Genomic DNA, 1,143,953 nt, shown 5'->3' on the forward strand with positions numbered 1-1,143,953 from the left:
AAGCTCTGGCAAGCTACGGCCTAAAGGTGAAACCCTCCAAGTGTCACCTCCTGAAACCAAAGGTGCAGTACCTGGGACACGTGGTGAGCGCTGATGGAGTGGCTCCCGACCCTGATAAGATCACCGCAATTAAGGAATGGCCAAGTCCCTCCAGTGTAAAGGAAGTGCGGCAGTTCCTCGGGTTGGTAGGCTATTACCGCAGATTCATCCCCGGTTTCACCAAAAAGGCAGCTCCTATGCAGGACCTCCTGATAGGCCAGTCCCGGAAGGCCAAGAACCAGAAGCCACCCTTCAGATGGGAGAAGTTAGAAGAAGAGTCCTTCCGCCAGCTGAAGATGGCCCTCACGGGGGATGAAATCCTGGCGTACCCTGATTACAGCCAGCCCTTTATCCTCTACACCGACGCAAGTAACATCGGGCTAGGAGCCGTGCTGTCCCAGATCCAGCAGGGGAAAGAACGAGTAATCGCTTACGCCAGCCGAAAACTGCGACCCACCGAGAGAAACCCTGAGAATTACAGCTCATTTAAGCTAGAGTTCCTGGCAGTGGTGTGGGCAGTCACCGAACGCTTTAAGCACTACCTCGCTTCTTCCCGGTTCACCGTGTACACGGATAACAACCCGTTGACACACCTGGACACGGCAAGACTAGGTGCCCTAGAGCAGAGATGGATGGCCCGTCTGTCCAACTACGAGTTCACAATCAAATACCGGGCAGGACGCTCCAATACCAACGCGGACGCCCTGTCCAGGATGCCAAACCTACCGGACGTAGGAGAAGATCCAGAGGGACTGGAAGAAGTCGAACTCCCCGCGTTCCACCGTCATGGGACTATCCAGTATTCCCATCGGGTAAGGAGTAAGCAAGCCGCTACGTTTAACCCCTTGCCTCACTACAACTGGGAGGAAACGCAAGACAGTGACCCTGCCGTCCGACTGGTGAAGGAGATGCTGACTCGGCCAGAGGCTCGCCTTGACCCAGACGCTCCGGAGGAAGCCAAGCAACTGTGGGCTGAGAAGAGTCGACTGTTCCTTTATAAGGGGAAGTTGTGCCGCCGAATGGTTAACTCCCGGACGCATGAACTAATCTGGCAAGTAGTGGTGCCACGAAGAGACGCAGCCGTGGTGATGGAGGCATACCACGACGGGGCTGGACACTTCGGATGGAAGAAGCTGGAGTTCCTGCTGCGCGGGCGGTTCCACTGGGTAGGCATGAGGGGAACCATCGAGAGGTGGTGCAGAGACTGTGGCCCATGCAACCTAAGAAGGAAGGACCGTGCCAGCCAGAAGACTCCCCTGCAGTCCATCGTCACCCGGCAGCCGTTGGAACTGGTAGCCTTGGATCATGTAAAACTGACCCCAAGCAGAAGTGGCTACGTCTACGCACTAACCATCGTGGATCACTACTCCCGGTTCTTGGTTGTCGTCCCCGTCAAGGACTTAACCGCTCGAACAGCAGCTAGAGCCTTCCAGCAGCATTTCTGCCGTCCACACGGGTACCCGGACCAAGTGTTGACAGACCAGGGACCTGCCTTTGAAGCGGAGGTCTTCCAAGAATTCTGCACTCTGTATGGCTGCCGGAAGATAAGGACGACACCCTATCATCCGCAAACTAATGGACTTTGTGAGAAAATGAACCAGGTGGTGATAGATCTTCTGAAAACATTGCCCTTGGAAGAACGCAGTCTGTGGCCTGAGAGGCTGCCTGACCTAGTGGACCTATACAACCACATCCCGGTAGGTTCCACCAACTGTACCCCGGCTTACCTGATGAGGGCAAGACCTGGTAAGCTACCTGTTGACCTGGAGATGGGAGTCCTGACACCCGAGGACACTTCACCAGAAGCAGACTGGGACACAGAGAGGCAGCAGCAGTACCGGAAAGTACAGGAGAGCGTGGAGCGAAGTCTCTGTCAAGCTAGGGAAAGACAAGAGAAAACTTACAACCAGTATGCTCCCGCTGTTCCCCTGGTACCCGGAGAGCAGGTCTTGAAGAGGAAAAGGCGGCTCCACAAGTTGGACGACCAGTGGGAGAAGGACCCGTACATCGTACTGCCCTCAAGCCACGACAATCCAAAGGTCTGTACCATCAGTAAAGACGGAGGGGAAACCACAACCATTGTATCCCGGGATCACCTGAAGAAGTGTCCCAAACAGCTACGGAACCCTGAAGAGGAACAAGAAGACCCTCGACCCGTAGAGGAAAGGGAAGATATGGTTAGTACTGTGCTCGGAGACTTCCCTCGGTCTTGGACTCAAGTCAATGGCGCAGTTGTGGTACCCGTACTCACCTTCCTCCAACCAGCATCCCAAGCACCTACGGAGCAACAGGTAGAGCTGGAAGAACAGCCGGTCCAGGAGGCAGAAGACCCCACACCAGCAGACCAGGAGGATCAACCCTCTGCTTATAGTGAACCTGCCATGCCTCTAGTGAGCCAAAGGGCCCGTGGACAGCTGCCCAGTTTACCCTTGACAGTTCCTACACCCTGTAGTTCGGGGCTAGACAGTCAGCTCCGTAGGTCCACTAGGGCCACTAGAGGCCAGTTACCCGCACGTTGGAGGATTTGAAGTGTATAAGTTGTTTTATTTATGGTTACCTGTTTTTCTTGTTACTTGTAAATAACTATGTGTTTCTAGTTATTTTTAGGAGTCCTTGGTGGATTTACCGGGAATCCTTGTACAATTGGTTGGAGCGTAACCTAGGAATGGACTAAAGACTGTTAAGGACTCGGGGCAGGACAGACCCCTACCTGATTACGTCTCCCTGTTTTGGTGAAATGGACACCTTGCTTTTCTTCAAAACTGCACCCGGTTGCGGACACGCCATAACCATCTTTATGTGTTTTTCTTATTGTATTATTATTGTTTATACCTTGTTATGTTTTTCTAAAAATATGTTTAGTCCCGAAGTACTAAATTTCACTAGGGGGGAATGTGGCACCCCAGGGGTCTGGTTTCCACAGTAACAGCAATGTTATGTCTGAGAGCAGGTGGGAGGTCTCTTGGTCAGGGATCCTATGCATGCCACACCTCCTGCCCAGTCCTGGGAGGGGAAGAACTTCCCCTATATAAACCTAGGGCTGAGGCAGGGTTAGTGAGTAGAGAAGAAGTAGAGACAGAGAAGCACATATAGGAAAAGAACATCAGGAGCTCTGTGGGAGCAGTGCTACAAGGAGTCAGGGGCTGGCAGCTGCAGAGCTCGACCTGACTGAGAAGTTATCACCGGACCCGGAGTCCGAGGCTGTGGGGACTAACTCCTATCCAGCAGCAGAAACCGACCGGCAGGGGATTGCAGGTCCTCTGGCCCAGAAACCCGAAGGCACGGTCACACGCGTGGGACCAGCACCGCCGTCGTGGAGCGGAAGCTACTAGAAGGCCCCGAGTCACCGGCCATACGGGTGAGCACCACACGGTACACTCAGGGACGTGGGCTACTTATACCCGCCTCTAGCAAGGTAGCCGGAAGAGTATCGTTAGTTTGGGAGGCCTACAACTCCGCCTGGCCAGGGGAGATCCCATCTGCTCAAGGACTGACCAGGCCCCAATCGCTAGCCAGTACTCCGGGAGGGTCTATCTTTGTCACCAGTAAAGACCCTGAACTACACCGTACCGTCTCCGAGTGGTTCCTGCTACCCCCATCATCCACGTCGGCTGCCCTGAGGCCATACCCCTCCCGTTGGGGGTTATACTATCACGCTGCACAATCCTACCACCGGCCTCAGCGGTCTGCCCTGCAGCAGCAGCTCCTTAGCTGTACTCAACGGGTGGCGTAGTCGTCCAACATCTACCGCTAATACAGCGCCACTTAGTCTGACTCCCTGGGCACGGACCGGATCACCGCCACGAGATTACAACCCTAAAGAGATCCGGCTCCGGGTAAGCTCCCGCGTGCGCAACGCAGCGCGACACAGGCCCAGGGGTGCGTCATACTTACTGGGAAGGACCGCCTAACCACAAACACGTGGACAGGTGAATGTGGCCAGGGACGGTACGGAGCCAGTCCACAACTTTTTTTTGCTGACAGTTGTATTTAGCTCGGTGCAAGGACTGGCATAGAGGGAAACCCTATCTACCCTGCGTGTCATTTCTCACAGGAAGTCCTGTAATGCAGCTTGTTGCAGAAGCAATGGCAACCCGTCCAACATCAACTCGCCCTTGTCGGTGGTGCTTTGACACACATACACACATCTTTGTTTGTGCATTTCATTTCTTGAATACAGAGTTGGACAATGGCCTGATCTGTAATGCGGTTTGAGAAGTAACATGCATAAGCATGGCCAATCCACATTAAAAAAGCAGCCATGGAGTGTCCGGGAACCTTTCCACACACTTTTCTTAGCCAGGACTGCTTCTCGGCAGGGTTGGACGGTCCCACCAGAGAATCCTCTGGTGTGCCTTGGCTTCTACCTCAGGAAAGTTCATGATAGCGCTAACTTTGCAGCTGCTATGGGGCTATTGAGCGTGGGAGAAAGGTTAGCCCTCAGAATCAAATCCTCCAGTGGGCACAATGTTTTTCAATCTGAAACAGCTTCTCAGTGGGAGTTGTATTTCACCACAGCCATATTCTTTAGCTCGGTGAAGGGACTGGCATAGAGGGAAACCGTATCTACCCCTGCTGTCATTTCTCCATCACCAGGTTCCGCCCATTGTCACACACGACCATGCCTGGCTGTATGTTCAGCGATGAGAGCCACAGATCAGGCTTCTGTGTTACAGCTTTCAACAACTCTGCAGCGCTGGGCGGTTTGTCAATTAAGCATTAAGCATGTTATCTTCAGCACTGCCTTTTGCCGCTTGGCCAAGGCAGTGCTGCAGTGCTGTCAGCTTGTGACTGATGTGGTCATTTCGGAGATGGAGAAGGAAGTGCATGAGCTGAACAATGCGATTACATTGCTGTTAAATTTGTGTTTTTTATACTAAAGAAAGATCCTATTGTTTTGGTTTTTTTTATTTTTTTTTAAGACAAATGCATTCACCGGGAAATGTCATTTTAACATTTTACAACCTTAGCTGGCAATGTGGTGTGTGACACATCATCAGACACTTCCTGTTTTATTTATGATGGAGGGACTCTGAAAGTCATAAAGCCTATTTTTATAGGGACATCAGACGGCCCTTACTATTCTTAAAAGGCCAGCAGTCGGCCCTAGCTATTGTTAGATAGCCATCAGCAGGCTATGCTTTGTTGTTCCCATTATTAAAGAGTGGGTCTCCTATACTGTTATTGCGTATCAAGTTACTGCAAGGGCTGCCAAAAATTTGGACGTAACCCAATACCCCTTTGAAGAGACATAGAGGAGGGTCTCAGTAAAAAAATGTTCCCATTATAAAGGAGCGGGTCTCCTATAAGTGGTAATGCCCATGCTGTGACTGCAAGGGCTGCCAAAATTTGGGAAAAACCCCACTAAGAATTTAAAGACACATAGAGCAGGGCCACAGTAATGACAAATTCCAATTTAGAAAGGAGAGAGTCTCCCATAGTGTTGGCCTGTGCAGTGAAAGCAAGGGCTGCCAAAAATTTGGAGGCAATTCAATGCCCCTTGGAAGAGACGTGGAGGAGGGCCTCATAAAAAAATGTTCCCATTAGAAAGGAGCGGGCCTCCTATACTTGCAATGCCCATGCACTAAGTGTATGGGCTGACAAACATTTACCCCTGGGGGGTAAACATGAACATACTGTATCAAAAAATTTTTTTACGGGCATCATAAACACCCTTTAAAAAAATTTGGTGGGTGTTGCATCACGGACCACGGTCACCCTGGTGATATGGTGGTGTAGGATGAGGAGAAGGAGGAGGACCAGTGCAAATGGCCAAAATCAGGAAACGTATACCCATGTGTGGGTGTGAAAAGGTGCATGGGAATACACCTCTCAAGAAAAGACACTGGATTTGAGTTTATGTTACCCTGCTATTATTCGGTGGTGTTGAGAAGTCTGGCCCAATCCAGCCCTTGTTCATTTTTATAAGAATCAGCCTGTCAGCATTTTCAGTAGACAGTCGGATGCACTTATCAGTTATAATTCCATCAGCGGCACTAAAAACCCGCTCTGATAAAACGCTGGCGGCAGGGCAGGCCAGGACCTCCAAGGCATAGAGAGCCAGTTCATTCCACGTATCCAGCTTGGATACCCAATAATTATAAGGCACAGCGGAATCACGGAGGATGTTGGTACGGTCGGCAAGGTACTCCCTCAGCATCTTCCCAAAGTTTGCACTCCTTGTGAGAGTGCCCCGCACCTGAGGGCCTGTCCGATGGGAGGGTCTGAGAAAACTCTCCCAGAACTTTGACAATGTTCCCCTGCCTCTGCTGGATTGAAGTTGTGTCTCTCTCACCTGTACTCCTTGGTTGTCCAACGAAGTGTGCCCTCTGCCGCCAGCGTTTTCAGATGGGAATTTTTTTAATAGTTCCGCAACAAGGGCCTTCTGGTACAGTCCCATATTTGTAGACCTGTCCACCTCAGGAATAACAGATATAAAGTTCTCCTTGTAGAGTGGGTCTAGAAGTGTCACCAACCAGTAATGACAGTCACCCAAAATTTTGAGAACGCGAGGGTCATGGGAAGGCAGTGTAACATAAACTCAGCCATGCGTGCCAGACTACTAACAGGCAAGACTTCTGTGTCCTCACCAAGAGGATGACTGACCATGCTTTCCTCCTCCTCCTCCTCCTCCTCTCTGTCCTCTGGCCATCCACGCTGAACAGACGGTAGGACAGCTGTGCAGGTAGTACCGTCTAAAGTGCACGAAACTAGCTCCTGTCCTTCCTCTTCCTACTCCTCTTCCTCATTGTCACCCAATGCACGTTGGGATGAGATGAGGCTTGGCTGTGTGTAATGACCCTGTATGGTTCCTTGCTCCATCTCATCGTGCTCCGCCTGCAATGCATCCTCTTTGATTGTGAGCAGAGAGTGTTTCAGAAGACAGAGAAGTGGGATGGTGATGCTAATTATGGCGTCATCGCCGCTCACCGTCTTGGTGGTGTCCTCAAAGTTTTGGAGGATGGTACATATATCTGACATTCATGTCCACTCCTGAGGTCTTATGTGTGGAGTCTGAACTGAATACCGACGGCCTTGTTGATGCTGGTACTCAACAAATGCCCTCTTCTGCTCACAAATCCTTCCCAACATCTGCAGTGTAGAGTTCCAACGCGTGGGGACATCACACACCAGTCTGTGAGCCGGAAGCTGCAAACGCTGCTGAAACTTGGCAAGGGCGGCAGAATCAGTAGCTAACTTTCTAAAATGGGCACACAGGTGGAGTACTTTAACAAGCAGATCCGGCAGCTCCAGGTAGGATTTGAGAAACTGCTGAACCACGAGGTTAAACACATAGGCCAGGCATGGTACATGTGTGAGCTCGCCTAGCCTAAGAGTCGCCACCAGGTTCCGGCCATTGTCACACATGACCATGCCTGGCTGTAGGTTCAGTGGTGTGAGCCATAGATCTGCCTGCTCTTTCAGAGTTGTCCACAACTCTTCAGAATTGTGAGTTTGTCACCTAAATATATTAGCTTCAGCACAGCATGTTGCTGCTTGGCCGAGGCAGTGCTGCAGTGCTTCCAGCTTGTGACTGATGTGGTCATTTCGGAGATGGAGGCTGAAGAGGAGGAGGAGGCTGAGGAGGATGAGTTGCAGGAGATGTACATCGCGGGGGCAACCCTGATTGACCTAGAGCCCGCAATCCTTGGCGTTGAGAGGACGTGTTCCGTCCCAAGGTCCGACTGGTTCCCGGCTTCCACTATGTTGACCCAGTGTTCCGTCAGCGAGATATACCATCCCTGCCCACAAGCACTTGTCCACGTGTCCGTGGGTAGGTGGACTTTCCCGGTAACTGCGTTGTTGAGGGCACGGCTAATGTTTTGAGACACGTGCTTGTGTAATGCGGGGACCGCACACCGGGAGAAATAGTGGCGGCTGGGGACCGAGAACCATGGGACGGCCGCCGCCATCAGGTTGCGGAATGCTTCCGTCTCCACGAGCCTAAAAGGCAACATTTCGAGCGCAAGCAGTCGTGAAATGTAAGAATTTAGTAGTATGGCCTGTGGGGCGTTGGCTGCATATTTGAGTGGCGCCCCTGAGGGTTCGGTCACCACAGAGTTACTGCATCTCACCCAGAGGTGTGGTATCTCACTCTCAGGTAAGGAAGGAGTACAGCCCGGGACCCTAATACCTGCATCCAACACATTCCACTTCAGTATGGGCAGGGCGAGATTGCTTTTAAGGGAGAGCACAGTCCCTGGTCCCTAGCTGAAGGGTGGAACTATGTAGTGGGTGTGGGTGGAGGAAGTAGTTTAGGGGAGAACTTCAGTAGTTGTATAAAAAGGGGAGCCATCTTGAGAGGACAGATCAGTCAGAAGAGGAGAGTGTGTGGAGCAGGAGCTCAGCAGGAGCTCTGCTCAGGAGGAGGGCCTAGCAGAGAGGCCCAAAACTGAGAAGGAGAGGAGCAGAAGAAAGGCTCTAGGAACTAGGAGACCCCAGGCGTATGGATAGTGCTGGAGGCCACCCGTATGCCCGAATCTGCCAGGCGGTGGAGGGGTCAGGCCGCACAAAGGGGACCGGTCCCTCAACTAGCAGAGTACTTTATGTCTCAACTAGAAACCGGAGGCTGCAGTATTTCAAGTCCTGCAGCCAATAGTCCATATCAGTCTCACCAAGAAGGTAGCCATAGAGGACCCAGGGGACGGAACAGACGTCGCCCGACAAGGTCCGCGGGTACTGGATTGGGACACTAGGTGTGAGGTGTAGGAAGACGGCCAGAGAGAGAGAACACACGGAAAGGGGGTCCCGGTAAGTACTCCGGAGATATCTGAGGGTTGGCTGAACCCCTCCCTGAGTAAGAGCAGCACGACGAGGGAAGTTACACTGGTACCTGTAACTTGGATTGCAACAACCGTGAGTAAAAACCCTGAAGACTGCACCACACTGCCTCTGTCCGTTATTGCTGCTGCGAAATCACCCCTGCACTACAACGCCTAGCATCACCTATAACATCTACAACATTTCTACACTGCCCTGGAGCTAAGCTCTGCCTGTGGGGAGCTAAACCAACTCTGCTGCATTTACACCAGCTCCAGAGGACCTGCTCCGCAGCGGCGGCTCCATATAGCCGCATACCACAGGTGGCATCACGAATCATATACATAAAACTATAAAATCCCCTGTAAATATTCCCCTTTTGATTGACCGCCCTGGGTCACGGACTGGGTCACCGCCACTGTGACATCTCCACTAGCAACAGCCGGCCCGGCACCTAGTACCCCACGGCCCAGGGGGTCCGTCATTTGTGCTTGCATTCCAAGGACTGGGGTATGGACAACTGAACGCTGCGCTGGGAAAAGGACATGGACGTGCTTCCTGATGCTGCTACTTGAGAGTGCGCAAAGACAGATGCAGGGCAGGAGGCATCTTCGCGTGCACCATGGACAGGGGATTGGCTTGCATGCACAACAGCGGAAGAAGCAATGGTGCCACCTGCAGACACTGTTCCTGGAACCTGGGGTTCGGCCCACAAAGTAGGGTGCTTTGCTGCCATGTGCCTGATCATTCTGGTGAAGGTCAGGCTGGTCGCTTTGCCACCCCTGCTGATGCTGGCCTGGCTGGTGGTGCAAATGCCCTTTTTGGGGTTATCGGCAGAGTCTTTAAAATACAACCAGACTCGGGAAGGCCTAATAGTTGTACTGGCAACTTCCTTCGTGTTGGTGTAACAGGGAACGGTTGGCTGATTTTTGTCTGTGGCCACCACACTGCTTCTTCCTACCTGTTGGGGTGCTCTGTCTCCCTCCCACTGTGTGCTGCTGTCCTCACTCTGCATGTCCTCCTGCCAGGTTGGATCAGTTACTATATCATCCACCACCTCGTCTTCCACTTCCGCACCTTAGTCCTACTCTTTACTTTTTGGCAATTGTGTCTCATCATCGTCCACCTCTTGTGACACTTTGCCACCTTCGCCTTCGTGTGACCGTGGCTGCTCAAATATTTGGGCATCTCCTCTTGCCCCGCTTCAAGTGGACCGGGCGAGAGGCCCAAATCTATAAATGGAAAAGTGAACAGCTCTTCAGAGTGTCCAAGTGTGGGATCATTTGTCTCCGGGCACTCGGCATGGTGGGAGGAAGGAGGATCAGGGTGAGGAATATGCGGTCCAGACTCATGGCTACTGAGAACTGACCGTGTGGAAGACAGGGTGGTGGTGGTGGCTAAGTGACTGGAAGCATTATCCGCTATCCAACCAGGTAAGTAGTTTGAACAGCAAACTGGTGTGAATTGCTCCACTGACACACTAAGGCTATGTGCCCACGATGCAGAAATGCTCCGGATTGTTTACTGAGCGTTTCTGCATCTCCCTGGCAGAAAAAAAGCATGCGGATTGTACATGCGTTTTTCCTGCCAGGGACATGCGGATGTGAAGCGTTCTTCACATGCATTTCCGCATGCGGGTTGACAAGCGCTTTCCAAGCGATTTTAGCATCACTTGGAAAGTGCTTGTCAACTTGGTCACACTATATAAATCCATGCAAACGGCATGGATTTATATAGTGTGACCCCAAAGAATGGTTAAAAATAAAAAAATAAATCTATACTTACCTTCTGATGGCCCCCGGAGTCTTGCTTCGCTCCGTCCTGGCTGCCGGCAGATCGCGGTACACTGACTGCAGTCACATGACTATGACGTCAGCGCAGGTCCTTCAGTCCACCGCGATCTGCCGGCATGGGAGGACGAGCACACCGCGGGCCATCAGAAGGTAAATATAACATTTATTTTTTCATTTTATTCTTTTTTTCACAGGTTCTATGGTACCCGGGTCCGGAGGAGAGTCTCCTGTCCTCCACACCCGGGTACCATCTGCACATTGAAATGCATGGAATGCGCATCTACATATACAGTGATGCGTAATCCATGCGTTCCAATACAAGTCAATGGCGGCGAAAACGCAGTGCTTCCGCAAAATAATTGGTAGTGCTGCGTTTTTTTCCGCAATGATAATCCACAGCGGAAATTTTCGCAGCATGTGCACTGCACATGCGGATTATCATTGGGGAACATGGCAGGTCTTCTACCATGCGTTTTTTAAGCGTTTCTGCAGCATTTTTGCCGCTGCGGATACGCTTAAAAAACACATCTGGGGCACAGCCTAAAGGAAATTTTCAATGGAGGCCAGAAATGGCAGTATTTTCTGACAACGTATATGTGATCCGTTTGATGGAGAAAACACAGTTTTAAATAGCTGGATTTCTAGCGCTGTAATATGGAAAGGACCTGGCTGTATTCTGCAGTGCCAACAAGGAAATGGCGCAGAAAAACTGTGTTCTCTGGATTGCTTTTTAAGCAAATAATGAGGATTAAGATCCAAAGAAAAGTATTCCTGGCCCCTGAGACCTGGGCCTTTGTATAGAAATATCTAACAGCAGCAGAAGGCATAATTGGAATGGAGCCTCGTGTGCTATATGCACTGCAGTCTGCTATATACCCTACCTGCCTGCCTATATGCACTGCCTGCCTGATATCTCTGCAGATGGATTAGTTAGTCCTCAAAAGGACTTTTTGTTAAGATGGATATGTGTAATGTATGGTTTTTCTCCCTACACTACCTAATACACAAGCAAATCTCTCCCTGACACAGCAGCACCTCTCCTTACACTGTCTGATTTCGGAGTGATTGTGATGAACATGGCGGAGCCAGGTCTAATATAGACCAGTGAGATGCTCGGGTGAGCACCGAGCAGTAGCGAGCATGCTCGGTCATCACTAAATACTTCATTATTTGTTTTGTTCTTTTTAGATTGTATCCCTTTAAGAAATAGTGTCGCTATGCTGAAGATTCGGGCAGTGCACATGCCCCAGACTTCTGGCCGGTTCCTCGGATCTCCATACGAGCGCCATTTGAACTGATCATCAATATGACACTGATAGAGTTGGTTACTGTGGTAGATCCAGGAGCCACCACTCTCCATTCTTTATGCCGCATGCTGCTGTAATCCTATGGTCTACAAGATGGCAGCGTTCCGGCACAGGGGTCTCAATGACATCACTGCACTGTGCTGCCTGTACTGGCTGCTCTGTGTGCAGGAAAAATAACCTTTCTCAGATTAGGTGAGTATAAACTCTTATTAGACCGTGTACCAGAGCCGGCTCCCCAGTACACAGCGAAGCTGTGAACAAGGAAAACAGCATACTCCAAACTGGCCAGATCTGAAATTAATTGAGATCTATCAATCTGGAAAAGGTTATAAAGCCATTTCTAAAGCTTTTGGACTCCAGCGAACCACAGTGAGAGCCATTATCCACAAATGGTGAAAACATTGTACAGTGGTGAACCTTCTCAGGAGTGGTTGACCGCCCAAAATTACCCCAAAAGCGCAGTGACGACTCATCCAAGAGGTCACAAAAAACCCCATAGGCTGCAGCTTCTCTCAGGCACACGATAGATTCAATTGCTGACCAGACACATCTGACAAGATTCTTTTTCAACAGTTTAACAGTGGAATTTAATCTGAAGCACGGCCAGTGCAATTCAGGGATATTACAGCAACAATCTTCATTACAGTACAGTCTGAGTTTCTTGAGCAACCGGCTCCAGTAACCGTACAGTAGTTTCTTCAGAAGGCACAGTATTACAGTCTCTTCTGTAGCATAATTCAACATAGATTAATTCTCTTAGCAGCACACTTGTATGCATACACAACCACAGGCTTTTCCTTCGCAAGGACACAATAGTGCACAACATTCTTTATCCTGTATGGCGATGGTTGGGGTGTTTGATGAGGGAGATGATCCCTGTGACACAATTCCTTCCAGTCCTTATCTTCCTGCCCGATAAAACTCTGCACTGTTAGTTCAGGGAGTTTATCTAACCTGTGTTTAGTTTCTCTCCTGATTTGAATCCTGTTCAGTTGCCTTCTGTCAGATCCAGATAACACACCACCTTTTTCTTCGGCTTCAGCCAGACTACAATAACAAGTTTCTCATAATCCCCCTGGGGCTCTGCTAAAACACTCCCTGTCTCCTGTGACTGTGTTAACCCCTCTAGTTGCTGGATGCTTCTGAAGCACAACACTTCCTGTCTCCTGTGCTTGTGTTATTTGTTAGCGCTGCTGGATGCTTTTGAAGCAACAGCACTACTTCTTCATGTGACACTTCCACATAGTATAATGCGCTCCCCATAATCCTCTTTATAGTATAATGCATTCCCCATAGTCTTCCATCCATCATATAATACAACGCACTCCTCGTGGGCCTCCAAAGAAAATAGTGCACTCCCCATGCTCCTCCATAGAATATATTGCACTCCCTATGGTCCTCCATAGAATGTAATGCACTCCTCATTGTCCTCCATAAAAATAATGCACTCCCCATGGTCCTCCATATAACGAAATGCACTCGCAATAGTCCTTCATATAATATAATGCACCCAGCATGATTCTTCATATAGTACAAGGCACACCACAAATACCGTCACACCATGGTCAGATCACATATTACCACCACATGATTACCGAATAATACCACATACCAGGAACAAATATTGCCACACCATCATCAGACCACAAACAGTGGTGGCCAAAAGTTTTGGCACCCCTGCAATTCTGTCAGATAATACTCAGTTTCTTCCTGAAAATGATTGCAATCACAAATTCTTTGGTATTATTATCTTCATTTAATTTGCTTGCAAGGAAAAAACACAAAAGAGAATGACGCAAAAATCAAATCATTGATCATTTCACACAAAACTCCAAAAATGTGCCAGACAAAAGTATTGGCACCCTCAGCCTAATACTTGGTTGCACAACCTTTAGCCAAAATAACTGCGAACAACCGCTTCCGGTAACCATCAATGAGTTTTTTACAATGCTCTGCTGGAATTGTAGACCGTTCTTCTTTGGCAAACTGCTCCAGGTCCCTGATATTTGAAGGGTGCCTTCTCCAAACTGCCATTTTGAGATCTCTCCACAGGTGTTCTATGGGATTCAGGTCTGGACTCATTGCTGACCACCTTAGAAGTCTCCAGTGCTTTCTCTCAAACAATTTTATAGTGCTTTTGGAAGTGTGTTTTGGGTCATTGTCCTGCTGGAAGACCCATGACCTCTGAGGGAGACCCAGCTTTCTCACACTGGGCCGTACATTATGCTGCAAAAAGCCATGTTTGACTGTAGGGACCGTGTTCTTTTCTTTGAATGCCTCTTTTTTTTCCTGTACACTCTATGTTGATGCTTTTTCCCAAAAAGCTCTACTTTTGTCTCATCTGACCAGAGAACATTCTTCCAAAACGTTTTAGGCTTTCTCAGGTAAGTTTTGGCAAACTCCAGCCTGGCTTTTTTATGTCTCGGGGTAAGAAGTGGGGTATCATACCATACAGTCCCTTTTCATTCAGACGCCGACGGATAGTACGGGTTGACACTGTTGTACCCTCGGACTGCAGGGCAGCTTGAACTTGTTTGGATGTTAGTCGAGGTTCTTTATCCACCATCTGCACAATCTTGCGTTGAAATCTCTCGTCAATTTTTCTTTTCCGTCCACATCTAGGGAGGTTAGCCACAGTGCCATGGGCTTTAAACTTCTTGATGACACTGCGCACGGAAGGCACAGGAACATTCAGGTCTTTGGAGATGGACTTGTAGCCTTGAGATTGCTCATGCTTCCTCACAATTTGGTTTCTCAAGTCCTCAGACAGTTCTTTGGTCTTCGTTCTTTTCTCCATGCTCAATGCGGTACACACAAGGACACAGGACAGAGGTTGAGTCAACTTTAATCCATGTTAACTGGCTGCAAGTGTGATTTAGTTATTGCTAACACCTGTTAGATGCCACAGGTAAGTTACAGGTGCTGTTAATTACACGAATTAGAAAAGCATCACATGATTTTTTAAACAGTGCCAATACTTTTGTCCTCCCCCTTTTTTAGGTTTGGTGTGGAATTGTATCCAATTTGTCTTTAGGACAATACTTTTTGTGTTTTTTCATTGAAGAAAAATTAAATGAAGATAATAATACCAAAGAATTTGTGATTGCAATCATTTTCAGGAAGAAATTGAGTATTATCTGACAGAATTGCAGGGGTGCCAATACTTTTGGCCACCACTGTATTACCACCATATAGTCACCGAATAATACCATATATAAGGGACAAATACTGCCACACCATGAGCAGACACATATTACCACGACATAGCAACTAAATAATACCACATACAAGGAACAAACCCCATATAATTCTCCATACAGAATAATGGACCCCATATAATGCTCTATACAGAATAATGGGAACCATATATTGCTCCATACAGAACAATGGGCCTGATATAATGCTCCATACAGAATAATGGGCCCCATATAATTCTCCATTCAGACTAATGGGCCTCATATAATGCTCTATACAGAATAATGGGCCTCAAATATTGCTACATACAGAATAATGGACCCCATATAATTCTCCCTACAGAATAACAGGCCTCATATGATGCTCCATACAGAATAATGGGCCTCATATAATGCTACATACAGAATAATGGACCCCATATAATGCTCCTTACAGAATAATGGACCCCATATATTGCTCCATACAGAACAGTGGGCCTCATATAATGTTCCATGCAGAATAATGGGCCCCATATAATGCTCCATACAGAATAATGGACCCCATATATTTCTCCAAACAGAACAATGGGCTTCATATAATGCTTAAAACAGAATAATGAACCCTATATAATGCTCCAAACAAAATAATGGACCCCATATAAAGCTTCATACAGAAAAATAGACCCCATATAATGCTCCATACAGTATAATAGACCCCATATAATGATTTTTACAGTATAATAGACCCCATATAATGCTACAGAGAGAATAATTAGCCTCATATAATGCTCCATACAGAATAATGGACCCCATATAATGCTTCACACAGAATAATAAGCCTCATATAATGCTCCATACGGAATAATGGGCCTCATATAATGCTACATACAGAACAATGGGCCTCATATAATGTTTCATACAGAATAATGGACCCCATATATTGCTCCATACAGAACAATGGGCCTCATATAATGCTCCATACAGAATAATGGACCCCATATAATGCATCACACAGAATAATGGACCCCATATAATGCTACATACAGAATAATGGACCCCATATAATGTTTCATACAGAAAAATGGACCCCATATAATGCTCCATACAGTATAATGGACCCCATATAATGCCCCATACAAAATAATGGACCCGAAATAATGATCCATACAGAATAATTGGCCCCATATAATGCACCATACAGTATAATGGACCCTATATAATGCTTCATACAGAATAATGGGCCCCATATAATGCTCCATAGAAAATAATGGACCACATATAATGCTCCATGCAGAATAGTTGGCCACATATAATGTTTCATAGAGAATAATGGACCCCATATAATGCTCCATACAGAATAATGGGCCCCATATAATTCTCCATACAGTATAATGGACCCTATATAATGCTTCATACAGAATAATGTGCCCAATATAATGCTCCATACAAAATAATGGACCACATATAATGCTTCACACAGAATAATAGGCCTCATATAATGCTCCATACAGAATAATGGGCCTCATATAATGCTACATACAGAACAATGGGCCTCATATAATGCTCCATACAGAATAATGGACCTCCATGCAATATAATGCACTCCCCATGGTCCTTCATACAGTTTAATGCACCCCCCATAGTCATCAATAAAGTATAATGCACCCCCCCATGGTCCTCCATAAAATATAATTCATGCCCCATGGTCCTCCATACATTATAATTCACTCCCTATGGTCCTCCATACACTATAATTCGCTTCCCATGGTCCTCCATACAGTAAAATACACCACCCATGGTCATCCGTAAAGTATAATGCACTCCTCATGGTCCTCCATAAAATATAATGAACCCCCCATGGTCCTCCATACACTACAATTCAATTCCCATGGTCCTCCACACAATTTAATGCACTCGCATGGTCCTCCATACAATATGATTCACCCCCATGGTCCTCCATACAATAAAATGCACCCCAATGGTCCTCCATACAATATAATGCATCTCCCATGGTCCTCCATACAATATAGTGCATCCCCATGGTCCTCTATACAATATAATGCACCCCCATGGTCCTCCATACAATATGTTGCACCCCCCTTGGTCCTCCATACAATATAATGCACCACTATGGTCCTCTAAACAATATAATGCATGCCCATGGTCCTCCATACAATATAATGTACTCCCCATGGTAATCCATACAGTATAATGCACCCCCCATGGTCCTCCATACAATATAATGCATCCCCATGGTCCCTTATACAATATAATGCACTTCCCATGTGAACCCCCATAGTCCTTCATACAATATAATGCAGTCCCCATGGTCCTCCATACAGTATAATGCACCCCCATGGCCCTTCATGCAATATAATGCACCCCTTTGGTCCCCCATACAATATAATGCCTTTCCCATGGTCCTACTTACAGTATAATACACCCCCCATAGCCTTCCATGCAATATAATGCACTCCCCATGGTCCTCCATACAATATAATGCACTCCCCATGCTCCTCCATACAATATAATACCCTCCACATGGTCCTCCATACAGTATGATGCACCCCCCACGGTCCTCCATACAATATAATGCACTCCCCATGGTGCTCCATGCAATATAATGCACTCCCCATGGTCCTCCATACAATAAAATGTACTCTCCATGGTCCTCCATATAGTATAATGCACTCCCTATGGTCCTCCATACAATATAATGCACCCTAATGGTCCTCCATACAATATAATGCACCCGCATGGTTCTCCATACAATATTATGCATCCCTAATGGTCCTCCATACAATATAATGCATCCTGCATGGTCCTCCATTCAATATAAAGAATCCCCCATGGTTCTCTATACAATATAATGCACTCCCCCATGGTCCTCCATACAATATAATGCACCCCTAATGGTCATCCATACAATATAATGCACCACCATGGTCCTACATACAATATAATGCACTCCTCAAGGTCATCCATACAATATAATGCATCCCCATGGTCACTTATACAATATACTGCACTTCCCATGTGCACCCCCATGGTCCTTCATACAATATAATGCACTCCCCATGGTTCTTCATAGAGTATAATGCACCCCCATGGTCCTTCATGCAATATAATGCACCCCCATGGTCCCCTATACAATATAATGCCTTCCTCTTGGTCCTCCATACAGTATAATGCACCCCCCCATAGTCCTCCATACAATACAATGCACTCCCCATGGTCCTCCATACAATATAATGTACTCCCCATGGTGCTGTATACAGTATAATGCACTCCCCATGGTCCTTCATACAATATAACGCACCCCTAATGGTCCTCCATACAATATAATGCACCCCCATGGTCCTCCATACTATATAATACATCCCTAATGGTCCTCCATACAATATAATGCATCCCGTATGGTTCTCCATACAATATAATCAATCCCCCATGGTTCTCTATGCAATATAATGCACTCTCCCATTGTCCTCCATACAATATAATGCACCCCTAATGGTCCTCCATGTAATATAATGCACTCCCCATGGACCTTCATATAGTACATGCACCCGTCATGGTCATCCATAAAGTATAATACACCCCCATGGTCCTCCATAAAATTTATTGCAACCCCATGGTCCTTCATACACTATAATTCCCTCGCCATGGTCCGAAATACAATATAATGCACCCCCATGGTCCTCCATACAATATAGTGCACCCCCCATGGTCCTCCATACAATAAAATGTATCCCCCATGATCTTCTGTACAATATAATGCACCCTCGTGGTCCTCCATACACTTTAATTATCTCGCCATGGTCCTCCATACAATATCATGCACTCCCCATGGTCCTCCATACAGTATAATGCACTCCCCATGACCCTCCATACAATATAACGCACCCCATGGTCCTCCATATAACCTAATGCACCCCCATGATCCTCCATACAATATAATGCACCCCTAATGGACCTCCATACAGTATAATGCATCTCCCATGGTCCTCCATACAATATAATGCATCCCCATGGTCCTTCAAGCAATATAATGCACCCCCATGGTCACCCCATACAATATAATGCTCTCCACTTGGTCCTCCATACAGTATAATGCACCCCATATAATACTCCATACAGAGTAAGAGGCCTCATATAATGCTCCATACAGAATAATGGACCCCATATAATGCTCCATACAGAATAATGGGCCTCATATAATGTTCCATACAGAATAATGGAACCCATATAATGCTCCATACAGAATAATGGGCCCATATAATGCTCTATACAGAACAATGGACCTCATATAATGCTTCATAGAGAATAATGGAACCCATATATTGCTCCATACAGAACAATGGGCCGCATATAATGTTCCATACAGAATAATGGACCTCATATAATGCTCCATACAGAATAATGGGCCTCATATGATGCTCCAGACGGAACAATGGGACAAATATAATGTTCCATAAAGAATAATGGACCTCATGTAATGCTCCATAAAGAATAATGGACCTCATATGATTCTCCATACAGAATAATGGGCCTAATATAATGATACATACTATATAATGGACCTCATGTAAAGCTCCATACAGAATAATGGTCCCCATATAATGCTTCATACAGAATAATGAACCCCATATAATGCTCCATACAGAATAATGGACCCCATATAATGCTCCATACAGTATAATGGACCCCATATAGTGCTCCATACAGAATAAGGACCCCATATAATGCTTCATACAAAAAAATGGACCCCATATATTAATCCATACAGAATAATGGACCCCATATAATGCTTCATACAGAGTTATGGGCCTCATATAATCCTCCATACAGATGAATGGACCCCATATAATGATGCATACAGTATAACAAACCCCATATAATGCTCCATACAAAATAATGGAACACATATAATGCTTCATAGAGAATAATGGACCCCATATAATGCTCCATACAGAATAATGGGCCCCATATAATGCTCCATACAGAATAATGAGACTCATATAATTATAATACTCCATACAGAATAATGGACCCCATATAGTGCTCCATACATAATAATGGGCCTAGGGCTCAGGGCCCCGACACTTGCCCGGGTGTACTTGGTGCTGACGCCGGCCCTGCTCCCCATGGTCCTCCATACAATATAATACACTTGCCATTGTCATCCATACAATATAATGACCCCCCCATGGTCCTCCATACAATATAACGCACCCTCATGGTCCTCCATACAATATAATGCACCCCAATGGTCCTCTATACAATATTATGCATCCCGCATGGTCCTCCATACATTATAATGTACCCCTAATTGTCATTCTCCATACAATATAATGCACTTCCTATGGTCTTCCATACAGTATAATGCACCCCCATGGTCATCCATAAAGTATAATGCACCACACATGGTCCTCTATAAAATATAATGTACCCCTCATGGCCCTTCATACACTATAATTCACTATACATGGTACTCCATAAAATATAATGCACCCACATGGTCCTCCATACAATATAACTCACCCCATGGTCCTCCATATAATATAATGCACCCCCATGATCCTCCATACAATATAATGCACCCCTAATGGTCCTCCATACAGTATAATAAATCTCCCATGGTCCTCCATACAATTTAATGCATCCCCATGGTCCTCTAAACAATATAATGCACCCCATGGTCCTCCATACAATATATTGGACCCCCCATGGTCCTCTGTGCATTATAATGCACCCCTATGGCCCTACATACAATATAATGCACCCCCATGGTCCACCATACAATATAATGCACTCCCTATGGTCATCCATATAATATAATGCACCCCCATGGCCCTCCATACAATATATTGCACCCAATGGTCCTCCATACAATATCATGTATCTCCCATGGTCCTCCATACAATATAATGCATCCCCATGGTCTTCCATACAGTATAATGCACCCCCTGGTCCTCCATACAATATAATGCTTTCCCCATGATCCTCCATACAATATAATGCACCCACATGGTCTTTCAACCAATATAATGCACCCCGATGATCCTAAATACAATATAATGCACTCCCCATGGTCCTCCATACAGTATAATGCACCCCCTATGTTCATCCATACAATATAATGCACTTCCCATGGTCCTCCATACAATATAATGTACTCCTCATGGTCCTCCATACAGTATAATGCACTCCTCATGGTCCTCCATACAATATAATGCACCCCTAATGGTCCTCCATACAATATAATGCACCCCCCATGATCCTCTATACAATATAATGCATCCGTAATGATCCTCCCTACAATATAATGCACCCCTCATGGTCCTCCATGCAATATCATGCACTCTCAATGGTCCCCCATACAGTATAATGCACTTCCCATGGTCCTCCATACATTATAATGCACCCCCATGGTCCTCCATACAATATAAGGCACCCCCATGATCCTCCATACTCTATTATGGCCACCAGTTACTGATTTAAAGAAATAAATACAATAATCATCTCTCCTTGTTCCACCCGATGCTCCGGTCTGCTGAGCCTTTGGTTTAAAGAACTGCACATCTCAGAACAATGGGCGCCCTGTAATGACGTCATCACGCCTGCGCTCTGACACGTCAGACGCCGAGGTAGAATGATGGGAGCGGAAGCTTCTGCTGACGCTCCCTCCTCCATCATCATTGCTCGCGCTGACAGCTGGAGCCACCCTCCGGTCGTCAGCAGGAGCAATGATGATGGAGGAGGGAGTGTCAGCAGGCAGTGCGGGTGCTGACAGGCGGAGGGAGGCCCAGTGTAGGCGCTGACACCTGGCCCCACCGGCTCACGGGCACCATAGCAGTGGCGTGGCCTGCCGCCAGTGGCATTAAGCCACTGTCTGCAGTTTATGAGCAGTGGCCGGTCTGTTAGGCATAAGTAAAGCTTCCGTGCCTCTGGATCAGGCCAGTTTTTGTCCCCCTTCACTTCTCCACTGCTGCAGAGGTAAAGCTGCCTGATATAGTAGTATTGGAGAGCACACAGTTCTGGTTAGAGGCTTCACCATGCCACCCACCCAAAATGTCTTCAGAATCGCACTGCCCACTGAAAATAATGAAGCTGCTAGGTAGAGGAGCGGTGTGCTCCTAAAGATTGATCTAGAGAAAAACCCTATAATTGGCTCTAAACTCCTTTCCAAAAATGATCTAATTGTTATGATCTGCTACCAGAGCTAAGGAAAGAGAGGAGATCTGTCCCTACGATAGAACTCAGCTGAATCCCTACGATGTAACAGGGAACCTGATCCTGCGATCAGACCTGCTAAAGTCCTAAGCTAGTCTGTACGGAGACCTATAGATGTGGGGAAGGAATCCCTACAAGTACTAAGGACTGGGAGGAAAATGGGACACCTCCTAACAGAAATAGTAGCAGACAGACGAACAAACAAAATATATAGAACATAGAGGTCCGTAGACCAAGCAAACTAACAGAGTTAGATACAGAGCACAGGCTAGCTAGAAAGTAGTTATACAATGAAGTCCAGCAAAGCCAGAAGGGCGGAGCAGGATTAAATAGGCCAACAAGGTCATGTGACCAGCAAAGGAAAAAACCTAAGAGCAAGGTTCTAACAGTACCCCCCCTTCTAAGAGGATCCTCCGGATCCCCTAGGACCAGGCTTATCAGGAAATCTCCTGTGAAACGCTCTGATAAGTCTGGACGCGGAAACATCATCTGACTTCACCCAAGAGTTATCCTCGGGTCCGAAACCTTTCCAGGCCACAAGATACTGCAAACTACCTCTATACCGTCTAGAGTTAAGGATGCGAGAAATTTCATATTCCCCGTCCTCCACCACTGGAGGAACAGAGGCAGAGGCGTCACCATCCGACACAACAGCTTTTTTTAACAGAGAGACATGAAATACCGGATTAATTCTCCAGGAGGTAGGAACCTCCAACCTAACAGCAGATTGGTTGACAACCTGAAGCACCTTAAAGGGCCCTACAAACTTGGGACCCAATTTCTTAGAAGGAATCCTCAACCGCAGATTCCTAGAGGACAGTCAAACCATGTCACCAACAACGAACAAAACCTCCTGTCGTTTCCTATCAAAGTAGTCTTTAGATTTTCTGTTGGCCTCCTGAAGATTACCACGCACATCCGTCCAAACTCTCTCCAAATCACCGGAAAAATTCTCCTCCTCAGGCACGGCAGATCCCAACTTGGAGAACGACCCAAACGACGGATGTCTCCCAGAACAACAAAAAAAAGGCGAACAACCAGCAGAAGAAGATGTATGATTGTTCAGAGCAAATTCAGCAAGTGGCAGAAACTCAGACCACACCTCTTGATTGTCTGCCACAAAACAACGCAAGAACTGCTCAACATCCTGGTTTTTCCTTTCTGTCTGGCCATTAGATTCAGGATGATATCCGGACGAGAACGACAAATGAACTCCCAACCTGTCACAAAAGGCACGCCAAAAACGAGCCACGAACTGAGGACCCCTATCAGAAACAATGTCAGTAGGAACGCCATGAAGTCTGACAATTTCCTTGACAAAGGCCTTAGCGAGAGTTTTAGCGCAGGGCAGTTTGACGAAGGGAACCAAGTGACACATCTTGCTAAAACGGTCCACGACCACCCAGATGACAGTAAAACCCTCAGAGGGGGGAAGGTCAGTTATAAAGTCCATAGCCAAATGTGTCCAAGGAGCACTGGTAACCTCCAAAGGACAAAGCAACCCCGCAGCAGGAGTATGTGAGGACTTAGATCTAGCACATATAGTACATTGACGCACCCACTTAATGACCTCCTTCTGCCATCCAGGCCACCAAAAACTGCGACCCACCAGTCTCTTGGTCTCAGAGATTCCGGGATGTCCTGCCAACCGAGACTCGTGACACTCAACAAACAAATCTCTCCTAAAGGTCCCAGGCACAAACAACCTCCCATGAGGAGTGTTAGATGGGGCATTCTCTTGTGCTTTAAGAATCTCATCTTCCAAAACGGAGACCAAAGCAGCTATCACAACACCTTCTTGTAAAATGTTCTCCTCTTTCTCAGCACCGACTATGGGAGAAAAACTGCGAGACAAGGCATCCGCCTTAACATTCTTAGTACCAGGGATGTAAGTAACGGAGAAATTAAACCGCGAGAAAAACAGTGCCCACCTAGCCTGACGGGCATTCAGGCGCTTGGCAGCATCAAGATATATCAGATTTTTATGATCCGTAAGAACCTGAACGGGAAATTCCGCACCTTCCAAGAAGTGGCGCCAGTGTTCAAATGCGAGTTTAATAGCCAATAATTCCCGATTACCAATATCGTAATTCAGTTCAGTCTCCGAAAAATTTTTTGAAAAAAAGGCACAGGGATGTAATCCATCCCCGTTATCCTGAGACAACACCGCACCGACCCCCACCGAAGAAGCATCAACCTCAACCAAAAACGGCTTAGTCACATCAGGCTGCATAAGGATGGGAGCAGAGGTGAACCTCTCCTTGAGATACACAAAAGCTTCAATGGCCTCAGAAGACCACTGAACCGCATCAGCACCTTTCCTGGTGAGATCGGTCAGAGGTTTGACAATACTAGAAAAATTTTTTATGAATTTTCTGTAATAATTGGCGAAACCTAAAAACCTCTATATCGATTTCAAACCAATAGGCCTAGGCCATTCCTGTACAGCTTGAACTTTAACCGGGTCCATCTCAAAACCTTCGCTGGAGATAATGTAACCCAAAAAACTAATTCTCTGTACAGCGAACTCACATTTCTCCAGCTTAGCAAAAAGCGAATTGTCCATTAATAACTGTAATACCTCACGTACGCTCCGCCAATGAGACTCCAGATCCGGCGAATAAATCAAAATGTCATCCAAATACACAACCACATTTTTGCCGATCAAAGGTCTAAGGATGTCATTAATAAGATTCTGAAAAAATGCAGGAGCATTAGTAAGACCAAAAGGCATAACCAGATTCTCAAAATGACCCACAGGAGTGTTAAAAGCAGTCTTCCATTCGTCACCCTCCTTCATGCGCAACAGATTGTATGCCCCCTTAAGGTCAATTTTAGAGAACCACTTGGCCCCCATTAACTGGTTAAACAGATCAGGAATCAATGGCAGTGGGTAAGGATTGCGTACAGTAATTTTGTTAATCTCACGAAAATCCAGACAAGGACGTAAACCGCCGTCCTTTTTTTTTTACAAAAAAAAATCCAACCGCCACAGGAGACTTAGAGGGCCTAATGTGACCGGCGGCCAAACTTGTCTGTATGTATTCCTCCAAAGCCTTCCTCTCAGGAATAGTAAGGTTAAATAAACGACTTTTAGGAAGAGTCGCTCCAGGGACAAATTCAATAGAACAATCATAGTCTCTATGGGGAGGCAAAACCTGCGATTCCTTCTCAGAAAAAACTCTCCAAAAATCCTGAATAGGAACAGGCAATTCTCCCCTATCGAAAGCTGCAATACGCCCGTTACAACACTTGTCATAACATTTATGGCTCCAGGATTTAATTTCACTGGTAGACCAATCCAGTACAGGACTGTGAAATTTTAACCAGGGCAATCCCAATATTACTGGAGAAGGCAAGTTATTCAAAACTACCAAATCCAATTTCTCATGGTGAACACCATTAATAGTGAGAGGAAATTCACAGACCTTGAGAGTAATATTCTTCAAAGGGGAACCATCCACAGAAACCACAGCAATGGGGGATGATAAATGTTCGGGTTTTAAATTGAGTCTTTCCAAGAATCCCCCATCAATTACATTCAGAGTAGACCCACAATCAACAAACACCCGAAATTCCATTAATTTTTCCTGAGCAATCGTGGAAGCAGCTAAAAATACACCCTTGGAATTTAAACAGGCAATACGGGCATGACTGACCATTTTTTTTTCTTTCTTCATACGAAGCTCACAGCCTTTAATCAAATGACCAGATTTTCCGCAATAGAAACACAAGCCTTCAGAAAATCTACGGTCTTTTTCTTGAGAGCGAGGTGCCACCGATCCAATCTCCATCGGTTCACCACTGTTAGTACACACATTCTCATAACCAGAAACTGACATAGCAGAGGATTTGCTCTCATTAACCCTTGCACGCAGTCTCCTATCCACCCGTATAGCTAATTGCATAGCCTGTTGCAAATCTTCAGGTGTAGGATAAACAATTAGCAGGTCTTTAACCCTTTCATTGAGCCCAGCAAGAAATAGACTTTTCAGAGCAGAATCGTTCCACCCTGTTTGAGTAGACCAAGGACGGAAATGAGTACAATATTTTTCCACATTACCTGATCCCTGTTTCAAACGTCTCAACTCAGTCTCAGCTGATGCGACATGGTCAGGATCATCATATAATAGTCCCAAAGCAGAAAAAAAACTATCCACTGATCTGAAGCATGTATCACTAGGTTGCAAAGAAAAGGCCCACTCCTGAGGCTCTTTGCGCAAAAGTGACATTATGAACCCTATGCGCTGGGATTCATGCCCAGAGGACTTGGGTCTCAAACGAAAATACAATAAGCAAGCATTTTTAAATGAAAAAAATTCTCGGTGTTCACCAAAAAACAAATCCGGCAAACATACCTTAGGCTCCAAGAAATGTGCTCCAGGACAGTTACTCACGTGCTGACGGAGCTCGGCCACCTCCAGAGAGAGTCCCTGCAGGCGATGAGCCAAATCCTGAACCGACAACATGATGGAACAGAAAAATCTTTCCTTAGAGAATTTGCAGGCTGGACTTACTGTTATGTTCTGCTGCCAGAGCTAAGGAAAGAGAGGAGATCTGTCCCTACGATAGAACTCAGCTGAATCCCTACGATGTAACAGGGAACCTGATCCTGCGATCAGACCTGCTAAAGTCCTAAGCTAGTCTGTACGGAGACCTATAGATGTGGGGAAGGAATCCCTACAAGTACTAAGGACTGGGAGGAAAATGGGACACCTCCTAACAGAAATAGTAGCAGACAGACGAACAAACAAAATATATAGAACATAGAGGTCCGTAGACCAAGCAAACTAACAGAGTTAGATACAGAGCACAGGCTAGCTAGAAAGTAGTTATACAATGAAGTCCAGCAAAGCCAGAAGGGCGGAGCAGGATTAAATAGGCCAACAAGGTCATGTGACCAGCAAAGGAAAAAACCTAAGAGCAAGGTTCTAACACTAATAGTTTAATCTAATAATGACATTCCAAAGAGCATAGAACAGGTGATGGATCCCCTCTGCCGGATCCAACCTTGTAGATCGCTTGCCATATATGAGAGCAGAGCTCCACCTATGCACTTATATGTGAAGGTACTGGTTTATAATGAACAAACAATGGTGTCAGTAATGTACACCACAAGTATAAGTGAAAAGTAATGGTTGGCAGAGGACGGGTACAGGTTTATCATAAGGGATAAAAATATTTTGACTCTGCTGGAAGTCTTGGGTTATGTTGACTAGATGAAGAATAAAATGTGAACTGTGATTTGCCAGATGCTGATCTTTTGTATTTTGTTGCATTTTGGTGTAGCTTTCACACAGTTTACAACAAAAGAAGTGCAACAATCTCACTGCAATACACATAAAAGCAGCCAAGCAAGACTTGCATGATGGCACCCCAGCATTGTACAGCTGCAGATGTCACAAAACTTCCAATGGTCCATGTGGTTCCATGTGATGTCATGCTGCTCTGTGATGTCACGTTGGTCCATGGCTCCAGATTTCACTCTTCTAAGTGTTCCATGAAGTTACTTTCTGATGTCATACCGCCTTGTGACATCACATAACCAGTGACTTATGCACTCAGCCATCTTGATTCTTTCTGTGGATCTTTGCCGTCTGACGTGTGAAGGTGCACTTTTCTTGAGCTCAGTGAACTTTTGATTGTGTTAGTAGCACAACATGAGTGATAGAGTCGGAAAAAAGCAGAAAAAGATCTCCAACAGAGAAGAGACCACTAATTCTACCAAGAAGGATGGTCTCTTATGTCAGGATAGAGATGTCCCTCATAACACCAGAGAGGACGTCAATGGGGAGAGGAATTCTCCCAACTCACATTCTCTCCGAAGACCAAGAGAGAAGTCTGGGTCTCGGGACTCGAGGACCAGAGATGAAGCTCCTTATAAAAAAAGGAGATGCCTTGATGCTGGAGAGCGTCAGGCCCTAAACAGCCCTCAAAAAACTCAGGTGGACACCGGAGTTTTAAAGAGAAAGAGAGAAGAAGACCATGTGGAAGTGAAACAATCCATCACTGGAGGTGAAGGAAGGAGCCGATCCTGTATTAATGAGGCCAAAAGACCAAAACCAGACACCAACTTTTGCCCAATAGCAGGTAAGATGGGAAATTAATCATGAATGTCCTAAATGTATAAATTAGATGCTAAACACTTCTGTTACCGAGATACCTATATTCAAACCCTAGCAGTATGTCTTCTGCTGCAGGATAAAAGAGATTCTAGTTGAGTTAAAACAATGATCTTTATTGATACATTTTAAAAAACAAAAAACAAAGGAACAGGGTGGGACAAAAAACCTCCAATGGAGAGAGACAAGGGAGTAGCCTGGTTACATCAGATCCATTCTAATAATCAAATTGAAAATACAACTAGATCAATATAGGAGTATGGCACGACAGATAATATATTTCCTAGGGTAACAATGACACAATGCCTATATACAATATCGATACACGTGAAGATACCTGTCTCCTGAAGCAAGAGAACAAGGCAGGATGACATGCAAGATAAGATGGAAAATTAGTGTAATCAGGGGCATAATCCCAACTAATAGATGGTTGTATGTAAAACAAACTAACGACATCTTTATCGCCAAGCCTATTGGTGTGCAAAAATATCAGATCCCATATGGACCATCTGTATTGCCTCCAATTTTTCCAGATACTTTGCAATTATTAGCAGAGGAAACTGAGCTTGGTTTAGTGAATTTTCTTAACTGCCAGTGTATAAAAACGGATGACCCCATATGGATGACAAATCATCTATCTTTTTCTGGATAAAAATCAGAATTTTTCTTATTGTCTTATGTGTAATTTTTCCGAGTGATGATTTAATATTTTACCCTTTTTGTCTCACCAGGAGAAGGCTCCATCCAGACAGATGACATCTCGCCCACTGTGCCAGACACCCTGTCTGTGGAAAGTTTCACCTACCACAAGGTTCTTGGTCAAGGACACTTTGGAAAGGTTTGTGATTTTTATCTTTCTCCAATTTGTACATTTATTTAATGTCTATAAACTGCTAAACACATAGAAAGGTTAGATGGGTCACTTTCTGGTTAGAAGTGATCACCAACATCATTGATCAGAAATATAGTCAAGGCTGTCTCCTTTGAAAAACAGCACCACACCTGCCTACAGGTTGTGTCTGGTATTGCAGTCAGGCTGCATCAAAGTCAAAGAGGCTGCATTGCAATTCCACATACAACCTGTAGACAACGATATGACGCGGTTTGGGAAGAAAGTAGCTACAGTATACTTTTGTGATCCAGGACAAACTCTTTTTAGCTGGTTAGAGGGTATTTTAATGCTTAGACTCTCAACAATTTCCTGTATTTGTGGGAAACCGACATCAAATATTTAATATCACATGTGAAACGCAACATTACATGATGTTCAGTGAAACTGATGGACTTTGTGTGTGATGCACGGATGTGCCGGGTCCTCCAGAGCTAGAAACGCTCTTTATAGCCACTCTCTTCCTCTGGCTAATACAAATGGGCAGTGGCATACTGTGGGTTGCCCGGGGCAAGGCTAGGATTTTGTGTCCCCTAACCCATGGACCATTAGCATTCCCTGAGTCCCTACCACCAGTCCAGACATGAAGAGGCCATGGCGGGTACATGATGGTTGGGTTTCTGATAAGAATCTTCTCTGCTCTTGCAGATTATTGTACCTCGTACCCCAGATATCTTATTTCTGCTCCTCTTTCAGGTGTTGTTGGCCTCGGAGAAAGTCAGCGGACATCAGCTGGCAATTAAGATTTTAAAGAAGAGGCGGCTATTAAAGGAAAGGAGCACGACAGCGGCAATGAAAGAAAAGCTGTTGCTGCAGATTGCAGAGCGGAGCCCCTTCCTTTGCGCCTCATACGCCACGTTCCAGACATCGGTAAGAGCTCCCGCTTCTATCATTGACTCCTTTTACCCCTTAGCCCGTTTATACATAATCAGCACAATTCTAGCATAGTATTATATGATGTAGTATTATGTGTAGGACATCACCTGCCCGATATCAGCAAAAGGGGCTTATAGACATGGTCCCAAATGGGGGTTTTCGGGACGTTTTGAGGATCTTAAAATGAGCAGCAAATCTTTGGGTGAAACATAAAATGAACCATGACGGGTCACATCTTCATGTTCAAGGGTGACTACTTTACATATAATCACTGGAAACTGTCAGCAGGTTTGCCTTCAGAGACAACCCCCACAATTCATTCTTTTATGGATCACTATGAATTATATTTTTTATTTAACATTGTCTTCTCCGTCTCCCCAGGATTATCTCTTCTATGTGATGGATTACATGTCTGGAGGAGACCTCCATCATCTGATTAAGACCAAAGCCCCATTTGACATTGAGACCACCAGGTAAGATTGGCCGGGGGTCTATAGGAAGAATATAGGGGGTTATACAAGGGTTATATAACTACTGTTGTTTGGCCAGGATGATTGATGACATCCAATATGGCGGTCACTGTCATCCACCCGGCACAAGCTCCAGGAGAGAACAGATCTGCAGATGTGCAGCAATGCGTCCTCCATATCAGTGCGGATGAGGAACGGGGACGATTGACATGTTTTTCTCTCTTTCCAATCAGGTTGTACATGGCTGAACTTACCTGCGGCCTCCAGTTCCTCCATTCCAGAGGCATTATACACCGGTAATGAATTCTAGAATATTCTCTTATAATATCGGTCATTATATAGATTATTCCTGGGGTCCTGCGGGTGGGAGATTTACCCCTTACATCCAGATACATCCAGATACACACCTATACACACACTATACATTCAGATACACACAATATATGTTTCCAGATACACACCTCTACATATAGATATACACACAGATATACTCACTATATATCCAGATACACACCTATATACTGCTGTATACATACATGTAGATAAATTCACAATATTTCTATCAGTTTATCCACATTCTGTCTTTCTAATAACTAATTTTTCTTCTCTTCCAGAGACCTGAAGCCATTAAACATCTTCATAGACGGTGACGGCCACGTCAGGATCGGGGACTTCGGCCTCGCGAAAATCAATTTACATGAAGATCAGAAAGTTTCTGGATACGCAGGAACCCGGAGATACATGGCTCCTGAAGTAAGGAACACGTCATCATATTAGATAGTGATTACTGGATTTCCTGTTATTAATACCAGATGATCAGATTAAGAACGCAGACGTTCCTCCCCAACCACACATTATACAGGGGCATCAGTGGACACATACCGCACAGATACCCCCCATACACTGGACAATTACCACACAGATGCCCCCATACACTGGACACTGGTAGATCCCACCGGGCTGCAACAGCCCCCCGCTCTCATCCAGAACACTGCACCCCTTCTGGTGTGAGTCTCGCCCCCTTCGGACCCCCATACTGTACAGTACATGGAGGTCTGTTGTCCTCACCTGCGTCCTGTGTTGCCTGTTGCTAATAAACGTCCCATCACTGGTTTGTCCTTTGCCGAGCAACGACTGATACTAAAGATTCCATGATGAATAAGTTACAGAGACCAGAGTCATGGACAGAGATCACCCCCAACTCACTGACTGTTTCCATCTCTTCCTCCTCTATATACTCACAGGTTTTCCGCAGAGAAAAGTTTGACGGAGCCGTAGACTGGTTTTCGCTTGGTGTAATTTTGTGCCAAATGTCATCTGGAAAATATCCATTTTACAATGGGAACGACGGAATGAGACTGAAAATGTCCATTTTGTGGGATGACCCGATCTATCCACAAGACCTCAACTCCGAAATAAAGGACATGATTAACAACGTAAGTATAATATATATCGGAAGGCAGGAAGCAGTGGTGTAACGTGGGGGAGTCACAGAGGCGTTACCCCAGGGGCCAAATTCTATGGGGTTGGGATTAGGACTAGGGTTAGGGTTAGGGTTTGTTAGTATTAGGGCTAGGATTAGATATGGGCCTAGGAATAGAGATAGGGTTAGGTTAGAAGGGATTAGGGCTAGGATTAGGGTTAGGGTTACAACTAGGGTATTAACACATAAAAAACAGACAAAAAAAATAATAAGTGGGAGAAAAGTATTATAAAATATGTACAATGTTATAAAAACAGACAAAAAAATAATAAAAAGTAGGAAAAAAGTGTTATAAAATGTGTGAAAAGTTATTTGCTTATTTGATGTCAGATTTCCGCAAAAAACTGAAATAAAGCTAGAGAGCCAAAGGGCAAACCATACTGGCACCAGTATTTTCTTTAGTTGCAGTACATGTGCCTGGGGGATAGGGGGAGCAATTCTGGACAGATGGAAGGGACTCAGGGAGTGTTAACGCTCCCCAGGTCAAGAGGTGCAATACTTACCTTCCCCCGAGCCCTGGCAGCCCATGCTACACCCCTGCCAGGGAGAAGAAATAATGAATGGTTGTCAGTCACCCAGGATGATGGACTCTTTTCGTATTTATTCCTCAGCTTCTCTGTAAATCCGCTGACAATCGGCGATTATTTGTGAAAGAGAGATTGAGGACACATCCGTTGTTCGAGACAATTGATTGGTTGGCATTAGAATCTGGAAGAATCTCTCCACCAGTCCACGTGGAGCCGGTAAGTACCTAACACCATGGGGGCTTTTTTGGGAGATGTCTGAGAGTAGTAATTGACAGTGGTCCATTACAGGGACAAGAATTAGATCCCTTTAAGGTGTTGTTTGACACCCCTACCTCCTTATACTCCTCCCCAGGGTGCCCTATAGCAGTTGCCTGTGCTGCCTCTATGGTTGCGGTATATCCGCAGCATTGCACATTTGCATCATCAAATCTAGGTATAACTTTATGGGACGGGGTCTCCAGGCTTCTAGAGGGAAGTTGTAATGTTACTCCGGATATTAGTGAGCTCTGACCCCGACCTTTCTCCTTACAGACACCAGTGCAGGATGACGTCATTCCCGTTGTGACCATGCTGAACACAAGAAAACCGCGAGGGCCTCCAATAACACCTGAGGAACAGCGGCATTTCATCAACTTCAGCCATGTCAGCGGCAGGTGGAAAAATCTCCAACCAGAGAACCTGAGGAGAACAACATCTAACTCCAGCAGTTCTTCTGGACAAGGAGCTCTGATAGATAATGTAAGTCTGTGGGGTGGGGAGAGGCTTTAGTTTCTTTATCTCTGTCTGAGAAGAAGCTTGCTACAGCAGAAACCTTCTTCCAATTTTTACAATCAAGGCCAATCAAGTTAAAGGGGTTGTCAAGGCTGAAATTAAAAGTCTGCAGCTAATTATGTATGTGATCACAGACTGCCGACGCATAACTGTGCAATGCGCACACTGTCATGATTGCTCTGTATTCCCCGTGTGGGTAATCACGTTGCCAGATGTATGCATTTTGCAAACTTGCAGTCACATGCCGACTAGACTTATCTAACTTCTCTCAGCTCTCTTCAATAGAAACATAGAGTGATTGCAGACTTTTCATTTCATCCTTTTATGATCACTCTATTAGACAAAGCCACTTTGATTAGCTTTTATTCATAGATGTGGATTTAACTCTTTCTTTTTTCATCGTCTCACAGCATTTATTTTCATCCAGCACGTCATCATCATCATCCGGATCATCAATCATAGTTCTTCTGTGATCATCATCACTGTTCACCTCATGCAGAACATTTTTGTGGAGGTGCGGCACAAACAGCGGAAGACTTAAGTTTGCCAAAATGAAGAGTAGTCCTTCCATCACGCTTCGTAGAGTTTTTCCCCACTGGGGTTTTTTCACTCTACGACCTGCAGAAGAATGACTCTTCATAACTTGAAGCAAATTACCATCTAATGTAGATGATTGATCCTTGCATGAGACATTAAATGCAATACAATGTCTGAGAATGTTACTTGCTCCTTTGTTTATACTTTCTAATTTCTTATTGGAAGGAACAGGATCTATTGTAGCCACCATTGGGCTTTAGTAGCAATTGTCCCTCATGTTTTTAATTCCTTATTGGAAGGGTTCTATGAATATTCCTTTAATTTCCAAATTCCTTATTGGAAGGAGTTAACTTTACAAATATCTCTTATTAACAGTTGACTACTTCATCATCATCTCCTATTGTGTGCGCTTGGAAATTTCTTTGTACATCTGGCTATGTGCACACTCTGCATTTTTGATGCGTTTTTTGCAGCGTTTTTTCCACGTGGAAATGCACCAAAAATGTCAGGTAACCCGTCTGCCAGCTAATGCAATGACAATCTTGATGTGCTGTGTACATGATCCGGAATTTTCCGCTCAGGATTGTCATTGCGTTAAAATCCGCAGCATGTCCATTCTGTGAAGAGTTTCTGCAGTGTTTCCCGCCCATTGAGGTCAACTGAACCGCAGCAAACCAGCAGGTACAAATATATCTGCGGATTTGCTGCAGATGTTTCCTGCGGATTTGACTGACTCAATTCAAGTCAATGAGTCAAATACACTACAAAAACGTCACAAAAAACGCTAAAAAGAATGGTCTAGACCAAAAAAAGGGGACACAGTCCTCTGATCTAAAACGTATAATCAAAATAATAGAACCCTAAAAAAGAATATTGTAATAATAATAAAGTTTAACTAAAGGTTCAAGTAAATGTCAACATAAGATAAAAGATCAGAGGGCTCTTTGTCAGAAAAAAACGCGGGATCGGTTTAGCACAAAGTCAATTTTATTAAAGATATATATTCATATAAGTAGAAAGTCCATATACGGTGAGACAAAACAAGTTGCTAAAATATATTTAAAGCAGTAGTGTGCAGTAAGAACCCATGGGAACACAATGGATTCCCAGCCCTCAATCAGGGTTAGCAGAGATTCACCCCCCACAACCAAGCATAATGGCCTCAGAGACAGCAGGAATATAAGATATTATGTAAATGACAAATGCACTATTCAGTAAACACTTGGAAGGTTTAGCAGGACATTGTAAAACATTGAATAAGAGATGCTGTACCTGAAGACATGCTAGCGTTGTATGGGGCGGGTTGGAAGTCCACACAGGCGCCACAACGAGATACGTCTGCGGCGTTAAAGTAAGAAAACTAATAAGTTTCAGTAGGTAAAAAGAATGGTACCTGGGCCGGAGAAGAAGACTAATCTTCCCATCATCTGACTGCCGCTCCCACTGATAACAGTGAGAGCGGCGCAACTGCGGGGAGAAGTTGTCTCCTCAGCTGAGCCGCTGTCTGTGTGCAGTGTTAAAAAATAAATAAATAAATAAAAATCTACTTTAAAATAAAAACACCTTTCATTCTCACTTGTTCGGCGTCCTCCCGATGTCCCTGGCAACCCAATCACCCGGTGGCCGGCGGTACACTGACGGGAGCGCGCTCACTTCTGGCAGTGTACATCGCTGCGCTGCCGGGACTGAGTTCATCTGAGTTCATCCGCTGAAGATCAGCTGACGAGCTCCAGGACCTCACTTTACGGCACATGTGCTGTGTGGAAATATTCCCACGCAAAACTGATGCAGAAAATCAGGTCACAAGAGATGATCAGCTGATCTTCAGCTAATTAACTCAGGTGAACTCAGCCTGCAGCACAGCGATGTACACTGACAAGAGTAATTACACTCCTATCAGTGTATAGTGCTGTCTTCTACAGCAGTCACATCAGTGATTAATCTGGCTGCTGTAGAAGTGACCCAGATTACGTCATCATGGTGGACAGGTGAGGGATATGGTTGTTTTTTATTTTTATTTTTTACAGGAGACTAGGGATTCAGATATTAGGAGAAACATAAATTATTAAAACCATGTGTAATTTTATTTCAATAAAAGACTTTATTCTGGCCGTGTCATTATTGAAAAAGTGTCGTAAACCTTACTACGGGGTTAGTAATGGAGGCGTCTTATAGACACCTCTTCATTACTAACCTGGGCTTCATGTCAGCCGCCAATACAAGGCTGACATAAACCCCAACCTTATTACCCCACTCGCCAGTGGGAAGAGCGAGGCTAGGCACCAGATTTGGCGCATCTTATGGATGAGCAGTTTCAGGGACTGCTGAGAGCTGATATTGTTATTCATGGATGGGACCAGGTTCCATAGCCCCTTCCCTTGCTATTAATATCAGCCAGAAGCAGTCTGTTTTGCCTTTACTGGTTAAATTTTATAGGGGGACCCTACGTAAAAAAATTTCTGGGGTCCTCCTGTAATCTAGCCAGTAAAGGCTAAGCAAACAGCTATGGGCTGTTATTAATAGCCAGGGAACACTTTTGTCTAATGGCCCCTTCCCCGGCTACTAATATCAGCTCCCAGCGGTTGGCTTTCCCTCTGCTGGATATCAAAATGACACAGGAGCCCACGCCATTTTTTTAAATTTTAGGCTATGTGCCCACGATCCGGACGTAGCAGCGCTTTGGATGCGGCATATTTTTGCTGCGTCTAAAACGCTGCGTTCTATTGAACACAAGTAAATCCGCATGTGTTCACTGAACCATGCGAATTTCTGCACTTAATACATTCTAGTGGTCAAATTTCTGTTGCCGAGAAAGACGCATCGCATGTCACTGTCGACGGGTGATCCGCAGCCTCAGATGCATGCATAGTGGACATGGGCCTTCTAGAAATGCCATCCACTATGCTGTAACATCTGGACGCTGCTGGTTTGACGCTGTATAAACATGCAGTTTCAAACCCACAGCGGCTCCTTATCGTGGGTATGTACCCAAACTCAGCCGCAGCATGTCAATTTCTGTACTGGAGACGCCAGTCTCCGCTGCAGATTTTGACTGATGAAAGTGTTATTACATGCTGTGGGTCTATATGTATTGACAACAAAAGTGTGGTATCAGAACACAGCGTTTTGGATGCAGCTAAAATACTCAGCATCCAAAGAGCTGCTGAGTGCTGATCGTGGGGACGTAGCTGTGAGCTGTTATTAAAAACCAGGGAACATGTTTGCCTAATGGCACATTCCTAGGCTAAAAATAGCAGCTCTCAGCTGGCCCAGAAATTACATGAATGGGAATACTAACGAGATTGTTTTAGCTGACACTTAGCCCTTTTGTTTAGTGATGCCAATGTGTCAATCAGACCCTTTCATTACTAAACATAATTAAAGTAAAGAGTTAAATAAACACACACAGAGGAAAACACTTTATTTGAAATACAACAGACACATTCTTTAATCGTTTAAATTAACCAATATACTCACCCAAGGTCTGATGGTAATCAAAGGGTTAAAGCGATGTCATACGTTTCTTTTTTCAGAAATCTTTAATTAACTCCAAAAGGCATTCATTGATGTACAAAAACGTATTAAAAAAGCATTAAAAAAACACATCAAAACACATCAAAATCGCAGCAAAACACACATTTTTTTTGTAGCGTTATTCCTGCCAAGAGATGCAGAAACACTGCAGAAATATCTGCAATCAAATCCTGAAAGTGCGCACATAGTCTTACTGGAACGTGTGGATTTGATCCAAAATGTTCCATCAACTGTATATCAAGTACACTAACTACATATTTGCCTATATATTTCAATGCTGATTTATAGGTTATTTACGTCAGATATTATTCTGCTCTATAATTGATCAACCAGTTTGACCCCATAGATCGGACAATATAATACACTAAGTACACAGCTTTTTAAAATAAATAAATACTTTGCTCAATAAATTTTTAATACATAATAAATATATGAACACTTATTAAAGATTAGCCCTATATCAAGTACAGACCGATAATATTATGATCGCCTCCTTATTACCATTCAGGATTTCCCAGCTTCCATATACTGTAGGAACAGCTCTCCTTTTCTTCTTAATATAGTGAATGAATAAACATCTAAAATGTTCTTCTATATCTTTATGGGATTCCTCTTCCCAAATAGTAGAATAAAGGAGGGACATACCATAGATATGTAAAGCAGTGATATACCACTTATAATCTAGAAAGCCAGTGTAAGTTGGGAGGGTCTGATGCCAAACGACATTGCCTCCTGCCCCTTTACCTGGTGTCTCAATTTCAACAGTATCTTCAGTCTCAAGATTCAGATACAGTTGAATACAATGGAGGAGCAGAGAGGATACAAATCCCTGCTCCACAATTCACCCTGTGACTGCTGTGAATGTTGTGTTCATATTGTGTTGGGGGGCACTGCAGACTTCATTCTCTGTTAAGGGGCACTGTGTAGGGCATCATATTGAGTTGGGTGCACTGCTGAAGAATTATACTATAGTAGAAGAGAACTGTGGAGGCAGCTTAATATGTTGAGGGGCACTATGGGCACATCATACTGTGTTGGGGCACTGTAGGGGAATCATACTGTGTTGGGACCACTGTAGGGGAATCATACTGTGTTGAGGGTACTAATAGTTCATCATACTGTGTTGGGGGGGCACTGTGAGGACATCATACTGTGTTGGAGGACACTGCAGACTTCATTCTCTGTTAAGGGGCACTGTGTAGGGCATCATATTGAGTTGGGTGCACTGCTGAAGAATTATACTATAGTAGAAGAGAACTGTGGAGGCAGCTTAATATGTTGAGGGGCACTATGGGCACATCATACTGTGTTGGGACCACTGTAGGGGAATCATACTGTGTTGAGGGTACTAATAGTTCACCATACTGTGTTGGGACACTGTGGTGGCTTCAGACTATGTTGGGGGCATTGTGAGTGCTTCATAATATTTTGGGGTACTGATAGGGAATCATACTGGGTTGGGGCATAGTGGTGCCTCATACTGTGTTGGGGGCACTGTTAGTGCGCCATAATGTGTGCATGGGTTGTTCTATGGGGGTAAATTGTGTGGAGGAACTCACTGTGGACTCATCCCTCTGTGTATAGGAGGGATGACAGGGGTATCTTAATGGGTGAGAAAACTAAAGGGCTTCAGTACGTGCAAAAATAACTAAAATAATTTTAAAAAAAGCGTTACACGTTTGGTGTACCATGAACACCGTGAAATCAAAACTCAAAGATCAATGGCAGAATTGTATTTTTTTCTTTATTTCATCTCACATAGATTTTTTTTCCTGTTTTTCGGTACATTTTATAATAAAATGAATATTTTATTTCAAAGCTGCGACTCATCCAGCAAAATAAATTACCTGTTCTTCCGCTAGAACAAATGCGGGAATGCTGTTGCCAACCATCGATCATGGGACATTTTATATTTAAGGAGACATTGGGGACACAGATCTGAGAGCGGCGCAGCGATGCTGGTCTGAGAGATACAAAAGTATAGGCTTTTTTTTAACCATATGCAGAACTTTGGGGCTGTTGATAAATAGTGGACAAACCCTTTAAGAGATGAAAAGCGTTATCCCAGAATGAAGGACAGAGTTGCATTTAACTCCGATCCTGATCATTTAACCCTTTAGACCAGGGGTCTCAAACACGCGGCCCGCGGGCCGCATGCGGCCCCTGAGGCTGCTTTATGCGGCCCGCAGGCACAGACCCCTTGACGATCCCGACCTGGTCCAGGAGGAGCCTCCGACAGCAGCGCTGAATTGCCATACAGAGACTGTTTCCCAGCACTGCATTTCCAATGCCAGCCGCTGGCCAATCAGAGGCCAGCAGCTGATATCTGCGTGTCGGCGCAGCGAGTATGACGTCATTGCCATATGCAGATGTCAGCTGCTGGCCTCTGATTGGCCGGCGGCTGACATTGGAAATGCAGTGCTGGGAGACGGTCTCTGTGCGGCAATGCAGCGCTGCTGTCGGAGGCTCCTCCTGGACCAGGTCGGGATCGTCAAGGGGTCGGACTCTGTGGTGCCTGCGGGCCACATCTGCAGGAAGGCCGCCGAGGGAACGGAGGACAGGTGAGAATCATCTTTTTTTTTTCTATTTTATGTGTGTGAAGAACAGCACAGGGGGCACATAGCCACAAGAGGGGACCTGGATGGGGCACATAGCCACAAGAGGGGACCTGGATGGGGCACATAGCCACAAGAGGGGACCTGGATGGGGCACATAGCCACAGGATGGGGACCTGGATGGGGCACAGAGCCACAAGATGGGGACCTGGATGGGGCACATAGCCACAGGATGGGGACCTGGATGGGGCACAGAGCCTCAAGATGTGGACCTGGATGGGGCACATAGCCACAAGAGGGGACCTGGATGGGGCACATAGCCACAGGACGGGGACCTGGATGAGGCACATAGCCACAAGATGGGGACCTGGATGAGGCACATAGCCACAAGAGGGGACCTGGATGGGCCACATAGCCACAAGAGGGGACCTGGATGGGGCACATAGCCACAAGAGGGGACCTGGATGGGGCACATAGCCACAAGAGGGGACCTGGATGGGGCACATAGCCACAAGAGGGGACCTGGATGGGGCACATAGCCACAAGAGGGGACCTGGATGGGGCACATAGCCACAAGAGGGGACCTGGATGGGGCACATAGCCACAAGAGGGGACCTGGATGGGGCACATAGCCACAAGAGGGGACCTGGATGGGGCACATAGCCACAAGAGGGGACCTGGATGGGGCACATAGCCACAAGAGGGGACCTGGATGGGGCACATAGCCACAAGATGGGGACCTGGATGGGGCACATAGCCACAAGAGGGGACCTGGATGGGGCACAGAGCCACAAGAGGGGACCTGGATGGGGCACATAGCCACAAGAGGGGACCTGGATGGGGCACATAGCCACAAGAGGGGACCTGGATGGGGCACATAGCCACAAGAGGGGACCTGGATGGGGCACATAGCCACAAGAGGGGACCTGGATGGGGCACATAGCCACAAGAGGGGACCTGGATGGGGCACATAGCCACAAGAGGGGACCTGGATGGGGCACATAGCCACAGGATGGGGACCTGGATGGGGCACATAGCCACAAGATGGGACCTGGATGGGGCACATTGCCACAGGATGGGGACCTGGATGGGGCACAGAGCCTCAAGATGGGGACCTGGATGGGGCACATAGCCTCAAGATGTGGACCTGGATGGGGCACATAGCCACAAGATGGGGACCAGAGCCACAAGATGGGGACCTGGATGGGGCACATAGCCTCAAGATGTGGACCTGGATGGGGCACATAGCCACAAGATGGGGACCTGGATGGGGCACAGAGCCACAAGATGGGGACCTGGATGGGGCACAGAGCCACAAGATGGGGACCTGGATGGGGCACAGAGCCACAAGATGGGGACCTGGATGGGGCACAGAGCCACAAGATGGGGACCTGGATGGGGAACATTGCCACAGGATGGGGACCTGGATGAGGCACATTAGTACAAGATGGGCGCCAGGATGGGGAACGTTGCCACAGGATGGGGACCTGGATGGGGCACATAGCCACAAGATGGGGACCTGGATGGGGCACAGAGCCACAAGATGGGGACCTGGATGGGGCACAGAGCCACAAGATGGGGACCAGAGCCACAAGATGGGGACCTGGATGGGGAACATTGCCACAGGATGGGGACCTGGATGGGGCACATAGCCCCAAGATGGGGACCTGGATGAGGCACATTAGTATAAGATGGGCGCCAGGATGGGGAACGTTGCCACAGGATGGGGACCTGGATGGGGCACATTAGTACAAGATGGGGACTTGGATGGGGAACATTACTACAAGATGTTTTCCATTATTACTATATGATGCTAATTGTAAGACAATATTACTGTATGTGGCCAATTGGGGGAAATAAAATTGTAAAAAAAATAAAAAATAAAATAAAGCATGAAAAAATATTGGGCACTAAAAATGCTGTTTTATATGTAAACTAAAGTAAACACAAAAAAGTGCACGTTTATTATCGCCACATCCATAACGACCCAAGCCATAAAAAAATAAACACAGCAAAAATGTTCAAAAGGTGTATACAAAAAAAATGGTATCACTAAAAATGTCACATTGAGCAAAGAATGCGGCCCCCCAAATTCAAATTTTTTCCATGTGCGGCCCATATACCCAGCCGAGTTTGAGACCCCTGCTTTAGACGCTGCATGACATTTACGGTACAAGCAAAGGAGGGGGAGCACTTTGTCATGCAATCAGACACGATCACAAGTAGCTGATGCCATCATCACATCATGGATTGCTATGTAGCTATCAAATGCTCTGTATAGAGTCCTGCCTGATAGGTGCACACTGTCATAGTGTGGGGGAAGGAACAGTGGCCCCTGGGTCAAAATTGTGAAAAAAACAACATTTCAAAGGAAAAAAAAATAATAAAAAGAAAATACTTCTAATGATGAGTGAGCACTAAAATGCTACTCGGTACTCGTTGCTCGGGTCGAGCAAATTGGAATACTCGGGTGCTCGACCCGCGCAACGAGCCCAATGTAAGTCTATGGGAAACTCGAGCATTTTTCCGGCGGCCACCCCCGGCGGTCTGCAGAGGGCCTAAAAATTGCCCAAATCGATGGGAACAGTGCTCAAATGACATGGGAACAACGTTGTCAGAGTATTACACCACTTTTACGGATTCAAAATAAAACATACAAAAACAAAACCAAAATGGATTTTCCTGGGAAATATATTAAGGAACATCCTTTCCAGGGTAATGACTTGTTTATAAGGCAAAATAAATAACCAAAAATACTCCTCCACATCTTGGGCTATGTTCACACGTAGCGTTTTTGATGCGTTTTTTCACTTTTGCATTGCTTTCAACCAAGACAAATGCATTCACTGGGAAATGTCATTTTAACATTTTACAACCTTATCTGGCCATGTGGTGTGTGACACATCATCAGACACATGTATACAGTGCTGAAAAGACATGGGAACAGCATGGGGAAGACCTCTGGAAGCATTTCTGACTCCCAGGTCACTGCCTAAAAGTGTGCACATCATAATTGATCCTTGGCACATGCGAAGATGCCTCCCGCCATGCACCTGTCGTTGCAGACTTGCAACAATGACCTTCCACGTCCTTGTCCCACTGCAGGGTTCATTTGTCCCTACCCCATTCCTTGGAATGCAAGCACAAGTATGCAGCCAGCCACCCACCCACCCACAGGCTGCAATACTATACTGCCAAATTTTTGACAGCTGCAAATGTGAAAAATGTGGCGTTTTAGGCTCGTGGAGGCGGAAGCTTTTCATCACCTTATACCGGCGGCAGCCGGATGTCCATACTCGGCCCCCAGCCGCCTCTGTTTCTCCCGGTGTCGTCTTTGCCTTTCACAAGCACAGGTCCAACAACATTAGCCGTGCCCACCCCAGTGCACTTACTGGGAAGCACCACCTAGCCACAAACACGTGGACAGGTGAATGTGGCCAGGGACGGTACAGATCCAGTCCACAGCTTTTTTTGCTGAGAGTTGTATTTAGCTCGGTGAAAGGACTGGTATAGAGGGAAACCGTATCTACCCTGGGTGTGATTTCTCCCAGGAAGTCCTCTAATGCAGCTTGTTGCAGAAGCAATGGCAGCCCGTCCAACATCAACTCGCACTTGTCGGTGGTGCTTTGACACACACACATCTTTCTTTGCGCATTTAATCTCATGAATACAGAGTTGGACAATGGCCTGATCTGCAATGCGGTTTAAGAAATAACATGCATAAGCATGTCCGATCCACATTAAAAAAGCAGCCATAGAGTGTCCAGGAACCTTCCCCCACACTTGTCTTAGCCAGGTCTGCATCTCGGCAGGGTTGGACGGGCCCACCAGTGAACCGGAGACTCCTCCGGTGGGCCCTGGCTTCTCCTTCAGGAGAGTTCATAGTGCCGAGGTGGGGCCATGATGATGATAGAGGCCACCATCTGCTTAGTTTTCTGTTACTTCGAATGCAAGCGCAAGTATGCAGCCAGCCACCCACCCACAGGCCGCAACACTAAACTGCCAGATTTCTGGGCAGCTACATGCACTTGAAATATGGCCTTTTAGGCGCGTGGAGGCGGAAGTTTTTCCCAACCTCATACCGGCGGCGGCCGGGTGTCCATATTCGGTCCCCTGCTGCCACTATTTCTCCTGGTATCGTCTCCGCCTTCCACAAGCATGGGTCCCACAACATTACCCGTGCCCTCCCCAGTGCACTTACTGGGAAAGACCGCCTAACCACAAACACCTTCACAGATGAATGTAGCCAGAGACGGTACGGAGACAGTCCACAACTTTTTTTGCTGATAGTTGTATTTAGCTCGGTGAAAGGACTGGCATAGAGGGAAACCGTATCTATCCTGGGTGTCATTTCTCCCAGGAAGTCCTCTAATGTAGCCTGTTGCAGAAGCAATGGCAGCCCGTCCAAGAACAACTCGCACTTGTCGGTGGTGCTTTGACACACACATATCTTTCTTTGCGCATTTAATTTCATGAATACAGAGTTGGACAATGGCCTGATCTGCAATGCGGTTTAAGAAATAACATGCATAGGCATGTACGATGCACATTAAAAAGCAGCCATAGAGTGTCCGGGAACCTTCCCCCACACTTTTCTTAGCCATGTCTACTTCTAGGCAGGGTTGGACGGGCCCACCAGAGAACCAGAGACTCCTCCGGTGGGCGCTGGCTTCTTCATCAGGAAAGTTTATAGTGCCGAGTTGAGGCCATGATGATGATTGAGGCCACCATCTGCTTAGTTTTTTGTTACTTGGAATGCAAACGCAAGTATGCAGCCAGCCACTCACCCATCCACAGGCCACAACACTAAACTGCCAGATTTCTGGGCAGCTACTTGCACTTGAAATATGGCCTGCTAGGCTCGTGGAGGCGGAAGCTTTTCACAACCTCATACCCGCGGCGGCCGGGTGTCCATACTCGGTCCCCAGCCGCCACTATTTTTCCCGGTATCGTCTCCGCCTTACACAAGCACGGGTCTTACAACATTACCCGTGCCCTCCCCAGCGCACTTACTGGGAAAGACCGCCTAACCACAAACACGTGGACAGGTGAATGTGGCCAGGGATGGTACGGAGTCAGTCCACATATTTTTTTGCTGAGGTTGTATTTAGCTCGGTGAAAGGACTGACATAGAGGGAAACCGTATCTATCCTGGTTGTCATTTCTCCCAGAAAGTCCTCTAATGCAGCTTGTTGCAGAAGCAATGCAAGCCCGTCCAACATCAATTCGCACTCGTCGGTGGTGCTTTGACACACACATATCTTTCTTTGCGCATTTAATTTCATGAATACAGAGTTGGACAATGGCCTGATCTGCAATGCGGTTTAGGAAATAAAAAGCATAGCATGTCCGATCCACATTAAAAAAGCAGCCATAGAATGTCCGGGAACCTTCCCCCACACTTTTCTTAACCAGGTCTGCTTCTCGGCAGGGTTGGACGGGACCACCAGAGAACCGGAGACTCCTCCGGTGGGCCCTGGCTTCTCCTTCAGGAGAGTTCATAGTGCCGAGGTGAGGCCATGATGATGATAGAGGCCACCATCTGCTTAGTTTTCTGTTACTTGGAATGCAAGCGCAAGTATGCAGCCAGCCACTCACCCACAGGCCGCAACACTAAAGTGACAGATTTCTCGGCAGCTGCTTGCACTTGAAATATGGCCTTTTAGGCTTGTGGAGGCGGAAGCTGTCCACAATCTTAAGGCGGCTGATACCGGGTATCCATACTCGGTCCCCTGCCGCCATTATTTTTCCCGGTATCGTCTCTGCCCTCCACAAGCACGGGTCCCACAACATTACCCGTGCCCTCCCCAGTGCACTTACTGGGAAGGACCGCCTAACCACAAACACATGGACAGGTGAATGTAGCCAGGGACGGTACCGAGCCAGTCCACAGCTTTTTTTGCTGAGAGTTGTATTTAGCTCGGTGAAAGGACTGGCATAGAGGGAAACCATATATACCCTGGGTGTCATTTCTCCGTCACCAGGTTCCGCCCATTGTCACACGCGACAATGCCTGGCTGTTGGTCTAGCGGTGAGAGCCACAGGTCAGGCTGCTGTGTTACAGCTTTCAACAACTCTGCAGTGCTGGGCGGTTTGTCAATTAAGCATTAAGCATGTTATCTTCAGCACAGCCTGTTGCCGCTAGGCCAAGGCAGCGCTGGAGTGCTGTCAGCTTGTGACTGATGTGGTCATTTCGGAGATGGAGGAGGAGGTGCAGGAGCTGAACAATGTGATTACATTGAGGTTAAATTGGTGACGCTATTTTTTATACAAAAGAAAGATCCTATTGTTTTGGTTTTTTTACGTTATTTTTTAAGTCAAATGCATTCACTGGGAAATGTAATTTTAAAATTTTACAACCTTATCTGGCAATGTGGTGTGTGACACATCATCAGACACATCCTGTTTTATTTATGATGGAGGGACTCTGAAAATCATAAAGCCTATTTTTATAGGGACATCAGACGGCCCTTACTGTTCTTAAAAGGCCAGCAGTCGGCCCTCGATATTGTTAGAGAGACTTCAGCCGGCTATGCTTTGTTGTTCCCATTATTAAAAAGTGGGTCTCCTATACTGTTATTGCGTATCCAGTGACTGCAAGGGCTGCCAAAAATTTGGATACAACCCAACACCCCTTTGAAGAGACATAGAGGAGGGTCTCAGAAAAAAAAATTGTTCCCATTATAAAGGAGCGGGTCTCCTATAGTGGTAATGCCCATGCTGTGACTGCAAAGGCTGCCAAAATTTGGGAAAAACCCCATTAAGAATTTAAACACATAGAGCAGGGCCACAGTAACAAGTACGACATGTTCCCATTAGAAAGGAGAGAGTCTGCTGTACAGTTATAGGGTATGCAGTGAGTCCAACGGCTGACCAAATTAAGGAAAAACCCCACTCAGAAATTAAAGACACATAGAGCAGGGTCACAGTAATCACAAATTCCCATTAGAAAGGAGAGAGTCTGTTATACAGTTATAGGGTATGCAGCGAGTCCAATGGCTGACCAATTTTAGGAAAAACCCCACTAAGAATTTAAAGACACATAGAGCAGGGCCACAGTAACAAGGTACGACATGCTCCCATTAGAAAGGAGCGGGACTGCTGTACAGTTATAGGTTATGCAGTGAGTCCAACGGCTGACCAGATTTAGGACCAACCCCACTAAGAAATTAAAGACACATAGAGCAGGGCCACAGTAACAAGGTACGACATGTTCCCATCAGAAAGGAGAGAGTCTGCTATACAGTTATGGGGTATGCAGTGAGTCCAATGGCTGAAAAATTTTAGGAAAAACCCCACTAAGGATTTAAAGACACATAGAGCAGGGCCACAGTAACAAGGTTCAACATGTTCCCAGTTCCCATTAGAAAGGAGAGAGTCTGCTATACAGTTATAGGGTATGCAGTGAGTCCAACGGCAGAAAAATTTTAGGAAAAACCCCACTAAGAATTTAAAGATACATAGAGCAGGGCCACAGTAACAAGGTACGACATGTTCCCATCAGAAGGAGAGGGTCTGCTATACAGTTATAGGGTATGCAGTGAGTCCAACGGCTGACCAATTTTAGGAAAAACCCCACTTAGAATTTAAAGACACATAGAGCAGGACCACAGTAACAAGGTACGACATGTTCCCATTAGAAAGGAGAGGGACTGCTGTCCAGTTATAGGGTATGCAGTGAGTCCAACGGCTGACCAGTTTTAGGACAAACCCCACTAAGAGATTAAAGACACATAGAGCAGGGCCACAGTAACGACAAATTCCCATTAGAAAGGAGAGAGTCTGCTATACAGTTATAGGGTATGCAGCGAGTCCAACGGCTGACCAATTTTAGGAAAAACTCCACTAAGAATTTAAAGACACATAGAGCAGGGCCACAGTAACGACAAATTCCCATTAGAAAGGAGAGAGTCTCCCATAGTGTTGGCCTATGCAGTGAATTCAAGGGCTGCCCAAAATTTGGAGGTACTTTAATGCCCCTTGGAAGAGATGTGGAGGAGGGCCTCATAAAAAAAATGTTCCCATTAGAAAGGAACGGGTCTCCTATACTTGTAATGCCAATGCACTAAGTGTATGGGCTGACAAACATTTACCCCTGGGGGGTATACATGAACATACTGTATAAAAAAAAATTCTTACGGCCATCATAAACACCCTTTAAATAAATTATGTGGGTGTTGCATCACGGACCATGGTCACCCTCGTGATGTGGTGGTGGAGGATGAGGAGAAGGAGGAGGACAAGAGCAAATAGCCAAAATCAGGAAGCGTATACCCATGTGTGGGTGTGAACAGGTGCATGGGAATACACCTCTCAAGAAAAGACACTGGATTTGAGTTTATGTTACGCTGCTATCATTCGGTGGTGTTGAGAAGTCTGGCCCAATCCAGCCCTTGTTCATTTTTATAAGAGTCAGCCTGTTAGCATTTTCAGTTGTCAGGCGAATGCGCTTATCAGTTATAATTCCACCAGCGCCCCTAAAAAACAGCTCTGATAAAACGCTGGCGGCAGGGCAGGCCAGGACCTCCAAGGCATAGAGAGCCAGTTCATTCCACGTATCCAGTTGGATACCCAATAATTATAAGGCACAGCGGAATCATGGAGGACGTTGGTACGGTCAGCAAGGTACTCCCTCAGCATCTTCCCAAACTTTGCACTCCTTGTGAGAGTACCCCCCGCCTCAGGGCCTGTGCGATGGGAGGATCTGAGAAAACTCTCCCAGAACTTTGACAGTGTTCCCCTGCCTCTGCTGGATTGAAGTTGTGTCTCTCTCGCCTGTACTCCTTGGTTGTCCAAAGAAGTGTGCCCTCTGCCGTCAGCGTTTTCAGATGGGAATTTTTTTAATAGTTCCACAACAAGGGACTTCTGGTACAGCCCCATTTTTGTAGACCTGTCCGCCTCAGGAATAAGAGATATAAAGTTCTCCTTGTAGCGTGGGTCTAGAAGTGTCACCAACCAGTAATGACGGTCACCCAAAATTTTGAGAACGCGAGGGTCATGGAAAAGGCAGCGTAACATAAACTCAGCCATGTGTGCCAGACTACTAACAGGCAAGACTTCCGTGTTCTCACCAAGAGGATGACTGACCATGCTCTCCTCCTCTCTGTCCTCTGGCCATCCACTCTGAACAGACGGTATGACAGCTGAGCAGGTAGTACCGTCTATAGTGCATGAAACTAGCTCCTGTCCTTCCTCCTCCTCCTCCTATTCCTCATTGTCAACCAATCCATGTTGGGATGAGATGAGGCTTGGCTGTGTGTAATCACCCTGTATGGTTCCTTGCTCCATCTCATCGTGTTCCGCCTGCAATGCATCCTCTTTGATTGTGAGCAGAGAGCCATTCAGAAGACAAAGAAGCAGGATGGTGACGCTAATTATGGCGTCATCGCCGCTCACCATCTTGTTGGAGTCCTCAAAGTTTTGGAGGATGGTACATATGTCTGACATCCATGTCCACTACTGAGGTTTTATGTGTGGAGTCTGAACTGAATACCGACGGCCTTGTTGATGCTGGTACTCAACAACTGCCCTCTTCTGCTCACAAATCCTTCCCAACATCTGCAGTAATAAAGACGAAAAAAACAAACGATCATAGAGCCTATAACTTTATATATAAAATTATCAACGTTTATTAGGAATCATACAAAAAACAGACATAGGGGTAGGGTGTAAGGTGCAGCCTCTATGAACCATATGCGTCCAGCTACACGCAGTACAGCTTAAAACTTTTATAGAGATCATATTATATTAAGTAGATGATCACAAAATAGTGCAATAAATTCAGTACAAGATATTACATTACAACACTTTAGTGATCAACAGAGCCACATCATCATCAGGTGCCCTTGTAATATAAATCCTACTACCAAACATAATCATATACATACCAGGGAATCCCACACTATCAATGGAGGCAGAAGGACAGGGCACCAGGAAGGAGGGCACTTGTAAGAGAGCTGTACGTGTGAAGCTGCAGCCCCGACGCGCGTTTCGGTTAACCTTTCGTCAAGGGGCGTGATGATGTGTTCACCGGTTTGATATTTATAAGCGCCCGGAGACGCTAAACACCGGATATTGGCCGTGGTGTTAAGGACGCTAGCGCACATCCGCATCACGTGATACATGATGACGAGTCACACGTGACCAGGAAGTGACGCGTGTGTAACCACAGCAACCGGGACGCCGGCCGGCGTCCGCGTCATGCAGCGCGTGACGGCAGGTCAGGGGTGACCCGACGTCAAGCGCCGCTAAAGACACAGAAAGCCGGCAGCCGCCATGGAGCAGTGGCACGCATGCGTGCATGGCACGCTGTCATCATATATCAGAGATGTTCCCACTGGTGCGCGCCATTAATGAGGGCACACATACACCGCAAAAAAAGCCGCAAACACTAAATGTAATAAAACATGTGGGGATTTGCGGAGCAACACAGGAGTAAAAAGAAGAAGAGAAATAATGTATAAATACACGGGGTAATAAATATAGTCAAGATGCTATCTACATCTGGCATACAATGTCCTCAATAAATATGTAATTAGACCTTATAGCAGTATAAATATATAGTGATATACACAGCATCTATATCCATCCCCGTGAAAAAATTACTATACAAAAATATGATGTTAAACAAAGAATATTTCTGTAAAAAATCAAGAAGCCATCATTTTCGTTTTGCAGGTGCCCGCTGAAATTGAGTCGTCCCATAACACCAATTCAACAAATAGCCAGGAGGAGGGGTGCACACATCAAGGACAAGAAAGGATGAAGATCCTACATAACAAAAACAAGAATGTAAGTTAAAATACAATAAAAAAGTCCTAATATAAAATCAAGGTTCAGTCATGTGGCATAATATAGATGAAAAAATTGAATGCGATGGTACAAAGCATATTTCTAAGTGTTACAAGCGAAATGAACAATCAGAGGAAGGGGGCATAGCTTATGTTCTCATTCAATCCGTTTGGATGCACCGTATTCAAGGTCCAGATCCAGCGGGATTCAAGCTGGGCCAGTTTTTGTCCCGTCCTGCCACCCCGTATACTTGGTAGAATAGAGTCAATCCCCCTGATCAGCAACAATGAGGCGTCACACTTATGATGGTCCCTGAAATGACGCGGTATCGTCTTCAATGTGGATGGATCCGTGTGGTCAGCAGCAGCAATAATCCCCAACACATGTTCACGAATGCGTACCTTGAGCTGGCGGGTTGTCATACCCACATAGACCAGTCCGCACGGACATGTGGCAAAATATACCACATTCCTGGTAGTGCAGGTGATATATTTGTTGATTGTATATATTTTTGATCCATCAGATTTGAAGAAAGTATCGCTTCGTTCAACATTGGGGCATGCCACACACCGACCACACGGAACACATCCCCTTCTCCTTGGTTGTTGGTCCAAGAATGTACCGCTGGAACCCTCATAATGTGAATGCACCAAGTAATCACAGATGTTTCTAGACCATCTGGCGGTAATAGATGGCCTATCAGATATGTATCTTGCAATCATAGGGTCTGCCCTCAGGATGTGCCACGAACGGGATAATATATCTCTAAGGTGGGGGAACTGCGTATGAAAATCAGTGACAAATCTGACCTGTTCGGTACCACTAGTCGTATCACTCTTTTTATATAGCAAATCATTTCTTGGAGTAAATCTGGCCCTATTATACGCCTTCTTTATCATGTGCCGGCTATAACCTAGGGCATAAAATCTATCCTTAAGCTCCAGGGCCTGTTTCTGAAATTCCGTGTCGGTGGAGCATATCCTCCGGATGCGGAGAAACTGCCCAATCGGCACGGATTGGAGCATATGTCTGGGGTGTGAGGAGGAGGCATGTAACAACATGTTAGTCGAAGTTGGCTTGCGGAAGACTGTAGTCTGTATACAGTCAGTGTTGTCCCTCCTCAAGGACACATCGAGGAACTCAATTTGGTTTGGTCAAAGTGATATGTTAACTAAATATTCCGATCATTTGAATTCAAGTAATCCATAAATGTTTTCAAAGAAATAGTAGATCCCTGCCAGGTCAGAAGGATATCGTCGATGTACCGCATCCACAAAAGGGCACGGCACATCGACTCACCACGATACGACAGGAAAAGGTCCCTCTCCCACAGCCCCAGGAACAGACAGGCGTAGGCCGGAGCGAAGGCCGCACCCATCGCTGTTCCCTGGAGCTGAAGGAAGAAGGACCCCTTGAATACGAAAAATTATGACTTAAAGTGAACTGAAGCAAATCAAGAATAAGGTCCCTTAATGAACTGGGCAGGGACGATGTCCCCAAGAAGAATTGAACAGCCGCAAGTCCATCTACATGTTTGATATTGGTGTAGAGTGACTCCACATCTGCAGTCACCAAAATGGTATCGCCCCCGATGTATAAATCATCCACCTTCCTTAATAATTCGCCTGTGTCATAAAGAAATGATGGCAGGCTCTCTACCAGTGGCTGCAGATGCGAGTCAATCCACCTATTGACATGCTCCAAGAAATTCCCCTCACCTGAAATAATCGGACGACCTGGAGGAGTTGCCACATCCTTGTGAATTTTAGGCAGTAGATATAATGTAGAGATCATTGGTTCAGATACAAGGAGAGCCGAGGCTAGTTCTTTAGTGATGATTTCATTATCCACTGCCTTATTAATGATAGATTTAAGTTCCGTCACATAGGATGTAAGGGGATTATACGTAAGTTTACGATAACACATTTTATTATTCAATTGTCGGTATGCCTCCATCTCATACATCGATCTAGGCCATATGACAATATTGCCACCTTTATCTGCTGGTTTAATTAGTATATCGGGCAACTTTTGCAAAATACTCAGTCTGACACGCTCCTCCCTTGACAGGTTGTCACGGGGGATATGGCGAGGGAGTGACATTAATTCACCCGAAACAATCCGAACAAAAAGATCAACATTGGCACAGGTCGTCATCGGGGGGAATTTCTTGGAGCGGGGTCGTATAGATATAGGAATCTTACCTCCTATAGGGGTGTTGTGCTCAACAGAGAGTTCCTCGAGTGTCCTTATCGCGGCCTGTTCCTCCTCTGTGGGAAAAAGATCATGGAGACCACCATCAGAGAAATGCTTCTTAAAAATCAAAGCCCTAGCAAATATATGTAGATCCTTGATTGCCGTAAATGGATCAAAGCGGGCAACTGGTGCAAATGATAACCCCTTGTTCAGCAAAGAATAGTCTGACTGAGTTAAGACATGACTACTGAGGTTGATTACCTTAAAATCATTCCTTTTCCGATCAGGTGATTTCTGATCTTGTCGTCTGTATGGATGAAAGTTGACCTCCCGCAGCCTCTTATTGGAGGTGCCAGACCTTGTTGTCATGGATGAAGAGGAGGCCTCAGAGTAGTCACTCAGTGATGTAACCGAAGAGTTTGAAGATTTCCTCGGGAGGTTAGACATTTGCACTCCAGTTTTACGCCAAAAATATACTTTCTTCTGATAGTAGTCCCTCATGTCTCTCCCAAATTTAGTCACCTGTAGGTCATGTATTTTTTTCACAGTTGAATCCAATATTTTATCAATCTGAGAATCAAACTTCAAAATTTTCTCAGCTGAGTAACTGGATCTGAGATCTGCTTGTGCAGAATCTATCTGAATATCCAACATCTGCAGTGTAGAGTTCCAAAGAGTGGGGACATCACACACCAGTCTGTGGTGCAATGCAAACACTGCTGAAACACGGCAAGGGCGGCGAAAGCTGTAGCTGACTTTCTAAAATGGGCACACAGGCGGCGTACTTTAACAAGCAGATCTGGCAGCTACGGGTAGGATTTGAGAAACCACTGAAGCACGAGGTTAAGCACATGAGCCAGGCATGGTACATGTGTGAGCTCGCCTCGCCTAAGAGCCGCCACCAGGTTCCGGCCATTGTCACACACGACCATGCCTGGCTGTAGGTTCAGCGGTGTGAGCCACAGATCTGTCTGCTCTTTCAGAGCTGTCCACAACTCTTCAGAATTGTGTGGTTTGTCACCTAAGCATAATAGCTTCAGCACAGCCTGTTGCCGCTTGGCCGAGGCCGTGCTGCAGTGATTCCAGCTTGTGACTGTTGTGGTCATTTCGGAGATGGAGGCTGAAGAGGCGGAGGAGGCTGAGGAGGATGAGGTGCAGGAGCTGTTGACCGCGGGGCAACCCTGATTGACCTAGGGCTCGCAATCCTTGGCGTCGGGAGGACGTGTTCCGTCCCAAGGTCCGATTGGGTCCCGGCTTCCACTATTTTAACCCATTGTGCCGTCAGTGAGATGTACCATTCCTGCCCACAAGCAATTGTCCACATGTCGGTGGTTAGGTGGACTTTCCCGGTAACTGCGCTGTTGAGGGCACGTCTAATGTTTTGGGACACGTGCTTGAGTAATGAGGTGACGGCATACCGGGAGAAATAGTGGCGGCCGCCGCCATCAGGTTACGGAATGTTTCCATCTTCACGAGCCTAAAAGGCAACATTTCGAGTGCAAGCAGTCGTGAAATGTGAGAATTTAGTAGTGTGGTCTGTGGGGGGTTGGCTGCATATTTGCGCTTGCGTTCCAAGGACTGGGATATGGACAACTGAATGCTGCGCTGGGACAAGGACATGGACGTGCTTCCTGATGCTGCTACTTGAAAGTGCGCAATGACAGGAGCAGGGCAGGAGGCATTTTCGCATGCACCATGGACAGTGAATTGGCTTGCATGCACAACAGCGGAAGAAGCAATGGTGCCACCTGCAGACACTGTTCCTGGGGTTCAGCCCACAAAGTCGGATGCTTTGCTGCCATGTGCCTGATCATGCTGGTGGTGGTCAGGCTGGTCGTTTTGCCACCCCTGCTGATACTGGCCTGGCAGGTGGGGCAAATGGCCTTTTTGGGGTTACCGTCAGAGTCTTTAAAAACAACCAGACTCGGGAAGTCCTAACAGTTGTACTGGCAACTTCCTTCGTGCTGGTGTTATGGGGAACGGTTGGCTGCCTTGTGTCTGCGGCCACCACACTGCTTCTTCCTGCCTGTTGGGGTGCTCTGCCTCCCTCCCCCTGTGTGCTGTTGTCCTCGCTCTGCATGTCCTCCTATATCATCCACCACCTCGTCTTCCACTTCCGCACCCTGGTCCTCCTCCTGACTTTTTGGCAATTGTTTCTCATCATCGTCCACCTCTTGTGACACTTTCCCACCGTCGCCTTCGTGTGACCGTGGCTGCTCAAATATTTGGGCACCGCTACACGCGATCTCCTCTTGCCCCGCTTCAAGAGGACTGGGCGAGAGACCCGAATCTATAAATGGAAAAGTGAACAGCTCTTCAGAGTGTCCAAGTGTGGGATCATTTTTCTCCGGGCACTTGGCATGGTGGGAGGAAGGAGGATCAGGGTGAGGAATATGCGTTCCAGACTTACGGCTACTGAGACTTGACCGTGTGGAAGACAGGGTGGTGGTGGTGGTGGTGGCTAAGTGACTGGAAGCATTATCCGCTATCCAACCAACAATCTTTTGACACTGCTCTGGGTTCAATAGTGGTGTGCTGCGGTCCCCTAGGAATTGGGACAGGAAGATCAGGCAAGTAGATGTGGGTGTTTGTTGTGGCACAATTTCAGCTTGCCCACGGCCTTGTCCTCGGCCTCTGCATACACCATCACCATCACGTCCAGTTCCCTGTCCCTTGCCACATGCCTTGCCCTTTTTAAATGGAGGACAGTATCTTCCACGCTCACTACAAATGACTGAGTTTGGAGCGAACTTATATGTGATCCGTGCGATGGAGAAAACAGAGTTTTAAATAACGGGCCTGTAGGTAAGTAGTTTGAACAGCAAACTGCTGTGAATTGCTTCACTGACACACTAATGTAAATTTTTAATGGAGGCCAGAAAAGGCAGTATTTTCTGACAACGTATATGTGATCCGTTTGACTGAGAAAACACAGTTTTAAATAGCTGGATTTCTAGCGCTGTAATATGGAAAGGACCTGGCTGTTTTCTGCAGTGCCAACAAGCAGATGGCGCAGAAAAACTGTGGTCTCTGGATTGCTTTTTAAGCAAATAATGAGGATTAAGATCCAAAAAAAAGTATTCCTGGCCCCTGAGACCTGGGCCTTTGAATAGAAATATCTAACAGCAACAAAAGGCATAATTGGAATGGAGCCTCTTGTGCTATATGCACTGCAGTCTGCTATATACCCTACCTGCCTGCCTATATACACTGCCTGCCTGATATCCCTGCAGATGGATTAGTTAGTCCTCAAAAAGACTGTTTGTTAAAATGGATATGTGTAATGTATGGTTTTTCTCCCTACACTACCTAACAAGCAAATCTCTTCCTGGCGCAGTAGCACCCCTCCCCACACTGCCTGATTCTGGAGTGACTGTGACTAACATGGCAGCGCCAGGTCTGATATAGACCTGATGATGTTGTGCGGCCTGCCAATCACTGTAATGCCACAACCAACATGGCTGCGGCATTACAGTGAGTGGCAGGCAATCCCTGCATGTTGATTGGCGCTATAAAGAGCAACAAACATGCAGGGAGGGGACCCGAGCTCCCGCCGAGCAGCCCCGGAAAAACTCGGCGATCACCGAGCATCTCGAGCAGTGAGATGCTCTGGCGAGCACCGAGCAGTAGAGAGCATGATCGCTCATCACTAAATACTTCATTATTTGTTTTGTTCTTTTTAGATTGTATCCTCAGATCTCCATGCGGGTGCCATTTGAACTGATCATCAATATGACACTGATAGAGTTGGTTACTGTGGTAGATCCAGGAGCCACCACTCTCCATTCTTTACGCCGCATGCTGCTGTAATCCTATGGTCTACAAGATGGCAGCGTCCCAGCACAGACGTCTCAATGACATCACTGCACTGTGCCGCCTGTACTGGCTCCTCTGTGTGCAGGAAAAAAAAACCTTTCTCAGATTAGGTGAGTATAAACTCTTATTAGACCATGTACCAGAGCCGGCTCCCCAGGATACAGCGAAGCTGTGAACAAGGAAAACAGCATACTCCAAACTGGCCAGATCTGAAATTAATTGAGATCTATCAATCTGGAAAAGGTTATAAAGCCATTTCTAAAGCTTTTGGACTCCAGCGAACCACAGTGAGAGCCATAATCCACACATGGTAAAAACATGGTACAGTGGTGAACCTTCTTAGCCCAAAAGAGCAGCGACGACTCATCCAAGAGGTCACAAAAGACCCCATAGGCTGCAGCTTCTTTCAGGCACACGATAGATTTAATTGCTGACCAGACACATCTGACAAGAGTCTTTTTCAACAGTTTAACAGTGGAATTTAATCTGAAGCACGGCCAGTGCAATTCAGGGATATTACAGCAACAATCTTCATTACAGTACAGTCTGAGTTTCTTGAGCAACCAGCTCCAGTAACAATACAGTAGTTTCTTCACAAGGCACAGTATTATAGTCTCTTCTGTAGCATAATTCAAAATAGATTAGTTCTCTTAGCAGCACACTTCTATGCATACACAACCACAGGCTTTTCCTTCACAAGGACACAATAGTGCACAACATTCTTTATCCTGTATGGCGATGGAGGGGGGGAGGGTTTGATGAGGGAGCTAATCACTGTGACACAATTCCTTCAATTCCTTATCTTCCTGCCCGATAATACTCAGCACTGTTAGTTCAGGGAGTTTATCTAACCTGTGTTTAGTTTCTCTCCTGATTTGAATCCTGTTCAGTTGCCTTCTGTCAGATCCAGATGACACACCACCTTTTTCTTTGGCTTCAGCCAGACTACAATAACAAGTTTCCCATAATCCCCCTGGGGCTCTGCTAAAACACTCCATGTCTCCTGTGACTGTGTTAACCCCTCTAGTTGCTGGATGCTTCTGAAGAGCAACACTTCCTGTCTCCTGTGCTTGTGTTATTTGTAACAGTTGCTGGATGCTTTTGAAGCAACAGCACTACTTCTGCATGTCACACTTCCACATTGTATAATGCGCCCTCCATAATCCTCTTTATAGTATAATGCACTCCCCATGGTCCTCCATCCTTCATATAATATAACGAACTCCTCGTGGGCCTCCAAAGAAAATAGTGCACTACCCATGCTCCTCCATAGATAATTTATAATGCACTCTCTATGGTCCTACCTAGAATATAATGCACTCCCCATGGTCCTCCATAAAAATAATGCTCTCCCCATGGTCCTCCATATAACAAAATGCACTCGCAATAGTCCTTCATATAATATAATGCACCCAGTATGGTCCTCCATATAGTACAAGGCACCCCACAAATACCGCCACACCATGGTCAGATCACATATTACCACCCCATAGTAACCGAATAATACCACATACAAGGGAGAAATATCGCCACACCATGACCAAACCACATATTACCACCACATAATTATCGAATAAAACCACATACAAGGATCAAATACTGCCACACCATCACTAGATCACATATCACCACCACATAATTACCGAATAATACCACATACCAGGAACAAATACTGCCACACCATCATCAGACCACATATTACCACCATATAGTCATCGAATAATAACATATATAAGGGACAAATACTGCCACACCATGAGCAGACACGTATTACCACTACATAGCAACTAAATAATACCACATACAAGGAACAAACCCCATATAATGCTCCATACAGAATAATGGACCCCATATAATGCTCCATACAGAATACTGGGAACCATATATTGCTCCATACAGAACAATGGGCCTCATATAATGTTCTATTCAAAATAATGGGCCTCATATAATGCTACATACAGAATAATGGACCCCATATAATGTTCCATACAGAATAATAGGCCTCATATTATGCGCCATATAGAATAATGGGCCTCATATAATGCTACATACAGAATAATGGACCACATATAATGCTCCATACAGAATAATGGACCCCATATATTGCTCCATACAGAACAATGGGCCTCATATAATGTTCCATACAGAATAATGGGCCCCATATATTGCTCCATACAGAACAATGGGCCTCATATAATGCTCTATACAGAATAATGTACTCCATATAATGCTCCATACAGAATAATGGACGCCATATAATTCTTCATACAGAAAAATGGACCCCATATTGTTATGATCTGCAACATGTACTAAGGAAAGATAAGGGAAAACTGTCCCTATAGTAAAACTAAGCTGAATACCTACGATGTAGCGGGCTGCCTGTTCCTAGCGAACAGACCCGCCTTAGTCCTCGGCTAGTCTGAACGAAGACCTATAGCATAAGGGGAGGGGTCCCTAAAAGAACTAAGGACTGGGACAAAAATGGGACACCTCCTAAACAGAGAAGTTGTTGCAGAACACAAAAAGACAAACAGACAAAAAAGTACTAGAGGTCCCAGAAGGACCAAACGAACTGACAGAGAAAGGCACAGAAGCAACTGGCTAGAGAAACAGTCAAACACTGAAGTCCAGCACAGTCAAAAGGGTGGAGCTGGAATATAAAGGCAGATGGTCACGTGACCGCAAAACACAAGATGGAAAAAACAAACAGGAGGGTTCTAACACATATATTGCTCCATACAGTATAATGGACCCCACATAGTGCTCCATACAGAATAATGGACCCCATATAATGCTTCATACAGAAAAATGGACCCCATATAATAATCCATACAGAATAATAGACCCCATATAATGCTTCATACAGAGTAATGGGCCTCACATAATGCTCCATACAGATTAATGAACCCCATATAATGCTGCTTACAGAATAATAAACCCAATATAAAGCCCCATACATAATAAGGGATCCCATATAATGCTCCATACAGAATAATGGACCCCATATAAAGCTGCATACATAATAATTGGCCCCATATAATGCTCCATACAGATTAATGGACTCCATATAATGCTCCATACAAAATTACTGGCCCCATATAATGCTCCATACAGAATAATGGGCCTCACATAATGCTTCATACGGAATAACTGGCCCCATATAATGCTCCGTACAGTATAATGGATCCCATACAATGCTCCATACAGAATAATGGACCCCATATAATGCTTCATACAGAATAATGGACCCCATATAATGCTTCATACAGAATAATGGACCGCATATAATGCTCCGTACAGTATAATGGACCCCATATAATGCTCTATACAGAATAATGGACCCAATATAATGCTTCATGCAGAATAATGGACCTCATAAAATGCTCCATACAGAAAAATGGACCACATATAATGCTCATACAGTATAATGGACCCCATATAATGCTGCAGACTGAATAATTAGCCTCATATAATGCTCCATACAGAATAATGGACCCCATATAATGCTTCACACAGAATAATGGACCCCATATAATGCGTCATACAGAAAAATGGACCCCATATAATGCTCCATAGAGTATAATGGACCCCATATAATGCCCCATACAAAAGAATGGACCCCAAATAATGCTCCTTACAGAATAATTGGCCCCATATAATGCTCCATTCAGAATAATAGACCCTATATAATGCTTCATACAGAATAATGGGCCCCATATAATGCTCCATACAGACTAATGGACCACATTTAATGTTGCATACTAAATAATGGACCCCATATAATGCTCCATGCAGAATAATTGGCACCATATAATGCTCCATAGAGAATAATGGACCCCATATAATGCTCCATACAGAATAATGGGCCCCATATAATGCTCCATACAGAATAATGGGCCCCATATAATGCTCCATACAGAATAATGGGTCTCATATAATTACAATACTCCATACAGAATAACGGATTCCATATAATGCTCCATACATAATAATGGGCCCAGGGCTCAGGGCTCCGACACTTGCCCGGGTGCCCTGGGTGCTGACGCCGGCCCTGCCCCCCATGGTCTTCCATAAAAATAATACACTTGCCATGGTCCTCCATACAGTATAAAGCATCCCATGGTCCTCCAAACAGTATAATGCACCCCTAAAGTCCTCCATACAACTTAATGCTACCCCATGGTCCTCCATACAATATAAAGCACCCCTAATGGTCCTCCATACAGTATAATGAATCCCGCATAGTCCTCCATACATTATAATACATCCCCCATGGTTCTCTATACAATATAATGCACTCCCCATTGTCCTACATACAATTTATTGCACCCCCCATGGTCATCGATACAATATAATGCACCACTAATGGTCCTACATACAATATAATACATCCCTAATGGTCCTAATCATCCTCCATACAATATAATGCACTCCCTATGGTCCTCCATACAGTATAATGCAACCCCCATGGTCATCCATAAAGTACAATGCACCCCCAATTGTCCTCCATAAAATATAATGTACTCCCCATGATCCTCCATACACTATAATTCACTCCCCATGGTCCTCCATACAATATATTGCACCCCCATGGTCCTCAAAACAATATAATGCACCCCATGGTCCTCCATACACTTTAATGCACTCCTCATGGTCCTCCAAACAATATAATGCATCTCTAATGGTACTACATGCAATATAATGCACTCCCCATGGTACTTCATACTGTATAATTCACCCCATAGTCATCAATAAAGTATAATGCACCCTTCATGGTCCTTCATAAAATATAATGCACCCCCCATGGTCCTCCATACACTATAATTCACTCTCCATGCATCTCTATACACTATAATTCACTCCCCATGGTTCCCCATATAATAAAATGCATCCAGCATGGTTCTCTATACAATATAATGCACCCCTAGTTGTCCCCCTTACAATATAATTCATAACCCATGGTTCTCCTCCATACACTTTAATGCACTTCCCATGGTCCTCCATACAATATAATGCATCTCTAATGGTTCTCCATGCAATATCATGCACTCCCCATGGTCTTTCATACAGTATAATGCACCCCCCATAGTCATCAATAAAGTATAATGCACCCACCATGGTCCTCCATAAAATGTAATGTACCCCTCATGCTCCTTTATACACTATAATTCACTCCCCATGGTTCCCCATACAATAAAATGCATACCCCATGGTTCGCTATACAATATAATGCACCCCTAATGGTCGTCCATACAATATAATGCACCACCCTTGGTCATCCATAAATTATAATGCACCCCCCATGGTCCTCCATAAAATATAAGGAACCCTCCATGGTCCTCTATACAATATAATGCATCCCCATTGTCCTCCATACAGTATAATGCACCCCATGGTCCTCCATACAATATAATGCACTCCCCATGGTCCTCCATACAATATAATGCACCCCTAATGGTCCTCCATACAATATAATGCACCCCTAATGGTCCCAATGGTCCTCCATACAATATAATGCACTCCACATGGTCCTCCATACAGTAAAATGCACAGCACATGGTCATCCATAAAGTATAATGCTCCCCCCATGGTCCTCCATAAAATATTATGAACCCCCCATGGTCCTGCATACACTATAATTCACTTCTCATCGTCCTCCATACAGTATAATGCACCCCCATGGTTCTCCTTACAATATAATGGACCCTCATGGTCCTCCATACAATATAATGCACCCCATAGTCCTCTATACAATATAGTGCACCCCTAATGGTCATCCAAACAGTAAAATGCACCCCCATGGTCCTCCATAAACTTTAATGCACCCCCCATGGTTCTCCATACACAATAATTCACTACCCGTGCTCCTCAATACTCTATAATTCACTCAACATGGTCCTCCATACAATATATTGCACCCCCCATGGTCCTCAAAACAATATAATGCACCCCCATGGTCCTCCATACACTTTAATGCACTCCCCATGGTCCTCCAAACAATATAATGCATCTCTAATGGTACTACATGCAATATAATGCACTCCCCATGGTCCTTCATACTGTGTAATTCACCCCCATAGTCATCAATAAAGTATAATGCACCCCCCATGGTCCTCCATAAAATATAATGCACCCCCCATGGTCCTCCATACACTATAATTCACTCCCCATGCATCTCCATACACTATATTTCACTCCCCATGGTTCCTCATATAATATAATGCATCCCGCATGGTTCTCTATACAATATAATGCACCCCTAGTTGTCCCCCTTACAACATAATGCATACCCCATGGTTCTCAATACAATATAATGCACCCCCAATGGTCCTCCATACAATATAATGCACTCCCTATGGTCCTCCATATAGTATATTGCAACCCCCATGGTAATCCATAAAGTACAATGCACCCCCAATTGTCCTCCATGCAATATAATGTACCCCCCATGGTCCTCCATACACTATAATTCACTCCCCATGGTCCTCCATACAATATAATGCACCCCATGGTCCTCCATACAATATATTGCACCCCCCATAGTCATCAATAAAGTATAATGCACCCACCATGGTCCTCCATAAAATGTAATGCACCCCTCATGCTCCTTTATACACTATAATTCACTCCCCATGGTTCCCCATACAATAAAATGCATACCCCATGGTTCTCTATACAATATAATGCACCCCTAATGGTCGTCCATACAATATAATGCACCACCCTTGGTCATCCATAAATTATAATGCACCCCCCATGGTCCTCCATAAAATATAAGGAACCCTCCATGGCCCTCTATACAATATAATCCATCCCCATTGTCCTCCATACAGTATAATGCACCCCATGGTCCTCCATACAATATAATGTACTCCCCATGGTTCTCCATACAATATAATGCACCCCTAATGGTCCTCCATACAATATAATGCACCCCTAATGGTCCCAATGGTCCTCCATACAATATAATGCACTCCACATGGTCCTCCATACAGTAAAATGCACAGCACATGGTCATCCATAAAGTATAATGCTCCCCCCATGGTCCTCCATAAAATATTATGAACCCCCCATGGTCCTCCATACACTATAATTCACTCCCCATGGTCCTCCATACAATATAATGCACCCCATGGTCCTCCATACAATATATTGCACCCCCTATAGTCATCAATAAAGTATAATGCACCCACCATGGTCCTCCATAAAATGTAATGCACCCCTCATGCTCCTTTATACACTATAATTCACTCCCCATGGTTCCCCATACAATAAAATGCATACCCCATGGTTCTCTATACAATATAATGCACCCCTAATGGTCGTCCATACAATATAATGCACCACCCTTGGTCATCCATAAATTATAATGCACCCCCATGGTCCTCCATAAAATATAAGGAACCCTCCATGGTCCTCTATACAATATAATGCATCCCCATTGTCCTCAAAAGAATATAATGCACCCCATGGTCCTCCATACATTTTAATGCACTTCCCATGGTCCTCCATACAATATAATACATCTCTAATGGTTCTCCATGCAATATAATGCACTCCCCATGGTCTTTCATACAGTATAATGCACCCCCCATAGTCATCAATAAAGAATAATGCACCCACCATGGACCTCCATAAAATGTAATGCACTCCTCATGGTTCTCCATACACTATAATTCACTCCCCATGCTCCTTCATACACTATAATTCACTCCCCATGGTTCCACATACAATATAATGCATACCCCATGGTTCTCTATACAATATAATGCACCCCTAATGGTCGTCCATACAATATAATGCACCACCCTTGGTCATCCATAAATTATAATGCACCCCCCATGGTCCTCCATAAAATATAAGGAACCCTCCATGGTCCTCTATACAATATAATCCATCCCCATTGTCCTCCATACAGTATAATGCACCCCATGGTCCTCCATACAATATAATGCACTCCCCATGGTTCTCCATACAATATAATGCACCCCTAATGGTCCTCCATACAATATAATGCACCCCTAATGGTCCCAATGGTCCTCCATACAATATAATGCACTCCACATGGTCCTCCATACAGTAAAATGCACAGCACATGGTCATCCATAAAGTATAATGCTCCCCCCATGGTCCTCCATAAAATATTATGAACCCCCCATGGTCCTGCATGCAGTATAATTCACTTCTCATGGTCCTCCATACAGTATAATGTACCCCCATGGTCTTCCATACAATATAATGCACCCCCATGGTCCTCTATACAATATAATTCACCCCTAATGGTCATCCAAACAGTATAATGCACCCCATGGTCCTCCATAAACTTTAATGCACCCCCCATGGTCCTCCATACACAATAATTCACTACCCATGGTCCTCCATACTCTATAATTCACTCCCCATGGTCCTCCATACAATATTTTGCACCCCCCATGGTCCTCAAAATAATATAATGCACCCCCATGGTCCTCCATACACTTTAATGCACTCCCCATGGTCCTCCAAACAATATAATGCATCTCTAATGGTACTACATGCAATATAATGCACTCCCCATGGTAATTCATACTGTATAATTCACCCCATAGTCATCAATAAAGTATAATGCACCCTTCATGGTCCTTCATAAAATATAATGCACCCCCCATGGTACTCCATACACTATAATTCACTCTCCATGCATCTCTATACACTATAATTCACTCCCCATGGTTCCCCATATAATATAATGCATCCAGCATGGTTCTCTATACAATATAATGCACCCCTAGTTGTCCCCCTTACAATATAATTCATAACCCATGGTTCTCTATACAATATAATGCACCCCCAATGGTCTTCCATACAATATAATGCACCCCTAATGGTCCTAATGGTCCTCCATACAATATAATGCACTCTCCATGGTCCTCCATACAGTATAATGCACCCCATGGTCCTCCATACAATATGATGCACTTCCCATGGTCTTCCATATAATATAATGCACCCCTAATGGTCCTCCATACAATATAATGCACCCTTAATGGTCCTAATGGTCCTCCATTCAATATAATGCACTCCACATGGTCCTCCATACAATATAATGCACTCCACATGATCCTCCATACAATATAGTGCACTCCCCATGGTCCTCCATTCAATATAATGCACTCCATATGGTCCTCCATACAATATAATGCACTCAACATGGTCCTCCATACTGTATAATGCAGTCCCCATGGTCCTCCATACAATATATTGTACTCCCCATGGTCCTCCATACAGTATAATGCACCCATAATGGTCCTCCATACAATATAATGCACCCATAATGGGCCTCCATACAATATATTGCACCCCCATGGTCCTCCATACAATATATCACATCCCTAATGGTCCTCCATACAATATAATGAATCCCCAGTGATTCTCTATACAATATAATGGACCCGTAATGGTCCTCCATACAATATAATGCACTCCCCATGGTCCTCCATATAATATAATGCACTCCCCATGGTCCTCCATACAGTATAATGCACTCCACATGGTCTTCCATACAGCATAATGCACCCCCTATGGTCCTCCATACAATATAATGCACTCCTCAGGGTCCTCCATACAATATAATGAATCCCCCATGATTCTCTATACAATATAATGGACCCGTAATGGTCCTCCATACAATATAATGCACTCCCCATGGTCCTCCATACAATATAATGCACTCCCCATGGTCCTCCATACAGTATAATGCACTCCACATGGTCTTACATACAGCATAATGCACCCCCTATGGTCCTCCATACAATATAATGCACTCAGGGTCCTCCATACAATATAATGAATCCCCCATGATTCTCTATACAATATAATGCACCCTTAATGGTCCTCCATACACTATAATGCACTCCCCATGGTCCTCCATACAATATAATGCACTCCCCATGGTCCTCCATACAGTATAATGCACTCCACACGGTCCTCCATACAGCATAATGCACCCCACTATGGTCCTCCATACAATATAATACACTCCCTATGGTCAACCATACAGCATAATGTACTCCCCATGGTCCTCCATACAGTTTGATGCACTCCCCATGGTCCTCCATTCAATATAATGCATCCCTAATGGTCCTCCATACAATATAATGTACTCCCCATGGTCCTCCATACAGTTTGATGCACTCCCCATGGTCCTCCATTCAATATAATGCATCCCTAATGGTTCTCTATACAATATAATGCACTCCCCCATGGTCCTCCATAGAATAGAATGCACCCCTAAGGTCCTCCATGTAATATAATGCACTCTCCATGGTCCTTCATACAGTATATGCACCCCCCATGGTCATCCATAAAATTTAATGCACCCCCATGGTCTTCCATACACTATAATTCACTCCCCATGGTCCTCCATACACTATAATTCACTCCCCATGGCCCTCCATACAATATAATGCACCCCCATGGTCCTTCATACAATATAGTGCACCCCCCATGATCCTCCATTCCTCCATACAATACAATGCATCCCCCATCATCTTCTATACAGTATAATGCACCCTCATGGTCCTCCATACGTTTTAATGCACTCCCTATGGTCCTCCATACAAAATAATGCAACCCAATATCCCCTAATACAATATAATGCACCCCACGGTCCTCCAAACAATATGATGCACCCCCATGATCCTCCATACAATATTATGTACCCTCCATGGTCTCTTATACAATATAATGTATCTCCCATGGTCCTTCATACATTAATATGCATCCCCATTGTCCTCTATACAGTATAATGCACTCCCCCATGGTCCTCCATAGAATAGAATACACCCCTACGGTCCTCCATGTAATATAATGCACTCTCCATGGTCCTTCATACAGTATATGCACCCCCCATGGTCCTCCATAAAATTTAATGCATCCCCATGGTCCTCCATACGTTATAATTCACTCCCCATGGTCCTCCATACACTATAATTCACTCCCCATGGTCCTCCACACAATATAATGCACCCCCATGGTCCTTCATACAATATAGTGCACCCCCCATGGTCCTCCATTCCTCCATACAATACAATGCATTCCCCATCATCTTCTATACAGTATAATGCACTCTCATGGTCCTCCATACGTTTTAATGCACTCCCTATGGTCCTCCATGCAAAATAATGCAATCCAATATCCCCTAATACAATATAATGCACCCTATGGTCCTCCAAACAATATGATGCACCCCCATGATACTCCATACAATATTATGCACCCTCCATGGTCCCCTATACAATATAATGTATCTCCCATGGTCCTTCATACAATATTATGCATCCACATGGTCCTCTATACAGTATAATGCACCCCCATGGTCACCCATACAGTATAATGCACTCCCCATGGTCCTCCATACATTATAATGTACCCCATGGTCCTCCATACAATATAAGGCACACCCATGATCTTCAATACTCTATTATGGCCACCAGTTACTGATTTAAAAAAATGAATACAATAATCATCTCTCCTTGTTCCACCCGATGCTCCGGTCTGCTGAGCCTTTGGTGGAAAGAATTGCACATCTCAGAACAGTGGGCGCCCTGTAAAGACGTCATCGCGCCTGCGCTCTGACACGTCAGACGCCGAGGGAGAATGATGGGAGTGGAAGCTTCTGCTGACGATCCCTCCTCCATCATCATTGCTCGCGCTGACAGCTGGAGCCACCCTCCGGTCGTCAGCAAGAGCAATGATGATGTAGGAGGGAGCGTCAGCAGGCAGTGCGGGTGCTGACAGGCTGAGGGAGGCCCAGTGTAGACACTGACACCTGGCCCCACCGGCTCACGGGCACCATAGCAGTGGCGTGGCCTGCCGCCAGTGGCATTAAGCCACTGTCCGCAGTTTCTCAGCAGTGGCCGGTCTGTTACGCATAAGTAAAGCTTCAGTGCCTCAGGATCGGGCCAGTTTTTGTCCCCCTGCACTTCTCCACTGCTGCAGAGGTAAAGCTGCCTGATACAGTAGTATTGGAAAGCGCACAGTTCTGGTCAGAGGCTTCACCATGCCACCCACCCAAAATGTCTTCAGAATCGCACTGCCCACTGAAAATAATGAAGCTGCTAGGTAGAGGAGCGGTGTGCTCCTAAAGATTGATCTAGAGAAAAACCCCATAATTGGCTCTAAACTCCTTTCCAAAAATGATCTAATAGTTTAATCTAATAATCACATTCCAAAGAACATAGAACAGGTGATGGATCCCCTCTGCCGGATCCAACCTTGTAGATCGCTTGCCATATATGAGAGCAGAGCTCCACCTATGCACTTATATGTGAAGGTACTGGTTTATAATGAACAAACAATGGTGTCAGTAATGTACACCACAAGTATAAGTGAAAAGTAATGGTTGGCAGAGGAAGGGGTACAGGTTTATCATAAGGGATATAAATCTTTGGACTCTGCTGGAAGTCTTGGGTTATGTTGAGTAGATGAGGAAAAAAATGTGAACTGTGATTTGCCAGGTGCTGATCTTTTGTATTTTGTTGCATTTTGGTGTAGCTCTGACACAGATTACAACAGAAGAAGTGCAACAATCTCACTGCAATACACATCAAAGCAGCCAAGCAAGACTGGCATGATGGCACCCCAGCATTGTACAGCTGCAGATGTCACAATACTTCCAATGGTCCATGTGGTTCCATGTGATGTCATGCTGCTCTGTGATGTCACGTTGGTCCATGGCTCCAGATTTCACTCTTCTAGGTGTTCCATGAAGTTACTTTCTGATGTCATGCCGCCTTGTGACATCACATAACCAGTGACTTATGCACTCAGCCATCTTGATTCCTTCTGTGGACCTTTGCAGTCTGACGTGTGAAGGTGCACTTTTCTTGAGCTCAGTGAACTTTTGATTGTGTTAGTAGCACAACATGAGTGATAGAGTCGGAAAAAAACGGAAAAAGATCTCCAACAGAGAAGAGACCACTAATTCTACCAAGAAGGATGGTCTCTTATGTCAGGATAGAGATGTCCCTCATAACTAGAGATGAGCGGTGTTCGACTAGAACTGTTCGCCAATCTCAAATTCGAGCTCTTTTGGGCGGTGTTCGAGTGGTTCGACGAACCCGAACGATTTGCAAAAAATTCGGCTGTTCGAGGTTATGTTCGATAACTGTTTGTGCACCAAATGCGTGTCCTGCATGTCTGGCGCTATTTAGAGCACCAATCATGCAGGGATTGTCTGCCACTCACTGTAATGCCACAGCCATGGTGGTTGTGGCATTACAGTGATTGCCCAAATCGATGGGAACAGTGCTCACAGTGAAACATGAAAAGCCGGCAATTCATCAGCGGCATACACCGGTACCCGACAATTTAGAACCGAAAGAATAGAGCATCACACATAGATTAGATAGATAGAAACATGTCAGTCACACATATAAGAAGCACAGTGACAGTGTTGCTTACTGTACTTGTCATTTAGTGTAAAGGATTTATCAAAAAAAATAATAGTGTTTTCATGCACCGTCTCTTTAAAAAAGCCGGTCGGCAATTCAGCAGCGGTACCCAACAATTTAGAATAGAAGGAATAGAGAATCACACATAGATTAGGTAGATAGAAACATGTCAGTCACATATATATGAAGTACAGTGACAGTGTTGCTTACTGTACTTGTCATTTAGTATAAAGGATTTATTAAAAAAAATAATAGTGTTTTCATGCACCGTCTCTTTAAGAAAGCCGGCCTGCAATTCAGCATCTGTACCCGACAATTTAGAATAGAAGGAATAGAGAATCACACATAGATTAGATAGATAGAAACATGTCAGTCACATATATATGAAGTACAGTGACAGTGTTGATTACTGTACTTGTCATTTAGTGTTAAAATAAAGGATTTATTTTAAAAAAAATTGGCGTGGGGATCCCCATAATTTTAGGCTCTAGCGGAGGTTAAGCAGACAGCTGGGGCAGATGTTTGAAGCCTGGGAAGGGGGTAATACCCACAGAGCTTCCCAGGCTACTAATATCAGCCCCCAGCGGAATACCTAGCCTTTACTAGCTATTAAAATGGGGGACCCCCCAAAAAAATGACGTGGGGTCCCCCCTATTTTAATAGCTAGCAAAGGCTAGGCAGACAGCTGGGGGCTGATATTAATAGCCCAGGAAGGGTTCCATGAATATTGGCCCCCTCCCAGGCTAGAAACACCAGCCGTCAGCCGCCCCAGAAATGGCGCATCCTTAGGATGCGCCAATTCTGGCACTTAGCCTCGCTCTTCCCACTGCCCTGTAGCGGTGGCAGTGGGGTAATAGGGTTGGGGTTGATGTCAGCTTATAATGCCAGCTGACATCAAGCCCAGGTTAGTAATGGAGAGGCGTCTATAAGACACCCCCATTACTAACCCCATAGTCAAAGTTAAAAGAAAACACAAACACCCAGAATAAAGTCCTTTAATTGAAATAAAGACACATTCCTTTATTGTTCTAAATTAAACCATACTTACCATCACGCCCATTCCAGCTGAAGCCAACGATCTCCTGCAATAAAAGAAAAATAATAAAGCAACCTCATCCTTACCTTTCCATGGTTCCCACGACAGCTTCAGCTCTGCTACATCGAGATAACAGGCTGGACCGCAGCAGAACGCTGCCATCCAGCCTGTCATCCCGCAGACACTGAGAAGCGCAGGCATGCTTGCGCTCCTCAGTGTCTCTCTGTGACGGCATCCAGATGAGCCGACAATGAACTCGGCTCACCTCATGTACGTCACTGACAGCGTGGGAGAATTCTCCTGCACTCAGCACTTCAGCGTGAGAATTCTCCCACGCTGTCAGTGACGTACATGAGGTCAGCTGAGTTCATTGGACATGAATGAGCTCACCTCATGCACGTCACTGACAGCGTGGGAGAATTCTCCTGCACTCAGCGCTTCAGCGTGAGAATTTTCCCACGCTGTCAGTGACGTGCATGAGGTGAGCTCATTCATGTCCAATGAACTCAGCTGACCTCATGTACGTCACTGACAGCGTGGGAGAATTTTCACGCTGAAGTGCTGAGTGCAGGAGAATTCTCCCACGCTGTCAGTGACGTGCATGAGGTGCGCCGAGTTCATTGGACATGAACTTGTCTCATCTTTATGCCGTCACAGCGAGACACTGAGGAGCGCAAGCATGCCTGCGCTTCTCAGTGTCCGCGGGATGACAGGCTGGATGGCAGCTTTCTGCTGCGGTCCAGCCTGTCATCTCGATGTAGCAGAGCTGAAGCTGTCGTGGGAACCATGGAAAGGTAAGGATGAGGTTGCTTAATTATTTTACTTTTATTGCAGAAGACATTGGCTTCAGCTGGAATGGGCGTGACGGTAAGTATGGTTTAATTTAGAACAATAAAGAATTGTGTGTTTATTTCAATTAAAGGACTTTATTCTGGGTGTTGTGTTTTTTTAAATACTTTACAAGAAATTCATGGTGGTCATGTCTAATATTGGCGTGACCCCATGAATTTCGGGCTTAGGGCCAGCTGATAATGCCAAGCTGGCCTTAACCCCTTTATTACCCAGTGAGCCACCGCACCAGGGCCCTGGATGAGTTGGGTACAGCGCCAGAAGATGGCGCTTCTATGAACGCGCCATTTTCTGGGGCGGCTGCGGACTGCAATTTGCAGCGGGTGGGGCCCAGAAAGCTTGGGCCTCCCTGCGCTGCGGATTCCAGCTCCCAGCTGCCTAGTTGTACCTGGCTGGACACAAAAATAGGGCGAAGCCCCACACATTTTTTTTTTTAATTATTTCATGAAATTCATGGAATAATTAAGAAAAAAAGGGCTTCCCTATATTGTTGTGTCCAACCAGGTACAAATAGGCAGCTGGTGGTTGGGGGCAGCCCGTCCCTGCCTGCTGTACCTGGCTGGACACAAATATAGTGCGAAGCCCCACGTCAATTTTTTTTTAATTATTTCAGGAAATTCATGAAATAATGAAAAAAAAATTGATGTGGGGCTTCGCCCTATATTTGTGTCCAGTCAGGTACAGCAGGCAGGAACGGGCTGCTCCCAACCACCAGCTGCCTATTTGTACCTAGCAGGACACAACAATATAGGGAAGGCCTTTTTTTCTTAATTATTCCATGAATTTCATGAATTTAAAAAAAAAATACGTGGAGCTTCGCCCTATTTTTGTGTCCAGCCAGGTACAACTAGGCAGCTGGGGGCTGGAATCCGCAGCGCAGGGAGGCCCAAGCTTTCTGGGCCCCACCCGCTGCAAATTGCAGTCCGCAGCCGCCCCGGAAAATGGCGCTTTCATAGAAGCGCCATCTTCTGGCGCTGTACCCAACTCATCCAGGGCCCTGGTGCGGTGGCTCACTGGGTAATAAAGGGGTTAAGGCCAGCTTGGCATTATCAGCTGGCCCTAAGCCCGAAATTCATGGGGTCACGCCAATATTAGACATGACCACCATGAATTTCTAGTAAAGTATTTAAAAAAAACACAAACACCCAGAAAAAAGTCCTTTAATTGAAATAAACACACAATTCTTTATTGTTCTAAATTAAACCATACTTACCATCACGCCCATTCCAGCTGAAGCCAATGATCTCCTGCAATAAAAGTAAAATAATAAAGCAACCTCATCCTTACCTTTCCATGGTTCCCAGGACAGCTTCAGCTCTGCTACATCGAGATGACAGGCTGGACCGCAGCAGAACGCTGCCATCCAGCCTGTCATCCCGCAGACACTGAGAAGCGCAGGCATGCTTGCGCTCCTCAGTGTCTGGCTGTGACGGCATCCAGATGAGCCGAGGTCATGTCCAATGAACTCGGCTCACCTCATGCACGTCACTGACAGCGTGGGAAAATTCTCACGCTGAAGCGCTGAGTGCAGGAGAATTTTCCCACGCTGTCAGTGACGTACATGAGGTGAGCCGAGTTCATTGTCGGCTCATCTGGATGCCGTCACAGTCAGACACTGAGGAGCGCAAGCATGCCTGCGCTTCTCAGTGTCCGCGGGATGACAGGCTGGATGGCAGCGTTCTACTGCGGTCCAGCCTGTCATCTCGATGTAGCAGAGCTGGAGCTGTCCTGGGAACCATGGAAAGGTAAGGATGAGGTTGCTTTATTATTTTACTTTTATTGCAGGAGATCGTTGGCTTCAGCTGGAATGGGCGTGATGGTAAGTATGGTTTAATTTAGAACAATAAAGAATTGTGTCTTTATTTCAATTAAAGGACTTTATTCTGGGTGTTTGTGGGTTTTTTTTTAACTTTGACTATGGGGTTAGTAATGGGGGCGTCTTATAGACGCCTCTCCATTACTAACCTGGGCTTGATGTCAGCTGGCATTATAAGCTGACATCAACCCCAACCCTATTACCCCCTGCCACCGCACCAGGGCAGCGTGGAAGAGCGAGGCTAAGTGCCAGAATTGGCGCATCCTATGAATGCGCCATTTCTGGGGCGGCTGACGGCTGGTGTTTCTAGCCTGGGAGGGGGCCAATATTCATGGCTCCCTTCCTGGGCTATTAATATCAGCCCCCAGCTGTCTGCCTAGCCTTTGCTAGCTATTAAATTAGGGGGGACCGCACGTCATTTTTTTTGGGGGGGTCCTCCATTTTAATAGCTAGTAAAGGCTAGGTATTCAGCTGGGGGCTGATATTAGTAGCCTGGGAAGCTCCGTGGGTATTACCCCCTTCCCAGGCTTCAAACATCTGCCCCAGTTGTCTGCTTAACCTCCGCTAGAGACTAAAATTACGGGGAACCCCACGCCAATTTTTTTTTATAATAAATCCTTTATTTTAATACTAAATGACAAGTACAGTAACCAACACTATCACTGTACTTCTTATATATGTGACTGACATGTTTCTATCTATCTAATCTATGTGTGAAGCTCTATTCTGTCTGTTATAAATTGTCGGGTACAGATGCTGAATTGCCGGCCGGCTTTTTTAAAGAGACGGTGCATGAAAACACTATTATTTTTTTTGATAAATCCTTTACACTAAATGACAATTACAGTAAGCAACACTGTCACTGTACTTCGTATATATGTGACTGACATGTTTCTATCTATCTAATCTATGTGTGATTCTCTATTCCTTCTATTCTAAATTGTTGGGTACCGCTGCTGAATTGCCGGCCGGCTTTTTTAAAGAGACGGTGCATGAAAACACTATTATTTTTTTTAATAATCCTTTGCAGTAAATGACAAGTACAGTAAGCAACACTGTCACAGTACTTCATATATATGTGACTGACATGTTTCTATCTATCTAATCTATGTGTGAAGCTCTATTCTGTCTGTTATAAATTGTCGGGTACCGCTGCTGAATTGCCGGCCGGCTTTTTAAAGAGACGGTGCACGAAAACACTATTATATTTTTTAATAAATCCTTTACACTAAATGACAAGTACAGTAAGCAACACTGTCACAGTACTTCATATATATGTGACCGACATGTTTCTATCTACCTAATCTATGTGTGATGCTCTATTCCTTCATGTCTAAATTGTCGGGTACCGGTGTATGCCGCTGCTGAATTGCCGGCCGGCTTTTTTAAAGAGAGCGTCTTCTGAGCAGTTTGTCAGCTTTTGGACACCTTTTGAAGGTGTTTTCTATGTGTTCCTATGTGTTTTTGTTTGCCTGCCATTGGTTTTAACGGTGTTCGACGGTGTTCTAAGGTGTTCGACGAACAGTTCGACGAACAGTTCCTCGAACATCCCGGTGTTCGACGAACCGAACCGAACCCGAACACTACGGGGGTGGCTCAACACTACTCATAACACCAGAGAGGACGTCAATGGGGAGAGGAATTCTCCCAACTCACATTCTCTCCGAAGACCAAGAGAGAAGTCTGGGTCTCGGGACTCGAGGACCAGAGATGAGGCTCCTTATAAAAAAAGGAGATGCCTTGATGATGGAGAGCGTCAGGCCCTAAACAGCCCTCAAAAAACTCAGGTGGACACCGGAGTTTTAAAGAGAAAGAGAGAAGAAGACCATGTGGAAGTGAAACAATCCATCACTGGAGGTGAAGGAAGGAGCCGATCCTGTATTAATGAGGCCAAAAGACCAAAACCAGACACCAACTTTTGCCCAATAGCAGGTAAGATGGGAAATTAATCATGAATGTCCTAAATGTATAAATTAGATGCTAAACACTTCTGTTACCGAGATACCTATATTCAAACCCTAGCAGTATGTCTTCTGCTGCAGGATAAAAGAGATTCTAGTTGTGTTAAAACAATGATCTTTATTGATACATTTTAAAAAACAAAAAACAAAGGAACAGGGTGGGACAAAAAACCTCCAATGGAGAGAGACAAGGGAGTAGCCTGGTTACATCAGATCCATTCTAATAATCAAATTGAAAATACAACTAGATCAATATAGGAGTATGGCACGACAGATAATATATTTCCTAGGGTAACAATGACACAATGCCTATATACAATATCGATACACGTGAAGATACCTGTCTCCTGAAGCAAGAGAACAAGGCAGGATAACATGCAAGATAAGATGGAAAATTAGTGTAATCAGGGGCATAATCCCAACTAATAGATGGCTGTATGTAAAACAAACTAACGACATCTTTATCGCCAAGCCTATTGGTGTGCAAAAAAATCAGATCCCATATGGACCATCTGTATTGCCTCCAATTTTTCCAGATACTTTGCAATTATTAGCAGAGGAAACTGAGCTTGGTTTAGTGAATTTTCTTAACTGCCAGTGTATAAAACGGATGACGCCATATGGATGACAAATCATCTATTTTTTTCTGGATAAAAATCAGACTTTTTCTTATTCTCTTATGTGTAATTTTTCCGAGTGATGATTTAATATTTTACCCTTTTTGTCTCACCAGGAGAAGGCTCCATCCAGACAGATGACATCTCACCCACTGTGCCAGACACCCTGTCTGTGGAAAGTTTCACCTACCACAAGGTTCTTGGTCAAGGACACTTTGGAAAGGTTTGTGATTTTTATCTTTCTCCAATTTGTACATTTATTTAATGTCTATAAACTGCTAAACTCATAGAAAGGTTAGATGGGTCACTTTCTGGTTAGAAGTGATCACCAACATCATTGATCAGAAATATAGTCAAGGCTGCCACCTTTGAAAAACAGCACCACACCTGCCTACAGGTTGTGTCTGGTATTGCAGTCAGGCTACATTAAAGTCAAAGAGGCTGCATTGCAATTCCACATACAACCTGTAGAGAACGATATGACGCTGTTTGGGAAGAAAGTAGCTACAGTATACTTTTGTGATCCAGGACAAACTCTTTTTAGCTGGTTAGAGGGTATTTTAATGCTTAGACTCTCAACAATTTCCTGTATTTGTGGGAAACCGACATCAAATATTTAATATCACATGTGAAACGCAACATTACATGGTGTTCAGTGAAACTGATGGACTGTGTGTGTGATGCACGGATGTGCCGGGTCCTCCAGAGCTAGAAACGCTCTTTATAGCCACTCTCTTCCTCTGGCTAATACAAATGGGCAGTGGCATACTGTGGGTTGCCCGGGGCAAGGCTAGGATTTTGTGTCCCCTAACCCATGGACCATTAGCATTCCCTGAGTCCCTACCACCAGTCCAGACATGAAGAGGCCATGGCGGGTACATGATGGTTGGGTTTCTGATAAGAATCTTCTCTGCTCTTGCAGATTATTGCACCTCGTACCCCAGATATCTTATTTCTGCTCCTCTTTCAGGTGTTGTTGGCCTCGGAGAAAGTCAGTGGACATCAGCTGGCAATTAAGATTTTAAAGAAGAGGCGGCTATTAAAGGAAAGGAGCACGACAGCGGCAATGAAAGAAAAGCTGTTGCTGCAGATTGCAGAGCGGAGCCCCTTCCTTTGCGCCTCGTACGCCACGTTCCAGACATCGGTAAGAGCGCCCGCTTCTATCATTGACTCCTTTTACCCCTTAGCCCATTTATACATAATCAGCACAATTCTAGCATAGTATTATATGATGTAGTATTATGTGTAGGACATCACCTGCCCGATATCAGCAAAAGGGGCTTATAGACATGGTCCCAAATGGGGGTTTCCGGGACGTTTTGAGGATCTTAAAATGAGCAGCAAATTTTTGGGTGAAACATAAAATGAACCATGACGGGTCACATCTTCATGTTCAAGGGTGACTACTTTACATATAATCACTGGAAACTGTCAGCAGGTTTGCCTTCAGAGACAACCCCCACAATTCATTCTTTTATGGATCACTATGAATAATATTTTTGATTTAATGTCGCCTTCTCCATCTCCCCAGGATTATCTCTTCTATGTGATGGATTACATGTCTGGAGGAGACCTCCATCATCTGATTAAGACCAAAGCCCCATTTGACATTGAGACCACCAGGTAAGATTGGCCGGGGGTCTATAGGAAGAATATAGGGGGTTATACAAGGGTTATATAACTACTGTTGTTTGGCCAGGATGATTGATGACATCCAATATGGCGGTCACTGTCATCCACCCGGCACAAGCTCCAGGAGAGAACGGATCTGCAGATGTGCAGCAATGCGTCCTCCATATCAGTGCGGATGAGGAACGGGGACGATTGACATGTTTTTCTCTCTTTCCAATCAGGTTGTACATGGCTGAACTTACCTGCGGCCTCCAGTTCCTCCATTCCAGAGGCATTATACACCGGTAATGAATTCTAGAATATTCTCTTATAATATCGGTCATAATATAGATTATTCCTGGGGTCCTGCGGGTGGGAGATTTACCCCTTACATCCAGATACATCCAGATACACACCTATACACACACTATACATTCAGATACACACAATATATATTTCCAGATACACACCTCTACATATAGATATACACACAGATATACACACTATATATTCAGATACACACCTATATACTGCTGTATACATACATGTAGATAAATTCACAATATTTCTATCAGTTTATCCACATTCCTCTTTCTAATAACTAATTTTTCTTCTCTTCCAGAGACCTGAAGCCATTAAACATCTTCATAGACAGTGACGGCCACGTCAGGATCGGGGACTTCGGCCTCGCGAAAATCAATTTACATGAAGATCAGAAAGTTTCTGGATACGCAGGAACCCGGAGATACATGGCTCCTGAAGTAAGGAACACGTCTTCATATTAGATAGTGATTACTGGATTTCCTGTTATTAATACCAGATCATCAGGTTAAGAACGCAGACGTTCCCCCCCAACCACACATTATACAGGGGCATCAGTGGACACATACCGCACAGATATCCCCCATACACTGGACAATTACCACACAGATGCCCCCATACACTGGACACTGGTAGATCCCACCGGGCTGCAACAGCCCCCCGCTCTCATCCAGAACACTGCACCCCTTCTGGTGTGAGTCTCGTCCCCTTCGGACCCCCATACTGTACAGTACATGGAGGTCTGTTGTCCTCACCTGCGTCCTGTGTTGCCTGTTGCTAATAAACGTCCCATCACTGGTTTGTCCTTTGCCGAGCAACGACTGATACTAAAGATTCCATGATGAATAAGTTACAGAGACCAGAGTCATGGACAGAGATCACCCCCAACTCACTGACTGTTTCCATCTCTTCCTCCTCTATATACTCACAGGTTTTCCGCAGAGAAAAGTTTGACGGAGCCGTAGACTGGTTTTCGCTTGGTGTAATTTTGTGCCAAATGTCATCTGGAAAATATCCATTTTACAATGGGAACGACGGAATGAGACTGAAAATGTCCATTTTGTGGGATGACCCGATCTATCCACAAGACCTCAACTCCGAAATAAAGGACATGATTAACAACGTAAGTATAATATATATCGGAAGGCAGGAAGCAGTGGTGTAACGTGGGGGAGTCACAGAGGCGTTACCCCAGGGGCCAAATTCTATGGGGCTGGGATTAGGACTAAGGTTAGGGTTAGGGTTTGTTAGTATTAGGGCTAGGATTAGATATGGGCCTAGGAATAGAGATAGGGTTAGGTTGGAAGGGATTAGGGCTAGGATTAGGGTTAGGGCTACAACTAGGGTATTAACACATAAAAAACAGACAAAAAAAATAATAAGTAGGAGAAAAGTATTATAAAATATGTACAATGTTATAAAAACAGACAAAAAAATAATAAAAAGTAGGGAAAAAGTGTTATAAAATGTGTAAAAAGTTATTTGCTTATTTGATGTCAGATTTCCGCAAAAAACTGAAATAAAGCTAGAAAGCCAAAGGGCAAACCATACTGGCATCAGTATTTTCTTTAGTTGCAGAACATGTGCCTGGGGGATAGGGGGAGCAATTCTGGACAGGTGGAAGGGACTCAGGGAGTGTTAACGCTTCCCGGGTCAAGAGGTGCAATACTTACCTTCCCCCGAGCCCTGGCAACCCATGCTACACCCCTGCCAGGGAGAAGAAATAATGAATGGTTGTCAGTCACCCAGGATGATGGACTCTTTTTGTATTTATTCCTCAGCTTCTCTGTAAATCCGCTGACAATCGGCGATTATTTGTGAAAGAGATATTGAGGACACATCCGTTGTTCGAGACAATTGATTGGTTGGCATTAGAATCTGGAAGAATCTCTCCACCAGTCCACGTGGAGCCGGTAAGTACCTAACACCATGGGGGCTTTTTTGGGAGATGTCTGAGAGTAGTAATTGACAGTGGTCCATTACAGGGACAAGAATTAGATCCCTTTAAGGTGTTGTTTGACACCCCTACCTCCTTATACTCCTCCCCAGGGCGCCCTATAGCAGTTGCCTGTGCTGCCTCTATGGTTGCGGTATATCCGCAGCATTGCACATTTGTATCATCAAATCTAGATATAACTTTATGGGACGGGGTCTCCAGGCTTCTAGAGGGAAGTTGTAATGTTACTCCGGATATTAGTGAGCTCTGACCCCGACCTTTCTCCTTACAGACCCCAGTGCAGGGTGACGTCATTCCCGTTGTGACCATGCTGAACACAAGAAAACCGCGAGGGCCTCCAATAACACCTGAGGAACAGCGGCATTTCATCAACTTCAGCCATGTCAGCGGCAGGTGGAAAAATCTCCAACCAGAGAACCTGAGGAGAACAACATCTAACTCCAGCAGTTCTTCTGGACAAGGAGCTCTGATAGATAATGTAAGTCTGTGGGGTGGGGAGAGGCTTTAGCTTCTTTATCTCTGTCTGAGAAGAAGCTTGCTACAGCAGAAACCTTCTTCCAATTTTTACAATCAAGGCCAATCAAGTTAAAGGGGTTGTCAAGGCTGAAATTAAAAGTCTGCAGCTAATTATGTATGTGATCACAGACTGCCGACGCATAACTGTGCAATGCGCACACTGTCATGATTGCTCTGTATTCCCCGTGTGGGTGGTCACGTTGCCAGATGTATGCACTTTTCAAACTTGCAGTCACATGCCGACTAGACTTATCTAACGTCTCTCAGCTCTCTTCAATAGAAACATAGAGTGATTGCAGACTTTTCATTTCATCCTTTTATGATCACTCTATTAGACAAAGCCACTTTGATTAGCTTTTATTCATAGATGTGAATTTAACACTTTCTTTTTTCATCGTCTCGCAGCATTTATTTTCATCCAGCACGTCATCATCATCATCCGGATCATCAATCATAGTTCTTCTGTGATCATCATCACTGTTCACCTCATGCAGAACATTTTTGTGGAGGTGCGGCACAAACAGCAGAAGACCTAACTTTGCCAAAATGAAGAGTAGTCCTTCCATCACGCTTCGTAGAGTTTTTCCCCACTGGGGTTTTTTCACTCTACGACCTGCAGAAGAATGACTCTTCATAACTTGAAGCAAATTACCATCTAATGTAGATGATTGATCCTTGCATGAGACATTAAATGCAATACAATGTCTGAGAATGTTACTTGCTCCTTTGTTTATACTTTCTAATTTCTTATTGGAAGGAACAGGATCTATTGTAGCCACCATTGGGCTTTAGTAGCAATTGTCCCTCATGTTTTTAATTCCTTATTGGAAGGGTTCTATGAATATTCCTTTAATTTCCAAATTCCTTATTGGAAGGAGTTAACTTTACAAATATCTCTTATTAACAGTTGACTACTTCATCATCATCTCCTATTGTGTGCGCTTGGAAATTTCTTTGTACATCTGGCTATGTGCACACTCTGCATTTTTGATGCGTTTTTTGCAGCGTTTTTTCCACGTGGAAATGCACCAAAAATGTCAGGTAACCCGTCTGCCAGCTAATGCAATGACAGTCTTGATGTGCTGTGTACATGATCCGGAATTTTCCACTCAGGATTGTCATTGCGTTAAAATCCGCAGCATGTCCATTCTGTGAAGAGTTTCTGCAGTGTTTCCCGCCCATTGAGGTCAACTGAACCGCAGCAAACCAGCAGGTACAAATATATCTGCGGATTTGCTGCAGATGTTTCCTGCGTATTTGACTGACTCAATTCAAGTCAATGAGTCAAATACACTACAAAAACGCCACAAAAAAGGCTAAAAAGAATGGTCTAGACCAAAAAAAGGGGACACAGTCCTCTGATCTAAAACGTATAATCAAAATAATAGAACCCTAAAAAAGAATATTGTAATAATAATAAAGTTTAACTAAAGGTTCAAGTAAATGTCAACATAAGATAAAAGATCAGAGGGCTCTGTCAGAAAAAAACGCGGGATCAGATTAGCACAAAGTCAATTTTATTAAAGATATATATTCATATAAATAGAAAGTCCATATACGGTGAGACAAAACAAGTTTCTAAAATATATTTAAAGCAGTAGTGTGCAGTAAGAACCCATGGGAACACAATGGATTCCCATCCCTCAATCAGGGTTAGCAGAGATTCACCCCCCACAACCAAGCATAATGGCCTCAGAGACAGCAGGAATATAAGATATTATGTAAATGACAAATGCACTATTCAGTAAACACTTGGAAGGTTTAGCAGGACATTGTAAAACATTGAATAGGAGATGCTGTACCTGAAGACATGCTAGCGTTGTATGGGGCGGGTTGAAAGTCCACAAAGGCGCCACAACGAGATGCGTCTGCGCCGTTAAAGTAAGAAAACTAATAAGTTTCAGTAGGTAAAAAGAATGGTACCTGGGCCGGAGAAGAAGACTAATCTTCCCATCATCTGACTGCCGCTCCCACTGATAACAGTGAGAGCGGCGCAACTGAGGGGAGAAGTTGTCTCCTCAGCTGAGCCGGTGTCTGTGTGCGGTGTTAAAAAATAAATAAATAAATAAATAAAAATCTACTTTAAAATAAAAACACCTTTCATTCTCACTTGTCCGGCGTCCTCCCGATGTCCCTGGCAACCCAATCACCCGGTGGCTGGCGGTACACTGACGGGAGCGCGCTCACTTCTGGCAGTGTACATCGCTGCGCTGCCGGGACTGAGTTCATCTGAGTTCATCCGCTGAAGATCAGCTGACGAGCTCCAGGACCTCACTTTACGGCACATGTGCTGTGTGGAAATATTCCCACGCAAAACTGATGCAGTAAATGAGGTCACCAGAGATGATCAGCTGATCTTCAGCTAATTAACTCAGGTGAACTCAGCCTGCAGCACAGCGATGTACACTGACAAGAGTAATTACACTCCTATCAGTGTATAGTGCTGTCTTCTACAGCAGTCACATCAGTGATTAATCTGGCTGCTGTAGAAGTGACCCAGATTACATCATGATGGTGGACAGGTGAGGGATATGGTTGTTTTTTATTTTTATTTTTTACAGGAGACTAGGGATTCAGATATTAGGAGAAACATAAATTATTAAAACCATGTGTAATTTTATTTCAATAAAAGACTTTATTCTGGCCGTGTCATTATTGAAAAAGTGTCGTAAACCTTACTATGGGGTTAGTAATGGAGGCGTCTTATAGACACCTCTTCATTACTAACCTGGGCTTCATGTCAGCCGCCAATACAAGGCTGACATAAACCCCAACCTTATTACCCCACTCGCCAGTGGGAAGAGCGAGGCTAGGCACCAGATTTGGCGCATCTTATGGATGCGCAGTTTCAGGGACTGCTGAGAGCTGATATTATTATTCATGGATGGGACCAGGTTCCATAGCCCCTTCCCTTGCTATTAATATCAGCCAGAAGCAGTCTGTTTTGCCTTTACTGGTTAAATTTTATAGGGAGACCCTACGTAAAAAAAATTCTGGGGTCCTCCTGTAATCTAGCCAGTAAAGGCTAAGCAAACAGCTATGGGCTGTTATTAATAGCCAGGGAACACTTTTGACTAATGGCTCCTTCCCCGGCTACTAATATCAGCTCCCAGCGGTTGGCTTTCCCTCTGCTGGTTATCAAAATGACACAGGAGCCCATTTTTTTACATTTTAGGCTATGTGCCCACGATCCGGAAGTAGCAGCGCTTTGGATGCGGCATATTTTTGCTGCGTCCAAAACGCTGCGTTCTATTGAACACAAGTAAATCCGCATGTGTTCACTGAACCATGCGAATTTCTGCACTTAATACATTCTAGTGGTCAAATTTCTGTTGCAGAGAAAGACACATCGCATGTCACTGTCGACGGGTGATCCGCAGCCTCAGATGCATGCATAGTGGACATGGGCCTTCTAGAAATGCCATCCAATATGCTGTAACATCTGGACGCTGCTGGTTTGACGCTGTATAAACATGCAGTTTCAAACCCACAGCGGCTCCTTATCGTGGGTATGTACCCAAACTCACCCGCAGCATGTCAATTTCTGTACTGGAGACGCCAGTCTCCTCTGCAGATTTTGACTGATGAAAGTGTTATTACATGCTGTGGGTCTATATGTATTGACAACAAAAGTGTGGTATTAGAACACAGCGTTTTGGACGCAGCTAAAATACTCAGCATCCAAAGAGCTGCTGAGTGCTGATCGTGGGGACGTAGCAGTTAAACTAACAGCTGTGAGCTGTTATTAAAAACCAGGGAACATGTTTGCCTAATGGCACATTCCTAGGCTAAAAATAGCAGCTCTCAGCTGCCCCAGAAATTACATGAATGGGAATACTAACGAGATTGTTTTAGCTGACACTTAGCCCTTTTGTTTAGTGATGCCAATGTGTCAATCAGACCCTTTCATTACTAAACATAATTAAAGTAAAGTAAAGAGTTAAATAAACACACACAGAGGAAAACACTTTATTTGAAATACAACAGACACATTCTTTAATCATTTAAATTAACCAATATACTCACCCAAGGTCTGATGGTAATCAAAGGGTTAAAGCGATGTCATACGTTTCTTTTTTCAGCAATCTTTAATTAACTCCAAAAGGCATTCATTGATGTACAAAAACGTATTAAAAAAGCATTAAAAAAACACATCAAGACACATCAAAATCGCAGCAAAACACACATTTTTTTTGTAGCGTTATTCCTGCCAAGAGATGCAGAAACACTGCAGAAATATCTGGAATCAAATCCTGAAAGTGCGCACATAGCCTTACTGGAACGTGTGGATTTGACCCAAAATGTTCCATCAGCTGTATATCAAGTACACTAACTACATATTTGCCTATATATTTCAATGCTGATTTATAGGTTATTTACGTCAGATATTATTCTGCTCTATAATTGATCCACCAGTTTGACCCCATAGATCGGCCAATATAATACACTAATGTCACAGCTTTTTAAAATAAATAAATACTTTGCTCAATAAATTTTTAATACATAATAAATATATGAACACTTATTAAAGATTAGCCCTATATCAAGTACAGACCGATAATATTATGATCGCCTCCTTATTACCATTCAGGATTTCCCAGCTTCCATATACTGTAGGAACAGCTCTCCTTTTCTTCTTAATATAGTGAATGAATAAACATCTAAAATGTTCTTCTATATCTTTATGGGATTCGTCTTCCCAAATGGTAGAATAAAGGAGGGACATACCATAGATATGTACAGCAGTGATATACCACTTATAATCTAGAAAGCCAGTGTAAGTTGGGAGGGTCTGATGCCAAACGACATTGCCTCCTGCCCCTTTACCTGGTGTCTCAATTTCAACAGTATCTTCAGTCTCAAGATTCAGATACAGTTGAATACAATGGAGGAGCAGAGAGGATACAAATCCCTGCTCCACAATTCACCCTGTGACTGCTGTGAATGTTGTGTTCATATTGTGTTGGGGGGCACTGCAGACTTCATTCTCTGTGGTGGCTTCAGACTATGTTGGGGGCATTGTGAGTGCTTCATAATATTTTGGGGTACTGATAGGGCATCATACTGGGTTGGGGCATAGTGGTGCCTCATACTGTGTTGGGGGCACTGTTAGTGTGCCATAATGTGTGCATGGGTTGTTCTATGGGGGTAAATTGTGTGGAGGAACTCACTGTGGACTCATCCTTCTGTGTATAGGAGGGATGACAGGGGTATCTTAATGGGTGAGAAAACTAAAGGGCTTCAGTACGTGCAAAAATAACCAAAATAATTTTAAAAAAACGTTACACGTTTGGTGTACCATGAACACCGTGAAATCAAAACTCAAAAATCAATGGCGGAATTGTAATTTTTTCTTTATTTCATCTCCCATAGATTTTTTTTCCTGTTTTTCGGTACATTTTATAATAAAATGAAAGGTTTATTTCAAAAATGCGACTCATCCAGCAAAATAAATTACCTGTACTTCAGCTAGAACAAATGCGGGAATGCTGTTGCCAACCATCGATCATGGGACATTTTATATTTAAGGAGACGTTGGGGACACAGATCTGAGAGCGGCGCAGCGGTGCTGGTCTGAGAGATACAAAAGTATAGGCTTTTTTTTAACCATATGCAGAACTTTGGGGCTGTTGATAAATAGTGGACAATCCCTTTAAGAGATGAAAAGCGTTATCCCAGAATGAAGGACAGAGTTGCATTTAACTCCGATCCTGATCATTTAACCCTTTAGACGCTGCATGACATTTACGGTACAAGCAAAGGAGGGGGAGCACTTTGTCATGCAATCAGACACGATCACAAGTAGCTGATGCCATCATCACATCATGGATTGCTATGTAGCTATCAAATGCTCTGTATAGAGTCCTGCCTGATAGGTGCACACTGTCATAGTGTGGGGGAAGGAACAGTGGCCCCTGGGTCAAAATTGTGAAAAAAACAACACTTCAAAGGAAAAAAAAATAATAAAAAGAAAATACTTCTAATGATGAGTGAGCACTAAAATTCTACTCGGTACTCGTTGCTCGGGTCGAGCAAATTGGAATACTCGGGTGCTCGACCCGAGCAACGAGCCCAATGTAAGTCTATGGGAAACTCGAGCATTTTTCCAGCGGCCACCCCCGGCGGTCTGTAGAGGGCCTAAAAATTGCCCAAATCGATGGGAACAGTGCTCAAATGACATGGGAACAAAGTTGTCAGAGTATTACACCACTTTTACGGATTCAAAATAAAACATACAAAAACAAAACCAAAATGGATTTTCCTGGGAAATATATTAAGGAACATCCTTTCCAGGGTAATGACTTGTTTATAAGGCAAAATAAATAACCGAAAATACTCCTCCACATCTTGGGCTATGTTCACACGTAGCGTTTTTGATGCGTTTTTTCACTTTTGCATTGCTTTCAACCAAGACAAATGCATTCACTGGGAAATGTCATTTTAACATTTTACAACCTTATCTGGCCATGTGGTGTGTGACACATCATCAGACACATGTATACAGTGCTGAAAAGACATGGGAACAGCATGGGGAAGACCTCTGGAAGCATTTCTGACTCCCAGGTCACTGCCTAAAAGTGTGCACATCATAATTGATCCTTGGCACATGCGAAGATGCCTCCCGCCATGCACCTGTCATTGCAGACTTGCAACAATGACCTTCCACATCCTTGTCCCACTGCAGGGTTCATTTGTCCCTACCCCATTCCTTGGAATGCAAGCACAAGTATGCAGCCAGCCACCCACCCACCCACAGGCTGCAATACTATACTGCCAAATTTTTGACAGCTGCAAATGTGAAAAATGTGGCGTTTTAGGCTCGTGGAGGCGGAAGCTTTTCATCACCTTATACCGGCGGCAGCTGGATCTATACTCGGTCCCCAGCCGCCTCTGTTTCTCCCGGTGTCGTCTTTGCCTTCCACAAGCACAGGTCCCACAACATTAGCCGTGCCCACCCCAGTGCACTTACTGGGAAGGACCACCTAACCACAAACACGTGGACAGGTGAATGTGGCCAGGGACGGTACAGATCCAGTCCACAGCTTTTTTTGCTGAGAGTTGTATTTAGCTCGGTGAAAGGACTGGTATAGAGGGAAACCGTATCTACCCTGGGTGTGATTTCTCCCAGGAAGTCCTCTAATGCAGCTTGTTGCAGAAGCAATCGCAGCCCGTCCAACATCAACTCGCACTTGTCGGTGGTGCTTTGACACACACACATCTTTCTTTGCGCATTTAATTTCATGAATACAGAGTTGGACAATGGCCTGATCTGCAATGCGGTTTAAGAAATAACATACATAAGCATGTCCGATCCACATTAAAAAAGCAGCCATAGAGTGTCCAGGAACCTTCCCCCACACTTTTCTTAGCCAGGTCTGCTTCTCGGCAGGGTTGGACGGGCCCACCAGTGAACCGGAGACTCCTCCGGTGGGCCCTGGCTTCTCCTTCAGGAGAGTTCATACTGCCGAGGTGGGGCCATGATGATGATAGAGGCCACCATCTGCTTAGTTTTCTGTTACTTCGAATGCAAGCGCAAGTATGCAGCCAGCCACCCACCCACAGGCCGCAACACTAAACTGCCAGATTTCTGGGCAGCTACATGCACTTGAAATATGGCCTTTTAGGCGCGTGGAGGCGGAAGTTTTTCCCAACCTCATACCGGCGGCGGCCGGGTGTCCATATTCGGTCCCCTGCTGCCACTATTTCTTCTGGTATCGTCTCCACCTTTCACAAGCACGGGTCCCACAACATTAGCCGTGCCCTCCCCAGTGCACTTACTGGGAAAGACCGCCTAACCACAAACACCTGGACAGATGAATGTAGCCAGGGACGGTACGGAGCCAGTCCACAGCTTTTTTTGCTGATAGTTGTATTTAGCTCGGTGAAAGGACTGGCATAGAGGGAAACCGTATCTATCCTGGGTGTCATTTCTCCCAGGAAGTCCTCTAATGTAGCCTGTTGCAGAAGCAATGGCAGCCCGTCCAAGAACAACTCGCACTTGTCGGTGGTGCTTTGACACACAAACACCTTTCTTTGCGCATTTAATTTCATGAATACAGAGTTGGACAATGGCCTGATCTGCAATGCGGTTTAAGAAATAACATGCATAGGCATGCACGATGCACATTAAAAAGGAGCCTTAGAGTGTCCGGGAACCTTCCCCCACACTTTTCTTAGCCATGTCTACTTCTAGGCAGGGTTGGATGGGCCCACCAGAGAACCGGAGACTCCTCCGGTGGGCGCTGGCTTCTTCATCAGGAAAGTTCATAGTGCCGAGGTGAGGCCATGATGATGATTGAGGCCACCATCTGCTTAGTTTTTTGTTACTTGGAATGCAAACGCAAGTATGCAGCCAGCCACCCACCCATCCATCCACAGGCCACAACACTAAACTGCCAGATTTCTGGGCAGCTACTTGCACTTGAAATATGGCCTGCTAGGCTCGTGGAGGCGGAAGCTTTTCACAACCTCATACCCGCGGCGGCCGGGTGTCCATACTCGGTCCCCAGCCGCCACTATTTTTCCCGGTATCGTCTCCGCCTTCCACAAGCACGGGTCTTACAACATTACCCGTGCCCTCCCCAGTGCACTTACTGGGAAAGACCGCCTAACCACAAACACGTGGACAGGTGAATGTGGCCAGGGATGGTACGGAGTCAGTCCACATATTTTTTTGCTGAGGTTGTATTTAGCTCGGTGAAAGGACTGACATAGAGGGAAACCGTATCTATCCTGGTTGTTATTTCTCCCAGGAAGTCCTCTAATGCAGCTTGTTGCAGAAGCAATGCAAGCCCGTCCAACATCAACTCGCACTCGTCGGTGGTGCTTTGACACACACATATCTTTCTTTGCGCATTTAATTTCATGAATACAGAGTTGGACAATGGCCTGATCTGCAATGCGGTTTAGGAAATAAAAAGCATAAGCATGTCCAATCCACATTAAAAAAGCAGCCATAAAATGTCCGGGAACCTTCCCCCACACTTTTCTTAACCAGGTCTGCTTCTCGGCAGGGTTGGACGGGACCACCAGAGAACCGGAGACTCCTCCGGTGGGCCCTGGCTTCTCCTTCAGGAGAGTTCATAGTGCCGAGGTGAGGCCATGATGATGATAGAGGCCACCATCTGCTTAGTTTTCTGTTACTTGGAATGCAAGCCCAAGTATGCAGCCAGCCACCCACCCACAGGCCGCAACACTAAAGTGACAGATTTCTGGGCAGCTGCTTGCACTTGAAATATGGCCTTTTAGGCTTGTGGAGGCGGAAGCTGTCCACAATCTTATGGCGGCTGATACCGGGAATCCATACTCGGTCCCCTGCCACCATTATTTTTCCCGGTATCGTCTCTGCCCTCCACAAGCACGGGTCTCACAACATTACCCGTGCCCTCCCCAGTGCACTTACTGGGAAGGACCGCCTAACCACAAACACATGGACAGGTGAATGTAGCCAGGGACGGTACCAAGCCAGTCCACAGCTTTTTTTGCTGAGAGTTGTATTTAGCTCGGTGAAAGGACTGGCATAGAGGGAAACCATATATACCCTGGGTGTCATTTCTCCGTCACCAGGTTCCGCCCATTGTCACACGCGACCATGCCTGGCTGTTGGTCTAGCGGTGAGAGCCACAGGTCAGGCTGCTGTGTTACAGCTTTCAACAACTCTGCAGCGCTGGGCGGTTTGTCAATTAAGCATTAAGCATGTTATCTTCAGCACAGCCTGTTGCCGCTAGGCCAAGGCAGTGCTGCAGTGCTGTCAGCTTGTGACTGATGTGGTCATTTCGGAGATGGAGGAGGAGGTGCAGGAGCTGAACAATGTGATTACATTGAGGTTAAATTGGTGACGCTATTTTTTATACAAAAGAAAGATCCTATTGTTTTGTTTTTTTTACGTTATTTTTTAAGTCAAATGCATTCACTGGGAAATGTCATTTTAAAATTTTACAACCTTATCTGGCAATGTGGTGTGTGACACATCATCAGACACATCCTGTTTTATTTATGATGGAGGGACTCTGAAAATCATAAAGCCTATTTTTATAGGGACATCAGACGGCCCTTACTGTTCTTAAAAGGCCAGCAGTCGGCCCTCGATATTGTTAGAGAGACTTCAGCCGGCTATGCTTTGTTGTTCCCATTATTAAAAAGTGGGTCTCCTATACTGTTATTGCGTATCCAGTGACTGCAAGGGCTGCCAAAAATTTGGATACAACCCAACACCCCTTTGAAGAGACATAGAGGAGGGTCTCAGAAAAAAAAATTGTTCCCATTATAAAGGAGCGGGTCTCCTATAGTGGTAATGCCCATGCTGTGACTGCAAAGGCTGCCAAAATTTGGGAAAAACCCCATTAAGAATTTAAACACATAGAGCAGGGCCACAGTAACAAGTACGACATGTTCCCATTAGAAAGGAGAGAGTCTGCTATACAGTTATAGGGTATGCAGTGAGTCCAACGGCTGACCAAATTAAGGAAAAACCCCACTCAGAAATTAAAGACACATAGAGCAGGGTCACAGTAATCACAAATTCCCATTAGAAAGGAGAGAGTCTGCTATACAGTTATAGGGTATGCAGCGAGTCCAACGGCTGACCAATTTTAGGAAAAACCCCACTAAGAATTTAAAGACACATAGAGCAGGGCCACAGTAACAAGGTACGACATGCTCCCATTAGAAAGGAGCGGGACTGCTGTACAGTTATAGGTTATGCAGTGAGTCCAACGGCTGACCAGATTTAGGACCAACCCCACTAAGAAATTAAAGACACATAGAGCAGGGCCACAGTAACAAGGTACGACATGTTCCCATCAGAAAGGAGAGAGTCTGCTATACAGTTATGGGGTATGCAGTGAGTCCAATGGCTGAAAAATTTTAGGAAAAACCCCTCTAAGGATTTAAAGACACATAGAGCAGGGCAACAGTAACAAGGTTCAACATGTTCCCAGTTCCCATTAGAAAGGAGAGAGTCTGCTATACAGTTATAGGGTACGCAGTGAGTCCAACGGCAGAAAATTTTTAGGAAAAACCCCACTAAGAATTTAAAGATACATAGAGCAGGGCCACAGTAACAAGGTACGACATGTTCCCATCAGAAGGAGAGGGACTGCTGTACAGTTATAGGGTATGCAGTGAGTCCAACGGCTGACCAATTTTAGGAAAAACCCCACTTAGAATTTAAAGACACATAGAGCAGGACCACAGTAACAAGGTACGACATGTTCCCATTAGAAAGGAGAGGGACTGCTGTCCAGTTATAGGGTATGCAGTGAGTCCAACGGCTGACCAGTTTTAGGACAAACCCCACTAAGAAATTAAAGACACATAGAGCAGGGCCACAGTAACGATAAATTCCCATTAGAAAGGAGAGAGTCTGCTATACAGTTATAGGGTATGCAGCGAGTCCAACGGCTGACCAATTTTAGGAAAAACTCCACTAAGAATTTAAAGACACATAGAGCAGGGCCACAGTAACGACAAATTCCCATTAGAAAGGAGAGAGTCTCCCATAGTGTTGGCCTATGCAGTGAATTCAAGGGCTGCCCAAAATTTGGAGGTACTTTAATGCCCCTTGGAAGAGATGTGGAGGAGGGCCTCATAAAAAAAATGTTCCCATTAGAAAGGAACGGGTCTCCTATACTTGTAATGCCAATGCACTAAGTGTATGGGCTGACAAACATTTACCCCTGGGGGGTATACATGAACATACTGTATAAAAAAAAATTCTTACGGCCATCATAAACACCCTTTAAATAAATTATGTGGGTGTTGCATCACGGACCACGGTCACCCTCGTGATGTGGTGGTGGAGGATGAGGAGAAGGAGGAGGACAAGAGCAAATAGCCAAAATCAGGAAGCGTATACCCATGTGTGGGTGTGAAAAGGTGCATGGGAATACACCTCTCAAGAAAAGACACTGGATTTGAGTTTATGTTACGCTGCTATCATTCGGTGGTGTTGAGAAGTCTGGCTCAATCCAGCCCTTGTTCATTTTTATAAGAGTCAGCCTGTTAGCATTTTCAGTTGTCAGGCAAATGCGCTTATCAGTTATAATTCCACCAGCGCCCCTAAAAACCAGCTCTGATAGAACGCTGGCTGCAGGGCAGGCCAGGACCTCCAAGGCATAGAGAGCCAGTTCATTCCACGTATCCAGTTGGATACCCAATAATTATAAGGCACAGCGGAATCATGGAGGACGTTGGTACGGTCAGCAAGGTACTCCCTCAGCATCTTCCCAAACTTTGCACTCCTTGTGAGAGTACCCCGCGCCTCAGTGCCTGTGCGATGGGAGGATCTGAGAAAACTCTCCCAGAACTTTGACAGTGTTCCCCTGCCTCTGCTGGATTGAAGTTGTGTCTCTCTCGCCTGTACTCCTTGGTTGTCCAAAGAAGTGTGCCCTCTGCCGTCAGCGTTTTCAGATGGGAATTTTTCTAATAGTTCCACAACAAGGGACTTCTGGTACAGACCCATTTTTGTAGACCTGTCCGCCTCAGGAATAAGAGATATAAAGTTCTCCTTGTAGCGTGGGTCTAGAAGTGTCACCAACCAGTAATGACGGTCACCCAAAATTTTGAGAACGCGAGGGTCATGGAAAAGGCAGCGTAACATAAACTCAGCCATGTGTGCCAGACTACTAACAGGCAAGACTTCCGTGTCCTCACCAAGAGGATGACTGACCATGCTCTCCTCCTCTCTGTCCTCTGGCCATCCACTCTGAACAGACGGTATGACAGCTGAGCAGGTAGTACCGTCTATAGTGCATGAAACTAGCTCCTGTCCTTCCTCCTCCTCCTCCTATTCCTCATTGTCAACCAATCCATGTTGGGATGAGATGAGGCTTGGCTGTGTGTAATCACCCTGTATGGTTCCTTGCTCCATCTCATCGTGTTCCGCCTGCAATGCTTCTTCTTTGATTGTGAGCAGAGAGCCGTTCAGAAGACAGAGAAGCAGGATGGTGACGCTAATTATGGCGTCATCGCCGCTCACCATCTTGTTGGAGTCCTCAAAGTTTTGGAGGATGGTACATATGTCTGACATCCATGTCCACTACTGAGGTTTTATGTGTGGAGTCTGAACTGAATACCGACGGCCTTGTTGATGCTGGTACTCAACAACTGCCCTCTTCTGCTCACAAATCCTTCCCAACATCTGCAGTAATAAAGACGAAAAAAACAAACGATCATAGAGCCTATAACTTTATATATAAAATTATCAACGTTTATTAGGAATCATACAAAAAACAGACATAGGGGTAGGGTGTAAGATGCAGCCACTATGAACCAGATGCGTCCAGCTACACGCAGTACAGCATAAAACTTTTCTAGAGATCATATTATATTAAGTAGATGATCACAAAATAGTTCAATAAATTCAGTACAAGATATTACATTACAACACTTTAGTGATCAACATAGCCACATCATCATCAGGTGCCCTTATAATATAAATCCTACTACCAAACATAATCATATACATACCAGGGAATCCCACACTATCAATGGAGGCAGAAGGACAGGGCACCAGGAAGGAGGGCACTTGTAAGGGAGCTGTACGTGTGAAGCTGCAGCCCCGACGCGCGTTCCGGTTAACCCTTCGTCAAGGGGCGTGATGATGTGTTCACCGGTTTGATATTTATAAGCGCCCGGAGACGCTAAACACCGGATATTGGCCGTGGTGTTAAGGACGCTAGCGCACATCCGCATCACGTGATACATGATGACGAGTCACACGTGACCAGGAAGTGACGCGTGTGTAACCACAGCAACCGGGACGCCTGCCGGCGTCCGCGTCATGCAGCGCGTGATGGCAGGTCAGGGGTGACCCGACGTCAAGCGCCGCTAAAGACACAGAAAGCCGGCAGCCGCCATGGAGCAGTGGCACACACGCGTGCATGGCACGCTGTCATCATATATCAGAGATGTTCCCACTGGTGCGCGCCATTAATGAGGGCACACATACACCGCAAAAAAAGCCGCAAACACTAAATGTAATAAAACATATGTGGGGATTTGCGGAGCAACACAGGAGTAAAAAGAAGAAGAGAAATAATGTATAAATACACGGGGTAATAAATATAGTCAAGATGCTATCTACATCTGGCATATCACAATGTCCTCAATAAATATGTAATTAGACCTTATAGCAGTATAAATATATAGTGATATACACAGCATCTATATCCATCCCCGTGAAAAAATTACTATACAAAAATATGATGTTAAACAAAGAATATTTCTGTAAAAAATCAAGAAGCCATCATTTTCGTTTTGCAGGTGCCCGCTGAAATTGAGTCGTCCCATAACACCAATTCAACAAATAGCCAGGAGGAGGGGTGCACACATCAAGGACTAGAAAGGATGAAGATCCTACATAACAAAAACAAGAATGTAAGTTAAAATACAATAAAAAAAGTCCTAATATAAAATCAAGGTTCAGTCATGTGGCATAATATAGATGAAAAAATTGAATGCGATGGTACAAAGCATATTTCTATGTGTTACAAGCGAAATGAACAATCAGAGGAAGGGGGCATAGCTTATGTTCTCATTCAATCCGTTTGGATGCACCGTATTCAAGGTCCAGATCCAGCGGGATTCAAGCTGGGCCAGTTTTTGTCCCGTCCTGCCACCCCGTATACTTGGTAGAATAGAGTCAATCCCCCTGATCAGCAACAATGAGGCGTCACACTTATGATGGTCCCTGAAATGACGCGGTATCGTCTTCAATGTGGATGGATCCGTGTGGTCAGCAGCAGCAATAATCCCCAACACATGTTCACGAATGCGCACCTTGAGCTGGCGGGTTGTCATACCCACATAGACCAGTCCGCACGGACATGTGGCAAAATATACCACATTCCTGGTAGTGCAGGTGATATATTTGTTGACTGTATATATTTTTGATCCATCAGATTTGAAGAAAGTATCGCTTCGTTCAACATTGGGGCATGCCACACACCGACCACACGGAACACATCCCCTTCTCCTTGGTTGTTGGTCCAAGAATGTACCGCTGGAACCCTCATAATGTGAACGCACCAAGTAATCACAGATGTTTCTAGACCATCTGGCGGTAATAGATGGCCTATCAGATATGTATCTTGCAATCATAGGGTCTGCCCTCAGGATGTGCCACGAACGGGATAATATATCTCTAAGGTGGGGGAACTGCGCATGAAAATCAGTGACAAATCTAACCTGTTCGGTACCACTAGTCGTATCACTCTTTTTATATAGCAAATCATTTCTTGGAGTAAATCTGGACCTATTATACGCCTTCTTTATCATGTGCCGGCTATAACCTAGGGCATAAAATCTATCCTTAAGCTCCAGGGCCTGTTTCTCAAATTCCGTGTCGGTGGAGCATATCCTCCGGATGCGGAGAAACTGCCCAATCGGCACGGATTGGAGCATATGTCTGGGGTGTGAGGAGGAGGCATGTAACAACATGTTAGTCGAAGTTGGCTTGCAGAAGACTGTAGTCTGTATACAGTCAGTGTTGTCCCTCCTCAAGGACACATCGAGGACCTCAATTTGGTTTGGTCAAAGTGATATGTTAACTAAATATTCCGATCATTTGAATTCAAGTAATCCATAAATGTTTTCAAAGAAATAGTAGATCCCTGCCAGGTCAGAAGGATATCGTCGATGTACCGCGTCCACAAAAGGGCACGGCACATCGACTCACCACGATCCGACAGGAAAAGGTCCCTCTCCCACAGCCCCAGGAACAGACAGGCATAGGCCGGAGCGAAGGCCGCACCCATCGCTGTTCCCTGGAGCTGAAGGAAGAAGGACCCCTTGAATACGAAAAATTATGACTTAAAGTGAACTGAAGCAAATCAAGAATAAGGTCCCTTAATGAACTGGGCAGGGACGATGTCCCCAAGAAGAATTGAACAGCCGCAAGTCCATCTACATGTTTGATATTGGTGTAGAGTGACTCCACATCTGCAGTCACCAAAATGGTATCGCCCTCGATGTATAAATCATGCACCTTCCATAATAATTCGCCTGTGTCTTTAAGAAATGATGTCAGGCTCTCTACCAGTGGCTACAGATGTGAGTCAATCCACCTATTGACATGCTCCAAGAAATTCCCCTCACCTGAAATAATGGGACGACCTGGAGGAGTTGCCACATCCTTGTGAATTTTAGGCAGTAGATATAATGTAGAGATCATTGGTTCAGATACAAGGAGAGCCGAGGCTAGTTCTATAGTGATGATTTCATTATCCACTGCCTTATTAATGATAGATTTAAGTTCCGTCACATAGGATGTAAGGGGATTATACGTAAGTTTACGATAACACATTTTATTATTCAATTGTCGGTATGCCTCCTTCTCATACATCGATCTAGGTCATATGACAATATTGCCACCTTTATCTGCTGGTTTAATTAGTATATCGGGCAACTTTTGCAAAATACTCAGCCTGGCACGCTCCTCCCTTGACAGGTTGTCACGGGGGATATGGCGAGGGAGTGACATTAATTCACCCGAAACAATCCGAACAAAAAGATCAACATTGGCACAGGTCGTCATCGGGGGGAATTTCTTGGAGCGGGGTCGTATAGATATAGGAATCTTACCTCCTATAGGGGTATTGTGCTCAACAGAGAGTTCCTCGAGTGTCCTTATCGCGGCCTGTTCCTCCTCTGTGGGAAAAAGATCATGGAGACCACCATCAGAGAAATGCTTCTTAAAAATCAAAGCCCTAGCAAATATATGTAGATCCTTGATTGCCGTAAATGGATCAAAACGGGCAACTGGTGCAAATGATAACCCCTTGTTCAGCAAAGAATAGTCTGACTGAGTTAAGACATGACTACTGAGGTTGATTACCTTAAAATCATTCCTTTTCCGATCAGGTGATTTCTGATCTTGTCGTCTGTATGGATGAAAGTTGACCTCCCGCAGCCTCTTATTGGAGGTGCCAGACCTTGTTGTCATGGATGAAGAGGAGGCCTCAGAGTAGTCACTCAGTGATGTAACCGAAGAGTTTGAAGATTTCCTCGGGAGGTTAGACATTTGCACTCCAGTTTTACGCCAAAAATATACTTTCTTCTGATAGTAGTCCCTCATGTCTCTCCCAAATTTAATCAACTGTAGGTCATGTATTTTTTTCACAGTTGAATCCAATATTTTATCAATCTGAGAATCAAACTTCAAAATTTTCTCAGCTGAGTAATTGGATCTGAGATCTGTTTGTGCAGAATCTATCTGAATATCCAACATCTGCAGTGTAGAGTTCCAAAGCGTGGGGACATCACACACCAGTCTGTGGTGCAATGCAAACGCTGCTGAAACACGGCAAGGGCGGCGAAAGCTGTAGCTGACTTTCTAAAATGGGCACACAGGCGGCGTACTTTAACAAGCAGATCTGGCAGCTACGGGTAGGATTTGAGAAACCACTGAAGCACGAGGTTAAGCACATGAGCCAGGCATGGTACATGTGTGAGCTCGCCTCGCCTAAGAGCCGCCACCAGGTTCCGGCCATTGTCACACACGACCATGCCTGGCTGTTGGTCCAGCGGTGTGAGCCACAGATCTGTCTGCTCTTTCAGAGCTGTCCACAACTCTTCAGAATTGTGTGGTTTGTCACCTAAGCATAATAGCTTCAGCACAGCCTGTTGCCGCTTGGCCGAGGCCGTGCTGCAGTGATTCCAGCTTGTGACTGTTGTGGTCATTTCGGAGATGGAGGCTGAAGAGGAGGAGGAGGCTGAGGAGGATGAGGTGCAGGAGCTGTTGACCGCGGGGCAACCCTGATTGACCTAGGGCCCGCAATCCTTGGCGTCGGGAGGACGTGTTCCGTCCCAAGGTCCGATTGGGTCCCGGCTTCCACTATTTTAACCCATTGTGCCGTCAGTGAGATGTACCATTCCTGCCCACAAGCAATTGTCCACATGTCGGTGGTTAGGTGGACTTTCCCGGTAACTGCGCTGTTGAGGGCACGTCTAATGTTTTGGGACACGTGCTTGTGTAATGAGGGGACGGCACACCGGGAGAAATAGTGGCGGCCGCCGTCATAAGGTTACGGAATGTTTCCATCTTCACGAGCCTAAAAGGCAACATTTCGAGTGCAAGCAGTCGTGAAATGTGAGAATTTAGTAGTGTGGCCTGTGGGGGGTTGGCTGCATATTTGCGCTTGCGTTCCAAGGACTGGGATATGGACAACTGAATGCTGCGCTGGGACAAGGACATGGACGTGCTTCCTGATGCTGCTACTTGAAAGTGCGCAATGACAGGAGCAGGGCAGGAGGCATCTTCGCGTGCACCATGGACAGTGAATTGGCTTGCATGCACAACAGCGGAAGAAGCAATGGTGCCACCTGCAGACACTGTTCCTGGGGTTCAGCCCACAAAGTCGGATGCTTTGCTGCCATGTGCCTGATCATGCTGGTGGTGGTCAGGCTGGTCGTTTTGCCACCCCTGCTGATACTGGCCTGGCAGGTGGGGCAAATGGCCTTTTTGGGGTTACCGTCAGAGTCTTTAAAAACAACCAGACTCGGGAAGTCCTAACAGTTGTACTGGCAACTTCCTTCGTGCTGGTGTTATGGGGAACGGTTGGCTGCCTTGTGTCTGCGGCCACCACACTGCTTCTTCCTGCCTGTTGGGGTGCTCTGCCTCCCTCCCCCTGTGTGCTGTTGTCCTCGCTCTGCATGTCCTCCTATATCATCCACCACCTCGTCTTCCACTTCCGCACCCTGGTCCTCCTCCTGACTTTTTGGCAATTGTTTCTCATCATCGTCCACCTCTTGTGAAACTTTCCCACCGTCGCCTTCGTGTGACCGTGGCTGCTCAAATATTTGGGCACCGCTACACGCGATCTTCTCTTGCCCCGCTTCAAGAGGACTGGGCGAGAGACCCGAATCTATAAATGGAAAAGTGAACAGCTCTTCAGAGTGTCCAAGTGTGGGATCATTTTTCTCCGGGCACTTGGCATGGTGGGAGGAAGGAGGATCAGGGTGAGGAATATGCGTTCCAGACTTACGGCTACTGAGACTTGACCGTGTGGAAGACAGGGTGGTGGTGGTGGTGGTGGCTAAGTGACTGGAAGCATTATCCGCTATCCAACCAACAATCTTTTGACACTGCTCTGGGTTCAATAGTGGTGTGCTGCGGTCCCCTAGGAATTGGGACAGGAAGATCAGGCAAGTAGATGTGGGTGTTTGTTGTGGCACAATTTCAGCTTGCCCACGGCCTTGTCCTCGGCCTCTGCATACACCATCACCATCACGTCCAGTTCCCTGTCCCTTGCCACATGCCTTGCCCTTTTTAAATGGAGGACAGTATCTTCCACGCTCACTACAAATGACTGAGTTTGGAGCAAACTTATATGTGATCCGTGTGATGCAGAAAACAGAGTTTTAAATACCTGGCCTGTAGGTAAGTAGTTTGAACAGCAAACTGCTGTGAATTGCTTCACTGACACACTAATGTAAATTTTTAATGGAGGCCAGAAAAGGCAGTATTTTCTGACAACGTATATGTGATCCGTTTGACTGAGAAAACACAGTTTTAAATAGCTCGATTTCTAGCGATGTAATATGGAAAGGACCTGGCTGTTTTCTGCAGTGTCAACAAACAGATGGCGCAGAAAAACTGTGGTCTCTGGATTGCTTTTTAAGCAAATAATGAGAATTAAGATCCAAAAAAAAGTATTCCTGGCCGCTGAGACCTGGGCCTTTGTATAGAAATATCTAACAGCAACAAAAGGCAGAATTGGAATGGAGCCTCTTCTGCTATATGCACTGCAGTCTGCTATATACACTGCCTGCCTATACACCCTGCCTATACACTGCCTGCCTGATATCTCTGCAGATGGATTAGTTAGTCCTCAAAAGGACTCTTTGTTAAGATGGATATGTGTAATGTACGGTTTTTCTCCCTACACTACCTAACAAGCAAATCTCTTCCTGGCGCAGTAGCACCCCTCCCTACACTGCCTGATTCTGGAGTGACTGTGACTAACATGGCAGCGCCAGGTCTGATATAGACCTGATGATGTTGTGCGGCCTGCCAATCACTGTAATGCCACAACCAACATGGCTGCGGCATTACAGTGAGTGGCAGGCAATCCCTGCATGTTGATTGGCGCTATAAAGAGCAACAAACATGCAGGGAGGGGACCCGAGCTCCCGCCGAGCAGCCCCGGAAAAACTCGGCGATCACCGAGCATCTCGAGCAGTGAGATGCTCTGGCGAGCACCGAGCAGTAGAGAGCATGCTCGCTCATCACTAAATACTTCATTATTTGTTTTGTTCTTTTTAGATTGTATCCCCTTAAGAAATAGTGTCGCTATGCTGAAGATTCGGGCAGTGCACATGCCCCAGACTTCTGGCCGGTTCCTCGGATCTCCATACGGGCGCCATTTGAACTGATCATCAATATGACACTGATAGAGTTGGTTACTGTGGTAGATCCAGGAGCCACCACTCTCCATTCTTTACGCCGCATGCTGCTGTAATCCTATGGTCTACAAGATGGCAGCGTCCCGGCACAGACGTCTCAATGACATCACTGCACTGTGCCGCCTGTACTGGCTGCTCTGTGTGCAGGAAAAAAAAACCTTTCTCAGATTAGGTGAGTATAAACTCTTATTAGACCGTGTACCAGAGCCGGCTCCCCAGGATACAGCGAAGCTGTGAACAAGGAAAACAGCATACTCCAAACTGGCCAGATCTGAAATTAATTGAGATCTATCAATCTGGAAAAGGTTATAAAGCCATTTCTAAAGCTTTTGGACTCCAGCGAACCACAGTGAGAGCCATAATCCACACATGGTAAAAACATGGTACAGTGGTGAACCTTCTTAGCCCAAAAGAGCAGCGACGACTCAACCAAGAGGTCACAAAAGACCCCATAGGCTGCAGCTTCTTTCAGGCACACGATAGATTTAATTGCTGACCAGACACATCTGACAAGAGTCTTTTTCAACAGTTTAACAGTGGAATTTAATCTGAAGCACGGCCAGTGCAATTCAGGGATATTACAGCAACAATCTTCATTACAGTACAGTCTGAGTTTCTTGAGCAACCAGCTCCAGTAACAATACAGTAGTTTCTTCACAAGGCACAGTATTATAGTCTCTTCTGTAGCATAATTCAAAATAGATTAGTTCTCTTAGCAGCACACTTCTATGCATACACAACCACAGGCTTTTCCTTCACAAGGACACAATAGTGCACAACATTCTTTATCCTGTATGGCGATGGAGGGGGGTAGGGTTTGATGAGGGAGCTAATCCCTGTGACACAATTCCTTCAATTCCTTATCTTCCTGCCCGATAATACTCAGCACTGTTAGTTCAGGGAGTTTATCTAACCTGTGTTTAGTTTCTCTCCTGATTTGAATCCTGTTCAGTTGCCTTCTGTCAGATCCAGATGACACACCACCTTTTTCTTTGGCTTCAGCCAGACTACAATAACAAGTTTCCCATAATCCCCCTGGGGCTCTGCTAAAACACTCCATGTCTCCTGAGACTGTGTTAACCCCTCTAGTTGCTGGATGCTTCTGAAGAGCAACACTTCCTGTCTCCTGTGCTTGTGTTATTTGTAACAGGTGCTGGATGCTTTTGAAGCAACAGCACTACTTCTGCATGTCACACTTCCACATTGTATAATGCGCCCTCCATAATCCTTTTTATAGTATAATGCACTCCCCATGGTCCTCCATCCTTCATATAATATAACGAACTCCTCGTGGGCCTCCAAAGAAAATAGTGCACTACCCATGCTCCTCCATAGATAATTTATAATGCACTCTCTATGGTCCTACCTAGAATATAATGCACTCCCCATGGTCCTCCATAAAAATAATGCTCTCCCCATGGTCCTCCATATACCAAAATGCACTCGCAATAGTCCTTCATATAATATAATGCACCCAGTATGGTCCTCCATATAGTACAAGGCACCCCACAAATACCGCCACACCATGGTCAGATCACATATTACCACCCCATAGTAACCGAATAATACCACATACAAGGGAGAAATATCGCCACACCATGACCAAACCACATATTACCACCACATAATTATCGAATAAAACCACATACATGGAACAAATACTGCCACACCATCACTAGATCACATATCACCACCACATAATTACCGAATAATACCACATACCAGGAACAAATACTGCCACACCATCATCAGACCACATATTACCACCATATAGTCATCGAATAATAACATATATAAGGGACAAATACTGCCACACCATGAGCAGACACATATTACCACTACATAGCAACTAAATAATACCACATACAAGGAACAAACCCCATACAATGCTCCATACAGAATAATGGACCCCATATAATGCTCCATACAGAATACTGGGAACCATATATTGTTCCATACAGAACAATGGGCCTCATATAATGTTCTATTCAAAATAATGGGCCTCATATAATGCTACATACAGAATAATGGACCCCATATAATGTTCCATACAGAATAATAGGCCTCATATTATGCGCCATATAGAATAATGGGCCTCATATAATGCTACATACAGAATAATGGACCACATATAATGCTCCATACAGAATAATGGACCCCATATATTGCTCCATACAGAACAATGGGCCTCATATAATGTTCCATACAGAATAATGGGCCCCATATATTGCTCCATACAGAACAATGGGCCTCATATAATGCTCTATACAGAATAATGTACTCCATATAATGCTCCATACAGAATAATGGACGCCATATAATGCTTCATACAGAAAAATGGACCCCATATTGTTATGATCTGCAACATGTACTAAGGAAAGATAAGGGAAAACTGTCCCTATAGTAAAACTAAGCTGAATACCTACGATGTAGCGGGCTGCCTGTTCCTAGCGAACAGACCCGCCTTAGTCCTCGGCTAGTCTGAACGAAGACCTATAGCATAAGGGGAGGGGTCCCTAAAAGAACTAAGGACTGGGACAAAAATGGGACACCTCCTAAACAGAGAAGTTGTTGCAGAACACAAAAAGACAAACAGACAAAAAAAGTACTAGAGGTCCCAGAAGGACCAAACGAACTGACAGAGAAAGGCACAGGAGCAACTGGCTAGAGAAACAGTCAAACACTGAAGTCCAGCACAGTCAAAAGGGTGGAGCTGGAATATAAAGGCAGATGGTCACGTGACCGCAAAACACAAGATGGAAAAAACAAACAGGAGGGTTCTAACACATATATTGCTCCATACAGTATAATGGACCCCACATAGTGCTCCATACTGAATAATGGACCCCATATAATGCTTCATACAGAAAAATGGACCCCATATAATAATCCATACAGAATAATAGACCCCATATAATGCTTCATACAGAGTAATGGGCCTCACATAATGCTCCATACAGATTAATGAACCCCATATAATGCTGCTTACAGAATAATAAACCCAATATAAAGCCCCATACATAATAAGGGATCCCATATAATGCTCCATACAGAATAATGGACCCCATATAAAGCTGCATACATAATAATTGGCCCCATATAATGCTCCATACAGATTAATGGACTCCATATAATGCTCCATACAGAATTACTGGCCCCATATAATGCTCCATACGGAATAATGGGCCCCATACAATGCTCCATACAGAATAATGGGCCTCACATAATGCTCCATACGGAATAACTGGCCCCATATAATGCTCCGTACAGTATAATGGATCCCATACAATTCTCCATACAGAATAATGGACCCCATATAATGCTTCATACAGAATAATGGACCCCATATAATGTTTCATACAGAATAATGGACCGCATATAATGCTCCGTACAGTATAATGGACCCCATATAATGCTCTATACAGAATAATGGACCCAATATAATGCTTCATGCAGAATAATGGACCTCATAAAATGCTCCATACAGAAAAATGGACCCCATATAATGCTCATACAGTATAATGGACCCCATATAATGCTGCAGACTGAATAATTAGCCTCATATAATGCTCCATACAGAATAATGGACCCCATATAATGCTCCATACAGAATAATGGACCCCATATAATGCTTCACACAGAATAATGGACCCCGTATAATGCGTCATACAGAAAAATGGACCCCATATAATGCTCCATAGAGTATAATGGACCCCATATAATGCCCCATACAAAAGAATGGACCCCAAATAATGCTCCTTACAGAATAATTGGCGTCATATAATGCTCCATTCAGAATAATAAACCCTATATAATGCTTCATACAGAATAATGGGCCCCATATAATGCTCCATACAGACTAATGGACCACATTTAATGTTCCATACTAAATAATGGACCCCATATAATGCTCCATGCAGAATAATTGGCACCATATAATGCTCCATAGAGAATAATGGACCCCATATAATGCTCCATACAGAATAATGGGCTCCATATAATGCTCCATACAGAATAATGGGCCCCATATAATGCTCCATACAGAATAATGGGTCTCATATAATTACAATACTCCATACAGAATAACGGATTCCATATAATGCTCCATACATAATAATGGGCCCAGGGCTCAGGGCTCCGACACTTGCCCGGGTGCCCTGGGTGCTGACGCCGGCCCTGCCCCCCATGGTCTTCCATAAAAATAATACACTTGCCATGGTCCTCCATACAGTATAATGCATCCCATGGTCCTCCAAACAGTATAATGCACCCCTAAAGTCCTCCATACAACTTAATGCACCCCCATGGTCTTCCATACAATATAAAGCACCCCTAATGGTCCTCCATACAGTATAATGTATCCCGCATAGTCCTCCATACATTATAATACATCCCCCATGGTTCTCTATACAATATAATGCACTCCCCATGGTCCTCCATACAATTTATTGCACCCCCCATGGTCATCGATACAATATAATGCACCACTAATGGTCCTACATACAATATAATACATCCCTAATGGTCCTAATCATCCTCCATACAATATAATGCACTCCCTATGGTCCTCCATACAGTATAATGCAATCCCCATGGTCATCCATAAAGTACAATGCACCCCCAATTGTCCTAGATAAAATATAATGTACTCCCCATGATCCTCCATACTATAATTCACTCCCCATGGTCCTCCATACAATATATTGCACCCCCATGGTCCTCAAAACAATATAATGCACCCCATGGTCCTCCATACACTTTAATGCACTCCCCATGGTCCTCCAAACAATATAATGCATCTCTAATGGTACTACATGCAATATAATGCACTCCCCATGGTACTTCATACTGTATAATTCACCCCATAGTCATCAATAAAGTATAATGCACCCTTCATGGTCCTTCATAAAATATAATGCACCCCCATGGTCCTCCATACACTATAATTCACTCTCCATGCATCTCTATACACTATAATTCACTCCCCATGGTTCCCCATATAATATAATGCATCCAGCATGGTTCTCTATACAATATAATGCACCCCTAGTTGTCCCCCTTACAATATAATTCATAACCCATGGTTCTCCTCCATACACTTTAATGCACTTCCCATGGTCCTCCATACAATATAATGCATCTCTAATGGTTCTCCATGCAATATCATGCATTCCCCATGGTCTTTCATACAGTATAATGCACCCCCCATAGTCATCAATAAAGTATAATGCACCCACCATGGTCGTCCATAAAATGTAATGTACCCCTCATGCTCCTTTATACACTATAATTCACTCCCCATGGTTCCCCATACAATAAAATGCATACCCCATGGTTCTCTATACAATATAATGCACCCCTAATGGTCGTCCATACAATATAATGCACCAACCTTGGTCATCCATAAATTATAATGCACCCCCCATGGTCCTCCATAAAATATAAGGAACCCTCCATGGTCCTCTATACAATATAATGCATCCCCATTGTCCTCCATACAGTATAATGCACCCCATGGTCCTCCATACAATATAATGCACTCCCCATGGTCCTCCATACAATATAATGCACCCCTAATGGTCCTCCATACAATATAATGCACCCCTAATGGTCCCAATGGTCCTCCATACAATATAATGCACTCCACATGGTCCTCCATACAGTAAAATGCACAGCACATGGTCATCCATAAAGTATAATGCTCCCCCCATGGTCCTCCATAAAATATTATGAACCCCCCATGGTCCTGCATACACTATAATTCACTTCTCATCGTCCTCCATACAGTATAATGCACCTCCATGGTCCTACTTACAATATAATGGACCCTCATGGTCCTCCATACAATATAATGCACCCCATAGTCCTCTATACAATATAGTGCACCCCTAATGGTCATCCAAACAGTATAATGCACCCCCATGGTCCTCCATAAACTTTAATGCACCCCCCATGGTTCTCCATACACAAAAATTCACTACCCGTGCTCCTCCATAGTCTATAATTCACTCCCCATGGTCCTCCATACAATATATTGCACCCCCATGGTCCTCAAAACAATATAATGCACCCCCATGGTCCTCCATACACTTTAATGCACTCCCCATGGTCCTCCAAACAATATAATGCATCTCTAATGGTACTACATGCAATATAATGCACTCCCCATGGTCCTTCATACTGTGTAATTCACCCCCATAGTCATCAATAAAGTATAATGCACCCCCATGGTCCTCCATAAAATGTAAAGCACCCCCATGGTCCTCCATACACTATAATTCACTCCCCATGCATCTCCATACACTATATTTCACTCCCCATGGTTCCCCATATAATATAATGCATCCTGCATGGTTCTCTATACAATATAATGCACCCCTAGTTGTCCCCCTTACAACATAATGCATACCCCATGGTTCTCAATACAATATAATGCACCCCCAATGGTCCTCCATACAATATAATGCACTCCCTATGGTCCTCCATATAGTATATTGCAACCCCCATGGTAATCCATAAAGTACAATGCACCCCCAATTGTCCTCCATACAATATAATGTACCCCCCATGGTCCTCCATACACTATAATTCACTCCCCATGGTCCTCCATACAATATAAAGCACACCATGGTCCTCCATACAATATATTGCACCCCCCATAGTCATCAATAAAGTATAATGCACCCACCATGGTCCTCCATAAAATGTAATGCACCCCTCATGCTCCTTTATACACTACAATTCACTCCCCATGGTTCCCCATACAATAAAATGCATACCCCATGGTTCTCTATACAATATAATCCACCCCTAATGGTCGTCCATACAATATAATGCACCACCCTTGGTCATCCATAAATTATAATGCACCCCCCATGGTCCTCCATAAAATATAAGGAACCCTCCATGGTCCTCTATACAATATAATGCATCCCCATTGTCCTGCATACAGTATAATGCACCCCATGGTCCTCCATACAATATAATGCACTCCCCATGGTTCTCCATACAATATAATGCACCCCTAATGGTCCTCCATACAATATAATGCACCCCTAATGGTCCCAATGGTCCTCCATATAATATAATGCACTCCACATGGTCCTCCATACAGTAAAATGCACAGCACATGGTCATCCATAAAGTATAATGCTCCCCCCATGGTCCTCCATAAAATATTATGAACCCCCCATGGTCATCCATACACTATAATTCACTCCCCATGGTCCTCCATACAATATAATGCACCCCATGGTCCTCCATACAATATATTGCACCCCCCATAGTCATCAATAAAGTATAATGCACCCACCATCATCCTCCATAAAATGTAATGCACCCCTCATGCTCCTTTATACACTATAATTCACTCCCCATGGTTCCCCATACAATAAAATGCATACCCCATGGTTCTCTATACAATATAATGCACCCCTAATGGTCGTCCATACAATATAATGCACCACCCTTGGTCATCCATAAATTATAATGCACCCCCATGGTCCTCCATAAAATATAAGGAACCCTCCATGGTCCTCTATACAATATAATGCATACCCATTGTCCTCAAAACAATATAATGCACCCCATGGTCCTCCATACACTTTAATGCACTTCCCATGATCCTCCATACAATATAATATATCTCTAATGGTTCTCCATGCAATATAATGCACTCCCCATGGTCTTTCATACAGTATAATGCACCCCCCATAGTCATCAATAAAGTATAATGCACCCACCATGGACCTCCATAAAATGTAATGCACCCCTCATGGTCCTCCATACACTATAATTCACTCCCCATGCTCCTTCATACACTATAATTCACTCCCCATGGTTCCACATACAATATAATGCATACCCCATGGTTCTCTATACAATATAATGCACCCCTAATGGTCGTCCATACAATATAATGCACTACCCTTGGTCATCCATAAATTATAATGCACCACCCATGGTCCTCCATAAAATATAAGGAACCCTCCGTGGTCCTCTATACAATATAATGCATCCCTATTGTCCTCCATACAGTATAATGCACCCCATGGTCCTCCATACAATATAATGCACTGCCTATGGTCCTCCATACAATATAATGCACCCCTAATGGTCCTCCATACAATATAATGCACCCCTAATGGTCCCAATGGTCCTCCATACAATATAATGCACTCCACATAGTCCTCCATACATTAAAATGCACGCCACATGGTCATCCATAAAGTATAAAACTCCCCCCATGGTCCTCCATAAAATATTATGAACCCCCCATGGTCCTGCATACACTATAATTCACTTCTCATCGTCCTCCATACAGTATAATGCACCCCCATGGTCCTCCTTACAATATAATGGACCCTCATGGTCCTCCATACAATATAATGCACCCCCATGGTCCTCTATACAATATAATGCACCCCTAATGGTCATCCAAACAGTATAATGCACCCCCATGGTCCTCCATAAACTTTAATGCACCCCCCATGGTCCTCCATACACAATAATTCACTACCCATGGTCCTCCATACTCTATAATTCACTCCCCATGGTCCTCCATACAATATATTGCACCCCCCATGGTCCTCAAAACAATATAATGCACCCACATGGTCCTCCATACACTTTAATGCACTCCCCATGGTCCTCCAAACAATATAATGCATCTCTAATGGTACTACATGCAGTATAATGCACTCTCCATGGTCCTTCATACTGTATAATTCATCCCCATAGTCATCAATAAAGTATAATGCACCCCTCATGGTCCTCCATAAAATATAATGCACCCCCTATGGTCCTCCGTACAATATAATGCACCCCCATTGTCCTCTATACAATGTAATACACCCCTAATGGTCATCTATACAGTAAAATGCACCCCCCATGGTCCTCCATAAAATTTTATGCACCCCCCATGGTGCTCCATACACTAAAATTCACTCCCCATGGTCCTCCATACACTATAATTTACTCGTCATGGTCCTCCATACAATATAATGCACCTCCATGGTCCTCCATACAATATAATGCACCCCCCATAGTCATCAATAAAGTATAATGCACCCACCATGGTCCTCCATAAAATGTAATGCACCCCTCATGGTCCTCCATACACTAAAATTCACTCCCCATGCTCCTTCATACACTATAATTCACTCCCCATGGTTCCCCATACAATAAAATGCATACCCCATGGTTCTCTATACAATATAATGCACCCCTAATGGTCGTCCATACAATATAATGCACCACCCTTGGTCATCCATAAATTATAATGCACCCCCCATGGTCCTCCATAAAATATAAGGAACCCTCCATGGTCCTCTATTCAATATAATGCATCCCCATTGTCCTCCATACAGTATAATGCTCTCCCCATGGTCCTCCATACAATATAATGCACCCCTAATGGTCCCAATGGTCCTCCATACAATATAGTGCACTCCACATGGTCCTCCATCCAGTAAAATGCACGCCACATGGTCATCCATAAAGTATAAAGCTCCCCCCATGGTCTTCCATAAAATATTATGAACCCCCCATGGTCCTGCATACACTATAATTCACTTCTCATCGTCCTCCATACAGTATAATGCACCCCCATGGTCCTCCTTACAATATAATGGACCCTCATGGTCCTCCATACAATATAATGCACCCCCATGGTCCTCTATACAATATAATGCACCCTTAATGGTCATCCAAACAGTATAATGCACCCCCATGGTCCTCCATACACTATAATTCACTTCCCATGGTTCTCCATACAATATAATGCACCCTTTTGGTCCTCGATACATAATAATGCACCCCATGGTCCTCCATACAATATAATGCACTCCCCATTGGTCCTCCATACATTATAATGCACCTCCATAGTCCTTCATACAATATAATGCACCCCCCTTTTCCTCCATACAATATAATGCACTCCCCATGGTCCTTCATACAGTATAATGCACCCTCCATGGTCCTCCATACAATATCATGCACTCCCCGTGGTCCTTCATACAATGTATTGCACCCACACATGGTCATCCATACAAAATTCTGCAACCCTATTGGTCCTCCATACATCATAATGCACCCCTAATGGTCAGCCATAAAGTATAATTCACCCTCCCCCATGCTCCTCCATAAAATATAATGCACTCCCCATGGTCCTCCATACAATATAATGCACCACTAATGGTCCTCCATACAATATAATGCACCCCTAATGGTCCCAATGGTCCTCCATACAATATAATGCACTCCACATGGTCCTCCATACAGTAAAATGCACGCCACATGGTCATCCATAAAGTATAAAGCTCCCCCCATGGTCCTCCATAAAATATTATGAACCCCCCATGGTCCTGCATGCAGTATAATTGACTTCTCATCGTCCTCCATACAGTATAATGTACCCCCATGGTCTTCCATACAATATAATGCACCCCCATGGTCCTCTATACAATATAATGCACCCCTAATGGTCATCCAAACAGTATAATGCACCCCATGGTCCTCCATAAACTTTAATGCACCCCCCATGGTCCTCCATACACAATAATTCACTACCCATGGTCCTCCATACTCTATAATTCACTCCCCATGGTCCTCCATACAATATTTTGCACCCCCCATGGTCCTCAAAACAATATAATGCACCCCCATGGTCCTCCATACACTTTAATGCACTCCCCATGGTCCTCCAAACAATATAATGCATCTCTAATGGTACTACATGCAATATAATGCACTCCCCATGGTAATTCATACTGTATAATTCACCCCATAGTCATCAATAAAGTATAATGCACCCTTCATGGTACTTCATAAAATATAATGCACCCCCCATGGTCCTCCATACACTATAATTCACTCTCCATGCATCTCTATACACTATAATTCACTCCCCATGGTTCCCCATATAATATAATGCATCCAGAATGGTTCTCTATACAATATAATGCACCCCTAGTTGTCCCCCTTACAATATAATTCATAACCCATGGTTCTCTATACAATATAATGCACCCCCAATGGTCCTAATGGTCCTCCATACAATATAATGCACTCTCCATGGTCCTCCATGCAGTATAATGCACCCCATGGTCCTCCATACAATATAATGCACTTCCCATGGTCTTCCATATAATATAATGCACCCCTAATGGTCCTCCATACAATATAATGCACCTTTAATGGTCCTAATGGTCCTCCATTCAATATAATGCACTCCACATGGTCCTCCATACAATATAATGCACTCCACATGATCCTCCATACAATATAATGCACTCCCCATGGTCCTCCATTCAATATAATGCACTCCATATGGTCCTCCATACAATATAATGCACTCAACATGGTCCTCCATACCGTATAATGCAGTCCCCATGGTCCTCCATACAATATATTGTACTCCCCATGGTCCTCCATACAGTATAATGCACCCATAATGGTCCTCCATACAATATAATGCACCCATAATGGGCCTCCATACAATATATTGCACCCCCATGGTCCTCCATACAATATATCACATCCCTAATGGTCCTCCATACAATATAATGAATCCCCAGTGATTCTCTATACAATATAATGGACCCGTAATGGTCCTCCATACAATATAATGCACTCCCCATGGTCCTCCATATAATATAATGCACTCCCCATGGTCCTCCATACAGTATAATGCACTCCACATGGTCTTCCATACAGCATAATGCACCCCCTATGGTCCTCCATACAATATAATGCACCCCTCAGGGTCCTCCATACAATATAATGAATCCCCCATGATTCTCTATACAATATAATGCACCCTTAATGGTCCTCCATACACTATAATGCACTCCCCATGGTCCTCCATACAATATAATGCACTCCCCATGGTCCACCATACAGTATAATGCACTCCACACGGTCCTCCATACAGCATAATGCACCCCACTATGGTCCTCCATACAATATAATGCACTCCCTATCGTCAACCATACAGCATAATGTACTCCCCATGGTCCTCCTTACAGTTTGATGCACTCCCCATGGTCCTCCATTCAATATAATGCATCCCTAATGGTCCTCCATACAATATAATGTACTCCCCATGGTCCTCCATACAGTATGATGCATTCCCCATGGTCCTCCATTCAATATAATGCATCCCTAATGGTTCTCTATACAATATAATGGACTCCCCCATGGTCCTCCATAGAATAGAATGCACCCCTAAGGTCCTCCATGTAATATAAAGCACTCTCCATGGTCCTTCATACAGTATATGCACCCCCCATGGTAAACCATACAGCATAATGTACTCCCCATGGTCCTCCATACAGTTTGATGCACTCCCCATGGTCCTCCATTCAATATAATGCATCCCTAATGGTCCTCCATACAACATAATGTACTCCCCATGGTCCTCCATACAGTTTGATGCACTCCCCATGGTCCTCCATTCAATATAATGCATCCCTAATGGTTCTCTATACAATATAATGCACTCCCCCATTGTCCTCCATAGAATAGAATGCACCCCTAAGGTCCTCCATGTAATATAATGCACTCTCCATGGTCCTTCATACAGTATATGCACCCCCCATGGTCATCCATAAAATTGAATGCACCCCCATGATCCTCCATACACTATAATTCACTCCCCATGGTCCTCCATACACTATAATTCACTCCCCATGGCCCTCCATACAATATAATGCACCCCCATGGTCCTTCATACAATATAGTGCACCCCCCATGATCCTCCATTCCTCCATACAATACAATGCATCCCCCATCATCTTCTATACAGTATAATGCACCCTCATGGTCCTCCATACGTTTTAATGCACTCCCTATGGTCCTCCATACAAAATAATGCAACCCAATATCCCCTAATACAATATAATGCACCCCACGGTCCTCCAAACAATATGATGTACCCCCATGATCCTCCATACAATATTATGTACCCTCCATGGTCTCTTATACAATATAATGTATCTCCCATGGTCCTTCATACAATAGTATGCATCCCCATTGTCCTCTATACAGTATAATGCACTCCCCCATGGTCCTCCATAGAATAGAATACACCCCTACGGTCCTCCATGTAATATAATGCACTCTCCATGGTCCTTCATACAGTATATGCACCCCCCATGGTCATCCATAAAATGTAATGCACCCCCATGGTCCTCCATACGCTATAATTCACTCCCCATGGTCCTCCATACACTATAATTCACTCCCCATGGTCCTCCACACAATATAATGCACCCCATGGTCCTCCAAACAATATGATGCACCCACATGATCCTCCATACAATATTATGCACCCTCCATGGTCCCCTATACAATATAATGTATCTCCCTTGGTCCTTCATGCAATATTATGCATCCACATGGTCCTCTATACAGTATAATGCACCCCCATGGTCACCCATACAGTATAATGCACTCCCCATGGTCCTCCATACATTATAATGTACCCCATGGTCCTCCATACAATATAAGGCACACCCATGATCTTCAATACTCTATTATGGCCACCAGTTACTGATTTAAAAAAATGAATACAATAATCATCTCTCCTTGTTCCACCCGATGCTCCGGTCTGCTGAGCCTTTGGTGGAAAGAATTGCACATCTCAGAACAGTGGGCGCCCTGTAATGACGTCATCGCGCCTGCGCTCTGACACGTCAGACGCCGAGGGAGAATGATGGGAGTGGAAGCTTCTGCTGACGCTCCCTCCTCCATCATCATTGCTCGCGCTGACAGCTGGAGCCACCCTCCGGTCGTCAGCAAGAGCAATGATGATGTAGGAGGGAGCGTCAGCAGGCAGTGCGGGTGCTGACAGGCTGAGGGAGGCCCAGTGTAGACACTGACACCTGGCCCCACCGGCTCACGGGCACCATAGCAGTGGCGTGGCCTGCCGCCATTGGCGTTAAGCCACTGTCCGCAGTTTCTGAACAGTGGCCGGTCTGTTAGGCATAAGTAAAGCTTCAGTGCCTCAGGATCAGGCCAGTTTTTGTCCCCCTGCACTTCTCCACTGCTGCAGAGGTAAAACTGCCTGATATAGTAGTATTGGAAAGCGCACAGTTCTGGTCAGAGGCTTCACCATGCCACCCACCCAAAATGTCTTCAGAATCGCACTGCCCACTGAAAATAATGAAGCTGCTAGGTAGAGGAGCGGTGTGCTCCTAAAGATTGATCTAGAGAAAAACCCTATAATTGGCTCTAAACTCCTTTCCAAAAATGATCTAATAGTTTAATCTAATAATCACATTCCAAAGAGCATAGAACAGGTGATGGATCCCCTCTGCCGGATCCAACCTTGTAGATCGCTTGCCATATATGAGAGCAGAGCTCCACCTATGCACTTACATGTGAAGGTACTGGTTTATAATGAACAAACAATGGTGTCAGTAATGTACACCACAAGTATAAGTGAAAAGTAATGGTTGGCAGAGGACGGGTACAGGTTTATCATAAGGGATATAAATATTTTGACTCTGCTGGAAGTCTTGGGTTATGTTGACTAGATGAAGAATAAAATGTGAACTGTGATTTGCCAGGTGCTGATCTTTTGTATTTTGTTGCATTTTGGTGTAGCTCTGACACAGATTACAACAGAAGAAGTGCAACAATCTCACTGCAATACACATCAAAGCAGCCAAGCAAGACTTGCATGATGGCAGCCCAGCATTGTACAGCTGCAGATGTCACAAAACTTCCAATGGTCCATGTGGTTCCATGTGATGTCATGCTGCTCTGTGATGTCACGTTGGTCCATGGCTCCAGATTTCACTCTTCTAGGTGTTCCATGAAGTTACTTTCTGATGTCATACCGCCTTGTGACATCACATAACCAGTGACTTATGCACTCAGCCATCTTGATACCTTCTGTGGACCTTTGCCGTCTGACGTGTGAAGGTGCACTTTTCTTGAGCTCAGTGAACTTTTGATTGTGTTAGTAGCACAACATGAGTGATAGAGTCGGAAAAAAACGGAAAAAGATCTCCAACAGAGAAGAGACCACTAATTCTACCAAGAAGGATGGTCTCTTATGTCAGGATAGAGATGTCCCTCATAACACCAGAGAGGACGTCAATGGGGAGAGGAATTCTCCCAACTCACATTCTCTCCGAAGACCAAGAGAGAAGTCTGGGTCTCGTAACTCGAGGACCAGAGATGAGGCTCCTTATAAAAAAAGGAGATGCCTTGATGATGGAGAGCGTCAGGCCCCAAACAGCCCTCAAAAAACTCAGGTGGACACCGGAGTTTTAAAGAGGAAGAGAGAAGAAGACCATGTGGAAGTGAAACAATCCATCACTGGAGGTGAAGGAAGGAGCCGATCCTGTATTAATGAGGCCAAAAGACCAAAACCAGACACCAACTTTTGCCCAATAGCAGGTAAGATGGGAAATTAATCATGAATGTCCTAAATGTATAAATTAGATGCTAAACACTTCTGTTACCGAGATACCTATATTCAAACCCTAGCAGTATGTCTTCTGCTGCAGGATAAAAGAGATTCTAGTTGAGTTAAAACAATGATCTTTATTGATACATTTTAAAAAACAAAAAACAAAGGAACAGGGTGGGACAAAAAACCTCCAATGGAGAGAGACAAGGGAGTAGCCTGGTTACATCAGATCCATTCTAATAATCAAATTGAAAATACAACTAGATCAATATAGGAGTATGGCACGACAGATAATATATTTCCTAGGGTAACAATGACACAATGCCTATATACAATATCGATACACGTGAAGATACCTGTCTCCTGAAGCAAGAGAACAAGGCAGGATAACATGCAAGATAAGATGGAAAATTAGTGTAATCAGGGGCATAATCCCAACTAATAGATGGTTCTATGTAAAACAAACTAACGACATCTTTATCGCCAAGCCTATTGGTGTGCAAAAAAATCAGATCCCATATGGACCATCTGTATTGTCTCCAATTTTTCCAGATACTTTGCAATTATTAGCAGAGGAAACTGAGCTTGGTTTAGTGAATTTTCTTAACTGCCAGTGTATAAAACGGATGATGCCATATGGATGACAAATCATCTATTTTTTCTGGATAAAAATCAGACTTTTTCTTATTCTCTTATGTGTAATTTTTCCGAGTGATGATTTAATATTTTACCCTTTTTGTCTCACCAGGAGAAGGCTCCATCCAGACAGATGACATCTCGCCCACTGTGCCAGACACCCTGTCTGTGGAAAGTTTCACCTACCACAAGGTTCTTGGTCAAGGACACTTTGGAAAGGTTTGTGATTTTTATCTTTCTCCAATTTGTACATTTATTTAATGTCTATAAACTGCTAAACACATAGAAAGGTTAGATGGGTCACTTTCTGGTTAGAAGTAACCACCAACATCATTGATCAGAAATATAGTCAAGGCTGTCTCCTTTGAAAAACAGCACCACACCTGCCTACAGGTTGTGTCTGGTATTGCAGTCAGGCTACATTAAAGTTAAAAAGTCTGCATTGCAATTCCACATACAACCTGTAGACAACGATATGACGCTGTTTGGGAAGAAAGTAGCTACAGTATACTTTTGTGATCCAGGACAAACTATTTTTAGCTGGTTAGAGGGTATTTTAATGCTTAGACTCTCAACAATTTCCTGTATTTGTGGGAAACCGACATCAAATATTTAATATCACATGTGAAACGCAACATTACATGGTGTTCAGTGAAACTGATGGACTTTGTGTGTGATGCACGGATGTGCCGGGTCCTCCAGAGCTAGAAACACTCTTTATAGCCACTCTCTTCCTCTGGCTAATACAAATGGGCAGTGGCATACTGTGGGTTGCCCGGGGCAAGGCTAGGATTTTGTGTCCCCTAACCCATGGACCATTAGCATTCCCTGAGTCCCTACCACCAGTCCAGACATGAAGAGGCCATGGCGGGTACATGATGGTTGGATTTCCGCTACGAATCTTCTCTGCTCTTGCAGATTATTGCACCTCGTACCCCAGATATCTTATTTCTGCTCCTCTTTCAGGTGTTGTTGGCCTCGGAGAAAGTCAGCGGACATCAGCTGGCAATTAAGATTTTAAAGAAGAGGCGGCTATTAAAGGAAAGGAGCACGACAGCGGCAATGAAAGAAAAGCTGTTGCTGCAGATTGCAGAGCGGAGCCCCTTCCTTTGCGCCTCGTACGCCACGTTCCAGACATCGGTAAGAGCTCCCGCTTCTATCATTGACTACTTTTACCCCTTAGTCTGTTTATATATAATCAGCACAATTCTAGTATAGTATTATATGATGTAGTATTATGTGTAGGACATCACCTGCCCGATATCAGCAAAAGGGGCTTATAGACATGGTCCCAAATGGGGGTTTCCGGGACGTTTTGAGGATCTTAAAATGAGCAGCAAATTTTTGGGTGAAACATAAAATGAACCATGACGGGTCACATCTTCATGTTCAAGGGTGACTACTTTACATATAATCACTGGAAACTGTCAGCAGGTTTGCCTTCAGAGACAACCCCCACAATTCATTATTTTATGGATCACTATGAATTATATTTTTTATTTAACATTGTCTTCTCCGTCTCCCCAGGATTATCTCTTCTATGTGATGGATTACATGTCTGGAGGAGACCTCCATCATCTGATTAAGACCAAAGCCCCATTTGACATTGAGACCACCAGGTAAGATTGGCCGGGGGTCTATAGGAAGAATATAGGGGGTTAAACAAGGGTTATATAACTACTGTTGTTTGGCCAGGATGATTGATGACATCCAATATGGCGGTCACTGTCATCCACCCGGCACAAGCTCCGGGAGAGAACAGATCTGCAGATGTGCAGCAATGCGTCCTCCATATCAGTGCGGATGAGGAACGGGGACGATTGACATGTTTTTCTCTCTTTCCAATCAGGTTGTACATGGCTGAACTTACCTGCGGCCTCCAGTTCCTCCATTCCAGAGGCATTATACACCGGTAATGAATTCTAGAATATTCTCTTATAATATCGGTCATAATATAGATTATTCCTGGGGTCCTGCGGGTGGGAGATTTACCCCTTACATCCAGATACATCCAGATACACACCTATACACACACTATACATTCAGATACACGCAATATATATTTCCAGATACACACCTCTACATATAGATATACACACAGATATACTCACTATATATCCAGATACACACCTATATACTGCTGTATACATACATGTAGATAAATTCACAATATTTCTATCAGTTTATCCACATTCTGTCTTTCTAATAACTAATTTTTCTTCTCTTCCAGAGACCTGAAGCCATTAAACATCTTCATAGACGGTGACGGCCACGTCAGCATCGGGGACTTCGGCCTCGCGAAAATCAATTTACATGAAGATCAGAAAGTTTCAGGATACGCAGGAACCCGGAGATACATGGCTCCTGAAGTAAGGAACACGTCATCATATTAGATAGTGATTACTGGATTTCCTGTTATTAATACCAGATCATCAGGTTAAGAACACAGACGTTCCCCCCCCAACCACACATTATACAGGGGCATCAGTGGACACATACCGCACAGATACCCCCCATACACTGGACAATTACCACACAGATGCCCCCATACACTGGACACTGGTAGATCCCACCGGGCTGCAACAGCCCCCCGCTCTCATCCAGAACACTGCACCCCTTCTGGTGTGAGTCTCGCCCCCTTCGGACCCCTATACTGTACAGTACATGGAGGTCTGTTGTCCTCACCTGCGTCCTGTGTTGCCTGTTGCTAATAAACGTCCCATCACTGGTTTGTCCTTTGCCGAGCAACGACTGATCCTAAAGATTCCATGATGAATAAGTTACAGAGACCAGAGTCATGGACAGAGATCACCCCCAACTCACTGACTGTTTCCATCTCTTCCTCCTCTATATACTCACAGGTTTTCCGTAGAGAAAAGTTTGACGGAGCCGTAGACTGGTTTTCGCTTGGTGTAATTTTGTGCCAAATGTCATCTGGAAAATATCCATTTTACAACGGGAACGACGGAATGAGACTGAAAATGTCCATTTTGTGGGATGACCCGATCTATCCACAAGACCTCAACCCCGAAATAAAGGACATGATTAACAACGTAAGTATAATATATATCGGAAGGCAGGAAGCAGTGGTGTAACGTGGGGGAGTCACAGAGGCGTTACCCCAGGGGCCAAATTCTATGGGGTTGGGATTAGGACTAAGGTTAGGGTTAGGGTTTGTTAGTATTAGGGCTAGGATTAGATATGGGCCTAGGAATAGAGATAGGGTTAGGTTGGAAGGGATTAGGGCTAGGATTAGGGTTAGGGTTACAACTAGGGTATTAACACATAAAAAACAGACAAAAAAAATAATAAGAAGGAGAAAAGTATTATAAAATATGTACAATGTTATAAAAACAGACAAAAAAATAATAAAAAGTAGGAAAAAAGTGTTATAAAATGTGTAAAAAGTTATTTGCTTATTTGATGTCAGATTTCCGCAAAAAACAGAAATAAAGCTAGAGAGCCAAAGGGCAAACCATACTGACATCAGTATTTTCTTTAGTTGCAGTACATGTGCCTGGGGGATAGGGGGAGCAATTCTGGACAGGTGGAAGGGACTCAGGGAGTGTTAACGCTCCCCAGGTCAAGAGGTGCAATACTTACCTTCCCCCGAGCGCTGGCAACCCATGCTACACCCCTGCCAGGGAGAAGAAATAATGAATGGTTGTCAGTCACCCAGGATGATGGACTCTTTTTGTATTTATTCCTCAGCTTCTCTGTAAATCCGCTGACAATCGGCGATTATTTGTGAAAGAGAGATTGAGGACACATCCGTTGTTCGAGACAATTGATTGGTTGGCATTAGAATCTGGAAGAATCTCTCCACCAGTCCACGTGGAGCCGGTAAGTACCTAACACCATGGGGGCTTTTTTGGGAGATGTCTGAGAGTAGTAATTGACAGTGGTTCATTACAGGGAGAAGAATTAGATCCCTTTAAGGTGTTGTTTGACACCCCTACCTCCTTATACTCCTCCCCAGGGCGCCCTATAGCAGTTGCCTGTGCTGCCTCTATGGTTGGGGTATATCCGCAGCATTGCACATTTGCATCATCAAATCTAGGTATAACTTTATGGGACGGGGTCTCCAGGCTTCTAGAGGGAAGTTGTAATGTTACTCCGGATATTAGTGAGCTCTGACCCCGACCTTTCTCCTTACAGACACCAGTGCAGGGTGACGTCATTCCCGTTGTGACCATGCTGAACACAAGAAAACCGCGAGGGCCTCCAATAACACCTGAGGAACAGCGGCATTTCATCAACTTCAGCCATGTCAGCTGCAGGTGGAAAAATCTCCAACCAGAGAACCTGAGGAGAACAACATCTAACTCCAGCAGTTCTTCTGGACAAGGACCTCTGATAGATAATGTAAGTCTGTGGGGTGGGGAGAGGCTTTAGTTTCTTTATCTCTGTCTGAGAAGAAGCTTGCTACAGCAGAAACCTTCTTCCAATTTTTATAATCAAGGCCAATCAAGTTAAAGGGGTTGTCAAGGCTGAAATTAAAAGTCTGCAGCTAATTATGTATGTGATCACAGACTGCCGACTCATAACTGTGCAATGCGCGCACTGTCATGATTGCCCTGTATTCCCCGTGTGGGTGGTCACGTTGCCAGATGTATGCATTTTTCAAACTTACAGTCACATGCCGACTAGACTTATCTAACTTCTCTCAGCTCTCTTCAATAGAAAGATAGAGTGATTGCAGACTTTTCATTTCATCCTTTTATGATCACTCTATTAGACAAAGCCACTTTGATTAGCTTTTATTCATAGATGTGAATTTAACTCTTTCTTTTTTCATCGTCTCGCAGCATTTATTTTCATCCAGCACGTCATCATCATCATCCGGATCATCAATCATAGTTCTTCTGTGATCATCATCACTGTTCACCTCATGCAGAACATTTTTGTGGAGGTGCGGCACAAACAGCGGAAGACCTAAGTTTGCCAAAATGAAGAGTAGTCCTTCCATCACGCTTCGTAGAGTTTTTCCCCACTGGGGTTTTTTCACTCTACGACCTGCAGAAGAATGACTCTTCATAACTTGAAGCAAATTACCATCTAATGTAGATGATTGATCCTTGCATGAGACATTAAATGCAATACAATGTCTGAGAATGTTACTTGTTCCTTTGTTTATGCTTTCTAATTTCTTATTGGAAGGAACAGGATCTATTGTAGCCACCATTGGGCTTTAGTAGCAATTGTCCCTCATGTTTTTAATTCCTTATTGGAAGGGTTCTATGAATATTCCTTTAATTTCCGAATTCCTTATTGGAAGGAGTTAACTTTACAAATATCTCTTATTAACAGTTGACTACTTCATCATCATCTCCTATTGTGTGCGCTTGGAAATTTCTTTGTACATCTGGCTATGTGCACACTCTGCATTTTTTATGCGTTTTTTGCAGCATTTTTTCCACGTGGAAATGCACCAAAAATGTCAGGTAACCCGTCTGCCAGCGAATGCAATGACAATCTTGATGTGCTGTGTACATGATCCGGAATTTTCCACTCAGGATTGTCATTGTGTTAAAATCCGCAGCATGTCCATTCTGTGAAGAGTTTCTGCAGTGTTTCCCGCCCATTGAGGTCAACTGAACCGCAGCAAACCAGCAGGTACAAATATATCTGCGGATTTGCTGCAGATGTTTCCTGCGTATTTGACTGACTCAATTCAAGTCAATGAGTCAAATACACTACAAAAACGTCACAAAAAACGCTAAAAAGAATGGTCTAGACCAAAAAAAGGGGACACAGTCCTCTGATCTAAAACGTATAATCAAAATAATAGAACCCTAAAAAAGAATATTGTAATAATAATAAAGTTTAACTAAAGGTTCAAGTAAATGTCAACATAAAATAAAAGATCAGAGGGCTCTTTGTCAGAAAAAAACGCGGGATCGGTTTAGCACAAAGTTAATTTTATTAAAGATATATATTCATATAAATAGAAAGTCCATATACGGTGAGACAAAACAAGTTGCTAAAATATATTTAAAGCAGTAGTGTGCAGTAAGAACCCATGGGAACACAATGGATTCCCAGCCCTCAATCAGGGTTAGCAGAGATTCACCCCCCACAACCAAGCATAATGGCCTCAGAGACAGCATGAATATAAGATATTATGTAAATGACAAATGCACTATTCAGTAAACACTTGGAAGGTTTAGCAGGACATTGTAAAACATTGAATAGGAGATGCTGTACCTGAAGACATGCTAGCGTTGTATGGGGCGGGTTGGAAGTCCACACAGGCGCCTCGACGCGCGTTTCTCCTTCCGGCTTCGTCAGGAGGCGTGGCAGAGATTAAAAAAGGACACTATATAGATGGCAGGGTCCGGGTGGCTGGCGACTCGGTGCATCGCTCGTCATGTTGCTCCTCCCCCCGGGGGGCGCGGCCAGCCGACGCGCGCCGGGAGAAGACGGGAAGGAGGACAACATCATCGCTCCCGTCGTCCCGGCAACACGTCTGTACAAGATGCGTCTGCGCCGTTAAAGTAAGAAAACTAATAAGTTTCAGTAGGTAAAAAGAATGTTACCTGGGCCGGAGAAGAAGACTACTCTTCCCATCATCTGACTGCCGCTCCCACTGATAACAGTGAGAGCGGCGCAACTGCGGGGAGAAGTTGTCTCCTCAGCTGAGCCGGTGTCTGTGTGCGGTGTTAAAAAATAAATAAATAAATAAAAATCTACATTAAAATAAAAACACCTTTCATTCTCACCTGTCCGGCGTCCTCCCGATGTCCCTGGCAACCCAATCACCCGGTGGCCAGCGGTACACTGACGGGAGCGCACTCACTTCTGGCAGTGTACATCGCTGCGCTGCCGGGACTGAGTTCACCTGAGTTCATCCGCTGAAGATCAGCTGACGAGCTCCAGGACCTCACTTTACGGCACATGTGCTGTGTGGAAATATTCCCACGCAAAACTGATGCAGTAAATGAGGTCACCAGAGATGATCAGCTGATCTTCAGCTAATTAACTCAGGTGAACTCAGCCTGCAGCACAGCGATGTACACTGACAAGAGTAATTACACTCCTATCAGTGTATAGTGCTGTCTTCTACAGCAGTCACATCAGTGATTAATCTGGCTGCTGTAGAAGTGACCCAGATTACGTCATGATGGTGGATAAGTGAGGGATATGGTTGTTTTTTATTTTTATTTTTTACAGGAGACTAGGGATTCAGATATTAGGAGAAACATAAATTATTAAAACCATGTGTAATTTTATTTCAATAAAAGACTTTATTCTGGCCATGTCTTTATTGAAAAAGTGTCGTAAACCTTACTACGGGGTTCGTAATGGCGGCGTCTTATAGACACCTCTTCATTACTAACCTGGGCTTCATGTCAGCCGCCAATACAAGGCTGACATAAACCCCAACCTTATTACCCCACTAGCCAGTGGGAAGAGCGAGGCTAGGCACCAGATTTGGCGCATCTTATGGATGCGCTGTTTCTGGGACTGCTGAGAGCTGATATTATTATCTATGGATGGGACCAGGTTCCATAGCCACTTCCCTTGCTATTAATATCAGTCAGAAGCAGTCTGTTTTGCCTTTACTGGTTAGATTTTTTTAGGGGACCCTACGTAAAAAAATTTCTGGGGTCCTCCTGTAATCTAGCCAGTAAAGTCTAAGCAAACAGCTATGGGCTGTTATTAATAGCCAGGGAACACTTTTGTCTAATGGCCCCTTCCCCGGCTACTAATATCAGCTCCCAGCGGTTGGCTTTCCCTCTGCTGGTTATCAAAATGACACGGGAGCCCATTTTTTTTACATTTTAGGCTATGTGCCCACGATCCGGACGTAGCAGCGCTTTGGATGCAGCATATTTTTGCTGCGTCCAAAACGCTGCGTTCTATTGAACACAAGTAAATCCACATGTGCTCACTGAACCATGCGAATTTCTGCACTTAATACATTCTAGTGGTCAAATTTTTGTTGCAGAGAAAGACGCATCGCATGTCACTGTCCACGGGTGATCCGCAGCCTCAGATGCATGCATAGTGGACATGGGCTTCTAGAAATGCCATCCACTATGCTGTAACATCTGGACGCTGCTGGTTTGAAGCTGTATAAACATGCAGTTTCAAACCCACAGCGGCTCCTTATCGTGGGTATGTACCCAAACTCACCCGCAGCATGTCAATTTCTGTACTGGAGACGCCAGTCTCCGCTGCAGATTTTGACCGATGAAAGTGTTATTACATGCTGTGGGTCTATATGTATTGACAACAAAAGTGCGGTATTAGAACACAGCGTTTTGGACGCAGCTAAAATACTCAGCATCCAAAGAGCTGCTGAGTGCTGATCGTGGGGACGTAGCAGTTAAACTAACAGCTGTGAACTGTTATTAAAAACCAGGGAACATGTTTGCCTAATGGCACATTCCTAGGCTAAAAATAGCAGCTCTCAGCTGCCCCAGAAATAACATGAATGGGAATACTAACGAGATTGTTTTAGCTGACACCTAGCCCTTTTGTTTAGTGATGCCAATCGGTCAATCAGACCCTTTCATTACTAAACATAATTAAAGTAAAGTAAAGAGTTAAATAAACACACACAGAGGAAAACGCTTTATTTGAAATACAACAGACACATTCTTTAATCATTTAAATTAACCAATATACTCACTCAAGAACTGATGGTAATCAAAGGGTTAAAGCGATGTCATACGTTTCTTTTTTCAGAAATCTTTATTTAACTCCAAAAGGCATTCATTGATGTACAAAAACGTATTAAAAAAGCATTAAAAAAACACATCAAAACACATCAAAATCGCGGCAAAACACACATTTTTTTTGTAGCGTTATTCCTGCCAAGAGATGCAGAAACACTGCAGAAATAACTGCAATCAAATCCTGAAAGTGCGCACATAGCCTTACTGGAACGTGTGGATTTGACCCAAAATGTTCCATCAGCTGTATATCAAGTACACTAACTACATATTTGCCTATATATTTCAGTGCTGATTTATAGGTTATTTACGTCAGATATTATTCTGCTCTATAATTGATCCACCAGTTTGACCCCATAGATCGGCCAATATTATACACTAAGTACACAGCTTTTTTAAATAAATAAACAGTTTGCTCAATAAAGTTTTCATACATAATAGATAAATATAAGAACACATTAAAGATTAGCCCTATATCAAGTACAGACCGATAATATTATGATCGCCTCCTTATTACCATTCAGGATTTCCCAGCTTCCATATACTGTAGGAACAGCTCTCCTTTTCTTCTTAATATAGTGAATGAATAAACATCTAAAATGTTCTTCTATATCTTTATGGGATTCCTCTTCCCAAATGGTAGAATAAAGGAGGGACATACCATAGATATGTACAGCAGTGATATACCACTTATAATCTAGAAAGCCAGTGTAAGTTGGGAGGGTCTGATGCCAAACGACATTGCCTCCTGCCCCTTTACCTGGTGTCTCAATTTCAACAGTATCTTCAGTCTCAAGATTCAGATACAGTTGAATACAATGGAGGAGCAGAGAGGATACAAATCCCTGCTCCACAATTCACCCTGTGACTGCTGTGAATGTTGTGTTCATATTGTGTTGGGGGGCACTGTGAGGACATCATACTGTGTTGGGGGGCACTGCAGACTTCATTCTCTGTTAAGGGGCACTGTGTAGGGCATCATATTGAGTTGGGTGCACTGCTGAAGAATTATACTATAGTAGAAGAGAACTGTGGAGGCAGCTTAAAATGTTGAGGGGCACTATGGGCACATCATACTGTGTTGGGGCACTGTAGGGGAATCATACTGTGTTGGGACCATTGTAGGGGAATCATACTGTGTTGAGGGTACTAATAGTTCATCATACTGTGTTGGGACACTGTGGGGGCTTCAGACTATGTTGGGGGCATCGTGAGTGCTTCATAATATTTTGGGGTACTGATAGGGCATCATACTGGGTTGGGGCATAGTGGTGCCTCATACTGTGTTGGGGGCACTGTTAGTGCGCCATAATGTGTGCATGGGTTGTTCTATGGGGGTAAATTGTGTGGAGGAACTCACTGTGGACTCATCCTTCTGTGTATAGGAGGGATGACAGGGGTATCTTAATGGGTGAGAAAACTAAAGGGCTTCAGTACGTGCAAAAATAACTAAAATAATTTTAAAAAAGCGTTACACGTTTGGTGTACCATGAACACCGTGAAATCAAAACTCAAAAATCAATGGCAGAATTGTATTTTTTTCTTTATTTCATCTCACATAGATTTTTTTTCCTGTTTTTCGGTACATTTTATAATAAAATGAAAGGTTTATTTCAAAGCTGCGACTCATCCAGCAAAATAAATTACCTGTTCTTCCGCTAGAACAAATGCGGGAATGCTGTTGCCAACCATCGATCATGGGACATTTTATATTTAAGGAGACGTTGGGGACACAGATCTGAGAGCGGCGCAGCGGTGCTGGTCTGAGAGATACTAAAGTATAGGTTTTTTTTAACCATATGCAGAACTTTGGGGCTGTTGATAAGTAATGGGCATCCCCTTTAAGAGATGAAAAGTGTTATCCCAGAATGAAGGACAGAGTTGCGTTTAACTCCGATCCTGATCATTTAACCCTTTAGACGCTGCATGACATCTACGGTACAAGCAAAGAAAGGGGAGCACTTTGTTATGCAATCTGACACGATTACAAGTAGCTGATGCCATCATCACATCACGGATTGCTATGTAGCTATCAAATGCTCTGTATAGAGTCCTGCCTGATATGTGTGTGACACCCCAGGGGTCTGGTTGCCACAGTAATAGAGATATTATGTCTGAGAGCAAGTGGGAGGTTTCTCTGGTCAGGAGCCCTAAGCATGCAACACGGCCCACCCAGACCTGGGAGGGGAGGAATCTGCCCTTATAAACTGGGTCTGGGGCGGGATTAGGTTAGACAGAGCCTGCAGAACAAGCAGAGTAGTCAGAGCCTGGAGAGGGAAAGTGACATCAGGAGCTCTGTAGGAGCAGAGGCAGAAGGCCAGGGGCTGTGAGCAGAGATATAGCTCGCCCTGGCTGAAGTTACTAAAACCGGACACAGGAGTCCGAGGCTGTGGGGACTGATATATACCCAGCAGCAGAAACCAGCCGGCAGGGGATTCCAGGTCCTCTGGCCATAGGAGCCCGGAGGCTCAGTCACAAAGAAGGGACCAGCGCCGCCATCCAGGAGCGGAGGCTAACAGAAGGCCCCAAGTCACCAGCCATACGGGTGAGCACCACACGGTATACTTAGGGACGTGGGCTACTTGTGACCGCTGACAACAAGGTAGCCAGGAAGAGTGCAGATAAACGGGGAGGCCTACAACTCCACCTGGCCAGGGGAACTCCTGCTTGCTCGCAGACTGACCAGGCCCCTTATACTAGCCAGTACTCCCGGGAGGGTCTGCCTTGTACCATCAGTAAAGACCCTGAACTGCACCTCACGTCTCTGTGATTCCTTGCCGCACCAGCACCATTAGCACTGGGACCCTCACACCATCACTCCCATCATCTCTCACATTAGCTGCCCTGAGGCAATACTTCTCCCGTGGGGAGTTATCCCATACTCGGCTGCGCAGACAACATCAGCCTCAGCGGTCCGCAGCGCAGCGGCGGTCCCCACTGACCGCAATCCACGGGTGGCGTAGTCGGACATTTGCTATACATTAATACTGCCACTGGTTTGACCACCCTGGGCACGAACCGGGTGACCGCCACACGGAGACTACAACCCCCAGCATTCTACAACAGGCCCGGTTCCGGGTTCCCCTGCACAACACAGGGCCAGGGGGTGCGTCAACTTTGGCGTAGTCGGCAGGATTTCGTGCCCGCAACCACCGGGTACTGCGTGCCTGAAAAAGATACTTTTATACTTACCTGTGGTGAAGTTTCCCGCCGTCCGGAGTCGTTTCCTGCCATCCGGAGCCGATTCCCGCCATCAGACGCCATCTTGGACCGTTTCCCGCCGTCTTCTGCCTTCTTCCCGCCATCCGCAGCTGCTTCCCGCCTTCGGACGCCATCTTCGGGACGCCGCACGGGAAGAAGAGGGGCGTGGACGCCGAAAGCGCGCGAGATCCGAAGCTCTGCCCCACGCTCCGCCCCACGCTCTGACGTGGCGCAAGGTCCTGGAAGGGAGGAAGAGCGACGCTGACGTCATCGGAGCGCGACGCCAGGTCCTCAACCCCGACGATCGACTGCGGAGCCGCGGCCTACGGAAGAAGAGCATCGCAAGGTAGGCCACGGTCCACTAGGGGGAAGGAGAATGCCGGATACCGAGGGGAGCTCCACTGCCACAGCCACCGCCAGCGCAACCGCTGCAGCAGTCATGCCATTCACCATGCCCTACATCCCGGGGGCAACCTGGCTACCCCAGTACTCAGGGGAGTCACATACTCTAAATGACTTTAGAGAAAGACTGGATAGCCTCTTCCAGGTGTACCCCCTCACAGAAGAGCAAAAAGTGAGCATCCTGGTGGCCCAATTAATCGGGGCAGCCCAAAGGGAGGTAAAGTCCTGGCCACCTGGGAGGAAGAGGACTGTCAGAGAAATACTAGCTCGGCTGAAAGACACATTTGATACCCGCACCTCAGCCGAAATAAAGCTCAGATTTTACGGGTGTAAACAGCGGGCACATGAGAGTATAAGAGACTATGCTCTAAACCTACAAGAGGCCCTGAGAGCCATTAAGCAGGCAGACCCTGACAGCGTGGGAAATGAAGATAAGCTGTTGACTGAACAATTTATTGAGGGTCTACTGTGCAATGCCCACCGAACCCAGTTGCGGGCAATGGCCTTACAGGACCCTGACCTGGACTTTGCACAGTTCAAGGACAGAGCCATCCAGGTGCTATGAGAACCGGCACCAGGTGGCGCTGTGACCCACAGGCCCCCTGCTATCACTTACCACCAGGAGACGGCGCCCTTGTCTGCAGGGCCTGTGGGAGCTGATGCGCAGGCTTTAAACAGTGACCCGGCTACAGACCTGCACCATCAGGTCCAAGAGCTGACTAAGAGCGTTGCTGTGCTAACCAGAACTGTGCAGTCTTTACAGGTCTCTTCTCCAGGAAAGATCCAGCTGGCATCCGGACCGGAGGACGTCCCGTGGCGCCGACTGAGGAGGACCCCACCGGCCAGAGGAAGACCCAGCGACAGATACGAGGACGGACGACCCATCTGCCGCCGCTGCAATCAACCCGGACATGTGGCAAGGTACTGTCATTTAAACGGGCACAACCTGGGGTAGAGGGCCAACCCCCAGGCATAAGACCATCAGGCCCATCAAACTGGCATGATAAATACGTAGGGGGACGTCCAATCTTGCCTGTGGTACTGGATGGCATTCCTATGAGTGCACTACTAGACACCGGGTCACAGGTGACCACCGTCCCGTACGTGCTCTTTAAACAGTACTGGAATGACTCGGACATAACCCGCTACCCAGATGACGACCTGAGTATCATCGCCAGCAATGGTCAGCCCGTGCCGCAGGTGGGATTCAAAGAGGTGACCATTAAGATCGGTAAAGTCGAACTGGCGGCACAAGGACTGATTATAGTGGACATAGACCGTCATGAGAGTCACCCTAGAATAACCTTGGGAACTAATGTGATTGAAAATTGTCTTGCAGAGGTGATTCTCATTTTACAGCAGGTTGCCAAGAACGCCAGTTCCGGCCAGCAGCGTGTGCTCCAAAAAGAGATCCGGGCACTGATGAAGCGGCAACAGGTGAAACTATCTGGTGGTGAGATAGGTAGCGTGAGAATGTGTGACCCGTTCCCTATTGCCATGCCCCCAAAAAGTGAGATGATGATTTGGTGCCGGGCAGCTATTGGTCTAAGAGGTAGAGACTACCAAGCAATGGTAGAACCCGTCTACTCAGACAGTAGGCCCACCATTTTGATGGCACGGGGGGTGGTCGATGTACGCCATGGGAGGGTGCCCGTTCGCATCATAAATATCGGGGAGAGAGAAGTACGCCTGCCCCGGTATGCCACGCTAGCCAAATTGTTCACCATAAACCAGAATTCTGTACAGGCCGTGGAACCCTTGCCTCCATCTCAACCAGAGGAAGGTAACGGCTCTAAGAAACCAATGGAGGACTGGTGTCAGCAACTGCATTTGGGTACTGACTCCACTCCCTCACACCAGAAACAGGGAGTCTATCGGGTGGTTCGAGAGTACGAGAGAGTGTTTAGTAAGCACCCGCTAGACTTCGGGCGAGTAAAGGGGGTAGAACACCACATCCCCACGGGAGACCATCCTCCCATAAAGGAGAGATACCGACCCGTACCCCCGGCACACTACCAACACGCCAAGGGGATGCTTAGAGACATGAAGGAGGCTGGGGTAATCAGGGACAGCTGTAGCCCCTGGGCAGCTCCACTAGTCTTAGTGAAAAAGAAAGACAACACCATGAGAATGTGTGTAGACTACAGGAAGGTCAACCGTATCACACACAAAGATGCGTACCCGTTACCAAGGATAGAAGAGTCCTTAGCTGCATTAAAATCTGCTAACTTCTTCTCTACTTTGGATCTCACTAGCGGGTACTGGCAGGTTCCTGTAGCAGAGGCGGACTGGGAGAAGACCGCATTCACCACCCCGATAGGTCTCAGCGAATTTAACTGTATGCCGTTCGGGCTCTGCAATGCACCAGGAACCTTCCAACGGTTGATGGAATGCTGTCTGGGACACCGGAACTTCGAGACGGTCCTGTTATACCTGGACGATGTCATCGTCTATTCCAAGACCTACGAGGACCACCTGAAGCACCTGGCAGAAGTGTTTGAAGCTCTGGCAAACTACGGCCTAAAGGTGAAACCCTCCAAGTGTCACCTCCTGAAACCAAAGGTGCAGTACCTGGGACACGTGGTGAGTGCTGACAGAGTGGCTCCCGACCCTGATAAGATCACCGTGATTAAGGACTGGCCAAGACCCTCCAGCATAAAGGAAGTGCGGCAGTTCCTCGGGTTGGTAGGCTACTACCGAAGATTCATTCCCGGTTTCACCAAAATGGCAGCCCCTATGCAGGACCTCCTGATAGGTCAATCTCGGAAAGCCAAAAAACAGAAGCCGCCCTTTAGGTGGGAAAAGCTGGAAGAGGAGTCCTTCTGCCAGCTGAAGATGGCCCTCACGGGGGATGAAATCCTGGCATATCCAGACTACAGCCAGCCCTTTATCCTCCACACGGACGCAAGCAACATCGGGCTAGGAGCCGTACTGTCCCAGATCCAGCAAGGGAAAGAACGGGTAATCACTTACGCCAGCTGAAAGCTACGGCCCATGGAGAGGAACCCTGAGAATTATAGCTCATTCAAGCTGGAGTTCCTGGCAGTAGTGTGGGCAGTGACCGAACGTTTCAAACATTACCTTGCCTCCTCCAAATTCACCGTGTACACGGATAACAACCCGTTGACACACCTGGACAATGCAAGGCTTGGTGCCCTGGAACAGAGATGGATGGCCCGCCTGTCCAACTTTGAATTCACCATCAAATACCGGGCAGGACGCTCAAATGCCAACGCGGATGCCCTGTCTAGAATGCCGAACTTACCGGACGTAGGGGAAGATCCAGAAGATCTGGAAGAAGTTGAGCTCCCTGCGTTCCACCGTCATGGGATTACCCTGTATTCCCACCGTGTGAAGGACAGGCGCTCCGTGACGTTCAATTCCTTGCCCCACTACAACTGGGCGGAGACGCAAGACAGTGATCCCGCAGTCCATTTGGTGAAGGAAATGCTGACCCAGGCCCGTCTTGACCCAGATGCTCCGAAGGAGACCAAGAAACTGTGGAAGGAGAAAAGTAAGCTGTTCCTCTACAGGGAGAAGCTGTGCCGGAGAATGGTTAACTCTCAAACACATGAGTTGACCTGGCAGGTAGTGGTCCCAAGACGAGACGCGGCTATGGTTCTGGAGGCATACCACAACGGAGCAGGGCATTTCGGATGGAAGAAGCTGGAGTTCTTGTTGCGTGAACGGTTCTACTGGGTAGGCATGAGAGGAGCCATTGAGAGGTGGTGCAGAGACTGTGGCCCGTGCAGCCTAAGAAGAAGAGACCGTGCCAGCCAGAAGACTCCCCTGCAGCCCATCATCACCAGGCAGCCACTGGAACTGGTAGCCCTGGACCATGTGAAACTGGCTCCAAGCAGATCTGGGTATGTCTACGCCCTCACAATCGTAGATCATTACTCCCGGTTCCTGGTGGTGGTCCCGGTCAAGGACTTAATGGCTCAAACAGCAGCTAGAGCCTTCCAGCAGCACTTCTGCCGTCCACACGGGTACCCGGACCAAGTGTTGACAGACCAAGGACCAGCCTTCGAAGCGGAGGTCTTCCAGGAGTTCTGCAACCTGTATGGCTGCAAGAAGATAAGAACAACGCCCTATCACCCTCAAACCAATGGACTCTGCGAGAAGATGAACCAGGTGGTGATAGATCTGCTAAAAACAATGCCCCTGGAAGAACGCAGTCTGTGGCCTGAGAAACTGCCCGATCTGGTGGACCTGTATAACCACATCCCTGTAGGTTCCACCAACTGTACCCCGGCTTACCTAATGAGAGCAAGACCTGGTAAGCTGCCTATTGACCTGGATATGGGAGTCCTGACGCCTGAGGACACCTCGCCAGAGGCATACTGGGATACAGAACGGCAGCAGCAGTATCGGGAAGTACAGGAGAGCGTCGAGCGAAGTCTGTCTCAAGCTAGAGAAAGGCAAGAGAAGGCTTATAACCAGTATGCTCCCGCTGTTCCCCTGGTACCTGGAGAGCAGGTCTTGAAGAGGAAGAGGCGGCTCCACAAGTTGGACGACCAGTGGGAGAAGGACCCGTACACCGTACTGCCATCAAGCCATCAGAACCCAAAAATCTGCGTAATCAGTAAGGATGGAGGAGAAACCACAGCCATTGTCTCCAGAGACCACCTGAAGAAGTGTCACGAGCAGCTGCAAAGCCCTGAAGAAGATCAAGGAAACCCTCAACCCGCAGAGGAAAGGGAAGAAATGATCAGTACCGTACTCGGAGACTTCCCCCGGTCTTGGACACAAGTAAACGGCGCTGTCGTGGTACCCGTCCTCACCTTTCTCCAGCCAGCCCCGCAAGTGCCTACAGAGGAACCGGTAGAGCTGGAAGAGCAGCCGGCCCAAGAGGCAAAAGAGTCCACACCAGCAGTACAGGAGGATCAACCCTCTGCTAGTAGTGAGCCTGCCGTGCCCCTAGTGAGCCAAAGAGTGCGCAGACAGCTGCCCAGCTTACCCATAACACCTCCTACACCCTGTAGTGCAGAACCAGTTAGTGAGCTCCGTAGGTCCACTAGAGTCACTAGAGGTCAGATGCCCGCTCGCTGGAGAATCTAAACTAATGCACTGTAAATTTACCTGTTTCTTGAAAATGTTTATGGTTTATGTTTGTTGCCTGTTATTAATTATGTTTCTCAGTTACCCTGCAGATTTTTATGGACTAACAGGTTATGGACGCTGGATAACCGGAACAGTTTTGTAGATAGTTGCACCTTGGTGCCTCTTGCGAAGAAGGCCGCGGAAGAGAAAACCTGTCTGGCGTGGCCTCCTTGCGGCCCAAAGTAGTTAGTCTACCCTTGCAGCCACGCCCAAGGCCAACGCAAGGGGTTTGCTTTGGACAGGTCCCCTACTTCGCTTAAAGTTTCACCTTGGGTGACATGGACACCCTCTTGTTTCAAAAACTTCACCTTGGGTGATATGGACACCCGGTTGCGGACACGCCGTGACCTTTAAAGAACTAAAGCTTCTTGTAAATATGTTATTGTGTTATTGTTATACCCTGCTATTATGTTTTAAAAATGTGTTTAGTCCCGGAGTACTAAAATTTACTAGGGGGGAATGTGACACCCCAGGGGTCTGGTTGCCACAGTAATAGAGATATTATGTCTGAGAGCAAGTGGGAGGTTTCTCTGGTCAGGAGCCCTAAGCATGCAACACGGCCCACCCAGACCTGGGAGGGGAGGAATCTGCCCTTATAAACTGGGTCTGGGGCGGGATTAGGTTAGATAGAGCCTGCAGAACAAGCAGAGCAGTCAGAGCCTGGAGAGGGAAAGTGACATCAGGAGCTCTGTAGGAGCAGAGGCAGAAGGCCAGGGGCTGTGAGCAGAGATATAGCTCGCCCTGGCTGAAGTTACTAAAACCGGACACAGGAGTCCGAGGCTGTGGGGACTGATATATACCCAGCAGCAGAAACCAGCCGGCAGGGGATTCCAGGTCCTCTGGCCATAGAAGCCCGGAGGCTCAGTCACAAAGAAGGGACCAGCGCCGCCATCCAGGAGCGGAGGCTAACAGAAGGCCCCAAGTCACCAGCCATACGGGTGAGCACCACACGGTATACTCAGGGATGTGGGCTACTTGTAACCGCTGACAGCAAGGTAGCCAGGAAGAGTGCAGATAAACGGGGAGGCCTACAACTCCACCTGGCCAGGGGAACTCCTGCTTGCTCGCAGACTGACCAGGCCCCTTATACTAGCCAGTACTCCCGGGAGGGTCTGCCTTGTACCATCAGTAAAGACCCTCAACTGCACCTCACGTCTCTGTGATTCCTTGCCGCACCAGCACCATTAGCACTGGGACCCTCACACCATCACTCCCATCATCTCTCACATTAGCTGCCCTGAGGCAATACTTCTCCCGTGGGGAGTTATCCCATACTCAGCTGCGCAGACAACATCAGCCTCAGCAGTCGGCAGCGCAGCGGCGGTCCCCACTGACCTCAATCCACGGGTGGCGTAGTCGGACATATGCTATACATTAATACTGCCACTGGTTTGACCACCCTGGGCACGGACCGGGTGACCGCCACACGGAGACTACAACCCCCAGCATTCTACAACAGGCCCGGTTCCGGGTTCCCCTGCACAACACAGGCCCAGGGGGTGCATCAGGTGCACACTGTCATAGTGTGGAGGAAGGAACGGTGGACCCTCGGTCAAAATTGTGAAAAAACTACATTTCTAAGGAAAAAAAATTAATAAAAAGAAAATACTTCTAGTAATGAGCGAGCACTAAAATGATCGGGTACTCATTGCTCGGGTCGAACAAATTGGAATACTCGGGTGCTCAACCCGAGCAACGAGCCCAATGTAAGTGTATGAGAAACTCAAGCATTTTTCAGGCGGCTCCCCCCAGCGGTCTGCAGAGGGCCTAAAAATTGCCCAAATCGATGGGAACAGTGCTCAAATGACATGGGAACAGCATGGGGAAGACCCCTGGAAGCATCTCTGACTCCCAGGTCACTGCCTAAAAGTGTGCCCATCATAAGTGATCCTTGGCGCATGCGAAGATGCCTCCCGCCATGCAGCAGTCGTTGCATACTTGCAACAATCACCGTCCACATCCTTGTCCCAGGGCAGCATTCAGTTGTCCCTACCCCATTTCTTGGAATGCAAGCGCAAGTATGCAGCCAGCCACCCACCTAAAGGCTGCAATACTATACTACCAAATTTTTGACAGCTGCTTGCACTTGAAATGTGGCATTTTAGGCTCGTGGAGGCGGAAGCTTTTCATAGCCTCATACCGGCGGCGGCCGGGTGTCCATACTCGATCCCCAGCCACCACTGTTTCTTCCGGTGTCGTCTCCGCCTTCCACAAGCACGGGTCCCACAACATTACCCGTGCCCTCCCCAGTGCACTTACTGGGAAATACCGCCCAACCCCAAACACGTGGACAAGTTAATGTGGCCAGGGACGGTACGGAGCCAGTCCACAGCTTTTTTTGCTGAGAGTTGTATTTAGCTCGGTGAAAGGACTGGCATAGAGAGAAACCGTATCTACCCTGGGTGTCATTTCTCCCAGGAAGTCCTCTAATGCAGCTTGTTGCAGAAGCAATGGCAGCCCATCCAACATCAATTCGCACTTGTTGGTCATGCTTTGACACACACACATTTTTCTTTGCGCATTTAATTTCATGAATACAGAGTTGGACAAGGGCCTGATCTGCAATGCGGTTTAAGAAATAACATGCATAGGCATGTCCGATCCACATTAAAAAAGCAGCCATAGAGTGTCCGGGAACCTTCCCCCACACTTTTCTTAGCCAGGGCTGCTTCTCGGCAGGGTTGGACGGGCCCACCAGAGAACCGGAGACTCCTCCGGTGGGCCCTGGTTTCTCCTTCAGGAGAGTTCATAGTGCCGAGGTGAGGCCATGATGATGATTGCGGCCACGATCTGCTTAGTTTTCTGTTACTTGGAATGCAAGCGCAAGTATGCAGCCAGCCTCCCACCCACCCACAGGCCACAACACTAAACTGCCAGATTTCTGGGAAGCTGCTTGCACTTGAAATATGGCCTTTTAGGCTCGTGGAGGCGGAAGCTTTTCAGAACCTCATGACGTTTTCCGCCGGGTGTCCATACTCGGTCCCCAGCCGCCACTATTTCTCCCGGTATCCTCTCCGCCTTCCACAAGCATGGGTCCTACAACATTACCCGTGCCCTCCCCACTGCACTTACTGGGAAAAACACGTGGACAGGTGAATGTGGCCAGGGACGGTACGGAGCCAGTCCACAGCTTTTTTCTGCTGAGAGTTGTATTTAGCTCGGTGAAAGGACTGGCATAGAGGGAAACCGTATCTACCCTGGGTGTCACTTCTCCCAGAAAGTCCTCTAATGCAGCTTGTTGGAGAAGCAACGGCAGCTAGTGATGAGCGAGCACTAAAATGCTCGGGTACTCGTTGCTCGGGTCGAGCAAATTGGAATACTCGGGTGCTCGACCCGAGCAACGAGTCCAATGTAAGTCTATGGGAAACTCGAGCATTTTTCAGGCGGCTCCCCCCAGCGGTCTGCAGAGGGCCTAAAAATTGCCCAAATCGATGGGAACAGTGCTCAAATGACATGGGAAACGCATGGGGAAGATCCCTGGAAGCATTTCTGACTCCCAGGTCACTGCTGTTAACAACGTTGTCAGAGTATTACGCCACTTTTATGAATTCACAATAAAACATACAAAAACGAAACCAAAATGGATTTTCCTGGGAAATATGTTAAGGAACATCCTTTCCAGGGTAATGACTTGTATAGAAGGCAAAATAAATAACCAAAACCAAAAATACTCCTCCACACCTTGGGCTATGTTCACACGTTGCGTTTTTGATGCATTTTTGCACTTTTGCATTGCTTTCAACCAAGACAAATGCATTCACCAGGAAATGTAATTTTAACATTTTACAACCTTATCTGGCCATGTGGTGTGTGACACATCATCAGACACATGCATACAGTGCTGAAAAGACATGGGAACAGCATGGGGAAGACCTCTGGAAGCATCTCTGACTTCCAGGTCACTGCCTAAAAGTGTGCCCATCATATGTGATCCTTGGCGCATGCGAAGATGCCTCCCACCATGCACCTGTCCTTGCAGACTTGCAACAATCACCGTCCACGTCCTTGTCCCACTGCAGCGTTCAGTTGTCCCTACCTCATTCCTTGGAATGCAAGCGCAAGTATGCCGGCAGCCAGCCACCCACCCACCCACAGGCTGCAATACTATACTGCCAAATTTTTGACAGCTGCTTGCACATGAAATGTGGCCTATTAAGCTCGTGGAGGTGGAAGCTTTTCACAACCTCATGCCGGCGGCGGCCGGGTGTCCATACTCGGTCCCCAGCCGCCACTATATTTCCCGGTATCGCCTCCGCCTTCCACAAGCACGGGTCCCACAACATTACCCGTGCCCTCGCCAATGTACTTACTGGGAAGGACCGCCTAACCACAAACACGTGGACAGGTGAATGTGGCCAGGGACGGTACGGAGCCAGTCCACAACTTTTTTTTGCTGACAGTTGTATTTAGCTCGGTGCAAGGACTGGCATAGAGGGAAACCCTATCTACCCTGCGTGTCATTTCTCACAGGAAGTCCTGTAATGCAGCTTGTTGCAGAAGCAATGGCAACCCGTCCAACATCAACTCGCCCTTGTCGGTGGTGCTTTGACACACATACACACATCTTTCTTTGTGCATTTAATTTCTTGAATACAGAGTTGGACAATGGCCTGATCTGTAATGCGGTTTGAGAAGTAACATGCATAAGCATGGCCGATCCACATTAAAAAAGCAGCCATAGAGTGTCCGGGAACCTTTCCACACACTTTTCTTAGCCAGGACTGCTTCTCGGCAGGGTTGGACGGTCCCACCAGAGAATCCTCTGGTGTGCCTTGGCTTCTACCTCAGGAAAGTTCATGATAGCGCTAACTTTGCAGCTGCTATGGGGCTATTGAGCGTGGGAGAAAGGTTAGCCCTCAGAATCAAATCCTCTAGTGGGCACAATGTTTTTCAATCTGAAACAGCTTCTCAGTGGGAGTTGTATTTCACCACAGCCATATTCTTTAGCTCGGTGAAGGGACTGGCATAGAGGGAAACCGTATCTACCCCTGCTGTCATTTCTCCATCACCAGGTTCCGCCCATTGTCACACACGACCATGCCTGGCTGTATGTTCAGGGATGAGAGCCACAGATCAGGCTTCTGTGTTACAGCTTTCAACAACTCTGCAGCGCTGGGCGGTTTGTCAATTAAGCATTAAGCATGTTATCTTCAGCACAGCCTTTTGCCGCTTGGCCAAGGCAGTGCTGCAGTGCTGTCAGCTTGTGACTGATGTTGTAATTTCGGAGATGGAGAAGGAAGTGCATGAGCTGAACAATGTGATTACATTGCTGTTAAATTTGTGTTTTTTATACTAAAGAAAGATCCTATTGTTTTGGGGTTTTTTATTTTTTTTTAAGACAAATGCATTCACCGGGAAATGTCATTTTAACATTTTACAACCTTAGCTGGCAATGTGGTGTGTGACACATCATCAGACACTTCCTGTTTTATTTATGATGGAGGGACTCTGAAAGTCATAAAGCCTATTTTTATATGGACATCAGACGGCCCTTACTATTCTTAAAAGGCCAGCAGTCGGCCCTAGCTATTGTTAGATAGCCATCAGCCGGCTATGCTTTGTTGTTCCCATTATTAAAGAGTGGGTCTCCTATACTGTTATTGCGTATCCAGTTACTGCAAGGGCTGCCAAAAATTTGGACGTAACCCAATACCCCTTTGAAGAGACATAGAGGAGGGTCTCAGTAAAAAAATGTTCCCATTATAAAGGAGCGGGTCTCCTATAAGTGGTAATGCCCATGCTGTGACTGCAAGGGCTGCCAAAACTTGGGAAAAACCCCACTAAGAATTTAAAGACACATAGAGCAGGGCCACAGTAATGACAAATTCCCATTTAGAAAGGAGAGAGTCTCCCATTGTGTTGGCCTGTGCAGTGAAAGCAAGGGCTGCCAAAAATTTGGAGGCAATTCAATGCCCCTTGGAAGAGACGTGGAGGAGGGCCTCATAAAAAAATGTTCCCATTAGAAAGGAGCGGGCCTCCTATACTTGCAATGCCCATGCACTAAGTGTATGGGCTGACAAACATTTACCCCTGGGGGGTAAACATGAACATACTGTATCAAAAAAATTTTTTACGGGCATCATAAACACCCTTTAAAAAAATTTGGTGGGTGTTGCATCACGGACCACGGTCACCCTGGTGATATGGTGGTGTAGGATGAGGAGAAGGAGGAAGACAAGAGCAAATGGCCAAAATCAGGAAGAGTATACCCATGTGTGGGTGTGAAAAGGTGCATGGGAATACACCTCTCAAGAAAAGACACTGGATTTGATTTTATGTTACCCTGCTATTATTCGGTGGTGTTGAGAAGTCTGGCCCAATCCAGCCCTTGTTCATTTTTATAAGAGTCAGCCTGTCAGCATTTTCAGTTGACAGTCGGATGCGCTTATCAGTTATAATTCCATCAACGGCACTAAAAACCCGCTCTGATAAAACGCTGGCGGCAGGGCAGGCCAGGACCTCCAAGGCATTGAGAGCCAGTTCATTCCACGTATCCAGCTTGGATACCCAATAATTATAAGGCACAGCGGAATCACGGAGGATGTTGGTACGGTCGGCAAGGTACTCCCTCAGCATCTTCCCAAAGTTTGCACTCCTTGTGAGAGTACCCCGCACCTGAGGGGCTGTCCGATGGGAGGGTCTGAGAAAACTCTCCCAGAACTTTGACAATGTTCCCCTGCCTCTGCTGGATTGAAGTTGTGTCTCTCTCACCTGTAGTCCTTGGTTGTCCAACGAAGTGTGCCCTCTGCCGCCAGCGTTTTCAGATGGGAATTTTTTTAATAGTTCCGCAACAAGGGCCTTCTGGTACAGTCCCATATTTGTAGACCTGTCCACCTCAGGAATAACAGATATAAAGTTCTCCTTGTAGAGTGGATCTAGAAGTGTCACCAACCAGTAATGACAGTCACCCAAAATTTTGAGAACGCGAGGGTCATGGGAAGGCAGTGTAACATAAACTCAGCCATGCGTGCCAGACTACTAACAGGCAAGACTTCTGTGTCCTCACCAAGAGGATGACTGACCATGCTTTCCTCCTCCTCCTCCTCCTCCTCTCTGTCCTCTGGCCATCCACGCTGCACAGACGGTATGACAGCTGTGCAGGTAGTACCATCTAAAGTGCATGAAACTAGCTCCTGTCCTTCCTCTTCCTACTCCTCTTCCTCATTGTCACCCAATGCACGTTGGGATGAGATGAGGCTTGGCTGTGTGTAATGACCCTGTATGGTTCCTTGCTCCATCTCATTGTGCTCCGCCTGCAATGCATCCTCTTTGATTGTGAGCAGAGAGTGTTTCAGAAGACAGAGAAGTGGGATGGTGACGCTAATTATGGCGTCATCGCCGCTCACCGTGTTGGTGGTGTCCTCAAAGTTTTGGAGGATGGTACATATATCTGACATTCATATCCACTCCTGAGGTCTTATGTGTGGAGTCTGAACTGAATACCGACGGCCTTGTTGATGCTGGTACTCAACAAATGCCCTCTTCTGCTCACAAATCCTTCCCAACATCTGCAGTGTAGAGTTCCAACGCGTGGGGACATCACACACCAGTCTGTGAGCCGGAAGCTGCAAACGCTGCTGAAACTTGGCAAGGGCGGCAGAATCAGTAGCTGACTTTCTAAAATGGGCACACAGGTGGAGTACTTTAACAAGCAGATCCGGCAGCTCCAGGTAGGATTTGAGAAACTGCTGAACCACGAGGTTAAACACATAGGCCAGGCATGGTACATGTGTGAGCTCGCCTAGCCTAAGAGTCGCCACCAGGTTCCGGCCATTGTCACACATGACCATGCCTGGCTGTAGGTTCAGTGGTGTGAGCCATAGATCTGCCTGCTCTTTCAGAGTTGTCCACAACTCTTCAGAATTGTGCGTTTGTCACCTAAATATATTAGCTTCAGCACAGCATGTTGCTGCTTGGCCGAGGCAGTGCTGCAGTGCTTCCAGCTTGTGACTGATGTGGTCAGTTCGGAGATGGAGGCTGAAGAGGAGGAGGAGGCTGAGGAGGATGAGTTGCAGGAGATGTACATCGCGGGGGCAACCCTGATTGACCTAGAGCCCGCAATCCTTGGCGTTGAGAGGACGTGTTCCGTCCCAAGGTCCGACAGTTTCCCGGCTTCCACTATGTTGACCCAGTGTTCCGTCAGCGAGATGTACCATCCCTGCCCACAAGCACTTGTCCACGTGTCCGTGGGTAGGTGGACTTTCCCGGTAACTGCGTTGTTGAGGGCACGGCTAATGTTTTGAGACACGTGCTTGTGTAATGCGGGGACCGCACACCGGGAGAAATAGTGGCGGCTGGGGACCGAGTACCATGGGATGGCCGCCGCCATCAGGTTGCGGAATGCTTCCGTCTCCACGAGCCTAAAAGGCAACATTTCGAGCGCAAGCAGTCGTGAAATGTGAGAATTTAGTAGTATGGCCTGTGGGGCGTTGGCTGCATATTTGAGTGGCGCCCCTGAGGGTTCGGTCACCACAGAGTTACTGCATCTCACCCAGAGGTGTGGTATCTCACTCTCAGGTAAGGAAGGAGTACAGCCCGGGACCCTAATACCTGCATCCAACACATTCCACTTCAGTGGGGGCAGGGCGAGATTGCTTTTAAGGGAGAGCACAGTCCCTGGTCCCTAGCTGAAGGGTGGAACTATGTAGTGGGTGTGGGTGGAGGAAGTAGTTTAGGGGAGCACTTCAGTAGGTGTATAAAAAGGGGAGCCATCTTGAGAGGACAGATCAGTCAGAAGAGGAGAGTGTGTGGAGCAGGAGCTCAGCAGGAGCTCTGCTCAGGAGGAGGGCCTAGCAGAGAGGCCCAAAACTGAGAAGGAGAGGAGCAGAAGAAAGGCTCTAGGAACTAGGAGACCCCAGGCGTATGGACAGTGCTGGAGGCCACCCGTATGCCCGAATCTGCCAGGCGGTGGAGGGGTCAGGCCGCACAAAGGGGACCGGTCCCTCAACTAGCAGAGTACTTTATGTCTCAACTAGAAACCGGAGGCTGCAGTATTTCAAGTCCTGCAGCCAATAGTCCATATCAGTCTCACCAAGAAGGTAGCCATAGAGGACCCAGGGACAGAACAGACGTCGCCGGACAAGGTCCGCGGGTACTGGATTGGGACACTAGGTGTGAGGTGTAGGAAGACGGCCAGAGAGAGAGAACACACAGAAAGGGGGTCCCGCTAAGTACTCCGGAGATATATGAGGGTTGGCTGAACCCCTCCCTGAGTAAGAGCAGCACGACGAGGGAAGTTACACTGGTACCTGTAACTTGGATTGCAACAACCGTGAGTAAAAACCCTGAAGACTGCACCACACTGCCTCTGTCCGTTATTGCTGCTGCGAAATCACCCCTGCACTACAACGCCCAGCATCACCTATAACATCTACAACATTTCTACACTGCCCTGGAGCTAAGCTCTGCCTGTGGGGAGCTAAACCAACTCTGCTGCATTTACACCAGCTCCAGAGGACCTGCTCCGCAGCGGCGGCTCCATATAGCCGCATACCACAGGTGGCATCACGAATCATATACATAAAACTATAAAATCCCCTGTAAATATTCCCCTTTTGATTGACCGCCCTGGGTCATGGACTGGGTCACCGCCACTGTGACATCTCCACTAGCAACAGCCGGCCCGGCACCTAGTACCCCACGCCCCAGGGGGTCCGTCATTTGTGCTTGCGTTCCAAGGACTGGGGTATGGACAACTGAACGCTGCGCTGGGAAAAGGACATGGACGTGCTTCCTGATGCTGCTACTTGAGAGTGCGCAAAGACAGATGCAGGGCAGGAGGCATCTTCGCGTGCACCATGGACAGGGGATTGGCTTGCATGCACAACAGCGGAAGAAGCAATGGTGCCACCTGCAGACACTGTTCCTGGACCCTGGGGTTCGGCCCACAAAGTCGGGTGCTTTGCTGCCATGTGCCTGATCATTCTGGTGAAGGTCAGGCTGGTCGTTTTGCCACCCCTGCTGATGCTGGCCTGACTGGTGGTGCAAATGGCCTTTTTGGGGTTATCGGCAGAGTCTTTAAAATATAACCAGACTCGGGAAGGCCTAATAGTTGTACTGGCAACTTCCTTCGTGTTGGTGTAACAGGGAACGGTTGGCTGACTTCTGTCTGTGGCCACCACACTGCTTCTTCCTACCTGTTGGGGTGCTCTGTCTCCCTCTCACTGTGTGCTGCTGTCCTCACTCTGCATGTCCTCCTGCCAGGTTGGATCAGTTACTATATCATCCACCACCTCGTCTTCCACTTCCGCACCTTAGTCCTACTCTTTACTTTTTGGCAATTGTGTCTCATCATCGTCCACCTCTTGTGACACTTTGCCACCTTCGCCTTCGTGTGACCGTGGCTGCTCAAATATTTGGGCATCTCCTCTTGCCCCGCTTCAAGTGGACCGGGCGAGAGGCCCAAATCTATAAATGGAAAAGTGAACAGCTCTTCAGAGTGTCCAAGTGTGGGATCATTTGTCTCCGGGCACTCGGCATGGTGGGAGGAAGGAGGACCAGGGTGAGGAATATGCGGTCCAGACTCATGGCTACTGAGAACTGACCGTGTGGAAGACAGGGTGGTGGTGGTGGCTAAGTGACTGGAAGCATTATCCGCTATCCAACCAACAACCTTTTGACACTGCTCTGGGTTCAATAGTGGTGTGCTGCGGTCCCCTAGGAATTGACACAGGAAGGTCAGGCGAGAAGATGTGGGTGTTTGTTGTGGCACAATTTCAGCTTGCCCACGGCCTTGTCCTCGGCCTCTGCATGCACCATCACCATCACGTCCAGTTCCCCATCCCTTGCCACGTGCCTTGCCCGTTTTAAATGGAGGACAGTATCTTCCACGCTCACTACAAATGACTGAGTTTGGAGTGAACGTATATGTGATCCGAGTGACGGAGAAAACAGGGTTTTGAATACCTGGCCTGTAGGTAAGTAGTTTGAACAGCAAACTGGCGTGAATTGCTCCACTGACACACTAAGGCTATGTGCCCACGATGCAGAAATGCTCCGGATTGTTTACTGAGCGTTTCTGCATCTCCCTGGCAGAAAAAACGCATGCGGATTGTACATGCGTTTTTCCTGCCAGGGACATGCGGATGTGAAGCGTTCTTCACATGCATTTCCGCATGCGGGTTGACAAGCGCTTTCCAAGCGATTTTAGCATCACTTGGAAAGTGCTTGTCAACTTGGTCACACTATATAAATCCATGCAAACGGCATGGATTTATATAGTGTGACCCCAAAGAATGGTTAAAAATAAAAAAATAAATCTATACTTACCTTCTGATGGCCCCCGGAGTCTTGCTTCGCTCCGTCCTGGCTGCCGGCAGATCGCGGTACACTGACTGCAGTCACATGACTATGACGTCAGCGCAGGTCCTTCAGTCCACCGCGATCTGCCGGCATGGGAGGACGAGCGCACCGCGGGCCATCAGAAGGTAAATATAACATTTATTTTTTTATTTTATTCTTTTTTTCACAGGTTCTATGGTACCCGGGTCCGGAGGAGAGTCTCCTGTCCTCCACACCCGGGTACCATCCGCACATTGAAATGCATGGAATGCGCATCTACATATACAGTTATGCGTAATCCATGCGTTCCAATACAAGTCAATGGCGGCGAAAACGCAGTGCTTCCGCAAAATAATTGGTAGTGCTGCGTTTTTTTCCGCAATGATAATCCGCAGCGGAAATTTTCGCAGCATGTGCACAGCACATGCGGATTATCATTGGGGAACATGGCAGGTCTTCTACCATGCGTTTTTTAAGCGTTTCTGCAGCATTTTTGCCGCTGCGGATACGCTTAAAAAACGCATCTGGGGCACAGCCTAAAGGAAATTTTCAATGGAGGCCAGAAATGGCAGTATTTTCTGACAACGTATATGTGATCCGTTTGATGGAGAAAACACAGTTTTAAATAGTTGGATTTCTAGCGCTGTAATATGGAAAGGACCTGGCTGTATTCTGCAGTGCCAACAAGGAAATGGCACAGAAAAACTGTGTTCTCTGGATTGCTTTTTAAGCAAATAATGAGGATTAAGATCCAAAGAAAAGTATTCCTGGCCCCTGAGACCTGGGCCTTCGTATAGAAATATCTAACAGCAGCAGAAGGCATAATTGGAATGGAGCCTCGTGTGCTATATGCACTGCAGTCTGCTATATACCCTACCTGCCTGCCTATATACACTGCCTGCCTGATATCTCTGCAGATGGATTAGTTAGTCCTCAAAAGGACTTTTTGTTAAGATGGATATGTGTAATGTATGGTTTTTCTCCCTACACTACCTAATACACAAGCAAATCTCTCCCTGACACAGCAGCACCTCTCCTTACACTGTCTGATTTCGGAGTGATTGTGATGAACATGGCGGAGCCAGGTCTAATATAGACCAGTGAGATGCTCGGGTGAGCACCGAGCAGTAGCGAGCATGCTCGGTCATCACTAAATACTTCATTATTTGTTTTGTTCTTTTTAGATTGTATCCCTTTAAGAAATAGTGTCGCTATGCTGAAGATTCGGGCAGTGCACATGCCCCAGACTTCTGGCCGGTTCCTCGGATCTCCATATGGGCGCCATTTGAACTGATCATCAATATGACACTGATAGAGTTGGTTACTGTGGTAGATCCAGGAGCCACCACGCTCCATTCTTTATGCCGCATGCTGCTGTAATCCTATGGTCTACAAGATGGCAGCGTTCCGGCACAGGGGTCTCAATGACATCACTGCACTGTGCCGCCTGTACTGGCTGCTCTGTGTGCAGGAAAAAAAATCTTTCTCAGATTAGGTGAGTATAAACTCTTATTAGACCGTGTACCAGAGCCGGCTCCCCAGGATACAGCGAAGCTGTGAACAAGGAAAACAGCACACTCCAAACTGGCCAGATCTGAAATTAATTGAGATCTATCAATCTGGAAAAGGTTATAAAGCCATTTCTAAAGCTTTTGGACTCCAGCGAACCACAGTGAGAGCCATTATCCACAAATGGTGAAAACATTGTACAGTGGTGAACCTTCTCAGGAGTGGTTGACCGCCCAAAATTACCCCAAAAGCGCAGCGACGACTCATCCAAGAGGTCACAAAAAACCCCATAGGCTGCAGCTTCTCTCAGGCACACGATAGATTCAATTGCTGACCAGACACATCTGACAAGATTCTTTTTCAACAGTTTAACAGTGGAATTTAATCTGAAGCACGGCCAGTGCAATTCAGGGATATTACAGCAACAATCTTCATTACAGTACAGTCTGAGTTTCTTGAGCAACCGGCTCCAGTAACAGTACAGTAGTTCCTTCAGAAGGCACAGTATTACAGTCTCTTCTGTAGCATAATTCAACATAGATTAGTTCTCTTAGCAGCACACTTGTATGCATACACAACCACAGGCTTTTCCTTCGCAAGGACACAATAGTGCACAACATTCTTTATCCTGTATGGCGATGGTTGGGGTGTTTGATGAGGGAGATGATCCCTGTAACACAATTCCTTCCAGTCCTTATCTTCCTGCCCGATAAAACTCTGCACTGTTAGTTCAGGGAGTTTATCTAACCTGTGTTTAGTTTCTCTCCTGATTTGAATCCTGTTCAGTTGCCTTCTGTAAGATCCAGATAACACACCACCTTTTTCTTCGGCTTCAGCCAGACTACAATAACAAGTTTCTCATAATCCCCCTGGGGCTCTGCTAAAACACTCCCTGTCTCCTGTGACTGTGTTAACCCCTCTAGTTGCTGGATGCTTCTGAAGCACAACACTTCCTGTCTCCTGTGCTTGTGTTATTTGTTAGCGTTGCTGGATGCTTTTGAAGCAACAGCACTACTTCTTCATGTGACACTTCCACATAGTATAATGCGCCCCCCATAATCCTCTTTATAGTATAATGCATTCCCCATAGTCTTCCATCCATCATATAATACAACGCACTCCTCGTGGGCCTCCAAAGAAAAAAGTGCACTCCCCATGCTCCTCAATAGAATATATTGCACTCCCTATGGTCCTCCATAGAATGTAATGCACTCCTCATAGTCCTCCATAAAAATAATGCACTCCCCATGGTCCTCCATATAACGAAATGCATTCGCAATAGTCCTTCATATAATATAATGCACCCAGCATGATTCTTCATATAGTACAAGGCACACCACAAATACCGTCACACCATGGTCAGATCACATATTACCACCACATAATTACCGAATAATACCACATACCAGGAACAAATATTGCCACACCATCATCAGACCACAAACAGTGGTGGCCAAAAGTTTTGGCACCCCTGCAATTCTGTCAGATAATACTCAGTTTCTTCCTTAAAATGATTGCAATCACAAATTCTTTGGTATTATTATCTTCATTTAATTTGCTTGCAAGGAAAAAACACAAAAGAGAATGAAGCAAAAATCAAATCATTGATCATTTCACACAAAACTCCAAAAATGGGCCAGACAAAAGTATTGGCACCCTCAGCCTAATACTTGGTTGCACAACCTTTAGCCAAAATAACTGCGAACAACCGCTTCCGGTAACCATCAATGAGTTTCTTACAATGCTCTGCTGGAATTGTAGACCGTTCTTCTTTGGCAAACTGCTCCAGGTCCCTGATATTTGAAGGGTGCCTTCTCCAAACTGCCATTTTGAGATCTCTCCACAGGTGTTCTATGGGATTCAGGTCTGGACTCATTGCTGACCACCTTAGAAGTCTCCAGTGCTTTCTCTCAAACCATTTTATAGTGCTTTTGGAAGTGTGTTTTGGGTCATTGTCCTGCTGGAAGACCCATGACCTCTGAGGGAGACCCAGCTTTCTCACACTGGGCCCTACATTATGCTGCAAAAAGCCATGTTTGACTGTAGGGACCGTGTTCTTTTCTTTGAATGCCTCTTTTTTTTCCTGCACAATCTATGTTGATGCTTTTTCCCAAAAAGCTCTACTTTTGTCTCATCTGACCAGAGAACATTCTTCCAAAACGTTTTAGGCTTTCTCAGGTAAGTTTTGGCAAACTCCAGCCTGGCTTTTTTATGTCTCGGGGTAAGAAGTGGGGTATCATACCATACAGTCCCTTTTCATTCAGACGTCGACGGATAGTACGGGTTGACACTGTTGTACCCTCGGACTGCAGGGCAGCTTGAACTTGTTTGGATGTTAGTCGAGGTTCTTTATCCACCATCTGCACAATCTTGCGTTGAAATCTCTCATCAATTTTTCTTTTCCGTCCACATCTAGGGAGGTTAGCCACAGTGCCATGGGCTTTAAACTTCTTGATGACACTGCGCACGGAAGACACAGGAACCTTCAGGTCTTTGGAGATGGACTTGTAGCCTTGAGATTGCTCATGCTTCCTCACAATTTGGTTTCTCAAGTCCTCAGACAGTTCTTTGGTCTTCTTTCTTTTCTCCATGCTCAATGTGGTACACACAAGGACACAGGACAGAGGTTGAGTCAACTTTAATCCATGTTAACTGACTGCAAGTGTGATTTAGTTATTGGCAACACCTGTTAGGTGCCACAGGTTAGTTACAGGTGCTGTCAATTACACGAATTAGAGAAACATCACATGATATTTTAAACAGTGCCAATACTTTTGTCCTCCCCCTTTTTTAGGTTTGGTGTGGAATTGTATCCAATTTGGCTTTAGGACAATACTTTTTGTGTTTTTTCATTGAAGACAAATTAAATGAAGATAATAATACCAAAGAATTTGTGATTGCAATCATTTTCAGGAAGAAATTGAGTATTATCTGACAGAATTGCAGGGGTGCCAATACTTTTGGCCACCACTGTATTACCACCATATAGTCACCGAATAATACCATATATAAGGGACAAATACTGCCACACCATGAGCAGACACATATTACCACGACATAGCAACTAAATAATACCACATACAAGGAACAAACCCCATATAATTCTCCATACAGAATAATGGACCCCATATAATGCTCTACACAGAATAATGGGAACCATATATTGCTCCATACAGAACAATGGGCCTGATATAATGCTCCATACAGAATAATGGACCCCATATAAGTCTCCCTACAGAATAATAGGCCTCATATGATGCTCCATACAGAATAATGGGCCTCATATAATGCTACATACAGAATAATGGACCCCATATAATGCTCCTTACAGAATAATGGACCCCATATATTGCTCCATACAGAACAGTGGGCCTCATATAATGTTCCATACAGAATAATGGGCCCCATATAATGCTCCATACAGAATAATGGACCCCATATATTTCTCCACACAGAGCAATGGGCTTCATATAATGCTTCAAACAGAATAATGAACCCTATATAATGCTCCAAACAAAATAATGGACCCCATATAAAGCTTCATACAGAAAAATAGACCCCATATAATGCTCCATACAGTATAATGGACCCCATATAATGATTCATACAGTATAATAGACCCCATATAATGCTACAGATAGAATAATTAGCCTCATATAAAGCTCCATACAGAATAATGGACCCCATATAATGCTTCACACAGAATAATAGGCCTCATATAATGCTCCATACAGCATAATGGGCCTCATATAATGCTCCATACAGAATAATGGACCCCATATAATGCTTCACACAGAATAATGGACCCCATATAATGCTACATACAGAATAATGGACCCCATATAATGCCCCATACAAAATAATGCACCCAAAATAATGATCCATACAGAATAATTGGCCCCATATAATGATCCATACAGTATAATAGAACCTATATAATGCTTCATACAGAATAATGGGCCCCATATAATGCTCCATACAAAATAATGGACCACATATAATGCTCCATGCAGAATAGTTGGCCACATATAATGTTTCATAGAGAATAATGGACCCCATATAATGCTCCATACAGAATAATGGGCCCCATATACTGCTCCTTACAGATTAATAGACTCATATGATTATAATACTACATAAAGAATAATGGACCCCATATAATGCTCCATACGTAATAATGGGCCCAGGGCTCAGGGCCCCGACACTTGCCTGGGTGTACTGGGTGCTGACGCCGGCCCTGCCCCCCATGGTCCTCCATACAGTATAAAACACTAGCCATGGTCCTCCATACAATATAATAAACCCCCCATGGTCCTCCATACAATATAATGCACCCCCATGGTCCTCCATACAGTATAATGCATTCCATGGTCCTCCAAACAGTAAAATGCACCCCTAAAGTCCTCCATACAATATAATGCACCCTCATGGTCCTCCATACAATATAATGCACCCCTAATGGTCCTCCATACAATATAAAGCATCCCGCATGGTCCTCCATATATTATAATGCATCCACCATGGTTCTCTATACAATATAATGCACTCCCCATGGTCCTCCATACAATATATTGCACCCCCCATGGTCATCCATTCAATACAATGCACCACTAATGGTCCTCCATACAATATATTGCACCCCTAATGGTCCAAATAGTCCTCCATACAATATAGTGCACTCCCTATGGTCCTCCATTTAGTATAATGCAACCCCCATGGTCATCCATAAAGTATAATGCACCCCCATGGTACTCCATAAAATATAATGTACCCCCCATGGTCCTCCATACACTATAATTTACTCCCCATGGTCTTCCATACAATATAATGCACCCCCATGGTCCTCCATACAATGTAATGCACCCCTATGGTCCTCAATACAATATAATGCACCCCATGGTTATCCATACACTTTAAAGCACTCCCCATTGTCCTCTATACAATATAATGCATCTCTAAAGGTCCTCCATGCAATATAATGCACTCCCCATGGTCCTTCATACAGTTTAATGCACCCCCCATAGTCATCAATAAAGTATAATGCACCCCCCCATGGTCCTCCATAAAATATAATTCATGCCCCATGGTCCTCCATACATTATAATTCACTTCCCATGGTCCTCCATACAGTAAAATACACCACCCATGGTCATCCATAAAGTATAATGCACTCCTCATGGTCCTCCATAAAATATAATGAACCCCCCATGGTCCTCCATACACTATAATTCAATTCCCATGGTCCTCCACACAATATAATGCACCCGCATGGTCCTCCATACAATATGATTCACCCCCATGGTCCTCCATACAATAAAATGCACCCCAATGGTCCTCCATACAATATAATGCATCTCCCATGGTCCTCCATACAATATAGTGCATCCCCATGGTCCTCTATACAATATAATGCACCCCCATGGTCCTCCATACAATATGTTGCACCCCCCTTGGTCCTCCATACAATATAATGCACCACTATGGTCCTCCATACAATATAATGCATGCCCATGGTCCTCCATACAATATAATGCATCCCCATGGTCCCTTATACAATATAATGCATTTACCATGTGAACCCCATAGTCCTTCATACAATATAATGCACTCCCCATGGTCCTCCATACAGTATAATGCACCCCCATGGTATTTCATGGAATATAATGCACCACTTTGGTCCCCAATACAATATAATGCCTTTCCTATGGTCCTACATACAGTATAATACACCCCCCATAGCCTTCCATGCAATATAATGCACTCCCCATGGTCCTCCATACAATATAATGCACTCCCCATGGTCCTCCATACAATATAATGCACTCCCCATGGTCCTCCATACAGTATAATGCACCCCCATGGTCCTTCATGCAATATAATGCACCACTTTGGTCCCCCATACAATATAATGCCTTTCCCATGGTCCTACATACAGTATAATACACCCCCCATAGCCTTCCATGCAATATAATGCACTCCCCATGGTCCTCCATACAATATAATGCACTCCCCATGCTCCTCCATACAATATAATACCCTCCACATGGTCCTCCATACAGTATGATGCACCCCCCACGGTCCTCCATACAATATAATGCACTCCCCATGGTGCTCCATGCAATATAATGCACTCCCCATGGTCCTCCATACAATAAAATGTACTCTCCATGGTCCTCCATATAGTATAATGCACTCCCTATGGTCCTCCATACAATATAATGCGCCCTAATGGTCCTCCATACAATATAATCCACCCGCATGGTCCTCCATACAGTATAATGCATCCTGCATGGTCCTCCATACAATATAAAGAATCCCCCATGGTTCTCTATACAATATAACGCACTCCCCCATAGTCCTCCATACAATATAATGCACCCCTAATGGTCCTCCATACAATAAAATGCAGCACCATTGTCCTACATACAATATAATGCACTCCTCAAGGTCATCCATACAATATAATGCATCCCCATGGTCCCTTATACAATATACTGCACTTCCCATGTGCACCCCCATGGTCCTTCATACAATATAATGCATTCCCCATGGTCCTTCATAGAGTATAATGCACCCCCATGGTCCTTCATGCAATATAATGCACCCCCATGGTCCCCTATACAATATAATGCCTTCCTCTTGGTCCTCCATACAGTATAATGCACCCCCCATAGTCCTCCATACAATACAATGCACTCCCCATGGTCCTCCATACAATATAATGTACTCCCCATGGTGCTGTATACAGTATAATGCACTCCCCATGGTCCTTCATACAATATAATGCACCCCTAATGGTCCTCCAAACAATATAATGCACCCCCATGGTCCTCCATACTATATAATACATCCCTAATGGTCCTCCATACAATATAATGCATCCCGCATGGTTCTCCATACAATATAATCAATCCCCCATGGTTCTCTATGCAATAGAATGCACTCTCCCATTGTCCTCCATACAATATAATGCACCTCTAATGGTCCTCCATGTAATATAATGCACTCCCCATGGACCTTCATACAGTATATGCACCCGTCATGGTCATCCACAATGTCTAATACACCCCCATGGTCCTCCATAAAATTTATTGCACCCCCATGGTCCTTCATACACTATAATTCCCTCACCATGGTCCGAAATACAATATAATGCACCCCCATGGTCCTCCATACAATATAGTGCACCCCCCCATGGTCCTTCATACAATAAAATGTATCCCCCATGATCTTCTGTACAATATAATGCACCCTCATGGTCCTCCATACACTTTAATTATCTCGCCATGGTCCTCCATACAATATCATGCACTCCCCATGGTCCTCCATACAGTATAATGCACCACCCATGATCCTCCATACAATATAACGCACCCCATGGTCCTCCATATAACATAATGCACCCCCATGATCCTCCATACAATATAATGCACCCCTAATGGTCCTCCATACAGTATAATGCATCTCCCATGGTCCTCCATACAATATAATGCATCCCCATGGTCCTTCAAGCAATATAATGCACCCCCATGGTCCCTCCATACAATATAATGCTCTCCACATGATCCTCCATACAGTAAAATGCACCCCATATAATACTCCATACAGAGTAAGAGGCCTCATATAATGCTCCATACAGAATAATGGACCCCATATAATGCTCCATACAGAATAATGGGCCTCATATAATGCTCCATACAGAATAATGGAACCCATATAATGCTCCATACAGAATAATGGGCCCCATATAATGCTCTATACAGAACAATGGACCCCATATAATGCTTCATAGAGAATAATGGACCCCATATATTGCTCCATACAGAACAATGGGCCGCATATAATGTTCCATACAGAATAATGGACCTCATATAATGCTCCATACAGAATAATGGGCCTCATATGATGCTCCAGACAGAACAATGGGACAAATATAATGTTCCATAAAGAATAATGGACCTCATGTAATGCTCCATAAAGAATAATGGACCTCATATGATTCTCCATACAGAATAATGGGCCTCATATAATGATACATACTATATAACGGACCTCATGTAATACTCCATACAGAATAACGGTTCCCATATAATGCTTCATACAGAATAATGAACCCCATATAATGCTCCATACAGAATAATGGACCCCATATAATGCTCCATACAGTATAATGGACCCCATATAGTGCTCCATACAGAATAAGGACCCCATATAATGCTTCATACAAAAAAATGGACCCCATATATTAATCCATACAGAATAATGGACCCCATATAATGCTTCATACAGAGTTATGGGCCTCATATAATCCTCCATACAGATTAATGGACCCCATATAATGATGCATACAGTATAATAAACCCCATATAATGCTCCATACGAAATAATGGACCACATATAATGCTTCATAGAGAATAATGGACCCCATATAATGCTCCATACAGAATAATGGGCCCCATATAATGCTCCATACAGAATAATGAGACTCATATAATTATAATACTCCATACAGAATAATGGACCCCATATAATGCTCCATACATAATAATGGGCCTAGGGCTCAGGGCCCCGACACTTGCCCGAGTGTACTGGGTGCTGACGCCGGCCCTGCTCCCCATGGTCCTCCATACAATATAATACACTTGCCATGGTCATCCATACAATACAATGAAACCGCCACGGTCCCCCATACAATATAATGCATCCTGATGGTCGTCCATACAATATAATGCACCCCAATGGTCCTCTATACAATATTATGCATCCCGCATGGTCCTCCATACATTATAATGTATCCCTAATTGTCATCCTCCATACAATATAATGCACTCCCCATGGTCTTCCATACAGTACAATGCACCCCCATGGTCATCCATAAAGTATAATGCACCACACATGGTCCTCTATAAAATATAATGTACCCCTCATGGCCCTCCATACACTATAATTCACTATACATGGTACTCCATAAAATATAATGCACCCGCATGGTCCTCCATACAATATAACTCACCCCATGGTCCTCCATATAATATAATGCACCCCCATGATCCTCCATACAATATAATGCACCCCTAATGGTCCTCCATACAGTATAATACATCTCCCATGGTCCTACATACAATTTAATGCATCCCCATGGTTCTCCAAACAATATAATGCACCTCATTGTCCTCCATACAATATATCGCACCCCCCATGGTCCTCTATGCATTATAATGCACCCATATGGCCCTAGATACAATATAATGCACCCCCATGGTCCACCATACAATATAATGCACTCCCTATGGTCATCCATATAGTATAATGCACCCCCCATGGCCCTCCATACAATATATTGCACCCAATGGTCCTCCATACAATATCATGTATCTCCCATGGTCCTCCATACAATATAATGCATCCCCATGGTCTTCCATACAGTATAATGCACCCCCTGGTCCTCCATACAATATAATGCTTTCCCCATGATCCTCCATACAATATAATGCACCCACATGGTCTTTCAACCAATATAATGCACCCCGATGATCCTAAATACAATATAATGCACTCCCCATGGTCCTCCATACAGTATAATGCACCCCCAAAGTTCATCCATACAATATAATGCACTTCCCATGGTCCTCCATACAATATAATGTACTCCCCATGGTCCTCCATACAGTATAATGCACTCCTCATGGTCCTCCATACAATATAATGCACCCCTAATGGTCCTCCATACAATATAATGCACCCCCCATGATCCTCTATACAATATAATGCATCCGTAATGATCCTCCATACAATATAATGCACCCCCCATGGTCCTCCATACAATATCATGCACTCTCAATGGTCCCCCATACAGTATAATGCACTTCCCATGGTCCTCCACACATTATAATGCACCCCCATGGTCCTCCATATAATATAAGGCACCCCCATGATCTTCCATACTCTATTATGGCCACGAGTTTCTGATTTAAAGAAATAAATACAATAATCATCTCTCCTTGTTCCACCCGATGCTCCGGTCTGCTGAGCCTTTGGTGGAAAGAACTGCACATCTCAGAACAGTGGGCGCGCCTGCGCTCTGACACGTCAGACGCCAAGGGAGAATGATGGGAGCGGAAGCTTCTGCTGACGCTCCCTCCTCCATCATCATTGCTTGCGCTGACAGCTGGAGCCACCCTCCGGTCGTCAGCAGGAGCAATGATGATAGAGGAGGGAGTGTCAGCAGGCAGTGCGGGTGCTGACAGGCGGAGGGAGGCCCAGTGTAGGCGCTGACACCTGGCCCCACCGGCTCACGGGCACCATAGCAGTGGCGTGGCCTGCCGCCAGTGGCATTAAGCCACTGTCTGCAGTTTATGAGCAGTGGCCGGTCTGTTAGGCATAAGTAAAGCTTCCGTGCCTCAGGATCGGGCCAGTTTTTGTCCCCCTGCACTTCTCCACTGCTGCAGAGGTAAAGCTGCCTGATACAGTAGTATTGGAGTGCGCACAGTTCTGGTCAGAGGCTTCACCATGCCACCCACCCAAAATGTCTTCAGAATCGCACTACCCACTGAAAATAATGAAGCTGCTAGGTAGAGGAGCGGTGTGCTCCTAAAGATTGATCTAGAGAAAAACCCTATAATTGGCTCTAAACTCCTTTCCTAAAATGATCTAATAGTTTAATCTAATAAAGACTAGAGATGAGGGTTGTTCGACTCGAACTGTTCGCCAATCTCAAATTCGAGCTGTTTTGGGCGGTGTTCGAGCCGTTCGGCGAACACGAACGATTTGAGAAAAATTCGGCTGTTCGAGGTTATGTTCGATAACTGTTCGTGCACCAAAATCATAACTGGATTTTTTCTCAGTAATGATGAAAATTAATGTTAATACGCAGTTTGAGTGTACAGCGGGGTGGGGGGAGGGGCAGGGGATGGATCTCTGCAGGAATAATGAAGATCTCCATTTTTTTTTTCTCTTTCCCGCATTTGCAGTGGGGAGGTGCAATCTGTCAGCCTATCAGCAGCGCACACACGGAGCGAACTGCTTTTTTTCACGCAAGCAAGGGCATGTGTCATTGGCAGTGTATGTCACATGTCCTTGCCCTATAAGACCAAGCCATTTTCCCCGTCGACACCATTTTCTCACTGCTGCAGCTGCGTGTTAGACGGCACCGCTGTTGCTGTGTGCGCTATACCTTGTTAATTTCAAGCCAATTTTCGCACAAATCTACAGATAGCTTGGGAGTAGGGAAGAGTTGTGATTGCAGTCCTTTTAAGGACTAGGTTACAGCATTTCCTACGACTTTTATCAGGCAGGTCTGTGCTCTTAAATAGATAGATTGTGGGAGTAAAGACTAATTGTAATTGCAGTCCTTTTCAGGACTAGGTTACATCAGTTCCTATCAGTTTTTGCCAGGCAGGTCTGTGCCAGTGCTGTGCAAGTTTTTTTCAAAGCATTTGGCTGAATCTAGCAAAGCTAATCCTTTTTGGCCTATTGCAGAGTGTGTTAGTCAGTGGAGTAGTCTATCTGTGTTGCAAGACATACCACCTGTGTATAGAATACCAATTTTTTTACTGCACCTAGTGAAGTAAAATCTTTTGGGCATAGCATCATTCTATTAGTCCATCTATACTGACCTCCATCAGGTTGCAAATTGAATATAATTTTTTTCTGCATCTAGCTCTGAAAAAATATTTGGCCTTCTAGCAGTGTGTGGGACTTTCTCTATTAGTCCATCTATACTGACCTCCATCAGGTTGCAAATTAAAAATAATTTTTTGTCTGCATCTAGCTCTGAAAAAATATTTGGCCTTCTAGCAGTGTGTGGGACTTTCTCTATTAGTCCATCTATACTATACTGACCTCCATCAGGTTGCAAATTCAAAATAATTTTTTGTCTGCATCTAGCTCTGAAAAAATATTTGGCCTTCTAGCAGTGTGTGGGACTTTCTCTATTAGTCCATCTATACTGACCTCCATCAGGCTGCAAATTAAAAATAATTTTTATCTGCATCTACCTCTGAAAAAATATTTGGCCTTCTAGCTGTGTGTGGGACTTGTTCTATTAGTCCAACTATACTGATCTCCATCAGATTGCAAATTAAAAATAATTTATATCTGCATCTAGCTCTAAAAAAATATTTGGCCTTCTGGTAGTGTGTGGGACTTTCTCTATTAGTCCATCTATACTGACCTCCATCAGGTTGCAAATTAAAAATAATTTTTTGTCTGCATCTAGCTCTGAAAAAATATTTGGCCTTCTAGCAGTGTGTGGGACTTTCTCTATTAGTCCATCTATACTGACCTCCATCAGGTTGCAAATTAAAAATAATTTATATCTGCATCTAGCTCTGAAAAAATATTTGGCCTTCTAGCAGTGTGTGGGACTTTCTCTATTAGTCCATCTATACTGACCTCCATCAGGTTGCAAATTAAAAATAATTTTTTGTCTGCATCTAGCTCTGAAAAAATATTTGGCCTTCTAGCAGTGTGTGGGACTTTCTCTATTAGTCCATCTATACTGACCTCCATCAGGTTGCAAACTGAATATATATTTTTTCTGCATCTACCTCTGAAAAAATATTGGGCTTCTAGCTGTGTGTCGGACTTGTTCTATTAATCCATCTATACAGACCTCCATCAGGTTGCAAACTGAATATAATTTTTTTCTGCATCTACCTCTGAAAAAATATTTGGGCTTCTACCTGTGTGTGGGACTTGTTCTATTAGTCCATCTATACTGACCTCCATCAGGTTGCAAACTGAATATAATTTTTTTCTGCATCTAGCTCTGAAAATATATTTGGCCTTCTAGCAGTGTGTGGGACTTTCTCTATTAGTCCATCTATACTGACCTCCATCAGGTTGCAAATTAAAAATAATTTATATCCGCATCTAGCTCTGAAAAAATATATGGCCTTCTAGCAGTGTGTGGGACTTTCTCTATTAGTCCATCTATACTGACCTCCATCAGGTTGCAAATTAAAAATAATTTTTTTCTGCATCTAGCTCTGAAAAAATATTTGGCCTTCTAGCAGTGTGTGGGACTTTCTCTATTAGTCCATCTATACTGACCTCCATCAGGTTGCAAATTCAAAATCATTTTTTGTCTGCATCTAGCTCTGAAAAAATATTTGGCCTTCTAGCAGTGTGTGGGACTTTCTCTATTAGTCCATCTATACTGACCTCCATCAGGCTGCAAATTAAAAATAATTTTTATCTGCATCTACCTCTGAAAAAATATTTGGCCTTCTAGCTGTGTGTGGGACTTGTTCTATTAGTCCATCTATACTGACCTCCATCAGGTTGCAAACTGAATATAATTTTTTTCTGCATCTAGCTCTGAAAAAATATTTGACCTTCTAGCAGTGTGTGGGACTTTCTCTATTAGTCCATCTATACTGACCTCCATCAGGTTGCAAATTAAAAATAATTTATATCTGCATCTAGCTCTGAAAAAATATTTGGCCTTCTAGCAGTGTGTGGGACTTTCTCTATTAGTCCATCTATACTGACCTCCATCAGGTTGCAAACTGAATATATTTTTTTTCTGCATCTACCTCTGAAAAAATATTTGGGCTTCTAGCTGTGTGTAGGACTTGTTCTATTAGTCCATCTATACTGACCTCCATCAGGTTGCAAACTGAATACAATTTTTTTCTGCATCTACCTCTGAAAAAATATTTGGGCTTCCAGCTGTGTGTGGGACTTGTTCTATTAGTCCATCTATACTGACCTCCATCAGGTTGCAAATTGAATATAATTTTTTTCTGCATCTAACCCAGCCAATAGTTTTGGCCTAATACCACAGTTTGGCCACTCAGCTCTGCTCGGTTCCCATCCATTGTTTTTTTGTGCAAACAACTCCAGAGTTGTGAATTAGTTAACCACCAAAATGAGTGGAAAAAGGCCTGCTGCTGGTGGAAAGGGGAATAGGCGTGTTGGGAAGGGGAAAAAAGGTTGTGTCCGTGGGGTAGGTGTTAAAGCAACAGTAACATCTGCAGAAGAAAGACCATCTTCCAGCCAAACTAAAATGTCTACTTCTTTTAGTGGACAATGTGATAAGATCCCTTTCTTACGGCCACGCCAATCGCTACAAATTCCAGATGAGGCACAAAAACAGCAGGTGCTTCAACGGATATCAAGTGCTCCTTTAAGTGGGCTCTCCTCCACATCAACTTCAACATCACAAATACTCCAGTCCTCAAAGGTGTCACCCCAATCGCACTTGCTTCCTCACAGCTCCCAAATCTCCAGCTGCCCGTCTGAGTATGAGGTAGAACAGATGGTTGAGTCTGCAGAGCTGTTTACTCATACTATAGCCTGGGAATCAGAGGTCGACTCCAGCGCTTCTGTGAATCCAGACGAAGAAATGATCTGCACTGATGCCCAGAATCTTTATGAGTCGGATCCAGGACCAGACGCAGAAGGTTCTGACCATAATGTAGACCCTCATTCCCAAACTGTAACTCCTGTTGGTGGAGACAATGAGGAAGACGATGATGAGACTCAAATACCTGATTGGAGCGACAACTTTAGTTTTTTGTCAGGGCAGGAACAGGTTGGCTCTGAGGACGACGGGTGTGATAACGCACAGGGTGATGATGATGAGGTTGGAGATCCCACTTACTGTCAACCCACAGTCAGCCAAGAGATGAGGTCAGCAGAGGAGGTGGAGGAAGATGCTAGTGACGACGAGGTCAGGTTGCGCCTTCCTGGACAGAGACGTAGTACTGGAAGCACGTCAACAACTGCATCCTCAAACACAACTCTGCCTCTCACCACAAGTCGTGGTGGCTCTTCAGGTCGCATGGGTGCTAAGCCTTGCATAGCCTGGGCATTTTTTCAGCTCGATAAAGATGACCCAACTCATGTTATCTGTAACATTTGTCAGCAAAAGCTAAGTAGAGGCCAAAAAATACATAGTTTGAGTACTTCATGCATGAACCGGCACATGGACATGAAGCATAAACCAGGGGAGGAGTCCTGAGGAGATAATTTGCATATTCCCACTGCATTTTGGGGTAAGTGAAGAGTCTCCGCGAGCTCAAAGAACACTGGATTTAGGCTGTTGGAGCTGAAAAGAGGACATCGGTAAACCAGGGGAGGAGTCCTGAGGAGATAATTTGCATATTCCCACTGCATTTTGGGGTAAGTGAAGAGTCTCCGCGAGCTCAAAGAACACTGGATTTTGGCTGTTGGAGCTGAAAAGAGGACATCGGTAAACCAGGGGAGGAGTCCTGAGGAGATAATTTGCATATTCCCACTGCATTTTGGGGTAAGTGAAGAGTCTCCGCGAGCTCAAAGAACACTGGATTTTGGCTGTTGGAGCTGAAAAGAGGACATCGGTAAACCAGGGGAGGAGTCCTGAGGAGATAATTTGCATATTCCCACTGCATTTTGGGGTAAGTGAAGAGTCTCCGCGAGCTCAAAGAACACTGGATTTTGGCTGTTGGAGCTGAAAAGAGGACATCGGTAAACCAGGGGAGGAGTCCTGAGGAGATAATTTGCATATTCCCACTGCATTTTGGGGTAAGTGAAGAGTCTCCGCGAGCTCAAAGAACACTGGATTTTGGCTGTTGGAGCTGAAAAGAGGACATCGGTAAACCAGGGGAGGAGTCCTGAGGAGATAATTTGCATATTCCCACTGCATTTTGGGGTAAGTGAAGAGTCTCCGCGAGCTCAAAGAACACTGGATTTTGGCTGTTGGAGCTGAAAAGAGGACATCGGTAAACCAGGGGAGGAGTCCTGAGGAGATAATTTGCATATTCCCACTGCATTTTGGGGTAAGTGAAGAGTCTCCGCGAGCTCAAAGAACACTGGATTTTGGCTGTTGGAGCTGAAAAGAGGACATCGGTAAACCAGGGGAGGAGTCCTGAGGAGATAATTTGCATATTCCCACTGCATTTTGGGGTAAGTGAAGAGTCTCCGTGAGCTCAAAGAACACTGGATTTTGGCTGTTGGAGCTGAAAAGAGGACATCGGTAAACCGCGCGCTGGTTTTCAGAACATTAACAATAAGAACATGGAAGAGTCCAGGAGCCATTTGGTGAGCTGCATATCCTGCTACATGTTCACAGACTTGCCAGTGGAAAAGCAAAACTTCACATGCCAGAAATGCAAGCTTGTGTCCCTGTTGGAGGAAAAGTTGTGAAATCTAGAAGAGAGGTTAACTACCTTGAAAATCATTAAGGAAGGTGAAGAGTTCTTAGACAGAGCAGAATTATCTCTTCATGATTCAGAAAGAGAAGAAATTCGAACTGCACCTGACGAAACAGAGGAATGGAAGCATGTGACCCACAGAAGCAGGAGGATCGAGAGGCAGTCAGCACCCATACTGCTCAGGAACCAGTACCAGGTTCTCACGCAGGAGAACCATGAAGAAATACAGCAAAATAAGACTTTGCCAGCAATGAATAACCTTGTAAGCCCTCAGAATCCTCCTGGATGGAGAAAGAAGAATGTTGTGAAGAAAAAACGGAGAGTGGTGGTCATGGGGGATTCCCTGTTAAGAGGAACAGAGGCCGCTATCTGCAGACCAGACATAACCTCAAGAGAAATGTGCTGTCTTCCAGGAGCAAAAATTAAAGATGTGTCTGACAGGATATCAAGACTCTTCAGACCTACAGATCACTACCCATTCCTGCTAATACATGTGGGGACAAATGACACCGCAGGAAAAGACCTGGAAACCATCTGCAGTGACTTTGAAGACTTAGGCAAGAAAGTGAAAGAATTGGGAGCGCAGGTGGTCTTCTCATCCATCCTCCCAGTGGATGGCCATGGAACAATGAGGTGGAATAAGATTCTACAGGTGAACAACTGGCTACGTCGATGGTGCCGTCAACAAGGATTTGGATTTCTGGATCACGGAATGAATTACCTATACGATGGACTACTTGCTAGAGATGGGGTGCACCTTACGAAGACTGGAAAACATGTATTTGGAAGTCGCCTTGCTACACTCATCAGAAGAGCTTTAAACTAGAACAATGTGGGAAGGGAAGCAAAAGGCCAGAAAAAGCCATACAGCTGACAAATACTATTGAGATCTCTGCTACTGGAAGTGGAAAAGAAGAACAAAGACAAAAAAATCTAAATAATAAAAATATGGGAGGAAGAGAAACCAATCACAAACTAAAATGTTTTTATACAAATGCACAAAGCATGGGCAACAAACAAGGAGAATTGGAACTACTAATGCAGGAAAAGGAATATGATGTCATTGGAATCACTGAAACTTGGTGGGACGATACACATGATTGGAATAAAAGGCTAAAAGGATACAACTTATTTGCAAGAAACAGACTTGATAAACGAGGAGGAGGTGTTGCATTGTATGTTAGAAAAGCGTATATCTGCACAGAGATTGAAGCTTCAGAGACTGGGAGTTCTGTGGAAACTGTTTGGGTAAGAATACAAGGAGAGAACAACGGAAAGGACACCATTGTAGGCATTTACTACAGGCCACCTGGGCAAGCTGAAGATATGGATGAACTCTTTATGTATCAAATGACCAAGTTCTCCAAAAAATATGACGTAGTGGTCATGGGAGATTTCAACTATCCAGACATTTGTTGGGAATCTCTCTCAAGTAAAACTAACAGGTCAAGCAAATTCTTATCCTCTCTTGCTGACAACTTTATCTTCCAAAAGGTAGGGGAGAAAACAAGGGGATCTGCTACTTTGGATCTAATCCTTATAAACAGGGAGGAAATGGTTGAGGAGGTAAAGGTGGCTGGGACCCTAGGAGGCAGCGATCATGCTATTATAGAATTTTGGATAACTAGAGGAGGAAGACATGTGAAGACTCAAACTTCAAGGTTAGATTTTAGAAAGGCAGATTTTAAGAGACTCCGAAAGAGAATAGGAGGGATCCAATGGCTGGATGTCCTTAAGGACAAAAATGTCCAGGAAGGATGGGAAATTTTTAAAAATGAGATTCTCAAAGCACAATCGTTAACAATCCCGAAAAGTAGGAAGAATGGGAAGCATTTAAGGAAACCAGGATGGATGAACACAGAACTTAAACACATGCTTAAAAGAAAGAAAGAAATGTTTATTAAATGGAAAGAGGGAGGCATATCTAAAGAAGATTATAATGCAGTCTGCAGATCCTGCAGGGCACGTATCAGGTTAGCTAAAGCTGACAATGAATTAAGGCTTGCAAGAGAAGTCAAAAGCAATAAAAAAGGATTTTGGGGGTATGTCAAAAGTAAAAGAAAAGTCAAAGATGCTATAGGATTTTTACAGGATGAAAATGGAGAAATGGTAAGAGAGGATGTTGAGAAGGCCGAACTTTTTAATTCCTATTTTGCATCTGTTTTCTCTCAGAAAGAAAATGTAACATCAACTGATCTTCACTGTCCTTTTAAAGGAATAGAGGAATCCAAGTTATCTGTAAACAGAAAGATTGTGAGGGAATATTTAGCTAACATAAATGAGTTCAAGTCTCCAGGTCCAGATGAATTACACCCCAGAGTACTGAAGGAGATCGTAGAAGAAATTTTAGAACCACTCTCCATAATCTTTGAAAATTCTTGGAGAACAGGAGAAGTCCCAGAAGACTGGAGAAGAGCAAATGTTGTTCCTATCTTCAAAAAGGGGAAGAAGGTGGACCCAGGGAACTATAGGCCGGTGAGTCTGACTTCTATACCAGGAAAGATCTTTGAACAAATTATTAAACAACATGTATGTAAGTACATGGATAAGAATGAAGTGATTAATCAGAGTCAGCATGGGTTTGTAATGTCATGGGTTAGTCATGTCAGACTAACTTAATTTCCTTCTATGACAGAATCACTGACTGGGTGGATCAGGGAAATGCTGTAGATATGGTATATCTTGACTTCAGCAAAGCATTTGACAAAGTATCTCACACCATCCTTATTGAAAAAATGACCAAGTATGCAATGGACCAGGCAACTGTTAGGTGGATTCATAACTGGCCTAGTGATCGGACTCAAAGGGTGGTTGTAAATGGCTTCACATCCAGCTGGATGAATGTCTCAAGTGGGGTACCACAGAGCTCCGTCCTGGGACCTGTATTGTTCAACATCTTTATCAATGATTTAGATGAAGGAATTGAGGGTAAACTGATTAAATTTGCTGATGACACAAAGCTAGGAGGGATAGCTAATACTAGAGAAGAGAGAGAGAGGATTCAAAAAGACCTAAATAAACTGGAGCAGTGGGCAGCAACCAACAGAATGGTTTTTAACAGGGAAAAATGCAAAGTACTACATCTGGGCAATAAAAATGAAAAAAGCATATACAGAATGGGAGGAATAGAGCTAAGCAACAGTACATGTGAAAAAGACTTAGGTATACTAATAGACCATAGACTGAACATGAGTCAACAGTGTGATGCAGCAGCAAAAAAGGCAAATACAATTCTGGGATGTATTAACAGAAGCATACAGTCTAGATCACGTGAAGTCATTATCGGTCTTTACTCCTCTTTGGTCAGACCTCATCTGGAATACTGTGTACAGTTTTGGGCACCACATTTTAAAAAAGACATAGACAAACTGGAGCAAGTTCAGAGAAGAGCGACCAGAATGGTGACTGGTCTGCAAACCATGTCCTATGAGGAACGTTTGCAGGATTTGGGAATGTTTAGCTTGCAAAAAAGAAGACTGAGAGGAGACTTAATAGCTGTCTACAAATATGTCAAGGGCTGTCACATTGTAGAAGGATCATCTTTATTCTCATTTGCACAAGGAAAGACTAGAAGCAATGGGATGAAACTAAATGGGAGGAGACACAGATTAGATATTAGAAAAAACTTTTTGACAGTTAGGGTGATTAATGAGTGGAACAGGCTGCCACGAGAGGTGGTGAGTTCCCCTTCAATGGACGTCTTCAAACAGAGGCTGGACAGACATCTGTCTGAGATGATCTAGTGAATCCTGCTTTGAGCAGGGGGTTGGACCAGATGACCCAGGAGGTCCCTTCCAACTCTACCATTCTATGATTCTATGATTCATAAGTTGCAGTGGGAAGCTCAGTGTGCTACAATGCGGCCAGCCGGCCGGGCCAACCACCGTCTGCCATATCTTGTGCATCCGCGGCCTCTTCATCCTCTGTGACTGGGGAGACAGCAGTCACACCTGTTTTGGGGCGCAGACCTGCCACCTCTTTACCCGCAACAGCCAGCGTGATTGGCAGGTCATCATTTTCTTTGGAGGTGGTAACACCAGCTGGTGTTGAGCGCTGTCCGACATCGATAGCACCACCTTTGGATCAAGGCAACCTAACATGTCCGCCTGCATCTTCCTCACATACCGGCAGTTTGCCGGGGACACCCTTATCAACCCCGTCTAAGCACAATAGCCAGCCCTCGGTCCCTCAGATGTGGACAAGTAAAAGACCATTTCCTCCTAGCCATGAGAAAGCTAAGAGGTTGAATTTCACCATCTGCAAGCTCTTGGCTACAGAAATGCTGCCTTTCCGCCTGGTGGACACAGAGGATTTTCGAGACCTTATGTCCGTCGCAGTGCCCCAGTACCAGATGCCCAGTCGGCACTACTTCTCAAAGAAAGGTGTGCCTGCGCTCCACCAGCATGTCGCACACAACATCATCACTTCTTTGAGAAACTCTGTGTGTGACAGGGTGCATTTCACCACAGACACTTGGACATGTAGGCATGGACAGGGGCATTACATGTCGCTGACTGGGCACTGGGTAACTATGGTGACAGCAGGACAAGGGGCTGCTGTCCAAGTCTTGCCGTCCCCACGAGTTGTGCGTCAATCCTCTTTATGTCAAAGTTCCTCCACTGCTTCTACCTCCTCAACCTCCTCTCGGTCTTCCACCTGCACCCAAAGCCTGTCTGGTCATGCCACAAGCTTTCTAACTGCGCAGAAGGGATCCTGCACACCTCCTTACTATGCTGGCAGTAGGGCTCAACGTCATCAGGCGGTTTTTACATTGAAATGTCTGGGAAATGTGAGTCACACAGCTGAGGAGTTGTGGTCAGCTCTGGAGAACCAATTTCATGAATGGTTGTCTCCACTGGACCTGAAACCAGGGAAGGCCGTGTGCGTCAATGCTGCAAACCTGGGTGCGGCCCTTTTTTTTGCCGGGGCAATGTCACACACGTGCCTTGTATGGCTCACTTGTTGAACCTGGTTGTCCAGCAATTTTTAGCCCACTATCCCAGACTAGATGGCCTTCTGCAGAGGGCACAGTCGCTGTGTGCTCACTTCCGCCGTTCGCATCCCGCAGCTCAGCGACTTACATCTCTACAGAAGTCGTTGGGCCTGCCACTTCACCGGCTAAAATGCGATGTGCCTACCCGGTGGAATTCAACTCTGCACATGTTGCAGCGACTGTGGCAGCACCGACAAGCCCTGGTGCAATACATTCTGACGTATAGCCTGGGCCAACGAGATCCAGAGGTGGGGCAAATCACGCTGGAGGAGTGGTCTCAGATCAGGGACCTATGCACCCTTCTGCACAGTTTTGAAATGGCGACGAAGATGTTTAGTGCTGACGATGCCATTATCAGCATGACTATTCTGGTGATTTACATGCTGGAGCACATGTTAAACAGAATTCGGAGTCAGGTGGTGGCACAAGAGGAGGTGGAGGAAGTAGAGGAGGAGGAGTTGTATGCGGAAGGGCTAACATCTGCAAGGTCCAGACGGTGGGCAGCACCAAGGCGGCAAGCATGTGAGGGTGGGGGAGATGGTTTTACCAGTGCGCATGGTAGCAGCCAAACTAGTGAGGAAGGTGCAGGAGCCCAGGAAGAAGTGGAGGATGAACTGATGGAAGACTCATCAGATGAGGGAGACCTTGATCACATTTCTGTTGTGCGAGGTTGGGGGGAGAGGACAGAGGAAGGAAGCATAATTGTTACCTCGCCACCAACACAACAGGGACTTGGTGCTCCTGGATGCGCAACACACATGAGTGCCTTCTTGCTGCACTACCTGCAACATGACCCTCGAATTGTGAGAATTAGAAATAATCCTGACTACTGGGTTGCCACACTGTTAGATCCCCGGTACAAAAGTAAATTTGCAGAAATTATTCCTGCCATAGAAAGGGATGCACGCATGCAGGAGTATCAGCAGAGACTGTTGCAGAATCTTACATGTGCTTTTCCACAAAACACCAGTGGTGCACGTAGTGAATCTCACAGTTCCAGCTTGCCAACCGTGGGACCGTCAAGTGTTCAGCACTCAAACCGTAACAGAACCACAGTATCTGCTGGTAACATCAATTTTGCGGAATCATTTCACCACTTTTTTAGCCCATCCTTTGCAAGGCCACAGGAGACAAGAAGTCTGACACATAGTCAACGCCTAGAGACAATGGTACAGGAGTATCTCCAAGTAAACATTGAAGCCATGACTGTGTCACTGGACCCTTGCTCTTTTTGGGCTTCCAATCTGGATAAATGGCCGGAGCTAGCCACTTACGCCTTGGAGATCTTGTCATGCCCCGCAGCCAGCGTTCTGTCTGAACGTGTGTTCAGCGCTGCTGGTGGTGTGCTGACAGATAAGCGCACGCGGCTCTCCACTGATAATGTAGACACACTCACGTTCATAAAGATGAACAAATCATGGATCCGAAACGACTTTTCTACCCCTGTGTCATCCTGGGGAGAGTAAAAGCTTGATGATTGGTTAAAATCACCCTACCAACCGTTTTAAGCTTTCAAATTACTAATCATGTTTATCTGTATCTTGGCTGGAAAATAATTTGGGCTTTGTAGCAGTGTGCAGCACTGATTCTATTAGGCCATCTATAATAAGCTCCACCAGATTTAAAATTACTAATCATGTTTATCTGTATCTTGACTGGAAAATAATTTGGGCTTTGTAGCAGTGTGCAGCACTGATCCTATTAGGCCATCTATACTAAGCTCCACCAGATTTAAAATTAATAATAATTTTTAGCTGCATCTAGCCCGGAAAATAATTTTGGGGCTCCGAGATGCGCAAGACACATAAGTGCCTTCTTGCTGCACTACCTGCAACATGACCCTCATATTGTCAGAATTCGAAGTAATCATGACTACTGGGTTGCCACACTCTTAGATCCCCCAAACTTTTCGATCAACCTTTTCATTTTAATAAAGACCAAAAAAATGGTCATTTTTGAAATTATAAGCATTAGCAGGTTATTAGAAACTGAAATCAAACAGTTTTCAACTCAAAACTTTATTCTAGGTGATGTTACATTTTCACATAGGACCCCTTGTTCGAAAGGAGCTTCTGAACTCTCTCGTCCATTGAATTTGTCAGGTTTTGGATGGTTTCTGCTTCAATTGTTTTGCATGAGGATAGATTACCCTCCCAGAGCTGTTGCTTAGATGTGAACTGCCTCCCGCCATCATAGACACTCCTTTTGATGATGCTCCAGAGGTTCTGAATGGGGTAGAGGTCAGGGGAGCATGGGGGTCACACCATAAGTTTGTCCCCTTTTATGCCCATATCAGCCAGAGATGCAGATGTTTTATGTGCAGTATGAGATGGTGCATTATCATGCAAAAAAATGATCTTGCTGTGAAATACACGGTTCTTCTTCTTGAACCATGGCAGGAAGTGCTGTTTGAGAATATCCACATACATTATGGAGTTCATCTTTAGCGCCTTCAGGGATCCTAAAGGGGCCGACAATCTCTCTCCCCATGATTCCAGCCCAAAACATTACTCCACCTCCTCCTTGTTGGCGCTGTAGCCGTGTTTGCGTGGGGTGTCCATCAACCAGCCATCCTCCACTCCATCCATCTGGACCATCGAGCGCTGCACGGCACTCATCCGTGAACAAAACAGTTTTGAAATCAGTCTTCATGTAATGTTTGGCCCACTGGAGCCGTTTCTGCTTGTGTGAAGTGGATAGAGGAGGTCGACAGGATGGCATATGCACAGCTGCAAACCTCTGAAGGACCCTGCATCTTGTTGTTCGGGGGACGTTGGAGGCACCAGCAGCTTCAAAAACTTGTCTGCTGCTATGACAAGGCTTTTTTGCCGCTGCTCTTTTAACCTCACGTAATTGCCTGTAGGAAAGAGTCCTCAATTTGCCCTTATCAGCACGCACACGTGTGTACTGTGAATCAGCTACATACTTCTTGATTGCCAAGACACTTTATCCTGATCATCGCACAATGTTGATTGTAGTCATGCCTTGACCTAAACACTCCACAATTTGTTGCTTCTCAGCAGCCGACACATCCTTTTTCTTTCCCATTTTGGCAGAAAATGTAGGCTGCTTAATAATGTGAGACAGCCTTCTTAAGTAGTCTTGCCTTTCATTGGACACACCTGCCAAACTAATTAGCACAGGTGTCTGCAATTGCTTACAGTGATATAAAGAGCCCTGACACACATCACCATCAATGAGTTTAACTGACAAACAAACAAATTCTTCCCTTATCACTCCTAAACACTTTTTGCATAATAATTTGGAACACAGTGTACATGTGCTTTTCCACAAAACACCAGTGGTTCCCGTAGTGAATCTTACAGTTCTAACTTGCCAACCGTGGTCTGTATGGAGTTGTTCAATAAAGGGCCCAAAATTAAGATAACATAGATGGGAGAGGCCTCTATGAATAGGAATTCCTAAGTATTTGATACCCTGTGAGGGCCAGGCAAAGGGAAAGTTGGACTGGATGGAATCCTATATGGATTTGGGGAGGGAGACATCGAGGGCCTCAGACTTCGCTGCATTGATTTTAAAATTTGACCATGTAACAGAGTGATCTATTTCAGCCATAACAGCATGGATGGATATATGTGATTGAGTGATATATACTAGGACATCATCAGCAAATAGAGAGCACTTGTACTCGGTGCCTCCCACCTCAATCCACCTAATATTGGGGTTATGGCGAATTGATGAGAGCAGGTGCTCCGTCACTAGGATGTATAAGAGAGGGGACAGAGGACATCCCTGCCTTGTCCCATTGGTGATTGTGAAAGGTGATGAAAATGTTCTGACGCACCCCCTGGGCCTTGGGACACCCGGAGCCGGACCCTTTTTGGTGGATGCTGGTGGTTGTAGTCTTCGTGGCGGCGACCCGGTTCCGTGGCTCAGGGTGGTCAAACCAGTGGCGGAACTATTTATGTGGTTTTGATGTTTAAATGTCCGACTACGCCACCCGAGGATTGCGGTCAGAGTGAACCGCCGCTGCAGGGCAGACCGCTGAGGCTGGTGTTGTGGGTGCAGCAGAGCGTAGCATAACTCCCCACGGGAGGAGTATAGCCTCAGGGCAGTGTATGCGGAGAATGGGGGTGATGGTGCAGGGCAGCAGCAGTAACGACACGGAGTCAGTGATGCAGTCCAGGGCCTTTACTCACAGTTCTTATTATCCAGACCACGTCTGCAGGTAACGGCTGCCCACGTCGTACTGTGCTCACCAGGTGAGGGGCTCAGACAACTCCCAGATAACTTTGGAGCGCTTCACAGGACCCCCTTTGTGTGTCCTTTGTCTGGCCTTTCTTACCAACGCTTCTGTCCAGCTGCCTCGGGCCTCCTCTTGGTAAACTTGGCACCAGTTTCCCTGACCCTATGTGGTGCCTTCCTAGCGGGTGTAGCGAGGGGCTGTGCCACATAAAATGTCACAGCCTCCGGTTTCTAGCTGAGGGTCGTTTCCCGCCTCCACTAGTTTCAGGGACCTGTCTCCGCCTTTGGCCTGACCCCTCTACGCAGGTGGATTCAGGCGTGCGGTGGCGACTTGCCCGTCCGCAACCCTGGGATCCCTTCGTTCCTTATTCCTGGAGCCTTCTCCGCTCCTCTTCCTTCCTTCTCCCTCTTCCAGGCCTGGGCCTGTGTTACTAGGCCCGCCTCCGGAGCAGAGCTCATGCAGAGCCCCTGCTCCCTGTCACTTCTGCTCAGAGTTCTCTGCACTGAACTAATATGGTGCCCACCTTTTATACTCCCTTATCAATGCACTAAGGAACTGCTTCCTCCCTGCTCCTGCACTACAGGGTTCCCCTTCCTCAGTGTTCCCTCCCCCCACTCCAGCCAGGGTCAGTGACTGTCGTGCCCATCTCAGGGGCATATTGGTCGCCCTGCCCCATGGCAATGTGGTGTAATGCATGCAGGTGTCGGGGTCCTGATCCACACTCCATCCTTACCTGAGAGTGAGATATCACACCTCTGGGTGAGGTGCAATACCTCTGTAGCAACCGAGCCCTCAGGGTGCTACAGTTCCATTTATCTTCAGCCTAGGTGATGTATTGTGATACAGGGCCGTGATTTTGGCTATAAAAGGGTCCCCTAGACCCCTACCCCAAGCTTTTTAAGAGAATCATATATGGCGTGCCAGGAGACTCTATGGAATGCTTTCTCAGCATCCAACGAGAGTATCTAATTACAAATTTTTAACTGCATCTAGCCCAGGAAATACTTTGTGCCTAGTAGCAGTGTCTGCTAGTCAGCGGATTATCCCGGCTGTTAAGCAAGCTACACCACCTGTAGTTTGGACACTTTTTTCAAAGGAAATGCTTCGGGACCACGGGATACTCAGTGAAGAGCATCAGGAGGCACCCCAAGGCATAGGGGCTGGGACTGGCAGTAGGATGCCTTGGGGTGGACAGCCGAGCTCGATCCTTATAAAAGCTTTTTAACTGCAGCAGCTTTAGTGGACGCTACTGGATCTGGAATTACGCGGCTGCTGGCATGAGACTTGCCCTCCAATAGATCCTTGTAAATGGATTTAAAGTGTATTCATTCAAATTAGAGAGACAATTTAAATTAAAAAGCTTAGAGCTGCCTCCACCACAGGGGGGCTCTCTCGACCCACCAGCGGACAGGCACCAGTATTGGGAGAGGGGGGCTGGCCGTCAGGGTTCACCGCGGCTCTGGCACAAACCCGGCGACACAGAGGTGGCACGGGCAGGAGCGGACTGAACGTGTCGGCTTCTCACTTTTTGGATTTTAGAAGGGCATGACATGCCTATATCTGTGTCTCCCCCTCCTTTTACTCCTCCACCTCTTTTCTTTTCGCATGACTATATGTACTTGTCACTTTTCCATGTGTTAGTTGTGTCTTCTGAGCAGTTTGTCAGCTTTTGGACACCTTTGAAGGTGTTTTCTATGTGTTTCTATGTGTTTTTGTTTGCCTGCCATTGGTGTTAACGGTGTTCGAAGGTGTTCGACGAACAGTTCGACGAACAGTTCGGCGAACACACGGGTGTTCGACGAACCGAACCGAACTCGAACACTACGGGGGTGGCTCAACACTAATAAAGACATTCCAAAGAACATAGAACAGGTGATGGATCCCCTCTGCCGGATCCAACCTTGTAGATCGCTTGCCATATATGAGAGCAGAGCTCCACCTATGCACTTATATGTGAAGGTACTGGTTTATAATGAACAAACAATGGTGTCAGTAATGTACACCACAAGTATAAGTGTAAAGTAATGGTTGGCAGAGGACGGGTACAGGTTTATCATAAGGGATATAAATCTTTTGACTCTGCTGGAAGTCTTGGGTTATGTTGACTAGATGAAGAATAAAATGTGAACTGTGATTTGCCAGGTGCTGATCTTTTGTATTTTGTTGCATTTTGGTGTAGCTTTCACACAGTTTACACCAAAAGAAGTGCAACAATCTCACTGCAATACACATCAAAGCAGCCAAGCAAGACTTGCATGTTGGCACCCCAGCATTGTACAGCTGCAGATGTCACCAAACTTCCAATGGTCCATGTGGTTCCATGTGATGTCATGCTGCTCTGTGATGTCACGTTGGTCCATGGCTCCAGATTTCACTCTTCTAAGTGTTCCATGAAGTTACTTTCTGATGTCATACCGCCTTGTGACATCACATAACCAGTGACTTATGCACTCAGCCATCTTGATTCCTTCTGTGGACCTTTGCCGTCTGACGTGTGAAGGTGCACTTTTCTTGAGCTCAGTGAACTTTTGATTGTGTTAGCAGCACAACATGAGTGATAGAGTCGGAAAAAAACAGAAAAAGATCTCCAACAGAGAAGAGACCACTAATTCTACCAAGAAGGATGGTCTCTTATGTCAGGATAGAGATGTCCCTCATAACATCAGAGAGGACGTCAATGGGGAGAGGAATTCTCCCAACTCACATTCTCTCCGAAGACCAAGAGAGAAGTCTGGGTCTCGGGACTCGAGGACCAGAGATGAGGCTCCTTATAAAAAAAGGAGATGCCTTGATGCTGGAGAGCGTCAGGCCCTAAACAGCCCTCAAAAAACTCAGGTGGACACCGGAGTTTTAAAGAGAAAGAGAGAAGAAGACCATGTGGAAGTGAAACAATCCATCACTGGAGGTGAAGGAAGGAGCCGATCCTGTATTAATGAGGCCAAAAGACCAAAACCAGACACCAACTTTTGCCCAATAGCAGGTAAGATGGGAAATTAATCATGAATGTCCTAAATGTATAAATTAGATGCTAAACACTTCTGTTACCGAGATACCTATATTCAAACCCTAGCAGTATGTCTTCTGCTGCAGGATAAAAGAGATTCTAGTTGAGTTAAAACAATGATCTTTATTGATACATTTTAAAAAACAAAGGAACAGGGTGGGACAAAAAACCTCCAATGGAGAGAGACAAGGGAGTAGCCTGGTTACATCAGATCCATTCTAATAATCAAATTGAAAATACAACTAGATCAATATAGGAGTATGGCACGACAGATAATATATTTCCTAGGGTAACAATGACACAATGCCTATATACAATATCAATACACGTGAAGATACCTGTCTCCTGAAGCAAGAGAACAAGGCAGGATGACATGCAAGATAAGATGGAAAATTAGTGTAATCAGGGGCATAATCCCAACTAATAGATGGTTGTATGTAAAACAAACTAACGACATCTTTATCGCCAAGCCTATTGGTGTGCAAAAAAATCAGATCCCTTATGGACCATCTGTATTGCCTCCAATTTTTCCAGATACTTTGCAATTATTAGCAGAGGAAACTGAGCTTGGTTTAGTGAATTTTCTTAACTGCCAGTGTATAAAAACGGATGACGCCATATGGGTGACAAATCATCTATTTTTTCTGGATAAAAATCAGACTTTTTCTTATTCTCTTGGGTGTAATTTTTCTGAGTGATGATTTAATATTTTACCCTTTTTGTCTCACCAGGAGAAGGCTCCATCCAGACAGATGACATCTCGCCCACTGTGCCAGACACCCTGTCTGTGGAAAGTTTCACCTACCACAAGGTTCTTGGTCAAGGACACTTTGGAAAGGTTTGTGATTTTTATCTTTCTCCAATTTGTACATTTATTTAATGTCTATAAACTGCTAAACACATAGAAAGGTTAGATGGGTCACTTTCTGGTTAGAAGTGACCACCAACATCATTGATCAGAAATATAGTCAAGGCTGTCTCCTTTGAAAAACAGCACCACACCTGCCTACAGGTTGTGTCTGGTATTGCAGTCAGGCTGCATCAAAGTCAAAGAGGCCGCATTGCAATTCCACATACAACCTGTAGACAACGATATGACGCTGTTTGGGAAGAAAGTAGCTACAGTATACTTTTGTGATCCAGGACAAACTCTTTTTAGCTGGTTAGAGGGTATTTTAATGCTTAGACTCTCAACAGTTTCCTGTATTTGTGGGAAACCGACATCAAATATTTAATATCACATGTGAAACGCAACATTACATGGTGTTCAGTGAAACTGATGGACTTTGTGTGTGATGCACGGATGTGCCGGGTCCTCCAGAGCTAGAAACGCTCTTTATAGCCACTCTCTTCCTCTGGCTAATACAAATGGGCAGTGGCATACTGTGGGTTGCCCGGGGCAAGGCTAGGATTTTGTGTCCCCTAACCCATGGACCATTAGCATTCCCTGAGTCCCTACCACCAGTCCAGACATGAAGAGGCCATGGCGGGTACATGATGGTTGGATTTCCGCTACGAATCTTCTCTGCTCTTGCAGATTATTGCACCTCGTATCCCAGATGTCTTATTTCTGCTCCTCTTTCAGGTGTTGTTGGCCTCGGAGAAAGTCAGCGGACATCAGCTGGCAATTAAGATTTTAAAGAAGAGGCGGCTATTAAAGGAAAGGAGCACGACAGCGGCAATGAAAGAAAAGCTGTTGCTGCAGATTGCAGAGCGGAGCCCCTTCTTTTGCGCCTCGTACGCCACGTTCCAGACATCGGTAAGAGCTCCCGCTTCTATCATTGACTCCTTTTACCCCTTAGCCCATTTATATATAATCAGCAAAATTCTAGCATAGTATTATATAATGTAGTATTATGTGTAGGACATCACCTGCCCGATATCGGCAAAAGGGGCTTATAGACATGGTCCCAAATGGGGGTTTCCGGGACGTTTTGAGGATCTTTAAATGAGCAGCAAATTTTTGGGTGAAACATAAAATGAACCATGACGGGTCACATCTTCATGTTCAAGGGTGACTACTTTACATATAATCACTGGAAACTGTCAGCAGGTTTGCCTTCAGAGACAACCCCCACAATTAATTCTTTCATGGATCACTATGAATAATATTTTTGATTTAATGTCGCCTTCTCCATCTCCCCAGGATTATCTCTTCTATGTGATGGATTACATGTCTGGAGGAGACCTCCATCATCTGATTAAGACCAAAGCCCCATTTGACATTGAGACCACCAGGTAAGATTGGCCGGGGGTCTATAGGAAGAATATAGGGGGTTATACAAGGGTTATAGAACTACTGTTGTTTGGCCAGGATGATTGATGACATCCAATATGGCGGTTACTGTCATCCACCCGGCACAAGCTCCGGGAGAGAACAGATCTGCAGATGTGCAGCAATGCGTCCTCCATATCAGTGCGGATGAGGAACGGGGACGATTGACATGTTTTTCTCTCTTTCCAATCAGGTTGTACATGGCTGAACTTACCTGCGGCCTCCAGTTCCTCCATTCCAGAGGCATTATACACCGGTAATGAATTCTAGAATATTCTCTTATAATATCGGTCATTATATAGATTATTCCTGGGGTCCTGTGGGTGGGAGATTTACCCCTTACATCCAGATACATCCAGATACACACCTATACACACACTATACATTCAGATACACACAATATATATTTCCAGATACACACCTCTACATATAGATATACACACAGATATACACACTATATATTCAGATACACACCTATATACTGCTGTATACATACATGTAGATAAATTCACAATATTTCTATCAGTTTTCCACATTCCTCTTTCTAATAACTATTTTTTCTTCTCTTCCAGAGACCTGAAGCCATTAAACATCTTCATAGACGGTGACGGCCACGTCAGGATCGGGGACTTCGGCCTCGCGAAAATCAATTTACATGAAGATCAGAAAGTTTCTGGATACGCAGGAACCCGGAGATACATGGCTCCTGAAGTAAGGAACACGTCTTCATATTAGATAGTGATTACTGGATTTCCTGTTATTAACACCAGATGATCAGGTTAAGAACACAGACGTTCCCCCCCCAACCACACATTATACAGGGGCATCAGTGGACACATACCGCACAGATACCCCCCATACACTGGACAATTACCACACAGATGCACCCATACACTGGACACTGGTAGATCCCACCGGGCTGCAACAGCCCCCCGCTCTCATCCAGAACACTGCACCCCTTCTGGTGTGAGTCTCGCCCCCTTCGGACCCCCATACTGTACAGTACATGGAGGTCTGTTGTCCTCACCTGCGTCCTGTGTTGCCTGTTGCTAATAAACGTCCCATCACTGGTTTGTCCTTTGCCGAGCAACGACTGATCCTAAAGATTCCATGATGAATAAGTTACAGAGACCAGAGTCATGGACAGAGATCACCCCCAACTCACTGACTGTTTCCATCTCTTCCTCCTCTATATACTCACAGGTTTTCCGTAGAGAAAAGTTTGACGGAGCCGTAGACTGGTTTTCGCTGGGTGTAATTTTGTGCCAAATGTCATCTGGAAAATATCCATTTTACAACGGGAACGACGGGATGAGACTGAAAATGTCCATTTTGTGGGATGACCCGATCTATCCACAAGACCTCAACTCCGAAATAAAGGACATGATTAACAACGTAAGTATAATATATATCGGAAGGCAGGAAGCAGTGGTGTAACGTGGGGAGTCACAGAGGCGTTACCCCAGGGGCCAAATTCTATGGGGTTGGGATTAGGACTAAGGTTAGGGTTAGGGTTTGTTAGTATTAGGGCTAGGATTAGATATGGGCCTAGGAATAGAGATAGGGTTAGGTTGGAAGGGATTAGGGCTAGGATTAGGGTTAGGGTTACAACTAGGGTATTAACACATAAAAAACAGACAAAAAAAATAATAAGTAGGAGAAAAGTATTATAAAATATGTACAATGTTATAAAAACAGACAAAAAAATAATAAAAAGTAGGAAAAAAGTGTTATAAAATGTGTAAAAAGTTATTTGCTTATTTGATGTCAGATTTCCGCAAAAAACTGAAATAAAGCTAGAGAGCCAAAGGGCAAACCATACTGCCACCAGTATTTTCTTTAGTTGCAGTACATGTGCCTGGGGGATAGGGGGAGCAATTCTGGACAGGTGGAAGGGACTCAGGGAGTGTTAACGCTCCCCAGGTCAAGAGGTGCAATACTTACCTTCCCCCGAGCCCTGGCAACCCATGCTACACCCCTGCCAGGGAGAAGGAATAATGAATGGTTGTCAGTCACCCAGGATGATGGACTCTTTTTGTATTTATTCCTCAGCTTCTCTGTAAATCCGCTGACAATCGGCGATCATTTGTGAAAGAGAGATTGAGGACACATCCGTTGTTCGAGACAATTGATTGGTTGGCATTAGAATCTGGAAGAATCTCTCCACCAGTCCACGTGGAGCCGGTAAGTACCTACCACCATGGGGGCTTTTTTGGGAGATGTCTGAGAGTAGTAATTGACAGTGGTCCATTACAGGGACAAGAATTAGATCCCTTTAAGGTGTTGTTTGACACCCCTACCTCCTTATACTCCTCCCCAGGGTGCCCTATAGCAGTTGCCTGTGCTGCCTCTATGGTTGGGGTATATCCGCAGCATTGCACATTTGCATCATCAAATCTAGATATAACTTTATGGGACGGGGCCTCCAGGCTTCTAGAGGGAAGTTGTAATGTTACTCCGGATATTAGTGAGCTCTGACCCCGACCTTTCTCCTTACAGACACCAGTGCAGGGTGACGTCATTCCCGTTGTGACCATGCTGAACACAAGAAAACCGCGAGGGCCTCCAATAACACCTGAGGAACAGCGGCATTTCATCAACTTCAGCCATGTCAGCGGCAGGTGGAAAAATCTCCAACCAGAGAACCTGAGGAGAACAACATCTAACTCCAGCAGTTCTTCTGGACAAGGACCTCTGATAGATAATGTAAGTCTGTGGGGTGGGGAGAGGCTTTAGTTTCTTTATCTCTGTCTGAGAAGAAGCTTGCTACAGCAGAAACCTTCTTCCAATTTTTACAATCAAGGCCAATCAAGTTAAAGGGGTTGTCAAGGCTGAAATTAAAAGTCTGCAGCTAATTATGTATGTGATCACAGACTGCCGACGCATAACTGTGCAATGCGCACACTGTCATGGTTGCCCTGTATTCCCCGTGTGGGTGGTAACGTTGCCAGATGTATGCATTTTGCAAACTTGCAGTCACATGCCGACTAGACTTATCTAACGTCTCTCAGCTCTCTTCAATAGAAACATAGAGTGATTGCAGACTTTTCATTTCATCCTTTTATGATCACTCTATTAGACAAAGCCACTTTGATTAGCTTTTATTCATAGATGTGGATTTAACTCTTTCTTTTTTCATCGTCTCGCAGCATTTATTTTCATCCAGCACGTCATCATCATCATCCGGATCATCAATCATAGTTCTTCTGTGATCATCATCACTGTTCACCTCATGGAGAACATTTTTGTGGAGGTGCGGCACAAACAGCGGAAGACCTAAGTTTGCCAAAATGAAGAGTAGTCCTTCCATCACGCTTCGTAGAGTTTTTCCCCACTGGGGTTTTTTCACTCTACGACCTGCAGAAGAATGACTCTTCATAACTTGAAGCAAATTACCATCTAATGTAGATGATTGATCCTTGCATGAGACATTAAATGCAATACAATGTCTGAGAATGTTACTTGCTCCTTTGTTTATACTTTCTAATTTCTTATTGGAAGGAACAGGATCTATTGTAGCCACCATTGGGCTTTAGTAGCAATTGTCCCTCATGTTTTTAATTCCTTATTGGAAGGGTTCTATGAATATTCCTTTAATTTCCGAATTCCTTATTGGAAGGAGTTAACTTTACAAATATCTCTTATTAACAGTTGACTACTTCATCATCATCTCCTATTGTGTGCGCTTGGACATTTCTTTGTACATCTGGCTATGTGCACACTCTGCATTTTTGATGCGTTTTATGCAGCGTTTTTTCCACGTGGAAATGCACCAAAAATGTCAGGTAACCCGTCTGCCAGCTAATGCAATGACAATCTTGATGTGCTGTGTACATGATCCGGAATTTTCCACTCAGGATTGTCATTGTGTTAAAATCCACAGCATGTCCATTCTGTGAAGAGTTTCTGCAGTGTTTCCCGCCCATTGAGGTCAACTGAACCGCAGCAAACCAGCAGGTACAAATATATCTGCGGATTTGCTGCAGATGTTTCCTGCGTATTTGACTGACTCAATTCAAGTCAATGAGTCAAATACACTACAAAAACGTCACAAAAAACGCTAAAAAGAATGGTCTAGACCAAAAAAAGGGACACAGTCCTCTGATCTAAAACGTATAATCAAAATAATAGAACCCTAAAAAAGAATATTGTAATAATAATAAAGTTTAACTAAAGGTTCAAGTAAATGTCAACATAAGATAAAAGATCAGAGGACTCTTTGTCAGAAAAAAACGCGGGATCGGTTTAGCACAAAGTCAATTTTATTAAAGATATATATTCATATAAGTAGAAAGTCCATATACGGTGAGACAAAACAAGTTGCTAAAATATATTTAAAGCAGTAGTGTGCAGTAAGAACCCATGGGAACACAATGGATTCCCAGCCCTCAATCAGGGTTAGCAGAGATTCACCCCCCACAACCAAGCATAATGGCCTCAGAGACAGCAGGAAGATAAGATATTATGTAAATGACAAATGCACTATTCAGTAAACACTTGGAAGGTTTAGCAGGACATTGTAAAACATTGAGTAGGAGATGCTGTACCTGAAGACATGCTAGCGTTGTATGGGGCGGGTTGGAAGTCCACACAGGCGCCACAACGAGATGCGTCTGCGGCGTTAAAGTAAGAAAACTAATAAGTTTCAGTAGGTAAAAAGAATGGTACCTGGGCCGGAGAAGAAGACTAATCTTCCCATCATCTGACTGCCGCTCCCATTGATAACAGTGAGAGCGGCGCAACTGCGGGGAGAAGTTGTCTCCTCAGCTGAGCCGGTGTCTGTGTGCGGTGTTAAAAAATAAATAAATAAATAAAAATCTACTTTAAAATAAAAACACCTTTCATTCTCACTTGTCCGGCGTCCTCCCGATGTCCCTGGCAACCCAATCACCCGGTGGCCGGCAGTACACTGACGGGAGCGCGCTCACTTCTGGCAGTGTACATCGCTGCGCTGCCGGGACTGAGTTCATCTGAGTTCATCCGCTGAAGATCAGCTGACGAGCTCCAGGACCTCACTTTACGGCACATGTGCTGTGTGGAAATATTCCCACGCAAAACTGATGCAGTAAATGAGGTCACCAGAGATGATCAGCTGATCTTCAGCTAATTAACTCAGGTGAACTCAGCCTGCAGCACAGCGATGTACACTGACAAGAGTAATTACACTCCTATCAGTGTATAGTGCTGTCTTCTACAGCAGTCACATCAGTGATTAATCTGGCTGCTGTAGAAGTGACCCAGATTACGTCATGATGGTGAACAGGTGAGGGATATGGTTGTTTTTTATTTTTATTTTTTACATGAGACTAGGGATTCAGATATTAGGAGAAACATAAATTATTAAAACCATGTGTAATTTTATTTCAATAAAAGACTTTATTCTGGCCGTGTCTTTATTGAAAAAGTGTCGTAAACCTTACTACGGGGTTAGTAATGGAGGCGTCTTATAGACACCTCTTCATTACTAACCTGGGCTTCATGTCAGCCGACAATACAAGGCTGACATAAACCCCAACCTTATTACCCCACTTGCCAGTGGGAAGAGCGAGGCTAGGCACCAGATTTGGCGCATCTTATGGATGCGCAGTTTCAGGGACTGCTGAGAGCTGATATTATTATTCATGGATGGGACCAGGTTCCATAGCCCCTTCCCTTGCTATTAATATCAGCCAGAAGCAGTCTGTTTTGCCTTTACTGGTTAAATTTTATAGGGGGACCCTACGTAAAAAAAATTCTGGGGTCCTCCTGTAATCTAGCCAGTAAAGGCTAAGCAAACAGCTATGGGCTGATATTAATAGCCAGGGAACACTTTTGTCTAATGGCCCCTTCCCCGGCTACTAATATCAGCTCCCAGCGGTTGGCTTTCCCTCTGCTGGTTATCAAAATGACACAGGAGCCCACGCCATTTTTTTAAATTTTAGGCTATGTGCCCACGACCCGGACGTAGCAGCGCTTTGGATGCGGCATATTTTTGCTGCGTCCAAAACGCTGCGTTCTATTGAACACAAGTAAATCCACATGTGTTCACTGAACCATGCGAATTTCTGCACTTAATACATTCTAGTGGTCAAATTTCTGTTGCAGAGAAAGACGCATCGTATGTCACTGTCGACGGGTGATTCGCAGCCTCAGATGCATGCATAGTGGATATGGGCCTTCTAGAAATGCCATCCACTATGCTGTAACATCTGGACGCTGCTGGTTTGACGCTGTATAAACATGCAGTTTCAAACCCACAGCGGCTCCCTATCGTGGGTATGTACCCAAACTCACCCGCAGCATGTCAATTTCTGTACTGGAGACGCCAGTCTCCGCTGCAGATTTTGACTGATGAAAGTGTTATTACATGCTGTGGGTCTATATGTATTGACAACAAAAGTGTGGTATTAGAACACAGCGTTTTTGACGCAGCTAAAATACTCAGCATCCAAAGAGCTGCTGAGTGCTGATCGTGGGGACGTAGCAGTTAAACTAACAGCTGTGAGCTGTTATTAAAAACCAGGGAACATGTTTGCCTAATGGCACATTCCTAGGCTAAAAATAGCAGCTCTCAGCTGCCCCAGAAATTACATGAATGGAAATACTAACGAGATTGTTTTAGCTGACACCTAGCCCTTTTGTTTAGTGATGCCAATGTGTCAATCAGACCCTTTCATTACTAAACATAATTAAAGTAAAGTAAAGAGTTAAATAAACACACACAGAGGAAAACACTTTATTTGAAATACAACAGACACATTCTTTAATCATTTAAATTAACCAATATACTCACCCAAGGTCTGATGGTAATCAAAGGGTTAAAGCGATGTCATACGTTTCTTTTTTCAGAAATCTTTAATTAACTCCAAAAGGCATTCATTGATGTACAAAAACGTATTAAAAAAGCATTAAAAAAACACATCAAAACACATCAAAATCGCAGCAAAACACACATTTTTTTTGTAGCGTTATTCCTGCCAAGAGATGCAGAAAGACTGCAGAAATATCTGCAATCAAATCCTGAAAGTGCGCACATAGTCTTACTGGAACGTGTGGATTTGATCCAAAATGTTCCATCAATTGTATATCAAGTACACTAACTACATATTTGCCTATATATTTCAATGCTGATTTATAGGTTATTTACGTCAGATATTATTCTGCTCTATAATTGATCAACCAGTTTGACCCCATAGATCGGCCAATATAATACACTAAGTACACAGTTTTTTAAAATAAATAAATACTTTGCTCAATAAATTTTTAATACATAATAAATATATGAACACTTATTAAAGATTAGCCCTATATCAAGTACAGACCGATAATATTATGATTGCCTCCTTATTACCATTCAGGATTTCCCAGCTTCCTTATACTGTAGGAACAGCTCTCCTTTTCTTCTTAATATAGTGAATGAATAAACATCTAAAATGTTCTTCTATATCTTTATGGGATTCCTCTTCCCAAATGGTAGAATAAAGGAGGGACATACCATAGATATGTAAAGCAGTGATATACCACTTATAATCTAGAAAGCCAGTGTAAGTTGGGAGGGTCTGATGCCAAACGACATTGCCTCCTGCCCCTTTACCTGGTGTCTCAATTTCAACAGTATCTTCAGTCTCAAGATTCAGATACAGTTGAATACAATGGAGGAGCAGAGAGGATACAAATCCCTGCTCCACAATTCACCCTGTGACTGCTGTGAATGTTGTGTTCATATTGTGTTGGGGGGCACTGCAGACTTCATTCTCTGTTGGGGCTTCAGACTATGTTGGGGGCATTGTGAGTGCTTCATAATATTTTGGGGTACTGATAGGGAATCATACTGGGTTGGGGCATAGTGGTGTCTCATACTGTGTTGGGGGCTCTGTTAGTGCGCCATAATGTGTGCATGGGTTGTTCTGTAGGGGCAAATTGTGTGGAGGAACTCACTGTGGACTCATCCTTCTGTGTATAGGAGGGATGACAGGGGTATCTTAATGGGTGAGAAAACTAAAGGGCTTCAGTACGTGCAAAAATAACCAAAATAATTTTAAAAAAGCGTTACACGTTTGGTGTACCATGAACACCGTGAAATCAAAACTCAAAAATCAATGGCGGAATTGTATTTTTTTCTTTATTTCATCTCACATAGATTTTTTTTCCTGTTTTTCGGTACATTTTATAATAAAATGAATGGTTTATTTCAAAGCTGCGACTCATCCAGCAAAATAAATTACCTGTACTTCAGCTAGAACAAATGCGGGAATGCTGTTGCCAACCATCGATCATGGGACATTTTATATTTAAGGAGACGTTGGGGACACAGATCTGAGAGCGGCGCAGCGATGCTGGTCTGAGAGATACAAAAGTATAGGTTTTTTTTTAACCATATGCAGAACTTTGGGGCTGTTGATAAATAGTGGACAATCCCTTTAAGAGATGAAAAGCGTTATCCCAGAATGAAGGACAGAGTTGCATTTAACTCCGATCCTGATCATTTAACCCTTTAGACGCTGCATGACATTTACGGTACAAGCAAAGGAGGGGGAGCACTTTGTCATGCAATCAGACACGATCACAAGTAGCTGATGCCATCATCACATCATGGATTGCTATGTAGCTATCAAATGCTCTGTATAGAGTCCTGCCTGATAGGTGCACACTGTCATAGTGTGGAGGAAGGAACGGTGGACCCTCGGTCAAAATTGTGAAAAAAACAACATTTCAAAGGAAAAAAAAATAATAAAAAGAAAATACTTCTAATGATGAGTGAGCACTAAAATTCTACTCGGTACTCGTTGCTCGGGTCGAGCAAATTGGAATACTCGGGTGCTCGACCCGAGCAACGAGCCCAATGTAAGTCTATGGGAAACTCGAGCATTTTTCTGGCGGCCACCCCCGGCGGTCTGCAGAGGGCCTAAAAATTGCCCAAATCGATGGGAACAGTGCTCAAATGACATGGGAACAACGTTGTCAGAGTATTACACCACTTTTACGGATTCAAAATAAAACATACAAAAACAAAACCAAAATGGATTTTCCTGGGAAATATATTAAGGAACATCCTTTCCAGGGTAATGACTTGCTTATAAGGCAAAATAAATAACCAAAAATACTCCTCCACATCTTGGGCTGTTCACACGTAGTGTTTTTGATGCGTTTTTTCACTTTTGCATTGCTTTCAACCAAGACAAATGCATTCACTGGGAAATGTCATTTTAACATTTTACAACCTTATCTGGCCATGTGGTGTGTGACACATCATCAGACACATGTATGCAGTGCTGAAAAGACATGGGAACAGCATGGGGAAGACCTCTGGAAGCATTTCTGACTCCCAGGTCACTGCCTAAAAGTGTGCACATCATAATTGATCCTTGGCACATGCGAAGATGCCTCCCGCCATGCACCTGTCGTTGCAGACTTGCAACAATGACCTTCCACGTCCTTGTCCCACTGCAGGGTTCATTTGTCCCTACCCCATTCCTTCGAATGCAAGCACAAGTATGCAGCCAGCCACCCACCCACCCACAGGCTGCAATACTATACTGCCAAATTTTTGACAGCTGCAAATGTGAAAAATGTGGCGTTTTAGGCTCGTGGAGGCAGAAGCTTTTCATCACCTTATACCGGCGGCAGCCGGATGTCCATACTCGGTCCCCAGCCGCCTCTGTTTCTCCCGGTGTCGTCTTTGCCTTCCACAAGCACAGGTCCCTCAACATTAGCCGTGCCCACCCCAGTGCACTTACTGGGAAGGACCACCTAACCACAAACACGTGGACAGGTGAATGTGGCCAGGGACGGTACAGATCCAGTCCACAGCTTTTTTTGCTGAGAGTTGTATTTAGTTCGGTGAAAGGACTGGTATAGAGGGAAACCGTATCTACCATGGGTGTGATTTCTCCCAGGAAGTCCTCTAATGCAGCTTGTTGCAGAAGCAATGGCAGCCCGTCCAACATCAACTCGCACTTGTCGGTGGTGCTTTGACACACACACATCTTTGTTTGCGCATTTAATTTCATGAATACAGAGTTGGACAATGGCCTGATCTGCAATGCGGTTTAAGAAATAACATGCATAAGCATGTCCGATCCACATTAAAAAAGCAGCCATAGAGTGTCCGGGAACCTTCCCCCACACTTTTCTTAGTCAGGTCTGCTTCTCGGCAGGGTTGGACGGGCCCACCAGTGAACCGGAGACTCCTCCGGTGGGCCCTGGCTTCTCCTTCAGGAGAGTTCATAGTGCCGAGGTGGGGCCATGATGATGATAGAGGCCACCATCTGCTTAGTTTTCTGTTACTTCGAATGCAAGCGCAAGTATGCAGCCAGCCACCCACCCACAGGCCGCAACACTAAACTGCCAGATTTCTGGGCAGCTACATGCACTTGAAATATGGCCTTTTAGGCGCGTGGAGGCGGAAGTTTTTCCCAGTCTCATACCGGCGGCGGCCGGGTGTCCATATTCGGTCCCCTGCTGCCACTATTTCTCCTGGTATCGTCTCCACCTTCCACAAGCACGGGTCCCACAACATTACCCGTGCCCTCCCCAGTGCACTTACTGGGAAAGACCGCCTAACCACAAACACCTGGACAGATGAATGTAGCCAGGGACGGTACGGAGCCAGTCCACAGCTTTTTTTGCTGATAGTTGTATTTAGCTCGGTGAAAGGACTGGCATAGAGGGAAACCGTATCTATCCTGGGTGTCATTTCTCCCAGGAAGTCCTCTAATGTAGCCTGTTGCAGAAGCAATGGCAGCCCGTCCAAGAACAACTCGCACTTGTCGGTGGTGCTTTGACACACAAACATCTTTCTTTGCGCATTTAATTTCATGAATACAGAGTTGGACAATGGCCTGATCTGCAATGCGGTTTAAGAAATAACATGCATAGGCATGTACGATGCACATTAAAAAGCAGCCATAGAGTGTCCGGGAACCTTCCCCCACACTTTTCTTAGCCATGTCTACTTCTAGGCAGGGTTGGACGGGCCCACCAGAGAACCGGAGACTCCTCCGGTGGGCGCTGGCTTTTTCATCAGGAAAGTTCATAGTGCCGAGGTGAGGCCATGATGATGATTGAGGCCACCATCTGCTTAGTTTTTTGTTACTTGGAATGCAAACGCAAGTATGCAGCCAGCCACCCACCCATCCACAGGCCACAACACTAAACTGCCAGATTTCTGGGCAGCTACTTGCACTTGAAATATGGCCTGCTAGGCTCGTGGAGGCGGAAGCTTTTCACAACCTCATACCCGCGGCGGCCGGGTGTCCAAACTCGGTCCCCAGCCGCCACTATTTTTTACGGTATCGTCTCCGCCTTCCACAAGCACGGGTCTTACAACATTACCCGTGCCCTCCCCAGTGCACTTACTGGGAAAGACCGCCTAACCACAAACACGTGGACAGGTGAATGTGGCCAGGGATGGTACGGAGTCAGTCCACATATTTTTTTGCTGAGGTTGTATTTAGCTCGGTGAAAGGACTGACATAGAGGGAAACCGTATCTATCCTGGTTGTCATTTCTCCCAGGAAGTCTTCTAATGCAGCTTGTTGCAGAAGCAATGCAAGCCCGTCCAACATCGACTCGCACTCGTCGGTGGTGCTTTGACACACACATATCTTTCTTTGCGCATTTAATTTCATGAATACAGAGTTGGACAATGGCCTGATCTGCAATGCGGTTTAGGAAATAAAAAGCATAAGCATGTCCGATCCACATTAAAAAAGCAGCCATAGAATGTCCGGGAACCTTCCCCCACACTTTTCTTAACCAGGTCTGCTTCTCGGCAGGGTTGGACGGGACCACCAGAGAACCGGAGACTCCTCCGGTGGGCCCTGGCTTCTCCTTCAGGAGAGTTCATAGTGCCGAGGTGAGGCCATGATGATGATAGAGGCCACCATCTGCTTAGTTTTCTGTTACTTGGAATGCAAGCGCAAGTATGCAGCCAGCCACCCACCCACAGGCCGCAACACTAAAGTGACAGATTTCTCGGCAGCTGCTTGCACTTGAAATATGGCCTTTTAGGCTTGTGGAGGCGGAAGCTGTCCACAATCTTATGGCGGCTGATACCGGGTATCCATACTCGGTCCCCTGCCGCCATTATTTTTCCCGGTATCGTCTCTGCCCTCCACAAGCACGGGTCCCACAACATTACCCGTGCCCTCCCCAGTGCACTTACTGGGAAGGACCGCCTAACCACAAACACATGGACAGGTGAATGTAGCCAGGGACGGTACCGAGCCAGTCCACAGCTTTTTTTGCTGAGAGTTGTATTTAGCTCGGTGAAAGGACTGGCATAGAGGGAAACCATATATACCCTGGGTGTCATTTCTCCGTCACCAGGTTCCGCCCATTGTCACACGCGACCATGCCTGGCTGTTGGTCTAGCGGTGAGAGCCACAGGTCAGGCTGCTGTGTTACAGCTTTCAACAACTCTGCAGCGCTGGGCGGTTTGTCAATTAAGCATTAAGCATGTTATCTTCAGCACAGCCTGTTGCCGCTAGGCCAAGGCAGTGCTGCAGTGCTGTCAGCTTGTGACTGATGTGGTCATTTCGGAGATGGAGGAGGAGGTGCAGGAGCTGAACAATGTGATTACATTGAGGTTAAATTGGTGACGCTGTTTTTTATGCAAAAGAAAGATCCTATTGTTTTGGTTTTTTTACGTTATTTTTTAAGTCAAATGCATTCACTGGTAAATGTCATTTTAAAATTTTACAACCTTATCTGGCAATGTGGTGTGTGACACATCATCAGACACATCCTGTTTTATTTATGATGGAGGGACTCTGAAAATCATAAAGCCTATTTTTATAGGGACATCAGACGGCCCTTACTGTTCTTAAAAGGCCAGCAGTCGGCCCTCGATATTGTTAGAGAGACTTCAGCCGGCTATGCTTTGTTGTTCCCATTATTAAAAAGTGGGTCTCCTATACTGTTATTGCGTATCCAGTGACTGCAAGGGCTGCCAAAAATTTGGATACAACCCAACACCCCTTTGAAGAGACATAGAGGAGGGTCTCAGAAAAAAAAATTGTTCCCATTATAAAGGAGCGGGTCTCCTATAGTGGTAATGCCCATGCTGTGACTGCAAAGGCTGCCAAAATTTGGGAAAAACCCCATTAAGAATTTAAACACATAGAGCAGGGCCACAGTAACAAGTACGACATGTTCCCATTAGAAAGGAGAGAGTCTGCTATACAGTTATAGGGTATGCAGTGAGTCCAACGGCTGACCAAATTAAGGAAAAACCCCACTCAGAAATTAAAGACACATAGAACAGGGTCACAGTAATCACAAATTCCCATTAGAAAGGAGAGAGTCTGCTATACAGTTATAGGGTATGCAGCGAGTCCAACGGCTGACCAATTTTAGGAAAAACCCCACTAAGAATTTAAAGACACATAGAGCAGGGCCACAGTAACAAGGTACGACATGCTCCCATTAGAAAGGAGCGGGACTGCTGTACAGTTATAGGTTATGCAGTGAGTCCAACGGCTGACCAGATTTAGGACCAACCCCACTAAGAAATTAAAGACACATAGAGCAGGGCCACAGTAATGACAAATTCCCATTAGAAAGGAGAGAGTCTGCTATACAGTTATAGGGTATGCAGTGAGTTCAACGGCTGAAAAATTTTAGGAAAAACCTCACTAAGAATTTAAAGACACATTGAGCAGGGCCACAGTAACAAGGTACGACATGTTCCCCTTTGAAAGGAGAGGGTCTGCTATATACTTATAGGGTATGCAGTGAGTCCAACGGCTGACCAAATTTAGGAAAAACCCTACTAAGAAATTAAAGACACATAGAGCAGGGCCACAGTAACAAGGTACGACATGTTCCCATCAGAAAGGAGAGAGTCTGCTATACAGTTATGGGGTATGCAGTGAGTCCAATGGCTGAAAAATTTTAGGAAAAACCCCACTAAGGATTTAAAGACACATAGAGCAGGGCCACAGTAACAAGGTTCAACATGTTCCCAGTTCCCATTAGAAAGGAGAGGGTCTGCTATACAGTTATAGGGTATGCAGTGAGTCCAACGGCAGAAAATTTTTAGGAAAAACCCCACTAAGAATTTAAAGATAAATAGAGCAGGGCCACAGTAACAAGGTACGACATGTTCCCATCAGAAGGAGAGGGTCTGCTATACAGTTATAGGTTATGCAGTGAGTCCAATGGCTGACCAATTTTAGGAAAAACCCCACTTAGAATTTAAAGACACATAGAGCAGGACCACAGTAACAAGGTACGACATGTTCCCATTAGAAAGGAGAGGGACTGCTGTCCAGTTATAGGGTATGCAGTGAGTCCAACGGCTGACCAGTTTTAGGACAAACCCCACTAAGAAATTAAAGACACATAGAGCAGGGCCACAGTAACGACAAATTCCCATTAGAAAGTAGAGAGTCTGCTATACAGTTATAGGGTATGCAGCGAGTCCAACGGCTGACCAATTTTAGGAAAAACTCCACTAAGAATTTAAAGACACATAGAGCAGGGCCACAGTAACGACAAATTCCCATTAGAAAGGAGAGAGTCTCCCATAGTGTTGGCCTATGCAGTGAATTCAAGGGCTGCCCAAACTTTGGAGGTACTTTAATGCCCCTTGGAAGAGATGTGGAGGAGGGCCTCATAAAACAAATGTTCCCATTAGAAAGGAACGGGTCTCCTATACTTGTAATGTCAATGCACTAAGTGTATGGGCTGACAAACATTTACCCCTGGGGGGTATACATGAACATACTGTATAAAAAAAAATTCTTACGGCCATCATAAACACCCTTTAAATAAATTATGTGGGTGTTGCATCACGGACCACGGTCACCCTGGTGATGTGGTGGTGGAGGATGAGGAGAAGGAGGAGGACAAGAGCAAATAGCCAAAATCAGGAAGCGTATACCCATGTGTGGGTGTGAAAAGGTGCATGGGAATACACCTCTCAAGAAAAGACACTGGATTTGAGTTTATGTTACGCTGCTATCATTCGGTGGTGTTGAGAAGTCTGGCCCAATCCAGCCCTTGTTCATTTTTATAAGAGTCAGCCTGTTAGCATTTTCAGTTGTCAGGCGAATGTGCTTATCAGTTATAATTCCACCAGCGCCCCTAAAAACCAGCTCTGAAAAAACGCTGGCGGCAGGGCAGGCCAGGACCTCCAAGGCATATAGAGCCAGTTCATTCCACGTATCCAGTTGGATACCCAATAATTATAAGGCACAGCGGAATCATGGAGGACGTTGGTACGGTCAGCAAGGTACTCCCTCAGCATCTTCCCAAACTTTGCACTCCTTGTGAGAGTACCCCGCGCCTCAGGGCCTGTGCGATGGGAGGGTCTGAGAAAACTCTCCCAGAACTTTGACAGTGTTCCCCTGCCTCTGCTGGATTGAAGTTGTGTCTCTCTCGCCTGTACTCCTTGGTTGTCCAAAGAAGTGTGCCCTTTGCCGTCAGCGTTTTCAGATGGGAATTTTTTTAATAGTTCCACAACAAGGGACTTCTGGTACAGCCCCATTTTTGTAGACCTGTCCACCTCAGGAATAAGAGATATAAAGTTCTCCTTGTAGCGTGGGTCTAGAAGTGACACCAACCAGTAATGACGGTCACCCAAAATTTTGAGAACGCGAGGGTCATGGAAAAGGCAGCGTAACATAAACTCAGCCATGTGTGCCAGACTACTAACAGGCAAGACTTCCGTGTCCTCACCAAGAGGATGACTGACCATTCTCTCCTCCTCTCTGTCCTCTGGCCATCCACTCTGAACAGACGGTATGACAGCTGAGCAGGTAGTACCGTCTATAGTGCATGAAACTAGCTCCTGTCCTTCCTCCTCCTCCTCCTATTCCTCATTGTCAACCAATCCATGTTGGGATGAGATGAGGCTTGGCTGTGTGTAATCACCCTGTATGGTTCCTTGCTCCATCTCATCGTGTTCCGCCTGCAATGCATCTTCTTTGATTGTGAGCAGAGAGCCGTTCAGAAGACAGAGAAGCAGGATGGTGACGCTAATTATGGCGTCATCGCCGCTCACCATCTTGTTGGAGTCCTCAAAGTTTTGGAGGATGGTACATATGTCTGACATCCATGTCCACTACTGAGGTTTTATGTGTGGAGTCTGAACTGAATACCGACGGCCTTGTTAATGCTGGTACTCAACAACTGCCCTCTTCTGCTCACAAATCCTTCCCAACATCTGCAGTAATAAAGACGAAAAAAACAAACGATCATAGAGCCTATAACTTTATATATAAAATGATCAACGTTTATTAGGAATCATACAAAAAACAGACATAGGGGTAGGGTGTAAGGTGCAGCCTCTATGAACCAGATGCGTCCAGCTACACGCAGTACAGCATAAAACTTTTATAGAGATCATATTATATTAAGTAGATGATCACAAAATAGTGCAATAAATTCAGTACAAGATATTACATTACAACACTTTAGTGATCAACAGAGACACATCATCATCAGGTGCCCTTGTAATATAAATCCTACTACCAAACATAATCATATACATACCAGGGAATCCCACACTATCAATGGAGGCAGAAGGACAGGGCACCAGGAAGGAGGGCACTTGTAAGAGAGCTGTACGTGTGAAGCTGCAGCCCCGACGCGCGTTTCGGTTAACCCTTCGTCAAGGGGCGTGATGATGTGTTCACCGGTTTGATATTTATAAGCGCCCGGAGATGCTAAACACCGGATATTGGCCGTGGTGTTAAGGACGCTAGCGCACATCCGCATCACGTGATACATGATGACGAGTCACACGTGACCAGGAAGTGACGCGTGTGTAACCACAGCAACCGGGACGCCGGCCGGCAGGTCAGGGGTGACCCGACGTCAAGCTAAAGACACAGAAAGCCGGCAGCCGCCATGGAGCAGTGGCACGCACGCGTGCATGGCACGCTGTCATCATATATCAGAGATGTTCCCACTGGTGCGCGCCATTAATGAGGGCACACATACACCGCAAAAAAAGCCGCAAACACTAAATGTAATAAAACATATGTGGGGATTTGCGGAGCAACACAGGAGTAAAAAGAAGAAGAGAAATAATGTATAAATACACGGGGTAATAAATATAGTCAAGATGCTATCTACATCTGGCATACAATGTCCTCAATAAATATGTAATTAGACCTTATAGCAGTATAAATATATAGTGATATACACAGCATCTATATCCATCCCCGTGAAAAAATTACTATACAAAAATATGATGTTAAACAAAGAATATTTCTGTAAAAAATCAAGAAGCCATTATTTTCGTTTTGCAGGTGCCCGCTGAAATTGAGTCGTCCCATAACACCAATTCAACAAATAGCCAGGAGGAGGGGTGCACACATCAAGGACAAGAAAGGATGAAGATCCCACATAACAAAAACAAGAATGTAAGTTAAAATACAATAAAAAAAGTCCTAATATAAAATCAAGGTTCAGTCATGTGGCATAATATAGATGAAAAAATTGAATGCGATGGTACAAAGCATATTTCTATGTGTTACAAGCGAAATGAACAATCAGAAGAAGGGGGCATAGCTTATGTTCTCATTCAATCCGTTTGGATGCACCGTATTCAAGGTCCAGATCCAGCGGGATTCAAGCTGGGCCAGTTTTTGTCCCGTCCTGCCACCCCGTATACTTGGTAGAATAGAGTCAATCCCCCTGATCAGCAACAATGAGGCGTCACACTTATGATGGTCCCTGAAATGACGCGGTATCGTCTTCAATGTGGATGGATCCGTGTGGTCAGCAGCAGCAATAATCACCAACACATGTTCACGAATGCGCACCTTGAGCTGGCGGGTTGTCATACCCACATAGACCAGTCCGCACGGACATGTGGCAAAATATACCACATTCCTGGTAGTGCAGGTGATATATTTGTTGATTGTATATATTTTTGATCCATCAGATTTGAAGAAAGTATTGCTTCGTTCAACATTGGGGCATGCCACACACCGACCACACGGAACACATCCCCTTCTCCTTGGTTGTTGGTCCAAGAATGTACCGCTGGAACCCTCATAATGTGAATGCACCAAGTAATCACAGATGTTTCTAGACCATCTGGCGGTAATAGATGGCCTATCAGATATGTATCTTGCAATCATAGGGTCTGCCCTCAGGATGTGCCACGAACGGGATAATATATCTCTAAGGTGGGGGAACTGCGCATGAAAATCAGTGACAAATCTGACCTGTTCGGTACCACTAGTCGTATCACTCTTTTTATATAGCAAATCATTTCTTGGAGTAAATCTGGCCCTATTATACGCCTTCTTTATCATGTGCCGGCTATAACCTAGGGCATAAAATCTATCCTTAAGCTCCAGGGCCTGTTTCTCAAATTCCGTGTCGGTGGAGCATATCCTCTGGATGCGGAGAAACTGCCCAATCGGCACGGATTGGAGCATATGTCTGGGGTGTGAGGAGGAGGCATGTAACAACATGTTAGTCGAAGTTGGCTTGCGGAAGACTGTAGTCTGTATACAGTCAGTGTTGTCCCTCCTCAAGGACACATCGAGGAACTCAATTTGGTTTGGTCAAAGTGATATGTTAACTAAATATTCCGATCATTTGAATTCAAGTAATCCATAAATGTTTTCAAAGAAATAGTAGATCCCTGCCAGATCAGAAGGATATCGTCGATGTACCGCGTCCACAAAAGGGCACGGCACATCAACTCACCACGATCCGACAGGAAAAGGTCCCTCTCCCACAGCCCCAGGAACAGACAGGCGTAGGCCGGAGCAAAGGCCGCACCCATCGCTGTTCCCTGGAGCTGAAGGAAGAAGGACCCCTTGAATACGAAAAATTATGACTTAAAGTGAACTGAAGCAAATCAAGAATAAGGTCCCTTAATGAACTGGGCAGGGACGATGTCCCCAAGAAGAATTGAACAGCCGCAAGTCCATCTACATGTTTGATATTGGTGTAGAGTGACTCCACATCTGCAGCCACCAAAATGGTATCGCACCCGATGTATAAATCATCCAACTTCCTTAATAATTCGCCTGTGTCATAAAGAAATGATGGCAGGCTCTCTACCAGTGGCTGCAGATGCGAGTCAATCCACCTATTGACATGCTCCAAGAAATTCCCCTCACCTGAAATAATGGGACGACCTGGAGGAGTTGCCACATCCTTGTGAATTTTAGGCAGTAGATATAATGTAGAGATCATTAGTTCAGATACAAGGAGAGCCGAGGCTAGTTCTTTAGTGATGATTTCATTATCCACTGCCTTATTAATGATAGATTTAAGTTCCGTCACATAGGATGTAAGGGGATTATACGTAAGTTTACGATAACACATTTTATTATTCAATTGTCGGTATGCCTCCTTCTCATACATCGATCTAGGCCATATGACAATATTGCCACCTTTATCTGCTGGTTTAATTAGTATATCGGGCAACTTTTGCAAAATACTCAGCCTGGCACGCTCCTCCCTTGACAGGTTGTCACGGGGGATATGGCAAGGGAGTGACATTAATTCACCCGAAACAATCCGAACAAAAAGATCAACATTGGCACAGGTCGTCATTGGGGGGAATTTCTTGGAGCGGGGTGGTATAGATATAGGAATCTTACCTCCTATAGGGGTATTGTGCTCAACAGAGAGTTCCTCGAGTGTCCTTATCGCGGCCTGTTCCTCCTCTGTGGGAAAAAGATCATGGAGACCACCATCAGAGAAATGCTTCTTAAAAATCAAAGCCCTAGCAAATATAAGTAGATCCTTGATTGCCGTAAATGGATCAAAACGGGCAACTGGTGCAAATGATAACCCCTTGTTCAGCAAAGAATAGTCTGACTGAGTTAAGACATGACTACTGAGGTTGATTACCTTAAAATCATTCCTTTTCCGATCAGGTGATTTCTGATCTTGTCGTCTGTATGGATGAAAGTTGATTTCCCGCAGCCTCTTATTGGAGGTGCCAGACCTTGTTGTCATGGATGAAGAGGAGGCCTCAGAGTAGTCACTCAGTGATGTAACCGAAGAGTTTGAAGATTTCCTCGGGAGGTTAGACATTTGCACTCCAGTTTTATGCCAAAAATATACTTTCTTCTGATAGTAGTCCCTCATGTCTCTCCCAAATTTAGTCACCTGTAGGTCATGTATTTTTTTCACAGTTGAATCCAATATTTTATCAATCTGAGAATCAAACTTCAAAATTTTCTCAGCTGAGTAATTGGATATGAGATCTGTTTGTGCAGAATCTATCTGAATATCCAACATCTGCAGTGTAGAGTTCCAAAGCGTGGGGACATCACACACCAGTCTGTGGTGCAATGCAAACGCTGCTGAAACACGGCAAGGGCGGCGAAAGCTGTAGCTGACTTTCTAAAATAGGCACACAGGCGGCGTACTTTAACAAGCAGATCTGGCAGCTACGGGTAGGATTTGAGAAACCACTGAAGCACGAGGTTAAGCACATGAGCCAGGCATGGTACATGTGTGAGCTCGCCTCGCCTAAGAGCCGCCACCAGGTTCCGGCCATTGTCACACACGACCATGCCTGGCTGTAGGTTCAGCGGTGTGAGCCACAGATCTGTCTGCTCTTTCAGAGCTGTCCACAACTCTTCAGAATTGTGTGGTTTGTCACCTAAGCATAATAGCTTCAGCACAGCCTGTTGCCGCTTGGCCGAGGCCGTGCTGCAGTGATTCCAGCTTGTGACTGTTGTGGTCATTTCGGAGATGGAGGCTGAAGAGGAGGAGGAGGCTGAGGAGGATGAGGTGCAGGAGCTGTTGACCGCGGGGCAACCCTGATTGACCTAGGGCCCGCAATCCTTGGCGTCGGGAGGACGTGTTCCGTCCAAAGGTCCGATTGGGTCCCGGCTTCCACTATTTTAACCCATTGTGCCGTCAGTGAGATGTACCATTCCTGCCCACAAGCAATTGTCCACATGTCGGTGGTTAGGTGGACTTTCCCGGTAACTGCGCTGTTGAGGGCACGTCTAATGTTTTGGGACACGTGCTTGTGTAATGAGGGGACGGCACACCGGGAGAAATAGTGGCAGCCGCCGCCATCAGGTTACGGAATGTTTCCATCTTCACGAGCCTAAAAGGCAACATTTCGAGTGCAAGCAGTCGTGAAATGTGAGAATTTAGTAGTGTGGCCTGTGGGGGGTTGGCTGCATATTTGCGCTTGCATTCCAAGGACTGGGATATGGACAACTGAATGCTGCGCTGGGACAAGGACATGGACGTGCTTCCTGATGCTGCTACTTGAAAGTGCGCAATGACAGGAGCAGGGCAGGAGGCATTTTCGCATGCACCATGGACAGTGAATTGGCTTGCATGCACAACAGCGGAAGAAGCAATGGTGCCACCTGCAGACACTGTTCCTGGGGTTCAGCCCACAAAGTCGGATGCTTTGCTGCCATGTGCCTGATCATGCTGGTGGTGGTCAGGCTGGTCGTTTTGCCACCCCTGCTGATACTGGCCTGGCAGGTGGGGCAAATGGCCTTTTTGGGGTTACCGTCAGAGTCTTTAAAAACAACCAGACTCGGGAAGTCCTAACAGTTGTACTGGCAACTTCCTTCGTGCTGGTGTTATGGGGAACGGTTGGCTGCCTTGTGTCTGCGGCCACCACACTGCTTCTTCCTGCCTGTTGGGGTGCTCTGCCTCCCTCCCCCTGTGTGCTGTTGTCCTCGCTCTGCATGTCCTCCTATATCATCCACCACCTCGTCTTCCACTTCCGCACCCTGGTCCTCCTCCTGACTTTTTGTCAATTGTTTCTCATCATCGTCCACCTCTTGTGACACTTTCCCACCGTCGCCTTCGTGTGACCGTGGCTGCTCAAATATTTGGGCACCGCTACATGCGATCTCCTCTTGCCCCGCTTCAAGAGGATTGGGCGAGAGACCCGAATCTATAAATGGAAAAGTGAACAGCTCTTCAGAGTGTCCAAGTGTGGGATCATTTTTCTCCGGGCACTTGGCATGTTGGGAGGAAGGAGGATCAGGGTGAGGAATATGCGTTCCAGACTTACGGCTACTGAGACTTGACCGTGTGGAAGACAGGGTGGTGGTGGTGGTGGTGGCTAAGTGACTGGAAGCATTATCCGCTATCCAACCAACAATCTTTTGACACTGCTCTGGGTTCAATAGAGGTGTGCTGCGGTCCCCTAGGAATTGGGACAGGAAGATCAGGCAAGTAGATGTGGGTGTTTGTTGTGGCACAATTTCAGCTTGCCCACGGCCTTGTCCTCGGCCTCTGCATACACCATCACCATCACGTCCAGTTCCCTGTCCCTTGCCACATGCCTTGCCCATTTTAAATGGAGGACAGTATCTTCCACGCTCACTACAAATGACTGAGTTTGGAGCGAACTTATATGTGATCCGTGTGATGCAGAAAACAGAGTTTTAAATACCGGGCCTGTAGGTAAGTAGTTTGAACAGCAAACTGCTGTGAATTGCTTCACTGACACACTAATGTAAATTTTTAATGGAGGCCAGAAATGGCAGTATTTTCTGACAACGTATATGTGATCCGTTTGACTGAGAAAACACAGTTTTAAATAGCTGGATTTCTAGCGATGTAATATGGAAATGACCTGGCTGTTTTCTGCAGTGCCAACAAGCAGATGGCGCAGAAAAACTGTGGTCTCTGGATAGCTTTTTAAGCAAATAATGAGAATTAAGATCCAAAAAAAAGTATTCCTGGCCGCTGAGACCTGGGCCTTTGAATAGTAATATCTAACAGCAACAAAAGGCATAATTGGAATGGAGCCTCTTCTGCTATATGCACTGCAGTCTGCTATATACCCTGCCTGCCTGCCTATATACACTGCCTGCCTATACACCCTGCCTGGCTGATATCTCTGCAGATGGATTAGTTAGTCCTCAAAAGGACTGTTTGTTAAGATGGATATGTGTAATGTATGGTTTTTCTCCCTACACTACCTAACAAGCAAATCTCTTCCTGGCGCAGTAGCACCCCTCCCTACACTGCCTGATTCTGGAGTGACTGTGACTAACATGGCAGCGCCAGGTCTGATATAGACCTGATGACGTTGTGCGGCCAGCCAATCACTGTAATGCCACAACCAACATGGCTGCGGCATTACAGTGAGCGGCAGGCAATCCCTGCATGTTTATTGGCGCTATAAAGAGCAACAAACATGCAGGGAGGGGACCCGAGCTTCCGCCGAGCAGCCCCGGAAAAACTCGGCGATCACCGAGCATCTCGAGCAGTGAGATGCTCTGGCGAGCACCGAGCAGTAGAGAGCATGATCGCTCATCACTAAATACTTCATTATTTGTTTTGTTCTTTTTAGATTGTATCCCCTTAAGAAATAGTGTCGCTATGCTGAAGATTCAGGCAGTGCACATGCCCCAGACTTCTGGCCGGTTCCTCGGATCTCCATACGGGCGCCATTTGAACTGATCATCAATATGACACTGATAGAGTTGGTTACTGTGGTAGATCCAGGAGCCACCACTCTCCATTCTTTATGCCGCATGCTGCTGTAATCCTATGGTCTACAAGATGGCAGCGTTCCGGCACAGGGGTCTCAATGACATCACCGCACTGTGCCGCCTGTACTGGCTGCTCTGTGTGCAGGAAAAAAAAACCTTTCTCAGATTAGGTGAGTATAAACTCTTATTAGACCGTGTACCAGAGCCGGCTCCCCAGGATACAGCGAAGCTGTGAACAAGGAAAACAGCATACTCCAAACTGGCCAGATCTGAAATTAATTGAGATCTATCAATCTGGAAAAGGTTATAAAGCCATTTCTAAAGCTTTTGGACTCCAGCGAACCACAGTGAGAGCCATAATCCACACATGGTAAAAACATGGTACAGTGGTGAACCTTCTTAGCCCAAAAGAGCAGCGACGACTCATCCAAGAGGTCACAAAAGACCACATAGGCTGCAGCTTCTTTCAGGCACACGATAGATTTAATTGCTGACCAGACACATCTGACAAGAGTCTTTTTCAACAGTTTAACAGTGGAATTTAATCTGAAGCACGGCCAGTGCAATTCAGGGATATTACAGCAACAATCTTCATTACAGTACAGTCTGAGTTTCTTGAGCAACCAGCTCCAGTAACAATACAGTAGTTTCTTCACAAGGCACAGTATTATAGTCTCTTCTGTAGCATAATTCAAAATAGATTAGTTCTCTTAGCAGCACACTTCTATGCATACACAACCACAGGCTTTTCCTTCACAAGAACACAATAGTGCACAACATTCTTTATCCTGTATGGCGATGGAGGGGGGGGTTTGATGAGGGAGCTAATCCCTGTGACACAATTCCTTCAATTCCTTATCTTCCTGCCCGATAATACTCAGCACTGTTAGTTCAGAGAGTTTATCTGACCTGTGTTTAGTTTCTCTCCTGATTTGAATCCTGTTCAGTTGCCTTCTGTCAGATCCAGATGACACACCACCTTTTTCTTTGGCTTCAGCCAGACTACAATAACAAGTTTCCCATAATCCCCCTGGGGCTCTGCTAAAACACTCCATGTCTCCTGTGACTGTGTTAACCCCTCTAGTTGCTGGATGCTTCTGAAGAGCAACACTTCCTGTCTCCTGTGCTTGTGTTATTTGTAACAGTTGCTGGATGCTTTTGAAGCAACAGCACTACTTCTGCATGTCACACTTCCACATTGTATAATGCGCCCTCCATAATCCTCTTTATAGTATAATGCACTCCCCATGGTCCTCCATCCTTCATATAATATAACGAACTCCTCGTGGGCCTCCAAAGAAAATAGTGCACTACCCATGCTCCTCCATAGATAATTTCTAATGCACTCTCTATGGTCCTACCTAGAATATAATGCACTCCCCATGGTCCTCCATAAAAATAATGCTCTCCCCATGGTCCTCCATATAACAAAATGCACTCGCAATAGTCCTTCATATAATATAATGCACCCAGTATGGTCCTCCATATAGTACAAGGCACCCCACAAATACCGCCACACCATGGTCAGATCACATATTACCACCTCATAGTAACCGAATAATACCACATACAAGGGAGAAATATCGCCACACCATGACCAAACCACATATTACCACCACATAATTATCGAATAAAACCACATACAAGGAACAAATACTGCCACACCATCACTAGATCACATATCACCACCACATAATTACCGAATAATACCACATACCAGGAACAAATACTGCCACACCATCATCAGACCACATATTACCACCATATAGTCATCGAGTAATAACATATATAAGGGACAAATACTGCCACACCATGAGCAGACACATATTACCACTACATAGCAACTAAATAATACCACATACAAGGAACAAACCCCATATAATGCTCCATACAGAATAATGGACCCCATATAATGCTCCATACAGAATACTGGGAACCATATATTGCTCCATACAGAACAATGGGCCTCATATAATGTTCTATTCAAAATAATGGGCCTCATATAATGCTACATACAGAATAATGGACCCCATATAATGTTCCATACAGAATAATAGGCCTCATATTATGCGCCATATAGAATAATGGGCCTCATATAATGCTACATACAGAATAATGGACCACATATAATGCTCCATACAGAATAATGGACCCCATATATTGCTCCATACAGAACAATGGGCCTCATATAATGTTCCATACAGAATAATGGGCCCCATATATTGCTCCATACAGAACAACGGGCCTCATATAATGCTCTATACAGAATAATGTACTCCATATAATGCTCCATACAGAATAATGGACGCCATATAATGCTTCATACAGAAAAATGGACCCCATATTGTTATGATCTGCAACATGTACTAAGGAAAGATAAGGGAAAACTGTCCCTATAGTAAAACTAAGCTGAATACCTACGATGTAGCGGGCTGCCTGTTCCTAGCGAACAGACCCGCCTTAGTCCTCGGCTAGTCTGAACGAAGACCTATAGCATAAGGGGAGGGGTCCCTAAAAGAACTAAGGACTGGGACAAAAATGGGACACCTCCTAAACAGAGAAGTTGTTGCAGAACACAAAAAGACAAACAGACAAAAAAAGTACTAGAGGTCCCAGAAGGACCAAACGAACTGACAGAGAAAGGCACAGAAGCAACTGGTTAGAGAAACAGTCAAACACTGAAGTCCAGCACAGTCAAAAGGGTGGAGCTGGAATATAAAGGCAGATGGTCACGTGACCGCAAAACACAAGATGGAAAAAACAAACAGGAGGGTTCTAACACATATATTGCTCCATACAGTATAATGGACCCCACATAGTGCTCCATACAGAATAATGAACCCCATATAATGCGTCATACAGAAAAATGGACCCCATATAATAATCCATACAGAATAATAGACCCCATATAATGCTTCATACAGAGTAATGGGCCTCACATAATGCTCCATACAGATTAATGAACCCCATATAATGCTGCTTACAGAATAATAAACCCAATATAAAGCCCCATACATAATAAGGGATCCCATATAATGCTCCATACAGAATACTGGACCCCATATAAAGCTGCATACATAATAATTGGCCCCATATAATGCTCCATACAGATTAATGGACTCCATATAATGCTCCATACAGAATTACTGGCCCCATATAATGCTCCATACGGAATAATGGGCCCCATACAATGCTCCATACAGAATAATGGGCCTCACATAATGCTCCATACGGAATAACTGGCCCCATATAATGCTCCGTACAGTATAATGGATCCCATACAATGCTCCATACAGAATAATGGACCCCATATAATGCTTCATACAGAATAATGGACCCCATATAATGCTTCATACAGAATAATGGACCGCATATAATGCTCCGTACAGTATAATGGACCCCATATAATGCTCTATACAGAATAATGGACCCAATATAATGCTTCATGCAGAATAATGGACCTCATAAACTGCTCCATACAGAAAAATGGACCCCATATAATGCTCATACAGTATAATGGACCCCATATAATGCTGCAGACTGAATAATTAGCCTCATATAATGCTCCATACAGAATAATGGACCCCATAAAATGCTTCACACAGAATAATGGACCCCATATAATGCGTCATACAGAAAAATGGACCCCATATAATGCTCCATAGAGTATAATGGACCCCATATAATGCCCCATACAAAAGAATGGACCCCAAATAATGCTCCTTACAGAATAATTGGCCCCATATAATGTTCCATTCAGAATAATAGACCCTATATAATGCTTCATACAGAATAATGGGCCCCATATAATGCTCCATACAGACTAATGGACCACATTTAATGTTCCATACTAAATAATGGACCCCATATAATGCTCAATGCAGAATAATTGGCACCATATAATGCTCCATAGAGAATAGTGGACCCCATTTAATGCTCCATACAGAATAATGGGCCCCATATAATGCTCCATACAGAATAATGGGCCCCATATAATGCTCCATACAGAATAATGGGTCTCATATAATTACAATACTCCATACAGAATAACGGATTCCATATAATGCTCCATACATAATAATGGGCCCAGGGCTCAGGGCTCCGACACTTGCCCGGGTGCCCTGGGTGCTGACGCCGGCCCTGCCCCCCATGGTCTTCCATAAAAATAATACACTTGCCATGGTCCTCCATACAGTATAATGCATCCCATGGTCCTCCAAACAGTATAATGCACCCCTAAAGTCCTCCATACAACTTAATGCACCCCCATGGTCCTCCATACAATATAAAGCACCCCTAATGGTCCTCCATACAGTATAATGTATCCAGCATAGTCCTCCATACATTATAATACATCCCCCATGGTTCTCTATACAATATAATGCCCTCCCCATGGTCCTCCATACAATTTATTGCACCCCCCATGGTCATCGATACAATATAATGCACCACTAATGGTCCTACATACAATATAATACATCCCTAATGGTCCTAATCATCCTCCATACAATATAATGCACTCCCTATGGTCCTCCATACAGTATAATGCAACCCCCATGGTCATCCATAAAGTACAATGCACCCCCAATTGTCCTCCATAAAATATAATGTACTCCCCATGATCCTCCATACACTATAATTCACTCCCCATGGTCCTCCATACAATATATTGCACCCCCATGGTCCTCAAAACAATATAATGCACCCCATGGTCCTCCATACACTTTAATGCACTCCCCATGGTCCTCCAAACAATATAATGCATCTCTAATGGTACTACATGCAATATAATGCACTCCCCATGGTACTTCATACTGTATAATTCACCCCATAGTCATCAATAAAATATAATGCACCCTTCATGGTCCTTCATAAAATATGATGCACCCCACCTTGGTCCTCCATACACTATAATTCACTCTCCATGCATCTCTATACACTATAATTCACTCCCCATGGTTCCCCATATATTATAATGCATCCAGCATGGTTCTCTATACAATATAATGCACCCCTAGTTGTCCCCCTTACAATATAATTCATAACCCATGGTTCTCCTCCATACACTTTAATGCACTTCCCATGGTCCTCCATACAATATAATGCATCTCTAAAGGTTCTCCATGCAATATCATGCACTCCCCATGGTCTTTCATACAGTATAATGCACCCCCCATAGTCATCAATAAAGTATAATGCACCCACCATGGTCCTCCATAAAATGTAATGTACCGCTCATGCTCCTTTATACACTATAATTCACTCCCCATGGTTCCCCATACAATAAAATGCATACCCCATGGTTCTCTATACAATATAATGCACCCCTAATGGTCGTCCATACAATATAATGCACCACCCTTGGTCATCCATAAATTATAATGCACCCCCCATGGTCCTCCATAAAATATAAGGAACCTTCCATGGTCCTCTATACAATATAATGCATTCCCATTGTCCTCCATACAGTATAATGCACCCCATGGTCCTCCATACAATATAATGCACTCCCCATGGTCCTCCATACAATATAATGCACCCCTAATGGTCCTCCATACAATATAATGCACCCCTAATGGTCCCAATGGTCCTCCATACAATATAATGCACTCCACATGGTCCTCCATACAGTAAAATGCACAGCACATGGTCATCCATAAAGTATAATGCTCCCCCCATGGTCCTCCATAAAATATTATGAACCCCCCATGGTCCTGCATACACTATAATTCACTTCTCATCGTCCTCCATACAGTATAATGCACCCCCATGGTCCTCCTTACAATATAATGGACCCTCATGGTCCTCCATACAATATAATGCACCCCATAGTCCTCTATACAATATAGTGCACCCCTAATGGTCATCCAAACAGTATAATGCACCCCCATGGTCCTCCATAAACTTTAATGCAACCCCCATGGTTCTCCATACACAATAATTCACTACCCGTGCTCCTCCATACTCTATAATTCACTCCCCATGGTCCTCCATACAATATATTGCACCCCCCATGGTCCTCAAAACAATATAATGCACCCCATGGTCCTCCATACACTTTAATGCACTCCCCATGGTCCTCCAAACAATATAATGCATCTCTAATGGTACTACATGCAATATAATGCACTCCCCATGGTCCTTCATACTGTGTAATTCACCCCCATAGTCATCAATAAAGTATAATGCACCCCCCATGGTCCTCCATAAAATATAATGCACCCCCCATGGTCCTCCATACACTATAATTCACTCCCCATGCATCTCCATACACTATATTTCACTCCCCATGGTTCCCCATATAATATAATGCATCCCGCATGGTTCTCTATACAATATAATGCACCCCTAGTTGTCCCCCTTACAACATAATGCATACCCCATGGTTCTCAATACAATATAATGCACCCCCAATGGTCCTCCATACAATATAATGCACTCCCTATGGTCCTCCATATAGTATATTGCAACCCCCATGGTAATCCATAAAGTACAATGCACCCCCAATTGTCCTCCATACAATATAATGTACCCCCCATGGTCCTCCATACACTATAATTCACTCCCCATGGTCCTCCATACAATATAATGCACCACATGGTCCTCCATACAATATATTGCACCCCCCATAGTCATCAATAAAGTATAATGCACCCACCATGGTCCTCCATAAAATGTAATGCACCCCTCATGCTCCTTTATACACTATAATTCACTCCCCATGGTTCCCCATACAATAAAATGCATACCCCATGGTTCTCTATACAATATAATGCACCCCTAATGGTCGTCCATACAATATAATGCACCACCCTTGGTCATCCATAAATTATAATGCACCCCCCATGGTCCTCCATAAAATATAAGGAACCCTCCATGGTCCTCTATACAATATAATGCATCCCCATTGTCCTCCATACAGTATAATGCACCCCATGGTCCTCCATACAATATAATGCACTCCCCATGGTTCTCCATACAATATAATGCACCCCTAATGGTCCTCCATACAATATAATGCACCCCTAATGGTCCCAATGGTCCTCCATACAATATAATGCACTCCACATGGTCTTCCATACAGTAAAATGCACAGCACATGGTCATCCATAAAGTATAATGCTCCCCCCATGGTCCTCCATAAAATATTATGAACCCCCCATGGTCCTCCATACACTATAATTCACTCCCCATGGTCCTCCATACAATATAATGCTCCCCATGGTCCTCCATACAATATATTGCAGCCCCCATAGTCATCAATAAAGTATAATGCACCCACCATGGTCCTCCATAAAATGTAATGCACCTCTCATGCTCCTTTATACACTATAATTCACTCCCCATGGTTCCCCATACAATAAAATGCATACCCCATGGTTCTCTATACAATATAATGCACCCCTAATGGTCGTCCATACAATATAATGCACCACCCTTGGTCATCCATAAATTATAATGCACCCCCATGGTCCTCCATAAAATATAAGGAACCCTCCATGGTCCTCTATACAATATAATGCATCCCCATTGTCCTCAAAACAATATAATGCACCCCATGGTCCTCCATACACTTTAATGCACTTCCCATGGTCCTCCATACAATAAAATACATCTCTAATGGTTCTCCATGCAATATAATGCACTCCCCATGGTCTTTCATACAATATAATGCACCCCCCATAGTAATCAATAAAGTATAATGCACCCACCATGGACCTCCATAAAATGTAATGCACCCCCCCATGGTCCTTCATACACTATAATTCACACCCCATGCTCCTTCATACACTATAATTCACTCCCCATGGTTCCACATACAATATAATGCATACCCCATGGTTCTCTATACAATATAATGCACCCCTAATGGTCGTCCATACAATATAATGCACTACCCTTGGTCATCCATAAATTATAATGCGCCACCCATGGTCCTCCATAAAATATAAGGAACCCTCCGTGGTCCTCTATACAATATAATGCATCCCTATTGTCCTCCATACAGTATAATGCACCCCATGGTCCTCCATACAATATAATGCACTGCCCATGGTCCTCCATACAATATAATGCACCCCTAATGGTCCTCCATACAATATAATGCACCCCTAATGGCACCAATGGTCCTCCATACAATATAATGCACTCCACATGGTCCTCCATACATTAAAATGCACGCCACATGGTCATCCATAAAGTATAAAACTCCCCCCATGGTCCTCCATAAAATATTATGAACCCCCCATGGTCCTGCATACACTATAATTCACTTCTCATCGTCCTCCATACAGTATAATGCACCCCATGGTCCTCCTTACAATATAATGGACCCTCATGGTCCTCCATACAATATAATGCACCCCCATGGTCCTCTATACAATATAATGCACCCCTAATGGTCATCCAAACAGTTTAATGCACCCCCATGGTCCTCCATAAACTTTAATGCACCCCCCATGGTCCTCCATACACAATAATTCACTACCCATGGTCCTCCATACTCTATAATTCACTCCCCATGGTCCTCCATACAATATATTGCACCCCCATGGTCCTCAAAACAATATAATGCACCCACATGGTCCTCCATACACTTTAATGCACTCCCCATGGTCCTCCAAACAATATAATGCATCTCTAATGGTACTACATGCAGTATAATGCACTCCCCATGGTCCTTCATACTGTATAATTCATCCCCATAGTCATCAATAAAGTATAATGCACCCCTCATGGTCCTCCATAAAATATAATGCACCCCCTATGGTCCTCCATACACTATAATTCATTCCCCATGCATCTCCATACACTATAATTCACTCCCCATGGTTCCCCATATAATATAATGCATCTTGCATGATTCTCTATACAATATAATGCACCCCTAGTTGTCCCCCTTACAATATAATGCATACCCCATGGTTCTCTATACAATATAATGCACCCCCAATGGTCCTCCATACAATATAATGCACCCCTAATGGTCCTAATGGTCCTCCATACAATATAATGCACTCCCCATGGTCCTCCATACAGTATAATGCACCCCATGGTCCTCCATACAATATAATGCACTTCCCATGGTCTTCCATATAATATAATGCACCCCTAATGGTCCTCCATACAATATAATGCACCCTTAATGTTCCTAATGGTCCTCCATACAATATAATGCAATCCACATGGTCCTCCATACAGTATAATGCACCCCCCATGGTCATCCAAAAAGTATAAATCACTCCCCATGGTCCTCCATAAAATATAATTAACTCCCCATGGTCCTGCATACACTATAATTCACTTCTCATGGTCCTCCATACAGTATAATGCACCCCCATGGGCTACCATACAATATAATGCACCCCCATGGTCCTCCGTACAATATAATGCACCCCCATTGTCCTCTATACAATGTAATACACCCCTAATGGTCATCCATACAGTAAAATGCACCCCCCATGGTCCTCCATAAAATTTTATGCACCCCCATGGTGCTCCATACACTAAAATTCACTCCCCATGGTCCTCCATAGACTATAATTTACTCGTCATGGTCCTCCATACAATATAATGCACCTCCATGGTCCTCCATACAATATAATGCACCCCCCATAGTCATCAATAAAGTATAATGCACCCACCATGGCCCTCCATAAAATGTAATGCACCCCTCGTGGTCCTCCATACACTATAATTCAATCCCCATGCTTCTTCATACACTATAATTCACTCCCCATGGTTCCCCATACAATAAAATGCATACCCCATGGTTCTCTATACAATATAATGCACCCCTAATGGTCGTCCATACAATATAATGCACCCCCCTTGGTCATCCATAAATTATAATGCACCCCCCATGGTCCTCCATAAAATATAAGGAACCCTCCATGGTCCTCTATACAATATAATGCATCCCCATTGTCCTCCATACAGTATAATGCACCCCATGGTCCTCCATACAATATAATGCTCTCCCCATGGTCCTCCATACAATATAATGCACCCCTAATGGTCCTCCATACAATATAATGCACCCTTAATGGTCCTAATGGTCCTCCATACAATATAATGCACTCCACATGGTCCTCCATACAGTATAATGCACCCCCCATGGTCATCTAAAAAGTATAAATCACTCCCCATGGTCCTCCATAAAATATAATGAACTCCCCATGGTCCTGCATACACTATAATTCACTTCTCATGGTCCTCCATACAGTATAATGCACCCCCATGGGCTACCATACAATATAATGCACCCCATTGGTCCTCCGTACAATATAATGCACCCCCATTGTCCTCTATACAATGTAATACACCGCTAATGGTCATCCATACAGTAAAATGCACCCCCCATGGTCCTCCATAAAATTTTATGCACCCCCCATGGTGCTCCATACACTAAAATTCACTCCCCATGGTCCTCCATAGACTATAATTTACTCGTCATGGTCCTCCATACAATATAATGCACCTCCATGGTCCTCCATACAATATAATGCACCCCCCATAGTCATCAATAAAGTATAATGCACCCACCATGGCCCTCCATAAAATTTAATGCACCCCTCATGGTCCTCCATACACTATAATTCACTCCCCATGCTCCTTCATACACTATAATTCACTCCCCATGGTTCCCCATACAATAAAATGCATACCCCATGGTTCTCTATACAATATAATGCACCCCTAATGGTCGTCCATACAATATAATGCACCCCCCTTGGTCATCCATAAATTATAATGCACCCCCCATGGTCCTCCATAAAATATAAGGAACCCTCCATGGTCCTCTATACAATATAATGCATCCCCATTGTCCTCCATACAGTATAATGCACCCATGGTCCTCCATACAATATAATGCTCTCCCCATGGTCCTCCATACAATATAATGCACCCCTAATGGTCCTCCATACAATATAATGCACCCTTAATGGTCCTAATGGTCCTCCATACAATATAATGCACTCCACATGGTCCTCCATACAGTATAATGCACCCCCCATGGTCATCTAAAAAGTATAAATCACTCCCCATGGTCCTCCATAAAATATAATGAACTCCCCATGGTCCTGCATACACTATAATTCACTTCTCATGGTCCTCCATACAGTATAATGCACCCCCATGGGCTACCATACAATATAATGCACCCCATTGGTCCTCCGTACAATATAATGCACCCCCATTGTCCTCTATACAATGTAATACACCGCTAATGGTCATCCATACAGTAAAATGCACCCCCCATGGTCCTCCATAAAATTTTATGCACCCCCCATGGTGCTCCATACACTAAAATTCACTCCCCATGGTCCTCCATAGACTATAATTTACTCGTCATGGTCCTCCATACAATATAATGCACCTCCATGGTCCTCCATACAATATGATGCACCCCCCATAGTCATCAATAAAGTATAATGCACCCACCATGGCCCTCCATAAAATGTAATGCACCCCTCATGGTCCTCCATACACTATAATTCAATCCCCATGCTCCTTCATACACTATAATTCACTCCCCATGGTTCCCCATACAATAAAATGCATACCCCATGGTTCTCTATACAATATAATGCACCCCTAATGGTCGTCCATACAATATAATGCACCCCCCTTGGTCATCCATAAATTATAATGCACCCCCCATGGTCCTCCATAAAATATAAGGAACCCTCCATGGTCCTCTATACAATATAATGCATCCCCATTGTCCTCCATACAGTATAATGCACCCCATGGTCCTCCATACAATATAATGCTCTCCCCATGGTCCTCCATACAATATAATGCACCCCTAATGGTCCTCCATACAATATAATGCACCCCTAATCGTCCCAATGGTCCTCCATACAATATAGTGCACTCCACATGGTCCTCCATCCAGTAAAATGCACGCCACATGGTCATCCATAAAGTATAAAGCTCCCCCCATGGTCCTCCATAAAATATTATGAACCCCCCATGGTCCTGCATACACTATAATTCACTTCTCATCGTCCTCCATACAGTATAATGCACCCCCATGGTCCTCCTTACAATATAATGGACCCTCATGGTCCTCCATACAATATAATGCACCCCCATGGTCCTCTATACAATATAATGCACCCCTAATGGTCATCCAAACAGTATAATGCACCCCCATGGTCCTCCATACACTGTAATTCACTTCCCATGGTTCTCCATACAATATAATGCACCCTTTTGGTCCTCCATACATAATAATGCACCCCATGGTCCTCCATACAATATAATGCACTCCCCATTGGTCCTCCATACAATATAATGCATGTCCATAGTCCTTCATACAATATAATGCACCCCCCTTTTCCTCCATACAATATAATGCACGCCCCATGGTCCTTCATACAGTATAATGCACCCTCCATGGTCCTCCATACAATATCATGCACTCCCCGTGGTCCTTCATACAATGTATTGCACCCACACATGGTCATCCATACAAAATTCTGCAACCCTATTGGTCCTCCATACATCATAATGCACCCCTAATGGTCAGCCATAAAGTATAATGCTCCCTCCCCCATGCTCCTCCATAAAATATAATGAACCCCTCATGGTCCTCCATACACTATAATTCACTTCTCATGGTCCTCCATACAATATAATGCACTCCCCATGGTCCTCCATACAATATAATGCACCACTAATGGTCCTCCATACAATATAATGCACCCCTAATGGTCCCAATAGTTCTCCATACAATATAATGCACTCCACATGGTCCTCCATACAGTAAAATGCATGCCACATGGTCATCCATAAAGTATAAAGCTCCCCCCCATGGTCCTCCATAAAATATTATGAACCCCCCATGGTCCTGCATGCAGTATAATTCACTTCTCATCGTCCTCCATACAGTATAATGCACCCCCATGGTCTTCCATACAATATAATGCACCCCCATGGTCCTCTATACAATATAATGCACCCCTAATGGTCATCCAAACAGTATAATGCACCCCATGGTCCTCCATAAACTTTAATGCACCCCCCATGGTCCTCCATACACAATAATTCACTACCCATGGTCCTCCATACTCTATAATTCACTCCCCATGGTCCTCCATACAATATTTTGCACCCCCATGGTCCTCAAAACAATATAATGCACCCCCATGGTCCTCCATACACTTTAATGCACTCCCCATGGTCCTCCAAACAATATAATGCATCTCTAATGGTACTACATGCAATATAATGCACTCCCCATGGTAATTCATACTGTATAATTCACCCCATAGTCATCAATAAAGTATAATGCACCCTTCATGGTTCTTCATATAATATAATGCACCCCTAATGGTCCTCCATACAATATAATGCACCCTTAATGGTCCTAATGGTCCTCCATTCAATATAATGCACTCCACATGGTCCTCCATACAATAAAATGCAATCCACATGATCCTCCATACAATATAATGCACTCCCCATGGTCCTCCATTCAATATAATGCACTCCATATGGTCCTCCATACAATATAATGCACTCAACATGGTCCTCCATACTGTATAATGCAGTCCCCATGGTCCTCCATACAATATATTGTACTCCCCATGGTCCTCCATACAGTATAATGCACCCATAATGGTCCTCCATACAATATAATGCACCCAAAATGGGCCTCCATACAATATATTGCACCCCCATGGTCCTCCATACAATATATCACATCCCTAATGGTCCTCCCTACAATATAATGAATCCCCCATGATTCTCTATACAATATAATGGACCCGTAATGGTCCTCCATACAATATAATGCACTCCCCATGGTCCTCCATACAATATAATGCACTCCCCATGGTCCTCCATACAGTATAATGCACTCCACATGGTCTTCCATACAGCATAATGCACCCCCTATGGTCCTCCATACAATATAATGCACTCCTCAGGGTCCTCCATACAATATAATGAATCCCCCATGATTCTCTATAAAATATAATGGACCCTTAATGGTCCTCCATACAATATAATGCACTCCCCATGGTCCTCCATACAATATAATGCACTCCCCATGGTCCTCCATACAGTATAATGCACTCCACATGGTCTTCCATACAGCATAATGCACCCCCTATGGTCCTCCATACAATATAATGCACTCCTCAGGGTCCTCCATACAATATAATGAATCCCCCATGATTCTCTATACAATATAATGCACCCTTAATGGTCCTCCATACACTATAATGCACTCCCCATGGTCCTCCATACAATATAATGCACTCCCCATGGTCCTCCATACAGTATAATGCACTCCACATGGTCCTCCATACAGCATAATGCACCCCACTATGGTCCTCCATACAATATAATGCACTCCCTATGGTCAACCATACAGCATAATGTACTCCCCATGGTCCTCCATACAGTTTGATGCACTCCCCATGGTCCTCCATTCAATATAATGCATCCCTAATGGTCCTCCATACAATATAATGTACTCCCCATGGTCCTCCATACAGTTTGATGCACTCCCCATGGTCCTCCATTCAATATAATGCATCCCTAATGGTTCTCTATACAATATAATGCACTCCCCCATGGTCCTCCATAGAATAGAATGCACCCCTAAGGTCCTCCATGTAATATAATGCACTCTCCATGGTCCTTCATACAGTATATGCACCCCCCATGGTCATCCATAAAATTTAATGCACCCCCATGGTCCTCCATACACTATAATTCACTCTCCATGGTCCTCCATACACTATAATTCACTCCCCATGGCCCTCCATACAATATAATGCACCCCCATGGTCCTTCATACAATATAGTGCACCCCCCATGATCCTCCATTCCTCCATACAATACAATGCATACCCCATCATCTTCTATACAGTATAATGCACCCTCATGGTCCTCCATACGTTTTAATGCACTCCCTATGGTCCTCCATACAAAATAATGCAACCCAATATCCCCTAATACAATATAATGCACCCCACGGTCCTCCAAACAATATGATGCACCCCCATGATCCTCCATACAATATTATGTACCCTCCTTGGTCTCTTATACAATAAAATGTATCTCCCATGGTCCTTCATACAATAGTATGCATCCCCATTGTCCTCTATACAGTATAATGCACTCCCCCATGGTCCTCCATAGAATAGAATACACCCCTACGGTCCTCCATGTAATATAATGCACTCTCCATGGTCCTTCATACAGTATATGTGTGACACCCCAGGGGTCTGGTTGCCACAGTGATAGAGATATTATGTCTGAGAGCAGGTGGGAGGTCCTTTGGTCAGGGATCCTGTGCATGCCACACCTCCTGCCCAGTCTTGGGAGGGGAAGAACTTCCCCTGTATAAACCCGGGGCTGAGGCAGGGTGAGTCAGACAAGGAGAGTGGAGAAGAGAAGCAGCATAGGAAACAGCAGAGTTACAAGGAGTCAGGGGCTGGCAGCTACAGAGCTCGCCCTGACTAAGAAGATTCTTTACCGGACCCGGAGTCCGAGGCTGTGGGGACTAACTCCTACCCAGCAGCAGAATCCGTCGGGCAGGGGATTTCAGGTCCTCTGGCCCAGAAGCCCGAAGGCACGGTCACACGTGTGGGACCAGCACCGCCATCGTGGAGCGGAAGCCATTAGAAGGCCCCGAGTCACCGGCCATACGGGTGAGCACCACACGGTACACTCAGGGACGTGGGCTACTTACATCAGCTTCTAGCAAGGTAGCCAGAAGAGTACAGTCAGTTTGGGAGGCCTACAACTACGCCTGGCCAGGGGAGATCCCATCTGCTCAAAGACTGACCAGGCCCCGTTTGCTAGCAAGTACTCCGGGAGGGTCTGTCGTTGTTACCAGTAAAGACCCTGAACTACACCGCACCGTCTCTGAGTGGTTCCTGCTACCCCCATCATCCACGTCGGCTGCCCTGAGGCCATACCCCTCCCGTTGGGGGTTATACTATCACGCTGCACAATCCTACCACCGGCCTCAGCGGTCTGCCCTGCAGCAGCAGCTTCCTGGCTGCACTCAACGGGTGGCGTAGTCATCAACTATTTACTACTAATAGACTGCCGTCTAGTTTGACTCCCTGGGCACGGACCGGGTCACCGCCACGAGATTACAACCCTCCACGGATCCGGCTCCGGGTAAGCTCCCGCGTGCGCACCGCAGCGCGACACAGGCCCAGGGGCGCGTCAACTTTGGCGTAGTCGGCAGGATTTCGTGCCCGCAACCACCGGGTACTGCGTGCCTGAAAAGCAAAGACTGTTCAAACTTACCAGTGGTGAAGGTTTCCCGCCATCCGGCGCCATCTTCTACCTTCTTCCCGCCATCCGCGAAGTTTTCCCGCCATCCGGCGCCATCTTCGACCTTCTTCCCGCCATCCGTGGAGTTTTCCCGCCATTGGACGCCATCTTGAGGACGCCGCGCGGGAAGAAGAGGGGCGTGGACTCCGAAAGCGCGCGAGAACTGAAGCCCCGCCTCACGTCCGGACGTTGCGTAAGGTCCTAGAAGGAGCCCAGCAGACGCCGACGTCACAGGAGCGCGACGGAAGGTCCTCAACCCTGACGATCCACTGCGGAGCCGCGGCCTACGGAAGAGGATCATCGCAAGGTAGGCCACGGTCCACTAGGGGGGAGGAAGATGTCGGATACGGAGGAGAGCTTCACTGCCTCAACCCCCGCCAGCGCTACCGCTGCTGCAGTTATGCCCTTCACCATGCCCTATATCCCGGGAGCAGCTTGGCTACCCCAGTACTCAGGGGAGTCACATACCCTGCATGACTTTAGAGAAAAGCTGGATAGCCTCTTCCAGGTGTACCCCCTCACAGAAGAGCAAAAAGTGAGCATCCTGGTGGCCCAACTAACCGGGGCAGCCAAAAGGGAAGTAAAATCCTGGCCACCTGGGAGGAAGACTGTCGCAGGGATACTAACCCGGCTGAAGGACACCTTTGATACCCGCACCTCAGCCAAGATTAAGCTTAGATTCTACGGGTGCAAGCAGCGAGCGCATGAGAGTATAAGGGACTATGCACTAAACCTACAAGAGGCCCTGAGGGCCATAAAGCAGACCGACCCTGATGGGGTGGGAAACGAGGACAGGCTGTTGACTGAACAATTTATAGAGGGTTTATATTGCAATGCCCACCGAACCCAGTTGCGGGCAATGGCCTTACAGGATCCCCATCTGGACTTTGCACAGTTCAAGGACAGAGCCATCCGGGTGCTCCGAGAACCGGCACCAGGTGGCGTTGTGACCCACAGACGCCCCACTACCACTTACTACCAGGAGGCGGCGCCCTTGTCGGCAGGGCCTGTGGGAGCTGATGCGCAGGCTTTGGACAATGACCCGGCTCCAGACCTACACCATCAGGTCCAAGAGCTAGCTAAGAGCGTTGCTGCGCTAACCCGAACTGTGCAGTCTTTACAGGTTTCCACCCCAGGGAAGATCCAGCTGGCATCCGGACCGGAGGACATCCCGTGGCGTCGACCAAGGAGGACCCCACCGGCCAGAGGAAGACCCAGTGACCGATACAGTGAGGACGGACGACCCATCTGCCGCCGCTGCAATCAACCCGGACATATGGCAAGGTACTGTTCTTTAAACGGGCACAACCTGGGGTAGAGGGCCAACCCCCAGGAAAAAGATCACCAGGCCCATCGAACTGGCGCGACAGATATGTGGGAGGACGTCCAGTCTTGCCTGTGGTACTGGATGGCATTCCCATGAGTGCCCTACTGGACACCGGGTCACAGGTCACCACCATCCCGTACGTGCTCTTCAAGCAGTACTGGAATGACCCCGACGACGACTTGAGTATCATCGCCAGCAATGGTCAGCCCGTGCCACAGATCGGATTTAAAGAGGTGACCATCAAAATTGGTAGAGTCGAACTGGCCGCACAGGGACTGATCATTGTAGATATCGATAAACATGAGAGTCACCCAAAAATAACTCTAGGAACTAATGTAATTGAAAATTGTCTTGCAGAGGTGATTTTCCTTTTACAGCAGGTTGCCAAGAATGCCAGCTCCGGCGAGCAGCGGGTGCTCCAGAAAGAGATCCGGGCACTGATGCAACGGCAACAAGTGGAACTCTCCGGCGGTGAGATTGGTAGCGTAAGAATGTGTGACCCTTTTCCTATTGCCATGCCCCCAAAAAGTGAAATGATGATTTGGTGCCGGGCAGCTATTGGTCTGAGAGGTAGAGATTACCAGGCAATGGTAGAACCAGTTTACTCAGACAGTAGGCCCACCATTTTGACAGCACGGGGGGTGGTCAATGTACGCCATGGGAGGGTGCCCATTCGCATAATAAATATCGGGGAGAGGGAAGTGTACCTGCCCCGGTATGCCACGCTAGCCAAATTATATACCGCTAATCAAAGTTCTATACAATCTGTGGAACCCTTGCCTCCATCTCACCCGGAGGAAGGTAACGGCTCTAAGAAAGACATGGAGGACTGGTGTCAGCAACTACATTTGGGTACTGACTCCACTCCCTCACATCAGAAACAAGGAGTCTATCGGGTGGTTCAAGAGTATGAGAGAGTGTTTAGTAAACACCCGTTAGACTTCGGGCGAGTCAAGGGGGTAGAACATCGCATCCCCACGGGAGATCATCCTCCCATAAAAGAGAGGTATCGACCCGTACCCCCTGCACATTACCAACACGCCAAGGGGATGCTTAGAGATATGAAGGAGGCTGGGGTAATCCGGGATAGTTGTAGCCCCTGGGCAGCCCCATTAGTTTTAGTCAAAAAGAAAGACAACACCATGAGGATGTGTGTAGATTACCGGAAAATCAACCGTATCACACACAAGGATGCGTACCCCTTACCAAGGATAGAGGAGTCATTGGCTGCTTTAAGATCTGCTAACTTCTTCTCTACCTTGGATCTCACTAGCGGGTACTGGCAGGTTCCTGTAGCAGAGGCGGACCGGGAGAAGACCGCATTCACCACCCCGATGGGACTTAGCGAGTTCACCTGCATGCCGTTCGGACTCTGCAACGCACCAGGAACCTTCCAACGCCTAATGGAGTGTTGTCTGGGCCACAGAAACTTCGAGACGGTCCTGTTGTACCTGGACGATGTCATCGTATATTCCAAGACGTATGAGGACCACCTGAAACACCTGGCGGAAGTGTTCGAGGCTCTGGCGAGTTACGGCCTAAAGGTGAAACCCTCCAAGTGTCACCTCCTGAAACCAAAGGTGCAGTACCTGGGACACGTGGTGAGCGCTGACGGAGTGGCTCCCGACCCCGATAAGATCACCGCAATTAAGGGATGGCCAAGCCCCTCCAGCGTAAAAGAAGTGCGGCAGTTCCTCGGGTTGGTAGGCTACTACCGAAGGTTTATTCCCGGTTTCACCAAAAAGGCAGCACCTATGCAGGACCTCCTGATAGGCCAGTCCCGGAAGGCCAAGAACCAGAAGCCGCCCTTCAAATGGGAAGAGCTGGAAGAAGAGTCCTTCCGCCAGCTGAAGATGGCCCTCACGGGGGACGAAATCCTGGCGTACCCGGATTATAGCCAGCCCTTTATCCTCTACACCGACGCCAGTAACATCGGGCTAGGAGCCGTACTGTCCCAGATCCAGCAGGGGAAGGAACGAGTAATCGCCTACGCCAGCCGAAAACTGCGACCCACCGAAAGGAACCCCGAGAATTACAGCTCATTTAAGTTAGAGTTCCTGGCCGTAGTATGGGCAATCACTGAGCGCTTTAAGCATTACCTCGCTTCTTCCCGGTTCACCGTGTACACGGATAACAACCCGCTGACACACCTGGACACGGCAAGACTCGGTGCCCTGGAGCAGAGGTGGATGGCCCGTCTGTCCAACTACGAGTTCACAATTAAATACCGGGCAGGACGCTCCAATACCAACGCGGACGCCCTGTCCAGGATGCCCAACCTGCCGGACGGAGGAGAAGATCCGGAGGGACTGGAAGAAGTTGAACTCCCTGCGTTCCACCGTCATGGGACTATTCAGTATTCCCACCGGGTAAGGAGTAAGCAGGCTGCTACGTTGAACCCCTTACCCCACTACAACTGGGCGGAAACGCAAGACAGCGACCCTGCCGTCCGACTGGTGAAGGAGATGCTGACTCGGCCGGAAGCTCGCCTTGAACCAGACGCTCCGGAGGAAGCCAAACAACTATGGGCAGAGAAGAGTCGACTGTTCCTTTACAAAGGGAAGTTGTGCCGCAGAATGGTTAACTCCCGGACGCATGAATTACTCTGGCAAGTAGTGGTGCCACGAAGAGACGCAGCCATGGTGATGGAGGCATACCACGACGGAGCTGGACACTTTGGGTGGAAAAAGCTGGAGTTCCTGCTGCGCGAGCGGTTCCACTGGGTAGGCATGAGGGGAACCATCGAGAAGTGGTGCAGAGATTGTGGCCCGTGCAACCTGAGAAGGAAGGACCGAGCCAGCCAGAAGACTCCCCTGCAGTCCATCGTCACCCGGCAACCGTTGGAACTGGTAGCCTTGGATCATGTAAAACTGACCCCAAGCAGAAGTGGCTACGTCTACGCGTTAACCATCGTGGATCATTACTCCCGGTTCTTGGTTGTCGTCCCCGTCAAGGACTTAACGGCTCAAACAGCAGCTAGAGCCTTCCAGCAGCACTTCTGCCGTCCACACGGGTACCCGGACCAAGTGCTGACGGACCAGGGACCTGCCTTTGAAGCGGAGGTCTTTCAGGAATTCTGCAATCTGTATGGCTGCCGGAAGATAAGGACGACACCCTACCATCCGCAGACTAATGGACTTTGTGAAAAAATGAACCAGGTGGTAATGGATCTTCTAAAAACGTTGCCCCTGGAAGAACGCAGTCTGTGGCCTGAAAAGTTGCCCGATCTGGTGGACCTATACAACCACATCCCGGTAGGTTCCACCAACTGTACCCCGGCTTACCTAATGAGGGCAAGACCTGGTAAGTTACCTGTTGACCTGGAAATGGGAGTCCTGACCCCCGAGGACACTTCACCAGAAACAGACTGGGACACAGAGAGGCAGCAGCAGTACCGGAGAGTACAGGAGAGCGTGGAGCGAAGTCTCTGTCAGGCTAGGGAAAGACAAGAGAAAACTTACAACCAGTATGCTCCCGCTGTTCCCCTGGTACCCGGAGAGCAGGTCTTGAAGAGGAAGAGACGGCTCCACAAGTTGGACGACCAGTGGGAGAAGGACCCGTACACCGTACTGCCCTCAAGCCACGAGAACCCGAAGGTCTGTACCATCAGTAAAGACGGAGGGGAAACCACAGCCATTGTATCCCGGGACCACCTGAAGAAGTGTCCCGAACAACTGAGGAACCCTGAAGAGGAACAAGAAGACCATCGACCCGTGGAAGAAAGGGAAGATATGGTTAGTACCGTGCTCGGGGACTTTCCTCAGTCTTGGACTCAAGTCAATGGTGCAGTTGTGGTACCCGTACTCACCTTCCTCCAACCATCATCCCAAGAACCTACGGAGCAACGGGTAGAGCTGGAAGAACAGCCGGTCCAGGAGGCAGAAGACTCCACACAAGCAGAACAGGAGAATCAACCCTCTGCTTATAGTGAGCCTGCCGTACCCCTAGTGAGACAAAGAGCCGGTAGACAGCTGCCCAGTTTACCCTTGACAGCTCCTACACCCTGTAGTTCAGGGCCAGACAGTCAGCTCCGTAGGTCCACTCGGGCCACTAGAGGCCAGTTACCCGCACGCTGGAGAATTTAAAGTGTATAAATTGTTTTATTTATGTTTTTCTGTGTCTTGTTGCTTGTGTATAATTTTGTGTTTCTAGTTATTTTTAGGAAACCTTGGTGGATTTACCGGGAATCCTTGTATATAGTTGGAGCGTAACCCAGGATGGACTAGAGACTGTTAAGGACTCGGGGTAGGACAGACCCCTACCTGGTTACGTCTCCCTGTGTTGGTGAAATGGACACCTTTGCTTTTCTTCAAAGACTGCATCCGGTTGCGGACACGCCGTAACCATCTTATGTGTTTTTCTTATAGTATTGTTATTGTTATACTTTGTTATGTTTTTCTAAATGTGTTTAGTCCCGGAGTACTAAATTTCACTAGGGGGGAATGTGACACCCCAGGGGTCTGGTTGCCACAGTGATAGAGATATTATGTCTGAGAGCAGGTGGGAGGTCCTTTGGTCAGGGATCCTGTGCATGCCACACCTCCTGCCCAGTCTTGGGAGGGGAAGAACTTCCCCTGTATAAACCCGGGGCTGAGGCAGGGTGAGTCAGACAAGGAGAGTGGAGAAGAGAAGCAGCATAGGAAACAGCAGAGTTACAAGGAGTCAGGGGCTGGCAGCTACAGAGCTCGCCCTGACTAAGAAGATTCTTTACCGGACCCGGAGTCCGAGGCTGTGGGGACTAACTCCTACCCAGCAGCAGAATCCGTCGGGCAGGGGATTTCAGGTCCTCTGGCCCAGAAGCCCGAAGGCACGGTCACACGTGTGGGACCAGCACCGCCATCGTGGAGCGGAAGCCATTAGAAGGCCCCGAGTCACCGGCCATACGGGTGAGCACCACACGGTACACTCAGGGACGTGGGCTACTTACATCAGCTTCTAGCAAGGTAGCCAGAAGAGTACAGTCAGTTTGGGAGGCCTACAACTACGCCTGGCCAGGGGAGATCCCATCTGCTCAAAGACTGACCAGGCCCCGTTTGCTAGCAAGTACTCCGGGAGGGTCTGTCGTTGTTACCAGTAAAGACCCTGAACTACACCGCACCGTCTCTGAGTGGTTCCTTCTACCCCCATCATCCACGTCGGCTGCCCTGAGGCCATACCCCTCCCGTTGGGGGTTATACTATCACGCTGCACAATCCTACCACCGGCCTCAGCGGTCTGCCCTGCAGCAGCAGCTTCCTGGCTGCACTCAACGGGTGGCGTAGTCATCAACTATTTACTACTAATAGACTGCCGTCTAGTTTGACTCCCTGGGCACGGACCGGGTCACCGCCACGAGATTACAACCCTCCACGGATCCGGCTCCGGGTAAGCTCCCGCGTGCGCACCGCAGCGCGACACAGGCCCAGGGGCACGTCATATGCACCCCCCATGGTCATCCATAAAATTTAATGCACCCCCATGGTCCTCCATACGCTATAATTCACTCCCCATGGTCCTCCATACACTATAATTCACTCCCCATGGTCCTCTACACAATATAATGCACCCCCATGGTCCTTCATACAATATAGTGCACCCCCCATGGTCCTCCATTCCTCCATACAATACAATGCATCCCCCATCATCTTCTATACAGTATAATGCACTCTCATGGTCCTCCATACGTTTTAATGCACTCCCTATGGTCCTCCATGCAAAATAATGCAATCCAATATCCCCTAATACATTATAATGCACCCCATGGTCCTCCAAACAATATGATGCACCCCCATGATCCTCCATACAATATTATGCACCCTCCATGGTCCCCTATACAATATAATGTATCTCCCATGGTCCTTCATACAATATTATGCATCCACATGGTCCTCTATACAGTATAATGCACCCCCATGGTCACCCATACAGTATAATGCACTCCCCATGGTCCTCCATACATTATAATGTACCCCCATGGTCCTCCATACAATATAAGGCACACCCATGATCTTCAATACTCTATTATGGCCACCAGTTACTGATTTAAAAAAATAAATACAATAATCATCTCTCCTTGTTCCACCCGATGCTCCGGTCTGCTGAGCCTTTGGTGGAAAGAATTGCACATCTCAGAACAGTGGGCGCCCTGTAACGACGTCATCGCGCCTGCGCTCTGACACGTCAGACGCCGAGGGAGAATGATGGGAGTGGAAGCTTCTGCTGACGTTCCCTCCTCCATCATCATTGCTCGCGCTGACAGCTGGAGCCACCCTCCGGTCGTCAGCAGGAGCAATGATGATGGAGGAGGGAGCATCAGCAGGCAGTGCGGGTGCTGACAGGCTGAGGGAGGCCCAGTGTAGACACTGACACCTGGCCCCACCGGCTCACGGGCACCATAGCAGTGGCGTGGCCTGCCGCCATTGGCGTTAAGCCACTGTCTGCAGTTTATGAGCAGTGGCCGGTCTGTTAGGCATAAGTAAAGCTTCAGTGCCTCAGGATCGGGCCAGTTTTTGTCCCCCTGCACTTCTCCACTGCTGCAGAGGTAAAGCTGCCTAATATAGTAGTATTGGAAAGCGCACAGTTCTGGTCAGAGGCTTCACCATGCCACCCACCCAAAATGTCTTCAGAATCGCACTGCCCACTGAAAATAATGAAGCTGCTAGGTAGAGGAGCGGTGTGCTCCTAAAGATTGATCTAGAGAAAAACCCTATAATTGGCTCTAAACTCCTTTCCAAAAATGATCTAATAGTTTAATCTAATAATCACATTCCAAAGAACATAGAACAGGTGATGGATCCCCTCTGCCGGATCCAACTTTGTAGATCGCTTGCCATATATGAGAGCAGAGCTCCACCTATGCACTTATATGTAAAGTTACTGGTTTATAATGAAGAAACAATGGTGTCAGTAATGTACACCACAAGTATAAGTGAAAAGTAATGGTTGGCAGAGGAAGGGGTAAAGGTTTATCATAAGGGATATAAATCTTTGGACTCTGCTGGAAGTCTTGGGTTATGTTGAGTAGATGAAGAATAAAATGTGAACTGTGATTTGCCAGGTGCTGATCTTTTGTATTTTGTTGCATTTTGGTGTAGCTTTCACACAATTTACAACAGAAGAAGTGCAACAATCTCACTGCAATACACATCAAAGCAGCCAAGCAAGACGGGCATGATACCACCCCAGCATTGTACAGCTGCAGATGTCACAAAACTTCCAATGGTCCATGTGGTTCCATGTGATGTCATGCTGCTCTGTGATGTCACGTTGGTCCATGGCTCCAGATTTCACTCTTCTAAGTGTTCCATGAAGTTACTTTCTGATGTAATACCGCCTTGTGACATCACATAACCAGTGACTTATGCACTCAGCCATCTTGATTCTTTCTGTGGACCTTTGCAGTCTGACGTGTGAAGGTGCACTTTTCTTGAGCTGAGTGAACTTTTGATTGTATTAGTAGCACAACATGAGTGATAGAGTCGGAAAAAAACAGAAAAAGATCTCCAACAGAGAAGAGACCACTAATTCTACCAAGAAGGATGGTCTCTTATGTCAGGATAGAGATGTCCCTCATAACACCAGAGAGGACGTCAATGGGGAGAGGAATTCTCCCAACTCACATTCTCTCCGAAGACCAAGAGAGAAGTCTGGGTCTTGGGACTCGAGGACCAGAGATGAGGCTCCTTATAAAAAAAGGAGATGCCTTGATGCTGGAGAGCATCAGGCCCTAAACAGCCCTCAAAAAACTCAGGTGGACACCGGAGTTTTAAACAGGAAGAGAGAAGAAGACCATGTGGAAGTGAAACAATCCATCACTGGAGGTGAAGGAAGGAGCCGATCCTGTATTAATGAGGCCAAAAGACCAAAACCAGACACCAACTTTTGCCCAATAGCAGGTAAGATGGGAAATTAATCATGAATGTCCTAAATGTATAAATTAGATGCTAAACACTTCTGTTACCGAGATACCTATATTCAAACCCTAGCAGTATGTCTTCTGCTGCAGGATAAAAGAGATTCTAGTTGAGTTAAAACAATGATCTTTATTGATACATTTTAAAAAACAAAGGAACAGGGTGGGACAAAAAACCTCCAATGGAGAGAGACAATGGAGTAGCCTGGTTACATCAGATCCATTCTAATAATCAAATTGAAAATACAACTAGATCAATATAGGAGTATGGCACGACAGATAATATATTTCCTAGGGTAACAATGACACAATGCCTATATACAATATCGATACACGTGAAGATACCTGTCTCCTGAAGCAAGAGAACAAGGCAGGATAACATGCAATATAAGATGGAAAATTAGTGTAATCAGGGGCATAATCCCAACTAATAGATGGTTGTATGTAAAACAAACTAACGACATCTTTATCGCCAAGCCTATTGGTGTGCAAAAAAATCAGATCCCTTATGGACCATCTGTATTGACTCCAATTTTTCCAGATACTTTGCAATTATTATCAGAGGAAACTGAGCTTGGTTTAGTGAATTTTCTTAACTGCCAGTGTATAAAAACGGATGACGCCATATGGATGACAAATCATCTATTTTTTTCTGGATAAAAATCAGACTTTTTCTTATTCTCTTATGTGTAATTTTTCCGAGTGATGATTTAATATTTTACCCTTTTTGTCTCACCAGGAGAAGGCTCCATCCAGACAGATGACATCTCGCCCACTGTGCCAGACACCCTGTCTGTGGAAAGTTTCACCTACCACAAGGTTCTTGGTCAAGGACACTTTGGAAAGGTTTGTGATTTTTATCTTTCTCCAATTTGTACATTTATTTAATGTCTATAAACTGCTAAACTCATAGAAAGGTTAGATGGGTCACTTTCTGGTTAGAAGTAACCACCAACATCATTGATCAGAAATATAGTCAAGGCTGTCTCCTTTGAAAAACAGCACCACACCTGCCTACAGGTTGTGTCTGGTATTGCAGTCAGGCTACATTAAAGTTAAAAAGTCTGCATTGCAATTCCACATACAACCTGTAGACATCGATATGACGCTGTTTGGGAAGAAAGTAGCTACAGTATACTTTTGTGATCCAGGACAAACTCTTTTTAGCTGGTTAGAGGGTATTTTAATGCTTAGACTCTCAACAGTTTCCTGTATTTGTAGGGAAACCGACATCAAATATTTAATATCACATGTGAAACGCAACATTACATGGTGTTCAGTGAAACTGATGGACTTTGTGTGTGATGCACGGATGTGCCGGGTCCTCCAGAGCTAGAAACGCTCTTTATAGCCACTCTCTTCCTCTGGCTAATACAAATGGGCATTGGCATACTGTGGGTTGCCCGGGGCAAGGCTAGGATTTTGTGCCCCCTAACCCATGGACCATTAGCATTCCCTGAGTCCCTACCACCAGTCCAGACATGAAGAGGCCATGGCGGGTACATGATGGTTGGATTTCCGCTACGAATCTTCTCTGCTCTTGCAGATTATTGCACCTCGTACCCCAGATATCTTATTTCTGCTCCTCTTTCAGGTGTTGTTGGCCTCGGAGAAAGTCAGCGGACATCAGCTGGCAATTAAGATTTTAAAGAAGAGGCGGCTATTAAAGGAAAGGAGCACGACAGCGGCAATGAAAGAAAAGCTGTTGCTGCAGATTGCAGAGCGGAGCCCCTTCCTTTGCGCCTCGTACGCCACGTTCCAGACATCGGTAAGAGCTCCCGCTTCTATCATTGACTCCTTTTACCCCTTAGCCCGTTTATACATAATCAGCACAATTCTAGTATAGTATTATATGATGTAGTATTATGTGAAGGACATCACCTGCCCGATATCGGCAAAAGGGGCTTATAGACATGGTCCCAAATGGGGGTTTCCGGGACGTTTTGAGGGTCTTAAAATGAGCAGCAAATTTTTGGGTGAAACATAAAATGAACCATGACGGGTCACATCTTCATATTCAAGGGTGACTACTTTACATATAATCATTGGAAACTGTCAGCAGGTTTGCCTTCAGAGACAACCCCCACAATTCATTCTTTCATGGATCACTATGAATAATATTTTTTATTTAACGCCGTCTTCTCCGTCTTCCCAGGATTATCTCTTCTATGTGATGGATTACATGTCTGGAGGAGACCTCCATCATCTGATTAAGACCAAAACCCCATTTGACATTGAGACCACCAGGTAAGATTGGCCGGGGGTCTATAGAGTGAGCATAGGGGGTTATACAAGGGTGATATAACTACTGTTGTTTGGCCAGGATGATTGATGACATCCAATATGGCGGTCACTGTCATCCACCCGGCACAAGCTCCGGGAGAGAACAGATCTGCAGATGTGCAGCATTGCGTCCTCCATATCAGTGCGGATGAGGAACGGGGACGATTGACATGTTTTTCTCTCTTTCCAATCAGGTTGTACATGGCTGAACTTACCTGCGGCCTCCAGTTCCTCCATTCCAGAGGCATTATACACCGGTAATGAATTCTAGAATATTCTCTTATAATATCGGTCATTGTATAGATTATTCCTGGGGTCCTGCGGGTGGGAGATTTACCCCTTACATCCAGATACATCCAGATACACACCTATACACACACTATACATTTAGATACACACAATATATATTTCCAGATACACACCTCTACATATAGATATACACACAGATATACACACTATATATTCAGATACACACCTATATACTGCTGTATACATACATGTAGATAAATTCACAATATTTCTATCAGTTTATCCACATTCTGTCTTTCTAATAACTAATTTTTCTTCTCTTCCAGAGACCTGAAGCCATTAAACATCTTCATAGACGGTGACGGCCACGTCAGGATCGGGGACTTTGGCCTCGCGAAAATCAATTTACATGAAGATCAGAAAGTTTGTGGATACACAGGAAACCGGAGATACATGGCTCCTGAAGTAAGGAACACGTCTTCATATTAGATAGTGATTACTGGATTTCCTGTTATTAATACCAGATAATCAGGTTAAGAACGCAGACGTTTCCCCCCAACCACACATTATACAGGGGCATCAGTGGACACATACCGCACAGATACCCCCCATACACTGGACAATTACCACACAGATGCCCCCATACACTGGACACTGGTAGATCCCACCGGGCTGCAACAGCCCCCCGCTCTCATCCAGAACACTGCACCCCTTCTGGTGTGAGTCTCGCCCCCTTCGGACCCCCATACTGTACAGTACATGGAGGTCTGTTGTCCTCACCTGCGTCCTGTGTTGCCTGTTGCTAACGACTGATCCTAAAGATTCCATGATGAATAAGTTACAGAGACCAGAGTCATGGACAGAGATCACCCCCAACTCACTGACTGTTTCCATCTCTTCCTCCTCTATATACTCACAGGTTTTCCGTAGAGAAAAGTTTGACGGAGCCGTAGATTGGTTTTCGCTGGGTGTAATTTTGTGCCAAATGTCATCTGGAAAATATCCATTTTACAATGGGAACGACGGAATGAGACTGAAAATGTCCATTTTGTGGGATGACCCGATCTCTCCACAAGACCTCAACCCCGAAATAAAGGACATGATTAACAACGTAAGCATAATATATATCGGAAGTCAGGAAGCAGTGGTGTAACGTGGGGGAGTCACAGAGGCGTTACCCCAGGGGCCAAATTCTATGGGGAGTAATGTTTCAGGATTAGGACTAAGGTTAGGGTTAGGGTTTGTTAGTATTAGGGCTAGGATTGGATATACGCCTAGGAATAGAAGTAGGGCTAGGGTTGGAAGGGATTAGGGCTAGGATTAGGGCTAGGATTACAACTAGGGTATTAACACATAAAAAAACAGACAAAAAAAATAAAAAGTAGGAGAAAAGTGTTATAAAATATGTACAATGTTATTTGTTTATTTGATGTCAGATTTCTGCAAAAAACTGAAATAAAGCTAGAGAGCCAAAGGGCAAACCATACTGGCATCAGTATTTTCTTTAGTTGCAGTACATGTGCCTGGGGGATAGGGGGAGCAATTCTGGACAGGTGGAAGGGACTCAGGGAGTGTTAACGCTCCCCAGGTCAAGAGGTGCAATACTTACCTTCCCCCGAGCCCTGGCAACCCATGCTACACCCCTGCCAGGTAGAAGAAATAATGAATGGTTGTCAGTCACCCAGGATGATGGACTCTTTTTGTATTTATTCCTCAGCTTCTCTGTAAATCCGCTGACAATCGGCGATTATTTGTGAAAGAGAGATTGAGGACACATCCGTTGTTCGAGACAATTGATTGGTTGGCATTAGAATCTGGAAGAATCTCTCCACCAGTCCACGTGGAGCCGGTAAGTACCTAACACCATGGGGGCTTTTTTGGGAGATGTCTGAGAGTAGTAATTGACAGTGGTCCATTACAGGGAGAAGAATTAGGTCCCTTTAAGGTGTTGTTTGACACCCCTACCTCCTTATACTCCTCCCCAGGGCGCCCTATAGCAGTTGCCTGTGCTGCCTCTATGGTTGGGGTATATCCGCAGCATTGCACATTTGCATCATCAAATCTAGATATAACTTTATGGGACGGGGCCTCCAGGCTTCTAGAGGGAAGTTGTAATGTTACTCCGGATATTAGTGAGCTCTGACCCCGACCTTTCTCCTTACAGACACCAGTGCAGGGTGACGTCATTCCCGTTGTGACCATGCTGAACACAAGAAAACCGCGAGGGCCTCCAATAACACCTGAGGAACAGCGGCATTTCATCAACTTCAGCCATGTCAGCTGCAGGTGGAAAAATCTCCAACCAGAGAACCTGAGGAGAACAACATCTAACTCCAGCAGTTCTTCTGGACAAGGAGCTCTGATAGATAATGTAAGTCTGTGGGGTGGGGAGAGGCTTTAGTTTCTTTATCTCTGTCTGAGAAGAAGCTTGCTACAGCAGAAACCTTCCTCCAATTTTTACAATCAAGGCCAATCAAGTTAAAGGGGTTGTCAAGGCTGAAATTAAAAGTCTGCAGCTAATTATGTATGTGATCACAGACTGCCGACTCATAACTGTGCAATGCGCACACTGTCATGGTTGCCCTGTATTCCCCGTGTGGGTGGTAACGTTGCCAGATGTGTGCATTTTGCAAACTTGCAGTCACATGCCGACTAGACTTATCTAACTTCTCTCAGCTCTCATCAATAGAAAGATAGAGTGATTGCAGACTTTTCATTTCATCCTTTTATGATCACTCTATTAGACAAAGCCACTTTGATTAGCTTTTATTCATAGATGTGAATTTAACTCTTTCTTTTTTCATCGTCTCGCAGCATTTATTTTCATCCAGCACGTCATCATCATCATCCGGATCATCAATCATAGTTCTTCTGTGATCATCATCACTGTTCACCTCATGCAGAACATTTTTGTAGAGGTGCGGCACAAACAGCGGAAGTTTGCCAAAATGAAGAGTAGTCCTTCCATCACGCTTCGTAGAGTTTTTCCCCACTGGGGTTTTTTCACTCTACGACCTGCAGAAGAATGACTCTTCATAACTTGAAGCAAATTACCATCTAATGTAGATGATTGATCCTTGCATGAGACATTAAATGCAATACAATGTCTGAGAATGTTACTTGCTCCTTTGTTTATACTTTCTAATTTCTTATTGGAAGGAACAGGATCTATTGTAGCCACCATTGGGCTTTAGTAGCAATTGTCCCTCATGTTTTTAATTCCTTATTGGAAGGGTTCTATGAATATTCCTTTAATTTCCGAATTCCTTATTGGAAGGAGTTAACTTTACAAATATCTTTTATTAACAGTTGACTACTTCATCATCATCTCCTATTGTGTGCACTTGGAAATTTCTTTGTACATCTGGCTATGTGCACACTCTGCGTTGTTTATGCGGTTTTGCAGCGTTTTTTCCACGTGGAAATGCACCAAAAATGTCAGGTAATCCGTCTGCCAGCTAATGCAATGACAGTCTTGATGTGCTGTGTACATGATCCGGAATTTTCCGCTCAGGATTGTTATTGTGTTAAAATCCGCAGCATGTCCATTCTTTGAAGAGTTTCTGCAGTGTTTCCCGCCCATTGAGGTCAACTGAACCGCAGCAAACCAACAGGTACAAATATATCTGCGGATTTGCTGCAGATGTTTCCTGCGTTTTGACTGACTCAATTCAAGTCAATGAGTCAAACACACTACAAAAACGTCACAAAAAACGCTAAAAAAAATGGTACCCGGGCCGGAGAAGAAGACTACTCTTCCCATCATCCGACTGCAACTCCCACTGATAACAGTGAGAGCGGCGCGACTGAGGGGAGAAGTTGTCTCCTCAGCTGAGCCGGTGTCTGTGTGTGGTGTTAAAAAATTAATTAATTAATTAAAATCTACATTAAAATAAAAACACCTTTCATTCTCACCTGTCCGGCGTCCTCCCGATGTCCCCGGCAACCCAATCACCCGGCGGCCGGTGGTACACTGACGGGAGCGCGCTCGCTTCTGGCAGTGTACATCGCTGCGCTGCCGGGACTGAGTTCACCTGAGTTCATCCGCTGAAGATCAGCTGAAGAGCTCCAGTACCTCACTTTACGGCACATGTGCTGTGTGGAAATATTCCCACGCAAAACTGATGCAGTAATTGAGGTCACCAGAGCTGATCAGCTGATCTTCAGCTAATGAACTCAAGTGAACTCAGCCTGCAGCACAGCGATGTACACTGACAAGAGTAATTACACTCCTATCAGTGTATAGTGCTGTCTTCTACAGCAGTCACATCAGTGATTAATGTAGCTGCTGTAGAAGTGATCCAGATTAAATAATGATGGTGGACAGGTGAGGGATATGGTTGTTTCTTATTTTTATTTTTTACAGGAGACTAGGGATTCAGATATTAGGAGAAAAATAAATTATTAAAACCATATGTAATTTTATTTCAATAAAAAACTTTATTCTGGCCATGTCTTTATTGAAAAAGTGTCGCAAACCTTACTACAGAGTTAGTAATGGAGGCGTCTTATAGACACCTCTTCATTACTAACCTGGGCTTCATGTCAGCCACCAGTACAAGGCTGACATAAACCCCAACCTTATTACCCCACTCGCCAGTGGGAAGAGCGAGGCTAAGCACCAGATGTGGCGCATCTTATGGATGCGCTGTTTCTGGGACTGTTGAGAGCTGATATTATTATCCGTGGATGGGACCAGGTTCCATAGCCCCTTCCCTTGCTATTAATATCAGCTAGAAGCAGTCTGTTTTGCCTTTACTGGTTAGAATTTATAGGGGGACCCTACGTAAAAAAATTTCTGGGGTCCTCCTGTAATCTAGCCAGTAAAGGCTAAGCAAACAGCTATGAGCTGTTATTTAATAGCCAGGGAACATTTTTGTCTAATAGACCCTTCCCCGGGTACTAATATCAGTTCCCAGCGGTCGGCTTTCCCTCTGCTGGTTATCAAAATGACACGGGAGCCCACGCCATTTTTTTAAATTTTAGGCTATGTGCCCTCGATCCGGACGTAGCAGCGCTTTGGATGCAGCATATTTTTGCTGCGTCCAAAGCGCTGCGTTCTATTGAACACAAGTAAATCTGCATGTGTTCACTGAACCATGTGAATTTCTGCACTTAATACATTCTAGTGGTCAAATTCCTGTTGAAGAGAAAGACGCATCGCATGTCACTGTCCACGGGTGATCCGCAGCCTCAGATGCATGCATAGTGGACAAGGGCCTTCTAGAAATGCCATCCACTATGCTGGACGCTGCTGGTTTGACGCTGTATAAACATGCAGTTTCAAGCCCACAGCGGTTCCTGATCATGGGTACGTACCCAAACTCACCCGCAGCATGTCAATTTCTGTAGTGGAGACGCCAGATTTTGACCGATGAAAGTGTTATTATACGCTGTGGGTCTATATGTATTGACAACAAAAGTGCAGTATTAGAACACAGTGTTTTGGACGCAGCTAAAATACTCTACATCCAAAGCGCTGCTGAGTGCTGATCGTGGGGACGCAGCAGTTAAACAAACAGCTGTGAGCTGTTATTAAAAACCAGGGAACATGTTTGCCTAATGGCACATTCCTAGGCTAAAAATAGCAGCTCCCAGCTGTCCCAGAAATTACATGAATGGGAATACTAATGAGATTGTTTTAGCTGACACCTAGCCCTTTTGTTTAGTGATGCCAATGTGTCAATCAGACCCTTTCATTACTAAACATAATTAAAGTAAAGAGTTAAATAAACACACAGAGGAAAACACTTTATTTGAAATACAACAGACACATTCTTTAATCATTTAAATTAACCAATATAATCACCCAGGGTCTGACGGTAATCAAAGGGTTAAAGCGATGTCATACGTTTCTTTTTTCAAATATCTTTATTTAACTCCAAAAGGCATTCATTGATGTACAAAAACGCATCAAAACACATCAAAATCGTGGCAAAACACACATTTTCTTTTGTAGCGTTTTTCCTGCCAAGAGATGCAGAAACACTGCAGAAATATCTGCAATCAAATCCTGAAAGTGCGCACATAGCCTTACTGGAACGTGTGGATTTGATCCAAAATGTTCCATCAATTGTATGTAGCGTCGGCGTCCCTGCCTCCTGTTAGGCAGGGACGCTGTTCCCCTCACCTCTCCATTCCATGCTCGGCGTCCTCCTCCCGCTCTGCTGGCAGCGCGCGCTGCTTCCCGGCCACTGTGCTTAGGGCAGTCCCCGCCAATGGCCGGAGGACCTCACCATATATAAGGCACGTCCTCCAAAATGGAGGTGCCCGAGCAATGTTGTTGCAAAGCCTTCACTCTGCTTCAGCCCTCAGGTCCCGTTACCAGTTACCTGCCAGTCACCTGCCAGATTCCTGCTTGTTACCTGCCAGTCACCTGCCAGATTCCTGCCTGTTACCTGCCAGTCACCTGCCAGATTCCTGCTTGATACCTGCCTGATATCCGCTTACCTGCTTGCAAGCCTGCGGTCCGACGGTCTGCCTTCCGACACCTGTCAGTCTGTCTATGGACCAGCCTGCCCGCTCACCTGGGAGCGCTCACCTGCTACCTGCCTGCTAGCCTACCTGGAGGCTCTGCCGTCACTTTCCATGACCACCTGCCAGTCCAGAGACTCTTGCCCGCTCACCTGGGAGCGCTCACCTGCTACCTGCCTGCTAGCCTACCTGGAGGCTCTGCCGTCACTTGCCGTGACCACCTGCCAGTCCAGAGACTTGCCCGCTCACCTGGGAGCGCTCACCTGCTACCTGCCTGCTAGCCTACCTGGAGGCTCTGCCGTCACTTGCCGTGACTACCTGCCAGTCCAGAGACTCTTGCCCGCTCACCTGGGAGCGCTCACCTGCTACCTGCCTGCTAGCCTACCTGGAGGCTCTGCCGTCACTTGCTGTGACCACCTGCCCGTCCAGAGACTCTTGCCCGCTCACCTGGGAGCGTCCACCTGCTACCTGTCTGCTAGTCTACCCAGAGACTGTCCCTGTCACTTGCTGTGACTACCTGCCCTTCTACCCAGAGACTGTCCCTGTCACTTGCCATGACTACCTGCCCTTCTACCCAGAGACTGTCCCTGTCACTTGCCGTGACTACCTGCCCGTCTTCCCTGGGAGCCACCCGCTTCCTTACAAGGACCGCCCCCTTGTATAGTTGCTCAGAGGTTCCGTCTCCCAGACCCGTTACAGTTTGCTCGGGCCATGGAACCCGGTGGCACCCAAGCTCCCTCGCTCTCGGACCTATGTCATGAACTGTCCCGTCAGAGGTCCCAACAGGAGTCCATCCTGAGTCATCTGTGGAATGTCAACTCTCGCCTGGACACTCTGACTGCTCCACCAGCAACCACCGCTAGTGTCATGACTCGCAGCCCGGCAGCGCCGCTGCCCACCAATACGATGGCATCCTGCCCCGGACCCCGGTTTTCTGCACCTCCACGCTTCGGAGGCGACCCCGCTCAAGCTCGGGGCTTCACAAACCAGTGCACCCTGCACTTTGAACTCCTGTCCCACCAGTTTATCTCCGACCGGGCCAAAGTAGCCTTCATCATGTCCCATCTCACGGGGGAGGCACTGGCTTGGCTAAATCCTCTATGGGAGAGAGGAGACCCCCTGGTGTCCAACCTGCCAGCCTATCTCACGGCTTTCCGGAAAGTCTTCGACGAACCCGGACAGAAGACCTCATCCGCATCATCTCTGCTACGCCTCCATCAAGGAAATCTCACCGTGGGCCAATATGCCATACGGTTCCGTACCCTTGCTTCGGAGCTGGCCTGGGATAACGACGCCCTGGTGTCTGTCTTTTGGGAGGGTCTGTCCGGCCGTATTAAAGATGAACTCGCCGGTCGGGACATACCTACCACTCTCGACGACTTAATAACTCTTGCCACCCGGATTGACATCCGGTTCCAGGAACGCGCCAAAGAGGTCACCCGTGAGAGGAGGTTTCCACGTCTAGCCTCTACCTTTCAGAAACCTGTCACTTCTCCCGCTACTCCCCAGGCGCACTCACCCGAGCCTATGCATGTCGACCAGACCAAGATGGTCAAAACCCGTCAAGAGTTACGCCGTGCCGAAGGGAGCTGCTTCTACTGTGGCAGTAAGGAGCACCGGATCCGTTCCTGCCCGGAGAGGTCGGGAAACGCCTGTGTCTAGGATCCCTCAGAGAGGTCGTCCTAGACAAGAGTAAACCCTCTCCATCTCTGTTGCTGTCGGTCTCTATCATCTGCGGGGAGAACCGTTATTTTGAACTAGCCCAACTTGACTCTGGAGCTGCCGGAAATCTCATTTCTCAGTCTCTGGTAGAGAAATACCGCATTCCCACCAAACTTCTAGCTGTACCCTTATCTGTCGCTGCCGTAGATGGGGGCCTCTTACCACATCCCATCCAACTCATCACCGAATCCATAACCCTGCAGGTGGGAATGCTGCACTCTGAGAGCATCTTCTTTCATGTTCTGCCTGGACTCTCTCACGCCCTCTTACTAGGCCTACCTTGGCTTCAGAGACATGCACCCGTGCTTGATTGGCAGACCGGAGAAGTCCTTCGCTGGGGACAGGACTGCCATAAGACTTGTTTAGTTCCCGTCCATCCTGTCCGTCCTTCTCCTACTCCAGCCAATCTACCTGGTCTTCCGGCTCCTTATTGGTCGTATGCAGAAGTCTTTAATAAAAAGGAGGCAGAGACATTACCCCCTCATAGACCATACGACTGCCCAATCGACCTGATGCCCGGCGCTACTCCTCCCCGTGGGCGCATTTACCCTTTGTCCGCTGCTGAGACCCGATCCATGTCAGAATATATTGAGGAGAATCTGGCCCGGGGATTCATCGGGAAATCTACTTCCCCGGCGGGAGCAGGCTTCTTCTTCGTCAAAAAGAAGGATGGCTCACTCCGTCCCTGTATAGACTATAGAGGCCTTAACCAGATCACGGTGAAGAATAAATACCCCCTTCCGCTCATTCCGGAATTATTTGACCGTCTGAGGGGGGCTAGAATCTTCACCAAGCTGGACCTCCGTGGGGCGTATAACCTGGTCCGTATCCGTCAGGGGGATGAATGGAAGACGGAATTCAACACCCGGGACGGCCACTATGAATACCTGGTAATGCCCTTCGGTCTCTGTAACGCTCCCGCCGTCTTTCAAGAGTTGGTCAATGACATCTTCCGGGACCTTCTCTACTCCTGCGTAGTGGTGTACCTGGACGACATCTTGGTCTTCTCTCCGGATCTCCCCACACACCGGAGGGATGTTCGTCAGGTTCTGCTCAGGTTCAGGCAGAACCACCTCTGCGCTAAATATGAGAAGTGCCTCTTTGAGCAGACCTCGCTTCCGTTTTTGGGCTACATAATTTCTCAGACTGGCCTACGAATGGATCCTGAGAAACTGTCTGCCATCGAGAAGTGGCCTCGACCAGAGGGGTTGAAGGCTATTCAGCGGTTCCTGGGCTTCGCCAACTACTACCGCCTCTTCATATAGCAATTCTCTTCCCGGACTGCGCTCACCTGCTACCTGCCTGCTAGCCTACCTGGAGGCTCTGCCGTCACTTGCCGTGACCACCTGCCAGTCCAGAGACTCTTGCCCGCTCACCAGGGAGCGCTCACCTGCTACCTGCCTGCTAGCCTACCTGGAGGCTCTGCCGTCACTTGCCGTGACCACCTGCCAGTCCAGAGACTTGCCCGCTCACCTGGGAGTGCTCACCTGCTACCTGCCTGCTAGCCTACCTGGAGGCTCTGCAGTCACTTGCTGTGACCACCTGCCAGTCCAGAGACTCTTGCCCGCTCACCTGGGAGCGCTCACCTGCTACCTGCCTGCTAGCCTACCTGGAGGCTCTGCCGTCACTTGCTGTGACCACCTGCCCGTCCAGAGACTCTTGCCCGCTCACCTGGGAGCGTCCACCTGCTACCTGCCTGCTAGTCTACCCAGAGACTGTCACTTGCTGTGACTACCTGCCCTTCTACCCAGAGACTGTCCCTGTCACTTGCCGTGACTACCTGCCCTTCTACCCAGAGACTGTCCCTGTCACTTGCCGTGACTACCTGCCCGTCTTCCCTGGGAGCCACCCGCTTCCTTACAAGGACCGCCCCCTTGTATAGTTGCTCAGAGGTTCCGCCTCCCAGACCCGTTACATTGTATATCAAGTACACTAACTATATCTTTGCCTATATATTTCAGTGCTGATTTATAGGTTATTTACTTCAGATATTATTCTGCTCTATAATTGATCCACCAGTTTGACCCCATAGATCGGCCAATATAATACACTAAGTACACAGTTTTTTAAAATAAATGAACAGTTTGCTCAATAAATTTTTAATACATAATAGATAAATATATGAAGACTTATTAAAGATTAGCCCTATATCAAGTACAGACCGATATTATTATGATCGCCTCCTTATTACCATTCAGGATTTCCCAGCTTCCATATACTGTAGGAACAGCTCTCCTTTTCTTCTTAATATAGTGAATGAATAAACATCTAAAATGTTCTTTTATATCTTTATGGGATTCCTCTTCCCAAATGGTAGAATAAAGGAGGGACATACCATAGATATGTAAAGCAGTGATATACCACTTATAATCTAGAAAGCCAGTGTAAGTTGGGAGGGTCTGATGCCAAACGACATTGCCTCCTGCCCCTTTACCTGGTGTCTCAATTTCAACAGTATCTTCAGTCTCAAGATTCAGATACAGTTGAATACAATGGAGGAGCAGAGAGGATACAAATCCCTGCTCCACAATTCACCCTGTGACTGCTGTGAATGTTGTGTTCATATTGTGTTGGGGGGCACTGCAGACTTCATTCTCTGTTAAGGGGCACTGTGTAGGGCATCATATTGAGTTGGGTGCACTGCTGAAGAATTATACTATAGTAGAAGAGAACTGTGGAGGCAGCTTAATATGTTGAGGGGCACTATGGGCACATCATACTGTGTTGGGACCACTGTAGGGGAATCATACTGTGTTGAGACCACTGTAGGGGAATCATTCTGTGTTGAGGGTACTAATAGTTCATCATACTGTGTTGGGGCACTGTGGTGGCTTCAGACTATGTTGGAGGCATTGTGAGTGATTCATAATATATTGGAGTACTGATAGGGCATTATACTGTATCGGGGCACTGTGGGGGCTTCAGACTATGTTGGCGGCATTGTGAGTGCTTCATAATATTTTGGGGTACTGATAGGGCATTATACTGTATCGGGGCACTGTGGGGGCTTCAGACTATGTTGGCGGCATGGTGAGTGCTTCATAATATTTTGGGGTACTGATAGGGCATTATACTGTGTTGGGGCACTGTGGGGGCTTCAGACTATGTTGGGGCATTGTGAGTGCTTCATAATATTTTGGGGTACTGATAGGGCATCATACTGGGTTGGGGCATAGTGGTGCCTCATACTGTGTTGGGGGCACTGTTAGTGCGCCATAATGTGTGCATGGGTTGTTCTGTGGGGGCAAATTGTGTGGAGGAACTCACTGTGGACTCATCCTTCTGTGTATAGGAGGGATGACAGGGGTATCTTAATGGGTGAGAAAACTAAAGGGCTTCAGTACGTGCAAAAATAACTAAAATAATTTTAAAAAAGCGTTACACGTTTGGTGTACCATGAACACCGTGAAATCAAAACTCAAAAATCAATGGCGGAATTGTATTTTTTTCTTTATTTCATCTCACATAGATTTTTTTTCCTGTTTTTCGGTACATTTTATAATAAAATGAATGGTTTATTTCAAAGCTGCGACTCATCCAGCAAAATAAATTACCTGTTCTTCGCTAGAACAAATGCGGGAATGCTGTTGCCAACCATCGATCATGGGACATTTTATATTTAAGGAGACGTTGGGGACACAGATCTGAGAGCGGCGCAGCGGTGCTGGTCTGAGAGATACAAAAGTATAGGTTTTTTGTTAACCATATGCAGAACTTTGGGGCTGTTGATAAGTAGTGGACAATCCCTTTAAGAGATGAAAAGTGTTATCCCAGAATGAAGGACAGAGTTGCGTTTAACTCCGATCCTGATCATTTAACCCTTTAGACGCTGCATGACATCTACGGTACAAGCAAAGGAGGGGGAGCACTTTGTTATGCAATCTGACACGATTACAAGTAGCTGATGCCATCATCACATCACGGATTGCTATGTAGCTATCAAATGCTCTGTATAGAGTCCTGCCTGATAGGTGCACACTGTCATAGTGTGGAGGAAGGAACGGTGGCCCCTGGGTCAAAATTGTGAAAAAAACAACATTTCAAAGGAAAAAAAATAATAAAAAGAAAATACTTATTTGTTTTGTTCTTTTTAGATTGTATCCCCTTAAGAAATAGTGTCGCTATGCTGAAGATTCGGGCAGTGCACATGCCCCAGACTTCTGGCCGGTTCCTCGGATCTCCATACGGGCGCCATTTGAACTGATCATCAATATGACACTGATAGAGTTGGTTACTGTGGTAGATCCAGGAGCCACCACTCTCCATTCTTTCTGCCGCATGCTGCTGTAATCCTATGGTCTACAAGATGGCAGCGTCCCGGCACAGGCGTCTCAATGACATCACCGCACTGTGCCGCCTGTACTGGCTGCTCTGTGTGCAGGAAAATAAAACTTTCTCAGATTAGGTGAGTATAAACTCTTATTAGACCGTGTACCAGAGCCGGCTCCCCAGGACACAGCGAAGCTGTGAACAAGGAAAACAGCATACTCCAAACTGGCCAGATCTGAAATTAAATGACATCTATCAATCTGGAAAAGGTTATAAAGCCATTTCTAAAGCTTTTGGACTCCAGCGAACCACAGTGAGAGCCATTATCCACAAATGGTGAAAACAAGGTACAGTGGTGAACCTTCTCAGGAGTGGTCGACCGACTAAAATTACCCCAAAAGCGCAGCGACGACTCATCCAAGAGGTCACAAAAGACCACATAGGCTGCAGCTTCTCTCAGGCACAAGATAGATTCAATTGCTGACCGGACACATCTGACAAGAGTCTTTTTCAACAGTTTAACAGTGGAATTTAATCTGAAGCACGGCCTGTGCAATTCAGGGATATTAGAGCAACAAGCTTCATTACAGTACAGTCTGAGTTTCTTGAGCAACCGGCTCCAGTAACAATACAGTAGTTTCTTCACAAGGCACAGTATTACATTCTATTCAGTAGCATAATTCAGCATAGAGTAGTTCTCTTAGCAGCACACTTCTATGCATACACAACCACAGGCTTTTCCTTCACAAGGACACAATAGTGCACAACATTCTTTATCCTGTATGGCGATGGAGGGGGGGGGGGTTTGATGAGGGAGATGATCCCTGTGACACAATTCCTTCCAGTCCTTATCTTCCTGCCCGATAATACTCTGCACTGTTAGTTCAGGGAGTTTATCTGACCTGTGTTTAGTTTCTCTCCTGATTTGAATCCTGTTCAGTTGCCTTCTGTCAGATCCAGATAACACACCACCTTTTTCTTCGGCTTCAGCCAGACTACAATAACAAGTTTCCCATAATGCCCCTGGGGCTCTTGAAGTGACCGCGGGCAAGGCCGCGCATTGATATCTATGATCTGGCCCAGCAAGATCCCCACACACAGACTCTATCTTGATAACCGTATCTTTACTCGTATACATTTTTAACACAGCAAAGAAAAACAATAAATGACAACCGTAAATATGCACAGTAATAACGTGTACTGATAAGCTGACCCTCACTGTCCCTACTCACACGTTACCAGTCCTTTACTCCAGAAGGATGTGTCCCCCGTCGCAGGCCTGTCTGTCTTTGCAGGAGGGCGTCCCAGACGGAAAAAAAAACAGGAACAGCAGAATTCGCGGAAAGAAAGGAAGGGATACTTCGGCCTCTCGCCAGAGGTCCCGCTTACAGACTCTCTGATCCGGATAGAAGCTCTGGTGGGTCCCCTTATGTAGTCCACACTCCAGTAGCAGGGAGTGTAATAGCTGTATCCTTCAGCAGTGCAGAAGCTGGGCAAGGCTCCGAGGATATGGTGTTAGATAGAAGAAATCACGTTGAGAGTCTCTCCTGCGCCACACACGAGGGCCTGCACACCGTCCTGGCTCTCTTCACAGACCACAGCAGACTCCTCGAGCGCTTTTTCCTGCTTCCCACTTTGGTCACGTGACTCTCTAGGGCGGGACACAGGAGGCTCAGTCTCTTTCTCTGTCATCACACCCTGCGCAGGTGCAACCTCTGGCCACAAGGTGGCAACATCATCCTGTGTAATCACTTCTGTAACAGGCTCTATATCAATTATCACAAAACAGCCAGAGACGGCCAGCTCACTACACGCCCCCCCACTCAAAGGTTGGCAGTCCCTGCCAACGACCGGCTCCAGGGCGGCGATGGCTGTGGATGTGACAGGGGGCGGCTGGGAAGAGGGCCACACATATTGGTCTCTGTAGGACTGTCCTGGAGGTACCCCTGCAGTGGTCCTCGTTGTCCGCCTAACGGGTTGGATCCCCTCTCTCCTATCAGTCACCCCACTCTCTTTCCCAGTCGACATGTCAGTAGAGGAGGTAATCGGTTCAAGTGCGTCAGTCGGACGGACAGGGGTAGGCATGCATTCAGTCTCTACATCCCCGGGGTCAGTGTCTCCGACAGTATTAGTGATATCCATCTCTCTAGGTATCACAGTAGGGGAGTCAGGCTGGGAACGGCAGGGGCGCAACATATTACGGTGCAAAGTTCGGATGCTGCCGCTGTCTTCGCCCTGTACTCGATAGACGGGGCCACCGGTCTCCCACTTGGGCCGGAGTTTCCCTTGCGGCTTCTTTATTCGGACTAGGACCAGTTGACCTACATTCAGTGGGTCTTCTTGTACCGGAAGTGGGTCAGCGTGCACTTGATCCTGAATTTGTCGGCCTACTAGCCGGTAGACAGTCTCCATTCTCTGGCGGTGTGTTTGTAGCCAGGAAGGATAGGTACCACAGGTATCTGCTTCGGAGCTAGACAGTTGCAACTCATGGATGTCTTTGCCTGGACGGCCAAAGAGAAGGGCGTATGGGGTGTATCCGGTGACGGAATGGACCTGATTATTATAGGCCCACAGCAGTTCCGGGAGGAATCGAGGCCAGTCGGGCTTTTTGTCTTCAGCCAAAGTCCGGATCAGTTGTAAGAGGGTCCGGTTAAAGCGTTCACACGCGCCATTCCCTTGTGGATGGTAAGGGGTGGTCCTGGACTTCTTGATTCCATACATCCGTTGGAGTTCTTCAATGACTCGCCCTTCGAAACAAGCCCCCTGATCAGAGTGTAGCCGCTCCGGACACCCGTAGACCCGAACGAATTGCTGACAGATAGCCTGTGCAGCTGATTCAGCAGTCTGATCCTTGGTAGCGACAGCGACAGCGAATTTCGTGAAGTGGTCCACCATCACCAGACAGTACTGGTAGCCACTATTCGCCGTTCCGATCAACAGATAGTCCACCATCAACAGCTCGAGGGGCCTCGACGTCTTAATAGTCTGGACGGGGGCACGCTGCTCCGCGGACTTGTGGAATTCACAGGTACGGCATGCTTGACAGACGTTTTCAACCAACTTACGGAGCCCCGGACAAAAAATGAACTGCTGGGTCCAACGGAGGGTCTTGTCTATGCCGAAGTGGCCGTTCCTCCTGTGAGCTTCGCCCACCATCTCAAGGGCCAACTGCACCGGGACGACAATCTGCAAACATCGGGCTCTCACTTCGGAGGGCGGTTTCTCTTGTTTATTCACATACTGTTTCAGTAAGACGTGCTCGGGATCTCGATCTTGAAGCTTGGCCCAATCTTGCTGGGACAGGGGAGATCCCACTACGGCTTCAATCCCTCCTACCGCATACTGGCGGCTATCTTCTATTTGTTTTGCGAGCCGGGCAAAGTCAGGCATCTCATCTTCCTCCAACTCTTCATCCCGGTCCCCCACTAGCGGGGATGATGTCACTCTAGACAGGCTGTCAGCATTCTGACTCTCGTTCCCCGCTCTGTATTTAATTTTGTACTGGAATCTAGAGAGCCTGGCCATCCAGCGCTGTTCCATTGCCCCTAGTTTAGCATTCTCTAGGTGGGCAAGAGGATTGTTGTCCATCAAGACTAGTGTTGAGCCACCCCCGTAGTGTTCGAGTTCGGTTCGGTTCGTCGAACACCTTCGAACACCGTTAAAACCAATGGCAGGCAAACAAAAACACATAGAAACACATAGAAAACACCTTCAAAGGTGTCCAAAAGCTGACAAACTGCTCAGAAGACACAACTAACACATGGAAAAGTGACAAGTACATATAGTCATGCGAAAAGAAAAGAGGTGGAGGAGTAAAAGGAGGGGGAGACACAGATATAGGCATGTCATGCCCTTCTAAAATCCAAAAAGTGAGAAGCCGACACGTTCAGTCCGCTCCTGCCCGTGCCACCTCCGTGTCGCCGGGTTTGTGCCAGAGCCGCGGTGAACCCTGACGGCCAGCCCCCCTCTCCCAATACTGGTGCCTGTCCGCTGGTGGGTCGAGCGAGCACCCCTGTGGTGGAGGCAGCTCTAAGCTTTTTAATTTAAATTGTCTCTCTAATTTGAATGAATACACTTTAAATCCATTTACAAGGATCTATTGGAGGGCAAGTCTCATGCCAGCAGCCGCGTAATTCCAGCTCCAGTAGCATCCACTAAAGCTGCTGCAGTTAAAAAGCTTTTATAAGGATCGAGCTCGGCTGTCCACTGCAAGGCATCCTACTGCCAGTCCCAGCCCCTATGCCTTGGGGTGCCTCCTGATGCTCTTCACTGAGTATCCCATGGTCCCGAAGCATTTCCTTTGAAAAAATTAAGTGTCCAAACTACAGGTGGTGTAGCTTGCTTAACAGCCGGGATAATCCGCTGACTAGCAGACACTGCAACTAGGCACAAAGTATTTCCTGGGCTAGATGCAGTTAAAAATTTGTAATTAGATACTCTCGTTGGATGCTGAGAAAGCATTCCATAGAGTCTCCTGGCACGCCATATATGATTCTCTTAAAAAGCTTGGGGTATGGGTCTAGGGGACCCTTTTATAGCCAAAATCATGGCCCTGTATCACAATACGTCACCTAGGCTGAAAATAAATGGAACTGTAGCACCCTGAGGGCTCGGTTGCTACAGAGGTATTGCACCTCACACAGAGGTGTGATATCTCACTCTCAGGTAAGGATGGAGTGTGGATCAGGACCCGACACCTGCATGCATTACACCACATTGCCGTGGGGCAGGGCGACCAATATGCCTCTGAGATGGGCACGACAGTCCCTGTCCCTGGCTGGAGTGGGGGGAGGGAACACTGAGGAAGGGGAACCCTGTAGTGCAGGAGCAGGGAGGAAGCAGTTCCTGGGTGCATTGAGAAGGGAGTATAAAAGGTGGGCACCATCTTAGTTCAGTGCAGAGAAGTCTGAGCAGAAGTGGTAGGGAGCAGGGGCTCTGCATGAGCTCTGCTCCGGAGGCGGGCCTAGTAACAGAGGCCCAGGCCTGGAAGAGGGAGAAGGAAGGAAGAGGAGCGGAGAAGGCTCCAGGAACGAGGAATGAAGGGATCCCAGGGGTGCGGACGGGCGAGTCGCCACCGCACGCCCGAATCCACCTGCGTGGAGGGGTCAGGCCAAAGGGGGAGACCGGTCCCCGAAACTAGTGGAGGCAGGAAACGACCCTCAGCTAGAAACCGGAGGCTGTGACATTTTATGTGGCGCAGCCCCTCGCTACACCCGCTAGGAAGGCACCACATAGGGTCAGGGAAACTGGCGCCAAGTTTACCAAGAGGAGGCCCGAGGCAGCCGGACAGAAGGGTTGGTAAGAAAGGCCAGACAAAGGACACACAAAGGGGGTCCTGTGAAGCGCTCCAAAGTTATCTGGGAGTTGTCTGAGCCCCTCACCTGGTGAGCACAGTACGACGTGGGCAGCCGTTACCTGCAGACGTGGTCTGGATAATAAGAACTGTGAGTAAAGGCCCTGGACTGCATCACTGACTCCGTGTCATTACTGCTGCTGCCCTGCACCATCACCCCCATCCTCCGCATACACTGCCCTGAGGCTATACTCCTCCCGTGGGGAGTTATGCTTCCCTCTGCTGCACCCACAACACCAGCCTCAGCGGTCTGCCCTGCAGCGGCGGTTCACTCTGACCGCAATCCACGGGTGGCGTAGTCGGACATTTAAACATCAAAACCACATAAATAGTTCCGCCACTGGTTTGACCACCCTGAGCCACGGAACCGGGTCGCCGCCACGAAGACTACAACCACCAGCATCCACCAAAAAGGGTCCGGCTCCGGGTGTCCCAAGGCCCAGGGGGTGCATCAGAACATTTTCATCACCTTTCACAATCACCAATGGGACAAGGCAGGGATGTCCTCTGTCCCCTCTCTTATACATCCTAGTGACGGAGCACCTGCTCTCATCAATTCGCCATAACCCCAATATTAGGTGGATTGAGGTGGGAGGCACCGAGTACAAGTGCTCTCTATTTGCTGATGATGTCCTAGTATATATCACTCAAACACATATATCCATCCATGCTGTTATGGCTGAAATAGATCACTTTGTTACATGGTCAAATTTTAAAATCAATGCAGCGAAGTCTGAGGCCCTCGATGTCTCCCTCCCCAAATCCATATAGGATTCCATCCAGTCCAACTTTCCCTTTGCCTGGCCCTCACAGGGTATCAAATACTTAGGAATTCCTATTCATAGAGACCTCTCCCATCTATGTTATCTTAATTTTGGGCCCTTTATTGAACAACTCCATACAGACCACGGTTGGCAAGTTAGAACTGTAAGATTCACTACATGAACCACTGGTGTTTTGTGGAAAAGCACATGTACACTGTGTTCCAAATTATTATGCAAAAAGTGTTTAGGAGTGATAAGGGAAGAATTTGTTTGTTTGTCAGTTAAACTCATTGATGGTGATGTGTGTCAGGGCTCTTTATATCACTGTAAGCAATTGCAGACACCTGTGCTAATTAGTTTGGCAGGTGTGTCCAATGAAAGGCAAGACTACTTCAGAAGGCTGTCTCACATTATTAAGCAGCCTACATTTTCTGCCAAAATGGGAAAGAAAAAGGATGTGTCGGCTGCTGAGAAGCAACAAATTGTGGAGTGTTTAGGTCAAGGCATGACTACAATCAACATTGTGCGATGATCAGGATGAAGTGTCTTGGCAATCAAGAAGTATGTAGCTGATTCACAGTACACACGTGTGCGTGCTGATAAGGGCAAATTGAGGACTCTTTCCTACAGGCAATTACGTGAGGTTAAAAGAGCAGCGGCAAAAAAGCCTTGTCATAGCAGCAGACAAGTTTTTGAAGCTGCTGGTGCCTCCAACGTCCCCCGAACAACAAGATGCAGGGTCCTTCAGAGGTTTGCAGCTGTGCATACGCCATCCTGTCGACCTCCTCTATCCACTTCACACAAGCAGAAACGGCTCCAGTGGGCCAAACATTACATGAAGACTGATTTCAAAACTGTTTTGTTCACGGATGAGTGCCGTGCAGCGCTCGATGGTCCAGATGGATGGAGTGGAGGATGGCTGGTTGATGGACACCCCACGCAAACACGGCTACAGCGCCAACAAGGAGGAGGTGGAGTAATGTTTTGGGCTGGAATCATGGGGAGAGAGATTGTCGGCCCCTTTAGGATCCCTGAAGGCGCTAAAGATGAACTCCATAATGTATGTGGATTTTCTCAAACAGCACTTCCTGCCATGGTTCAAGAAGAAGAACCGTGTATTTCACAGCAAGATCATTTTTTTGCATGATAATGCACCATCTCATGCTGCACATAAAACATCTGCATCTCTGGCTGATATGGGCATAAAAGGGGACAAACTTATGGTGTGACCCCCATGCTCCCCTGACCTCTACCCCATTCAGAACCTCTGGAGCATCATCAAAAGGAGTGTCTATGATGGCGGGAGGCAGTTCACATCTAAGCAACAGCTCTGGGAGGGTATTCTGTCCTCATGCAAAACAATTGAAGCAGAAACCATCCAAAACCTGACAAATTCAATGGACGAGAGAGTTCAGAAGCTCCTTTCGAACAAGGGGTCCTATGTGAAAATGTAACATCACCTAGAATAAAGTTTTGAGTTGAAAACTGTTTGATTTCAGTTTCTAATAACCTGCTAATGCTTATAATTTCAAAAATGACCATTTTTTGGTCTTTATTAAAATGAAAAGGTTGATCGAAAAGTTTGGGGGATCTAAGAGTGTGGCAACCCAGTAGTCATGATTACTTCGAATTCTGACAATATGAGGGTCATGTTGCAGGTAGTGCAGCAAGAAGGCACTTATGTGTCTTGCGCATCTCAGAGCCCCAAAATTATTTTCCGGGCTAGATGCAGCTAAAAATTATTATTAATTTTAAATCTGGTGGAGCTTAGTATAGATGGCCTAATAGGATCAGTGCTGCACACTGCTACAAAGCCCAAATTATTTTCCAGCCAAGATACAGATAAACATGATTAGTAATTTTAAATCTGGTGGAGCTTATTATAGATGGCCTAATAGAATCAGTGCTGCACACTGCTACAAAGCCCAAATTATTTTCCAGCCAAGATACAGATAAACATGATTAGTAATTTGAAAGCTTAAAACGGTTGGTAGGGTGATTTTAACCAATCATCAAGCTTTTACTCTCCCCAGGATGACACAGGGGTAGAAAAGTCGTTTCGGATCCATGATTTGTTCATCTTTATGAACGTGAGTCTGTCTACATTATCAGTGGAGAGCCGCGTGCGCTTATCTGTCAGCACACCACCAGCAGCGTTCAGACAGAACGCTGGCTGCGGGGCATGACAAGATCTCCAAGGCGTAAGTGGCTAGCTCCGGCCATTTATCCAGATTGGAAGCCCAAAAAGAGCAAGGGTCCAGTGACACAGTCATGGCTTCAATGTTTACTTGGAGATACTCCTGTACCATCGTCTGTAGGCGATTGACTATGTGTCAGACTTCTTGTCTCCTGTGGCCTTGCAAAGGATGGGCTAAAAAAGTGGTGAAATGATTCCGCAAAATTGATGTTACCAGCAGATACTGTGGTTCTGTTACGGTTTGAGTGCTGAACACTTGACGGTCCCACGGTTGGCAAGTTGGAACTGTGAGATTCACTACGTGCACCACTAGTGTTTTGGGGAAAAGCACATGTAAGATTCTGCAACAGTCTCTGCTGATACTCCTGCATGCGTGCATCCCTTTCTATGGCAGGAATAATTTCGGCAAATTTACTTTTGTACCGGGAATCTAACAGTGTGGCAACCCAGTAGTCAGGATTATTTCTAATTCTCACAATTCGAGGGTCATGTTGCAGGTAGTGCAGCAAGAAGGCACTCATGTGTGTTGCGCATCCAGGAGCACCAAGTCCCTGTTGTGTTGGTGGCGAGGTAACAATCATGCTTCCTTCCTCTGTCCTCTCCCCCCAACCTCGCACAACAGAAATGTGATCAAGGTCTCCCTCATCTGATGAGTCTTCCATCAGTTCGTCCTCCACTTCTTCCTGGGCTCCTGCACCTTCCTCACTAGTTTGGCTGCTACCATGCGCCCTGGTAAAACCATCTCCCCCACCCTCACATGCCTGCCGCCTTGGTGCTGCCGACCGTCTGGACCTTGCAGATGTTAGCCCTTCCGCATACAACTCCTCCTCCTCTACTTCCTCCACCTCCTCTTGTGCCACCACCTGACTCCGAATTCTGTTTAACATGTGCTCCAGCATGTAAATCACCGGAATAGTCATGCTGATAATGGCATCGTCAGCACTAAACATCTTCGTCGCCATTTCAAAACTGTGCAGAAGGGTGCATAGGTCCCTGATCTGAGACCACTCCTCCAGCGTGATTTGCCCCACCTCTGGATCTCGTTGGCCCAGGCTATACGTCAGAACGTATTGCACCAGGGCTTGTCGGTGCTGCCACAGTCGCTGCAACATGTGCAGAGTTGAATTCCACCGGGTAGGCACATCGCATTTTAGCCGGTGAAGTGGCAGGCCCAACGACTTCTGTAGAGATGTAAGTCGCTGAGCTGCGGGATGCGAACGGCGGAAGTGAGCACACAGCGACCGTGCCCTCTGCAGAAGGCCATCTAGTCTGGGATAGTGGGCTAAAAATTGCTGGACAACCAGGTTCAACACGTGAGCCATACAAGGCACGTGTGTGACATTGCCCCGGCGAAGGGCCGCACCCAGGTTTGCAGCATTGTCGCACACGGCCTTCCCTGGTTTCAGGTCCAGTGGAGACAACCATTCATGAAATTGGTTCTCCAGAGCTGACCACAACTCCTCAGCTGTGTGACTCACATTTCCCAGACATTTCAAAGTAAAAACCGCCTGATGACGTTGAGCCCTACTGCCAGCATAGTAAGGAGGTGTGCAGGATCCCTTCTGCGCAGTTAGAAAGCTTGTGGCATGACCAGACAGGCTTTGGGTGCAGGTGGAAGACCGAGAGGAGGTTGAGGAGGCAGAAGCAGTGGAGGAACTTTGACATAAAGAGGATTGACGCACAACTCGTGGGGACGGCAAGACTTGGACAGCAGCCCCTTGTCCTGCTGTCACCATAGTTACCCAGTGCCCAGTCAGCGACATGTAACGCCCCTGTCCATGCCTACTCGTCCAAGTGTCTGTGGTGAAATGCACCCTGTCACACACAGAGTTTCTCAAAGAAGCGGTGATGTTGTGTGCGACATGCTGGTGGAGCGCAGGCACACCTTTCTTTGAGAAGTAGTGCCGACTGGGCATCTGGTACTGGGGCACTGCGACGGACATAAGGTCTCGAAAATCCTCTGTGTCCACCAGGCGGAAAGGCAGCATTTCTGTAGCCAAGAGCTTGCAGATGGTGAAATTCAACCTCTTAGCTTTCTCATGGCTAGGAGGAAATGGTCTTTTACTTGTCCACATCTGAGGGACCGAGGGCTGGCTATTGTGCTTAGACGGGGTTGATAAGGGTGTCCCCGGCAAACTGCCGGTCTGTGAGGAAGATGCAGGCGGACATGTTAGGTTGCCTTGATCCAAAGGTGGTGCTATCGATGTCGGACAGCGCTCAACACCAGCTGGTGTTACCACCTCCAAAGAAAATGATGACCTGCCAATCACGCTGGCTGTTGCGGGTAAAGAGGTGGCAGGTCTGCGCCCCAAAACAGGTGTGACTGCTGTCCCCCCAGTCACAGAGGATGAAGAGGCCGCGGATGCACAAGATATGGCAGACGGTGGTTGGCCCGGCCAGCTAGGCCGCATTGTAGCAGACTGAGCTTCCCACTGCAACTTATGCTTCATGTCCATGTGCCGGTTCATGCATGAAGTACTCAAACTATGTATTTTTTGGCCTCTACTTAGCTTTTGCTGACAAATGTTACAGATAACACGAGTTGGGTCATCTTTATCGATCTGAAAAAATGCCCAGGCTATGCAAGGCTTAGCACCCATGCGACCTGAAGAGCCACCACGACTTGTGGTGAGAGACAGAGTTGTGTTTGAGGATGCAGTTGTTGACGTGCTTCCAGTACTACGTCTCTGTCCAGGAAGGCGCAACCTGACCTCGTCGTCACTAGCATCTTCCTCCACCTCCTCTGCTGACCTCATCTCTTGGCTGACTGTGGGTTGACAGTAAGTGGGATCTCCAACCTCATCATCATCACCCTGTGCGTTATCACACCCGTCGTCCTCAGAGCCAACCTGTTCCTGCCCTGACAAAAAACTAAAGTTGTCGCTCCAATCAGGTATTTGAGTCTCATCATCGTCTTCCTCATTGTCTCCACCAACAGGAGTTACAGTTTGGGAATGAGGGTCTACATTATGGTCAGAACCTTCTGCGTCTGGTCCTGGATCCGACTCATAAAGATTCTGGGCATCAGTGCAGATCATTTCCTCGTCTGGATTCACAGAAGCGCTGGAGTCGACCTCTGATTCCCAGGCTATAGTATGAGTAAACAGCTCTGCAGACTCAACCATCTGTTCTACCTCATACTCAGACGGGCAGCTGGAGATTTGGGAGCTGTGAGGAAGCAAGTGCGATTGGGGTGACACCTTTGAGGACTGGAGTATTTGTGATGTTGAAGTTGATGTGGAGGAGAGCCCACTTAAAGGAGCACTTGATATCCGTTGAAGCACCTGCTGTTTTTGTGCCTCATCTGGAATTTGTAGCGATTGGCGTGGCCGTAAGAAAGGGATCTTATCACATTGTCCGCTAAAAGAAGTAGACATTTTAGTTTGGCTGGAAGATGGTCTTTCTTCTGCAGATGTTACTGTTGCTTTAACACCTACCCCACGGACACAACCTTTTTTCCCCTTCCCAACACGCCTATTCCCCTTTCCACCAGCAGCAGGCCTTTTTCCACTCATTTTGGTGGTTAACTAATTCACAACTCTGGAGTTGTTTGCACAAAAAAACAATGGATGGGAACCGAGCAGAGCTGAGTGGCCAAACTGTGGTATTAGGCCAAAACTATTGGCTGGGTTAGATGCAGAAAAAAATTATATTCGATTTGCAACCTGATGGAGGTCAGTATAGATGGACTAATAGAACAAGTCCCACACACAGCTAGAAGCCCAAATATTTTTTCAGAGGTAGATGCAGAAAAAAAATATATTCAGTTTGCAACCTGATGGAGGTCAGTATAGATGGACTAATAGAGAAAGTCCCACACACTGCTAGAAGGCCAAATATTTTTTCAGAGCTAGATGCAGACAAAAAATTATTTTGAATTTGCAACCTGATGGAGGTCAGTATAGGTGGACTAATAGAACAAGTCCCACACACTGCTAGAAGGCCAAATATTTTTTCAGAGCTAGATGCAGAAAAAAATTATATTCAGTTTGCAACCTGATGGAGGTCAGTATAGATGGACTAATAGAACAAGTCCCACACACAGCTAGAAGTCCAAATATTTTTTCAGAGGTAGATGCAGATAAAAATTATTTTGAATTTGCAACCTGATGGAGGTCAGTATAGATGGACTAATAGAGAAAGTCCCACACACTGCTAGAAGGCCAAATATTTTTTCAGAGCTAGATGCAGAAAAAAATTATATTCAGTTTGCAACCTGATGGAGGTCAGTATAGATGGACTAATAGAACAAGTCCCACACACAGCTAGAAGCCCAAATATTTTTTCAGAGGTAGATGCAGATGAAAATTATTTTGAATTTGCAACCTGATGGAGGTCAGTATAGATGGACTAATAGAGAAAGTCCCACACACTGCTAGAAGGCCAAATATTTTTTCAGAGCTAGATGCAGAAAAAAATTATATTCAGTTTGCAACCTGATGGAGGTCTGTATAGATGGATTAATAGAACAAGTCCCACACACAGCTAGAAGCCCAATATTTTTTCAGAGGTAGATGCAGAAAAAAAATTATTTTTAATTTGCAACCTGATGGAGGTCAGTATAGATGGACTAATAGAGAAAGTCCCACACACTGCTAGAAGGCCAAATATTTTTTCAGAGCTAGATGCAGAAAAAAATTATATTCAGTTTGCAACCTGATGGAGGTCAGTATAGATGGACTAATAGAACAAGTCCCACACACAGCTAGAAGCCCAAATATTTTTTCGGAGGTAGATGCAGATAAAAATTATTTTTAATTTGCAACCTGATGGAGGTCAGTATAGATGGACTAATAGAGAAAGTCCCACACACTGCTAGAAGGCCAAATATTTTTTCAGAGCTAGATGCAGATAAAAATTATTTTTAATTTGCAACCTGATGGAGGTCAGTATAGATGGACTAATAGAGAAAGTCCCACACACTGCTAGAAGGCCAAATATTTTTTCAGAGCTAGATGCAGAAAAAATTATATTCAGTTTGCAACCTGATGGAGGTCAGTATAGATGGACTAATAGAACAAGTCCCACACACAGCTAGAAGCCCAAATATTTTTTCAGAGGTAGATGCAGATAAAAATTATTTTTAATTTGCAACCTGATGGAGGTCAGTATAGATGGACTAATAGAGAAAGTCCCACACACTGCTAGAAGGCCAAATATTTTTTCAGAGCTAGATGCAGAAAAAAATTATATTCAGTTTGCAACCTGATGGAGGTCAGTATAGATGGACTAATAGAACAAGTCCCACACACTGCTAGAAGCCCAAATATTTTTTCAGAGCTAGATGCAGAAAAAAATTATATTCAATTTGCAACCTGATGGAGGTCAGTATAGATGGACTAATAGAATGATGCTATGCCCAAAAGATTTTACTTCACTAGGTGCAGTAAAAAAATGGTATTCTATACACAGGTGGTATATCTTGCAACACAGATAGGCTACTCCACTGACTAACACACTCTGCAATAGGCCAAAAAGGATTAGCTTTGCTAGATTCAGCCAAATGCTGTGAAAAAAACTTGCACAGCACTGGCACAGACCTGCCTGTCAAAAACTGATAGGAACTGATGTAACCTAGTCCTGAAAAGGACTGCAATTACAATTAGTCTTTACTCCCACAATCTATCTATTTAAGAGCACAGACCTGCCTGATAAAAGTCGTAGGAAAGGCTGTAACCTAGTTCTTAAAAGGACTGCAATCACAACTATTCCCTACTCCCAAGCTATCTGTAGATTTGTGCGAAAATTGGCTTGAAATTAACAAGGTATAGCGCACACAGCAACAGCGGTGCCGTCTAACACGCAGCTGCAGCAGTGAGAAAATGGTGGCGACGGGGAAAATGGCTTGGTCTTATAGGGCAAGGACATGTGACATACACTGCCAATGACACATGCCCTTGCTTGTGTGAAAAACAGCAGTTCGCTCCGTGTGTGCGCTGCTGATAGGCTGACAGACTGCACCTCCCCACTGCAAATGCGGGAAAGAGAAAAAAAAATGGAGATCTTCATTATTCCTGCAGAGATCCATCCCCTGCCCCTCCCCCCACCCCGCTGTACACTCAAACTGCGTATTAACATTAATTTTCATCATTACTGAGAAAAAATCCAGTTATGATTTTGGTGCACGAACAGTTATCGAACATAACCTCGAACAGCCGAATTTTTCTCAAATCGTTCGTGTTCGCCGAACGGCTCGAACACTGCCCAAAACAGCTCGAATTTGAGATTGGCGAACAGTTCGAGTAGAACAACGCTCATCTCTAGTCAAGACCAGCACCTCCACTCCTGTCAGATAGCCGGCAAATTTCTCCATCATAGCTCAAGTAAGAGCCAAGAGTTCCAAGCGGAAGGAGCTGTAGTTGACGGGATTCTTTTCGGTGTCACGGAGAGACCTACTGGCATAGGCAATCACGCGTTCTTTATTATCTTGAACTTGAGAGAGGACCGCCCCTAGACCTTGAAGGCTGGCGTCAGTGTGCAACTGAAACGGTAATGTGTAGTCTGCATATGCCAGAACAGGGGGTGATGTTAGAGCAGCCTTAAGTGCCTGAAAGGATTTTTCTCGGTCAGGCCCCCAACTGATGCGTCGTCCACTGGGGCTGTTCGCGGTCCCTCGGAGAACCTCATGCAGTGGTTCAGCAAGCCGAGCAAAGTCCTTGACAAACCAACGGTAGTAGCCTGCTAGCCCCAGAAAAACCCGGACTTCTTTGACGGTAGTTGGCTGCGGCCACTCTTGAACGGCTGCTATCTTCTCCGGAAAGGGCTGGACGCCTTCGGCCGAGATCCAAGTAGTCGATTTCCTGCTGGAACAGACGGCACTTGCTGGGCTTCAACTTCAAGCCGTGTCGCCTCAAGCGCTGGAACACTTGGCCAAGCTTGTGAAGATGATCTTCAAAGGTGGCGGAGTATACCACGATGTCGTCAAGGTATATCAGCGTAAACTCAAAGTTGAAGTCCCCCAGACAGCGTTCCATTAGTCTCTGAAAGGTCCCCAGTGCGTTATTCAAGCCGAACGGCATCCGGTCGAACTCATACAGGCCCATGGGAAGGATGAAGGCGGTCTTTTCCCTGTCCTTCTCACTCATTGGAACCTGCCAATATCCACTGGCCAGGTCTAGGGACGAAAAATATTTGGCCTTCTTCAGGGCGGTCAGTGACTCTTCGATCCGAGGAAGTGGATATGAGTCCCGGATAGTGCAAGCGTTCAGCCTACGGTAGTCCACGCAAAACCTTAGGGAACCATCTTTCTTTTTGACTATCACCACGGGTGCAGCCCACGGGCTCTGGCTTTCACGTACCACTCCGGCGTGTAGCATAGATTCTAACGGGCTTTTCACCTCCTGGTATTGCTGAGGTGGTATCTGCTGGTACCTCTCGCGGATAGGGGGGGTATCGCCCGTGGGTATCTCGTGCTGGATACTGGTGGTACACCCAAAGTCTGTGTCATGCTTTGCAAAGGAGCCTTGGTGTTCCCGCAGGAGTTCCTCCACTTGAGACACTTCTTTTTTGGAGTACTGAGACGTGTCTAGCTGCACTTTTTCCCGTAGTTTTCGCCCAATGTCTTCATCGTCTACTTGAGCGTTTATGGCTGAGACGGTTACCGTCCAGTCGCCTTCTGTAGATGGGGTGAATTCTAGGGGCCCAATGGGATTCACTTCCGTGTGTAGAGCATATACCCGGGCAAGTTGAGTGCCGGCTTCAAGGGCTAGGCCTACGTCTGCGGTGTTGTTTAGCCTGACAGGGACTCTCCCGTTCCTCACGACGGCTAGAGTGCGAGCAACTAGTGGGTTTAGCTTACCCCCACTTGGGGTCCTCGGCTCGATCAACACTTCAACCCCCTCAAGTTGTCGGTGGGTGTTAAGGGGTAAGGAAATGACTGTCTCTTTTTCAGCGGGCAAAGTAATCCGGGTAAGGCGTGGCACCGTAATGGCGGCTAGGGGTAGTTGTTCCTCTGCCATCTGTTGAAGTCCAACGGTCCGGATTACGCGCTGGAATGCCAGACGAGTCGGCTTATGTTTGGTGACTTTCTGCCAGTAATTTGGGTCCTTTTGTTGTCAACAGCATAAGATCCAGGTCTTTCAAGATGTTCATTCCAACTATCACTGGGGTCTCGGAGCCGAAACCTTCCTTGACGATGTCGATCCCTCATTTCCCTAAGTCCTGTCCGCAGGCCTTTGTGTCCATCCAAGCAACTCCGGTCACTGGAATGGGTAGATTATTAGCCGCAATAATCTTAATGGTGGTGTCTGGGTCACGAGCAGTTCTTGGTTTGAGGTAATTTTCGTAAAACTGTTCAGAGATCGTGGTCACTTGTGACCAGGTGTCCATCAGTCCCTGTACGGCAATTCCTTCCAGGACAACTTCAAGTGTCGGGCTATTCGAGGCAAGAGCACTCCACCATCGGCTCTGTTTTTCCACACCCCTCTCCTTGGCCTCCCCTGCTGCGCGAGTCTCAGCTGCAGGGGTGTCTAGTTTAACAGCGGCCATTGTGGTGAGGCCCGGCGTGGTAGCTCTGCTTGTGGATATGGCTGGGGTTCCATTCGCTGGTCTGATCGAAATTCCCTTCGCTGGGGTGACTGGGGGTTTGTTCGTTGGTGCGACGGAGGTTGTTGAGGAGGGAAGTGTTGAGGACAATGATTTGCCCTATGGCGAGGATCACTGCATGACCAACACTGTCTCATGGGACGACTAGGCTGTCTTCGCTGGTCTCCCTGTCGGTCTAATGTTAACTGTAATATCTGTCTCTGTAAGTCTGCTACCATCTGTTTCAGGTCTTCCGTGTCACTGTTCGGATTTTTAACGTCAGATATGGATCTGCACGCAGCACCTTGAATCCCCACATCCATGACGGGTCCCCTTGAACGTTCTATGGCTTCCTGTTTGACTTCAGCAAAAGTAAGAGCCGGCATCATCCGGATCAAGTCCTGTAACGTGCGGTTAAGAAACTGGTCTCTCAGTCCTATTACAAATTGGTCTCTCAGTACCAGGTCACGAGAAGCCATACCAGCTAGTAGCTCCCCTTTTCCACAGGTTTGTTCAAGGAGTACCTGAAGGGCGTTCGCATATTGGGGAATATCCTCCCATTCAAGCTGCGTCCGTCTAAAGAACATGTGTCGCAGTGTTCCCTGGTATGTGGTCGGCCCATAGGTGTTCTCCAGCACCCGCACCAAATCATCTACTGTACGCTGGCCCCTGACCGTCTCCAGTCTGACTGTCGTCCATGCCTCCCCCTCTAGCGTCAGTACCGCTATTTCTGCCAAGGTCTTAGGGTCAATATTATACATTTCCCCCAGTATCCGGACTTGTTCCGCCCACTCTGGTACAGGGTAGTTTCGTCCGCCAAATTTGCTGACCTGATTCACAATAGACACCGGCGGGGCTTTCTGACTGTACACATGGCCTGGGTGGGAATCCTGTTGGTCACATATCCTGCCGACTATGCCAGATGAAGTGACCGCGGGCAAGGCCGCGCATTGGTATCTATGATCTGGCCCAGCAAGATCCCCACACACAGACTCTATCTTGATAACCGTATCTTTACTCGTATATGACGCGCCCCCTGGGCCTGTGTTGTGCAGGGGAACCCGGAAGCGGGCCTGTTGTAGAATGCTGGGGGTTGTAGTCTCCATGTGGCGGTGACCCGGTCCGTGCCCAGGGTGGTCAAACCAGTGGCAGTCTTAATGTATAGCAAATGTCCGACTACGCCACCCGTGGATTGCGATCAGTGGGGACCGCCGCTGCGCTGCCGACCGCTGAGGCTGATGTTGTTTGCGCAGCCGAGTATGGGATAACTCCCCACGGGAGAAGTATTGCCTCAGGGCAGCTAATGTGAGAGATGATGGGAGTGATGGTGTGAGGGTCCCAGTGCTAATGGTGCTGGTGCGGCAAGGAATCACAGAGACGTGAGGTGCAGTTCAGGGTCTTTACTGATGGTACAAGGCAGACCCTCCCGGGAGTACTGACTAGTATAAGGGGCCTGGTCAGTCTGCGAGCAAGCAGGAGTTCCCCTGGCCAGGTGGAGTTGTAGGCCTCCCCGTTTATCTGCACTCTTCCTGGCTACCTTGCTGTCAGCGGTTACAAGTAGCCCACGTCCCTGAGTATACTGTGTGGTGCTCACCCGTATGGCTGGTGACTTGGGGCCTTCTGTTAGCCTCCGCTCCTGGATGGCGGCGCTGGTCCCTTCTTTGTGACTGAGCCTCCGGGCTTCTATGGCCAGAGGACCTGGAATCCCCTGCCGGCTGGTTTCTGCTGCAGGGTATATATCAGTCCCCACAGCCTCGGACTCCTGTGTCCGGTTTTAGTAACTTCAGCCAGGGCGAGCTATATCTCTGCTCACAGCCCCTGGCCTTCTGCCTCTGCTCCTACAGAGCTCCTGATGTATCTTTTCCTGTGTCTGCAGCTTTACTCCAGGCTCTGACTGCTCTGCTTGTTCTGTAGGCTCTGTCTCTCCTAATCCCGCCCCAGACCCAGTTTATAAGGGCAGATTCCTCCCCTCCCAGGTCTGGACGGGCAGTGTTGCATGCTTAGGGCTCCTGACCAGAGAAACCTCCCACTTGCTCTCAGACATAATATCTCTATTACTGTGGCAACCAGACCCCTGGGGTGTCACATTCCCCCCTAGTAAATTTTAGTACTCCGGGACTAAACACATTTTTAAAACATAATAACAGGGTATAAACAATAATATGATAACATATTTACAAGAAGCTTTAGTTATTTAAAGGTCACGGCGTGTCCGCAACCGGGTGTCCATATCACCCAAGGTGAAACTTTAAGAGAAGTAGGGGACCTGTCCAAAGCAAACCCCTTGCGTTGGCCTTGGGCGTGGCTGCAAGGGTAGACTAACTACTTTGGGCCGCAAGGAGGCCACGCCAGACAGGTTTTCTCTTCCGCGGCCGTCTTCGCAAGAGGCACCATGGTGCAACTATCTACAAAACTGTTACGGTTATCCAGCGTCCATAACCTGTTAGTCCATAAAAATCTGCAGGGTAACTGAGAAACATAATTAATAACAGGCAACAAACATAAACCATAAACAGTTAGCAGATAAATTCACAGTGCATTAGTTTAGATTCTCCAGCGAGCGGGCATCTGACCTCTAGTGACTCTAGTGGACCTACGGAGCTCACTAACTGGTCCTGCACTACAGGGTGCAGGAGGTGTTATGGGTAAGCTGGGCAGCTGTCTGCGCACTCTTTGGCTCACTAGGGGCACGGCAGGCTCACTACTAGCAGAGGGTTGATCCTCCTGTACTGCTGGTGTGGACTCTTCTGCCTCTTGGGCCGGCTGCTCTTCCAGCTCTACCGGTTCCTCTGTAGGCACTTGCGGGGCTGGCTGGAGAAACGTGAGGACGGGTACCACGACAGCGCCGTTTACTTGTGTCCAACACCGGGGGAAGTCTCCGAGTACGGTACTGATAATTTCATCCCTTTCCTCTGCGGGTTGAGGGTTTCCTTGATCTTCTTCAGGGCTTTGCAGCTGCTCGGGACACTTCTTCAGGTGGTCTCTGGAGACAATGTCTGTGGTTTCTCCTCCATCCTTACTGATTACGCAGATTTTTGGGTTCTCATGGCTTGATGGCAGTACGGTGTACGGGTCCTTCTCCCACTGGTCGTCCAACTTGTGGAGCCGCCTCTTCCTCTTCAAGACCTGCTCTCCAGGTACCAGGGGAACAGCGGGAGCATACTGGTTATAAGCCTTCTCTTGCCTTTCTCTAGCTTGAGACAGACTTCGCTCGAAGCTCTCCTGTACTTTCCGATACTGCTGCTGCCGTTCTGTATCCCAGTCTGCCTCTGGCGAGGTGTCCTCAGGCGTCAGGACTCCCATATCCAGGTCAATAGGCAGCTTACCAGGTCTTGCTCTCATTAGGTAAGCCGGGGTACAGTTGGTGGAACCTACAGGGATGTGGTTATACAGGTCCACCAGATCGGGCAGTTTCTCAGGCCACAGACTGCGTTCTTCCAGGGGCAATGTTTTTAGCAGATCTATCACCACCTGGTTCATCTTCTCGCAGAGTCCATTGGTTTGAGGGTGATAGGGCGTTGTTCTTATCTTCTTGCAGCCATACAGGTTGCAGAACTCCTGAAAGACATCCGCTTCGAAGGCTGGTCCTTGGTCTGTCAACACTTGGTCCGGGTACCCGTGTGGATGGCAGAAGTGCTGCTGGAAGGCTCTAGCTGCTGTTTGAGCCATTAAGTCCTTGACCGGGACCACCACCAGGAACCGGGAGTAATGATCTACGATTGTGAGGGCGTAGACATACCCAGATCTGCTTGGAGCCAGTTTCACATGGTCCAGGGCTACCAGTTCCAGTGGCTGTCTGGTGATGATGGGCTGCAGGGGAGTCTTCTGGCTGGCTCGGTCTTTTCTTCTCAGGTGGCACGGGCCACTGTCTCTGCACCACCTCTCGATGGCTCCTCTCATGCCTACCCAGTAGAACCGTTCACGCAACAAGAACTCCAGCTTCTTCCATCCGAAATGCCCTGCTCCGTTGTGGTATGCCTCCAGAACCATAGCCGTGTCTCGTCTTGGGACCACTACCTGCCAGGTCAACTCATGTGTTCGAGAGTTAACCATTCTCTGGCACAGCTTCTCCCTGTAGAGGAACAGCTTACTTTTCTCCTTCCACAGTTGCTTGGTCTCCTCCGGAGCATCTGGGTCAAGACGGGCATCGGCCTGGGTCAGCATTTCCTTCACCAAATGGACTGCGGGATCACTGTCTTGCGTCTCCGCCCAGTTGTAGTGGGGCAAGGGATTGAACGTCACGGAGCGCCTGTACTTCACACGGTGGGAATACAGGGTAATCCCATGACGGTGGAACGCAGGGAGCTCAACTTCTTCCAGATCTTCTGGATCTTCCCCTACGTCCGGTAAGTTCGGCATTCTAGACAGGGCATCCGCGTTGGCATTTGAGCGTCCTGCCCGGTATTTGATGGTGAATTCAAAGTTGGACAGGCGGGCCATCCATCTCTGTTCCAGGGCACCGAGCCTTGCAGTGTCCAGGTGTGTCAACGGGTTGTTATCCGTGTACACGGTGAATTTGGAGGAGGCAAGGTAATGCTTGAAACGTTCGGTCACTGCCCACACTACTGCCAGGAACTCCAGCTTGAATGAGCTATAATTCTCAGGGTTCCTCTCCGTGGGCCGTAGCTTTCGGCTGCCGTATGCGATTACCCATTCTTTCCCTTGCTGGATCTGGGACAGTACGGCTCCTAGCCCGATGTTGCTTGCGTCCGTGTGGAGGATAAAGGGCTGGCTGTAGTCTGGATATGCCAGGATTTCATCCCCCGTGAGGGCCATCTTCAGCTGGCAGAAGGACTCCTCTTCCAGCTTTTCCCACCTAAAGGGCGGCTTCTGGTTTTTGGCTTTCCGAGATTGACCTATCAGGAGGTCCTGCATAGGGGCTGCCATTTTGGTGAAACCGGGAATGAATCTTCGGTAGTAGCCTACCAACCCGAGGAACTGCTGCACTTCCTTTATGCTGGAGGGTCTTGGCCAGTCCTTAATCACGGTGATCTTATCAGGGTCAGGAGCCACTCCGTCAGCACTCACCACGTGTCCCAGGTATTGCACCTTTGGTTTCAGGAGGTGACAATTGGAGGGTTTCACCTTTAGGCCGTAGTTTGCCAGAGCTTCGAACACTTCTGCCAGGTGTTTCAGGCGGTCCTCGTAGGTCTTGGAATAGATCTGACATCGTCCAGGTATAACAGGACCGTCTCGAAGTTCCGGTGTCCCAGACAGCATTCCATCAACCGTTGGAAGGTTCCTGGTGCGTTGCAGAGCCCGAACGGCATACAGTTAAATTCGCTGAGACCCATCGGGGTGGTGAATGCGGTCTTCTCCCGGTCCGCCTCTGCTACAGGAACCTGCCAGTACCCGCTAGTGAGATCCAAAGTAGAGAAGAAGTTAGCAGATTTTAATGCAGCTAAGGACTCTTCTATCCTTGGTAACGGGTACGCATCTTTGTGTGTGATACGGTTGACCTTCCTGTAGTCTACACACATTCTCATGGTGTTGTCTTTCTTTTTCACTAAGACTAGTGGAGCTGCCCAGGGGCTACAGCTGTCCCTGATTACCCCAGCCTCCTTCATGTCTCTAAGCATCCCCTTGGCGTGTTGGTAGTGTGCCGGGGGTACGGGTCGGTATCTCTCCTTTATGGGAGGATGGTCTCCCGTGGGGATGTGGTGTTCTACCCCCTTTACTCGCCCGAAGTCTAGCGGGTGTTTATTAAACACTCTCTCGTACTCTCGAACCACCCGATAGACTCCCTGTTTCTGGTGTGAGGGAGTGGAGTCAGTACCCAAATGCAGTTGCTGACACCAGTCCTCCATTGGTTTCTTAGAGCCTCTGGTTGAGATGGAGGCAAGGGTTCCACGGCCTGTACAGAGTTCTGGTTGATGGTGAACAATTTGGCAAGCGTGGCATACCGGGGCAGGTGTACTTCTCTCTCTCCGATATTTATGATGCGAACGGGCACCCTCCCATGGCGTACATCGACCACCCCCCGTGCTGTCAAAATGGTGGGCCTACTGTCTGAGTAGACGGGTTCTACCATTGCTTGGTAGTCTCTACCTCTTAGACCAATAGCTGCCCGGCACCAAATCATCATCTCACTTTTTGGGGGCATGGCAATAGGGAACGGGTCACACATTCTCACGCTACCTATCTCACCACCAGACAGTTCCACCTGTTGCCGCTTCATCAGTGCCCGGATCTCTTTTTGGAGCACACGCTGCTGGCCGGAACTGGTGTTCTTGGCAATCTGCTGTAAAATGAGAATGAGAATCACCTCTGCAAGACAATTTTCAATCACATTAGTTCCCAAGGTTATTCTAGGGTGACTCTCATGACGGTCTATGTCCACTATAATCAGTCCTTGTGCCGCCAGTTCGACTTTACCGATCTTAATGGTCACCTCTTTGAATCCCACCTGCGGCACGGGCTGACCATTGCTGGCGATGATACTCAGGTCGTCATCTGGGTAGCGGGTTATGTCCGAGTCATTTCAGTACTGCTTAAAGAGCATGTACGGGATGGTGGTCACCTGTGACCCAGTGTCTAGTAGGGCACTCATAGGAATACCATCCAGTACCACAGGCAAGATTGGACGTCCCCCTACGTATTTATCACGCCAGTTTGATGGGCCTGATGGTCTTATGCCTGGGGGTTGGCCCTCTACCCCAGGTTGTGCCCGTTTAAATGACAGTACCTTGCCACATGTCCGGGTTGATTGCAGCGGCGGCAGATGGGTCGTCCGTCCTCGTTGTATCTGTCGCTGGGTCTTCCTCTGGCCGGTGGGGTCCTCCTCAGTCGGCGCCACGGGATGTCCTCCGGTCCGGATGCCAGCTGGATCTTTCCTGGAGAAAAGACCTGTAAAGACTGCACAGTTCTGGTTAGCGCGGCAACGCTCTTAGTCAGCTCTTGGACCTGATGGTGCAGGTCTGTAGCCGGGTCACTGTTTAAAGCCTGCGCATCAGCTCCCACAGGCCCTGCAGACAAGGGCGCCGTCTCCTGGTGGTAAGTGATAGCAGGGGGCCTGTGGGTCACAGCGCCACCTGGTGCCGGTTCTCGGAGCACCTGGATGCCTCTGTCCTTGAACTGTGCAAAGTCCAGGTCAGGGTCCTGTAAGGCCATTGCCCGCAACTGGGTTCGGTGGGCATTGCACAGTAGACCCTCAATAAATTGTTCAGTCAACAGCTTATCTTCATTTCCCACGTTGTCAGGGTCTGCCTGCTTAATGGCTCTCAGGGCCTCTTGTAGGTTTAGAGCATAGTCTCTTACACTCTCATGTGCCCGCTGTTTACACCCGTAAAATCTGAGCTTTATTTCGGCTGAGGTGCGGGTATCAAATGTGTCTTTCAGCCGGGCTAGTATTTCTCTGACAGTCCTCTTCCTCCCAGGTGGCCAGGACTTTACCTCCCTTTGGGCTGCCCCGATTAATTGGGCCACCAGGATGCTCACTTTTTGCTCTTCTGTGAGGGGGTACACCTGGAAGAGGCTATCCAGTCTTTCTCTAAAGTCATTTAGAGTATGTGACTCCCCTGAGTACTGGGGTAGCCAGGTTGCCCCCGGGATATAGGGCATGGTGAATGGCATGACTGCTGCAGCGGTTGCGCTGGCGGTGGCTGTGGCAGTGGAGCTCCCATCGGTATCCGGCATCCTCCTCCCCCCTAGTGGACCGTGGCCTACCTAGTGGACCCCATGGTCCTCCATATAACAAAATACACTTGCAATAGTCCTCCATATAATATAATGCACCCAGCATGGTCCTCCGTATATTACAATGCACCCTTCCGTGGTCCTCCATAGGATGGTATGCACTCACCATGGTCCACCATATAATAGAATGCCCTCGACATGGTCCTCCATATAAAAGAATGCACTCGCGATGGTCCTCCATAAAATATATTGCACTCACCATGGTCCTCCAGATAATATAATGCACTCACCATGGTCCTCCATATAATATAATGCACTCACCATGGTCCTCTGTACAATATAATGCACTCACCATGGTCCTCCATATAATATATTGCACTCGCCATGGTCCTCCATATAATATAATGCACTCGCCATGGTCCTCCATAAAATATATTGCACTCACCATGGTCCTCCAGATAATATAATGCACTCACCATGGTCCTCCATATAATATAATGCGCCCTCCATGGTCCTCCATATAATATAATTCACTCGCCATGGTCCTCCATGCAATAATAATGCATCCCCCCATTGTCCTCCATACAATATAATGCACTCGCATGGTTATACATATAATATAATGCATTACATCAGTAAAGCTTCAGACTCTAGGGTTATGTTGTCAAATGGAACCAAATAAAGTTTTTGCATCTGGCTGGAATACATTAGTATACTGCATAAAGAAAAAGACTGGAGTAGCTGACGTCAGCGGTCGCGTGACCTGTCACATGACTAAATGACGTCATGGCAAGTCCTTTCACACCACCGCAACCCATACAACAGACCAGACGGAGCGGAGAAAACACCGGGTGACATCGGAATGTAAGTATAATCTTTATTTTTTTATTCTTTTTTTTACAGGTTCTATGGTAACTGGGTCTGGAGGAGAGTCTCCTCTTCTCCAGACTCAGGTACCATCCGCACATAGAATCGCATAATATCCGTATTTGCAACACAGATGTGCTGACACAGATAATATGTGTTTCAATGCAAGTCAATGGCGGCAATTACGCTGCGTGTGCGCAAAATTAATGGACATTTTTCCGCAATGATAATCCGCAGCGGAAATTTCCACAGCACGTGCACGGCACATGCGCAGCGGATTATCGTTGGGGACCATGGGGCATGTATTACCAAGCATTTTTCAAGCATTTTCCCTGCGGAAATTCCGCGGCAAAAATGCTTGAAAAACGCATAGTGGGCACGCAGCCTAAAGCTTTCCCTAGCATATACATTAACCCCTTCATGACTGATCAATTTTTTATTTTTGAGCTTTTGTTTTTTCCCTCCTCATTTTCCTAGAACTAAAACTTTTTTATTTTCCCATTAACATTGCCATATGAGGGCTTGAATTTTGCTAAATGAGTTGTGGTTTTGAATAACACCATAAAGTCATGGTCTTGATCCAGTGCATCCTCTCTTCTTGCGATGGCGTCCTGGAAGAAACAAGGGAAAAGGGGCTAAAGGATTGAGAAATTGAAGGAACTGTCAAGTTCAGTAAAGGAAGCCTGATGATATGGGGTTGTTTCACAACCAAAAGGTGTTGGATACTTGACCAGGATCGATGGTGGTCTCAATGCGGAGCTATCTGTGAGTATCATACAAGACGAATTACTTTGCACAAACGAATACTATGGGTATAAAGAGGACGACATAGTGTTTCAGCAGGACAACAACCCAAAGCATACGTCGAGATTGGCGAAGAAATGGTTCTATGACAATGAAGTAGAGGTGCTGGATTGGCCTCCATAGTCCCCAGACCTCAACCCAATCGAACACTTGTGAGTAGAGTTGAAGAAAAAACTGTATACGTGCCCAAGTGAGTCGACCAGCATGCACCAACTTTGGGAACATGTAAAAGAGACTTGGGATCAGAAATCAGTCAAGACATGTTTGAATCTGATCGAGAGCATGCACACAAGGATTCAAGCAGTGTTGGAAGCCAAAGATGGATTTACAAAATACTAACAAAATAATAAAAAATTATATTTAGAATTTTAGAAGCAAAACAGTAACAATGCAGTGACATGACAATAATCTGCATAACTAATCATATGCTAAATAGTTGCGAGTCAAATTTATATATGAGATAGCCAAGATGATTGCTTATTAGTGATGAGCGAGCACTAAAATGCTCGGGTACTCGTTGCTCGGGTCGAGCAAATTGGAATGCTCGAGTGCTCGACCCGAGCAACGAGCCCAATGTAAGTCTATGGGAAACTCGAGTATTTTTCAGGCTGCTCCCCCCGGTGGTCTGCAGAGGGCCTAAAATTGCCCAAATCGATGGGAACAGTGCTCGAATGACATGGGAACAGCATGGGGAAAACCCCTGGAAGCATCTCTGACTCCCAGATCACTGCTGTCAGAAACGTGGTCAGAGTATTACACCACTTTTACGGACTCACAATAAAACATACAAAAACGAAACCAAAATGGATTTTCCTGGGAAATATGTTAAGGAACATCCTTTCCAGGGTAATGACTTGTATATAAGGCAAAATAAATAACCAAAAACAAAAATACTCCTCCACAACTTGGGCTATGTTCACACGTAGCGTTTTTGATGCGTTTTTGCACTTTTGAATTGCTTTCAACCAAGACAAATGCATTCACCAGGAAATGTCATTTTAACATTTTACAACCTCATCTGGCCATGTGGTGTGTGACACATCATCAGACACATGCATACAGTGCTGAAAAGACATGGGAACAGCATGGGGAAGACCTCTGGAAGCATATCTGACTCCCAGGTCACTGCCTAAAAGTGTGCCCATCATAAGTGATCCTTGGCGCATGCGAAGATGCCTCCCGCCATGCACCTGTTGTTGCAGACTTGCAACAATCACCGTCCACATCCTTGTCCCACTGCAGCATTCAGTTGTCCCTACCCCATTCCTTGGAATGCAAGCGCAAGTATGCAGGCAGCCAACCACCCACGGGCTGCAATACTATACTGTCAAATTTTTGACAGCTGCTTGCACTTGCAATGTGGCCTTTTAGACTCGTGGAGGCGGAAGCTTTTCATAACCTCATGCCGGCGGCGGCCGGGTGTCCATACACGGTCCCCAGCCACCACTATATTTCCCGATATCGCCTCCGCCTTCCAAAAGCACGGGTCCCACAACATTACCCGTGCCCTCGCCAGTGCACTTACTGGGAAGGACCACCTAACAACAAACACGTGGAATGGTGAATGTGGTCAGGGACGGTATGGAGCCAGTCCACAACTTTTTTTGCTAAGAGTTGTATTTAGCTCGGTGAAAGGACTGGCATAGAGGGATACCGTATCTACCCTGCATGTCATTTCTCCCAAGAAGTCCTGTAATTGAGGTTGTTGCAGAAGCAATGGCAGCCCATCCAACATCAACTCGCACTTGTCGGTGGTGCTTTGACACACACACATCTTTCTTTGTGCATTTAATTTCTTGAATACAGAGTTGCAAAATGGCCTGATCTGTAATACGTTTTGAGAAATAACATGCATAAGCATGGCTGATCCACATTAAAAAAGCAGCCATAGAGTGTCCGGGAACCTTCCCCCACACTTTTCTTAGCCAGGGCTGCTTTTCGGCAGGGTTGGACGGGCTCACCATAGAACCGGAGACTCCTCCGGCGGGCCCTGGCTTCTCCTTCAGGAGAGTTCATAGTCTCGAGGTGAGGCCATGATGATGATGATGATAGAGGCCACCATCTACTTAGTTTTCTGTTACTTGGAATGCAAGTGCAAGTATGCAGCCAGCCACCCACCCACAGGCCGCAATACTAAACTGCCAGATTTCTGGGCAGCTTTTTGCACTTGAAATATGGCCTTCTAAGCTCGTGGAGGCGGAAGCTTTTCACAACCTCATGCCGGCGGCGGCCGGGTGTCCATACTCGGTCCCCAGCCGCCACTATATTTCCCAATATCGCCTCCGCCTTCCAAAAGCACGGGTCCAACAACATTACCCGTGCCCTCCCCAGTGCACTTACTGGGAAGGACCGCCTAACCACAAACACGTGGACAGTTGAATGTGGCCAGGGACGGTCCGGAGCCAGTCCACAACTTTTTTGGCTGAGAGTTGTATTTAGCTCGGTGAAAGGACTGGCATAGAGGGAAACCGTATCTACCCTGTGTGTCATTTCTCCCAGGAAGTCCTCTAAAGCTGCTTGCACTTGAAATGTGGCCTGAACATTACTGCTGGTACTTTTCTGTGGGAATTTGCTTGCCTCCTACCAGCCTGGAATATTTCCAGCAAACTATGGTAGAACGCCATGGTATTAGCACTGCCCCCAGTACCAGTAGCGAAGCCATCCCCAATTTCCTTCTCAGGAATTTTATTTGGTAGACTGAGTGGCAGCCCAAATACATTTTCTCACAAAGGAGCTGTAGATAGAGTGCCTGTAGGTGCCAGATTCTTCAGCCTGTTAGATATTAGAGGGTGAACGGCAGCACATTGGATCATTGGTTAGCACTGAAGCCTTGCAGTGCTGGGATCCTGGGTTCAAATCCCAGCAAGGACAACATCTGCAAGGACTTTGTATGTTCTCCCCGTGTTTGCGTGTGTTTCCTCCTCAGTAAAAAAGCAGCCATAGAGTGTCCGGGAACCTTCCCACACACTTTTCGTAGCCAGAACTGCTTCTCAGCAGCATCCTCTGGTGTGCCTTGGCTTCTACCTCAAGAGAGTTCATGATGACGCTAACTTTGCAGCTGCTATGGGGCTCTTGAGCGGATGAGAAAGGTTAGCCCTCAGAATCAAATCCTCTGGTGGGCACAATGTTTTTCAATCTGAAACAGCTTCTCAGTGGGAGTTGTATTTCACCACAGCCATATTATTAGCTCGGTGAAAGGACTGGCATAGAGGGAAACCGTATCTACCCCAGCTGTCATTTCTCCGTCACCAGGTTCCGCCCATTGTCACACACGACCATGCCTGGCTGTATGTTCAGCGATGAGAGCCACAGATCAGGCTGCTGTGTTACAGCTTTCAACAACTCTGCAGCGCTGGGTGGTTTGTCAATTAAGCATGTTATCTTCAGCACAGCCTGTTGCCGCTTGGCCAAGGCAGTGCTGCAGTGCTGTCAGCTTGTGACTGATGTGATCATTTTGGAGATGGAGGAGGAGGTACATGAGCTGAACAATGTGATTACATTGAGGTTAAATTGGTGACGCTGTTTTTTATACTAAAGAAGGATCCTATTGTTTTGCTTTTTTTACGTTATTTTTTAAGACAAATGCATTCACCGGGAAATGTCATTTAAACATTTTACAACCTTATCTGGCAATGTGGTGTGTGACACATCATCAGACACATCCTTTTTTATTTATGATGGAGGGACTCTGAAAGTCATAAAGCCTATTTTTACAGGGACATCAGACGGCCCTTACTATTCTTAAAAGGCCAGCAGTTGGCCCTAGCTATTGTTAGAGAGCCATCAGCCGGCTATGCTTTGTTGTTCCCATTATTAACAAATGGGTCTCCTATACTGTTATTGCGTATCCAGTGACTGCAAGGGCTTCCAAAAATTTGGACGCAACCCAATACTCCTTTGAAGAGACATAGAGGAGGGTCTCAGTAAAAAAAATGGTTCCCATTATAAAGGAGCGGGTCTCCTATAGTGGTAATGCCCATGCTGTGACTGCAAGGGCTGTCAAAATTTGGGAAAAAAGCCACTAAGAATTTAAAGACACATAGAGCAGGGCCACAGTAACAAGGTACGACATGTTCCCATTAGAAAGGAGAGGGTCTGCTATACAGTTATAGGGTATGCAGTGAGTCCAACGGCTGACCAATTTTAGGAAAAACCCCACTAAGAATTTAAAGACACATAGAGCAGGGCCACAGTAACAAGTACGACATGTTCCCATTAGAAAGGAGAGGGTCTGCTATACAGTTATAGGGTATGCAGTGAGTCCAACGGCTGACCAATTTTAGGAAAAACCCCACTAAGAATTTAAAGACACACGGAGCAGGGCCACAGTAACAAGGTACGACATGTTCCCATTAGAAAGGAGAGGGTCTGCTAAACAGTTATAGGGTATGCAGTGAGTCCAATGGCTGACCAATTTTAGGAAAAACCCCACTAAGAATTTAAAGACACACGGAGCAGGGCCACAGTAACAAGTACGACATGTTCTCATTAGAAAGGAGAGGGTCTGCTATACAGTTATAGGGTATGCAGTGAGTCCAACGGCTGACCAATTTTAGGAAAAACCCCACTAAGAATTTAAAGTCACACAGAGCAGGGCCACAGAATATGCGGTCCAGACTCACGGCTACTGAGACTTGACCGTGTGGAAGACAGGGTGGTGGTGGTGGTGGCTAAGTGACTGGAAGCATTATCCGCTATCCAACAAACAACCTTTTGACACTGCTCTGGGATCAATAGTGATGTGCTGCGGTACCCTATAAATTGGGACAGGAAGGTTAGGCGAGAAGCTGTGGGTGTTTGTTGTGGCACTATTTCGGCTTGCCCACAGCCTTGTCCTCGGCCTTTGCATGCACTATTACCATCACGTCCAGTTCCCCGTCCCTTGCCACGTGCCTTGCCCATTTTAAATGGAGGACAGTATCTTCCACGCTCACTACAAATGACTGAGTTTGGAGCGAACTTATATGTGATCCGTGTGATGGAGAAAACAGAGTTTTAAATACCTGGCCTGTAGGTAAGTAGTTTGAACAGAAAACTGCTGTGAATTGCTTCAATGACACACAAAAGGACATTTTTAATGGAAGCCAAAAAAGACATTATTTTATGACAACATATATGTGATCCGTGTGACGGAGAAAACACCATTTTAAATAGCTGGTTTTCTAGCGCTCTAATATGGAAAGGACCTGGCTGTATTCTGCAGTGCCAACAAGCAAATGGCGCAGAAAAAACTGTGTTCTCTGGATTGCTTTTTAAGCAAATAATGAGGATTAAGATCCAAAGAAAAGTATTCCTGGCCCTTGAGACCTGGGCCTTTGTATAGAAATATCTAACAGCAGCAGAAGGCAGAATTCGAATTGAGCCTCTTGTGCAGTCTGCTATATACACTGCCTGCCTATACACCCTGCCTGCCTGATATCTCTGCAGATAGATTAGTCCTCAGAAGGACTGTTTGTTAAGATGGATATGTGTAATGTACGTTTTTTCTCCCTACACTACCTAATACACGATCAAATCTCTCCCTGACGCAGCAGCAGCTCTCTCTACACTGCCTGATCCGGAGTGACTGTGACGAGCATGGCGGCGCCAGGTCTGATATAGACCTGATGACGCTGTGCGGCCAGTCAATCACTGTAATGCCCACAACCAACATGGCTATGGAATTACAGTGCATGGCAGGTAATCCCTGCATGTTCATTGGCTCTCTAAAGAGCGCCAAACATGCAGGGAGGGGACCCAAGTTCCCGCCCGAGCAACCCGGAAATACTCGCCGAGCGCCGAGCATCTCGAGCAGTGAGATGCTCGGGCGAGCACCGAGCAGTATTGAGCATGCTCGCTCATCACTATTGCTTATAAAAGGATGGTAGTTTAACGTTCAAAGCAGTAGTGGATGGTGAGATATGGAGCATGAAAGTCAAAAGTTCAAAACATTGTTACCATTTTGATTGTCTCTTGTAAGATGGCCGCTGGAGAGGTCCTTGAGGGGAGATATGTATCACGAAGTTGGTAGCCTCGGTGATGCAAACCCGGGTAAGATTGCTCCAATACATATAGTGCTGAGAGGGTTTATAGGGCGCACCAGGGACGGGTTTTAAGAGCAGTCATAAGAGATGGGAGGGAATGGCTGCTCACATATCCCCACCCTCGGGGCGTGGTTTTGTAAATAAAATGGAGACCAAGTGTCTCATTCAGTGTCTGTGGCTGAAGGTGTGGAGACCTCCTGTGTGTTTTGCTGAAGGACACTAACCTAAGCGGGCAAACCCGCCATATTGTATGGACTGTTTATTTTCTGTTTTCACTCTGTGCCGGAAAAGGCTGTCTTTCTGTTTTCTTATGCTGAGCGGTTTATGAAGTCTGAATAAACCTGCCTGAACATTGTTTTTTGAAACCGCTTCCTGTGCTTAACTCAAACGCAGCCGAGTGAGTACCAAACTCTACACACTGTAAATGGTATATGCATCTCATTCAACCCCCCCAACTGACCTATCTATCAATGTCAATGGCTGCCCACTCTCCCCAGTCCCTCAAGCTCGCTGCCTTGGGGTAACCCTGGACTCTGAACTCTCCTTCAAACCACATATCCAAGCCCTTTCCACTTCCTGCCGACTCCAACTCAAAAATATCTCCCGGATCCGCACATTCCTCAACCATGAATCTGCAAAAACACTAGTACACGCCCTCATCATCTCCCGCCTTGACTACTGCAACCTCCTGCTCTGTGGCCTCCCCTCTAACACTCTCGCACCCCTCCAATCTATCCTAAACTCTGCTGCCCGACTAATCCACCTGTCCCCCCGCTATTCCCCGGCCTCTCCTCTCTGTCAATCTCTTCACTGGCTCCCCATTGCTCAGAGACTCCAGTTCAAAGCACTAACCATGACATACAAAGCCATTCACAACCTGTCTCCTCCATATATCTCTGACCTAGTCTCCTGTTGCATACCCGCACGCAACCTCTGATCCTCACAAGATCTCCTTCTCTACTCCCCTCTTATCTCCTCCTCCCACAACCGCATACAAGATTTCTCCCGTGCATCCCCCCTACTCTGGAACTCTCTACCCCAACGTATCAGACTCTCGCCTACCGTGGAAACCTTCAAAATGAACCTGAAGACCCACCTCTTCCGACAAGCCTATAACAAGCAGTAACCACTGCTCCACTATACCGCTGCATGACCAGCTCTACCCTCACCTACTGTATCCTCACCCATCCCTTGTAGATTGTAAGCCCTCGCGGGCAGGGTCCTCGCTCCTCCTGTACCAGTCGCTGTCACATTGTGTTCAAGATTATTGTAATTGTTCTTGTATTATACCCCTTTTCACATGTAAAGCGCCATGGAATAAATGCCGCTATAATAATAAATAATAATAATACATGGTCTGTATCACACTAACAGGAGCAACAATAGCATGGGGGACAATATACAGCAGTACTGAGCTGTGTGGTTGTAAATCCAGCAGTGAGATAAGGTAAAACAGTTGCTTGAGACTGCAGCCTGATGTGCCTATTTCTTATTGTTTTTGTGTGCTGAGTTCTTATCACTCCTTCTTCCCCCCTCTCCCTAGAGTAGAATAGGAGGAGACCCTCTCATTGTGCTAGCAATCTGTCTTGCTTTGACCAAGATGCATTTGATGTGATTGGTTTTTTTTTTTTTGAGCAAATGAGTCTTCAGGAGTCAAATGCCTGAGGGAGAAGAAATGGTTTATAAGTGGAGCAAGAAATACATTTCAACTGATGACATATATATTATAAAGTTTCTTATATTCACACGTTGATTTATGCAGTTTGTTGAAATGACAGCGACTATTTAATTTAATGTACAACTTTTTATTTAGCGTTGAATGATGAAGATAATGTCAAGGCTGTGGTTAATTTAATGACAATACACAGAGACTAAAACCACAGATAATGTAAAAATAAAGGTCCTCGGGAATGAATGGAAAGTAATGTGAATTATGCATTTGTTATCATTGGTATGTAGCTGATGCATTAGTAACAGTAGAGACTGAATGTAAAGCAAATTCAAGGAGTGAATGATAAATAGTAAATGATGAATAGAAAGTTCTGTGGAAAGATGCATTTCTGAAAATGTATTTTTCTTTTGCGGTTTATACCGTAGACTGGATTTACACAATTTTGATTATAAAAAACCTAGAGGTCTGAACTGAAACGTAAATTGATGTGCATGCAAAATGTAAATGCATGCTCACACAAGGCCATTAGACAGAAAAACCAAAGACAAGAAAAATACCCAAATAACTGGAAGTAAATGGATAAATCGCACAGTGCAAAAATAATAATAAATAATAAAGGGTATTTAGTTAACATAATTTTGATCAAAATAATGTAAAAGATATCCCGCCACGTCATGGCAACCCTTATGGGACAGTCCTAACTCTAATATTAAAAACCTTACCATTTGTCAAGTGACATACATATGGACAAGGGCAGAGAGACTGGATCCCTAGTATAAGCATAGACCTGAGGCAGAATGAGCGTTTCAGCTCAGACAAAGGGCGGCCACACCCTTATATGCACTAAAGCACATTGAACTACAAAGAAAAAACCTGGAGGTCTGAACTGAAACGTAAATTGATGTGCATGCAAAGTGTAAATGCATGTTCACATAAGGCCATTAGACAGAGAAAAACTAAAGACAAGAAAAATACCAAAATAACTGGAAGTAAATGGATAGTTCCATTTACTTCCAGTTATTTGGGTATTTTTCTTGTCTTTTGTTTTTACAATTATGATTATGTCCGATGAGGTGATAAATTCACGAGTGTTATGATTTGCCGTCTTTTTATATGCCCTTACATATTAGAGGAAAGTCGAGTAGATTGAATAGGACTCAACCCTAACAGCATATCTTTGTTCACACTGGAAGAAAGTCTTAAGGCCCCCATACACATTAGATGGCTTTCAACCGAACAATTCTTTGGCAGATCGTTCGGCCGACATCCATCTCAGCCGACTCTCCCATACACAGAAGTGCTCATTTGGCCAAGCACTCCTTTCTCTAAGATAAAGCCATCGACTGACACGTCGACCGGCGTCTTATTACTGGGAAAACAATACGATCGTCAGTCTCCGAAATTGGACCTGTGCGTTCGACATCTCGCCCAACCATTAGACCGTCGGCCGAACCCATTGATACCAACATTACTCAAATGTATACTAGGGCCTTCATTCCCTTGTTCCCTTTGAAAACACATACCCACTTGCCATATGTGCATCTAGGGAGGAAAATAAATAGTTAACAGTGCATATGTGGGTTAATCTCCATTTACTTTTATGGGAGTTAATAAAGTATGGTTTCCGAAGAAGGATTATCATGGGATGATGGGCGAGGAGGTGCAACCAGTGAACCTGCTGATCAGCAAAATGACGTGATTGTGGAGATCCAGCGACCAGTGATCCCTGGATACCTTCCATTGTTTGCATAGCCACAGGTGTCTGTGAGCTGCAGTACTAGGCACAGCTACTCTAATCTGTATACGGCTGAGTCTGTGTAAACTATGAAGATTTTATAGAGATTTTAACTCTGGGCTCCCTCCAGCCACGAGGCAGCAGAAGGTGGAACATAAAACTGGGGCACTGAACCATCCTATAGGTGACCAACACCTTTTTTTCATTTTTTTCTCCCTCCTAAAATAGGGTCACCCAATTGTGTGCTCTTTCCCCACAGCTCTCATCATAAACTATGAAGGTAATACAGTCCTGCAAAAGGCAAAAATCAAGAGCATTTTTTATTTTGCACAAAATTATTGGACCTCATATGCCACTTTGAAGAATTTAAAGGGGTTTTCCCAAGAACAAAACTTGATTTTAATCAATACATCATGGAATAATAATAATTTCCTCAATTGAATGCATTTAAATAAAATGTTCCTGTGCTGAGATAATCTTATAAATGTGCCCCTGCTGTATACTGTGTAATGGCTGTGTCTCATCGTGTAGGGACATGGTCCGATCATACCATATCTCCTGGGCAGGGGGGAGAATAAGTGTACAGACATTACAGCACGGGATCGCCAATCATTCTTTCTTTGAAGTAAAACATTGTTTAAAAACAGGCAGGGAAATGTTTTAAGTCACAAAAATAATCAGCTTTGATCCCCTGCTGTAATGTCTATATAGTTTTTTTTGCGTCCTCCCCTACCCAGGAGCTATGGTATGATCAGACCTTGTTCCTGTGCAGCAAGACACAGCCATTACACAGTACACAGCAGGGGCACATTTATAAGATTATCTCAGCACAGGAACATTTTATTTAAATACATCCAATTGTGCAAATTATTATTATTCCAAGATCTATTGATTAAAATAAACTTTTGTTTGTGGGGAAAAAACCCTTTAACCCCTTAAAAGCCCAAGACGTACTAATACGTACCTGCGCCCTGGAACTTAAAAGCCAGGTACGGAATAGTACGTCATGGCGATCACAGCTGACACCTGGTGCTATGTGTTGGGAGCGGTCCCGCACCACTCCCGGCACATTAACCCCCGCAATGCTGCGATCGAAGTCGATTGCAGCATTGCGGTGGCAAGTGGAGGTGATCGCGATACTCACCTCTTCTGCCGGCGTCCAACGCTGTCTGCCGCGGCTTCCCGGATGTTGCCATGACGACCCGATGTCGTGATGACAACATCCAGGTCACCAGACAGCAGGAAGATACTTTGGTCATGCACGTGCATGACCAAAGTATTTTCTGCATCTGCAGCGCTGACAGCCTGTATAGCACAAGGATGGTGCTCCATCCCTATGCTATACAGGCGATCTGAATAAAAAAAGTGAAAGTCCCATAGTGGGACAAAGAATAAAAATAAAAAAGTGTTAAAAATGAAAAAAAAAATATTTGTAAAAATATTAAAAAAATAATAATTCACCAAAAATAAAAATATAATGTACCCATCAATAAATATTATTATGAAAAAAACAAAACAAACAATAAAAGTACACATATTTTCTATCGCCATGTCCGGAACGACCTGACCTATAAAACTGTCCCACTAGTTAACCCCTTTAGTGAACACGGTAAAATAAATAAATAAAAAAAGAAGCAAAAAACAATGCTTTATCATCATACCGCCAAACAAAAAATGGAATAACACGCGATCAAAAAAACAAATATAAATAAAAATGGTACCATTAAAAAAGTAATCTTGTCCCGCAAAAAACAAGCCACTATACAGCTCCATCAGCCGAAAAATAAAAAAGTTATAGCTCTCAGAATAAAGCGATGCAAAAAAATTATTTTTTCTATAAAATAGCTTTTTATTGTGTAAAAGCGCCAAAACATAGAAAAACTATATAAATGTGGTACTGCTGTAAACGTACTGACCGGAAGAATAAAGCTACCTTATCAATTTTACCACACGCGGAACAGCATAAAAATTTTAAAAAAAAAACAATTCCTGAATTGTTAGTTTTTGTTTATTCTGCCTCCCAAAAATTGGAATAGAAAGCAATCAAAAAATGTCACGTGCCTGAAAATGGCACCAATAAAAACGTCAACTCATCCCGCAAAAAACAAGCCATCATATGACTCTGTTGGCCAAAATATGGAAAAATTATAGTTCTCAAAATATGGTGATGCAAAAACTAGATTTTACAAAAAAATGCGTCTTTTAGTGTGTGACAGCTGTCAATCATAAAAACCTGATATGATTCTGGTATCGCTGTAATCGCACTGACGCGAAGAATAAAGTCATCTAATCACTTATACCGCACAAAGAACTGTGTAAAAAATAAACTCTAGGGTTAGGGTTAGGGATGGAGTTTGGGTTGGGCTAGGGTTAGGGTTGGGTTAGGGTTGGACTAGCGTTGGGCTAGGGTTAGGGTTGGGGTTGGGGTTAGGGTTGGGCTAGGGTTAGGATTGGGGTTGGGCTAAAGTTAGGGTTGGGCTAAGGTTAGGGTTGGGGTTGGGGTTAGGGTTAGGGTTGGGATTTTTTTCAAAAGTAAAAAAAAAAAGATGACAATATGGTGACTAGTGTTGAGTGCAAGTGCTCGCTACTTGAGTTTGCATCGGGTGCTCGGGTATGCATTGAGTATCGCGGGTGCTCAAGTGACATGCTCGAGTCTCCGCTCCATATGCTTTGAGGCCAAAAAAACCTTGCGGGGATTGCCTGCCATGCACGAGCGATCCCCGCATGTTTTTTTTGGGGTGTCTAATAACCATGAAAGATGCGTGCGGGGACTCGAGCATGTCACTCGAGCACGCACGATACATGGTGCATACCTGAGTACCCGATGCAAACTCAAGTAGCGATCACTTGCGCTCAAGACTAATGACAACTTATTCAATATGGTGACCTAATGTTATCAAATTCTGTGTCGTACCTCTGGGTTCAAAATGTTCACTATACCCCTTGAAAAAATTCTTAAGGGGTGTAGTTTCCAAAATGGGGTCACTTGTGGGTGGGGTTTCCACTATTTGTGCACATCAGGGGCTCTCCAAAACGCAATATGGCGTCCGCTAATTATTCAACCAAATTTTACATTCAAAAAGTCAAATGGCGCTACTTCCCTTCCGAGCCCTGGCGTCCGTTCTCGATTCCAGCCAATTTAGCATTCAAAGAGTCACACAGTGCTCCTTCCCTTCTGAACTCTGCCGTGCGCCCAAACACTGTATTTTCCCCACATATGGGGTATTGGCTTACTCAAGAGAAATTGCACAAAAGTTTTGGGGGTCCACTTTCTCCTCTTATCCTTGTGAAAATAAAAAAGTTGGTGCTAAAACATCATTTTTGTAGAAAAAGTTTGATTTTTTTTATTTTCATGGCTCCATGTTATAAACTTATGTGAAGCACTTGGGGGTTCAGGGTGCTCACCACACATCTAGATAAGTTCCCTGAGGGGTCTAGTTTCCAAAATGGTGTGACTTGTGGGGGGTTTCCACTGTTTAGGTACATCAGAGGCTCTCCAAACGCAACATGGCGTCCGCTAATTATTCAAGCAAATTTTACATTCAAAAAGTCAAATGGCACTCCTTCTCTTCCGAGCCCTGCCGTGTGCCCAAACAGTGGTTTTCCCCCACATATGGGGTATCGGCGTGCTCAGGAGGAATTGCACAACAAATTGCATGGTGCAATTTCTCCTGTTACCCTCATGAAAATGCAAAATTGGAGGCTGAAAAACATTTTTGTTGCAAAAATGTGAAAATTTTATTTTTACGGCTCAATGTTCTAAACTTCTGTGAAGCACCTGGGGGCTCAGGGTGCTCACCACACATCTAGATAAGTTCCCTGAGGGGTCTAGTATCCAAAATGGTGTCCCTTGTGGGGGATTTCCACTGTTTAGGCACATCAGGGCCTCCCCAAACATAACATGGCGTCCGCTAATTATTCAAGCAAATTTTACATTCAAAAAGTCAAATGGCGCCCCTTCCCCTCCGAACCCTGCCGTGCGCCCAAACAGTGGTTTTTCCCCACATATGGGGCATCTGTGTGCTCAGGAGAAATTGCACAACAAATTTTGGGGTCCATTTTTTCCTGTTACTCTTGCGAAAATAAAAAAAATGGGGTCTAAAGTAACATTTTTCTGAAAAAAGTTAAATGTTAATTTTTTTCTTCCACATTCCAAAAATTCCCGTGAAGCACCTGAAGGGTTAATAAAGTTCTTGAATGTGGTTTTGAGCACCTTGAGGGGTGCAGTTTTTAGAATGGTGTCACTTTTGGGTATTTTCTGTAATAAAGACCCCTCAAAGTGACTTCAAATGTGATGTGGTCCCTAAAAAATGGTTTTGTAAATTTGGTTGGAAAAATGAGAAATCGCTGGTCAACTGTTAACCCTTATAGCTCAATAAAAAAAAAACAAGCAATGTGAACTGAGGTCTAAGATGGTACACATGCAAGAAATAGGAGCATGTTCACACTAGCAAAAAGAAGCAAAACCTACAAAAGACAAAAAATATATCTCATACCCTACCATCATTATATATAAATGTAAAGCAAAGTTGCATATTAAATATAGGGTACTTAGTGAACTATTTTTGATCAAAAAAAGTATACAAGCCGTCCCACCAGCGACAAGGTGACCCTAAATTGGGACGGTACCTACACTGTCTATATTAAAAACCTTACTGTATATCAAAGTTGAAGTAATGCATATAAAAGGGTAGACAAATAGGACCGGGTCCCAACTTTAGACCACCTAGGCCCGTGGTAAGCTACATATATACTAATCAGCTCAACAAAGGGGATGCCACACCCTTAATTTGCACAGAATGCAAACAAGACAAAAAAACAAGCAATGTGAACTGAGGTCTAAGATGGTACACATGCAAGAAATAGGAGCATGTTCACACTAGCAAAAAGAAGCAAAACCTACAAAAGACAAAAAATATATCTCATACCCTACTATCATTATATATAAATGTAAAGCAAAGTTGCATAATAAATATAGGGTACTTAGTGAACTATTTTTGATCAAAAAAAGTATACAAGCCGTCCCACCAGCGACAAGGTGACCCTAAATTGGGACGGTACCTACACTGTCTATATTAAAAACCTTACTGTATATCAAAGTTGAAGTAATGCATATAAAAGGGTAGACAAATAGGACCGGGTCCCAACTTTAGACCACCTAGGCCCGTGGTAAGCTACATATATACTAATCAGCTCAACAAAGGGGATGCCACACCCTTAATTTGCACAGAATGCAAACAAGACAAAAAAACAAGCAATGTGAACTGAGGTCTAAGATGGTACACATGCAAGAAATAGGAGCATGTTCACACTAGCAAAAAGAAGCAAAACCTACAAAAGACAAAAAATATATCTCATACCCTACCATCATTATATATAAATGTAAAGCAAAGTTGCATATTAAATATAGGGTACTTAGTGAACTATTTATAGCTCCCTAATAAAAAAAAAATTTGGTTCCAAAATTGTGCTGATGTAAAGTAGACATGTGGGAAATGTTATTTATTAACTATTTTGTGTGACATATCTTTCTGATTTAAGGGCATAAAAATTCCAATTTTGAAAATTGCTAAATTTTCCAAATTTTCACCAAATTTCCATTTCTTTCACAAATAAACGCAAGTGATATTGAAGAAATTTTACCACAATCATGAATTACAATATGTCACGAAAAAACAATCTCAGAATCAGTGGAATCCGTTGAAGCGTTCCAGAGCTATTAGCTCATAAAGTGACAGTGGTCAGTATTGTAAAAATTGGCCTGGTCATTAACGTGCAAACCACCTTGGGGGGTAAAGGGGTTAAGTAGTACGAGTGGGAAAAGCACACACAATAGGGTAACCTATTTAAAAAAATGGAGAAATGGAGAAAGAATAAAAGGTTCTTTTAATAGGACAACGCGTTTCAATGCCTTTTTATTTTTTTACTTGATAAAGGTGACTGTCCGGCGTAGAAATGCGTTGTCCTACTAAGAGAACCTTCAACGTCCATCTTTTCAGCAAGTGATTCTTTCTCTATCAGCGCAGCCTTTTAAAGTTGTTTATTTTTCCTTTTCTCGGACACTTTGAAGAATTTTTTGCAAGAAATGTCAACAAATACCATAAGACCAAAGAAGATAACTGACGCAAATAATGAATCGGGGCTTTTGTGTCAAATGTCGCAAATCAATGCAAAATTATTTGCAAATTGCAGCTATTTACTCCTGTGTCATTGGTACCAATATTAGAAAAGAGAGGGAGACCAATGGATTAAATGTTGCATATTAATGCAGAAATTTTCCGCAAATTGCAGCTTTTTATGAATCGTAAAATTGATTGCAACAAGTATTCGTTCCATGTCTTTCTTAAGGCAGCTGTGACCTGTCTAGAATATGAGATTAATAAATATTTCGCACTTGACGCCAAATGCACCCTTTTCTTGTCGTTTACAATTTTTGGTGTAATAAATGGGGTAAACAGTACTAGATTTGGCATAGGCCTTTACGACAATGAAATGTCCCCATTTGCACAAAAAAAATTGGTGTAAATGCTATTGAATTTTCTCTTTTCCTAAATTAAGTTTCTGGAAAAGCTGGGTGACCTTGAGTATGGCTGCACCAGGATTTATCATAAAGCTTTCCCTGGCCCCTGAACGGACGTGTTACATCCCTAATGTCTGCATCCTTTTATAACCGGTCAGATTAGATAAACTGGTTTCCAACATGATTTACTAAACTGTCTCTTTTTTTTCAGTCTTTTTTTTTCCCCTGAGAAGATTTGGTCACCTCACACTCCCACTGCTAAGGCTTTCTTATGCTAATAAACTACAGGGCCATTCACAGGAGTGGAGAAGCTCCAGGCGGCCATGATGTCTGTACACAGGCGCCATGGTAACCCAAAGACCTGTGTGTGTGCAGCAAGTTTCACTTTCCAAGGGGGGAGAAACTTATAGGACCTGTTCCCTTATACACGTTGCTATTTCTGCTTTTTTATAATGTAGTGAAAGGGATTATATGTGACTGATGGGGTTAATTGCACGGCTACACAAACACACCTTGTGGTCTGGGTCCCATAGAGCGTTACTTAGTTACCAAAGTTGTGTCTCTGCAAATCCATAACAGAGGTGCAGCAGAGCCCTATAGAGAGCTGTGCAATAATCCCTATATGGGACAGGGAAGACTCTAGTCACAGATCCCACCAGATCCAGGCCATCCACCATGGATTCTTCCCTCTCTCCGAGGATCCTGAAGGTAATGCCGATTGCATTTTTATTTAATCCAAGCATGTTAATATTACACAAGTTATAAAGCGCTGTTCACATGACGTGAATGTTCCCAATTTTGAGTCACATACACCAGCAGAAGTGACTGGGAAAAGCCACATGATCACCCCCACCCACTTGTATGCGAAAGTTATCGTAAACTTATATGCGCACTTTCATTAAACTTTTGGACCTTTTTTGTTATAAGGATTGTGTGATAATAAATTGACCACAGAGTCTGAGCCATATTTTTTTTCCACCTGCTGCGGCAGATCTGTATCTAAATACTCTGTTCTCAAGTTTAAAAGTTGTCCCCTATTTACCATCACTGGGGGTCCGACCGCCGTGGCCCCCACCGATGCCGAGAACCGGAGATTGCCAAGCTCAGCGCTCGACTGATCTATTGCGCTCGTATTAGAATGAATGGTGCGGCAGTGGTATAATCAACCTCCCTCCGCTCGGGACCAGTGGGGGCCATGGTGGTCGTGACCCCAGTGATCAGAAAGTTATCTTATGTTTTGGATAGGAGATATCTTTCAAACTTGTTAACACCCCTTTAAGTCCCCCATACATGCTTACGGCTTATGTAGTAGAGAACAAAGGGGTCTGCAATACAAAATTGGACACGTGAATCCTTAGTTACCCCCCCAACATCATCTGTCGGGGGATATTCGGGTGGCTCCCGTACTCATTAGGTGGCCGAGCCTGCAGATATTGCCTGGCGTTAGTTTAATGTGTATGGGCGCCTCCTAATGATGCCCTGAGAACACAGGAGTGCTCGCTCTGCGGAGGAATCAGGAGAGATGGCTGTCATCCGAACCATCGTTGTACATGGGGACCCTTAGGGTGCTTTCACATTGGGTCCCCTCTGGATTTGTGTCCAAATCCCCCCCACTACCCCCGCAAAACGGGATTCGGATGTATGTGCCGACGGGCCATAGACAATAATGGTGCCGGCAGAGTGAACGTGCGCTCTGACGTACATCATTTTCGGGCGTATGCGCCTACTGAAGGCGGCACTCAGGTGTAGTAGACTGCGTCTGGGTGTTCGCCTCCAGTAGGCGTATACGGCCCAAAATGGTGAGCGTCAGAGCCCATGTTCGCTCAGCCAACACCATTATAGTCTATGGCCCTGTCGGCACAAATGTCTGAATACCATTTTGCGGGATGGTTTGGATGCAAGCCTCGATGGTACCCAAGAGCGTGCAGAAAAGCGCAATGTGAAAGCACCTTTAGTCCTCATTCAGGGGGGTTTGCATATGAGAAAAAAAGGATTTACTGATCTGAATTCCATGTTTTTTTGTCGGTGTGTCTGTTTTTTTCATATGCAAAAAAAAAAATAAAAACGTTTCCCACCCATTAGACCTCACGGAGACGTCTGTTTGTTTGTTTTTTCAGCTATAAGAATAAAAAAAGACTGATTTTCATCCATGTTCTGGATCCGATTTCCATCCGTGTTTTTGCCTTCAGTGTTTTTCTTGTATGCAAAAAAATATTTAAATTAATTTAATTCAAAGTTTCTCTCCTGTCCATTACTTTACAATGTTAAAAACAGACAAAACGCAGATGGCACATGGATGGCGGCGATTTTCACAGACCAATATACTTCTTGCTGCATCCTCTACTGCATAGGAACCGGAAACATTTAGCTCTGGTGCGGATATCGGCAGTAAAATCTCCTGTATCTGCGCCTGTGCTGAATGCTTCAGTATTGTACCTATAGGCAGGGAGTGTTTCTAGGTCTGTGCTCTGCTTAGTAATGAGGCGATTTAGCGTTTCATATGCAGAAATTTCAGCAGAGAGCGGACAACCCCCTGTAGCCCCTTGCAACAAAAGTAAGGGATAGGGAGGGGGGAATGTGGCACCAAGTGTCTACTGTCAGTCTGCAACGTCTGCACTCGCATATATGACAGGTATCACACAGAAGTGCTGTCAAGTCTGAACAAATAACTCAAATTTGACCCTTTTCTGATTCAATTTATGCCGCTTTGCTGCATATTTTATTTTAATCATAAACCTTCATGTACCATGTCTCCATTGAAGCAGAACAACACAGTTACCGGTATATCAGTCAGGCTAGTAAAAATAAAGAAATCCTTGCAAAATATAAATCCTTTCTCTTCAAGTTGTTTCTAGGAAGGCTGTTTGACATTCATTATGGCAGCTGTTCATATATTGGCTAATATATTGAATATAGGCGGATTAGCCTTTTGATTAAAGCAGATTTCATACATCCATGTTTCGCTGTCCGAGTACGGACAGCCATGATTTCACTGGTTGCAGGTTTCCTATTCCAAACTCAACAGACTCGTAGCCATATATGAGCCTGCTGAGTGTATATGTCAGGAGGCCTGCGGCCAGTCTGGACATCACAGTCCATGGTCGGACCATGAAATGGGCCTAAGGGGTTCTCACTCCTTTAATCGAAACTTGTTATTTAAAGGTCTAATTTAGAGTTGAGCAAAAAGATTTTCACTGCCCTTGTCTGATGTCCATTCCGGCCTATCGTTGCAACCGGACCAGGACTGTGTTCACTTTTGCAGCAAGTCTCATCGGCTTGGCATTTACTAGGCCTCACGACGTCATAACTTTACATTAGGCCTCACACAATGTAATGACGTGTGTCGCACCACAATATTATGGCGTCGCAGGGCATAGTAAAAGCCAGAAGTTCCCAGGAAGCCAGGCTGAGGAGGACAGCTGCAGAAATGAAGACTAGGGCAGAGGACATCTTTTTCTTTTCTCTCAAATCTAGTGTATTCCCAATTTTTACAACAATACTGTATTATATGGCTGGGATGTGCTGTTACTTTGTGATTGGGGTGTAAGGGCTCACCAGGTAAGGTGGATCGGCTAAGCCTCTGGTCCGGGTGAGCACACGGACCCCAGGCGTTGGTGCAGCTTCCAGAGGACATTTGGAATGGTAGGGACTAGGACTAACTGAAAACTCAGGAGCAAACGTACAGATGAAGGGAAACCCAGCAGTTATGGATGCGAGTTGAAACACAGTAGTACAGATAATGGAGTTTTGGAGATTACCAGACAAACAACATTAGAGTCAAAATCCTAAGACACATATGTGTGTCAATGAGCCTTAAAAAGGTCTAGGTAGATGATGTTGAGATTGATTCACGCCATGCAACCTGCGAAACCAGACATGGAGCACAATAGAGGGCAGTGGACCAAGGAGAAGGGAGAGGAGCCTGAGATTCCAGGGACAAGTGTGTAATATGGTGAAATCTGACTTCTGGACTTTACTTAATTTTGAGAATGAAGGATCTGCAGCGCCAATTTAGCGCTGTCTCCGCTTCACTGCAGCACAACCCCTTCAAGTAAATAGGGTTGTGTCACTGATTAGTGCGTAATCTGTGGCCAAGAGAACCACTATGCAGGAAAAACTTTGAAAGGAGAATTAATGTTCTTGTCTCTTTAGTCTTATGATGAACTCAATCAATCTCAAGAGGTGACATACCATGTTGCTGTAGCGGCTCCTACCATCCATCTATATTACAGTCATTGAGCTCATGACATCACCGCTGCAGCCAGTCAATAGTGACCAGAGCAGTGTTGGAGAAGCAGCACCAGGGAAGGTTCAGAAACACCTTATTTTATTATTTTATCAATGACCTGCACTGTCCATTAGAAGCCAGAAAGCTATAAACAAAAGTCCCCTAAAAAGGGGTTGTCCCAACTCAATAGCGGCGTTCTAAAATGTCACGTTGAAATGGATCGGTGGCCATTCCTGCATTTATTGTCTATGATATTTTTGGAAATAGATGCACTTGACTATCTCCAATATACCAAAGACAATACACAGAGCAGTGGATTGCCTGCGTGGCTACGGCTATCAGGACTAGTGATGCTCAAATGTGCTCGGATAAGGTGTTATCCGAGCACGCTCGGGTCCTAACCGAGTACCTTCGGGGTGCTCGAATGCTGTGTTCCAGTCGCCGTGGCTGCATGTCTCGTGGCTGTTAGATAGTCACAAAACATGCAGGGATTGCTTGTTTGTTAGGCGATCCCTGCATGTATTGCGGCTGACTAACAAACAGGCAAACCCTGCACGTATTGCGGCTGTCGAACAGCCACGAGACATACAGCAGCGGCGACTGGAACATAGCATTCAAGCACTCTGAAGCTACTAGGTTATGACCCGAGAGTGCCCGGATAACACCTTATCCGAGCACATTCACGCATCACTAAATTCTGGACACTTCAAAGCCACTTTTTAAGAATCAGTGGGGGTCTCAGGGGTCAGACCCTAACCAAAAAGGAAGGATTTATAATCACTGGTGATTTTTTATTCATTATTTTATTAGTGTTAATTTTCTCCTACTTTGTATCATTTTTATTCTTTTCTTTAATACTCAGGATACTTTTACAGGTAATTGTTTCAGTTGTATATCATTACCACGAGATGCATCATTTTCTGCCCATTGTTTTTCGAGACGTCACAATATATTTTGGGTAAACCGTCTAATTGTTCAGTACAGATGGCAGTAGTTACAGGATCGTACAATGTATCAGTGTGCCAGGAATGAAACAATTACAATGTCCGCATATTCACTCCCAACCTGGTATCTTTCAGTATGGTAATTCTTTGTGTACTGAATTGCTTTCCTGCCAAATGCTGTGTGGGTGGGTGTTCGGATCGGCAATGTGGAGGTTCTGTTTCAGCCTGGCATATGGTCTGGGTGCATTTGTTTGCTCTAATTGCTGGTTGGTATGCTGAATGCGCAACACGCTATTGTTTTACATCTCTTATTACTACTATTATCCTTCACATTTTTTTCCGGTTTTCATAAAAAGTAGCTTTTAATTGATATTTATTCTTGTAACCAAGAATGCAGGCTTTTAGGAAAGGTTCACTCAGGGATAGTGAGATAGCTTGAGATTATTTGAGGGGTTGTCCCCTGTAGATTATCTCTTCTATAGTGGCAAGCTATCACGAGAAAATGACCTATTGTTTCAATCAGATTTTTTGTTATATATATATTTTTTTTAAATTTACCATTTTATTTTCCATATTATGATCTTTAGTTAAAAACAAATGAACAAAAAAATTATATATCTTTGTACCGTGTTAGCTAATAGATAGAAAAATATAAAAAAAATGGGAATCCTCCGTGGTTGATACCGTTTAATGGCTAACTGAAAAGATGGTGACAAATTGCAAGCTTTCCAGACTACTCAGGCCCCTTCATCAGGCTTAGATTTTGTGTTATACTTTCCCTGATGGAAAGGCCTGAGTAATCTCGAAAGCTTGCAATTTGTTACCATCTTTTCATTTAGCCATTAAAAGGTATCAACCACTGAGGACTCTCAAATTGTATTATTTTTTCAAAAAAACTTTGTAATCTTGGAATTTTCTCACTGCCCGCTGGGGCTGTTTTAGACTTATACTTCCTGTCCTTTCAGTAAGAGTTTACACCAGACTCCATATTATATTTTTACATAGTTACATAAGTTGAAAAAAGACCTAGGTCCATCAAGTTCAACATTCCTCCACCAATTGTACATATTGTCACTAATTTAACTATAACCCATAATGTTATGTGTAGCGTTGATCTCAGTGATGTCACAGATGTGCTCGATGGAAACAAATCCGAAGATGCTGCCAGCTATCGTTGCACATTTAGGCCACGCATGGTTGCTCTCGGTAAAATGTGGCCTGGCTTTGTTGTGTTCAAGAACAGCTCTTGGGACACTTTGGAGAAATGGCTGAACCATTGGTTTTACGACCAAATCAATGTAGGGCCGAGCTGGTAACGTACCTGGAATGAAGACTAGGGGAGTTCGGCTACCACACATTGTGCCATTCCAGATCATGATCCCGCGAGTAGGACCAGTGTGACATTCCCTAGTGAAGACCTCTTCATGGTATTGCCCTCATAGTTTACAGATAAAGGTCTGAAACTGGAAAGGAGCAAAATCCCTAATTTGTCTTGGACGCAATGATAACCAGAAATTGGTCTGGAGACCTTCACAAGGGTCCTACTCCTGGGATTATGGTCTTCATTTCAGGTACACTAACAACTAGACGTTATATTGAGTTGGTCGTGGAACCAATGGTACGGCCATTTCTCCAAAGTGTCCCAGGAGCCAGTTTTGAACATGACAACACCAGGCCACGTGCTGCTGTGAGCAGCCGGCATCGCATAAACATGTTACCATGGCCTGCAGCGTCTCCGGACTTGTCTCCCATCGAGCACATCTGGGACATCTGGGAGCTGCCAGCAGTGGATCTTGATGATTTGCATTCAGCGCAGCAGACCATTCCTCAGACAACCAATAATAACCTCATTGATAGCTGCTGAGATGTATGTAAGTGCGGGGATTTCTGTATGTGCCGCTCATACTCCATACTGAAAAATATTTTGAAAATGTGCATTTCATAAAAATGTCTATCGATCATGTGATTTTGATGCGTCCACGACTTTTCCTTCTTAGTATTGCAATTTCAGTGGTGAGTGTAGGTAGTGATAGGAAATTGAATAACAAAAATCACTAGCAATTCTTAAAAAATTATGTTTAATATAAAGGCTATACTTTCATATAAAACCTGTAGAAAAGTATGGTCTTGCTGCACAAAAAATCCAATCTAGTTTTGAGTGCACATAGCAATCCAATTTGTCCAGGGACATTACTGATTTTCATACTCCTGCCATCCTCTGTTATCAAGTGGGTGGTTCTGCTTCATCATCATACTGCCAGCACTACAGGTGATGGAACATTCGTCCACTCACTTCCAGCATTTCACCTACTTTTGGCCATTGGTTTTCCTGCCTCTTTGTTCTGCCTGTATGCAGAATGCGAAGAGAGCAGAAGCAGAGAGACAAAGACCCTTCCTCACTTCCTGTAATCAGTCTCAGTATTTCTGATTTTAGGGATGGATTATACTTGACAACAGGCAGGGAAGCGCAAGTAAGATAGAAGGGAGGCACCTAGTGCCTAGCACTTTGGAGTGATTTTTAAAAAAAAGATTATTTGCAGATTTTTGCAGATTATTTAATAAGATCAAGTTGCCTGAAAGCATTTAGCAATCAGCATAAGCCATGACTAAATATAAATAAATATATACTGTATATATATACAGTACAGACCAAAAGTTTGGACACACCTTCTCATTTAAAGATTTTTCTGTATTTTCATGACTATGAAAATTGTACATTCACACTGAAGGCATCAAAACTATGAATTAACACATGTGGAATTATATACTTAACAAAAAAATGTGAAACAACTGAAAATATGTCTTATATTCTAGGTTCTTCAAAGTAGCCACCTTTTGCTTTGATGACTGCTTTGCACACTCTTGGCATTCTCTTGATGAGCTTCAAGAGGTAGTCACCAGAAATGGTTTTCTCACTTCACAGGTGTGCCCTGTCAGGTTTAATAAGTGGGATTTCTTGCCTTATAAATGGGGTTGGGACCATCAGTTGTGTTGTGCAGAAGTCAGGTGGCTACACAGCTGATAGTCCTACTGAATAAACTGTTAGAATTTGTATTATGGCAAGAAAAAAGCAGCTAAGTAAAGAAAAACGAGTGGCCATCATTACTTTAAGAAATGAAGGTCACTTAGTGCGAAAAATTGGGAAAACTTTGAAGGTGTCCCCAAGTGCAGTTGAAAAAACCATCAAGCGCTACAAAGAAACTGGCTCACATGAGGACCGCCGTAGGAAAGGAAGACCAAGAGTCACCTCTGCTTCTGAGGATAAGTTTATCTGAGTCACCAGCCTCAGAAATCGCAGGTTAACAGCAGCTCAGATTAGAGACCAGGTCAATGCCACACAGAGTTCTAGCAGCAGACTCATCTCTACAACAACTGTTAAGAGGAGACTTTGTGCAGCAGGCCTTCATGGTAAAATAGCTGCTAGGAAACCACTGCTAAGGACAGGCAACAAGCAGAAGAGACTTGTTTGGGATAAAGAACACAAGGAATGGACATTATACCAGTGGAAATCTGTTCTTTGGTCTGATGAGTGCAAATTTGAGATCTTTGGTTCCAACCACCGTGTCTTTGTGCGACGCAGAAAAGGTGAACGGATGGACTCTACATGCCTGGTTCCCACTGTGAAGCATGGAGGAGGAGGTGTGATGGTGTGGGGGTGCTTTGCTGGTGACACTGTTGGGGATTTATTCAAAATTGAAGGCATACTGAACCAGCATGGCTACCACAGCATCTTGCAGCGGCATGCTATTCCATCCGGTTTGCGTTTAGTTGGACCATCATTTATTTTTCAACAGGACAATGACCCCAAACACACCTCCAGGCTGTGTAAGGTCTATTTGACCAAGTAGGAGAGTGATGGGGTGCTACGCCAGATGACCTGGCCTCCACAGTCACCAGACCTGAACCCAATCGAGATGGTTTGGGGTGAGCTGGACCGCAGAGTGAAGGCAAAAGGGCCAATAAGTGCTAAGTATCTCTGTGAACTCCTTCAAGATTGTTGGAAGACCATTTCCAGTGACTACCTCTTGAAGCTCATCAAGAGAATGCCAAGAGTGTGCAAAGCAGTCATCAAAGCAAAAGGTGGCTACTTTGAAGAACCTAGAATATAAGACATATTTTCAGTTGTTTCACACTTTTTTGTTAAGTATATAATTCCACATGTGTTAATTCATAGTTTTGATGCCTTCAGTGTGAATGTACTGACGCGCCCCCTGGGCCAGTGCTGTAGGGCGGCGCACGTGTGCGCGGGGGAATACCCGGAGCCGGATCCGATGGGGGTAGTAGTCTCCGAGTGGCGGGGACCCGGTCCGTGCCCAGGGTGGTCAAACTAAGTGTGTGGCAGTCTTTGTAGATGTTGTTTAAGTGTCGACTACGCCACCCGTTGATTTGCGGTCGCAAGGCCGCCACTGCAGAACAGTCCGCTGAGGCCGGTGGTATGTGTGCAGCAATGGTGGTATAACCCCCAACGGGAGAGGTATGGCCTCAGGGCAGCTGGTGCGGGTGAAGGGAGTGATAGAAAGGGCGTCCCGGTACCTTTAGTGCTGGTAGTGCGATGGAACACAGAGACTGATTGCAGTTTTCAATGCTTTACTCACAGATGTTATCAGTGTCAGTCCTGCAGGTGATGACGACCCGAGCCGTGCTGCGTCCACCAGGTACGGGGCTCGACCAACCCCCAGGCAGTTCCAGAGTGTGACCTTGAACTCCTTTCTCCGTTCCTTTCTCTGGCCGTCCCCACTAGGGACCCACCCATGTCCAGCTTCCTCGGGCCTTCTGGTGGCGAAACCTATCTCCGGTTTCCCTGACCCTATGTGGCGTGCCTTCGTGGTGAGTGTAGTGAGTGGTCGCGCCAAGACGTGGCCACGACCTCCGGTTCCTGGCTGAGGATAAGTGGCCTCCACCAGTTCGGGATCCGGTACCCTGATCTGCCAACCCTTCACCCGCTGACTCCTAGCGTGTTCGGGTTCCCTCTTCCTTCATGTCTCTGGGCCTTTCTCCAGGTTCCATTCCTTCCTTGTTCCTTGTTCCTTTCCTCTTGTCTTTCTCTCTCTTGCTCCCTTCAGGAGCAGCACCCAGACAGGGCTGCTGCTCCCTGTCACTACTCTTCTCCTCTTCTTCTGTCTGACTGAACTGAACTCCTAAGATGGTGCCCACCTTTTATACTCCCTCTGACACCCGAGCCCAGGTGACTAGCCACCAATGGACTCCTTCCTATGCCCAGAGTCCCTCCCCTTTCTGCTCCTGCACCACTGGGATATCCCCCCCCCCCCTCCCACTCCAGCCAGGGACAGACGCTGTCGTACCTGCACATCTATCTGGTGGGAGTACCGTTGATCTGTCCCCCGGAAATGGGATGTATGTGGTGCATGCAGCTAACTGAGTTCTAGTCCACACTCCATCCTTACCCGGGAGTGGAATACCACACCTCTGGTTCGAGGTGCAATACCCCTGTAGCAGCCGAGCCCTCGGGGTGCTACAGTACAATTTTCATAGTCATGAAAATACAGAAAAATCTTTAAATGAGAAGGTGTGTCCAAACTTTTGGTCTGTACTGTATATATATTTTTTCCATATAATTAGCTTGTTTCCTTACAGAGTAAGCATTATTCATGTACATACAGTACATTGATTGTCTTTCTGTTGTGATTTTTGCAACAAGTTGGCGTCACGATAGACTTTGGTTGATTTGAAGGGATAAAACAAAAACAGCATTGCTGCATTAGATTTAACCTTTATTTGGAATTATCATTATGAAGTGAGGACAAGATGAAAGGACAAGCAAACATTGAATCTGTATACACTGGAACCCAAGGGAAATATAAGACAGTCCTTCTCAGAAACACAGTCTATCATAGAGCGACCTTAGAAGAAAGTGGGCATTGAGCAGATGGGACTCCTATGGGACCCTGAATACAAAAAAAAACATAAAGGGGCCACACCATCTCATATTAATGCTTATAGTCGAGCAGCGTAAAATGTTATATTTCATGAATTGTTCTCATTTATCATTTATACTGCACTGGCAATGCCTCATCACCAAAGGTGGAAATAAACCCAACATCAATGAATAAGAAATACTGTAATAAATGACACTGTTAAGGTCACATATGCAGTGGGAATTCTGGTGGCTTGTAGGGGAATTCAAAACATTTTTAGAAGTGAGACAAGGAAGATTGATCAAAACTAATAGGAGAAGTATGTGAAAAAGTGTTCCATACCATCCAATTAGATTGCACCTCTGTTTGGGGTGAATTCACACATGGCAGATTTGTTGCAGAAGTTGTAGTTATTGTCCCATTGGTCTTAAATGGAGTTTCATATCACTGACGTTTCTGTAACAAATCCATGGACCCACTTCCCACCCCGCCAGAACGTCTGTGGTGGAAAGGAGTTGTATAAAGTAGTGGCTTTATAGAACTGACTGTCAAGGGTGTGTCTGATGTGACAGACAGTCACCCTGCAGTTGTTTGCAGAAGATCTCTTCGTTTCGCATTACAGACACCTTCTTGGAAGCTGGGACCTAGATTTACTGGTCCCTATAAAATAACCGTAATTAACCCAGCAGAGCTTCCTCAGGCCTTTAAGGTCCACAATGTTTTCCACAGGTCCTTACTCAAAAGATATGTGGAACCTCTTGAGCCCTCATCCCTCCCACCGCCCCCAATAATGGTTGATGGTAATCTGGAGTTTCAGATTTTGAGGATTGTAGATTCTCGTCTCCAACGTTGTTCCCTGCAATACTTGGTGCACTGGAAGGGTTATGGTCCAGAGGAGAGGATGTGGGTTTCAGCATCAGAGGTGAACGCTCCCAGGTTGGTTTGTTCATTTCACACCTCTTATCCTGAGAAACCTGGTCCTGAGTGTTCGGAGGACACTCGTAGAGGGGGTGTACTGTGACTGGTGTGTCAGATGTGACAGACAGTCGCCCTGCTGTTGGTTGCAGAAGATCTCTTTGATTGGCATTATAGACAACTTCTTGTATCTATTTCACCCTAGGACCCAGCAGGTACCTCCCTCCTGCTAATTGACACACAGGCCTGGGTGTTTAAATACTTTCTGTTTGCAGCAGGGTGGTGCCGGTGATATTCACATGCTTCCTTGTGAAGGCTTGGAGCTGTTGCAGTCTGCTTACTTCCTCTCTGGTGCTAGAAGAATGTCAGAGGTAATCTCTCTGAAGTCGGCTCAAGCTAAGTTCTTTTTCCCCATGTGTGTCTCCCTTCTTGTATTTAGTTGCTAGTGGGGACTGACTAGTGCTCATCCTCCCCCCTTCCCTATCCAGGGCCAAGCACTAGGGAAATACAGGGCTTAGATTCCTGTGCGGCGATTGGTGAGGAACCAATATAGGGACGATAGGGGAGTCAGGGTGATATCAGATCAGCCTAGGAGGTCTCCATTCCCCCTTAGCCTAGTGTGTGGGCTCCCTTCCCCTCTTCCCTTCGTGTTGCACTTAGTCTTTCACATACTTTGCGTGACACTGACATGGAAATGCCCTTTTAATTAATAATTGTAATTGTAAGCTCCACATATTTTCCATATCTAAGATTGTTTTTTTCTGGTCACTGATACAGTTTAATTTAAAGAAAAAGCAAATATAAGAAACTTTGCAATATATTGCATCAAATAAATGTGCTTCGTTCTCCACTTATGAGCCTCTTCTTTTTCCCGTCTCCTGAACTCATCATCCACTATGAAAAACTGCTAAAATCTGTCCTGCATAAGACAAGATGGATGGTTTCAGATTTCCGCTAACTATTGAAGTCTATGGACGGGTAGGAGGAAGGAGGAGCAGAGTGAAACAGGCAGAGAGAAAGACACCGCTACCGGACTGAGGAGTATCTCTCCACGTGGCTTACAGGTAGTACCGGGAATAGGGTGTCTGCAGACTGCTCGGGGTGTTAGGCGACCCCTTTGTCGGAGCCAGACTGTCAGATGAAGCTACCTGCCTATTTCATTTAACCTGCCTATTTCCACTAAACCTGCCTGCCAGAAACTAAAGCGCACGTGGAGCCCAAGAGACCAAGCATCCACGCAACACCATCACAGCTCAATGATCAGAGCGCGCCGCCATGTTTGTGGGCGGGCCTTTTAAAGATTAAGCCCTGCCCACCTTCGCACCATTGGTGACGTCACCCGCGACCAATCAGGCGGTGCCAGGTCACAGGATCAGCTGACTCCCAAACCACCAATCACAGTCTGCCATGTCACGGGCATGCTCAGTACAGAGAATCCTGGACTTCGGTTTTAGCAGCCCTGTCTCCCTCCACAACCTATCCTTCATGTTGCTAAGAACAAAGACCCAAGAGACAACCTGTACCTCTAGTGGACCAGCTAGGCATTGGGACTGATGACAATGCTGAGCAGCATCAGCTATTGGCTGGACTGGAATGGGAGACCACAGAATCCACTGATGGTTCTGAACCCATTTCAAATCCAGCAAACACCTGACATCTAACAATGGCACTGTGTGATCTGGTTGTGTAAATGCAAACAGACATGTAAAGCAAGCTGAGAAATATACTCTATGCCATCAAAGAATAAATTATTTCCATTGTCACCACATAGGAACCCAAATTCATTTTGATGCCAAGATTACCATTGCCGATAGCATTAAACTGAAGGAATTGGCAATGGAATGCTATGGGATTTGTACAGTGCTACTCTTCATTGTCTCTGGCCGATACTTATCTCCTAAATTCTTGGATAGGATAACTTTAAAGGAGTTGTCCGGCCTTAGGGTACATGTGGCGCCCCTGAGGGTTCGGTCGCCACAGAGGTGCTGCATCTCAGCCAGAGATGTGGCATCTCACCCTCAGGTAAGGAAGGAGTACAGCTCAGGACCCTAACACCTGCATCTAACACACCACTCCAGGCCAGCAGGAGGGGCAAGATGCCTCCCACTTACTTGCTAAGCCCCTTTCCTGGCTGGAGTGGGGGGAACCTAGCTGGTAAGGGGAACCATGTAGTGGGTGTGGGTGGAGGAAGTAGTTAAGGGGAGCACATAGAAGAAAGAGATAAGTAGAGAAGCCATCTTAGAAAAGTTGAGTTTAGTCAGAGGAGGAAAGTGACAGGAGCAGAGGCTCTGCAGGAGCTCTGCTCCAGAAGTGGGCCTAATCAGGGAGGCTGAGGTTGAAGAGAAGGAGAGGGAGCAGGAAGGCTCCAGGAACCAGAAGAAAGGACCCTAGGGGTACGGGCAGTGCGAGAGGCCTCCCGTACGCCCAAATCTACCGGGAGGTGGAGGGGTCAGGCTGCATAAAGGGAACCGGTCCCTCAGCTAGCGGAAGACTGTACATCTTAACTAGAAACCGGAGGCTGCAGTATTTCATGTCCTATAGCCAACAGTCCATACCAGTCTCTCCAGTAAGGTAGCTATATAGGACCCAGGGGACGGAACAGACGTTGCCCGCCAAGGCCCGCAGGTACTGGACTGGGACACTTGGTATGAGGTTCAGGGAGACAGCCAGAGAGAAGACACAGAAGGGGGTCCTGCTATGTACTCCGGAGTTACCTGGGGGTGGACTGAGCCCCTCACTGAGTAAACGCAGCACAGCACAGGAAGTTACTTTGATGTCTGTAACTTGGACTGCAATAACCGTGAGTAAAGACCCTGAGGACTGCACTTCCTTGCCTCTGTGTTTGTTGCTGTGCCATCAACCCCTGCACTACAACGCCCAGCACAACCAACCAACATCAACTACACTGCCCTGGAGCTAGCTCTTGCTGTGGAGAGCCACACCATCCCTGCTGCAGTAACATCAGCTTCAGAGGACTGCTCCGCAGCGGCGGCTCCCTTAGCCGCATTCCATAGGTGGTGTCATGAACTCTATAAAAACACTATAAATCCCCTATACATAACCCCTTTTATTGACCGCCCTGGGTCACGGACCGGGTCACCGCCACTGTGCCATTTCCCCCCAGCATCTACCGGCCCGGCACCGGGTACCCCACGGCCCAGGGGGCGCGTCATACAAGTCGGGAGTGGTCGGTCATGTGACCACAGTATGCAATTTGCCTACTTTTGGCCACATTCCGACTTTACGTGTCCTGCCTCACTCAATATACTTGCATTGAGTGACACTATGCATGTCTAGTTGTCACGTGACTGCATATATGCAAATCACATACTTGTAATCAATCGTCTGCCACTCCCAGCTGTTATGCGCTTCGCAGAGGGACCCAGCAAGACTGGCACCAAACCAGCATAAGCGCAGCCACAGACGAACTTGTCACAAGCTGCCCAGCTAGGCGAGCCCTTGAGGGCCGGGAATACTCTTCACCTAGCTTCCAGTAAATGGAAGGGGGACTTTGGCAGAGCCCTTCCCAGGCCCACTATCACCAGACAGCTGGCATCTGGTAACTCGGCTGGTGCCTAGTCAAGAATCAGGTGAGTACCTCTGCAAGAACCCCAGGAAGTGAAACCAGAAGAGAAAATGAGAAAACCCCTGAAAAAGATAGCAAGACTAATGCTAGAACCACTCACCACCAAGCACATAGGGAACTGCAATAAACAGCAAATGACTGAGCAGGCTGCAGGATTATATAGCCAGCCTAATGATCAGGTGTTGATTACCTCCCAATTATCCCCAGACAGTCACTCCCTGCTAGCTTCAACAGCAGACTGAACAAAATCCCACCATTGCTTAGTACCAGACAAAACAGTGTCCTGTGTTGCATGGCAACCGGAGAAGACAGCATCCCATCTTCCCCGGGCAGAGAAATTAGTGAGAGACATGGTGCCCTGTGTCCTTACACATCACACAACACCAGAATGCGAGTCTCCACAAGATTGGGACAGTTTCCCTGCATGCGTAATACCTCCACCTCCTGGGTCAGGACAATGGCGGCGCTTGCGACCGGAATAACATAGCACCGGACCTGCTCCATTCCCAGGTGGGAGCACAGAACTATGATTCTTAACACCGGGACCAGCACCGAAGAAGCGCGCAATGTGAGGACTCACAAGTCTGCAGTCACATAGAGTGACAAGGCTGGACGACCCCTTTTATCTTCTATTAGGATGGTATCATTCATATCCATTGAATATGGTTCAGATTTTCTTGTATAGTTTGAATTTTTCACATTTTTTGTCTTCACATTTTTTCACCGTTTTTAAACTTTTTTTCTTTGCTTTTCAGCGGGATTTCTGTTTACATTTTTTTCTTTTGATGAGAATAGTTTTACCTTTACAATTATAATGGGGATATTTAGACATCCTACGAGATAACATGATACAACATGAATGTGACATTGCTATGAAGCACAGCTATAGTATTGTGCGTATTGTAATGAGTCTTTTGCCCGTCATTCTTTCAGTGCTAAATCCATTTTTTTTTATATTGTTCTTTTAGTTTCTATGCAAATTCTATATCTGAATATCAAGAAATTCTGAGATGACAATGTATTGTACCTGACTTATTATCTATAATTTATGAGATCCACATTGATTGTGGATTCATCTTGCATATTTCCAGTTCAACTTTTCATTACTCTACTTTGTTGTGACTAGGATGTAAAAGGTTTTATACATAAATGTGTTTCACTTTGAAAAACCTCTTTTATTTTTATTAACTGCCAATAAAAATATACATTTTAAAATGCCATTCATTACACCAACGTGCTATAAAATGCATTACTATACAAAGGGCTTCATTAGGTATTTAGACAAAAACCTATTATAAAGATACCGTACAAGAAAGTGAAAGGCGACTTTAATCCTCTATTCTTCCAATTTCTTTTAATTTATCTGCAGAAATGATAAAGCTTTTTATTATGATACCTGGATATTGATTTTGGGACATTACTGAAGCAGCATTATACCAGGAACATTGCGAAATTGAAGTTCAATAATGAAATCAGAAGAAAATGCTGAATGTACATCTACTGCTATAAGCAAAGCTTAGCCTTAAATGACTTCCCTTCCTAAATCCAAAGTTATTGACATGGAATTGGTCCCCCTTTTAGAAACTATAAGATCTTCCACTCTACTGGGAAGACTTTCTACAAGATAGTGCCTTTGGGTATTTTGCCCAGTCATCCAGAAGATCATTTGAGCTCAGACACTTACTTTGGACTAGAGGGCCAGGCTTATATTCAAGTTCTTCTATGCCAAAATAACCCAATCATGCCTTTATGGACCTTGCTTTTTTACACTGGGGAGCAGTCATGCTTGAACACAAAAGGGCACAAAAGGGCCCTTACTAAACTGTTCTCACAAAGTTGGAAGTATACAAATGTCCAAAATGTCTTGGTATTCTAATGAATTAAGATTTCCTTCACTGGAACTAAAGGGCCAAGGTCAACCCCTGAAAAAATACCCCGTAGCATTGTCGCTCATCCACCAAACTCTACAGTAGGCACAATGTAGTCAGACAGGTAATGTTCTCCTGGAAATAGCCAAACCCAGACAGTCTATCAACCTGCCAGATGGAGAAGTGTGTCACCCCAGGCCTGGATGCCACAAATAATAAAGGCTGTGTCTGAGAGCAGGAGGGAGGTTCCCTGGTTAGGGACAATTAGCTTACAGCACCTCCTGTCCCAGGCCAGTAGGGGGAGCTGGCTGCCCCTATAAAAGCTGGAACTGGGGGCAGGGTTAGAGAGAACTGGACGACCTAGCTCAGAAGTGAGACTAGTCCCAGAGAAGGAGGGACAGTTCAGCTGCGGCTGAGGAGGTCGTGAGGCAGTGGAGAAGCCACGAGCCAGGGACGTATGGCGCAGAGAGCCTGTCCTGGCAGATAGAGAACCATCTAAGCGGACATTGGGGTCCGTGGTTGTGAAGACTCTAAGTCCCACAGCAGAGAACCAATCCGCGAGGGATTTCATGTCCTTTGGCCTAAAAAGCCCGGAGGCTCTGCCACAACAGAAGGGACCAGCAAGGCCAAGAGAGGCCAAAGGTAAAAGGAACCCAAGTTGCAAGCCATACGGGCGAGAATACACGGCACGCTCAGGAACGTGGGCTATTATACCACGTAGAGGGGAATAGTCAGAAAGAGCATAGTGAGCACAGTAGGCCTACACCCTCACCCTGACCAGAGGGGCATCCCGAGTGTTCTCAGACATCCAGGCCCCCTTCTAGCCGGTACTGTTGTTGGGTCATTACCATCTGTTACAATAAAGACCCTGAACTGTTTAAGCGGACTCTGCATACTGACTATCGCGGCCAGAACGATCACCCCCAACATCCCCCTACACTGCCCTGGGGCTACACTCCTCCCGTGGGGAGTTATACCATTCCTGTGGTGCTCACCAACACCAGCCCCAGCGGTCTGTCCTGCAGCGGCGGTTATCCCTGACCGCAATCCACGGGTCGGACTTTCACATGTATATATATATATATATATATATATATATATAAAAAGAGACTGCCACCATTTTAGCTTGACACCCTGAGCACGGGACCGGGTTGCCACTACTACCCCCATCAGCACCGCGCAACCTAGAGACCCGGTCTTGAGTAGAGATGAGCGTTGTTTGACTCGAACTGTTCGCCAATCTCAAATTCGAGCTGTTTTGGGCGGTGTTCAAGCCGTTCGGCGAACACGAACGATTTGAGAAAAATTCGGCTGTTCGAGGTTATGTTCGATAACTGTTCGTGCACCAAAATCATAACTGGATTTTTTCTCAGTAATGATGAAAATTAATGTTAATACGCAGTTTGAGTGTACAGCGGGGTGGGGGGAGGGGCAGGGGATGGATCTCTGCAGGAATAATGAAGATCTCCATTTTTTTTTCTCTTTCCCGCATTTGCAGTGGGGAGGTGCAATCTGTCAGCCTATCAGCAGCGCACACACGGAGCGAAGTGCTTTTTTTCACACAAGCAAGGGCATGTGTCATTGGCAGTGTATGTAACATGTCCTTGCCCTATAAGACCAAGCCATTTTCCCCGTCGCCACCATTTTCTCACTGCTGCAGCTGCGTGTTAGACGGCACCGCTGTTGCTGTGTGCGCTATACCTTGTTAATTTCAAGCCAATTTTCGCACAAATCTACAGATAGCTTGTGAGTAGGGAATAGTTGTGATTGCAGTCCTTTTAAGGACTAGGTTACAGCATTTCCTACGACTTTTATCAGGCAGGTCTGTGCTCTTAAATAGATAGATTGTGGGAGTAAAGACTAATTGTAATTGCAGTCCTTTTCAGGACTAGGTTACATCAGTTCCTATCAGTTTTTGCCAGGCAGGTCTGTGCCAGTGCTGTGCAAGTTTTTTTCACAGCATTTGGCTGAATCTAGCAAAGCTAATCCTTTTTGGCCTATTGCAGAGTGTGTTAGTCAGTGGAGTAGCCTATCTGTGTTGCAAGATATACCACCTGTGTATAGAATACCATTTTTTTTACTGCACCTAGTGAAGTAAAATCTTTTGGGCATAGCATCATTCTATTAGTCCATCTATACTGACGTCCATCAGGTTGCAAACTGAATATAATTTTTTGTCTGCATCTAGCTCTGAAAAAATATTTGGCCTTCTAGCAGTGTGTGGGACTTTCTCTATTAGTCCATCTATACTGACCTCCATCAGGTTGCAAATTAAAAATAATTTTTATCTGCATCTAGCTCTGAAAAAATATTTGGCCTTCTAGCAGTGTGTGGGACTTTCTCTATTAGTCCATCTATACTGACCTCCATCAGGTTGCAAATTAAAAATATTTTTTTGTCTGCATCTAGCTCTGAAAAATATTTGGCCTTCTAGCAGTGTGTGGGACTTTCTCTATTAGTCCATCTATACTGACCTCCATCAGGTTGCAAATTCAAAATAACTTTTTGTCTGCATCTAGCTCTGAAAAAATATTTGGCCTTCTAGCAGTGTGTGGGACTTTCTCTATTAGTCCATCTATACTGACCTCCATCAGGCTGCAAATTAAAAATAATTTTTATCTGCATCTACCTCTGAAAAAATATTTGGCCTTCTAGCTGTGTGTGGGACTTGTTCTATTAGTCCATCTATACTGACCTCCATCAGGTTGCAAACTGAATATAATTTTTTTCTGCATCTAGCTCTGAAAAAATGTTTGGCCTTCTAGCAGTGTGTGGGACTTTCTCTATTAGTCCATCTATACTGACCTCCATCAGGTTGCAAATTAAAAATAATTTATATCTGCATCTAGCTCTGAAAAAATATTTGGCCTTCTAGCAGTGTGTGGGACTTTCTCTATTAGTCCATCTATACTGACCTCCATCAGGTTGCAAATTAAAAATATTTTTTTGTCTGCATCTAGCTCTGAAAAAATATTTGGCCTTCTAGCAGTGTGTGGGACTTTCTCTATTAGTCCATCTATACTGACCTCCATCAGGTTGCAAACTGAATATATTTTTTTTCTGCATCTACCTCTGAAAAAATATTGGGCTTCTAGCTGTGTGTGGGACTTGTTCTATTAATCCATCTATACAGACCTCCATCAGGTTGCAAACTGAATATCATTTTTTTCTGCATGTACCTCTGAAAAAATATTTGGGCTTCTTGCTGTGTGTGGGACTTGTTCTATTAGTCCATCTATACCGACCTCCATCAGGTTGCAAACTGAATATAATTTTTTTCTGCATCTAGCTCTGAAAAAATATTTGGCCTTCTAGCAGTGTGTGGGACTTTCTCTATTAGTCCATCTATACTGACCTCCATCAGGTTGCAAATTAAAAATAATTTATATCTGCATCTAGCTCTGAAAAAATATTTGGCCTTCTAGCAGTGTGTGGGACTCTCTCTATTAGTCCATCTATACTGACCTCCATCAGGTTGCAAATTAAAAATAATTTTTTGTCTGCATCTAGCTCTGAAAAAATATTTGGCCTTCTAGCAGTGTGTGGGACTTTCTCTATTAGTCCATCTATACTGACCTACATCAGGTTGCAAACTAAATATATTTTTTTTCTGCATCTACCTCTGAAAAAATATTGGGCTTCTAGCTGTGTGTGGGACTTGTTCTATTAGTCCATCTATACAGACCTCCATCAGGTTGCAAACTGAATATAATTTTTTTCTGCATCTAGCTTTGAAAAAATATTTGGCCTTCTAGCAGTGTGTGGGACTTTCTCTATTAGTCCATCTATACTGACCTCCATCAGGTTGCAAATTAAAAATAATTTTTATCTGCATCTAGCTCTGAAAAAATATTTGGCCTTCTAGCAGTGTGTGGGACTTTCTCTATTAGTCCATCTATACTGACCTCCATCAGGTTGCAAATTAAAAATAATTTTTTGTCTGCATCTAGCTCTGAAAAAATATTTGGCCTTCTAGCAGTGTGTGGGACTTTCTCTATTAGTCCATCTATACTGACCTCCATCAGGTTGCAAATTCAAAATCATTTTTTGTCTGCATCTAGCTCTGAAAAAATATTTGGCCTTCTAGCAGTGTGTGGGAATTTCTCTATTAGTCCATCTATACTGACCTCCATCAGGCTGCAAACTAAAAATAATTTTTATCTGCATCTACCTCTGAAAAAATATTTGGCCTTCTAGCTGTGTGTGGGACTTGTTTTATTAGTCCATCTATACTGACCTCCATCAGGTTACAAACTGAATATAATTTTTTTCTGCATCTAGCTCTGAAAAAATATTTGGCCTTCTAGCAGTGTGTGGGACTTTCTCTATTAGTCCATCTATACTGACCTCCATCAGGTTGCAAATTAAAAATAATTTTTTGTCTGCATCTAGCTCTGAAAAAATATTTGGCCTTCTAGCAGTGTGTGGGACTTTCTCTATTAGTCCATCTATACTGACCTCCATCAGGTTGCAAACTGAATATATTTTTTTTCTGCATCTACCTCTGAAAAAATATTTGGGCTTCTAGCTGTGTGTAGGACTTGTTCTATTAGTCCATCTATACTGACCTCCATCAGGTTGCAAACTGAATACAATTTTTTTCTGCATCTACCTCTGAAAAAATATTTGGGCTTCTAGCTGTGTGTGGGACTTGTTCTATTAGTCCATCTATACTGACCTCCATCAGGTTGCAAATTGAATATAATTTTTTTCTGCATCTAACCCAGCCAATAGTTTTGGCCTAATACCATAGTTTGGCCACTCAGCTCTGCTCGGTTCCCATCCATTGTTTTTTTGTGCAAACAACTCCAGAGTTGTGAATTAGTTAACCACCAAAATGAGTGGAAAAAGGCCTGCTGCTGGTGGAAAGGGGAATAGGCGTGTTGGTAAGGGGAAAAAAGGTTGTGTCCGTGGGGTAGGTGTTAAAGCAACAGTAACATCTGCAGAAGAAAGACCATCTTCCAGCCAAACTAAAATGTCTACTTCTTTTAGCGGACAATGTGATAAGATCCCTTTCTTACGGCCACGCCAATCGCTACAAATTCCAGATGAGGCACAAAAACAGCAGGTGCTTCAACGGATATCAAGTGCTCCTTTAAGTGGGCTCTCCTCCACATCAACTTCAACATCACAAATACTCCAGTCCTCAAAGGTGTCACCCCAATCGCACTTGCTTCCTCACAGCTCCCAAATCTCCAGCTGCCCGTCTGAGTATGAGGTAGAACAGATGGTTGAGTCTGCAGAGCTGTTTACTCATACTTTAGCCTGGGAATCAGAGGTCGACTCCAGCGCTTCTGTGAATCCAGACGAGGAAATGATCTGCACTGATGCCCAGAATCTTTATGAGTCGGATCCAGGACCAGACGCAGAAGGTTCTGACCATAATGTAGACCCTCATCCCAAACTGTAACTCCTGTTGGTGGAGACAATGAGGAAGACGATGATGAGACTCAAATACCTGATTGGAGCGACAACTTTAGTTTTTTGTCAGGGCAGGAACAGGTTGGCTCTGATGACGACGGGTGTGATAACGCACAGGGTGATGATGATGAGGTTGGAGATCCCACTTACTGTCAACCCACAGTCAGCCAAGAGATGAGGTCAGCAGAGAAGGTGGAGGAAGATGCTAGTGACGACGAGGTCAGGTTGCGCCTTCCTGGACAGAGACGTAGTACTGGAAGCACGTCAACAACTGCATCCTCAAACACAACTCTGCCTCTCACCACAAGTCGTGGTGGCTCTTCAGGTCGCATGGGTGCTAAGCCTTGCATAGCCTGGGCATTTTTTCAGATCGATAAAGATGACCCAACTCGTGTTATCTGTAACATTTGTCAGCAAAAGCTAAGTAGAGGCCAAAAAATACATAGTTTGAGTACTTCATGCATGAACCGGCACATGGACATGAAGCATAAGTTGCAGTGGGAAGCTCAGTGTGCTACAATGCGGCCTAGCCGGCCGGGCCAACCACCGTCTGCCATATCTTGTGCATCCGCGGCCTCTTCATCCTCTGTGACTGGGGGGACAGCAGTCACACCTGTTTTGGGGCGCAGACCTGCCACCTCTTTACCCGCAACAGCCAGCGTGATTGGCAGGTCATCATTTTCTTTGGAGGTGGTAACACCAGCTGGTGTTGAGCGCTGTCCGACATCGATAGCACCACCTTTGGATCAAGGCAACCTAACATGTCCGCCTGCATCTTCCTCACAGACCGGCAGTTTGCCGGGGACACCCTTATCAACCCCGTCTAAGCACAATAGCCAGCCCTCGGTCCCTCAGATGTGGACAAGTAAAAGACCATTTCCTCCTAGCCATGAGAAAGCTAAGAGGTTGAATTTCACCATCTGCAAGCTCTTGGCTACAGAAATGCTGCCTTTCCGCCTGGTGGATACAGAGGATTTTCGAGACCTTATGTCCGTCGCAGTGCCCCAGTACCAGATGCCCAGTCGGCACTACTTCTCAAAGAAAGGTGTGCCTGCGCTCCACCAGCATGTCGCACACAACATCACTGCTTCTTTGAGAAACTCTGTGTGTGACAGGGTGCATTTCACCACAGACACTTGGACGAGTAGGCATGGACAGGGGCGTTACATGTCGCTGACTGGGCACTGGGTAACTATGGTGACAGCAGGACAAGGGGCTGCTGTCCAAGTCTTGCCGTCCCCACGAGTTGTGCGTCAATCCTCTTTATGTCAAAGTTCCTCCACTGCTTCTGCCTCCTCAACCTCCTCTCGGTCTTCCACCTGCACCCAAAGCCTGTCTGGTCATGCCACAAGCTTTCTAACTGCGCAGAAGGGATCCTGCACACCTCCTTACTATGCTGGCAGTAGGGCTCAACGTCATCAGGTGGTTTTTACTTTGAAATGTCTGGGAAATGTGAGTCACACAGCTGAGGAGTTGTGGTCAGCTCTGGAGAACCAATTTCATGAATGGTTGTCTCCGCTGGACCTGAAACCAGGGAAGGCCGTGTGCGACAATGCTGCAAACCTGGGTGCGGCCCTTCGCCGGGGCAATGTCACACACGTGCCTTGTATGGCTCACGTGTTGAACCTGGTTGTCCAGCAATTTTTAGCCCACTATCCCAGACTAGATGGCCTTCTGCAGAGGGCACGGTCGCTGTGTGCTCACTTCCGCCGTTCGCATCCCGCAGCTCAGCGACTTACATCTCTACAGAAGTCGTTGGGCCTGCCACTTCACCGGCTAAAATGCGATGTGACTACCCGGTGGAATTCAATTCTGAACATGTTGCAGCGACTGTGGCAGCACTGACAAGCCCTGGTGCAATACGTTCTGACGTATAGCCTGGGCCAACGAGATCCAGAGGTGGGGCAAATCACGCTGGAGGAGTGGTCTCAGATCAGGGACCTATGCACCCTTCTGCACAGTTTTGAAATGGCGACGAAGATGTTTAGTGCTGACGATGCCATTATCAGCATGACTATTCCGGTGATTTACATGCTGGAGCACATGTTAAACAGAATTCGGAGTCAGGTGGTGGCACAAGAGGAGGTGGAGGAAGTAGAGGAGGAGGAGTTGTATGCGGAAGGGCTAACATCTGCAAGGTCCAGACGGTCGGCAGCACCAAGGCGGCAGGCATGTGAGGGTGGGGGAGATGGTTTTACCAGGGCGCATGGTAGCAGCCAAACTAGTGAGGAAGGTGCAGGAGCCCAGGAAGAAGTGGAGGACGAACTGATGGAAGACTCATCAGATGAGGGAGACCTTGATCACATTTCTGTTGTGCGAGGTTGGGGGGAGAGGACAGAGGAAGGAAGCATGATTGTTACCTCGCCACCAACACAACAGGGACTTGGTGCTCCTGGATGCGCAACACACATGAGTGCCTTCTTGCTGCACTACCTGCAACATGACCCTCGAATTGTGAGAATTAGAAATAATCCTGACTACTGGGTTGCCACACTGTTAGATCCCCGGTACAAAAGTAAATTTGCAGAAATTATTCCTGCCATAGAAAGGGATGCACGCATGCAGGAGTATCAGCAGAGACTGTTGCAGAATCTTACATATGCTTTTCCACAAAACACCAGTGGTGCACGTAGTGAATCTCACAGTTCCAACTTGCCAACCGTGGGACCGTCAAGTGTTCAGCACTCAAACCGTAACAGAACCACAGTATCTGCTGGTAACATCAATTTTGCGGAATCATTTCACCACTTTTTTAGCCCATCCTTTGCAAGGCCACAGGAGACAAGAAGTCTGACACATAGTCAACGCCTAGAGACGATGGTACAGGAGTATCTCCAAGTAAACATTGAAGCCATGACTGTGTCACTGGACCCTTGCTCTTTTTGGGCTTCCAATCTGGATTAATGGCCGGAGCTAGCCACTTACGCCTTGGAGATCTTGTCATGCCCCGCAGCCAGCGTTCTGTCTGAACGTGTGTTCAGCGCTGCTGGTGGTGTGCTGACAGATAAGCGCACGCGGCTCTCCACTGATAATGTAGACAGACTCACGTTCATAAAGATGAACAAATCATGGATCCGAAACGACTTTTCTACCCCTGTGTCATCCTGGGGAGAGTAAAAGCTTGATGATTGGTTAAAATCACCTTACCAACCGTTTTAAGCTTTCAAATTACTAATCATGTTTATCTGTATCTTGGCTGGAAAATAATTTGGGCTTTGTAGCAGTGTGCAGCACTGATTCTATTAGGCCATCTATAATAAGCTCCACCAGATTTAAAATTACTAATCATGTTTATCTGTATCTTGACTGGAAAATAATTTGGGCTTTATAGCAGTGTGCAGCACTGATCCTATTAGGCCATCTATACTAAGCTCCACCAGATTTAAAATTAATAATAATTTTTAGCTGCATCTAGCCCGGAAAATAATTTTGGGTCTCCGAGATGCGCAAGACACATAAGTGCCTTCTTGCTGCACTACCTGCAACATGACCCTCATATTGTCAGAATTCGAATTAATCATGACTACTGGGTTGCCACACTCTTAGATCCCCCAAACTTTTCGATCAACCTTTTCATTTTAATAAAGACCAAAAAAATGGTCATTTTTTAAATTATAAGCATTAGCAGGTTATTAGAAACTGAAATCAAACAGTTTTCAACTCAAAACTTTATTCTAGGTGATGTTACATTTTCACATAGGACCCCTTGTTCGAAAGGAGCTTCTGAACTCTCTCGTCCATTGAATTTGTCAGGTTTTGGATGGTTTCTGCTTCAATTGTTTTGCATGAGGACAGAATACCCTCCCAGAGCTGTTGCTTAGATGTGAACTGCCTCCCGCCATCATAGACACTCCTTTTGATGATGCTCCAGAGGTTCTGAATGGGGTAGAGGTCAGGGGAGCATGGGGGTCACACCATAAGTTTGTCCCCTTTTATGCCCATATCAACCAGAGATGCAGATGTTTTATGTGCAGCATGAGATGGTGCATTATCATGCAAAAAAATGATCTTGCTGTGAAATACACGGTTCTTCTTCTTGAACCATGGCAGGAAGTGCTGTTTGAGAAAATCCACATACATTATGGAGTTCATCTTTAGCGCCTTCAGGGATCCTAAAGGGGCCGACAATCTCTCTCCCCATGATTCCAGCCCAAAACATTACTCCACCTCCTCCTTGTTGGCGCTGTAGCCGTGTTTGCGTGGGGTGTCCATCAACCAGCCATCCTCCACTCCATCCATCTGGACCATCGAGCGCTGCACGGCACTCATCCGTGAACAAAACAGTTTTGAAATCAGTCTTCATGTAATGTTTGGCCCACTGGAGCCGTTTCTGCTTGTGTGAAGTGGATAGAGGAGGTCGACAGGATGGCATATGCACAGCTGCAAACCTCTGAAGGACCCTGCATCTTGTTGTTCGGGGGACGTTGGAGGCACCAGCAGCTTCAAAAACTTGTCTGCTGCTACGACAAGGCTTTTTTGCCGCTGCTCTTTTAACCTGACGTAATTGCCTGTAGGAAAGAGTCCTCAATTTGCCCTTATCAGCACGCACACGTGTGTACTGTGAATCAGCTACATACTTCTTGATTGCCAAGACACTTCATCCTGATCATCGCACAATGTTGATTGTAGTCATGCCTTGACCTAAACACTCCACAATTTGTTGCTTCTCAGCAGCTGACACATCCTTTTTCTTTCCCATTTTGGCAGAAAATGTAGGCTGCTTAATAATGTGAGACAGCCTTCTTAAGTAGTCTTGCCTTTCATTGGACACACCTGCCAAACTAATTAGCACAGGTGTCTGCACTTGCTTACAGTGATATAAAGAGCCCTGACACACATCACCATCAATGAGTTAAACTGACAAACAAACAAATTCTTCCCTTATCACTCCTAAACACTTTTTGCATAATAATTTGGAACACAGTGTACATGTGCTTTTCCACAAAACACCAGTGGTTCACATAGTGAATCTTACAGTTCTAACTTGCCAACCGTGGTCTGTAGGGAGTTGTTCAATAAAGGGCCCAAAATTAAGATAACATAGATGGGAGAGGTCTCTATGAATAGGAATTCCTAAGTATTTGATACCCTGTGAGGGCCAGGCAAAGGGAAAGTTGGACTGGATGGAATCCTATATGGATTTGGGGAGGGAGACATCGAGGGCCTCAGACTTCGCTGCATTGATTTTAAAATTTGACCATGTAACAAAGTGATCTATTTCAGCCATAACAGCAGGGATGGATATATGTGATTGAGTGATATATACTAGGACATCATCAGCAAATAGAGAGCACTTGTACTCGGTGCCTCCCACCTCAATCCACCTAATATTGGGGTTATGGCGAATTGATGAGAGCAGGTGCTCCGTCACTAGGATGTATAAGAGAGGGGACAGAGGACATCCCTGCCTTGTCCCATTGGTGATTGTGAAAGGTGATGAAAATGTTCTGATGCACCCCCTGGGCCTTGGGACACCCGGAGCCGGACCCTTTTTGGTGGATGCTGGTGGTTGTAGTCTTCGTGGCGGCGACCCGGTTCCGTGGCTCAGGGTGGTCAAACCAGTGGCGGAACTATTTATGTGGTTTTGATGTTTAAATGTCCGACTACGCCACCCGTGGATTGCGGTCAGAGTGAACCGCCGCTGCAGGGCAGACCGCTGAGGCTGGTGTTGTGGGTGCAGCAGAGTGTAGCATAACTCCCCACGGGAGGAGTATAGCCTCAGGGCAGTGTATGCGGAGGATGGGGGTGATGGTGCAGGGCAGCAGCAGTAATGACACGGAGTCAGTGATGCAGTCCAGGGCCTTTACTCACAGTTCTTATTATCCAGACCACGTCTGCAGGTAACGGCTGCCCACGTCGTACTGTGCTCACCAGGTGAGGGGCTCAGACAACTCCCAGATAACTTTGGAGCGCTTCACAGGACCCACTTTGTGTGTCCTTTGTCTGGCCTTTCTTACCAACCCTTCTGTCCGGCTGCCTCGGGCCTCCTCTTGGTAAACTTGGCGCCAGTTTCCCTGACCCTATGTGGTGCCTTCCTAGCGGGTGTAGCGAGGGGCTGCGCCACATAAAATGGCACAGCCTCCGGTTTCTAGCTGAGGGTCGTTTCCTGCCTCCACTAGTTTCGGGGACCGGTCTCCCCCTTTGGCCTGACCCCTCTACGCAGGTGGATTCGGGCGTGCGGTGGCAACTCGCCCGTCCGCACCCCTGGGATCCCTTCATTCCTCGTTCCTGGAGCCTTCTCCGCTCCTCTTCCTTCCTTCTCCCTCTTCCAGGCCTGGGCCTCTGTTACTAGGCCCGCCTCCGGAGCAGAGCTCATGCAGAGCCCCTGCTCCCTGCCACTTCTGCTCAGACTTCTCTGCACTGAACTAAGATGGTGCCCACCTTTTATACTCCCTTCTCAATGCACCCAGGAACTGCTTCCTCCCTGCTCCTGCACTACAGGGTTCCCCTTCCTCAGTGTTCCCTCCCCCCACTCCAGCCAGGGACAGGGACTGTCGTGCCCATCTCAGAGGCATATTGGTCGCCCTGCCCCACGGCAATGTGGTGTAATGCATGCAGGTGTCGGGTCCTGATCCACACTCCATCCTTACCTGAGAGTGAGATATCACACCTCTGGGTGAGGTGCAATACCTCTGTAGCAACCGAGCCCTCAGGGTGCTACAGTTCCATTTATCTTCAGCCTAGGTGACGTATTGTGATACAGGGCCGTGATTTTGGCTATAAAAGGGTCCCCTAGACCCCTACCCCAAGCTTTTTAAGAGAATCATATATGGCGTGCCAGGAGACTCTATGGAATGCTTTCTCAGCATCCAACGAGAGTATCTAATTACAAATTTTTAACTGCATCTAGCCCAGGAAATACTTTGTGCCTAGTAGCAGTGTCTGCTAGTCAGCGGATTATCCCGGCAGTTAAGCAAGCTACACCACCTGTAGTTTGGACACTTAATTTTTTCAAAGGAAATGCTTCGGGACCACGGGATACTCAGTGAAGAGCATCAGGAGGCACCCCAAGGCATAGGGGCTGGGACTGGCAGTAGGATGCCTTGCGGTGGACAGCCGAGCTCGATCCTTATAAAAGCTTTTTAACTGCAGCAGCTTTAGTGGACGCTACTGGAGCTGGAATTACGCGGCTGCTGGCATGAGACTTGCCCTCCAATAGATCCTTGTAAATGGATTTAAAGTGTATTTATTCAAATTAGAGAGACAATTTAAATTAAAAAGCTTAGAGCTGCCTCCACCACAGGGGGGCTCGCTCGACCCACCAGCGGACAGGCACCAGTATTGGGAGAGGGGGGCTGGCCGTCAGGGTTCACCGCGGCTCTGGCACAAACCCGGCGACACGGAGGTGGCACGGGCAGGAGCGGACTGAACGTGTCGGCTTCTCACTTTTTGGATTTTAGAAGGGCATGACATGCCTATATCTGTGTCTCCCCCTCCTTTTACTCCTCCACCTCTTTTCTTTTCGCATGACTATATGTACTTGTCACTTTTCCATGTGTTAGTTGTGTCTTCTGAGCAGTTTGTCAGCTTTTGGACACCTTTGAAGGTGTTTTCTATGTGTTTCTATGTGTTTTTGTTTGCCTGCCATTGGTTTTAACGGTGTTCGAAGGTGTTCGACGAACAGTTCGACGAACAGTTCGGCGAACACACGGGTGTTCGACGAACCGAACCGAACTCGAACACTACGGGGGTGGCTCAACACTAGTCTTGAGTACCCCACGGCCCAGGGGGTGAGTCAGAAGCGAGATTCATCACTCCACAGAACACCTTTCCACTGCTCCAGAGTCCACTAGCGGCCGGCTTTACACCACTCCATCTGTCGGTTGGCATTATGCTTGGTGCAACCTAGGACATGAAGTTCTGGTGCACAGTATTTGTTCTGATGTTAATGGTAGAGGAGGCTTGGACGTCTGGAGTTATTGAGTCAGCAGAGTGTTGGTGACTATGGTCTCATGAATAAGCAATCATTTGAGTTACTGTATATGGTTATGGCTTGTCCCTTTCTCTTAATTGGAACTACATACATGCTCTGTCGCCCATTTTGTGACGTCTCTGGGCTGAGGTTTTAGTTGTAAGCGACAACCCTTTTGATAAGACTTTGGTGGTAATTTTTTCACTACAGGGCATATATCTTCTGCTCGTCCTCCCCACACAATCTCAGCAGCTTGCTTTTAGAACTACGGGGTCTAATACTATATCTACTGTATATACATCTTTTGCATAATGGTCATAATTAAATGCTGATTTACATGGACAGATGATTTGCCAGATTATCATATGAATATTTGCTCCCAATCATTGTCCTGTGCAAACATGTCTGCTAATCATATGGGAAGATTGCTTTTTGTTGAACCACATCTTTTATGCAGAAATAAAGATCATTACTTTTATCAGCACATCAAAAATAATGAAATTGGATGGGCATTGGATGAAGCTCCTATTCAAATTGACATGCATGCTCAGCTGATCCAAGCTTGCATGTTTACAGGACAGTCTAGGAAAATAGCTGTTATCCGGCAGCTATCTCAAATGTACAGCGAACCTAAGAGCGTTGTGCCATGAACAACTTTTATAACTTAAATGTATGATTAATAAGGGTCCAACTGCTGACACCTTTGCCTATCTTAAGAAATAAGGGTCCAACTTCACCTGTGTGAATGAATCAGCATGGAGAATGTGCGACCACCACTCCTACAGGTAGTGAATGATTCAGTGGTCCAAATGGTCACTACCACTCCCCATGGGTAGACACCTTTATTTTTTGTAAGTTTCACTATTAGTGCTGGGTGAGCGTGCTCAGATAAGGTGTTATCCAAGCATGCTCAGGTGTTATCCAAGTATCTTCTAGTGCTCTGCTAATATGCTCGAGTCCCTGCGGCTGCATGTTTTGCGGCGGTCAACAGACGCAACACATCGATGGATTGACTGCTTGTTGTTGACTTTTATTTTATCCTTAATATACATGTACATAGAGATGTACAGGTATATAGAGATACATCTCAATATTTACTAGTACATTATGCCTGTAATGAAGAAGAATGCACTTTAGAGCTTTAGGCAAAAAAAAATCTGAGCCTGCATGGGTTTGTAACTAATAAGTCATGTCAGACTAACTTAATTTTCTTCTATGACAGAATCACTGACTGGGTGGATCAGGGAAACACTGTAGATATAATATATCTTGACTTCAGCAAAGCATTTGAAAAAGTATCTCATACCATCCTTAATGAAAAATGACCAACCATGGAATGGACAAGGCAACTGTTAGGTGGATTCATAACTGGCTTAGTGATCGGACCCAAAGAGTGGTCATAAATGGTTGTACATCCAGTTGGAAGAATGTTTCAAGTGGAGTACCACAAGGCTTTGTCCTGGGCCCTGTGTTGTTCAACATCTCTATCAATTATTTAGATGAAGGAATTGAAAATAAACTGATTACATTTTCTGATATCACAAAGCTAGGACGGATAGCTAATACTAGAGAAGAGAGAGAGAGGATTAAAAAAGATGTAAACAAACTGAAGCTGTGGGCAGCAACTAACAGAATGGTTTTTAACAGGGAGAAATGCAAAATCCTTCATCTGGGCAAGAAAAATGATAAAAGCATATACAGAATGGGAGGAATAGGGCCAAGCAACAGCTCGTGTGAAAAAGGCTTGGGTATACTAATAGATCACAGTCTGCACATGAGTCAACAGTGTGATGCAGCAGTAAAAAGGGCAAACACAATTGTGGGTTGCATTAACAGAAGCATACAGTCTAGATCACGTGAAGTAATTATCCCCCTCTACTCCTCCTTGGTCAGACCTCATCTGGAATACTGCGTCCAGTTCTGGGCAGCACATTTTAAAAAAGACATCGAAAAACTGGAGCAAGTTCAAAGAAGAGCAACCAGAATGGATACCGGTGAACTCTCCTCCCAATGCAACCTTTGGCTCACGGCTAAAGCAGCTGCCTGCCTTGCCTCAAGTAGTGAGTTTGAATCTAAAGGAATGCCAGGCTCTGATCCATAATATCATAAGTCAGAGAATGCAGCTCTACTGGACTCTTCTCCACCATGGGTCCCTGTTCAACTGCACATGTAGTATGACCTCACCTGATGCTCCAATCAAACAGGGAACCTTTAGACACTATTCTTGTGTATAGAACAACCACTTTAATGGGTCAAAAGTAGACTACTTAGGAACAAGAATTGTCCAATATGATAACTTTTGATGGATGCATATGTAGTAATGTAGTTAGCTATTCCTCTTGACTTTTATGAAATAAAGGTTATCATTCACCTTGTAGTTCGTTGTTAATGGGGTGTCTCCATCCTATATACAATAAAATAATACTGTAACTAAATTGTGAGCATATATAATGTGAAAATGTAAAAAGTAACACTTATAAACAAAAAGTTTTCATTATTAGAAGATATTGCACACAGTGTTGATGAGCAGGTGATAATGCCTCATTAAAACCACAGTACACGATAAAGCCCAATTATTATACCGTCACACAATGATGGTGTCGTCATGGTAACAGATTTTGTTCTTCTTTTCCTGATATCATCCTCTAAGTCTGAGAAAAGTGTTTTTAATGGAAAGAGTCATCTGTTTGTTTTCCGCAGCGAAGCTCTATTTATTTTCACATATTGAAGCAATTTCCGAGTCATGTCATGTCAGTCATGTACTAGACTTTGTTATTTGCTTGGAGAAATATGTCGCTGAGAGTAAATCCCCACTGTCACAAGCACATTTACAGCAAGATAAGGAGAAGTCATGGAGAGGAGTTGGCCCCTTAGTAAAAGCAAAATTGAGCCCCCTGTTGGAGCTGGTTCACATTGCTATTCTTATAACTCTATCTCTTGCTCTAATCTTTCCTTATTTGTTAATATGGAGGTCCTCCCTGTTGAGCAGGTTCACAGCATCCTTGGGGAAGAATTACGATGCAACCAGAATTAGTTCTGTGTATCAGGTCTGTCGGTGTCTGATACCCGTCACCTTTACCGATCACCTGTTCTTAGCTCCAGCAGGTGGTTGGATGCAAACTTTGAATGGAACTGCACTGCACTGAGCTGCAGTACTCGGCACTTACCATTGCACATTGAATGATCTGATATTGATAACTATCATAAGGTCATTAATATCACACGACCAGATAACACCTTTAACTTTTTAAAGACCTATTACATAAATGTTCATCCTAATTCACCAAGGAAAGTATGCTGTCGGCTCAGGAGCTGAGCCTGCGTCAACCAGGCATATGCTACCTGTGTGATATAGCCGTTATCTTCCTGTAACTGCAGCAATAGAAGCTTGCTCCAGTAGCTGCAGTTTAACCAGCTAAATGCCACAGTCATCAATCTCCGATAGTGGCATTCAGATGATGTCACGCATCGGTTCCCACTGGACCTCTGCAACACGATTGCGGGGAATCGATTTGTTACCATGGCAGATGGGGGACTGCTAATTGTCTCTGTAACTGCCATCTTAGTCCTCCTGCGGAGAGAGAACTGTGGTATTGCAGAATATAGTATATGAGATCAAACAATTGCAGGGTCAAGTACCCCTAAAGGGGCTAAAAAAAAATAAAGAAAAGAGGAACAAAAAAAATGTTTTAAAAAAATACATAAAAGTTTAAAATCACACTTCTGATGAACGTCATAGAGAGGAGAAACGCGTTGAGTTATATAACAGGTTATGTGGCTTTGATATGCAAACTGGATTGGAGGTGTTTGACACCCTAGCATTTTTGACTGAATCTTTTGCTATTTGCGCATGTTTTTTATTTTTTTGCCTAGTATTGGCAGCTATGATTCATGGTCTATTGTATTATGCTGTCTAGGTACATTAGGTAGTACTGCATATAACATAGTCCCTTCTATTCTTATATGAAAGAAATCATCTGCCTTGCATTGTCTATTTGAATACCTTTTTCCATCACTGCCCCAGTTATACTTACCAATCCACCATTACCCTGGATAGGGTCAGATAGGGCCTGCAGGGGGCGCCACTGTGCAGGATAAGGGTGCCAACCTCCACTGGCAGGCAGGGGCAGTGTAAGGGCTATGTAAGGCACAGGATCCCACTACATTAGGGTGTACCCATATCCATATATGAAGGCAAATGAACCACATTTTGCTGTGACAGAGTGACACATAATCTCTTGGTCTGCTACTCATTTAGCACCAACTTGCAGACAATGAAGATACCATCATCTTAGTGCAAGCAGACACTTGTATATATATCTACTAGGGATTGCACCTACACCCAAGCATCTCTTGCAGCTATAAGCATTCTCTCCAACTGCACTTGGCATATGTGATATTGACTGTTTTTCCTATGTAGTAACAGGGTCATACAGGACTAGCAGGGAGAGCCGCCGAGGAGCGGGGGTGCTACTGGCGTAGAAATAAGGGTGCCAATCTCCGCTTTTAGGCAGGGGCGAGTTTGAGTGGTTAATAGGGGCATATAGTTCCTTTTTCATATATATGGTTCTCCACTTGGGTGGTTTGTCTGTTGTATTTTATTAATTGTTTAATAAAAGTTATATTTTAATTCTACACCTGCATAATGGTACGTAATGATCAACAGTGAATTCTTGATATTATAAGGTCCTGAATTTATTACTTGATGGTGAATTGATAGCGGTGGCTGTAACTGCGCCCCCAGCATTGACTGACAGCCAACTCTAATACTGATCTCGCTGTCAGTCAGTTCCGGAGTATGTATACAGCCGCCGCTCTCTATACACAGAGCGGTGACTGAAACCGTGCCGGCGCCACTCCCATGGAAGGAATAAAGTTCATTTCCTCCCAGCAGCGGGGCTCTAAGTGCCAGCGCCGGGCAGGTTCAGAATGCTATAGACCTGCAGATTAACCCCACATATGTGTTTTTTCACGTGACAGATTACCTTTAACCTATCTCAAGTGGCACATTTGCAGACAAATCAGCATCCAATTTGTTGTGGTTTTGGGACTTTGGATGTCTCTGCTGTTTCTGGTTTTATTTTCAGCCAGATGTGAGGTTTACCTTTGCATTTGTGCCGAAGAGTAGCTGTGTATAGTGGCATTGAACTTCTTACTAATTACAGCTTAATTAAAGCACTAAGAATAATTCTTCCATTTTCTAATATATATATTGCATTAAAACTCATTCCTCAGGAGGTGATGTGTAGCTGCGAGAGGGATAGATTCACATACTTAACACTCCTTACACATCCGTATCTGCCTGCTGTATGAATCAGATATGTAGCTTGTAAGCAATATGTTTCCCACATGTGCACAGACCATTTATCCGGATGTTAGTGAGTGCCCTACATGTAGTGGTTGTGGAGATCAGCACTGGGAGGACGGAGAATTAATGGAAATGGAAACACCATCTTCAATCAACTAAAAAAAAAAAGAAAACAATTGGGCCCCTTTAAATTTTTGACATCCCTTAATTTAAGGCCACTGAGTATGCCTAGTATGCTTAGTGCACATATCACATTTTTGGCACTTGTTACCGCTGGACACCTCTATAGCGCCTTGTTAGCAAAGGAGCTCAGAGTATTATTATGCCGTGGATTTCTGCTCATATGAGGCAAGAGAAATGCCGGATATCTGTCACACGAGAGCTGATAAGCTGCAGAAGACCTGATAACTGTCAGACGAGTTCATGAAGCGAATCCGCTCTCCTGTGGCTGGATCTCAGCATATACTATAGGCAGGAGAATACATGGTTATTGCTCAGTGCAGCGTTAGCTAAACTCACAGACATAGCAAGCATGGTGTGACCATTTCCTAAAATATCAATACAACATTAATCCAGTGAAAAAAACAATACTCTTGTCCAGCACTCACTCTCCAAATCTCCAAGTAAAAAAAACCCTTTATTGATCCATTAAAAAGATACAGAAAATTTCTACGCGTTTCAAACCTAGAAGTATGTACATAGTATGACTAAGAACCGTACATATTTATAGGTTCAAAATGCATAGGAGTTTTGGTGGCTCGGCATTGTTCTCCCTCAATCCCTACCCTTCCTGGTGAGTGCGGGTTACAGTGCTCTCTACAGCAGTGGTCCTCAACCTTTCTGACCTTGAGAGCCACATTCAGCTCTAAGAGAGGGTCACGAGCCACATCCGGCTCCGAGAGAGGGTCGCGAGCCACATCCAGCTCCGAGAGAGGGTCGTGAGCCACATCCAGCTCTGAGAGAAGGTCGCAAGCCACATCCAGCTCCAAGAAAGGTTCACTAGCCACATCCAGTTCCAAGAGAGGGTCGCGAGCCACATCCAGCTCCGAGAGAGGGTCGCGAGCCACATCCAGCTCCGAGAGAAGGTCGCAAGCCACATCCAGCTCTGAGAAAGGTTCACTAGCCACATCCAGCTCCGAGAGAGGGACGCGAGCCACATCCAGCTCTGAGAGAGGGTCGCGAGCCATATTCAGCTCCGAGAGAGGGTCGCGAGTCATATCCAGCTCCGAGAGAGGGTCGCGAGTCACATCCAGCTCCGAGAGAGGGAGCTTTGGTGGCTCGGCATTGTTCTCCCTCAATCCCTTCCCTTCCTGGTGACTGCAGGTCAGAGTGCTCTCTACAGCAGTGGTCCCCAACCTTTCTGACCTTGAGAAACACATTCAGCTCTGAGAGAGGGTCACGAGCCACATCCAGCTCTGAGAGAGGGTCGCGAGCCACATCTAGCTCCGAGAGAGGGTCGCGAGCCACATCAAGCTCCGAGAGAGGATCGCGAGCCACATCCAGCTCCAAGAGAGGGTCGAAAGTCACATCCAGCTCCGAGAAAGGTTCACTAGCGACATCCAGCTCCGAGAAAGGTTCACTAGCCACATCCAGCTCCGAGAGAGGGTCGCGAGCCACATCCAGCTCCGAGAGAGGGTCGCGAGCCACATCAAGCTCCAAGAGAGGATCGCGAGCCACATCCAGCTCCGAGAGAGGGTCGAAAGTCACATCCAGCTCCAAGAAAGGTTCACTAGCCACATTCAGCTCCGAGAAATGTTCACTAGCCACATCCAGCTCCGAGAGAGGGTCGCGAGCCACATCCAGCTCCGAGAGAGGGTCGCAAGTCACATCCAGCTCCGAGAGAGGGTCGGGAGCCACTTTCAGCTCCCGCCCCCCTCATAGTAGTGGCAACCAAAGCCCACATTATGGATATAATGATTACCAAAGCTTTTCCACAGAAATCACCCCAAAGCAGAATACCAAGATCCAGGGGTTCTCACAATACCCCCATTCCATATACTCCCATCAAGCACTCCCAACACACTGTTGCATGTAGCTTCAAGCACCTCCTCTGACAGGTAGTATCATCCTGTCTCCAGTGTACCATATTTAAAGGGAACCTGTCAGGTCCCACGTGCTCCCAGAACCACCAGCAGTTGTTTCTACCTATCTAAATTTCCTGCCTAACAGTCTCTTTATTACATAGGACACATAAACAGATCTTTAGAAAAAGTATTTCTAAAGTCTTTTTATGCTATGTAAATGAACCCTTTGACTTGTCGATGGAGCGTAAGTTTCACCAGACTAGTCGGCCCACTTAGCATGTTATCCCGCCCCTTTGGGCATGATAACATGGCTTACAAGAGCCAGCGTCATCTCTAGCAGTAAATATGCTTAGGGGCGTGATTACATGCTAATTTGGCCGACTAGTCTGGTGAAACTAATGCCCCATCGACTAGTCAAAGGGTTCATTTACATATCATAAATGGACTTTAGAAATACTTTTTCTAAAGATCTATTTATGTGTCATATGTAATAAAGGGACTGTTAGGCAGGGAATTTAGATAGGTAGACATAACTGCTGGTGGTTCTGGCTGCACAGGGCACCTGATAGGTTCCCTTTAAATTATCTCTACATCCCCTAAGACCAGTATATGTGCATCCAGATTTACTCTTCTGTGCAGGAATACACACAAAATTCATCGTTTTTGAGACGTGCTCTTCATATCTATTTGCTAGATCTGGAGGTAATGCACCAAGCATGCAGACAGTCGCGAGCCACAATTTATGGGACTTTGAGCCACATGTTGCTTCCGAGATACAGGTTGGGGACCCCTGCTCTACAGTATAGGCAATTAGGTGTCAAGATCCCCTCAATTGACCCACACACAAAAATGCCTGCTGGGTTTACACTGTGTTTTCCCCTACATTTAGTATACGTCTCTATGGGGGTCCATTAGTTAGTAGTATGAAATTGTATAGTAGACTATGATATTTCCATAAATGGTAAAAACAGATACCATGTTAACCTATTGGTGTGAAGACATCTTTAATGGATACGTCATGAGCATTTTTATATCTTTTCATGATATGTCCATTAAATGGAAGCAATTATAGCGTATGGATGACCCATAATTTATACTGGCATCATTTTAATGAACATGTCACAAAAAAAATGTATCCATTAAATAAATCCCTTATCAGTCCATTGCTGATGAATGTTATCATTGGGCATCCTCCGTTAGACTGACTCCATTAATGTGGGTAGCTTTTCCCAGGTCATTTGTTAAACAGAGGCCAAATTTGCAATGTGAACATAGTCTTAGATAAGCCCCTATAATATACAGGAGATTGGGGTAATGACAACATCTCTCAGAATGCAAATCACATTGCAAGATATGTGCAGACATCGAACCGGCAAGGAATTGCGAATTCAGCTCTGGACTGTATATTACATACAGGCTGCAACTCAGAACTAGATAAGTAAAATGTAAAATGGTTTTTGAATTCAGGTTTATTTTTTAATGAATTTTGACAAATTGAATAGTAAATTGAGGTTCAAAAAAAATATTTTCAATTTTAATGTCTATGCATGTCATTGATGTTATATCTGCAATTATGTTACAGGCATTACGGCTATTATCTGCCAGGCACATAACTTTTCATTTGATCAAAAATAAATATGTTCTTGTATCGTCTTGTCTTTTTTTATATCAAACCATCAGACAATAAATGTTCTCTGCGGGTCTTCCATAATTGCAAATCGGCGTCGTCTCAGCAGAGATACAAGCTCATAATTCCAGAATTGTGATTTGCATTAAGAGGCTACTGAAAACATGTAAACTGATTTCTAAAGGAAAAACTCATTTCCTGACTTTTCTTTTATTAAAAAAATATATTTCAAGCAACTATTAAGGTTCCTCAGAGTAAATGTAACAATAAGAAAATAAAAACAAGGAAAGGGATTTCATAGGTTTAATACATCCAGGTTATATCTTGGTAAAGGGATTAAGGGTTCATGCACGCATCAATGATTACTTTGTACAAGAAAATCGCACCGAGTTTCATGAGTAATTCTGATCAGTTTCATCAAAGTTTTTGATCTGTCATCAGTTTGGTCTGAGTTTCATCAGAGTTTGGTCTGAGTTTTGTGGCGCCCCTGAGGGTTCAGTCGCCACAGGGGTACTGCACCTCAGTTGAGGTGTGGTATCTCCTCTTCTGGGTAAGGATGGAGCATCTCTCAGGACACCACTTCACCATTCAACACTACACCACTCCTGTCCTAAAGGGGGCCTAAATGCACCAGGGTGCTGCCCTGGCCCGGGATAGAGGAGAAGGGGGAAACCAAAGATAGGGGGAACCATGTAGTGGGTGAGGGTGGAGGACACACTTTTAGGAAGCACTTATTCTTTCATATTTAATCTACGGCCATCTTAAGTTCAAGGTCTTTGATTGTGGTGTTCGTCTTTGATTGTGGCCTTCGTCTTTGATTTCGGTCTCCTGCCAGAGTCCAGCAAAAGGCTGCAGCTGACTGAAGATACGCGGTCCTCGTACTCTGGCCTTGAGACGAGGAGCGGGTCAGAGTTAACCACTGTCTCTACCCGGTCAAGGTCCTGACCTAAGAAGGCCTTGGAGGGGAGCGGAGGAGATAGGCTCCACAGGCAAAAGGATCCCAGGGGGATACGGACGGAGCGGAGTCGCCACCTGTATTCTTTACTCTGGCCTAGTCAGAGGGATTCCTGCTGCAAGAGGGGTAACCGGCCCCCGATATCTGACTTTGTTACTTCACGTCTCAGTCAGAAAAGCCCAGAGGCTTAGTGGATCTCAGAGGGATACGGACGGAGCAGCCAACGCCACCTGTATCTCTTACACTGCGTTTATCCAGTGGGACCCGTCCTTACAACACGTTCGTACCACACGCAGTCAGGAGAAGACTTAGTGGGAGAACCTACGAAGGAGAGGAACACAGACCAGAGGGGTCTCGACAGGTGCTCCTGATCTACCTGGAAAGTGCTGAACCTCTTCCCGGTGGCCACAGTACGCCGTGAGTAGCAGAGGGAAGCTTTGCGGCTAAAAGTTCATCTGAAAGTGAGTAAAGCCCCGGATGACTTCACACACCGCCTCAGCCTATTATTTCCTGCGCGGCACTGCACCCACCATTCCTTCTCACACTGTCCTGAGGCCTGCTCCGCCTGCGGGGAGCCGTCCCATCTTAGCTGCCCCTAACACCAGCCTCAGTGGACTGTAGCAGCACTGGTGCCCATCACCGGAAACCGCAGGTGGCGTAGTCGAAAATACCACTCTTCCTGGAAAGCCGATTTTTATTTTTAATGTGATGGCCCCGGGCACGGAACGGGTCTAGGCCACGACTGCATCCCCCGTAACACCTACACTGACCCGGCTCCGAGTAACCCCCGCAGCTCAGGGTGGGCTTGAGAGCGTCACACAGTTTCATCAGAGTTTCATCAGAATTTTCGATCAAAGTTTCATCAGAGTTTCATCAGAGTTTGGTCTGAGTTTCATCAGTTTTCAATCAGAGTTTCATCAGAGTTTGGTCTGAGTTCCATCAGAGTTTGGTCTGAGTTCCATCAGAGTTCCATCAGAGTTTGGTCTGAGTTCCATCAGAGTTCCATCAGAGTTTGGTCTGAGTTCCATCAGAGTTCCATCAGAGTTTCATCAGAGTTTGGTCTGAGTTCCATCAGAGTTCCATCAGAGTTTCATCAGAGTTTGGTCTGAGTTCCATCAGAATTCCATCAGAGTTTCATACCGCCGCGAAAACGCATCGTGTGAACTTAACCTAAGAAGTGGCAGTTAACAGGAACGATGGAGATCAAGATAAGGTCTGAAAGACCAAACAAAATTTCAGCGAGAGCTGCTCGAAAGTTTGCTAGAGAGGCAAATCAGAACCCTCGCTTGACTGCAAAAGACCTTCAGAAAGATTTAGCAGACTCTGAAGTTGTGGTACATTATTCTACTGTTCAGAGACACATGCACAAATATGGCCTTCATAGAAGAGATCAGAAGAAAACCTCCCCTGTGTCCTCATCATAAAATTCAGCATCAGAAGTATACAAAAGAACATTTGAAAAAGGCTGATGCATTTTGGAAACAAATCCTGTGGACCGATGAGGTTAAAATAAAACTCTTTGGCCACAATGATCAAAGGTATGTGTGGAGAAAAAAGGGCACAGAATTTCAGGAAAAGTACATCTTAACCATTAAGCTTGGGGATGGATCATGCTTTGGGGTTGTGTTGCAACCAATGGCAAGGGGAACATTTCACGGGTAGAGGAAATAATGGATTCAATGAAATTTCCACAAATTCTTGATGCAAACGTAACACCATCTGTAAAAAAAAAAGCTGAAGTTGAAAAGAGGATGGCTTCACAAATGGATAATATTCCTAAACACAAGTCAAAATCCACAATAGACTACCTCAAATGGCGCAAGCTGAAGGTTTTACAATGGCCTTCACAGTCCCCTGATTTGAACATCATTGAAAATCTGTGGCTAGAGCTCAAAATAGCAGTGCATGCAAGACGACCCTAGAATCTCACAGAACTAGAAGAATTTTCCAAGGAAGAATGGATGAAAATCCCTCAAACAAGAATTGAAAGACTCTTGTCTGGCTACAAAAAGCATTTACAAGCTGTGATACTTTCAAAATGGGGAGTTACTAGGTACTAACCATGCAGGGTGTCCAATCTTTTTTCCTTGGCCCATTTTCCTTTTTGTAATTTTTAAAATGTAAAAGATGAAAATATATTTGTATTTTTTTCCTAAAGTACCAAAGAACTGTGTCATCTTTAACTTTAGGCCTTTTAGAGATCATTTCATCTACAACTTGCTTAACTGTTCACAATAACAGTACTTTTGACCAGGGGTGCCCAAACTTTTACATGCCACTGTATATAGGAGCAGAAGCCGACGACCTCTCCATCGCTTGACATTTCTCATACATTCACTTCCTAACTCCTCAGCATACTATTTATTTCCCATAAGCAAATAACATCAGTAAATTCATGTTCATGTTGATAAGCCTTTGATGTGTCTGTCGATTGACGTCAATCCCGGTGAATACATGAAAGGCATGCGTATCTAAGTAAGAGCACTCAAGAATTGACTATTCGTTGATACCTCAAGAATGTCAGGAGAAATAAATTGATATCTCCCTAAGGCATGATGGTGCTGCCGTGTACTTTTGTTACTCAGATTTCTTTCATATGCGTAGTACATAAAGTTTGTCTTAGTTTTATAATGTACAAATAGACAAGTCTGATCAAATACTTGAAACGCCAAATTCGCTAACCGCCGGTGACAGCCTCAACACTGTTTTTTACCCTCCAACTATTCTGATGATTGATATAGAGAGCAAGAAGATACGGAGATGCACTTTCAGTTATTGAGGATTTTAGAATAAGGGCACAGTCAGATGGCCATATAACACTGACGAGGATCGCATCCTAATACTCAGACTGGCTGGCAACTCTCCTGACCCGAACTTGACAGCCTCTATTTCTTTGCAGCTGTCACGCTTGTGTCAGGAGAGTCGATGGCCAGTCTGAGCATTGTGATGTGATTGTCGTCCGTCTTATACGGCCGTCTGACTGTGCGCTAATAGTTTTTGTGCCATTTCTTGTACCCTTTACGAAGTCATATAGAGAGCCCAGAACTAGTTCCAAGTCTGCCATGGGGTGGGCCTAACGTCTTAGGTCTTGCCAGGGTCAGGATATAGTAGGATGCCTAACTGCAATAAAGATGTATTACAATGTATGATACCAGCAATCACATGGTCCCCTAGTAGACTGAAAAAACAATTAAAAATGTTTATATAATGAGAAAAGAAGTAATAATAAAAAAAAAACATAAAAACACTTTTCCTGCTGTACTGTTTAATTGTCACGCCAGGTGTAAGTGCAACACAGAGGGAAAAGGGAGGAGGAGCCCAGACACTAGGGAAATGGGGACGTGGAGACCTCCTAGTCTGATCTAGCATCACCGTGTCTCAATTAACGTCCCTATATAGCCTCCTCAGCTATCGTCGATCGCGTGTCTTGCCCTACTTTCCCTGGCGTAAGGTTACGGCTAGGGATTGAAGGAGATGAGCACTAGTCAACCTCCACTAAAACTCTATAGACAACAAGAGTAGACAAAACAGGGGAAAATGGCTTAGCTTTAGATGAACTCCAAATATGCACATGGCCTCAAGCTCCAGAGAGGACGAGGTACTGCTCCTGCTAAGCTTCACAAGTTGAAATGAATATAACCGGCGACGCCCTCTCAGACACACCAGGTATATATACACCCAGGCCAGAGAGCAAATTAGCAACAGAGAGGTAGTTGCTCGGTCCTAAAGACAGCCTCCTATCTAAGCAGCTGTCTGCAATGCCAAACGTGGAGATCGCCTGCAACCCACTGCAGGGCGACTGTCTGTCACCTCTGACACACCCGTGACAGTAATATATATAAGCAGTAAAAACACTGCATATATTTGGTATCACCATGTCAGTAATGACCTATTATGTCGTACTAGGCGGGTGCCCGATTAGGTAAATTATAGCATCATAGTTATAACTTCCAGGCCTACGGAGTGTGCATCACATAGGTCTTGGTCAGTCTTGGCTGGGTGTGTGTGTTTTACCTTGGTTCACCTTTTTTTTTGTTGGAATAGTATATGATCCAAATTTGTCAGTAAAAGTTCTTCTGGCAAGTTTGTGGTGTGCTGTTTTCCTTGTTCATGGCTTCGCTGTATCCTGGGAAGCCCACCCCGGTACTTGGTCTACACGGTCACAGACCAGTCTGCAAAGTATTGAAATATTTTTTTTTACTTTACATCGTGATTTATTGTTAAGTTACATTACAGCTCAATATATTTGGGACTATATAATAAAAGTGTTGATTCCATTATTTAACATTAATTTTTTTTTCAAAGTCAGTAACTTACAAAGCTATTTTCTATAATGAAATCCCAAACATGTCCACAATATTGAAACCATATATTAAGAAGTGGAGAATTTTCATTATCTGTTTTAGTTATTGCTTTCATTATATTTTTATGTTTTTCAGGTTATAAAGTTTTATTATTCTTGATAATAAATTGCTAACAAATTATTGTATTTTATTTCATATGGTGACTTTACCTTTCCCAGTAATAATTGTATTCACTTTTTTAGTTGAAGGTGGACTCTGAACACTACATGAGTCAGTCCAGTAATTTGCCAGGATTACCTCCTCTGCCTGCAGCACCGACAAGAGAACCTTCAGAGCTGTACCAGGTATGTCAGTAGGGTGAAAGCACTCAAAAAGCACCAAGTACATTTTCAGACAGATTATGCTTTTGTTTTTTCAATAGATTATGGACAGATTCTATCAAATTTTTAGTACTAAGACGTAAAAAAAATTTAATGAAAACATAAAATATGAGGCCCCATTTTATCTTTATTAACCTGATAACTCAACTTTTATTGAATTTGATACCCCTTTTGCCTAAAGTTTTTTGGTACTCAGCTGCTCTAGTGGAGGTGTGGGGGACTTGGGGGCATTATACTGTATGAGGGGCCTATGGAGGCATCATAATATGTGGGTGAGGGTGACTGTGGGGATCATACTGTGTGTCTGGGGGTGTCATTTTGGGGGCATCATTTTGGGAGGCTATGGTGGCATCATAATATGTAGGTGGGAAGATAACTGGGGCGTTCATACTCTGTGTGAGGGAGGGTGTCATTATGGAGGCATTATACAATGTGGGAAACTGTAGGGGCATCATACTATGTGGGGGGACTGAAGGGGTATCATACTGTGTGTGGTAGGGCATAATACTGTGTTGGGGGCACTGCAGGGACTTAACAGTGTGTGGGTGAACTGTGGGGGGTCACTGTAGGGGACATCATACAGTGTGAGGGGGAAACTGATAGGGCACTATATTTTGTTGAGGAGCACTGTGGGGAGATCATACTATTTTGAAAGCACTGTGGCAGCCTCATATTCTCTTGGGACACAGTGCGAGCATCATACTTTGCTGGGGGCACTATGGGGTTATCATACTGTGAGGGGTCATTGTAGGGGACATCATACAGCGTGAGGGGGAAACTGGTGGGGCATCATATTGTGTTGAGGAGCATTGTTTGGACATTATACTATTTTGAGAGCACTGTGGCAACCTGATAGTCTGTTGGGACATAGTGGGGGCATCATACTTTGCTCGGGGCACTGTGGAGTTATTATACTTTATGTGTGTGTGGAGGCAAAATGTGCAGGTAATTTACAGTGGTGGGTATCATACTCTGTGTGGGGTAGGCATTTTGGGGTGCATCATACTATGTGGGGGACATGAAATGGGAATTGTTGTGGGTTAGAACACTAAGGGGGTTCAGTAGGGGCATGATTTCTATGCACATGCCACAATACATGTCCCTATTTTTAAAAAGTCAGGCACCTTCTCGATTTCACAAAAACTTCTGAGTTCTAAACAATGACCCTGATCGCAGGATGGAGGCAAACGCTATGCCGCTCTCCTGAAAATGAGTTAAAATACCGCACTAAATTATTCATTGAGTCTGAAGAGATAATTATTCAACTGGTAAAGCAAAGTGAAAAGCTATTGTTCACCAGCACAACAGCACTTAGGATCGCGGCTGATGGGTATCATTAATGCATTACAGGAGCTGCTGCCAAAAATGAGGACTTAATAGCAGCGGCATCATAGAACATAAGCTGTTCTCATAGGGATGGATATCACCTACACACCAAGAAATGTGAGGACAGCTGGAGTTAGCACGCTCCTGGCAGAAAAACCTATTGGGAATGTGCAGATAAACGGATCGAAACGATGAAAACAGAATGGTTAATCTATACGAGTGTTGTCTATCTTTTTTAAGACATCTGAGAGATCTGTGGCTTTTACTCTATTTAGGAACGAAAGCCTTTTGTTGCATCGAGCTTTGTTATCTTAACGAAAAATTCAAAGTATAAAATACACAAAAGAAAAATTACAATTAACTTTTTAGCGTCAGAATCGTAAGAAATATACGAAGAATTCTGCTTCTGCTCATACGCGATACTGAATGATTAAGATGTTTTGAACATTTTGTTTCTGTTTTTTTATCGCTTGCATATAATTAACTTGTCTATCATCCTGTGATTTCCTTTCTTCCACTATTTTTCCTTCTCGGTGTTGTGATTTAAATATTGAGAAGTGCTTAATTTGGTCAGAATCAATCTGATGTTGTTATTGGCGCTTTTTCATTGTTAAAAGTAAAAAAAAAAAACGATAAAAAAATACAATAAACACTAAAAGAAAAATGCACCTTTTGCTGTGGATTTACGAGTGGAACACAATGGTAAAGAATTGACCTGATGATCTTTTTAACACACGAGTCAAAAATACGACATACACTGTAAGCACACTTTCTCAATAAAATGAACGGGAAGCTTGTTAGAAGCAGATTTGAAATATTTTTACATGGAATCTGCACTAAAAAAAACACATAAAAAACTGTGTGTGAACATACCCTAAGAGTTATAAGTTCTCAGGTCACAACCAGCTCACTGTTGGGTTCTCAGTTCATTCTGCAGCCATAGCAATAGACATGCACTTAAATTTGTACATATAATGACTACTCACTCACTATCAATATTCTGGCCATTTATTTCATCCCACCTCAGTTACATTAATTCCTGTTCTTCTTGGTCATGTGATCTCTACTCTGACAACAACTTGTGCTAATGTATAGTCTGTCCTCACATGCAGCTAAACATATAGGGGAAAACTTATACAACTGAGTAAAAGAAAAATAATCTTTACTTTCTATAGCAACCAATCAAAGAGTAGCTTTAATTTTGTAATCTTCTCCGGTGAAATGAAAAGTGTGCTGTGATTGGTTGCTTTTTCAGTTGGACAGTTTCATAAATCTGGCCTATTACTTCTGCTTTATATCAAAGAGCCACGATACAGTAGATGAGATAGGCAGAAGCTGCATCACATAGGGTACACACTGAGACTGTGGTGTATAAATCACATAGGGTACACCGAGACTGCTGTATATATCACATATGATACACTGAGACTGCTATATACATCACATAGGATATACTGAGACTGTGGTGTATACATCACTTAGTATTCAGTGAAACTGCTGTATATACATTACATAGGATACACTGAGACAGGTATATGCATCACATAGGATACACTGATACTGTGCTGTATACAACACATAGGAGACACCGAGACTGTGCTGTATACATCACATACTATACACTGAGACCGTGCTGTGTACATCATATAGGATTCACTGAGACTGCTGTATATATTTCGTAGGATCCACTGAGCCTGCTGTTTAGATCACATAGTTTACGCTGAAACTGTTGTATATATATCACATAGGATACACTGAGACTGTTGTATACACATCACATAGGATACATTGAGACTGCTGTATACATTACATGGGATTCACTGAGACTGTTTTTTACATCACATAATATACACTGAAATTGTTGTATATACATCACATAGGCTACACTGAGACTGCTGTATACACATCACATAGGATACATTGAGACTGCTGTATACATTACATGGGATTCACTGAGACTGTTTTTTACATCACATAATATACACTGAAACTGTTGTATATACATCACATATGATACACTGAGACTGCTGTATACATTACATAGGATTCACTGAGACTGCTGTATATATTTCGTAGGATCCACTGAGCCTGCTGTTTAGATCACATAGTTTACACTAAAACTGTTGTATATACAATACAGACCAAAAGTTTGGACACACCTTCTCGTTTAAAGATTTTTCTGTATTTTCATGACTATGAAAATTGTACATTCACACTGAAGGCATCGAAACTATGAATTAACACATGTGGAATTATATACTTAACAAAAAAGTGTGAAACAACTGAAAATATGTCTTATATTCTAGGTTCTTCAAAGTAGCCACCTTTTGCTTTGATGACTGCTTTGCACACTCTTGGCATTCTCTTGATGAGTTTCAAGAGGTAGTCACCAGAAATGGTCTTCCAACAATCTTGAAGGAGTTCCCAGAGATGCTTAGCACTTGTTGGCCCTTTTGCCTTCACTCTGCGGTCCAGCTCACCCCAAACCATCTCGATTGGGTTCAGGTCTGGTGACTGTGGAGGCCAGGTCATCTGGCATAGCACCCCATCATTTTCCTTCTAGGTCAAATAGCCCTTACACAGCCTGGAGTAGTGTTTGGGGTCATTGTCCTGTTGAAAAATAAATGATGGTCCAACTAAATGCAAAGCGGATGGAATAGCATGCCGCTGCAAGATGCTGTGGTAGCCATGCTGGTTCAGTATGCCTTCAATTTTGAATAAATCCCCAACAGTGTCACCAGCAAAGCACCCCCACACCATCACACCTCCTCCTCCATGCTTCACGGTGGGAACCAGGCATGTAGAGTCCATCCGTTCACCTTTTCTGCGTCGCACAAATACACGGTGGTTGGAACCAAAGATCTCAAATTTGGACTCATCAGACCAAAGCACTGATTTCCACTGGTCTAATGTCCATTCTTTAGCCCAAACAAGTCTCTTCTGCTTGTTGCCTGTCCTTAGCAGTGGTTTCCTAGCAGCTATTTTACCATGAAGGCCTGCTGCACAAAGTCTCCTCTTAACAGTTGTTGAAGAGATGTGTCTGCTGCTAGAACTCTGTGTGGCATTGACCTGGTCTCTAATCTGAGCTGCTGTTAACCTGCGATTTCTGAGGCTGGTGACTCGGATAAACTTATCCTCAGAAGCAGAGGTGACTCTTGGTCTTCCTTTCCTGGGGCGGTCCTCATGTGAGCCAGTTTCTTTTTAGCGCTTGATGGTTTTTGCAACTGCACTTGGGGACACTTTCAAAGTTTTCCCAATTTTTGCACTGACTGACCTTCATTTCTTAAAGTAATGATGGCCACTCGTTTTTCTTTACTTAGCTGCTTTTTTCTTGCCATAATACAAATTCTAACAGTCTATTCAGTAGGACTATCAGCTGTGTTTCCACCAGACTTCTGCACAGCACAACTGATGGTCCCAACCCCATTTATAAGGCCAGAAATCCCACTTATTAAACCTGACAGGGCACACCTGTGAAGTGAAAACTATTTCCGGTGACTACCTCTTGAAGCTCATCAAGAGAATGCCAAGAGTGTGCAAAGCAGTCATCAAAGCAAAAGGTGGCTACTTTGAAGAACCTAGAATATAAGACATATTTTCAGTTGTTTCCCACTTTTTGTTAAGTATATAATTCCACATGTGTTAATTCATAGTTTTGATGCCTTCAGTGTGAATGTGCAATTTTCATAGTCATGAAAATACAGAAAAATCTTTAAATGAGAAGGTGTATCCAAACTTTTGGTCTGTACTGTATATCACTTTGGATACACTGAAACTGTTGTATACACATCACATAGGATACATTGAGATGGCTGTATACATTACATGGGATTCACTGAGACTGTTTTTTACATCACATAATATACACTGAAACTGTTGTATATACATCACATAGGCTACACTGAGACTGCTGTATATACATCACATACTATACACTGAGACTGCTGTCTACATTACATAGGATTCACTGAGACTGCTGTATATATTTCGTAGGATCCACTGAGCCTGCTGTTTAGATCACATAGTTTACGCTGAAACTGTTGTATATATATGACTTAGGATACACTGAGACTGTTGTATACACATCACATAGGATACATTGAGACTGCTGTATACATTACATGGGATTCACTGAGACTGTTTTTATATCACATAATATACACTGAAACTGCTGTATATGCATCACATAGGATGCATTGAGGGTGTGCTGTATGCATCAGGGGGCAGCAGCTCTATATCACTAATATGTTACTGGTTGCCATTAGATAGGAGCAAAATGAGACTATGTAACTATGGCATCTTGGAAAATGTAGTCTGCACTAGGGGAACCACATCAGAGGGGAAGAAAGAATCAAGATGGCAGACAACCCAGACACAGCACATCAACTAGAACAGGTATAAGGCATCCAGAAAAAAAAATGCATGGACTGGCTGTATGAGGCTTTGTTTTATGTGGGACAAATTGTATTGGTAATTGTGTTTTTAGTGCTGGTTTGGGGTACATATACTGTACTTTAACATGTAGTTTATGTATTTTTTTGCTATGAAAAATTAGAAAAAAAGTAGCTTTTGATTTCATTTCTCTTTATTTCTATTTTTACTGTTCAAACTTCACTCCAAATAATATACCGTAGATAGTTGAATGAATTTTTGGGGTTATTACGGTTGTATGGACACCTAATAAGTGTAGATCTTTTTTGTGTGTTTTCTGTATACATTAAAATGTATTATGGATGAACATAGTATTTTTTCATATTTTAGCTGAGGGGACTTTTCATTTTTGTATTATATTTTTTTATTATTTTTTCCCAGATGCTTTATATAAATTTCTAAAACAATTTTTCCTCAAGAATTAAAAATATCTCTGGAGTATTCAACAAAAGAAGAAAGGAAGGATATATTGGATTCCTATTCACAAATAGAACTTCCTCGGCTTTCACACTTTTACTAAATCAAGCAATAATGATTGCACGTGAGGAGCTAATTGCATTTCGCTGATCTTCGTTTAGTTGTACTGTATCCATGACTTTGGAATGTGTGACTGTATAGGCCCATACTTAAATAAATCTAAGGACCCATATTCTCATATCTAATTAAATAAAACACCACACTGCATGACGTTGAATATAATGGCCACAGCAGCCTCATTTTATTGGATAAATCAAAACAAAATATATAACATTAAAATGACATTAATTACCTATCAATATGCATACATAGCATAACCACCAGAAAGGAGGGTGGAATTGAAGGTTCAAAATTATTTTTCTTTAACCGTAACTAACAGTGCCTTCACACCACCCTCAGCCCCAATGCACTGGCTTGAGGGCACCCGGCTGATTGTTGCCGATACTATAGTGTCCCACTGAGACCTTGCCCAGTAGGAACCCACTTACATTTCTGTAAGAACCTTGAAACATATGGGAGTCACCCATCATGGACCTTGTCTTTCCCCGTTCTCAGTGCAATCAATCTCCAAAAACTCCCCTCCATTACTGCCACAGCAAGCAGGCATGACCGTTATGCGTGCGAGTACCACCACAAACACAAGGTCTTCTCAATCCCTTCCATCAGACAAAAAGACCAACTATCTACATCAATCGTATTCGAATGAATTCCATCTGACCTCAGAAATTTCCAAGAAGGAACTTCCAAATTACAGTGCCGTACCACCACCCCCCATGGCGTGTGGTGAAACGGGACACCTCCTCGTTGACTTTGCTGCAGGTCTTGTTCATCCTTTCGACTGACCGCTCATGATTCCATGAAATGCATGCAACGATGTCACACCAAATGAGTACAACACCCGGGTAGGGAGACAAGAGCCTAAGGCATTCGTACTTGATGCCACGGATCAGCTTCCTTGAAGCTCTGGTGTCCAAATCATTCTCGCCCACATGAAGTACCAACAAATCTGGAGGGCTGTCAAAAGTAATATGAAAATGCAATTCTGGTATTACCTTGCTCCACCGCAATCTCCTGGTACCGATCCATTGTACCAACACAGTGTCTGTGGAGAGACCTAATTGGCATCCTGCTGGTGTTGCGTTAACCTACAGCAAACCCCGATTAACATAAGAATGACCTAATACCCAGACCAAAAGACGGGCTCCTGAAACACAATAAAAAGGGGAGGAGGGGGAGTGAAAAATATAATGGATTCAATGTGTAAAGAAACCACAAACCTCTTTATAACATGTGTGGTCTGATGTACGACTGATATCTGGCAGACTCCCAGCCACCAATCTTGTGCACTACATTAACCCCTAAACCCCAGCTTGCCGCTTCATTTGCATTGCCAATTCAAAAAGAATAGGATCCAAATTCTGCACCGTTCAAGCCACACTTTGACAAACAGCGCTGAAATATTATCACAAACTGATAAATCGAAAAAAACAGACCCATCCTGATGTATTAAAAAAGAACTCAGAGTAGAACCCCTAAATGCCAAAACTCATCTCACTTGACACTCATAAGTGCCTTTTACTCCCCACTGTTCCACTAGACATCCTTTACCAGCTGGATCAGTCTTAGAGCGCCTCAAATAACATTGCACAACATCCTCTTCACATGATACATCCTTAAACGAAAAACCACCATGACACTTAACATTCTTACTTACAATCTCGTCCACCCGAAATGCACCAAAAACGGCAAAACAAAAGCTGTCTCAAATAAACGACATTGATACTCCAACTTACCTCTTTAAGACAGTCTAGTAGCTGACCCAACATTTGAAAATATTCGGGATGCCGCTAATCCCTTACTGTATGATTTTTACAAAAAGCTTTCAACGCTTGGCTTACCAGGAAATCCTTCTTATTATCCTTCCATCTCAACAATTTGAAGAAAAAGTCCAACCCTGCTATTCTACCAGATACTACAACAAACTATAAACCATCCTCAAATGCCCTGCCAATCATATGCAACAACAGACGGTCAGCCTCCAATACTTGCTCCTCGCCCGAATCCTCAAGTTCCTGCCAAAGATGCCATGCCGAAACATACCTATCTCAAGTGTCTGGTGTGACCGAACTTCTCACCAACCTCAAAGCTGAACAGAAACCAGGTCACACAACCAAAGGGGACATTCGGTTTCTAGCTGGTCCGTGTCCGGCGCCAACTTCTGAAACCAGTCCCACTAGAAACGAGACAACGCATCAGCTATTGAATTCTGTACACCAGGCACATGAGCGGCAATCCTTGGAACAGCCATCACATGTCCTCCACGACGATCGCCATCACTCTCGTCACTGCTGGATGGAATTTTGAACTCTTCTTCTGAGGCAGACTCAGGCTTGGGGACTTTGCCAGGCATAGTCAATCCACCGCTTGACCTAGACCTGCTGCCGGGAATACTGCGTTGCCTGAGAAGGTATACACGTTCTTTTCCGGTCCTCTGTAGTCTTTTTTGCCCACGTCAAGCTCATATTTTTTGAACTGCAGGGCATCATAAATAAAAGATTGTTTGTAAGGAGTGAGTTTGGCTTTATATAATGTTGCCCATAGTTGGGGCAGCATTAAGGGTGTTATCCACCTTTCGGGCCATTTTTTTTTACTTAAGTACATGTAATTGAAGCTAAAAATAATTTTTGCATTTGGACTTCGTTAAAAATTTAGCATCATTTACCTTCTATAGCCTCTTTGTTGCACTGTCTATTGCTGGCTGCAGAATGAGTTATATGAGAAGCCATCAGTTAGCCCGCTTTGTCGGTCTGATGGGAAGTTTGCAATCCTTAGGCTATGTTCACACATATTGTGTTTTTCAGCGTTTTCATGCAAATTTTCAGCTGTGTTTTGCAGTACCAGCAAAGTCTATGAGAAACCAGAATTCTCTGTTCACACATCATGTCTTTTTTGTTGTTGCATATTTTGTGCCTTGGTTGGGTTTTTGGAAAGTAGAGCATGTCACTTCTTTCAGCGTAATGGGTGGTGGAAAAAAACGCTGAAAAAACGCAAAATTTGCATTAGCGTTTTTTCAGCATTTTTGATGGCAAAATAGAATAGGGTTCTTTTTTTTCACAGAACGTTATGTACGTGCATAAATGGAGACAGAAGGACAGTGAAAAAAACGCTGAAAAAATGCATAAACAAACTCAGATTTGTGACATAAAAAAAGCCCAACATGTGTGAACATAGCCTGACTCTGTAGGTGCCATCATCATGCTCATTGACAACCGGCTTTCCGCAGTAAGGCAGCGGGGAGCCATCTGTCAATCATTATGACATCGGCAGTCACGTCCCGTCAAGAGAGTCACGTCCCATCAAGAGAGCAGAGGAGAAGAGAAGCCACTGCTCTGTTGACGTGACCTCAGCAGAAGCCTCAGAATCGCCAACAGGAGTGGTTTATGACCAACCAGCCTGTTAGTTCTTCAGCCTATAGTAAAAAAAATTATAATCCTGGATAACCCCTTTAAATTTTCAGGGAAACAAAGATAGTTTAAAAGATAAACCATGCAAAATGAAAATAAAAAAAAATGTTACTTTTTTAGCTCCAAATGTCCCTAAAGAAGGACAATTCCTTTAATCTTCCGAGTGGTTCCCATTAATCACTTAAAACAACACAATAGATCACTGTAATCCAGAGCAATTAAAATGCAGGATTTTGCCCATTCCTGCTCATCCTTAGATAAGGTTTTCCCTCTGACACTACCCAACTTTAACATGGAAGAATGATGACCTAGTGATTTGGGTTCTTCTGTTCCTCAAAGCTTCTCCGTCTTTTATTCTAACGTTTCTTCAAAGTCGGGATTACGGCACGGTCTTCTATGCTGCTCTCTTATTCACAGGCTTGTTCTTATTACTATTATTAATAAAACAGGGAATGACTTGTCGGCTGGTAAATGCTTATCTTTACCATTTACAGATGTACAGCAGGGTGATCTATGGTATGGGGTGTTGAAAGCAATTTTTTTCCAAATTGGTCTCTGGGGGATAATGAGAAGACTGTAGGAACTTTAACCAAAGGGAAAAGTAAACCGTATTGTATTTTGTACAAATCTGTCATTTCTTAGAGCACAAAGCATGTCGCTTTGACTTCAGAATGTAATACTTTGATCGATATTCTCTGCTTATGTTTTGATGCCTGATAGAAGGATCACAGAAGGGTGGTTAAGGTGACTTGTGCTGCCCATATGTCCTAAATGTAAAATAATCACATGGGATTCACAACACACATAGATGACCTATTTTATTCATCAGTCAACTCACACATGAAAGAAAAGTACATGCTAATGAAAGAAGTATAGAGGTTTTCCAAGAAAGGTCATTGATGGCTTATTCACATTGGATCAATGGAATCTGATCAGATCGAACCCTAGGGAGATTCACATATCAGCAAAATAATAGGGGCTATGGGTCTTACTGGAACACAAATAAAAAGCAAGGACCTCATAACCAAGGAACAAGGCAGCTTGGTGTTTGTTTCCCCTTTTATGCCATTTCTCTGACACTTTGGCCAATTCTACAATCTCTTATTTGCTGACAATGCAGTTCCCATATAGACAATGCAGGGAGATGTAGAAAAATCTCTAGGCACCAGTGTGTGAATTTTACAAAGTTCTAAACCTGCGGCTGTGTAGGATAATTCAGGTGGTGCAATGCTTAACACAAAGTTCGAAGATAAATAGGACAGCAGCACTCACCATATCCATAGGCTAAAAGTCCTTTATTTCATGTAGAATTGGACATCAGGTACAACGGTGTTTCATAAAAGCAGGGGAGATGTAATGCACACGCCCGGACTGACTGGCGTGTGCATGTTTATGTAGTGATTCCACTGTGCAATGAACCGGAGAGTGCCTGGAGGGGCGTAACTAAGTATCTGCCCGATCCGACCAAGGTCGCACGACGGCATACGACGCCAGTGCACCAGGGAGGAACCGAGCAGAGGAACCAGGGTCTACTCCAGGTCAGACTCCGGACACGGCTGTTGACCCACACCGGGGAATACAGGAACAGGCAGACTAGAGTGCAGGCTGGGTAGGGTCCAGTACAGACTGGGAGACAAAAGCGAAACCGCAGACGCGGTGGACAGAGCTGAGCAAAGCGAAAACCGCAGACGCGGTGGACAGAGCTGAGCAAAGTGAAAACCGCAGACGCGGTGGACAGAGCTGAGCAAAGCGAAAACCGCAGACGCGGTGGGGACAGGGCTCTGTACACACGGAACAGACTAGAAGGGAAAGGCAGAACCAGATACCCACAGGGTACTTGCAGAGAAGTAGCGAGTGGACCACAAACTCACAAACGGAAGTACAGTGACAACGAGCAGGAGTTAGGTACGAGTTCAGACTCTGCAGAAAAAGGGAAAGTACGGACATAGAGAAAAACAAAACAGGCTAGGAGAGTATTCAGACAAGAACAAACACAGCAGCAAGATACAGGAGCGGGTACACACAGGCCTGGAAATACAGCCTCCAGGATAGGCAGAAGACAACAGGCTAGAAGATAATACAGACAGGACACAGTTCAGACATGGGAACTGATACCGAAGGCAGGAAACATAAACGGGACCTGGCATATCAGTGACCAAAGGCCAACTGACAGAACACAATGCTCAGGCAGGGATTCATTGGAGCAGCTGGGTTAAATACCAGATGGCAGACAGCAATAGGCTGAGGACGCACAAGGGGTGTGTCTGCAGCAGGTACAAAAAGCAGGAAGTGATCGGGCGCCGCCCTTAAGCAGCAGACACAGAGGCAAACAGACAGCATGGAGGGAAGCCAGGCTAGCAAACTGGACTGGAGATCAAGTGCGCGCTCTTGCACAGTGGGAGATGGACCACTATGCAAGGACGCCGCCAGGTATGCTACAGTACCCCCCCCCCTTACGCCCCCTCTTCTTCAGGCCTGCCAGAATGTTCCGCAGGGAATTCGAGGGCCAATCCTTTACTTCAAGGAGATCACTTCCACTGTCCACCGGAAAAACTGGTCTGCTCTGGGTAGCTAGGATGCTACCTCCTATCCAGCCATCCTCAGCAACAGACGAAACGGGTGGAGTGCCAGGAATAGCACACAAGGAAGTCTCTCTCCACTTATTATCAGGTAGCACCCCAGAGGGTTCAGGAGACAACTGGAAGCCCTCCGACGGGTTGGAGGGGTGCAGAGACTCGGGGGTAACCTCTGCTTCGGGGTACATCTTGTCAAGCTCACAGGATGAAATGGGCGAGGTATCAGGTACAAGGTGTAGAAAAGTCACTGTCTCTTTGTTATCAGGTGGTACCCCGGAGGATTCAGGAAACAACTGGGGGTCCTCCGCTGGGTCGGAAGAGTGCAGAGACTCGGGGGTAACCTCTGCTTCGGAGTACACTAGGTCGGACTCACTGGAAGAAGCGGGCGAGGTATCAGGTACCGAGTATAGGAGAGTCTCTGTCCATTCGCTATCAGGTAGCACCCCGAAGGGTTCAGGAGACAACTGGAGGTCCTCCGCCTGGTCGGAGGGGTGTAGAGACTCGGGGATAACCTCTGCTTCGGAGTACACTAGGTCGGACTCACTGGAAGAAGCGGGCGAGGTATCAGGTACAGAGTATAGGAGAGTCTCTGTCCATTTGCTATCAGGTAGCACCCCGAAGGGTTCAGGAGACAACTGGAGGTCCTCCGCCTGGTCGGAGGGGTGTAGAGACTCGGGGGTAACCTCTGCTTCGGAGTACACTAGGTCGGACTCACTGAATGAAGCGGGCGAGGTATCAGATCCAGGATATAGGAAAGTCTCTGTCCATTCACCACCAGGTGGCACCCCGAAGGGTTCTGGAGACAACTGGAGGTCCTCCGCCTGGTCGGAGGGGTGTAGAGACTCGGGGGTAACCTCTGCTTCGGAGTACACTAGGTTGGACTCACTGGACGAAGCGAGCAAGGTATCAGGTACAGAGTATAGGAGAGTCTCTGTCCTTTCGATTCCAGGTAGCACCCCGAAGGGCTCAGGAGACAACTGGAGGTCCTCCACCAGGTCGGAGGGGTGAAGAGACTCATGGGTAACCTCTGCTTCGGAGTACACTAGGTCGGACTCACTGGATGAAGCAGCCGAGGTATCAGGTACCGAGTATAGGAAAGTCTCTGTCCATTCGCTACCAAGTAACACCCCGAAGAGTTCAAGAGACAACTGGAGATCCTCCGCCTGATCGGAGGGGTGTAGAGACTTGGGGGTAACCTCTGCTTCGGAGAACACTAGGTCGGACTCACTGGACGAAGCGGGCGAGGTAACAGGTGCAGAGTATAGGGAAGTCTCTCTCCAATAGTCATCAAGTGGTATCCCGGGGGATTCAGGAGGCAACAGGGGGTCCTCCGGTGTGGATTCTGGGTGGGCAGCAGTCTCTTCGGGCAGGAGAACTGGTGCACTACCCACGCACATTACCTGTTGGGGCTTCTCTGGGATACAGGGAGATGAAGCTTCAGTAGGGACTTCAAGGTTAGGGTCAGGAGGTCTCAGGGAGGACAGACCCTGGCGTGACGGCTTGCCTCTACGTCTAGCACATCTGGACTGCCTCTTGAGGTTGGGAGAAGTATTCCAGAGAGTGTAGTCACCCTGTGAGGATTCTGGGTGGGCAGTAGTCTCATTGGGCTGGAGGACTATTGCGCTACCCACACACATTACCCATCGGGGCTGCTCCGGGATATTGGGAAGTGAAGCTTCAACAGGAGCCTCCGGGTTAGGATCATCGAAGACCATTAGAAAGGCCACCAGGAAGGCCATTATGTCCAGGACGATAGGATCCTGTGCGTCCCATAGGGGGGTGATCCAATTCAAGGCATCACCCGCTAGGTAAGACATCATGAATCCCACCTTAGCCCGATCTGTGGGAAAACATAGAGGGTAGAACTTGAAGTGTAGCATGCATTGCTCCACAAATGCACGACTCTGTCTTGGATCCCCATAGTAACGTGGCGGATCTGCAGGAACGAGTGCAGAAAGATCCATCTGGATGGGTGCGTAATTCGCCTGGAACTCTGCTAAGGAAAAAAAATTTTTTATTTATTTATTTTTAATGCACGTATTCGCTGGAAAACGTCTCAGAGAGCGAAGGCCGTGGGGCTCAACGGGAACCATGGCCTGAGCATGCTGTAATGCACACGCCCGGACTGACTGGCGTGTGCATGTTTATGTAGTGATTCCGCTGTGCAATGAACCGGAGAGTGCCTGGAGGGGCGTAACTAAGTATCTGCCTGATCCGACCAAGGTCGCACGACGGCATACGACGCCAGTGCACCAGGGAGGAACCGAGCAGAGGAACCAGGGTCTACTCCAGGTCAGACTCCGGACACGGCTGTTGACCCACACCGGGGAATACAGGAACAGGCAGACTAGAGTGCAGGCTGGGTAGGGTCCAGTACAGACTGGGAGACAAAAGCGAAACCGCAGACGCGGTGGACAGGGCAGAGCAAAGCGAAAACCGCAGATGCGGTGGACAGGGCAGAGCAAAGCGAAAACCGCAGACGCGGTGGACAGAGCTGAGCAAAGCGAAAACCGCAGACGCAGTGGACAGAGCTGAGCAAAGCGAAAACCGCAGACGCGGTGGACAGAGCTGAGCAAAGCGAAAAACCGCAGACACGGTGGACAGAGCTGAGCAAAGCGAAAACCGCAGATGTTGTGGACAGAGCTGAGCAAAGCGAAAACCGCAGACGCGGTGGACAGAGCTGAGCAAAGCGAAAACCGCAGACGCAGTGGACAGAGCTGAGCAAAGCGAAAACCGCAGACGCGGTGGACAGAGCTGAGCAAAGCGAAAACCGCAGACGCGGTGGACAGAGCTGAGCAAAGCGAAAACCGCAGACGCGGTGGACAGAGCTGAGCAAAGCGAAAACCGCAGACGCGGTGGACAGAGCTGAGCAAAGCGAAAACCGCAGACGCGGTGGACAGAGCTGAGCAAAGCGAAAACCGCAGACGCGGTGGACAGAGCTGAGCAAAGCGAAAACCGCAGACGCGGTGGACAGAGCTGAGCAAAGCGAAAACCGCAGACGCGGTGGGGACAGGGCTCTGTACACACGGAACAGACTAGAAGGGAAAGGCAGAACCAGATACCCACAGGGTACTTGCAGAGAAGTAGCGAGTGGACCAAAAACTCACAAACGGAAGTACAGTGACAACGAGCAGGAGTTAGGTACGAGTTCAGACTATGCAGAAAAAGGGAAAGTACGGACATAGAGAAAAACAAAACAGGCTAGGAGAGTATTCAAACAAGAACAGACACAGCAGCAAGATACAGGAGTGGGTACACACAGGCCTGGAAATACAGCCTCCAGGATAGGCAGAAGACAACAGGCTAGAAGATAATACAGACAGGACACAGTTCAGACATGGGAACTGATACCGAAGGCAGGAAACATAAACGGGACCTGGCATATCAGTGACCAAAGGCCAACTGACAGAACACAATGCTCAGGCAGGGATTCATTGGAGCAGCTGCATTAAATACCAGATGGCAGACAGCAATAGGCTGAGGATGCACAAGTGGTGTGTCTGCAGCAGGTACAAAAAGCAGGAAGTGATCGGGCGCCGCCCTTAAGCAGCAGACACAGAGGCAAACAGACAGCATGGAGGGAAGCCAGGCTAGCAAACTGGACTGGAGATCAAGTGCGCGCTCTTGCACAGTGGGAGATGGACCACTATGCAAGGACGCCGCCAGGTATGTTACAGGAGACATGCGGGGAGAGACTGGTGGACGACGGCCGTTTCACGTCTCTATGATTGGACCCGTAGAAGCGTCATAGAGACCAAAATAGCCTGTCTCTCTTCGCATGTGTGCTGGTCCGGCCACATGACAGCTAGCAGACACGGTCCTGTGCGCAGCCATGTCTGCTACAGTAGAAAAAAGAGAGGGGTCGCTCACTGGTCTATTCGGGTGCTCTGAAGAAAAGAGTAATATCAATTGCAAAAAGAACTTCGGCACTCCATACATGAAAATATAAGAAATATTGTATCTAGACTAATGTCACTTTGAAAAATGAAGGTTTTTTGCGCATAATTTGGCCAATTTATGTGTGCCCATCAACCACGACAAGGTCACCTTCGTATGATGGGAAACTACGCTACGCTACCACTGGATATGCCACTCTTGGGCTGTAAGCCTGTATGGACAATATGTCTTTGCTTGGGCTTTTAACCTACAATGTATGGGCTGGTAGAGCTAGTTAAAACCACCTGTGACTGAATGGGAGGGACACATGGTCAGAAAAAAAGGCTGTCAAACTTCTAATAGTGTGAACACGTACCTGCTGCAATGCTCCAGGAGCGGGATCCCAAAAATGATTAATAGAAAAAAGAGAGGGGTCGCTCACTGGTCTATTCGGGTGCTCTGAAGAAAAGAGTAATATCAATTGCAAAAAGAACTTCGGCACTCCATACATGAAAATATAAGAAATATTATATCTAGACTAATGTCACTTTGAAAAATGAAGGTTTTTTGCGCATAATTTGGCCAATTTATGTGTGCCCATCAACCACGACAAGGTCACCTTCGTATGATGGGAAACTACGCTACGCTACCACTGGATATGCCACTCTTGGGCTGTAAGCCTGTATGGACAATATGTCTTTGCTTGGGCTTTTAACCTACAATGTATGGGCTGGTAGAGCTAGTTAAAACCACCTGTGACTGAATGGGAGGGACACATGGTCAGAAAAAAAGGCTGTCAAACTTCTAATAGTGTGAACACGTACCTGCTACAGTGACATCACGCAGTGAGCCCTGCACTGCTGCTTCCCGCTGGAGAGGGGCTGGATGGGAGCGTGACTGCATGTGCGTGTGTGCGTGACTGCATGTGAGACAGCGTGTGTGTACTATATATAGGGAGCTACGTGCGGCCTCATACTGTATCTAGGAAGGCTATGTGTGGCCTCATACTGTATCTAGGAAGGCTATGTGGGGCCTCATACTGTATCTAGGAAGACTATGTGGGGCCTCATACTGTATCTAGGAAGGCTATGTGGGGCCTCACACTGGATATATGGAGCTACGTGCGGCTTCATACTGGATATGGGGAGCTATGTGCGGCCTCATACTGTATCTAGGGAGGCTATATGGGGTATCATACTGGATATAGGGAGCTACGTGCGGCCTCATGCTGGATATAGGGAGCTACGTGCGGCCTCATGCTGGATCTAGAGAGCTACGTGCGGCCTAATACTGGATCTAGGAAGCTACATACGGCCTGATACTGTATCTGAGGAGCTACGTGTGGCCTGATACTGGATCCAGGGAGCTACGTGTGGCCTAATACTGGATCTAGGGAGCTACGTGCGGCCTGATACCGGATCTAGGGAGCTACGTGCAGCCTGATACTGGATCTAGGGAGCTACGTGCGGCCTCAAACTGGATGTCGGGAGCTACGTACGGCCTCATGTTGAATCTAGGGAGCTACGTGCGGCCTCATACTGGATATAGGGAGCTACATGCGGCCTCATACTGGATATAGGAAGCTAAATGGGGGCTCATACTGTATATAGGGAGCTATGTGTGGCTCATACTGTATATAGGGAGTTATGTGGGGGTTCATACTGTACATTGGGAGCTATGTGGGAGTTCATACTGTATATAGGAGGATTATGTGAGGCTCATGCTGTATGTAGAGGGCTTTGTGGAGGCTCATACTGTATATAAGGGGCTATGTGGGGCTCATACTGTATGTAGGAGGCTATGTGAGGGCTCAGACAGTATATAGGGGGATGTCAGCATACTTAATTATGCTCGATATTAAGTCATAAAATTTATGTAAAAAAATAATTGTAATTGATATGTTAATATTAATATTGAGCCAAATTAATTTCAGCCTATTGGTTCGGCCTCCACAAAAGTCACAGTCTCTCATGTGGCCCCTCGGGAAAATTAATCTCCCACCCTTTCTTTATTTTATATAGCGCTATGTTATGTATGGTGTTGTATGTACACGGGGGAAAAATTTGTGCGGTGCACTATGCACGCCGCTATCTGTCGTTTTCCATCTACAGAAGTGCACCAGAGCACCTGTACGTTACTCACATGACCTATCACATGATTTATCAAAGGGGATCATGTAACATGTCACGTGATACATCCGGTACCTGGGGGGAGGGCCACGCCTCCTAAACTGCCCAGGGCTCTGGCTACTCTTAATCCACCTCTGACAACAACCATATTCTTTACACCCTGGGAAATAGTTTCCTCCCCACCAGCAGCGATGATTATTCTGAAGGAAATGAATTTAAGATCTTTGACAATATTTTTCAGCTGGTGGTGTAAGGAGTAGTTGGATGTTAAGGAAGGATCAAACATCTGAATGTTCAAGAGTTTATTAGTAACCGTCTGTAGGTTTGAAAGCATGCAATGCCATATAATATTCCTTTTGTCACAAAGTCATATCAGATACATGTCTAAAAGTTACTTCTTAGTTCTGTAATGTTAAAGAACATACCTATATCCACCTTATTCGTTTTTTGTATTTTTAGCTTGTTCTTATGCACAGTATCTACCCTCCACTGATGCAAGGCAAATCATGGACCCTGGCTGCTCCATTCAAAGAACAAAGGTATCACCGTAATCCCAGTAACTCCATAGCCAATAATTACTCTCCGACAGCTCGTGACCTGAAGCTTCCAGAGATGTCAAAGAAGATTGCATCTCCTAGGCCAAGCACAGCAAAGATGTCACCTAGACTCAGAGCCGCCTCACGTATCCTTTACATTGTTAGAACTTCAATGAAAATGTCCTTACTTACAGTACAGACCAAAAGTTTGGACACACCTTCTCATTTAAAGATTTTTCTGTATTTTCATAACTATGAAAATTGTACATTCACACTGAAGGCATCAAAACTATGAATTAACACAAGAGGAATTATATACTTAACAAAAAAGTGTGAAACAACTGAAAATATGTCTTATATTCTAGGCTCTTCAAAGTAGCCACCTTTTGCTTTGATGACTGCTTTGCACACTCTTGGCATTCTCTTGATGAGCTTCAAGAGGTAGTCACCGGAAATGGTCTTCCAACAATCTTGAAGGAGTTCCCAGAGATGCTTAGCACTTGTTGGCCCTTTTGCTTTCACTCTGCGGTCCAGCTCACCCCAAACAATCTCGATTGGGACTGCGGAGGCCAGGTCATCTGGTGTTGCACTCCATCACTCTCCATCTTTGTCAAATAGCCCTTACACAGCCTGGAGGTGTGTTTGGGGTCATTGTCCTGTTGAAAAATAAATGATGGTCCAACTAAACGCAAACCGGATGGAATAGCATGCCGCTGCAAGATGCTGTGGTAGCCATTCTGTTTCAGTATGCCTTCAGTTTTGAATAAATCCCCAACAGTGTCACCAGCAAAGCACCCCCACACCATCACACCTCCTCCTCCATGCTTCACGGTGGGAACCAGGCATGTAGAGTCCATCCGTTCACCTTTTCTGCGTCGCAGAAAGACACTGTGGTTGGAACCAAAGATCTCAAATTTGGACTCATTAGACCAAAATACAGATTTCCACTGGTCTAATGTCCATTCCTTGTGTTCTTTAGCCTAAACAAGTCTCTTCTGCTTGTTGCCTGTCCTTAGCAGTGGTTTCCTAGCAGCTATTTTACCATGAAGGCCTGCTGCACAAAGTCTCCTCTTAACAGTTGTTGTAGAGATGTGTCTGCTGCTAGAACTCTGTGTGGCATTGACCTGGTTTATAATCTGACCTGCTGTTAACCTGCGATTTCTGAGGGTGGTGACTCGAATAAACTTATCCTCAGAAGCAGAGGTGACTCTTGGTCTTCCTTTCCTGGGGCGGTCCTCATGTGAGCCAGTTTCTTTGTAGCGCTTGATGGTTTTTGCAACCGCACTTGGGGACACTATAAAAGTTCGCCCAATTTTTCGCACTGACTGACCTTCATTTCTTAAAAGTAATGATGGCCCCTTGTTTTTCTTTACTTAGCTGTTTTTTTCTTGCCATAATACAAATTCTAAAAGTCTATTCAGTAGGACTATCAGCTGTGCATCCACCAGACTTCTGCACAACACAACTGATGGTCCCATCCCCATTTATAAGGCAAGAAATCCCACTTATTAAACCTGACAGGGCACACCTGTGAAGTGAAAACCATTTCCGGTGACTACCTCTTGAAGCTCATCAAGAGAATGCCAAGAGTGTGCAAAGCAGTCATCAAAGCAAAGGTGGCTGCTTTGAAGAACCTAGAATATAAGACATATTTTCAGTTGTTTCACACTTTTTTGTTAAGTATATAATTCCACATGTGTTAATTCATAGTTTTGATGCCTTCAGTGTGAATGTACAATTTTCATAGTCATGAAAATACAGAAAAATCTTTAAATGAGAAGGTGTGTCCAAACTTTTGGTCTGTACTGTATATATGGGTTGTTACTTGTATGGGTCTATCCACTGTGAGCATGGAGTTATTAATATCTATTAAAGGGATTGGACAGTTTTATGTTCATTTTAAAGGGGTTGTCTAGTTCTTGCCCAAGCTCTACTGAATCCCTGTTTCCCTATACTCACTTCCGGTGCCGGCACAGTTCCAGCAGTGTGGCACTGGCTCTCCCAGAGATCGCGTGACAATGTGATCTCTGATGTCAATCAATGCTGGCTTCACTTTTCCCTCCTCAGTTCTGACTTCCTCCTAATGTCAATTACATCCATAGGAGAGGAGAGAGAAGCCAGTACTAATTAGCCCCAGTGATTGTGTGACTTAGCAACCCCTTGGGAGAGTCCATGCCGACACCACTGGAACAGGTGAATATAGGTGCTATTGTTTTATGGGATTCAGAAGGGATTGTCCGAGTAGTGGATAACCCCTTTAACAAGGGTTTTGATTTTGTGGCCCTTACTAATATTTATACATTTCACAGGTTCTCTCTTTGTGAAGCACCATTCACTTGTTAGTGTTGCCGTCCTCACAAGTCTTCTGTTCTTGCATTGGTAATGGATGCGGAAGCATGTGAGCCGATCCGTCCATCAGCCTCCTAAAACATGGGCATGGGGAAGCTGCTTTTCAATGGCAGGAGGATAATAGACCTGTCTGGTCAAATGCCCCTATTTCAGCTATCAGGACACATTTAGTCGGCCGTATAACACGGACAACAATCGCATCGCAATACTAGGACTGGCCGGTGGCTCTCCTGACCCGAGCGTGACAGCTACATAGAAATACATGCTGTCACACTTGGGTCAGGAGAGCCGCCGGCCAGTCCGAGCATTGCGATGCGATTGTCTTCTCAGTGATGTCACCCATCTGCAGACTCTCCCTCCCGGTTATGCTGTGTAATCCTATGGAGCATCAGAATGAGGACCCATAGGCTTTCATTGTAAAAAAAGACATCCAGCTCATGCATAGAGCACAGAGTGAGCCGGTTAGTCACAGTTGCAGTGACGTCACTGAGAAACAGAAAAGAACGGTGATGGACACCGGAGAGAGCGATGGTAGGTGACATTTAATGAATAAAAAATGTAATGAGACTGCTACTTGAACTACACCTTGGTGAAAATGGTGATAGACTTTTCTATTACACTTTTTGTGCTGAAGACTTATGTGCGTTGGGGAAGTTTATAAGTTTATCTTTACTATGACATGAAGACACATTTGGAAGAAATATTTGTTCGTACCGACCTTTTATTGAATGACTTCCATTACATTCAGTTAGGGCTCTGCAGAGCCAAGTTCTCTGCAAAGTAAAAACTTGGAATAACCCTTTTAATAAAGACTAATTTCAAAATGGTCTAATTTTTTATTTTTAATTCCATTGAAACAATAGAAAAATAAAAATAGTAAGTTTGTGTATGCAGAATTTCAGAAGATTTTCTTTAAATCTCATACCATTATTAGTAATAGTGTCTTACACTGCCTAATTCAATAGTGTCATATATGGCCAGAGCAATTTTGCAATTAGGTGCTCATACCCTTATTGCCATGACTTGCACATCTGACTATCATGGGTGTGGCATGTGTGATAGACAGTGTTTCTGGATCCAGCTGTAGAAGGTCATTTCGCTTGGCTCTGCAGGCGCCTTCTTGATCTTTTCATCTCTGTAGTGTAGTGATATCCTTCTCCCTCTATGACCTAGCCATGTCCTCTATCTTCTGCTGCTAATTGATACACCCTTGCTGGATATTTAAATACCTTCAGTCTCTCCAAAGAGTGGCCGGTGATAGCTCTATTTTCCTCTGTCCATGCTTGAAGCACTATTAGTCAGCTAGTGTCTTCTTGGAGTTCCTTTGGAGGATAGTTGGCGTGATCTCTCTGGTGTCTTCTCAAGCTAAGTGTATTCCCTTGTCTGTTTACCTGTTCGACTTTAGTTGCAGTGGGGGCTGACTAGTGCTCACCCCCTCCCTATCCAGGGCCTATCGCTAGGGGCAGTCAGGGATTAGGTTTCCTGCTCGGCGATAGGTGCGGAACCTATTTAGGGATGTTAGGGGAGTCAGGGTGTTGTCAGATCTGCCTAGGAGTCTCCACTCCCCATTTCCATAGTGTTTGGTCTTCCTCTCCCTCTTCCCATCATTGTGCACTTAGTCCTCCCCTCACCTTGCGTGACACTGACTTACCTGTCCTTCCATTTGGATTAAGTTTGGATTTTGAGTTTTCAGCCACCCACAGCTACTTAGTCAGCAATTGCCCCGCTGCTTTAAAATCCAAACACTCAATTAATGAGACCATAAACATTTTGAGATTGCGACGTTGAAGGCCAGAATGTGTAAGGCTTCACGTGGAGGTGACTCTGTAGGGTGCCATATTTGTTCCTAGAGTAAGCAATACTTGGCGAGAATGCCTCCATAATATGTGATGGATTATATCATGATTTATTTTTTTAATTTCCATGGTATCCATGGGAAAAGAAAATAACTAATTAAAGGGAACCAAATGCCAATCCCAGGATAGTCTCCTGATGTTCTCCTTGCCTTAGGATGAATTAACCTTGAGTTGTCAGTCGGTAGATTTCTCTATGTCATGGAAGGAGTTAAGTATGGTTTTCCGGTGGTGTTCTCTGCAGAGACATATTGCGTCATCTGCTAGAAAAGTGAATTAATGTTTTATAAGCATATCCTCAAAGACATTCCCGCTGATCTGCCACTGCAGGAATAATTGAAGGAAACAGAAAGTCTGCCTTGAGCCAGAGTCTTTTTTTTTTTTACAGACACCTCCGTCTTCAATATTATTACCTACAAAACGTGCGCTCCTGAGATGTGTTATTAGAAGTTTGTTCTTATAACGTGCACTACAAATCACCATGGCTTTTTAGGCTGTGTTTTATTTACCTCCACTGCTGTCATCCAACAAACTAAAATGTCTGCTGGTGAAAAGTTTCTTCTTTATACAGTTTAAACAAAATAGGTCAAATAAAAAAATACAGAAGATGTATACTGTATGAGTGTAATAAAAATACTAAAGAATGAAATAAGTATTATGATTAATCAATCTATATTGCAGATATCCTCCCAAGAACATTGTAGTTCTAGACTATTATAGGATTCTCAGTTTAATGTGGGTGGCCCCATTAAGGATTCTCATCTATCAGTTGAGAGAACAGAAGAGCTTCTCCCGCTCTGGAGGACTCAAAACATCCCTCTAAATTAATTTTGATGAGGACTATGTAATGTTTTATTTCTCTTGTGGAAGCACTACAGGAAAATCAAACATTTGATGTTGGATTCCTTTACAGATTAACAGTGAGGTCACAACGATGTGATACCCTTTAGATTATCAGCAGTGATTCATTTAAAGGAGCTGTCTAGGACTATATATTTTTTTTACTACAAACCTTAGAACTAACAGGTACGCACATGGTCAAAATTGATCCCATAGATCTTAAATTTCTGAATAATATGTGCAACTGTAGTCACAGGCATATCAAACTGCTTTGAGATGGTCTCATAACCTTTACCTTTAACATGCTTGTCTATAATTTTCTTTCTAATCTCCTGAGACAACTCTTTCCTTTGTTTCCTCTGGTCCATGTTGAGTGTGGTACACACCATGTCACCAAACAGCACAGTGAGTATCTGTAACCCTATATACAGGCCCACTGACCGATTACAAGATTGTAGACCCCTGTGATGCTAATTAGTGGACACAACTTGATTTAACATGTCCCTTTTGTCACATTATTTTCAGGGGTACTATCATTTCTGTCCAGGCCTATTTCATGAGTTAATTTTTTTTTTAAATTCTGTGGAAGCAGGGTTGAAAAGCAATGACTGACTTTTATTTGTTCATTTTTAATTTACTATTACTTTTGTCAGATTCAAGTTATTTCTGTGACCATTGTGGGTTTTTCTTTCATTAAACGAGGGGTACCAACAATTTTGACCACGTCTGTATGTAGAGGTCGCAGACCGATCCTGCTGGTGATTCAGTCGCTTCTGCTGATGTCACGTCGACAGAGCAGTGGCTTCTCTTCCGTTTTTCTCTGTTGACAGGGCGTGACAGACAACATCATACTGACTGATCTCTGGCTCCCTGCTGCCTAACTGCGGGTAGCAGACTGTCAATCAGCAGTCGCGTCCTGTCGACAGAGCAGCCCAGAAGAAGAAGAGCTTCACTGTTGAAGCTTTGACCAGCTCCCGGTATAACAGGCAGGAAGCTGCCTACTGTTGCTGTTAGTTGCAAACTGTTGCCTCTGTTACCAACTACCTGCCTGTTAATTTTTAGGCCCATAGTAAAATAGTTATGGACAACCCCTTTAAAAGCAAACAACCCTATTAGGGAACTATGAGTTAACAGAGAGGATCTGTCATAAAAGATCCACATTAGTGGAGAGCCAAAAAGATTCTCCCACTCTAAAGGCCCCCATAGATTTTAGACACCGGTCTGTCGAACGATGGTTCAGCTAGCAGCTATATCACCTAACTTTCCCATACTTAGAAGTGCGGCTCGGCTGTATGCCTGAAATCATGCTGCCATTGTCTCTTACATGTTGCTCATGTATCCTCCATCAGATTCCCTTTAATACAAGCCTTGGAATTGATATGATGACTTTCCAGGGATATTAGTTGCAGATTTGTGACCCAGGTTCCCTCCCATCTACAATCCTGGTCCGAATGCATTGTGATAATTGATGTTGATCAATTGGAAAATTATACTTTATATTGGTAACATAAAAAATAAAGTAATTTTATAATAATAATAATAATGTAAGCTGCTATGGCTCATATCTTCTACGGCTTGTTCGTATGCTCTTTCCTCTGTAGGTACAAGCTGACGGTTTCCTTAACTAATAGATTCAGCTTCAAAGGATGTTTCATGCCTTCCGAAAAAGTTGAAATTGTCTCCCAGGAGCAAACATAACACTGATAGGTAATAAAGCTTATCTCTCATAGAAATGCTATGCTTCTGTAGGCTCCTCTGAAGACCCATTATACACATAGGAGCATAACTCTTGTGAGATAATTCCTAGAATCATATCATATATTATAACAAATTGGAGATAAACAAATCAATTTATATAAAATTCGGCATGAATTTTTAGGAATTTTTATGATTTCAGTGAATTTGGCAAAAATGTCTGCCACTATTTTACACATTGTAGAAGAATGTCTCAGCCAGTGAAGGCTCGAATGGCCTTGAGGGTGGCTGGACGGGCTTCTCCACATTGTCTTGCAGCTCACCTCACGAGTTATAACACAGTTAATCAGTTGACATCAGCCCAGGTGGTGACTGGTGACATCTTTACACTAGGTGACACCTCCTACATATCCTCCTCAAAGAACATCTCCCCGTCCCCAATAGCAGCAATTCAGAATGTTGTATGACATGTAACACCGGTTGGCTCCCGCTAACTACAATTATGCAGCTTAGTAAGTGACAATGCCAAGAACATTGTGGCTGCCATGCGTTTGGGCAAATTAAATCATGCGGTCTGCAACTCTGCATGCCTCAGGTGCTCAATTTGATCTTGCACATTTTTTAACAAATATAATCCCTTGAACATGGTCATGCTCATGGCCAGGAGAGTGTATGGGCACTTCAACTGTTCTTATGTGGCATAGAACGGCCTCCAGAATTTACAATGAAAGCGGGGTATGACTGAGCCCCATATTATTTTCGACACAGAACGATGGATTCAACACTACATATGTTAGAGTGTCTGTACAAACAAATAAGCTGGAGCTTGTGTTACCCTGTGATTCTCCATTGGCAGGTAATGAGGGACGTATGTCCCTTACTCAGGCCCTTCGAAGAGCCTACAAATTTTGTCGGCAGGAACAACTGTGGTATCATCGATCCCACTTCCACTTTTTTCTAAAAATCAGTATCTTATGGGCACTGACTGGTGTGAATGTACCCGGCAAGCCCCTGAGAAGGATTCAACACTGGAGCAAAGCTGGCCAAAAAAGGCAAAAGCATTTAAAAAATAAACAAACATGGTTTCCTTGACTAGTATTTACTTTACCTTCTTTCTTCATTGACTAATGTGAATTGCCCCGTAAGCCTGCACAGGATTGGTCACAAAAGGCGAAGTTTACAAAAAACAAATTCACGGCTTCTATGATTACCATGTGTTACGGATCCGGGTGGTGGAACCTCTGTGCTGTGATGCAAGGAGGGACCAGAGGGGCGTAACTAAGTGCCTGCCCGGACCGACCGTGGCCACACGGTGGGTTAGTCGACTTCGTGAACCAAGGAGGGACCGGGAAGGTGAACCAGGTGCCACTCTGGGACCGACCTTGTGTGAGAGCAGGCGACTCCCACGGGACTGATGGCTGAAGCCGACAGGCACAGCAGATGAGCACGGCTGGTAGACAGGCAGATGATGCGGGTAGGCAAGCAGGCGGGCACGGCAGGTAGACAGGCAGGCGGGCACGGCTGATAGGCAGGCGGTCTCGGCTGATAGGCTGGCGGGCTCGGCTGATAGGCTGGCGGGCACGGCTGATAGACAGGCTGGCGGACACGGCTGATAGACAGGCAGGCGGGCACGGCTGATAGACAGGCAGGCGGGCACGGCTGATAGACAAGCTGGCGGGCACTGGAACCTGAGGGCTGAGGAGAGTGTTAGCACACAAACCATGACCTTGCACAGGCACCTTTAAGAGGGAGGGAGTGCACGCGCGCCCTAAGTACAGTGCCCGGGGAACTGCACGTGGTGTGCGCACCCCGGGCAGATGCAGCAAAGACGTCCTCAGCGGAGACCGGAGCTGGAGTGGTACCTGGATCGTCAGAGAAAGGATTAAGGACAACAGGCTTGAGGAGAGACACATGAAAGGAATTGGGAATCCATAAGGAGGCAGGGAGTTTCAGCTTGTACGCCACTGGATTTATTTGGTTCAGAATCTCGAATGGACCGATGAACCGCGGGCCCAACTTGTATGATGGTATCTTGAGACGGACATATTTGGAGGAAAGCCAGACCTTGTCTACCGGACGAAATAGAGGGGGATCCAGACATCTCTTATCAGCATGCTTCTTCATCCGCTCGGAGGACTGAAGAAGCGCAGATCTAGTGTCTTCCCAAATCACCAAAAATTCACTGACGAGAGACTCCGCGGCAGGATTGTCCACTGAAGAAGGGACGGGAAACGGAATTCAGGGGTGTCGACCATAAACCACAAAAAACTGAGACTTAGCAGAGGACTCACTCACATGGTTGTTATAAGAAAACTCGGCCCAAGGCAGCAGAAGTTCTACCCAATCGCTATGGTGAGCATTGACAAAGTGCCGAAGAAAACTGGCAAGGATCTGATTAATACGTTCCACTTGACCATTGGACTGAGGATAATAGGCCAAAGAAAAGTCCAAAGAGACATCCAGCAGCTTGCACGTGGCTCCCCAGGAGTGAGAAGTGAACTGAACTCCTCTGTCCGAGACAATGTGGAGGGGTAAGCCGTGGAGACGAAAGATGTGACGGATGAAGTCCTTAACCAGCACAGGTGCGGACCGAAGCCCAGGCAGAGGAATGAAGTGAGCCATCTTGGAGAAGCGCTCAGCGACCACCCATATGACGGTAGAACCGGAAGATACCGGAAGATCAGTGATGAAGTCCATAGCAATGTGTTGCCAAGGCGCAGAAGGCACGGGGAGAGGAAGAAGACGACCAGCTGGGAGGTGCCTAGGTATCTTGTTACGGGCCCGACAAAATCCGCAACATCCTTGCGCAGGGTGGGCCACAAATAATGTCGGGCAATGAGCAGAAGCATCTTCCTCTGGCCGGCATGACCAGTCAGTTTGGACGAATGACCCCAGAGTAAGACCCTCTTCCAATCCTGAGCCGCTACAAAGGTCTTACCAGGAGGTAGATGAGACAGGTCAAACGGAGCAACAGTCATTATTCTGGAGGGGTCAATGATGCATAGAGGCTCCTCCTCTTGGTCGGTAGAGAGAAAAGAGCGGGATAGAGCATCAGCTTTAATATTCTTGTCTGCCGGGCGGTAATGGAGAGTGAAGCTGAAATGAGCAAAGAACAAATACCATCTGGCCTGACGCGGATTTAGTCTTTGGGCGATCTGCAGGTAAGCGAGGTTTTTATGGTCAGTGTAGATGACCACCGAGTGCAGAGCCCCCTCAAGCAAGTAGCGCCACTCCTCCGGTGCTAATTTGATGGCCAGCAGTTCTCGATCACCTATGGAGTAATTGCGCTGGGACGAAGAAAAGAGTTTGGAGAAGAAGCCGCACGTCATCATTCGCCCCGGACTAGGATTTATGGGTGAGCACTGCTCCGGCCCAGGAGGAAGAGGCATCAACCTCCAGGAAGAACTGTTTATTGCAATCTGGACGATGTAGCACTGGAGCGGAGGAGAAGACTTGCTTAAGAGAGACAAAGGCACTTTACGCCTCGGAAGTCCATTCCCTGGGATTTGTTCCTTTACTGGTGAGAGCAGAGATGGGAGCAGTCCGGGAGGAGAAATGAGGAATGAAGAGGCAGTAATAGTTAGCGAATCACAGAAACCGCTGAATAGCCTTCAACCCCTCAGGTCGGGGCCACTTTAAGATGGCAGACACCTTCTTGGGATCCATCCGCAGTCCAGTCTCAGAGATGATATACCCCAAAAATGGTAGGGAGGTCTGCTCAAAGAGGCATTTCTCATACTTAGCATACAGGCTATTCTTCCGGAGCCGCAATAGTATCTGACGAACATCCCACCGGTGAGAGGGCAGATCAGGGGAGAACACCAAGATATCGTCCAGGTACAACACCACGCAGGAATACAGGAGATCTCGGAAGATGTCGTTTACTAACTCCTGGAAGACGGCTGGAGCATTACAGAGACTGAAGGGCATCATACGGTACTCGTAGTGACCATCCCGAGTGTTGAATGCCGTCATCTACTTGTCTCCCTGGCGAATCCGGACCAGATGGTACGCCCCACAAAGATCAAGCTTAGTGAAGATCTTCGCGCCTTTTAGGCGGTCAAACAGCTCCGAGATGAGAGGCAGGGGGTACTTATTTTTGATGGTAATCTGGTTTACGCCCCTATAGTCCATACATGGACGAAGAGAGACGTCTTTCTTTTTGACGAAGAAGAATCCTGCTCCAGCCGGAGAGGTGGATTTCTGGATAAATCCCCTAGCAAGATTCTCTTCTATGTATTCAAACATAGCACGGGTCTCAGCCAGCGACAAGGGGTAGATTCACCCGCGAGGAGGTGAAGCACCAGGTATTAGGTCGATGGGGCAATCATATGGCCTATAAGGTAGTAGTGTCTCTGCCTCTTTTTTATCAAAGACGTCCGCATATGACCAGTAGGGTGCCGGCAGGCCAGGTAGGTTAGCTGGAGTAGACGGAGATCGAGCAGGACGAACCAGAACCAGACAGGACTTATGACATTCCTGACCCCAAAGGAGCACCTCACCCGAGCTCCAATTCAGGACGGCTCATGTCTCTGTAACCAAGGCAGGCCAAGCAAGAGGGGATGAGAGAGACCGGACAGCACGTAAAAGGAGATCTTCTCCGAATGTAGCATTCCCACCTGAAGAGTTACAGGCTCAGTGGCAAACAAGATGGTCTCAGAGAGAAGCTTTCCATCCACAGAGGAAACAGCTAAAGGATCAGCCAGACGTATGGTAGGAATCTGGTAATGCTCCACAACGGCCTGTTGAATGAGATTCCCTTAGGCTCCGGAATCCAGATAGGCAGTCTCGAAGAAGCGGGTCTCATCACTGGTAACTGAAACAGACAGAGTCAAGGGCGGAGAGGAAGAACTTTTGCCTAGGACGACCTCTCGGAGTGGTCCTAGTCACTGGAGTTTCCCGGTCTCACCGGACAGGAGCAGATTTGATGCTCTATACTGCCACAGTAGAAGCAACTCCCCTCGGTGCGGCGGATTTCCTCACCAGACTTGACCATGTTAACTTGGTCTACTTGCATAGACTCTGGAGAAGACACCGGAGGGGATGCTGGTTGCGAGACTGGCCTATTCTTACTGGTCGTCTCCTTTGAACGCTCCTGAAAACGGATGTCGATCCGTGTAGCTAATGACACCAGGTCGTCCAGAGAGGGAGGTATGTCATGACCGGCTAGCTCATCCTTGATCCGTCCGGAAAGGCCCTCTGAAAAGGTGGACACCAGAGCCTCATTGTTCCAGGCAAGTACAGATGCGAGGGTGCGGAGACGCACGGCATACTGTCCCACAGAGAGACTCCCTTAGTGGAGTCGGAGAAGAGAGAAGGCAGTCTAAGATTTTCATCTGGGCTCATCGAACACCTTCCGGAAAGCCGCGAGGAAGGCCTGGAGGTCAGACACCAGAGGATCCCCTCTCTCCCACAGAGGGTTAAGCCACGCCAACGCCTTTCCGGTGAAATGAGACATGATGAGCGCCACCTTGGCCCGGTTGGAAGCGAACTAGTGTGCCAGGAGCTCAAAGTGCAGCGTGCACTGATTAATGAAGCCCCGACTTAAGACAGGGTCACCACCAAAACATGGAGGAGCATAAAGCCGGGGTTCTAAGCCGGATGCCACAGCACCACTGGGTTGAGGTGCGGCCGGAGCGGGTGCCGCTTGGTTACAGACGGACATAGTCAGGGTGGACAGCACGTCCAAGCGAGAGTTGACTGTCCGCAGATAGGACAGGATAGTATCCTGTTGGGATCTCTGGTGAGTGACATCTTGGTACAGGTCTGAGAATGAAGGAGCCTGGGAGCCACCGGATTCCATGGCCTGTGCAAACTGTTACGGATCCGGGTGGTGGAACCTCTGTGCTGTGATGCAAGGAAGGACCAGAGGGGCGTAGCTAAGTGCCTATCCGGACCGACCCTGGCCACTCGGCGGCTTAGTCGACTCCGTGAACCAAGGAGGGACCGGGAAGGTGAACCAGGTGACACTCTGGGACCTACCTTGTGTGAGAGCAGGCGACTCCCACGGGACTGATGGCTGAAGCCGACAGGCACAGCAGATGAGCACGGCTGGTAGACAGGCAGGTGATGTGGGTAGGCAAGCAGGTGGGCACGGCAGGTAGACAGCCCTAAGTACAGTGCGCGAACCCCGGGCAGATGTAGCAGGGGAGCCGGAGGATGCCGGACCGGGATTGCCGTGTCTGCCCAGCAGGAGGCAGAGATGCCGAAGCTACACCATGATTCTCATTTTTGAAAAAAAAAATAATATTTTTTTTTGCATTGACTAGTGTGAGTTCTTGTGCTCCTGGTAATGAAAAGGGAACATAAAAGGCTGTTGTAGTGTTATTCTTCGTCATTATCTCATATAATCGGATAGGGTAATCGTCCCAGGATTCAAACCCTGATTCTCCATTATCCATGTTCTGGAAACCATGGTAGACACAGAAAAAAAACTAAAAAGTTGACAGGACAGAAAGGGATACAAGAGTGAATGGTCTTCATCAAGTCCTGGCTCCTTCATACATCATTTTTAAAAATACATAATCAAACAGGTTTGATGTGGACCACAGACCTAGGCAGGTGATTTCTTAGTAGGCTTGTGTGCAGGAAATTTCAGCCGTTCTCGTAGACTTGCAGGCAGTGACGGAACCGTCTAAATGATCACAAAAAGGGATAATTTTTGGATCATTTTTAATTTAAACATGCCGTTTTTGCAGTGTTAGCAAACAGGCTGTTGTAGCATCCATCTACCCATAGCTATTTATGTTGAGGTTGCTTTGACATTACTAAGGCTGTGTTTGCGCTAAAGTGCTTGAAAAGGGTTGTATGCAGCGTAATAGTCGTCAGCGTAATAGAGTGTCATAGGCGTTATTTCAGGCGAAGCTGGCAAATTCTAATTTTAAAAGATTTGCTCATCTCTAATAACAATATCTTCTATGATATAATTTTATTTATGGATAAAATGTGGATGGCGTGTAGATCGTACATTGAATAGGTATTATTGTTATAATTGCTCAATATGATGGCTAGAAAGAATTGCCTTTGTTATTATGCAGATGGATGGCCAGGTATAGCTCTTTAGATCCTCTGTCTGTAGATGAGAGCATACAACAGACAGAGTCCATGACCTACCCAGAGAGCAGACCCATTACTCCGGAGGAACAATTACAGATTATGCTGCAGCATGAAGAAGATACGGATAAAGAACAGGAAAAGCCGACTCAAAGAGACTTGGAGGTGAGTGGGTATGAATGGCAGCATTATGAATGGGGCAGTACACGGGGACCTTCTGCACGTGTTCTACCACCAAATTCTGTCCCATAGCTCAGTTTCTCCATAGATTTTTATCATACAAAATGCAAGAACACATTTGCCCTTATTTAAAGATTTGAGAAATTTATAGTTAAAGACAACCTGTCACTGGGAGAAACGTTTCTTATCCATGACATCTTTTGGATGCCCTTTAAATATGATACTTGTAGGTGTCCCTGCTGCAAAAATCACCCAGCTAAGTATACCCTCTAACCCTCTGCCTGTCTTCAGATCCGCTGAGCGAAGCTGATAGGGCTCACATGTAAAACTCTACCTTTCCAATGTGCTGAAACGGCTCTAAAATTGGAAGAGTAATGTTGTCAGAGTGGAAAAGTTGGCTGCCATTAATTTATTTGCTGTCCTCTGTTGCTTCCACTTATTGGACAGCATCTACTGAGTCCACCTGGTTTTCGCTTAAAGCCCACCTAAAGATGTCCTCTTCAAGATTGCAAGACACAAGGATTTTGCTCACCTCTGTAACATCTTGCTATGTACATTCATAGTCATAGAAATAAATAAATACAAATAATAAATATAATTAGAAATACATTAATAAATGCCTTTAACGGAAATGTCTAGTCAGGTTTTTGCCACATAATCTCAGAGCAATATCCAGTAGAGAAAGAGACCCTGATTCCAGTGATGTCACTTACTGGGCTGTTAGCTGTCATTTTGATAAAACACTGTTTACCAGAAGAGTATCTCTAGACACTAGTAAACCTACTGCCATATAGTCCTCCCTAGTCATGAGCTCTGTATAACCCTGCCCCCTCCACTGATTGTCAGGGGCAGCAAAAACCTTTTGACAAATTAGTTAGCAAATCATACTCCTTTTGTATATGCGAGATAATTAATATAGAATTAAAATGGCCTTCGTGGTTTTACACTAACAGAAACATGTTCTACAATGTGAATAGGACAGGTGTCTGTGAGCATCTGCAGTAAGAGGCCTTCTGCTGTGACCTGGATATAACCTATACCACATTCAGACAAGCTATCTCTAGGTCAAATCAGCAGTTAACAGGGTGGATAGCAGTGTGGGCTGTCTATTCTTACCTCAGCACTCTTGGTATCTCCAGTATTAGATCAGATAGATATGGGGACAGGATTATAAGCAGCCTCTTCTTACCTCAGCACCCCCGATATCTCCAGGATTAGATCAGATAGACAGTGTGGATAACAGTGTGAGCAGCCTCTTCTTACCTCAGCACCCCTGGTATCTCCAGTATTAGATCAGATAGACAGGATTGAAAGCAATGTGAGCAGCATCTTCTTACCTCAGCACCTCTGGTATCTCCAGTATTAGATCAGATAGACAGGATGGACAGCAGTGTGAGCAGCCTCTTCTTACCTCAGCACTCCTGGTATCTCCAGTATTAGATCAGATAGACAGGGTGGACAGCAGTGTGAGCAGCCTCTTCTTACCTCAGCACCTCTGGTATCTCCAGTATTAGATCAGATAGACAGGGTGGACAGCAGTGTGAGCAGCATCTTCTTACCTCAGCACTCCTGGTATCTCCAGTATTAGATCAGGTAGACAGTGTGGACAGCAGTGTAAGCAGCCTCTTCTTACCTCAGCACTCCTGGTATCTCCAGTATTAGATCAGATAGACAGGATGGACAGCCGTGTGATCTGTCTCTTCTTACCTCAGCACATCTGTTTTCTCTAGTTTTAGAGTAGATAGACAGGGTGGACAGCTGTGTGATCGGCCTCTTCTTATCTCAGCACCCCTGATATCTCCAGTTTTAGATTAGAGAGACAGGGTGGACAGCAGTGTGAGCAGCCTCTTCTTATCTCAGCACCCCTGGTATCTCCAGTTTTAGATTAGCTATGTGGTAAGTTTGAAGTTTAAATTTGAGGTGACAGACTACATATAAGCTTTACAGCTTAATGAACAGTAACTTGTTAAGGAGATTGTCTGGTCATATATTATTGATCTGTTTCCAGGATATGTCATCAATATCAGATAGTTAGGGGTCTGAGGTAGACCAGGTGTAAAGATTCGACAGAGCTGAATTGCACAGCTCCATTCCATGTGTAGCAGCATGTGCACAGTATTGAAGTTCAGATCCTATTTCTTTGGTGCCAGGTACTGCAGATCAGCCCCTATTTATTTGGTTCCTGGAACTGCAGATCAGCTCCTATTCCATTAGTGCCAGGTACAGCAGATTAGCTCCTATTCCTTTGAGTAGAACCTGATCTTCAGTACATGGCAGCAGCCACTACACATTGAGCGGAGCTGTGCACTGAATCTTTGTTCAGTGTTTATATCTGGTAGCCGCAGCTCATATGGTGGGGTTGGTGGGTGTCGGATCCCCACAGATCTGATATTGATGACTTATCCTAAGGGTAGGTTATCAATATCATATGACCCAAAAACCCCTTTAAAAGTGGAGTTGATGATTGCTACATCTGAAGCTGAGCTATGGCTCAGGACATGTTGATTTCCTCGGTGCTGAGTTTGCACCCCCGGCAGATATGCTAAGTTTTATGATGTATCTCATATTAATCTTGCAGGAAGTGAATGCGCAAACAGAAGTTTCCTTAAGAAGAAATATTACATAATCAACAGATACTCCCAAGAGAGAAATCTGCATGATTATAACTGTTCTTAACTAGAAGTGAATTTACATAATGAGAACAGCTCTTCATTTGGGGGAAGCTCGATACACATCACAACAAGGCAATAAGATCACAGCATCAGCTGCATATTCAGGCAGGAAACAGTCTGCTGGGTCTCCGACAGTTTGCATCCCGAAAAATATCATTCTCATTTACTGCAATCAATATCAGTGAAAAGTCTATATTCTTCTTATTATTTCTTCCCTTATTATTTCTTCCCTTGTGGGTGATAAAAGCAGTGAATTATTCAGTTGCTTCTACCAAGGCTGTCACTAAAATTTCCCATACTGCAGAACAGAGAATCTTAACGATTCTGAAAAGTTACCATCCTCCACTAATATATGGTTGTGTGGCACCCCTGAGGGTTCGGTCGCCACAGAGGTACTGCACCTCACCCAGAGGTGTGGTATCTCCTTCTCTCAGGTAAGGAGGGAGTGCTGCCCGGAACCCCAACACCCGCATTCAACACTACACTGCTCCAGCCCGGCTGGAAGGGCAAGATGCAATGTGTTTCCTGCTGAGCCCTGTCCCTGGCTGGAGTGGGGGGAACCAAAGGTAGGGGGAACCAGTATTGAGTGTGGGTGGAGGAAGTAGAGTAGGGGAGCACCAGAGTAGGAGGTATATAATGGGAAGCCATCTTAGGGTGGCAGAGCAGTCAGTGAAAGGAGAGAGTGAAGACAGTCTGGGAGCAGAGTCTCTTTAGGAGCTCTGCTCCACAAGTTGGGGCCTAGTGATAGAGGCCCAGGAGGGGAGCAGAGGAGAAAGGCTCCGATCTACAGAAGGGATCCCAGGGGGTACGGCGAGTGCAGGACGGCACCCGTACGCCCCGAATCTGCCAGGTGTCAGAGGGATCAGGCTGCAGGAAGGGAACCGGCCCCTGGACCAGCCGTGTTACTCCAGGTCTCGGCTGGAAAAAACGGAGGCTTCTGACTTTTATAGTGCAGTTGCCACAGCCTCATCTTAGTCACCGTGAGGGTCAAGCAGGTCCGGGAACTCCAAGTTGCCCAGAGGGACTTCAGAGCACCCGAGTAGGACTGTGAGTGGGGAAGCGCAGGGCTGGAGGGAGAAGACCCAGCGTGAAGTCGGTCTAGTGAGGAACATAAGAAAGCGGGGTTCCGTCAGGTGCTCCTGACCTACCTGAGGAAGAGCTGAACCCCTGTTCTGGTGAACGCAGTGCGACGTGGGAGGCTGACATCCGTGCAGTGTACCTGTGGAACTTACATGAGAACTGTGAGTAAAAACTCGGATGACTGCACTGCACTGCCTCCGTCAGTTATTTCAGCTGCGCCATCTCACCCTCTGCACTACAATGCCCAGCATCACCACCATCTGCACCTACACTGCCCCGGGGGCCCGCTCCACCTGTGGGGAGCAGAAACATCCCAGCTGCCATCCCATCACCCCCCGGAGGACTGCAGCAGCGCTGGTAATCCTTACCAGGTACCACAGGTGGCGTCACGAACACTTCCTAAAACTACAAACCCAATATAAATAACATTCCCCTTTTTGTTGACCGCCCTGGGCCACGGACCAGGCCAGCAGCCGTGACATATCCCTTTTTCTCAACGTCCACCGGCCCAGCACCGAGTACCCCTGGAGGCGCGTCAGTTGTAGTATCACTTGGCGCTTATTCAAGTGAATACATAGTCAAAACTGGCCTTCTAGAGCCTGCCCTTTATTGGCAGCTCTCCTCCCTAGATCATAAAGAGGAAAATGGGCTCCAGGCCGTTGACCCTCTTCTTTGACATCTATTTGCCCTAATGTAGAATTGGCGAGGAAAGTAGTTTCCCTCTGACACTAAAAAGGGGTTAAAAAGCATGTTCCCAAAAGTTGGATCTCTCTAAGCTGCAGTTAGATCCAGTTAAGGGGTTAGCTGGGAAAATGCAGCCCAGTAGAGGGAGGGGTAACCCAGTGCTATTGTTGAGCACAGGAAGTGAACAGTTCAGTAGAGTACAGTACTAGAAGGAAGACAGACAGGCTCCATATACTGGCTGCTAGGGTAGTCATGGGTCTAGTACCCCAGACAGTGGATCATCCGACACAAGAATCCCTTCACAGGAGTCCCCTTAGCTGGCCTGGGAACCTCGAAAGTGTTGTTGGGGACCTAGGGGCACATTCTACCTGCAGGACTGCAGAAGAAGTTAGGTCTCAAGGCTAGTACGTTGAGAGAACTCAGATCCGGATATACTGTTGACGCGCCCCCTGGGCCATATTCTTTAGGGGGAATATCCGGAGCCGGATCAGATGGGGGTTGTAGTCTTCCGAGTGGCTGTGACCCGGTCCGTGCCCAGGGTGTCAAACTCAGTTGTATGTGGCAGTCCTACAGATGTTATCAAGTTCTTAATGTCGACTACGCCACCCGTTGTGTTGCGGTCACTGTGGCCGCCGCTGCAGCAGGGTCCGCTGAGGCTGGTGGTGTTGGTGCAGCTTGATAGGATAACCCCCAACGGGAGGGGTATAGCCTCAGGGGGATCAGGTGCAGAGGATGGGAGTTGTGGTGATGCAGTGTAGACGGCAATCAGAGACAGAGTCGGGTTATGCAGTTTAGGATGTTTACTCACTGCTGATGTTCTGGTCACTCCAGCTTCGAGTGACCTCCCGAGCCGTGCTGCGTCCACCAGGTTCTGGATCCAGCCAACCCCCAAATAAGTCCGGAGCGTGACCCTGAGCTCTCCTTCTGTCCTTTCTCTGGCCGTCCCCACTATTGATCCACCCAGGTCCAGCTCCCTCGGGCCTTCTGTTGGGAGACCCTTGGCCTCGGGTTCCCTGACCCTCCACGTGGTATGCCTTCGTGGTGGATGTGGTGGGTGACCGTGGCAAACGCTGCCCACGGTCTCCGGTCTCTGGCTGGGGTGTGTTTTTGCCCCCACCAGCTTGGGTTCCGGTACCCTGTGCCGACTCTTCACCCGGGGATTTAATTTGGGTTCTTGGAGTCCTTTTCTTCTGTTTCCCCCTCTGGGTCTCTCTCTCTCCTCTCTCACTCTGGGTCTCTCTTCTCCTCCGCTCGCTGACTTTCTCTCTGCAACTGACCCTGTTCTTAGTTGGTGCCCACCTTATATACACCCTCTATGTGTGAGCTCAGGTGACCAGCACCCAATGAGCTCCTATCTTTACCCAGGCTGCTCCCCCTATCTGCCCCTACACTACTTGGGATGTACCACCCCCCTCCCACTCCAGCCAGGAACAGACTCGGTCGTACCTGCACATTTCTAAGTGGGAGTACCGTCGGTCTGCTCCTCGGAAATGGGATGTGTGTAGTGCATGCAGCCTACCGAGCTCAGTTCCACACTCCTTCCTTACCCGGGAGTGGAATATCACACCTCTGGGTTGAGGTGCAATACCCCTGTAGCAGCCGAATCCTCAGGGTGCTACATTCCCCCCTGGTAAATCACAGCACGTCCTCGGGCTGTAAGACAAAAACATCACAAAACATACAAAATTTTTCATAAACATATAAAACATATAAAACATTATATAAATTAGCAGCATTAAACATTCTCGTCGTCTCTTGTTCCTCCTCCGGTCACTGGGCAACTGTTGACCGGGCAAAGTGCGACAGTTCCTTTCTTTAAGGTGGTTTTACAGTAAAACCAGTAGGGGGCGCTTTAGGAAGCGCAACTATGTACAAGGGACAGTGTGGCCGCTCTCAGTCCTCGGCCAGGTATTGGGGAGGAATGACCGCTCTCAGTCCTCGGTCAGTGGGATTAAGGGTAAACGGGAGAACAGTTCACATCAGCTGGTCCCAACGGGGACTATATTTGCAGTAACAGTTTCTTTGTACCCCGGTCGGGTAACTATTTACAGCACCTGCTCCGCTGTACTTAACGACGTCTTCCTCCTGCTCTTTCTTTGGGGATCTTAGCTTCAGACCCGTCCGGGTCCTCTTGCTCTTCCTCCTCACATCGCAGCTCCTCCTCTGTCAGGCGATGCACATGGAGGGCGTAAGGTCCTTTGGCACACTTGTGCCGGGTAAAGGTGACCTCGTCCCCGATGTAAAGGTCACGACCTCTGTGCCCCTCCGGCAGATGGGACTCCACGTCTCTGCGCGTGACAAAGACGTCGCCGGGGGTGTTGTGGTCTCGGATGAAGCCCCACCCGTGCTGCATGTTGAACTTGATTACAGTCCCGGTGGTGCGGGGACTGTGCTCTGCACGGGGGTCTCTCCTGGCCCGGCTCTTCTGCTCTGCGCTCCTTATTTGAGCTTGCTGTTCCCGGACCCGCCTCTCTCTCCGCTCCTTCGCAAACTCCTCGAGCTGCTGTCGGCAGCACTCAGCACGCTCCGCTGCAGCTGCCCGAGTCTCTTGAGTGAACCCCATAAGATCTTCTCCGGTGGGGTCCCACTCAAACTGTGCTTCCGCTAGCGGGGGCGAGATCCTCTTTACGGGCTTTGGAGCCGGGATCAGGGGTTCATCCAGGGGTCTCTCTCTCCGGAGTCGGGGATGGTGGAACTCCGGTGGCCATATAAATGGCTGCCCATCCGGGCACGTATGCTGGGCGTACAGGTCCTCCCCCAGATGCGGCACTTTTGGTCTTACGGGCGCGGGCGCGGTGGTGGTGGCGCCCGGGTTGCCCGGGCCTTGCGGCCAGGCCTGGGGTATCTGGAAGGTAAAGGGCACCGTAAGGACGGCGGCGCCCTGGGCTACCTGGCCTTGCGGCCAGGCCGGAGGCTCCGCGGAGGTAGGGGGCGCTGTTGGTGATGCGACGCCCGGGAATTCTAGGCCCTGCGACCAGGCTGGTGTTGCTTCCTGTTTTGCCACGCTCGGGGTCGTTGCGCATGGCGTCACAGGGGTCGCGGCGGCGGCTTCCGGTTGGGGCCTAGTCTGCGTCGGTGACATGGCGTTTTCGGGCACAGCAGGGGGACTTTCGGGCTCTGCGACGGGGAGCTGGGGCAGGTACGCGGTTTCCCGGTTTGGGGTATAGACGTCCCCTTTACCTGCCTCCATGCGTTCGGCTCCCTTCTCGGCGCCGTCTCCGGCCTTGGGTCCTCCCGCGCCATCCTCAGAGGCGGTCTGTCTCCTCATCTTGGCTGGCGTGCTCCGGGTCTCGGTTTGCTGGGCCATCTCTCGGCTCCACTCCGCCAATGTCTCTCGCTGTACCCGGGCCATCCTCCGTGCGAGGCCCTCCAGGGCAGTCTGTGCACACTCCCGGTCTCGGGGGAGCTGTGCGAGGACCTCCACTAGGCCTAGTGGGGTCGTGGTTTCCAGCAGGCTCCTGAACAACGGGTCGGTGCTGCTCTGCTCTTCTTCCAGCAGGCTCCTGGCCAGCGGGCCGGTGCTGCTCTGCTCTCCCTCCTCGGTTTCTAGCAGGCTCCTGGCCAACGGGCCGGTGCTGCTCTGCTTTCTCGCCATCTCCGGGTAAGCTCCTCCGATATTCTTCTCCAGGCTTCTTGCCTCCGGGTGCGCTCGCTCCAGACTGCTCCAGGCGACACCCATCTTTTCTCTCTCCTTTCGTCTCCTCCCCCTTCGAGGGCGGTCCCGGGGCAACTTAGTGATTGTCAGCTCCAGGGGCAGTTCTTTCACGCTGACAGACACCTCTAGCATCACAGTCTCTGTTGGTGGGGGCGGTTTCCACTTTTGGCGCCATTTTCGGTCCTGGCCCACGATGGGAGGTGGCCTCTCGCCACCCTCTGGCACGCCCATAATGGCGTCCGCTCTTCCAAGGCGGGAAACCTTTGGAAATGGCGGGAATCGCTTCCCAGTGGCGGGAAACTCTGCAGATGGCGGGAAAACGCTGTTAATGGCGGACAACCGGCTGGAATCGACTGGTGATGGGGTCCGATGGCGGGGACCCTCCGGAACCGGCAGGAGACTTCTTTTTGAGGTAAACTTGCACTTTTCTTCAGGCACGCAGTACCCGGTGGTTGTGGGCACGTAATCCTGCCGACTACGCCAAAGTTGACGCGCCCCCTGGGCCATATTCTTTAGGGGGAATATCCGGAGCCGGATCAGATGGGGGTTGTAGTCTTCCGAGTGGCTGTGACCCGGTCCGTGCCCAGGGTGTCAAACTCAGTTGTATGTGGCAGTCCTACAGATGTTATCAAGTTCTTAATGTCGACTACGCCACCCGTTGTGTTGCGGTCACTGTGGCCGCCGCTGCAGCAGGGTCCGCTGAGGCTGGTGGTGTTGGTGCAGCTTGATAGGATAACCCCCAACGGGAGGGGTATAGCCTCAGGGGGATCAGGTGCAGAGGATGGGAGTTGTGGTGATGCAGTGTAGACGGCAATCAGAGACAGAGTCGGGTTATGCAGTTTAGGATGTTTACTCACTGCTGATGTTCTGGTCACTCCAGCTTCGAGTGACCTCCCGAGCCGTGCTGCGTCCACCAGGTTCTGGATCCAGCCAACCCCCAAATAAGTCCGGAGCGTGACCCTGAGCTCTCCTTCTGTCCTTTCTCTGGCCGTCCCCACTATTGATCCACCCAGGTCCAGCTCCCTCGGGCCTTCTGTTGGGAGACCCTTGGCCTCGGGTTCCCTGACCCTCCACGTGGTATGCCTTCGTGGTGGATGTGGTGGGTGACCGTGGCAAACGCTGCCCACGGTCTCCGGTCTCTGGCTGGGGTGTGTTTTTGCCCCCACCAGCTTGGGTTCCGGTACCCTGTGCCGACTCTTCACCCGGGGATTTAATTTGGGTTCTTGGAGTCCTTTTCTTCTGTTTCCCCCTCTGGGTCTCTCTCTCTCCTCTCTCACTCTGGGTCTCTCTTCTCCTCCGCTCGCTGACTTTCTCTCTGCAACTGACCCTGTTCTTAGTTGGTGCCCACCTTATATACACCCTCTATGTGTGAGCTCAGGTGACCAGCACCCAATGAGCTCCTATCTTTACCCAGGCTGCTCCCCCTATCTGCCCCTACACTACTTGGGATGTACCACCCCCCTCCCACTCCAGCCAGGAACAGACTCGGTCGTACCTGCACATTTCTAAGTGGGAGTACCGTCGGTCTGCTCCTCGGAAATGGGATGTGTGTAGTGCATGCAGCCTACCGAGCTCAGTTCCACACTCCTTCCTTACCCGGGAGTGGAATATCACACCTCTGGGTTGAGGTGCAATACCCCTGTAGCAGCCGAATCCTCAGGGTGCTACACTGTCACTGGTGAGGAAGATTCTCTAGGGCTAGAGAACAGAGCAACAGAGATGCTTCACCTAAATTGGGAGCCAGGGCTGAAGTTGTGTCAAGTACCTGTGGGAAAGATGACAACCCGTTGGGCTTTATCCTTTATATCTGCCTGTAAATATTGTAAATACTCCCAGCTACCCAGTAAAGTCCCAGTTATTGTAATGAACTTTGTGTCCTCTTTAAGTAGAAAGTCGAGGGTACGTCAATATTTCTCCAAAGTCGGATTGTCATGAAAACAACACCCACTCTTGGGTCAGACCTTGCAGCTCTCTGGCGCCCCCTTATCCTGCTGGTCAAACACGGTATTGACAGAGGATAAGCACGGGTGCAGCTGCTCTCATTTATGTCGACTATTGCGGCACGTGATGTGACAGGACGTATATATACCACCAGTTCCTTCCAGGAACGTATATATACCTCCGACTAGCCACCCTCAAACCACAATATCACATAAATACTGGTATACTGCCACCACCGATCGCTTAACAGGTGGATCGGGTACCTGGTAGGTAACGTGAATTAGCGGGTGAGGAACGTGTTTGCTCGACATAGGACAAGAAGAAAGAAACTGGTAAATAATTAATGATTTACTCCCAAAAGGTGGGCAGTGTTTACAAAATATATACAAGATATTATAAAGGAGACAATTTACATGTATGCATAAACAGTTATTAAAATAAAAGGGATAAGTAATAGCAAAACCTGCTTCACAAGGTGACTAGGGTGCAGAGTCTAAGTCCTGTCAAATTATCCAGTTGTGGTCCCTAGAATAGTCCCTGATTAGAGGCAGGTATGCAGTAGCGGGTAAGTAATAGCAAAGTCAGGAACAAAATGGCAGTCAGGATGAAATATAGAGAATAAAAAATGAGACAAGGACACAAAGATACAGCTTAGACTGCTCACAGACAAGGAGGGAAAAGACATGATTTTTGCATACGTATGCTCATTCTCGACGGTGTTTTAGAATATCAACATCATCTAAATTGCCTACATTTGCTCCTGAAGTCTCCCAAAACCTCCTGGAAAGCAGATTTGGCAATCACAACTCTTCCTCAAGGAATTCCTTTTTTCCAGGAGCCTCCAGGATGTTCCAGGAGAGTTGAGAAGCAAGAGTATGCTCTATTCATAGTTCTGGAGTACTATCGCTTACCTTTACAAAGTTTTTGAAGGCTTCTCGATCCAGCTACAAACACTGTTTCCAGATTATAAGTGGCTAATAAATTATAAATACCGGTGTCCGGACTCAGTGTTGGACTGGGGTACCAAGGGCCCACCATTAGCATTGACTCTGGGGGCCCACTGTTCAGCTACATGCAAATATTACATTATCCTCACTCACAAGTGTATGTAATGATAAACTAGGCCATTTTTTAAATGAATGATGAGATAGTGAATCAATTGTATTGTACTAACCACTTGTCACATAGGAGGGTGGGAGCCCACTCATATACAGGAGCCTACCTGGAGATTCACCTGCTGTCCGGTGGGCCAGTCCGAGGCCGTCCAGACTTACTTCCAGGCTATAGCCATTTTGCTTCTCCAGGGTTAACAGGGAGCAAACTGCCAGATGCAGTGGAAAAATTCTTCTTTCATGCACATCTTATTATGCGCAGCCCTCTTATTCTACATACTAAACAACAATCTTGATAACTGTTTCAGAGGTATTTCTACTACATACACCATGGGATTCAGAGCGAAATGCTGGCACCCCAGGAGATGCAGCAGATGGACAGAATCTTAACAAGTGTTCTCAGCCAACTCCCGAAAAACGCGGCTCTGGAGAAATTGCTTCAAGAAATAAAAGAAGAGATTGGATATGATTACTACCTGAGCCTTAGGAAAAGTATTGGTGAGAATTCATTCTTCATCTTCTGTCTCCTTAAAAAAGGGAATCAAATACATATCATTATGGGGGCAGTAGACTTGTACTTATTTTGTTCATCTTCTATACAATCTACATGACCAATGCATCCAATGCATAAATTATCCCCGCACTGCTTCAGGTGATTGACAGGTCTCTCCCGAAGTACACACATGGGGCAGACCAGTCAGTCACCTGGATTGGGGAGGTGAGAATTCAGCCGGAGACTGCCGGCCTTGGGCTCATCTCATCTCTCCCTCATGTCCCTATGCAGATTCTTGAACTATGTTCTCTCTAAATTCCCGGAACGTTTCAGAAAAAAAACATTCCAGGAAGCAATCGAACAGCCAGGCTCTGATTCATGCTGCCTGCAGTTTGGTTCCTTTAAATCTATATATCATTTGAAGATTAAAAGCCAAACTACAGGCAGCATGAATCAGAGCCTGGAATGTATTTTTTCTGAAACGTTCCGGCAATTTAGAGAGAACATAGTTCAAGAATCTGCCTAGAGACAAGATGGAAAGATGAGATGAACCCAAGGCCATCCCCGGCTGAATTCTCACCTTCCCGCACCAGTTGACTGACCGGTCTGCCCCATGTGTGTGACGCGCCCCCTGGGCCATATTCAGGGGATACCCGGAGCCGGATCTGGATAGGGGTAGTAGTCCTTGTGGCGGTGACCCGGTCCGTGCCCAGGGTGTCAAACTAAGTGGCAGTCTATGGCAGTAGATGTTAACTTGATCGACTACGCCACCCGTTGAGTGCGGCTTTGAAGCCGCCGCTGCAGAACAGTCCACTGAGGCCAGGTGTATGAGGATGTGCAGCGTGGTGGTATAACCCCCCACGGGAGGGGTATGGCCTCAGGGCAGCAGGGATAGATGATGGGGGTGATGGTGGTACACGAGCGCAACAAAGACAACTCGGAGTCTTGGTGGTGCAGTTCAGGGTCTTTACTCACGGTTACTCGGTTACTGCTCCAGGCCACCGCTGCAGAGGTGGCCGCCTGTGTCACGCTGTGCTCACCAGGTGAGGGGCTCGGTTAACTCTCAGGTCTTTCTGGAGTGCTTTGCAGGACCCCCTTTATGTCCCCTGTCTCTGGTCTTCAACCCCACTAGTGACCACGCTTATGTCCAGCTGCCTCGGACCTTCTTGGTGGGCAAACGTTGGCCTGCGTTTCCCAGGTCCTATGTGGTGCCTTTCTAGCGGGTGTGGTGAGGGGCTGCTCCACATGTAATGTCGCAGCCTCCGGTTCTTAGTTGAGGGTAGTTTCTCTCCTCCACTAATTTGGGATCCGGTTCCCATCTTCTTGACCTGACCCCCCTACTCAGGTAGCGGCGGGCGTGTGGTGGCTACCAGCCAGTCCACACCCCTGGGGTCCCCTCTGTCCTTCCTGGAGCTAAGTCTGCTTCTCTTCCTCCTTCTTCCCTCCTCCAGGCTCAGGCCTCCTGACAGGGCCTGCCTGTGGAGCAGAGCCCATAAAGCAGCTCTGCTCCCTGTCTTCTCCTCTCTCAACTCAACTCCCTTTCCAAGATGGTGCCTCCCTTTATACTCCTGTACAGAGTGCACCCAGGATCTACTTCCCCCACGCACACACTACCGGGTTCCCTTCTCTAGGTGTTCCCTCCCCCCACTCCAGCCAGGGACATGCTCACTCGTGCCTGCATAACTAATGGGAGCACCGTCGAGCTGTCCCCCGGAAATGTGGTGTAGTGCATGTGGGTGTTAGGGTCCTGAGCCACACTCCATCCTTACCTGGAAGTGAGATATCGCACATCTGGGTGAGATGCAATACCTCTGTAGCAACCGAACCCTCGGGGTGCTACATGTGTACTTAGGGAGAGACCTGTCAATCACCTGAAGCAGTGCGGGGATAATTTATGCATTGGACTCATCTCTTCTCTCCCTATCATCCCCGGTTAATCCTGGGCTTCTTTTAGCTTCTCCCTTCCGATGCTTGATTAACAGTGGAGACCAGAGGTGACATATTGCAGCAGTCCCTTTGTCTCTGCTGTCAATCAAGTAGCTGAGAGCGGCACCGTGGGGATAAACTAAGTGGGTTCAAGGACTGCAAGTACACTGATCCATCTACCACTGCATTTATGAGCCTAAACTGCATACAAATAATATACGAATTCCTGCACAACAGGGCACCAGATAGCAGAAAAATAGGTTTCTATTGAAATGCTCTTCACTGCCCTAGTCATTACTACTGCTAGCTTAAGGCACAAATAATTGACAGATTCCCTTTAATACCGGTGACTTATCCTTAGGCTATGGTCACATGACAGCTTTCTCTCCATCCAAGAAAATTAGTCCAATGTTAATCAAACTCTGATCAGAGTGTGATCAAAGTGGGATCCGATTTTCTCGGAGGTGGAGAGACAGAAAATGTCTCCACCTTCTCTACTATGTCAATCCATGAAAATCAAACCGCACTTGGATGACATCCGAGTGTGGTCCGATTTATTTTTATGGACCCATAGACTTGAATGGGCAGGTGCCATCCAATTCTCGGAGGTAAATTGTGCTTGCTGCAAATTTTTCCTAGGACCACTTTCCTCGGACCAAGAGATAGAATGACATGGGGACTAGCACTCATTCAATGCATCACTGGAGCTAGTATAGCGCTGTACATTGCATGGTGGCCATGAATGGTACTGCAGCTCTCTCCTATTCATGTGAATGGGAAAAGGCTAAAGCCACATTTAGGTCCGCAACACAATGTACAGGACTTGCTCCAGTTCCGAACTCTTTAATCGGTTGATTGTTGAGTCAGACCCCATCAATGTTAAAAGATTCTTTTAAAAACCAGACAGCTTTCACATACAAGCAAAACATAGAAAAACTAAGGGTGCAAATAATTGCTGTACAGACTTTTACATAGAGACATCCACATGCAGCTTTAGCATATTGAGAGGATGGGTTAAGTGTGGCTCTGTTATTCCAGATTGCAGATTTTATTGGACTGTGACAATGCTTAGAAAACTAAAATTACTAAACCCGGGGATCTCATCAGCAGGACTCCCCATGTGTACCTAATTTCCACGGTCCGGTAATATAAAAAGGCTGCTCTTACCATGGCATACAGACAGATTTTAATTCATCACAGTGATAGAACTTGCTCTCTCTGAAGAGTACAGATTGACACGCAGTTTTATTAAATGTATTTACCCGCTGGTCCACAATTAATGCTGTGCCACCGTTGCTTGCCCCTGGCCTGTCCTGACAAATCAAGACTGACAGTGTAAATTTTGATTGATGAATCAGTTACTAAAAAGGCTGATGAATCACTAGACATGTAATCTTACTGCAGATTAGACTCTTCTATGATCTTTCCAAACCAAAATAAAAAAATTGGATAAAGAATACCATCATCTCAAGGAGTATAAAAAATTATAACCTTCAAGTCAATAGTCGGCCTGACCTATTTACTCAATTTGGTGCTCAAGTTTTAATAGCAAGAACAAACTGATCAAATTAAACACCCATTTATCACATCATCCTGTTTCTTACAAATGGAAATCAAATAGCGGTTATGTTCAGAATCACAAATAAAAATATACCGTATTTGGGGACTATAAGATGTACTTTTCAGGAAGAAAAAATCTTGCTAAAAAAAGTATGTTTCTTAGAGGCAGCTTCTTATGATGGAGAAGAATGCTGACACAGCGTCCTACCCAATCCCAGAGAGAACTATGTAGCTGCACAGTTCTCTCTCCTCCAGCCCAACACTGATCAGTCTGATTGGTGCAGGGCAGGAGAGAAAGCTACCTGCACATCTCTAAAGCTGCACAGATCTCGCAGGTCCTTACTAGCTAAAGGACCAATCAGGTTATGTTATCAGTCCTATTCCAGTAAGGAACTTCAAAATGCGATCATGTTTACACTTCAATTAAATTCAGTGTGCATGTGTTTATGTAGCAAGCTGTGTTTGAGCATATGGGACAGCTGTGTGTGTATGTCTCAGAGCAGTGTGTGTGTATGTAGCAGGGCTGTGTGTGTGTGTATAGCAAAGCTATGTGTGTATATACAACACAGCTGTGTGAGTGTATGTGGCAGAGCTGTGTGTGTATGCAGCAGAACTATGTATGGAGCAGAACTGTGTGTGTTTATATACAGCAGAGCTGGGTGTGCTTTTAGTGTGCATGCAGCAGTGTCAGTGTGTGAGTGCATGTGGTAGAACTGTGTGTGTATGTAGCAAAGTTGTGTGTGTATGTAGCAGAACTGTGTGTGTATATGCAGCAGAGCTGAGTGTACATAATGAGCATGCTGTAAAACTATATGTGCATAATACACATTGTAGAGAAACACTGATATGAGAACTACTACCTCCCTATTCTTCCTAGTGCATTAAAATTTGTGTTATTGATCCCTCTACTTTTTTATACCGAGAGGGAAGTTTTAATAAGTAAGAAATATGTGTTTCCTATTTTCTGATATCTAAACCTAGGCTGCATCTTATTCTGTAAAGATAAATCTGTAATGGACTACTTAGAAATGGCAAAATTCGATGTGATGAAACTAATTAAGTTTCCTGGGCCACCTTTCTATCCCTGAACAAACATGCCAAACTCAGTTCATTGCTACCATTTGATATATTATATTGTAATTTGTAATATATTTCTCACGCTGTATCCAACTTGTCTTTAGCGCTGCATACATAAACATGGCGGTATAAACTGACAGACACGTGCAGCACCAATGCACAAGATCTCCGTTTGTGGACCAAATAGGTAGTACATTGGTAGGAAATAGTAATAGCTATTCTCCATGAAATAACTATGCTGATTTATCTTTTTGTTAGTACCTTGCTTTGTGCTATCCCTATGTTATTCCTCTTGGAAATGTATGAAAAAATTGCCTGGATTGTACCATTGCCCTTTTTCGGTGGGCTGTGTCCCAGCGCGCTCTGGCACTGTTCAACCTGAGCTAACAATGTTAGGTTTCATTCACATGTCCGATATTCTCATACGAGTGCTATCCATGGTTTTCACGGAAGCACTCGTACCTGTAATAGCCCATGGGATCATTCACATTTTCTCAATTCTTCGTGGACCAAGCAGTCTGCAGAAAATCGCAAAGACATTTCCGATTTTGATCCAAGCGTCAGCTCAAAATCAATGCTAGTTTATGGAACCATGAAATAAATCGGACTGCACTCGGATGGCATCCAAGTGAGGTCCTATTTTCACAGATTGACACATAGCAGAAGGTGGCAATTTTTTTTCTCTACATAAATGAGAAAAACTCATGACACGTTGACCATGCTCTAATCTAAGTCTGATCAAAATAATTGATCCGATTTTCTCGTACGTGAGAAATACGGAGGTGCGAATGAGCCTTTAAACTGTGCAGGTACACACCCTATGGAAAAGACTAATTGTGCCACTCAGTTTATAATTTTACTCATGCATTTCCAGGAGGAACATCAGAGTTCTCATCAGGAGGAACATCAGAGTTCTGGGAAAAATTGCTCCAGAATTATAGGGACAACAACTATGTAATAAGCAGATATGTCAGGAGATCTGAAATTTGGACACCTTTCCAGATTTTTCCTTGAATTCATAGCCGCCCTACTGACATGAAGTGTCACATCTTGTGAGCTATGGGGTACTTATCTCTTTCTGAAAAATATTTCTGGACAACAATGTTTTTTGTAACAAAAGAAGATATCAAATCCTCCGACACAGAGAGAACAAAATTCTCTATAGACTTGAAGAAAATTAAAGGTCATCTGAGAATACAGCAAGACACCACTATCCTCATGATCACAAGCTTCCAGTTTAGGGCACCTTTGTATGCTATAAAAGTAAAGTAAAGCAGTCCTATTTTATGCAGTTTAGCTCCATGCTCAAAAGCGGAGAGTCAAGCAATTTAATTCTTTATTGCCGATGCCAGCTTATATAATGGGTCATAAAGGCACAATTTAATCGTATGCAATTTGGCTGCCTACGCTGCCTACAAAGCTCATCTGTGTTGTAATATTACTTCCCTGTGTTCAGAGATGTGCTGTAATCATATTCACACATAGCAATGTGTGCAATCCCAGACATTGAGAACTGTGATCACATCCCGCACCTGTTCTCTGATAGCACATGGTGTAAAAACGATGATAAAAACCGTAAAGGGTTTCTAAAAGGGGTTGTCTACTTTATTTTAAACAAATGTGTTGGGGCTAGTGTAAGGAGATGGAAATGCAGCCCACATTTTCTCTTGAAGAAACAAGTGTTATTGCATTGTGTAATGTGAATATGATATGCGTTGATCATTTTTGTGTGTTCAGTGATTTGCATTGTTAGAGATGAAGCTGTAATCTGCATAGCAACAGGTAGTTGATAGGGACAGTTAGAGTTAATGTTTGGGACTAGCTCAGAGTGGGAAGGGATAAGCTGAAGGTAAAGAGAGACTGTTTCCTATCAGGGAGCAGATAGGTCCTGGAGTGCATATAGAAAGGACTTAAGGTCTAATGAGAGCAGTGCCACATTCTTGGGTGTCCCTAAGTGAGAGGAGACCGAAAGGAAGAGATGACGAGATCCGCAGCAAAAGTGACTGAGAGACAGAGTGATTTTTCGGAGACAGATCCTGGGAGAGGAAGCCAAGCAGTAAGGCCCAGAGTTTATAACTCCTGAACGTAATGGGCCTAGACAGTACACGAGAAGAAGAAAGTGCCCCAGGTGGGAGTTCCAGAGCCTCAGCATTAGAAAAGATAAGTACCGGCCAAAATGGCACCATAGCTCCCCTAAGGAAAAAAGTACACGAAACCGTGGATTGACCGTGGACTCTTGCTAAGCTGAACAGTAATGTCGAGCTGGGTTATGGTGAGGAAGTGGGAAACAGAGATAAGTAAAGAGAGTAAAGAGAAACAGTGAGAACGGAGGACAATAGAGAGAAAAGAGGAAGGAACTTGTGTGAGGACAATTCTCTGTGTGTTGAAAGTAACGTTCATCAAGAAATGTGCCTGTTATCTCCTGTATATAATCCCTTCCCAGTTATCGTTGAGTAAAAACTTTATTTTTGACTGGCGGTCTCCCTCATTGAACTGCCCAACACCTGGGCCTGGCAAACCAGCAACATCGGTTACATCTGGCGTGGACGGGCTTAGCGCCCTCACAGCACAAGACCACACACCCAGCCAGGACCTCCACCTTCCTGTAACGTGTCGGGACGCAAGAGAAGAGCACCTCGACCACGGCTACCGCCCCGCACCACGTTACATTAGGATTTTGCAGAACTTTCTAATATGTATTACACTTGAGGAAACCGAGGGGCAGTGGCTCAGAGCCAGGGACTAAATCATCCCACTGCACTAATATAACAAATTAAACTGAAAGGAGAAAGTGCAGAAGGCCAAAAAATAACAGTAACATTTATACATTTTTATTGAGTCTCATCAAAAATATAAAATGAAAAATAAAAATGCCAAAAATACAGAAAACACGATGGTGGGTGAGCCAAAAAGGTGCACATACAAGTGTATTGCACAAATATTGAGGGAATGACAATGTAACACTGAGGATTCACAGACATGTGTAGAGAAGGCAAATAATGTCAAATCAACTAGTATTGTAGACCAGGGAAGAAGGATTAATAATAAGGTTCCTGAGGACAAAATCAAAAATGCTCTGGTAGTGTAAGGATTGCAAACAGTGCCAAGAAGGGCAGCACAGAGTGCACAGGCTCACCCATTATCCACCCGACGAGCGTTTCGCTACAGCTTCATCTGGAGAACATACAAATCTGCCTATTATTTCTATAAAAAAAACAACTCGCTGTTCATATGTTCAGGAATTTGAGCATCTTTTAGGCTATCTGCACATGAAGTCTTTTTCAGGCAGGGTTCACTCTGAAACCTGCTTGAAAAAGGGCGTAATAAATGCTAAAAGCGATTGAGCATATGCACCGCAATGTAAAAACTACTTGCTGCTCACATGTTCAGTCTTTTGAGCTTCTTTTAACCTCTAAGTCACAGATTGGTTGAAAGTGACCTGACCGTTCTTTCAGGTGGCGTCCGTCTGGAAGCCGCTCACTATTTTATACATATACGATAAGTAAAAAAAAACACTAGCGGCAAAGGTGCAGTAAAACCGACTGCAAAGATGCCAAAGAACACACTTCAGGAAAAACACCGTTGGCTGAACATTCCAGAAATGCCCTTTCATATATTTTCCGATTTATAATATTTTCTATGGACCTATAAATGTAAGCTCCCCCCATGAACCATGGGCTTGAAGAATCGTAAATGCAAGAATTGAGTACCTTAGCATAGCTAACGTCTGGCCATTGGCAAACATCTTTAGGCATCTGAATGCATGGCAAAAAGTTATTCAACAGCTTGAATTTTTTTTAATTTTGTATATTTAGGGGCCGATTCCTCAAGACACTCGCGCTATGCCAGTCTTGCTGGAGTAGAATGCTCCAAATTCATTAAGAGGAGCGTGCCACTTAATGAACTGGACCTCTCTTCTTAGTGATGTGTTCCTCCATGCACGACGCCAGAAATCCTTCTCCAGTCATCAACTGGAGTAACATTTCGGGTGAACAAAACATTGGCACACTTGATGAATTTGATGGGCAGGCCACAACCCTACCAAGCTCTGCCCATTTTGGCAGAGCTGATTCAAATTGGCATAAAAATGCCAAAAGTCAAAAAACTTTCAAAACTTTTACACCACGTTGTTTGGGTACAAAACTTTGATGAATCGGCCCCAAAGAGTTTAGGGCAGCAGCTGATCACCACTTGCTCCTCCAGAAGAATTACCATGTGCAATGTGTTAACCTGGGCTTCTTGGGATTGGAGGGAGTACCACGTGTCTGTGCTTATCTTCCCATACCATTTTCATATGCAATAAGGAATTAGAGAAGCATCTGTTGAATCTAAGCCCCTCACCTTCCAGGTAAAGAAGCCATGTATTTTTACACTACTCTCCTTCCAGCCTGAATCGTGCATTATCATACAGAGAATGGGTTTGTAATAAAGAAGGAGAATTTGTAACACAGAATACGCGGTTTAATCAAATGTGGTTGGAAAGAGATTTTCAGCCTTGCATAGCAATAAAAGCTAAACCCAATTGTTTCCACTCTTCAGCATGAAATCTTATAGAGTCCATGATGGATCATTGTGAATGGGGAGATGTGGAATACCTGAGTCTTTAATGCACCGCATTGTAATATTTCTATGCATCTCTCTTATAGGTGCCTTTTAAGTCTCGTATAGAGCAACCTGCATAGTTATTGTGGATTATTGTGAATGCTAGGACATGGAACATATGAGTCCATAAAACATTAATATCCCCCGACTGTTATTATTGCTTCTTGTCATATGAGGGTTTGTGTGATCTTGTAGCAAACCTGCATAATCCCATAGTAGGAGAGAGTGAAGAATTTGAAGGAAGCGTTGATGGACGCATACAGAAGGATCACAATAGGCCAACAATATTGAGCCTGAAATCAATATTTTATCGTGACCAGGGAACATTTGGAGCACGTTTGTGCATCCAGTCCATCTGGAAGATGTCCTGGGGTCAGCACGGTGGCTCAGTGCTTAGCACGGCAGCACTGGGGTCCTGGATTCAAATCCCATCAAGGACAACATCTGCAAGGAGTCTGCATGTTCTCCCCGTGTTTGTGTGGGTTTCCTCCGGGTTCTCCGGCTTCCTCCCGCACTCCAAAGACATACTGATAGGGAATGTAGATTGTGAGCCCCAATGGGGACAGTGATGATGATGTATGTAAAGCGTTGTGGAATTAATGGCCCTCAGCAGGCCAGAGAGGAGTGCACCTGCGCAGGAGCACGATGGGGGACACGGTGTGGATGACATAGGACATGTCATCCACATGAAGCAGGGAAAGAGGATGATGATCGTAAGAAGAGAGGAGGCGCCGGATCAAGACCAGAGACGCCCATCGGACCGGACTGTGCCATCTGTGCATATAATGAAGCTCGGTTTTGTATATTTCAGACCGGATTGGGGACCATATACAGCATACTGGAATGCTCTAACAGAGGGCTAAAAGATGCTGGTCGTACATTATATGGGGGAAGCCTAGTGACAGGTTCCCTTTAAAGGTTTGTCTAGCAGAACAATAATATGCTCCATTGTGTGTGGCCTTTATTAAAGGGAACCTGTGCAGCATGTATCAGCCACTAGCTGTAGTGTCCTAGCCATCTATAAACAGTATGTCTCTGAAACACTGCGGCGTTTCCGAGAAACGCTTACTTTTGATAGCAGCAGGGGACTGAGCTGCGCGGGTGACTAGTCGTACAGGCAGGTCCCCGGCGGCTCCTCCCTGCCTGCTGATAGTGACAGACAAGCCTCTGCCTATGTCCGTGTACAAGGGACCTTTGTAAACGCTTAGGAAGCCTTTGCAGGTGTTTTTTGCTAATTATTCTAACTTACTGAGATAATGACTTTTGTGTTTTCACTGGCTGTAAGCCATAACCATCAACATTAACAGAAATAAACACTTGAAATAGATCACTGTGTTTGTAATGACTCTATATAATATATGAGTTTCACTTTTTGTATTGAAGAACTGAAATAAATTAACTTTTTGATTCTATTCTAATTTAGTGAGATGCACCTGTATAATCTTCCCTCTCTTTCTGTGCTTTCTATTCCGTTTTAAGAACAGAGAAATGGAATTCTTGTAAAAAAAAAACAGATTTATTACAAAATGGATGCAAAATTAAACAAAAGGGTACCACTGACTAAAACGGGGTCCTTATGGTTTTCCTTTTTGGGTCTATTTCAGTAATGGAACAAAAAGAGCATCACGCAGAATGTTATGTTCTGTTAAAAAAACGATGATAGGGTTTATTTCTATGGCTGCTTTTTATCCTCATCCTCTTGATACTTCAGCTATATATATAATCGTCTTATCCCGTCTGTCTGTCTGTCTGTCTTTCTGTCTGTCTGTCTGTCCAGGAAATCCCGCGTCGCTGATTGGTCCGGCCGCGACCAATCAGCGATGCGGGATTTCAGAAAAAGATGGCGGCCGTTAGCGGCTCATCTGCCGGACGGAGGTCAGCGGCGATGCAGCAGGGAGATGACCGGTGCGAGGCGCTCATCTCCCTGCTGCCGGCAGCACAAGTACCCCACAGGCGGCGCCGCTCACCTCCATGCGGCTAACGTCGGGAGATCAGCGGCTTGGCCCGCTGATCTCCGGAGGGCAAGTGTGAACGGAGGACCGGGGAGCGGCGTCGCCGGTCGGGATGCTTCTGCTGCGAGTAGCCGCTCATCTCCCGCTCATCTCCCGGCTGAAGTAGCCGCACAGGCAGCGCCGCTCCCCGGTCCTCACTAATACGACGCTGATTGGTCGCGGTCGACGCCCGCGACTAATCAGCGATATGGGCGGAAAATTTAAACGCCGCTCTGCTGATTGGTCGCGGTGGCCGGCCGCGACCAATCAGCGATTTTGGTGCCAAATTTCAACAACGCTCTGCTGACCGCGACCAATCAGCGAGATTGGCGCCAAATTTAAACAACGCTCTGCTGATTGGTCGCGGCCGCCAGCCGTGACCAATCAGCGAGATTGGCGCCAAATTTAAACAACGCCCTGCTGATTGGTCGCGTAAGCAACGCTCTGTTGATTGGTCGCGGCTGCCGGCCGCCCGCAACCTATCAGCGAGATTGGCGCCAAATTTAAAAAACGCTCTGCTGATTGGTCGCGGCCGCCGCCCGGCCGCGACCAATCAGCGAGATTGGCGCCAAATTTAAACAAGCTCTGCTGATTGGCCGCGGCCGCCGTCCGGGAGCAATCAGCGAGATTGGCGCCAAGTTTAAACACCGCTCTGCTGATTGTACCAATCAGCGAGATTGGCGCCAAATTTAAACACTGCTCTGCTGATTGGTCACAACCGCCAGCTGCGACCAATCAGCATTATTGGCGCCAAATTTAAACACCGCTCTGCTGATTGGTCGCGGTCGCCAGTCGCAACCAATTAGCATTATTGGCGCCAAATTTAAACCCCACTCTGCTGATTGGTCGCGACCGCTGGCCGCGACCAATCAGCAATATTGGCGCCAAATTTAAACACCGTTTTGCTGATTGGTCGTGGTCGCGACTAATCAGCGATTTTATAGCCAAATGTAAACAAGCTCGCCGGTCCTCACTAACACAGTTCGCTGATTGGTCGCGGTCGCCACCCACGACCAATCACCGATATTGCCGCCAAATTTAAACACCGTTTTGTTGCTTGGTCGCGACTAATTAGCGATTTTGGCGGCTAATTTAAACAGCGTTCTGCTGATTGCGCCCGGTCGGCCGCATACATATTTTAGAATACCCGATGCGTTAGAATCGGGCCACTATCTAGTAACATATAAGACTCCATCATTCCCACATACAGTATATATCTACATCCAGCATGAAGTGCGTATAAACTGCAGCACAGGTCTCCCAATGTGTTTTTGAAAGCTGGAAGTCTCACAAACATGTCAAAATAGTGACACAGTGGAGAGCCCGATTTTTAAGCCAACTCCTGTCTCCTTCTATAAGAGGGCCATAGATTTAATTACCCAATCAGAAAGATAATATTTTACTTTTCTTAATTATATATCTGAGAAATGTTTTATATCTTGGTCTCTTTTCACTTCATGACATTTATCATCTTTAAAGAAGCACTCCTCCTCCTCCTCCCATCAACATTTTTATCTTCTTAATATATAGCAATCATCATATTATATAGCATTGTGCACTTACAATTGCTTATTTTGCCTTTCTACCCCTTTTCCAATAGGTCTATGACATCACGTGATTAAAACTGACTAGCTGAATCCTTCTAAGCTCTAGAAACAGGAGGTCAATTTTCTCTGCACAATTCATGAGTCACTGCAAAAGTCTATGGCAGAGAGGAGGAGGGAGCAGCTGGGTCAGGAGGTAAAGAGGGGAATGATAAATGCAGGGACAAGAGACTTACAGTTTCTACATAGAGCTGAGAAAAGAGAATAATTAACTTGGTAGAAAGGCAAAATTAGCAATTGTAAGTACACAGGGATTCTTTAAAGATCTTTATTCATGGTTTAAATAGAAACATAGCCATGTGCTTATAGGTTATTATTCTTATCATCTTTCCAAAATCTTAGTCTCATATTTTGTGGCTTAGTTATCCAATGTGTATAAAGCATTATATCTCTGTTTCTTTTGCAGGTAAATCACTATTTTTTCATGGCCTGTCACATAAATATTTCACAATTCCATTTCTGATTGTATGATGATGAGGATATTGATTTTTTGGTTTCTATTTCCCAGTTGATTACATCCTAAAGGATCCAGAAGAGAGAGAAAGGCTGTTTATCTGCAACATACCTCGTTCTTTTCCACATCGGGTAATTCGTGCCCCTGTTCCTTGGCACTCTTCATACAATGATGTCCATAATTGGAATGAACATCACCTTTTCACAACCAACCCCATGATGTTGACTTTGCAAGAACTCTGGGCTACTCAGTAAGTAATATTATAGCTTATTGTAAAGATGCTTGAAATACTGCTTAGAAAAAAATGTTATTGGGCATTGACACATAGGGCGGTTATATAGGCTTTGACTCAGACTGTGGGGGGATACCTGGAGTCCCTGTTGTCACATCCTTCAAGGCTGTATGCTCTACAGAGGTGAACTTCCTAACATGGGACCCCATCGAACAAGCTACAAGGAAAACCTCTGGCTACATGGCAAACCTCTGTGTGTCTCCATATAAAAATATAGGCATATGTAGCTCCAGTAAAGCCTCATAGAAGGTTTTGGGCACTTTAATAAAGCTCAGTGCCACTTAGAGACTGTATGGAGCTACGATATACAGTAGCTATGGGCTTGAGTTCAAGATATTATGGATTCATCTGGTCGATCAGTGTTTCGCAAACTCCAGTCCTCACGGTCCCTAACAGGTCATGTTCTCAGGATTTCCTTAGTATTGAACAGGTGGTGGAAGTATCATCAAAGCATCAGGAATTCTCTCACCTGTGCAGTACTATGAAAATCCTGAAAACATGACCTGTGGGGGCTGTGAGGACTGTAGTTTGGTTAACACTGTGCTAGATCATTTTTAAGCCCCCATCCTTACAGTGGTCTAAAATAAGAAAAAGGAATAAAACTCACCTAACCAATCCCTTGACGTTAATGCTTCCCTAGTTTCCCGCTAGTCTTTGTTTACCGCACGGTAGCAATGACGAGGCTTGTCAATATGTGACTGATGCAGCTAGTCTCTAATGCCGGGTTAAAAGAGACTAGCATGGGCCTAGAGAAGTGTTACGGATCCGGGTGGTGGAACCTCTGTGCTTTGATGCAAGGAGGGACCAGGGGGACGTAACTAAGTGCCTACTTGGACCGACCCAAGTCACACGGCGGCTTAGTCGACTCCGTGAACCGGGGAAGAACCGGGCAGGTGGACCAGGTGCCACTCTGGGACCGACCTTGTGTGAGAGCAGGTGACTCCCATGGGTCAGATGACAGGAGCTGACCGGTACAGCGGATGAGCACGGCAGGTAGGCTGGTGGGTGATCCAGGTAGACAAGCAGATGGGTACAGCAGGTAACTTGGCAGGTGCTCCGGGTAGGCAGGCTGGCGGGCACGGCAGGAAACTGGCAGGTGCTCCGGGTAGGCAGGCTGGAGGGCAGGACTGTTAGACAGATTGGCGGGAAAGGGACCTGAGAGCTGAGGAGAGTGTTAACACACAAACAACAACCTTGCACAGGCACCTCCATTTTGGAGGAGGTGCTAAATATAGGGGCAGTCCTCCGGCCATTGGCCGGGGATTCTTTAGGACGGCGCGTGCGGCCTCTTCAAGAGGGAGGGCGCGCGCGCGCCCTAAGCACAGTGCCCGGGAAGCTGCGCGCAGTGCGCGCCTCAGCAGCAGGAGGACAGGAAGACGCCGGACCGCGACCGGTGATGAGGGGAACGGCGTCTCTGCCCAGCAGGAGGCAGAGACGCCGATGCTACAAAAAGTGTTGGAGCATGAGCAACAGTGGATTAGTAGGGTGAGTTTTGCTACAGTCAACCATTGTAAGCTGTTTGTAAAAAAAATTCAGTCTCTTTTAAGGGATTGTACACTTCTTAGACAACCCCTTCTAAAAACCTAGATTCCCACCCCTGCCCCCCCACAGTAAAATAACAATACTTATACTCCCCTCTTGTGCTGGTGGGATTTCAGTGGTGTCAGCACTGGCCCTCCCGGGGCTCGCGTGACATTATGATGTCATGCAATCCCTGCGACCAATCAATACTGGCTTCACTCTCACCTCCTTTGGACTAATCAAGATATCTAGAGGAAGTGAGAGAGCAGCTGCAGCTCTCACTTTCTCCAAATCTCAATTATGTCTGTAGGAAAGGAAACCGAAGCCAGCGTTAATTAGCAGCATAGATAGCGTGACAACAATGTCATGCGATCTCCAGGATGGCCAGTGCCAACACCGCTAGAACAGCGCCGGTACCAGAGGTAATAATAAGTGTTATTATTTTACTTGGGGAAAACGTAGGTTTTTAGAAGGGGTTGTCCAAGTAGTGGAAAACCCGTTTAAAGAGACTGTGAAGTTTTTTACTAACAGCTTACAATGATTGAACGTAGCAAAGCTCACCCTACTAATCCACTGTTGCCCCTGCTCCAACACTTTTCTAGGCCCGTGCTAGTCTCTTTTAACTAGGGATTAGAGACTTGCTGCATCAGTCATGTATTGACAAGCAACGTGATTGCTACAGCGCGGTAAACAAAGACTAGAGGGAAACCAGGGAAGCATTAACGTCAAGGGATTGGTTAGGTTAGTTTTATTCCTTTAGACCACTGTAAGGATGGGGGCTTGGAAAATGATCTAGCACAGCAAAACAATGTCACGCGATCTCCAGGAGGGCCAGTGCCGACACCGCTAGAACAGTGCCGGTACCAGAGGTAAGTATAAGTGTTATTATTTTACTGGGGGGGGAAGCATAGGGATTCAGAAGCGGGTATCCAAGTAGTGGATAACCCCTTAAAGGCACTTTTGTTCCTTAAAGTGGTTGTCTGGGACTTTCACATTGATGGCCTATCCTTAAGATAGTAAATCAAAAAAATCACTGCACACCCTAGAGTGGTGCTCAAGAAGGGACCGTGCCCTGTCACATGTGAAAATAACCTTGGCACTCGAAAAAATTCTGCTTAAGAAAATTTATTACAGTCCATATAAATATACAGTAAACATACGTTAACGTTTCGGTCTACACGACCTTCTTCAGTTGACCGTACGCTCGTGTCAATGGTAAAAAGGAAAAAGGAAAATAAGCTGAAGGAGTCAACTAGGACAGCCTGCTAGGGAGCTCGTAGGGGACTCAGGACCGGCAGCGCGGCATCCACCGCTAAAGGGTGCCGCCGCTGTGGAGCAGTCCTCTGGAGCTGGTGATACGGCAGCAGGGATGGTGTGGCTCTCCACAGGTAGAGCAAGCTCCAGGGCAGTGTAGGTAGTGTAGGTTGTGGATGCTGGGGAGAGATGGCAGGACGGACCCGGAGGAAAGACGCAGCGCGCAGATTTCTGAAAAGCATGCCAGATGTACAACAATATCTAGCGCGCATGTGTTAGTCACGTACATCCATTCACGGAATAGTGACAGTTTCTATAAATGTGCCCTTGTGTCTTTATGGTTAGGATTAGTGATGAGCGAGTATGTTCTTTAACCCTTTCGGTGAACATGCTCGCCGAGTATCTTTCATCGTGCTCGGCCATTACGTTTCAGTCACTTCGTGCGCATGATTCCCAGGGCCGACTGTTCATGATTTGCAACTGTTTGACAGCTTTAATACCTGTGAGGAATGCCTAAGAAACAAGCATTCCTCCCATGTATTAAAGCTGTCAAACAGTCGCAAATCATGACTCAAACATAACACCCGAGCACAATGAAGATACTCGGAAAACACCCGAGCATGCCCGAAAATCTCGAGTAACGAGCATGCTCGCTCATCACTAGTTAGGATGTGAAACGTTATGCCGGATATATATCACCGCAGCGATTGAAGCCACATTAAGGCTGAGTTCACACGATGCGTATTTCATGCGTTTCCGCTGCGTTTTTGCAGTTGCGTAAACGCCGCGGAAACGCATGAAAAACGCATGGTAGAAGGGAAGCAATGTTCCCCAATTGAAATCCGCATGTGCTGTGCCCATCATGCGGATTTTTCCGCAGCGTGAACCATGCGCTCAAAAATCCGCAGCATGTCATTTAATTTTGCGGAAACGCGGCGTTTTCGCCGCCATTGACTTGCATTAGAACGCGCCAATTCCGCAAGACTGCATCTGTACTTGCGTAATTGGTGCGTTCTAATGTGCGGATGGTACCCAAGTGTGGAGGAGAGGAGATCCACACCCAGGTACCATTAAAAAAGCTGTAAAAACAAGAATAAAATAAAAAATATATATATACTTACCATCTGTCGGCCCGCGCAGCGCTCCTGCTTGGTTCCCGGCACTTGCAGTGAGTTGAAGGACCTGCGCTGACGTCAGAGTCATGTGCCGGGTCACGTGACGCTGACGTCGGCAGGTCTTTCAATTCAAAGTTGCCGGGAGAACGGAGTGAGCAGGACAGCGCGGGCCATCGGAGGTAAGTATATACACTCTCTCGGGTCACACTATATAAATCCATGCTGTTTGCATGGAATTATACAGTGTGACCTAGTTGTCAAGCACTTTCCAGGTGATGCTAAAATCGCCTGGAAAGCGCTTGTCAATCTGCATGCGGAAACGCATGTGAACCCGCATGTGGATCCGCATGTATTCTGCAGGAAAACCGCATGCACAATCTGCATGCGTTTTTTCTGCCAGGGAGATGCAGAAATGATGCAGAAATTTTCTGCTTCATTTCTGCATCGTGTGCACATAGCCTAAAGCTTTTCTGTTGGGTCATGAATTCTGAGATTCTAGCTATATCACCTCTAACCTTTCTTATCAAGCAGAATACAGAACATTCCTCTGAGCCTTTTTGTATCGTGTTTTAGGTTCAGCGAGTTGAGATTTGTACGTATGAAAGAAATGCTGTGTGGGAGCTTACCGCTGCTTCCGGCTGAATTTGAAGAGCTGGTTCAAAAGCATTGCCTAGAAGCCCGCACCACCCTGCGCACCAAGTAGGTTCATTGTGCCCAAGTGTGGGCCGCATTGTCAGTGTATGTATCCTATACCGCTAATGATAGTTATTAGCCTGCAATTACACACAACAAGGCCGAACTGCCGCGGACACTCATTATTCCTGATCTCTGCTCCTGCGGCTCTCGGTGAATGGAACTCGCTCCGCAGCGTTATTCGGTTGGATGCCAGTTAATTACAAGCCATGTAGTGTGCAGTGTAGGAGCCATATATCCGGGTTAATAACACGGCCATTAATGAAACTACACAAATGTAAGCCAACGCAGCAACAAATACAGGGAATAAAATTCAATTTACATTGATCCAAATAATTACTGTTGCCCTAGAAATGTCTGTGAACATGTGTAATGCCTCGAAGTCACACACAGGGCTTCAAGGAGGATCTGTCGGCTCTCCTGATATATCTGTCTTACTAATAGTTTAATTCATTAATAATAATTAAAAAAAAAAAACACTGCATTGTGATATGTATGAAAAAAATGACAACTGGGTGTTACCATCCCCCTTTCTAAAAGGGGCGTGTCTCTACTCAGTCTGGCCTTGCCAGCACTGTTTGTACTGTGTGGGACACTGTGTAGAGACACCCCCCCCCCCCATGCGGTAACACCCAGTTGTCAATTTATTCATACATTTCTAGAAGTAAAAGCACAACACAGAGCTCTGAGAAAAGTAACTTTAGAATTGTTTTTATATCAAATACACTACATTTAGAGCACACACAGGCGACTGTAATAATCGGACAAGTGCTATTCGTCATTTTAACGGATAGCACTTGTTCCCATGTTATTTTATGCAGCCATGCACATGTTATTCTATAGGGCCGAGCCCATGTTATTCTATAGGGCCGAGCCCATGTTATTCTATGGGACCGAGCCCATGTTATTTTATGCAGCCATGCACATGTTATTCTATAGGGCCGAGCCCATGTTATTCTATGGGGCCGAGCCCATGTTATTCTATAGGGCCGAGCCCATGTTATTCTATAGGGCCAGGCCCATGTTATTCTATGGGACCGAGCCCATGTTATTTTATGGGACCGAGCCCATGTTATTTTATGCAGCCATGCACATGTTATTCTATAGGGCCGAGCCCATGTTATTCTATGGGGCCGAGCCCATGTTATTCTATAGGGCCGAGCCCATGTTATTCTATGGGACCGAGCCCATGTTATTCTATAGGGCCGAGCCCATGTTATTCTATGGGGCCGAGCCCATGTTATTCTATAGGGCCGAGCCCATGTTATTCTATGGGGCCGAGCCCATGTTATTCTATAGGGCCAGGCCCATGTTATTCTATGGGACCGAGCCCATGTTATTTTATGGGACCGAGCCCATGTTATTTTATGCAGCCATGCACATGTTATTCTATAGGGCCGAGCCCATGTTATTCTATAGGGCCGAGCCCAGTTATTCTATAGGGCCAGGCCCATGTTATTCTATGGGACCGAGCCCATGTTATTTTATGGGACCGAGCCCATGTTATTTTATGCAGCCATGCACATGTTATTCTATAGGGCCGAGCCCATGTTATTCTATGGGACCGAGCCCATGTTATTTTATGCAGCCATGCACATGTTATTCTATAGGGCCGAGCCCATGTTATTCTATGGGGCCGAGCCCATGTTATTCTATAGGGCCGAGCCCATGTTATTCTATAGGGCCAGGCCCATGTTATTCTATGGGACCGAGCCCATGTTATTTTATGGGACCGAGCCCATGTTATTTTATGCAGCCATGCACATGTTATTCTATAGGGCCGAGCCCATGTTATTCTATGGGGCCGAGCCCATGTTATTCTATAGGGCCGAGCCCATGTTATTCTATGGGACCGAGCCCATGTTATTCTATAGGGCCGAGCCCATGTTATTCTATGGGGCCGAGCCCATGTTATTCTATAGGGCCGAGCCCATGTTATTCTATGGGGCCGAGCCCATGTTATTCTATGGGGCCGAGCCCATGTTATTCTATAGGGCCGAGCCCATGTTATTGTATAGGGCCGAGCCCATGTTATTCTATGTGGCCAGGCCCATGTTATTCTATGGGGCCGAGCCCATGTTATTCTATAGGGCCGAGCCCATGTTATTCTATGGGGCCAGGCCCATGTTATTCTATAGGGCCGAGCCCATGTTATTCTATAGGGCCGAGCCCATGTTATTCTATGGGACCGAGCCCATGTTATTTTATAGGGCCGAGCCCATGTTATTCTATGGGGCCAGGCCCATGTTATTCTATGGGGCCAGGCCCATGTTATTCTATGGGGCCGAGCCCATGTTATTCTATAGGGCCGAGCATATGTTATTCTATAGGGTCGAGCCCATGTTATTCTATAGGGCCGAGCCCATGTTATTCTATGGGGCCAGGCCCATGTTATTCTATGGGGCCGAGCCCATGTTATTCTATAGGGCCGAGCCCATGTTATTCTATGGGGCCGAGCCCATGTTATTCTATAGGGCCGAGCCCATGTTATTCTATAGGGCCGAGCCCATGTTATTCTATAGGGCCGAGCCCATGTTATTCTATGTGGCCAGGCCCATGTTATTCTATGGGGCCGAGCCCATGTTATTCTATAGGGCCGAGCCCATGTTATTCTATGGGGCCAGGCCCATGTTATTCTATGGGGCCGAGCCCATGTTATTCTATAGGGCTGAGCCCATGTTATTCTATGGGACCGAGCCCATGTTATTCTATAGGGCCGAGCCCATGTTATTCTATGGGGCCAGGCCCATGTTATTCTATGGGGCCAGGCCCATGTTATTCTATGGGGCCGAGCCCATGTTATTCTATAGGGCTGAGCCCATGTTATTCTATAGGGTCGAGCCCATGTTATTCTATAGGGCCGAGCCCATGTTATTCTATGGGGCCAGGCCCATGTTATTCTATGGGGCCGGGCCCATGTTATTCTATAGGGCCGAGCCCATGTTATTCTATGGGGCCAGGCCCATGTTATTCTATGGGGCCGAGCCCATGTTATTCTATAGGGCCGAGCCCATGTTATTCTATGGGACCGAGCCCATGTTATTCTATAGGGCCGAGCCCATGTTATTCTATGGGGACAGGCCCATGTTATTCTATGGGGCCGAGCCCATGTTATTCTATAGGGCCGAGCCCATGTTATTCTATGGGACCGAGCCCATGTTATTCTATAGGGCCGAGCCCATGTTATTCTATGGGGCCAGGCCCATGTTATTCTATGGGGCCGAGCCCATGTTATTCTATAGGGCCGAGCCCATGTTATTCTATGGGACCGAGCCCATGTTATTCTATGGGACCGAGCCCATGTTATTCTATAGGGCCGAGCCCATGTTATTCTATGGGGCCAGGCCCATGATATTCTATGGGGCCGAGCCCATGATATTCTATGGGGCCGAGCCCATGTTATTCTATGGGGCCAGGCCCATGTTATTCTATGGGGCCGAGCCCATGTTATTCTATGGGACCGAGCCCATGTTATTCTATGGGACCGAGCTCATGTTATTCTATAGGGCCGAGCCCATGTTATTCTATGGGGCCAGGCCCATGTTATTCTATGGGGCTGAGCCCATGTTATTCTATAGGGCCGAGCCCATGTTATTCTATGGGACCGAGCTCATGTTATTCTATAGGGCCGAGCCCATGTTATTCTATAGGACCGAGCATATGTTATTCTATAGGGCCGAGCCCGTGTTATTCTATGGGGCCAGGTCCATGTTATTCTATGGGGCCAGGCCCATGTTATTCTATGGGGCCGTGCCCATGTTATTCTATAGGGTCGTGCCCATGTCCTATTTTTTGCCCAGACAGAGCCAATCCAGGAAAAAAAATCACAACATTCCCAAGTTTGATCTGATATCTGGATAACACTCGGCCATGTAAGTCAATGAGTCTTTGGAAACCATGGGACTGCAATCAGATGAAATTTGAGTGTAGTCCGATTTCCATGGACTGACTCAATGGAGAAGATGGAGATGAAGGTGCAGACGACTATATGTTTTCTCACTGGGTGGATTATGAAAATCTCACTCTGGTCAGAGTGTGATCAAAGTGGGCCAATTCTCTCAGAGGAGGAGAAAATTTAGAAAACAAAAAATTCCATCTTCTCCATTCTGTCAGTCTGTGGAAATCGCACTGCACTCAGATGTCATCCGAGTGCAGTCTGATGTTTTACATGGACACATTGACTTGCATGGCCACGTGCGATCCTCTGTCTGAGGAAAAAAGATTGGACATGTGCACAGCCGCTCCATAGAATAATCTGGAGACGAGTGCTATCAGTCAAAGTGACACATAGCACTCGTCCAATTATTATTATTTTTTGAGGACTTGAAGAGTTTCTGCTCAGCGGCTATGTGCACATGGCATCTTTTCCAGGTGGTTTCCATCACAAAAACCGCCTGAAAACTTATCAAAAAATGTACATGTTCAGTCTATTGTTACTTCTTTTAACCCCTTCAGGGTTCGGAAACCCTGGAGCGGTTAAAAGAAGTATCATGTTCATTCTTATTAAGCAAAATAAAAACAACAAATTTATAGTGAATATGGCTCTGGATCATGTCCTATACACTGGTGCCCTGATTCATCATTGCTTTGCGTCTGTTTTTTGTCTGTTTTTGTGGTTTTTGTGCTTTTTTTCTGATTGTATCAAATTCATTATTCTATTTGCTCCTTTATAAGTGTATTTTATATGTGCATTCCTTGTTTTTTTCCCCTCTTTGTGGGTGGAGTTTAGCGTTTCCAGACGTTTTCTCCCAATTCATCGAAATTTGACGCAACTTCACTCCAGCCCCCACCTTATATATTTTTGAGTAATTACAAGTAGGGATGAGCGGATCCAGGGAAGTTCAGGTTCTGGTACCCCACCAAACTTTAGTCCAAAGTTTGGGTTCAGATACCAGAACTGTAGCTGAATTTGAACCTGAACCCATGGACCTGAACTTTGGAGCTGGAATATCTCTCTCTGTCTATTTCCAGCTCTCTTTTTCTCCTCCCCGAACTCCGGAACTGTAAAACGGACTTACAGGATAATTCCTTGTTCGGAGTTCAGCACCGGACACCTCGAACCCCGAACTTTACAGTTCGGGTTCGCTCATCTCTAATTGCAAGAATAAATGAAAATGAGTGGCCCTCATGAGTGGCGCATTAATTTGTGCTTTTTATCCTAAGATCATTTGGAAATATAGAGTGAAGACAAACAGACTGGGATACAGCTGTTTCGCATCTAATTATGCTTCATCTGGCAATGAAGCATCAGATGAAGCATAATTAGATGCGAAACAGCTGTATCCCAGTCTTTGTATCTTCATCTTCACTCTGCATTTCTATATGACCTTGGAATAAAAAAAGCACAAAATAATATGCCAATTGTTAGTGCCACTCATTTTTCTTCTACTCTTGTAATTTTTGAAGATTGTATTGGTGCACAGTTGTGCACCATCAGGTATGGCATTCTTATTTAACCATAATTGCATACTCCAGCAGTATATACTTGCAACAGTGCCTATCTGCTGATCTTTTGAAATGGATGTATGTTTGAGTACACCAACACTTTTGCTACAATTTTAACATCTTTTAACAACAAAAGTCGCAAAAACAGTTCAAGATAGGCAAAAAGACCATTTTTTACACTTTGCGCCAAAAATCGGCAACTAATACCAGAAGACAAAAAAGGAAAGTGACTTTAAAAAAAATCCCTCAAATAAAGAATCGGGATCTTTGGCATTTTAATTTCTATAATTTTTCACTTGATTTTTCTGGTGATTGCAGATGGATACCACGTTGTGCTTCACTCTTTAAATCGGAGAAGGATAAGTGGATTCATTTAGTCCCGCAGAATGACAACGACTCCACTATTCAGGTTCAAGAGTTTTTTGCCTGTGTTTCTTCTCTGATGTCCCTGCAGCTGCGTGGGATGGTCATCAATTCTCTTCAGGACTTGCTGTCTTTTTTTACGATCCAGAAGGTAATTAGGACACAGGATAATGGTGCATAGTGTTCCAATATGGTTTAAGCCTGACAAACAAGCAAATGGTTACAGCGCTCATTGAATAGCTACATTATGAATGTTGTATCTTATTTCCAAATATCAAGATCAAAGTCTCCCATCAGTTCTTTATGTTCACCTTTGTTCATTAAGCATTGCAAATATTGTCTTAACTCACTACTTTGCAGTCACGAGGCTTGTAATAAACCTTAGAACATGATATAGAATATCCCCGGGTTATTAGTTTGGCTGTTGAAGCTAATAATTACATCCTTTAGGTAGAAGAATAAAACATTTTTCCTTACTGTGCTAATGGATACTTTTACATCGGTATAATTGGTGCTTGTTCCTTTTATTCCCAACTTTCAAGAACTAATTAAGTTACATCTTGTTCCATTAATGGGCTGGTAAAACTGAGGTTAGATCTTGTTTGTACTCTGAACTGATTTTCCATCCAGATTTATAGAGCAGAAAGGAAGGTATATAAATAGTATAAGGCAATAATAGAAAAGACTTCTAAAAATCATTTCCAAAAGTAATTTCAAGGCCGCAGTGTCTCTCTGTAAACCTTTGACCATCAAATACAATTTTGTAATTTCTATGCTTTCAATGAAATATTTTCAACAGGAAAAAAAAACATAATTAAACAATAAAAATCTAGATCAAAAAGTCAGCTGTATAAGTATGAGGCCGGATTCACACATCTGTGTTTCGCGGGCGATGCATGGACCAGCCGCGGGTCACCAAACTCGACAGCCTCATAGGCGTATATGATAGGCCTTATTCAGACATCTGTTTTTTTTCACATACGAGAAAAACTGATCTAGTTTTATCAGACTTTTTGTCCAGAGTTTCAATAGATTTTCATTAGATCTTCAACTGAGTTTGCTCCAAGTTTCATCAGTTTTTCTCGCATGGGGGAAAAAAAAGTTTATCGACCTTCTCTGATAAAGCAGTCCGTGAAAAACGGACAGTACTCGGATGGCATTCAAGTGCTGTGCAATTTTTTTAACAGGCCCACAGATACTTAGATCAATAGCAGAAAATGACGTAATGTTCAAAGGGAGCCTGTCACGCTGTACATATTGTCCGATCCTTGGACAGCATGATATATAGAAGGAGAAGCTGAGCAGAATGACCTATAGGTTTGTTGCAAAAGATTCAGTATAGAATTTCTCGTATTTTATTCATTGGAATCCCTGGTGTTTGTACAGTATGTGTGAGTCAAGTAGGCGGTCCTTCTCAGTGATTGACAGCTATCTCTGCATGCACAGGGATTCCGCATGCACAGCTATCTCTGCATGCACATGCTCTGCATTCAGGGAAGACTGTTTTTCACTAGTAGGACCGCCTACTGGACTCCTACTCATACAAACACCAGGGATTTCAGTGAATAAAATATAAGTATTACTGAAACTTTTCCCTCAAACTTAAATATCAATCTGATCAGCTCCTTCTGCTCTATAATATTCTGCCAGCAGATCACATTTTCACTCTCACCTTACAACCTTGTGACTTTTATTCCACAGTTTATCTATACTCCATTTCTTATTTAACTATGTGATGGGTACTGAATAGCCCTGCAGATCGGTGGGAATTCAGGTCCTGAGACCCCTATTGATCATTCAAAATACTTGAAAGGGTGAACGCTAAAGTGTTCTCTGGGACCTGTTAAGTGGAGTACCTAGTGCAAATATTGTCCATGGAAGCTCTATTAAGAGGTACCAGAAGTCCACGAACAATCCTCATACCAATACCGACCTCACTAACCACCCATCTGTTAGGCTCACCCGATGAGGTGGGCACACGGGCCATGGGCGTCAGTGCAGCAGGCAGATGTGGCATGCGGGAAATGGATAGCAGAGGTACTTAAAGCAGCAGACACATAGCACAGGTACTTGAAGCCGCAGGCAGAAAGAAGACATCTTGGTGACTGCAGACATGTAGCAGAGGTACTGGAAGCCACAGGCAGACATGTGATGTTCTGGAGACTGCAGACAGGTGATGTCCTGGAGACCGCAAACAGGTAGCAGAGGTACTGGAAACCACAGGCAGACATGTGATGTCCTGGAGACTGCAGACAGGTAGCAGAGGTACTGGAAACCGTAGGCAGACATGTGATGTCCTGGAGACTGCAGACAGGTAAAAGAGGTACTGAAAACCGTAGGCAGACATGTGATGTCCTGGAGACTGCAGACAGGTAGAAGAGGTACTGGAAGCCTCAGGCAGACATCTGATGTCCTGGAGACTGCAGACAGGTAGAAGAGGTACTGGAAGCCTCAGGCAGACAGGACTCAGGAGCGCTAAAACCTGATCAGATGTTGTCTAGCCATGTGACTGCTGCAGTCAATTACTGGTTGATGGCACATTAAGTCTCTGAACTTCCTCTGTAGCTGATCATCTATCTATCTTTCTATCTGCTAGACCCCTGCAGCTAATCATTAGTTAGTTGCAGTGGTAATGTGACTTCACTGCACTTGATCAGGGGTAGGGAAAGTACAGAAACTTCATGTGCCATCAATCAGTGATTGATAACAGTGGTCACATAGCTAGACAACATGTGACCATCTATGTGGAAGTACATAGATCAGTGGGGAACGGGAAGGTGAGTATGTCCGTTATAATAAGTCATTTGTATCCTATCATTCTTCCAGATTTAGGTAAATGAGCGTTATTTTATCTCCATCTGACTACAGCATTTTCCATTCTGCAGCGGCTTCTGCAGCCGCCATTATTCTTTACTAAACTCTGTTTTAGTAGATTTGCTGTTCTTACTGGAGTTAAAAAACAGGACTATCTCGCTCTATAGCCTCTGTTTCTGTATCTACTGAAGATCCAGTTCAGAATGTTCAGTGATCCCTAAAATTAGTTGTGGAGAGCTGCATTCACTGAGATGAGCTCAGATGACAGAGAAATAGCCTCTATCTGTCGGAGCCCTAACACAGGTCTGATAAGCCGTTTACAATACAAGCGCACGTAGGACTGGAATCGTGACTGGAACAGCAAAGAGGTAGCGGAAACACAGAATATACAGTAGTACAGGTTGCTTAATCCGAAGACAGGAAGAATGAGGCTGATCATCAATGCTATATGTGTGTATGGGGAGACACCTGGCAATAAAACTAGGTTTTGATGGCATAACTTGTCAAGGTCCCACCCTGGTGATTAGTCTTCTCAGTCACCTCGTTTTTAACTCTCATTTAAACCATACTATATGTAAAACGCGGCTGTGCAACATACCTATTTGCAATAAGGGAGCCTGTTACCGAATCATTATACCAGTGATTTTGGCAAAATTAATCGCTCAACTTGTTCCCTTTACAAGTCTAAAGGGTGGGCCAAAATTTGGTAAACAGTACTGATCAGGTCATGATATTTTTATTATATTTTTTATGAATATCTCTCTTTATAGTCTGAGTGGAGCATTGAAAGACTGAAAATCCCAAGCTGATGCGCAGAGATGGGCAAGAGGCATCTGACATTGCTTCACCTACAGGACTGACAATTTATTGTGTCAGATGAGCTCGGTGGAAAACGCACTGAAATCTAAATGTTCTTTTTTTAGAATGAGATAAGAGTCCCTGACATTCGTCAGAAGAAAATATTGGACGGTGTGGCTTTAACTCCAATTTCCGCATTAAGCATCACAAGCTCTTGAGATGTATGTTGCATGGTCTTCTTCTGGCTCTTGAGATGTACGCTGCACTGTCTTCTTCTGGCTCTTGAGATGTATGTTGCATGGTCTTCTTCTGGCTCTTGAGATGTATGTTGCATGGTCTTCTTCTGGCTCTTGAGATGTACGCTGCACTCTCTTCTTCTGGCTCTTGAGATGTACGTTGCATGGTCTTCTTCTGGCTCTTGAGATGTATGTTGCATGGTCTTCTGGCTCTTGAGATGTATGTTTCATGGTCTTCTTCTGGCTCTTGAGATGTATGTTGCATGGTCTTCTTCTGGCTCTTGAGATGTATGTTACATGGTCTTCTTCTGGCTCTTGAGATGTACGCTGCACTGTCTTCTTCTGGCTCTTGAGATGTACGTTGCATGGTCTTCTTCTGGCTCTTGAGATGTATGTTGCATGGTCTTCTTCTGGCTCTTGAGATGTATGTAGCATGGTCTTCTTCTGGCTCTTGAGATGTACGCTGCACTGTCTTCTTCTGGCTCTTGAGATGTACGTTGCATGGTCTTCTTCTGGCTCTTGAGATGTATGTTGCATGGTCTTCTTCTGGCTCTTGAGATGTATGTTGCATGGTCTTCTTCTGGCTCTTGAGATGTATGTTGCATGGTCTTCTTCTGGCTCTTGAGATGTACGCTGCACTGTCTTCTTCTGGCTCTTGAGATGTACGTTGCATGGTCTTCTTCTGGCTCTTGAGATGTATGTTGCATGGTCTTCTTCTGGCTCTTGAGATGTATGTTGCATGGTCTTCTTCTGGCTCTTGAGATGTACGCTGCACTGTCTTCTTCTGGCTCTTGAGATGTATGTTGCATGGTCTTCTTCTGGCTCTTGAGATGTATGTTGCATGGTCTTCTTCTGGCTCTTGAGATGTATGTTGCATGGTCTTCTTCTGGCTCTTGAGATGTATGTTGCATGGTCTTCTTCTGGCTCTTGAGATGTACGCTGCACTGTCTTCTTCTGGCTCTTGAGATGTATACTGCACTGCCTTCTTCTGGTTCTTGAGATGTATGTTGCATGGTCTTCTTCTGGCTCTTGAGATGTACGCTGCACTGTCTTCTGGCTCTTGAGATGTACGTTGCATGGTCTTCGTCTGGCTCTTGAGATGTATGTTGCATGGTCTTCTTCTGGCTCTTGAGATATACGTTGCATGGTCTTCTGATTGTGTACCAATGTCAGGGTGACTCATTCTCCTTGGTCACACACAACCAAGGACTTCCTGATTTCAGTGCTTTAACCATTGAACCCATGGCGCAAAATGTATCTCTGAAACAATTTCCAGACGTGTTGGTGGAGACGTTCAGATGCCGCTTTCCGTTCTCTTTGCATCTTCAGTCTTCCAATGCTGCATCAGAATTCACTTTCTTTGTACTTTGTTCAGGCTCCCTGTCATTGTTCTCAATACTTGCAACATAAAAAGGTGAATCCTCGATGGTATAATATGAAGGTTTTAATTACACCAACGCATTTCGGCACCGGACTGGCGCCTTTTTCAAGGTAAGAAAACAAATGTATGTCATGACGCGTTGGTGTAATTAAAACCTTCATCTTATACCATTGAGGATTGTTGATTTCTGCAAGCGCTGCCCAGGCACGCGATCTCTCCACTTAGGCTATGTTCACACATGTTGGGTTTTTCAGTATTTTTGCTTCAGATTTTTATGCAAATTTTCAGCTGCATTTTACAGCACCAGCAAAGTCTATGAGAAACCAGAATTCTCTGATCACACATCTTGTTTGTTTTTTTTCGCTGCATATTTTGTGCCTTGGTTGGGTTTTTGGAAAATAGAGCTTGTCACTTCTTTCAGAGTTTTTTTCAGCGTTTTTTCACCCATAGAAAGTAATGTGAAAAAAACACGTATCAAAAACGCCCCACAATTTGCATCAGCGTTTTTGATGGCAAAATCGAATGGGGTTCTTTTTTTGAACAGAACTTTATGTACATGTGTAGCGCCCCGAGGGTTCGGTTGCTACAGGGGTATTGCACCTCAACCAGAGGTGTGATATTCCACTCCCAGGTAAGGATGGAGTGTGGACCAGGGCTCAGTTAGCTGCATACACCACACTCAACCCATTTCCGAGGGACAGCTCAACGGTGCTCCCATTTATATATATGCAGGCACAACTGACCATGTCCCTGGCTGGAGTGGGGAGGGGGGAGAGAACCCAGTGATGTAGGAGCAGAAGGGGATGGTTTCTGGAGCATAGGAAGGAGCTCATTGGGTGCTGGTCACCTGAGCTCAGACACAGAGGCAGATAAAAGGTGGAAGCCATCTTAGTTCAGGGAGAAAGAGAAAGTGAGTACAGTGGAGAGGTGACAGGAAGCAGAGGCTCTGTAGAAGCTCTGCTCAGAAGGCAGGCCTAGGGTGAAGGCCGGAGCCAGAGAGGAGAAGAGAAGGAGAAGAAGGAACAGGAGAGAAGGAGACGAGACAGAGAAGTAGAAAGGCTCCAGAACAAGGAGGCAGAAGGGACCCTAAGAACCCACGAGATATCGGGTGAAGGGTCAGGCAGAATAAGGGTACCGGATTCCCAAGTTGGTGGAGGTAAATTATCCCTCAGCCAAAAACCCGGAGGTTGTGATCATCTATTGGTGCGACCCCCCGCCAAACCTGCTAGGAAGGCACCATATAGGATAGCGGGAAACGGGGCCCACGTTTGCCCGCATAGATCCGCGGCAGCTGGACAGAAGTTTGGTCACTGGTGGGGCACCAGAGGCCAGAGAAAGGACAGAAGGAGGTCCTGTGCCATACTCCTGAATTGCCTGGGGGTTGACCGAGCCCCTCACCTGGTGGACGCAGCACGGCTTGGGCAGTCATTGCTGACAGAAGTTACAAGGATAACAACTGTGAGTAAAAACCCTTGACTGCATCATTGGACTCTGTGTTATTTATGCTGCGCCTGCACCATCACCCCCAGCATCCTATTACACTGCCCTGAGGCTACACTCTTCCCGTGGGGAGTTGTCCTATCCCTCTGCTGCACACCAACACCAGCCTCAGCGGTCAGCCTCGCAGCGGCGGTCATCCCTGACCGCAATCCCCGGGTGGCGTAGTCGGACATTCCATAGCTCTAAAAATAGACTGCCACAGCATTTAGTCTGACCACCCTGAGCCACGGGATCGGGTTGCCACTACTACCCCCAACATTGCACTGAAGCCCGGTTCCGGGTGCCCCACGGCCCAGGGGGCGAGTCAGAGGCATAAATAGAGACAGAAGGTCAGTGAAAAAACCCTTGAAAAAAACGCATCAAGAAACGCAGCAAAACCTGCGTTTTTGACGCAGCTGATTTCCTGCCAGAGATTAGGTTTTGCTGCAGATTTGGGACGCTGAAAAACCCAACATGTGTGAACATAGCCTAAAGTGAATTGCTATGTGGAAAAATCTTTCCTGCAGCCATGGGCCCATAGCTTCGGATTCTAAGGCTCTTATAGGCGTTGTGTCCATCCACAACCACCCCAGGTGAGCACTACCATTACTCTTACCCTTTCTAATTTCTCTTGCTGTCTTGCCCTATTGTGCACTTCTGTCCCAACCAGACAATAGCAAGAAAATATTTTAAGTACTGTTGCTGTATTAAGAGGACCCAAAAAATATGCCATGGGTAAGTAGGAAACATCTTGGTTTGGGGTTTTTGGAGTCGTATATATAATCTTGTTTGATTCTTTTATATCTATACTGTTGGATATTAATTGGAAGCAAATTTGGAGCTTCAACTTGCTTACTATGTTTGTTATCAGCTGCATTCAGTTGGCGACCACTGTGCTGCGGCACTGCCCCCTGGAGCGTGGAGCCCACCTCTCGGTTCAGTAATGGTTCCTTCACACTGATTGAATAACTTTTGCTTCCTACCACATATATTGTTCCGTAAAACTTGAATCCATTGATTTGAACCATGTGGCTTATTGTATTTCACCACATGTAAAATGAAGAAAATTTACATAAATTTCGTTTCATGTGGAGAACAGAAAGGTCTCTCTCTATGAGTAATGAATGAAACATATATTGCGACAAGAATGAACAGTTATTAGATGCAATTATGGACTCTTCTGGCCTGGTTATATGTTTTCACTACAGATGTTATCATTATTTTTCTTGTCAAAGCATAATTTTTGTCTTTTCACACAAAACCTGTAGAAAAGCATGGTCCTGCTCTTGGTTTGAGATTAATTGGGTTTATCATATGTATGTTACTACAGTAATTTTATTATACAACTATTCCTATTTTGTCTTCACCAGACAGGCAATGATTTTGGAGAAACATATGACGAGATGAAGTTCTTCACCCCCCAAATTCTCATAATTAAGCTCAAGGTTGAAGAACCAAAAATCGCTTTTGAGCCAGTCCTGGAGGAGTGTTGGAACCTCATTAAACGCTGCTTCCAAGAGATTATTAGGAGCGCCGAAGGACTTCCTAAAGTATGTCATGTAGAGAAATTGAGGGAGGTGGGGGTAGAAATGTGGAATTTATTGGATGCCACATTGAAGAAAGATCGTCTAGTCGTGTGCTGATGGGTGTCATAGATAGGTGTAAAGCCCCCCACACACATTAGAATAACGATGTCCGAACTTGCCGAAATCAACGGGTTCGGCTGACAGTCAAATGTGTATGATGCATTCAGACTCTCCCCAGGCATCATCCAATAAGGTCCAATTTCGGACTTACAATCCTTTTGTTCTCTAAGGCCACGTTCACACGTTCAGTATTTGGTCAGTATTTTACATCAGTATTTGTAAGCCAAAACCAGGAGTGGAAGAATCATAGGAATAGTATAATAGAAAGACGTCACCACTTCTGCATGTTTCACCCACTCCTGGTTTTGGCTTACAAATATTGAGGTAAAAAACTGTCACGCAAGGTGAGGGAAGCAATAAGTGTAAAACGAGGGGAAGAGGGGGAAGGGAGCCCAACAACTAGGGAAAGGGGGAGTGGAGACCCCTAGGCAGATCTAATATCACCCTGGCTACCCTATCGTCCCTATATAGGTTCTGTACCAATCGCTGAGCAGGAAACCTAGTCCCTGAATGTCCCTAGAGCTTGGCCCTAGCTAGGGAGGGGACGGGGTGAACACTAGTCAGGCCCCACTACAAACTAAAGACAACAAGGTAAACGAACAAAGGGGACACACTTAGCTTGAGCAGACACCAGAGAGATAACGCCAACTGTCCTCCAAGGGCACCAAAGACAAAACTAGCCGATTGCTATTAATCCAAGTCTGCACAGAGGTACATAGAACTATCACCAGTGACTCTCTGGAGAAACTGAGAGTTTTTAACTAACAAGCAAGGGTGTGTCAATCAGCAGCAGAAGGTGGAGGTCACTGCTGGGTCCTAAAGTAAGAAGGATATAACTACACTATAGAGATGAGAGGACCAAGAAGGTGTCTGCAATGCCAAGCGCAGTGACCTTCTACAGCCGGATCCAGAGCGTCTGTCTGTCACACCTGACACACCCGTGACAAAAACTCACCAAATACTGAACGTGTGAACGTGGCCTAAGGCTACGTTGCCACGGTGAATATTTGGTGAGTTTTTGATTATGCAGATTTTCTGCACCTATTAGGTAAATTATGTTGTTTGCATTTTTTGTTGCGTTTTTGACTGTTGTTTACTTGCTTTCTTATTGTCTCTTTTTGGTTTTCATGTTTTAAATAAAGCTGCTTTGCTTTGTTTTTGATACTTCCTGGAATTTGGTTTTCACAAAACTTTATTGATATAGTCATGTGTGGATTATGTTAGTTTTTAGCGCATTTCGCACCGTAAGCACGCTAAAAACTTAGATGTGTTTTTGTACCTGCGGATTTTATGCATTTAATGTAATTCTATGGGGAAAATCTGCACATGAAACTCAGTGTACCTGCAAGAGAAATTGACATGCTGTGGATTTGAATCCCGAACGGCAGGTCAGTTTATTACGCAGAGTTAAAAAAAAAGCACATTGGGCATAAGATTTCTATAAATCCCATCCACTTTGCTGAAACTGTAACACGCTGTGATTTCTTGCATTGAGAATATATGAAGCATCAAAAACTCATTGTGGGAACTTGACCTAAGAGATAAGCTGCTGTTAGAACCCTCCTGTTAGTTTTTTCCATCTTGTGTTTTGCGGTCATGTGACCATTTGCCTTTATATTCCTGTTCCGCCCTTTTGGCTGTGCTGGACTTCAGTGTTGTTTGACTGTCTTGCTAGCCTGGTGCTTCGGTGCCTTTCTCTGTCAGTTCGCTTGGTCCTCTGGGACCTCTAGTACTTTTTGTCAGTTTGTCTTTTGTGTTCTACAACAACTTCTCTGTTTAGGAGGTGTCCCATTTTTGTCCCAGTCCTTAGTTCTTTTAGGGACCCCTCCCTTAATTCTATAGGTCTTCGTTCAGACTAGCCGAGGACGAAGGTGGGTCTGTTCGCTAGGAACAGGCAGCCCGCTACATCGTAGGGATTCAGCTTAGTCTTACTGTAGGGATAGCTTTCCCCTATCTTTCCTTAGTTCTTGTTGCAGATCTTAACAGCCGCTATCAGAGATGTCTCGTAGAGAACATTAGAGAGCTCTGCAAAGTGAGCGCTCCTGTGTATGTGAGAGTCGGGGGAGACTGCTGATGGCGGAACGATCGGCCAAACTATCGTTCACCCAACAGCTGTCTAATCTGAATGGGGGGCTGTAGAGTGGCTCCCTCTTTGGTAGACATTGTCTGCCATTCATCTGAATGGACGCCATGTAATGCTACATTTTGTCAGAATTGTTTGGATTTCCATGGCTTAGCCCCCAGCAAAATTAACTATTTCTGAGGGATGTCATGACCCTCCACTGTGGCTAAGGTTCTCTATGATGAGAGAATCCAGTCTCCTAAAATTGAGATCCATTGTATTCTGTATTTTTAATGAAAAGCACCAGGTCTGTTAAAGGGGCTGTCTAGGCTTGGGGTACAAGTCTCCAGTCACTCTATGTGACTGCAGACTTGTGAATTCTCACATCATACATACTGCTCATTGTGAGGATTCTCCTGTGCTACAAGCCCCATCAGCAGCGGGTGCATGACCGTAAGAATGCAATTTGCATACAGTGGGTACGGAAAGTTTTCAGACCCCTTTAAATTTTTCACTATTTGTTTCATTGCAGCCATTTGGTAAATTCTAAAAAGTTAATTTTTTTCTCATTAAAGTACTCTCTGCACCCCATCTTGACTGGAAAAAACAGAAATGTAGAAATTTTTGCAAATTTATTAAAAAAGAAAAACTGAAATATCACATGGTCATAAGTATTCAGACCCTTTGCTCAGACACTCATATTTAAGTGACATGCTGTCCATTTCCTTGTGATCCTCCTTGAGATGGTACTATTCCTTCATTGGAGTCCAGCTGTGTTTAATTAAACTGATAGGACTTGATTTGGAAAGGCACACACCTGTCTATATAAAACCTCACAGCTCACAGTGCATGTCAGACCAAATGATAATCATGAGCTCAAAGGAACTGCCCAAGGAGCTCAGAGACAGAATTGTGGCAAGGCACAGATCTGGCCAAGGTTATAAAAGAATTTCTGCATTACTCAAGGTTCCTAAGAACACAGTGGCCTCCATAATCCTTAAATCGAAGAAGTTTGGGACCACCAGAAGTCTTCCTAGACCTGGCTGTCCAGCCAAACTGAGCAATCGTGGGAGAAGAGCCTTGGTGAGAGAGGTAAAGAAGAACCCCAAGATCACTGTGGCTGAGCTCCAGAGATGCAGTAGGGAGATGGGAGAAAGTTTCACAAAGTCAACTATCACTGCAGCCTTCCACCAGTCGGGCCTTTATGGCAGAGTGGCCTGACAGAAGCCTCTCCTCAGTGCAATACATATGAAAGCCCGCATAGAGTTTGCTCAAAAACACATGAAGGACTCCCAGACTATGAGAAATAAGATTCTCTGGTTTGATGAGACAAAGATAGAACTTTTTGGTGATAATTGTAAGCGGCATGTGTGGAGAAAACCAGGCACTGCTCATCACCTGCTCAATACAATCCCAACAGTGAAACATGGTGGTGGCAGCATCATGCTATGGGGGTGTTTTTTAGCTGCAGGGACAGGACGACTGGTTGCAATTGAAGGAAACATGAATGCGGCCAAGTACAGAGATATCCTGGATGAAAACCTCTTCCAGAGTGCTCTGGACCTCAGACTTGGCCGAAGGTTCACCTTACAACAAGACAATGACCCTAAGCACACAGCTAAAATAACAAAGGAGTGGCTTCAGAACAACTCTGTGACCATTCTTGACTGGCCCAGCCAGAGCCCTGACCTAAACCCAATTGAGCATCTCTGTCCACCAACGTTCACCATCCAACCTGACGGAACTGGAGAGGATCAGCAAGGAAGAATGGCAGAGGATCCCCAAATCCAGGTGTGAAAAACTTGTTGCATCATTCCCAAGAAGACTCATGGCTGTACTAGCTCAAAAGGGGGCTTCTACTCAATACTGAGCAAAGGGTCTGAATACTTATGACCATGTGATATTTCAGTTTTTCTTTTTTAATAAATTTGCAAAAATTTCTACATTTCTTTTTTCCAGTCAAGATGGGGTGCAGAGTGTACTTCAATGAGGAAAAATGAACTTTTTAGGAATTACCAAATGGCTGCAATGAAACAAAGAGTGAAAATGTAAAGGGGTCTGAATACTTTCCGTACCCACTATATATGTGGTCATGTGCCAGCTAGACATGCGCAGCCTCACTCAATGCAAGTGAACTGAGCGAGGCTGGACACTTCTAGTTGGAATGTGGCTGGAAGTAAGTAAATGAATTGTACCCCAAGGCCGGACAACCCATTTAAATACTAGAATAATTTGGGAAAAATGTTATAGACAACCTTTGTTTCACTATGTGTGAAGAAGGATGGTAGTCTGTCATCCATCTGTCACATTGGTTTCAAATGTTATCTCTCAGCATTTACTTTCTGGCACACCACTGCCCAGATAATGTCAAGGTTGAAGTTATCTATTCACACCTTGACCTTTCATGAATATTCATCCTCCCTCCCTTTGGGCTTGATTTATTACTGCCACTCCATGTAGTATGCTAATATATTTTCTATAAGAACTATATTCCCTGGACACAACCCTACTCCCATCAGAATTTAGACTATTATATATAATTCATGAATATTAGTTGTTTGGGAAATTCGTTATTGCCGTCCCTCACAATCTCCAGTGAATTGTGCGCTGAGCCGTTCTGCTACATACTTAACGAATCAAGAGACCTGCAACATTGTTCATCCACTTACTTAAATCAAGATTTATTCTTCACTTACAGGTGGAAGTTGAGCTTTTTCCAGATCTTCAAGTAGAGAACCTTATTCTGAGCTCTGTAAAGCAAGAGGAATCCTTGGTGTCTGTATATATTAACAAAACCAGAGAGATCTTTAACATGAATATAATCGGCCCACAAAAGTAAGTTTCTGCAGCTCTATCTATCTATCTATCTATCTATCTATCTATCTATCTATCTATCTATCATCTATCATCTATCTTTCTATCATCTATCTATCGATCATCTATCTATCATCTATCACATATCTATCATCTATCACATATCCATCTATCATCTATTTATCATCTATCTATCTAATCTATCAATCATCTATCACATATCTATCATCTATCTATCAGCTATCTATCAGCTATCTATGATCTATCACATATCTATATATCATCTATCACATATCTATCATCTATCACATACCTATCTATCATCTATCACATATCTATCAGCTATCTATCAGCTATCTATGATCTATCACATATCTATATATCATCTATCACATATCTATCATCTATCACATATCTATCAGCTATCTATGATCTATCTGTCAGTTTTGGCTATTTTACAGAAGTCACTAATCTTGGCTGATCAATGAGCATTCCCAATCACGCTCATTCCAGAATACATGTGACGCGCCCCTGGGCCTGCTGTGTCGCGCAGCGTCTCGCGCACGGGGGCTTACCCGGAACCGGATCAGATGAGGGTTGTAGTCTCCGAGTGGCGGGGACCCGGTCCGTGCCCAGGGAGTCAGACTCAGTGTGTGGCAGTCTTGATAGATGTTATTTGAGTGTCGACTACGCCACCCGTTGATTTGCAGCTATGGAGCTGCCGCTGCAGGGCAGACCGCTGAGGCCGGTGTAGAATTGTGCAGCGTGATAGTATAACCCCCAACGGGAGGGGTATGGCCTCAGGGCAGCCGACGTGGAAGATGGGGGTAGCAGGAACCACTCAGAGACGGTGCGGTGTAATTCAGGGTCTTTACTGGTAACAACGATAGACCCTCCCGGAGTACTTGCTAGCAAACGGGGCCTGGTCAGTCCTTGAGCAGATGGGATCTCCCCTGGCCAGGCGGAGTTGTAGGCCTCCCAAACTGACTGTACTCTTCTGGCTACCTTGCTAGAAGCGGATATAAGTAGCCCACGTCCCTGAGTGTACCGTGTGGTGCTCACCCGTATGGTCGGTGACTCGGGGCCTTCTATTGGCTTCCGCTCCACGATGGCGGTGCTGGTCCCACACGTGTGACCGTGCCTTCGGGTTTCTGGGCCTGAGGACCTGAAATCCCCTGCCGGTCGGCTTCTGCTGCTGGGTAAGAGTTAGTCCCCACAGCCTCGGACGCCGGGTCCGGTAAGAAAGCTTCTCAGTCAGGGCGAGCTCTGCAGCTGCCAGCCCCTGACTCGTAGTAGTATTGCTCCCACTGAGCTCCAGCTGTTTCTTCCTATGACTGTCTCTTGTCTCTACTCTCCTTCACTCCTAACCCTGCTTCAGCCCCGGGTTTATATAGGGGAAGTTCTTCCCCTCCCAAGACTGGGCAGGAGGTGTGGCATGCACAGGATCCCTGACCAAAGGACCTCCCACCTGCTCTCAGACATAACATCTCTATCACTGTGGCAACCAGACCCCTGGGGTGTCACATTCCCCCCTAGTGAAATTTAGTACTCCGGGACTAAACATATTTTAGAAAAACATAACAAGATAAAAACAATAATAATACAATAAGAAAAACATATAAAGATGGTTACGGCATGTCCGTAACCGGGTGCAGTCTTTGAAGAAAAGCAAGGTGTCCATTTCACCAAAACAGGGAGACGTAACCAGGTAGGGGTTTGTCCTACCCCGAGTCCTTAACAGTCTTTAGTCCGTCCTGGGTTACGCTCCAACTATGTACAAGGATTCCCGGTAAATCCACCAAGGACTCCTACAAATAACTAGAAACACAAAATTATACACAAGCAACAATACACAGGTAAACATAAATAAAACAATTTATACACTTCAAATCCTCCACCGTGCGGGTAACTGGCCTCTAGTGGCCCTAGTGGACCTACGGAGCTGACTGCCTAGCCCTGAACTACAGGGTGTAGGAGCTGTCAAGGGTAAACTGGGCAGCTGTCTACCGGCTCTTTGGCTCACTAGGGATATGGCAGGCTCACTGCAAGCAGAGGGTTGATCCTCCTGGTCTGCGGGTGTGGGGTCTTCTGCCTCCTGGACCGGCTGTTCTTCCAGCTCTACCTGTTGCTCCGTAGGTGCTTGGGATGCTGGTTGGAGGAAGGTGAGTACGGGTACCACAACTGCACCATTGACTTGAGTCCAAGACCGAGGGAAGTCCCCGAGCACAGTACTAACCATATCTTCCCTTTCCTCTACGGGTCGATGGTCTTCTTGTTCCTCTTCAGGGTTCCTCAGTTGTTCGGGACACTTCTTCAGGTGGTCCCGGGATACAATAGCTGTGGTTTCCCCTCCGTCTTTACTGATGGTACAAACCTTCGGGTTCTCGTGGCTTGAGGGCAGTACGGTGTACGGGTCCTTTTCCCACTGGTCGTCCAACTTGTGGAGCCGTCTCTTCCTCTTCAAGACCTGCTCTCCGGGTACCAGGGGAACAGCGGGAGCATACTGGTTGTAAGTTTTCTCTTGTCTTTCCCTAGCCTGACAGAGACTTCGTTCCACGCTCTCCTGTACTCTCCGGTACTGCTGCTGCCTCTCCGTGTCCCAGTCTGTTTCTGGTGAAGTGTCCTCGGGTGTCAGGACTCCCATTTCCAGGTCAACAGGTAACTTACCAGGTCTTGCCCTCATTAGGTAAGCCGGGGTACAGTTGGTGGAACCTACCGGGATGTGGTTGTATAGGTCCACCAGATCGGGCAACTTCTCAGGCCACAGACTGCGTTCTTCCAGGGGCAACGTTTTTAAAAGATCCATTACCACCTGGTTCATTTTCTCACCAAGTCCATTAGTTTGCGGATGGTAGGGTGTCGTCCTTATCTTCCGGCAGCCATACAGATTGCAGAATTCCTGGAAGACCTCCGCTTCAAAGGCAGGTCCCTGGTCCGTCAGCACTTGGTCCGGGTACCCGTGTGGACGGCAAAAGTGCTGCTGGAAGGCTCTAGCTGCTGTTTGAGCCGTTAAGTCCTTGACGGGGACGACAACCAAGAACCGGGAGTAATGATCCACGATGGTTAACGCGTAGACGTAGCCACTTCTGCTTGGGGTCAGTTTTACATGATCCAAGGCTACCAGTTCCAACGGTTGCCGGGTGACGATGGACTGCAGGGGAGTCTTCTGGCTGGCACGGTCCTTCCTTCTCAGGTTGCACGGGCCACAGTCTCTGCACCACTTCTCAATGGTTCCCCTCATGCCTACCCAGTGGAATCGCTCGCGCAGCAGGAACTCCAGCTTCTTCCACCCGAAGTGTCCAGCTCCGTCGTGGTATGCCTCCATCACCATGGCTGCGTCTCTTCGTGGCACCACTACTTGCCAGAGTAGTTCATGCGTCCGGGAGTTAACCATTCTGCGGCACAACTTCCCCTTGTAAAGGAACAGTCGACTCTTCTCTGTCCATAGTTGTTTGGCTTCCTCCGGAGCGTCTGGTTCAAGGCAAGCCTCCGGGCGAGTCAGCATCTCCTTCACTAGTCGGACGGCAGGGTCGCTGTCTTGCGTTTCCGCCCAGTTGTAGTGAGGTAAGGGGTTCAACGTAGCAGCCTGCTTACTCCTTACCCGGTGGGAATACTGGATAGTCCCATGACGGTGGAACGCAGGGAGTTCAACTTCTTCCAGTCCTTCCGGATCTTCTCCTTCGTCCGGCAGGTTGGGCATCCTGGACAGGGCATCCGCGTTGGTATTGGAGCGTCCGGCCCGGTATTTGATTGTGAACTCGTAGTTGGACAGACGGGCCATCCACCTCTGCTCCAGGGCACCGAGTCTTGCCGTGTCCAGGTGTGTCAACGGGTTGTTATCCGTGTACACGGTGAACCGGGAAGAAGCGAGGTAATGCTTAAAGCGCTCGGTGACTGCCCATACTACGGCCAGGAACTCTAGCTTAAATGAGCTGTAATTCTCGGGGTTCCTTTCGGTGGGTCGCAGTTTTCGGCTGGCGTAGGCGATTACTCGTTCCTTCCCCTGTTGGATCTGGGACAGTGCGGCTCCTAGCCCGATGTTACTGGCGTCGGTGTAGAGGATAAAGGGCTGGCTATAATCCGGGTACGCCAGGATTTCGTCCCCCGTGAGGGCCATCTTCAGCTGGCGGAAGGACTCTTCTTCCAGCTCCTCCCATTTGAAGGGCGGCTTCTGGTTCTTGGCCTTCCGGGACTGGCCTATCAGGAGGTCCTGCATAGGTGCTGCCTTTTTGGTGAAACCGGGAATAAACCTTCAGTAGTAGCCTACCAACCCGAGGAACTGCCGCACTTCTTTTACGCTGGAGGGGCTTGGCCATTCCTTAATTGCGGTGATCTTATCAGGGTCGGGAGCCACTCCGTCAGCGCTCACCACGTGTCCCAGGTACTGCACCTTTGGTTTCAGGAGGTGACACTTGGAGGGTTTCACCTTTAGGCCGTAACTCGCCAGAGCTTCGAACACTTCCGCCAGGTGTTTCAGGTGGTCCTCATACGTCTTGGAATATACGATGACATCGTCCAGGTACAACAAGACCGTCTCGAAGTTTCTGTGGCCCAGACAACACTCCATTAGTCGTTGGAAGGTTCCTGGTGCGTTGCAGAGTCCGAACGGCATGCAGGTGAACTCGCTAAGTCCCATCGGGGTGGTGAATGCGGTCTTCTCCCGGTCCGCCTCTGCTACAGGAACCTGCCAGTACCCGCTAGTGAGATCCAAGGTAGAGAAGAAGTTAGCAGATCTTAAAGCAGCCAATGACTCCTCTATCCTTGGTAAGGGGTACGCATCCTTGTGTGTGATACGGTTGATTTTCCGGTAATCTACACACATCCTCATGGTGTTGTCTTTTTTTCTGACTAAGACTAGTGGAGCTGCCCAGGGGCTACAGCTATCCCTGATCACCCCAGCCTCCTTCATGTCTCTAAGCATCCCCTTGGCGTGTTGGTAGTGGGCAGGGGGTACGGGTCGATACCTCTCTTTTATAGGAGGATGGTCTCCCGTGGGGATGTGGTGTTCTACCCCCTTGACTCGCCCGAAGTCTAACGGGTGTTTACTGAACACTCTCTCGTACTCCTGAACCACCCGATAGACTCCTTGTTTCTGGTGTGAGGGAGTGGAGTCAGTACCCAGATGTAGTTGCTGACACCAGTCCTCCATGTTTTTCTTAGAGCCGTTACCTTCCTCCGGGTGAGATGGAGGCAAGGGTTCCACAGATTGTATAGAATTTTGGTTAATGGTATATAATTTGGCTAGCGTGGCATACCGGGGCAGGTACACTTCCCTCTCCCCGATATTTATTATGCGAACGGGCACCCTCCCATGGCGTACATCAACCACCCCCCGTGCTGTCAAAATGGTGGGCCTACTGTCTGAGTAAACTGGTTCTACCATTGCCTAGTAATTCCTACCTCTCAGACCAATAGCTGCCCGGCACCAAATCATCATTTCACTTTTTGGGGGCATGGCAATAGGAAAAGGGTCACACATTCTTACGCTACCAATCTCACCGCCGGAGAGTTCCACCTGTTGCCGTCGCATCAGTGCCCGGATCTCTTTCTGGAGCACCCGCTGCTCGCCGGAGCTGGCGTTCTTGGCAACCTGCTGTAAAAGGAAAATCACCTCTGCAAGACAATTTTCAATTACATTAGTTCCTAGAGTTATTTTTGGGTGACTCTCATGTTTGTCAATATCTACAATGATCAGTCCCTGTGCTGCCAGTTCGACTCTACCGATTTTGATGGTCACCTCTTTAAATCCGATCTGTGGCACGGGCTGGCCATTGCTGGCGATGATTCTCAAGTCGTCGTCAGGGTAGCGGGTAATATCCGAGTCATTCCAGTACTGCTTAAAGAGCACGTACGGGATGGTGGTGACCTGTGACCCGGTGTCCAGTAGGGCACTCATGGGAATGCCATCCAGTACCACAGGCAAGACTGGACGTCCTCCCACATATCTGTCGCGCCAGTTCGATGGGCCTGGTGATCTTTTTCCTGGGGGTTGGCCCTCTACCCCAGGTTGTGCCCGTTTAAAGAACAGTACCTTGCCATATGTCCGGGTTGATTGCAGCGGCGGCAGATGGGTTGTCCGTCCTCGTTGTATCGGTCGCTGGGTCTTCCTCTGGCCGGTGGGGTCCTCCTTGGTCGACGCCACGGGATGTCCTCCGGTCCAGATGCCAGCTGGATCTTCCCTGGGGTGGAAACCTGTAAAGACTGCACAGTTCGGGTTAGCGCAGCAACGCTCTTAGCTAGCTCTTGGACCTGATGGTGTAGGTCTGGAGCCGGGTCATTGTCCAAAGCCTGCGCATCAGCTCCCACAGGCCCTGCCGACAAGGGCGCCGCCTCCTGGTGGTAAGTAATAGCTGGGCGCCTGTGGGTCATAACGCCACCCGGTGCCGGTTCTCGGAGTACCCGGATGGCTCTGTCCTTGAACTGTGCAAAGCCCAGATGGGGATCCTGTAAGGCCATCGCCCGCAACTGGGTTCGGTGGGCATTACAATACAGTCCCTCTATAAATTGTTCAGTCAACAGCCTGTCCTCGTTTCCCACTCCATCAGGGTCGGTCTGCTTAATGGCCCTCAGGGCCTCTTGTAGGTTTAGTGCATAGTCCCTTATACTCTCATGCGCTCGCTGCTTGCACCCATAGAATCTAAGCTTAATCTCGGCTGAGGTGCGGGTATCAAAGGTATCCTTCAGCCGGGTTAGTATCCCTGCGACAGTCTTCCTCCCAGGTGGCCAGGATTTTACTTCCCTTTTAGCTGCCCCGGTTAGTTGGGCCACCAGGATGCTCACTTTTTGCTCTTCTGTGAGGGGGTACACCTGGAAGAGGCTATCCAGCTTTTCTCTAAAGTCATGCAGGGTATGTGACTCCCCTGAGTACTGGGGTAGCCAAGCTGCTCCCGGGATATAGGGCATGGTGAAGGGCATAACTGCAGCAGCGGTGGCGCTGGCGGGGGTTGAGGCAGTGAAGCTCTCCTCCGTATCCGACATCTTCCTCCCCCCTAGTGGACCGTGGCCTACCTTGCGATGATCCTGTTCCGTAGGCCGCGGCTCCGCAGTAGATCGTCAGGGTTGAGGACCTTCCGTCGCGCTCCGGTGACGTCGGCGTCTGCTGGGCTCCTTCCAGGACCTTACGCAACGTCCGGACGTGAGGCGAGGCTTCAGTTCTCGCGCGCTTTCGAAGTCCACGCCCCTCTTCTTCCCGCGCGGCGTCCTCAAGATGGCGTCCAATGGCGGGAAAACTCCACGGATGGCGGGAAGAAGGCCGAAGATGGCGCCGGATGGCGGGAAAACTTCGCGGATGGCGGGAAGAAGGCAGAAGATGGCGCCGGATGGCGGGAAACCTCACCACTGGTAAGTTTGAACAGTCTTTGCTTTTCAGGCACGCAGTACCCGGTGGTTGCGGGCGCGAAATCCTGCCGACTACGCCAAAGTTGACGCGCCCCTGGGCCTGCTGTGTCGCGCAGCGTCTCGCGCACGGGGGCTTACCCGGAACCGGATCAGATGAGGGTTGTAGTCTCCGAGTGGCGGGGACCCGGTCCGTGCCCAGGGAGTCAGACTCAGTGTGTGGCAGTCTTGATAGATGTTATTTGAGTGTCGACTACGCCACCCGTTGATTTGCAGCTATGGAGCTGCCGCTGCAGGGCAGACCGCTGAGGCCGGTGTAGAATTGTGCAGCGTGATAGTATAACCCCCAACGGGAGGGGTATGGCCTCAGGGCAGCCGACGTGGAAGATGGGGGTAGCAGGAACCACTCAGAGACGGTGCGGTGTAATTCAGGGTCTTTACTGGTAACAACGATAGACCCTCCCGGAGTACTTGCTAGCAAACGGGGCCTGGTCAGTCCTTGAGCAGATGGGATCTCCCCTGGCCAGGCGGAGTTGTAGGCCTCCCAAACTGACTGTACTCTTCTGGCTACCTTGCTAGAAGCGGATATAAGTAGCCCACGTCCCTGAGTGTACCGTGTGGTGCTCACCCGTATGGCCGGTGACTCGGGGCCTTCTATTGGCTTCCGCTCCACGATGGCGGTGCTGGTCCCACACGTGTGACCGTGCCTTCGGGTTTCTGGGCCTGAGGACCTGAAATCCCCTGCCGGTCGGCTTCTGCTGCTGGGTAAGAGTTAGTCCCCACAGCCTCGGACGCCGGGTCCGGTAAGAAAGCTTCTCAGTCAGGGCGAGCTCTGCAGCTGCCAGCCCCTGACTCGTAGTAGTATTGCTCCCACTGAGCTTCTGCTGTTTCTTCCTATGACTGTTTCTCGTCTCTACTTCTTCTCTACTCCTCACCCTGCCTCAGCCCCGGGTTTATATAGGGGAAGTCCTTCCCCTCCCAAGACTGGGCAGGAGGTGTGGCATGCACAGGATCCCTGACCAAAGGACCTCCCACCTGCTCTCAGACATAACATCTCTATCACTGTGGCAACCAGACCCCTGGGGTGTCACACATGCAGGTTTAAACATGCCCGTTTCTGATTAATTGTTGATTGAGCAAAACACTCTTTCATTGTAACAATCATCGTTATCGGGAGCACATCATCCTATGTAATCACGCGATGTGCTGCCAATAACGTGCATTGTGTAGGTACCCAAGCTTTCTTACCATGAGAGCCGCATACAGCTCTGAGAAATGGTCTCATGCTACGTTTTATGTGAAGAAATCTTAAAAACCACATAATTAATAGAAAACAGCTGAAAAATGTTTTTGGAGGGTATCCCCCTGACTAATTCTTCAGCTGTCACAGTCACTATTGACCTTGGGTATTGGCTATCTGGGGATTCAGCTGCCAATGTTGTGGTTAAGCTGCTGGTATCGGAGTTATCTCTTGTCCTAGTAGCTTCCTGTGGGTGCAGACTGTGTAAAACTGCCAACACCGCTGTGTATAGAGAACAATCAGCTTCTGATCGCTCTCCACACAAAGGGATGCTACTGACGCGCCCCCTGGGCCGTGGGGTACCCGGAGGCGGGCCGGTAGATGCTGGGAGTTGTAGTCACAGTGGCGGTGACCCGGTCCGTGACCCAGGGCTTTCAATCCAAGGGTAGTAGATGTATATAGGTTATATAATGTCCGACTACGCCACCTGTGGAGTGCGGTTAATAGAGACCGCCGCTGCGGAACAGTCCTCTGCAGCCGGTGGTATAGCAGCAAAGGTGGTATAACTCCCCACAGGAAGAGTTAGCTTCAGGGCAGTGTGTGTGGATGATGGTGGTTGTGCAAGGTGTCGCGGTGTAGAAATAACCACAGAGTCCGTATAGTGCAGTCCAAGGGTCTTTACTGGTAGCGATTAGACAGGCCTGGACTGGAGTACTGGCTAGAGATAAGAGTCCAGTAAGTCTGGGAGCAAGCATAGAGTCCCCCTGGACAGGTGGAGTTGTAGGCCTGCCGTGCTCACTACTCTCTTTGGCTATTCTGCTTGTAGCTGTGTTGTAGCCCATGTCCCTGAGTGTAACGTGCGGTGCTCACCCATATGGCTGGCAGCTCGGGCCTTGTGGATGCCTCGCTCCTCCTTGGCGGTACTGGTCCCTCAGTGCTGCTGAGCCTCCGGGCGTCTGATGGGGGCCAGGAGACCTGCAATCTCCTGTCCTGCGGTATCTGCTGCTGGTTCTGGAAACCCCCACAGCCTCGGACTCCGGTGTCCGATTCTCTGTGTATTCTGGCTAGGTCGAGCTATCTCCAGCTCCAATCCCTAGCTACTCTCTCTTCGATGTCCTAAACTCAACTCCTTGCACTAAACTAAACTAACCCCGCCTCCAGATCCAATTGCCAAGGGGAGGGTCCTCCCCTTGCTGGTCTAGAGCCAGGAAGTGTTGCATGTATTATGTTCCTGACCAGGAAACCCCTGCTTGCCTCCAGACATGGCATTACTTCTTTTGAGGGAAGCAATACCACTGTGGCAACTAGACCCTCTGGGGTGCCACACTACCAATGACAGATACTGCACATCTGTCACTGGTCATTAAAGGGTTAGTAAAGAATATTAAAGGGTTACTCTGGCTCTACTAATTTCAGTATTGTGGTGTCACATCATATCTACCTGGATGTGTGTTCGGTGAGCAAGTATCATTAGAATATAGCATGTGCTTGATATTTTGACATGATATTGTGTAAATGTGACATCACCAGCACCATTAACCTCCAGATACAGAAGTGAGTAGAGACAGAACAATCCTTTAAGGTTGTCCAAATAGTGCAGAGCTTAGAATTAAAGGGGTTTTCCCATGAACAAAAGTTAATTGAAATTAATAGATCTTGGAATAATAAGAGTTTCCACAATTGGATGTGTTTAAATAAAAAGTTCCTGTGCTGAGATAATCTTATAAATGTGCCCCTGCTGTGTACTGTGTAATGGCTGTGTCAGATCGTGCAGGAACATGGTCTGATCATACCACATCTCCTGGGCAGGGGAGGAAGCAAAATAGTATACAGACATTACAGCAGGGATCACAGCTGATTCTTTTTGTGAGATTAAACATTTCACTTCCTGTTTTTAAGCAATGTTTTACTTCAAAGAAAGAATCAGCTGTGATCCCCTGCTGTAATGTCTGTATACTATTTTGCTTCCTCCCCTGCCCAGGATCTCTGGTATGATCAGACCATGAACTGGAGCAGCTCTGCAGGGTCAGACACAGCCATTACACAGTGCACAAGGGGGGGGGGACATTTAGAAGATTATCTCAGCACAGGAACATTTTATTTAAACACATCCAATTGTGGAAACTATTATTATTCCAAGATCTATTAATTAAAATTAACTTTTGTTCGTGGGAAAACATCCTTTCAGTCAGACTCATATTTACAGGATTATCTTAGTTCCGTTCACTTCCGTATTTGAAGGTGAGAGGCGCCATCTACAGATTCCTGCCTGGATGATTGCGCCATCTTCATCAAGTGAACAGGTGTACAATACTTGCCAATCTTGAAGCCGTCTCAGCATCTATCTGTAGATGTGATGCATCACTAACTTCCCAAGATGGAAGTGAGTAGAGTTGGAATAATCATCTAACCACGATGGTGTAAAATGGCCATTCTTATGACCCTCTTCCTCTCACTAAAAAACTGTTATTGAGGGAAAATGTGGAGGAGGGCAAGTTTGGAAGAACAAAGGGAAGCCAAGTGTGTATATTCTGAATACTTGTAATGAGGAGCAGAGGAGTATGCAGTTGGAAGCAGTTATGGAGAATAGGGCTGGACAAGCAAAGAGGAGTTGGAGGCAACTGCACGCTAAGAAGGATGACATCGCCAAGAAAGAGGAGGAGCAGCCGCAGCGCTGTGACTCTACAGCATTACATGGCTCCTCTTTTTCCGCCTCTGTCTGCTATACCCGGTGCTATGTGCTGAGATAGCGGATATGTGAGAGCCACATAGCAGGAGCTCACGAGCTACATGTTGTTTGTGAGCCATGAGTTGTGGACCCCTGGTATAGGACAAAATGATCATATAAGCCATCGTACCCTCTCCATTTTTGCTCATCAGCCTGTGTATACATATATGCAGCATATAGAGACGTCAGCACCACCTTCATGATATGTCAGCCAGAGTATGGACTATCCCAGCAGCACACTTGCAGAATGAATCAATGTGGCAATCACCAGCTGGATCTTTAGGCAATAAAAAGCACTTTATTCAATATATGTGCAAAAACAGGTGGGAGGAAGTACAAAGGAGATAGCCTGCATCATGGCTAGCCTAGATGACCTGAGATGCCTCCAGAAAGCTCTGATTGCATGAACCGGCCATTGCCCATCTCCATTGTACTTTGTCCCACCTCTTTTGCACATAAAGTGCTTTTTTTTAGCAGATCCATTCTCTCTATGTAGAGTTGTACTGACTGATCCATCAGACAATCCCATTTGTTGGAAACTAGTTACCACTTTTTTTTTTGATGTGGTCTACTGTGTCTTCAACTTTATTGTATCACAAAGTTCTATGGATGGGGATATTTCATGGGAAATTACTTTTCTGCAATATTGTACTGCTTTAAAGCTTTTCCTTTCTCCATTTCCCTTAGGTATCTAAATGTATATAAAAAATACAACGATCTTTTGAACAATAAAGCTCAGCAAGATATTACGGGATTCCTTAAGGAAGAACATTCACTGCAGGCCTTCACTAAGGTAATGAGAAATGAAAGGATCATGCTTGTTAAGGAGGATTCTGGTTCCGATATCCTTGTACTGGATCGTGGAGGGTAGAATTAAGATTTATTCTAGATTACAGTGATCTGTTCAATAAATAACGGAATAAAAGCGGTCTTTATCCTAAATTAAATATATATTTATTTATAATAAATATAGAATTTATTAAAAAAAGAGAACGATAAAGAAAAAAAATCACAGATATAAGGACATCAGTACAGAGGTATCGTCACCGGGAGTGATTATAGTATAGTGCTACCTAATATCCTAAAGGTAATGACTGCATTCAAACATGTAAGGAGTAGCAGTACAGTGAGCAATGCAATGCTAAAATCATATACAGACGCATAGCAGATGGCAATCACATGTGAACCATCAGTAGCCTCCCTCTAAAGGGATTTGCTAATCATCATAAATTCTTCAAATTGCTAAATAGTTGTAAAAACTTTGCATTATCCATTTATTGTGACATTACTATGTGCATTATCCCTTTATTGTGACATCACTATGTGCATTATCCCTTTACTGTGACATCACTATGTGCATTATCCCTTTACTATGACATCACTATGTGCATTATCCCTTTACTGTGACATCACTATGTGCATTATCCCTGTACTGTGACATCACTGTTTTTCTTATCCCTGTACTGTGACATCACTGTGTGTATTATCCCTCTACTGTGACATCACTATGTGCATTATTCCTTTAATATGACATCACTATGTGCATTATTCCTTTACTGTGACATCACTATGTGCATTATCCCTCTACTGTGACATCACTATGTGCATTATCCCTCTACTGTGACATCACTATGTGCATTATCCCTTTACTGTGACAGCACTGTGTATTATCCTTCTACTGTGACATCACTATGTGCATTATCCCTTTACTGTGACATCACTATGTGCATTATCCCTTTACTGTGACATCACTATGTGCATTATCCCTCTACTGTGACATCACTGTGTGTATTATCCCTCTACTGTGACATTACTATGTGCATTATCCCTTTACTATGACATCACTATGTGCATTATCCCTTTACTGTGACATCACTATGTGCATTATCCCTTTACTATGACATCACTATGTGCATTATCCCTTTACTGTGACATCACTATGTGCATTATCCCTGTACTGTGACATCACTATGTGCATTATCCCTTTACTACATCACTGTGTTTCTTATCCCTGTACTGTGACATCACTGTGTGTATTATCCCTCTACTGTGACATCACTATGTGCATTATTACTTTACTGTGACATCACTATGTGCATTATCCCTCTACTGTGACATCACTATGTGCAAAATCCCTCTACTGTGACATCACTATGTGCATTATCCCTTTACTGTGACTTCACTATGTGCATTATCCCTCTACTGTGACATCACTATGTGCATTATTCCTTTACTGTGACATCACTATGTGCATTATGCCTTTACTGTGACATCACTATGTGCATTATCCCTCTACTGTGACATCACTATGTGCATTATCCCTTTACTGTGACATCACTATGTGCATTATCCCTTTACTATGACATCAGTATGTGTATTATCCCTCCACTGTGACATCACTATGTGCATTATCCCTTTACTATGACATCACTATGTGCAGTATCCCTCTATTGTGACATCACTATGTGCATTATCCCTGTACTGTGACATCACTATATGCATTATCCATGCACAGTGACATATCTATGTGCATTATAACTACACGGTGACATCACTATGTGCATTATCCCTCTACTGTGACATCATCATTATATGTACTATCCCTGTAGTATCATGTGTATATCCCAAAAATGTGTGGTCTCTATGTGCATTATTCCCATACTGTGACATCATTTTGTGTATAATCATTGTAGTAGGACATTATTAGGTGCATTATCCCATTACCGTTACATCATTACGTATATAATCCCTGTACTGTGACATTATCAGGCACATTTTTTTACAGTGACATGACTTTGCAAATGTGACATTACTAAATAATTTATCCCACCACTGGGACACCACTATTTGCATAACTATCTTTTCTGAGTGGATTATTCCTGCAATATGACATCCTTTATGCATTGTCTCTGTGCTGTGACATGACCATGTGCATTAATTCCTGTACTGTGTAATCAGTGGGAGAATTATCCTGGTCTATTAACACAGACTAGTAACCCGTCATTAACTATTACGGTAATTTCCTGAATTTACCGCTGAATGTGAGAAGGGCACTGTTTATACTTTTCCTACTGGAGTCCATGAGTACTTGTTATGCTCCTGGGAGTAGTGAGTTAATGTTACACTTATCCAAGAATTGTAACGTAAAAAACACAAAAAATTCTGTAAATCTAGTTGTGGCAAATGTTACTATTTTAACGTATTTTACTGCTTTATATAATTATTATTATTATTATTATTATTAATCACTCTGATGATAACTAGTAATATTACATTCCTTCCACTTATGTCAAACTTTAATAGTAATTCATTGAGATCTGTTTATTTCTTATGCACAGAAAATCAATAACTTATCACAACTCCGTGGAGAAATTGCATCCATGCATGTCACTGTTCCTCTGGCCATGTTCTGCTTGGATGCCTTGCGTCTCAATGAAGATCTCTGTGCCAGAGCCCACAAACTGAAGGATCGTCTTATTCAATTTGAAGTGGATGAAAACAGGGAGCTCAATAAGAGGTGAGATGCATGAACATATGGATGAAGGTTTGGACTGGCCCACAGGAGAACAGGAGAATTCTCTGGTGGGCCACCACCCTCTTATATGAGCAGTATTTGGCACAATATACTTGAATCACTACGAGCTCATATCACTACGAGCAAATGAGCTCAGATCCCCAGGCACTGTACTTAGGGGGTGCGCGCAGTCCTAAAAAGTCCCCGGCCATTGGCCGGAGGACTGCCCCTATTTAAGGCATCTCCTCCAAAATGGAGGTGCCTGTGCAAAGTTGTTGTTTTGTGTTCTAAACACTTCTCCAGTCCTCAGGTTCCAGTGCTGCCCGCCAGCCTGTCTATCAGTCTTGCCCGCCAGCCTGTCTATCAGTCTTGCCCGCCAGCCTGTCTATCAGCCATGCCCACCAGCCTGTCTATCAGCCGTACCCGCCAGTCTGTCTACTAACCTTGTCCACTTGTCAGTCTGCCAGCCAAGCCTGCCTGCCTACCTGCATCATCTCTCTGTCTACCAGCTGTGCTCATCTGTTGTGCCTGTCGGTTTCGGCCATCAGTCCCGTGGGAATCACCTGCTCTCACACGAGGTCGGTCCCTGAGTGGCACCTGGTCCATCCTCCCGGTCCCTCCTTGGTTCGTGGAGTCGATTAAGCCGCCGTGTAGCCAGGGTCGGTCCGGGTAGGCACTTACTTACGCCCCGCTGGTCCCTCCCTGTATCACAGCACAGAGGTTCCACCACCCGGACCCGTAACACTGATCAGGTAGTCTAAAAATTAATGTCATCTCCTCGTGTGACCAGGTGATATGCTCCCAATTATTTACAAATTGTTTTGGGTCCAATTGATCATATTAAATGTGGTCCATCCCCATATTGTTCACATCAGCCTGTGTAAGAGGGTCTTAACTTTTTTTCATTGGACAACCTCTTTATCACCTATCCACAGGGACCTGCAACGATTGGCATATTGGGGAAATTTTCTCACCCAATGGAGAGACTGTTGGACACCCGACTGCCTCTCCATTTATTCTCTATGGGTCTGCCAGAAAGAGCCAAGTGCAATGCTCAGTGGCACCATAGGGGATGAATAGAGCAGGTATAAAGTTCCTCAATCTGCTCATCAGTACAGGTTCCCTCCCTATTGTGTATGCTGTGGATAGGTGACCTTCAAAATTGACAAAAACTGGTAACATAGTAAAATAAGACATTTTTATTTTAAATTCATTAAAAATTCATCATAGTGAAGGAAAATGAACATTGACGCGTTTCAACACAGAGGTCTTAATCATCTTACCATCAAGACCTCTGTGTCGAAACGAGTCAACTTTCTTGAATTTTTAATGATTTGAAAATCAAAATGTCATATTTTCGAGGTTACCAGTTTTTGTCAATTTTGACAATTTTTACCTGCCTTGAGCGATGGGGTTTTCTGCACTTCGGTAATTTTGGAGCTACAGTAATGGGGTTTTCATGCTGGTGAGTGGAGAACAAACCTTTCTGTGGATAGGTGACAACTTGTTTTCGCCGGACAAGGATTAAGGTTTATAGTTATAACTATGGTAAAATCTCTTTGACTCTACAATTCACTCAAAATTGTGCTGAAAATTGGTTTTCTAGTGGGATTGTCCTCCTAAACAAGAGAACCAGTATATATAATACATATATACAGTATATATATATATATATATATATATATATATATATATATATAATATATGAAGAAACTGAAAATCTATAACAGGAAATCAGGTCCGGATGAGGGGATGGTCTTCTGAAAGAGGTGGTCTATTGGGGAGGTATCATTATATAAGTAACTCAGGCATTCAGTCGAACTATGCACTTGTAATGAGCTCATTTCTAGCATTTCAAAGGTTTACAGTATTCACTATAACTGTGTAGTCAATGATTACATAAGTGATATTTGTTTTCCTTTCATCATCTGTCATCCGTTCCGTGTACCGCGGTAATGTAGCCTTTTAGACTTGTTAGCTCTGTGATCTAACATGACAGCAGAGCGTTACTATTAATTATACCTAGTTCGATTTTCTATCCTTTGATTAATGTGAGATAAAAAAAAATCAACATGAAATGCACTATGGATAATTCTTCTTATATTATGCGCCTAGTGGACAGATTATTTGATATCCTGGCCTTTGTGTTATGAGTAAATTGGAAAGTTCATTGAAGGGTATTCCCGTTTTGCACATTTATGGCATATCCACTGGCTACAGAAGTTGCATCTATCTTGAAACTGGGGACCTAAAATGCGTCATCGTTAGTGGAGAGGTGGTTGGAAGTCTCATTCATTTGTATAGGAATCCCAAGCAACTTTCCACTGGCAGAAGCTCACGATGGGGCCCGTTCTTGAGATAGATACGGGTCCCATTGGCAAGACTATGACTATTAAACATATCCATAAATTGTGTCGCATTTATTGATTTGACAAAGTGACTCTCTGTAAATGGCCGGCCATTTAACACAGTTTTAGGGTGGGAGACGCTTTCCATTTTTCTTAATAGAAAGTGGTTCTCCCTTATGACATCAGTATGGAAAGGGGTCTTCATCATGTTACAACCCCTTTAAAGGAGATCAGGAATCCAGGCAAAACAAAAAAGAGCTCAGATTGGTTGACAAAAATAAAAAGTCATCCTCTCCCACAGCTCCCATTTTTATGCTTATCCCCTGGTCCCTGCTGGTCTCCACTTCTTGGTCCCATCACTATACATGACAGGACATGCACACTCTGAGAATCAGTAACTGTGGTGGGTCATTATTGTGGCCAGTGATTGGTTAATTGGGCATTTTTGGCCAATTTCCATTGCGTCGAAATGAGACCTGGAAGAATCTGGCAGTGGGTAAGGGTCGAAACGGGAGGTTTCAAAAAAATTTTCAGCCTCTGGATAATCCCATTAATGTAAATAGAGATATAGTAGTTGTTTGCACTGATTATATCGACCATGCTAAATGAGATCTTTCCTCTATTCTTCCAGTATCTGTTTAAAGTACAGCAGGATAGCAGACAGGGTCAGCGAGGTGCCCGCCACTACCCAAGATCTGGTTGCTCTTGCTGACTTCTTGAGGACCTCGAGTGACGTCACTGTTTATAAGCTGAAGGATGAAATCGCGGAGGCTGCGAGCCGGTTAGCATTTCTTCTGGATTACGCAACTCTTCAATGTAAGTATGGTCACTGTACACTCACAAAACTTATGTCACTATGATAGAAAAAACAACTTGCAAAGCATTTTACTGAAGGAATATGACATCACAACCCAATAAAGTTCCTCCAAAGTGGCTGCCATTAGGGCTCTCACTTCTTCCTAATTTGCAGTCCACTGCCTGTTGTTAGGGCAAATCCGTCTCTAGCAGCAAAGATACCAAGAAGGATTACAATAAGTAGGGTGGGTCAATGAAGTGCTTTTCCTTGTTCTCATATACCCTGTGCATTTGTTCTCCAAACTTTTAGCTGCAGAGCTGTCTTCTAAATGTGCTGTTCCTCATCTCCTCCAAAATTGAAACAAATCCTTACTTCTCTCCTTCTTACAGCCACCAAAATCCATCCTTGCGCCTGCAAACCAGAACTCCTTGCTCCATCACCTTTAATTTCTATTGATTTTGCAGATAACTGTCAACAACATGTAACACATAGACTCCGATTCTTCAAAACAATTTCTCCAGAATTTTGGCGTAAATTGCTTTGAAAAGTCTCAGAATTTTGTGACTCATAGCAGTTTCTCTCAGCTAAACCTAAATGGGTGGAGCTATGGCGGGATGGAGTTGCAATGGGCTCATGACACCACAGCTCGTCTATTTCATGGCGACCTTTGGCGTTCCCTACTGCAGGAATCATACTCCAGTCAGGGAATGGAGTAAGATTTCTGGTTGTGTTTACACCACTCGTCCGACACTCCCAATTCATTAAGAGATATACGCCTATGTCTGACTCGACCACACCCCCTCTTCAAGATAATTGCCGATCTTGATGAGTCAGGGCCACAATTTCTAAAACTTGGAGACATTTTTTTGTATATACAGTGGGTACGGAAAATATTCAGACCCCTTTACATTTTTCACTCTTTGTTTCATTGCAGCCATTTGGTAAATTCTAAAAAGTTCATTTTTTTTCTCAGTAAAGTACACTCTGCACCCCATCTTGACTGAAAAAAACAGAAATGTAGAAATTTTTGCAAATTTATTAAAAAAGAAAAACTGAAATATCACATGGTCATAACTATTCAGACCCTTTTCTCAGACACTCATATTTAAGTCACATGCTGTCCATTTCCTTTTGATCCTCCTTGAGATGGTTCTACTCCTTCATTGGAGTCCAGCTGTGTTTAATTAAACTGATAGGATTTGATTTGGAAAGGCACACACCTGTCTATATAAAACCTCACAGCTCACAGTGCATGTCAGACCAAATGATAATCATGAGCTCAAAAGGAACGGCCCAAGGAGCTCAGAGACAGAATTGTGGCAAGGCACAGATCTGGCCAAGGTTACAAAATAATTTCTGCATTACTCAAGGTTCCTAAGAGCACAGTGGCCTCCATAATCCTTAAATCGAAGAAGTTTGGGACCAACAGAAGTCTTCCTAGACAAGGTCGGCCAGCCAAACAGTAATCGTGAAAGAAGAGACTTGGTGAGAGTGGTAAAGAAGAACCCCAAGATCACTGTGGCTGAGCTCCAGAGATGCAGTAGGGAGATGGGAGAAAGTTCCACAAAGTCAACTATCACTGCAGACCTCCACCAGTCGGGCGTTTATGGCAGAGTGGCCCAACGGAAGCCTCTCCTCAGTGCAAGACATATGAAAGCCCACATAGAGTTTGCTCAAAAACACATGAAGGACTCCCAGACTATGAGAAATAAGATTCTCTGGTCTGATGAGACGAAGATAGAACTTTTTGGTGATAATTCTAAGCGGTATGTGTAGAGAAAACCAGGCACTGCTCATCATCTGCCCAATACAATCCCAACAGTGAAACATGGTGGTGGCAGCATCATGCTATGGGGGTGTTTTTCAGCTGCAGGGACAGGACGACTGGTTGCAATTGAAGGAAACATGAATGCGGCCAATACAGAGATATCCTGGATGAAAACCTCTTCCAGGGTGCTCTGGACCTCAGACTTGGTCGAAGGTTCACCTTCCAACAAGACAATGACCCTAAGCACACAGCTAAAATAACAAAGAAGTGACTTCAGAACAACTCTGTGACCATTCTTGACTGTCCCAGCCAGAGCCCTGACCTAAACCCAATTGAGCGTCTCTGGAGAGACCTGAAAATGGCTGTCCACCAACGTTCACCATCCAACCTGAAAGAAATGGAGAGGATCTGCAAGGAAGAATGGCCGAGGATCCCCAAATCCCGGTGTGAAAAACTTGTTGCATCATTCCCAAGAAGACTCATGGCTGTACTAGCTCAAAAGGGGGCTTCTTCTCAATACTGAGCAAAGGGTCTGAATACTTATGACCATGTGATATTTCAGTTTTTCTTTTTTAATAAATTTGCAAAAATTTCTACATTTCTGTTTTTTTCAGTCAAGATGGGGTGCAGAGTGTACTTTACTGAGAAAAAAATGAACTTTTTAGAATTTACCAAATGGCTGCAATGAAACAAAGAGTGAAAAATTTAAAGGGGTCTGAATACTTTCCGTACCCACTATACATAGCAAGGAGTACCATAAAACTTAACTTTTAATGAAAGTATGATTAAAATATACACTCAACAACCACAGATAGGTAATTTAAAAAAACATGCATATTCTTGCACATATGCCCTATATTTAACACAAAAACCTTAAAGTGCCCACGACGACAACAGTGCAAGTAATTAAACCTGGGAAGTTCTCACCCGTATCTTTGGTAATCACCCATAGAAGACAGCACTGGAGGAAGAGGACAGGTAAATATGCTGTACCTATAATTCCCCATGTAAGGACTCCTGTCCTGACAAGGACAGTACCTGAGTAAAGCCCTAATAGTCATGACCCTCAAATGTTCCCTACGCCTTTCGGCCTTATTCCAGAGGCCTCAGCAGGGGAATATATAGCCACAGGGGTAAGTATATATAGATAGAGAAAATGAAATAAGTTGTGCAGTAACACTCAGCTTAGAGGCTATTAGGCACATTCTAGGTGAAGCCACCTATGCCCTTATGAGAGTCTATTGCCACTGCACGACTTATTTAACTTCCTGAGACGCTCCTCTTGCTTTCCTCTGAATTTTCGCAATGCTTTAGGGGTTATAAGGGAATGAAAGTCTCAGCACATATAGTGCTGGCAGACTTCAAATAACTGAAATCTAGCACATGACTAGCTTTGCACGACCAGAGCTCTAAGATTCAAGCCCTAAAAATAGTTCCAAAAACTGAGAAGCTTTAAACAAAGACATATGTTTTTTTTCTTTCAATTTCTGATTAAAGAACAGGAATGCTGAAAATTTAATAAGCAAATTTCAGAAGGATTTTAGTTTAGTATCAACAATAAAGAAGTGAAATTATGGTCTAACTACAGTATAACATTTCGTTCAGCGCCTCTGATCACGTAGCGGTAATTGCATATTACCTATTTATTTAATGGCATCAATATTTATCTCGCGCCTACTGCAGATTTCCCTATATGATGCCCTTTATCATTCCCCTTTCTAATCATACGGCAGAAGAGAGATTCCATTCAAGGCAAAAAATAAATGGATTTTGAATTATAAAATCAAATTTATGGACTTGGCATTCGTGGGTGTTTGTATATAGAGACCGCCAAACGCATTCCTGCTGGGGGATGTAAACTTATTAGCCGGCCGTGTCCTTATTCATTATTCAGAAATACATAAATATATCCAAATACAATTGTGGCTGCGGTTGACCTTTCTATAGGCTTTTTTTTCTACTACTGCATTTCTATTTCATTGATTGCAGAACCAACCCCTTGTACTGTAAGCGATTGCCTTTTGGTGCTATACGAATAATCATATGGAGGGTAATAGTTAAATGTCCACCCTTTAATTTAAATAAAAATTCTATACTGATACATTCTATATTATACCGTATATCTATAGATATTGAGGCTACACCTTTCTGAGCTGCAAATCACCTGCACAACTAAATAATTAAATTTGGCTTCCTGCTGCCACCACTAGGGGGAGCTTACTGCATATGGCTCCCATTGAAATCAAAGAAAACTATATTAAAAATATGGTCCAAAATATAACTAAATTTTAAAGTAAAAAAAAAAATCCAATCACTTTTTAAATATAATTCAGTGTCAAAAAATTGCTACCTTTCCCTTTAATCTCTAACCTTCTATCTGTGATCTTTTTTCTTACATCCGATGATGTTAAAGTCTTCCAGAATGTCCTGGAGACGTCATCAGGTAGCTGGCGCTGCAGTCACTGTCACTGCTGCTGTCCTCATGCTAAAATGGATTGTCATCAAGGATGACCCTTTAAGGGGCTGGGCTATTCTCTGCCATACTGAGCAAGTGCATGTTGTTGCTCAGTATCCTGTCCCTGCACGCTGATGGTTTACTTTGATTGTGCACTGACAGTGCACTCCCTTGCCGGCTCTAAAGAGAAGTGACGAGCCGGAAAGAGAGCGCTCTCTCTCAGGACCTTTAGTCCAACATCAGTTTCCAACCTCACAAAGGCTCTTTTGAACGAATGAGCAAAATTCCCACAGACACCTCCGAAATCTTCTAGAAAGTCTTCCCAGAACAGAAAAAGCTTCAAAGGGGGTAACAATTCCATATTAATGCCTATAATCTAGATTATGAGTTTCAATGGGGACATTGATAATAATGTCTGCAAAGCACCTACGGTGCTATATAAGCAAGCATAATAAATAATAATATATGGATTTAGAATGGGAAGTAATAAAAGATGCTGTAGGTGTAATGTTTAGGTGTCCCATCGCGATAAGGTGTACCCAATCAGGATGGTCCCCAACTCTTGTAGTTCACCGCTCTGCATGCTACAACGTCTCAAAAAAGATGGAGGCAGAGAAGGACCCAGAACTGACTGTTTCAAAACCTACCTGTGGAAATCGATATAGACAAGGTGCATAGCCCAAAAAGGGTGGCATGCTCCTATATGTACAGGGTACAAAAAACTAAAGCAAAACCAAAGAAATGAGCCGGAACACATATTGGTATAAGTGCAATGTGTAGGTGCACGTTCACACTGTGGCCATTAGGTTAAAAACAAAATGAGCATATTCCAACTTTTTCCTGCTCATTTCTTTTGTTTTGCTTTAGTTTTTTGTGCTTTGTACATATAAGGGCAGGCTCCTGCCTTTTTGGGCTGTGCATTTTATCTATATAGCTTCCCCCATCTATCTTGATGTTTGCTGGCATGTAGCGAGGTGAACTACAAGAATAAGGGGCCATCCTGATTGGGTCACCTTGTCGCGGTGGGATGGCTTTTACGCTCTTTTAATCAAAATAATGTCAGTTACGTACCCTATGTTATGTAAATGTACTATTACTATTTATTTACTTACTGTAGGGTATTAGTTCATTTTGCTTTTATCCCAGTTTTTATCTGCTGATGGCCACAGTGTGGACATGCTCCTACACACTGCACTTACCAACATATGCTCTGGCTCATTATATGCTGTATGTGTGTATATACAGTTGTGTTCAAAAGTTTACATACCCCGGCAGAATTTTTGCCTTCTTGGCCTTGTTTCAGAGAATATGAATGATAACAAAAAAACTTTTTCTCCACTCATGGTTATTGGTTGGGTGAAGCCATTTATTGTCAAACTACTGTGTTTTCTCTTTTTAAATCTTAATGAAAATCAAAAACATCCAAATGACCCCGATCAAAAGTTCACATACCCCAATTCTAAATATCGTGTATTGCCCCCTCTAACATCAATGACAGCTTGAAGTCTTTTGTGGTAGTTGTGGATGAGGTTCTTTATTTTCTCAGATTCATATTCTCTGAAACAAGGCCAAGAAAGCAACAATTCTGCCGGGGTAAGTAAACTTTTGAGCAAACTGTAAATATTTATACATATATATATGAGATAGTTTTTAGAGGGGTATTTTTACTTTAAACTTACATTTTTGGGGATATTAATATAGCACACAGGCACTTGGCTTCTGCTTTAACCTAATGTTCTTTTTGTTCTGTTCTTATTTGATTTTGTGCAGAAAAAAATTTAGAGCAGTGAAAATAAAATTATGTATGTATCCTCTGCAGTACCGCCAGCATCATTTTAACAGCGAAAAGGCTATAGAAACAGAAAGATCTCAAATATTCTCTGCAAGAGAAATATCTCTAGGGAAATACTGTAAATATTAGAAATTAGGAGAATGTGAATAAGTGCAAATATTTTATCGCTGACTAAAAATATGTGCATATAAATCATAATAAAAGTTACCGAATATTTCCCCTAGCACAGCAAAATCACACATAATAAGGCAATAAATTATCGTCTTCTTGGGTATCTCATTCATTTTAAAGGTAACCTGTCAGGTGTTTCATGCTGCCCAAACCACGGGCAGCATGAATCACAAAATGGCTGCACAATTGCAACCAGGTATATTATTCTCTGAAATGCTCTAGTGTTTCAGAGAGATTATACTTTGAGGATCCCCATGCAGCTACGTGTGATTGACAGGTCTCTGCCTATGAGACCTGCCAATCACCTGCGGTGGTATTCTGACTCCATAACTAGGCTGCAAGTGTAGAGCACATGAGACACCGTTTCTAGGCTTCCTCAGTATGAGCCAGTACTCACACGTAGATATATCATCAGATAGCTTGAACTCGACTGCAGGAGGCATGTATGAAGATTCCAGAAGAAGGTTTACTTTCCAGCTGAATTCTTGTAGTTATGCACAAATACAGTAAGTAAAAAAAGACTTTTCTGAACCAGACCTGCAAACACATGAGCTTCTAAGATGGTTGACAAACAGTGAATGAGGAAGAATAATGAGGAAGAAGGTAGGAGTTACTGACTGTATCATTCCCAAGCCGTGGGACATGACAGTGGTGCTGGGAAGAGCCGACCAGTGGTGGAGCCGGACTAGTGGGTTCCAAGTTGTTAGTCACTGGAATTGAGATTTAATAACTTCTATAATATCTGTTACGCTCGCGCCCGGACTGACTGGCGTGAACGTGATTAGTGATATCACTGGACCATGAACCAAGGAGTGCCAGGAGGGGCATAACTAAGTATCAACCCGGTCCGACCAAGGTTGCACGGTGGCTCAGTCGACTCCGTGAACCAGGGAGGAACCGAGCAGAGGGACCAGGTGCTACTCCAGGTCAGACCCCGGCCACAGCTGTTGACCCACACCAGGAAATGCAGGAACAGGCAGGTTAGCTGGTATGCAGACAGGTGGGTACTGGCAGGCACGGCTGGTATGACGGCAGGTGGGTACTTAGCAGGCGCGGCTGGTAGGAAGGCAGGTGGGTACTGGCAGGCGCGGCTGGTATGCAGACAGGCGGGTGCTGACAGGCACGGCTGGAATGCAGACAGGCAGATACTGGCAGGTATGAATGCAGGCTGGGTAGGGACCAGTACAGACTGGGATACAGGAACAGAGCCGCAGGTGTGGTGGACTAGCAGAGCAAAACCGCAGGAGCGGTAAACAAGCATAGCGGAGCGGTGAACAAGCAGAGCAAAGCAAAACCGCAGGAGCGGTGAACAAGCAGGGCGGAGCAAAACCACAGGAGCGGTGAACAAGCAGGGCGGAGCAAAACCGCAGGTGCGGTGAACCAGCAGAGCGGAGCAAAACCGCAGGTGCGGTGAACAAGCAGTGCGGAGCAAAACCGCAGGTGCGGTGAACAAGCAGAGCGGAGCAAAACCGCAGGTGCGGTGAACAAGCAGTGCGGAGCAAAACCGCAGGTGCGGTGAACAAGCAGAGCGGAGCAAAACCGCAGGTGCGGTGAACAAGCAGAGCGGAGCAAAACCGCAGGTGCGGTGAACAAGCAGAGCGGAGCAAAACTGCAGGTGTGATGAACAAGCAGAGCGGAGCAAAACCGCAGGTGCGGTGAACAAGCAGAGCGGAGCAAAAACCGCAGGTGCGGTGAACAAGCAGAGCGGAGCAAAACCGCGGGTGTGGTGAACAAACAGAGCAGAGCAAAACCACAGGTGCGGTGAACAAGCAGAGCGGAGCGAAACCGCAGGTGCGATGAACAAGCAGAGCGGAGCAAAACCACAGGTGCGGTGAACAAGCAGAGCGGAACAGAGCAGAAGGTGAAGGCAGACAGGACAGGGCACTGTTCACATGGAACAGACTGGAAAATACAGGAAGATAGTTAGAACACAGGAGGAAGATACGGAGGCAGGGAAAGGGGACAAGCAGAACCAGATACACACTAGGTACTTACAATGAAGTAGCGAGTGGACACAAAACTCACAAACAGAAGTACAGAGACAACGAGTTGGAGTTAGGTGCAGGTTCAGACACTGCAGGAAAAGGGAAGGCACGGACATAGAGGGAAACAAGCAATGGGCTAGGACACTGTTCAGACAGGAACTGAACCGGGAACAAGATATAGGAACGAGCCTGGGAACTCAGCCCCCAGGGTGGCGGAAACAGACTAGAAGTCAGAGATACAGGTAGCGGCCCTGGGTACTCAGCCCCTAGGGTGGCGGAAATAGACTAGAAGTCAGAGATACAGGTAGCGCCCCTGTGTACTCAGCCCCCAGGGTGACAGAACAGACTAGATACAGGACAGGACCTGGCAACTCCGTTGCAAAAGACAAGCTGAGTGAAAGTGTTGCTCAGGCACCTCCTACTGGGTGGAGGGGGTTTAAGTATCCAGTGACTCACAGCAATAGGCTGGGGACGCATTAGGACTGTGCACACAGTAGCTATAAGAAACAAGCAGAAAGCCGCGCCGACGCATAAGCAATCAGACAAGAGACATGGACACAGCAGGTACTGGAGCAAAGAGTGCAGCATGGACTGACAGGTAAGATTGCGGTCTTGCATGGTGGGAGGTGGTGCTCCATGCAAGCACGCCGCCAGGGATGTTAAAGTACCCCCCCTGTACGCCCCCTCTTCCTCCAGCCAGCAAGGATTTTCTGCAGAGAATTTGGAGGCCAATCCTTCTCCTCAAGAAGATTCCCTCTTCTGTCCACTAGAAGGAACAAAGCTGGTCTCATCATCTTCGTAACTAGGATGCTTCCTTCCATCGGGCCATCCACAGCAACCGAAGAAGTGGGCGAGGTACCAGGAACAGGACACAGGAAAGTCTCTCTCCACTTATTAGTATCGGGTAGCACCCCAAAGGATTCACGGGACAACTGGAGATCCTCCACCGGGTTGGAGGGGTGCAGAGACTCGGGGGAAACCACCGCCTTGACGTGCACTTTGCCAAGCTTACTGGATGAAGTGGGCGAAGTACCAGGTACAGTGTGCAGAAAAGTCTCTTTCCATTTGTTATCATCGGGAAGTACCCCAAAGGATTCACGGGACAACTGGAGGTCCTCCACCAGGTTGGAGGGGTGCAGAGACTCAGGGTTAACCACCGCTGTGACGTACACTTTGCCAAGCTTACTGGATGAAGTGGGCGAAGTACCAGGTACAGGGTGCAGGAAAGTCTTTCTCCATTTGTTATCAGGTAGCACCCCGGAGGATTCAGGAGACAACTGGAAGTCCTCCCCCTGGTTGGAGGGGTGCAGAGACTCGGGGGTAACCACTGCCTTGACGTACACTTTGCCAAGCTTACTGGCTGAAATGGGCGAAGTACCAGGTACAGGGTGCAGGAAAGTCTTTCTCCATTTGTTATCAGATAGCACCCAAGAGGATTCAGGAGGCAACTGGAGGTCCTCCACCTGGTTGGAGGGGTGCAGAGACTTGGAGGTAGCCACTGCCTTGCTGGACTTATTGCCAGATTTGTTAGAGATGGAGGATCCTTGCTTAGGGACCAACCTCAGTCTGGTTTCTGATATGACACGTCTGCGAGGCGGGACAGTGCCTAAATCCAGATCATTGGTACACTCGTCGAGACTGTGTGGGGACAATGCCTCCGCTTCCCTTCCTTCGGAGACTTCAGCGCACAGCGAGTCAGCGACTAGCAGATCTGAAGAAGAAGAAGAAACTGCTGACTGTCCTGCAGATATGGGGACTGGACACCCCTTGCACCCCAGCAGTCCCCCAGGAAACACCATGTAGGATCTCCAGACCTGAGCGGGCACTAGATCTCTCGGCTCTGGACGACCTGTGGGTAAACCAGACAGCACCTGGAATGTGAACTTCTTCATGTGTAATGCTCCAATCTGGAGCTTAATTTGTACAGACATATTTTGACTGTTTCTGAGTAGGGCTCGTCATTCCGCTGACAATGCCCAAACCGGCTTCTGGAGTTGTCGGACGGGAATCAAACACCGACTCTTCAAGACCGAAACTTCCGGTTAATCCGAGGCCTTCACTTGCCACGGAGACAGTGATGGTCATCTGTGGAGAGGAAACACTAACGCCAAGGGCAGCCTCTCCTACGGCCTAATGTCTTGGAATTCTCCAACCTTCGCTGGACAAAGACCGTCAGGGGGTCCCAAACAACCGCAGCGGGACCGCAATCCGATTTTGTGACTGAGTTCTGGCCTCTGCTTTGCCTGACGAACATAGTCATCCTTCATGGATTCTGTGCGGAGAGCTGCCTCTACAACCTGGGGAACAGGAGGTCTTTGGGAGGACAGAACCTGGCGTGATGGTTTACCACTACGCCCTGCACGTCTGGACTGCCTCTTGAGGTTGGGAAGGAAAGTATTCTGTGGAGCATTGTCATCCTGTGTGGATTCTCTGTGGGCAGCAGTCTCTTCAGGCTGGAGAACTGGTAGGCTACCTACACACATTACCCATCGGATCTGCTCCGGGATACTGGAAGGGAAGCTTTAGCAGAAGCCTCGGGGTTAGGGTCATCGAAGACCATTAGAAAGGCCACCAGGAAGGCCTGCAGGTCAAAGACAATAGGATCCCATGCTTCCCATAGGGGAGTGATCCAATTCAAGGCATCACCCGCTAAATAGGACATCATGAATGCTACTTTCACCCGATCAGTGGGAAAATAGTGAGCATAAAATTTGAAATGCAGCATACATTGCTCCACAAACGCACAGCTTTGTTTTGAATCCCCATAGTACCGTGGTGGATCAGCAGGAACGAGTGCTGATTAGGGTTGAGCGAGTATGTTCTGTCCGAGTATGCTCGGGCCGAGCTCCTAGTATTTACAGCTGCTCGGTGATAAGGTTAAATCGCTCCGGTGTGCATGATTTGCAACTGTTTGACAGCTTTATTACATGTGAGGAATGTGTAAGAAATAGACATTCCTCACATGTAATTAAGCTGTCAAACAGTTGCAAATCATGCACACGGGAGCGATTTAACCTTATCACTGAGCAGCTATAAATACTCGGAGCTCGGCCCAAGCATACTCGGCGAAAGGGTTAATAGAACATACTCGCTCAACACTAGTGCTGATAGCTCCATTTGGGCTGGTGCGTAAATCGCCTGGACCTCAGCTTGAGAAAAAAATTTTATTTTTTTTCTTGGTGCACGTGTTCGCCAGACAAGGATTCAAATGTCTGAGAGTGAAGGGCCGTGGGGCTCAACGGGAACCATGGCCTGAGCAAACTGTTACGCTCGCGCTCGGACTGACTGGCGTGAGCGTGATTAGTGATCCCACTGGACCATGAACCGAGGAGTGCCTGGAGGGGCGTAACTAAGTATCAACCCGGTCCGACCAAGGTAGCACGGCGGCTCAGTCGACTCCGTGAACCAGGGAGGAACCGAGCAGAGGGACCAGGTGCTACTCCAGGTCAGACCCCGGTCACAGCTGTTGACCCACACCGGGAAACAGACTAGAAGTCAGAGATACAGGTAGCGTCCCTGTGTACTCAGCCCCCAGGGTGGCAGAACAGACTAGATACAGGACAGGACCTGGCAACTCAGTTGCAAAAGACAAACTGAGTGAAAGTGTTGCTCAGGCACCTCCTACTGGGTGGAGGGGGTTTATGTATCCAGTGACTCACAGCAATAGGCTGGGGATGCATTAGGACTGTGCACACAGTAGCTATAAGAAACAAGCAGAAAGCCGCGCCTATGCCCTTAGCAATCAGACAAGAGACATGGACACAGCAGGTACTGGAGCAAAGAGTGCAACATGGACTGACAGGTAAGATTGCGGTCTTGCATGGTGGGAGGTGGTGCACCATGCAAGCACGCCGCCAGGGATGTTTACAATATCCATATGAATTGTATATATCCAAATTGGTCTCATGTTCCAACTAATTAGCTACTTTATTATAGGCTTATATACAGTATAAGAAGTCTAGATAAAAAGTTATAAAAATACAGTATATTACAGAAAATTATTAAAGAGACATTGCTAAAAATAATATAAGCCTACAAATTTTGTATTCATCCATACCTCATAAATATATAAGACAACGATAGCACGCACTATTAAAAAAAAGAGCCTTAATAGTAGTTATCATATATTATATCTAATTGCCTTTCATGCTAAATACATATCTATGCCCCTTATAAACACATGTATAACACATATATATATACTTCATACATATGTCAAAATATATATATACTGTGGTAAAGTGACTTGCTCGGCTCTCCAGATGCAGATGACTCGCCCCCTGGGCCGCGTTTGCGCACGCGTGTGGGTTACCCGGCACCAGGTCTCTGGGGGGTTGTAGTCTCTGTGGCGGCGACCCGGTCCCGTGGCTCAGGGTGGTCAAACCAGTGGCAGTCTATTTGTAAGCTTTGGATTAATTGTCCGACTACGCCACCCGTGGATTGCGGTCAGTGCGAACCGCCGCTGCAAGGCAGACCGCTGGGGCTGATGGTGTGTGCAGCTGAGGTAGTGTGACTCCCCACGGGAAGAGTGCAGCCCCAGGGCAGTGTAGTAGATGATGGTGCACGGGCGTCCCAGCACTAGTAGTGCTGGTGCGGCGATGAAGCACAGAGACATGGGGTTGCAGTTCAAGTTCTTTACTCACAGTTCTTTATATTCCAAGTCACTCCGCCGACAATGACTGCCCGAGCCGTGCTGCGTCCACCAGATGCGGGGCTCGGTCACCCCCCCGGCAATTCCAGAGTGTGTCACAGGACTCCCTTCTATTCCTTTCTCTGGCCGTGCCCCACCTATGACACTACGTCTGTCCAGCTCCCGCGGGCCTTCTCTTGGGAGGGCTTCGTGCTCACCTCCCTGACCCTATGTGGTGTGCCTTTCTAGTAGGTGTACCGAGGGGTCGCACCAAGATATGATCACGACCGCCGGTTCTTGGCTGAGGATTAGTCGCCTCCACCAACTTGGGATCCGATACCCTGTTCTGCCAACCCGTCACCTGCAATCTCCTGGGCCTTTGGGGTTCCTTCTGCCCTCGTGTCTCTGGGCCTCTCTGGGTGTTCTGTTCCTTTCTTACTTTCCTTTCTGTATCTTTCCTCTCTGCTGTTTCTGGCCTCCACTCCAGGCCTGCCTCGTGGAGCTGGGCCCAGACTGAGCCACAGCTCCCTGTCAGTCCTCTCTGGCTGAACTCCTTCTCTCCTCCAACTCTCTGCACTGACTTCTTCTCTTTCAGTGCTGGCTGGGCCTCACAGGCTAAGCCCGCCTCCGAAGCAGAGCTCCACAGAGGCCCTGCTCTGTCACTTCCTCTCTCAGACTGAACACTGATCTAAGATGGTGCCCACCTTATATACTTCCCTCTCTGTGTATGAGCCCAGGTGACTTGCAACCAATGGGCTCCTACCTATGCCCAGAAACCCAACCCCTATCTGCTCCTACATCACTGGGTTTTCCTCCCCCTCCCCACTCCAGCCAGGGACAGATTCTGTCGTGCCTGCATTTCTGTCTAATGGGAGCACCGTTGAACTGTCCCTCGGAAATGGGGTGTATGTGATGCATGCCGCTAACTGAGTCCTGGTCCACACTCCATCCTTACCTGGGAGTGGAATACCACACCTCTGGCAGAGGTGCAATACCCCTGTAGCGGCCGAGCCCTCAGGGCGCTACATTCCCCCCCGGTAAACCACAGCACGTCCTTGGGCTAGAAAAGAGCAAAGACAATTCAAAAACATGCAATACTTTTTCAAAACTTTTCACATTAGAAACCGGCCGGCATTATTCAACTTCCCTTTATGGCAAACACTTTCTCTTTACTAGACATTATACTGCACTTTTAATATTGCTGGAACTCTTTTGTCATATAACATTTTCTAGCAGCATATAAAACTATTCAGTATATCAAACTTTTTCAGGTAAAACATTTTTTTTTTTTTTTGTAGATTCTCTTCTTCACTGGCCACTGTGCAACTTGCGACCAGGTGTCCATTTTTCTATTAGGGGAATGGCTGCTCTCAGTCGTCAGCCAGGTAGGGAAGAGGGATGGCTGCTCTCAGTCCTCAGCCAGGTAACAGTTCGATCGGGATCAACTTTGTATCAGACAAACAGTTCCTTTTACCCTGACGGGCAACTATGTACACAGGTACTCTGCCACTCACTAGTAGCGGTATCCTCCTGATGCTCCTTCCTCATATTGATCTTCAGACCCGTCTGGGTCCTCTGAAGTGTGACTCTCTGCGCCCACCCGGTGGATGTTGAGGGCATACCAGCCCCTTGCGCCGCGGTGCAGTGGGCCTTGCGGCGGGGCCTGGAGAGGGCCGCTGTTGATGACGCTCGGGGTCAGAGGGCGCGGGCTGGTGGTGGCAACGCCCAGGGCTGGAGGGCTCGGCTGCAGGGCTTGTTGCGGGGTCTGGAGCAGGTCGTTGTCTGCAGCGCCCAGGATCGGCGGCTCCACCAGGGGGCCCGGGAGCAGGCTGACGCTGGCAGCGTCCGGGACAGGGAGACTCCTCTTACCTGCTCCCACGACCGCTCCTGCGTCACGCGTCTTCTCCTGGCGCTGGTCGGGACCCGCGACGGCTGGGGCACTGCCGATGCTGGGCAGCTTAGTCTGCTGCCGGTCCGCCATCTTGCTCTCCTTTCCTGATGTCTTCCTCCCCCCGGTTAACCGTGGCCTACCTTCCGGCGATCCTCTTCTATAGGCCGCGGCTCCGCTCGCGATGGTCTGCGTTGAGGACCTGGCGTCGCGCGCTGCTGACGTCAGCGCTCGCTGGACTCCTTCCAGGACCTTGTGTGGCGTCAGCGCTTGGGGTGGAGCTTTGGACTTCGCGCGTTTTTGACGTCCACGCCCCTCTTCTTCCCGCGCGGCGTCCTGAAGATGGCGTCCAATGGCGGGAAAACGGCTGAAGATGGTGGGAAACTGCTCCGGATGGCGGGGAACCTCTCTCAGGTAAGTGCAAAGTCTTTTTCAGACACGCAATACCCGTTTGTGGCGGGTTGGTAACGATCCTGCCGACTACGCCAAAAGTTGACTCGCCCCCTGGGCCGCGTTTGCGCACGCGTGTGGGTTACCCGAAACCAGGTCTCTGGGGGGTTGTAGTCTCCGTGGCGGCGACCCGGTCCCGTGGCTCAGGGTGGTCAAACCAGTGGCAGTCTATTTGTAAGCTTTGGGTTAATTGTCCGACTACGCCACCCGTGGATTGCGGTTAGTGCGAACCGCCGCTGCAAGGCAGACCGCTGGGGCTGATGGTGTGTGCAGCTGAGGTAGTGTGACTCCCCACGGGAAGAGTGCAGCCCCAGGGCAGTGTAGTAGATGATGGTGCACGGGCGTCCCAGCACTAGTAGTGCTGGTGCGGCGATGAAGCACAGAGACGTAGGGTTGCAGTTCAAGTTCTTTACTCACAGTTCTTTATATTCCAAGTCACTCCGCCGACAATGATTGCCCGAGCCGTGCTGCGTCCACCAGATGCGGGGCTCGGTCAACCCACAGGCAATTCCAGAGTGTGTCACAGGACTCCCTTCTATTCCTTTCTCTGGCCGTGCCCCACCAGTGACACTACGTCTGTCCAGCTCCCACGGGCCTTCTCTTGGGAGGGCTTCGTGCTCACCTCCCTGACCCTATGTGGTATGCCTTTCTAGTAGGTGTAGCGAGGGGTCGCACCAAGATATGATCACGACCGCCGGTTCTTGGCTGAGGATTAGTCGCTTCCACCAATTTGGGATCCGATACCCTGTTCTGCCAACCCGTCACCCGCAATCTCCTGGGCCTTTGGGGTTCCTTCTGCCCTCGTGTCTCTGGGCCTCTCTGGGTGTTCTGTTCCTTTCTTCCTTTCCTTTCTGTATCTGTCCTCTCTGCTGGTTCTAGCCTCCACTCCAGGCCTGGCTCTGGGGCTGGGCCCAGACTGAGCCACAGCTCCCTGTCAGCCCTCTCTGGCTGAACTCCTTCTCTCCTCCAACTCTCTGCACTGACTTCTTCTCTTTCAGTGCTGGCTGGGCCTCACAGGCTAGGCCCGCCTCCGGAGCAGAGCTCCACAAAGGCCCTGCTCTGTCACTTCCTCTCTCAGACTGAACACTGATCTAAGATGGTGCCCACCTTTTATACCTCCCTCTCTGTGTATGAGCCCAGGTGACTTGCATCCAATGGGCTCCTACCTATGCCCAGAAACCCAACCCCTATCTGCTCCTACATCACTGGGTTTTCCTCCCCCCTCCCCACTCCAGCCAGGGACAGATTCTGTCGTGCCTGCATTTCTGTCTAATGGGAGCACCGTTGAACTGTCCCTCGGAAATGGGGTGTATGTGATGCATGCAGCTAACTGAGTCCTGGTCCACACTCCATCCTTACCTGGGAGTGGAATACCACACCTCTGGCAGAGGTGCAATACCCCTGTAGCGGCCGAGCCCTCGGGGCGCTACACAGACACAGGACACACGGTTCGGGTAAACTTCCTGCTGGTTTATTCTGTGGGATAAACTCCAGCAGTGTCCCATAAAAATAAACAGACTGTCTCGGGGTTAATGGGAAAAAAAAAGATAAGGTATGACAGTAAGCGACGCTCTGCCAGCTGCAGGTAGCACAGTGAAGTCTTTAGCAACACCAGTCCTCCGGTGTTGCTTTCTGGTTTCACCCAAACACAACCTGGAGACTTCACTCTCCAGACCACACACTCCAGAGAAACAAAACTGACTGAGCATTTAACCCTGCTCAGCCACACCCTGAGGGGAGGTAGGACAATGACTTCCCTCCCATCTCTAAGTCATTCCCATAAAATCACACCTTTAAAAGAGTTAACCCCCAGCATATAACATGCTGGCAGAAAGTTTATTGGTTTTAGTTCACACAGGCTAGCAACCTGTGCGACACATACCTCCCCTCATATATTATACCAGTGACTCTGTCACAATATATACAGTACATATATATTTAGATACTTCATGTATACATACACTGTATATATAGTACTGTACTTCCTTGCGTTAATTTGTTTGCTTCAATCTCGAATCCCAGACTGAAAGTGATGTTTTAACCACTTAGTTCATGCTCTTTTATAAGATGCTTTGAACTGCTGCTCTAGGAAGAATCTGTACTCATATACTATTTACAAACATTCTCCCTGTGAGAGCTCTCTGCTCCTCACCCCCTTGCTCACACAAGGAGAATGTTTGTAAATAATGTTTTGTGTAGGGAATGGGATTCTTCCTAGAACAGCTGTTCAAAGTAGCTTCTTAAAGACCATGAAGTAGGTAGATAAAACAACACTTTCAGCATAGAGTTTGAGTGAAAAGTAATATAAGATATAGGAGAGTATTACAAAGATTCATAACTTTGCAGAGCTGATCAATAATTAATAAGAAGAAGAAGTTCACTACTTATTTTTAGGAAACAAATAATGACAGCTGTGATGGTTCCCACAGAGGCTTTAAGCCTGATTCCCCTGACTCTTAAATGGGGAATATACCTAGTTATAACATGATTTATCAATATATCCTCAACACCTTGACAATACGTGACTCTAGAACCTAAGTTTGCTGTTGATGCTTTGACTGAGGGAGAAGGGAATAATGTTCTGTAATATTTTTTTATTTCTTTTGAAACTTATGTTCAGATTTATTTTATCTTGTTTCTTTGTTTTTTCTTTTTTACAGTATTATTTTATATATGTGTAATTACTACTTTATTTCTGGCAGATGATGACTTGAAGTTAAACAGCACAGTATTCCATTGGCCGGAGCAGATAGAAACAGTCTTTGAAGTCAACAACAACCGTTTAATGGCCAGGAGAGATCAAGCTGAAGCTGAACTTCGGAAAAGGTACAAATTATCAAAACCTTTATTTTCATAATCAAAGGTGCAATGGAGGTAAGAAACAAGGCTTCTGTTACTGCCATGGGGAGTACATAGAGATGAGAAATATGGAAATATAGAAAGGTAGAGTTGGAAGGGACCTCCAGGGTCATCGTGTCCAACCCCCTGCTTAATGCAGGATTCACTAAATAATCTCGGACAACCTCTGTGTGAAGACTTCCATTGAAGGAGAACTCACCACCTCTCGTGGCCGCCTGTTCCACTCATTGATCACCCTCACTGTCATAAAGTTTTTTCTAATATCTAATCTGTATCTTCTCCCATTCAGTTTCATCCCATAGCTTCTAGTCTTTCTGGTGCCCCATAGAAAAGATCAATGTTTCTCCTTGTGGAGAGTGACATGCCATGGTAAGGAGACTTATAGGCCATTCCCAGAAAAGCATTGTTTGGCCTATAAGTCTCCTAACCCAGGCATGTCAGGCATGTCGCTCTCCTAAGGAAGAAACGTTACCCCTTAGACTTTAATCAGAGGCCTCTCATTCAGATAAATCAGATTTCATGCTTTGCACTTTGGAGGGGTAACCCACCGAAACATGTGTCTGCAAATTGAGATTCTGGTTTGGTTTTTAGCCTAAGTCATATGGCTTGTTAAAGGGTCGATATTGACTTTTAGGATTGCTACTTCCAATAGGTGGCACAAATCCTCTTCCTCTCTGCAGAGGTATTTTCCATATAGAAAAGATTTACATGCACCCCTCCTAATATTTTGCCCTCATTATCTTTTTTTCTATGATCCCTGGGTTCATCCCCCACACTTCTGTTGACTAACATGGTAGGGTCGGTGAGTGGAAACATTATTGTATTAATCACCTAGTAACATATTGGATGCAGCCAACCTGAATTAGGCCTCACTAGTAGCTGAATTAATGCATGACTCCCTCAGTCTGCATCTTCGGACTGATGCAAAAGTAAAAAATACATGATGAAATTGATTAAAGTGTAGTTAGAAATTAACGTTTTACCCTGGGCCAAGTATACTTGCTGCATCACAGCCCAAATTTTTGGCAATTTTACATGTTAAAGCAAAAATATGCATTTTTGTACTTGCGCTTTCCCCATGTAGGTTTGGGTTGACTCTATGACTCGGACCATTTCTTATAGACTCTACCCAATGAAATGTGTTGCTGGTGAAATAAGTTACAAAAAGAAGGTGAAATGCTTTTGTTAAATGTATATAACTGAAAATATGTGTTAGTATTAAAATGTACAGTGTACAAAGAGAATTGAGGTCCTAATAGAGAAATTAAAAAAAAATCAATATGGCCGGGTACGATCTGATACTGATGTGAATTCCCAGGGGTCCCTATTTCTTCCATGATTGTCACCTATATGCAGCTATTGATTCTAGAAGAGACAATGGAGACTGTAGAGGAACTTTACAGTTGTATGTTTTGGCACATGAAAAATAAACTTTACGATTTGCAGTTTTTTAACAATATTAGGTCAGGTTCAGTTGGCCATATTTCACAATGTCTCCAGAACGTCTTTTGATCCAGGGTCTTTGAAAAAATGTGTCTTTTCCCACAATACTATAAAATAAGATTTCAACTTTTGTTAACCTGTATGTACTGCACGGGAGTGCACTAGAGAAGAAGCTAGACAGAAGTAGCTCTACTTCCCTACATTTGGCCAATTTGCCGTAAGCATAGAAAGTATTGTTGTATATGTTAATTATAGAGAAAATGTAAAAATTAATGTTAGTCAAGTTAGTAGGTCAAAGTAGTTGGTTACAATAAGAAAGGTGACAGACTACCACATCCTGATTCCTGCCATTTGCAGTAAATGGAATGGGAAATATGCACATAGAAGTAGGAGTATTTAGTCTTTTAATGCTCTACTTTCACATGAGGTTGTCCCATCCTCTTTACCACTGGGAAGTAAGAACTCTTACAGGACTTCTCTCCCAGAGGAACAACTTTGTAAGTTAGCAAGGAGATAGGAAATTGTCCCGGATGGAGTGAGGAAGGAAACAAAGACCAGGCTCTTCTGTCCTGGCTGGAAAAACTCAAGACCAAAATGGGGAGCCCATTTTAAAAGGGTTGCCTACTACTTCTTAAATGCTGTACTCTCCCAGGTAAAATAAAAGAAAAAACCTTATTGTCACGATTCCTCCTATCTGAGTGTCTGGACACAGTGAATGACAATCCTACCGTCCAATCTAGGACAGGGACGTGCTGAGTTGTCAGTATGGTGATTGACAGCTCAGTCATCCAATTGGATGCTGGGGCGTGCTGAGCTGTCAGTGTATTGAGTTACAATTTAGTCCTCCAATCAGGACCAGGGTGTGTCGGGGCTTCATCCATTTGTCTCCTGTTTGGAGTAATTACCTGGCTTTTTAGCCTGCTCTTTGCCTTAGATTGCTGCTAATTGTAGCTTTGCTCAAGAGGTGTGTTTGTTCTGTGCTCCTAGTCTTGTATTCTGATCTTTGCTGCTCAACCTTGGATTTGCCTTGACCATCCGTTTGCCTAGCCCTTTTGTTGTGATCTGCTACCTTCTTGGAGCTCTGATCTCGGACTGTGACCTGACTTCGCCTTTGTCTCACCCCTCTGTCTATGACGTACCCTACTGACTTTTGATCTCGGACGTCTTGACTACCCAGCCTCACGGCTTGTCCGTCAGATTTATACTCACCTCCCTTATTGGCATAATTCCAACAATGTTGACGCTGGGTCTCTCGGCGCTCTTGGGATATTATTTCATAATTGTTGCACCAAGTCAGAGGCCACTAATGGTCTGCTTTTCTCACACTTCCCTCTGACAAAACTCTGACTAGTGATGAGCAGTCTGGCTCTTTTGGTAATCTGGATCATTTGGCTCCACTCATCAAAAAGAGCCGTCTCTTTTGGATCCCATAAAGGGATCGTACAGTGAACACATATTTATGGAAATTCACCCCAGTTCGATGCAGTTGAAACCCCACATAGGCATCCAGTTACATCAGCAGCCAAATATTGTCATTTTACATTCACGAGAGCCATTCAGCAACCCCCAATGAGGTGCCAGCCCCCATCATTCACTGAAGAATGGACGCCAACGACCCATCGCTAACTGGGATGTCTAGGAGAGCTGTGAGCGCTGAAACCCATTAATGGCCGCTGCAATGACGACATTGCTGGAACGGTGCCAGTCTGGGAGGTGAGTATATGTTTTTTTTTATTTACTCAGGGGACAGTAGTATTTAAGAAGGGGTTCACATGTAGTGGACAACCCCTGTAATATTTCCTATGAGCCCCAACCCTATGCTTTCAATGAAAAAGAATCAGAAGTAGTGTACATTTTAGTCTTTGCAGACGTGGGTTGACTCTTCTAATGACATTTCTTTGCCAAAAACGTGATTGGGTCAAGTAACATAGTATAGAATTGGTTGCATCTTCAGTGCTTGAGATTGGGAAATTATCTTGCGTAGGACCAAGGTCGGGGGGCATATATTGCACTCTATTAATGACTGACAGTAGATATATTTTACTCAGGGACTCAATTTCAAACAGTTCAGAATATTTAATTATGTTCTTATATATAAATCCCTGCAGAATATAGCCTGGCTGTATAAAGGACTGATTATAAGTAAATCCATGAGAATAAGACCAGGGGATTATATGGATTTTCCGATATCTTTCACTCTATGATACAATTCTTGTAGGAGTATTGATGATAAAATAGGCCGGATGGGGTAGGGAGGATGACAAGCCACAGAATGTTTCTCTAACTCTAATATACCACACTTGTTAACATTGATATGTCAAGGAATCCCATTGTGAATAGACGCCTCTTCAGTGTCTGTAACTCTGAAGCCTTCCTGCCAGCAATCTAAGGGATTGTATTATTTTTACCGGTTGAATAACTGTGCGATAGTACCGACAAGTAATTGAAAGCAAAAACCTTGGTATTTGTCCAAAAAAAAGGATTGCATCAATTACTTTTCTATTTTTTTTCTACTCTGTACCTGTATTTGTGAACCCTAGGGGTCTCGTGATTAATATGGTACGGTTGGCGGAGTAGAAAAGGAGACGAGAATATACCGTTACGAACGTGTCGGCTGTAAACCAGGCACAGCGGTACACCGTACTTTGTCAAGTAAGACTATAGTAATGAGATAAAGTTGTGGAGGAGGCGGACGATTTTATTTTTCTTCTTTGTTTGGCTTCAATAAATCTAAATTAAAAAGAAGAGTTATTCAGTCTTAGTTCAAGAATATTACCGTTTTGTGTATACAGCTCGGATGCAGCCCTATGGGCACCAGGTTGATGCAGCTGTTTCTGTATTATGTTTCCATGGTCATGTATTTTACTGCATATAATATATCTGTAACAAGACTCTTTAGCTTCATCTAATCACGGAAATCACAGCCAGCACTGCCATGTCAGTCCCACTACGTACACTGACATGGCAGCGCAGGCAGTGATATCTATGATTAGATACAGCTAAAAAGTCTTGTAGGCACATATCCTCTTTGAAATAAGACTATTAAGAGGATCTTAAAGGGAATCTGTCAGCAGGTTTTTGCTATGTGATCTGAAGGCAGCATGAGGTAGGGGCTGAGACGCTGATTTCAGTGATGTATCACTTATTAGGCTGTGTGCTGTTGTTTCGATACAATGAGTGTTTTATCAGCAGGAGATTATCACCACCCAGACTGGTGTCCATGTGAGACCTGGTCCAACTCCACCCCCAGCGCTGATTAGCAGCTTACTGTCAATACACAATTGTACACAGAGAACCTGGTGTGGGTGGGGTTAGCTTTCTGAGCTCTTTTAAATTCTACATCTAAAAACTCTGATTGTATCACAGCTGCTGCACCCAGTAAACTAAGTGATACATCGCTGGAATCAGGGTCTCATTCCCTACATTATGCTGCTCTCAGATGAGGTGGCAAAACCTGGTGACAGATTCCCTTTAAGAGTTTTTTTCACAGTAGATTTTAGTGCAGAACTGGTGCCAAAAAGCTCCATGTGAACATACCTTTAGAGAGCAATGGAGAGGAGACTTAAAAACACTGAATAAGTTGTTGGGCGAAGGTGAGAATCAAAACACATGCTTCACGTAGAGCATCTGCTGAGTTCTGAGCTTGTAGGTCCACAAACAGTCATGTAGCAAAGCTGACAGCTGAACAGAGATCGAACAGAGATCGCAGTCTCCTGCTTCACTCAACTAGATGGTGATATGTGAACACTATATGGGAGTATTATTGACTTTACATAGCAGTTATGCATGGGCAAAATAAGAGAGCTATGAAGCCTCTATATGGCGACTGTGCCCCTTTTAAACACGTATACTCACCTTACGTGCTGGCGCCGTTCTGGTGTTGTCGGCACTCGCGTTCCTGGGGCTCACGTGAGGTTGTTATGTCACTTAAGTCCTGCGCCCATTCAGCACTGTCCCTTCGGACGTATCAAACATCATCAGATTGAGAAGGCGTTGTCCGAGTAGTGGACAACCCCTTTAATTGCTTATGCTTATAAATGGATGTAAAAAAAATGGACATGTGGATGACACACAGATGTCATATGTATGGAATATGGAAGAATCGTAAATTTTGTATGGATGATAAATCGGACTGGTTTTCATATGATCATCTGAACCCAGCCTAGTGCACATTTTAATCTCACAGAAAAAACTTTATAGCGGATTATATGGCCATTCTGTCATAGATTTATAAAGTAAGTACATCAGCCACATGCAAACTAGCCTGGAAGAACATTAAAGGGGTTGTCCAACCTTAGGCTACAAGTCTCCAGTCACTCTATGTGATGGCTGATTTGTGAATCTTCACCTGCGCCAGGAGTGGGGGGCATTTGACAGCAAATATGTGATTTGCATACATGCTGTCATGTGCCAACTAGATGGACATGACCTTTCCCAATGCAAGTGTATTGAGCAAGGCCGGACACGTCTAGTTGGCCTGTGGCTGTAATAATACATATCGCATATCGCTGGCAACGGAGAATCCTCAAAACACACAGTGCGATCAATGTGAGGATTCACAAGCCTGCAGTCATATAGAGTGACTGCAGGCCAGGCCTGTAGCCTGAGGCCCGACAACCCCTTTAAGGCATGTGGATCTACACCGAGTGCCTCAACATGCTCTACCTTGTATGTGGCTTCACAGTTTTATTTCTCAGCGCTGGCACATCAGATTACTACAAAACCAGCATCATTTTTATTGTCCTATAATCCTATACAGCGAAACCACTTATTCCAATGGTAAAATCCTTCTGACAGGTTCCCTTTAAATGTAACACAGGATATAACAACAAAATAATTTGATAGAAATATAGCTTAATGTCTGGTAATAGGAGCGTGACATTGCCTAGCCGTCTATGGATCCAGCTCTTCTGTAGAGCCTCTTTACAGGTGGATAATCAGAAATCCTTGATGCATTACTGATCTTTATTAACCAATAAAGCCACTAACCGTATGGCTAATTGATCATTTCATAAGCCTGTAAAGACCTATTTTTCCATGAATTCTTATACAGTTATGACTAATGTTGAACATTCCGATACTGAAATATCTGGTATCGGCCGATATTCGCAGTATCGGAATTCCGATACTTAATTCCGATACTTTTACAATATCGAATACCGGAATCGGAAGTTCCCATAATGCCTGCGCTCTGCAGTGTCTCTGAAGGATGACAAGCTGGATGGCAGCGCTCGGCTGCGATCCAGCCTGTCATCAGAATGCCATCTCAGCGTGAGAGAATTCTCCTGATTGTTCAAAAGCCGGCTGGCGGTAAAAAGCCGCCGGCTTTTAAACAATCACACAGCCCCATACTGCTTCACCGCAGCCTCCCACCCCGATCCTCCGCTCCCCTCGCCACCTCCCATCCCGATCGTAAGTTAGGACCGGGCGGGGAGCACAGCACCAAGGAGCAGGGAGCGAAGGAGCCGTTCTGTGCTGCGCTTTCCCGCCGGTTATTTCAAATGAACAGCTGAGGTATCAGGTGATGCCGATCAGCTGTTCATTTGAAGTCGCTGCGGTGCCCTCAGAGGGTTCATGTGAGTTCATGCTTCACTGCATTGCATGAACTCACATGAAGTTTCCCACGGCCGCACAGGTCAGCCTCACCTCCCAGACCATCAGACCGGTCATGATTGGTGTGTGTGGGTGTCTGTGCGGTGTGTGTGCGCGGGGTGTGCGCGGGTGTGTGCGTGCAGGCAGACATAGGCCGATGTGACACTACTACTCCCATCGGCCTATGTCTGTCCCCCGTCCACTCGTGCCAGCAGGATCAGCTTGATGGGAGCAGTAGTTCCCATCAGCCTGATCCTGCTATTTAAATTGCCCTTTAAACTGGCCCATATGTTATTTTGTCCCCCATAGTTTTCTATTTTTACCCCTATACATGTTTTATTTAAGCCCCCATATTTTTTTTGGGGGTTGTTGGTCCCCAATAAATTTTAAATACATTTCATTGGTGGCCAGTAGTTACCTAAAATAAATTAGTTTATACATTACCTGTCCCCGCCGATCGCCACCTAAAATAAAGTAAAAAATAAAAAAATACACCTATACTCACCTACACACCTAATTCCCCGAAGCCATCGATCTCCTGTAATAAAATATAAAATAATAAACCACAACCTTATCCTTACCCCTCCGTAGTAGTCCACGAGTGTCCCACGAAGATCTCCAGTTTAGAGCAGCCACATAGAATGTGACCGCTCTAAACCGCTGCCGCCGCTAGAATGACGGGGCCGTAAAGCAATTCCCACGGTACAGCAGTGCCGTAAAGGAGGTCTCCGGAGCTGCTCTGACTGAATGCACTCCGGTGACCTCAGTCAGTGGCTCCCGCTGCCGGGAGCGGACGTGTTCCCGGCAGTGTGAGCTTACAGCAGCAATGACAGCTGTCACATCTCCAGATGTGACAGCTGTGCATGGGAGATCAGCGCAGGAACGTGGACAGGTAACTATTTTTTTTTTAGTAAACTAAGAATTAAATAAAATGGTGTGTTTTATTTCAAATAAATTATTTTTTTCTGGGTGTAGTGTGTTTTTTATTTTTAACACTTTGTAGGTTAGTAATGGGGGTGTCTTATAGACGCCCATCATTACTAACCTGGGCTTCATGGCAGCTGGCGCTGACATGAACCCCACCACTATTACCCCCTGCCACCGCACCAGGGCAGCGTGGAAGAGCAAGGCTAAGTGCCAGAATTGGCGCATCCTATGGATGCGCTATTTCTGGGGCGGCTGACGGCTGGTGTTTCTAGCCTGGGAGGGGGCCAATATTCATGGCACCCTTCCTGGGCTATTAATATCAGCCCCCAGCTGTCTGCCTAGCCTTTGCTAGCTATTAAAATAGGGGGGACCCCACGTCATTTTTTTGGGGGGTCTCCCATTTTAATAGCTAGTAAAGAATAGGTATTCAGCTGGGGGATGATATTAGTAGCCTGGGAAGCTCCGTGGGTATTACCCCCTTGCCAGGCTTCAAACATCTGCCCCAGCCGTCTGCTTAACCTCCGCTAGAGACTAAAATTATGGGGGATCCCACGCCAATTTTATTTTTAATAAATCCTTTATTTTAACACTAAATGACACTTGAGGGGTTAATAAAGATGCAGTCCCTAAATTATTATTTATTTTTTAATTATTTTTTCCCAAAAATTTTGACGTGGGCTTCGCCATATTTTTGTATGCCAGCCAGGTACAGAATCCAGGAACGGGCTGCCCCCAACTCCCAGGTGCCTATTTGTACCTGGCCGGACACAACAATATAGGGAAGCCCTTTTTTTCTAAATTATTTCATGAAATAATTAAAAAAAAATTGACGTGGGGCTTCGCCCTGTTTTTGTGTCCAGCCAGGTACAACTAGGCAGCTGGGGGCTGGAATCCGCAGCGCAGGGAGAGCCAAGCTTTCTGGGCCCCACCCGCTGCAAATTGCAGTCCGCAGCCACCCCGGAAAATGGCGCGTTCATAGAAGCGCCATCTTCTGGCGCTGTACCCAACTCATCCAGGGCCCTGGTGCGGTGGCTCACTGGGTAATAAAGGGGTTAAGGCCAGCTTGGCTTTATCAGCTGGCCCTAAGCCCGAAATTCATGGGGTCATGCCAATATTAGACATGACCGCCATGAATTTCTAGTAAAGTATTTAAAAAAACCACAACACCCAGAATAAAGTCCTTTAATTGAAATAAACACACAATTCTTTATTGTTCTAAATTAAACCATACTTACCATCACGCTCATTCCAGCTGAAGCCAGCGATCTCCTGCAATAAAAGTAAAATAATAAACCAACATCATCCTTACCTTTCGATGGTTCCCAGGACGGCTCCAGCTCTGCTACATTCACATGACAGGCTGGACCGCAGCAGAATGCTGCCATCCAGCCTGTCATCCTGCAGACACTGAGAAGCGCAGGCATGCTTGCGCTCCTCAGTGTCTCTCTGTGACGGCATCCAGATGAGCCGAGTTCATGTCCAGTGAACTCAGCTCACCTCATGCACGTCACTGACAGCGTGGGAAAATTCTCGCGCTGAAGCGCTGAGTGCAGGAGAATTTTCCCACGCTGTCAGTGACGTGCATGAGGTGAGCCGAGTTCATTGGACATGAACTCGGCTCATCTGGATGCCGTCACAGAGAGACACTGAGGAGCGCAAGCATGCCTGCGCTTCTCAGTGTCTGCAGGATGACAGGCTGGATGGCAGCGTTCTGCTGCGGTCCAGCCTGTCATCTCGATGTAGCAGAGCTGAAGCTGTCGTGGGAACCATGGAAAGGTAAGGATGATGTTTATTATTTTTCTTTTATTGCAGGAGATCGTTGGCTTCAGCTGGAATGGGCGTGACGGTAAGTATGGTTTAATTTAGAACAATAAAGAATTGTGTGTTTATTTCAATTAAAGGACTTTTTTCTGGGTGTTGTGTTTTTTTTAACTTTGACTATGGGGTTAGTAATGGGGGTGTCTTATAGACTCCTCTCCATTACTAACCTGGGCTTGATGTCAGCTGGCATTATAAGCTGACATTAACCCCAGCCCTATTACCCCACTGCCACCGCTACAGGGCAGTGGGAAGAGCGAGGCTAAGTGCCAGAATTGTCTCATCCTATGGATGCGCCATTTCTGGGGCGGCTGACGGCTGGTGTTTCTAGCCTGGGAGGGGGCCAATATTCATGGCACCCTTCCTGGGCTATTAATATCAGCCCCCAGCTGTCTGCCTAGCCTTTGCTAGCTGTTAAATTAGGGGGGACCCCACGTCATTTTTTTGGGGGGTCCCCCATTTTAATAGCTAGTAAAGGGTAGGTATTCAGCTGGGGGCTGATATTAGTAGCCTGGGAAGCTCCGTGGGTATTACCCCCTTCCCAGGCTTCAAACATCTGCCCCAGCTGTCTGCTTAACCTCCGCTAGAGCCTAAAATTACGGGGAACACCACGCCAATTTTTTTTAAAATAAATCCTTTACACTAAATGACAAGTACAGTAATCAACACTATCACTGTACTTCATATATATGTGACTGACATGTTTCTATCTATCTCTATTCTTTCTGTTGTAATTTGTCGGGTACCGGTGTATGCCGCTGATGAATTGCCGGCTTTTCGCGTAATACATTCTACATTATTCTTAGTTGTTTTCCTTCATGTAGAATTAACCTACAAGGAAAGAAAGGGTTTATTTTCACTCCGATATTTGTGTCCCATTGACTTGCATTGGTTTCCGGTATCGGAATCGGCGATATCCGATACTTTTTGGGTATCAGTCCGATCCAATCCGATACGATATTTCCTGATATCGGAAGGTATCGCTCAACACTAGTTATGACATGTAATTTAACCTCATACCATTAAAAATGTACAGAAGGGGAGTAGGAGAGAAGACAAAATGTAACTATACATATATGATGGAGTTCACACTGATGTCGCGCTCTGCGGTGACAGTGTTCGTAGTTGTGTATTTTTGTAGCACAGCGAGGGCCTGATGCATCATTTTGCGATTTTTTTGGGTCTTCTGGTATTCACTGATGTTCTTTTGCGCCAAATTCATCGAGATGCCACACGCGGTTCATGAATTTGGTGCAAAAAATTGTTCCTAATTTTTGTCTTCAACTGTTTTTGCAACTTTTTTTGGAGCAAAAAGGGAACCTGACAGCTAATTTCTGCTACACGAACCACTTGAAGCATGAATCAGAGCCTGGCTTCATTTTTGCAGCCTGGTGTGTTTTTCTCTGAAAGGTTCTGACAGTTCAGAGAAAGTATAGCTTGAGGATTCGGCCGTGGACCATAGGCAATGGCGAGAATAGTCCAGCCCCTGGCTGTCTTCTCCCCGCGCTGCTAGAGGTGATTGACAGGTCTCTCTTGATGTACATGACGCGCCCCCTGGGCCAGTGTTGTTGGGGATACCCGGAGCCGGATCAGATGGGGGTTGTAGTCTCCGAGTGGCTGTGACCCGGTCCGTGCCCAGGGTGTCAAGCTCAGTGTGTGGCAGTCCTTACTGATGTTACTAAAGTTCTTTATGTCGACTACGCCACCCGTTGAATTGCGGTCACTACGGCCGCCGCTGCAGCAGGGTCCACTGAGGCTGATGATGTGAGTGCAGCTTAGGTGGTATAACCCCCAATGGGAGGGGTATAGCCTCAGGGGGTCAGGTGCAGAGGATGGTGGTTGTGGAAGTGCAGGGAAGATGGTAATGAGAGTCAGAGTCGGGTTGTGCAGTTCAGGGTTCTTTACTTACTGCTGTTCTTGTACCGGTCACTCCGGCCTTGAGTGACCACCCGAGCCGCGCTGCGTCCACCAGGTCCTGGACTCGGCCAACCCCCAAGTAGTTCTGGAGCGTGTTTCTGAGCTCCCTTTCTGTCCTGTCCTCGTCTCTGGCCTTCCCCACCAGGGATCCACCTATGTCCGGCTCCCTCGGGCCTCTTGTTGGCGAACCCTTGCCTCTGGGTTCCCTGACCCTATGCGTGGTCTGCCTTCCGGGTGGATTTGGTGGGTGGCCGTGGCAGATGCTGCCCACGGCCTCCGGTCTCTGGCTGAGGTATGCTGTAGCCCCCACCAGTTTGGGATCCGGTACCCTGTTGCCAACTCTTCACCCTGTGGTTGTATTTGGGCTCTCAGAGTTCCTTCTTTCTCCCCCTCTGGGTCTTTCGTTCTCTCCTCTCTCACTCTGGGCCTGGGGCTGCTCTGCTCCTCTGCTTTCTTCCACTGCTCTGCAAAAGGCTGACTTCTCACAGACTGACCGTGGCTGACTGACCCTGATCTTAGATGGTGCCCACCTTTTATACTCCCTCTATGTGTGAGCTCAGGTGACCAGCACCCAATGAGCTCCTAACCTTACCCAGGCTGCTCCCCCTATCTGCCCCTACACTACTGGGATGTACCACCCCCCTCCCACTCCAGCCAAGGACAGACTCGGTCGTACCTGCACATTTCTAAGTGGGAGTACCGTTGGTCTGCCCTCCGGAAATGGGATGTGTGTAGTGCATGCAGCCTTCTGAGCTCAGTTCCACACTCCATCCTTACCCGGGAGTGGAATATCACACCTCTGGGTTGAGGTGCAATACCCCTGTAGCAGCCGAATCCTCAGGGTGCTTCATACACATATAGGAGAGACCTGTCAATCAACCAGAGCGGAGCAGAGAGAATCCAGCCAGGGACCATAGCTGGAGATGAGACTAGTCTGTCTCCACCTCCGGCCTCTTCGAATCTCCAAGGTATACGCTCTCCGAAACACCGGAGCGTTTCAGACAAACTCTGATTGTTGCTGCCTGTGGTTTGGGGTGCATGAATCAGATGGCAGGCTTCCTTTTAACAGTGATATCTGCAATCTGTATTTATCCAAAACACACCAGGACTAACCACCCTGTTTAATATGGTGGACGACTGATGTCATCGCATTATTGTGCTATAAAAAATGTTGACATAGCAAGGGCAAGGACTATGCAGCCTCAGTCCATCTGCCATAGAGGTTATCATACACAGTCTTATAGCCTCTCCGTGGCAGACTTACCTTTGGTGCAACCTGTGAAGGGGTCCAAAAGGTAAGGAGGCGCAATATCACTTCTAGAACAAGTGGAATCATACGTTATGATGAGCTATTGGACTGCAAAAGGCCCATATATTGTTCTTGCACAGGGGCCCTCTTCTGTCTGTGTCCGCCCCTTGTGCTACCTATTGGAAGTAGCAATATTATGATAATACAGCAACTCACTTGGGAAAATAGGTAACACACTAAAAACTGCAACTGACCCTGCCGGTTCCTGTACAGACTACATATCCTGACCCCAAAATCCCTAGTGGTTCCTGCGTGAGTTGAGATAGCCCTAACCACAGACTAGATGATGGAAACTCAGACCTATGCTGCCTGAAAAGCCATCGAGTGCTTAACCTTCCTCTTAAAGAACCGGAAGGCAGAGCAGAGTGCAAATTACCTACAGAAGGGAAAGTGTGCTGAAACAGAAGGGATCCCAGAATGGGTAAAACAAACCACAAAATAAAGAACAAAGTACGTACTGTTAGAGAATATGCCGCCTACTTCCTAAAAAGAAACAGAAGATAGGTGCAGGGTAAAGAGCATAAACATCAGAGAGAAAAACCCCAGCTGGTCTTTCACTGAATGGCTTAAACTACAGCAGTTTGGCTGGACATTCAAGTGAGACTATCACCAGCAGGAAATACCAGCAGGGGGAAAGTATATAAAGCCGCACCCAAAAGGTGATAGGGCAGACAAATGAGTAAATGAAAACACCTGTTACCCTAAAAACACAGAAACTAAACACTCTGAGAAAAGGTGTATCTGTTGTGGCTCAGTTGACAGAGAAGCCGACCACAAAGCACAGGCTCAAGGGTTTGAACGCAAACACTTGACAAGCAATTTGCATATTTAAATTCTCAGGGGAGCAACGCATGGCCTATAAGTCTCCTGACACTGGCTTGGCACTCTCCACAAAGAGAAATGTTTTCCCTTAGACCTCCTGTTAGAGGCTTCTCACCCAACCAAATCAGATCTCATGCCTATCACTGATGAGGAGCAAACACCCCAAAACATGTATCTGAAAATGTGTTTGGTTTGGCTTTTTATCCTAAGTCTTGCGGCAGGGCTAGTTAAAGGGTTGATATTGACTTTTAGTATGGCTACCCTCAATAGGTGGCACTAGAGTTCAAGTGCTCTTCCTCTCTGAAGAGGCTATTTACATATTTTCAGTGTTCTTCATGCTGAAAAAAAAAAACAGCGTTTTACAGCAACAGCAAAATGAATATTTCCAAAATCTCATTCACACTGGATGTTGTTTCCTTGCATTTTTTTTTATCCCGTGGTCCATTTTTTTTTAAAGTCTCTTTGTATTCCATAAGAAAACCATGCAATTTATTGACACTCCATACCTTTTCTCTTTAGGCGCACTGATTTTGATAAACTGCTCAAAGGCTACAAGTCTGAAATTGAGACTTTTAAGAAGCGTGAGACGATGACCATGGACGAAATGAAGAATAATGTTGAAAAACTAAATGAGCTGGACAAGAACCTGAGCGCGGCCCTGGTAGAGTTCGAGGTCGGTGATCTCGGCTGTGGCCGATACAAGGCAGCTTTTGTAGAGTTTGATACGGAGACGTATTTTTGCTTGCCTGCTAATAATTCATTTTGTTCTCCTTCACTATTTATAACATATAAACAAGAAAATAAATTTTTTAGTATATATTGCAGCTTAGTACTCTATTTGAGGATAATGTTCTAGTGTTTGATAGCTGGCATGCTTCCAGGAGATGAATGCAGATCTGCTATTCATGTATAGCGGGGCGAGATGAGTGCATATGGAAAAAGGTCAATGGAGCTTTCATATAATACAACATGTCCCATCATGCGAACAAACAACATTAAGCGTATTGTGAGAATGCACTTGAAATCCTTGATGCTTGTGAGATAAGATACAGGTACTTAAAGGGAACCTGTCACGTGCAGGTACATGCAGACCGATCAGTATAGAGATGGAGAAACTGAGCAGAATGATACTGTATATAGGTTTGTTGGAAAAGATTTAGTATAACTTGTATTTTGCTGTTTGTATGTTAAGGAGTCCAGTGGGCGGTCCTACTAGTAATTAACAGCTATCTCTTGTCATGCAAGGTGTGGGAAAAACTAAGTGCAACACGAAGGGAAGAGGGGGAGGAAGCCCAAACACTAGGGAAAGGGGGAGTGGAGACCCCTAGGCAGATTTAATAACACCCTGCCTACCCTACCGCCCCTATATTGGTTCCACACCAATCGCCGAACAGGACCCTAAACCCTGTATATCTCTAGAGCTTGGCCCTAGATAGGGAGAGGGAGGCGTGAGCACTGGTTAGACCCCCCTACAAACTAAAGACAACAAAGTAGACAAACAAAGGGGATTAACTTAGCTTGAGTGGACACCAGAGGATTAATGCCAACTCTCCTCCAAGGGCACCAGAGAAGAAGCCAGCCAACAGCTAGTGCTCTAAGCATGCACAAAACATAGAAGTATCACCAGTGATAGCCTGAATCAAGCTGAGGGTTTTTAACTCCCATGGAAGGGTGTGTCAATCAGCAGCAGGAGGGAGATCGCCGCTGGGTCTTACAGGAAGAAGGATTAAGAAGGTGTTTCCAATGCCAAGCGCAGTGACCTTCTACAGCCAGATCCAGAGCGACTGTCTATTACACCTGACACACCCGTGACATCTCTGCATGCACACACAAGGAGGACTGTCAATTATTGACATAGGACCGCCCACTGGACTCATATCCATACAAACAAAGAATAAAACACAAGTACTCTATTATTTTTTTCCCACGAAAATGTTAATCAATCTGATCATCTCTTCCTCCTACATAGCATCCTACCTGCAGATCAGCGACTATTTTAAACATGACAGGTTCTCTTTAAGCTGCGCATACTCTTTTGATGGTTCATTTGTTTGGCTGAAAGGTGTACCACTGAACAGAAGAAAGTAATAGTTTGGCTAACTCAATCCGTATTTTTCTAAAAAAATAAGACTATTTTATTAATAATTATTCAAATCCATTTCAATGAGGAAAAAAAAAAGAAAAAATCCATCACAGTGCGAAAAGAAAAATAAAATCCATCAACGCTCTTTGAGTTCTATCTGCATTCTTAATCTTCATTGGCTGCAGCTCATCAGTATTCCTCCAGAGCATCCACTCTGACGAAATAGTGAAGGCTGAAGCTGATCAGTGGTAGATGATTGGCTGCAGCGGTCCAGTGACACAAACGTACAACTGGCGTTACCATTCCCCAAGTACCTAGGCTTCACACCTCCAACTTTCACTTTCTGAGTACAGACGACAATGTCCTTAACAGCTGTGGGTCTCCTAATCCAAACTCAACAGCCACGTAAGCATTTATGAGGCTATTGAGTTCAGCTCAGGAGACCTGCAGTTGGACATTGTGGTTCGATTTTGGACCGTGAATTTTGGATATGTGAAACTGGCTTAACTTTGTCGATAAGGTGAATTGGAATAATTCCCAGCTCTCAATACAGTTGTTTATATATTTTCAGGGTGAACGCCAGTGAGTACTATTAAAGGGGTTGTGCACTACCTTGATTTTGATGACTTCTCCTACGTTCACTGCCTTGATATTGATTTCTTAAAGGGGTTGTCTACTGCTTTGATACTTTGACCTACGATCCTTTCCTTTGGATGGGTAAACAATATCAGATCGGTGGTGCTCCAACAACCAGCACCCCAACCAATCAAATGTTTTCTGGCCGTTGCTGAGAACTGTAGATCAGCTACTATTCAATATCATAGCTAATCTGCAGTACACAAAAGCCACCAATCTGCCAGAGCAGATAAAAGCTAATCGGTGAAGGTTATGGGTGTCTGATGCCCACCCATCTGATATTGATGACCTACCTTAAGGATAGGTGATGAGTAGACATGGGAGAATATCTGCAGGACTCCGGTCTATCGGCAAGGTCAATAATCTATGACCACCAGACAGGACATATGAGAATCCCTTCTCACCTCCTGGCATTCCTGGCTCTTGTTTTGATTAGCTGAGCTGGCGGGACGTCATCATTACAACATTACGTACACAAAATGTCATGCCAATCCGGCTAAGAGCTGAGAATACCAAGAGGTGAGAGGAGACTCGCAGGTCCCCCGCACAGTGATCACAGATTACTAACCTGGTCAATAGACCGGAGTCTGCAAATTGATTCTCCCATCTCATGTCAACAGTATCAAAGCAGTGGACAACCCCTTTAACAAATCAATATCCAAGCAGGGGCTACTCCCTTTAAGTACAATCTTGTACTGTGCAGTAACATTTTTTCTACACCGTTATAGGACATTGCAGTCTTCACAATGCTATGGGATACTCATTAGGGCTGTCTACATGACTTGCCCCTAAGATGGTATATGACCCTATAGTGTGGGCAAGAGGGGCAGTTCGTTTTTCCTATATCTGATTATTGTAAAGATTACATGTCCATGAATACTGATCACCAGCAGCACTGAACCATTCATACAGATGAGTTCTAGACGTCAGATGGTGTCAAAGGTAAACCCATACTTATAAATGATATATCTATGTTCTCCTGTCCTGAGTGCAATGCCGGTCACCAGCTATCATAAGCTTTATTTATAAGCTTTATTCATAGATTTTGGGTTAATTGCAGCTTTGTCAAGCCTGTCTCCCTAATAATGCAACGGTGATATCTTGTAGGCTATCAATAAAGAAGAAGAGCTGCTCGAATGGGAGAAAAGTCAATTTCCTTTGTTGCAAGAGACAATACTAAATAAGGTGCCGTTCGAGCAACTGTGGGTAACGGCTTACAATTTCCACTGTAAATCTGAGGAGTGGATGAATGGTGAGTCTATTCATTTATCAATGCATATCGCTCCCCGTGCTCCATTGTGTAACTTAGACCATGATTAATTTATACAGGAGTGAAATGCCATTTTTAATCAATTCTCTGTGGATATTATTGAGCCAGGACAATGTAAGATGTGCCGCCCGGCATCATGATCCATTCATTTTATGTGATACTTTCACTCCTCACTTCATGATGTCCCGTAGAGCTGGTAGAATTACACATTACATTATTATTTAAAGTGACTCTTTCTCCAAAATTCACCATACAAGCTGCACACATCATTAAATAGATCTCTTAGACCTGATGAGACTGGTGTACTTACCTTAAAAATACATCTCAGCATGGCTGTACAATTCTGATATTAAAATGAGATTTTGTTTTATTTGTCCAGCTGAAGAGAGAGCACATGAGTCAAGTGTAGAGTTGGTGCTAATCGATCGCTGTCAGTCAGACCGGTTGGGTACAGACTAAGTACAAGGGACTAGAGTTGGTGTGAATCAATTTGCAGAGCACAGTCCGGCAACCAGGTCTTTAATCTCTGGCCGCTGTACAGGAGCCTTGAGAACCGCCTCTTAACTCTCGGCATCCTCGACTCTTTTTTTGGTCAGCATTGCTGTGTAACACATATGATGTCACACTGAGGCAGCTAATCAAAACAAGAGTCGGGGATGCTGTCAAGAATCACAGCCTGGGGGGGTCACACTGAACCCACCACGCTCCTACCTTGTTGTCACGAACAGCCCTGTACTGCCCCCTATCGTCCGAACAATTACGCAATTAACTGTTACCACTACTAGGCCGGTTATTGGGGAACTAACAGTGAGCATATGGTATATACACCTCCGAGTCCAACACATAGCATATATATATATACCTCGGTACGGTCACTGCCAGCTCCACAATAACAAAAGTAAATACGTGCTGCCAGTACCAATCGTTTATAGGCCGATTGAACATCGTTTCAGGTAGCGTATGACTTTCAGTGTGGTTTACAGAACAAAAGGAACAGAACTATTACATTTTATATTTAATCCAGAAAGATAGGCGGTATTTAAAAAGAAATATACAATAGATTTTACAAAGGGGACAAAACGATACAGCATATACAATTTTCATAAAATAAAAGGATAAACAAAAGACTTACTAAACCTGACGTCACTGCAATGGCTTCAGATTTATGAAGGGAGGTACTCCAGAAAGAAAATGGACAGAACCGCAGTTAGCTGCACCTCCAGGAACTGACGAGGTACTTGCCTTTTATTAGCTCCTAAGTTACACCTGCACACCTCCCCTTAATGACTCCTAAGAGGGCGGTTCATGGAATGTGGCTTCAGTTTCAGAAAAATTACGAGATTCCCTACATTCACGATATCTTCGCTCTTGAGGGTCTCAGGCGCTAATCATTGCCGTCATATTTTTTATTACGATTTTATTTTTACATAGAGACCAAATATGACAGGTGTAACCTCGTCTATCATTCCGCATTCAATTGAAGGGATCCTGGCCATTACCCAGCGTTGTGCATCCATGCTTTGCGTTCTCCACTTCACTTTTCCGAAAATATGACTTTCCTATCTATTAGATCAACGCAGTTCATACAAACCTCCCTTCTTAATTTCTAATAAGCAGACAAAAACCCAGGAGATCTTTACGTTTCTCTTAGTTCTGATCTCTGTCATAAATCTTCTTCTCCACTACCCTGTTGCAAGGCCTTTCATCTGTTAGTCATTAGGAGTTTCCTTAATACCTGCTTCCAAAGGAGGCGGTCAGCTACACAGAGACAACTTGTAGAGTGCAAGCTCTTTCTCTTTCTGGAGTTGACCTGTGGGAGAGAAGAGGGTGAATCCTCCCTACCTGGAGAGGCCTTATGGATTTCAATTTTTCTCTGACAGATGCCAAGGGGTAAGAGGCAACTCTCAGGGCTCCGATTACTGACCTGACCCCTGAACTGGGTCCTGAGAATAGATTTGCACAATTTCTAGTCAATTGTATTTAGTTTCTACCCACCAAGCCTTTTTGACAGCTGCAGCTTGTACTGAGCAGTGTGAGATCTCAACAGGGAGGAGGAGCAATGAGGAGCTGTCAATCAGGCTTGGTGGGCAGAGATTGATTTTAAACGTTTGAAAAATTTTTATACAACCATTCTGACAAGGATTTTCAATGTCAGAACACCAGCCTCATCATACCTAAAAGACCTATGCAATAATTTGTGCAGTATGTATGAGAAATTTGTTGAATCCACTTTAAGAAGATTTTTCAATATTTTGCACCTAATGTTTTCTGACACATTTCAACATAAGTAATCTGTAAGGCTTGTTCACACTCTTCGTTATTTCCTACCAACACTAGTTTTTTCTGCAGAAAAATCTGCTGAATATACTCAACTTGTGCACATAGCCTAAGGGTCAAGAGTTTCTGTAGATGGTCATCACCACACACAACAAAAGATCCCGGACTAACATGGTGTAGCCTACATTTATTTGTATTAAAGAGGTTGTCCACTACCATAAATAATGCCCCCATTGATTTAAACAATGGAAAGAAGTGTTTTTGTAATTACCTTCCATTGTCATTCTTGCCTTTGAGTGGCGCTATCGCTGCCCGCTCACTGGGTATCATGTGATCCCGGCTGTAGCCGGCTCTGACATCCGCTGGTGTCACGTCAAGATCCAGGAATCTAATGGCACGCACCCCCCGATTGATGGGCTGTAGGCGAGGTTTCACCGCACTTCACAGCCCAACATCCAGCGTGCTCATGGCCAATGAATGCAGAGGAGAACGAAAACTCTGTCTATCTGTGATTAGTTGAAGATACCAGGAACAGTGTTCCTGGATATCATCTTGCAGTAGAAGATGTCAATAAGAGGCAGCCATGGCTGCTTCCCTGAGTCTGATGTGGTAGTGGACTTTGTGCCAGAACAGCTATAGGTGTAATTTGAGGTACGTTCATGTAAGCCTGGGCATTTGGCACCGGTGTGTCAGCAGTAATTGCATGAGAAAGAGTGAGACATGTTAGGCAAAGTTCTGGATCTGGACAGCCAGCGATGAGTACATGACTGGACTGAGAAAAAAAGGTTGGGGAGTGACTCCAACCAGAAGAAGAGTGGAGTCCGGCTGCTGAGTGCATCAGTGAAAGTTAGAGAGGGATGGGCCCTGGAGAAAGAAGCCCTTTCAGGTAACTCTCGAAGATAGATAAAGACTCAGAGACTGGGGAATCTGAGAAACCTTATGGCTATGTATTGTCACGTGCATCGTAAAAAGTCAATCTTTAGGATGGATCTCCCATGACCTGGTCAAAGGCTATTAGGTACTCAGATTGGGAGATAGCTTGTGCATTGATTGGAAGAAGAAAGTGTTGTATCTGCAGGTGACCATACCAATCAATAATATCAGATCACCTTCTGTAATTATCTTCCTCCAGTCAGTAATGAAGGTAGTGCAAATACAAGTTACCTCTGCCAGCAGCATGGGAGATCGCACAGTGTTGGCCAACAATTCAGGCATGCCTACCACCAGAACTGTCAATCTTAGAGAGAGCGCTTCTCGCCATGCAGGAAGCCAGAAGACCAGGGAGCGTTGTTTTCCTGAAGATAGATGACTAGCCAACCCAAATAAAGGAGTTCTCTTAAGGAGGTGGTATCCTAGTAGTTGACTGTGTGAACACTACTGAGCATGCATTGTTGCTGGTGAGAGGGATTCTGAAAATAGGTAGTGGCTTAGTAGTTTCTGACAGTAACAAGTCACCAGGGCATCCTAGAGCACTGGTGCTGCCCGTAACTTAATTAATTAAGAAAGAGATTAATGCATGGGGGTATATTGTGATAAGGGGTAGCCTGTCTTACAGCTATAGCGGCACATGGGTTTGGGCAAGAGTTATCAGACATCTTGTGTCACAGCTTGACCAAAAGACCAAAAAGTCTCAGCTAAAGACTGTGTAATATTGGTGCAACTGTTCTACTGTTCTAGACACCATGCCCACCAAATGTGACAGACTCACCATGCCCACCTAATGTGACACTCACCATGCCCAACAAGTGTGACACTCAGACCATGCCCAACAAGTGGGCCACTCTCACCATGCCCACCAAGTGTAACACCCTCACCATGCCCACCAAGTGACAGCCTCACCATGCCCACCAAATGTGACAGACTCCCCATGCCCACCATACGTGACACTCTCAGCATGTCCACCAAGTGTAACAATCTCACCATGCCCACCACCAAGTGTGACAGTCTCACCATGCCCACCAAGTGTGACACTCTCACCATGTCCACCAAATGTGACAGTCTCACCATGCCCACCAAGTGTGACACTCTCACCATGTCCACCAAGTGTGACACTCTCACCATGTCCACCAAGTGTGACAGTCTCACCATGCCCACCAAGAGTGACTGTCTCACCATGCCCACCAAGTGTGACAGTCTCACCTTGCCGACCAAGTGTGACAGTCTCACCATGCCCACCAAGAGTGACAGTCTCACCATGCCCACCAAGTGTGACAGTCTCACCATGTCCACCAAGTGAGACACTCACCACGCCCACCAAGTTTGATAGACTCACCATGCCTACCACCAAGTGTGACACTCACCATGCTCACCAAGTGTGACACTCACCATGCCCACCAAGTTTGATAGACTCACCATGCCTACCACTAAGCGTGGCAGTCTCACCATGCCCACCAAGTGTGAGTCTCACCCTGCTCACCAAGTCTGACACTCTCACCATGCTCACCAATTGTGACAGTCTCACCATGTTCACCAAGTGTGACAGTCTCACCATGCCCACCAAGTGTGACAGTCTCAACTTGCCAACCAAGTGTGACATTCTTACCAAGCCCACCAATTGTGACACCCTCACCATGCCCACCAAGTTTGATAGACTCACCATGCCCACCACCAAGTGTGACAGTCTCACCATGCCCACCAAGTGTGGGTCTCACCCTGCTCACCAAGTCTGACACTCTCACCATGTTCACCAATTGTGACAGTCTCACCATGTTCACCAAGTGTGACAGTCTCACCATGCCCACCAAGTGTGACAGTCTCAACTTGCCAACCAAGTGTGACATTCTTACCAAGCCCACCAATTGTGACACCCTCACCATGCCCACCAAGTTTGATAGACTCACCATGCCCACCACCAAGTGTGACAGTCTCACCATGCCCACCAAGTGTGGGTCTCACCCTGCTCACCAAGTCTGACACTCTCACCATGTTCACCAAGTGTGACCGTGTTACCATGTCCACAAAGTGTGACAACGTTACCATGCCCACTAAGTGTTACCGTCCCCTCTAGAGATTGTAACTATTATGCCTTGTACTAATTAAAGGTACAGTAACTGTTTAGATCCATGTGTCTTTTTGCACCCCTTTCATTCATCTGTTAGCTTAAAACTGTATATTAAATGCTACAGAGATCCCGCTCCATTTAAACCCATGAAATAATTACAGAATGAATTACATTTCCAGACTGTTTTGCTTTCTAATACGGCTATATGTAAAACCCCGGATTTGTGTATTAGACTTGTGTCATCTTTACAACTGTTTATTTCTTTGCTTTTAATGAACCATTTGCGTTATAATTACTTAACATCATTAATTTATTGAATAGAAGTTACACACAGATCATTTTTACGGTCGGCGTGTTCTTAGATGCAAATGCGTGTACTAATTCAGTCTGGCAGCTCCGATTAAAATGCACTAGCCCAAAAGATTAGTTCTAGCACATCATATGCTTGGATCTTCACGTTTTGTATTGAAAGGGAACAGAAATGAATAATACCTCTCTGGATTCGTATTAGCACCATGTGAAATATGCAGCCACTTTTGATGACACCGCAGCACAGCGCCTGTAATTCTGCACAATGAGTCTCCATTACCCAAGAAGAACAATTAGGCTTACACCATTTTTTTCAAGCATTGAGCTTTATTTTGAGGGACTTTAAAAAATGAATGGAGCTGTGCTCTTCTATGCCGTTCACTGTGTACATCTGGCCATCAATAGATGTCATAATAGCTGATCAGTGGGTGGTGTCGGGTGTTGGACCCTCACGATCTTATATTGTTCACCTACCATAATGATAGGTCATCAGTGTATAAGTAGTGGAAAACCCCTTTAACCTCTGTCTATACCCTTGTTGCTGGGACAGTATTTTTAGGCTTCTTTCAGACTTGTGGAAAAAATTCTAGCGATCCAAAAAATGCACCAAAAGTGTGAAAAAAAGTCACAAATGACTCGGATTGTAGAACATTTAATATTTCCACATTGGCTTATCATGGTTCCCAAAAAACACATTATGTAAAACTAACCATGAATTGATTTTTTACATGTTATAATATTATTGACCTGTTTTCAAAAATGTGGACACCTCTGTGTTAAGCTGCTTACATTAACTAACCTCTTTTTTTTGCAATGGCAACCATTAAAGGGGTTGTCCAGTCTTAAACTCACTCTATGTGACTGCAGACTTGTAAATCTTCATATCGTGACATGACCCTGGAGGTCCCTTTCCAACTTTAACATTCTATAATTCTATGATAGTGCCCACTGCGCACAGTGAGGATTCTCCAGTGGCGGCACTAGAAATGAGCTGTCATGTGACCACAAATATGCACTATGTATACTCCTGGCCACATTACGACTAGACTGTATCTGGCCTTACTTAATACACTTACATGGAGCAAGGCCTCCCCAATCTAGCATACTTGCTGCAGTCACATGACTGCCGTTCCGGGCATCGGAGAATCCTCACAGTGTGCAGTGAGCATGATGAGAGGATTCACAAGTCTGCAGTCACATAGAATGACTGCAGACTTGTAGTTTAAGACTGGACAATCTCTTTAAACCAATTGCTCCTTTTATCATTCTGTCCATAGTAAAGCATGTCTGTAACAGCCATTCATACTACAGGTCTTATTTTTCCAGGGACCTTTGGTGAATTAAAGCAGCAACATATTAAAAAGTAACTAAACTTTTATATTTTTCTTTAGAACTTTGTCCAGCGTAGAAAGTCTTGAAACTTTTCCAATCACTTAATTATGGGTATTTATCTTCACTCCTGTAAAAAAAAATTGCATTTAATTGGCTTCCTACTCCCTTTTTTTCACCAATCTATTTTCTGGCATTTGGCTGCTTATATATCAGAATGTGTTAATTTGGAGTACAGCTGATGGCAGTGATGGGTCAGCTCAGCCCCTGTGTCTCACTAACTCTGGCGATAAACTGCTCCATTAAATTGTTCTGATAGCAGAATGCACAGAGGAGGAGGCAGGAGCCGACCCATCACTGCCATCATCTGTACTCCACATGATTATGATCTAATATCGATGCAGCTGAAGGCAGGGAAATAAACTGGAAATAAGCAGGGGATTTGGAAATCACTTACTTGCTATCTATTTTTACAGGAATAAATACAAATCCCCTAATAAATTGCTTTGCAAAGCTTCATGATTTTCCACGCTTGACAAAATTATTAAAAAGAAATCTGAAAGTTTAGTTAGTCTTTAATTGTTATTAACGACTGCACCACTTTTCCTTTGTGCTAGTCATTTGCTAAATGTCAAGTGCAACTAACATCGGAAATGCCAAGCAGCAAATCATTGTGAAACTGATCCGACCGTCCGGCCGAGCCCTCAGCACAGGCTGATTTTAGCTAAAGTAGTGTTTCAGATCAGAAAGAATGAAGGATTTCTTTAAGAATTTGACATTTCTAAAATACATCTACTATCAGAAAAAAAGTAGGTCAGGAAGAAGAAAAGTACTAAAACAAGTAAAATGGTATCATGATGTCTTAATGGAAACTTTTTTGCCTTGACTTCCTCCTGTGATACAGGGGCCTTCCAAGATTTAAATGCAGAAGAGATCACGGAGGAGGTGGGGAACATGTGGAGAACTTTGTACAAGCTGGCAAAGAGTTTTACAGACCTGCCTGGACCTAAGCGAGTGGCGGAGAATGTCAAGTTCAAAATTGAGAAGTTCAAAGTGCACCTTCCCATCGTTTCTGTCATCTGTAACCGTGGGATGAAGCCGCGCCATTGGCAACAGGTGTCATATCGAGTCATCATTTCATACCTACATTAATGTTTTCATCAATAATGGTGATGGAACTATAATTTCCTAATTTCATCACTTGGCCACCTGGGCCTTCATACGGCCTGGATTTTATATACGGTAGTTTGCCAATAGTTTTGACACACTACAACCCAATAATCAAGAATCGTGTGAAAAGATTGTGCAGAAGTCATGACATAGAGATAAGAGGATATTCTACATTTGTATTATTTTAGCCAAACCCAAAAAAAAACTGAGCTGCACTATAAGCTGGTAGACGTGCAAAGTGTAAGAGCTCTGCCCTTATTCACATTGAAGTCGTTTGACACATGGTAAGGTTTTTATACCGAAAAACCAGACAATTTTTCATCTGGTTGGCATTTATGCCATTTGTATGTCCGTTCTATGAATGAAGCCGTAGGCTACTTTTCAGGTTCTGAAGAATTGGCAGCAGAAGTAGATGTTTCGTTAACCTTGTCTCACTCTAATTTTTCCAAACTTTTGATTTTCTTTTCTTCTCAGATTGGTGAAATAGTAGGATTTGATATAACCCCAGAGCCTAATACATCTCTCATTAGCATGCTGGAATACGGACTATCCAAGTACATAGAAAAGTAAGAAATTATATTGATGCCATCACTTCTATTAGAGGTTGTTAGATGATATATAACCAGCTCTTTGTGCATGTGTCTTTGTGTAATATACAAAATATTGTCAAAAGCTCAAGTCATCTCCATGCGTGACAGAATCAGGTTCACTTTATCTCTCTATTCCCCCACCAGAATCCCTACCACTTTGCTGTATTTTTGGGGAATTTACGCACAATAGACTCACAATCCCACTCAAACAGCGTTAGCGAGAGTGGTCACCCTCGATGGGTGCCCCTGCCAAGATCAAAGAAGGTTGAGCTAATATTATGTACTAGGACATTAACTTTGGGACACTTATATAGCACTTTAACCCAATTTCAGAACTGTGGTCCAAATTCAAATTTTATTAACTCTTGTTGCAACTACAACCAGTCCTTGGAGTCAAAAGCTTTGGTGATATCTAACGAGGCAATTGCCCATTCTCCTTCTAAAGCATGTCCTATTTGTGTTAGAACCTGATCTCTCCTAATGTTGTTTGAGGCGGATCTACCCACCATGAATCCAGACTGGTTTGCGTGGTTTATTTCCCTAGCTTGTTAGCCAAAATTTAGAATTGTATATGACTCGCCCCCTGGGCCGTGGGGCACTCGGATCCGGGCAATAGGGGAACGATGGGGGTAGTAGTGGCGACCCGGTCCATGGCTCAGGGTGGTCAGACCAGTGGTAGTCCCTTTATAAGTTTTAAGTGATGTCCGACTACGCCACCCGTGGATTGCGGTTATTAGGAACCGCCGCTGCAAGACAGACCGCTGGGGCTGATGATGTATGCAGCTGGGATGGTGTGACTCCCCACGGGAAGAGTGCGGCCCCAGGGCAGTGTAGTGGATGGTGGGAGTGATGGTGGTGAGAGTCCCGGTACCAATAGTGCTGGAGGCGCAAAGGAGCACACAGACAACAAGTTACAGTCCTGGGTCTTTACTCACAGTTCATTTGTTCCGGGTCACTTCTGTCAGCAGTGACCGCCCGAACCGTGCTGCGTCCACCAGGTGTGGGGCTCGGTCAACCCCCAGGCAGGTCAGAAGTCTCTTCTTTTCCTCCTTTCTGTTCCTCCTTCTTCTCCTTTCCCGTGGAGCTGGGCTGAGAAGGAACCACAGCTCCCCTTCACCTCCTCTCTCTCTCCACTCTCCTCCTCGGCCTCTCTCTAGGCCCACTCTGGAGTAGAGCTCCTACAGAGTGTAGTGGATGTAGTGGATGGTGGGAGTGATGGTGGTGAGAGTCCCTGTACCAATAGTGCTGGAGGCGCAAAGGAGCACACAGACAACAAGTTACAGTCCAGGGTCTTTACTTACAGTTCATTTGTTCCGGGTCACTTCTGTCAGCAGTGACCGCCCGAGCCGTGCTGCGTCCACCAGGTGTGGGGCTCGGTCAACCCCCAGGCAGGTCAGAAATCTCTTCTTTTCCTCCTTTTTGTTCCTCCTTCTTCTCCTTTCCCGTGGAGCTGGGCTGAGAAGGAACCACAGCTCCCCTTCACCTCCTCTCTCTCTCCACTCTCCTCCTCGGCCTCTCTCTAGGCCCACTCTGGAGTAGAGCTCCTACAGAGTGTAGTGGATGTAGTGGATGGTGGGAGTGATGGTGGTGAGAGTCCTGGTACCAATAGTGCTGGAGGCGCAAAGGAGCACACAGACAACAAGTTACAGTCCAGGGTCTTTACTCACAGTTCATTTGTTCCGGGTCACTTCTGTCAGCAGTGACCGCCCGAGCCGTGCTGCGTCCACCAGGTGTGGGGCTCGGTCAACCCCCAGGCAGGTCAGAAGTCTCTTCTTTTCCTCCTTTCTGTTCCTCCTTCTTCTCCTTTCCCGTGGAGCTGGGCTGAGAAGGAACCACAGCTCCCCTTCACCTCCTCTCTCTCTCCTCTCTCCTCCCCGGCCTCTCTCTAGGCCCACTCTGGAGTAGAGCTCCTACAGAGCCTCTACTCCCTGTCTTCTCCTCTCTCTGCACAGACTGTCTGTAGTCCTAAGATGGTGCCCACCTTTTATACCTCCCTCTAGCCATGAGCCCAGGTGACCAGCACCAATGGGCTCCTACCTACGCTCAGGAACCAACCCCTATCTGCTCCTACATCACTGGGTATTCCTCCCCCCTCCCCACTCCAGCCAGGGACATGGTCTGTCGTACCTGCATTTCTGTCTAATGGGAGCACTGTAGAGCTGTCCCCCGGAAATGGGGTGAGTGTGCTGTATGCAGCTAACTGAGCCCTGGTCCATACTCCATCCTTACCCGGGAGTGGAATATCACACCTCTGGCAGAGGTGCAATACCCCTGTAGTGGCCGAGCCCTCGGGGCGCTACATATACTCTACTTGCAGAAGAGATATTGGTCTCTAAGATCCACTATCTTCTGGAATTTGTCAGGCTCAAGCTGGACTACTTCAGTTGCATCATGTAGCTATATTGGATGATTCCCAACCTCTAGATCAATGTTTCCCCAACTTCAGTCTTCAAGAGCCACCAACAGATCATGTTTTCAGCATTTCCTTAGTATTGCCTAGGTGATAATTTAATCACCTATGCAATACTTGGGGAATCTTGAAAACATGATCTGTTGGTGGCTGTTGAGGACTGGAGTTTGGTGAATACTGCTCTAGACCCTCATTATTCATTTGCAGCAAAGCCGGACTGATTTGATCAAGATATTTTTTTAAAAACCTCAATAGGAATGCCATCTAGTCCTCTTAGAGCCTTACTGTTGGCCATAGCTATTATCGCTTTGATCCAACATTTATAAGCATTTTAATCGCAAGTTTGTTGAGCATCAGATGAGAACTGAGGAAAATCCATCTGGACCAGATAACCCTGAAGGTCCTCATCTGAACAATGTAATTGGGTTTCATGTAAGTGTGATTAGAAGTTCTTAAACCGGTTAACGAAATTAGATGAAGCCAAAAGTGAATCCCATTCTGTTTAATTATTACTAGGCGTGATTCTGTTTAATTATATGGGCAAGGAATTTGCTGGATTGATTACCTATTTCAAAATATGTCTGCTTTGTAAAGAATCAGCGTCTCTGGACCGCTTCTTGGAGATGAAGTATTTTCTTCCAAATAGCAACCAAGTCAAGATCCCTATAATTAGAAGCTAGCCCTACTTCTCTTCTTGAAAAGTCCCTTTTAATAAAGAATTTGGTAAATTTTATGATTGAACAATATTTTCTTGTTCTACAGGGAGCACCTTTTCTCCTTGTGGAGACCACTGGCTGGATTACAAAGTCTCACAAGCCAGGCAAAGCTCCCTGGGAAATTTGTATGCAAATTAACTCTTCCTCAGAAGGAATGCCCTTTTAATGCCACCTGTAGAGTCTGGGACCTCTATCACCACATCACCCCATTCCTCAACCCTCGAAACCATTTATTGAAGAGCCCTGTGTCATAAGTACCTGTAGTCACACCATTTAAATCCCAGTTGGGGGAGATGGTTAACAAAATGACCAAATTTTGATATCTAAAAAAAAATTAATGCCTTAGTTAAAAAAAATTGGAATAATAAGCAAAAAAAAAAGTACCCTAATATGGTACCAATAAATACTACAGTTCACCCCATAAATAAGAATCCCAGCTGCTGCAGCTCCACAGATTGGCAAGACCAACGTAGTATTAGAACAAATTTGGAATTTGTGGGTAACCTGCGCTGCTGATATTGTGTCCATTAAAGAAGTCCAATTCAAGAAAGTGTATCAATACGGTTTATTTGCTACGCGTTTCGAAGTATTCTTCTTCAGGAGACACCACAGAGATGGCTACAGAAGAGGATGTTGCAGTAGTCTAAGCTGGAGATGATGAGGGCATGCACAAGCATTTTAGTAGATTGAGGGTTCAGGAGAGGACAGATTCTGGAAATATTTTTGAGCTGGAGGTGACAGGAGGTGGCGAGAGCTGGGATGTGGGGTTTGAAGGACAGGGCAGAGTCAAGGGTTACTCCGAGGCAGCGGATTTCCGGGAGCAGGGGAAGGCGTGATGTCATTTATTGTGATAGATACACTGACAAGCAAAAGGTAACAATGTTTTGCACTTTTGAATTTCAGGCTCCATATCTCACCATCCACTAATGCTTTGAATGTGAAACTACCATCATTTTGTAGACAATCTTCTTGGCAAACTCATGCATAAATTTGACTTGCAACTATTTAGCATATGATTAGTTATGCATATTCTTGTCATGTCACTGCATTGTTACTGTTTTGCTCCTGGTGGTGGAAAATCTTTTTCTTTCTGTATACTACAAATTATAACCTGTTCTCACATTCCCTAATAACTCAGTGTGTTATTAGATTGATTCCCAAGTGAAAGGTCACTTGTTCGAATCGAGGAGCAGCTATGAAGAAGATTTCCCAAGAACAGAGACATCCAGCTCATCGATTGCGGTCTCTCGGCCAAGAAAATCGACAAACTGCATCATGTGAGTGCCATTACAGTTGGAAGAATATGAAATGAAGTCCGTCCATCCATTCAAAAGCCAAGAGGTGGACGTCTAGGCAAAGTATCAGAGTCAACAAGTTGGTTCATCACGAGATCTATCAGTTCTGGCGCAACAAGCACGGCAGTGGAGGTGGCTCTTATGCTTCATAATAGTGAGATCAAAGACGTTCATGCAAGTACTGTGAGACGCACTTTACATAAGTCTGGAATGGTGGGTTGAAAAAAGGTGAAGAAGCCTCTACTTCAGTATTGTCATAAGGAGCATCGGGTCAAGTTTGCAAAAAAAGTACGAAAAGTGGATAGTAGAAGATTGGAAACGGGGGATTTGGAGTAATGATACAAAAATCAATAAACTAGGCTCTGATGGTTGCAAATGAGTCTGGAAGAAACAAGGGAAAAAGAGGTTAACAGATCGAAAATTGAAAGAACTATCAACTTTGGTGGAGGAAGCCTGATTATACGGGGTTGTTTCATAGCCAAAGGCATTGAATACTTGACCAGGATCAATGTTGGTCTCAATGCTGAGCTATATGTGAGTATCTTACAAGACAAGTTACTTTGTACACTCGAATACTATGGGTATGAAAAAGACGACATAGTGTCCCTGTAGGACAGCGACCTGAAGCATATATCGAGATTGGCGAAGAAATGGTTCAATGACAATGAAGTAGAGGTGCTGGATTGGCCTCCACAGTCCCCAGACCTCAACCCAATCGTACACTTGTGGGTAGAGTTGAAGAAAAAACTGTATACTGTACATACCCAGGTGAGTCGACCAGTTTGCATCAACTTTGAGAACGCGTAGAAGATACCTGAGATCAGATTTCCTTTGAGATATGTTTGAATCTGATCGAGAGCATGCCCAGAAGGATTCAGGCAGTATTGAAAACCAAAGCTGGATTTACAAAATACTGACAAAATAATAAAAATTAAAATTTAGATTTTTAGGAGCAAAATAGTAAAAATGCAGTGACATGATAAGAATCTGCATAACTAACCATATGCTAAATAGTTGAAAGTCAAATTTATGTATGGGATATCCAAGGTGGTTGTCTATAAAATAATGGTAGTCTCACGTTCTAAGCAGTAGTGGATGATGAGATATGGAGCCTGAAAGTCAAAAATTCAAAACATTGTTACCCTTTTGCTCGTCAGCATAGATCAGGTAGGGAAGATACGTGAGATGGAGGAAAGATAATGAGTTCAGATTTGTCCACATTGAGCTGGAGGAAGCGAGAGTAGAAGGAAGATAAGGCTGATAGACACTCTGGGATTCTGGACAGCAGAGAGCTGACACCTGGGCCAGAGAGATACATCTCAGTGTCATCAGGACAGAGCCTTGAGGGACTCCGAGAGAGGACAGGATGAGGAGGTAGTGTTGAAGTGGGAGACGCTAAATGTGCTCTTGGAAAGGTATGAATAGATCCAGGATAGGGCAAGGTCTTTGACGCCAAAGGAAGAGAGGATCTGTAGCAGGAGGCAGTGGTCAACTGTGTCGAAGGCAGAGGACAGGTCTAGAAGTTGGAGTATAGAGAATTGTCAGTTAGCTTTGGCTGTAAGTAAGTCATTAGTAATTTTGGTCAGGGCAGTTTCAGTTCAATGGTGGGGACGGAAGCCAGATTTTAGGCTATTGAAGAGCAAGTTAGATGAGAGGTGAGAGGAAAGTTCAGCGTGAACATGCTGCTCAAGGAGTTTGGATGCAAATGGGAGCAGCGATATGGGGCAATAACTGCACATATCAGTAGGGTCGAGGGATGGCTTTTTGAGGATAGGTGTGATTGTGGCATGTTTATAAGCAGAAGAGAAGATACCAGAAGTTAGTAATAAGTTGAAGAGATGAGTTAGGGAGGGAATAAGTGTGGTGGTGAGATTGGTGAGGAGGTGGGAAAGGGTCAAGTGCACAAGTGGTGAGGTGTGATTTGGAGAGGAGATGAGTAAGCTCTCCTTTAATGATGAGGGAGATTATGGGGGAAGGGCATTGGTCTGGTATACAAAGGGATGGTGGTCAAACAATAAAGAATTGCCTTGTTTGGTCGATCTTATTTTTGAAGTGTGTGGCAAAGTCCTCAGCAGAGATGAAGGAGGTTGGAAGGAGCAGTGGTGGGCGGAGGATTTAAAAGTGTTGAATAACTGTTTGGGGTTGTAGGATAAGGAAGATATGAGGGTTATAAAGTAGGCCTGTTTATCAGGTGAGGGCTGATTTGAATGCGAGTGTTGCTTGTTCGAATGCAGTGAAGTCATCTTGTAAATGTGTTTTCTTTCATAGCCACTCTGCAACCCTGGACACTTGCCGAAGCTTTTAAGTGAGGTTATTGTGCCAGGGTTGTCTATTGTTTCATCGCATTCTGCCATGCACGAGAGGGGTAACCGCGTCAATAGCTGATGCGAGAGTGGCATTGTAGAAAGCACTGGGGCTGTCTGTGTCATGGAGTGAAGATATGGGGGACAGCGGAAGAATGGAGTCAGAGAGTAAGTGAGTGTCTAGATGTATGCAGTTTCTCCTGGGGTGCGCTAGTTGCTGGACATGGGTGACAGGTGAGGAGGACATACAGTGGTGGCCAAAAGTATTGGCACCCCCTGCAATTCTGTCAGATAATACTCAGTTTCTTCCTGAAAATGATTGCAATCACAAATTCTTTGGTATTATTATCTTCATTTAATTTGTCTTCAATGAAAAAACACAAAAATAATTGCCCTAAAGCCAAATTGAATACAATTCCACACCAAACCTAAAAAAGGGGGTGGACAAAAGTATTGGCACTGTTTGATGCATCATGTGATGCTTCTCTAATTGGTGTAATTAACAGCACCTGTAACTTACCTGTGGCACCTAACAGGTGTTGGCAATAACTAAATCACACTTGCAGCCAGTTAACATGGATTAAAGTTGACTCAACCTCTGTCCTGTGTCCTTGTGTGTACCACATTGAGCATGGAGAAAAGAAAGAAGACCAAAGAACTGTCTGAGGATTTGAGAAACCTAATTGTGAGGAAGCATGAGCAATCTCAAGGCTACAAGTCCATCTCCAAAGACCTGAATGTTCCTGTGTCTTCCGTGCGCAGTGTCATCAAGAAGTTTAAAGCCCATGGCACTGTGGCTAACCTCCCTAGATGTGGACGGAAAAGAAAAATTGACGAGAGATTTCAACGCAAGATTGTGCGGATGGTGAATAAAGAACCTCGACTAACATCCAAACAAGTTCAAGCTGCCCTGCAGTCCAAGGGTACAACAGTGTTAACCCGTACTATCCGTCGGCGTCTGAATGAAAAGGGACTGTATGGTAGGATACCCAGGAAGACCCCACTTCTTACCCCGAGACATAAAAAAGCCAGGCTGGAGTTTGCCAAAACTTACCTGAGAAAGCCTAAAACGTTTTGGAAGAATGTTCTTTGGTCAGATGAGACAAAAGTAGAGCTTTTTGGCAAAAAACATCAACATAGAGTGTACAGGAAAAAAAAAGAGACATTCAAAGAAAAGAACACGGTCCCTACAGTCAAACATGGCGGAGGTTCCCTGATGTTTTGGGGTTGCTTTGCTGGCTCTGGCACTGGACTGCTTGACCGTGTGCATGGCATTATGAAGTCTGAAGGCTACCAACAAATTTTGCAGCATAATGTAGGGCCCAGTGTGAGAAAGCTGGGTCTCCCTCAGAGGTCATGGGTCTTCCAGCAGGACAATGACCCAAAACACACTTCCAAAAGCACTATAAAATGGTTTGAGAGAAAGCACTGGAGACTTCTAAGGTGGCCAGGAATGCGTCCAGACCTGAATCCCATAGAACACCTGTGGAGAGATCTCAAAATGGCAGTTTGGAGAAGGCACCCTTCAAATATCAGGGACCTGGAGCAGTTTGCCAAAGAAGAATGGTCTACAATTCCAGCAGAGCATTGTAAGAAACTCATTGATGGTTTCCGGAAGCGGTTATTCGCAATTATTTTGGCTAAAGGTTGTGCAACCAAGTATTAGGCTGAGGGTGCCAATACTTTTGTCTGGCCCATTTTTGGAGTTTTGTGTGAAATGATCAATGATTTGATTTTTGCTTCATTCTCTTTTGTGTTTTTTCCTTGCAAGCAAATGAAATGAAGATAATAATACCAAAGAATTTGTGATTGCAATCATTTTCAGGAAGAAACTGAGTATTATCTGACCGAATTGCAGGGGTGCCAATACTTTTGGCCACCACTGTAAATGGGCCATTAGGCTGCAGCATGGATAGATATGTAGTCCCGCAGTAACATGAGAGCCACAAGCTGCAGGACGCCAGATCTCGTGACACTCATGGTTATAGGGAATAACACATGTAATTGCCTAACAGATTGGGGATTATCATCAGATCTAACATTTATTAGATATAACACTTTCTCCGCTATCATGTCTTGAAATGTGGAGCATGTTACAGAGCAATTTTCTGCCATGCTTTCTGTAATCACAAGAACTCTGTGAATGCTATTTCTGATTAGCTAGAGTGCCCCCCATCCTCTTAACGCGTTTCGCTGCCATTATTTTTTCCTGGGATTTTTTTTTCTGCAAAGCAAATTTTAATTTCACAAACAAAAAGTAAACACCATATGTTACATAAGAAGGAATTACAGAACTGCGAGGATGAATTACAGGACTGATTGGAAGAGTTTCTCACACTGTACTCTAAATTAGCTTCTAGAATTAATGAGATTAATATATATATATTTCATTATACAAGTGGGTATATAACTATGCAGGTTTATGCAAAAGTTTGTGCACCCTTTTACATGAAAATATCCCCCAATTATAAGATGATCAAGGGGCATCTAGTTTATTTAATCTCCAGTTGTAATATCTTAGGGAATCGGAAAGACCGAGCTCAATTCCCGTGCAGCGCCACCACAGGGGAAATAAAGCATTGTAGAGTTCTTATTGAAATCAATAGGAGGCCAGATTATTGCACAGACACAGATTTTCCAGCAATAAAGATCTTTAACACTAAGTTCTGCTATTAACTACAAATTTACTATTGGTGCATAGGATTTCTAAATCAGACAGCCCCACTAATTAAAAGCGGACCATCCACTTTAATTTCTTTTATGATAACTTTGGGCCAATAAGCAGTAACTTTGCATTATATTTTGTTTAAATATTTCTACATGTAAAGATCATGAGTAGAACGTGTCTGATTTGTGCATTGTAGGCTGGAACAGATCGGAGCATCAGCAAGCAAAGAATATTCTTTGGAGAAAGCCATGGAAAAGATGAAATCGGAGTGGTCTGCGATGACCTTCAACTTTGTCCAGTATCGCGATACAGTAAGTCACAATATGTGTGACATAACCAGTGATCGGCACTTGTTTTCTGGCCTCTATGCATAATTAATAATAATTATTAAACCTAAATAATAATTAACCAGGGTAAACATGGCGGCAATCAACCGATAAATATGCAAGACATTTCTGTGATGAGTGACTTGCTTATATTCAGTTCCTACAAAGCGTTCCTGGCTTATCTAAAGAGGTCCTGAAGAAGCACTCACAAGAAACGTTTTAATTCCCTAAACCTGTGTTTGTTAGAACCCTCCTGTTTGTTTTTTCCATCTTGTGTTTTGCGGTCACGTGACCATCTGCCTTTATATTCCAGCTCCACCCTTTTGACTGTGCTGGACTTCAGTGTTTGACTGTTTCTCTAGCCAGGTGCTTCTGTGCCTTTCTCTGTCAGTTCGCTTGGTCCTTCTGTGACCTCTAGTACCTTTTGTCAGTTTGTCTTTTTGTGTTCTGCAACAACTTCTCTGTTTAGGAGGTGTCCCATTTTTGTCCTAGTCCTTAGTTCTTTTAGGGACCCCTCCCCTTATGCTATAGGTCTTCGGTCAGACTAGCCGAGGACTAAGACGGGTCTGTTCGCTAGGAACAGGCAGCCCGCTACATCGTAGGGATTCAGCTTAGTCTTACTGTAGGGACAGCTTTCCCATATCTTTCCTTAGTACATGTTGCAGATCCTAACAGTGTTACTGTATACGTAGTGTAGTGTAACTGCGGTAATATATTCCCGATCGCCGGTGATTGACTTTTTATTTCATACAGTTTGAATTTACCAGCACTCATGATATATACATATACAGTACAGACCAAAAGTTTGGACACACCTTCTCATTTAAAGATTTTTCTGTATTTTCATGGCTATGAAAATTGTACATTCAAGAGAATGCCAAGAGTGTGCAAAGCAGTCATCAAAGCAAAAGGTGGCTACTTTGAAGAACCTAGAATATAAGACATATTTTCAGTTGTTTCACACTTTTTTGTTAAGTATATAATTCCACATGTGTTAATTCATAGTTTTGATGCCTTCAGTGTGAATGTACAATTTTCATAGTCATGAAAATACAGAAAAATCTTTAAATGAGAAGGTGTGTCCAAACTTTTGGCCTTACTGTACATATATACATGTTTGGTAGGAAGTGAGAGTCGCTGAATACTACCTTTAAGGGCTCATGCAGATGACCATATTATCGGTCCCAGTGCGATCTGACAAAACATTGGATCGCTCCTGGACCAATGTTATTCTATGGAGCCGTGGACATGTCTGGGGAAAAAAAATCGCTGCATACCCGAGTTTGATCCAATATGCGGATTGTACTCAGCTATTCAAGTTAATGAGTGCCTGGAAATCATCAGACTGCACTAGGATGACATCTGACTGCAGTCCAATTTCCACAGAATGACACAATGGAGAAGATGGAGACATTTTATTCTCCATCTTATCCTCAGTGTGCTCTGACTCTCTCATCCGAGAAAATCGGATCACACAATGCTGATACCTTGATCAAACTCTGATTAGAGTTTGATCAGAGTGTCATTTGTGTAATTGGCCCGATTCTCTCAGATGAGAGAATCTACGGCCGTCTGAGCCTCGCCTAACAGCAAGTGTTCAAATCCCATGCTGCGCCACCATAGAGAAAATGAAGCATTTCATGGTGCCCTGATGTGCTGGGTCTACCTTTCCTTCGATTTTTTTTGTGTTATGCCATTACTTTTTTTTACGCAAGCTTGCTACAGTATAATTTGTTTAATAAAAAAAAGCAGAAAACCAAAACTACTGTGTGAATATTGTGGGATCTGACAACGGCGGAGTTTTTTTCTACCTCTTCATGTCATCCACAAGGCTGCAATCCATAAGTCTTTTCTGATTCTGTTTACAGCCATGGTCTTCAGATTTGCGCTTGGGGAAAGGTCTCTCGTTCCTCTGGCCGCGCAGCACACACCTTTTCAATAATTGGCCTTTGAGAGCTTGTTGAACATTCTTAATCTTGGATGATTTCAAGCGCGGCAGCGCTGTTTGTTGTTTAGCACATTCCTGATAATGGATAATACCCTTGATCCCTGTTAGTTGATTGGGGAATTAAAGAAAAGCAAATGGCTTTGTTTAGCGGGTTTCAAAGATCAACGGAAGAACAGAAAGCCAAAAATCTGACTCAGTGCGGGAAAAATACTGAATGGCAAGTAGTGTAGTAGATTCCTCTGTTAATGTAGAATACAAAGATGATGAATTTATGTAAAGGGCCTTGTAAATAACACAGTACAATATTATTACTAAATTTGCAGAGTCAGTTCTGTAAAATATTCCTTTATCTGTGGGGGAGAGCGTAGTATAAGAAGGGATAGGCTTAATAAGTGTTTCATGCACCAGTCTTGAACAAAAGCTTGCTCCTAGACTAAAATGCTCTAAATTTAAGATGCACTTGCCTCTTAATAGATTTGATGCATTTTGGGCTGTCCACAGCTATGAGCTGTCATAGATTACTGCAATCAATTATGCCAATATCTTTGTTATGACTCAACTGGAGAGGTGGATTCGCTAAGCTGTAAGTCAGCACGGACCGGAGTATTTGATGCAGTGGAGTTAAATTGATCAGAGGGATTGTGGAACAGCGAGTATGCTAAACAATGCGTGGATCAGCAGAGTTGGATATGCTGGATGGCTCATAGATCAGTTGAGCAGGATATGCCGGATGGCACATGGAATAGCAAGGTTTAGCAGAGCAGGAAACATGAAGAAGCCCATTGGAATAGAAGAGCTGAGTGTGTGGACAGCACCTTTGAGTGTCAAGGTAATGTATGCAGTTAGACACTTTGGTACAGAACTGAGTATGCAGACAGCACCTTAGAACAGTAGAGTCATGTAGACAGATAAGTACCTTAATGTAGCAGATCTAAGTGTGTGCACAGCACCTTGGTAAAACAGAGCCGAGTTGGCAAATAGGCAACTTAATATGGCAGAACAAATTGTGCAGCAGAGCCGAGTTGACAGCAGTGCCGAGTTCGTACAGCAGAGCCGAGTTGACAGACAGGCACCTTGATGTAGCAGAGCCAAGTGTGTGAACATCTCACCTTGGAACAGCAGGGGCCAGTTAGTTTTGATGGTGAATTTGAGTGCTAGCATGGGGTAGCAGCATGCGCTAACTGCCTGACTACTCAGGCTGTGTGCAGCTACCTGAACTGGCCGTAAAAGGTCTAAGTTGATGACATCAGAGTTGTGCACTGGCTTAGCCCCACAGAAGCCGGCGCAGAAGCTAGCAACTGACTTAAGCATGCAAGTGACAGACAGCGCATGACGTCACTTCCATGTTCCACCAGTGACATGCACGCCGGCCTCTGATTGGCCAGCAGCAGGTATTGCAGTGCATGGACCCGGTGGGTCTCTGCTTCTCAATACATTTCAGCTGAATTTTGTCCTCGGATCGGATGCACATCCAGCTGAAATAGCCATTGGTGTCCATAGGACCCTTCATGGTCTGAGTTGCACTCTATGCGACTGTGATCGTTGTGCTCCTGTACAGCAGTATGAGCAGCCTCTTCTAACCTCAGCACTCCTGGTATCTCCGGTATTAGTTCACAATGACTGGTGGACAGCAGTGTGAGCAGCCTCTTCTAATCTCAGCCCTCCTGGTATCTCCAGTTTTAGTTCACAATGACATGGTGGACAGCAGTGTGAGCAGCCTCTTCTTAACTCAGCACCACTGGCATCTTCAAAGAGGGTATACTTAGTTTTTCTCATGCCTGAAGCTAGTAGAGTTGAACGGTACTCCGTGGCTGCCGAACCAGAGCCCTGTGAACCTCAATGAACCTACCGGCATCACCGACACGTCTTCTGATTAGTAGGTGCAATGCACTTCATCGCAGCGTGATGCAAGCAGGACGTTGTGCCTGGCCTAGTAATCAGATACTTCTCCCGGGATGCCTAGGAATCTTTTTGCTCCTCCTTAATAGTTACCCCCAATATTAGTAGTTTAAGAAACAAAATCCTTTAATCTAGGAAAAGTTTATGCAATGGGACAATTTGTAAAAGGGTTTCACGCGATTAGAAAAACAGCAGCTGCTAATGTTCAAAAAGCATCTGAGATGTAGTAACTGATACAACCCATGGATGGAGGTTTCTGGAATAAAGCCATGTTTTTCTAATCATCCATAGTCACTAAAATGTCAACTGAGGGGAAACTATTAACTAATGCCATTGCCTTCACACGTCATACAACAGAAATGTTATTTTCTTGGCCATCACGTGCTGAAAACACCTACTCGCATGTGTGATTAACTTCATGCTTCATGTAACCTTTCTTTTCCACAGAGTACGAGCATCCTCTCAGCCGTTGATGATATTCAATTACTGCTCGACGACCACATTATTAAGACCCAAACAATGTGTGGTTCACCATTCATTAAACCAATTGAAGCTGAAGCTAGGGTAAGAGGAAATAGCTATGACCTAAGCGTTTACTATGGGTACATTATGTGCTTTAATTATTTCTCCCGATTAATGATTCCATCTTTATTTATAGCACATAAACATATTACAAAAGGACTTGACATGGATGACAGATCTTTCTTGGCGGGTAGTAAACAATACATGTCTAATATGGTACTGGAGACGTTATGGCAGAGAGAGGTCATAGCCGTGGAGAACGCGAGATCTTTGCCAAGGATTGAGTAGGAATTTAACACCTGAACAATAAGATATTCTAATTATATAAAGTGTTAAAGTGGTTGTCTGGGAATTTAATATTGATGGCCTAACCTTATGGTAGGGATAGGTCATCAATTTCTGAATGGTGGGGTCACGACACCCGGCATCCCCTCCGATCAGCAGCTTCCGATGTCAGCAGCGGCCAAAACTGCTCAGTTACAGAGCTGCATAGCACAGCTCTATCTACTGTATAGTGGCTGCGACCAGGTGCCGCACATCCTCCACCTATTCAAATCAATACGTGGCGGTTGTGCAGTACCCGGCCGCGGCCACTATTCCTTCAATGGAGCTGTGATGTGCAGCTCCGTAACTGAGCACTTCTGTCCACCGCTGACACTAGGAACAGCTGATCAGAGGGGATGCCGGGTGTTGCACTTCCACAATCAGACATTGATGCCCTATCGTAAGGATTTGGGATGAGCAGACCGGTGAAAGTACCCGACCCGAACTTTATTCCAAAGTTTGGTTCAGGTACCAGAACTGTACCCAAACTTGAACCAGAATCCGAACCCCATTGAAAACAATGGAGTCCCGAACTTTGGGTCTGGGTAACAAAAAAAAAATTCTCTCTCTCTCTCTCTTTCTCTCTCGAGTTCGCTTATCTCTACTAAGGATAGGCCATCAATGTTAAAGTCCCAGACAATACCTTTAAGTAACTTGGCATACTTATAGTTCTAAGTAATGGCAGAGGCCAAGTGCCATTTGTATAGAGAAATAGGCCCCAGCAAGTGTTAGAGGAAGCGTTTCAATGCCTTGTGCCTTATAATATGATTTTTCCAAGTTTCTAAACTGTTACTAAACCCTATGTCAGATTCCGAGATGCGACCAGAGAAACTAAAAATTCTAGTCCTATACATTTTACATTGCTATAACTATAGATTAAAGTGGTTACGTTATTATGTTACATTACTGTCATGATTGTAGGCTGCAGAAACATAGGTAAGCATGAAAAATTCAATTTTGACTGCTCCCGCAAGAGTGTCTGTGTTCCTGCTCTGCCAGCTTCTCATTGATGCCCCCTACCCAGATCCTCGCACAGCAAATCCATTCTTGGCTATATCACTGGTTGGTTGTGACATCTCCACAATAAGAGAGCAGAGGCATAAATAAAAAATAAATACCAGTCAAGGAATAAAAGGTGAGGAAGCTTTGAGTAGATACACCTAAAGGGTTATTCCAAACATAAAGTTATGTAGTACAAGCTGCCATAGAGAATGGAAGAACCGGTGACGCACATGGGTGGCCAAAGCTCCATTCCACCTTGTCATTTATCTAGATCAGTGGGGGTCACAGTAATCCATAGGTTATCACTTATCCTTTGGATTGGTGATAGCTTTAAATGTTGGGAATAAGTCTTTAAATTAGTATTCTCATCCTATAATGTGATGATATGCTATCACTCTATAATTGATGGAGGTCTGTCCTCTTCGATCCCCATGGTTCCAGGGAATTAAGGACCTCCAGAGTTGTTTTACAGCAGCCTCCGCTTTCCTGTTTTTCCCATGTACAGTTGCTCCTTGTCCACTATCAGCCAAGTCAATGATACTTGTGTACAGTTCCCTGCACAGCAAGGAGTCTGGCAGTACCACTGCACAGGAGAAACTTAGAACAGGACACAACACTAAATCAGCACTTGGACTCTTTCATTCTTAGCATCGTTGCAGCTTTCCGATGTCATATCCCCACCGGTCATAAAGTGATGACATGCCCTAGTGCTATGCCGTAAATTTCTAAAATGGTAATACCCCTTTAAGGAATTGGCTTAAAAATATGAAAATTGAAGACAGAAATTCCGCCAAAGAAAAGGATAAGAGGGCTGTAAAAAAAGTGTTTTTTTTTCAAGAATTCAATGATTATACAAGGCAGAATAGCTTTCCTTCAGAAGGAAGAACAATGTCTCTAAGGCCATCTATCTGAGGAAACCCTGTTAGATGCCACCAGAACCTTTCGAACATTGACATTCAGGGTCATCAATTATAAATGCTAGGGAAATGGTGTACTTTTTTCCAGGGGACAGCTTATTTTGCATACTTTTTCCCAGGAAATATATGGCCAAAATTTCCTACCCGTTGAATCTCGTAAAGTTCTGCACACACGGGTAGATATTGGGGTTAAAGTCAACTAATACATCTGATATGTTTAACATTTTCTGCAGGAGTGGGAGCAGACGCTGGTCCTGATTCAAGATATTCTGGACTCCTGGCTAAAGTGCCAGGCGACGTGGCTCTACTTAGAACCCATATTTAGCTCTGAAGACATAATAGCTCAAATGCCAGAAGAAGGACGGAAATTTGGGATCGTGGACAGCACCTGGAAGGACATTATGTCCGAATCGGTATGTAAAGGAGCTTTTACTTGGCCCCTGGGCAAATCAAAGTGATGTAAAAATATACACCTGTGCCTTTATCACATCCGTCATCCAAAGAGATGGGTACAAAGTTCTGCTATTAACGCAGAGTGGATAGGATTTGTCTCTGTCAATGACCTAAGTCCTTTGTGGATCAACACAACCAGGTGTGACTGTGATAAATGTGCTCCACAAGAGCATAAAACCCACCGAGCGGAGGCACAGACGCACAGACGCATGGATAGTTCTGTTTATCTTCCATCATTAGCAGTAATATATTATTAGAACTGCATATTCAATGTTCTTTCATTTGTATGAATCTAACAAAACCGGGGACAGAGGACCACCCGCTAAAACAGAGAGGTAACATTCACTATAAATTCAGATGTATCCTACTAAACTGTTAGACTCTTTTGGCTGATCAGAGAAAGTAATCAAATTTATACTGATTTCTAAATGTTCGAAAGAAGAAAATCATAAACATAAATTACAATCTAATGAGTATAAAAGTAGAGCGGTACATCCGAAGCCATAAAGGTAGGAAGGTGTATGTGTGTGGGCACATCAAGTATCAGAGCCAAAGTAGATAACGTAACATAAGTGTCTTTGTAGTCCTCTGGCTGACTGGCTCATTCAGGCCCTTAAAGGGGTTGTCCATGCCTATATTGGTGACCTATCCTTTGCTTAGGTCATCAGTATCAGATCGGAGAGCATCCGACACCAGTACCCCCACAAATCAGTTGTAAAGATCTGGAACAGCACAGCTCTATATACTATATGGTGGCCGTTCTCAGGTACTGCAGCTCTAATCCAATTGAAGTAAGTAGGAGCTGAGCTGAAGCACTTGAGAATGGCCACTGGACAACCCCCTTAAAGAATAATCCAATCCAATGTATCTTAAATTAATATTTGTATATGCTCCATATACAGACTTCTCCAGACTGCCCTTTTAAGACCAGGTTGCGTCACTGTCTTTATTTTCCCTGCAAGGGTGAAGCAGATACATCATTGTGTCTCCTTTGTCCTGAGCTATGCGAATGTCTATAGATAACATTCCACCAACTGGCTTCTGGAAATGTATATTTTCCTTCTCCGTGATTGTCGAGGTTGTGCACACTTCTTGGTGTAAGGTAGTAGAGATTCTGTTTGCTCTTGTAACGGGGGACAGGGTGGTAGTCATTGGCGAGTGGCATGTCAGTTTCAGTGTTTGGATCTTCACCCCAGCCCGCTAATGACAATGGGGACTCTGAGAATCCCTGGGTGTGTGTGTGCTGTGGTGATTCTGTGGAGGGAGCCTCCATACTGACTTCTGACCCGCCATCCCAGGTGTCGACTCTTTCAGCCTTCAGAAGGAGGAGACCGGACAGTTTGATAAAAACCAAGTCTATTTTACTTGTCAAACAATCAGCATAGAAGGATAGCAGGAATTACACTTATTCACTTCTGCACCAAACAGAGGCACATTCTTGGCGGTTACTGGCGACGGCACAATACTTGTGGCAAACGTTACAATTCACAGTTTAGGCAGAGGATCTCTGGATCGATGTGTTTCACCGTGGAACTGCACTCAGACCAATCTTTCCTCGGGAACAGAAGTAAAGGAGCTTCTCCCACTATCTTCTTCCTATTCGTGCCCAGACCTCGCTGTCTCCGTCCATCTGACTGCAGCTCTCGGGCCTATCCAGCACTAGGGCCGTTCCCACCACCTCTCTTAGAAAGGTTCCTCAAACATCTCTTCCTCACTTTAGGTCCACCAACTTGCCTGTGTCCGGAGGACACTGTCGTACTGTAGTTTTACTGAGAACACTTGCTTCCTTTTACACTGGCTCCCACACACACCCTTCGGTGGTACTGGTTCCTGTGTCCTCCTGACACGTCCTTACTAAACACTGTCCCTCACTCAACTGAACTAAAATGGAATATATAGGAGGGAAGAAGTGTCATGACCTGACTTGTTACACCGGTGTCTCCTATTACAGGACCGCGCTGGTATCATTGAGCTCTGCACCACCAGCCGATCTGTCACATGTTAGTAAAGGCAGACGGCATGGTGAGGGGCCGGATGTTATACACCGGGGGCAAGAAGACGAATGTTATACACCGAGGGCAAGGGGCCGATGTTATACACTGGAATGAGGGGCCGGATGTTATACACCAAGGGCAAGGGGACGGATGTTATACACCAGGGGCAAATGGGGACGGATGTTATACACCGGGGGCAAATGGGGACGGATGTTATACACTGGGGGCGAGGGGATGGATGTTATACACCAGGTGCGAGGGGATGGATGTTATACGCCGGGGGCGAGGAGATGGATGTTATACACTGCGGGCGAGGGGACGAATGTTATACATCGAGGGCAAGGGGACGGATGTTATACACCTGGGGGGGCGAGGTAATGGATGTGATACACCGGGGATGAGGGGCCGGATGTTATACACTGGGGGGCGAGGGAATGGATGTTATACACTGGGGGCCTGGGGATGGATGTTATACACCGGGGGCGAGGAGATGGATGTTATACACTGGGGGCGAGGGAACGAATGTTATACATCGAGGGCAAGGGGACGGATGTTATACACCAGAGGCGAGGGGACGGATGTTATACACCAGAGGCGAGGGGACCGATGTTATACACCAGAGGCGAGGGGACGGATGTTATACACCAGAGGCGAGGGGACGGATGTTATACACCAGGGGCGAGGGGACGGATGTTATACACCGAGGGTGAGGGGCCGGATGTTATACACCGGGGTGCGAGGTGATGGATGTTATACACCGGGGGCGAGGGTATGGATGTTATACACCGGGGGGCGAGGTGAAGGATGTTATACACCGGGGGCGAGGGGATGGTTGTTATACACCAGGGGGCGAGGGGATGGATGTTATACACCAGGAGGCGAGGGGATGGTTGTTATACACCGGGGGGCGAGGGGATGGATGTTATACACCTGGGGGGCGAGGTAATGGATGTGATACACCGGGGATGAGGGGCCGGATGTTATACACCGGGGGGCGAGGGGATGGTTGTTATACACCAGGGGCCGAGGGGATGGATGTTATACACCAGGGGGCGAGGGGATGGTTGTTATACACCGGGGGGCGAGGGGATGGATGTTATACACCAGGGGGCGAGGGGATGGTTGTTATACACCGGGGGCGAGGGGATGGATGTTATACACCGGGGAGAGGGGCCGGATGTTATACACCGGGGGGCAAGGGGATGGATGTTATACATTGGGGGCGAGGGGATGGATGTTATACACCGGGGGGCGAGGGGATGAATGTTATACATTGGGGGCGAGGGAATGAATGTTATACATCGAGGGCAAGGTGACGGATGTTATACACCGGTGGTGAGTGGCTGGATGTTATACACCTGGGGCAAGGGGCTGGATGTTATACACCAGGGGCGAGGGGATAGATGTTATACACCGGGGACGAGGGGCCAGATGTTATAACCCGGGGGCGAGGGGATGGATGTTATACACCGGGAGCGAGGAGATGGATGTTATACACTGCGGGCGAGGGGACGAATGTTATACATCGAGGGCAAGGGGATGGATGTTATATACCAGAGGCAAGGGGACGGATGTTATGCACCAGAGGCGAGGGGACGGATGTTGTACACCGGGGGCAAGAAGACGAATGTTATACACCGAGGGCAAGGGGCCGGATGTTATACACTGGAATGAGGGGCCGGATGTTATACACCAAGGGCAAGGGGACGGATGTTATACACCAGGGGCAAATGGGGACGGATGTTATACACCGGGGGCAAATGGGGACGGATGTTATACACTGGGGGCGAGGGGATGGATGTTATACACCAGGTGCGAGGGGATGGATGTTATACGCCGGGGGCGAGGAGATGGATGTTATACACTGCGGGCGAGGGGACGAATGTTATACATCGAGGGCAGGGGGATGGATGTTATACATTGGGGGCGAGGGGATGGATGTTATATACCAGAGGCAAGGGGACGGATGTTATGCACCAGGGGCGAGGGGACGGATGTTGTACACCGGGGGCGAGGGGACGGATGTTATACACCGGGGGCGAGGGGACGGATGTTATACACCAAGAGTGAGGGGCCGGATGTTATACACCAGGGGTGAGGGGACAGATGTTGTACACCAGAGGCGAGGGAATGAATTTTATACACCAGAGGCGAGGGGACGGATGTTATACATTGGGGGGGCAGTGGGACAGAATGAAAAACCTAAATTCAATGATTAAGTGGAATCTGTCAATCCTCCTAAATTGTCTATTTGCGCATGAAGTCATAGAAAGTTCAATAAATTGATACCTTGATATCTGAAATCCGATGTCTTATTAAAAAAGCGTGGATTTCTCTTGAATATGTAAATGAGCTGTTATGATCTTTGTGCCGGACATAGATCTCCCTGGCAATCTGCCTCCAGAGCTTATTATAAATGACAGGGGGAGTTACCAGTGTGAGACATGTAAGTCAGGAAAGCAGACTGTCAGTCATTACATGTCTCACACTGGTAACTGGAGTTACCAGTTTGAGACATGTAAGTCAGGAGAGCAGACTGTCAGTCATTACATGTCTCACGCTGGTAACTCCCCCTTTCATTTATAAAAAAAGTCTGGATTCTCAAGGAGATCTATGTCCGGCCCATAGATCCTAACAACTCATTTACATATTAAGAAAAGTGAGGATTTCTCTGGAATAAGGCATCGGATCACAGATATCAAGGTATCATCGTATTCAACTTTATATGATTCCCATATAGATGACTAAGGAGGGCTGATCCTACTGACAGAATCCCTTCCAATACTCCATATTTACTTTTCACCTATGTTTTGTACATTTTCCCTCTGTTCTATACAGGGTCAATGGCAGCTTCACTTGTCCTTGTGAACTAAATTTCTTGATTTTTCTCTAGATTATTTGTCATTTTTCACTGACATATCCATTCATTTTAATCCCGCTCGGTTTTCCTGTGCTCCAAGAAATGAATCTTCCTAGAGCCAAGTTAGCGTACAATGCGATGCTGATAGATATGAAAAGCATTCATGACATAATACAGTTCCTGTCTAATTCCCCGCGCACAATGAAGCCTCTCCTAACTACGGGTCCTTAATTTTTATCAGGTTAAAGATACCAGAGTGCTTATCGCAACCAAACAGCCAAACATGTTAGAAAGGCTTCAAGAATCCAATATCCTCTTGGAAGATATTCAGAAGGGATTGAATTCTTATTTGGAGAAGAAAAGATTATTTTTTCCAAGGTAAATGCTTTTTTTTCTACAGGAAAAATAAAACATTTGATATGTTTCTTTCCATGTAGACATTTCTGGTCGTAAGTAAGGCTCAATATGACATTGATATTATTTTTATTATACAGCCAGTATATATAGTTTCTCTGCTCCTATAGAGATAATATAGCACAAGTGAATTTATTCCTGAACCCGACAGATCTATTATTAATGGCCTGTGCTTAGGATAGGCTTTTAATATTAATCAACAGGAAATCCCTTTAACTATTTAAAGGGGTCGTTTCCTTTCAATTATATTTATCCCCCGGCTGCTGTTTGCTATAAAAAATATTGCGCTGGTCTCCTCTGTGGATAGAGTGTTAGTGCCCATGATATACCAATGCTCCATTCACTTGCCTGGAGATCTTGATTTCCTCCAGGCAAAAAGACCAATTCTATTAAAGACTTGCAATAATTGGGGGCTCCATTGAAGCTTTTGCATCGGGGCCCATGAGCTTCAAGTTACGCCACTGGTAATAACTTGCGGATCAGTGGATGTCCCACCACAGGGACTGGCACCGATCAGCTGATTGGGTAACATTTATCTTGACCATCGCTCTATTTATTCTTTAATGGGGCTACCGCAAAAGCTGAAGCAGCTCGCAACAGCCCTACAGGTAATGAATGGAGCATAGGTTGCACATGCCCACTTCTAATAGGGGATAAAAGTTATCAAATTTCCAATGGAGTTGATAACTTGCTTTGATCGGACAACCCCTGTAATGGAGCAGCGCTTGCACATGCTCATTGCCACACCATTCACATAAAGGAATTTGGCACCCCTGTTCCTGGAATAGGTGATAAAATATTAAAGAGGTTGTCCGGGACTTTAACATTGATGGTCTAGCCATCAATGTCTGATTAGTGGGGGTGCAACACCCTGCACCCCAGGCGATCAGATGTTCCCGGTGTCGGCGGCGGCCACAAACTGCTCATTTACGGAGCCCGTTGACGGAATAGTGGCCGTGGCTGAGTACTACACATCCACCCCCTATTGATTTGAATAGGGGATGTTCAGTACCCGACCGCAGCCACTATACAGTCAGCGGAGCTGTGCAGCTCCATAACTGAGCAGTTGGGGCAGTCTACGACATCGAGAACAGCTAGTCATCTGGGGTGCCTGGTGTCGCACCTCCACCAATCAGACATTAATGAACTATCCCAAGGACAAGCCTTCACTGTTAAAGTCCCGGATAACCCCTTCAATAAGCCAAGCCCCTAAGAAGAGCATATGGTGTTTCACAGAGGTACCATAGGCAGCACACATGATGCTGATAGACCTATAATACATTTTATAGGGTCCTTACGTGTGCCATCACATTAAGTATGAGTCATTAAGGCAAAGCTATGAAAGCAGGGTGGAAAGAAATAATTTGCAAGCTTAGAAATACATACATCTCTAAAGTTAGATCAGTATGACATAATTTCTTCGATTACCCCATGGAGCTTTATTTGGAGATTATGCAGAAAGTGTATTTTTTTGCATTTCAAATGAAGGCATTTCACATTGGGGATTTTAAGCTCAGAGCAACAGTAAATGTATGCTGCAGAGAATCATTTGTGTAGACTGTGTACAGAGTTCAGGCAACAGACTGATTTGGAGGAAAGCAAGCTGTTCCATACGCTCCAGGATAGAATATTGAGCAAAGTATAGGAGAAAATTTGGCATTGAAAAAGTGTAAATTAGAAGAGTCCTACAGCTACTAGAATGGTAGTACATAACGGGTAAGAATGGGATCACATGAACTATGAATGAGATGACTGTGGGTAATTCCCTGTTGCTAGGTGTCGTAGAGAAAAATTAAAAATCCATAAAGACATCTCCGGAGAGGGGACATATCACCCTCACATTGAACATATGGGATTAATTATAACTGGGGAAGAGAGAAACTAATTATAACTGGGGAACTGAGAGGGAGCTGACCCCTCCATTAAAGTAGGGTCCTCCTGCAGTGATCAGGTAATTACAACAGGAGATCTGCTCTGGGAACCAGACACTAGGCTTCGGATTCCTTTATTCAGAGGCGGAGAAGGACAGGAGCTTCCTCTGTTGGAGCCAGGGGTTAGTGATGTATATTCGGGTTTGTATTGATCTGATATTTATAGGAGATATATTTTCGGCATTGTAGCGAAGGGACGAACATAACCCATTCACTCACATCACCGTAGGGCCATTCTGACCCCTCCATCGTAATATCGCGGTTACCGCCCCACACTACACAATAGCTACCTAAGTAAATGTCTGCATGACTATAGTCCAGTTTCCACATTTTGGGATGCCATGAACTTTAGTATTGTCAAAGAAAGTGGGCAAAGGAAGTGTCACCCCTGGGCCACTGCCACTAAATGTTAGGCAAAATCAACAGGATTCATATGATGCTACAATTTCCCAAAGCCCAGGTTTAGTAATTACAGCTGTAATATTACATTCACCCATTCATCGATGGATTACTTGTGTAGAAATATATAATTAAGCATCCAACATCCATATATTATATAAAGTCAGCTGGAATAACTATTGCTTTATTAGCGCTTTATGATTTTTTGTTTCCATTTATTTATTTCAATAAGGTTTTTTTTCCTCTCCAATGATGAGCTCCTTGAAATCCTGTCTGAAACTAAAGACCCTTTACGAGTACAACCTCATCTGAAGAAGTGTTTTGAGGGGATTGCAAAGTTGGAATTTACTGATGATATGGAGATCACTGGCATAATCAGCTCCGAGATGGAAACTGTTCCTTTAACGCAGAAGATCTACCCGGCAAAAGCCAAAGTAATGTATTTGTACTTTGTTCAATCCATGCGTCTTACTCCGATTATTAACCTTAACTCATTGGATAAAGGAAATACTTTACTATACAGCTACAACTAAAATATATCCAGTGTCCAGTCCTTAGAATTGTAACTAATAAATAATGTTCTTTTCTTTGACTAATGCATAGTGCACTAAGTCTCCAGTATCAGGAATGCTCTGTACCCACTTTGCCTGTAATAAATTAAATGCCATGTTTAGATGCTAAAATAAGAGCAGTATAAATAGGTACATAAAAGAAATCTTTTTAGCAGAATCATAAGACTGTGGAGACTGTGGGGTGGTAGACAAGTTTGATATTGCCATGGGATAAGATCGGGTGGGGAGGTGTGTACATGGCAAAAAAATTACAGTTTTTTAAAATATATTATAGTGGATGTCCAGTAGTGATGAGTGAGCATGCTCGTTTCTCGAGATTTATGAGCATGCTCGGGTGAGCACCTATTATCTTTAGCGTGCTCAGGCGTTAAGTTTTCCTCGCTCCCTGAACATTATTTGCGACTTTTTGACAGCTTTAATAGATGTGAGGAATGCTTGTTTCTTAGGCATTACTCACATGTATTAAAGCTGTCAAACAATCGCAAATCATGAGCATGGGGTGACTGAAACATAACACCTGAGCACGTCGAAGATACTCGGCGAGCACCCGAGCATGCTCGCCGAAAGGGTTACCAGAACATACTCGCTCATCACTAATGTCCAGTCATAAGCCAAAAAATTATATGTAAGTCAGCTCTTATATGGGATGACGGTGTGAATTCATTTGCAGGACCCGGCCTAGAAGCCCAGCAAAGTGAGTATTCTGTGGCCATCGGACAGGAGTCCTGCTAGCCATATGCTATCTGCTGGCATAATCTGCTCTTCTTTTCGATACCTAGCCTGGCACAACAGGCTGGCTAATCTAAAGAGGAGCCGGGGTTTGCTGTCAGGTAAGAGGCGGTTCTTTTGAGGACTCCCGTCTTTCGGGCCACAGAGTATTGATGTGGCCATTGGATCAGGTCCTGCAAATCGATTTGCATCATATCTTATTATTATGTGTTATTTATTATTTTCTGATTGTGTTCCTTGGCTGCTCTTCAATCAAATCTATCATGTTATCTATAACTACAGCTTAGCTACAGTGTCTACAGGGAGTCTGTGGTAGTCTAAGACACTCCCCAATCTCATAATTGGTTCATGATAATTCTCTATCTCTCCTCTTGCAGCTTTACCCCATCTGATCAGAAGGAGGTGTATGGAGCGGGATCAGAGGTGAGCCCGCCCCACACCCAACAGGTCATGGCTGTGTTTTACAGCCAAGACCTGCCTCTAAAAATCACAGGTGGAGCAGAGCTCTGCCCATGATTGTTAACCTGTTAAATGCTGCTGTCAAACTCTATCAGCGGCATTTTACACATGCCGATATGGGGACACGTCATTCCATGCGCCCATCAGCACACCTGAGACTTGATCGCTGGTCGCCGATGAGTTGTTATGACAGCCAGAGGTTTGCTGAACACCTCTGTGCTTGTCATTATGGAACTCCTTCGGAACCCAACCTGTGGCCGGGCTTCAAAGGAGACCGTGATTTTTGCTATATTCAGCAATGCTGTATATAGCACAAGCGATCAGATGATCTCAGCTTCAAGTTCCCTAAGGGGACTATTAAGAACACTGAAAAGTAAAAAAAAAATTAAGAAAAATATAAAAAAGTTCAAATCCCCCTTCTTTTCCCCCATTAAAAATAAAGATATTAAAAAAAAATAAAGCAAACTAGAAAAAGTGGAAAGATAAAAAGCACAAATAGGGTTTTATCTGGTAAGTGGTGTAAAATGTTATAGGTACGCTCACCTGTTAGGATTGTGACAGTCACAACTCCTATAGAGGCATATAAAGGCTGCTGCAGGGCCACCAAGGAGATACACACGTCGTCAAAATTGTTGTTTCCCCTCGTTTAATGAAAGAAAAACCCACAATGGTCACAGAAATACTTGAATCCTTCAAAAGTAATAATAACTTAAAAATCTATGGAAATGAACAAATGAAAGTCAGTCATTGCTTTTCAACCCTGCTTCTACAGAATTTTTTTAAAAATTAAACTCATAAAATAGGCCTGGACAGAAATGATGGTACCCCTAAAAATAATGTGACAAAAGGGACATGTTAAATCAAGTTGTGTCCACTAATTAGCATCACAGGTGTCTACAATCTTGTAATCAGTCAGTGGGCCTGTATATAGGGCTACAGATACTCACTGTGCTGTTTGGTGACATGGTGTGTACCACACTCAACATGGACCAGAGGAAGCAAAGGAAAGAGTTGTCTCAGGAGATTAGAAAGAAAATTATAGACAAGCATGTTAAAGGTAAAGGTTATAAGACCATCTCCAAGCAGCTTGATGTTCCTGTGACTACAGGTGCACATATTATTCAGAAATTTAAGATCAATGGGACTGTAGCCAACCTCCCTGGACGTGGCCGCAGGAGGAAAATTGATGACAAATCAAAGAGACGGATAATACGAATGGTAACAAAAGAGCCTAGGATAACTTCTAAAGAGATTAAAGGTGAACTTCAAGCTCAAGGAAAATCAGTGTCAGATCGCACCATCCGTCGTTGTTTGATCCAAAGTGGACTTCATGGGAGACGACCAAGGAGAACATCATTGTTGAAAAACAAATCATAAAAAAGCCAGACTGGAATTTACCAAACTACATGTTGACAAGCCACAAAGCTTCTGGAAGAATGTCCTATGGACAGATGAGACAAAAATGGAAGTTTTTGGCAAGGCACATCAGCTCTATGTTCACAGATGAAAAAATGAAGTATATCAAGAAAAGAACACTGTCCCTACTGTGAAACATGGAGGAGGCTCTGTTATGTTCTGGGGCGGCTTTGCTGCATCTGGCACAGGATGTCTTGAATCTGTGCAGGGTACAATGAAATCTTAAGACTATCAAGGCATTCTAGAGAGAAATGTGCTGCCCAGTGTCAGAAAGCTTGGTCTCAGTCGCAGGTCATGGGTCTTGCAACAGGATAATGACCCAAAACACACAGCTAACAACACCCAAGAATGGCTAAGAGGAAAACATTGGACTATTCTGAAGTGGCTTTCTATGAGCTCTGACCTAAATCCTATTGAGCATCTTTGGAAAGAGCTGAAACATGCCGTCTGGAAAAGGCAACCTTCAAACACGAGACTACTGGAGCAGTTTGCTCATGAGGAGTGGGCCAAAATGGCTGTCGAGAGGTGCAGAAGTCTCATTGACAGTTACAGGAATCGTTTGATATCAGTGATTGCCTCAAAAGGTTGATCAACAAAATATTAAGTTAAGAAGAACCATCATTTCTGTCCAGGCCGATCTCATGAGTTTCATTTTTTTTTTAATTCTGTGGAAGCAGGGTTGAAAAGCAATGACTGACTTTCATTTGTTCATTTTCATAGATTTTTAATTTATCATTACTTTTGTCAGATTCAAGTTATTTCTGTGACCATTGTGGGTTTTTCTTTAATTAAACGAGGGGTACCAACAATTTTGACCACGTATGTTGCAGTAAATGTGGAATATGGTGGTTCAAAATCCACGCTGCCCAATGGTTCAAATATGTGATCACACACGAAGCTGAAGCATGAATGCGGTTTATTTTGTCAACGAATTTTGAGGTTTTCAAACCTCTTCATCAGGACCAAACCACAATGATATTCAAAGGAGACTGTGATTTTTGCTATATGCAGCATTGCTGTATATAGCACAAGCAATCAGATGATCTCAGCGTCAAGTCCCATGTGGGGACTATTAAAAACAGTGAAAAGTAAAAAAAAAATGTAAAAAATATAAAAAAGTTCAAATCCACCTTATTTTCCCCCATTAAAAATAAATGTATTAAAAAAGAATACACATATTTGGTATTGCCGCATTTAGAAAGTCCATATCTATCAAAATATAAAAATAATATAACCGATTGGTAAACACCGTAAAAAAAAAATCAAGAATACCAAAATTACTTTTTTTGGTCGCTACAATTCTACAAAAAATGCTGTAACAAGCAATCAAAAAGTCATATCTATCCAAAATGGTATCAATAAAAAAGTCATCTCAACCCGCAAAAAATAAGCCGTCACACAGCTCCATCGACAGGAAAATAAAACATTATGAGTCTCGAAAAAATGACAATACAATCACAAAAAAGTTTTTTTGCAAACTTCTGATTTTTTTGCACAACTAAAATAATAAAAAAAGCTGGACATGTTGGGTATCGCCAAAATCGTACTGATGGGCAGAATCACTTTGCAAGATAATTTTTACCACAAATTGTAACACCCTAAAAACAATTCTCAAAAACAATGTCAGAATTGTGTTTTTTTTTCCCAATTTCACTTCTCTCCAATTGGATTTTTCTTTTCCTTTTTTCAGTACACTATGCGGTTAAATGAATGGTGTCCTTCAAAAGTACAACCAACTCTTCCCACAGAAAATAAACCTTCCTATGTCTATGTAGACAGAAAAATAAAAAAGTTATGGCTCTGGGGAAAAGGGAAGGAAAAAAAACAAAAATGCAAAAACGGAAAGTGGCCATGTCGTGAAGGGGTTTAATACTGCGGTCATTCTTTGAGGGCAGGGAGAAGCCATGGAAACTAGCCTCTGGAACTAGTCACCCAAGTGACAAACTTGTGATCTTAAAGGGGTTGTCTGTTTTCAGAAAACTTTTTTTTTTCAATAGGCTGCAGTAGCTATAAAAAAAACAAAACTGAATATTACTTACCCTCCTGGGTCCAGCATCAGCTATCTGCCTCTTGCCAGTCTGCAGCACTGACGTTATGCCAGTCATTAAGCTCAGTCTAGATTGGAAGGATATAGAAAAAATAATTCCATGTATATATCCTTGTAATTGTTTGCCCGACTCCACTTTTTTGTACATTGCAGTGCACTGATGAAGGTCATGTCGACCGAAACGTTGGCTGTGGACTTCTATTAAAATCACATTTCGCATATTCTTCAGAGTGCCGAGGTTTTTCTATATATATCCATACGGTTTTGGACCCTACTCGTGTACCTGGTCCAGTAGTGCAGTGGTATCTATTCATCTAGATTGGAAGAGCCGCTGAGCTCATTGATTGACTGCAGCACTGTTGACATGATGCAAACCGGGCAATGTATGAGCCAGGGAAGGATCCGGGAAGAGTAAGTAATAGAGAGTGTTAGAAGGGAGGCCACAGACGCTGGAGGTTGCAGTAGTCCAGGCGGGAGATGATGAGGGCGTGCACTAGTGGTTTTTTATATCTAACACAGTTTATGAAAGAAAGTTTTCTAAAAGGAGACAACCTCTTTAAAAATAGCCTTTAAAATGAAACCAACAGCAATAAATCATATGCACGACAGCCTGCAATCTATAACACCTGAAGAATTACGTTTGTGTGTCATGCCAGATTTTAGCATATACAGCATGCAGGACAATTTTTATAAATTTTTTTTATTATTATGTTTTTTTACCTTTTGCAAGACTTTAATAGTTGTTTCTATTTAAAGAAGCCCTCCTCCTCCTCCTCCCATCAAAATTTTTATCCTCTTAATATATTGCAGTCATCATATTAGCTCTGCCCTCCGCTGCTCAAGCAGTTTTCCCTATTCCAGCTGACTGATGAAGGTCAAGTTGTAGACCGAAACGTCTCTTTATTGTCTGGAAAATACTACAAATAAAATTTCATCTTTATTGATCACAAATCGAGTGCCAACTTTTTCATATATCTGCATATGGGATTGGATCCTACTTGTGCACCACTTATCAGAAGTGCCGCGTCTACTTTGTAATCATATTATATAGCACTGTGCACTTACAATTGCTAATTTTGCCTTTCTACCCAGTTAATTCTCATCTTTTCCATTAGGTCTAAGACATCATGTGATTAAAAACTGACTGGCTGAATCCTTCTGAAACCTCATTGTAGAAACAGGAGGTCAATTTTTCCTGTATGAGTCATGAGTCACTGCAAAAGTCTATGACAGGGGGAGGAGAGAGCAGCTGTGTCAGGAGTTGAAGAGGGGAATAATAAATGCAGGGACAAGAGACTTCCAGTTTCTACATAGAGCAGAGAAAAGAGAAGAATTAGCTGGGTAGAAAGGAAAAATGAGCAATTGTAAGTACCCAGTGCAATATAATATGATGATGGCAATATATTAAGAGGATAAACACTTTGATGGGAGGAGTGCTTTTTTAAAATGTAGAGGTTCAGCACATGGCTGTACTCTAGCCTTGTCTAGAAGCACAGAGGTTTATATTTCTTACGGAAAATGTGCATTTACATAGTAACTACAGTTTTATTTTTCCTTCTCACACATCAACAGTACAAACAAAGATAACTTTGTAATACATCTTATCAGACACAAATGCCTTTTCCCACTTATCAGTTGTGTTCACCCTTAAAAATTGCTCAAATCTGTCTTCGAGACAGGAGAAATAGAGGAAGAGCTCAAAGCTGTCTGTAAGACAAGATGCTTCAGAATTAAAGGGATTGTGCGGTACTTTTATATTGATGGTCTATCCTTAGGATAGGTCGTCAATACTGGATCGGCGTTACACCCAGCACCCAAGTCGATCAGCTGTTCTCGGTGCCAGGAATGAATAGGGGTGGACCTATAGTACTACACAGGCTATTAATAAAAGTACTGGGCAACCCCTTTAAGAAGTATTTACTAAAATAGACAAACCTGCAGAGTGTAAAGGTCCTCTCTAAGGCCTCATTCAGATGTGCTATTTTTGCTTACAAGGAAAAACTGACTGTTTTTCAGCAGAGTGTTAGACACAGTTTTCATTCATTTTTAGTTCATGCGTCCAATTTTACCATCAGTGTAGCATCTGATTTTCTCATATGAAAAAAAAAAGTTTTTAGAGTTCCTCCTACAAATTAAACAGGAAAAAATGGACAGTGCTATCCGTTTTTGTAGTTTTTTCCGCAGACTTATCTGCTACAATGGGCAAGTTGGATCCATAAAGCAGATCAAATACGGATGTCTCCTTTTTTGCCGGCCGATCGGTTTGTAGAACAAATGGATATGTGAACATACTCATAGACTATAATAGGTACTTGTCCTGTTCATGAAAAATATGTACGTGAAACACGGATTTGTGAATGAGGCCTTCAGATATTATTATTATAGCGTCATTTCTTACTTGGCGCTTTACATGTGTAAGGGGTATACATAATAAAAAACAAGTACAATAATCATGAACAATAGAAGTCACCGACTGGTACAGAAGGAGCGAGGACCCTGCCCGCGAGGGCTTACAGTCTACAAGGGGTGGGTGAGGATACAGTAGGTGAGGGTACAGCTGGTCGTGCAGCAGTATGGTGGAGCGAGGGTTACTGCAGGTTGTAGGCTTGTTGGAAGAGGTGGGTCTTCAGCTTCCTTTTGAAGGTTTCCCGGTAGGCGACAGTCTGATATGTTGGGGTAGAGAGTTCCAGAGTAGGGGGGAAGCACGGGAGAAATCTTGTATGCGATTGTGGGAAGAGGGGAGTAGAGAAGGAGATCTTGTGAGGATCGGAGGTTGCGTGCAGGTAATTACCGGGAGACTAGGTCACAGATGTATGGGGGAGACAGGTTGTGAATGGCTCTGTATGCCAGGGTTAGGGTTTTGAACTGGAGTCTCTGGGCAACGGGGAGCCAGTACAGGTATTGACAGAGGGGAGAGGCCGGGGAATAGGTGAATTACTCGGGCAGCAGAGTTTAGGATAGATTGGAGGGGAGCGAGAGTGTTAGAAGGGAGACCACAGAGCAGGAGGTTGCAGTAGTCGAGGTGGGAGATGATGAGGGCGTGCACTAGTGTTTTTGCAGATTCTTGGTTAAGGAATGAGCGGATCCGGGAAATATTTTTGAGTTGGAGTCGGCAGGAAGTGGAAAGGGCTTGGATATGTGGTTTGAAGGAAAGATCAGAGTCAAGGGTTACCCCGAGGCATACTCTATAATACTTGTATTCTTCATAAAATAACAATTCTGAAGCACCTTTTCTTAAAACATTATGTTATACTGTTCTTCTTTTATGCCTCCTAGAATAAATTGACATCTGGGTTCCCCTTTAAAAGGGTATGTTCCTACAGAGTCACTACTGTCAGCACACTTTGTGTGGGGACACACCCACAACTGGTAACACCCAGTTGTCAATCATTTCAAAGAGGAATAACAGAGAAACGGCACAATGCAGAGTCTTAAGAAAAGAAGTTGCATTATTGTTATTTTTTGGTGAATAAATTTATTCGTTGGATAGGGAATAACTTCCCAATCACTGGGGGTCCAACCACTGGGGTCCCATCCGATCCTAAGAACCTGCATGGAGTGGAGGTCTATCATGTGCACTGCTGCTTCATTGATTCTAATGGGAGTGCCGAAAACCAGCCGAGTGCAGCACTCGGCAATCTCCGGCGGTCCTATTATGAATGAATGGTGTGGCACTGCGCATGATCGTCCTCGACTCCATTTTGAAGAGCCAGGGTGGGGGCAGCAATCGGAAGTTACCCCCTATGCCCTAACCATCATCCAATCTACTGTGTATGCAATTGTACAATTCATTTTCCAGTGTCTATATCAACAATAAATTGGGCTGAATTACGAGCAGGAGAAAAGTATCTTTAGACCTATGCTTCCATGGCAGCTCTAAAATATTACTATTTTCACACTGGAAATGTTATATAATTTACACATCCAAGCTCCAACACCACATATATTTGACACGTGTATTTTTCAGAATTCACTAATAAACATCACATATTTGTTGCGTTCTATTAAATATGACCAATAATTGGATATTACCTTGAGTAGAAAATAGGTATTCTTTATTATTGCTTTTTTTTTCTTTTTTATGTGTCTTATCTAAGTACATACCGGTCAGAAGAGACGGTAGACAGCTGTCTTCACCTTCCCATCCTGTAAGTCATCAGTTACGGACCTGTAGTAATGAGCCCAGGCCGGGAAACGTCATTCATGAAGACAGATGTATCTGGTTGCCCCCGGTCAATCCTCACTAAATTAATTATTCAGATTAGGTTATTTCTTACCAAACGCTTTCCTGGAGGTATTGTTTTTCTACTTAGAACACAGAAGATCAGATGGTTTGAGCGTAGAGAAACGACATGAGTAATATATCTCTGTGCTAATCAAGGTGTACGCGCCTCATGGTATATCACTGTAATGGGCTTGTGTGTCTGCCTTCCAGGGTATGGTGGAAAAATGGCTTTTGCAAGTGGAAGAAAATATGTTGGCCAGCATGAGACAAGTCATTTATGATGGGATTGAGGGATACATTGAGGTAAGGCTATTACTGTATGCATTTTTTTATTATAGCATTTACATTAAAGTAAATTAGGGATAAGTGGACCCGTGGAAGTTCAGGTTCTGGTACCCGACCCAAACTTTAGTCCAAAGCTCTCATCAGGCACCAGAACTGTATCCAAACTTGAACCTGAATCCCAGTGAAAACAATGGAGACCCAAACTTTGGATCTAGGAAAAAATTCTCTCCCTCTCTTCTCCCTCTCTCTCACTTCTCTCATTTTTCTCTCTCTCCTTCTCACTCCCTCTCTCTTCTCGCTATCTCTTCTCGCTCTCCCTCTCGCTCCCTTTCTCTTCTCACTCTCCCTGTCTCTTCTCATTCCCTCTCTCTTCTCTCTCCCTCTCTCTCCCTCTCTCTCTTCTCTCTCTTCTCACTTCCCTGTCTTGCTCCCTCTCTCTTCTTGCTCCCTCTCTCTCTCTTCTCTCTCCCCCTCGCTCTCTCTTCTCTCTCCTCTCTCTCTCCCTCCTTGCCTCTCTCTCTTCTCTCTCTCCTCTCTCTTTCTCTTTTCAGATTTGCTCTTCCTTCAGATTCACTCATTTCTACCCACAATAGCTCTATTGAACCTGATGAGAATAGTGTACTCACTTAGATCATGCATACCAAAATGGATGTATAACATATAAAAGTTTTGGAAGACCCAAAAGGCACATTAAACCAGTGTGAGGCAGTGACTGGGATCGTATACGAGGGATGCTATATATCCCCCAGAATGTGTACAGAGACCTATTAAATCCATTGGAGTGCATTGCAGTCACAGACACACCTGCGGCTGCAATGCAGGAATGAAGGTGAGCATTGACCTGGCTAAGGCAGATTAGTAAAACCCGGCAGGGCCTTCATTTCTTGGAGGAGGCTACAGGAAGGCAGTGGGGCGGCCTCCTCCCTCCAGCCCGGGTTTTGAAGTGGCTCTTGCCACAGGTCCTTTAAAAACCCTGCATTAAGGGTTAGTGTTGTTCAGTGTTGGGACCTGCTAGTAGCATAGCAGGAAAGCTTGGCAGATCTGTGAGTAGCTGAACCCACACCTGGGAAGGCTCTGCACCTGTCAGGCTCAGAGCGGCCCAGCGCGGCCGTTGCCCCCGGCAACCATTGTTATGGACTTGTGTTAACCCGGCTGCGAACCGGAGGACTTTCTGTTAACCCGTGAGTTGCTGAAATAAAAGCTGTTTATGTTGGACTTGCTTGGGTCACTGTCTCAGTTACTGCACGTTGTGAACACCGCCACCTTACACCAGCTATACAGTGATATAGTGGACTCCGTCCCTATACAAATCTTACTAGCAATGTAAGATTTAGTAGTACAGTGCCAGAAAAAATTAAATTTAATTCAAATGAAAATGATGGGACTTTGGTGCACCCTTGACGTGGCCAATATCTCAGGGCACCTTTACACCCCCTTAATTTGCATTTTGGGGTCTTCTCCCGATTCTGATTGACAGCACTCAATTGCCAAGAGTGAACAATGCTTAAACTCAGCTTGCTTGTCACTGACTCTACCTGAGCCCAGCTGCACACATACTGTAGTGTAGTTCTCTTCTCCAGCTCCTCTCTGTGGCCACCACTCACTACATTGATATACTCTAAAGCGTAGTGAGTGGCAGCCGTACAGAGGAGCCAGGGAGCAGAACATACCCGCCTGCAGTGTTTTCGTGCACACACTGACATGTGATATATGCGCATGCGCAAGCTTGTGTGCTGAGTTCAGGCAGCGCTAACTTTGAGCACTCGAATGTTGTCAATCAGTCAATCAGAATCAGGGGAAGACCCCGAAATACAAATTTAAGGGGCATAACAAAGCTTTTGGCCACACCAATGGTGCACCGAAATCTCCAAATTTGCATTTGAATTAATAGTAATTTTCTCAGGCCCTATACCACTAAAATGTACTGTGCTAGTATGATTTTTATAAGACTGCTTTCACATTGCGTCCAGTATATGCTCAGTGGCTCTGTTGGGCCATACGTTTGAACCGCCCTCCTCGCAAGACTGCGTCTGAGTGTCCGCCTCCAGTAGGTGTACAGTCATGGCCAAAAGTTTTGAGAATGACACCAAAATTATATTTTCACATGATCTGCTGGCCTCTGGTTTTTATTAGTGTTTGTCTGATGTTTATATCACATACAGAAATATAATTGCAATCATATTATGAGGACCAATAGGTTATATTGACAGTTAGAATGAGTTAATGCAGCAAGTCAATATTTGCAGTGTTGCCCCTTCTTCTTCAAGACCTCTGTAATTCTCCCTGGCATGCTCTCAATCAACTTTTGGACCAAATCCTGACTGATAGCAGTCCATTCTTGCATAATCAATGCTTGCATTTTGCCAGAATTTGTTGGCTTTTGTTTGTCCACCCGTCTCTTGATGATTGACCACAAGTTCTCAATGGGATTAAGAGCTGGGGAGTTTCCAGGCCATGGACCCAAAATCTCTATGTTTTGTTCCATGAGCCATTTTGTTATCACCTTTGCTTTATGGCAAGGTGCTCCATCATGCTGGAAAAGGCATTGTTGGGCGCCAAACTGCTCTTGGACGGTTGGGAGAAGTTGCTCTTGGAGGACATTCTGGTACCATTCTTTATTCATGGCTGTGTTTTTAGGCAAGACTGTGAGTGAGCCGATTCCCTTGGCTGAGAAGCAACCCCACACATGAATGGTTTCAGAATGCTTTACAGTTGGCATGAGACAAGACTGGTGGTAGCGCTCACCTCTTCTTCTCCGAATAAGCTGTTTTCCAGATGTCCCAAACAATCGAAAAGGGGATTCATCAGAGAAAATGACTTTGCCCCAGTCCTCAGCAGTCCACTCCCTGTACCTTTTGCAGAATATCAGTCGGTCCCTGATGTTTTTTCTGGAGAGAAGTGGCTTCTTTGCTGCCCTCCTTGAAACCAGCCCTTGCTCAAAGAGTCTCCGCCTCACAGTGCGTGCAGAAGCACTCACACCAGCCTGCTGCCATTCCTGAGCAAGCTCGGCACTGCTGGTAGTCCGATCCCGCAGCTGAAACAGTTTTAAGATACGGTCCTGGCGCTTGCTGGTCTTTCTTGGGCGCCCTGGAGCCTTTTTGACAACAATGGAAGCTCTCTCCTTGAAGTTGTTGATGATGTGATAGATTGTTGACTGAGGTGCAATCTTTGTAGCTGCGATACTCTTCCCTGTTAGGCCATTTTTGTGCAGTGCAATGATGGCTGCACGTGTTTCTTTAGAGATAACCATGGTTAACTGAAGAGAAACAATGATACCAAGAACCAGCCTCCTTTTAAAGTGTCCAGTGATGTCATTCTTACTTAATCATGACTGATTGATCGCCAGCCCTGTCCTCATCAACACCCACACCTGTGTTAATGGATCAATCACTAAAACGATGTTAGCTACTCCTTTTAAGGCAGGACTGCAATGATGTTGAAATGTGTTTTGGGGGTTAAAGTTCATTTTCTGGGCAAATATTGACTTTGCAAGTACAGTAATTGCTGTTAAGCTGATCACTCTTTGACATTCAGGAGTATATGCAAATTGCCATTACAAAAAATGAAGCAGTAAACTTTGGAAAAATTACTATTTGTCTCATTCTCAATACTTTTGGCCATGACTGTACACGGTTGAAAATCATGCACGACAGAGAGCACGTTCGCTCTGCCGGCAACATTATAACCTATTGCCCCGTCGGCACATACGTCCAAATCCCTTTTTGCGGGGGGGTTCGGATGTATGCCACCGAGCATATACTAAACGCAATGTAAAAGCACCCTAAGGCTCAGTTCTCAATATAACTGTTCACCTAGTTAAATATGCATTTTGGAGGTGGCATACTCCCTTGAAATTCTTCCGGCACTCCCACCGATCCAAAGAACGAGGCTATAAAAATCCTCATCAGATTGGAGCAAACAGTAAAAGTAGCGGTGATACGCATGCACAGACTCCATTCCATTCCAACAAGCATTTGAGAGCCCAATTTTCTGGATTGGTGAGGGTCCCAGTTGTCAAATCCCCACCAATCTTTGGATGCAAGTTACAGTGGTGTGAAAAAGTGTTTGTCCCCTTCCTTATTCCTTATTCTTTCGCATGTTTGTCACATTTAAATGTTTCAGATCACAAAACAAATTTAAATATTAGGCAAGGATACACAGAATGCAGTTTTTAAACGAAGGTCTTTATTGTTAAGGGAAAAAGAAATCCAAACCTACAGAGCCCTGTGTGAAAAAGTGATTGCCCCTTAACCCTAATAACTGGTTGGGGCACACTCAGCAGCAACAACTGCAATCAAGCTTTTGCAATAACTGGCAATGAGTCTTTTACAATGCTCTGGGGGAATTTTGGCCCACTCATCTTTGCAAAATTGTTGCAATTCAGCCACATTGGAGGGTTTCCGAGCATGAATTACCTTTTTAAGGTCATGCCACAGCATCTCAATCAGATTAAGGTCAAGACTTTGACTAGGCCACGCCAAAGTCTTAATTTTGTTTTACTTATGCCATTCAGAGGTGGACTTGCTAGTGTATTTTGGATCATTGTCCTGCTGCATATCCAAAGTGCGCTTCAGGTTGAGATCACGGACATTCTCCTTTAGGATTTTTTGGTAGACAGCAGAATTTTCGGTTCCATTTACCACAGCAAGTCTTCCAGGTCCTGAAGCAGAAAAACAGCACCAGACCATCACACTACCACCACCATATTTTACTGTTGGTATGATGTTCCTTTTCTGAAATGCGGTGTTACTTCTACAACAGATGTAATGAGACATACACCATCAAAAAAGTTCAACTTTTGTCTTGTCAGTCCACAGAGTATTCTTCCTTGTGCTTTCTTTGTCAAATATTTAAATTTGTATTGTGATCTGAAACATTTAAGTGTGACAAACATGCAAAAGAGTAAGAAATCAGGAAGGGGGCAAGCACTTTTTCACACCACTGTAGGTGATAGCTTACAGTATTGGGAAGACCATTAAACTGCAGCCAGAGGAGTGTGGTTCAAGGGGGAAAAATTGGCACATAGCGATTTTTCATATCTACACATTTTAAAAGGATATTCTATGTGATCGGTATATTACCACTTCTTATGTGACTGGGTAAAGATAGGAGCTCATTGGGTGCTGGTCACCTGAGCTCACACATAGAGGGAGTATATAAGGTGGGAACCATCTTAGATCAGGGTCAGACAGGCAGACAGTTACCAGTCAGTCTTTTGTAGAGGGTCAAGCAGTCCTGAAAGAAGAGAGAGAGGAGAAGAAAAGGACCCAGAGGGGAAGAAGAGGGAACCCCAAGAGCCCAAATACAACCAGAAGGGTGAAGGGTTGGCACAAGGGTACCGGATCCCAAGCTGGTGGAGGGCACTAATCCTCAGCCAGAGACCGGAGGTTGTGGGCAGGATCTGCCACGACCCCCCACTAAATCCACTGCGAAGGCACACCAAGTATAGGGTCAGGGAACCCAGAGACAAGGGTTTTACCAACAAGAGGCCCGAGGGAGCCGGACATAAGTGGATCCCTGGTGGGGAAGGCCAGAGAAAAGGAACGTCAGAAAGGGAGCTCAGGATCACGCTCCAGAATTACCTGGGGGTTGGCCGAGTCCAGGACCTGGTGGACGCAGCACGGCTCGGGCGGTCACTCAAGGCCGGAGTGACCAGCACAACAGCAGTAAGTAAAAACCCTGAACTGCACAGCCCGACTCTGAGTCTTATTACCATCCTCACTGCACCACCACAACCACCACCCTCTACAACTGACCCCCTGAGGCTATACCCCTCCCGTTGGGGGTTATACTACCAGAAGCTGCACCCACACCACCAGCCTCAGCGGACCCTGCTGCAGCAGCGGCCGTATTGACCGCAAATCAACGGGTGGCGTAGTCGACACTAAAGAACATCCAGCAACATCTGTAGGACTGCCACACACTGAGCTTGACACCCTGGGCACGGACCGGGTCACCGCCACTCGGAGACTACAACCCCCATCTGATCCGGCTCCGGGTATCCCCCAAACAACACTGGCCCAGGGGGCGCGTCACTGACATATCACTGAACATTGCTGATTTGTTTTGTATGATACTGATGCCACAGAAGAAACATATGCAGCAGCAATTTTGTACATTTTTGAAGTAGGATACGCGTAAAATTAGAACCAGCGCGGGGCTGACCCCATGATTGAAACTGGAACGCTGCGGGGGGGAACAAAGTTAATTTTCACCCCACAGTGTTCATCTAAGTGCGTGCGCAGGCCAGCATTATAACGCTATTAACCTGCAGATTAAAGATCCTATCCCAATATGTAGTAGGTGTAATAATAATAATATTAGCAAATACCTCCAATTAGAAATGTAGTATAGTTCTTCTGATTCGCTATGTCTCTTTCCTCATGTGCAGGGCATTGCAGGACCTTAGGTATCCATGGCTACTACCACTGATATAGTGACAGTTAGTTAGTTAGTTGCTAGTGGTCGTAACCATGGATACTTTAGGACTGATGACCTATCCTTAGGATAGGATGACTTATCCTTAGGATAGGTCATCAATGTCTGATCGGTCGGTGTCTGACACCCGGCACCCTCGCCGATCAGCTATTACCAGTGGCAGCGGCTGCCGGCTGGAAGTACTCACTTGCGGAGCTGCTGCGTCTTCTGATAGTGGCCACTGCAGGGTACTACACATCCGCCTCCTATTGATTTGAATAGGAGCCGGATGTTAAGTACCCTGCGGCAGCCACTACCATAAGATGGAGCAGCTCCGCAAGTGAGCACTTCCGGCCGGTGGCCGCCACCACCGACCCGGGTAACAACTGATCGGCGGTGGTGCTGGATGTCGGACCCTGACCAATCAGACATTGATTACCTATCCTAAGGATAGGTCATCAATGCTAAAGTAGTGGACAACCTTTTTAACTTAATATATTAGTGGCATAGACACACACAGACCCTTTTTGCTACTTTTTCGTAAATGTTTATCTCACCCCAGAGCTGGATTCGCAGCTACATGGCACAGTTCTATTGTATAATGTCCTGCTGCTTCTGAGTGTGTGTGGTACATAGAGACAGGTGAACAGAAAACCCTCATGTCTCAGATGCTGTGTTTGCGAGACATAATAAGAGCTAATATCCACCCACTAGCTCAGTGGCAACTGCACATTAGATATATAGCCTGCAGAAGGGGAAACTGGTAAAAATGCAGAATAAAAGTCATATGATAGCCAGAAATAATGTTATTCCCGATGTACACACAAAATCTTATACTGAACAGTCACATAAAATGACAATTGCTTAAAAATTATGTCATATAATATGTCTAATATATGTATGTATGGCATAATGTAGAAACTTAAGTTTTCTGCACCAGAGAACACCTTATTAAATAAAAAAAAATCTAACTTGGCTTAATTAAAACTCTCACAAAGCTCATTAGCAACTTCATATTACAGCAATGAATATCTTCAACCCAAGTCATTACAATGATAATGAGAAATGAGCAAATTACTTTGGTTGTTCATTTCCTTCAGGTAGTTGGTTTCACTGGTTTTACTGAGTTCTTTACATTGTATACAGGAGATGAGAACCTCAGGAACATTATTGATGTCTGTTCACTTAGCTGTGCTGTGCTCTTTCTGTGTAACTCTGGATTTGGGCTCATAACCAGTTTCCGATTTCAGCTTTCAAAGGTGGAAAAAAATATATGCTAGGACTGAAATCATGACAATAATTAACTTTAAAGAATACATTTTATTAAGTACAAAGCGTAAAAAAGACATATGCAAAAAGTCCCAACAATACAGACAAAAGGACCAATTGGTGGGTGACCACTGTGGAAGCACCAATAATAAAAAGGCACCAATAATTGATTAAATGTAAACATATCAGCAATACGAGATATGATGGGTATGTACGGGATAATATTATATAGTGTTCAAATGTCTATACTAATAGAGAAGGGGTTGGAATACTATCTTGTGTATATCTCACATATACTATAAGGTCAAGCAAGATAAATAGAACAGAGTATTAGTATACCATAATAAGAAGCTGACCCACCAAAGACCCAATGCGCGTTTCACAAATGCTTCGTCAGGGGTCTGACTGCTGACGAAGCACTTGGGAAACGCGCGTCGGGTGTTTGGTGGTTGATTTTCCTATTATGGTATACTAATCTGATCGCTGACTAAGCATTTGTGAAAACTGCGTTGGGTGTATGGTGGGTGAGTTTCCTATTTTGGTATACTAATCTGACTCCTGACTAAGCATTTGTGAAACATGCGTCGCGTGTATGGTGGGTGAGTTTCCTATTATGGTATACTAATCTGACTCCTGACTAAGCATTTGTGAAACGTGCGTTGAGTGTATTGTGGGTGAGCTTCCTATTTTGGTATACTAATCTGACTCCTGACTAAGCATTTGTGAAACATGCGTCGGGTGTATGGTAGGTGAGTTTCCTATTATGGTATACTAATCTGACTCCTGACGAAGCATTTGTGAAACGTGCGTCGGGTGTTTTGTGGATGAGCTTCTTATACTGTTATACTAACACTCTGCTCTATTTACTTGCTTGACCTTATATGTGAGATATACACTACCTGGTATTCTAATCTCTACTATTGTATGGGTAAGGACATTTGAACACTATACAGTATTAACCCGTACATACCCATCATATCTCCTATATCTTATATGTTTACATTTAATCAATGATAGATGATTTTTAATTATTGGGGCTCCCACAGTGGTCACCCTCCGATTTGTCCTTTTGTCTGTATTGTTGGGACTTTTTTCATATGTCCTTTTAACATTTTGTACTTAATAAAGTTTACCCTTTTAAATGAATTATTGTCATGATTTCAATCCTGGCATATATTTTGTTTCGGTCATTCCTATATATTTAATGCCTTTTGGGACATTTAACCCCTTCCCGGATTACAATCTTCTGTAGCTCAGATTTCAGCAGAATCATCAGATTTCAGATATTGTGGGAGATTATCCTTTTTTACTTAGGACTTTTCCCTCTGTATTGGAATTTAGATTTTATAATACTTTACGGATGTATGTGTATAGGTAGTGTATAATATCAGCAGATATTACAATTCTGTACTTCCAAAGTCTATGTGAAATAATAGGAGCATTTCTGTCCTCATAGGTTCCTAGAAAGCAATGGGTTCTTCAGTGGCCTGGACAAGTCGTTATATGCGTTTCCTCAATTTATTGGACTAAAGAAGTATCAGAAGCTATTACCGAGGGCACTTTATCAGTGAGTAAGACCCTCAGTAACATTACTATGCTATTTTTACCTATCATTTAGTCTGTCATGAATTGTGTATAAGGAACCTTCCTTTCACTGTATACTTCCCATTTGTCAATGGCTAACAGTCTCATTTCAGCTATGTGCTGTCACCAATTGGCCACTTTAAAGACACCAGTTGCGATATTCCTGGAGATAAGTTTTAAAATTGCCATTATATATGTGGATTTTTCTCAGGATTTCTTGAAGAAAAGCAATAAGCAGATCAGTGAGATAGTCGAGCTGGTCCGAGGAAAATTGTCTGGTGGAGCGCGAGCAACTTTAGGAGCCCTTACGGTTATTGATGTACACGGTAAGATCTATTTCCAGAATCACTGCCACTGCAGATTACACGATTAGCAGTTTTCTCTGATATTGAAGTAGACTTCCCAATGCCGGGCCGGCGTATGATTACTTTCTCCTCTGCATCATATAAGAAGGTGCAGAGAAAAAATCTGGGAGGATCAAAAACTTGCAGCAATGGGAATATATTTCAGTGAGAAGTTTAAGAGCTGTCAGCGTATGGAGAATAGATAGATAGATAGATAGATAGATAGATAGATAGATAGATAGATAGATAGATAGATAGATAGATAGATAGATAGATATAGATGGATAAATAGATAGATAGATATAGATGGATAGATAGATAGATATAGATGGATAAATAGATAGATAGATATAGATGGATAGATAGATAGATAGATAGATAGATAGATAGATATAGATGGATAAATAGATAGATAGATATAGATGGATAAATAGATAGATAGATATAGATGGATAGATAGATAGATAGATATAGATGGATAAATAGATAGATAGATATAGATGGATAAATAGATATAGATAGATAGATAGATAGATAGATAGATAGATAGATAGATAGATATAGATGGATAAATAGATAGATAGATATAGATGGATAAATAGATATAGATAGATAGATAGATAGATAGATGATAGATAATAGATAGATATAGATAATAGATAGATAATAGATAGATGGATAGATAGATAATAGATAGATGGATAGATAGATAGATAGATAGATAATAGATAGATGATAGATAGATACTAGATAGATAGATGGATAATAGATAGATGGATAGATAGATAGATAGATAATAGATAGATGATAGATAGATAGATGATAGATAGAGTTGAAACCAGAAGTTTACATACACTATATAAAAAGACACATATTCATGTTTTTCTTAATATCTGACATGAAATCAGAATAAACCTTTCCTGTTTTAGGTCAATTAGGATTATACCATCATTTTTAATATTTGCCAATTGCCAGAATAATGAGAGAGAGAGAATATTTTAAGGCATTTTTATTACTTTCTGCAAAGTCAAAAGTTTCCATACATTTCATTAGTATTTGGTACCATTGCCCTTAAACTGAAAGACTTGGGTGAAACGTTTGGGATATCCTTCCACAAGCTTCTCACAATAGTTGGTCGGAATTTGGGCCCATTCCTCCTGACAAAACTGGTGTAACTGATCCAGGGTTGTAGGTCGCCTTGCTCGCAGCCTTTTCAGCTTTGCCCAGGGCCGGCGTCAGCACCCGGCGTACCCGGGCAAGTGCCGGGGCCCTGGACCATCAGAGGGGCCCACTCGCTGTTGGCTCCCTTGCTGTTTCCCTGGCATCTGTGCAACCAGGACCGCCGGCACTGCTTTATTGCCGGCACTTCACCAGACGTGGCCATGCGCAGTGCACTGTGCGGCTGTGTCTGGTACTAATGACATGGCAGGGGCGACACTGCGCCTTTAATTTTGCTTGTGTGTCACCCCTGTCGCGTCATTGGTAGCAGACACAGCCTCACAGTGCACCGCCATGTCTGAAGTGCCGGCAATCATTGGTCCAGGGCCCCATGTCTGTGACACGCTGGCGGCCCTGCTTAGTTGAGAGGGAGCAGCCTGGGCCCCAACAGCGAGTGGGCCCCTCTGATGGTCCAGGGCCCCATGTCTGTGACACGCCGGCGGCCCTGCACAGCCACATGGCAGAGGAGCTCGACTGGAGACAGGACCAGGGGTGAGGCTTGTTGCCAGTTTTCCCAATCCCCATATTAAAAATATTTCTAATGTGTGTGTGTGTATGATGTAAATGTCTGTGTATGTCAGTATTTATGACTGCGTATACTATATATTTATGTCCGTTTTATATGTGTTTTTAAGAATTTGTTTTCAAATATGTATGTATATCTGTATGTGTACGTATTTGTGTATGTGTGTGTCTACGTATTGTAGATGCGCATATCTGTGTACCATGTGTATGCATGTGTGTTTGTGTGTGCATATCTGCGTACCGTGTGCATGTGCATGTCTGCGTACTGTGTGCATGTCTGTGTACTGTGTGTGTGCGTGCATGTCTGTGTACTGTGTGCATGTCTGCATACTGTGTGTGTGTGTGTGTGTGTGCATGTCTGCCTACTGTGTGTGTGCATGTCTGCATATATGAAGGAAGAGGGGGCAGACTGGACCCTGTGTTGTATACCTATATTTCACTGCCGTATCTGTGCATCATGAATCGTGTATGTGTTAAAGGGGCCCACTGAGACTCTTTCGCCAGGGGCCCATGAAAACCTGGAGCCGGCCCTGGCTTTGCCCATAAATTTTCAATAGGATTGAGATCAGGGCTTTGTGAAGGCCACTCCAAAACATTGACTTTGTTATCCTTAAGCCACTTTGTTACCATTTTGTCAGTATGCTTCGGATCATTGTCCATTTGGAAGACCCATTTCCGCCCAAACTTTAACTTCCTGGCTGATGTCGAGATGTTGCTTCAGTACTGCCACATAATCTTCTTTTCTCATGATGCCATCTATTTTGTGAAGTGCACCAGTCTCTCCTGCTGCAAAACAACCCCACAACATGATGCTGCCACCCCCATGTTTCACAGTTGGGATGGTGTTCTTAGGCTTCCAAGCTTCTCCCTTTTTCCTCCAAACGTAACGATGGTCATTATGCCCAAAAAGTTCCATTTTAGTTTAATCAGATCACAGGACATGTCTCCAAAAATTAAGGTCTTTGTTCCTGTGTGAATTTGCAAACATTAATCTGGCTTTTTATGTTTCTTTTGGAGTAATGGCTTCTTCTCAACATAGTGGCCTTTCAGTCCATGTTGATACAGTACTCATTTCACTGTGGTTATTGACACAATCTTATCAGCTTCCGCTATCATCTTCACAAGGTCTTTTGCTTTTGTCCTTGGATTGATATGCACAGGTCGGACCAAAGCACGTTCATCTCTGGGACAGAGAACCCGTCTTATTCCTGAGCGGTATGATGGCTGGACATCCCCATCTTGTTTGTACTTGCGTATAATTTTCTGTACAGATGAACGAGGCACCTTCAGGTATCTTTAAATTGTACCCAATTGTAGTCCACAATTCTCTTCCTGATATCTTGGCTGATTTCTTTAGACTTTCCCATGATGCTACACAAAGAAGCAGTGTGTATCAGGTGTGCATTAAAATATACCCACAGGTATGTCTCTAATTAACTCAGATGTTGCCAAAAAAACTATCAGATGCTTCCAAATACATGACATCATCATATGGGCTGTCAAGAAAAGGCATAGTAATCTTAGTGTATGTAAACTTTTGACTTTGCAGTAAGTAATAAAAATGCCTTAAAACATTCTCTCTCTCTCATTATTCTGGCATTTGGCAAATATTAAAAATGATGGTAATCCTAATTGACCTAAAACGGGAAAGGTTTATTCTGATTTCATGTCAGATATTGAGAAAAACATGCAGATGTGTCTTTTTATATAGTGTATGTAAACTTCTGGTTTCACCTGTAGATATACATGGATGGATGGATAGATGGATGGATAGATATGAGATAGATTGATATAGATTGAGATAGATATGAGATAGATATTAGCTAGATATGAGATAGATGGATATAGATAGATAGACAGAGAGATAGATATGAGATAGATACATAGATGAGATAGATGTGAGACAAATGGATTAATAGAAACATAGATACATAGATAGAGATTAGTGTGAGTGAAATTAAGATAATGTGAAAGTATGAACATAATGTTGTCCTTGATATACTCCATGGGTTAAATCTGCAACAAGTGGTCACTTTACCTTCGACAAGAATAGACATACTATGGATATAAAACTTTCTGTAGACTGTGGATGAGATTTGTCCCAATCTCATCTATTTTTCTGCTATTGTATACGACTTCTGCCCAGAGATCAAAAAAGAAAATCCTCAATAACTCCACTACCATTTAGGACCCTTTAAGTAGTTTTTATTGTGTTTTTTAGTGCAGATATAGTTTGTTGCTGTCCATCAGCATAACAGGCAGATATGAACATGTCCGCTATTAAAGAGAATCTGTCAGCAAGTTTTTGCTATTAAATCTGAGAGCAGCATAATGTAGGGACAGAGAGCCTGATTCCAGGGATGTGTCACTTACTGGGCTGTGTGCTGTAGTATCAATACAATCAATGTTTTATCAGCTGGAGATTATCCCTAGATGACTAGGCTTCTCATGCCAGGTAGTCAGGATAATCTGTGAAACTCCGCCCTCACCAGGGATTGGCAGCTTGCTGTACAGTGTAAACAGAAAGCTTCCAATCAGTGGTGTGGGCGGAGTTATACAGGGATCAGCATTCATAGCTACATCTACAGCAGAGAAAACAGGGATTCTATCAAAACTGCATCAAGCAAATCCTAAAATTTCAAAAACAGATATCAGAGTATATTTGGAATAAGAAGCCCCCAAGAATTATCAGAAAACTCCTATTCAAAAGCAGGGATAGAGGAGGAATGGCCCTACCCAATGTACAGGCTTATTATGAAGCCAATATTGTTCTACAAAGCAAAAAATTGTTTCTAAAGAACAACCCATATAATTGGGTTTCATTAGAAGAAGACTCAAACGGAGGCTACCCTTTACCATCCTTAATTCTAATCCACTTATTAACTACAAATCTCCCTCTACCTTCACACCCCTTATTAAAAGCCACAATAATCCAGTGGGAAAAAACTTTTCAAGCTCACGTTGGATAAGACCTGTCCTTATCCTCCCCATAAAATTCCTCGATCCATTTTTAACACAACACTTCCAAAATTTCCTTTCGGAAAATGGTTTAATCTAGGAATCAAAAACTGTTCCTCTATCCTTACAGGCCCAAATAAAGATGCTCTTCTAAACTTCCATTCTCTAAAAGTCTTATATGGCCTTCCAGAGGAGGAATTCTTCAATTCACTAGAGTTAAGAAAATTTATAAGGAATAAGATATCCTTACCTCTGACTTGACCACGCTTCATTATTACATTACTAGACCACCTTTCTCTGAAAACATTTGGAATATGAAAAATATCTACACTTTATTTAATGAAGATCTGGAATTTACCAAATCAAAACCTATTCTGAAATGGGAAGCTGACCTAAATAAAAAATTCTCTGAAAAGGAATGGCAGAAAGCTTTGAAATCCACTTAGAAACTCTTTGTAAATGCAAATATACAAGAAAAAATTTCAAGATCATTTTTCGGTGGCATTTGACTCCTGTGAGACTTAAAATAGTCTTCCCAACTCATTCTGATTTGTGTTGGAGGAAATGTGGAAAATTTTCCTAACCCTTTTTCCTTCAATATTTTACCCCCTCCTTTGGTTTTAAGGCCCCTCCTTTTCCTTCCTCTTTTCCTTTTTTTTTCCGCTTCTTCGTCCACATTCATATATTTCATGTGATTCAAATTTATTTAATCTCTTTGTCAATTAATCTTACGCATGTAACAATTTGTTCAGTTCTTTAAAGTCTATTCTCAATCCGTATGTATCTATATATTACATTTTATCACTCTATGAACATTGGAAGTTTTGTTTTCCCCCCTCCCTTATATTGTAAAAAACCTTCAATAAAGATTATTTAAAGAAAAACTGCATCAAGCAGCCCAGTAAGTGACACATCGCTGAAATGAGGGTCTAATGTTTCTGCATTATGCTACGCTCAGATTCTATAGCAAAAACCTGTTGACAGATTCACTTTAAAGAGAACCTGACACTTGATTGATGCTGCCCAACCTGTGGGTGAGCATGAATCAGAGCCTGGGTGCATGATTGCTGCCATGTATGTTTTTGTCTGTAGCTACATGTTATTTCAGAGAAAACATAGTTTGAAGAGCTGGCCGAGGACCATAGAAAGAGATGAGACTAGTCTGGAGCCACCTCCACCTCTCCAGTTGATTGACAGGTCTCTCCCATGTGTGTACATAGCTATAGCAATGCGAGGAGAAGCTGGGCGAGGGTGGCCCAGGACTAGTCTCATCTCTGTCCATAGTCCCCAGTCAGACCTTCAGACTATGTTTTCTCTAAAATTCTGAAGCATCTCAAAGAAAAACATCACTGGATGCGATTGTTTGGCCAGACTCTAAGTCATGTTGGTAAACTCAGCAGTAGACAACCAGGTGGTCTTCGGCACTAGCATAAGAATGAATGAAACAACAGTGTGCATGATCAACCCCTGGTTCTATTCACTCGTGACTCCGGTTCTGAAGATCGGTGGAGGTCCTTCAAGGCATAGGGCATAAATTCTAAATTGGAAAATATCCCTTTAAATCTCTCCATGTGGGTTTTTTTTCTGAATGAATAATATTGCCCCATTAAGTAAGCCTAGATGTTATACCTATTAAAACTTAAAAAAAAACACAGAATAATTGACTTTATTCTGACATAATCTATCACAGCCAAGAGATATAATTGCAGGAATTGCTTTAAAAAATGATGGAATTAGACGTTTCACTCCATTGTTTGTGTCCTAGCAATAATATCCACCGACATGATCCTTCCAGTGCCCTTGGAACGACGCTGCGGCTCCTTACGCAGGCAATAAGACCTAATTGATATGTTACTTGCAGAGTGCAGCTTGTTTATATGGCATTTACCAGAAAATACCTGTAATTAAAGATGTTCAGAAGAGATCAGCGAGTAAATGTGAACAGGGGATTACATAATCTTCTGTAATAATGGGGATTAAATAATCTCCGGTAATCATGTTTATTCGCTTGTCAGAATGTAGAACAGGCAAACTGCGTCATTCAATAAATATAGAAATAAAGAAAAAGGTTACAGGTGAAGTCATAAAAGGGAAACTTATCGAGACAGGCATTTCATACACCAGTCGTGAACCAAAAACCTTGAGTAAATTTTGCCAAATTCATGAACAGGTGGAAAACTCTAAATAAATTTGGCTCATCTTTTGGGATGTCTGTGTGCCAAAAATTAAAATTAATGCATTCTAAGGGTATGTGCCCACGGCGTCTTTTTCAGGCAGCTTCCATGTGCAGAGGACAGGTAAAAAATATCAGATTTTTCATTTTTTTTTAACTTCAGAAATCTGCTATGAAAAGGGGATATGATAAATTTTCCCCATATTTTCTTTATCGTTTTATTTATTTTGTAAGAAATGTACATTGTAGCTTTTATGCATAAATTCCAATGGCAACTCCAACGATCATACATCAATTAGTAAACTGGATTTTGTTATGGAATAAAGGAATTTTTGGCTTCAGGAGACAATAGTGTCTGCAAACTTTGGACCCTCTAAAGCAGGGGTCTCAAACACGCGGCCCGCGGGCCGCATGCGGCCCCTGAGGCTGCTTTATGCGGCCCGCAGGCACAGACCCCTTGATGATCCCGACCAGGTCCAGGAGGAGCCGCCGACAGCAGCGCTGCATTGCCACACAGAGACTGTTTCCCAGCACTGCATTTCCAATGCCAGCCGCCGGCCAATCAGAGACCAGCAGCTGATATCTGCGTGTCGGCGCAGCGAGTATGACGTCATTGCCATATGCAGATGTCAGCTGCTGGCCTCTGATTGGCCGACGGCTGACATTGAAACTGCTGTGCTGGGAGACAGTCTCTGTGCGGCAATGCAGCGCTGCTGTCGGCGGCTCCTCCTGGACCAGGTCGGGATCGTCAAGGGGTCGGACTCTGTGTTGCCTGCGGGCCACATCTGCAGGAAGGACGCCGAGGGAACGGAGGACAGGTGAGAATCATCTTTTTTTTTTTTTTTTATGTGTGTGAAGAACAGCACAGGGGGCACAGAGCCACAACATGGGGACCTGGATGGGGCACATAGCCACAAGAGGGGACCTGGATGGGGCACATAGCCACAAGAGGGGACCTGGATGGGGCACATAGCCACAAGAGGGGACCTGGATGGGGCACATAGCCACAAGAGGGGACCTGGATGGGGCACATAGCCACAAGATAGGGACCTGGATGGGGCACATAGCCACAAGAGGGGACCTGGATGGGGCACATAGCCACAAGAGGGGACCTGGATGGGGCACATAGCCACAAGAGGGGACCTGGATGGGGCACATAGCCACAAGATGGGGACCTGGATGGGGCACATAGCCACAAGAGGGGACCTGGATGGGGCACATAGCCACAGGATGGGGACCTGGATGGGGCACATAGCCACAAGATGGGGCACATAGCCACAAGAGGGGACCTGGATGGGGCACATAGCCACAAGAGGGGACCTGGATGGGGCACATAGCCACAAGATGGGGACCTGGATGGGGCACATAGCCACAAGAGGGGACCTGGATGGGGCACATAGCCACAGGATGGGGACCTGGATGGGGCACATAGCCACAAGAGGGGACCTGGATGGGGCACATAGCCACAAGAGGGGACCTGGATGGGGCACATAGCCACAAGATGGGGACCTGGATGGGGCACATAGCCACAAGATGGGGACCTGGATGGGGCACATAGCCACAAGATGGGGACCTGGATGGGGCACATAGCCACAAGATGGGGACCTGGATGGGGCACATAGCCACAAGATGGGACCTGGATGGGGCACATAGCCCCAAGAGGGGACCTGGATGGGGCACATAGCCACAGGATGGGGACCTGGATGGGGCACATAGCCACAAGAGGGGACCTGGATGGGGCACATAGCCACAGGATGGGGACCTGGATGGGGCACATAGCCACAAGATGGGGACCTGGATGGGGCACATAGCCACAGGATGGGGACCTGGATGGGGCACATAGCCACAGGATGGGGACCTGGATGGGGCACATAGCCACAGGATGGGGACCTGGATGGGGCACATAGCCACAAGAGGGGACCTGGATGGGGCACATAGCCACAGGATGGGGACCTGGATGGGGCACATAGCCACAAGATGGGGACCTGGATGGGGCACATAGCCACAAGAGGGGACCTGGATGGGGAACATTACTACAAGATGTTTGCCATTATTACTATATGATGCTAATTGTAAGACAATATTACTGAATGTGGCCAATTGGGGGAAACAAAATTGTAAAAATCAAAAAAATAAAAATAAAACATGAAAAAATATTGTGCACTAAAAATGCTGTTTTATATGTAAACTAAAGTAAACACAAAAAAGTGCACGTTTATTATCGCCACATCCATAACGACCCAAGCTATAAAAAAATAAACACGGAAAAAATGTTCAAAAGGTGTATACAAAAAAAAATGGTATCACTAAAAATGTCACATTGAACAAAGAATGCCGCCCCCCAAATTCAAATTTTTTCCATGTGCGGCCCATATACCCAGCCGAGTTTGAGACCCCTGCTCTAAAGTGAGACGTTATGTACATTAATTCATTAAACCAATATGTAATAATGTATCCACTCCTAGTTTCATTTGAAAATCTAGTGTCTTTTTGTGGGCTTTTATTTGAGTCTCTGCTTAAATCTGTCTACAGTGGAAAAATTGCACCCTCTACCTATGGAGAGGCCAAAGGGAAACAATAGCAGAAAGGCAAAAGGATAAACTGCTGAGGCTTTTAGTACAGGTGGAAAAACAGAACGCTTGTTACTACACCCAGCTTGCATATGAAAATCTAGTGCCTTTCTGTGGGTTTTTATTTGGTCAGTCACTACAAGGCTGTGCAGCTTACATTGTCCTTCTTCTCTATATGCTATTGCCAAGGGCAGCTCTCAGCACTGCTACTGTACTCTATACTATAAATGGAGTCCTGTGGTTGGTTGTGCAAGTAGTACAGAGTAAAATCATGCTCCAAAAATGCTTCTTTCCCTACTTATCATTCACTCCGCTCAAATCTGTCTACAAATCTGTCTACAGTGGAAAAATTGCAACTTCTACCTATGGAGAGGCCAAAAGAAAACAATAGTAGAAAGGCAAAAGGAGAAACTGCTGAGGCTTTTAGTACAGGGGGAAAAACAGAACCCTCATATCTACGCCCAATACACACCTAATGCTTCTTCTTCTGCAGCCCGTGATGTCGTTGCTAATTTGGCGAAGGACAAAGTATCCAGCCTGACTGACTTCCAGTGGATCTCTCAACTGAGATATTACTGGGAAGGCCGGGATGTCATGGTCAGAATGATCACTACTGAAGTCAAGTATGGCTATGAATATCTCGGCAATTCACCTCGACTTGTCATTACTCCTCTGACTGATCGGTGTTACAGGTATGGGCTACATGTATGTGTACGAGCACGAATGTAATGTAGTACGTCGTATTCCGATAGTGGGTACTGATATACAGTCACTTCATTAATTGCATGGTGTTGACCTCACATTTTTCTTCATAATTTCTTCATTCTTTTACTAGTCAACCTCATACATGTTGATACACCCATATTAGTTATGAAAATTGAGATGTGAACAGGATGCTGCATGTTCTCGCCACATAGTATGCCATTGTTTTTTGCAAAATATTATTATTATTATTATTATTACAACTAATTTTTAGAGGACTATTGATTCCATGGTGCTGTACATGAGAAGGGGTTAGATACAGGATACAAATATAAAGTACAGTGAAGAAACTAACAATGATAGACTGGTACAGAAAGGAGAGGACCCTGCCCTTGCAGGCTTACAGTCTAAAGAATAATGGGGAAGGAGACAGTAGGTTGGGGGGTTGTGGCAGCTCCGGTGGTGGTGGTGAGGTGGCAACGGGGTCATTGCAGGCTGTAAGCTTTCTTGAAGAGATGGGTTCTCACGTTACGTTTGAGGATTTTAAGTGAGGCGGATAGTCGGATGTGTTGAGGCACAGAATTCCAGAGGATGGGAAATGCTTGGAAGAAGTCGTGGAGGCAATTGAGTGAGGAATGTATGAGTGTGGAGGACAGGAGGAGATTTTGGGAGCTGGAAGATACCGAGAGATTAGTTCGGAGATATACAGAGGAGACAGGTTATGGATGGCTTTGTCGGTCAGTGTTAGTACTTTGAACTGGATACGTTGGGAAATTGTGAGTCAATGAAGGAATTTAAAGATGGGAAAAGCAGAGGAATAGAGTGGAAATAGGTGGATTAGTCGGGCAGCAGAGTTAGTAATGGACTGGAGAAGTGCGAGAGTGTTGCCAAGGAGGCCACAGAGAAGGATATTGCAGTAGTCAAGGCGGGAGATGATGAGGGCATGCACTAACATTTTAGTAGATTCAGGGTTGAGGAAAAGACAGATTCTGGAAATATTTTTGAGTTGGAGTCAGCAGGAGGTGGCAAGAGCTTGGATGTTGAGGTTAATGTCGAGGCATCGGACTTCTGGTACTACGGAAAGGGTGGTGTTGTGGTGTCAGATGCTTGATGACCATATGTAGTACAATACACTTTATAGACTGTTGTCCTTTCTCTAGAACTTTAATGGGTGCACTCAAGTTAAGTCTTGGTGGAGCTCCAGAGGGTCCTGCCGGGACGGGGAAAACCGAAACTACAAAAGATCTGGCCAAAGCTTTGGCAAAACAGGTAATCTCACTACTAATTATCTGCTTTCTTGGGTAAACTCATGGTGCATTTACACTGGTCGACCCGCGGCCATTAGGGGTGTCCATGATGGATATATTCATCATGGTGCGGGTCATTGTGTGTGGCGCTGAGCCCTCTCCACAGAGGACAGAAGCTGGCAGTGTTACGCAGCCGACATCTGCCTCTATCAGCAGTGATTAAAGCATGCTCCTATTGCTGCTGTTACTTCTTTTAATACCTCTGTCATTCACTGACAACGACATTTCAGCTGCACGATTCTGCCCGGGCTTCTGTCCTGGAGTGCCCATTGTTTCCCCCACAACGAGTTTGCAGGGTGTGAATAAGTTGACATGGCTGCTGGATGCCCCTGCCATATTGGCACTCCTGTGAAGTCATCCACAAATTGGGCTTAATAGAAAAACATGATTTTTACTATATTCTACGATACTATAGTTTGTCAGCAGAAAAATAAATAGTTATGTATCTTTGAAAAAGCGGAGGGAAAAAACAAAAATTGGTAGCATACTTAAGGGTTTAATACCCTATTTAGAAGGGCCAGCCGTACTTCCATGCGCACAGAACGATTGTGAAAGTGATTTTTCTGTATGTCTGGAGCAGGGCCTGCGTCAGCACCCGGGCAAGTGTCGGGGCCCTGAGCAGGCGGGGGGCCCACTCACCGTCGGGCACCCCGGTGCGCTATGGGACCCATGAACGATGCGGTGCCGGTGCCAGCGCCCACTCCCCACCGCTTCCTCAGGGCCCCGGCACAATACTTACCTCTCCCCGTGCCTCTGCAGCAGCTCCGGTCTCTTCCACGTCCTCTGACTGTGACGTCTCAGGTCAGAGGGCACGGTGACATCTTTACACCACGCTCCCTCCTGAGCCGTCACAGGCAGCGCAGAGCGGGAAGACGCCGGCGATGCTGAGGAGTCCGGAGCAGCGGCAGCAGGTGAGAAGTGAGGTGAGTATTTGATTTTTTTTATATATGTATGGAGGCATGGGGCATTATATGGTGGGGGGGGGGACAAGTGACATCCTGCATGGGGCATTATATGGGGAGGTGACATCCTGCATGGGACATTATATGGCGGGGGCAAGTGACATCCTGCATGGGGCATTAATGGGGGGGAACAAGTGACATCCTGCATGGGGCATTATATAGGGGGGGAGGTGACATCCTGCATGGGGCATTATATGGGGGGGAACAAGAGACATCCTGCATGGGGCATTATATGTGGGGGGAGAGGTGACATCCTGCATGGGGCACTATAAAGGGGGGTGACATCCTGCATGGTGTTATGATCTGCTACAGGGACTAAGGAAAGACAGGAGATCTGTCCCTACAATAGAACTAAACTAGATGCCTACGATGTAACGGGGAACCTGATCCTGTGATCAGATCCGCTAAAGTCCTCGGCTAGTCTGTACGAAGACCTATAGATGTGAGGGAGGGATCCCTACAAGAACTAGGGACTGGGATAAGTTTGGACACCTCCTAGCAGAAATAGTAGCAGTCAAAGACAAACACACAACAAAAAGCATAGAGGTCAGAAGACCTAGCAAAACTAACAGAGAACGGCAACAGAGCACCAAGCTAGCTCAAGAGTAGTAAATACAATGAAGTCCAGCAAGGCCAGAAGGGCGGAGCCGGATTAAATAGGCAAAAATGGTCATGTGACCAGCAAACTAAAAAAAAACTAACAGGAGAGTTCTAACAGTACCCCCTCTTCTAAGAGGATCCTCTGGATCCCCTAGGCCCAGGCTTACCAGGAAACCTCCTGTGAAAAGCTCTGACAAGTCTGGAAGCAGAAACATCATCCGCCCTCACCCATGAGTTATCCTCAGGTCCGAAACCCTTCCAAGCGACGAGATACTGCAAACTCCCTCTATACCGTCTAGAATTTAGGATGCGGGAGATTTCATATTCCCCGTCCTCCACCACCGGAGGAACAGTGGCAGAGGCGTCACCATCCGACACATCAGCTTTTTTCAACTGAGAAACATGAAACACCGGGTTAATCTTCCAGGACGTAGGAACCTCCAACCTAACAGCAGATTGGTTAACTATCTGAAGCACCTTAAAGGGCCCTACGAACTTGGGACCCAATTTTTTAGAAGGAATCCTCAATCGCAGATTCTTAGAGGACAACCAAACCATGTCACCAACAGCAAAGAAAACCTCTTGCCGTTTCCTATCAAAGTGCCTCTTAGATTTTTTGTTAGCCTCCTGAAGATTACCATGCACATCCGTCCAAACTCTCTCCAAATCACCGGAAAAACTCTCCTCCTCAGGCACAGCCGAAACCAATTTGGAGAATGACCCAAAAGACGGATGTCTCCCAGAACAACAAAAAAAAGGCGAACACCCAGCAGAAGAGGATGTATGGTTGTTAAGAGCAAATTCAGCAAGTGGCAGAAACTCAGACCACCCCTCTTGATTGTCTGCCACAAAACAACGCAAGAACTGCTCAACATCCTGGTTCTTCCTTTCTGTCTGGCCATTAGACTCAGGATGATATCCGGATGAAAACGACAAATGAACTCCCAACCTGTCACAAAAGGCACGCCAAAAACGAGCCACGAACTGAGGTCCCCTATCAGAAACAATGTCAGTAGGAACACCATGTAGTCTGACAATTTCCTTGACAAAGGCCTTAGCGAGTGTCTTAGCGCAAGGCAGTTTGATGAAGGGAACCAAGTGACACATCTTGCTAAAACGGTCCACGACCACCCAGATGACCGTGAAACCTTCAGAGGGGGGAAGGTCAGTAATAAAGTCCATAGCCAGATGTGTCCAAGGTGCACTAGGAACCTCCAGAGGGCAAAGCAACCCCGCAGCAGGAGCATGCGAAGACTTGGATCTAGCACACACAGTACATTGGCGCACCCACTTAATGACTTCCTTCTGCCATCCAGGCCACCAAAAACTGCGACCCACAAGTCTCTTGGTCTCAGAAATTCCTGGATGACCTGCCAACCGAGACTCATGACACTCAACAAACAAATCTCTCCTAAAGGTCCTAGGCACAAACAACCTCCCATGGGGAGTGTTAGATGGGGCATTCTCCTGAGCTTTAAGAATCTCATCCTCCAAAACGGAGTCCAAAGCAGCAATCACAACACCTTCTTGTAAAATGCTCTCCTCTTCCTCCTCAACACCGACCATGGGAGAAAAACTGCGAGACAAAGCATCCGCTTTAACATTCTTGGTACCCGGGATGTAAGTAACGGAAAAATTAAACCGCGAGAAAAAAAGTGCCCACCTAGCCTGACGGGCATTCAAGCGCTTGGCAGCATCAAGATAGATCAGATTTTTATGATCAGTGAAAACCTGAATGGGAAATTCAGCACCTTCCAAGAGGTGACGCCAGTGTTCAAATGCGAGTTTAATCGCCAGCAATTCCCGATTACCAATATCGTAATTAAGTTCAGTCTCAGAAAAAATTTTTGAAAAAAAGGCACAGGGATGTACTCCATCCTTGTTTTCCTGAGACAACACCGCACCGACCCCCACCGAAGAAGCATCAACCTCAACCAAAAACGGCTTAGTCACATCAGGCTGCATAAGGATGGGAGCAGAGGTGAACCTCTCCTTTAGAAACACAAAAGCTTCAATGGCCTCAGAAGTCCACTCAACCGCATTAGCACCTTTCCTGGTGAGATCGGTCAGCGGTTTGACAATAATAGAAAATTTTTTTATGAATTTTCTGTAATAATTGGCGAAACCCAAAAACCTCTGTATCGATTTCAAACCAATAGGCCTAGGCCATTCCTGCACAGCTTGAACTTTAACCGGGTCCATCTCAAAACCTTCGCTGGAGATAATGTAACCCAAAAAACTAATTCTCTGTACAGCGAACTCACATTTCTCCAGCTTAGCAAAAAGCGAATTGTCCATTAATAACTGTAATACCTCACGTACGCTCCGCCAATGAGACTCCAGATCAGGCGAATAAATCAGAATGTCATCCAAATACACAACCACATTTTTGCCGATTAAAGGTCTAAGGATGTCATTAATAAGATTCTGAAAAAATGCTGGAGCATTGGTAAGACCAAAAGGCATCACCAGATTCTCAAAATGACCCACAGGAGTGTTAAAAGCAGTCTTCCATTCATCACCCTCCTTCATGCGCAACAAATTGTATGCCCCACGGAGATCAATTTTAGAGAACCACTTGGCCCCCACTAACTGGTTAAACAAATCAGGAATCAATGGCAGTGGGTAAGGATTGCGTACAGTAATTTTATTAATCTCACGAAAGTCCAGACAAGGACGTAAACCGCCATCTTTTTTTTTTACAAAAAAAAATCCAACAGCCACAGGAGACTTGGAAGGCCTAATGTGACCGGCGGCCAAGCTTGTCTGTATGTATTCCTCCAAAGCCTTTCTCTCAGGAATAGTAAGATTAAATAAACGACTTTTAGGAAGAGTCGCTCCAGGGACAGATTCAATGGTACAATCATAGTCTCTATGGGGAGGCAAAATTTGTGACTCCTCCTCAGAAAAAACTCTCCAAAAATCCTGAATAGGTACAGGTAATTCCCCTTTTTCCACCGCAGCAATACGTCCGTTACAACACTTGACATAACACTTAGGGCTCCAGGACTTAATTTCATTGGTAGACCAATCCAGTACAGGATTGTGCAATTTTAACCAGGGTAACCCCAATATTACTGGAGAAGGCAAATTATCCAATACCACTAAATCCAAATTCTCTTGATGAATACCATTAATAGTGAGGGGAAATTCGCAGACCTTATGAGTAACACTCTTCAAGGGAGAGCCATCAACAGAAACCACAGTAATAGGGGATGACAAAGTTTTAGGTTCTAATCTAAGTTTTTCCAAGAATCCCCCATCAATCACATTCAGAGTAGAACCACAATCCACAAATACCCGAAATTCAATTAATTCATCCTGAGCAGCAGTAGTGGCAGATAGGAATACTCCCTTAGAATTTAAACAGGCAATATGGGCATGACTGACCATTTTTTTTTCTTTCTTCATACGAAGCACACAGTTCTTAATAAAATGACCAGAATTTCCGCAATAGAAGCACAAGCCTTCAGAAAGCCTGCAGTCTTTTTCCTGAGAGCGGGGTGCCATCGCTCCAATCTCCATCGGCTCTCCATTGTCAGCACAGACCCTCTCAGGACTCGGAGCTGACATAGCAGAGGATTTGCTCTCATTAACCCTTGCACGCAGTCTCCTGTCCACCCGTATAGCTAATTGCATTGCCTCCTGCAAGTTTCCAGGTGTGGGATAAGCAATCAGTAAATCCTTAACCCTTTCACCTAGCCCTGCAAGAAACAAGCTTTTCAAAGCTGAATCGTTCCACCCCACCTGGGCAGACCACCGACGGAAGTGAGAACAATATTTTTCCACATTACCTGATCCCTGCCTCAAACGTCTCAATTCAGACTCAGCAGATGAGACACGATCAGGATCATCGTACAACAAACCCAAAGCAGAAAAAAAACTATCCACTGATCTAAAGCACGGATCACTAGGTTGGAGAGAGAAGGCCCATCCCTGAGGATCTTTGCGCAAAAGTGACATTATGAACCCTATGCGCTGTGATTCATCACCAGAGGATCCGGGTCTCAAACGAAAATACAATAAACAAGCATTTTTAAAAGAAAAAAAATCTTGTTGTTCGCCAAAAAATAAATCAGGCAGACGTACCTTTGGTTCCACAAAATGTGCTCCAGAACAGCTACTCACGTGTTGTTGGAGCTTGGCCACCTCCAGAGAGAGTCCCTGCAAGCGTTGAGCCAAATCTTGAACCGAGACCATGATGGAAAACTGGAGGTCTTTCCTTAGAGAAATTTTTTTTTTTTTTTCTTTTAGGGCTGGACTTACTGTTATGATCTGCTGCAGGGACTAAGGAAAGACAGGAGAACTGTCCCTACAATAGAACTAAACTAGATCCCTACGATGTAACGGGGAACCTGATCCTGCGATCAGACCCGCTAAAGTCCTCGGCTAGTCTGTACGAAGACCTATAGATGTGAGGGAGGGATCCCTACAAGAACTAGGGACTGGGATAAGTTTGGACACCTCCTAGCAGAAATAGTAGCAGTCAAAGACAAACACACAACAAAAAGCATAGAGGTCAGAAGACCTAGCAAAACTAACAGAGAACGGCAACAGAGCACCAAGCTAGCTCAAGAGTAGTAAATGCAATGAAGTCCAGCAAGGCCAGGAGGGCGGAGCCGGATTAAATAGGCAAAAATGGTCATGTGACCAGCAAACTAAAAAAAACCTAACAGGAGAGTTCTAACACATGGGGCATTATGTGGGGGCAGTATTCTGTATGGAGCGTTATAAGGGAGCCAGTATCCTCTATGGAGCGTTATATAGGGGCCAATATCCTGTATGGAGCATTATATGGGGACCAGTGTCCTGTATGGAGCGTTATATGGGGGCCAGTATCCTGTATGGAGCGTTATATGGGGACCAGTATCCTGTATGGAGCGTTATATGGGGACCAGTATGACCAGTATCCTGTATGGAGCATTATAAGGGAGCCAGTATCCTCTATGGAGTGTTATATAGGGGCCAGTATCCTGTATGGAGCATTATATGGGGACCAGTATCCTGTATGGAGCGTTATATGGGGACCAGTATCCTGTATGGAGCGTTATATGGGGACCAGTATCCTGTATGGAGCGTTATATGGGGACCAGTATCCTGTATGGAGCGTTATATGGGGGTCAGTATCCTGTATGGAGCCTTATATGGGGACCAGTATCCTGTATGGAGCGTTATATGGGGACCCGTATCCTGTATGGAGCGTTATATGGGAACCAGTATGACCAGTACTCTGTATGAAGCGTTATATGGGGAGCAGTATTCTGTATGGAGCAATATATGGGGCCCATAATACTGTGTAAAGGACTATGTGGTGCCCATAATACTGTATGGAGGACTATACTGTCCGCTCTGCACTGTGCGCTGCGAGGATTTGCCGGTTTCTGAGTTATTGTAGAATTTACAATAGATATCACTCATGTAATGTAAGAAGTCAAATCTTTGGCATTCTACTATATATATATTTCTCTACCGTATCTCTGCGTCATGAATCGTGGTATGTGTTAAAGGGGCCCACTGAGACTCTTTCACCCAGGGCCCACAAAAATCTCGAGTCTTCCCTAGTCTGGAGTATCATTGTTCTCGTCAGCACCTGATCTGTTTACAAGCCTAAATCATCTCGCCAATTAGGTGATCGGCAACCTGTTAAGACAGGCTGATAATCGTGGAACAACCCCTGTTCCCAATAATCAGGAAGTATAAATGCACCCTTACGTGTTGAAAAAATAAAAATATGAGATTAATTGGATTTTGAAGATAGAATCTAAGTTAAAGTAACATGGTGAAGTAAAGAATGTTATACTGCACAAAGAGATCTTCGGGTACAGTCCATAAGATGACATGACAATCAAGTTCAGTGAAACCTCTGAGATGACCCCCAAAGATTGCAGTGAGAAATAGTCTTCTAGAGGGAAGGTCCTCTAAAAAAAGGGGAAGAATATATGACGCGCCCCCTGGGCCATATTCTTTAGTGGGAATATCCGGAGCCGGATCAGATGGGGGTTGTAGTCTTCCGAGTGGCTGTGACCCGGTCCGTGCCCAGGGTGTCAAACTGAGTTGTATGTGGCAGTCCTACAGATGTTATTAAGTTCTTAATGTCGACTACGCCACCCGTTGTGTTGCGGTCACTGTGGCCGCCGCTGCAGCAGGGTCCGCTGAGGCTGGTGGTGTAGGTGCAGCTTTGGTGATATAACCCCCAACGGGTGGGGTATAGCCTCAGGGGGATCAGGTGCAGAGGATGGGAGTTGTGGTGATGCAGTGTAAACGGCAATCAGAGACAGAGTCGGGTTATGCAGTTTAGGATGTTTACTCACTGCTGATGTTCTGGTCACTCCAGCTTCGAGTGACCTCCCGAGCCGTGCTGCGTCCACCAGGTTCTGGATCCAGCCAACCCCCAAATAAGTCCGGAGCGTGACCCTGAGCTCTCCTTCTGTCCTTTCCCTGGCCGTCCCCACTATTGATCCACCCAGGTCCAGCTCCCTCGGGCCTTCTGTTGGGAGACCCTTGGCCTTGGGTTCCCTGACCCTCCTCGTGGTATGCCTTCGTGGTGGATGTGGTGGGTGACCGTGACAAACGCTGCCCACGGTCTCCGGTCTCTGGCTGGGGAGTGTTTTTACCCCCACCAGCTTGGGTTCCGGTACCCTGATGCCGACTCTTCACCCGGGGATTTAAGTTGGGTTCTTGGAGTCCTTTTCTTCTGTTTCCCCCTCTGGGTCTCTCTCTCTTCTCCTCTCTCACTCTGGGTCTCTCTTCTCCTCTGCTCGCTGACTTTCTCTCTGCAACTGACCCTGTTCTTAGTTGGTGCCCACCTTATATACACCCTCTATGTGTGAGCTCAGGTGACCAGCACCCAATGAGCTCCTATCTTTACCCAGGCTGCTCCCCCTATCTGCCCCTACACTACTTGGGATGTACCACCCCCCTCCCACTCCAGCCAGGAACAGACTCGGTCGTACCTGCACATTTCTAAGTGGGAGTACCGTCGGCCTGTTCCTCGGAAATGGGATGTGTGTAGTGCATGCAGCCTACCGAGCTCAGATCCACACTCCATCCTTACCCGGGAGTGGAATATCACACCTCTGGGTTGAGGTGCAATACCCCTGTAGCAGCCGAATCCTCAGGGTGCTACATTCCCCCCTGGTAAACCACAGCACGTCCTCGGGCTGTAAGAGATAAACATCCACAAACATACATTTTTTTTTTCATATAAACAACATAATAACAACATATAAAATATCATATATATATCAGCATCATCATAAAACTTTTCATATTAATAACATTCTCGTCGCCTCTGGCTCCTCCTCCGGTCACTGTGCAACGTGTGACCGGGTAAAGTGCGACAGTCTTTGGAACTCGTGGCTTTCCTATAAAACCAGTAGGGGGCGCTTTAGGACGCGCAACTATTTACAAGGGATATGGCCGCTCTCAGTCCTCGGCCAGGTATTAGGGAGGAATGACCGCTCTCAGTCCTCGGTCAGTGGGATTTAAGGGATAAACGGGTAAACAGTTCACACTTGCTGGTCCCAACGGGGACTATATTAGCAGCAACAGTTTCTTTGGTACCCCTACGGGTAACTATATACAGCTTCTACTCTGCCGTACTCAACGACGACGTCCTCCTGCTCTTTCTTTGTGGTTACCTTTAGCTTCAGACCCGTCCGGGTCCTCTTGTTCTTCCTCCTCACACCGCAGCTCTTCCTCCGTCAGGCGATGCACATGGAGGGCGTAGGGTCCTTTGGCACACTTGTGCCGGGTAAAGGTGACCTCGTCCCCGATGTAAAGGTCACGACCTCTGTGTCCCTCCGGTAGGTGGGACTCAACGTCTCTCCTGGTCACGAAGACGTCGCCTGGGGTGCGGTGGTCTCGGATGAAGCCCCACCCATGCTGCATGTTAAACTTGATCACAGTCCCGGTGGTGCGGGGACTATGCGCTGCACGGGGGTCTCTCCTGGCCTGGCTCTTCTGCTCCGCGCTCCTTATCTGGGCTTGTTGTTCCCGGACCCGCCTCTCTCTCCGCTCCCTCTCAAAGACCTCGAGCTGCTGGCGGCAGCACTCTGCACGCTCCGCTGCGGCTGCCCGAGTCTCTTGAGTGAACCCCATGAGGTCTTCTCCGGTGGGGTCCCACTCGAACTGTGCCTCCTCCAGCGGGGGCGAGGTCCTCTTTACGGGCTTTGGAGCCGGAATCAGGGGCTCACACATGGGCCTTGCCCTCTTTTGGAGCTCTTGTTCGTAGTACTCCCTGGGCCAGACAAAGGGCTGCCCGTCCGGCCATGTGTGTTGGGCGAACAGATCTTCTCCCAGATGCGGCACTTTAGGTTTTATGGGCGCGGTGGTGGTGGCGGCGCCCGGGTTGCCCAGGGGCACCTGGAAAGTGAAGGGCACCGTAAGGACGGCGGCGCCCTGGGCTACTTGGCCCTGCGACCAGGCCGGTGGCTCCGCGGAGGTAGGGGGCGCTGTTGGTATTGCAGCGCCCGGGGGTACTAGGCCTTGCGACCAGGCTGGTGGTACTTCCTGCTTGGTCACGCTCGGGGTCGAGGCGTGTGACGTCACAGGGGTCGCGGCTGCGGCTTCCGGTTGAGGCCTAGTCTGTGGCGGTGACGTTGCGGTTACGGGCACGGCAGGGGGTACTTCGGGCTCTGCGACGGGGAGCTGGGGCAGGCACGCGGTTTCCCGGCTTGGGGTATAGACGTCCCCTTTACCTGCCTCCATGCGTTCGGCTCCCTTCTCGGCGCCGTCTCCGGCCTTGGGTCCTCCCGCGCCATCCGCAGAGGCGGTCTGTCTCCTCATCTTGGCTGGCGTGCTCCGGGTCTTGGTTTGCTGGGCCATCTCTCGGCTCCACTCCGCCAATGTCTCTCGCTGTACCCGGGCCATCCTCCGTGCGAGGCCCTCCAGGGCAGTCTGTGCACACTCCCGGTCTCGGGGGAGCTGTGCGAGGACCTCCACTAGGCCTAGTGGGGTCGTGGTTTCCAGCAGGCTCCTGACCAACGGGTCGGTGCTGCTCTGCTCTTCTTCCAGCAGGCTCCTGGCCAGCGGGCCGGTGCTGCTCTGCTCTCTGGCCATCTCCGGGTGAGCTTCTCTGCTACTCCTCTCCAGGCTTCTTGCCTCCGGGTGCGCTCGCTCCAGACTGCTCCAGGCGGCACCCATCTTTGTTCTCTCCTTTCGTCTCCTCCCACTTCGAGGGCGGTCCCGAGGCCACTTGGTGACTGTCAGCTCCAGGGGCTGTTCTTTCACGCTGACAGACACCTCTAGCATCACAGTCTCTGTTGGTGGGGGCGGTTTCCACTTTTGGCGCCATTTTCGGTCCTGGCCCACGATGGGAGGCGGCCTCTCACCACCCTCTGGCACGCCCATAATGGCGTCCGCTCTTCCAAGGCGGGAAACCTTTGGAAATGGCGGGAATCGCCTCCCAGTGGCGGGAAACTCTGCAGATGGCGGGAAAACGCTGTTAATGGCGGACAACCGGCTGGAATCGACCTGTGATGGGGTCCGATGGCGGGGACCCTCCGGAACCGGCAGGAGACTTCTTTTTGAGGTAAACTCGTTCTTTTCTTCAGGCACGCAGTACCCGGTTGTTGTGGGCACGTAATCCTGCCGACTACGCCAAAGTTGACGCGCCCCCTGGGCCATATTCTTTAGTGGGAATATCCGGAGCCGGATCAGATGGGGGTTGTAGTCTTCCGAGTGGCTGTGACCCGGTCCGTGCCCAGGGTGTCAAACTGAGTTGTATGTGGCAGTCCTACAGATGTTATTAAGTTCTTAATGTCGACTATGCCACCCGTTGTGTTGCGGTCACTGTGGCCGCCGCTGCAGCAGGGTCCGCTGAGGCTGGTGGTGTAGGTGCAGCTTTGGTGATATAACCCCCAACGGGTGGGGTATAGCCTCAGGGGGATCAGGTGCAGAGGATGGGAGTTGTGGTGATGCAGTGTAAACGGCAATCAGAGACAGAGTCGGGTTATGCAGTTTAGGATGTTTACTCACTGCTGATGTTCTGGTCACTCCAGCTTCGAGTGACCTCCCGAGCCGTGCTGCGTCCACCAGGTTCTGGATCCAGCCAACCCCCAAATAAGTCCGGAGCGTGACCCTGAGCTCTCCTTCTGTCCTTTCCCTGGCCGTCCCCACTATTGATCCACCCAGGTCCAGCTCCCTCGGGCCTTCTGTTGGGAGACCCTTGGCCTTGGGTTCCCTGACCCTCCTCGTGGTATGCCTTCGTGGTGGATGTGGTGGGTGACCGTGACAAACGCTGCCCACGGTCTCCGGTCTCTGGCTGGGGAGTGTTTTTACCCCCACCAGCTTGGGTTCCGGTACCCTGATGCCGACTCTTCACCCGGGGATTTAAGTTGGGTTCTTGGAGTCCTTTTCTTCTGTTTCCCCCTCTGGGTCTCTCTCTCTTCTCCTCTCTCACTCTGGGTCTCTCTTCTCCTCTGCTCGCTGACTTTCTCTCTGCAACTGACCCTGTTCTTAGTTGGTGCCCACCTTATATACACCCTCTATGTGTGAGCTCAGGTGACCAGCACCCAATGAGCTCCTATCTTTACCCAGGCTGCTCCCCCTATCTGCCCCTACACTACTTGGGATGTACCACCCCCCTCCCACTCCAGCCAGGAACAGACTCGGTCGTACCTGCACATTTCTAAGTGGGAGTACCGTCGGCCTGTTCCTCGGAAATGGGATGTGTGTAGTGCATGCAGCCTACCGAGCTCAGATCCACACTCCATCCTTACCCGGGAGTGGAATATCACACCTCTGGGTTGAGGTGCAATACCCCTGTAGCAGCCGAATCCTCAGGGTGCTACATATACATGGGATAATATTTCAAATCTGTCTGCTCTAGATGAGCAGCCATCTAATAAATCATAAATGGAGGCTTCTGGGACCAGAGTAAAAATGCCTGATGCCTGACACATACTGAAATAAGCCACTGTAAAATATACTCAACTTGCCGAAACTCTGCCAATTCTCTGATATTTGATCTCATGCATGTGATGTCGCCTATGACGCGCCCAGGGGATGGGGGCGACTCAGCGCCCGGGCCTTGTTATTAGTTTTGGGGGATGCCGCGGTGGCCGGCTCCCGGGGCCGTACTCTGGGGTCACTCTTAAAATCAAGGAATAATGGGGGAAAGGTGTATGGGATAGGAAAAGTTTGTGACGCCACCCGTGGTGTCTGGTGAGGATCACCAGTGCTGCTACAGTCCTCTGAGGCCGGTGATCAGGCAGCTTAGGTGCTGCGGCTCCCCACAGGTGGAGCGGGGCCTCAGGGCAGTGTAGGAGAAGGGGTGCAGGATAGAGGGGACCCAGTCGGGTCGGAAGAAGAATAGGCACACTCACAACAGTTCACTTCAGTACCTTTACTGGTGGTGTTTCAGGCACGATCCAGGGCACTGTAGGGTGAAGGGTGCATTTCAGGACTCTCCCCAGTGAGCGGGTGTGGGGCCTCCTGTTTCTTGCCTTTTCCTGATAAGTTTAGGACCTGCCTGGAGCTAGGCCTAACTTGGTCTCTGTCTTGCACCGGCTGACCTGGTGGTAGGGCCTTCTGTTGGAGATCACACTCCCTGGTCTCTTGGGCCTCAGTGACTCCTGACCCTGGTATATCAGTCAGCTTTTGGTGTTCCTGGGACATGTAGTTCGCCAGGGGTTCCGGTAGTTTCTGCTGGTCCTAGAGATCCCTGCAGATGCGGACCCGGTGTCCGGTAAATGGTTGTGGGGTGAGCTGGCTAAGCTCCTCTGTCCCCTATGTAGCTGCTTACTCCACTTGCCTTCGGCCACGCTCGGGGCCCTCACTAGGCTTCACACTGGCAGTAGACCTCGCTACTCTTCACCGCTCTTATGGCGTCGGCACGCCGTTGGCTCACTAGTCTGAGCTTTATGAGTCTGAACTCTCTCTAGAGGGACTGGAACTACCTCTGTCCCCTGAGGAAACTGTTCTCTAGACTTAGACTGCAGACTGACTGACTGCTTAGCTCCACCTTTCCTTTTTATATCCCTATCCGGGCTCCCTCTGGTGGTCTGAGGTGGAAGGTGGAGATGTGTGTATGCTGTGAGAGCCTCTTGTGGAGGAACCCGTCCATGCACTCCTCTAGGATCTGTGGCACCAATGCGCAGCAGGGTGCCACACCTACACATGCCTGATCTTTCTCTCCCAAGACATGATCTGTTGGAGAAGAGGGAACCCCATTCACCTTTTGTGATTAATCAGTTTTTATTGAGAAGAGCAGTATAAGAAGATAGCTCCAGACTAGACATGTAGAAGCAAAAACCATGCCTAACATAGTCATTGTGGTTATCGGGCCCTCATCTCATTGCCCAAACTAAGTGGTCCCAAAGAGGTTGGTTATCCGCAGTGTTCAAATGATTATCAGATCCCCAAAAGGGAGCACTTTATTACTATGCTAATATTAAAGGGAACCTGTCATCTGATTCACGCTGCGTATATATTTTACTCTGAAACGCTGTAGCATTTCCGTAAAAGACAAACTTTGAAAATCCATCTGTTGACGATGACGATGGGTCTTTGATGACTAGTCCAACAGGCGTGTCTCTGGTGGCTTCTCGCTGCCCCACTCCACATGACCGACAAGTGTTTCCGAATACACACATATACATTGGATATAAGGAGAGGTCTGTCAGTCATGAGGAGCAGGGGATAAGCTGACAGGGACCAGCCTAGGACTAGTCAAAGTATGTTTTCTCTGAAAGGTGCAATAACCGAGCCATTCTCTGATTCATCCTGCATGTAGTTTGGGCAGCATGAATCAGCTGATAGGTTCACTTTAAGCTGATAAATGTAACATCTTCACCTCTGTTGGTCACGAGTACTAGGGGTTGTTCTTGGCTTAGGAAGGGACTAAACAGTTAGGCTCAGCCAACATGGTGACTTTAGCCACGACACCTATCTCGCAGTTGAAGATCACCATGTGTCTCTGTTACAGTACATCGCAAGGCAATACAAGTGAACGGGATCGCATTTCAACCGCGTCAGATTTTTTGTGACTTGCTTGACACAGTCGCCGAACTCTCGGATTCGCAAAGCGACCCCATTCACTTGTATTGCCTTGCGATGTACCATGGACATGTAGCGAAATTTGGCCACGAGACAGGTGTGGAGGCTAAAGTCTACATGAAGCCCTGGCCTTATCGTATTAACCATCGCCGTCAGAGGCCCCCAACATGGGTAAGCTCAAAAAATCTTTAGGTGAAGAGTGTCTGAAACTTTTCAGGATCCATGTATGCCAGACCTTCAAACATTTTCCATTATTGTTCATATTCTCAGCTGATAGTGCCTTCACATTTACATTGTAGCTCCTACCAGGTTTGCAGCATCAGGGGACTGGAAAAGCCAGTCTGAGAATTTAAAGGTTTTGTCCACCTTTGGGGACAATTTTCTTTCTTTTAACTTAAATGCATGTATTTGACACTAAAGTAAGTTTTGCAATTGGGTTTCATTAAAAACATCTGAACAACATATTGCCAAAAGGGTAAATGAATCCTATTTAAGGGATGCAATAAAACATGACCTTTATTAATTTTCATTAAAAAGTGGTCTATACTTAAAATTACTATAATGAACCTGTATTGTTCCTAATGTTGGACCCCTTTCCAATCAGCTGCAGATGTTCAATCAATTTCTAAATATATGCTTTCTTATCTAGATCATGGCTACAGCCCATGAATCTATGTAGCACTATATAGATATATCTATTTCATTTTCTTTCATACAGGTATCACTCAAGATACTGAAAAAAAAAACCATACATAGCTTTTCCAACAAGTTTCGCCTATACAGACTTCCTCAGGGGGCTAGAGCTATAAGTATATGAGTATAGCTCTAGCCCCCTGAGGAAGCCTGGGGAAGCTATATATGCGTGTTTTTTAGTATTTTGAGTGATACCTGTATCACCAGCCCATCAGCACTGACAGATTCTAAGTTAACTCATTCTGCAGTCCTCACTAGACATTTCAACACAGAGGCTATAGGAGGCAAACGGTCAAAAAATTATTAATGAAACCAAATAGCAAAAATGTTTTTTAGACCCAAATACATGCATTTAAGTAAAAAAAATTGTGCCTATACACAGAAACAAGAACAACTCCCATTGTAGGAAACTTTATACAAGGTCCTAGGAGAAGGCAAATCTAGCTATCAATACAGCCCTGACCTTCAAATTATTACTGCTCCCCAAAAAAACAAATCCTTCTTGCTCCATACACACATTATGGGTATACCAGTGTCACGCTGGATATGGGGAGAACCCAGCGTATAACGGCAGTAAAAGGGAAGGGTGCCCTATAAGTGGGGAAAACAAGGCAACAACCCACGAAGGAACTCCAAGACAATTCTAGCTGACTACTAGAATTACAAGCCTGAATAGATATGAACAGTCTATCACCAGCAACTTTCTGGAGAAACTGAGTGTATTTAAGTATACAGCAAGGGTGTGGTAATTAGCAGCAGAAGGTGAGGATCACTGCTGGTTCCTAAAGGTATAATCCCCAAGCAAGGTAAGGATCACCGCTGGGTCCTAGAGAGAGAGGGGTCATGAAAGGATCAGAAAGATGTTTGGAAGGCCAAACGCAGCGAACTTCTACACCCGAACCCCTTATGACTGTCTGTCAAACCTCACACACCCGTCACAACTAGCTGCAGATGAAGTCATGTGGACATTTGTGAATTTGTCTATTTGAGTGTTGTTCATCGAAGTAAATGATATATTGTAATCCTGAATGTATCATTATGTTTCATTCTCTCTTGCATACGGTGCACAAGATCTGACAAATTCTTCCATTAGTTTTGGTTTAGCGCGGTAACTGACCTATAACTACAAGAATTGCTTTTTGTTGTGATTTTTTTCTTTAGAACTCAGCGAGAAAATGTGTCTGTCTCCTAATTATTTTTATTAAGAATAATGAGTTGGTTTATTCTGCTGATTGTTTGTGGTTACACATCTGCGCTTCTCACTTAAGTTTCATTCGCTGATTTGTACTCTTAAAGAATATGGACACTTTGGGGAGATTTTGTTTTTTATTTCAATGCATGTATTTTTGTCTGAAAAACTATTTTGAAATGAAGTTAAATTAAAAATGTAACACCATATGGCTTCTACATCCTCCATGTATCCATGTCTACTCTTAAAGGGAATCTGTCAGCAGGTTTTTGGCCACCTCATCTGAGAATAGCCTGATATAGGCAAAGAGAAGTTGATTTCAGCGATGTATCACTTAGATTACTGGGTGCAGCCGTTCTCACTCAATCAGACCTTTTAGATTTAGCAGTGCAGCAGAGCTGAGGAAGCTAACCCCGCCCACACCAGGCTCTCTGTGTAGAAAGTCCATAGGAGCCTATCACAAAAGGGGGCGTGTTGGACTAGCATGCACGCACTGATGCGCTGCTGTGTCCTAGCAATGATAAGCTACTGATGCTAAAACAATCATTGCAAGCAAACAAAACCACGGAGCTTGATAAGAGAAACATCGCTGAATTCTGTGTTTCAGCCTCGATTACCTGCTGTTTTCAGATTACACAGCAAACACCTGCTGACAGATTCCCTTTAAGTGATGGCCCGTCCATGAGCTGATTCACAAAAATTAAGAAAATGCAGCATGTACTATTTTCTTCCGAGTGATGAGACTCGCCCATTTAAGAAAAAATCGGATTCCATATAGATCACCTGTATAGCTTCCAATTTTTACAGATACATTGTCATTATTAACCTAGGAAACTGTATTTTATCTTGTACATTTTAAATTGTTGACACATAAAATTGGATGCCACATAAAAAACAGACACATGGATGGCACACGGATGGCAATATGGATAGAAATCGTCCGACAATTTTTCATAAGCTTCGATGGAGGGGGTGGAGCTTAAGGCAGACACGGACATTCTCCAGAAATAATAGTTACAGTTTTCCATAGAACCTTATAAGAACCAACTGTCATCTCCTATCTCAGCAATGGGAAAACCTGTATTCACAGAAGACTGAGTTTATCCTTGAATTGAGAATGAATGATCAGTTAAAGAGGAGAAAGAAGCTGATTTCTCTGATAAGATGTATTACAAAATTTCTTATTTTCATGTGTACGATTAATGTAGGGGGGGGGGATTAAAACAATGGTTAATCTTTAAGTATTTATGCTACTACTAATACTAGAATAAGAGGTGTGACTCTTTCTGTCTGTCTGCCAGCTGACTACACTGTCCAACATTTGGGGCAAATGCCCCTCCAGCCCCTTCTCCTAGCTACGGCCCTGCTCCAGCACGTTAGGTCCTATGTAACCTACCTGTCCCGGTTGCAGTGACTTTACCTCTTTGAAGCCATACATTATGCTTTTCTAATTACATGTCATGTGTGAACAACTAGTCTATGCTTTGTGCATTTTGCAGTTTTGTCTCGTGCAAGAACCTCCGGTTAATTACCTGTTTCCAATTACCTGTTTAATTGAATGGAAAAGACGGAGTAATCTTGACGTATTATAGTGTAGATGTTAATCACAATGTAAGCTGTTTAATGTAATAGCGAATTGTTATTTTCTTGTCTCCCGTTCAGTGTGTCGTGTTTAATTGCTCCGATGGCCTCGACTATAAAGCTATGGGCAAATTCTTCAAAGGTCTTGCACAGTCTGGAGCCTGGGCTTGTTTCGATGAATTCAACAGAATTGAGGTAAAATCTATTAATGGTTTTTTTTCCAACGTCTAATTGATGGTTTAGTAATCACTAACTGTATAATTTGTAATCTTTTTTTTTTTAAATATATTAATTTTTGATTATGCAGCATCTTTGAGCACTGACCATCAGGTACTAAAACTGCAGGCATTTTGTGTCCCCTGTTGCAAATAAATACATTCTCCAGTGGTTCTGTAACTTTTGCGCTCATTCGTGCCTCCTATGTTTCCGCTTTGGCCACTGGGCAACGGCACGCCTTTATTGCTTAACAGCGTCAGTCCTATTTTTTCCATGGGACTTTTTCTGCTGCTTGATAAGGATGCTAATGGATTAATTTTGGTCTAGGTTTTGATCTCTCCTTCCTGAGAGCCTTGGGCGGGGCAGTCAGCTATTTAAACACCTGAAGCTCTGACTCCCAGTGCCAGTCATTAGCTTAGCTGTCCTGGTTAATACTGCTTTGCTGTGATCCTGATTGTTTGACCTGATTATTCTCATTCTTTGACCTTGGTTGACTTTTGACTGCCCGCTGGCTTTACGATTTGACTTCTTGGCTCTGACCCTGCTTGGCGACCTTTCCTGCCTCTGGATCGCTCCTCCGCACAGCAGCCCTTCTGTAGAAGCAATCCAGTGGACCCTATTGTAAGACCAGATCCCTGTACAAGGGATAAAGGGTTCCTCAGTAATCTGTGCCAAGTTTGTCCTAGGTAGCCTTTTTGAACCTGTGGCCTCTGACAGACTTGACAGTTTACAGACACATTGGTCGAGCGTGCGCAAGAGAAACTACCTGTACGGGAAGCAACTAGTTGGCAGAATGATGAATGACAGACTGATTTTGCTCCTTCTTCTCATGCATCATGTTTGTGCGTTATGTAATGTGTCACACTGTATGATGACTGTATTGCATACATAAGCAATATCTCTCTATAACCAGGTGGAGGTACTGTCAGTAGTGGCCCAGCAGATTCTCAGTATACAACAGGCAATCATAAGGAACATGAAGACATTCTTGTTCGAGGGAACTGAGCTGACACTGAACCCAACATGTTCCGTATTCATCACCATGAATCCTGGCTATGCTGGTCGTGCTGAACTCCCTGATAATCTAAAGGTATGCAGCTGACATTTCATAATGTCCTATTACAACAATAGAAATCATATTTATTCAAATTCAAAACCTCAAATAATAATGCACAATAGATATCACTTGGCCCATTTTGGCGAAATTGGCCAACCATATAATGACGGCCTCTTGACTGTTTCCCAACACATTATGTCACTCACGGGTTGAAATTCAGTCAGCCAGACCTTTTGTTTGTCAGGAGGATAACCAGATTTTGGCTGCAACTTTCTGTACGAGACCACAGGAGAGCTAGCTGAGAGAGGTGGGAGAAATGGCTGTCGGCTGAATGATAATGTGTATGGCCAGCTGTAGGATGATGAGCATGCATGCGGGATGCTGGAAATGTATTACAGATTGCACAGATACTTCCATACCTCCCAACTTCAAAACACAGGAAATAGGGACACGTCCTGTAGTGCAACAATTTCTATTTATGCTATACTACTTACCTAACCCTGCCCAGTGCTTTATATGTGTCCACTGATAAATATTGCTCTTGGTGAAGCCCATTAGTGTTCCCATACAGTAAAATAATGCTTTCTTGGCCCACCACATACTCTGATGTCCCCACAACCCCCAACACACAATATGTTGTCCCTCACACACTACATTTGCCCCACACACAGTATGATGTCCCCATAGTACATTCCTCTACACACATTATAATGTCCTCACAGTACATTCCCTCCACACACAGTATAATGTCCCCACAGTACATTCTCCCACACACAGTATGATGTCCCCACAGTACATTCCCCCACACACAGTATAATGTCCTCACAGCACATTCCTCCACACACAGTATGATTCCCCCACACACAGTATAATGTCCCCACAGTACATTCCCACACACACAGCATAATGCCTGCAGAGTACAGTCCACCACACACAGTATTATGCCTCCACACTACATTCCCCTACACATAGTATAATGTCCCCACAGTACATTCCCCCACACACAGTGTGATGTCCCCACAATACATTCCCCTACACATAGTATAATGTCCCCACAGTACATTCCCCTACACATAGTATAATGTCCCCACAGTACATTCCCCCACACACAGTGTGATGTCCCCACAGTACATTCCCCCACACACAGTATAATGCCTCCACCATACATTCCCCCACACACAGTATAATGCCTCCACCATACATTCCCCCACACACAGTATAATGCCTCCACCATACATTCCCCCACACACAGTATAATGCCTCCACCATACATTCCCCCACACACAGTATAATGTCCCCATAGTACATTCCCTCACACACAGTATAATGCCCCCATAGTATTCCCTCACACACAGTATAATGCCTCCACAGTACATTCCCCCACACACAGTATAATGCCCCCATAGTACATTCCCCCACACACAGTATAATGCCCCCATAGTACATTCCCCCACACACAGTATAATGTCCCCATAGTACATTCCCTCACACACAGTATAATGCCTCCACAGTACATTCCCCCACACACAGTATAATGCCCCCATAGTACATTCCCCCACACACAGTATAATGCCCCCATAGTACATTCCCCCACACACAGTATAATGCCCCCATAGTACATTCCCCCACACACAGTATAATGCCCCCATAGTACATTCCCCCACACACAGTATAATGCCCCCATAGTACATTCCCCCACACACAGTATAATGCCTCCACAGTACATTCCTCTACACACAGTATAATGTCTCTACAGAACATTTCCACACACAGTCTGATTCCCCACACAAACAATATGATACCCCCGCAGTACATTCCCCCACACAGTCTGATTCCCCCACATCACTCCATACACAGTATAATGCCCCCGGAGTGCATTCCCCCCACACAGTATGATGTCCCCACAGTACATTCCCCCACACAGTATGATGTCCCCACAGTACATTCCCCCCACACAGTATGATGTCCCCACAGTACATTCTCTCCACACAGTATGATGTCCCCACAGTACATTCCCCCCACACAGTATGATATCCCCACAGTACATTCCCCCCACACAGTATGATGTCCCCACAGTACATTCTCTCCACACAGTATGATGTCCCCACAGTACATTCCCCCCACACAGTATGATGTCCCCACAGTACATTCCCCCCACACAGTATGATGTTCTCACAGTACATTCTCTCCACACAGTATGATGTCCCCACAGTACATTCCCCCCACACAGTATGATGTCCCCACAGTACATTCCCCCCACACAGTATGATGTCCTCACAGTACATTCTCTCCACACAGTATGATGTCCCCACAGTACATTCCCCCCACACAGTATGATATCCCCACAGTACATTCCCCCCACACAGTATGATATTCCCACAGTACTGTAGATTCTCCAACACAGTATGATGCCACCTTATCAGAGTATGATACCCACCAAAGACCCCTAACTCAGTTTGAAGCTATCACAAGCCCCTCCACACAATATAATGCCCCCACAGCCCCACACACAGTATAAATGCCCCCACGCACAGTATGACGCCACTATAATGCCACACAGTATGATGCCCCCAAAGTCCACATACAAAAACATACAAATACTGCACACTTGCCCCTTTACATCGCTGCTCTTGGATTACTGAATTGGTCTCTGCACATCCTGCCTTCAGGTCACAAGACATTCTCCAAGATACTTCAGGTTTTAACTAGACAGAATGAAGAAGCAAGGACCTGCCTGGTCCGAGCCTCATCATTATATCCAACTCTATTGCGTCCTAAAGACACAGATGCAGTGGAATCCAGGACATAGTCCCGACCTCCCAGGACAGAGGAACAGCTCTACAAATTTTGGACCGTCGTGATGGATCCAGGATGGTTGAGAGTTGTGCTTCTAATGTTGAGTGCCAGCTGGCGTATGGAGACATGTAGGCCAGGCAATGCTCCCTGGATAAGGAATATCCAAATTAGCTCTCCTCCAGGAGGAAGGAAGTCCGACTCTAATGCAATCTATTGGAAGCTGCTAACCTATAAGTCAATGTCTAACCCTTTCTAGAGTCTTGTCACATGGCATAGGATATTTAGCCAAACCTGGGTCATCTGCTAAAGGACATCCTTTTCTGGGTCACCCTTTAGATTATATAGACCAACAGGTTTTTAGATGTTTGATCACCCATATTGTAAGTGATATATTATGTATGAATTCAGTTGATTACATTTTTGCATTTCAGGCATTGTTTAGGACAGTGGCTATGATGGTCCCGGACTATGCTCTTATTGGGGAAATATCCCTTTATTCAATGGGATTCTTGGATTCTAGAAGGTAAGAGCACACGCATTGCCAGGTTCACATGAGCGTATGGAAAATCGTCTGTTTTTCATCCAGAACTAAAAAAAAGACGATTTATCATTCTATTGTCATCAGTATACCATCTGTATGGCAGTTTTTTACTTTTGTATGACATACTTAAGCAATAAAGCGCAGAATACAGTTTCCTATATTAAAGGGGTTTTCTGGGTCATTAACATTGATGGCCTATTCTTAGGATAGGTCATCAATGACTGATCGGTGGGGGTGCGACACCCACCACCCCGCCGATCAGCTGTTCCCGGTGTCTGCGCAGGCCAGATCTGCTCAGTTACGGAGCTGGACAGCTCCGTCTGAGAAATGGTGGCCGCGCCCTGGTACTGCACATCCCCCCTATTGATTTAAATAGGTGGCAGATGTGCAGTACCCGGCCGTGGCCACTATACAGTCGACGGAGCTGTGCCGTGCAGGTGAGCAGTTACGACCGCCACAGGGAACAGCTGATCGGCGGGGGTGCCGCCGGGTGTCACACCCCCACCGATCAGGCATTGATGACCTATCCTATATGAGGCTGAACTTCCTGAAAAAAGGCAAACAAGTGATGGAGCACCAGTCCAAGGAAAAGGGGATAAGGAACAGATAAGGAACATGTTGTTGTTGAAGAATGTCCATTGTGATGGCGTTCATCAGTAATAATAAAGATAGTTTTGTTTTTTTTGTAGAAGAGATGGGATTTTGTATTAATCCTTTTATCAAACAAAGTACAGAGCAGACGTCCTATTAGAAGAACACATTAATAATTCTTTTCTTTGCATTGAATTAAGCAGAAAGGGAATATTCTTTACATGATATCACTAAATGATGCAGATGGAAGATTAAGCATTCTGATTATCTGCTCCCTGAAACGTATCATACAATTACCTGCTAAATATTTCACAATAGGATCATTTCCTTTAATTGCTCTATACTGGCGACGTTAGCTTGAGTTCCGATCCATGATTGAAGCAACCTATTAAGCCAATATAAGTCACTTATTCTCCTGTTTGGCTATAATCTCCCATATGAAATGAATCCTACAGCAGCTTCAGGGTTTCCTTATTACTTATGCTAAAGGGTCAAGTTTACTTGTAAAGAATAACTACACTTTATATTTAGTTTTCTGTTTTAATTCTACATTATAGGTGAAGATAAGAAACTTTGTAATATATTTTATGTGAGAAAAATGCCTCTTTCCCAATTTATTAGGCCAGGTTCAGATGGCCATATGGAAAAAAACGGGCCAGTCGCATCCACAAATTGCAGATGTGACTGGCTCCATGTGCTCCATGCCAGAGATGCCATTACATTGCATGCATTATTCTGCTCTGTAAAATGGACCAGTATAGTGCATGCATAGATTATTTTCTGCGCAGACCTTAGGTCCACATGGGAAATTGGCCACTCTGGCTTACAGGGTACATTGTGCACGTGGACAGTGCACAGACCTGTTATGAGCTCTTCTCAATGCCCCTGCCACGCAAGGTGTGGGAAAGACTAAGTGCAACATGAAGGGAAGAGGGGAAGGGAGCCCAGACTCTAGGGAAAGGGGGGAGTGGAGACCTCCTAGGCTGATCTAATATCACCCTGTCTCCCCTATCGTCCCTATATTGGTTCCTCACCAGTCGCCACACAGGAACCTAAACCCTGTATTTCCCTTGCGCTTGGCCCTGGATAGGAAAGGTGGGGATGAGCACTAGTCAGTCCCCACTAACAACTAAAGACAACAAAGGAGACAAACACTGGGGAAAGTAACTTAGCTTGAGCCGACTTCAGGCAGATTACACCAAACGTCCTCCTAGCACCAAAGAGGAAGTAAGCAGACTGCAATAGCTCCAAGCCTTCAAAAGAGAGTATGTGAATATCACCAGCATCTGCCAGTAGCAAACAGAAAGTATTTAAACACCCAGGCCTGGATGTCAATTAGCAGGAGGAAGGTAGCCTCTGGGTCCTAGAGTGAGACAGATCTAAAAAGGTGTCTGTAATGCCAAATGAAGAGATCTTCTGCAACCAACTGCAGAGCGACTGTCTGTCACATCTGACACACCCGTGACAGCGCCCTTAGTTACTTAACTCATACACTGAATATTAAAACTGGAAACAAATGGGTTAACCTGTACCCCCGTCAAAGGATGATGAGAAGACAGAAATTCAATTCTGCTGTTTATTGGGCAACATATTTCTAAGTTTCAAACTTCTGATGAATCGATTGCCCAGGAATTAAATGGCAGCTGCTTCACCAGAACTTAGAAACTTTGAAACGCGTTGACCAATGAACGGCAGAATTGGATTCCTGTCTTCTCATCATCCTTTGATGGCAGCGCAGGTTAACCCATTTGTTTCCAGTTTTATGATTCTTTCCTCGTGGGTCTACAGCAGCCTAAGTCTTTTTCAGCATTTGTGGGCACACATCCTGATCAGGTAAGCACGTTCGTACATATCCTTTCCCAACTTTTACCCAGATAAAACCCTACTGCGCTTTTTGCTCCTTCCAGGTTTCTTTAATTTATACACTGAATATTCACTCTTAAAAACTGCTCAAATCTATCTACAGTTCTGTCTTCAGTGAGGGATCAAATTACATCTGCTGCCTGTAGAGGTCTATACGTAGAGGGGGGAGATTTGGTGAGAAGAAAAAAAGAGGCAGAAAAATACAAAATTACTGTAAGCTAATGAGGCTTTTTGTGAATAGGGCATGCAGAGGGAAAACTGTGAAATCACGCAGCATATAGTGACCAGAAATTTTACTCATTATTCCTCGTGTGCATACACACCTGAAAGTACAGTAATACTTTAACATCCGGACCTGATATGACTAGAAGAACCTAAAAATGATGTCTCATCAGTATGCTGTCCATGTGCCAAATGGACAACACATGGACTAATGCCACTGAATGGACTAGTTCACATAAATGTCTTTGCGCATAGACTGATGATGAGCTTGTATTCCATTTTTCGGATGAGTCTCGCCCATTAATCTCAAACTCATCGTTCTGGCATCCATTGGTAACATATCCGTCCCAATTATTACATAGGGAGCTGTATTTGGCCTTTTATTTTTTTTTTAATTGTGGATGTATAAAAAGGAAGTCATCTTAATTTAAAAAATGAACATACAAATGTTACAGACCGACAAACGGATGTAAAATCAGACGGATGAAATAAACCGATGATGTTTCTTACACTCGTCTGAACCCAGCCTTAAAGGGAATCTGTCACCAGATTTATGCTATGTAATCTTTTTTTACAGCAATGTGTCACTTACTAGGCTGCCTGCTGTAGTTTTGAGAAAATCACTGTTTTATCAGCAGGTAATTATTACTAGAGGACTACTTGGCTTGCTGCAAGGTAGTCCAACCGTGCTTTTACCTCTGATTGGCAGCTTTCTGTCTATGCACAGTGCACACTGAAAGCATCCAATCAGCAGTGTGGGCGGGGTTCTACAGAGCTCAGCATTCAGAGAACTGCTAGATCTGCAGCGGTATAAACCGTTTTTAATTAAAACTGCAGCAAGCAGCCCAGTAAGTGATACAACGCTGGAATCAGGGTCTCTTTCCCTACATTATGCTGCTCTCAGATGGGGTGTAGCAAAAACCTGGTGACAGATTCACTTTAAAGGCTTTGTCCAATCTGGACAACCTCTAATCCTATAACCTATTAGTGCATGTGAATGTCATTGACAATCAGCAGCCCCATCGGACCCGAGCCCTCTGCATATGACATATTACATAGGAGATGTAATTAGAGGTAATAAGACAGGCCCGTAGAGGTGTCTGAGAATATGACTTCTGAGCACGTTCCACCAGCTTGCTTTCCACATCTAGTTACGCCTGTTCCTGGACGTCTTGTGTTTGTACATTGATTTCTATGTTATTAGTGTGTCCGTCCTGAGAGTACAGCTATATAAGCCAGCACAGCAGAAGCGTTCAGCCCCCAAGGGACCCTGTGTAATAGGCCATGGCTGGGAAATGGCCCTTTTAACTCTTTAATGACAGCGGCTGTTTGAGCCTTCTTAGAACAAGCAATTTCTTTTAGTGTTTTCATCCTCTTGTTTTAATGTCTCATTCAGACATCAGGTTTTTTTTTCTCGTCTGTGGAAAAAAAGGAGCAATTTTCATCAGGGTCTGGTTGGTGTGTCAGTGATTTTTTTCGTATGCCAAGAAGAAAACTATTGCAAAGCTTTTCCCACCCATAAGGGCTCATGCAGACATTTTTATTTAATTACTTTTATTCATTTATTTAGCTCCATTAATTCCATAATGCTTTACAGACATTATCATCCCTGTCCCCATTGGGGCTCACAATCTAGATTCCTTATCAGTATGTCTTTGGAGTGTGGAAGGAAACTGGGGAACCTGGAGGAAACCCACAGAAACATGGGGAGAACATACAAACTCCTTGCAGATGTTGTCCTTGGTGGGATTTGAACCCAGGACCCCAGTGCTGAAAGGCTGCAGTGCTAAACACTGAGCCGTCCATGCCAATCAGTCTGAGCATGGATCACTAATGCATGGACTGGGCACGGGTCTCCTGACCCGAGTATGACAATCGCATAGAATTATATGAAGCTGTCACGCTCAGGTCGGGAGAGCCGTGGCCAGTCCATGCGTTGCGATCCAAGATCCACGGATGTCTGGATGACCCCTAAGGCTAAGTATACATGGGCATATAATAAAATGTCTGATTTTCATCCAGAAAGAGTCAGTTTGGACTAGGATAAAAAATGTGGTCGTATGAACATTGTTACAGAAGGGCAGCACACAGGTAACATCCAAGAGCTGCCCATGATTTTCACGGACCCATAGAATTTTATGGTTGATTTGATTTTGATCTTTGATTCAGATCAAAGACAGAAATGTCTCCATGATTTTTTTTGTAGACACATTCTGCAAAAACCACAGGCATGTGTACAGCCGCATAGACCGTAATGGTCTATCCATGAATAACATATATTGAATACAAACGTGAAACACGGACATCTGACTGAGACTTAAAGGGAACCATTCACCTCAGAAAACTCTATTTACCTGAATATATAGGGTGAATCTGCAGGTAAATAGTGCTGTATGACCGCCTTACTGGCCACCACTACTGGGTGCTATATACTATGATTGTCAGCTGGCTCGGCAGTGCATCTGATCCAACCACCACTGATACAGAAGTTGAAACGTCAAGACCGGGCCAAGAAATATCTGAAGACAGATTTTTCAAAGGATTTATGGACTGATGAGATGAAAGTGACGTTTGACAGACCAATCGAATGTGCCTGTGGCTAAATCACTAAAGGGCACAGACTTTGTCTTCAACTCAGACGTCAGCAAGGTGGAGGTAGGGAACTGCTAAGGGCTGGGATTATTAAAGATAAGCTAGTTGGACTTTTTCAGGTTGAATATGGACTCAAAGCCAACTCCCAAACTTACTGCCAGTGTTTAGAAGACACTTTCTTCAAGCTGTGGACAGGAAAAAGTCTGCATCTTTCAAGTAAAACCATCACATGCACCGAAGTCTCCACTGCTCGGCTAGCCATTTTTTTACCCAGTCTTGGCATTTCAACTTCTATGTCTTGCTCAGTCGCTCAGTCGTGGTTCTGTTTCCTTCTTCCTTAACTAGGCCATATCTCTGAGCACTGAACTCCTTGTACTTCTGTGTCTTGCTCAGTGGTGGTCGGGTTTCCTCCTTCCTTACCTCCGCCATGTCTGTGAGCATTGAACTCCTTGTACTTCTGTGTCTTGCTCAGTGGTGGTCGGGTTTCCTCCTTCCTTATCTCAGCCATATCGCTGAGCACTGAACTCCTTGTACTTCTGTGTCTTGATCAGTGGTGGTTGGGTTTCCTTCTTCCTTACCTCCGCCATGTCTCTGAGCATTGAACTCCTTGTACTTCTGTGTCTTGCTCAGTGGTGGTTGGGTTTCCTCCTTCCTTACTTCCGCCGTGTCTCTGAGCACTGAACTCCTTGTACTTCTGTGTCTTGCTCAGTGGTGGTCGGGTTTCCTCCTTCCTTACCTCCGCCATGTCTGTGAGCATTGAACTCCTTGTACTTCTGTGTCTTGCTCAGTGGTGGTCGGGTTTCCTCCTTCCTTACCTCCGCCATGTCTGTGAGCATTGAACTCCTTGTACTTCTGTGTCTTGCTCAGTGGTGGTCGGGTTTCCTCCTTCCTTACCTCCGCCATGTCTGTGAGCATTGAACTCCTTGTACTTCTGTGTCTTGCTCAGTGGTGGTCGGGTTTCCTCCTTCCTTATCTCAGCCATATCGCTGAGCACTGAACTCCTTGTACTTCTGTGTCTTGCTCAGTGGTGGTTGGGTTTCCTCCTTCCTTACCGCCGCAATGTCTCTGAGCACTGAACACCTTGCACTTCTGTGTCTTGTTCTAGGGTGGTCGGTTTCAGCCTCCTTACCTCCGCCATGTCTCTGAGCACTGAACACCTTGTACTTCTGTGTCTTATTCTAGGGTGGTCAGGTTTCCTCCTTCCCTACCTCCGCCATGTCTCTGAGCACTGAACACCTTGTACTTCTGTGTCTTGTTCTAGGGTGGTCAGGTTTCCTCCTTCCCTACCTCCGCCATGTCTCTGAGCACTGAACTCCTTGTACCTCTGTGTCTTGTTCTGTGTTGGTCAGGTTTCCTCCTTCCTTACCTCGGCCATGTCTCTGAGCACTGAACACCTTGTACTTCTGTGTCTTGCTCAGTGGTGGTCGGGTTTCCTCCTTCCTGAGCTCTGCCATGTCTCTGAGCACTGAACTCCTTGTACTTTTGTATCTTGCTCAGTGGTGGTCTGGTTTCCTATTTCCCTAGCTCTGCCATGTCTCTGAGCACTGAACTCCTTGTACTTCTGTGTCTTGCTCAGTGGTGGTTCGGTTTCCTCCTTCCTTAGCTCTGCCATGTCTCTGAGCACTGAACACCTTGTACTTCTCTGTCTTGTTCTAGGGTGGTCAGGTTTCCTCCTTCCTTACCTCGGCCATGTCTCTGAGCACTGAACACCTTGTACTTCTGTGTCTTGCTCAGTGGTGGTCGGGTTTCCTCCTTCCTTAGCTCTGCCATGTCTCTGAGCACTGAACTCCGTGTACTTTTGTGTCTTGCTCAGTGGTGGTCTGGTTTCCTATTTCCTTAGCTCTGCCATGTCTCTGAGCACTGAACACCTTGTACTTCTGTGTCTTGCTCAGTGGTGGTTGGGTTTCCTCCTTCCTTAACTCGGCCGTGTCTTTGAACACTGAAGTCCTTGTACTTTTGTGTCTTGCTCAGTGGTGGTCTGGTTTCCTTTTTCCTTAGCTCTGCTATGTCTCTGAGCACTGAACTCCTTGTACTTCTGTGTCTTGCTCAGTCGTGGTCAGGTTTCCTTCTTCCTTACCTCCGCCATGTCTCTGAACACTGAACTCCTTGTACTTCTGTGTCTTGCTCAGTGGTGGTCGGGTTTCCTCCTTCCTTAGCTCTGCCATGTCTCTGAACACTGAACTCCTTGTACTTCTGTGTCTTGCTCAGTGGTGGTCGGGTTTCCTTCTTCCTTAGCTCTGCCATGTCTCTGAGCACTGAACTCCTTGTACTTCTGTGTCTTGCTCAGTGGTGGTCGGGTTTCCTTCTTCCTTAGCTCTGCCATGTCTCTGAGCACTGAACTCCTTGTACTTCTGTGTCTTGCTCATTGGTGGTTGGGTTTCCTTCTTCCTTAGCTCTGCCATGTCTCTGAGCACTGAACTCCTTGTTCTTCTGGGCCTCCAAGGAGGTTGCAGTTCTAAAATATGACAGCACTCAAGGAGTAATAAAATGATGATATGGTCAAAATACTCGCCTTAATTCTGCTCACAGTGTATTCTCCTGGTAGCCGCACTTCTAGTGCGGTGGCCGGGCAGCATTGTAATGTTACTTATCTGTAGATTAACTATATATTTATTATAAATAGCATTTTCTGAGTGTTCCCTTTAATGAAGTTTATGATAATGGATAGGAGAAAATCACAGATAGTAAAAACAGACACGCTGATCAAATACTGACAAAAAAAAAGAATCCAGCACAACGAAAGAAAATCGCTCCTTTTCTTCATGTACAGAAAAAAGCTTTTTTCTTTTTGATTTGGAAAATAAAAAAAACAACAAAAATAGCAGCAATTTCAGCATTGTTTATTGGCTTTATTGGTTATTTAGGATTAGTATTTAGGTTTTATTCTGTGGATCAGTGAATATAGAGGTATATTTTTTTTAATGCTCGTCATATCTGCTTTTCCACATTCGGAAACCCATAATTCGTATATATAACTTATTTAGTAATTATTATACATGTTTTTTTTTTATCAGGAAGGTAATAAAAATTAATTTTTATTAAGGATTTCTGACTTTTTTCCTTTTTACGGTGTAGTAAAAAATGAGTTTTTATCTTTAAAAAAAAGAATCATTTTTATTGAAAAGTTGATGAAACTTTATTTAATTATAGATTTTGGCCTATTAAGCCGGCGCTTGTGGCCTTCGTTAGGCCCCTATCTGTTAACTTTCTCACAAGTCACAACATACCCTAAGCAATGACACTAACTTCTTCCATTTACTCATCAGCATCATCTGTTATCATTGTGGAAATATGAAAATGGATTTAAAATCCCATTTCCCAGAACAGTCTTATTTTCTAAAAGAACCTTATATGACTTTTTCATGCAGATAAACTTTTTTCAGTAATAGTAATGGATAGAAAAGTAATGGAAAACAGCTTGGAAATAATGTACAATTTTTAGGAAAATGATTTGTGAAGAGATGGAAGATGATATGTGATGTTTGCTACCAGCAGGCGCCGGCGTGTGACTTCCAGCTGCTGTCGTTTTTCACGTACGATCACAGTTATTTATTTTTTACATTTAGATCTGTTGGGACTGGGACGCAGTGATAACATTAGCGCATCACCGGGCTCCTCGTAGATTAGCGCATTTTTAATGCTGATCATACATATAAAACAGCTAAATGCATGTTTGGTCATTGCCATGAATATTTTATTCAATATATCCAATAGACGTATTTAATAAAATTGTACCCCACCCCGCTAATTAAAGACATGTTTTATAGAAAAAATATCATTATTTGTTTCACTAGACCCATAACTTTTTGATTTTTTCCATCAACGTAGTGCGATCACTGTTTGACGTCTGCAGGGACGGGTGCATCACTAAGGCCTCATTCAGACATCCGTGTTGTTTGCATTCACTACACAGATATAACACGTACAGTGGTGGCCAAAAGTATTGGCACCCCTGCAATTCTGTCAGATAATACTGTTTCTTCCTGAAAATGATTGCAATCACAAATTCTTTGGTATTATTATCTTCATTTAATTTGTCTTCAATGAAAAAAACACAAAAAGAATTGTCCTAAAGCCAAATTGGATATAATTCCACACCAAACCTAAAAAAGGGGGTGGACGAAAGTATTGGCACCCTTTGAAAAATCATGTGATGCTTCTCTAATTGGTGTAATTAACAGCACCTGTAACTTACCTGTGGCACCTGACAGGTGTTGGCAATAACTAAATCACACTTGCAGTCAGTTAACATGGATTAAAGTTGACTCAACCTCTGTCCTGTGTCCTTGTGTGTACCGCATTGAGCATGGAGAAAAGAAAGAAGACCAAAGAACTGTCTGAGGACTTGAGAAACCAAATTGTGAGGAAGCATGAGCAATCTCAAGGCTACAAGTCCATCTCCAAAGACCTGAATGTTCCTGTGTCGTCCGTGCGCAGTGTCATCAAGAAGTTTAAAGCCCATGGCACTGTGGCTAACCTCCCTAGATGTGGACGGAAAAGAAAAATTGACGAGAGATTTCAACGCAAGATTGTGCGGATGGTGGATAAAGAACCTCGACTAACATCCAAACAAGTTCAAGCTGCCCTGCAGTCCGAGGGTACAACAGTGTCAACCCGTACTATCCGTCGATGTCTGAATGAAAAGGGACTGTATGGTAGGATACCCAGGAAGACCCCACTTCTTACCCCGAGACATAAAATAGCCAGGCTGGAGTTTGCCAAAACTTACCTGAGAAAGCCTAAAACGTTTTGGAAGAATGTTCTCTGGTCAGATGAGACAAAAGTAGAGCTTTTTGGGAAAAAGCATCAACATAGAGTGTACAGGAAAAAAAAAGAGACATTCAAAGAAAAGACCACGGTCCCTACAGTCAAACATGGCGGAGGTTCCCTGATGTTTTGGGGTTGCTTTGCTGCCTCTGGCACTGGACTGCTTGACCGTGTGCATGGCATTATGAAGTCTGAAGACTACCTACAAATTTTGCAGCATAATGTAGGGCCCAGTGTGAGAAAGCTGGGTCTCCCTCAGAGGTCATGGGTCTTCCAGCAGGACAATGACCCAAAACACACTTCCAAAAGCACTATAAAATGGTTTGAGAGAAAGCACTGGAGACTTCTAAGGTGGTCAGCAATGAGTCCAGACCTGAATCCCATAGAACACCTGTGGAGAGATCTCAAAATGGCAATTTGGAGAAGGCACCCTTCAAATATCAGGGACCTGGAGCAGTTTGCCAAAGAAGAATGGTCTACAATTCCAGCAGAGCATTGTAAGAAACTCATTGATGGTTACCGGAAGCGGTTGTTCGCAGTTATTTTGGCTAAAGGTTGTGCAACCAAGTATTAGGCTGAGGGTGCCAATACTTTTGTCTGGCCCATTTTTGGAGTTTTGTGTGAAGTGATCAATGATTTGATTTTTACTTCATTCTCTTTTGTGTTTTTTCCTTGCAAGCAAATTAAATGAAGATAATAAGACCAAAGAATTTGTGATTGCAATCATTTTCAGGAAGAAACTGAGTATTATCTGACAGAATTGCAGGGGTGCCAACACTTTTGGCCACCACTGTAGCCATTACAATCTATGGTGCTGTTCACATGTCTGGGTTTTTACACATTGTGTGTCTGTGCAAAACAGACGGAGACATGTCCATTTTTTTCCAGCAGTACGGATGAAAAGGGCCAATACAAGTCTATGGGTTCGTTAAAACCACGCATAACACACGGAGGGCGTCAGTGTTCCATCTGTGTGCCGTCCGCGTTAAACGTTGAAAAGTATAGAAGAAGCTTTGTCATTTATTTCTTTGTTTATCCATCCGTGAAAAACACTGGTGACACACTGATGGAAACACTGATGACACACTGATGGAAACACTGATGACACACTGATGGAAACACTGATGACACACTGCTGGAAAACACTGATGACACACTGATGGAAAACACCAATGACACACTGCTGGAAAACACCAATGACACACTGCTGGAAAACACTGATGACACACTGATGGAAAACACTGATGACACACTGATGGAAACACTGATGACACACTGATGGAAAACACTGATGACACACTGATGGAAACACTGATGACACACTGATGGAAAACACTGATGACACACTGATGGAAAACACTAATGACACACTGATGGAAAACACTGATGACACACTGATGGAAAACACTGATGACACACTGATGGAAACACTGATGACACACTGATGGAAACACTGATGACACACTGATGGAAACACTGATGACACACTGATGGAAAACACTGATGACACACTGATGGAAAACATTGATGACACACTGCTGGAAAACACCAATGACACACTGCTGGAAAACACTGATGACACACTGATGGAAAACACTGATGACACACTGATGGAAAACACTGATGACACACTGATGGAAAACACTGATGACACACTGATGGAAAACACTGATGACACACTGATGGAAACACTGATGACACACTGATGGAAACACTGATGACACACTGATGGAAAACACTGATGACACACTGATGGAAAACATTGATGACACACTGCTGGAAAACACCAATGACACACTGCTGGAAAACACTGATGACACACTGATGGAAAACACTGATGACACACTGATGGAAAACACTGATGACACACTGATGGAAACACTGATGACACACTGATGGAAACACTGATGACACACTGATGGAAAACACTGATGACACACTGATGGAAAACATTGATGACACACTGCTGGAAAACACCAATGACACACTGATGGAAAACACTGATGACACACTGATGGAAAACACTGATGGAAAACACTGATGACACACTGCTGGAAAACACTGATGACACACTTATGGAAAACACTGATGACACACTGATGGAAAACACTGATGACACACTGCTGGAAAACACCAATGACACTGCTGGAAAACACTGATGACACACTGATGGAAAACACTGATGACACACTGATGGAAAACACTGGTGACACACTAATGGAAAACACTGATGACACACTGATAACACACTGATGACACACTGATGGAAAACACTGGTGACACACTGATGGAAAACACTGATGACACACTGATAACACACTGATGACACACTGATGACACACTGATGGAAAACTGATGGAAACACTTATGACACACTGATGGAAAACACTGATGACACACTGCTGGAAAACACCGATGACACACTGATGGAAAACACTAATGACACACTGATGGAAAACACTGATGACACACTGATTGAAACACTGAGGACACACTGCTGGAAAACACCAATGACACACTGATGGAAAACACTGATGACACACTGATGGAAAACACTGATGACACACTGATGGAAAACACTGATGACACACTGATGGAAAACACTGATGGAAAACACTGAGGACACGCTGCTGGAAAACACCGATGACACACTGATGGAAAACACTGATGGAAAACACTGATGGAAAACACTGATGGAAAACACTGATGGAAACACTGATGACACACTGATGGAAACACTGATGACACACTGATGGAAACACTGATGACACACTGATGGAAAACACTGATGACACACTGATGGAAACACTGATGACACACTGATGGAAAACACCGATGACACACTGATAGAAAACACTGATGACACACTGAAGGAAAACACTGATGACACACTGCTGGAAAACACCGATGACACACTGATGACACACTGATAGAAAACACTGATGACACACTGATGGAAAACACTGATGGAAAACACTGATGACACACTGATGGAAACACTGATGACACACTGATGGAAAACACTGATGACACACTGATGGAAACACTGATGACACATTGATGGAAAACACTGATGACACACTGATGGAAAACACTGATGACACACTGATGGAAAACACTGATGACACACTGATGGAAAACACTAATGATACACTGATGGAACACACTGATGACACACTGATGGAAAACACTGATGACACACTGATGGAAAACACTGATGACACACTGATGGAAAACACTGATGACACACGGCTGGAAAACACTGATGGAAAACACTAATGACACACTGATGGAAAACACTGATGGAAAACACTGATGACACACTGATGGAAAACACTGATGACACACTGATGGTAAAAACGGAGTTAGGTAAATGAGGATTGAGTCTGTGGGGGCGAGAGCTGCTGTTTGCAGTGGACTCTTGCTTTGGCTAATAGAAGGGGTCACGCTCCCGTCTATGATGTCACCATATCCTAATAGCCCCTGGGATTTATTTAAGGATCCTTCAATTCTTCGGGGTTGAAATAACAGCTCTTCTGGGTATCAGTAATGAGAACAACAGAACAGGAAGGGAATAGAATGCTAAATGCTAACATTTGGTGGATTCACGGTACACATGAGGAAATCTGTATTTCCTGCTGACTTAGGACTGACGATATCCAAGAAGCTGAGACATCAGTTTGAGAATGAGAAAATAAAGTAATTCTAGTAGCCCAGGAACATTGCATCTATGAAGCCGAGGCGTCATTTATCCTGACCGTCTTTTGTGAAATTGTCTCTCTCATGCAATAAATAACCCAGAAAAATGCTGAGTAAGTGCAAAAACGTTGGAGGATCTCTACCCGCTAATGATGTGTGTTATCCTATATTCAAGTATTTCCCATAAAATAACCCATTTTGATGCATCTGTTATTCCTTTTGAAAATGTATGAAGAAATTGACAACTCGATGTTAGCATTTATCTTTGAAATTTGGCGTGTCTCGACACACTACGAAAGTATCAGACTGTGCTGGGATACACTATGGTGAAAAGGGGTTTTAAAGGGAAGCTGTCACTGGGTTTTTGTTACCTCATCTGACCGCAGCATAATGTAGGCAAAGAGACACTGAATCCAATGATGTATCACTTACATTACTGGGTGCAGCAGTTCTCACACAATCAGAGCTTTTAGATTTAGCATGTAGCAGAGCTGAGAAAGCTGCCCCGCCCACTGTGTCCAAAGTCTATAGACAATGAGCTGCATATCACAGGAGGGGGCGGAGTCTTACTAGCATGCTGGCACTGCTGTAGCTGATGTAGTCTAGGCAATGATAATCACCAGGTGATAAATCCATCAGTGTAAGTAAATAACAGCAGACAGCCTGACATGTGACACATCTTTGTATTCTGTGTTTTAACCCCTACCTTATGCTGTCCTCAGATTACATAGCAAAAAGCTGCTGACAGATTCCCTTTAATTTATTCGTACATTTCCAGGAGGAATAACAGAGGAACGTCTCAATGAAGAATTCTAAAAAAATGTGCTCCAGAATTGTTATTTTATGGGGAATAAAAGTGTTTACTAAAGAAGACATTTCAGGAGAGCCGAATGCCATCTGCAACCATTCTACTTTTGTTTTATTATCAGAGCATGGGTATATTAATTGTGTGATGATATACTTCCACTAAGAAGCAAATGTCAGGTTAAAGAAAATCTGTCACCATGATAACCTCATGGTATACAGAAATTACATAGAATAGATAGAAAGAGATTATTGATCTGAGTGCAAAAATAATAATCAGTCCATGCAAGTAAATGTCCTTAAAGGGAGTTTGCCCCCAGGTTTTTGCCACAAATCTGAGAGCAGCATAATGGAGGGACAGAGACCCTGATTCCAATGATGCATCACTTACTGGGCTGCTTGCTGTAGTTTTAATAAAATCCCAGTTTTATCTGATGTAGATCTAGCAGTTCTCTGAATGCTGAGCTCTGTATAACCCCGCCCACACCACTGATTGGATGCTTTCTGTGTACACTGTGCATAGGCAGAAAGGTGCCAATCAGTGCTGGGGGCGGGGTTATACAGAGCTCATGAATATGGAGGACTACATGGCAGCAGATCTACTAGTCCTCCAGTGATAATCTCCTGATGATAAAACAGAGATTTTATCAAAGCTACAGCAAGCAGCCCAGTAAGTGACACATCACTGAGCTCAGGGTCTCTGTCTCTACATTATACTGCTCACAGATTAGGTGGCAAAAATTTGGTGACTGATCCCCTTTAAGGACACTCATTTTCATGGACTGATTATTGTTTCTGCACTTAGCATTGTTTGCATCGAACCAATAATCTCTCTCTATTTATTCTATATCATTTCTGTTTTTAATGAGATTATTAAATGCTGTTGTTGAGAACAATACGCTTGATGGGTTTTGCTGTATGTGTAGATGAGCTGCTTAATTTTTCTTTTATTTCTCAGCCTGGCTCAGAAGATTGTCGCCACTTACCGGCTGTGTTCTGAGCAGCTGTCATCTCAGCATCACTACGACTATGGGATGCGGGCCGTGAAATCTGTCCTCACCGCTGCTGGCAACCTGAAGCTTAAGTATCCAGAAGAGGATGAGAGCGTGCTTCTCCTGCGAGCACTACTAGACGTTAACCTGGCAAAATTCTTGGCACAAGACGTCCCTCTCTTTGAGGTAATGAGACAGCGAGTCGTTACAAGTTCTTATCTTCATCATTTTCCTTTAGTGCAGAGATAAGCAAAAGAGCCTTTCCACTCAAAACTTACATTGTCGCTGTACTTTCAGACAATATGACCTCATGTGATAGCTAATGTGATAAATTGACAATAATAGTAATATAAAAATAATGTTTTCTTACCCCCAATAGTTGATCCAAAGCATCGGTCACTAGTTCTATGCCCTTCTATGTATTTCCCTGTCCATTGCCGCCTGTTGTCGAGTGTAATCAGTCTGTAGCAGCAGAGATGGCTTTCTTTGCTTCTCTGCTCTTCAGACAGCTTTCAGCTGGGTGATAGAAATGCATGCTGGGAAGTGAGAGAAAGGAAGTTCCAGAACCTACAGAATGGTCATGAAAAGGAACCACCCTAGAATTGGGATAATCTTTGGACATATTTGACTGCTATGTTATTGCTGGCAGCATTACCGATTCTTCTATCCACTGTATGCTGGGAAGTGAGAGAAAGGAAGTTCCAGTGCCTACAGTGCTGGCAGAATGGTGATGAAGAGGAACCACCCTAGAATTGGGATACTTTTTGGACATATTTGACTGCTATGTTATTGCTGGCAGCATTACTGATTCTTCTACCCACTGTATTCTGGGAAGTGAGAGAAAGGAAGTTCCAGCACCTACAGTGCTGGCAGAATGGTGATGAAGAGGAACCACCCTAGAATTGGGATACTTTTTGGACATATTTGACTGCTATGTTATTGCTGGCAGCATTACTGATTCTTCTATCCACTGCATGCTGAGAAGTGAGAGAAAGGAAGTTTCAGCACCTACAGTGCTGGCAGATTAGTGATGAAAAGGAACTACCCTAGAATTGGGATAATTTTTGGACATATTTGACTCCTATGTTATCGCTTTCAGCATTACCGATTCTTCTATCCACTGCATGCTGGGAAGTGAGAGAAAGGAAGTTTCAGCACCTACAGTGCTGGCAGATTAGTGATGAAAAGGAACTACCCTAGAATTGGGATAATTTTTGGAGATATTTGACTCCTATGTTATCGCTTTCAGCATTACCGATTTTTCTATCCACTGCATGCTGGGAAGTGAGAGAAAGGAAGTTTCAGCACCTACAGTGCTGGCAGATTAGTGATGAAAAGGAACTACCCTAGAATTGGGATAATTTTTGGACATATTTGACTCCTATGTTATCGCTTTCAGCATTACCGATTCTTCTATCCACTGCATGCTGGGAAGTGAGAGAAAGGAAGTTTCAGCACCTACAGTGCTGGCAGATTAGTGATGAAAAGGAACTACCCTAGAATTGGGATAATTTTTGGAGATATTTGACTCCTATGTTATCGCTTTCAGCATTACCGATTTTTCTATCCACTGCATGCTGGGAAGTGAGAGAAAGGAAGTTTCAGCACCTACAGTGCTGGCAGATTAGTGATGAAAAGGAACTACCCTAGAATTGGGATAATTTTTGGACATATTTGACTCCTATGTTATCGCTTTCAGCATTACCGATTCTTCTATCCACTGCATAGCACTTATTAAGCACTTTGTAGCTTGTAAAATAGAAGACAGAAGTAGTAATAAACTACTTCTGTCTTTGCCCTCAGTGTAAAAAGTTTATGACCAAGAACAGTAAATTTTATATTGCAAGGTCGTTATGAAATTACCGCATTTCTTACACATTTGTGGATTTTATCCAATTTACATGAATAGAGAAGAAAAAAATACTCAAAAATCACATATAATCACTTAAAAAGTGAATGGAAACCGCATAAAACCCATATAAAGCACAGATGGAAAAGTTAGTTGTTTTTTACAATGTGTTATTAGTGTGGTTTTCTGCCCTAATTCCATCACAGTTATATATTGGTGACATTGTTTTGGTAAAATACTGCCGTGTACATTCCTCCCCTATCATTAATAGTTGTAAACACTCCAATAAAATGCACTTTTATTAATCCCGGGGTGCATGGATTTCCTGTCACCTATTGTAAAACACAAAATCATCTAACTTATGTTGATAGATTTTTCTCACTAGCAATGTAATAACATATACCAGTAAGTCTATTAAGCTCTGTAAGAGCCTGTAATACTCCATTATACTGTCAGAACGTGTAAGAGCGATCCATCTCTCACGCACCCATCCATTATCTCCGTGACTGGCATTAATGACATTCTAAATGAGAGTTAGTGATCTACGATAACTCAAATGTCAAAAGTGTAAGACAAAAGACGTTGCCGGGGCCAGCGTGAGCTTTTCAGTAAAATTTACACTTATTACCTTCATCATTTAAAAGATGATTGGTTAAACTCGTTCTTCTGCTGAGATACAATTACTAGAACGCCTGTCTCGTCTAGTTTTCGCTGTCCATGTGCATTAATGAGCATTGGAAGACCATGACCTTGTCACTTTTAAACCTTCCTTGGATCACTTTCGGTAGGTACTAATCACCAGATCTTTTCGAAATAATCTGACCAAATCTGGTCATCACAATTTTGCCCTTGTCAAAGTCTCCCAGATCCTTACCCTTGGCCATCTTTCCAGCTTCCAATACGTCAACGTCAAGAAGTGACGGTTCACTTGCTTCCTAATAAATCTCACCTTTCGACAGGAACCATTCTCACCTAATCAATGTTAGCCACTTCACCTCTCAGTTGTTTTATTGGTATGGCTGATTGGTGTATACTCATAGAGAACATATTGACATGCCAGTAATGTCTACGGACATGCTGTCCAACCGGGCAGTTGTGGGATTGACATGAGCTGTAGGCATGGTGGTTTCAACAACAGAATTACCTCTGGTTTCATCAAAATCTCATCATTATAGGTCCTTCACCCTTATCACGCCAATAACATTTGTCTGCAGACTTCTTTAAATTAGTGCATATGTTAGATCTCCTTAAAAGATTATCAACGTGGATGCAGTAATATGTATATGTTTTGGGGACTATTTTTGGACTTCTTGTTATATAAATATGTCATAGAGCTTCCATGGATAGTCTTTTCACCAGCCCCTTAACTTAGTAGGTCCTAGGGTATGTTTTGGTGTCCACTCTTTTGCCCCTCTATGGGGATCTGGCCTTTACTGCAAGGGTGCAAGGGTTCCGGGGTTGCATACATGGAGTAGTTGCTGGCCGGTGCAGTGAGTAGGAAGTAGAATAGTTTTCATGCAAGCCAGAGGAACAAGCCCAAGGAACAAAATCAGCAGATGGGGTCAAAACCAGCAGAACAGACGCAGAGACCAAATCAGCAGGCAAAATTGATGTGCTGCAGATTCCAAACCTGTAGCCCTTGTCAATTTACACTGCAGATATTTTTTTCTTAAAATCTCATGCAATATGCTGGCACTCTAAAATGTAGCTGAATTTATGGGCACAGAAAATCCTCTTCACTTTCGCTGTGTGGGAACGTATCCGAATAGGCTGGCGATTTAGCATTTCAATTGGCTTGCTGACCAGTCTCAGCCTTGTTAATATACATAGATAACATAAGATGACTGCAGCAATGACACTGCTCAGCAGGATGAGCCTATGGGATGTAGCTGGGTGGCAAGTGAGGAAGCAAGCAGAAAAGGAACGTTTATTAGAAAGCATGCAGAAGAGGAAAGTTTAGTAGGAAGGGAACAGAAGAGGAAAGTTTAGTAGGAAGGGAACAGAAGAGGAAAGTTTAGTAGGAAGGGAACAGAAGAGGAAAGTTTAGTAGGAAGGGAACAGAAGAGGAAAGTTTAGTAGGAAGGGAACAGAAGAGGAAAGTTTAGTAGGAAGGGAACAGAAGAGGAAAGTTTAGTAGGAAGGGAACAGAAGAGGAAAGTTTAGTAGGAAGGGAACAGAAGAGGAAAGTTTAGTAGGAAGGGAACAGAAGAGGAAAGTTTAGTAGGAAGGGAACAGAAGAGGAAAGTTTAGTAGGAAGGGAACAGAAGAGGAAAGTTTAGTAGGAAGAGAACCGAAGAGGAAAGTTTAGTAGGAAGGGAACAGAAGAGGAAAGTTTAGTAGGAAGGGAACAGAAGAGGAAAGTTTAGTAGGAAGGGAACAGAAGAGGAAAGTTTAGTAGGAAGGGAACAGAAGAGGAAAGTTTAGTAGGAAGAGAACCGAAGAGGAAAGTTTAGTAGGAAGGGAACAAAAGAGGAAAGTTTAGTAGGAAGGGAACCGAAGAGGAAAGTTTAGTAGGAAGGGAACAGAAGAGGAAAGTTTAGTAGGAAGGGAACAGAAGAGGAAAGTTTAGTAGGAAGGGAACAGAAGAGGAAAGTTTAGTAGGAAGAGAACCGAAGAGGAAAGTTTAGTAGGAAGGGAACAGAAGAGGAAAGTTTAGTAGGAAGAGAACCGAAGAGGAAAGTTTAGTAGGAAGGGAACAGAAGAGGAAAGTTTAGTAGGAAGGGAACAGAAGAGGAAAGTTTAGTAGGAAGGGAACAGAAGAGGAAAGTTTAGTAGGAAGGGAACAGAAGAGGAAAGTTTAGTAGGAAGAGAACCGAAGAGGAAAGTTTAGTAGGAAGGGAACAAAAGAGGAAAGTTTAGTAGGAAGGGAACAAAAGAGGAAAGTTTAGTAGGAAGGGAACCGAAGAGGAAAGTTTAGTAGGAAGGGAACCGAAGAGGAAAGTTTAGTAGGAAGGGAACAGAAGAGGAAAGTTTAGTAGGAAGGGAACAGAAGAGGAAAGTTTAGTAGGAAGGGAACAGAAGAGGAAAGTTTAGTAGGAAGGGAACAGAAGAGGAAAGTTTAGTAGGAAGAGAACCGAAGAGGAAAGTTTAGTAGGAAGGGAACAAAAGAGGAAAGTTTAGTAGGAAGGGAACAAAAGAGGAAAGTTTAGTAGGAAGGGAACCGAAGAAGAAAGTTTAGTAGGAAGGGAACAGAAGAGGAAAGTTTAGTAGGAAGGGAACCGAAGAGGAAAGTTTAGTAGGAAGGGAACAGAAGAGGAAAGTTTAGTAGGAAGGGAACCGAAGAGGAAAGTTTAGTAGGAAGGGAACAGAAGAGGAAAGTTTAGTAGGAAGGGAACAGAAGAGGAAAGTTTAGTAGGAAGGGAACAGAAGAGGAAAGTTTAGTAGGAAGAGAACCGAAGAGGAAAGGTTAGTAGGAAGGGAACAGAAGAGGAAAGTTTAGTAGGAAGAGAACCGAAGAGGAAAGTTTATTAGGAAGCGAGCAGAAGAGGAAAATGTATTTGGAAGCCAGGAGAAGGGGAAAGTTTATTAGGAAGCGAGCAGAAGAGGAAAGTTTATTAGAAAGTGTGCAGAGGAGGAACATTTATTAAGAAGCAATCAGAAGAGGAAAGTTTATTAGGAAGCGAGTGGGAAGAGGAAAGTTTATTTATGAAGCAAGCAGTGATGGAAACTAGGCAGTGCATGACAGCCTAGGCAGGCAACACAGGAGCACAGATGATTAGTATGTGACACCATGGAAATACCCCTGAAATTCCAATTTAAAAGCAAGAAAACAGTGGAACAACAAGGAAAGAGTTGGACTGAGGAAATCGTGGAGCGATTATACAGTTAGAAGACCTAAAATATTAGAATGAAAATATGTTCTTGTAGAGTTTGTTAAATATAAGGGCCTATATACATAGTGAATTATAAATTGTCGGGTTCCTTACCTGATGCAATCTGCTACTTTCAGTCTGATCCTATTAGTAGAATATAGCCAAAATGGATAATGCCCAGAGGTCTTTACATCCTTGTTGTGTTCTCTTTACAGGGCATCATCTCGGATCTTTTTCCTGGAGTGGTTCTACCAAAGCCAGATTATGACCTTTTTATTCAGGCCCTGAAAGAAAATATTGCCAAAGTGAATCTGCAACCTGTTCCATGGTTTATAGGGAAGATAATTCAGGTACTGCTATATGATTAGGCCGGCTTAGTCTTGCTTTCTTCTTTTATGTTTCATAGAAATAAGTAGGACAGACCGGCGTCTCTTTCTGCATACATCCACATGATACTCTGTATACATACTTACTCACTGTGTCCAAACCTGGATATATAAGCTAATACAGCATATATATAAGACATATATAAAGTGTTAGTCCCCAGAATCTTGGGCCAGAGTTTGTTTTTTTTAGTGCAGACTGTAATTGATAGAAAACAGAGAACCCCTTTACCGTTGTACACTGATACTCCATACCTGTTAAAGGGGTATTCCTACAATGGACATTTATTGCATATTCACACAATAAGCGGTAAATGTCTTATCTCTAGGACCCCCACTGATCACTTGATCAAAGGTTCTTGGCACCTTTTCACTATTAGCCCATTAAGTAGGAATGTAAAGGAAGTGGAGGGGGGGTCAAAGCCTGCACCATTCCCCTTACTTACTGCAGGGTATATGCTCATTGTGTTTCTATCTTAGATTTTGTCTGTTAAATGGCCACAGAGTGAACATGCTTCTATGTGTTGCATGTACAGTACAGATGAAAAGTTTGGACACACCTTCTCATTTAAAGATTTTTCTGTATTTTCATGACTATGAAAATTGTACATTCACACTGAAGGCATCAAAACTATGAATTAACACATGTGGAATTATATACTTAACAAAAAAGTGTGAAACAACTGAAAATATGTCTTATATTCTAGGTTCTTCAAAGTAGCCACCTTTTGCTTTGATGACTGCTTTGCACACTCTTGGCATTCTCTTGATGAGCTTCAAGAGGTAGTCACCGGAAATGGTTTCCACTTCACAGGTGGGCCCTGTCAGGTTTAATAAGTGGGATTTCTTGCCTTATAAATGGGGTTGGGACCATCAGTTGTGTTGTGCAGAAGTCAGGTGGATACACAGCTGATAGTCCTACTGAATTGACTGTTAGAACTTGTATTATGGCAAGAAAAAAACAGCTATGTAAAGAAAAACGACTGGCCATCATTACTTTAAGAAATGAAGGTCAGTCAGTCCGAAAAATTGGGAAAACTTTGAAAGTGTCCCCAAGTGCAGTTGCAAAAACCATCAAGCGCTACAAAGAAACTGGCTCACATGAGGACCGCCCCAGAAAAGGAAGACCAAGAGTCACCTCTGCTTCTGAGGATAAGTTTATCCGAGTCACCAGCCTCAGAAATCACAGGTTAACAGCAGCTCAGATTAGAGACCAGGTCAATGCCACACAGAGTTCTAGCAGCAGACACATCTCTACAACAACTGTTAAGAGGAGACTTTGTGCAGCAGGCCTTCATGGTAAAAAAGCTGCTAGGAAACCACTGCTAAGGACAGGCAACAAGCAGAAGAGACTTGTTTGGGCTAAAGAACACAAGGAATGGACATTAGACCAGTGGAAATCTGTGCTTTGCTCTGATGAGTCCAAATTTGAGATCTTTGGTTCTGACCACCGTGTCTTTGTGCGACGTAGAAAAGGTGAACGGATGGACTCTACATGCCTGGTTCCCACCGTGAAACATGGAGGAGGAGGTGTGATGGTGTGGGGGTGCTTTGCTGGTGACACTGTTGGGAATTTATTTAAAATTGAAGGCATACTGAACCAGCATGGCTACCACAGCATCTTGCAGCGGCATGCTATTCCATCCGGTTTGCGTTTAGTTGGACCATCATTTATTTTTCAACAGGACAATGACCCCAAACACACCTCCAGGCTGTGTAAGGGCTATTTGACCAAGAGGGAGAGTGATGGGGTGCTACGCCAGATGACCTGGCCTCCACAGTCACCAGACCTGAACCCAATCGAGATGGTTTGGGGTGAGCTGGACCGCAGAGTGAAGGCAAAAGGGCCAACAAGTGCTAAGCATCTCTGGGAACTCCTTCAAGATTGTTGGAAGACCATTTCCGGTGACTACCTCTTGAAGCTCATCAAGAGAATGTCAAGAGTGTGCAAAGCAGTCATCAAAGCAAAAGGTGGCTACTTTGAAGAACCTAGAATATAAGACATATTTTCAGTTGTTTCACACTTTTTTGTTAAGTATATAATTCCACATGTGTTAATTCATAGTTTTGATGCCTTCAGTGTGAATGTACAATTTTCATAGTCATGAAAATACATAAAAATCTTTAAATGAGAAGGAGTGTCCAAACTTTTGGTCTGTACTGTATATCAACTTATGCTCCGGCTCATTTCTTTGGTTTTCCCTTCATTTCCTGCCTGTTGGTTTGAAAGAAATAGCTGAGTGCTGTACTTGTCCGTCCCTTGACTTTGATTGGAGTGGTATTGTGCATGCTCTTCCGTCTCTACATTTAAAGCTCTCCCCACTTCACTCAGATTGTTCTAGTGATTATGGGGGTCCCAGCAGTGGGGGACCCCGTAGACAGAGGCGTAGCTAGGGTTTTGGTTCAGGGGGGGCGAAACTTCTGAGTGGGCCCCTAACCAGGTAACCCTGATTACAACTATGGTGGCGCACCCAGATAGTGGATGTAGGAGAACCTCAGCAGATGACATCGCTGTTACTGAAAATAATCTTTATACAAAGACCAGCACTGATACTACCGCCATATGGTGACATATATTGATAGATGCCAGTCCTGCAGAACATATAAGAGATCACTGCATAATTATATATAGTAACTTACAGCTGACGTTCTTTCTGATTAACTTTTCCCGTCTTTTTCATCTGGCCCAGACCGATACGACGACTTCTCCAACCAGGACTAAGAATCTCAGGTCTGCAGAGATCACTCTGTGTGCCCCTCTGACAGTCATAATAACCTGAGTTCGCCTATAACGATAAGTGCCCACTTAATATTTAATAATGTCCTGAGTCTCCCCCCCTGTACAGCTCCCCTATACACAGTATGATGCTCTCTTATACACAGTATAATCCCCCCTCACTGTATAGTACTCCCCACATAGTATACTGACCCCTTAGTAGCCTCCAAACTGATGTCTCCAACACTGTATGAAGGCCCCCACACTATACAAAGACCCCACATTATCTCCCACACTGTATGATGGCACCCACACTATACAAAGACCCCACATTATCTCCCACACTGTATGATGGCAACCACACTATACAAAGACCCCACATTATCTCACACACTGTACAAAGGCCCCACACTGTGCAAAGACCCCACATTATCTCACACACTGTGCAAAGACCCCACAATGTACAAAGACCCCACATTATCTCCCATCCCACACTGTATGATGGCCCCCACACTGTGCAAAGACCCCACATTATCTCCCACACTGTATGATGGCCCCCACACTGTGCAAAGACCCCATATTATCTCCCACACTGTATGATGGCCTCCACACTGTGCAAAGACCCCACATTATCTCCCACACTGTATGATGGCCCCCACACTGTGCAAAGACCCCACATTATCTCCCACACTGTATGATGACCCCCACACTGTACAAAGACCCCACATTATCTCCCACACTGAATGATGACCCCCACACTGTGCAAATACCCCACATTATCTCACACACTGTATGCTGGCCTCCACACTGTGCAAAGACCCCACATTACCTCCCACACTGTATGATGGCCCCACACTATACAAAGACCCCACATTATCTCACACACTGTACAAAGACCCCACATTACCTCCCACACTGTATGATGGCCCCACACTATACAAAGACCCCACATTATCTCACACACTGTACAAAGACCCCACATTATCTCACACACTGTACAAAGACCCCACAATGTACAAAGACCCCATATTATCTCACACACTGTACAAAGACCCCACAATGTACAAAGACCCCACATTATCTCCCATCCCACACTGTATGATGGCCCCCACACTGTGCAAAGACCCCACATTATCTCCCACACTGTATGATGGCCCCCACACTGTGCAAAGACCCCATATTATCTCCCACACTGTATGATGGCCTCCACACTGTGCAAAGACCCCACATTATCTCCCACACTGTATGATGGCCCCCACACTGTGCAAAGACCCCACATTATCTCCCACACTGTATGATGACCCCCACACTGTACAAAGACCCCACATTATCTCCCACACTGAATGATGACCCCCACACTGTGCAAATACCCCACATTATCTCACACACTGTATGCTGGCCTCCACACTGTGCAAAGACCCCACATTACCTCCCACACTGTATGATGGCCCCACACTATACAAAGACACCACATTATCTCACACACTGTACAAAGACCCCACATTATCTCACACACTGTACAAAGACCCCACAATGTACAAAGACCCCACATTATCTCACACACTGTACAAAGACCCCACAATGTACAAATACCCCACATTATCTCCCACACTGTATGCTGGCCTTCACACTGTGCAAAGACCCCACGTTATGTCCCACACTATATGATGGCCCCCACACTGTGCAAAGACCCCATATTATCTCCAACACTGTATGATGGCCCCCACACTGTGCAAAGACTCCACATTATCTCCCACACTGTATGATGGCCCCCACACTATATAAAGACCCCACATTATCTCCCACACTGTATGATGGCCCCACACTGTACAAAGACCCCACATTATCTTCCACACTGTATGATGGCCCCCACACTGTGTAAAGACCCCACATTATCTCCCACACTGTATGATGGCCCCCACACTATATAAAGACCCCACATTATCTCCCACACTGTATGATGGCCCCCACACTATGTAAAGACCCCACATTATCTCCCACACTGTATGCTGGCCTTCACACTGTGCAAAGACCCCACGTTATGTCCCACACTATATGATGGCCCCCACACTGTGCAAAGACCCCATATTATCTCCAACACTGTATGATGGCCCCCACACTGTGCAAAGACTCCACATTATCTCCCACACTGTATGATGGCCCCCACACTGTGCAAAGACCCCATATTATCTCCCACACTGTATGATGTCCCCCACACTGTGCAAAGACCCCATATTATCTCCCACACTGAATGATGGCCTCCACACTGTACAAAGACCCCACATTATCTTCCACACTGTATGATGGCCCCCACACTGTGTAAAGACCCCACATTATCTCCCACACTGTATGATGGCCTCCACACTGTACAAAGACCCCACATTATCTTCCACACTGTATGATGGCCCCCACACTATATAAAGACCCCACATTATCTTCCACACTGTATGATGGCCCCCACACTATGTAAAGACCCCACATTATCTCCCACACTGTATGATGGCCCTCACACTATATAAAGACCCCACATTATCTCCCACACTGTATGATGGCCCCCACACTATACCAAGACTCCACATTATCTCCCACACTGTATGACCCCAACTGTAATCCCCACACTGTATAAATAGCCTACATATAGCATAATGCACCAGATAGTCCTCACTATAGTATAATCCCCCCCATAGGCAGAGTCTGTAGTCTGTAGTATAACCCCCCCATAGGCAGAGTATATAGTATAATCCCCCCATAGGCAAAGTCTGTAGCATAACCTCCCCATAGGCAAAGTCTGTAGCATAATTCCCCCCCCATAGGCAGAGTCTGTAGTCTGTAGCATAATTCTCCCCCATAGGCAGAGTCTCTAGCATAATCCCCCCATAGGCATAATCTGTAGCATAATCCCCCCCCATAGGCAAACTCTGTAGCATGATCCCCCCCTTATAGGAAAAGTCTGTAGCATGATCCCCCCATAGGCAGAGTCTGCAGCATAATCCCCCCTGTAGGCAGAGTCTGTAGCATGATCCCCCCACACACATAGGCTGAGTCTGTAGCATACCCCCCCCTTCCATAGGAAAAAAATGAAATAAACACAATACTCACCTCTCCTCCTCCTTCCCACGTTACTCCGAGCACCTGCACATCTTCAGCACAGCTGGCCGGGCACCAAGTGATGATGTTAGTGACGTCAGACGCAAAGGGGGGACTGATGGGAGAGGGAGGGTCACGCTCCCTCTCTCATCACTGAACTTGCGGTGACGGGCGGGGGACCCCGAAGCTGGCACCGGGGCCCCCCCTACTGCTCACGGGCTGCATAGCGGCCGCCGGGCAGTGCAGGGACATAGAGTCTCCCTGCTCTGCCCCAGAGTGTAACTGTGATACAGTTACAATAACGTAGCTACGAGTGGGCGCCATCAGAGTGCAGATCAGTATTGATCACTGGTCTTAATACTGCTATGGAATATTGTCATGCCCATGGGTTTGAACCCTTGAGCCTGTGTTTTGGGTCAACTTCTCTGTCCACGAAACCGCAGCAGACGCACCTTTTCTGTGGGTGTTTAGGTTCTGTTATTCTGGCTGTAGTCTGTTTAGCATAACACAGGTATTTTCATTTGTCTGTCACCTTTCGGATGCGGCTTTATATTCTTTCCCCCTGCTGGCATATCCTGCTGGTGACAGTTTCTTATGTATGTTTAGCCTTTCTGCTGTAGCTTAAAGCCAGTCAGTTAAATTCCAGCTAGGGTTTATGTCGTTGCTGTTTCTGTTCTTTACTCTGCACCTACCTTCTGTTTCTTTTAGGAAGTAGGCGACATATTATCTAACAGCATGTACTTTCTACTTTATTTTTTATTTTGTGGTTTACTTTACTCACTCTGGGATCTTTTCTTTTTCAGCACACTTTCCCTTTTGTAGGTAATTCACACTCTGCTCTGTCCTCCAGTTCTTTAGGAGGAACGTGAAGCGCTTGATGGCAGCATAGGTCTGAGCTGCCATCTTCTAGTCTGTGGTTAGGGTGATCTCTGCTCATGCAGGAACCATTAGGGACTGCGGGTCAGGATCTCTAGTCTGTACAGGAGCCGGCAGGGTCAGTTGCAGTTTTTATTTTGTTACCTATTTTTCTGAGTGAATTGCTACTCTATCATAACAAATACCATGTCTAGTATTAGCACCATCCCAATATTAGCATATAGTGTACACTACACTAGGGGGACAAGTGCTTTGCATGTATCTTGACTTGCACAACACATGCTCAGGATAGGGCGGGGCAGGGAAGAGGAAAACAGAATAAGGGTATTGCATTTTGCTCACATTATTTTATATTATGACCTGCTGACCATTGGGTTGGGAACGTGTGTAGTATTGATGTAAGGACCAGTGGGACATTACCACTGACAACCATCCACACTGCACTATAAATGCTCTCTACGCATCTTGACTGCACATCGCATGCACAGGATGGCAGAGGGGGAAGAGGAGAGCAGAAAAGAGGGGTCGTGTATTTTGATTACATGATACTATGCGGTCAAATGATACTATGACATGGCGAACATCAAGAATTGATAGACGGGGGCACTAACATAGTCACGTGACCAATGGCACATCTAAACCTCAGTGCATATATAAGTAAAAAAAAAAAAAAAGTGGAATAAATTGTTATACTTTTTTGAAGAACCCCTGGATGCTGTCACAACTTTTTTAGTTTTTCCTGTGAGTGTCCCAAGTGGATTCTCGTTCTTGGTGAATGTTGCATTCAGTTGCGTCTTCTACTGTGAAGGTGTGCTGCAGACCAACAATTTCTGTCTATCTATAAGCACTCATCATATTGCATTTATGCCGGCAAAGAAAAAGTAATATTCATCATTACAGCTGCTGCTACCTTATTATACGCCACATTCTTCCACTTCTTCCCATGGGCTAACATTTTTCTTCTTGCTGTTGCCTATAACTATGGATGTAATGAATGTATGGGTGAAGCAACCGATATGAGCATTATTCCTTGCCGCAAAATGACAACTTCAATTGTTAGTAAATGACAGAAGCAAAAGACTCCGAAGCAATAAAGTAGCTGAATAATGTGTAAACACAGTGGTTAATGATCTGATTCATAGCATCCGCAGAGCCATCATTTTCCTTGTCCTCTTGGGTGGTTTTATGGAAATCTAGAACATCGGAATTACTGCGCTTATAAACACTGAGGGTTAGAGATCATAAATCTGTACAACTGGGGCCATAATTAATTCAATGTTGCTCCAAGAAATTTTCTTTTACCAACTTCTTTGTGAAGTAGAAGAAGTAATTCATATCTCATCTTTTATTACTTTGCTAAAATTTTACTTATGTGTTGGAAATTGTTGTCAGGTGTTCACAGAATCCAGCGTTACTGTGTCGCTAGTCACTACTCATGGACAAGTCGTGAGGCTGGGTAGTCAAGAGGTCTGAGGTCAAAAGCCAGGAGGGTACGTCATAGACAGAGGGGTGAGACAAAGGAGTAGTCAGGGCATAGTTCGGGGTCAGAATTCCAAGAAGGAAGCGGATCAAGACTAAAGGGCTAGGCAAATGGACGGTCAAAGGCAAATCCAAGGTCAAGCAACAAAGATCAGAATACAAGACTAGGAGCACAGAGAAAACGCACACCTGAGCAAAGCTACAATTTGCTGCAATCTAAGGCAGAGAGCTGGTTGAATAGCAAGGTAATTACTCTGAATAGGAGACACATGGATGAAGCCCCGGCACACCCTGGTCCTGATTGGACGGCTAAACTGTCACTCAAGACACTGACAGCTCAGCATCCCCCAGCATCCGATTGGAAGGCTGAGCTTTCCATCACCATACTGACAGATCAGCATGCCCCCTTCCTAGACTAGACAGCAGAACTGCCATTCACTGCAAACAGGCACCCTGATAGGAGGAATCGTTACAGTTACTCAACATTTACTTATTATGTCATTTTTTAAAGGGATATTCTAGCTATACCTCTCCACTGTAAAATATATAAGGGATGCTATATCTGTGGGAATCCAGTCTTTAGGACCCCAATGGATCACCCAAAAAGGTCCTCCCAGTGGAAATAACAAAGTTTCAATACAGTGGCAGTTGAGTATGTGCCCCGCAGCTCCATTCAGGATCTATGGAACTGAGAGAAACCACCAAGTCGCTGTTCTTGGCCATCTTCCTTCAGTGCATTTCATGAAAGATTAAACTTTCTTAATCGTGTTAGATCATCATGTACATTGTATAGTGCCTTTGTACTATCCCATTAGTGATCATCCAAGAGTGATGTAGACATCTTCTTTTTAATTTCACCAACAGTAAGTTGTTATCATTGTCTGCCATGTGTCACACGAGCACTGTTTGTGATCACCTGACAGCTTCAAAAGGGCTACCAGAAACAGGCTTGTTGCAAGCTACTCTCCTGTACAGGGATCTGGACTTAAACAGGGGTCCCTGGGCAAAGGCCACAGAGTCAGCTGTTGTTCGATGGTGCAAGCTGGCAAGAAGGATAGTCAGGTAGGTGGATCAGATCCAGGAGGTATGGGAGGTACAAAATCATCAGGCAGAAGAAACGTGTGTTACGGATCCGGGTGGTGGAACCTCTGTGCTGCGGTGCAAGGAGGGACCAGAGGGGCGTAACTAGGTATCAACTCGGACCGACCAAGGTTGTACAGCGGCTCAATCGACTCCGTGACCAGGGAAGGACCGAGCAGAGGGACCAGGTGCTACTCTGGGGACCGACCTTGTATGGGAGCAGGTGACTCCCACGGGTCAGAAGGCGGAGGCTGACCGGTACAGCAGATGAACACGGCAGGCAGGCTGACGAGAGATCCGGGCAGACGGGCTGGCAGACACGGCAGGAAACTAGCAGGAGCCTCTAGGTAGGCTGTCAGGTATACACGGCAAGTGCAGGCGGGAACCTCTAGGTAGGCTGTCAGGTATACACGGCAAGTGCAGGCGGGAGCCTCTAGGTAGGCTGTCAGGTGGTCACGGCAAGTGACGGGCGGGAGCCTCTAGGTAGGCTGTCAGGTATACACGGCAGGTGCAGGCAGGAGCCTCCAGGTAACAGGCAAGTTCTCCAAGTAGACAGGCTAGCCTAGCCCATAGACAGACTGGCGGGTTTGACCGGAGGCAGACCGTCGGGCTGGAGAGTGTCCTTGGCTGGCGGAGACAGGTAGCAGGTGGAGGCTCTGGATAAGCGGACTGGCCAAGCCCATAGACAGACTAGCGGGCTGGGCTGTAAGCAGACTGTCAGGCTGGACTGGTAATCAGGCTGGCAGACTGGACTGATAGTCAGACGGACTAGACTGGTAGTCAGACGGACTAGACTGGTAGTCAGACAGGCAGCGGGACCTGTGGGCTGAAGCAGAGTTTAGCATACAGAGCAACAACCTTGCACGGGCACCTCCATATTGGAGGAGGTTCCTTTTATAGGGGAAGTCCTCCGGCCATTGGCCGGGGACTTCTTAGGACTGCACCCGCGGCCCCTTTAAGAGTGCGGGAGCGCTCGCGCGCCCTAAGCACAGGGCCAGGGAATCTGCGTGGAGCAGCTGCAGGGAGGCCAGAAGACGCCAGGGCAGGACCACGGCGGTAAGGGGGACGGCGTCTCTCCCGGGCAGGAGGCAGAGACGCCGATGCTACAACGTGAATGAACTAGCCGAGTATGACGCTAGTCACTACTCACGAACTAGCCGTGAGGCAGTGTAGTCAAATATTTCATGGGTCAAATACCAAGAGAGCACATAGAAAACTAAAGGAGAAAAACAAAGGCAAAGTCAGGTCACTGTCCGAGGTCAGAATAGCAGGAAGATAGCGGGTCAGAGCAAAGGGGCTAGCAAACGGATGGTCAGAAGGAGCTCCAAGGTCAGGCAGAAATAGATCAATAAACAGACCACAGAAGTACGAGGCAAACCACTGAGCAGATGCTAAGTCTAGCAGAGATGTGGGACTGACAGCTCAGCTAAGTAGTTGGGTAATCACCTGGATCAGAGAACATCTGTAAGAAGCTCAGGACCTCACAGACTCAGATTGGACGACTGAGATGTCAGTCACCGCATTCAAGACACATTGAACGGCGGAATCTTCCCACTGAGGTCGGGGAACAAAATAAATCAGGGTGAAACACCAGATGCACAGAATACAGGTAAAGCCAGGCAGCACAAACATTGACTGGCAATGGGAACTGACTCTCATGGGTTTATATAGTGAACAGCCCCAGCCAGTGCTGACAGCAGGAAGAAACCCAAACTAACAGGATTAACTCCATAGCTACTGGACGGGCAGAGCCACAAGCTCCACTAATAAAATAGGATTCATGCTGTCAAGCATCACCAGCAACAAAGGGTGGTACCGCCTAGTGGCCGAAGCAGAAACCGACACAGATGTTATACCATGTTACAAATCCAGTGAAGGTGCTGCCTGCTCACTAGTCTGTGTCTATGAGCCAGTTAGCTCACATTACATTTACCATTACTCTGGTTAACCATATTAGTTCTCACTGTGACATGCAGAAGTAGTTCTGTTGCAGAGTGTGACATGCAGAAGTAGTGCTGTGGCTTTAAAAGCATTCAGCAACTATTAGAAGTAACACAAGCACATGAGACAGGAAGTGTTGTGCTCGAGAAGCATCCAGCAACTAGAGGGGTTAACACAGTCACAGGAGAAGGGGAGTGTTTTAGCAGAGCCCCAGGGGGATTGTGGGGAAGTTGTTTACTGTCTGGCTGATTCCGAAGAGAAAGGTGGTGTGTGTGTTCTGTAACTCACAGAAGCGCCCCTGCAAGTTAAAAGGATTCAAGTCAGGAGTGAAGCTAAGCACAGGTCAGGTAGAGTTCCTGAACTAGAAGTGCAGAGTATTGTCAGGGAAAAAGATAAGGACTGTAAGAAATGGTGTCACAGAGATCATCTCCCTCAGCAAACCCTCCTCCCTTCCTCCATCTCCCTGTGCTGTAAAGAATGCTGTGTTCATTAATGTGCCTTTGCATTAGAACTGTGCTGTCCTGTACTACTGGGAAGACTGTGAACTGCTGTGCTGCTAAGGAAACTGTACTGTTTGTCACTGGAGCCTGTTGCTCATAAGACTTAATTTGCACTGGCTGTGCAGCTTCTTATTAAATGCTACTGTTCTACCGTTTATGAGGACTCTTGTCAAGTGTGTCTGGTCAGCAAGTGAAACAACCTACATGTCTGTGTCTGAGGGTCAATACCCCTGTGTGCCTGAGAGAAGCTGCAGCACATGGTCTATGGTCGCCCTGAGTAACAGTTCCCCCAGGATTCCAAAGAATTCATGTAACCTGTCTCGCCCATAGCTGAACCTAGCATTGTGCGTGTAACATCTCCTGTGCAAAGCTTGATTCGGTTCCTGGAATCACATGACTTTAAGCAGGGCCGGCACCAGCACCCAGCGCACCCAGGAAAGTGCTGGGGCCCTGAGCAGGCGGGGGGGGCCCACTCGCTGTTGGGCACCCCGCCACGTTATGGGATCCGTGAGCAGAGGAGAGCGGTGTCAGCGCCCGCTCCCCCCCGCTTGCTCAGGGCCCCGGCAGCTGGCAAAACAATACTCACCTCTCCCCGTGCCTCCGCAGCAGCTCCGGTCTCTTCCGCGTCCTCTGACTGTGACGTCTCAGGTCAGAGGGCGCGGTGACGTCTTTCCACTGCGCTCTCCCCTGAGCCGTCACAGCGCAGAGCGGGAAGACGCCGGCGACGCTGAGGAGTCCGGAGCAAAGCAGCAGGTGAGAAGTGAGGTGAGTATTTGATTTTTTTTTTTTTAATGTATGGAGGCATGGGGCATTTTATGGTGGGGGGAAAAAGTGACATACTGCATGGGGCATTATAAGGGGGGTGAGTGACATACTGCATGGGGCATCATAAGGGAGGGGGGAGAGTGACATACTGCATGGGGCATTATAAGGGAGGGGGGTGTGACATCCTTCATGGGGCATTAAAAGAGGGGGTAACATCCTGCATGGGGCATTAAAAGGGGGGGATGAGTGACATCCTGCATGTGGCATTATAAGGGGGGAGTGACATCCTGCATTTGGCATTATTAGCAAGGGGTGGAGAGGTGACATCCTGCATGGGGCATTAAAAGGGGGGAACAAGTGACATACTGCATGGGGCATTATAAGGGGGGGGTGACATACTGCATGGGGCATCATAAGGGAGGGGGGAGAGTGACATACTGCATGGGGCATTATAAGGGAGGGGGGGATGACATCCTTCATGGGGCATTAAAAGAGGGGATAACATCCTGCATGGGGCATTAAAAGGGGGGGGTGAGTGACATCCTGCATGTGGCATTATAAGGGGGGAGTGACATCCTGCATTTGGCATTATTAGGAAGGGGTGGAGAGGTGACATCCTGCATGGGGCATTATAAGGGGGGGGAGTGGCATCCTGCATGGGGCATCATAAGGGAGGGAGGAGAGTGACATACTGCATGGGGCATTATAAGGGAGGGGGGTGTGTGACATCCTTCATGGGGAATTAAAAGGGGGTAACATCCTGCATGGGGCATTAAAAGGGGGGGTGAGTGACATCCTGCATGTGGCATTATAAGGGGGAGTGACATCCTGCATTTGACATTATTAGGAAAGGGTGGAGAGGTGACATCCTGCATGGGGCATTAAAAGGGGGGGAAGTGACATCCTTCATGGGGCATTATATGGGGGGGAAGTGACATCCTGCATGGGGCATTATATGGGGGGAGAAGTGACATCCTGCATGGGGCATTATAAGGGGGGTGACATCCTGCATGGGGCATTATAAAGGGGTGATATCCTACATGGGGCATTATAAGGGGGGGTAACATCCTGCATGGGGCATTATATGGGGGGAGCAGCCTGCGTGGGGCATTATAAGGTGGGGAACAGCCTGCATGAGGCATTATGTGGGGGGAACAGCCTGCATGGAGCATTATGTGGGGGCACAGCCTGCATGGAACGTTATATGGAGGCCAGTATCCTGTATGGAGCGTTATAAGGGGGCCAGTATCCTGTGTGGAGCGTTATATGGGGACCAGTATCCTGTATGGAGCGTTATAAGGGGGCCAGTATCCTGTTTGGAGCGTTATATGGGGGCCAGTATTCTGTATGGGGCGTTATATGGGCGCCAGTATCCTGTATGGAGCATTTTATGGGGGCCAGTATTCTGTATGGAGCGATTCACCGGTTTCTGAGTTATTGTGGAATTTACAATAGATATCTGTCATGTAATGTAAGAAGTGAAATCTTTGCATTGTACTATATATATATGTATTTCTCTGCGGTATCTGTGCATCATGAATCGTGGTATGTGTTAAAGGGGCCCACTGAGACTCTTTCGCCCGGGGCCCACGAAAACCTGGAGCCAGCCCTGACTTTAAGTACTAGCAAGTACATTCTATAAACACATTACACTTCTATCTATCTATCTATCAATCTATCTATCTATCTATCTATCTATCTATCTATCTATTTATCTATCCATCCATCATTTATCTATCCATCTGTCTGCATGCCTATTTCTCACTTCTCAGCAGGGAGGAAGTAAAGGGCCAAAGCAATTCATGTCACATTCTCTACCTCCTATTAAAATAATAATAAATAGTTTGCCGACTGCAAGTGAAAATAGCTTTAAAACAAGATCTTTTCATGAGTTAATTTTTTGGGGGGGGAATTTAGTTAATTTTTGGGGGGGGAATTTACACACTATATATGTGTACATTGGTGAATGACATCCGAGGGTATTTTTTAAGTGGATTAATGAAGGTAAAATTGAAGGAGGTTTTCTGGAGCTTTTTTCTTATGATAGGACATGTGTTTGATTGATGAGCCCCTGATCGTTGCTTACAAAGACGAAGCTAGGCTCACTGGGCTTCTGCATCGTATTGCCTGTACTCACTCCCCCCAGGGACTGTATATGACAAAACCTACAAGCAATTGCACAACAGCAAGTAGTAGAGACATTATACCATTTATTACATCAATAAAAACATGAAGACAAAATTACAGAATAAAAAGCAAGCAAAAAGATCCTACAGGAGGAATATCATACACATGATACAAATTTGGTAAAAATCTATCTTAGAAAGGTACCCTCCACTGTATCTCATAATCATACAATGATAAGTAGATGAATATGGATGGACTACCTAATATTCATAGTAACAACTCAATACATGATAGCTACCACATCTTAGAAAGGAAGATTAAAGCGACCATGCCTGTGGTAAGATATAACTTGGTGCATATAACTAAGACCACTAAGTAGCTAATACTTCAAGTAAAGTTGGTAAAGGTATATTATAAAGTGACAGTGCACCATACATAGAACAATATATTAACCTAGATAGGATAATCAGAGAAAGTGGTCTCTTATAGCATAGATAAATAAGTAAAGTGTCATGTATAATATGGATAACAATGGATAACATAATAGCTATAAATCATAGGGTAACATACCACTGAGCCAAAAGTATCCAAAGTGTATGCTTCCCGACGCGCGTTTCTCCTACTGCGGACTTTAACGAGGGATCCCTCTAAGTACCTGATTACCCTACCTAGGTTAATATATAGTTAATATTACTATGAATATTAGGTAGTCCATCCATATTCATCTACTTATCATTGTATGATTATGAGATACAGTGGAGGGTACCTTTTTAAGATAGATTTTTACCAAATTTGTATCATGTGTATGATATTCCTCCTGTAGGATCATTTTGCTTGTTTTTTGTTCTGTAATTTTGTCTTCATGTTTTTATGGATGTAAAAAACAGTATGATGTCTCTACTACTTGCTGTTGTGCAATTGCTTGTAGGTTTTGTGATTCTCCTGATTGCACAACTACCATATATTTCTTTGCATAGTGTTTAAACAACTACTGTATTTGGTTAAAGAAAATACTTTTTCCATCACAGATCACCTGTTTGACAAAAAAGTTTTCCAAAAGTCTACGCAGCCCCTTTAAATGGGAACATGTCACAGTGTATATACAAAGCTGATGGGATTGTTGGAAAAGATTCAGTATAACTGGTATTTTATTCACCAAAATCCCTGGTGTTTGTATGTATAGGAGTCCAGTGGGCGGTGCTACTAGTGATTGACAGCTATATCTGCATGCACAATCATACAGGGAAGACTGTCAGTTACTGAGACTCCTTCATACAAACATAAAGGATTTCAATGACTAAAATGCAATTTTTACTGAAAATTTTCTACAAAAATGTCTATCAATCTGATCAGCTCTTCCTGCTCTATAACAACCTGCCTGCAGATCACAGACCATTTGTAACATGATAAGGTCCCTTTAAAGGGAATCTGTCACCAGGCTTTGCTACCCCATCTGAGAGCAGCATAATGTAGGGAAAGAGATCCTGATTCCAGCGATGTATCACTTAATTTACTGGGTACAGAAGTTGCGATGCAATCAGAATTTTTAGATGTAGCAGAGCTCAGAAAGCTGCCCCCCGCCCACTCCACATCTTTCTGAGTACATTGTATATTGACAGTGAGCTGATAATCAGTTCTGGGGGCGTGGTTGGAAAAGGAGGCACAGGGCAGCTAGTTATGTAGTGGTAATCTCCTGATGATAAAACACTCATTGTATTGAAACAACAGCACACAGCCTAATAAGTGATACATCGCTGGAATCAGGGTCTCTGTCCATACCTCATGCTGCCCGCAGATTACATAGCAAAAACCTGCTGCCAGATTCCTTTTAAGGTGTCTGCAGAAGCTAAGACTATTTTGGCTTATATTATGGAAATTGAGCAGAGAAGTACTATTTTCTTCTGAAGAATTTACTTCTTACAACTCCTCATCTCCATTTTTACTAACCATATCAGAGGTTTTACCACTTTGCTTACCAAGTCTGGAATTTTAACTACAATTTTTTTTATATTTCATCATTATATAGATAAATGGAACTTATGATCCTTTTTGTGTACCAACCTAATGGACTCATCATAGTTTCCATTAGCAATTCAGCAAAAGATCAGGAAAATCTCATTTATCAGGCATACTGTCTGATAGAAAATAAATGATGCAGGTGCAAATCACAGATCAGATCCCGACTTCAGCCATTTGCTAGTCTCTCAGCCTCCGGTCTCGCAGCCTTCCTGTCTTAACGAGGATGTATAGTCTTATGTTCTCAGCAGGAAATTGCAAGATGTTTCCCAGGAAAATGAAATGAAGGATCTTATATGAACTACAAATGTGCTTTCTTGCCTGATACTTTGAAGTAATTTCCATAAATTTGTCTTGTTTTAAACTACAGATCTATGAAATGATGCTCGTGCGGCACGGCTTCATGATTGTCGGAGATCCTATGGGGGGAAAGACTTGCGCATATAAAGTCCTGGCAGGGGCACTTGCTGATTTACACACAGGTAAAGCTGACTTAAAATAAACTGGAACCAACCAACAAAGTATAGAGGTTCTGGGGTTGTCAGGTCTAAAGTTACAAGTCTGCAGTCACTCTATGTGATCCTCATATTGTGCTCTGTGAGCATTCTCCAGTGCTGGCGCACTATAATTTGCATACTCCCGGCCACATTCCAACTAGACTTTCCGGCATCGCTCAATACACTTGCATCGAGCAATACCGCGCCCGTCTAGTCGGAATGTAACCTAAAAGATAATCATTTTATTTCGGATGATGCATTTACCATGGGTATTTAACTTTTTTCCTTGTGTAGTATTCCCATCCGGTTTTGGTCTAAATAAAAAATCTGACTGTATACTGACCCAGGGGATGACATAGACAGAAGAGGGTCCCTATATAAGAACAGTATATGGGCTCATTGCAGTCCAGTAGCTCATTATAATGCACACTTCCACCTGTTTTGGAAGTAGACCTGAGCCCCCTTACCTCTTTGGCCCCTGTGAGGCCACACAGGTTGTACCGATGGTGTCCGCCCCTGCACTGACCCTATTATAGTCAATGGCCCCATTCAGACTAGCTATTTTGAAATCGAACAGATACAGAGTTAGAATAAATCACAGAAAGCAATTGGATTCCGATTTCGAGAGTAAAATGGCATTGAAGTCAATGGAGACCAGAAAGAAATGGATCAACATTTCATGGTCATTTGTTTACCATAATTTGGGTCTAATTGAAGAATCGATGAACTGAGAGGAGAGAAGAGCATATATTTTATTTCAAAAGGGATGAAAAAGGCATATCGTACAATGTATAAGGATCAAAAAACGGACCTAATACTGACAAAGGGATGAATAGCTGGTACATAATGGGTGTCAAAGTGCACAATTTTTTGAGAATGGAAATTGGACGATTTTGAAAACACCAGCCTGATTTACGGCCCACATATACACATGAAATAGCTGTTGGCCAAAAGATCATTTGGCCAACAACTATCTCTCCCGACTTCCCCGTGCACAGGAAACCTCGGCTGAGCGCTTCTGTGGTCTCTATGAGAGAGCCACTGCCAGGCTTCTCTGGCAGTGGCTTATCTGGTGGAAGAATAGAAGGATCGGCCATTAGAAATCCAACAGGTCGGATCCTTCTCTCACCTACATCATCTCTCAGGTAATATGTAGAAGTATAACTTGAAGCCTTTGGTTTCCAATGCAAAATCTGTAACGTGTGCCACTTAAAAAGCACGCGAGTGCTACTATCCTCAGCTAGGCTCAGTCTGAGTACTGAGGACCTCACCGCTGCTGAAATGTTGGGGCTCAGTACTATTCTCCTCCGGTAGCTGCAGTCCAGGTTCTGAGACCCTCACCGGTTACTAAAACATAGGGGCAGATGCACCCAGCTGAGCACTGCTCTCGTAGGGTACCTGGGGTTAGCTGAAGGTGGATGGATAGACTTGAGCCCGTCTTCAGCTAAGGGTTTGTTCACATTTATCAGGCGTGTCTGGACAGTGGTTTTACGTCTGTGCCAAACACAACATATAAAATGATCAGTCCGGCATCAGTAGCTGAACAGAGCAATGCTGCTTACAACGTTTTTTAAAGGGAATCTATCACCAGGATTTTTACTACCTCATCTGAGAGCCGTATAATGTAGGAAAAAAAAACCTGAATCCAACGATATATCTCTTAGTGTACTGCGTGAAGCAGGTGTGACACAATTAGAGATTTTAGATTTAGCAAGTAGCAGAGCTCAGAAAGCTAACTCCGCCCCCACCACAGCTTCCCATGTACATTGTCTATTGACAGTGAGCTGCTTATCACAGGAGGGGGTGTGGTTGGACCAGGGCTCACGTGCACTGTGGTCTGGGCAGTGATAATCTCTTGGTAATAAAACATTCATTGTATTGAAACAACAGCACGCTGTCACGCCAGGTGTGGGAAAAACTTAGTGCAACACAGAGGGAAGAGGGAAAGAGAGCCCAGACACTAGGGAAAGGGGGAAGTGGAGACCTCCTAGACTGGTCTAGTGTCACCCTGTCTCAACTACCGTCCCTATATTGCCTCTTCAGCAATCGCCACACGCGTGCCTCGCCCTGTCTTTCCCTGGCATATGGCTAAGGCTAGGGATGGGAGGAGATGAGCACTAGTCGATCTCCACTAAACTCTATAGACAACAAGGGTAGACAAACAGGGGGAGAATGCTTAGCTTTAGATGAACTTCAGACAAATGCGAACTTGGCCTCAAGCTCCAGAGAGGACAAAGTACTGCTCTTGCTAAAGCCTTCACAAGTAGAAATGAATATAGCCGGCACCTCCCTCTCAGACACACCAGGTATATATACACCCAGGCCATGGAGCTAATTACCAGAGGGAGGTAGCCGCTAGGTCCTAGAGACAGCCTCTCTTCTAAGAAAATGTCTGCAATGCCAAACGTAGAGATCTCCTGCAACCAACTGCAGGGCGACTGTCTGTCACCTCTGATACACCCGTGACACACAGCCTAATAAGTGACACATCATTGAAATCTGTGTCTTAGACTCTACCTCATGCTGCCCTCAGATTACATAGCGAAAACCTCCTGACAGATTCCCTTTAAGAGTTTGGATGCCAGGATTGATGCAATAGAAAACAATGGGGTCAGTTCTGGCATCAATTTACCTCTGCCTTTTTATATACTACACTGAAGGAAAAAAACACTGTTCGGCCTCATATTCAGTATGTGAACATATCTCTTAAGGAAGAGCAGAGTGCTTTCTGCCCTTCGTTTCAGCGAGAAATGAATGTCTCAGCATATAGATCCCCAGCAATGAAAACTTGTGACATGCCTCTATCACCTGTTAAAGGGTTGCTCCACGACATTAATATTGATGACCTATCAACAGGATAGGTCATCAATATCAGATCGCCAATAAATTCTCAATGCCAGCAACAGGTGGATGTTAGCAGTTTCGGAGCTGAACAGCACAGCTCCATTAACTACTTTGTGGCCGCAGCCAGGAACTGCAGATCTGTTCTTGTTCAGATGAATAGGTTGTCAATTTCATCGCTGTGGAACAACCCGTTAAATATCTTTTGACTCTAGATCTCTCTGTAACTCTTCTCCAGAAGGAAGAAAACAAGAGCACGTTAAATAATGTAGCATTAACTACTAGAAAACATTGATTCTGTGTGACATAATTTTTGCTGTTTACCAGCTAAATCAATGGATGAGTTTGCTGTGGACTTCAGAGTGATCAATCCAAAAGCCATTACCATGGGTCAGCTGTATGGATGCTTTGACCCCGTGAGTCACGAGTGGACAGATGGAGTATTGGCGACTACCTTCAGAGAGCAGGCGTCTTCCACTACGGATGATAGGAAGTGGATCGTGTTTGACGGCCCAGTAGACGCTGTTTGGATAGAGAATATGAACACGGTCCTGGACGACAATAAGAAGGTAATGAGATCTTTATTCTAGTTTCAGTTGCGATTCCACCTTTCGGTGTGTCTGGAAGCAGTGAGTGACAGTTCAGCTACCCAATCTAGGACAGGGGTGTGCTGAGCTGTCAGTATGGTAATGGACAACTCAGCTGTCCAATCGGAGGCTTGGGTGTGCTGAGCTGTCAGTGTGTTGAGTGACAGTTCAGCCATCTAATCGGAGCCACGGAGTGCTGTGGTTTCCTCCAAGTGACAGCTATTCTAGTGATTACCTGGCTATTTAGCTGGCTCTGTGCCTCCAATTAGTGCCAGTTGTAGCTTTGCTCCAATGGTGAGTGCTTGCTCTATTCTCTGTGGACCTTGCCTTTGACCATCTGTTTGCCTTGCCCTTTTTGTCTTGATCCTGTTAGAACCCTCCTGTTTGTTTTTTCCATCTTGTGTTTTGCGGCCACGTGACCACCTGCCTTTATATTCCAGCTCCGCCCTTTTGGCTGTGCTGGACTTCAGTGTTGTTTTGACTGTTTCTCTAGCCAGGTGCTTCAGTGCCTATCTCTGTCAGTTTGCTTGGTCCTTCTGGGACCTCTAGTACCTTTTTGTCAGTTTGTCTTTTTGTGTTCTGCAACAACTTCTCTGTTTAGGAGGTGCCCCATTTTTGTTCCAGTCCTTAGTTCTTTTAGGGACTCCTCCCCTTATGCCATAGGTCTTCGTTCAGACTAGCCGATGACTAAGGCGGGTCTGTTCGCTAGGAACAGGCAGCCTGCTACGTAGGGATTCAGCTTAGTCTTACTGTAGGGACAGCTTTCCCCTTTCTTTCCTTAGTACTTGTTGTAGATCATAACAGATCCGCTACCTTCCCGGAATTCTAACCTCGGACTGTGACCTGACTACGCCTTTGCCTTACCCCTTTGTATATGATGAGTGTTATGCACACGCCCGGGCTGACTGGCGTGTGCGTGATTTAGTGATTCCACTGTGCCATGAACCGGAGAGTGCCTGGAGGGGCGTAACTAAGTATCTACCCGATCCGACCAAGGTCGCACGACAGCTAACGACGCCGTGCACCAGGGAGGAACCGAGCAGAGGGACCAGGTGCTACTCCAGGCCAGACCCTGGAGACGGCTGTTGACTCACACCGGGGAATACAGGAACAGGCAGGTTAGGCTGGCACACAGACAGGTGGGCACTGGCAGGCACGGCTGGAATGCAGACAGGAGGATACTGGCAGGCACGGCTGGTATGCAGACAGGAGGGTACTGACAAGTACAGCTGGCGTGCAGACAGGGAGGTACTAGCAGGTTGGAGCACAGGCTGGATAGGGTCCAGTACAGACTGGGATTCAGGAACAGAACCGCCGGAGCGGTGAGCAAGGCAGAGCAGGCAGGAACCGCCGGAGCGGTGAGCAAGGCAGAGCAGGCAGGAACCGCCGGAGCGGTGAGCAAGGCAGAGCAGGCAGGAACCGCCGGAGCGGTGAGCAAGGCAGAGCAGGCAGGAACCGCCGGAGCGGTGAGCAAGGCAGAGCAGGCAGGAACTGCCGGAGCGGTGAGCAAGGCAGAGCAGGCAGGAACCGAAGGAGTGGTGAGCAAGGCAGACCAGGCAGGAACCGCCGGAGCGGTGAGGAAGGCAGAGGAGGCAGGAACCACCGGAGCGGTGAGCAAGGCAGAGGAGGCAGGAACCGCCGGAGCGGTGAGCAAGGCAGAGCGGGCAGGAACCGCCGAGCAAGGCAGAGCAGGCAGGAACCGCCGGAGCGGTGAGCAAGGCAGAGCAGGCAGGAACCGCCGGAGCGGTGAGCAAGGCAGAGCAGGCAGGAACCGCCGGAGCGGTGAGCAAGGCAGAGCGGGCAGAAACCGCCGGAGCGGTGAACAAGGCAGAACGGGCAGGAACTGCCGGAGTGGTGAGCAAGGCAGAGCGGGCAGGAACCGCCGGAGCGGTGAGCAAGGCAGAGAGGACAGGGCTCTGTTCACACTGAACAGACGGGAAGGGAAAAGCAGAAACAGACACACTCAAGGTACTTGCAATGAAGTAGCGAGTGGACTCTAAACTCACAAACGGAAGTACAGCGACAACGAGTAGGAGTTAGGTGCAGGTTCAGACTCTGCAGAAAAAGGGAAGGTACGGACATAGAGAAAAACAGGTAACAGGCTAGGAGAGTGTTCAGACAGGAACTGAGTGTTCAGACAGGAACTGACACTGCAGCGAGATACAGGAGTGAGTCTGGGTATGCGGCCCCCAGAATGGCGGACAAACAGGCTAGAAGACACAGATAACAGGTCTGGGTATGCGGCCCCCAGAAGGCGGGACGAACAGGCTAGGAGAGTGTTCAGACAGGCCTGGGAATACAGCCTCCAGGAAGGTGGACAGGCAGGAAAAACAGAACAGGACCTGGCACATCAGAGGCAAGAAGGTCTCTGAGGATAAGAGTTGCTCAGGCCCCAGCTTCAAGGTGGAGCTGGTTTAAATATCCAGTGACAGACAGCAATAGGCTGAGGACGCATTAGGGGTGGGCCTGACGCGCCCCCTGGGACATATTCCTTTTTGAGGGGAATACCCGGCACCGGATCAGATGGGGGGGGGTTGTAGTCTCCGAGCGGCTGTGACCCGGTCCCGTGCCCAGGGCGTCAAGCTCAGTGTTATGTGGCAGCTTTACAGATGTTACTAAAGTTCTTTTGTGTCGACTACGCCACCCGTTGTAATGCGGTCACTGTGGCCGCCGCTGCAGCAGGGTCCGCTGAGGCTGATGGTGGATGCGCAGCTTGGTGGGATAACCCCCAACGGGAGGGGTATAGCCTCAGAGGGGACAGGCGCAGAGGATGGGGGTTGTGGTGGTGTGGTGCAGCCGGCAATGAAGACAGACTCGGGTTGTGCAGTTAAGGGAGTTTACTTACTGCTGATGTTTCGGTCACTCCAGCTGCTAGTGACCACCCGAGCCGTGCTGCGTCCACCAGGTCCTGGATCCGGTCAACCCCCAAACAAGTCCAGAGCGTGGCCCTGAGCTCTCCCTCTGTCCTTTCTTCAGCCGTCCCCACCAGGGATTCACCTAGGTCCAGCTCCCTCGGGCCTTCTTTTGGGACACCCTTGGCCCTGGGTTCCCTGACCCTTCATGTGGTGTGCCTTCGGGGTGAATGTGGTGGGTGACCGTGACAGACACTGCCCACGGTCTCCGGTCTCTGGCTGGGGAATGTCTTTGCCCCCACCAGCTTGGGTTCCGGTACCCTCTTGCTGACTCCTCACCCGGTGCTCTAATTTGGGTTCTTGGGTCCCTTCAGTCTTCCCCCTCTGGGTCTTTCTCTGCTCCACTCTCTCTCTCTCCAGGGCTGCTGTTTCCTTCTCTCTCCTCTCCAACTGACTTGTTCTCAGCGTCTGACCCTGATCTAAGTTGGTGCCCTCCTTATATATCCCTCTATGTGTGAGCTCAGGTGACCAGCACCCAATGAGCTCCTATCACTACCCAGACTGCTCCCCCTATCTGCCCCTACACTACATGGGATGTACCACCCCCCTCCCACTCCAGCCAGGAACAGGCTCGGTTGTACCTGCACATTTCTAAGTGGGAGTACCGTCGGCCTGCTCCTCTGAAATGGGATGTATGTAGTGCATGCAGTCTATCTGAGCTCAGTTCCACACTCCTTCCTTACCCGGGAGTGGAATATCACACCTCTGGGTTGAGGTGCAATACCCCTGTAGCAGCCGAATCCTCAGGGTGCTACATTCCCCCCTGGTAAATCACAGCACGTCCTCGGGCTGTAAGACATAAAACACCAAAACATACAAAATTTTTATATGAACATATAAAACATATAAACATTATATATATATAAAACTTTTTATATAAACATTCTCGTAGACTTCTCTTGTCTCTGGTTCCTCCTCCTCCGGACACTGTGCAACGTGTGTCCGGGAAAAGTGCGACAGTCTCTTAGAAAATCTGGTTTTCTATAAAACCGGTAGGGGGCGCTTTAGGACGCGCAACTATTTACAGGGAAAGTTGGCCGCTCTCAGTCCTCGGCCAGGTAGAGGGTAGGGAATGGCTGCTCACAGTCCTCAGCCTGTAGGATGAAGGGGTTAACGGGTAAACAGTTCCCTGGTCCCAACGGGGACTATTTTAGCAGCAACAGTTTCAGTTTCTATATACCCCGATTGGGTAACTATTTACAGCTCCTGCTCTGCCGCACTCAACGGCGTCTTCCTCCTGCTCTTTCTTGATATGATGTTTCTTCAGACCCGTCCGGGTCCTCTGGCTCCTCCTCCCCGTACCGCAACTCCTCCTCCGTCAAGCGGTGTACGTGGAGGGCGTATGGTCCTTTGGCACACTTGTGCCGGGTGAAAGTGACCTCGTCTCCGACGTAGAGGTCACGGCCTTTGTGACCTTCCGGCAGGTGGGACTCGACGTCCCTGCGGGTCACAAAAACGTCACCGCGGTTGTTACGGTCCCGAATAAAGCCCCACCCATGCTGCGGGTTGAACTTTATCACTGTCCCGATGGTGCGGGGACAATGCGCTGCACGGGGGTTCCTCCTAGTCCGGCTCTTCTGCTCCGCGCTCTGGATTTGGGCCTGTTGTTCTCTGACCCGCCTCTCCTCCCGTTCTCTCTTAAACTCTGCCAGCTGTTGACGGCAACACTCTGTACGTTCAGCGGCGACTGCCCGAGTTTCTCCGGTGAACCCCATCAAATCTTCTCCCGTGGGGTCCCACACGAATTGGGCTTCTGCTAGAGGAGGCGAGACCCGAGCCACGGGCTTCGGAGCCGGGATTAGGGGCTCACACAAGGGCCCTAGTCTTTGCTGCCGCTCCAGCTCAGGGTACCCTTCGGGCCAGATGAAGGGCCGCCCGTCCGGCCATGTGAGCTGGCCGAAGAGGTCCTCCCCCAGGTGTGGCACCCTAGGTATTGCGGGCGCGGGCGCGGTGGTGGTGGCGCCCGGGTTGCCCAGGCCTTGCGGCCAGGCCTGGGGCACCTGGAAGGTGAAGGGCACCGTTAGGACGGCGGCGCCCTGGGCTACCTGGCCTTGCGGCCAGGCCGGAGGCTCCGCGGAGGTAGGGGGCGCTGTTGGTGGTGCGGCGCCCGGGGGTACTAGGCCTTGCGACCAGGCTGGTGGTAATTCCTGCTTTGTCACGCTCCGGGTCGGGGCGCGTGACGTCACAGGGGTCGCTGCGGCGGCTTCCGGTCGGGGCCTAGTCCATGGCGGTGACCTGGCGGCTACGGGCACAGCAGGGGGACTTTCGGGCTCTGCGACGGGGAGCTGGGGCAGTTGGGCGGTTTCTCGGCTTGGGGTATAAGCGTCCCCTTTACCTGCCTCCATGCGTTCGGCTCCCTCCTCGGCGCCGTCTCCGGCCTTGGGTCCTCCCGCGCCATCCTCAGAGGCGGTCTGCTTCCTCTTCCAGGGTAGCGTGCTCCGTTGACTGGTCTCTGCTTGCTGGGCCATCTCCCGGCTCCACTCCGCCAGTATCTCACGCTGTACCCGGGCCATCCTCCTTGCGAGGCCCTCCAGGGCAGTTTGTGCACACTCCCGGTCTCGGGGGAGCTGCGCTAGGATCTCCGCTAGACCTAGCGGGGTTGTGGACTCTAGCAGGCTCCTGACCATCGGGTCGGTGCTGCTCTGCTCGGCTTCCGGCAGGCTCCTGGCCAGCGGGCCGGTGCTGCTCTGCCCTCCTTCCTCGGTCTCTAGCAGACTCCTGGCCAGCGGGCCGCTGCTGTTCTGCTTTTTCTCCATATCCGGGTAAGCTTCTCCGCTACTCCTTTCCAGGCTTCCTGCCTCCGGGTGCGCTCGCTCCAGACTGCTCCAAGCGACACCCATCTTTTCTCTTCTCTTTCGTCTCCTCCCACTTCGAGGGCGGTCCCGGGGCAACTCGGTGACTGTCAGCTCCAGGGGGAGTTCTTTCACGCTGACAGACACCTCCAGCATCACAGTCTCTGTTGGTGGGGGCGGTTTCCACTTTTGGCGCCATTTTCTGTCCTGGCCCACGATGGGAGGTGGCCTCTTGCCCTCCTTTGGCACGCCCATAATGGCGTCCGCTGCTCTTCCAAGGCGGGAAATCTGCGGTTTTGGCGGGAAGCGTCGCCCAGTGGCGGGAAACTCTGCAGATGGCGGGAACAAGCTGGAAATGGCGGACAATCGGCGGGAAACGACTGGTGATGGAGTCCGATGGCGTGGACCCTCCGGAACCGGCGGGAGACTTCTTTCTGAGGTAAACTTGCACTTTTCTTCAGGCACGCAGTACCCGGGTGTTGCGGGCACGTAATCCTGCCGACTACGCCAAAGTTGACGCGCCCCCTGGGACATATTCCTTTTTGAGGGGAATACCCGGCACCGGATCAGATGGGGGGGGTTGTAGTCTCCGAGCGGCTGTGACCCGGTCCCGTGCCCAGGGCGTCAAGCTCAGTGTTATGTGGCAGCTTTACAGATGTTACTAAAGTTCTTTTGTGTCGACTACGCCACCCGTTGTAATGCGGTCACTGTGGCCGCCGCTGCAGCAGGGTCCGCTGAGGCTGATGGTGGATGCGCAGCTTGGTGGGATAACCCCCAACGGGAGGGGTATAGCCTCAGAGGGGACAGGCGCAGAGGATGGGGGTTGTGGTGGTGTGGTGCAGCCGGCAATGAAGACAGACTCGGGTTGTGCAGTTAAGGGAGTTTACTTACTGCTGATGTTTCGGTCACTCCAGCTGCTAGTGACCACCCGAGCCGTGCTGCGTCCACCAGGTCCTGGATCCGGTCAACCCCCAAACAAGTCCAGAGCGTGGCCCTGAGCTCTCCCTCTGTCCTTTCTTCAGCCGTCCCCACCAGGGATTCACCTAGGTCCAGCTCCCTCGGGCCTTCTTTTGGGACACCCTTGGCCCTGGGTTCCCTGACCCTTCATGTGGTGTGCCTTCGGGGTGAATGTGGTGGGTGACCGTGACAGACACTGCCCACGGTCTCCGGTCTCTGGCTGGGGAATGTCTTTGCCCCCACCAGCTTGGGTTCCGGTACCCTCTTGCTGACTCCTCACCCGGTGCTCTAATTTGGGTTCTTGGGTCCCTTCAGTCTTCCCCCTCTGGGTCTTTCTCTGCTCCACTCTCTCTCTCTCCAGGGCTGCTGTTTCCTTCTCTCTCCTCTCCAACTGACTTGTTCTCAGCGTCTGACCCTGATCTAAGTTGGTGCCCTCCTTATATATCCCTCTATGTGTGAGCTCAGGTGACCAGCACCCAATGAGCTCCTATCACTACCCAGACTGCTCCCCCTATCTGCCCCTACACTACATGGGATGTACCACCCCCCTCCCACTCCAGCCAGGAACAGGCTCGGTTGTACCTGCACATTTCTAAGTGGGAGTACCGTCGGCCTGCTCCTCTGAAATGGGATGTATGTAGTGCATGCAGTCTATCTGAGCTCAGTTCCACACTCCTTCCTTACCCGGGAGTGGAATATCACACCTCTGGGTTGAGGTGCAATACCCCTGTAGCAGCCGAATCCTCAGGGTGCTACAGGCCCACAGCAGCTACAAAAAACAGGAAGTAACCGGGCCGCTGCCCTAAGCAGTCAGAACTGAGACAAATAGACAGCATGAATAGAAGCCAGACTAGCAGACTGGACTGAAGATCAAGTTTGCGATCTTGCATAGTTAGAGATGGTGCACCATGCAAGCCCGCCACCAGGTAAGTTACAATGAGCCCTCTTGGTATGTGACCCCGGACCTCTTCACTACCCTAGCATCACAATTTCATTTATGAAATGACATTATTAGCTCACCCCTCTGTCTTTATTATCGATGTGTGTATTGATATCTGGTTAAAAGTGACTTCTAAGAGGTAGTTCACATTGGAATCTTTCATCCACAATCCATGAATTTATCTTGTACAGTAAATTATATGATAGCACATTTTTATTATTATTGAGAGAAATTTCGGAAGAGTGAGGTGGGGAATTAAAAGCAGAGGTTTCGACGCCTGTGAAGAATGGTCGATATGATAATTGGCACCATGCCCGCTTCCCTCCCCTTTAGCTGTGCTTGATGAGCGGTGAAATCATTCAGATGAATTCAAAGATGAGCTTAATTTTTGAGCCCGCTGACTTGGAGCAAGCTTCTCCGGCAACTGTGAGCAGGTAATTGGATTTCGCTTCAAATGGTCAGGTTGGTGCAGTCACTGTCTTATTTGCGCAGCGTGTGTCATTCCTTTTTGCTTGAGGGTGTTGTGTTTCTCTCATCCAGGTGTGGGATGATCTATATGGAACCCCACCAGCTTGGATGGAATCCTTTGAAAGATTCCTACATGAGCGCTCTGCCGGAGCATCTGATGAGCGAACACAAGGAATTGGTAAGAGCGCGAGTGACTCAAGATGAAATAAAAACACGACCACTGAATGCTCTGTTTCTGCTTGTCAAGTATCCAGTTACTGTAGCTTCACTGTTTATATTCTGTTATATTCCCAGGATCTTACATTATGTCTTCAATGTAAAATAAAGTTTTTTTTCTAAATATACTACATTTTAAAAAATGCATCGTATCAGCTTCTCCGTCTCCTCTAGAAAATAATGAAAACCCAGGAAATGTTAATCCCTTGTTGCTACTGGATCCATCTTCCACTGATTCCTGCTTTCTTCTTACGCAATGCTCTGTCGCTTGCTGTACATCGAGATTGAGCATGCACAGATATCAGCGCACGGTCTCTCTGCTCTTACACAGTCCCCTGTATTCATTATACACTGCTCAGCTGCATCTGTCACCTTCCCCTATATTCAGTATGCACCGCTCAGCTACAGCGGTCACCTTTCCCTATATTCACTATGCACTGCTCAGCTGCAGCTGTCACCTTCCCCTATATTCACTATGCACTGCTCAGCTGCAGCTGTCACATTCCCCTATATTCACTATGCACTGTTCAGCTGCAGCTGTCACCTTCTCCTATAATCACTATCCAGCACTCAGCTGCAGTTGTCACCTTCCCCTATATTCACTATGCACTGCTCAGCTGCATCTGTCACCTTCCCCTATATTCACTATGCACCACTCAGCTGCAGCGTCACCTTCCCCTATATTTACTATGCACTGCTCAGCTGCAGCTGTCACCTTCCCCTATATTCACTATGCACTGCTCAGCTGCAGCTGTCACCTTCCCCTATATTCACTATGCACTGCTCAGTTGCAGCTGTCACCTTCCCCTATATTCACTATGCACTGCTCAGCTTCAGCTGTCACTTTCCCCTATATTCATTATGCACTGCTCAGCTGCAGCTGTCACCTTCTCCTATAATCACTATGCACCGCTCAGCTGCAGCGTCACCTTCCCCTATATTCACTATGCACTGCTCAGCTGCAGCGTCACCTTCCCCTATATTCACTATGCACTGCTCAGCTGCAGCTGTCACCTTCCCCTATATTCACTATGCACTGCTCAGCTGCAGCGTCACCTTCCCCTATATTCACTATGCACTGCTCAGCTGCAGCTGTCACCTTCCCCTATATTCACTATGCACTGCTCAGCTGCAGCTGTCACCTTCCCCTATATTCACTATGCACCGCTCAGCTGCAGCTGTCACCTTCCCCTATATTCACTATGCACCGCTCAGCTGCAGCTGTCACCTTCCCCTATATTCACTATGCACCGCTCAGCTGCAGCTGTCACCTTCCCCTATATTCACTATGCACCGCTCAGCTGCAGCTGTCACCTCCCCCTATATTCACTATGCACTGCTCAGCTGCAGCTGTCACCTTCCCCTATATTCATTATGCACTGCTCAGCTGCAGCTGTCACCTTCCCCTATATTCACTATGCACTGCTCAGCTGCAGCTGTCACCTTCCCCTATATTCACTATGCACTGCTCAGCTGCAGCTGTCACCTTCCCCTATATTCACTATGCACTGCTCAGCTGCAGCTGTCACCTTCCTCTATATTCACTATGCACTGCTCAGCTGCAGCTTCACCTTCCCCTATATTCACTATGCACTGCTCAGCTGCAGCTGTCACCTTCCCCTATATTCACTATGCACTGCTCAGCTGCAGCTGTCACCTTCCCCTATATTCACTATGCACTGCTCAGCTGCAGCTGTCACCTTCCTCTATATTCACTATGCACTGCTCAGCTGCAGCTGTCACCTTCCCCTATATTCACTATGCACTGCTCAGCTGCAGCTGTCACCTTCCCCTATATTCACTATGCACTGCTCAGCTGCAGCGTCACCTTCCCCTATATACACTATGCACTGCTCAGCTGCAGCTGTCACCTTCCCCTATATTCACTATGCACTGCTCAGCTGCAGCTGTCACCTTCCTCTATATTCACTATGCACTGCTCAGCTGCAGCTGTCACCTTCCCCTATATTCACTATGCACTGCTCAGCTGCAGCTGTCACCTTCCCCTATATTCACTATGCACTGCTCAGCTGCAGCTGTCACCTTCCTCTATATTCACTATGCACTGCTCAGCTGCAGCTTCACCTTCCCCTATATTCACTATGCACTGCTCAGCTGCAGCTGTCACCTTCCCCTATATTCACTATGCACTCCTCAGCTGCAACTGTCACCTTCCCCTATATTCACTATGCACTGTTCAGCTGCAGCTGTCACCTTCCCCTATATTCACTATGCACTGCTCAGCTGCAGCTGTCACCTTCCTCTATATTCACTATGCACTGCTCAGCTGCAGCTGTCACCTTCCCCTATATTCACTATGCACTGCTCAGCTGCAGCTGTCACCTTCCCCTATATTCACTATGCACTGCTCAGCTGCAGCTGTCACCTTCCCCTATATTCACTATGCACTGCTCAGCTGCAGCTGTCACCTTCCCCTATATTCACTATGCACTGCTCAGCTGCAGCTGTCACCTTCCTCTATATTCACTATGCACTGCTCAGCTGCAGCTTCACCTTCCCCTATATTCACTATGCACTGCTCAGCTGCAGCTGTCACCTTCCCCTATATTCACTATGCACTGCTCAGCTGCAGCTGTCACCTTCCCCTATATTCACTATGCACTGCTCAGCTGCAGCTGTCACCTTCCTCTATATTCACTATGCACTGCTCAGCTGCAGCTGTCACCTTCCCCTATATTCACTATGCACTGCTCAGCTGCAGCGTCACCTTCCCCTATATACACTATGCACTGCTCAGCTGCAGCTGTCACCTTCCCCTATATTCACTATGCACTGCTCAGCTGCAGCTGTCACCTTCCTCTATATTCACTATGCACTGCTCAGCTGCAGCTGTCACCTTCCCCTATATTCACTATGCACCGCTCAGCTGCAGCTGTCACCTTCCCCTATATTCACTATGCACTCCTCAGCTGCAGCTGTCACCTTCCCCTATATGCACTATGCACTGTTCAGCTGCAGCTGTCACCTTCCCCTATATTCACTATGCACTGCTCAGCTGCAGCTGTCACCTTCCTCTATATTCACTATGCACTGCTCAGCTGCAGCTGTCACCTTCCCCTATATTCACTATGCACTGCTCAGCTGCAGCTGTCACCTTCCCCTATATTCACTATGCACTGCTCAGCTGCAGCTGTCACCTTCCCCTATAATCACTATCCAGCATTCAGCTGCAGCTGTCACCTTCCCCTATATTCACTGTGCACCGCTCAGCTGCAGCTGTCACCTTCCCCTATATTCACTATGCACCGCTCAGCTGCAGCTGTCACCTTCCCCTATATTCACTATGCACTGCTCAGCTGCAGCTGTCACCTTCCCCTATATTCACTATGCACTACTCAGCTGCAGCTGTCACCTTCCCCTATATTCACTATGCACTGCTCAGCTGCAGCGTCACCTTCCCCTATATTCACTATGCACCGCTCAGCTGCAGCTGTCACCTTCCCCTATATTCACTATGCACCGCTCAGCTGCAGCTGTCACCTTCCCCTATATTCACTATGCACTGCTCAGCTGCAGCTGTCACCTTCCCCTATATTCACTATGCACTGCTCAGCTGCAGCTGTCACCTTCCCCTATATTCACTATGCACTGCTCAGCTGCAGCTGTCACCTTCCCCTATATTCACTATGCACCGCTCAGCTGCAGCTGTCACCTTCCCCTATATTCACTATTCACTGCTCAGCTGCAGCTGTCACCTTCCCCTATATTCACTATGCACTGCTCAGCTGCAGCTGTCACCTTCCCCTATATTCACTATGCACTGCTCAGCTGCAGCTGTCACCTTTCCCTATATTCACTATGCACTGCTCAGCTGCAGCTGTCACCTTCCTCTATATTCACTATGCACTGCTCAGCTGCAGCTGTCACCTTCCCCTATATTCACTATGCACCGCTCAGCTGCAGCTGTCACCTTCCCCTATATTCACTATGCACTCCTCAGCTGCAGCTGTCACCTTCCCCTATATGCACTATGCACTGTTCAGCTGCAGCTGTCACCTTCCCCTATATTCACTATGCACTGCTCAGCTGCAGCTGTCACCTTCCTCTATATTCACTATGCACTGCTCAGCTGCAGCTGTCACCTTCCCCTATATTCACTATGCACTGCTCAGCTGCAGCTGTCACCTTCCCCTATATTCACTATGCACTGCTCAGCTGCAGCTGTCACCTTCCCCTATAATCACTATCCAGCATTCAGCTGCAGCTGTCACCTTCCCCTATATTCACTATGCACCGCTCAGCTGCAGCTGTCACCTTCCCCTATATTCACTATGCACCGCTCAGCTGCAGCTGTCACCTTCCCCTATATTCACTATGCACTGCTCAGCTGCAGCTGTCACCTTCCCCTGTATTCACTATGCACTGCTCAGCTGCAGCTGTCACCTTCCCCTATATTCACTATGCACTGCTCAGCTGCAGCTGTCACCTTCCCCTATATTCACTATGCACTGCTCAGCTGCAGCTGTCACCTTCCCCTATATTCACTATGCACCGCTCAGCTGCAGCTGTCACCTTCCCCTATATTCACTATGCACCGCTCAGCTGCAGCTGTCACCTTCCCCTATATTCACTATTCACTGCTCAGCTGCAGCTGTCACCTTCCCCTATATTCACTATGCACTGCTCAGCTGCAGCTGTCACCTTCCCCTATATTCACTATGCACTGTTCAGCTGCAGCTGTCACCTTCCCCTATATTCACTATGCAATGCTCAGCTGCAGCTGTCACTTTCCCCTATAATCACTATCCAGCACTCAGCTGCAGCTGTCACCTTCCCCTATATTCAGTATGGGTCGCTCACTTACACCTACCTTCTCAGGCTGTAGATGTAGAATGGACCTCTTTATTATTTTGCCTCTGCTTATATTTAAGGTGGTGTTTATGTGGAGTCATGTTAGTGATCTCCTCCTTCCCTTGCTCTCCTTTCTGCAATGCTCCTCAATAGTGATATCATGACAGTCAGCTCTGATATATCTCTACATATCATGGAACAATGAACATATATATTTTTAAAGTGGAGCTGGTCGGTGCCGTAAAGGTGACGCTGTCAGCATGGTTCATGTTCTGAGATCTGGCATCAGTCATGTGTTTTATCCATAATTTATGATCATGTCGGATCAGTGCAGAGAATGAAGGCGGACACTAGAGTCATCTGACAGCGGCTCCGTTCTCTATACCAGTACCAAGTCAGAAGAAATGATTACACTTCCCTGTATACGGTATATATATGTATATGTATACTTTATATACTATTGTGGTCAGTATACTAATATACTTTTTACCTTTTTATTCTCTGGCTTGCCAGGACCCCACACGGTTGGTATATTATATGGTGATTTCCTGCCATGTTCCATGTTTCCGTGTTCAAAAAGTCTTATCAGACGATATGAATGAAAAATAGATGTGATAAACTATACTCAATGAAATGGCTAGGTTTACCTCCACATGGGGCAAAGCGGCCTTTCCCAGCCCTAGACTGTATCTAAATACCCTGAATGAGGCATATTGACTGGTCGGCCTGACCCAGGGTGGGCCTGGCCCACCGGACTACTGCAGGATCATCTGGTAGGCCTGGACCCTGAAATAATAATGGGCTCTAAAGCTCTAGTAGATGACAACCCCATTTACAGGTGACTTAGGAAGCAATCACTTTCTCTTTCTCTTCAAGGGGATATTTTTTTAATATAGATAGTACTAGAGAAATTGAAACAAAAAAAAAATTGTCAAAAAAATGCACTTAACAGGTTATTTAAATAAAATAAAAAATGTATCCCCTGTTTGACTACTGGGACCACTTTGTGATCTCAAAAACTTGGCTCTGGAACTCAGAGAAAGTGACTTTGCAGCGCCCCGTAATATGTGGAGTAGAGGTGCGCATTCTTGGCCTCCACTCCATTCATTGCCTATGGGACTGTCGGAGAAAGCCAAGTGCTGTACTCTATTGCCAGCAGTCCCATAGACAATGAATGGAGCGGGGGCCACGAATGCGCACCTCTTCTCCACATAATACGGGGTCCATTCTCAAGGTTCCTGAGCCCCTTTCTCAGGATTACCATGGGTCTCAGCTGTCTGGATCCCAGTTGCCATCAACCTATTCCCTATCCTATGTATAGGGATTAACTTGTGTTTTTTAATCCTATAACACAAAAATCTAATTTGACACATTCCCTTTTTTAATATAATATTCACAAATATTCAGACTTTATTGCTGCTATCAATGAACACACAAAACATATTAACAACTTTTACAACGCATTTCGCAAGTGGATGATGGTCCATAAGAATCAGGTCCTCTGGTGGTGGGCCCAAGGACCCCCAGTCCAGGTCCTCTGGTGGGCCCAAGGAACACCACTCCAGGTCCTCTGGTGGGCCCAAGGAACCCCAGTCCAGGTCCTCTGGTGGGCCCAAGGAACCCCACTCCAGGTCCTCTGGTGGGCCCAAGGAACCCCACTCCAGGTCCTCTGGTGGGCCCAAGGAACCTCAGTCCAGGTCCTCTGGTGGGCCCAACGAACCCTACTCCAGGTCCTCTGGTGGGCCCAAGGAACCCCACTCCAGGTCCTCTGGTGGGCCCAAGGAACCTCAGTCCAGGTCCTCTGGTGGGCCCAAGGAACCTCAGTCCAGGTCCTCTGGTGGGCCCAAGGAACCCCAGTCCAGGTCCTCTGGTGGGCCCAAGGAACCCCAGTCCAGGTCCTCTGGTGGGCCCAAGGAACCTCAGTCCAGGTCCTCTGGTGGGCCCAAGGAAACCCAGTCCAGGTCCTCTGGTGGGCCCAAGGAACCCCAGTCCAGGTCCTCTGGTGGGCCAAAGGAACCCCAGTCCAGGTCCTCTGGTGGGCCCAAGGAACCCCAGTGCAACAAGGGCTTTTATTCCACTTTCTAAAATAAGAATTCTGTATGCGCTATTCTTTTTGTGCAGACTTGTTATCACTCCCTGAATCTGACAGGTACAAAGGAGTGTGTTCCCAATTTTATGATGTATCGGAAAGGATTGTCGGTATATTTTAGACTATCATCCTTTTTTAGTTATAGCAATTTCAAGCTTTTGTCTTGTGCTTTATTTTACTTTTAGATTAATGACATGTTTAACTGGCTTGTTCAGCTATGCCTGAATTTTATCCGTCTGGAATGTAAATTTCTGGTGCAGACTTCTCCCATCCACCTGACATTCAGCATGATGAGGCTTTACACCTGCTTGATCGGTACGGTTCTTCATTTTCATTCTTAAGATATCAAATGCTCAGAATTTAATTTTTAGTCTGAGGCTGTGAACCATTTATAACATTTTAGTCTACATACTGGATATGTAATAGCCATTACTTTATGCTTCATTTTATTGCCAAGTGTGTGCATATGTGTGTGTATATATATATATATATATATATATATATATATATATATATATATATATATATATATAGTGTACAGACCAAAAGTCTGGACAAACCTTCTCATTTAAAGATTTTTCTGTATTTTCATGACTATGAAAATTGTACATTCACATTGAAGGCATCAAAACTATGAATTAACACATGTGGAATTATATACTTAACAAAAAAGTGTGAAACAACTGAAAATATGTTTTATATTCTAGGTTCTTCAAAGTAGCCACCTTTTGCTTTGATGACTGCTTTGCACACTCTTGGCATTCTCTTGATGAGCTTCAAGAGGTAGTCACCGGAAATGGTTTTCACTTCACAGGTGTGCCCTGTCAGGTTTAATAAGTGGGATTTCTTGCCTTATAAATGGGGTTGGGACCATCAGTTGTGTTGTGCAGAAGTCAGGTGGATACACAGCTGATAGTCCTACTGAATAGACTGTTAGAATTTGTATTATGGCAAGAAAAAAGCAGCTAAGTAAAGAAAAACGAGTGGCCATCATTACTTTAAGAAATGAAGGTCAGTCAGTCCGAAAAATTGGGAAAACTTTGAAAGTGTCCACAAGTGCAGTTGCAAAAACCATCAAGCGCTTCAAAGAAACTGGCTCACATGAGGACCGCCCCGGTAAAGGAAGACCAAGAGTCACCCCTGCTTCTGAGGATAAGTTTATCCGAGTCACCAGCCTCAGAAATCGCAGGTTAACAGCAGCTCAGATTAGAGACCAGGTCAATGCCACACAGAGTTCTAGCAGCAGACACATCTCTTCAACAACTGTTAAGAGGAGACTTTGTGCAGAAGGCCTTCATGGTAAAATAGCTGCTAGGAAACCACTGCTAAGGACAGGCAACAAGTAGAAGAGACTTGTTTTGGCTAAAGAACACAAGGAATGGACATTAGACCAGTGGAAATCTGTGCTTTGGTCTGATGAGTCCAAATTTGAGATCTTTGGTTCCAACCACCGTGTCTTTGTGCGACGCAGAAAAGGTGAACGGATGGACTCTACATGCCTGGTTCCCACCATGAAGCATGGAGGAGGAGGTGTGATGGTGTGGGGGTGCTTTGCTGGTGACACTGTTTGGGATTTATTCAAAATTGAAGGCATATTGAACCACCATGGCTACCACAGCATCTTGCAGCGGCATGTTATTCCATCCGGTTTGCGTTTAGTTGGACCATCATTTATTTTTCAACAGGACAATGACCCCAAACCCACCTCCAGGCTGTGTAAGGGCTATTTGACCAAGAAGGAGAGTGATGGGGGGGCTACGCCAGATGACCTGGCCTCCACAGTCACCAGACCTGAACCCAATCGAGATGGTTTGGGGTGAGCTGGACCGCAGAGTGAAGGCAAAAGGGCCAACAAGTGCTAAGCATCTCTGGGAACTCCTTCAAGATTGTTGGAAGACCATTTCCGGTGACTACCTCTTGAAGGTCATCAAGAGAATGCCAAGTGTGTGCAAAGCAGTCATCAAAGCAAAAGGTGGCTACTTTGAAGAACCTAGAATATAAGACATATTTTCAGTTGTTTCACACTTTTTTGTTAAGTATATAATTCCACATGTGTTAATTCATAGTTGTGATGCCTTTAGTGTGAATGTACAATTTTCATAGTCATGAAAATACAGAAAAATCTTTAAATGAGAAGGTGTGTCCAAACTTTTGGTCTGTACTGTATATACACATACAGTGTGGGCCATTTATATGGATACACCTACATTAAATGGGAATGGTTGGTGATATCAACTTCCTGTTTGTGGCACATTAGTATATGGGAGGGGGAAAACTTTTCCAGATGGGTGGTGACCATGGCGGCCATTTTGAAGTTGGCCATTTTGGATCCAACTTTATTTTTTTCAATGGGAAGAGGGTCATGTGACACATCAAACTTATTGAGAATTTCATAAGAAAAACTATGGTGTGTTTAGTTTTAATGTAACTTTATTCTTTCATGAGTTTTTTACAAGTTTATGACCACTTATAAAATGTGTTCAAAGTGCTGCCAGTTGTGTTGGATTGTCAATGCAACCCTCTTCTCCCACTCTTGATACACTGATAGCAACACCGCAGAAGAAATGCCAGCACATGCTTCCAGTATCCGTTGTTTCAGATGCTGCACATCTCGTATCTTGATGGTATGGTGCGGTATATGGGGTACAAAGATAGTGGGGCCATTCTTCATCAATGGAAACCTCAATGCCACTGGATATCTGAAATTGCTACATGATGATGTGTTGCCCTCTTTATGCACTGAAGATGGCACGTTCCCTGAGTTTTTCCAACAAGATGGTGCACCACCACATTATGGGTGTCAGGTCCAAGCATTCCTACATGAACAGTTTCCTGGAAAGTGGATTGGTCGTCGTGGGCCAGTTGAATGGCCACCAAGGTCTCCCGATCTGACCCCCTTAGACTTTTATCTTTGGGGTCATCTGAAAGCAATTGTCTATGCTGTGAAGATATGAGATGTGCAGCATCTGAAACAACGGATACTGGAAGCCTGTGCTAGCATTTCTTCTGCGGTGTTGCTATCAGTGTATCAAGAGTGGGAGAAGAGGGTTGCATTGACAATCCAACACAATGGGCAGCACTTTGACAACATTTTATAAGTGGTCAAAAACTCATGAAAAAATAAAGTTACGTTAAAACCAAGCACAGCCTTGTTTTTTTTATGAAATTCTCAATAACTTTGATGTGTCACACGACCCTCTTCCCATTGAAAAAAATAAAGTTGGATCCAAAATGGCCGACTTCAAAATGGCCACCATGGTCACCACCCATCTGTAAAAGTTTTCCCCCTCCCATATACTAATGTGCCACAAACAGGAAGCTGATATCACCAACCATTCCCATTTAATTTAGGTGTATCCATATAAATGGCCCACCCTGTATATATACACGCACACAGTATATATGATGAAGTGCATAATATTAATTATATTGAACAGTCAGTTCTTCAAGTTGATGTTTAAAGCCACGTTCACATGTTCAGTATTTGGTCAGTATTTTACCTCAGTATTTGTAAGCCAAAACCAGGAGTGGAACAATAAGAGGAAAAGTATAATAGAAACACGTCACCACTTCTGCAGTTTTCACCCACCAATGGTTTTGGCTTACAAATACTGATATAAAATACTCATCAAATACTGCATATATGAGCGTGGCCTTAGAAGCAGGAAATTAGGCGAGCATAGGAAGCTGAGTGAATTTGGCAAAGAACTAAATTTGGATGATGAGTGAGAGTATCTACAAAAAGGCAGAATTGTGGAGCCCTCCCAGTAGACAATGGTTAGTTTCTACCAGAAGTAAATCATGGCAGGACAACTGGTGGGAGGCTCATTGGCACCAGAAGGCTTACCTGGTGAGGTGGATCTGCTAAGCCTCTGATCTAAAGTGGGGGTGGGGGAGGCGTACGGACTCAAGGCATTGGTAGAACTTCTCAGGGAACACTTGGAATCGAGGACTTGGATTATCTGGAATCTCAGGATTAGTCGGACAGATGGAGTAGAACCCAGCAGGGATGGATGCAAGTAGAAAACACAACAAGTACAGGTAATGGAGCAAACCAAACAAGGAAGACTAGAGTCTCAATCCAAAGACACAGATGTGTGTCCTAATGGGCCTTGTCATGTCCCTTAACTTGGGAATCAAACAGTATTGTATTGTCATTGTATTGTTGCTGTTATACTGTTACGGAATCAGTTCACCTTTTAGAAGTTTGTCCTGTCTCTCTCCCTGTAGCTCAGCTCTGATGTAAGTAACCCCTCCCTTCTTCCTCCTGTGTCAGTGTTTGTCAGCCATTTTGGTCTGAGATTCATCGCTATACATCACTGGTTAAGAATTGTCTTACCTACTTAATCTATGCATAATACAAGAATTCTGCTTGTGAATAAAACTTCTTCTGTGATCTTCATACATGCCTCTGTAGTCGAGTTAAGCTATTTGATGAAGTTCTTGGTGTGAGTACTGGTTCTATACAGACATTCATAGAAATGTTGTTTCCAGATCCCCACACTAGCAGCCTAGTTATGGAGTCAGAATAGACCTTAAATAGGATTAGGGAGATGAAGTCCCTGAGCCATGCTGGACAACCTGCAAAATCTGATGTGGCATACAATAGAGGGCAGGGGACAAAGGTGAAGGAAGCAGAGCCCGGGATGCCCAGGATAGGTTTGTAACAGGCACCCTGATGCACATGGGGAGAAACGACAAGTCTGTCTAGTCCGATCTCACAGAATATCCAGTTTTCTCTTCCAACATGATCAAGGGAGGGTCAGACTGTGGCAAACGCAGCAGGAATCAGTTAACCCTTCATGTCAGGTATCACAGTCCTTGCATGTGGAGATGAAGTAATGTATTCTCTGCACACCTTGGTTCCTTTTCATAACTGTGGATAGATATCTGGACAGTAAGGCTTAGCTGAGCGACATGGCCGACCAAGGTCATCCTTTCATGGCATCTGGACACTATTAGCTGAACAAGGCATCGTGCATAGGAGGGGATATGTGTCACCCAGGGGGAATATAGGGGACTCGGTACCGGGGTCTTTTACCTTGCTTAGAATGTCACGGCAGTCGGCTCCCGGGCCCGTACTCTGGGTCTCTCTTCAAAAAGGGGTTTTAGTATACAGTTTGTCTCGTGACGCCACCTGTGGTTTCCGGTAATGGTTACAGGCGCTGCTGCAGACCTCCAGGGGTGATGGGATGGCAGCTGGGATGTTCTTGCTCCCCACAAGCTGAGCGGGCCCCCGGGGCAGTGTAGGTGCAGATGGTGGTGATGCTGGGGCTTGTAGTGCAGGCGAGATGGCGCAGAAGAAATAACTGACGGAGGCAGTGCAGTGCAGTCATCCGAGTTTTACTCACAGTTCTTGTTCAAGGTTCTCAGGTACACTGTACAGGTGTCAGCCTCCGCGTCGCACTGCGTCCACCAGACTAGGGGTTCAGCACTTTCTCAAATATATCAGGAGCGCTTGACGGAACCCCGCTTTCTTTATGTTTCTTACTATACCGACTTCTCGCGCTGGGTCTTCTCCCTCCTGCCCGGCGCTTCCCACACACAGTCCCAATCGGGTGCTCTGAAGTCCCTCTGGGCAACCTGGAGTTCCCGGACCTGCTTGATGCCCTTCACGGTGACTAGGATGAGACTGTGACGACTGCACCATGGAAGTGCAGAAGCCTCCGGTTTTTCCAGCCGAGACCTGAAGTAACACAGCTGGTCCAGGGACTGGTTCCCTTCCTGCGGCCTGATCCCTCTGACACCTGGCTGATTCGGGGCGTACGGGTGCCGTCCTGCACTCACCGTACCCCCTGGGATCCCTTCTGTAAAACAGAGCCTTTCTCCTCTGCTCTCCTCCTGGGCCTCTATTACTAGGCCCCACTTATGGAGCAGAGCTCCTGAAGAGACTCTGCTCCCCTCCTCTCCTTTCACTGAATCACACTCACTCTCTGTTCTGCCACCCTAAGATGGCTTCCCTTTATATACCTCCTACAATGGTGCTCCCCTACTCTACATCCTGCACCCACACCCACTACTGGTTCCCCCTCTCTTTGGTTCCCCCCACTCCAGCCAGGGTCAGGGCTCAGCAGAAACATACATTGCGTCTTGCCCTTCCAGCCGGCGTGGAGCAGTGTAGTGTTGAATGTGGGTGTTGGGGTTCCGGGCAGCACTCCCTCCTTACTTGAGAGAAGGAGACACCACACCTCTGGGTGAGGTGCAATACCTCTGTGGCGACTGAACCCTCAGGGGCGCCACAGATACAGCACTATTCCATTGCTATATCCCTTCTTTCTCCTGATCAGTGGGGGATATTTTTACCCACACGATCATAAAGTATTACCATACCCTAACAATATGCCATCTCTTTATAAGATGGCAAAACCTGATTAAGGCTATATGCACAGAGTTTTTCTAGGCATTTTCAGAGCAGAAACTGAGAAAAAACTCTCCAAATGTCACAATGCCTCAAAAACCTTGGGCCCGATTCACTAATGTTTTTTTACTCTGAATGCATCAAAAAGGCGCACGCAATTCATGGATTTTGCGCAAAGTCGAAAATCGTCTTTATTTCTGCCTGTAACCGTTTTTGAAACTATTTTAGTGCAAAAAGTCACGTGTTTGGCAAAAATTTTTAACCCCTTCACGCCATATACGCCGTACATGTATGGTGCAAGTCGGAAGCGGGTGTATGGAACGGACTCCCATAGAGAGCCCGCTCCAAACCCACCAGATGATGGCTGTGTATTACAGCCAAGACCTGCAGCTAGTGGAGCGGTGCACCGCCCATGATTGTTAACCTGTTAAATGCCGCTATCAATTTCTGACAGTGGCATTAACATGTGCCGGCATGCACGCGAGTCATTCTCTCCGCTCATGACATGATCACCAGTCGCTGATAGGTTGTCTTGACAGCCGGGGCGTCAGCTGATGACCCCTGTGCCTATCATTACGGAGCTCCTTTTAAACCGTGCTTAAAGGCTTCAAAGGAGACTGTAATTTTTGCTATATGCAACGATGCTGTGGCACACGTGATCAGATGATCGCATCTTCAAGTCCCCTAAGGGGGCTAACAAGTACAGTAAAAAAAGTTTTAAAAAATATGGAAAAAAAGGTTCAAATTATCATTTATTATTATAGCGCCATTTATTCCATGGCGCTTTACATATGAAAAAGGTGTATACATAGCAAACAACAAGTACAATAATCTTGAACAAAACGTGACAGCGACTGGTACAGGAGGAGAGAGGACCGTGCCTGCGAGAGCTCACAATCCAAGGGATGGGTGAGGATATAGTCGGTGGGGGTAGAGCTGGTCGTGCAGCGGTATGGTGGAGCGGTGGTTACCGCAGGTTATAGGCTTGTCAGAAGAGGAGGGTCTTCAGGTTCCTTTTGAAGGTTTCCATGGTAGGCGACAGTCTGATATGTTGGGGTAGAGAGTTCCAGAGTAGGGGGGATGCACGGGAGAAATCTTGTATGCGATTGTGGGAAGAGGAGATAAGAGGTGAGTGGAGCAGGAGATCTTGTGAGGATCGGAGGTTGCTTGCCGGTATGTACAGGGAGACTAGGTCACAGTTATATGGAGGAGACAGGTTGTGGATGGCTTTGTATGCCATGGTTAGGGTTTTGAACTGGAGTCTCTGGGTAATGGGAAGCCAGTGAAGGGATTGACAGAGGGGGGAGGCCGGGGAATAGCGAGGGGACAGGTGGATTAGTCGGGCAGCAGAGTTTAGGATAGATTGGAGGGGTGCGAGAGTGTAAGAAGGGAGGCCACAGAGCAGGAGGTTGCAAGGTTGCAGTAGTCGAGGTGGGAGATGATGAGGGCGTGCACTAAAGTTTTTGCAGATTCATGCCTCCTCCTTCATTGAAAATAAAGATCTAACAAAAATACAGATGTGGTAGCGCTGCGTTCAGAAAAGTCAGATCTATCAAAATATAAAATAAAATAACCCGATCGGTAAACACCGTAAACGAAAAAAATTTAAGAATGCCGAAATTACATTTTTTTTTGGTCACTGCAATTCCACAAAAAAGGCTATAAGGAGTGATGAAAAAGTCACATTTATCCCAAAATGCTATCAATAAAAACGTCATCTCTCCCCACATAAAATAAGCCATCACACAGCTCAGCTGGTCAAAAATAAAAATGTTACGGGTCTTGGAAAATGGCGACACAACCCCAAAAAAAGTTTTTTTTTTGCAAACTTCTGATTTCCTTTTCTCCACTAAAATAATAAAGTAAACTGGACATAATTGGTATCACTGTAATCGTATTGATGAGGAGCATCATATTGCAAGGTCACTTTTACCACAAATTGTACACCGTACAAACAATTCCCAAAAAACAATGTCAGAATTGCGTTGTTGTTTTTTTGACAATTTCACCACACTTGGAATTTTTTTCCCATTTTCCAGTACACTTTGTGGTAGAATGAATGGTGTCATTCAAAAGTACAACTCGTCCGGCAAAAAAAACAAGCCCTCGTATGTCTATTTGGACAGAAGAATAAAAGAGTAATGGCTCTGGGAAGAAGGGGAGGAAAAAAAACAGAAACGCAAAAACGGAAATTGGCCCCATCGTGAAGGGGTTAAAAAATGCAACTTTTTAACTGGCGTACATGAAATCACTCCAGGAGGGTACTGCATTAGAGTTGTGCCAAATTTTTGGACTTTTTTTTTTTTTAAAAAAAAGTTGCATTTAAAAAAAAAGTCGCCTCCGAGGGATTTATTTGACAAACTACATCTGCATACTGCATAGTGTTGCCGAGCACAGCAGACGCTGGAAAGCCCACATTTACGAGATTAATCAAGGCTGTCATTGATTAGATCACTTTTTTTTTTCTTCATGCAAACTAGAAGCTGATACCTCCATTTCTACTCACTTCAGAGTCGTGACACATCTGATGTTTCAGCTTTCACTACTTGTCGCCTCCCGTGATTGCCAAAGGAGCCTTAACATACTGTAACTTTGGAGATTTGTACCATTTGGTCTCTTTTCTAGCGGCATGATAAAGAAAATCAGCCGAAACGAGACAAAATGTGCAATCAATAGATAACAAATGGAGATATTCTTCTATTTTTTTCTTAATATTGCCTCTTTTGCTCCAGTAGTTCACAATGGCCCAGTAAACTATTTCTGACCTGGATTATTGCTGTGTGCACGAGCCACAGTTATAGAAAAAAATTGACGTGCAGCTGTCTTGTGTAAGGCAGAGATAACACATGCCAATTTTTCTGCTCATATGGCAAGACTTGTTAAAGGGTCGATATTGATTTCTAGGATTGCTACTTCCAAAGGGTGGCACTAGAGTTCAAATCCTCTTCCTCTGCGAAGAGACAATTTGCATATCCAATTTCCCAGAGGAGCATACATGGCCTATAAGTCTCCTCACTCTGACATGCCAGGCCTGGCTTGTCTCTCTCCACAAAGAGAAACGTTACACCTTTGATCCCAATTTTTCTACTATCTATCTATTTTTCTACTAGTTTGGAATATCCATCAGATTGAGAACCTGTGCATAAACAACATATTTCAAAGGGTTTCCTCAAAAAAAAAAACGAGAATAGAGACTAAATGTATGATCGATGGTGGTCCCCCGCTGACCACAAGAATGCGGACCCCTGATTGAATAGAGCAATGGTCATCCATTTTCACTACAATGAATTAAATGTCCATGGCACTGACAGGGGACATGGGACCCCCACTCCATTCTCATGAAAAGTGGGGGTCCCAGTGATAGGACCTACCTCTTGTATGAATGGGTGATGTTTTTTCATGAGCTAATTCTTTTCCAAATGGAAATAACTTTTTGTCTAATTACTAAGTACTTTCAGTAAGGCCCCCATAGAAGTTGGGTAAAAGTTGTCAGAACCAGGCGACCATCTGATGTGTATGGGGGCTTCCTAAGAAATGGACTGTAAGAATACTTTGGTTTTCAGGGGAGATAAGCCACTACCAGAATTTGGCTTACGGGCTGGCATACTCCTCTTTCCCCAGGAAATGTGGCACCCCAGGGGTCTGGTTTCCACAGTAACAAGCAATGTTATGTCTGGGAGCAGGTGGGAGGTCTCTTGGCCAGGGATCCTGTGCATGCCACACCTCCTGCCCAGTCTTGGGAGGGGAAGAACTTCCCCTATATAAACCCGGGGCTGAAGCAGGGTTAGTCAGTCAAGGAGAGTAGAGACAAGAACAGTCATAGGAAGAAACAGCAGAAGCTCAGTGGGAGCAATACTACTTCGAATCAGGGGCTGGCAGCTGCAGAGCTCGCCCTGACTGAGAAGATTTCTTACCGGACCCGGAGTCCGAGGCTGTGGGGACTAACTCCTACCCAGCAGCAGAATCCGTCAGGCAGGGGATTTCAGGTCCTCTGGCCAAGAAGCCCGAAGGCACGGTCACACGCATGGGACCAGCACCGCCGTCGTGGAGCGGAAGCTACTAGAAGGCCTCGAGTCACCGGCCATACGGGTGAGCACCACACGGTACACTCAGGGACGTGGGCTACTTATACCCGCTTCTAGCAAGGTAGCCAGAAGAGTACAGTCAGTTTGGGAGGCCTACAACTCCGCCTGGCCAGGGGAGATCCCATCTGCTCAAGGACTGACCAGGCCCCAATCGCTAGCCAGTACTCCGGGAGGGTCTATCGTTGTCACCAGTAAAGACCCTGAACTACACCGTACCGTCTCCGAGTGGTTCCTGCTACCCCCATCATCCACATCTGCTGCCCTGAGGCCATACCCCTCCCGTTGGGGGTTATACCATCCACGCTGCACCATCCTTCCACCGGCCTCAGCGGTCTGCCCCGCAGCGGCAGCTCCATAGCTGCATTCAACGGGTGGCGTAGTCGTCCAACATCTACTATTAAGAACACTGCCGTCCAGTTTGACTCCCTGGGCACGGACCGGGTCACCGCCACGAGACTACTACCCCCATCTGATCCGGCTCCGGGTAAGCTCCCGCGTGCGCAACGCAGCGCGACACAGGCCCAGGGGCGCGTCAACATTGGCGTAGTCGGCAGGATTTCGTGCCCGCAACCACCGGGTACTGTGTGCCTGAAAAAGAGACTTTTCAAACTTACCTGTGGTGAAGATTCCCGCCATCCGGCGCCATCTTCAGCCTTCTTCCCGCCATCGGTGAAGTTTCCCGCCATCCGGCGCCATCTTCTGCCTTCTTCCCGCCATCCGTGGAGTTTTCCCGCCATTGGACGCCATCTTGAGGACGCCGCGCGGGAAGAAGAGGGGCGTGGACTCCGAAAAGCCCGCGAGAACTGAAGCCCCGCCTCACGTCCGGACGTTGCGTAAGGTCCTGGAAGGAGCCCAGCAGACGCCGACGTCACCGGAGCGCGACGGAAGGTCCTCAACCCTGACGATCCACTGCGGAGCCGCGGCCTACGGAAGAGGATCATCGCAAGGTAGGCCACGGTCCACTAGGGGGGAGAAGGATGTCGGATACGGAGGAGAGCTTCACCGCTTCAACCCCCGCCAGCGCCACCGCTGTCGCGGTCATGCCTTTCACCATGCCCTATATCCCGGGGGCAGCCTGGCTACCCCAGTACTCAGGGGAGTCACATACCCTGCAGGACTTTAGAGAAAGGCTGGATAGCCTCTTCCAGGTGTACCCCCTCACAGAAGAGCAAAAAGTGAGCATCCTGGTGGCCCAATTAACCGGAGCAGCCCGAAGGGAGGTAAAGTCCTGGCCACCTGGGGGGAGGACTGTCGCAGGGATACTAACCCGGCTGAGGGACACCTTTGATACCCGCACCTCAGCCGAGATCAAGCTTAGATTCTACGGGTGCAAACAGCGGGCCCATGAGAGTATAAGGGACTATGCCCTGAACCTACAAGAGGCCCTGAGAGCCGTTAAGCAGACCGACCCTGACGGCGTGGGAGACGAGGACAGGCTGTTGACTGAACAATTTATAGAGGGTTTATATTGCAATGCCCACCGAACCCAGTTGCGGGCAATGGCCCTACAGGACCCTCATCTGGGATTTGCACAGTTCAAGGACAGAGCCATCCGGGTGCTCCGAGAATCGGCACCGGATGGCGTTGTGACCCACAGGTGCCCAGCTATCACTTACCACCAGGAGGCGGCGCCCTTGTCGGCAGGGCCTGTGGGGGCTGATGCGCAGGCTTTGAACAATGACCCGGCTCCAGACCTGCACCATCAGGTCCAAGAGCTAGTTAAAAGCGTTGCTGCGTTAACCCGAACTGTGCAGTCTTTACAGGCTTCCACTCCAGGGAAGATCCAGCTGGCATCCGGACCGGAGGACATCCCGTGGCGTCGACCAAGGAGGACCCCACCGGCCAGAGGAAGACCCAGTGACCGGTACAACGAGGACGGACGACCCATCTGCCGCCGCTGCAATCAACCCGGACATATGGCAAGGTACTGTCCTTTAAACTGGCACAACCTGGGAGTAGAGGGCCAACCCCCAGGAAAAAGATCACCAGGCCCATCGAACTGGCGCGACAAATATGTCGGAGGACGTCCAGTCTTGCCTGTGGTACTGGATGGCATCCCTATGAGTGCCCTACTGGACACCGGGTCACAGGTCACCACCATCCCGTACGTGCTCTTCAAGCAGTACTGGAATGACTCGGATATAACCCGCTACCCTGACGACGACTTGAGTATCATCGCCAGCAATGGTCAGCCCGTGCCACAGATCGGATTTAAAGAGGTGACCATCAAAATCGGTAGAGTCGAACTGGCAGCACAGGGACTGATCATTGTAGATATTGACAAACATGAGAGTCACCCAAAAATAACTCTAGGAACTAATGTAATTGAAAATTGTCTTGCAGAGGTGATTTTCCTTTTACAGCAGGTTGCCAAGAACGCCAGCTCCGGCGAGCAGCGGGTGCTCCAGAAAGAGATCCGGGCACTGATGCGACGGCAACAGGTGGAACTCTCCGGCGGTGAGATTGGTAGCGTAAGAATGTGTGACCCTTTTCCTATTGCCATGCCCCCAAAAAGTGAAATGATGATTTGGTGCCGGGCAGCTATTGGTCTGAGAGGTAGAGATTACCAGGCAATGGTAGAACCAGTTTACTCAGACAGTAGGCCCACCATCTTGACAGCACGGGGGGTGGTTAATGTACGCCATGGGAGGGTGCCCGTTCGCATAATCAATATCGGGAAGAGGGAAGTGTACCTGCCCCGGTATGCCACGCTAGCCAAATTATATACCATTAACCAAAATGCTATACAATCTGTGGAACCCTTGCCTCCATCTCACCCGGAGGAAGGTAACGGCTCTAAGAAAGTAATGGAGGATTGGTGTCAGCAACTACACTTGGGAACTGACTCCACTCCCTCCCACCAGAAACAGGGAGTCTACCGGGTGGTTCAAGAGTATGAGAGAGTGTTTAGTAAACACCCGTTAGACTTCGGGCGAGTCAAGGGGGTAGAACACCGCATCCCCACGGGAGATCATCCTCCCATAAAAGAGAGGTATCGACCCGTACCCCCTGCACATTACCAGCACGCCAAGGGGATGCTTAGAGACATGAAGGAGGCTGGGGTAATCCGGGATAGCTGTAGCCCCTGGGCCGCCCCACTAGTTTTAGTCAAAAAGAAAGACAACACTATGAGGATGTGTGTAGATTACCGGAAAATCAACCGTATCACACACAAGGATGCGTACCCTTTACCAAGGATAGAGGAGTCTTTGGCTGCTTTAAGATCTGCTAACTTCTTCTCTACCTTGGATCTCACTAGCGGGTACTGGCAGGTTCCTGTAGCAGAGGCGGACCGGGAGAAGACCGCATTCACCACCCCGATGGGACTTAGCGAGTTTACCTGTATGCCGTTTGGACTTTGTAACGCACCAGGAACCTTCCAACGATTAATGGAGTGCTGTCTGGGACACAAAAACTTCGAGACGGTCTTATTGTACCTGGACGATGTCATCGTATATTCCAAGACTTATGAGGACCACCTGAAACATCTGGCGGAAGTGTTCGAAGCCCTGGCAAGTTACGGCCTGAAGGTGAAACCCTCTAAGTGTCACCTCCTGAAGCCAAAGGTGCAGTACCTGGGACACGTGGTGAGCACTGATGGAGTGGCTCCCGACCCTGATAAGATCACCGCAATTAAGGAATGGCCAAGTCCCTCCAGTGTAAAGGAAGTGCGGCAGTTCCTTGGGTTGGTAGGCTATTACCGCAGATTCATCCCCGGCTTCACCAAAAAGGCAGCTCCTATGCAGGACCTCCTGATAGGCCAGTCCCGGAAGGCCAAGAACCAGAAGACGCCCTTCAAATGGGAGGAGCTGGAAGAAGAGTCCTTCCGCCAGCTGAAGATGGCCCTCACGGGGGATGAAATCCTGGCATACCCGGATTATAGCCAGCCCTTTATCCTCTACACCGACGCCAGTAACATCGGGCTAGGAGCCGTACTGTCCCAGATTCAGCAAGGGAAAGAACGAGTAATCGCCTACGCCAGCCGAGAACTGCGACCCACCGAAAGGAACCCCGAGAATTACAGCTCATTTAAGTTAGAGTTCCTGGCCGTGGTATGGGCAGTCACCGAGCGCTTTAAGCATTACCTCGCTTCTTCCCGGTTCACCGTGTACACGGATAACAACCCGTTGACACACCTGGACACGGCAAGACTCGGTGCCCTGGAGCAGAGGTGGATGGCCCGTCTGTCCAACTACGAGTTCACAATCAAATACCGGGCAGGACGCTCCAATACCAACGCGGACGCCCTGTCCAGGATGCCCAACCTGCCGGACGGAGGAGAAGATCCGGAGGGACTGGAAGAAGTTGAACTCCCTGTGTTCCACCGTCATGGGACTATCCAGTATTCCCACCGGGTAAGGAGTAAGCAGGCTGCTACGTTGAACCCCTTACCCCACTACAACTGGGCGGAAACGCAAGACAGCGACCCTGCCGTCCGACTGGTGAAGAAGATGCTGACTCGGCCGGAGGCTCGCCTTGAACCAGACGCTCCGGAGGAAGCCAAACAACTATGGGCAGAGAAGAGTCGACTGTTCCTTTACAAAGGGAAGTTGTGCCGCAGAATGGTTAACTCCCGGACGCATGAATTACTCTGGCAAGTAGTGGTGCCACGAAGAGACGCAGCCATGGTGATGGAGGCATACCACGACGGAGCTGGACACTTCGGGTGGAAGAAGCTGGAGTTCCTGCTGCGCGAGCGGTTCCACTGGGTAGGCATGAGGGGAACCATCGAGAAGTGGTGCAGAGACTGTGGCCCGTGCAACCTGAGAAGGAAGGACCGTGCCAGCCAGAAGACTCCCCTGCAGTCCATCGTCACCCGGCAACCGTTGGAACTGGTAGCCTTGGATCATGTAAAACTGACCCCAAGCAGAAGTGGCTACGTCTACGCGTTAACCATCGTGGATCATTACTCCCGGTTCTTGGTTGTCGTCCCCGTCAAGGACTTAACGGCTCAAACAGCAGCTAGAGCCTTCCAGCAGCACTTCTGCCGTCCACACGGGTACCCGGACCAAGTGCTGACGGACCAGGGACCTGCCTTTGAAGCGGAGGTCTTCCAGGAATTTTGCAATCTGTATGGCTGCCGGAAGATAAGGACGACACCCTACCATCCGCAAACTAATGGACTTTGTGAAAAAATGAACCAGGTGGTCATGGATCTTCTAAAAACGTTGCCCCTGGAAGAACGCCGTCTGTGGCCTGAGAAGTTGCCCGATCTGGTGGACCTATACAACCACATCCCGGTAGGTTCCACCAACTGTACCCCGGCTTACCTAATGAGGGCGAGACCTGGTAAGTTACCTGTTGACCTGGAAATGGGAGTCCTGACACCCGAGGACACTTCACCAGAAGCAGACTGGGACACAGAGAGGCAGCAACAGTACCGGAAAGTACAGGAGAGCGTGGAGCGAAGTCTCTGTCAGGCTAGGGAAAGACAAGAGAAAACTTACAACCAATACGCTCCCGCCGTTCCCCTGGTACCCGGAGAGCAGGTCTTAAAGAGGAAAAGACGGCTCCACAAGTTGGACGACCAGTGGGAGAAGGACCCGTACACCGTACTGCCCTCAAGCCACGAGAACCCGAAGGTCTGCACCATCAGTAAAGACGGAGGGGAAACCACAGCCATTGTATCCCGGGACCACCTGAAGAAGTGTCCCGAACAACTGAGGAACCCTGAAGAGGAACAAGAAGACCATCGACCCGTAGAGGAAAGGGAAGATATGGTTAGTACTGTGCTCGGGGACTTCCCTTGGTCTTGGACTCAAGTCAATGGTGCAGTTGTGGTGCCCGTACTCACCTTCCTCCAACCGTCATCCCAAGTACCTACGGAGCAACGGGTAGAGCTGGAAGAACAGCCGGTCCAGGAGGCAGAAGACCCCACACCCGCAGACCAGGAGGATCAATCCTCTGCTTGCAGTGAGCCTGCCATATCCCTAGTGAGCCAGGGAACTCGTAGACAGCTGCCCAGTTTACCCTTGACAGCTCCTACACCCTGTAGTTCGGGGCCAGACAGTCAGCTCCGTAGGTCCACTAGAGCCACTAGAGGCCAGTTACCCGCACGCTGGAGGATTTAAAGTGTATAAATTGTTTTATTTATGTTTACCTGTGTATTATTGCTTGTGTATAATTTTGTGTTTCTAGTTATTTTTAGGAATCCTTGGTGGATCTACCGGGAATCCTTGTACAATTAGTTGGAGCGTAACCCAGGATGGACTAGAGACTGTTAAGGACTCGGGGTAGGACAGACTCCTACCTGGTTACGTCTCCCTGTTTTGGTGAAATGGACACCTTTGTTTCTTCAAAGACTGCACCCGGTTACGGACCTGCCGTGACCACCTTTATGTGTTTCTTTATTGTATTGTTGTTGTTATATCTTGTTATGTTTTTCTAAAAAAAATGTTTAGTCCCGGAGTATTAAATTTCACTAGGGGGGAATGTGGCACCCCAGGGGTCTGGTTTCCACAGTAACAAGCAATGTTATGTCTGGGAGCAGGTGGGAGGTCTCTTGGCCAGGGATCCTGTGCATGCCACACCTCCTGCCCAGTCTTGGGAGGGGAAGAACTTCCCCTATATAAACCCGGGGCTGAAGCAGGGTTAGTCAGTCAAGGAGAGTAGAGACAAGAACAGTCATAGGAAGAAACAGCAGAAGCTCAGTGGGAGCAATACTACTTCGAATCAGGGGCTGGCAGCTGCAGAGCTCGCCCTGACTGAGAAGATTTCTTACCGGACCCGGAGTCCGAGGCTGTGGGGACTAACTCCTACCCAGCAGCAGAATCCGTCAGGCAGGGGATTTCAGGTCCTCTGGCCAAGAAGCCCGAAGGCACGGTCACACGCATGGGACCAGCACCGCCGTCGTGGAGCGGAAGCTACTAGAAGGCCCCGAGTCACCGGCCATACGGGTGAGCACCACACGGTACACTCAGGGACGTGGGCTACTTATACCCGCTTCTAGCAAGGTAGCCAGAAGAGTACAGTCAGTTTGGGAGGCCTACAACTCCGCCTGGCCAGGGGAGATCCCATCTGCTCAAGGACTGACCAGGCCCCAATCGCTAGCCAGTACTCCGGGAGGGTCTATCGTTGTCACCAGTAAAGACCCTGAACTACACCGTACCGTCTCCGAGTGGTTCCTGCTACCCCCATCATCCACATCTGCTGCCCTGAGGCCATACCCCTCCCGTTGGGGGTTATACCATCCACGCTGCACCATCCTTCCACCGGCCTCAGCGGTCTGCCCCGCAGCGGCAGCTCCATAGCTGCATTCAACGGGTGGCGTAGTCGTCCAACATCTACTATTAAGAACACTGCCGTCCAGTTTGACTCCCTGGGCACGGACCGGGTCACCGCCACGAGACTACTACCCCCATCTGATCCGGCTCCGGGTAAGCTCCCGCGTGCGCAACGCAGCGCGACACAGGCCCAGGGGCGCGTCAGAAACACGAGTGCTCGGTCAAGCTATGATATGAATGAAGAGGTCAGGAGAGAAAGTTGTTTGGCCAAACGATAACTCATGTCTATGGCCATCTTTACAGATACAGCAGTAGGGGTATTTATATTTTGTATCATTAAATGCAGTAGATTAATCATTCAGTCCACTCTCCTGTTGTACAATTTACATTATTGTTGGCAGCACATCCCCATTTCACACGAGAGGATGTGCTGCCGACTGTCAATAAGCCCGCACAAGAGATAGGATTAATGACGCAGAAGCTAGTCGATGGGTAGGTTTACACTATGGTTGCTTTATGTCTCCCAAATCTTCAACTTTACAAAGTTTCGCTCATTTTAGTGTAACACTATGGGCCCGATTCATCCATTGTGGCTTTCTTGAAGTGACTTTTTTCTTTTATTTTGTCTTGTAGTGTTCCTTGAAGTTCTTCAAAATGATGCACGTGGTTTATAAGCTATGCTGTGTATTTTTGTCTTACGTTTTTTTTGCACCTTTTTAGAGCAAAAAATTTTGCGATCTGCTAAAATATCAAAACATTTGCGCCAAAAATTCATCTCACGTAAAAATTTTCCAGAGGCGGCTGGAGTACATTAGCACAATCATTTTGCAATTTTTTAATAATTACAAATGATGATTCAGCCGAAAAACATCTGAAAACCCAAACCCCAGCCAAAATGGTGAACATAAAAAAAAAAAATACAAAAACAGGCAAATACTTGTAAAATAGACTGCAAAAAGGTGCAAATTAAAAGAAGAATTTGGTGTATAAACAGGCTAAAAATACCAAAAACTAGATAAAAATGCAATACTGAATTGGGCCCTATATGTTCTTCTTTTTCTGTTGCAGATGACGTAATCCGGTCTGAAGAGGAGGGCAGAGAGCCCCTGTCCAGCCAGCAGATAACACTGTGGTTACAAGGACTTTTCCTCTTTGCTTTGGTTTGGACTATTGGAGGAACCATAAATGGAGACAGTAGAAGGAAGTTTGATGTTTTCTACCGCAACCTACTAATGGGGATGGACGACCAGCACCCCCGACCCAAAAGTGTTAAATTAACAAAAAACAATGTGTTTCCTGAGCGAGGTAGTCTTCATGTTTGGGGAAAGTGATATTATACATTTATATATAGAATGAATATCACTGGACAAGTACTATAGGGGCAATTACAAAATATGATAGAAGCATTAAATTATTTTATTGTGGCTAAAATAACAGAGATTTGTCATGTCGTTGTACAATTAGTGCAAACCAAGCTTGCCAACTTTAGCAGGGTGGCTATGACGCTTGTCACTACTCACGGATATGCTGTAAGGCTGGGTAGTCAAGAGGTCTGAGGTCAAAGGCCAAGAGACTACGTCCTAGACAGAGGGGTGAGATGAAGGCATAGTCTGGAAGCAGTCCGAGGTCAATATTCCAAGAAGGTAGCGGATAACGACAAAAGGGCTAGGCAAACGGATGGTCAAGACAATTTCAAGGTCAAGCACCAAAGATCAGAATACCAGACTAGGAGCACAGAACAAGCAAACACCTTATGAGCAAATCTATCAAAGGCAGAGAGCTGGCTAAATAGCCAGGTAATTACTATGAACAGGAGACACATGGAGGAAGCCCTGACACACCCTGGTCCTGATTGGACAGCTAAGCTGTCACTCCAGACGCAGGCATCTCAGCACCCCCCAGGATCTGATTGGACGGCTGGGCTGTCCATCACCATACTGACAGCTCAGCACGCCCCTGTCCTAGATTGGATGGCAGAACTGTCATTCACTGCGTCCAGACACTCAGATAGGAGGAATCGTGACAGTGGCCTCCAGGAAATGGGCAAGCCTTTGGAAACTTTTGGTTGTAGCCACACCTCACTTACCATTTCTCTAAGCCTCAGTCACTGCCTCCACGAGACGCCGCAACTCAAAGACACTTGTAGAATCGCTGATTTTGGGAGGTTTCATGAAGTTTTGTCAGTTCCCTGCTGATGCTGCTGGGAGTCCATTTGGTGTCCCCCTTTTCCAGAAGCCTCTCGGATGTTCTGGGAGAGTTGGAGACTATGGTGTAAACCAGTGTTTACCAACTCTGGTCCTCAAGAGCCACCAACAGGTCACGTTTTTAGGCTTTCCTTAGTATTTCCCAGGTGATAATTCCATCACATGGACGGGCAAGAATTCAATCACCTGTGAAATACTAAGGAAATCCTGAAAACATGACCTGTTAGTGGCTCTTGAAGACCAGAGTTGACGACCACTGCTGTAAACTAATCAATCGAATAGTAAAAAAAGAAAGAGACCACATGGTCATGTATGGACACAAGTGAACATAGCAACATTGACTAAGGATGGAAAACGCTTTTAAGCCTGCGTTCGCACATGCCAATTTCGGTGCTGTTTTTAATATAAATTTGATGCGTTTTATGCTGTTTTAGGCTAGGGTTACACAGTGTCTTTACATTTAATGAATTTTTATGGTGTCACATTGTGACCTGCGACATACCGTGACTGCAACACAGAGTTGAAAATGTTACTAAATGTGTTGGATTTTCTGTTGCAAGTCTTATTTTCAGACAAGTCCCCTCCATAACAATCTGTGCTACTTGTGCGGTCTCGTGACTATTTTAGATTTTGCTTTAAATAAAATTGACTTCAATGCAACTTTTCCACAATTTGACTGTTTGGGTTTTTTTTTTGCAACAAAATTACAACTTTAAAATAGTCACGCGAGTCACAGACAAGTTGCACAGATTTTTGGGTGGTAACTAGTCTGAGAATTGCTGTTGTGTGACACATGTAGCCCGAGCCTTAAAGAAAAAATAACATTACAAATTCCTGCTTGCTGTACATGGTCTGGTGTCATGATGATCAAATCTGAAACTTAAGGGGAATCTCTCACCAAGTTTTAAACTATGTAATCTGAGAGCAGTGTGATGTTGGAACAGAGACCCTGATTCCAGTGATGTGTCATTTATTGAGTCACTTGCTGTCATTTGGAGAAAATTACTGTTTTCTCTGCTGCACATCAAGCATTTCTCTGAATGCTGAGCCCTGTACAACCCCGCCCACATCACTGATCGGCTGCTCTGTGTATAGGCAGAAAGCTGCCAATCCAGTGGTGGAGGCGGGGTTATACAGAGAAAATGGACTAGATGGCACAGGACAACTAGTCCTCTAGTGACAATCTCCAGCTGATAATACACTGATTTTATTGAAACTGCAGGAAGCAGCCCAGTATGTAGTGCATTTCTGGAATCAGGGTCTCTGCCCCTGCATTATGCTGCTCTTGTATTACATTCCAAAAACCCGTTGACATATTCCCTGTACCTGCTTATAAAAATGTAGCAAAAAAGGGTTGGAAGGTTTCCAAATCCATCTGGGCACAAGCATTATTTAGTGGTACCTGCACCCAGGGATCACTGACTCTCTTACGCTCCCAATGCACTTTTAATGAATGCCCACAAAATATTGCAGTTTTATAACACTATAGGACGCTATATAAAGGTATGCAGTTAATTATCCTTCTGATTCACAGGAACCGTGTATGACTTTTATTTCCACAAACATTCCAGCGGACAGTGGAATACATGGACTGATTATATTACCAAAGAGGAAATAACAATTTCTCCTACCGCAAAGGTAAAAATATAACTGCACCTTATTACAGATGCCAAGATTAATGCATCATCTTGTATGTGATAAAAAGGAGCAGCGATCAGGACAGCTTCAGAACAGCGCCTGCAAGTTGTGTAGTGACAGCTTCAGAACAGCGCCTGCAAGTTGTGTAGTGACAGCTTCAGAACAGCGCCTGCAAGTTGTGTAGTGACAGCTTCAGAACAGCGCCTGCAAACTGTATAGTAGCAGCTTCAGAACAGCGCCTGCAAGCTCTATAGTAGCAGCTTCAGAACAGAGCCTGCAAACTGTATAGTAGCAGCTTCAGAACAGCGCCTGCAAACTGTATAGTAGCCGCTTCAGAACAGCGCCTGCAAGTTGTGTAGTAACAGCTTCAGAACAGCGCCTGCAAACTGTATAGTAGCCGCTTCAGAACAGCGCCTGCAAGTTGTGTAGTAACAGCTTCAGAACAGCGCCTGCAAGCTGTGTAGTAACAGCTTCAGAACAGCTCCTGCAAGTTGTGTAGTAACAGCTTCAGATCAGCGCCTGCGAGCTGTATAGTAGCAGCTTCAGAACAGCGCCTGCAATCTGTGTAGTAGCAGCTTCAGAACAGCGCATGCAAGCTGTGTAGTAGCCGCTTCAGAACAGCGCCTGCAAGTTGTGTAGTAACAGCTTCAGATCAGCGCCTGCGAGTTGTGTAGTAACAGCTTCAGATCAGCGCCTGCAAGCTGTGTAGTAGCCGCTTCAGAACAGCGCCTGCAAGTTGTGTAGTAACAGCTTCAGATCAGCGCCTGCAAGCTGTGTAGTAAAAGCTTCAGATCAGCGCCTGCAAGCTGTGTAGTAACAGCTTCAGAACAGCGCCTGCAAGCTGTATAGTAGCAGCTTCAGAACAGCGCCTGCAAGTTGTGTAGTAGCAGCTTCAGAACAGCGCCTGCAAGCTGTGTAGTAACAGCTTCAGAACAGCGCCTGCAAGCTGTATAGTAGCAGCTTCAGAACAGCGCCTGCAAGTTGTGTAGTAACAGCTTCAGAACAGCACCTGCAAGCTGTATAGTAGCAGCTTCAGAACAGCGCCTGCAAGTTGTGTAGTAGCAGCTTCAGAACAGCGCCTGCAAGCTGTGTAGTAGCAGCTTCAGAACAGCGCCTGCAACCTGTGTAGTAACAGCTTCAGAACAGCGCCTGCAAGCTGTATAGTAGCAGCTTCAGAACAGCACCTGCAAGTTGTGTAGTAGCAGCTTCAGAACAGCGCCTGCAAGTTGTGTAGTAGCAGCTTCAGAACAGCGCCTGCAAGCTGTGTAGTAACAGCTTCAGAACAGCGCCTGCAAGCTGTATAGTAGCAGCTTCAGAACAGCACCTGCAAGTTGTGTAGTAGCAGCTTCAGAACAGCGCCTGCAAGCTGTGTAGTAGCAGCTTCAGAACAGCACCTGCAAGTTGTGTAGTAGCAGCTTCAGAACAGCGCCTGCAAGCTGTGTAGTAGCAGCTTCAGAACAGCGCCTGCAAGTTGTGTAGTAGCAGCTTCAGAACAGCGCCTGCAAGTTGTGTAGTAACAGCGTCAGAACAGCGCCTGCAAGCTGTGTAGTAGCAGCTTCAGAACAGCGCTTGCAAGCTGTGTAGTAACAGCGTCAGAACAGCGCCTGCAAGCTGTGTAGTAGCAGCTTCAGAACAGCACCTGCAAGTTGTGTAGTAACAGCGTCAGAACAGAGCCTGCAAGCTGTGTAGTAGCAGCTTCAGAACAGCGCCTGCAAGCTGTGTAGTAACAGCGTCAGAACAGCGCCTGCAAGCTGTGTAGTAGCAGCTTCAGAACAGCACCTGCAAGTTGTGTAGTAACAGCTTCAGATCAGCGCCTGCGAGCTGTATAGTAGCAGCTTCAGAACAGCGCCTGCAAGTTGTGTAGTAGCAGCTTCAGAACAGCGCCTGCAAGTTGTGTAGTAGCAGCTTCAGAACAGCGCCTGCAAGCTGTGTAGTAACAGCTTCAGATCAGCGCCTGCGAGTTGTGTAGTAACAGCTTCAGATCAGCGCCTGCAAGCTGTGTAGTAGCCGCTTCAGAACAGCGCCTGCAAGTTGTTTAGTAACAGCTTCAGATCAGCGCCTGCAAGCTGTGTAGTAACAGCTTCAGATCAGCGCCTGCAAGCTGTGTAGTAACAGCTTCAGAACAGCGCCTGCAAGCTGTATAGTAGCAGCTTCAGAACAGCGCCTGCAAGTTGTGTAGTAGCAGCTTCAGAACAGCACCTGCAAGCTGTAAAGCAGCAGCTTCAGAACAGCGCCTGCAAGTTGTGTAGTAGCAGCTTCAGAACAGCGCCTGCAAGCTGTATAGTAGCAGCTTCAGAACAGCGCCTGCAAGTTGTGTAGTAACAGCTTCAGAACAGCGCCTGCAAGCTGTATAGTAGCAGCTTCAGAACAGCGCCTGCAAGTTGTGTAGTAACAGCTTCAGAACAGCACCTGCAAGCTGTATAGTAGCAGCTTCAGAACAGCGCCTGCAAGTTGTGTAGTAGCAGCTTCAGAACAGCGCCTGCAAGCTGTGTAGTAGCAGCTTCAGAACAGCGCCTGCAAGCTGTGTAGTAACAGCTTCAGAACAGCGCCTGCAAGCTGTATAGTAGCAGCTTCAGAACAGCGCCTGCAAGTTGTGTAGTAGCAGCTTCAGAACAGCGCCTGCAAGTTGTGTAGTAGCAGCTTCAGAACAGCGCCTGCAAGCTGTGTAGTAACAGCTTCAGAACAGCACCTGCAAGTTGTGTAGTAGCAGCTTCAGAACAGCGCCTGCAAGCTGTATAGTAGCAGCTTCAGAACAGCACCTGCAAGTTGTGTAGTAGCAGCTTCAGAACAGCGCCTGCAAGTTGTGTAGTAGCAGCTTCAGAACAGCGCCTGCAAGCTGTGTAGTAACAGCTTCAGAACAGCGCCTGCAAGCTGTATAGTAGCAGCTTCAGAACAGCACCTGCAAGTTGTGTAGTAGCAGCTTCAGAACAGCGCCTGCAAGCTGTGTAGTAGCAGCTTCAGAACAGCACCTGCAAGTTGTGTAGTAGCAGCTTCAGAACAGCGCCTGCAAGCTGTGTAGTAGCAGCTTCAGAACAGCGCCTGCAAGTTGTGTAGTAGCAGCTTCAGAACAGCGCCTGCAAGTTGTGTAGTAACAGCGTCAGAACAGCGCCTGCAAGCTGTGTAGTAGCAGCTTCAGAACAGCGCCTGCAAGCTGTGTAGTAACAGCGTCAGAACAGCGCCTGCAAGCTGTGTAGTAGCAGATTCAGAACAGCACCTGCAAGTTGTGTAGTAACAGCGTCAGAACAGAGCCTGCAAGCTGTGTAGTAGCAGCTTCAGAACAGCGCCTGCAAGCTGTGTAGTAGCAGCTTCAGAACAGCGCCTGCAAGTTGTGTAGTAGCAGCTTCAGAACAGCGCCTGCAAGTTGTGTAGTAACAGCGTCAGAACAGCGCCTGCAAGCTGTGTAGTAGCAGCTTCAGAACAGCGCTTGCAAGCTGTGTAGTAACAGCGTCAGAACAGCGCCTGCAAGCTGTGTAGTAGCAGCTTCAGAACAGCACCTGCAAGTTGTGTAGTAACAGCGTCAGAACAGAGCCTGCAAGCTGTGTAGTAGCAGCTTCAGAACAGCGCCTGCAAGCTGTGTAGTAACAGCGTCAGAACAGCGCCTGCAAGCTGTGTAGTAGCAGCTTCAGAACAGCACCTGCAAGTTGTGTAGTAACAGCTTCAGATCAGCGCCTGCGAGCTGTATAGTAGCAGCTTCAGAACAGCGCCTGCAAGTTGTGTAGTAGCAGCTTCAGAACAGCGCCTGCAAGTTGTGTAGTAGCAGCTTCAGAACAGCGCCTGCAAGCTGTGTAGTAACAGCTTCAGATCAGCGCCTGCGAGTTGTGTAGTAACAGCTTCAGATCAGCGCCTGCAAGCTGTGTAGTAGCCGCTTCAGAACAGCGCCTGCAAGTTGTTTAGTAACAGCTTCAGATCAGCGCCTGCAAGCTGTGTAGTAACAGCTTCAGATCAGCGCCTGCAAGCTGTGTAGTAACAGCTTCAGAACAGCGCCTGCAAGCTGTATAGTAGCAGCTTCAGAACAGCGCCTGCAAGTTGTGTAGTAGCAGCTTCAGAACAGCACCTGCAAGCTGTAAAGCAGCAGCTTCAGAACAGCGCCTGCAAGTTGTGTAGTAGCAGCTTCAGAACAGCGCCTGCAAGCTGTATAGTAGCAGCTTCAGAACAGCGCCTGCAAGTTGTGTAGTAACAGCTTCAGAACAGCGCCTGCAAGCTGTATAGTAGCAGCTTCAGAACAGCGCCTGCAAGTTGTGTAGTAACAGCTTCAGAACAGCACCTGCAAGCTGTATAGTAGCAGCTTCAGAACAGCGCCTGCAAGTTGTGTAGTAGCAGCTTCAGAACAGCGCCTGCAAGCTGTGTAGTAGCAGCTTCAGAACAGCGCCTGCAAGCTGTGTAGTAACAGCTTCAGAACAGCGCCTGCAAGCTGTATAGTAGCAGCTTCAGAACAGCGCCTGCAAGTTGTGTAGTAGCAGCTTCAGAACAGCGCCTGCAAGTTGTGTAGTAGCAGCTTCAGAACAGCGCCTGCAAGCTGTGTAGTAACAGCTTCAGAACAGCACCTGCAAGTTGTGTAGTAGCAGCTTCAGAACAGCGCCTGCAAGCTGTATAGTAGCAGCTTCAGAACAGCACCTGCAAGTTGTGTAGTAGCAGCTTCAGAACAGCGCCTGCAAGTTGTGTAGTAGCAGCTTCAGAACAGCGCCTGCAAGCTGTGTAGTAACAGCTTCAGAACAGCGCCTGCAAGCTGTATAGTAGCAGCTTCAGAACAGCACCTGCAAGTTGTGTAGTAGCAGCTTCAGAACAGCGCCTGCAAGCTGTGTAGTAGCAGCTTCAGAACAGCACCTGCAAGTTGTGTAGTAGCAGCTTCAGAACAGCGCCTGCAAGCTGTGTAGTAGCAGCTTCAGAACAGCGCCTGCAAGTTGTGTAGTAGCAGCTTCAAAACAGCGCCTGCAAGTTGTGTAGTAACAGCGTCAGAACAGCGCCTGCAAGCTGTGTAGTAGCAGCTTCAGAACAGCGCCTGCAAGCTGTGTAGTAACAGCGTCAGAACAGCGCCTGCAAGCTGTGTAGTAGCAGATTCAGAACAGCACCTGCAAGTTGTGTAGTAACAGCGTCAGAACAGAGCCTGCAAGCTGTGTAGTAGCAGCTTCAGAACAGCGCCTGCAAGCTGTGTAGTAGCAGCTTCAGAACAGCGCCTGCAAGTTGTGTAGTAGCAGCTTCAGAACAGCGCCTGCAAGTTGTGTAGTAACAGCGTCAGAACAGCGCCTGCAAGCTGTGTAGTAGCAGCTTCAGAACAGCGCTTGCAAGCTGTGTAGTAACAGCGTCAGAACAGCGCCTGCAAGCTGTGTAGTAGCAGCTTCAGAACAGCACCTGCAAGTTGTGTAGTAACAGCGTCAGAACAGAGCCTGCAAGCTGTGTAGTAGCAGCTTCAGAACAGCGCCTGCAAGCTGTGTAGTAACAGCGTCAGAACAGCGCCTGCAAGCTGTGTAGTAGCAGCTTCAGAACAGCACCTGCAAGTTGTGTAGTAACAGCTTCAGATCAGCGCCTGCGAGCTGTATAGTAGCAGCTTCAGAACAGCGCCTGCAAGTTTTGTAGTAGCAGCTTCAGAACAGCGCCTGCAAGTTGTGTAGTAGCAGCTTCAGAACAGCGCCTGCAAGCTGTGTAGTAACAGCTTCAGATCAGCGCCTGCGAGTTGTGTAGTAACAGCTTCAGATCAGCGCCTGCAAGCTGTGTAGTAGCCGCTTCAGAACAGCGCCTGCAAGTTGTTTAGTAACAGCTTCAGATCAGCGCCTGCAAGCTGTGTAGTAACAGCTTCAGATCAGCGCCTGCAAGCTGTGTAGTAACAGCTTCAGAACAGCGCCTGCAAGCTGTATAGTAGCAGCTTCAGAACAGCGCCTGCAAGTTGTGTAGTAGCAGCTTCAGAACAGCACCTGCAAGCTGTATAGCAGCAGCTTGAGAACAGCGCCTGCAAGTTGTGTAGTAGCAGCTTCAGAACAGCGCCTGCAAGCTGTATAGTAGCAGCTTCAGAACAGCGCCTGCAAGTTGTGTAGTAACAGCTTCAGAACAGCGCCTGCAAGCTGTATAGTAGCAGCTTCAGAACAGCGCCTGCAAGTTGTGTAGTAACAGCTTCAGAACAGCACCTGCAAGCTGTATAGTAGCAGCTTCAGAACAGCGCCTGCAAGTTGTGTAGTAGCAGCTTCAGAACAGCGCCTGCAAGCTGTGTAGTAGCAGCTTCAGAACAGCGCCTGCAAGCTGTGTAGTAACAGCTTCAGAACAGCGCCTGCAAGCTGTATAGTAGCAGCTTCAGAACAGCGCCTGCAAGTTGTGTAGTAGCAGCTTCAGAACAGCGCCTGCAAGTTGTGTAGTAGCAGCTTCAGAACAGCGCCTGCAAGCTGTGTAGTAACAGCTTCAGAACAGCACCTGCAAGTTGTGTAGTAGCAGCTTCAGAACAGCGCCTGCAAGCTGTATAGTAGCAGCTTCAGAACAGCACCTGCAAGTTGTGTAGTAGCAGCTTCAGAACAGCGCCTGCAAGTTGTGTAGTAGCAGCTTCAGAACAGCGCCTGCAAGCTGTGTAGTAACAGCTTCAGAACAGCGCCTGCAAGCTGTATAGTAGCAGCTTCAGAACAGCACCTGCAAGTTGTGTAGTAGCAGCTTCAGAACAGCGCCTGCAAGCTGTGTAGTAGCAGCTTCAGAACAGCACCTGCAAGTTGTGTAGTAGCAGCTTCAGAACAGCGCCTGCAAGCTGTGTAGTAGCAGCTTCAGAACAGCGCCTGCAAGTTGTGTAGTAGCAGCTTCAGAACAGCGCCTGCAAGTTGTGTAGTAACAGCGTCAGAACAGCGCCTGCAAGCTGTGTAGTAGCAGCTTCAGAACAGCGCCTGCAAGCTGTGTAGTAACAGCGTCAGAACAGCGCCTGCAAGCTGTGTAGTAGCAGCTTCAGAACAGCACCTGCAAGTTGTGTAGTAACAGCGTCAGAACAGAGCCTGCAAGCTGTGTAGTAGCAGCTTCAGAACAGCGCCTGCAAGCTGTGTAGTAACAGCGTCAGAACAGCGCCTGCAATCTGTGTAGTAGCAGCTTCAGAACAGCACCTGCAAGCTGTGTAGTAACAGCGTCAGAACAGCGCCTGCAAGCTGTGTAGTAGCAGCTTCAGAACAGCACCTGCAAGTTGTGTAGTAACAGCGTCAGATCAGCGCCTGCAAGCTGTGTAGTAACAGCGTCAGAACAGCGCCTGCAAGTTGTATAGTAGCCGCTTCAGAACAGCGCCTGCAAGTTGTGTAGTAACAGCTTCAGAACAGCGCCTGCAAGCTGTATAGTAGCAGCTTCAGAACAGCGCCTGCAAGCTGTGTAGTAACAGCTTCAGAACAGAGCCTGCAAGCTGTATAGTAGCAGCTTCAGATCAGCGCCTGCAAGCTGTGTAGTAACAGCTTCAGAACAGCACCTGCAAGTTGTGTAGTGACAGCTTCAGATCAGCACCTGCAAGTTGTGTAGTAACAGCTTCAGAACAGCGCCTGCAAGCTGTGTAGTAACAGCTTCAGAACAGCACCTGCAAGTTGTGTAGTAACAGCTTCAGAACAGCGCCTGCAAGCTGTGTAGTAACAGCTTCAGAACAGCACCTGCAAGTTGTGTAGTAACAGCTTCAGAACAGCACCTGCAAGTTGTGTAGTAACAGCTTCAGAACAGCGCCTGCAAGCTGTGTAGTAACAGCTTCAGAACAGCACCTGCAAGTTGTGTAGTAACAGCTTCAGATCAGCGCCTGCAAGCTGTATAGTAACAGCTTCAGAACAGCGCCTGCAAGCTGTATAGTAGCAGCTTCAGAACAGCGCCTGCATGCTGTATAGTAACAGCTTCAGAACAGAGCCTGCAAGCTGTATAGTAGCCGCTTCAGAACAGCGCCTGCAAGCTGTATAGTAGCAGCTTCAGAACAGAGCCTGCAAGTTGTGTAGTAGCTGCTTCAGAACAGCGCCTGCAAACTGTATAGTAGCAGCTTCAGAACAGCGCCTGCAAGCTGTGTAGTAGCAGCTTCAGAACAGCGCCTGCAAGCTGTATAGTAGCAGCTTCAGAACAGCGCCTGCAAGCTGTATAGTAGCCGCTTCAGAACAGCGCCTGCAAGCTGTATAGTAGCCGCTTCAGAACAGCGCCTGCAAGCTGTATAGTAGCCGCTTCAGAACAGCGCCTGCAAGTTGTGTAGTAACAGCTTCAGAACAGCGCCTGCAAGCTGTGTAGTAACAGCTTCAGATCAGCGCCTGCAAGTTGTGTAGTAACAGCTTCAGATCAGCGCCTGCGAGCTGTGTAGTAACAGCTTCAGATCAGCGCCTGCAAGCAGTGTAGTAACAGCTTCAGAACAGCACCTGCAAGCTGTACAGTAGCCGCTTCAGAACAGCGCCTGCAAGCTGTATAGTAGCCGCTTCAGAACAGCGCCTGCAAGCTGTATAGTAGCCGCTTCAGAACAGCGCCTGCAAGTTGTGTAGTAACAGCTTCAGATCAGCGCCTGCAAGTTGTGTAGTAACAGCTTCAGAACAGCGCCTGCAAGTTGTGTAGTAACAGCTTCAGAACAGCGCCTGCAAGCTGTATAGTAGCAGCTTCAGAACAGCGCCTGCAAGCTGTGTAGTAGCAGCTTCAGAACAGCGCCTGCAAGATGTGTAGTAACTGCTTCAGAACAGCGCCTGCAAGCTGTATAGTAGCAGCTTCAGAACAGCGCCTGCAAGCTGTGTAGTAACAGCTTCAGAACAGAGCCTGCAAGCTGTATAGTAGCAGCTTCAGATCAGCGCCTGCAAGCTGTGTAGTAACAGCTTCAGATCAGCGCCTGCAAGCTTTGTAGTAGCAGCTTCAGATCAGCGCCTGCAAGCTGTGTAGTAACAGCTTCAGATCAGCGCCTGAAAGCTGTGTAGTAACAGCTTCAGATCAGCGCCTGCAAGCTGTGTAGTAACAGCTTCAGATCAGCGCCTGCAAGTTGTGTAGTAGCAGCTTCAGATCAGCGCCTGCAAGCTGTGTAGTAACAGCTTCAGAACAGCGCCTGCAAGCTGTGTAGTAACAGCTTCAGAACAGCGCCTGCAAGTTGTGTAGTAGCAGCTTCAGAACAGCGCCTGCAAGCTGTAAAGTAGCAGCTTAAGAACAGCGCCTGCAAGCTGTATAGTAGCAGCTTCAGAACAGCGCCTGCAAACTGTATAGTAGCAGCTTCAGAACAGAGCCTGCAAACTGTATAGTAGCAGCTTCAGAACAGAGCCTGCAAACTGTATAGTAGCAGCTTCAGAACAGCGCCTGCAAACTGTATAGTAGCAGCTTCAGAACAGAGCCTGCAAGCTGTGTAGTAACAGCGTCAGAACAGCGCCTGCAAGCTGTGTAGTAGCAGCTTCAGAACAGCACCTGCAAGTTGTGTAGTAACAGCTTCAGAACAGCGCCTGCAAGCTGTGTAGTAACAGCTTCAGATCAGCGCCTGCGAGTTGTGTAGTAACAGCTTCAGATCAGCGCCTGCAAGCTGTGTAGTAGCCGCTTCAGAACAGCGCCTGCAAGTTGTTTAGTAACAGCTTCAGATCAGCGCCTGCAAGCTGTGTAGTAACAGCTTCAGATCAGCGCCTGCAAGCTGTGTAGTAGCAGCTTCAGAACAGCACCTGCAAGTTGTGTAGTAACAGCTTCAGATCAGCGCCTGCGAGCTGTATAGTAGCAGCTTCAGAACAGCGCCTGCAAGTTGTGTAGTAGCAGCTTCAGAACAGCGCCTGCAAGTTGTGTAGTAGCAGCTTCAGAACAGCGCCTGCAAGCTGTGTAGTAACAGCTTCAGATCAGCGCCTGCGAGTTGTGTAGTAACAGCTTCAGATCAGCGCCTGCAAGCTGTGTAGTAGCCGCTTCAGAACAGCGCCTGCAAGTTGTTTAGTAACAGCTTCAGATCAGCGCCTGCAAGCTGTGTAGTAACAGCTTCAGATCAGCGCCTGCAAGCTGTGTAGTAACAGCTTCAGAACAGCGCCTGCAAGCTGTATAGTAGCAGCTTCAGAACAGCGCCTGCAAGTTGTGTAGTAGCAGCTTCAGAACAGCACCTGCAAGCTGTATAGCAGCAGCTTCAGAACAGCGCCTGCAAGTTGTGTAGTAGCAGCTTCAGAACAGCGCCTGCAAGCTGTATAGTAGCAGCTTCAGAACAGCGCCTGCAAGTTGTGTAGTAACAGCTTCAGAACAGCGCCTGCAAGCTGTATAGTAGCAGCTTCAGAACAGCGCCTGCAAGTTGTGTAGTAACAGCTTCAGAACAGCACCTGCAAGCTGTATAGTAGCAGCTTCAGAACAGCGCCTGCAAGTTGTGTAGTAGCAGCTTCAGAACAGCGCCTGCAAGCTGTGTAGTAGCAGCTTCAGAACAGCGCCTGCAAGCTGTGTAGTAACAGCTTCAGAACAGCGCCTGCAAGCTGTATAGTAGCAGCTTCAGAACAGCGCCTGCAAGTTGTGTAGTAGCAGCTTCAGAACAGCGCCTGCAAGTTGTGTAGTAGCAGCTTCAGAACAGCGCCTGCAAGCTGTGTAGTAACAGCTTCAGAACAGCACCTGCAAGTTGTGTAGTAGCAGCTTCAGAACAGCGCCTGCAAGCTGTATAGTAGCAGCTTCAGAACAGCACCTGCAAGTTGTGTAGTAGCAGCTTCAGAACAGCGCCTGCAAGTTGTGTAGTAGCAGCTTCAGAACAGCGCCTGCAAGCTGTGTAGTAACAGCTTCAGAACAGCGCCTGCAAGCTGTATAGTAGCAGCTTCAGAACAGCACCTGCAAGTTGTGTAGTAGCAGCTTCAGAACAGCGCCTGCAAGCTGTGTAGTAGCAGCTTCAGAACAGCACCTGCAAGTTGTGTAGTAGCAGCTTCAGAACAGCGCCTGCAAGCTGTGTAGTAGCAGCTTCAGAACAGCGCCTGCAAGTTGTGTAGTAGCAGCTTCAGAACAGCGCCTGCAAGTTGTGTAGTAACAGCGTCAGAACAGCGCCTGCAAGCTGTGTAGTAGCAGCTTCAGAACAGCGCCTGCAAGCTGTGTAGTAACAGCGTCAGAACAGCGCCTGCAAGCTGTGTAGTAGCAGCTTCAGAACAGCACCTGCAAGTTGTGTAGTAACAGCGTCAGAACAGAGCCTGCAAGCTGTGTAGTAGCAGCTTCAGAACAGCGCCTGCAAGCTGTGTAGTAACAGCGTCAGAACAGCGCCTGCAATCTGTGTAGTAGCAGCTTCAGAACAGCACCTGCAAGCTGTGTAGTAACAGCGTCAGAACAGCGCCTGCAAGCTGTGTAGTAGCAGCTTCAGAACAGCACCTGCAAGTTGTGTAGTAACAGCGTCAGATCAGCGCCTGCAAGCTGTGTAGTAACAGCGTCAGAACAGCGCCTGCAAGTTGTATAGTAGCCGCTTCAGAACAGCGCCTGCAAGTTGTGTAGTAACAGCTTCAGAACAGCGCCTGCAAGCTGTATAGTAGCAGCTTCAGAACAGCGCCTGCAAGCTGTGTAGTAGCAGCTTCAGAACAGCGCCTGCAAGTTGTGTAGTAACAGCTTCAGAACAGCGCCTGCAAGCTGTATAGTAGCAGCTTCAGAACAGCGCCTGCAAGCTGTGTAGTAACAGCTTCAGAACAGAGCCTGCAAGCTGTATAGTAGCAGCTTCAGATCAGCGCCTGCAAGCTGTGTAGTAACAGCTTCAGAACAGCACCTGCAAGTTGTGTAGTGACAGCTTCAGATCAGCACCTGCAAGTTGTGTAGTAACAGCTTCAGAACAGCGCCTGCAAGCTGTGTAGTAACAGCTTCAGAACAGCACCTGCAAGTTGTGTAGTAACAGCTTCAGAACAGCGCCTGCAAGCTGTGTAGTAACAGCTTCAGAACAGCACCTGCAAGTTGTGTAGTAACAGCTTCAGAACAGCACCTGCAAGTTGTGTAGTAACAGCTTCAGAACAGCGCCTGCAAGCTGTGTAGTAACAGCTTCAGAACAGCACCTGCAAGTTGTGTAGTAACAGCTTCAGATCAGCGCCTGCAAGCTGTATAGTAACAGCTTCAGAACAGCGCCTGCAAGCTGTATAGTAGCAGCTTCAGAACAGCGCCTGCAAGCTGTATAGTAACAGCTTCAGAACAGAGCCTGCAAGCTGTATAGTAGCCGCTTCAGAACAGCGCCTGCAAGCTGTATAGTAGCAGCTTCAGAACAGAGCCTGCAAGTTGTGTAGTAGCTGCTTCAGAACAGCGCCTGCAAACTGTATAGTAGCAGCTTCAGAACAGCGCCTGCAAGCTGTGTAGTAGCAGCTTCAGAACAGCGCCTGCAAGCTGTATAGTAGCAGCTTCAGAACAGCGCCTGCAAGCTGTATAGTAGCCGCTTCAGAACAGCGCCTGCAAGCTGTATAGTAGCCGCTTCAGAACAGCGCCTGCAAGCTGTATAGTAGCCGCTTCAGAACAGCGCCTGCAAGTTGTGTAGTAACAGCTTCAGAACAGCGCCTGCAAGCTGTGTAGTAACAGCTTCAGATCAGCGCCTGCAAGTTGTGTAGTAACAGCTTCAGATCAGCGCCTGCGAGCTGTGTAGTAACAGCTTCAGATCAGCGCCTGCAAGCAGTGTAGTAACAGCTTCAGAACAGCACCTGCAAGCTGTATAGTAGCCGCTTCAGAACAGCGCCTGCAAGCTGTATAGTAGCCGCTTCAGAACAGCGCCTGCAAGCTGTATAGTAGCCGCTTCAGAACAGCGCCTGCAAGTTGTGTAGTAACAGCTTCAGATCAGCGCCTGCAAGTTGTGTAGTAACAGCTTCAGAACAGCGCCTGCAAGTTGTGTAGTAACAGCTTCAGAACAGCGCCTGCAAGCTGTATAGTAGCAGCTTCAGAACAGCGCCTGCAAGCTGTGTAGTAGCAGCTTCAGAACAGCGCCTGCAAGATGTGTAGTAACTGCTTCAGAACAGCGCCTGCAAGCTGTATAGTAGCAGCTTCAGAACAGCGCCTGCAATCTGTGTAGTAACAGCTTCAGAACAGAGCCTGCAAGCTGTATAGTAGCAGCTTCAGATCAGCGCCTGCAAGCTGTGTAGTAACAGCTTCAGATCAGCGCCTGCAAGCTGTGTAGTAGCAGCTTCAGATCAGCGCCTGCAAGCTGTGTAGTAACAGCTTCAGATCAGCGCCTGCAAGCTGTGTAGTAACAGCTTCAGATCAGCGCCTGCAAGCTGTGTAGTAACAGCTTCAGATCAGCGCCTGCAAGTTGTGTAGTAGCAGCTTCAGATCAGCGCCTGCAAGCTGTGTAGTAACAGCTTCAGAACAGCGCCTGCAAGCTGTATAGTAACAGCTTCAGAACAGAGCCTGCAAGTTGTGTAGTAGCAGCTTCAGAACAGCGCCTGCAAACTGTATAGTAGCAGCTTCAGAACAGCGCCTGCAAGCTGTATAGTAGCCGCTTCAGAACAGCGCATGCAAGCTGTATAGTAGCAGCTTCAGAACAGAGCCTGCAAGTTGTGTAGTAACAGCTTCAGAACAGCGCCTGCAAACTGTATAGTAGCAGCTTCAGAACAGCGCCTGCAAGTTGTGTAGTAGCTGCTTCAGAACAGCGCCTGCAAACTGTATAGTAGCAGCTTCAGAACAGCGCCTGCAAGCTGTGTAGTAGCAGCTTCAGAACAGCGCCTGCAAGCTGTATAGTAGCAGCTTCAGAACAGCGCCTGCAAGCTGTGTAGTAACAGCGTCAGAACAGCGCCTGCAAGCTGTGTAGTAGCAGCTTCAGAACAGCACCTGCAAGTTGTGTAGTAACAACGTCAGAACAGCGCCTGCAAGCTGTGTAGTAACAGCGTCAGAACAGCGCCTGCAAGTTGTGTAGTAACAGCTTCAGATCAGCGCCTGCAAGCTGTATAGTAGCAGCTTCAGAACAGCGCCTGCAAGCTGTGTAGTAACAGCGTCAGAACAGCGCCTGCAAGTTGTGTAGTAGCAGCTTCAGAACAGCGCCTGCAAGCTGTATAGTAGCAGCTTCAGAACAACACCTGCAAGTTGTGTAGTAACAGCTTCAGAACAGCGCCTGCAAGCTGTATAGTAGCCGCTTCAGAACAGCGCCTGCAAGCTGTATAGTAGCCGCTTCAGAACAGCGCCTGCAAGTTGTGTAGTAACAGCTTCAGAACAGCACCTGCAAGCTGTATAGTAGCAGCTTCAGAACAGCGCCTGCAAGCTGTGTAGTAGCAGCTTCAGAACAGCGCCTGCAAGTTGTATAGTAGCAGCTTCAGAACAGCGCCTGCAAGCTGTGTAGTAACAGCTTCAGAACAGAGCCTGTAAGCTGTATAGTAGCAGCTTCAGATCAGCGCCTGCAAGCTGTGTAGTAACAGCTTCAGAACAGCGCCTGCAAGCTGTGTAATAACAGCTTCAGAACAGCACCTGCAAGTTGTGTAGTGACAGCTTCAGAACAGCGCCGGCAAGCTGTGTAGTAACAGCTTCAGATCAGCGCCTGCAAGCTGTATAGTAGCAGCTTCAGAACAGAGCCTGCAAGTTGTGTAGTAGCAGCTTCAGAACAGCGCCTGCAAACTGTATAGTAGCAGCTTCAGAACAGCGCCTGCAAGCTGTATAGTAGCCGCTTCAGAACAGCGCCTGCAAGCTGTATAGTAGCAGCTTCAGAACAGAGCCTGCAAGTTGTGTAGTAGCTGCTTCAGAACAGCGCCTGCAAACTGTATAGTAGCAGCTTCAGAACAGCGCCTGCAAGCTGTGTAGTAGCAGCTTCAGAACAGCGCCTGCAAGCTGTATAGTAGCAGCTTCAGAACAGCGCCTGCAAGCTGTATAGTAGCCGCTTCAGAACAGCGCCTGCAAGCTGTATAGTAGCCGCTTCAGAACAGCGCCTACAAGCTGTATAGTAGCCGCTTCAGAACAGCGCCTACAAGCTGTATAGTAGCCGCTTCAGAACAGCGCCTGCAAGTTGTGTAGTAACAGCTTCAGAACAGCGCCTGCAAGCTGTGTAGTAACAGCTTCAGATCAGCGCCTGCAAGTTGTGTAGTAACAGCTTCAGATCAGCGCCTGCGAGCTGTGTAGTAACAGCTTCAGATCAGCGCCTGCAAGCTGTGTAGTAACAGCTTCAGAACAGCGCCTGCAAGCTGTATAGTAGCCGCTTCAGAACAGCGCCTGCAAGTTGTGTAGTAACAGCTTCAGAACAGCGCCTGCAAACTGTATAGTAGCAGCTTCAGAACAGCGCCTGCAAACTGTGTAGTAGCAGCTTCAGAACAGCGCCTGCAAACTGTATAGTAGCAGCTTCAGAACAGCGCCTGCAAACTGTATAGTAGCAGCTTCAGAACAGCGCCTGCAAACTGTATAGTTGCAGCTTCAGAACAGCGCCTGCAAACTGTATAGTAGCCGCTTCAGAACAGCGCCTGCAAGTTGTGTAGTAACAGCTTCAGAACAGCGCCTGCAAACTGTATAGTAGCCGCTTCAGAACAGCGCCTGCAAGTTGTGTAGTAACAGCTTCAGAACAGAGCCTGCAAGCTGTGTAGTAACAGCTTCAGATCAGCGCCTGCGAGTTGTGTAGTAACAGCTTCAGATCAGCGCCTGCAATCTGTGTAGTAGCAGCTTCAGAACAGCGCCTGCAAGTTGTGTAGTAACAGCTTCAGATCAGCGCCTGCGAGCTGTATAGTAGCAGCTTCAGAACAGCGCCTGCAAGTTGTGTAGTAGCAGCTTCAGAACAGCGCCTGCAAGCTGTGTAGTAGCAGCTTCAGAACAGCGCCTGCAAGCTGTGTAGTAACAGCTTCAGATCAGCGCCTGCGAGTTGTGTAGTAACAGCTTCAGATCAGCGCCTGCAAGCTGTGTAGTAGCCGCTTCAGAACAGCGCCTGCAAGTTGTTTAGTAACAGCTTCAGATCAGCGCCTGCAAGCTGTGTAGTAACAGCTTCAGATCAGCGCCTGCAAGCTGTGTAGTAACAGCTTCAGAACAGCGCCTGCAAGCTGTATAGTAGCAGCTTCAGAACAGCGCCTGCAAGTTGTGTAGTAGCAGCTTCAGAACAGCACCTGCAAGCTGTATAGTAGCAGCTTCAGAACAGCGCCTGCAAGTTGTGTAGTAGCAGCTTCAGAACAGCGCCTGCAAGCTGTGTAGTAACAGCTTCAGAACAGCGCCTGCAAGCTGTATAGTAGCAGCTTCAGAACAGCGCCTGCAAGTTGTGTAGTAACAGCTTCAGAACAGCACCTGCAAGCTGTATAGTAGCAGCTTCAGAACAGCGCCTGCAAGTTGTGTAGTAGCAGCTTCAGAACAGCGCCTGCAAGCTGTGTAGTAGCAGCTTCAGAACAGCGCCTGCAAGCTGTGTAGTAACAGCTTCAGAACAGCGCCTGCAAGCTGTATAGTAGCAGCTTCAGAACAGCGCCTGCAAGTTGTGTAGTAGCAGCTTCAGAACAGCGCCTGCAAGTTGTGTAGTAGCAGCTTCAGAACAGCGCCTGCAAGCTGTGTAGTAACAGCTTCAGAACAGCACCTGCAAGTTGTGTAGTAGCAGCTTCAGAACAGCGCCTGCAAGCTGTATAGTAGCAGCTTCACAACAGCACCTGCAAGTTGTGTAGTAGCAGCTTCAGAACAGCGCCTGCAAGTTGTGTAGTAGCAGCTTCAGAACAGCGCCTGCAAGCTGTGTAGTAACAGCTTCAGAACAGCGCCTGCAAGCTGTATAGTAGCAGCTTCAGAACAGCACCTGCAAGTTGTGTAGTAGCAGCTTCAGAACAGCGCCTGCAAGCTGTGTAGTAGCAGCTTCAGAACAGCACCTGCAAGTTGTGTAGTAGCAGCTTCAGAACAGCGCCTGCAAGCTGTGTAGTAGCAGCTTCAGAACAGCGCCTGCAAGTTGTGTAGTAGCAGCTTCAGAACAGCGCCTGCAAGTTGTGTAGTAACAGCGTCAGAACAGCGCCTGCAAGCTGTGTAGTAGCAGCTTCAGAACAGCGCCTGCAAGCTGTGTAGTAACAGCGTCAGAACAGCGCCTGCAAGCTGTGTAGTAGCAGCTTCAGAACAGCACCTGCAAGTTGTGTAGTAACAGCGTCAGAACAGAGCCTGCAAGCTGTGTAGTAGCAGCTTCAGAACAGCGCCTGCAAGCTGTGTAGTAACAGCGTCAGAACAGCGCCTGCAATCTGTGTAGTAGCAGCTTCAGAACAGCACCTGCAAGCTGTGTAGTAACAGCGTCAGAACAGCGCCTGCAAGCTGTGTAGTAGCAGTTTCAGAACAGCACCTGCAAGTTGTGTAGTAACAGCGTCAGATCAGCGCCTGCAAGCTGTGTAGTAACAGCGTCAGAACAGCGCCTGCAAGTTGTGTAGTAGCCGCTTCAGAACAGCGCCTGCAAGTTGTGTAGTAACAGCTTCAGAACAGCGCCTGCAAGCTGTATAGTAGCAGCTTCAGAACAGCGCCTGCAAGCTGTGTAGTAGCAGCTTCAGAACAGCGTCTGCAAGCTGTGTAGTAACAGCGTCAGAACAGCGCCTGCAAGCTGTGTAGTAGCAGCTTCAGAACAGCGCCTGCAAGCTGTGTAGTAGCAGCTTCAGAACAGCGCCTGCAAGCTGTGTAGTAACAGCTTCAGAACAGCGCCTGCAAGCTGTATAGTAGCAGCTTCAGAACAGCGCCTGCAAGCTGTGTAGTAGCAGCTTCAGATCAGCGCCTGCAAGCTGTGTAGTAACAGCGTCAGAACAGCGCCTGCAAGTTGTGTAGTAGCCGCTTCAGAACAGCGCCTGCAAGTTGTGTAGTAACAGCTTCAGAACAGCGCCTGCAAGCTGTATAGTAGCAGCTTCAGAACAGCGCCTGCAAGTTGTGTAGTAACAGCTTCAGAACAGCGCCTGCAAGCTGTATAGTAGCAGCTTGAGAACAGCGCCTGCAAGCTGTGTAGTAACAGCTTCAGAACAGAGCCTGCAAGTTGTGTAGTGACAGCTTCAGATCAGCACCTGCAAGTTGTGTAGTAACAGCTTCAGAACAGCGCCTGCAAGCTGTGTAGTAACAGCTTCAGAACAGCACCTGCAAGTTGTGTAGTAACAGCTTCAGAACAGCGCCTGCAAGCTGTGTAGTAACAGCTTCAGAACAGCACCTGCAAGTTGTGTAGTGACAGCTTCAGATCAGCGCCTGCAAGCTGTGTAGTAACAGCTTCAGAACAGCACCTGCAAGTTGTGTAGTAACAGCTTCAGAACAGCACCTGCAAGTTGTGTAGTAACAGCTTCAGAACAGCGCCTGCAAGCTGTGTAGTAACAGCTTCAGAACAGCACCTGCAAGTTGTGTAGTAACAGCTTCAGATCAGCGCCTGCAAACTGTATAGTAACAGCTTCAGAACAGCGCCTGCAAGCTGTATAGTAGCAGCTTCAGAACAGCGCCTGCAAGCTGTATAGTAACAGCTTCAGAACAGAGCCTGCAAGCTGTATAGTAGCCGCTTCAGAACAGCGCCTGCAAGCTGTATAGTAGCAGCTTCAGAACAGAGCCTGCAAGTTGTGTAGTAGCTGCTTCAGAACAGCGCCTGCAAACTGTATAGTAGCAGCTTCAGAACAGCGCCTGCAAGCTGTGTAGTAGCAGCTTCAGAACAGCGCCTGCAAGCTGTATAGTAGCAGCTTCAGAACAGCGCCTGCAAGCTGTATAGTAGCCGCTTCAGAACAGCGCCTGCAAGCTGTATAGTAGCCGCTTCAGAACAGCGCCTGCAAGCTGTATAGTAGCCGCTTCAGAACAGCGCCTGCAAGTTGTGTAGTAACAGCTTCAGAACAGCGCCTGCAAGCTGTGTAGTAACAGCTTCAGATCAGCGCCTGCAAGTTGTGTAGTAACAGCTTCAGATCAGCGCCTGCGAGCTGTGTAGTAACAGCTTCAGATCAGCGCCTGCAAGCAGTGTAGTAACAGCTTCAGAACAGCACCTGCAAGCTGTATAGTAGCCGCTTCAGAACAGCGCCTGCAAGCTGTATAGTAGCCGCTTCAGAACAGCGCCTGCAAGCTGTATAGTAGCCGCTTCAGAACAGCGCCTGCAAGTTGTGTAGTAACAGCTTCAGATCAGCGCCTGCAAGTTGTGTAGTAACAGCTTCAGAACAGCGCCTGCAAGTTGTGTAGTAACAGCTTCAGAACAGCGCCTGCAAGCTGTATAGTAGCAGCTTCAGAACAGCGCCTGCAAGCTGTGTAGTAGCAGCTTCAGAACAGCGCCTGCAAGATGTGTAGTAACTGCTTCAGAACAGCGCCTGCAAGCTGTATAGTAGCAGCTTCAGAACAGCGCCTGCAAGCTGTGTAGTAACAGCTTCAGAACAGAGCCTGCAAGCTGTATAGTAGCAGCTTCAGATCAGCGCCTGCAAGCTGTGTAGTAACAGCTTCAGATCAGCGCCTGCAAGTTGTGTAGTAACAGCTTCAGATCAGCGCCTGCAAGCTGTGTAGTAGCAGCTTCAGATCAGCGCCTGCAAGCTGTGTAGTAACAGCTTCAGAACAGCGCCTGCAAGCTGTGTAGTAACAGCTTCAGAACAGCGCCTGCAAGTTGTGTAGTAGCAGCTTCAGAACAGCGCCTGCAAGCTGTAAAGTAGCAGCTTAAGAACAGCGCCTGCAAGCTGTATAGTAGCAGCTTCAGAACAGCGCCTGCAAACTGTATAGTAGCAGCTTCAGAACAGAGCCTGCAAACTGTATAGTAGCAGCTTCAGAACAGAGCCTGCAAACTGTATAGTAGCAGCTTCAGAACAGCGCCTGCAAACTGTATAGTAGCAGCTTCAGAACAGAGCCTGCAAGCTGTATAGTAGCCGCTTCAGAACAGCGCCTGCAAGCTGTGTAGTATCAGCTTCAGAACAGCGCCTGCAAGTTGTGTAGTAACAGCTTCAGATAAGCGCCTGCAAGCTGTATAGTAACAGCTTCAGAACAGCGCCTGCAAGCTGTATAGTAGCCGCTTCAGAACAGCGCCTGCAAGCTGTATAGTAGCCGCTTCAGAACAGCGCCTGCAAGTTGTGTAGTAACAGCTTCAGAACAGCGCCTGCAAGTTGTGTAGTAACAGCTTCAGAACAGCGCCTGCAAGCTGTATAGTAGCAGCTTCAGAACAGAGCCTGTAAGCTGTGTAGTAGCAGCTTCAGAACAGCGCCTGCAAGCTGTATAGTAGCAGCTTCAGAACAGCGCCTGCAATCTGTGTAGTAGCAGCTTCAGAACAGAGCCTGCAAGCTGTGTAGTAGCAGCTTCAGAACAGCGCCTGCAAGCTGTATAGTAGCCGCTTCAGAACAGCGCCTGCAAGCTGTGTAGTAGCAGCTTCAGAACAGCGCCTGCAAGCTGTGTAGTAACAGCTTCAGAACAGCGCCTGCAAGTTGTGTAGTAGCAGCTTCAGAACAGCGCCTGCAAGCTGTGTAGTAGCCGCTTCAGAACAGCGCATGCAAGCTGTATAGTAGCAGCTTCAGAACAGCGCCTGCAAGTTGTATAGTAGCCGCTTCAGAACAGCGCCTGCAAGCTGTGTAGTAGCAGCTTCAGAACAGCGCCTGCAAGCTGTGTAGTAGCCGCTTCAGAACAGCGCCTGCAAGCTGTGTAGTAGCAGCTTCAGAACAGCGCCTGCAAGCTGTATAGTAGCCGCTTCAGAACAGCGCCTGCAAGCTGTATAGTAACAGCTTCAGAACAGCGCCTGCAAGCTGTATAGTAGCAGCTTCAGAACAGCGCCTGCAAGTTGTGTAGTAACAGCTTCAGATCAGCGCCTGCAAGCTGTATAGTAGCCGCTTCAGAACAGCGCCTGCAAGTTGTGTAGTAACAGCTTCAGAACAGCGCCTGCAAGTTGTGTAGTAACAGCTTCAGAACAGCACCTGCAAGCTGTATAGTAGCAGCTTCAGAACAGAGCCTGCAAGTTGTGTAGTAGCAGCTTCAGAACAGCGCCTGCAAGTTGTGTAGTAGCAGCTTCAGAACAGCGCCTGCAAGCTGTGTAGTAGCAGCTTCAGAACAGCGCCTGCAAGCTGTGTAGAAACAGCTTCAGAACAGCGCCTGCAAGCTGTATAGTAGCAGCTTCAGAACAGCACCTGCAAGTTGTGTAGTAGCAGCTTCAGAACAGCGCCTGCAAGTTGTGTAGTAGCAGCTTCAGAACAGCGCCTGCAAGCTGTGTAGTAACAGCTTCAGAACAGCGCCTGCAAGCTGTATAGTAGCAGCTTCAGAACAGCACCTGCAAGTTGTGTAGTAGCAGCTTCAGAACAGCGCCTGCAAGCTGTGTAGTAGCAGCTTCAGAACAGCACCTGCAAGTTGTGTAGTAGCAGCTTCAGAACTGCGCCTGCAAGCTGTGTAGTAGCAGCTTCAGAACAGCGCCTGCAAGTTGTGTAGTAGCAGCTTCAGAACAGCGCCTGCAAGTTGTGTAGTAACAGCGTCAGAACAGCGCCTGCAAGTTGTGTAGTAACAGCGTCAGAACAGCGCCTGCAAGCTGTGTAGTAGCAGCTTCAGAACAGCGCCTGCAAGCTGTGTAGTAACAGCGTCAGAACAGCGCCTGCAAGCTGTGTAGTAGCAGCTTCAGAACAGCACCTGCAAGTTGTGTAGTAACAGCGTCAGAACAGCGCCTGCAAGCTGTATAGTAGCAGCTTCAGAACAGTGCCTGCAAGCTGTGTAGTAACAGCGTCAGAACAGCGCCTGCAAGTTGTGTAGTAGCAGCTTCAGAACAGCGCCTGCAAGCTGTATAGTAGCAGCTTCAGAACAGCACCTGCAAGTTGTGTAGTAACAGCTTCAGAACAGCGCCTGCAAGCTGTATAGTAGCCGCTTCAGAACAGCGCCTGCAAGCTGTATAGTAGCCGCTTCAGAACAGCGCCTGCAAGTTGTGTAGTAACAGCTTCAGAACAGCGCCTGCAAGCTGTATAGTAGCAGCTTCAGAACAGCGCCTGCAAGCTGTGTAGTAGCAGCTTCAGAACAGCGCCTGCAAGTTGTGTAGTAACAGCTTCAGAACAGCGCCTGCAAGCTGTATAGTAGCAGCTTCAGAACAGCGCCTGCAAGCTGTGTAGTAACAGCTTCAGAACAGAGCCTGTAAGCTGTATAGTAGCAGCTTCAGATCAGCGCCTGCAAGCTGTGTAGTAACAGCTTCAGAACAGCGCCTGCAAGCTGTGTAGTAACAGCTTCAGAACAGCACCTGCAAGTTGTGTAGTGACAGCTTCAGAACAGCGCCTGCAAGCTGTGTAGTAACAGCTTCAAATCAGCGCCTGCAAGCTGTATAGTAACAGCTTCAGAACAGAGCCTGCAAGTTGTGTAGTAGCAGCTTCAGAACAGCGCCTGCAAACTGTATAGTAGCAGCTTCAGAACAGCGCCTGCAAGCTGTATAGTAGCCGCTTCAGAACTGCGCCTGCAAGCTGTATAGTAGCAGCTTCAGAACAGAGCCTGCAAGTTGTGTAGTAACAGCTTCAGAACAGCGCCTGCAAACTGTATAGTAGCAGCTTCAGAACAGCGCCTGCAAGTTGTGTAGTAGCTGCTTCAGAACAGCGCCTGCAAACTGTATAGTAGCAGCTTCAGAACAGCGCCTGCAAGCTGTGTAGTAGCAGCTTTAGAACAGCGCCTGCAAGCTGTATAGTAGCAGCTTCAGAACAGCGCCTGCAAGCTGTGTAGTAACAGCGTCAGAACAGCGCCTGCAAGCTGTGTAGTAGCAGCTTCAGAACAGCACCTGCAAGTTGTGTAGTAACAGCGTCAGAACAGCGCCTGCAAGCTGTGTAGTAACAGCGTCAGAACAGCGCCTGCAAGTTGTGTAGTAACAGCTTCAGATCAGCGCCTGCAAGCTGTATAGTAGCAGCTTCAGAACAGCGCCTGCAAGCTGTGTAGTAACAGCGTCAGAACAGCGCCTGCAAGTTGTGTAGTAGCAGCTTCAGAACAGCGCCTGCAAGCTGTATAGTAGCAGCTTCAGAACAGCACCTGCAAGTTGTGTAGTAACAGCTTCAGAACAGCGCCTGCAAGCTGTATAGTAGCCGCTTCAGAACAGCGCCTGCAAGCTGTATAGTAGCCGCTTCAGAACAGCGCCTGCAAGTTGTGTAGTAACAGCTTCAGAACAGCACCTGCAAGCTGTATAGTAGCAGCTTCAGAACAGCGCCTGCAAGCTGTGTAGTAGCAGCTTCAGAACAGCGCCTGCAAGTTGTATAGTAGCAGCTTCAGAACAGCGCCTGCAAGCTGTGTAGTATCAGCTTCAGAACAGAGCCTGTAAGCTGTATAGTAGCAGCTTCAGATCAGCGCCTGCAAGCTGTGTAGTAACAGCTTCAGAACAGCGCCTGCAAGCTGTGTAGTAACAGCTTCAGATCAGCGCCTGCAAGCTGTATAGTAGCAGCTTCAGAACAGAGCCTGCAAGTTGTGTAGTAGCAGCTTCAGAACAGCGCCTGCAAACTGTATAGTAGCAGCTTCAGAACAGCGCCTGCAAGCTGTATAGTAGCCGCTTCAGAACAGCGCCTGCAAGCTGTATAGTAGCAGCTTCAGAACAGAGCCTGCAAGTTGTGTAGTAGCTGCTTCAGAACAGCGCCTGCAAACTGTATAGTAGCAGCTTCAGAACAGCGCCTGCAAGCTGTATAGTAGCAGCTTCAGAACAGCGCCTGCAAGCTGTATAGTAGCCGCTTCAGAACAGCGCCTGCAAGCTGTATAGTAGCCACTTCAGAACAGCGCCTGCAAGCTGTATAGTAGCCGCTTCAGAACAGCGCCTGCAAGTTGTGTAGTAACAGCTTCAGAACAGCGCCTGCAAGCTGTGTAGTAACAGCTTCAGATCAGCGCCTGCAAGTTGTGTAGTAACAGCTTCAGATCAGCGCCTGCGAGCTGTGTAGTAACAGCTTCAGATCAGCGCCTGCAAGCTGTGTAGTAACAGCTTCAGAACAGCGCCTGCAAGCTGTATAGTAGCCGCTTCAGAACAGCGCCTGCAAGCTGTATAGTAGCCGCTTCAGAACAGCGCCTGCAAGTTGTGTAGTAACAGCTTCAGAACAGCGCCTGCAAGCTGTATAGTAGCAGCTTCAGAACAGCGCCTGCAAGCTGTGTAGTAGCAGCTTCAGAACAGCGCCTGCAAGTTGTGTAGTAACAGCTTCAGAACAGCGCCTGCAAGCTGTATAGTAGCAGCTTCAGAACAGCGCCTGCAAGCTGTGTAGTAACAGCTTCAGAACAGAGCCTGCAAGCTGTATAGTAGCAGCTTCAGATCAGCGCCTGCAAGCTGTGTAGTAACAGCTTCAGATCAGCGCCTGCAAGCTGTGTAGTAACAGCATCAGATCAGCGCCTGCAAGCTGTGTAGTAACAGCTTCAGATCAGCGCCTGCAAGTTGTGTAGTAGCAGCTTCAGATCAGCGCCTGCAAGCTGTGTAGTAACAGCTTCAGAACAGCGCCTGCAAGCTGTGTAGTAACAGCTTCAGAACAGCGCCTGCAAGTTGTGTAGTAGCTGCTTCAGAACAGCGCCTGCAAACTGTATAGTAGCAGCTTCAGAACAGCGCCTGCAAGCTGTGTAGTAGCAGCTTCAGAACAGCGCCTGCAAGCTGTATAGTAGCAGCTTCAGAACAGCGCCTGCAAGCTGTATAGTAGCCGCTTCAGAACAGCGCCTGCAAGCTGTATAGTAGCCGCTTCAGAACAGCGCCTGCAAGCTGTATAGTAGCCGCTTCAGAACAGCGCCTGCAAGTTGTGTAGTAACAGCTTCAGAACAGCGCCTGCAAGCTGTGTAGTAACAGCTTCAGATCAGCGCCTGCAAGTTGTGTAGTAACAGCTTCAGATCAGCGCCTGCGAGCTGTGTAGTAACAGCTTCAGATCAGCGCCTGCAAGCTGTGTAGTAACAGCTTCAGAACAGCGCCTGCAAGCTGTATAGTAGCCGCTTCAGAACAGCGCCTGCAAGCTGTATAGTAGCCGCTTCAGAACAGCGCCTGCAAGTTGTGTAGTAACAGCTTCAGAACAGCGCCTGCAAGCTGTATAGTAGCAGCTTCAGAACAGCGCCTGCAAGCTGTGTAGTAGCAGCTTCAGAACAGCGCCTGCAAGTTGTGTAGTAACAGCTTCAGAACAGCGCCTGCAAGCTGTATAGTAGCAGCTTCAGAACAGCGCCTGCAAGCTGTGTAGTAACAGCTTCAGAACAGAGCCTGCAAGCTGTATAGTAGCAGCTTCAGATCAGCGCCTGCAAGCTGTGTAGTAACAGCTTCAGATCAGCGCCTGCAAGCTGTGTAGTAACAGCATCAGATCAGCGCCTGCAAGCTGTGTAGTAACAGCTTCAGATCAGCGCCTGCAAGTTGTGTAGTAGCAGCTTCAGATCAGCGCCTGCAAGCTGTGTAGTAACAGCTTCAGAACAGCGCCTGCAAGCTGTGTAGTAACAGCTTCAGAACAGCGCCTGCAAGTTGTGTAGTAGCAGCTTCAGAACAGCGCCTGCAAGCTGTAAAGTAGCAGCTTCAGAACAGCGCCTGCAAGCTGTATAGTAGCAGCTTCAGAACAGCGCCTGCAAACTGTATAGTAGCAGCTTCAGAACAGCACCTGCAAACTGTATAGTAGCAGCTTCAGATCAGCGCCTCCAAACTGTATAGTAGCAGCTTCAGAACAGCGCCTGCAAACTGTATAGTAGCAGCTTCAGAACAGAGCCTGCAAGCTGTATAGTAGCCGCTTCAGAACAGCGCCTGCAAGCTGTGTAGTAACAGCTTCAGATCAGCGCCTGCAAGTTGTGTAGTAACAGCTTCAGATCAGCGCCTGCAAGTTGTGTAGTAACAGCTTCAGATCAGCGCCTGCAAGCTGTATAATAACAGCTTCAGAACAGCGCCTGCAAGTTGTGTAGTAACAGCTTCAGAACAGCGCCTGCAAGCTGTATATTAGCAGCTTCAGAACAGCGCCTGCAATCTGTGTAGTAGCAGCTTCAGAACAGAGCCTGCAAGCTGTGTAGTAGCAGCTTCAGAACAGAGCCTGCAAGCTGTGTAGTAGCAGCTTCAGAACAACGCCTGCAAGCTGTATAGTAGCCGCTTCAGAACAGCGCCTGCAAGCTGTATAGTAGCCGCTTCAGAACAGCGCCTGCAAGTTGTGTAGTAACAGCTTCAGAACAGCGCCTGCAAGTTGTGTAGTAACAGCTTCAGAACAGCATCTGCAAGTTGTGTAGTAGCAGCTTCAGAACAGCACCTGCAAGTTGTGTAGTAACAGCTTCAGAACAGCACCTGCAAACTGTATAGTAGCAGCTTCAGAACAGTGCCTGCAAGCTGTATAGTAGCAGCTTCAGAACAGCGCCTGCAAGCTGTATAGTTACAGCTTCAGAACAGCGTCTGCAATTTGTGTAGTAGCAGCTTCAGAACAGTGCCTGCAAGTTGTGTAGTAACAGCTTCAGAACAGCGCCTGCAAGTTGTGTAGTAGCAGCTTCAGAACAGTGCCTGCAAGCTGTATAGTAGCAGCTTCAGAACAGCGCCTGCAAGCTGTATAGTAACAGCTTCAGAACAGCATCTGCAAGTTGTGTAGTAGCAGCTTCAAAACAGCGCCTGCAAGTTGTGTAGTAACAGCTTCAGAACAGCGCCTGCAAGTTGTGTAGCAACAGCTTCAGAACAGCGCCTGCAAGTTGTGTAGTAACAGCGTCAGAAAAGCGCCTGCAAGCTGTATAGTAACAGCTTCAGAACAGCATCTGCAAGTTGTGTAGTAGCAGCTTCAGAACAGCGCCTGCAAGTTGTGTAGTAGCAGCTTCAGAACAGCGCCTGCAAGTTGTGTAGTAACAGCTTCAGAACAGCGCCTGCAAGCTGTATAGTAGCAGCTTCAGAACAGCGACTGCAAGCTGTATAGTAGCAACTTCAGAACAGCGCCTGCAAGCTGTATAGTAGCAGCTTCAGAACAGCGCCTGCAAGTTGTGTAGTAACAGCTTTAGAACAGCATCTGCAAGTTGTGTAGTAGCAGCTTCAGAACAGCGCCTGCGAGCTGTATAGTAGCAGCTTCAGAACAGCGCCTGCAAGTTGTGTAGTAACAGCTTTAGAACAGCATCTGCAAGTTGTGTAGTAACAGCTTCAGAACAGCGCCTGCGAGCTGTATAGTAGCAGCTTCAGAACAGCGCCTGCAAGTTGTGTAGTAACAGCTTCAGAAAAGCGCCTGCAAACTGTGTAGTAGCAGCTTCAGAACAGCGCCTGCAAGCTGTATAGTAACAGCTTCAGAACAGCGTCTGCAAGTTGTGTAGTAACAGCTTCAGAACAGCGCCTGCATGTTGTGTAGTAGCAGCTTCAGAACAGCGCCTGCAAGTTGTGTAGTAACAGCTTCAGAACAGCGCCTGCAAGTTGTGTAGTAACAGCTTCAGAACAGCGCCTGCAAGCTGTATAGTAGCAGCTTCAGAACAGCGCATGCAAGTTGTGTAGTAACAGCTTCAGAACAGCGCCTGCAAGTTGTGTAGTAACAGCTTCAGAACAGCGCCTGCAAGCTGTATAGTAGCAGCTTCAGATCAGCGCCTGCAAGTTGTGTGGTAACAGCTTCAGAACAGCGACTGCAAACTGTATAGTAGCAGCTTCAGAACAGCGCCTGCAAGCTGTATAGTAGCAGCTTCAGAACAGCGCCTGCAAGTTGTGTAGTAACAGCTTCAGAACAGCGCCTGCAAGTTGTGTAGTAGCAGCTTCAGAACAGCGCCTGCAAGCTGTATAGTAACAGCTTCAGAACAGCGCCTGCAAGTTGTGTAGTAACAGCTTCAGAACAGCGCCTGCAAGTTGTGTAGTAACAGCGTCAGAACAGCGCCTGCAAGCTGTGTAGTAACAGCTTCAGAACAGCGCCTGCAAGCTGTATAGTAGCAGCTTCAGATCAGCGCCTGCAAGTTGTGTAGTAACAGCTTCAGAACAGCGCCTGCAAACTGTATAGTAGCAGCTTCAGAACAGCGCCTGCAAGCTGTATAGTAGCAGCTTCAGAACAGCGCCTGCAAGTTGTGTAGTAACAGCTTCAGAACAGCGCCTGCAAGTTGTGTAGTAACAGCTTCAGAACAGCGCCTGCAAGCTGTATAGTAGCAGCTTCAGATCAGCGCCTGCAAGTTGTGTAGTAACAGCTTCAGAACAGCGCCTGCAAACTGTATAGTAGCAGCTTCAGAACAGCGCCTGCAAGCTGTATAGTAGCAGCTTCAGAACAGCGCCTGCAAGTTGTGTAGTAACAGCTTCAGAACAGCACCTGCAAGTTGTGTAGTAGCAGCTTCAGAACAGCGCCTGCGAGCTGTATAGTAGCAGCTTCAGAACAGCGCCTGCAAGTTGTGTAGTAACAGCTTCAGAACAGAGCCTGCAAGTTGTGTAGTAGCAGCTTCAGAACAGCGCCTGCAAGTTGTGTAGTAACAGCTTCAGAACAGCGCCTGCAAGTTGTGTAGTAACAGCTTCAGAACAGCGCCTGCAAGTTGTGTAGTAACAGCTTCAGAACAGCGCCTGCAAGCTGTATAGTAGCAGCTTCAGATCAGCGCCTGCAAGTTGTGTAGTAACAGCTTCAGAACAGCGCCTGCAAACTGTATTGTAGCAGCTTCAGAACAGCGCCTGCAAGCTGTATAGTAGCAGCTTCAGAACAGCGCCTGCAAGTTGTGTAGTAACAGCTTCAGAACAGCACCTGCAAGTTGTGTAGTAGCAGCTTCAGAACAGCGCCTGCAAGCTGTATAGTAGCAGCTTCAGAACAGCGCCTGCAAGTTGTGTAGTAACAGCTTCAGAACAGCACCTGCAAGTTGTGTAGTAACAGCTTCAGAACAGCGCCTGCAAGCTGTATAGTAGCAGCTTCAGAACAGCACCTGCAATCTGTGTAGTAGCAGCTTCAGAACAGAGCCTGGAAGCTGTGTAGTAGCAGCTTCAGAACAGAGCCTGCAAGCTGTGTAGTAGCAGCTTCAGAACAACGCCTGCAAGCTGTATAGTAGCCGCTTCAGAACAGCGCCTGCAAGCTGTGTAGTAGCAGCTTCAGAACAGCGCCTGCAAGCTGTGTAGTAACAGCTTCAGAACAGCGCCTGCAAGTTGTGTAGTAACAGCTTCAGAACAGCGCCTGCAAGCTGTATAGTAGCCGCTTCAGAACAGCGCCTGCAAGTTGTGTAGTAGCAGCTTCAGAACAGCGCCTGCAAGCTCTATAGTAGCCGCTTCAGAACAGCGCATGCAAGCTGTATAGTAGCAGCTTCAGAACAGCGCCTGCAAACTGTATAGTAGCAGCTTCAGAAGAGAGCCTGCAAGCTGTATAGTAGCCGCTTCAGAACAGCGCCTGCAAGCTGTATTGTAGCTGCTTCAGAACAGAGCCTGCAAACTGTATAGTAGCAGCTTCAGAACAGAGCCTGCAAACTGTATAGTAGCAGCTTCAGAACAGCGCCTGCAAGTTGTGTAGTAACAGCTTCAGATCAGCGCCTGCAAGCTGTATAGTAACAGCTTCAGAACAGCGCCTGCAAGTTGTGTAGTAACAGCTTCAGATCAGCGCCTGCAAGCTGTATAGTAACAGCTTCAGAACAGCGCCTGCAAGCTGTATAGTAGCCGCTTCAGAACAGCGCCTGCAAGCTGTATAGTAGCCGCTTCAGAACAGCGCCTGCAAGTTGTGTAGTAACAGCTTCAGAACAGCGCCTGCAAGCTGTGTAGTAACAGCTTCAGAACAGCGCCTGCAAGCTGTATAGTAACAGCTTCAGAACAGCGCCTGCAAGTTGTGTAGTAACAGCTTCAGAACAGCGCCTGCAAGTTGTGTAGTAACAGCGTCAGAACAGCGCCTGCAAGCTGTGTAGTAACAGCTTCAGAACAGCGCCTGCAAGCTGTATAGTAGCAGCTTCAGATCAGCGCCTGCAAGTTGTGTAGTAACAGCTTCAGAACAGCGCCTGCAAACTGTATAGTAGCAGCTTCAGAACAGCGCCTGCAAGCTGTATAGTAGCAGCTTCAGAACAGCGCCTGCAAGTTGTGTAGTAACAGCTTCAGAACAGCGCCTGCAAGTTGTGTAGTAACAGCTTCAGAACAGCGCCTGCAAGCTGTATAGTAGCAGCTTCAGATCAGCGCCTGCAAGTTGTGTAGTAACAGCTTCAGAACAGCGCCTGCAAACTGTATAGTAGCAGCTTCAGAACAGCGCCTGCAAGCTGTATAGTAGCAGCTTCAGAACAGCGCCTGCAAGTTGTGTAGTAACAGCTTCAGAACAGCACCTGCAAGTTGTGTAGTAGCAGCTTCAGAACAGCGCCTGCGAGCTGTATAGTAGCAGCTTCAGAACAGCGCCTGCAAGTTGTGTAGTAACAGCTTCAGAACAGAGCCTGCAAGTTGTGTAGTAGCAGCTTCAGAACAGCGCCTGCAAGTTGTGTAGTAACAGCTTCAGAACAGCGCCTGCAAGTTGTGTAGTAACAGCTTCAGAACAGCGCCTGCAAGTTGTGTAGTAACAGCTTCAGAACAGCGCCTGCAAGCTGTATAGTAGCAGCTTCAGATCAGCGCCTGCAAGTTGTGTAGTAACAGCTTCAGAACAGCGCCTGCAAACTGTATTGTAGCAGCTTCAGAACAGCGCCTGCAAGCTGTATAGTAGCAGCTTCAGAACAGCGCCTGCAAGTTGTGTAGTAACAGCTTCAGAACAGCACCTGCAAGTTGTGTAGTAGCAGCTTCAGAACAGCGCCTGCAAGCTGTATAGTAGCAGCTTCAGAACAGCGCCTGCAAGTTGTGTAGTAACAGCTTCAGAACAGCACCTGCAAGTTGTGTAGTAACAGCTTCAGAACAGCGCCTGCAAGCTGTATAGTAGCAGCTTCAGAACAGCACCTGCAATCTGTGTAGTAGCAGCTTCAGAACAGAGCCTGGGAGCTGTGTAGTAGCAGCTTCAGAACAGAGCCTGCAAGCTGTGTAGTAGCAGCTTCAGAACAACGCCTGCAAGCTGTATAGTAGCCGCTTCAGAACAGCGCCTGCAAGCTGTGTAGTAGCAGCTTCAGAACAGCGCCTGCAAGCTGTGTAGTAACAGCTTCAGAACAGCGCCTGCAAGTTGTGTAGTAACAGCTTCAGAACAGCGCCTGCAAGCTGTATAGTAGCCGCTTCAGAACAGCGCCTGCAAGTTGTGTAGTAGCAGCTTCAGAACAGCGCCTGCAAGCTCTATAGTAGCCGCTTCAGAACAGCGCATGCAAGCTGTATAGTAGCAGCTTCAGAACAGCGCCTGCAAACTGTATAGTAGCAGCTTCAGAAGAGAGCCTGCAAGCTGTATAGTAGCCGCTTCAGAACAGCGCCTGCAAGCTGTATAGTAGCTGCTTCAGAACAGAGCCTGCAAACTGTATAGTAGCAGCTTCAGAACAGAGCCTGCAAACTGTATAGTAGCAGATTCAGAACAGCGCCTGCAAGTTGTGTAGTAACAGCTTCAGATCAGCGCCTGCAAGCTGTATAGTAACAGCTTCAGAACAGCGCCTGCAAGTTGTGTAGTAACAGCTTCAGATCAGCGCCTGCAAGCTGTATAGTAACAGCTTCAGAACAGCGCCTGCAAGCTGTATAGTAGCCGCTTCAGAACAGCGCCTGCAAGCTGTATAGTAGCCGCTTCAGAACAGCGCCTGCAAGTTGTGTAGTAACAGCTTCAGAACAGCGCCTGCAAGCTGTGTAGTAACAGCTTCAGAACAGCGCCTGCAAGCTGTATAGTAGCAGCTTCAGAACAGCGCCTGCAATCTGTGTAGTAGCAGCTTCAGAACAGAGCCTGCAAGCTGTGTAGTAGCAGCTTCAGAACAGAGCCTGCAAGCTGTGTAGTAGCAGCTTCAGAACAACGCCTGCAAGCTGTATAGTAGCCGCTTCAGAACAGCGCCTGCAAGCTGTGTAGTAGCAGCTTCAGAACAGCGCCTGCAAGCTGTGTAGTAACAGCTTCAGAACAGCGCCTGCAAGTTGTGTAGTAGCAGCTTCAGAACAGCGCCTGCAAGCTGTATAGTAGCCGCTTCAGAACAGCGCATGCAAGCTGTATAGTAGCAGCTTCAGAACAGCGCCTGCAAGCTGTATAGTAGCCGCTTCAGAACAGCGCCTGCAAGCTGTGTAGTAGCAGCTTCAGAACAGCGCCTGCAAGCTGTGTAGTAGCCGCTTCAGAACAGCGCCTGCAAGCTGTATAGTAACAGCTTCAGAACAGCGCCTGCAAGCTGTATAGTAGCAGCTTCAGAACAGCGCCTGCAAGTTGTGTAGTAACAGCTTCAGATCAGCGCCTGCAAGCTGTATAGTAGCCGCTTCAGAACAGCGCCTGCAAGTTGTGTAGTAACAGCTTCAGAACAGCGCCTGCAAGTTGTGTAGTAACAGCTTCAGAACAGCATCTGCAAGTTGTGTAGTAGCAGCTTCAGAACAGCACCTGCAAGTTGTGTAGTAACAGCTTCAGAACAGCGCCTGCAAGTTGTGTAGTAGCAGCTTCAGAACAGCGCCTGCAAACTGTATAGTAGCAGCTTCAGAACAGTGCCTGCAAGCTGTATAGTAGCAGCTTCAGAACAGCGCCTGCAAGCTGTATAGTTACAGCTTCAGAACAGCGTCTGCAATTTGTGTAGTAGCAGCTTCAGAACAGTGCCTGTAAGTTGTGTAGTAACAGCTTCAGAACAGCGCCTGCAAGTTGTGTAGTAGCAGCTTCAGAACAGTGCCTGCAAGCTGTATAGTAGCAGCTTCAGAACAGCGCCTGCAAGCTGTATAGTAACAGCTTCAGAACAGCATCTGCAAGTTGTGTAGTAGCAGCTTCAAAACAGCGCCTGCAAGTTGTGTAGTAACAGCTTCAGAACAGCGCCTGCAAGTTGTGTAGCAACAGCTTCAGAACAGCGCCTGCAAGTTGTGTAGTAACAGCTTCAGAAAAGCGCCTGCAAGCTGTATAGTAACAGCTTCAGAACAGCATCTGCAAGTTGTGTAGTAGCAGCTTCAGAACAGCGCCTGCAAGTTGTGTAGTAGCAGCTTCAGAACAGCGCCTGCAAGTTGTGTAGTAACAGCTTCAGAACAGCGCCTGCAAGCTGTATAGTAGCAGCTTCAGAACAGCGCCTGCAAGCTGTATAGTAGCAGCTTCAGAACAGCGCCTGCAAGCTGTATAGTAGCAGCTTCAGAACAGCGCCTGCAAGTTGTGTAGTAACAGCTTTAGAACAGCATCTGCAAGTTGTGTAGTAGCAGCTTCAGAACAGCGCCTGCGAGCTGTATAGTAGCAGCTTCAGAACAGCGCCTGCAAGTTGTGTAGTAACAGCTTTAGAACAGCATCTGCAAGTTGTGTAGTAACAGCTTCAGAACAGCGCCTGCGAGCTGTATAGTAGCAGCTTCAGAACAGCGCCTGCAAGTTGTGTAGTAACAGCTTCAGAACAGCACCTGCAAGTTGTGTAGTAACAGCTTCAGAAAAGCGCCTGCAAACTGTGTAGTAGCAGCTTCAGAACAGCGCCTGCAAGCTGTATAGTAACAGCTTCAGAACAGCGTCTGCAAGTTGTGTAGTAACAGCTTCAGAACAGCGCCTGCATGTTGTGTAGTAGCAGCTTCAGAACAGCGCCTGCAAGTTGTGTAGTAACAGCTTCAGAACAGCGCCTGCAAGCTGTATAGTAGCAGCTTCAGATCAGCGCCTGCAAGTTGTGTGGTAACAGCTTCAGAACAGCGCCTGCAAACTGTATAGTAGCAGCTTCAGAACAGCGCCTGCAAGCTGTATAGTAGCAGCTTCAGAACAGCGCCTGCAAGTTGTGTAGTAACAGCTTCAGAACAGCGCCTGCAAGTTGTGTAGTAGCAGCTTCAGAACAGCGCCTGCAAGTTGTGTAGTAACAGGTTCAGAACAGCGCCTGCAAGTTGTGTAGTAACAGCGTCAGAACAGCGCCTGCAAGCTGTGTAGTAGCAGCTTCAGAACAGCGCCTGCAAGCTGTGTAGTAACAGCTTCAGAACAGCGCCTGCAAGCTGTATAGTAGCAGCTTCAGATCAGCGCCTGCAAGTTGTGTAGTAACAGCTTCAGAACAGCGCCTGCAAACTGTATAGTAGCAGCTTCAGAACAGCGCCTGCAAGCTGTATAGTAGCAGCTTCAGAACAGCGCCTGCAAGTTGTGTAGTAACAGCTTCAGAACAGCACCTGCAAGTTGTGTAGTAGCAGCTTCAGAACAGCGCCTGCGAGCTGTATAGTAACAGCTTCAGAACAGCGCCTGCAAGTTGTGTAGTAACAGCTTCAGAACAGAGCCTGCAAGTTGTGTAGTAGCAGCTTCAGAACAGCGCCTGCAAGTTGTGTAGTAACAGCTTCAGAACAGCGCCTGCAAGTTGTGTAGTAACAGCTTCAGAAAAGCGCCTGCAAGTTGTGTAGTAAGAGCTTCAGAACAGCGCCTGCAAGCTGTATAGTAGCAGCTTCAGATCAGCGCCTGCAAGTTGTGTAGTAACAGCTTCAGAACAGCGCCTGCAAACTGTATTGTAGCAGCTTCAGAACAGCGCCTGCAAGCTGTATAGTAGCAGCTTCAGAACAGCGCCTGCAAGTTGTGTAGTAACAGCTTCAGAACAGCGCCTGCAAGTTGTGTAGTAACAGCTTCAGAACAGCGCCTGCAAGCTGTATAGTAGCAGCTTCAGATCAGCGCCTGCAAGTTGTGTAGTAACAGCTTCAGAACAGCGCCTGTAAACTGTATAGTAGCAGCTTCAGAACAGCGCCTGCAAGCTGTATAGTAGCAGCTTCAGAACAGCGCCTGCAAGTTGTGTAGTAACAGCTTCAGAACAGCACCTGCAAGTTGTGTAGTAGCAGCTTCAGAACAGCGCCTGCGAGCTGTATAGTAGCAGCTTCAGAACAGCGCCTGCAAGTTGTGTAGTAACAGCTTCAGAACAGAGCCTGCAAGTTGTGTAGTAGCAGCTTCAGAACAGCGCCTGCAAGTTGTGTAGTAACAGCTTCAGAACAGCGCCTGCAAGTTGTGTAGTAACAGCTTCAGAACAGCGCCTGCAAGTTGTGTAGTAACAGCTTCAGAACAGCGCCTGCAAGCTGTATAGTAGCAGCTTCAGATCAGCGCCTGCAAGTTGTGTAGTAACAGCTTCAGAACAGCGCCTGCAAACTGTATTGTAGCAGCTTCAGAACAGCGCCTGCAAGCTGTATAGTAGCAGCTTCAGAACAGCGCCTGCAAGTTGTGTAGTAACAGCTTCAGAACAGCACCTGCAAGTTGTGTAGTAGCAGCTTCAGAACAGCGCCTGCAAGCTGTATAGTAGCAGCTTCAGAACAGCGCCTGCGAGCTGTATAGTAGCAGCTTCAGAACAGCGCCTGCAAGTTGTGTAGTAACAGCTTCAGAACAGAGCCTGCAAGTTGTGTAGTAACAGCTTCAGAACAGCGCCTGCAAACTGTTTAGTAGCAGCTTCAGAACAGCGCCTGCAAGCTGTATAGTAGCAGCTTCAGAACAGCGCCTGCAAGTTGTGTAGTAACAGTTTCAGAACAGCGCCTTCAAGTTGTGTAGTAGCAGCTTCAGAACAGCGCCTGCAAGTTGTGTAGTAACAGCTTCAGAACAGCGCCTGCAAGTTGTGTAGTAACAGCTTCAGAACAGCGCCTGCAAGCTGTATCGTAGCAGCTTCAGATCAGCGCCTGCAAGTTGTGTAGTAACAGCTTCAGAACAGCGCCTGCAAGTTGTGTAGTAACAGCTTCAGAACAGCGCCTGCAAGTTGTGTAGTAGCAGCTTCAGAACAGCGCCTGCAAGTTGTGTAGTAGCAGCTTCAGAACAGAGCCTGCAAGCTGTATAGTAGCAGCTTCAGATCAGCTCCTGCAAGTTGTGTAGTAACAGCTTCAGAACAGAGCCTGCAAGTTGTGTAGTAACAGCTTCAGAACAGAGCCTGCAAGTTGTGTAGTAGCAGCTTCAGAACAGCGCCTGCAAGTTGTGTAGTAGCAGCTTCAGAACAGAGCCTGCAAGTTGTGTAGTTGCAGCTTCAGAACAGCGCCTGCAAACTGTATAGTAGCAGCTTCAGAACAGCGCCTGCAAGCTGTGTAGTAGCAGCTTCAGAACAGCGCCTGCAAGCTGTATAGTAGCAGCTTCAGAACAGCGCCTGCAAGCTCTATAGTAGCAGCTTCAGAACAGCGCCTGCAAGTTGTGTAGTAACAGCTTCAGAACAGCTCCTGCAAGTTGTGTAGTAACAGCTTCAGAACAGCTCCTGCAAGTTGTGTAGTAACAGCTTCAGAACAGCGCCTGCAAGTTGTGTAGTAACAGCTTCAGAACAGCGCCTGCAAGCTGTATAGTAGCAGCTTCAGATCAGCGCCTGCAAGTTGTGTAGTAACAGCTTCAGAACAGAGCCTGCAAGTTGTGTAGTAGCAGCTTCAGAACAGCGCCTGCAAGTTGTGTAGTAACAGCTTCAGAACAGAGCCTGCAAGTTGTGTAGTAGCAGCTTCAGAACAGCACCTGCAAGTTGTGTAGTAACAGCTTCAGAACAGCGCCTGCAAACTGTATAGTAGCAGCTTCAGAACAGCGCCTGCAAGCTCTATAGTAGCAGCTTCAGAACAGCGCCTGCAAGTTGTGTAGTAACAGCTTCAGAACAGCTCCTGCAAGTTGTGTAGTAACAGCTTCAGAACAGCTCCTGCAAGTTGTGTAGTAACAGATTCAGAACAGCGCCTGCAAGTTGTGTAGTAACAGCTTCAGAACAGCGCCTGCAAGTTGTGTAGTAACAGCTTCAGAACAGCTCCTGCAAGTTGTGTAGTAACAGCTTCAGAACAGCTCCTGCAAGTTGTGTAGTAACAGCTTCAGAACAGCTCCTGCAAGTTGTGTAGTAACAGCTTCAGAACAGCGCCTGCAAGTTGTGTAGTAACAGCTTCAGAACAGCTCCTGCAAGTTGTGTAGTAACAGCTTCAGAACAGCTCCTGCAAGTTGTGTAGTAACAGCTTCAGAACAGCTCCTGCAAGTTGTGTAGTAACAGCTTCAGAACAGCTCCTGCAAGTTGTGTAGTAACAGCTTCAGAACAGCTCCTGCAAGTTGTGTAGTAACAGCTTCAGAACAGCTCCTGCAAGTTGTGTAGTAACAGCTTCAGAACAGCTCCTGCAAGTTGTGTAGTAACAGCTTCAGAACAGCGCCTGCAAGTTGTGTAGTAACAGCTTCAGAACAGCGCCTGCAAGCTGTATAGTAGCAGCTTCAGAACAGCGCCTGCAAGCTGTGTAGTAGCAGCTTCAGAACAGCGCCTGCAAGATGTGTAGTAACTGCTTCAGAACAGCGCCTGCAAGCTGTATAGTAGCAGCTTCAGAACAGCGCCTGCAAGCTGTGTAGTAACAGCTTCAGAACAGAGCCTGCAAGCTGTATAGTAGCAGCTTCAGATCAGCGCCTGCAAGCTGTGTAGTAACAGCTTCAGATCAGCGCCTGCAAGCTGTGTAGTAGCAGCTTCAGATCAGCGCCTGCAAGCTGTGTAGTAACAGCTTCAGATCAGCGCCTGCAAGCTGTGTAGTAACAGCTTCAGATCAGCGCCTGCAAGCTGTGTAGTAACAGCTTCAGATCAGCGCCTGCAAGTTGTGTAGTAGCAGCTTCAGATCAGCGCCTGCAAGCTGTGTAGTAACAGCTTCAGAACAGCGCCTGCAAGCTGTGTAGTAACAGCTTCAGAACAGCGCCTGCAAGTTGTGTAGTAGCAGCTTCAGAACAGCGCCTGCAAGCTGTAAAGTAGCAGCTTAAGAACAGCGCCTGCAAGCTGTATAGTAGCAGCTTCAGAACAGCGCCTGGAAGCTGTATAGTAGCAGCTTCAGAACAGAGCCTGCAAACTGTATAGTAGCAGCTTCAGAACAGAGCCTGCAAACTGTATAGTAGCAGCTTCAGAACAGCGCCTGCAAACTGTATAGTAGCAGCTTCAGAACAGAGCCTGCAAGCTGTATAGTAGCCGCTTCAGAACAGCGCCTGCAAGCTGTGTAGTAACAGCTTCAGAACAGCGCCTGCAAGTTGTGTAGTAACAGCTTCAGATAAGCGCCTGCAAGCTGTTTAGTAACAGCTTCAGAACAGCGCCTGCAAGCTGTATAGTAGCCGCTTCAGAACAGCGCCTGCAAGCTGTATAGTAGCCGCTTCAGAACAGCGCCTGCAATTTGTGTAGTAACAGCTTCAGAACAGCGCCTGCAAGTTGTGTAGTAACAGCTTCAGAACAGCGCCTGCAAGCTGTATAGTAGCAGCTTCAGAACAGAGCCTGCAAGCTGTGTAGTAGCAGCTTCAGAACAGAGCCTGCAAGCTGTGTAGTAGCAGCTTCAGAACAGCGCCTGCAAGCTGTATAGTAGCAGCTTCAGAACAGCGCCTGCAATCTGTGTAGTAGCAGCTTCAGAACAGAGCCTGCAAGCTGTGTAGTAGCAGCTTCAGAACAGCGCCTGCAAGCTGTATAGTAGCCGCTTCAGAACAGCGCCTGCAAGCTGTGTAGTAGCAGCTTCAGAACAGCGCCTGCAAGCTGTGTAGTAACAGCTTCAGAACAGCGCCTGCAAGTTGTGTAGTAGCAGCTTCAGAACAGCGCCTGCAAGCTGTATAGTAGCCGCTTCAGAACAGCGCATGCACGCTGTATAGTAGCAGCTTCAGAACAGCGCCTGCAAGTTGTATAGTAGCCGCTTCAGAACAGCGCCTGCAAGCTGTGTAGTAGCAGCTTCAGAACAGCGCCTGCAAGCTGTGTAGTAGCCGCTTCAGAACAGCGCCTGCAAGCTGTGTAGTAGCAGCTTCAGAACAGCGCCTGCAAGCTGTATAGTAGCCGCTTCAGAACAGCGCCTGCAAGCTGTATAGTAACAGCTTCAGAACAGCGCCTGCAAGCTGTATAGTAGCAGCTTCAGAGCAGCGCCTGCAAGTTGTGTAGTAACAGCTTCAGATCAGCGCCTGCAAGCTGTATAGTAGCCGCTTCAGAACAGCGCCTGCAAGTTGTGTAGTAACAGCTTCAGAACAGCGCCTGCAAGTTGTGTAGTAACAGCTTCAGAACAGCACCTGCAAGCTGTATAGTAGCAGCTTCAGAACAGCGCCTGCAAGTTGTGTAGTAGCAGCTTCAGAACAGCGCCTGCAAGCTGTGTAGTAGCAGCTTCAGAACAGCGCCTGCAAGCTGTGTAGTAACAGCTTCAGAACAGCGCCTGCAAGCTGTATAGTAGCAGCTTCAGAACAGCACCTGCAAGTTGTGTAGTAGCAGCTTCAGAACAGCGCCTGCAAGTTGTGTAGTAGCAGCTTCAGAACAGCGCCTGCAAGCTGTGTAGTAACAGCTTCAGAACAGCGCCTGCAAGCTGTATAGTAGCAGCTTCAGAACAGCACCTGCAAGTTGTGTAGTAGCAGCTTCAGAACAGCGCCTGCAAGCTGTGTAGTAGCAGCTTCAGAACAGCACCTGCAAGTTGTGTAGTAGCAGCTTCAGAACTACGCCTGCAAGCTGTGTAGTAGCAGCTTCAGAACAGCGCCTGCAAGTTGTGTAGTAGCAGCTTCAGAACAGCGCCTGCAAGTTGTGTAGTAACAGCGTCAGAACAGCGCCTGCAAGTTGTGTAGTAACAGCGTCAGAACAGCGCCTGCAAGCTGTGTAGTAGCAGCTTCAGAACAGCGCCTGCAAGCTGTGTAGTAACAGCGTCAGAACAGCGCCTGCAAGCTGTGTAGTAGCAGCTTCAGAACAGCACCTGCAAGTTGTGTAGTAACAGCGTCAGAACAGAGCCTGCAAGCTGTGTAGTAGCAGCTTCAGAACAGCGCCTGCAAGCTGTGTAGTAACAGCGTCAGAACAGCGCCTGCAAGCTGTGTAGTAGCAGCTTCAGAACAGCACCTGCAAGTTGTGTAGTAACAGCGTCAGAACAGCGCCTGCAAGCTGTATAGTAGCAGCTTCAGAACAGTGCCTGCAAGCTGTGTAGTAACAGCGTCAGAACAGCGCCTGCAAGTTGTGTAGTAGCAGCTTCAGAACAGCGCCTGCAAGCTGTATAGTAGCAGCTTCAGAACAGCACCTGCAAGTTGTGTAGTAACAGCTTCAGAACAGCGCCTGCAAGCTGTATAGTAGCCGCTTCAGAACAGCGCCTGCAAGCTGTATAGTAGCCGCTTCAGAACAGCGCCTGCAAGTTGTGTAGTAACAGCTTCAGAACAGCGCCTGCAAGCTGTATAGTAGCAGCTTCAGAACAGCGCCTGCAAGCTGTGTAGTAGCAGCTTCAGAACAGCGCCTGCAAGTTGTGTAGTAACAGCTTCAGAACAGCGCCTGCAAGCTGTATAGTAGCAGCTTCAGAACAGCGCCTGCAAGCTGTGTAGTAACAGCTTCAGAACAGAGCCTGTAAGCTGTATAGTAGCAGCTTCAGATCAGCGCCTGCAAGCTGTGTAGTAACAGCTTCAGAACAGCGCCTGCAAGCTGTGTAGTAACAGCTTCAGAACAGCACCTGCAAGTTGTGTAGTGACAGCTTCAGAACAGCGCCTGCAAGCTGTGTAGTAACAGCTTCAAATCAGCGCCTGCAAGCTGTATAGTAACAGCTTCAGAACAGAGCCTGCAAGTTGTGTAGTAGCAGCTTCAGAACAGCGCCTGCAAACTGTATAGTAGCAGCTTCAGAACAGCGCCTGCAAGCTGTATAGTAGCCGCTTCAGAACAGCGCCTGCAAGCTGTATAGTAGCAGCTTCAGAACAGAGCCTGCAAGTTGTGTAGTAACAGCTTCAGAACAGCGCCTGCAAACTGTATAGTAGCAGCTTCAGAACAGCGCCTGCAAGTTGTGTAGTAGCTGCTTCAGAACAGCGCCTGCAAACTGTATAGTAGCAGCTTCAGAACAGCGCCTGCAAGCTGTGTAGTAGCAGCTTCAGAACAGCGCCTGCAAGCTGTATAGTAGCAGCTTCAGAACAGCGCCTGCAAGCTGTGTAGTAACAGCGTCAGAACAGCGCCTGCAAGCTGTGTAGTAGCAGCTTCAGAACAGCACCTGCAAGTTGTGTAGTAACAACGTCAGAACAGCGCCTGCAAGCTGTGTAGTAACAGCGTCAGAACAGCGCCTGCAAGTTGTGTAGTAACAGCTTCAGATCAGCGCCTGCAAGCTGTATAGTAGCAGCTTCAGAACAGCGCCTGCAAGCTGTGTAGTAACAGCGTCAGAACAGCGCCTGCAAGTTGTGTAGTAGCAGCTTCAGAACAGCGCCTGCAAGCTGTATAGTAGCAGCTTCAGAACAACACCTGCAAGTTGTGTAGTAACAGCTTCAGAACAGCGCCTGCAAGCTGTATAGTAGCCGCTTCAGAACAGCGCCTGCAAGCTGTATAGTAGCCGCTTCAGAACAGCGCCTGCAAGTTGTGTAGTAGCAGCTTCAGAACAGCTCCTGCAAGCTGTGTAGTAGCAGCTTCAGAACAGCGCCTGCAAGTTGTATAGTAGCAGCTTCAGAACAGCGCCTGCAAGCTGTGTAGTAACAGCTTCAGAACAGAGCCTGTAAGCTGTATAGTAGCAGCTTCAGATCAGCGCCTGCAAGCTGTGTAGTAACAGCTTCAGAACAGCGCCTGCAAGCTGTGTAGTAACAGCTTCAGAACAGCACCTGCAAGTTGTGTAGTGACATCTTCAGAACAGCGCCTGCAAGCTGTGTAGTAACAGCTTCAGATCAGCGCCTGCAAGCTGTATAGTAGCAGCTTCAGAACAGAGCCTGCAAGTTGTGTAGTAGCAGCTTCAGAACAGCGCCTGCAAACTGTATAGTAGCAGCTTCAGAACAGCGCCTGCAAGCTGTATAGTAGCCGCTTCAGAACAGCGCCTGCAAGCTGTATAGTAGCAGCTTCAGAACAGAGCCTGCAAGTTGTGTAGTAGCTGCTTCAGAACAGCGCCTGCAAACTGTATAGTAGCAGCTTCAGAACAGCGCCTGCAAGCTGTGTAGTAGCAGCTTCAGAACAGCGCCTGCAAGCTGTATAGTAGCAGCTTCAGAACAGCGCCTGCAAGCTGTATAGTAGCCGCTTCAGAACAGCGCCTGCAAGCTGTATAGTAGCCGCTTCAGAACAGCGCCTACAAGCTGTATAGTAGCCGCTTCAGAACAGCGCCTGCAAGTTGTGTAGTAACAGCTTCAGAACAGCGCCTGCAAGCTGTGTAGTAACAGCTTCAGATCAGCGCCTGCAAGTTGTGTAGTAACAGCTTCAGATCAGCGCCTGCGAGCTGTGTAGTAACAGCTTCAGATCAGCGCCTGCAAGCTGTGTAGTAACAGCTTCAGAACAGCGCCTGCAAGCTGTATAGTAGCCGCTTCAGAACAGCGCCTGCAAGTTGTGTAGTAACAGCTTCAGAACAGCGCCTGCAAACTGTATAGTAGCAGCTTCAGAACAGCGCCTGCAAACTGTATAGTAGCAGCTTCAGAACAGCGCCTGCAAACTGTATAGTAGCAGCTTCAGAACAGCGCCTGCAAACTGTATAGTAGCAGCTTCAGAACAGCGCCTGCAAACTGTATAGTTGCAGCTTCAGAACAGCGCCTGCAAACTGTATAGTAGCCGCTTCAGAACAGCGCCTGCAAGTTGTGTAGTAACAGCTTCAGAACAGCGCCTGCAAACTGTATAGTAGCCGCTTCAGAACAGCGTCTGCAAGTTGTGTAGTAACAGCTTCAGATCAGCGCCTGCGAGCTGTATAGTAGCAGCTTCAGAACAGCGCCTGCAAGTTGTGTAGTAGCAGCTTCAGAACAGCGCCTGCAAGCTGTGTAGTAGCAGCTTCAGAACAGCGCCTGCAAGCTGTGTAGTAACAGCTTCAGATCAGCGCCTGCGAGTTGTGTAGTAACAGCTTCAGATCAGCGCCTGCAAGCTGTGTAGTAGCCGCTTCAGAACAGCGCCTGCAAGTTGTTTAGTAACAGCTTCAGATCAGCGCCTGCAAGCTGTGTAGTAACAGCTTCAGATCAGCGCCTGCAAGCTGTGTAGTAACAGCTTCAGAACAGCGCCTGCAAGCTGTATAGTAGCAGCTTCAGAACAGCGCCTGCAAGTTGTGTAGTAGCAGCTTCAGAACAGCACCTGCAAGCTGTATAGTAGCAGCTTCAGAACAGCGCCTGCAAGTTGTGTAGTAGCAGCTTCAGAACAGCGCCTGCAAGCTGTGTAGTAACAGCTTCAGAACAGCGCCTGCAAGCTGTATAGTAGCAGCTTCAGAACAGCGCCTGCAAGTTGTGTAGTAACAGCTTCAGAACAGCACCTGCAAGCTGTATAGTAGCAGCTTCAGAACAGCGCCTGCAAGTTGTGTAGTAGCAGCTTCAGAACAGCGCCTGCAAGCTGTGTAGTAGCAGCTTCAGAACAGCGCCTGCAAGCTGTGTAGTAACAGCTTCAGAACAGCGCCTGCAAGCTGTATAGTAGCAGCTTCAGAACAGCGCCTGCAAGTTGTGTAGTAGCAGCTTCAGAACAGCGCCTGCAAGTTGTGTAGTAGCAGCTTCAGAACAGCGCCTGCAAGCTGTGTAGTAACAGCTTCAGAATAGCACCTGCAAGTTGTGTAGTAGCAGCTTCAGAACAGCGCCTGCAAGCTGTATAGTAGCAGCTTCACAACAGCACCTGCAAGTTGTGTAGTAGCAGCTTCAGAACAGCGCCTGCAAGTTGTGTAGTAGCAGCTTCAGAACAGCGCCTGCAAGCTGTGTAGTAACAGCTTCAGAACAGCGCCTGCAAGCTGTATAGTAGCAGCTTCAGAACAGCACCTGCAAGTTGTGTAGTAGCAGCTTCAGAACAGCGCCTGCAAGCTGTGTAGTAGCAGCTTCAGAACAGCACCTGCAAGTTGTGTAGTAGCAGCTTCAGAACAGCGCCTGCAAGCTGTGTAGTAGCAGCTTCAGAACAGCGCCTGCAAGTTGTGTAGTAGCAGCTTCAGAACAGCGCCTGCAAGTTGTGTAGTAACAGCGTCAGAACAGCGCCTGCAAGCTGTGTAGTAGCAGCTTCAGAACAGCGCCTGCAAGCTGTGTAGTAACAGCGTCAGAACAGCGCCTGCAAGCTGTGTAGTAGCAGCTTCAGAACAGCACCTGCAAGTTGTGTAGTAACAGCGTCAGAACAGAGCCTGCAAGCTGTGTAGTAGCAGCTTCAGAACAGCGCCTGCAAGCTGTGTAGTAACAGCGTCAGAACAGCGCCTGCAATCTGTGTAGTAGCAGCTTCAGAACAGCACCTGCAAGCTGTGTAGTAACAGCGTCAGAACAGCGCCTGCAAGCTGTGTAGTAGCAGCTTCAGAACAGCACCTGCAAGTTGTGTAGTAACAGCGTCAGATCAGCGCCTGCAAGCTGTGTAGTAACAGCGTCAGAACAGCGCCTGCAAGTTGTGTAGTAGCCGCTTCAGAACAGCGCCTGCAAGTTGTGTAGTAACAGCTTCAGAACAGCGCCTGCAAGCTGTATAGTAGCAGCTTCAGAACAGCGCCTGCAAGCTGTGTAGTAGCAGCTTCAGAACAGCGCCTGCAAGCTGTGTAGTAACAGCGTCAGAACAGCGCCTGCAAGCTGTGTAGTAGCAGCTTCAGAACAGCGCCTGCAAGCTGTGTAGTAGCAGCTTCAGAACAGCGCCTGCAAGCTGTGTAGTAACAGCTTCAGAACAGCGCCTGCAAGCTGTATAGTAGCAGCTTCAGAACAGCGCCTGCAAGCTGTGTAGTAGCAGCTTCAGATCAGCGCCTGCAAGCTGTGTAGTAACAGCGTCAGAACAGCGCCTGCAAGTTGTGTAGTAGCCGCTTCAGAACAGCGCCTGCAAGTTGTGTAGTAACAGCTTCAGAACAGCGCCTGCAAGCTGTATAGTAGCAGCTTCAGAACAGCGCCTGCAAGTTGTGTAGTAACAGCTTCAGAACAGCGCCTGCAAGCTGTATAGTAGCAGCTTCAGAACAGCGCCTGCAAGCTGTGTAGTAACAGCTTCAGAACAGAGCCTGCAAGTTGTGTAGTGACAGCTTCAGATCAGCACCTGCAAGTTGTGTAGTAACAGCTTCAGAACAGCGCCTGCAAGCTGTGTAGTAACAGCTTCAGAACAGCACCTGCAAGTTGTGTAGTAACAGCTTCAGAACAGCGCCTGCAAGCTGTGTAGTAACAGCTTCAGAACAGCACCTGCAAGTTGTGTAGTGACAGCTTCAGATCAGCGCCTGCAAGCTGTGTAGTAACAGCTTCAGAACAGCACCTGCAAGTTGTGTAGTAACAGCTTCAGAACAGCACCTGCAAGTTGTGTAGTAACAGCTTCAGAACAGCGCCTGCAAGCTGTGTAGTAACAGCTTCAGAACAGCACCTGCAAGTTGTGTAGTAACAGCTTCAGATCAGCGCCTGCAAGCTGTATAGTAACAGCTTCAGAACAGCGCCTGCAAGCTGTATAGTAGCAGCTTCAGAACAGCGCCTGCAAGCTGTATAGTAACAGCTTCAGAACAGAGCCTGCAAGCTGTATAGTAGCCGCTTCAGAACAGCGCCTGCAAGCTGTATAGTAGCAGCTTCAGAACAGAGCCTGCAAGTTGTGTAGTAGCTGCTTCAGAACAGCGCCTGCAAACTGTATAGTAGCAGCTTCAGAACAGCGCCTGCAAGCTGTGTAGTAGCAGCTTCAGAACAGCGCCTGCAAGCTGTATAGTAGCAGCTTCAGAACAGCGCCTGCAAGCTGTATAGTAGCCGCTTCAGAACAGCGCCTGCAAGCTGTATAGTAGCCGCTTCAGAACAGCGCCTGCAAGCTGTATAGTAGCCGCTTCAGAACAGCGCCTGCAAGTTGTGTAGTAACAGCTTCAGAACAGCGCCTGCAAGCTGTGTAGTAACAGCTTCAGATCAGCGCCTGCAAGTTGTGTAGTAACAGCTTCAGATCAGCGCCTGCGAGCTGTGTAGTAACAGCTTCAGATCAGCGCCTGCAAGCAGTGTAGTAACAGCTTCAGAACAGCACCTGCAAGCTGTATAGTAGCCGCTTCAGAACAGCGCCTGCAAGCTGTATAGTAGCCGCTTCAGAACAGCGCCTGCAAGCTGTATAGTAGCCGCTTCAGAACAGCGCCTGCAAGTTGTGTAGTAACAGCTTCAGATCAGCGCCTGCAAGTTGTGTAGTAACAGCTTCAGAACAGCGCCTGCAAGTTGTGTAGTAACAGCTTCAGAACAGCGCCTGCAAGCTGTATAGTAGCAGCTTCAGAACAGCGCCTGCAAGCTGTGTAGTAGCAGCTTCAGAACAGCGCCTGCAAGATGTGTAGTAACTGCTTCAGAACAGCGCCTGCAAGCTGTATAGTAGCAGCTTCAGAACAGCGCCTGCAAGCTGTGTAGTAACAGCTTCAGAACAGAGCCTGCAAGCTGTATAGTAGCAGCTTCAGATCAGCGCCTGCAAGCTGTGTAGTAACAGCTTCAGATCAGCGCCTGCAAGTTGTGTAGTAACAGCTTCAGATCAGCGCCTGCAAGCTGTGTAGTAGCAGCTTCAGATCAGCGCCTGCAAGCTGTGTAGTAACAGCTTCAGAACAGCGCCTGCAAGCTGTGTAGTAACAGCTTCAGAACAGCGCCTGCAAGTTGTGTAGTAGCAGCTTCAGAACAGCGCCTGCAAGCTGTAAAGTAGCAGCTTAAGAACAGCGCCTGCAAGCTGTAAAGTAGCAGCTTCAGAACAGCGCCTGCAAACTGTATAGTAGCAGCTTCAGAACAGAGCCTGCAAACTGTATAGTAGCAGCTTCAGAACAGAGCCTGCAAACTGTATAGTAGCAGCTTCAGAACAGCGCCTGCAATCTGTGTAGTAGCAGCTTCAGAACAGCGCCTGCAAACTGTATAGTAGCAGCTTCAGAACAGAGCCTGCAAGCTGTATAGTAGCCGCTTCAGAACAGCGCCTGCAAGCTGTGTAGTAACAGCTTCAGAACAGCGCCTGCAAGTTGTGTAGTAACAGCTTCAGATAAGCGCCTGCAAGCTGTATAGTAACAGCTTCAGAACAGCGCCTGCAAGCTGTATAGTAGCCGCTTCAGAACAGCGCCTGCAAGCTGTATAGTAGACGCTTCAGAACAGCGGCTGCAAGTTGTGTAGTAACAGCTTCAGAACAGCGCCTGCAAGTTGTGTAGTAACAGCTTCAGAACAGCGCCTGCAAGCTGTATAGTAGCAGCTTCAGAACAGAGCCTGCAAGCTGTGTAGTAGCAGCTTCAGAACAGCGCCTGCAAGCTGTATAGTAGCAGCTTCAGAACAGCGCCTGCAATCTGTGTAGTAGCAGCTTCAGAACAGAGCCTGCAAGCTGTGTAGTAGCAGCTTCAGAACAGCGCCTGCAAGCTGTATAGTAGCCGCTTCAGAACAGCGCCTGCAAGCTGTGTAGTAGCAGCTTCAGAACAGCGCCTGCAAGCTGTGTAGTAACAGCTTCAGAACAGCGCCTGCAAGTTGTGTAGTAGCAGCTTCAGAACAGCGCCTGCAAGCTGTGTAGTAGCCGCTTCAGAACAGCGCATGCAAGCTGTATAGTAGCAGCTTCAGAACAGCGCCTGCAAGTTGTATAGTAGCCGCTTCAGAACAGCGCCTGCAAGCTGTGTAGTAGCAGCTTCAGAACAGCGCCTGCAAGCTGTGTAGTAGCCGCTTCAGAACAGCGCCTGCAAGCTGTGTAGTAGCAGCTTCAGAACAGCGCCTGCAAGCTGTATAGTAGCCGCTTCAGAACAGCGCCTGCAAGCTGTATAGTAACAGCTTCAGAACAGCGCCTGCAAGCTGTATAGTAGCAGCTTCAGAACAGCGCCTGCAAGTTGTGTAGTAACAGCTTCAGATCAGCGCCTGCAAGCTGTATAGTAGCCGCTTCAGAACAGCGCCTGCAAGTTGTGTAGTAACAGCTTCAGAACAGCGCCTGCAAGTTGTGTAGTAACAGCTTCAGAACAGCACCTGCAAGCTGTATAGTAGCAGCTTCAGAACAGCGCCTGCAAGTTGTGTAGTAGCAGCTTCAGAACAGCGCCTGCAAGCTGTGTAGTAGCAGCTTCAGAACAGCGCCTGCAAGCTGTGTAGTAGCAGCTTCAGAACAGCGCCTGCAAGCTGTATAGTAGCAGCTTCAGAACAGCACCTGCAAGTTGTGTAGTAGCAGCTTCAGAACAGCGCCTGCAAGTTGTGTAGTAGCAGCTTCAGAACAGCGCCTGCAAGCTGTGTAGTAACAGCTTCAGAACAGCGCCTGCAAGCTGTATAGTAGCAGCTTCAGAACAGCACCTGCAAGTTGTGTAGTAGCAGCTTCAGAACAGCGCCTGCAAGCTGTGTAGTAGCAGCTTCAGAACAGCACCTGCAAGTTGTGTAGTAGCAGCTTCAGAACTGCGCCTGCAAGCTGTGTAGTAGCAGCTTCAGAACAGCGCCTGCAAGTTGTGTAGTAGCAGCTTCAGAACAGCGCCTGCAAGTTGTGTAGTAACAGCGTCAGAACAGCGCCTGCAAGTTGTGTAGTAACAGCGTCAGAACAGCGCCTGCAAGCTGTGTAGTAGCAGCTTCAGAACAGCGCCTGCAAGCTGTGTAGTAACAGCGTCAGAACAGCGCCTGCAAGCTGTGTAGTAGCAGCTTCAGAACAGCACCTGCAAGTTGTGTAGTAACAGCGTCAGAACAGAGCCTGCAAGCTGTGTAGTAGCAGCTTCAGAACAGCACCTGCAAGTTGTGTAGTAACAGCGTCAGAACAGCGCCTGCAAGCTGTATAGTAGCAGCTTCAGAACAGTGCCTGCAAGCTGTGTAGTAACAGCGTCAGAACAGCGCCTGCAAGTTGTGTAGTAGCAGCTTCAGAACAGCGCCTGCAAGCTGTATAGTAGCAGCTTCAGAACAGCACCTGCAAGTTGTGTAGTAACAGCTTCAGAACAGCGCCTGCAAGCTGTATAGTAGCCGCTTCAGAACAGCGCCTGCAAGCTGTATAGTAGCCGCTTCAGAACAGCGCCTGCAAGTTGTGTAGTAACAGCTTCAGAACAGCGCCTGCAAGCTGTATAGTAGCAGCTTCAGAACAGCGCCTGCAAGCTGTGTAGTAGCAGCTTCAGAACAGCGCCTGCAAGTTGTGTAGTAACAGCTTCAGAACAGCGCCTGCAAGCTGTATAGTAGCAGCTTCAGAACAGCGCCTGCAAGCTGTGTAGTAACAGCTTCAGAACAGAGCCTGTAAGCTGTATAGTAGCAGCTTCAGATCAGCGCCTGCAAGCTGTGTAGTAACAGCTTCAGAACAGCGCCTGCAAGCTGTGTAGTAACAGCTTCAGAACAGCACCTGCAAGTTGTGTAGTGACAGCTTCAGAACAGCGCCTGCAAGCTGTGTAGTAACAGCTTCAAATCAGCGCCTGCAAGCTGTATAGTAACAGCTTCAGAACAGAGCCTGCAAGTTGTGTAGTAGCAGCTTCAGAACAGCGCCTGCAAACTGTATAGTAGCAGCTTCAGAACAGCGCCTGCAAGCTGTATAGTAGCCGCTTCAGAACAGCGCCTGCAAGCTGTATAGTAGCAGCTTCAGAACAGAGCCTGCAAGTTGTGTAGTAACAGCTTCAGAACAGCGCCTGCAAACTGTATAGTAGCAGCTTCAGAACAGCGCCTGCAAGTTGTGTAGTAGCTGCTTCAGAACAGCGCCTGCAAACTGTATAGTAGCAGCTTCAGAACAGCGCCTGCAAGCTGTGTAGTAGCAGCTTCAGAACAGCGCCTGCAAGCTGTATAGTAGCAGCTTCAGAACAGCGCCTGCAAGCTGTGTAGTAACAGCGTCAGAACAGCGCCTGCAAGCTGTGTAGTAGCAGCTTCAGAACAGCACCTGCAAGTTGTGTAGTAACAGCGTCAGAACAGCGCCTGCAAGCTGTGTAGTAACAGCGTCAGAACAGCGCCTGCAAGTTGTGTAGTAACAGCTTCAGATCAGCGCCTGCAAGCTGTATAGTAGCAGCTTCAGAACAGCGCCTGCAAGCTGTGTAGTAACAGCGTCAGAACAGCGCCTGCAAGTTGTGTAGTAGCAGCTTCAGAACAGCGCCTGCAAGCTGTATAGTAGCAGCTTCAGAACAGCACCTGCAAGTTGTGTAGTAACAGCTTCAGAACAGCGCCTGCAAGCTGTATAGTAGCCGCTTCAGAACAGCGCCTGCAAGCTGTATAGTAGCCGCTTCAGAACAGCGCCTGCAAGTTGTGTAGTAACAGCTTCAGAACAGCACCTGCAAGCTGTATAGTAGCAGCTTCAGAACAGCGCCTGCAAGCTGTGTAGTAGCAGCTTCAGAACAGCGCCTGCAAGTTGTATAGTAGCAGCTTCAGAACAGCGCCTGCAAGCTGTGTAGTAACAGCTTCAGAACAGAGCCTGTAAGCTGTATAGTAGCAGCTTCAGATCAGCGCCTGCAAGCTGTGTAGTAACAGCTTCAGAACAGCGCCTGCAAGCTGTGTAGTAACAGCTTCAGATCAGCGCCTGCAAGCTGTATAGTAGCAGCTTCAGAACAGAGCCTGCAAGTTGTGTAGTAGCAGCTTCAGAACAGCGCCTGCAAACTGTATAGTAGCAGCTTCAGAACAGCGCCTGCAAGCTGTATAGTAGCCGCTTCAGAACAGCGCCTGCAAGCTGTATAGTAGCAGCTTCAGAACAGAGCCTGCAAGTTGTGTAGTAGCTGCTTCAGAACAGCGCCTGCAAACTGTATAGTAGCAGCTTCAGAACAGCGCCTGCAAGCTGTATAGTAGCAGCTTCAGAACAGCGCCTGCAAGCTGTATAGTAGCCGCTTCAGAACAGCGCCTGCAAGCTGTATAGTAGCCACTTCAGAACAGCGCCTGCAAGCTGTATAGTAGCCGCTTCAGAACAGCGCCTGCAAGTTGTGTAGTAACAGCTTCAGAACAGCGCCTGCAAGCTGTGTAGTAACAGCTTCAGATCAGCGCCTGCAAGTTGTGTAGTAACAGCTTCAGATCAGCGCCTGCGAGCTGTGTAGTAACAGCTTCAGATCAGCGCCTGCAAGCTGTGTAGTAACAGCTTCAGAACAGCGCCTGCAAGCTGTATAGTAGCCGCTTCAGAACAGCGCCTGCAAGCTGTATAGTAGCCGCTTCAGAACAGCGCCTGCAAGTTGTGTAGTAACAGCTTCAGAACAGCGCCTGCAAGCTGTATAGTAGCAGCTTCAGAACAGCGCCTGCAAGCTGTGTAGTAGCAGCTTCAGAACAGCGCCTGCAAGTTGTGTAGTAACAGCTTCAGAACAGCGCCTGCAAGCTGTATAGTAGCAGCTTCAGAACAGCGCCTGCAAGCTGTGTAGTAACAGCTTCAGAACAGAGCCTGCAAGCTGTATAGTAGCAGCTTCAGATCAGCGCCTGCAAGCTGTGTAGTAACAGCTTCAGATCAGCGCCTGCAAGCTGTGTAGTAACAGCATCAGATCAGCGCCTGCAAGCTGTGTAGTAACAGCTTCAGATCAGCGCCTGCAAGTTGTGTAGTAGCAGCTTCAGATCAGCGCCTGCAAGCTGTGTAGTAACAGCTTCAGAACAGCGCCTGCAAGCTGTGTAGTAACAGCTTCACAACAGCGCCTGCAAGTTGTGTAGTAGCTGCTTCAGAACAGCGCCTGCAAACTGTATAGTAGCAGCTTCAGAACAGCGCCTGCAAGCTGTGTAGTAGCAGCTTCAGAACAGCGCCTGCAAGCTGTATAGTAGCAGCTTCAGAACAGCGCCTGCAAGCTGTATAGTAGCCGCTTCAGAACAGCGCCTGCAAGCTGTATAGTAGCCGCTTCAGAACAGCGCCTGCAAGCTGTATAGTAGCCGCTTCAGAACAGCGCCTGCAAGTTGTGTAGTAACAGCTTCAGAACAGCGCCTGCAAGCTGTGTAGTAACAGCTTCAGATCAGCGCCTGCAAGTTGTGTAGTAACAGCTTCAGATCAGCGCCTGCGAGCTGTGTAGTAACAGCTTCAGATCAGCGCCTGCAAGCTGTGTAGTAACAGCTTCAGAACAGCGCCTGCAAGCTGTATAGTAGCCGCTTCAGAACAGCGCCTGCAAGCTGTATAGTAGCCGCTTCAGAACAGCGCCTGCAAGTTGTGTAGTAACAGCTTCAGAACAGCGCCTGCAAGCTGTATAGTAGCAGCTTCAGAACAGCGCCTGCAAGCTGTGTAGTAGCAGCTTCAGAACAGCGCCTGCAAGTTGTGTAGTAACAGCTTCAGAACAGCGCCTGCAAGCTGTATAGTAGCAGCTTCAGAACAGCGCCTGCAAGCTGTGTAGTAACAGCTTCAGAACAGAGCCTGCAAGCTGTATAGTAGCAGCTTCAGATCAGCGCCTGCAAGCTGTGTAGTAACAGCTTCAGATCAGCGCCTGCAAGCTGTGTAGTAACAGCATCAGATCAGCGCCTGCAAGCTGTGTAGTAACAGCTTCAGATCAGCGCCTGCAAGTTGTGTAGTAGCAGCTTCAGATCAGCGCCTGCAAGCTGTGTAGTAACAGCTTCAGAACAGCGCCTGCAAGCTGTGTAGTAACAGCTTCAGAACAGCGCCTGCAAGTTGTGTAGTAGCAGCTTCAGAACAGCGCCTGCAAGCTGTAAAGTAGCAGCTTCAGATCAGCGCCTGCAAGCTGTATAGTAGCAGCTTCAGAACAGCGCCTGCAAACTGTATAGTAGCAGCTTCAGAACAGCACCTGCAAACTGTATAGTAGCAGCTTCAGATCAGCGCCTGCAAACTGTATAGTAGCAGCTTCAGAACAGCGCCTGCAAACTGTATAGTAGCAGCTTCAGAACAGAGCCTGCAAGCTGTATAGTAGCCGCTTCAGAACAGCGCCTGCAAGCTGTGTAGTAACAGCTTCAGATCAGCGCCTGCAAGTTGTGTAGTAACAGCTTCAGATCAGCGCCTGCAAGTTGTGTAGTAACAGCTTCAGATCAGCGCCTGCAAGCTGTATAGTAACAGCTTCAGAACAGCGCCTGCAAGTTGTGTAGTAACAGCTTCAGAACAGCGCCTGCAAGCTGTATATTAGCAGCGTCAGAACAGCGCCTGCAATCTGTGTAGTAGCAGCTTCAGAACAGAGCCTGCAAGCTGTGTAGTAGCAGCTTCAGAACAGAGCCTGCAAGCTGTGTAGTAGCAGCTTCAGAACAACGCCTGCAAGCTGTATAGTAGCCGCTTCAGAACAGCGCCTGCAAGCTGTATAGTAGCCGCTTCAGAACAGCGCCTGCAAGTTGTGTAGTAACAGCTTCAGAACAGCGCCTGCAAGTTGTGTAGTAACAGCTTCAGAACAGCATCTGCAAGTTGTGTAGTAGCAGCTTCAGAACAGCACCTGCAAGTTGTGTAGTAACAGCTTCAGAACAGCACCTGCAAACTGTATAGTAGCAGCTTCAGAACAGTGCCTGCAAGCTGTATAGTAGCAGCTTCAGAACAGCGCCTGCAAGCTGTATAGTTACAGCTTCAGAACAGCGTCTGCAATTTGTGTAGTAGCAGCTTCAGAACAGTGCCTGCAAGTTGTGTAGTAACAGCTTCAGAACAGCGCCTGCAAGTTGTGTAGTAACAGCTTTAGAACAGCATCTGCAAGTTGTGTAGTAACAGCTTCAGAACAGCGCCTGCGAGCTGTATAGTAGCAGCTTCAGAACAGCGCCTGCAAGTTGTGTAGTAACAGCTTCAGAACAGCACCTGCAAGTTGTGTAGTAACAGCTTCAGAAAAGCGCCTGCAAACTGTGTAGTAGCAGCTTCAGAACAGCGCCTGCAAGCTGTATAGTAACAGCTTCAGAACAGCGTCTGCAAGTTGTGTAGTAACAGCTTCAGAACAGCGCCTGCATGTTGTGTAGTAGCAGCTTCAGAACAGCGCCTGCAAGTTGTGTAGTAACAGCTTCAGAACAGCGCCTGCAAGCTGTATAGTAGCAGCTTCAGATCAGCGCCTGCAAGTTGTGTGGTAACAGCTTCAGAACAGCGCCTGCAAACTGTATAGTAGCAGCTTCAGAACAGCGCCTGCAAGCTGTATAGTAGCAGCTTCAGAACAGCGCCTGCAAGTTGTGTAGTAACAGCTTCAGAACAGCGCCTGCAAGTTGTGTAGTAGCAGCTTCAGAACAGCGCCTGCAAGTTGTGTAGTAACAGGTTCAGAACAGCGCCTGCAAGTTGTGTAGTAACAGCGTCAGAACAGCGCCTGCAAGCTGTGTAGTAGCAGCTTCAGAACAGCGCCTGCAAGCTGTGTAGTAACAGCTTCAGAACAGCGCCTGCAAGCTGTATAGTAGCAGCTTCAGATCAGCGCCTGCAAGTTGTGTAGTAACAGCTTCAGAACAGCGCCTGCAAACTGTATAGTAGCAGCTTCAGAACAGCGCCTGCAAGCTGTATAGTAGCAGCTTCAGAACAGCGCCTGCAAGTTGTGTAGTAACAGCTTCAGAACAGCACCTGCAAGTTGTGTAGTAGCAGCTTCAGAACAGCGCCTGCGAGCTGTATAGTAGCAGCTTCAGAACAGCGCCTGCAAGTTGTGTAGTAACAGCTTCAGAACAGAGCCTGCAAGTTGTGTAGTAGCAGCTTCAGAACAGCGCCTGCAAGTTGTGTAGTAACAGCTTCAGAACAGCGCCTGCAAGTTGTGTAGTAACAGCTTCAGAACAGCGCCTGCAAGTTGTGTAGTAAGAGCTTCAGAACAGCGCCTGCAAGCTGTATAGTAGCAGCTTCAGATCAGCGCCTGCAAGTTGTGTAGTAACAGCTTCAGAACAGCGCCTGCAAACTGTATTGTAGCAGCTTCAGAACAGCGCCTGCAAGCTGTATAGTAGCAGCTTCAGAACAGCGCCTGCAAGTTGTGTAGTAACAGCTTCAGAACAGCGCCTGCAAGTTGTGTAGTAACAGCTTCAGAACAGCGCCTGCAAGCTGTATAGTAGCAGCTTCAGATCAGCGCCTGCAAGTTGTGTAGTAACAGCTTCAGAACAGCGCCTGTAAACTGTATAGTAGCAGCTTCAGAACAGCGCCTGCAAGCTGTATAGTAGCAGCTTCAGAACAGCGCCTGCAAGTTGTGTAGTAACAGCTTCAGAACAGCACCTGCAAGTTGTGTAGTAGCAGCTTCAGAACAGCGCCTGCGAGCTGTATAGTAGCAGCTTCAGAACAGCGCCTGCAAGTTGTGTAGTAACAGCTTCAGAACAGAGCCTGCAAGTTGTGTAGTAGCAGCTTCAGAACAGCGCCTGCAAGTTGTGTAGTAACAGCTTCAGAACAGCGCCTGCAAGTTGTGTAGTAACAGCTTCAGAACAGCGCCTGCAAGTTGTGTAGTAACAGCTTCAGAACAGCGCCTGCAAGCTGTATAGTAGCAGCTTCAGATCAGCGCCTGCAAGTTGTGTAGTAACAGCTTCAGAACAGCGCCTGCAAACTGTATTGTAGCAGCTTCAGAACAGCGCCTGCAAGCTGTATAGTAGCAGCTTCAGAACAGCGCCTGCAAGTTGTGTAGTAACAGCTTCAGAACAGCACCTGCAAGTTGTGTAGTAGCAGCTTCAGAACAGCGCCTGCAAGCTGTATAGTAGCAGCTTCAGAACAGCGCCTGCGAGCTGTATAGTAACAGCTTCAGAACAGCGCCTGCAAGTTGTGTAGTAGCAGCTTCAGAACAGCGCCTGCAAGTTGTGTAGTAACAGCTTCAGAACAGCACCTGCAAGTTGTGTAGTAACAGCTTCAGAACAGCGCCTGCAAACTGTGTAGTAGCAGCTTCAGAACAGCGCCTGCGAGCTGTATAGTAGCAGCTTCAGAACAGAGCCTGCAAGCTGTATAGTAACAGCTTCAGAACAGCGCCTGCAAGTTGTGTAGTAGCAGCTTCAGAACAGCGCCTGCAAGTTGTGTAGTAGCAGCTTCAGAACAGCGCCTGCAAGTTGTGTAGTAACAGCTTCAGAACAGCGCCTGCAAGTTGTGTAGTAACAGCTTCAGAACAGCGCCTGCAAGCTGTATAGTAGCAGCTTCAGAACAGCGCCTGCAAGTTGTGTAGTAACAGCTTCAGAACAGAGCCTGCAAGTTGTGTAGTAACAGCTTCAGAACAGCGCCTGCAAACTGTTTAGTAGCAGCTTCAGAACAGCGCCTGCAAGCTGTATAGTAGCAGCTTCAGAACAGCGCCTGCAAGTTGTGTAGTAACAGTTTCAGAACAGCGCCTTCAAGTTGTGTAGTAGCAGCTTCAGAACAGCGCCTGCAAGTTGTGTAGTAACAGCTTCAGAACAGCGCCTGCAAGTTGTGTAGTAACAGCTTCAGAACAGCGCCTGCAAGCTGTATCGTAGCAGCTTCAGATCAGCGCCTGCAAGTTGTGTAGTAACAGCTTCAGAACAGCGCCTGCAAGTTGTGTAGTAACAGCTTCAGAACAGCGCCTGCAAGTTGTGTAGTAGCAGCTTCAGAACAGCGCCTGCAAGTTGTGTAGTAGCAGCTTCAGAACAGAGCCTGCAAGCTGTATAGTAGCAGCTTCAGATCAGCTCCTGCAAGTTGTGTAGTAACAGCTTCAGAACAGAGCCTGCAAGTTGTGTAGTAACAGCTTCAGAACAGAGCCTGCAAGTTGTGTAGTAGCAGCTTCAGAACAGCGCCTGCAAGTTGTGTAGTAGCAGCTTCAGAACAGAGCCTGCAAGTTGTGTAGTTGCAGCTTCAGAACAGCGCCTGCAAACTGTATAGTAGCAGCTTCAGAACAGCGCCTGCAAGCTGTGTAGTAGCAGCTTCAGAACAGCGCCTGCAAGCTGTATAGTAGCAGCTTCAGAACAGCGCCTGCAAGCTGTATAGTAGCAGCTTCAGAACAGCGCCTGCAAGCTGTATAGTAGCAGCTTCAGAACAGCGCCTGCAAGCTGTATAGTAGCAGCTTCAGAACAGCGCCTGCAAGTTGTGTAGTAACAGCTTCAGAACAGCGCCTGCAAGTTGTGTAGTAGCAGCTTCAGAACAGCACCTGCAAGTTGTGTAGTAACAGCTTCAGAACAGCGCCTGCAAACTGTATAGTAGCAGCTTCAGAACAGCGCCTGCAAGCTCTATAGTAGCAGCTTCAGAACAGCGCCTGCAAGTTGTGTAGTAACAGCTTCAGAACAGCTCCTGCAAGTTGTGTAGTAACAGCTTCAGAACAGCTCCTGCAAGTTGTGTAGTAACAGCTTCAGAACAGCGCCTGCAAGTTGTGTAGTAACAGCTTCAGAACAGCGCCTGCAAGCTGTATAGTAGCAGCTTCGGATCAGCGCCTGCAAGTTGTGTAGTAACAGCTTCAGAACAGAGCCTGCAAGTTGTGTAGTAGCAGCTTCAGAACAGCGCCTGCAAGTTGTGTAGTAACAGCTTCAGAACAGAGCCTGCAAGTTGTGTAGTAGCAGCTTCAGAACAGCACCTGCAAGTTGTGTAGTAACAGCTTCAGAACAGCGCCTGCAAACTGTATAGTAGCAGCTTCAGAACAGCGCCTGCAAGCTCTATAGTAGCAGCTTCAGAACAGCGCCTGCAAGTTGTGTAGTAACAGCTTCAGAACAGCTCCTGCAAGTTGTGTAGTAACAGCTTCAGAACAGCTCCTGCAAGTTGTGTAGTAACAGCTTCAGAACAGCGCCTGCAAGTTGTGTAGTAACAGCTTCAGAACAGCGCCTGCAAGCTGTATAGTAGCAGCTTCAGATCAGCGCCTGCAAGTTGTGTAGTAACAGCTTCAGAACAGAGCCTGCAAGTTGTGTAGTAGCAGCTTCAGAACAGCGCCTGCAAGTTGTGTAGTAACAGCTTCAGAACAGAGCCTGCAAGTTGTGTAGTAGCAGCTTCAGAACAGCACCTGCAAGTTGTGTAGTAACAGCTTCAGAACAGCGCCTGCAAACTGTATAGTAGCAGCTTCAGAACAGCGCCTGCAAGCTCTATAGTAGCAGCTTCAGAACAGCGCCTGCAAGTTGTGTAGTAACAGCTTCAGAACAGCTCCTGCAAGTTGTGTAGTAACAGCTTCAGAACAGCTCCTGCAAGTTGTGTAGTAACAGATTCAGAACAGCGCCTGCAAGTTGTGTAGTAACAGCTTCAGAACAGCGCCTGCAAGTTGTGTAGTAACAGCTTCAGAACAGCTCCTGCAAGTTGTGTAGTAACAGCTTCAGAACAGCTCCTGCAAGTTGTGTAGTAACAGCTTCAGAACAGCTCCTGCAAGTTGTGTAGTAACAGCTTCAGAACAGCGCCTGCAAGTTGTGTAGTAACAGCTTCAGAACAGCTCCTGCAAGTTGTGTAGTAACAGCTTCAGAACAGCTCCTGCAAGTTGTGTAGTAACAGCTTCAGAACAGCTCCTGCAAGTTGTGTAGTAACAGCTTCAGAACAGCTCCTGCAAGTTGTGTAGTAACAGCTTCAGAACAGCTCCTGCAAGTTGTGTAGTAACAGCTTCAGAACAGCTCCTGCAAGTTGTGTAGTAACAGCTTCAGAACAGCTCCTGCAAGTTGTGTAGTAACAGCTTCAGAACAGCGCCTGCAAGTTGTGTAGTAACAGCTTCAGAACAGCGCCTGCAAGCTGTATAGTAGCAGCTTCAGATCAGCGCCTGCAAGTTGTGTAGTAACAGCTTCAGAACAGAGCCTGCAAGTTGTGTAGTAGCAGCTTCAGAACAGCGCCTGCAAACTGTATAGTAGCAGCTTCAGAACAGCGCCTGCAAGTTGTGTAGTAACAGCTTCAGAACAGCGCCTGCAAGCTGTATAGTAGCAGCTTCAGAACAGCGCCTGCAAGTTGTGTAGTAGCTGCTTCAGAACAGCGCCTGCAAGTTGTGTAGTAACAGCTTCAGAACAGCTCCTGCAAGTTGTGTAGTAACAGCTTCAGAACAGCTCCTGCAAGTTGTGTAGTAACAGCTTCAGAACAGCGCCTGCAAGTTGTGTAGTAACAGCTTCAGAACAGCTCCTGCAAGTTGTGTAGTAACAGCTTCAGAACAGCTCCTGCAAGTTGTGTAGTAACAGCTTCAGAACAGCGCCTGCAAGTTGTGTAGTAACAGCTTCAGAACAGCGCCTGCAAGCTGTATAGTAGCAGCTTCAGATCAGCGCCTGCAAGTTGTGTAGTAACAGCTTCAGAACAGAGCCTGCAAGTTGTGTAGTAGCAGCTTCAGAACAGCGCCTGCAAACTGTATAGTAGCAGCTTCAGAACAGCGCCTGCAAGTTGTGTAGTAACAGCTTCAGAACAGCGCCTGCAAGTTGTGTAGTAGCAGCTTCAGAACAGCGCCTGCAAGCTGTATAGTAGCAGCTTCAGAACAGCGCCTGCAAGTTGTGTAGTAGCTGCTTCAGAACAGCGCCTGCAAGCTGTGTAGTAACAGCTTCAGAACAGCGCCTGCAAGCTGTTTAGTAAATAGCTTGCAATCGCGCACTATCTGCCTACGGGATCACCTCTGAGGAGGCCGTAACCGTTAGCCCCTGGCTGTAAATTCTACATTTAAAAAATCCTCAATTCTTAAAAGCGGAGAAGATTTTTAATATAAAGTAAGTTGCACAGTTGCTTATTTTTACAAATACTTTAATAAGATGAGAAGACTCCATTAACTTCACTCATGACGCGTACATATATCCTTAACCTCAGTTACAACTTATCATTAATATATACTGTTAAGAGTTTGATGACCCCAGTGGATACCCTAATGTGGAAGTATAAATACATTATAAAGTAAGTCTTTTCTCAGCCATGTTGTCCATCAAGCTGTAGAAGGACAACTGACTTCGGCACGATGTCACTGACATGCGCTGCCCGTGATGGGCTAGCCTATGTTAGCTGCAGGCCTCTGATTGGCCTGCGACATGTATTGTAGTGCAGGGAGCCCATGGATCTCTGCACCACAGTACATTTCAGCTGAAGGATGCACATCCAGGTGAAATAGGCGCTGATGTCAGCAGGCCCCCCTCCAGCTCGGACCCGGTCGCGGTCACAACCTCTTCGACCATGATCAATATGCCCCTGATACCCACCTAGTGCTCCATTATTTCAGAGAATATTAAGCAATTTTTGACACCATCTTTAATGGGATCTTATCAGCAGCTTTTAGGGTCACCAAACTAAGTACAATGGTAGAAAAAGGGACGTTCAGACAAACCTTCTTGGCCTCAAATTGATTTTCTAATACTGAGTAAATCAACTTTGAATTTTTATGTTATTTCGGATACATTTGCACCGGCCCTTTCCCAGATAGTGCAGCGTTCCTGCACTAGGGGTGGTGATCGGCAGGTAATAATGAGGACGATCGCTGCACTACCTCGGTGTTGTCCGGCCCTCAGCTATTTGAAGACTTAAATATTTTAAGTTAATTTTTTCTTCATGGCCACAGTTTTAACTTGAAGCGCCTATGTTTTAAAGAGGATGTCCAGGTTCGAAAGCAATGTCTGCAGTCGCTCTATGTGACTGCAGTCTTTTTCGGCGTGCATGCTGTCATGATTCCTCTGTATTGCCGATGCAAACAAATAGTCACATGACCACATGTAGACGATTTACATACCTGCGGTCACGTGCCGACTAGACGCATTTGGCTTTTTTCAATTCACTTCGATTGAGAGGAGCTGGATGAAATTAGTCAGAACGTGACCATTTTGTATGCAAATCGCGTACATGTTGTCACGTGACCACTTTTTCGCATCGGCAATACAGATGTCACTGGTGTGTCAGGTGACAGACAGTCGCCCTGCAGTTGGTTGCAGGAGATCTCTACGTTTGGCATTACAGACATCTTCTTAAAGGCTCGCTGTCTCTAGGACCCAGCAGCTACCTCCCTCTGGCTAATTAGCTCCCTGGCCTGGGTGTATAAATACCTGCTGTTACTTGTGAGGCTTAGCAAGAGCAGTACTTTGTCCTCTCTGGAGCTTGAGGTCGTGTGCGCCTTTGTTTGGAGTCGTCTAAAGCTAAACAATTCCCCTCTGTTTGTCTACCCTTGTTGTCTATAGAGTTTAGTGAAGATCAACTACTGCTCATTTCCTTCCTGCCTTAGCCATACGCCAGGGAAAGTCAGGGCAAGGCACGCATGCGGCTATTGGTGAAGAGCTATTATAGGGACGGTAGTTAAGACAGGGTGATGCTAGACCAGATTAGGAGGTCTCTACTCCTCCCTTTCCCTAGTGTCTGGGCTCCCTTTCCCTCTTCCCTCTGTGTTGCACTAAGTCTTTCCCATACCTTGCGTGACGACAGAGGAATCATGACAGCACACACTCAGAAATAGTTTGCAGTCACATAGAATGACTGCAGACTTTGCCCTCAAACCTAGACAACCCCTTTATTGCAATTTCCATGAGACCCCTGATTCACTGGCGTTTGTTTATGGCAGAGTGCCATAACTTTACCTCTGTTTGGCTGGATTTCCCTATTAAAGGTCTCCTGTGTTTTTTGAGTCTAAATAACATAAAAACACCAGAAAAACTGCTCCAAAAACTTTCAACACTCATCATACAGGCATTTGGTGCTTTTTGCAATTTGTATTAAATTTAAGGTCTATGGATCATTTGGGGGAAAAGCGCAAAAATCCTGCAAGAAACATAAACACTTAGTTTGATAGAAAACATCTGCCCACTAAATTCTAGTAACCAAAAAAATTGCACCCACAAAAAACACAAAAATTTCACCTATATGTTGGGTGTGACCGCAGATAGATTTTGATGCAGTTTTCTTTAGGCAGGAGTGATATGTATCAGCCTTTCTGACTCCATTCCTGTGCATTGGCTGAGGAACGCCAACAAAACTGGAGAAAATCTGTGTGTGAAAGTGGCCGAAGACAGACCCAAATATGCTTCTGATTTCCTAGGTATCTGATCTTATCATACCCACCATGGAAACTGCCAGACAGACCTACTTCCTAAATCTATATGTACAACATTCTGTTCCTTTGCTGTTTGTGGGACCAACGGGAACAGGGAAATCTGCAATTACCAACAGCTTCTTAATAAAGCTTCCAAAAGATGGATATATTGCCAACTGCATCAACTTCTCAGCCAGAACCTCTGCAAACCAGACCCAGGATATCATATTCTCTAAGCTAGATCGCAGAAGAAAGGGCTTGTACGGACCGCCTGTCGGAAAGAAAGCTGTTGTGTTCGTGGGTAAGACGTTTTTCCAGCGATTGATTAAATAAGTATTAAATATTAAACGACCCCCTCTAGGAATATTCATTGTTGGCACAGATTGCTCTTTTTATTCCTTTTTAAAATTAAGTTACATTAAAATGATTATTAAAGACATCAAATTTACCCAATGAGATCTTAAAGAAGAAAGCCATTTTTATTCATTTTATATATAGAAAATTACACTCGTCGCAGTAATGTTGGAGGTGCTCACCTTAAAAAGAGTAGAAGACTTGCTTGCCCTTGCCCACTGAGCCACACCGATATCATTTTCTTTTCATTTATTATGTTGAAATGGATGGAGAACATTTTTTTTTTCATAGAATTAGGTTCAAAATTCGGAATAGTACAAAGAAACATAGGGTGGCCTTCATAGCGGTAGCATTGCTCAAGAAATTAATTTTAATGTAATTTTTGATCATGCTGGTAAGTGTCTCTTAGGCCTCACGTCAGTAATCGCTTATCACCCCCTACCTTTCCTGCTTGACTCACAGGTTACTGTACGATAGACGAGACCAGACTGGGGCTGAAATTCATCTGACAGGGCCATAGAGCCCCCGGAAGGGGGTCTGCATTACAAATCTGACTGTCTGACTATGGAAATCAAGATTTACTGCAAGACCAATATTACTAATACCACTGTAGATGGGTAAATAGTACTGCCGCCCTATGACTATAACAACCATATAGTGATGGAATGTCCCCATACTGATCATTACCGAACATGACTGTACCAAGACCGATATTTCCATCATACTAGAATATAAAAGACAAATAACAGGAAATGGAAATCAAGATTTACTGCAAGACCAATATTATTAATAATACCACTGTAGATGGGTAAATAGTACTGCCTCACTATGTCTACATAATAACAACCAGATAGTGACGGAATGTCCCCATACTGATCATTACTGAACATGACTGTACCAAGACCAATATTTCCATCATACTAGAATATGAAAGAAAAATAACAGGAAATGGAAATCAAGATTTACTGCAAGACCAATATTAGTAATAATACCGCTGTAGATGGGTAAATATTACCGCCACCCTATGAGCACATAATAACAACCACATAGTGACAGAATGTCCCCATACTGATCATTACCAAACTTGACTGTAACAAGACCTATATTTCCACCATACTGCAATATAAAAGACAAATAATAGCGCCTGACCATAACTACATATCACCAACATATACGGCAGTGTTAACACCACCATACTGATCATTAACAGAAACTACTACAGTTTTTAAGACTGATAGTACCACCATACAGTGAACATACGTATAATGGCAGATATCAGTACTTCACTGGTGGCGTTCTCGTTGATTGTAGTCATTACGCTTTCCTTTAGGCCCAGACCTTCATGACCACTTCTTCCATCCATAAATATATTTTGTTATGCCAACTAAACACCTAGAAGCTATACTAAAGGCATGATTTTTTATATGGGCAAACTCCCCTACGTACTTGAATAAGTGGTTTTGTTAGCGTTTTGCAGGTGACAGTTTCTTTAATTTTTCAGCTTTGCTACCACTAAAATGCAACCTTAGGTAAAAATGAAATTATCATAAAAGTCAAAAATGCATTTGTGAACATAGTGAAATTGCATTAAAGGGGTATTCTCATCTCCAATATCCTATCCCAATATGTAATATTATAATATTAGCAAATACCTCCAATTAGAAATGTACTATAGTTCTCCTGATTAGCTATATCGCTTGCCCCATGTGCTGGGCATTGCAGAAGCTTAGGTGTCCATGGTTATGTCCACTCTTATAGTGACAGTTAGTTGACAGTGGTCATAACCATGGATTCCTAAGCTACTGCAATGCCCTGCACATGGGGTAAGCGATATGGCTAATAAGGAGAACTATGCTACATTTCTAAGATATGGCGTCTCATTATTTTGTCTATAGATGATCTGAACATGCCAGCAAAAGAAATTTATGGAGCTCAGCCGCCAATTGAACTGTTGAGACAGTGCATAGACCATGGACACTGGTACGACAGAAAGGACACCTCACGGCTAGATATCGTCGATGTCTTATTTTTGTCCGCTATGGGGCCCCCTGGAGGTGGGAGGAATGACATTACTGGTAAGAAATAAAAATTTTTACAGCTAATATGTATTATATAGAAAACAAAGCGTGTCTCCTTTAAGGATAAATCCTTTCACATCTTATGTAATTAATTATTTTTAAAATAAAAAAGATTCCTTTCACCACGATGTAAATATCTGTAATATTTCATTGGCCAGAGGTAATATTTCACTGCACATATTCATTAATATGGCCTTCATTGCCAAGTTTACGGCTGCTTTTCAAGATTTATAAGGCCTTATATTGCGCCGAGTGATAACATATTCTGGAAGTAAAACATAATGATTGTTGATTATTCAGTAATATTATGAGAGTAGCGATAAATTAGATTGGCATATATTGAAGAACCAATGAACAGGGAGTAGAGTTTTGTGAAGTAGAGACAATGTGGTTGAGAATGGCAATCAATAGTAGGCAAGAATAAAACCATATATATATACATACAGAAGCAATACATCATAAACTTCCCTGTGTTGGGTTCTAGCACAGTTATAAACTCTGTATATTCTATATATTTTCCCGCCTGCCCCTCTATACAAAGCAGCTGGGAAGATAAGTGACGTTCTTAGGTTTCTCAACATTGTTGGTATATCAGATTCATCCAGAGGATTATGACTATATACACTGCTCAAAAAAATAAAGGGAACACTTAAACAACGGAATATAACTCCAAGTAAATCAAACGTCTGTGAAATCAAACTGTCCACTTAGGAAGCAACACTGATTGACAATCAATTTCACATGCTGCTGTGCAAATGGAATAGACAATAGATGGAAATTATTGGCAATTATCAAGACACCGTCAATAAAGGAGTGGTTCTGCAGGTGGGGACCACAGACCATATCTCAGTACCAGTGCTTTTTGGCTGATGTTTTGGTCACTTTTGAATGTTGGTTGTGCTCTCACATTCGTGGTAGCATGAGACGGACTTTACAACCCACAGAAGTTGCTCAGGTAGTGCAGCTCATCCAGGATGGCACATCAATGCGAGCTGTGGCAAGAAGGTTTGCTGGGTCTGTCAGCGTAGTGTCCAGACGCTGGAGGCGCTACCAGGAGACAGGCCAGTACACCAGGAGACGTGGAGGGGGCCGTAGGAGGGCAACAACCCAGCAGCAGGACCTCCACCTTTGTGCAAGGAGGAACAAGATGAGCACTGCCAGAGCCCTGCAAAATGACCTCCAGCAGGCCACAAATGTGCATGTGTCTGCACAAACTGTTAGAAACCGACTCCATGAGGGTGGTATGAGGGCCCAACGTCCACAGATGGGGGTTGTGCTCACAGTCCTACACCGTACAGGACGCTTGGCATTTGCCACAGAACACCAGGATTGGCAAAGTCACCATGACGCGCCCCCGGGGCAATGCGGTACTCGGCGTCCGGGCCTATAGATGCCTGTGGGGGGAATATATCACAGTGGCTGGCCCGGTCCATGGCCCAGGGTGGTCAACCAAAAAGAAAAGAGGGTTTTTGGAATAGTTTGTGACACCACCTGTGGAATGCGGCCAAAGGGAGCCGCCGCTGTGGAGCAGTCCTCTGAAGCTGATGTTACTGCAGCAGGGATGGTGTGGCTCTCCACAGGAAGAGCTAGCTCAAGGGCAGTGTAGATATTGTTGGTTGCGCTGGGCGTTGTAGTGCAGGGGGAAGATGGCGCAGCTGAAATAATGGACGGAGGCAGTGCGGTGCAGTCATCCGAGTCTTTACTCACAGTTGTTAAGTTCCTCAGGTTGCACTGTCCAGCTTACAGCCTCCCACGTCGCGGTTCAGCTCTTCCTCAGGTAGTTTAGGAGCACCTGACGGATCCCCGCTTTCTTGTGTTCCTCTCTAGACTGTTTTCACACTGGGTCTTTCTCCCTCCTGCCCTGCGCTTCCCCACTCTCAATCCCGCTCGGGTGCTCTGAAGTCCCTCCTGTCTAACTGGAGTTCCTGGACCTGCTTGACCCTCACGGAGATTAGAATGAGGCTTTGGCAACTGGACTATATAAGCCAGAAGCCTCCGGTTTTTCCAGCCGAGACTTGAAGTTACACGACTGGTCCAGGGGCCGGTCCCCTTCTTGCGGCATACGATCCCTCTGTCTTCTGACAGATTCGGGGCGCACGGGTGCCGTCCCACACTCGCCGTACCCCCTAGGATCCCTTTAACAGAACGGAGCCTACTCCTCTGCTCCCCTCCTGGGCCTCTAGGACTGGGCCCTACTTGTGGAGCAGAGCTCCTAAAGAGACTCTGCTCCCGGACCGACTGTCCTCTCTCACTCCTCTCACTGACTGACCCTCCTGCCACCTAAGATGGCTTCCCTTTATATACCTACTGTAAAAGTGCTCCCCTAAACTGCTTCCTCCACACACACCCACTACTGGCTCCCCCTACCTTTGGGTTCCCCCCCCACTCCAGCCAGGGACAGGTCTCAGCACTGTGCATATGACGCGCCCCCTGGGCCTGTGCTGTGCAGGGGGATACCCGGAGCCAGATCGCTGGGGTTTGTAGTTCTCCGTGGCGGTGACCCGGTCCGTGCCCAGGGCGGTCAAACCAGTGGCGGGTCTTAAGTAATAACAATGTCCGACTACGCCACCCGTGGATTGCGGTCAGTGGGGACCGCCGCTGCGCTGCCGACCGCTGAGGCTGTGTTATGCACACGCCCGGGCTAAGCGGCGTGTGCGTGTGATTGGTAGTGATTCCACTGGACCGTGCCGGAGAGTGAATGCCTGGAGGGGCGTGACTAGGTATTCACCCGATCCGACCAGGGTCGCACGACGGCATACGACGCCAGTGCACCAAGGAGGAACCGAGCAGAGGGACCAGGTGCTACTCCAGGACAGACCCCGGACACGGCTGTTGACCCACACAGGGGAATACAGGAACAGGCTGGTAGGCTGGCACACAGACTGGTGGGTATAGGCAGGCACGACTGGTATGCAGGCAGGCGGGTATGCAGGCAGGGGGGTAAAGACAAGCACAGTTAGAGTGCAGACAGGGAGGCACTAGCAGGTAGGAACACAGGCGGGATAGGACCCAGTACACACCGGGACTCAGGAACAATACAGGCAGAGGGTTACAGGCAAGCACAGCTAGAGTGCAGACAAGGCTGAGCAGGGAGGACAGGGCTCTGTTCACACGGAACAGACAGGAAGGGAAAGACAGAGCCAGATACTCACACAGTACTTGCAGAGACAACAAGCAGGAGTTAGGTACGAGTTCAGACTCTGCAGAAAAAGGAAGGGAACGGACATAGAGGCAAAACAGGTAAAGGACAGGAGAGAGTTCAGACTGGAACTGAGTGTACGGAGGAGACCGACACTGCAGAGGGATACAGGAGCGGGTCTGGGAATACGGCCCCCAGAGAGGCGGAACGAACAGGCAAGGAGCGTGTTCAGACAGGACAGACCAGACACAGGAGCGGGTCTAGGAAATCGGCCACTAGAAGGCGAGAGGAACAGGCTAGGAGCGAGTTCAGACAGGTCAGACAAGATACAGGAACGGGTCTAGGAAATCGGCCACTAAAAGGCGGAACGAACAGGCAAGGAGCGTGTTCAGACAGGACAGACCAGACACAGGAGCGGGTCTAGGAAATCGGCCACTAGAAGGCGAGAGGAACAGGCTAGGAGCGAGTTCAGACAGGTCAGACAAGATACAGGAACGGGTCTAGGTAATCGGCCCCTAGAAAGCAGGAGAAACAGGCTAGGAGCGTGTTCAGACAGGACAGACAAGAGAACACAGAAAGGACTCAGTTCAGACACAGGAGCTGATACCGCAAAGCAGGAGACATACAGGACTCAGTTCAGACACGGGAGCTGATACCGCAAAGCAGGAGACATACAGGACACAGTTCAGACACGGGAGCTGATACCGCAAAGCAGGAGACATACAGGACTCAGTTCAGACACGGGAACTGATACAAAAAGCAGGAGACAAGAGACGGGACCTGGCACCTTCAGAGTGCAAGCACACACTGAAGGAAACACTATGCTCAGGCAGGGATAGAAGGGAGCTGCTGAGCTATATACCAAGTGACAGACAGCAATAGGCTGAGGACGCACAAGGGGTGTGACCCACAGCAGGTACAAAAGGCAGGAAGTGATCGGGCGCCGCCCTTAAGCAGCAGAAACAGACACAAACAGACAGCATGGAGGGAAGCCAGAGAGACATTCTGGACAGGAGATCAAGTGCGCCCTCTTGCACAGTGGGAGATGGACCACCATGCAAGGACGCCGCCAGGTATGTTACAGGCTGATGTTGTTTGCGCAGCTGAGTATGGGATAACTCCCCACGGGAGAAGTATTGCCTCAGGGCAGCTAGTGTGGATGATGGGAGTGATGGTGTGAGCGTCCCAGTGGTAATGGTGCTGGTGCGGCGATGAAACACAGAGACGTGTGGTGCAGTTCAGGGTCTTTACTGATGGTATAAAGCAGACCCTCCCGGGAGTACTGGTTAGCAGTAGGGGCCTGGTCAGTCTGTGAGCAAGCAGGATCTCCCCTGGCCAGGTGGAGTTGTAGGCCTCCCCGACTATCTGCACTCTTTCCTGGCTACCTTGCTCTATGCGGGTAGAAGTAGCCCACGTCCCTGAGTATATCGTGTGGTGCTCACCCGTATGGCCGGTGACTTGGGGCCTTCCGTTAGCCTCCGCTTCACGATGGCGGTGCTGGTCCCTTGCTTGTGACCGTGCCTCCGGGCTTCTAAGGCCAGAGGACATGGAATCCCCTGCCGGTTGGATTCTGCTGCTGGACCTGGATGTCCCCACAGCCTCGGACTCCGTGTCCGGGTTTAGTGTCTTCAGCCAAGGCGAGCTTTCTAGCTTCCAGCCTCTGGCACTCGCTCCTGCTCCTACAGAGCTCCTGTTGTAACTCTCCCTGTGTCTGGAACTACACTCCAGGCTCTGACTGCTCTGCTTGTTCTGCAGGCTCTGTCTCACCTAATCCCGCCCCAGACCCAGTTTATAAGGGCAGATTCTTCCCCTCCCAGGTCTGGGTGGGCCGTGTTGCATGCTTAGGGCTCCTGACCAGAGAAACCTCCCACTTGCTCTCAGACATAATATTTCTATTACTGTGGTAACCAGACCCCTGGGGTGCCACACATACATTTTGCCCCTCCAGCCGGCCTGGAGCAATGTAGTGTTGGATGCAGGTGTTGGGGTTCCGAGCCGCACTCTCATCTTACCTGAGAGAAGGAGACACCACACCTCTGGGTGAGGTGCAGTACCTCTGTGGCGACTGAACCCTCAGGGGCGCCACAACCACTGGCGCCCTGTGCTCTTCACAGATGAAAGCAGGTTCACACTGAGAACATGTGACAGACGTGACAGAGTCAGTGGGTCAGTAATGGTGTGGGGTGGCATTTCTATGGAGGGCCGCACAGCCCTCCATGTGCTTTCCAGAGGTAGCCTGACTACCATTAGGTACCGAGATGAGATCCTCAGACCCCTTGTGAGACCATATGCTGGTGCGGTTGGCCCTGGGTTCCTCCTAATGCAGGACAATGCCAGACCTCATGTGGCTGGAGTGTGTCAGCAGTTCCTGCAAGATGGAGACATTGAAGCTATGGACTGGCCCGCCCGTTCCCCAGACCTGAATCTGATTGAGCACATCTGGGACATCATGTCTTGCTCCATCCACCAACCTCACGTTGCACCACAGACTGTCCAGGAGTTGGTGGATGCTTTAGTCCAGGTCTGGGAGGAGATCCCACAGGAGACCATCCACAACCTCATCAGGAGCATGCCCAGGCGTTGTAGGGAGGTCATACAGGTACGTGGAGGCCACACACAATACTGAGGCTCAGTTTGACTTGTTTTAAGGACATTACATCAAAGTTGGATCAGCCTGTAGTGTGTTTTTCCACTTTAATTTTTTGGGTGACTCCAAATCCAGGCCTCCATTGGTTAATAAATTTGATTTCCATTGATGATTTTTGTGTGATTTTGTTGTCAGCACATTCAACTTTATACAGAACAAAGTATTCTATGAGAATATTTCATTCATTCAGATCTAGGATGTGTTATTTGAGTGTTCCCTTTATTTTTTTGAGCAGTGTATATATACAGTGGGTACGGAAAGTATTCAGACCCCTTTACATTTTTCACTCTTTGTTTCATTGCAGCCATTTGGTAAATTCTAAAAAGTTCATTATTTTTCTCATTAAAGTACACTCTGCACCCCATCTTGACTGAAAAAAACAGAAATGTAGAAATTTTTGCAAATTTATTAAAAAAGAAAAACTGAATTGGAACAGCACAAAAAAACAGAGAAAAAAAAAGGCAAATTGGACATCATTTCACAAAAACAAAAAAACAAAAATGGGCAGGATAAAATTGTTGTCATCTTTCCAAAAATGTGGGTAAACAACTTTGTTTCAAGCATGTGATGCTCGATCAAACTGACCTGTGGCAAGTAACAGGTGTGGGCAATGTGAAAATTAAATCGTGAGCCCAGTTGAGGACAGGCTCTGATATGTAGAGTGCTAACCTCAGTACAATGATGCAGAGTATGTTGGAGCTATATAAGCATCAAGGAATTAATAAATATTTAGCAACCATTTTTCAACATGCATAAATCCTTTTATTGAAACGGAATCTGTAACCAGGTTTTTGCCACCTATTCTGAGAGCAGCATAATATAGAGACCCTGATTTCAGCAATGTGTCACTTACTGGGCTGCTTAGTGTAGTTTTTATAAAATCACTGTTTTATTAGTAGGAGATTATTACTAGAAGACTAGTAAGCCTGCTGCCATGTAGTCCTCCATATTCATGAGCTCTGCATAACCCCACCCCTACCACTGATTAGCAGCTTTCTGCCTATGCACAGTGTGCACAGAAAGCTGCCAATCGGGTGTGGGCGGGATTATACAGAGCTCAGCATTCAGAGGACTGCTAGATCTGCAGCAGATAAGACAGCGATTTTATCAAAACTGCAGCAAGTAGCCTAGTAAGTGAAACATCGTCGGAATCAGGGTCTCTCCCCCTACATTGAGCTCAGATTACATGGCAAAAACCTGAAGAGATTCCCTGTAAAGCGAATCATGTACAGAACTAGATCATTATTATGTGAAATAAGAGTGTGAGTTCTGCACATAAGTTCATATCCTTTATTATTAATGTTTAATGGTCCAGCATAAATGAAATTATCCCATGCTAGAGCATGATTACCAGGCATGATTACCAGGCATGATCTGGTGCCTTCGCCAGGCCCTGAACCTGTATACCAGTAATATTCCTCCTTCTACAGCTTTTATTGGAGTATCCTCTTTCATCTTCGCCTCTTGTTATGATCAGATTAATATGTATGATGTGTATGACTGAACTGAGCAGTGAGCGGAGTCAATCGGCCTCAAAAATATCTGTTATTTCCGATAAAAAACCATGAAAGCTGTAAACAGCAGCGCAGCAGAAGTGACTCTCGACAAGCCGCGTAATGGACGAGACTGCAGATGATTCACTCCGTGACCTCCGACTGTTCAAACCTTATTTCCACTTTGGCGGAAGTTTCCCCGTAGAACTGAATAGTTATTTGATGAGCGATAAATGACTGTGCAAGAATCAGGAGCATTTACTGTATTCATATACTGCGCGCTGACTATTAACCCCAAGGGCATTGTCAGGGTGGCGGAAAACCATTATTCACGTGTTGTGTTTCCTATAGTGTACTCCTTGTATAGGTGGTCTCGGCATGAGTGCTGCGGACGGAGCATTTTTATACTCTGCTTTCTACATTATTGACATATGAACAGATCCCTCCCTTACTATTCTCTTTTTATTCTTTATTGTCTGTGACGTTGCATCCTTTTTTTGCAGGTCGCTTCACTCGGCACTTGAATATAGTTTCTATCAACGCCTTTGATGATGAAACATTGACAAAAATATTTTGCTCCATAGCAGACTGGCACTTCGGCAAAGGATTTGATATTTCCTTTCTCAGGTATTTGTTATGAAGAGTATGCTTCATGTTCTACAGCGTAAAAAAGAACCGCCCGCTGGACTCCTAAGCGTAGAAAGGGAAAGGATTTAATGAATAAAATACAAGTTATATTGCATCTTTTCATACATACTTACTTTATATGAGTTTTATGGAGAAAAGTGTCAGTATAACTTGTTGTTTAGTCATTTCAATCCCTACTCTTTTTATGCTTAAAGGTTTTGTCCCAAGAGCAAAAGTTGATTTTAATCAATAGATCTTGGAATAATAATAATTTCCACAATTGGATGTGTTTAAAAAAAATGTTCCTGTGCTGAGATAATCTTATAAATGTGCCCCTGCTGTGTACTGTGTAATGGCTGTGTCTGACCGTACAGAAACATGGTCTGATCATACCACATCTCCTGGACAGGGAGGGTGGGGGGAGGAGTATACAGACATTACAGCAGGGGATCACAGCTGATTCGTTTTGTGAGTAAAGCATTTCCCTGCCTGTTTTTAAGCAATATTTTACTTCAAAGAAAGAATCAGCTGTGATCCCCTGCTGTAATGTCTGTATACTCTTTTGCTTCCTCCCCTGCCCAGGAAATGTGGTATGATCAGACCATGTTCCTGTATGGTCAGACACAGCCATTACACAGTACACAGCAGGGGCACATTTATAAGATTATCTCAGCACAGGAACATTTTATTTAAACACATCCAATTGTGGAAATTATTATTATTCCAAGATCTATTGATTGAAATATTGATTAAAATGAACTTTGTTCATGGGAAAAACCCTTTAATAGTCACCTGGTTGGTCTTAATCAGTGATTGACATTGACTTCTAGTCTTCCTACGAAATTAACTCCAGAGTACGTGCATATGTCTGAGATAAAAAATTAAATTGTGAGCCCAGTCGACATGCACAGAATATGTTTCTACCTCCGTCCCACAGCTATTTGGGGTCCTCAGTCGCTATCCCTCTTGGTGAAACAGCTAATAGCCGCCATAACCATTTGGGGAAAAGTGGTCACACATGTGCACTTCTCTCTCTATTCATTTCTTTAGTGGTTGGACCAGTAAACTTTTGAAACCATATGTCAAAGGGATTGTCAACTACTTATATATTAATGATTTATCTGTGAAAGAGAAGGGGTCTGACACACATCACCTCTGCTGATCATCATTATCACCCCTGGTGGCCGGATGTAAAAAGTGCTAATACTAAGGAGATCCTGAAAACATGACTTGTGGGGGTCCGTGAGGATGGGGTTTGGGAAACACTGGTCTATGCGGATACAATTACTCAGCTGGAATTGAATAGTTTACAATTATTATTATTATCTAATATATATAATTGTCCTATCCCGTCTGTCTGTCTGTCTGTCCTTCTGTCCAGGAAATCCCGCGTCGCTGATTGGTCCGGCTGGGGCCAATCAGCGACGCGGAACTTCAGAAAAAGATGGCGGCCGTTAGCGGCTCATCTGTCACATGGAGGTCAGCGGCGATGCAGCCGGCTGCTCGCAGCATAAGTCCCCCGACCGGAGGCGCCGCTGACCTCCATGCGGCTACCGTCGGGAGATCAGCACCCGGCACAATACTTACCCCTCCCCGTGCCTCCGCAGCAGCTCCTGTCTCTTCCGCTGCAGCTCTGTGACGTCTCAGATCAGGGGGCGCTCTCCTGAGCGGTCACAGCGCAGAGCGGGAAGATGCCGGCGCGCGTGAGGAGTCCGGAGCAGCGGCAGCACCAGCAGGTGAGAAGTGAGGTGAGTATTGGATTTTTTTTTTTATTGTATGGGGGCATAGGGCATTAAATGGTGGGGTGGGGGTGTGTGACATCGTGGAGGGGGCATTATAAGCGAGGGGGGTGTGACATCCTGCATGGGGCACTATGGGGGGGGATGTGACTTCCTGCATGGGCCATTTATATAGGGGGGATGTGACTTCCTGCATGGGACATTATAAGGAAGGGGGGGGGGGGGGGATGTGACATCCTGCATGGGGCATTATAAGGGAGGGGGGGATGTGACATCCTGCATGGGGCATTATATGGTGGGGGGGTGACATCCTGCATGGGCCATTATAAGGGAGGGGGGGATGTGACATCCTGCATGGAGCATTATAAGGGAGGGGGGGTGATATCCTGCATGGGGCATTATATGGTGGGGGGGAGTGACATCCTGCATGGGGCATTATAAAGGAGAGGGGGATGTGACATCCTACATGGGGCATTATAACGGAGGGGGGGATGTGACATCCTGCATGGGGCATTATATGGTGGGGGGGGAGTGAAAGGGGGGGATGTGACATCCTTCATGGGGCATTATAAGGGAGGGGGGGATGTGACATCCTGCATGGGGCATTATATGGGGGGAGTGACATCCTGCATGGGGCATTATAAGGGAGGGGGGTATGTGACATCCTGCATGGGGCATTATAAGGGAGGGGGGGATGTGACATCCTGCATGGGGCATTATATGGGGGGGAGTGACATCCTGCATGGGGCATTATAAGGCAGGTGGATGCTCCCCGGTCCTCATTAACACGGTTCGATGATTGGTCGCAGCCGACGGCCGCGGCCAATCAGCAATATCGGCGCCAAATTTAAACACCGCTCTGCTTATTGCTCGTGGCCGGCCGACGCGACCAATCTGCAATTGTGGCGCCAAATTTAAACAAGGTCTCCGGCCAATTGGCGGCAGATTTAAAATAAGTACGCCACCGTCGGGAGACATTTTCTAGAATACCCGATGCGTTAGAATCGGGCCACCATCTAGTTATTGATAATTATGTTAATATTATCAGTAGTATTGTCATCAATATATTATTATTAGTAGTAGTAGTAATTATATTAATATTACCAGTAGTATTGTCATCAATTATATTATTATTACTATTATTATTTATTTTATTATTATTATTGGTATTATTGTCATCAATTATTATTATCATTTATATTATTATTATTATTGGTAGTATTGTCATCTATTATTATTATTATTATTATTATTTAAAAGTGGAATTTACTGTATTGGTGATTTGGAAGAATAATTTTATGGGTCGTGTTTCAGATCGGGAAAACTTATGATACAAGCCACAATGGCCATTTACAAGGCAGCTGTTGAAAATTTCCTGCCGACTCCTTCCAAATCTCATTATGTTTTTAACTTACGAGACTTCTCCCGGGTTGTGCGAGGAGTGCTGCTGTGTCCTCACACTCATCTACAGGTGACTTAGAATTAATATTTTATGGTTTTGTATAGATATACTATATATGTTTGAACCAGTGATTCCCTTCAAAAATGTTTTAAATCCCCACTGCTATTCATATCTCATGGAAGCGCGGTGCAAGAGAAAGTAAAAGGCTATATAATTTTAGATTTAGGCTTAGATGTGTTGACTGATTTGCCTTTTTTAATGGCAAGTATCCATGAACATTGTGGGAAATGCTAAAACAGCGCTAGCTATATGTGGGGAAATCCATGGTGGGGCGCCAGTGCTGCCAATAGAGAGTCTGCCTAACACCTCTTGCCATAGAAAGCAACTGTCTTACCTAGGATGGCACTATATCCTATCTTTACACTTGCAGCATTGCACTTGCAGCAGGAGCTGCCTGTCTGTACTGCTGAGAGCTTCTGCTGCAAGTGTAAAGAGAGGCTATGTTGTCTATCTGGGTAACACAGTTGTTTTCTATGAGTGGTGAAAGAAGGTGTAATTAAATTAAGGGATTGATATCTGGGGGAGGTGATAATGAGAGAGCAATGATAGTGGAGAGGGGAAGTAACACTCAAGGAGGAAGAGAGATGATACTGGAGAGGGGTTATAGTAGAGGACATGATACTTGGGGGAAAGGAATAGATAATACCTGAGTGGAGGGAGAAACATTGCAGCTCGGTGGAGGAAAGAGGAAGGAGAGGTGATACCTGGCAGGTATCAACGGGTAGAGTGCTTATAACTAGGAAGGAGAGGGAGATGATACTGGAGAGGGGGGATATTGTTTATTGGAAAGGGAGGGGGTGATAGTTCGAGAGAGGTGAGACCTTGCGTGGAGGGTAGTAGGAGTGCTGATACCTAAATGGGGGATAAGATGTGGAGGAGGAGAGGTACTGTGGTTTAGAACCTGATGGTAGGAGAAAGAAAAGATGCAAAAGATGGTGGGTTTGGTGAAGTGTTATCTTAGTAGGGGAGGATGATACCTTGGAGGTTGGAGATAATACCTTAGGTTGAGATGATCCGTGGTGATAAAGAGGAGAAGAAGAAACATTTTGGAGAGTGGTGTACATATCCTTACATGATCCTGAGGGGGGGGACAATCTTCATTTGGTGGGTCAGTAGCATATAGGAGACAAAGAAAAGAAAGTGCAACTACAGAATCAGTACTTTGCCATTGGTTTCCTACATTGTGAACTAGTAATCCAGAATTCATTCTTATATTTGTTCTCTTTTTTTTTTCAGGACAATGATAAATTAATCCGACTTTGGATACATGAGGTTTACCGTGTATTTTATGACCGCTTGATTGATCCTGACGACAGGCAGACTTTCTTCCATATGGTCAAAGAGACAACTTCTAATTGCTTTAAGCAGAGTGTTGACAAGGTGCGGTCCTATGATTTCCTCTGTTGTATGGAGGACTGGTCAGAATTGTGGTGTCACCTACTGGAGTTCTGATAGTACCATGATTGATGAAGGCAACATTCCAGTCATTCATATAAGTGACTGACCTTGTAATGCATGGATAGGCTGAGATTGCCAGAGCGGGAACCATGCTTAATTAACTAACTGATATAAGTGGGGATCCAAAGCTGGAGAAGGCCCTCTGTCATGTATATCTTCTAATAGAGCATATGGAATGGGTTGTCTTCTTGAGAAACTTCCTTTAAATGTTTATTCTTTCAACAGATTCTCTAAGTTTACTTTTAGAAAAATCTGATTACTAATGCTAACAGCCAGAGCTTGATTGTAGCCAAGCTGCATTTACCCATTTGTATTATTCGTTTGGTTGCTCTATAAAAGATATTTGGGAGGGAAGGAACCAAGAGGTTCAGTAGGAATCAAAACACACTTGACTTGACATCTTGCTGCCTTCATACCCAGCTTTTTGTAAAAGTGAATTAATATAAAAAAAATAAGGTTTAAAGTAGCACTCCTTTTTTTCACTAGTAATTCAAGTAGTAATATGATATGTAGTATTTCTATTGTAGCTGAAAATTCATTGTACACTTCCATTTAGTTAAATCCTGTGACCACATGGGGATCCTATGAAAATGACATGGCTTTATATTCCCTTCAAGGGGTCATCATCTCAGTTACCAAAAGCTCTTGAATGATGAAATTGCATGTAATGTACCAAATACTTTCTCCACGGGAGAAGTGGGGGAGAGCAACTATCACAGTTTATGATGATGATTACACAGCTAGTGTCACACAGTTATAATGGAGGAGATCACAACTCAGTCTTCTAACTGTATACTGGTAATATCCTAGCTCATTTACAGTATCTGCTGCTACCACAGCATATAGAGTTGGCACTGTCTCTAGGTGGTCATTTGATGCTGTGCTGAAGTTTCATGAGATTGATAGCAGAGCACAGAGGAGAAAGAAACGGAGTGAAATTGGAAGTTTAAGATGGAGTCTGTAAAGAAGAAAATTATTTTGACGTCAATGGGAGTAAGAAGTGCAGAGATTTATAAGCAATAGGTGGTGGGTGGGTGCAGGGATACTAAAAAATGGATTGCTTCTTTAAATTAGCCATAGATTGCCATTTAGAAATATATGTACAGATTTTAGACAAATGTCCCACTTTGTATATTGATTTAAACTGATTTCTACAATTAATTTTTGTTAGAAGACTCCCACTCCAGAAATGAGCTAATCACAGGACCTTCTCTTGCTTAGATCCTCAAGTGATCATCTCTAATCTATAGATCAACCTGGCAACAACTGCTTAATCTTCCTGCAGCGCCACCTTAGTTGAAATGAAGCATTACACTCTGCCCACTGTGCTGTTTAATACATGGACATGTTGGGTCCTCAAGAGCACATTGTGAATAATTTTCTAGTTTACTGGGATGGGGTTGGGGGGGGATTTCATTACTTAATTAATTTTATCGTCCTTGGAAACGTTAGCAACTCATTTTTTTTTTTAAACACAAAGTAATTGTAGATAATATTTTTTAATAGTGGGCAATTCCTTTAGTGATATATTGTGTGCTTTTTACTAAACAAAGACTTTAGTCATTCTCTTTGTCGTTAAAAAGCCAGGAAAAAATGAAATAGGATTTAGACAATTTGCATATTAATAGGTTCAAAGTTTAGAAAGCAGATATGGATTACTGACGTTTCATTATAATATACGTTAATACAATTACAACTTCACAATAACAATAGCAGTTTTTAATGAATGATGGTATCAGTTTTTTTATGTTATGTTGTAATTATATACTTTCTGGCTGATTGCTACTTTTCACTGAATTAAGCTGCCCATACACATTAGTTAGCATTCAGTTGACGGCTATATCTCCGAATCCCCCATATAATAGTGCGCTCGGCACAGCTGAGTGCTCCTGTGTCTTCTATAAGGGAACTTCTGCCAGAATCATCTGGCTGCAACTTATTTTCCCTATATACAAAACAATTGATCAATTGAATACCAACCACCCAATCCTTATGCCCTCCGACATAATCTGTCGGGGGACAGTAAAGAAGATGGTTGGCAGATCCCACAAAAATCATCACGTTCTGAGCTCTTACAAGTAATTCTATCTTACCCAATTCTTATCTTTTTATTGATATACTCATTTTGTACACTTCAGTAGTTGACTTGATATACTTTCTGTTGATGTAGGTTTAATCAGGGCCTTATTAAAAAGTTTAGTGATTATCTAGATAAACCGTGAGCATCCTACGTGACAACTTTTCAAAGAATCTGCCAGTATTGAGCATGGCATGATCTTGCTTGGAGAACATAGGGGGTGTCCCATTTGGGATTTTAAGGCATATCCTATAGATATTCCATAAAACTACTGATATAGAGAGAAACTGGGAAGACAGTAGCGCAATAGGGTCTTGTCCGCGTAAAAAGTAGCAAGAGACAGGGAGAGTTTCTCACTTTGACAGGGCTGTGAAACACAACCACTGAAGGCTGCTACCAACCAACAAGGATGCCTGTACAAGTTGGGCGGTAGCTCAACTGTAAGCACTGAATGATCAAGGCTAAAAATTTAAAATCATTCTGGTCCAAGGGCCCAAAATTAATCTTATCCAAGGAGAACAAGCAATGTATACATATTGGGTGCCAGAACTTACAAATGACCCCTTTACATTTTCTTGCGAGGATGATACCCCTGAAGAAGCCACAGCAGCTGGCAAAACGCATGGGGATTTTTCCAGAATTTATACCATATAGATCACACACCTATTTTTAGATCTGATATTTATATTCATGCTTATTTATTTATCTTCTATTGGTATATTCCAGCCACTATATACTGCCATTTGTATTTTTGCTTTTGTAATATTGTGGCTATTATTGTTTATACCATATCAGTCACTCGCCTATTTATTTGATCTGGTATTTATATTTATACTTATTCTCAATTCTTTACATTGCACTTTTTGTGATCTATTTGTGATCTCTTGGTATATTACAGTCATTATATACTGTCATTTGCATTTTTTCTTTTATATTTGTAATATCTTGGCTATTTATGTCTTTACACTTGCATTTATACCATTATCTTCAGTCTTGTTTTGGGTTTATAGGGAGTCTGTTTTGATCTCTATATACACTTCTATATGGAGGTTTGATTTTGCGCAAAAAACGTACCCCTTCTTTTAAATGGTTTTAACGTTTTGTTGTTCACCATGACTATTTAATAAAATATTTCACTCATTTTTGCATGCAGGTGAAGGGGGGTACAGGGCCGGTTGCTGTGGGCCAGAACTGAGTTCTCTTTACCCTGAAACCCCTATTCTAAACAGGAATCTGACATGTGTGTGTTGTGCTTTGTGATTCCTTCTTTACTCACTTGTTGTACGGGAGGCCTTGTTACCTCCCCATCCACGGGACCGGATTCAGCTGCACATATGACAGGAGACCTTCGGTCTGGTTTAACAGGTTTAGCTTTACTATACAAATTGGATACATGCGGTTGCGGCACACAGAGTGAGATAGGACCCCCTCCAGATGATGTTCCCTTTGTCCAATGTACTATCAGTCCTTGCCTCCGTTCTGCCCGACATGCCCTCGCCTCAACAACTCCTGTTGGTACCAGGGACCTTCTATCTGTGATAACAGTTACCCTGAGGCGCACCATTGTTCCCTCTCGCTGCGACCCAACTGGCATCTTCCTCACAGGAGAGACAGTGACAAGACACTCAATGCCTCTTCTGGGCCCTAGGCCCAAGACTAATCCTGGATTCTCACTAGATTTCTGATGTGTCCTCTTGTAGAGGCTTGGCACTGACAGTACCCCTTCGCCGCTGCTTCATCACTCTCTTGGAACCTGTCAAACACTGTCACTGTTGAGCACTTCCTCCGACTGAACCTGACTGAATCTCTCTCCTAGACTGACTAAAGTAGGAAGTGCTTCCCCTTCTTATCTGATCTAACTCCTCCCAGTCTATAGGCTGATCCTAAGCTGTTAACTATATGCTACCCTGAGTGGTGCACGCTATATCTCTATGCTTTGTAATTTTTCCCCTAGTGGACAGCCCTCCCCATTCCTGGGAACGGCCTTGAGGTAGAACCTCCAGGAATCCAAGACACAAACCAGCCATAAGGATAAAATGCAAAACTCTTTATCAAACATGGAACCATCAAACCTTCACATATAACACTATTCACATTAACTTCTTCTTGACCAGACGTCTTCTTCTACCCCCTAACACAGGCTGTCTCATATTCTCATTTCTTTTAGGTTACTGGTGCCTTCCATACACCATCCCTCTCCTCATTATATTTACCTTTTCTTGCAAAGAAGTGTTAGAATTGTACTAACTCTCTGGATTCTTGACAGAATATCCCATCTGCTGATATGAAGTGTAATAATACTGTATATTTGGTGAAATATTCTATGTAAGCGGAGAATATTTCCACATTACGTAATTATTAATGTTTGTACATTTAGAAAGTGTCAAATTAAAAACAAATTAATTTGAGTGATTTCCCGCAGTTCTGAAAGGCAGTAAGATTTTCAGTCTGTCGGTGTAGATATTTAGGAACCAATTAGTTTTAGTGTTGGTAGAATTTCACGTTGGGGTCATTGCCTGACATGTTACTAATGATCTTCACAAATCATTTCCAGAAACTTCATAGCAGAAATTGATCAAAATTGAAAGTCCATTTAGTAAAATGTCAAATGATGACTTCACCCTTCAGAATTACCAACACTCAAATGGAAAAATTAGCAGTGTGAATTTTTGTAACAAATTTTGTAAAGCTGCGAGTCGGTTGATGTACTGATTTTATTGCCGTCAATTGCAGATTAAAAACTTCTTAAAGGGTATCCGTCAGCAGATTTTTGCTATATAATCTAAGAGCAGCATAAAATAGAGCAAGAAAGCTTGAATCCAGTGATGTATCGCTTACTGGGCTGCTTGGTGTAGTTTTCATCAAATACCTGTTTTGTCTAATGTAGATGTAGCAGAGCTAAGTCTTCTGCTTTTTGTATAACTCTGCCCACACCCGTGATTGGCAGCTTCCACTGTGCATTGTGAGCAAGCTGCCAATCAGTGATGGGAGGCGGAGTTACACAGATATGTTGACTAGGAGGCACCAGACACCTAGTCCTGAAGTAATCTCCTGCTGATGAAACACAAATTTTATTGAAACAACAACACAGCCTAGTAAGTGACACATCACTGGAATAAGGATCTCAGCTCCCACATCATGCTGCTCTCTCCGATTATACATAGAAAAAAAACTGTTGACAGATTAATTTTAACTGTAGGGTTATGATTATTGATACTCTAGACTATTCCTTTTTATTAGAAGAGTCTCACAACATTCAACTGATCACATTTGGTCCTGTTGTTGAGATCCAAGCAATCAGCTGTAATCTGAAGGGAAATTCACAGCAAGGGTTCAACTCCTCTACAGCGCCATCACAAGGGAAATAAGGAATTACACAATCCCCATTAAAATATTTGATCTGTCTGTTTATTGTAAGGACTAGTGTTGAGCCACCCCCGTAGTGTTCGAGTTCGGTTCGGTTCGTCGAACACCCGTGTGTTCGCCGAACTGTTCGTCGAACTGTTCGTCGAACATCTTCGAACACCGTTAAAACCAATGGCAGGCAAACAAAAACACATAGAAACACATAGAAAACACCTTCAAAGGTGTCCAAAAGCTGACAAACTGCTCAGAAGACACAACTAACACATGGAAAAGTGACAAGTACATATAGTCATGCGAAAAGAAAAGAGGTGGAGGAGTAAAAGGAGGGGGAGACACAGATATAGGCATGTCATGCCCTTCTAAAATCCAAAAAGTGAGAAGCCGAGACGGCCAGTCCGCTCCTGCCCGTGCCACCTCCGTGTCGCCGGGTTTGTGCCAGAGCCGCGGTGAACCCTGACGGCCAGCCCCCCTCTCCCAATACTGGTGCCTGTCCGCTGGTGGGTCGAGCGAGCCCCCCTGTGGTGGAGGCAGCTCTAAGCTTTTTAATTTAAATTGTCTCTCTAATTTGAATGAATACACTTTAAATCCATTTACAAGGATCTATTGGAGGGCAAGTCTCATGCCAGCAGCCGCGTAATTCCAGCTCCAGTAGCGTCCACTAAAGCTGCTGCAGTTAAAAAGCTTTTATAAGGATCGAGCTCGGCTGTCCACCGCAAGGCATCCTAGTGCCAGTCCCAGCCCCTATGCCTTGGGGTGCCTCCTGATGCTCTTCACTAAGTATCCCGTGGTCCCGAAGCATTTCCTTTGAAAAAATTAAGTGTCCAAACTACAGGTGGTGTAGCTTGCTTAACAGCCGGGATAATCCGCTGACTAGCAGACACTGCTACTAGGCACAAAGTATTTCCTGGGCTAGATGCAGTTAAAAATTTGTAAGTAGATACTCTCGTTGGATGCTGAGAAAGCATTCCATAGAGTCTCCTGGCACGCCATATATGATTCTCTTAAAAAGCTTGGGGTAGGGGTCTAGGGGACCCTTTTATAGCCAAAATCACGGCCCTGTATCACAATACGTCACCTAGGCTGAAGATAAATGGAACTGTAGCACCGAGGGCTCGGTTGCTACAGACGTATTGCACCTCACCCAGAGGTGTGATATCTCACTCTCAGATAAGGATGGAGTGTGGATCAGGACCCGACACCTGCATGCATTACACCACATTGCCGTGGGGCAGGGCGACCAATATGCCCCTGAGATGGGCACGACAGTCCCTGTCCCTGGCTGGAGTGGGGGGAGGGAACACTGAGGAAGGGGAACCCTGCAGTGCAGGAGCAGGGAGGAAGCAGTTCCTGGGTGCATTGAGAAGGGAGTATAAAAGGTGGGCACCATCTTAGTTCAGTGCAGAGAAGTCTGAGCAGAAGTGGCAGGGAGCAGGGGCTCTGCATGAGCTCTGCTCCGGAGGCGGGCCTAGTAACAGAGGCCCAGGCCTGCAAGAGGGAGAAGGAAGGAAGAGGAGCGGAGAAGGTTCCAGGAACGAGGAATGAAGGGATCCCAGGGGTGCAGACGGGCGAGTCGCCACCGCACGCCCGAATCCACCTGCGTGGAGGGGTCAGGCCAAAGGGGGAGACCGGTCCCCGAACTAGTGGAGGCAGGAAACGACCCTCAGCTAGAAACCGGAGGCTCTGACATTTTATGTGGCGCAGCCCCTTGCTCCACCCGCTAGGAAGGCACCACATAGGGTCAGGAAACTGGCGCCAAGTTTACCAAGAGGAGGCCCGAGGCAGCCGGACAGAAGTGTTGGTAAGAAAGGCCAGACAAAGGACACACAAAGGGGGTCCTGTGAAGCGCTCCAAAGTTATCTGGGAGTTGTCTGAGCCCCTCACCTGGTGAGCACAGTACGACGTGGGCAGCCGTTACCTGCAGACGTGGTCTGGATAATAAGAACTGTGAGTAAAGGCCCTGAACTGCATCACTGACTCCGTGTCGTTACTGCTGCTGCCCTGCACCATCACCCCCATCCTCCGCATACACTGCCCTGAGGCTATACTCCTCCCGTGGGGAGTTATGCTACGCTCTGCTGCACCCACAACACCAGCCTTAGCGGTCTGCCCTGTAGCGGCGGTTCACTCTGACCGCAATCCACGGGTGGCGTAGTCGGACATTTAAACATCAAAACCACATAAATAGTTCCGCCACTGGTTTGACCGCCCTGAGCCACGGAACCGGATCGCCGCCACGAAGACTACAACCACCAGCATCCACCAAAAAGGGTCCGGCTCCGGGTGTCCCAAGGCCCAGGGGGTGCGTCAGAACATTTTCATCACCTTTCACAATCACCAATGGGACAAGGCAGGGATGTCCTCTGTCCCCTCTTTTATACATCCTAGTGACGGAGCACCTGCTCTCATCAATTCGCCATAACCCCAATATTAGGTGGATTGAGGTGGGAGGCACCGAGTACAAGTGCTCTCTATTTGCTGATGATGTCCTAGTATATATCACTCAATCACATATATCCATCCCTGCTGTTATGGCTGAAATAGATCACTTTGTTACATGGTAAAATTTTAAAATCAATGCAGCGAAGTCTGAGGCCCTCGATGTCTCCCTCCCTAAATCCATATAGGATTCCATCCAGTCCAACTTTCCCTTTGCCTGGCCCTCACAGGGTATCAAATACTTAGGAATTCCTATTCATAGAGACCTCTCCCATCTATGTTATCTTAATTTTGGGCCCTTTATTGAACAATTCCATACAGACCACGGTTGGCAAGTTAGAACTGTAAGATTCACTACGTGAACCACTGGTGTTTTGTGGAAAAGCACATGTACACCGCGTTCCAAATTATTATGCAAAAAGTGTTTAGGAGTGATAAGGGAAGAATTTGTTTGTTTGTCAGTTAAACTCATTGATGGTGATGTGTGTCAGGGCTCTTTATATCACTGTAAGCAATTGCAGACACCTGTGCTAATTAGTTTGGCAGGTGTGTCCAATGAAAGGCAAGACTACTTAAGAAGGCTCTCACATTATTAAGCAGCCTACATTTTCTGCCAAAATGGGAAAGAAAAAGGATGTGTCGGCTGCTGAGAAGCAACAAATTGTGGAGTGTTTAGGTCAAGGCATGACTACAATCAACATTGTGCGATGATCAGGATGAAGTGTCTTGGCAATCAAGAAGTATGTAGCTGATTCACAGTACACACGTGTGCGTGCTGATAAGGGCAAATTGAGGACTCTTTCCTACAGGCAATTACGTCAGGTTGAAACAGCAGCGGCAAAAAAGCCTTGTCATAGCAGCAGACAAGTTTTTGAAGCTGCTTGTGCCTCCAACGTCCCCCGAACAACAAGATGCAGGGTCCTTCAGAGGTTTGCAGCTGTGCATACGCCATCCTGTCGACCTCCTCTATCCACTTCACACAAGCAGAAACGGCTCCAGTGGGCCAAACATTACATGAAGACTGATTTCAAAACTGTTTTGTTCACGGATGAGTGCCGTGCAGCGCTCGATGGTCCAGATGGATGGAGTGGAGGATGGCTGGTTGATGGACACCCCACGCAAACACGGCTACAGCGCCAACAAGGAGGAGGTGGAGTAATGTTTTGGGCTGGAATCATGGGGACAGAGATTGTCGGCCCCTTTAGGATCCCTGAAGGCGCTAAAGATGAACTCCATAATGTATGTGGATTTTCTCAAACAGCACTTCCTGCCATGGTTCAAGAAGAAGAACCGTGTATTTCACAGCAAGATCATTTTTCTGCATGATAATGCACCATCTCATGCTGCACATAAAACATCTGCATCTCTGGCTGATATGGGCATAAAAGGGGACAAACTTATGGTGTGACCCCCATGCTCCCCTGACCTCTACCCCATTCAGAACCTTTGGAGCATCATTAAAAGGAGTGTCTATGATGGCGGGAGGCAGTTCACATCTAAGCAACAGCTCTGGGAGGGTATTCTGTCCTCATGCAAAACAATTGAAGCAGAAACCATCCAAAACCTGACAAATTCAATGGACGAGAGAGTTCAGAAGCTCCTTTCGAACAAGGGGTCCTATGTGAAAATGTAACATCACCTAGAATAAAGTTTTGAGTTGAAAACTGTTTGATTTCAGTTTCTAACAACCTGCTAATGCTTATAATTTCAAAAATGACCATTTTTTTGGTCTTTATTAAAATGAAAAGGTTGATCGAAAAGTTTGGGGGATCTAAGAGTGTGGCAACCCAGTAGTCATGATTACTTCGAATTCTGACAATATGAGGGTCATGCTGCAGGTAGTGCAGCAAGAAGGCACTTATGTGCCTTGCGCATCTCGGAGCCCCAAAATTATTTTCCGGGCTAGATGCAGCTAAAAATTATTTTTAATTTTAAATCTGGTGAAGCTTTAGTATAGATGGCCTAATAGGATCAGTGCTGCACACTGCTACAAAGCCCAAATTATTTTCCAGTCAAGATACAGATAAACATGATTAGTAATTTGAAAGCTTAAAACGGTTGGTAGGGTGATTTTAACCAATCATCAAGCTTTTACTCTCCCCAGGATGACACAGGGGTAGAAAAGTCGTTTCGGATCCATGATTTGTTCATCTTTATGAACGTGAGTCTGTCTACATTATCAGTGGAGAGCCGCGTGCGCTTATCTGTCAGCACACCACCAGCAGCGCTGAACACACGTTCAGACAGAACGCTGGCTGCGGGGCATGACAAGATCTCCAAGGCGTAAGTGGCTAGCTCCGGCCATTTATCCAGATTGGAAGCCCAAAAAGAGCAAGGGTCCAGTGACACAGTCGTGGCTTCAATGTTTACTTGGAGATACTCCTGTACCATCGTCTCTAGGCGTTGACTATGTGTCAGACTTCTTGTCTCCTGTGGCCTTGCAAAGGATGGGCTAAAAAAGTGGTGAAATGATTCCGCAAAATTGATGTTACCAGCAGATACTGTGGTTCTGTTACGGTTTGAGTGCTGAACACTTGACGGTCCCACGGTTGGCAAGTTAGAACTGTGAGATTCACTACGTGAACCACTGGTATTTTGTGGAAAAGCACATGTAAGATTCTGCAACAGTCTCTGCTGATACTCCTGCATGCGTGCATCCCTTTCTATGGCAGGAATAATTTCTGCAAATTTACTTTTGTACCAGGGATCTAACAGTGTGGCAACCCAGTAGTCAGGATTATTTCTAATTCTCACAATTCGAGGGTCATGTTGCAGGTAGTGCAGCAAGAAGGCACTCATGTGTGTTGCGCATCCAGGAGCACCAAGTCCCTGTTGTGTTGGTGGCGAGGTAACAATCATGCTTCCTTCCTCTGTCCTCTCCCCCCAACCTCGCACAACAGAAATGTGATCAAGGTCTCCCTCATCTGATGAGTCTTCCATCAGTTCGTCCTCCACTTCTTCCTGGGCTCCTGCACCTTCCTCACTAGTTTGGCTGCTACCATGCGCCCTGGTAAAACCATCTCCCCCACCCTCACATGCCTGCCGCCTTGGTGCTGCCGACCGTCTGGACCTTGCAGATGTTAGCCCTTCCGCATACAACTCCTCCTCCTCTACTTCCTCCACCTCCTCTTGTGCCACCACCTGACTCCGAATTCTGTTTAACATGTGCTCCAGCATGTAAATCACCGGAATAGTCATGCTGATAATGGCATCGTCAGCACTAAACATCTTCGTCGCCATTTCAAAACTGTGCAGAAGGGTGCATAGGTCCCTGATCTGAGACCACTCCTCCAGCGTGATTTGCCCCACCTCTGAATCTCGTTGGCCCAGGCTATACGTCAGAACGTATTGCACCAGGGCTTGTCGGTGCTGCCACAGTCGCTGCAACATGTGCAGAGTTGAATTCCACCGGGTAGGCACATCGCATTTTAGCCGGTGAAGTGGCAGGCCCAACGACTTCTGTAGAGATGTAAGTCGCTGAGCTGCGGGATGCGAACGGCGGAAGTGAGCACACAGCGACCGTGCCCTCTGCAGAAGGCCATCTAGTCTGGGATAGTGGGCTAAAAATTGCTGGACAACCAGGTTCAACACGTGAGCCATACAAGGCACGTGTGTGACATTGCCCCGGCGAAGGGCCGCACCCAGGTTTGCAGCATTGTCGCACACGGCCTTCCCTGGTTTCAGGTCCAGTGGAGACAACCATTCATGAAATTGGTTCTCCAGAGCTGACCACAACTCCTCAGCTGTGTGACTCACATTTGCCAGACATTTCAATGTAAAAACCGCCTGATGACGTTGAGCCCTACTGCCAGCATAGTAAGGAGGTGTGCAGGATCCCTTCTGCGCAGTTAGAAAGCTTGTGGCATGACCAGACAGGCTTTGGGTGCAGGTGGAAGACCGAGAGGAGGTTGAGGAGGCAGAAGCAGTGGAGGAACTTTGACATAAAGAGGATTGACGCACAACTCGTGGGGACGGCAAGACTTGGACAGCAGCCCCTTGTCCTGCTGTCACCATAGTTACCCAGTGCCCAGTCAGCGACATGTAACGCCCCTGTCCATGCCTACTCGTCCAAGTGTCTGTGGTGAAATGCACCCTGTCACACACAGAGTTTCTCAAAGAAGCGGTGATGTTGTGTGCGACATGCTGGTGGAGCGCAGGCACACCTTTCTTTGAGAAGTAGTGCCGACTGGGCATCTGGTACTGGGGCACTGCGACGGACATAAGGTCTCGAAAATCCTCTGTGTCCACCAGGCGGAAAGGCAGCATTTCTGTAGCCAAGAGCTTGCAGATGGTGAAATTCAACCTCTTAGCTTTCTCATGGCTAGGAGGAAATGGTCTTTTACTTGTCCACATCTGAGGGACCGAGGGCTGGCTATTGTGCTTAGACGGGGTTGATAAGGGTGTCCCCGGCAAACTGCCGGTCTGTGAGGAAGATGCAGGCGGACATGTTAGGTTGCCTTGATCCAAAGGTGGTGCTATCGATGTCGGACAGCGCTCAACACCAGCTGGTGTTACCACCTCCAAAGAAAATGATGACCTGCCAATCACGCTGGCTGTTGCGGGTAAAGAGGTGGCAGGTCTGCGCCCCAAAACAGGTGTGACTGCTGTCCCCGCAGTCACAGAGGATGAAGAGGCCGCGGATGCACAAGATATGGCAGACGGTGATTGGCCCGGCCGGCTAGGCCGCATTGTAGCACACTGAGCTTCCCACTGCAACTTATGCTTCATGTCCATGTGCCGGTTCATGCATGAAGTACTCAAACTATGTATTTTTTGGCCTCTACTTAGCTTTTGCTGACAAATGTTACAGATAACACGAGTTGGGTCATCTTTATCGATCTGAAAAAATGCCCAGGCTATGCAAGGCTTAGCACCCATGCGACCTGAAGAGCCACCACGACTTGTGGTGAGAGGCAGAGTTGTGTTTGAGGATGCAGTTGTTGACGTGCTTCCAGTACTACGTCTCTGTCCAGGAAGGCGCAACCTGACCTCGTCGTCACTAGCATCTTCCTCCACCTCCTCTGCTGACCTCATCTCTTGGCTGACTGTGGGTTGACAGTAAGTGGGATCTCCAACCTCATCATCATCACCCTGTGTGTTATCACACCCGTCGTCCTCAGAGCCAACCTGTTCCTGCCCTGACAAAAAACTAAAGTTGTCGCTCCAATCAGGTATTTGAGTCTTATCATCGTCTTCCTCATTGTCTCCACCAACAGGAGTTACAGTTTGGGAATGAGGGTCTACATTATGGTCAGAACCTTCTGCGTCTGGTCCTGGATCCGACTCATAAAGATTCTGGGCATCAGTGCAGATCATTTCCTCGTCTGGATTCACAGAAGCGCTGGAGTCGACCTCTGATTCCCAGGCTATAGTATGAGTAAACAGCTCTGCAGACTCAACCATCTGTTCTACCTCATACTCAGACGGGCAGCTGGAGATTTGGGAGCTGTGAGGAAGCAAGTGCGATTTGGGTGACACCTTTGAGGACTGGAGTATTTGTGATGTTGAAGTTGATGTGGAGGAGAGCCCACTTAAAGGAGCACTTGATATCCGTTGAAGCACCTGCTGTTTTTGTGCCTCATCTGGAATTTGTAGCGATTGGCGTGGCCGTAAGAAAGGGATCTTATCACATTGTCCGCTAAAAGAAGTAGACATTTTAGTTTGGCTGGAAGATGGTCTTTCTTCTGCAGATGTTACTGTTGCTTTAACACCTACCCCACGGACACAACCTTTTTTCCCCTTCCCAACACGCCTATTCCCCTTTCCACCAGCAGCAGGCCTTTTTCCACTCATTTTGGTGGTTAACTAATTCACAACTCTGGAGTTGTTTGCACAAAAAAACAATGGATGGTAACCGAGCAGAGCTGAGTGGCCAAACTGTGGTATTAGGCCAAAACTATTGGCTGGGTTAGATGCAGAAAAAAAATATTTTGAATTTGCAACCTGATGGAGGTCAGTATAGATGGATTAATAGAACAAGACCCACACACAGCTAGAAGCCCAATATTTTTTCAGAGGTAGATGCAGGAAAAAAATATATTCAGTTTGCAACCTGATGGAGGTCAGTATAGATGGACTAATACAAATAGTCCCACACACTGCTAGAAGCCCAAATATTTTTTCAGAGGTACTGTAGATGCAGATAAAAATTATTTTTAATTTGCAACCTGATGGAGGTCAGTATAGATGGACTAATAGAGAAAGTCCCACACACTGCTAGAAGGCCAAATATTTTTTCAGAGCTAGATGCAGAAAAAAATTATTTTTAATTTGCAACCTGATGGAGGTCAGTATAGATGGACTAATAGACCAAGTCCCACACACCGCTAGAAGCCCAACTATTTTTTCAGAGCTAGATGCAGAAAAAAATTATATTCAATTTGCAACCTGATGGAGGTCAGTATAGATGGACTAATAGAATGATGCTATGCCCAAAAGATTTTACTTCACTAGGTGCAGTAAAAAAATTGGTATTCTATACACAGGTGTTATATCTTGCAACACAGATAGGCTACTCCACTGACTAACACACTCTGCAATAGGCCAAAAAGGATTAGCTTTGCTAGATTCAGCCAAATGCTGTGAAAAAAACTTGCACAGCACTGGCACAGACCTGCCTGGCAAAAACTGATAGGAACTCATGTAACCTAGTCCTGAAAAGGACTCCAATTACAATTAGTCTTTACTCCCACAACCTATCTATTTAAGAGCACAGACCTCCCTGATAAAAGTCGTAGGAAATGCTGTAACCTAGTCCTTAAAAGGACTGCAATCACAACTATTCCCTACTCCCAAGCTATCTGTAGATTTGTGCGAAAATTGGCTTGAAATTAACAAGGTATAGCGCACACAGCAACAGCGGTGCCGTCTAACACGCAGCTGCAGCAGTGAGAAAATGGTGGCGACGGGGAAAATGGCTTGGTCTTATAGGGCAAGGACATGTGACATACACTGCCAATCACACATGCCCTTGCTTGTGTGAAAAAAAGCACTTCGCTCCGTGTGTGCGCTGCTGATAGGCTGACAGATTGCACCTCCCCACTGTAAATGCGGGAAAGAGAAAAAAAAATGGAGATCTTCATTATTCCTGCAGAGATCCATCACCTGCCCCTCCCCCCACCCCGCTGTACACTCAAACTGCGTATTAACATTAATTTTCATCATTACTGAGAAAAAATCCAGTTATGATTTTGGTGCACGAACAGTTATCGAACATAACCTCGAACAGCCGAATTTTTCTCAAATTGTTCGTGTTCGCCGTCCGGCTCGAACACCGCCCAAAACAGCTCGAATTTGAGATTGGCGAACAGTTCGAGTAGAACAACGCTCATCTCTAGTAAGGACATTAAGGTCTTCCAGAGAAGATGTAGCCGCAGTCTGCACCGGCTGATAGTTAAGAGACCTGAATGAAGGTCCCCCCTCTATTACTGCAGAACACCCTAATAGGACACCCGACAAGTCTACCCTCATTTGCTTCACAATGGCTGAAATTTATTTAGACTAGGAAAAGCAGACCAGGAAAAAAAACAGGTTTTGTTGGTAATTCTTTGCAGTAGTTATTTCCAAATCTAAGTCTCTCTCACTTTACTTAAAGGGATTGTCCACTACTAGGACAACCCCTTATTGATCTAAATGTTTGGCCCCAATAAAATAAAAGTGCCAGGGCCGCTCCAGCAGTGTCGGCACTCACAGTGCCGGGGCTCTCGTGCGGTTGTAGTGACACGTGAGCCCGGCGCCCAATAAGCGCTGGAGTCACTGTCTCCACCTTCTGTTGAATTGAACATGAAGAGGAAGGCTGGGCTGCAGCTGATTTCTGACTTCCTCTTCATGTTCAATTTGTCTGAAGGTGGGGCCAATGACACCAGCCCTGATTGGAGAGCGAGTGCCCATATCGTGGGAATGGCGCCGACACGGCAGGTGAGTATAAGCTTTTTTATTTTTTCGGGGCCAAGCGTGGGGGATGACAGCGAGTTGTCCAAGTAGTGGACAACTTCTTTAAAGCCCCCATACACATTAGACTAAAGTCGGATGAACCCATCAATATCAAAATATTCGCCAATAGTCTAATGTGTATGGGGCCCTCTTGACTCTCCCCTGACAGGGAGAAAAAGGATCTGGCATTTTGGATTTCGCCCGGCTGATCTTTTTATCTTTTATCCAAAGAAGTCTCTCATACAGATAACACAGAGGTGCTTGGCCGAGCTCAGCGTTCCTATGTATAGGGGAATCGGGAGACAAAGCTGTCTGCCAAATGACCCTTTAACAACATTGTGGCCACCCTAGAGAAATAGAATTACTCCTTCATAAATCCATAGCGTTACGCTATCATAACTCTTGTACTAAAATAGATGATCATTTGATATGGAAAATCTTTATTTGTATGCCACCTTATGTGCACCAAAAGCAATTTTAACTTGTTATGGATGAGGAGAGCAAAGCCATGGTCTTCTACAGGTTTTGTGTGAAAGAACATGTAGACATTAAGTTAAATGTGTTACCTTTAGGGAGCAATCATACTGATAACCATGTTTCTTGTCTTCCAGGTTCTAAGCCACTTGACACCTACTGGAAAAGTGGTCGATGACAACATCAGAAGCCTCTTCTTTGGAGACTTCTTTAAGCCTGACAGTGACTCTAAAGTATATGATGAAATAACAGATCTGAAACACTTGACGTCAGTCATGGAATATTACCTAGATGAATTTAATAATGTTAGCAAGGCTCCGATGTCTTTGGTAATGTTTAAGTTCGCCATCGAACACATCTCAAGAATCTGTCGCGTGTTGAAACAAGACAATGGTCATCTGCTGCTGGTTGGAATTGGGGGAAGCGGAAGACAGAGCGCTACCAAACTGGCCACCTTCATGAACGCATTTGAGCTCTTTCAAATAGAAATAACCAAGAATTACACCATAAACGAATGGCGCGATGACATCAAGAAAGTCATGCTACAGGCTGGGGTGGCTGGGAAGAATACAGTCTTTCTCTTTTGCGACAATCAAATTAAGGATGAGGTGTTCGTTGAAGATATCAACATGTTATTAAACACCGGAGATGTCCCTAATATTTTCCCAGCAGATGAGAAAGCAGATATAGTTGAGAAAATGCAGTCCATTGCAAGAACGGAAGGGAAAAAGATCGAAGCTACCCCTATGGCTATGTACAACTACTTCATCGAGAGAGTCAAGGCTAGCCTACACATTGTGCTGGGTGAGGAGACTTAAATGTGGCTGGTTTAATCCAGGCCCTACTTGTTGTGCTGATAGTAACAATGGATTATGTTATTTTCCTATTAGCAATGAGCCCCATTGGTGATGCCTTCCGAAATCGTCTGAGAATGTTTCCATCATTGATCAATTGTTGCACCATTGACTGGTTCCAGACTTGGCCAACTGATGCGTTAGAAATGGTGGCGAACAAGTTCTTAGAAGACGTGGACCTTGAGGATGAAGTTAGAAAAGAGTATGTTGTGCAGTCGGTTAAGGAGAAAGTATTTTCCTAGGGAGCTGAAACATTTATGGCTTATTGTAGGCTATCAGGGCATGCTGGGTTGCCATTTCACAACAGCAGGAGAAACACACGTTGAAGAACACAACTTCACACCATTATATAGACAACACTGCCACCACTAAACTAAAATCTGTGCATGTCCCTGCACTTCCCTGTGTGCTACAATATATCACTAGCCTGTCATTCAACATCCTTACCTAACCCTGCTTTAGTGGCATCTGCTGCTGTTGACAGGTGTTCATGCTAGGAGTCTGTGGATTCTGCTGGTGATATGAGGCGGTGACGTCAGCTTCGCTGGGTGGCGGAGGTGCTGTCTCAGCAAATAGTTGCAACACCCTTTTTGTGGTGGACGTCCATCTAAGTGTATTAGTGTTGTTGAGGATTGTGGTTCCACCAATCCAGGTTGTGTATGTTTTTGATGACCAGCATTTTGGGGGCTGGTCATCAAGTGCAATTGGTTTTCCTTGGTATGACTAATAGGAAACAGCACACCCTATTTAAACTCCCAGGAGTTGCCAGTTATTATTTGGTTAACTCTGGCTTGCTTTTCCTGCTGTTTTGGTCACAAACTGGCTCAGCTTCGAAACTTTATCTCATATTTGACTCCTCTTGATTTTGACCTTGTTTTTTTTTTTAGTCGGCTCTGACTGAGCTCCTGGTACTTGACCCTGACTATTCCCTTGACTTTACTATGTCTCCTAATTTTGTCCCTATTTTTGATACTCCAGTTATTGGACTATTTAGTTTATCTACCTCAAGCTCACTCCTTCGGCCGGCAGCTGTTCCATGCATGCAAACCAGGGGACCCAGTTGGAAGTCCAGATCCCTGTGGGTCTAAAGAGGTTGACCACTTTCTTTGGTTAATGTAACTTTCTTCACAAACTGACCAGCATTTCTGTCCATAAAATGGCGGCTGTTGGAGGAGAACATGACCAGACCAATCCATGAGCCGCCTCCAACAGCTTTCTTCACAAACTGACCAGCGTTTCTGTCCATAAAATGGCTGCTGTTGGAGGAGAACATGACCAGGCCAGTCCATCAGTCTCCTCCAACAGAAATGCAGCTTTCAGGTGTAAGGTGTTTTTAAATCGATGAAGGCCGATTGATGGATTTGGTCATATGCTTCTCTATCAGCACCCATTTTATGGACAGAAGTGCTGGTCAGTCTGTGAAGAAAGCTGCATTAAAAAATAAGTTACTAGGGTGCCTCAGGGACCTCCTAAGCAGAATGGCTTGCACCAAGTCTGTCCAAAGAGTCCCTCTGGCTGCACCTCTATCATCGCTGAGTCAAAAGGTCCTTTCCCCTGGAGATGCAGCGAAAAACACAACTAAGCAATGGGGTCTTCCAAGCACCGATCCTACCATGCTCCCCAATCTGATCTGACCCTAAGGAGGAGGAGGGAATGTTTCATGTGCTCCTCTGATGTCATGAAGATTATTTGAACACCACCAAGAGCACCAGTGATGGGTGGACACCACCAGGAGCACCAGTGATTGGTGGACACCACCAGGAGTACCAGTGATTGGTGGTTCCTTTCATGCTACCAGTCAGTGGTTTGACACCAAAAGATATTTTGGTCTCTAGCTGCGAAGAAGCACCTCTGACAGGTGTTTCCCCTTACATCACCCCTGGAACAGCTGGTTTTGTCTCCCTAAACCACCAATGCCACCCCATATTACATGACTGACAAATATTGTTGTCTGAAGCAATATTTACCCAATAGTGTAGGGCTAAGGATGTGAGAATAATGGAAATAGTGAAAGGCTGGTGATACTTTGTAACATGGAAGAGAGAACACAGACAATAGTTTAGGGATGGTGGTGGCTTCCAGATAATAGAAAGGTATCTGTTTTATAATGTACAGAATGAAATAGGGAGTTTGTCTTTAAACAAACCTAATTTATTACAATAGTGAATAACAAATGTATGTCTGTCTCTACAATGTCTTAGGGTCGTTTCCATGTGCAAGCTTTTCCAAGAAAGTGTAAAAGAATTGTCTGACAGCTACTATAGCACACTCCGGAGACACAACTACGTCACGCCAACCTCATACTTGGAGCTCATCCTCACATTCAAGACACTGCTGAACAGCAAAAGACACGAGGTTGATACTATGAGGAACCGCTACCTTGTTGGATTGGAGAAACTAGATTTTGCAGCCTCTCAAGTAAGTTCAAAATCAGGAGAAGGTCATTTATGAATAATTACACATTCCGTTACCATTATCTGATCTGAAGTCCTTGGAGATCTCGTTTTATTGTTGGAAATGTTATGCTCCGAGAGTCTACTTGGCCTCATAAACTGAATGACTTCACTACTAATTTGTATCGTAAGGGAAATATGCCCCGGCTTTGTGTTGTTGCCTCTAGTTCCTTGAGGAATGTGAATGAAAACAACTATTTTTTTCTAATTTCCTCAGCCCTACATATTATATATATATATATATATATATATATATATATATATATATTTATTTATTATTTTATCCAGGGCTGTTGGAGGCTGTAGTGTCGTGTCGTAATTATATATCTGATGAATTGTAGATAAATAGTCTACTGACAGTAAACTGCTAATCAGTGCTTGGGGTGTGGTTGGACCAGGAAGCACATGAGCAGCTAGTCCGGGTAATAATCTCCTCATGATAAAACACTTATCCTTGAAATCCTTGAAATCAGCGTCTCAGCTCCTACCTCATCAGATTATATAGCAAAAACCTGCTGACAGATTCCCTTTAAGGCTATGTGCCCACGATGCAGAAATGCTCCGGATTTTTTCCTGAGCGTTTCTGCATCTCCCTGGCAGAAAAAACGCATGCGGATTGTACATGTGGATTGTACATGCGGATTGTACATGTGGATTGTACATGTGGATTGTACATGCGGATTGTACATGCGGATTGTACATGCGGATTGTACATGTGGATTGTACATGTGGATTGTACATGCGGATTGTACATGTGGATTGTACATGCGGATTGTACATGCGGATTGTACATGCGGATTGTACATGCGGATTGTACATGTGGATTGTACATGTGGATTGTACATGCGGATTGTACATGCGTTTTTCCTGCCAGGGACATGCTGATGTGAAGTGTTCTTCACATGCATTTCCGCATGCGGGTTGTCAAGCGCTTTCCAAGCGATTTTAGCATCACTTGGAAAGTGCTTGACAACTTGCTCACACTATATAAAGCCATGCAACCGGCATGGATTTATATAGTGTGACCCAAAGAATGGTAAAAAATAAAAAATAAATATATACTTACCCTCTGATGGCCCCCGGTGTCTTTATCCGATGCGTCCTGGCTGCCGGCAGCTCACGGTACACTGAAAGGACCTGCCGACATCAGCGGTCGCGTGACCCGTCACATGACTAAATGATGTCATGGCAGGTCCTTAAGACCATCACGAGCTGCCGGCGAGCCAGGACGCATCGCAAAGGACACCGGGGGCCATCAGAAGGTAAGTATAATGTATATTTTTTATTTTATTCTTTTTTTTACAGGTACTATGGTACCCGGGTCCGGAGGAGAGTCTCCTCTCCTCCAGACCCGGGTACCATCCGCACATTGAAACGCATGGAATCCGCATGTACAGATGCAGTGATGCGGATTCAATGCGTTTCAATGCAAGTCAATAGGGGCAAAAACTCCGCGCTTCCGCAAAATAATTGGTAGTGCTGCGTTTTTTTCCGCAATGATAATCCGCAGCGGAAATTTTCGCAGCATGTGCACAGCACATGCGGATTATCATTGGGGAACATGGCAGGTCTTCTACCAAGCGTTTTCTAAGCGTTTCTGCAGCGGAATTGCCGCTGTGGAAACGCTTAAACAACGCATAGTGGACACACAGCCTAATAGATTACATGATATTAGCCATCTCTTCATTTGATATCTAATATCTCTCCATGCCTCTCTCTTAGGCCTCAGCATTAGAGCACAGATAGCACATAATGTACAGTCTGCTTTTTTTAATTAAAAATGCACATGATGTGATGTGTAACATGTCATGATGTCATATATGTGGCTTATAGGGGTTTTCAGTTGCAGTTTGTGTGCTTTACTCACCCTTCATGGGTCCAGCACTGAGTCTTTGCCGCTGCTTTCAGTGTCTACTATTGTCTGCAGCGTTGACAGCGCTGTCGCCAATAACTGATCTTAGTAGGCAGCATGGGCCAGTCCGAGCTGCTGAGCTCACTGATTGGTTGCAGCGTTGTCAGACCTGGGAGCAGCATAGGAGACTCAGTGCTGGACCTGGGGAGGATGAGTAAAGTACAATTTGTTTTTTTGAAGCCGGAAAACCCATTCAATACTTGCTGGGGGATCATAGAAAGAACTTCTTGTGACCATTTTAGTACATTTATGGGGTCACCCAGATATGAAGTGATGTGGTTGTAAGATCTAAAATGGAAGCCGGAATTTCACGGGTTTGTTTGTGTGGAAAGTTTGGGTACAATGTGACAAAACTAATCTTTTGCTTTCCTCGGCCCATTTATTAATTCTCTGTAAAGTGACCTAGATTGCTTGACGTGTTTATTATTCCCCGGTATCTTTGTTTTACGCTCTTGTTAAACTCTTAATCTTCTAAAATTGGATGTAAAAAGAAAGCCCTTTTCATGTGTAAATGTCGGTGTGAAGAATAAGTGAGAGGTGGCTGTGTCTGCGCCTCTTTGTTATGTTGTGTCCTTATCGGAAGTTTAATAAGATTTAATGATTCCCATTGTGACGGAGTCTGTTGAGTCAAACAATTGCTAATTATTGCCCCTTTTCATGTCCTTTGCATTAGGTCTCAGTTATGCAGAAAGAGCTGACCGCGCTTCAACCGGAATTGATTAAAACTTCAGCCGAAACGGAGAAGATGATGATTAAAATAGAAGAGGAGACGGTGGAAGTTGACGCTAAGAGAGAACTAGTGTCAGCGGATGAAAGGGTGGCCAACGAGGCGGCTGCCGCTTCTCAGGCCATTAAGGTAACCCCGAGTTTTTGTCAAGACTTCCTGGAACTCCCCATTAATGGCTACAGGTCCATTCTGCATCACAAACTCCATCTGTTGCCACCTGCAAGATGTAGACTGTCAAGATCACCTCTGAGGGTCTCACCTATCCAATTTACATTCCCATTTCTTCTATCGTCCTTTATTTTCCTTTTTCTGATTTTGCATTTGCTTAAAATCTACAGTGTATATCTAAAAATTGCCAACGCATATCAATGGGTCCGTGAAAAAAGCTTGGATGACATCTACAATAAGTGTGGTCCAATTTTCACGGACATTTCAGAATGGAGAAGGTGAAGAATTTTTTTTTAATTTCTCCACATATGAAAAAATTGGACGACACTTGTACCGCACTGTGATCAAACCCTGATCAGAATAATTGGTCCAGCTTTCTCATACGTGAAAAAATCGGACGTGTGAATGACGCCCTACTGTGATACCAAACAGTAAAGTTTATTTTTTTAGCTTTATATGAGTGAGCTAGTTAGTTTTTAATCACGTGATTTCATAGACATAATGGAAAACAAAACAATTAACGGGGTAGAACGGCAAAATGAGCAATTGTAAGTACACAGTGCTGTATAATATGATGATGGCAATGTATTAAGAGGATGAAAGACGTTGATGGGAGGAGGAGGGGGGCTTCTTTAACCCCTTTACGACGTGGTACATAATAGTATGCACCACGTCATAACCCCCTGTTCAGCGCGGGCTCCAGTGCTGAGCCCGCACTGAACCAGGCGCATGTCAGCTGATTTATACAGCTGACATGTACCCGCAACAGACGCAGGTGGAATCGCGATCCACCAGCCTCTGTTAACTAGTGAAATGACGTTGTCAATCTGACAGCGGCATTTAACAGCGCTACGCCGGAAGCCCTTCACTTACCCCACCCATCGTTGACCTCTTCACATGATCATGGGTCACCGATGGGTTGGCACAACAACCCGGGGTCTGCAGGAGACCCCTGTGGTTGTCATGGCCAGATTGCTATGAGCGCCGCCCAGTGGTCGGCGCTCATAGCAAGTAAGCAAATCTGCTACATACAGGCAATCTGCTCATGGCCGGTATGTAGCAGAGCTGATCAGGCAAGTGCTGCTTCTAGTCTCCCATGGAGACTATTGAAGCAAGCGAAAAGTAAAAAAAAAAAAAAAGTTTTTAAAAATATATAAAAGTTGAAGTCACCCCCCTTTTGCCCCATTCAAAATAAAACAATAAAAATAAAATCCCACATACACATATTTGGTATCACCACGTTCAGAAGCGCCCGGTCTATCAATATAAAAAAAGAATTAATCTGATCGGTAAACAGCGTAAAGGAGAAAAAAATTCTAAACTCCAGAATTAAGTTTTTTTGGCTGCCGCAACATTGCAATAAAATGCAATAATGGGCGATCAAAACATCAGATCTACCGCAAAATGATATCAATAAAAACGTCAGCCCGGTGCACAAAAAATAAACCCTCACCCGGCTCTAGATAATGAAAAATGGAGACGCTACGGGTCTTGGATAATGGCGCCATTTTTTTTTGTAGCAATCTTTGGATTTTTTTTTCACCACATAAATAAAAAAGAACCTATACATGTTTGGTGTCTACGAACTCGTAACTACCTGGAGAATAATAATGGCAGATCAGTTTTATCATTCAGTGAATGTTGTAAAAAAAAAAAACAACGGTGGAATTGCACTTTTTTTTTGCAATTTCACTGCACTTGGAATTTTTTTCCCGTTTTCCAGTACACGATATTGACCGAATTGACCGAAAAATAAAAAAGTTATGGCTCTGAGAACAAGGGGAGCAAAAAACAAAAACGTAAAAAACAGGGTTAAAGAGTTCATCTAGTATTTTGTTTTTTTTGCTTTTTTTTTATGGGTCTAGAAACTAGCAGGCATGTAGGTGCTACCCACTTGCCTGTTGTGCCCGGCATCCATCTCTGCCGGCACAGAGTGATCACAGACTGCTCCCGCTAGCAATTCAGCGGCTTCCGCTGATGTCACATCGACAGAACAGCAGCTTCTTTTCCGCTCTGCTCTTTTGATGTGGCTTGACTGCCAACATCATGTTGATTGACAGCTGACTCCCTGCTGCCTAACCGCGAGGAGCTGGCTGTCAATCAGACATTGAACAGCTGAATTGGTCAATAACCGTCCTGAGCTGGCACTGGGTAGAATAGGCAGAAAAAAAAAGCAGGCAGGTAGTTGTTAACTACTTGCATGTTCTACCCAGGGACAGGTCTGAGCGGTCATTGTCCATTCCTGATGGCAACTCAGCTGCTCAATATCAACAGAGAAGCTCTTCCTCTTCCAGGCTGCTCTGTAGACATCATGCTGACAGAGCAGCAGCTTCTTTTCCGCTCTACTCTGTTAACTAGACGTGATTGCTAACCTCATGCTGATTGACAGCCTGCTCCCTGCTGTCTAACCGCGGGAAGCAAGCAGTCAGCTGGCTTCCCGCGGTTAGACTGTGGGGAGCCAGCTGTCAATAAGCATGAGGTCAGCGTAAGCCACTGAATCGCCGACAGGAGCGATCACAGACCGCGCTGTGCCAGCAGAGATCGGCGTCAGGCACAACAGGCAGGTAGGTAGCACCTACCTGTCTGCTAGTTTTTAGGCCCATACAAAAAAAAGGAATAGATATGGATAAACCATATAAAGCTAAAGAAAGAACAAGGAAAGAAGGAGGACAGAGGAATGAGACCTAAAACGGTTACATTATTAATGGAGATTATTGCTTCAAAAAAGTGTACATCCCCTGTAATGTGTGAGCATTGGAGGACACGGCTACTTACTAAAGTGTCACATCAAATAATGAAAGGAATATATAAGTCTTCAGATACATTCCTTTTAGTGATAAGTGATACATGTCGAGGCTGGGTGACAGTGTGAACAGCTCACATCTCTAAGAGGCGGAAGCAGAACGTCCTTCCTACGTAACTACAGACCCGCTCGCGGCTGCAATTTATTTGAAAGGCCAGCGTTGATCTCAGCGGTGACCTGTCTTTGTATTTCATCAGCGGTGATCTTTTAATAATGATCATTTTCACACCTCCGACAGCCTTCATGGGCTACATCTAAAAAGCGAGAGCTGCACTCTTTCTATATACCAGATTATGACAGCTACTGCGTTATTCTCCGTATAAAAAGACTCTGACAGTCAGTGTCACCGCCATCAGCTGGAGAAGCCCAGGCGGCGGCTCCGCTAATCATTATTTCATGGACTGTACCGTATTGCTAAAGGTTGTGTGAATTATACATAAAAGGAGATGCATGCACTTTTGTCAGATTTTGTAAGTTCTCAGGAATTCAGCACAACGTATGTCATACAGGCCGGCTCTGGAAGACGTACGCAGAAAAGGGAGGTGCATTGGTTGTTCAGCAATGGCAGCTTGGGCTGATGTTTGAGCCCTGCTGCATTCATAGTGTCTGGGCATGCTCGGGCAATACACCCCAAAGGAGAAATGCCAGTCCACGTTGCCATCAGGCAACCACCAACCACCAATGACTGCCCCAGGGAAGAGAAGAGCCACTTTGGATGTCACTTTGAGGCCGGCGACACACTAACGTATCACATCCGATGTGAGAGCACCGGATGCAATATCCTAATGACACTCATGATCCGAGTGTCAGTACTCTGTGCTCCCAACATCTCGCATGAGAGGATAACAGCACAGCTGTGGAGGGGATGGAGAAAGGAGACAGGCAGGGATCGCACTGCACTCGGGTGATATCCAAGTGCAGTGCGATGTTTCACACACACCCATAGACTTATATAAGATAGTCATTGAGAACATAAGCATAGGATTAAATTGGTACAAATGCAATCCGATTTTTTAGCGGATTGCATTAGTCCGATTAAATGACAAGTGGGAGCGAGCCCTAAAAAGGGTACTGTGGCTAACAATTTAATGGGATAGTATGAGGGTAGTATAAGGGTACTAGTATGAGAATACTGAATCTATCATTAGTTTGGAGGAAACTGTGACTATCACTAGTTTGGAGGGCAGTGTAGCTTACCTTTTAAAGCACACATATCAAACTCTGGCACGCGGACAAAATCTGGCCCGCAGGGTGAGTATATTTGGCCCGCGATGCCAGTCGGGCCCATTATTCTGTATGCAGGACTATGTGGGGTCATTATTCTGTATGGAGGATTATGTGGGGCCCATTATTCTGTATGGAGGATTCTGTGGGCCCATTATACTGTATGGAGGACTATGTGGGGCCCATTATACTGTATGGAGGACTATATGGGGCCCATTATACTGTATGGAGGTTGGCCCTTGACTTTGTCCAAGCTTTTAATTTTGGCCCTCTGTGTATTTTGAGTTTGACATCCCTGGTTTAAAGGGAACCTGATAGTGGATTCACTCGGCAGCACGCATCAGGCACTGGCTATATGATTTGACTCTGAAACACTGCAGAGTTTCAAAGTAAGACATAGCTTAAAAGCAGCCAGGGACCGAGCCACACGTGGACTAGTTGACTGGCAGTGGGCTACTCCCCTTCCACTCCCAGTAACTAACAGGTCTCTCCCTGCACATACACGCAGGGAGAGACCTGTCACTTAAGAGTAGCGGGCCGGGAGAAGCCACCGGGGACCCGCCTTTTCGACTTGTCTCCTGTGTGACTCAGTCCCCAGCTGCTTTTAAGCTGCAGTGGTGGCCAAAAGTATTGGCACCCCTGCAATTCTGTCAGATAATACTCAGTTTCTTCCTGAAAATGATTGCAATCACATATTGTTTGGTATTATTATCTTCATTTAATTTGTCTTCAATGAAAAAACACAAAAAGAATTGTCCTAAAGCCAAATTGGATATAATTCCACACCAAACCTAAAAAAGGGGGTGGACAAAAGTATTGGCACTGTTTGAAAAATCATGTGATGCTTCTCTAATTCGTGTAATTAACAGCACCTGTAACTTACCTGTGGCACCTAACAGGTGTTGGCAATAACTAAATCACACTTGCAGCCAGTTAACATGGATTAAAGTTGACTCAACCTCTGTCCTGTGTCCTTGTGTGTACCACATTGAGCATGGAGAAAAGAAAGAAGACCAAAGAACTGTCTGAGGACTTGAGAAACCAAATTGTGAGGAAGCATGAGCAATCTCAAGGCTACAAGTCCATCTCCAAAGACCTGAATGTTCCTGTGTCTTCCGTGCGCAGTGTCATCAAGAAGTTTAAAGCCCATGGCACTGTGGCTAACCTCCCTAGATGTGGACGGAAAAGAAAAATTGATGAGAGGTTTCAACGCAAGATTGTGCGGATGGTGGATAAAGAACCTCGACTAACATCCAAACAAGTTCAAGCTGCCCTGCAGTCCAAGGGTACAACAGTGTCAACCCGTACTATCCGTCGGCGTCTGAATGAAAAGGGACTGTATGGTAGGATACCCAGGAAGACCCCACTTCTTACCCCGAGACATAAAAAAGCCGGGCTGGAGTTTGCCAAAACTTACCTGAGAAAGTCTAAATGTTTTGGAAGAATGTTCTCTGGTCAGATGAGACAAAAGTAGAGCTTTTTGTGAAAAAGCATCAACATAGAGTGTACAGGAAAAAAAAAGAGGCATTCAAAGAAAAGAACACGGTCCCTACAGTCAAACATGGCGGAGGTTCCCTGATGTTTTGGGGTTGCTTTGCTGCCTCTGGCACTGGACTGCTTGACCGTGTGCATGGCTTTATGAACAAATTTTGCAGCATAATGTAGGGCCCAGTGTGAGAAAGCTGGGTCTCCCTCAGAGGTCATGGGTCTTCCAGCAGGACAATGACCCAAAACACACTTCCAAAAGCACTATAAAATGGTGTGAGAGAAAGCACTGGAGACTTCTAAGGTGGCCAGCAATGAGTCCAGACCTGAATCCCATAGAACACCTGTGGAGAGATCTCAAAATGGCAGTTTGGAGAAGGCACCCTTCAAATATCAGGGACCTGGAGCAGTTTGCCAAAGAAGAATGGTCTACAATTCCAGCAGAGCATTGTAAGAAACTCATTGATGGTTACCGGAAGCGGTTGTTCGCAGTTATTTTGGCTAAAGGTTGTGCAACCAAGTATTAGGCTGAGGGTGCCAATACTTTTGTCTGGCACATTTTTGGAGTTTTGTGTGAAATGATCAATGATTTGATTTTTGCTTCATTCTCTTTTGTGTTTTTTCCTTGCAAGCAAATTAAATGAAGATAATAATACCAAAGAATTTGTGATTGCAATTATTTTCAGGAAGAAACTGAGTATTACCTGACAGAATTGCAGGGGTGCCAATACTTTTGGCCACCACTGTATGTCTTACTCTGAAACTCTGCAGTGTTTCGGAGTCAAACATATATGTCTGAAATGATACAGCCCCGGTCTGATTCTTGCTGCCAGTGGATTGGGCAGCATATATCAGCTGTCAGGCTCCCTTTAAAGGGGCACTGTGAGTGCTACCAGTGTGTGAGTACTAATTTGGGGGTTGCTTATGGCTGTCACTAGTTTAAATAGCACTAAAGTATGGCTGTCACTATTTTAGGGCACAGTAGCTGGGAATGTTGTGGTGTATAACTTATCAGACTACACAAAGTTTCCTTGTAGTCTGTTACCATAGAGACACAGAGATCTGGACAGAAGCTGTAGACACAAAAGGGTACGTTTTTAATTAAGATTATTGCTTCATTTTTATTTGATAAAATCGATCAGTAAAAATAGGGCTGAGAATTAACTTTTTCAAAAGTAAGAAGTATAAGTTTCAAATCCTTAAAGAAACTTTAGGGCGGCACATGTATAAGAAAACAACTTCTTCCTCTGCAGCATTGGTCTCTGAGGTCAATGTGCAGGATAACATTTTAACACTGCAAATATGAGGAAGTTTTAAAACTTAGGTTATGTTCTCGCTAATGGCTTAATCGTATTTACCTTGAGGCTAATGGTGGACTAATTCCGTGGAGGATGATAGGGGAGAAGTCAGTCGGCAGCCGCAGCCGCGGTAAGGAAAAAGTTTTCTTCCTTCCTTATTGTGAGCTGTCAGCGCTGTGGATATGTGGAGATATTTAGGTCATCTTTGCATACAGAAGTATATTCCTTAAGACGCAGAAGATTCTGAGTTTCCAGTAGATTTTTATTTTTATATCATGGCTCCTATGGGTTTTCTATAGCTGTTTATTCCTGCGGTACGTATTACCATAGCAATCAATGATAAGCCTCTGTTCTTGCTGCTATAAATGGTGTTTGTAGTTACCGGCGCTAGTTGGAGAATAGATAGAACTGGAAATTATTAGCAGCAGGATGACTGGGACTGGCTTTCTTCATTTCTTCTGATGAGCATATTGGGAGCCCCCTCCTGGCTTCAGGTCCTCTTCTTAAAGGGAGCCGGTCAGCAGGTTTTTGTACCATAAATCAAACATGTGAAGTCATTGTAATTAGGAATACATTTCATATCTTCTATTTAGTAATCTTTGTTTTCTTTCCAAAGTTATCCCTTAGCCAATATTTATGCAAATGAGGTGCAAGTGCAAGGGGCTTGGCCTTGCACCAACAACTCCCTGTCCTCTTTCCATCTTTCCCCACCCACCACTGTTCAAAGCCCTCTGATCGACAGGTCACTCTTCTCTTAAAGGGGTTGTGCCACCATAAAGAATACATTTAACTAAGCGGAAAAGGTGGAAATAAATAGTTTTGCAATTTACAGTTATTAAAAATTATGCTCCATTCAAAAAATAACAAGCTTTCATCTTCTGAAGTATGCTCCCTGACGTTATTCCATACTATTCTCCCAGTGACCGACCAGCTGGCCAAGCATGCGCAGTTCCTTTAATCATAAAAGTTCCCCCCAACTCCCCACCCCCAGTGTGCACAACGTATGCTCCCTGCACTCACATTTACTCTCATTCACAAAATTCTATAGCAATAAACTAAGTTGATTGTTGAATAAAAAGATGTTGCCTTTGTCTGTACATAGATTCAAGTATATTGTGCCATGTACTGCTCATATAAGAGGGGATGGCCCACCAGAGGATTCTCCTGTTCTCCTGTGGGCCAGTCCGAGCCTGGCGACGCATAGGAATTCCCTTCTATCACTCCCCGCCAAGAATGATGATGCCTACCTGATATTTCAGTCTGATACTGTCAAATCCAGGGCACATCCTATTGACAAGGGGGATGTGTTAATTTATTCAATCATTTTCAGGAGGAGTAATCGTTTTTATTGCAATAGACACAGGTCTTCTTTAAATAACATCACATAATAGTTTGACTGCTTCCTTTCCTCTTACATGGAGACGCCTTTACTGATATTTTGTACATTTACACAATATCTTTTCTTTGTGTTTTCATTTTAGTTTTATTGATTTTTGCAGGATGAATGTGAAGGTGATCTAGCAGAAGCCATGCCAGCTCTAGAGGCGGCAATATCAGCTCTTAATACTCTCAACCAGTCGGACATCACTCTGGTCAAATCTATGCAGAATCCCCCAGCGCCTGTTAAACTGGTTATGGAGAGTATCTGTGTGATGAAAGGCATAAGACCGGACAGGAAGCCGGACCCTGGAGGAACAGGTGAGAGGACAATGCACGTGCGGCACCATAAAGTGTAGTCATCAACTGGAGGAAGTACTCAAGCAGGCAATCCAATGATTCCCATTTTTCATGCCTAGAAACCAAATAATGGTAAAGATTATTGTTAATAAATAAATTTGATTTGTGAATACAGCGAACCAGGTTTGAATTGAATAAAGATGGGAAAAAAGTATATATATACAGTGCCTACAAGTAGTATTCAACCCCCTGCAGATTTAGCTGGTTTGATAAGATGCAAATAAGTTAGAGCCTTCAAACTGCAAACGAGAGTAGGTTTTATGAACAGAAGCATAAATCTTACAAACCAAAAAGTTATGTTGCTCAGTTGAATTTTATTAAATTTTAAACATAAAAGTGTGGGTCAATTATTATACAACCCCTATGTTTAATATTTTGTGGAATAACCCTTGTTTGCAATTACAGCTAATAATCATCTTTTATAAGACCTGATCAGGCCGGCACAGGTCTGTGGAGTTATCTTGGCCCACTCCTCCATGCAGATCTTCTCCAAGTTATCTAGGTTCTTTCGGTGTCTCATGTGGACTTTATTCTTGAGCTCCTTCCACAAGTTTTCAATTGGGTTAAGGTCAGGAGACTGACTAGGCCACTCCAACACCTTGACTTTTTCCCTATTGAACCAGGCCTTGGTTTTCTTGGCTGTGTGCTTTGGGTCGTTGTCTTGTTGGAAGATGAAATTACGACCCATCTTAAGATCCTTGATGGAGGAGCGGAGGTTCTTGGCCAAAATCTCCAGGTAGGCCGTGCTATCCATCTTCCCATGGATGCGGACCAGATGGCCAGGCCCCTTGGCAGAGAAACAGCCCCACAGCATGATGCTTCCACCACCATGCTTGACTGTAGGGATGGTATTCTTGGGGTCGTATGCAGTGCCATCCAGTCTCCAAACGTCACGTGTGTGGTTGGCACCAAAGATCTCGATCTTGGTCTCATCAGACCATAGAACCTTGAACCAGTCTGTCTCAGAGTCCTCCAAGTGATCATGAGCAAACTGTAGACGAGCCTTGACATGACGCTTTGAAAGTAAAGGTACCTTACGGGCTCGTCTGGAACGGAGACCATTGCGGTGGAGTACGTTACTTATGGTATTGACTGAAACCAATGTCCCCACTGCCATGAGATCTTCCCGGAGCTCCTTCCTTGTTGTCCTTGGGTTAGCCTTGACTCTTCGGACAAGCCTGGCCTCGGCACGGGAGGACACTCTCAAAGGCTGTCCTGGCCGTGGAAGGCTAACAGTAGTTCCATAAGCCTTCCACTTACGGATGATGCTCCCAACAGTGGAGACAGGTAGGCCCAACTCCTTGGAAAGGGTTTTGTACCCCTTGCCAGCCTTGTGACCCTCCACGATCTTGTCTCTGATGGCCTTGGAATGCTCCTTTGTCTTTCCCATGTTGACCATGTCTGAGTGCTGTTCACAAGTTTGGGGAGGGTCTTAAATAGTCAGAAAAGGCTGGCAAAAGAGATCTTTAATCCACACATGTGAAGCTCATTATTCTTGGTGTCTGAACTACTTCTTAATACTTTAGGGGGACCAAACAGAATTCTTGTGGTTTGAGGGGTTGAATAATAAATGACACTCTGAATTAACTTTTAACGTTTTTTAAAAAATAAAAAAATAATAAAAAAAATAAAAATTTGCTGCAGTGCATTTCCCACTTCCAGGCTGATCTACAGTACAAATGTCACAATGCCAAGTTAATTCCGCATGTGTCAACCAGCTAAATCTGCAGGGGGTTGAATACTACTTGTAGGCACTGTATGTATATATATATATATATATATATATATATATATATATATATTTATTTAAACATTCAAAACAGCACCACTCTTATTCTCAAGTTATGCCCAGTATTGCAACTCCCAATAATGAGCTATTCCTACAAATCACATTATAATGACGTACACATATATTTATTCATTTGTGTCAATATAATTATTTTAAATATTTCCCATTTTGCACATAACACCCCATTGAGGACGAACCTCCTGGCTGTATTTACCCATCAGCTGCATTGGAACTGTCCTGTAGTTTTAGGGACCCTGGTCAATCCTGCACAGTGCAGCCTGTCTCAGCTGGCATTCTGCCAGCATAGCTGTGCCATGTCTAGAATGGAGCCTCTACTGTGAGGGATGATGTCACGAAAAGGGACGGAGCCTCCTTCATTACACTGGGAGAGCTCAAACCAGGAAGCAGCAGTGTGGGTGTGCTGGTAACTAAGAGGAGTGACGTACTGCAGGATGGGGCTGTAAAAGAGGCTGAGAGGAGAGATATACTGTAGGTTAGGCTGTAAATACAGGGACAGAAAGGAGATGTATTGCAAGATTGGGCTGTGAACACAGGGCTGTAAAGAGAGATATACTACAGTACTGGGTGTATACAGAGGGCTGAGAGGATATACTGCAGGATGAGCTGTGTTTAGAGGAGACAGAAATTCGAGATATGCTGTAAAGGAAGGGCTGAATACATGGGGCTGAGAGAATATATTGCAGGATGGGGCTGTGTACAGGGGACTGAAAGGAGAGATATACTGCAGGATGAGATACATATAGAGGGAACAGAAAATAGAGATATACAGTAAAATGGAACTGAATACATGGGGCTGAAAGGAGAGATATACTGCAGTATGGGCTGACATTCCATGAGATGTGTGTGTTGCCACTTTATTGATGCATGTGACAGAGGATTATCTTCTGCTACATGCATCAACAGAGCAGCATTTGCAGTTTCACAAAACTAATATATATACAGAAGGCAACTAACACCACTATGCACTACCATTTGTGGAGGAATACAGGAGAGTTGTTCTCTGCTAGACCATTTTTCCGCTCCATACACTTGTAGTTTATTTAGTATATATATTTTACTGTATGAAGATTCCTTCTCATATTGATTGTTCTTTTCACCAGGTAAAATGGTGGAAGACTTCTGGGGTCCATCTAAGAAAGTGCTTGGAGATTTGAAGTTTCTAGACAGTTTAAAAGCATTTGATAAAGATAATATTAATCCAGCAATAATGAAAAGAATCCGAGAGAAATTCATCAACAATGAGGACTTCCAACCTTCTGTGATTAAGAACGTGTCTTCCGCTTGTGAAGGTTTATGTAAGTGGGTCAGAGCCATGGAAGTGTATGATCGTGTTGCAAAAGTGGTCGCTCCAAAACGTGAACGTCTTAAAGAAGCAGAGGCGAAACTAGCGGTCCAAATGAAGGAGCTGAACACAAAGCGAGCAGAACTAAAAGCCGTGGAAGACCGCTTACAAGCGCTGAACGATGACCTGCAAGCTATGAATGCAAAGAAGGCAGAGCTGGAGAAGAATATAGAGATATGTTCACAGAAGCTCGTACGTGCAGAGAAACTTATCAGTGGCCTCGGAGGAGAAAAAGATAGATGGACAGAAGCTGCTCGATTGTTAGGAGCGAAGTATACAAACCTCACCGGTGATGTCCTTTTGTCTTCAGGGACTGTTGCCTATCTTGGGGCCTTCACAGTAGACTATCGGCAGCAATGCCAAAGTAGATGGCTTGTATTATGCAAAGAAAAGAAAATCCCAAGCTCCAATGACTTCAGCTTAAGTACCACCCTTGGAGACCCAGTCAAAATCCGTGCTTGGCAAATTGCTGGTCTGCCGGTTGATTCATTCTCAATCGATAACGGTATAATTGTATCAAATTCCAGGCGATGGGCTTTGATGATCGATCCTCAAGGACAGGCCAACAAGTGGATTAAGAATATGGAAAAAAACAGCAAACTTTCGGTCATCAAGTTGTCAGACTCAAACTATACAAGAAGTTTAGAAAACGCTATACAGTTTGGTAACCCAGTCTTGATTGAAAATATCGGAGAAGAAATAGATGCCATCTTGGAGCCACTATTACTAAAACAAACATTTAAGCAACAAGGAGTTGAATATATTCGACTGGGTGAAAATATTATAGAGTACTCCAAAGATTTTAGAATGTATATGACTACTCGGCTAAGAAATCCCCATTATCTCCCAGAAGTGGCGGTAAAGGTTTGTCTTCTGAATTTCATGATCACGCCATTGGGTCTTCAAGACCAGCTTCTTGGCATAGTAGCAGCAAAGGAGAAGCCAGAACTAGAGGATAAAAAGAACCAACTCATCGTGGAAAGTGCCGTCAACAAGAAGCAGCTGAAAGAGATTGAAGACAAAATTTTAGAAGTTCTGTCCTCCTCAAAAGGAAACATCTTAGAAGATGAAACCGCCATTAAAGTGTTATCTTCTTCCAAACTTCTGTCTGAAGAAATTTCAGAGAAGCAGCAGATTGCCACTGCAACTGAGAAGGAAATTGATGACACCAGAATGGGATACAAGCCGGTGGCGATTCATTCATCCATTGCATTTTTCTGCATTTCTGATTTGGCGAACATTGAACCAATGTACCAGTACTCCCTGACCTGGTTCATTAACCTCTATGTACACTCCCTCGCCCATAGTGAAAAAAGCGATGACCTTCAGACCAGAATATCAAATATAATACATCATTTTACTAAAAGCACCTACAACAATGTGTGCCGGTCTTTGTTTGAGAAGGACAAGCTCTTGTTTTCTCTTCTTCTAGCCATAGGGATTATGAAAGGAGCAGATAAAATAGATGATGAAATCTGGCGCTTCCTCCTGTCTGGTGGAGTAGCCTTGGACAACCCTTACCCTAATCCTGCCCCTGAGTGGCTGTCAGATAAATCTTGGTCTGAAATTGTACGAGCTTCCAACCTCCAACCACTCAACGGCTTCATGGAACATGTTCAAAACGATATTTCAAAATGGAAGAGGATCTATGACTCCATAAGACCCCAGGGTGAAACCTTTCCAGATGAATGGCAAAAATTAACAGGAATGAATCGCATGGTTGTTCTCAGATGTCTTCGCCCTGACAAAATGGTCCCTGCAGTTCAGGAATTCATTGCAGAAAATATGGGCAAGACTTATATCGAGCCTCCAACCTTTGACCTTGCGGGAAGTTACAATGATTCCAACTGTTGTGCACCATTGATTTTTGTGCTTTCTCCTGGAGCCGACCCTATGGCAGGTAACATTTCTTCACCATCTTATCTCATTGACAACTTCTTAGTTCAACAAAAAAGCAACATATGTCCTTTCTAATGCTTCGTAAGGGTATCTGAATCCACTAATTTTGGAAAGACTGTCTGACAGTCTACTAAGTTATGGAACAACAAACTTGCTCCCTAAAAGTAAGACTTGATGGAAGAGAGTGTCTAATATGTTGGATTTTAACCTGCCCATTGCTTTCTTCTCATGGGAGAGGACTCTGGCTGTGGCTTGTCTCTTTATTAAAGGGGTTGGTTGACCATAGCATAGATTAGCATCTATTCACTCCTATCATCGGCGGTGAGACATTTTCCTGTCCATAACTCACTGAAAACAGGACAAAACAACTTAAAGGGGTTGTACGGCCTTAAGACTCAAGTCTGCAGTCACAATATGTGACTGCAGACTTGTGAGTCCTCACAGCACGCAGAGCCCATTGTCAGGATTCTCCAATGCCGAGAATGATTTGCATACATGCAATCACATGCCAACTAGAAGTGCGCAGCCTCGCTCAATACAAATGAATTGAGCGAGTCTGTACACGTCTAGTTGGAATGTGGCTGAAAGTATGCAAACCTCATATTTGTGGATACATGACCGCCCACCCCCAGCGCCGGCACCGGAAAATCCTGACATCTCACACTGTGCACGCTGTGACGAATCACAAGTCTGCCATCACACTGAGTGACAGCAGACTTGAGCCTTATACCTGGACAACGCCTTTAAATTTAAGGGGTTCTTTGCTCCCCGTCCTGAGAGCAACATAACGTAGGAACACAGACCGTAATTACAGCGACATGTCACTTACTTTACTGGGTGCTGCAGTTTTGATTAAAAACTGTTTTATCTGCTACAGATCTAGCAGTTCTCTGAATGCTGAGCTCTGTGTACCCAGCCGACACCACCGATTGGCATCTTTCTGTGTACACTGTGCATAGGCAGAAAGTTGTCTACCAATGGTGGAGGCGTGGTTGGACTACATGGCAGCAGGTTTAAGAGTCCTCTATTGAAAATCTCCTGCTGAAACAACTATGATTTTATAAAAACTACTCTAATCAGCCCAGTAAGAAACACATCTCTGGAATCAGGGTCTCTGCCCCTACATTATACTCCTCTCAGCTTTGGTGGTAATAAATTTGATGACAGATTTCCTTTATAGTAGGGTTTTTTGGGCTCAATATAAATTTCTGCAGTCATTTTATGTGACTGCAGATTGTACACATCGCACACTGTTAAGATTCAACACTGTCCAGATTCCCCTATATTTTTAGCTTGCACGGGCATTGATGTGACCGCAGGTATGCAATTTGTCACATACTGACCGCAACTCTGCAAAGCGCATACCTGCGGTCACGTGAATGTCTGCTTGAGCTTGAAATAGAAGAAAGTCCTGACAGTGTGCAAAATGCACATTGTCAAGATTAGACAATCTGCGATCACATAGGATTGGAAACAAAACAAAATAGGAGAAGAATAGGATTAACACGCAACCTAAACCACACAACAGTCAAAGCTGAAATCCACATAGGGTGACTGCAGAAATTAATGTTGAGTCCAGAAAACCCCTTTATGTACTGACCAGTCATGAAGGCTCAGATTAAAGGGATCTGCAAAGTTTTTTGGTATCACACATCACAGATTCAATGTTAATTTTGTGCAGTCATAAAAGCAAAAGAGTAATGGCAGAAGAAGAACACCCAGTCTCTTTTTTATTATTATTATTATTATTTATTTTTTTTCAGTAAAACTATAATTTTTTTTCTTTAGTTTTTTTTTTTTTCTGCTAATCCTTCCCCATCTGTTAAAGATATTCATGGTGATAAAAGTATGTTCACATTCTCACAGCTTGTATAGCAGGATGAGTTATTTTACATCTTGCCACCACCTACCCTGGATAACAGCACAATCTATATACAGTACCACTGTGTTTCCGATTATTAACCAGACTGGTTTGCTTGGGTTTACATTTCCTTACATAATAGTCCTTTAGAAAAAGATACCAATTTACGATTGAGCAATTTTTCTGCCCTGTGCCTTGTGCATGAATTCTTGGAACGGAAAGGTAGGTGAAACAAGAAGTTAATAGAAATGTTGTTCCATTATGGCTACATAAATTAGATGTATTGTTCATTAAAAGTACACATATCTGAAGAAAACCTATGCTGTTTGCAGACCACAGTTCCTTGGGCCCTCTTGAAGAAATTATTTAAAGAGACTCTGTCACCAGGTTTTTGCTACCCATCTGAGAACAGTATAAAATAGCGACAGAGACCCTGATTCCAATCATTGTTTTATCTGCTGCAGCTCTGCTAGTCTTCTCAGTGACGAGCTCCTGCTATGTAGTCCTTGATTTTCATGAGCTCTAGCTATCTCCACACCCCAGCATTGATGGGCAGCTTTCTGCCTATGCAAAGTATAAGCTGACAGTCTATGGTGTTGGCGGGGTTAGACAAATCATTATTGAGAGGACTAGCAGAGCTGCAGTAGATAAAACAATGATTGGAATCAGGGTCTCTGTTGCTACTTTATGCTGTTCTCAGATGAGTAGCAAAATCCTGGTGATAGAATCTCTATAAATAATTACAGCCCAGTAAATGACCTAGTGCTGAAATCAGGGTCTCTGTCCCTATTTTATACTGACCTCAGATTGGAAGGCATAGACTTGATGACAGATTCCCTTTAAGGACCCCCTCTCCATATATGTAGAACAGACATGATGATTTTGATCTAATAGGGAATTTTTGATTCTTCCCATAAATACACTTAAAACTAACCTGTCAGGTGATTCATGCTGCCCAAATGGCGGACAGCATGAATAGCAGCCTGACTACACAATTGCAGCCAGACTATTATTCTCTGAAATGCTCTGGCCTTTCAGAGAAAAATCTACTTTGAATATCCGTCCGTGGGCCTAGATTAGTCCAGCGCAGCACCCACCTTCCCCTCCGGCTTCTTCCAGCGCTGCTAGAGGTGATTGACAGCTCTCTCCCTATGTACATGCAAAGGTCAATCACTTGCAGTTGTGCGGTGAAGAGCTGGCCAGGGGCGGTGCAGGACTGGTCTGGTCTCCGGCTATGATCCACGGATGGATCTTCAAGGTTTACTTCCTTCTGAAATGCTGTTTCAGGGAATAATATACCTGGTTGCAATCGTGCAGCCAGGCTATGATTCATGCTACATGCAGTTTGGGCAGCATGAATCACCTGACAAGTTCCCTTTAAGCGGTGATGCCCAACTGGCAGCCTAGGGGACAGATGCAGCACCCATGTGCCAGGTGTGCTACCCTCAGAAGAAGGCAAGTTTGTATTTTCCTCCTTCCTCCCCAGGATAATGATCAATGCATGACCGTGATCAAGGCTCCTGTAGGTTGAGAGCTTTTCCCCACCACGGAGTGCTGCCCTGTTTTTCTACTCTGTTATGGGGGCACTCTGGTTAACCCTCCCATCGTCACAATTTGTGTCATGTGTAGATTTATGTGAGTTTTATTCTCTATTATTGGGAGTACTGTTATTTATTTTCCATCTCCACAACTTGTGTCACGTGTATATTTATGTATGAGTTTCCCATATCCAAAAGGTGTGTTGTCTCTGCACTAATGTCTATATATGTGCTTTTTATATGCTTGCTGTCTGTGTTCCTCACTGAATGTAATGATTGGTTCAAAACTGACATCACTTGCGGGGGTGGTGCTGGTCTTTGCTTTTCCTGCATTTCCTGTATTCTTTTTACAATGAGCACTGACAGTGCGCTCGTTACTTCTGATCAGAGTCGGCAAAGGAGTGCACTGTCACTGTGCATATTGCACAGTGATAAGAACCTACTGAGCATAGGTTGGAATTGACAACCGGCACATGGTCGGTAGAGCAGGAACTAGCTCAGCTCCTGAAACAGACGTCACTGATGCCGCTTCGTTTCAGGGAGGAGGCAGAGTCTGTGACAGTGACTGCAGGCTCTGCTCCCTGATGACATCCTCAATGAGTATTCTCAAACAAAGCATCATCAGTTCCTTCCATACAGTATACATAGGCCAAGCTTAACATCGTTCTGCTGCCTCCTTTGTTATATTACTTGTCTTTAATATGTTTGCTCTTAACTGAACCCCTCAGGTTTATTAAAGTTTGCCGATGACCTCGGCATGGGAGGAGAAAACATCCAGACCATTTCACTTGGACAGGGCCAAGGGCCGATCGCAGCAAGTATGATCAGTCAAGCCATCAAGGATGGGACCTGGGTGGTCCTTCAGAACTGTCACCTGGCCACAAGTTGGATGCCATCCCTGGAGAAAATATGCGAGGAAACAATTGTGCCCGAGAATACCAATGAGAAGTTCAGGTATGGCAGCGTGCGGCAGAAAGCGATTAGCTGGGGACAAGCGGAAGTTTACCTTCCTAAGGAACAATATCCTCTCGGGTATCATCCATCATGTGCTTGTCACAAATAGATTACTGATAAGGACATGAGCAAGAAAACATAAAAAGCTTCTCTCACAGCCGTCATACAAATCATCAGCGGGGGGAGACGGATGGAAGCGGCAATGAGGATCTAGAACAATCCGGGACGGACATGACGGTTTACCCATCACTTACACATCACATTCCCTTCATCCAGTCCATGTTCCGCATCTTATGATCTGCTGCCGCCAAAAGAAGCAGAACCCTTAAACCAGTTTGGGATCATATAGATGGTCTGTAAATTCTTCTTACTTATTAATCCAAAAACACACATAAGGCCCCATTCCGGCTTTCGATTTTAATCTCATACGTGAAAATTTTTATTATTTATTTTTTTTCTTTCAGTGTGTTAGATCCATGTTTGTCAAGCTGTCAGGTTTACTATCCGTGTTTTTGTAAAAAGTTATAGAGGGTTTTCAAAGTGTCTCTCATCTAGGTACAAATCGTTTTTTTTACATATACATTCACTTGGATGGGCGAGATTCATCCGCAAATTGAATCAGGAATGTACGTGCTTCTATTTTTTTGGGGGGGGGTTTTGTGCACAATATATCCACAGAGAAAAAAAATGGACAAGTGACCAGCAGCGTAGGCTGCAATGGATGAAAAACACTACTAGAACACTGCAAGAATGACACAAGTCTGAATGAGGCCTAAGAGTGAAATACACAACACTGTATCCAGCTTTGAAGTGAGATAAAGACACTTACTAGAAATCTGCAGTACCCGGTGTTTTCCTCTTTCTCACTCTGCACCTCCCTCCTCATCCTCCCCCCACCATTTCCATAGACTTCAATAGGCAGCTGTAATCTGACACCTCAGGAAGTTGGCACTCTGTTTTATCTTAAGCAAGATGGATTTTAGCTGTAATTTCCATATACTTCAATAGATAGCTGTAATCTGACACCTCAGGGAAGTGGCACACTGTCTTGCCTTGAGCAAGATGGATTTTAACTGTATTTCTGAGCGAATGATGAGTTCAAGGGGGAGAAGTTGCTTATAGGTGGAGAAATACCCATATTTCTCTCATAAGTTATATTATAAAGTTATATTACACTCATTTGTACTATTGCCACTTTGTCGTGTCTTGAGGAAGATTGATTTTAGCTGTAATTTCCATACACTTCAATAGACAGCTGTAATCTGACACCTCAGGGAAGTGGCACTTCATCTTGAGCAAGATGGATTTAAAGGGGTTGTCCACTACTTTTACATTGATGCCCTATCCATAGGATAGGGCATCAATGTATGATTGGCCGGGGTCCCGCACACGGCCCCCCCGCCGATTAGCTGCTATTAGCGCCGGCGGCGGCCGCCGGCCGGAAGTGCTCGTCTGCGGGGCTCCGCCGTCAAGTGGTAGTGGCCACCGCGGTGTACTGCACATCCGCCTCCCATTCAATTGAATGCGGGACCCCGGTCGATCATACATCGGATAGGGCATCAATGTAAAAGATTCTTTAAGTTGTATTTGTGAGTGAATGATGAGTTCAAGGGGGAGGAGAAGTGGCTTATAAGTGGAGAAAGAAGCATATTTCTCTGAAATTATATATTATAAAGTTTCTTATACTCATTTGTCCTTTTGATTTATGCAAAGTTTATGGAAACGACAGTGACCATTTTAAGTCATTTACTTATCTATATTTATGCGTGACTTGTTATCCTGTTTTAAAAAATTCAGAGTAATTGTTGGAGACATTAAATATTCATATTAATCCAGGAAAGCTCTGGGAAATGTTTAGAATTTATGTAAATGTTGATATTTGGAGGAAATGTCATTGTATTGTGGTAGAAACAAGCTCCGACATTGAGCTGCGGTGTGACAGCTCCTGATGCAATGTAACGCTTCTTGTTTCAGGCTATGGCTGACGAGTTATCCCTCAGACAAGTTCCCAGTCAGCATCCTCCAGAACGGCATCAAAATGACCAACGAACCCCCAAAGGGCCTTCGAGCAAATTTACTGCGGTCATATCTGAATGACCCCATATCTGACCCTGTTTTTTTCAGCAGCTGCCAGAAACCGGAGATGTGGCAGAAGCTCATGTTCGGACTCTGCTTCTTCCACGCTCTTGTCCAGGAGCGACGCAATTTTGGCCCTTTAGGTATGACTTACATATGGTAAAATATGATTAAAAATACCCTAAAAAAAAGAAGAAAAAAAATTGTGCCTTATTCACCTTCCCCAAGTCCAACGCTGAGTCTCTGCTGCTCCTGGTGTCTGTTATTGTCTACAGCTCTGCAGCCAATCAGTGAGCTTACTGACTGGCTGCAGACGTCAGCACTGCAGACAATTCCAGACACCAGGAGCTGCGGCGGAGATACAGTGCCGGACCTGGGGATGGTGAGTAAAGCGCATTTCATTTTTATTTTTTTAAAACAAACAGCAGCCGAGGGAGAGGGGTTTTCTGTACACAAGGGTATGTATTTACCTTATTCTTTTTTTTCACATTACATTATTATTATTTTTTATGTAAATGCAGTTTAATGCAGTGATTTTCCGGACCAAACTCTGCAAAACAAAGTTGAAATCATTACCCAGTGACACCAAGTCATGTCACGTGTCTACTGGAGTCACGTCACATTCCTGATGATGTCAGAATCTCTCGCCTCCTCCATGCTTTATACTGCAGGCGTGCTTATTTTTTATTGTTTTCCTGTTTATAAGCAGGAGGCCATTTTTATACCTCCCTCCAGCCCCATAGTAAGTCAGTGCAGGCAGTCCTGATCACCTACAATGGTTAGATATAACCCCTTACATGCCTCATTACATTTTACCTAGTGATGTAAATTCGAGAAATATTATTTTGAAATGATAGAAATTTCAGAAATAACTAATGATACTTCGGAATGAACTGTGCGCAGCGTTGGTTAATTATTGCTATGCCGTAGAAATCGGCCAGGGATTAGCGGTAATTACAGTGCAGATCCATACATTAGGGCGCTGGAGCCTGTACATGACAGCATGGGATTGATCTGTTAGTCACAGTGTATTAAACATGGCTGCATTAGTCACAATCATCCCTGGGAATGTATATTCACTGCAGGGAAAGCACTGGAAAAGCATTTGGCCTCTTTTTTTTAATTTTATATGATTTTGTGCATTGGAAAAGACTGATCTCTACTAGCCCCCAATCACTCCCACCCAATCATCAAATGCCATTTATATTAATGCTGTATTCCTTTGTTGCAAAAATGCCTTTACGCCTCCTAAGGCTCCAGGGTCCGGGTACGACTGCACCTCCTGCACCCCTATAGCTACACCACAGATGTAAAGGGGTATTCCAATCACATCACCTATCCACAAAATAGCTTTCTGGATGGAGGTCTACTTACTGTGATCCCCACCAATTGTCATAACAGGAGACTTTGGTCCCGCATTCCCCCCAGCTCCAAGCATGTGCCCTAACACTCCACTCAAAATCTATGGCATTGGTGAAAACAGTGATCATTCAATTGATAGAACTGAATGTCTGATAGGGCTCATTTGAGGGCATCTTAAAGGTAATATCTTTCCAAAAATTGCCTATTGTTTAAATCAGTTTTCATGTTGAATGTTTGTTTTTTCATTACGGATATATATATATATATATTTACTTTTCATTTTTAATATAGTTTTCTAAATTAAAAAAAACTTCCAACTTGAACACTACTCAATATTAAGCTCTTACCTCCTGTTGGGCACATGCACATTAGCAGCAAGAAACTGACTTCATACCCTGTTTTTCTGTATAGAACCTCATGCCCTAATCTGGGCAAAGGTCACTGTGAAGGGAGAGGGAGGAAGTGAGCTGTGACATCGCTTATTGTGATTGGAGAATTCTGTGTTATCTACTATGTATTAGTAGATGAGGTGTTACCTGTCATTGCAATCCTGTCTGTGATAATAATGACTACTGAAAAGTTTTCTTGGCTATTAGCCAGTGTGAAAATTGCAAGATTTCAGATTTTTGTTAAATAGTGATATGGAGATGGAAAAAAAAGTAAAATAATATAGTCATTGTCTGATGAGTCATGATGACACATTCCTTTTAATAAATGAGTTGTTAGGCCTCAAGCATATGGCCATATTAATGATCTGCCAGATATGTGTCCATGTAGACATGCAGCGAGTATTGGGGAGGGGTCTTATTTCTCTTATTTTTGCTTTATAGGCTGGAACATTCCATATGAATTCAATGAGTCTGACCTGAGAATCAGTATGAGACAGATCCAGATGTTTCTCAATGAGTATGAGTTGGTCCCATTCCAGGCCCTGACTTACCTGACAGGTAAAATATAATTTACATCAGCAGTTTCCTCATATATTACATATAAAAAAAAACTGAGCAAAACCTACATGTGCTTACCCAGAACTTCACATTCTATCCCTGGTTTCTATCACTCCGATGAATCGCACGACTTGTAAGCGGCACCCTACTCAACGTGTGCACCGCTCTGCTCCTCCCAGGGTCTGACCATCACACTGAGCTGCCTCTTGCAGACACTTCCAGCACTACTACTACTCCCTCGTGTTGTAGAGAGTCTCCATCTGGCTATAGGGAGGCGCGGCCAGACTCCTCTGCAGGAAATAGTGATTATAAATTCTTGCAGAGTTCTTCTTCCCTGGCCTGTCCCCTTCCAGCAGATGGTATATTAGGCAGCTCCTCCCTCTACACCTTGCCTGAGCTGAGCTCCTAGTTGCCATTTGCTCTAGTCCCAAGTGGACACGTCCTAAAAGGCAAAAACATAATCAAGATATCTTCAGATCATGCGGTAAACCAGAAACAAGACCCACATATAGGTCCCAATTCATCATTGCTGTTTCTCCACTTTTCTGGAGTAATTTCCTCCCTTTTAGTGGCTTTTGTATTGACACCTTATTCTATACACGTTTTGCTTCACTTTTAATATCGCTTTTCTTTTTCTTTGTTACGTTTTTTTATTTTTCCTGGACAACTTTGCTTATTCAGATGTCTTAGACAGATTCATGAAATGTGATTGATACCAAATGTCACATTTTTTGATGCGTCTCCCAACCAGAGTAAAGTTTCTTAAGGATTTTCAATTTGGTGTATTTTGGCGACTTTTTAACGAATTTGCGACTTTTGGTGCCAAAAAGTCCTTAAAACCCGATTAAAGGAAAAAAAATTGGGGATTTTTTGCCAAGTAAATGAACCAAGTGCACCATTTGGAAGAATTTGGGGCAAAACAAAAAAACATCACAAGCCAAAAAAAAAAAGAAAAGTGACTTCAATAAATTGCAAATGATGAATCGGGCCCATATTGTATATCAGATAAAGCGATCCTGTAGTTTCAGATATTGTTAAGGATAAGCTGCCATGTGTGTATAGATGAGTAATAAACCCATGATATGACCTGTATCCTGCAGTTTTCTTCTCTGCAGGCTCTAGCTTTAATTTTCAGTTGTCTCTGAGCTAGTGGGTGGTGACTAGCTGTTATCTACTTTTCCACACATCTATTTTTCTTTCCTGCGGTGACGGATATTTGTGTTCATGGCTTCTATCTGGATAAATGACATGACGATGATCTAATTGAGCGTCCTCACCTGAAAACATGCACTGATAAATTATAGAGAGATGTACACTGTAAAATATTAAAAAGAGATTGTATCACAAAAAAAAAAAAAAATTCTTATACAACAGGGACTTGTGGGTATTATTATTATTTTTTTTTAAATCAAAGCTTCATTTATTTTAAAAAATGATGTAAAAGCAGAAAGAGAGGAAAGTACAAGTCAGCGTTTGCCATTGTATAATGATACTGCCATTTCAATAGAAAAAGAAAAAGGAAACATTTCAATGAAAGCATAGAACAAAAAATGTCCATGATCCTTGCCAAAGACGTAGGAATAAATTATAAAATCGATTGCACGTTGTTAAATGGCTCCAAAAAGCATAAGGAACGCCCCTAAAAGGGGAGTGGGAGGAATTCCAGCCAAAAATCATACTTTCGACTTGGAGACAAGGCCAAGTGACTCATCTTCAGTATGCACAAAAACGTAGGAACTGGGAATAATGGCAGCAGATGCTCTGGACTGATAAGTCAAATGTGAAATATAACTGGCTAATATTGACTATAACAGAAGGCAATTTGTTTGGCAAAGGGCTTGAGAGTGATACAATGAGGGTCTGCAGGCAGCAGTAAAGCATGGTGGAAGGTCCCTGCAAATTTGGGACGACATTATAACAAATGGAGTTGGGAATTTGGTCAAGATTAATGGTGTCCTCAATGCTGAGAAATACAGGCAGATACTTATCTATTATGCAATACCATCAAGGAGGAGTCTGATTGGTTCCAAATATATTCAGCAGAAGGATGACTACTCCAAACATATGGTCAATGTCATGAAGAGTTATCTTTAGTGTTAATAAGAACAAGGATTCCTGGAAGTGATAATGCGGCCCCCACAGAGCACTGATCTCAACATCATCCAGTCTGTGTGGGATTACATGAAAAGACAGAAGGATTTGCACAGATCTGTGGTTAGTTCTCCAAGATGTTTGGAACAACCTACCTGCCAAATTCCTTCAAAAACTGTGTGCAAGTATCTAGAAGAATTGATAAAGGCAAAGGCCGGTCACACCAAATATTAGATTCCTCTTTTGTTCATTTACTTTGCATTTTGTTAATTGCTAAAAATAAACAATTAACGTTTTTATTTTTCAAAACATTCTTACTTTGCAACATTGTTTTGCGCAACTTTCAAAAACTTTTGCACAATACAGTACGCATGGACAACTGAGTAACAATGACGAGTGAGGGGTCCTCGGGGCTGAGAAGAGCTCTGGATAAGATTGATATAACTCAAGATCAATACAAAATCATCTGTATCAGTAGGTTATACCCCAAAACAAGTGATAAAATTGTTAAAGAGAACTTGTCATTTTTCTCCATGTGTTTTTAGTGAATACTTCTCTTCTCAATATAACTGGAGAGTTGCTAGATGCTAGAGCTTCTTTTCTTCTGTTCTGCATTGTACCACTCCTTCGTTCTTCCTTATGGAAATGTATGAAGAAACTAACGAGTCCCATTGTTAAAGGGACATGTCCCTATACAGTCTGATACGGCAACCCTGATTGGGGAGTGTTAGACCCCTAGTTATTCATTTATTTCAAGGAGGAATAACAGAGGAACAGCTCATTTCTTACTTTTTAAGAAAAGATGCTCCAGCATTGTCTTTTTATGGGGAGGCATGACTTTTATCGTCGGTGTCTTTTTGAGTTACCGTTCCTTGTAAATGCATTCTGCGGCAGGTGTTTGCCGTTCTCAGCATGTATACCCCTTTATGAACTAATAAGTGCATTATTGTGTCTGTATAGGTGAATGTAACTACGGAGGACGAGTGACAGATGACAAGGACAGGCGTCTCCTGCTGTCGCTGCTCTCAATATTCTACAGTGAGGAAATACAGAAGGACAATTACAGACTTTCACCAGGAGATACTTACTTCGTTCCCCCTTATGGCACTTACCAGGTAAATACATTTACAGGTGTACTCTAATAATGTTCATGATGACGGTATTGCGCACTAGTGCCCAGGGGGTGATAGGATGATGGCATTAGCATTGGAGAATATTTTGCAGTATATTTTTTGACTGTGCAGCACCGCAGCACTCTATGGTGCACACAATATACTAATACAAACACTCTGACTTGAAGAACGCGGACTTCACAACAACAAAATCGCTTTCATCTTAAAGGGAATCTCTCATCAGGTTTTTGACACCAAATCTGAGAGAAGTATATTATAGAGACAGAGATCCTGATTCCAATGATGTATCACTTGCCGGGCTACTTGCTGTAGTTTTGATAAAGTCCCTGTTTTACCTGCAGGAGATTATCACTAGAGGACTAGTAAACCTGCTGCCATGAAGTCCTCCATATTCATGAGCATTGTATAACCCCGCCCCCCACCACTGATTGGAAGCTTTCTGCCTGTGCACAGTGTACAGCAGCCAATCAGTGGTGTGGGCGGGGTTATACAGAGCTCAGCATTCAGATAAATGCTAGTTCTGCAGCAGAGAAAACAGCGATTTTATCAAAACTGAAGCACGCAGCCCAGTAAGTGATACATCTCTGGAATCAGGGTCTCTGCCGCTACATCATGCTGCTCTTGGATAGGGTAGTAAAAACCTGGTGACAGATTCCCTTTAAGAGGTATGCTGCACATAACAGTAATGATGAGTACATAAAGGATGCAAAAAAAAAATGTGCTCTGGATTTCTGCGAATCTGCAGCCAATTTTTTTTTTGTGTTACATGTAGATTTTGATGCAGATTTCACCAAGTAGTGAATTCTGGGGTTAAAATCCACAACAGAAATTGGCATGCTGCGGATATGAAAATCTGCACCACGTGTCAATTTTCACATTGAAAAATATGCTGCGTGTGGATCAGATTTGGGAAATATTCCTTGCTGTGATCAGGTCGATTATGCAAATGACACTCTGAATAAACTCTGATCATACTGTGATCCGATTCTCTCAGATGAGGAGAAGATGGAGAAACAAATGTCTCCATCTTCTCCATTGTGTCAGTCCGTGGAAATCAGACTACCCTCAGATGTCATCAAAATGCAATCTAATGTTTTCCCCGGACTCACTGACTTGCATGGCCAAGGGCGATTTTCTTTTCCAGACCGGCTGTGTCCGAAAAAAAAATCAGACATGTGCACGACTCCGTAGAATAACATTGGTCCGAGTGCGATCCGATGTTCTGCTGAATGGCACTGAGACAGCAAATACACTCGTCTGCACCTGCCCGAAAAATAAAGGACCATCCCGATGGCAATGTGCTTAGTGTTGTGTCAAATTTCCAGAAAACTGAGTTTTGTTTTCTCACGCTCTTCTTTTTCTCTTAGACCTTTGTGGATTACATTAGAGGTTTGCCAATAATTACTCACCCCGAGGTGTTTGGTCTCCATGAGAACGCTGACATCACTAAAGACAACCAGGAGACTAACCAGTTATTTGATGGCGTCCTTCTCACTCTGCCCAGACAAACCACTGGAGGTGGCAGATCTCCTCAGGTGAGGAGGTGTCTCATTACTTCTTCTGATACTGATGTTCCTCTGATTTAGGCTTGAATTTGGCGTCACGTCCAAAGAACATTGTATCTGTCCGGCGTATGTATATGCGACCCGTGTTCCAGCCCTCTTCACACACGCACTTAGTCACTTAGGTCCTCGATTTGTGGTGCCTCTCTAGATCTACACAAGAAGACCTCACAGACTGAAGCCTGTGTCCCACCATCTCTTCTGTGATGGAACACGCTGACTATAGACATGTACATCATCTCATAGTGTCCAACATGTGGCACCCGCTCCCCTGATCCAGCTGAAGAATAAGAATAGTCCTTCATCTACATCAACACACGTCACTGTCACCCATCCCTGGTCTTCAGCCCGCTCATATTGTCTCATGACTATTACTGAGTGACACATGGCTGTGGATTCACTTCATTCCTGTCGCTCATATTAACTCTTTTATGGCAGAGCTAGTTACACTGAATGTATCAGCACAACCAGGACAGTGGAAGTTACAGGTCCATATTAACATTACCAGCCCTATGTATCCATTGAGAATGCTAGCTGACTACCCCTATCACCAGTGCCAGCACCATACTCCTATCTACAGTGCTAGACCAGTGCACCTATCACCAGTGCCAGCACAATACTTCTATATACAGTGCTAGACCAGTGCACCTATCACCAGTGCCAGCACCATACTCCTATATACAGTGCTAGACCAGTGCACCTGTCACCAGTGCCAGCACCATACTTCTATATATAGTGCTAGACCAGTACACCTATCACCAGTGCCAGCACCATACTCCTATATACAGTGCTAGACCAGTGCACCTATCACCAGTGCCAGCACCATACTCCTATATACAGTGCTAGACCAGTGCACCTATCACCAGTGCCAGCACCATACTTCTATATATAGTGCTAGACCAGTACACCTATCACCAGTGCCAGCACCATACTCCTATCTACAGTGCTAGACCAGTGCACCTATCACCAGTGCCAGCACCATACTCCTATCTACAGTGCTAGACCAGTGCACCTATCACCAGTGCCACCATGCTCCTATATACAGTGCTAGACCAGGGCACCTATCACCAGTGCCAGCACCATACTTCTATCTACAATGCTAGACCAGTGCACCTATCACCAGTGCCAGCACCATACTCCTATATACAGTGCTAGACCAGTGCACCTATCACCAGTGCCAGCACCATACTCCTATATACAGTGCTAGACCAGTGCACCTATCACCAGTGCCAGCACCATACTTCCATATACAGTGCTAGACGAGTGCACCTATCACCAGTGCCAGCACCATACTCCTATCTACAGTGCTAGACCAGTGCAGCTATCACCTGTGCCAGCACCATACTCCTATATACAGTGCTAGACCACTGTACAAATCACCAGTGCCAGCACCATACTTCCATATACAGTACTAGACCAGTGCACCTATCACCAGCGCCAGCACCATACTCCTATATACAGTGCTAGACCAATGCACCTATCACCAGTGCCAGCACCATACTTCTATATACAGTGCTAGACCAGTGCACCTATCACCAGTGCCAGCACCATACTTCTATATACAGTGCTAGACCAGTGCACCTATCACCAGTGCCAGCACCATACTCCTATATACAGTGCTAGACCAGTGCACCTATCACCAGTGCCAGCACCATACTCCTATATACAGTGCTAGACCAGTGCACCTATCACCAGTGCCAGCACCATACTCCTATATACAGTGCTAGACCAGTGCACCTATCACCAGTGCCAGCACCATACTCCTATATACAGTGCTAGACCAGTGCACCTATCACCAGTGCCAGCACCATCCTCCTATATACAGTGCTAGACCAGTGCACCTATCACCAGTGCCAGCACCATCCTCCTATATACAGTGCTAGACCAGTGCACCTATCACCAGTGCCAGCACCATACTTCTATATACAGTGCTAGACCAGTGCACCTATCACCAGTGCCAGCACCATACTTCTATATACAGTGCTAGACCAGTGCACCTATCACCAGTGCCAACACCATACTTCTATATACAGTGCTAGACCAGTGCACCCATCACCAGTGCCAGAACCATACTTCCATATACAGTGCTAGACCAGTGCACCTATCACCAGTGCCAGCATCATACTCCTATATACAGTGCTAGACCAGTGCACCTATCACCAGTGCCAGCACCATACTTCTATATACAGTGCTAGACCAGTGCACCTATCCCCAGTGCCAGCACCATACTCCTATATACAGTGCTAGACCTGTGCACCTATCACCAGTGCCAGCACCATACTTCCATATACAGTGCTAGACCAGTGCACCTATCACCAGTGCCAGCACCATACTCCTATCTACAGTGCTAGACCAGTGCACCTATCACCAGTGCCAGCACCATACTCCTATCTACAGTGCTAGACCAGTGCACCTATCACCTGTGCCAGCACCATACTCCTATATACAGTGCTAGACCAGTGCACCTATCACCAGTGCCAGCACCATACTTCCATATACAGTACTAGACCAGTGGACCTATCACCAGTGCCAGCACCATACTCCTATATACAGTGCTAGACCAATGCACCTATCACCAGTGCCAGCACCATACTTCTATATACAGTGCTAGACCAGTGCACCTATCACCAGTGCCAGCACCATACTTCTATATACAGTGCTAGACCAGTGCACCTATCAGCAGTGCCAGCACCATACTTCTATATACAGTGCTAGACCAGTGCACCTATCACCAGTGCCAGCACCATACTCCTATATACAGTGCTGGACCAGTGCACCTATCACCAGTGCCAGCACCATACTTCTATATACAGTGCTAGACCAATGCACCTATCACCAGTGCCAGCACCATACTCCTATATACAGTGCTAGACCAGTGCACCTATCACCAGTGCCAGCACCATACTCCTATATACAGTGCTAGACCAGTGCACCTATCACCAGTGCCAGCACCATACTTCTATATACAGTGCTAGACCAGTGCACCTATCACCAGTGCCAGCACCATACTCCTATCTACGGTGCTAGACCAGTGCACCTATCACCAGTGCCAGCACCATACTCCTATGTACAGTGCTAGACCAGTGCACCTATCACCAGTGCCAGCACCATACTCCTATATACAGTGCTAGACCAGTGCACCTATCACCAGTGCCAGCACCATACTTCTATATATAGTGCTAGACCAGTGCACCTATCACCAGTGCCAGCACCATACTCCTATCTACAGTGCTAGACCAGTGCACCTATCACCAGTGCCAGCACCATACTCCTATCTACAGTGCTAGACCAGTGCACCTATCACCAGTGCCAGCACCATACTCCTATCTACAGTGCTAGACCAGTGCACCTATCACCAGTGCCACCATGCTCCTATATACAGTGCTAGACCAGGGCACCTATCACCAGTGCCAGCACCATACTTCTATCTACAATGCTAGACCAGTGCACCTATCACCAGTGCCAGCACCATACTCCTATATACAGTGCTAGACCAGTGCACCTATCACCAGTGCCAGCACCATACTCCTATATACAGTGCTAGACCAGTGCACCTATCACCAGTGCCAGCACCATACTTCCATATACAGTGCTAGACGAGTGCACCTATCACCAGTGCCAGCACCATACTCCTATCTACAGTGCTAGACCAGTGCACCTATCACCTGTGCCAGCACCATACTCCTATATACAGTGCTATACCACTGTACAAATCACCAGTGCCAGCACCATACTTCCATATACAGTACTAGACCAGTGCACCTATCACCAGCGCCAGCACCATACTCCTATATACAGTGCTAGACCAATGCACCTATCACCAGTGCCAGCACCATACTTCTATATACAGTGCTAGACCAGTGCACCTATCACCAGTGCCAGCACCATACTTCTATATACAGTGCTAGACCAGTGCACCTATCACCAGTGCCAGCACCATACTCCTATATACAGTTCTAGACCAGTGCACCTATCACCAGTGCCAGCACCATACTCCTATATACAGTGCTAGACCAGTGCACCTATCACCAGTGCCAGCACCATACTCCTATATACAGTGCTAGACCAGTGCACCTATGACCAGTGCCAGCACCATACTCCTATCTACAGTGCTAGACCAGTGCACCTATCACCAGTGCCAGCACCATACTTCTATATACAGTGTTAGACCAATGCACCTATCACCAGTGCCAGCACCATACTCCTATATACAGTGCTAGACCAATGCACCTATCACCAGTGTCAGCACCATACTCCTATCTACAATGCTAGACCAGTGCACCTATCACCAGTGCCAGCACCATACTCCTATATACAGTGCTAGACCAGTGCACCTATCACCAGTGCCAGCACCATACTCCTATATACAGTGCTAGACCAGTGCACCTATCACCAGTGCCAGCACCATACTTCTATATACAGTGCTAGACCAGTGCACCGATCACCAGTGCCAGCACCATACTCCTATCTACAGTGCTAGACCAGTGCACCTATCACCAGTGCCAGCACCATACTCCTATATACAGTGCTAGACCAGTGCACCGATCACCAGTGCCAGCACCATACTTCTATATACAGTGCTAGACCAGTGTACCTATCACCAGTGCCAGCACCATACTTCTATATACAGTGCTAGACCAGTGCACCTATCACCAGTGCCAGCACCATACTCCTATATACAGTGCTAGACCAGTGCACCTATCACCAGTGCCTGCATCATACTTCTATATACAATGCTACACCAGTGCACCTATCACCAGTGCCAGCACCATACTTCTATATACAGTGCTAGACCAGTGCACCTATCACCGGTGCCAGCACCATACTCCTATATACAGTGCTAGACCAGTGCACCTATCACCAGTGCCAGCACCATACTCCTATATACAGTGCTAGACCAGTGCACCTATCACCAGTGCCAGAACCATACTTCTATATACAGTGCTAGACCAGTGCACCTATCACCAGTGCCAGCACCATACTCCTATCTACAGTGCTAGACCAGTGCACCTATCACCAGTGCCAGCACCATACTCCTATATACAGTGCTAGACCAGTGCACCTATCACCAGTGCCAGCACCATACTTCTATATACAGTGCTAGACCAGTGTACCTATCACCAGTGCCAGCACCATACTCCTATATACAGTGCTAGACCAGTGCACCTATCACCAGTGCCAGCACCATACTTCTATATACAGTGCTAGACCAGTGCACCTATCACCAGTGCCAGTACCATACTCCTATATACAGTGCTAGACCAGTGCACCTATCACCAGTGCCAGCACCATGCTTCTATATACAGTGCTAGACCAGTGCACCTATCACCAGTGCCAGCACCATACTCCTATATACAGTGCTAGACCAGTGCACCTATCACCAGTGCCAGCACCATACTTCTATATACAGTGCTAGACCAGTGCACCTATCACCAGTGCCAGCACCATACTCCTATCTACAGTGCTAGACCAGTGCACCTATCACCAGTGCCAGCACCATACTCCTATATACAGTGCTAGACCAGTGCACCTATCACCAGTGCCAGCACCATACTTCTATATACAGTGCTAGACCAGTGCATCTATCACCAGTGCCAGCACCATACTCCTATATACAGTGCTAGACCAGTGCACCTATCATCAGTGCCAGCACCATACTCCTATATACAGTGCTAGACCAGTGCACCTATCACCAGTGCCAGCACCATACTCCTATATACAGTGCTAGACCAGTGCACCTATCACCAGTGCCAGCACCATACTTCCAAATACAGTGCTAGACCAGTGCACCTATCACCAATGCCAGCACCATCCTCCTATATACAGTGCTAGACCAGTGCACCTATCACCAGTGCCAGCACCATACTCCTATCTACTGTGCTAGAGCAGTGCACCTATCACCAGTGCCAGCACCATACTCCTATCTACGGTGCTAGACCAGTGCACCTATCACCAGTGCCAGCACCATACTCCTATATACAGTGCTAGACCAGTGCACCTATCACCAGTGCCAGCACCATACTTCCAAATACAGTGCTAGACCAGTGCACCTATCACCAGTGCCAGCACCATCCTCCTATATACAGTGCTAGACCAGTGCACCTATCATCAGTGCCAGCACCATACTTCTATATACAGTGCTAGACCACTGCACCCATCACCAGTGCCAGCACCATACTCCTATATACAGTGCTAGACCAGTGCACCTATCACCAGTGCCAGCACCATACTCCTATATACAGTGCTAGACCAGTGCACCTATCACCAGTGCCAGCACCATACTCCTATCTACAGTGCTAGACCAGTGCACCTATCACCAGTGCCAGCACCATACTCCTATATACAGTGCTAGACCAGTGCACCTATCACCAGTGCCAGCACCATACTCCTATATACAGTGCTAGAACAGTGCACCTATCATCAGTGCCAGCACCATACTCCTATATGCAGTGCTAGACCAGTGCACCTATCACCAGTGCTAGGGCAGTGCACCTATCACCAGTGCCAGCACCATACTCCTATCTACGGTGCTAGACCAGTGCACCTATCACCAGTGCCAGCACCATACTCCTATATACAGTGGTAGACCAGTGCACCTATCACCAGTGCCAGCACCATACTCCTATCTACTGTGCTAGACCAGTGCACCTATCACCAGTGCCAGCACCATACTCCTATATGCAGTGCTAGACCAGTGCACCTATCACCAGTGCTAGAGCAGTGCACCTATCACCAGTGCCAGCACCATACTCCTATCTACGGTGCTAGACCAGTGCATCTATCACCAGTGCCAGCACCATACTTCTATATACAGTGCTAGACCAGTGCACCTATCACCAGTGCCAGCACCATACTCCTATATACAGTGCTAGACCAGTGCACCTATCACCAGTGCCAGCATCATACTCCTATATACAGTGCTAGACCAGTGCACCTATCACCAGTGCCAGCACCATACTCCTATATACAGTGCTAGACCAGTGCACCTATCACCAGTGCCAGCACCATACTTCTATATACAGTGCTAGACCAGTGCACCTATCACCAGTGCCAGCACCATACTCCTATATACAGTGCTAGACCAGTGCACCTATCACCAGTGCCAGCACCATACTCCTATCTACAGTGCTAGACCAGTACACCTATCACCAGTGCCAGCACCATACTCCTATATACAGTGCTAGACCAGTGCACATATCACCAGTGCCAGCACCATACTCCTATATACAGTGCTAGACCAGTGCACCTATCACCAGTGCCAGCACCATATTTCTATATACAGTGCTAGACCAGTGCACCTATCACCAGTGCCAGCACCATACTCCTATATACAGTGCTAGACCAGTGCACCTATCACCAGTGCCAGCACCATACTCCTATATACAGTGCTAGACTAGTGCACTTATCACCAGTGCCAGCACCATACTCCTATCTACAGTGCTAGACCAGTACACCTATCACCAGTGCCAGCACCATTCTCCTATATACAGTGCTAGACCAGTGCACCTATCACCAGTGCCAGCACCATACTCCTATATACAGTGCTAGACCAGTGCACTTATCACCAGTGCCAGCACCATACTCCTATATACAGTGCTAGACCAGTGCACCTATCACCAGTGCCAGCACCATACTCCTATATTCAGTGCTAGAGCAGTGCACCTATCACCAGTGCCAGCACCATACTCCTATATACAGTGCTAGACCTGTGCACCTATCACCAGTGCCAGTACCATACTCCTATATACAGTGCTAGACCAATGCACCTATCACCAGTGCCAGCACCATACTCCTATCTACAGTGCTAGACCAGTGCACCTATCACCAGTGCCAGCACCATACCTCCATATACAGTGCTAGACCAGTGCACCTATCACCAGTGCCAGCACCATACTTCCATATACAGTGCTAGACCAGTGCACCTATCACCAGTGCCAGCACCATACTTCTATATACAGTGCTAGACCAGTGCACCTATCACCAGTGCCAGCACCATACTTCTATATACAGTGCTAGACCAGTGCACCTATCACCAGTGCCAGCACCATACTCCTATATACAGTGCTAGACCAGTGCACCTATCACCAGTGCCAGCACCATACTTCTATATACAGTGCTAGACCAGTGCACCTATTACCAGTGCCAGCACCATACTCTTATATACAGTGCTAGATCTGTGCACCTATCACCAGTGCCAGTACCATACTCCTATATACAGTGTTAGACCAGTGCACCTATCACTAGTGCCAGCACCATACTCCTATATACAGTGCTAGACCAGTGCACCTATCACCAGTGCCAGCACCATACTCCTATATACAGTGCTAGACCAGTGCACCTATCACCAGTGCCAGCACCATACTCCTATATACAGTGCTAGACCAGTGCACCTATCACCAGTGCCAGCACCATACTCCTATATACAGTGCTAGACCAGTGCACCTATCACCAGTGCCAGCACCATACTCCTATATTCAGTGCTAGAGCAGTGCACCTATCACCAGTGCCAGCACCATACTCCTATATACAGTGCTAGACCTGTGCACCTATCACCAGTGCCAGCACCATACTCCTATATACAGTGCTAGACCAGTGCACCTATCACCAGTGCCAGCACCATACTTCCATATACAGTGCTAGACCAGTGCACCTATCACCAGTGCCAGCACCATACTTCTATATACAGTGCTAGAACAGTGCACCTATCACCAGTGCCAGCACCATACTCCTATATACAGTGCTAGACCAGTGCACCTATCACCAGTGCCAGCACCATACTCCTATATTCAGTGCTAGACTAGTGCACCTATCACCAGTGCCAGCACCATACTCCTATATACAGTGCTAGACCAGTGCACCTATCACCAGTGCCAGCACCATACTCCTATATTCAGTGCTAGTGCAGTGCACCTATCACCAGTGCCCCTATCACCAGTGCCAGCACCATACTCCTATATACAGTGCTAGACCAGTGCACCTATCACCAGTGCCAGCACCATACTTCCATATACAGTGCTAGACCAGTGCACTTATCACCAGTGCCAGCACCATACTTCTATATACAGTGCTAGACCAGTGCCCCTATCACCAGTGCCAGCACCATACTCCTATATACAGTGCTAGACCAGTGCCCCTATCACCAGTGCCAGCACCATACTTCCATATACAGTGCTAGACCAGTGCACTTATCACCAGTGCCAGCACCATACTTCTATATACAGTGCTAGACCAGTGCCCCTATCACCAGTGTCAGCACCATACTCCTATATACAGTGCTAGACCAGTGCACCTATCACCAGTGCCAGCACCATACTTCCATATACAGTGCTAGACCAGTGCACTTATCACCAGTGCCAGCACCATACTTCTATATACAGTGCTAGACCAGTGCCCCTATCACCATTGCCAGCACCATACTCCTATATACAGTGCTAGACCAGTGCCCCTATCACCAGTGCCAGTACCATCCCGTGCCTATGGCCTCTATTAGGAGTGCTAGCCCTTCATCCCTAGGAGTGGCCGCCCATTGCAGTCCCCTTTTAGCTGTGCCGCACCGCTCTTCGTATATTCTAACTCTCTTTATCCACCAACAGGAAATTGTTGAAGATTTGGCCAGAGATATCCTAAACAAATTACCAAGCGATTTCCACCTGGAGAAGGTGATGGAGAAGTATCCGGTGGAGTACGCGGAGTCTATGAACACCGTGCTTCGTCAGGAATTAATCCGCTTTAACAGGTCAATCAGTAGTGGCATCCGTGGATGTAAATTGGCGCGCCGTGTGTTTAGGGCTCTGAACAGTGTGACATTTCCCAGATGAGAAAACCATGGCTGCTTTCTTCCAAAAACAGTGCCATATCTGTTCACGGGTCATGTTTGGTATTGCAGCTCAGCTCCCTTAAAGGGAATTTGTCAGCAGGTTTTTTGCTATGGAATCTGGCAGCAGCATGATGTAGGGGCAGAGAGTCTGACTCCAGTGATGTGTCACTTACTGGGCTGCTTGGTGCATTTTTGATAAAATCCAGATTTTTCTTTTCCTTTCTGCTGTAGATCTAGCAGTTCTCTAAATGCTGAGCTCTGTATAACCTCGCCCACATCACTGAATGGCTGCTCTCTGTGTACAGTGTCAGCAAGCTGCCAATCAGTGGTGGGGGCGGGGTTACACAGATTAGCTGTACAGGTTTGCACTTGACACCTAGTCCTGCAGTGATCATCTCCTGCTGATAAAACACTGATTGTATTGAAACTACAACACACAGCCTAGTAAGTGATATATCTCTGGAATCGGGGTCTCTGCCCCTATATTATGCTGCTCTCAGATTAAATCGTTATAACCTGCCTACAGATTCGCTTTAAAGTTAATGGACCAGAGCTGGTGTGCCACATATGACCTGTGGCACTGTTTTTGGATGAAATCAGACATGGTTTTCTATTCCTTAATGTAGGAACCACTAATATGGTGGAGATACAAAAAGGTGATCTCCCTTTACAGTACAGCCAGAGACCCACGGGACATGACCACACAATGGACCAGGCAGAGGTAATGGTGGTGGACCTGTTGGTACTGTTGTGCTATTTCCCCAGCACATTGCTCTATGGCAGATGATATGACGCAGTTCCTCTCCGTATAACTCTGCTTGGTGATGAGAGAGACATCTAAGGGATAATCCCTTATTACTTATGTATGACCGATGCTGCACGCTGTGACCGAGCATGTAGTTCGGCATCAGTGGAGCACAGAGGCTTTTCCTACTGACACAAGATCTAGTCAAAAGGTACGAGCAGTTTTGTCCTTGCAAAGCTCCTGCTGTTGGATTTGCATGCGTTTATTCCCGCGGGGTTTGGGAACGCGCGTCACGGGCGCTTTGTTCTAGCAGAGCTCCTTTGACTTATCACATAAAGCAGGCTGCATATGTCTTGGCTAATTTCTTGCCAGCACTGATTCATTTTGTCTTTTTCTCTCCCGCTGCAACCCTCCCTCTTGCTTTCTGGCCACAGGCTCACAGACGTCGTACGGAGCAGTCTGATCAATTTAGGCAAAGCCGTGAAAGGCCAAGTGCTGATGTCATCGGAGCTGGAGAACGTATTTAACAGCATGCTGGTGGGGAGAGTGCCCGCCATGTGGGCGGCCAAATCCTACCCGTCACTCAAGCCACTGGGCAGCTATGTGGCAGACCTGCTGGCCCGGCTGCAGTTTCTACAGGTAATGCCTCTGATCGCCTCCCATGAGATGTCGGTTTTAGTATATAACAACAATTTTGGAGCTTCTTTTCTTCTTATTGTGCCTCTGTTATTCTTCCTGGAAATGTATGAATATGCTGATAGCTACCATTCTCACTGTCCATAATATATGTATCCGACACTCCCAGTACTGACTGATCAGTGACAGATTGGGTTGGGACACACGCACCAATGTGTTGCTTCAAACTCCTGACGTCCCTCTGTTATTCCTCTTGGAAATGTAAAAAAAAATGAATACTAGACTTTATCATTCCCTTTGTCAATACAAAGGGAATGATAATATCAAGTGTTAATTTGTTTGTACATTTCCAGGAGGAATAAGAGAGGGACGGCATAATTCGAAGCAACAGATGCCCCAGAATTGTTATTTAAAAGGGAACTGGTCAGGAGTTTAGGGTCTCCAAAACTATAATTACATTGCTGGGTATGGAAAATAAATCTAAATTTCCAATAAAACCAAGAAATCACCAGTAAATATAAGACATCAGAACTCTCCATTCAGCACTTTCCAAATTCTCAGAAAACAGGTCAGCAACAGGAACATTGTGGCTGTCATTTTCATTCAGCTTTTCTGGAGTCCAGCAATTGGCTAGGATAGGAACCATCTTGCAGGTGTACTCAGATACTAAATGCCTCCCAGCTATTCGCTGGGGTGTATTTTACTATGTGCGTGCGCCGCCCCTTTAAGAACGAGGTAGTGTGTGTGCACACTAGGCACGCTGCCAGGAAGTGCGGCGTGCACAAGCAGGAGACTTGCTAGCAGAAGGGACCATACCGCACGGCCAGAGCAGTGAGTATGCCAGTGTCCCTGCATGGAGGGGGAATGGAAACCATGCAGGGGAGCTGGCAATAGTGTTACAGCTGACATGTGTCTCCCTCCTATGTATACTTAGGGAGAGACCTGTCAATCACTTGCAGCAGTGCTGGGAATAGCCTGGACTAGTCTCTTCTCTGGCTATGATCCCCAGCCAGAATTTTAAAGGGGTTTCCACAATTTTTTTTTCTTACTTAAATATATGCAATTGGGGTTAAAAATCATTTTTGCTATTGGGTTTCATTAATAATTTTGCACCATTTACCTCCTATAGCCATTGTAATACACAATCTGTTGCTGGCTGCAGAGCTCTACAGTCCATAAAGTGGCTGCTGGTGGTGGAGCCCGTGACCAGACCTGTCCATCCAATTGAAAACCTCACTGCTTTTCTATTGGAGGAGACTGATGGACTGGTCCTCCTCCAACAGCAGCCATTGTATGGACTCTGGAGAAAGCTGCAGTAACAAGAGCAGGAGGAGAACCTGTCACACCGATATAATAGTAAGTGCCACAATATCGTGTCCTCATAAAGAAACAATAATGTGGTTTTCTTCAGCCAGCAATAGACAGTGTAATACCGCGGCTATAGGAGGCAATCAATGCAACATTTTTAATGAAACCCAATTGCAAAAATGATTTTTAGCCCCAATTGCAAGTATTTAGGTAAGAAAAAAAACCCTTTAAGGTTTATTTTCTCTGAAACGCCAGAGAAAAATATACATGCAGCCAGGATCTGATTCATACTGCCAGTGGGATAATGAATAAACACAGTTCTGGCTTCCTGCAGCCACCACTAGAGGGAGCTTCTGAGCTTACTGCATACTGTTTATACACTGAGCTCAAAAATAAAGCCGGGAGCTCCCTCTAGTGGTGACTGCATGCAACCAGAACTTTAATGTTTAGCTTCAGTGAGTTTGGAGCTTAGTATAAGAATAGCGATGGGTAAACCATTATACAGATGTTAAGAAGCACAGCATGCTGCATACTAACAGGAAATTGTATAGATTTACTCTTAGGTGCAATCCTAGTACTATTATTGTGAGTAGGATTATAACTGGATTTCAGTAGGCTGATCATGCACGTCCCTTGATGATATATAGCGACGCTGCACATCCCACCTCATTGATTATACAGCAGTACAGTGCATTATATCGTGCCCCCCTTCAGTGACTGCACACATTGCCCACCAGTCCGCCGGTTGGATCAGTAGTAATTGACTCCCCGGAGAACCTTTTCCTTTAATCTCTTGCATCTCATCAGCACTAAGCCCGGTCTATGCTGGAACGTAAATCAGCAGCAGTTATGGGGGACAATGACCCATGCCTCATTGTACTGGGTCTTTTAGTGCCTCATATAGATCTAGCCGGGACCCTCTGCAGTTTTTAACCCATTGTTCTTTAGGTGATATCTATATACAGGAACGCCACATACAGGCTGCTTTGCTATAGGCAGAATAGGAGCTGCACACAGAATACAGAATTACAGATATGGAGAATGTTATAGACAAGTGCTGCCCTCATGTGGCAGAGTTTGGTACTAAGTACATCTAATTCTTTTTAATGAATTCTTTAAAGGGGTTATTTTTTTTTTATATGAGCCATAGTTGTTAACTAGTTATGGTACTGACCACTCACATCAACAGAACAGCTCTTCCTCTTCCGGGCTGCTCTGTCAACGGGGCGTGACTGCCAATGTTATGCTGATTGACGGCCGGCATTTGGTTGGGAACCAGGATTGCAATTTTCATTTCAAAGGTCCATTTCATTTTAAAAGGGAAACTCCATAATTTCTGTACGGCAGTTGGCGTGTGACTAGTCAGTATAGAGACAACCTGAGTACTTATATGACTTTTACGGCTTAAATTGGGCCAATACTAATCTGGAAATGTAATGGAATATCCTCTATATGCTCCTCACAGGACTGGATAGACAATGGGCCGCCCAAGGTGTTCTGGATTTCAGGATTTTATTTCACTCAGTCATTCCTGACGGGTGTCTCCCAGAATTATGCCAGAAAGTACACCATTCCCATCGACCACATCGGATTTCAGTTCGCGGTAAGAAAACGCGTCGACACCGACCATGTTATAGTTGTAATCCGGTACAGAGAAATAAGCTGCCACCATTATTCATGGGATGCATGCTGATTCCATTGCACTTTACTAACAAGCTTAGCGTGAAATGAGAACTGTACTTTCAACAAACTTTGCATAAATCAATAGTACAAGCAAATAGAAGAAACTTTGTAATATATCTTATCAGAGAATTCTGCTTCCATCTCCACTTATGAGCCACTTCTCACTCCTCCTCCTCTGCCTCCTAAAATCACCAACCACTCTGGAAATAACAGCTCAATGCCATCTTGTCCAATTCAAGATGGACTGACAGCACAGTGAAGTGTTCGGTTACACAGCCTGTTATAATCTATGGAGAGAGGAGGGGTGAGGAAATAAGTAGAGAGAGACACAGAAAGATCGTGCTGAGATTTCTAACAAGTCTTTTACCTCACCCCAGCACTGGATTCATATCTACACTGATCAGTACTGCTATGTAATGTCATGTGTACTAACTAGGGAAAAAAACTGAAGGAATCCATTCCTGTGTGCTGTGTATGGGAGACATCATAGCAGCTAGTCTTCTCCCTCCAGCTCAGCATTAATTGCAAATATAGAGTCTGCAGAGGGAAAACTAGTGAAAATGCAGGATACAAGTCCTACAAGTGTTATTCCTCATATACACACAGGACAGCTAGTTACTTGAAAGTACAGTTACCCATTAAAGCAGGGGGTTTAGGGTTGTGTCTGGTGTTGCATCTTGGCCCCAATTATATTCTTTGTGCTATAAGTCGCAATCTGTCATTTCAGGTGACCTCTCACGAGAACACAATAGACAGACCTCCAGAAGATGGCGCTTATATCAAAGGACTCTTCCTGGAAGGAGCTCGGTGGGATAGACAGAAGATGCAATTAGGAGAATCGCTTCCCAAAATTCTCTATGACTCTCTACCCATTATATGGCTTAAGCCTGGAGAAAGTTCCAAGTTTGTCCAACAGAATTCATACTTTTGTCCTGTGTACAAAACCAGTGCCAGACGAGGAACACTGTCCACAACAGGACACTCCACTAACTACGTCCTCCCCATAGAGCTCCCCACTGACATACCCGAGAAGCACTGGATAAACCGAGGGGTGGCCGCCTTGTGTCAGCTGGATGACTAGCTCAAGGGTGGAGTAACATCTCAATGATTGTTTGCACTATTTCTTATCTTGCAGGATACCCCTCCAGCATATATGCTTACACTATGCAAAATGGACATTACTGTGCTCTGTGTCTGTACATGGAGGATTTTATTGTTAATAAGAATATGAATATAGACGTGTGGAAATCTGATCTGTAAGTGGATCTCCTCTTTGTGGCTGTGTCCTGTACTGCACCTTGATTCCGTTAACTTCAATGGGAATAGGTGAAATAACCACCACATAGGCACCCCTGTGTTGCTTGTATGGACGCTATGTGAACACTGAAGGGGATGCGGACACTGATCAAACAGATTGCCTAAGTCTTGTCTACGGGCAAGTGTAATTTATCCATTGTAACGCTGGTGGGTGTGGACCCACTGCGCCACCCACGGACCAGGTATTCACTAGAGCCTCTGATGGTGAGGATAGACTGGACCACCGGTAGTCAACAGGTACCACTCCAGAGAAGACCCTGGAAGTGCAGCAGCTGATCGGAGGGTCAATGAAACGGGTACGAGGTACAGGTGAACAGAGGCAAAGACATGGTCCGAGGTCTGTGCAGGCAGCACAGGGTCAATATATGTAGCCAAGGTCAGGAGCAGAGAGGTCAGGATAAATGAGAAGGCTAACCAGGTCAGAACACAGAAGAGACAATACGAGAAAGCGCTTTGCAGGAAACTAGACAAGAACTGAACTAGCACCTAGATCAGGAGAGGAGGATAGGCAGGAGAATTTCCCCTCTGCAGAACATGATGGGGTTAAATGCCTGCAGAAAGTGGCCGCGCCTCCCTATAGCCGGTTTCAGACTTACCAGCTGAAAATGCTACAAGAGGCAGCTCAGAGAGACAGCCTGCGACTGGGGAGAGCAGAGCGGTGACCGCGGTGAGTAGGGCAGCTCTTACCGTCCTTGTGCGTCGCCAACGTGACACCCATATTATGTAGTATCCTGATATCTATATACAGGGGATGTCTATAGAGATGGATGGGAAGGTAGTAAAAATCCCACTATTGTGGGGAAAAAAAGGAAGGATCACACCAGTCCGCTTTGCTTGGCGGAAGACAACACTTAAAATATTAGTAGCAATTCCACAAAGGGAGTGCAATAGGTCATGAAACCTCCTTCCAAGAAAAACGTAGAAATGCAGACGTGTCTGATTTGTGGATCAAAATTGCTTATTTAAAAGTAAATGGGTATGTGAAAATTTTTTTACAACATCCATTGATGCCATCCATGTTACGTCTTAGCGCATTGCTTCTTTACGGTCTACTGGAGAGGAGAAGCTTGGAAACTTTTGGTTTTGCACAAAAGAAAAACAGACACCAGATGAAAATTGGATAAAAAAAACAGTGATCAAGATCGATGTTATTCTCATACAGAAAAAAAAAAGGGACGTGTGAATGAGCACTACAAATAGCAGGAGCTTTTTAGCACATTTGAGCTTATAGTAACAAAACGCAGTAAATCAAAGTCTGAATAGTTTCCAAATAGGGTAAAAATGAAATTGAGCTTCTGAAGACGGTTCCCTTACAAAAATGGGTCCACACAGGATCACACACATAGTCCATCCCCAACCGAGGCACCAAAATGATCATCAGAACCCAATTTATGTTTATACCTAAGTGAATGATAAACATGTAATAATTTAATTTTGCACTTTTTATTTACGGGTTACGTAGGGAGATATAGGGATTACACATAAGTACGGTCACCAGACAGTCTATGGCGCTTTACCAGTGTATAAGGCAGCTCACGGCCATTACGCTGCTCAGACTTGGTCATCTATCACTAAGACATTGTGCAACCAAGCAAGTGATTGCCCCAAATAAAAGGAAGATGTAAAAGGAGTATTCATATGATGATGATCAAAGTTTAAAGGGGTCACTTCTAGGGAGATAAAATAGAGTACTTGGCACTGGCCACGTACTGTTCGGCTAAATACATTGCTTCCATCTGGCTGGAGCAGATATCTGCTGATCGGCAGGACTACCGAACCACCACCGATCTCATGTTGATGACCTTTTCTGAGGTGGGTCATCAATTGTTTAGTCTAGGATGATCACTGTAAGGTATTCCTATCTCAGACATTTCTGAAGTATCTAAAGGATATCCCTTGGCTGATAGATGGATGTGGAAAGACACCTCTAAGATGGACACCCATTTAGAGAACGTGGTCCAGGATGGCTCCAGAACCGGTCACAAGGCGTCAGCTTTGTGCAGATGACCCTCCAGGTATCCTGCTCAGGAACAACACTGACGGGTCCCGTTCTGATTGCCTCCTCCAGAATACACTTTGTACTCTTGGCCTTGGTTGCTGCTCTGTACCAGTGTCGTTGCTGCACTACTATGCATGTGAATAGACCGGCTTCCAGGCATGGACACAAGCCCCGAGAGCCGACCTGTTCTCCACACATCACAGCTACTACAGCGGCAGGGTCCGCATCTGGTACATGATTCACCAAATGCATGTTCATGTAGCAGCATCGTCAGTGAGCATGTGTCAAGTGATGGACGGGGAAGTGTATCACCTTCATCTTCAGAAGTTGGGTAACCGAAAGAGCAGAAGAAGATATTGGAGGATAAGATCCTGGCTGGACTTTTCATTCGCGGAGCTCATTTGCTTCATCCGGCCAATAGCTATATAAGGTATGTCACAGCGGTAACTCACATGCCTCCTCAGCGCTGCCTATTCACCATGCGGCTTCTCCACCTGTAAGGCCATCCTACTGCGTTTGCTTCTTGCAGCACTGCTGCATCTGCATGTGGCTTCCATTTTGCCTTAGGGGAGCATGGCCGGTCTCTGCAGGAATTTAACCCTGCTGTGTCCTGCAGAGATTATGTTCCCTGGCCTATCCTGTTCCAGCAGGGTCTATATTAGGCAGCTCCTCCCACCACTCCTTGCCTGAACGTTGGTTCCTAGCCTGCTAGCTCCCGTTTATGCATATCTCTGTATTCAGTGTCCCGCTATTGACCCGGCCTGCTTACCTGCTCAGTTTGACTTCTCCATCCCTGACTCTGGCTTTGTATTGTGAACCCACGCTGCAGGGCTGTGGAGTTGGAGTCGGAGGCAGAGTCGTTATGTTGTACATGAGCATTTTTAACTACAATAATCACTGTGCTCCTAGGAGACCACTTCTTAGTAGCTATTCAGCCTTTGCAATTCCATGTATTAATTCAGCTTGGATAAGTCATTATTGAGCTGTTCTTCCATAATATAATGGAAGTCCTGGTGGTCGGTTCCCTTTAAATTAAAGCAGCAGACTGATGAATACAGCAAGTGCATGTTATAAAGCAATGGTACAGCAAGCACCGGTAATATTCACATTTCACCTTTACTGTCAATCATCATAGAATAAGTCAGAAATGAAGGCGAAAAGTGTCATAGAATTCTAGGACTTTATAAAGTAAACGCTTCTTTTGGCAAGAAAAAATTATAAATTTTTACACATTTTGCGCAAAAAATTGACTTTTTCTGCCATTTTTAAAAAGATAGGGTGGGAAATAGACAATATTAGCTATGTGCAAGCCACATTATGACTTTTATAAAGTCCCAATTCTCACTCCAGTGGGGCAGCGGATCTAATCCCGAAGCTAATGTGAACGCAGCTATATACAAAGCCGTATGTATCTGTAATCAGCACTATGTGATATACTGGTCCGTATAATAGATAACAGAGCCTGAAAACACATGCAAGCATATCTGCAGAACTGGAGCAGAGTGTAAGACGGGCAGACAGGGTTCGGTGGACTTTGTATCTTCTAAAACTGATCTTGAGGGACGCTGCCAAGTTGAGCGTTTCAGGTATATCCTTTGGTAACGGCACCGGTACTGACAGTTTTAGGAGATTTCATCATATGATTTCAGGTAGAGGGGTTTGGCTTGTTTCCTCAGCTTCTCCTGGGTGCGCAGGGTTTTACTGTGTGACGTGGCCAGTCCCATCGGAGGTACGTGAGTCTGAGGGCACAAGAGAAGATAGAGACAATCCGTTCAGATCATCGGGGCACAATATCCCGATAATGCATGGCATCAATGGAAAAAGTAGCATCAAGAAAACTATGTGTTCTCCAAACTGTGGTTGTCCAAGCTGCTGTAAAATTACAACTCCCAGCATTTCAGGACATGCTGGAAAGCACCACCGCATGTAAGTTTGGCTTTCTGTTCGGATCAGGAGAACCGCTGCCAGACCAGATATTGCCTTGACAATTAAAATATCTTTTAGCTCCTCTGCAGAATAATGTACCCATCAAAAAAACAAAGAGCAGTGTTAAAAAAAATAGTATAAAAACACTCCTACAATAAATATGAGCAAACAATATTATTCTTAATGATACATTACCGTAAAAAACTAGAAAAAACAAAGGCCACGTTTCGCGGGCAGCTTTTTCAAAGGGTAACAAATTGCAAAGAAACTGTGTGTGCCACTGAGGATAAACAGTGTGTGCCAATGAGGATAAACGGCGTGTGCCACTGAGGATAAACAGTGTGTGCCAATGAGGATAAACAGTGTGTGCCAATGAGGATAAACAGTGTGTGCCACTGAGGATAAACAGCGTGTGCCACTGAGGATAAACAGTGTGTGCCGCTGAGGATAAACAGTGTGTGCCAATGAGGATAAACAGTGTGTGCCGCTGAGGATAAACGGCGTGTGCCGCTGAGGATAAACGGCGTGTGCCGCTGAGGGTAAACGGCGTGTGCCGCTGAGGGTAAACGGCGTGTGCCGCTGAGCGTAAACGGCGTGTGCCGCTGAGCGTAAACGGCGTGTGCCGCTGAGCGTAAACGGCGTGTGCCGCTGAGCGTAAACGGCGTGTGCCGCTGAGGATAAACGGCGTGTGCCGCTGAGGATAAACGGCGTGTGCCGCTGAGGATAAACGGCGTGTGCCGCTGAGGATAAACGGCGTGTGCCGCTGAGGATAAACGGCGTGTGCCGCTGAGGATAAACGGCGTGTGCCGCTGAGCGTAAACGGCGTGTGCCGCTGAGCGTAAACGGCGTGTGCCGCTGAGGGTAAACGGCGTGTGCCGCTGAGGATAAACGGCGTGTGCCGCTGAGGATAAACGGCGTGTGCCGCTGAGGATAAACGGCGTGTGCCGCTGAGGATAAACGGCGTGTGCCGCTGAGGGTAAACGGCGTGTGCCGCTGAGGGTAAACGGCGTGTGCCGCTGAGCGTAAACGGCGTGTGCCGCTGAGCGTAAACGGCGTGTGCCGCTGAGCGTAAACGGCGTGTGCCGCTGAGCGTAAACGGCGTGTGCCGCTGAGGATAAACGGCGTGTGCCGCTGAGGATAAACGGCGTGTGCCGCTGAGGATAAACGGCGTGTGCCGCTGAGGATAAACGGCGTGTGCCGCTGAGGATAAACGGCGTGTGCCGCTGAGGATAAACGGCGTGTGCCGCTGAGGATAAACGGCGTGTGCCGCTGAGCGTAAACGGCGTGTGCCGCTGAGCGTAAACGGCGTGTGCCGCTGAGCGTAAACGGCGTGTGCCGCTGAGCGTAAACAGCGTGTGCCGCTGAGGGTAAACAGCGTGTGCCAATGAGGATAAACAGTGTGTGCCAATGAGGATAAACAGTGTGTGCCAATGAGGATAAACAGCGTGTGCCAATGAGGATAAACAGCGTGTGCCAATGAGGATAAACAGCGTGTGCCAATGAGGATAAACAGCGTGTGCCGCTGAGGATAAACAGCGTGTGCCGCTGAGGATAAACAGCGTGTGCCAATGAGCATAAACAGTGTGTGCCAATGAGCATAAACAGTGTGTGCCAATGAGGATAAACAGTGTGTGCCAATGAGCATAAACAGTGTGTGCCAATGAGCATAAACAGTGTGTGCCAATGAGGATAAACAGTGTGTGCCACTGAGGATAAACAGTGTGTGCCACTGAGCATAAACAGTGTGTGCCACTGAGCATAAACAGTGTGTGCCAATGAGGATAAACAGTGTGTGCCACTGTGGATAAACAGTGTGTGCCACTGAGGATAAACAGTGTGTGCCACTGAGGATAAACAGTGTGTGCCAATGAGCATAAACAGTGTGTGCCAATGAGGATAAACAGTGTGTGCCACTGAGGATAAACAGTGTGTGCCACTGAGGATAAACAGTGTGTGCCAATGAGCATAAACAGTGTGTGCCACTGAGGATAAACAGTGTGTGCCACTGAGCATAAACAGTGTGTGCCAATGAGCATAAACAGTGTGTGCCAATGAGCATAAACAGTGTGTGCCAATGAGCATAAACAGTGTGTGCCAATGAGCATAAACAGTGTGTGCCACTGAGGATAAACAGTGTGTGCCAATGAGGATAAACAGTGTGTGCCAATGAGCATAAACAGTGTGTGCCAATGAGCATAAACAGTGTGTGCCAATGAGCATAAACAGTGTGTGCCAATGAGCATAAACAGTGTGTGCCAATGAGGATAATCTTTTTCGGGCAGACTGCCTGGAATCTGCTTGAAAAAGTGCTCGATAAATGTTAAAAATAATGAACATATGAATAACAATGTCAAAACGGCTTTCTGTGCACATGTTCCGTCTTTTGTGACTTCTTTTAACTGCTTCAGGCATCGAAAGCCATGGAGGGGCTAAAAGAAGTGACCTGACCGTTTTTAAGGTGGCTTCTGCTTGAAAAAGCGACAAAGAGGGATCTTTAGGAAAAAAACCCTCCGCTGTCTTCTAGAAGCGTAGTATGATGCGGGTACGCCGGCATCCAAAAGATGCCATGTGCACATACCCATAAGGAGAAATCTATTCAGCCTCGGCTATATCAGTATCTGGGAAAACTGGATGAGGTCTAATCCGCAGACAGTACAGATCTGGATTTCAAGCCGTCTATTTCATCCTCAAGGCTACAGATTATGTGTATGACGCGCTACCTCTCTGTATGGGAATACTTACAGGTCTGGGGTATGGGATTCCATAATGTAGCCCAATTTCAATTCGTGCTTGGCATTCTTCTATACATTGATGGATGGTTTCCATGTGTGTAATCTATAGGCACAGAAATAGGGCACAAGCTCAGTTACATACATGTATGAGACGACTATGTCAGCGGGAGGTCTACGCCAGGAGGAACAGTACCCGAGACCTACATCTAAAGGTCCCCAGTGTGTACTGACGAGGGGCTCAATAAAAGGTTGGACATTGACTTAAAGGGTAGCTGCCTTCCCCCAACAATGTTTGATGACACGGCTGCAGCTGTGGTGTCCTGTCTAAAACATGTGACCGTTCCAGCCAATCATTGAGCTCAGTAGTCATGCGAAGGTATAGGGTATGGGACCACTGCGGCCAGGAACAGCTCTTCAACACGAATACACGAGGCTGCATGTTGCTTGTACTACTGTGAGCAGCCTGTGTGGCCTAAAAGTGCTACCATGGCCTGCAGCGTGTCCGGGGTTGTCTCCTATCAGGCACATCTGGGGCATCATTGGTCAGCAATTACAAAAGGAGCTGCCAGCAGCGGATCTTGATGATTTACCCAAGCGCATTCAGTGCGGCAGAACATTCCTCAGACGACCATTAATAACCTCATTGATAGCAGCCCAGCCAAGGCTGTAAGTGCTGAATTTCTGCCCATGGTGATTAAAATAGAGATATTATGAAAATTGGGTTTCCATTCTTAAATCATTTGTATATTATTAACACGTATCCATCCTGTGATTTCTATAACTTCACGACTTTTCCTTCTTGGTGTTGTAATTTCAATGTTGAGAAGTGTATATATAGCAGGTAAGCAGCGCCACCCATTGGTCTAACAGACACATGACAGCACAATGTTAGGTGAACAGCGCCACCAAGTGCTCAGACACAGAAGTACAATATCAGGTGAACGGTCTAGATTCTAAAGCTGGCCATACAAAGGGCTTGTTTGTTTTCAATGGGTAGCAGAGAGAAAGCCGCTCCCCTGAAAACAAAAATATGGGGCTCTTCATTTTCAAAAGATGGATCCTTCTCTCCCCAAAGATCATCTCTCAGGAAAAAGCCAGGAATCGGCTTATACACGTCACGATTTGCCAGATCCACTGAAATTGGCAGGTACGACTAACCTTCATCTTATGGGGGCTTTACATTATAGGAGACCATAGGGCAGGGAACCACAACCAAACCCTCACCAGCTCCTGAAACTACAAATCCAAAGGAGCTCTGGCAGCCGCAGGTATAAATGAATTCTTCAATGACTGTCATACAAATTAAAGAGGACCTCTCCAGCCATAGATCTCCAGATCACAGTCTCCAGCCATAGATCTCCAGATCACAGTCTCCAGCCATAGATCTCCAGATCACAGTCTCCAGCCATAGATCTGCAGATCACAGTCTCCAGCCATAGATCTGCAGATCACAGTCTCCAGCCATAGATCTGCAGATCACAGTCTCCAGCCATAGATCTCCAGATCACAGTCTCCAGCCATAGATCTCCAGATCACAGTCTCCAGCCATAGATCTCCAGATCACAGTCTCCAGCCATAGATCTGCAGATCACAGTCTCCAGCCATAGATCTGCAGATCACAGTCTCCAGCCATAGATCTCCAGATCACAGTCTCCAGCCATAGATCTCCAGATCACAGTCTCCAGCCATAGATCTCCAGATCAGTCTCCAGCCATAGATCTGCAGATCACAGTCTCCAGCCATAGATCTGCAGATCACAGTCTCCAGCCATAGATCTGCAGATCACAGTCTCCAGCCATAGATCTGCAGATCACAGTCTCCAGCCATAGATCTGCAGATCAGTCTCCAGCCATAGATCTCCAGATCACAGTCTCCAGCCATAGATCTCCAGATCACAGTCTCCAGCCATAGATCTCCAGATCACAGTCTCCAGCCAAAGATCTGCAGATCACAGTCTCCAGCCAAAGATCTGCAGATCACAGTCTCCAGCCATAGATCTGCAGATCACAGTCTCCAGCCATAGATCTCCAGATCAGTCTCCAGCCATAGATCTGCAGATCACAGTCTCCAGCCATAGATCTGCAGATCACAGTCTCCACCCATAGATCTGCAGATCACAGTCTCCACCCATAGATCTGCAGATCACAGTCTCCACCCATAGATCTGCAGATCACAGTCTCCAGCCATAGATCTCCAGATCACAGTCTCCAGCCATAGATCTCCAGATCACAGTCTCCAGATCACAGTCTCCAGCCATAGATCTCCAGATCACAGTCTCCAGCCATAGATCGCCAGATCACAGTCTCCAGCCATAGATCTCCAGATCAGTCTCCAGCCATAGATCTCCAGATCACAGTCTCCAGCCATAGATCTCCAGATCACAGTCTCCAGCCATAGATCTCCAGATCACAGTCTCCAGCCATAGATCTCCAGATCACAGTCTCCAGCCATAGACCTCCAGATCACAGTCTCCAGCCATAGATCTGCAGATCACAGTCTCCAGCCATAGATCTCCAGATCACAGTCTCCAGCCATAGACCTCCAGATCACAGTCTCCACCCATAGATCTCCAGATCACAGTCTCCACCCATAGATCTCCAGATCACAGTCTCCACCCATAGATCTCCAGATCACAGTCACAGCTCGGCAGACTTTTGTCACCTAATTATTTAACCCCATGAATTAACAGATCTAAAGCTTAAAAATCTGAGCCACTTTGCCTACTAAATAAAGGGTGTAGTAACCTAGATGGTTCTTCAAGGGTGGGGCCAATTTGTCTAAACAACCGATAGGCAGATGTCACCGTAAAGGATGACTCCCACACCTTAAAGGGAACCGGTCAGCTGATACATGCTGCCCAAACCACAGGCAGCTTGTATCAGCTCCTGGCTGTGTGATCACAGACATGTATGGCTGCGGCATCTCAGAGAAAAACATACTTTTAATTACCGCTGGGGACCGAGCTGCGCGGGTGACTAGTCGTACAGGCTCCACGCCCGCTCACAGTGACTGACAAGCCTCTGCCTATACATGCAACAGATTTATCAGTCACTGTCAGCGGGCGGGGAGAAGCCACTGGGGACCCGCCTGTGCAATTAGTCACCCACGCGGTTCGGTCCCTGGCAGTAATTAAAAGTATGTTTCTCTCTGTGATCACACAGCCAGGTGCTGATACATGCTGCCTGTAGTTTGGGCAGCATGTATCAGCCGACAGGTTCCCTTTAAAGGGGTTGTCCGGCCTTGGGGTGACGCTATGTGACTGCAGATTTGTGAATCTTCACAGTGTGCACTCTGGGAGCGAGCGGTCATGTAACTGCAAGTATGACATTTCCATACTTGTGGCCACATTCCGACTAGACGTGCCTGGCCTCATTCAATTCACTTGTATAGAGAGGCCGGACACTTCTAGTCTGCATGTGACCGTATGTAGGTAAATCGAATATTTTCGGTCAAGAGGCTGCCGCTTCTAGCGCTGAAGAATCCTGACACTGCGCAGTGTGGATTCACAAGTCTGCAGTCACATAGAGTGACTATAAACTCGCACCCCAAACCTGGACAACCCCTCTGAAGGGGTTGTCCCATAAACATATGTCACCTCTACAGAGGACAGGTAATGTATGTATGGTTGCTGGGGGTGTATCTGATGGGTCCCCTGCATGCATGGAGCACTACTGAGCATGTGCGACCACCGCAGCATTCATCTCCATAGGAGTTGTAGTCTCACATGCTCACAGCCCCCATTCTTAGCATCAGGGGGGTCTCAGCAGTCGGACCATACATTTGTCATGTGTCCTGTGGATGGATCTATGGCATTTATGGCACCACCCCTTTAATACCCCCTGACACTGGCTGCTGTCATACTCATACGTGTTTATTCTTGTGAAACAGTGCCCGGGCGTCCTCCACGATGTGCCGCCTTTCCTTCACGGTCTCCTCCTCCAGTCCTGATGACGACTTCCACTTTCTCGCTATCCGGAATATTTTTCGGTAGAGGCCGAGGACTTCTTGGCGCGTGGCAGCCGCCATTGTAGGAACAAGTATGTCTGGAGGAGAAAGGGCGGCATTAGTACAGCCGACGTATACAGTATAGACACAGGATGACGGCCATGAATATAGGGGACCCCGTCACCCCCAGCTCTAACCCCTCTGACACGCTCGGAACAATGACTCCCCAATATGGAGGTCTCCTTTATCAGAGCTGTCCCTACACATAAGCCATGACGTCCCCCCATATTATTACACTAGGGGGTACAACGGTCTGACAACAGGTGTAGCGTTACCCGCTGGGTGTCAGACAGTTGCCACAACAGCTATACCGCCATCTGGCGTCTCTCTATGTCTGTTGTCAGACTGGGCAGGAGAAGGCGCATGGACAATCCCTTTAAGGAGCGCTGTGACCCTCAGGACCATTGATTTTGTCACGTGATTCAGGACCAATGCTAAATTCAGGCTTCCAGGTTAAAACAGCTGATAACAGGGAGAAAATAGCAGCAATTCACGGTGGTTCTTTAATGCACATCTTCTATCACAGAAAATAAACCCACGACACGTGACGCATCACCGGCGCCGATCTCCAGAAAACTACATCTCCCAGCATGCCCCTGACCTCTCCTCTCAGCAGGCCGCCTCACCTCTACGGCCCTGCCGGTGACGTCATCACGCTCGCACGTCTGGACGTCCCCCTCTAGTGACGTAAACCGCAGAGGGGCGGGCCACACGGTGGAGATGACGTCACACTGTCCCCCTCCGCCTCCTTCCTACTGTGCCGTGACGTCACCAGAAGTGCGCGCCCGTCGCGCGGAGTGACGTCACGACGGGCGGAGAAGAAGGTGGGAGAGGTGCGGACGTCGCAACGGAGACAGCTGACTGGGCGACCGCGGCCCCTCCGGCTCCTGGGACACAATGCGGGAGAGCAGGAAGTGATGCGGGGGCTTCATCCACTGCAGACATGGTGAGAGGAGGGGGGCTGTGACCGGGCGGGGTGTGGGGGGCAGGGGGCAGGGGACCCCGTGTAATCCTCAGCCTGCTGTCCTGTGCGGTGAAAGGGGCGCCCCCTATTGTGTACCTGCAGTGTATACAGCCTGGTCTGTGAGCGGACAGCAGTGGGACTATGACAGTTCTGCTGGGCAATGGATGTGGTCGGTGTCACGGTGATAACTACACCCTTACCCCTCCCAGTGACATAACGCGCCACCACTCGCCGTACCTGCACCATATCTGTCATATATGGACCCCTGCGCTGTAAGTGTCCGTCCTATGACGCCCGCGTGTCCGTCTGCAGCCCGTACATGTCACTGTGAGACACGAGGGGTTAATGGAGTGCGAGCCCTGCGGCCCAACATGCTGAGCTCTGAGCTATATATATATATATATATATATATATTATATACACTGTCTCAATATAAAGCCTTTGTTCACAGTTTGTTGAGAAATAATTTTTTTTAAAGTGGAGCCGCTCCAAAATCCTCCGCAGAAAAGAAAGTCTTTTCATGGGAAATCCACTTTGCTGTTCCCATGAGAAGTGTTTTCAATTTTTTTTTTCCTGAATAGCTTTTAAAAAAACACTGAGAAAAAAAAGTGCCTATTACTTTGTAAAGCGGATCCTGCCGGGATCTGCTCCGAACAAGAAGCCGCTGTGCAAACAAAAGGTGGCAAAAATAACAGTTCAGGGAGAAAAATTATAAAGACTCCTTAAAGAAAAAAAACTCCAAAAAAAGTGGTTTCTTTTTGAAAAACTTTTATTTTTTATAGGTGCAAAAAACTCAGTGTGAACACACCCTTAGGCCACGGCCCCACTATCAGTATTCAGTCAGTATTTTTTCTCAGGAGTGGGAGCCAAAACCTGGTGGGGAACAATTAGAGAAAAGGTATAATAGAAACAAGTCACCAATTCTGCATTTATCCCACTCCTGGTTTTGGCTCCCACTCCTGAGAAAAAATACTGACTGAATACTGATAGTGGGGCCGTGGCCTTAGAAGAGCAGAAACAGAGCAGTCCTTTTAATTTAGCAGTGTCGATGCTCAGGCCTCCACCAGTAACAGCTTCTCTCAGATCTGTGACCCATCTGAGGCCGTGACGAGGGATCAGCCGACCAATTGAAGTTTAGTCCAAAGTTACGGTACCTGAACCCCATTGAAAACAATGGTCGCTCTCTCGCTACCTCGCTTAGCTAATCTCTAGCTATAACCCCATAAAGTCACGTTCAGTATTTTACATCAGTATTTAAAAGCCAAAACCAGGAGTGGAACAATCAGAGGAAAAGTATAATAGAAACACGTCACCACTTCTGTATTTATCACCCACTCCTGGTTTTAGCTTATAAATACTGATGTAAAATACTGAAGGTGTGAATGTGGCCTTGGTGAAGTTTTCCTTTTCATGTAGATCTGATCCCTGAAGTCTGCAGGGACAAGTCCTGACTTGTTATCTTCACTTGATCCAGCACAGCGGGGTCCAGAGTGACTTGTGGTATATTGCTGGCTACCAAACTTGAGCCTTTTAGGCCTTGGCTACCACAGACTTCCCACAGGCTTGTATCAGTCGTGGCGTTGATATTTGTTCTATTTTTATGATGTTTTGTGTTTATTCTCACTTCTTGCCCTGTTTTATGCAGCCGACTAGTTAATCACTCACCGAGAACCGGTCGTTTATCTGTTTGTCATTGTGAAGACGGGTTTCATAAATTCTAGGAATAGTTGTCGCTTCATAATGGTGCAAAAGGCCACGGAGATCCGAGCGCCAGCGATGGACCTACCCTCCCACATCTGTGTATAGAAAGGGGTTTCATGCATTTTTTTTTTTTTTTTTTATAGGAAGAATGCAGTGGTATATAGATATGATGTTAGGCTTCTCAATAGAACTTGCAAAGCACCTGTAAAATGAAAGAAAAAAAAAAAGTAATAAAATTCATGGCATTTTTTTTCACAAGCTACAAAGTAAAACTGCATAGAGGGAGCCTAAGGCTTTGTGCAGATGCAATTTTTCAAGGCTTTGAAAAACGACCAGTTTGTCAAGTGGAAACTGCTTCAGGAAACGTTCCTCCTCCGGAGAGTTTCTGGAGTTTTTCTTTCCTAAAGAACAGTTGTTTTTTTTTCCTTAATTGGTTTTTGCAGCCTTTTGATTGTAGAGGGGAAAAAAATACTCCTGAAAATCCTCCTTGTGGACGTGGCCTAAGACTATGTTCACAAACAGTTTTATGAGGCACTCCAAAACGATACGCTTCAGCAAATGCACCTTTTTTTGGGCAAGCTTCTGGAGGAGTTTCAAAGAGGTTTTTGTTTTCTTGAAGGGTTGTGTTTGTTTTTTTTGCTGAGTTTTCCGATCATAACGTTTTTAAGGAGGATTTTGTAGTTTGCGCTCATTTTTCTGCTCCAAAAACATTGTGAACATACCCGAAGTGTGTGCTTTATTTTTTTTAAAAGCCTTTGTGGCTGCTAAATTAATTTTTTTCCCCCATGAGGCTAAAATGTCCTCATATGAACAGCAAAGTGGATTACCCATAGAGTTTTACTAGTGTTTTGGAGTGGGTCCGCTCGTCACATCCATAGCTCTGCAGCCCATAACTGAGCTCACTGATTGGCTGCAGCGCCGACTGATGTCAGAGCTGCAAGCAATAACAGACCTCAGGAGCTGCCGAGACTCTAGACTGGACCTGGTGACAATGAGTAAAGCACAGTTTATGATTTGTAAATAAACTGCAGCTGGGGTACAGGGGTGTTCATAAACCAGAAAACCCTTTAAATATCTCCAACTATGTAAACAAAGGGAGGTGTTTGGTGAGAAATTTTCACACTGATTTTTAGCATGAAATATGTGCCAAAATGAGTGTGAAAAAAATGTAAATGTATACAAAGGATTTGTCCACACAACAAATTTTTCAGGTGGGTCTGCTCTGAAACCTGCCTGAAAAAGCCCCAGCGAAACATTCAAAAGCTCTCTACTTTATAGCAGATGTCACTTTGAAGACTGAAAAGACTCCTGGGCATCTTTTTGAGCATTTTGCCAGTGTTTTTGCTTGTTGTTGAATGAAGTTAAAAAAAAAAATAACAGTGAAATGACTCCACAAAAACCGATGAAAAAAGATCTCACAAATTTGCCAGCAATCAAAAACGTTGAAAAAGCTCTGATTAAGGCCGGTTTCACACATCCATATATTCCCGGTACCGGAGATATCCGTGTCCATGTGTGTTACACGTGTAGAAATCGTGTGCCGCATCAGGATCACACTTACCGGAGCTTGGGAATCAGTGTACAGTTAGCGCTGTTATCATGGTTCCCTGCCGGCTCTGCGATCAGCACCAGCAGGGACAATGATGAGAGTAGTGGTGTCTGCTCCCGCAGTGTCCCCACCTTTTAGTGTCCCTAAAAATAAGGATAAAATAAAAAACCCATATACTCACCTGTCCTAAGTGTCCCCCGCTGTAATACATGCGACCGATCAGCAGTGGAGCCGGGGAGAATGACTCCTGCAGCAAGCAGCCCTGGAGTTCCGCGTAGCTCAGGAGCGGTGTCCCGCCCCTGACTGAGCGTAGCTCAGGAGCGGTGTCCCGCCCCTGACTGAGCGTAGCTCAGGAGCGGTGTCCCGCCCCTGACTGAGCGTAGCTCAGGAGCGGTGTCCCGCCCCTGACTGAGCGTAGCTCAGGAGCGGTGTCCCGCCCCTGACTGAGCGTAGCTCAGGAGCGGTGTCCCGCCCCTGACTGAGCGTAGCTCAGGAGCGGTGTCCCGCCCCTGACTGAGCGTAGCTCAGGAGCGGTGTCCCGCCCCTGACTGAGCGTAGCTCAGGAGCGGTGTCCCGCCCCTGACTGAGCGTAGCTCAGGAGCGGTGTCCCGCCCCTGACTGAGCGTAGCTCAGGAGCGGTGTCCCGCCCCTGACTGAGCGTAGCTCAGGAGCGGTGCCCCGCCCCTGACTGAGCGTAGCTCTGGCGCGGTGCCCCGCCCCTGACTGAGCGTAGCTCTGGCGCGGTGCCCCGCCCCTGACTGAGCGTAGCTCTGGCGCAGCTCATTCTCCCTGGCTTCTCTGCTGAGCGGTTGCATGGTTTACAGCGGGGGACACTTAGAACAAGTGAGTATATGGGTTTTTTATTTTATTCTTATTTTTGCACACGGACACTGCGGGAGCAGACAGTATTACTCTCATCATTGTCCCTGCTGATGCTGATCGCAGCGCCGACAGGGGACTATGATGAGGGCAGCGTTCAGCAACCGGCGCTTGGGAACAGCGCTAAGTGTACACTGATTCCTAGGCATCGCTACGTGTCACACGGATGGCACGTGTTTACATGGACACATTGACTTGAATGCCGGCGAAAAATGGAAATGTCTGCGTGTGGATCACATGGACACACGGTCCATGGAATCACACTGACATGTGCGCAGACCCATAGTTTTGATTGGGTCTGCCTGTTGTCAGTGTCTCCGGCAGGTGTGGAAACTGTCACCAGACGTACTGGAAACACGGACGTGTGAAAGAGCCCTAAAGACCGGAAAAATGCTGAAGTCACTTCAATTCTTGGAAAACTCAGAGGGTTTGTCCACCTTAATTTTTTTTTTTTTTTTTTAAATGTGCTTGTGCACCTTTTTCTACCACACCTTTTCCTTCCACTCAACCTTCCATTAATATGCTTGGATACAGCACTCTGTGAATAGCCAGCTTCTTTAGCAATGACCTTTTGTGGCAATGACTGCCTTCTGGACATCTGTCAAGTCAGCAGTCTTCCCCATGATTGTGGAGCTTACTGAAACAGACTAAGGGACCTTTTTAAACGCTTAGGAAGCCTTTGCAGGTGTTTTTGTTAATTATTTTAATCTACTGAGATAATGACTTTTGTGTTTTCATTGGCTGTAAGCCATAATCATCAACATTAACAGAAATAAACACTAGACATAGATCACTCTGTTTGTAATGACTCTATATAATATGAGTTTCACTTTTTATATTGAACTGAAATAAATTAACTTTTTGATGATATTCTAATTTTGTGAGAAGCACGTGTATGTATATGGTGATGCCTTCTGTCAGTCATCCGGCATTCAGAGTGGGTGTTGTACTGGTTACGGGGGCCTGGGAATTATCGGGAGGTGACATGCTGACCCGCTCACTGTGCATTTGAGATATCTCAATAAAGGCGATTAAACGATTAACTCTTTTGTCCTGGAAGCATTGAGAAGAGCCGGCTGCTCGGCGGCATTGTCGCCTCTGCCAGGAGCACTGTATGAATCAGGTGACCCGCCTCCCCGGCCGCTGCACCGGCACCGCTCGCCCTCCCTGGGACAAAGCTGTCACTTGATGTCACATTCATTCCCTTAATTGCAGCTCAGTTTCTGGCGGTTGCTAGGGAAGGTTCGGTGCCAAGTCCTGACAGTCCGCCGCTCTGTGAGCCGGAATAATTTCCCTCCACCTAATCTCTCATTAAATACATCAAAAGGGAAACCTAGGTGGGGCCATTCCCAGGAAGCATCACTCGGGCCTACGCGCTGTCCTTTAATTGCATATTTTAAAGGGGTTATACAGACTAGAAAACATGGCTGCCTTCTAGAACCCACGCCATCAGCTTCCGAAAATGAAGATTTTTGCCTTGAGTTTTATGTAAATTGTTACAGATTTCACCACCTCTGGACATATTATGGATCCCTCTGTTGTTGGGTTTGATGCAATTATGGAAAAAATCACAGCTAAAACTGCAATGTAAAAGAAGAGGCTAATGAATGCTTCAGCGAGCTCTCGTGCTGTAAAAACAAGCTTTTCTGCTTAGCTCAGCCTCCTGAGATCAGAGGAAGCTCCGATGCCGGCCATTTAATACTTTGATCCCCATCAGAGGCTGCGGTACCTCTTTGCAGTCAGACCTGGGTGGGGACCTAGACAGGACCCCCAGGGCCGTCTTTTTTTATAAGCCTGCTGTTAAGGCACACTAAGGTTGCCCTAGCCACCCCTAAAGTATCCCACTTGACTAGATGCCATGTAATACCGCTTCTGTAGCCACCTCTATTACGCTAAGGACAAGTCTACACCTAGCGGTAAAGTTGGTGCGAATTGCTTCCCATAACCCGGTCCAACAGCCATGTCAGTAATCTGTGGCCTGCCGGACGGTAGCACTGTGGAACTGTGTCAATGTGACTGCTGCAGCCGATCACTGGGCTCAGTGATGTAGATGGCACGAGCTGTTGAGCCCAGTGATTGGCTTCAGTGGTCAGATGCTGTCTGCATGATGTCACTGCTGAATCCTGTCCTAAAAGACCTGGGGAAGGTGAGTATTGCTGTTTATTTTCCACCTTTAGAAGCCTGTGGACAATTAAAAGTTAACCCTCGAGCATTTCTGAGTTGCAGCACATATGTAGCTTGCTCTGAACTCTGCCGTCTTTTATCCGCTGTAGCATTAATGTTTAACTCCAGTTTTTGTGATCTCACGTTCTGCAGATGGTATTTTATACTTTCGCTGCATGATGCAATCCTTTAATGATTTTGCACGCTTAAAGCAAAAACCTGTAACTTTAAAAATCCTAGAAACACCCTACAGGGAAATAAGACTCAGGATAGAAATAGTTTCTGCTGTAGCAAATTTCACAGGTAGGTAAATAACCAGAGGAGTAAACCCCTGTAATTACCTCCCCTGAGTGCTGGTTCTCTGTGTTCTATGTCTCTCCTGCCAGCGAACAGTACAGAGAGCCGGGTAATCCGGGCGTTGTGATCAGCGTTAGATTTGCTGCTCAGTCCGGGATGTCATTTTGTAGGGTCACAAAATAGAAAAATCACTTGACTCGAAGCCTCAAAATTTATATTTTTGCTCACCAGATAAAAATTGTGCATTATTACTTGTCATATAAAGAAAGTGCTCACCCTGGAGGGGGATAGGCAGCCTTTACCCAGGAGGGCGGACAGGCCTCGGCAGCCTTTGGCCCCTCCGGGGCGGCGCGGTAGCCTTTGGCCCCTCCGGGGCGTCGGCGCCGCAGCCTTTGGCCCCTCCGGGGCGTCGGCGCCGCAGCCTTGGCCCTGGACTGTGCTCTCTGTTCTGGCTACTTGCAGCTGCCATTAGGGGGAGCACAGGAGGTTTCTGAATACTGGTGTACATTAAACATTCTGAGTTACACATTTCTTTCCCAGTCAGGGCTGAAGGATAAATCAGGCTTAGGGATCAGAGATGCGCTCACCGACGCTGGCTGCCATGATTAGAGCTTATAAGCAGACGCTGCACCTCCTTGTGAGTGGAGCCTTATTACTGTGGTAATAGAGTAATTGTGTTTCCCTGTGCACACTTCTATTATCCTAAGATAGCTAACGTGGCGTCCTGGGAGTCATTGCCTCTGCCAGGTGGCACTTTCACCCGCTGTGAGCGCTGTGGTTTGTCGCCAGCGTCTGTATGAAGAAGTGAAATCCTTGTCTGCTGACTGTCCACAGATTGCGCGCGATGCTGCTGGATATATTTAGGTCTTCCTGGCATAGTGAGATAACAGTACGTGCGTCTTCATGTTGGATGATAACGACATTTCTTCGATATTTCGGGACATGAGCGTTATCAGATCAGATCTTGGAGGTCTCTCTTATGAGATCGGCTCTATCACTTGGGCTAGGTTTGGATTTGCCTGCTCCTATATTGCTGACTGACAACACTTACAGGTTACATGACCAGTTTGGGTTTTTACCTTAATCCAGAAATGTATAAAATTGACTTTAGAGCCTTCTAGTTATCCAATCAATGAGACCAGATTAGAAAGTGGCACAAAAGTAAAGGGCCATAGCACATATTTATTTGAATTGTGGCATGTAATTCCCCATGTTCCCTGTAGTGGGAGCTGCAGGAACAAAGAGCAGCGCCCACTGTGGCAAGCGATCAGCTGTGATGAGGACGCTTGTTACCTTGTGTGCGGATTTCTTTATGGTGCTGGTTTCCCTGATTACCATGGATATGCTGGTGTCCCTTTAACTCTGTCCTGGCCGCACATTTAGTCGTGTTGCCGTGTATTGTGAATGGAGCACAATGGGACCTCTGATATTAAAATTCTTGAGTGAGTGATTCATGAGGCAGACAATAAGCTGCCACAATAAAATGGAGAAGTAGGGGAGCCGCGGTGGGAAGTGAAAACTCACAATGGACTATTTTCCTGTAAAACCTGGCCCTGACGCACTGACTGAAGCATAGATGTTGTGGCCCTGTAGAGTTGGCTTCAGAGCTGCGTGCAGGGAGCCGATATGTCGGCACAGGATTCCCTGCAGCTCTATACTACAGATTCAAGCGCCGTACCTCTAATACTGGCTTCATGTCAGTCCACCAGGAAAAACCTGACCAGTGATAACAACAAAACGTGAGCTGTAACTACTAATGTAGTTTATATAAGCCCAGGTGTCCCAATCCTCTAGCAGCCGTCCAATTTGGGTCCTGACTACTTTGCTTTCAGTCTTTTTTTAGTCCCTTGGGAAGGGGGCTGGCTGACTACTTATTTCAGTGCCTAGGCATATTAGGCCACCTTCACATGTATTTCGAGGCTGTGTCTTTCCCGTCCTCCCTTTCTGCCTCTTTTCGTATCTCTATCTCACATGCACTCGCTCCCCAACTCTCTCTCTCCATATCTCTCTCCCCAACTCTCTCTCTCCATATTTCGCCCCTCCCCAACTCTCTCCATATCTCGTGTGTGCACTCTCCCAATTTCTGTCTCTTCGTATCTCTCGCACATGTGCACTCGCTCCATATTTCTGTCTCTTCGTATCTCTTGCGCATGTGCACTCACTCCGTATATGTCTCGCCTCTGTATCACATGCATACTTGCTCCCTACCTCTCGCTATCTCATGTGAAACTTGCTCCCTGTCTTTGTCTGTATATCGCATGCATTTGCTCCTTATCTGTCTCTATGTCCCATGCACTCGCTTCCGATTGCTATCTCTCACTCGCTATTTCACTGTGGCATTCACTCTCTGCCACTCTCATGCTCTCTCGCTCCTTGTTTGTCAATTTCTGTATCTCACACTTTCTCTGTCTTTCTCCTGCACTCGATCCCACTCTCTCTTGCGCATTTGCTCCCTGTCTGTCTCTCAACCATGTGCACTTGCTCCATATCTCTCTGTCTCTCACATATGTGCACATGCTTCAGATCTCTCTCTGTCTCTCACACATGGGCACTTGCTCCATATCTTTCTCTCGTGCGCATGGGCACTTGCTCCATATCTCTCTCTCGTGCGCATGGGCACTTGCTCCATATCTCTCTCTCGTGCGCATGGGCACTTGCTCCATATCTTTCTCTCGTGCGCATGGGCACTTGCTCCATATCTTTCTCTCGTGCGCATGGGCACTTGCTCCATATCTCTCTCTCGTGCGCATGGGCACTTGCTCCATATCTCTCTCTCGTGCGCATGGGCACTTGCTCCATATCTCTCTCTCGTGCGCATGGGCACTTGCTCCATATCTTTCTCTCGTGCGCATGGGCACTTGCTCCATATCTTTCTCTCGTGCGCATGGGCACTTGCTCCATATCTCTCTCTCGTGCGCATGGGCACTTGCTCCATATCTCTCTCTCGTGCGCATGGGCACTTGCTCCATATCTCTCTCTCGTGCGCATGGGCACTTGCTCCATATCTCTCTCTCGTGCGCATGGGCACTTGCTCCATATCTCTCTCTCGTGCGCATGGGCACTTGCTCCATATCTCTCTCTCGTGCGCATGGGCACTTGCTCCATATCTCTCTCTCGTGCGCATGGGCACTTGCTCCATATCTCTCTCTCGTGCGCATGGGCACTTGCTCCATATCTCTCTCTCGTGCGCATGGGCACTTGCTCCATATCTCTCTCTCGTGCGCATGGGCACTTGCTCCATATCTCTCTCTCGTGCGCATGGGCACTTGCTCCATATCTCTCTCTCGTGCGCATGGGCACTTGCTCCATATCTCTCTCTCGCGCGCATGGGCACTTGCTCCATATCTCTCTCTCGCGCGCATGGACACTTGCTCCATATCTCTCTCTCGCGCGCATGGACACTTGCTCCATATCTCTCTCTCGCGCGCATGGACACTTGCTCCATATCTCTCTCTCGCGCGCATGGACACTTGCTCCATATCTCTCTCGCGCGCATGGACACTTGCTCCATATCTCTCTCTCGCGCGCATGGACACTTGCTTCATATCTCTCTCTCTCGCACACATGGGCACTTGCTCCATAGCTCTCTCTTGCACGCATGGGCACTTGCTCCATAGCTCTCTCTTGCACGCATGGGCACTTGCTCCATAGCTCTCTCTCTCGCATGCATGGGCACTTGCTCCATAGCTCTCTCTCTCGCACGCATGGGCACTTGCTCCATAGCTCTCTCTCTCGCACGCATGGGCACTTGCTCCATATCTCTCTCTCTCGCACGCATGGGCACTTGCTCCATATCTCTCTCTCTCGCACGCATGGGCACTTGCTCCATATCTCTCTCGCACGCATGGGCACTTGCTCCATAGCTCTCGCGCGCGCGCATGGGCACTTGCTCCATAGCTCTCTCGCGCGCGCGCGCATGGGCACTTGCTCCATAGCTCTCGCGCGCGCATGGGCACTTTCTCCGTAGCGCTCTCGCGCGCGCGCATGGGCACTTTCTCCGTAGCGCTCTCGCGCGCGCGCATGGGCACTTTCTCCGTAGCGCTCGCGCGCGCGCATGGGCACTTTCTCCGTAGCGCTCTCGCGCGCGCATGGGCACTTTCTCCGTAGCGCTCTCTCGCGCGCGCATGGGCACTTTCTCCGTAGCGCTCTCTCGCGCGCGCATGGGCACTTTCTTCGTAGCGCTCTCGCGCGCGCGCATGGGCACTTTCTCCGTAGCGCTCTCGCGCGCGCATGGGCACTTTCTCCGTCTGTATATCGCATGCATTTGCTCCTTATCTGTCTCTATGTCCCATGCACTCGCTTCCGATTGCTATCTCTCACTCGCTATTTCACTGTGGCATTCACTCTCTGCCACTCTCATGCTCTCTCGCTCCTTGTTTGTCAATTTCTGTATCTCACACTTTCTCTGTCTTTCTCCTGCACTCGATCCCACTCTCTCTTGCGCATTTGCTCCCTGTCTGTCTCTCAACCATGTGCACTTGCTCCATATCTCTCTGTCTCTCACATATGTGCACATGCTTCAGATCTCTCTCTGTCTCTCACGCATGGGCACTTGCTCCATATCTTTCTCTCGTGCGCATGGGCACTTGCTCCATATCTCTCTCTCGTGCGCATGGGCACTTGCTCCATATCTCTCTCTCGTGCGCATGGGCACTTGCTCCATATCTCTCTCTCCTCTCTCGTGCGCATGGGCACTTGCTCCATATCTCTCTCTCGTGCGCATGGGCACTTGCTCCATATCTCTCTCTCGTGCGCATGGGCACTTGCTCCATATCTCTCTCTCGTGCGCATGGGCACTTGCTCCATATCTCTCTCTCGTGCGCATGGGCACTTGCTCCATATCTCTCTCGCGCGCATGGACACTTGCTCCATATCTCTCTCGCGCGCATGGACACTTGCTCCATATCTCTCTCGCGCGCATGGACACTTGCTCCATATCTCTCTCGCGCGCATGGACACTTGCTCCATATCTCTCTCGCGCGCATGGACACTTGCTCCATATCTCTCTCGCGCGCATGGGCACTTTCTCCGTAGCGCTCTCTCGCGCGCATGGGCACTTTCTCCGTAGCGCTCTCGCGCGCGCATGGGCACTTTCTCCGTAGCGCTCTCGCGCGCGCATGGGCACTTTCTCCGTAGCGCTCTCGCGCGCGCATGGGCACTTTCTCCGTAGCGCTCTCGCGCGCGCATGGGCACTTTCTCCGTAGCGCTCTCGCGCGCGCATGGGCACTTTCTCCGTAGCGCTCTCGCGCGCGCATGGGCACTTTCTCCGTAGCGCTCTCGCGCGCGCATGGGCACTTTCTCCGTAGCGCTCTCGCGCGCGCATGGGCACTTTCTCCGTAGCGCTCTCGCGCGCGCATGGGCACTTTCTCCGTAGCGCTCTCGCGCGCGCATGGGCACTTTCTCCGTAGCGCTCTCGCGCGCGCATGGGCACTTTCTCCGTAGCGCTCTCGCGCGCGCATGGGCACTTTCTCCGTAGCGCTCTCGCGCGCGCATGGGCACTTTCTCCGTAGCGCTCTCGCGCGCGCCTGGGCACTTTCTCCGTAGCGCTCTCTGTCTCTCGCGCGCCTGGGCACTTTCTCCGTAGCGCTCTCTGTCTCTCGCGCGCCTGGGCACTTTCTCCGTAGCGCTCTCTGTCTCTCGCGCGCCTGGGCACTTTCTCCGTAGCGCTCTCTGTCTCTCGCGCGCCTGGGCACTTTCTCCGTAGCGCTCTCTGTCTCTCGCGCGCCTGGGCACTTTCTCCGTAGCGCTCTCTGTCTCTCGCGCGCCTGGGCACTTTCTCCGTAGCGCTCTCTGTCTCTCGCGCGCCTGGGCACTTTCTCCGTAGCGCTCTCTGTCTCTCGCGCGCCTGGGCACTTTCTCCGTAGCGCTCTCTGTCTCTCGCGCGCCTGGGCACTTTCTCCGTAGCGCTCTCTGTCTCTCGCGCGCCTGGGCACTTTCTCCGTAGCGCTCTCTGTCTCTCGCGCGCCTGGGCACTTTCTCCGTAGCGCTCTCTGTCTCTCGCGCGCCTGGGCACTTTCTCCGTAGCTCTCTCTGTCTCTCGCGCGCCTGGGCACTTTCTCCGTAGCTCTCTCTGTCTCTCGCGCGCCTGGGCACTTTCTCCGTAGCTCTCTCTGTCTCTCGCGCGCCTGGGCACTTTCTCCGTAGCTCTCTCTGTCTCTCGCGCGCCTGGGCACTTTCTCCGTAGCTCTCTCTGTCTCTCGCGCGCCTGGGCACTTTCTCCGTAGCTCTCTCTGTCTCTCGCGCGCCTGGGCACTTTCTCCGTAGCTCTCTCTGTCTCTCGCGCGCCTGGGCACTTTCTCCGTAGCTCTCTCTGTCTCTCGCGCGCCTGGGCACTTTCTCCGTAGCTCTCTCTGTCTCTCGCGCGCCTGGGCACTTTCTCCGTAGCTCTCTCTGTCTCTCGCGCGCCTGGGCACTTTCTCCGTAGCTCTCTCTGTCTCTCGCGCGCCTGGGCACTTTCTCCGTAGCTCTCTCTGTCTCTCGCGCGCCTGGGCACTTTCTCCGTAGCTCTCTCTGTCTCTCGCGCGCCTGGGCACTTTCTCCGTAGCTCTCTCTGTCTCTCGCGCGCCTGGGCACTTTCTCCGTAGCTCTCTCTGTCTCTCGCGCGCCTGGGCACTTTCTCCGTAGCTCTCTCTGTCTCTCGCGCGCCTGGGCACTTTCTCCGTAGCTCTCTCTGTCTCTCGCGCGCCTGGGCACTTTCTCCGTAGCTCTCTCTGTCTCTCGCGCGCCTGGGCACTTTCTCCGTAGCTCTCTCTGTCTCTCGCGCGCCTGGGCACTTTCTCCGTAGCTCTCTCTGTCTCTCGCGCGCCTGGGCACTTTCTCCGTAGCTCTCTCTGTCTCTCGCGCGCCTGGGCACTTTCTCCGTAGCTCTCTCTGTCTCTCGCGCGCCTGGGCACTTTCTCCGTAGCTCTGTCTCTCGCGCGCCTGGGCACTTTCTCCGTAGCTCTGTCTCTCGCGCGCCTGGGCACTTGCTCCGTAGCTCTCTCTGTCTCTCGCGCGCCTGGGCACTTGCTCCGTAGCTCTCTCTGTCTCTCGCGCGCCTGGGCACTTTCTCCGTAGCTCTCTCTGTCTCTCGCGCGCCTGGGCACTTGCTCCGTAGCTCTCTCTGTCTCTCGCGCGCCTGGGCACTTGCTCCGTAGCTCTCTCTGTCTCTCGCGCGCCTGGGCACTTGCTCCGTAGCTCTCTCTGTCTCTCGCGCGCCTGGGCACTTGCTCCGTAGCTCTCTCTGTCTCTGGTTCTGTTTTGCGGTCTTGCTGTTGTGGCTGTAAACCTATCATCCCATTGTCTTAGTGAGTACACCCGCCGCTGTTTTCCTTAACCTTAACCGCAGTTGTCAGTATTAGAAGAACCTATTAATTAATAGGAGTAATGCTGTTATAGGAGACATCGATACGAGGCTTTTATTACTTCCCTCATCTTGGCAGCTTACAGGCTTTTTTTATTGTGTCCTGTGGCATCATTCCTCATTGTCTGTATCTGTAATGCTGCAGAAAGTATTAAGGAAGTGTACCGCTCCCATCAGACCTCACCCGAGTATGACCGCAGTAATGGTGGGGTTACACAGGCGTGATGAGCACAGATATGTAGATTTGGCGCTCATATCAAGGCCCCTTTATTGTACTGATCCAAACCATATGTGCAGTTGATGTTACCATCGAAGGGCCCCAACACGGTTCCAGCAGGATTTCGTAGGCCGCACATCTCCTGCTTACATTTACATGGAATCAGAAACGATGGCCAATATGAAAAGAATTAATCCGATCGGTAAACGGCATAACGGGGAAAAAGATCAAAACTCCAGAATTAGGTTTTTTTGGTCGTTGCAATAACGGGCGATCAAAACATCGTATCTACCCCAAAATGGTATCAATAAAAACATCAGCTCAGCGCACAATAAATAAGCCCTCACCCGGCCCCAGACCACGAAAAATGGAGACGCTACTTGTCCCGAAAAATGGCGTTTTTTTTGTTGTTGTTTATGAAAAAATCTCTATCTCTAATCTGTATATAAAAAAAACAACAACAAAAAAAATGGCGCCATTGAATTCTTTTTCACCACTTAAATAAAGAACCTATAGATGTTTGGTAACTACGAACTCGTAATGACCTGGAGAATAATATTGACAGGTCAGTTTTAGCATCTAGTGAACATGGTAAAAAAAAAATATTGTGGAATTGCACGTTTTTTGCAATTTCACCGCACTTGGAATTTTTTTCTCATTTTCCAGTACAAGATATGGTAAAAGCTAAAAGCAATGGTGTCATTTAAAGTACAACTTGTCATGCAAAAAACAAGCCCTCACACGGCCATATTGACGGAAAAATAAAAAAAAGTTATGGCTCTGGGAAGAAGGGGAGCAAAAAACAAAAATGGAAAAATTGTGAATACTGGATCCTGTGTTATCTACTGTATATAGAGGTGCTATCAGTCATTGTACAGGAGGGGGAGGAGGTGAGCTGAGACACCACCTATTGTGAATGGTGAATTCTGTATTATCCACTGTATATAGAGGTGTTATCAGTCATTGTACAGGAGGAGGAGGTGAGCTGTGACATCACCTATTGTGAATGGTGGATCCTGTGTTATCTACTGTATATAGAGGTGTTATCAATCATTGTACAGGAGGAGGAAGAGGTGAGCTGTGACATCATCTGCTGTGAATGATGGATCCTGTTATCTACTTTATATAGAGGTGTTATCAGTCATTGTACAGGAGGAGGAGGAGGAGGTGAGCTGAGACATCACCTATTGTGAATGGTGAATCCTGTATTATCCACTGTATATAGAGGTGTTATCAGTCATTGTGCAGGAGGAGGAGGTGAGCTGTGACATCACCTATTGTGAATGGTGAATCCTGTATTATCCACTGTATATAGAGGTGTTATCAGTCATTGTACAGGAGGAGGAGGTGAGCTGAGACATCTATTGTGAATGGTTGATCCTGTTATCTACTGTATATAGAGGTGTTATCAATCATTGTACAGGAGGAAGAGGTGAGCTGTGACATCATCTGTTGTGAATGATGGATCCTGTTATCTACTATATATAGAGGTGTTATCAGTCATTGTACAGGAGGAGGAGGAAGTGGGCTGAGACATCACCTATTGTGAATGGTGAATCCTGTATTATCCACTGTATATAGAGGTGTTATCAGTCATTGTACAGGAGGAGGAGGTGAGCTGAGACATCTATTGTGAATGGTGGATCCTGTTATCTACTGTATATAGAGGTGTTATCAATCATTGTACAGGAGGGAGAGGTGAGCTGAGACATCACCTATTGTGAGTGGTGAATCCTGTATTATCCACTGTATATAGAGGTGTTATCAGTCATTGTACAGGAGGAGGAGGTGAGCTGTGACATCACCTATTGTGAATGGTGAATCCTGTATTATCCACTGTATATAGAGGTGTTATCAGTCATTGTGCAGGAGGAGGAGGTGAGCTGTGACATCACCTATTGTGAATGGTGAATCCTGTATTATCCACTGTATATAGAGGTGTTATCAGTCATTGTACAGGAGGAGGAGGTGAGCTGAGACATCTATTGTGAATGGTTGATCCTGTTATCTACTGTATATAGAGGTGTTATCAATCATTGTACAGGAGGAAGAGGTGAGCTGTGACATCATCTGTTGTGAATGATGGATCCTGTTATCTACTATATATAGAGGTGTTATCAGTCATTGTACAGGAGGAGGAGGAAGTGGGCTGAGACATCACCTATTGTGAATGGTGAATCCTGTATTATCCACTGTATATAGAGGTGTTATCAGTCATTGTACAGGAGGAGGAGGTGAGCTGAGACATCTATTGTGAATGGTGGATCCTGTTATCTACTGTATATAGAGGTGTTATCAATCATTGTACAGGAGGGAGAGGTGAGCTGAGACATCACCTATTGTGAGTGGTGAATCCTGTATTATCCACTGTATATAGAGGTGTTATCAGTCATTGTACAGGAGGAGGAGGTGAGCTGTGACATCACCTATTGTGAATGGTGAATCCTGTATTATCCACTGTATATAGAGGTGTTATCAGTCATTGTGCAGGAGGAGGAGGTGAGCTGTGACATCACCTATTGTGAATGGTGAATCCTGTATTATCCACTGTATATAGAGGTGTTATCAGTCATTGTACAGGAGGAGGAGGTGAGCTGAGACATCTATTGTGAATGGTTGATCCTGTTATCTACTGTATATAGAGGTGTTATCAATCATTGTACAGGAGGAAGAGGTGAGCTGTGACATCATCTGTTGTGAATGATGGATCCTGTTATCTACTATATATAGAGGTGTTATCAGTCATTGTACAGGAGGAGGAGGAAGTGAGCTGAGACATCACCTATTGTGAAGGGTGAATCCTGTATTATCCACTGTATATAGAGGTGTTATCAGTCATTTTACAGGAGGAGGAGGTGAGCTGTGACATCACCTATTATGAATGGTGAATCCTGTATTATCCACTGTATATAGAGGTGTTATCAGTCATTGTACAGGAGGAGGAGGTGTGCTGTGACATCACCTATTGTGAATGGTGGATCCTGTGTTATCTACTGTATAGAGTTGTCACTTTACATTATCCTATCTGTACAAACAAAACATAGAGCAAGAGGCTGAGACACCCAAAGAATCAGAAACGATATCTATCTGGTATCTATTAACTGGACCAGAATTTGCATCTTCTTCACATATTAAAATATGAGATCATATGAGAAACAAAATGTGCAAACAAAACTAATAGAAAGATATATTTTTTATTGATAACATCAACAATAAAAACACTTGAAACAATGATATAAGATAGGTGGGCAGGTAACTGGTGGTAATAGGTGGCACCAGGTATACAAAAAAGACTATACCACATGCAAGACAATTAATATAGAGGCTAAAGTATAGTAACATTTCATTAGGTGCTTAGTGTAAATATAAAGAGTATTTATAAATAATTAGCCATAACATGACATAATACAATGTAAGGAGCTGCTATAGTCAACATGATGTCCAGTCCAGACACACAACACATGTGACGCTGTAGCTAGGTGCTCAGTCACTGACACAACCTTACAAGATAGCTAAATAATGCATGCACACAAGAAGGCCCCCAGGAGAAGGCACGCCAGCCGGACAGCCATTCCTCCACTCACTGCCCATCTGGGGGACCCAACAGAAGCAGAGCCGCGCAGAGCTTTCTTAGTGGTGCTGCTTCTTCATTCGAGAAATCACTGGAGGGTCACACTGGACAAGGAGTCCCCACCCGATCCTACAAGACATACATATCTATACTCCATGACCCCTGTAATCATAGAGCAGAAGCTGAGCCCATGCTGCAGTGTTGCCGCTTTAGATGGGTGTTGACTAAATACTTGTTTGACTGATCAGTAATTCTGTCTGCCAATAGGCTGTGGAGTCGGTAAGCCAAACCACCGACTCCTCAATTTCCCTGACTCCCGACTCCACAGCCCTGGTCTCCAATAGGAACACAGGAGGAAGTCACCGGAGACATCTTTGGATGGGACGTGATTGTTTTGTCATCACCTTTTCAAGAGAATCTGTCACCAGGCGTTTGCTGTTACCTTAAAACAGCATGATGTAGGGACAGAGATCCTGATTCCCGGCAATGTGTCACTTACTGGACTGCTTTCTGTTTTATCAGCAGGAGAATGCGGAGCCCTGTATAACCCCGCCCACACCACTGATTGGCTGCTTCCTGTGTGTACACTGTGCTTAGGCAGAAAGCTGCTAATCAGTGCTGGGGGTGGGGTTATACAGAGCAAGAGGACTACTTGGCACAAGACAACTAGTCCTGTAGTGATAATCTAATGAGTTTTTAAAAAAACGACACCAAGCAGCCCAGTAAGTGACACATCGCTGGAATCAGGCTCTCGTCCTCTACATCATGCTGCTCTCCGATTAGGTAGAAAAAACCTGGTGACATATTCCCTTTAAATACATTCATAATAGTAACTACCATTTCTAGCTTGGGAGGGCACAGTTTACTTGTGAATGTTCCTCTTTTTAGTCCTCCTCTGCAAGGGAAAGCTACGAATATAATCTCTATACAGGATACGGCGTGTGACTCCGGCCGCTTCATCTGGTCATTTCATATCTCATTGTCGGGTATGCAATTAACAAATATTAACTGATGTCTAAACAGAAAAGTCCCATGTGTCACACATCCCCTTACTGCTCTCACGATCGCAGAATATTGCCTAAATGACAATTCCCTACAATATAGCCTGCTGGACAGATTAGTGGGAAGGGCATTGCCTGAAAGCTGGACAGCTGTGGTTAAATACCACTCTGCGGGGTTCAGATGCTTATTGTTACCATTGTTAACAAGTCCCAGCACTGTGTTCATTTCATGCTCAGGATCGATCGGTCTAACCCCTAACGATCATAAAGTGATGGTGTATCTCAGCGATATGACATCAGCTTAAAAGAAGGGAATATCCCTTTAAATATTTTTTATGGTTCTGTGTGCCTCCATGGTTACAGACTACAATAAACCCTGTGTAGTCGGATCATGCAGCTGTATTTTATTCTATCAGTCCCACGCTAATACTTATTTCACGTTGGTCTCGGGAACGTTCTTGATGTTTCCTGCCTTTACTAGAACTTGTACTGAGATTGTGAAGGGTTTTCCTACTTTCCTGTTTTATTCGTGAAAAGAAATACACAAGTGAATCATGGGCGAGGACATGTGACCAAGAGACAAGATTTTGAGCTTCTCAGTGTAATAAATGTGCAGTTTATTACGTTCCATTATTGGGAAGATGTAATCAAAATTGTGTACAATTTTTAAACATGCAAGGTGTCTCCTTGTGGAGAGTGACATGCCAGTGTAAGGAGACTTGTAGGCCAAGCAACGCTTCTCTGGGAAATTAAATATGTCAATTGCATTTTTAACAAAGAAGAGGACTTGGTCTCTAGGGCCACCTAAAAATGCAAGGTGTTTAAGGGGTAACGTCTCTCCTTGTGGAGAGTGACATGCCAGTGTAAGGAGACTTGTAGGCCAAGAAGCACTTCTCTGGGAAATTAAATATGCATATTGCCTCTTTAGGTAATTTGAGGTCTCTAGCACCACCTAAAATGCTAGCAAATTCTTCTTTCTCTGCAGCTTCAGTAATTCATAGAAAATAGCCTTGTGAGACACGATGGGTCCCAAATTGTGAGCATGAATCGGCTTCTTTGTAACCTGTTCTGCATTAAGAATTCTAGGAATTCCCTTTATTAGGAAATGTGGTATATATCAAATCCAGAGAGCGGGAGCGCCCCGGTCTGCTCATGTGTAGGGCACTGTTCATCTGGGCAGAATACAGCGGCTTCCTATATACAATCCCTCTTACATCCTCCAGTTCCTGTGAGGCCGGTGTCACTGAGCAGTATTTCTGCATAGAAAGGGCAGTGATATCCGCAGCATGAAGCAGATGTCCATTTACACTGGTGATTTTCTGCACAGCAATCTGGAAGGTATCCCCAAAAATCTCATCTACAATGCTGCTACTAATACAAAGCCTATATCTCAAAATCCACTGTGCACCCATACAGAATCCTAAAAAACCACACCTGAATCCTGATGTCTTATCAGGGCAATGGTTGCTACTTTTAAAGGGGTAATTTGCCCTACTTCCGAATTGGGTGGGCAGCATCTTGCACACCTGTACTATTCATACCAATAGGGCGGACATGCAATACATGCCACTCGTGCACACAAGCCGGTAAAAGTCTGTGGGCACTCGCCACCCAATGCAGAATTGAGAATGGCTGGATTACCCCCTTGTAGGTAGTCTTTCAGCACATATTGACTGTTCAAACCAAGTACAGGCGCTCGGTGCACCCTTGGTGTGGCCAAATATTTTTATATACACCTTCCCACCTGCTTGGTTCCATCTATCTCCACTTTTCTCTGGCTCTATGAAGCCAGAGCTGTCCATCAAAGAGGGGAGGGGAGAAAAGCAGGTGGGAAGGTGTATATGAATGATTGGCCTCGCCGTGAAGCACCGAGTGGTGGTACTTAGTTTGAACAGTCATTCTGTGCTGACAGTCCCTTTAAACTTAAAGGGAATCTGTCAGTAGGATCAACCCTCCTAAGCCGTCTATATGGGCATGCCATGATTCCTTGATATCTGCACTCCAATGTCCAGATAAATCCTCATTTTTCTTAATATGTAAATGAGCTGTTCAGATCTATGGGATGGACAGAGATCTCCCTGAGAATCTGCCTCCAGAATTTATTTTAAATAAGGAGGAGTTACCAGTGTGAGACATGTAATGACTGACAGTCTGCTCTCATGTCTCATTGGTAACGCCCCCTTTCATTTACAATAAGCTCTGGAAGAAGATTCTCAGGGAGATCTATGTCCGGCCCATAGATCTTAACAGCTCAAATACATATTGAGAAAAATCTGGATTTCTCTGGAATAAAACATCAGATCGCAGATCTCAATGTGTCATTTTATTCAACTTTCTATGACCTGCATGCCCATATAGACGGCTTAGAGGTTTGATCCTACTGAGATGCCATACAGTTTGACAGTGCAGAGAGTGTGAGACGTAGAGCAAGATCCTCAGCCAAATGCAAATATGCTTTTGCTATTATGGATTTGTACTATTGGTATTTTTAGGGCCTGGTCCTTCAGTGAAAAAGGCAACGGGGTTCCATGGTTCTGCGAGTGCTGCATACTCGACGAGTTCGGTCCTCATTCAGACACATAGGATGTTATTGCTGAGCTGGATGACCCCTCATTTATCAATTCAGCCTTACAATGTATTTATTTATTCAGATCAATTTCTGAATTCCTGGAGGAGTCCAGAGAGATAATTACACAGAAATTGTGTTTTAGAGGGGTGCTCCAGGATTGGAAAAAATGCTTTTTTCAAAAAAAAAAAGTCTCCCCCACTTGTCCATGGACTGAATATGTTATTGCAGCTCTGTTCTATTAACATGACTCAAGCTGAGCTGCAATACCATACACAGCCTGTGGACAGGGGTGGCACTGTTTTTGGATGAAAGCAGCCATTTTCTCATAATCCTGGATAATTTCTTTGGAAACAAAAGAAAAGGTTGGCAAATTCTGATCCATTTTTTTTTTCTTCCCTTCCTACCTTCAGGTCAGACAGCTCCTCGGGATGGCGGCATGGTGACGTGTATCCAACATCCGTGGAGACGGTGTCTGGTACAAGGTGGACTGCTCTAAAACTGGACACACTAAACATGGGCCAGTGTGTCACAAAGTGCAAGAATCCTTCATCCACACTAGGCAGCAAAAATGGTGACCGGGAGTCTACCAAGTCCCATAAGAGAAGCTCAGGACACAAAGAAGAACACACGTCAGCAGGAGGGAAGGCCGCAGGGGACATCTTAGTCAACGGAACAAAGAAAGCGCAGGATGCCGCCCTGGAGCCCAGTCATCTGCAGGGGCCTGCTGGTGACGCCAAGAAGAAGGAGTCGGGCATGGGAGCAGAGGTGTCGTCCTTGCAGAGAATCGAAGACTTGTTCAGGAGATACAAAGATGAACGAGAAGATGCCATCTTGGAGGAAGGCATGGAACGGTTTTGCAATGACTTGTGCGTGGACCCTACAGAATTTAGGGTTCTAGTTTTAGCATGGAAATTCCAGGCAGCCACCATGTGCAAATTCACTAGGTCAGTTTCTTTGGTTTAATGTAGTAATATTCTATTCACGTGTCTGACAACATGTAAGCTCATCTACAGCGCCACCACAGGAGACATTAAGCATTACATGTAGCCTGTTGAGATTTGTAGCAGGTAGATATATATTTTTCAGGCCATGTTGGTTCTGTTAGGGGGGGCCATGTAGATATATATTTTTAACGGCTTGGTGTTATTCAGCAGGTAATGGCATTTAGGTATAGGTCTGTATTCTGGGACCAGCACTAGAACTTACTAGATACTGCACTCATCTGTCCAGGTTCTGGAGCCTGAATTTGTTAACCTAAAGGGGTTGTCCAGGCTTGGGGTACACTCTGTGACTGCAGACTTGTGAATTCTCACAGCGCACAGTGTGCGCGCCATCACTATTCCCTGGTTCCGGGAACGATTTGCATACATGTGATTACATGCCCACTAGACATGCACGGCAAGTGTATTGAGCAAGGCCAGAGACGTCTAGTCAGAATGTGGCCAAAAGTATTCAAATTGCATACATGACCTCCTTCTGGCACCACAGAATCCTGACACTGCGCACTGTGCTTGCTGTGTGGATTCACAAGTCTGCAGTTACATAGAGTGACTGCAGACATGAGCATCAAGCCTGGACAACCCATTTAAAGGCTTATTTTAGCCTAAGCAAGTTATCGCCTAGTTGTTGCATAGTTGATTGTGTAGCTTGGAGTGGGTCCCACTGCTGGTACTCCCACCGATCGCCAGAACTTGTGTACCTTAACCTGCGTCTAGGAGTAAAATGGAGCAGCAGGTCGCACATGCAACCTGCCACACCATTCAAGCGTGTAATGTTTTGGGGTATTTTTCAGTGTCGTGGACTTGGTCTGAGCTGTCTGCAGTCTAGCGCCCCGGGGAGAGCGGAAGACACAAGTTTTTCTGCTCTGTGATTGGTCAGGGTCCCATCGCGGATATGTGGGAGCTTCTTTGGACTAGAATACCCCGTTATATGGTTCTCGAGTACAATATAAGGGGGGTAATCCAGTTCTCGTGATGGTGCACTGTATCGGTCAGCAAACACTGGCTTGTTCCTCTAGACACACTCTATTGACAAGTGGAATGATAACACCCATATGTCCATTTATTTATACATTTCCAGTAATGGAACAATACAAGTTAAAAAGTTCCAGAACTGACATATTCTAAGTATCTTCTTGGCAGATCAGGAGAGCAGACAGATCCTTTTTTTTATTTTAAATATATTGCCTAGAAATAGAATAAACTTGTGTATGGCCTGATACCAGTCACATCAGCTCCAGTATTTCTGTTCCCCACACCAAGGACAATGCAGATGCATTATAAAGCTGTGATCATGCGAGAGGCGATTGAGCTGCTGTTTCTGTAATGTCCAGTTTGGCTTATTACCCGTGTAGTTTAATTACTCGGAGATGCTGGAGTTTGCTGAGCCGCAGAATTGGCCAGGGTTTTACCCTATTTATTCCTGGCTGCAAAGTAAATGTAATTACACTGATTGCCATAATGGGGTCTGTGAAGGATTTAGGACTTTCTGCGCCCAGAATGGTATTAGGTGCATCTGTATTTTATTTCAAGTATACATTAACCTGTTTAGCAAAGGCGGCCATGTGCGGAGCAAGCTCAGGAGCAGGGTAACGGCTGGGCTTCACAGCTGGCACCCAACAGTGACCTGATGCCATCAGAGCTGTGTGGAGCAAACTCAGGAGCAGAGTACCGGCTGTACTTCACAGCTGGCACCGGCTGTACTTCACAGCTAGCACCCGACAGTGACCTGATGCCAACAGAGCTGTGTGGAGCAAACTCGGGAGCTGAGTACCGGCAGTACTTCACAGCTGGCACCCAACAGTGACCTGATGCCATCAGAGCTGTGTGGAGCGAACTCAGGAGCTGAGTAACGGCTGTACTTCACAGCTGGCACCCAACAGTGACCTGATGCCATCAGAGCTGTGTGGAGCAAACTCAGGAGCAGAGTACCGGCTGTACTTCACAGCTGGCACCGGCTGTACTTCACAGTTGGCACCGGCTGTACTTCACAGCTGGCACCGGCTGTACTTCACAGCTGGCACCGGCTGTACTTCACAGCTAGCACCCGACAGTGACCTGATGCCAACAGAGCTGTGTGGAGCAAACTCAGGAGCTGAGTACCGGCAGTACTTCACAGCTGGCACCCAACAGTGACCTGATGCCATCAGAGCTGTGTGGAGCGAACTCAGGAGCTGAGTAACGGCTGTACTTCACAGCTGGCACCCAACAGTGACCTGATGCCATCGGAGCTGTGTGGAGCAAACTCAGGAGCTGAGTACCGGCAGTACTTCACAGCTGGCACCCAACAGTGACCTGATGCCATCAGAGCTGTGCGGAGCGGGCTCTGGAGCTTGGTAGCAGCTGTGCTTCACAGCTGGCACCCAACAGTGACCTGATGCCATCAGAGCTGTGCGGAGTGAACTCAGAAGCTGAGTACCGGCTGTACTTCACAGCTGGCACCTGACAGTGACCTGATGCCATCAGAGCTGTGCGGAGCGGGCTCAGGAGCTGGGTAGCGGCTGTGCTTCACAGCTGGCACCCAACAGTGACCTGATGCCATCAGAGCTAGCTCTGATTGCCTCAGTTTAACCTCTGAAGTGCCGCTGTTGAACGGTTCCTATGGCCCTGTGTTTGCCATGTGAGGTTTTTTATGAAGCCCAGAAACAAGCTGAGCTTCACAGGAGATCATCGATTTCATAGCATACTTCAATAATATTGTATTGCATAGGTAATCAAGCGATCGCAAGTTCAAGTCTCCGATGGGACTAATTAAAAATGTAAAAAACATTAAAACAATATAAAAAAGAAACCCAAACAGTATAGAAGTTTAAATCTCCCCCATTTATTCCATGGCACTTTACATGTGAAAAAAGGGGTATACATAGTGACGCGCCCCTGGGCCTGTGTCGCGCTGCGTTGCGCACGCGGGAGCTTACCCGGAGCCGGATCTCTTGAGGGTTGTAGTCTCGTGGCGGTGACCCGGTCCGTGCCCAGGGAGTCAAACTGAGCGGCGATGTAACAGCGGTAGATGTAGGACGACTACGCCACCCGTTGAATGCAGCTATGGAGCTGCCGCTGCAGGACAGTCCGCTGAGGCCGGTGGATGGATGGTGCAGCGTAGATGGTATAACCCCCAACGGGAGGGGTATGGCCTCAGGGCAGCAGATGTGGATGATGGGGGTAGCAGGAACCACTCAGAGACGGTGCGGTGTAATTCAGGGTCTTTACTGGTAACAACGATAGACCCTCCCGGAGTACTTGCTAGTGAACGGGGCCTGGTCAGTCCTTGAGCAGATGGGATCTCCCCTGGCCAGGCGGAGTTGTAGGCCTCCCAAACTGACTGTACTCTTCTGGCTACCTTGCTAGAAGCGGATATAAGTAGCCCACGTCCCTGAGTGTACCGTGTGGTGCTCACCCGTATGGCCGGTGACTCGGGGCCTTCTAATGGCTTCCGCTCCACGATGGCGGTGCTGGTCCCACGCGTGTGACCGTGCCTTCGGGTTTCTGGGCCTGAGGACCTGAAATCCCCTGCCGGTCGGCTTCTGCTGCTGGGTAAGAGTTAGTCCCCACAGCCTCGGACGCCGGGTCCGGTAAGAAAGCTTCTCAGTCAGGGCGAGCTCTGCAGCTGCCAGCCCCTGACTCGTAGTAGTATTGCTTCTGCTGTTTCTTGTCTCTACTCTCCTTGACTGACTAACCCTGCCTCAGCCCAGGGTTTATACAGGGGAAGTTCTTCCCCTCCCAAGACTGGGCAGGAGGTGTGGCATGCACAGGATCCCTGACCAAAGGACCTCCCACCTGCTCTCAGACATAATATCTCTATCACTGTGGCAACCAGACCCCTGGGGTGTCACAATAGCACAAACAATTACAATAATCTTGAACAATACAAGTTGGCGACTGGTACAGGAGGAGAGGGGACTCTGCCTGCGAGGGTTCACAATCTACAGGTGATGGGTGAGAATACAGTACGTGAGGGTAGAGCTGGTCATGCAGCGGTATGGTGGAGCTAGGGTTACTGCAGGTTGTAGGCTTGTCGGAAGAGGTGGGTCTTCAGGTTACGTTTGAAGGTTTCCACGGTAGGCGAGAGTCTGATGTGTTGGGGTAGAGAGTTCCAGAGTAGGGGGGATGCACGGGAGAAATCTTGTATGCGATTGTGGGAAGAAGAGATAAGAGGGGAGTAGAGCAGGAGATCTTGTGAGGATCGGAGGTTGCGTGCAGGTAAGTACCGGGAGACTAGGTCACAGACGTATGGAGGAGACAGGTTGTGGATGGCTTTGTATGTCATGGTTAGGGTCTTGAACTTGAGTCTCTGGGCAATGGGGAGCCAGAGAAGGGATTGACAGAGAGGAGAGGCTGGGGAATAGCGGGGGGGACAGGTGGATTAGTCGGGTAGCAGAGTTTAGAATAGATTGGAGGGGTATGAGAGTGTTAGAAGGGAGGCCACAGAGCAGGAGGTTGCAGTAGTCGAGGCAGGAGATGATGAGGGCGTGCACTAGTGTTTTTGCCGATTCGTGGTTAAGGAATGTGCGGATCTGGGAGATATTTTTGAGTTGGTCGGCGGGAAGTGGAAAGGGGTTGGATATGAGGTTTGAAGGAGAGATCAGAGTCCAGGGTTACCCCAAGGCAGCGAGCTTGTGGGACTGGAAAGAGTGGACAGCCATGGACTTTGATGGATAGGTCAGATAGGGGGGTTGAGCGAGATGGTGGAAAGATGATGAATTCAGTTTTATCCATGTTAAATTTTAGAAATCTAGCAGAGAAGAAGGATGAAATAGCAGACAGACATAGTGGGATTCTGGTTAGTAAGGAGGTGATATCGGGTCCATAGAGGTAGATCTGTGTGTCATCAGCATCGATATGATACTGAAAGCCGTGAGACTCTATGAGCTGTCCCAGGCTAAAGGTGTAGATGGAGAGGAGCAAGGGCACTAGAATTCAAGGACTCAACAATCTCAAGGTTACAAGTTCATCTCCAGAGATCTTGATGTTCCTTTGGTGCACAACATAATCAAGAAGTTTACCACACATGGCTCTGTAGCTAATCTCCCTGGACATGGATGGCTGAGAAAAATTGATGAAAGGTTGCAACACAGGATAGTCCGGATGATGTATAAGCAGCCCTAATGAAGTTCCAAAGTAGTTCTAGCTGTCATGCAGGCTCAGTGTCAGCACAAACTATCTGACAACATTTGAATGAAATTAAACGCTATGGTAGGAGATCCTGGAGGACCCCACTGCTGACGCAGAGAAATAATAAGCTAGACTGCAGTTTGCCAAAATGTACACAGGCCAAAATCCTTCTGGAAAAGCATTTTATGGGCGGATAAATCTTTTTGGTAAATATCTTTTTGGTAAAGCACGTCATTCTACTGTTGACCGAAAACTGAATGAGGCCTGCAAAGAAAAAGAACACCATGCCTTCAGTCAAATATGGTGGCGGTTCAAAGATATTTTGGGGATGTTTTGCTGCCTTTGGCACTGGGCATCTTGACTGTGTGTAAGGTACCATGAAATTTGAAGATTACCAAAGGATTTTGGGGCGCAATGTAGCGCCCAGTGTCAGAAAGCTGGGTTTGCGTCATGGGTCTTCAAGCAGGATAATGTCCCCAAACATACTTTAACAAGCACCCAGAGGTGGACGGAAACAAAGTTCTAGCGAGTTCTGAAGTGGGCAGCAATGAGTCTGGATCTAAATCCCATTGAACACCTGTGGAGAGGTCTTAAAACTGCTTTTGGGAGAAGGAGCCTTCAAATATGAGACCTGGAGCAGTTTGCAAAAGAAGAGTGGTCCAAAATTCCAGTTGAGAGGTGTAAGAAGCTTATTGATGGTTTTAGGAAGCGATTGATTGCAGTTATTTATTCCAAAGGTTGTGCAACCAAATATTAAGTTGAGGAGCCAACAATGGTGTAACAAATTTTGTCTAACAAAACGTGTAATTGCAATAATTTTCCTGGAGAAATGCTTCATTTTCTGGAACAATATCAAGGGTGCCAAAACGTTCAGCCATGACTGTATATGTCATCTTAAACTATCAGTAATATTTTCATTTTTTATTTGTACAGGAAAGAGTTTTTCGAGGGATGCAAGGCCATAAACGCAGACAGCCTCGAAGGGATCTGCAGCCGGTTTCCCAGCCTCCTGAATGAAGCCAAGCAGGAAGATAAATTTAAGGATCTTTATCGCTTCACCTTTCAGTTTGGCCTGGACTCGGAAGAGGGTCAGCGGTCACTTCACCGGGAAATAGCCATCGCCCTCTGGAAGTTAGTGTTCACCCAAAACAAACCCTTCATTTTGGACCACTGGTTAGACTTCCTAACTGAGAACCCCTCAGGAATTAAGGGAATCTCTCGGGACACGTGGAACATGTTCCTAAACTTTACTCAGGTGATCGGACCCGACCTCAGCAACTACAGCGAGGACGAGGCGTGGCCGAGTCTCTTCGATACCTTTGTGGAATGGGAAATGGAGAGGAGGAGAAAGGATGAGGAAACCAAATGTATTAGGTCATCAGGCACAGATTACATGGACGCGGGCGAGCAGACTTAGCACAGCGCAGGCGTCACATCCCCGTCACCTTCATTAACTCTGGACTTTTCCTGGAAATTTAATGGAGAATCCATGTTTTTTTTTGGTTCTGTTGTGCTTTTGTTTTTTTTTAAAACTACTTTACACCTTTTTCTGCCTTGAATTCGAAAGGGCTCTATATGCTGGTAACATGTTTCAGGCACTTTCTTACTATTTGGGTTATTTTAGCTTTTTTTTTTTTTTTTTTTTTTTTATTAGTAGGAATATTCTGACGGTGCCAGAAAGTGTTTCTCCTTTATATTTCAGGTTTAACGGGCTCTAATTAAATTAACTTAATGCTTGGAAGGGGTAAGGGGGTGGACCCATTTATTTAATTTAATCCCTATTGATGTGTCGTCGGGGGGCGGGCTTGCAGAGCAATGCATTAGGGGACATGCGGCAGCTGGTTGGTGTTAACTCTGCCTATTTCCATGTCCTGTACCCATTTTATTTTATATAAAATATTAACACCCATTGGTGCCAAAGTGGCTTATGACATGTATGCCAATCTGGCGCATGAGGGTGTTTTCTTTTTTTTTTTAAGAAAAAAAAGCAGTTCTTAATCCGAGTGCCAGGGTGGTGTTTTACTCGTAGATCCTGTCGATCAGGGCGGTTGCGTACTGTGTAGTGGTGTTTACGTTGTTGGGTTTTCCGAGTTGTGAAACTGTTCCGTGGGGTTGGATAAAGGAATCCCATTTCCTCCCGTAATCTTTATCAGAGCATTAAGCAGACATGCGTTAACTCCTTCTTTAAAAAAAAAAAAAAATTAAAATATACAAAAAAAAAAAAAATGATCTTGTATTCTGAATGACACAATGGAGGCAGGGGGACCTCCGCCGGCCCCTTTATTTTATTCTGTACTTGCGTAGTTTTGATGCCGTGTAATGGATGAGGCAGAAGAGTAGAAAACGTGTTACTGTAAATCGATGCAGTTTAGGAAATATTCCAGAGAACCTGAGCGCGCTCCCACAAACAGGCTACCCCCAATATGTCTCTTATTACACCCTGTAGGCTGCTGGTTTCCGTCAGTCGCTCACTCACAAGCAGGCAGCAGTTTGATGCTTTATAATAGATTGGCTATTAGCTATTCCCATATTACGGGAGAATCCATAAGGTGAATCTCCACCTTTATCACCTGCTATTAGAATGCTGATTCTTTACTAATATATCTACACAATGGCTGAACCTTGATTTTATGACACCGAGAGGTAAAAAAATGACATTTTATCTGCCTATCATCACCACTAGAGGGCGCAGACTGCGTACAAGGACCTGTCACTTACCATAAAGATTTCATTCTTTGCCTGGTGTAAATGCTACTTGTTGTCCTGAATCTGGCACTGGTTTTCTTTTGTTGTTGCCCCTCTCAATCCTGAAATATGGACCTCTTTTTTTTATTTTATTCCCCTTTATGTAAATTTAGTCTGGTTAGCAGTGCTGTAACTAGAGTCCGATGGGCCACGGTTGAAGAATTGGACCTGGGCCCATTCTAGTATATATGTCCCCCATCCTGATATAGAGAGATCTATCTCCTCCATCCTGGTATATATGTCCTCCATCCTGGTATATATGTCCCCCATCCTGATATAGAGAGATCTATCTCCTCCATCCTGGTATATATGTCCCCCATCCTGATATAGAGAGATCTATCTCCTCCAATCTATATCAGGATGGGAGACATATATACCAGGATGGAGGAGACAGATCTATGTCCCCCATCCTGATATAGAGAGATCTGTCTCCTCCATCCTGGTATATATGTCTCCCATCCTGATATAGAGAGATCTATCTCCTCCAATCTATATCAGGATGGGAGACATATATACCAGGATGGAGGAGACAGATCTATGTCCCCCATCCTGATATAGAGAGATCTGTCTCCTCCATCCTGGTATATATGTCTATATCCCCGTTCTGCTGCTGTTCTTTAATGGATAGAAAAAAAAAAGAATCTACTCACCTTCCCTTCGCTCCCCCGTCGCACGGCGTCCTCTTATGAAGCCGGCAGCTGACTTCAGCGTGCAAGGGAAACACGACGTCACTGCCATGAACCTCCAATCACATGCATGCTGGCCTCTGATTGGCTGGCAGTGTGTATTGCTGCACACAGGCCTGACAGGTCTCTGTGCCGCAGTACACTTCATCTGAATGTGTGTCCAAGGACTCGCATCCAGTTGAAGTTTGTGCTGGTGTCGGCAGGCCCCCCCCCACCCTCACGGGCCCAGTTGCAGCCTCCACAATCGTTACAGCCCTGCCTGTCAATGGGGCAAGGTCCTCATCTCTTCCCTGTGGATGTGTTGATGATGATCATGCCTAGTGGGCTAAAAAGACTACATTTACATCCAGGGAAAAGGCGGCTGTAGCTCCAGAGCAAAAAGAAAAAATAAAGAACCACCAATTCAGGAGAACAGCAGCATTTGCACCAGGTAAGCAAAATAATACCGTATTTTTATGGCCATATCAGAAAATAGGAAAAACATATTTCCTATTAATTAATACTTCCCTGGATGGTGTAAAGAAGTGGAGGGGTTAATATCACTAATTGTAATGCAGTGGGGTAGAATAGAGATGTATAGATCTATTGTCCGTGTGTATTATACATACTCTCTGCAAAGCGCACATATGCCAACACTGCTCTATGCACAGTACATGCACATTCAGCGCTGCTACATATACTTTATAAATGCATATATTGTATAATTATATATATATTGTATACACTACCACATTTTGAAGTACCTTTCAGGCATGTGCCTAATCACATGACCTGAAAGGTCATTCAGCTACTTAGGACTGGCAGCATTTGTGCATGTCCTGGTAGCTTCCTCTCCTGCCCCGCAGCGATCAGACCAATCAGTGTGGGGCAGGAGGAGAGCGCAGTTCTTTCAGTGATCTGGAAAGGCCCGATCACTGTTCTCCTTGATCACAGGAAGTTACCTCTGGACTATGAGATGCACTTTTTAGCAAGTTTTTTTTTTTTCCTTGCTAAAAAGTACATCTTAAAATCCAAAGACATTTATGGCAAGTGACAGGTTCTCTTTAAGGAGGTGGTTTATTTTATGGACAAAAATAGGAAATTTACATTTAACTGTGATTTTTTTTTTATGCTGGAAAAAGCATAATTGTTTCTTAAAATATAATCCTCCAGACTTTAACAGTGCGTGTGGTGCGCTCTATATTTATGCAAAGATGACAGCGGTCACATAATTTTGCAATGCAACCCCCTACTCGGCTGTCCCCACCTCGGCACAGGTCCATCACGTGTATAGATGCAGGCGGACCCTTTTTGGGGACGACCGAGGAGGTTGTAGCTTCATCTAATCACATGGTCACTTTCATCTTTTATAGAGATGTACCTCCATTATAAAAAAAAAAAAAGTGCAATAATGCACAGCTGAAGGCGTTTACTGGCAGAGCGAGGGTGCGATATGCTTATTTGCCATTTTTAATTGCCACCCCATGTTATCAATAGGGACCGCTTTGGGTATGTCATAAATGACTAAGTTACTGTAACATTTACACCGGTTTCCATATTTTCTAACTTCAGAAGGGCTCTATCACTTTATGCTGGAAATTTTCTCTTGTGGACAGGTAAACCAGGATGTGTAACTGAGGGGTCCGCACACGATGTACCCCAGGCTAGGACTAGTTTGCTGTCTGCAGACTGAAGATTTAGTGGGGACATTCGTCCTATCCTTTCACCCGTTTATGTCCTTGTATATGGGAACTTGTCCTGGTGACGTGTTCCCTTTAAAAAGGACAGTGGTGCATAGATCCTTAACTGATACTGGAGTGCTGTGGTTGTGCAAGGACCTGACCCCAATGACGCCACCAGGTGGCGCTGTAATTAGCAGGACCTGTACGTGGCCTGTGCTGATAATGACTACCTGCCTTCTACCACTAGAATGCCCTATTCGGCCTTGGTCGCCATTCCTACTCTCGCCAGCTCTTGGGGTTTGAGGTGTCCAGTTTTGCAGTTCAGATATTCACTTGATTGAGACTAAGCTGCTATACCGGACCCAGCCATGGACAAAAGTGGTGCTGTTGCTGAAAGGAAGCAGCCAACTCTAACTTTACACACCTTTTTAAAGGAGATTTCTGACATTTCGTTAAACCCCCAGTATAAATTTATCTGTCACCAGGGTTTTGCTATCTAATCTGAGAGCAGCATGATGTAGGGGCAGAGACCCTGATTCCAGCGATGTATCACTTACTGGGCTGCTTGCTGCAGTTTTGATAAGTTTTCTGAATGCTGAGCTCTGAGCAAGCTGCCAATCAGTGGTGGGGGCGGGGTTACACCAAGCAGGAGGACTACATGGCACCAGACAACTAGAGCTCTGGTGATAATTTCCTGCTGATAAAACACTGATTTTATCAAAACAACAACAAAGCAGCCCAGTAAGTGACACATTGTAGGGTCTCAGCCTCTACATTATACTGCTGTCAGATTACATGACAAATTCCCTTTAACGGGCTGAACTTGTCTCTTTCAGCATTATAATCCTTGTTACTTGACATGCATGTGGCTAAAAATTATTAATATACTCCCCTGCTGTCCTCCCACTGCGCCAGCGCTGACAGTCCCATGTGCTCCTGCCAGACCAGATTTCGTGTTCATGGGTGATGCCCCTCTGAAAACGATGACATCGGTACGGCCAGCGCTAGATTGCTGTGGACACTTTTTTGGCAAGTAAATAAAAACTAAAAGGAATCACAGAACGACAGCATTAAAAACCCAATTATTTTACAGTCTCCCTTTTTAGCCGTATGGGGTGGATATGCTCCAAATCTTAAATTTTTGCAATGCAAAGGGTGAAATCTGCAGCATTTGGCACAATTTGGTGCTTATTTTACCTTTGCAAAAGGGATGTAGCCTTAAAAGGACTTATCATCCAAAAATGACCTATTGTACAAATTAGGTTTTTACATTAAATGCAGTAAAAAAATAATTAAATTTTCCATATGCCCATCTATATTAAATATAAACCCACCCCCCAAATTTAGCAATTTTCACACTGGAACAACTAGGACTATTTCTAGACTCACTTCTTCCTGTTTACAGAAGACTTTTCAGCAGTCTCATTATCATCACAGCCAGAATTACAATTCGAGGTAACACCTTTATATGCAATAGATAATACAGGATCCACTCTGTCCACCGCGCTAGGTAGGCGACGCCGCGCCCGTCCACCGCGCTAGGTAGGCGACGCCGCGCCCGTCCACCGCGCTAGGTAGGCGACGCCACGCCCGTCCACCGCGCTAGGTAGGCGACGCCGCGCCCGTCCACCGCGCTAGGTAGGAGACGCCGCGCCCGTCCACCGCGCTAGGTAGGCGACGCCGCGCCCGTCCACCGCGCTAGCATCGTGTGGCATGAAGGTAACGCTATTGACACCTGCAGATTGGGCTGGGACTAATCCTAATATTATTTCACAGGGGCACCATCATTAACATGGTTTATACTTCTATGATTAAACATTGCTTAAAATTGTGCAGTTTCCGATTTATTGTTTAGATACAAATTTTGCAAAACAAAATGTCTAATTTTTATTTTGGAATAAATGTCCTTACACAGTGGAGCTGCAAATTGCTCATGTATGGTCTGTTTTCTTCCTGGGATTCCCAATACATTGTGACATGAGGAATTTTTAGTTTACTTTATTCTCAGTTCTGCTTCATTGATACAGCGCTCCAAACCCCCTGCATAACTATAAATTAAAATAAATAATTTTGTATCTGCCGACAGCCACCACACGAGGGCGCTTACAGAATATAAATGTTATGCAGAACTTAATAAAACTGTATACAACGGAGCTCCCTCTAGTGGTGGCTGCAGATGGACAAAAATGTATAAATGGGGTTGGCTCACTTTAACAAAAAATTTGTATATTGGTTTACATTCATAATCTTGCAATTTTCACACTGGCCACTGGGGCATTTTTTTTAGACTTTTACTTCCTGTGTTTTCAATGAGTTTTCAACAGGCTCCTTATCAGAGGCAGAATTACCCCGGCACTGATGAGAACGTCCCTTTTAATTGATATTACTCTCCTATCTTTAGTATAGGTCATTAGTATAAATACAGTAGGAATAAGACTCCCTGATTAGGTGACTGAAGGTGCCATTGTGAGCTCCCCATTATTTGCCATGCACAGCTCTACATTGTGTAGTGGCTGTGTCTGGTACTGCAGTTCAGTCCCACTGAAGTGGATGCGACTAAGCTGCAATACCATGCACAGCCACTATAACATGTATGGAGCGGTGAGTGGAAAATAATGATTTACTATTAATGGAGAAGAGAACCAGTCGCATGGGAACAATCCACTAAGCAGGCGCTGCCGAGGAAGTAGAACGGATGAAATTCAAAGGATATTTCATCTAAAAAATGACAATTAATAGTAATAATGCGTTTGGTACAGACTTTCCACCTTTATCAGGTTTAACCAGGAAAAACCTGATGAAGGTGCAAAGCCTGCACGCGTTGTATTTTTTAGCCATTTTTATAACAAATATCCTTTTCATTCCATCCGTGCTACTTCTTCCCCTGGATTGTACCCATACGGCTGATTTTCTTTCCTGTAACGCCCCCATAACCCAACGGCAAGGGGTTTTGAAGGATCGCAATCCTGCAGAGCAGTTAGGCCTTTTCTTGTGTTGCACCTATCCGTGCCAGCAAATTAGTGCAATTTTTTTCTACTAACCCGTTTGCTTTTTTTGCGGTATCACACAAGGGGATTTCATTTTGCCTTTTAGATTTACATCCCAAATTGGGGTAATTTATAGCGCAAATCTACTTTAACAACAAATACAAAAACCCACTGCCTCTTCACATAGAAATAACAGAGCTGCTGGTAGTGAACAGGTCCGGTGTGTATGTGCCTGCAGAGAAGAATACCAAAAATCAACAACAAAAACTACCGCGCTATAGAGACAACGTTTTCTAGCTTCAAGTAGATAAATGGAAATAGGTCCAGAAAGAAGTGGAGCTAAACCGATGAGTGTCAGACCTCCGACATAGCAAATGTAATAGCTAACTAATGGGCAGAGATAGGAACCAATAGGTGTAAAAGAGCAAAGAAAAAAGCACTTACTATGGAAGGGCTGAGCAGCTCCCGGACAACAATGGGTCAGATCAGCAACGTGACGTCACAGCCACAGGTACGGGATCTGGAGGGGCACACAAACCACCGACGCGTTTCAAAGGACACAGCCCTTTGTAGTTTTTGTTGTTGATTTTTGGCAAATCTACTTTAATTACTGGCACAAAGACATGCAAAAGATAAGCCAAATTATTTAAAGGGAATCTGTCCCTAGGTTTTTGCTACTCCATCTTAGAGAAGCATGATGAAGGAACAGAGATCCTGATTCCAGTGATGTTTCACTTACTGGACTGCTTGTTGTACATTTTATAAAATCACTTTTATCTGATGCAGATCTCTTAACTCTCAGGGGGTGACAGATTCCCTTTATCAGACCTCTACTATGGCCATACAGGGTATAGAAAAGTAAAACTATACTTACCTGTACTGCTCATAGTAGAGGTCTGATTGCAGAGAAAAGTAGTTTTATCTTTTTGGTTTTCCACAGGCTTGGTGTCCAGGGGATGCCAAGCAATGCCCACCTATCTGATTATTATTCCCCTAAATCTCCGCCTATCAGCTTAGTTCCCATTCTCCCTCCCTCCCCCGCATGTCACAGGGCGCTGTGACGTGCACTTTCCTTCCTCACCCCATGCACAATGCGCGGCTCTTATAGACGCGCTTTGTTTCCTCCCGGCCAGGTTTGTATGAGCGCAGTGCTGCAGTGCTCTATTGTGCAGCCGCCGGGGAGTCACTGTGACTCCTGGCGCATAACAAGAAGGTTTTCCGAGGCACTGCGCTCATACAAACCCAGCTGGGAGGAAACAAAGCGCGTCTATAAGAGCCGCGCATTGTGCATGGGGTGAGGAAGGAAATCGCACGTCACAGAGCCCTGTGACATGCGGGGGAGGGAGGGAGAATGGGAACTAGGTTGATATGGGGGAATAATAATCAGATAGGTGGGCATTGCTAGCCTTCCCCCGGACACCAAGCCTGTTGAAGACCAAAAAGATAAAACTACTTTTCTCTGCAATCAGACCTCTACCATGGGCCATATAGGTAAGTACAGACTTACTTTTCTATACCCTGTATGACCATAGTAGAGGGCTGATAACTCCAAAGTGATGACAGATTCCCTTTAATGCTGAGCTCTGTATAACCCCACTCATACCACTGATTGGCTGCTTTCTGTGTACACTGTGTAGAAAGCAGCCAATCAGTGTTGGGGGATGGAGTTACACAGAGCAGTTGACTTGAAGGCACAGGCCACCTAGTCCTCTAGTGATAATCTCCTGCTGACAAAAACAGTGATTTTATGAAAAATACACTAATTAGCTCAGTAAGTGACACAGCGCTGGCATCAGGGTCTTTGTCTCTACATTATACTGCTCTGCAAAAACCTAGTGGCAGATCCCCTTTAAGAGGCGTGCCATCTTACCCCAGTGATGTTCAGTTTAATACCAGCTTTTAATATGCCAGTATTAATCAATTTTCCTTTAGAGATCTCTTTGAAATATTGAGCCTCAGGGACAGTTTTTCTGCAGGCGGTCAATAGTAATAAGGCATAATGAAGTTAAAGAAAAAAAAAAAAAGTAGTGGAAAGACCTGTGAAACTAGTACAGAAAGTGGGTGCCAACACCGACGCTGCTAATGGTGCAGAGCTGGTGCTGCAGAGAGGATGAGCCGCCCGCTCCTGATCATTTTACATTTGGACGCGCGTCATAAAATAACTGAAGCCTCTGCGGCAGATTTATTACAATTATTATACAGCGCTGGTAGAATATTCTGTACATTAAATACTGATTAAAATGCTTGTGACTCTTCGATGCGGTCAGCTCTTTATCCCAATCACGCCGAACCCTGGCAGGGGTCCGCTGCTGCTGAAAAGAAAGAGAAGTATCACACTATGGAGCCCAGGGGGCCGTCATCTACAGGTAGACATATACATGATACATTCATTACCTGTGTGCTCCTCCACCCAACACCTTACACCAAAGGTCCAGCTTATTGCCATTTTCACTTTATTATAGAATTGTAACATACAAGGGGTTGTCCGGCCTTGGGGTACAAGGAGCAGTCACTCTATGCAGTGTGTGTGCGCTGTCAGGATCCTCCGGCAGGCGCTCTGCTAAACATGATTTCATTCCTATGTGTTGTATCATTGCACATAAAATACTCCCCAGTGTATAGGAGAACAGCTCCCCTAGTGGCCGGTCTTTGCTTAGTAAACTTAATTGTAAAGGACTGACTGCATGCAAACTTTGGAGGAAGGGGTGGCTTGATATAATATAGTGTAAGAAGGGTTTCCTCTAAGGAGTATTGAGGAATATTCAGATCTGATAGACATTTGTCATAAATAAATTAAATAAGAGCTGTAGATTCCACCCAAGGGCCACCATCACCAGCTGGGCAAGTGCCATAGCTCTGGACAAAAAGTGTGGCCCACTCGCCATTGCGACCGGGCCCGACAACACCAGCACATACTTCAGCTGAATGTGCATCCTTGGACGCACATTCAGCTGAAGTCAGCGTGCACATGACCGGGGGCACACGGCAGTGCCGTCATGCGCTCCTATCACTTGCACGCTGAAGTCAGCTGCCGGCTTCCAAAGAGGACGCTGCGTGGCGGTGAGCGGAGGGAAAGTGATTAGTTTTTTTAAATCAAGTGAGTACACGGTGGCCATAATACTACATGGATGATTATGGCTGTGCATTATACAGTATGGATGACTATGGGCCGTGCATTATACTGTATGGATGACTATGGGCTGTGTAATATACTGTATGGATGACTATGGGCTGTGTATTATACTGTATGGATGACTTTGAGCTGTGCTTTATACTGTATGGATGACTTTGAGCTGTGCTTTATACTATATGGATGACTATCTACTAGTGAAATCTTTGCATTGTACTATATATATATATATATATATATATATATATTTCTCCGCCATATCTCTGCATCATGAATCGTAGTATGTGTTAAAGGGGCCCACTGAGACTCTGGAGCCGGCCCTGATCCCACCTATCAGATCTGCACTTATTTTGAAATGCATGCACATCTGCAACATAGCTAGCCTAGAGACCCCATTCTCAAACTAAATGTGGATCCTACCCCTGTGATCCGCAATATCCTTGAGAATTGGGGTCGCCTGCCTCCTTGCCTCTATCCATTGGAAGAAGTGAATAGAGAGAGGAGCACAAGTGCAGCCAGTTCTCCATTCACCATTACTGAAATAGGTGGCAGTCCTAGAGGTGGGACCCCGCACCTGTCAGATACTTATGCTGAAATCAGAATACCCCTTTAAACCTATTATCAGCCCCATACTTTTTTCCATTGATTTGTAATTCTGAAGGAAGAGGAGGGAGATGAATCGTCACAGCTCGCTGAATAGCTTATATCCAGCCATCTACTCCCCGCTCCTTATTACCAGTCTTAATAACACTTCCCGGCTTCTGATTCCAGAGTCGGAGATGAACAAGCTACAGCTGAGGTACCTATTGTTCCCAGGGAAGACGATGACGCACAGGGTGTTTTCTAGGAGGCTCTCGTAGAGCTGGAGAACTTTCCTGTCCAGATCCCTAATAATCTCGGTGTAAGGCTCCTATAAAGAAGAAAAAAAATGTAATTATTACTAGAAAAAATGAAAATAAATAAATTGTTGGTTTATCACTGAGCTTTCCCAAAATTCCAAAAGGGAAAGTCTTCTGCAGCAATATTTTCAAATATGCACAGATAGCGCTGCCTTCCTGTCTCTCTCTGCGGTGTATGCACAGATAGCGCTGCCTTCCTGTCTCTATCTGCGGTGTACGCACAGATAGCGCTGCCTTCCCGTCTCTATCTGCGGTGTATGCACAGATAGCACTGCCTTCCTGTCTATCTGCGGTGTACGCACAGATAGCGCTGCCTTCCCGTCTCTCTCTGCGGTGTACGCACAGATAGCGCTGCCTTCCCGTCTCTCTCTGCGGTGTACGCACAGATAGCGCTGCCTTCCCGTCTCTCTCTGCGGTGTACGCACAGATAGCGCTGCCTTCCTGTCTCTCTCTGCGGTGTATGCACAGATAGCGTTGCCTTCCTGTCTCTCTCTGCGGTGTATGCACAGATAGCGTTGCCTTCCTGTCTCTCTCTGCGGTGTATGCACAGATTGTGCTGCCTTCCTGTCTTTCTTTGTGATGTATGCACAGATAGTGCTGCCTTCCTGTCTCTCTTTGTGATGTATGTACAGATAGCACTGCCTTCCTGTCTCTCTCTGTGATGTGTGCACAGATAGTACTGCCTTCCTGTCTCTCTATAAAGTGATAGTCACTAGTATTACATCCTCCATCTCAGTAATGTATTACTGCCTCCCTTTGTTCTCCTGTACTTGACTTGGGCACAGATAGTACTGTCTCCTAGTTAATAATACAGGCACAGATAGTATTACATCAGAGCTGCAGTGTGTTCTGCATTACATTTCTCTTTATCTAATCTTCCCTCATAATCCTATGATCAGTAGGACAATTCCCACATAAGACCGGACCTGGACTTCTTACCCGAGACACGATCTCTTGGCTAGTGAGTGGAGGAACACTGCGCACGGCCGTTTGTAGCCAGCGATGGAAGTGGCAGGAGGTAACGGCTTTCATGCTCCTCAGTCCCCCGTGTGCCTGTATATGTCGTACAGCTGCAGCAGCGGCATCCGGGCTGTGAAATCCTGCAACGGGCACGACACATTCAGCCTGATATATGCAGAAAATCCAAAATGTCACCTACATCTGTGGTCACACATTACATGTACAATGGGACTGATCTGTTAGTCGGGGTCACTGCTAAAAATCAAAATTGCTATAGGTGATGTGTTTCTGAGAGGTCACGCAGTGGGACCCCCAACATTGGGACCCCCAACAGTAGTCCTGCAGTGCAGCGCAGGCTTCTCGTGTGCCGACGCTCCGTTCATTCTCTATACAACAGAAACAGCCGCGTTCAGCTCTCTACCACCTCTGTCACTCCCATAGAGGATAAATGGGGCGTCAGAACTCTATTTATATGGGGGACTCGGAGACCCCCTTATCGTTGTCACTGGTGCTCCTACAAATCAGATCGAAAACTTATCAGTTATCCTATGGATTGGAGAGAAGTCCCCATATGGAAGAAGCAGGTAGTAATCACTATGAGCGTCACAATTGGGATTATCACCTAGACCCCCTAAAGTACAGACCCCAGATACACCCCTACCACAGCCAAGATCATCCATACTGTAGAAAAGGACAGGTCATAAGTGTTTTGTCAAATACTTACATTCCCAAGAAATATAAAATTCCAGAACTTATTTTCATCAAACTCCGCATTGTGCCACTCCTCTGTTTTTCCTCTTGGAAACGTAAAAATAAATTAAAAACTGCATGTGTTACCCTTCCTCTACTCAAGAGTACGTTTCCTTGTCCAGCGGGATACTGTCAGCGCAGATTAGAAAATGTCAGGTTCTGTAGGGATCCACAGGGGACGGATCGCACACAGTTTCCAGGAGGAATAACAGAGGAACAGCACAATGCAAAGTTCTTAGAAAAGATGCTCCAGAATTATTATTTCACATAGAATATATTCATTAAAAAGTATGTATAAATCATGGACAGAGTTACATACGAAGGTAACAGTATTTTGCTTGCCGTCGGCTATTTGGATTTGTTGGCACAAATATAGATTTGATTTCCTTAAAATTAGTAAATTGATTTTGAAGAAATTCCTCTGTCAAGGGGTTCGCAAATCCAGAGACATAGATTGTGTTTTCATTTTCTGGATCTTCGCCCATCTCCTTACAAATGTCCTCATAGTCGAGGGTCCTCCCTGAGACCATCCTCTGCACCTAAACAGTGGGAAGAGCAACAAGTCAGTGGAGGTCCCGGGCCGGGGTCAGGAGCACCAGAGGTTTCGCCTGGTCTCCAGAGACATCTCCACTGCTGCTTACCTTTATAGGACTGCCATCAATACATGAACCGTTGAGAAGCTCTACAGCGAGTTGTGCAGCTTCTGGGACACCGTACTTAATGCAGACATACGGCTAGGCAGGAAAAGACCGGTCAGTATATGGTAATGATGCATTCTCCTATACGGACACCTCCAAATTATATACTCATTTACTGATCCTAAGTTACAGCCCGAATTATACTCGGTTATCATCCAGAAATCTGCTGCCTTCTGGAGTTCCCATCTATCGGCATTCCCTGCTGCTGCAGGGTCTACACAGAGACCCATCTTCAGGCTATTGAGTATTAGGTTATTAATGACTTTTTTTTTTTTTTTTTTTTATATGAGGGACGAGTTGTAGTTTTGAATGACACCGATTATTTTACTGTAGGAAAAACACCCAAAAAAAAAAAAGTTGGGTGAAAGTGGAAAAAAAACAAAACAAAATCACATTGTTTTTCAAGTTTTGATTTTACGGTATTCATTGTACGGTAAGAAAATTACCTTCTTCAATTTCATTTTTCATTTTGCAGTATATGAAAAATATTTTTTATGTTTTAGTAGTCTCATTTTTGCCCAAACATTATTTATTTTTTTATATTTTTTTTACATTTTTCTGTTCATGATTTGGGGAATTTAAACATTAAATATTTTAGAATGTTTCTTTTTTCACTTTCAATCAATCAGTCTCCACAGAGGACTGGAACCTGCTGTCACTTGATCACCCATAACCATACACTGCAATACCGCAGGGCACTGTGAAATTGACTATCTCCTATGAAACCCAGGATGATTAAAGCTCATCTCTGATCCATCTCTGATTTCATCAGTTACTCTCTGGTGCCGGCTGCATAATACAGCCAGCACTTGCAACGTATGGAGCAAGCTCAGTTTTGGAGCCCGCTCCATATAGTGGTGGTCAGGGGCCATTGTATGGAAGTTAAAAAAAAAAAAAAAAAAGAGTTTCTTCAAGTAAATGGGACTATGCTGAGACATCCAGAGGTTGATCCTACACTTCTGGGAGGTCATCTGCGTCACTTTACAGTACAATGCATGGATATAAGTGTGGGAAATGTGACTAATATGCCATAATAAAATGTGGAGTGAACCCACAAGCGCTCACCTGATGAGTACCTGATACAGCGCTCAGTGAGAGAATAGGACCGCAGCTCCCGAAATGCATCTTCACAGACCTGAGGCACACACCGTTCCTGAAGGGCCCCGCAAATACAGTCATCATGTCTCCAAACTTGCAGGTTACCTTAATATGAAAACGTGCACGTATTAAGATGGCAGCATAGCGATGCGTGCCTGGCCGGGGCGCCACGGGCACATGTTACCCACCTATGGAAAATCTGAGGACTATAAAACACTGAGACCAAAAGAGACCGAGTGGTGTGAGCAGTGATATCTCTGCAACCAACGGAGGATAGGAGCTGCATAGCCGCCAGCTGGGATCACGCCGATGATGAGGGTCCTGAGAAAAGGAGCCCCCATCACACCTTTTTCAATGAAGGAGTTCTCAAGAGTTAAAGTATGTTCACACTGAGTTTTTTTTTTTCCTGGAGTTTTTGGGGCCAAAACTGTCCAGAAATTATAAGTATAGATTGGAGGTTAAAAGGGGTTGTCCGGCTTTAGGCTACAAGTCTGCAGTCACTCTATGTGACTGCAGACTTGTGAATCCTCACATTGCACGCTATGAGGAGTCTCCAGTGATGGTGCTAGGAGCGGTGCATACTTCCGGCCACATTCCGACTAGACGCTTAATACGCATGCATTGAGTGAGGCTGCGCACGTCTAGTCAGCATGTGACCACATGTATGCAAATTATATGCTTGCAATCACGCGCACAACACTCCCAGTGCCGGCACCAGAGCATCCTCACAGCACGCAGTGCGAGCGAGATGTGAGGATTCACAAGTCTGCAGTCACATACAGTGATTGCAGACTTGTGGCCTAAGGCTGGACAACCCCTTTAAGATAACTGAACACTCATCTTTTTGCTGAGTTTTTTATTACTGGAAATGGAGCAGAAACTCCACATTTTTAGGAGGATTTAGAAAGGTTCCTGCTCCAAAAACTCACTAAGGGCTCATTCACATGTCCGTGCAATTAGGTCCGATGTTGGATCGCAATTCATAGACTGGTCGCATGTCTCCTGACCCAGTGTAACAGCTTCATATATTTCTATGGAGGGGTCACGCTCAGGTCGGGAGATGGGCAACCAATTCGCGCATTGTAATCAGACATCGGACCGAGTTGCACAGACATGTGAATGAGCCCTTAGAAATTGTCTATTTTTCCATAAACAGCGTCACTCCTGCCCTTGGGATGTGTCTGGTATCGCAGCTCCGTCAAATCCATATGAATAGGGATATGTTACGATACCGGATGTTTTTTCTAACCCTCTTTACGGGTTTCTACTTCCGCATCACAGGCCTCTACATGACGGAAGTATTACCGGACACAGCAGATTCCCTCTAAATAGATTTAGGGTCAGATTCCTCAGCCAGATTGTGCTATTAAATGGAATCTGTCACCAGGTTTTTGCTACCTCATCTGAGAGCAGCCTGATATAGGCAAAGAGAAGCTGATTCTAACGATGTATCACTTAGATTACTGGGTGCAGCCGTTCTCACACAATCAGAGCTGTATAATGTAGATGTAGAATGAAGCAGAGCTGAGAAAGCTAACCCCGCCCACACCACATATAACCCCGCCCACACCAGGCTCTTTACATACAATGTCCATAGACAGTGAGGTGCTTATCACAGGAGAGGGCGTGTCGGACCAGTCCTGCAATGTTAATCTCTTAGTGATAAATCCTTCACAGTTAGTAAACAACAGGACGCACTGTGACAAGTGACACATCCCTGAATTCTGTGTTTCAGCCTCTATCTCCTGCTGTCTTCAGATTACACAGCAAAAACCTGCTGACAGATTCCCTTTAAATCTTTTTTTTGACATGTTGCAAAATTTTTGCACAAAAATGTTGCTACATTTGGCGTTTTATGTTAATTTACTCCATAAGAGGGGCATAAAATAAAACAGAAACTGTCCCCAGATTAGAGCACATTTTTTGCTGTGGCACCCAGCAGCTGAAGGGTGTGACAAATTCATAAAAATACGTCCGCATGTTACTCCAGCACCTTCTGCATCAAAACTGGAATACAAAATGCCAACCTTAATGAATCGGCCCCTTACTATACCATCTGCTGGTTCCTGTGATGGATCCCATTACTATATGTACCCGATATGCACAATATGGCCCCTCTTTATCGCCCCATGGAGTGAGAGCTTACCTCTTTGGCAGCTACATGGAGTTTATTGGGAATGCTTCCATGCTGGAACTTGACGATGCTGACTGGAGACAGGGGGACAACGCTGCACACTTTCTCCAGGATCTGAAAGGAAAATTGTGCATTACAATTAAATCTGCAGAAATTCACATGATCACACAAGAGCGGTCCTGACAGTCAGCATCACATTAAGGAATTGCCATCCGTGCACAAATATATATTTTTTTTTTGAAAACCGGAGAGCCACATGATGGAGGCGCTGCCCTAAAGCCAAAGGTACAATTTAAATGTCTATGACATGTGTGCACTGTTGACCTTCCCAAGTCCCATCTTATTGTTAAAAACCCTTTAAAGGACATGGCCACCTTCAGGGACATTACCTATGGTTCTCGGGATTGGTCCTAGCTATTGGGAAGTTATTACCTATCCAATGGACAGAGTATAACTTCAAAACTTGAGACAAACCCTTTAAATGCATGTATTTTGTGCCCAAAAAAATATTTTTGCAATTGGTGCTGATTAAAATTTTTCATTGTTTTTCTTTCATGGGTTCTTTATTTCTCTGCGCATTCCTAGCTGCAGAATGAGTTAACTGAGAATCCAGTGAGACAGTTTTGATGGGGACTTTATAACCCTTAACTGTCTTTTTCAAAACGCCACTGTGCCGATTTAGGACCACAGTCCACATCAACGTTAAGCTAAACTTTGAAAGGAGCTCAGAAAAAGACAGATAAAAGGGTTACAAACTCCCCCATCAGAACGAGCTCACTGACAGATTCTCAGTTAACTCATTCCACAGAGAAACAGAGCCCCAGTAAAAGCCAAAGGGGACAACATTATTTTATTGCAAAAATTATTTTTAGCCCAAAACACATGCAACACATAAAGGTGTTAATGTCCTTTAACAGTGCAATTCTCACCTCTTCATTTGAAGCACATAACAAGGTCTCAACCTGTCTTGAAGACACAGGGTTTCTCAAGCTGTCTCTTGACACATAAGCAATCTTCCGGCCCGCCTTCTCCAGCTTTTCCAGAAAACTGTAAAATGGCCGATAGAAAAGAATATATAAATAAGGAGATTTTTGGTAATCAACGTAAAATCTGTTTCTCGTAGTGTTCATAGGGGGACACAGAACCACGGGATAGTCTGCTGCCACCTGGAGGCTGATGCTATTATTGCATTTAAATACAATTGTCTGCTCCCCAGCAGACTGTACCTCGCCTGCTGGAGTCCGTCTTCCTCAGTTTTGTGAGAAAGGAGGAGGAGAACAGAATTAAGGCAAGAAGAAACATAACTGTACAGCCAAACGGGCAACCAAGGGAGGGAGCTGTGTCCCCCAATGAAGACTACGAGAAACAGAGTTTACAGTGAGTATCAAAAATCGACTTTTCTCGTTCGTCTCATTGGGGACACAGAACCGTGGGGCGTCCTAAAGCTGTCCCTAGGGTGGAAAATAATTAAATCTCATACCATTACCACCTAGTTTTCCGCCATAACTCACGTGGACTTCTGGGCTACTGCCCGCTGCAGTGTCTTCCTACCTAGACTTGCATCTGCCGAGGCAAAAGTGTGCACCCTGTAAAACTTAGAAAAAGTGTGCACCGGTGCCCAAGTAGCTGCTTTCCAGAGATCCAAAGCCGATGCCTTATGGCGAACAGCCCACGAAGCTCCCTCCGCCCGCGTCAAGTGCGCCCTAATCCTAAGTGGGGCCACCCTGGTCTTAGCCATCTTTATCCAGAGGGCAATGATTGCTTTAGAAGCGGCCTGACCCTTACAAGTGACCTCTGGTGTAATAAACAAGGAATCAGATCGCCTGAATGAGTCAGTAGCCGACTCATTGTCTAAATAGGACAATATGGCGCTGGACAAAAGAAAGGTAAAATAATGTCTTCATTAAGGTGAAAACTCGAGACCACCTTTGGGAGAAAAGACGGAACAGGTCTCAACACTACATAATCCTGATGAAGAATAAGGTAAGGAGCACGAGAACACAGAGCCACAAGCTCCGAGACCCTCCTAATAGAAGTGATGTCTATAAGGAAAGCTACCTTTATAAAAAAGAAAAGCGAAGATATCTCTGACAGGCTCAAAAGACGGAGATTGAAAAGCCTCCAAAATAAGAATCAGATCCCTAAGATCTAAGGGAGTCCGATAGGCCACCCTAACGTGTGCCACCCCCTGGAGAAAAGTCTTAAATTGGGGTTTAGATGCCAAATCCCACTGAAACAGAATAGCCAGGGCGGACACCTGACCCTTGAGGGAGTTAAGCGCCAGCCCTGCCCCTAATTCGGACTTCAAGAAGGAGAGCAGTGCTGGCAAGGAAAAAGACACTAGCGTAGTACTGGTAGACTCACACCAACGAAAATAAGCCCTCCAAGTGCGATGGTGGACTCGCAATGAGGATGGCTTCTGGGATCTAAAAGTAGTCTGGATGACTGATTCAGACAGACCTGCCACCCTCAAAATCGCAGCTTTAACGGATGTAAGAGCGGACCCTGAGACAGAAGGTTCAGAAGAGTCCATGGGACATCCGCCAGTAGATTGAGAATATCCAAATACCTGGCCCTTCGAGGCCAGTCTGGAGCAATGAGAATGACTGGAACACCTTCTGCCCTGATCTTTTTGAGAAGTCTGGGTAGAAGCGGTAAAGGTGGAAAGAAGTAAGGCAGAGAGAACTGGGATTAAGAGATTGCCAGGGCGTCGATTGCAATCGCCTGAGGATCCCGGCACCTTGCCACAAATTTCGGCACCTTGTCGTTTAGTCTGGATTCCAACAGATCAACATCTACAAATCTGCCTGACCACTCTCCTGCGGGTAGCTGTTGGCAACTTAAAAAGTCTGCCTCCAGGTTGTCTACGCCTGTTATATGAGAGGTCGAGATTAGAGGAACTTTGTCCTCTGCCCACTCCAAAATCCCCGCATCCTCCACCATGGCACAGGGGCTTTGTGTGCCCCCTTGGCGATTGCCACGGCTGTGGCCTATATCATTGTTTGATTGAATCCTGATCGGCAACCCTTGGACTAAAGGGTGCCAATGTAAAAAAGCCAGACGGACAGCTCTGAGCCCCAGCACGTTGATTGGGAGAAGTCTCTCCCGACTGTTCCAGACCTCCTGGACCATCAAATGACAGAAGATTGCTCTCCAGCCATAAATTCTGGCATCTGTGGTGGGCACCTGCCACTGAACCGGGACGAAAAGAGCGACCCAGAGTTAAGAGGGGTGACGTTACCCTCCACCTGATATACTGGCGACAGCGAAGGGTGAGACGAATAGGCCGATCCAGAGACTGTATTGACCTGTCCAAAACGCTAGAAGCGAGTTCTGTAGAGGCCTTGACCGAAATTCAGCAAACGGCACTGCGTCGAACGTTGCCACCATCTTTCCTAGGATTTTCATGCAAAATCAAAGTTCTTCTGGAAGAATGAAGAGATAATCTATTCTCCTCCGGAAGGAATACTGATGTCTATACAGTGTCGAACACCAATCGCAGAAACTGTAACCGCTGTGTTGGAACCAAAATAGACTTTGTCCTGTTGACAATCCAACCAACTCACTCCAGAGCCTGTAGAACGATCTGCAGGTTCTGTAGATTCTGAGCACAGGATGCCGCTTTCGCAAGAATACCGTCCAGACAGGGGAAACAATTATCCCCCTGGAGCGTAGCAATGCCATAACTAGGGCCAGGACCTTCGTGAATAACCTGGTCGCTGTGGCCAGTCTGAATGGACCTGAACTGATCGTGATCTCGATTGACCGCAAAGTGAAATCACTGATGGGCTGGAAAAATTGGCACATGCAGATAAGGGTCCCGAATATCCACCAAAGAAAGAAATTCCGCGGCTTCCATGGATGCGATCACTGATCGGGGAGACTCCTTTGGTCTAACCTGCCGACCTGATTCGCCCAGTGCTGGAAACTGACAAAAGGGATGGACCTGCAAGACCCCACGCCTCCGAATAGGATGGCACGCCCTGGACTGAGGAAGCACCTGTAGCTTCCGAAATGGTCTTATCTAGCCTGGTTCCAAATAAGCGAGACCCCTGGAATAGCAGTCCCGTCAGGGGTGTCTCTTTGGAGCCAGGTCTACCCTCCATACCTTAAGCCACAACATGTGGCAAATTGCTACACAATTACTTGCCGCCTGGCAGAGCACTCTAAGGTATCTAAGGATAATGAACAGAGATACTTCCTTGCTTGTGCAATCTGATCTGCGATCTTGGCTTATTCCAAATCCTGGGAACCAGCCAAAAAAAGATGTCGCAAATGCTTAGCCCATGCCGTCACCGCCTTGGAGAACTAAGTGGCAGAAAAGGCTGGGCAAGGGGCAAAACCTGCCGCTTCAAAAGCAGACTTCGCAACAGATTCTATGTGTCTATCTATGGGGTCCTTAAGTGCCGCAACCTCCACAAGAGGCAGTGTGGTCACCTCAGATAAGCGAGATACTGGAGTGTCAACCACCGGTGGAGTAGACCAGGCGGCCACCAGCTTTGCTGGAAATAGAACACCTCCATACGACTACGCTTTTCAAAGTGTTTGTTTGGGTGTTCAAGCATTCTCGGTAATACCTCTGTAAATTCCTCATGGTTAGAAAAGGATCCATCCTCGCGCTTACCCCTCCTAAAAAAAAACTGTTTCGGTAACAAGAAGGTGGTGGCGCAGCTGTCACTCCCAAAGAGGCGTTAATGGCCCACACCAAACTGTCCACCATCTCCCTCAGCTTTCCCACCTATATGGATCTAGAAAGGACTCAGAACTAGAACTAGATTCTGAGTGCTGAGGGGAGAGAATCCCTTGAAGAGAGGAAAAGGAACCTAGGTGCCTTCCCTGTGAAGGTGACCTGAACAAGGAGGTTACCCGAGGCCGTCTAGACCGCCTTCACGACGAGCCATATTGGTGCGGGGTGGCTGGAGGATCCGATTCACTTGCAGCTGTGATCGGAGCTCCTGGGGCAGCAGTAGTCACCGGCAATCGTTCCACAACTGTAACCAGCGTCCTGGACACCCTGGTTAATTTGGCCACAAACTGAGCTAAATGCTTAGCACCTAACCTAAGACAGATCTGAGACAGACCTCGCCTCCAACTGTCACTAGAAAAAACTGAGGAGGCCTAACTCCAGCAGGCGAGGTATAGTCTGCAGGGGAGGAGCCAATTTTATTTAACTGCAATAAAAGGGTCAGCCTCCAGGTGGCAGCAGACTATCCCATGGCTCTGTGTCCCCAAATGAGACGAACAAGGAAGACCGATTAAACGCAAGTAGTTCAAAACTACGCCAATTTTCCCCATTTTGGACCAGGCACATTTTCAGGTTTTTTTTTTTTCCATACATTCGGTTTTAAGAGCATAAACTTTTTTTCTTTTTCCGTCATTCAAATAATTTTTCCCTTTTTGTTCGTGATACACAGGTTGCCATTTTTACTTCATTTTTTTTAACAATATTCAGAGAAAACGTAAAGAAAAATGTAAACGTGTCTGCTTTTCACATATTTCTTTAATACCAAAATAATATATTTTTAGTGCTGGATCCGGGAAGGGTGAGTACCCAATCTTTTTGCTATTTTAGGTATTTTACAGCATTTAGGGTCCATTTTCCTGTAAATGGAAAACCCTTTTAATTCTGTTCTCTATCTGTAACAATTATTTTTATATATTGGACATGTGTGGGAGTTTTTTTTTGCCAAGAGCAGGGCTAGAATCAGCGGCAGAATTTTTTTTCCCCTTTTTCTTTATTTCACATAGTATGCCCCCTCTGTAAGGTCATAAAAGACCTTTGGGGGCATTTCAACATTTAAATACAGTTTTTATTATTGCGGATTTCCTCTGTAACTATGGCTGGCATATTAGGACAAGTTACAGGGTTAATTCAGTCTCCTGCCTCTTTTGCAGAGCTGATATGAGTCTGATATGACCTAGCAGCTCCTCCTCCCTTCTGGCACCCAGTGATCACAGGATTTCTAGGACGGGAGGTGGTAGCCCTGTTTCTTCTTCCTAATCTGTACACACAGTACCTCCTTCAGCTCTGTGTATACAGCGATCAGGAAGGTAGCGATAGTAATAAACCATCTCTGCCTTGTCTTTGGGAAGTCCAGCTGGCTCCTCACCCCTGCAGGTGCATGATCCCCATACAGCTGTCGACTCTGCAATGATCTTCTAAATCATCGTTTTAAAGTAATAGGCAGACCGGACCAATATTTTAAGTAGATGGGTGGTCCACAATTAGTTTAACGTGTCATCCATATTTAAGAAAACTTTTATATTAGGAAAGACCCCCCCTCCATTATCAAATCAGAGGTTTATTTTCTGTTGGAATCTCCAGCTATAAAACCTGGAAGTTTGACATCAAGTGTTAAATTCCCCTACAGTGCCATCGCAGGGAGCATTATATGAAGCCTACAGCAAACAATAGGCTGCTTCCAGCAAACAATAGGCTGCCCCCATGATTCAGACACGCCAGGCCCTCCCTTGACATAGCTCTTACCTGGGTCCTTCTGATGGCAGTGGATGAAGCATCCCATTTGGTTTAATCTCAGAGGATTTTGTATCGCCTGGTGTACTATGCAGGTTTTTTGCCTTTAGAAAAATATCCTCCAAATTAATATCTGCAACCTAGAAAAGAAATAGGATTTAAATACCTAATGAATAGGGACACATGCTGCGGGGGTCACATAGGCACTGTAAAGCACGGTGGCTCAGCGGTTAGCATTGCAGCGCTGGGGTCCTGGATTAAAAATCCCACCTAGGAGTTTGTATGTTCTCCCCGTGTTTGCGTGGGTTTCCTCCGGGTTCTCCGGTTTCCTCCCACACTCCAAAGACATAGTGATAGGGAATTTAGATTGTGAGCCCCAATGGGGACAGCGGTGATCATGTCTGTAAAGCGCTGTGGAATTAATGGCGCTATGAAAGTAAGGAAAATAAAGACACTCACCTTTTCTGGCCCATTCTGAATAAAATACTGAGCCAAATTCAGAGTGGCCGTGGCATCTTCTGAGGGGTTGTGGCCACCAGCGTCTCCACATTGGATCTCCCTCCTGCAATAACAATAAGTTATGGTGTTACCTTGGTAGTGCACTTATTACATCTCCGTGGTGCAGAGAGTCATCAGAATTAGGCCTCGCTTAGTATTTAGTCAGTATTTTACATCAGTATTTATAAGCCAAAACCAGGAGTGGAACAATCAGAGGAAAAGTATAATAGAAACAGGTCATCAAAAATGCCAAATATTGCAAAAATGTATAGTTATATATTCTGTATAGTATTAATATACAAATGTGACATAAGGCAGAAATCCAAACCATGACATAACAAGCCTGTAGGAAGATATAAGGTGAAGCTTTGTACTTTAGTATCACTTGTGCAAGAAACTTTAATTTAAACCTTCTTCCCGGGTACGGTGCGAAAAGTAGCGACGTGTCAATAACATTTGGATGTATCATCTGGAAGGAAAGGGAAGAAACAATAGTCAGGGACCCTCCGCTAACACCAGACATACGAATGACGCAATGTGTCGCGCTGATCGCTTACCTGCAGAGCTCGCAGGTCATTATTTAACGAGTGACCCACCAAGACGGCATTTGGAGGAAGGAGATCTTTTATTTTTTCCTGAATATCCTTCAATTTTGTTTTCACAGGATGAAGTTTCTTTTTCGTAATCCCTGAGAACCTGAGCAAACGTAAAGAAAACAGATAAGGAAGATTGCAAGGTTTAAAAGAAAAAAAATATTATATCCCCTATGGAAAAGATTTACCTTAATATTAAAAGGGGCTGTTTTAGGAACACAAACTTATGTCCATGCTATTAAAGAGGAACGATCAAGAGTGGCCATTTTTTGCTCTTATTTTATTCCCGCTGCTCCCCTGAATATCCCGCTTTTTTTTTCTTTAAATCAGCCAAACGGTCAGAGATATGGGCCTCTTTATTTTGTGATAATTTTTATGGTTTTTACAAAAGGGCGTGGCTCACAGATCAATTATGCAAAGCTACCGGAAGGCACGCCCCCGAGAATCCTATAAGACACGTCCCCGAGGATCCTATAAGACACGCCCCCCGATCATATGAGACACTCACACCCTCCCAGGATCCTATAAGACACCTGCAAACCCCCTCCAAACCAGGATCCTATAAGACACACCCCCGAGGCTCCTATAAATATAGCCCACCCAGGGATCCTATATTCCCCCGGATCATATAAGACACCTGCAATCCCCCTCCTGTGATCCTATAACACACGCTCCTGAGGATCTTATAAGACACCCCCTTTCCCAGAGGATCCTATAAGACATCCCCCTTCCCAGAGAATCCTATAAGAGACTTCCCCGAGGATCCTATAAAACACATGCACCCCCCTCCTATAAGAACCCCTCCTGAAAATCCTATAGGACATGGCCCCATGGGGATCCTATAAGACCCCCCACCCCCTCCAAATCATATAAGACACCCGCAAACCCCCTCCCCCGGAATCCTGTAAGACACGCCCCTGAGGATCCTATAAGACCCCCTCCAAATCATATGACACCCGCAAACCACCTCCCCCCGGGATCCTATCAGACACGTCCCCGAGGATCCTATAAGACATGCCCCCTGATCATATGAGACACTCCCACCCTCCCAGGATCCTATAAGACACCCCCCCACCCAGAATCATATAAGACACCTGCAAACCCCCTCCAAACCAGGATCCTATAAGACACGCCCCTGAGGCTCCTACAAATATAACCCACCCAGGGATCCTATATACCCCCGGATCATATAAGACACCTGCAATCCCCCTCCCGTGATCCTATAACACACGCTCCTGAGGATCCTATAAGACATCCCCCTTCCCAGAGAATCCTAAAAGACACTTCCCCGAGGATCTTATAAAACACATGCACCCCCCTCCTATAAGAACCCCCCCTGAAAATCCTATAGGACATGGCCCCATGGGGATCCTATAAGACCCCCCACCCCCTCCAAATCATGTAAGACACCCGCAAACCCCCTCCCCCCGGGATCCTATAAGACACGCCCTTGAGGATCCTATAAGACCCCCTCCAAATCATATATGACACCCGAAAACCACCTCCCCCCAGGATCCTATAAGACACGACCTGAGAATCCTATAAGACACGCACCCCTCCCGGAGGATCCTATAAAACATACGCACCCCCCAGATCCTATAAGAAACCCCTCTGAGAATCCTATAGGACATGCCCCCGGGGATCCTGTAAGACCCCCACCAAATCATATAAGACACCCGCAAACACCCTCCCCCAAAATCCTATAAGACACGCACACACCCCAGAATCCTATAAATCACGCCTCCTTAGAAAGGAGCATAAGACTTGGGCACAAAGTAAAAAGGCATATAGTTCTGGAACCATATGGATTTGAAAAAAAAAAAAAAAAAAAGAACAGCGGTCACTCCTCCACCCTAATTCTGAGCCGTAGCATAAGACAGTCCCTTTTTGTCAGTCAGCCTGTTCCTGACTGCACAGTAAACATTACCTTTAATGGAGATGCTCAGAATTAGAAAAACATGGCTGGGCTTTTCCAAAACCAACTACAAACCTATCCTCAGCGACTATGTAATGTGGCCCAAATCACTACAAAGAAGCTGAACTACAGCCCCAGACACAACCCACGGACATATGGGGCACTGTTTTAAGAACAAAGAAGCCATATTTTCTTATCCTGTACAACATTATGCCAATAAATTGCTAAAAAAAAAAAAAGGTGACAAATGAAGGGGTATGAGAGCAGGTCCAGACTACATAAGGTTTGTTTGTAGTCTGTTACCATGGAGATAAACATTCCAGATAATCGGAGCATGTCCTATACATCACTATAAAATAATATGTGGACCAGTCTAACATTTTAAGTCGCTGGGTGTTCCACAATTAGCTAGACGTGTCATTTTTCAGAAGAAAGACAGATTTATGGAAAAACAGAGAGAATACCTGGTCATGTAATTTATTATGGGATTGTACGGCTTCACCAGTTCATCCATAATACATTTTCCTTGTGCATCCACTAATGACACTCTGGTCAGCTCATGCCCTTTACACGTCATACACTGCGGACAGAGAAATACTGCTGTAAGGGATCTAGGAAAACGGTGAATACAAGTCTCTTAGATCATCATGGCCGCCATAGGCCAACGAATCACATCACAATAGATCACGCCGAAGATGCAGCCTAGAAATCACACCAGGCAGAGGTAAGAAGAGGAGAAAAAGGAAAATTCCAAAAAACGGAAATTGGCCGCATCTTCAAGTGGTTAATATACAACTATTCTCATGTGGATTTTCAAAGTAAGAACACCAGCATCATCAGGATCTATTTAATAACGTATACATTTTGTATTTTGACAGAAGGTGGCAAGGGTGCTTTAAATAAGCAAAGCCTTTTAGCCCTATCAAACCAAGACTTCCGTGTATGCAAAATATATCCACCGAAAATAAAGTGTGTACAGGGGCCTATAAAGGATCAGTCAGTCATGGGCGTCTTGGTTAACAGCAAATTAAATTGGAGTGCCCAGTGTCAGGCAGCAGCTGCGAAGGCAAATAAAGTCATGGCATGCATCAGAAGAGGAATAGGGGCATATGATGAGAACATTGTTCTTCCTCTGTATAAAGCGCTGGTAAGGCCGCACTTAGAATATTGTGCACAGTTCTGGGCTCCGGTGCTCAGGAAAGACATATTGGAGCTAGAGAGGGTACAAAGGAGGGCGACTAAGGTAATAAAGGGAATGGAGGGACTAGAATACCCAGAGAGGTTGTCAAAATTAGGCCTATTTACGTTGGAAAAGAGAAGGCTTAGGGGAGACCTCATAAACATGTATAAATACATCAGGGGGCAGTACAGAGATCTCTCCCATGACCTGTTTATACCAAGGATGGTGACAAAGACAAGGGGGCACACTATGCGTCTGGAGGAAAGGAGGTTCCTGCACCAGCATAGAAGGGGATTCTTTACGGTCAGAGCCGTGAGACTCTGGAACTCTCTGGGAGAGGAAGTGGTGATGTCCAACTCACTTAATGAGTTCAAGAGAGGCCTGGACGCCTTTCTTGAGAACAATAAAATTACATCTTATGCTTAGTGATAGTCAATTAATCCAGGGATTTAATCTGACTGCCAGATTGGTGTCGGGAAGTGAATTTTTCCTCAATGATGTAAATTGGCCTATACCGCATGTTTTTTTTTTTGCCTTCCCCTGGATCAACGCTGCGGAATAGCTGCAGTGCACAAGAAATAGGCTGAACTGGATGGACGCTTGTCTTTTTTCGGCCTTATAAACTATATGTAACTATGTTGGATTCCAGCAAGCCCGATCCTTTGTTCTGCTGTTAGATAGGCAGCTGTCAGCCAATTCTGGCAGTGTCTTGTCGCTTTCATGGGTTATGTATTTTTAGCATAACCATCTGTACTGGTCGCCAGGTCTGGAATACGGTCCGTTATATACGTGCCATTTCACAATCCAGACCAAACAAAGGACTGTTGTCTGTAGGTTCCTCACTGCAGTTGGTATGAATGTAATTTTCTGTATCGGATGATCCTGCAAATAATAAAAGGGGAAAAAAACGCATTATATATTATATATATATGTATATGTATTATATATTATATATATATGTATATGTATTATATATATATATATATATATATATATATATATATATATATATATATATATACATATATACACATATACATATATATATATACACATACATATATACACACACACACACACACACACACACACGAGTATATATATGACTGTAATACGTAAAAATAAGGTAAAAAAAAACATCCTGATTTGCAAAGAAAGAGTCATTTACAAAGATTTTCCATTATTTGAGCAATACTACCCTATAGATAATCTTCCTAATTAAATTCAAATGAATCACCACCTTTTCCGGCACGTCATTGGGGGACAGGAGGACCAGGACTATATGATGCTGCTCCTCACCGGGCTACACGCGGCCGCGGGCACCAAGCTACTCAGTCTAGCTTAGTGTCAGTCTAGCTTTTTGTCTTTTCTTTTAGGTTAAGAAAGAGTGGAATGGCCTGTCACGTAATAAAAGATCAAGAGCACAGTGCTGAAAAGGTCCTCTCCGGTCTGAATCGTAGGACCAAATTCCCTAACAGAGCCCACAATCAGGTGACCAGGTGGACGGTCCTTGCCTCCTGCCCGCCCATCACAGCAAATATGGTCCAGGGACCTCAGAAGATAGCCCCTAAAGGGTTTCATAAAGAGGGAGCCAGATACTCCACCTTCAGGACAGATAAATATGTCCCACACTCTCCAGCATGTCAGCAGCCCAGTAACCCAGTCTACACTTAGCCTGATTAACAGCTCCTCAGTGTCACTCCTCCCTGATCTCACACTGCTCAGTATAAGCTGACTGACAGCTCCTCAGTGTCACTCCTCCCACATCTCACACCGCTCAGTATAAGCTGACTGACAGCTCCTCAGTGTCCCTCCTCCCTGATCTCAAACTGCTCAGTATAAGCTGTCTGACAGCTCCTCAGTGTCACTTCTCCCTGATCTCACACCGCTCAGTATAAGCTGACTGCCAGCTCCTCAGTGTCCATCCTCCCAGATCTCACACCGCTCAGTATAAGCTGACTGCCAGCTCCTCAGTGTCCCTCCTCCCTGATCTCACACTGCTCAGTATAAGCTGACTGACAGCTCCTCAGTGTCACTCCTCCCTGATCTCACACTGCTCAGTATAAGCTGACTGACTGCTCCTCAGTGTCACTCCTCCCTGATCTCACACTGCTCAGTATAAGCTGACTGACTGCTCCTCAGTGTCACTCCTCCCTGATCTCACACTGCTCAGTATAAGCTGACTGACAGCTCCTCAGTGTCACTCCTCCCTGATCTCACACTGCTCAGTATAAGCTGACTGACTGCTCCTCAGTGTCACTCCTCCCTGATCTCACACTGCTCAGTATAAGCTGACTGACAGCTCCTCAGTGTCACTCCTCCCTGATCTCACACTGCTCAGTATAAGCTGACTGACATCTCCTCAGTGTCCCTCCTACCTGATCTCACACTGCCCAGTATAAAATGACTGACAGCTCCTCAGTGTCCCTCCTCCCTGATCTCACACTGCTCAGTATAAGCTGACTGACAGCTCCTGTGTCCCTCCTCCCTGATCTCACACCTCCCAGTATAAGCTGACTGACAGCTCCTCAGTATCACTCCTCCCTGATCTCACATTGACAGCTCCAAGATAAATATGTCCCACGCACTCCAGCATCTGAGCAGCTCTGTCGGGGCGCAACCAGAAAAAACACTTGTGGTCACCGGGTCACTCACCAGAATTAACTATAGACAAGCAGCTGACGTCTCTCTTCTCCACCCTCCATATCTGTCTGTGGGAGCGAACTACACTGCAATTAAGACGCCCACAATTTTTTGCAGGGTTGTACCAAATGTATAAGTTATATCCTATCCAGGACAGAGGATAACATATAGATCGGGAAGGTTGAGCATGTGCAGCACATTCTTATCTCTGGCTGTCCCATAGACAATGATTGGAGTGGCGGAGCACATGCTCGACTTCCACTCCAATCAGGCGACGCTCTGCAGATGACTTATAAATTTTGCACAAACCCATTAAGTTAAATTATTGATATTCCTGCAAAATAAAAAAGGGGGGCTGAGAAACTTTAGTTTACACTGACCTATGAATGGAAAATCATTGTTCCTCATCTCCTCCTCAGTGAGTAGATACCTGGTCAGGCCACGGATACTGGTTCCATATTTTTGTTGGGTGGGGTCAGGAGAGTTTGTGAGTTCTGATCCTGCAATGAAAGGAGACTTCTGATGTGTAAAACCTAAAAAAAGGCATTCGAATTTTTAATTTTCGGCCATCTGCTTTGAGGCTCTTTATCTTTACAAGAATTTATATATAGTAATCTATAACCTTCCTATAAGTGTATAATACAGGGTGATTCAAGAAGGACAGCGCAAAAGTAAAGGCCTGGAGATAAAGGGGTTGTCCACTACTCGGACAACCTCCTTCTCAATCACCATGTTACCCCCTTATAAAATGACATCACCTATACTCACCTTTGGTGCAGGAGCCGTTCCAGCAATATAGACCTTGGCTCTCCAGGGGCTCACATGACACTGTTAAGTCATGCAATCCCTGTGGACAATCAGCGGCTTCACTGTCCCTTGAGAGCAGCCGTAGAAACTGCATTTGGTGGCGGATGAAGGAATTGGAAACCAATGGCGTTTATGTCATAGAAAAAACCCAAGCACCCAATAACTTTCGAGATCTGAATGAAATTTTACTGGAATGTAGGATCCCGGAAATAACACCAATGTTGCACCGGCCTCCACCATCGCCAGATGTAACACCCTATGATGTCTTTCTATGGGGCTAAATCAAGGTCTCAATGTATTTGCCCCCCCCCCCCCAGGCACAGGAATCGGAACAAAAGAGGAGTCCATAACCGATGACTGGCTGGCACGCGTCTGGACAGAACTGGACCGATGGAAATCACTGCGAGCATTTGCAGTGTATAGATAACACATGGATAGTGTCTTCATGGTAATAAATCTGTGTTGTGTATGATCATTTTGCACCAAACTTTTTTGAATCTCCTTGCATATAAAAAAAAAAAACCTTTTTAAGATTAACAGTAATTTTACTGCTCACGTGTAGGCCGTACAATACCTTCTGGGTTGCGCTGATCATCCATGTTCTCCTTCTGGTCTGTAACATCCAGTCCAAGAAGAGAAGAGGTAAAATCTCCGGTCGGAGGCGGCATGCTGAACCGCTACAGGGGAAGAGAACGATAACAGGCCATTCATCATCCATTGAAAAAGATCTCTCATGTCTAAACTTCCCCTGTTATTCTCCCTTAAGAATAAGTTAACAAATGGAGGTTTCTGTTTCCCTTCTGGAAGAGGTGTGTTCCGAAACTGTCACCACTGACTGGACAATGTGAGACTATAAGTGCCTATGTTAGTAGCTGAATCACGGCCTATAGGTCCCAGATCTGCAGTAATAGTCTTGGACGCTTGTATTTTCTGTACTTACGTGTTTGAACAGTCTCCTGAGCGAATGGAAGTGTGAATAATACTGGTAGAAATGATGCTGAGCGAGATCCTGAAGCACGACCACCATGACTCCTCGAAGACGCTTCTGATGGTGAAGGGTGCACCAGCTACGAAGACGACACAGAAAATGGCATCGTTGGGTCAGGAGCCCGATGTATTCATTATATGTGGCTCCCCATCCGCCAGCCACTGACTGACAGCTTCCGCTTTATCACTGAGCATACTGTCAGTCATCAGGAGGATGAGGAACGACTGCATATCACACTGCAAGTCATGGCCAAAAATGTTGAGACTGACACAAACTTTGTTTTTTTTCACAACGTTTGCCGCTTCAGGAAGTTTGCCTCAACTCTACATTGTTATAGAGCAAACAGATGAACTGCAAAATCAATAATTGTTATAAAAATTAACTTAATCCCCACTTACTTCAGCCCTGTCACAAAATGAGCTGCTTACATCAATTCAGTAAACTTTTCGTTAGCTTAGGAGGAAGTGGTAACGAGGACAAGGCAGCTGATATCACTCTGCCGTGCTGATTGGATTATGAGAGCAGACAGGCTGCTTTAACAGGGCGGCTGGTGTTTGACATCATTGTCGCCTTCTGTTAACCATGGTTACCTCCAAGGAAACATGCAGTGATCAGTGATTTGCAGGGCTTTACAGGCAAGGACATTGCTGATTTTTAAGATTGCCCCTAAATCAACCATTTATCAGAACAGCGAGAACTTCAAAGATAAAGGTTCAATTGAACTGAAGAACGTTCAGCAAGTGGCAGGACCGTCTCCTAAAGAGGATTTAGTTAAGGGATCGGTTCATACACCAGTGCAGAGCTTGCTCAGGAATGGCAGCAGACAGGGGTCAGTGCATATGCCAGCACAGTGAGGCAAAGACTTTTGGGTGTCAAGAAAGGCAGCAAAGAGGTTACTTCACTCCAAGAAAGACATTAAAGACTGACAGATATTCTGTAGAAAGAATCAGGGATCGGACTGCAGAGGACAGGGGTAAGGCGATCTTCTCTGATGAAGACCCCTACAGACTATTTGGGACATCTGGAAGAATTACTTCAATCCCAGCGAGTACCTGTGGTCAAATCTTTGAAAAACAAAAATATGGCTTAACCGCTTTATGACTCAGGAACATTTCATTTTTGCGCTCTGTTTCCTCCCCCTTTCCCAAAAGTCATAATATTTTTATGTTACAGCACTTCATGCTTCCCTCTGCCGACAAGCTTTTTGGAGATGGAAATGTCATTCTCCAGCAGGGCTTGACCCCTGTCCACACTGACAAAAGTACCAATACCTGGTGTAAAAACAACAGAATCACTGTGCTTGATTGGCCAGCAAACTCGCCTGACCTTAACCCCATAGAGAATCTATTATAGAGAATCTATGGGGTATTGTCAAGAGGAAGATGAGAGACACCAGACCCAACAATGCAGACGAGCTGAAGGCTGCTATCAAAGCCACCTGGGCTTCCATAACACCTCAGCAGTGCCACAGGCTGATCGCCTCCATGCCACACCACATTAATGCAGGAATTGATGCAAAAGGATCCCCGACCAAGTATTGAGGGCATTTACTGAACATACATTTCAGTAGGACAACATTTCGGATTTTAAAAACATTTTCAAGCTGTTGTTATAAAGTATTCTAATTTACTGAGATAATGACTTTTGTGTTTTCATTGGCTGTAAGCCATAATCATCAACATTAACAGAAATAAACACTTGAAATAGATCACTCTGTATGTAATGACTCTATATAATATAGGAGTTTCACTTTTTGTATTGAAGAACTGAAATAAATTAACTTTTTGATGATATTCTAATTTAGTGAGATGCACCTGAATATGTTTGTGTCACCATTTTTTGAGGCTTATTTTTTTTTTATCTATATCATTTTGGGCCACATAAGATGTTTCGATCTCTTTTTATTGCATTATTTGTGGGAAGTGCATGCCCAAAAAATGAAAATTCTGCTGTTTTGTTTCTTTTTTTTTTCTTTCGAGGTTTAATAGATGACTTCAATCATTTTAGATTTTGATAGATCGGACTTTTTTGGACACGGGCGATACTGGAGTACGTTTATTTTTTTACATTTTTTTTTTTAATAATTCAAAAGGGGGATTCCATTTTTTTTTATATTTTTTTAAAACACTTATTTTTACTTTATTTTTTAGTCTCCTTAGGGACTTATATAATTTGATCACTTATACTACAGTGGGTACGGAGAGTATTCAGACCCCTTTAAATTTTTCACTCTTTGTTTCATTGCAGCCATTTGGTAAATTCTAAAAAGTTCATTGCTTTTTCTCATTAAAGTACACTCTGCACCCCATCTTGACTGAAAAAAAAAACAGAAATGTAGACATTTTTGCTAATTTATTAAAAAAGGAAAACTGAAATATCACATGGTCATAAGTATTCAGACCCTTTGCTCAGGAACTCATATTTAAGTCACATGCTGTTCATTTCCTTGTGATCCTCTTGAGATGGTTCTACTCCTTTATTGGAGTCCAGCTGTGTTTAATTAAACTGATAGGACTTGATTTGGAAAGGCACACACCTGTCTATATAAGACTCCACAGCTCACAGTGCATGTCAGACCAAATGATAATCATGAGCTCAAAAGGAACTGCCGAAGAAGCTCAGAGACAGAATTGTGGCAAGGCACAGATCTGGCCAAGGTTATAAAAGAATTTCCACATTACTCAAGGTTCCTAAGAGCACAGTGGCCTCCATAATCCTTAAATGGAAGAAGTTTGGGACCACTAGAAGTCTTCCTAGACCTGGCTGTCCAGCCAAACTGAGCAATCGTGGAAGAAGAGCCTTGGTGAGAGAGGTAAAGAAGAACCCCAAGATCACTGGCGCTGAGCTCCAGAGATGCAGTAGGGAGATGGGAGAAAGTTCCACAAAGTCAACTATCACTGCAGCCCTTCACCAGTCAGGCCTTTATGGCAGAGTGGCCCGACGGAAGCCTCTCCTCAGTGCAAGACATATGAAAGCCCGCATAGAGTTTGCTCAAAAACACATGAAGGACTCCCAGACTATGAGAAATAAGATTCTCTGGTCTGATGAGACGAAGATAGAAATTTTTGGTGATAATTCTAAGCGGTATGTGTGGAGAAAACAAGGCACTGCTCATCACCTGCCCACTACCATCCCAACAGTGATACATGGTGGTGGCAGCATCATGCTATGGGGGTGTTGTTCAGCTGCAGGGACAGGACGACTGGTTACAATTGAAGGAAACATGAATGCAGCCAAGTACAGAGATATCCTGGATGAAAACCTCTTCCAGAGTGCTCTGGACCTCAGACTTGGCCGAAGGTTCACCTTCCAACAAGACAATGACCCTAAGCACACAACTAAAATAACAAAGGAGTGGCTTCAGAACAACTCGGTGACCATTCTTGACTGGCCCAGCCAGAGCCCTGACCTAAACCCAATTGAGCATCTCTGGAGAGACCTGAAAATGGCTGTCCACCAATGTTCACCATCCAACCTGACGGAACTGGAGAGGATCTGCAAGGAAGAATGGCAGAGGATCCCCAAATCCCGGTGTGAAAAACTCGTTGCATCATTCCCAAGAAGACTCATGGCTGTACTAGCTCAAAAGGGTGCTTCTACTCAATACTGAGCAAAGGGTCTGAATATTTATGACCATGTGATATTTCAGTTTTTCTTTTTTAATAAATTTTCAAAAAATTCTACATTTTTTTCAGTCAAGATGGGGTGCAGAGTGTACTTTAATGAGAAAAAAAATGAACTTTTTAGAATTTACCAAATGGCTGCAATGAAACAAAGAGTGAAAAATGTAAAGGGGTCTGAATACTTTCCGTACCCACTGTATATGCTGCACTTCTGCGGTACTGCAGTATATAGCAAAATTGCGGTTCTCCTATGAAGCCCAGTTATAGGAGGAATAAGATTCCAGTAATGGGGACCTTCAGTAGACCCCCGACTTTAATGGTAACCCATCGATTCCCCTGCGATCCCCATTGATGAATGTCCATGAGGAATAACATAGGACAGTCCCAACACCAATAGTGCTCCAGAACTCTTGTGTAATAAAAGATACAAGTATGTAGTAAAGCAGACAAGTCAGGAGAGGGGAAGGGTCCTCTTTTAGCGTTGCATATAATAAAGCCCAAAAACCAAAGGTTAATGATCAGCGCACCTGGCTTGGGTGGCACTGCCGCCTTTTCCAATAGCAGCATACTTCAGGAGCTGGTGCAGTTGATGGTGCTGAATTTCACAGTTATCACAAAATAAGGCCGTTGACAATCTGGGCGATTTCTGGAGAAAAACACAAGTAGCAAAAATATAATAAATAAAATAAAAATATAATAAAAACAGCCTGAGAAATTTCTTAACGAATTAACATGTGACTGACATCCGCAAGCGCCGGCACAGACCACAACTACCGTGCAGAGACCAGACGGCAGCTACAACACGATGACGGACGGCACAATCTAATTTATTACACTCACAGACATGAACCCAATGTGAACAGAGACGTTACCTCGACCCTCTGCGGGAGTAAACCGTTGATTGCTTCTCGGCTCCCACCGCCCTCATCCCTTCTCCTCTTGCAGATGGTCTCTTCTTCTTCTTCATTATTGAGTGGTCTTTTCCGCTGCCTCGTAGATTTAATTTCACTCATTTCTTCCTAAAACAAAGGAGAAACTGAACAATACAAGAAAAAAAAGCCATTACTTGTATCACTAGCACTTGTGTCTGGATCAGGCATGAAAATGCAAATCTGGGAAAAGGAGGGAAACGCGTTCAGATGTGTCAGTGTGGCATTAAGACATTTTATTTTTTCTCCCAGGAGCCGCTGGCTTTCAGTTATAGAGGCGTGCTAGTGTGGCCACGGTCACCGCTCGCTATACTGTGAGCAGCAGCTGGAGACACGCCCCGGCTTGCTTTGTACAGATGTGGCACTGCGAGGCGTCAAGCTAAGTGTCGGGGTGTGCCATCAGCTGGACTCACAGTGTAGTGAGCGGTGGGGCGCGTGCGACAGAGAGGGCGCGCGACAGAATATTTTCCAGCTCAAAAGTTCAAGTCCCCATTGTTTTCAATGGGGTTTTGGTTCCTGTTTGGGTGCAGTTCTGATACCCAAACAAAACTTTGAAATAAAGTTCAGCTTAGGTACCAGTCCAGAACCCGAACTTCCATGGGTTTGCTCATCCCTACTGATCACCTCTCCATTGGATAGGCGATAACTGACAGATCAGGGTGTCCCGCTGCTGGGATCCCCATTGGTCACCAGCAGAGTTGAATAGAGCTGCAGGGCACATGCCATGGCTTGTCACTCCATTCAGCTTTTCCTGAATGTGGTCTGGTGGCGAGGGGAGAAACAGTATAGAATGGACGACAAGTCTCTCGGTTTGGTGATTGGTGGGATCCACGCTAAAGCCCCCCGTACATTTTAGATAACAAAAAAAAAAAGCACACAATGTTTAATAACTGCAGACGGGGCACTAGGGTTTTCTGAACAAGGACTACCCCTTTAAATAAACGGCCGTCCATGTAATTAGCAGATGGCTCCAGTCCAGTCCACTCATAAGGATCTGCTCTCGTTCTGGCACATCCTGGGGGTCCTAAGCAGGGGGGCTCCCCTCACTGTTATCTGTACGCCCTAACAGTACAAGCAAAGGGTTAAATCTTCAGGGCATTCTCCCTTTTTCACAAGTAAATCTGCACAATTTAGTGTGGATTTCCTGCTGTGGATTTCAGTCTCAAGTGGCTGCAAAGTAGGAGAAATTCGCAGCAGATTATCTCTAGGTGTGAACGTTCCCTGACGCACAAGCGGATTGTGCCTCCAAGTTACCAGAAGATGAAGAGACAAGGAATGGAGACAGGTGACAGTCCACAGCCGGCACCGCTGTACGAGCACCGGGCTTCTCCGCTATTACCCCCAATATCATACACACCAGCCGCGCACATAACCGGGGGGAACCGGCAGCGGCGGAGCCGGAAACTCACAGGGAGCAGCAGAGCAGCAATCAGTGCGCACACGTGCGGCCCATCAATCTATCCGCTATCGATTCCACAGCCTGGGAAGCTGTGACAGGCAGGAGCAATCGATGACCGAGTCGTCGCATGATTATGACGTAACGGAAATGGCGATTACAGCGGGGAATTTGTAAAAAAACAAATGTCGCTGCTGCGGGAGGAAGAGGTAGGAGAGTAATGGGGGCGGGGATGTGTGCTGGCCGCCTGTGCTGTGTGGGGCAGGCCTAGATATGGGACATTCAGTGCAATGTCACCTGTGTAGATCACCGCCTACGGAATCCTGAGGGGGAGGCTCGGAGCAGTCAGAGGCTTCCACAGAAGACACCGTGGAGGTGAGGCCGGGTGGTGGTAGCTGCTGTCTGTCATTGGGGGGCTCTGCCGGCTGCCCCTGTTGCTGTATCATGGGTGGGGGGCTCTGCCGGCTGCCCCTATTATTGTTTCATTAGGGGGCTCTGCCCCTGTTATTGGGGGGAGGGTGTCAGCAGACTGACATTTAGGAGAATAATACAGGAATGAAGTGTCTAGTAACTTGTTGCACGTTGCCCACTTGTCCCCTCTTATTTCTGCTCTGGGGGGGGGGGACACATTGTTATTGTTTGATACATCAGTTTTGCTCCTTATTCTGCAAATAAATCCTTGTTCACCCCTTTACTGTAATAACCCCACCTCCCCCGTCCTCCTCTAAATGATAAGTTTCTCATTTTAGCCATTTTTCTTCTTTTTCCTTTCCCAGGTAATTGACCTGCAATCAGAATGACCACCAAGAAGCTGGCAAAGTGAGATACAATGAAGTCTATTCTGTTATTTTGTTGCTCTGAGCAATGTTTCCTGGATTTCTAGAATAATAAGATCTCCGCTTTGATTTCACCCCCAGGCAGCTCGGTCTTATAAGGAGAAGCTCCAAGTTGTCTCTGAAGGCAAAGAATTCCATCCGCCCCAAAACCAGTGAGTGCCGCTTCTCATCTTCCCTTGGATTTTAAGGAGCTCATGCATTTTCTTATGGAGTTGTAACATTTTTTTGTTTTTCTTTTATCTTTTTGTAGATCAATTTTTTGACTATTTGATTGTCATTGACTTTGAGTCAACATGTTGGAAAGATACAAAGCATTACGGTCAGGAAATCAGTAAGTTATTACATACTGCAAGAGAGGTCTTCATTACAGGGGTCTTCTCTGTACTGTATACTAAATGGGCAGAATTGCAAAGTGCATGTATATAAAAAAAAAGAAGCAAGTTTGCCATTTATTTTTAACCCTTTCCTGACTTAAAACGTAATGGTAAGCCTTATGTTTTATTTGGGAGCTTGTTCAAACAATTGGATGAACATTTCATGTGATTATGGGCACAGGAGCTTGCGTTCAGTCAGAATATTAGCTTAACTGACAGCCGAGCTCCTGCAGTAATGGCCAGTGTTGGTTCCAACACTGTCCCTGGCTGTTTAACCCACTATATCCTGTAGATTGTGAGCCCTCGCGGGCAGGGTCATCGTTCCTCCTGTACCATTCACCGACTTGTATTGTTCAAACTTTATTGTAATTGTTTGTGCTATGTATACCCCTTTCACATGTAAAGCGCCATGGAATAAATGGCGCTATAATAATATGCTGTGGTCAATAGCAATCGCTTCATTTAAAAGGTTGTGAGAGGGAGGGGGGGCACCCTCTCTCGTCCCACCAGCCTTCCCGCAAAGTAATTGAATGGTGCCTATTGTTTTCACAGCAACCAAAGGTCAGAGCATGACTCTGCTAGGCCCCCCACAACCATGGTCTCAAAGGCATTCTGTGAGTGCAACACTGACAAGTCTAATACTCTGCAATGTGTAAGTATTGCTGGATATTAGACTACTGATCAGATAAGTGAAAGTTCAAGTCCCATAGAGGAACTAAGTTAAAAAAAAAAAAAGTGCCAATAAAAATGCTTTTTTTTTTTTTTTTTTTTTTTTTTTACGTAAAAATCTACAAAAAAGGTACAGATATTTAGGAACATCTGGAACAGCCCACTATATAGAAAAGTCACATTATTTAACCCATACAGTGAAATACATAAAAAAACACAGCTGTTGATTTTTTTTACATCATCATATTGCCTATCCGTAGAATAAGTCCTGATTTAAAAGTCATGTATGAAAAAATAAATAATAATAAATAAAATCGTATCTCTGAAAACGTCATCAAGTCCTGACATGGCTCTGTCAATGGTAATGTAAAAAAGTTTTACCTGTTAGAATATGGCGATGCAAAAACAGATGATATTTTTTTTACTTTTAAAAAAAATTGTTTCTGGTGCTAGTGCGCAAAAGTCTTTGCAAAATGTAAAGAAAATGATATAAATCTGGGAGCATTCATTAATTATACTGACCCAAAGAATAAAGCTGCTTCCTCGCTTATATGGCATGCTAAATGGCGTAAAATACTGAAAAAATATATAAGGAAATCAGTTCTTAAACTGTTGACTTGTTCACTCTGCCTCCCAAAAATCAGAATAAGGCTCGGCTCACATCTTATCCTGCGCTCTACGCTGAGCGCTTACACCGGGGTTTCCTTCTAAATCTCTGAAAAACAGGATTCACGCAGAACACCGGACAGATCCATTCAATGTAGTGTGGCAGATGACATTTTCCAAATCCAAATTTCCCCACCCATCTGAGCTCTACAGGGTACCACAGTTAGCATTCACATGTATCTACTGTAGAGGGGAGATCTCCTGCCTCATTTATAAGCTGGTCCCATTATATTGGGCACTACAATGGCATATTTGCAATTTTCACTCTTCAACAGCAACTGCTTGCTTATTTCTGGAAAAACTAATCAAAATAGTCACTACATCTGCAAATGAACTCCTAGAGGGGTGTAATTTCTAAAATGGGGTCACTCGAGGGGGCTTCTGATCTTGTCATTTTGTGGGAGCCATTAGGGGAGCTACTAAGTAATTTATAAAAATCTGTACCAAAGTCCATTTACGCTCCTTCCCTTCTGATCCCCTCCGTTTGCCCAAACAGTCGTGTTCGACCACATATTGGGTGTCTGTGTACTTGGGAGTAGTTGCATTCTGTCACACCCTAATGTTATATATGTATGGACTCTTATGTTCTTATTTCAGTTGAGTTTCCAGCAGTTTTATTAAACACAACCTGTGGAGAGATTGAGTCGGAGTTTCACACGTATGTACAGCCACAAGAGCACCCAGTTCTCTCGGACTTTTGCATGGAGCTGACTGGAATAAAGCAGGTACTTGCCTTTACTTCTCATTAAGGGGTTACTTCCACATCGGGGACTGAGTAGCGCCAGCAGCGTCACATTGATGGGTTCTTGTCAGGCAGGTATCGTGCACTTCTCCTAGTCATTACAGTAGGACATGTTACCTCGACATGGGCTCACCTCTCCATCCCTTTCTCATTGGTCCATAATGGAGAAAGGGATAAGTATTTCTGTAGGTAGGTGTCTGCGTCATATTTCTTATCTCAATGCAGTTTGTATAACGCTCCAGTTCTGCTTTACAATAGCAACAAGTGGATGACGGCATGCCATTAAAGATCTGCTTATCCCAATTCTCTACATGGATCCAAAAACTCCAGAAGGAAAAGCACATTATCTTCCCTGGTGCTTTACCAATGCCTTCATCCTCAGAGCAGAAGATGTGTGGATTTGTAACATGGTCAGGTACAACGTAGTTATTATTGTTATCATTATTATATAATTGTGTGTGTATATATCTGTCAAACAAACTGTGACATGAACAGAAAAAAAATGTATAATAAATATATATAATGTCACCATTTGTTTAACAGTCACTCATATATACAGTGGGTGAAATAAGTATTAAACGCGTCAATATATTTCTAAAGGTGCTATTGACATGAGATTCTCACCAAATGTTTGTAACAACCAATCCAATCCACACAGGCAAATAAATCAAACCATAGATATCTATAAATTAAAGGGATATCCCCATCTCCAAGATCCTATCCCAATATGTAGTAGGTGTAGTAATAATAATAATATTAGCAAATATCTCCAATTACAAATGTAGTATAGTATTTTTGATTCGCTATGCCACTTACCTCATGTGCAGGTAATATAGGACCTTGGGTATCCACGGTTACGACCACTAGCCGCTAACTAACTGTCACTTTATCAGTGGTCGTAACCATGGATACCTAAGGCCCTGCACATGAGGAAAGAGACATAGCGAATCAAAAATACTATACTACATTTCTAAATGGAAGTCTTTGCTAATATTAATATTATTACACCTACTACATATTGGGATAGGTTCTTGGAGATGGGAATACCCCTTTAAGTTATGTTTAATAAAGAAAAATGACACAGGGAAAAGGACACATGAAGAAAGAGAGGTGCTAAAAGCCCTGGAAAGTCATGACACCTGGTGAAATCTGTCAGTTATTAGATGCAATCCTGCCACACCTGGTGAGACTTTCATGTCAATAGCCGTGCTGTGGAGTCAGTACTCTCTACTCCGAATACCACAGCCCGGCCCCACTACTGAGCGTGTACATAAAGTGCAGCACAGATTCATCTCCATTAAAAGCCAAGATCAGGAACAGAACAGACATTTATAGGACATTTCATAACTTTCCCAAATTCCTATGAAAAAATGTAAAGCACATTCAGCATTGTACTAGTGTACCCAATTTATTATATATTTTCGGAGTCGGCCCATTTTCTACTCAGACTCCACAGCCGTGGTCTATAACACCTTTTAGAAATATATTTGCTTAGAATATTGGTGACGTGTTCCATACTTATTTATTCTTGATCATGTCACTGCCTGAAAAAATTTTTTCCTTTTATGTACAATTTCATAATATATCTCTATATGTATAGAAAAATCTATTCTGATATAAAGCTTGAAATTCCATCCTTCTTTCTTTCCTTTTCCTCTCCTCCTATTTATTTTGTCCTCTCCTTTCCTTTTTTTTTTTGTCTTCTCCGCCTCCCTTTTTTTTTTTTTTTCCTCCCCCATCACTAGGTAGAGCCTACTACATATAGATATACAGCCCCACTCTAACTCTATATGCAATAAAATCCCTTGCGGTAGGTGCAGGCCCCCAGCTATTATATACCAGCATATACAGGACAGGATCTGGCTGTCGGTGTAACGTTGCCCGCACATTTATGGTTCCCTGATGCCAGGAATCTAATTTGTAGAGACGAGCCGTCCTGTGCCCAGTCACCTTATTATAATAATCAGGCTTGAGTCCAATATTTATATACTTGGAGACACCTGCGGCATTCTCATGTTAGTCATCTGTTGCTTTCAGACTGGGATCTTGGGGTTTGCTTACTCTATGAGTGCAGAAGGAAACAGCTGAGGAAGCCGGACATTCTGAACTCCTGGATTGACCTCCGACTAACATACAAGGTGAGTAAATACCTTAAATGCCGATGTAGGGGCAGGGATGATGTACATCCATATAGACAAATATTGGAGACCCTATGGTCAGGCTGCCTACAAAAATATACACTGCTCAAAAAAATAAAGGGAGCACTTAAACAACAGAATATAACTCCAAGTAAATTTAAACTTCTGTGAAATCAAACTGTCCACTTAGGAAGCAACACTGACAATCAATTTCACATGCTGTTGTGCAAATGGAATAGACAATAGATGGAAATTATTGGCAATTATCAAGACACCCTCAATAAAGGAGTGGTTTTGCAGGTGGGGACCACAGACCACATCTCAGTACCAATGCTTTCTGGCTGATGTTTTGGTCACTTTTGAATGTTGGTTGTGCTTTCACACTTGTGGTAGCATGAGACGGACTCTACGACCCACAGAAGTTGTTCAGGTAGTGCAACTCATCTAGGATGGCACATCAATGTGAGCTGTGGCAAGAAGGTTTGCTGTGTCTGTCAGCATAGTGTACAGAGGCTGGAGGCGCTACCAGGAGACAGGCCAGTACACCAGGAGACATGGAGGGGGCCTTAGGAGGGCAACAACCCAGCAGCAGGACCGCTACCTCCGCCTTTGTGCAAGGAGGAACAGGAGGGGCACTGACAGAGCCCTGCAACATGACCTCCAGCAGGCCACAAATGTGCATGTGTCTACACAAACTGTTAGAAACCGACTCCATGAGGGTGGTATGAGGGCCCGACGTCCACAGATGGGGGGGGGGGTTATGCTCACAGCCCAACACCGTGCAGAACGTTTGGCATTTGCCACAGAACACCAGGATTGGCAAAGTCGCCACTGGCGCTCTGTGCTCTTCACAGATGAAAGCAGGTTCACACTGAGCACATGTGACAGGCGTGACAGAGTCTGGAGACGCCGTGGAGAGCGATCTGCTGCCTGCAACATCCTTCAGCATGACCGGTTTGGCAGTGGGTCAGTAATGGTGTGGGGTGGCATTTCTTTGGAGGGCCGCACAGCCCTCCATGTTCTCGCCAGAGGTAGCCTGACTGCCATTAAGTACCGAGATGAGATCCTCAGACCCCTTGTGAGACCATATGCTGGTGCGGTTGGCCCTGGGTTCCTCCTAATGCAGGACAATGCCAGACCTCATGTGGCTGGAGTGTGTCAGCAGTTCCTGCAAGATGAAGGCATTGACTCTATGGACTGGCCCGCCCGTTCCCCAGACCTGAATCCGATTGAGCACATCTGGGACATCATGTCTCTCTCCATCCACCAACGTCACGTTGCACCACAGACTGTCCAGGAGTTGGCGGATGCTTTAGTCCAGGTCTGGGAGGAGATCCCACAGGAGACCATCCGCAACCTCATCAGGAGCATGCCCAGGCGTTGTAGGGAGGTCATACAGGCACATGGAGGCCACACACAATACTGAGCCTCATTTTGACTTGTTTTAAGGACATTACATCAAAGTTGGATCAGCCTGTAGTGTGTTTTTGCACTTTAATTTTGGGGGTGACTCCAAATCCAGGCCTCCATTAGTTAATACATTTGATTTCCATTGATGATTTTTTGTTGTCAGCACATTCAACTTTGTACAGAACAAAGTATTCAATGAGAATATTTCATTCATTCAGATCTAGAATGTGTTATTTGAGTGTTCCCTTAATTTTTTTGAGCAGTGTATGTATAGCCTCAAGCAATTACTATAAGAATGGATGCCAGCTCCCCAAAGATTGCTTGAGGGTCTATAATAAAAACTTTTGCTGTGCTTAAAGGAAACATAGTCTTCCTGTTTAGAAATGTCTTAGGGTATATATGATGTAAACATTAATAAGATTTAATATGATGGTTGAAAAATGTAATATGAGGGTTAACATCTTGCATTGAGACGTTCTTTGCATTTTAAAGGGAACCTGTGATTTAAAAAAAAAAAAATGCTGTTACTCTGCAGGTTAATAGTGTTCTTAAGCCGTGCGGCTGCTGCATTGCCAACCCATCTACCAGGAGGAAATTAACACCTAATACCTCCCGGCTGCATCCGGCTTTCAGTCATTGCTCAGTACATAGTGACCGGCGTCTGTAACCGCACCCCAGCACGGACTTACAGCTGGATCTATAATGATGTACTGCTGAGCCAGCTGTCAGTCAGTGCCGGAGCGTGATTATAGCCACCGATCATTGTATTCTGAGCAATGACAGAATCCGCGCCTCTATGACTGAAAGCCAGCGACCACCGGGAGAAATAAAGATCATTTTATTTATGGTTCTCAGGCTTTCAGTACTGCGGTCGCACAACTTTAGAACTATATTAACCTGCAGATTGACCCCACATCTGCAGGTTAATGCCGATTTGTTTTTGTTTTTTTTTACATGACCAGTTCCCTTTAAGCAAAATATCTGCTCATATTTTTTTTTTTATTATGGATATTGCCTCTACCCTGCCATCCTACAAATGAGTACATGAAGCTTATTTAATATGTAAAAAGAAACAATCAGCTCACCTGTCTGGGTGCACGGCAAAAACGATAGGCAACACTCACATCTTCTTAAAAGAATTGATTCAGTAGTATAAAAGGCACAAAAAATGGTTGAACACAACACAAAAATTAAAAAGGCAGAAAAGAAATATCCTCTGTGCTCCCAACATGTTTCAGACCTACATTGTGCTTTGTCAAGCATTCAGGTCTGAATAGTGTTGCCTGGGAGCGCAGCGGATAGTTCTACTTTGCCTTTTGTGCTGTTGTGTTCAACCATTTTTTGCCCCTTTTTTGTATTACTGGATCAATAAAGCAATTCTTTTATTAAGATGTGAGTGTCGCTTATCATTTGGTTTGAAACTTCTTTAATATGCCAACACTTGACTTGCTCGTCGTGGTGGTTACAACTATCGAGCAACAGAGAATGTGATTAATCAAAGTCCTTAGTAAAACTCCAACATATGGGTTCGGAGACCAGCAAACCTTGGAGGCTCACACACTAGTAAAATGGCTCATCCACTGGATACGACCTGTTACACGCACCATATATGACTTCATGGTTGGTGGTAAACTAAGTCTTACCTCTAATGTTTCCTTTCAGCTTTTCTACAATCGCAGACCCAAAGGTTTAAATGGAGCTTTACAAGATGTTGGCATTGAGTTCTCCGGCCGCGAACACTCCGGTAGGGTTGTTTTGTTTTTTGGGGGTTTTTTTTGTATGTATAAAAAGTAAATGTGAGGTTTGGAAAGAGAAATGCGTACCGCACAAATTTATTCATCTACTGTAAGTTTCCCGTTTTTTGTTTTCTTTCTTTCAAGGCCTAGATGATTCCCGGAACACGGCTCGTCTCGCTTGGAGAATGATCTGTGATGGTTGTGTCATGAAAATCACAAAATCTTTAGATAAGGTCAGTTGGTTTTTCAGGTCTCCATTCTTTCTTCATTCAACTAACCCTGATGAGTAGAACAATAAATTATGGAGGAAAAACTTAAAGGAAAAAAAATTAACTTTTGTGATAATTTTTTTGAAGAATTTTGGGCTTTCTTTGTAAAAACTAGGCACCTCCCAAATCTTCTGTAAGACCGGGGCCACCATCGGCTGCTCAAGTACATAAATCCGGACAAGGTGATGTCAAACAGGCATTGGCTATAGCTAAAGAAGACGCGCAAGACTCAAAGGATGGAAATACTGACAATAACCCAAAAGCATGTCAACTACGTGCCGGTGCCAACCAGGACAGTGCCAAACAACTGAAGGACGCGCCGCCACACCAGACGTTAATAAATGGACTTTCTACAACACTTGGTAATGATAACAAATACAGATTTCCCACAAGAACGTCACTTGGTCCCGTAAAATATGGACTTCAGATTGGAGCCTTCTCCTCCACACCCCTGGATCATTCCCCATATAACAGAAGTTGTGTTTTAATGTCTACTACTGTCCATACTGTGAATGATGTCTCTGATCTGGACATGGATCCCTGCTCAGATTTGTCCATTTTGGCCGACTGGGAAGAAGCCGCTGTTATAGAGGATTCTCAGCAGGAGGGTCCTGGAAAGATGGAAGAACCAGATCTGTTACCAGTTGATTCACCGTCATCCGCTGTCCTAATGCTGAGAAATGAGCAGGAAAATCAGAATAGCTGCCAATCCATGCACAGTATCGGGGCTGGAAATCTGCACAGTAAATCCATTATTTATAGGAGCACCACTATTTATAATGTGAATATGAAGAAACTAGCAGCTAATGGCTCTGGTTTTAAGCTACCCAGTGAGTTGGGAAATAGAAGAAGCGTTCCAGGTCCGAGCAAGACGTCTACCTTGTTAGACTACTTTCCAAAAAGGAAGCTTGCTAGTGTGAGCTTCTACTCTCCCCCCAAGAAACTTCCATTTACCATACGTGAAGGTAACCGGACTTTACCAGTCCCGACTAATGGCTCCTGTGTCCTGTCAAATGCAATAAGCTGTACAAATAAACAAAGTAAGACAATTGGGGCAACAAAATGGGACCGTATTACCGCTCCGACGTGCCAGTGTGGCCGTAGGGCAAAGAAACTCACCGTGTCGAATATGGGCCCCAACCATGGCAGGGTTTTCTATAGCTGCTCCGTGCGGAAGAGAAACAACGAGAACGGCAAAGGCTGCAACTACTTCAAATGGGAGGATGCGCTGCTCAACGAGAAGGCTGCAAATGCGTCAGTCTCCCTATCCACCAGTTTGCTTTCTGCGGGGTCTTCAGCTGCGCACAAGCCTGTTATCAAGCTGAGACCATCAATGAGAACATAAATTTTTAATTTGTTACCATTATCATGGCCTGACTGCGCTTCTAATACCGATTGACTATGTGTTATGTTGCTAGCATTTACTACCAGTGGTATTTATAGATTTATCGTCATCCCTGTCATCGTCATCCCTATCATCGTCATCCCTGTCGCCGTCGTCCTCCTCCATCCATCATCATCAATTTTGGACTGGTAAAATTGTGCATCTTCTAACACGAAAAGTGTTTGAACTTTGGACATGAGTAGGACAAATAATTTGTTGCTTTTGTGCCACCCCATTGGCTTGTGTATAAGCTAAGCTCTCAAGGCTTATGACTGAGGAGGATGTTGGGACTGTTAAAGGGAATCTGACACTGGCCACAGTCTTGAGGGATGATGTGACTTCCATCAATTAAAGGGACCTATTGCAAAAAGAAAATAAGTTGCAAAGAATTTTTATATTTTTATTTTTTGGAATAGACTAGTTACTACCAGAAACCAGTCCCAGTATATACAGTAGCTTTGAAACAGATCAGTGATAACAACACCAGAGCTCTGGCTGCTGCTGACATCGGGGTCCTGCTGTTACATGGTGCATTGTACGTCTCCTGTAGGCGTTATTGTATTATTTTAAGCTAATTTTATTGAGTGTACTTACTAATTCTGGGTATATCAAATGCACCTTCTTTTTAACTACACATTGGAATACCAGGCAATGTCATTTTATCAATATAAAAATAAAAACCTATTTATATTTTTATTTTACTTTGTGAAATTAATATTTTTCTTATTTAAAAAAAATAAATGATAGTCCTTCCTGACCAAGAATTAAAGGGAATCTGTCACCAGTTTTTGCTACCCCATCTGTGAGCAGCATGATATAGGGGCAGAGACCCTGATTCCACCAATGTGTCACTAACTGGGCTGCTTGATGAAGTTTTGATAAAACAGTTTTATCTGCTGCAGATCTAGCATAGCTCAGAATGCGGAGTTCTGTATAACCCCACCCACACCACTGATTGGCAGCTTTCTGCCTATGCACAGTGTACACAGAAAGCAGCCAATCAGTGGTAGGGGCGGGGTTATACAGAGCTCATGAATATGGAGGACTATATGGCAGCTGCTTTACTAGTCCTGTATTGATAATCTTCTGCTGATTAAACGGTGAGTTTGAGAAATACAGCAAGCAGCGTAGTAAGTGACACATCACTTTAATCAGGGTCTCTGCCTCCACATTATGCTGCTCTCAGTTTAGGTGGCAAAAACCTTTTGACAGATTCATATTCAAGGGAGTCTATCATCAATACTATTGAGAAAATTATATTGTATAAATTCCATATCCCAACCACTGGGGTCCCTGGTCTCGGAGCGCTCTGTCGGGTATATCACTCTGGATTTCATTGCTTAGGAAGAGGGATGGGGCTCCTACATTCTTTCAGTCATGTGATCAGACCTGTTTACTCAGCTCCAACCTTTTTAGCATATCTTATGCTGTATGGATTTTGTGGCAAAAGTTCTTTAAAAGGGAGTCTGACAGCCCTAACTCCAAGGATAAACTAGGCACATAGTCTTGTAGGGGATGTAACCCTATATCAATTGCCCCCTTACGGATTTAATCGCTGCTTTTGTTCTGCGGAAACTGAAGTTTAATCACAACCTAATTAGGCTGCTCTGTGCACCCTTGGTGTGGCCAAGAGGCTCTGTGCACCCTTGGTGTGGCCAAGAGGCTCTGTGCACCCTTGGTGTGGCCAAGAGGCTCTGTGCACCCTTGGTGTGGCCAAGAGGCTCTGTGCACCCTTGGTGTGGCCAAGAGGCTCTGTGCACCCTTGGTGTGGCCAAGAGGCTCTGTGCACCCTTGGTGTGGCCAAGAGGCTCTGTGCACCCTTGGTGTGGCCAAGAGGCTCTGTGCACCCTTGGTGTGGCCAAGAGGCTCTGTGCACCCTTGGTGTGGCCAAGAGGCTCTGTGCACCCTTGGTGTGGCCAAGAGGCTCTGTGCACCCTCACAAGCACTGGCTTGTCTGGAGCTAGCACTTTTTGCAGAGAAAGCTCAGTCACAACAGGAGGGAGCACTCTGCAGAGCCAATAATTTTTTTTTCTCTTCTACAAAGACCATAATGTAAGATCACAGGATAGCCATAACATTGCATGTGAAAGATGCTGTCCTGTAAACAGTATAGGTGATAAATGGATGATCATTGGTCCTTGTGAATTGATTTACATGACCCAGTCCATCATCCACGTTGGTAATCTGGCCACTGGACTGGAGCACGGAGTACCACCTTTTACCTGGCAGCGTCCCTGGCTCTTCTTTTGATTAGCCAGCCTGGTGTGATGTCATTGTTGCGTTGTGATGTGGCGCCAGGCTTACTACTCTAAAGAACAACGCGGATGCCATTAGATAAGAGCCGATTCTCGGGGGTTCCCGTCGAGCTGCCGCAGATTTCTGACGTGGACCATGGACCAGGTCCTGCAAATAGATTTGCACCAACTCTAATGATCACTTGTGGTCCAATCCCACCCCTCTCCTCCTCTGCTCTATTCATGGTCTACAGAAGCCATGGTTACATTTTATAATCTCTCCTATGGATTGGTTATATATGTTGTTTATGGGACAATCTTTTAATGAAGGATGTCTATATCCAGTCTGCTCTATCGACGGTGCGCTCGACAGGTCACAGCATAGACGGATAGGTCGCACTTCAACTTTACGCTAGCTTCCATGCCGCCTATGGTCTTTCATCCATAAAGAAAACATTTTTTTTCCAGTCTATAGATATTCTCAACAATTTATTGATTATAAAAAGCAAAACAGACCATGATTGTGTCCATTTGACCATGAGTGGTCAGGATGGTTCTCCATACAGATGGACTCGGGAGTCTTGATGAAGACTATATTATCTATACTAGTAATGGTAAGTTTGGCTTGTGGTACCCGGTCTTTAGGCTTTTCCCCATTCTTTATTTCTCAGCTCATTTCTCCGGATCTTCCCGCTGACTGTTTTTGGCAATTGTTCAACAAATTCAATCTATGAATAATAGAAGAATAATTCAGGACAAGTTCCAGGAGCTTCTTGTGTGACGGTTCTGGTGTCAGAAGTTACCTACCTTTCTTGGGTACTTGTACGGGGCGGTCACCTTCTTCACATGTTCTTGTAGTTCTTTAGTCAGTGTCTCCTGGTCGTGTACAGTGTATGGAGGGGACAAGACAACAAAAGCTTTCACCACCTGCACATAAATGTATTTATTAGGTGTAAGACACAATGATGTAGATTTAGGATTCTCTTCCAACCACATGGACTCATTTAATACCAAACATACAACACATATCCCAAAAAGTATTCAATTAAATATTTCTAAAAAAAAAAAAAAATTAAAATAAAAGTGGGTGTCCTTAGATTTCTTAATAGTGGGGGTTCTCACCTTTAGGGACCCTTCTTCTGCAAGCAAAGGTGTTCCACATTCTCCCAATAGGTTTGAGAAAACCCTTAAAGGAGTTGTCCATGCTTTGGGTACAAGTTTGCAGTTTCTCTGTGACTTCAGACTTGTGAATCCTCACAGTGCACGCTGTCAGGATTCACCGGGACCGGGCATCATATGACCGCAAGTATGCAATTTGCATACTTCTGGGCACATTCCGACTAGACACGTCCAACCTCACACGTCTAATTGGCATGTGACCGCATGTTTGCGGACACGCCAACCAGCATCGGAGAATCCTGACAGCGCGCACTGTGAGGATTCCCAAGTCTGCAGTTACATTGAGTGACCCCAAGCCCGGACAATCCCTTTTTAATGGGCATAGAAAAGAATGTTCTGGATCAATCTACAGTACCAATTGATCAGTACAGGACCACACTGATGGTGACATGCTGAATTCATGTCATTATTCCAGCATCCCAGTGAACGATACATGTTGTAGAAGACAAAACCAAGATCTATACCCGTGGTGCGTTGACTACAATGTGGGTGCATTTCTGTCCATACAAATGGAGGTTTAGCAAAATTTTATAAACCAATGGAATGTTTTAACATCTATTTAAAGTGTTGGAATACTTTATTTGTAGGGTAATCTCATATTATTGCTTGTGGGACTGTTTATGACAGATGTTGAAGTTTCTGGTTGCAACTTTTGGTCTGCATAGTACATGTTATAGACCATGTGTTGACAGCGCCATACTTCTTGTTGGACGTGAGCATCCTATGTGCTCTGTAAATTTTATTGTTTCAGTCCTGAAAAAAACTGAAATTTTTCTGTATTCTAGATGAGTTGGGTAAGGGTTACCTCTCCTCTGAGCGGGTCCGGACTGCTGACCACTGCAGATTCTGCGACGGCCGGATGCTCTATTAGGGCACTTTCTATTTCAAATGGTCCGATGCGATATCTGAAAAAGATGATAAAAAAAAGGCTTTGTCAGCACATTGCCATTTTATGGATCTGTGATCTAGCTCCTATAAAATTCTATACACCTACACTGTATCTCAAATTGAAAGCATTGCATACTACTTGTGACACAGTCTCTATGGTTTGGTACATGTGCCCATGTGCAGTGTCCATACCCACAGTTTTGCCAAATTCATAATATGTACACTTTTATAACTCCAAACCTATATATTTTTTTTTTTTTTTTGTGATCAATGAATCAACAGAATACAGCTACTCTCATCGTATGTATAATTACCATTTATGCAATTCCCAACACCCTCAGATCAAGTCCACATGAAAACCCAACTATGGCCAAGGATCTCTGAAGTTGTAAAATAAAGAGACAACCGTTATTTACAGTTGAATCCTAGTGCCATCTTATTGGTGGTTTCCATCTTCCTGCAGTGATGATGTCCCATTCATCAATCACGTGACTATCTGATTGTCTGCTGTGACGATACAGCTTAAAATCTTTATAAGCCAGACTTTTAGATTCGTTATTCCAAGAGAAGTACACTATTATCTTTGTGTTGACTTCTATTGGTCTGTGGAACAATGAATGCTTGCTAATTATGTTAATTAACCTTTGTGGACCCTGTGACTTATTGACTCACAAGACAGGAGGACAAACTAAGAAATTCATTAAATGCTCAAACAATGAGACATGAGGCTGCTCTCCCTAACTCCTTACCTGTGAATGTGTACTTGAAGGACAACTGTAACTATTTTAAGGGGCATGTGCTTCTGTAGCAGACAGACTTGGAACAGATATTAGAGAGAGAAGCAAGAGGACACCCAGACTCTGTCACACCATCATCTTGGAAGTATGACTTTACCCAAAGAGACAAAGATTTTGATTCTACATGATTCTAGTCTAAGGGTATATAGCCCTGACTGGAAAGATACCGGTCTGCTCCATTTACCATCAGAGAGCCCATGGATACATTTGGGGAGACCAGGTTGGGACGATGAAGTCACCTGGCCCCATGGATATGTTGTTTGGGATTGCCAGGAGGGACCCACCGGTGACCTGGAACTCATGGAGACATTCGGAAAAGCCAGATTGGGACCAGCCGGTCATCTGGCCCCATGGAAACTCTCGGAGAGGCCAGGGTGGGACCCTTGGCTGTCCTGGCCTTGTATGTCGATGGACTGCTAGCTTCCTCAGCTTGATGCTACCTTCTCTCCGTGGGGGGCCACGGGTTGAGGTAGTTGGCCCTGGAAGTCCCAAAATCGCAGCTGTTCTATCCCGGGTGGAGCGGAAGGCTGAGACTGTGTAATATTGTACCATCTTGGGTATTTGCATGGACTGTTCTGTGTGTTTATTGTCCACTTTGTGGTTCAATAAAGTATTGCAACACTGTTTTACCCGCACCCTGTGTTGTCTGAGTAGTGTTACGCCCATGGAAGACCCCGGGTCTTCACAGCTGCAGTGGTCACTTAGCTGTTGGATGGGACATCATCATGGAAGGACACTCAGGGACCACCAGAGTGGCAACACTGGAGCAGTGTAATCAATTGGTAACATGCCCTACTCTTACCTAACTTTTCTTAAATCCCAGGAAATCTCTTTAAAGCAGAGATGTATTAGTTTGCATAAGGAACACTTCTTTTTTTTTACTTCATACAGTTCTGCGTAATTAGGTAGATTATGCTAAAACCTTATACTTACCCTGAAGATAAAATTAGGTCATCTGATCTTCCAACAAAAAAGAAATAGCCATCTTCATCTTTTATAGCTTTGTCTCCAGTAACATAAAAGTCTCCTCTTCGGGTTGAGGCAGTTTTCTCTGGGTTGCCCTATTTTTAATGGATTTATATATAATCTGTAAAGGCTAAATCATTGCATTATGTAATGGATTGTGTACTGTAAATTGCAGTTTAAGCAGGTCTCTTTTACAGTTCATTGATTTTTTTTTTTCTTTTTTTTTTTTAAATTACATTTTTTTAATCCCTATAAAACCCCTTCTAAAGGTTATGCCCACTTTCACTACTCATTTTTTTTATGTTGCTCAAATATACTGCGAAATGAAGCAACTTAGTAAATGGTCTTGATTAAAGCAGTTTTGAAATTACAACTCTATCTCCATGGTAACAGACTACAAACAAAGCATGTGTAGTCTGATCATCCATCCATACTTTTTTTTTTTTCTTTTATTCTCCCTCTTCTGTCACTTATTCCTTGTTTACCTGCTAAATGTAAGATAGCAAGAAGTGGGGAAAATATGTAAGGGGAATATGATTGCAGACTCAGACGACAAGGTTGTTTTTAGTAGTCTGTGACTGAAGAGAAAGCCGGCACTACGTCCTCCAGGATTACCGTGACTCTTGTTCTTTATTCAAAAATCACGTGTTAAAAAAATGCGTATCAGAACATCTTTTTACGCGTTTCGGAATGAAATTCCTTAGTCATAGATTTTTTTGTAGTCTGTTACAATGGAGACACATACAGTAGGTCTGCACAGGAGCTGTACAGACATAACAACAATACATTTTCACTCAAAACTAATGCCAAGGTTGCAAGATTTTTCATTTAAAATGGACCGGGACTTAAAAAGAAAAAATGTTTAGGATGGCAAAGTTTAAAATAAGCTTACGGTGTATTGAGAAAAAAGATCAAAAGGTCTTTTTGGTGCGATACGGATTCCAATTTCACCTTCCTGGTTTGGGGGTAATACATTGCCATCAGCATCAACTACCTGGAATAATAAAATGTATATGCAAATAATATTAAACAGACATAATAATAAAAAAAAAATCTTACCCACAATACAAACTATTTCACCATCTAAAACGGCACCCATGTTGGACAGAATTAACAGCTTGTGAAAATCTGTAGCGGTGACGTCAGCGGCTAAATTAGAGAGCACAATATGGTACTTAGCACAATATTATGGTAGTACTGAGGGGAAAGACTGTCCCTATTTCACAGGTGTAACCTTGAAAATTAGTTTTGATATCAAAAATTATAATTTTATGGCAGCAATTACTTTTAAAAGGAATGTCCACCACTGTTAAAGTCTTCAAGCGATTCTGCTCACAGACTTCCAGTGGTGTGTAACGCACCCACTGTTAGGATCTGATTCTGCTCGAGAGTTCCAGTGGTCGTCAAGTGAGAATTCTATTGAGATGCGGCCGAGGCTACTGTCAGTACTTACGGTCACTTGACGACCTCTGAAACCAGGAAGCCGAGCTGCATCCTAACAGTGTGTGCATTACACACCATTAGGAGTCGGCAAGTGTGGACTAACCTTTTGACGGGGGCCTATCGCCTACCAATGAACATGCTCTAGGTAATTTTTGCAATTATACAAGCAATATATAGTTGTAGCCTGTCACTTAGGGCTCGCTCACATATAACACGGCCGAGTGCTAGCCGGTGTTTTGTCCGATAGCACTTGGCAAATTGTTATATTATGGGGCAGTGCCGATTCAACATGAGAAAACAATTGTAGCATGCTTCCGGTTCATCCGATGATCGGACCACGTGCACCTGTACAAGTCTATGGTGCGTGTGAAACATCGGACTGCACACAGATTTCATTACCGCTGATACAAACAATGGAGAAGATGGAGAAATTAAGTTCTCCTTCTCCAAACCTGTGCTGTTATTCTGTTAGGCAAGAGAATCAGATCACACTAAGGTGACACTCGGCTCAAACTCTGATTGGGTTTGATCCGAGTGACGTTAATATAATCGGCCCGACTTTCTCGCATTAGAGAATCGACGACCGTGTGACCCCAGGCTAAAAGGAAGAGCTATTTCTGTTCTTGTTTTACTTTGCTGATATGAGCACAACCTCCAGTTATCCCATGTTCATACCACCCTAGAGACAGAAGTACCTGGACGTCATAGCCTGGAGAAGACTTTCCCATAGAGCCTGGTTTTATTTTCATTCCTTTAAATGATCCACATATCAGGGCCTAGATAATAATGGCGGTGATTAGCTGTGGTGGTTTATACTATAAGGCCTCATTTACACTTACATGTGTCTGTTCCGACGGAGTTGGGAGTGAAATATCCCTCTGATATTTTGCATGGACACTTTCCCACATGTAAAGCATATTTTTTTTCAATATGTAACATTCAGTTAGATGCTATGTAACACGTCATATACTCTACTAACAGCAACGGGACTTTAGTATGGAATAGTGAAGGGAGACGGCACTGAATATAAGAGCTTGTGATGCTGTCAAGTTCAGGGCAGGAGACTCATGGTCAGTTCGTGACCCACGGTCTACACATGGACCATGATATATGGACGTCTGAATGAGGCTTAGTCGTGAGTTTATGGTCCTCAGCCAAAATAATACCATGGTCATCAGCCAAAATAGGACCAGTCCAAGACAACAGAAGAGTTGTCTTGGACCAGTAATACGGAAAGTGCCCCAGTACTTGGCTGCAAAAAAAGTATTGTCAAGTTATAACTTACAGTTTCCGTTTGGCCATAGCCTTCGTAAAGCTGAACCCCCGTGTTTTCTTTCCATTGTTCCATCACTTGAGGGTTGATGGGTTCTCCACCACTCACACAATGCTTTAGAGTCTTAAATTTGTAGCTTAGTAAATATACCAAAAAATCAATTATTATGTATTAATAAATATCACATTAAAGAAAGACAAACACATAAACTAATGTTTCTATGTGTGCGACCAAAGTTTTCCATTCCAAAGGACTCAGCTGAGAATCCAGGATCACCGATGCTCTCCAGAACCATAGCTTTATGCCAGACGCATCAGATATTTTATGCAGTAGTATACGGTGTACGTACCTTGGAAGGTCGCATAACACCAGCATGCGAAAGGCCGTTGGAGGAGCACAGAAGACAGTGATGGGGTACTTGGCCAATGTCTTCATGAAAAAAGAAAAGTGTTTTAGTTCAGTTCAGATAATTATCTATTCACCATTTAGTTTATAATTTGCTAATTATCTAAAAAAAGATTATTTCCACTAAATTAAAGTTAAAAGCTGATTCTATATTCTTGACCAGTAGTTTTCCTCTGCCAAAACCCACATGCGTTACTCATATATGCTCAGTAGAATAGGAATCAAGACCAGACCATTAACGTCACATTAGAAGTCATATTTTGTCTAATTAGTTGAAAAGTATCATGGTTAATTCAATCAGGACATGGTTGGAAGTGAATGCTGGCTAATAGGCGGTCATCACGTGACCAGCAGAGAACATGGAAAAAAATATATTTAAAAAATAAATAAAAGTATATTAGAAAAATGCAACTTTTTGCAGGGTTAACTTTAGGTTTTGGACAACTTTTTTTTTTTTTTTTTTTATTATTATTAAAAGGGTTGATTAATTTGATACCTTTTTGAAAAAAATCTATCTTGGCGTTCTTCTGTAATCAGCCGTGGAAGGTTAAGGGCTCGCTCACACTGGCGTTAAATACGGAGGAGTGCAATGCGAGAAAATCTAGCATTGCATTCAGACCAATGTTATTCAATGAGGCAGAGCAGATCTGCCAAATTTTTCTCTATGTGAGAAAAAAAATTGCAGCATGCTGAGAATGGCGGCGTATCTCATACAGCACGCATCCATCCAAGTCAAAGCATGCGTTCAAAACCTCGCTATGCATTCAGATGTCATCCGAGTGCAGTCCGATATATACGCCAAGACAGGCAATGGAGAAGATGGAGAGATTAATCTCTCCTTCTTCTCACTTGTCATCCGATTTTCGCATGGGAGAGGATCGGGTCACAGTAGCATGACACAGCTCACGCTCGCAGCAGAGTTTGAGCCGAGTGCCATTAACATATCGCATCGGATGCAATATGCTAATGTGACCCTGGCCTTAGACAAAGCAAACTAAGGTATCCACCCATTTGGATATAAAATATTACCAATTTATTAGTACGACTTAAAAGGTTCCAGGTACATCAAAAGATCTTGCAGCAAGGCCAAAACTGAGACACTTTTCGGGCATAGAACTATCCTTAGACCTCCTTCACGTGTCCTTGTTTCAGTGTGGCATCTGTTTTTTTCACGCATACAACGTGTACCCGTTATAACCAGTGGTGCTGTGCATGTCTGTGTTTTTACACAGACCGTGTGACCGTGCAAAATACATAGAGACATGTCCGTTTTTGCAACAATAAGGATGACAAGGGCCAGTACAGGTCCATGCGTCCGTGAAAAACACGTACAGCACACGGATGGTATTCATGTGCTGTCCGTGATTAATATTGCAAAGTATCGGAGAAGCTTTGTAATTTCTTTATCCATCCCGGAAAAACAGTGATGACCACACTGATGGTAAGAACAGACACAGGCATGACACACTGATGGAAAGGACTAGTGACACCGGTACCGCTTTTTTCACGTACGTATTTTATACAGATGTGTGAACGAGGCCTTAGTCATGGAAATTTTATGCAATGAGGTGCCAGCAGGGCATCCTGGATGAAATCTCTCACAGGTGCCATCATTGCCAGGGGTTGGGCAAGTTCAGTAATTTTCAAGTGAAGTCTTTAACCCCTTAGTGACTGTCAATTATGTTCTTAATGACCAGGCCAAATTTTACAATTCTGACAACTGTCATTTTATGAGATAATAACTCTGGAACGCTTCAACGGATTCCACTGATTCTGAGATTGTTTTTTCATGACATATTGTACTTCATGATATTGGTAAAATTTCTTCGATATCACTTGAGTTTACTTTTGAAAACATGTTAATTTGGCGAAAATTTTGCAATTTTCAAACTTTGAATTCTTATGCCCTTAAATCAGAGAGATATGTCACACAAAATTATAGTTTAATAAATAACCTTTCCGACATGTCTACGTTACATCAGCACAATTTTTTGCAACGATTTTTTTTTGTTGGGAATCTATAAGGGTTAAAAGTTGACCAACGATTTTCTGTTTTTTCCAACAAAATTTACAAAACCATTTTTTTAGGGACCACATCACATTTGAAGTGACTTTGACGGGTCTTTAGACAAAGTATGCATTTTATCTATTCTAAAAATTGCACCCCTCCAGGTGCTCAAAACCACATTCAAGAAGTCAATTAACCCTTCATGTGCTTCACAGGAACTGAAGCAACATGGATGGAAAAAAGTAAACATTTTACTTTTTTCACAAAATTTTTACTTCAGACCCCAACTTTTTTATTTTCACAAGGGTAACAAGAGAAAATGGACCACAAAATTTGTTGTGCAATTTTTCCTGAGCATGCCGTTACCCCATATGTGGGGAAAAACACTGTTTGGGTGCATGGCAGGGCTCGGAAGGGAAGGAGCACTGTTTGACTTTTTGAACACAAAATTGTCTGGAATCTAGAGCGGACACCATGTTGCATTTGGAGAGCCCCTGTTGTGCCTAAACAGTGGAAAACCCCCCACAAGTTGCCCCATTTTGGAAACTAGACCCCCTCACGGAACTTATATAGATGTGTGGTGAGCACCCTGAACCCCCAAGTGCTTCACAGAAGTTTATAAAGTAGAGCCGTGAAAATAACAAATCAAACTTTTTCCACAAAAATAATCTTTCTGCCACAATTTTTTTTATTTTCACAAAGGTAAGAGAAGAAAATGGACCACAAAAATTGTTGTGCAATTTCTTCTAAGTACGCTGATACCCAATATGTGGGGGAAAACCACTGATTGGGCGCACGGCAGGGCTCTGAAAGGAAGGAGCACCGTGTGACTTTTCGAACACATAATTGGCTGGAATCGAGAGCGGATGCCATGTCGTGTTTGGAAAGCCCCTGATGTGCCTAAATAGTGGAAACCCCCCACAAGTGACCCCATTTTGGAAACTACACCCCTCAAGGATTTTATTAAAGGTTATAGTGAGCATTTTGAACCCAGAGGTATGACCCAGAATTTGACAACATTAGGTCATCATATTGAATATGTTGTCATTAGTCTTGAGCGCAAGTGCTCTCTACTTGGGTATGTGTAGCGCCCGAGGGTTCAGTCGCTACAGAGGTATTGCATCTCACCCAGAGGTGTGATATCTCACTTCCAGGTAAGGATGGAGTGTGGCTCAGGACCCTAACACCCACATGCACTACACCACATTTCCGGGGGGCAGGGCGACAATGCTCCCAAGTGTGAGCACAACTGCCCCTGTCCATGGCTGGAGTGGGGGGAGGGAACACCTAGAAAGGAGGAACCCGGTAGTGTGTGGGTGGGGAGAGTAGATCCAGGGTGCACTGGAAAGGGGAGTATATAAGGTGGGCACCATCTTGGAAAAGGAAAAAAAAAAGAGAGAGAAGAAGACTGGGAGCAGGGGCCCTGTACAGGCTCTGCTCCGCAGGGAGGCCAAGTATCTAGGCTTGCGCCTAGAGAAGAGAAGAGCTGCTGAGTTCAGTCAGAGAGGAGAGGAACGGAGGAGGCTCCAGGAGTGGAGTGAAGGGACCCCAGGGGTGCGGACCGGCCAATCGCCACCGTACGCCCGCCGCTACAGGAGTAGGGGGGTCAGGCCAAGAAAGGGAACCGGATCCCTCATCTAGTGGAGGAGAGCAACTACCCTCAGCTAGTAACCGGAGGCCGTGGCATTGCACGTGTTACGGCCCCTCACTACACCCATTAGGAAGGCACCATATAGGGCCCAGGGAAAAGAAACATACGTTTGCCCGCCAAGGCCCGAGGCAGCTGGACAGAAACGTGGTCAATTGTGGGGTTCGACGGGCCAGAGAAAGGACACACGAAGGGGGTCCTGAAAAGCATTCCAAAGGTACCTGAGAGTTGGCCGAGCCCCTCACCTGGTGAGCACAGTACGACGTGGGCAGCCATTACCTGCAGAAGTGTCTTGGAGTGTAAAACTGTGAGTAAAGACCCTGGACTGCATCACTGGACTCATTACTGTTGCTCCCGCGCACCATCACCCCCACCATCTGCACTCACTGCCCTGAGGCTATACTCCTCCCGTGGGGAGTTATACTACCCCCTGCTGCGCACACAACATCAGCCTCAGCGGTCTGCCCCGCAGCGGCGGTTCTCAGTGACTGCAATCCACGGGTGGCGTAGTCAGACATTTAAACATTACAAAACCAAAGAAACAGATCCGCCACTGGTTTGACCACCCTGAGCCACGGGACCGGGTCACCGCCACGGAGACTACAACCCCTAACATTACACAGAGATCCGGGTATTCCCCCACACACGGCCCAGGGGGCGCGTCATATGCACCGAGTATTGCGGGTACTTGAGTGACATGCCCCGCATGTTTCGCGGCTCTTACACTCCCCAAAAAAACATGCGGTGATTGCTCGTGCATGGCAGGCAATCACCGTGTGTTTTTTTTGGTGGTATAACAGCTGCGAAACATGTGGGCGGGGACACAAGCATGTCACTCGTGCACCCGCGAGACTCTGTGCATACCTGAGTACCTGATGCAAACTCAAGTAGCGAGCACTTGCGGTCAACACTAGTCGTCATATCGTCATCATTTGTTTTTTCTTTACTTTTGAAAAAAAATCCCAACCCTAACTCCAACCCAAACACAACCTAACCCTAACTGCAAAGAATGGGAAAAAATTTTTTTGTTTATTTTATAATTTTTATCTAACTAAGGGGCAGGACAAAGGGGAATTTGATTTACTATTTGTTTGCTTTTGATCACTGTGATAGGGTTAATCACAGTGATCAGAAGGAGCCAATAGGGAAAATTCCTTATTCTTGCCGGGTACCAGCCGGGAGATCTTGGCGGACGCACTGCGAAATGCGCTTGCCATTTTTTTTTTTTACAGGAAGATGACAGAGGGGCTTGGGGATGGATCAAGAGATCTGGGGGACGGCGGAGGTACCAGGTGGGCTCTGGGTGCATCATATTTCTCTCCTCTGACATGTATATCATGTCAGAGGAAAGAGAAATCATTGTAACCTAACCGGGCGCACTTTTTTTTTTCGTGATCGCTCTTATTCACTGAATAACGGTGATCAAGGACCAGAAAAACAAGCCCGGATCATATTCTCCAGGGTCGTCTCAGCTATCCCTGGTAGCTGAGACCCCGGAGATTTTCCCATGCTGGTGTGCAGTACACTGTTATTCCTCACCACCGTTAAACAGCGGCGCTGAGGAATAAGTACCTTTAGCGACCGCTATGGAAAGGCATATCGGCGGTCGTTAAGGGCTTAAAGCTGAGAAATTGATCTGCGCATACGCTGCCACAGGCAATGCCAGCGCCTATGCAAAATTTCAGCCAGAGGTGGCATGTCACTGAAAAAGCTACGACCTGTCAGTCATAGATTGGAGGAAGACGAGGAACTAATAGTACCCAGACTGGCAGGAGAAGACCAACTGCAACATCCAGCACTTATGCCTCCGTTCCAGGAATCTTTCAACAAGGCAAAAATCAAAGTTCACCACCTGATATAACTAGTTTAACACAAAAAGTACGCCTGCGTCTGAGCAAATTAAACGTTGACAAATCCCCTGAAAGATAAGCAGGTGAATCCAGGTAACTACCATCCGGTAAGTCTGACATCAGTAGTGTGCAAAGTTTTTGAGGGCATCATAAGAGATGACCTGCAGAGTTATATCACAGAGAATAATATAATAAATGATAATCAGCATGGATTCATGAAAGATAAGTTGTGTCTAACCAACATGTTGGGGTTCTATGAGGAGGTAAGTGCAAATCTGGATGTTGGTAATGCGGCTGATGTGCTTTATCTGGACTTTGCAAAGGCATTTGATACTGTACCACATAACAGCCTTATACTGAAGCTACAGAAGCAAGGACATGGGGGAACTATATGTAGATGGGTAAGGAATTGGCTAAGTGATAGGAAACAAAGAGTCGTCATAAATGGTACATTATCTAAATGGGACATAGTCAGCAGTGGGGGCCGCAGGGACCTGTGCTAGGGCCGATTCTTGTTAACCTCTTTATTAATGACCTGGGGGATGGGATTGAGAGTAAGGTGTCAGTTTTTGCTGACGATACCAAACTATGTAGGATATTAAAATCTGATCTTGACATTACGATATTGTAGAACGATCTGGATAAGATGACTGAATGGGCAAACAGTTGGCAGATGAGGTTTAATGTAGATAAATGTAGAGTAATGCACCTAGGATGGAGTAATCCTATTGCTGCATATACATTAAATGGGAGTATACTCGGGACTACAGAACAGGAGAAGGATTTGGGTATTCTGGTTACAAGTAAGCTGAGCAGCAGTACTCAATGTCAAGCAGCAGCTGCAAAAGCAAACAAGATTTTAGGGTGTATAAAAAGAGAAATAATATCCCGCGATCCCAACATCTTGTTACCCCTTTATAAATCATTGATGAGGCCACATCTGGAATAAGGGATCCAGTTTTGGGCTCCACATTTTAAAAAGGATATTCAGAAGTTAGAGTCAGTTCAAAGGTGGCAACTAGATTACAAGGGATGGAAAGCCTCTCCTATGATGAGAGGTTGAAAAAGTTGAGTCTGTTTAGCTTCGAAAACGACGCCTCAGAGGGATCTCATTTATATGTATAAATACTGTATATGTGTGGTCAGTACAAAGGACTAGCACATGACTTATTCCTTCCGAAGACCACACTAAGGACCAGGGGGCACTCATTACGGGTGGAAGAAAGGCGATTCCAACAGCTAAATAGGAAAGGGTTCTTTACAGTCAGAGCAGTCAGACTGTGAAATTCCCTACCACAAGAGGTAGTAATGGTAGTAATGGCCGACACTATAACAGCTTTTTAAAAAAGGGCTGGGTTCCGTTACAGCCATATGTTTAGTTAAAAGTCTAAAATACTGTTTAGTAATATAAGATAGTTTGTAGACAGAGCTCACCACATCCAATATGCAGTGGTGTGAAAAAGTGTTTGCCCCCTTCCTGATTTCTTATTCTTTTGCATGTTTCAGATCACAAAAGTAATTTAACTATTAGACAAAGATAACACAAGTAAACACAAAATGCAGTTTTTAAATGAAGGTCTTTATTATTAAGGGGAAAAGAAATCCAATCCAACAGGGCCCAGTGTGAAAAAGTGATTGTCCCCTAAACCTAATAACTGGTTGGGCCGCCCTTAGCAGCAACAACTGAAATCAAGTGTATGCGATAACTGGCAATGAGTCTTTTACAACGCCCTTGAGGAATTTTGGACACTCATCTTTGCAAAATTGTTGTAATTCAGCCACATTGGAGGGTTTCTGAGCATGAACCGCCTTTTTAAGGTCATGCCACAGCATCTCAATCAGATTAAGGTCAGGACTTTGACTAGGCCACTCCAAAGTCTTAATTTTGTTTTCTTAATCCATTCAGATGTGGACTTGCTGGTGTGTTTTGGATCATTGTCCTGCCGCATAACCCTAGTGCGCTTCAATTTGAAGTCACGAACAGATGACCGGACATTCTCCTTCAGGATTTTTTGGTAGCAGAATTCCTGGTTCAGTTTACCACAGCTAGTCTTCCAGGTCCTGAAGCAGCTAAACAGCCTCAGACTATCACACTGCCACCACCATATTTTACTGTTGGTATGATGTTCCTTTTCTGAAATGCTCTGTTACTTCTACGCCAGATGTAATGGGACATACACCTTCCAAAAAGTTCAACTTTTGTCTCTTCAGTCCACAGAGTATTCTCCCAAATGTCTTGGCGGTCCTCAAGATGTGTTCTGGCAAAACTGAGACGAGCCTTTATGTTCCTTTTGCTCAACAGTGGATATCGTCTTGGAACTCTGTTCTGCGTGCCATTTTTGCCAAGTTTCTTTCTTATGGTGGAGTCATGAGCACTGACCTTAACTGAGACAAGTGAGACCAGCAGTTCTTTGGATGTTGTTGTGGGGTGTTTTGCGACCTCTTAGATGAGTCGTCGCTGCGCTCTTGGGGTAATTTTGGTCAGCCGGCACCTCCTAGGAAGGTTCACCACTGTTACATGTTTTTGCCATTTGTGGATAATAACAAACAGCATAGCCAGAGCAATAAACAGAATTCCAAAGTCAAATTTGAAAACAGCAAAAAGGCAATTGCACCTCTGCGATGCACGGATAGGGTGCCGGGCATCAAGCCTAATCGAATAATAGGGGCGTGTAATAGGATGCTGACTAGGCACGGTGCCGCGAGTGTGTGAATTGCACACTATTGCAAGTTTCATCAGTGTGCAGTTTTAGGCTGCGTTCACACATTGCATATTTTTGCACTTTTTTTGCGCGCACTTTTTCAAAATACGCAATGTGCCTTGTGTCTGCCAGCAAAGTGAATGGGAAATTCACTTTGCCGTTCAGACACAGTGTGATTTTACGCAGCTCGAAAGCGCAGCTGCGTAAAGAATTGACATGTCAATTCTTTACGCAGCTGCGTCCCGCGCTTTCTCCCTATTGTGCCCATTATAAGCGATGGAATTACGCAGCGGCGTTCACACACTGCGTAATTCCAGCGCTTTTTTATGGAGGCGCAGGAGAAACTATGGATACTCACCTATCCGATGGATGGGAGAGCCGTCCGGTCCGGTCCCGCGGCTTCCAGCATCTGCTGGTGAAGCGATCAGGTAACTGTAGCTTACCGGCTTCCGGTCAGCTGATTTACAAGCCGGTCACGTGACAGTCAGCTGATCGCTTCACGGCAGATGCTGGAAGCCGCGGGACCGGACCGGACGGCTCTCCCATCCATCGGATAGGTGAGTATCCATAGTTTTTTTCTTTTAAAGTAGTGTATGTACTGCAGCCAGAAGCTGTCTGTACATACACTGCTAGGGGACACTCACACACACGACACATAGACACAGACAGGACACACATGACACATACATTACATACATTACATTACATACAGGTGTCCATGCTCCTCACACTTCATTTTCTCCTGCACTTCCGTAAAAAAACGCAGGAAAAAACGCAGTGTGTGAATGGAGGTGCTTTGTTTTTTTTACCTGCTTAAAAAACGCAGGTAAAAAAAGCAGGAAAATACGCAGCATAAAAAAACGCAGGGAAATACGCAATGTGTGAACGCAGCCTTAGTGCTAGGCAATCGCCCCTCCAGTGAGAAGGGATGAGAGTGATTGTTCATCAGCATTCTGCACCTGTGTTATCTCCTTCTTACAAAAGGGGGCCGGATGCGTCCTGGTGTACACTTTTCTTGACACCTTGCCTGGTGAGTACATTTGTGGATAATGGCTCTCACTGTGGTTTGCTGGAGTCCCAAAGCTTTAGAAATGGCTTTATAAAAATTTTCCAGACTGAAAGATCTGTTAGGCTGCATTCACACATTGCATATTTTTCCTGCTTTTTTTTACGTGCGTATTTTCCTGCTTTGTAATGTAATGTGTGTGTCCTGTCTGTGTCTGTGTGTCGTGTGTGTGAGTGTCCCCCTAGCAGTGTATGTACAGACAGCTTCTGGCTGCAGTACATACACTGCTTTAAAAGAAAAAAACTATGGATACTCACCTATCCGATGGATGGGAGAGGCCTCCGCTCCGGTCCCGCGGCTTCCAGTATCTGCCGGTGAAGCGATCAGCTGTTAGCTAACCGGCTTGTAAATCAGCTGATACAAGCCGGTTAGCTAACAGCTGATTGCTTCACCTGCAGATGCTGAAAGCCGCGGACGCCGGACCGGACCGGTCCCATGGCTTCCAGCATCTGCCGTGAAGCGATCAGCTGACTGTCAGGTGACCAGCTTGTAAATCAGCTGACCGGAAGCCGGTAAGTTACAGTCAGCTGAACGGTTCTCCGGCAGATGCTGGAAGCCGCGGGACCGGACCGGACGCCTCTCCCATCCATCGGATAGGTGAGTATCCATAGTTTCTCCTGCGCCTCCGTAAAAAAGCGCTGGAATTACGCAGTGTGTGAACACCGCTGCGTAATTCCATCGCTTATAATGGGCACAATAGGGAGAAAGCGCAGGACGCAGCTGCGTAAAGAATTGACATGTCAATTCTTTACGCAGCTGCGCTTTTGCGCTGTGTAATATTAGACTGTGTCTGAATGGCAAAGTGAATTTTCCATTCACTTTGCTGGCAGACACAAGGCACATTGCGTATTTTGAAAAAGCGTGCGCAAAAAAGTGCGCGAAAATACGCAATGTGTGAACGCAGCCTTACTTTGTTTCTCATTTGTTCCTGAATTTCTTTGGATCGTAGCATGATGTCTAGCTTTTGAGGATCTTTTGGTTTACTTCACTTTGTCAGGCAGGTCCAATTTAAGTGATTTCTTGATTGAGAACAAGTATGGCAGTAATCAGACCTGCGTGTGGCTAGGGAAATTTAACTTCAGCTTCCCAAAGATGTGATAAACCACAGTTCATTTATGTTTTAAGGGTGTGTGTGTGGGGGGGGATCACTTTTTCACACAGGGCCCTATAGGTTTGGATTTCTTTTTCCCTCAATAATAAAGACCTTCATTTAAAAACTGCATTTTGTGTTTACGTGTGTTTTCTTTGTATAGTATTTACATTGGTTTTGCGATCTGAAACATTTAAGTGTGACAAAGATGCAAAAGAGTAAGAAATCAGGAAGGGGGCAAACACTTTTTCACACCACTGTATGTGTGTCACCCTGGCCTGGAAGCCACAAATGTATAATAAAGCTGTGTCTGAGAGCAAGGGGGAGGTTCTCTTATCAGGGACCATTAGCATGCAGCACCTCCTGTCCCAGGCCAGTAGGGGGAGCAGGCTGCCCCTATACAAGCTGGAACTGGGGGCAGGGTTAGAGAGTTCTGGACGACCTGTCTCTGGGGTGAGAGGTGTCCCAGAGAAGGGAGAGCCAGTTAAGCTGAGGCTGAGGAGGACAAGTGGTAGCAGAGGAGCCACGAGCCAGGGACGGAAGGCGAGGGAAGCCTGTCCTGGCTGAGAGAGAAACTGAACTACCGGACTTTGGTGTCCGAGGCTGTTAGGATTCCAAGTCCTACAGCAAATAACCAGTCCGCAGGGGATTGTATGTCCCTTGGCCTAAGAAGCCCGGAGGTTCCGCCACAGCAGAAGGGACCAGCAGAGCTGCACCAGGCCAAGAGTAGAAAGGGACCCAAGTTGCAAGCCATACGGGCGAGAAGACACGGTGAACTCAGGAACGTGGGCTGTTACACCACAAGGAGGGAAATAGCCAGGAAGAGCGCAGAGAGCACGGTAGGCCTTCACCCTCACCCTGACCAGGGCCAGCTTCCCACTTGTTCTCAGACATCCAGGCCCCCTCCTAGCCGGGACTGTTTTTGGGTCGTCTCACCTGTTCTAATAAAGACCCTGAACTGTTTAAGAGGCCTCCGTTTCCTGGCTATTGCGGTCGCAATCATCCCCTCCATCATCCATCTATATACTGCCCTTGGGCCATATTCCTCCCGTGGGGAGTTGTACTATTCAGTGCTGCACATTTACATCTGCCCCAGAGGTTTGCCCTGCAGCGGCGGTTAACCCTGACCGCAATCCACGGGTGGCGTAGTCGGACATTTAAAACCCTACAAATAGACTGCCACAACGTTTGGTCTGACCACCCTGAGCCACGGACCGGGTTGCCACTACTACTCCCATCATTGCCCTGTTGCCCGGCTCCGAGTGCCCCACGGCCCAGGGGGCGAGTCATATGTATGTTGTTCAGTCTGGTTTCCTGGGTAATCCACTCCACTATGCACAGATACAGCTTGTGACGTATCCAGCAGCTTTGTTCAAAGTTGTGAAAATAGGTTTTTCAATCCAGCAGTGTGAATAAAAAGCAAAAATATTTTGACCTCATTAAAAAAACATGGGCATAAAAAATATATTTAACACGTTTCGAGTCTAGCTGACTCTATATCGTTGATATAGTTCAAAAAAGGACAAAACAACTAGTATAAAAACATATAAATCCACTAATTAGATGACAGCACGTGAATAACAAACTATTAACCCTAGAATGGGATGTTGTGGACATGCATATATACCATAGACAACCATGTAACAAAAAAAATCCTTATAATGTAATTACGTTTTATACAAGCTGAGAGAGGCTGACTCCTGTAAGTGCCACATCCATAGGAATCTATAGCACGTTCTAGGGTTAATACTTTGTTATTCAGATGCTGTCAATATGTGATATAATCTAATTACTGGGCTTTGTGTTTTTATACTAGTAGTTTTGTCCTTCTTTGAACTATTTTAAAGATTAAGAGTCAGCCAGACTCGAAACGCGTCAGATATATTTATTTATGCCCATGCTACTATTTTAATGAAGTCACAAAGTATTTTTGCTTTTAATTCGCTTGGCAGGATTGCAAAACCTTCTTTCACAACTTCTAAAATACTGTCCGGTTCTCTTTAAAAGTTATGGATGTGGCCAAAACCACTCTGGCATAAAGTCAAACTACAAGTCTGCTCAGGTGTTTTTTTGCATGTAATAATTACTTATTAACAAGCCATTGAGGCCGTTAGGGTTGGCATTAATCAACCTTTCAGCCATATACAGCCACTTTGGGCTATTTGTGATTTTTTTTCCCTGACACTGTACAATCTGATTTTGCTTGCAACTTACCTCCAACGTTAGAGTTGGGTCAAATCGAGGCATGTAATGAGCAAACACACATGACCCTTGCATCCAAGGAGAAAAAACACTGCTCCATGCAAACTTTACCCAACCTGGGTCTGATGAATTCCAAAACACGTCTGATGGCGTTAAATCTATCCAATACCTGTATGGGGGAAACAGGTACTAAATTATTTTATATCTACATTCTTTTTAGTGAAGGACATCAGAGCTCAGTACATATAAACTTCATCACCCATCCCTTCAACTTTATGAACTATGCTGGATGAGTTATACGTTATGAAGACGCCCCAATCTCAGATATTTATTTCCTAAATAGTAGAAACAAAGTTATACCATCCCAGTGGAGGCCAACAAGGAACTTTTTGACCTCTGTTGGGTGAATGGAGTCCTGCACAACTTCACAACAAGATCTGTGGCACAAATATGAAGACGATCCCATAGGCCAGTTTCAGGTGTGTGTGGGCCATCGGACATGGTCATAATAGACAACGTTCTTGACTGAGTCCTCTGTTTTGGAAGCATATCACACGTTTACCCCAATCTTCTTGAGCTCTCCCATGCCTAGTTGGCCATGACCCCTTCCTAGATGTGCCAGATGCAGATGTTGTCTCACCTACGCCTCTAATTTGTCTTTGAAAAGGATCCTATGCAACTATCTAACGTCTTCCATATTTACTTACTTTGCAGCTATAGTTAGTCCAATTCCGTAGCTGGAGTGACTGTGTTCTACCATTTTTGGAGAGCCTGTTGTCCCACTAGTGAAGTAAATGGTCATTGGATCTGTACTCTTTGTCCTCACACACATGTGCTTGTCATTGGCCGCCCTTAAATAAATGGAGATCGTTTTATTACATGATCCTTACTGACTCTATCATCACATGCCAATAGGATGGGACCTACGTATAGAGATCTTGGAAATTCAGCCACCCTTCTCTTCGCCCAGACACGGTCATTTTGGTTTTTAGTAATGGAGCTTGGAATGAGATGGTGTCTACAGTTGGGGCCAGTTCTTGGCTTGTGATAATGCACCTTGCATCTGATGTTTGTAGCCTGTACAGAATATCCTTTGCTGTAAGTTGTGATGTTCCAGGGATTAAAACTAAACCTGTTAAGTAATGAAAACTTTAGATGGAATTTGTTAGAATGGTTTTACATTTTATCTTTGAGAAAGGAAACATCGGAGGATGAATGCCCCAGGAAAGCAAAGACGTCAAGCATCCAGGCCATAAAGGAAAATCTGCTATGAGATCCCCCCCACCCAACATCTCATGCCATTAATGGTATTACTGTCCTCTTACAGGACAAAAGGACCTTGGGGCCTCCTTCCTGCTTGGGTGCAAAAACTATGGCTACAACACTTTCTAAGATTTTTACTAAACTGGGTATCTTTTGGCTGTATTATAAAATAGCGTTTTATTTATTTTTGTATTAAACCGGTTCTTGCTGTTTTTGTAATTGAAGCTCCATCTTTTGGCAACATTTGAGGAAGTTGAGAATCGTGTCACCAGAAATTGAGTATTCCAGAAATATATATATAAATGGGCTGTCGTTCAAACAGGTGGAGAGTCATTCATGTAGGATCACAAAGGGGTTCAGGTTTCCTTTACTTACCGGCTCTAATGACCTGTTCCCCATGTCTCTACTTTTCGTTGACCATGAGAAAAACTGTCAGGTAACATAGGTTTTCTTGGGATTTCGTGTGCTTTCATCTGGACTCAAGAGAGTTACCAAGTCTTCTCGGAGTTCGGGACATCTCATCTTATTCTGAAAGCCTCTCAGGAGAATTGCTAAGTATGCCATTAAGACTACTTACCGGCTCGAATGCACGCAACGTTAAACAGCCACAATTCCGGCACCCGAGGGAGGATCACAATAACTCTATCTCCTGGTTTTAAGTCACAAGCATCAGAGAGTAAATTGGCCACTTTCCTGGAGTGAAACCCCAACTCATCAAAGCTCCATTTCACCTCTTTTCCCTCACCATCTATCCACCACAGAGCAGGATTGGGATTTCTACTGCCATCCTAGGAAAAGACCGTCACTATTACTACTTCTACGACTATTCCATCATATTACGCAGTCCTGTACAATATGTACCCCCAATTTTATGCAACCTGTGAGCATAGACAAAGAGTCATAGACTATTACCTTATCAGCAGCCGTCCACTTGTCTAGGATGTCACTTGCAAAGTTGAAGTATTCTGGTAGATCCAGTTTGTAACTCGACCTAATATTCTCATAATCGGAAAAATTCTGAGGAGCAGAAAAGTTTTGACTCTTGCTGATTAATCTGGAGCAGACCCTTGGGGTAATATGGCAGGTGAATGTTTTGACTTTAAGAAGAATTTTCATGGCAGATTCAGATCTGGTCCCTGTAGAACAAGAATTAGATTTTGTAATATGGCAGGTCAAACGTCTTACTTTAATTAGAATTTTCATGGCAGACACTGATCTGGTCTCTGTACTAGAAGAAATCAGACTCTGTAATAAACTGGATATATCTATGCGTTCTAGAAAAAAATAATCTTTTCTCCCTTCTTCAAACTTTGTTTAGAGTCTTGCATGAATTTGGTATCTTATCATCACTTACATCCGTGATGTAGGTTGTGTTTAATGCAAGAAGTCCCAATCCCACCTCCCAACACCCACCCACACTCCCAAACAAAAAGAGAAATTTAGGTTCCAGGCACATGGCAAAAAGCCCAAATAGTCATATAGGATTCATGTGCTGTCCCACAATGATGCATCGGGTGTCAAATGTATGGAATTACTCTATCCTAAAATTGGACATCCCATGCCCCTCTATGGGTGTTATATTTGGCCCCATACATTGAGTTGTCCAACTTTAAGATTTGGTGGTACAACAATCCCGCATACATTAGTTATACTCACAGCCTGTCCGGTGAAAGCCTCAGGGCAAACAATCCTATCCCACTTCTCTAGTGTGGATTTTTGTAAATGTCTGTGGAATCTGGAGCAGGAGACAAGTGGAGAGATTGCAACTGGCTCACACAGGATCCAGGGGAAAGGGTTAGTCATTAACTATTGTTAATCCATGTTTTTGGCATCTTTCCTCATGTTAAAGAATTGTGTTACAGCAACTCCCTAATACTTATTTACTATGGGAGAAAAGAAACTTAGAATTTGTAGGATTAGCAGATATTTTGTCAGAAACAGCACTTGCTTGCGACCCACGCGCCTCGAATTCTACTGTAAACGGCGACTGTTTCCCACGCTCACTCATCCACTTGTAAGAAGTACCATTATCGCGAGCAATATCAATATTAAATGAGAAGGATACTGAACAATAACAACATCAACAGATATTATTATTGATAACACCAATATCAAATGATAAGAATATAACATAACAGTATCCCTACATAGATTCTAAGGGACGGTCAGCAAAGAAAGAACACAGACAAAAGGGTATAAAAAATTATTTCATATTCCAAATCAAATGTGCAGCACAAAATTGATAAAATAAATCACAAAATAATCACCAATCACAATACTCCAAGACCCAATGATTACCAGTCATGGAGAACCATTGATATAGTTACCCGGCGAGAAGTGCTGAATTATCTCCTTTTTTTCCTGCAATTTCCGTGATGCCACACAGGACCTGTGCACCTATGCCTTGATGAACTCGCTCTTCTACTTCGGCTGGGACCTGCAGTGCTGTCCAGTATGGGTGTGTGCTGTCCAGTATGGGTGTGTGCTGTCCAGTATGGGTGTGTACTGTCCAGTATGGGTGTGTACTGTCCAGTATGGGTGTGTACTGTCCAGTATGGGTGTGTGTGCTGTCCAGTATGGGTGTGTGCTGTCCAGCTTGAGTTATCAGCTCCTTGCAGTAGCCAATTGGAGAGCCCCACACCCTACTATAGGTTTCAGCGTACTGCTGGAAGCTGCCAGACATAGCTTTGTGCTCCTCTGGTTAAGCTCAGTGGTTTCTGTTCCCGCTTAGTATTTGTGTTATCCTGTTTTGATCTTGGCTCGTTTACAGATGTTTCTCCTGTCTGACGATTTTGTACCTTGGTTTTGACCCACCTACCTGACCACTCCTGCCAGCTTGCATCACCATAGAGCAAATTATTCCGTGCCCACAGCCCAGGCCCCTGTTTAAGTCCAGTTCCCTATGCAGGGGTTAAAGGATGAAGGCCAGGGCAACCTCCGGGGTCTGGTAAGCGGAGTGGCTTGCGCTAAACCTGTATGTGGTAACTGTTTAAGAGCTGCCTGGCGACCACTGACAGCCCCATTACAGGTCTACTCTCTAAGGATGACTTCTCCTTCTCCTTCTTTTCCTCCCATTTCCTTATGTCACACTTGGATTGTTTGTATCACCTTTGAGACTTCTGCTGACCATTTCCCCCACCAATCTGAAGACACTGTGAGCCACCTTCTGTTTTTTCCCTACAATCTACTTGCAAGGGATCCTGATATTGTTTCTTCCCCAGGTAGCATTTTGGATGACATCCTGGTTACTTTTCATTGGCAAACTGTATTAAAATGACACAGAGACATCTTGGCCAGGTGGTATCAGCCCCTAATGGTTGTGATACAATGGGACATTTCTTTTGTTCTCAGTAACCGTAAACATTGGTATGAGCATCCTGATCTTGACGTCTAAGAGTGATTTCATGTTGCATGTAGATACCCGTTTGGTGGCCCCGTTGGGGCTTACATCCGAATCCTCCTGCAAAACGGGATTCGGACGTACGTGCCAATGAGACCATAGACTATAATGGTGCCGACAGAGCGAATGTGTGCTCTACCACACATCATTTTCGGGCTTCTACGCAGTCTACTACGTCTGAGTGTCCGCCTCTGGTAGGCATATATAAGCCCGAAAATGATATTTGCTAATTGAGATGTTATAAAGAGTCTCACCAGACTCCTACCTCTACTGAGCTAAGACCTGATGGCTGATTGGAGGTGATTAAACCTCAATTTTGGCCCTAATTTTTTAGGGTCATATTTTCCCCCAGCAACCTCCTGGAGAAACAATATGGCCGTCATCTTACCGAACATATTCTCAGCATTCCATACACATCAAATATGAATATATTCCTCTGGGTTGCGAGTTACCAACACTTTTACAATTTTACCCTCAGGTGCCAGCATGTTCCCCGATCATGGATATATTCATGTGTCAAACTCAACTTATTATAAAGACGACATCAAAAAATTGTTTTGAGTTATGCCAGGTGGACCTCCTGGTGTTGTGGAGCCGTAGTGTCTGGGGTCCTCAGGTCCTTTTCTCACCTATGGTTTAGCACCTTAGTGCTAGCAAGGAAGCATGGGGTAAACATCTGCTTGACCCATTGGTTTTCTAAAATTGATGTACAATACAAAATTATATTGTGGTCCCGTGACAGCCAGAAAAATCCATGTAAATACTTTTATGCCCAAAAATGACAAACGAATTCTCGGAGTGATATCTTTATTTCTGGTTAAACAGTAAAGGTAACACTCCAAGAATACTTTTGTAATTTTTAGTTATCTATAATTGACAGCTATTTGGTAATTAATAATATATACACAAACATAATGATCTAACTAGAGATAGCTAGTTTCATTTACCTTCTCACATAGGGGCGCTGCCGGGGTTCAAATAACCTAAGCCTTTGATTGACATCATTCTTAACTCCATTTATTCTGCATTATCGGTGGATCTTTAAAACAAATATGTAAAACTACAGCAGAGAACCATAAAAAAATAAATAAGACAAAAGTTGTGCAAAAAAAACTTTTTGATTCTTTAAAAAGGATATGGACATTTTGGGCTGAAAATCATTTTTGCAATTGGGTTTTATTAACATATTTGCCTTCTTTAGCCTCTGTGCTGCACTGCACTGTCTATTGCTGGCTGCAGAATGAGTTAACTGAGAATCTGTCATTCAGCCCGTTCTGACAAAGTGTTTGTAGCCGTTTTATCTGTCATTTTATGAGTTCCTCTGCTGATTTATGATCACATGAAAGTTCAGACCTGGTCCAAGGAAAAAAAAATCTGACATGTGCACGACCCCATAAAATAAGATTGTTCTGAGTATGATCCGATGTTTTGTCAGATTGTACTCAGATTCAAAATATGGCCCTAAAGGAAAGAAAATAAAAGTTACAAATTCTTACCAGAAAGAGCTCACTAATGTATTAAGCCCTCCCCCCCTCCCCCATACAGATCAGACCAACGTTTGCTGAACCCACCAATCTCATCAGGCTCAGCCGACAGTTTAATATGTATGGGGGCCCCCCGACTTTTTCTTGACTGATGATGATTGCAGGGAGGTAAAGGGTCAGCAGGTCTGATTGTGGACTGCCAATCCTTTTATTTACGCTGAGATAAACCGCTGCCAGAGTATGTTCTCTCATAGGGAACAAAGGAGCACTCGGCAGAGTGAGTGTTCCTGTGTATTGAGTCAGAGAAGATAGCTGTCGGGTAAATGATGGTTTGCCAGTTGTTTTGCTGGCAGCTATCTATTCTGTATGGGGCTCATATGCTAATCTCATTTCACAGCCAATAATGAGCAAAGAGACAAAGAGCCTGAATTTAGATTATGGCGAGCCCCAATGGAGACAGTAATGATAATGTGTCACAATGAGCTGGGACTATGGGCGCTAACCAGGCCCCTAGAACTAGGGGCGCCCTAGTCTATCCCTGTCCCCCAGATTACTCCTGAAGGTGGAGACGCTGGGTTCTCGTGCCTTGCTATGCTCCTATATCAACCCTTATCTGTCCCTTCCCCCACCCAGGGTAGTGGGAAGCTGAAGTGTATAGGAACACACTAACCAGACAAACAAGGAAAGATGGACAGGGATAAATAAAAATACCAGCCATACAAAATACACACACCAACCAACAGAGTTGGACACAGGAGAGTTAACCCTAGAACGCATACCTGGGGCCTCGCAGGCCCGCCCTGTTAATTGTTTTCTATTTTCTGCAAGATTACTTTAGTTAGAATTTTGAAACTCTAGGTATTCCTCAGGTATATAGTTGTTTGTCGTTTTTGTTTGAGTTATTCCATGTTATTTGCACATGGGCCTAAAAGGCCCCAGGTATGTGAAAAAGTAGATTTTTATGGTCATGTGTTCTAGGGTTAAAAGAAGGAGAAACCAAATAGGAGAGAATGAGGATGTGCACACAGACAAAACTCCAAGCAACAATCTCCTGAACAACTCCAAACACCAACTCCAACCACAAAGCACACTTCCAACTCCAGAACCAGGCAGTAAGAACTAACACTGGCAATACCTAAGTGCCAGAGGCGTGCATATATAGCAGAGGAGAGTGGCCAACACTGAACAGCTGAGTCAATCCAGATAAGAAAGCTCCAGGAGCTTCAACTGAACAGATTAATCCTTGCACTGCTAACAAGAAAAAAAAAACTTGCACTGTTTAATAAGATGGTGAAGTACTTCTAACCAGTGCAGGAGTTTGTGAACCCAGACACCGCAGTCTTCTGGCCCCTCTCTGTTGCGGTGTCCACGTGACAGATGTCTTTAAAGCGCTGCGGAATATGATGGTGCAGGGAGAAAGTATTGAACACATGAAGGAGAGGTGCAAAAAGCCATGGAAAGTCATGACACCAGCTGAAATCAATCAGTAATTAGAAAACAATCCTAGTTAGCTGAAATGATGGCCTATAAGAAAGTGTTTCATTACCAAGGTGCCACACAAGAAACATCTCATAATAGGTGATGTAGTGCCGGCGTCCCTGCCCTCTGCTAGGCAGGGACGCTGCTCCCCTCACCGCTCTGCCCCGTGCCCGGCGTCCCTCTCCCGCTCTGCTGTCAGCGCGCGCTCCTTCCCGGCGTCCTCCTCCCGCTCTGCTCTCAGCGCGCGCTCCTTCCCGGCCCCTGTGCTTAGGGCGCGCGCGCGCTCCCCTCCTCTTAAAGGGGCCGCGCGCGTCGTCCTAAGGAGTCCCCGGCCAATGGCCGGAGGACTTCATCATATATAAGGCACCTCCTCCAAAATGGAGGTGCCCGAGCAATGTTGTTTGCACCTGTGTCTCACCTGTGCTTCAGCCCTCAGGTCCCGTTGCCAGTTACCTGCCAGTTACCTGTCAGATTCCTGCCTGATTACTTGCTACCTGTCTGCTAGTCTGAGGTCCGACGGTCTGCCTTACTACTCCTGTCAGTCTGTCTAAGGACCAGCCTGCCCGCTCACCTGGGAGCGCTTCTCCGCTACCTGCCTGCTTGCCTGCCCGGAGGCTCCGCTGTCACGTGCTGTGACCACCAGCTATTCCAGAGACTCTTGCCCGCTCACCTGGGAGCGCACATCAGCTACCTGCCTGCCTGCCTGAGGTCCGACGGTCTGCCTACCAACTCCTGTCAGTCTGTCTATGGACCAGCTTGCCCGCTCACCTGGGAGCGCACATCTGCTATCTGCCTGCTAGCCTACCTGGAGGCTCCGCCGTCACGTGCTGTGACCACCTGCCTGTCCAGTGTCTCCTGCCCGCTCACCTGGGAGCGCTCATCTGCTACCTGTCTGTCTGCCTACCCGGAGGCTCTGCCGTCACGTGCTGTGACCACCCGCCTGTCCAGAGACTTCTGCCCGCTCACCTGGGAGCGCTCATCTGTCGCCTGTCCGCTGGTCTTCCTGGAGGCTCCGCCGTCACATGCTGTGACCACCCGTTCATCCAGAGACTCTCGCCTGCTCACCTGGGAGCTCTCGTCTATCTTCAGCCGCCACAGGTCGTACCAACCCTATACCTAGAGACTGCCCCGGTCACTTGCCGTGACCTCCAGCCCCGTTCACTCAGAGACTGTCCCGTTCACTCAGAGACTGTCCAGGTCACCTCCTGTGACTGCCTGCCTGGTCGCCACCCGCTCCCTTACAAGGACCCCCCCCTTGTATTGTAGCCCAGAGGTTCCGCCTCCCAGACCCGTTACAGTTTGCTCGGGCCCTGGAACCCGGTGGCACCCAAGCTCCCTCGCTCTCGGACCTGTGTCATGAACTGTCCAGTCAGAGGTCCCAACAGGAGTCCATCCTGGGTCACCTGCGGAATGTCAATACTCGCCTGGATACTCTGACTGCTCCACCGACAACCTCCGCCAGTGCCATGTCTCGCAATCCGGCAGCTCCGCTGCCCACTAATACCATGGTATCCTACCCCGGACCCCGGCTTTCTGCACCTCCTCGCTTCGGAGGCGACTCCGTCCAGGCTCGGGGCTTCATAAATCAGTGCACCCTGCACTTTGAACTTTTGTCCCACCAGTTTAACTCCGACCGAGCCAAAATTGCATTCATCATGTCCCATCTCACCGGGGAGGCCTGGCTAAATCCTCTATGGGAGAGAGGAGACCCCCTGGTGTCCAACTTGCCTGCTTTTCTCACGGCTTTCCGGAAAGTCTTCGACGAACCCGGACGGAAGACCTCATCCGCATCATCTCTGCTACGCCTCCGTCAGGAAAGCCTCACCGTGGGCCAATATGCCATACGGTTCCGTACCCTTGCCTCGGAGCTGGCCTGGGATAACGACGCTCTGGTTTCCGTCTTCTGGGAGGGTCTGTCCGGCCGTATTAAAGATGAACTTGCCAGTCGGGACATTCCTACCACTCTCGATGACTTAATAACTCTTGCCACCCGGATTGACCTACGGTTCCAGGAGCGTGCCAGAGAGGTCACCCGTGAGAGGAGGTTACTACGTTTAGCTCCTACTTTTCAGAAACCCGTCACTCCTTCTGTCTCTAACCAGGTACACCCTCCTGAGCCTATGCAGGTCGACCAGACCAAGATGGTCAAGACCCGTCAGGACTTACGCCGTGCCGAGGGGACCTGCTTCTACTGTGGCAGTAAGGAGCACCGGATCCGTGCCTGCCCGGAGAGGTCGGGAAACGCCTGTGTCTAGGTTCGCTCAGAGAGGTCCACCTAGACAAGAATAAATCCTCTCCATCCCTGCTGTTGTCAGTTTCAATCGTCTACGGGGAGAACCGTTATTTCGAACTAGCCCAACTGGACTCTGGAGCAGCCGGGAATCTTATTTCACAGTCCCTGGTAGAGAAATACCGCATCCCCACCAAACCTCTGGCTGTACCCTTGTCTGTGGCTGCCGTGGATGGGGGGCTCTTACCACGCCCCATCCAACTCATCACCGAATCCATTACTCTGCAGGTGGGAATGCTGCATTCTGAAAGTATCTCCTTTCATGTTCTGCCTGGACTTTCTCACGCCCTCTTGCTAGGTCTGCCTTGGCTCCAGAAACATGCACCCGTGCTTGACTGGCAAACCGGAGAAGTCCTTCGCTGGGGACAAGACTGTCATAAGACCTGCCTGGTTCCCGTCCATCCCGTCCGTCCCTCTCCTACCCCAGCTAATCTACCTGGACTTCCGATTCCTTATTGGTCTTATGCTGATGTCTTTAATAAAAAGGAGGCAGAGACATTACCCCCTCATAGACCATACGACTGTCCCATCGACCTGTTACCCGGTACTACTCCTCCCCGTGGGCGTATTTATCCTTTATCCGCTGCTGAGACCCGGTCGATGTCCGAATATATTGAGGAGAATCTGGCCAGGGGATTCATCCGGAAATCTACCTCCCCGGCGGGAGCAGGCTTCTTTTTCGTCAAAAAGAAGGACGGCTCTCTCCGTCCCTGTATAGACTATAGAGGCCTAAACCAGATCACGGTGAAGAATAAGTACCCCCTTCCGCTCATTCCAGAATTATTTGATCGTCTGAGGGGGGCTAGAATCTTCACCAAACTAGACCTCCGTGGGGCGTACAACCTGGTTCGTATCCGTCAGGGGGATGAATGGAAGACGGCATTCAACACCCGGGACGGCCACTATGAATACCTGGTAATGCCCTTTGGTCTCTGTAACGCTCCTGCCGTCTTTCAAGAGTTGGTCAATGACATCTTCCGGGACCTTCTCTACTCCTGCGTAGTGGTGTACCTGGACGACATCTTGGTCTTCTCTCCGGATCTCCAGACTCACCGGAGGGACGTTCGTCAGGTCCTGCTCAGGCTCAGGCAGAATCACCTCTTCGCTAAATACGAGAAGTGCCTCTTTGAGCAGACCTCGCTTCCGTTTTTGGGCTACATTATTTCTCAGACCGGCCTACGAATGGATCCAGAGAAACTGTCTGCCATCGAGAAATGGCCCCGACCGGAGGGGTTGAAAGCCATTCAGCGGTTCCTGGGCTTCGCCAACTACTACCGCCTCTTCATACCACACTTCTCTTCCCGGACTGCCCCAATTTCCGCGCTCACCCGTAAGGGTACTAATCCCAAACAGTGGCCGCCCGAAGCAGAAGAAGCCTTTCTTTCCTTAAAACAGGCCTTCTCTTCCGCCCCGGTGCTGCATCGCCCGGACGGCAACAAGCAGTTCTTCCTGGAAGTGGACGCCTCCTCCTCTGGAGCTGGAGCGGTACTTACTCAAAAATCTTCTTCCGGGAGGATGGTAACTTGCGGCTTCTTCTCTAAACTCTTCTCCTCCTCAGAGCGCAATTATTCCATAGGAGATCGAGAGTTATTGGCCATCAAACTGGCATTGGAGGAGTGGCGTTACCTGCTTGAGGGGGCTCTTCACCCGGTAATAATTTACACTGACCACAAGAACTTGGCTTACCTCCAGCATGCCCAGAGACTTAACCCGCGCCAAGCCCGGTGGTCCTTGTTTTTTGCTCGTTTTGATTTTGTCCTTCATTTTCGCCCGGCTGACAAAAACGTCAAGGCGGACGCCTTGTCTCGATCCTTTCTGGTATCTGATCTCGAGGAAGATCCGAAACACATCATCGATCCCGCCAGAGTAATGCAGGTGGCTCCCATGAGTCTAAATCGTCTCCCTCCCGGAAAGACGTTCGTATCAGTACCTGATCGGGAGAAGATCCTTCACTGGGGTCACTCGTCTAAACTGGCTGGCCACGCTGGTCAGAAGAAGACCCTCCAGCTTATTTCCCGTCACTACTGGTGGCCTACCCTGCACAAGGATGTAATAGACTTTGTTTCTGCCTGTGTGTCCTGCGCCCGCAACAAGGTTCCGAGACATCTGCCAGCCGGTCGCCTCCTTCCGCTCCCAGTACCTGCTGCCCCCTGGCAGCATATTGCAATGGACTTCATAACTGACCTCCCACTCTCTGCCGGTTGTACGGTCATTTGGGTGGTCGCTGACCGCTTCTCCAAGATGGCTCATTTCGTTCCCCTACCAGGCCTCCCGTCTGCACCCGAGCTAGCTAGAGACTTTATTCGTCACATCTTCCGTCTTCATGGCCTGCCCCTCCACATCGTGTCGGATCGTGGGGTACAGTTCACCTCACGCTTCTGGAGAGCCACTTGTAAACTACTAGACGTCACCCTGGACTTCTCTTCCGCTTACCACCCACAGTCCAATGGTCAAGTGGAGCGGATCAATCAGAACCTGACCAGTTACCTCCGGCACTTCGTTAATGCCCACCATTCTGACTGGGTGGATCTCCTACCATGGGCCGAGTTCTCTTACAATAATCACGAGAGCGAATCCTCCTCCAAATCCCCGTTTTTTGTAGTCTTTGGTCAGCATCCTCGGATTCCTTTTCCTGTCTCCACCTCGGTGGACAACCCGGCTGCGGAATCTCTTGTTAGCAAATTTTCCTCCATTTGGGAGAGTACCCAATCCGCACTCCTTCAGTCGTCCGAACGGATGAAAAGACACGCTGACAAAAAACGCCTGGATCCTCCTCAATTTCGTCCAGGAGATAAGGTCTGGCTCTCATCTAAATATGTTCGACTCAAGATACCTTCTTACAAGTTAGGGCCTCGGTTCATCGGACCTCTGGAGGTCACCAGTCAGATCAACCCGGTGGCCTATAAATTGAAACTCCCGGCCAACTTACGGATCCCTAACTCCTTCCATGTATCTCTCCTCAAACCTGTGGTACTTAACTCTTTTTCCAAGTCTACAGGTACGCCTCCTGCTCCGGTTTCCGCTGAGGACGAGTTTGAGGTAGAGAACATTCTTGCCACCAAAAGGGTAAGAGGAAAGACCTTTTTTCTGGTAGATTGGAAGGGGTTTGGTCCTGAGGAGAGAACGTGGGAGCCCCGGGAGAACATCCATGCCCCTCTCATCCTAGCTAAATTTCTGTCTGGCCTAAAAAAGGGGGGGCCTAAAGGGGGGGGTACTGTAGTGCCGGCGTCCCTGCCCTCTGCTAGGCAGGGACGCTGCTCCCCTCACCGCTCTGCCCCGTGCCCGGCGTCCCTCTCCCGCTCTGCTGTCAGCGCGCGCTCCTTCCCGGCGTCCTCCTCCCGCTCTGCTCTCAGCGCGCGCTCCTTCCCGGCCCCTGTGCTTAGGGCGCGCGCGCGCGCGCGCTCCCCTCCTCTTAAAGGGGCCGCGCGCGTCGTCCTAAGGAGTCCCCGGCCAATGGCCGGAGGACTTCATCATATATAAGGCACCTCCTCCAAAATGGAGGTGCCCGAGCAATGTTGTTTGCACCTGTGTCTCACCTGTGCTTCAGCCCTCAGGTCCCGTTGCCAGTTACCTGCCAGTTACCTGTCAGATTCCTGCCTGATTACTTGCTACCTGTCTGCTAGTCTGAGGTCCGACGGTCTGCCTTACTACTCCTGTCAGTCTGTCTAAGGACCAGCCTGCCCGCTCACCTGGGAGCGCTTCTCCGCTACCTGCCTGCTTGCCTGCCCGGAGGCTCCGCTGTCACGTGCTGTGACCACCAGCTATTCCAGAGACTCTTGCCCGCTCACCTGGGAGCGCACATCAGCTACCTGCCTGCCTGCCTGAGGTCCGACGGTCTGCCTACCAACTCCTGTCAGTCTGTCTATGGACCAGCTTGCCCGCTCACCTGGGAGCGCACATCTGCTATCTGCCTGCTAGCCTACCTGGAGGCTCCGCCGTCACGTGCTGTGACCACCTGCCTGTCCAGTGACTCCTGCCCGCTCACCTGGGAGCGCTCATCTGCTACCTGTCTGTCTGCCTACCCGGAGGCTCCGCCGTCACATGCTGTGACCACCCGTTCATCCAGAGACTCTCGCCTGCTCACCTGGGAGCTCTCGTCTATCTTCAGCCGCCACAGGTCGTACCAACCCTATACCTAGAGACTGCCCCGGTCACTTGCCGTGACCTCCAGCCCCGTTCACTCAGAGACTGTCCCGTTCACTCAGAGACTGTCCAGGTCACCTCCTGTGACTGCCTGCCTGGTCGCCACCCGCTCCCTTACAAGGACCGCCCCCTTGTATTGTAGCCCAGAGGTTCCGCCTCCCAGACCCGTTACAGGTGAGTTGTCTCAAGACCTTCATAACCTTATTGTTGCAAAGCATACTGATAGCATTGATTACAGAAAAAATTCTAAACTACTGAAGATTCCTGTGAGCCCTGTTGGGGCCATATTTCGGAAGTGGAAAAAACATAATTTCACCAAAAAACGCCCACGACCAGGTGCTCCCCGCAAGATTTGAGACAGAGGAGTGAAAAGAATTATCAGAAGAGTTGTCCAAGAGCCAAAGACCACCTGTGGAGAGCTACAGAAAGACCAGGAATCACAAGGTACAATTGTTTCAAAGAAAACAATAAGTAATGCACTCAGCCTCCACAGCCTGTATGCACTCTCACCAAGCAAGACTCCATTGCTGAACAAAAAGCATGTTCAAGCATGTTTAAAGTTTGCTCAACCACATTTAGACAAGCCTGTGAAATACTGGTAGAATATAGTCTGGTCAAATGAGACCAAAATTGAACTCTTTGGATGCCATAATACCCACTATGTTTGGAGGCCAAAAGGCACTGCATATCACCCCAAAAACACTAAATCAACAGTGAAGTTTGGAGGTAGGAACATCATGGTGGGGGCTGTTTTTAAGCATACGGTACTGGTAAACTACATACCGTATTTTTCGGACTATAAGACGCACCGGACCATAAGACGCACCCCAAATTTTGGGGTGGAAAATAAAAAATATTTTTTTTCTATCAAATGAGGGTTCGTCTTATAGTCTTAATAGGTACAGTATCTTACCTGGGAGGCAGTGGAGAGAGGGCCACAGAAGACAAAATCCTTCAGGAATCCGGTGCTCCAGAAGCAGGGAGATGCGGTGGAGCAAGATTGCAGGGCCCGCAGTTCCCTCCCTCAGAAACCTGGTGGCTGCAGCAGAAGAAATGGCTGGAGACCGGTGCCAGGCTGGGGGCCTGACTGCATGGCTGGGGGCATTGGGCCTGGCTGGGGGCCGGTGTGTGGTGATCGGGGCCTGCCTGAGGGCCGGGACCGGGAACTGGCTGCGTGCCGCCGAGGCCTGCCTGGGGAGCGGGGTGCGGCGGCAGCAGCAAAGAAGGAAGAGGTGATATGCTGCGGGTATCTGGCTGGGGGCCGGTGCGGGCAGTGTCTGGCTGCAGGTCAGGGCCGGTGAGCGACGCAGGTTTCCGGTGTGCGCGCCCATCTTCCTGAAGCTGTGATCTACAGGAAAATGGCCGCCTGACCTACAAGTCAGCGCAGGTGCAGGGAACATTTATATAGCACCTGTTACTTTAAAGCAGTGTTCCCCAACTCTGGTCCTCAAGAGCCACGAACAGGTCATGTTTTCAGGATTTCCTTACATTGGCACAGGTTATAATTCCATCACATGGACAGGCAAGATTTTAATCACCTGTACAATACTAAGGAAAGCCTGAAAACTTGACCTGTTGGTGGCTCTTGAGGATCGGAGTTGGGTAACACTGCCTTAAAGGGTTCTTAGTCATAAACGATAATGGCCATATCAAGCCATAATCTGTGGTCTGGTACCATCGTCCGTGACATCTTCTGAATCTAGCTGACTAATCAAGTGTATGGTCACATGAATGGGACAATACTACATTACCACCCACACAGAACAGTGGTGTACAGAGCAATGATGGGGAAATGGTGGTCAGAGGATATCCTCCACCCCTTCAAACATCTAATTGCCAGGGAGTGCCATGAGGATTGTTCATCAGTTTTAAAGACCACAAATATCCCTTAAGGCTATTTTCTGGAGTATAATCATTGTGTTGACAGTTACTTGACAGGGTCAATATTTTAACATTTTACTTTTTTTCACAAAAACATTTTAATTCCAAAGTCTTTTTAATTTTTTATTTGAAAGGAAAAAATACTGTATATATTAAAGGCGAGGAGAAAAAAGATATTCGTAAAACATACAATTCACGTTGAGATTACAAGATAACAGTAGAGGTGATGGTGTACCCAACATTAAAATCCGTGAGCACATTTCAGGGCAGTGACTAGATCACCGTGATCCTAAACCCTGATTTCACACAGCGTGGGATTGTAGATCTTGATCCATGGAGACCAGACTCTTGAATCCTTACGGGTAGTCATTAAAAAACCTCAGGAATTAGTCATCCAAAAATGTTACGATTGTGTCCATTTGACCAGGAGTGGTCAGGTTGGTTCTCCATACAGGTGGACTCGGGAGTCTTGAAGAAGAGTATATTTTCAATACTAGTAATGGTAAGTTTGGCTTGTGGTACCCGGTCTTTAGGCTTTTCCCCATTCTTTATCTCTCAGCTCATTTCTCCGGATCTTCCCGCTGACTGTTTTTGGCAATTGTTCAACAAATTCAATCTATGAATAATAGAAGAATAATTCAGGACAAGTTCCAGGAGCTTCTTGTGTGACGGTTCTGGTGTCAGAAGTTACCTACCTTTCTTGGGTACTTGTACGGGGCGGTCACCTTCTTCACATGTTCTTGTAGTTCTTTAGTCAGTGTCTCCTGGTCGTGTACAGTGTATGGAGGGGACAAGACAACAAAAGCTTTCACCACCTGCACATAAATGTATTTATTAGGTGTAAGACACAATGATGTAGATTTAGGATACAATTTATCTATCCATCCATCTATATATGTCAAAAAAACTGACCAGCACATCCCAAATGTGAACAGGTGCAAGCTGCAGAAACTGCATAAGATATATAAAAAGAAAGCGCAGCAGCACTCCATTATGGCCAAGATACATAAAGACAACAAAACCATTTAATTTAAACTGTGTTATTACTCAATAAGCTTTACTTACAAAAAATGGTGCGCTGCAAGGTGACCCCCCATCTGATGGGTACTACTCTGTCTACATGCCTCTCTTGGGCTACAAGCCTACAACTCTGGACAGAACATGTCACTTCTGGGCTAAAACTGTTTTTTTGACATATTACTATAGGAGGTGGGAACTGCCTCCTGTTTGTACTTGCACTCCCTCCATTTAACCAGCAGGTGATGTATATTCTATTCTACCAGCCCATATAAATTGTAGGTGTTTTAGCCCAGAGAGAGGCATGTAGGCAGAGTAGTACCCATCAGATGGGAGGTCACCTTGCAGCGGTTGATGGGCACACATGAATTGGCCAATTTATGCGCTAAGAACCTCCATTTTTTGTAAGTAAAGCTTATTGAGTAATAACACAGTTTAAATGAAATGGTTTTATTGTCTTTATGTATCTTGGCCATAATGGAGTGCTGCTGCGCTTTCTTTTTATACATCCATCTATATATTTTATTATTTTTTGTTGTTGTTGTTGTTTTGTTATTTTTTTTTACTTTATTTGGTGGTCCTCTCAGGGGACCTGAACCTAAACTTCATCTGATTGCTTATGCTATTTACTGCCCTGGCTAACTTGGTAACTCATTAGTGACCAGTAATTACATAGACATCTAAATGGTTAATAGCAGCCGTCTCAGCGCAACCTCCATCGACCATGTGTGGAGGGCGCAGAAAAATAACAAAGTTATGTCTCTTGGGAGGAGTGGAGAAAAAAAAAACATGAAATCACAAAAATTGGCGGATACAGAAAGGAGTTAAAAGCTAGCAATGGAAGGTATGCTCAGAAAAAAAGAAATGAGCGCCTTTACTTTTTTGCCGGACTTGAGAAACTTTACAAAAACACTAGGCAGGCATTCTGACATGGATTTCTAAAGTAAGCACAACAGCCCCATCAGGTCTAAGAGATCTATTTAATAATGTATGCGGGTCTGCATTGTGAAATATTCTCTTTTAAAGCACCACTCCAGCATTTTTGTTTATTGCAGCGCTGGAATGGTGCTACTAATCTATGTTCCTTGTATCATACTTAACAGAAGAAGACGGCAGCTGGTATCGGCGCCGCTCCGGTCGGTCTTCTGCAGGTTGTGACCTGCTGGAATCCTGAAGTGGTGCTTTAAGAATTCTGGAAGGTGTACCGACATTAGTGAGGAAGTAGCTAATTACCAACTGATTGGTTTACAGGAGAAATCTGTATAACTGACAGACAAAATTGTTGCGTAAAAAGTAGGGCAAGTTATGGGATATTTAAAGGGGGTGTCCATTTTATCTTTATTTTAAGAAACGTGTTGGGGACATGAATTTTGTGGCTCCTAGCATATAGGAAGACTGACCACTTCCGCAGGACATCTTGTACACTAGATTTAACAAATCGATGGACGCTTTCAGTGGTGGAAAGGGCCCCTGTCCAAGAACAGTATATGAGCCCTTTACAGTCCAACAGTTCTGCCTATGACAAAAGCTAGAGGTAGAAGTGCATCTCTTGGGTCCTTGTTCAGCCTCTCAGGTTGCACCGATGATATGTTCACCACTCAACGGTTTTATTAACAAAGCTTACAAGGCAATTTCTTTGAAAAAATTTAAAAAAAAGTTTGGGAATATTTTTGAAAAATTACAAACTTTCTGGTTCCAACTTTCAAATAAAATGTTACTATACACCAGTGGCAAGAACAGTGGTATACTGGTTTTCCATTTCTTAAAAAATTGACCTATGCTCAAGCCATCAATATCAGATCAATGAGTGTCCAACTCTCAGGACCCATGACGATCAGCTCCTGTGAAGGCTGTGTCCCTTTCATAGTTTTAATTGTTCTGCATAATGTTCGTTTAGCAATACGGACAATATAATTAAGACATAATTAAAAGTAAGTAAATTTTACTGAATACAAACATATGAAAATGTATGATAAAGTTCCAAAATACAAACCCACACAGAGAAAATGGTGGGTGAGTCCGTGTAGGAACCCCAATGATATAAAATTTCACAGTTATAGGGTGATACACATAAACATATATGTGAAGAGTATCAAGTAAGGTATATACTGTATAAGTGGTCAACCAACTATGACCATATACAATGGACATAGAATAGTAAAATGTGATACAGCCTACAGGTACATATAGGAAATTTATCAGAATATATTATAAAGATTTGTAAACATACTCACCCACCAAACACCCAACGCGCGTTTCACAGTTGCTTCATCCGGGATTTTTCCCTGACGAAGCAACTGTGAAAAGTGCGTGGGGTCGTTCCTTTCTGACTGTTCTTTAAGACTTGACAACATAAATACTCCGTTCTAGATTACAAATCTTATTGCATTCCATATACTGTAAATTAAATATTATAGTGTTGTAGACAGGAGTTCGCAGACCGTTACCTCTCCTCTGATCGGGTCCGGACTGCTGACCACTGCAGATTCCACGACAGCCGGGTGCTCTATTAATGCGCTTTCTATTTCAAATGGTCCGATGCGATATCTAAACATATAAAAAGAAAGCATTACACTGTTTAAAGTGACTCTTTAGAACTCCCCATAATAAGCTTCCCCATTGACACATGACTTCCTGGTGTCATTAACATGTGCTTATATGCAACAGCCAATCAGAAGCAGCAGAGTGGCATTAGGGAGTAGCCTAAGTGAATGATGATGCAGGGGGTGTGTCTTAGACTACCTCACCCTCCTATAGGCACTGTAGTCACAGATCACAGCTCTGCCTTGAGATGAGCTAAAAATCTGCCAAGCAGATGAATTGGAAGGTGCAGGATACCTGCTGCTAGTGCACACAACCTTCTGAACCCCTCCTGAAGAAGCAGCTTCATGTGAAACGTGTGTCAAGGGGTACTGGATGAGACACTGCTATGGTGGGTCCACATGATGGGTTTGTGATATTTTTTTGTGCCGGATCTTGAGTGAGTTATGAAGGCAACTATATGATATATATATACACACACTATATGTATTAGCACTAAGCGCTTTATCTCTCAGTAGTTTTATAGGTACTGGTCTCACAATGGTCATTTTCTGGGCTATGAATTACGGATGTATATCATTATGTATATAGTTGGATTGCACAGCACTAAGCACTTTGTTCTCCTTACTCCCGGTATTTAGTATTATAAATATAGATACTGGTGTAATACACCCTAGGCACCATATGCCTTCTGTTACGTCATGAACCCCACCACCATGGATGATGTCTGGATTTCTTCTGTGGTAAATTGATTTCCCCATATGACTCGCACACTGATGCTGATTGTAAACACTTGTATGTGTTAGATCTAATATTACCAATGGGAATCATTACCACAGGAGTGATACTGTTATCGGATACTTGATATAGTCCACGGATGTCAAACTCGAACACACAGAGGGCCAAAATGAAAAATTTGGACAAAGTCGCAGGCCAACCAGTATACAGTATAATGGGCCCCACAAAGTCCTACATACAGCAAAATGGGCCCCTCATAGTCGTCCAAACAGTATAATGACCCCACATAGTCTTCCATACAGTATAATGGGCCCCACAAAGTCCTACATACAGCAAAATGGGCCCCTCATAGTCGTCCAAACAGTATAATGGCCCCACATAGTCTTCCATACAGTATAATGGGCCCCACAAAGTCCTACATACAGCAAAATGGGCCCCTCATAGTCGTCCAAACAGTATAATGACCCCACATAGTCTTCCATACAGTATAATGGGCCCCACAAAGTCCTACATACAGCAAAATGGGCCCCTCATAGTCGTCCAAACAGTATAATGGCCCCACATAGTCTTCCATACAGTAAAATGTGCTCCACATAGTCCTCCATACAGAATAATGACCTCACATAGGCGTGGTGGCTCTGGTGTCGCGGGCCAAATATAATCACCCTGCAGGCCAGATTTGTCCCACGGGCCAGAGTTCGACACGTATAATATAGTCATATGGAAGATGTATAATTTTTGAATATTTTCTGACATTGTATACACCATTGAATATGAATATGTGCATGAATATATAACTTATCTGGATTGATTTCCATGGAGCGTTCATCTTCATCCAGTTTACTGTTCTTTTATTGTCTGTCATAAACCCCGCTTATTTGTTTTTTAATTAATATATTTTGTGTGTTTATATATGAATAAAAATCATTGTTTTTTCATCAAATTTGTTTGGAGGTCTTTCTCTTTTTGGATTATAATGCACACAACCTGACAGATATCTGATGACGTGTTCTCAGCGACCAGGTGCCAGATTACTATATAAGACTAGTCTTGCTCATCCAGCCAGGCTGATATCTATAGACATGACTTCATCGGCCCCGTTCACCGCTCTTTTTAGAATAGGACAGGCACACAACACCTGAAGCTCGCGCACATGCCCCACCAGATATCTGTAGATCTGATGTCACTGGCCCTGCTCATCTCCCCATGTAGAAGCGAGCTAAGCTGATTTTACCTTTAAGGTGACACCTATATGCTCGACCTCTATTGTACTTTAACAGGTCCCTGATTTTAATAATAGCATGGTGTTGCTTCTAGAAAAGAATACAGAGCTCAGAGAGGCACAATACACTGTACATGGAGTGTCCCTGGCTGTAATTTGGACCCATAGGGGGTTTGTGGGCTGCTGCACAAAGTCCATGCTTATCTCTAATGGTCCTGACTAGCTGTTACGATACTGGTGCAGAACGGCTGGAAACCAGTGGCCTAAGGAGCACGAGCAGGAACAGCAATCAGTTATAGATGTACTTTGATATAACAAAGGAGTTGTAGGGAACAATCCATAGATGAATGAGAACAGTCTGGGAAAGAATGTTCAGGAGCTGAGACTGGAACTAAGCTAACAGCTAGACATAATACTCAAGCAATGAGTGATAAATCCATGTGGCTTTAAGAAGGTCCAAACAGAAAACAAGATGGATTCCAAGGTTCAGAATCTGCAATCTTAGTAAAGGGCAACTGCAGAACACAACAGCAGCCTCCAGTGGTAAGGAGTGGGATTGCAGTATAATTATAAGGGTGAACAATAGCAGCCACTAGTTGTCAAAGTGTAGAAAGACAACAGGAATTCTGACATTAGCATTCATTACTATGAAACTAATATGTAAATTGAGGATAAACTGTAAATTATTTAGCTGGTAAACCTAATTTCTAGTGACCACATTGTCATCTACAGTCAGGTACAGTTATGGCAGCTATGTATGGTCACCACTTATGCTTTTCTAGGTGCTTACATCTATTACTCCCTTGGCTGGATCGCAAATGTTGTATACCCTGCCAAGAAAGCTTACCAGTATCCTTTATATTACATAGAATATTGCACCATCCTAAGGCCTGTGATTTGGTGACCGGTATGAAACCTCATTGTGACAGTAATGAAGGCCTACATGGCCCCATTGGAATAATATTTCTGATATGGATCCCAAGTATGGTTGGTCGTCAGAATGGGGCCTTACAGTGGACCAGGATAATATGCTACAACAATATGCTAAGAGACATATTATTAATTTTAAGACGGATGTACCTGGACTCATTTTTATTGCTACATGATCTGTGGGCAAACAGCTAAAAAACATATGGTGCATTCAACGCCATAAACGCAACTTCCTACTCTTCGCACTTTAGAAATGCCACCAACAGTCCAACAGCTTTACTAAGTATAAAGCCAAAAAAATGGCACAAAATCTTTGCCTGCCCATAGCGGGCATAGATTTAATTTTCTATCTTTAAAGGGAATATATCAGTAGGATCAACCCTCATAAGCCGTCTATATGGGCATGTAGGTCATTGTAAGGTGAATAAAATGACACCTTGATATCCGCTCTCAGATTTCTTATTCCAAAGAAATCCACATTTTTGTTAAATATATAAATGAGCTGTTAAGATCTATGGGCTGAACATAGATCTCCCTGAGAATCCAGAGCTTTTTATAAATGAAAGGAGGCATTACCAGTGTGAGACATGTAGATCAGGAGAACAGACTGTCAGTCATTACATGTCTCACATTCGTAATGCCTCCTTTCATTTATAATAAGTTCTGGAGGCAGATTCTCGGGGAGATCTATGTCGGGACCATAGATCTTAACAGCTCATTTACATATTAAGAAAAACATGGATTTCTCTGGAATAAGACAATGGATCGCAGGTATCCAGGTATCATTTTATTCAGCTTCCTATGACCTACATGACCATATATACAGCTTAAGAAGGTTGATCCTACTGACAGATTCCCGGGAAGACAAGCATTTACCTACAGAGCAGCAATCAATTTTTACAAAAAATAAAGGCAAAGCTTTGATGGTAAGCAGCAATGACAATTTATCTGGTAGAATGATTCAATCAATTGTTTGTAAAAAAAAAAAAAAAAAAGTATATTTACCCTGAAGACAATATAACGTCATCTGATCTTCCAACAAACCAGAAATAGCCATCTTCATCCTTAATGCCTCTGTCTCCTGTAAGGTAAAAATCTCCTCTTCGGGTTGAGGCAGTTTTCTCTGGGTCGCCCTATTGCCAATGGATATTATACATCATCTGTAAAGGCTAAATCATTGCATTATATATTGGATTGTGTTCTGTAAATGCAGATTGGAGCAGGCCCCAGAAGCTAAGCCCACATTTAGTAATCTTTTTAAGAAATGTCTAATGAAAAAAAATCACTGTGAACGTCCCTAATACAGTATGTCGACCTTTGCAGCCAATTGGTTTGCACTGCTCCAATGCAATGAAAAATAAAGCAAAAAAAAATTCTATTAAAAATGTCCTATTGATTACAGCTTCTATGTAGACATATGTGTCGTCATGGTAACAGACTACAAGCCAAACCTGTAGTCTGATCCTGCAGTCGCTACAAAAAAATGCAGCAAAACACACTATATGCAAATATTTAATATATGTATTTTGTCTATTATTTCTTGCTAGCCTATGATTGTATGTTATGTGTAAAGAACAGACTGCAGAATCAGACTACAAAGGCTTTGTCGTCTGTTACAATGGAGAAGCATAGGCCTGCAATGGATCTGAAGATACCAATGACTATTTGCAATGTTGCTTCATCTTTCATATAAGATGGATTAGGACAATAAATAAAATGGTTAAGAAGTCAAATATAGACATGTTCTGTTAGTAAGCTTACCGTGTATTGAGAAAAAAGATAGAAAGGTTGTTGAGGTGCGATACGGATTCCAATATCCCCTTCCTGATCTGGAGGTAATACGTTGCCATCAGCGTCAACTATCTGGGATGGTAACATAATATATAAATATATATATATATTATTATATTTAAATCTAAGTGACAGGACAAGTTGTTTCACATCCATTCCAGCTGCTCTCTATTTAAACTCCTGAGAGTCAGTTTCCTGGGCCAGTTATACTTTTATGAGGGCACTGTTCGTGGCAGCCTGGCAGCTGTTAATAGGGTTTCCATCGACAGGAATATAACAAGCCACTCCATCTACCAGATCTAAGAAGTTTCTCTGGCCTTCGCCCTTTAACAAGGATATGGACTTGCACAAGGGCCCATGGGTTGGGGCTATAGATTCAGCTGCTAGCCAGTGGAGCAAGCTGGCAGCAAGAAGGTCGATTGCAGGAAGGCAAAATTTTTAAGCAGAAGAATCGTCAAAAAATGGGCCAACTTCAGAACAAAGTAAATACACAAAACGGGGCTAAATAGACTGCAGATAACCAGAATAGTATTCACTATAACTGGCAATGGAAACTCTCAGGAGTTTAAATAGAGAGTATCCTGGTACAGGACTTACAACACGGAGAAACACTAACTAACCAGGAATTAGTCCCCAACCTTCAAGGCTGGGAGGAACCACAAGACCCAGGAGTAAACCAGGGCTAGGGCATGGTCACCCTGCATTGCCCGCCAACCAAAGCAGACACGGGGACAGGCACCCTAGATACATAAATACCTGGACGTCGTAGGCTGGAGACGCCTTTCCCATAGAGCCTGGTTTTATCTTCATTCCTTTAAATGTTCCACACATCAGGACCTAGATAGTAACGTCTGTGCTTAGCTGCGTACAATTCAATTGCTCTGATATTTAAAACTAAACAGGACCATATTCACACTTGTACATGTTGGATCGTGAGCTGGGGTTATAGTTCAATGATGTAAGTGCCCCATAAAGAGATACGTTTCGATATGTAAAACTATAAAGGCTTGAAATAAGTCTGATGGTCCAAAGCCAACAGAACCAGACTACTGTAGTACCATCTTTAAATCTTTTTAAGCATAACACTAATATCATAGAAAATGTACTTAGCTGCCACTAATAAAGTTTTCTCCAGTAACAACTTACAGTCTCCGTTTGACCATAGCCTTCATAAATGTCAAGCCCCGTGTTCGCTTTCCACTGCTCCATCACTTGAGGGTTCATGGGTTCCCCAGCGCTCACACAATGCTTTAGACTATTGAATTTGTAGCTTTATGAATAGACCAAAAATACATAAATCCATTATAATCAGCGCTGTAATAAGGAACCCAACCTTAAAATACAACCATAGGAACATTCATTACATGTGTATGTGAGGACAGGGCTGCAAACTCCATTCCGCCGATTTTATATTAGAACATTGAATTTCCAATTTACCCCAATGGTTATTATTAAAATTGCTCGTTTCACCAATTATTTGATTAAGTAGGTCTCTAGGGCTGAGGAATAACCAAATACAACGGCAGGTATTGATGCCATTGAGGGGCTGTGGTCAAGAGGTAACGATGCTACGGCCCAGTGAGAGAACCTGCTGTATAGTGATGGCGCCTCTAGGAAGTCAACCAAATTTTTCCAACGCTATGCAGACCTATTATTAGATTTCAAATAATAAAATGTTAACAAATTCTCAAGTATATTAGGTATATAGTCTCTCGAAAGAGGCTTCCAATACTTGGTGTGGACCTATTGGGCTGCTACAGACTTGGCCTTGGGCTAAAACAAGGAAGCAAAGTCTAAGAGAATGCGAGTTCTTCACCTTAGAACTTCCACAAGGAGCTTTGGACTTTCCCACAAGGAATCCCCAGGTTGCAGCCCCCTGATCAGTCACTGTTAGCATTGGCTGATATAAGGATGGGCTGCAGTCACCAGTTTGTCATGGCAAGAAAACGGAGAGGTACCATCGTCAGATGGGTTGTTGTCAAAGAAAGAGGCAGACAATAAGTAGAACACCTTAGTTCAGTAGAACATTGAGCAATGGGAGAAGAGACCTCCTAAGAAGACATTGGTGAAAGAACATAGGTTGAATGTGTAGACTCCTTAAGAAAGCAAAACTCAGCACTCTTACATGTAGAGCATCAGCAGGAGACCCAGCAACAGGACAGCAATGTCCCGAACAGAAGAGCTTCAGCTAGTAGGAGCAGGACATGATAAGTGGGACATTAAGCAGGGGATGGGGGGGACCATGACAATTCCAAACCAGAGCTTCAGAGAAAGTATACCGATATTTTATTCAGTAGTATATATGTACGTACCTTGCAAGGTTGCATAAAACCAGCATACGATAGGCGGTTGGAGGAGCACAGAAAGCAGTAACAGGGTAGTTGGCCAATGTCTGCATGAATAAAGAAGGCTTCTCTTTTACGGCAATTCAGGTAATTAACTACACACTATTTAGTTTAGAGTTCGATGACTTTTATACAAATATATTATTTCTGTTCACACATAAGATTAATCTACTTAAAAAGTGAAGTAACTTTTTACAAGGACTGCGTTACAGCTGGGAATAATCAAGTTTTACAGTCCGTGTTATAGTCCGGATCTCACAGATCTCAATCCAACATGACCTCAAGACAGCGAACGTGCTGCCTAGGAGTTGGGGTAGCACAGAGATGCAAATATCAGGCTTAGCTAAGTTACTAGAGGGAGGAAACGCCTGAAGAAGTTCTTTTTGCAAAAGATTTGGTTCAGATAAAGCGAGAGTGAAGATGTTAGAAACAGTCGACAGCCAGGCACACTGGTGTTTTGGAGTAATGCGGGGGTGATGTTATGGGTAGAGGAGCATAATTGTGAAGATGGACTGACGGCCAAATCTGGTGAGAGTTTTTCCAATGGGGTCATTGTAGAGAATAGAGAGGAGAGGAACACTGGAAAAAAGGGGAAGAGAAGAACTATATTAAGCAAATGAGACCCTGAACGAGAGGCCAGCTAGAGAGAAAGCAGTATCCTTAAAGGGGCGTACTCTTCTTTATTCAGTGATGCATTGATCCCAGCTTCCTGTTTGCCAGGGTGGGTGTGCTCCTGATGATTGACAGTCCAGGCCGGTGGCATAGCTGAGCCGCTATCCCAAACTGTGCGCTCTCTGTTGCTGTAAGCAGAGGAAGCTTTGCCTCTGCAAGATTGGAAGAGCGCAGGGGCACTAAAGCTGGCCGGATCCTGAGCAGCACATGCAAGCACACGCTCATTGCCTAGGAAACCGGCCACCGAGAAGGTGGTCTCTAACCTTGGCAATGAGCTTTTCTTGGAATTAAAAATCCCCATGTTCTTGAAAATTTAGAGGATTTTTAAAAAGAGGTAATTTGGAAAGTTTCTTGTTTTTACAATTTTATCCATTTAATAAGATGAGACAACCCTTTTAAGGCCATAGTGAGGAGGATTAAATACAGTTACTGCATCCACGGTCTTTTGAGCAGGTTAGAAAATCCTCCAGGATTTTGGAGGTGGCTCATCTCTTAAAAACAAAAGAATCAGCAGTCCGAAATGAAATCGTAAATGCCGGTTCCTTATCTGCTCCACCATCATCTTTGGGGAGAGTCAGGGGCCTCCATATATATTAGACTTTCAGCCGAACCCTTCGATATTGGCAGGTCTGGCCGACGTTAGTCTGATGTGTATTGACCCCTGGACGAAGCATTTCAGTGCGAAACGCGCGTCGGGTATGGTGAGTCCCCGGAGCAGCTACAGAGGTATAATGAGATTTACAGCTCTTATGTTTGCAGCTACTCTATATCCTAAACACGGATGATTGTAAGATGGCTGACATGGACACATGATCTGTTAGATTCACTATTATTTGGTCATTCTATTAATAATTAAAATGTTTGTATATGCATTATGAAATATTACTTACCACAAGGCGATTGATTAATTATATCTGGATGCATTGCTTGACCTAGATGTTAATTATTTCCCAAATGTGTATCTTTATAAGGTATTAACATATATGTGTACCCTTTGATCATGATAGTTACGGTGATAGACCCCTAGCTAACAAAGACTATTTCACTCATTATCCGGGTGTACCCACCTTGTGCCTTATTTGTGGCTTGTCTCTTTTTTTAATGTTGTTGCTATTTCTTTTTTATTTTTTTATCAATAAAAATTATTTTTTAATATGGACTTGGCCCATGTGTAAACCTTGTTCTCGGTGATGCTGATGTGTATGGGGGCCTAAGGAGGCAGTAAAAAGTGTGAGATGAGAATGGTGTTGTAGGCTTGTTTGGCAAGGTGAAGGGCTGAGTTGTAAGTTTAGGGCACATCTGTAGACATACTTGACTTTCTCTATAGACTTTCAGCATATGAGAAAGAAAATGAGTTTGAGAATTGTACCCAGGTTGTACCATTAGTTTTGGCACCTAGGGGAACTGCTTCAACAGGAGCACTATCAGTACCCTTCTCCAAACACTAACATTTTTACAGAAGTTCGGGTGATTTGTGATATTTTTCCTCCATCTCTATAATAAGGACTTGCAATGTTAACTTACTTCAAGCATTACAGTTGGGTCAAATCGGGGCATGTAGTGAGCAAACACACACGAGCCCTGGATCCAAGGAGCAAAAACGCTGCTCCACGCAGACTTTGCCCAACCCGTGTCTGATGTATTCCAAAACACGTCGGAAGGAATTAAATCCATCCAATACCTGTATGGACGAAATATGTACAAAACTATTATGCAAATTATTTTTATATTTTTGCATATTTTTCAGGGACGTCAGAGCTCAGCAGCACACATACACTGGATAGCGATATAACATTGTTTATGGAGCCAGGGTTGCAAATCATTAATAGGCAGAAAAAAAAACACAGAACCTTACAAGAGCAGATCAGAAAAAAAACAAAGCATTTTTACCGAGATCACCTTGGTCCTACCAAGCTTAGTTGGCCCTGGCATCTGCCCGGGAGTGCCTGAGGTTGACCCTTCTTAGGACATTGCAGTTGAGGACAATTTATTGCCTTTGCAATTAATTAAAAGCGGTTTTACAGGCCACTTTCCTTCATTATTTTCCAGGCACAGCTTCATCCATGTTGTAGTGGCTGTGCCAGGTATTGCAGCTCGGTTCAGTTCATTTGAATGGGACAGGGCTGCAGTACCAGGCATAGCCACTAGAAAATGTATTTGGGATTCAGTCCCTCACCGATTGAATAGAATAAGTCATCAACTTATTGTCCCAGAAGACCCCTACAATTTCTTGCATACTTACTTACTTTCCGTTTACCGTCAGTCCTAGCCCGTAGCTGGAGTGACTGTGTTCTGTCATTTTTGGAGAACCTGTTGTCCCACTAGTGAAGTAAATGGTCATTGGATCTGTACTCCTTGTCCTCACACACATGTGCTTGTCATTGGCCGCCCTTAAATAAATGGAAATAGAGTTTTATTACTTGATCCTTGGTGATTGTATCATTACATGCCAATAGGATGGGACCTACGTATAGAGATCTTGAAAATTCAGCCACCCTTCTCTCCTTCCGGCCATGGTCATTTTGGTTTTTAGCAATGGAGCTTGGGATGAGATGGTGTCTACAGTTGGGGCCAGTTCTTGGCTTGTGATAATGCACTTTGCATCTGATGTTTGTAGCCTGTGCAGAATATCCTTTGCTGTAAGTTGTGTTGTCCCAGGGATTAAAACTAAGCCTATGAAGTAATGGAAACCTTAGATGAAACTTGTTACTTGTTAATGGTTTTATATTTTATCTTTGTTTAAGTCTCCTCATATTGGCATGCCAGACCTGGCATGTCACTCTACACAAGGAGAAACCTTAGATAGACAGACAGACAGATACATAGCTTTCCCCTTCAGACCGTCTTGCTGCTCTCCTAGGTCATGGATGCTCCATATTTCCCTGTAGGTGACACATTTAACTTACACCATCTTAAAAAGCAAGTTGCGCCAAATATCTCCGTCTTCCTCCAATACACAACTACCCGGGGTTCTATAAAGGACTGTACCCCATTAGTCAGGGTCTTTGCAGTAAGATTTGCTTCCAGCTATCACCAATGGAAGTCTACTCATCAGCTTTTTTCTGTTATCAACCCAACTTGTTTTATGACTACGTTTACCTGTCGGCTGCCCGCCCAGACCTTCTTTCTGTTCACCAGTGGGACTGAAGTCTGCTTACTCTGACCATCTGCCTATCCATCCAATATTTCTGTCTGTTGCCTCGTTAGTGTGTTTTGGAAAATCCTGTTGTTGGAGGTATCAACACTGGCTTCTCTGGGGTAGTGACCAGGGAATTCACTGTTGCAAAGTCCACACTTTCTTTTCGACCTTGAGGGCGAAGAATGGACAATCCTTTAGTCTTCACTTCCTGGTTTAGCCCTACGTCGATATACATATTGTACAAGTCAACTTTTCAAGACCTCCATCTGGTAGATAAATTGACTGTAGCCACATCCCTTTTTTTGAAGCGATGCCCCTTCAATACCCATTCCCCATGTCTTCACTTTTCATTCCCTATGAAAAAAATCTGGCAACATTGGGTTACTTGAGATTTCAGATGGTTTCACCTGGGCTCAAGAGAGTTGCCAAGTCTTCTCGGAGATCGGGACATCTCATCTTATTCTGAAAGCCTCTCAAGGAGAATTGCTAAGTATGCCATTAAGACTACTTACCTGTTCTAATGCAAGCAACGTTAAACAGCCACCACTCCGGCACCCGAGGAAGAATCACAATAACTCTATCGCCTGGATTTAAGTCACAAGCATCAGAGAGTAAATTGGCCACTTTCCTGGAGTGAAACCCCAACTCATCAAAGCTCCATTTCACCTCTTTTCCTTCACCATCTAGCCACCACAGAGCAGGATTGGGATTTCTACTGCCATCCTGGGAAAAGACCATCACTATTACTACTACATATCATTATTATATTACAAAGTCCTGTACCATATTCATCACTGTATGGCCTGCTGGGAGGAATCATAGACTATTACCTTATCAGCAGCTGTCCATTTGTCTAGGATGTCACTTGCGAAGTTGAAGTACTCTGGTTGATCCAGTTTGTAACTCGACCTAATAGCTTCATAATCGGAGAAATTCTGAGGAGCAGAAAACTTTTGGCTCTGGCTGATTAATCTGGAGCAGACCTTTGGGGTAACATGGCAGGTGAAGCCTTTGACTTTAATAAAAATTTTCATGGCAGACGCAGATCTGGTCCCTGTAGAAGAAGAATTAGATTTGGTAATAGACTGGATATGAGTGCGCTAAGAATATCTATGTGTACTGTTCATCCTTCTCTCACGACATATGCTCCAAGTCATACATGGATTAGGTATAAGTTGAATTACCCTTCATATCTGTTTTGTAAGTTGTAATCAAGACAATAAGTCATAATTTGTAATTTTTCTTCATTTTCAGACATTTATTCATGTTTTTCGCATATGGCAGACAGTCTGTACGACAAAACACAGAGCGCCATACGGTTCTGTAGTGTGGATTCCATATCGCCATACAATGCTCTGGCAGATGTCATGTGTGTGGAGCTTTTCTCCCACAGAATATATGCGCCAACTCTTCCAGAACATCTAAGAGGTTCCAAAAATAGGGAGACCTCCAGAACTCCTGGAAAAGCTTGCAAATCTCCTAAAACCCCTTGGAAACCTCCCCAAAACAAGAGTATCTGCAAGGTTTCCTGTGCCTGACACCAGATTTCATCATTAGACAGAGCCCCAGTGTCCAATCGTGCTTCGGAGGTGGTGTGGAGGGCAAAGGCTTCACCCGCTGAAAAATCTTCCCGTGCATGCCAAATTTGGTGACCTCTTGGAGAGCCTACCTAAATATTTGGTAAGTGTGCCATAGAAGCAATTTTGTTTTGGATTTGTACAGTCTGACTGGAAAAAAACAACGTATGTCTGGACACATTTGGAGTAATAATAATGAATACCTCATGCGCCAATTGATGCCCTTCTTACTCTGAACAAAACTAAACCCTAATACTGTGCTACACCAGAAATGGGTAATTCCAGGCCTGTATGACTTTAAAGCAACCTCCATCTTCTGTTTGCTTCCTATTCCCTCCTCCACTTGTCTCATATTCCCTCCTCTGCTCGTCTCCTACTCCCTCCTCCGCTCGCCTCCTACTCCCTACTCCGCTTGCCCCATACTCCCTCCTCTGCTCGCCTCCTACTCCCCTCCTACTCCCTCCTTTGTTCGCCTCCTACTCTCCTCCTACTCCCTGCTCCGCTTGCCTCCTACTCCCTCCTCGACTCGCCTCCTACTCCCTCCTCGACTTACCTCCTACTCCCTCCTCCACTCAAATTGGTGTCTGGTCCTGTGGTTTTCAAGATGGCTGCCACAATGCAAGGAGAGTGCAGTGATAAGTCTAAACCACACCTTTCCTGTGCAAAAGGGAAAGTAGGGGAGAATTGGTTTAGACTTACCACTGTACTCCCTATGTCCCTCCGGCAGCCATCTTGGAAGCAGGAGGAAAGCAATGGCAATCTGAGCACGGAAAGAAGTGGGAAGAAAATAGAGGGCACAAGACATGGGGAGGAACAAAGATGAAATGTTTAAGTCCCGGGGTGGAAGGTCGCTTTAATCCTGTTTTTTGATTTGTTAACATAAATGTGCAGTTTATTACTGTGTTTTTTACATCAGACTGTATGACTACCACCACGCCGATGGGTCTCCTCGCTAGTTGTGTTGAGAAATCAATCACACATCCAGAAGGTTCTGGGAGGCAGGAGTTTAGAAATACGTCATCGTTACGAATATTCAGGTTCTTGACTTAGGAACATATTAGTTCCACCACTGTCTCCGCCTCAAGCCCACCTTGAATAGCTCATGCGCGGGATTAGGCCTCATCCGTTTTTTGTCTCGGCGTTCAATGAATTTGCTGGGATTGTTTCCAAATAATGAGGACATTTTGCACATTTGATAAGTAACAGCCCAAGGATAGTCAGAGTACTCTAGTCCGTTCATGTCAGGTAGTTGCGGGTGCAGAAAGACCGGACAACTCCTGCTTAAAATTAAAACAACAATGTGAGCGCCACTGTTCCTGGAGGTGACGTGCCAGCTGCCGACAATCAGTAGCAGCTCGTCAGCTAAGTCTTTACTATTTCGTCAGAGCAGACAGAATATTGATGAACTGCAGCCTGCATGTGACACAACAAGCCATGTCACCATCGGGAATAGTGGCAATGACATCGCTGGAACGGCGCCGCTGCAGAAGTGGAGTATACACTGTTTTTATTTTACTTAGCGTCTTGTACTGGTTAAACTGGGGTTGTCCACTAGTGTCTAAAATAGAAACTCTTCGGGGCCAATTTATCAATTTGGTGTAGCGCACACCACTTACTGAATTCGGCACCCCTTCTAAGTGGTGTGCGCCTAGAAATACAGAGAGGAACTGATTCAAGCTGGCGAGAAAATGCTAAATTTTTGCAGAACAGGGAGTTGTGCAAAAAAATTGCGACTTTTCAAAGCTTTGACACCACTTTCCTGACATAAAAGCTTTAATGAATCTGCCCCTTTGGTTCTGATTCGTCATTATTTTTCCAGTTTTCAGGAGTAATTTGCTCCATTTTAGTGGCTTTAGTATTTGCACCTAATTCTCTATACATTTTACACCACTTCTTAAGTTGTCTTTATTTTTTAAGTCTTTTTCCTCAACAACTTTGCTTGTCCAGACATTTTAGACAAATTCATAAAATGTGCCTTTTACCAAATGTCTAATTTTTTTTGGGGGGAGCACCTCATTCCAGTCCCTGCCTAGAGTAAGGTTTCTGGAGGAGTTTTTAACTCAGCGCATTTTGTGACTTTTGGTGCTGAAAAGTCGCAAAAAAAGTTAAATCTAAAATTTTGAAGAATTTGATACAAAAAAAAAATTAGCAAATACCACAAGATAAAAAAAAGAAAAGTGACTTTAATAAATCTCAAATTATGAATCGGGCCCTTTGTTGCCAAGCAATCAGTACAGCTTTCAAGATTTAAACAATTATGGATATCCAAAACAGTTTTCCTTGTTGTCCCACACTTTCCTCTCATGATGTGGACCCACTTGTCCCTTCAGGAAGACAGAAGAAAAAAAAAGACAAAGGAAGGAGGGGTACTAGGGTGCTGTAGGGTGTCACGACGGCCAGAGGTCTGCTGACGACCCCCATATCTGTCATAATGGTAATCTTATGAAAACAAGTTTGTGACTGTCGCTTTTCGGAAACCGTGATTTTTCCTATATACAGCAGTACTGTGGTATTGCTATACATAGTACAAGCGATCAAACGATTCCAGGTTCAAGTCCCCACAAGAAAATACAGTAAAAAAATATATATTTAAAAAAAATAAAAACAAAATAAAAAACAACTTCTCCTGCAAAAAATTAAAACAAACACTCATACGTCTATATCACATGTGTCAAACTCTGGCCCGCAGGTGAAATCTGGCCCGCAGGGTGAGTATATTTGGCCTGTGACACCGGACGGGTCCCCCGAATATATTTGGCCCGCCCGGCATTGCACTTTCAACTATATCAACATCCTAGATCATGATACAGTTGAAAGCAATGGAGGAGGGAACATCAGCTGACGCTCCCTCTCCCATCATACCCCCTCTGCATCTGATGTCTCAGCACAGTGGGCAAAATGACGTAAGTACAACGTGCCCGCTGTGCCGAGATGTGCAGGAGACACCATGAAGAGACCGGAGCAGCGGGGGAATGGGCAGGGGTGCGTATTTTTTTTTTTTTTTTTAATGTGGGACATGTATTGAGCGCTATGTGGGTCCCATTATACTGTATGGAGGACTATGTGGGGCCCATTATTCTGTATGGAGGACTATGTGGGGCTATTATTCTGTATGGAGGACTATGTGGGGCCCATTATGCTGTATGGAGGACTATGTGGGGCCCATTATTCTGTATGGAGGACTATGTGGGGCTATTATTCTGTATGGAGGACTATGTGGAGCCCATTATGCTGTATGGAGGACTATGTGGGGCCCATTATGCTGCATGGAGGACTATGTGGGGCCCATTATGCTGCATGGAGGACTATGTGGGGCCCATTATGCTGTATGGAGGGAGGACTATGTGGGGCCCATTATGCTGTATGGAGGACTATGTGGGGCCCATTATACTGTATGGAGGACTATGTGGGGCCTATTATGCTGTATGGAGGACTATGTGGGGCCCATTATACAGTATGGAGGACTATGTGGGGCCCATTATACTGTATGGAGGACTATGTGGGGCCCATTATACTATATGGAACACTATGTGGGGCCATTATACTGTATGGAGGACTATGTGGGCCCATTATACTGTATGGAGCGCTATGTGGGCCCATTATATTGTATGGAGCACTTTTTGTGGCCATTATACTATATGTAGCAATATGTGGGGCTATTATACTGTATACAGCACTTTTTGTGACCATTATATGGAGGGCTGTGTGGGGATTACAGTTGGAGAATCATACTTTGATGCGGTCACCATTCTTTGTCAGGGGGATTAACGGAGAGGGGGTGCAGGAGGGTCATCATACTGTATGTGTGGAGGGTACTGTAGAGGAATTCACTGTTTGGGTATCATACTGTGTTTGGGGGCACTTGTTTGCATCATACTTTATTATCCTTTGTTATTACATATTTAAATTAGGCCATATGCTTTTTACTGCTCTTACATAACATATTATATTATTTCATTATTTTATTCTAAGATTTATCAATTAAAATGTACTTTGTTCGTGGGACCACCCCTTTAAGTTTGTTTCCAAATGAAAAAAATCATTGCTATATTTGATAATAAGGAGAAACTTCCTCAATTGTAGTCAATTTTTTAATAAATATCAAGGTTGACCTGTGAAGCTTTTCATTTTGACCCTCTGTGTATTTGAGTTTGACATCCCTGGTCTATATCAACAGAAAAATAGAAATGTTACGGCTCTTGGAAAAAAAAAAACTGAAGTGTATTCAAAACATCATTATTCCTCATTACACAATGAATAAGCTGCTGAACGTGCTAGCCCCTTAAGAGATCTTATAAGAAATCAATGAGTTTTTGACCAGCTTGCTAGGTGTAGACAGTCGCCTAGAATTGCTGGTCGGAGGATTCTTCCATGCAGGAAAGGCCCTTATCTACTTAGGATTATGTGGCGTTATGCTGTGTAGTATAGTGGTAGTAGTGCCCACCTATCACTGCTCAAATAGTCCCCCCCATACATTAGGGTCCTCCACCTTCAAAATTTGTAGAAAGGATGATCCCCCATATATTACTTGTACTCACAGTCTGTGGAATGAAAATCTGAAGACGTAAAGATATCGGCTCCCACTTCCCTTTTCTGACGGCATGTGAATGTTTGTGGAATGTCACAGAGCAGGAGGCCCGGAGGAGGCTGTGACTGGGTGGCCCATACTCTGGGAGGAAGGGTTAGTTACTATTAACTATTCTTATGCTGTAAAGTTAAATGAATAACCCGCGCTGTCATCACATTTTGTAAATCCTATATTAAAGAATAGTATTCTCAGCATTTCACTAATGTGTTCTAACCGGAAGAAAAGGTACCCGATGTTTGCTGGATTATCAAATATCCTAAATTATAAAACGGTAATTGGATCTCTTCTAACAGTAAAAAAAGCACAAAATAAAATACTAAGGCTCAATATGTCAATATAACTGGTAATTAACGACTTTCACCAATATGGATTTTTTTTTTTTAAAGTCCCATAATGCTTAAAATTAAATATATATCTATGTCATACTTCCTGCCGCTGCTCCCTAAGCACTGCCGGTCTTGGTCTTCCTCTTCAGACGAGCATGTGGCCGCTGCAGCCAATCACTGTCCGTAAGGAATGAATAACTTCGGCACTGCAGCAGTCGAAAAGGCAACTGCTATGGGAAGTGGTGCAGCATGAGGGCGCTATAGGGGCAGCTGCCAAAAGCACCAAAATCTATTGGGGGTAAAAATTTTGCCACCCCCGCTATCAAATGATCGGCGCCTTTTCTTGTTGGATTTGTTAGAAATAGACGACTACAGATGCTGCATTATCGGATCCATTGCCCATTGACTCCAATGTTAAAAAAAAAAACGGCAGAGATCAGTTTGTGAATAACGGACTAAAAAGTTACGTCAGAACAACTTTTTTCCTAACGGATTTCTGCTGGATCCGTTCTAACGGATCATTACTGGACATGTGAACATCGCCTAAGAATTGTTTCCAGGAATAAGAACATAGTTAGTCTTACAATAATAGACCAGACTTAATGTCTAACAACCAAAACCCCAAAAGATGTTAATTATAAACTATGTATGGTTGATCCAGGGAACCAGTCTCATTGCTGTATTTGGAGGCAGGAAGGAATTTCACCTCTAATATGGGGCAGTTACCATTTGCCTCATGGGGATTTTGCCTTCCTCTGGTTCAACATTTAGGGTGTAGGCTGAACTCCATGGACTTAGGTCTTCCTTCCACCTTAAAAAGGTGTTGGTGTTTTTATATTACTTACAAAATAAAACAAATGTTACGTAACATGTTGTTTTAACCAATCTTGTATGGAATGGGATTTCTCCTCTTTTTTTTATAATTTTTTTAATATTACCATTGGGGGCTGCCATTTTACTTTGTAGGTGTGTAAGAGTCACTGCACGACACTTACAGTCTGCAAATACGGCAGTACTGGGGCATAGGAGACAGTGGTCAGGCGCCGACCATCTCCAACATTGCAGCCGCATCAGCTGTGAACTGGGCACGCCTCTGTGGGCTGCCGAATTCATAGTTGTAGGAGTGGCCCGACGCTATTGTATGATAGCCCAACGGTATCCCGCTGAGCTCCACTTATATTATATCGCCAGGACCTGTAGCCGGAAACTGTACTGTTCACTTCCGACATAACGGGTACTGTTGTTGTGAGCAGGAGGAGCTGCGGAGACCGGAGGAGATGTGGGGACCAGTGAAGATCATGGACAGGTGAAGCAGTGACGACAGCAGTGAAGATCGTGGACCGGAGGAGCAATGATGACAGCAGCACTGACAACAGCAGTGGCCGTGGCGGTGACTTCATCCTTTGGTAAGATAGAATGTAGCAGCCTTTTATGAGTATCAGGGCTGCGTCAGTGAAAGGAGAGGCAGGGAGTATCAGGAGGGAGAAGCATGGAGTATCAGGAGGGAGAAGCATGGAGTATCAGGAGGGAGAAGCATGCAGTATGGGGAAGAGAAGCATGGAATGTGATTGGTGGGAGAGGCATGGAATGTGATGGGGGAGAAACATTTAATTTGATGGGGGAGAGGCATGGAATATGATGGGGGGAGAGAGGCATGGAATATGATGGAAGAAAATGCATATAATGTGATGGGGGGAGAGGCATAGAATGTGATGGGGGAGAGGCATAGAATGTGATGGGGGGAGTCGCATGGAATGTGATGGGGGGGAGAGGCATGGAATGCGATGGGGATTTGCATGGAATGCGATGGGGGGAGAGGCATGGAATGCGATGGGGGGAGAGGCATGGAATGCGATGGGGGGGAGAGGCATGGAATGCGATGGGGGGGAGAGGCATGGAATGCGATGGGGGGGAGAGGCATGGAATGCGATGGGGGGGAGAGGCATGGAATGCGATGGGGGGGAGAGGCATGGAATGTGATGGGGGGGAGAGGCATGGAATGTGATGGGGGGAGAGGCATGGAATGTGATGGGGGGAGAGGCATGGAATGTGATGGGGGGGAGAGGCATGGAATGTGATGGGGGGGAGGCATGGAATGTGATGGGGGGAGAGGCATGGAATGTGATGGGGGGGAGAGGCATGGAATGTGATGGGGGGGAGAGGAATGGAATGTGATGGGGGAGAGGCATGGAATGTGATGGGGGGGGGGAGAGGCATGGAATGTGATGGGGGGGGGAGAGGCATGGAATGTGATGGGGGGGGAGAGGCATAGAATGTGATGGGGGGAGAGGCATAGAATGTGATGGGCGGGAGAGGCATGGAATGTGATGGGGGGGGAGGCATGGAATGTGATGGGGGGGAGAGGCATGGAATGTGATGGGGGGGAGAGGCATGGAATGTGATGGGGGGGAGAGGCATGGAATGTGATGGGGGGGAGAGGCATGGAATGTGATGGGGGAGAGAGAGGCATGGAATGTGATGGGGGGAGAGGCATGGAATGTGATGGGGGGAGAGGCATCTAATGTGATGGGGGGAGTCGCATCTAATGTGAGGAGGAGTGGTATGGAATGAGATGGGGAGGCATGGAATATAAAATGCCAGTCTTAATGAATTGGCCCAATGACCATCCACAATATGTAAACCAGGAACTCTGTATATAGTCTCAGTGTCCAGGTAATACCATGATCACCACTGGCATTATACACAGGAGCTCTGTACATAGTATACAGTGTAGTGTTAGTGTACATGTAATACACTGACTCAACAGTGAAATCTCAGGTTGAAGTCCTTCATCTTCGCTTTTCTCCTTCATCCAGCGCAGACTACCATCACTTCTTCCAACCAGGACTCGTCTCTGCATAAAATAACAGTTCTCTAGAGCACATTCCCCAACGTCTACACTATACAGCAGAATACAGACGTGCACCCACCATTAATATATAATTAGTTATTATGCAACCCACCATTTCAAATATAAATTGTAATCCACCACTGCATCCCCACTAACTGTAAATAGCCACTTTCCCCACCTAATAAAAATATAAATTAATTAAAACCTGTACTCTCCCCCCCCCCCAATTCATTACCAGACATCCTCAACTCTCACACTCTTCTGATTCAATAAATTTACATGCCCCCTCCACCCCAATTAATTTTGTCATGTCCTCTCTCTTCCATCCCCACTTCATCATCTTTTACTCTCCCCCACCCCCAATTCATCATTTGTTGTCCACCATACTCAATTCATTATCATTTGCTCTCCCTCTCCACCCTCAAGTCATCATTTGCTCCCTCCACCCCCACCTACAATTCATCATTTTCTGTCCCCGTCTCCCTTCAATTCATTGTTTGCGCTCCCCTATCCCCCACCTTCAATTCATCATTTGCATTCTGTTATGCACACGCCCGGGCTGAGCGGCGTGTGCGTGTGATTGTAGTGATTCCACTGGACCATGAACCGGAGAGTGCCTGGAGGGGCGTGACTAAGTATCTGGCCGATCCGACCAAGATGGCACGACGGCATACGACGCCAGTGCACCAGGGAGAAACCGGGCAGAGGGACCAGGTGCTACTCCAGGTCAAACTCCGGACACGGGGGTTGACCCACACAGGGATTACTGGATCAGGCTGGTTAGGCTGGCGCACAGACTGGAGGGTATAGGCAGGCACGACTGGTATGCAGGCAGGCGGGTAAAGGCAAGCGCAGCTAGAGTGCAGACAGGGAGGCACTAGCAGGTAGGAACACAGGCGGGATAGGACCCAGTACACACTGGGACTCAGGAACAATACAGGTAGAGGGGTACAGGCAAGCACAGCTAGAGTGCAGACAGGGAGGCACTAGCAGGTAGGAACACAGGCGGGATAGGACCCAGTACACACTGGGACTCAGGAACAGGCAGGTTAGGCTGGCACAGACTGGTGGATATAAGCAAACACGGCAGGTATGCAGATGGGTGGATACAGGCGAGTATGCAGGCAGGGAGGTACTGGCCGAAAGGACGGGCTGGAGCACAGAAAGGTTAAGACCCAGTACAGACTGGGTCACAGAACCGCAGATGCGGTAGACAACCACAGCAGAGAGGGAACGCCCGAAGCGGTGGGCAAGAACAGAGCAGGACAGGACTGCCGGAGCAGCGGGCAGAAGCAGGGCAGGACAGGACTGCCGGGGCAGCGGGCAGAAGCAGGGCAGGACAGGACTGCCGGAGCAGCGGGCAGAAGCAGGGCAGGACAGGACTGCCGGAGCAGCGGGCAGAAGCAGGGCAGGACAGGACTGCCGGAGCAGCGGGCAGAAGCAGGGCAGGACAGGACTGCCGGAGCAGCGGGCAGAAGCAGGGCAGGACTGCCGGAGCAGCGGGCAGAAGCAGGGCAGGACAGGACTGCCGGAGCAGCGGGCAGAAGCAGGGCAGGACAGGACTGCCGGAGCAGTGAGCAAGGAGTCAGAGCAGGCTAGAACCGCCGGAGCGGTAAGCAAAGGAGACAGAGCAGACTAGAACAGCCGGAGCGGTAAGCAAAGGAGACAGAGCAGACTAGAACCGCCGGAGCGGTGAGCAAAGGAGACAGAGCAGGCTAGAACCGCCGGAGCGGTGAGCAAAGGAGTCAGAGCAGGCTAGGCTGAGTAGGGGGGACAGGGCTCTGTTCACACGGAACAGACAGGAAGGGAAAGGCAGAGCCAGACACCCACAGGGTACTTGCAGTGAAGTAGCGAGTGGACCACAAACTCACAAACGGGAGTACAGAGACAACAAGCAGGAGTTAGGTACGAGTTCAGACTCTGCAGAAAAAGGAAGGGAACGGACATAGAGGCAAAACAGGTAAAGGATAGGAGAGAGTTCAGACTGGAACTGAGTGTACGGAGGAGACCGACACTGCAGCGGGATACAGGAGCGGGTCTGGGAATACGGCCCCCAGAGAGGCAGGACGAACAGGCAAGGAGCGAGTTCAGACAGGACAGACAAGATACAGGAGCGGGTCTAGGTAATCGGCCCCTAGAAGGCGAGAGGAACAGGCTAGGAGCGTGTTCAGACAGGTCAGACAAGATACAGGAACAGGTCTAGGTAATCGGCCCCTAGAAGGCAGGAGGAACAGGCTAGGAGCGTGTTCAGACAGGCCTGGAAATACAGCCTCCAGGATAGGCAGAAAAGAGAACACAGAACAGGACCTGGCACCTACAGAGTGCAAGCACACACTGAAAGAAACACTATGCTCAGGCAGGGATAGATGGGCGCAGCTGAGCTATATACCAGGTGACAGACAGCAATAGGCTGAGGACGCACAAGAGGTGTGACCCACAGCAGGTACAAAAAGCAGGAAGTGATCGGGCGCCGCCCTTAAGCAGCAGAAACAGACACAAACAGACAGCATGGAGGGAAGCCAGAGAGACATTCTGGACAGGAGATCAAGTGCACGCTCTTGCACAGTGGGAGATGGACCACTATGCAAGGACGCCGCCAGGTATGTTACAGTACCCCCCCCCTTACGCCCCCTCTTCTTCAGGCCTGCCAGAATCTTCCGCAGGGAATTCGAGGGCCAATTCTTCACTTCGAAGAGATCACTTCCACTGTCCACCGGAAAAACTGGTCTCCTCTGGGTAGCTAGGATGCTACCTCCCATCCAGCCACCCTTAGCAACAGACGAAACGGGTGGAGTACCAGGAACAGCACACAAGGAAGTCTCTCTCCACATATTTTCAGGTGGCACCCCAGAGGGTACAGGAGACAACTGGAAGTCCTCCACCGGGTTGGAGGGGGACAGAGACTTGGGGGTAATCTCTGCTTCGAGGTACATCTTGTCAAGCTCACAGGAAGAAATAGACGGGTTATCAGGTACATAATGAGGAAAAGTCACTGTCTCTTTGTTTTCTGGTGGTACCCCGGAGGATTCAGGAAACAACTGGAGGTCCTCCGCCGGGTCAGAAGAGTGCAGAGGCTCAGAGAAAACATCTGCTTCAGAGTACACTAGGTCGGACTCACTGGATGAAGCAGGCGAGGTATCGGGTACCGAGTATAGGAAAGTCTCTGTCCATTCTCCACCAGGTGGCACCCCGAAGGGTTCTGGAGACAACTGGCGGTCCTCCGCCTGGTCAGAGGGGTGTAGAGACTCACGGGTAACCTCTGCTTCAGAGTACACTAGGTCGGACTCACTGGACGAAGCAAGCGAGGTATCAGATCCAGGATATAGGAAAGTCTCTGTCCATTTACCACCAGGTGGCACCCCGAAGGGTTCTGGAGACAACTGGAGGTCCTCCGCCTGGTCAGAGGAGTGTAGAGACTCGGGAGTAACCACTGCTTCAGAGTACACTAGGTTGGACTCACTGGACGAAGCGAGCGAGGTATCAGGTACAGAGTATAGGAGAGTCTCTGTCCTTTCGCTACCAGGTAGCACCCCGAAGGGTTCAGGAGACAACTGGAGGTCCTCCGCCTGGTCGGAGGGGTGTAGAGACTCGGGAGTAACCTCTGCTTCGGAGTACACTAGGTTGGACTCACTGGACGAAGCGAGCGAGGTATCAGGTACAGAGTATAGGAGAGTCTCTGTCCTTTCGCTACCAGGTAGCACCCCGAAGGGTTCAGGAGACAACTGGAGGTCCTCCGCCTGGTCGGAGGGGTGTAGAGACTCGGGGGTAACTACCACTTTGGGGTACCCATTGTCAGGCTCACAGGACGAAGCGGACAAAGTATCGAGTACCGGGTGTAGAGAATTCTCTCTCCATTTGTCATCGAGTGGTATCCCGGAGGATTCAGGAGGCAACAGGGGGTCCTCCGCCAGGTAGTAGAGGTGCACAGACTCTGAGGTAACCACAGCTTTGGAGCATGCTTGGACATGCACACCGGTTAAAGTGGGTGAAGCATCTGATGCCGGGTGCAGGAAGTTCTCCTGTGTGGAGTCTGGATGGGCAGAAGTCTCTTCGGGCAGGAGAACTGGTGCACTACCCACGCACATTACCCGTTGGGGCTTCTCCGGGATACAGGGAGATGAAGCTTCAGTAGGGACTTCAAGGTTGGGGTCAGGAGGTCTCAGGGAGGACAGACCCTGGCGTGACGGCTTGCCTCTACGTCTAGCACGTCTGGACTGCCTCTTGAGGTTAGGAGAAGTATTCCGGAAAGCGTAGTCACCCTGTGAGGATTCTGGGTGGGCAGTAGTCTCATTGGGCTGGAGGACTATTGCGCTACCCACACACATTACCCATTGGGGCTGCTCCGGGATATTGGGAAGTGAAGCTTCAGCAGGAGCCTCCGGGTTAGGATCATCGAAGACCATTAGAAAGGCCACCAGGAAGGCCATTAGGTCCAGGAGGATCGGATCCTGTGTTTCATATAGGGGGTTGATCCATTCCAAGGCATCACCCGCCAGGTAAGACATAATGAATGCCACCTTAACCCGATCGGTGGGAAAACATAGAGGGTAGAACTTGAAGTGTAGCATGCATTGCTCCACAAATGCACGACTTTGTCTAGAATCCCCATAATAACGTAGCGGATCCGCGGGAACGAGAGCAGATAGATCCATCTGGACGGGTGCGTAATTCGCCTGGAACTCAGCTAAAGGAAAAAAAAAAAAAATTTATTTATTTATTTTAATGCATGTATTCGCTGGAAACTTCTCAGAGAGCGAAGGCCGTGGGGCTCAACGGGAACCATGGCCTGAGCATGCTGTTATGCACACGCCCGGGCTGAGCGGCGTGTGCGTGTGATTGTAGTGATTCCACTGGACCATGAACCGGAGAGTGCCTGGAGGGGCGTGACTAAGTATCTGGCCGATCCGACCACGATGGCACGACGGCATACGACGCCAGTGCACCAGGGAGAAACCGGGCAGAGGGACCAGGTGCTACTCCAGGTCAAACTCCGGACACGGGGGTTGACCCACACAGGGATTACTGGATCAGGCTGGTTAGGCTGGCGCACAGACTGGAGGGTATAGGCAGGCACGACTGGTATGCAGGCAGGCGGGTAAAGGCAAGCGCAGCTAGAGTGCAGACAGGGAGGCACTAGCAGGTAGGAACACAGGCGGGATAGGACCCAGTACACACTGGGACTCAGGAACAGGCAGGTTAGGCTGGCACAGACTGGTGGATATAAGCAAACACGGCAGGTATGCAGATGGGTGGATACAGGCGAGTATGCAGGCAGGGAGGTACTGGCCGAAAGGACGGGCTGGAGCACAGAAAGGTTAAGACCCAGTACAGACTGGGTCACAGAACCGCAGATGCGGTAGACAACCACAGCAGAGAGGGAACGCCCGAAGCGGTGGGCAAGAACAGAGCAGGACAGGACTGCCGGAGCAGCGGGCAGAAGCAGGGCAGGACAGGACTGCCGGAGCAGCGGGCAGAAGCAGGGCAGGACAGGACTGCCGGAGCAGCGGGCAGAAGCAGGGCAGGACAGGACTGCCGGAGCAGCGGGCAGAAGCAGGGCAGGACAGGACTGCCGGAGCAGCGGGCAGAAGCAGGGCAGGACAGGACTGCCGGAGCAGCGGGCAGAAGCAGGGCAGGACAGGACTGCCGGAGCAGCGGGCAGAAGCAGGGCAGGACAGGACTGCCGGAGCAGCGGGCAGAAGCAGGGCAGGACTGCCGGAGCAGCGGGCAGAAGCAGGGCAGGACAGGACTGCCGGAGCAGCGGGCAGAAGCAGGGCAGGACAGGACTGCCGGAGCAGTGAGCAAGGAGTCAGAGCAGGCTAGAACCGCCGGAGCGGTAAGCAAAGGAGACAGAGCAGACTAGAACCGCCGGAGCGGTAAGCAAAGGAGACAGAGCAGACTAGAACCGCCGGAGCGGTGAGCAAAGGAGACAGAGCAGGCTAGAACCGCCGGAGCGGTGAGCAAAGGAGTCAGAGCAGGCTAGGCTGAGTAGGGGGGACAGGGCTCTGTTCACACGGAACAGACAGGAAGGGAAAGGCAGAGCCAGACACCCACAGGGTACTTGCAGTGAAGTAGCGAGTGGACCACAAACTCACAAACGGGAGTACAGAGACAACAAGCAGGAGTTAGGTACGAGTTCAGACTCTGCAGAAAAAGGAAGGGAACGGACATAGAGGCAAAACAGGTAAAGGATAGGAGAGAGTTCAGACTGGAACTGAGTGTACGGAGGAGACCGACACTGCAGCGGGATACAGGAGCGGGTCTGGGAATACGGCCGCCAGAGAGGCAGGACGAACAGGCAAGGAGCGAGTTCAGACAGGACAGACAAGATACAGGAGCGGGTCTAGGTAATCGGCCCCTAGAAGGCGAGAGGAACAGGCTAGGAGCGTGTTCAGACAGGTCAGACAAGATACAGGAACAGGTCTAGGTAATCGGCCCCTAGAAGGCAGGAGGAACAGGCTAGGAGCGTGTTCAGACAGGCCTGGAAATACAGCCTCCAGGATAGGCAGAAAAGAGAACACAGAACAGGACCTGGCACCTACAGAGTGCAAGCACACACTGAAAGAAACACTATGCTCAGGCAGGGATAGATGGGCGCAGCTGAGCTATATACCAGGTGACAGACAGCAATAGGCTGAGGACGCACAAGAGGTGTGACCCACAGCAGGTACAAAAAGCAGGAAGTGATCGGGCGCCGCCCTTAAGCAGCAGAAACAGACACAAACAGACAGCATGGAGGGAAGCCAGAGAGACATTCTGGACAGGAGATCAAGTGCACGCTCTTGCACAGTGGGAGATGGACCACTATGCAAGGACGCCGCCAGGTATGTTACACATTCCTCCACCCTCAATTCATTATTTGCTCCCCCCTCCACTCCCAATTTGTCATTTCTCTCCCCCCTCCCAATTCATCATTTGCCCCCCCCACTCCCAATTCGTCATTTGCGCTCATCACCCCTTACTCCCATATCATTTGCTCTCCCCACCCCCCAATCCCAATTCATTAGCTCTCCCCACCCCCAATCCCAGTTCATCATGTGCTCTCCCCACCCCCAATCCCAGTTCGTGTGCTCTCCCCACCCCCTACTTCAGCATGCGCTCACCCCCCTCTCCCAGTTTATCATATGTTCTCCCCACCCCCAATCCCAGTTCATCATGTGCTCTCCTCACCCTCCACTCCATCATTTGCTCTACCCACACTCCCAGTTAATCATGTGCTACCCCCCCCCCACCCTACCAAGACCATATAATCAATTATATTAAAAGAAAAGAGTTTTTCATACCTCTCATACGACCCCCTGCAGGCACAGCTCCGCTTCTGGACTGACATCCTGGCACTCGAAGCAGGCGAGTACGAGGTGACGTCACCGCGTGCGCGCTGTCTCCAGCGGGTCACTGAAGAGGTGGAGGGGCTCCTTTGGCGCTGCACAGCTGTTCAGTTTTGACGGCAGTGAGAGCTCCAAGGCTCCCTGCACCGAGATGTACGCCACGCTCCGGCACCCAATACCCTGGGACCCAGTGAGTAGAATCACAAGAGGGGGGGCCCGGGCCCGGGCCCAAGCCCCCGCTCTTTACTTCTGTCCACCAGGCCCCATACTACAGTAAGAGCAGTAATGCCCTGATGGCAAACCTGGCCAGAGGCAATGATAAACTAATGATTTGGCCCCTTCTTGCTCAGGATCAGTGAGAATCCCCTGGTGATGCATATCCCAACACTCTTTCTGATATTATTAATCATTAAATCGTTAATCCTAAAACAAGTCACCCAATAAGATTTCCATTTGGCTCAATCATTTATTCTGCATCTGATCACGGCAGACAAAAAAATAAAACAATGCAACAGGAAAAATCCCTACCATAAAAGCCTCCATATACATTATTAGAAGACATTGCTGATAACTAACTATGAACAGATGCAGCATTATAACAAGGAATAACTGTAATTATAATGCGATGTTGATGGCAAAGGCCTCAACTTATAATTTTAACAGAGGCTCCACCTTCAACAAAGAAGATAACATGTAGGGGTTCGGTGAAGGAAGCAGTGAAGGTGTATAAGTGTCTGATGGGGTCCCTTAGCTCATAGAAGGACAAACGGCCAGTCTCGTAATCTAAGAAGACTCCAAGTTTAGGACATTTTGACTTTACATCAAGGGAAAAAAAAAAACAGAGTTGTGAATAACATCATATGCTTCATCAGACAAAGATAAAAAACAAGTTTTAGCATTAAATCTAGCATCACAGTTATATCCTTCCCTATTTACACTGGGATAGGACATCCCGACTTCACATTCTCCTATCTGGTTCCACTCTACCTCCCAGTAATGTCTTCCTGAGGAGAGGCCACATCTGCTTAAAACATAGGCGTAATCCATAAATCTTACTGGTGATTCTGGTCTATCCTGTTCTTCTGAAGCTGTTGCCATTTTCAGATCTTCAGATATCTTTATAAAGTGATAAGCAGTGTCCACATCCAGCAATACGCCCGGAAATTGGATCCCGAGTTCTGATGTAACATTGGTGACAATATCCCTCATGGATCGGTATAAGGTCAATGAGATCAGAGCCTCATCCAGTTCCTCACCAGAATTGACATCTCCACCTTCTCCCATTGTGTCCTCATCACCTCCATATCCTGTAATATCACTTTCTTTTTAAGAGTTGTATTGGGTCAGTAACACGACAAATCTCCTCCTTGTCATGCATTTTCTTGGAAAGCTCTTGCTCCTTTACTTCCAACTCCTTGATCCGATGAGATATCTTGGACACAACCTTCTTCTCCTGCCTGTAGAGTCTACAGTGTAGACCTTGTTCAGTGCTTTAGCTTCTGCCATTTCCAGTTGCTTCCTAATGTCCATAAATATCTTGCTGATGTTCTCCTCCTTATCAGAGGCTTTCTGATGGATAGCCCTCATATGATCCTGCAGATTTTGGACTCTGGTGTGAGTTTTAGCTTTTTGCGGGTGTAGATCATTCAGATATTTCCTCAGTTTCTCCTTCCTCTTCTCAAAAGCCTCATCTAGAAGTTCCATCTGGTGACCCCAGTGTTCTCCAACCAAACAGCAAGACACACAGACAAGCCGCGTCCTTCAGGCAGTAATACTCCAGAAGCTTCTTGTGGAGAGAACATTTTTGGTGCCAATTGAGCGAGTGGGATCTATTAATACGTGATCCATCGTTTTATTGTGGACCGTCAGGTGTTTGCCACACAGAGAGTTCTCGCACTGTAGACATGTTCCTACAGCTAGGGTGGGGGCATCACAGTAAGCACAAAAGATTTGGGGGGGCTCCTCGATATCGGGCTGAACAGATAAGAAACGCTCCACTATATTCGACAGCTTCCTGTTCTTCTCCAGGGCTGGACTATCTAGATCAGTGGTTCTTAACCTTGTTTGAGGTACCGAACCCACCAGTTTCAAATGCACATTCACCGAACCCTTCTTTAGTGATAAATCAAATATCATTTTTTTCCAAATTCAAGACATAGGTATATGTTTTTTTACTGGTACACAAAATGAACCGTGCATGAACATCACCTTGATCAAAGAACAAAACCAACACAGTGCATGAACTCAACAAATTACATACCTGCAAATCTGTGTCTTCTGCTGTTGTTTATGAGAGACCAGTTCAGATATGCATGGCTTCACCTTGGCAAGTGCTACTCTCATGTCATTTTCACAGCAAAGTCTGTTCCTTTTCTTTGTTTTTATGTCCAGCATCCTCAAAAAGGATTGTTCGCAGAGATATGTTGTAACAAATGGTATAAAAAATTCCAGGGCTTTCTTATCAATAATTGGGTACTTTTCCAACTGTCGACACCAAAACGTTGAGAGTGTTGTTGTTCTGAAGAGTTGCTGTTGAACCTGGCTCTGCTGAATTTCAATGATTTCGTCGAGGTATTCATAATTGACATCTGTTGTCTCAACAGCAAACGTGAATGGCTGTCTCACCCATGCTGGATATGACTCTTTTGTAGGGAAATATCCGTCGAGAGACTTTGCAAGCTCATCTAAGTGCGTGGCAATTGTTTGCTTCAGTTCCATGGATACAGAAATGTCTCCGATTCCAGACACATCTTCGATCTTACTTACACAGTCGTCCAGAAGGGGAAAGTTTGCGAAGTTATTGTTCTCTGTTCGTCGCTTCCATAACGGTAGTTTTTTTTTTTTTTAAAAGCCTTCAGGTTTTCTTCTGCTTCCATGATGTTGACTCCACCACCCTGCATCTGCTGATTGAGATGATTTAGAGCTGCAAATATATCAGCCATGTACGCTAAAATGAGAATGAACTCAGGATTTTTGAAGCAATCTGCATGACAATGTTGGTGCTCTTGCAAAAACAGGGCTAATTCCACACGTATGGCAAAAACACGATTCAGCACCTGTCCCCGGGATAACCACCGAACATTAGAATGGTACAGGAGTACCTCGAATTCAGAGCCTATTTCTTTACACAGCTCACTGAAGATGCGGTGCCTCAGAACACTATTTCGCACATAGTTCACACATTCCACTAGCTTTTAATACTTCTGCCATTTTTGGAGGCAAGGTTTTTGTTGCCAACGCATGCCTGTGCAGAATACAATGCGTAACAATGATGTGTGGTGCATCGGCTTTTACTAGCGCACCAAAACCAGACTATCTTCCCAGCATGACTGGAGCTCCGTCCGCACAAACTGCAGAAACCATATCCCATGAAAGATTGTGGTCTCTGAGGAAGTCATCCACAAGCTTCTTCACATCGGCTGCCTTAGTTGTTGTTGTAAGAGGCTTACAAAATAAAAACTCTTCTTTTATCATGTTGTCTTTCACATAGCGCACGAAAACAGCAAGCTGGCTTAGATTAGAAACGTCTGTGGTCTCGTCGAGTTGAAGGCTGAATTTTGCCGGACTTTAAATTAGATCTGCGACTACTTGAGCCAAGATTTACTCATGCACTCTATTCTGTCACTGATGGTGTCATTTGAAAGAGGAATTTGGGATAATTTACCTTCGGCCGCTGTTCTGAGTATCAGATTCGCCATCTTTAACGCTGCTGGTTTTATGAGTGTTTCACCGATGGTGTGCGGCTTGCCCTGCTTTGCGATCAGGTAAGCAACTTTGTACGATGCGGTGAGGATCGGTTTGTTCACGGGTACAAATCCAAGAGCAGGCAGAGTGGCCCTTTCATCGAATCTGGCTCTTTTCACCTTGAATTCAGCAAGCGTTGTGTTCTTGTATTCCCCATCTCCATGCAGCTTCAAGAAGTGTTCCTTCAGTTTTGCAGGTGCGAGACTCGAGTTGCTCAACTTGGCATTGCAAATCATGCAGATAGGACGCTGACTCCCATCACGTTCCGTCATACATGTGAATCCATGTTGTACATATTCGTCCGACCACTTTCTTTTTTTGCTCGACATAGTTAGTATGGATTAAAATATTAAGAAAGAAACCACACAACGTACGACTACGACAGTCACACGGTGACTACTCAGCACACTAAATTCCCCGCAGCACTGATTGGCCAATTAATGTAACGTGATCATCTGCAGCAAGTGATGGCCAAGCGGGGCGTGTCATCACGAATTTACTTAATGAGTCGGGTGTGTCTTGACCTCCGTGGCGGAGGCTCCGCCGAACCCCTGAGACTGACTCACCGAACCCCATGGGTTCGCTAGAACCCCGGTTAAGAACCACTGATCTAGATATTCTGCTCTGCACTCCGGACAGGTATATACTCCAGTTGCCTCCTGTATATCCAGAACTCTCACAATACAGAAGCGGCAGAAGTTGTGTCCACAGCTCAGGGATACGGGATATGTATAGGTGTTCAGGCAGATGGAGCAGTTCAGCTCATCCCTCAAGTCAGCAGAAGCCATTGTAGCGTGAAAGAGCCACAAAGCAGAGACTAAAAAGTTTCTTGATCTGAGAAGGCTAGAGACTACTTCTCATCTAAAGCTGTGTAGGGTCCAGGCTAGAATACTCCTCACCTAAAGCTCTGCAGTGCTCAGGCTAGACTACTCCTCACCTAAAGCTCTGTTGGGTCCAGGCTAGACTACTCCTCACCTAAAGCTCTGCAGTGCTCAGGCTAGACTACTCCTCACCTAAAGCTCTGTAGGGTCCAGGCTAGTCTACTCCTCACCTAAAGCTCTGTAGGGTCCGGGCTAGACTACTCCTCACCTAAAGCTCTGTAGGGTCCAGGCTAGACTACTCCTCACCTAAAGCTCTGTAGGGTCCGGGCTAGACTACTCCTCACCTAAAGCTCTGTAGGGTCCGGGCTAGACTATTCCTCACCTATAGCTCTGTAGGGTCCAGCCTAGACTACTCCTCACCTAAAGCTCTGTAGGGTCCAGGCTAGCCTACTTCTCACCTATAGCTCTGTAGGGTCCAGGCTAGACTACTCCTCACCTATAGCTCTGTAGGGTCCAGCCTAGACTACTCCTCACCTATAGCTCTGTAGGGTCCGGGCTAGACTACTCCTCACCTAAAGCTCTGTAGGGTCCAGCCTAGACTACTCACCTATAGCTCTGTAGGGTCCAGCCTAGACTACTCCTCACCTATAGCTCTGTAGGGTCCAGCCTGGAAATTACTAAAACCCTATGTGTCTTATTTGTCTATACCTATGCCTATGGTAGATATTTGTCTGTAGCTATGCCTATGGTAGATTTTTTTGTCATATTTGTCTGTACCTATGCCTATGGTAGATTTTTTAGTCATATTTGTCTGTACCTATGCCTATGGTAGATATTTGTACCTATGCCTATGGTAGATTTTTGTACCTATGACTATGGTAGATTTTTTAGTCATATTTGTCTGTACCTATGCCTATGGTAGATATTTGTCTGTAGCTATGCCCATGGTAGATTTTTGTAGCTATGCCTATGGTAGATTTTTGTAGCTATGCCTATGGTAGATTTTTTTGTCATATTTGTCTATACCTATGCCTATGGTAGATTTTTGTACCTATGCCTATGGTAGATTTTTTAGTCTTATTTGTCTGTACCTATGCCTATGGTAGATATTTGTACCTATGCCTATGGTAGATTTTTTAGTCATATTTGTCTGTACCTATGCCTATGGTAGATATTTGTACCTATGCCTATGGTAGATTTTTGTACCTATGCCTATGGTAGATTTTTGTACCTATGCCTATGGTAGATTTTTTAGTCATATTTGTCTGTACCTATGCCTATGGTAGATTTTTGTAGCTATGCCTATGGTAGATTTTTGTAGCTATGCCTATGGTAGATATTTTAGTCATATTTGTCTATACCTATGCCTATGGTAGATATTTGTCTGTAGCTATGCCTATGGTAGATTTTTGTGTCATATTTGTCTGTACCTATGCCTATGGTAGATTTTTTAGTCATATTTGTCTGTACCTATGCCTATGGTAGATATTTGTCTGTAGCTATGCCTATGGTAGATTTTTGTAGCTATGCCTATGGTAGATTTTTTAGTCTTATTTGTCTATACCTATGCCTATGGTAGATATTTGTCTGTAGCTATGCCTATGGTAGATTTTTTAGTCATATTTGTCTGTACCTATGCCTATGGTAGATTTTTTAGTCATATTTGTCTGTACCTATGCCTATGGTAGATATTTGTACCTATGACTATGGTAGATTTTTTAGTCATATTTGTCTGTACCTATGCCTATGGTAGATATTTGTCTGTAGCTATGCCCATGGTAGATTTTTGTAGCTATGCCTATGGTAGATTTTTGTACCTATGCCTATGGTAGATTTTTGTACCTATGCCTATGGTAGATTTTTTAGTCATATTTGTCTGTACCTATGCCTATGGTAGATATTTGTCTGTAGCTATGCCTATGGTAGATTTTTGTAGCTATGCCTATGGTAGATTTTTGTAGCTATGCCTATGGTAGATTTTTGTACCTATGCCTATGGTAGATTTTTTAGTCTTATTTGTCTGTAGCTATGCCTATGGTAGATTTTTGTAGCTATGCCTATGGTAGATTTTTGTAGCTATGCCTATGGTAGATTTTTTAGTCATATTTGTCTGTACCTATGCCTATGGTAGATATTTGTCTGTAGCTATGCCTATGGTAGATTTTTGTAGCTATGCCTATGGTAGATTTTTGTAGCTATGCCTATGGTAGATTTTTGTACCTATGCCTATGGTAGATTTTTTAGTCTTATTTGTCTGTAGCTATGCCTATGGTAGATTTTTGTAGCTATGCCCATGGTAGATTTTTGTAGCTATGCCTATGGTAGATTTTTTTGTCATATTTGTCTATACCTATGCCTATGGTAGATTTTTGTACCTATGCCTATGGTAGATTTTTTAGTCTTATTTGTCTGTAGCTATGCCTATGGTAGATATTTGTCTGTAGCTATGCCTATGGTAGATTTTTGTAGCTATGCCTATGGTAGATTTTTTTGTCATATTTGTCTATACCTATGCCTATGGTAGATTTTTGTACCTATGCCTATGGTAGATATTTTAGTCATATTTGTCTATACCTATGCCTATGGTAGATATTTGTCTGTAGCTATGCCTATGGTAGATTTTTTTTGTCATATTTGTCTGTACCTATGCCTATGGTAGATATTTGTACCTATGCCTATGGTAGATTTTTTAGTCATATTTGTCTGTACCTATGCCTATGGTAGATATTTGTCTGTAGCTATGCCTATGGTAGATTTTTTAGTCATATTTGTCTGTACCTATGCCTATGGTAGATTTTTTAGTCATATTTGTCTGTACCTATGCCTATGGTAGATTTTTGTAGCTATGACTATGGTAGATTTTTGTGTCATATTTGTCTGTACCTATGCCTATGGTAGATTTTTTAGTCATATTTGTCTGTACCTATGCCTATGGTAGATATTTGTCTGTAGCTATGCCTATGGTAGATTTTTGTACCTATGCCTATGGTAGATTTTTTAGTCTTATTTGTCTATACCTATGCCTATGGTAGATATTTGTCTGTAGCTATGCCTATGGTAGATTTTTTAGTCATATTTGTCTGTACCTATGCCTATGGTAGATTTTTTAGTCATATTTGTCTGTACCTATGCCTATGGTAGATTTTTGTACCTATGCCTATGGTAGATTTTTTAGTCATATTTGTCTGTACCTATGCCTATGGTAGATATTTGTACCTATGACTATGGTAGATTTTTTAGTCATATTTGTCTGTACCTATGCCTATGGTAGATTTTTGTACCTATGCCTATGGTAGATTTTTTAGTCTTATTTGTCTGTAGCTATGCCTATGGTAGATTTTTGTAGCTATGCCTATGGTAGATTTTTTAGTCATATTTGTCTGTACCTATGCCTATGGTAGATATTTGTCTGTAGCTATGCCTATGGTAGATTTTTGTACCTATGCCTATGGTAGATTTTTTAGTCATATTTGTCTGTACCTATGCCTATGGTAGATTTTTGTACCTATGCCTATGGTAGATTTTTTAGTCATATTTGTCTGTACCTATGCCTATGGTAGATATTTGTACCTATGACTATGGTAGATTTTTTAGTCATATTTGTCTGTACCTATGCCTATGGTAGATTTTTGTACCTATGCCTATGGTAGATTTTTTAGTCTTATTTGTCTGTAGCTATGCCTATGGTAGATTTTTGTACCTATGCCTATGGTAGATTTTTTAGTCTTATTTGTCTGTAGCTATGCCTATGGTAGATTTTTGTGCCTATGGTAGATTTTTTTAGTCATATTTGTCTGTACCTATGCCTATGGTAGATTTTTGTGCCTATGGTAGATTTTTTTAGTCATATTTGTCTGTACCTATGCCCATGGTAGATTTTTTAGTCATATTTGTCTATACCTATGCCTATGGTAGATTTTTTAGTCATATTTGTCTGTACCTATGCCTATGGTAGATTTTTTACAGTTACAACTCGCTTCTCTGTGTTCCTGAGCTGAGAGAGGCAGGGGGATGTTTTGAGAGTGAGATAAGGCTGGAAGCTAATTTTAATATTGTCTACCTATGTGTCTTATTTGTCTATACCTATGCCTATGGTAGATATTTGTCTGTAGCTATGCCTATGGTAGATTTTTTTGTCATATTTGTCTGTACCTATGCCTATGGTAGATTTTTTAGTCATATTTGTCTGTACCTATGCCTATGGTAGATATTTGTACCTATGACTATGGTAGATTTTTTAGTCATATTTGTCTGTACCTATGCCTATGGTAGATATTTGTCTGTAGCTATGCCCATGGTAAATTTTTGTAGCTATGCCTATGGTAGATTTTTTTGTCATATTTGTCTATACCTATGCCTATGGTAGATTTTTGTACCTATGCCTATGGTAGATTTTTTAGTCTTATTTGTCTGTAGCTATGCCTATGGTAGATTTTTGTACCTATGCCTATGGTAGATATTTTAGTCATATTTGTCTATACCTATGCCTATGGTAGATATTTGTACCTATGCCTATGGTAGATTTTTTAGTCATATTTGTCTGTACCTATGCCTATGGTAGATATTTGTACCTATGACTATGGTAGATTTTTTAGTCATATTTGTCTGTACCTATGCCTATGGTAGATATTTGTCTGTAGCTATGCCCATGGTAGATTTTTGTAGCTATGCCTATGGTAGATTTTTGTACCTATGCCTATGGTAGATTTTTGTACCTATGCCTATGGTAGATTTTTTAGTCATATTTGTCTGTACCTATGCCTATGGTAGATATTTGTCTGTAGCTATGCCTATGGTAGATTTTTGTAGCTATGCCTATGGTAGATTTTTGTACCTATGCCTATGGTAGATTTTTTAGTCTTATTTGTCTGTAGCTATGCCTATGGTAGATTTTTGTAGCTATGCCTATGGTAGATTTTTGTAGCTATGCCTATGGTAGATTTTTGTAGCTATGCCTATGGTAGATTTTTGTAGCTATGCCTATGGTAGATTTTTTAGTCATATTTGTCTGTAGCTATGCCTATGGTAGATATTTGTCTGTAGCTATGCCTATGGTAGATTTTTGTAGCTATGCCTATGGTAGATTTTTGTACCTATGCCTATGGTAGATTTTTTAGTCATATTTGTCTGTACCTATGCCTATGGTAGATATTTGTCTGTAGCTATGCCTATGGTAGATTTTTGTAGCTATGCCCATGGTAGATTTTTGTAGCTATGCCTATGGTAGATTTTTTTGTCATATTTGTCTATACCTATGCCTATGGTAGATTTTTGTACCTATGCCTATGGTAGATTTTTTAGTCTTATTTGTCTGTAGCTATGCCTATGGTAGATTTTTGTACCTATGCCTATGGTAGATATTTTAGTCATATTTGTCTATACCTATGCCTATGGTAGATATTTGTCTGTAGCTATGCCTATGGTAGATTTTTTTTGTCATATTTGTCTGTACCTATGCCTATGGTAGATATTTGTACCTATGCCTATGGTAGATTTTTTAGTCATATTTGTCTGTACCTATGCCTATGGTAGATATTTGTCTGTGCCTATGCCTATGGTAGATTTTTTAGTCTTATTTGTCTGTACCTATGCCTATGGTAGATTTTTGTAGCTATGCCTATGGTAGATTTTTGTAGCTATGCCTATGGTAGATTTTTGTAGCTATGCCTATGGTAGATATTTTAGTCATATTTGTCTGTACCTATGCCTATGGTAGATATTTGTCTGTAGCTATGCCTATGGTAGATTTTTGTAGCTATGACTATGGTAGATTTTTGTGTCATATTTGTCTGTACCTATGCCTATGGTAGATTTTTTAGTCATATTTGTCTGTACCTATGCCTATGGTAGATATTTGTCTGTAGCTATGCCTATGGTAGATTTTTTAGTCTTATTTGTCTATACCTATGCCTATGGTAGATATTTGTCTGTAGCTATGGCTATGGTAGATTTTTTAGTCATATTTGTCTGTACCTATGCCTATGGTAGATTTTTTAGTCATATTTGTCTGTACCTATGCCTATGGTAGATTTTTGTACCTATGCCTATGGTAGATTTTTTAGTCATATTTGTCTGTACCTATGCCTATGGTAGATATTTGTACCTATGACTATGGTAGATTTTTTAGTCATATTTGTCTGTACCTATGCCTATGGTAGATTTTTGTACCTATGCCTATGGTAGATTTTTTAGTCTTATTTGTCTGTAGCTATGCCTATGGTAGATTTTTGTACCTATGCCTATGGTAGATTTTTTAGTCTTATTTGTCTGTAGCTATGCCTATGGTAGATTTTTGTAGCTATGCCTATGGTAGATTTTTTAGTCATATTTGTCTGTACCTATGCCTATGGTAGATATTTGTCTGTAGCTATGCCTATGGTAGATTTTTGTAGCTATGCCTATGGTAGATTTTTGTACCTATGCCTATGGTAGATTTTTTAGTCTTATTTGTCTGTAGCTATGCCTATGGTAGATTTTTGTACCTATGCCTATGGTAGATTTTTTTAGTCATATTTGTCTGTACCTATGCCCATGGTAGATTTTTTAGTCATATTTGTCTATACCTATGCCTATGGTAGATTTTTTAGTCATATTTGTCTGTACCTATGCCTATGGTAGATTTTTTACAGTTACAACTCGCTTCTCTGTGTTCCTGAGCTGAGAGAGGCAGGGGGATGTTTTGAGAGTGAGATAAGGCTGGAAGCTAATTTTAATATTGTCTACCTTGAGATAGTTTATAAACCCTCCTCTCACACATCCAGTACCCTAGCAACCACAGAATGCAGAGTAAGTGGACATGCTAGCTGGGGCATATCTTACAGAAGTCAAGCTGCAACACCAGGCTCTCCCATCATCACTTTGGCAAGTATTACGAATAACAGTTTTAAGCTCCGTTTTTTTATTGGAATAAGTTCATATTAGTGACAGAAAGTTACTTTCCCAGTTTCATTAAGATTTTTTTAGGGATTCAGTCTTTATGTTCTGCCATATTCTTCCATACCTATGCCTAGTGTGGTTATCATGGCTGGAAACTGAATAACAGTTTTAAGCTCCATTATTGTATTGGAATAAGTTCATATTAGTGACAGAAAGTTACTTTCCCAGGTTCATCAAGATCTTTTTAGGGATTCAGTCTTTTTGTGCCGCCATATTCTTCCATACCTATGCCTAGTGTGTTATCATGGTTGGAAACTGAATAACAGTTTTAAGCTCCGTTTTTTTTATTGGAATAAGTTCATATTAGTACAACAAGGTTATTTTTCCAGTTTCATCAAGATCTTTTTAGGGATTCAGTCTTTATTTGAATTATAAAGTTGCTATATAGGAATGTATGGGTGTTCAACTTTCTTCCCAAAATAATCTCTGCTAATGGTAACCAGATCTTCCATCTAAATATAGCACAGTAAATGTTATCTGTCCTCGATCTAGCTTGCCATATAATAAATGGCTCCATACAATGTAGCTGCCCCTGCTGAAGTCAAGTTTTCACTTCCAGGATGGATGATAATTCTTCGGTTTGGGTTTGTTGGGGATAAAACTTGGAGTACTGTACTGGTAGCTGCAAACGTTGGACCTCTGCACGGTCTGTCAAATTTTCTTCACGCCACCAGTAGGAAAGTGCTTTAAGCCGGCATGGTTGTTGACCTTACCATACTCACCCTACTGTCTTATACGTTGTCTATTACTATTTACAGTTAAAATGTAGGAATATACAGTATCATAACTTATCTAAAGTGCTTCTATTTTAAAGGATATACCTTGTTACTGTCTCATACAAAGTATTTGTGGATATGGTGTAAAAGTTACCAACTTTTATGACATTTCAGAGGATACAATTTCACTAATTTGGAGCAAAGGTCCACTGGACAACCATGCTACATCGGATATTTCTCTTCAGTATGCTTACATTCAAGAACTAACAAAAAGGTAGTATGAAGTTGTGTGATTTATGGCTTAGCTTCTTTTGATACTAATCTTTAGTGTACATTTACTTAAATTTTAAAATTGCTTTTCATTTCAGACTAAATTTTATTTTATTGAATCAGCTTTGGCTTCAAGTAGTTTTGAATAATTTAAGATTTTTAATTTTGCATTAAATAATTAAATTAAAATATATAAATATTTTTATTTAAAGAGGAACTATCAATTGTTTTAAATTAATATTTTTATTATATAAAAAAATTTGAATAGGTCTTTAATATTATTTTTTTTAGTTTTTGTAACTATTCCTACACTAAACTGTTCCTAAGGCTATGTTCACACGCTGCGTTTTTTGCTGCGTTTTTTCATGCTAATTATGCTAATTTAAAGCAGCAAAGTACAGTACCAGCAAAGTCTATGAGATTTGCAGAATTGCTGTTCACACGCTTGTTCTTTTTTAACCTGCATTTCTTGTTTGTTTATTAGCTGCTTTTTTCAAAGAATGAACATGTCAATTCTCTGCTGCGTTTTTTGCTGCTTTGCTCCATAGGAAGCAATGATAAGGCAAAAACGCAGCAAAAAACGCAGCAAACCAACATTTTGCAAGCAGGTCAAAAGTTCATGGTTTTTCCTACGATTTTTGCCACCTAATTAGCATAAAAAACGCAGCAAAACGCACCATGTGAACTTAGCCTAAATCACTCAGTTGCAAAAACGCAACCGACTGTCCCTTGCTAAGCTATCCTCCTAAACCGTTTTCACATTGAAGACGCTTTAGTAGAATGAATGCGCGTGCACGCGTGTCCCCGGGCATCACATGAGTGCTTAGCTCGCTTCTCATGGGAAGCGAGCCAGCGCTCAGCTGTACTGAATGCATGGCAGCTGTGCCATCCCAGGCACGGCGCCATGTAATCTACTGCGCTGCAACCCCGGGAAACATCTCCCGAGGCTTCAGCGTATATATGCTCTGTATACCGCGATGTGCGGGCACGCCGGCGAGGACGCGCACACGTCATCAGCCGGCGTGCACGTGCCTCCCGGCATTTGTTCAGTTGCGGGACGGCCCAGAAGAGGAGCTTCGTGGGCCGACAGGAGGGTAATTAAGAAGTTTTTTATTTTTAAACCGGTCCAAATGGGTTCAGGGGGGAGGGGGGACCCAAAAAAAAAAAAAAGAAAAAAAAGGTAAATGATAGTTAATCTTTAAATGACTTCTTGTTTAGGTTTTTATATTGTTTGAATTTTTGTATCTTTTTTTCATAATTAAAAAAAAAGTTCTTTACAGGAATTTTGAACAATGGGCATCAAATCTTTAGTAAAGAAAAATAAAAGAGAATCTACAGTACCAGAGAATAAAGAAATACAAGGAACCCCAGGCAAAAATAAGGATGTGACAAAATTAAGTTCAGAACAAACAGTTTCAGAGACAACTAATTCACATTCAACATCAAGATTTTTAGCATTGTATCTTCCATTTCACAATAAGAAGAAACCAAAAAGTGGTGGAAATGTAAAGAAATGTATATGCACTGAAGACTTATTGAAAGCTGCTACTAGACTGTTTGAAAGAAGTCCAAACACTGAAGTGAATTCAAGCGTTAGTAGTGTGAGCTTCTGGTGCAAGCTTGGCGAAGAAGTAGCGCCAAAAACCAAAACGCACAGAAAAAAACTTATCCAAAATTATAGCTTAGCATGTAGAAACCTCTGGGACACAGATTTCAACTTTAGAGAATGTATTATGAAAGTCACCAACAAAGAAAAATGTGAAAAACAAGGAATCCCACGCCAACCTCTTTTTTCTCGAACTATCAGTGAACAAAGTCTGCCTACATTAAAAGAACAAAAAACAGAACCGGAGAATGAAATGAAGAAGGATTATGATGACAGTGCTCTTGGTAAATACAACAAGATTGAAGCAGTGTCTGATGACATGGAATCATTCACTGGAGACAACAGTTACTGTTCAGAGAAAGGGCTACATGAAAGTAATTCAATGGTAAGGATGAATTTGTGATTTATGAGCCCAAAAATATTACAAATAACAATGTTTACACAAAAATACTGACAAAATAACACCAACTGAAGCATTTGAGATTCTGAAGAAAGGTGATAAGTGTAGGGTGACCAATTTGCCACCACTTAATCCACAGCATGGTGATGTTTTACTTTTACAAAGAAGGAAAAGCAAGGGATTGCATAGCAGATCAATTGCAGTTTGATTACATCTCCAGGAACAAGTATACCTTTAAAGGGGAAACATGCTTCAAGGTTATATACAAGCCAAGACACCCACCAGAAGAGGTATGTGAACTTCTTGAAAAGTACATTTTTAGCCTCGGTCAAACTGATAACAGTTGCAGGCTAACTCAGTACTTTGGAAATCCAAATACAATGCACCTTAAAGCCCATGGTAATCGCAAACACTACAAGAACAAGATATTTTTTACTACTGCACCACCAATCATTAAAGAACAGAGGGAAAACTTATCACAGCCACCCATGAAAGTTTATAAAGCACAGTGTACACGTTTCATACCTCCACAATATGAAGCTGCTTTAGGACCGCGTGATGTAAAGCAGGCACAAAACAGTGCTATGAGAGAGTGTGTAAAGCGTTGTTTGTGCCAAGATGATGTTTATTCCATAGTTGAATTGGAGCGCTTGTTTGGTGGTTTTGTAAAGCAGCTAGATGTCCTACATGATTTCTATTGTATCCTTGCAAAAGAAGAACTAATAGAAGAAGCGAATACATTTGCAAAACACAAGGACAGCAACTTCAGTTGTGACACAACTTTCGAGTTTGGTCATTTTTATGTGACTACTGTTACATTTAACCACCCTGCTTTTCAAAATGCATGTGTAATTCCAATTTTCATATTGATGCACCAAAAGAAAGATGAAGGTACACACAGAAAGTTCTTCAATTTTATTTCTGAAAAGTGTCCAGCATTTAACAGCAACATGGTGAAAATCATTACTGACCGTGAAAAGGCAATTACAAACAGTATAGATGCACAGCTTCCCCAGGTTAAATGATTCCTGTGTTGGAACCACATGAGGAAAGATGTGCAATACTGAACGCAAAGGCATGGTTGACAACAAATGGACAAATTAACATATGAAAGCTGTATTTACAGTTAAATGAACAGCAAGACACCAAACGAATATGTAAGTAAGTTAGAAGAACTTAGCCAACATTGGACAGAAGAATTCCTCACTTACTATAAGAAGCACCTGGAATCAGATATCCTCAATTACTGTGCAAGGTGGCTTTTAGAAGAACACATGTTCATAGAACCTTCAGGAATAACAACAAATCAAAGTGAGAGTTTTAATTCTGTGCTAAGAAGACATCATGATGGGAAAGAAATAAACATGGAAGGTTTTGTTCTGTCTATGTTTTACTTAACTTCTTACTACACGAAGGAAGTTCTGAGAGGGAGATGTGGACTGGGTAACTTCAACCTGAAAGGAGAGTTCTGAGCTCTAAACCCAGCAGATGTATCATTTCCTGAAGTACTGGTAACACTCGAAAGCTTGGCGGAATTTTTAAAGGAACAAAAACTTGTGATCACAAAAGAAAATGCATGTAAAACAGGAAGCCATCTGCCAAGAAGAACAATGGCAGAAGGAATTCTCAATACACCAGGTGGTATTGTGTTGGTGCCACAGCAGAAAGTATTCCTCGTTAAAGGTTTTAAAAATGAATCTTACATTGTGCAACTTTTCCCAAAGACTTCTTGTTCATGTCCACAATCCAGACAGTGTCACCACATTATGGCAGTTCTGCTATCAGTGGGATTGGATCCAAGGGAAGAGACAGATGAAGGAAATCTAAGCAGGTTGTACAAAAAACAAAGGGGAAAAGGAAAAAGTGGACGGAAGTTCACTTCTAAACCATGATTGACATCTCCAGCTGATGACTCAATCCAAAGCATGAATCGAAATAATGGAGACGAGGAGGCAACACTTACAACACAAGTTATGCCAGGATACAGTGCACGAACTGCAAAAATTGTTAAAATATCACCACCTGAACCATCCGTAGGTATGCCTAAACTTCATGTCATAACCACAAAAAAGGTTGTTCTGAATTACAAGCAGTGGTTCCAGGCACGGTAAAAGTTATCACAGTTACTGGTGATACAACTGTGACACTCCCAGAAGTAAGCAGTCAGTGGTGGTCAGATGCAGATTTTACACCAACAGTGCAACCAGGACCTCAAAACTTTTGTACTGTTAATTGGATGACTAATTTATGTAATACAATTTGGGAAGCCAATTCAAGCATCTGTTATGCAGGAGTGAATTGTTGCCAGCCTAATAGAAATGTGTGTGCAACAGAGGAAGATATGAAAATGGTTTTCTGTGACTTTGCATGCCAAGATTGGTACCACAAAGCACTAGTGAAGGACTATCTGATAAACAATTACCATCTATGTACAAATGCAGAAAATGTCAAAATGCTGAATAGGAGGTGTAAAGTACCTTTTCCTTGTTAGTATGTAACATTATTAAGCAACTTATGGTTTAAGTGTAAACAGAATATGTTTGATTTCTTTTTAACCCCTTACTTACCGGGGACGTATTAGTACGCATATCTGCGTACCGCCGGTTCAGTGAGGGCTCCGGCGCTGAGCCCTCACTGAACCGAGCACATGTCAGCTGATTCTTACAGCTGACATGTGCCCGCAACAGCCGCGGGTGGAATCGCGATCCACCCGCGGCTGTTAACCAGTTAAATGCCGCTGTCAATCTCCGACAGCAGCATTTAACGCGCGCTTCCGGGTAGCGCGTCATAAGCCCCGCCCACCGGCGACCCCGTCACGTGATCGCGGGTCGCCGATGGGCGTGCATGACAACCCAGGGTCTGCAGCAGACGCCTGTGGTTGTCATGATCTTGTCGCTATGAGCGCCACCTAGTGGTCGGCGCTCATAGCACAGGACCATTTCTGCTGCATGCAGGGGATCTGCTGGTCCCCTGTATGTAGCAGAGGCGATCGGACAGTTGCTGCTTCTAGTCTCCTATGGAGACTATAGAAGCATGCAAAAAGTAAAAAAAAAAAAGTTTTTAAAAATATAAAAAAAAATAAAAAAATATAAAAGTTTAAATCACCCCCCTTTCGCCCCATTCAAAATAAAATATATAAAAAAAAAAACCACATACACATATTTGGTATCGCCGCGTTCAGAATCGCCCGATCTATCAAAATAAAAAAAGAATTATTCCGATCGGTAAACGGCGTAGCGAGAAAAAAATTCTAAACGCCAGAATTACGTTTTTTGGTCGCCGCAAAATTGCAATAAAATGCAATAACGGGCGATCAAAACATCGGATCTACCCCAAATGTTATCAATAAAAACGTCAGCCTGGCACGCAAAAAATAAGCCATCAACCAGCCCCAGATCACGAAAAATGGAGACGCTACGGGTCTTAGAAAATGGCGCTATTTTTTTATTTTTTTTTTTACCAAATTTTGGAATTTTTTTTCACCACTTAAATATAAAAGAACCTATACATGTTTGGTGTCTATGAACTCGTAATGACCTGTAGAATAAGAAGGGCAGGTCAGTTTTAGCATTCAGTGAACATGGTAAAAAAAATAAATAAAAAACAACTGGGGTATTGCACTTTTTTTGCAATTTTACCGCACTTGGAATTTTTTTCCTGTTTTCCCGTACAGGATATGATAAAACTAGTAATGGCGTTGAAAAGTACAACTCGTCCCGCAAAAAATAAGCCCTCACATGGCCATATTGACCAAAAAATAAAAACGCTATGGCTCTGGGAACAAGGGGAGCAAAAACGAAAATGCAAAAACGAAAAATGCTCCGGGGCTTAAGGGGTTAAAGAGTAACTATAAATTTTTTGTTATTAACATTTATTATATAAAAAAAAAAAATTTTTGAATAAGTCTTTTTTTTTTATTCTTACATTTTTCACACATCCTACAATAATCTGTCCCTAAATCACTAATTTGAAAACATGCAACTAACTGTCCCTCGCTAAACTATTCTCCTAAAGCGTATTCAGATTGAAGACGTTTTAGGAGAATGAATGCCCGAGGATGTGCGTGCACGCGCATTCCGGCAACTGTTCAGTTGCACTTTGGCCCAGAACAGGAGCTTCGTGGGCCGGCAGGAGGGTAAGTAAGAAGTTTTCTTATTTTAAACAGGTCCTAATGGGTTAAGGGGGTTCTAGAAAAAAAACCTTCAAACATGATAGTTACCCTTTAATATGGTTTTGTCAAGTATTCGTAATCCATTCAGTTGTGTAAATGTTAACTTAAATATTTCTCCCAAATAAAATAGTTTTATGTAACATAGATGCTATGTTTTGATTTGTTTTAAATAAGGTTATGTCAATATTCGTAATCCATTCAGTCATGTAAGTGTTAACTTAATTATTTTTCTGTAATGAAAATACTTTTATGTAACTTATACTTCATCATCTAATCTAGGATTCAGCATTCATTTCAAATCTACAGTAACATATATGTGACTTGTGTTTACAACAGACAGCTTAATTTCGCCTCATAAGGGCTTGTTCACACAGGCAGCGTTTTCGCGTTTTTTCAGCGCATCCATTCTGCGCTGAAAAAACGAGCCTATTGTTGTCAATGGGCTAGTGCAGACACTCCGCTTTTTCTGCGCATCGAACGGATGCGCAGAAAAAAGCGACAGCATGTCCGTTTTTGCCGCGCAGAACGGACTGCCGCCGCCTATTTGAATGACTGTGTGCGCTAAAAACCAGCGACACAGTAATTCAGCATGCACTTCTTATGCTTGTGCGCATAAAAAGCGCATGCACATAACGGAGCCGAAACGGCCAGTGTGAGTGAGCCCTTAATTTTTTTTTTAAATACAGTAAACTGTATATTTTATTTTATCAGTAAACTGAGATCAGAGAGATTAAGAAAACCATTTAAAAAAACTGTGCCATTGCCATAGTCTTGTGTGAAAATCAAACAAACAAAAACAAGGGCTTTAAGGCAAAATTTTTCGATAAAGATCTACTTAGGGATTCACTGTTTATTTGAAATGTAAAGTTATTATATAGGAATGCATGAATTAACATTGTTGAAAACAGAATTACATTTTTAAGCTCTGTTTTTCTTGTTGGAATAAGTTCATATTAATGACAAACTTATTTTCAGAGTTGCATCAAGATCTTATTAGGGATTCAGTGCTTATTTGAAATTTAAAGTTACTATATAGAAATGTATGGGTTTGCCTTGTTGAAAACACAATTACAGTTTTAACCTCTGCTAATTTATTTTTAAATAGAGTGAAGTGGAAAGGAAAAATACATTAAAAAAATTAAACTGTAAAAAAAAACTACCATAGGCCTAGGTATAGAAGAATATGGCGGTGCATAAAGACTGAATCCCTAAAAAGATCTTAATGAAACTTGGAAGATAACCTTGTTGTACTAATATTAATTTATTCCAATAAAAAAAAAAACAGAGCTTAAAACCGTTATTCAGTTTCCAACCATGATAACACACTAGGCATAGGTATGGAAGAATATGGCGGCGCATAAAGACTGAATCCCTAAAAAGATCTTAATGAAACTTGGAAGATAACCTTGTTGTACTAATATGAACTTATTCCAATAAAAAAAACAGAGCTTAAAACCGTTATTCAGTTTCCAAAAAAGTTAACCCCTACATTCATGTATAGCAACTTTATGTCAAATAAATACATAAGTAAATAAATTGGTTATTCTGCTTTAAATAGAGTGAAGTGGAAAGGAAAACTTAATTAAGAAAATGAAACTGTAAAAAAAAAAACTACCATAGGCATAGGTATAGATAAATGTGGCACATAGGGTTTTAGTATGCACCGTCTAGCCTAGACTACTCCTCACCTAAAGCTCTGTAGGGTCCAGGCTAGACTACTTCTCACCTAAAGCACTGTAGGGTCCAGGCTAGACTACTTCTCACCTAAAGCTCTGTAGGGTCCAGGCTAGACTACTCCTCACCTATAGCTCTGTAGTGCTCAGGCTAGACTACTTCTCACCTAAAGCTCTGTAGGGTCCAGCCTAGACTACTCCTCACCTATAGCTCTGTAGGGTCCAGGCTAGACTACTCCTCACCTATAGCTCTGTAGTGCTCAGGCTAGACTACTCCTCACCTAAAACTCTGTAGGGTCCGGGATAGACTACTCCTCACCTAAAGCTCTTCAGTGCTCAGGCTAGACTACTTCTCACCTAAAGCTCTGTAGAGTCCAGGCTAGACTACTCCTCACCTATAGCTCTGTAGGGTCCAGGCTAGACTACTCCTCACCTATAGCTCTGTAGGGTCCAGGCTAGACTACTCCTCACCTAAAACTCTGTAGGGTCCGGGATAGACTACTCCTCACCTAAAGCTCTTCAGTGCTCAGGCTAGACTATTCCTCACCTATAGCTCTTCAGTGCTCAGGCTAGACTACGCCTCACCTAAAACTCTGTAGAGTCCAGGCTAGACTACTTCTCACCTAAAGCTCTGTAGGGTCCAGGCTAGACTACTCCTCACCTAAAGCTCTTCAGTGCTCAGGCTAGACTACTCCTCACCTAAAGCTCTGTAGAGTCCAGGCTAGACTACTCCTCACCTAAAACTCTGTAGGGTCCGGGATAGACTACTCCTCACCTAAAGCTCTTCAGTGCTCAGGCTAGACTATTCCTCACCTAAAGCTCTGTAGGGTCCGGGATAGACTACTCCTCACCTATAGCTCTTCAGTGCTCAGGCTAGACTATTCCTCACCTAAAGCTCTGTAGGGTCCGGGATAGACTACTCCTCACCTAAAGCTCTTCAGTGCTCAGGCTAGACTACTCCTCACCTAAAACTCTGTAGGGTCCAGGATAGACTACTCCTCACCTATAGCTCTTCAGTGCTCAGGCTAGACTACTCCTCACCTATAGCTCTGTAGAGTCCAGGCTAGACTACTCCTCACCTAAAACTCTGTAGAGTCCAGGCTAGACTACTCCTCACCTATAGCTCTGTAGAGTCCAGGCTAGACTACTCCTCACCTAAAGCTCTGTAGGGTCCAGGCTAGACTACTCCTCACCTAAAGCTCTGTAGGGTCCAGGCTAGACTACTTCTCACCTAAAGCTCTGTAGGGTCCAGGCTAGACTACTTCTCACCTAAAGCTCTGTAGGGTCCAGGCTAGACTACTTCTCACCTAAAACTCTGTAGGGTCCGGGATAGACTTCTCCTCACTGCAATATACCAGTCTTAAGCCTCCATCAAACACGTGCACTGCCACTTCCTGTTAGGAACTTCCGCCCTGCGCTGGTAAAGCTCCGCCTCTTCGGGTGACGTCATCTTTCGCTGCCTCCGCTCTGTAAACCCGGTTATTTGTGTGCGTGCAGCCAGGATGAGCGCCGAGGTGCAGAAGGGGAAGAAGAGAGGAAAGGCGCAGTATGTGAGCAATGCCAAGCGGCACCGGGGCGGACGGCAGCTGGAGGTGGGCATGCAGGGGGTCCTCATCACCTGCAACATGAACGAGAGGAAGTGCGTGGGGGAAGCGTACAGCCTGCTCAACGAGTATGGAGACCTGCTGTACGGCGCCGAGAAGGTGGGTGCCGCCTGTGAGGCGGGGGGCTGCGATCCCACCTGGGGAACTACAACTCCCAGCATGCAATGACAGCTGCACATCGTAAGAGCATGCTGGGAGTTGTAGTCCTGTAACAGCTGCTGATTCTTTCCAATTTTGTAGTTCGGCTGCAGCCTTGGGACCTGTGCACATAGCATGGATTTACTGACCGATCCGTCTGAACTAGAACGCTTTTTGTGTTTTTTTTTTGTTTGTTTTTTTGCAGCAAGGATAAAAATCCACACAGATTGTTTCCCATTGCATGTGAATATAGTCATAGACACCCCAGTAACTTGCATTGGATGCAGATTTGCTGTGGATAGGTTTTATTTATATATATATATATATATATATATATATATATATATATATATATATATATATAAATTAATATGTATTATATGAAATAATGCCTATTAAATATTAACTTTATATATTATAAATTAAATATATATTTAATGTTAATATTAGGTGTTTATGATTTGCATATTAATGTTAAACATTTTAATGGTATATTATCATTAAAATGTTTAACATTAAAATATGTATTATATAAAATCATAATACATATTAAATAATAACGTTAAATATATCTATTTAATTTATAATATATTTAATGTTCATATTTAATATGTATTTATTTATATTATAATAGGTGGGCACTAGGACCCTAACTGATGGTTAGAGCGGGCGTGTGCCATGCCCCATTGGATTGCAGTTGTGGCCGCCTCTTCTCTATTCATTTTGTATGTGACCTCTGGAGATGGCGCCGTACTGTACTCTATCTCCAGCAGTCAGTGCCATGTTATCGGGATTAGGAGGGGTCTTGGCAGTCAGACCCACATCAATCATCTCTCCTGGGAATAGCCTTGCAATGTTGGGAATAGCCCTTTAAAAATGTGATTCTGTGAGAAGATCGTAAACGTCCAGATGTCTAGAAAATAAGAAAAGTGATCGATAACGCTGTATAAAAGTCTACACTGACCGGGGTCCGTTCCAGTTGGAATCTAGTTTTCATTGTTGTCGCTGCAGTTCGGCACCAGTCAGACCAGGGATCTCGGTTCTGGAGATAGACACCAGTACAAACTATTAGGCTGTGTGCCCACGTAGCGTTTTTCAAGCGTTTTTGATGCGGAATTTCCGCAGCGGAAACGCTTGTAAAACGCTTGGTAACCCGCACCCCATGGTCCCCAATGGGATTCCGCAAGTTCTATGCACATGCTGCGTTTTTTTCCGCAGCGTTTATGCTGCGTTCAAAAATCCGCAGCATGTCAATTAATTTTGCGTTTCCGCAAGCAGAATTGCCATAGTCCAATGCATAAAAAACGCAAGGCAATTCCGCATGTGGAAAACGCGTGATAAACGCGCGAAAAACGCGCGATAAACGCGTGCGGAATTCCGCATGCGTTTTTCCGGGAGAGGACTTGCATTTATGCAGCAGAAATTTTCTGCTTCATAAATGCAACGTGGGCACATAGCCTTAGACATGCCATATCCTGTCCTGAGAACTCCTTTAAAGGGACACAGAGCGACTGTTCAGACTAAGCTCCGCCGCTCGGTGCTTCACAGCAGCCAATCATTTAAATTCTCCTTCCTACCAGCTTGTTTTCCATCAATTACCATCTCCCTCTTCTTTGATTGACAGCTCTGGCTTCATAGGGCCAGAAAAGGGAAGAAAGATGGAAACCAAGCAGGTGGGAAGGTGTATATAAATGATTGGCTCCGCCATGATGCAGCGAGCACGTGTGCTTGGTTTGAACAGTCATTCTGTGCGGAGGGGTCTTTGGATGAGAGGGTGTGTCCAAACGTTTGGTCTGTACTGTATATCCCTATCACATGTAAAGCGCCATGGAATAAATGGCGCTATAATAATAAAAATAATAATTCTGTGCTGACAGTCCCTTTAATGGCACATCATCAAGATATGACATCACTTTCTGCTCGGTTCGGGTCTGACTACCTGAACCTCCAACAATCATGAGAATTAGAGAAGAGACCGACGATCATGTAACTCGGTCGAGGATCACAGTGCAATGCTTGGACTGGCCGACAGCTCACCTGACGGCTCCCGATCGTGGCTTCTGCCTGTATGAAGTTGTTCCTTCCTGATATAAAAATAAATGCCGTTGGTGGATCTAACTTTTTCCTTTTTCTCCATTGACAGCTCTGCGATAAAGAAGACAGACTTTCGGGCAGCGAAGAGGAAGAAGATGATGACGACGTTGAAGCCGCTTTGAAGAAAGAAGTTGACCAGATTCGTACATCAACTGAAAAGAATTTACGCAGATTTCAGTCAGTAGAAAGTGGCGCTAATAATGTTGTTTTCATTAGGACCCTCCATGTAGGTAAGATCATGTCCCCCCCTCTACATGGCTGTTGCTGGGAGGTGGATTCCCCTGCTGCAGATCTGTTAACAGAAACTCCTGGTCTCTTTCATTCATGTGAATGGGGTCGTATCCGAGGCAGGTGGATGGATTTCTACAAGCCCCGTTTAGATAAATGAGGCATTCAAGGAAATTTCTGTAACAGATCTGTTTCCAGGTGCTGTATCCTCAACAAAATCAAAATCTTCACCATATGCAGTAGAAATGCTGCATATTTACTGCAATTTTCACCCTCTGTATTGCAAGGGGTGAAAATGCACAACATAAAATTGACCTTGAATGGGAAATCCAGAGTATCGCACAACCTGAGCTGCTGATTTTTAACAAATTAAAATCCCCATTTTATCCCTCCAATAAGAATAGAGATTTAAAACCAAAAAACATATTTGGTATCACCGTGTGCATAAAAGTCTGGTCTGTCAAAATGTAAAATTAACCTGTCCTCGGCCCGGGTCGTCTCGCTTCGCTTCCCTCCTCGGCCCGGGTCGTCTCGCTTCGCTTCCCTCCTCGGCCCGGGTCGTCTCGCTTCGCTTCCCTCCTCGGCCCGGGTCGTCTCGCTTCCCTCCCCTCCTCGGCCCGGGTTGTCTCGCTTCGCTTCGCTTCCCTCCCCTCCTCGGCCCGGGTCGTCTCGCTTCGCTTCCCTCCCCTCCTCGGCCCGGGTCGCCTCGCTTCGCTTCGCTTCCCTCCCCTCCTCGGCCCGGGTCGCCTCGCTTCGCTTCCCTTCCCTCCCCTCCTCGGCCCGGGTCGCCTCGCTTCGCTTCCCTTCCCTCCCCTCCTCGGCCCGGGTCGCCTCGCTTCGCTTCCCTTCCCTCCCCTCCTCGGCCCGGGTCGTCTCGCTTCGCTTCCCTTCCCTCCCCTCCTCGGCCCGGGTCGTCTCGCTTCGCTTCCCTTCCCTCCCCTCCTCGGCCCGGGTCGTCTCGCTTCGCTTCCCTTCCCTCCCCTCCTCGGCCCGGGTCGTCTCGCTTCGCTTCCCTTCCCTCCTCGGCCTCGGTCGTCTCGCTTCCCTTATTTCTGCTGTTTTTAGGTGAAAATAAAAATTAATATATGAAATGTGTTTTTTTTTTTATTTTATGACGACAAAGGACTGCTAAAATGTGTTCCCTTTTAGTTTTTTAGTTTTTATAAATTTGACATTTTTTGATGTGGGCAAAGCTAGAAACTGATCTAAACTAGGAATGTTTTTGTTCTTTGTTGTTTTTTTTTGCCATTTTTATTTATGCTTCTTTTTTCATTGCATACAATATTCTCCTATAAGGTCTTAAATGATAACCTACCAATACATTTTTTTTTTTATTTGCTGATTCCTTCTGTAACTGGGGCTGGTATTTTAGCCCCAGTTGCAAGGAAATTTCAGCTTCCAGCCTATATAGTGGAGGTTTCTCTTTTTAGAGCGTCGGTGCAGGGATGAATGAGGACTGCCCGGACTTTTAATGCCTATGGACTGTCTAGAATTAGTTATTAAACCTATACAGTAAACACTGCAAAGAGGAAGAAAATATCAAAATGGCAAAACCTGTGTTTTTTTTCAGTCACCAAACCTCCCTTCTATTTTTAATGTTTGTGATGTTTTGTTTCAGAGCCGGAGAAGTTGGTTCACCACATTTTAAAAGATCTGAACACTACAAAGAAGAAGAAGACGAGGGTCATCCTTCGTATGTTACCAGTCACTGGTACTTGTAAAGCTTTCCCCGAGGATCTCAAGAAATACGCAGAGACATTCTTCCATCCTTGGTTTAAAGCTCCCAACAAAGGAACTTTTCAGATTGTGTATAAGGCAAGAAATAATAATCACATGAACAGAGAGGAGGTGATAAAGGACCTGGCAGGTGAGAAATTATGGCGGCAGCACAGCACGAGCTCTATGTTATATTATAGTCGTGCAAAGCTTGCAATTGACAGTATTGCATATCTAATGGTTATACTGCAGTAAGCACAACATTATTTAACGTTTCAGCTGAAAAACCCTTCATCAGACTTATAGGCTAAGATCACTGCATATGGGTTAAGGGGATCTAGGGTGCGGGGTGTGCTTTCCCCCAAACATGGACAACCAGTATCAAACTAATGCCAGAATTGCTGTTTTTGACCATCCAATGTCTCAAAAAAGAAATGTGTTCAAAAATGATGAAAACTACTCAAAGAAACAAGCCTCTACAAAACTGTCTTACAGCTTTTAGAACAACAGACAAAAAAATTGTTAAATGTAAAAAGTGATTTTTCTTGTGCACAAGTACTAACTGGTAAAAAGAAAAGTCTTTTTTTTAAGTATCACCATAATTGTATTAACCTGTACTGTAAAACTATCATTTATGAGATTCTGAATGCCATAAAAAAATTAAATGAACACTGAGGAAGAGGCATTTTTGCTTTATTTAATTTCCCAGGGGAGCATTGCATGGCCTATAAGTCTCCCTTTGCCAGGGGATGTCAGACTCAAACACAGAGAGGGCCAGAATGAAACACATGGACAAAGACGTGGTCCAACCAGTATACAGAATAATGGGCCCCACGTAGTCCTCCACGCACAATAATGGGCCCCACCTAGGACTGGTGGTTCTGGTGTCGAGTGCCAAATAAAACCACTCCGGGGACCAGATGAGTTTTACATGTATGCCCTATTCCAACCTTGCCCTTCTTCAAAAAGAGAAACATTTAACATTTAGACACCCTTTAAAAAAATACAAAAAAACAACCCTAAAGTTGCTGTTTTCTGTTCATGCAAAATGAAATAAAAGGTGACCGAAAAGTAAAATGTTCCTGTTTTTAATAAAAAATTTTCTTCTGGATTGACGGACACGGTTTTATATTCCAGGAATTGTTGGGAATCTGAATCCGGAGAATAAGGTGGACCTGACAAACCCTGAGCTCACCATTGTAGTGGAGATCATCAGGAACGTCTGCTGTCTGAGCGTGGTGAAGGACTACACACTGTTCAGAAAGTACAACCTACAGGAGGTGGTAAAGAGCGCCAAAGAGGAGAAGCCACAGGAACCAGTCGGGGATGTTGGGAAGGAGAAAACACAAGAGCAAAGCAAAGAGGACCCTGCAGTGGTCTGTGACTCCTAAAAAAACACGTACATGTAGGGCCCAGGAGGAATAGGGTCTGCAAACATCCAAAAATATCAACATTTTGTGGATTTTAAGGGCAAACTGTAATTGGTCAAGAACAAAAAAATTCTATGTTGGTTTAGTAATATAAACCCTTTTAGCTGCTGGTTTTTTTTTTTGGGTCCTTTTGTACATTTTTGCCTCCTTCCTTAGAGCAGCACTTTGAGTGATTTTTCGATTTTAGTAACGTCATGGTGCACATGGATGGTCTGGTCATTGTGTTGTTTTCCAATTCTGTTTACTATGACATAAAAACTGGTTTCTTGTGGAGAAAAAAATTTCAAAAATTGTGAGTGATGTATCTGTAAGCCGGAAGCCATGGTCCACGGAGCATATTAATTACCATCTGATGGGGCAAAATGTGATTCTGTGCTTTATCTCCAAATTAAAAACCTAAGGGGAAAGTGTCAGGAATGTCACGAGTCAACCCCCAACCTCATAGACCCACCATTGATATTTTACAGGGTATCTGGTGCCATTTAATGGTTTGGTTTTTGGTCCTTTGTGTAGCTCACGGGACCTGCCTGCTCTCCTGAATGTCTGTTTTACTAAACACTTGTATTTCCCATGAAATAGCCATGCTTCAGCATTTTATTTTAGAGCTGTGTTCTGCTGTTCTCCAAAGTAACTATGAGCGGTGGGGTGGACATGTGTCTGGTATTAATGATCTATCCTGAGAATAGATCTTCAATATCAAAAGACTGGCCAATCCCTTTAACAAAAAAAAAAAAAAAATTATATATTTTTAAAGAGGTGCTGTAAAATGTCTAACTTTATTACATTTGGGTAGAGAAATGCATGTGTTCGTTGTCACCTCTTTATGAAATAACATCCACCAAAAGAAAGTTTTGTAAATAAATATTTTTACCCTGTTTTTAAAGTTTCTACTTTTTCAATTTTAAAGGAAATGTGCCATCAGAAAATGACCCATTGTTTGAAAGGAACCTTTAATGTGAAATGAACACAACTATTAACCTGTTCTAAAGCTGTGCGCCCCCTGGCTACCGGGAGGAAATTAACTTTATTAAGTGGAATAGTGAGATTAAATTTCTGCAAGTTTCATTGAAAGGAAAAATCGCAGACATTTATACAATACATTTTTGCCATGTCAACATATACCGCGGGTGACAGAAGTATTGAACACGTCACTAATTTTTTAAGTAAATCTATTTCTAAAGGTGCTATTGACATGAAATTCTCATCAGATGTCGGTAACAACCCATCCAATCCACACAGTTGCACCTCCACCGATAAGACATTGATGACCTTTTCTAAGGATAGGCCATCAATGTTAAAGTCCTGGACAATCCCTCTAAGGCTATGTGCCCACGATGCAGAAATGCTCCGGATTTTTCCTGAGCGTTTCTGCATCTCCCCTGGCAGAAAAAACGCATGCGGATTGTACATGCGGGTTATCAAGCGATTTTAGCATCACTTGGAAAGTGCTTGACAACTTGGTCACACTATATAAATCCATGCAACCGGCATGGATTTATATAGTGTGACCAAGTTATAGTTAAAAAGAATGGTAAAAAATAAACATTATACTTACCTTCTGATGGCCCCCGGTCTCCGTGTTGGGTGGCTCGCTGTGGTCAAAAATTACCTTCGATGACATCATTTAGTCGACGTCGGCGGTCGCGTGACCTGTCGCATGACTAAACTACGTCATGGAAGGTCCTTTTTAGACCATCGCGAGCTGCCGGGATGCCAGGACGCATTGTACAGGAGACCAGGGGCCATCAGAAGGTGAGTATAATGTATTTTTTTTTTTTTTTTTACAAGTACTATGGTACCCGGGTCTGGAGGAGAGTCTCCTCTTCTCCAGACCCGGGTACCATCCGCACATTGAATCGCTTAATATCCGCATGTGCACATGTAGTCATGCGGATATTAAGCGATTCAATGCAAGTCAATGGCGGCAAAAACGCCGCGCTTAAGCAAAATAATTGGTAGTGCTGCGGATTTTTCCGCAATGATAATCCGCAGCGGAAATTTCCGCAGCATGTGCACAGCACATGCAGATTATCATTGGGGAACATGGCAGGCCTTCTACCAAGCGTTTTTGTGTTGGTGCGGTGGAATTGCCGCTGCGGAAAAGCTTAAACGCATAGTGGGCACACAGCCTAAATGACACCTGCTTAACCCAGCAGGAATGTCGGTGTTGCCTCAAAAACACTAAAGTAGACACAGCCCTGGGACCGGATGGCATATACCCCCGAGTACTGCAGGAATTATGTTCCATAATGGGACAGGCAGTTCTTTCTAATATTAAAAGATTACGTAATACAGACTGGCGCACAGCAAATGTGCCAGTATTCAAAAAGGAGACGAAATCTGAGCCTGGAAATTTTAGGTCGGTAAGTTTGACCTCCACTATGGACAAAATCTTTTCAGGGTTTCCTAAGAGATGCTATTCTGGGGTATCCCAATAGGAATAAACTCATGACTTACTATCAACATATGTTTATGTAGGATCGGTCCTGCCAAACCAATATGATTAGCTTCTGTGAGGAGGTAAGTTCCAGATTGGACCAGGGTAACATCATGGATGTTGTCTACAAGGACTGATCAAAGGCCTTTGATATGGTGCCACATAAAATGAGAAGAATGGGACTGGTGGAAAATCCGTAACTGGGTTAATTTTTCCAAAATACACAATTTTTTTTTATTTATTTATTTATTTTTTTTAGGGGACCAACTTCACTTTAAGGGTGCAGTCTGACTGCTGTATTACTCACGCGAGGATTGCATCTCTATCCTCGGACTGGCCGTCGGCTCTCCAGACCTGAGCATGACGGCTGCATAGAAATGAAAGCAGTCACGCGCATGTCGGGAGAGCCGACGGCCAGTCCGAGGATAGTGATGCAATCCTCGCGTGAGTCATACAGCAGTCTGACTGCACCATTGAAGTGACTTTGAAGAACCTATGTCAGGAAACCCCTCACTGTGTTCAAAATCACATTCAGGAAGTTTAACCCTTCAGGTTTTTCACAGGAATAATAGCAAAGTGGAAGAAAATAATGAAAATTGTGTTTTTCACAAAATTATTGCTTTACCTCCAAATGTTTCATTTTCACATGGGTAACAGGAGAAAATGAACCACCCAATTTGTTGTGCAATTTCTCCTGAGTATGACTATTCACCATATATGGGTGAAAACTACGGTTTGGGTGCATGGCAGGGCTCGGAAGGGAAGGAGCGCTATTTGACATTTCGATCGCAGATTTGGTCAAAATAGTGTGGACGTCATGTCGCATTTGAAGAGTCATGCCAAAAGAGCAGAAACAAGTGACCCTATTTTGAAAATGAAGCTTGCTCTCCTCTCTTCAGTGATGCCAAATGTGGGCGATAATGGAGGTTTAGGCACACTGTAGGGCTCAGAAGGGAGGGGGGGTATTTGGATTTGGAAGCGCAGATGTCACTGGATTTCTTTGGGGAAGAGCCATGTCACTTTTTCCAGTGCCTTTGTGCTACCACTAATGTGGAAACCCCCTATATTTCTGTTAACAGATGATGGACCTGAGTCTTTTTGTGGGTTAAGTTGAAGCTTTTATCAGCAACATTTTGGATTGGTCCATATTTATCTTGTGCTCTACGCTGAGCACTTACATAGGAGTTTCCATCTACATCTCCAAAATACGAAACCTGGAAGGGATCCATTGAATAATGAAGCAGGCAGAGTTACCCTGGCCTCTGTTCAGCAGGTGCACAAAACTGTGACTGTCGCTTTTGTGCATGCCTAAAAAGACAGACACAGCCAGATGGAGTCCAAAACGTCCCCATCTGTCTCATTGTAGGGAGTGTTCCATTGGGGATTTTGTGTGAATCACGTATTTCTGAGATTTGCATGTAAACCCCAATATAAGCGCTCAGCATAGAGCACAGTATAAATGTGAACAGAGTCTTATTGCAATTTTTTTGTGAGACAGAATAGAACAGCAGGTCAAGAATTGGTTTTATTTATTGCTTGGATTTTCCTGGATTGGGGTGCTGGGAAGGGAACCTCCCCACAAATGTTTTATTGGGGACTTATCTGGGACAGTTGGTCACTCAATAAGTTCATGACAACCCTCCCAGATCTAGTGCTTCATGTATTTCAAATGTCGATAACTTGGATGACAATGTTATGTATGATGATACTGTGTTTCGTTGTACAGAAGAACTCAGCCATCTCACGCAGGGTGATGTTGTAGAGGATCCCCTAAAAGGAGCAAGTGTCAGTGATAAGGGCGATGGGATTCGTGTAACAGGTGGTCTCATGTAGCTGACCAGTGTCACTACGGCCTGTGACATGGCCGGTGGTAGCTGCCCCACCCATGATTAGCACTGCTCCTGAGGTATCAGGGGAGGAGGAGAAAGTTTTATCCCCAGCCTGTCAGGATGGTGAAGAGTGTGTCCCCAGCTTATCAGGGTGAAGAAAAAGTGTTACCCATAGCCTGTCAGGATGGTGGGAAAGTGTGTCCCCAGCTTGTCAGGGTGAGGAAAAAGTGTTACCCACAGCCTGTCAGGATGGTGGGAAAGTGTGTCCCACAGCCTGTCAGGGTGGTGGGAAAGTGTGTCCCACAGCCTGTCAGGGTGGTGGGAAAATAGTGTATCCAGTCTGTCAGGGTGAGGGGAAAGGGTTACTCAGCCTGTCAGGCTGATTGTGAAAGTGTTATCACCCAGAGAGACAGCCTACATAGCCGCTGACACCCGCAGTCAGTGCCCAGAACGCAGGTAACGCTCTGCCTTTTGGACCCTGATCATCCAGCAGGATATCAGGACCAGTTACTGACCTGGAGCAGGTCCCAGAAGGTTCCTGTAAAGTTGGGGCCTTAACGTCACTTCTGGCTACCTCTCGCCAGGAGTTTCAGATTGCACTATACATAGAGGACAGTCTTGTGGGGCTTAGTGATCTCACAGAGAAGCCCATCCCCGAGTCCAAGAAGGAGAGGGTATTGTGGGATCCAGGGAGGTTGTGCCATGAGATGGGCTTAGGAGACTATCTGTAAATTAGTGTCCCATGTCACCTCTAAAAGGGGGAAGTGTCATAGAGAAACATTAAAATCCATAAAAACATCTCTGAAGAGGGGACATATCACCCTCACATTGAACATATGGGATTAATTATATCTGGGGAAGTGAGAGAGAGCTGACACTTCAACCTCCATTGCAGTATGGACCTCTTGCAGTGACCAGGTAATTACAAGAGATCTGCCCTTAGAACCAGCGACCAAGACACAGATTCGTTCACTCAGGCGGAGATTTACACTTCCAAGGCAAAAGCTTTCTCTGTTCACAGCCTTGATCGCAGACTTTTTGGAGACAGTGGTCAGTGATGAATATTGCTGTTTGCATCGATCTGATATTTATGGGAGATATATATTCGGAGTCGTTACGAAGGGACGAACATAATGCATTCACTAACATCACCGTAAGGCCATTCTACCCCCTCCAACTTAATTAGGGGACGATGGATGATGCTATCCATGCCATGTTTCATTCCCATAGAAAGGTAAAATGACGAAAGGAAACATGACTACAATATCTACCGACTACGACCTCCAGGGGCAAAGATATCCTGAAAGTTGTTGATCTCAAACTTCTAAAAGATCTAACACATCCCACAACCAGCCCCCAAATGAGCTCACCAAGGGGAGCACTTGGTGCAACAGCTCTCCAAGGTGTGATCACTCCTTTTTAGATGCAGACTAACGAGCGGATCTAATTTGATGCAGGTGTTAGTTTTGGAAATGAAAATTTACAGGGTGATTCCGTAATTTTTTTCCTCAGAATTGAGTGATTCCATAATTTTTTCCCTCTGCTTGGTCTGAAAAAGATTACCCTTACTGAGTTCCACATTTTTAATCTTGATTTCTTTTAGTGTTTCTTAAAGCCTTAAAGTTGCCATTTGAAATGACTTTAGTTTTGTGCCATGTCTGTGATCTGCTTTTTTTCAACAACATTAAACAACTGAATGAACATCCTCCGAGCCCGGTGATTCCATAATTTTTGCCAGGGGTTGTAGTATGGCAGTGTATATCTGTGGTGTGTGTATATACAGTATATAGTAGGTGTGTGACTGTGTGTATATATATATATATATATATATATATATATATATATACATACTGTATGTGTGCATGTATGCAGTATATCATGTAAGTATATGTATAAGCTGTTTACCTATGTAAGCAAACTGTATATAAACTCAATCTGTTTCTGTGTATATACTGTATGTGTCTGTATATATACAGTATATAGTGTATGTTTACATATGTATAAAGTGTATATATAAAATGTGTGCACCTGTATAGTGTATATCTGTTATGTGCTGCATATGTAGTTCAGTAATTGTAGTGTCGCCATAATAGGGATCAAATCTAAGCACAGTTTATGTCTCATGTTTGCATCTTACATTAGGGCCTGTTCACACTGTTTTTCTTTACTGCCTGAATCCCCTATGGAGCGATAGACAGCAATGACAGGAATGGAGCTCAAATGAATTCCATCTGTGATATAGTTTCTGAGCGAGTCCATCAGTTATAACAGCCACAGGAAAGTGGAGACTTTTAGAAGAAAAAACACAAACTGAGACTCTAAGGCCACGGCCCCACTATCAGTATTTGGTCAGTATTCGGTCAGTATTTTTTCTTAGGAGTGGAAGCCAAAACCAGGTGAAGAACAATCAAAGAAAAGATATAATAAAAACAAGTCACCAATTCTGCATTTATCACCCACTCCTGGTTTTGGCTCCCACTCCTGAGAAAAAATACTGACAGAATACTGACCAAATACTGATAGCGGGGCTGTGGCCTAAGAAAATAAATCAGACGGTCAATTTCATAAAAAACAAACAAATGAAATTCATTTGAACTCCACTTGTGTCATTGCAGTCTGTGGCCCAGTCGGGGATTTGTGTGAATCTTATTTTAGGGGGATTCAGGCAGAGCCCCCGAATGCACCGCAGAAGCACAGTGTGAACAGGACTTAATATACTATTGTATAGAATAGTGCAGTCTACCATACTATTCCAAACTATCCCAGCACACCAAACAGACACAGACCAGAAGACACTTTTTTTTTTTAATTTTTTTTTTTATAAATCTGTTGCATGTCAAGTTTTTCAGCAGTTTTGCAGCATTTTTTTTTCCTTATTCAAATGAATGGCAAACAAAAATGCAAGTGAGAAGGCTGCAAAAACGCTGAATTTTTCCTGCGAACACTCTGGTTTTTGATGCAGAACAATCCGCAGCAAAAACAGTGCGTGTCAACAAGACCCTACAGGGGGTTGCACCGATGCTCTGGGGGTCTCTGCCAGTCTTAGCACTTGGCTGCAGTGATCTTGTGACTGGACCTTCTGTTATAGCTGCAAAGTGAATAATGACTATCAGGGACCCCCAGATCATCAGCAGGGGATTTTGGGGACATATAGGACTTTTTTTTAATCGCTTTTTTTTCTGCCATTTGTGAAGTAGGACGTACAAAAAGACGGCAATTCTGCTAATGTTGTCTATTCTTTCACCGTATGGCCCCCTTCACACGTGTTTTCCGGTACGTGTGGCATCAGTATGGCTGACATTTTTTTTCACAGATGCCACATGTACCCTTTTTAACCTATGCTGCTATGCACATGGCTGTGTTTTTCCGGCAGCACGGATGACAAGCACCAATACAAGTCTATGGGTCTGTGTAAACATGCCATCCGTGTGCTATACATGTTTACCATTGAAAGTATATGAGAAACTTTGTAATTTCATTTCCAGTATCCATACCGGAAAAACACGGACGGCACACAGACGACACACTGATGGTACTAGTGTAACACGTACGTGTTTTAGACGGACATGTGAAGGATGCCCAACAGTGTTGTCGGTGCAATATTTCAGGATTGGGGCCCCAATTTTTCCAAAACCGTCCGCTTTCCTAGAGTACTCCCCTCCGCTAAGCTCGGAGCCATTTCCGTGACACAGCTTTAGTACTCTTTTTTCGTTATCCTTTTTATTCTATTTAAATTGTATATACCGGATTGTTTTGTTCCCATTTTGGAACGTCATTGTACATTCTTTTTTATAAACACTGCCTATCTTTCCGGACTAAATATATAAAATGTAATAGCTCTGTAAACCACACCCCAGAAGCCATACGCTACCTGTAAAGGGAGTCCAATCGGCCTGTATAAACAATTGCGTTGGAATAGGATGTGTATATACCATACACTCACTGCGAGTTCCCCAATAACTTGCCTAGTTTCGCCTAAGCAAGCATTCTCAAGGGCGAATGCGAGTATGACTGATGTATATAGTCTAACTAGTGGAAGAAATAAGCACCACTTGTGAATGAGAGCAAAGGAGTGGTCGATCTGAGAAATTAGGCCACTGGGGGCAGTGGAGTGGTTACAATGTTTAGTGGTATCGTTTTTCATGATTGTCCCTACACTGTTTAAATACCGAATGTGAATTCACACTTGGGAGAATATCTCCTGATATGACTGATACTATGGCTTTTTAACATTGTGTATGAACCAACATTTGTTCCGTTGATGGGATCAGTCTTAAAAAGGGACTGTGAGCACGGAGTAACTGTTTAAATGAAGTACAGGCGATGGGTGCACCCTTGGCATGGCCAAACATTTACAGTGGGTACAGAAAGTATTCAGACCCCTTTAAATTTTTCACTCTTTGTTTCATTACAGCCATTTGGTAAATTCCTAAGAGCACAGTGGCCTCCATAATCCTTAAATGGAAGAAGTTTGGGACCATCAGAAGTCTTCCTAGACCTGGCCGTCCAGCCAAACTGAGCTATCGTGGGAGAAGAGCCTTGGTGAGAGAGGTAAAGAAGAACCCCAAGATCACTGTGGCTGAGCTCCAGAGATGCAGTAGGGAGATGGGAGAAAGTTCCACAAAGTCAACTATCACTGCAGCCCTTCACCAGTCGGGCCTTTATGGCAGAGAGGCCCGACGGAAGCCTCTCCTCTGTGCAAGGCATATGAAAGCCCGCATAGAGTTTGCTCAAAAACACTTGCAGGAGCCCCAGACTATGAGAACTAGGATTCTCTGGTCTGATGAGACGAAGATAGAGCTTTTTGGTGATAATTCTAAGTGGTATGTGTGGAGAAAACCAGGCCCTGCTCATCAACGGCCCGATACAATCCCAACAGTGTAACATGGTGGTGGCAGCATCATGCTATAAGGGTGTTTTTCAGCGGTAGGGACAAGACGACTGGTTGCAATTGAAGGAAACATGAATGCGGCCAAGTACAGAGATATCCTGGATGAAAACCTCTTCCAGAGTGCTCTGGACCTCAGACTTGGCCAAAGGTTCACCATCCAGCAAGACAATGACCCTAAGCACACAGCTAAATGGCTGTCCACCAACGTTCACCATCCAACCCGATGGAACTGGAGAGGATCTGCAAGGAAGAATGGCAGAGGATCCCCAAATCCAGGTGTGAAAAACTTGTTGCATTATTCCCAAGAAGACTCATGGCTGTACTAGCTGAAAAGGGGGCTTCTACTCAATACTGAGCAAAGGGTCTGAATACTTATGACAATGTGATATTTCAGTTTTTCTTTTTTAATAAATGTGCAAAATTTCTACATTTGTTTTTTTTTTTTTTTTTTTCTCAGTCAAGGTGGGGTGCAGAGTGTACTTTACGGAGAAAAAAAATTAACTTTTTAGAATTTACCAAATGACTGCAATGAAACAAAGAGTGAAAAATTGTAAAGGGGTCTGAATACTTTCCGTACCCACTGTATATAGATCCAGGTGGACATTGATGGAAAAACAACTAGGTGGGAAGGTGCATTGATCTGTTTGGTCACACCAAGAGTGCACTGAGCACCTGTGCTTGATTTGAACAAGGATTCTGTGCCGATAGTGAATTTACTGTGTCTTTATACATTTAAGCCCAGATTCATTATTACTTTTCCACCTGTTCTTTTGAGTTTTTAGTGTTTTGCATCTTCTTTTTTTCTTCTTTTTGTTTGCGCTATATTCAGCTTTTCATTTGAGCCTTTTTTTTTGGGGGGGGGTGAAAGGGGTCTATTTTGTATGTGTTTGCCTGTTTTTTTTTCTGCAACTATGGGTGGAGGTTAGAGGTTCCAGATGTTTTTGCCATTTGTGACTAAGAAAAAAAAAACTCCAAAAGCCTTTCATTCAGTAATTTTTTTCTTTGCAATTTAATATATCTTGCTTTTGTATATAACCAACTTCATAAAATGCAAATGTTTTATTTAGGAAATAAGTGAAAAAGGTTCCATATCATGTTTGTAAAAAGCAATGCATTTCAAAGCTTTGACAAAGCAGCAGGCATTTGAAACGCGGTACTTTTGACAATCGTGATACGGAATCTTTTGAACTTATTTTCTAAATAAAAAGTTTGCATTTTACGAAGCTGAATTTTTTTTTTCCCCCCCCTTCACCTCTTTCTACATTTTGGTTCCATGGAACCCTTTACTTCAACACGCCTTTAACCCTGGTGAGCTGTTTTTTTTTTCTCTACTTATTTACTTTTTGTATATAGCACCTTCACAAACTTGTAAGAATCGCACGGAAATGGGTCAAAAATATATAAGACTTGGATGGACAAAAGGAAAAGCAAAGGCCTATTCTTCCCTTTTGCAATCCAGCTCTTGTTATGAAAGGAACTACAGAACTAAATATATGGTAACCAATGAGATACTGTCACGCCAGGTGTGGGAAAGACTAAGTGCAACACGAAGGGAAGAGGGGAAGGGAGCCCAGACGCCAGGGAAAGAGGGAGTGGAGACCTCCTAGGCTGATCTGATATCACCCTGTCTCCCCTATCTTGGATCCTCACCAATCGCAGCACAGGAACCTGAACCCTGTATTTTTCTAGAGCTTGGCTCTGGATAGGGAAGGGGAGGGATGAGCACTAGTCAGTCCCCACAAACAACTAAAGACAACAAGGGAGACAATCACGGGGGAAAGTAACTTAGCTTGAGCTGACTTCAGAGAGATTACACACGCGTCCTCTTAGCACCAGAGAGGAAGCAAACAGACTGCAATAGCTCCAAGCCTTCACAAGGGAACATGTGAATATCACCGGCACCTCCCTGTAGCAAACAGAAAGTATTTAAACACCCAGGTCTGGGTGTTAATTAGCAGGAGGGCGGTAACTGCTGGGTCCTAGAGTGAGACAGATCTAAGAAGGTGTCGGTAATGCCAAACGAAGAGATCTTCCGCAACCAACTGCAGGGCGATTGTCTGTCACATCTGACACACCCGTGACAGATACAGGCAATCAATCGAATTTTAAGAACTTTATCTGATCGGTTGCTGGTGGTAGAGGCGTAGTCAGATGGCTGGCCATATTAAATGGACGACGATCGCATCGCAGTGCACAGACTAGCCGGCGGCTCTCCCGACCCGAGCGTGACAGCCTGTATCTCTGTGCAAAGTCAGGAGAGCCGCCAGCCAGTCCGAGCATTCTGATGCAATCGTCGTCCATGCTTAAGGGCCCAGTCAGACGGCCAAGTAAAGGAATCCATGCTTCAGCAGGGTCTCGGATCACATGTAGTCTTGCACGGTGGCAGCGGAGGAGCAGGACACAGCGGCATTACCAGTCTACATCTCGGTCTATATTATTAATCAGATTTTTGTAAATATAAATGTAACCGCAGTGTATGGCAGTACAGATTTGGCGTTACAAAAAGGTTTCATAGATTTATTCATTGTAATGATGACAAAGTTTAGAATTATCACAGTGCTGCTTCGTTTTACTATAAAATATTATTTTTTTTTTTTTGTTTCCAAAGACATTTTACAGATTGAAATTTGTCTGACTTGAACATATATACAAATATGTGAACACAAGCGACGGGGACTTGTCGACATGAACACAGGGCAGAGCCGGGATCTTGGTACAGTCTCTGAAGGCACTGGTGTATGGAAGCCGCACACTTCCACGTGTCTCTATGGCACAGAGCTCCCCCCCACCCTATGCTGAACAGAAGGATAAACCGGACCACCACCCACATACAATGAGGCTATTCAATTAAAGAAAAGGATTGTGCATTTATAAGGGATTGAGACAAGTAGGATATATAAAGTGTTGTCTTTTTTGATCCTCTTAACCAAATGTTGCTCCACAGTTGGGACATCTTCGTTGTCTCAAAGCAAAACAGAACAGGATTCCGATTGGGAAGAAAAACACGGCGCAGAAAATCCCCAGGCAGGTGAAGGAATCCTCCAAAACGCCAACCCTGGGGTGAGGCAAAAACAGAAAACACAATGTTAGGTAATGGAAGATAAAGAAGGTTTTATTACTCACAATGCTTTACCATTAACCTCCTGCTGAAAAAAAAAAAAAAAAATATATATATATATATATATATATATATATATATATATATATATATATATTATTTTAAGAAAAAAATCTATATATTTAGTAATAAAATATATAGCTATATTTTTTATTAGAAGATAAAAATGTCAATAATATTTTTAGAAAAAAAATAAATATATAAAATAATATTATTATTAATATAACCTTCTTCTCATCTCATATCCTCCCTGTCTCACAACCCTGAACAACTATTTAACACTTTCAATTCTCTCCTTCGTCCCCCAGCACCTCTTCTCTCATCTCAGTCGAAGACTTTGACACCATCAGACAAAGCTTTTGCCTAAAATCCACACAACTCCTCCTCATATCTACTCAATCTTCCTCCTCCAAACCCCACTTCTCCACCATTAGAGAAGATCAAGTCTCCTCTTTACTCTCCAAATCACACCTCACCACCTGCGAACTTAACCCAATCCCATCCCACCTCATCCCTAACCTTACCACAGTCTTCATCCCAACCCTAACCCACCTCTTCAACCTGTCACTAACAACTGGTGTCTTCCCCTCATGTTCCAAACATGCCGCAATCACACCCATCCTCAAAAAGCCCTCCCTTGACCCATCCTCTCTGACTAGCTACCGCCCCATTACTAGAACAACATGGCCACCTTGAACTGTCCTCCCACCTCTCCTCCTGTTCCCTCTTCAACCGCCTACAATCTGGCTTCCAACCGCATCACTCGACTGAAACTGCCCTGACCAAAGTCACTAACGACCTACTAAACGCCAAATCCAAGAGACACTACTCCATCCTCCTCCTCCTGGACCGGTCATCTGCGTTTGACACAGTGGACCATTCCCTCTTACTACAGAGTCTCTCATCTCTTGGCATCACGGACTTGGCCCTATCTTGGATCTCCTCATACTTAACAGACAGGACATTCAGCGTCTCCCACTCACGCACCACCTCCTCATCATCTCGCCCCCTATATGTCGGTGTCCCCCAAGGTTCAGTTCTAGGGCCCCTGCTCTTCTCCATCTACACCTTCGGCCTGGGACAGCTCATAGAGTCTCATGGCTTTCAGTATCACCTCTATGCTGATGACACACAGATCTACCTCTCTGGACCAGATATCTGCTCTCTACTAACCAAAATCCCACAATGTCTGTCCGTTATTTCATCCTTCTTCTCTGCCAGATTTCTAAAACTCAACATGGATAAAACAGAGTTCATCATCTTTCCACCCTCTCACTCATATCCCCCATCTGACCTATCCATCAACGTCAATGGCAGTTCACTCTCCCCAGTCCCACAAGCTCGCTGCCTTGGGGTAACCCTGGACTCTGATCTCTCCTTCAAACCATATATCCAAGCCTTTTCGACTTCCTGCCGACTCCAACTCAAAAATATCTCCCGGATCCGTGCATTCCTCAGCAAAGACTCTGCAAAAACACTAGTGCAGGCCCTCATCATCTCCCGCCTTGACTACTGCAACCTCCTGCTCTGTGGTCTCCCTTCTAACACTCTCGCACCCCTCCAATCTATCCTAAACTCAGCTGCCCGACTAATCCACCTGTCCCCTGCTATTCCCTGGCCTCTCCTCTCTGTAAATCTCTTCACTGGCTTTCCATTGCCCAGAGACTGCAGTTCAAGACCCTAACCATGACATACAAAGCCATTCACAACCCGTCTCCTCCATACATCTCCGACCTAGTCTCCGGAATTTACCTGCACGCAACCTCCGATCCTCACAAGATCTCCTTCTCTACTCCCCTCTTATCTCCTCTTCCCACAATCGCATACAAGATTTCTCCCATGCATCACCCCTACTCTGGAACTCTCTACCCCAATGTTCCCCAACTCCAGTCCTCAAGGCCCACCACCAGCTCATGTTTTCAGGATTTCCTTAGTATTACACAGGTGATGGAATTATCACCCGTGCAATACTAAGAAAATCCTGAAAACATGACCGGTTGGGGGGCCTTGAGGACTGGAGTTGGGGAACCCTGCTCTACCCCAACATATCAGACTCTCGCCTACCATGGATATCTTCAAAAGGAAACCAAAGACCCACCTCTTCCGACAAGCCTACAACCTGCAGTAACCCTAGCTCCACCACACTGCTGCACGACCAGCTCTACCCTCACCTACTGTATCCTCACCCATCTCTTGTAGACTGTGAACCCTCGCAGGCAGGGTCCCCTCTCCTCCTGTACCAGTCGCCATCACGTTTTGTTCAAGATTATTGTAAGTGTTTCTGCTATGTATACCCCTTTTTCACATGTAAAGCGTCATGGAATAAATGGCATTATTACAGCAATAAGCTACCACGTTCTGCGAGTGCAGTGCTTCTACTTACCACCAGGTGGTGCTATGAGCTGTATGGAATTTTCTATTAGACAGCATTTTTTTGGAATTCTAATTTGATCATTTTTTCATAATGTTCACTTTGGACCCCAAATAATGTCAAATTAATACATCAGGTTATTAAAGTTGTGTAGATCACAGAAAAAAAAAAAAAAAAAACAGATCCCCCTGTAGTGAGATCAGTCACTAGCAATATGGGATTGCTGAGAGAGCAGCGTGTGCATGTCATACACATAATGCAAGCACTCACATGATTGGGGGGGGGGGGGGGCACAATGACCTCTTCCTCACATCTGCTTACAGTGACCATATTCTGACAGTATTTATTCAGTGCTGCTGTCTAGTGTTTCCGCCATCTCCCTCCCCCCTGATCGTATAGCTCGTGATATAGACGACATGCAATGCTCATATTGGGTTATCATACGATATTTAATTGCATGCAATGATTGGAAGCGACCAAGCATTGTCAGAAAGGGTTACCAAATATTGCTAAACAGTTGTTAATATTAAGGGTTATTCCTAACATTGAAAGTTATCATCCATCGACAGGATAGTTGGTAACTTCCTGATTGCTGGGACCCCCACAATCGGAGCGGTGTACTCTGCTGTCCCCGGTAGTCCCACAGGCAATGGAGTGGCGGCGAGGAGACGGCCAGACCGGCCGAGCAGTGAATAAAAATGAAAGATCCATCCACTTTTATGGACAGATTTTAATAACAGGTAAATTGCAAAGTTACTGCTTTTCACAAGAACTTTTTATATTTGATCTATTAATGAACAGGATTATTAAAAAAAATAAAATTACGCAATGTTATCTCAACTCTATAATCCTTGCCTTCTTACAGGAACATAAAGAATAAAGACTTCTATGCTGCTAGCATCCGGGAAGATATGGCGCATTATACATTTCTTATTTGTATAGTGAGTACTTGAACTTGATATGTGCAGCTGATCACAAAGCGTGATGGCTGACTTAGTAACTGCTGACCAAACAGGGATTACATAATCCTCCAACATATGACTCCACTTAGATAATGAGAAGGACACGGAAGTTGATAAACAACTAAATGTGCAAGATATTTTTGGCATTAAATTGAATTATTAGGGTAAGTTCATGCGAAAAACTGTGCTGCAAGTGTAAGGCAGAGGCGGCTTCACCCGTAAATCACAGTCTGTGTGTGGACCATGATATCAAACAGTGTCGTGACACCTGGACATCCCGGGGCTAGGAGAACCCTAGCTAACCCTGCTCCCTGGATTACTTCTAATGGTGAAGATGCCGGGGCCACGTGCCTTGCTGAGCTCCTGAATCAGCCCTCATCTGTCTCCTCCCCCACCCAGGGAAGTGGGGAGTAGTTGTATACAACAGAGGTCCCCAACCGCCGGTCCGCGGACCAGGACCGGGCCGTTGGGGTTTTTCAGCCGGTCCGCGGCGCCGCTGACAGTTGTAGAGGATCAGCAGGGAGAAAGCCAGCATGTGATCAGTAGCCTATAAGAAAAGAGGAGGGGGGACTGGCAGTGAATAGATAATTAGCCATGCGGCCCTACTGGCAGAATGTGCTCAGGCAGGAGCAGGGACAAGCAGGTCATGTGTGTCCAGCGCTCCTTCCCCTCCTGCTAGCTGCGAGTTGGAGGGGGAGGGGCTCTGGATGCTAATGGGCAGCTAGATATGACGTCAGGTGTCCCACCCTTATGACTCCTGTAGCTGTGTTCTGGTGTCGTGCGGCCCAGCAGCAGATTTTCTGGTTAAAGTGAAAAAAGCAAATAACAGTGAAAATTCATAGCAGCAGTGGCTGTGTCCAGTAGCAGCAGTAGTGGTCATCATCATCAGATGGGAGCTAGATGGGACCGTCTTGTTGCAGGAAAACAAGCCCAGTGCTCCCACTGATCCAGGGAAACAAGCCTGGTGCTCCCACTCATTCTGAACCTATGGTAAGTTGAATCACATTCTCATTATAAATGTCATAATTATATGATAAGTATGCACTAAGCTCCACCCCTCCATAACCCCACCCACATATGACCAAAGCCCCACCCCCACCCGGCCATTGAAAACTGGTCTTGCTTAAAGCCGGTCCCTGGTGCAAAAAAGTTTGCCGACCACTGGTATACAAGAATACACAAACCAGACTAACAAAGGAAGACATACAGGGATAAATGAAAATACCAATCATACAAATATGCGCTCACAGACAACAGAGTGGAACACCGGGAAGTAAAGGGAAGGAAAAACCAAATAAGAGGATGAGGATATGCACACAAATCATTAAGTAAGTCTTTAGAACAACACTCCAAATGCTTCCTCAAACAACCAACACCTCCAACTCCAGAACCAGGCAGTATAAAACTTTGGGCTGTGGAGTTGGTAAGCCAAACTTCCGGCTCCTCGATTTCCATGACACCGACTCCCTCATACATGGCTCGTGATTAAGTGACACAATTACTGTAGCACAGATTCATCTCAGCTAAAAGTCTAGACCCCTAGATCAAGGAATAGGACATTTCATAACTTTCCAAATTCTTATGAAAAATATTCCCCACAAACTGCATTGAACTACTGTACCCAATTTATTATATATTTTAGGAGTTGGAGTCGGTCCATTTTATACTGACTCCACGACTCAGATTCCACAGCCCTGATAAAACTAACACTGGCAATCCTGATTGCCAGAGGCGAGTATATGTAGTAGAGGAAAGTGGCCAACACTGAACAGCTGAGACCATCAAAGCTGCAAATCTCCAGACACTCAACTGAGCAGATTAACCTCTACGCTGCAAGCAGAAACCTGCACTGTTTAATATGATGGTGAAGTGCTTCGAATCAGTGCAGGAGTACGTGAAATCAGACACCGTGGTCTTCTGGTCCCTCTCTGTTGCTGTAAACCTGTGACACTGGGTGTCTGGACCTGGACTCACGACTTGTATATACTTTTGAGACTCAGGAGACCTGCGGCCGGTCTGAACATCGTGGTACGTACATGGACCATGAATTGCAGATGTATGATGCCAGCTTAAGCGTACACAGCATTTACGGGTGCACACATGCACTGTATTTTTGCTATGACCCTATGTATAGAATAACCTTATTTACTGCAATTTCCTATAAAATTAAAGGTATGCAAACACAAAACAACCAAAGGCTGGTCAAACGAACAACACTTTGGGCCTCTTTTCGCCCATTTTCGTGGCATATATGTTCAGATAGGTGCACAAACGTTGTGCTTTACATAGGGAATTTGCTACAGATTGTGTAATGACATCACCATAGAAGTCAACCTATACATTGAAGGGATGAGTATCTAACAGTTAACGTGAACCTGGTTATATAGAAATACAACACTCCTGTAAATATAGGTGCACAAGTATGGTCCCAATCCCAATATAGTCCAACGGGAAAAACTTGGCATTCAAATCTGAATATTGATATGATGTTTTATTAGTTACCTGCATGCTGGACACCCTCCGACTACGACCACAGAAGTCGTTCCTGGCTGTTGGATAATGACAGGGCAGGGGTAGGCAACATGCGACGTTCCCATATATCCTGAAAAAAAAAAAAAAAAAAATAGTACATCATTAGGTTACCATATCACATTTCATACATGATCCTGGCGAAGAACGCAAGTATTTCTTCCTACAGGAGGACAAATAAGTTGGATGTAAGCTCGCTCTCTACGGAGGGTGGCCGTGCCATTATTACGATTAGTGGGGGCTTATCCAGGTAACTACACTTTTATAGGACATCTAGCTTTTAAATTAGAAAACCCCTTTCCGCAATATAGATTTTTTCAGTTCCAATTCTTCACGTGTTGGAATTATCAGAACGAATCATAAGCATAAACCTCTTCTCCACATAGCTCTTTCTGGCAGATAGGGTATTAGTAGTCATTTCCACGTATTTGCCAGTGACAGTGAGGAAGTTAAATATTAACATTACAAACATTTAGCAGCCAATGTGTTACGCCAATAGTTTATGATGATGGCGGAGGCAACAAAACCTGCGATCTGGGATATGTGACACCAAATAGCATCAGCCAGGTCCGCAAGTGGAGAAAAAGCAGTGTCTAGTTGCCATCGAAACACCAGCCCAAGATGTGCCATATGGTGGGCAGATACACAGACCCCAGAAAGAAGTTCCCACGAATCTTCCACTGTTTAGATGGTTGAAAACGCTCTCCTGATTTTACCAAAACCCAGAGATAGTCTAAAGCAGTGGACAAATATTAGATCACAAATGTAAGCATTGACCAGAAGATCTTATGAGTAGGTCACCAGACATTTCACATGTTTGTTCCCTCAAAGCCAACAGGTTTCGGTTTCTACACGCCCATAGGTCAGACATGCAGAATCTGAATCCTTATTTTCCTGGAAAAAAATAAAATGGATACTAGTAGGAGCTAAATGTTTTTACCACTGGTCCTACGTAGAAAACCAAAAGCAAGTTCTATAGTGAAAGGACACCAGGTTTTGAAAAAAAAAAGAGGAAAAACCCACCACACACATTATTTAAAAGGGTTATTCCAACTATATATCCATGGGATAGGCTATAAATATCTAATAGGTGTGGGCCCAAATCTATCTCTAAAACAAAGGTCCCCGATCCCCATCCCTTCTGGTGACCCCATCCCACCGCAATTCGGAAAATAAATCAAATCAATGGATGGGTTTCTGCTAAGGGACTAAACAAAATATCTGAAAACACTTGTGAATTGCAAATTCCATCCTAGGGAGGAACCTCAAATCTTAGGAGAAAAAATTTTTAGAAGGGGCACTTGAGGAAAAGAGGTTTTAAACATTGACAGGTCAAGGGGGCGCAAGTTCTAAAAAAGCCTTCAACAATTACAACTGGAGTTTGGGCTTCCCCATGAACTTTTCTATCAACACCTGCGATTAAGACATTCTTTTACCTCTCAAAATAAACTATCACCTATAAAATTTGTGAACATTGATGCAGTTGTCTCCTCGGAGTCTACTAGAAGGCTAATTTCACATAACTATAAACAACTAATAGATGGTGGCCCGATTCTAATGCATCGGGTATTCTAGAATAGGTATGCGGCCGACCGGGCGCAATCATCAGAGCGGTATTTAAATTTGGCGCCAAAATCGCTGATTGGTTGAGGCCGGCAACCGCGACCAATTAGCAAAGCGGTGTTAAAATTTGGCGCCTATATCGCAGATTGGTCACGGCCGCGACTAATCAGCAGAGCGTTATTTAAATTTGGCGCCAATAATGCTGGTTATTCGTGACCGGTAACCGCCACCAATCAGCACAGCGGTGTTTAAGTTTGCCGCCCATCACGCGGATTGGTCGCGGTGGCCGGCCGCGACCAATCAGCGTCGTATTAGTGTGGGCCCGGGAGCGGCGCTGCCTGTGCGGCTCCTTCAGCTGCGAGAAGCCGGGAGATGAGCGGCTACTCGCAGCAGAAGCATCCCGACCGGCGGCGCCACTCCCCGGTCCTCCATTCACACTTGCTGTCGGGAGATCAGCGGGCCAAGCCGCTGATCTTCCGACATTAGCCGCATGGAGGTCAGCGGCGCCGGTCGGGGTAGTTGTGCTGCTAGCGCCGCTCATTTCCCGGCTGCATCGCCGCTGACCTATGTCCGCCAGATGAGCCGCTAACGGCCGCCATCTTTTTTCAGAAATCCCGTGGCGTTGATTGGCCGCTGCCGGACCAATGAGCGACGCGGGATTTCCTGGACAGACAGACAGGATAAGACTAATATATATATATATATATATATATATATATATATATATATATATATATATATATATATATATATATTATATATATATATATATATATATATATATATATATATATATATATATATATTTTGACTAGATAGTTTATTCCGACAGACAAATACAATGAAAAGTAAAGTCTAGATCGGAAGCTGGGAGATATTTCTTTGGAACAATGGAGATCCTTGAACTAATCCCAGGGTTATCTTCCTGTGAATCCCAAAGACTATCACAATCATATCTTGTTCATTGACTGTTCGAAACTGCAAGCTTCCTCTTCAAAGTTGGTGCCAAATGCAAGATGCCCCAGGTGTGGAAGCGAGAATGGTCACCTAATGCACATGATGTGGGAATGGGTTTCGATAGAAGCCTTTTGGAGGGAAATATTGGATCTTGTGGAGAGACTATTTAAGATGAGACTAGAACCGAAGCCCAGAAGGTCTATACTGGGTCTTTTGGGGGAAAATCTGGACATAGACTCCTCAACGGCTCTGGGGATCTTAAGGATTCTCTCAGGCACGTAAACTACTGGTATAAATTGCTTAGATCCGAACCCTCCAACCTTAACAAAATTGAAGAAAATGAATAATATTTATGGAGAGGGGAGTGTATCAGAAGAGAAATGCCATGCAGAAATATGAGTTGATGTGGGGACACTGGCTGGATACTCCCAATTTTCCTTCCTATATACTAATAAGAGAGAGCGATCCTTTCTGTTCTCCGTCCTCTTACACTTAGACCTTGAACAAAAGAGAAAGGAAGGAATAATCGAAATTATACCCTACAACAAAACAGTCAATGAGAATCAGCTCTCGGGTTAGGTGGACGGATATGTAAGTCACTACCGGACGCAACGTCAAAGACTTGTGGACATGCAGGACTATGCCGGACTTTCACATATGACAGTTTAGAGTAGCTGGAGATCCGTGAGAAGACTGATTGTGCTATGGAGTTGTCAGCCCTCCTCCAAGATAAGCATGTGATAGCCAAAGTTCACATGACTTAGGAGACAATGCTTCAAAAGCTAGAAGACAAAGTCAAAGGTTTTTGAAGACGACACTCAGTATTTGTAACTAATGACGTCTCACAAGGTTAGGGTGCAGTCAGACGGCTGATAAAAGCGGACCGAGATCGGAACGCAGTGCACGGACTGGCCGACGGCTCTACCGTCCCGAGCGTGACCACTGCATAGAAATATACTAGGCTGTCACGCTCGGGTAGGTAGAGCCACTGGCTAGTCCATGCACTGTGCTCCGATTTATACGGACGTCTAACTTTGCCCTTAGTGTGAGAATAACTAAAAACATTGGGGTATGTTACTAAATCAAGAAAAGGATCTGGGCATTTGCCATGATCATTGGCCTCAGTTTTGGGAATCTATGGACATCCCAGCTCCTGGATCTAATGTAAATTTCCTAGTGCTGGACTAGGGTTGACCTGTCTGCTGCGTCCTTGTCACCTTACCAGTTGCAGACGTGCTCAGAAACAGTCATGCCCCTTCAGTACACAACAGCTCTTCTCATTTTTCAGACCCACGTGGCAAAGTCATTGCATCTCTTCAATTCTAAGGTGCTATAGAAGACTTTTTTTTTTTTCCCACTACAAGTTCACGGCAGATTGCCTTCAAGTATTGTGCTCGTCTCATTATATGGTTTCCCATGACACCAAATGAGTGGAGTTGTGTGTAAAGGGGGCTGGCTGGCATTTATCAGTGTTTAAGCCAGTCCTCTTCTCTGTCACAGCTAAACGAGACTAGCTAGGCTATTAAACAAAGCAGTCTGCTGGCCCCTTAATGTGCAGACACATTGAAGTGGCTAATTGGCTAATAGAACTAGATCAGAAAATATATAACTTACTACTCACAGTGGATTTATTAATTCCAATTATAATTAATCCTGCTCTTGTATTGTTATGAAGAAGGATTTTTCATGCCAACATGAAGGACCTCACCTCTCATCCCCTCCATAACTGGCATCACAACCTCCTCACAGAATATATACCGCAGAAGCCAGGGAGTTTACTATGAGGGTAGGAGCTGCCAGACACTCCAAAAAGCTTAATACTTGTCTGTCTTTTCCTCCCTGGAGGTCTTGGCTTGGGATAACGTTTCAAATGAATTCTACAGAGGTGAAATGAGAACATCCTCAAATCCAATTTACATTCTGAATAGTTTAAGGAAGTACAAAGTGCACTTTTTTTTATAATTAACACTATTGTAAATTATTATACAAACACCTAAATAGGAGAAGTCCAGTGGACCAACGTCACTATAGTTCAATTACAGGGAACCTGACACTGGCCGTGATACTGCAGCCGTGTACATTGAAAAGCCGGCCGGGCAGATTTTATGCGTTGACAACAGCAGGTGATATTGTAGAGCATTTTTACAAACTATGAAAAGGGGCATGTTCACAAGCAGATTTTTCCGCAATGGAATCTGTTGCAGAAATTTGAAGCTGCCCCTCAGATATCTGCAGCTTAGTCTATCTGGACCGTGCGTTCGATGAGACACATCTGCATGTGGCGACTCACACAGAAACAAGCGAGATGCCGCATATTGTAGAGCGGGGCGGACATACCACTGGTGAAACCTGTGAAACTGCACTGGGGCCCAGAAGTTAAGGGGGCCACTTCTGCCTCCAAAGCCGCAGCTTCAGGCCTCATTCACAGGTCAGGTTTTTTTCACATACAAGAAAAACTGACAGAGTTTTGTTAAAGTTACACTAGATTTTTTTTTTTCTACTAATGGGGGGGGGGTGAAAAAAAACAAAAAAGGTTTCTCTTCTATCACAAAAAAAAAAGTTTCTCCACCTTCTATCAGTCAGTGAAAAACGGATGGAATCAGATTTTTTATTTTTTTTAACCAACCCATAGACTTTCATTGCAGTTTGAGCTGACACATCTCCGTGATTTTGCATTGACCACTGGGCCCAAGAAAAAAAAATAAAAATCTGACATGTGAACAGCCCCATAGAATAGCATAGGTACAAGTACGATCTGTGGGAAATAAAAAACGGATAGCACTCACTGACGTGTGAATGATCCCTTAGAGACATAAGGCGGTCCATTAGGATGAACTATTGCACCCAAAAGGGTCCATATACTGCTCTTATATAGGGGCCGCTCTCCTGTCTATGTCTGTTGTCGTTGCAGTGGTTGTCAAATGTGTGCCCTTATAGAGCAGCAACATGTACATGACATGTAAAGAGAAATAAAATGGGGGAGGGGGGTCTCTTATGTAAGATTATATATATATTAGATAGTTGATAGATAGATAGGGGGAATGGCATATTGCAGCACACAGATACATATTTATATACAGATAATAGGAAGGATACATTAATGTAAATATTGACAGATGAGCTATGTACAGACACGTGATCTTTAGCTACATCAATAAGCAGAGTGCCACTGCACAGACAGAGGCTAGCCCCCACTGGTGACGATGTACCCACCGCTGCCCGTGGCCGTGGGGTAGCTGTAGGGGTACGGCGGGGGCTGGTGGCCGCTCTGGGCTGCGCTCTGCGGGGCTCCCGGGATGCTGCCGTAGTTGTTCTGCTGCTGCCCGTAGTCGCAGCCCCCGGTTTGGGCCGGGCTGTACGCCGGGGGTCGGTCCTGCAGCAGCGGCTTGGTATCCTCCATGCTGTGCTCCCTCTCAGTGTGCTCGGTGCTGTACTGTGCGCGCGGCCAGTCACAAGACTCGGGTCATGTGACCGCTCCCAACTGCCTGACTCTCCTCGGCAGGAAGCTCCTCTTAAAGCGACAGTGCCGCCATCGGCAGGCCGCGTGTACCTGTTACTCTGCGGAGCAGGAAGTCTTGAAAGAGTTAATGTCACTGGCTGCTCACTGCTGTGCTGTGCCGCTGGAGGAGACAGAGGAGGTGTGCTGAGCAGAGGTGACATCATGGGAAAAGCCCTGTCCCAAAAATCAAGAAGAGAGCACCTGCAGATGCACGACTGCTTCCAGCCTGCGCCCCTCTGTGGTCAGGAGCCCCCTGTCCATGAGTGACACTGGCTAATGTGGTTCTGCCGACCTTTATCTGCTGTTACTCTCTTGTGTAGGACAAGCTATGGGCGACAATCAGGAAGTAGCTGGGAGCGCAGCCCCAGAGATGGAAATATTAAAGGGGTCCTCCACCTCTGATAACAAAAACATACAGCCCAGAAGAAGGCTGAAAAATACAAATATCCCCCTGTCCATTGCCCACCGCTCCTCTTGTCATCGCCACATCCTCCACCTTCTCTGTACATCCTGTGCATGTGACCAGTGCAGCCAATCAGTGGCCTCGTGGGTCACCGCCACCATCAGTGCACCCAATCAGTGGCCTTGTGGGTCACCGCTGCCATCAGTGCAGTCAATCAGTGGCCTTGTGGGTCACCGCTGCCATCAGTACAGTCAATCAATGGCCTTGTGGGTCACCGCCACCATCAGTGCAGCCAATCATACCTTGTGAGTCACTGCTGCCATCAGTGCAGTCAATTAGTGACCTTGTAGTTCACTGCCACCACCAGTGCAGCCAATTAGTGGCCTTGTGGGTCACCGCCGCCACCAGTGCAGCCAATCATACCTTGTGGGTCACCGCCGCCATCAGTCCAGTCAATCAATGGCCTTGTGGGTCACCGCCGCCATCAGTGCAGCCAATCATACCTTGTAAGTCACTGCTGCCATCAGTGCAGTCAATTAGTGACCTTGTGGTTCACTGCCGCCACCAGTGCAGCCAATCAGTGGCCTTGTGGGTAACCACTGCCATCACTGCAGTCAATCAGTGACTGTGATGAACCTGTAGCCGCCATCTTGGTAATGATAAATCATATCCAGGGATGGCCACACTTCAGCAGCCCCCACCCTTGGGACCTTCTGTTAAAACGTCAACTAGATAGTTTCCCCCCATCCAGGCTCCTGTAAGATAAGAAGCCTACTTAACACTTGAATGCTAGGAGCTTCAAAGACTTCGAGAGGAAACACAGCCAGCAGGGGGGGGTGCTTCGTCTATCTGTACCTGACCATTTGTCCCATAGGACTAGTTTCTTTGTCTGTCACAAGCATGGAGGCATAAGATATAGAAACATGAATAGTACACGCATGTTGCGTGGGATGGGCCAATAAAAAAATATCACGGCGTCCCGGAGCCATTGCGCACACAAGCCTCCGCGGTAGACGTTTGTACGTGCTCTGGAAGCCAAGATATAGCGCGGAGCCATTCCTGAGGACCGTATGGTATCATAATTGATATCAAAAGGTCGGTTACGGCGGCCCGAATCCATGGGAACCCCTGGGGGTATCATGAGACCATCCCAGAAGAAGTTATTGGGTTCCATAGAATTTGGGCTTCTGATCGAAGTTAGACCTGAGGGTGGAGACTGAGCCAGCTGACCTCACCAGCAGTGGGCGGGACGGGGCAGGTAAGATAGCAGGACAGACAAGAGACAAGTCAGTTTTTGACCCAAGAGTGGTGTGCTGAACATCTGAGCACCAGCTGAGGCCACCAAGGGGAGGAGCAGTTTGACCTTATACCTGTGTATATTTAGTTGTATATCGTGTATCTAGTGTATTATTATAATCAATTACCTCAAGTAATTGTGGGCCTGCCTTTTATTCTGCATAACGAACGCACGTCCGTGTGAGCTCGGCTCAAGCCAAAACGCTACCCAGGGTTGGTTCCTGACCCGATATAGGCCCATTCACGGACTGGGCGTATATCTAAAATAGGGACTGGTGGCAGCATACCAACTGGGGATTGGGGAAGGCTGGTAGTGACGGTCGGAGGTTCAGATATATATATTCCTGGCGCGGCCAAGGAAGATATATATACCGCCCTCACTACAGAGGGCCCCGATACCCAGTAGGTTACAGGACAGTCTCCCTGGCGACCGCTTATCCTAGGTGCAGTTCCTTGACTGACCTGAGGCTAAGAGGGCGCTAGCGAGTTGTGCTGTGTAGTGACGTTACGGTTTAGTGACGTTGAAGGGATAACACACTACCGTGTTCCCTGCGCTGGTTGCAGCTACCTGGCACTACTTTCTCTAGGTGCAGTACCTTGACTGACCTGAGAGGTAAGGGGGCGCCAGAGAGCTGCACCCACCGGCCGGCTTTCATCACATTGGTGGCAGAGCGGTGGGATTGCAGAATAATAGTGTTGTGGGACCCCTACTCCCAGGCACTAAAGACTGCCAGTGGTAACTTCCACTGCTGGAGTCTTAAGGTCAGCCCAACGTTAGACGGTCAGGCTAAAAGTATAACAAGGTGTGTGCAAACTCAGGGTTGCAGCGGTGTCGGTTACCAAGATGGCAGACGGCACCAGGAGCAAGACCCTGCAGGAGGCTAATGCTACGGTCCGTGTGGCAGGAGGGGAGGACATTGTTACTCATGGCGAGGAGGAGTCCAGCCCGGGCACCTCAGGGAGCCAGTCCCCAGTATACGGTCCCGCAGTGGGCTGCCCACCACCTACCCAGCCCAGCCTGTCCAGATCACAAGCCCTTTTACAAGCGGCTATGGCAAGTCTCCAGTCTCATGGCGATGCCGTCTACAAAACCCTCCTGGCAGCATCAGAGAAGGCAGCGGAGGAGGAGCGCGAAGCTGCAGAGCGCCGGGAGGCTGCGGAGCGTGAAGCTGCAGAGCGCCGGGAGGCTGCGGAGCGTGCAGAGCGAGCTGCGGAGCGCCAGCACCAACTGGACCTGGCCCAGCGGGGGCTTCCGCTAGAGCAACCAACCCATCAGGAGACCAAGTCGTCCAAAGTCCGAGCTGAGGACTTCCCTCTACTGGAGAAGGATGGGGACCTGGACTCCTTTCTGGTGGCATTTGAACGGACCTGTCTTCAGCACCATCTGGCCCGGGATCAGTGGGCCAGATACCTGACCCCCCGTTTGAGGGGTAAGTCCCTGGATGCCTTGGGGGACTTACCTGCCGGGGAGGTACAGAACTACGACTGCATCAAGCGGGCCCTGATCCGGCAGTACAACCTCACTCCCGAGTCGTACCGCCAGAAGTTCCGGAGCCTGCTGCGTGGCCCCAAGGACACCTGGACCGATCATATGCGGGCGCTGTTGAGAGCCGCAGAGCACTGGACCTCGGGTCTAGCGCTTACTACCCGCCAGGAGGTCCAGGAACTGTTCGTCACGGAGCAGTTTTTGTGGAACTGCCCAGAGGACCTCCGACAGTTCCTCCGTGACCGAAAACCAACAGGGGCTTCTGCTACAGCCGCCCTGGCAGACGAGTATGCCAATAACAGGGCGCCTGAGCTGAAGAAGTCTGCCAGCAGCACCTGGAGAGGGGGTAAGCCCAGTCATGCCCCTGTTTCCCCGGCCCCTAGAACACAAGGGGTGTATCCCCCTGTTGCCCTCTCCAGGCAAGGACCAGACGTAAGACGTTGTCATCTATGCAACAAACCAGGACACTTTAGGGCTGAGTGTCCCCAGCGCCAAAAGACCCCATCCCATTCCCAGAGAGCGCCCAATGTTTTGTGTGTGGGAGGGGGTGGTGGTAGGTCCCTGGACAACATCCAACCCGTCACCATAGGCCGTTCTGCGGTCATGGGACTGCGGGACACGGGCGCTGAACGAACACTGGTACGGCCTGAGGTGGTGTCCCCCCAGGACTTGGTACCAGGAAAGACTCTTTCCGTCTCCGGGGTTGGAGGCGTGGAGCCGGCACTTCCCGTTGCCATGGTGTATTTGGACTGGGGTGCCGGAAGGGGGATGCGGGAGGTGGGAGTAACGCCAAATATTCCCGCAAATGTTTTATTAGGGACCGACTTGGGGCGTCTAGTATCGCAGTATGTACCCTCTGAACCCCCAAGTTCGGCCCCCCAAGAGTGTATTGATTTGTCTGCTGCTAATGCCAACCATGTTGTATGTAGTGTGTGTCCTGCTGAGGAGGAGGGAGTGAAACCTGAGGGTAACACCTGCACAGACACAACACAAACAGGGTTAGTGAAAGCAGGTGGGGAGTGTGGGGATGCCCGCAGAGGTGCTCAGCCGGCGTGCCGTGACCTCTTGTCCTCCGGTGAGGGAGGGGGCGGGCAGGATTCTGTAGAGGGAAGCTCAGGGATGGAGAGGGGGGCAGCTACCGGCAGTGTAGGGCTCCCAGGGGTATCCAGGCTGCTGAGTATAGGCCCACTGCAGGGGGAGGAACAGGCCATGGGAGGTGGGGGTGTCCCAAGAGAGGAGCCGCCAGGTAAGACCCCAGGGCAGGAGTTCCCCACATCCGAGATGTCCAAAGGCCTAGGAAGCCTGCCTGATCGGGCGGCTTGGTCAGAAACAGAGGGGAAGCAGGCACTACCCACGGTCACAGCGGTCATAGCCGCTGTCACCAGGAGTGGGAGCGCCGGAGCCCAAGGAGCCTTGCAGAGGTCCGACGGCTTCCCCACTTCTGACCAAGTGTCTGCCGGGTCAGACAGCGGCCAGGTGACATGCCCGGAGGGGCTGACAGAGGATGTGGCAGTTTCGTCGATTCTGGCCACATCAAGTCAGGAATTTCAGGCTGCGTTGGAAGCAGACGACAGCCTGAAAGCTCTCAAGGAACAGGCGGCACAGCCTCCCATGGAGTCAGACTGCGAGCGTGTGGTCTGGGACCAGGGACGGCTGTACCGGGTAACGGTCCAGCAGGGTTCACCGGAGGCGTGGCCCAGGGACCGACAGTTAGTGGTACCCTATCCGTTCAGGGCGGAATTGTTGCGGATCGCACACGAGATTCCGATGGCCGGACACCTAGGGATCGCTAAAACCAAGGCCAGGATAGCTCAGCATTTCTACTGGCCTGGGATGGGAGCCGCGGTGGGTGCCTACTGCCGTTCGTGTGACACCTGTCAGAGGGTGGGGAAGGCGGGGCCGCGCCCCAAAGCCCCACTGGTAACTCTGCCAATCATCGAAGAGCCTTTCTCGAGGGTCGCTGTGGATCTTATTGGACCTCTGTCCACTCCCAGCCACTCCGGGAAATGCTTCATACTCACGGTAGTGGACTATGCCACCCGGTACCCGGAAGCGGTAGCTTTGTCGTCCATTCGGGCCGACAAGGTGGCTACCGCCTTACTGGAGATCTTCTCCAGAGTGGGTTTCCCCCAAGAAATGCTCACCGACCGAGGGACCCAGTTCATGTCGCGGCTGATGGAGTCCCTCTGTAAGCAAATGCAGGTGCAACATCTGGTGGCCAGCCCGTATCACCCACAGACTAATGGCCTGTGTGAGCGGTTCAATGGCACCTTAAAGCAGATGCTTAAGATGTTGGTCGACTCCCACGGGAGAGACTGGGAGCGTTACCTCCCACACCTCCTATTTGCTTACCGGGAGGTTCCGCAGGCCTCAACGGGGTTCTCCCCCTTTGAGCTCCTGTACGGGCGACGGGTACGGGGCCCCCTGGCTCTGGTGAAGGAAGCATGGGAAGGGGATTTGGCCACCCCCGAGGTGTCGGTCATCGAGTATGTCGTGCGCCACCGGGACAGGATGATGGCCTTGGCAAAGCTGGTGCAGGACAATATGGCCCAGGCCCAGGCCGACCAGAAGCGGTGGTACGACCAGAATGCTTGTGAGAGGACCTACCAGGTGGGTCAAAAGGTGTGGGTACTGGTCCCCGTACCACAGAACAAGCTTCAGGCAGCCTGGGAAGGTCCCTACTTCGTGCACCAGAAACTCAATGCCGTCACCTATCTGGTCACCCTGGATCACGCCCGTGGAAGGAGGAAGGCCTTCCACGTGAACATGATGAAGGCTCATCATGAGCGGGAAGCGACTGCCCACCCAGTGTGCAACCTTCCCGAGGAAGGAGAGGTAGAAACCCTCCTGGATCTGCTCACCCAAGCCAAGGCGGGTGGGTCCATCGAGGATGTGGGGGTTGGCCACCAGCTCACGGAGGACCAACGGTCCCAGCTGGGGACCACCCTGCACCCCTTCCGGGGGCTGTTCAGCAGCCTGCCCGGAAGGACTGAGATGGCTGTCCACGACGTGGACACTGGCGATCACCCGCCGATCCGGCGTTCAGCATATCGGGTCTCTTTCGAGGTGCAGGGAAACATGCGCCAAGAGATAGACGAGATGCTGAAGCTGGGGGTGATCCAGGCATCCAGCAGCGCGTGGGCCTCGCCTGTAGTCCTCGTACCAAAGAAGGACCGAACTACACGGTTCTGCGTGGACTACCGGGGGCTCAACGCTGTAACGGCCACCGATGCGTTCCCCATACCACGCATCGATGACCTGCTCGATCGGATGGCCGGGGCTAAGTACCTGACCATCATGGATCTGAGCCGGGGGTACTGGCAGATTCCTCTGACCCCCGCGGCAAGGGAACGCTCTGCCTTTATCACCCCTTTTGGACTGTACGAGTCCACAGTGATGCCATTCGGCATGAAGAATGCCCCTGCCACTTTTCAGCGGATGGTCAATACGCTGCTTGAGGGACTTGAAGGGTACGCGGCTGCGTACTTGGACGAAATTGCAGTCTTCAGTCCCACTTGGGAGGATCACCTAGAGCACCTGCGGCAGGTGCTCGGTCGGATCCACCGGGCAGGCTTGACCATCAAGCCGGAAAAGTGCCAGCTGGGCATGAGTGAGGTCCTCTACCTGGGTCACCGGGTAGGCGGGGGGGTTCTGAAGCCAGAACCGGGGAAAGTGGATGCCATCGCATCCTGGCCCACTCCTAGGACCAAAAAGCAGGTGATGTCCTTCTTGGGGACCGCCGGGTACTATAGGAGGTTCGTCCCACACTATAGCACCCTGGCCAAGCCCCTGACGGACCTCACCAAGAAGAAGCTGCCCGTCGCAGTCGACTGGACAGTCGCCTGCGAGACAGCTTTCGGGGCACTCAAGGCCGCCCTAAGTAGCTCCCCTGTACTGCAAGCTGCCGACTTCGACCGGCCGTTTGTGGTACAGACCGACGCCAGTGACTTTGGCCTCGGTGCTGTGCTAAGTCAGGTCAACACGACAGGCCAGGAACATCCTGTCTTGTACCTGAGCAGGAAGCTACTGCCCCGGGAGGTGGCTTACTCCACGGTGGAAAAAGAATGCCTGGCAATTGTATGGGCCCTGCAGCGTCTGCAGCCCTACTTGTACGGGAGCCATTTCACCGTGGAGACGGACCACAACCCCCTCAGCTGGTTACACACGGTCTCTGGGTCGAATGGCAGGTTGCTACGCTGGAGCCTCGCTCTCCAGCAGTACCACTTCTCCATTCGCCACAGAAGAGGCCGTGACCACGGTAACGCTGACGGGTTATCCCGGCAAGGGGAGGGTGCAGAAGGACGCACGGGGGAACACAGGAATGTGCTACCCCCTCGCGCCCTCGTATAGGGGGAGGTGTGATGAACCTGTAGCCGCCATCTTGGTAATGATAAATCATATCCAGGGATGGCCACACTTCAGCAGCCCCCACCCTTGGGACCTTCTGTTAAAACGTCAACTAGATAGTTTCCCCCCATCCAGGCTCCTGTAAGATAAGAAGCCTACTTAACACTTGAATGCTAGGAGCTTCAAAGACTTCGAGAGGAAACACAGCCAGCAGGGGGGGGTGCTTCGTCTATCTGTACCTGACCATTTGTCCCATAGGACTAGTTTCTTTGTCTGTCACAAGCATGGAGGCATAAGATATAGAAACATGAATAGTACACGCATGTTGCGTGGGATGGGCCAATAAAAAAATATCACGGCGTCCCGGAGCCATTGCGCACACAAGCCTCCGCGGTAGACGTTTGTACGTGCTCTGGAAGCCAAGATATAGCGCGGAGCCATTCCTGAGGACCGTATGGTATCATAATTGATATCAAAAGGTCGGTTACGGCGGCCCGAATCCATGGGAACCCCTGGGGGTATCATGAGACCATCCCAGAAGAAGTTATTGGGTTCCATAGAATTTGGGCTTCTGATCGAAGTTAGACCTGAGGGTGGAGACTGAGCCAGCTGACCTCACCAGCAGTGGGCGGGACGGGGCAGGTAAGATAGCAGGACAGACAAGAGACAAGTCAGTTTTTGACCCAAGAGTGGTGTGCTGAACATCTGAGCACCAGCTGAGGCCACCAAGGGGAGGAGCAGTTTGACCTTATACCTGTGTATATTTAGTTGTATATCGTGTATCTAGTGTATTATTATAATCAATTACCTCAAGTAATTGTGGGCCTGCCTTTTATTCTGCATAACGAACGCACGTCCGTGTGAGCTCGGCTCAAGCCAAAACGCTACCCAGGGTTGGTTCCTGACCCGATATAGGCCCATTCACGGACTGGGCGTATATCTAAAATAGGGACTGGTGGCAGCATACCAACTGGGGATTGGGGAAGGCTGGTAGTGACGGTCGGAGGTTCAGATATATATATTCCTGGCGCGGCCAAGGAAGATATATATACCGCCCTCACTACAGAGGGCCCCGATACCCAGTAGGTTACAGGACAGTCTCCCTGGCGACCGCTTATCCTAGGTGCAGTTCCTTGACTGACCTGAGGCTAAGAGGGCGCTAGCGAGTTGTGCTGTGTAGTGACGTTACGGTTTAGTGACGTTGAAGGGATAACACACTACCGTGTTCCCTGCGCTGGTTGCAGCTACCTGGCACTACTTTCTCTAGGTGCAGTACCTTGACTGACCTGAGAGGTAAGGGGGCGCCAGAGAGCTGCACCCACCGGCCGGCTTTCATCACAGTGACCTTGTGGGTAACCACTGCCATCAGTGCAGTGAATCAGTGACCTTGTGGGTAACCACTGCCATCAGGGCAGTCAATCAGTGACCTTGTGGTTCACCACCGCCAAAGGGATAGTTTTTTTTTCCAGCAGTAATTAGTGGTTGGCATTAGTGATGAGCGAGCATGCTCGTTACTCGAGATTTACAAACATGCTCGGGTGTTTTCCGAGTATCTTCAGCGTGCTCAAATGTTATGTTTGAGTCATTCCATGCACATGATTTGCGACTGTTTGACAGCTTTAATACATGTGAGGAATGCCTGTTTCTTAGGCATGCGAAAGTGTTAACAGAACACGCTTGCTCCTCACTAGTTGGCATCCTCCTTTAAAACCGTATCATACTGCCTCCAAAAGCTGAGGCTTTAAAGGGTTGTCGGAGATACATTTTTTTCCCTGATTGGTGACTGGCTGCAGAGGTCACGTGTGCTGTAGTTGTGACATTTCCTGAGACTGGAGCAGTGGCCGAGAGGCAGCTCTGGACTTGGGGAAGGGGAGTATAGGGGAGGCAGCGCTGGACATGGGGAAGGGGAGTATAGGGGAGGCAGCCCTGGACCTGGGGAAGGGGAGTATAGGGAGGCAGTGCTGGGGAAGGGATGTATAGGGGAGGCAGTGCTGGAACTGGGAGTATAGGGAGGCAGCGCTGGACCTGGGGAAGGGGAGTATACCCTTTACACCCAGTAAGGTTAACCGGAATCCCAGGAGGACTACAAGTCCCTGGCAAACCTGAAGCTAGACGCATACAGGACCAGGAACCATGAAGGCCCCGACGTCCAGGGAAAGTGGTTACCAACCGGAGATCCTACTTCAGAGCAACAGGTGGAGCAAAAAAAAAGCAAGACACATAAGCTAGGCACAGTTGCAGGCTGGCCAGGAGCTTACACAAAGGCAGACACGGATCAGGAGACCTTATACCCACTCCCTGGGGAGAAGTCCAAAAGTGCGCCCTTCACCTAGAGTACTCTGGATCGTATCTACCAGCTGTACCAGTAAAGGTAACAAAGCAAAACCCCCTGTCTCTGTCCGTTACTCCTGCTGCGTTCTCTACCTGCACAACAACGCCCAGCGCACCCACCATCTATCTATCTACACTGCCCTGAGGCCCGCTCCACCTGTGGGGAGCTGTACCATCTTTAGCTGCCTTGTCACCTGCCTCAGAGGACTGCTGCAGCGCTGGTGACCTTCACCAGGCACCACAGGTGGCGTCACAAATTTCTCTGAACTTTATTAGTAATCGCTACCCCTTTTGTGCACTTTCCGCCCTGGGCCAGCCACCGTGACATATATATACTGTCCCCAAACAGTAAGGCCCCCGGGGGCGCGACATATGGTAGGCAGCGCGTGACCTGGGGAAGGGAAGTATAGGGGGGCAGCGCTGGACCTGGGGAAGGGGAATATAGGGGAGGCAGCGCATAGGGGAGGCAGCACTGGACCTGGGGAAGGGGAGTATAGGGGAGGAAGCACTGGACCTGGGGAAGGGAAGTATATGCGAGGCATCTCTGGGGAAGGGGAGTATAGGAGGGCAGCACTGGACCTGGGGAAGGCGAGTATAAGGAAGGTTTTTTATCTTCTACAGATGTAACTTTACAAGGGAAAAAAATGCTCCCAGACAACCCCTTCAAAGGGTTTTCCAATAATTAAATTTTTTTTAGTGCACAGCCGTGCACAAACTCCAGAATACTCACCCACCACTGCTCCACGACTACAGCGCACCTGAACGCTGCCGACAGTCACTAGGATCAGCGGTATTGCCAAGGCTTTTAATCTTCTGGCACTGGAGCTCTTATTTTCAAGATATGCCATAAGTGTCTGTGTTGGGAATAAGTTTTGTTGTCTCATAAAGTGATGGAATAACACCGGGATATGCTATCTGTTTGTGATCTCCGTGGATCTGACATCTGTGAATCCCTCCGATCCTGAGAAAGGGCTGCTGTGACCGCTTCACTGATTTTCCCTGATCAGCAACGCACCCGGGCCCTATAAGAGAATGAACCGGTGCTGCAGTTCTCTGCACAGGTAGGTGGCCAGGAGCGCTGCTGTGATGTTTTTGCTTTTGTTTTTTGCTGTAGCATCTTACAGTTCCCGTAAAAGTGGATGGGATTTAAAGAAATCTCATGCCTAGTCCATGCAATCTATTAGAGTTTGTAAAGTCTTTTCTATAGAGCTTGTAAGTGCTGCTCTCATGCTGACGAGATCACTGGATCCCACGTTGAGCTTTCGGTAAGTTTTTGGTGTTGCAGCTTTTCCACACCCTTCGAGTAAAATAGGCTATTTGCATTGTTCTAAAACACGTAGCGTAAAAAACTCACCAAAAACTCATGATGGGAACGTAGCCTTACTGTCCTTCGCCCTTCTGATGCTGCAGAGGCAAAGTTGCCTCAGCTTATAGCATCAGAGACTATATAGTTTGGGCCAGTGGCTCATCAATCCTACTGGCCCAAACGACTGTCATTCATCAGAAGAGCACCACAGCGGGCAAGTGAGAAGCCTGGAGACAGGAGAGCAGAGCGATCCTGAAGAATATGAGGACAACCCTTAAAAGGAATCTGTCACCAAATCTGAGAGCAGCATGATGTAGGGGCACAGACCCTGATTCCCGCGATGTGTCACTTACTGGGCTGCTTGCTGTAGTTGTTATAAAATTCTAGGACAGAATTTCGGTATAATCTGATACAGTTTGGAGAGCACCATATGGCGGTCTTACACAAGGAGTAGCCAGTTTTTCATTTATCCCTTTTCTCCTCTTTACGGTCCAGCGAAACAAAGTGAAAAGTAACCTAATACTTGATGGTTGATTTTTTTTTGTCACTGAAAGAAAGATGCTACAGCAGGGGGTGAAGTATTTTTTGCACTCCAGCTCTGGTATTGCAATATGTTGCCAGGCCTTTTTAGTATATGGACAGTATAGGAGAATCTCTTTGGTGGAGATTTACTATAGTGTGAAGTTAAGGATCAAAGCAGTGGCGTAACTTGAAGCTCATGGACCCCAATGCAAAAGCTCTAACGGGACCCCCAATTATTGCAAGTCTTTAATAGTATTGACCTTTTTGGGCTCCTTAGCCTCCAGGGCCCGGGTGCGATTGCCCCCATGCACCTATTGTAGTTACGCCCCTGGTTAAAAGGGTTTTCCCACGAGCTACAACAAGATTGGTGATAAATGTATGATCACTGATTGCCTGAACGTTGGGACCCCAGACAGATCATATTGTCCCCTGTGTGAATAGAGCGGTAGTATGCCTGCCCCATCCCAGCAAAAGGACCCCAAAACGTACATTTATCACTTATCCTGCGGAGACGTTGTTTAGCAATCAATCAGATTCCAATTCTCACATCTTTATATGATGTACATTTATATTGGGTATTTGCAGGGGTGGATTGAGAGTAGCAAGGGCCCAGGGCACACACACACACACACCTGATGTATCACATGTCACATGATCCCCTGTGATAGATCATGTGATAGTTCACGTGAAATTAATTTGCCACAATATTAATTATAATATTTTTTTTTAGGCTGTGTGCCCACTATGCGTTTTTAAGTGTTTCCGCAGCGGCAATTCCGCTGCAGAAACGCTTAAAAAGCGCATGGTAGAAGACCTGCCATGTTCCCCAATGATAATCCGCATGTGCTGTTCACATGCTGCCGAAATTTCCGCTGCGGATTATCATTGCGGAAAAAAACGCAGCACTACCAATTATTTTGCGGAAACACAGCGTTTTCACCGCCATTGACTTGCATTTGAACGCTTATTATCCACATCACTGCATCTGTACATGCAGAATCCATGCGTTCAATGTGCGGATGGTACCCGGGTCTGGAGGAGAGGAGACTCTCCTCCGGACCCGGGTACCATAGAACCTGTTAAAAAAAATAAATAAATAAAATAAATATTATACTTACCTTCTGATGGCCCCCGGTGTCCTTATCCGATGCGTCCTGGCTTGCCGGCAGCTCGCGATGGTCTGAAAAGGACCTGCCGTGACGTAATTTAGTCATGTGACAGGTCACGCGACCGCTGACGTCGGCAGGCCATCAGAAGGTAATTATATATTTATTTTTTACCATTCTTTTACGGTCACACTACATAAAACCATGCCTTTTGCATGGATTTATATAGTGTGACCAAGTTGTCAAGCACTTTCCAAGTGATGCTAAAATCGCTTGGAAAGTGCTTGTCAACCCGCATGCGGAAATGCATGTGAAGAACGCTTCACATCCGCATGTCCCTGGCAGGAAAAACGCATGTAAAATCCGCATGTACAATCCACATGCGTTTTTTCTGCCAGGGAGATGCAGAAACGCTCAAAAAAAAAATCTGGAGCATTTCTGCATTGTGGGCACATAGCCTTACATTAATTGTATGACTCAATATTGAGCACACGTAGCCATCTGTACACGGCGGGAGGCCGCACGTAGCCATCTATACACGGCGGGAGGCCGCACGTAGCCATCTATACACAGCAGGAGGCCGCACGGCACCATCTATACACAGCGGGAGGCCGCACGGTTACATCAATACACAGCAGGAGGCTGCACGTAGCCATCTATACACAGCAGGAGGCCACACGTAGCCATCTATAGACAGCAGGAGGCCGCACGTAGCCATCAATACACAGCAGGAGGCCACACGTAGCCATCTATAGACAGCAGGAGGCCGCACGGCGCCATCTATACACAGCGGGAGGCCACACGTAGCCATCAATACACAGCAGGAGGATGCACGTAGCCATCTATACACAGCGGGAGGCCGCACGTAGCCATCTATGCACAGCAGGAGGCCGCACATAGCCATCTATACACAGCGGGAGGCCGCACGTAGCCATCTATACACAGCAGGAGACCGCACGTAGCCATCTATATACAGCGGGAGGCCGCACGTAGCCATCTGTATACAGCAGGAGGCCGCATGTAGCCATCTATACACAGCGGGAGGCCGCACGGCGCCATCTATACACAGCGGGCGGCCACACGGCGCCATCTATACACAGCAGGAGGCCGCACGGCGCCATCTATACACAGCAGGAGGCCGCACGGCAGGAGGCCGCACGTATAGATGGCACGGCGCCATCTATACACAGCAGGAGGCCGCACGTAGCCATCTATACACAGCGGGAGGCCGTACGGTGCCATCACACACACATACACATTTGAAACACAAAAATACATATAAACAGACATCACACAATGATATCTGCCTGCACACACACACTCTCACACCCTCTCTCACACTCACCATCCCCTGGCTCAGCTCCAGTCCTACTGCTCTTCTCCGGTGCAGCAGTGCAGGCCGGGTACGCACTGCGTGACGTCACAGCTAGGAGACACGGCCGCGCACAGCAGTGACGCGGCCGGGCCAGCTCAGGGAAGTTAACAGCTGCAGTGCTGGCCCGGCCGAAGAAGAAGTAGCGGCAGTTCACCGCTGCCGGGGGAGCGGTCCGGGGGCCCCCCCCGCCACCGTCTGCCGGTATGTGCCGCGGCGCCGCACATATAATGAGGGCAATCTGGCCATAGACACCCCGGAGCCCGGGCCCTGGGCGGTATCTCAGATTGACCTCATTATAATCCGCCTATGGGTATTTGGAGTGAGCTCGGAGTTCGCACATCATAGTTTTTTCAGCGTTTTTTTTTTTTCTGCAGCAAAACCTGATCTCTTGCCAGGAGGTTGTTCAGGATTTTTCTTGCTATTTTTCTTGTTTTTTTGCTGCATTTCTCAGCGTTTTTTTCACTGTTGTTTTGTCTATTTTATGCATGTACATAAAGTTCAGTGAAATGGTTTTGACATGCTAGCGAGGGGAGGTGAATTGTTCAGTAATAGTTGACCTAAGACACTAGCAGTACATTGAGTTTGTATGACACTATTTACTTTCACACTATGGGGTCTGCCATTTAGTTGCACTGGCATTGTTCAATTTCACACCTCCCTGGGCCACAGGTATTGGTCAATCTCACACCTTGGTCAGCCAATGTTTACACTTCTAGAAACATGGTAATTTAATTAAACTCTCCTAATACAAACAACCAAGATGTGTGAACATAGCCTTAGTATGTGCACACAACGTCCTTTCCAGGCTTTTCTGCATTGAAACCTGTCTATGTCTTCCTCTTGAAAAACTCAGCACTTTCACCAAAGGTTAAAAAGACGTTGTGTGCACAGAAGTAAAGAGAAAAAAAATTGTTCATCCAGAATTGCCATTTTTCAGTTCTCCCACCTCCTGGCACCCCAAGAAAATAATTCAGGGTGAAAAACAATCAAAACATCATATGAAGCCATAAATGGTCCCCAATAAAGACGTCATCTCGCCCCTCCAAAAACAATAAATGTGTCATCCCGGGGGGCCCGACAGTCATCAGATCCGGCAACAACAACAACAAATGTACAAAGTATCAGATCACAGAAAACATCGACACCATTTTTTCTTTATTTTATGCTGTTTATTTATTTTTTTACAAATGTTTTATCGCTGAAGAATCCCACTGCCCTGCCACAATGAACGCAAAAAACGCAATTTCTTAGATTTTTTGTTCATGTTTTTCACGGCGTCATGTGGTAAAAAGAATGGCGTCGGGCGAAACCACAACTCGTCCTACGAGAAACAAAAAAAACACCTTGCGGATGGAAAAATTATAAAAATGCTGGCTCTCTGGAAGAATGAATACGCCAAACGGAAGGGGTGGAATTATTTCGGAAAAGGGAAATGAGCAAATTGGTTGAATAGGTAACCGCACCTTTCCCTTGCACTATACATATACTGTGGGTTTACTTTATTTCTTTGACAACTTTTCTGTGTTACTATGTAATATTGTGAGGTAAATGACACTGATACTATTTGGGGGGCTCTTAGAGGGGAGGTTGAGAAGAATGGAGCCGCCGCCTCCTCCTCTCCTCTCCTGACCCTCTCTGGTCACAATCTGACTGCGCCGCTGTGTTTTGTCATTCTAACATGACGTAGAGATTCTTTTCACCAATCACAGCGCAGGCCGAGACAGAAGCAGCCAATAGCAGCGCTCGGAGCTCTCCCACCCACGTGTCTGCTCCTGGGAGGGAGGGGAAAGCTGCAGAGCAATGGCTGCGCTGTGTCAACATCTCCAATGTGTGTGCAGGTGACCGGGGCCGCCCTCCTACGTGTCACTACACCGGGTGCCACGGGCGGCAAGGTAAGCGGCGGCCATCCGGGCACAGCCATCCGTGCGGCCGTTACTAGCGGTCCTACCGTTCACTGGGGTCATTGTAGAGACCTTGGAGTGGGAGGGGTTAATTAGGATGAGCCCCGATGTATGCGTGTAGTTTGTGTGCGCCCCCTCTGGACACTCTGGGTAATTACACACAACTTTTTGAGGGCTTTATAGGCTTTTCCGTTTTATGGGGGGCAGATGAGACCCCCAGCTCCCAGTACATAGCGCCACACTAATATTTCAAGGGGATGTCCATGTATTCTACAACCATATGGTGCTCTCTTATGCATCTGTCATCAAAAGGTGACGAAAAAACTGCGGCTTGATATGAGGGATGCGCTCCCTCATATCAAGTCTCCTAAATGACTTTGACAGCGACATTTACGAATTTGTCCATCTTTGGGGGTAGAAGACCCCAGTCACATGCAGACTAGACGTGCACAACGAGAGACGTCTAGTTGGATTGTGGCTGGGAGTATGCAAATTGTATACTTGCAGTCACATGACCGGCCGCTTCCGGCGCTGACCCTGAAGAATCCTCACAGTGTGCAGTGCTTGTATAAGGCCACGTTGTAAGATTTTCTACCAAGTTCATAAATTATCTCCCTATAGAGAAGCTTGTGGCCCCCAAGATGAGGTGGAGCATGCTCACCGCCGCTCCATTCACTCTCTATGGGGGCTGCCAGTGCGCTCCACCATGTCTGCCAGCCCCATAGAGAATGAATGGAGCGGTGATGCGCATGCTCCACCTCTGCTTCATTCAGACGGGGCTCTTCAGAAGCACCTTTTTGGGATCTCTGTCAAACCCCCATCAATCAATAAGCTGTCCCCTATCCTATCTATAGGGGGTAATTTATTAACAGGGCACTCCTATTTTAGCAGACAAATGTTTAGGTACATATAAATTATTGATAACTTTCAATAATATTTTTGTTAGTGGCTTCATCGTTTTTTACTTTTTTTTCAACATCATTAAACATTAGGTTTAAATAACACTTTAACCTCATTTTTCGGGTTGTGAAAATTTTTGTGAAATAAAACCACTCTTTATGATTAAAAAAAAAAAAAAAATAAATATATATATATATATATATATATATATATATATATATATATATTTTTTTTTATCATAAAGAGTGATTTTATTTAAAAAAAAATAATGATATACCGTATTTTTCAGACTACAAGACACACTTTTTTCCTCCAAAATTTTTGAGGAAAGTTGGGGGTGCGTCTTATAGTCCGATATACATAAATACTGTGGCTGTGGGTGGTGGGGGATGTGGGGTAGTGACAGCGGCGGAGTAGCGGGGCACAGGAGGCAGCAGCCGCCTGCTGCAGCCTACACTGTGCCCACTACTAAAGAAAATGAATATTCACTGCTCCCCATGCCCATGGGAGTGGTGAATATTCATGGACTTTAATAGCGGGCATGCTGACAGCCGAGTGCTGCGGCTACAGTGTGCGCACTATTAGGGAGAAAGAATGGTCACTGCTCCCCACGCACGCAGTCCTGGCGCGATGAGCAGTAACTATTCCGGCACAGAGCAGAACACAGCGTTGGAGGAGAGAGGATGTGAGTATAATTGTTTATTTTTTTCTGTGCAGCGCGACGGGGATCAGGGGGTGCCAAGCATACCAGGATGAAGGGGGCCATACATACAGGGATGAAGGGTGCCATACATATCAGAAAGAGGGATGAGGGGGACCATACATACGAGGATGAAGCATAAGGGGGGGCATACATACAGGGATGAAGGGGGCCATACATACCAGGAAGAGGGATGAGGGGGGCCATAGATACAAGGATGAGGCATAAGGGGGGGCATACATACAGGGATGAAGGGTGCCATACATACCTGGAAGAGGGATGAGGGGGGCCATACATACATGGATGAGGGGGGCCATACATACAGGGATGAGGCATGAGGGGGCCATACAAACAGGGACGAAGGGGGCCATACATACGAGGATGAGGGGGGTCATACATGCAGGGATTAAGAGTGCCATACATACCAGGAAGAGGAATGAAGGTGCCATACATACAAGGATGAGGCATAAGGGGGGGCATACATACAGGGATGAAGGGTGCCATACATACCTGGAAGAGGGATGAGGGGGGCCATACAAACAGGGACGAAGGGGGCCATACATACGAGGATGAGGGGGGTCATACATGCAGGGATTAAGAGTGCCATACATACCAGGAAGAGGAATGAAGGTGCCATACATACCAGGAAGAACGATGAAGGTGCCATACATACCAGGATGGGTGTGGGGGGGTATACATACCAGGAAGAGGGATGAGGGGGGCCATGCATACCAGGATGGTGGATTAGGGTGCCATGCATATGGGGATAAAGGCCTCTTATAACAGGAAGGAGGGGGCCATATATACCAGGATGGGGGATATCAACAGAATTGGGGGACATTACCCCTATAACAGTGTCAGCAGCAGACCCCCTCCCCATTAACAGGGCATCATGACCACATTTTTTGCTTACATTTTTTTCTATTTTCCTCCTCTAAAACCTAGGTGCGTCTTATGGTCCAGTGCGTCTTATTGTCCAAAAAATACAATGCATTGTGAAAGTGTTTGGTCCCCTTTAACTTTTCTACCTTTTGCCACATTTCTGGCTTCAAACATAAAGATATAAAATTCTAATTTTTGGGGGAAGAATCAACAAGTGGGACACAATCGTGAAGTGGAACGAAATTTATTGGATATTTTAAACTTTTTTAACAAATTCAAAACTGAGAAGTGGGGCGTGCAATATTATTCGGCCCCTTTACTTTCAGTGCAGCAAACTCACTCCAGAAGTTCAGTGCGGATCTCTGAAGGATCCAATGTTGTCCTAAATGACTGGTAATGATAAGTAGAATCCACCTGTGTGTAATCAAGTCTCCGTATAAATGCACCTGCTCTGTGATAGTCTCAGGGTTCTGTTTCAAGTGCAGAGAGCATCATGAAGACCAAGGAACACACCAGGCAGGTCCAAGATACTGTTGTGGCGAAGTTTAAAGCCGGATTTGAATACAAAAAGATTTCCCAAGTTTTAAACTTCTCAAGGAGCACTGTGCAAGCGATCATATTGAAATGGAAGGAGTATCAGACCACTGCAAATCTACCAAGACCCGGCCGTCCCTCTAAACTTTCATCTCGAACAAGGAGAAGACTGATCAGACATGCAGCCAAAAGGCCCATGATCACTCTGGATGAACTGCAGAGATCTACAGCCGAGGTGGGAGAGTCTGTCCATAGGACAACAATTAGTCGTACACTGCACAAATCTTGCCTTTATGGAAGAGTAGCAAGAAGAAAGCCATTTCTCAAAGATATCCATAAAAAGTCTCGTTTAAAGTTTGCCACAAGCCACCTGGGAGACACACCAAACATGTGGAATAAGGTGCTCTGGTCAGATGAAACCAAAATCAAACTTTTTGGCCACAATGCAAAATGATATGTTTGGCGTAAAAGCAACACAGCTCATCACCCTCAAAACACCATCCCCACTGTCAAACATGGTGGTGGCAGCATCATGGTTTGGGCCTGCTTTTCTTCAGCAGGGACAGGGAAGATGGTTAAAATTGATGGGAAGATGGACGGAGCCAAATACAGGACCATTCTGGAAGAAAACCTGTTGGAGTCTGCAAAAGACCTGAGACTGGGACGGAGATTTATCTTCCAACAAGACAATGATCCCAAACATAAAGCAAAATCTACAATAAAATGGTTCAAAAATAAATGTATCCAGGTGTTAGAATGGCCAAGTCAAAGTCCAGACCTGAATCCAATCGAGAATCTGTGGAAAGAGCTGAAAACTGCTGTTCACAAACGCTCTCCATCCAACCTCACTGAGCTTGAGCTGTTTGGGCAAGAATTTCAGCCTCTCGATGTGCAAAAGTGATAGAAACATACCCCAAGCGACTTGCAGCTGTAATCGCAGCAAAAGGTGGCGCTACAAAGTATTAACTCAAGGGGGCCGAATAATATTGCACGCCCGCTTTTCAGTTTTTAATTTGTTAAAAAAGTTTAAAATATCCAATAAATTTCGTTCCACTTCACGATTGTGTCCCACTTGTTGTTGATTCTTCCCCCAAAATTAGAATTTTATATCTTTATGTTTGAAGCCAGAAATGTGGCAAAAGGTAGAAAAGTTCAAGGGGGCCAAATACTTTCCGAAGGCACTGTATATATTTTTTTAAATATACTTTTTTGAACCTTAATCAGAAGATCCATTGATCAGCTCTATAATGGTTTAGTATATTCAGTAATAAACTGTCATGCTCAACCTGATAGGCAAACAGCCCTGGTAGGCCTTGGCACCTTGGCATCTTTGTTAGGCCTTTCGACCGCTAGGGCAATCCATTGCTTGCTTTGTGGGATGCGTTCTGCAACAAAGGGTTATTCCCATCATCATAGTCGGATATTATTGGATAGCACTTGTAAAAACAAACACTTTTGCAATTTGCTGCTTATTAAAAGTTTCAGCCGTTCTTGATATATTAAAACTTTTCTTTTGTTTACAGCCTATTGCCTTGGAGACCGACCACCACTGCTGTCCAGCTTGTAAGCACTGCGCTGAAGCTGGCTGGTGATCGGAGGTAATAGCGCACTCCTGGTCAGCTTTGAAACGATGCTTACAAGCTCAATAGAAAAAAGTTTTTAAGCGCTGCACATGTTCTGCTATCTAGCGGTGGTGGCCGGTCTCCAAGGCAATGAGTTGTAAACAAAAGAAAAGTTTTAATATATCAAGAACAGCTGAAAATTTTAATAACAAAGCCACATTTACACGTTCAGTATTTGGTCAGTATTTTACATCAGTATTTGTAAACCATAATCAGGAGTGGGGGATAAATACAGAACTGGTGACGTGTTTCTATTATACTTTTCCTCTGATTGTTCCATTCCTGATTTTGGCTTAAAAATACTGATGTGAAATACTGACCAAATACTGAATGTGTGAACGTGGCCTTACTTTTATTCTATGGGTAGCGCAATATTTATGCCACATGGTAAACAGAACAAACTTAGAATGCAAAAAAGTCAAAGTAACTTTTTTTAAGTTTTTTTTTTTTTTAATTTCCCCCTCAAAAAAAAAAAGATTAATAAAAGTTAATCAATAATCATTCTGTCCCAAACAAAAAATAGTTAGAAAAATAATGGCTCTCCGAACACGGAGACATAACGAAAATACTGTATGGCTGCTACCTGTGATGAGCTGCAGGAGGAGGAAGTTTTGCGGGTATTTCCACGGGTCCTGCATTTATGGTGTGCACAGCAGGTACCAAAGGTCAGAACCACGTGGGATTTGTACTATTTCAAAAAGATTTTAATTTTTTTTAAAAACCGTAGCATATCCTGCCGATCGTCCCCTTAGGGCAGGGTTCCCCAACTCCAGTCCTCAAGGCCCACCAACAGGTCATGTTTTCAGGATTTCCTTAGTATTGCACAGGTGATGGAATTATTGCCTGTGCAGGTGATGGAATTATCACCTGTGTAATACTAAGGAAATCCTGAAAACATGACCTGTTGGTGGGCCTTGAGGACTGGAGTTGGGGAACCCTGCCTTAGGGGACTTATATTTTTTTACCCCCATTGAATAGTGTTAAAACGCAGTATAAAAACTCATGAGGGCAGTGACTGTATCTTAGCTTAGTTTTTGTGACAGTCTGAAGTAGTCTTTCAGTTTTGTTTGAGCCTCCCCCATGCTTTACACTGCAGCAGTATGTGCTCAGATTATTTGATGCTTAGCACCTTAAGGCTATGTTCACAATATCCAGTAGTGATCCGTTAGTACGGATCCAGCAGTAATCCTTTGTGCAGACACAACTTTTTTTGTCCAGGTAAAAAAAAATTGATTTCAACTGGATCTTTTTTTTTATTAACATTAAAGTCTATGGAAAATGGATCCGTTAATTAACTATTCGTTTTTATTCCTCATTTGGAAAGGATCCGTTTTTTTTCTTACTGGATCAGTTTCAAATGGAAGAAAATGGATGACTAATTAACAGATCCATTTTCCATAGACTTCAATGTTAAAAAAACTGACCCAGTAGAAATCATCAGGTTTTTTTTTTTTAGCCAGACAAAAAAGTTGTCTGCAAAACTTTTGTCAACTGATTCCATTCTAAGGCCACGGCCCCACTATCAGTATTTGGTCAGTATATTTTCTCAGGAGTGGGTGATAAATGCAGAATTGGTGACTTGTTTCTATTATACCTTTTCTCTGATTGTTCCTCACCTGGTTTTGGCTCCCACTCCTGAGAAAAAATACTGACCGAATACTGATAGTGGGGCCGTGTCCTAACAGATGATTACTAGATGTGTGAACACAGCCTAAAACATCAGCGAGAAAACATAGATCATCATCATCAACTCTGTGTGCTAAAGGAAGGTGGGTTCATATCAGGCTAGGCTAGCGCCACCTGCTGATCGGTGGTGGATCTGACTATTGAGACCCCCCACATAGATGCTAGATGAAGGGGCTGTGGCTCTTTTTGGCTTCTGACATTTTCCTGTGTCGGGCCAGGAACTGTTAATATTCAGCCTTGCGTCCTCATTTAGGCCAGGCTTACGACGTGACTTTACATGGCCAAAAGATGGTACCTGGAGATGTTACATCACAACATAGTGAGAGCGACCCATGGATCATGGTGGCCAGGACACCTAAGTCGTAAAAATTCCAGCAGCTTTGTACCTCTTGTGACTTGCTTGTTGACACAACTTTCGGGACCACCTTCACTTTCCTTATGGTGCAATGTATCATCGTCATACTGCCATCTTTGGTCAAAGAACCACATGGCTGCAGCCCGTCTTGGCTAGGGTCTTCTGTAGGCAGTGTCAGACTGAAGAACATTGGGCCCACCAGTGGATTTGATTCTGAGGGCCCACCTTTCTCCCCCACTCAAGAGCCCCACAGCAGCTGCAAGGTTTGCACTATGAACTCTCCTGAAGGAGAAGCCTGGGCCCACCGGAGGATTCTCTGGTTCTCTGGTGGGCCCGTCCAATCCTGTCTGTAGGATACTTGCACTTCAGCAGCCCCTTTGTTGTTGTGATCATAAGGTCCTTCATAATACGCATACCTGTGACACCAAGGCCCGGTTTGACGCATCTGTGTCTTACGTCTGGGTACGGATTGACCGCGAATCTCCTGACTCGAAACCCAACAGCCTCGTGCAAAGCTATGAGTTCAGGTCAAGAGACGTTCAGACGTTCCTCAAAACACGGATGTGAAACCAGCAGTATAGCAGTATGACGTCTGCACAGTAATGCAGTACACCAGGCTTCTGTCCTACCTAATTTATAATTTATAGGAAGTGAAAGTGGTAAATCAGAAGAGCAATTCACTCCACCGTCTACATTGCCAAACCTCGTTCTTCCCTAAATTGCATCATGACAAAGCTTCCAGCTACAACTATATATTTGTCTTCTCGTATCCCTGTAGATACCAGGCAGTCCGCATTGTCAGATTAATCTTTCCTAGAGATGTTAAAGGGGTTGTCTCCTCTTATTACATTGCAAAAAAACAACTTTATAATTTTCTACTTGTTAAAAATCTCAAGATCAAAGGGTTTTTAAAGGGGTAGTCTCAAGTTTAAGATGGGGAGAGGAAACTTCTTTCTGATCACTAGGGGTCAGCCATCCTGAGAACAGGGGTTCTGTAAATTCCTGTGTGAATGGAAAAGAAGTCAATCATGTTCACTGCCGCTCCATTCATGCTGAAAACCATCTAATTGAAATGCTCACCATCATTCGGCACTCCCATTAAAAATGAATAAATGTCACGGGTGTGTCAGGTGTGACATACAGTCGCTCTGGAGCCGGCTGAAGAAGGTCACTGCGCTTGGCATTGCAGACGCCTTCTTGATTCCCTCATCTCTGTAGTGTAGTGATATCCTACTTCCTTTATGACCCAGCAGCAATCTTCACCTTCTGCTGCTGATTGGCACACCCTTGCTGGGTAGTTAAATAGTCTGTTTCTTCAGAGAGGCGCCGGTGGTAGTTCTATGTACCTCTGTGCTGGATTGGAGTGCTAGCAGTTGGCTAGTTTCTTCTCTAATGGCCTTGGAGGACAGTTGACGTTATCTCTCTGGTGTCTGCTCAAGCTAAGTGTATCCCCTTTGTTTGCTTACCTTGTTTTCTTTAGTTTGTAGTGAGGCCTGACTAGTGCTCACCCTGTCCCCTCCCTATCTAGGGCCAAGCTCCAGGAACATTCAGGGCTTAGGTTCCTGCTCGGCGATAGGTGTGGAACCTATATAGGGACAATAGGGTAGGCAAGGTGATATTAGATCTGCCTAGGGGTCTCCATTCCCCCTTTCCCTAGTGTTTGGGCTTCCTCCCCCTCTCCCCTTCGTGTTGCACTTAGTTTTTTCCTCACCTTGCGTGACATTATGGAGCTGTACTTCACATGTTCAATAACCGCTCCACTCTGAAGAGCCCCAGTTTTCGCTAGCGCTGGGGTCTTTAGCGGTCATATCCCCACCAACTGGAAAGTTAACATAGAGGGAACTTTCAAACATAAGAATACCCCTTTGATTTCATAGTTTATAGCTTGTTTCCAGTCACCTCCAAAGTGGCCGGTTTCCTGGGCAAAGACCGCGCGCTTGCAGACTCTTCACTATAAAATTTGTCGCTTTCAAGCTGGCCAGATCGCTAAATCCGGCCAACCTTCGTAAGCTGCAATAACTCCAGAACACTTCTACATATCCCAATGATTTTCAGTTTTTTTTTTTTTGTGACACATTGTACTTTGTCAATGGTAAATTTAGGTCAATACGATTTGCATTTAATTGTAAAAAATTTTGAAGTTTGAGCAAAAATGTAGAAAAATGAACAATTTTTGAAAGTCCAATTTTGATGCAAGAACCACAGAAAATAGTTAATAACTAACATTTACCACGTGTATAGTTTACATCAGCATAGTTTTTGAAACTTCTTTTTCTTTTGATACAATGTTAAAACGCCACAATTTTGCAGCAATTTTTCTTATTTTTTTTTTAACTAAATTTACAATATTTTGAAGTGACCTTGAGGGGCCTAAATGTCAGAAAACTAAATAAGATCCCATCTTAAAAACTGCACCCCTCAAACAATTTGAGAAGTTACCCCATCAGTTGCTTCACAGGAATTAATTCAAAGTGAAATAAAAAAAATGAAAAATGTACATTTTCTTTTCACTAAAATGTTACTTTAGCCCCAAATTTTAATTTTTCACAAGGGGTAATAGGAGAAATTAAACCCCAACATTTGTAACACAATTTCTACCGACTACGCAGATACCACACATGTAGTCAGAAAATACTTTTCGGGCAGACGGCAGGGCTCAGGAGCGAAGGTGTCTTGTCAGATTGGCAGAGCTCCTGAAGTGTCCGAACAGCGAAACCCAACATCATTTTGCAAACTACAAACCTCAATGTATTCATCTAGGGGTGCAGTGATGATATTGAGATTACAAGTGTTTCACAGAATTTTACAGGACATACAACTTTTATTTTTATTTTTTTTTCAATTTACAGAATTATTTGAGAATAACTCCCAATACAAATGACTTTTCGTTTTTAACTTTCTGCTTTTTAATATCTTACTTCGAGACCTAGAAAGCCTTGCTGCGGCTGCACTCCTGTCTCCGCCTGTATCTGTACCTGCGCTGACACTTTGCTTTATGTGTTTTGCACTGATCTTGAGTTACTGTCTGTATCTTGTTATCATCTATACCTGCGTGCGGTGCCTGCACAGTTCATATTTCTGGATCGGATTACTCTACGGTGCCAGGGGTTTGGATGGCGCCTGCCAGGATTCAGTCACCGGAGTGTGCTATGTGCAGACACTGAACAAGCAGGGGTGATAGGAGATGTACGCTCAGCCACCTGGAGGAATCCGAAAGCCTTGCTCCTCTTGTCCGGAGTTCATTCTCATCCGAAGGCGCAGATCTGAGCCGCACAGTGTGGCAATGTCCTTATAATTTATGCATATAAGTATATGCATTTTTTTTTTTTTTTTTAACCCTTTCCTGACAGCAGTGCAGCACATATCACGTGCGGGTGTATAGCCGTTCTACCAAACTATAAAATTATTTGCAACTCCATAAAGCAAAAAAAAAAAAAAAGAAGTAACTTTCCAAATTTTTGTTTTTCAGTTTCGCACATCTTCCCCTCCCCCCATCCATGTAAAAAAGTGCAAAAAAAAAAAAAAAACAATCCCTGGGAACATTAAAAAGTTTTGAGGCTCAGAATATGGTGACACAAATCAAAGTTTTGTTTACAAATTTCTAATTTTTTTTTTTAATTTTAAAAAAATTGAGAAAGTTTGGTATCATCATAATCGTACCGACCCAGAGAGTCATTTTAACCCACAATGAACACTGTAAAAAAAACAAAACCCAAAAAACAATTGTTGTTTTTTACCATTTTCACCGCGGTGTGAATTTTTTTTGTCCATTTTTTTTTTTAGGACTTTATGGTAAAGTGAATGGTGTCAATCAAAGCTAAAACTTGTCCCACAAAAGAAAAAGTAAATAAAAAAAAAATATGACTCTTGGAAGGAGATAAGGAAAAAAAAATAAAGTGCAAGATGAAAAATGGCCATAGCGGGAAGGGGTTAAAATAATATATTATCAAGAAAATCACATTTCTACTACTTTGTTTTATAGAGTAAGGTGCAGATTGCTGTTGATTGATCTCAGTAACATTTGGACTTCTCACCTATTCAGTTGTTCACCTCTTTGTTTTTGGCCAGGAGAATGCCAAGTACCATAGTGTGGGCATCTGATATTTGGGGCAAGGTATACACGCTCTCCACAGAGGGGCAGCAATGGGAACTGTGTAAAGACGGACAGCTGGAGTTCAAGCGCGTTTCTGCCGTTGAAGCCTGCTGCTGGGGAGTCGCCTGTAACCATCAGATATATGTTTACGTCCATGCCAGCGACTTACCAATCCGATACCAAGAAGAGACGTATGAGAATCAGGTACAGACCTCTAGCACCATGCACTACAAGTCCCAGCTAGTGGTTGCTACTTGCTGGAATCCCTAGCACCTTGTCTTGTACTTATGCCTAGCACCTTGTCTTGTGCTTAAGCCTAGCACCTTGTCTTGTGCGTATGCCTAGCACCTTGTCTTGTATGTAAGCCTAGTGCCTTGTCTTGTGCGTATGCCTAGCACCTTGTCTTGTGCGTATGCCTAGCACCTTATCTTGTACGTAAGCCTAGCACCTTGTCTTGTATTTAGGCCTAGCACCTTGTCTTGTATTTAGGCCTAGCACCTTGTCTTGTAAGTATGCCTAGCACCTTGTCTTGTAAGTATGCCTAGCACCTTGTCTTGTACGTATGCCTAGCACCTTGCCTTGTGCGTATGCCTAGCACCTTGCCTTGTGCGTATGCCTAGCACCTTGCCTTGTGCGTATGCCTAGCACCTTGCCTTGTGCGTATGCCCATGATTCTGACATGCAGCCTACCATAGTTATTTTGGAGAGAATGCAATCGGTCGCATGTCTCCCACGTTAAGCAATATCCGCCTTTACTTCACACAATAGGAATAGCCCTTTAATTGTATCCTCTTTGTTCTGCCGATGTTTTCAGCGCTGGAATCCGGTGGATGGATTTTGTGAGCGGCTTCTGCCCAGTGACCGCTGGCAGTGGAGCGATGTCTCTGGATTGAAACACCAACCTCTAGATGGTTTTAATCTACCCTCGTCGCACTGGGAATGGGAGTCCGATTGGTACGTGGATGAGAATATAGGAGGAGAACCGACAGAGAAAGGGGTAAGTGACCCAAGGAAAAACTGCCAACAGCAGGAAAACTTTACATCTTATACAGAATAGACAATACAGTGCTGGTTTCTCTGTTGAGAAGGGGCACAACTATTCATGTATGGTCTGCTAGCCTGTAGAGAACCCCATTTGGGCTTTATAAGGTTAATAGTGCCATGTCTTCTTGATTGTTAACCATTGACAGGTATAAAATGTGCTCACTTTTAATACACCCTATCACCTGAAGAAGGCAGTAATCCACTGCCGAAACGCGTTGTGACTAATATTCTTAATAAAGGTTTTGTCTAGAAGGATCCTTCTCTCCTAAAATCCTCCATTCTGATCGTCCGGCTCTCCATAGACCGCACTGTTTCCAGTCTCCTTGTTAGTCTACAGAGGACCTCCTGTAAAGTCTGTTAGTCTGCAGGTAAGGTCTGTTAGTCTGCAGAGGACCTCCTGTAAGGTCTGTTAGTCTGCAGGTAAGGTCTGTTAGTCTGCAGAGGACCTCCTGTAAGGTCTGCTAGTCTGCAGAGGACCTCCTGTAAGGTCTGCTAGTCTGCAGAGGACCTCCTGTAAGGTCTGCTAGTCTGCAGAGGACCTTCTGTAAGGTCTGCTAGTCTGCAGAGGACCTTCTGTAAGGTCTGCTAGTCTGCAGAGGACCTTCTGTAAGGTCTGCTAGTCTGCAGAGGACCTCCTGTAAGGTCTGCTAGTCTGCAGAGGACCTCCTGTAAGGTCTGCTAGTCTGCAGAGGACCTCCTGTAAGGTCTGCTAGTCTGCAGAGGACCTCCTGTAAGGTCTGCTAGTCTGCAGAGGACCTCCTGTAAGGTCTGCTAGTCTGCAGAGGACCTCCTGTAAGGTCTGCTAGTCTGCAGAGGACCTCCTGTAAGGTCTGCCAGTCTGCAGAGGACCTCCTGTAAGGTCTGCTAGTCTGCAGAGGACCTCCTGTAAGGTCTGCTAGTCTGCAGAGGACCTCCTGTAAGGTCTGCTAGTCTGCAGAGGACCTCCTGTAAGGTCTGCTAGTCTGCAGAGGACCTCCTGTAAGGTCTGCTAGTCTGCAGAGGACCTCCTGTAAGGTCTGCTAGTCTGCAGAGGACCTCCTGTAAGGTCTGCTAGTCTGCAGAGGACCTCCTGTAAGGTCTGCTAGTCTGCAGAGGACCTCCTGTAAGGTCTGCTAGTCTGCAGAGGACCTCCTGTAAGGTCTGCTAGTCTGCAGAGGACCTCCTGTAAGGTCTGCTAGTCTGCAGAGGACCTCCTGTAAGGTCTGCTAGTCTGCAGAGGACCTCCTGTAAGGTCTGCTAGTCTGCAGAGGACCTCCTGTAAGGTCTGCTAGTCTGCAGAGGACCTTCTGTAAGGTCTGCTAGTCTGCAGAGGACCTTCTGTAAGGTCTGCTAGTCTGCAGAGGACCTCCTGTAAGGTCTGCTAGTCTGCAGAGGACCTCCTGTAAGGTCTGCTAGTCTGCAGAGGACCTCCTGTAAGGTCTGCTAGTCTGCAGAGGACCTCCTGTAAGGTCTGCTAGTCTGCAGAGGACCTCCTGTAAGGTCTGCTAGTCTGCAGAGGACCTCCTGTAAGGTCTGCTAGTCTGCAGAGGACCTCCTGTAAGGTCTGCTAGTCTGCAGAGGACCTCCTGTAAGGTCTGCTAGTCTGCGAAGGACCTCGTGTAGGGTCTGCTAGTCTGCGGAGGACCTCGTGTAGGGTCTGCTAGTCTGCGGAGGACCTCGTGTAGGGTCTGCTAGTCTGCGGAGGACCTCGTGTAGGGTCTGCTAGTCTGCGGAGGACCTCGTGTAGGGTCTGCTAGTCTGCGGAGGACCTCGTGTAGGGTCTGCTAGTCTGCGGAGGACCTCGTGTAGGGTCTGCTAGTCTGCGGAGGACCTCGTGTAGGGTCTGCTAGTCTGCGGAGGACCTCGTGTAGGGTCTGCTAGTCTGCGGAGGACCTCGTGTAGGGTCTGCTAGTCTGCGGAGGACCTCGTGTAGGGTCTGCTAGTCTGCGGAGGACCTCGTGTAGGGTCTGCTAGTCTGCGGAGGACCTCGTGTAGGGTCTGCTAGTCTGCGGAGGACCTCCTGTAGGGTCTGCAGAGGACCTCCTGTAGGGTCTGCAGAGGACCTCCTGTAGGGTCTGCAGAGGACCTCCTGTAGGGTCTGCAGAGGACCTCCTGTAGGGTCTGCAGTGGACCTCCTGTAGGGTCTGCAGAGGACCTCCTGTAGCGTCTGCTAGTCTGCAGAGGACCTCGTGTAGGGTCTGCTAGTCTGCAGAGGACCTCGTGTAGGGTCTGCTAGTCTGCAGAGGACCTCGTGTAGGGTCTGCCAGTCTGTAGAGGACCTCGTGTAGGGTCTGCCAGTCTGTAGAGGACCTCGTGTAGGGTCTGCCAGTCTGCAGAGGACCTCGTGTAGGGTCTGCCAGTCTGCAGAGGACCTCGTGTAGGGTCTGCCAGTCTGCAGAGGACCTCGTGTAGGGTCTGCCAGTCTGCAGAGGACCTCGTGTAGGGTCTGCCAGTCTGCAGAGGACCTCGTGTAGGGTCTGCCAGTCTGCAGAGGACCTCGTGTAGGGTCTGCCAGTCTATTTAATCTTTATCTTTAGAGGACCACACAAAACTTTCTGCACCTTATCGTCATGCATCTTTTAAAAGATTTAATGCATTTTAAAATTTGGCTGATTTTCTTGCCATGTCACGTAAAACCATCACACCTTTCTTCACATACTCCTTGCAGGGATGGACTTATGCTATAGATTTCCCTGCAACGTATACGAAGGATAAGAAGTGGAATTCTTGTGTGCGACGCAGGAGATGGATCCGATACAGACAATACAAGTCTAGAAACAGCTGGGCAAAGGTACATTGTATTTTTTGCATGTGGAGTATAAAATGTGAGTCTCTCATTTGCAAAGAGCAGTAATCACTCGTACACCCAGCCTCTCTTTTTTTTTTTTTTTTTTTATATCAGACCCCTGTTTTTGTGACCGGTGGGCCACTAAGTGATCATGCATTTCTCATAGCCTGAGAATAGGTGATAAGTGTTGCTCTTCGGACAATCCCTTTAATTGAAATAATCTTCTAAAAAATGGCTAGGTGTTGATGGTGTTGCCTTTGAGATGTCTCATGTTTTCGACAGATCAGGTGCCCACCATAATGATGTTTGGATGTGTCGTTGGTAGCTAATTCATGGTAGCAACTTGATGACGTTGTGTGAGGGCTAATCACTAGGTCTCACCCGTTGTCTTGAGGTGTGAGCCACTGTGACCTTCCAGGGGTCTAGTAAGCGGCCGAGGCTTCCAGGATTGCCGGTGGGAAGTAAACCCTAGTCCTGTTACATCGGTTGACCAAACTGGTCGTCAATATAGTATCTGTTAAAAAGATATATATCATTATCATATCTTGTAATCGTATAGGCCGCACTCACCGGCAAAACGTACCGAGGGACTAATTCTTTTTATTCGCGTTTTAGATTTCCTCGCACATCGAGAGAGACCAGTTACCAGATCCTTTTAATGACATATCAGTTGGAGGATGGGAAATCACAGATGAACCTGTGGGGCGGCTTTCTATTTGGACCGTCTCTTTGCAGGGGAAGGTATGAGTGTGATTTACACATTTTTATTTATTTATTTTTTTTAGATCTAGAGAATAAATTTAGAATTAAAAATGTAGTATAGTTCTTCTGATTCACTATGTCGCTTACCCCATGTGCAGAGCATTGCAGTAGCTTAGGTATCCATGGTTAAGACCACTCATATAGTGACAGTTAGTTGTTAGTGGTTGTAACCATGGATATCTAAGTTACTGCAATGCCCTGCACATGGGGTAAGCAACATAGTGAATCAGAAGAACTATACTACATTTCTAATTGGAAATATTTGCTAATATTATTATTATTATTACACCTACTACATATTGGGATAGGATCTTGGAGATGGGAATACTCCTTTTTTAAGGGATTTTTCACTGTTATTTTAGTTTTAAAAAAAGGCCCATGGTGGTCTTAAAATTAATAAAAAACAAAACAAAAACCCAAAGATATACTCACCTGCTGGACCTCTGTTCCCCTTAGTGTTGCACTTGTCTTCTTGATATTTCTTCTAGTAGGGGATGTTGCATAACTGCTATATCCAGTCAGGGGCCACTGATTGACTGCAACATTCTCCCTTCCCGCTCAGATGGCATGTGACTGCTGCAGCCAGTCTGTAGCTGTTGATTGGTAACAGTGGTCACATGCCAGAAGCGTAAGACATGAGTGACACTGGCATTACTATTGAGGAACGATGGGGTCGAGTAGTTGAATATAAAATATTTTTTTTTAATTTTAAGACTACTATGAACTCATTTTTAAAATAATAAAAAGTAGCTTACGCTGCCCAGTGCTTGAAGAAAATGCCTTAATGTCAACTGCAGCTTTAGCTTGCCTGCGCAATGGATGTAGCGCGCTGCTCATTCAGGGAGGGTAGCAAATGGCATAGAATGCCAGGACATAGCATGGCAGCTGTCATGTTGGCATCTGCGAATAACTATTCTGTAGAAGAAAACTATGGCGGGTCCTGATAAATGACTGCCGGCAGAGATAGTGAGGGTTATGCACAGAACATATAAGGGAATATTTTATAACTTTTCATTATTTAAAGAATGTGCAGGGAAAAACTGCAGCAATAAACCAGTGTGATGTGCCCTTAGGCATTGAAATGTCCGTTATTACCCATTTTCCTTTAGGTTTGGTACAGAGAAGACGTCTGCCATGACAATCCTGAAGGATCATCTTGGTCAGAAATAGAAACGCCAAGCGAGGTCATACAGATAAGCTGCGGCCCCGATGACCTCCTATGGGCTGCTCTATGGGAAGGACAGGCCATTGTAAGGAAAGGGATCGGCAGGAATAACCCTAAAGGTAAATCTCACCGTATCATGTGCTTTTTTGTATTCGCTTTCCTCGAGCCCTTGATTATACAGGATCTGTTATAAAAGACTTTTATTTTTTTCCTTTTGCTAATATTCACTCATTCAGTGAATAGGGGTAAAATCCGCTGCGAATCTGCAGCAAAATCTGCTTGTAACACATGTGAGTTTTGCTGTAGAATCACTAGGAGTTGGGTCCGCAGTGTAATATTTCTGGGATTAGTCTTACAGGGTTTTCCCAAGATTGAAAATGATCCCAATAAATAGGATAGGAGATAACTTATTGATCCCGGGGGGTCCCCAGTAACCTAGTGGACGAGTCTCTAAATGGAGTGAGGGTCAAACATACATATCGTCCCTCGATTCATTGTTTGTGGGACTGCTGGAAATAGCTGAGCGCTTTTCTTGACTTTTTCCAGCAGTACCATGGAAAATGAATGGAGCTGAGGTGTGCAGCTATGTACTCAGCTGTATTCAGCTGGGGGGAGCCCTGTTCTTAGCAGCATGGGGGTACCAGCAGTCTGACAGAGGTCAGTAAGTTATCCCCTATTGTCATGGGGATACCCCTACAGAGAGGGGCCAGAAGACGGCAGTGGCTGGTTTCACGCACTCCTGCACTGGTTAGAAGTACTTCACCATCGTATAAATCAGTGCAGGTTTTTTCCTTGCTAGCAGTGCAAGGGTTAATCAGCTCAGTTGAAGCTCCAGGATCTTTCCTTCTTGGATTGTCTCAGCTGTTCAGTGTTGGCCACTCTTCTGCTATTTATGCTCCCCACTGGCACTTAGAAATTGCCAGTGTTAATTCTTACTTCCTGGTTCTGGAGTTGGAGGTGTTCTCTGTGGTTGGAGTTGGTGTTTGGAGATTGTTGCTTGGAGTTTTGTCTGTGTGCTCATCCTCTCCTATTTGGTTTCTCTTTCCTTAAACTCCCCTGTGTCCCACTCTGTTGTTTGGTGTGAGTATTTTGTATGGTTGGTATTTTCATTTATCCCTGTCCGTCTTCTCTTGTTTGTCTAGTTAGTGTGTTCCTATACACTTCAGCTTCCCGCTTCCCTGGGTGGGGCAGGGTACACATAAGGGTTGATATAGGAGCATAGAAAGGCACTTGAACCCAGCATCTCCACCTTCAGGAGTAATCCGGGGACAGGGATAGACTAGGGCACCCCTAGTTCTAGCGACCTGGTTAGCGCCCAAAGTCCCAACACATACTTGACACCTATCTTTGGAAAACCCTTTTAAAGGATTTGTCCACTACATTCATATCTGATATTGATGATCTATCCCAAAGATACGTCATCAATAAGTGCGGGGTCCGACATCCGGCACTCCCACCAGTCAGCTGGTATCATCACAACATTGTTTCCTATCTTTGGGATAGATCATCAATATCAGATAAGTGTGGGGTCCGACACCCGGCACTCCCATCAGTCATCTGGTATCATCACAACATTGTTTAGTGTCTGCAGTACCCAAGAATTGTGGCAAGTGTACAGCACTCTGCTGTTCTGCCCCGTACTCTGTTAAAACCCATCTACCAACGGAAGCCATTTCATCTGATTGCTGCGGGGGCCGGGTGTCAGTCCTATATTGATGACCTATCCTAAAGAGTATTGGATATTTAAAAAGTAACTTAAGAGGGGACAGCACCTTAGGAGAGGGCCTCCTGCTCCAGAGTTGTAGTGCGGTCACTTGGTCTTCTGCATTGTGACATCTTCTGCAGCACACTTCCCTGAGGCTCCAGCACTCCTTTCTTTTTGCTGTGTCGGCGTTTCTTATTGCCCCTGTGGTACTGCAAGAGGATAGCGCTGGATAAATGCAGCAACCAGAGAGGGGCGCTACAGGCTCAGGGGTAGTGTGCTGCAGCCGATGACACATTGCAGAAAATCATGTGATCGCACTAGTTCACAATTACACTCCCAGGTATAGATATTTATTAAGTATGACTGAAGCCAGGTAAGTAGACTGGGATAAAGAGGAGTTTAGAGGCCACTTTAACACTTATTTTGATAAGGAAAAAATGCCAAATCGGCTGTCAGTAGATTTTTGATATGTAATCTGAGAGCAGCATGATATTGGTACAGGGACCCTGATTCCAACGACGTGTCACTTATTGCGCTGTACTTGGCTGTTTCAATAAAATCAGTGTTTTATCAGCAGAAGATTATCACTACAGGACTACGTGTCTCGTGCCTCCTGGTCCAACCCCGCACCACCCACCACTGAATTGCAGTTCTCTGCCAATATACAGTGTACATAGAAAGTTGCTTATAAGTGGTGTAGGCGGGGTTATACAGAGCTTAGCATTCAGAGCTCTGCTAAATCTGCAGCAGAGAAAACTGTGATTCTATCACAACTTCAGCACCCAGTAAACTAAGTGATACATCGCTGAAGTCAGGGTCTCTGCCCCTATATCATGCTGCTGTTAGATTAAGTAGAAAAACTGCTGACAGATTTCCTTTAACTTTACATGCTGGACCCATTTAATAAAAAAATTAAAGTGTAGTTACTGTTTATCACTACATTTACCCTGCCGCAGCCACTGAAAATCTCCAGGGCTGATAAATTTGAAGCTGGTGTTCATCAGTGTTTAAAGGGACTGCACTGTAGTCTCTCCCTATGGCTAATACTTCTGTCATGTGGCTATTTCTTCTGATTTGCATGTACAAGAGAAAAATCCCTTATGTAACACTGGACACATATCATCATACTTTCAGTCTGACTCATCTTTGGTTGCAGGGACTGTGGAAATAACTTGCATCGCTTACCCGGAGCCAACACGTGATGTTTGAAAGTCTTTGTTAAAGTCTGTGATCTAACGTATGATGTCTTTCTCACGACAGGCGCTTCTTGGGAGATTGTCGAAGCCCCCACACCCGAAGACGGGATCATGCATGTGTCAGTTGGTGTTCACGTGGTTTGGGCTGTGACTAAAGAACGCAAAGTAAGTCCGCAACAGCCGCAATGTGCTGACTTACTCTGATTGCATAATAAAGGATTAGAGTTGAGCAAAATGATTCATAGCCCCCTGGCCCAGTGGTCACGGTCGTACTGCGTGGCAGCCGGATCAGAGGTCTATGAATCCCCAACTACCTGCCGGCATCTTCTGATTACTAGGCCTCCGCAACGTTATGACCATGTGATGACGCGCATCATGCTAGCTACTGATCAGAAGAGGTGCCCAGGATGCCCGCAGGGTGTCGAAAGTTTGCAATTCTCTCGTCCGACTGCCACAGAGTACTGGGTATCCTCTTGGTCTGCTTGTTGGGTCGTTGGTGGAAATATCTACCTCCGGGACCCATACCTATCTCAAGAATTGGGACCGTCTTGCGCCACTTCCAATGAAGAGGTGTCCGTGCATGCACTGCTCCATGGATTCACCTCTATAGGAGTTCTGAAAATGGCTCATCATGGGACTTGTACTATCAGACATTCACGGCACATCCTGTGGCTATATCATAAATGAGATGGGAATACTGCTTTAAAGGAAATCTGGCAGCAGAATTTCTCCCCCCAAACAATTTATACTTCTTTAAAAGACAAGTCCAGCAATACCTTTACATGACCAGTCCGTTCCTCTGTTACTGAGAAATCAGCATTTGCAAATGAGTCTGAAGATTTATTTGCAGATCTGAAACCTCCGTCGCTCCAGCTCTATTACCCGCCCAGTGCTGCCTCCTCCTGCTTGATTGACAGCCTCTGTGCTGTGTGACTTCAGCACGAGTCTGACTTCTCTTTGGTTGCAGGAACTTGGGAAATAGTTCTGTCAGTCAATCAGGAGGAGGCGGCGCTGGGCGAGGAATAGGGCTGTAGTGACAGAGGACTCAGATGTACAGTAGCTCTTCTGCATCCTTTGTGCAACCTGTTTATGACCAGATGAAACTTGAACTGCAATTTATAGTCATAAATCATCTAAGAAGAGCTCAGACAGTGGAAGATAAGAGCTATAAACTCACCCATCCGATCAAGGACACCGATAGATTCTCAGTTAACTCGTTTAACTTTACAAGACAGAGGCTAACAATGCAGTTTTTTTTTTATGAAATCCAATTACAGAAAAGATTCTTATCCAAAAAATAAATTAATTTACAGGTAACCTGACAGCAGGATTTACCCCTAACAGGTATTAAGAGTGTTTGTTTTATCACCCAATAAACCTAATACTGTTTTTGAATGATATCTGTGTTATACCTTAATGCAACATCTGTGTGTTTGAGGGTAGGTTCACACGAGCATATAAAAAATCGTTTCAGATAGAAAAGGCGGTACGATTTTTTTTCTTGCTTGTCATCCATGTACAATCAATTTTTTGTGGACAGCATCGCTATCTAAATCTGTTGCCGACCTAACCAGAGTTTACCAGAAGCTGGTTTCTATTATAGAACGTTTGTCTAACACAGTAGCAAACACCGATCGTTCCACGGGATGGATTGGGCTCACCCTCTCATTCACTCCATCATGGCTGATCGCTCGTGAGATCAAGGAAGCGGACCTATTCCTCCTCTACTGGATCTACCTCACCATCCTTATTCTTCAAAATGACCTATATTTCCCGCTCTTCCTCCCCTGGCACCGATACGGCCCAGGGGCCTGATCTCTACCCTGAGTCATATTTGGATCTTGATTCTGATCAAGCATCCAAGCTGTGGGACATGATGGACAGTCTGATTCTTGTCATCAATCAGACCCTCAACATGAAGGAACAGGACTCCCCTACTATGGAGCGAACAATATCCTTCAAGAAGGTAAAACGCCCTACCCTGGTATTTTCGAACCATAAGGAGTTTCACAAGATATTTTCCCTCGATTGGGAGCACCTGGACAAACGTTTCCAAAGAAGGAGACGTATGGATATCCTGTATCCCTTCCCGACCTACCTGCTCAAACTTCGGGCTGAGTCTTCAGTTGTGGACCCTCCGGTTTCCTGGCAGTCCTTCAACACGATCATCCCTCTTTCGGATGGCGGCTCCCTCAAGGATCCTTCCGATAAACACATTGAATTGCTGGCCAAGTCTTCATTTGAGGCCGTGGGGTCCTCACTCTGCTCCGGCTTCACCAGTTTTCTTCTCTTTCCCGTTACTGTTTTTTCGAGTCCCGGCCTCCAAGGTATCCCTCTCTGGACTCCAGGTTCTTTTAAGCAATCACCTCTCTACTTCAGTCCGGTGTCATCGCTTCTCCTACCTCCTCAGGAGCGCTTTTCAGGTTCTTAATCAAACCTCTTTGTGGTCCTAAAAAAGGTTGATTCTGTTCTCCCTATCCTATGCGACTTTGCCTTTTCAGGATGGAGTCCCTCTGTTTGGTTATTACCTCAATGGAACCTGAGGAGTTCCTCTGTTGACATTCAAGATGCTTACCTTCATATCCCAATCTGTGCATCACATCAAAGGTTCCTTCTCATCGCCGTCTAGGATTAACAATTTTATTCCACGTCGCTCCCCTTCGGTCTAGCCTCTGCCTCCAGGGTCTTCACGAAGGTCATGGCGGTCGTCATGTCCCTCCTTCACCCCAGGGGTATCCAAGTCATTCCCTACCTGACTTTCTGATCAAAGCTCCGTCTTTTCGGGATTTCTGGGAGAATCTCAACTTGACCTTCGACCCGCTGTTTTATCAACATGGCGGAGTTGTCTCTGATCCTGGCCCAGCACCAAGTTTTCCTAGGCTTGCTTTTCGATACCACACGAGCCAGAGTCTTTCTTCCTGAAGAAAGCCTCCTCCCTCTCTCAGATGCCCATCTCCTCATCCGCTTCGGACCTGCATGAGCGTGCTGGGCAACATGGTTACCGCTATGGAGGCGGTTCTCTTCTTGCAGTTTCACACTCGTCTGCAGCTCACTCTCTTATCACGCTGGAACAAGAAAACCTCCTCTCTGAACAGTCCCATCCCTCTTGCTCCACAAGTAAGACAGTCGCTGGCATGGTGGGTTCTACCTCTCCTCGTTCACCGCTTGAGATCGTTTTTCCCACTACAATTGCAGATTGTGGAGACTTACGCCAGTCTGCTTGGCTTTGGAGCAGTATTTCACCAGTTTACGGTCCTGGGCCGCTGGAAATCTCTGGAGTTTTCACTCCCCATCAACATCCTGGAACTTGGGGTCATCTACCTTGCTCTCCGGCTCTGCCTGGATCTCCTAACAGGTCACCCTGTACACATCCAGTCCGACAATGCCACAGCCGTCGCGTACATAAATCACCAGGGGGCAACTCGAAGCAGATCCGACATGTTAGAGGTCCATCGAATTCTGACTTGGGCCGAACAGAAAGTACCCGCTATATCTGCAGTTCTCATTCCTGAAGTGGACAACTGGGCAGCCGACTTCCTAAGTCGCCAGAGTCTCTCTTCAGGCGAGGTCCCTGAACATCAGTTTTCAGGCAAATCTGTCTAAAGTGGGGCACACCTGACGTCGACCTGATGGCATCCAGGATGAACAACGAAGTTCCTTGCTTCGTCTTCAGTTCTCGCCACCCCCTCACAATTGGTTTCTATGCTCTCGTCCTCTCGTGGTTGCATTTCCTCCTGCTATACCTCTTTCCACCTCTGCCGCTGATTCCCAGACTCCACAAGAATATCTATGCAGAGGGAGTACTGGTCATCCTTGTGGCTTCTAACTGGCCCAGAAGAGCTTGGTACGCAGAAGTGATCAACCTCAACCTCATTGCAGATGTCCCTTGGAAACTCGACGGATCGTCCAGACTTCCTTTCCCAGGGTCCCCTCTTCCACCAGAATTTTCAGGCTCTCAAAGTAACGGCATGGCTGTTGAAGCCGCAGTCCTGAAGCACACTGGTTTCTCCGACCAGGTCATGCAGACCATGATCAAAGTGAGAAAGCCTTCTTCCTCCCGAATCTACCTCCCCACTTGGAAAGCCTTTTTTCGCTGGTACGAAACCAAGCACGCTGCTCCCATGTCCTTCTCTTTTCTGTCCCTTCTGGCTTTTCTGCAGTCACGCCTCAAGTCTGGCCTCTCTCTCAGCTCCCTCAAGGGCCAGGTTTCTGCCCTGTCAATCCTGTTCCAGAGGAACCTAGCTTCCCGCCCCGAGTTCAGGACCTTCTTACAGGGCGTTGCTCAGTCTAGTCCATCCTATTGTCCTCCTGTTAACCCCTAGGACATCAACCTGGTCCTAAACAATGTTCAGGGTTCCACCTTTTGAGACCATGTGGGACATTTTCCCCTGCTTTCCTGCAAGGTCCTCTTTCTAGTGGCCATCACTTTCATCAGGCGCCTCTCAGAGCTGGCGGCTTTTTTGTACCGCTCGCCCTTCCTTGTCCTTCACCAGGACAAGGCGGTGCTTCATCCAGTTTCTTCCTTTCTCCCAAAGGTGGTTTCCCCCTTCCACCTTAACGAGTACATAATCCTATCCTTCTGACATGTCCAACTCCTCTTCGGGAACAATCTCTCCACAAGTTGGACCTTGTCAGGGCTCTGTGTCTCTATTTCTCCAGAACAGCATCTCCAAGGCTACGATCGCCTGCTGCAACCGCTCTACCATCCTGAAACAGTATCATGCACAGGATAAACTGTTCCCTGCACTGGGTCAAAGCTCACTCCACTCGTGTAGTTGGGGCCTCCTGGGCCATTCGCCATCAGGCCTCTGCATTTCAGCTCTGCAAGGCTGCTATATAGTCTTCAGTACATACCTTCTCAAAGTTCTACCGAGTGCATACCTATGCCTCAGCTGATGCGATCTTAGGCAGGAAGGTTCTGCTAGCGGCAGTCGCCCAGGCTTAGTCCTGTTCGGGGCCTTCTTCCGTTTTTTTTCTATTTTCCACTCTTGGGCCTGCTTTAGGACGTCCTTTGGTCTCCTGTGTCCTCCAGTGAAGCGATAGAGAGAGGACAATTTTGGGTACTTACTGTAAAATCTCTTTTTCTGAGCCTTCTTTGGTGGACACGGTTCCCGCCCTTATTACGCCTATGTTGGGCTTGTTCAAGTTAATCCTTCTCCTACTGCTTTCTCACTAACTGATTAGCTTCGTGCCAGTTAGTGGGTGTACCTGCTTGGAGGAGCTTACTTTTTTTTTGCCTAGTTTCAGCCTCCTGGTGGCAGCAGCATACACCCATGGTTTACTGTGTCCTTGAATAAAGGCTCAGAGAAAGAAAAAATGTCTCCTAAGATGTCCATAGTGTCTGCAGCCTTAATTGTAAAACTGTGCACTAACGACACCTGAACCCTGTGTAATAGTTTGCTGCTCATTTTTTTACATTTATCCAGGTCTGGTTTAGAAGAGGGATAAACTCGCACAACCCAAGTGGTACCAGCTGGATTGAAATGGTGGGAGAACTGGCAATGTTGAGCGTTGGAGTCAATGATCAGGTAATGTACAAACCAGATGTGTAGTCAGAGTGTTACAATGACCCTGCTGTGGTATAAGAAGAGGCAAAGGACCGTAGAGGACCTGCATTTGGATATATGCTCAGATTATAGAGGACACTTGCATTGTGATTTAAAGGGCTGCTCCCGTCTGGGACATCATTTATAGCATATTGAGATAGATGTGACTCTCAGGAGTAAGACCCACATCTTTAAGACATTTATGCCTTATTTTGTCAATCTGCAAGAAATTTTCCGAATGCAAAAAAACTTTGGCTGTTTTCCCTAATCGTTCTCTCTGAAATGCTTCTTGCAGTGCAGAGTATTTCAGGAATTGTATGTGATTTTGGCACATTGAGGCATGAAGTGATTCCCATATGTCTAGATTGAATGTGTGTTTTTTTTTTTTTTTTATATCTCATTTAGGTCTGGGGCATCGGCTATGAAGACAGGGCAGTGTATTTTCGGCAAGGTGTCACCCCTAGTGAGCTCAGTGGAAAAATGTGGAAGGCCATTTTGGTTCCTAGAGAAAGCGACCGGTCAAATTCAGGAAGTGTCTCAAGCATCAACAGGTGATGACAATTTGAGTAAAGTCTCTGTGATCAGTTGTTGATAATTTTTTGACCCTTCTGCTCCATTCTGGTAAGTTGTTTGTGCTTTTTTGCCCAATGGAGAATGAAGCAGCTAGGATGAAGCAGAGTGCAGTCAGTATAGCAGTGTACATGCAGAGGATAACGGTATCATGAGCACAGTACATGCCGAGGATAATGGTATCATGAGCACAGTACATGCAGGCGATAACGGTATCATATGCACAGTACATGCAGAGGATAATGGTATCATGAGCACAGTACATGCAGAGGATAATGGTATCATGAGCACAGTACATGCAGAGGATAATGGTATCATGAGCACAGTACATGCAGAGGATAATGGTATCATGAGCACAGTACATGCAGAGGATAATGGTATCATGGGCACAGTACATGCAGAGGATAATGGTATCATGAGCACAGTACATGCAGAGGATAATGGTATCATGAGCACAGTACATGCAGAGGATAATGGTATCATGAGCACAGTACATGCAGAGGATAATGGTATCATGAGCACAGTACATGCAGGCGATAACGGTATCATATGCACAGTACATGCAGAGAATAATGGTATCATGAGCACAGTACATGCAGAGGATAATGGTATCATGAGCACAGTACATGCAGAGGATAATAGTATCATGGGCACAGTACATGCAGAGGATAATGGTACCATGAGCACAGTACATGCAGAGGATAATAGTACCATGGGCACAGTACATGCAGAGGATAATGGTATCATATGCAGAGGATATTGGTATCATGGACACAGTACATGCAGAGGATAACGGTATCATATGCAGAGGATAATGGTATCATGAGCCCAGTACATGCAGGGAATAACTTTATCACATGCAGAGTAATGGTATCACGGGCACAGTATATGCAGGGAATAACGGTATCACATGCAGAGGATAATGGTATCATGAGCACAGTACATGCAGAGGATAATGGTATCATGAGCACAGTACATGCAGGGAACAACGGTATCACATGCAGAGGATAATGGTATCATGGGCACAGTACATGCAGAGGATAATGGTATCATGGGCACAGTACATGCAGGGAATAACGGTATCACATGCAGAGGATAATGGTATCATGGGCACAGTACATGCATAGGATAACGGTATCACATGTAGAGGATAAAGAGGATAACGTGGACACAGTACTTCTACAAGATAATGGTATCACATGCAGAAGATAATGGTATCATGGGCACAGTACATGCAGGGGATAACTGTATTACGGGCAGAGTACATGCAGAGGTTAATGATATCGTTAGAATAGGATATACTGTGCAGAGGTTAAAGTTCTCGAATACTGCCAGAACACAGCAGCTCTGTCATTTCTATAGTGGCTGCGGCCGGGTATTATCAAATAAATAGGGGATTAATCTGCAGTACCGGACCACGGCCACTATAGTTTTCATGGATCTGCTGTGTTCTGGCCTCAGCCGGTGGCAGCTGATCCATCGGGGGTGAGGGGAATCACACCCCAACCAATCAGATATTGATGGGATAATTCCAAAGAATAGGCCACCAGCAAAAAAGTAGTGGCCAACCCCTTTAATGGTATCACGGGTAGAGAAGGACACTTGTGTTGCATCTTTAGCCGAAAGGTAAAGGTCAGGAAGTGATGTTGGAGAAGGAAGCGACCCGAGGCAGAGATCTTACAGGTACATTAAGCAATTTCCTGTCTGGATTTCAGTAGTAGTAAAGTGGACGAGGTTTTAACAAATTTCATCTACACTACGTAGAATAAAATCTACACACAAATTGACACAGATTTTAGATCCACAGCATATCCATTGTTTTCTATACACTTTAACTGTGGATTTGTTTTATATTCATCGGGACCCCAAGCCCCCCATATTTGTGTATGCAATGGGGTGAAATCATTCACCTCTGTTAATATCTGCAATGCTGATGGACTCTACTGTCTCCAGGAGTCACATAGATTTTAAATTAAGCTGCACCACACATAGCCGACCACAGTGAGGTGGAACGAGGGGGCTTAGGACTGGCTTCTGAAGATCAGTGGGGTCCCCAGCGATCGGACATTTATGGTGAGAAATGTGGAATTGCTGTGAGGTCGGAAACATCTCCTAGACACCTCCTTTATCAGGGTTATCACATTCCTTTGTGCATTTCAAAATATTCTTACAGCCAATAAAAATTCAGTAATAGGTGGTAAGAAGTACCCAAAATGTATGTTTTATCCCTTTTAGCGCTGGCTGCTTCTTTGGAGATGAAGTGAGGGGTCAAACAGATTCAGTCATCCAGTCCGATGTAGATTCAGAAGCTGAGCAAGTGCAGATACCAGAGCTCGGTTCCAGTACATTGGAGGGAAAAGAAATCGTTAATCCAAGTGCAGATCTTCCCCTGGTCCCCCAGGAAGATGCTGGTCCCAGTTGTGAAGAGGCGCCCACACACTCCAAGATGACCAGAGCTCCCCAGTGGAGCAGCATCGATCTGGTGGAAGCTCGCATCAGTTCACTCCAAGCTGCAGATGATGCCTCCAACCTGTCGGTGTTCGAGACATTTCCTGAAGGAACCGAAGACTCTTTTGGAAGAGATATATTTCCACTGTGGACGTGGGTTTCTGGAGGGAGCTGTCTCGTAGACTCTCACAACTCTCTTAAATGGTTCACTCGGCAAGCAGGTATCGGCATTGTATTGTCCTGTTTTATCTCAAGATGTCATAATGTATTTATTAGGCTACAACATCTTGGGAACACGGGGTCATCTGTGAGTTGTAGGAAATTTGACCCCACACACATTCAATAGCTATCAACCGAGCAATCATTCGTTTGACCTCTATCTCTCCCAACTCCCCCTTATACAGGAACCCTTGGCTCAGCCATGTGCTCTTGTGTTCTCTATGTGAGAGCTGCTGCCAGACTCCTTTCAACTTCCGGGAGCACTTAAGAATCGGCCATTGGAAATCCAACGAGCCAGATCCTTCTCTCCCCCACATCATGTGTCGGGAGACCCTTCCCCCATACACATTAGACTGTGGGCCGATCCTGCCGATATCCGGGAGTTTGACTGATTTCAGCCTAATGTGTATGGGACCTTAACTCCCCAGTAAACTTCAGAGAGTTCTGACTTCGCCTCTCACTATCACATTGGGAGGTGAGCAGTACTGGTGTCCAGTGGTGTAACTAAAGTCAGATGGGCCCTGGTGCAAAATTTGGACCTGGGCCCCATCCTGTTGCATGTGTTCCCCATCCTGTTGCATGTGTTCCCCATCCTGTTGCATGTGTTCCCCATCCTGTTGCATGTGTTCCCCATCCTGGTGCATGTGTTCCCCATCCTGGTATATGCCCTCCATTATGCTGCTGTTATTTAATGCATAGAAAAAAATAAATATATTATACTCACCTTCCCTCTGCTCCCCCGCCGTGTGGCGTCCTCTTCTGTAGCTTGCAAGTGACGGAAGCCCATGACGTCACTGCCATGCGCCCCCAGTCTTGTGCACACTGTCGTCAGCTACTGGCCTCTGGCCGGCAGCGTGTATTGCACCGTCCAAAGACTCACATCATGTTGAAGTTTGTGCTGGCGTCGGTGACCTCTGCCACCGCCCCTGATCTGCAGATAATGAATAGGACATGTGCGGGATACCTGGCCAATGTGCACTCAGGGGCAACTAGTGACGATTGCAAGAATTCCAACCAATTCATAAATTTTGTGGTGGTTGCAAGGGTGTTTTCCCCATGAGGAAACAGCAATTTTACCTAAATTTGTGGATGACCGTAGCCTGGCCCTAGCCTACATGTTATCTTGCAATCTTCCAGGTTTGACAGCCAGTATGCAGTCAATGTCATTGTCTATCACCCCGGCTAATACCGCAGTGTGGAGGAAACAGATATTCGACCAGCTCAGCGAGCGCACAAAGCGGGAACTGGACAGTTTCAGACACTATGAACCCGCCATAGATCAGGTACTCAAATGTCTACCATACCATATACAACCTAGAATAATTTCTTAAAAAAAAAAATACATAGATCAGCATGAGACCTAGTATCTCTAGGGATATCTTCTCAGTGGCTATTCTGTTTTTATATTGAGTTCCTCACCTGAGGTTCTGGGCAATCAGATGATTTTTGCCAAGAGAGGATCGTGCAGGCTATGCTGTTTCCCTGCAGCGGCCACTACAGGGGAAATGTAGTATTACATGCAGTCATGCAGATGCTTTCTGGTAGCTGCACTCTCCCCCTAATGGTATCTATATCCTGTAACAGAACCTATGGGAATGGGTTGTCACCCTCTTTATCCAGCCATATATATTCTGACCCAACATTCTTCCTTTTTCACATTTCTGAATCCTAGTGATACTCTCTTACCTTTTTCCAGTCCGTATGGGTGAAAACCGGCTCTTTACAGTGGTGGAGAGACTGCAAACCTTACAAATGGATTGATGTCCGGGTGGCCCTTGAGCAGGTGACAGCAAATGATGGATCCATAGACAGCATCCTCTTTATTTACTACACTCACTACGAGGAGAAAAAGGTAAATGATCGCAACTGTCTGCTGTAACCTGGATCTTTGCAATTGAAATAAAAGGGATATCAATATATCAAGCCATGTCCTTCTAAATTTATCAAACGTCAATGTAAAAGATAAATTGTAACTGCCTACAGCCACCACTAGATGGGGCTAACCGTATACTGCTTTATTATTGTATAATTTCGGAAAACCCTTGTTTCCCAGTTGTATTTTGTTTAAAAAAACAACAACTTTTCATCATTCACTCTTCCCAGGTCCAGCGTTGTCTCCACTGCGGCGCCTGGTATGTATTAATGTCTGCAGCGCTGCCGTCAATAACTTAGTTGACTGAGACTGAGCTCAGTGATTGGCTGCATTGATGTCAGTGCTGCAGACAATAACAGACACCGGGAGCAGCTATTGACCTGCTGGACCTGGGGAGAATGAGTAAAGCCCTGTTTGTTTTTAAACAAATTGCAACCGGGGAACACAGATTTTCTGCATACTTTTAAAGTATGAGTGTATGCAGTAAGCTCCTTAGCTCCCCCTAGTGGTGGCTGCAGTCTAATAGAAAATGAGTCAAGCAGCGGCCCTGCAAAACCATTAAGAAAGAAGTCCCCAGTTCTGGCGATTGTTGGGGGTCTCAGCAGTCATTTCCTTACCCATTACTTACTAATATCTCGATTATGTGTTTCCTTTTCAGTATTTGCACTTATTTCTCAATGAAGTCACTATTCTAGTGCCGGTTCTTAACGACGCTAAACACTCCTTTGCCATATACACCTCAGAGAAGACTAAGCAGAGGTGGCCGGTGCGCCTGGCTGCGGCCACCGAGCAGGAGATGCATGACTGGGTAAGAGCAAGAGTCGTGCGGGGGCTTTTTTTTTTTTTCGCACCCCCCGAGCCAGTATTTTTATTGATATCATTTTGGGGTATATACCATGTTTTGATCGCCGCAACATTTCATTGTGTTGTTGCAGCGATCGAAAAAACGCATTTCTGTATTTTTTTTTTTTTGGTTACGCCGTTTATCGATCAGATTAATTTTTTTATATTTTGATAAATCGGAACGCTCAATGCCAAATCTGTGTATTTTTTATATTTCTTTATTTTTAATGGGTCAAAAGGGAGTTGATTTGAACTTTTTTATATTTTTTAAAACATTTTCATAACTTTTTTTTTCTTACTTTTCACTGTATTTATTAGTCCCCTTTGGGGACTTGAGCCTTTGATTATCTGATACAAGAATGCAACGGTATTGCTGTATATAGCAAAAATCACGGTTTTACAGGATTGTTGCCTAGGTTTCTGCCACCTCTGTAGTCCCAGTCTGGCCAGTCTCCTAGGCAAGGAGTGCGCAGCATGAGCAGGCTGTACACTTTACAGCTTGCTTGTTCAGCTCTGAAGCCGGCCATATCACTGGATCCAGTCAGCTTTAGCCCCATGAGCTTCTCCCATACCACAGAGGCAAAACTGCCTCTTCTAGCAGCCTAGGACAGAGCACAGTTCAGACCAGTGTTGCGACCCAACCACTGGTGTGTACTGTCAATCTTCAGGAGTGCGCACCGCCTCTGGCAAAGCAGGAAGAGGGGGCGGTTGGGAGCAGTATGCTTCTGAAAATTCACCTTGAGACAGTGCCTTTTTAATTCACAGGAGGTCTTTCTCAATATCTGCAGTGTTAGAGATTCCATGGAGTCAGTCTCTGTAGTCCGGTCACTGTTTCTACAATCCTAACATTCACACTTAGTTTGCCCCTCTTAGGCCATTATAGTACTACAGAGAGAGACCGCTTGCTTGAATCCGTGCCTCTGCTGCTGTGATCACAGGACCTTACCATTTAGAATGTTGGAAACTTGTAATAAGTTTAAACATATTTGTTATTCAACTTTTCCCTTTCTCTCTCCGTCCTTTCTTGCTTTCTTCCTCTCCTTTCTTTCCCACATTCCTAATTTACACATTGGTGTATCTATCTTTTTGAAAGGGAACTCACCGTCCGTAAGATTTTGGAGAGTTATCAGATACTTTAATGATAATACTCTTGTTAACAAGACCATTTGATTCGTTATACAGGGTAAAGGAAAGTTATAAGACAATGTGCAATACATACGTGAATCTCTCAGTGAATTGGGGCGGTGCCGGTGTCCTGGTTGTTGTTACTGCCATCTACTTTGTTAGATATCCCCTTTGGTGGACAGGTCAATATCCAGCAGATTGCAGGTTACAACAGCCAGGACACTGTGACTTTTGAACACACTGGCACCGCCCAGGTAACTCTTGATTTATATGAAGCTTACATAATCTGGCATTAAAATGATTCTTTTTTTAATCTATTCTTTGACAATCCCTTGAATCAGTAGTTTGTGTCTTGTTGTTTGTTTTTTTGCTTTTTAAGCTTTAGACATTAATTCTTCTTTCTTATTTTACAGCTCAGTCTTTTAAGTAGGTCTTGCTGTGAAATTAGAAAAGTGCCAGGACCTCCTTCTCCCCAGGCAATCTGGTCAGTTACCTGTAAAGGAGACATATTTGTGAGTGAACCGTCATCGGACCTGGAGTTTCTGACCAGCGGACGATTGTGTGACCAAATGTAAGTGTTACGGAAGGGTCAGTGGTCTGTGCCCGTCTTCATATCTGTACCTTGGATCCTTGCATGTAAGGATGTTGTCCAGAGTGGACGATTCTTCTCAGAGTTTGCCCCCCATGCCCTAAAACAGTGATAGTTATTATCGTTCAAAGATCTTTAACCCCTTTGCTACCCAGCAATTTTCTTTTTATTTCTTAATTTTTTCCTTCCCTTCTTCCCAGAACCATAACTTTTTAATTTTTCTGGCCATATAGCTGTATGAAGGCTTGTTTTTTCCTGGGACAAGTTGTACTTTTGAATAATACCATTGATTTTTACCATATTGTGTACTGGAAGAGAGGAAAAAAAATTCAAGTGAGTCAAAATTGCAAAAAAAAAATTGCAATTCCACCATTGTTTTTTGGGGGGGTATTTTATTTATTTATTTTTTGATAGTTCTTAAATTATTGAAAGTTTAACCCCTTTACGACATGCGCCGTACGTGTACGGCACATACCGTGTCTATCCCTTTGGCACGGGCTCCGGCGCTGAGCCCGCACCTTTCTGGGGACATGACAGCTGATCTGATCGGCTGTCATGTGCCTCTAACCGCCGCAGGTGGAATCGTGATCCCACGGCATAAGGACGTCACTTGTCCCGCCCATTAGTGCCCGTGTCACATGACCGCGGGTCGCCTATGGGTTGGCGTGCCATTGTCATTGCCAGGAAGCTATGAGCGCTGCCCAGCAGTCGACGCTCATGGCAAGGTGCAATTTCTGCTAAACACAGGGGATCAGATAATCGCAGCTTCTAGTCTCCCATGTAGACTATTGAATCAAGTGAAAAGTAAAAAAAAAAAATGTTTTTAACCCCTTAAGCCCCGCGGGTGGTTTGCACGTTAATGACCGGGCCAATTTTTACAATTCTGACCACTGTCACTTTATGAGGTAATTACTCTGGAACGCTTCAACGGATCCCCCTGATTCTGAGATTGTTTTTTTCGTGACATATTGTACTTCATGATTGTGGAAAAATTTCTTCGATATCACTTGCGTTTATTTGTGAAAAAAACGGAAATTTGGCGAAAATTTAGCAATTTTCAAAATTTGAATTTTTCTACCCTTAAATCAGAGCGATATGTCACACAAAAGAGTTAATAAATAACATTTCCCACATGTCTACTTTACATCAGCACAATTTTGGAACCAAAATTTTTTTTTGTTAGGGAGCTATAAGGGTTAAAAGTTGACCAGCGATTTCTCATTTTTCCAACAAAATTTACAAAACCATTTTTTTAGGGACCACATCACATTTGAAGTCACTTTGAGAGGTCTTTATGGCAGAAAATACCCAAAAGTGACACCATTCTAGAAACTGCACCCCTCAAGGTGCTCAAAACCACATTCAAGAACTTTATTAACCCTTCAGGTGCTTCATAGGAATTTTTTGAATGTGGAAGAAAAAAATGAACATTTAACTTTTTTCACAAAAATGTTACTTTAGACCCAATTTTTTTTATTTTCACAGGGGTAACAAGAAAAAATGGACCGCAAAATTTGTTGTGCAATTTCCCCTGGGCACGCAGATACCCAATATTTGGGGAAAAAACACTGTTTGGGCGCACTGTAGGGCTCGGAAGGGAAGGAGCGCCATTTGACTTTTTGATTGTAAAATTTGCTTGAATAATTAGCGGACACCATGTTGCGTTTAGAGAGCCCCTGTGTGCCCAAACATTGGAGCTCCCCCACAAGTGACCCCATTTTGGAAACTAGACCCCACAAGGCACCTATCTAGATGCATAGTGAGCAGTTGCAACCCCCAGGTGCTTCACAAATTGATTCGTAAAAATGAAAAAGTGAAAAAAAAAACACTTTTTCATTTTTACGAATCAATTTGTGAAGCACCTGGGGGTTCCAACTGCTCACTATGCATCTAGATAGGTGCCTTGGGGGGTCTAGTTTCCAAAATGGGGTCACTTGTGGGGGAGCTCCAATGTTTGGGCACACAGGGACTCTCTAAATGCAACATGGTATCCGCTAACAAATTGAATGGAAAATCGGCTCAAATTGTTAGCGGACACCACATTGCGTTTGGAGAGCCCCTCTGTGCCCAAACTTTGGAGCTCCCCCACAAGTGACCCCATTTTGGAAACTAGACCCCCCAAGGCACCTTTCTAGATGCATAGTGAGCACTTGGAACCCCCAGGTGCTTCACAAATTGATTCGTAATAATGAAAAAGTGAAAAAAAAAACACTTTTTCATTTTTACGAATCAATTTGTGAAGCACCTAGGGGTTCCAAGTGCTCACTATGCATCTAGATAGGTGCCTTGGGGGGTCTAGTTTCCAAAATGGGGTCACTTGTGGGGGAGCTCCAATGTTTGGGCACACAGGGACTCTCTAAATGCAACATGGTATCCGCTAACAAATTGAATGGAAAATCGGCTCAAATTGTTAGCGGACACCACATTGCGTTTGGAGAGCCCCTCTGTGCCCAAACTTTGGAGCTCCCCCACAAGTGACCCCATTTTGGAAACTAGACCCCCCCAAGGCACCTTTCTAGATGCATAGTGAGCACTTGGAACCCCCAGGTGCTTCACAAATTGATTCGTAATAATGAAAAAGTGAAAAAAAAAACACTTTTTCATTTTTATGAATCAATTTGTGAAGCACCTGGGGTTCCAAGTGCTCACTATGCATCTAGATAGGTGCCTTGGGGGGGTCTAGTTTCCAAAATGGGGTCACTTGTGTGGGAGCTCCAATGTTTGGGCACGCAGGGACTCTCCAAATGCAACATGATATCCGCTAACAATTTGAGCCGACAATTTGTTAGCGGATATCATGTTGCATTTGGAGAGTCCCTGTGTGCCCAAACATTGGAGCGGTACCACATTTGTATCATTTTTCTATGTTTTGGCGCTTATACACAATAAAAGCTATTTTATAGAAAAAAATATTTTTTAGTATCGCTTTATTCTTTTTTATTTTTCGGCTGATGGAGCTGTATGGCAGCTTGTTTTTTGCGGGACGAGATGACGTTTTCAGCGGTATCATTTTTATTTATATGCGTCTTTTTGATCGCGTGTTATTCCACTTTTTATTTGGCGGTATGGTGATAAAGCATTGTTTTTTTGGTTCGTTTTTTTTTTTTTTTTTTTACCGTGTTCACTGAAGGGGTTAACTAGTGGGACAGTTTTATAGGTCAGGTTTTTCCGGACGCGGCGATACCAAATATGTGTACTTTTATTGTTTTTTTTTAATTTTTTTTATAATAATATTTATTGATGGGTACATTATATTTTTATTTTTGGTGTATTATTTTTTTTATTTTTTTTATAATATTTTTGCACATTTTTTTTTTTTTCCCACTTTCACACAGTTTATACACTTTATTACTTTGTCCCACTCTGGGACTTTCACTTTTTTTTTTCTGATCGCCTGCATGGCACAGGAATGGAGCACCATCCCTATGCCATGAAGGCTGTCAGAAGTGCACAGTGTGAAGATTGCTTGGAGATGCACTGCGCATGTCCAAGCAATCTTCCTGCTCTCTGGTGACGCGGATGTTGTCATGACGACATCGGGTCGTCATGGCAACACCCGGGAAGCCTTTGCAGACTGCGCTGGAAGCCGGAAGAGGAGGTGAGTATCGCCGATCACCTCCCCTTGCCCCCGCAATGCCGCGATCGACTTCGATCGCAGCATCGCGGGGGTTAATGTGCTGGGAGCGGTGCAGGACCGCTCCCTGCACATAGTACCAGGTGTCAGCTGTGACAATCAGCTGACACCCGGCGGCGATCGCGCCCGCACAGCCTGTGTGCGCGCGCGATCGCGATGACGTACTAATACGGGTCTGGCTCTTAAGTCCCAGGGCACAGACGCGTATTAGTACGTCAGATGTTATTAAGGGGTTAAAAATATTGAAAAAATGAAAACAATCTAAAAGTTTAAATCACCCCCCTTTTGCCCCATTCAAAATAAAAAATAAAAAAAATCAAATATACACATATTTGAAAAGGGTTTTAGGGAGAATAATAGGTGGCACGTCCATCGTATATAGTATTTTTTGGTAGAATATTTGATTTGACTATATTTCTCCTGCCCATCCAGGACAAATATGGCAAATTATAATCTTTTAGGAGACTTTTAATGGTGCTGCTAAAAGTTTCTTTGATACAAATCTCTTGGATCGCTAGTGATTAAGACTCCTGGATATTTTATATATTTTGTGGGCCATTTAAATGTAGTATTATTTTTTAGGGTTTCTATATCGTTTTTGTGGTGGTAATATTTAAGGCTACTGATTTATCCAGATTTATTTTGAAATTTGAATTTTTTGTTGAGGTGTAGAAAAAAAATTGTAAACTTGGAAAAACATAAATAAATAAAAAATTTTAGCTTTCGTTGCAATTTTTCCCCGAGACCCGTAACGTTTTAATTTTTAGGCATCTGGCGCTGGGTGAGGGCTTTTTTTTTCTCTTTGCACAAGGTCCTGTAGAAGGATCTCTGCTTTTTATTTTTTTAATACAGATTTCGGAGCTGACATTTTTCAAAGGTTCTTATGTCACCTGTAGCTCATTCATCCATTTGCTTTACCTATTTAGGGGGCTTATGCATTATTGTAGATATGAGCCCTCGGTTAACCTTAAATATGACATTTTAAATGGATTTTCAACATCTCACATAATCTAGTGCCTATAACCTGTAGTATTATATTTTTCAAGAAAGGCATCCAGGCCCTCCTTCAACTTCTTTAGTGAATCGACCATTACAACATAATGTGGCAGAGTTGCATAGTCTCACTTCTCATACAGCTAAGAATCCATAATCTCCCTGCTTGTACAGTAAAGAATTCATAATCTCCCTGCTTGTACAGTAAAGAATTCATAATCTCCCTGCTTGTACAGTAAAGAATCTGTATTATCACTGCTTGTACAGTAAAGATTCTGTCGTTTTACTGCTTGTATTGTAAAGAATCACCAGTAAAGAATCACCATCTATGATCATGATTAAACCTTTTTTCCTCTAAACGTAAAGGATTTAAACTTCAATTACCATTTCTCAGCTCAAGTTTCCAGTTTACATAAATCCCCCTGTAATATTAAATAATCCTCATCTTTGTTCATTCCCATGCCGGGCTTAGTATCATCTGCAAATATTAAAATTCTACTCTCTGCCTGGTCATTATTAAATAAATTATAAAGAAGAGGCCCCATTACTGACCCCCCCGGTACTCCACTTTTAACTCAATCAGTGTGTTCCTTTACTAACCACCACCTGTTTCCTTAGCTGCGTATCTACCACATAGTACAGGTAACATAATGTGTAAGGACATAGATTCCCCTGCACTAGGCTGAATTTCTGCAAGCCCAGGGTTGTGTATGTGACTCTCTGTTCTTCTCAATATGTACATATATGTTTAGTTAACCAGCATTTGCTATTTATTTGCAGGTTTTGGCGTCAAATAGGAGGACACTTGAAGTTGGTGGAGAGCAGCAGTTGTGGTGTTGTGTGGGGCATCAGTTATGATCTCACTGCATGGGTTTATACTGGAGGCTATGGTGGAGGATTCATGCAAGGTACGGTCTAGAGTTAATATTTATTAATTATGTGACCATACTACTTCTATACTGGGAGAGTAAAAAAAGAGCGAGAACATTTTAAATACCCTTCCCAAACATGGATGACAGGCTTTTTTCCCCCAGGGTTGGACAGCAGCACAAATAACATCTTTCCCCAGTCTGACACGACGTGTGTCTACATCTACGAAAATCAGAGATGGAATCCGATCACTGGATACAGCAGCACGTGAGTATTTTACCCAAAAGGCAACCCTAACCCAGTGTATAGCAATGCATATATGCATATACCTAATAATGATACGGGGACAGTGAAGTTGCCAGCACAATAAAATGTACCGTACCCTGCTGTATAACTGAAATGTCCATGCTTAGGGAATTGCAGTAACATTCAAAGTTTCACCAAAATCAGCCTGTTTTAATTTTTTTTTAAAGTGAATCTGTCACCGGGTTTTTGCTATGTAATCTGAGACCGTCATGATGTAGGGGCAGAGGCACTGATTCCAGTGATGTCATTTACTGGACTGTGTTTTGGTGTTTTAATAAAATCAGTGTTTTTTTTTTCAGCAGATTAGTACTAGTCCAACCACGCCCCCACTACTGATTGGCAGCTTTCAGCCAATCAGGAGTGTGGGCGGGGTTATACACAGCTCAGCATTCCGAGCAATACTAGATCTGCAGCAGAGAAAACTGTGATTGTATCACAACTGCTGCACCCAGTAAGCTAAGTGATACATTGCTGGAATCAGGGTCTCTGCCACTACATCATGCTGCTCTCAGATTACATAGTAAAACATGCTGACAGATTCCCTTTAATTAGTCGCGTGGGGTCCTCGGGACCCCAAGAAATTTTTTTTTATATTTATATTTCCACAAGTATTGAAGGTAGGCACTTCCTCAGCACGTCGCGAGACGCGTCTTCAGCTACATGTGCCACAGCAAGGTGCTTGGGGTCCAACGGACCCCACGCGACTAATAGTGTAGTTGTTTTTTGGTAGCCCAAGTCCTGTCAAAGGTCGATGTCATTTGTGTGTGAGGTCTAGTAACTGCATAACCAAATGTGATAATTGCAAGAAATTTATGTGCAATGAGCACCAAAAGTGTTATGATCTGCTACAGGGACTAAGGAAAGACAGGAGAACTGTCCCTACAATAGAACTAAACTAGAACCCTACGATGTAACGGGGAGCCTGATCCTGCGATCAGACCCGCTAAAGTCCTCGGCTAGTCTGTACGAAGACCTATAGATGTGAGGGAGGGATCCCTACAAGAACTAGGGACTGGGATAAGTTGAACACCTCCTAGCAGAAATAGTAGCAGTCAAAGACAAACACACAACAAAAAGCATAGAAGTCAGAAGACCTAGCAAAACTAACAGAGAACGGCAACAGAGCACCAAGCTAGCTCAAGAGTAGTAAATACAATGAAGTCCAGCAAGACCAGGAGGGCGGAGCCGGATTAAATAGGCAAAAATGGTCATGTGACCAGCAAACTAAAAAAAACCTAACAGGAGAGTTCTAACAGTACCCCCTCTTCTAAGAGGATCCTCCGGATCCCCTAGGCCCAGGCTTACCAGGAAACCTCCTGTGAAACGCTCTGACAAGTCTGGAAGCAGAAACATCATCCGCCCTCACCCATGAGTTATCCTCAGGTCCGAAACCCTTCCAAGCGACGAGATACTGCAAACTCCCTCTATACCGTCTAGAATTTAGGATGCGGGAAATTTCATATTCCCCGTCCTCCACCACCGGAGGAACAGTGGCAGAGGCGTCACCATCCGACACATCAGCTTTTTTCAACAGAGAAACATGAAACACCGGGTTAATCTTCCAGGACGTAGGAACCTCCAACCTAACAGCAGATTGATTAACTATCTGAAGCACCTTAAAGGGCCCTACGAACTTGGGACCCAATTTTTTAGAAGGAATCCTCAATCGCAGATTCTTAGAGGACAACCAAACCATGTCACCAACAGCAAACAAAACCTCTTGCCGTTTCCTATCAAAGTACCTCTTAGATTTTTTGTTAGCCTCCTGAAGATTACCACGCACATCCGTCCAAACTCTCTCCAAATCACCGGAAAAACTCTCCTCCTCAGGCACAGCCGAAACCAATTTGGAGAATGACCCAAAAGACGGATGTCTCCCAGAACAACAAAAAAAAGGCGAACACCCAGCAGAAGAGGATGTATGGTTGTTAAGAGCAAATTCAGCAAGTGGCAGAAACTCAGACCACCCCTCTTGATTGTCTGCCACAAAACAACGCAAGAACTGCTCAACATCCTGGTTCTTCCTTTCTGTCTGGCCATTAGACTCAGGATGATATCCAGATGAAAACGACAAATGAACTCCCAACCTGTCACAAAAGGCACGCCAAAAACGAGCCACGAACTGAGGTCCCCTATCAGAAACAATGTCAGTAGGAACACCATGTAGTCTGACAATTTCCTTGACAAAGGCCTTAGCGAGTGTCTTAGCGCAAGGCAGTTTGATGAAGGGAACCAAGTGACACATCTTGCTAAAACGGTCCACGACCACCCAGATGACCGTGAAACCTTCAGAGGGGGGAAGGTCAGTAATAAAGTCCATAGCCAGATGTGTCCAAGGTGCACTAGGAACCTCCAGAGGGCAAAGCCACCCCGCAGCAGGAGCATGCGAAGACTTGGATCTAGCACACACAGTACATTGACGCACCCACTTAATGACTTCCTTCTGCCATCCAGGCCACCAAAAACTGCGACCCACAAGTCTCTTGGTCTCAGAAATTCCTGGATGACCTGCCAACTGAGACTCATGACACTCAACAAACAAATCTCTCCTAAAGGTCCTAGGCACAAACAACCTCCCATGGGGAGTGTTAGATGGGACATTCTCCTGAGCTTTAAGAATCTCATCCTCCAAAACGGAGTCCAAAGCAGCAATCACAACACCTTCTTGTAAAATGCTCTCCTCTTCCTCCTCAACACCGACCATGGGAGAAAAGCTGCGAGACAAAGCATCAGCTTTAACATTCTTGGTACCCGGGATGTAAGTAACGGAAAAATTAAACCGCGAGAAAAAAAGTGCCCACCTAGCCTGACGGGCATTCAAGCGCTTGGCAGCATCAAGATAGATCAGATTTTTATGATCAGTGAAAACCTGAATGGGAAATTCCGCACCTTCCAAGAGGTGACGCCAGTGTTCAAATGCGAGTTTAATAGCCAGCAATTCCCGATTACCAATATCGTAATTAAGTTCAGTCTCAGAAAATTTTTTTGAAAAAAAGGCACAGGGATGTACTCCATCCTTGTTTTCCTGAGACAACACCGCACCGACCCCCACCGAAGAAGCATCAACCTCAACCAAAAACGGCTTAGTAACATCAGGCTGCATAAGGATGGGAGCAGAGGTGAACCTCGCCTTGAGATACACAAAAGCTTCAATGGCCTCAGAAGACCACTGAACCGCATCAGCACCTTTCCTGGTGAGATCGGTCAGAGGTTTGACAATAATAGAAATTTTTTTTATGAATTTTCTGTAATAATTGGCGAAACCCAAAAACCTCTGTATCGATTTCAAACCAATAGGCCTAAGCCATTCCTGAACCGCCTGAACTTTAACCGGGTCCATCTCAAAACCTTCACTGGAGATAATGTAGCCCAAAAAACTAATTCTCTGTACAGCGAACTCACATTTCTCCAGCTTAGCAAAAAGCGAATTGTCCATTAATAACTGTAATACCTCACGTACGCTCCGCCAATGAGACTCCAGATCCGGCGAATAAATCAGAATGTCATCCAAATACACAACCACATTTTTGCTGATCAAAGGTCTAAGGATGTCATTAATCAGATTCTGAAAAAATGCTGGAGCATTGGTAAGACCAAAAGGCATCACCAGATTCTCAAAATGACCCACAGGAGTGTTAAAAGCAGTCTTCCATTCATCACCCTCCTTCATGCGCAACAAATTGTATGCCCCCCGGAGATCAATTTTAGAGAACCACTTGGCCCCCACTAACTGGTTAAATAAATCAGGAATCAATGGCAGTGGGTAAGGATTGCGTACAGTAATTTTATTAATCTCACGAAAGTCCAGACAAGGACGTAAACCGCCATCTTTTTTTTTACAAAAAAAAATCCAACAGCCACAGGAGACTTGGAAGGCCTAATGTGACCGGCGGCCAAGCTCGTCTGTATGTATTCCTCCAAAGCCTTTCTCTCAGGAATAGTAAGGTTAAATAAACGACTTTTAGGAAGAGTCGCTCCAGGGACAAATTCAATGGTACAATCATAGTCTCTATGGGGAGGCAAAATTTGTGACTCCTCCTCAGAAAAAACTCTCCAAAAATCCTGAATAGGTACAGGTAATTCCCCTTTTTCCACAGCAGCAATGCGCCCGTTACAACACTTGTCATAACACTTAGGGCTCCAGGACTTAATTTCATTGGTAGACCAATCCAGTACAGGATTGTGAAATTTTAACCAGGGTAACCCCAATATTACTGGAGAAGGCAAATTATCCAATACCACCAAATCCAAATTTTCTTGGTGAATACCATTAATAGTGAGGGGAAATTCACAGACCTTATGAGTAACACTCTTCAAGGGAGAGCCATCAACAGAAACCACAGCAATAGGGGATGACAAAGGTTTAGGTTCTAATCTAAGTTTTTCCAAGAATCCCCCATCAATCACATTCAGAGTAGAACCACAATCCACAAATACCCGAAATTCAATTAATTCATCCTGAGCAGCAGTAGTGGCAGATAGGAATACTCCCTTAGAATTTAAACAGGCTATACGGGCATAACTGACCATTTTTTTTTCTTTCTTCATACGAAGCACACAGTTCTTAATAAAATGACCAGAATTTCCGCAATAGAAGCACAAGCCTTCAGAAAGCCTGCGGTCTTTTTCCTGAGAGCGGGGTGTCATCGCCCCAATCTCCATCGGCTCTCCATTGTCAGCACAGACCCTCTCAGGACTCGGAGCTGACATAGCAGAGGATTTGCTCTCATTAACCCTTGCACGCAGTCTCCTGTCCACCCGTATAGCTAATTGCATTGCCTCCTGCAAGTTTCCAGGTGTGGGATAAGCAATCAGTAAATCCTTAACCCTTTCACCTAGCCCTGCAAGAAACAAGCTTTTCAAAGCTGAATCGTTCCACCCCACCTGGGCAGACCACCGACGGAAGTGAGAACAATATTTTTCCACATTACCTGATCCCTGCCTCAAACGTCTCAATTCAGACTCAGCAGATGAGACACGATCAGGATCATTGTACAACAAACCCAAAGCAGAAAAAAAACTATCCACTGATCTAAAGCACGGATCACTAGGTTGGAGAGAGAAGGCCCATCCCTGAGGATCTTTGCGCAAAAGTGACATTATGAACCCTATGCGCTGTGATTCATCACCAGAGGATCCGGGTCTCAAACGAAAATACAATAAACAAGCATTTTTAAAAGAAAAAAAATCTTGTTGTTCGCCAAAAAATAGATCAGGCAGACGTACCTTTGGTTCCACAAAATGTGCTCCAGAACAGCTACTCACGTGTTGCTGGAGCTCGGCCACCTCCAGAGAGAGTCCCTGCAAGCGTTGAGCCAAATCTTGAACCGAGACCATGATGGAAAACTGGAGGTCTTTCCTTAGAGAAAATTTTTTTTTTTTTTCTTTTAGGGCTGGACTTACTGTTATGATCTGCTGCAGGGACTAAGGAAAGACAGGAGAACTGTCCCTACAATAGAACTAAACTATAACCCTACGATGTAACGGGGAACCTGATCCTGCGATCAGACCCGCTAAAGTCCTCGGCTAGTCTGTACGAAGACCTATAGATGTGAGGGAGGGATCCCTACAAGAACTAGGGACTGGGGTAAGTTGAACACCTCCTAGCAGAAATAGTAGCAGTCAAAGACAAACACACAACAAAAAGCATAGAGGTCAGAAGACCTAGCAAAACTAACAGAGAACGGCAACAGAGCACCAAGCTAGCTCAAGAGTAGTAAATACAATGAAGTCCAGCAAGGCCAGGAGGGCGGAGCCGGATTAAATAGGCAAAAATGGTCATGTGACCAGCAAACTAAAAAAACCTAACAGGAGAGTTCTAACAAAAAGAAGATATATGTGTTCTTGTGCCAAAAAATAACTCGTTTTGTCATAGTACATAAGGAGATGTTTTAATTTTGTCTATTAAAAATTTTATATTATTGTTTAGCTAAAATGTTGTACCTGAAGTTTCTAAATAAAGTAAAAATTCTTCTTTAATAAATATTGTTTATTTTTTATATATGAAAAGTGGGGTTCCACGTGACTAATCATGTCATTTTGGCGTGACGAACTGAAGGTTAATACACTTGGTCAGCACTAGAGGGCAGCACTGATTCAGAAATAATATAAGTTTTCTGCTCCCTGTTCATCATTCTGTTGGATGGCGAGATTACCTAAAACTACTGTGCGGTCATCAAATAATATCAGATCCTTTATCTTTTCCATCTGTCCACTACCAAATTATTTAGAATTTTTTTTTAACTTGATTGTTGGTTCAAGTCCCAAGTTGGACAAGAAAAGTAAAGTTAAAATAAAATTCAATAAAGTTTCATAAAAATAAACGTCTTTTTTTTTTTTAAAAAGTACTTACCATTTAATGTAGCTTTTTTTTCTATCAAACATGTTTTAATTATGAAAAAGTTAAATAAAAATGTATTAAAAAATACAAAAAAAGCCCTTATACAGCTATGACACTGGATAAACAAAAAAGTTAAGGGTTTTTGAATGCAAGAATGAAAAAAAATACTTGTTTTTTTGTCAAACGGGACTGGTTGTCAAGAGGTTAGTCTGAAAATTCTGTTACATAAATGAGTATTCCTAAAGTTATCCCCCATAAAGTGGATATAGGATAGCTGGCTGATCAGCGGGGGTCCTGCCCATCCTCTGCTCCAGTCATTGTCTATGGGACTGCCGGAGACACCACTATTTCCAGTAGTCTCCTAGACAATGAATGGAGCGGAGGTCGAGCGTGTGCAGAGGCCCCCATCTAGTAATCTCAGGGGTTTGCCAGGTTCAGACCCCCAGCAATCACTTAGCTTCTCCTATCCCAAAGATGGGGGCTAACATAATATTTTGAGAATAGCGCTTTCATTGTAAATTTGTCTTGCAGGGGACTATTAACTGACAGATACATGTGGAGTGATGCCAGCGGATTACAGGAGTGTACGAAGACCAACATGAAGCCTCCATCACCGCAGTGGTCCTGGGTAAGACTGGCAGCCCAAATACTGGCGTTTCCCATGTGATGCTTTTACTTCTGGCGTCCTGCATTATAAAATATTGTAATAGCTTGGCATTGTGCTTGGTGATGTAAGGCTGCCGTGTAGCTGCTCGGCCATGAAGCTTCCAGTGAGGGAAATCTTCCTGGTGTAAACTTTCTCCAAAAGGCTCAAACTCTGTTTTCTACGTTAACACTGATCTTTTAACACTTAGGCCTACAACAGGGACAATGGGGCATCCTCTAGGTCTAGGAAAAGAAGGTTTAATCATAAACACAGACGCAAATTCTTTATTGTGCGAGCAGTGAGACTATGGATTCTTTACTGTGCGAGCAGTGAGACTATAGATTTTTACTGTGCGAGTAGTGAGACTATGGATTATTTACTGTGCGAGTAGTGAGACTATGGATTATTTACTGTGCGAGCAGCGAGGCTATGGATTATTTACTGTGCGAGCAGTGAGACTATGGATTATATACTGTGCGAGCAGTGAGACTATGGATTATTTACTGTGCAAGTAGTGAGACTATGGATTATTTACTGTGCGAGTAGTGAGACTATGGATTATTTACTGTGCGAGCAGTGAGACTATGGATTATTTACTGTGCGAGTAGTGAGACTATGGATTATTTACTGTGCGAGCAGTGAGACTATGGATTATTTACTGTGCGAGCAGCGAGGCTATGGATTATTTACTGTGCGAGCAGTGAGACTATGGATTATTTACTGTGCGAGTAGTGAGACTATGGATTATTTACTGTGCGAGTAGTGAGACTATAGATTTACTGTGCGAGCAGTGAGACTATGGATTATTTACTGTGCGAGCAGTGAGACTATGGATTATTTACTGTGCGAGCAGTGAGACTATGGATTCTTTACTGTGCGAGCAGTGAGACTGGATTATTTACTGTGCGAGTAGTGAGACTATAGATTATTTACTGTGCGAGCAGTGAGACTATGGATTCTTTACTGTGCGAGCAGTGAGACTATGGATTATTTACTGTGCGAGCAACGAGGCTATGGATTATTTACTGTGCGAGCAGCGAGGCTATGGATTATTTACTGTGCGAGCAGCGAGGCTATGGATTATTTACTGTGCGAGCAGTGAGACTATGGATTATTTACTGTGCGAGCAGCGAGGCTATGGATTATTTACTGTGCGAGCAGCGAGGCTATGGATTATTTACTGTGCGAGCAGTGAGACTATGGATTATTTACTGTGCGAGTAGTGAGACTATGGATTATTTACTGTGCGAGTAGTGAGACTATGGATTATTTACTGTGCGAGTAGTGAGACTATGGATTATTTACTGTGCGAGTAGTGAGACTATAGATTATTTACTGTGCGAGCAGTGAGACTATGGATTATTTACTGTGCGAGCAGTGAGACTATGGATTATTTACTGTGCGAGCAGTGAGACTATGGATTATTTACTGTGCGAGCAGTGAGACTATGGATTATTTACTGTGCGAGCAGTGAGACTATGGATTCTTTACTGTGCGAGCAGTGAGACTATGGATTCTTTACTGTGCGAGCAGTGAGACTATGGATTATTTACTGTGCGAGCAGTGAGACTATGGATTATTTACTGTGCGAGCTGTGAGACTATGGATTATTTACTGTGCGAGCAGTGAGACTATGGATTATTTACTGTGCGAGCAGTGAGACTATGGATTCTCTTCTGTGCGAGCAGTGAGACTGGATTCTTTACCTTGCGAGCAGTGAGACTATGGATTATTTACTGTGCGAGCAGTGAGACTATGGATTCTTTACTGTGCGAGCAGTGAGACTATGGATTATTTACTGTGCGAGCAGTGAGACTATGGAGTCTTTACCGTGCGAGCAGTGAGACTATGGATTCTTTACTGTAAGAGCAGTGAGACTGGATTTTTTACTGTGCGAGCAGTGAGACTATGGAGTCTTTACTGTAAGAGCAGTGAGACTATGGAGTCTTTACTGTGCGAGCAGTGAGACTATGGAGTCTTTACTGTGCGAGCAGTGAGACTATGGAGTCTTTACTGTGCGAGCAGTGAGACTATGGAGTCTTTACTGTGCGAGCAGTGAGACTATGGATTATTTACTGTGCGAGCTGTGAGACTATGGATTATTTACTGTGCGAGCAGTGAGACTATGGATTATTTACTGTGCGAGCAGTGAGACTATGGATTCTTTACCTTGCGAGCAGTGAGACTATGGATTATCTACTGTGCGAGCAGCGAGACTATGGATACTCTTCTGTGCGAGCAGTGAGACTGGATTCTTTACCTTGCGAGCAGTGAGACTATGGATTATTTACTGTGCGAGCAGTGAGACTATGGATTATTTACTGTGCGAGCAGTGAGACTATGGATTCTTTACTGTGCAAGCAGTGAGACTATGGATTATTTACTGTGCGAGCAGTGAGACTATGGATTCTTTACTGTAAGAGCAGTGAGACTGGATTTTTTACTGTGCGAGCAACGAGGCTATGGATTATTTACTGTGCGAGCAGCGAGACTATAGATTATTTACTGTGCGAGCAGTGAGACTATGGATTCTTTACCTTGCGAGCAGTGAGACTATGGATTATTTACTGTGCGAGCAACGAGGCTATGGATTATTTACTGTGCGAGCAGCGAGGCTATGGATTATTTACTGTGCGAGCAGCGAGGCTATGGATTATTTACTGTGCGAGCAGTGAGACTATGGATTATTTACTGTGCGAGCAGTGAGACTATGGATTATTTACTGTGCGAGCTGTGAGACTATGGATTATTTACTGTGCGAGCAGTGAGACTATGGATTATTTACTGTGCGAGCAGTGAGACTATGGATTCTCTTCTGTGCGAGCAGTGAGACTGGATTCTTTACCTTGCGAGCAGTGAGACTATGGATTATTTACTGTGCGAGCAGTGAGACTATGGATTCTTTACTGTGCGAGCAGTGAGACTATGGATTATTTACTGTGCGAGCAGTGAGACTATGGAGTCTTTACCGTGCGAGCAGTGAGACTATGGATTCTTTACTGTAAGAGCAGTGAGACTGGATTTTTTACTGTGCGAGCAGTGAGACTATGGAGTCTTTACTGTAAGAGCAGTGAGACTGGATTTTTTACTGTGCGAGCAGTGAGACTATGGAGTCTTTACTGTGCGAGCAGTGAGACTATGGAGTCTTTACTGTGCGAGCAGTGAGACTATGGAGTCTTTACTGTGCGAGCAGTGAGACTATGGATTATTTACTGTGCGAGCTGTGAGACTATGGATTATTTACTGTGCGAGCAGTGAGACTATGGATTATTTACTGTGCGAGCAGTGAGACTATGGATTCTTTACCTTGCGAGCAGTGAGACTATGGATTATCTACTGTGCGAGCAGCGAGACTATGGATACTCTTCTGTGCGAGCAGTGAGACTGGATTCTTTACCTTGCGAGCAGTGAGACTATGGATTATTTACTGTGCGAGCAGTGAGACTATGGATTATTTACTGTGCGAGCAGTGAGACTATGGATTCTTTACTGTGCAAGCAGTGAGACTATGGATTATTTACTGTGCGAGCAGTGAGACTATGGATTCTTTACTGTGCGAGCAGTGAGACTGGATTATTTACTGTGCGAGCAACGAGGCTATGGATTATTTACTGTGCGAGCAGCGAGACTATAGATTATTTACTGTGCGAGCAGTGAGACTATGGATTCTTTACCTTGCGAGCAGTGAGACTATGGATTATTTACTGTGCGAGCAACGAGGCTATGGATTATTTACTGTGCGAGCAGCGAGGCTATGGATTATTTACTGTGCGAGCAGCGAGGCTATGGATTATTTACTGTGCGAGCAGTGAGACTATGGATTATTTACTGTGCGAGCAGCGAGGCTATGGATTATTTACTGTGCGAGCAGCGAGGCTATGGATTATTTACTGTGCGAGCAGCGAGACTATGGATTATTTACTGTGCGAGTAGTGAGACTATGGATTATTTACTGTGCGAGTAGTGAGACTATGGATTATTTACTGTGCGAGTAGTGAGACTATGGATTATTTACTGTGCGAGTAGTGAGACTATGGATTATTTACTGAGCGAGTAGTGAGACTATGGATTATTTACTGAGCGAGTAGTGAGACTATGGATTATTTACTGTGCGAGCAGTGAGACTATAGATTATTTACTGTGCGAGCAGTGAGACTATGGATTATTTACTGTGCGAGTAGTGAGACTATAGATTATTTACTGTGCGAGCAGTGAGACTATGGATTATTTACTGTGCGAGCAGTGAGACTATGGATTATTTACTGTGCGAGCAGTGAGACTATGGATTATTTACTGTGCGAGCAGTGAGACTATGGATTATTTACTGTGCGAGCAGTGAGACTATGGATTCTTTACTGTGCGAGCAGTGAGACTATGGATTCTTTACTGTGCGAGCAGTGAGACTATGGATTATTTACTGTGCGAGCAGTGAGACTATGGATTATTTACTGTGCGAGCTGTGAGACTATGGATTATTTACTGTGCGAGCAGTGAGACTATGGATTATTTACTGTGCGAGCAGTGAGACTATGGATTATTTACTGTGCGAGCAGTGAGACTATGGATTATTTACTGTGCGAGCAGTGAGACTATGGATTATTTACTGTGCGAGTAGTGAGACTATGGATTATTTACTGTGCGAGTAGTGAGACTATGGATTATTTACTGTGCGAGTAGTGAGACTATGGATTATTTACTGAGCGAGTAGTGAGACTATGGATTATTTACTGAGCGAGTAGTGAGACTATGGATTATTTACTGTGCGAGCAGTGAGACTATAGATTATTTACTGTGCGAGCAGTGAGACTATGGATTATATACTGTGCGAGTAGTGAGACTATAGATTATTTACTGTGCGAGCAGTGAGACTATGGATTATTTACTGTGCGAGCAGTGAGACTATGGATTATTTACTGTGCGAGCAGTGAGACTATGGATTATTTACTGTGCGAGCAGTGAGACTATGGATTATTTACTGTGCGAGCAGTGAGACTATGGATTCTTTACTGTGCGAGCAGTGAGACTATGGATTCTTTACTGTGCGAGCAGTGAGACTATGGATTATTTACTGTGCGAGCAGTGAGACTATGGATTATTTACTGTGCGAGCTGTGAGACTATGGATTATTTACTGTGCGAGCAGTGAGACTATGGATTATTTACTGTGCGAGCAGTGAGACTATGGATTATTTACTGTGCGAGCAGTGAGACTATGGATTATTTACTGTGCGAGCAGTGAGACTATGGATTCTTTACCTTGCGAGCAGTGAGACTATGGATTATCTACTGTGCGAGCAGCGAGACTATGGATTCTCTTCTGTGCGAGCAGTGAGACTGGATTCTTTACCTTGCGAGCAGTGAGACTATGGATTCTTTACTGTGCGAGCAGTGAGACTATGGATTCTTTACTGTGCGAGCAGTGAGACTATGGATTATTTACTGTGCGAGCAGTGAGACTATGGAGTCTTTACCGTGCGAGCAGTGAGACTATGGATTCTTTACTGTAAGAGCAGTGAGACTGGATTTTTTACTGTGCGAGCAGTGAGACAATGGAGTCTTTACTGTAAGAGCAGTGAGACTGGATTTTTTACTGTGCGAGCAGTGAGACTATGGAGTCTTTACTGTGCGAGCAGTGAGACTATGGAGTCTTTACTGTGCGAGCAGTGAGACTATGGAGTCTTTACTGTGCGAGCAGTGAGACTATGGAGTCTTTACCGTGCGAGCAGTGAGACTATGGATTATTTACTGTGCGAGCAGTGAGACTATGAATTATTTACTGTGCGAGCTGTGAGACTATGGATTATTTACTGTGCGAGCAGTGAGACTATGGATTATTTACTGTGCGAGCAGTGAGACTATGGATTATTTACTGTGCGAGCAGTGAGACTATGGATTCTTTACTGTAAGAGCAGTGAGACTGGATTTTTTACTGTGCGAGCAGTGAGACAATGGAGTCTTTACTGTAAGAGCAGTGAGACTGGATTTTTTACTGTGCGAGCAGTGAGACTATGGAGTCTTTACTGTGCGAGCAGTGAGACTATGGAGTCTTTACTGTGCGAGCAGTGAGACTATGGAGTCTTTACTGTGCGAGCAGTGAGACTATGGAGTCTTTACCGTGCGAGCAGTGAGACTATGGATTATTTACCGTGCGAGCAGTGAGACTATGAATTATTTACTGTGCGAGCTGTGAGACTATGGATTATTTACTGTGCGAGCAGTGAGACTATGGATTATTTACTGTGCGAGCAGTGAGACTATGGATTATTTACTGTGCGAGCAGTGAGACTATGGATTATTTACTGTGCGAGCAGTGAGACTATGGATTATTTACTGTGCGAGCAGTGAGACTATGGATTATCTACTGTGTGAGCAGTGAGACTATGGATTCTTTACTGTAACAGCAGTGAGACTATGGATTATTTACTGTGCGAGCAGTGAGACTATGGATTCTTTACCGTGCGAGCAGTGAGACTATGGATTCTTTACTGTGCGAGCAGTGAGACTATGGATTCTTTACCGTGCGAGCAGTGAGACTATGGATTCTTTACTGTAAGAGCAGTGAGACTATGGATTCTTTACCGTGCGAGCAGTGAGACTTTGGATTCTTTACTGTAAGAGCAGCGAGACTATGGATTCTTTACCGTGCGAGCAGCGAGGCTATGGATTCTTTACTGTAAGAGCAGTGAGACTGGATTTTTTACTGTAAGAGCAGTGAGACTATGGATTCTTTACTGTAAGAGCAGTGAGACTATGGAATATTTACTGTGCGAGTAGTGAGACTATGGATTATTTACTGTGCGAGCAGTGAGACTATGGATTATTTACTGTGCGAGCAGTGAGACTATGGATTCTTTACTGTGCGAGCAGTGAGACTGGATTCTTTACTGTGCGAGCAGTGAGACTATGGATTATTTACTGTGCGAGCAGTGAGACTATGGATTATTTACTGTGCGAGCTGTGAGACTATGGATTATTTACTGTGCGAGCAGTGAGACTATGGATTATTTACTGTGCGAGCAGTGAGACTATGGATTATTTACTGTGCGAGCAGTGAGACTATGGATTCTTTACTGTGCGAGCAGTGAGACTATGGATTCTTTACCTTGCGAGCAGTGAGACTATGGATTATCTACTGTGCGAGCAGCGAGACTATGGATTCTCTTCTGTTCGAGCAGTGAGACTGGATTCTTTACCTTGCGAGCAGTGAGACTATGGATTATTTACTGTGCGAGCAGTGAGACTATGGATTCTTTACTGTGCGAGCAGTGAGACTATGGATTATTTACTGTGCGAGCAACGAGGCTATGGATTATTTACTGTGCGAGCAGCGAGGCTATGGATTATTTACTGTGCGAGCAATGAGGCTATGGATTATTTACTGTGCGAGCAGTGAGACTATGGATTATTTACTGTACGAGCAGTGAGACTATGGATTATTTACTGTGCGAGCAGTGAGACTATGGATTATTTACTGTGCGAGCAGTGAGACTATGGATTCTTTACTGTGCGAGCAGTGAGACTGGATTATTTACTGTGCGAGTAGTGAGACTATAGATTATTTACTGTGCGAGCAGTGAGACTATGGATTCTTTACTGTGCGAGCAGTGAGACTATGGATTATTTACTGTGCGAGCAACGAGGCTATGGATTATTTACTGTGCGAGCAGCGAGGCTATGGATTATTTACTGTGCGAGCAGCGAGGCTATGGATTATTTACTGTGCGAGCAGTGAGACTATGGATTATTTACTGTGCGAGCAGCGAGGCTATGGATTATTTACTGTGCGAGCAGCGAGGCTATGGATTATTTACTGTGCGAGCAGTGAGACTATGGATTATTTACTGTGCGAGTAGTGAGACTATGGATTATTTACTGTGCGAGTAGTGAGACTATGGATTATTTACTGTGCGAGTAGTGAGACTATGGATTATTTACTGTGCGAGTAGTGAGACTATGGATTATTTACTGAGCGAGTAGTGAGACTATGGATTATTTACTGAGCGAGTAGTGAGACTATGGATTATTTACTGTGCGAGCAGTGAGACTATAGATTATTTACTGTGCGAGCAGTGAGACTATGGATTATATACTGTGCGAGTAGTGAGACTATAGATTATTTACTGTGCGAGCAGTGAGACTATGGATTATTTACTGTGCGAGCAGTGAGACTATGGATTATTTACTGTGCGAGCAGTGAGACTATGGATTATTTACTGTGCGAGCAGTGAGACTATGGATTATTTACTGTGCGAGCAGTGAGACTATGGATTATTTACTGTGCGAGCAGTGAGACTATGGATTCTTTACTGTGCGAGCAGTGAGACTATGGATTCTTTACTGTGCGAGCAGTGAGACTATGGATTATTTACTGTGCGAGCAGTGAGACTATGGATTATTTACTGTGCGAGCTGTGAGACTATGGATTATTTACTGTGCGAGCAGTGAGACTATGGATTATTTACTGTGCGAGCAGTGAGACTATGGATTATTTACTGTGCGAGCAGTGAGACTATGGATTATTTACTGTGCGAGCAGTGAGACTATGGATTCTTTACCTTGCGAGCAGTGAGACTATGGATTATCTACTGTGCGAGCAGCGAGACTATGGATTCTCTTCTGTGCGAGCAGTGAGACTGGATTCTTTACCTTGCGAGCAGTGAGACTATGGATTCTTTACTGTGCGAGCAGTGAGACTATGGATTCTTTACTGTGCGAGCAGTGAGACTATGGATTATTTACTGTGCGAGCAGTGAGACTATGGAGTCTTTACCGTGCGAGCAGTGAGACTATGGATTCTTTACTGTAAGAGCAGTGAGACTGGATTTTTTACTGTGCGAGCAGTGAGACAATGGAGTCTTTACTGTAAGAGCAGTGAGACTGGATTTTTTACTGTGCGAGCAGTGAGACTATGGAGTCTTTACTGTGCGAGCAGTGAGACTATGGAGTCTTTACTGTGCGAGCAGTGAGACTATGGAGTCTTTACCGTGCGAGCAGTGAGACTATGGATTATTTACTGTGCGAGCAGTGAGACTATGAATTATTTACTGTGCGAGCTGTGAGACTATGGATTATTTACTGTGCGAGCAGTGAGACTATGGATTATTTACTGTGCGAGCAGTGAGACTATGGATTATTTACTGTGCGAGCAGTGAGACTATGGATTATTTACTGTGCGAGCAGTGAGACTATGGATTCTTTACTGTAAGAGCAGTGAGACTGGATTTTTTACTGTGCGAGCAGTGAGACAATGGAGTCTTTACTGTAAGAGCAGTGAGACTGGATTTTTTACTGTGCGAGCAGTGAGACTATGGAGTCTTTACTGTGCGAGCAGTGAGACTATGGAGTCTTTACTGTGCGAGCAGTGAGACTATGGAGTCTTTACTGTGCGAGCAGTGAGACTATGGAGTCTTTACCGTGTGAGCAGTGAGACTATGGATTATTTACTGTGCGAGCAGTGAGACTATGAATTATTTACTGTGCGAGCTGTGAGACTATGGATTATTTACTGTGCGAGCAGTGAGACTATGGATTATTTACTGTGCGAGCAGTGAGACTATGGATTATTTACTGTGCGAGCAGTGAGACTATGGATTATTTACTGTGCGAGCAGTGAGACTATGGATTATCTACTGTGCGAGCAGTGAGACTATGGATTCTTTACTGTAACAGCAGTGAGACTATGGATTATTTACTGTGCGAGCAGTGAGACTATGGATTCTTTACCGTGCGAGCAGTGAGACTATGGATTCTTTACTGTGCGAGCAGTGAGACTATGGATTCTTTACCGTGCGAGCAGTGAGACTATGGATTCTTTACTGTAAGAGCAGTGAGACTATGGATTCTTTACCGTGCGAGCAGTGAGACTTTGGATTCTTTACTGTAAGAGCAGTGAGACTATGGATTCTTTACCGTGCGAGCAGCGAGGCTATGGATTCTTTACTGTAAGAGCAGTGAGACTGGATTTTTTACTGTAAGAGCAGTGAGACTATGGATTCTTTACTGTAACAGCAGTGAGACTATGGAACTCTCTGCCGCATGATGTTGTAATGGTTTATTCACTACTAAAATTCAAGAGGGTCCTGGATGCCTTTCTTGATTAAATACAATGTTACAGGTTATGGGCACTAGATTCTGTGATGCGCCGTTAATCCAAGGAACTAGTCTGATTGTCATATGGCATCAGGAAGGAATTTTTCCCATAATATGGAGCTATTAGGGTCTGCCCCATGGAGGTTTTGTCTTCTTCTGGATTAACATAGACTTAACTCCATGGAGTTCAACTTGTCTTCAACCTTAAAACTATGAACAGTTGATATTTATCTTGGGTGGGAGAAATATTTTATGATGAAGGACAGGGGGTGCAATGTCACCCCGCCGTCAGTTTTTGTCTTGGTGCAGGTTAGGAGGCACACGGTGGCACACGGGGTACTGTTTGTTTATAGGGGTAGAGCGTCTGCGGTGGCAGATCCGCCATACAACAGGGAAATGTTGACATTTATGTGCTTGGATAAATGGTTTCAGAAGAGTGTGCAAATATGAAGGCCACATTGGCAGCATTTCACTCGCTGTTAATTACGAAATGAGGAGGTTCAGTACTTGGTAACAGGAGAGGAGAACAAACACCACAATGTCCTGTTACTGCACTTAATACATTTTAAATGTCACCGGTGTCCTCAGTTTGCGTCTGATTTAATGTAAACAGCCGCAAGTTTCTTTAGTTTTCTCCCCTCTGGAACTTCCTTCTTCTTCATGACGTACGTGTGCGCTTATATGTTCTGCAATGTGGGGTGTGTAGGACCTTTCTCTGGACACTAGATGGCGCTCTCATGTGCATACAGCCTGATGTATTGGTGGACTATGTGATTATTATCATTAATATTTATTTATATAGTGCCATTGATTCCATGGTGCTGTACATGAGAAGGGGTTACATACAAAATACAGAAATCACTTACAGTAAACAAACTAACAATGATAGACTGGTACAGAGGGAAGAGGACCTTGCCCTTGTGGGCTTACAGTCTACAGGATGATGGGGAAGGAGACAGTAGGTGGGGGGTTGCAGCAGCTCTAGTGTTGGTGAGGTGGCAGCAGGCAAGGTCATGGCAAGGTTAAATGATATTACTTAAATGTTATGTCTTGTCTTATCAATTCATTTATAATATTGTCTGAAGAAGGAGCCTCTGTGCTCTGAAAGCTTGCATATACAGTACAGACCAAAAGTTTGGACACACCTCATTTAAAAATTTTTCTGTATTTTCTTGACTATGAAAATTGTACATTCACACTGAAGGCATCAAAACTATGAATGAACACATGTGGAATTATATACTTAACAAAAAAGTGTGAAACAACTGAAAATATGTCTTATATTCTAGGTTCTTCAAAGTAGCCACCTTTTGCTTTGATGACTGCTTTGCACACTCTTGGCATTCTCTTGATGAGCTTCAAGAGGTAGTCACCAGAAATGGCCTTCCAACAATCTTGAAGGAGTTCCCAGAGATGCTTAGCACTTGTTGGCCCTTTTGCCTTCACTCTGTGGTCCAGCTCACCCCAAACCATCTCGATTGGGTTCAGGTCTGGTGACTGTGGAGACCAGGTCATCTGGCGTAGCCCCCCCATCACTCTCCTTCTTGGTCAAATAGCCCTTACACAGCCTGGAGGTGTGTTTGGGGTCATTGTCCTGTTGAAAAATAAATGATGGTCCAACTAAACGCAAACCGGATGGAATAGCATGCCGCTGCAAGATGCTGTGGTAGCCATGCTGGTTCAGTATGCCTTCAATTTTGAATAAATCCCCAACAGTGTCACCAGTAAAGCACCCCCAGACCATCACACCTCCTCCTCCATGCTTCACGGTGGGAACCAGACATGTAGAGTCCATCCGTTCACCTTTTCTGCGTCGCACAAAGACACAGTGGTTGGAACCAAAGATCTCAAATTTGGACTTATCAGACCTAAGCACAGATTTCCACTGGTCTAATGTCCATTCCTTGTAATCTTCAGCCCAAACAAGTCTCTACTGCTTGTTGCCTGTCCTTAGCAGTGGTTTCCTAGCAGCTATTTTACCATGAAGGCCTGCTGCACAAAGTCTCCTCTTAACAGTTGTTGAAGAGATGTGTCTGCTGCTAGAACTCTGTGTGGCATTGACCTGGTCTCTAATCTGAGCTGCTGTTAACCTGCGATTTCTGAGGCTGGTAAACTTATCCTCAGAAGCAGAGGTGACTCTTGGTCTTCTTTTCCTGGGGCGGTCCTCATGTGAGCCAGTTTCTTTGTAGCACTTGATGGTTTTTGCAACTGCACTTGGGGACACTGTCAAAGTTTTCCCAATTTTTCGGACTGACTGACCTTCATTTCTTAAAGTAATGATGGACACTTGTTTTTCTTTACTTAGCTGCTTTTTTCTTGCCATAATACAAATTCTAACAGTCTATTCAGTAGGACTATCAGCTGTGTATCCACCAGACTTCTGCACAACACAACTGATGGTCCCAACCCCATTTATAAGGCAAAAAATCCCACTTATTAAACCTGACAGGGCACACCTGTGAAGTGAAAACCATTTCCGGTGACTACCTCTTGAAGCTCATCAAGAGAATGCCAAGAGTGTGCAAAGCAGTCATCAAAGCAAAAGGTGGCTACTTTGAAGAACCTAGAATATAAAACATATTTTCAGTTGTTTCCCACTTTTTTGTTAAGTATATAATTCCACATGTGTTAATTCATAGTTTTGATGCCCTCAGTGTGAATGTACAATTTTCATAGTCATGAAAATACAGAAAAATCTTTAAATGAGGTGTGTCCAAACTTTTGGTCTGTACTGTGTGTGTGTGTATATGTATGTATATATATATATATATATATATATTTTTTTTTTTTTTCTGGTTAGCCAATAAAGGTATCACTCCGAGAATACTTTTGTCATTTTTGGGCATAAAGGTATTTACATTGATTTTTCTGGCTAGCACGGTACCACTATATAGCATTGTATTGTAGGTAGGCCACAGAGGAGGATGTTGCAGTAGTCCAGGCGGGAGGTGATGAGGGCATGCACAAGCAGTTTAGTAGATTGAGGATTGAGGAAAGGATGGATTCTGGAAATATTTTTGAGCTGGAGGCGACAGGAGGTGGTGAGAGCTTGGATGTGGGGTTTGAAGGACAGGGCAGAGTCAAGGGTTACTCCAAGGCAGCGGATTTCTGGTACAGGGGAAAGATTGATGTAATTTATTGTGATAGAAAATCAGGTGGGGAAGATATTCGAGATGGGGGAAAGATGATGAGTTTAGTTTTGTCCACATTGAGCTTGAGGAAGCGAGAGGAGAAGGAGGATATGGCTGATAGACATGCTGGGATTCTGGACAGCAGAGAGGTGACATCTGGTCCAGAGAGGTAGATCTGGGTGTCATCAGCGTACAGATGGTACTGGAAGCCATGGGATTTTATGAGTTGTTCCAGGCCAAGGGTCTAGATTGAGAAGATTAGGGGTCCTAGGATGGAGTCTTGAGGGACTCCAACAGAGAGGGGGCGGGATGAGGAGGTAGTGTGGGAGTGGGAGATGCTAAATGTCCGGTTAAATGTGCGGTTAGAAAGGTATGAGGAGATCCAAGATAGGGCAAGAGCTTTGACGCCAGAGGAAGAAAGGATCTGTAGTAGGAGGCAGTGGTCAACTGTGTGAAAGGCAGAGAACAGGTCAAGAAGAAGGAGTACAGAGAATTGTCTGTTAGCTTTGGCTGTGAGCAGGTCATTGGTGATTTTGGTAAGGGCAGTTTCGGTGGAATGGTGGGGGCGGAAGCCAGATTGTCGGTTGTCACAGAGAGAGTTAGATGAGAGGTGAGAGGAAAGTTTAGCATGAACGTGTTGCTCAAGGAGTTTGGAGGCAAATGGGAGCAATAATATGGGGCGGTAGCTGGACAAGGCGGTTGGGTCGAGGGATGGCTTTTTGAGGATGGGCGTGATTGTGGCATGTTTGAAGGCAGCGGGGAAGGTACCAGAAGTTGGTGATGGGTTGAAGAGATGGGTTAGGGGTGGGATGAGTGTGAGGGTGAGCTTGGGGAGCAGGTGGGATGGGGTCAAGTGCACAAGTGGTGAGGTGTGATTTGGAGAGGAGATGAGTACGGTCTCCTTCAGTGATGGTGTAAAGGGAGATTATGGGGGAAGGGCAATTGTCTGGAAGACAAAGGGGCTGTGGTGGTTGGACAGTAAAGACTTGCTTTGTTTGGTCAATCTTGTTTTTGAAGTGTGTGGCAAAGTCCTCAGCAGAGATGACGGAGGTCGGAGGGGGCAGTGGAGGGCGGAGGAGGAAGTTAAAAGTATTGAATAATGACGTTGACCACCTATTTGTTGCCCATGTGAGAATGGCTCAACTTTTTAACAGGTATGGTAGTCACAAGAGCATTTTACAGCACACAAAGGACGATGCTTTACAGCTAGTAAGATTAGTGCTAAGGATTAACATTTCAGTGCATATTTAAAGAGGACCGACCTTACACCAAGTTTTTCATGTTGGACTGGACAAACAATGTAATAATGGCAATGTCAAATATGTTACGGATTTTTATTGTTTTTATGTTTCACTATTTATGTTTGAGGCAAAAAGGGGGATGATTTAAATTTTTACTTATTATTTTATTTTTTTTTATAAAAATGTGTTTTATCGTCTTTTTAATTAGTCCCCTTGGGGAACATAAACTACTATGGTATTAATGTGTATTGTGAAATTGATAATCTCCTATGAAGCCAGGCCACATTAGGTCTCACGTGGCCAAAGTGGGGGGTCTACAGAAAGCCTGGCTCCGATCACTTCAAGTTACTGTCGGCGTCGGCCATGTAACACAGCTGGCACCCTTGCTCCATACAGTCATAGCGCCCAGTCACTGTACACTAAAGGGTTAATAGCTTGCCGTTCCATGATGGTGAGAATCTGCTTATGTGTTCATACGTTATTTTTTTATTATATTATTATTATTATTTTTTTTATTTTTTTTGAAATCTGCAAAATTTTCTGTTCCCCCATGTTAATTACCTAAACTCAGGTTTACGTGGCCTTTGAAATAATTAGGCACGTACATGCATAACATCGGCCTCAATTAGTCCATGCGATGTCCTTTTGTGCTCACGGACAGGCGTTGGAATGAAAATTAAAACCATTTGTCTGAACAAGTCCTTAGGCTGTGTTCACATTACAAAGCATCCTGACTTATGGCTGACATGGCACATTTGACGTTTTTGTTTTCCCCAGGTCTCTGAGTGGTATGTAGACTTCAATGTCTCCGGAGGGACTGATCGAGACGGGTGGCAGTACGCAGCAGACTTCCCAGCGTAAGCACGGCAGCAAAACCTCAGCTAAAGTAGATGATTTATTTAGGGTACTGTAAAAAAAAACAATATTAAAAGGGTTGTCCGCTACTGGATAAACTTTTATTAATGGGCCCAGGGAGGTGGAAAAAAAAAAAAAAGCAAAAAAGTGGTGGCATGTCTCCATAATCAGAGCTGTGTGCTCACATAACGTGAGCAATGTAGCCAATCCGCTGCAGTATTTATGTGACACCCCCATGGGGCGCATTGCTGAACGGCACTGATCCAGGAGGTATCTTTTATTTATTTTTTTGACACCTTCCTGCCTAATTATAAGGAATTTCCAGTAGAGGATAACCCCTTTTATAATGATAATTCTTATTATTTACTTATAAAATGCCATCATTTTCTGCAGCGCTTTACAGACATTATCATCTCTGTCCCCATTGGGGCTCATAATCTAGATTCCCTATCAGTATGTCTTTAGAGGATGGGAGGAAACCGGAGGAAACCCACGAAAACACGGGGAGAACATACAAACTCCTTACAGATGTTGTCCTTGGTGGGACTTGAACCCAGGACCTCACCGCTGCAAGGCAGCAGTTCTAACCACTGAGCCACATTCTGTTACATACAAGTGTATCATTGTTGACAGCGTATTTTGCTTTTCTCTTTTGTCCCTTTCTGCTTATTTTAATGTATTAATACATCTACAGAAGTGTAAAGAAGAATATATTGCAGTTGTTTAGGCTTCTTGGTGGCTTCCCAATAACATGGAGCAAGAGGTAAAATGTCCTCTAAGAGAGGATTAGCCGCTTGGCCACCGTGTACCTCACTGATCTCACACCTAACATGGGGCTTTGCAACCTTTGTCCTGTCAGTCAAAAAAGTCGTCGTGTCAGCAGTAATATAATCAGTGTTTGTCGGCATCAGTATACTAACCAATAACTGCTGATGATGATGATTAATTAGTCTAATTAAGTGTGTGATCCTGTAAATGACGAGCAATGATCTGTGTCCGTATATAAATGTCAGATCTACAGCAATATTGTCTTTTAGCTTCAGATATCAAAATTGGTTTATGGTTACATATTGTCAAGTTCATGCACATTATAGAACCTTATTAATAATAATAAATAAAAATAATATTATTATTCTTTATTATTATTCTTTATGATTATTTTTGTCAAGTTATATTAATACTATTATTAATAATAATTGATGACAATACTAATATAAATATAATAATTTTTAGTATTTATGTTAATATTAGTAGTATTGTCATCAATTATATTAATAATATTATTATTAATAATAATAATATAATTGATGAAAATACTACTACTAATATTAATATAAATAAATATTATTATTTGTATTATTATATGAATGTTTTTAGTATTCATCATATAGTATGAAGGAGTCCCTTAAAAATAATTACCATAAAGGGATGTTTTCAAGTTTTTCCTAAAAAATTAAATAAAATAAAAAAAAATTGTGTGTGGGTAATATAGTCAGTATTTTATCACTTTTAGTCATCATTTGCTTTCTGAAACTAAATTTTGTTTTATTTTTATTTTTTTTGTCATTTTGTCCGCTATGAAAAGTTATGAAACTTTGCAGATCACAATATTAGGGAATTTGGCTTCATTACTGAAACAAAAATTGTATGTAAGTGGCTTCCAACCCCCCTTTATCTCTACAGTCTTATTTCCCTGCCTTCGGCTACACTGATATCAGCACGTACTCATGTGGAGTACAGATGATGGCAGTCATGGATCAGCTCCTGTCTTTTCCTCTGTGTGTTCTGCTTTTCCGAACAATCTCCCGCAGCAGCTTATTCCCAGAGCTAGTGAGACACAAAATTATAAAAATAAAATGAAAGGTTTCGTTATTCTTTAACCACTTTCCTACTTATGATATATGATACATTGCAGCTGATGCAGCAACTTTTTAAATGATGTCCGTATTAAATAATTTTGGGTGCCCAGTGGCATTGCAGAGTCCTGTGCCCGTGCTGAGAATATACAGCAGCGTTCGTAAGGAACATCCTAAAAGCCATAACTCCTTAGATGTTGCACGACTGCAGTTTATAGGCTGTTAGACAGAAGGCTAAGGCTTCCTTTTTCACCCTATTGGCCATACAAAGTCCCCCAGGGGTGCCCTGCCTATGTCATCCTCTTGATGACCGTGCATAACCCTGTAACCAATGCTCTTACTGTACAGCAGTGGTCATCGGAAAGACCCTGAAGGACAACACTATTACCTTAACCCCTGGATAGTGTCATCAATAGAGACTGACTGAGGGAGAAGGCTCCCTCTGTCAGTGCATCAGCATTGCAAGGACTTCCATGGCTGCATGTCTTAAGCCATTGGCGCAGTCTAAAAAAATGTTTTGACAGGCAGTAAATCTTTGGTTTACTTTAGAAATAATTGTCTGAATATAGCAACACCACAAAGATGCATCTGCTTGGTAATGAAGGAGAGGATGGTAAAACAATGGAGGCCGTGACCTAATGGAACTGATTGTCCTGTTAGAGAACGGAGCGTTTGCTAAAGTTGAAAATATTAAAGGAAAGATGTCGCCATATAGAGTGCACTATAGCAGGCAGCGTGTGTGGTAGAGGTCCTCGTGTAACTACTATACATCTCTTTACAGGTCTTATCATGGTTACAAGACCATCAAGGATTTTGTGAGACGAAGACGGTGGGCAAGGTAAATATAGCCAGAGACTTCTAAGAACGTATCTGTATATACAGCTTATCTGTTCCTAGCACAGGAACGGAAGCACGCTGCTAATATGGGGTGTAGCGCTCCGACATTTTGTTTCCCATACCGGGCAGTATAGGCTACACCAGTTTTGTTTGAGGTGCTACATATGAGCCATCTGAAAACTTGGCTCTTTCCTCCCCTCTTATATAGTTCCCTTAGTGCAGCCTACATATCCTATTATATGGCTGGCTTTCCAGAGAGCCAAGTGTCTCATCATACTGTATTTATGCTGATTCCTATCCATGGGCTGCAAGTGTTAGGCTATGTGCCCACGATGCAGAAATGCTGCAGATTTTTTCCTCTTCTCCCTGGCAGGAAAAACGCATGCGGGTTTTACATGTGTTTTTCCCGCCAGGTAGAAGCATTTGTGAAGCGTTTTTACATGCAATTTCGCATGCGGGTTGTCAAGCGCTTTACCAAGCGATTTTAACATCAATTGGAAAAGTGCTTGACAACTTGGTCACACTATATAAATCCATGCAACCGGCATGGATTTATGTTGTGTGCCAAGTTACAATGTTGCAAATGCAGCATCAATACTAAAAAAAAGAATAAAAATGTTGAAAAAAAAACCCATTATACTCACCTTCCGATGGCCCCCGGTCTCCTTCTCCAGTACGTCCGGTGTCTTCGGTGGATCGCGGTGGTGTAAAAGGACCTTCTTTGACGTCATTTAATCATGTGACAGATCACGTGACCGCCGACGTCAGCGGTCGCGTGACCTGTCACATGACTAAATTACATCATGGAAGGTCCTTTTACCACCGCGAGTAGCAATAAATGGTAGTGCTGCGGATATTTCCGCAATGATAATCCACAGCGGAAATTTCCGCAGCATGTGCACAGCACATGCAGATTATCATAGCAGACCTTCTACCAAGCGTTTCCGCAGCGGAATTGCCGCTGCAGAAACGCTTAAGAAACGCATCGTCGGCACGCAGCCTTAATCTGGAAGTGCTATCCCCTGTATCTACAGGGTCTGAGCTGCAGCTTCAGTATGTCTCCACTGCCTCCTTCTTGTATCAAACAAATGGCAGGGAAGTAAAGCCTAGGATAATCATTTTTTTTTTATGTTTTTTTTTTTTTTTAAATTCTCCCATGATTGCCTTTTCCTGATAACTGTGTATTATGTCTGTTGTATCCTATAGGTTACAGCTTCAGTCTGTCTCGCCTGCCTCCTTCTTGTAATTGGTTTCTCCCTGTCAACTTTCAAAAGCAGGAGGCAGAGTTTATCTGCAGCCAACCATTGGAGAAACTTGGCTATGTACATATGGTAGCTCTTTTGCTCCTTTAGATTGGGTAGTAGTAGCCTCTCCTGTTGCATCTTATGCATGGGAAGACAAACAAAGGAGCAAGGAAGGTGGAGCTTGATAGGAAGTGTCAGAACTGCGTAGTTCACAGGAAGACAGACATAGAATTCCTGCAAGAAAACAAAAAACCTGACCAGCACCTCCATACAGTGTGAACAGGTGCACGCCGCAATGACTGCATAATATACAAAAAGAAAGCACAGCAGCACTATGTAAGGGCCAAGATATATGCAAACACTGAGAACATAAGATCTAAACTGCATTTTTGCTAAATTTTATGTACTTACAAAAAACGAAGGTTCTTAGCTCATGTATGCCCATGAACCACGGCAAGGTGACATCCGCATGATGGGTAACTATCCTCCTAAACATGCCTCTCTTGGGCACTGTATGGAGATGCTAGTCAGGTTTTTTGTTTTCTTGCAGTTTACCATGGAGGTTTTGACTGCCTCCTTTTCTGACTCTGCACACCACCCATCAGCCCAAGGGTGTTTTTAATTAGTGTTGCTTTCTACCTGCCCACTTAAAATTGTAGGCGTATAGTCCAAGATAGGCATGTTGAGGAGGATAGTTACCCATCATGCGGAGGTTACCTTGCCGTGGTTGCTGGGCATACATAAATTACTGCATAAATTGGCCAAGAACTTTCATTTTTTGTAAGTACATTGCTACATTTAGCAATAATGCAGTTTAGATCTTATGTTCTCAGTGTTTGCATATATATTGGCCCTTACAGAGTGCTGCTGTGCTTTCTTTTTGTAAGACATAGAATTCCTGTCTATATAGTTTCATAGTTTTTAAGGTTGAAGGTAGACATAAAGCCAACGAATTCAGCCTATAAAATACCTCTTACATTTCACCCTTTTTCAATAGTCTAATACATGCTCTGCTATGTATGATTGCAAGTGAGCTGGGATTAAGATTATTAATAGTGTTGAGCGAGTATGTTCTGTTAATCCTTTTGCCGAGCATGCTCGGGCGAGCACCGAGTAGTTACAGCTGCTCGGTGTTATGTTTGAATCACTCCCGAGTGCATGATTTGCGACTGTTTGACAGCTTTATTACATGTAAGGAATGATTGTTTCTTTTGCATTCCTCACATGTAATAAAGCTGTCAAACAGTTGCAAATCATGCACACGGGAGCGATTTAAACATAACACCGAGCAGCTGTAACTACTCGGTGCTCGCCCGAGCATACTCGGCGAAAGGGTTAACAGACCATACTCGCTCAACACTAATTATTAAGCTTCTTGCATCAATCTATCCTCCTCGGCCATTTAGCAGCTGAAAATGGAAGAGATAGATAAAAAAAGGAACAGTAGTAAATTGCAGAATATTTTGTAGACTGGCAAATACTGTGAGCAAGATTATCTCCTGTTTACTTTTATCATTCATTTGTAGGTTTAGTGTTAAAAACTTATGCAAACATACCCAACTAAGGTATTGTAATTGCTATATGGTTGAGATTATGAACTTGCCTCTATCACGCAGTCGATCTATCACGCAGTAGGTCTGTAAGTTATTATAATGCAAACATCCTAATATTTATTATTTTTTTACTCGTAGCGCCATCATATTTCACAGCACTTTACAGACATTATCCTCACAGTCCCCATCGGGGCTCACAATCTAGATTGCCTATCAGTATGTCTTTGGAGAGTGGGAGGAAACCCACACAAACATGGGGAGAACATACAAACTCCTTGCACATGTTGTCCTTGGTGGGATTTGTACCCAGGACCCCAACACTGCAAAGCAACAGTGCTAACCATTCACTTTCTGATTACTAAAGTCTGGCATTGTAAACACTGTGTTTCTATATTTTTATATACTAAAGTCTGGCATTGTAAACACTGTCTATATTTTTATGTACTAAAGTCTGGCTTTGTAAACACTTTCTATATTTATTGATTAGTATGATTTTAGTGTGAAAACCGTGGTATCATGTGCCAATTGCTGTGTCAGAAGTTATTGAGGTGGCCATACAACCTAAATAGCTGTCAGCTGTATGCTTCTTGATCCAACAGCTAATCCTCCTGACCTCTCTAGGTATATGCACGTTTTTCTCTGCTGAGCGTGCATATGTTCCCAACAGGGAGGGTATGTCAGATACATCGGTCGGCGGATTCTCTCTCTTGAGAGCAAAGGATTGGGCATGATCAAGTGCAGTATGCCCAATCTTTCTTTCCCTTGACTCTAGAGAGAAAGTATGACCATTCCGATACTCATCAGATGGTTGGCCCATTCTGCCAGCAGGTTCGGCTGATGTTCTTACCGTGTGTATGGCCTTATTTTGGTCGTTTCATTGATAAATGTCTTCTTCATAGAAAATGCAAAATCATGACAAGTGGACCGTGGCTGGGGGTCCCCCCCATTTTGCTGAGAGATGTCTCCATTTGTCCAGGAAGAGTAACCAGGGGTGATGATCACATAGCTCTGTGGGCCATCAGCAATAAGGGTGACGTCCTTTGCCGGCTCGGAGTCACGAAACAGACTCCTTCTGTAAGAATGCAGGATAAATCCATGATATCTTTACTATTCATGTTCTTTACATTGAAGTAATTTTAAACATAATTAATTTATAAGCAATTCACCAAAAATGACATGAAATTAACAAAACATTACAGAAAAAAAGCCAATACCAGGTCACAACACTAGTGCATTGCAGGTTGCAGTAGCCCCCATGATAAAGATGGATGCTGTGCAAAACACAGCAACCAGTTCATGGGGGGGTGTCTGATTAGTGTTATAAATGCACAAGGATGAAGCTTATACAGGGCACCAGTCACACAGGTACGTGTAGTGCACATGTATAGAACATTACATGGCAAAAAGCTGGCATTTTATCAGGGGAGTGTAGACTTTTTATATCTACTGTATATGTAAATTATAATAGTCCATGTGCATACAGCTGGTTTCACACATCCTACATTCACAACCAGACATGGGATTTTCAGACCCAAACTCAACCATCTCATAGTCACAGACTTTGGATCAGGAGGTCCATGACTGGTTCGGAGATCACCATCTGTACTCGGACCTTGAATGATCAGTCACCTAAAAAGTGGTCATAGGAGAAATACTGAGCCTCCGGAAATCTGACTATATGGACAACGTCTCTACGTATGGTCCCACCACTGGTGAAGGTGGTCACACTTTAGATAGCTGCCAGTCTACCTCTTGTTTGGACAACAGTCATTTTTTATGAGGGGGCTCACAGGAAGGGCAGATAAAGCGGAAATGATCTGACTCCACCTTTTGCTTTATAGGGTTCTTCATGGCTCCATATTGGCACAGATCAGCCGTTCATTTCTCTGTCAGTAGGAGGATGCCTGCAGGTGTGGGCTATAGCGCGTGACGGATCTGCCTTCTATCGGGGGTCCGTATCCTCCAGCCAACCGGCCGGTATGTTATCTTCTCCTCCCAGTGCCAGTTTTGCTCTCATAGCCCCTTAGTTGGGAAGATTTGCCATTGTGGACTTTAGTAATGAATGACCACCCCTGTTACGGCTTGTGGTTGTTGTATCACGGCCATAGAGAATAGTCTAAACCTTCCGTACAGCGGATCATTCTTACCTGCCTCATGTTGTGGATGGCTTGGCCCGGCACGTGACAGGTCCGGCCCGCTGTGAAGCACTGGGTAAATAGCAGCCTTATATCCGAGGTGACCTTCCAGCAGCCTTAATAGGAAGGTAAATATGTATATATGACAATGGCAAATAATAAAGCTAGGATATTCTACCAGCACTGTGAAACTGATAATCTCGATTCATAAATACCTCGAGACGAATATTGAGATCTGGAGGAGGCCACTCCTGTAAACACAATATGGATTTACTTTTCCATTGCTGCAAAAGTGGCCCCAAGATGTGGCCGCCATTGCTACATCCTGCTGCGTGACTAAAGCCCCCCATACATATTAGACTGACGAACCTGCCGTTATCGACTGTATAATGTATAGAACCCCTAACGGATGATTGTTGGGGGAGATAAGGATCCAGCATGTCCCATTTTGGACTGCTGATCCTTTTTTTCTCCCAGAAATAAGCAGCTGCCCTCACTTAGAGAACACAGGAGCACTCGGAAGAGCAAGCGTGCCTCTGTATGGGAGGGCTGACCAAGGTAGCGGCCAAGCGCGCCTCTGTATGGGAGGACCGCCCAAGGTAGCGGCCAAGTGCGCCTCTGTATGGGAGGGGCGGCCAAGCGTGCCTCTGTATGGGAGGGCTGACCAAGGTAGCGGCCAAGCGCGCCTCTGTATGGGAGGACCGGCCAAGGTAGCGGCCAAGCGCGCCTCTGTATGGGAGGGGCGGCCAAGCGCGCCTCTGTATGGGAGGGCTGGCCATGGTAGCGGCCAAGCGCGCCTCTGTATGGGAGGGCCGGCCAAGGTTGCGGCCAAGCGTGCCTCTGTATGGGAGGACCGGCCAAGGTAGCGGCCAAGCGCGCCTCTGTATGGGAGGGCCGGCCAAGGTAGCAGCCAAGCGCGCCTCTGTATGGGAGGGCCGGCCAAGGTAGCGGCCAAACGCGCCTCTGTATGGGAGGGCCGTCCAAGGTAGCGGCGAAGCGTGCCTCTATGGGAGGGCCGGCCAAGGTAGCGGCCAAGCGCGCCTGTGTATGGGAGGAGCGGCCAAGCTCGCCTCTGTATGGGAGGGCCGGCCAAGGTAGCGGCCAAACGCGCCTCTGTATGGGAGGGCCGGCCAAGGTAGCGGCAAAGCGCGCCTCTGTATGGGAGGACCGGCCAAGGTAGCGGCCAAGTGCGCCTCTGTATGGGAGGGCCGGCCAAGGTAGCGGCCAACCGCTCCTCTGTATTGGAGGGCCGGCCAAGGTAGCGGCCAGCGCCAAACATTCGGCCCAATCATAGTTTGGCCAGCAGCCATCTGAGGTGTATAGGGGGGCTTAAGGTTGCGTTCACCTCTTTATTGGGGTCTTTATCCCTTCATATTTTAAAAAAAAAATGGCGCTGCATGTTTTAATATATATTTTTTTCTAGTTAAACTACATGAATCATGACGGCAACCTTGACGGACCCTGTTATAATTAGTGAGATCCGTCTGCTCTGTTATCCACCATGTGATGGATCCAGCATTGCTGTCAATTGCCTTCTATTGCTAAGCAAGAAAATTGACCAACAAAGATGAGACCAAAGCCTTAAAGGGGTTGTCCATAAGATATGTTATGGGTCCACTACTGGCACTTGAGAAAGGGGCCCAGTCACGTCCTGCTGCCAGTAGAGCGGGGTGGTCTGACCCCCGGCAATCAGACATTGATCACCAATTCTGTGGACAGCTGAAATATGTTGTTTATGGGATATCCACTTTATTAAGCTAATCCTCATTTTTCACGCATGGTCACATGTTCTTTTCTTAATTGTGCATTTTAGGGGATTGCTGGTATCACATTCCCTCTCCACCAAAGCAGAAGCTACAACAAGTCTCTGTTGGACAGACGTCTGTGTTTGCCGTAGATGAAAATGGTAAGCGTGCCGTGCCGATCTTGTGCCCGGACTTGCATGGTTCAATATGGAAATGCTTTAGTTTACTAGGAACTGGTGGTAAATTAGGGATACCCCAAATAAACCCTAACTAACCAGCCCTAAAACGTAGCTTTTATTCAATTTAATTTAAAATAGCGGGGTGAATTAGAAATTGTCCATTTTGTTCCTAGATTGCATAAATAATTATCATTGTGATTAAGATATAGCCATAATTAGCATTTGGTGACTCCTTGAGGTGTCAGCTCTAATGGCAGGCTGGGTCAAATTGTTTTTATATGTTTCGCTGCAGGTGCGGTGTCATCAGGGGTTTTGGACAGTAACTACTACTGTCCCAACCCCTGATGACGCCGCACCTGCGGTGAAACATGTTGGGGGGACTTGTGCTTTCAAACAATTTGTCTGAATATTTAACCTATCCTTGGTCCCGTTATATGTAATTTCATCTGCTGGTAAAGTTCCATTTCTGGCTGTAAATACAACTTTGTGTAACCGCTGATAGGGCCGGGACTTAAAATAGAAATATCCTGCAAAATATATTGAGAAGTGAACAGCTGGACGTCATCTGGCTCTTAAGTGGTATTTATTTGCCCTGTAGCTTAGTAGTATGCCCCATACAGACCAAAAGTCTCAGCATATTCTGAAAGCTGCAGACTGACATGACGTACTGGGACCCAGAGCTGCACAACATCTGGAGAAACACAAGTAGCAGCAGATCACTGCTGTATATTGTACATCTGCTAATAATTGACCACAAGCACTAACGAAGTGGCCATTGCTGGTCCGGGTTTTGGGGCATAGATTCGGACTGTATGGGGAGATATTATATTAAAAAGAGAAGTCATATTTCAAAATTATTGGGGGTCTGACACACTGATCCTGAGAATGGAGTTACCTGATCCCACTTTCTTATTTTTGTGATTGGACGGAGACCAGTTTACCTTTTATTCTTCATATTGGTCTTCAGGACCCCAACCCATTAGATGGCTGTCGGCCGACTGTTCGGTCCCGCCGATATTGACGGGATTAGCCAACGTTGGCCTAATGAGCATAGGGGTCTTCAGTGTTCGCATAGTCTAATTTTTAGAATAGGAAAACCTTGATGACATTATCTCAAATCTTCACAGGAAAGCAAAATATCATTCTTTCTTCCACACAATAGTCCCCAGCGTCCAAGAAGCTGAAATAGGAGTAGCCCCTTCGTATAGGCCACGTTCACACGTACAATGCAAGTCAGCGGTGTTTTATAAACCCTACCCACATGCTGCAGAGCATCTGCAGATTTTAGGCCATGCTATTGATTCCTTTACACAGGTTTTAGGTTTCTTCACAATTTAGATCATGATTTCTTTTATATCCAGTCAAAATGCATTATGCAACTATTTTAGATTTTAGAACATCACAGCTATAATTTTTGGATTTTTAATTTTTTATTAGGTAATTTATGGTTTCGGCATGGTACCACTCCAAGTTACCCTCAGGGGTCTACCTGGGAGTACGTGTCGAACAACATCCGCAAAGTGTCTGCAGGTCCGCTTGATCAAGTAGGTATCATCTACCTGTACTGTAATAATATGACGTCATTTAATAACTAATATCATCCCTGCCTAAAGGGGTATTTCCATTTTGGAGCAAAGTCTGTGGCTGTGATCGGTGGCAGTCTACCCTTTGGGCCCTGAGAATGAGGGAATCATGCAGTTTCTACTGTTTTCCTGCTTTACAGAGTCTGTGGACCTGCAGATCCAATGTGCATAAAAACCAGCGTAGGGGGCACAGTCCAAAATTTGCCCCTTAATTCTCAAGAAAATTTCGTGTTGGGGGGTCCCAGAGATCAGTCTTAAACCGATCATCAAGCTAGCACTATGCCAGCCCTCATAAAATGGGAAGTACCCCATAGCAGGAAGCCCGAGTACAAGTCTTCTGGTTATTTTTTATAAAGCCTTTATTCGTTATTAAAGATGTAAGGTCGATCAGGTACAGAAGCCGCAGGACGGACGCCCGCAGCAGACTTGGCACGGAGCCCGTTGATGATTTACATATCGGTTGCAATGATGTCTAGTAATGATTTAATTATAGAGATACACTAAAACCACAACACACAGGGCTCACTTATCAGGCGCGGGGTTTGGGCTTGTTCCTGATTATCCTAATAAAACGTCAGCTCGGTTTTATAACTATGAAGCACAAGCTTAGCCTGGATTTTAGCTGTGAGAGGTCAAATAGGGGGAAAATGTGCTAAAATAGTAAAAAAAAAAAGTTTTCCCTACTAATTTCTATTTGTATGTGAAGCATAATCTGCCAGCTTACTATGTCCATACCCCAAATTCTGTCCCTCATCATTTGGCATTGCCTCAAGGTATACACATAGGTTCCCTCAGGAGCACATGAGCCTGGCTGGTACCACCGTCAGTATCACTCATTGCACTCGTTTTTTTGTGCTGGAGAGGTGGACAATATTTCACTCAAGGATCCTGATCCAGCAGCCACGTCTGTGGCCCCTGGACAGGAGCCTTGTGGACCACGTCCATAGTCTGTGGCTGCTGGACAGGAGCCCTGTGGACCACGTCCATAGTCTGTAGCTGATGGACAGGACCCCTGTGGACCACGTCCATAGTCTGTGGCCGCTGGACAGGAGCCCTGTGGACCACGTCCATAGTCTGTGGCCGCTGGACAGGAGCCCTGTGGACCACGTTCATAGTCTGCGGCTGCTGGACAGGAGCCCTGTGGACCACGTTCATAGTCTGCGGCCACTGGACAGGAGCCCTGTGGACCACGTTCATAGTCTGCGGCCACTGGACAGGAGCCCTGTGGACCACGTTCATAGTCTGCGGCCACTGGACAGGAGCCCTGTGGACCACGTTCATAGTCTGCGGCCACTGGACAGGAGCCCTGTGGACCACGTTCATAGTCTGCGGCCGCTGGACAGGAGCCCTGTGGACCACGTTCATAGTCTGTGGCCGCTGGACAGGAGCCCTGTGGACCACGTTCATAGTCTGTGGCCGCTGGACAGGAGCCCTGTGGACCACGTTCATAGTCTGTGGCCACTGGACAGGAGCCCTGTGGACCACGTTCATAGTCTGTGGACCACGTTCATAGTCTGTGGCCACTGGACAGGAGCCCTGTGGACCACGTTCATAGTCCATGGTTGCTGGACAGGAGCCCTGTGGACCACGTCCATAGTCTGTAGCCGCTGGACAGGAGACCTGTAGATCACATCAATAGTCCATGACCACTGGACAGGAGCCCTGTGGACCACGTTCATAGTCTGCGGCCACTGGACAGGAGCCCTGTGGACCACGTTCATAGTCTGCGGCCACTGGACAGGAGCCCTGTGGACCACGTTCATAGTCTGCGGCCGCTGGACAGGAGCCCTGTGGACCACGTTCATAGTCTGTGGCCGCTGGACAGGAGCCCTGTGGACCACATTCATAGTCTGTGGCCGCTGGACAGGAGCCCTGTGGACCACGTTCATAGTCTGTGGCCGCTGGACAGGAGCCCTGTGGACCACGTTCATAGTCTGTGGCCGCTGGACAGGAGCCCTGTGGACCACGTCCATAGTCTGTGGCCACTGGACAGGAGCCCTGTGGACCACGTTCATAGTCTGTGGCCTCTGGGCAGGAGCCCTGTGGACCACGTTAATAGTCTGTGGCCGCTGGACAGGAGCCCTGTGGACCACGTTCATAGTCTTTTGCCGCTGGACAGGAGCCCTGTGGACCACGTTGATAGTCTGTAGCCGCTGGACAGGAGCCCTGTAGATCAGATCAATAGTCCATGACCACTGGACAGGAGCCCTGTGGACCACGTTCATAGTCTGTGGCCGCTGGACAGGAGCCCTGTGGACCACGTTCATAGTCTGCGGCCGCTGGACAGGAGCCCTGTGGACTACTTTCATAGTCTGCGGCCGCTGGACAGGAGCCCTGTGGACCACGTCCATAGTCCATGGTTGCTGGACTGGAGCCCTGTGGACCACGTTCATAGTCTGCGGCCGCTGGACAGGAGCCCTGTGGACCACGTCCATAGTCCATGGTTGCTGGACAGGAGCCCTGTGGACCACGTCCATAGTCTGTGGTCGTTGAACAGGAGCTCTGTGGACCACCTTTAAACACCTGAAATCCCTTGCGCGTTTTCTGATTTGTAGGCCCCGAATAACATAATCTTTGCAACGTGACAAGCTCATGGTGTTGCGTTGGGCCTACTAATCAGAAGAGACGCCTCTTACCTGCCGCTGTCTGGTGGCCACGGAATCCTTCTGTAAGATTAACCTAAAGCAATTTTTACTAACAAAGTGATTACATAAAGTTCTGTTTTGCCTCAATCTAAAGTTTGGAAGGCGTCTCGCGTAGCTCCTCATCTCCAGAACTTGTTCTCCTGGTTGCATCCGCGTTCTTTCAGCCACTTACATGAAATCTGTGCACAGCCGGGTGTTTCTTCCTTGCACGCTCTGGAAAGCTGCCTGCAGCAATTAGATTTCTGACTAAATGAAGGTATTAATTACTTCCTTGGTAGACACGTACCTGGTGCCTCATCGCAGCAGTCATCCCAATTCCTCCATGCAATGTCTGTGGAACTGACGGATATAACCGAGGACCGCTCTGTGCGATCTCTGTCCGTCCCGTAGACTGTAAATGGAGCGGTATTGCAAATGAGTGACCACCCCTCTATTCTAACGGGGGACATGGCACGCTGGTTTTTGTGACCCACAGTCATCATATGTTGATTATCGATCACCCAGGCCTAACTCCAATGCAAAACAGCATGCACATCCCTTTAAATCATGTATATTTGTCTCTGTGTATATTCTGCAGGTTTGTATATTTTAGATTTCCAAGCCACAACTCTTTCAATATGTTCCTCAACAGATGCTGAGTTTCTTTCTGCTGTACAGTAGACTGCCTGTTTGTACTGATGAATTTTTGTGCTGTACAGTAGACTGCCTGTTTGTGCTGACAAATTTCTTTCTGCTGTACAGTAGACTACCTGTTTGTGCTGCACAGACTTCTTTTTAAAGTTTAAGTCAGGAAACCCTCCTTTTATGCGGACATTGCGATTTATTACTTACCGAATATTGTGAATGTTGGTCATGTGAAAAAGGCCTTATTCTGAAAATACTGCTTGAGGGGTCTTAAATGTGATGCCCCTATGTTGCTCTTGTTGATTGAACTAGGTTTTTTGTATTCTTCTTCATCATTTTTAGATTTGGGTGATTGCAGATAAAGTACAGGGCAGCCACAGTCTGAGCTGTGGGACCGTCTGTCACCGCCTAGGGGTTCAGCCAATGGCACTGAAAGGACAATCTTGGGATTACGGCATTGGGGTGAGTGCGGTATCATTTCTTTTACCTGGCTTATAATCTTTTTCTTCATTGGGCACCTCCATTCTCTTATATTTAATGTTATATATGGGATTCATGAGATTAGAAAAGCAGAGCTCCGATCTTTATAATGATATATTAACTATTTGTGGACTCGGAACGCAGTGCATGGACTAGCTGGCCGCTCTCATGCTCGGGTTGGCAGAGCCGCCGGCCAGTCCGTGCACTGTTTCCATCTCTGTCCCTTTTAATATGGCTGTCTGACAGCGACTTAACTAGGGCTAATATCCCAACCTCAGTTACAGGGGGAATCCACAATAAAAAAAAATATTTAAATATTAAATTGTCTCCCCAAAGGCCTATAATACCTTTGTGGGGGGCACAATATGTGAAATAAAAGAAAATAAAAAAAGATAACAAACAAAAAAAAATAAAGCGAAAAAAAAATAAAGAGAGATAGCTGCTACCAGTAGGAATCGCTGTTTCTAGCTCCACTGAGAAAAAAAGCAAAAAAAAAACTTACGCCTGATATACACTGCTCAAAAAAATGAAGGGAGCACTTAAACAACAGGATATAACTCCAAGTAAATCAAACTTCTGTGAAATCAAACTGTCCACTTAGGAAGCAACACTGATTGACAATCAATTTCACATGCTGTTGTGCAAATGGAGTAGACAATAGATGGAAATTATTGGCAATTATCAAGACACCCTCAATAAAGGAGTGGTTCTGCAGGTGGGGACCACAGACCACATCTCAGTACCAATGCTTTCTGGCTGATGTTTTGGTCACTTTTGAATGTTGGTTGTGCTTTCACACTCATGGTAGCATGAGACAGACTCTACCACCCACAGAAGTTGCTCAGGTAGTGCAGCTCATCCAGGATGGCACATCAATGCAAGCTGTGGCAAGAAGGTTTGCTGTGTCTGTCAGGTTAGTGTCCAGAGGCTGGAGGCGCTACCAGGAGACAGGCCAGAACACCAGGAGACGTGGAGGGGGCCGTAGGAGGGCAACAACCCAGCAGCAGGACCGCTACCTCCGCCTTTGTGCAAGGAGGAACAGGAGGGGCACTGACAGAGCCCTGCAAAATGACCTCCAGCAGGCCACAAATGTGCATGTGTCTGCACAAACTGTTAGAAACCGACTCCATGAGGGTGGTATGAGGGCCCGACGTCCACAGATGGGGGTTGTGCTCACAGCCCAATACCGTGCAGGACGCTTGACATTTGCCACAGAACACCAGGATTGGCAAAGTCGCCACTGCACCCTGTGCTCTTCACAGATGAAAGCAGGTTCACACTGAGCACATGTGACAGACGTGACAGAGTCTGGAGACGCCGTGGAGAGCGATCTGCTGCCTGCAACATCCTTCAGCATGACCGGTTTGGCAGTGGGTCAGTAATGGTGTGGGGTGGCATTTCTTTGGAGGGCCGCACAGCCCTCCATGTTCTTGCCACAGGTAGCCTGACTGCCATTAGGTACCAAGATGAGATCCTCAGACCCCTTGTGAGACCCTATGCTGGTGTGGTTGGCCCTGGGTACCTCCTAATGCAGGACAATGCCAGACCTCATGTGGCTGGAGTGTGTCAGGAGTTCCTGCAAGATGGAGGCATTGAAGCTATGGACTGGCCCGCCCGTTCCCCAGACCTGAATCCGATTGAGCACATCTGGGACATCATGTCTCGCTCCATCCACCAACCTCACGTTGCACCACAGACTGTCCAGGAGTTGGTGGATGCTTTAGTCCAGGTCTGGGAGGAGATCCCACAGGAGACCATCCGCAACCTCATCAGGAGCATGCCCAGGCATTGTAGGCAGGTCGTACAGGCACGTGGAGGCCACACACAATACTGAGCCTCATTATGTCTTGTTTTAAGGACATTACATCAAAGTTGGATCAGCCTGTAGTGTGTTTTTGCACTTTAACTTTGGGGGTGACTCCAAATCCAGGCCTCCATTGGTTAATAAATTAGATTTCCATTGATGATTTTTGTGTGATTTTGTTGTCAGCACATTCAACTTTATACAGAACAAAGTATTCAATGAGAATATTTCAGTCATTCAGATCTAGGATGTGTTATTTGAGTGTTCCCTTTATTTATTTATTTGAGCAGTGTGTATATATACTATATTCCTGGTTATGAACAGTGATAAATTGCTTGTTCTTGAACAGATTAAAGAGGATATCCTGGAAATAAAAAAAAAAAAAACTTGCACTTTTAATCCAGCAGTGCGGCTCCAGTTGTCCCCGTCAGTCTCTGTTTAGTTTGCTGTACATCCATGTGACCGCTGCTACCAATCCCTGGCCTCAGTGATCTTGTGCTGTACATCCATGTGACAGTTGCAGGTAATCACTGTCTTCAGCAGTGTCACATGCATGTACAGCACAACATCACTGAGGCCAGGGATTGGTAGCAGTGGTCACATGGATGTGCACCACTTGATAAGTAAACAGAGACCACCAGGGACCCCTGCAGATCATTTCTACTCTAGGTCTTTTTGTTTTTCCAAAATTAAACAACCTTTCTTTATGAAACAATTCTTCAGTGTTTCTGTGATGATGAATTGATGTGACTTTTTTCTTGCAGGGGGGCTGGGAGCACCTGACAGTCAGGGGTAATGCGGGCTACCACAGTGGCCAGTCTGACACCAGTGCCACAAAGACCACCAACATCAGTGCAGAAGACAAAAAGAAAGAGCCGGCACCGTCCATGGAGTCTGAGCACCCAAGCGGAAGTGCAGCCAGTTGTTAGAGGATACCGTCCGCCGCCATAGTTCACACTTTAGCATCCAGAGACCGGCCGGGCTGCTCGGCTATATGGGGTTTGTAGGTATTTCTGGCTTTACTACCTGCAGTTTTCTTTTAGGCTACAGCTGCAGTGACCTCCGTTATGTCCTCTGTCCATACACAAACTTTAATGTCACCTTTCCAGCTGCGCGATGTGACATTTTTAAAGGCATTGTCTGAGATTACAGAAAGGGGTCTGCTTTCGCCAGAAACTTTATAGTTTAGTTGTAGTACCAAACACAGCCTGTAGTAAAAAAAAGTGGCGCTGTTTTACGCCCAAAAAAAAATATAACCGAGAACCCCTTTAACATCAGTAACGGAATTGCAAAACTTCAGGCATGGCCGCCCGTGATAAGTCATTGTGTAGCCCCAACATTGGAGGGATGGAGGAGGTGAACACCCTTGTTGTTAGAGCATACACGGGAGTAATTATAATTAATAGGCAGCCAATTACAGGTTATTTAATAGTTTTTTTCCTTGTGATAACTGTGAAGCGCATGGTTCATTCCTCTCCCTGCAAAATTGCATCCTAGAGATATGGAAATGAAGGGAAGGACTTTATTTATTTGTAAACTTTATGTAGATTTTATTATATTTTAGATGTCTTTAATAATGTGGACGATACAAGGTTTGCACAGAAAATGACTTTTTACATTGGTCGGGGGCAGTGACGCTGCTTCTGTAAGGTGGGCATTACATTCCATATACAGGGATCGGTCTGCACAAAGATCCCTTTGAAGTTGGCGGCCAGTTATGTGATCAAAATCCTTTTTTTTTCTTTTTTGTTTTTTCACTTCATTTTATTTATACATTATAAAGACATCCAGGAGGCACCCCAGCCATGCCACGTGCCCCCCACTGTCACCCTCATCCAGCTCTATTGCTGGAGTGGCGCAGATCTGTGTGAATTCCGACACGTGTGAACATAACCCAATGGGAGTATCTGTGTTTGTGGCCGATCATGCCTCATTTTAGGATGCACGCTCATTTGCTGTAGGATCAACTTCCATAAAGGGAGAACAGAACAATGTCTGCGCTCGAAGGCAAGTTAATGACTGGATGACCAAAAACAGCCAATGTGGCATCATAAAAAAAAGTTAACAATTCACTGTGTACAAGTAAATTATTATTTTTTTAGGTCAATATGCGCTTTAAGTGATAGATCCTGTAAGATAATAAAGCCAAGTTAGTAGGAACTGCTCCCTGGAGGAGGTTTAGACGACCAGTTGTCCTACAGAAGCCCAAATTGGTTTTGACACATTACTTTCAGACTCTTTAGAAGTAGTAAATCTAAAGACCTCCATACACACTAGATAAAAGTTGGCCAACTCTGACGATTTTAGCGGAATCAGCCGGCTATCTAATCTCTATGGTGGCCTCCGACTGTAATCTGTCCAGACCAGGTGGTTGCCATTCAATTGCCCAATATTTAAGTTTTGGCGGATAGCTAAACCGCTGCCAGAAGATTCTGGCAGTGTCTCTCTCATAGATAACACAAGAGCACTCAGTCAATTCAAGTGTTCCTTTGTATGGGGGAGTCCGGAGAGATAGCTGCTAGCTGACAGCTCCTCCAGCCACAATCTAATGTATATGGCAAGCTATAAAGTGTGAGATACGCCCATTTGGCACCTCTGGTCAGTCAGTGAGGGGCTGTGAGATCTCATTAGATTACAGTAGGCTTTCTCCTGACCCTTTCCTTAGCAGACTCTGTTAGACCCTTTAACTGAAGATATCTGCATATGTCACAGGATATGGAAACAGAGCGACCCATATGGCTGGTCGGCTAAAAGACCCTATGGCCACATCCACAGGATTCTTCTTGCATGAGATGTTTGTTGCAGCACCTCGAAGAGGAGATCAGGGTGCAGCAACACCTACTGGCTTCTCTTACGGGACCCCAAGTTAAAGAAGGCCTGGGGAATAAATGGCCAGATTTGTGGTGTTAAAAGTTAATAGTTCATATATTTCTATAAAAGCACAATGCCCATACAAGTGGATTTATACAAACCACTGAAGCCAGGGTATATACTGTACCTGCACAGATATAACTAATGATATCAGCATTGACTTTAATAAATAGGAAATTCTATCAGAAAAAAATAAGAGTTTATGCATCATAGAAGCACTTTAGGTTCATCCATTCTCCAGTGACACTGCTGTATACTCCAGCATGAAGACTTCAGCAGATACATAGACGACATCACAAAGATTGCTAGCATGATGTGTATTCATATGTGTGTGTATGTGGGACAAATATGTTCACAAACCCAAATGTTCTCCTTAAAGCGAACGTTCCTACTTTACTGTACTGTGTATATATAGTATTTAGAGTCTATTCTCATGTCAGACGCTCTCGGTTTGCTTACATCCTCCTGCATCTTCTGCTGCTTCCTTCTTATCCTTTGTCTGGGCGTCTTTTATTTACATCCCCCCCCTGCATCTTCTGACGCTTCCTTCTTATCGTCTGTCTGGGCGTCCTCTGCTTACATCTTGCTCCTGCATCTTCTGACGCTTCCTTCTCATCATCTGTCTGGGTGTGGTCTACTTACATCTTGCTCCTGCATCTTCTGATGCTTCCTTCTTATCGTCTGTCTGGGCGTTCTCTGCTTACATCTTGCTCCTGCATCTTCTGATGCTTCCTTCTTATCGTCTGTCTGGGCGTGGTCTACTTACATCTTGCTCCTGCATCTTCTGACCCTTCCTTCTCATCATCTGTCTGGGCTTGGTCTACTTACATCTTGCTCCTGCATCTACTGACGCTTCCTTCTTATCGTCTGTCTGGGCGTCCTCTGCTTACATCTTGCTCCTGCATCTACTGGCGCTTCCTTATCGTCTGTCTGGGCGTCCTCTGCTTACATCTTGCTCCTGCATCTACTGACGCTTCCTTATCGTCTGTCTGGGCGTCCTCTGCTTACATCTTGCTCCTGCATCTTCTGACTCTTCCTTCATATCGTCTGTCTGGGCGTCCTCTGCTTACATCTTGCTCCTGCATCTTCTGACTCTTCCTTCATATCGTCTGTCTGGGCGTCCTCTGCTTACATCTTGCTCCTGCATCTTCTGATGCTTCCTTCTCATCATCTGTCTGGGCGTGGTCCACTTACATCTTGCTCCTGCATCTACTGACGCTTCCTTCTTATCGTCTGTCTGGGCGTCCTCTGCTTACATCTTGCTCCTGCATCTACTGACGCTTCCTTATCGTCTGTCTGGGCGTCCTCTGCTTACATCTTGCTCCTGCATCTTCTGACTCTTCCTTCATATCGTCTGTCTGGGCGTCCTCTGCTTACATCTTGCTCCTGCATCTTCTGACGCTTCCTTCTCATCATCTGTCTGGGCGTCCTCTGCTTAAATCTTGCTCCTGCATCTTCTGACGCTTCCTTCTTATCCTCTATCTGGGCGTCCTCTACTTACATCCTGCATCTTCTGACCCTTCCTTCTTTTTGTCTGTCTGGGCGTCCTCTACTTCCGTCTTCCTCCTCCATCATCTGACGCTTCCTTCTTACACTTCTTACCGTCTTATCTGGACATCCTGTATCTGTGACCATGTAATACACGGTACCGATTTGCTAATGAACTCTAGGGCGCTTTGTTGGGAGATGCTCAGTACAGTATTGCTAAATCTGTCCCAGTTGCTTTGGTCACCTGTAGTAATTTTGTGCAGCACATTGTACTTTGCGGAATGTGCCAGTAGGTACCATACGGTCAACAGTAGTTAAAGGATTATTCTCTCCATAAATCAGGAGTACATCAATCCCCTGATTGACAGTTCAGTCCCCTGGCATCATCTGGCCACTAGCCCAAACTGCTCTCTCTGCTGCTGCAGCTTTGCCTCTGTGGCATCGGCGGAGAACTGGGGTAATGAAGCTGGTGTGATCCAACTATCCAGCCGGGGGATTTCTGTTGTTGGCAAGCACACCATATAAGTGGAGTTGAACTTTCATTTCTTTTTCTTTTTTTAAAGTTTAGTATTTGTCATTGATATTGTCTTTTTTTTTTGCATATGGAGACATTATTTCAGTTGTTTAGTTTGGCAGTTGTAGTGCAGTACAGTATTTTCTTTCAGGATAGGATAAATAAGTTTATATTAAGTTATCATTATACATGTGTCTGACTGTCGTCTTGACTGAAACACCCATTTTCAGGTTTTAGTTCCCTTCAATTTTTTTTTTTTTACTTGGGGTGAGAAAAAAGGATTTTCTATTTCGGCTTCCACTCTCGTTGTTCGTTAGGTATGATAAAGAGTAAAAGTGTCAAACGTGCCCATGTGAAGCCTAATGGCATTTGCGTCTTAGCCGTTCCTGCTGAACATGTCACAACTTCCTATACATTGTGTTATTGTTAGGTATGCAATATGATCAATGACTGTGTTATGTTCTTCCAAATGTATCTGACGGTTCCTTTAATTAAACACTGGAGGTTAAAATGATTATAGAGTGGTTTCTGTCTGTCGGCTTTGTCAATAAGAACTTGTTTTATTCATGTGTTATAGGTCATTGATATAGTATAACCGGTGGTTTACAACTTATACTGCAATATTGCAGATCAGCCCTGTTCACACGAGTGAAACTGAACTGCAATTACAAAAAAAAAAGTATATATTGTATTGTGTTGAAAAAAATGCTGCAAAGTCAGAATGCTTTCAAAAATAGAAATGTTAATAGTTTATTTTAATCAATTAACAAAATGCAAAATGAATTAACAAAAGAGAAATCAAATCAATATTTGGTGTCACCGCCCTTTTGTCATCAAAAAAGCATCAATTCTTCTAGGTGCACTTGTACAAAGTCAGGAATTTTGTAGGATTATAGTCAAATGTATGAGTAACCAGTTATACCAAATAGGTGATAATGATCATTATTTTCATATGTAGGTAGAAACACAGTCATTAACTAAAACAGAAACAGCTGCGTAAGAGGCTTAAAACTGGGTAGGAAACAGCCAAACTACTACAAAAGTGAGGTTTTATATCACAGGTCATAGACCATATCAAGACTGAGCACGGCCACAAGGTAGTTATACTGCATCAGCAAGGTTTTTCCCAGTCAGATTTCAAAGTAGAATGTTTCAAGATGTGCTTTTCTTTGGAACAAGCAGCAAGAAATGGGCAACATCAAGAACCATAGTTGCAGCGGACAGCGAAGAAAATGTAGTGCAGCAAATGACACATCATGCTTACTTCCCTTCAAAATGCGAAGGTGTCCAGCAGTGCCATCAGCACAGAACTGGGAGTAGCCAGTGGAACCCAGCTACACACATATAATGTTCAGAGAAGTTTGGTTAGAAGTGGTCTTCATGGAAGAATTGCGGCCAGTGTCATACCTTCGACTTGGAAACATGGACAAGTGACTGAACTATGCATAGGAACCAGAGTCTAACAAATGGTTGCAGGCGCTGTGGACTGATGAGTGAAAATGTGAAATATTTGGCTGTAACAGACGACGGTGTGTTTGCCAAAGGGCTGGAGAAGCGGTTCAATGATGAGTGTCTGCAGGCAACAGTGAAGAATGGTGGAGGGTCCTTGCACGTTTTGGGCTGCATTTGAGCAAATGGAGTAAGAGATTTGGTCAGAATTAATGGTGTCCTCAATACCGAGAAATACAGGCAGATACTTATCCATTATGCGATACCATACGGGAGGCCCCTGGATTGGGTCTCTGATGCATTACATAAAGAGACAAAAGGATATGCGCAAGACCACATCCACAGACGATCTGTGGTTCTCAAAGATGCTTGGAACCAACCAAAACTGTTGGCTAGATGATTGTTTAGCCAACAGCGCTCTCCCCTAACTCCCATACAAAGGAGTGCTCCTGTGTTCTCATCGAGAGAGCCCCTGCCAAACTCCTCTGGCAGTGTTTTATCTCCTGGAGAACAAACATGTCGGATCCTTCTCTTCCCCAACCTCATCTGTGTAGAGTGATTCGAGAAGCCCCCATACTGTTGTCTGATACCGGTGGGCTCGGCCAACATTAATCTAATGGGCCTTAAATTATCCATTTTCATCAACTTTGAGCACCATAAGAATCGTGTTGTGTGCTTTGAGCTAAGCAGATATGTCCTCACGGTGCTTCCTGTCTCTCCTTATTGCTGTTTCATTGAAATACATAAAGCCCCATATACATTAGATGAAAGTTGACCGAACACGCCAATATCTGTGGGATCAGCCAACAGTCTAATATGTATGGGGGCCTCCCTACTCTCCCCAATAGATGATTCGAGGGAGAGAAGGATCTGGCATGTTGGATTTCCACTGACCGATTCTTTTGTTCTTATAGAGAACACCAGAACGCTCAGTTGACCCTGTGTATGGGGGAGTTTGGAGATATAGTTTTCGACTCACTGTCATCTGGTTTATATGGGGGCTTCTAGTTGCTTTTCTCTCTCCGTTCGTTGCTCTCTTTCTTGAGCTACCCTCTTTCTCTCCATAACACAACCCTGCTTCCATAATTCCCATATAGTCAGATATTTCCATTCCACTAACTTCCTTGATATGGGGAAGAAGACAAAGATTTTTTTTTTCCGTTTACATCCCCCTGCTTTCCATCTGGCAATTTGATCTTTTACACCCTGGTGGTGAAATGCCCAACACAGTTACTGGACCCAATGAGCGAGACAAGAAGTCAAAACACACGCGATGCATATAAAATCCATTTATTAAATCTTTACATCTTCAATGCTGGATGCCCTGGCCATTTTGATATAGACATTTATAGATATAAGTACTGTACCTGGATTCGGAGATGTGGGGTATCATGTCGTCCTGTCCATACACAGATCTTATTACTTAGCTTGCAATTAGCACAACTGATACCAGCATCTAGCTTGGTTCAAGTGGCATGTAACTGCCTATGGTAATGAGGTCCAATAGAACCAGACACGAAAAGTCCAACCTTTGTGATTAGTGTTTTTCCCTGAGAACTGCTCTACATCCTTCAAACTTTGGCTCATAGATATATTTCTCCATAGGTTATTTGTCTATATACATCCTTCGAAATGCAGAAAACTCACTATAAAAGTCTAAAAAAAATGCAGATTTATTCCTCAGTATTTTTTTATTTTATTTTGCCATGTCTTTTTTTTTTTCCCTACATCATCGGCAAGCAACTAAAGATGTTAATAGCTGGCTGACTGCAAATAGGTGCTGCAGAAAGACTTGCGGCACATGTATCAGAGCTGAATTTACCCTTTTTTTTGTGCATCATTTAGGCTGAGTTCACTTGAGTGTCTGCAAAATGATCCATTTTTGACATTTGTAGAATATCTATTTTTTACATTATACATAAAAGGTATGTTTAATTTTTCTATGAAATCTTTGCAATCTATTCATTAAAAATGGTTGCAATACCGATGGTGTTCGTCCTGTATCCATATTTTTTTGTATGCCCCCATTGAAATGTATAGGCGAGTCTCATAAAAACAAAACAAAAAAACGACTGACTGCCCGTGCATAAAAACATTCATGCCAAAAAAAGTATTTGCCATACAAGCCAGGCATAGGTCCAAAGAACACACTTATAGCCTCTCTCTGGTGAATTGGATCCTATGGGAACGTTACGTGCCCCAGCAAACTTTTGCTTAGAGGAAACCTGTCACTTCCCAAAAAACGCTTTTCACCTGCAGGTAAGTAGCGTTTAAACCTTGCCTGGCAGGATTACTGAAGCGGCTACAGGGAGAAAATGAAGTTCTATTCTCCCTGCAGCCTCTTCCTTCGAGCACTCAAAGAGAACCTGTGTGCACTTAGATGTCTCACATGTGCATATGAGAATATGGCTGCTTTCTTACACTTCTTTTTAATAGTGGTTGAAAACTGCCTAAGACTATGTGCACATGGCAACTTTTTAGACCCCAAATTTTTGTGGCCGTTTTCCTGAGGCGGCTTGGCCTTCATTCTTGCGGTGGCTCCAGCACTGGTGTCTTTTCCTTGAGAATAGAGAGTATGCCGCTTGTTTTACACGCTCCATGGTTTCCAAATCCTGAAGTGGTTATAAGAAGTGACAGAAGGCATTGCGCACAGTAATGTTGTATTATGTTTTTTTTTTTTTATGGGGTGCTTTTTTTCATTCGGATTACACCTGAAAGAGACCCCATGTGCACATATGGGAGTTTTTTTGTGTGGATTTTGATTCTGCTTCAATATCCACATCATGGAGTATTTGATGCTGTTTTTGATGTGGATATTGAAGCAGATCCACTTAAAAAAAAAAACACCATGCAAACCTGGCCTAAAGGCATTATTCTTATGCATGGGCTTTGTCTGCTATTGCATGCTCTGAAGATAAACTGCAATGACTGACACAATCTATTGAAATATGGGGTGCTGTTTGCCATGATAGCACTCAGGCAGTAAGAACCTGATGGATCTCCACACGAGAGCTCTCCTAACGCTGCTCCCCATGTCGCAGATGGATCTCCACACGAGAGCTCTCCTAACGCTGCTCCCCATGTCGCAGATGGATCTCCACACGAGAGCTCTCCTAACGCTGCTCCCCATGTCGCAGATGGATCTCCACACGAGAGCTCTCCTAACGCTGCTCCCCATGTCGCAGATGGATCTATACACGAGAGCTCTCCTAACGCTGCTCCCCATGTCGCAGATGGATCTCCACACGAGAGCTCTCCTAACGCTGCTCCCCATGTCGCAGATGGATCTATACACGAGAGCTCTCCTAACGCTGCTCCCCATGTCGCAGATGGATCTCCACACGAGAGCTCTCCTAACGCTGCTCCCCATGTCGCAGATGGATCTATACACGAGAGCTCTCCTAACGCTGCTCCCCATGTCGCAGATGGATCTCCACACGAGAGCTCTCCTAACGCTGCTCCCCATGTCGCAGATGGATCTCCACACGAGAGCTCTCCTAACGCTGCTCCCTATGTCGCAGTTGGATCTCCACACGAGAGCTCTCCTAACACTGCTCCCCATGTCGCAGATGGATCTCCACACGAGAGCTCTCCTAACGCTGCTCCCCATGTCGCAGATGGATCTCCACACGAGAGCTCTCCTAACACTGCTCCCCATGTCGCAGTTGGATCTCCACACGAGAGCTCTCCCAACACTGCTCCCCATGTCGCAGTTGGATCTCCACACGAGAGCTCTACTAACACTACTCCCCATGTCGCACATGGATCTCCACACGAGAGCTCTCCTAACGCTGCTCCCCATGTCGCAGACGGATCTCCACACGAGAGCTCTCCTAACGCTGCTCCCCATGTCGCAGACGGATCTCCACACGAGAGCTCTCCTAACGCTGCTCCCCATGTCGCAGACGGATCTCCACACGAGAGCTCTCCTAACGCTGCTCCCCATGTCGCAGACGGATCTCCACACGAGAGCTCTCCTAACGCTGCTCCCCATGTCGCAGATGGATCTATACACGAGAGCTCTCCTAACACTGCTCCCCATGTCGCAGATGGATCTCCACACGAGAGCTCTCCTAACGCTGCTCCCCATGTCGCAGTTGGATCTCCACACGAGAGCTCTCCTAACACTGCTCCCCATGTCGCAGTTGGATCTCCACACGAGAGCTCTCCCAACACTGCTCCCCATGTCGCAGTTGGATCTCCACACGAGAGCTCTACTAACACTACTCCCCATGTCGCAGATGGATCTCCACACGAGAGCTCTCCTAACGCTGCTCCCCATGTCGCAGATGGATCTCCACACGAGAGCTCTCCTAACGCTGCTCCCCATGTCGCAGTTGGATCTCCACACGAGAGCTCTCCTAACGCTGCTCCCCATGTCGCAGATGGATCTCCACACGAGAGCTCTCCTAACGCTGCTCCCCATGTCGCAGATGGATCTCCACACGAGAGCTCTCCTAACGCTGCTCCCCATGTCGCAGATGGATCTCCACACAAGAGCTCTCCTAACGCTGCTCCCCATGTCGCAGATGGATCTCCACACGAGAGCTCTACTAACACTACTCCCCATGTCGCAGATGGATCTCCACACGAGAGCTCTCCTAACACTGCTCCCCATGACTCAGATGGATCTCCACACGAGAGCTCTCCTAACACTGCTCCCCATGTCGCATCAACTTTTTCATAAGTCTAAAACTTCAGCAAATGTTTAACTTTACCGGTGATGTCATTAGCTCCCGTGTGGCTGCCAACTGGCTAATGCTATAAGAAGGAAATGCAGATTGATCAAACAAGATTTTTCCTAACTCCTAAGCCAGAAGATAAACAGTTATTTAATATACCAGGAGAAGCGAGTACGCTCACTATCAAGGTAGACACATAGCTAGATATCTTTAAAGACTGTCACTTGGCAGGCAACTCTATCCGTTGTGTGCCCCTCTGGCAAAAGGAAGACGAGATCTTCCAAACTTTCCTGACATTTCAGCGGTTGCATTTATTTGGTTTGAAAATTAATTCTTCTGTGCAGATCCTGCTCCAAGGAGTCCGGGACATGATCTGATGCCAGAAGATTATTGCTACTGTCACAAAAAGCAGCAGCACCCAGAATCGATGCTAAATGCTGCACGGAGGCCATTCATTACCTACATCCACCTGTCACCTCCAGGCAAAACAGAAGCTGAGAGATGAAGACATTCTGTACTAGGAGAGGTAACTGTCTTCTACATAAAAGGATTGGACTCGCCATGTGTGCGGGAGGTGAGCAGGACAGGAGAAGGGTGAGGACGGTCATAGACCTCTACTGGGAAGAAACTTCAACATAATGTCTGTCCGGTGAGCAGGACAGGAGAAGGGTGAGGACGGTCATAGACCTCTACTAGGAAGAAACGTCAACATAATGTCTGTCTGGTGAGCAGGACAGAAGGGTGAGGACGGTCATAGACCTCTACTGGGAAGAAACGTCAACATAATGTCTGTCCGGTGAGCTGGACAGAAGGGTGAGGACGGTCATAGACCTCTACTGGGAAGAAACGTCAACATAATGTCTGTCCGGTGAGCAGGATAGAAGGGTGAGGACAGTCGTAGACCTCTACTGGGAAGAAACGTCAACATAATGTCTGTCCGGTGAGCAGGACAGAAGGGTGAGGACGGTCATAGACCTCTACTGGGAAGAAACGTCAACATAATGTCTGTCTGGTGAGCAGGACAGGAGAAGGGTGAGGACGGTCATAGACCTCTACTGGGAAGAAACGTCAACATAATGTCTGTCCGGTGAGCAGAATAGAAGGGTGAGGACGGTCATAGACCTCTACTGGGAAGAAACGTCAACATAATGTCTGTCCGGTGAGCAGGATAGGAGAAGGGTGAGGACAGTCGTAGACCTCTACTGGGAAGAAATGTCAGCATAATGTCTGTCCGGTGAGCAGGACAGGAGAAGGGTGAGGATGGTCATAGACCTTTACTGGGAAGAAACGTCAACATAATGTCTGTCCCCTTATCGGGGTTGCAATTCATCAGGAAGACTTGTGTCCAAAATACCACTTTTGAAGAATATGCTGGAGCGCCAAATTATTAAAGAGGCACGTGTTGAGCATAGGTTAGCTAAGGGGAGGGCATGACTGAGCACACCCAACAAAATTCATAATGTAATCGTAAAAGTGGTGTAAAGTACTTCTGTTCCTGGCTACAGAATATTTCTTGGGGTGACGCATCTTTCAGTTACCAAGTGCCATCCCAAGAAATGTTATGAAAGGACAGAAGTTTTTTTTTCTCTTGTACTTCACGCCACTTTTATGGTTAAATTATAAAGAATTTTGTTGGCTGTGCTCAGTCATGCCCTCTCTTAGGTAGAAACCGATACCCAACACCAAAATTTGCAAATTGGTCATAGTATATAAATATGGTGATCAGTGGAAATTCTTCAAGAGACTACTATGGTGGGCTGCACTGCCAAGAAGTAAGTCATCATACACTAGCAGGTGAGGAGTTGGGTATTAGTACCTGCCACTTAGTGCTTCCATCCTGGTTGCCAGAAATAGGAGTAGGACAGCAAGGACCCAGTATCGAATTATGAATTTCTACATTAGTCATTAATTTAAAGGAGTTGTCCAGGTTTGAAATGAAAGTCCGCAGTCACTCAGTGTGACTGCACACTTTTGAAATCTCAGTGCGTGCACCACACGTACTGTCAGGATTGTCCAGTGCCTGTAGCGAAAGCGGGCGGTCATGTGACTGCAAGTATGTGATTTGCATACATGCAGTCATGTGCCGACTAGACGTTAGCGACCTAGCTCAATTCAATTGCCGCACACGTCTAGTTAGAATGTGGCCGGAAGTATTTACATCACAAACTCTCGATTAGTCGAGAATCCTGACAGCGTGCACTGTGCGTGTTGTCAGGATTCAGAAGTCTGCAGTCACATAGAGTGCCCTCAGACTTTCATTCCAAACCTGGACAATCCCTTTAATGTTTAACTTCAGCGTATAGTAAAGTATGCAAATCATGGCGCGTGTAGACGGGCTAATCCAGGTTGTTAAATGACCGTCCATCAGAAACCAGACCCAGTCAGTGCTCAGGCTGAAAAAATTGTGATGAGACTTCAAGTGCATTGTGGGCGTGTCAGTGCATCACCACACCCCCAATGCATCTGCAGGTTAATTTGTATGTAGCTTCAAAGCTTGATTTCTCAGCGCTTACACGTCAGATTACTACAAAACAGGCATCATTTTTATTGCTGTACTACAACCTATACAGCCATACCACTTGTTTCAGCACAAAAATCTTCTTGTTTCCTTTAAACAGCAGCATATTGATAAAAAGTCATATTTTGTTAAAAAGCAAAACACTTATAGATAATATTCACATTCTCTCGCATCTTGAGCTAAACCTTGTTTAAAGGCAGAAGTAAAAAAATCAAAGAGTGTTCTTCACCTGTCCCTGAGTTGTGTCTGCTATTGCAATTCAGCGCCATTGAATTTAATTGAGACTGAGCTGCAGTACCACACACAACCAGTGGATAGCTGTGGTGCTGTTTCTTTAAAAAAAAAAAAAATCCTCTTCTAACCCTGTACAATCCTTATATCGTATCAATAGTTAACTATAGTCAAGGCGAGAAGAGTTGAGCTCCTCTTTCATCTTCGGCCTGAACCTACTCACTCTACATTATAATCCCTACTTCATTTACTGTATAGTGGTACCATTCCCCAATATCTACCGTAATTATAGGGAAAAAAGGATCACTTTCCTACCTTTCCAGTTTTACACAATACAAAAAAAATCCTTCTTGCTTAATCTAAGAAACTTTTTAGAAAAAAATATAATATATACATCACGTTGACCTTCTGGAATTTTTGACAATTTTTTTTTTCAGTTTTTTTTTCTCCAGTGCAATATGATTGCAGCAGGGCAGTGCTTAATGCAGCTCCAAAAGCCTTTATTTTATGGGATTCAACCCCATAGCTGCTATATAGCATATATTTGTATATAATGTATATCATAACCTTCATATGCTATCAGTCACGGTCAGAGCTCTGTCACAGTAATGGGCTCCAAAGGTCAATTATTTCTCAGTAGGGTATTCCTTATGGGAAGATTCGCCTTTTAGCCCTAATTAAATATATTTTCCGTGTGTGCAGCGATATCCTCAGCTGAAGCCGAGGAGCCCCAGTCCAGCGCTATATGTTTTCTTCATATACTGTACTGCTGCCTGTATACACATCACTTGTGCCAATGATATTATTACAAGATATCAGTCTCTTTAAAAAAAATAGTATCCCACCTAAAACCAGTGATTATGACATTACAGCTCATTGTGACCGCATAATTTAATAATTTACATAACATTCCTACTATGCTAATCTTAAATCCAATTATCCACCATTAAAGGTTAACCTGTCGCATTGTACATCCAGTCCTAAAGCAGATTAATATATAGTTTTATGTAAGATTGTTTATATCCCTGCTAATTGTAGGCTTAGGAGTCCAGTGGGCGGTCCTACTTGGTAATAGGTCCACCTTCTGGACTCCTAAGCCTAAAATGAGCAGGGATTCCAAGTAGTAATATAGAATTTATACCAACTCCCCCCCCGAAAAAATATATATCAATCTGCTCCACTCCTCCTGCCCTATAAGATGTTAACTGCGGATCAGATATCATGTTCAACGTGACAAGTTCCCTTTACCAGTAAAATGCAGATAATTGGTTTCTGGATGGAATATTTCATATAATACATCATTGTCTTAGGACAATAGAGTCTTTTATGGTTTTTCGGCACTAAAGTTTTAAAAAAAAATCCATTGATGTTGACATCAACTCCCTTGCCGAAAGCTGTGGATTTGTGTAGAGTACTTTTCTAAGTGTTCCTCATTGTCCTCCTCCCCGTGTTGCTGCTGGTAATGTTGATAGAGCTTACCCCCTTTCCTTGTATTTGTGTTCGGGTCCCCTGGCAAGCAGCCATTGGACATATTCAATATGGTGGCGGTTAAAGTATTTATGTAATTTTTGGCCAAGGTGAGTGTTTCGATTTTGGACAATTTCTTCTCTGCCCGGACATGTGGAATCACTTCTCTTAGAGCCTGGAAGGCGTTGTTGAGCTTGTGCATCCTCTGCCGTTCCCGTTCATTGCTCTCTAGCCTGCGGACGCTGTGCTCCTTCCCTTGGGATGACTGTCTCTTCCTCCGGTTGCTGCTCTTACCGGGCTCTTGGCTTTTACTCTTACTCTTCTCCCGATACACATAGCACTTATCGCTATCATCCTCACTGGAAGTTTGCTGTTCTGGACTCTCTTCATCCTCCAAGTCGATTTCCAGTCTTCGTCTCGTTGATCTTGGGTTTGTCTTCATATTTTAGGGTAAAAAGAAACAAGGCAGATTGATCTTTCTCCCAAAAAGCTTCTTCTGACTTTATGCATCAAAGTGAGATCTGTGAAAACACATGAGTCAATTAGAAACAGTCCTGAAACTGGGTACTGAAAGTTCACTGCACCTGGTGCATGGTGAAGAAGATCACAAGTCTCCACCCAGCGAAAGAAATTGGTCAACAAAGACAAACCACTATTGATAGGACCTAGACTTGTCCTACTGGCATGTCCTGAAAGTTAACGGAAGGGGGTCAGTACCAACACGCCATCCTCTACAAGGGTGCACAGAGTAGTGCTAGCAAGTAGGGCATCAAGCTTATGATGTTTGTATGCTTCATAAAGCAAAATTTCCAAATAATCTAATGAAAGAGCCTGACATACATGGCTCAATTTTGGGGTCAAATTTAATATTGAGTTCTTCTAACAGATTGATGTCTTCGAAATATTGATTCTATGTGTGATCCTTTACTATAAGGGTGTACAATATGCGGCCCACAATGCCAGTGTTTAAAGCCCCTAACCATCTCTGACTCCTCTGAGTAACTCTCATAAACTATGGGGATAGTTGCGCTCACTGTATGGTCATCTTGACGCCTTTTTTTCTGTGGAGAGCTAAAAAAAGGAACAGATGACCCTCTGTCTACAACACACACGTCAAACTCTGGACAGCCAAGTAGTTTTATTTGGCCCGTGACACCAGAACCACCACCTCTATGTGGGGCCATTATACTGTATGGAGGACAATGTGAGGCCCATTATACTGTATGGAGGACAATGTGGTGCCAATAATACTGTATGGAGGACTATGTGAGGCCCATTATACTGTATGTAGCACTATGTGGGGCCGATTATTCTGCATGGAGGACTATGTGGGGCCCATTATACTGTATGGAGAACTATGTGGGCCCATTATTCTGTATGGAGGACTATGTGGGGCCATTATTCCATATGGAGGACTATGTGAGGCCCATTATACTGTATGTAGCACTATGTGGGGCCCATTATTCTGCATGGAGGACTATGTGGGGCCCATTATTCTGCATGGAGGACTATGTGGGGCCCATTATTCTGCATGGAGGACTATGTGGGGCCATTATTCTGTATGGAGGACTATGTGGGGCCCATTATACTGTATGGAGGACTATGTGGGGCCATTATACTGTATGGAGAACTATGTGGGGCCCATTATTCTGTATGGAGGACTATGTGGGGCCCATTATTCTATATGGAGGACTACATGAGGCCCATTATACTCTATGGAGGACTATGTGGGGCCCATTATTCTGTATGGAGGACTATGTGGGGCCATTATACTGTATGGAGGACTATGTGGGGCCCATTATTCTGCATGGAGGACTATGTGGGGCCCATTATTCTGCATGGAGGACTATGTGGGGCCCATTATTCTGCATGGAGGACTATGTGGGGCCCATTATTCTGCATGGAGGACTATGTGGGGCCCATTATTCTGCATGGAGGACTATGTGGGGCCCATTATTCTGCATGGAGGACTATGTGGGGCCCATTATTCTGCATGGAGGACTATGTGGGGCCCATTATACTGTAGGGAGGACTATGTGGGGCCCATTATACTGTATGGAGGACTATGTGAGGCCCAATATACTGTATGTAGCACAATGTGGGGCCCATTATTCTGTATGTAGCACTATGTGGGGCCATTATTCTGTATGGAGGACTATGTGGGGCCATTATTCTGTAAGGAGGACTATGTGAGGCCCATTATACTGTATGTAGCACTATGTGGGGCCCATTATTCTGCATGGAGGACTATGTGGGGCCCATTATACTGTATGGAGGACTATGTGGGGCCATTATTCTGTATGGAGGACTATGTGGGGCCATTATTCTGTATGGAGGACTATGTGGGGCCATTATTCTGTATGGAGGACTATGTGGGGCCCATTATACTGTATGGAGGACTATGTGGGGCCCATTATACTGTATGTAGGACTATGTGGGGCCCATTATTCTGTATGGAGGACTATGTGGGGCCCTTTATTCTATATGGAGGACTACGTGAGGCCCATTATACTCTATGGAGGACTATGTGGGGCCCATTATTCTGTATGGAGGACTATGTGGGCCCATTATTCTGTATGGAGGACTATGTGGGGCCATTATACTGTATGGAGGACTATGCGGGGCCCATTATTCTGCATGGAGGACTATGCGGGGCCCATTATATTGTATGGAGGACTATGTAGGGCCCATTATTCTGCATGGAGGACTATGTGAGGCCCATTATTCTGCATGGAGGACTATGTGGGGCCCATTATTCTGCATGGAGGACTATGTGGGGTCCATTATTCTGTATGGAAGACTATGTGGGGCCATTATTCTGTGTGGAAGACACTGTGGTGCCAATAATACTGTATGGAGGACTATGTGCGGCCCATCATACTATATGGAGGACAATAGTGCCCATAATACTGTATGGAGGACTTTGTGGGGCCATTATTTTGTATACTGGACTATGTGGTGTCCATTATTCTGTATGGAGGGCCATTATACTGTATGGAGGACTATGTGGGGCCCATTATACTGTATAGAGGACTATGTGGGGCCATTATACTGTATGGAGGACTATGTGGGGCCATTATTCTGTATGGTGGACTATGTGGGGCCCATTATTCTGTATGAAGGACTATGTGGGGCCCATTATTCTGTATGGAGGACTATGTGGGGCCCATTATTCTGCATGGAGGACTATGTGGGGCCCATTATTCTGCATGGAGGACTATGTGGGGCCCATTATTCTGTATGGAGGACTATGTGGGGCCCATTATTCTGTATGGAGGACTATGTGGAGCCATTATTCTGTATGGAGGACTATGTGGGGCCCATTATTCTGTATGGAGGACTATGTGGGGCCCATTATTCTGTATGGAGGACTATGTGGGGCCCATTATTCTGTATGGAGGACTATGTGGAGCCCGTTATTCTGTATGGAGGACTATGTGGGGCCCGTTATTCTGTATGGAGGACTATGTGGGGCCCGTTATTCTGTATGGAGGACTATGTGGGGCCCATTATTCTGTATGAAGGACTATGTGGAGCCATTATTCTGTATGGAGGACTATGTGGTGCCCATAATACTGAATTGAGGACTATGTGAAGCCCATTATTCTGTATGGAAGACTTTGTGGGGCCCGTTTTACTGTATACTGGTTGGCCCGCGATTTTGTCCAAGTTTTTCATTTTGGCCGTCTGTGTGCTTGAGTTTGACATCCCTGGTCTACAATAATAGAAGTTCCAGAAATGGATTCACTTCTTATGCCATAATCTAATATCCAGAACTGTTGATATTGGATCAGAATACTCTTTTTCATTTTATGTGGCCCAATCACAAAATTTGGCTCTTGGACCCTAAAAAAAGGTTGTGAACCTCTGCTTTACTGTTTATATGCATCATATAAGAAACAGACTCCATATAAGTCTTTGGGGACAGAATGGCTAGATATCTACAGAATATAGTGATCTCGCAGATATTGGATTTTCTATTCAATTTACATATCTTCCTACATAAAAATCACCCAACTCCCATCCATCTTTTTGTGCACTTAAGCCTCGATTCTTCAAGCCTGGCATTTTGTCCTGATGAAGTGCGCATTGGAGTAGGATGTGCCGCCTCTTAATGAATGGGTGCATTTTTCAAGAGGTTGTCCAATTTCAGGAAATTTGGCCCCAGACTGTAAAATAACAAACTCAGCAGGTACTTCTCTGCCCTGGGTCCAGCAGCGGTGCTCCTGTCTCGGTGTTTTGGCTGCAGTGGTCATATCACGTCAACAGCGCGCGTCACCGCTCTAGCCAGTCACTGAGCTCAGTGGCGCGGGCCCTCAACCTCGCCACAGATGGTGAGACCGCTGAAGCGGGAGGGACCCACGGAGGGCGAGTACCTACTGAGTTTAATTTTTACCAGATTTTGGGGCCCATTTTTCTTGAAGTGGACAACCCCTTTTAGCATTGCACAATTTCCATTCATATAAACAAGTTATAGCAACCATTCATTAAGGCGATTTTTCCAGTTTTCTGGCTTAATCACCTTAAAAAAAAGGAGCCCTAAAAATGAAGTAGCAGTAACAGATGTAGCATCCTGGTTATTATATGTCATAGTGCTCGGTAATTTTCATCAGTCGTTGTCCTCTTACCCCCACCCGGACCCCAGAACCTGCACCACCCCTCCGTATGTGTAATCCTGAATAAACAGTACTATTATCAAGCAACACTGTTGGTGAGTGCATTATCTGTTCCATTTCTATAGCTTTTATGGCTCATGTTTATAGAAACCTCAATGATTATTGGTCTTTTCTAAGCTCAGTGCCACCATTGGTAATGGAATAGTGGACTGTAGTACAAGACCATAATTATCTAAACTGGCTTCAAAGGTAAACTAGAGCTTTAATTTAAAAAAGAAAAAAAAGATGAGAATTGTGTATTTTATGATTTTATATTATTCTGCTGATCAATAGGTTATCTCCTTTACAAAACGAATTTTCACATTCAATACTAGGAGCTTCTGATTTAATAGAAGAGGGGGTCCGCAGTTCAGGACCTTCATTTATCGCCCAAAGTTACGAAGAACTCTCACTCTGGAGGACTGCACTTCCCTGCTTTACATATTCAATATATTGTGCAACTGTGAAATACCTCATTTCTCCTGCGGAGGCGCTGGAGGAGAATTTAACACTTATTGGCAGGTTCCCCGGCAGATTGGAGTCATAGCAAAAAGAAACTTGTAATGAGCCTATCATGATGGCGAGGCTTCACCCAAACAAGAGTGTAAAAAATCTCCACAGCCTGAAAGAGGAACTATCACTTGCCTTAAATATGTAATTTTTATATTACCCGCTGTGAATGCTGCTGTTCTCCTGAATTTGATGATATTTTTCTTTTGTTCCTGCGGCACTCTGTTCCTGAGATGGTTTCCTCTTCACTGTGTATAAATCTAGTCTCGTTAGCCAAGGCGGCAGGATCCTGAAGAAGACATCCACAGAGAAGAGTTGAGGACTACGCCCACTTGGCTAAAAATTCTACATCTATATGCAGCGAAAAAGGGACCATATCTTGAGAACGGAGGGGCTCAGAAACAAAAGAAAAATAGCGCTGGATTCAGAAGAATGGCGGCTTTTACATCTGGTAAAACATATGTGTCATGTGACAAGGGCTGATATAATTTCTACTGCTTATTATTTTACTTGATCATTGCTATAAGAAACATATATTTAATTATATTTTTGTTCATAATTTGTGCTCAATTTTGTACAAATTAACAATGTCTAGATGAGCTCCGGGGTCATGCAGCCCCGGTGTGATAGACATTATGGGACCTTGTACTCAATGGCGATTGTATACGTGGACTCACAACAATGAATGGAAAATAAAGTTTTTTCTAATTATGGACAATGCTGTAAGACAAGAACGGTGAGAGCGGCGGTCATTATTGGCTGCTCCCTATGGTGTCCATGTGACAATTGGCTCTTTGTGCCGAGCGTGAATGGGGTTAAGTGTATGGTTAGGATTTCTACATCTTCCAGTGATATTTACCAATGACTCTTAATCTGTAGTCTATGAAGGCAGCGCCGGAGCCTGATGATTACAGATAAGAAATCTGATCTTCAACGTGACAAATAAAGAGCAAACGCACATCAAACAGCGGCCGAGGAACGTGTCAGCACCTTGTTTGCATAGAAGATGAAGACGTAAAAGAGAGTCTAAAGCCAAGACATCCAACAAGGATGAGGAGAATAGGACATAATATATCACATCCAGGGGCGGCCGGCTCACATGCTACATCCAGGGGCGGCCGACTAATATGCTACATCCAGGGGCGGCCGGCTCACATGCTACATCTAGGGGTGGCCGGCTAATATGCTACATCCAGGGGTGGCCGGCTCACATGCTACATCCAGGGGCGGCCGGCTATCATGCTATATCCAGGGGCGGCCGTCTCACATGCTACATCCAGGGGCGGCCGGCTAATATGCTACATCCAGGGGTGGCCGGCTAATATGCTACATCCAGGGGTGGCCGGCTAATATGCTACATCCAGGGGTGGCCGGCTATCATGCTACTGTAGCACCCCGAGGACTCGGCTGCTACAGGGGTATTGCACCTCGAACCAGAGGTGTGATATTCCACTCCCGGGTAAAGATGGAGTGTGGACCGGGGCTCAGTAGGCTGCATGCACCACAGACACCCCATTTCCGAGGAACAGACCAACGGTGCTCCCACTAGACAGAGTGCAGGCACGACAGCTTCTGTTCCTGGCTGGAGTGGGGAGGGGGAGGAAAACCCAGTGGTGTAGGAGCAGATAGGGGTGGGTTTCTGGGCATAGGTAGGAGCCCATTGGTTGCTAGTCACCTGGGCTCACACATAGAAGGAGGTATATAAGGTGGGCACTATCTTAGGTCAGTGTTCAGTCCGGTTCAGTTCAGAGAGGAGCTCAGCCAGAGAGGGCTGACAGGGAGCTGTGGCTCAGTCTGGGCCCAGCCCCAGAGCCAGGCCTGGAGTAGAGGCCTGAGACAGCAGAGAGGGAGAGAAGAGAAGGAACAGCAAGGAGAGTAAGAAAGGAACTGAAACAGAGGAGAAAGGAGGCGAGGAACACAGAGAAAGGCCCAGAGACACGAAGGCAGAAGGAACCCCATATTCCCAGAGGAGATACTGGGTGAAGGGTTGGCAGAGCAGGGTACTGGAACCCGAATTGGTGGAGGCGACTAATCCTCAGCCAAAACCGGAGGTTGTCACCACATCTTGGTGCGACCCCTCACTACATCCACCAGAAAGGCATACCGCATAGGGTCAGGGAAACCGGAGAGAGGTTTCACCAACAGAAGGCCCGAGGAAGCTGGACAAAGGTGGGTCACTGGTGGGGACGGCCAGTAGAAAGGAAGAGAGGGGAGCTCTGAACCGCACTCTGGAATTGCCTGGGAGTTGACCGAGTCCCTCACCTGGTGGACGCAGCACGGCTCGGGCGGTCACTGCTGGCCGAAGTGATCTGAACAACAACAGTGAGTAAAGCTTTGGAAACTGCACCACAAGTCTCTGTGTTTCATCGCCGCACCAGCACCATCAGTACTGGGACACTCGCACCATCACTCCCATCATTATCCACACTAGCTGCCCTGAGGCAATACTCCTCCCGTGGGGAGTCATCCCATACTCAGCTGCACAAACAACATCAGCCTCAGCGGTCTGCAGTGCAGCGGCGGTCCCCACTGACCGCAATCCACGGGTGGCGTAGTCGGACACTTATTACAATACAAATAGACTGCCACTGGTTTGACCACCCTGGGCACGGACCGGGTCACCGCCACGGAGAACTACAACCCCCAGCGATCCGGCTCCGGGTATTCCCCCCCTGCACAGCAGCAGCAACACAGGCCCAGGGGGCGCGTCACTACATCCAGGGGCGGCCGGCTATCATGCTACATCCAGGGGCGGCCGGCTAATATGCTACATCCAGGGGTGGCCGGCTATCATGCTACATCCAGGGGTGGCCGGCTATCATGCTACATCCAGGGGCGGCCGGCTATCATGCTACATCCAGGGGCGGCCGGCTATCATGCTACATCCAGGGGCGGCCGGCTATCATGCTACATCCAGGGGCGGCCGACTAATATGCTACATCCAGGGGCGGCCGGCTCACATGCTACATCTAGGGGTGGCCGGCTAATATGCTACATCCAGGGGTGGCCGGCTCACATGCTACATCCAGGGGCGGCCGTCTCACATGCTACATCCAGGGGCGGCCGGCTAATATGCTACATCCAGGGGTGGCCGGCTAATATGCTACATCCAGGGGTGGCCGGCTAATATGCTACATCCAGGGGTGGCCGGCTATCATGTTACATTCAGGGGTGGCCGGCTATCATGCTACATCCAGGGGCGGCCGGCTATCATGCTACATCCAGGGGCGGCCGGATAATATGCTATATCTAGGGGTGGCCGGCTCACATGATACATCCAGGGGCGGCCGGCTAATATGCTACATCCAGGGGCGGCCGGCTAATATGCTACATCCAGGGGCGGCTGACTAATATGCTACATCCAGAGGTGGCCGGCTATCATGCTACATCCATGGGTGGCCGGCTAATATGCTACATCCAGGGGCGGCCGGCTAATATGCTACATCCAGGGGCAGCTGACTAATATGCTACATCCAGGGGCGGCCGGCTAATATGCTACATCCAGGGGCGGCTGACTAATATGCTACATCCAGAGGTGGCCGGCTATCATGCTACATCCAGGGGCGGCCGGCTATCATGCTACATCCAGGGGCGGCCGGCTAATATGCTACATCCAGGGGCGGCTGACTAATATGCTACATCCAGAGGTGGCCGGCTATCATGCTACATCCATGGGTGGCCGGCTAATATGCTACATCCAGGGGCGGCTGGCTATCATGTTACATCCAGGGGTGGCCGGCTAATATGCTTCATCCAGGGGCGGCTGGCTATCATGTTACATCCAGGGGTGGCCGGCTAATATGCTACATCCAGGGGCGGCTGGCTATCATGTTACACCCAGGGGTGGCCGGCTAATATGCTACATCCAGGGGCGGCTGGCTATCATGTTACATCCAGGGGTGGCCAGTTAATATGCTACATCCAGGGGTGGGCGACTAATATGCTACATCCAGGGGCGGCTGGCTAATATGCTACATCCAGGGGTGGGCGACTAATATGCTACATCCAGGGGCGGCCGGCTATCAAGCTACATCCAGGGGTGGCCGGCTAACGTGCTACATCCAGGGGTGGCCGGCTAATATGCTACATCCAGGGGCGGCTGGCTAATATGCTACATCCAGGGGTGGCCGGCTAACGTGCTACATCCAGGGGCGGCTGGCTAATATGCTACATCCAGGGGCGGCTGGCTATCAAGCTACATCCAGGGGTGGCCGGCTAACGTGCTACATCCAGGGGTGGCCGGCTAATATGCTACATCCAGGGGCGGCTGGCTATCAAGCTACATCCAGGGGTGGCCGGCTAATGTGCTACATCCAGGGGTGGCCGGCTAACGTGCTACATCCAGGGGTGACCGGCTAACGTGCTACATCCAGGGGCGGCCGGCTAATATGCTACATCCAGGGGCGGCCGACTAATATGCTACATCCAGGGGTGGCCGGCTAATATGCTACATCCAGGGGCGGCCGACTAATATGCTACATCCAGGGGCGGCCGACTAATATGCTACATCCAGGGGCGGCCGACTAATATGCTACATCCATGGGTGGCCGGCTAATATGCTACATCCAGGGGCGGCTGGCTATCAAGCTACATCCAGGGGTGGCCGGCTAACGTGCTACATCCAGGGGTGGCCGGCTAACGTGCTACATCCAGGGGTGGCCGGCTAACGTGCTACATCCAGGGGTGGCCGGCTAACGTGCTACATCCAGGGGCGGCCGGCTAATATGCTACATCCAGGGGCGGCCGGCTAATATGCTACATCCAGGGGCGGCCGACTAATATGCTACATCCAGGGGTGGCCGGCTAATATGCTACATCCAGGGGCGGCCGACTAATATGCTACATCCAGGGGCGGCCGACTAATATGCTACATCCAGGGGCGGCTGGCTATCATGTTACATCCAGGTGTGGCCGGCTAATATGCTACATCCAGGTGTGGCCGGCTAATATGCTACATCTAGGGGTGGCCGGCTATCATGCTACATCCAGGGGCGGCTGGCTATCATGCTACATCCAGGGGCGGCCGGCTAATATGCTATATCCAGGGGCAGCCGGCTAATATGCTACATCCAGGGGCGGCCGACTAATATGCTACATCCAGGGGTGGCCGGATATCATGCTACATTCAGGGGCAGCCGGCTAACGTGCTACATCCAAGGGTGGACGGATATCATGCTACATCCAGGGGCGGCTGACTAATATGCTACATCCAGGGGCGGACGGCTAACGTGCTACATCCAGGGGTGGCCGGCTAATATGCTACATCCAATGGTGGCCGGATATCATGCTACATTCAGGGGCAGCTGGCTAACGTGCTACATCCAAGGGTGGTCGGATATCATGCTACATCCAGGGGCGGCTGGCTAATATGCTACATCCAGGGGCGGCCGACTAATATGCTACATCCAGGGGTGGCCGGCTAATATGCTACATCCAGGGGCGGCCGACTAATATGCTACATCCAGGGGCGGCCGACTAATATGCTACATCCAGGGGCGGCCGACTAATATGCTACATCCATGGGTGGCCGGCTAATATGCTACATCCAGGGGCGGCTGGCTATCATGTTACATCCAGGGATGGCCAGCTAATATGCTACATCCAGGGGTGGGCGACTAATATGCTACATCCAGGGGCGGCTGGCTATCAAGCTACATCCAGGGGTGGCCGGCTAACGTGCTACATCCAGGGGTGGCCGGCTAACGTGCTACATCCAGGGGTGGCCGGCTAACGTGCTACATCCAGGGGTGGCCGGCTAACGTGCTACATCCAGGGGCGGCCGGCTAATATGCTACATCCAGGGGCGGCCGGCTAATATGCTACATCCAGGGGCGGCCGACTAATATGCTACATCCAGGGGTGGCCGGCTAATATGCTACATCCAGGGGCGGCCGACTAATATGCTACATCCAGGGGCGGCCGACTAATATGCTACATCCAGGGGCGGCTGGCTATCATGTTACATCCAGGTGTGGCCGGCTAATATGCTACATCCAGGTGTGGCCGGCTAATATGCTACATCCAGGTGTGGCCGGCTAATATGCTACATCCAGGGGCGGCTGGCTATCATGCTACATCCAGGGGCGGCCGGCTAATATGCTATATCCAGGGGCAGCCGGCTAATATGCTACATCCAGGGGCGGCCGACTAATATGCTACATCCAGGGGTGGCCGGATATCATGCTACATTCAGGGGCAGCCGGCTAACGTGCTACATCCAAGGGTGGACGGATATCATGCTACATCCAGGGGCGGCTGACTAATATGCTACATCCAGGGGCGGACGGCTAACGTGCTACATCCAGGGGTGGCCGGCTAATATGCTACATCCAATGGTGGCCGGATATCATGCTACATTCAGGGGCAGCCGGCTAACGTGCTACATCCAAGGGTGGTCGGATATCATGCTACATCCAGGGGCGGCTGGCTAACATGCTACATCCGGTGGCGGCCGGCTAATATGCTACATCCAGGGGCGGACGGCTAATATGCTACATCCAATGGTGGCCGGATATCATGCTACATTCAGGGGCAGCCGGCTAACGTGCTACATCCAAGGGTGGCCGGCTATCATGCTACATCCAGGGGCGGCTGGCTAACATGCTACATCCAGGGGCGGACGGCTAATATGCTACATCCAGGGGCGGACGGCTAATATGCTACATCCAAGGGTGGCCGGCTATCATGCTACATCCAGGGGCGGCTGGCTAACATGCTACATCCGGTGGCGGCCGGCTAATATGCTACATCCAGGGGCGGACGGCTAACGTGCTACATCCAGGGGTGGCCGGCTAACATGGTAAATCCAGGGGCGGCCAGCTAACATGCTCTTTTGGCACTATAATGGGGTTCAAGAACCTCATATTTTTCATGTGTAACCCTACAGAAGGGCCAACCTTCAAAAATGCGTCTGGATGGCGTCTTGATACGAGTGTTGACCTAGAGATCCGTATTTTACTCAGTGAACTATCTCTCCGCTAGATTGTTGAGTATCACAGGAGATTGGCATTGGGTTCTCCGACATGGTCTACAGTGGTGATTTCCAATCCTTTAGTACCTACACCTCAGTGCCCGCCCTTGTCCTTAGCTTGTCCCTGATATAGCAGCCTCAGAGGCTAAGCTGCAACCCCAGACATAAGCTCTGGACATTATTGGTGCACATTCACACACGCACACACAGTTGGCCATGCCAGTTGCAAACATAACATATAATTATTCATGATATTATGCCAGGGACATAGCTGTGCCCAATTTTTTTTTTACTCCCCCATAGGTGAATTGAACCTGCGATCGTTATACTGCAGTATGGCAGGATTGTGCTGCTTAAGTGCCACGGTCAGTGACTGACTGTGGCATTTAAGGGGTTACCAGCAACAAATCAGAGCTGACTTTAGAGACAAGTACCTGGTGTCGAGCAGGCTCAGCTCCTGAACCCGCTCCAGTATATCATGGAGCGTGAGGAGGTAGCGCCAACATATTCCACAATGCTTTCCACAATGCTTCATCATTGCAGTCCCCATTGGGGCTCACAATCTAGATTCCCTATCAGTATGACTTTGGAGTTTGGGAGGAAACTGGAGAACCTGGAGGAAACCCACGCAAACACGAGGAGAACATACAAACTCCTTGCAGATGTTGTCCTTGGTGGGATTTGTACCCAGGAGCCAAGCACTTAACCACTGAGCCAATTTCATTCATTTTCAGGGCCTCTATTGTTGTGGTTAATATATAAATTTTTTTTGTTTTACTAATTTTACACAATAAAATCATGTTTAAAGGGTTTGTCTATTACTTTTGCACATTTTATTAATAGACCCAAAGTGGTGCAAAAGTAAGAAAGAACCCAGTACCTACCAGACCGGCACTGTTCCTTCATTCTGCTGCTGGCGTCTGTTGTGCTCCAGGCTTCTTCCTCTGGTTTGGAAGGAAGGGGTGTGACTTGACCACTGCAGCCAATCAGTGGCAGCTGATTGGCTGCAGCCTTACATTCCATCCAAGCGGAAGAAATAGCTTTTCTTTCTCTTCCACTCGGACGGAATCTGCTGATGATTTGTTCTTAGGAACGTAAGACTGTAAATCTGCACTTAGTTTAAAGGATTGTTTTGCATCATTTGAGTCGTACCTGAATAAAGTTTTTGTGATACTCTGGGATAGTTGGAGAAGGAGAGGAAAGAAACAGACGTCACCTGTGAATTATTGGATGCAATTATTTATCATGTTTTTTACAGTCACAGGACTTTTTTTTTTGGATGCACACAGACCAGCTATGTGACAGCTATTAATTATTATATAGCAGAATTACACCTCACATAATACAAGCATGCAACTGCATAACAAGCACTTTGTATACCAGGGGTCGAGGAGACTAAGTATATGGTGCCGGAGCTGTCCATCTAATGTATATGATGGTAACAGGGTCCCGACTGTTTACCAACACCAAGTGTCCCATGGGGACAGAGGAGTCCACCCTCGGCCCATACGGAAGAGATGTATGCTCGGGTATCGGCAGGTCAGGAATGATTGATGTCAGTCCACAGGTCTCATATGTCTATAGCCAACCTAAAACCAAATAATGAGGAGAGGGCAGCATAGTGGCTCAGTGGTTAGCACTGCAGCACTGGGGTCCTTTGTTCAAATCCCACCAAGGACAACATCTGCAAGGAGTTTGTATGTTCTCCCCATGTTTGCGTGGGTTTCCTCCCACACTCCAAAGACATACTGATAGGAAATACAGATTGTGAGCCACAATGGGGACAGTGATGATAATGTCGGTAAAGCGCTGTGGAATTAATGGCGCTATAAAAGTGAGTAAAATAAATCAAATATGCCAAAAAAAAAAACTAAAAATCAGAATTTTTCTCATTTGGTCAAGAACACAGTATTATAAAAATTAAAGGGAATCTGTCAGCAGAATTTTACACCCCAAACTATTTATATGCACTTGTAGATCTTTCAGAGACAAGTCCAGCAATACCTTTACATGGCCAGGCCATTCCTCTGATACTGAGAAATCAGAGTTTGAATTGATATGTAAATGAGGCTGAAGATCTATGTGTAGATCTGAAGCCTCTGCCACTCCAGCTCTATTCCCAGCCCAGCACCGCCTCTTCCTGCTTAGGGTACACCCGACAAGATTTTCCAAAACAAAGCCACTTCAGGAAAAAGCTGGTGGCCTTTTTCCTGAAGCAGCTTCGCAGGTGGTACTTCCGTCATTTTTGTGGACACTCTACCACCAGTGTTGTCCTGGCCTGAACTGCTATAGTAGGTTTATAGCTGAAGGGACACAGATCTCAATGGCGTCACAGTCAGGAAGTCCAGATAATGCGCTGCCCCCTGATTATTACTTTATCTCCCACATCTCAAGAACCTCCAGATACATATGTGCGACTGGACATTAAATGCATTTTTTTTTTCTAATACTTTTAAGTGCTCCTTTAAGGAGAAAGCCCATTATAAATTTCTTAAACTACCTCTTCACCACATAAGATGAACATATTACGCAATGATACAATTGGGCAGTGTTGTCTACAAAACGGATGTGAAAAACAAACCCTCAAAAACTATTAAATAACGTTTCACTCAAGTGATTGAGAAACTGCAGGAAAAAAAACCAAGAAAGATCAGTTAAGAAGCTTTTACAACTATCTTTTCAGGAAATATGAGTCATGACGTCTCAGATAAGAGCAGCACAATGCTCACATGTCCCTGAAGCCACCCAACTGCTTAGAATCATAGAATGTTAGAGTTGGAAGGGTCCTCCAGGGTCATTGTGTCCAAATCCCTGCTCAATGCAGGATTCACTAAATAATCTCAGACTGATGTCTGTCCAGCCTCTGAATGAAGACTTCCATTAAAGGAGACCTCACCACCTCTCGTGGAAGCCTGTTCCACTCATTGATCACCATCACTGTCAAAAAGTTTTTTTTCCAATATCTAATCTGTATCTTCTCCCTTTTGGTTTCGTTCCATTGCTCCTCGTGTTTCCATGTGCACAAGGATGATCCCTCTACAGTGTGACAGCCTTTGACATATTTGTAGACAGCTATTAAGTCTCCTCTCAGTCTTCTTTTTTGCAAGATAAACATTCCCAAATCCTGCAACCGTTCCTCATAGGACATGGTTTACAGTCCGATCACCATTCTGGTCTCTCTTCTCTGAACTTGCTCCAGTTTTTCGATGTCTTTTTTAAAATGTGGGGCCCAGAACTGGACACAGTATTCCAGATGAGGTCTGACCAAAGAGGAGTAAAGTGCGATAATGACTTCACGTGATCTAGACTGTATGCTTCGCTTCATACATCCCAGAACTGTGTTTGCCTTAGATCAGTGTGCAGGGCTTGAAAGGCGTTAGATGGGAAATTTGTGCGGTGTCACATAGAACCAGAGAAGGTGGGAATTTACACTTACTAACATGATAAAGGGTTATACCAGTCTTTGCCAGTGACAGCATTTACATCTGTAGGACTTGGAGTTCCTTCAGCATTTTGTATCCACAATGGTACTCCTATCAAGTCCAGCCCATTCTCTACCTGCAAAATGGTTGGACAACTGTGAAGCTATGCAGGAATAATTGCCAAATGAGGCAACTGATGTGATTCCCAGTGATCGAACCACCAGCAAATTCCAGAATATCTTATTGAGAAGTTTATGCTTTCTACAAATCGAATTTGGCCTCTTGAACTAGAACTCGGGTCCTGAGCACCTGTCTATGGGTCTGACAGAAACAGCCAAGCACTGGACCTGGCCACCTCCTTCAGTCTGACGCATGCTAGACTGCCTCTCCTAGTCTCCGACACATGCTAGACTGCCACTCCGAGTCTCCGACACATGCTAGACTGCCACTCCGAATCTTTGACACATGCTAGACTGCCACTACGAGTCTTTGACACATGCTAGACTGCCACTCCGAGTCTTTGACACATGCTAAACTGCCACTCCGAGTCTCTGACACATGTGTAGAGCCCCGAGGGTTCGGCCGCTACAGGGGTATTGCACCTCAGACCAGAGGTGTGGTATTCCACTCCCGGGTAAGGATGGAGTGTGGACCAAGACTCAGTAAGCTGCATGCATCACACACACCCCATTTCCGGTGAACAGCTCCCACTAGACAGAAGTGCAGGCACAACAGAATCTGTCCCTGGCTGGAGTGGGGAGGGGGGAGGAAAACCCAGTGATGTAGGAGCAGATAGAGGTTGGGTTTCTGGGCATAGGTAGGAGCCCATTGGTTGCAAGTCACCTGGGCTCATACACAGAGAGGGAGGTATATAAGGTGGGCACCATCTTAGGACGGTGGTCAGTTCAGTCTGAGAGAGGAAGTGACAGAGCAGGGCCTCTGTGGAGCTCTGCTCCGGAGGCGGGCCTAGCCTGTGAGGCCAGAGCCAGCAGAAAAGACAGGAACAGAAAGGAAAGGAAGAAAGGAACAGAACACCAAGAGAGGCCCAGAGACACGAGGGCAGAAGGAACCCCAAAGGCCCAGGAGATTGCGGGTGACGGGTTGGCAGAACAGGGTACCGGATCCCAAGTTGGTGGAGGCGACTAATCCTCAGCCAAGGACCGGCGGTCGTGATCATATCTTGGTGCGACCCCTCACTACACCTACTAGAAAGGCATACCACATAGGGTCAGGGAGGTGAGCACGAAGCCCTCCCAAGAGAAGGCCCGCGGGAGCTGGACAGACATAGTGTCACTGGTGGGGCACGGCCAGAGAAAGGAGTAGAAGGGAGTCCTGTGACACACTCTGGAATTGCCTGGGGGTTGACTGAGCCCCCTGCCTGGTGGACGCAGCACGGCTTGGGCAGTCATTGCCCGCGGAATGACTTGGGACATAAAGAACTGTGAGTAAAGAACTTGAACTGCAACCCCACGTCTCTGTGCTTCATTGCCGCACCAGCACTACTAGTGCTGGGACGCCCGCGCACCATCACTCCCATCATCCACATTCTCTGCCCTGCGGCTGCACTCTTCCCGTGGGGAGTCACACTACCTCAGCTGCATACACCATCAGCCCCAGTGGTCTGCCTTGCAGCGGCGGTCCATACTGACCGCAATCCACGGGTGGCGCAGTCGGACAATTAACCTAAAACCCACAAAATACCGCCATTGGCCTGACCACCCTGAGCCACGGGACCGGGTCACCGCCACGGATACTACAACCCTCAGAAGCCCGGTTCCGGGTGACCCTCGGCCCAGGGGGCGAGTCACATGCTAGACTGCCACTCCGACGCATGCTAGACTGCCACTCCGATGCATGCTAGACTGCCACTCCGAGTCTCCGACACATGCTGGACTGCCACTCCAACGCATGCTAAACTGCCACTCCGACGCATGCTAGATTGCCACTCCGAGTCTCCGACGCATGCTAGATTGCCACTCCGAGTCTCCGACACATGCTGGACTGCCACTCCGACGTATGCTAGATTGCCACTCCGACGCATGCTAGACTGCCACTCCGAGTCTCCGACACATGCTGGACTGCCACTCCAACGCATGCTAAACTGCCACTCCGACGCATGCTAGACTGCCACTCCGAGTCTCCGACGCATGTTAGATTGCCACTCCGAGTCTCCGACGCATGCTAGACTGCCACTCCGAGTCTCCGACACATGCTGGACTGCCACTCCAACGCATGCTAAACTGCCACTCCGACGCATGCTAGACTGCCACTCCGAGTCTCCGACGCATGTTAGATTGCCACTCCGAGTCTCCGACCCATGCTAGATTGCCACTCCGAGTCTCCGACACATGCTGGACTGCCACTCAGACGCATGCTAGACTGCCACTCTGAGTCTCCGACACATGCTAGACTGCCACTCCGAGTCTCCGACACATGCTAAACTGCCACTCCGACGCATGCTAGACTGCCACTCCGATGCATGCTAGACTGACACTCCGACGCATGCTAGACTGACACTCTGACGCATGCTAGACTGCCACTCCGAGTCTCCGACACATGCTGGACTGCCACTCAGACGCATGCTAGACTGCCACTCCGAGTCTCCAACACATGCTAGATTGCCACTCCGATGCATGCTAGACTGCCACTCCAAGTCTCCGACACATGCTGGACTGCCACTCCAACGCATGCTAAACTGCCACTCCGACACATGTTAGACTGCCACTCTGACACATGCTAGACTGCCACTCCGACGCATGCTAGACTGCCACTCCGACGCATGCTAGACTGCCACTCCGAGTCTCCAACGCATGCTAGATTGCCACTCCGATGCATGCTAGACTGCCACTCCGAGTCTCCGACACGTGTTGGACTGCCACTCCGATGCATGCTAGACTGCCACTCCGAGTCTCCGACACATGCAAGATTGCCACTCCGATGCATGCTAGACTGCCACTCCGATGCATGCTAGACTGCCACTCCGAGTCTCCGACACATGTTGGACTGCCACTCCGAGTCTCCGACACATACTGTACTGCCACTTCGATGCATGCTAAACTGCCACTCCGACGCATGCTAGACTGCCACTCCGAGTCTCCGACACATGCAAGATTGCCACTCCGACGCATGCTAGACTGCCACTCCGACGCATGCTAGACTGCCACTCCGAGTCTCCGACGCATGCTAGATTGCCACTCCGGCGCATGCTAAACTGCCACTCCGAGTCTCTGACACATGCTAGATTGCCACTCCGACGTATGCTAGACTGCCACGCCGAGTCTCCGACACATGCTGGACTGCCACTCTGACGCATGCTAGACTCCCACTCTGAGTCTCCGACACATGCTGGACTGCCACTCCAACGCATGCTAAACTGTCACTCTGACGCATGCTAGACTGCCACGCCGAGTCTCCGACACATGCTGGACTACCACTCCGACGCATGCTAGACTGCCACTCTGAGTCTCCGACACATGCTAGATTGCCACTCCGACGTATGCTAGACTACCACGCCGAGTCTCCGACACATGCTGGACTGCCACTCCGACGCATGCTAGACTGCCACTCTGAGTCTCCGACACATGCTGGACTGCCACTCCGACGCATGCTGGACTGCCACTCCTACGCATGCTAAACTGCCACTCCGACCAAAGCTAAACTGCCACTCCGACGCATGCTAGACTGCCACGCCGAGTCTCCGACACATGCTGGACTACCACTCCGACGCATGCTAGACTGCCACTCTGAGTCTCCGACACATGCTGGACTGCCACTCCGACGCATGCTGGACTGCCACTTCGACGCATGCTAAACTGCCACTCCGACGCATGCTAAACTGCCACTCCGATGCATGCTAGACTGCCACGCCGAGTCTCCGACACATGCTGGACTACCACTCCGACGCATGCTAGACTGCCACTCTGAGTCTACGACACATGCTAGATTGCCACTCCGACGTATGCTAGACTGCCACGCCGAGTCTCCGACACATGCTGGACTGCCACTCCGACGCATGCTAGACTGCCACTCTGAGTCTCCGACTCATGCTGGACTGCCACTCTGACGCATGCTAAACTGCCACTCTGACGCATGCTAAACTGCCACTCCGACGCATGCTAGACTGCCACGCCGAGTCTCCGACACATGCTGGACTACCACTCCGACGCATGCTAGACTGCCACTCTGAGTCTCCGACACATGCTGGACTGCCACTCCGACGCATGCTGGACTCCCACTCCGACGCATGCTAAACTGCCACTCCGACGCATGCTAGACTGCCACTCCGAGTCTCCGACACATGCTAGATTGCCACTCCGATGCATGCTAGACTGCCACTCCGAGTCTCCGACGCATGCTAGACTGCCACTCCGAGTCTCCGACACATGCTGGACTGCCACTCCGACGCATGCTAAACTGCCACTCTGATGCATGATAAACTGCCACTCCGACGCATGCTAGAATGCCACTCCGAGTCTCCGACACATGTTAGATTGCCACTCCGAGTTTCCGACACATGCTGGACTGCCACTCCGACGCATGCTAGACTGCCACTCCGACACATGCTGGACTGCCACTCCGACGCATTCTAAACTGCCACTCCGACACATGTTAGACTGCCACTCCGACGCATGCTAGACTGCCACTCCGAGTCTCCGACACATGCTGGACTGCCACTCCGACGCATGCTAAACTGTCACTCCGACGCATGCTAGACTGCCACTCCGACGCATGCTAAACTGCCACTCCGAGTCTCCGACACATGCTAGATTGCCACTCCGACGCATGCTAGACTGCCACTCTGAGTCTCCGACACATGCTGGACTGCCACTCCGAAGCATGCTAAACTGCCACTCCGATGCATGATAAACTGCCACTCTGACGCATGCTAGACTGCCACTCCGAGTCTTCGACACATGCTAGATTGCCACTCCGAGTCTCCGACACATGCTGGACTGCCTCTCCGATGCATGCTAGACTGCCACTCCGACACATGCTAGACTGCCACTCCGACGCATGCTAGACTGTCACTCCGAGTCTCTGACACATGCTGGACTGCCACTCCAACTCCAACGCATGCTAGACTGCCACTCCGACACATGCTGGACTGCCACTCTGACGCATGCTAAACTGCCACTCCGACGCATGCTAGACTGCCACTCCGACGCATGCTAGACTGCCACTCCGACGCATGCTAGACTGCCACTCCGACGCATGCTAAACTGCCACTCCGAGTCTCCGACATATGCTAGATTGCCACTCCGACGCATGCTAGACTGCCACTTCGAGTCTCCGACACATGCTAGACTGCCACTCTGAGTCTCCGACACATGCTGGACTGCCACTCCAACGCATGCTAGATTGCCACTCCGACACATGCTGGACTGCCACTCTGACGCATGCTAAACTGCCACTCCGACGCATGCTAGACTGCCACTCCGACGCATGCTAGACTGCCACTCCGACGCATGCTAAACTGCCACTCCGAGTCTCCGACATATGCTAGATTGCCACTCCGATGCATGCTAGACTGCCACTCCGAGTCTCAGACGCATGCTAGACTGCCACTCTGAGTCTCTGACACATGCTGGACTGCCACTCCGACGCATGCTAAACTGCCACTCCGATGCATGCTAAACTGCCACTCCGACGCATGCTAAACTGTCACTCCGACGCATGCTAAACTGCCACTCCGAGTCTCCGACACATGCTAGATTGCCACTCCGACGCATGCTAGACTGCCACTCCGAGTCTCCGACACATGCTAGATTGCCACTCCGAGTCTCCGACACATGCTGGACTGCCACTCCGAGTCTCCGACACATGCTAGATTGCCACTCCGACGCATGCTAGACTGCCACTCCGAGTCTCCGACACATGCTGGACTGCCACTCCAACGCATGCTAAACTGCCACTCCGACGCATGCTAGACTGCCACTCCGAGTCTCCGACGCATGCTAAACTGCCACTCCGACGCATGCTGGACTGCCACTCCGACACATGCTGGACTGCCACTCCGAGTCTCCGACACATGCTAAACTGCCACTCCGACGCATGCTGGACTGCCACTCCGACACATGGTGGACTGCCACTCCGACACATGCTGAACTGCCACTCCGACGCATGCTAAACTGCCACTCCGACACATGCTAAACTGCCACTCCGACGAATGCTAAACTGCCACTCCGACACATGCTAAACTGCCACTCTGACGCATGCTAGACTGCCACTCCGAGTCTCCGACACATGCTGGACTGCCACTCCGACGCATGCTAGATTGCCACTCCGACACATGCTAAACTGCCACTCCGACGCATGCTAGACTGCCACTCCGAGTCTCCGACACATGCTAGACTGCCACTCCGAGTCTCCGACGCATGCTAGATTGCCACTCCGACGCATGCTAGACTGCCACTCCGACGCATGTTAGACTGCCACTCCGACGCATGCTAGACTGCAGCACCATTTGATCTTCTCATCTTGTTCGGCCCTCCTCCCCATTCCAGGAGTACCAATGGTTTACCATGGAAGTCTGGGGCCTTCTAAAGATCCCAGTCACTGCCATCTTGGTACACTTATGAAGACCAGACAAAGGCTGGGCTTCTGAAAATAAGAAAATAAAAAAAAAACATTAAACAAAAACATAACCCATTAGGTAAATGATGTAAAGAAAATAGCGAATAAATAAAGAATACAGATTAAAGAATAAGACATAAAGAATTAGAAATGTCGAAATTGCATTTTTTCGATGACTACAACTCTATAAAAAAATGCAATAAGAAAAAATGATCAAAATGTTCAATGTACTTAAAATGGTACCAATGAAAACAACAGGTCACCATGCAAAACAGTTCATCAACAAAAATATAAAGGTGTTTTTTTACAAAGTTCTGAATCTTTAGTAACCCCTATAACTATACAAGTTTGGAGAGTCATGAAAAATCATATTGCCAAATTACTTTTATTGCACAATGGACACCTTAAAAACAAAATCCCCCAAAAAACTATTGCAAAATTCCTTTTTTTTCATCATTTCACCACACATTACCGTATGTCATTTTAAAGTACAACACGTCATGCAGAAACGATCCCTCATACAGTTATGTTGATCGAAATATAAACAAGTTAAGGCTCTTGGAAGAGGAGGAGGAGGAGGAGGAGGAAAAAATGGAAACGCCCAAAAAAAAAAAAAGGCCCGATCTCGAAAGGGTTAATGAAAAGCTGGCTGTGAGTCTGGTACAAACTAAAGTGTCTCTAGTTGATGGCCTCATCCTCAGAGATCTCTGTTAAAAGGGGTTGTACAGGAGTAAAAAAAAACATGGCTGCTTTCTTCCATTGTTGGAGCTGAGCTGCAGTACCAAAAACAACCTGAGGGTTGGTGTGGTGCTGTTTTGTGGAAGAAAGCAGACTTGATCTTGGACAACCCCTTTAATGTTTACACATAATGTATTAAGTACCCTGCTTTCATGGGACTGAATTAATGATGTTGTTGGTGATAATTCGTATAAGTAGGATATTTTCACAGGCGGCAGATTACTAAAGTCATCTATTTATCGTCAAGAGAAAAATCACATAAATTTAATGTATAAAATTATATAATATAAAGTATTTAATTCAATCTTCATTTGATGACTATTAAAGCAGACCGTTCATGGTAGTATCCACCCCCTGAGGAAGCCGGAGTGTCGGCGATACACATGGGAACCGCTACTAGTTTGATATTATATATATTTCTTATTTTTATTTTTTTTCTTTTGGACCCCTCTTCTTTTTCAATAATGAAACATTCAGCTTTTTTTATCTCATGTTATATTATTTATTATTCATACCCTATAAATGTTTTGCCATACATATTAGAGACCACTAAATCTTCGGAGATTTTCCCATAACCAATAGCTATTTGAGGGTTTAGTCCTATATTCCTATTGTCACCATGTGGGGGGGGGGGGTCTGTGACCTTATTGGGGTCCGACACTGGTTCTTTTGTACAAGTATGTGTCTTTAAAAGGTTTTAACCATTTTTGTCTGTTTTGGGGAAAAAAATGTTTTTATGACTTTATAATAAACTTGTAGCAATTTTTGACTTTATATACTCGGCTATGCCAGTTTCTATAGTGTGTCAGTGCTCCTCCTAGTTTTTATGTCCTTTGACAGTGAACGTTCTGCTCCTCTCTTGGTATCGGTGTGGTGCCCGTCAATGGCTTAGTCAGTTTTTAGTTGTAGAAATTTTTGCAAAACATCTGCCTTGTGTGAACACACCTTTATACCCTTGATTGCATACTAACGTTCACGCGAACACCACCCTCTATTACTGTAGCCCCGGTGGGTCATTGGTAGACTGGACATATGATACCACCGCCCCCACTCACAGATGTTAGGAACATCTGTGTTACTGTCATATGAAAGTCACATAGGGCTTTTCGGCACAGCACATTTGCATAGTCGTGCAGGTTTCACATGAGTTTCTGAGATCTACACAACCGACTTGTTCATGAGAAGTCAGAAGGTAGAAACAGATGGAGAAGACTTTATTGTCCTGCGCTGGACACGAAGTTGGAATTTTTTTTTTGTATTCTTTGTTCTGATGAAACCAGTTTACAAATAAATCTCAGATCATCCTGCCCTCCTGATAATTGTCAATGAGGCCAAAATATCACTGGGAGAATGAAATGCAAAGGTGAACTTCTGGAATAAGCCGGGTGGAGAAAACAGTCGCACACTGACCCAGGTCCATAATACACAAGACCGAGCAAAACAACATTATAAGGTGGAGGATCGGTGGTCCCGTGAGTGACACAAGCAAAACACCCCCCTCACTGCATCCTACAAGGGTCAGAGGCGTTGCAGTGGAAAGAAATCAAGGTTGTTTTGGGACATATTTCTACAAATAGAACTTTGCTGATCTCAGAAAACTTCATTTTGTCATTTGTCACCAATGTATTACCAATAAGTGCTCCCCTTGGTGCAACAGCAGTCAGACAGAATTTTATCATTCTGGCTAAGGCTACACTGCATCCAGTTGCCATGAAATATAAAATTAAAATGTTAATTTTTTTGTATTTTCTATTTGGCATTGCTTACTACCTTCCTGTTCTGCAATGATCTCTTGCTCACTGTCCTGCTTTTTGAGATGCCACATCGACAGGGCGGTTCCTTCTCTTCCACCCTGGTCTGTTGACGGGGCATCATGTTGATTGACAGCTGCCCAACTGTTAGCACCAAAGAAAAAAAAAGTTCTAGATAATCCCTTTAAGCTGCTACATCACAACTAAGGCTGCATTTACACTGCTCAATTATGGTTCCCAGGAACATTCGTTTCCCGATAATCGTGCAGTGAAAACAGGCGGCCATTCACCCGACAAAAGTGCAAAACGCTCGTTCGTCGGGTGAAATGATCTTTTGGTTTGTTGAAAAGATCATCATTCTTGGCAGCGCATCGTCCTGTATAAACACCTCCCAATTGGTAACACCCAGATATTAATTTATTCATAGATTTCCAGGAGGAATAACAGAGGAACGGCACCATGTTGAGTTCTAAGAAAAGATATTCCAGATTATTTTTGGGGATTTGCAAGAAGCAGACATATCAGGAGAGGTGACATGGCCTGTTGTACTTTATCTAAACAGAGGATTTGTAGCTATAAATCAGAAAAACATAGAACTCCGACTGCTATAAAGAGGTAGGATTTTTTTTTATAGCCAAAATGGTGGATACTTGCCTTAAAGGGGTTGTCCACTGTTTTGATATTGGTGACTAATCCTCAAGGATAGGTCATCAATATCAAATCGGTGGGGACTGACACCAGGCAGGCACCTCCACTGATCAGCTGTAAACAGTGCACAGAGCGTAGCAGCACAGCTCATAGGCAGTGTAATAGGCGCTGATGTGAGGTACTTGGGAACGGCCACTATCAGTGTATGGCGCTGTGCTGTTATAGTTATACTCTGTGCACTGTTTACACCTGACCACCACTGGAACTGAAAATAGCTGTTTAGTGTGTCTGCTGGGTGTCAGATCTTCATTTATATAAGTATAACGATACTGCTGTGCACTTGTAGCATCTTATGTCATGTCCTTTAACCGCTTCAGGGTTCGGAAACCATTATGTGGTTAAAAGAAGTGACCTGCTCATTCCTTGGAGCCGCTGCAAGAACGACTCCAGGAAAGGGACCGCCATGGGCACGGAAAAGGGCCCCTGTGCAAGAACAGTATAGGGTCCTTTGCAGCAAATAAGCTCATCATAATGCAGAATTCCACCTGTTTTTGAGGTAGTAATGGGCCCCTTAACCTCTTGGGCCCCTGTGCAGCCACACTGATTGCACCGATGATATGTCCGCCCCTGCACCTGGGATAACTTGATGCGTGTGCCAACATCTAAATGATGCCATGTGCATCTCAAATTGTCATCTATGGGAGCTTATGGTTGGATCAATGGATGTGTCATAAATGTGGAAGGTTGCAATACAGTTCTTTAAAGGGAACCTGACAGCTGAAACATGCTGCCTGATCCGCGACCCCAGGGCACCACCTGTGCAACACTAAGGAATTCCTGAGAACATGACCTGTTGGAGGCCCTGTGGACTGAAGTTTAGGAAATGCTGCTCTATACAAATCTAGTCTAGATAAGGAGCACGCCCACTTGGCTAACAAGACTAAAGTTACACACAGAGAAGACGGGTCCATATCTCAGGAATGGAGAGCAGAACAAAAGAGAAATAACTCCAGATTCAGCAGAACAGTGGCATTTACACCGTGCTTTTTTCTCCCTCTGGGTGGCTCTTTCACTTTCAATTCATGAGTAAAATCTGTATTTAGCGTAGAGTGACTTTCCCATTACTTAGATAGGAGATGACAGTTGGTGCTTATAAGATTCTATGGAGAAAGGAGGAGCTAGAGGCAGACACAGACATTCTGTTGCAAGTTCTCCTGAAGCGACAGTTACACTTCTCCATATAACTTTATGGACACCAACTGCCATCCCCTATCTCAGTAATGAGAAACTCTGTATTCACTGAAGACAGATTTTTAACCCCATCCTGACATGGACAATTTCCGTTTTTGCATTTCTGCTTTCCTCCCCTTCTTCCAAGAGCCATAACTTTTTTATTTTTCCATCAATATAGCCATGTGAGGGCTTGTTTTTTTGTGGGAAGAGTTGTACTTTTGAATGACACCATTGATTTTACCATATAGTGTACTGGAAAATGGGAAAAAAATTCCAAGTGTGGTGAAATTGCGAAAAAAAATGCAATTCCACAATGGTTATTTATTTACCATGTTCAATATGTATGGTAAAACTGACCTAGCAATATGGTTCCTCAGGTCAGTATGAGTACGCAGATACCAAATTTGTATAGTTTTTTTATTTAAGTTGTGAAAAAAATGTTGGAAATTTGTAAAAAAAAAAAAATATTTAGCTTTTGTCGCCATTTTCCGAGATCCGTAGTGTTTTCATTTTTTGGGATCCGGGGCTATGTGAGAGTTTATTTTTTGTGCCCTGAGCTGACATTTTTACTGACACCATTTGAGGGTAGATATGATGTTTTGATCGCCTCTTATTGCATTTTATTTCAATGTTGCAGCGGCCAAAATAAAAAGTTAAATCTGTTGTTTCAATCTTTTTCTCGCTACGCTGTATACCGATCGGATTAATCTATAATCTAAAACAATAAAAAAAAACATAAAAATACACAGATTTGGTATCGCTGCATTACCAAATATGTGTATTTGTTATTGTTTTATTTTTAATGGGTTATAAGGGGGGTGATTTGAAGTTGCGTTTTTTTTTTCCATATTTAAAAAATAATAATTCTCACTTTTTACTGTATTTAACAGTCCCCTTAGGGCAGGGATGCAAGCGCAAACACACAGAGGGCCAAAATTAAAAACTTGGTCAAAGTCGCGTACCAACCTGTATACAGCATAATGGGCCGCACACAATCCTCCATACAGAATAATGGGGTCCACATAACCCTCCATATAGAATAATGGGCTCAACACAGTCCTCCATACAGTATAATGGCCCCACATAGTCCTCCATACAGAATAATGGGCCTCACATAGTCCTCCATACAGAATAATGGGCCTCAAATAGTCCTCCATACAGAATAATGGGCCTCACATAATCCTCCATACAGTATAATGGCCCCACGTAGTCCCCCATACAGAATGGGCCCCACATAGCCCTCCATACAGAATGATGGGCCCCACATAGTCCTCCATACAGAATAATGGGCCCCACATAGTCCTCCATACAGAATAATGGCTCCACATAGTCCTCCATACAGAATAATGGGCCCCACATAGTCCTCCATACAGAATAATGGGCCCCACATAGTCCTCCATACAGAATAATGGGCCCCACATAGTCCTCCATGCAGAATAATGGGCCCCACATAGTCCTCCATACAGAATAATGGGCCCCACATAGTCCTTCATACAGAATAATGGGCCCCACATAGTCCTCCATACTGTATAATGGGCCTCATATAGTCCTCCATACTGTATAATGGGCCTCATATAGTCCTCCATACAGTATAATGGGCCCCACATAATCCTCCATACAGAATAATGGGCCTCACATAGTCCCCCATACAGAATAATGGGCCCCACATAGTACTCCATTCAGTATAATGGGCCCCACATAGTTCCCCATACAGAATAATGGCCCCATATAGTACTCCATTCAGTATAATGGGCCTCATAGTCCTCCCTACAGTATAATGGGCCCCACATAGTCCTCCATACAGAATAATGGGCCTCACATAGTCCTCCATACAGAATAATGCCCCCACATAGCCCTCCATACAGCATAATGGGCCTCACATAGTCCTCCATACAGTATAATGGGCCTCACATAGTCCTCCATACAGTATAATGGGCCTCACATAGTCCTCCATACAGAATAATGGGCCTCACATAGTCCTCCATACAGAATAATGGGCCCCACATAGTCCTCCATACAGAATAATGGCCCCACATAGTCCTCCATACAGTATAATGGCCTCACATAGTCCTCCATACAGAATAATGGGCCCCACATAGTCCTCCATACAGAATAATGGCCCCACATAGTGCTCCAGACAGTATAATGGCACCACATAGTGCTCCAGACAGTATAATGGCACCACATAGTGCTCCAGACAGTATAATGGCCCCACATAGTCCTCCATGCAGAATAATAGCCCCACATAGTCCTCCATACAGAATAATGGCCCCACATAGGGATAGTGGTTCTGGTTTGCGGGCCAAATATAACCACCAGATTTGGCCCATGGGCCAGAGTTTGACATATGTGCCTTAGGGGACTTGAAGCTGCGATTGTCTAATCGTCTGTGCTATACATAGCAGTGCATTAGCTAGCTGTGCTACGTGTAGCAGAAATCACAATCTCCTGTGAACACCCCACAGGCCGGCGTTCACAGGAGGATCGTAATGACAGGCACGGGGGTCCTCAGCAGACCCCGGCTGTCATAACAACCCATCAGTGCCCCGTAATCATGTCACAGGCGCGCCAATGGGTGGGAGAAATGATGTGCTCCCTGCCGGCGCATGTTAAAAGCCACTGTCATTGACAGCGGGATTTAACAGGTTAACAGCCGCGGGTGGATCCTCACAGTTAGAGGCACTTGATGGCTGATTAAATCAGTCATCATGTTCAGGGAAAGATGCGGGCTCAGCGTGTGAGCCCGCAACTAAGGCTGGCAGCTGATTCTGGTACGTCATATGTCTGTAAGTGGTTACCATGCATTGAGAAGGAACGATCAGTCCAGGAGGAGGAAGAAGCGGATTTCTTTGATAAGATATATTACAAATTTCCTTCGTTTCATGTGAACTATTGATTTACAAAAAAATAAATAAAATTAAAACAAAGGTTATTTTTAAAAAAGGATAATGGAGGAAGCCCGTACTTACAAGATATGTAGTAAGAACTGCAAAATGAATCCACGTGGATCCATGTCTGCATGTTTCTGAACTGGTCCCAACTAACGCCATGTGTCATTATTGTCTTCCAGGTCACCGTACAGATAAGAGTCCTCGCAGCACATTGGCAGCGAGGAGAAGCTGAATGAAACTCTGCTGACTGCGTAACAACCTGACCTCTTCCATTCTAAACGGCTCGTTGTATTGAACCCTTTTCTGTTTGTTCTTCTACTGTACCGAGAGCTTTTGGCCTTCACAGAGTCCCCGGCTCTAGGTCACCTGCACTGAAGTATGACGACAAGTAAGACCACAAGACCGGCAAGGCTGAGGCTGTCCTATTACTTATCAGGAACAATGTGTTCCTATTTGGTTGCTTTATGGCTTTATTTTCTATTCCTGCTCCTGGAAGATTGTCCAAAAGTTTAGCACCTTCCTAGCTATGACTAGAAGTCAAGGTGCTGTGTGTGTCTTACTATCCATATAATCTGTCAGCAGGTTTTTGCTTCCCCAGCTGTAGGGGCAAAGACCCTGATCCCAGTGATGTGTCACTTACTGGGCTGCTTGCTGTAGTTTTGATAAAATCACAGTTTTCTCTGCTACAGATCTACCAGCTCTCTGAATGCTGAGCTCTGTATAACCCCGCCCACACTACTGATTGGCTGCTTACCGTACATAGGAAAAAAACTGCCAATCAGTGGTGGAGGGCGGGGTTTACATGGCAACAGGTTTACTAGTCCTCTAGTGATAATCTCCTGCTGGTAAATCAGTGATTTTATCAAAACTACAGCAAGCAGCCCAGTAAGTGACACATCACTGAGCTCAGGGTCTCTGTCTCTACATTATGCTGCTCTCAGATTAGATGGCAAAAATCTGGTGACAGATTCTCTTTTAAGGACAGGGCAATTTTTTATTTTAATTAGCCCTAACTTTTTTTGCATTTTTCAATCGACAGTGCCGTATGAGGGATTGCTTTTTTTTTTCAGGACAAGCTACTGAAAAAAAGCCAATTTTGCTGTTTTTATATTTTTTTCCCGTTTCGGTGTTCACCTTATAGGATAAATATTTTTAATTTTCCTCAATTTGGGTAATTATGCAGGCAGCAATACCAATTATTATTAGTATGACCCTCAAACAATCCATCAATAATTGTGAGCCATTACATTCATATCTCTATATCGCAAATGTATCCACATACCAGCATTATATCTTCCAGATTTATTCCATAAACAACATATAGCCTATCCACAGCATAGGTAATAAATGTATGACTGCTGTAGGTCTGACCCTGAGCAATCCCTAAAACAGCGGTCTCAAAGTCCCATGTCTGAATGGAGTGGTAGTGAGCATGTGCAGTGGGTGTCTCCACACCTGGGCCTCCAATGATCATACGTTTACCATCATTCCTGGGAATAAGTTAGAAATATTATTTATGGTGCAACCCCTTGTACTACAAAAATTATCCTCTTAAATAAAATTGCAGAATATATTTTACCCTAACCTTCCTGAAATTCCAGATCCACCAATGGATACATAAAAAGTGGTTTATTGTCAACATGTTTCAAAGTCATCATCTTCAGGACAATCACATGTACTAGGACCACGTGCTATGTACACTTAAATACATCAGATCAGCTGTCATATGCCGGGAAAGATACGGGCTCAGCGCCGGAGCCTGCACCAAAAAGTGGGAGACACGACATGTCCCGTATATGTACGGCACATGCTGTGAAGCGGTTAATTACAAAAAGAGAAAACATTAGTAACTTTTCTTATTCCATATTAAATTTAATGAAAAACTTAATTTTATCTGTTAGAACAATTGGTTGACTTGACATGCATCCCAAGTGATTGTGACCCCCCCCCCCCCTTTTTTTTTCTTTGGCTACTTTATTTGAATCTTTGATGTATTTAAGTGTCCAGAGTCCTTGTATATGTGGTTGTCCTGAAGAAGGAGGCTGATGACTTTGAAACGCGTTGACAATAAACCACTTTTTATTTATCCGTTGATTCATGGACCGGACAAAATAGCATAGTGGCTGTACTGTACTACTGAGCCAAGGGCCCACCAGTAACTCCAGGGCCTCACTTTTCACCTACATGCAAATGTGACATTATCCTCAATCACAAATTTATATAACAATGAACTGGGTAGATTGTTAAATGAATAAGATTCTGCCTTTGTCTGTACATAGAGATTCATTGTGCCAAGTGCTGATCATATAAGAGGGTGGCCCACCGGAGGATTCCCCTGTTCTCCTGTGAGCCAGTCCAAGCCTGTGCCTGAGTAATACCTATCATTCTTAATGAGTGACACCCTCCGAGATTGCACAGTGTACTGTACTACTGAGTGATCTGCCCAAGTAATACCCATCAATACCCAACTATCATGTTGGGACAAGGACTTATTATCATTATTGATGAGCGAGCATGTGTGGCGCCCCTGGGGGTTCGATCGCCACAGGGCTACTGCACCTCTTTAATGGGGTGTGGTATCTCTCCTTCGAGGTAAGGATGGTGCAACTGTCAGGACCCCACCTTCGCACCCAACACTACACTTCTCCCACCTGCAGAGGGGGCTAATAGGCACCAGTGTGCTGCCCCATCCAGGATAAGTGGAGACGGGGGAACCAAAAGATAGAGGGAACCAAGTACTGGGTGAAGGTGGAGGACACACATGTAGGTTACACTTAATAATTCATATTTAATAAACAGCCATCTTGGGCTTATGGTCTTTTGATTGTGATCTTCATCACTGAACGTGGCTTTCTGTGTGAACCTGCAGTTGAGGGGGACACGGTCCTCGTACTCTGGCCTTAAGTCGAGGGGCGGGTTAGAGATAATGGCTGTCTCTACCCGGTCAAGGTCCCTACCCAAGAAGGCCTGGAGCAGAGGAGTCTAGCTCCACCGCAAAAGGATCCCAGGGGGGATGCAGACGGAGCGGTACACGCCACCTGTCCTCGCTATTCTGGCCTAGTCAGAGGGATTCTGGCTGCAAAAGGGGTACCGGCCCCCGATATCTGACTTTGTTACTCTATGTCTCAGTCGGAGAAGCCCGGAGACACAGTGGATCCCACCGGGTAACGGAGCGGAGTCGCCATCCGTACCCTTGTTCTGTGCATAGTCCAGAGGGAGACCCGGCCTTTCTACACACACGGATAGGAGAGAACTAAAGGTGAAGAGTAGGAACACTTTGGTGCGGGGTCCTGATTAGAGCACCTGAATTACTCGGAGGTGGTCGGACCCCCGGTCCTGGTGGCCGCAGAGCCCCGTGAGGAGCAAGGAGAAGCCTTGCAGCTGCATGCTCTACCGTGAGTAAAAACCCTGGAAGTCTACCCCTATGGCCTCCGGTCTCTATTTCTGCACCGCACAGCACAGCACCAGAACTCCTCCGCTACAACTCCCTCCATCCACCTCTCTGCCCTGAGGCCCTACTCCGCCTGTGGGCAGTAGCACCATCTCCTGCTGCCACTACATCCCGCCTCAGAGGACTGCCGCAGCGTTGGTGGCCATCACCAGACACCACAGGTGGCATAGTCAATTTCACCACTCGATGAACACTAACCCTGTCAGCCCATTACTTCCTTTTAATGTGACGGCCCTGGGCACAGAACGGGTCCAGGTCACGGCTACAACCCACCAAACATCTCACCCGGCTCCGAGTACCCCCATCTTCCCAGGGTAGGGCTGCGAGCGTCACATACTTGGCGTAGTCGGCAGGATTGCGTGCCCGCAGCAACGGAAGGAGATTGCCCATTGCTACCGCGTACTGTGCGCCTTTTACCTTAGACTGTCGTTTTCCACTTAAAATGGCGCCCGCCCAAGAAGAACGGACGTCATAATGTGCAGAAAGGACAGTTTCCTAGCACCTCCTATCGTGGGCCAGGCTCCCCCATAGCGCCAAAAGAGTAGACCGCCCCTTCCATTAGAGACTATCCGCGGGGTAGTGCCCGTCAAAAAGGATGGGATGTCTGAAGGCGTGCCTATCAGCCTACCACCCTGGAGCCCCCACGAAAAGAGGAGGGAACGAGGAAAACCAACAGGTGCGGCCATAACAGTCCAAGACTTACTATCCTCAGGAGCAGACATGGACGCTGCTGAGGGGAGTCTACCGGAGCCTTCCGAACCCGGCCCAGGTCCTTCTCCCGTCGGGGAGGAGGGTGGTATGTCCCTGACTCCGGGAGATATTGAGTTTCTCCACAAGGAAACCCCGGACCTTGCTAGAAGGGTAGCTGAGGCCCAGCAAGCGGTGTCCGCCGCGTGGTGGGAAGAAATGCTGCAGCCGATCCGGACCCGCCACCAAGAAGTAGCAACTCGGGAGGATGAAGCAACAGAGGTCGTGTGCAGCCCAGGAGCGGGTGAGTGTGATACCCCCGTCCCGGCTGCTGAGCCCACCATTCCCCTCCTGGACCCCATGACTGAGTACCTGCTACCTGGCGCGGTCACCTGGGAGCAGGTCTTTGCCCCGGAGCTAGAAGCTTCCGCCATCACCGGTGGCCTGCAATGCCTCCCGCCTCCCGTCTCGGAGGAACTTGAGCCTGCTGGGGAGTCCACCGACCCCAACCCGGACTGGTCCGCACTGACCGAGGACCTGCAGCAGCCCCTGCTGTCACCGCTGCCCGCACCTCCAGTTACCTGGCTGGCAGCTGAAGAGTGGGCCTGGGACAACCAGGCTGGGGGACCTGACGGGCTTCCCCCGGGAGACCCGGGCTGAAGCGCGGAGGAGGAGCGAGCTGTGTCGGCAGCAAATCCTCCAGCTCGATCGGGAGCAACGGCAGAGGGAGGTCCGCTGCGAGCGCCTCGAGGTGCATCCAGGGCCCGCCAGCAGGAGGCAGCCCATCCAAGTCCCCATGAGGAAGGGCAAGTTGTCCGCTTCCACCATGAGGCAGGATGGGGCTTCATTAGGAGTCCCCAGTGTGAGCAAGACGTTTTCGTCAGCCGGCGGGACGTCGAGCAGCGGCTGAAGAAGGGACACCCTGGCTGGAACCTCTTCCCGGGTGACTTCGTGTCGTACACCCGCCATCACGGGGTGCGGGGGTGGTACGCCCTGGATGTTCATAAAGTGTCCAGGGGTGATGCCCCCTCGCGCTCGTCAGTGGAGGACCGGTCAGCCTCCGTTGGGAGGAATGAGCCTTTCCCCCGGTGGGGACCTATGGATTAAGCGGCCCCGGCAGCTGTAACCTTTTCGCAGTTATGTTATTATGTTTGCCGTTAACCATGTTTTCTTCCTGGATATAGAGACATTCATCCCTGCGAACTTGCAGTAGACAGACTCTTCAATGGTATATAGTTTGCATCTCTTTAGGTGCTCCCTATTGGTTTTATGTAAAACCGCGTATACTTCTACCTCAAACCTCGGAAGAAAAACCTGTCTGGCGTGGCTCTACTGGAGGTCCAACTCGGGATCTTCATGCCCTGCAGCCACCCCAGGGCCTACGTTGGGGGTTTGGGACAGGTCCCTCGCACTTCTGAACTGACTCTTCTTCATTGCACTTTAACCCGTCTGTCTACATGCATAATGTCTCTTGATGGTTTTATATTTTTATACTTTTATAACATTTACAGTTTGTAACGTTAAAGGAGAAGTGCCTCCCATAATGGGAAGATTGTTCAACTGTTGTACAAAAAAATATAAAAAGTCTGTACCAGGTTTGCTCTCTTTGCAGCCCGCGGACGTGCTGTGTTTCACCAGGGGGGAATGTGGCGCCCCTGGGGGTTCGATCGCCACAGGGATACTGCACCTCTTTAATCGGGTGTGGTATCTCTCCTTCGAGGTAAGGATGGTGCAACTGTCAGGACCCCACCTTCGCACCCAACACTACACTTCTCCCACCTGCAGAGGGGGCTAATAGGTTCCAGTGTGCTGCCCCATCCGGGATAAGTGGAGATGGGGGAACCAAAAGATAGAGGGAACCAAGTAGTGGGTGAGGGTGGAGGACACACATCTAGGTTACACTTAATAATTCATATTTAATAAACAGCCATCTTGGGCTTATGGTCTTTTGATTGTGATCTTCATCACTGAATGTGGCTTTCTGTGTGAGCCTGCAGTTGATGGGGACACGGTCCTCGTACTCTGGCCTTGAGTCGAGGGGCGGGTTAGAGTTAATGGCTGTCTCTACCCGGTCAAGGTCCCTGCCCAAGAAGGCCTGGAGCAGAGGAGTCTAGCTCCACCGCAAAAGGATCCCAGGGGGGATGCAGACGGAGCGGTACACGCCACCTGTCCTCGCTATTCTGGCCTAGTCAGAGGGATTCCGGCTGCAAAAGGGGTACCGGCCCCCGATATCTGACTTTGTTACTCTATGTCTCAGTCGGAGAAGCCCGGAGGCACAGTGGATCCCACCGGGTAAAGGAGCGGAGTCGCCATCTGTACCCTTGTTCTGTGCATAGTCCAGAGGGAGACCCGGCCTTTCTACACACACGGATAGGAAAGGACTAAAGGTGAAGTCTAGGAACACTTTGGTGCGGGGTCCTGATTAGAGCACCTGAATTACTCGGAGGTGGTCGGACCCCCGGTCCTGGTGGCCGCAGAGCCCCGTGAGGAGCAGGGAGAAGCCTTGCAGCTGCATGCTCTACCGTGAGTAAAAACCCTGGAAGTCTACCCCTATGGCCTCCGGTCTCTATTTGTGCACCGCTCAGCACAGCACCAGAACTCCTCCACTACAACTCCCTCCATCTGCCTCTCTGCCCTGAGGCCCTGCTCCACCTGTGGGGAGTAGCACCATCTCCTGCTGCCATTTCATCCCACCTCAGAGGACTGCCGCAGCGCTGGTGGCCATCACCAGACACCACAGGTGGCGTAGTCAATTTCACCACTCGATGAACACTAACCCTGTCAGCCCATTACATCCTTTTGATGTGATGGCCCTGGGCACAGAACGGGTCCAGGCCACGGCTACAACCCACCAAACATCTGACCCGGCTCCGAGTACCCCATCTTCCCAGGGTAGGGCTGCGAGTGTCACACATGCTCTTTACTCAAGGTTTACAAGCATGCTCGGGTGTTTCCCGGGTATTTTTAGCGTGCTCGGGTGTTATGTCTTAGCCGCACTGTGTGCATGATTTGTGACTGTTTGACAGCTTTAATACAAGTGAGGAATGCCTGTTTCTTAAGCATTTCTCACATGTATTAAAGCTGTCAAACAGTCGCAAATCATGCACACAGCGCGACTAAAACATAACACCTGAGCACACCGAAAATACTTGCCGAGCACCCCCGAGCATGCTCGCCGAAAGGGTTAACAGAGCATACTCGCTCATCACTAAATCATGTGTACATTTCAGAAGGATGTGAAAAAGGAGCAATCAGCTCACCTGTCCAGGTGCATGGAAAAATACTCCAGTAATAGCAACAGTCCAAATGATAGCCAGCACTCACATCTTCTTAAAAGAATTGCTTTACTGATCCAGTAGTATAAAAGGCACAAAAAAAAAAACAGTTGAACACAACAGAACAAAAATTAAAAAGGCAGAAGAGAAATATCCGCTGCGCTCCCAGGCAACATGTTTCAGACCTGCATGGTCCTTTGTCAAACCAGATGTGAGTGCCGGCTATCGTTTGGTCTGTTGCTATTACAGAAGGATGCAATGTACAAATCTCAGCAATATGCTCCCATACCCCTTCACCCCCAAATATCTATTTTCTTGAGCAACCCTTATGCATGTTGATCAGTATATGAGAGCAAAGGGTAAGAAAACGACAGATATCTCCTAGAAAGTACATTGACATAACAATTTCATAAAGGGCAGTTTGCATGGACTTGGAAAATGTTCTTAATGACCTCCTTACTCCTTAATGGTGATATGGTAAGCACTCATTTGCCTGCGTAAAGGTTATATAGTACGCACATATACACTCTTACTTTATAAGGCCGAATTCACAGCCGGCATTTACGATACCGGTACGTGCCACCATGTATGGACCGGCTGCAGGTTTCCTAACCCGAATTCAACACCTTTATATATGCTGATGAGATTGTTGAGTTCAGGTCAGGAGAGCCACGGCCAGTCCGGGTACTGCAGTCTGTGCTTGTACTGCGAAGGTCGGACGTGTGAATCCAGCCCAATTCTGTAGAAAACTGAAAACAATCAACAAGCCGGCGACTTGCTTTTCCCGCAAGTTTATTATATTGAAACTATGAATCATAAACTCAAATACTTCTTGGAGCTTAATGCCTTAATGCAAACATCTAAAAAGCCCGATGTACATATAAATAGCTAATATATAGGGAGAAGCACTACTGAAGGGCGTAAAAAGGTTCTGATGAACCAATTGGATGCACAAACTGTGGATAAGCCATGGGGGTGCAGAGGTAGACCTTGGTGTCTCTTCTGTCTCATAGGATGCCAGTATTATGCATGAAGCATGGGAGGTGGTGGTCCTGTGACAGATTTTACATCGGGGCCCAGGCGTTCCAGACCTTTAAGATCTCCATCAGTCTTGTAGAATCTAGGCAGATTTCACACATCCATTTTCCATGGTCTGAGTATGGATTGTGGTGGACAGACTGACCATTGGTCTCCTAACCCAAACTCAACAGTCTCATCATAGACATATATGAGGTTGTTGTGCTCAGGTCAAGAGCCTAGCGGACGGTCCGGACATTATGGGTTGTACTTGGACCATGTTTCACGGATGTCTCAAATTGGTCTTAAATAGAACAGCTCCAAACAACGGTCACTCCATTCATATTGTGAAATAAGACCCCCAACTATTAGACACTTGGATATGAGATAAGTGTCATTCTTGGGAAAACCCCTTTAAAGTACTAAAAAACCCCATAATAAAACATAATAAAAATAAGAAGGAGAAGAAACTAAAGAAAAAACGAAAGGGGACAAAGGACAAAAAAGAGAAGGAGTAGGAGGAGAAGGGGAAGAAGAAGGAGAATAATAAGAAGTAAGAGGAGCAGGAGAAGGGAGTAGGATGAGGAGAATGCAAAAGAGGAGAAAGATCAGTTAGTAGAAGCTTGCTGCAAGTTTCCATGTCATACATTTATTTACCTATGCTGCAAAGTAGTGAAAACCAGTAAAAAAATATATATTAAAGATACTAGATTTTATAATGTCACGAATAAGATCTATAAATGCTGAGATGTCTCTACAACAAATATAGCATCTTCCTAATATACAGTTTGCCTTCTACTGTACAAGGATCTACAACGCTGAGAGCATCCAACAATGTCAACTTTGGATTTTTTAGTTCTGGTTGTCATTGACATGTAAAACCATTAGCTATCATATTTCCCCAGCCAAAAAAGACCTACCCTGAATATAAGCCATAGCATGATTTTACAGGATATTTGGAGAAGGCTTGAAATTTAAGCCCTACTCCAAACATAAGCCCTATGTAGTTAGGTCTGGTGTTGGGGGGAGAGCGAAAATCTGGGCAATTGCTCAGAGTCCCTACTTTCTTAGGGGCCCCCAGCATTTCTATTCCAAGGTCAAGACTGCTTAAGGACCTTTGGTAACATCACGGTCATGTGACCATGATGTTACCAAAGGTCCTCTAACTGTGGAAGTCTAGGGGAACTGAAGAGGAGACAGGCTGGTGTGTAACTTATGTGCAGTGTGTGTATATATACATGTGTATGTATGTGCAGTGTGTGTATACATGTGTATGTACAGTGTGTGTATACAGTGCCTACAAGTAGTATTCAACCCCCTGCAGATTTAGCTGGTTGACACATGCGGAATTAACTTGGCATTGTGACATTTGTACTGTAGATCAGCCTGGAAGTGGGAAATGCACTGCAGCAAATTTTTTATTTTTTATTTTTTTTTAAAAACGTTAAAAGTTAATTCAGAGTGTCATTTATTATTCAACCCCTCAAACCACAAGAATTCTGTTTGGTCCCCCTAAAGTATTAAGAAGTAGTTCAGGCACCAAGAATAATGAGCTTCACATGTGTGGATTAAAGATCTCTTTTGCCAGCCTTTTCTGACTATTTAAGACCCTCCCCAAACTTGTGAACAGCACTCAGACATGGTCAACATGGGAAAGACAATGGAGCATTCCAAGGCCATCAGAGACAAGATCGTGGAGGGTCACAAGGCTGGCAAGGGGTACAAAACCCTTTCCAAGGAGTTGGGCCTACCTGTCTCCACTGTTGGGAGCATCATCCGTAAGTGGAAGGCTTATGGAACTACTGTTAGCCTTCCACGGCCTGGACAGCCTTTGAAAGTGTCCTCCCGTGCCGAGGCCAGGCTTGTCCGAAGAGTCAAGGCTAACCCAAGGACAACAAGGAAGGAGCTCCGGGAAGATCTCATGGCAGTGGGGACATTGGTTTCAGTCAATACCATAAGTAACGTACTCCACCGCAATGGTCTCCGTTCCAGACGAGCCTGTATGGTACCTTTACTTTCAAAGCGTCATGTCAAGGCTCGTCTACAGTTTGCTCATGATCACTTGGAGGACTCTGAGACAGACTGGTTCAAGGTTCTATGGTCTGATGAGACCAAGATCGAGATCTTTGGTGCCAACCACACACGTGACGTTTGGAGACTGGATGGCACTGCATACGACCCCAAGAATACCATCCCTACAGTCAAGCATGGTGGTGGCAGCATCATGCTGTGGGGCTGTTTCTCTGCCAAGGGGCCTGGCCATCTGGTCCACATCCATGGGAAGATGGATAGCACGGCCTACCTGGAGATTTTGGCCAAGAACCTCCGCTCCTCCATCAAGGATCTTAAGAAGGGTCGTAATTTCATCTTCCAACAAGAACCAAAGCACACAGCCAAGAAAACCAAGGCCTGGTTCAAGAGGGAAAAAGTCAAGGTGTTGGAGTGGCCTAGTCAGTCTCTTGACCTTAACCCAATTGAAAACTTGTGGAAGGAGCTCAAGAATAAAGTCCACATGAGACACCCAAAGAACCTAGATAACTTGGAGAAGATCTGCATGGAGGAGTGGGCCAAGATAACTCCACAGACCTGTGCCGGCCTGATCAGGTCTTATAAAACACGATTATTAGCTGTAATTGCAAACAAGGGTTATTCCACAAAATATTAAACATAGGGGTTGTATAATAATTGACCCACACTTTTATGTTTAAAATTTAATAAAATTCAACTGAGCAACATAACTTTTTGGTTTGTAAGATTTATGCTTCTGTTCATAAAACCTACTCTCGTTTGCAGTTTGAAGGCTCTAACTTATTTGCATCTTATCAAACCAGCTAAATCTGCAGGGGGTTGAATACTACTTGTAGGCACAGTACATGTGTATGTACAGTGTGTGTGTATACATGTGTATGTGCAGTGTGTGTATATACATGTGTATGTGCAGTGTGTGTATATACATGTGTATGTACAGTGTGTGTGTATACATGTGTATGTGCAGTGTGTGTGTATACATGTGTATGTGCAGTGTGTGTATATACATGTGTATGTACAGTGTGTGTGTATACATGTGTATGTGCAGTGTGTGTGTATACATGTGTATGTGCAGTGTGTGTGTATACATGTGTATGTGCAGTGTGTGTGTGTATACATGTGTATGTGCAGTGTGTGTGTATACATTTGTATGTGCAGTGTGTGTATATACACATGTGTATGTGCAGTGTGTGTGTATACATGTGTATGTGCAGTGTGTGTGTACACATGTGTATGTGCAGTGTGTGTGTATACATGTGTATGTGCAGTGTGTGTATACATGTGTATGTGCAGTGTGTGTGTATACATGTGTATGTGCAGTGTGTGTGTACACATGTGTATGTGCAGTGTGTGTGTACACATGTGTATGTGCAGTGTGTGTGTATACATGTGTATGTGCAGTGTGTGTGTACACATGTGTATGTGCAGTGTGTGTGTATACATGTGTATGTGCAGTGTGTGTGTATACATGTGTATGTGCAGTGTGTGTGTATACATGTGTATGTGCAGTGTGTGTGTACACATGTGTATGTGCAGTGTGTGTGTATACATGTGTATGTGCAGTGTGTGTGTATACATGTGTATGTGCAGTGTGTGTATATACATGTGTATGTGCAGTGTGTGTGTATACATGTGTATGTGCAGTGTGTGTGTACACATGTGTATGTGCAGTGTGTGTGTATACATGTGTATGTGCAGTGTGTGTGTATACATGTGTATGTGCAGTGTGTGTATATACATGTGTATGTGCAGTGTGTGTATACACATGTGTATGTGCAGTGTGTGTGTACACATGTGTATGTGCAGTGTGTGTGTATACATGTGTATGTGCAGTGTGTGTGTACACATGTGTATGTGCAGTGTGTGTGTATACATGTGTATGTGCAGTGTGTGTGTATACATGTGTATGTGCAGTGTGTGTATATACATGTGTATGTGCAGTGTGTGTATACACATGTGTATGTGCAGTGTGTGTGTACACATGTGTATGTGCAGTGTGTGTGTATACATGTGTATGTGCAGTGTGTGTGTATACATGTGTATGTGCAGTGTGTGTATATACATGTGTATGTGCAGTGTGTGTACACACATGTGTATGTGCAGTGTGTGTGTATACATGTGTATGTGCAGTGTGTGTATACACATGTGTATGTGCAGTGTGTGTATACACATGTGTATGTGCAGTGTGTGTATATACATGTGTATGTGCAGTGTGTGTGTGATGACATGATTATATTTTAATAAATATTGATATTTTTTGTTAAAGAATAAATGATTATTGTTGTTCATGGAAAAAATAAAACATCCCCAGAAAACTCTCCCTAACCCTTTTGAAGCAAAAAATAATAAATGACCGTCTTATTTTCTGGGAAACACGGCAAATACATGTCTGTGGACGAGGACTCGGTCACCATTGTGCTATAAACCATTGTGTGTATATTTTTTTCTGACCGTGAAGAATTGTCCCCTAGAACACAAATGTCCTCCGACTCTACAATCCTGTTGTATCGTAATAAGGATGGAGTATTTTCTGACATCGTATAGATATTGGGAATTGGGGGACACTGCTAGTCCGGACCCCCACTGATGTTCTGTCCAGAGTGGACCCTCCAGGTATGACTTGCTGATTCTTATTTGGGCTATAGTTGTGGCCACTAAAGTTGGAGGGTCCTCATATTTACCAAGACGCCTTCCATTGATCCATCAGTATGAGTTATGGTTTCGGATCCATGATGAACTTTGTGCATTTCTGGGCATCTTGTGCCCAAACAGGGTTAAGGTGCAAAGTACTGACATTGGCAATCGCTGTGCACACAGGTGAGTCATAAGCATGAAGGCGTCCATTGTGCATGCTACATATCACTTTCCTAAATGCCTTGTTCTTCTAATACCCCGTCTTAGAAAGTGCGACTATTAGTGTAGAAGACGCTAATCACAAGAACTGCACTCGGCACATGAATGGATCTGGCTGTTGCACCATATAAGCCCCCCATTGTCTTGTGGTTTTGCAGATTAGGGGGAACACATGCACATTACTTACCTGCTCCAGCGCCTTCAGCCTAGGTGAGGATCAGGTGCAGGTCAGAAGCAGGGAGGTAGGTAGCAGGCGGCTGCGGCTGCTGCTGTGAGCCTGGGGATAGTACACGTAGCTTTAGTGCACAGTTAGGGGAGGGGTGGGGTCTGGCAGCATCCCACATGCAAAAACCAAACAAGCCCCAGAAGCTGTTCCAGCTGTGGCACACGCTCCGCTCTGCCAGTCGTCCCATTGTCATTCTGCAAGGAAGTGTTCCCGTTCTTATTTAGAAAGAACGCCTAGGTAAATACGATAGATATCTGCACAATATTACTGAGACAATGCCCTGCATTATACTGCCCCAATATGGAGACGTCTGCAATCCTACAGGATAAGAAACTATTCCCGCTGTGGGACATGGCCAAAAAAGTCACCAAAAAGCAGCCGATACTCTGCATCAAAGTGACAAAACTACAACTCCCAGCATGCAGAAATAGATCTATTCGTCTTTTATACATCTGTTTTTGGAAAAGGTGGGAGACAACCAATATGGATGCAGACCGTGGTCGCCCTCATAATGTGGTGTATCTTCACATGTCAAAAATATGGCTCCAACAAAAGAAAGTGCATAACCCCTAAGAACAGTAAAGGTGGCCAGATATGGGGAGACCCAACTATTTGTTTCTGTTACCCCAACATAATCTACAACCCTGCACAGAACCCAGTATTCCTGTTTGACACACGCTAGGGACAATTTAATATGAAGTCCATTAACCTATCACTGTTTTTGGAATGTGGAAGGAAACCCAGGAGGGCAATGTTTGGATTTGACCCAGGACACCGGAACGGCAACAGTACTAATCACAGAGTTCCACTACCTTAAAGAGGTTGTCCGGGCTTAGCCAACGGTCCCACGATCAGTATTCGGTCAGTATTTTTTCTCGGGAGTGGGAGCCAAAACCAGGTGATGACCAATCAGAGAAAAGGTATAATAGAAACAAGTCACCAATTCTGCATTTATCACCCACTCCTGGTTTTGGCTCCCACTGCTGAGAAAAAATACTGACCGAATACTGAGAGTGGGGCTGTGGCCTTAGGGTTCAAATCTGCAGTCACTCTCCTTATAGCGTGCACACTGCACACTGTCAACATTCTCTGGTGCTGTGACAGCAAGTATGGTATTTGCATACATGCAGTCACATGCCCACTAGACATGCATGGCATCACGCAACCCAAGTGAATTGAGTGAGGCAGGACATGTCTAGTTGGCTTGTGGCTCGAAGTATGCACATAGTGAGTGCTCCTAGCAAATCCTGACAGCGCGCACTGTGCACACTGTGAGGATTCACAAGTCTGCAGTCACATAGAGTGATTCTAGACCTGAACCTCAAGCCTGGACAACCCCGTTAAGACCAGGTTCACATGAGCATATGAAAAATCGTCCGATATTCATCGAGAAAAGACGTTCCATTTTTATCCATGTGTCCAGTGTAAAAGCATTATGAAAAATACCTATCACAGAGTCATCTGAAAAAACTCAGCAGTTATTGATATACAAATTACGTTCACAAGTGTATTGGTGGGCGTATCAAAGGGAGGTAAAATATATATTTTGGGCATTAAGGGCAAAGCCATTTTATATATTTTGGCGTGAGACTTCACTCTCCAGCCATGAGCTCAAAAATGAGAGGAGCGTCGCACAAAAAAAGTGCACAATAATGTGGTCTATCACAGCCCACCCCAAATGGAGAAGGGCCTCCAATAGACTTTTCCCGACCCTTCCAAACTAGAAGGCCACAGCTAGAGACATGGATCAGTGGTCTCCCCTTGCCAAAGCTAATCTTGTCTGGGCTGCCACCCCAGCGAAACTGAGAACCAGTCTAGTAGGACTCTCCCCCTGTAAGAGAAGAGTTGGGACGTTGTGGAACCTGTTGCTCACCCACCTACTTCCTTCCCCACCCAGACCAATCAGGAGGGAACGCATCCTGAGCGACAAAATAAATAATTATGGAATTTACAAGGTACTGTTACAGGAAATTCTAAAAAATCTCCAACCTCATCAAAAGGCTCAGAATAAAGCTTTACATGTTTTAAAGAAGCACTCCTCCTCCCATCATAATTTTTGTCCTTTTAATCTATTGCAGTCATCATATTATATAGCACTGAGTACTTACAATTGCTAATTTTGCCTTTCTACCCAGATAATTCTTCTCTTTTCCATTAGGTCTATGACATCACGTGATTGAAAACTGACTAGCTGAATCCTTCTAAGCTCTATGGAGAAACAGGAGGTCAATTTTCCCTGTATGAGTCATCACTGCAAAAGTCTATGACAGGGGGAGGAGAGAGCAACTGGGTCAGGAGGTAAAGAGGGGAATGATAAATGCAGGGACAAGAGATTTCCTGTTTCTACATAGAGCAGAGAAAAGAGAAGAATTAGCTGGGTAGAAAGGCAAAATGAGCAATTGTAAGTACACAGTAATGTATACTAGGATTATTGCAATATATTAAGAGAATAAAAAAGTTGATGGGAGGAGGAGGAGGGCTTCTTTAAGTATAAGAGTAAAGTGTATGCAAAAGTGCCATCACTCAAGTGCGGTTCTTCACCAACTAGGTTCAGGTACCCAAGGGTACCTCTCCTGGGGCACCCACTTATAAGAACAGATACTACATTTGATCTTAGCTAATAGGCCGAGAAGCCATAGCTTATTTAAAGTATATCTATTCTTTCACACAAAAACTGTAGAAAACCATGGTCTTGCTGCTCTCCTCTCCCAACTACTATCGGTGCACATGCCAGGCTAATATGTTCAGAAAAAGTCCTGATTCTCATGATCTGTAACTCGTCTTCCACTCTTTTGGAGTGCGTGGTTCCTCTTCATCAGCATTCTACCAGCACTATTGGTTCTGGAATATCCCATCCGTCACTTCCCAGCATGCATTGCTCCTGCCATTTGCTTGTCTGTACTGAACTGAAATGCCTGTATACAATATGACAGACAGGAGAGCAGGAGCATAGACAAAATGCACTTGACTACAGGCTAAGGACAGCAAGTTAGACGAGACCTAGTTATCAAATCACATCAAGTTGTCTGAAAGTGCAGAGTTCATTTAAGATTTACAAAAAAAAAAAATTCGAACCATATTTTTCATCTATCACCATAATATTGTCTCTTATTTAAAAAAAAAAAAAAGCCACATATTATGGGATGGATGCACTATCCATCATCAGATTCCACAATACAAACTGCATACATTAATAAAGGGCCAGACATCTATTATTGATGATCTATGTATAGGAAAGGTCATCAGTTTGCAACAGAAATGCTTTGCCGTGTAAGAGACATTTAGCCAATAGAGGACGATCTCCTGCTTGGCCGGCTCCTATCTGCCCTGCATTAATATTGCTGCTCGACCACTGCAAAAATCAGGAGGACCCCCTACTTCTTAGAGGAACCAGACACTCTGAATGCAAGCCTGAGATCGCCAACCTGAGTACATACGATCCTTACAACCAGGCTTGGACTGGCCCACGGGAGAGCAGGAGAATCCTCCGGTGGGCCACCACCCTCTGATATGAGCAGTACTTCGAACTATATACTTGATTCACTATATACAAAGGCAGCATCTTATTAGTTTAACAATCTACCCAGTTTATTGCTATAGAAATTTGTGAATGAGAGCATATAGCTGAAAAGTGGGGCCCTGGAGTTGGTTACTGGTGGGCCCTTGGCGCTCCAGTCCGACACTGCTTACACCCCCCCCCCCGACATGGCACATAATTTCTACACAGGTATAGTGCAGCTTGACAAGTGGACTCTGTGAAATCCATGCTCACCCTTTGCTTTTGTAACTGAGGTGTGGAGAAAAACACTTGCCCTTTTATTGCGTTGCCAAATCTTAAGGTCTTGTGCAATTCAGTATCAGAGGCCGGCACATGGGGGAGAATAACCAGCATTATATCCATGAGTTTAAGCATGAAATTTAATCATGCTCATCTGTTATGATGACCTTATCGGCACACACTCAACTGATAAACGTTCTATTACAGCATCAGGGAAAAGGCCACCGCCAGCTACAAGTCTCCTGCCCGATAAACAGGATTTATGTTATGGAGCAGAACAGCTACAGGCACTTGGCTCGTGTTCACACTTTGTTATTTTAAGGGAACAGAGAAGAACAAACATGACTCAAATGACAAAACATAATCCCGGGGAGGAATTATATATCTACTTCCAGAGGCGGACTGGGGTGCCAAGGGTCCACCAGTAACCAACTCCAGGGCCCCACTTTTCAGCTACATGCAAATGTGACAGTATCCTCAATCACAAATTCATATAACAATGATCTCTGTAGATTGTTAAATGAATAAGATGCTGCCTGTCTGTAAATAGTGATTCATTGTGTCAAATACTGCTCATATAAGAGGGTGGTGGCCCACCAGAGGATTTTCCAGTTCTCCTGTTGGCCAGTCCAAGCCTGCTTACATCCTACTATGAAGAGTGACACTACATGAAAAAACAAGGGTAACAAAAAAGAAATAATTTAAAATGGGGGGGAATGTTTTTCACTTTGTGGTGTGAGGTGAAGGGGTTTTAAGAAGCTAAATACCTTGTTAACATACACACATGGTCAAAATTGTTGGCACCCCTCGTTTAATGAAAGAAAAACCCACAATGGTCACAGAAATAACTTGAATCTGACAAAAGTAATAATAAATTAAAAATCTTTGAAATTGAACAAATGAAAGTCAGTCATTGCTTTTCTGCTTCCACAGAATTTTTTAAATAATTAAACTCATGAAGTAGGCCTGGACAGAAATGATGGTTCTTCTTAACTTAATATTTTGTTGAACAACCTTTTGAGGCAATCACTGATATCAAACGATTCCTGTAACTGTCAATGAGACTTCTGCACCTCTCGACAGCCATTTTGGCCCACTCCTCATGAGCAAACTGCTCCAGTTGTCCCGTGTTTGAAGGATGCCTTTTCCAGACGGCATGTTTCAGCTCTTTCTAAAGATGCTCCATAGGATTTAGGTCAGGGTTCATAGAAAGCAACTTCAGAATAGTCCAATGTTTTCCTCTTAGCCATTCTTGGGTGTTTTTAGCTGTGTGTTTTGGGTCATTATCCTGTTGCAAGACCCATGATCTGCGACTGAGACCAAGCTTTCTGACACTGGGCAGCACATTTCTCTCTAGAATCCCTTGATAGTCTTGGGATTTCATTGTACCCTGCACAGATTCAAGACACCCTGTGCCAGATGCAGCAAAGCCGCCCCAGAACATAACAGCCTCCCCCATGTTTAACAGTAGGGACAGTGTTCTTTTCTTGATATGCTTCATTTTCCATCTGTGAACATAGAGCTGATGCGCCTTGCCAAAAACTTCCATTTTTGTCCATATGACATTCTCCCAGAAGCTTTGTGGCTTGTCAACATGTAGTTTGGCAAATTCCAGTCTGGCTTTTTTATGATTATTTTTCAACAATGTTTTTCTCCTTGGTCGTCTCCCATGAAGTCCACTTTGGATCAAATGACAGATGGTGCGATCTGACACTGATGTTCCTTGAGCTTGAAGTTCACCTTTAATCTCTTTAGAAGTTATCCTGGGCTCTTTTGTTACCATTCGTATTATCCGTCTCTTTGATTTGTCATCAATTTTCCTCCTGCGGCCACGTCCAGGGAGGTTGGCTACAGTCCCATGGATCTTAAATTTCTGAATAATATGTGCACCTGTAGTCACAGGAACATCAAGCTGCTTGGAGATGGTCTTATAACCTTTACCTTTAACATGCTTGTCTATAATTTTCTTTCTAATCTCCTGAGACAACTCTTTCCTTTGCTTCCTCTGGTCCATGTTGAGTGTGGTACACACCATGTCACCAAACAGCACAGTGAGTATCTGTAGCCTTATATACAGGCCACTGACTGATTACAAGATTGTAGACACCTGTGATGCTAATTAGTGGACACAACTTGATTTAACATGTCCCTTTTGTCACATTATTTTCAGGGGTACTATCATTTCTGTCCAGGCCTATTTCATGAGTTTAATTTTTTTTTTAATTCTGTGGAAGCAGGGTTGAAAAGCAATGACTGACTTTTATTTGATCATTATCATAGATTTTTCATTTATTATTACTTTTGTCAGATTCAAGTTATTTCTGTGACCATTGTGGCTGTTTCTTTCATTAAACGAGGGGAAACAACAATTTTGACCACGTGTGTAAGTGTTTAATAATGATCAACATATGAGTGAAAAATCCCTGGTCGTAATCTTTAGTAATGGATGCAAGTTAATTCTGTGTCTTGATGGCATTCATGCCTGAAGGAGAGAAAGGAACCCTGAAAGGTGACATTGATCTTGATTTTCACTATAAGGGAAGAGCCAGACGGCCGTATATATCGGACAAGGATCGCAACCCAATGCTCGGACTCGCAGGCCGCTCTCGCAACTTGAGTGACAGCTCCATAGAAATACATGCTTTCACACGCGGGTCGGGAGAATCAGTTGACTGGATATCACCCCTAAAACTATTTATATGCGCATGTAGATCTTTCAAAGACAAATCCAGCAATACCTTTACATGGCCAGGCCATTCCTACGTTACTGAGATATGAGGCTGAAGAGCTATTTGTAGATCTGAAGCCTCTGCCACTCCAGCTCTTTTCCCCACCAGCTTGACTGACGATTCCTTTGCCTGAAGTTACACAGAATACAAGTGGTCAGTCAAGAAGGAGGCGGCGATGGGTGGAGGATAGAGCTGGAGTGACAGAGGCCCAAACTATGCACTCTTTGACATCAGAGAAGCGCTTACAAGCTCTACTGGATAGTGATTGTAAGGAATATGATTCTTGCCTAGGAGACCGATTAGCGCAACGGTAGCCGGTAACGAAATAATAACAAAATTAAAATTCCCTCTGTTCTTGAGAATGGAGAGGATTGTTAATAACAAGTCATTTGTAAAGCTGCTTGCTTTTGAAGGCATTTTACAATTTTACCCATTTAATATGAGAATAACCCTTTAATTCAGAATGCTTATCGCTCTTGAGGTGTCTATGGATTGAGTACACATATAACCCAAACCAGAATCTCAATTTGCAGATACGTGTTTTGGTGGTGTTGCACTTCCTCAGGGCAAAGCATGAGATCTGATTTGGCTGTATGAGAGAGCCTCTGACTGGAGTCTAATGGGTAACATTTCTCCTTGTGACATGTCAGGGTAAAGGGATTTATAGGCCATGCAATGCATTAGAATTGTGTAATGCTTAGTTTTGCCTGCAGTGGCGCTATGGGGATTTTAAACACTTGCAGGTTTCTCCACAGATTATATTTGATCATTGGATGTTTGAGCAACAGAACACCTTTGGGGGTCTGTTCACATGTTCAGATTTTTGGATGCAGTTTTTAAATCCAAAGCCAAAAGCGAATTCAAAAAAAGAAGAAAAGTGTTAGTCTCATCTTCACAGATGTCTTCCATTTATGATCTACCCTTGGGTCTTCTCTGATATTACTCGACTCGAATTGCTGTAGCACCTGCTTGTGGCATCACAAGGGACTGTGAGATGTACAGTCTGGAGGGCTCTGCAATCTGACATCATGGAAGTGCCCCATGAAAACAAACAATGTACAACTGCTCCATCAGGTCCAGATGGAGATGCATTACAAAAAAGAAAGTTATAATTAACTTTTTAAGCATATATATATTGCACTAGATGGTGGCCCGATTCTAACACATCGGGTATTCTAGAATATGTATGCGGCCGACCGGGCGCAATCAGTAGAACGTTGTTTAAATTTGCCGCCAAAATCGCTGATTGGTCGAGGCCGGCAACCGCGACCAAGCAGCAAAACGGTGTTTAAATTTGGCGGCAATATCGGTGATTGGTCGCGGGTGGCGGCCGCGACCAATCAGCGAACTGTGTTAGCGAGGACCGGAGAGCTTGTTTAAATTTGGCGATAAAATCGCTGATTAGTCGCAACCACGACAAATCAGCAAAACGGTGTTTAAATTTGGCGCCAATATCGCTGATTGGTCGCGAACGCCGGCCGCGACCAATCAGCAGAGCGGGGTTTAAATTTGGCGCCAATAATGCAGATTAGTTGCGGCCGGCGACTGCGACCAATCAGCAGGGCGGTGTTTAAATTTGGCGCCAATGTCGCTGATTGGTCGCGGCCGCTTGCTGCGAACAATCAGCGACATTGGCGCCAAATTTAAACACCGCCCTGCTGATTGGTCGCGGTCGCCGGCCGCAACTAATCTGCATTATTGGCGCCAAATTTAAACACCCCTCTGCTGATTGGTCGCGAACGCTGGCCGCGACCAATCAGCGATATTGGCGCCAAATTTAAACACCGTTTTGCTGATTTGTCGTGGTCGCGACTAATCAGCAGAGGGGTGTTTAAATTTGGCGCCAATAATGCAGATTAGTTGCGGCCGGCGGCCAATCAGCAGAGCGTTGTTTAAATTTGGCGCCAATCTCGCTGATTGGTCGCGGGCATCGACCGCGACCAATCAGCGTCGTATTAGTGAGGACCGGGGAGCGGCGCTGCCTGTGAGGGTACTTCCGCTGCGAGAAGCCAGGAGATGAGCGGCTACTCGAAGCAGAAGCATCCCGACCGGCAGCGCCGCTCCCCGGTCCTCCGTTCACACTTGCCCTCCGGAGATCAGAGGGCCAAGCCGCTGCTCTCCCGACGTTAGCCGCATGGAGGTGAGCGGCGCCGCCTGTCGGGGTACTTGTGCTGCCAGCAGTGGGGAGATGAGCGCCTCGCGCCGCCTCATCTCCCCGCTGCATCGCCTCCGTCCGTCAGATGAGCAGCTAACGGCTGCCATCTTTTTCTGAAATCCCGCGTCGCTGATTGGCTGCGGCCGGACCAATGAGCGACGCGGGATTTCCTGGACAGACAGACAGACAGACGGGATAAGACGATTATATATATACTAGATGGTGGCCCGATTCTAACGCATCGGGTATTCTAGAATAGGTATGCGGCCGACCGGCGCAATCAGCAGAGCGGTATTTAAATTTGGCGCCAATCTCACTGATTGGTAGCGGTCGCCGGCCACCGCGACCAATGAGCAGAGCGGCGTTTAAATTTGCTGCCCATCTCGCTGATTGGTCGCGGTGGCCGGCCGCGATTAATCAGCAGAGCGGCGTTTAAATTTGCTGCCCATCTCCCTGATTGGTCGCGGTGGCCGGCCGCGATTAATCAGCAGAGCGGCGTTTAAATTTGCCGCCCATCTCGCTGATTGGTCGCGGTGGCCAGCCGCGACCAATCCGCGAGATGGTCGGCAAATTTAAACGCCGCTCTGCTGATTAATCGCAGCCGGCCACGGCGACCAATGAGCGAGATGGGTGGCAAATTTAAACGCCGCTCTGCTGATTGGTTGCGGCCGACCGCTGCTTGTGCGGCTCCGTATTAGCGAGGACCGGGGAGCGGCGCTGCCTGTGCGGCTCCTTCTGCTGCGAGAAGTCGGGAGATGAGCGGCTACTCGCAGCAGAAGCATCCCGACCGGCGGCGCCGCTCCCCGGTCCTCCGTTCACACTTGCTGTCGGGAGATCAGCGGGCCAAGCCGCTGATCTTCCGACGTTAGCCGCATGGAGGTCAGCGGCGCCGGTCGGGGTAGTTGTGCTGCTAGCGCCGCTCATCTCCCCGCTGCATCGCCGCTGACCTCCGTCCGGCAGATGAGCCGCTAACGGCCGCCATCTTTTTTCAGAAATCCCGCGGCGCTGATTGGCCGCTGCCGGACCAATGAGCGACGTGGGATTTCCTGGACAGACAGACGGGATAAGACAATTATATATATATATATAGATAAATATATAGATGTATAAGCCTTTGAATGGATTATGTTTTTTTTTTCAAGTTTTGAAAAACCCATGTAAAAGGTGTCCGGTATTATTCATTCTCTTTCGAGTGGAGACATACGGTAACTCTTAGGACAGGCGTGGGGCAGTTTCTGCGATTTGCATACTTCGGGCCACATTCCGACTAGATACGCTCGGCCTCACTCAGTTCACTTGCTTTGAGTGAGGTTGTGCACGTCTAGTCGAGATGTGACTGCATGTATGCAAATCTCATACTTACATTCACGCGCCCCCTTCTCGCAGAGAATTTGACCAGCGCACACGATGTGCGCTGTGAAGATTCGCAAGTCCTCAGTCACAGAGTGACCCCAAGCTTGGACAAACCCTTTAAAGCTTTTCTTTAAATGTAAGAAAACAATAGATTGCATGTAACCAGCGAGGCCTAGAATCAGAATAGAGAACACATCCACACAATTAACTGTGTTTGTTATCTGATTATCTTAAATTTTAATAGCTGAAAAGCAAATTTATATGTCCTCAAATAAAAAAAAAAAATCAAGGACATTGCACCAGTTGCCTATGTATTTCACATTATCAAATCTGGCAACCTCTCAGACGTCCAATATTTGTCACCAAAGTTCTGGAAGGAATGCAATGCTACTGCCAAACTGTCCCAAAGATATGGAAAAGTTTTATTCTTATGTTAAGACAAGAACATTTATAATTATAAACTAGACTGATAAAGTAAAATACCCAAAGACCCATTTTCCAGCCTCCTCAAGGTTTAAAAACATGAAAAGTATTCCTGAGACATCACGGTTTGAAGCTTTGAGCCTCTTGCTGGTGTCTCCTCCTGAAAGCAATGATCTTGACTTGTCCATTTTGGTAAAACATGTTCCTTGTGATAAAAACACAACTCTGGAACATCTTTACTTAGAATTTCATGGCGCTTCTCTATTATTCTTCCTGGAAATGTATGAATAAATAGATAAGTGGATGCTACCGTTCGCCTTGTCAATGGTGTGTGCCCTACTAGTTTGTTATAGTGGTGACCAATCCATATTAGTAGCCTAGTTTGAGATTTCTCAACTTCAGTCCTTCAAGTTTTTCTGCAAGACAGCAACCAAATGATTGATAAATCAATGATTTGGTTGCTTTCTTGCAGAAACAATGCCACTTTCATTTATGGGTCATGTATTACTGGAGCTCAGTTTTGCAAAATGACCTTATAGATCATACAGAGGTGTCCACTTACCTTTGCTCAAATTTGGTTAAAGGGAACTAAAACCACCTCCCTTCCCAAATACCAGTTATAGGTCTGCGTAGCCCTTTAAAAGATAAGTAAATCCTCTTATCACCCCAAAGTTCTGCTCCAACCGTGAGAAAAGGCATTTTGAAGTTCAGTCTGCAAGTGCATTGGGGCGTGACGATGCACTTACAGCTTCTTCGCCTCCGCTATATTTCCTAACTGGCCACTCGCCTATCAGCCAGGGGACAGAGCTGCTAGTTAGGAAATACAGCAGAGGATAAGGCGCTGTATTTCCTAACTACCAGCGCCCTCCCGTGGCTGATTGATAGGTCAGTGGCCAGTTAGGAGAAATAGCGGAGGCTAAGGAGCTATAAGAGCATCGTTATGCTCCAATGCACTTGCAGACTGAACTTCAAAAAAACAGAACTGGGACCTATATAGCAGTTACAGCACTCATGGGGTTACTTGTCGTTACACCTGTAAATGGTATTCAGGTATGTCCATCCACCACGAGGCAAACAATCCCAACGATGAGCATTTGGAATACTTCCACTTTCTTTCTGTTCGTGTCCTTTATTAGTGGGACACTATTGGTCTAGCACTGAAAAAAATGGAGTTAAGAGTAGGGTTTTTTTGGAATCACTGAAAAATAGTGATGTAGGGATCTGCTGACAATCTTACGATGCTTTCGCATTGAGTTCTGGAACCATTTATAGACTATGGCCCCGTCGGTGCATACGATCGAATCCCATTTTCTGAGGGGTTCAGATTGGTGCCATGGAACGGGTGCTGCAATGCAATGTGAAAGCACCCTAAACCTCTGTGTTGTGCACATCCATGATTTTCTTTCAGCGGGGTTCTGGCAAGTGTTTTTTTTACATATTTAGAAGGGGCAGGATACCCCCGAAATGTCACAGGTGTGCAGGCATCCTGTTCCTCCTCCTCGTGTCAGCACGCAGGAGTCTCTCCTGTGGATATATTAGTGAGCCCCAATAGGGACAGTGATCATGTCTGTAAAGCACTATGGAATAAATGGGGCTATATAAATGAGCACAATAAGTGTACGGAAACGTGGCAATGGCAAAACCCAAGAGGTCCACCATGAAAAGGTCCTCTGTAGAGTAACGTTCTTCAACTGCAGTCCTCAAGGCCACCAACAGATAATCCAGGGGTCGGCTCCTGGTATGCCCTGATTGGGGATAGGGGGTAAAATTTCTTATGGACTTACAGTAACCGTGGATGCCCCCTTCCTTGTAAAGTGGCCTCTGAAACTGGAACCTTGTCCTATTAAAAAGCCCCTAACATGTCCCTTTTAGAAATAAGTGCCGTCCCAACATGGCATGTTTCTTTCCAAAAAAGAAAGAAAGGAACTCATCAGGGAACAACAAACATGAAGATCCTGTAAAGAGGTGCCAGAAAAGCGCTGCAATCCTGCCTGCCATGCTCTTATATGTTAATAACCCTGTAGGTACAGCCAAGAAGTGCACAGACTGCCAGTGGGGAGCGTTACCTGCATGTGCACAATAACGAGGGGGAAGGGGATCACAGTGTGGCCATACACAAAGATGGACGAGGGAGACAAGTAGCAACGGCCATCACAAATGATCCAGCTTCACTTGTTCATTTTTGTGCTATATTAAAAAAAAAAAAAAAAAAATAATAAAAAAAAAAAATTATATATATACATATATATATATACACATATATATATATATATATATATTTTTTAATAGATAATTAGAATAAACAATATTTATTAGTTACTATTAGTTATTAAAATATTTA

General features: G+C 45.7%; 11 protein-coding genes and 2 pseudogenes across 28 annotated transcripts; 5 read left to right on the forward strand and 8 right to left on the reverse strand.

The window, feature by feature from the left end:
- Positions 1-284,622: 284,622 nt before the first annotated feature.
- Positions 284,623-771,896, forward strand: DNAH3 (dynein axonemal heavy chain 3). Of its 2 annotated transcripts, none has more exons than XM_073647962.1 (61): positions 284,623-284,966; positions 329,469-329,570; positions 348,345-348,567; positions 355,095-355,170; positions 362,196-362,376; positions 373,844-374,033; positions 387,297-387,492; positions 391,998-392,123; positions 397,881-398,076; positions 406,004-406,183; positions 411,040-411,176; positions 423,146-423,251; positions 425,797-425,975; positions 428,952-429,136; positions 446,958-447,081; positions 461,462-461,615; positions 464,769-464,913; positions 472,752-472,963; positions 473,492-473,583; positions 483,196-483,310; positions 487,620-487,736; positions 490,171-490,350; positions 495,486-495,622; positions 498,221-498,422; positions 507,647-507,739; positions 516,864-516,974; positions 517,203-517,317; positions 527,273-527,471; positions 528,642-528,750; positions 546,894-547,007; positions 547,942-548,118; positions 551,313-551,404; positions 566,919-567,138; positions 572,829-572,963; positions 589,954-590,065; positions 593,249-593,490; positions 601,443-601,543; positions 601,650-601,755; positions 608,880-609,009; positions 627,429-627,665; positions 630,099-630,202; positions 691,023-691,317; positions 693,266-693,445; positions 701,231-701,354; positions 704,408-704,564; positions 705,792-705,935; positions 722,436-723,102; positions 723,189-723,354; positions 725,354-725,570; positions 728,191-728,373; positions 736,722-736,920; positions 739,870-742,011; positions 746,138-746,363; positions 748,338-748,582; positions 750,632-750,748; positions 753,800-753,954; positions 755,340-755,507; positions 765,128-765,270; positions 766,531-766,735; positions 769,506-769,643; positions 770,451-771,896. In XM_073647962.1, the coding sequence occupies exons 1-61, from the start codon at positions 284,934-284,936 to the stop codon at positions 770,802-770,804; spliced, it is 12,210 nt and encodes a 4,069-aa protein (XP_073504063.1). In that variant the 5' UTR covers positions 284,623-284,933; the 3' UTR covers positions 770,805-771,896. The 2 variants fall into 2 exon arrangements, with proteins under 2 accessions (XP_073504063.1, XP_073504064.1); XM_073647963.1 differs by having other exon boundaries at positions 355,101-355,170.
- A 2,240-nt stretch (positions 771,897-774,136) lies between these two features.
- Positions 774,137-782,594, reverse strand: LYRM1 (LYR motif containing 1). 4 transcript variants are annotated; one of them, XM_073647968.1, is made up of 4 exons: positions 782,304-782,594; positions 781,565-781,740; positions 777,708-777,800; positions 774,137-774,778 (listed from the first exon to the last, which is right to left on the reverse strand). In XM_073647968.1, the coding sequence occupies exons 2-4, from the start codon at positions 781,721-781,723 to the stop codon at positions 774,662-774,664; spliced, it is 369 nt and encodes a 122-aa protein (XP_073504069.1). In that variant the 5' UTR covers positions 781,724-781,740; positions 782,304-782,594; the 3' UTR covers positions 774,137-774,661. The 4 variants fall into 4 exon arrangements, with proteins under 4 accessions (XP_073504069.1, XP_073504067.1, XP_073504068.1 ...); XM_073647966.1 differs by having other exon boundaries at positions 782,329-782,582; XM_073647967.1 differs by having other exon boundaries at positions 782,242-782,346.
- On the forward strand, positions 782,411-812,291 carry DCUN1D3 (defective in cullin neddylation 1 domain containing 3). The gene is made up of 3 exons (XM_073647964.1): positions 782,411-782,648; positions 804,366-804,899; positions 810,999-812,291. The coding sequence occupies exons 1-3, from the start codon at positions 782,620-782,622 to the stop codon at positions 811,480-811,482; spliced, it is 1,047 nt and encodes a 348-aa protein (XP_073504065.1). The 5' UTR covers positions 782,411-782,619; the 3' UTR covers positions 811,483-812,291.
- An 8,012-nt stretch (positions 812,292-820,303) lies between these two features.
- REXO5 (RNA exonuclease 5) lies at positions 820,304-849,013 on the reverse strand. 6 transcript variants are annotated; one of them, XM_073647972.1, is made up of 20 exons: positions 848,874-849,013; positions 847,408-847,554; positions 847,063-847,181; positions 842,865-842,991; positions 842,499-842,601; positions 841,498-841,617; positions 839,268-839,356; positions 837,759-837,874; positions 835,344-835,482; positions 835,161-835,255; positions 834,748-834,850; positions 834,301-834,428; positions 828,743-828,860; positions 827,826-827,927; positions 825,647-825,784; positions 824,525-824,617; positions 824,203-824,422; positions 823,113-823,273; positions 822,078-822,184; positions 820,304-820,456 (listed from the first exon to the last, which is right to left on the reverse strand). In XM_073647972.1, exons 2-20 carry the CDS (start codon positions 847,546-847,548, stop codon positions 820,408-820,410), a joined length of 2,268 nt encoding a protein of 755 aa, XP_073504073.1. In that variant the 5' UTR covers positions 847,549-847,554; positions 848,874-849,013; the 3' UTR covers positions 820,304-820,407. The 6 variants fall into 6 exon arrangements, with proteins under 6 accessions (XP_073504073.1, XP_073504076.1, XP_073504075.1 ...); XM_073647975.1 differs by having other exon boundaries at positions 835,197-835,255; positions 847,408-847,571; positions 848,874-849,012; XM_073647974.1 differs by having other exon boundaries at positions 820,304-820,453; positions 847,408-847,571; positions 848,874-849,012.
- On the forward strand, positions 848,964-859,785 carry ERI2 (ERI1 exoribonuclease family member 2). 2 transcript variants are annotated; one of them, XM_073647976.1, is made up of 11 exons: positions 848,966-849,069; positions 849,166-849,235; positions 849,637-849,679; positions 849,778-849,848; positions 849,947-850,027; positions 852,003-852,130; positions 852,406-852,562; positions 854,185-854,285; positions 857,358-857,439; positions 857,576-857,664; positions 857,816-859,785. In XM_073647976.1, exons 3-11 carry the CDS (start codon positions 849,657-849,659, stop codon positions 859,043-859,045), a joined length of 1,962 nt encoding a protein of 653 aa, XP_073504077.1. In that variant the 5' UTR covers positions 848,966-849,069; positions 849,166-849,235; positions 849,637-849,656; the 3' UTR covers positions 859,046-859,785. The 2 variants fall into 2 exon arrangements, with proteins under 2 accessions (XP_073504078.1, XP_073504077.1); XM_073647977.1 differs by lacking the exon at positions 849,166-849,235 and having other exon boundaries at positions 848,964-849,069.
- A 2,009-nt stretch (positions 859,786-861,794) lies between these two features.
- LOC141162169 (acyl-coenzyme A synthetase ACSM3, mitochondrial-like) lies at positions 861,795-884,823 on the reverse strand. Of its 2 annotated transcripts, XM_073647980.1 has the most exons (15): positions 884,426-884,823; positions 883,755-883,833; positions 883,011-883,234; positions 882,676-882,886; positions 881,763-881,967; positions 881,543-881,686; positions 880,848-881,004; positions 868,214-868,293; positions 867,877-868,000; positions 867,287-867,367; positions 866,041-866,142; positions 865,116-865,243; positions 863,303-863,402; positions 862,126-862,245; positions 861,795-862,046 (listed from the first exon to the last, which is right to left on the reverse strand). In XM_073647980.1, exons 3-15 carry the CDS (start codon positions 883,212-883,214, stop codon positions 861,960-861,962), a joined length of 1,743 nt encoding a protein of 580 aa, XP_073504081.1. In that variant the 5' UTR covers positions 883,215-883,234; positions 883,755-883,833; positions 884,426-884,823; the 3' UTR covers positions 861,795-861,959. The 2 variants fall into 2 exon arrangements, with proteins under 2 accessions (XP_073504081.1, XP_073504079.1); XM_073647978.1 differs by lacking the exon at positions 884,426-884,823 and having other exon boundaries at positions 883,755-883,907.
- A 12,118-nt stretch (positions 884,824-896,941) lies between these two features.
- On the reverse strand, positions 896,942-949,600 carry LOC141162170 (acyl-coenzyme A synthetase ACSM3, mitochondrial-like). 3 transcript variants are annotated; one of them, XM_073647982.1, is made up of 14 exons: positions 949,482-949,600; positions 912,001-912,224; positions 911,683-911,893; positions 910,500-910,704; positions 910,278-910,421; positions 909,556-909,712; positions 907,327-907,406; positions 906,161-906,284; positions 905,771-905,851; positions 904,985-905,086; positions 904,229-904,356; positions 900,240-900,339; positions 897,471-897,590; positions 896,942-897,391 (listed from the first exon to the last, which is right to left on the reverse strand). In XM_073647982.1, exons 2-14 carry the CDS (start codon positions 912,202-912,204, stop codon positions 897,305-897,307), a joined length of 1,743 nt encoding a protein of 580 aa, XP_073504083.1. In that variant the 5' UTR covers positions 912,205-912,224; positions 949,482-949,600; the 3' UTR covers positions 896,942-897,304. The 3 variants fall into 3 exon arrangements, with proteins under 3 accessions (XP_073504083.1, XP_073504082.1, XP_073504084.1); XM_073647981.1 differs by lacking the exon at positions 949,482-949,600 and adding an exon at positions 917,286-917,412 and having other exon boundaries at positions 896,943-897,391; XM_073647983.1 differs by lacking the exons at positions 896,942-897,391; positions 897,471-897,590; positions 900,240-900,339; positions 949,482-949,600 and adding an exon at positions 917,286-917,412 and having other exon boundaries at positions 904,342-904,392.
- On the reverse strand, positions 928,481-932,645 carry LOC141162171 (E3 ubiquitin/ISG15 ligase TRIM25-like; annotated as a pseudogene).
- On the forward strand, positions 949,583-956,261 carry THUMPD1 (THUMP domain 1 NAT10 acetyltransferase adaptor). The gene is made up of 4 exons (XM_073647984.1): positions 949,583-949,877; positions 952,060-952,240; positions 953,857-954,105; positions 955,092-956,261. The coding sequence occupies exons 1-4, from the start codon at positions 949,677-949,679 to the stop codon at positions 955,343-955,345; spliced, it is 885 nt and encodes a 294-aa protein (XP_073504085.1). The 5' UTR covers positions 949,583-949,676; the 3' UTR covers positions 955,346-956,261.
- A 10,769-nt stretch (positions 956,262-967,030) lies between these two features.
- On the reverse strand, positions 967,031-979,537 carry BRI3 (brain protein I3). Its single transcript, XM_073647985.1, has 3 exons — positions 979,255-979,537; positions 973,495-973,594; positions 967,031-967,596 (listed from the first exon to the last, which is right to left on the reverse strand). Exons 1-3 carry the CDS (start codon positions 979,439-979,441, stop codon positions 967,464-967,466), a joined length of 420 nt encoding a protein of 139 aa, XP_073504086.1. The 5' UTR covers positions 979,442-979,537; the 3' UTR covers positions 967,031-967,463.
- Positions 979,538-995,456: 15,919 nt separating this feature from the next.
- TECPR1 (tectonin beta-propeller repeat containing 1) lies at positions 995,457-1,078,413 on the forward strand. 3 transcript variants are annotated; one of them, XM_073647986.1, is made up of 26 exons: positions 995,457-995,604; positions 1,006,361-1,006,589; positions 1,007,200-1,007,382; positions 1,010,077-1,010,199; positions 1,010,812-1,010,937; positions 1,012,068-1,012,242; positions 1,015,089-1,015,189; positions 1,020,451-1,020,552; positions 1,020,976-1,021,121; positions 1,023,376-1,023,809; positions 1,024,945-1,025,090; positions 1,025,504-1,025,659; positions 1,026,339-1,026,488; positions 1,028,062-1,028,219; positions 1,033,645-1,033,772; positions 1,033,899-1,034,001; positions 1,040,912-1,041,008; positions 1,056,264-1,056,343; positions 1,057,036-1,057,104; positions 1,058,979-1,059,035; positions 1,062,731-1,062,905; positions 1,063,673-1,063,808; positions 1,065,780-1,065,872; positions 1,067,328-1,067,434; positions 1,071,085-1,071,204; positions 1,073,791-1,078,413. In XM_073647986.1, the coding sequence occupies exons 2-26, from the start codon at positions 1,006,365-1,006,367 to the stop codon at positions 1,073,953-1,073,955; spliced, it is 3,555 nt and encodes a 1,184-aa protein (XP_073504087.1). In that variant the 5' UTR covers positions 995,457-995,604; positions 1,006,361-1,006,364; the 3' UTR covers positions 1,073,956-1,078,413. The 3 variants fall into 3 exon arrangements, with proteins under 3 accessions (XP_073504087.1, XP_073504088.1, XP_073504089.1); XM_073647987.1 differs by having other exon boundaries at positions 1,006,364-1,006,589; XM_073647988.1 differs by lacking the exon at positions 1,057,036-1,057,104.
- Positions 1,078,414-1,086,881: 8,468 nt separating this feature from the next.
- BHLHA15 (basic helix-loop-helix family member a15) lies at positions 1,086,882-1,131,390 on the reverse strand. 3 transcript variants are annotated; one of them, XM_073647990.1, is made up of 3 exons: positions 1,131,136-1,131,390; positions 1,093,572-1,093,700; positions 1,086,882-1,088,767 (listed from the first exon to the last, which is right to left on the reverse strand). In XM_073647990.1, the coding sequence occupies exon 3, from the start codon at positions 1,088,686-1,088,688 to the stop codon at positions 1,088,155-1,088,157; it is 534 nt and encodes a 177-aa protein (XP_073504091.1). In that variant the 5' UTR covers positions 1,088,689-1,088,767; positions 1,093,572-1,093,700; positions 1,131,136-1,131,390; the 3' UTR covers positions 1,086,882-1,088,154. The 3 variants fall into 3 exon arrangements, with proteins under 3 accessions (XP_073504091.1, XP_073504093.1, XP_073504090.1); XM_073647992.1 differs by having other exon boundaries at positions 1,093,547-1,093,700; XM_073647989.1 differs by lacking the exon at positions 1,093,572-1,093,700 and having other exon boundaries at positions 1,131,136-1,131,388.
- A 2,258-nt stretch (positions 1,131,391-1,133,648) lies between these two features.
- On the reverse strand, positions 1,133,649-1,133,811 carry LOC141162730 (U2 spliceosomal RNA; annotated as a pseudogene).
- Positions 1,133,812-1,143,953: the final 10,142 nt, after the last annotated feature.

Source organism: Phyllobates terribilis, unplaced genomic scaffold, assembly GCF_046119375.1.
Source record: "Phyllobates terribilis strain yellow unplaced genomic scaffold, ASM4611937v1 Scaffold_9__5_contigs__length_417890890, whole genome shotgun sequence".
NCBI lineage: Eukaryota > Metazoa > Chordata > Amphibia > Anura > Dendrobatidae > Phyllobates > Phyllobates terribilis.

Coding starts and splice junctions, on each gene's coding strand:
- DNAH3 (XM_073647962.1), top strand. CDS start 284,934: ATGGATTCTTCCCTCTCTCCGAGGATCCTGAAG. Junction 472,964..473,491: donor AGCCGCGCCATTGGCAACAG/GTGTCATATCGA, acceptor TTTTCTTCTCAG/ATTGGTGAAATAGTAGGATT. Junction 691,318..693,265: donor GAAAGCTGTTGTGTTCGTGG/GTAAGACGTTTT, acceptor TTTTGTCTATAG/ATGATCTGAACATGCCAGCA.
- LYRM1 (XM_073647968.1), bottom strand. CDS start 781,723: ATGGCGGCTGCCACGCGCCAAGAAGTCCTCGGCCTCTACCGAAAAATA. Junction 777,801..781,564: donor TGTTTCACAAGAATAAACAC/GTATGAGTATGA, acceptor CTGTGCCTATAG/ATTACACACATGGAAACCAT. Junction 774,779..777,707: donor GAATCCCATACCCCAGACCT/GTAAGTATTCCC, acceptor TTGTGCCCTCAG/ACTCACGTACCTCCGATGGG.
- DCUN1D3 (XM_073647964.1), top strand. CDS start 782,620: ATGCGGGGGCTTCATCCACTGCAGACATG. Junction 782,649..804,365: donor CTTCATCCACTGCAGACATG/GTGAGAGGAGGG, acceptor TCCTACCTTCAG/GTCAGACAGCTCCTCGGGAT. Junction 804,900..810,998: donor ACCATGTGCAAATTCACTAG/GTCAGTTTCTTT, acceptor TTATTTGTACAG/GAAAGAGTTTTTCGAGGGAT.
- REXO5 (XM_073647972.1), bottom strand. CDS start 847,548: ATGAGTGAAATTAAATCTACGAGGCAGCGGAAAAGACCACTCAATAAT. Junction 834,851..835,160: donor CTTGCACAAGTGATACTAAA/GTACAAAGCTTC, acceptor TTGTTATTGCAG/GAGGGAGATCCAATGTGGAG. Junction 823,274..824,202: donor AGCAAAATACTGTTACCTTC/GTATGTAACTCT, acceptor TGCCCGTTGCAG/GATTTCACAGCCCGGATGCC.
- ERI2 (XM_073647977.1), top strand. CDS start 849,657: ATGACCACCAAGAAGCTGGCAAA. Junction 850,028..852,002: donor GCATTACGGTCAGGAAATCA/GTAAGTTATTAC, acceptor TTCTTATTTCAG/TTGAGTTTCCAGCAGTTTTA. Junction 857,440..857,575: donor CTCCGGCCGCGAACACTCCG/GTAGGGTTGTTT, acceptor CTTTCTTTCAAG/GCCTAGATGATTCCCGGAAC.
- LOC141162169 (XM_073647980.1), bottom strand. CDS start 883,214: ATGAAAATTCTTCTTAAAGTCAAAACATTCACCTGCCATATTACCCCA. Junction 867,368..867,876: donor GCTATGGCCAAACGGAAACT/GTAAGTTATAAC, acceptor ATTATTATCTAG/GCCCTGATATGTGGATCATT. Junction 862,246..863,302: donor CGGACCCGCTCAGAGGAGAG/GTAACCCTTACC, acceptor ATTTATGTGCAG/GTGGTGAAAGCTTTTGTTGT.
- LOC141162170 (XM_073647982.1), bottom strand. CDS start 912,204: ATGAAAATTTTTATTAAAGTCAAAGGCTTCACCTGCCATGTTACCCCA. Junction 907,407..909,555: donor ACCCAACTGTAATGCTTGAA/GTAAGTTAACAT, acceptor TTATTCATGCAG/ACATTGGCCAACTACCCTGT. Junction 906,285..907,326: donor GTTTTATGCAACCTTGCAAG/GTACGTACATAT, acceptor CTATTCATAAAG/CTACAAATTCAATAGTCTAA.
- THUMPD1 (XM_073647984.1), top strand. CDS start 949,677: ATGAGCGCCGAGGTGCAGAAGGGGAAGAAGAGAGGAAAGGCGCAGTAT. Junction 949,878..952,059: donor TGCTGTACGGCGCCGAGAAG/GTGGGTGCCGCC, acceptor CTCCATTGACAG/CTCTGCGATAAAGAAGACAG. Junction 954,106..955,091: donor GGTGATAAAGGACCTGGCAG/GTGAGAAATTAT, acceptor TTTATATTCCAG/GAATTGTTGGGAATCTGAAT.
- BRI3 (XM_073647985.1), bottom strand. CDS start 979,441: ATGGAGGATACCAAGCCGCTGCTGCAGGACCGACCCCCGGCGTACAGC. Junction 973,595..979,254: donor CCCCACGGCCACGGGCAGCG/GTGGGTACATCG, acceptor TTTTTTTTTCAG/GATATATGGGAACGTCGCAT. Junction 967,597..973,494: donor GGAGGGTGTCCAGCATGCAG/GTAACTAATAAA, acceptor GCCTCACCCCAG/GGTTGGCGTTTTGGAGGATT.
- TECPR1 (XM_073647986.1), top strand. CDS start 1,006,365: ATGCCAAGTACCATAGTGTGGGCATCTGATATTTGGGGCAAGGTATAC. Junction 1,026,489..1,028,061: donor AGCAGGAGATGCATGACTGG/GTAAGAGCAAGA, acceptor CTTATTTTACAG/CTCAGTCTTTTAAGTAGGTC. Junction 1,056,344..1,057,035: donor TACGCAGCAGACTTCCCAGC/GTAAGCACGGCA, acceptor ATACATCTACAG/AAGTGTAAAGAAGAATATAT.
- BHLHA15 (XM_073647990.1), bottom strand. CDS start 1,088,688: ATGAAGACAAACCCAAGATCAACGAGACGAAGACTGGAAATCGACTTG.